The 1,153,433-nt window shown below is 40.1% G+C and overlaps 6 protein-coding genes and 2 pseudogenes across 22 annotated transcripts; 3 read left to right on the top strand and 5 right to left on the bottom strand.

Moving 5' to 3' along the window:
• Positions 1–52,701: 52,701 nt before the first annotated feature.
• Grhl2 (grainyhead like transcription factor 2) lies at positions 52,702–155,743 on the top strand. 2 transcript variants are annotated; one of them, XM_076836030.1, is made up of 16 exons: positions 52,702–52,890; positions 60,725–60,792; positions 65,289–65,682; positions 71,382–71,437; positions 73,645–73,801; positions 77,222–77,333; positions 99,167–99,261; positions 116,130–116,288; positions 124,598–124,685; positions 125,130–125,269; positions 130,907–130,938; positions 133,730–133,732; positions 137,902–137,993; positions 142,124–142,209; positions 153,513–153,577; positions 155,629–155,743. In XM_076836030.1, the coding sequence occupies exons 1-16, from the start codon at positions 52,723–52,725 to the stop codon at positions 155,741–155,743; spliced, it is 1,830 nt and encodes a 609-aa protein (XP_076692145.1). In that variant the 5' UTR covers positions 52,702–52,722. The 2 variants fall into 2 exon arrangements, with proteins under 2 accessions (XP_076692145.1, XP_076692144.1); XM_076836029.1 differs by lacking the exon at positions 133,730–133,732 and having other exon boundaries at positions 52,723–52,890.
• Positions 155,744–162,136: 6,393 nt separating this feature from the next.
• On the bottom strand, positions 162,137–552,302 carry Ncald (neurocalcin delta). 4 transcript variants are annotated; one of them, XM_076835532.2, is made up of 6 exons: positions 552,277–552,302; positions 439,678–439,727; positions 333,982–334,068; positions 189,377–189,774; positions 167,976–168,081; positions 162,137–164,772 (listed from the first exon to the last, which is right to left on the bottom strand). In XM_076835532.2, exons 4-6 carry the CDS (start codon positions 189,752–189,754, stop codon positions 164,675–164,677), a joined length of 582 nt encoding a protein of 193 aa, XP_076691647.1. In that variant the 5' UTR covers positions 189,755–189,774; positions 333,982–334,068; positions 439,678–439,727; positions 552,277–552,302; the 3' UTR covers positions 162,137–164,674. The 4 variants fall into 4 exon arrangements, with proteins under 4 accessions (XP_076691647.1, XP_076691648.1, XP_076691650.1 ...); XM_076835533.2 differs by lacking the exon at positions 552,277–552,302 and adding an exon at positions 460,139–460,198; XM_076835535.2 differs by lacking the exons at positions 333,982–334,068; positions 552,277–552,302 and adding an exon at positions 460,139–460,198.
• Positions 552,303–625,756: 73,454 nt separating this feature from the next.
• Positions 625,757–665,742, bottom strand: Rrm2b (ribonucleotide reductase regulatory TP53 inducible subunit M2B). Of its 4 annotated transcripts, XM_076835463.2 has the most exons (10): positions 664,883–665,082; positions 652,969–653,124; positions 648,244–648,360; positions 647,094–647,227; positions 646,542–646,636; positions 642,135–642,268; positions 637,464–637,568; positions 635,810–635,923; positions 629,105–629,294; positions 625,757–626,685 (listed from the first exon to the last, which is right to left on the bottom strand). In XM_076835463.2, exons 1-9 carry the CDS (start codon positions 664,928–664,930, stop codon positions 629,142–629,144), a joined length of 1,056 nt encoding a protein of 351 aa, XP_076691578.1. In that variant the 5' UTR covers positions 664,931–665,082; the 3' UTR covers positions 625,757–626,685; positions 629,105–629,141. The 4 variants fall into 4 exon arrangements, with proteins under 4 accessions (XP_076691578.1, XP_076691579.1, XP_076691580.1 ...); XM_076835464.2 differs by lacking the exon at positions 664,883–665,082 and adding an exon at positions 665,664–665,742 and having other exon boundaries at positions 625,757–629,294; XM_076835465.2 differs by lacking the exon at positions 664,883–665,082 and adding an exon at positions 665,436–665,456 and having other exon boundaries at positions 625,757–629,294.
• A 2,599-nt stretch (positions 665,743–668,341) lies between these two features.
• On the bottom strand, positions 668,342–672,850 carry LOC143381957 (small ubiquitin-related modifier 2 pseudogene; annotated as a pseudogene).
• Positions 672,851–679,730: 6,880 nt separating this feature from the next.
• Positions 679,731–812,101, bottom strand: Ubr5 (ubiquitin protein ligase E3 component n-recognin 5). 8 transcript variants are annotated; one of them, XM_076836266.2, is made up of 59 exons: positions 812,008–812,101; positions 769,960–770,004; positions 769,391–769,472; positions 768,868–768,944; positions 767,952–768,071; positions 754,471–754,660; positions 754,111–754,270; positions 753,007–753,156; positions 750,994–751,187; positions 739,863–739,979; positions 739,668–739,778; positions 738,898–739,052; positions 738,018–738,135; positions 734,410–734,594; positions 731,629–731,738; positions 730,600–730,712; positions 729,181–729,324; positions 728,974–729,085; positions 728,584–728,738; positions 728,147–728,344; positions 724,013–724,223; positions 723,002–723,128; positions 718,881–719,032; positions 718,346–718,441; positions 718,112–718,235; positions 717,655–717,752; positions 716,911–717,059; positions 716,377–716,468; positions 715,140–715,286; positions 714,923–715,041; positions 714,700–714,826; positions 714,472–714,601; positions 713,365–713,525; positions 713,038–713,277; positions 710,234–710,357; positions 709,521–709,632; positions 708,568–708,699; positions 707,942–708,199; positions 707,136–707,404; positions 706,747–706,958; positions 703,761–703,991; positions 703,221–703,294; positions 702,041–702,213; positions 701,842–701,955; positions 700,662–700,882; positions 699,121–699,241; positions 698,937–699,035; positions 696,082–696,325; positions 694,626–694,737; positions 693,793–693,937; positions 693,347–693,477; positions 691,605–691,665; positions 689,493–689,668; positions 688,965–689,049; positions 687,152–687,307; positions 686,701–686,814; positions 685,484–685,628; positions 683,806–683,891; positions 679,731–680,361 (listed from the first exon to the last, which is right to left on the bottom strand). In XM_076836266.2, the coding sequence occupies exons 1-59, from the start codon at positions 812,067–812,069 to the stop codon at positions 680,149–680,151; spliced, it is 8,379 nt and encodes a 2,792-aa protein (XP_076692381.2). In that variant the 5' UTR covers positions 812,070–812,101; the 3' UTR covers positions 679,731–680,148. The 8 variants fall into 8 exon arrangements, 7 of the variants coding, with proteins under 7 accessions (XP_076692381.2, XP_076692379.2, XP_076692382.2 ...); XM_076836264.2 differs by having other exon boundaries at positions 698,931–699,035; positions 710,219–710,357; XM_076836267.2 differs by having other exon boundaries at positions 698,931–699,035; positions 710,219–710,357; positions 718,346–718,390; positions 750,994–751,205.
• Positions 812,102–869,742: 57,641 nt separating this feature from the next.
• LOC143381958 (small ribosomal subunit protein eS12 pseudogene) lies at positions 869,743–870,148 on the top strand (annotated as a pseudogene).
• Positions 870,149–937,302: 67,154 nt separating this feature from the next.
• On the top strand, positions 937,303–946,001 carry Odf1 (outer dense fiber of sperm tails 1). Of its 2 annotated transcripts, none has more exons than XM_076836314.1 (2): positions 937,303–937,622; positions 945,560–946,001. In XM_076836314.1, exons 1-2 carry the CDS (start codon positions 937,303–937,305, stop codon positions 945,999–946,001), a joined length of 762 nt encoding a protein of 253 aa, XP_076692429.1. The 2 variants fall into 2 exon arrangements, with proteins under 2 accessions (XP_076692429.1, XP_076692430.1); XM_076836315.1 differs by having other exon boundaries at positions 937,303–937,575; positions 945,558–946,001.
• A 77,080-nt stretch (positions 946,002–1,023,081) lies between these two features.
• On the bottom strand, positions 1,023,082–1,029,263 carry Klf10 (KLF transcription factor 10). 2 transcript variants are annotated; one of them, XM_076836062.2, is made up of 4 exons: positions 1,029,114–1,029,263; positions 1,026,095–1,026,328; positions 1,025,093–1,026,005; positions 1,023,082–1,024,657 (listed from the first exon to the last, which is right to left on the bottom strand). In XM_076836062.2, exons 1-4 carry the CDS (start codon positions 1,029,147–1,029,149, stop codon positions 1,024,398–1,024,400), a joined length of 1,443 nt encoding a protein of 480 aa, XP_076692177.1. In that variant the 5' UTR covers positions 1,029,150–1,029,263; the 3' UTR covers positions 1,023,082–1,024,397. The 2 variants fall into 2 exon arrangements, with proteins under 2 accessions (XP_076692177.1, XP_076692178.1); XM_076836063.2 differs by lacking the exon at positions 1,029,114–1,029,263 and adding an exon at positions 1,026,456–1,028,004.
• Positions 1,029,264–1,153,433: the final 124,170 nt, after the last annotated feature.

Raw genomic sequence — 1,153,433 nt, forward strand, 5'->3', positions numbered from 1 at the left:
ATCAGACATTGATACTGTCCTCTACGGGAACACCAGCAATGGTCACATTTCATGAGTTTTACCCAACCTTTTCCTGTCATCTAAGAATTCTTTGGTCCCATCTAAATCCTCGTTAATGCCATTCACTAAGAGCTAACTGGAAGGTGGTGTTTCTACCTGCCTTTTCCTCAAGAGAATACCATCGTTGGTGGTTTGCCAGTGGTAGTTTACCTGATTTGAAAATTTGGGAAGATAAACTGGGTATGTTTGTTTGGCTTCTTGCTTTCAACTTCATTCTCTTGAACAAAATCTGCTAGAGGGTTTAGTCTGTAGGCCTGAGCGTGGGTAGGGCTAGAACCCGGAATTCAGTCTGCAGGCTCCAAGTGGCTCTTCCATCAAATTGCATTCTCAGTGGTGTCTCTCTCAATGGAAAAGGTGACATTTTGGCCTCCATCTTCAACCTCTGTTTCTCACCCTGTTGAGAACTTAGATTGGAAAAAAGATACAGTTTATTGGTGTCTTCCTTGGAGACCTCAACAACTGCTCCTCCCTTTTTCCAGCCCTGTGTTCAGCACATTTAGTTGGTTCCCTGTGCTGATCAGGGAAAATCTCCTTTGCTACATCCAATAGATGCTGTTATAAGCCCTCCACCTGTAACAGGTTTAAATGCCCTGACATCAAATTCCTAACTACATTATTGCAACAACTTCATTTTATTCAGGTACAAAAACAAACTCTATCCTCATTTTCAGTTTGGTAATGTTTTCATCCTGTATTGTTTCATTTATCCTAGTTCTTCATTTGATTTTCAAAGACAATATGTGGCCTTTAAAGTCAGTCATTCTTTACATAACAAACACTGAACAATATTCTTCATTTCTATAGAGAAATAGGATTTCTTTAAATTTTTTGTCTAAACTTTTTTCTACATTAATGATAAAGACGTGGGTGTGGGAAAAAATGTTAGAAAACCAGTAGAAGATTGATGATTAATGAGAACTGCCACCCAGCCTGGATAGTAGAGATGCAAAGTTTGGCAGAAACTGAACAAATAAGAGTCACCTTTGCTTAAGGCCATTTTTGCCATTAGGGCCCTGTGATGCCAGATCATTTTTTTTTTTTTTTTTTAAGAGGATGAAATCAATTTTCATGGGAAATTTTACTTTAAAAACACTGTCTTCGTTTTTTGTTTTGGTTTGTTTTAATCACTGAGCATATCAACAAAATACATTCTTGGACTGAATTCCTCCCATCCCCCATCCCCCAAGGGCTGCCAGTTTGCCTATCATCAGAAACAACATGAGTTTCTAAGGTTGTTTGGGGGAAGTGGCTGCCTATATCATGAATTCTGTGTCAGGGAGGGTCTAGGCCCCTCTTAGGGACAGGCAGTCTTCCCTTCAAGGGACTGAGTTGCCTGCAGCGGGGAGCGCAGGGGTGGGGAGGTTAGATAGATCCTGGCTAAGGACTCATTTTGCATTTGCCTGGGACAACCCAGATAGCTGGTGACTCACCAGTGCTTTCTCCCAGATTCCAAGCCTGCAAATTCCACTCTAAGACCTTTCTTTCCCTTCACTTTTGTTTCCCTTCTAATTTACCCATTCTCTCGGCTTCTATATATTTTATTTTCACAAGTCTTTTTAATAAGTTGTTTTCAAAACAGGTTTGTTTCTGTTTTCGCTTTAACTTTGAAAATTATATATACTCAGCAGGCAGCCTTCAAACGTTCCCCTTGAGGGGTTGGGGATGTGGCTCAAGTGGTAGCGCGCTCGCCTGGCATGCGTGCGGCCTGGGTTCCATCCTCAGCACCACATACAAACAAAGATGTTGTGTCCGCCGAAAACTAAAAAATAAATATTAAAATTCTTTCTCTCTCTCTCTCTTTAAAAAAAAAAATTCTATCTCTCTCCTCTCTCTCTCTCTGTTTGAGGACAAAAAAAGAAAAAATAATTAAAAAAAAAAGTTCCCCTTGATCCTGCCTTCCTGGTGTAATTCTCTGTCACTTGAACAAATATTGATCTGTGATTGGTTTTTCCAATAGCTGACTTAAGGGGTAAGACCCGAGGGTATCTCTAATATCTAACATCGCAGCAGGAGCCGGAAGGAGCTATATATAAGTGGCTCAGAGATTGTCAAGATACTCTCTGATGGTTTATGGCAATTGACCACAAGAACCAGGAAGGACACCTGCATTAAGCAACATCATAGGGCTCTCTTCCTGGCAAATTAACAGTTTATAACCTGGAAACCTTCAACAAGGAGATCATCCATGGCCTCAGAAGCCCTCCTGCACATGCCTTCTACCCCATACCTGAACTCATGGCTGTATGTATAAACATGGCTATATAACCAATGTGATCCTGCAATCTGTACACGTGGAAAAATAAGAATTCATACCCCATTTGAATCAAATGTATGATATGTCAAGATCATTGTAATGTTTTGAGCAACTAAAAAAAAAAAAAAAAAAAAAAGAACCAGAGGGGAAACTCAAGAGTCCTTTTCAACTACTCTGCAGACAGACTAGAGGAAAGAAAAAAAGGAGAGGTGTGCCCAGACTGATAACAACCATACAAGTCCTTCATCTCCATTGTTTAGGAAATTCCCATTTAGGTTATAGAAAAACAACTTTTTACTTGCTATTCTCACAATTATAACCTATTTTAGGCTATTATTTTTCTTTGATAATCAACCATTACTACATTTAACTTCTGTATAGTTGTGTTAGTGCTCCATTTTTATTACTCAAATAAGTATTCTATTGGTGGGTTGTCCTTTGAGAAATGTGGAAAAAAAAATTTATCACCTGTACCATGAAGCTGTTAATACTGTGAAATCACTGTTGATTTTTAAAACCACATGTCAGTCTCCCACTGCTTAAGATAATCTACTTTGTCCAAATATTGAATGAATATTCCTTAACCTCATGGAAGGCAGATTCTGCTCTTGATCTACACTGGCCAGATGACCTAGCTCTGGTCAGTGTAGATCAAGACACTACACAAGTAGATGTGAAATGACAAGTGTGGTAAGTCTTTTAAGAGGAGAAACATTGTGCTACATGAATAAATAATGGAGAAATACATCTTCTCAGTGTACCTTCCCTTAATATGGGAGAGCTGAAGAGCCCTCCCTGAGGGAGAGACGATTGAGCACTGAGCCATGGGAAAATTGGGAGTTACTTGGATGAGGGAGGAAGCAAGAGTTTTGAGATTTACCTGCCAATACAAAGACCCCAGGCAAGAGAGAACCTGATATGTTTGTAAGTTGTTCTATAATATCTTAGACTAATTTTATTTTGATTAAAAGTGAATATATAATACATGTATATGTATATACATATATATACACAAGTCTAAAATATATTTGTGGGTGAAACTATATAGTTTTAGTCAAATAATTACATTGAGTAATGGTAGTGAAAATAACATTGATATTATAGAAATACAGCAATCCATACCTGGTTCCTTCCCATTTTCTAGTTCTAAGAGATAAACCTTTTTTTTTTTTATTACTTTATAGCTTTTTTTGAAAAATTCTAGCATTTACTTCTATATTTCCAAATAATTAGCTAAAGGGCCAACCCAGACTGTATTTCCAATTTTTCCTTTCTTGCCTGCCTCCACCTCAGGGCTTGGGAAAGCCAGCCATGCTTCACATGGTGTCACTGTGTGCCCTGGTTCTGGCCAATGAGACATCAGATGAGGGTCTGTTGAGACTTCTAATGTCACGGATGTCATCACTATCCTGATGAGTGGCATAGTTGGGGCCAGGACACCCCTTCCTCTTCCCTGCTGTTGGAAACAGTGGCTAGAGTTGAAGCAACCCTCTTGGGCCCACAGAGAAAATGCTAGCACAATCTCCAAGATGCCAGGCCAACATCACTGAGCTTCGGAACCAAAGCTAGTGTTGCTAACTTTCAGACCATCCCTTCGTTAAGTGAGAAAAACTGAATGCATTTTTCTAGATCTTCATCAGCAAGGTTGAGCAAATAAATAAATGCTATAAGAACTTATGGAACATCTGCTGTATTCCAGGTGAACTGGCTTCCTCATTCAAGCTTCTGAGATGGGTAAGCAGAAAGAACAGTTAGGATGCTCAGAGCAGCCAGCTGGTAGGGGCCCAGCATGGCTAGCTTTCAATTGATGAGTTTTAGGCAACAAGTGACTTGCTGTTGTGCTAAGGATGATTTAACTTTCTTCCACAACCCTCCCCTTCCTTCCCACCCACACATCACCAGTTGCTTCCTCCTTCTACCTTCCCGACTGAGTTTTAATGAATTACCAGTCAGTAATTCCATCATTATGATCTCTGCATATTATTATGTACTCAGTAATATGATGACATTTCCATTCTTGTATAATCCCTCCCTACCTGGAGCTACATATTTGCTTAGTTTTTTCTGAATCTATTATTAAAGAATTTTTCAATATAATTTTCCATATGTTAAATTTATCAGTGGGATTCTCTTTCATCCCCACCCAGAGTCTTCAGTTGAAAGTGAAGGTGTGTTTACCCTACTACTACAAACCTCTGACACCCAACTTTCCTCACATTTTCTCTTTTGCTAAGACTATCCCTTTTCTGGTACTACCCAAATGTCTTCAAGGAGCATGCCATCCAACATCTACTTGAGAAAGGGTACAGGAGAGACAGATTTTTGAGATTCAGCAATCTGAAATTAAATTTTACTCTGCTTGTATGCTTTATCAATTTCTTACCTAGGTCACAGAATTCTGTATTTAGAGACATTTTTCTAATATTTTCGAGCAGGAAGTTATTGAAAACTTTAATATGTTGTGATGTTTCCCCCCTCAGGGCTAGGGATTAAACCCATGCAGGGCAAGCACTCTCCCCCTGAATTATACACCTAGCCTTTATTCTGATTCTTCATCCTTCCTGTATGAGCAATTTTTCTTTTTCTTTTTTTAAATTTTTACTCTTTGAAAAGGCAAGTTTAGAAATGTAATGATAATTACCTCAATTTATGTATTTCAGAATTCACTGTGGGTTCTATCAATCAAAAGTGATAATAATTTAGTTCTTAAAAATCATATTTTACTTCTGTAATGTATCTCTAAAAATGATAAATTGAAAAATAAATTTAAAAAATTGTATTTTATCTTTTTTTCTGATAATCCCCCGATTGTTTCCTCCACCCTCTTTGAGATACCTGCTATTGATCATATAATTTCAAGAATGGTTCTTATTGTCCATTTTTTCAGTCTTTCTTCTATTTTCTGGGACAGTTCCTAGGTTTTATCTTTATATATTCTACTAAAGGCTCTATTTTAGCTTTTATATTTTTAATGTCTATAAGTTCATTTTGATTCTCTGATACTGATTTTAGTGTATTGATCTTGTTATGTGGATGCAATATCATTTTGGGAGGCATTGCTGGGATTGAACCCAGAACCCTGTGGTGTATAACTAGGCAAGAACTCTATCATTGAGCTACAACCCCAGCTGTGGATGCAATTTACCTTCTAATGTATTTATTATATGAGCTCTGTCTCATCTCTGTACTATCTTCCTCAAAGTTATCCTTTTTGTTAGACTTTTGTTCTGGTCTTGAGCCTACATTCTGGAAGCGCTTCTCAAATATTCGTGATCCCTGGCCTCATGCTTATATTTCACAGTATAGCATAAAAAGCCTGCTAGATGGTCTCTGAGGGACAATGAGCTTTGTTGAAAGGAGATCTCATAGAGAGGTCTCATCCTCCCTCTTTTCTCACTTTTTTCTTCCTTTCCTCTGTCTCTTCAACTCTTTTTATTCCCACTCTTCCTTCTTTCTCTTTCTCTCTCTTTCTTTCTCTTTCAATATCAGCAGACCTTTTCTCTAGGAATTTATTTAGAGAAAGACCCTCTGATCTCCTACCTTAGAGGGAGAGACATGGTGGTGGTGGTGGTGGTGCTGGTGGTGAACCCTTGGGTCCTGGCTCAAAGATTATGTGGAGGAAGCTCGGAGATGGTATCTCACTGATGAGCTGCAACCTTTGCTTCCTCTCTTTGCCATGAGTCCAATGCCTCACTCTTGAGGGTTCTCCTGATGTTCACAAGCCTGAAGTCTTCCTGCTTCATTTTGACTAGAATACACTTCTGTCTCCTGCTAACACAGAGAAGGGATGGTGCCTTGGGCTGAGGTTGAAGAGTCACAAGATCAGCTCCAGAAACTGAGACATTTGCTCTTTTGAAGAAATACGAAAACCTCAGCTGACTGCTGGCTGAATAGGTGGCTCCAAACTTCAAGGGAACTGCCATTGCACACTTAGCTGGTTGAGTTATAACTCCTTCACCAGTTTCAAATCCAGGCATCCAGGTATATCTTATTCTTCCAAAAATTCCTTCTTGGGGTTAATAGTTGACTGAACAAGATAGTGTTTTTATTGTGCAAAACAACTAGGAGATACCACCTGTCACTGGTTCATAGTAGATTCCATGATGCATCTGCTACAGTGGCCCTGTGTAGAACACATAGTGTGACAAGGAGCAGCAGGAAGACTTATTCAACTAGATATGCAGTTCTTTAAAACTGGATTCTTCTGCCCATATATCCCATAATGGCATTCATGTCCCCAATTTTCACTATAAACAATTCACCATAATAAAATGACAACAGTTTAGCATTAAATACTAAACTTTCTACTTGAAGAAAATAGAATTAGTCATCTTAATGGATGCTAAAGACCATTGCTTAAGTGACAATATAAATGATATTTTTTTCCTCACTAGAATTTAAATAAAACTTTAATCTCATAAAATAATTTAGCCTTAAAATGGTACTATTTTGTTTACTACCTTTTATGTGAACATGTTTTGCTTCTGACTCCTAAAAAAGCTATCAAACTCCAGACAGTGCTGAAACTCCTAAGATCATGATGCATACTGTGGAAGATTCCAGGCTCATGTTTTTAAATGTGCTATCTATTCCAAATAAGGGCAGTGATCAACCATTGAATAAAATCACTGGGCTAGGCATGGAATAATCCATACATGTAAAATCCACAATTTACCCCCTGATTGTTTGCTAGAAAACTCCATGTTCATGTGAGGACAATGATTTCCAATGGCCAAAGATGTGCTGCTTTATCCTGTCAGAATACCATACCACTGTGCTTCTCCAGCTCAACCATGCATCACTACACAGGTGTTTTTTTTTTTTTTTTTTTAGAAACACATGCTGCAGCTCACTTCCTTGAGTTTCTGATTCAGTGGGTCCTGGGTCAAGTTAGTGAATTTGCATTCTTAACAAGCTCCCAGGTGATCTGCTGACGGTCCATCCAGGGACCACATTTTGGGAACCACTGTTGAACTTCAATATTTATGGATGTAAATGATTGGAGAGAGAACAGCATAGTCTCATGATCTATGTGACAGAAACTTGCATATTTATTTACAATTCCTCTGCCAAAGGAATCAAAACAATTGAGTAACAAAGGTAATTTCATAACTGAAAATACAAAATCATCCACTGGAACATTATCCATGAGTCTAATCAATCAATATACCAGGAATTAGCCAGTTAAGGGACTATCAAGCCACATAATCAAAGTTGAGTTATTAGATAGTAGAGAAGAAGAAAGGAATCTTTACCACTATAAACCAATGAAAGAAATAGTTAAGCCATAAACAATGTGTGTTTTTTGCACAAATGATTTTGAAACAGTTTGGTAAAAGCTTTTTTATAAGATTGGAAATAGAAGTCTGAATGATGAAGACAGATTGACCTGTACTTGTTTATCTTCATTTCCCTCTTAAAAGAATAGTAAAGGAACATCAAACATATCCGAAGGGACAAGGAGAATGAAGAAGAATCATCAGCAAGAGATGTACTTAAACACAATTCTCAAAGATGGGGTGGAAATTGGTTTAAAATTATAGAAGTGATACTCTAAAGTGGTCATAGAGGTCAGTACAGAAAAAGCCCAGTTTCCCTACAAAACCCCTGTGATCTAGGGCTGGGAGATGCCAGAGATCATCATAGAGGGGTGCTGATGAGAGACCTCAGGATCGCGGAAGGATAAGGGAGAGGTGAGGAGCAAAAGTCAGGGTCTGGGTAAATACTGGCAATTGAGTCATTGAGCCCTCTGCCATCGGCAGTTGGCAGTCACAAAATTTTACTCTCCATTCACAAGTTAGATTGTGGTTAAGAACCTCATCAGAAGCCCTGTGGGGGAGGGGAGTGTGCTTGCTCACTGGGGGACCTGCTATGTGATGATCAGGTGAAGCCTGTCTCTTCCTGCAAATAGATCCCGAATATCAGAGACCGAAAGTCTTTTCTTTTGGGCTCTTCAGTCTCTTATGAAAAAATGCCCTCAGATCTTCTTGCCTCGTTTCTTGCAGCTGGAGAAACAGGAGAGAGGCGTTTCCACCAGGCACAAAGAAAGGCAGGAGTAAAGCCCTGCAGGAAAGGAAGAAGCATGAAAAGCTGTACAGTAAGCAGTGGCTCGCCTGGGCCCCTTCCCGTGAAAGGCTTCCAGAATGTTGGCAGCCAGGTGAACGCCCCCTCAGGCAAGAGACTGTAGGAAATTTCTCTTGAGAAACTGAAGAGCCCAATAGAAAAGACATCTAGTCTCTGATATTTGAGATATCTTCCTGTGAAAAAGCAGGCTTGATCAGCACATGCAAGCCCTCCAGTGAGCAGGCACACTCCTCCATGCCCACAGAGTTACATGGAGAGGGTCTTACAACCTTCGTTCTTAACTATGAATAGACAGCAGTTTGCAGACAGCCAACGAGGACCTCTAATATGGTGTCACCAAAACAAATGCATAGGGGGAAAGAAAGAAGCCAAAACAAGGCAAGAAACAGAATAAAAACTATAATAACTAAAAACAGAATTATTGCATCTATGACATAATCACAGAATCATATTGAAAGGTTAACAGAAAACACAAAATGAAAGCTTAAAGTACCTGAGATAATTTCAATAGCAAGTCAAGGAAGGAGATATCCTTCAAAATAGAACAAAAGACAAATGTCCAAGAGGAGGAGGAGGAGGAGGAGGAGGAGGAAGATTCTAAGAGTAATTTGACTCTAGCACAGTAGCACACACCTGTTGGCAGGAGGATCCCAAGTTCGAGGCCAGCCTGAGCAACTTAGTGAGATTGTTTCAAAATAAAGAGAAATAAAAATTGTTGGAAATGTAGCTTAGTGGTAGAGTACCCTGGATTCAGTTCTCCAGTACTTAAAAAGAAGAAAAGATAATCCAGAAAACCCAATATTCAACTAAGAAGAGTTTTGAAAAGAAATAACAAGTATAGTCAAGCATTAAAAGCTTTCTATGTGTCTGACACTGTTTGAAGAGACTCAGATGTATTATCAAGGTAATTACTATAATGATCCTCATTTTATAGATGAGGAAACTGAAGCACAGCAAAACTAAGTGACTTGCCCAAGGTCATATGGTACAGTTAGGATTTGAACAGGCAATCCGAGCCTTCATGTGTTTAATTACACTACTAGGATGACCTGAGAGGAAATTATTATTATTATTATTAAAATTTTTTAGTTGTAGTTGGATACAATACTTTATTTTTTTATGTGGTGCTGAGGATTGAACCCAGTGCCTCACATGTGCTAGACAAGTGCTCTACCACTGAGCTACACCCCCAGCCCCTGAGAGGAAATTATTGAAGAAATATTTAAAAATAATTTCCTGAACTACACATAAGCTCCCAGACTGAAAGTGTCCAATTGAGTGACCAGCATGATGAGCAAAAGAACATCTGGATTAAGGCGTATAATTATGACATTTCAGAATACTAGACATAAAAAGATCATTCTGCAAGTTTACAGAAAGAAAAATTCCAAAAGAAATGGGAATCAGGATGACAATGGAATTCTCAGCAGTAATACTGAAAGCTTGAAGATTTTTTTTAAAAAGTAATTTTTATGGGATTATCAACGAAAAAGTTCAATTTAGGATTCTAAACTTGGTCAAACTCTCCATCAAAAAGTAAAAGTTGAAGGCATTTTGAGTGTGTAGGAATTTAACATTTTACCTTCTGTACCCTTCTTGGACCGTTATTGGACCATGTGCCATAGAAAATGAGGCACAAACAAAGAAGGCACCAGAAGCAGAAAGGGAGTTCTCACCTAACAAATTAAGGAGCATCCCTGAATGACAATGGAGCAGCGGTCCACAGAAATACTCATCTCCATTGTAACACAACAGCGCAGTCCTGGAGGATGGAGGAAAGATAAATTGCTTGTTTGATCACTTGAAAAATAAATTAGATGGTCATTTGATAGATCAGTTGTAGAAAAATACCAGGCATATGATAAAACAGACAAAAGATTTTATAAGAAATAAAACAAGCATAGTACACTAGTTGGCTGTGCTGTCCCTGATGTTTGCACTATTTAGTCCCTAAACTATGCAAATGGCTAGAAGGGGAAACTGGGTAGAGTGAAAGGGCTAAATCCTTACCCAAGGCAACAGGTGGTCAAAGCACAACTTCTATATTAATAAGTCAAGAGATAGCAGCATAAATTGTTTCAAAACAGGGAGGAAAATGACAATAGAGACAGCTGAAAAGCGGAATCCTCTGAAAGGGAGATAAAGAAGGTAGAGTTGTTTTGTGTTAAAATATGTTAAAATATATTATGTTTAAAAGGTATATGTGTGGATATATATATATATATATATATATATATATATATATATATATATATAATTGTGAAATTCATTTGCTGAGAATGAAAACGTGCAACAACCAAACCTTGTTTTATTATGTATTTTTCAGGAATTTGTGATCCATAAAAAATTGAAATAGAAGTTGTATCAAGTCTGGTAGCATTTGCATTAACTTGTAGTAAAATATGGTAAACTTTCCATGTCCTCCGTTATTTCCACAATCCACTGTATGGGCTAGATCCTCGTCAGAACTTCCACAAATACTTCACTCCGGTAGCAGCGGTTATAAATTACACCTTTGCTAATTCGCGTTGTTCCAACCAGGAGGAACCCAACCACAAGAAAGCCAGTTCCATCCTGCATTGTTCCCCTAGCAACCATATTAAACTGCAAGGATAAAGAACCTTTGTAGTAGCTGCTTCTATTGGATTACAATGTAAATGTTGATGCCTGCCTGGAAACGTCAAATGACAACAGGGTTATAGAACGAATTCAGCGGTTGTTGGCAGCTCTGGAATCCCAGGCTGCAGAGTTGAGATCAAAGAAGGGCTCCTGGGCCATGTTAAGTGTCTATTCAACCAAATCTCCTTTTTCTATCAAAAGCTCGCCACTCCTCATCAGCTCAGCTCATGAAAGGATATCCACCTATTTGAAAAGCTATAAACTACCTGGATACGAAAAGTGTTTGCTGTAGATAAGAATGCTAAAAATGCAATTACGCAACAGATCCCACAAACTTTGTGTTTCTTTCCCGCCTTAACAAAAAAAAGTAACTTTAGTCCCTTACTGTTCTGCCGCAAACCCTTCTTTTACAGTGGGGTACTGAATGCCTTGTGGTGTGTTGCCCATTTGATTCCGGTTTGCATGGGATTTCTGAGTTCAGTTTTCCATCGTCCTTCCGTTTGACCCACAATCCCTAGTGCTTGCAGGTGCTGCTTTTTCCCCCCCGCCCCCGGTTCCTTCTCTCCCACCAGTCCCCGGATCTCCCCAACCGGCCTCGGGGAAGATGTACAACGTAGCTGGCAGTCTGTTCCAAGCACTGACCCTCAGCTCCCGCAGGCTGCCGCTGAGCTGCAAGCGTGCCACCGCTCCACTCAGGTCAACTTCGGAGTGAGTTACCTGCACTTGGAGAAGGGCCTTACCTGAGCGCGCCTCTGCCAATGGCAGCTCACCTGAGGGAGCTCCGCAGCCAATCACCGCGCAGCTCGTCCCTCGGGCTTGTACCCTTTAGTGAAAGAATTCAGCTCCTTGCGAGAAAGTTACCTGTGGCCGCCCAAGTCCGCCACTTTCTGCTCTGTGTCTGCCCATTGCCACGATCCCGGAGGACTCCGCGCCGCCCGGCCGCCTCCGAGCTCGGGCCCCATGTGAGGGGCCCCCCCTTATCCCACCTTTCCGGCTAGGTGAGGGCGCGAGCGGGCGAGCGAGCGAGAGTGGTGAGGGGGGACGGAAAAGCAGAATTACCTGTAGCTCTTGTTCTGCCATCTCGGGCGCTCTCACACACCTTCACCTGCACAGACTTGAAAGTCCAGTTTCACCAGAGGCTGAGGCTCCAGGAAAAGGGGAGCGAGTTCATTGGATCAAACATGTCACAAGAGTCGGACAAGTAAGTGGATCACACGCGCCGGCTGCTGCTGCTACCACTTTGGGCTGATGGCAACTGGTTTGTTATGTTTTTTTTTTTTTTTTTTTTTTTAAGTTGCTATTGTTGGTATTTTTTTTTTCTTTCTTTTTTCTTTTTTTGGTGGACGCAGACTTTCCCGGATTATATTTGTACCCTGTTTAAGGGGGAGAAACCCTACAAGAACGTGGATGTTTAATGCCCCATTTGGGCCTTGATAGTAGTTTCCTTCCTCCCTTACGAATGATCTCAGCGCCCGCTCCCAGGACGGATACTTGAAGAGTGACAGATTTTGGTAGCTGGGGGCGGGAGGCCTGTTGTTCCCCCTCTCCTGGAGGTCCTCCTATTGCCTCAGACTTCTGGGGACCCCTTTGGAAGTTCAGTTGGCTTCCTTCGATTTGTCCAAAGGGCCTGCTGGAAAAGCGGGTCTTGGACGCTTTTGTGTGAGGGCAACAAAGAGCTTTTATATTCCAAGCAGAAACGGCCATCTTCCCGCACTGGGGCCGTAGGGTGTGCGTGTGTGCGCCCGCGTGTGCGCCCCGGAGCCAGGCTAGGCGAGGCGCGGGGCAGGCCGGGGTCGCGGGGACCTCGGGCAGTGTCTCCCCACACCCCGCCCCCATCCTCCCTGCTCCCGCCCCCGCTTCCCCTGTCTGCGCCCGCGTCATTTGGCCACTTTACGCACAGGGCCTGTTGGATACGTGAGGAACTGATTTGAGGCCCCGAGTAAGCGCGTCGGCGGGGCTCAAAGGGGCGTCTGTAAATGAGCAATCGCCCGGTCCCCGATGTCATCTCACGCCCCCGGAGCCCGCAGCTCTCGGCCGCCGGGCCAGCCCAGGCGCAGCAAGCTGGAGGCCGCCAACTCGGGCGTGGCGGGCGGGACTGCAGGGGTCGCGCAAGACCTTCTCGGGGGCTCTGCCTAGAAAGGCTGGGGACCGGGGGCGGTGGAAACTCTAGATTCGCGTCCTTCCCCTCCGGGACGGGAATTCTAGACTCGGCCTGGAGCAGCGGCCTGCGCGGCCTGAGCCGCAGGTCGCCGGGGCCTGGTTTGTCGCGTCTAGGCGGCCTTCCTGAGGTCCCGGCCCCCGCCTTTGGGACGGCTTTGTGCTAGCTGGCGGAGGTGGGGCCAAGGGCGGGAGCGGGAGGGAGCCGGAGGTGGGTCCCGCTGCCCTTCTTGGGATTCGGTGGCGACACTCCCTGCCCCCTTCTTGGGCGCGTCCGGGTCTGGGAACTGGCTGCGTCCTTTTGCAAGTGAGCAGAGGCCGCCTTTTTGCTTTCCCTGGTAATTTTACCCTGGTGTTGTGACCATCCCACGGAGACCTTCCTGAGGGTGTCTCCGCCTGGGCAGAGGCCGGGCGTCCGAAGAAGTGACTAGGGACCATCCCAAACTGAGAGACCACAAGGGAGGAAGGATGAGGGGTGGAGGGGAAGGACCATCTTCACAGTAAAGCGCTGGTAGGATGGGGGAATCACATGCTGTCATACTTTTCAAAACTACCAGCTGTAAATATCACTGTAGCCTCCAAAGGAGAATTAACTGCGTATTCCATGCCGGATGGGAAGAACTGTAAGGGGTTAAAGGTAGGAGTTGAGATGGGAGTGTATGCCAAGAGAAGACCCCCACTCACACCGAAAAGCTCTCAACAGTCTAAGGAGCCTTTCCGAGTTTGAAAATTTAAAAGCCGAAAGCCAAGTTGATAGCAGATTTTTTTCTTTCTTTGGTTTGTTTTGATCTTTGTGTCAAAAGTGGTTGCAAAATTTAGTCTAATTAATCACACAATTGACATATAGTTTGCTTAGTTTTGGGATACATGGCATTACTATTAAAAATAAGTACTGAGTACTAACTGTTTTCACTAAGATGCATTACCTAGTTTTTATGGGTAATAACTATCTAGGATTTCCTGTACTACATTTAACAAAAGTCGTTTTGATCTAGTCATGATTTCCAAAACTTCTTTTGTATCCTGGGCAAAGTAATACTAACCATACTGCAGAGATCCACAATGTACCTCTTTTGGCTTTCTCTGCTTGGTCTGTTGAGAAATGTTTGAAATAATACATGAATTTTGGATCATTTTTGTAAATTCTAGCCTGGTTTTCTTCATGTTAATAATCTAATGGAGACTTGGCAGGGATGGGTCCAGGTTTTATGGGCCTGAAGCTTGAGCAATTGTGTGCATTAGATGGGGGTGGGGACTCTTAAGAGCAAAAGCACCTGGGCATAGGGCTTAGTCTTCCTCACCTGAGCAAGTGAGGGGCCCAAAGTCTGAACTTTGTCAGCTTCCTGGTGGATGGACCCTTTAAGACCTGCCTGTATTTTGTTGAAATAATCTAGAAAAGTACACTTTGGATATTTTTTCATAATCTCAATAAAATATAGGTGATCTTTTTAGATAGCATACGAAGATATTTCCTGTTGCCAAGGCTGGACTGGAGGAGCGTCACATTTTTTACAGTGTGGACTTTTCAGATTGAAACGTTCTGCTTTTTGTGTTCTACAGGGCTGATGCTATCGCTCATTAAAACAAAGTTTTGAGGACATTTTGTCTTTATACATATTTAAACATGGTCTGCTCCCCCATTTTGAATTTTGTGAAGATTTATGATCTTTGTTCACAAGCATGTGTATAAACAAGGCACTGATAGTTAAGAAACTATGTTACTGCCAAAATTTATAAGCTATATGTAGAAGATGCACACACACACACACACATTATTTGGTTTGATAGAGGCATTTTTAATCAGTGAAACATTTTTTAAAAATAGATAGAACCCGGCACCTCACACATGCTAGGTGAGCACTCTACCACTAAGCTACAACCCCAGCCTCCTCAATTAAACATTTTTTGGTCACCTTTTTAAAAAAAATTTTTTTGAGTTATAGATGGACACAATGCCTTTATTTTATTTGTTTATTTTTATGTGGTACTGAGGATTGATCCTAGTGCCTCACATGTGTTAGGCAAGCACTCTACCACTGAGCCAGGATCTCAGCCCCACCCCCCCATTACCTGGTATTTGCAACTTATTCAGATGGACATTGTAGGAGAAAATAAAAATGTAAAAGGTGCACCACATATTTAAGAGGCTTACACTATAGAATAAAGTGAAACATAAATAGGCCTGATTTTCATTATGACAATACCTGGTAAGTGCATAAAAGCTATAAAAACAATATAATAGTTACAAAACAGTTTTAAAAATATACAACACAAGTCATGACAAATACCTACTTCTCCCTATGCACCCCATTTTTTTGGTCTAAGTTAATTATTTTCAGTAATTTTTTGTGTTTTTGCTGAAGGAGTTTTGCTATTATACAGGATATGCTCAAGATCTCATGTGGACATGTTTTTAGGTAGTTGGATGCCTTTATACATTTAATTAAACCTACTATTTAGTTTTATAAATGTATATGTTCTTTTCCATTTGGCTACATAAAATATCTGAGATTACAGATGTCAGTAATTTTTCATATCTTCCTCAAACCAATACAAATATCCAATATATCTTACTGGGCATTGATGCCAGCAATAAGATTTGCTGGTGAATAGAATGTAGTCCTGGCCTTCAGGGTGCTTATATTCTAGAGTATATGAGGGAATGGGCAGTAAATCAATCAAGAAGTAAATATATAATAAATTAGATGATGGTAGGTACTATGATGGTAGGAAATTGAAGCAGGCGAAAGGAATTAAGAGTAATGAGGAGCTAGTTTATATACAATGTCCTGGGACAGCCTCTATGATGAGATGACCTGTGAATAGGGACCTGTAGGAAGTAAGAGATGGAGCCCTAAAGATTAGATTTGAGTGGTATAGGCAGATGGTATATCAAGTGCAAAGATCCTGAGGTGAACATGCTTAGCATGTTCTAGAACCAGAATGGACTCTAGTGTGGGAGAATCAGAGGTGAAGAGATAATGATATCGTCAAGTAATTGAACATAATCAGTTATCTACTTAGTAATGCATACATTTACATACTCAAAAACAGATAAAATTATTCTTGCAAATAACTTTGGTAGTTAAGAAATAGTAATACTCAAAGGGAACAAATAAAGAGCCAGTTAATACCATCAGTCCTGCCTCCTTCCCCAGGAATCATCAGTTTAATGCTTAGGGCCCAGTGTTCTGTTCCCTACAATGTATTAATTCATATGTACTCCCTTATTTGAGAGGTGAATAAATGCATACACACTGGAAGACCCCTGAAAGTTAAAACTGAAAAAGAGGGACAAAGTATAGATGGTGTTTGCTCTAATTCTCTCACTTCTGTAAAACCCTAATTGTACTTACCAACTTTCAGCAATTATCTCAGATTCTAACATTAGCCTTGTGCAAAATAAAGCTTACCTTTCTTGCTTTACTCTTGTTCTTGTTCAATTTCCACAAACTGCATCCACCAGAAAACACAAACTTGCCAAAAGTGTCCAGAAGAGAATACACTGCAAAGAGTATGCTTTGGTTAGTTTCTTAGCTTCATGACGTAAAGTGATATAAGTGATATATAGAAAAAGTAAACCTACCTGAAAAATAAGAAAATGCTAGACAACAACATGAAAATTTGGGCTAATAAAAAAAAATAGAAGGTAATTGCATGTGTGCTGAATAATAATAATTCCAGTAGAAATCCTTTAAATCATGGCTTCCCAAACTTCTGATTCTAAAAATGTCACTTGAGGCAATCAACAAACTGCAGTCACTTGAACCCATCCTAGAGGTGTTGAATTAGATTCCCCAGGACAGGGCTAGAGAATCTGCATTTAAGCAATGTCCTTAATATTTATGATTAGGCTCATTACAGAAATACTACTTTAAATGAATACTTAATTTTACATAATAAATGTAATGTATATGCAACTTTACAGGTGTATAACTTGTGCTTAAGTGACATGAAACCTGTTGGCTTTTATTTTGCCTTATATTGCATCTGAATGAGCAGCTTCTGATGTACTTTTAACTTGGATGCAATCCTTGGGTCCCTTCTCAATGTCATTTGCTTCCTTTGTCTTGCTGATCTGTCCCTTCTGAATAGCAGGTGATCCTTTTGAGGATCATGTGTTTCCAGAGCTGCTAATGACCTGATTTGAAGTGGTGTCACCCAAGTGCAGGATTCTGGCAGGACCCCACTCATCTGGGAACTGGATTGGAGTTAGGAGGCAGCCTGTCCCTCTCCAACTTCACGTTATAACTTATAAGTAGTATTCATTTTTCTGGGGACTGTTCTTTCATTGAATTATATTCAATTTCTAGCCTATGGCAAAGAGTAAAGAGCTCCGATGTGATGTTGGTCCCTGGTGAAACCATTTGATAGTTCGATAGTCTACTGGACTCTGGAAAGTAAAAAAGGGGATTTAGAAAAGCAGCCAACTAAGTCAAACACGTAAAGAAACATTTGAACAACAGCAATAGCACCAGTAACTACAAGAAGTACATGTTCGGAAATCTATAGATAATTTAAATAAGAATTTTAAAAATGTTAAGTTGTTAAATTTACTTTTTAAAAAGTCTTAGATAATTCAGGCAATAATTTAGTTTCTCTTTATAACTTTGGTCTAAGGAGGCATAAATTTGTGGTTAAAAAAATGAGGGATTTAGTTAAATAGTATTTTTCTCCTCCCTGGTCTGTTCCTTCTTTTTCCCTCTCTCCCTATGTCATTGATCTGTCTCCCCGAGTCACTTTCTTGATTTTTTTTCTTCCATATTGTTCAGCAAGAATTGACACATCCCCTGTTCTATTTGTGGAGAGGAATGTGAATCTGATTTTAGGTGCTGTTTTGGTTTGTGAATTTTGCCGCCTTCTTGCAGTACTTACAACCTCAGCAGCCCATCCTTGTTACTTGGGCCAAGAGCCAAGATGATGGCAGCAGGTGATGTCCGCCTGTTCAAAGTTTAACCTTGGACAAGTTTCAGGTGTGTTAGTGTAAGGAAAGCTGTACCCTACATTCATTGGGGGTCCTCATTCATGATGACTGGCAATCACTTGGGGTACCGACACTTACTGTCTGTGGGGAGGTATCCAGGGACTCCTATTCAACTACACAGACTAGGTCTACCCTGAAACAAGGGAATGTTCCGTTTGGCAAACTTGTCCAGGAAAACATTCCTTAGCGAGCAGCAACAGGCTGAGTAGGAATTTCTGCTTTGGCCCAGGATATCTGGTGGATTGCTTAGTAACAACAACTCATAGTCCCTTGACAGCTTCACTGGCCTTCCAACTTAGGCCTTCAAAATTCTGATTGCCCCTTCTGTCCACCTGTGCATGCCTGTGCAATTCCATCCTTTAGGTAAATCCACGTTCCTAGCATCCGTTTTGTTTATTTATTCATTTTTTTCCACTATCAGCAAAATGCATTTTATGCTGTACATTTCTTTTACTTTTTGCAGTGCTGAGGATCCAACTGAGCGCCTCACTCATGCTAAGCAAATTCTCTAACACACACCTCAACCTCCAGCCCTGCTGTAATTTCTTAATAGTAAATGGTAACCAGATCTAGACTGTGTCGGTTAAGTGGGACAGGAGCAAGAAAACCTTCTGGGGAAATCTTTACCCTCCTCCTGCCAAGTGTATGGGATATTGGGAAGAAAGTTAGAAATGTTTTAGCTTGATGCGTTTCAGGGAGTAGTAATAATATTATTTACAAAAACAAGCACATTCTGAATTGCCTCATATAGTACCAACCACATGCACATTAAGAATTTTATGGAAAGGGCTAGAAAAGCTGGCATATTTCAGGGAATTTCAACATAGGTTATGAAAATGTCAGTAAGTCGGGGTTGTGGAAATTGCTGGTGCATTTGAATGGGCATTCATTGGAAAGCAATCACTGCCTCTGAGGATGAAGTGCCTTATTTTACTTTGTAATGAACATGGCAGTGAACTTTGAGGGGGGCATTTTTAAAGTGATCTGATTTCACTTGCACTCCCAAGGAAATGTTTCCTTGGGAAATGTGAATGTAGTTACCCTCGGTGGCAGAAAAAAAAAAAAAAATTTGGTTGCTGCCTTTATTTTGTTCCTTACTTTTCATCTGAACTCTTGAATTCACAAATATAACTAAACCCTGAGGGTCCAGAGATTCTCTCTTTTTTTAAGGGCCCATGCATTTGAATCAGGGTTGTGTTTGTTATCTTTACAGTACAGGGATTGAACCCAGGCCTGTGCATGCTAGGCAAGCACCCTACCACTGAGTCACATCCCTGGCCCTGGAGCAGAGTTTTCCAAGACAGGGAAAATGTGGGAGTGAAGGGGACAGGAAGGGAGATAAAAAGATAAGAGCCAGCAGGAACAAACTACAGGAGCTGAGCTACTGTGGAGTGGCAGAGTGTGAGTTGCCTGGCAGGAGCTGGGAGTCGGGTGGGATGACCTGTGGCTATTTGGCCCCCTGGGAAATTGGTTTTGATTTTAACTTGAAGCTCACAATCCTAGAGCTAGGACAAATCCTAAGGATCATTTAGGGCATGTAAGTAATCAAGTTCAAGATTTGGAATTAAAGGTTTTTAGAAGAAAAGAGTTACATGTTGGGATTGTAAGTGTGAAAGGAAAATCTGAAGTTTTGACTAGTTTGACAAAACATTGTTTTCCTTCTTCGAGGCAGAGTGGGAGAAGGGAAGGCACTGTGCGTTTGCTTCTTAGAACATGAACATGAGCCTACGAAGTAACTGCTTAAGATTCTGATTGCGTTACTGTGAGTTGAAATGGGCTTTCTTTCCCACACTCACCACACACCACTGTTTTAGTTTTCAGTTCAGTGAGCCCCATAAAGTAACTGCTTTCTGTACTTCTTGGATCTAACTTTTCAAAGAAGCGAGAAACAAAAGTAGCTTTCGCCTCGTTCCTGTATTGCCAATAAGATAATTAACATAAGATCAGAGGCTTCTCCTTTCATTATTTTTCTTCTGTAAAACGGAGTTGAACTAAATGATCTGAGGATAATCACCTCGTGAGTCTCCTTCTCCTCCTCCAGAGTGGTCTGGCTGGTGGAGCCTCCCAGAAGGAGCAAGCGATGCAGGCAAGACAGGAGACTGTCCAGCACGGTGGTTTCCCTGTAGGAGCCCCCTTTCTCTCCTTTCCAGAATCAAAGGTGATGGGACTAAAATGACAAAGAAATAGACAATCTGGCAGGCAGGAGGAACTGTGAGGGCCACACGGAGTTCAGAAGGGCAGCCGGGTAGTGCAATCCATGGTTTTCCAAGAGGACAGCTCACTGGGCTGCTAGACAGGTGGTATGGGGAAAATCAGATAAAAAGAGATGGCAGGACTCCGGGTACTTCTTCCTAGAGGGGCTCAGGCAGTGGCTTTCTCTAGGCAGGCTCTTGGAGTGAAGCAATATCAGAATGAAGGGAACATTGAATAAAACTGAATATTAATAAGCTGAAAACGTTAAGGAGGTGAAAAGGAGGATCACCTCCGCTGCCTTCTTTCCCTTTTCTTCTCCTCCTTCTCTTCATCCTTTGCCCCTCTGGTCTTTCTCTTTCTCCTAAGCCTTCTCAACCTCCTCCTTCTCCTCCTTTTTCTCTCCTCCCCCTTCTTCTTTCGCTCCTTTCTCTCTCTCCTCCCCCCCCTTTTCCTCCCTTCTCTTGCTCCTCCTCCTTTCTCCATTTCCTCCTCCTCCTCCCCCTTCTTTCTCTTTCTCCTCCTTCTCCTCCCTTCCCTTTTCTCCTCCTCCTTCTTTGCCCACTCCTGCTCCTCCTCTTTCCTCCTTCTTCCTTTTCCTCCTTCCTCCCTCTCCCTTTCTCTACTCCTTCTTTTAATAAAACACAGTTCAGAGACACCATTGTCAGAAAATATTGCTGAGCCAATAGTTAAATAGTGTTCAAAAAAGGCACTGTATAATACGAGGGGAAGAATAGAGGCTGTAGATTCACTTCAGTACATGCTAATATGTTATTTTACTGTAGGGCACACGACCCTCAGGAATAAGACCTCATCTGCTACTCTATGGGGCTGTACAATGTCAAAGCCTCTGTGTGGGTTTTTTTTTTTCCCCTCCTCTGGCAGCAGCCTCTGGGTGGTGCCCATGTTGGAAGAATTTTGATCAGGGCACAAGACATTGATGCTCCTCTGCAGACCAGAATCTATCTATTTACTTATAGCTGCTTTGGAGTCTTGGTGTATACTTTTTGGGGGACACTGAGAGAACTTTAATTGCTTTAGGTGGCTTGACTGTTTTTGAGATGGTAATAACAAGAGAATAAGGAAGCCTGAACTTTTTCGAATCTGTAGGTAAATTATAGTGCATCGGCAAATGTTCTTTGGATCATTTGGATTATATCATAGGAGCCAAGACCTGGTGTGTGGTTTGATTTTGTGTTTGTTTGACTTCTCAGGGTCTCTGTTCAGAGGCCTTTGCACTCTATCCCATTCCTCAGGCCTCTCTGGCTTGGAGCCTTCCTGTTAGATTGTCCAGCGCCTCGACCATTCTTTTACCACATCCTCTGTTGTCCCTTAGTCATTGTACCTGGCTACCATACAACCCCACCAGGGACAGTCCTAATCACCCTCTGTTTTTCAGCCTGCACCTGAGTTGAGAAGGAGGAATCACACCCCAGGTAGGTGGATGCCTTTGGGCAGTCAGCACCACACCGTTTCTGGCCAGCGTTCTCATGCCTTGTCTATAAGAGCCCAAAACCTTCCTCCCCTCCTTCCTCCCTAACACTACCCACCACCCACCACCTACTCATCTTAACACTTATCTCTCATTTCCAGAAGGAATCAGAGCCCCTCACAGAAACATTTTTCAGCGTTCTGCTCCCATCCTCATCCCTCACCCATTTCTCGTAGGCATCCACCCCCATCTTTTCTCCCTTTACGATAGATGAATGGCCCTTTCTCATACCTGGGTCACCTTTCTACCTGTACTTCCTATCCCACTCCCCAAATAACCTCACTCCCTCCAGTTGTTCCTGTTCTCTCCTCTGTTTACCACCCTTTCTCCTCTGCACCTTCCTAAATGTGTGACAGTATGTTCCACCACCTTCCACCCAATGGATTTGGATAGGCTGGTGGCAGTTGGGAATATTTTCTTCCTGAGGGGAATTTCTTCCCAGGTTGGCCCTCTGATCAGGTCTGCAGAGAGGCATATCTGGTTAGTCTCAAAGCTAGGGTCTGTCCCAGTGCTGGGTCCCTCCAGAGTCCTCAAGCCTTGGTGCATGCTTTTTAAAAATGTGTATCTCACATAGTTTGAAAACATTTTGATAAAGGTCAAATGCCACAATAGAAATATGGTCAAAGAATATGAGCGGACACCTCACAAAAGTTATGCATGAGAAAATATTTAGTTTTATTAATAATCCAAGAAATACAGATGATGTAACAGAAATGATCCAAATTCTCCTATAAAATTCGGATTAACAGAACCAGATTTGGGGAAAAGACCAACACTGAAGGATTATAAACCCTTCCACTTTCTAGAAGGCAGGTTGGCAAAACTGATTGAAATGGCTTTACCCATTGACTGAATTCCAATTTTAGGGATTTGTCTTAATGATATAATCAAGGATAAATGTAGTATTAGTTTTGAAAGTGGAAAATTTGCAAAACCTTAAATGCCTGGCTCCAAAGGGGGTTGGTTTAGTAAATCACACAATTTGACACTATAAATCACATTATGAAAGTAATATTTAATGATAAGAAAAAATCCTGATATATAGTAATAAAGTTAGTGCAATGTTTATAGGCATAGAAAATGAAAAATAAATAATACAAAAAAGAGTTAAAAGTGGTTTGCTCTCTGAATGGAGAAAATGCAGATACTTCTGTGCCTCTCTGTGTTTTCCTCCTTTGTTGAAGTGAGCTTGCGATGCTTTTGTAGTTAAGGGAAATTTTAAAGGTGATTTGTAAAAACAGCCATTCTGTCATGGAGACATTTAAAAATAACAGATACAAGCCCTAAATAAAAAAAGACAGCTGCTTGATTGTTCCAGGTAGATTTGAACGGATCCCTGGTCTGCCACGTGGGCCTCCTGCCCGGTTCCTCACAAGCTGTAGATGGTTGGATCTGAGTCTCAATAAGCCTGTCTTCTGGATTTGTGTGTAAGTCCAACTATTTAATCCAAACATTTCTCAAAATAACCCAAGAAGGGTGTAGAGTTTCCGATTTTGGTCTGATTAGAAGCAGGGGACTAAGAACAGGAGAAAATCAAGTTCATTCCCCTGAGTAGGCTGCCATGTGAACACATAGTTCCTTCTGGAAAATTCTCTGTAGGCGGGGCTGCCTTTCCTACTGTCTCAGATCCCACCTGAAGGCTTGCTGGAGTGACCTAGTGTTGGTTCCTAGTGTTTAACTTTCTGAGGGAATGGGAGAAGCTGGGATATGATTTTCTTTGAATAACGAAAAGCAGTGTAGGCAAGTTTGAGTTTTTATGATTTTTTTTAATGACTATTTTTTCCATAACGTCGACTTGCTTCTCCCCGGAGGGATGAGCATGTGACTCATCTAACTGCTTCTACAAGCCGATACACAGATCAGGCCAGACAAGCTTGAGTCTGTTAGCTGAGCTGCAGGAGATTGCATCACTGCGTTCACTGCAGGCGCCTTTAAGGAAGCTTTGTGGCAAACATGAACTTATTTGCTTATCACCCTATCCAAGGAGCATCCACAGCAGGGAACAAAAAGTACGTGATGTGAAAAAAACGGACTTACAGAGTCACTGAATTATGTCAAGAGAGGTGTTGGACAGGGGAAGGAGAGGGAGGGAGGAAAGGAAGAAAGAAGAGAGGCTTTTAAAATGAGTGGAAGTGAACTTTTGTAAAATGTGAGCAAGAAAAGCAATCTCTGGCATAGAAATTAGCAGTTTGCAAAACAGCAATTAGTTCTGGCACACTTTTTGGTTGTATGTTCACCAGTGAGATTTGCAGTTGTCCCCTTCTCTCTCACTCCCACCCGCCTCTCCCCTTCTCCCAACAGAAATTCATCACAACAGAAATACTGTATCTTATGTTTTCAAAAAAAGTCATTATATTCTTTGAAAGTCGAGTCCAAATAAAGTCTTAAGAGGCTTGTGGGAAGCAATTGAGGAAAGGGCTACAGCTGGTGTCTTTTTTCTCGTGCATTTATTTTGATTTTTAAAAACAACCTAAACCATATGGTTTGTTTTTATATTTAGCCATACAAAAGCACAGACTTGTTTATGGAGTTTGCCCAAACACAACTGGGACACAATTCATTGATCACTTCTAGCATCCTGAAGTTGAAATGAACTGGGGTAGCAGTATTGTTCGCCTTCCTTTTGCTCTTTTGACTTCCTTCCTGATCCTTCCTAAACAAGGAAATACCTGTGTGGTCGAATCTCAGAACATCTTTAGTCCCAGGTTCAGTGAACAAAGCTGAACATGCTATTCAGAACCTCCACAATCAACTGGATTTTTTTTTTTTTTTTTTTTTTTTGTGGTGCTGGGGATTGAACCCAGAGCCTTGTGCATGCAAGGCAAGCACTCTACCAACTAAGCTATATCCCCAGCCCTTGCCAGCTGGATTTTATTGGGGTGATTGTCATACCAAAAATTTCTGGAATACGAAAAAGGTTGAAAATGTTTTCATGATTCTGAGATTTTTATTGTGCTGTGTATTGGGTGGATTATTTTATAAATCATTTGTTTTGAAGCACTTATAAATGACCTCATGGCTTCAATGTTTATATATATATATATATATATATATATATATATATATATATATATATATATATTTTTTTTTTTTTTTTTTTTTTTTTGCAGGCTTCCTTTAATTATAACTGTTTTATGATACAGTTTTGCATGTATTTTCTTTTCTATTTTTGCAGTATTGGGGACATTCTACCACTGAGCCACATCCCCAGACCTTTTTCTTTTTCATTTTGAGATAGGGTCTCACTAAGTTGCCCGGGCTGGCCTCCCAACTTTCGATTCTCCTGTCCCAGCCTCCTGAGTCACTGGGATTTCAGGTGTGTACCACCGTGCCTGGTTACATATATTTTCTTTTGTAAGAAGCATTTCCTGGTGAGCCTTTTTTTTTTTTTTTTCTGATTATGAAAATAGTATGTGCTCATAAGGAAAACCTGGAAATTAGAGAAAAGTATAGAGAAGAAAAATTCTCATTAATTCCAGCACCCTGTTAACACTTCATGCATTTTCTTATAGTTTCTAATATGTGCATGCACATTATATTAAGGTGGTTATAAGAGTATGCAAATTACAAACACCATTTTTATATTATTCATTGCATTCTTCATTTTTCATTTAATGCTCTGTTATTATATTAGTCTTAATTATTCTTCTTCTTCTTACAGGGCCTTTTAAATAATCTATCATTGAAAGATAAAATCTATCTCCTGCTTTTTATATTTAGGTTGTTTTGAGTTTTCATTATAATAAATCATGTTTATACATAAATTTTTATATCTCTGATTATTACTTCAGAATAGATTTCTAAAATGAGAGAACAAAAGACATCAATATTTTTGGGTTCTTGACACATAATTTGAAAATGACTTCTAGAAAGATTGTAACAACTTATGTTCTGTCAATCATATTTGAGGGTGTCTTTCTCACATAGTCTCACCATGTAACAAAAACTTTTTTCAGTTTTTTTGTCTATTTGAATGGCAAAAATGTAGTGTAATTTTTGCAGTTTAATAATTAGGGAGATAAAATAGTTCTCAGATTTGCAGTGTTAATGTATTTCCTTTGTAGAGAAGATCCTGCTCTTTTCCTGGCTGCTGTACATGGTAGTGGTGTGCTCTGGAGGACTGCAGCTGGCTGAGGGGGACTTTGGGCCTGAGGTCCAGCTGTGCTTCCCTCTGGTGTCTGCCTAGGGGAAAGAGAACCTTCCAGCACTGTACAAATGCAGCATGTGGATTGGCAGTGGCCTGTTCTTGCTATGCACTCATTTTTTCAAAAAATTGGGGGTGCTGATATTTTCATCATTGACTTATAAGAGTTCTTTTATTATTTATTTATGTATTTATATATGACAGCAGAATGCATTACAATTCTTACACATATAGAACAGAATTTTTCATATCTCTGGTTGTATACCTAGTACATTCACACCATTTCGTGTCTTCATACCTTTGCTTTGGATAATAATGATCATCACATTCCACCATCATTAATTACCCCATGCCCCCTCCCTTCCTCTCCCACCCCTCTGCCCTATCTAGAGTTCCTCTATTCCTCCCATACTCCTGCTCCCTACCCCACTATGAATCAGCCTCCTTATATCAAGAAAACATTTGGCATTTGGTTTTTTGGGATTGGCTTACTTCACTTAGCATTATCTTCTCTAATTCCATCCATTTACCTGCAAATGCCATGATTTTATTCTCTTTTATTGCTGAGTAATATTCCATTGTATATATATGCCATGTTTTTTTTTGTTGTTGTTGTTGTTTGTTTGTTTGTTTTTTATCCATTCATCTATTGGAGGGCGTCTAGGTTGGTTCCACAGTTTAGCTATTGTGAATTGTGCTGCTATAAACATTGATGTGGCTGTGTCCCTGTAGTATGCTGTTTTTAAGTCCTTTGGGTATAGATCAAGGAGAGAGATAGTTGGGTCAAATGGTGGTTCCATTCCTAGTTTTCCAAGAAATCTCCATACTGCTTTCCATATTGGCTACACCAATTTGCATTCCACCAGAAGTGTATGAGTGTACCTTTTCCCCCACATCCTCGCTAACATTTATCGTTGTTTGTATGCATAATAGCTGCCATTCTAACTGGAGTGAGATGAAATCTTAGAGTGGTTCTGATTCGCATTTCTCTAATTTCTAGTGATGATGAACATTTTTTCATGTATTTGTTGATTGATTGTATATCTTCTTCTGAGAAGTGTCTTATACATCTAAAACTGTTAAACCTTGCATTAAAATTCTGGTTATTATTTTTTCAAAATTGAGTCTATGATTTAAAAACTATTCAGAGGTTTACTTTTTTTTTTGATGTCAAATATATTGCTCTTGTGTGTGTGTGTGTGTGTGTGTGTGTGTGTGTGTACTCCCCTCTCCTTTTTTTGGTGGGGGAGGGGCAGGGAGAGAGTGCTAGGGATGGAACCCAAGGCCTTGTGCATGCTAGATAAGCACTCTGCCACTGAGTCACACAGTGTAGGTATTCCCCCCCCCTTTTTTTTTTTAAATGTTGAAGGTTTAAGATAAACCTTTATGGATGTAGTTCATCAAATTTTTTCCTGTACTTTTATCTTATTTTAAATGTTACTTAAGGGCCCTGTAAGAAGTTAATTCATGCTCAGTTGTAAAAGATCCTCAGAAAGCAATTTTCTTTTTTTTTTTTTAACCCAGTGGTGCTTTAACCACACATCTTCAGTCCTTTTTATTTTTTATTTTGAGATAGAGTCTTGCTAAGTTGCTTGATCTTGAACTTGTCATCCTCCTTCCTCAGCTTGATCTTGAACTTGTCATCCTCTTGCCCCAGCCTCCCAAGTCATTGAGGTTACAGGTGTGTGCCACCGCACCCATCTTATAAAGATTTGTTTTTCTTCTGTGTTGGGGGAACCCAGGGCCTTAAGCATGCTCAGCCAGCAACCACCATTGAGCTACATCCCTATCCCCACAAAATAACAATTTTCTACCTGCCAACCTTTTGAAATCTCTTTTTCTACTCCCTTTTCTACCCATGTACATACAAATTTAGTGCTATACCAGGATGACATAGTGATTTATATACTATTTAGTCACTTGTTTTAAAAATCGTTATTTATCACAGATTGTTTTCCATGGCAATAAATATTTCTAATGACCTCATAGTTTTACATTGAATGGAAATATCCAAATTAATTCAACCATTTTCTAATGTAGATTTGGATTTTTTTCTCTCACTTTTTTATTGTTAAAGTCAATACTCCAGTGATTATTCTTATAACTAGATCTAGATCTTTGCACACTTCTTAAGTAATTCCAGGGAACACAAATTCTTGACCAAAAGGCATGCACCTTTTGAAGTAATTTGGCTCATATTTTCAAATTGCTATCCAGATACTTCCCCCTAATTAATGGTCCCACCAACAGTGAGTCTGAGGGAATAGGATTCTACATCAATTCTCCAACAATGCATGCTATGCTCTTTTTAGTCTTTGCCAACTTGAAGAAAAAAGAAATCAAGCTCAAAACGAGTTAAAAATGGTAAATTGTTTCAAGCTGTGTTTCTTTCTTTCATTTACTCAAGGTATAGCTCCTTCCTCCTTCCCTCCTTCCTTCCCTTCCTTACTCCTCCTTCTTGCTTCCTTCAGCACATTCTGGGTGCTGAAAATCCAGGCCAGGTCCCTGCACATACTGAGCAGCTCTTCTACCTCTGCATTATACCCCAGTCCCTCAAATTGTGTTTTTGATGCTAATGGAGCTCTATGTTTATTTGTTTGGCATTTTCATACCTTAAAAGTCCTTGGGGTTTTGTAGAGAGTTCAGCTATAGATTGTTTTTTATGGGAGTGTTGAGCCATGATCTCTTCTCTTAGGACAAATCCCTGGGCCTGACAACAATTCCCTAACAGTCCCATCCCCTTGCCAATGAGAGCAATGACTCAGACCAGCCTTCAAACTCCTTAAATGAAGGCCCTAAGTTCAGAGAACTTAATCAAGGATTGGGACCCATATGCCCATGTAGGCTAGTGCTGAATGAGCTCAGGATGAGGATATCCCAGCAGTGGGAACACTGGCAAACACTCATTGTCTGTTTTATTATGTGCCTAGGGACTGGCTCCAGAGCTAGGCATCAGACCTCCAAGATGAACTAAGACTGCCAAGATGAACCGGGCTAGTAGTTTAAGGTTTAAGGTTGTAATTAGAAAAAAATATATATAACTTAGAAAAGAAAATTGCACATTTACAGCCCATTCTTCAGATAATTAGTTGTGGGAAAAATGAAGACAGGTGCAGAAATGAGACAAGATAGTGAGTCTTCCATTTTTTTTTTTTAAGAGAGAGAGAAAATTTTTTAATATTTATTTATTTTTTTAGGTTTATGTGGTGCTGAGGATCGAACCCAGCACCCAGTGCTTGTACCGCTTGAGCCACATCCCCAGCCCCCAAGTCTTCCAATTTTTTGCTCCCTCTCCATTTGAAAAGTCTTGCCATTGTTTTTGGTTCCTCAGGTTTGGTCAGAGTTTCATCCATTCATTTCAATTTTCTTTTTGGCCTGTTATTAGTGGTTAAGAAACACTTTGGTTGTTTATCTAAATAGCAGGGCTATTTAAAATGAAGTCACTTTTCAAAGATAAATCTCCAGGGCCCTGTAATTAAACTTTATATTTAAAAAAAAAAAATCCTTTTAGGGCTAGAGGTTAAAGCATCTGTTTGTGTTCTCTGTCAACTGTGTGTTGTTAAGAGAGTTAAAGGTAACATCTGCAGAAACTTGCATTTTATAAGAGTGACGTGACAGTTTTTTGAACTGAGATGCAACATTAAAACCTCTAGGACAATTAGGAATTTGCTTTAGAAATGTTGGTGGCATTAGAGCCAGCTGCATTAATCTGGAGTCATTATTTGGTGAATTATCAAGGCTATTTCCTTCAGTCTCCTTCCTATGATTAGCCTTTTGGATTTGTAATTTTTTTCCCCCTCTACAGATCTAGCAGAGAGGGTATGAAAAGGAAATTTCAGCTTAATTAGTTTGGCTACTGATTAAAAGAAAAAAACATTTAGTTCCAGTAGAAGGTTGAACTCATTATTTTAAATACATTCTTAGATTATCTAGGATTTTGTATGATCCACACGCGGCATGTTCTTGAGGCTGAGGTTTAACAATTCCTTGATTAGGAAGTCTGTCATTTGCAAGGTACAAATAATGACTTTTCCCCCATGAAACCCATAAAGTATTGTGCAAATGAAGCGTAATCTTCCAGTAATTGGTCATATTGCATATTTTTATCTTTTTGGAAACTAACTCTGTATTTGTCTCTAATTGTATGAATGTTTTTTTTTTTTTTCCCCTAAATGCTGCAGAGCATTAGATGCTATGGATTTACTGTCATTGATTTATATTTTGTTTGCATGGAGGCTGTTACTTTAATTTTCACTATTAGAATATCAAACATTTATAACAATTCAGCCTAGCTCAATGGCACATACTGAAATCACAGTAACTAAGAGACTGAGGCAGGAGCTGGAGGTCAGCCTCAGCAACTTAGCAAAATCCTGTCTCAAAATAAAAAGAAATAAAAAGGGCTAGACATGTAGCTCAGTGGTAAAGTCCCCTGGGTCAATCCACAATAACTGTTCCCCCCCAAATCTTCAGGTATAAAATCTTTCAAGATTTTTTGATCATTCTAGAATGAATTTCTATCAATGGCATTTAACAGCTTAAAAGTCACACATATTAAGATATATTTCCATTATATAAAAATGATTATTTAAGGAGAAAAAGGATATCCACTTCTTTATGATTTTGTTCTACCACTTTGAACTGAATTTTAATGTTTGTTGGATATTATTGCATGTTTTTCTAGACATAATACCAAATGTGAACACATTTTAGGGTTTTATAAGTTTTCACTGTTTTGTTTTTTACCTAAGTGATTTTATACATATTGTCCTATGAATTTAATTTTCCTTGTCAATAATACAGAAATCATCTCCTTTTTAATGATTGTGCCAGGCATGGTGACGCATACCTGTAATTCCAGCTGCTTGGGAGGCTGAGGCAGGAGGATCTCAAGTTCAAAGCCAGCCTCAGCAACTTAGTGAGATCCTGTCTCTAAATAAAAAATTAAAAGGATTGGGGATGTGGCTCAGTGGTTGAGCACCCCTGGGTTTAATTTCTGGTACAAAAAAAAAAAAAGATTGCATATTTACAAAAAAAAAGATTGTATAATACTCTCTGAGTGTAAATATAGAAGTATAATTCTGAAGCAAAGGTTATACGTATTGAAACTTTTGATATCTTGTTTTTGTAAATTAAAATGCTATTTTTAATTTATACATCAGTGATGTTTTAATATGCCTATTTCTGTATACCTTTATACAGAAATGGGTCCTATCAATTTTTATAATTTTGCCCCATGAAAAATAGTGTATTATATGTTTCTTTAGTTCTTATATTTAAAAGCCATTTGTATTTCCTTTTGTGTGAACTCTTTTAGTGTTCTTTGCCTGTTTTGTGTTTATTGAATCTCATATTATCTAATAAGTTACTGTAATTGGTCTTTTCTTGATGAATTTCAGGAGCTATTTATAAATTGAGAGATTAACCCATTGTTTACCACCATTTGTCGTTTGGCTACGTCATGTGTTTGCTCTGCAGAGATTTTTGATTTTTAGGTAACCAAATTCATCTTTCTCTTTTGCTTTGCTTTGTTTTGCTAATGGCTTCTAGGTTTTATGCCTTGCTTAGGAAGACTTTCTCTGCTTTAAAATTACGATCGAAAACCAACAACCCAAATTTTTTTCTCTTTTTGGGAGGGGTGCTAGAGTTTGAACCTAGAGCCTCAGGTAGGCTAGACAAGCACTCTACTACTGAGCTGCACCCCTAGTCCTCAAATTTTGTTCTATCACCCTATTGCTTTTATGGTTTCACATGACCAATGAAAGTTTTGATCCATTTGAAATTTATTGATGAAGAACTGACATTTTTAGATTGCTTGTTTAGATGCCCACTCTATTGTGCTAATGTAATTTATTGAATAATACATATTTCCTTCACTTATTTGAAATCCAACTTTTATTATACATTAAATTCTTAGGTGAATTTGGGACAGTTTCTGAACTCTCAATTCTGTTCTTTTGATCTATCTGTTTATGTTTCAAAAGCAGCTGGTAATTTAAATGTATAAAATGCTGTAATATCTGAAAGGGCTATGATATTATTCTTCTTTTTAAAAATCTTCCTACATATTTTTGCTTTTTTTTTCATGTAAATTTAAGAATGAACTTCTGTTGTTCTGAAGAAATCCTATTTTGGGGGTGGGGAGAAAGAGAAATAATGCATTAGCTTTTCTGGATAACTTTGGTATCAAATTGACACTAATATTGGGTGCCCTATAAGAATAGATATGTTTTGCTTTACTTATTTAAATTTTCTTTGATGTTCCTCATATAATTAAAATATTTTTTTTCATAGATCTTGCATTTTTATTGCTCATGAAATGTTTTGATTTTTAAATGTTATTGGAGCATTCTAGACATGATGTCATAATACAAATGTTTTTTCACCTCTAACAGTTTCTATACTTTTTACTTTATTCTGTGAACCCATCATTACAGAACCATGTTAACAAATATTGATGAATAGGGTTGAGAGTGGGATGGTTGTCTAATGTTCTTAGGGCTTCAGCATTAAATACAATCTAGTCTTTGAGAAGTTCTTGGTTTTGTATGATCTTCTATCTGGCTCCCCAACTGAACTCTTAGTGTAGTATCTATTAAGTGATTATATTATTTACATTTGATAGTTCTTACCCCCTTCTTCCCATTATGTAGATTTCTTAAATTTTTCTCTTTATTACGTTAGACAGTTTCACATACACTGTTGAGAAGGAGGATGGCAGGGATATTCCATAAGGGAAGTTCTTTGAATGTCTCACTGCATTGTCTTAGCCCATTTGGGTTGCTATAACAAACTACTGTAGACAGGGTGTTTATAAACCTTAGAAATTCATCCTTCATCGGTAGACTGTAAGTTTGAGGTCAGGTTGCCATTATGGCTGAGCTCCGGTGAAGTCTTTTTCCTGACTTAGCTAGCTTTCTGCTCTCTTCTCATAAGGACACTAATCCTATTCTTGGGGTCTCCACTCTCATCACCTAATTACCTCGTAAAGAGGCCCACCTCCAATACCCTCACACTGGGGACATTGGGGATTAGATTTCAATATGTGACTTTTGGAGGGACACAAATATTCAGTTCAATGCAGCTACTAATAAAGATTTCCACATTGAGCTTTCTCTTTGTTATCCTTTCAATGTAATGATATTCACAAATATATTTTTTTTATTTTGAGCAGACTTTTATCCTTATGATATGCCTTATGTGGTCATGATGTATTAGTATTATTATTATCATCATCATTATTTTTGTTTTTAATAATAAATTCAGTTCATCATTTTTTTTGGAGGATTTAATTTTTTATTTTTAAACTGAGAAAACCTTATTTATTTTTCTTTTTCAAATTATATTTCTTTGTTAACTAATTTTTTTGGGGGGGCAGGGGTGGGAAGTGCTGGGATTTGAACTCAGGGCCTCTTGCATGCTAAAGAAAGTGCTCTATCAATGGGCGCCATCTTGTACTGATGCATATTTTTTAACTGAATTTTATATCTATATTTGTCCTAGTGCCAGTGCTTACTGTTGGCCTAGCTTTGAGTAAATTATTTAGTCTCTCTGTGCCTCAGTTTCTCCTCTATAAAAAAGGGATAATCGAGATCTTGCCTCCCAACATTGGGGTGAGATATACAATCTCTGGAGCAGTTCATGAGACATGGGAAATGCTCATAAATGTTAGCTGTCATTGTTGTAACCGACATGGATCTTGTTCCTGGGTATAGGTGTCTGCTCTTTGCTGCATTTTGATATCCGTGTTAGGCCAGCAGATTAGGACGAGTTGGGAAACTCCAGGTTTTGTTACATTCTGCAGTAATTCAAACAATGTTGGAGTGATCTATTCCTTGAAGGTTGCCTGGGCCTATGAAAGTCTTTGACTAACCTTTATTCAATTTCTTCTATGCTTCCTTTGTCTTTTCAGGCTTTGACTGGAGGCCAAGTCTTAGCATTTGTGTTTTACAGGAAGAAATCGGTTTCAGATCTCCTTTGTATCTGAGGTTGGGACTTCTCACCCTTCATGAGATTTTACAGGTCTTGCTGTCATCCTCCCCCAAGCCCTACCCTTACACATGTGTACACAAGGACACATGTGAACCTGCTCACACTCACACAGAGGACAGCTCATCTCTGCCTTTATGAATACTTGGCTAGAAAAACTGGTCACAGTAGAGCAGTGATCCTGCAGATAGAACTGGGGCTGATAGGTGAAAATGAAAATATTTTGTCTCACTTAGTTCAGATCCTCTAAGAAGCAGATGCCATGATGAGACTAAGCAGGAAAGGATTTTATTAGGGGAATGCCCCTGTGAGGGGATGGTGTGGGGAGCAAGGACAGCAAAGAGCCTCTGACTCTTAGGGAGTTTGATCTCAGCCCTAGAGAGCAGAGGGGAGATGGGGTGGAAGCTTCTTTTGGCCCAGCAGTCTAGGAAGGCTCATGTGCCCATTGGGGAGCCTGTGTCTGCCCTGGAATTGGACCAGTTCAGTTTCTGGCTGGAAAAACAGCCCCTGGGCGGCCTGGGCCCATGGACAGTTCCTCTCCTACAGCTGGGGAACAGCGAGGTGCTCTCCTGAACTGCCACAAAGTAAGTCTCTTAACAATTAGAGCTTCCTACAGTGCCATGAGCTACTGTTTAAAGCTGTGAGTTCTTGTTGTTAGAGGTGTTTAAGGAAGGAAGAGGGAAGGCTACAGGCATGGAGGCACACACCTGTAATCCTGGAGGCTTGGGAGGCTGAGGCAAGAGGATCCCAGTCTCAGCAACTTAGTGAGGCCCTAAGCAACTTAGCAAGACCCTGTCTCAAAATAAAAAATAAACAGGGCTGGGGATATGGCTCCGTGGTTAAGCACCCCTGAGTTCAATCCATGATACAAAAACAAACAAACAAACAAATAACAAAAAGTGAAAAAGGGAAGAAAAAAAGCAAAGAAAAGTTTAAAATGGGATCCGAAAGCCTGGATCTCTCCTACCTCTGCCTCTTTTGCTGTCTTTTGGAATCTCTGTTGAAACCAAAATATGATGTGTTTTGGGCACAAAATTTTCAGATTTCTGTGAAAGGCAGTTCAGAGGCGTGATCAGGGGAGAGTCCAATTTCAGGCAGGTGGATTGCCGGGAAAACCTGATGCTTGCATCCAAGGGGTTAGCTTCAACTTCTTCTCTCTGTTAGGGACTTATGTTGGGACCACTTGTGTCTATCAAAGGAGGCTTAATGATATTTAGCCTTGCCTGTAATCCCAGCGGCTTGAGAGGCTGAGACAGGAGAGTTGCGATTTCAAAGCTAGCCTCAGGAACTGCGAGGCGCTAAGCAACTCAGTGAGACCCTGACTCTAAATAAAATACAAAATAGGGCTGGGGATGTGGTTCAGTAGTTGTACCCTGAGTTCAATCCCTGGTATAAAAAATAAAATAAAATAATAAAACAAAATAAAAATTTAGCTTTAAAATCATCTTAATGCTAATAGCTTGTATAGATACAGTGCAGAGTGTGTCATAGGTACTAAGTACTTTATGTGTATTAATTCAGTTCTCAAATCGAATCTCTAAGGTTGGTAAGAAAATGGGTACACAGATAAGTTAGTAGCTTGCCCAAGGTCATGAGCTAATGTCCATTAATAGGAACAAAGACCCCATTGAGAATAGGCAGGAAGGCAGTTAAATTTATAGATAATAGACCATATTTCTTTGTTCCTATTTCCCATTTACCTACTGTTTCTTACCAAAAACCTGTAATTTAGTGGTTGGAAACTACCAGCCATAGGCTGCTTCTTGGCTGTAGTCATGTTGTACAGGATTCATATAGTATTTTCTTAAAATACATATTTTTTACTTTTTATCAAAGAATTGTATTTAGAAATACAATTAAATAATATTAGAAAGGTTTGTGTGAAAAATAGCAGTTTCCTTAGACGTACTCTTCTGCCTGGATTCTGATATCCAGAGGCAGCTAGGCTTGATTCTTCGGTATCTTTTCCTCATAGTTTACCTCCATTGTGTCTTGGTAATTCATACTGCAATTTCTTGAACTATCCATTTTAAGTGTAATCTATTAACTTCCAAACATGCAGGTAGAGATTCTACCATTTCCCATTTGTATGAGTGCTTTGTTTTTCTGTCTTTCTGTCAGCTGAGATCTGTTTGTGCACCCTGTCAAGGTCAGCTTGCAGCCTAGGCTTGTGACGATGTGGCAAGGTAGGAAGGCTTGGCTTTGTGTGCCTTGGGAAAATGTTCTGTCCTGAGTTCAGTCCACATGTGTAGGACAGCATCCTCTTCCTAGAGGGAGGGATGCCTTGGTGGGTGTTAGGTCAGTTCCTTGCTTGACCACAGAGTCCTGGACCTCTACTTTGGTTTCTTGTAGTTTCCATTTCCACTGTCACAACTCTGGGACACTAGGTTTAAAAGAAAAGGGTACCTGAGGATGTTGGAGCCATTAATAGTTCCCTGTGAAAAATGATCATGAAACTTCATCTGGAGCTTTCAACAGTCTTCTTCCTGTCCCTTCCCCAAAGTCAAATTTTCCTTCCTTCAAAGAGTCTTATTGCATTTATCTACTATATCCATCAGGTTACTCCAGAGGAACAGAACTGACAGAATGTATCAGTAAGAGGGAATCTGTTCAATTGGCTTGCATGATTAGAGGCTGGAGAGCTGGGGAAACCAGAAGGTGCTCAAACTGAGAAGCTGGAAGCTTCAGAATAATAGGGGTCAACGATGCTGCCCCAGTTTTAGGCTAAAGGCCTGGAAGCTCTCTGAAGAGTCACTGGTGCAAATCTGCATTCAAAACCTAAATAACCTGAAGTATTGTGTCCATGGGCAAGGGCAGCAGCAAAAAAATGCATAGGCTTAAGAAGAGTTGAACGAGTCCATGGGTGAACTTTCTCCTTCTTCCACTTTTTTTTTTTTTTTTCCAGCCAGGACCCCAGCATTTTGGGTAGTGCTGCCCACATTCAGGGTGAGCCTTTCCCCTTAGTTGGCTGATCCACATGCCAATCATCTCTGGAAACACTTTCACTGACACACCCAAAAGTGTGCTTTACCCATTTTCTAGGGATTTCTCAATTCAGTCAAGTTGACAACCAAGATTAGCAATCACATCTACCGTTTTGTTTTCAGTTCTATTAAATATCTCAATCTCTGCTGGGGATGATTTACTAATGCCTCCTTCTTCAACTGGGTCTAGTCCTTCTGGATGGATCTAAGCCTTCATAACAACACAGAAAGCAGGGACAATGTCTGAACAGTAACCCAACTAGTCACAAAAGCCACTAGGGCTGTGCTCTCAACCCAGTGGCCTCCTTCTGTTAGAGAAATCAGTCTGTGTATTGTATTTAATTCAGCTCTGTAAAATACTTTTATTGGCAATATTCTCACAGTTGTTGAGGAATTTATATAATTTTAAAAAATGCTTACTTTCCTCAGAGATGAGATAGAGAAGATGAGGCTTTCATAGAGGGCCAAATAATCTAAAAAGCACAGCACTGACATTTGGTTTTCTTTCAGGGTTTTAGGTCTGTTTGAAGTTGTCTGACACAGCATCCCGAGCGTAGTAATTAAGCAGCTAGGGTTCCTGGAAAGCTTTATGCCTCTTGCAACCCCACCTGTCTTTCTAGCACGCTGGTTTGGTAGGCTCTGCTTGATACTTGTGAGGTTGGGCGGGAGAACATCACATTGCCAGGCAGCAGTGACACCAGGTAGAAAAGGCTAGGTAACTGGGTTCACCCACTCCTGGCTTGTTCACACTGATCTTGTCACACAGCCATCAGGAGAATCAGTGTTGGCAGGACCCTACAAGTTCTTGAGCTTTCAGCTCCAACATGGTCTTCTTCATTTATAATGCAGGGTTGTGCACAGCATAGCTTTTTCTGAACTTCCCTGCGCACTTGCCTCAAGGTGGAGACAACCACATCATTCATGTATTGCCCTGCTCCTAGTCTGCAATTACTGTACTGAACATGACTTTTTCACTAGGAAATTATTTATATGGGGAAGGGGAACAATGATCAGGTCTCCAGCAGTGGCATCCACAAAATATCTCCTTGCTTGGTGGAATTCCACCTCCATTCTGGTCTTTCCTCGTGTGTTAGGTTACAAGATGCAACCACTCTGCAGACTCTTGATTCTCATCTTGACTATTTTTGCCAGTATCTCTGGTCACCAATATGACACACAACCTTTTTACATACTAACCCTTCAATATAGAGCAATTCATTCTCAGCCACCCATAGCTGTGCTGGTTGAGATCATTCTGCAATTCTTCTCCCCTCTTCTAGACTAGAAAGATTTCAAGTTCTTTTCATCTCTGTTGATAAAATGCCGATAGTGGAGGGAATGACTTGCCTCAGAGGCTTTTCCAAGAATTCACCCCTTTTTAGGCTCCCCTCCATATTGGGAGGATATTAGCAAAAACCCTCTATCATTTGTTGATTTAACTGTCTCTTTTGCTGCTAAAGGTGAGCCATTGGTGTGAGTATTGATTGTTTCTTGTATTCAGCCACATTTCTCACATTGTCCGAATGTGTGATGTGGGATTATGCAGTGGATAAATATTTGATACACACAAACATACAGTTGTTTGTCCCCCCTTTTTTCACATCCACTTATTTTTAATATTTAAGTGATTAAAGTTATCAGTTTTCTTCATAAATTCTTCCATTGTATTTATGCCTAAATAATTGATATCAAATACAAATTAGATTTAAATACATACATGTTTTACATTTTTTGTATGGTTGAATATGAAGCTCAACTAAAATTGTGTAGAATTTATTTTAATGGACTCAATTGAGGGTCTAATTTAAATCAGCCAACACACAAGTGAAATAAAACTCCTCAATTACTTGTCCAACATAATTTAGTAGAAGAGAAAGTCTTTCAATTCTCTTCAGTCCCTCCCTTTTTTGGGGGTGGGTGGGACACAAGGGATTGAACTCAGGGGCACTGGACTACTGAGCCACATCCCTAGCTGTATTTAGAGATAGGATCTCACTGAGTTGCTTAGCTCTTCACTTTTGCTGAGGCTGGCTTTGAACTCCTGATCCTCCTGCCTCAACCTCCTGAGCCACTGAGATTACAGGCATGTGCCACCATACTCAGCCAGTCCCTCCCTTTTGTCCCTTCCCTTCTTTACTTGTGAACATTTTACATAGACATATAATTTACTTGCTCACAGCCCCTGCAAGATCCCCATGACATTTTCTCCTAGTACACTGTGCTTTTTCTTTATCAATACTTGTCACATCTGCAGTTGTATATTCACCTGTAAAAGCTTCACTAGGACAGAGATTGGATCTGTGTTTTACATCATTATATTAGAGTATTCAGAGGAATACCAGCCCATAGTAGGTGCTCAGTTGATCATGATCTGTTGAGTAAATGTTATCTTAATTTTCAAGGATTTTAAGTAGCAGTACTCAAAAACAAACAATCAAAAACATTTTGGGCTGGGGATGTAGCTTGGTGGTAAAGTGCTTGCCTAGCAAACATGAGGCGCTGGGTTTGATCTCCAGTACTACAAAAGCAATACAAAAATACTGTTCATGGTACAATATTCGACTACATCTTTATGCCTGGGCTTAGCATACCTAGGGGTTAGAGCCTATTAGGAAAAAAAAATACTTAAAAGTGTGAACCCTCTAGGCCATCATTGCTAGCTTTCAGAGGAATCTCTGATAAATGGATTACTTGGATGAACAAACAAATGAATGAATGTGAATGAATGAGTGAAAATTTCCTAGCTCTGTGCTTCCTACACCTAGATCAGCACAGTAGAAGATCCATATAGTTTTATTCGATGGATTGGGGAAGTTAGCAGGGATTGTGGATGGAGGAGGGAAACTTGCATGAAGATATCCATAATGTTCACTTCACCCTCATGGAAGAATGCTTAAGTGTTCACAAAACACTACAAATTAGCCAACAATCTATGTGTTTTCTAGCAACTTGTCCTTTAATCATTTTAGGGTTAATAAAGATAACTGTGATCCCAGGGAAATGGTATAATCTCACTGGACCTCAGTTTCTCCATTTGTAAAATAGGCAATTTAGAGTGGATCGTCATGATAGTGCTGATAATCATTTGCGTGCTATGAATCTATTGATAAACACGAAGACAAGCTGAACCTCAGGTCATTGGCGAGCATTAGAGTATATCTACCTCTGAGTAGTTAAGGAATTAAAGTTGCAAACAATACAGTTTGCTTTTTTTGAATTTTCGTTTCTTTCTTAATAAGCCTTTTTGGTTACAGACTATTTGGGCCTAGAGAGAAGAAATCTATTCTTAAAGAAATCAAAGGAAACTTTTCCATACGGGTGACAAGAGAAATGTACATGGTAGAAGTCTTGTGCCTTGGACTGAGGGACTGTATAAAGATTGCTGTGACCAGGCTTTATAGGTGGGTAGCAGAGGAAGACAAACCAGGAGTTTTGGATGCCACAGGGAGGAAGTTTCCTGGTTCCCTCACTCATTTCTCCCAGCCGTTACTTCTCTATTAGCTAAATGGTTTTGTCTGCATTTATATTCAGTTGCATGAGCAATATTAAAGGGAAATGGCTAAATAAAGACAAGCCACTCACAGTTCAACCTCCCAAAGTTAGTTGTTTTGTTTTCTCTGGGTTAATAACCTGCTTCTTTACTCACATACTTATTGCTTGGTTTGTTTCAGCACAGTTAGTTGACGACATCAGTCGGCAGGTGGATATTAGAGGGCTCCTTGCTCAGTTTGCCCGAGATTTCTCTCATTGTCTCAGGGTACACCTTCGTCACCTGTTTAGGGAGGTAGCTGCTAAGATTCCTTAATGGAATGTTAATGTTTTTCTCTTTCCAAATAACTGAGCCAATTTTGATTATTTATATTTTTTTTCTCGAAATGTTTCCCTTTTTTCTGCTTTCAAATTAATTAGCATAAAAGGATTCATAATGCTTTTTTTGGGGGAGTGTTGAGGGGTTGAACCCAGGGGTGCTTTACCACTGAGCTATATCTCTAGCCCTTTTTTTTCTTTTTATTTTAGCGAGACGGGGTCTCATTAAATTTCTGAGGTTGGCCTCGAACTTGTGATCCTCCTGCCTCAGCTCCTGAGTCACTGGGATTACAAGTGCACCCAAACATGCCCAGCCAGAATACTCTTTTTAAAATGTGTGCTACATTTAAAATTCTCCTTTTTCTTTTCTAATACTTGATTATCTTTGTCAATTCGTTAGTTTTCTTTCCCATTTCAAAGAACCAACTTTTAAATTGTTCTTTCTAATGTCTTTACTTCAATACTTTCTATTTTTAACTTTTTATGTTCCACTTTCATTTATTCTATGCTTATATCTGTATGCCTAACTCTTTAACTTTAACCTGTATTCATTTCTAAAACAAACAGTTAAAGCTATGAAATGACCTCTAAGTTCTGATTTATTTATATTCCACAACACATGCTGCATATTTTGTCATTGAGTTCTAATTTTCAAAAAATTTTCTTTAGGAGCTATTTTTTTTACTATAAATATTTAACAGTATGTTATAACTTTTATACATATGGTATTTAAATTTAATCTTTTTTGATGATTTGATTTTTAAATTTTTATTGCAGTGCTGGGGATCAAACCCAAGCCTTCACCCATGCCAAGCAGATATTCTACCAATGAGTTCCATCCCCAGCCCTTTAAATTTGGTCTTTTTTTCATGTTAATTTAATATTTAACTACATAGTGGTCTGAGAATTTCATTTGTACCATGAGAGTTCTTTCAAAATGAATAGTCTTGTTTAGTGGCCTGATAAATGGTCATTTCTTATGTTTCCTGGGCTCTTAAAAAAGAAAAAAATTTTTTTTCAAATCCAGTTTGAAATTATTTCTTTCAAAAAATGGAGCTACTCATTTTCACTTATTTCAATTGCAGATATGTAAAGATTTACTTTTCCTGTTATGTCATTATTTTAATTTTTGTTTTATTGATCAATATTTTTTCCATGATTTAGCACTCAAGTGATTATCTAGAGAAATGATTCTCAAACTCACAATTCTTACAATCCTTTTAGCACTCTGAAATTATTGAAGAATGTTGTGTTTGGCTTGTGTTTGTGTGGGTTATATCAATACTCATTAGAAGTTAAGGAGAAATCTTAAAATATTTATTAATGATTCAATTAAAATAATAATAGTACACCCATTATTTGTTAATATAACATTGTTAAAATGAAAATTTAAATTTTCACAGCAAAAAATTTAGGAAGGAGAGTGATATTATTTTACATTTTTGTAATTCTCTCTGACATTGACTTATCAGAGACTTCTAAATACTTCTGCTTCTTCATTCAATATGTTGCACATTGATATTTTGGTTAAAGAATCCTTTGTCACAGCTGTGGATATAGCTCATTCGGTAGAATGCTTGTCTAGCATGCACAGGCCCTGGATTCAATCCCCAGCACCATCACAAACAAATAAACAACAACAACAACAACAAAAACAATCCTGTTTCACACTGAGAGATGGAAAAGGAAAGTGTGCTTTAATAGTCTTCTCAGATAATTGTAGATATTCTTTGATATTGCACCTAAATTCCATAACTGGTAGTTTCTGAAAGGTTAATTGCATTGTAGAAACCAAAATCATATAATGAACTTTCTGTACTCTATTACGTGAAAATCTTTAGGCCTGTTTTGTACTTTGAATAGATCTTTTACCTGTGTTTGATTTTGTAACATAATGCATTGGTATTTGTCAATATTGGTTATGTATTCAGATCTTCAAAATGCTAACATTTTTCTTCATACTAGTGAAAAATGGCATCCATTAATATCTCCACCGACTGCATCAGAAAATGACAATGAGGAAATTGTCAATATTGGTAGATGCAAGTTTTCTACATTTCTAAATTTAGTATATCACTTTTTGAATTTCAAATTTCAAGTAAATATTCCAAATATTGCTTGAAAGCTCAAGTGTTTTTTTTGTTGGTGGCAAATACTGTCACTTGTTTGCCTTAAAATGATGGACTTATACTTCATTTACTTTTGAGAAAATGTCAGCTAAATACTCAAGTCTGAACACAGAGTTTGTCAGTCTGTCCTTCTTTCGTGTGAAAATGGAATTCCCAGAAGCAAATTCATCTAGTTCAGCTCCAACCTGGACAAGGCCTCTTCTTCCAGTCAGTCACTGCATTTCAGTTAGTGGTCCCAAGAGTTTTGTATGGCCCTTTTGCAGTCACATGTGGGATCCAGAAGACGCATACCTGAAGTTTGGGATTAATAAAATTAGGATTCTGTCCTGCTTCATAAAGGGGATTCTCAAACAAAACCAGCACTTGTTTGTTTTGTTTGTATTTTGAGCCCAGGAATGTAATGCCTTTAGTACAGTTTGATGTCACTGCTCTGATCTTCATAGGAAACCAGAACCTCTACCCACTACTAGTTTTGTACCATGAGTGCAAATGTCAATACATTTACAGTAAATATGTCTTAGTATAATTGCAAGAACCATTGTTCTCCTCACAGTTTCCTGAAAGTATCTAAGAGACCTCTCTCCAGGAGTCTGCACATTGTGTTCTGGGAATTGCTGCTCGACGAGTTCTGCAGCCCATCTTTAATTAGCAATTATTACCAATGAATTTTTGTTTTGTCTTGTTTTTGTAACGCCGGAGATTGAATCAAAGGGCCTTACACATGCTAGACAAGCAATCTACCCACTGAGCCACATCTCCAGCCCACGATGGAATTTTTGATGAGCATATTTAAACTTATGTTTTCTATTAGGATTGGGAATTAATTGTTATCTATAACTTTTTCATACAAAGCAAAACCTTCAATACAGTTGTTAAACAATTACTCTCCTATCACCTGAGATATTTCATTTTCACTTAGCATCATATTTAAGAAAACTTTCCTTGGGACATTAATTTTATGTCCAAGATCAGAAATTCATTAAAATTAATATTTTTCTGGTTTATTTGATATTCTCTGGTAGCTATGCTGATTTTCTTTTCTATCCATGCACGCCTTTTTTCACTTTGATTCAAGGAATAATTCTTTCAAACAGAATAGATGAATAGAAGGATTTTTAAATCCTTCCATGACTAAATATGTCTTTGTTTTTCTATTACACTAAATTGATCTTTCGCTGTGTTTAAAATTCCATTTTTCTCTTGCCCTGCAGCATTTTGGGATGCAAATAAGAAGTTTACTGACTGCCTGTTTCTTGTTCTGTTGAAAATTACTTAGTTTTTTTCCCCCCAAGTATGTCAGCATTTTTCTATTTTAACTTTAACATAGAAATATCAGCAGAACATGGATCGATGTATTTTTTTTTATTACTCTTCTCAGCACTTTGAGGCCTCTCCTTCTCAAGAACCATTTTTCCTCTGCTCAAGGATATTTTTCTTTCATTATTGTTTGATTATTTATTTCCTCCCTGTCACTCTGTTTCTTGCTTTCTAACTCCTGTTAGTAGACTATTACCCAGAATCATTCTGCAGGCTTTTAATTTGTTTCATGGTTTCTCTTATTATTCGTTTAGAAACTTGATGGGGCTGGGGATGTAGCTCCATGGTGTAACTCTTGCCTGGCATGCACAAGGCCCTGGGTTTAACCTCTGGCACCAAAAAACAATAGCAACAACAACAACAAAAATGTGGATAATGCCTTGCTTTTGTCTCTAGGTTCACTAATCTATTCTTTGCTATCTTTTCCATTCAGCCTTTATACATTTTTAAAATTCGGAAATCATGCATATCATTTTGTGATGATTTTTTCCAAGTGGTTCAGGCTTGTCTTATGGATGCAGTATCTTCTTTTTAACTGTAATTTCTGTATCTGATATTAATTCATCTAGGCTGTTCTGTTTGTCTTGGAGTTTTTCTTTCATTCATGTAAGATTTCCTTAAACATCTGGTGATTCTTAATTCTTCTATTAAAAGTGTAGAGTTAGACCCCTGGGAGTTGTGATGCTGGCGGGGGCTTGTCAGCAGGGTGGAGCTCACTGTTCCCATGGTGGGCTGTTCTGCTACATGTCCTGGCCACAGGTGCTGCAGGACCTGGAGGTTTCCTTTGTATATGTTCAAGTGAGGCCCAAGGGTACAAACTGTGGGTTGGACACATTAGAAAATTTTTAATGTTGCTTTAAACTCATTTTTAAAACATTTTCCCCATTTTTTTTTTTGTGGTAGTTTAAAGTTACTCTAGGAATATTATGAAGTTGTTTCTTTCTCTGGCCCTAGTACCCCTCAAAGGCAGACTCCCACATTTAAGAAGTGTATGTTTAGCTAGTTCCTCTGGATACCCTGTAAGCAACTGGTTTGGTCATCCATCCTGAAGACCCTCAGCCTTTACCCAGCTGAGTGGGATCCACAGTCCTCAGTTATGCATTAACCCTTCCTGTACCAGAGTTGAGGTGCAGCCTCTCAAATCTGGTTTCTCTTTTATTCCAATTTTTTTTCTGCTTTTTATCTTTGACAATTGCACTAAAATCTCTCTTCTCCACATTGGCTATAAACTTTAGAGGTAAATACAGGAAAGGTTTTGAAATGGAAACCTGTCCTGCAAGTCTTGTAAGGTGTCTTTATGCTTGCTTTCCTGCTGCCAGAGGTTTGAGCACTATAAGTTCCTTAGAAACATTGATTCCGTTTTTAAATCTCATAGCTATTTTAGTTAGAAAATAGTTTTCCCTTTAAAAATCATGCTCTCTAAATATAGTATTTCCCTTATTTCTCAATTCTTTAATTTTTATATATTATATAGTCTTTAAATCATATGTATATCACATAAATTATTTGTTAATATTTTTTCCACAGAGCATTTAAAAACAGACAGCCTCTAGTTATGTCAAACTAAAAATGAATAAGGATTTACTATCTATCATCTCACATAATTTATTCAATAAATATATGTTGCCTGACTGATGTGCACACTATAGAATGTGCCAGGATCTTGGACTTCTACAATTTAAATGAATGATCTTTCTCTAGGGAGCTTACAGAGTCCCCCTTTGCACAATTTCTGTATTGCTCTGAATTTTCACACCATCTCAATTATTCCCATGTAGAAAGTTTCCTATCATGTTGTTCTCTTGTCTCCAGTCTATTTCCTAGTGCCCTTTTTGAGTAACTTTTTTTTTTTCTAATTATGAAAGTGGAGTATAGTCAAGAATTGGCAAGAGAAGGATGCTTAAGAATTCATACTCTGGGATGCAATCCAAGTGTGACCTGATTGCTACGTGACTCTTGGAAGTTACTCAGCGATTTTCTCATCTGTATAAAGAACATGATAACCATATCTGACTTTAAGGAGTATGTGATTTAACCCATTTAAGGTACCTATGACATGATCTGCCATATATATGGCCAGTGCTCTATAAGTAGTGTGATATTATTATTGGAGATTATTTTCAAAGTTAAAAGTAAAAGTTCACCTATAGTCACTGTTAACATTTTGAATTTTGATTCACACACACACACACATACACTTACCAATTTTAATAATCTTATAGATTACTGTCTTTATAAATTATCTCCATTTAAAAAATTCTTATCTGTTTTCTTCCACTTTTTATTGTGATATTTTTCTCTTTGTGATTTATACCTTTCCTGCAGCTTCTTTATATTTATTTCTAACCCTTTAGATTCTGGATTACTTAATAGGTGACCTAAGAGCATGCTTAGGGTATTAGCAAAGCTGTAGCACCAAAGAAGAAAGAGAGAGAGAGAGATTTCATTTCAATTGGTGGATCAATATATTTTGCAATCAGTTTGTCTATACTAATTCCCATAGACATAAATTTCATTTCATGGCTTCTTATATTTAAAATCCATGTATTTTATTTGGTGAAGGTCATCATAATTTTTTTCATTGAATTAATTGAATCCTCTCTTTCCCCAATACAAGGGTCTTTGACATGAAGATGGTCAGTACCACCCCAGGGTTATAAATTCATCTTACTTCTCTTGACTTCTGCACAGGTTAGGTCAAAGGCAAGAGGTCAGAGTCATTAATCACAAGCAGTGAGTGTAGAAACTTTCCAATAAGTTTCACCCCTGGTTCTACCATGGGAAGTGTCTGTTGTCTCTTGTGGTCTGCCTCTAGCAAATACCAAAAGGAGGGACGTTACTGAAAGTAGCTAGCAGTGAAACAACTAGCATCATTGGCATTTCAATTGTGACATTAACCCTGGCTAGAATAATTGGTTCATTAATTTACGTTTGAAAGTCTTATCCTATTAATGAAGAAAATGCCAAGATTCTAAAAGAAAATAACAATCGTCCTTTTTTCAAATTTTGCTATTTATGGTCTAAATATGGTTGGGATTTTTTTTTTTTTTTTGCATGGAAGTTGAAGTGACCATGTGAGTCAGTAATTAGCTATAGTGAATCAGCTACAAGAAACAGAAATGGATGAGGACCAAATGTAAATATTTGTGCTGAAGACTCAGAACATGGGTCAAGATATTTGGAGAATAGAACTCATGTGATCTCAGGATAAAGGCTATGAGTGTGTTTGGGGGGCAGATATGAGGCAGAGTATATGATGTGAAATCCTGAACCTTATAGAAAAGCTTTGCTACTTTGTTTATTTATTCTTTTTAGATACACATGACAGTGGGGTGTACTTTGACAGATTATACATACATAGGTAAACTTAATCTAATTAGTATCACATTCTTGTGGTTATACATGATGTAGGGTTTCAATGGTGGCGTATTCATATATGGATATTAGGAAAGTTATGTCCAATTCAATTTATGGTCTCGCTACTTCTTTTTAAAGGGAGGGAAGTCATATGGTGGTGGCTGAAGATCAGGGGTTTGGCTTTCCCATGTTACCTTGCTCCTCTATAATCTTCTGTGACCCAGTGAGAGGGCACTACTCTGTACCTAGCTCTCTGCTAGGAGCATTGCATATATTTCTTCCATTTAATTTATGTAACAACCCTTCCATAGTGAGGAAGCTGAGGTCTAGGTAATAATAGCTAGTGAGTATCAGGGCCAGGGTTTGCGTCTAGGACCATTTCCTGGAAGCATTTTCTATAAACAAATATTTGACACATTTTTAAAGACCCATATTAGATGTTTCTTAAGACGTAAGTGCCCAGGGCCAGTCTAGGTAGCTAATTATATTAATTTACTTGGGGAGATGTGTGTTTGTGATAATACACTTGGGGAATGGGGTGGAAATTGGAACATCTAGAAGAAAAAAAAAAAAAAAAAGGCAATGCTAGAGAAGAAGAGTTTCCAGATTTTAGACTGAAACCAGACCGGTCAGGGATCCAAGACAAGCCAAGGACAGTGGCACAGGGGAGCTGCTGGGGATTTTATTGAATGGAAGTCATTTCTTGGAGTCCCTGGTGGGTCTGACACTTAAATGAGTCATCTTTGCATAGTAGAAATTAAGTGATACACAATACAATGAATAATATACATGCTATAGGAGTTCTTGGCAAGGGGATGCTCTAAAGGAGTAAAACAGGGAAAATTCTGGAACATTTTCTATTGGATAGAATGTTGCAACTGGACTTAGAGTAGTTGTCAGGGAGGGAAACAACCTCAGCAAAGGAATGCATGAAGGTAAGAATGCACTTCTTTAGGGAACTGCAGAGAAAGTGGCTTTTTTAAAAAAAAAATTTTACACACACAATATATTTATATTTATATTTGGGGGGATACTAGGGATTGAATTTAGGAGCACTCAACCACTGAGCCACATCCCATCCCTATTTTGTATTATATTTAGAGACAGGTTTCACTGAGTTGCTTAGCACATCGCCCAGCATTGCTTAGGCTAGGTTTGAACTTGTGATCCTTGTGTCTCAGCCTCCTGAGCCGCTGGGATTACAGGCATGCACCACCACACCCGGCAATGTTTATATGTATACATTAAACAAGTAGAAGGAAATAAATTTTGAGAAACAGATTGAAGCCAGACAAAGGAGGAATTTAAATGTCAGATGGAGGATTTGGGACTTGATGGTATAGGTAGTAAAGAATCATACTACTCTAGAAAATCATGTTCTGTGAAGATTATTCCAGAGGATTTCAATATGGTTCAAAGAGGGGACAGAGACTAGTTAGAAGCATGAAAAGCTAAGACCAAAGCTGAATATGGTGACTGACTTCCTACAAGGGGCACATATTTTTAGAAGGGGAAGATACTATGTGCTAAGTTCCCTGCCTGTGCTCCTTCCCAGAATGTTTATTCTGTGTAGAGGGAGGAGGAGGTGAAGGTGGGTTGATCCTGACAGAGTGATCCAGAGTTTCTGTGGACCTGTAGATTATCATCTCAGTCAGGTGAGTACCCCCTCCCTCCCCGCTCTCTCCTTCAGCTGATGACTCAGTTCTCAAACTTGCTTCCAACCTCTGCAAAATGAAGTAGAGGCTCAAGAAATTAAATAAGGAAAAAAAAAAAAAAAAAAAAGGAATTGTATGTGTGATCTAACTTGACCTTAGCCTTGCTGTGAATGGTCTGGTGCTCATTTGCATTTTCCTTCAAAGAAAGACCCAGGTAGCAAGGGGTAGCAGCTTTGTAGTTGTCATTCTCAGTTCTTTGTCCAAGGCTCCTTAGAAGACAGCAAATCTAGAACTTCACAAAGGACATTTAAGAAAGTGACCAAAGCAGAATTTGAATTATTATTCCCAATGAATGATAATAAAAACTTCACAGAGCGTTTTTAACTTTGGTAAACACTGCACTGTGAAACTTTCCTTTCTTTACAAGTCTACGTTTTTGTTCAGTGTACCAGAGAGATGATTATATTTTTATTAAACCAAACTTCATTCAATAGTGCTCTGTACTGGAGAGATTATAATCTATGAAGAAGAAGAAAAAACCCACCTCATTGCATAGTCACAGGAGAGGAGGGCACAAAGGGCCCCTTGGGCCTTTAAAAGTGTGAAAAGAAATGACCAGTAAAATTGTGCTTTCACTGTATAACTCTTTCCATTTATCATGTAAGAATTTATCAACAATTTCATCCTAGGGGAAAGGCTGATGAATCTCTTACATTCATGAGCTAACATCTGTGCTAAGAACAGATGACATCAGCAATCCAGAAGACTTAGCAGGCAGGATCCCACGAAGGAAGACTCAGGAAAAATATTTCCATGGATCAGGACAGCACTTAGTATAAATCAAGTCTTGGCTATGATCTCTTAGCCTGGGCTTCCTGCTGAACTTTTGGAAATTAGCCTATATTGAAATTAACACTCCTCCTGCAGCGAAGCAATACCTGCTTCTCTCAGGCAGGAAAGAGATCTTTTTCAGTGGTGAGATTCTTGCAAATATGAACCGTTTTCAAGTGATGATGGTTTGACTAACAATTTTTTGACTTGATGATGTGAAAGCAATACACTTTCAGTAGAAATCATACTTTGAATTTTGAATTTTGATCTTTCATCCATCTTGGAACATCTGTACCATGAAGCTCTTTCTTTATTCCTTCCTGTGGGACTGAGCATTTTAGCAAGCATGCATGATGTCTTGGTCCTTAGAGGCAACTGCTGGGGGCTCAGAATCTATTTCTACAACAAGGAGGTGCTATTTTATTGTTAGATCAAAATATGCAAATTTCTCTAGCAGACTCTCCAAAATGAATACGGATATGCTCCTGTTGTCAGAAAATTCCATTATTCTGCACTATAAAACATATTCTTCAATTTAAAAATTATTGCCCATATCTCTCCTTCTCAAAACTGACAAGCACATTCCTAACACTCTTTCAGTTCTGTTCCTCCTTGGTTCTCTGACTAGGTTGGTCTCTTCTGTCATGTGCCTTCACAGCACTGTCCATTTGCTTTCTCATGCTCCTGACCTTTGCAATAGCTGCCCTCTGTCTAGCCTGCTAGATGACAAGCAGTGTGGGATACAGACAGTGTCTGTCTCGTCCCTCCATACTCAACATCTGGTACAATGTCTGTCACCTATTGGGCTGTCCATAAATGCTTATGGAATATTGCTAAATAAATGTTTTCTTTTTAATTAATGGTTATCTTTAGTGCTTTTAAATTATAGTCAACTTTACCAAAAATTGATGTGTACACAAATATTGCAGAACTGTGCAATAGCCTTATCTGTCATTTGCATAGCACAGAGCAGTTTACGGGACCCTATTTTATCAATTATTTTATTTGATCTTCTCAATCATATTGTGGGGTAAGTAGTGGCCATTGCTATCCCTATTTTAGGCAGAAGAAACTGAAATTTAAAGTCCAGCCAGCTTTCCTCCACAGTAGGTAATTGAGCAAAGACTCACTTGTAGGGTTCATGCTATTCCATGTCACCACACTGCCTGTGGCTTGTTAGCCCCTTGATCAGGGTTTTCCTCATTTGCTCCAAGAAACCTGATTACACACTTTTAATTCAATTCATCTGCAATTGTAGGCAATTTTTTCTTTCCTCCTAATCAGCTCCATCAAACGACTGGGACAAAAAGCTCAAACCAGAGTCCTAGAGACCATCTATCCTAGAATTCCACTCTGCTAAATGTACTTTTTCCACCTGCCCCATCCCTACCCTCAGATGTATTTTACTCCAGACCCTTTTCTGACCTTCCACCAGTGCCTGGCATACCAGCATAGAAAGGGCCTTCAATACACTCTGTGTTGAGGGTTCACACCAGCTCTCCATCACACAGGGAGCCGGTGGCAACCCTGAAGGAGTGTAAGCAAAAGGAGACTTCTTTTATAATAACTGTGGGCCATCTGGAGGTGTTGGTAGCTGCATATCCTTTGATTACCGCCAGTGTTGCCTAAACTCATCCTGTCACCTGTCTGTGTGACTCTGTTGTGTGCCAAAGCAGGTGTTACCAAAGTACAATGTCTCATTGTTCCATTTTGGTTCCACTTCAGTGAATAAGCAAGAGAGTCAGAAAGTGAGAGAAAAGCTTCTCCAGGCTCTTTCACTTGACACTCTGGATCCCAGCATGAGGAGCTGCTGGGACGTCATGGTCTTTGGGTATTTGAGTCATTCTCACACCCACCTGATGACACTGCCTTGTGTGTTCATTGTGGAGTTGCACAAGATTGACCTGGCCAGGAATGTTTGACTGACTACTGCCCCTTTCTGTCTCTACTGAAAAGTTCTCCAGATGTACTCCTCACTCTCCATAATGGTCTTTATAGCCTGTAGCTTCTAAATCACCGAAATACAGTAGAATCCTACAACAATGTAGGCTTTGTGCATCACCTGTCTTGTTTCTGTTGCTGCATGTTCTTATTATGCAGAATTATCTGTATGTAATATGCTGTGTATGCCAGGGGCCTTATATTGCCTATTTAATTGAGAAAGACTTAGATTAGTCTGTAATTTGCTAGTAATGTCAAGCATAGATTAAACTAAATAAAAAAACAATGTTTAATAATCGTTGATGTATTGATTACATTTAATGTATTGCACACACTTATAATTAGAACTCAGTTAAATGAAACCTACTCTCACAGGGTTCCATTCAATACTCATTAACAAAGAATAATTAAATAAAATTACTTAGAATAATTGGATATGGAAAGCCAAGTTCGAAGGGGACCAACTTAAACACTACTTAGGCTACCTTTTAAAGACTGTTAGTACTTTTCATAGTGAAAAAATTAATTAGTGATTTTATAAATGCCGCACATCAGTCGCCTTAGTTTTAACCTTTCCTTTCTTCTCCCCCATTCTAGGAAACTAGTATACAAACCAATACTTGTCCACATAAAGTATTTTGTTAGGGGCATAAAGGAAAATTCCCTGATAATGAACCCCACATTTCTTATGTTTTCACAGTAATAAAAGACTAGTGGCCTTAGTGCCCATGCCCAGTGACCCTCCGTTCAACACCCGAAGAGCCTACACCAGCGAGGATGAAGCCTGGAAGTCGTACCTGGAGAACCCCCTGACAGCGGCCACCAAAGCGATGATGAGCATCAATGGTGACGAGGACAGTGCTGCCGCCCTAGGCCTGCTCTATGACTACTACAAGGTGGGTTCTGCCCTCTTGCTTTCCCATTCTTCCTGCCTCCAGGGCTCCCCTGCTGATGGGAGGAGCAGGCCAGGGGACTTCTGTGGAATTCAGCCTCTTCTGTTCTCTTTGCCTCTTTTCGAACTCATCTGTGAAGCCCAACCTCACACCCAACAGAGGAAATGTCCGTTTGGGGATAACTGTTTCTCATGTCCTTTGTGCACATTCATAGCTATTATGTACATATAATTCTTGCTTAACATCATATCACTCATACTTCCTTACTGGCATGTTTACTTTGTGGTTATGATTTTTTGGTGAATAAAGCATATTACATTGTGTGGCTGTACCAACATTTAGCTATTGCTCAGTTCTCAGGTCATTAGGTTGCCTCTAGAGTTTTCAGTTTTACAGGGAATATTTAAGGGGAAGACTTGCAGCAATTTTAATCCTTACTGCCTCTATTAGTTTCAACAGGCACTAAACTTCTATTTTGAAAAATCCTGAAAATGAAATAAATGCAACCTTAGAAAAAATACTTGCTTTATAGCACTTACAAAATAGAACATTTCAGGAAACCCCACAAGAAGAAACAGTCTGTCTTGAGGGACTATAACTGATTTGACTACTCTCTTAGCATTGTTGAAATGTAAATAAAATAAACAAGTGTTTGCTGAAGGATGGGTATACATTGCCTGGATTTGACTGTGAACATCTTTGTTTTATGCTGGGAATTGGCACAGTGGTGAGCTGGCTGTGTTGCTCTTATCTGGGGATGAAAGCCCTCTCTGCATCATGGGACTAACATCCTTGGACAATATCATCAGGAAGAGCAATTTCCCTTTTAGTGATCATCAGTCTCCGCTTCCTGTTGTCTTATCTGAGATGAAGAGCAAGGGTGAGTGACAGCTGTGAGGGATGGACAGGTCAGCCAACCAGGGTTTTTTAAATGAAGATATTATTAACTCTAATGAACATGTCTTTGTTGTTGGGGAATGCTGGAGAACTCTATGAAGTGCTTTTCACCCTTGCTGGTCTAGGCAGACATCCCCCTTTATCCAGTCCAGCAGAGTTGGCAGATGTTGTGGTCTTCTATGAAAGTGTGAAACTCCCAACAGGACTCCTGATATGGTGAGAAGGACCTTAATATTTGGAAAAAGTGGATTCCAGATGCAAGGATGCTTTACATTTCATTTCCTGACAATAAAGGAATAACTTAAACATAAAAAAAAGAAGCCTGAGAACCCAAATGGTTTCATGGTAGACTTTTCTTTCTTCTTTCCTGTTTGTGGTTGTTTCTTATTCTTTATCTTTTCTGACTAAAGATCTCATTTGAAAAGTACAAGGATAAATTCTAAATGTTTTGGAGTGAAAATTTTCAAAATCCTTTTGGGGATCATTCTGAAGCTCAGATCATCAAATCTGCTTTATGCCCTAGATCATTTGTTGAGGTTCAGCTTTTTTTTTTTTTTTTGGTTTCATCCTTAGAAAGTAGTTTTCCCTAATGAGAGGAAAAATAATCAAATCTTGACAGTTTTATTTAATTTTTAAAATCCATTGACAATCATTAAAGTGATTCTGATTTAATCATTCAGATAATTACATTTTTCTAACTTTTGTAATGCTAGTATTTCAGTTAATAGCTTTACTATTTAGAAGAAATATATTGTTCTTTATTTTATTCTGTCATTGTGAAATGAACATAGTTTTAGATGTCTATATTTGATGACAATTCTTTACTTTTAATCAGTGAAAAAAAAAGTCTTGCTTAAAATGTATTTTATTTCCCATAGGGTCAGAGAATAATCTAGTATTAGTAAATATTGATAATCAAGTATTATTAAATGTGGTACCTAGATTACCTCTCCTCTGACACATTTACTGAGATTCAAAGGAAAGTTGAAATATTGTTTTCTGTCAATAATGTGTGACATAGGATATGGAATACATAAAACTCAAATTGTAGCCAAGTCTACAGCTCTTTGTACTGAATTAATATTTTCCAAGATCTATTAGGGTTCTGGCTCCCTTCATTTCACAGAAGATTTGCTTTCTTTTTGCTTGAAACATTTTAGTGCCTGTGAAAAGAATTATTGGACTTGTTTCCAATGATCATTTTTGAGGCTTTGTCTGTTCTCTGGGATGCCTATAGTGTATGTATACTGGGTTTAGAGTTATAAAGTTAAACATCCTGGGATGATAGGCCTTCTCCTATGGCAAAGTGACATGTTAATGAAATAGGAGTGATTTCTCACTTTTTAAAGAATATAAACTGTGAAGTTAAATTAATGTTAACAATTACTGTCACATTATCATTTAAATTTTATCAACTTTTTATACCTCTTTTGAAGTTTGAAGGCTGAGGCAGGAGGATCGCAAGTTCAAAGCCAGCCTCAGCAACTTAACAAGGCCTTAAGTAACTCAGCAAGACCCTGACTCTAAATATAATATAAAAAAGGGCTGGGAACATGACTCAGTGGTTAAGCACCACTGGGTTCAATTCCCAATACCAAAAAAAGAAAAAGACAAAAAGAAATAGTGCTCCCTGTCCTTGGAAATTGGCAAAGGCATGTCTTGGTATAATACTTTATAGATCTCAAGTTTTGTTCACCTACATTTTTAACTGTCACCACAGGATCATTGCAGTGAAGCCCATCAGATTTTACATTTTAGAGTTAGACAACTAAATGGAATTTACCCACGGTCACAGGATAGTCCTGGGTTTCCTAATATCCATTTCATTACAATGCCCACTATCTTAAAAATGCTTTTATTTGAGCCTATTTGTAAATAGTTCAAAATTTTAAAATATACATTTGAATGTTGTGTACTAATTCAGTGATATTTATTAAAAATATGTTGCTATGTTGTGTACTAATTAAGTGGTATTTATTAAAAAAAAGAACTTATTGAATTTCTTATAATTTAGGGACTCAATTCCAGTGCAGCTCTCACAGCAGTTTAAGCTACTTACCAAGAGCAGCTCCAAAGTCAAGTGGAAACTTTCTAGAATTTCAGGCTTGACAGAAAAACATAACAGATTTAATTAGTTAGATATTTTTAAAAAGGAGTTGAATTTATGTCTTAGTCTGTTTTCTGTTGCTATAACTGAACACTACAGACTAGATAATTTATGGAGAGTTAAGGTTTATTTAACTCATAATTCTGGAGGATGTAAAGTTCCAGGACATGAAGCTGGCATTTGGTGAGGGAATTCTTACTGCATAATAACATGGTAAAGGATATCACATAGCATGACAGATTATGTATTCTAGCTCAGGTCTCTCTTTGTCTTTTCATAAAGTCACAAATGTCACTATTGAGGCCCCATCCTCATAATCTACTCTGATCCTGATTACTTCCCAAATGTTCCACTTCCAAATCTCATTACCATGAATTTAGAGTTTAAGTTTCCAATAGGTGAACTTTTGGGGGATGCGTTCATACTGTAGAAACTTACTCTTACTTTAATTTTCCTTGAGAGTTTGTTCTAATCTGGTTCCAGCTTTAATAAAAAGTATACTTGCCCGGTCATAGGTGCCTGTCTGTTCTGCTGACCTGGTAGTGCTGGAAGTAGTTTGTTGGTTTGTTTATCCAACAAATATTCACAATTTAGCTATGATCTTCTAACAGTAGTGATAGATATTATGAGGGTGGATTGGATATCCAACTCAGAGAAGCCACAGAGTCACAGGCCAGGATAAACTACCTATAAACCTGTAACCCACGCGTGGAGTAAGTGCTGTGTTTAGGAGCAGTAAATTGACTGACAATTTTCCAGAGTCCACAGTCATACCAGAGGGAGCAATGCCGGCTCTGCTGCAGAATAGAGGAGGTTGTCAGGTGGACAGATGAGGAGAGAACCTGTCAGATAAAGGGAACAGGAGACAGAAAACATGGGCTATAAAATGCCAAATTGAACTCAGTGGAATCCAAGTAATGGTGCAGCTGAACAGGGGAGGGAACTGAGGTCAGTCAAGAAGGCGGCAGCTCTGTCTTGAAGAGCCCTGCCAGGGCAGGTTGGAGGGCAGGGGCAGGCCAGGGTTGGGTGCATGGTCTTGCTTTTTGCAAAATAAATGAATGATAAATATTTATAAGCTGTTGAGAATTATTTTAAAAAATCAGCTCTTCTACTTTTCTTTTTTTCCAGCCTCCTTGAGGAATAATTGACAAATAGAAATTACATATATTTAAGGCCAACAACTTGATGTTTTGGTATATCAGCTTTTCATTTAAGTTTGTGCAAATCCATTATGGACAATGAAGAAAAGCTTACAGAAGAAAATGAAAAGTTTGTAATCCTTGTGTTATAACATTTGACTTAAATTTCCTCCAATTCCAAAGGATTTTGAGCTTAGGTGAAATAGATGGGAGATATTATCCACACATATTATAGCAGCAACAACAGAGAGGTGGATTGAGGGGAGAGAGTTCAAAAAGCAGTCCATTGCATTAGTTCAGATGAAAAATACTGACCTAAAGGATGAGTATGGGGGAGGGGAGTTCCCTGGATCAGCATTTGTGAGCGTTTTTCCTAAATCATCCATTCAAACAGGCACTACAGAGAGACAAAGCAATATACTCAAGAAATTATTAAGTATTCATTTGAATAAAAACTGGCAACTGATTGTGTGTATGAGAGAGAGTTGCTGGGGAGAGCTCAGAACTAAGAGCAAGATGCCTAGACGAGTCTGGGGTGATCAAGAGTTTGAGGAGCTTGTAGGAAGTCCAGGTGAGATATAGTAAACGTGGATCTAGTGCTCAAGAGAGGGGGCAGAGTTTAGAGGTCTCAGTTTCTCTGAAAACAGTCTGCAAAGTCCAAGGTGATCATGGTTCAGAAAGGCCTGGATTGCAGCAAAGCCAAATAATCAGCAACCAGCAATCATCTCTATAGCTTTTGCTCAACACTGTAGAATGAGCACAGCTGTCTGCCCAGAGCTCATCCTAGTGACTCTGGGCAACAGTAACAATTCCTTCCATGTGTCTTTGGAGTGAGTTTAGAATCCCCCCCTTTTTTTTTTTTTTTTTCTGTTTCTTCGGTTCTGCCTTCCCTAGGCCATTGGAATTGATGAATTTATTCTTGCAGTAAGTATTCTGAGAGGACCTACTACATCCTAGGCACTTAGGACATAATTGCACAGGATAGGCACTCATGGAGATTGTGGTGTTACCATGGATACAGAAATTCAAATGGGACTTGAGGTCTAGTCAGGACTATAAATCTGGAAAAGGTGTGGAGGTGGGGAGTGGGTTGTGTTCCAAGCTGAGCCAACTTTGTATGAGGGCTCTGTTTTGAGAAGGAGCTTTGCATAGTCATCGACACCCTGTGGCTCAAGTGTGATAAGCAGCAACTGGGCTGCTCATGCTGAGATGAGAGGCTTTTGGGAGGTCATGTTCCTAAGAGTATGAGAGAGTTTTAAGTAGCAGCATGAGAAAATCAGACTTGCATTTTTTATGAAGACCACTTGGATGCAGAAAGGAATTGTGGGAATTGAGTGAAGAAGAGGAGAGATGATTCAGGAGATGGTTGCAGCCCAGGCAAGAGGCACTGGGGGCTGAGTCTAGAGGGTGGATTTTAGACACAGGGTATTTCATGCCATTTGGTTGGTGGGGAATGATTCAAAATCAAGGAGAACATGTTTATGCCATAGCACAGAACCTATGGAAGGGATCATAATGAAGTAAAACATCTGTCCTGTGCAAGGCCCTTCCTCACCTGGCTTTCACTAATCTCTGAAGTCACCTCTCCCACTTATACATTTCTTGCTCTAGCAATGACTTCCTTATTCTCTTATATCCTGGGGTTTTATAGAAGCAGTTCCCATAGCTAGAAAGCTTTCTCCATCCACCCAATAAATTCTCTCCCAATCTCAGTGATGCCGGAAGCTATGTCCTCTAGGTTTCCAGAGCACCCTGCACATAGCTCATTTTACATCAAATCTCTGGGGACTGGATTTTTTGAAAACACTATTAGGGAACATGTGTAGAGAAGCCAGGTGCTTCCTGGTGGGGATGAGCTGTGTGATAAACCAGGACACAGCCGCAGGAAATCTGGGGAGACAGGGTCTTCTCCTTAAATACTGTTTTCTCCCTGCTACCTTAAAAGTGCACATTCTGGTAAAATATGCATGACATCAAATTTAGTCATTATTAAGTGCACAGTTCAGTGGCACTAAGTAAGTTATGTGAACATTTCCACCATTCATCTCCAGGACTTTCTCATCTTTCCAAGCTGAAACTCTGTACCCATCCACCACTAACTCCTCATTCTCCCCCGCCCGACCCCTAGGGATTTCTATTCTGACTTCTGTCACTTTGTCCTATTCTAGGTGCCTCATATAAATGGACTCATACAACCTTTGTCCTTTTGTGTCTTAGTTTATTAGCTTAATATCATCAAGTTTCATCCATAGTATAGCATAATTACCATAATTATAGCAGAATTTCATTCCTTGTTAAGTCCAAATAATATTCCTATGTATGATACACCACATTTTGTTTACCCATTCATCTGTTGATATATACTTGGATTGTCTCATTTGGGTTATCATGAATAAAGCTGCAATGAACATTGGTGTACTAGGTATTGAAATTTTATGATCTGTCCTCTTCAATACGTCACAGGAACCATGTTTTATTCATGCCATTTCTATCTAATACTTAACAATGCCTGGTACATTGTAGATTCCCCAAATTAACATAAAGGACTTACAATTGATTTATTTTACTTTAACAAATACCTATAAAGCACCGGACATTCTAAATGCTTTTAAAAATGTACCTCATTTAATTTTACTAAAAGCCTACGAAGTACGGGATGATCATTAAGCTCAGTTTACAGAGATGAGGAAAGCTGAGTTTAGTCAGAGTCAAACCCAGGCAATCAGGCTTTAGGTTTTGACCCTTGGTGACCCTGCTGTCACCTCCCTAGTCCAGCTACCTGGGCTTGCATACATATCTGGGCCATAGGAATTACTCAAGGAGTCCAATGGAAGAATATTTCTCGTCAATGTGTTTATATCTTAAGATGTGAGGCTGCATTTGGATGCAAAGGAGATTGGTTAAAAGAAAATCTGAAGATGTATTGAAAATCCAAAGACAAACAGGTAAAAAACAAAAACAAAAACAAAACTAAACAACCAAACAAATCCCAACCTACTTACTCATGTGTTGGGAAACGATGGCTGAGCAGAGGATCCATGATACAGTAGGGAGACGATGGTTGGAGAACTGCTGGTGGGGTGTCCTCCTAACACCTTTTCAGTAACACTTCAGGTAACACGTTGGCATTAGGGTTAAGATGATAATGAAAGTGCACTGGAAAAAGAAATTGTGGAGTCAAGTTCCCAAGCTGTGTAGGGAGGGTGGTAATGGGTGGCATATTAGCTGCTTGTTCCCCCACTGGCTGAGAGTGTGGTCCCCTCCTCAATCCCCCTGCTCTTGCTGGCACCTGATGTCCCTTATCAGAGGGAAGGGATAGTCTTTGCTCCTTAACAAGATGCTTTCTGTAACTCCATGATATTTTCTGTCTGCTCAAAGGCACCCATGTCCTGACTCAACCCATACAAGTTGCTCCTCTCCAAAAGTGGGGAGGGCATGGAAGTATCAGGGCCAGGGACAAGGTCATCAAAATCATGTCTGTTGTGACTTATGTTTATCACCACCCCCTTTTATTCTGGATCCACTGTCATTGTCACTCAAGCTACTCACTCTTTAACATCTCGTGACAGTAACAGATTTGCCATTTCTTCCCAGAGAATGTTCCATTGTGATTTCTTTGTTTACACTGCTGTCTGGTTCTGCCCACGGTCCCTGTTGCCTACATGTCAGTCTGATTGATTGATCATGTTTCCAGGTTCCTCGAGACAAGAGGTTGCTGTCTGTCAACAAAGCAAGTGACAATCAAGAAGACCAGGATAAAAGGTATGATGGGTGTAAAGGAATCTACTGGGCCCCCAGAATATCTCCTTTTCTACATTTTTTTGAAAAAAGTAGTATTCAACTAATGAAATTTTGTTCTTGAGAGGTGATGTGTTCAAAAAGCTTTGCCCTCCTCTGCCTGTTGGAGTTTGGACCCAAACTGAATCTCTCACTAGGGAGAGAAAATTCCATTGTTTTGATTATGCATCCAGAAGGTCATCAGCAAGCTTTGCAGACGAGGAGCCTGCCAAGGAGGCTGAGAAGCCTGAGAATAGGCTGGCAAGGGAGCTGACTGCTGGGGTAAACATTTCTGACCAGTACCATGGCTCCACCACTGCGCCAGGCCTGGAGGGAGTGAGACACGGAAGGATCAGGATCAAGGATTCCTCTTCCTAAGGGAGGTGGTAGGGATCCTTCTTAGCCGAGGGAGGCAGCTGGTGGAGGGCCAGGATCTGTGTGAGTGCTCTTTAGATGCAAAGGTGGGAAAGCCATTAGGAGATCATTGTGTCACCCCCTGTGCACACACACCTTTCTGCCCCTTTTAATTAAGAGCCAGTAACAACCAGGACACAGGTAAATTGATATTTAAAAGGGGAAAAAATGCCACCAGTTTTATGTCTAATGAAACCAGTTGGAGAATGTGACTTGAAATCTGTAGCCCATAAATCTTCAGTCTTGACTTAGATGACTTAAGGTAGAACGTCATACCACTGTGGTACAGCAGGGTGCTGTCTTTTGGTTCAGGATGATCCAAACAAAAAGAGGGGACCACCTTTCAGCTACTTCCCTTCAAGTCATCTACTTTTCCTCTGCAGTGGGATGGAGAGAAATCACAGGGGTTTTCTCTAGAAGTTTCTTTCACATGGAAATATGAAGCCAGGAAAAATAAAATCTCCAGCCAGTGTCTATGTCAGAAATGTACCTGTCCTGGATAGAAACTGCTATGACATTATGATTTTTTTTTTTTTTTTTTTTTGTCTACTAGCAGAGGTTACTCTGCTTCCTAGCATCCCTGGGCTCTGCAGCCCCTGTATATAACCCACCCCAGCAGATCACACTGTCTGTGCCCGATTCACTGTTCCACTAGGGACTTTCTGAAACTATCCTGGGGTCTCAGGACCTCACTCTTCAGGTCTTGTGACATTTCCTCCATTCAGCCAGTTTTATTGAGCTAATGGCTTGTGCTGTCTGCTAAGCCTAGGCCAATAATCACAATGGAGTCAGGGCACAATGAGCCTAGGCGGTGTGCTCTGTCTGCATGATACATCAGAGGCAAGAGAAGCCATTTTTTATTAAGGCATATTTTAGAACAATATTTCAAAGTGACAGCACTCGTTGTATTTCAGCAATTATTTTTGTGATTTCCATGAAGCACCTTAAAAAAAAAAAAAAAAAAAACCTGGCCAGGAGGGTAGAGTAAACCACCTTGTATAGAATAATTATGACTTAGCAGACTTCTCATTGAATCTAATTTGGAAGGATATCATTTTGATCTGCTATGTGATCATGAATTAAGGTGCCATGTGCTAACATGATATCATTACAACTGTTTGTATACAGAAGTTACTACTTGGGGAAAATAACAGACTCTCAATGATACAATCCAATTTTTTTATAAAGTGTACTCAGCGCACCATTCTTTGTATGGCAATTTTTTCTTACAATATAGTTCAATTCTAAGTTCTATTGCAGGTAAGCCAGTATCCCACAATAATTCTTCTTTTGTTCTAATTTCCCATTTCTTGGATGTCTTTCTAAAATTCTCTGGCATCAGCTTCTGAAGTTAATTTCATGACAGAGGCATAGTCACATATCATAGTGTGGTGTCTGAGTCGATTATTTCCTGGTGATATGGTAATAACAATTCAGCTAGATTTATACAACTCTATAGTTTGCTTATTTATGAGTTAATAAGAACACCAGAGGATATTTGGACTTGTGCTCTTTGTTTAAAATTCATGTTTTACATGAAATAAAAAACTGAAAAATCTGGCCTGAAATAGACTATAGACAAGCTTGAATATTCTGGCAAAGCCAAAAAAATGTGCCTGTGTGAAGTCCAGAGTGGAAAGTGGGTAATTGCCTTGGCAACCAGTCAGGGTAGACAAACCCATCATTACTCAATCTGCAGGACCTTATCCACAAGAATTGTTTTTTTTTTTTTTTTCCTCCTCCAGAGGGGTTTGGTAAATTCTAGGTTCCAATTTAACTAGTGAAGGAATGACCAGGGCCCTTACTGTGTTCATGATGTTGAGGCCCACTCAGGGTGGTCTTGTTATGGCAATACTTTTTTCTGTTTTTTTTTTTTTTTTTTTTTTTTTTTTTTTAGCACTGATTTTATCATGAGGTTTCTTTTTTAAAGGAACAACCATTAACATTCCATGCAATGTTCTAAACAACGGGGCTTAGGAGGTGCTGATGTAAATGGGTGGTCTGGCTTTTGGCATCATCCTCCTAACTGGATTCAGATGAAACGTAATTTCTAAATCTTCACTGTGTCTTATATGTGATTCACTCCATTGATCCTACCATGAAAACGGGTTAATGCTGAAAGCCAGAATGTCTGTATGAGTTCCTAGAATTATTATTATTGTTTCTACAGAACGGTGACAGATTTAGAGATGTTTAGCTATTTTTCTTTTGGCTTTGTTCATGGGGAACCTTTCTTTCTTCAAACTTCGCTGTGAAGTTTTATCTGAAAATTCAAAGCTAAAAACACCCATGTCTTGCTTGATAGCTGAGCTCAGAGGCTATTGGACTTCTCATGATAGAAAGGAGCCAAGAGAGCCCAATTTTTGGAAGACAAAATTTTATTCAAATATTTCACTCCATAAGAGATGCTAAACAGCCCCAGAAAGTACATGCTATATAAAAAATAAGCAAATTTTAAAAAAATCCAGAACATCCCAGATTATCTAAGACAAGGTTTCATGGAAAATGTCTATTTATCTCCATAATATGGAGAATAGTCATAAATGAATAAAAGTGCCCCCTCTTCCAATTTTACGGAGCAGAGGGATCTTGCTAGTAAAATCATTTTTCTATCAATAATTATCTTCCATTTATATGTTCCTCTTTGCTTCTGCTCTTTCCTGGAATTCTTTGGTCTAAATGAAAGTATTTCATTCTAACCTGCCAAGAATTAATTTTCTAAACCCACTTCTTTCTCTCTACCAGCCAAGAGGTCAGAGATCTTGTTATCCATAAGCCCAGTTACGGCTTTTTTTTTTTTTTTTCTTTTTTTGTACCAGGGATTGAACTCAGGAGCACTTTACCATTGAGCCACATCCCCAGCCCTATTTTGTATTTTATTTAGAGACAGAGTCTCACTTAGCACCTTACTTTTGCCGAGGCTGGCTTTGTACTCACGATCCTCCTATCTCAGCCTCTGAAGCCACTTGGATTACAGGTGTGCCCACCACTTCCTGCCCAGTCATAGCACTTCCTTAAGATCCAAAAGTACCTCAGTGCTAACAATGTCTATCTATGTACTCAAGCTATTTCTCAATTTGGGAAAGATACTTTAATGATAAATTCTTATTTCTTTTTTCCTTTAAGAAATTTAACCCACAGAATGGTGAAAAATATCCCTCCTTCCACTCTTCAAATTACCATGCTTATCCTGTTGTGTTTCTGTCTTTCTCTTAAAAACGTTTGAGAGTTTGCAACCACATACAGAAGTGCAGAGGACAGTACAATGTCCTCCTCAAATGCTCATTACATCTTCCAATTCATACTGATAAATTTTCATCACACCACCTTGGTATCCACAATTTTCCTCTTACTCTTTCTTCCTTCATTTTAATCCTGACACCACCGTCTTTTTACTTCTAACCTCTTCTGATTTGGACCTCTAAAAACAATATTTTATTACATAAACACAAAATCATTATCACAACCAACTGAGTTAATGCTACTTTCTTAAGTTCCTAGTCCATAGTCAATTTCCTCAAAAAGTCCCCCTGCCTCCTACTATCTCTTCAATTTGTTCAAGTCAGGGTCCAAACATGATTCACTCATCCACTCATCATACTTGATTATTAGGGTTTTTAAATAATTTTTGATTTAAAACTGTCCTCCTTCCTCTTTTATTGTTTTATTGTTTTTTTTGTTTGTTTTTTGTGCCTTTGACTTGTTGACAAATTTACGTCAGTCAGGTGTGCTACATTTCTGGTTTGTTTCTCTTTGTTTTTTAAATATTTCTTCCAGTTCCTCTATTCCCAAGAGCTGAAAGTTAGGTCTAAAAGCATGATCAGATTTAGGGTCAACTCTTTTTTTTTTGAACAGTAATGCTCTGCATAGTTGACATTGGGAGATACCAGGGACATGCATGGCTTGTTGTCCTGCTTCTGGGGATGCAGAGATCCTTTGCATTCTGTTGTGAGGTTCCCTGTCAACCTTCCCCCTAATGACTGCCCACATTGGGTATTTTCTTGCGCGTGGCAAAGTGGTGACTTTTCTAATTGTATGACATTGCGGGGGCGGGTCTGTACACACAGAAACTGTCTCGGCGCCAGTGAAGCCCAGAGTAATTTGAGTGGAGGAGAAAACCGCGTGCAGGTCCTAAAGACGGTTCCGGTGAACCTTTCCCTAAATCAAGAGCACCTGGAGAACTCAAAGCGGGAACAGTACAGCGTCAACCTCACCGAGAGCCCCGCCATCATCCCGGTGTCAGGGATCACCGTGGTCAAAGCTGAAGATTTCACGCCTGTGTTCATGACCCAACCTGGGCACTACACCCGGGGAGACGGGGAGGAGCAGCGCGTGGTTATCTTTGAACAGACTCAGTACGACCTGCCCTCCATCGCCAGCCACAGCACCTATCTCAAGGACGACCAGCGCAGCACCCCGGACAGCACCTACAGCGAGGGCTTCAAAGACGGGACCACGGAGGTGAGCCAGGGCCGAGCTCCACTGTGCTCTCTCTTCTCTTTTTAGGTGGATTAAATGAATGGAAATGTGAGTTTAGGTTTTTTTTATGTGTTGGTATTCTGGAATTTTCTCTAGGTGAGTGGATGTGAGTAGAACATTGCTATTTTTTCTCGACTCTTAAATGACAGATTCTTTTAGCTTTAGTCTTAAGATTAAATATTTTTGAGGCATTAAGAAATATTCTTTCCAAGCGTAGTGGTGCACATTTGTAATCCCTGTGGCTCCAGAGGCTGAGGCAGGAAGATCATGAGTTCAAAGCCAGACTCAGCAACTTAGCAAGGCCCTGTGCAACTCAGTGAGACCCTGTCTCTAAATAAAATACAAAAAAAAAAAAAAAAAAAAAAAGGCGGTGGGGGGGGCTGGAAATGTGGTTCAGTGATTGAGTGCCCCTGGGTTCAATCCCTACCAAAAAGAAAAAATGAAATTCATCTTGCTTAGTAAAGTTTCCAACTTGACCTCCTGTAGTAGTAACCTTCCAATTGATAGGTAGCAAACGACATTGCCTGTCAATTCTTTTTTTAAAACAATGTCATTTTAAAAAACCTTGTTGGATTCAATATTCGAGGAGAAGGTGTACTATCTATAGTCCAGTTTATGTGTGTATACTTTGTATTTCATGCTGGAGACTACATTTTTTCAGGTGCCCATAGAATGTACAAGAACGATTATCTTTGCTTGCTTGTTTAAGTTCATATGTTCAGAGTACTGAGTTGGAGAGATTTGGTTTGTATACAGTTGTGTAGCCGTCTTTGGAATCACCATGTAGAAAGTTCCTTCACCCTAAAAGTTCCCTTGAACCCCCTCTCCCTCCCTTGGCACTTGGCAAATTTTTGCTAATCTGCCTTTTGTTACTATATTATTGCCTTTTCTAAAATGTCAGGTAAATAGAATGATAGAGTGTGTGTGTATAATCTTTTATGTTTCCTTCTTTCACTTAGCATAATTTTAAGTTTCACTTATGTTGCTTATATCATTTTTTAAAAATTGCTGAGTAGTATTCCATGGTAAGTGTATATCACAGTTTGTTTACCTTTGTACCAGTTGATAGATTTTGGTGGCTTCCAGTTTGGGGCTAATACGAATAATGCTGCTATGAATATTAATGTGTTTATTTTATTTTATTTGGTACAGCCATTTTTTGTATTTTATTTAGAGAAAGGGTCTCACTGAGTTGCTTAGGGCCTGGCTAAGTCACTGAGGCTGGCTTTGAACTCACGTGTGATCTTCCTGCCTCAACCTCCTACACCACAGGGATTACAGGCGTGTACCGCCATGCCCAGCTTCATGTATATCTTTTAATGTGGACAGAGGCCTGTCATGAGCAAATATCTAGGGCTAGAATTGCTGGGCCATTTGGTAAATGTACATTTAAGTTTACAAGGGACTCCCACAGTGCTTCAAAGTGATGGTACCATTTTCATTCCCATTGGCAATGTATGAGGATGCCTGTCTTCCACACTCTTTCTAAAACTTGATATGTCACTCTTTCAAACTTTAGCTATTTTAGTGATATAACATGGTATCTCATTTTGATTTGAGTCTGCATTCTCTGATTTCTGTTGAGCTGTTTCATATACTTATTTGGCCCTCCCTGTGTCTTCTTTTGTGAAGTATTTGTTCAAATTCTTTGCCCAATTTTCAAATAGGCTTATTTATGTTTCTTTCATTAGGTCGTAAGAGTTCTTTAAGTAGTGTGAATATAAGCTCTTTATCATCTTGTTTGATATCTTGTACCTTTTAGTTTCCTAAATGTCTTTCAAAGAGCAACAGTATTTAATCTGATGAAACTTACTTTGTCAATTTTGTCCTTCATAGTTGATACTTTTGGATATTGTTTAAGAAGTCTTTTCCTATCCCAATGTTACAACAAATTATTTTTTCCCTGTAGATGCCTAATAACTTTACCTCTTACATGTAGGCTTCTTATCCATTCTTAGGTAAATTTTATATTTGATATGAAGTAAGGAAAAAATGTTCTGTTTCCCCACACACACTGATAATCAGTAGTTCAGCACCGTTTGTTGAAATAATGATCTTACATCCATTTAATGGCCTTGAAATCTTCTCAGAATATCTGTTCATGGTATAATCGTGGGCCATCTCTCCAATATTTGACCTAAAATATGTAATGCATACCTTTAGTAGATCATTACCTTCTTTACCTTTAGGGAGCAGTGCGTCTGGATTTGAGATGATACTCATTGGCTTTCCAATTTTAAACATGATGGCAGAAGGGGGAAATGGGTGGTTTTTAATTTCCTAAAGAGGAGAAGCATGGTGGCAGCATGTCGAATATCTTCAGCTGGCTGCTTATTTGGGACAAAAATGTAGTTACTGGAGTTTGAGATTTCATTGCTAAATAATAACATTGAAAAATAGTAAACACTTGGTAAGGGCTGGGGTTGTGGCTCAGTGGTAGGGCACTTGCCTAGCATGTGTGAGACACTGGGCTCAATCCTCAGCACTACATAAAGATAAATAAATAAAAAATAAAAGTATTGTGTCCATCTACAACTAAAAAAATATTAAAAAAAAAAAAAACAACACTTGGTAAACACTTGTTGTGTGCTAAGCATGCATCTTAGTCTGTTTTGTGCTGTAGTAACAATGTCGGAGCCTGGGGAATTTTCAGTGAATAGAAATGCATTTGGCAAACTGTTCTGGAGGTTGAGAATTTCAAGATCAAGGAGCCACATCTCCTGAGGGCCTCCTGCTACATCATCCCATGGCAGAATGGCAGAAGGGCAAAAGGTACACATGTGTGACAGAGTGCTGAATTTTCTCTTGTAACAATCCCACTCTGGCAGTAAGAACTCACTTTCTTGGGGCCAGGGGTGTGGCTCAGTGGTAGAGTGCTCGCCTAGCATGCATGAGGCACTGGGTTCCATCCTCAGCACCACATAAAAATAAAATAAAAGTATTGTGTCCACCTACAACTAAAAAATAAACATTAAGCCAAAAAAACAAAACCCACTTTCTCAGTGACAACCCACTTCCACAACAGTTACCTTTATCCAGTCACCATGGCCGTCCTCACAACCTGTCATCTTTTAAATATCTCACCTCTCAACACTATTGCATTGGAGTTAAGTTTCAACACAGACGTTTTGGGACACATTGAAACCAGAAACCATAGCAGCATCATTCTAGGTGATGTGTACTCATTACATGGAACTTGACCCAAGCTGGCTGCTCCAGCACCCACATCTTTAACTTTCACCTCCATACTCTTGGAGAAGACTGTGTGGGACCTTCCAGTTCTCAATAGTTCCATTGCTTAAGTCAGTGACTTGCCAAATGTTTGTTTAAAATCTGGGTGTCCTTTATCTATGGCCATAGATAGTTCTTATCTTCTGGGTGGGGAGAAGAGGCTGAAAAGGTTGGCAAACAACATAAGCTCTCTGCAGTCCTGTGGGAGCTGGTGCACCCAGCCCTGCCAGCCCTGCCACTCCTGACACCAGTCATTTAGGGGCACCTGTTGTATTCTCTACAATCAGCATGACCAGAGTCAGACATGAGGAATTCCCTGTCCCTAAGAGGCTATCATATTTCTTGGGGTTTCGTGGCTTTACAACTAAACTTTTATTATCCTCATAATAAAAAAGGAAAAAAAGTCTTACAGTTAGCTTCCTGTTATGATGCTGAAAGTAATTTTAAAAAGTTTCTTTTAACTGAGCGAGGGATCTTGTAGAGTCTTTGATATTGTTGAATACTCGATTTGCCACCCCACAGTCAGGGATGCTTCTGTAGGAAAAACAAATAACTGAATCTACCACTCCATAATCCCAGGTGAGGGATTAGGTACAAGTTTATTCACCAGTGGGTTGCCACTGATGTATTTTCTCACACTTTCTAGAGACATTCTGTTAGTCACAGAAGAGTGTGTGGACATGGTCCAATGTCAACGGAAAGAAACATCATACTATTGGGGGGATGGGATATCAGTTGTGTTTGTGTTGTAGATAAAAGAGCCATGTGAAAGGAAGCTATTGTGTTCAGAGCTTTATTTTGGAGTCAATGAGAAAGCAAAGGAACTTGCCAAAAGCTAAAAATGAAGCATTTAGGTTAAGCTGCTACTCTTCTCGTCTTGGAGGTTGGAGTTTGTCTTGTAGATTGTATTTCAGCCTGATGTGAGTTAAACCAAATGATCTGTTATGATCTTGAGTCTGCTTTTTTTTTTTTTTTTGGTTGTTGTTGTTTTTGTGGCTGGTTGTAAGAGCAAGTTTGAAGTATTTTCACCAAGAAAATTTCATGAAGGAAAATTTGTCTAAAATGTAGTCCTTCTTTTAGGCAAACTAAGAACATATCTGGAACTCTTGTTGAATGAGTGAATTTCATTTTGCTGTTTGGGATGGATTCCTCTGTGTGTTTGTCTAGCAGAATTGGATCCTGTCCAGATGTAGGTGCCCTCAGAAACCGGGTACTTGGTAATCATTGTTCAAGGGATGGGATGATCAAAGTGGAGCTGGGGATGTCTTTTCAAAGAAATCACTTAGGGAAGGGGATGTTACCTGCTCTTGTAGCTGTGCTATCGTGTCCTGGGCTTCTGCTGGATACTGCTATTCTTCTGCCTTATCTATCTCCCCCCAGAAGCACTGAACTCTCTTAGGACCACCCAGGCCAATTGTTAGTGCTGATTTTCACCTTCTCAGTTGTGTATTTTTCTTGTTTCTCTACTTGTTGAGAATCCTGTTGTTCTTCTATAGAGGGCTTGCACACTGTTTAAATTTTTTTGATTTCTTAGAGATATTTGAAAAAAAATCACAGTGAGAGGACTGGGTGTGTGTGGCCAACCTAGTGCTTCTCTACCAGTATTCTATTATTCTTGCTTTAGGATCAAGAGTTAGGGCTTTGGGGCATATACTTTTGAAAATGTTCTGAAATGTAGCAAAATGCATTCTATTTGAACCATATATATATAAACAAACATCTCTGGACCCAAGCTTCTTTTTGTGCAATACTAGACTTAAAGTTTCCTCCAAAAACCTACTCTTAAAATGTGATCATGGTGATCCCTAGAGAAGGGCCTTGACTATGCTCAAGCTGTTACCACTTACTAGTGCTTAATACACATCCATAGTGCTCACTATGTACCAATCACTTTTAGTAATATTTTGTTTGCCTGTTTAGTCCCTCTAATTGGTATCCGTAGGCACTTAACAGATGGAGAAAATATCAAGTTGGCTTTATTTTATAGGAGTATCAGGTAAGAGAGCTAGAAGTTGGCCCTGGACAGTCTTGCTCTAGAACCTGTGCTTCTAACCACTCTCCTATGTTGCTACGTTATGTGCCCTCTGTGTTATTAATATTTCATGAATTCAGAGTTTGTGATATTTGTAAGAGTGTTGGAGAAAATAAAAAATGAAAGTGATATTTTATGTTTGAAGAAATAGTTTCTAACTGCAAATGCTTTGGGAACACCTGTGGACATGTGAATAACATTCAAAGCTTGAATGTATCTTCTGTTGAGAGTAGCCTTCAGGGAGGAAGTGGTATGTGAGTTCTGTAAAGAGGTGGAAACTATTTTTGTCATTCGAAAACATAATGCCCCCAATACACAACTTTCCTTTCTAAGGGGAGGCTAAAACAGAATACACTTATCATTTTTTCCTTTGGTGTACTGACCTACTTTTTTTTTTTTAATGACTTAAATTTTGCAGAAATTTCGGAGTGCTTCAGTTGGGGCTGAGGAGTACATGTATGACCAGACATCAAGGTAGGTAAACTAGAAGTTGCACCTTCATTAAGGATCCTTTAACTGTTCCTGTAAGCTACACTTTTGAACAATTTTTTCTTTGTGTACTTTTATAGAACAATCTGATTTCCTTTGCCTTCCATTCTTTGCTCTGTGCAAATGAACTTCTACATCATTATTTCCAATCTTGACAAATTACCTTCTAAAATATGGAAATGCATAGATGGTTTGTGTGTAAATTCCAAAGCACTGTGTGATTGGCTCTCAGTTCAGTCACTTGGCCTGATTTCTCTTCGTTGCCACCATTGTCAGATGGTTTGAGCAGGTCTCTTAGACCCTCCCAAGCTGTGGAAGGAGGAAGGTGGGCTGAATCCAGAGTTCTTACCCTATGTTCTGGACAGCCTGGGGGGATATTAACCTCTGCAATTATACTAAAAATTGTTTATGTTCATATATGACTATTTCTGGGAAGAGGGTTCCAAGCTTTCTTTATATGTTAAAAACATCTTTGACCTAGCTATCTAGGTGACCAGTAGCTTGTAATCAGGTCTAAATTTTTATTATTTTATGGTACTATATCATAATTGTTCTTTTGGGCAAAATATCACTGCAAATGGTTCTATTGTAACTGATTTATTTCCCATATGCTCTAAGATACATATTCTGGAATTTGCTTAACTCTTTTGCTTAAGCCTCAGATTTTTATCATATAAGAAGAGTATTATTTTTCCCCTTAGAATTCTTTCTCATTATAAAAGTTAAAGTACAAATAAAATAATATTACAGAAGTAGCTAACATAGAAGACAATAGTCTCTCCTAATCCTTGCAAATAGGCCATTTTAAGAGAGAATTTGAGAATCACCTTTGCATCCAGTCTTTTAAAAACTATGAAATGAAAGGACTGAAAAAAAAATACAGAATGGAGAGGGTCAGATGATTCAGAAAATACAGTGTTTGTAGCTGTGGCCCATCCTACAGTACAGCAGAAGCCCACCCTTCCTTCCTTCTTTCCTTCCTTTCTTCCTTCCTGGGGGTCAAACCCAGGCTCTCACACATGCCAAGCAGGCGCTCTGCCTGGGAGCCATATCCCCAGCCCAGAAGTAAATATTTCTCAGTGAACATGTTAAACAAAAAAGATTGTGGTCACATCTGTTGTGTTCATTGTAAACAATTGATATGTTCTTCAAAGTTGGAAAAAATTGGTGTTTTTGTTTTGTAAATTACATCTTTTAAACAATGTTAAGGAAACTGTTTTAAGCAAAGATCTGCAAACTTTCTCTGTGATGAACTAGATAGTACACATTTTAGATTTGTCAATCTATAGTCCTCATCACAACTAAGAACTGCAGTTGTAGATGAGAGCAGTCTTATACAATACATAATCAAATTACTGTAGGCATGTTCCAATAAAACTTTATTATGCACACAGACATTGAGCAGCTAGTGGTCCACAGATCATCATTTGAAAACCCCTGATTTAGAGTAGCTTTGTCATAAGTTCTTTTGCAGATTTCAGAACAAGAAACAAACGCAGAAAATACTCCCTATTAGAGAACTAGATTCTCAATAGAATATTTGGTTCTGGATTTTCATATTTCAAAATATTTTTTTTAGAGAGAAGAGAGAGAGAATTTTTTAATATTTATTTTTCAGTTTTCAGTGGACACAACATCTTTATTTTATTTTTATGTGGTGCTGAGGATCGAACCCAGCGTCCCACGCCTGCCAGGCGAGCGTGTTACTGCTTGAGCCACATCCCCAGCCCTTAAAATATTTTAAAGTGAAATATGCCTATTGGTAATATCTTAGCTAGATACAAAGGTCAGGCAACCTGAAATGAACAAAAGCATTCAGATTTTTGGCAAGTGGTTAGGATAAAAGTGGCAAATTCTATCAATTGTGAAGTTTTAGTTGGCATTACCTGAATGCCAACTAAGATATACCAGAGGTTCTCTGCAACAAGCTTGCCCAATTGGCCAAGCACACCCTGGACTTTCTCCCCTTCTAAACCATCTGTTTTATGGAACACTATTAGAAATGTTGTATACATTGTACCAACAATGACCTTTGGTCTGATCTCATCTCTTTTGCCATATGCTATATTTTGTCTCTATTTAAAATAGAGTAAACGTTGGTTAATATTCATACAAAATGCTCTTGATGTGGAACAGGTCAGGAAGGTAGAAATGTCCAGGGAACACATCTGACCACTGTTTTCTGTTCACAGCGGCACATTTCAATACACCCTGGAAGCCACCAAATCTCTCCGTCAGAAGCAGGGGGAGGGCCCTATGACCTACCTCAACAAAGGACAGTTCTACGCCATAACACTCAGTGAGACCGGGGACAACAAATGCTTCCGACATCCCATCAGCAAAGTCAGGGTATGGGCTACATTTTACCAAATGAAGTACAGAGAGATCAGATGAGTGAAATAGCTACCTCACAGCCTGTGGAACAGCATGGGAAGAAAATTCCAAAATAAATAATTCTAGAACAAATATGAGAGAGTTGGAGCCAGAAAACTTATTGGCTAGTTCCTCGTTTTAATCAGTAACCAATAAACCCCAGGGAAGGAGTGTGGTTGAACAGGCTTTCTGACTGTATCCAGGGAATTTTCCTTCTTTAGTTACTGCCTGGATGCTGTATATTTGTTTTCAATTGATCTTAATTTTTCAGATAAGTAACTGTAAATCAGGACATGTCTGTGGGTGAGACGAGCTGTTGCTTGATATAAGGGAGAAAGAAATTAATTCTGAGTCCCTGGGCCCTTTTCAACTTTGTTTGGAAGCCTTCTGTAGCCCAGGGCTTACTCAGGGTTCAAGGGATGAGGCCTGATCCTCACCAGGAACAACCTGGGGGAATTTTCAGTTCCTGTGTTATTAGTCCTAATTGTTGGAAATGAAACTGGATCCCTAACTCACTGCTTTGGAATCTTGCCAGTTTCTGGTATGCTCACTACTGCCAAGAAGGGTAATCCTTGGTAATCCCTCTCTACTGAAAAGGAAAATTATAGCCAAGCTCTGAAAAGAGGTTGAAGAACTTTCCCAGTCTGTTGTAAAGTAGACTTTTCTGGTCTGTTTAAAAATGCTTTATGCAGTTGTATCCATGGTGCCCAGCTCCCCTTACTTTGCCTATAGCTTCTTCTGGATAAGCTCCTGGGAATGCTAGGAGGGGAATAGCATGGCATGCTTAGAGCACAGTGCAGGCCAAGTTTACTTCCAGCACGCATGGGGCCAAGGTCTCACATAGGGGCTGAGCTGATTGTAGGTCAAAAGGTACTCAGTATGCTGTGTGCATCAGGTGAATTGGAATGCCCCACCCCTGTGGTCAAAATGATGGAGGATATACCATGACAACAACCACAGCCACAGTGAGTCATACAATAACAACGAAGAATTATTGAATATCTTTCATGTGTTGCACGACTAGTAACTCACTGAAACTAACAACATGACAAAGACACTATATTATCATAGTGTTACAGATAAGGAAACTTGGACTTTCAGGAGCTGGTAAGTGGCCAAGGTTACAGGAACCTAAGACATATCCCAGGCCACCAGACTCCTGAGCCCACCTCTCTGAATCACTAACATGTGCTGTGTTGAGCAGCCTAGGTGGGTGAAAAGCAGAGAAATATCATCCTGGTCCACCTCTGGATATTTAACCTTGACATACTCTCACATTCTTCTTCACTCTGAGAAGAAGATGACACCAGACACATTGGCTTTTCTTTTTAAAAGACTTGTAAATTCCAACTAAGAATTTAATCATATACATCCTCTTAATCTCACCATCACCATCATCCTGAAAAAATGGTGGACGATTAGTATTCTAAGGCATGACACCAGTATGGAGTACAGGGACTTTTCCAAGAATCCCACTTTGTGGAAATCATAGAAGTACTTTAAATACGAAAAATGTATTTCCTTTTCTTCTATTTTGGCTAAAATGAGAACACCTCCTTTTCTTAAAGATTTCACTCTAACTTCTAATCTAGGTAGTAAATTGGTATCTCTCAGAGTAGATTTTTCACGCCCAGCCTCTCTGGGACAGCAGAGTTTAAGGTCGAAGGAAAATACTTGTAATCTGCCAGCATTTATTTCCAAGAATAGTGTAAAATTCTGAATCAAGGCACATAAACTTGATGATAACAGTTTCAAACTGATTTTTTTTCTTTCTTACAAAAGAAATGAATTTTCATACCAAGAATGCACCATTACTTATGCTAATTTAATCTTTTGCTGGGGAAAAAATTACTTTAAATGTTATTTTTATTTTGGGCCAGAAATAAACACTAGGAAAGCCCACAATAAACTTCTAAGTATATATGAATACATTTGAGGAAGAACAAGGGCTGGCTGAGCTCAGGGCTCATCACACAGTGAACAGCTTCCCCTGCAGCCACTAATCCTTTGACACTCTTGATGCTTGTGAATTCAGATGACATGGACGCATATTTCTAAGATAGTTTTTCTAACAAGCATCTGCTGTCTTATATAGAACATGTTCGTATGTCCATTAGGAGTGAGGTGGGTTTTGAGTTGACAGTCAGCCACCAGCATGAATTTGCTGTCTATTGATATTTCTCGGGTTCCAGAGCTACAATGCTGAATAGCAGACGTTCCTGACCTTGTTGAGTTCAAAGTCAATGGGAAGACATTGCCATTGGCTGAATAATTAAGTAAATGATTACAAATGTGTCAAATACTACAAAGAAAAAGTGGTTTTTTTTGTTTGTTTTTGTTTTTTTGTGGTGCTAAGGATTAAACCCAGGGCCTTGTACACACAGGGCATGTGCTCTTCCACTAAGCCACATCCCCAGCCCAAAAAAAGTTCTGAAGGAAAGAGAGTCAATGAGTTTTTCTTTTGAAATAGTCAGAAAGTGTCTAAGAAGTACTTTGGATATGGGATGAGAGGAGAAGAATTCCTGGCACTGTAGTTTCAGTGTTTTGTTTGTTTGTTTTGGTACCGTGTTTATTTTGTTTATTTTTGGTGCTATCTTCCATTTCATAAATGACAGTGAATTTATGGGTGTTTAGTTTAATGAGGCTGCTTGTAACTTAGAACCAAAAGAGGTTTTGGATTTTTATTTCTTCAAGATATAATCAGTTTCTCGAGCTTATTTTTCAAGTACCTCCCTGTTAAATTTAAATAGATAACATATTTGCCCTTGTTTTTTTGTTTTGTTTTGTTTTTGGTACTGGGAATTGCACCCAGGGTGCTTAAGTACTAAGCCACATCCCCAGCCCTTTGTTTAAATGTTTTATTTAGAGTCAGGGTCTCACTGAGTTGCTTAGGGCCTCACTAAGTTGCAGAGGCTGGCTTTGAACTCGTAATCCTCCTGCCTCAGCCTCCCAAGCCTACCACCGTGCGTAGCTGCCCTTGCATTTTTCAGCATATGGAATATCTGAAGTTTAACTCTGTGCATCAGTAGGAATTCATCTTTCAGCATTCCCCTCGTTTCCTTAGTATTTCTCTCATTACCTCCCCTACTCCAGCCCAGGCACTAAATTAGGCCAGAAGTGGATGTTGCTTCCTGACCAATGGTCCCAAATTCTGTTTTGGGATATAAAATTTCAAAAGTATATAGAATTCTCTTTTTTTCCTTTGTGTGGTTCTCATTTTCCAATTTTTTCTTTTTTAAGTAAGCACATTTAAAACAAAACCATCCATACAGCTGAACTCGTCTGGGTTCTTCTTGCTTAAGAAACATACCTGTGCTAGAACTTCTGCAACAGGGGACCGTCTAAGGCAACAGAAGCACTGGGCAGAGAGTAACCTCTCCACTCTCCCCTCTGCAGAGTGTGGTGATGGTGGTCTTCAGCGAAGACAAAAACCGAGACGAACAGCTGAAGTACTGGAAGTACTGGCACTCACGGCAGCACACAGCGAAGCAGAGGGTCCTCGACATTGGTACGTTGGTTCTGACCTCCTTCGGGTCTTGAAACACTAAACTTTGTGATGCCAAGAGGAGGCCCAGCACTGGGATCACAGCGAGGACCTGTAGCTTTTGTGCCATGCCAAGCACCAATCTATAGCCCTCCCCCGTGTTAGTACAGTTAGCACAATCAGCCTTAGAAATTAAGAGCCAAGCATTTCTCTCCCCTGAAGGTCAACCATGGCTTGGATAATAACAGCAGCACATCAGATTTGGAAGAACCATGTGGGTATCTAAAACACATTTTCATGCCCTCCTTGTTTGAGTCTAGGCAATCAGCAGGTTAGATAAGCTCTTGTTCCTATTCCCCTGGACATGATGAAGATCAAGCCTATGGCGCTCTAAGGCCCTTGGCAAAGTTTTAAGCAAGATCTAGAGTCTGGTGCTCTGTGCAGAGTTCCTTCCACATCCCACACACCTAGTGCAGGTAGTACTTGGTGGTCAGGCTAATGACCACTAAAGAGACCTTCTCTGCCAAGGAAAGAAGGAATATATGTGCCAAGTTCATTGTCTGGAGTCTGTACACTCCTAAATATAATGTCTGTTCTCTGGAGACCATAGACCCCTGGACAGTGTCATCATCCAGGGTCCATATAGAAAGATAGAGCCCATGCCAAGAAGCTCAGTGGAAGGAATTCATTGCCAAGGTTGGAGAGGCTGAAGGCACAGTGAGGCAATCCTGCTATTACCTGTTGGGCTGGAGAATCAAAGGGAGGTGGTGGTGGGCGTTGGGGAGCCACCCAGCAGGAGCTGGGACCACAGAGGGAGCAGTTTCCCATTAGGAGGCGGAGCCACAGAGGAATCACTGCCAGAGACTTTCAGTGCCAAGAGGGAAGAGAAGAAATGCCCTGGCTTCCCTTGTCTGCCAGTCTCCTGACAGTGCTTCTCATAGACCACATTTCACCCAAAGCCAGAGGGCATAAGGCCTTAAAAAATGCAATTTTTAGGAATTGACTTCTGAGATACAGAGCCAAGTAGGGGAAGTCAAAGCATGGATTTCAAAGGTCTCCAAAAGTGATTGAAAACACAGCCAATAATGCAAGCATTTGTAAGTATTTTAACATTTTAGTTACATGCTATTTCCATAAGAAAGAAATCTTTTCTCATATTCCAGGCTTCATTGCTCCATTTTGAAAACCACGGGGCTACAGTCCCCATGAGTGTAGGCACAGAGAAGGTTTCCACTGTGCTGGGCATCAGAAGGCTGAGCTGCTAGAAGGATACTTCCTTTGATTTCATGCATAATGTATTGAAGGACTTTTCACACCTCCCCTCTCAATCTTGCTAGAACCCCTTGACCAATGGCAGAGGTTGGTTAGTGACTAGGTTAAGGTTAGAGACTCAACATAGAACATATTGAAACTAATTATTGGTTTTTCCTATAAAATAGTAAAGCCACTCCTACCTCTCATCAAACACACACACACACACACACACACACACACACACGTGTGATAACTAGTCAAACATATTAATCTTATGCCTAAGGAAACAGGTCTATAGAGGCTCCCTGACCTACTGTCTCATGTGACTTGTCCTCAGTAATTAGTACAAATGCTGGAATAAAAATAGTCTTCCTGCCCTGGGTCCATATATTAAATCTAAGACTGAGATAGGGGTTTGGGGAACTTGCCTTAGCCTGCTTTGTAACTAGTCTGCATAAAGCAGAGGAACGATTTTATTTTATTTGAAAAGTTAGCCTTATAATTATTACCCAAGAAAACGAGAGGAGCAATTAAATAGAAATTTGGGCTAAGTTCAAGTAAGGCAAATAATAAAAAACATTTTACTGGCATACCTGTTGATTCAACGTTGATATTGTAACAGAGTTTAGTTTTCTTAGTCCAGGATGATTTTTCAGCTCTGGTAACCCTTCAAATCTTCTTTTTTCTCTCCTTTATCACCTCTCATCTTCCTTAAGACTTTTCTCCCTCATACCCATGTACATGTGTGAAAGCACACACATGCACATGGACAGAACACATGCTTTTTCTCTGAAATCTGTGACTTTTAATGAGGAACATCATGAGAAACTGGACTACTTGCTTCCCACCAGAGACCAAGGTACAAAGCCAGTTCCTTGAATTCAATTGGTGCAAATGTTTTCTGTGCATGAATGTTTTCTGTCCATCCTTAACCTCAACTTTACAGCTGCTCACAGGGTGAGAAAACGTGCAAAACCATCACTGAATTTCTTATAAAAGTCAAGCCAAGTATCCCTCTGCCAGGATTGTAAACATGTTTCTAATACAAAAGAGAACTGATGTTGAGAGGCCCTGTACCTGGGTACTGTGTGCCATCATCCATGGGAACTCAAGTGTGGGAGGAAGAACGGCACTAAGGCACCCCCCCCTACTCTACCAGGAGTCTGGCAGAGGATTATCAATGCCTGCTATAAGTGTGCAGGAAGACCAGAGAGCACATGTACCATACATGAGCCAATTTTGATTGACAGCCTTCTAATGGCCAAAAAAAGGAAGGAAAGAGTTTGAAATTATTTAATGAAACTCTTTTTTAAAAAAACTTCCACGAGGCTGGAAATTGAAGTCAGGGCTCAGAAATCATAATTACCATATCTCCTCTGGTGTCTGTGGTCAGCAAATTCAACTGAGCCATCTAGGTGGTGACCTTGAAGTTGGAATTAGAGTCCAATTTGGGGCCTTTCCTCATCTCCCACACCTAATCCTCCGAGCAGCCCTTGGTATGCTAGCTAGGCTTTGACTGCCAAGCCCTGGGGGAGTCCTGTTTTTGGTTCCCTGCAAAAGAGAGCAGGGTTCTGAGGCCCAGGGCAGAGGGAGAGCTTGGAGCTGGGTCTCCAGGTTCCTGTGGCTTGAGTGGAGATTCCAGGGTACTGTCTCCTCACTTATTCCCCTCTGCCTGGGTTGCTGTTCACACTGATACTTACATGGCCTCTTCCCTCATTTTTTGCCAAGCCTTGTCACCAAGGTATTCCCTGTCACCTACATACCCTCTTCACTCTCTAGCTCCATTATCTTTAACTTCAGGGCACTTATCACCACCTGACGTGTTATTTATTTATGTTCATATTTCTTCTAGTTTTGCTTCCTGCTACATGGTAAGCTCCATGAGTGCAGAGCTTTCTGTTTTGTCCCTTGCTCTAGTCTCAGTTCTTAGCATAGCACCTGCAACATGCTGAGTGTTGGGCAGTATTTCAAGAATGAATGAATAAATAAATGAATGGATGAATGTGGGCAGGAAACTCTGATTATGCTGGCAAAGGATGGGCCTGAAGGAATGAACTATACCTTAGTAACAGCTACCATTGCCTACTGTGTTTCAGGCTCTAGAAGCATCATCCATTAGCATTTTCCTCCTCCATCCTCAAAACAACCATGATGGGGTTTAAAAGCTGAGATGGTGAGGGGTAAGAATTTTACCCAAGATTCCACTCTTGGTAGATAGGGTGGAAACCCAAGAATGCCAGAGTTTGGTCTCCTCTCTCAACCATATATCACTTTTGTATCTGAGCCCCTAGCTAGCTCCTGACACCCCAGGCAAGTGTTATATGCAGAGGGTCTAAAGACATTCATTAATTGATGTCCTGCCTTTTGCCTTTACCTTCCAACACTGAGAACATTTTACAATCTGGGTGGTGAAACTGTTAGCTGCTACTCATTCTGCAATTTCCAAAAAGCTAGTTCAGATATGTGGTTCTTAAAGTATTTGGGGGTGGGGAAAGAAACATGAGTAATTATCTCTGATAAAAGTAAAACAAACAAAGCCAGGCCCAAGTGAATTCTGCTGCTTTTCAAAACACACAAGCAAAGTTCTCCATGGCTCACAAGTTCTTTCTTGTAAGCTTCTTGAATAATAGCAATTACTCAGGGTCATAAATAAGTTCATATTCTGCAGCCCAAGGGACATTCCTGTGCCAATTATACCTCCTATGTGGAAAAGCCACTTAATTTTATTTGTTGTTTGTCTCTGAGTATAACAGCCCCATTATATTGAGACATGGAGTTAATGATGAGCCCATGTTTATTAACACCAGTTTGAGAAAATGCATCATTCATTCTGCAAGCATTTATTGAGCACCTTCTGTGTGCCAGGCCCTTTGTTAGGCACTGGTGAGTAAAGTGGGATTAGCACAGTCTTTCTCTCAAGCTGCTCAAATCCAGAGGTAAAAAAGATGAACAGCTAAAATGTCAAATGGTAAGAGGCAGCATAGAGGAACTCTTCCCAGAGAAGATGTTTCTGGAAGGATATAAAAGGCATTTGAGGTCCAAAAGGTAGGGGAGCAGTGGTGCTACAAGCCGAGGAAGTAGCACACGCTGGGTAAAATGATCAAGACAAAAAAATAAAATAAAATAAAAATGAGATTGGAAAATTGTTTCAAGTCTAATAAAACAGTTAGCAAAATTGGAGGGACATGAACTACCATGCATACTAGTGAGAATTCATTGAGCCATGCAGAGCTGGGGAAGGAAGGAAGTCCCAAATAAATGAGATTGGGAAAAGGCTTGCTTTTTGGGAAAGGAAAACACAGCTTTGCTGATTGTGTGGGTGTGGAACCCAAAGGAAAGGGGCTGGAGACCTCAGAGTGACAAGGATGTGAAGCCTAGATGGAACTTGTTGGTCTCCAGCTCTGAAAGGACCCCTGTGTCGAGCTCTCTTTATGCAGCACAGGCTGAAGTCTTTGGGGCCAATGCTGGCTGGCTGTGCCCAGGAGGGCCATACACTTGGATGGCTCCTGATGTTAGAAGGTCATTGCCACTTCTATCCTGTTGGCAAACCTCAGAGCTGCAGGTTAAACATGAGGGTCATGGTGGTTCAGCTCCTTTGCAAACACTAACTCTAGCATCTTTGTAGAGGAACATCACTGAGCCAGATATTGAGGGTAAATAACCTCAGATCTTCTTGTCCTCTGTTGCTTTCACACTGTCTTGGCTCCACAAAGTCTTGTTTTGTGGCTTTGTAGGGGGATATAGGAGTGTGCATGCATGCACTTATAGTCCACATTGACGTTTAACATGTTTTTTTCTATTATTGAACAAAGTAGACTTTGAGATTCAGGGATACATAAGAAAGGAAACATAGACATTGTACCTACATATTGCCACTTCTCTAAATGGTTGTGGTACATTTGTGCCCCTGTCCTCCCAGAACTCCTGTAAGGACAGATGGTGGAAAATATGAGGGGTAACAGACAAACAGAATACTGTGATGAAATTTCTATTTAATGAGTTGTAGTACCAAATTTTGGAGGCTCTGGATAATCTTTGATGTATGGCAGAACTGTAATGGGATGATCTTGTATTTTAGAGAGGGGATTCTGGGCCAGCCAGGGGGAGGGGATGCAGTCGAGTAGAGACTGGCAACCGGGATGCCAGTGACAGCCAGAGGAAGGATCAATATGCAGAGGCGTGAATTGTGAAGGGGTAAATACAAAGTTACAGCAGAACGAGGGACGAACCATAGGAAGGGCAGACACTTGTTGACTGGCTGGCTATGGGGATAAAGGAGAAAGGCCATGAAAGGAAAACACAGTTTTGCTGATTGGGTGGGTGTGGCACCCAAAGGGGAGGGGCTGGGTCCTGGGGGAGTAGAAGTGGACCAGGTCCTGAGCTCAGTGGGGCATCTGTTGATTTTGAAGCCCCCTCCACACCTGGAGCAAGATGGCAGCCCTAGACTCATTTGCATGGTGGAATTACCCAGTTGGGCCCAGCATATGAGCCATCTGAAAAATATTTGAAATGAATTACCAATCAAATTAAGACCTGGATTAGATATCAAATCTATTCGGTGAATCATTCCAACACCACTCTCTGGGGGTGGGCATTTTTCAATTTGTTACTTTTCAAGTGGGGAAGGCAAATTAGAAGGGGCTCAACAACTAATATTAACTTCACAGAGTGAAAGCCAGAAGCTATGACAGTTAATTTGTTAACATTTATATATCATTTCTCCCTTCTGAACACAATTCAGAATTCCCTCACTACTTTATGATGCAGATGTTCCAAAATAATACACATCATAGTATGTGCAATTACAGAATTACCTGATTACCCATTGGGATTAATGAGACTGATTCCACCAGTACATTATTATTTTTCACTTATAGCTCATGTTACCAAAATTGGTAAAATTTTGTAGCTAATTGTGAAACCAGTGGTATGCCCTTTGTTTAATCTCTGACTTTAATTTTGGTTCACCGTAATCTTGCCTGTATCAGGATGTATTAGTTATTTGGTTACATTAATTCTTTAATTTTCCATGGTACTTAGCTGACAATTAACTTCATTTTCAGTTATTAGCATGTCATTATAGGATTTTTGTCTGCACCTTAATACAAATGTGTTTATTAAGAGCCATTTTAATATTGTGCATTGTTGATAGTAGTTTTATATTAAAGTAATACTTTCCCTGAAGACTTAAGTTCCAATGATAAAATTTTCCAAGTTTACTTCTCCATGTGTCTCCTTGAGAGTCCAGAAAGACTTTGGAAAGATTCTCAAACAAGAGCTCAGATGACTGTAGTGAGACCTTGAACTTCTTTCTCTTCTGGAGTCCTGCTCTCCTCTCAAGGAATTGTGATTCAAATTAAGCAGCACAGTTTTCCTGAGATATCTAGAGGCAGCTGGCTTTCTGAGCGACCTTCATTCCTTCCTGCAGTTTTTATAGGCAGTTCTGGGCTGGGCTCCTCTGAGACCTGTGCAGAAAAGTAGGAGGTGGGAGATTTGAGGTTGTGTGTGGGAAGAGGCAACTATGGTCTTTTTGGAGGTCAGGTGGCCAGATTGTCAAGGAGTATGAATTCATGGCCCAACAGGCCTGGGTGACAAGAAAGAGTCCTCAGCAGTCCACTACTCTATCACACGGGTTTTCTACCCTTCCATTAAGCTTAGTTCTCAGGGGGCCTGCACTAGCCCCAGACTTCCACACACTTGCTCTCTCCCTGCAGAATGGAAAACGTGGGTCTTTTCTCCTTTAAAAATAACTCAATGGCTGGACGCGGTGGCACATGCCTGTAATCCCAGCAGCTCTGGAGGCTGAGGCAGGAGGAGGTTGAGTTCAGCAACATAGTGAGGCTCTAAGCAATGAAGTGACATCCTGTCTCTAAATAAAATATAAAAAAGGGATGGGGATGTGGTTCAGTGGTTAAACACCCCTGGGTTCAATCCCTGGTACCAAAAATAAAAGATAAAAATAACTCAAGCAAATGGAATTTTATCTTCTGATATTTTTCTAGGCTATTTCCATACTTCTTAATAGACAGGATAGATATTTGATAAAAAGCAAGACAACAAGAGCCCCCAACTTCAAAAATGAACTCTGAAGCCTGATGAGAGTTCAGGCTACGAGCCAGATAGCAAAGCTGTGTCCCTTCTTCCCCTGCAGAATCAGGCAGCTCGGCACCAGGAGCTCCCAGATTCTTCCCTCTCTCACCAGCTCTCACTGTTATCACCTTCACATGCAGCATGAGATGTGCTCTGTTTTATAGGGAGGCATGGAAGCCACAGTTACCAAAAATTCCTTTTCATCTTCAACTTTGGTTAGAAAGCACTTACGCGATAAAAGCATGGTAGGGTATGAAGGTTAAGTATTTCAAAGCATTGTAAAATGCAAGTGTTCTTTAAAGTTTAACATTTGTTCAGGCAGAATAATAATAATTTTCAGTAATAACTGAGCCAGTTATTGCATGCATGTCTTAGTATGAATCTGAGAAACTGATTCTGTTGAGGCCAACACCTGTGTAAAAAGAATCATTTCCCTGTCAGAGTGAGTGACTAGGGTGGCCCTAGGGTTCCCCCTATTTCCCTTCAGAGAAGGGCTGGAGTCTATAATCACCCAGAGTTTTGGAATCACACACCAGTTCCTAGTCCCCGGGGTCCCTCTTGAGTTATTGCTGGGTCTTCCTCTTTGCTACACTTCTGCCCCTCATCCTAAGCTATTATTCAGGTCTTTCTAGTGTGATCTGTCTTTTATTAAAATTTCTTCAAGTCACATCTATAGGAGTCTTTTCACCCCTTTCTATGTTTTCCTAGTAACTTTGACCCGTCCTTTGTTCTTCTCTAGGACTCTCAGGCCTAGAACAACCCCCTCTCTTCCCTCCTCCATCTGGAAGACATCTCCCACCTTGAGACCTTGTTCCCTTGTCCCCCCTCTGGGTGAGATCATTCTGGTCTTCCCAGGTAGAGTCACTGCTTCCTCATGGGCTCGGGTTTGTATCTAAGCACTGGCGAGTTGCCATGTTTCACTTGGTTTATCAGTTTAATTCTTTCCAGCCACTGGGTCCAACTTTTTGAATAGAAGAAGAATTTCTTTTTAAACTTCTATATACCCAGCACCTGATACAGAACTGGGCATAGAGCAGGTAGTTGTTCAACCAGTGTTTAGTGGCTGATGAATAAAGTGCTCTGGGCAGTTTTATATTTAGGTGACAGTTATGGTAAATATGCCTATTTAACCAGGAAATCTGGCTGGTGTTGAATTCTCCCCTTTCACACAGAAAGACTTGTTTTAGGTAGCATTTTTCTGGATGCAAATTGTGCTTTTGGTACTTTATTTTGATAAAACTTCAGCAACTCTTAAGATTTAATTTCTAGCACAGAAACATAATGTATATACTAATAAGCGAGAAGAGTTTTCTTTTTTTTAAATCTTAACTAGAAATCATTACTATTTGCCTGAAGCAAACAAATGAGAAATTGTTAAAAAACAAACTTAAAAAAATTTGGAAATTAAAAATTACAATTAATGTAGCCTTCTATAAACATTTTCCTTTATTATTCTTTTTTGGTAAGGAGTTTTCCTACTCCTGGAAATATTAGGGCCCTGAGTGTTTAACCAGAAGGAATGTTTCAGAGAGTACTGAAGCATGGAATGGATGCTTGAAGCCCTCTTTAAAATTGCTTTATTGAGAGGGCTGAACTGCCCCATAGAGATACTGGTTTAGATGGTGAGATTTCAAAACTAAAGCACACATACACACACACTGACATGATAGACCCACCATGTGTAGTTCTGTCAAATGCTATATTTCCTATCTTCTTTTTTTTAACATTTACCAGACATTGCGTTGTTTTCCCCCTGATGGACCTTTTTCTATATTCATAGTTATTACACTGTGTTTTCATCATATAATTGGTATTTTTAAATTTGATTTCTTTTTTATTTTTATTTTTTATTTTGGCTTGGAACCTAATTATTATTTTTTTTCAGAGATGCATTTAATGATAAACCTCAGTTATCATGATAGCCTATATTTTTAAATCATTGCATTGACCTAAAATTGACACACACACACACACACACAAAAAAAAACCCCTGAAGATACAGCCTGATAGTTTTGTGAGAATAAGATGATCCCTGAACAAAAGTATAGAGTTAGTATTTTTATCTAACCTTCAGCACTTTCTGGAAGCTTCTCTGACCCTGCATCTTTCAACTGAAATGAGTTTATATCTTTGAAATAGCCCCAAGTGCAAAATTAGACAAAGTTAGTTTTCCTGCCTTGTTTACAAAACCTAAACAGCAAGACTAAGTTTTTCTAAAATTAAATTAAACTCTTTGAGGTTGTGGAAGCCAAAATAAGATAAAATTAATCTGAAGAAAATTCTTTGAACCTGCTCCAGGAATGTGGAGCCACCAGTTGTGTTTCAGCTTTTGAAAAGATGAGTATTGAGGTAAGCCAGGGCTTAATAGGTGATTGGTCTATATCCTGTGAGGCTGTGCCATAGCATCTCTGTTTTAACGATAGGACACCAGCTTAGAGAGGTCCTGCAGCTTTTCCAAAGTCATGGCAAGTTCAGGTGGCTTCTACCTACTGTCCCCATATGCTGTGACCAGCATTACAAAGGTCAACTGGAGTTGCAGCTTCTTTCCTGTGAATGACATATTTATCTTATTGAAGACATTATTGAAAGGAATAGAATTTCAGATTTGAAACAATATAGAAATCCTCTAATGTAATATTAGAAATGACAGAATATTGTAAAAGCAAACAGGAACAGCAATACAAATCATTTACATAGCACTTAGTGAAAAAACAACTTTTCTAATACAACCAGTTAGATTAGTCATTTCAGTCCCTCAAGCCACCCCTACCTTTACATCATGGGACAGATTTATGATCCCATGTCTGCCCACTAGTTCAGTATTTGTGATAGGGCAGCTGGAGAACATTGGGGAGGTAGAAAATGGAGATTCAATCTTAATATACATTGAGTCTCTGAAAGAATTAGGCTTTTGATTCAAATTTAGTGAAAGATAATCCATTTGAAGATTGACAGGACTTATCTGTGTATGGCACCACCGATGACCAAAAAAGTCATTTTTATTGTTTAAATTTATTTAGTCTGCAACTCTCAAGTATGACTATCTATGTTTGAAATTATTTCTGACACTGATGGTTGTTAGACACCAGGATGGGCTTTTTTTAAAAAAAAATATTTATTTTTTAGTTGTAGTTGGGCACAATACTTTTATTTTATTTATTGTTTGTGGTGCTGAGGATCAAACCCAGGGCCTCACACGTGCTAGGCGAGCACTCTACCACTGAGCCACAAACCCAGCCCCCAGGATGGGCCTTTGTCAGACTGTGGAATGTCTTACAGAATACAATTCTTGAAATTCTTACAAGTAATAGAAAAGCACCATCATTTGATGAAGAGTTCCAATTATATTGTTTTAAGCAAGTGATACTGTTTCTCCAAAATATCATCTGGGTGGGAGGAGGTTAGGGAGTTTGTGGTAGAGGGAGCCAATGATGGTTGATTAACTACTTTGGAGGTAACTGCTAATCCCATGTGCCCATAACTTCTTGTCTTCACACAAACCCCCAAGGTTGTTGGTGTGTCAAGTGATGAAATAAAGATTAGAAAGCCAGACTAAATCATGAATAGTTCATGCCGAGTAAAAGTATAAATTATTTACCAAAATACCATCCATATTTTTATTCACTCAGAAAATTCTTAGAGAACACCAGTTTTTTGTTTTATTTATTTATTTATTTATTTATTTATTTGTCATTTATGAACTAACTTTGTGGACCAGGGATGAGGTAAAATTAAATCTCTCTAAGTCACATGGACCGATGGGAAGAGTTTAATTTCAAGCCCATCCAAGTTGATTAGATTCAAAGCTATAAGCCATGATTCATGTACAGACACATGTATGTATAGACACATGTATGTGCATTTGAGTGTCTACACATAGGGTATGAACCATGTGGAATTACATTTGTGGGTGAAAACAGCATTCTTTTAAAAAATGAAATCAAATAATATTAAAAATACTAGCAAACATGAAATATAATGGATTACAATGTAAAATGTTTTTCTTATTTTAAATTTTCATTCAATAAAATTCAAAATCTTTAACATTGGTCTATATAATTCCTCCTCTAGAAAAACAGAGAGTAAAGCAAACACAAATAAAATACTGGGTTCACTTAAGGAGAAAATCCCCAAAGAGTTGTCATCTTAGATGATCTCTATGAGGGTATTATTAATAATAAGTCATGGAGAGTGCATAGTAATAATGCTATTGATTATGACAGCTTTAATAATATCGAAGCCTTGTTCTCTGATAGTTGTGTATTATGAACTCACAATTTCAGTTTCCATTATTGTTCTGGATTATTTACCAAAAAGTGCTCATTTGAAAGATTATATGTCACAGAAGTCAAAAGTTTCAGCTTTGTATATAGAAAGAACTTTGTAGGTTCCAGTCCCAGCTGAGTCTCTTATAAACTGCTGTGGTTTGAGCGTGTCCCCCAAGAGTCCATGTTGGAAACTTAATCCTCCAATTCATATGTAAATAATATTTGGAGGTAGGGCCTTTGGGAGGTAACTAAGATTAGGTGAGATCCTGAGAGTGGGGACCCCTGATGCATGGGTGACTTTAAAAGAAGGGTCACCTGAGCCAACACGCATGCTGTCTTACCATGAGATCCCGTGTGCTGTGTCTTAAATTAGCAAGAAAGTTCTCACCAGATACCAGCCCCAAGCTCTTGGACTTCCCAGTCTCTAGGACTATGAGCTAAATAATCCTCTATTCTTTGTAATTTCTCCATTCTGAGGTCTTCAGTGATAACAAACAAAAACAAACAAGATACAAACTGTGGGGGAAGGGAGGTCCTGGAAGTATTTGCTTATTTTCTATTTTAGGCAATGGGGGGAAAAAAAAGAAGAAGAGGAACAAGAAACTGAGTTGTCCCCGGTAATGTTTGTGAAGTGTGTATATTTAGAACAGGGCCTATTACATACTTAGCCCTCAAAAAAAATGGTATCCATTTGGTTTGGCTCCTGGACCTGGACCAAACAATGGAAATGCATTTAGGGCTTCTCAAAATCAGCTCAAGGGTCAGCCCACTAAAGGACGCCCAGGTTGCCTCTGGCTTATAGTGCTTTAACATTATAAGAAAATAACAAGCTCTTTAGCAAGTTCTTGTGAGCCGCTCAGGTTTTAAAAAGCCGTTTCTTCCATTTTGCAAAACAAAACATAACAAAAATCTTAGAACCCACTTAGATTAGGGTTTTAGGGTTTATTTATTTCACTTATTTCAAGTCAGAGTGAGTGCTCCTCAGATGACCCTCTAGTTGATGTTTGAGGACAGGCGGGTTAGAGTTAAGTGGGGGCCAGGATTGTTCCCATCATCCACTAGGGACAAGCAGCTTCTGTTCTCTTAGATATTGTTCCTATGTTTGTCAATGAGGAAATACAGAGGGGTTTGGTTAACTCCCTGAAGGTCCACAGGGTTTGGCGAGAAAAGGACAGAAAACTAAATCTAGGTGTGTGTTTGCACTGCGGATATACTTCTCCCTTTGGCTGCCACCCTGTAGATGGACTTGTGGCACTCTGACCCCAGATACCTAAACTATGCCAGGTTTTCAGCATTTTTTTTTTTTTTTAAATCTCTGCATTGTACACACTGAATTGGCCAATGGTGCTCGGAGCCATTTCCAGCCTTCCAGCATCATTATTTTACTAGTCCAGGCAGAATCCATACCTTTCAGAAGAGAAGCAATTTTTATATTAATTACACCACTTCTTTTAATCTCCAACAATATATACAAAATAATTAAAAGGGGCAGTTATAATTTACGATGAAGCTTAATTAGGGTAAAGAAACTAGCATTTCCTTTAACAGCATTCCAGCATCGTTCTTGCTTATACATCAGTTAGAAGAAAACCCAGTCTTCAAAAGTATGAATTGACAGACCTATTAACAAACCACTGATTACATACAAAAGATAAAAAATAAAAAGATAACAAAAGGATTCTCTATTATCCCTCCTGTAACAATTAAAATAGTATTGAATCGAATCCAATAATTCCTGTTCAGAATCTAACTTGCCAGAAATATGCATGGTGAGCCTTGCACTCGTGCGAGCTTAGTAGCCCTTTTATGAAACAGTGTAAAGTTCGTCAGCCTTTTCCAACCCTGGTTTTCTTAGAAGAGCTGCCTTTTTTTTTTTTTTTTTTTAAGGTACTAGGGATTGAACTTGGGGGCACTCAACCACTAAGCCTCATCCCCAGCCCTGTTTTGTATTTTATTTAGAGACAGGGTCTCACTGAGTTGCTTAGCGCCTCGCCATTACTGAGGCTGGCTTTGAACTCACAATCCTCCTGCCTCAGCCTCCTGAGCCACTGGGATTACAGGCATGTGCCAGCTAGGACTGACTTTTTAACTTTTCTCTCAATCTTCATGTGCTAGCAGAATATGGAGATGTCTTCTTGTTTGCCTCCACCTACCTAGCTGACCCAACCTTGCCCTCCTTTGTCAAGGAATTTGCAGTGGTCCCAAAATGCACTCTCTCTCTGCCCCATGAACTTGGTTTTTCTCAGTGCTTCTTCACAACTCAGTTGCACTGAAGGTCATGCTGTGGTACCAATATCTGATGACAATTTATTGTTTAATTTGCAAGCTAAATATAGGCAGTGGTTTACAGTATGGCCTTTGGCATCAAACAGACCTGGATTCAGAGCACAAATTGGCTTGTTACCAGCTATGTGATTTTCCACAAGCAGTTTAACTTGAGGAGAGTACAGACGCTCATGGAGTGGTTGGAAGGGTTGGATGAGAACAATGGTCTCATATTGGCAAAAGGCTTGGCACAGGCTTGGGATTGGCGGATTAAGTTCTTGATTGGGGTACTTTTTATTCCAAGATCATTAACATTTTAATGCCAGGGGATGAAAATGCCTTTATCTGAGGGAATGGGCATTTCTGGATGGGATGCCAGGCATGAGAATGAACTCATCTTGGAGTGGGGAGGGCCTGAGTCTCCCTATGTGTGACTGTCTGGTCCTCTGAATGTGGTGTTTGTGTTTATCAAGAGAGAAAGCTTTTGGGGAAGAACAATCTGTCTCAGGAACTTCATTAATAGTTAATAAAGGACCTCAATGACAGATGTAGTGCTTTCTAAGACTATATTTGGAATGAACCAAACATACCCAAAGGATCCAGTCTTTTTTTTTTTTTCACCATAGAACCAAATTTGCCAAAATGTAGAACCATTTGTTACCCAAAGTGTGGTCCCCCGATAAGCAGCAGTGGCCCTGCCTGGGAACTTGCTAGAAATACACATTCTTGGACATAATCCAGATCAACTGAATCAGAATCTTTAGGCTGGCTCAGACATCTGAATTTTACAAGTCTTCTAAGTGATCCCGATGTATCCCAACACTGAGAAGCATTGTTACAGAGTACTTGGTACACACAAGCCTGTCAACTCTGGGAATCCAGAAACACCCATTTTACTTTGGGGTCCTCCTAACAGGCCCTAGAGAATATGCATAGCTGTGCATTCCTGTACTCTAACCTACCAGGAGCACAGCCTTGGGTATGACTGAGAGATTTGGGTCCTATCTCAGGATGACATTAACAATGAGATCAATTTTATTCTTGCTTTATTAGACATACTCCTGTGTCTATGGTTTTGCTCTTTTTGATACTTCAGGTTGGGTGTGTACCTTAGGATTGTTCACTTGTGTGTAAATTACCAAGACTATTAGCCTTATTAGGAAGTATCTTCATCCCTCGCTCTCCTTTTTTTTTTTTTTTTGAATGAGAAAAAAGCATTAAAGAAAAATCAAGAATTCATTGAGATGTGGTAATAACAACATTGTAAGAGTTCATTTATTTCCCACTCTTCAATGTCCGCTCAGAAAACATTGTGATGGAGGCTAAATCAAGGACATAGGTATATAGCTAATGTCGATATATACTTCCAAATGCTTCCACGTGTCACTTTTCCAACTTCATACTTCCCTCTAACATTGATACAAGTTTTATGAAGATGTATTTTTCTGTACAGTGCAGATTAAAGCAGAACTTTAAAGAAGTGAGGTGAACAAAGGAAGGCCTGTGAGTGAAGAGAGCAATCATAACTTAAGGGTAGACTGGGTGACATGAAATCTGTCACATCAGTTATTGCCAGAGTTGATCTGGTGATCTTGTTGAGCAGACTGGTGTGTATAAGAACTACCTTCTTAAGTCATTTGGCATAATTGAAAAAAAAATTGTTGTAGTCAATAATAATTTTGCTTCATCATACTTTTTTTAGAAACACCTAAGTCAATTTCCTATTTATATTCTCCTTCACCAAATAGATATTGGTATTATGTTTACAAACCAGTATATTAAAAATGTAGTTTTTAATATTGCCTCATTACATTTTTAGGGAAATTTGATTCAAATTTTAATATGTTCACATTTATATGCTTTATAATTCTTTTCAAGTGGGGTGATTATTTTTTAACCTATAGTGACCCTTACGCAAGAGCAAGCCATTCACTCCAATCATGCTTCTTAGTTATGGGAAAGAATCTCATGAAGGACATTGAATGGTGACATTCAAAAATGATATATATATTTGGGGCTGGGATTGTGGCTCAGCGGTAGAGCGCTCACCTAGCATGGGCATCACCAGGGTTCAATTCTCAGCACCACATAAAAATAAAGGCATTGTGTTGTGTCCATCTACAAAAAAAAAAAAAAAAAAAAAGATTTTCTCTCTCTTTCTCAAAAAAAAAAAAATGATATATATCCATGTCCCAACTCCAAGAAGTTGCAAATAAAACCTCATTTTAGAAAAAGGTCTTTGCAGATATAATTAGTTAAGAAACTTAAGATGAGATCATCCAAAAATCCAATGACTGGAAGAGAAGAGAAGGAGGAATGCACACAGCGATGCAGAAGAGAACACCTTGTTGGCAGACTCTGACAGGCAGCACATCAAGGAGCATGAAGCCTTGCTGGCCACCATCAGAAGCTAGGGAGGCACACAGCAGATTATCCTTCAGGGATAGGAACCAACACTCCTGACACCTTTATTTTAAGCATCTGGCTTCCAGAACTAAGTGAGAATTCATTTCTGTTGTTTTAAGCCACCAGGTTTGTGGCTATTTGTAGTGGATGTTCTAGGAAACTAATAGAGCAGCAGGACCTTCTACTGGTTGCAACTATCAACATTTGCAAAATTGCGGCTTGAGAAACTTTCATGAGGAAATTAGTCAAGGACAGCTTACCACCAGGTTGCTGAGTTCCTATTCCTACCCCATAGGTCATAAACCCAGAAGTAAACAACACTTATTAAAGGATATGAGCACAGCTTCCAGAAACAGGAGACACAGCTCTTTGCATTCTGTTCCCTCAATGAACTGTCTGACTCTCTGCAGATACTAGAAATGAAGGGTAGAGAAGAACAGACGTTTCCCATTTTAGGCTTCAGAGAAGTATATGATGTTCATCTCTTGGTTATATTTTCTGTGTTTAGAACATCTGTGGATCCATTCACACATTCTTTAGTTCAACAAATTTATTGGGTGCGTCTTAAGCATATGATGTTACGCTCTGAGAAAACAGCAGTATTTAAGATCATTTCTTTGGCCTGTAAATTGCTAATGAGAAGTGCTGGTGAAAAATGGTAAACAAATAAATGAAGTACTGGCACATGCTGTGAAGGAAATAAACAAGGTAATAAAACCAGTAAAACATAGTCTTACCCGCCCTTTTGTTTTTGGCATTTAAAAAAAAGCATATTAAAGATATTTGTCTAATTGTCTTGTTCATTTATGTATTTACTGATTTATATTCTGGCTCCTTCTGGACTGAAAGAGCCACACTATTGGGGACGACATAGTCTTGTTTTCTTCTGTTCCTTCATCTGAGGACATCGCCTGGAAGCCAGGGGCTTGTCCTGAGCATTTGTTACAAATGTTGATTGATGAAGAGAGGGGATCTCTGCCTGATTGAGGGACCCAGTAAGGGTTTTGTTTTTGTTTTTATTACACTTGTTTCTGAAAATGTTTTTCCTTTTTCAGGTGACACATTTAAAATTTTTTTTATCATATTGGTTCTTCTTAGTTATACATGACAGTAGAATCCATTTTAATAAAATTATACAAGGATAGGATATATTTTATTCTAATTAGGACCCCATTCTTGTGGGTGGGCACCATGGTGGGGTTCGCTTAGGTATTTTCATATGTGTTCATAGGAAAATTATGTTAGATTTATTCCACTGTCTTTCCTATTCCTATCCCTACCTCCCTTCCTTTCCATTCCCCTTTCTCTAATCTACGAACTTTTCTTCCCTTTCTTCCCCTTGATTGTGGTTTAGCTTCCACATATCAGCAAAAGCATTTGACCTTTGTTTTTAGGGATTAGCCTATTTCCCTTAGCATGTTGTTCTCCAGATCCATCCATTTACCAGCAAATGTTGTAGTCATTCTTCAGTGACACATCCTTTATTGTAGAAAATTTTCAGTGAGAGAAGCTATGAAAAACTAAAGATCTATAATCCAACAAAGCTTGTGACATCTAGAAGACGTGTTTGACCTAAGCACTTTGGTTTGTCTTAGTTTCTAGATATGACATTTGTTTTTGTATTTATAGTTGACCTATAAACTGTTTTTTAAAATGCTGATTAAAAACTCAAACAAAATTGTAACACAATCTTTTAACCCAGTTATAAAAAATCCAGGAATTCAATTTCTTATTCAAATTCAGTGCTCTATTTCTCTCTTCATAATTTTAAGAGATTGTTGGCCAGCTGAAAGCACAGGTGTGCATTTAAAACCATCTCATATAAAGTCATAAATGCCTTAATCTAAATTTATAGAATATAAAATTGTTTTTCTTTGCTTTTTGTTTTCTCTTTTAGCTTTAAATATTTATTTTAAAGTCAGTAAGAAAATTTGAATATCCTAAGAGAAAAAAAATGTGCAAAGAATAGAACTGAAAACAGTTATACAAGTGAATACATTTTAAAAACAAAGAGAAAGAATAAAAAGAAATGCCAACAGCCAGAAACCAAATGAAAACTATTCAACCTCTTTAGCAATCAAGGAATTACCGAATAAAATAATAAGGAGGCAGGTTTTGCCTGTCAATTTAGAAAGATACGTGTAAGGACAGAAGAACTGTTATTGTGAACATTAACTGTTTCAACCTTTTCAGGAACAATTTGACAAAATCAATTAGTCCTAAAAATATATTGCTCTTTGGCCTATTACTTTCACTTCTGAGAATATATCTTCGCTTTTGTTATTTATTTATTTATTTATCTATCTATCTATCTATCAATCCAGGAGATTGAACCTAAGGTGCTCAACCTCTGAGTTACACCCCCAGACCCCGGGAATATATCTTAATAAAATATAATTAAGTACATATAAAATTTTAGCTGTAAAGATAATTAAATGAAATGGTATTTGAGATAGCAAAGTGCTATGTTATCTAATGACCAAGAAGAGCAAAATAAAGTTGTGCCACAAGATCTAATGTGATGGTACTTAGCCCTTAACAGTGATTTTTTTTTCTCCAATATTTTAATTTTTTTCTTATTAGTTATGCATGATAGTAGAATGTATTTTGTCATATTATACATATATGGAGTATAACTTCTCATTCTGGTTGTACATGATGTAGAATTACATTGGTCATGTAATCATATATGCACATAGAAAAGTATGTCTGATTCATTCTGCTATCTTTCCTATTTCCATCCTCCCTCCCATTTGTCTAATACAAAGTATTTCTATTCTACTCTACCCCCACTCCCGCCTTATTGTGAGTTAGCATCCGCATATCAGAGAAAACATTCGGTCTTTGGTGTTTTGGGATTGACTTATTTCACTTAGCATGATACTCTCCAGTTCCATCCATTTACTGGCAAATGCATAATTTCATTTCTCTTTATAGCTGGATAATATTCCATTGTGTATATATACCACACTTTTGTATCCATTCATCTGTTGAAGGGCCCCTAGGATGGTTCCATGGGTTAGCTATTGTGAATTGAGCTGCTATAAACATTGATGTGGCTCTATTACTGTAGTATGCTGAGTTTTAGTCCTTTGGGTATAAGCCAAGGAATAAAATAACTGAGTCAAATGGTGGTTCCATTTCAAGTTTTCTGACAAATTTCCATACTGCTGTCCTAGTGGTTGTACCAATGTATGAGTGCACCCATAATGTATGAGTGTACCTTTTTTCCTCACATCCTCACCAACATTTATTGTTGCTTGTATTCTTGATAATGGCCATTCTGACTAAAGTGAGATGAAATCTCAGTGTAGTCTTAATTTGCATTTCTCTAATTGCTAGAGATGCCTCAACAATACTTATACACCAGTTTAATAACATGGGAATATGCTAAAGATGTGCTAAGTAACAACAATGGCTACGAGTTAATTAAAAAATAATTGTAGAAATATTACATATTCTGAGAAAGGGAGAAAGAGAGGAAAGATAAAATGTACACAGATGTATTTAAAGGTGGTTATTGTGAATGAGTACATTGTAGTTGCTTTTAAGTGTTTTTGTTATTTGTTCATAGCTTCTGATTTTTTTATGATGAACACACATGCTTTTATAATTAGTTTGAGTACTTTGTTTAAAATGTAAAGATATAGCTGAGCACGGGGGCACATGCCTGTAATCCCAGCAGTTCTGGGGGCTGAGGCAGGAGGATTGCAAATTCAAAGCTAGCCTCAGTAACTTAACAAGACTGTCTCAAAATTAAAACAATTTAAAAAGGACTGGGGTATGTAGCTTAGTGGTAAAGTGTAAAGTGCCCCTGGGTTCAATCCTGAAGGAAGGAAGGAAGGAAGGAAGGAAGGAAGGAAGGAAGGAAGGAAGGAAGGAGGGAGGGAGGGAGGGAGGGAGGGAAGGAAGGAAGGAAGGAGTAAATAAATCTATGTAGTTTTTCTAGAGGTGATTAGGAATACGGCCAAATAACAGGAGTGAGCAGTTTACACAAGGAGACACTCAGTTGGCTAGCCTGTATGTGAGGACCTGCCTGGACCCATAAAAAGAAATTCAAATATAACATCAAGGGGATTCCACTATACATCCATCAGATTAGCTAAAGAAAGGGAAAGAGAATTATAAGTTAAATTGTGAGATTAGATTGGCCAATCTATTTTGGAGAGAGTCTGGAAGGTCATTCTGGAGAGCACAGTTGGTAGGTTTTTCTGAAGCTAACCATCAATTCAGTTTCCAGGAATAAGAACTTCTATTGCAGTGTTGTCTGCGAGAGAAGAGACTAGTGAAGGGTGCATCTCTGGAGAGAGGCGATAAATAAACCGTGCTGATGGTTGCCATGTTGTTCTTTGCAGCCATAGTTAGAAATAGTCTTGGGGCCTGCAATGTGGTTGGTTCTGAAGAGGGGTCCAAAGTGAGGGTTGTGACCTAAGATATAGGGTGCCTGGTTAAATTTGTGTTTTGATAAAAGCAGCCAGGGTTTTTTTAGGATATGTATGTCCCAAATATTTGCCAAACCTGGCAGCCTTAGCCATAGCATAACACAACTTATCAACAATCAAGTTACATATACAAGCAAGTCAACCTAACATGTTTCATAAGAATGCATATCAAGCACTTTGATAGCTTTTGTATTTATAGGGGAGGTTAATGGGGATGATTTCTTCTTCTTCTTCTTCTTTTTTTTTTTTTTTTTGGAACCAGGAATTGAACTCAGGGACACCACTGAGTCACATTTCACCCCTTTTTGGTAGTTTATTTAGAGACAGAGTCTCACTGAGTTGCTGAGTGCCTCACTTAGCTGCTGAGGCTAGTTTTGAACTCGCAATGCTCCTGCCTCAGCCTCCTGAGCCACTGGGATTTACAGGCATGTTCCACTGCACCCGGCAGGATGATTTCTCTACATAAGTAAAGAGATTTCTTTCTTTATATAAGTAAAGAAATACAGTAAGAGAAAGCCTTGACTGGTCAGCCGTTGATTGTGAACTGGGTATTAGAAACTCAACTCTCTCTATATCTGAGCCCAGAAGGTATTTTCCCTTGGACTGGGGATGCAGCTCAATTGTAGTCTTTGTGCTTAGCATGTATGAGGCCCTGGGTTTGATCCTGTGTATCAAAAAAACAAACAAATAAAAAACAAGTTTTGAACATTCAACTTTTCTGCAATTTCTTTGCTAAAGTAACAGTACCTAACTGATATACAGAATATTCTGTTTTAAAAAATATTTCTATGGAATACTCTGGCATTTCTAGCAAATTTAAGTGGTAGGAAAGAATACAGGCAGAATCAGGAGAGAAAAACACCTAAATAATTTAAACCTAGTAAAAAATGAAACTGATAAATCAGATAAGGGCATTGCTTCACTTAGATTTTCTCTTTTAATAGAGAAGCATGCTTATGTTCTTATTTACATGGGTAAATATTAACCAAAGAATACCAGTAAGCACCTATCCTTAACTGTTGCCATAGAGATGGCCAGAAAAATCGACAAACTTTAAATTTCCCCATTGGAAAACACATACCACCAAGTAATTTTTACTCTTTTGAAAACTTTTTCTTTTTTACTCGTACAGCTGATTACAAAGAGAGCTTCAATACGATTGGCAACATTGAAGAGATCGCCTATAATGCTGTTTCCTTTACCTGGGATGTGAACGAAGAGGCGAAGGTGAGTGAATTCATAGAGTTGGTTCATCCTTCATGCTTTTCAATTCACATGCCCGCCCTCAGCACAAGATTCTTTTTCTAAATGCTGTACAGGTAGCTTCCTATTAACTTGAGCCAGAAAAAAAGGAAATGAACCTATTGTCTTTTTCTCCAAGGTCTCACATTTTCAGTTATATACTGCTCAGTGCTGATTTTGGGATGAGGGAAGATGAGGGGGTTTGTCACTGCTCTGTGGCCTCCCATAGGTGGTGATGAGTCAAGCTGACATCCCTCCCAGGTCCTTCAGGCCACACGCTCCATCTGAGAACTTGGAGCTAAGGAAGATAGTCCAGAAAACCTTTCCTCCCTGCACTGCAAAACCCTCAAACCCCATCTCAGGCTTTTCCATGCAACCTCCCAAGGCAGGGCAGGGCCCAGAGCTAATGTCTTTGGCTGGGAAAGGGAGGGGTGCAGGAAGCAGGACGGCAGGGCTGTGAGCTTCACAACTGGGTAATGCCCCCACCATGAATTTGAACCACTTCTTTTGCTGGCTGTTTGGCCTTTGTCTGTTCCTCTGGGGACCAGTGTGGTTAAGAAGCCCAAGGGTAACACCTTGGCAGCCAGAGGTACACCAAGGACAGATGCCCACCATTGCCTATTGTGGACAAGAGAGCAAACATATGGAAGTTTGCTTTCGAGCCCCAAGTCTCTGATTTTAGGAGATCTCCAAACAGTTCTGCCAAGCCCACTCTTCTCTCTGAGTGTCTTAGCTTCTGATCCTTTATCCTTATTTTGTACTTAAGGGAAGGTTCCGGATGAAATCTAAGCGTGTTTTCTGCTTCAATTCTGTACCACCCAGGTGAGTGTTAGAAGACTTTGTCTTCAAACTCACGAGAAGGTCAATGTCAACAACTCCTGTGAATGCCGTATTGTCCTCGGGCAGGGGCAGGCTGGGTGAGAAAGGAAACTGGCTGGGAGTTTGCAGCAATGCTTCCAGAGGAAGATGAATTGCTCAGTGTCCCATGTCACTCATGAGGAAAACAATGTAGTTGAAATTGGCTTTAGGCTCAAGAAAGGTGACCCAAATGGGCACATAGTGACAGAATGTCAGCATAGCCTTGAGAATCTTCCAGGGGATCAGGGCTTCCCAGGGAAGGAAGCAGACCTTGCACGGACAAGATCAGGTGCCACCCTGAAGTGCAAGGAGAGTGGGTATGTGAGGCCCGTGGCCCCTGCACTGGAAGTTCCCGTGTGCTTTCTGCACTGCACTAACATCCTTGGCTGCCTGTGCACCATTTTTCCTGCCCCTCCCAATCCCAAGAACTCCACCTCTGGCCTTGTGCAGGTCTGTCTGCACCCTCTCTGGCTCCTGTCCAACCCCTACTCACTGCAACAGTGCCTGCCCTTTCTCTTTGTGCCCATTCTCTTGGAAGCTGGATGATGGGACTGGACAACCAGGGGCAGTCTTTGTGATGGCACACCTCCAGAAGGGACTAGAATCCTTAGCAAGTCAATTGAAATTCTCTGGGCCTCCATTCCTGAATTCGAAACAATATAGACATTTGCAAATGTCTCTGTTGTACCAAGCATCATGCTGAGGGCACAATGCGGGGTGATCCAGTGCTCTGGGGAGGGAGGCAAGGGAACCACACTGTCTGACGGTGTGAGCCAGGGAAGCAGGGCCATCTCAGGGTCACTGGGAAGACAATGTGATCATGTCACTGCAAGTACTTATCAGTGTTAGAGCAAGCTATAAATAGGAGCTCTAATCATCACTGTAATTTTCATGATCATGCAATCTGTGATAAGCAGTGCTAGTAGGTGAATGTGTTAAGTGTTATGTGTCAGTAGGGACCTTTTAAAGAAAATGCCCAATTTGGAAGGGACAGTTCTGAGGTAGAACAGTGAGATAGTTGATTTGGGCCCAAGTTGACCTTTCAGTCCAGTTCACTCCATACCACTCATTGGCCATGTGCAGGAGCTCTTTCTTGTCTAAATGTGTGTTTACACATGTGTGTACACAAATATACATGTGCATGTTGGTGTGCCTATTGTGTTGTTCCAGATGGTCAAGTTTAAGTTTACGTATGCTTTGATAAATGACGTTGAAGGATATTTTATAATGCTCACTGTAGCAAAATTTGTTTTATTTCTTTAATGTCTATTTTAAGTGATTATTGTTTGGTGGTTGTGATTGTATTAGGTCTGGGTTAATCAATAAGTAATAAAAAATAGTTCCTGTTGGTTTTCTCCAAACTACGGAAGGGCCTTTAAAGAAAGCTGTGATAGTTAAATCTACTTTATAAGAGAGGCTGCAGAGCCTAGGGCACTTCTTTAAGATATTATTGATTTTATAATAAACAGGCTGGAAAAAAAAATAGGATGGTGATTCAAAAAAAGGGTTTTTGAACAGAGGCAGCAAAAGGTGTCATCCAGGCACAGTGACACGTGCTATAATATCAGCTACTCAGGAGACTGCGTGAGGCTGGAGTATCATAAATGTGAGGCCAGCCTGGGCAAATTGAGGAGATCCTGTCTCAAAAAATAAAAAGGGCTGGGGAATAGAGTCAGTGATGGAGCACTCCTGGGTTCAATCTGCAGTACCAAGAAAAAGTACAAAGTGTCATCTCACAGTGGAATGATTTGTAATTTCTATATTGTAGACTTCTTTCCAGAAGAAGTTATATTTTATTTCAAATTCCTATTGATGACTTCCACCCAGAAATCTTTAGGTTTCAGGATCAGGATCCCATTCAGTGTCACATGATGCTTTTGGCTTATGTGGTCAAAGGACACAAACCTGCGATTTCAACCTTGTGTGGACCACAGAACAAATGTGGGTATATTATACATTTATGTACTTATATTTCAAATTTTAACATTTTTGTCCACATTTAATAATAAAGAAAAAAAAATTTAAATCCAGATTCCTAGACTATTTTGGTAATTAAAGATTCTGGCCAGAGTGTTTGCAAGGAGAGTAACCTTCACAGCACTCATTGGTACTGGCTGTTCTTTATTGCTTTTCTTAGCCTTCTTTTTTCTAGAATTTTCCATGCATGGCCCTGTTGGACATTTGAGTTTTTATACTCTACCACGTCACCCCCCAACAACATGTACACAGCTTGGATCTTTGATGGCTTTCAGTGTTGGGGAAGGTAGTGATACACCAAGGGTGGAGGGCTTGGTTTAGCCTGTGGCTCAGAGAAAGGGGTCAGGTGCACCACCAGCATTCCCTGGCTCCCTTGCCAGTCCTTAGTGCACCACAGCGAGTGGCAGCAGGACAGAGGCACACTCGTGTTACCATGGTTGGAGGGAGATGCTGCAGCATCCTTTGAATGCCTACCAAATGTTGATCTCTGAAGGTGTTTAAAGAAACCCCAGAAGTAAGATGGATCTGCATGTGAAGACCCAGCCACAAGCTGGAGGAGATCCGAGTTTTATTGTTGTCATTGTTTTTCTTTGCACAAGGTTTTGTAAACCAATTTGAAGCAGGCAGTGTCAGAAGAGATGCTATACATGTGCTTCGAGCAATAGCAGCATCTTTTGAGAAAACTGTGCCTTTTTCCAAGGTGACCATGCTGAAGGATAGCTTTTCCTTGGATATTCACATTTTGGTGCCTTTATTTAAAAAAAAAAAAAAAAACAGTCCAATATCTGATACTCTTGCTACATACATTTAATCAAGACCTGGAGATAAAGATCATAGAGTTTTCCAGGACACACTCTGCTTGTTTCTTCTGTGGCTGATTTACAAGTTATTTCTGTCTCCTCTAGCAGACAGAGGAAAGGAGGGGACATGAGATGCTAATCATTCACGTTAATTTAATTCTATGAACAGTATCTGCCCAGGGAAGGTGTTAAAAGTATTAGTCACATTGAGGTTTGGGGATTACTCCCAGACTTCCAGGGTGTCAACTGCAGCCTGATTCTGGTGGAACTGCTGTTGCAGGGTTCTTCCACCCAGAACCGGTTTGGCTGGTCGCGCCACAGTGTCTTTCTGCAGGATGACACAAGCAGCCAACTTACTCTCCCACAGGCCTCACTTCTCCCTTGGGGTCTGTGCCGTCTGGAAGTCTAGGTAAGGTGAAAAGTGTCACTGCCATCTAGGTGGATGTGGCTCTGAGTGTCCACACTTAATAGCCTGGAAACTGGCAGGAGATGGGTGCAGGGCCATGCAATGGAAAGAGTATCTGAAATGGGGTTCAGGCGCCCCGAGTCTAGTCCTGACACTGGAGTAGCTGGCATTTGACCTCCTGTTTCCCCACTTCAGTTTGCTCAGCTCTAAAGTGGCGGGAAGCAGGGAGGAGGGCCCTTCCATGTGATTCTAATAGCAGGACTTGTGTACTACCTCCTGTCATGTGACTCCCATTTACAAGGATGTTTTAATTTTACTTTCTCCCCTTAGTCAAACACAAGTACCTGAAACTAGTTTTGACAGTCACTAATCCCCACAATGAGGGATTCCCATGCAAGACTCCGCTGAGTTATTGGTGAGCAGTGAGCTCAGAGTGTTCATCCAATGCTGTTTTCTCTGGTCACAATGATTTCGAGATTACCCAACCCAGTGTGCTGTCACAACCTCTCTTGTGGGACCCAGAAGAAAGACATGAGCATTAAGGTGCTACTTAGTGCCTTGTACTGACATTTGAGAGCTGAGTTTCCTTTTTGTGTCTTTTCACGAGGGCACTATGCTAATTTCCCCCAATTCTATGCTTTGGCCTTTCCATCATTTATAAATTCCTTAGGATGAAGGAAGCTCCTTTCTATTACTCTTTTTCTTTTAATTGTTCTGCATCCAACCATTTTGGAATCATCTTAATTCAGTGAAAATCTTTCTCCTCCCTCTCTACCATAATCAAGAAGGCAAATCCACTACCAAGTCTTTTTGCTATACCTGTGCCTTTATGAGAAACCTGTCATATGATTTGATAAAAAGAAATTGTTTCTGTAGGTCACTCTTTTCTGCTCTCTAGCATCCTATGTGACCTCCTATGTGACGAGGTCCACCATGCTCTCCTTTCCCCCTTCCTATTGAGCTGCTGGGAGATTGGCTTGTCCTGTCCTCCCCTTAGTTATCATTGAAGAACATTCTTTCTGTATTTGGAAGCTAGGAGAGGACTTTTCAGACAAGAAGTTATTGTCATCCTATAGAGGGCCAAAGACATAAATAAGGCATACATTTTTATCTCTATTAACAAATTTTTGTGGCAAGATTGGGGTTGGGCAGACTGAGACTTGGTTGGGGTTGGATGAGGATCAGAGAGGTTAAGAGATGTCATATGTAATAGTCCTTTCATCTCAGATTCTGATTCCTTTTTGTAAGGACCTTTGATATCCCAGACACTACAAGATTAGGCAGAAGTAAAGGTGGATCCCTTTAAATCCAGAGCCCATGTTGTAACCATCCCAACAGAAGGGAATCTGCTTTTTATGTCTTTAGACCAAATCTTGCTATGATTTTCCTCCTCCAACAAATCTTTAGGTTACAAATTCTTTGTGTCTCCAAAAAGAAAGAAAATAAATGGTCAGTGTCATTTCCATGAACAAAGCAGTTCAATCAGGTCACCCTGCTTTTGCTACCTGCCCTGTGCTCATACCTTGCTACCCCAGGCCCAGCAAAGATAGTTTGCTGGTCCAACTATTCAAACACCCAGGACTCTTCCTATCTGTGTCTTTTGTTGCCCTGATACTTTCCCTGTTCATATCATACATGTCATTGACCAGAATGGACATGGGAGTGAGGACTATTTGAGAAGCCTTGCCCTCTTCAGATGAGTGAATGTGCGTGTGTGTGTGTGTGTGTGTGTGTGTGTGTTAATTGGCCTCAAACTATGGAATTCCCTCACATAATTATTCCCTCACTCTGCATTAACTAAATATCAGTTCTAGTATTGTGACTCTGAGATGTACCAGTGATTCTTCTTCCTATCTTTGCACATTTATTCGCCATTTCCTCCATACATTTTTTTTCTGTTATGAGTAGTGGAGACTGTTTCTTATTTTTCTTATTCATTTTTTGCAAAACCTGGCAAGAAGCATAGCATTTAAAAATCTGAAGCAAGAAAGAGTATTTTTGTCAGAGAGGATAAGGTTGCAGAAGACACCCACTGATTATCAGCTCTATGTGCTTTGTGATTTAAGAAATTCAATAAACAAATACTCACACTAACCCAACTAGTGAATTGGAAGTGAATATCACATGTAAGCCAATACTCATTTTGTAGATAGATTCTTCTAACTTTGGGTCCTATGGGATGCTTTAAATGAATTGAATTTACAAAAGAAATTTATGTGTAGTTTTTGAAGCTTTAGGAAAATGCAAGGTGGGAGTTGGGGTGGGCATGTTGATGTTTCCTCTGGGCCCCATTTCCCTTAATAGTTTCTTTAATTATTACCTAGTGTCTGATTTGGCTTTAATATCAAAATGATGGAATTTAAGAACTGAGACTGAGGAATGGAAACATGAATGCTAAGATGAGTTGGCTGACTGAGAAGGAAAATACAAGTGAAGTCTGAGGGTAGAAAATTCTCCCATCCTAATGGGAAAGACAGTAGAATGAATCAGACATAACTTTCCTATGTTCATATATAACTACACAACCAGTATAACTCTATATCATGTACAACCATAAGAATGGAAAGTTATACTCCATGTATATATGATATGTCAAAATACATTCTACTGACATGTATAACTAAAAAGAACAAATAAAAAAATTTTTTAAAAGTTCTCCTATCCTTAAGGAAGACAGTGAAATTGATTTAATACCCCTGCATTACTCTGCAGCTGCCCTGGACTTAAGCATGCATTTGGTGCAGCCTAACTCATGGTGACTACACAGTGACAGCAGCTGCCTTACTTCTTATTGTGAGACATACCTGGAGCTGTTGTACAGGGTGACTTACTCTTTCCATTGGAAGTCAGGTGTCTTTCTTTTTTCACTGTATGAGTTGACCCTTTCTCTTCCCAGTGCCATCTTCTCAAAGTGCAGCTGGTAGTCAGCAAGGTAGTCTTAGTTTTTGCTCCATGAGCTGCTATTGGCAGGAAAAATAGTTTCCCTCGATTTATTATCCCCATTTTACTAGCTTAGAGACAGGATGATAGAAATAGCAGGACTATGATCATAGCCTATAAAAAGGTGGTAAATTGAAGAAAATATGTGCATTCTAATCTTCTTGTACATTGCAAATAATTCAATCTCAGAGAAAAATAAGATCATGCTAATTAAAAGGCTGGCTTGAAATTCACTATCATGGTGAATCTATTATGTTGTTCCAAATTTGCTATTTATCTTCCTTCCTACTTTTTTTTCTGGGTCTTTTTTTCCAGCCTTTTTTTTGGTCTAAATCATTTAATTAATTTTTATTGTGTCCCCACTAAATGCCAAACAGAATACTTTTGAATATTTGTGATATTTTGATGAATCATGTCTCCAAAAGGATGCTCTGAAATGGACAATATTCTTTCTCTGTTAAACTTTGTTTCAGGACAACAGGGGAGAAGAGAAGTTGTATGAATATGGATATTTAGTCTACAAAGAGAAAACCCAGGGATTGCCCAAAGGAGACCATACTCCTGAGGGACCCATTGCTTCATGATCTTGCTTAACCCTCTCAAAATATGATGCCTTTGCCTGGACAGTTCTATTTCTGCTTACAAGACAGTCCAGGATGAAATAGGGTTCATAGATACTAACAATCAAAAAAAAAATTATTGCCTAAGTTGGCCTGATTTTTAATAGGTCGCCTTATGGAAGGTTAAAGAATATTATAGGTCATATTCTGTGGTTTTCAAAAGTAAAGATAGGGTTGGGGGAAGCTCCTGGGAGGAGTCCTGAAATATTGAGTTACACACTGCAGAGCAGGGCAAATGGCAGTTTTATGTGTTTGCTGGGGTGTGGTGTGGGTGAAGGAAACTTTAAAAAGGAAAGGTAAACATTTGCTGGAGTCTTTGGTATTGAACTTAAACAAAGCCAGGCCTTTGTTCCAGTTTTATATGGTAATGGATGGCAGGAAAAACTATAAAGCTGGAGTTAATTCATTTATAAAAGGAATAATCTTTGGAAGGCATCTCACTGAAGATATTAATGATTTGATCTTTTGTTAGAATGTGGAGTATCCATGGTTTCTGGCCTGAATTCTACTCAGGGCTCTGTAACTAACAGGTATGAACTGCTGTATTATGCAGAAAATTAGACTGTAGACTTGGGTTTCATAAAATGATGGTGTGTGCTTGTGTGCACAATGACTAATATTTGTTCGGTAATTACTATACACCAGGCATTCTGCCAGGCACTTTATATACGTTATGCAATATTCATGCTTTTAAGTAGGTAAGATTTTTCATTTAACTAATGAGGAATTTAAAGTTCAGACAGCTTAGCTACTACCTAACATAGTGCAGTAATGTATAATAGAGGTGGAATTCCAACCCTGGGCTCTCCGGTTCTGAAGCATGTGCTCTTCCCACCATGCTTTTTTGATGTTGGAAAAATCTAGCAGTGTTATCTCTTCCATTAACTAACTCTGACAAGGTACAGACATTCCTTGGAAGCAGCATGCCCACTTGTTCATGAGGCACTAACCCAGGAGAGGGGAAATTTGTGGACAAGTAGGCCTGGTAGAGCCCCTGCTCTCAAGCCATGTTAGGGCTAGACCCAGAACTCAGACATGGATGTAAATAACTGTAATATGAGGTAGAAAGGGACAATGACTGATGGAGGGAAAATACTAGAAGAGTTCTAGAGACATAAGTTCAATTTATCTTAAATTTTTTGGTCTACTTTTTATTTGAAAAATATATGATAAATGTATCAACACCCTACATCTAGATCAACTCATTATTAGTATTTTGCCATATTTGCTTTCCCCTGCCCCCTCCAATTTCATCACTTCTATACTTCAGCACATCCAGAGGTTCCCTTTCTGTGGAATTAGGAAAGACATGAGGAAGGCTGCATCATGAAAGCTGTGTCTTAGGGGTCAGGTAGAATTGAATCATTGGAAGTTGGAAGAAGAAAAATGCCTGGTGGGAGAATGGGGTGGCCAAAGATGCAGAGGCTAGAAACAATGAAGAGCAGGGGATTGTGGAGCTCAGGAGAGAAGTTAGACTTGCTTGTTCAGAGGGATTGATAGAAGTCAAGACAAATGAGAAAGAATGAGACTGGTGGAGAGAATTGGAGGATGGGCAAAAGAGGGTCACAATCTGGGCTTCAGATATCCTGCATTTAGAGGAATAGAAGAAAAAGAACCAGAGAAGGAAAGATGGTGAGTAAAGAGAGTAGAGGGAAAGAAGAAAAGAGGAGGAAGATGAGACGGGTGAGAAAGTCAAATGCTTCAGCGTGGGGGTTTTCAGAGTATGGTTCTCAACAAGCAGCATCAGCAGCAACTTAGTAAGTTATTAGAAATGCAAAAACTAGGGTCTCCCACCCAGGCCTGCTGAGTTGGAAACTTTGGGGGCTTGCCTATAACATAGATGTTGGGGGCTGTAGCTGCAGCTGTCTGCTGTACTTGGCCTCAGTGATAGACACTTAGGCTCAGTTGTTTGATAGCAGTACAATCCCTATATAGTCCCCTCCTGTTCTGCCTTCCAGGCTCTTTTTTATCCTCCCAAATAAAAACCCTGGTTACCCATTATCTGCTTTCTTTTCTATTTTCAGAGTCAGCATATACTTTCCTCCCTTCTGTATGTCTCCTATCTCAAGACTCCTGCAGGAAATCTTCCCTGGCTGCCTTATTGAGTTCTTTCCTTCTCTTTTAAGTCCTTACAGAAAGTGTAGTCTGGATCATCTTATTTAATAGCTAATTATATACATTCCACCTCAGTGACTAGAACAGTGTGTGAACAGTGCTCTTTTCCTTAAGGGCAGGACCTTGCCATAGGGACATTCTTTATTTCACATGGCATCCACATACAGCATCTTCCATAGGATGGATGGACGGATGCTTAGATAGATAATCATAGTCATGCCAACTATATAGTTGATGCTCAACTTACGTTTGTAGGTAACTAGTTACATAGATAAGTCGGTAGGTAGGTAGATAACATTTCCAGAGAAATCTGATCAGAGCACTTAACTGTATTATCTTGACAACTTCAGCTACTCATATCAGTCTCAGCTCTCAGGAGGTATTACTTAGGAAAACAAGAGCATAGATAAAGGGGGAATTCACATTTAGAAAAATAATTTATGTTCCCTTAATTCATAAATAAATATTTATTGGTTAACTACTGTGAGCCTGGTGCATTAGAGTTAGCTTCATGGAGCAAGCAGATAATAAATGCCAAAAAAAATGCACAACATAAATTCAAATAACGCTAAGTGTTATAAAGAAAACAGGAAAGAAAAATTTGATAGAGTGCACCACTGGTCATGGACTGAGGGTGTTGGGAGGAGGAGAGAGGCTACTCGTGTGGGGTGTCACTCTTTCTGAAGAGTTGACATTGGACTGAAATGTGAATGAGAAGGAACTGGCAGTGTGGTGATCTGCAGGGACAGCGGAGGAGGCAGAGGAACAGCAGATGTCAGAGGCTCTGTAACGGAACACACTTGGCATGCTCTGGACACAAAAACCTGAGTACTGGCATTATGAAATCATGGTAGAATATTTAAGTACATCAGGTGTGCATCTGTGTGTGCTCAGATTTGCAGGAGAAGACAATGAAATATATTTTCAGAAATAAAGATAAAATAAAGAAATAGATTAATCATTTCCTAAAAGTGTTGTGTAACTGGAAGTTTCAAGAGATCTAGGAAATTTTAGATTTCCAACTGAATAGCAAGTCCCCTGAGAGCAGTCAGTCTGCCCTGTCATTCTGTCTCCACCTTGCCACAAAATGCCAGTGTGCCAGCAAAGACACTTAATAACTGTATGACGAATTCCTGCCTGAAATAAATGAATCAGTGCCCCAGAAGGACATTTCCACATTTTAATAAGCCCACGTTTAGTCATTTAGTCTATTGCGTGCCTCAATTGAGCATTGTCATTCAAGAGTGATCTTATCAAAATGGGGAAAAATGATGAAATTTAAGAAAATTACCTACAAGGTCTTTCATGATACAAAGAACCAACAAACGAACAGGGTAGTAGAAAAACTGGCAATTGTACACATATGTATATACAGTTTGTGGAAGGGGAATGTGTTCTAATGTTAAAATTATTATTTCTTGATGTGTACCTCTAATTTGGAGGCCAATGCATAGCAATCTCTTGGAAAAAGTCTCTTTAGAATTCCAGTCATTAACAAATAAGGATCTTTTAAAGTCTTTACCCATAAAGATTTTTAAAAATGCAAAATTCAGGCTAGGAATGTGGCTCAGCGGCAGAGCGCTCACCTAGCATGGGTGGGACCCGGGTTCGATTCTCAGCAGCACATAAAAAAATAAAAGGCATTGTGTTGTGTCCATCTTAAAAAAAATTCTCTCTCTCCTTTAAAAAAATGCAAAATGCAATTGTTTAAAGAGGCAAATAAACACATTACATAAAATCATGGGTGTTGTGATTTTTTTTTTTTTAAATCTCAAATTGCTTTCCAAATCAATCAAAGGTAGAACCACTTATTTTAATGGAAAGCCCTCAGAAAATCTTGGGAGTTAATAATCAAGTTAATGTATGAATTCTAAAGCTCATTGATTTGTATTTATTTTAATAAATCTTTCTACACACAGTGCACAGCTGAGATTTATTGAGTTCTCATCTTCCAGAGTAGGAACTACAAAATGAGAATAGGCATTCATATGTAACAAATGATTTTATTAAAAAATGTCCAGTGTCATGAGACTGCCACTTTTTAGGAAAGGTCTTGGTACAATTCAGAAATAATCTATCTGAATCAATCTTTGAGCCCATGACAAAAATAAAATTGTATCTACTATCCACTTGAATACACCCGATTTAATTCATTTTTCTATTCAGTGTGCTATTAGAATTATAGAGTGAAAAGTAACTGAGATTTTGATAATATTATGTGAACATATCTGTATCGTTCATAACTTGGGTGACAGATCAATTATTTATGACATTTGTCTGCTCTTTACATAATTGGTATTCCCATTGAAGTCAAAAAGAACTCTGTGTGCTTGACATTTGGGCGAACATTTGGTGGATGAAATCATGCCTTTTCCTTAGGCCTCTCCAATACAAGTGCTTTGTAGATAAAGATTTCAGCTTTGTCCAAGAAATCAGTTCTCACATTTACCTGCTATGTATGGAACTGGGACATGATTGGGATTGCTAAATAAAACAATTTAATGCTCATCTGTTCCCCAGCAAGGTTTTAGTAAATGTCCTTCCCAACCCTTAGCCCCAGCCCTTCAGTTAAAGTTCAACCATTTGGGTTTTGAGTGCACCACAGCGAGATTGTGACTGATGCCATCAGGCACTGAAACTGCACTTTCCACTGGCGGGAGCCAGGCAAGAGGAGAGCAAGCCAACCCTGTTATAAAATCCCTGCCTGTTAGGATCACACCCAACACAATGTAGCAGAGAGGCAGAGTCTCGTGTTGTTTACTTGTTGGGAAATCAGGATGCCTGAGTCAAAGGGAGCCCATTAGGCCTTGAACCAAGGACTTTTCTCTATTAAGAAAAACTGCCTCAAGTGTCTCCCCGTGGAGTCTAGTCTGTGGTAGCCCGTGTGACCTTTAAAGACCATCTCTACTGCATAACTGATTTTTATAGGCCCTCTAAGGAGGATTTAGTCTATTTATATTGCCAATAACCATCTGTGATTTCAGTGAATTTGTCTACTTAAGTGGCCCTTGTAAACAGTCACGATCCATCACTCCGGCTCTCTTAGTTGAGACTTGGAGCTGATAAAACCACAATGAATATTTCTTGCTGCGTGACAGAGTATATATCCACCATGAGTGATGCATCGTTAAATCGGTGAGCCAACCATGAAATCTAATAGCTTAGGAAATATTCTTCAGAACGATTTCTCCTCTGGCTTCTGTAGAACTAGGCAGGCTTTTTAAAGGAACACACACACACACACACACACACACACACACACACACACACAAACACACACACACGTCTGGGTTACTCCTGGAGCTCTAGGAAACATTTTCTGGACTGAGGGCCATGTGGATTACAGTCACCACCAGGAAGCTCTCTATGAACCATGTGGCTAGAATGGAGGATGCCTGCTCAGCACAGTGAACATTTGATTTGCTGACGTAAAACAATATTTATGCATTCTGGCCAAGATAACCCCGTATAGTCAGTAATAACAATAAAAGAAGTCAAGGGTTCCTGGAAAAGAACTTTTATGTTTATATATTAAGGATCAGCATTCAATGAAGCTATTGTCATCTTTTGAATGCTGCCCCATTATCTTTCTCACCATCTCATTTCTTTCTTTTTCTTTTTTTGGCACTGGGGATGGAACTCTGGGGCATTGAACTGCTGAACCACATCCCCAGTACTTTTTTGTTTCTCCCACTTTTTTGTATTTTATTTAGAGCAATTTAGTTGCTCAGGGCCTCACTAAATTTCTAAGGCTGGCTTTGAACTTTCAATCCTCCTGCTTCAGTGTCTCAAGCCACTGGGCTGGGATTACAGGTGTGTGCCAACGTACCTGGCTCACCATCTCATTTCTGACTTCTGTGATTGCAGAAACCATACCTAGCACATCTATGCTGGCAGTCTCGAGACCTTGGAAGGCCTTTTAAAATATTTGTTCATGAATGAATATTAAATAAAAATTCTCTGCCATTAAGGAATCTCCAAGAGCTCTAGGTAGCATTTTCCGTCTTGGTGACCATCGTGGGCAAAATGCTTTTATGCTGGAATTCCAGTAGGAGCATTGAGCCTGGCATCTTCTTTTTTGGAAGTCCTTGTCACTCAGTTCCCCTACATTATATGACACTGGCATCTTTGGTTGCTCTCTTCTTCTTTCCCATTCCTCAGTATTTATGAGGCCCCCATTCGGAGCCCAGCATGTTTGCAGTTTGTATTTCACTAGTATCTTCCAGGCTCAGGGCTCTGCTCTACATTCTTGGAACCTCTGGACATATGTCTCCTTAGAATAATCTTGACCACAGTGTGTTGGTTATTGCTGGATTTCTTATCTCTCTTCCCCTTAGACTGTCAGCTCTATGAGGCAGAGTTGGCTTTCCTTTTTACTCTGACATCTAATGCTGTTTGACCCATCAGGGATTTCTGTGGACACTTACAAACTGAATGAGCAAATGACTTAAAGAAATGAATGAATAAAATGAACATATCCACAGTTAGATCAACTTAAAAAAACCTTTTATCGTGTATATTTAAAGTATGCAATGTGATGTTATTTATTCATTTATTCATTGGTACCAGGGTTGAACTAAGAATCTCTTAGCCACTGAGATAGTCCTTTGTGGTTGTTGTTTTTTATAGCTTAAAATTTTTTTAAAAAAAATTTTTGTTTTTTTTAGATATACATGACAGTAGAATGTATTTTGACATATTATACATACATGAAGTATAACTTATTCTAATTAGGATCCCATTCTTGCAATTGTATGATGTGGAGTTTCACTGTTCATATATTGATGATATGTCCGATTCATTCTATTGTCTTTCCTATTCCCATCTTCCTTTCCCCTTCCTTCATTTCCATTTGTCTAATCCAATAAATGCTTATCACCCCTCCCCCACCCCCACCCCTTATTGTGTGTTAGCATCCATATATCAGAAAGAACATTCACCCTTTAGTTTTTTGGATTGGCTTATTTCACTTAGCATGATATTCTCCTGTGCAACATGATGTTGAGGGATACATATAGTTAGAAAAAGTGATTGAAGCAAATTAATGTATCCATCACCTCATACAGTTACCCTTTTTTGTGTGTGTTTTGGGGGCCAGAGAAGCTGAAGTTTACTTATTTAGCCTGAATCCCATATGCAGGACAACTTCATTACTTAGAGTCCTTCTGGATCTCCGTCCTTGTTCATGTAGTCGGGTCATCTTTAGGCATTTGTTTTCAGATGGAGGATAGAAATGTGAGAGCCTGAGGACCAGTGCACGTGGCTATTGTAATTCGTGTGTTATTAAGATCTGTCAGCTGGACTTGTCACTACTGAACCGGTGCCTTGCAGGTGCATGTCTCATTGCCAAGTGACAAGCTAAAAAAAAAATAAAGGAAAATGATGTTTAGGGAGATACAGCACTAAAAAGTATGTGCCTGGTCACCAAAATTATCAAATGGTTACAGGCCGAGGACTTGAAATGAATTAAATCAGGCCTCATAGTTACACAAAAATATTAAAAAGAACTGTGAGTCTTCACTTCCTACAGGGCGAATCTTTCTGGTTTCTCTGTGACCCAGAAGTCTTTACGTCTAGGGTTTGAAGGTGAATAAAAAGCTCAGGGGATCAAAAAAAAAAAAAAAAAAAAACACAAATAAAGATTAAATAATACATCAGATGAGATGGTTTTCAGAATACATAATTGTACAAATTGAAAGCAATGAATGGTTCAAACTTAAAAAAAAATATAAAATATAAGTAAGCCAGGCAGAGTGGTGCAAGCCCATAATCTCAGCAGCTCAGGAGGCTGAGGCAAAAGGATCTCAAGTTCAAAGCCAGCCTCAGCAACTTAGCAAGGCCCTAAGTGAAATAGTGGACTCTGTCTCAAAACAGAAAATGAAAAGGGCTGGGGATGTGGCTCAGTGGTTAAGTGCCCTTGGGTTCAATTCCTGATACAAAAAAAAAAAAAAAAAAAAAAAAAAGTAGTACATGTGGCATCAAATGAAAATAGTATAAAGGAAATAGTCTAGTAAGACTGGTTCTTTTCAGAGACTACCTCTTAATTGTCTATGTAGTTCCCACTTAGTGTGGGTGCTATATTTATAGCTCAATTCTGTGATAAATCACCTTATCTATTGACAGCTACCCAGTGTATAAGATAAGGATAAATTTAGTGCACTTGGATCTCTTTCTGTTTCTTTCAACATTTTATAATGAAACTACATTTAGTTCTTTTGTTAGTCATTGCTGTAATCCTTAGTACTTTACCTGAGTTACTCCTTTTTTGGATTCACACAATCTCTGTTGTATTTCTTGATGCTTCATCCTATCCGATGAGGGTGTCCATGCCATTACACTTTTTACCTCCTAACATGGAGTGTATTAGTATTTACCTTCTGTCCTGCAGGGAGGGATCTTAATGATGATTCAAAGGGAAAATTGAAAGTTGAAGACATAGTAATTTGCATGGGTCTCTTAGCTGGTTAATGCTAGAGCTGGGGCTTAACCTTGGAACCTTTGACTCTTGACCTAGTGGACTTTCTGCAGAACAATTCTGATTCATTCCTCAGATTCTCATTGAATACTTTCTCTTCTGCAGGAACTGCACTAGGTGCCAGATCCTTTGTTTGGTAACTTGTAAACTTTTTCCTTTTTTGTATTCAAAAACAAAATTAAATAATTTTGGATCTGATGCTCAAGATCAGTCAAGTAAGAAAGACAGACACATCAACAATTAACTAGTTCCACTGCAAGAATGCACAAAGGAAGGTGTTATCTGAATTTATTTATTTTTAATCCCACAGGTCAGAGATTAGAGAAACTGATCTATGAGAAGTGACAACTTGAATATGTGGAGAAGACAGTGTTTATTCATTTACACATGTTTATGAAAATAAGACTTTGCTGATGTATTTTCAAGAAACTTAATAAATGGTCTCTTTCAATCAAATATGAAAGGAAAAGTGCTTAGAATTTTACAATTATAAATTATATAATGTATGTTATGTTTTATGCATTCAACAGGTTTTTTTGTGTCACAGTATTCTTCGATTTCCTCATAGGTTTGTTCATTATTTTCCCCTCGATTGAAGGCTGATGCCTGTTTTTGGAGACCCTTGGTTTGTAAACTTTCTCTTTTCTTTCTCCCTCCTTCAGATTTTTATCACGGTGAATTGCCTGAGTACAGATTTCTCCTCCCAGAAAGGAGTGAAAGGACTCCCTTTGATGATTCAGATTGATACATACAGTTATAACAATCGCAGCAATAAACCCATTCACAGAGCCTATTGCCAGATCAAGGTCTTCTGCGACAAAGTGAGTAAAGATGACAGTTTATCATAAAGGTATCTTTGCTATTAGATATTGCCTTTAATGACATTTCCCCCTTGTCACCTTCTCTTGTCTAGTAGTGTCAAAATGATGACTTTGTCAATCACCGTCGGTGTGGTGATCTTTTAATTCTCAGTTCCCTTAGATGGATAGGAAATGACCAGTCTGTTTTTTATTTTTATTTTTTCAGTAGGATAAAAATTTTATTTCAATTAAGAAAAATCTTTTTTTTTTTTTAACAATACAGATAACTAGCAACTTTTTCAGCAGTTAGAAGACAGAAGTATTTTAGGAACAGTGTCTAAATTACTCAGAATTCTATTGATATTTAAGTAAAAACCTAGCTAAGGATTTTTTTAAGATTCTTTTTGCTTATTAAAGTCAGAAAATAATTTGAATATAAATAAAGACTAAGTTTGATTGAATAGTACTCTTGAATCTTCAAATATACAACACTGAATCAAACAATCAAAATTGTTTCATGATTTCAATCATGAAAATCAGTGTTTAGAAAAATTCATATAAGAAATTATCTACAAAATTTTGAATATCATTAAAATTTAATATACTAAGATTCACATTATATTAAATATTTATTAATATTGAATTTTTTTATACTCCATTTTGAGTAAATTTCACTTTATAAACATATTGCCTTTAAAGAATACTTAGGAAGAAATTATTCTTCAAATTACTATAAATGACAAGAATTATAGCAATAAAAAGAAAAATTACATCATACTTAACAGGCACATTATTGTATTATGACATGGGCAAAACTAACCAGACATGTGAAAATAATTGACACTATACAGAATTAAAAATTAATGTATGGCAGGTGCCATGGTGTACACCTGTAATCCCAGAGACTCTAGAGACTGAGACAAGAGAATCAGGAGTTCAAATCCAGCTTCAGCAAAATCGAGGCATGTTTTTTACTTTTTTAGTTAATCATTTTACAACTAATTTAATGATTGATTGACATTGCACAGTGTCTTGGTCAACTCAGGCTACTATAACAAAATACCACAGACAGAATGGCTTTGACAACAAAAATTTATTTCTCACAGTTCTGGAGGCTGGAAAGTCAAAGATTGAGGTACTGACTAATTTAGAGGTGAAGGTCCTCTTCCTGCTTATAGATGTCATCATCTTTCTGTGCCCTCACCTGATGGAGAAAGAAAAACCACTTATGTGTCTCTTTTTATAAGGACACTAATTGCATCATCAGGACCCCCCCCCCCATACCACCTCATTTAAACTGAGGGCCCCACCTCCAAACATCATCACATTTGGGTTAGAGCTTCAGCATATGAATGGGGCAGGGACAAACATTTGGCCTATAACCCACTCTGTGCTATGGTCTGATTTGATTAGATAACTGAAATAATAGATCAATAGTTTTTATTGCATGTAGATACTATCTTATAACATAGCAATGTAACTTTATGGGTTAAATGGGCCTTATCTAGGTCTTTTTAGAATGGAAATACCACCTGTAAAGTGAGTTCTTTAGTATACATGCACTTAGTAAACATGTGCTTTGAATCTCCCTAAATTTTACCATAAATATGGCACAGCAATTAAAATAGCAAAGTTTAAAACCCCTTGGTTAAGTGACAAGAGATCCTCACAAATCCAAATATGAGTGGGACTAAGCATCAATAATGAGATCAACAGCTAAGAGGGAAAGTCATGGGGCAACGTGATGACCGAAGAGCAGGAAACCCTCCAGTACTCCCAAGGGACACCCCAGTACTACCCTGGACAGCACAGAAGTGGATATTCTGAGCATGGTGTGTGGGTCTAGGGTGGGAGGGAACAGAGTCTGTGGACTCCAGTTTTCTGATGAGTGCAAAGGGACTGCACATGGAAGTGTTTTGTTCTTTATAAAAAGTGATAACCTGAAGTTTTCTATTAGAACAAAATCTTGTTCTGGGGAAAATTGCTGAGAGTAGAATTAAATTGGGTTTGGGTGAAAAGGAAAGAGAAAGTTGAAATAACAAGACTCTTTTTTTTTTTTAATCACTTTGTGAACACACTAGAAGAGATTGTGAGCCCGGAGGAAGTAGGCTGGCCCATATATTTCACTTAAAACTGGGCCAACAGTAAACTGTCAAATTCCCCCAAAAGACCAAACTTTCCTATGGGCAATGAATGCATGTTGCAAAGACATCACCTTAAACTGGTGAAAGCTACAGTCCAGTGTTCCAAATGAGCTAAATGAAGTTAAGAAAACAATAAAGTTAGGAAAATCAATATAAATCACAATTTGAAAAGCTCACACACATGATGTTGGAGAAAAGATGATTTGAAAAGACATGTGATAGAATTCAGGAAAGAATTTAGAAATAAAAGAATAAAATATTTCAGAAGACAACACAGAAAGCAACAACAGAGTGCATAAATATGACAGATAACATCGTAAGGAAACATAAGTCAGAAAGTAGCACAGTTTTTAAAACTGGAAAAAATGAAAAAAGAATTATGACAGAAAATAATAAATATGAAAAATAAATTTATTTTCTTTACTATATATATGTATATTTCTAATATGTGTGTATGTATTAGAAATTTTTGAGCAAAAGACAAAACGATGGAATAGAACAAGTGCTAAGAATGATATATCAGGAAAATTGAAATGGAAAGTATACATATTTTAATGGTCTACCATATACTTGGCAAAATTGACCCAGGATAACTAGTACAAGGTAGTTGAGCTATTGGCCTTTCAAAACTAGAAAAGAATATTCTTTGGAGAACTAAGTAAGATAATTAGTCACTAATAAAAAACATTTATCATCAAACTTCAACAGCAATGCCTTGTCAAAAGACCATGATATTTAATCAGGAAAAGAAAATATAACCAAGAATTTTATATCCAACCAAATTAACTTTCAAGCGTAAGAACTGCAGGCACAAGAAGCCAAAATAAAAAAATAGCAACAACAACAACCTCCCCACCTAATTTAGTGAACGTTCCCTCTTGGAAAATTTAGTAGAGAATGAACTTTACTGGTAACGTCTACAGCATTGATAAAAGTGCTGATGGTGAGCATGAAGAACATGTTTCCCTATAAATCTAATTCTCCATGATGGGAGAGACAGGATGGTCTGATGATGTAGACATAATACAATTATTTAAAAATTGGGGAGGATGAGGAGACTATATGAAAAATAGAATAAGCTGACTAACTGCTGTTAGGTATGAACTGTGAGTGAAAGGACATTACTTCAGATTAGATGCTGGGGACAGAGAAAGAGGAAAAAGAGGTTAGTAGCTGGTTGGTACTACCCATTGCTCTGAAATCAAGAGCCGCAGTCCTTATGTTAAAGGTCTATAGTGACATTAAAATGTTTGAAAGTTAGGGGTTAGCAGTAAAAGGGCACGGGGAGAAGTGGGCTCCATGAGTGAGAGCAATGACAGCAGAAGGTAGAGAAGATCAAGAGAAGGGAGACGTAGCAGCTCCAGCCACACAGGGGTGGAGGGACATGCCGTCTAGCAATGTGCAGCCCTCAACTCAATAGCCTTTCAGGTCATGGTGATTTTAATTAGTGTCAATTACCCAATCCTCAGAGCAGCACCATGCTCTGAGGGACCCTTGGGGCAGTCTCCATGACACAGCCCAATCACATCAGTGTACACTGTGGGTCTAAAGCCACAAACCACTTGGCCAGAGTCATACAGTAGAACAGAGCTGGATACAAATACAGGTCTATTTCCAAACTTGTACTATTTGAATTAATGAATAACTTTATGCCTAAAATAACAAAATGATAACTATTTCAAAACCTTAAGAAAGACCCAAGGTAGGCTTTAAAACCAAAAGAAAACCAGTTTATGTCTTTAGTTCAACATATTAAGAAAACATTTCAAATTATTTACAGCATAGAATTTTCAGATGTATAAATGGGAAAGCATTTAGATAATTTGAATTTCCTTACTTTATTCCAGAAATTTCAAGGGAGATCGTGGAATCCCCCTCCATGAAGGTTTACTCCATGGGAATAAGGAGTAAAGTTAAAAGCAAGAAGAAAGGAAGGCGGGCTGGGGATATAGCTCAGGAGCAGGGAGCTTGCCTATCACATATAAGGCCCTGGGTTCAATCTCCAGTACTCCCCCAAATTGGAAATGGGAAAAAGAAAGCCTAAAAAAATGTTCATGTAATTGTCTTGTTGCATAGTGTTGAAGTGATAAATGCCAAAAAATAAGACCAGACCAAAAAACCTTGCAGAATGAATAGAGGATGTTATATTGTTAAGCTATGCTCTAGAAAAAGAGGGACTTAAAAAACTAAGAGTGTCTTATAAATTTTCATTCACAGTTTACCTCTAAAGACAGAGGGTGGAAAAGAGGATTGAATGGGTTTTTCTAAAGTATTTACTGCCTGAACTTATGCTACCTACCAGGGTCATCTGTAGCAAGAAAAGAAATGGTTGGGAGGCTCACTTACCCATGTGGGCATGTTTGTAAACATAAATATCTCCCCCAAAAGAAATCATGTTAACATACATTTTGCCAATCAGAAAATAGGTGGCATTTCCAGTAGCCAATTATTTCAATTAAGTAAATAGTAGGGTGAAGTAGAGGAACATGGTTGGAGAATGTTGAGTTAATGGGTATTTACTCTAAGTAACTAGTGAAGTAATGAGTTTCTAGTGGGTGTTAGAAATCCTATTGCTGAGGATTAGGAGGGAGTCCAGAAACCCACATGGGAAAATCTCATGGTACCATGTAGGGACTGACTGTAATTGCTGTCAACTTCTCTAATAAGCTGGATAGTCTTTTGTTATAATTTTTCATTATATTATATTTTACACTATAAATAATCACTCCCCTTAGTGTAATCACTCCCCTATATTTACAGCTCTAATTTCAAAACCCAGGCAAAAGTCACTCCTGGGAGATTAGAAAGAGAAATAAAAATTTCATTTGTATACTTTTCAAATAGGTGTAAAAGTACAAATGCCTGATTTAAATTATCTTCTAAAACAAGGGTGGAGAACTATTCTATTTTAAAACCATAAGTTTCCTAATCACAGTCTAGAATCTTTAACAGATGCAATTCTGCACTATTTATAATCCTCCAGCTTAATTTCTAATTAATATACCCGTGAGTCTACAGGTGGAAAATAAGGGCTTTCTCTCTCTCTCTCTCTCTCTCTCTCTCTCTCTCTCTCTCTCTATATATATATATATATATATATATATATATATATATATATATATATATATATATATTTTGTAATATAAGACTTCTATTGAAATGCATGTTTATGCATTAGAAATTCAGGAACTAGGGCTGGGGATGTGGCTCTAGCGGTAGCGCGCTCGCCTGGCATGCACGCAGCGCTGGGTTCAATTCTCAGCACCACATACAAATAAAATAAAGATGTTGTGTCTGCCGAAAACTAAACAATAAATATTAAAAACTCTCTCTCTCTCTCTCTCTTTAAAAAAAAATTCAGGAACTATTTGTATAACTACCTAGATAGATAATTGTGTATACTATTTTTATGTCTACATTTAGTTACTTCCATAATCTTCCATGAAAAAAGAATTTGTATTACTGCAAACAGTAACTATACTGCACGGAAACTTGAGAATGAAGTTGCAATCTTAAAATAAATTTAAGAGAAACAATGTAAGTGTTAAATAAAAGACAGAAATAGCCATTCTCTCTCCAGTGTTGGCAGAAGCCATCACAATGTAGTCAGAACTCTTCAGATAAATTTTTCAAATTTAACACTCTATAGTGAAAGAATATTGAGATGGGGAAATTATTTTCAAGTGATACTTTCATCCTTGTAGCAGACTATGCTCTTCTGGAAGAACTAGACCTTCTTTTGGCATTTTAATAAGAATAGAAGTAGTGTTTTCTTTAAGCTTCAAGTCACAAATAATCCTAGCAGGGAAAGGATTCTTGAGAGACCTTAGGAGGGAAGCTATCTCCATCTTAATGGAGTAATTAAAACTTCCCTGGGGCATTGTCAAGTCAAAAACTTCATTTTTGCCAAATCAAAAACTTTATTTTAGAAAAGAAAACTGTGGTTCTCCCAAGAGTGTTTGGATATTGTTAGAATTCTTTTGTCATGTTGATATCTGGGCAATCTGGGCAGGAAATTCCTTATATAGAAGTGGCACCAAGACTGTGTTCTCTAGAGACCTGCTCTGTTCTATGTCAATCCTTTGGTTTTACTATATCAAAGAATGCCTAAAAATCTACATGGAACATATATAAATCTTGAAAAAGAATAATCCCAGACCTATTCCTCACAGAAATAGTATTTAAAAAAACCCCACTAATTTAGAAAGAAAAGTGTTTGGCCAAAGCCAAACTTGGGGTGTGTCTTGGATGAAATGTAACTTAGATGAGAGAAAGCCAGGATTCTATTTATGTTAAATACTATATTACACAGAGCTCCCAACACAGAGAAAAATGCCTTTTATAAACCTGAAAAAAAAAAGTGAGTACTTTCCTTTATGAACTTTAATATTTTGGAGGGTCTCTTGCTAGTATTTCACATCCATTTGAGCAAGGTATTGTCTGCATTCAACCCTTTATTTTCTGAAAATAGTACATTTCTCTAAATATAAACACTCTATAAAGAGGATATTTCAATAATTTATCTCTCTCTTTCTGTGAGTTTGCATAATCTGTGTCAATGACAAAACTAAAAGGGAACACTATAAATAATCACTCTCCTTAGTGTAAGTAAAACAATTGTTCCCTTTGGTGTTTTTTGTATATAAAAATATGTATTTAAATTATCTGGCTTACCTACTGTAGCTATTCAACGCTATCTATGTAAATCTCTTAGAAAATCACCAGGCACAGGACAAGTGCCACATGTGTATTGCTATTATTATTAATTCTTTAAGAACTGGCTCAAAAGTCATCTCCTTTACCATGCCTTTGTTGACTACAAATCCCCAGTGTTATGGCTGGCCTCACCTTGGCCAGGATTGGCAATCCACTTTTTTTTTTTTTTTTTAAAGAGCCAATTTGATAACAAAAAAGTTTATGTCATTGTTTTAATTCAAACCATCTGTGTGTCTTTTTCTGTGTGTCTTTTTCTGTGTGCTTCCTGTTTTATGATCTTTGTCCCCTTTTGCATTAGTATGTTGTTCTTTTCATCTGACTCATTATCTATTTAGAGTTTGACGCTTTATGTGATGTTTTATTGCAAGTATTTTCGCTAAACTGTCTTTTGCCATTTCTTTATTGGCATGCAGAAGATTAAAATTTTATCTTGTCAAATCACTTTTGTGTGTGATGATTTGGGGGCAGTTTCTAAAGAGGTAGGGCTTGGTGGCCAGGCTGAGCTTCACTACTCCTTAAATCTGCTAATACAAGGGGCAGGATCTGCAAATAAAGAAGTTGTATAGGCTGGAGTTGCCCGTGTGAATGTCATCTGTCTAGGGCATTATGAAAACATGATGCAGAAGAATTCTGCAAAAATGGAAAGAAAGCAAAAATAAATCTTGCTGGAATATCTGTACTGGGGATAAGAATAGGGAAATTAGCTAGCAAATGACCAGGGTTGCAGCAATTGATGACAGGAAAGACTGATTAAGGTAATGATCAACTGGTTAAGCAGGGTGAGATTTAGTAACATTGGCAAAGGAGCCAATGGAAAAATCAAATTGCAAAGAGCAGAGGGGCAGACAGGAAGAGAATAGACACAACCTTGTCTATTTGGTTGAATGAGCACCATTTCTAAGAACATTTGAGAATATTGATAAGGAAACAAAATTGTACTTGTGTGTACAAAGCGATCCCATATCTTTGTGTGGTCACAAAGTAAGGCAGGAATTCCCTCCCTTTTTCTACCACTGTGGTGATTTTTTTAAAAGCTCATAACAAGCAAAGGAAAAAATTTTATAGGGATGTCACACTCAACTTTAAAGTCATCTCCGTGACTAGGAATGAGTTTAATTGGTCAATGCTTCATCTTATGACGTTTTATTGTAATCACTAAAATTACTTACTGGGCATCACTGAGTTAGGGAACAGGGTTTTTCCATACTGATTCAAAACTGAAGTTCTTTAAATAGGCAAGATACCAAAAAAGGAGAAAATCTGGGAGAGATGGGATCATTCATAGGTCAAACACATAGCATAGACTCATGGGAGTGCTCAGCTTCCTGAATTGAAGGCCGATCTTGCTTCAGGGATGAACATGGAACTTTCAGGTCTCCTTGTCATATCACTGTGATTTGTATATGTGAAAATTTATTGCATGTTCTGAGAACATGCCTGACATAGTCTGTGTTTGTTTTTCCCTATCAGGGGGCAGAAAGAAAAATCCGAGATGAAGAGAGGAAGCAGAACAGGAAGAAAGGGAAAGGCCAGGCCCCCCAAACCCAGTGCAACAACTGTGAGTTTCTCTGAAACTAATTATGCTAAGGAAGAGGCTCCAGGTGGGCGGGGCTCCTTGGGGAAACAGGTGAAAAGAAGTGCATTACAGAGAAAAGCATAAATGTGGAAGGCATAAATGTAGCAGCACAGTCAGGGTGATTGTCACAATGAGAAGCAAATAGAGTCACATGAGCACACTGTTTGAGGTCAGAGGGACTTTGTAATATGAACACTGACATTCTCCAGTAGGGTGTCAGGACCCAAGCTCCACCTACAGTGCTCACTTTTTCTATTCATTGAGGGATGCGGGGGTTGGGGGAGACTTTTAAATTGTGTTCACATCTATGGTATGTGGAAGGCTTTGTAGGAGAAAGCCATGAACTTTTGCTAAGACAGGGCTGGTAACTGAGGGTTCTCAGTCATGCATAACCCTGTCGTTTATGGGTTTTGTGGTCGCGTCCAGCCTCTGATGGGAAGTTGGCCGCCATACCTTTACAGAAGAAGAGTGACATCACCTACTTCAAAACCATGCCAGATCTGCACTCACAGCCTGTTCTCTTCATACCTGATGTTCACTTTGCAAACCTGCAGAGGACTGGACAGGTAAGACCTCCCTGCTGACTGACACCATTGTCCATCTGTGGGCCTGGTGCTGCCATAAGACAAAAATGCTTTAGGCAGTTTTGACCACAGAAATGAAACCCATCTTCTATTCATTAGAGGAAAAGTCAACACTATTGTCTTCAAAAAGTGGATTTTTATGGGGAAGAATGTCAGGTCTTCCCTTACTAAAGGGAAGAGGAGAACTAGTGAAGTGTTGGTAATGCAATGAAAGAGGAAGCAAGCAAGAAGACTGAAAACCTGTAAGAGAAATTGTTTTGTTGGCTTATCATGGGAGATTAGCCAGAGCAGCAGAGCGCCACCTAATGCTAGAAAATATAACTGCATCTGTATCTTCATAAAGTTGAGCAAAGGGAAAAATTCTTTGATTAAGTAAGGCCCTGTCAACAAATTTTCCTTTGGTAAAATAACAGCTTTCATTGAGTTGGTAAATCATTTCTCATCTAAATGATTACAAGTGAGATTAAAGATCTAATACTAAAGCATCCTGAAAGTCTAATAATTGACTGTTTTTATGGTTCCTCAGGTCGGTGGAGTGTTATGCAGCCACCAAAAGTTTAATTATGGAAACCATATAACAACATGGAAAATATTATGATAATGATCAACGAAAAAAATAGGCTGGGCATGGTGGTGCAAGCCTGTAATACCAGCAGCTCAGGAGCTGAGAATGGAGGATCACAAGTTTGAGGCTCAGCAACTTAGTGAGGCCCTAAGCAACTTAGTGAGACCCTATATCAACATAAAAAATAAAAAGAGATGGAATGTTAAAATGCTTTGGGCTCAATCCCTAAAACTAAAAGAAAAAAAAATAGTAGGATATCAACTTGTGTCTATACCATAATCTTAGTTATCTAATTGGATTTGAAGAAAAATTGCCCCAGTTTTTTATTATTATTATTATTAACTGGCTTATGAGAGAAGGCTGATCTTTTCCCCTTTTATTTTTTGTATAGTTCTCTTATGTGATAAATTAAAATTGTGGGGAAAAAGAAAAAATATATTTCCTTAAGAATTAGCCAGAATTGTCTTTTTTTTTAAGAGAGAGAGAGAATTTTTTAATATTTATTTTTCAGTTTTTTCGGTGGACACAACATCTTTATTTTATTTTTATGTGGTGCTGAGGATCGAACCTAGCACCCTGCGCATGCCAGGCGAGCGAGTTACCGCTTGAGCCATATCCCCGGACCCAGAATTGTCTTTTACCAGATCAGTTGAGTTTGGAATTTTGCATTGATTAGTCTTGTTTTGTATCCTGGGTCCCTTGAGGAAAGATCTGTCTTGAGGAGTGGGGCACAGCAACACACTCAAGTTTTTCTCTTGTTCTAAGTGTGAAGACACTCCCTGGAATTGATCTTGGTCTAGAAGGAGAAATCATTATTGGCTTCACTCTCTTTTTCTGGAGAGTATTTATTAACCAGAGGGGTAGTGGTGGTGGTGGTTACTGTTGCCATTCATGACGTCACGTGGTAACAAAATACCTGTGGCTTTTCCTGGGAGTGATTTCCAGTAAAAACTAATTTAATGTTTCCATCTTGTCTTACTTGTTTCATAGGAACAGGGACACAAGGGGAAAGGAAAAATTTTATAATTTATCCAGACAGGAGTTCCAGCATCTAATTTTTTTTTTTTAATTCCCAAGTATGAGGTAGTGATTTTGTCTATATTATCTTTACTCCATGATTTTATGGAGCTGGATTTCTGAACCTTCCAGGAGAGAGGATCATGGAGTTAGATTGATCTCACTGTTTGTTGTCCTGATTCTGGCTGCAGTTCTATGTCTATGCTGACAACCTGACCTTCTCTCGTGGCAAGATTTCCCTGAAATATACAAATGAGTTTAAAAGCAAAGGTGAGCCAACCTGGCCGCCCATGACTGTCCATCCTCTGGCCTCACTCGCCCCTCAGGGTTGTGAGCTGGGTTCCCAGGTGGAGGCTCAGAAGGAAAGTGAAGCCTTTACAGATTGTTGGTTTCAAAGCAGCCTGATCAGCAACCCCCTGGGCCATGGGTGTCCTTAAGCCTTGCTCTCTGGAGGCCACCCTCACAGAGCCCTTAGGCTTTCCCTGTGACCTTGGAGGCAGAATGAAGGAGTCTGTGAGGGAGTCCGCCCTGCACTCCTGGTGGCAGAGGAACACTTATCTGTGCCCTAGAACAGCCTGTGTACATGCCATGGTTGGTCAACTTGCTTAGCTGAAGGAAGGGACAGTGGCCAGCTGGGGCTTTTAAAGTGCCTTTTCTGGGAAAAGATCCATGCTTGGGGGATCTTCCAGAGGCAGGAGGGAAGTCGCAGTGCTCTGGCCTAGAAGTGAGGATGGGGTTGGGGTTGGCGCACTTGGACATGCAGAACAAGAGCTGGTGTCACAGGGTGGAAGAGAGATGGGTTTACCAGAGGAGAAGAGAAGCAGGCAGCCGTGTGCAGCTCAGTGACCGCTGCAGGTGTGGGTCTTGCTAAAATCAGCCTCACTGCAGCTCTGGGCACAGCAGGGTCAACTGCCCTGTGGATCTCACATTCAGTGAGTGCCAAGCCATGTTGAGGGCTCCCCACCATGGCACAGCAGTTCCTGTTCACCCAAGAACACCTGCCAGGGATGTGGTTTGGTGATAGCCAGTCCATACGTCTCCTGTTCTTCCATTAACTCATTGACTCACATGTGGATTGGAAGATTCTTCAGGTGGTTATTAAAAACTGGTTGACACCAGGGAATGAATCCACTACATAGGCACCATGGATGCCTTTAGTCTCAAACCTCATATTAAAGCCCCATGATCTCGGCTGCTCATGTCGGGAATGCCTTTAACAGACAAGTGATTAGGGGAGCTTGGGGGAGACCTTGGCACTTGGAGGCATCCTCTTTTGGGTAATGTGCACTTTACAGCCTTCCTCAACCTAAGGAGCACCCTTTCCTCCCTGCCCTTTAATAAACATAAATGTATTGGCTCATATTTCTGGAAGCTGGGAGGGAAGTCCAAGATAGAGATCTTCTTGCTGTGTTTTTTTTTTGGGTGGGGGTGGGCTTCTCCACAGGTTATGAAAGGTCATTAGTGGAAAAAGGAAAAAAGGAGAGGATCCTTATGTGCGCAGGATGTGGGCAGGAACAAGAGAAGTTTTAGCCATAGTTCAAAGAATCTATTGGTGGGAGGGCCACATGACATGGCGGGTCATGTGTCCCCCTCTCCCCCACACCACACACACATATGCAGGTACCACCTTGCTCTTCCCTGGCCAAGCCAGGAAGGGTCTCCTGAATCATGGTTTGTCTACAATCTCCCCCCAGTTCACAGGAGTTTTGGTAAGGATTCAGATTTGAATTCAGAGTTAGAATCTCCAAGTGGGTTCTAGGAATTTGCAATAGTATGTCTCCATGTATCTTTTAGGCACTTTAAGGTTCGAAAAACATGCTCAAAAAAATTGTGAGTATGCTGGGCATGGTGGCACATGCCTGTAATCCCAGCAGCTTGGGAGGCTGAGGCAGGAGGATTGTGAGTTCAAAGCCAACCTCAGCAACTTAGCAAGGCCCTAAGCAACTTAGTGAGACCCTGTCTCTAAAATATAAATATAAAAGGGCTGAGGATGTGGCTCAGTGGTTCAACTCCCAGTACCAAAAAAAAAAAAAAAAAAAATTGTGAGTGCAAGGGGCCCAATGGCCGACAGAGAAGAAACGGTGGCTTGTTAAGTGAGAGGAAGTGAATGGACAGTGACAGGAAGGGTCAAGGAGGGGCTGCTCAGGAGGGCAGGGAAACCCTTAGGAGAATGCTCTTCCATGTTGGAACAGCAACCACAGCTCTGCTGAGCAGACTTACCTTGCCAGGGAGCCAGGCAGGTGGGTGCATGATGCCACATTTGCAGAAGCCGGTAAAACCTAAGTCCCCACCAGGAACTTCTGTGAAACAATCTGGGTATGTGGTCAGTAGCGTGGTCCAGATTCCCTCACTCATGGACAGCCCGTTTCTGGTCCATCACAGTGATAGGGGCTTTGGATGCCACACTGAACCTTGGTGCCGCAGTCTGGCTGGGCACAAAATCACGAGCCACTCACAGCTTTGTAGATTCAAACAGCAATTCTTTATTCCCGAACTCACACCGGCCCTCTACAATCACGTTCTGGGGAAATCCACGTTCTCTGCCAAGTTCCACGTTCTGGATCCCAAATACTCTCTGAATCCCGCAAGAACTCAAAGGGAACTACAGGAGCGGGCACGCCTGAGGCAGCAGGATACGTCCTATTCCCAGCAGGGTACACCTTAAACCTGGAACCGCCCTAAACCCAAGGAGAGCCCTAAACCCTGATCCGCCCTGGTCCTTGAGCAAGGTCACCTTACATGCAATGTCACTGCAAAATGTCCAAGGCAAGTCCATTTCCATGAGTCCTTCCTCTAAGCAACATGGGGTACGCTGGCAAGGAAATTGTCATACCTACTTGGCTAATGGCTCTCAGCACCTTGGAGTGAAAAAAAACTTACCTTATTGTTTTCTGCTTAAGAAGAAGAAATAAGGTATACATTACAACAATAGCCACACACCCCAAAAAAATTTCAGAGGAAAAATTTCCCATAGAAATCTGAGCTAGTAACTAGAATGACTCATTCCAGAGAGTCACACCAGGTAAGAGGGTTATTATACAACCAGGCCTGTGCTTGGCAGCATCCCACGAGCTGCCAGGAGCCTTTGAGAACATCTGCAGGGAAGGTGTCTGTCCAGACCCATGCCGGGCAGGGACAATGACTAAGGTATTAGAATTGGAGACATCTTTAGAAGTGAATATGTGAATGTTTGATACGGATTTGGGTATCATTTTTCCACCCAAACACAACTGGCCCTGAAGCACACACACAAAGCTTACAAAAGGGTCCAAATTAATTTTTAGAAATAATTGGGTAAGGAGGATACACATACATAGCAGATTCCCTCTGAACTTCTCCCATCTTCCACCAAATAATAAGGATGCTTTACATTTTTTAAAAATTCTGATTCTGTTGGCCATTCACTGACCATCTAATGGTGTTTGTTTTCAGAGAGATTCCTTGTGGCTAGGAATGGCTCTCAGAGTCATGAGACATTCACCAGCCTGGATGCTACTTCTAAATTTGCGTGGCTGTGGGATGTGAGGGTAACCCAGGCTCTTTCAGGGCCACAGTAGTTGAAAGGCATGGGGTTACTGTTGGTCTGCCATGGGGCACTCTTGCTCACCCCCTCCCCAGTAATACAGTGCGTGGAGGCTGCTTGCTTGTAGACCAGGTGGGATTGGTTACTCATAAGCCCTGCTCTGTGAGCCACCCTGCAAGCCACAGCTTTTCTAAACAATGGATTTAGATCCTGCCAACATATTTTCTTGATGTCAAGAGCAAGATTTGGCTTAGGGCCAAAGTAATCTGATCCGATTGACTTCAGCTAGAAATAATCAGATTTCCTATTTTATTTCATGAAAATCTAAGAATTAACCCCAAGGAGAATATGAGGCGGTTAAAAATTTGCATTTCCTTAGAAACACAATCAGAGCATCATTAAACACATTTGTGTTTTGTCTTTTTAAGAGACAGTTGGCAAAGTCTGTGTGTCACACGCTTTATTTCCATTTGCAGTCTCTGACCTACAGTAAGTCTATTGTTTTGTTCCACAGGTGTATTACAACACGGATGATGAGCGAGAAGGGTAAGACACCTGGTTATTTCACCTAAACACCCTGAGTCAGTTCATGTCAGTAGATGTGACACTGGGCAGGAAGTGGGACCTTCCACTCAGCTCAGCACTTAGGAGCTGAGAAAGGGACAATCTGAGAGGGAGGGGGATGGCCCTTGCTGCCCATTGCTGGTCCCAACACAAGATCAAGGTAAGCCTGAGGCAAGAGCCAAAGGAGACTGCCTTACTTCCGGTATCCCTGGATCACACATATCTCTTGAAGGCTTCACTTACCTGGTATCCATGAGACTTGGAAAGGCTGAGAACCTGCTTGCTGTCCTCTAAGATTAGATAAGAGGTTGTCACTAAGGCTGCCAATGTTTTCCACATCATATCTCTGTGTAACAGTGATAGGGATGTTATCCATCTTTGCAAAGAACACATGCTCACCAAAACCTGGTACCGCAGAATTTTAGGGGCAGTCAGATCTTCAAAGTTCTTTCTATTCTTAACTCATTTTGTAAACTTCGAAGTCTAGAGCCAAGAAAGAACCTTCAAAGCTATTGAGCTGAGGGCTTCTTCTAGGCAATGGTAACATTTATACTGTATCTTTGAGAGGTGGTCAGCCAGCTTCTGCTTGAATGTTGCCCGTGACGGAGCTCAGTGTGTGTGTGTGTGTGTGTGTGTGTGCGTGTGTGTGTGTTTTGTGAGGAGGGAGTGTCATTACACTGTTATACCAGTCCAGCTCTTAGCAAGATGCATTGTCTGTCGAGCCGATATCTACCTGCTCTTGATTTCAACCCATCATCTCTCAAATCCTGCCCTCTGGACTAAGTCACATTCTCCCTCAACATCCAAATATCCCTTCCCTCTCTGCAGCTGTTCTTTATATTCCTTTAAAATATAGTTTTACCCCTCAACATCCCAATTTCCCTCCAGGGGTACTACTGGAGATTTGTTAATACTCTATTTGTCAAGAGTCTCCTTAAAATTGGCCTTCGGAGAAAAACATGTGTTAGAAACACATGAATTGCAGATTATATTGGTATAACTTCTTATGACTTGATTGTTTTTTTTTTCTCTTAAAGCAAGATAGAACTCCATTCTTTTTCAATATCTATATTATGCTTTTAGTTTGCATTAGATATGCATAACTAAAATTTCTAGATATTTTTCCCATCCAAACCACAGTCAAACCTGTGCTTCCTATTTCTAGGTAATGAATATATTCACTGGTAAAACATTTCACAGCTGGTAAAGTAAATGGAGCAGATGTTACTGGGATCATTCCTAGAGCAGAGGTTGGCATATGATGGTCTGAAGACCACCTCATGCCTACCATCTGTTTTTGAACTGTTTGCAAACTAACAATGGCTTTTACATTTTTCAACAATTAAGAAGAATTTCAAAAGAAGAATAATATTGTATGACCTTTAAAATTTATGAAATCCCAGTGTCCACAAATAAAGTCTTATTGGGACCCAAACATGTAGATTCTTTTATGTACTGTTTGTGACTCCTTTGGTTCTATAATAATAGGATCAATAGTTACAACAGAAGTCATATGGGCTGTGATGCCTAAATATTTATTGTCCAGCCTTTGACAGAAAAATGTTTGCCACCTTCCTTTCCAAAGGCAAAGAGTCTCAAAGGAGTAAGATTATTCCCCAAATTTGGAGTAGAACCTTGTCTATGATTTACCTCCAAGTTTGGAGTTCTAAATTTTCTAAGTACTTACTAGATTGTTCTTCATATCTTGGCACATAAATGATACATTTCCAGTGGCTGAATGAACACAAATAATTAGCACTATCAATTCTAATCTGTTATTCACATATCTTACAACAGACCATGTGGCGGCACAGAAAGAATATTGATTGGGCTTAGGAAGCCTGAGTTCTTCTCCTGACTGCCATTTGCCAGTGTGAAGTCTTGGGCCAGCTCCTTGATCCCTGCACTTTGATTTTCCCAGTTTTGCATTTGTAGATTTTGTATAGAACAATCTCTAACATTTCGTCTAGCATTAACATTGCACTTAGTATTATGAATAAAGTAAAATAAAATAAAAAACTCCAGAGAAAAGTTGGTGTCAGAGTGAGAAGTCTGAGATCCTGAGTGCTCCTTGATGAGCAGATCTCAGTTGTAAATTTCTCTTATCCCAAATTGCGCTTTCCAAGCTGACTACATTTAGATGGCTATTGACCTGCTCATAACTCCATTGGTTCTGCTTCTCTGTAAGAACTACCCTTATATAATTATGAATCCTGAGACCCAAGTCTCATACTCTTACACATCTTCTAACCCACATTTGATTGTGTAATATGGGCAGCATTGGAGCCTCAGTTAATATATAGTAGATAGTTGGCTATTGTTACTTGTAAAAGTAATATTAATGTTCACTAGATACTTTGGCTAGCCTCAGAACTAGGTGCCTTATATGCAGTATGCATTCAATTCTCCCAGATTTCCTATTACCTCCATTTGATTATGAGAAAATTGAGGCTTCAAGAGATTAGAAAACTTGCTAAATGTCACCTGGCTAGGAAATGATAGAAGCAGGAATTGAAGGAATATCTACCTGCACTTCCCATTACCTGCTTTTAACTATTGTGCCTTATTGCCTAACCCTCTCAATTCTTGATCTGTGGCTGCAAAGGAGGCATCAAGGGACAGGCCCTCATTGAGATATCTTTCTGGCTTGCACAAAAGCACAACCTTGGTTCATTCCTTGAAGTATGGAACCAAAATTGTGAGGAGTCCCCATGCGTTTACATGGCAGTGGGGACCAGATTTGAGGCTGCCATATGTATCACCTGGCCCTGAGCAGGTACCATCTTAAGTAACATGTGCACAGCCTCCATCAGGGGTGATTCTTAGGCCAAGTCTTTCACTTCTTTATGCTTTTCAAGGGCTTTCTGCTTAACTCCTTAGTCTGTTGTCCTGTGTTGCTTAATGTGGTACATGCCTCAATAAGATGACAGAGTATCTGGTTCAATTTTTTCTGCCTCCTTGCTCTCTAGAAATTTGAATGTAAGTCCTAGGTCACTTTGCAGTCCCAAACTTTGTTTATCTAGCACTACAAAATTGTCAAAAGCTATGCAAGTTTCTTTGCCCTTCAGTTTGGCTTATCAGTAATCATGGAAATGAGTGCTATCATCTTTATCCCAATCTAGAACCAACAGATGCTTTAAGAAGGAAGCGGTCACTGATTCTCCTGAGCTCACCTCTCTGTGGCTATCTGAGCTCTCTGCTCAAATTCTGGCTGTCTTACGGGCAACTCTCTAGTATGTTCAGTAAGATTTTTAAAAATTTATATAGACAGTTTTTCAAGTTATTCTTGGCTGGAACATTGCTCTGCCTCAACCTATAACATTTTAGTCAGAAAAAAAATCTGTACTACCTTTTAAAATGATCTTTCTGGAGTCTACTGACCTAATCATTTGTAACTTGCATTTTTTTTTTTTTTGGTTCATTATTGCCATAGTAGCTCCTAACCCTGTGTTTTCTTTTTTTCTTTTCTTTTTTTATTAATTTTGTCAAGTGAATTCTGTACACACCTCAAATTAACATTAATTTTTAGTTGACTCCCCCAAAGAATAATCTGTTGAAAATAAATTAATCAAGATTATACTCCATGAGCTGGGATTATGGCTCAGTGATAGAGGGCTTGCCTCACACGTGTGAGGCACTGTGTTGGATCCTCAGCATCACATAAAAATAAATAAATAAAAATGAAGATATTGTGTCCATCTGCAACTAAAAAATAATTATACTCCATAAAGTAAAAGACTTTGTGAGGACTTGAATATAAGATGAGCTCCTAATTTCTGACACTAATGGAGAAAGGGGACTCCATTTACTTAGGGTATTCACCATAAATAACATATATGGGCCATAAGCAGAGTTATGAAATAAGCAAACTATGTCCCCATGGTGTCTGCCACTCTTTTCTGTACTTCAGTGTGACATCTCCTCACTGGGCACCCAGTACCTAGGGCAGTTCAGCCTGGTGGGTAGAACACAACATTCTCTCTCCTGGGTGTGACCAGAGACTCTTGCTTCAGACCAGACACCTTCCCAGTATTTGAAATGTAACATTCCTCTGTTTCGACCTCAGGGGCTTGCTTTCCCTGAGATGGACCCTATAAGCAAGTGGCTGAATGTGCTGCTGTTCCTGGGCCACTCTACATATTGACCACCTTGTAGTGCTAGTGGATGGAGATTAATGTCAGAGATATCACCTTTTCCTTGTCCTCGAGGCTTTCTGTGGTATAATTCACTGCAATTGCCCTGCACATCAGGAGACCTGAAATGCATGCTCTTTTCATCTGGCCAACAGGCCAGTCACACCTGCCCTTCTTTTCTGGCCTTGCTTTGAAAACAAGTGGAACAGTTGAATTCAGAGCACACGAAACTTATTGACCCCTACTGTGTTTATAGATTAGAAAATGTGGAAGAGCATATTTGAACTCCCAAGAGAAATGTGGTTTATCCAAGGTGCTATTTTAATGGCAAAGTCAGTCATGGCTCAGAATGGGGTGCTATTGAAAGTCAACAGAACTGGGAAAATATAAATAAATCTTGCTTGGTGGAAAAAAGGAAGAGAGAGCATTAGCTCAGGAACCTTCACACAGCGTGAAACAGTGTCTGATGATATTTCAGGCCATTTTCCTATTATTAACCTAATGGCCACTGGCTGCTGTGTGAATGGATTTTCAATCTTTCAGTCCTGAGGCCATGGTCACTCTAGTTCCAAGACATGACAGAGTAACATAACCTGCTTTTAGGACACAATAGTGAGGGGAAGACAGGGAACAGTGTCTTACAAGCTTACGAAAACCTTCAGCTGGGGCTTGAGGTTTAGATTTTTCCTCTAGCTGTTTTCATTGTCTGACATACTAGGGAATAAAAGAAGACTGTCTCAATATTATTTCTTATACCTTACTCATCATCTCGGGTTTATTGAGTAACTTTATGGTAAGACTGTTCCTTCAGAGGTCAGAGGTAGGCTCTTTGAACAGCCTGGTTCACTTACTGCCCTGCTTAGGACACTTAACCCACTGAAACTTCTGTCATCACTGAGATGAGATAAAACTGGTCCTTGCCCTGTTTGGCTCAGAATGTTGCTGAGACTTAAGTGATGGAGGAGATGAAGCTTTGTAAAATCTGAAGTCTTATCAAGGAGTTTGATTGATTGATATACCCTTTGTACCAACTAGAATATGAGAAGACAAATTAAAGCCTCATTGGATTAAGTTATTATAATTTATAGAAATACTTTCTGGATGATTCCCAGTTCCATACCGTGTGCTCTTTCTACCTCTGGACCCTACCATTAACTCCACTCGAGAATCGACAAATAACTTCCTGGTGACAATAATGCCAGCAGGGAGTTTCAGGATCTTGCATTAACTGGAAGCTTGGGACCATATAATGTCAGCCTCCCGTTCAGGGAACAGTACCTTAGAGTGGACCCAAGTGGTGGTTTGGACTATTTGCTGTGATGGTGAGCAGAAATTCTGACCTCTTTCAAATTGTCTGCTTTATTTAGTTTTCTCCATCTCTCTTTTGCTCAATGTCTCCAACTTTATCATCACCATCTTTCTTAAACTCTTCTGAGGTGTTTTCAATGGATCAGGGAACCTCTTGTGAGTGTGCTTCAGATGTGAGTTCACTCCATTCTCTCAACAGCCTCCTTTTAAAATTTAATTAATTAACTAATTTCTGACATTTATTTTTAGATTGACGTATAATATTTGTACTCACTCATAGACTATGGATGATAATTTGATGCATGTTTACCATCTATAATGATCAACTTGGGGTCATTAGCATTTCTATCACCTTAAATATTGTCATTTCTATGTCAATGTCTCTTTTTAAAGTCAAGGAGACAGAGGCCCAGGGAAGTAGAGAAACTTGTCCATGATTCCATGCTAGTAAATTATAAAGTAGGGTTTAAATCAAGGTAGTCTGGCCCCAGAGTTCCTGTCTTAACAGTTCTGCTGAACTGTCTGCCTGGCATTGCTTCATGGGTCTAGGAATCCCCAGAGAATAAAAATTTTGAAATGTTGCAGTCATCTCCCTCGAGAGCTTAAAGAATAGTAAAATTCCACTTGGGAGCATTTGCACAATATCAGTGACTTCTAATTTCTGTTCCTCTTAAACTGTCCTCCCCTTCCTTACAGGGACATTGGAAGGAAATATAGAACCATCAGAACTGATGCAGCTGAGGTCATGCAGGGCCTCAGCTCTATGAGCTTCCAGGAATGGGGACTGGAACCTCCCTTGAGAAGGAAGGACAGGACAGGACATCTGGGTCTGAGAGGAACTCCCACTACTGCAGCCTCAACTCCCCTGACCAGGAGAAGGGGAGAGAGGGATGACATCAGGCATCAGCACAGTTTACGGCTAAGTCCCAGCCAAGCAGGCTGTGGCCTTTACAGAGAGGTTAATCTCAGCTACTCAAGAAGCTGAGGCAGGAGAATCACAAATTAGAGAGCAGCCTGGGCAACCTAGGGAAACCCTGTCTCAAAAAAAAAAAAAAAAAAAAGAGTATTTAAGGGGCAGGCAAGATGGGGCAGAAGAAGAGCCAAGCTGGATGGGAGAGGGCTGACTTGGGGATCACACTGCAAGCTTCTGCTCCCCTCCAGGGCTCACTCTGGCTTTCCCCAGCCCTGATCTTCTCAACAGGAAGAGGACAACAGTTGAAGTCTAGAGTGGGAAAAACCCAGAACTCTCCCCTTTGTGGCTCCATAATCAGCAATGTAGAGCAGGTCTTAGGTCCACGCCTCAGAGATGGCAGAGTATGTTCCTGCTCCCAAAAGGGATGAGTTGGGACCTGCAAGGGCAGGAGGGAGGCTGATGAGTGGCTCCGGCTGTGGAGAACTAGGGATGGTGTAAACAGGGAAAAGGAGAGGGACTGTCACATACACAAACTTGTGTTTTGACACCTTGTCTGCTGCCCATCACAATTTGTACTCCTTTTCTCTTCAGCAGTGTCCTTGTTAAACGAATGTTCAGGCCCATGGAAGAGGAGTTTGGTCCAGCACCTTCAAAGCAGATGAAAGAAGAAGGGATAAAGCGAGGTATCTCTCCATTTGGGGCCTGCCACTTACCTGGGTCCCCTGACCAGCCCTCCCAGCATGAGGGGTGGGGCACTTCACCAAGAAGAGCCTGCAGCCCTGGCCTGTGGCTCAGGGCCAACCCTCCTGAGTTTTTATTTACACAGAAAGCTCACAGTCTTCTCCTTTGCATCACACTGTGCCCTTTTGAACATCTTAAGTAAGGCTTATTCTTTCTGGACACTGATTCTTTTCTTTGTCTTGGGAGAATGGTAACAAATGCACTGACTCATCCAGCAGTCAGATACCAGGTTAAAAAGAAACTCTTGCTGGGTATGTGACAAAAATACCTCATAAGAAGCAGTTACTGGGCCCAGGGTGTGACTCAGTAGAAGAGGGCTTGCCTAGCATCGTGTGTGAGTTCCATTCCTGGGTTCCATTCCCAGACCTGGGAAAACAAAACAAAACAAAACGAAAGAAACAGAACCTGAGGACCATTCATAACGAATTCAAAGGATGATTGATCTCACACAAATGAAGAGACCTTTGTTTTCCATGATGTCACAACTTACTCATTTTCTCATGGTCAAGGGTCTCTGACTCCACTTCATCAAGAAGGAAAGAAACAAGCATGAGAATCAATGTCTTGCCCAGCGTCTCAGGGCTGCACACAGTTGTCCTTCCTCAGAGTGAGAGGGCGGGGTGTGGAACAGCCATCTCGCCTCTGTCCTGCTGCAGCCAACTCTGAGGGCTTCCGGAGAGTTTAAACTTAGAATTTACAGGACCTTTTAGGCTCTGCACCATGTCAAATATAAGCATGGCTTTGTTTTGCTTTTGAGAATTTTTTTTTTCTATTTATTGTAGTGGAATTTGAGTGATGGTCAAGAGAGGTCCTTGGTAGCCTGCTTCAGCCCCTTGGTGTTGTATGACCTTGGACAGGTCCTTCACTCTCTTGTTCCCCAGAGTGCTCATCTGTTAAATGACAATGATGAAAGTAGATACCCAGAGAGCTGTTGTGAGGACTGATAGGCTAATGTATGTAGGGTACTCCATTCAAGGGCTTGGCATGTGGCAAGCACTCCGTGTTTACTATTATAAATGATTATTAGGCATTTATCCTGATAAGTTATATTATCATAATTGTGAATTAGCAATTAGAATTTCAGAATGGAAGGAGACTACAGGCAACATTTAAATCTTTAAAAGATTTTCTGACTTTACAGGCTTCTGGTATTTGGTATTCAAGTATCTATATTTTTGAACTCCATTCCTAGATGTCTTTTCTGTTCTAGAATTAGAGCAGAGTTCTATGGAAATCAAGAATCCACAGGCTTACATCATCGTAGCTTACTTCCATAATTGGTGCTTGGTGGCTAAAGATGATTTTTCAGATATTGTGAATCCCACACAAAAATTTCCACTAGAAATTGCACTGGGTTGTCATTAAAAGGAAAGCTGTGGCTTTGAAACATAGAGACACATGAGGGCGCCGTATCCTACCAGCAAAAAGCCCGGGCTTGGAGTTTCTGTTCTGAGCCGAAGTTTGACAGGCTCAGGGAATTAGGGTCACTGATGGTTTCTATTGTTTATTTGTCAGAAGTTCCCCAAGAGAGGGAATGATCGCAATTATCACCAAAGCCGTTGTTATTGGTTGTTTGGCTTTGTAGCCACCTGTCAGGGGGTCTGGTCGGAGTCACTAGGGGGCTGTCCCCCGTGGCTGTGTGCCTTCAGCTGTACAACATCTGGGAAATTCTTGCTGCCCTTGGCAGAGCGATTATTACACTTATGACTGCTCTGCCACAGACAGGAGCTCAGGAAAGCTGACTCCCTGGGCAAGCCATCAGGGCGTGCTGTGAGCCCTGCATGCCCAGGTGTGGCTGCCAACAACCCAGCAGGAGAGGATGGGACCGCCCTGCCCTGCTGGAGGTTCTTCAGTGGCTCCTGAACACCTTGAGCACACGCAGCCATTCCTGAAGCAAGCTTGGCAGCCATCTTAATTTCAAAGATAATAATTTGAAAAGAATCAATTTGTAAATACAGTGGCAGCTGTGCTCTTTTTTATAGAATGTGGTTTGGGGTTTTCTCAAGGTCAGCCTGCTGGAAATTCCTTTTTTTTTTTTTTTTCTTTTTTTTATTTTTCTGTTGAGAGCTTTGGGAAGACATAATAATTTTTTAAAAAATCTGTAACAGCCACCCATGTTTTTCCTCCCCTTTTAATTTTTCTTATTGAGATGTAATTGGGGTGTTATGTACTAATTATTTTTCTGTAAACTGCTAACATGGAATCCTCTGTAATAACCCTTAGATCACTAGGTGCTCTTAGCTGAAATGGAGGCTATAAGATATTCCTTCCAAAAGACTAATTTTGCTAATCTTTAGAGACATGTTCATTCTATTTACTTAATAGATACTTTATATTTGATAAAGAGAAGAAATTCTGTAATACTTAAACTCACTCTTTCCTCTTGTTCTTCCCTCTCTCCCTCGCTTGCTCCCTTCCTTTGTCACAACTACTGAGCATTCTCTGCTACAGAAAGACAATTCAGGCAGAGCCCCCATGTACCCATGTTGAATTGACCTTTGGAAAGCAGTAGCTTGAATGAATTCCTTGGGAATGGGGAGGTGGGGGAGGAGAAGTGGGAGTTTGGATAAGAGCTGATTTCACTTTCTACCTCCAACTTCATTCTTCTGGCAGATGGCAATTGTAGCTCAGTTGGTTTTCAATTGTAGTTGGGACCTAGGCTCAGTGGGGTTTTATGACCTGGGCATTTTTTCCTGAGTGGCCAGGTGCATGGGGCTTTGGTTTTGACCCTCCTTCTTCCCTCCGAAGAATCAGAAGTCACAACAACAGGAGGAGGGAGACAGAAAGGGCAGTCAGCCCACCGGTGTTGCAGAGGCACAGTTGCATCTGAGTGGCAATTGCCAGTTCCTTCTGGGAACTGAGCTGCAGCACAATTGCTATTAGGAAAGAAATAGAGAGGACAAGGACGAGCAGGAGAAACAGCAGCCAGCAGCTATCATGTCAGTAGGACATGGGAATATATTACCCACTCTGAGCTCCATTGGCAATCTCTTATTCTCTTATTTTAAAGAGAAATGAGTAGAAAAGGCTGCATTCTACTTCACTGAGAGCACAACTGCTTCCTAATAGCTTTTCCAGGTTGAAAACTAGGTGCTTGCCCTGTACTAGCCCCGTAGTAAACATGCCATGTGGACCTTATTTCACTGACCCCCTTATGGCGACCATATGCAGTCCTCTTGTCCCTGTCTTATAGAGAAAATCTAGGCTCGGACAGATTATATGACCAGGCCCATATCTTAAACCCCTGGCCCAGATGATGTGCAAGGGTGACTGAGACATACATAAATGCCTTGTAGCTAGGAACTTCTAAGGAGTGATTCAATGACATAAATAGACACCCTGGTGATACCTAACAGGCTGTAAGATGCTTTGACACATGCATTCACCTCTGAGTTCCTCAAGGTGGGTATGTGATCTGCTTAAACCCAGATCAGTGCCGCTCCATATCCTGAGCCCCTTCCTCCACTGACCCAGGACCTGTGCCTGTCTGGAATCTGCTGTCCCTACCCTCTGCACCTTGTCACTTGCAAGCCCTTATAATCTTTATGACTCAGGTCACCTTCTCTGAGCTTGACCCCACCCTCACCCTGGCAAGTTCAGCCTGTAGAGCACTCTAGGCTCTGCCTAGCTTATTTCTCTGCCTCTCCAAGTGGCTCCTGAACTCCCTAAGGGCTGCAACTGGAACTTAACTATTTGCTATAACCTCAGCTTCTAGCGCACAGGGCCTAGTGGTTGTTCAGTAATATTTGTTGAATGAACAAGTCAGCCAATAGAAGAAGACTTTTGCAGGAAAGAAGTCATAAAATGATTACATATCTATCCTGAGAAATTCATATGTGTCAAAGCAACTGACAGCCTGGTAGGTGTTACCAGGGTGTGTGTTTATGTCATTGAATCACTCCTTAGAAGTTCCTAGCCCCAGGGCATCTATGTAGATGTCTCAGTGTCCCTTCTATATCATCTGGTCTGGGGTCCAAGCTTAGCAGCTAATGTCTGCCTGAGATGTCTGTATGACAGGAAGCAGACCTCTGGGCCCCCTTCGGTCACACAGCCCTTGTCCTTTCTCTTTCAGTGCTCTTGTATGTGAGGAAGGAGACAGATGACGTGTTTGATGCTTTGATGCTGAAATCTCCCACGGTGAAGGGCCTGATGGACGCGGTAAGCTAAGAGCCCCTTTCCACATCCAGGGGACCAGTGCTTCTTAGCTAAACCCATTTATTAGAATGGAGCCAAATGAGGTTTATATAGAAAAAGGAAAAGCTGAGATCTGTGGAGACACTGATTTCTAAATGTTGTTGCTCATTAGCATCTTAATATGGGAATTTCGAAACTGCCAATTCTCTGTCAGTTGAAGACTAATCACAGAAACATGTGTGGAGGAAGATTAAACCGAGTTTTCATTTGTCTCTTTGCATGAAACCAAATTAGATACATTTAGCTTCCAAATATTTGCACAACAAAACAACTAAATGTCCTGTTAACTATGGTAGTACAAAATAAAACTATGACCTCTTGGCTAAAGAAAAAAATATATTGTAGTGATTTGTGGTATGATTCTTCCACTGCTTTCCTGACTTGGACTAGTATTAGTCAACTTGGAGCCAAGAAAAGTTATCTTCTATTTTAGTCACATATTAACCACCCAAATGTGATTTGACTTTAAGTTTTAAACTCCCACTAGTCCCCAGCCCTGTACAACTGAGTAGTAGAAGATCCAAGTTTTTTATACTGATGAAAATACCAGGATGGCCTGAGACACAATCTAAAATTGTTGGTTGTTCTAGAAAACTTCAGCATTGGAAAAACATCTTGGATTATGGGACCCAGTGTAAAAATTATAACAAAGATCCTATGAGTGGAATCGTACAATGTGGACTTTTGTGACTGATTTCTTTCATTTAGCATATTTTTTTTTAATGTTCATCCATGTGATAGTATAAACCCAGGCTTCATTCTTCTAATAGATCAGTAAATTTCCATTCTATGTATATGCCACATTTTGTTTTCAATCCATCAGTTGACAGATGCTGCATTTTTTTTTTTCCGCTTTTGGTTATGGTCAATTATGACACTTTGAAAATTCATGGTCAAGTTTTTGTATGAACTCCCATTTATAATTATTTGGAGTATATTCCTTGTGGGATTGCTGAGCTAGACACAAAAAGTCAAATAGCATATGATTCAATTTATAGCTAATATCCAAGGTAGTCAAATCGGTAGGTGAGTGGTCGTAAGAAGTTGGAAGGAGGAGGTGGAGAGATTTGACTTGATGGGTTTCTCTTGGGAGTGATGAAAATCTTCTATAATTAAAGAGAGATGATGGTTTTATAATATTGTAAGTGAACTGAAATGCCACTGAATTGTGTAATTTTTAAATGGTTAAAATTGTGAATTGTGTGATATATGTATTTAGTATTTGTTGTTCATCAGAAATTTTTTTAGAATAATGCATAAAAAAGTTACCAGTGCAGATTCTGTGCTGCCTCTGTGAGGCACTGTTAGCAGGTCTGTAGGCAATCCTAAACAGGACATCGAGGACCACTCTCCAAACCACTTATGGAAGGTTTGGTGATTTTTGTTGTTGTTGTTGTTCCACAGGATTTTTCTTTGGAATAGAATTTGTTTTTACTGAGTCTACTTCACATAAAGAAAAAACAAAAACAGAAATGAATGTTTCTATATCCCAAGTCAAATAAGATTCTTAAGATGACCCTAAAATTGCCAGAGGATGGACCAATGAGCCAGAAAGGCCCATTCAATATCCAGACCTCTCTGGGCAACTTTGGACAATTTCGTACTCGGTCTGGCTTTTGAAAGATCACATTGTTGAAACTGACTTCCTAGGACAGCAGCGAATCCAAACTCTGATTCTGATGAAAGGGAGGTGGAGCGTGGTTGAGCCTGGGGATTAGGCATCTGTTTTCACCAGCTCCTCAGGGCATTCTAAGAGGAGTGAGGTGTGGGAACCTCTCATCTAGACCAGCTGGGAGTACATCTGCTATGCTGTGATCCTGCCTGTGTTCTTGATGTCTTTTATTTTCCTTCCATAACATCTGGCTGGTTTTATAAGTGTTCTGTAGATGTGATCTCACTGAACCAGAGAGGAACTAAATGTTACCTCCACTCCCACCAAAACTGCTGCCCAGCACCTTTGCCTACTCTTCCCACCACAGAGGCATCTGGCTCTCGATGCCTTATAAAGGGAGCTCATCATACCTGCCTTGCTTTGGCTAGATGCAGGGACAGAGGTTGGAGGTGACACATGATAGCCTTTGACCCTGTAAATCAAGGAAAAATCAGGTTTCCTAGGCCTACCCTGGTCAGATCCTTCAGGGCAGTGCAGACTTCATCTCTCCTTTAAGTCTGGAAAGAAAAAGTTTTCTGAAAGCACCGACACAAGCTATTTCCTTGCTGCTTGAGTTGCACAGATGTGCTGGACAAGAGAGGCCCCTTCAGGAGCCTCGGGAGATGTGGGCCGGTGGTGAGCTGTGAAGAGATGATGTGACATCCCTGCAGCTAGGGACGGCCATAGAGGACCCCGGGCTCTGTTCAGTGCAAACTTGAGCGCATTGTGAAGATGGTAGAATTCTGAAGAATACTAGATCCTGCTCACTGTAGTTATACCTTGAGTTTATTTGGGGTCCTGAATGAGGTGACAAAGCATAACTAAGCCAGAGTCTGGGTCCTCTGAGGACCAAGATCTCACTAGTGTTTAATATTTTATTATAGTCCTATTTACCAGTATGCATTTGAATATTGTAATATACATGTGTATAATAATACCCATAAAATATAATAAATGCATACATATATATGTGTGTGTATGCAATATGTATAGTGCAATTATACAGTCATCCCCCAGTATTCAGGACCGGTTCCAGGACCTGCTGCAATTCCAAATCCCACAAATGCTCAAGTCACTTAATACTTGCATAGAACCTACTTTAAATCATCTCTAGATAATTATACTACCTCATGCAATGTAAATGCTAGGTAAAGTAAATATATATATATATATATATATATATATATATATATATATATATATATATATAATTTTTTAAAAGTTTTTTGATCCACAGTCATTTCAACCCAGTTTCAGAATAATATCATTGTGCATGGAGGTTTATATTTTTAACAACTACAAGTCACATAGAACAAATGCTCAGTAAGAAAAAGAAGATTCTAACTTTTAAGGAAGTTTGCTTAATCAAGAGATATTATATTTGACCTCAAGCCATCATTTGAACCCTGACATCGGTTGAAAATAGATTCCCCTAAACATAGACACAGACCCTTTTCACTACTATGGACCTAGGACTTTGCTTCCCTAAGTAGGTCCATCAAAATCTGCAGGGTACATTTCAAAGGTGCCATACCAGAATTCCAACTACAAACTTCAGTGTCAGGTTTTCTAGAGGTGGCCCCCAGAAGAGCATTGATGAGAAATCCCTGGTGGAATTGAAGCACACTAAAGTTTGAGAGGCACTACCCAGTGTGTCCCTTGACTGGGAACTGAAACGAGGGTTTATTCTGTCCTGAGACCTCAAGTGCACAGTCACTTAGAATAGGAATAAGCCCATACTCTTGTGAAGCCAAATCCCTGTAAATGTAGCTTTAAGCCAAGGAGTGGCCCTGTAAGCTATTTTGTAACCTTAGCCCTGTGGATTTTAGGAATTGGCCTGGGTCCAGGCTACTTCCTTCATCTTCACTGCTGTTTTGGGAAAGGCCAACTGCTGTCTCTGTTGAGGAAGGAACTCAATCTTTCAGGGCCAGCAGACTTCACAATCCTAAATGTAAAAACATAGCTTGTGTAAAGTAGGTGTGTGCGGCCTGCAATTGTTTCTGAAATAGGAGCAATACTCACATTGCTTTACTACTTTTCTAAACAAGCAGTTAAAAAGTTGGTTAGGCTAGGCATGGTGGTGCACTCCTGAAATCCCAGCAGCCTGGGAGGCTGAGGCAGGAGGATCAGAAGTTTAAAGCCAGCTTCAGCAACTTTGCAAGGCCCTAAGCAACTTAGCAATAATTTGTCTCAAAATAAAAAGGGCTGGGGATGTGGCTCCATGGTTGAGCACCCTGGGTTCAATCCTCAGTACAAAAAAAAAAAAAAAAAATGTTGGCTAGGCCTCAACTTCCTCATCTATAAAAGGGAGTCACCCAGAGCATTAAATGACAACTCAAGCACTGGGTATCTATTATCTGATGACAATGATGTTGATGACAATACAGGAAGACGTGGATTGCTTTCCAGTGTAGAGCCTGCTCTTACCTCTCCTGTTGAACCCCCAATCCCCTGTCCTCTGCCAGGTGTTACTTAGATGTAGAAGAAAATTCATACCGGAGGGTGAGCCATAATTTTTTTTTCTTTTAAAAAACATCTTGGAGATTGGTGGTGAAATGTGGATTAGTCATCTAGAGAGAACAGCACGGTCTTGCCCCACTTCCTTCAGGTGGGAACTGAGGTTTGAGTCAGAAGGTGCCACATCAGGCAGATTCGTGACCGGTTCGGGGGTGGTGACAGTGTTCCTGAAGCCTACACACGTTTCCTACATCCTGTACGCCTCTTTAGAGCGTGGAGCGGATCTGCTGTCTAGAAACTGGGGTACTCTTATACTCAACAGACACTCTACTCTTCCTAGAGATAATATTTTTGGGGGTTTCCCCCTCGAGATTGCCACGTAAGATTAACGTCCCACCACGGACAGACCCAGCAGTGAGTGGGAGAAAAGTGGATTGGGCAGCTTGACTGATGGGGATTCAAATCAAGACTGTGTAGTTTTGAGTATGTGAATTTTAGACTCATTTATTGCCTTCCTGGAAAAAATGTGGGTGGTACCTGCCTCAAAAAAAAAAAAAAAAAGTTATGTTAGTACTTGGCCTCTTATTATCTTGAAAAGAACTCTGAGCCACAAAAGAGTGGAGCCATTGCTGATCTATGCCAAATGGGGTCACTTCTCTGTAGGACAGACGGAATGATTCTTCTTATTTCGTGGCCTTGAATCTTTCATATCTTCCTTTCACCTGCCAGAAAATCATTATCCATAAGAATCGATTACTCTGATAGAAAAGAAAGGAAAAAAAAAAAATGTTCTCCATCAGCCAGATGTTACTAAAGAGTTCGTGCTTGGCATCCTGTGGAGGAAATAGACCAGTTTTCTTTCTTACCTGCGTGCTTGGTATCACGTCAGTCAAGTCATTCACATAGCATTGGTGATGATTCATTCACTTTAGCTTCTTTATTGTTATAATTAAACTTAAAATTTTAAAGTGAAGGATTTGGCAGTGACAGTGGTGGTGATGGTGATGTGAATTTTTTTTTTCTGTTTCTTTTTTTTTTCTTCTTTTCAGAGCAGCTTTATGATTTTATGAATTATGAGTTCTATCTCTGGAACTGCTTGCTCATCCTCAAAACCAGCAAGGCCACTCATACCTCAGGGCCTTTGCATTTGCTGTCTCCTCTGTCGGCAGTGTTCTTCCTCCATGTCAGCAGGGCTCACTTCTTTCAGGTCTCTGCTCACATGTGGCAGTGTAAGTGGACCTTTCCAGAACTCCGACATTAATAGCATTTCCATCACTCTCTGTCCTCTTACTACTCGGTTTAACTTCAGCCTGATATCTTTAATGTTTGTTACATGCCCATTGATTCTCTTTCCCCCAGTAAAATAGGGCTATGTCTCTTGTTGTCTGCTCTAATCCCTAGGCCGTTGCGTATAAATATTTGTTGACTGCACCAGCGTCTGCCACCAGGTGCCACCATGCTGAGTGCTGTGGGTGGCACGATCTTCACATGTACCACTTCAGTTAGCTCTTACATCATCCCTTTGAGCGTGGCCAGTAAATACTATCATTGCCACTCACAGATGTGCTAACAGAGGCTGAGAGGGAGAGGGGTTCCCAAGGCCTAACAGCTCCTCAAAATGGTGGAAGCAATTTAAATCCAGTTAGGGGTAGTCCATATATGAAAATATTAGAAGGAGAATAAACATTCCAAGTCATGCTCACAATGACTAAAGGAAAAGTTTATGCAATAATAAGCATTTGGGCAAAGAGTACTAGTGCTTGGTGATTGATCCCACACAGTCCCATAGCTGAGTTCAACCCTGATTCTGCTATATGTTCAAAGGAGTGATATGACCTTGAGCAAGTGACACAGTGCCTAAATATCAGTGTCATCCTTTCTGAAATGAGAAGAATAATAAGAGATATTATGAGTTTGTGTGTGCGGTGCTTCAAGTAGTCCACAGAAATACTCTGTAAGTGAATATACATACATAGTAGTGGATGGCTGAGTGCTGAGAGTTGGAGAGGCAGATTGTGATTCCTCCAAGCTGAAAGGGCTGGAGAAAGAGGTAGGAATGTTCTCTCTTAATGAAGCTAGCCAAAGGAAATTGTTGCTTATGGCTTCATTGGCACTGCTTAATTACCTGAGTGAGTCCTTCATGTGTGCAGGTGACAGCCTATCTTCCCTGGGGCTCCTGACTGGTCAAACATAGCCTCCTGGGAATTATTTGCAAGCAAGACTCCCTGACTTTCTTGATGTGCATGTGAGGGTCCCTGTGGAACAGCTTATAACTCCAAATGAAAGTAGTTGACTTTGTGAGCAGGAGGCATGTTGAATTGCATGCTGATGAAATGGATGAGAGTCTCCATCTTCTATTATCACATAATATAAAGTTGTTGGGCAAAAATTCTCCATGAAGTAGAGTTCTAATAATTATAGTTAGGAGACAACCAATAACATAGTGATGAGATGTGTCTAGGACCCAGGACCCTGCTGGGTGTCAAGGAAGTCTTTGGAGGTCTTTACAAATATTCATAATAGGTTTTTAAAAATTATTTTTAAAAAGTTTGCTCTGCTCAACTACTTGGAAAAAAAAAAGCAAGGGGGAAAATATCTAAGCACTCCTAATTACCCTATGACAGAACTAGCCAGTAGGACATTTCCCATGCATAGAAGGGAGAGGCACTGGGTGATCTCACCCAGGCCCACCCAGGGCAGAAGGAATCTTCAATAAGCCCCTGACGGAGGGCCAGCTTCCGACACACAATGTCCTGCACAGTCTCACTTCTTTCCAAGGTTCTGAATTTGGCAAAGCACATCTCTGCCTTGCATGGAGACAGAGAATATCGTCTTGGGGTGGCATATTGTCAGCGCCTTCGATGACTACATGGAGAGCAGACCCTGGCCTTCTGCAGATGCCTGTTTTAGCTTTACCAGGGCCTCCTGGTATTGGCTAGGGTCCTTGAACCTCACTCCCAGACTGTTCTAACAGATGTCCAGTTTCTCTAAGGATTCAGAATCTGAAGCCCAGACGGCCAGGTAGATCCTTTTTAAATCCTGTCCCTGACACTAGCTGAGGGACCTGAGAAAGTTGCTGAATGACTAGAAGCTTCAGTTTTCTCCTCTGAGACACAAAACTCTTTTTTGAAAGTATCTGTTTTATCCTAACCATGTTAGGATTGATAGATGCAGAGCTCCGGGCGTATGTGCTCACACATAGTAAATGTTCAGTAAATGCTTGCTGCTGCTCTCAACAGACCCAAGTAGAAGCTGGAATTGTGCATATTTTATGCCTTTTGTCTAATTCTGACTCTTATGAAATGATTTGTGATCCAAGGTGTTTTCATTTATCCCTTGGGGAGCAGAGAGTCAAATCCCTGAAAAGAGAAGACCTAAGAATCCTAAGAATATCAGTTCACTTCTCTTTCAGAATAAATGTATCTATCTATCTATCTATATCTCTATATAAAATATATCTGTCTGTTGATGTTAAGTAGTAAAAAATTATTTTATTTTTCTATTTGCATTGAAAAAAGAATTCCAAGTGACACTAACCCAAGTTCAAAAAACTAACTATTAGAGGTCAACCAAGTCAGAATAATAATTAGGTACCAATAAGGTGGACCTCTAGAAACTGTGAGCACATAGCAAGCCCTTGAATACAGCAAAATATACTTTTTAGGGCTTCTTACCTTTATATGCCATGAATGCCTTTGGCAATCTGATGAAATCCATGGATCCTTTTCCGAATAAGGTTTTAAACATATAAAAAAAGGATACATAGTATTGCAAAACAAACCAATTATATTGATATACTGTCATCACAATATCAAAAACCATGTTTGTGATACAGGAATAAATGTGCTCCTTATTTATGCATTAAATACTGTGTTCTATGGTGGGATTTGTAATTTCAAAATGTGATGGATGAGTGTAATCAATATTTTGAAATATCTGCAGAATTCTAACATGACATGAAAATATCAGTAATTTCCATTGGCAACAAGACACAGGCATTGCCAATATTGCTATATGTTCAAAGGAAATGCTAAATTCCAGGTAGAGGTTAGTGAAAAGAAGGATGTATGTTTCCTCATTCAAGTTCATGTACATATTCTTTGGTCACTTGTAGACCCCAGGTTAAGAAACCATGGCTGAGACTAGCTGTGCAGAGGAAATAGCTCCAGAAATAATGTGAAAGCAGATTGATATTTCTCCTCAAACATATTTCCTGTGCACCAGCTCTGTTAAGTGAGTGGTTCTAGAATCCCAGGAATGGATAACTAGTGAGTTCACTCTTGAGAACTGACTACATCCAGGTCCACCTTCATCCCTTCACAAGGCTTCACTCAAAACTCTATGGGTGCAGAACCAGCTCACCTTGGCAGGTCCCTTTTGATTTGCATGTGTAAGTAAGGGCACCAGGAGATGTGATAAATAGTGCAGGGGCCAGCATGAGAGGAAAAGAGAAATTTTTCCAATTTGGTGGAGGAGTAATGAAAGCTGTGTTAACTCTACATTATTGAGTGTCTTACCAGATGTGGAAATCTTGACATGTTAACGGAAACTCTTTAGTGTTAGTTTTGGTAGATATGACTTAACATCTTCCCAAGCAGTTACTACAGGAATTTGAGTTTCTAAGGAAGAGATGGTACACTACTGTATAGCCAAGGTGATTGTTAAAATGTCCCCCAAAGATCTAAAAATGTTTTCTGTGGTCTGTAGGGATTATTTCACTGTCTTTTGGTTTCTAGTGTTGTAGATAAGAAGATTGAAGCTAGGTTTATCCTCCCTCCACGCTTTGGTAACTTTTTCTGTCTGTCCAGAAGATTCCAAAATGTTTTCTTTACTTTTCTAAGTGACCAGATGTCTGAGCCTTTTCTCACTGATTTCCCCTGGGATTCAGGAGACACCCCCCCCTCGCTCTCCCCTTTCATCCCAAAACATGGGTCTCTCTTCTATTATTTCATTATTTCCTCCTCTCCATCTCTTCCTTCTCTAAGATGGTTTTTGTATTGTATGTGACTGACTATTCAAGTTTCTTCCTTTCTTTCATGATTTCTGTCTATTTTTTTGCTTTGCATTTTGAGATAAATTGATTTTTGAGATAACTTGATTTTTCCTAATAATATCTGGCTTGTTGAATTTACCACCTATCTTACCATGTATTTCCTGAATTTTGAAATTCACTAATCATATTTTTAGATTGAAATTTTGCTCATGTGCTTCATAGGTGTTCTTTGTAAGTTCTTTTGTTGTCTTCATCAGTGGGCTTTTTGTTGTATTCAAGTGGATGCTTCCTATATAAGTTTTGTCAATTGTCTTTACTGCATACAGGGCCCACTTGGATGTGCTCTTCTTTACACTTGACTCATTTGGGCTTAGTATAGCTTTGGGGGAACCTCATCAGTGACAAATCAATGGTGTGTGGCAGGCAGGGGTGCTGATTATCCACTTCTCTTCACTCCCCTAGCCCTCAGCCCAGTGGTTCTGCTCCTTCTAAGCATATTAGGGTGTGGAGAGTTTTTCTATAGGTTGGGAAGAAGAGTGGGAGCCTGTGATTCTCTGCAAAATAAGCTCTTCCCAAGATCCAAAGTAGTCTCAACTTTCTTCTAGAGCTCTCCATCCTCTTTTTCTAGACTCTGGGAGACTTTCAGTAATCAAGTCCCAAAGCTCACCTGCCTCAACTGCCTGTGAGCCTCCCTGGCCCCTGGGGAAATAGAAAGAACACGGCAGGCATTGGAGACTGGTTTTCCCAGAACCCATCTCTCAATTAGTCCTTGATGTTTATAGAAGTGGCACAATGACTGTGGAAATAAACAGGCCAGAACTGTACAAAGTACAGAGCAGAAGACTCTCCTGGTTTCTGTCCATTTTTCAGTGGTAGCCACTGTTAAAAGACTGATGGGTCCCTTAAATAATAAATCTATATCTAAACCTCTCTCTATATATATATCTTTTAAAATACAAACAGAATCATCCAATATACACTGTTTCACAACTTGTTTATCCCTCAATTAATATGTTATGGATATTTTTAAAAATGTGAAAACCTATAGGCTTCCCATGTTTTTTAATTAACTGCACAGTTTTCAATTGTGCAAATATCAAAATGTTTAATGAATGTTTGTTATATAGTTTTCTTCATTATAAACATTGAGTTTTTAAAAATCTTTGCATACTTCTGCATGTATTTATGTAGATTAGATTATTATATATGGAACATATGAGTCAAAGGATATAAGCATTTAAAATTTTGATAGCTTCTGCCATATTTTTTCCCCAAAAGGTTGAACTTGTTCCTCTTCTTTCTATGGAATACAAGAGCCATCATTTCTCATACTCTGACTGATACTTATTTACTATTGTTTTTTTGTTTTTGTTAGTCTGATAAATTAAAAGTAGTATCCTACTATTGCTTTAATTCAAAAAAATTGTAAGTTGTGAGGGAAGTGTTGCATTTTGTCATATGTTTAGTGTCTGGGTATATTTTCCTTCTGTGAATTGCTTTCTCAAGTTGTTCCCTTTTTTTTTCCCATTCAATTGTTAGTTTATTTTTTTCTTGATTTCAGCTCTTTATATTAAAATAAATTTAATATTTAATATTTAAACTTAAAGTTAGTACTGTATCTATCATTGCCAGTTTTTTATGGTGGTTTGTATATACAGGTATTTAAAATTCTGTTGTCGTTTAACCTTTTAACATTTTTTTCCTCCAGGTTTCAGTCTCATTTAGAAAGATCTTCTTTACCTTAAGATGATAATTACATGAGGAATTTACTCCTGGTTTCTTCTTGTGTTTTTATAGTTTTGTGTTTCACATATAATTATTTGATCCACCTGAAATTTATTTTAACATAAGGAGTAGAGAAAGGGTCCAAGTTAACTTGTTAAATTTTTTTCTATATGGCTATCTACCTAATCCAGCACCATGACTAGATGCCCATCTTTTCCTGAGTGATCTGAAATACCACTTCTATCATAGATTGAAACTCTAAGTGGCCAAATCTTTTGTCGAATAATTAAGGTCTGTACAAAGTGAGTGTTTTGAGACTTTAACTCATGAGTCAAGACCATGATGTGCTCAGGAAAATGCCCAAGAGAAGGAAATTGGAACCTTCTCCCTTACCCCAACTCGGGCTCCCCTTCACCTGCCTTTTTGTTATTGGTGTTGCAGATCTCTGAGAAGTACGGGCTGCCCGTGGAGAAGATAGCAAAGCTGTACAAGAAAAGCAAAAAAGGGTAAGAAACAAACTGAACTTAAATTGACTTTCACATCAGACAAGTCTGTATGATGCATTTTTAAAAATGGTTCCTGTCTTTTGTTACCTGCCATCTCTATAAAACTGGTGTCATCCTTCTAAAGGATGGCAGCACCCAGTGAGTGCAGTGCATTTTGAGGATCTTTCATGAGAGAGGAAGAGATCATATGGTCCTGATGGTAGCTGAGATGCCCTATTCCAATGGCAGGATTAGCAGGTGGACTAGAGGGGTCTGGAGGTGGCGAGAACACTGGGGAGAACGGCAAGGTCATCCCTCTGAGAAGAGTGGATTCATAGGAAGTCACATGTGGCTCCTGAGGTTGGTTTCAGGGTGGCATGGTGGGAACAAAAGTGGACAGAGGGAAACTTTCCAAGGTAATTATTAACAAAATGTTATCAAAGGATCCTTGGACTTGCTTGTTCTTGGTGTTATTATTGGATGTGCAGTAGGTTCTAGGTCCTCTGCTAAGTGCTCTACATTGCATTTCTCTATGTACTCCTCACTATTCTATAAGGTAGAACTATTATCACCTCTAATTTACTGTTGAGGAAACTAAGTCAGGTAATTCTTAAGCATCTTGCCCTGGGTCTCATCTTTAGTAAGTAAAACATAGATTTGAACCCAGATCTGTGGCTCAAAGTTCAAGTGTTTATTAGCACCAGCGTTCTGCTATCTACTTTTGAGTCCTCCTAAGGCTTCCTCTGTTTAAGGTTTTAAGAGTAGTGGCCTCAGGATTTAATCCCAGGAGAGTGTCTCCATTGACTCTATTCCTGCAGCTATTTTCCTACAAAAGCAGGAAGTAGGTCTTTAAATTCTTCTCTGGGCCTTTTTCATAAAGGAAATGGATAATGTGGGATTCTCAGGCTTTCTGAGTGATAGAACCTCTGGCTTATTGGAGGTCAAGCAGGAAACCCTTCAACTTGAACTTTCATTGGAAAGCTCACAAAAGTGCACGTTACAATTCTGTCCAAGGTCAATGCAGTAGACTGGGTGTATTCCTTTGAGTGGTGTCTCAAAGTCCTATTGCTGAGCAGAAATCCTCAATGCAGACACGTGTGCTGCCCATAGTAACAATGAATGTGCTTTTAGCCCTGTGATAAATGCTTGTAGTCCCCCAACAACCCTCTATAGCTGGATGGTTCTTAGTTTTGCAAAAGAATAATTGTGATTCTAAAAGTCTAAACAGCTTGTGTGATGACACCTAGCTGCAAAATGATAGAGTCCATGGTTCATTCTCCAACTAAGATCTGTCTGACTTCCAAAAATGAGACTGACTTAAGGACTTCTAAACCATGGAAAGACTCTGGAAGTTGTTTTCTTAGAACTAAATCCACCAGGGGTAGCTAGCCAAGGAATAGGTCACAGGAGGTGAAGTAAGAGCTTCTGAGTGAGGCGAAGTAAGTTTCAAAACTTAGGCAAGCCACGCATGAGGGGGATGAAACTGGGAAAATGGTTGCACCTTTCTAAGCTCCATTTCTCATTTGCAAGTGCTGATCAGAAAACCTACCTTCAAGGTTACCATGAGGATTAAATACAAGATCTCTGATACACAGACACATGTTATGTATTCAACAAAGGCAGCTGCAATTCTGTGTATTCTGCTTTCCCTGATAAGAGCAGAGGCCACATAGCTTAATGAAAATAGACAGGAAGCCTCGCTATTTAGATTGTGGTTTGGTCGATAGCTAACTCTGTGATTTCTGGCTCTGCTAACTTCACTGGGCCTTACTTTAGTAATCTATAAAGCACGAGAGTTGGACTGAATTGGATGGAACATTCTCTCAAACCCTGGTTAATAAAGAACCATAAGGGTAGTTCTGAGACACTGAGGTTTTGCTTTCCTCAAACTGGGTTTTGGGAAAACAAAAGAAAATGAGGGCCTTTTCTGGCCTGATCTCTTCTCTTCCCCCCCCCCCCAGCCTCCTTTGCAAAAGAAAGGCTGAGAGAGCACCTCTCCCCACCCTGCAGCTTACCCTTATACTGAGCCTGCTGTTCACAGCATCTTTGTTCTCTACCCCACACCTTGGCAGCATCTTGGTGAATATGGATGACAACATCATTGAGCACTACTCCAACGAGGACACCTTCATCCTCAACATGGAGAGCATGGTGGAAGGCTTCAAGATCACGCTCATGGAAATCTGAGCCCCTGGCTCAGCGTCCCCTTGGCAGGAGCTCTCAGCATGTTCCTCTCTGGGAGAGAGGGGGCCCCCCTGCTGCCCCTGAACCTGGAGACCCATCTCACCCATCTCATAACTGCTGTTACAAGACTGTGCTGGGAAGCAGGCGAGGCCGAAGGCGCCACTGATTGCAGTGTGCTGGACCCATCCACCAGCTCGCCTGTGTGGTTGAAGCCTGAGCCCCTCAGGAAGTTGCCTTGGGCCTGTGGGTCCTTATTTATTGCCCACCATTTTCCAGAGCCTGGAGTCCAGGCCCCCTGGGACTCTGCAGGTCACTGCGGGCTCCACATGAGACTGTCCAGAGTCCCCTGACAAGAGAAACACAACCACTCATCCCAAAGAGCCTGAAAAACCCTCGCTCTTTCCTTCTCTCCTCTACATCTCTGGAGTGGCTGGACAAAGTGAGCTGCTTCTTGGTGCAGTAGTCACAGGTGGGGTAAGAGGTGGCTGCCTTCTTCCTGGTTAGAAACCTTTAGGTTGCTCTGGGTAAGGTCACCTTGCTAAATACCTCCGGGGGATCCCAGCAAGTGGCCACTGGGCCTTATACAAGAGGACATTCAGCTACCATGTAGGGGGGAAGGAACACAGACAATATGCCAGATGGTCATGTATATATTGTTTATAATATTGCAATAATATATTTTACTTGTGGTTTGTGGGCATGTTTAATGCCACTGGCCTAGGGGAGGCACATACCGGGAGACTCAGAGATTTCCGACTCTGCACCTCTTCAGGATGCATGCCAGGCTAGGAAAGTGGCCTTTGAGGTGTTTGGTGACTATGCCAGGTACCGAGATGGACATTCCACTGGGCTGGTCTGGGGAAACTTGTTTCCCATCCCCAGAGGGAGTGCCCCATCAGTGGGCATGACTTTCCCTCAAGGCCGCGGTGTTTGTCTCCTGCTGATATGCTGTTCTGGACTCTTCCTTTGAGCTCTCTTGTAGGAAAGACCACAGAGAAGAGGCCCTACCTTCTTCTCTGGTTTTGTTACAGGCACAGCCTGAGCTTTGTGGAGAGACTATGCAGGGGTTTGCATAGGGCCCCGTCACTGGAGCTGTTGCAAAGCTCCTTGGCCATCATAAGACTCTTGGACATTGTATAGTGCCTCATAGTTTACAAGCATGTCCTTCATCTCAAGTGGCCCCTTTAAAAGCCCAACTGCAGTGCTGAGAGTCGTGCCAACAGCTCAGCTCTAAATTACAGGCCCAGGCTTCCTCCTGCGCCTAAAGACTGGGAAAGGGGGGATTATCTGTCTCTGTTCCTGGGTGCTGGGTTTTAACAAACTGAGTGAACAAGAAAGCCCCATGAGGCTCGGCTCTTCTGATGCCAGGCTCAGGAGGAGACTGGGAGAGAGGAGGAGGTGAAGAAAAGGAAAACGCTTGAACATCAGAAAAGGATACATTGAGTGGGTCACTGTTCTCTTAGAGGGAATGGGTAGGGGTATACGGGTTTGTGGGCTGAAGCACTAGATTTTGTAGCCACACCCAATACCCAGATATAGGACAGACTCCGCCTAAAGGTCCAGATTTGTTTGTAAAGCACTTTGATGTCTTACCTGGAGGTCCCATGCTCAGTGATCCTGCCCTTTCCCCCTCTTCTGTCTCTGAGGCCCAGAGCAGGAGGGAGGGCTTCCTGTGGCCCAGTTATTGCTTCTTGGGGCTGCAGAAGAATTGAATGGAGTGGAGAGCAAACTTCCAGGGGTGGTCAGAGGGCACTTTTTTGTGTCTCCCGGACATGTTACCCATCCCAGTGGTACCAAAGGTGTGCATGCTGGGTTCAGCTCTGCTCCATTCTGTCCCCTCATCCTACACTCCCCACTGCCACACCCTGGACCTGCAGCATGGGGACCATCCTGGGTACTAATGGGCCTCTGTTCTAATGGACAGATTCAGCATTGGAAATACACAATGTACTATGCACTTCTCATGCTCCTTGGGTTAGGAAAAGTTTCAAGCATGGTTGGCAGGCCTGATGGCTGGGACACAGGACTCCAGAATAGGGAAAAGGCAAAATTTGTGCCACATGACACAGGCTACAGACCCCTCTTTCTCTGCCCCTGTTTACTGGTCTCATCCTAGACAGAAAATGAATCAGAAATGCCTTTGTATTTGTCTGAAGTCCCTGAGCAGTCACTATGGTGACCATTGCCAGGACAAAGGATATGAGGCCAGGGCCACCAAAGGGTGGTACAGAGTGTCAGGTCCCATCCGACCATCTCCTTCTGCATTCTCAGAGTGACTGGAGGTTAGCTAACATGTGAGTTTCACTGTAAGTTAGCAGAGCTTTGATGAGCGCATTTCCTGAGGCAAAAAAAAAAAAAAAACACTCCAGAAAGATAGGAAAACTTGCCTCCTCTTCTTTCTTGTTCCCTTAATCATACCCAAATAAATAAGCTTCTTCTTCTTTTTTTTTTTGTAATTCATAAAAGATGAGGACATGTGAAACAAGTATTTTTCTTATACATCCCAAATTGTTTAGAATTTACCTGTGTTTGGAAATTGGAACCAACAGAAAAATGAAGTCAGATGTTCCTGAAAGACTAAGGCATATCCCCAGTCCAGAACCTTGGGAAGTGTGAAATGAACCAAATGTTTATTTTTCTTCTTATTTAAAATCATGAAAATGCAACCAAAATAGAGGGTTTGTGCCAAATTCTAAGAATGGCCCTTTCTTAAAGACAAGCAAGGGAGACTGTCATATGTACAATATGCTCCAATGTTAAAAAAAAAAAAAGGTAAATGTAACTTAATAGTTTTGTAAATGGGAGAGGGGGAATCTATAAACTATAAATACAGTTATTTTATTTTTTGTACATTTTTAAGAAGAAAATAAATATTCATAACATAAGAGAAAGACAATAGGGTCTGGTGTTTTCTCTGAGGTGGGTGTTGGGGCTGATGGGAAAGAAGTGTCTATATGACCTGGGAAAGTTCTAGGCTCCCTAGCACCTTCAGGTCCTGGACTCCAACAGAGCAGGCTTGTGCTCTTGAAGTTACACAGACCTGCCCCACCCCAGGGCTAAAGCAGAAGGCAGTGAAAGACATCAAGAGACCTTTGGTGGGGATGGCAGGCCCCTTGGAGGGCAGTTGGGCTGGGAGTAGGTCCCATTGTTCACTTCTCCCATGCTCACTCCCAGGTTCACTATCCCTCGGTTGATTTCCTACAGAAGATTCCTGCTTCCTTAGTCCATCCAACCAACCTCTACAGACAGAGGCTTAAACCATGTGGCTCAAACTCTATCGCGTCAAGACACTCCCTTGCCCTGGAATCCACACTTCAAACCACCTTCCTCACATATATTGGGGTTTCCTTGGTGACCACTATGCACATATATTGGACCTCTGATCAGCCAAAAGCATCCCAAGAGAAGAGCATGGTGAAAAGGCAGCCAAGATGAATTTCACTTCTGTTTTTTTCCTGAGCAGCAATGCTATCCATGCATCATTCAGGAAAGAACTTGACTGCTGTTCTGCTATTGGGCAGAGATGTCAGCTATTTTGCATCTGTTTTTAAGGCTGGACAGAAAGTTCTTGCTGAGCCGTGAACTTGGTTTCCTACAACTTTGCTAATAATTCCCAAGTCCCCCCACTCTAAGAATAGCCCTTTCCTAAAGAAAAGCAAAGGAGACTATCATATGTACAATATGACAGTCTCATCCCCCCCATCTCCAAGACTGTAGTGCTTGATCCTGTTTGGGGTCATCATTATTTTAGTCAGCTTTTTTGCTGCTGTGACTAAAGGGCCCCACCAGCACAATTGTAGAAGAGGAAAAGTTTATTTGAGAGCTCACAGTTTCAGAGGTCTTTCACAGTTCATACAAGGCTGGCTCTAGTCCTTGATGCTCGAGGTGAGGCAGGGCATCATGGCTGAAGAGTGTGGCAGAGAGAAGCAGCTCACATGGTGATCGGTAAGCAGAAGGAGAGAGACTCCACTCTCCAGATACAAAATACATACCCAAAGCCACAATGAACTACTTCCTCCAGCCACACCCCACTTGACTCCAGTTACCACTCAGTTAATCCCATTAGGGATTAGTTTACTGACTAGGTTAAGGCTATAGCCCAATCATTTCTCCTCCAAACCTTCTTGCATTGTCTCTTTTGGGGAATGCCACATCTAAACCATAACACCATTGAACACTCAGAGCCCCATAAAGCGATTTCAATGCTGCTATAGGAAAGATACATCTTGAGAAAGAGGGAGAGAGAGAGTCCATCAGCCTCCCTGTCTTTCAGAGTGAGGAGTACTGGTGGATGAGCTGAAAGGTTGAGGTTGGCCAGCCCAGGTGTCCCATATTTTGAAATCTTTTCATCATTTCTTATAGGGAACTACAAAATACCAACCACTTCCTGGAATAGTGCTGAGAAAATAAGTCATGAAGAAAGGCTCTCTGTGGCCCTGTTCATCCTGAGCTGACTCCAAGACTTAGCTCTAGACTGCCATCATTGTTTACATCCCCAGAGATGTCTTGGACTATGTATTACACATGAGCACTCAGTACAGTGAATTCCTAGGAACTGTCTAAATCCCAGACATGTGGTCAGGATTAATTGTAGCGAAACCTGCTAGAACTGAGTAAGTCCTTGGTAATATCCTTGGCAACCCTGGGCCTGAACAGCTCTTCCCCATACCGCAACAAGCTTTCTATTTTATTTGACTGATAGTCTACTGACTTGTAAAATACAGGAGTCAATGCTTTTCTCTTGTTTTCTTCAACTTACTAAAAAAACTAGAAAATTTTAGAAAGTGTGGAGCACACACCTGATGATAATAGATGCACATGGGAAGCATCTCCATTTCTTCCAAGGGCAGATCTCACCTTGATAGAGAGAACTCTGACTCCACCCTAGCCGGTATATTCCTTTCATTCTAAACCAACTGAGGTTGGGTTGGGACATTAATCAAATGCCCTGGAAGTGGGAGCCTCAGGATTGGAAATGTGCTGGAAATTGCCAGAATGCAGGTGTGTAGGCTCCTCACTGGGTTGAAGGCTCCCAGACAAGTTGTTATGGTTTAGATATGAGGTGTCCCCCAAGAGCTCATGTGTGAGATAATGCAGTCATTTTCACAGGTAAAATGATGAGTGTGTGCTTTACTGGGTGATAGCTGTAGGTAGGTAGGTGGTGTACGATGGGAGGAGCGTGCCTTTGGGGGCTATATTTTGTCTTTGGTGAGGGGATCTCTCTGTTTCTTGTTGCCATGCCCTGAGCTGCTTTCTTGCACCATTCCCTTCTGCCACGTTGTTCTGCCTTACCTTGGGCCCAGAGCTACTGAGTTGACAATCTATGGACTGAGACTCTGAAACCATGAGCCAACATAAACTTTTCCTTGTCTACATTGTTCTTGTCTGGTTTTTGGTCACAGCAATGAAAAAGTTGACTAAAATGCATTTTCTCCCCATCACCACCATAAATGAGTTGGTGTTATTCATACTCAGTGCCAAATAAGTTCTCGTTGGCCCATGAGGCACGTGATGCTCAAGTTAGCAAATTAGTAGCCTGCATTGTGTCATCTCTTCTACTAAATCTTCTTAGACTGAGAAGCTGAGAAGGGAGAGGAGCACAGACTTCCGTAGGCTTACCCAGACCCCCTGAAGAGGAGGTTGCCTGAGATTCTCTTCTTTCTATCTATTTATTTATTTATTAATTTTTTGGTGTAGTCAGGAGTAGTGGGGATTGAACCCAGGGATGATTTACCATTGAGCCATATCTCCCCAGATCTTTTTATTTTTTTATTTTTTTTTTAATTTTGAGACAGTTTTTCACTAAGTTGCTTAGGGCCTCCTTCAGTTTCTGATGCTGGCCTCAGACTTGTAATCCTCCTGCCTCGGTCTCCCAAGTTGCTGGGATTACAGGTGTGCGCCACCGCATCTGGCTAGATTCTCCTCCTATTGTGCCTAATGTTTGGACTCCAGCCTGAGAAAGGGAAGGAAATGGGAAGAAAGTAAAGGCTATCATAGAAAGAAAGCCCCACAGACCCAGGAAGCTTTGGATAGGACTTTGTCTCTCTGGGGCAGAAACAATACCAGGAGGAGAACAAAATTCCAACCTGGAACCTCTCTAAGTATAAATTCAGGCTAGGGCAGCAGGGTAGTCAGGAAAACCTCAGGTTCCATGTTCCAAGCAATCATATTAAATAATTAACATGCTTTAACGCCAGGCAAGAGTTACACAAAGTCAAGTGATAAAGGGGCTGCTCCAAATGATTGATGATTCATGATTATATATATATACAATCTAACTGGACAGTCTCCCTGGACACATCACTGGGATGGGACAGCACCCACAGCAGCACCCCTTCCCTACCCTCAGCAACGTATGAACAGTCAAACATTCCGTAGCATCCTTCAGGTCATAAGTCATTTTATTCCAATCCCTTGCACACCACAGTCTGGTTTTTACTTGGGACAGAACAGACTCCATTTCCAGAGTCCTGAAAACAGCAAAGACAATGAACAACCCAGTACAGAAGTGATAGAGGCCTTCAGGCATTCAGCCCTCTGGGGGCTGTGCAGTCCCTTGGCTGAACTTGAGTGCGTTGGATTTGACCTGCCAAGGCCTTCCTGGGAGGAGGAGAAGGAGAGAAACAGCCCGGAGAAGAGTCAGTGTGGGTCAGTGGCTGGACAGCACCGGGGCGATCTCAGTACCTTCTGAGGCCAGCAGTGTCCATCAGTCATGTGTCTGGCTCTCTTTCTTCCTGAACAGCTGGAGGCCTTCTCTGTTCCTCACCCCAGCTCTCATTCTAGGGAACAGAGTGAGTCTGGTTCCACAACATGTCATGACCTAGGGCAGAGCCCAGGCAGGTTGCTCCAACCTTAACTGACTCCACTTATCAAAAGGGAACTGAGAGGAGGAATCCTGTCTTCAATCTACAGCAGGAAAAAGTGGAATGCAACTCCCAAACACTCCAGGTGGAGCGTGCTGGACCCTCTTTCCCCTCTGCACTCCAGAAATTAGGTTAATTCCCTGTTTTACAGAAACAGGTGTAACCACTTGGCCCATGGAGGAATTTGGCAAGTCTCGGCGTAGAATATGAAGAATGGACCCTCAGAGAGAGATTAAGGCTACTGAGTCCAGGTCTCACAATTTTACCCTACAAAGGTGGTTTTTGTGTCTACCCCACAAATTTGGATTTTTGAGACTAATTAGAATAGATTCAACTCAGACACAGGAACCTGGAGGTTAGAAGCGCCCAGTAGCATTTTCCTCCAAGTTATGTTTGTTTTTCTGTGGTTCCTCTTTTACAGGAAGTGGTTTGGCAGCAGACAGATTCCCTGGGGACTCTCTGCCTTCACCTGGGTCAGGTCCCCCCTGTATTTTGGAGTGTTGGGCCCCTCCTCCATCCCATGCCACTGAACTGCTGCTCGTGTGACTTTCCAGTGACGGGAGATTTTCCCTCTTAATCTTCCATTAAAATTAGTGTGCATGAGGTGACGCCCAAAGAGCAACTCAAATGTATGTTGTCACTTCTGGAAAGAGAAATCTGCATTCAAATAATACAGTGATGGAAAATACTGTTAGCAGGGCCTTGACACTATGGCCACACTTGCCCGGGCCTTCTCACAATGAATTAAATGACTGTTCCCCTCAGACTCTTTGAACGGGCAAAAAAAAAAAAAAAAAGTGAGCATTCCTAATATGGCTCCCTAAGGAGGACGGTGGCTAAACCATTGGGAAGTCCCAAGAACCTAGACTACTGTTCTCAAGTCTCCAAAATAGTCATCTGCTCAGAAAAGAACAGTACCTCCAATCTCATGCTGCCCATGAGCTGCTGAGCTCAGCCAGCAAACCACTAGCATGGCCCCCTCTCAAAAGTATTAACCTCCTGGTGTCCCCAGGACATGACCCTCTCGAACCTGCCCTGCTTCTGTTCTCCAGTCACTGTGACTCTGGAAAAGCATTCTGAATCAAAGTTGGGCCCTCGTCATGGTTACCTTGGACTTTTATGGAATATACAAAATATACTTGTTGATTGGTACATTTGTGCAAAGACAGATCTGACTTTGAAACAAGACAACATAGACATTCATCATAGTTGGCTTACTCACAATAAGCTACTAAAAACAGTCTTCTGTAATAAGATTGTATTAGTGCTCACTAAACATGCATTTACAAGGCAAAACACTTAATTTGGTTTGCAATCCCAGTATTTTATATACAGCAGTCTTTTTTTCTTTTTCTTTCTTTTTTAAAATCACAATAGGCAACAAGATGGGTCTGGTTTTGGACTGTTGCCATTTGTGTTTGATTTCCAAAGAAACTCACATTAGCTCAACCAGTGTAAACCTGTGAAAAAAATAGCTGAGCCATCTTTTTTCTTCTCTATGAATTGACCTTGAAATGTTCACAGCTTAGAAACTACAGCCTGCTGGGGCGGAGGGCAGAGTGGGCCTCCTAGAGGATGTCCCAGCTCCCTTTAGTAGCCTCACCCCAGAGGGTAACTTGTTCTTGGGGAATCCAGCGTCTGGTGCCATCCATTGCCCCAAGGGCACGTGTGACAACAGACCCAGGTGGGGAGTTCTGTCTTTCAAACCAAGCCCCTGGAAGCTTGTAGTGGAATCACTGGACTTAATCAGATCCCCTTCTCTTGCCCCCCGCCCCAGTCTTAGGTTTTAAACAGAAACATTAGAATCAGAAGAAAAAAAATAATAAAAATGATTAGAAAGTCATTAAACAAGGAACACCACGAAGTCTGCTCATGCTATCCACACGCACACTGGGGCTCTGGGCATTCCCACGAAGCAGAAGGCGAAGGCATCACAGAGGAAGGTGCATCTGACTGCACAGGGGACAGCATCACCATCGATAATTTTTTTGGCAAAAAAAAAAAAAAAAAACTTAAAAAGAAAAATCAAAAAGGGAACGCAAGCAGCTCTACAAATCGTGGGGTGCTGGGCTCAGAACTGGCCAGCGCTGCTCGGGTCGCACTGCAGGAGGCGCACGATGGATGGGTCGCTTTTGGCCCCTCGGATGAACTCTTCCAGGGAGAGCTTTCCTAGGAAGTAAGAGAAGGGACGAGTTGAGTGGTGGCTGGTGGCAGGCACCTGAGTTCACACCTCCCCACTGGACGTTGGTGGCAGCAATTGCTCACCTGCCCGTGGCCTCCCAAGGTAGAGCCCAGGAGACTGTCTTTTCAATGTGAGACCTACAAGGACCCTACTAGTGGCATTGCCAGCCCCTAGCGCAGCAGTTCTTGACAAACCACTTCCTGCCCACCCTGACCTAGGGCTGGGGAGAGGGTAATGAATCTCCTGATCCAGTCCCTGCCCTGGCTCTTCCGTCTCTATTACCTTGGAAAGGCCCACTTAGTATTTGTAGAATGAATGTCTTCACACCTTTATGGGAAGAAGCTGGGCTCTCGCAGCACCAAGGCTGTCCCCACAAGGTTACTGGGAGCCTTCTGGGTCCTTCAGACCACTGGGCATATATAGGTTTGCTGCAAGATCCTTCCCCTGGCGTGTAGAGAGGCCCTGGACATGAACACTGGTTCTTTCCAATCACAAATGAACAAAGTGGTGTGTTCCAAGTAGAAGGTGATCTCTTATGAGCTAGAGGAGGGAATCTGGGGTCCCCTTTTCCTCCAGTGTCCCTTTTCTTCTTGCAGAAGCTAGTGTGTGTCCTGAATTCTCTTCCAGGAGGGCCCCTCTTTTGCTGCAAGGAAGAGGGGGAGGGCTGGGGGCAATGCTTTCTCATTCTGCATGTCCTTTCTTCTTAGCCTACCATGCCCCTGGGAGTGAAGCGACTCATTTAACTTGTAAATCTGGGGCTGGGGCAGGGGAAACTGCTGGACATTTCTGCTTGGCTTTGCCCTCCTTTTCTTGGACAGAGTTTCCCTAGAGACTTATTCTGTTTGTTCTTCCAAGGACAGGCACTGGGTGGGTCTGGTTCCATTCAGCCTGTAGGTTTTGATATACCCTTGGTCTCACCCTAAGATACTTCCTCCATTGGAGTTCTTACCCTTTGGCTTCAGTTATTGCTCTTCTTTAAATTTCTCAACTTGTTCCAAACACAGGCAGCAAAGGGCGCTACATACAGGAGTCCTGTTCCTCCCAACGCAAATCAACAAACATGTCTTCCCCTCAGCCACCCCCATTCCCCACCAGAACCTAGTTATTATCTTGCAAACCTGCTGTTTCTTTCTGAAGGAGAAAGGTGGGAACTCATTGATTGGATTGACTGACTCATAATACATAAGCATTTAGTTCCCCTCTAAACTTTGTGTGCAGTCAGCTTTAGTAGCTGTGCCCCTGTCTGAGCACTAATTAAAATGGCAATGACTTTCTCTGGCTTCCAAAGATATCATGGAAAGGAAACAGGAGCAGTCACTTGAACTCTTGGGAATCTCTCAAAGGTAGGCCCTGGGGATCACCAGTTAGCTGGGGAACACTAGATTCAACATGAGCATCCAGCTTTTTGGCATTGACTCTGCACTTCAAGGCTGACTCAAGGGCTAACTTGCTTGTGGACCCAAATTTTCCCTAAATCAAAGGCCTGGGTGAGATACAAAGAGCTTCCACCATAACTTTGCACCTGCTCTGTTCCAGGTGGGAAGTGGGCAGGTTGCCCTGGCCCTGGGGATCTAAGGTAAAGCCCCGAGTCTCCTGGGTCTCCTGAGATTCTTCTGACCACTATCTGACTTTAGGCCCCTCCCTCTTCCTTTTTCCCTCCACTGCTCTCCATCCCCACTTTTTTCTTTTTTAAATTTAAACCTTTCCCTGGAGCAGGAACAGCACCTTCAGTAAGCTGTGTTGTAGGAATATGGAACAATCAGGGCCCTTGGATATCATGGTAGCAACTCAACAGGGAGACACTAATTCACTGCCTGTCACCAACATGTGGGGAGGGCCTGATCCTGGGGTATTTTGGCCTTCTCCCATCTTTTAGCCTTTCTCTAAAGAGAAGACTGCACCTAGAGCACAGCTCAAAGCCATTGAGTTCCCAGGAGTACCAGCAAAACCTGCAGCTTAACACCAGCAAGTTCATTAGCTATTAAAACAATATCATGTCTGTTCAATCTTTGCACAACAAACTATTTGCTGTAAATCAAGGCACATGGGGGAATAGGATGTAAGAGGATGTGTTGGCAACTTTGTGGAGGAAACAAAGCAAAGAGATTGACCTGCCCCACACAAACCCAGGTTCTCAGACTGCCGGTGCCCCAGGCGTGAGCATATGAAGAGGCCCGCCCCACCACAAAGCCTTCTGTTGCACACGTCAGCGACACACAGGATGTACAAGTGCATTTTCACATTGCTGACAAGAATTGCTGAGCACTCTTAGCAGAACAAATGAGCTGGTAATAATAACAAGTGCCACACAGCTTATGATAGACCAGGCCCTGAGCTCAGTTAGCACTTGAAACTTAGGTATTGCATCTAAATAGCACTGCCAACTTTGACAAATAAAATAAGGATGTCCAGATAACTTGGAATTTCAGGTTAACAGCAAGCCATTTCTTAGGATCAATATGTCCCAAATATTGAATGTGGGCATGCTTATACTGAAAAAGTCACTTCTTGTTGATCCAAACTCATTTACTTGGGCCTCTCATGCTCTGTTTGGCAACTCAGTACCTAATATATCTTGTCTGCTTTTGAGTTTGAAATACAATCTTCCCTTTTCATGTCCCTTTGATTTGCATCCACTTGGGTTTCAATTGTAGGTGACAACCTCAGGGTGGGAACCTGCTGGTCACCCCAAGGCCTCCACCTCACCCCAACTCCTGAGAGAGTCCACTTGTCTCTTAGAGCATGTACAGGAGACCCCAATAAAGCCAGACTTGGGTGAAAGCTGCTGGGGTCTGGGTATGATAACAATCCCTCTCTGCATTCTGACACCCTGGCCTGGAGGAATGCAATCTATGGAGGCCAAGGCCTGTCCTGACCACTGGTCTTGCTATCAGTGATTTGTTGGGTCCTTCTATTTCTGTTCTACAAGACCCATCTGATTTTGTTGGGGGGCGGCGGGGGCGGGGGCATGTAGCATGACATAGAAAAAGAGCAAAAGGTCCTAGAAATAAAGCATTTCCCCTCAAAGTGGGACCAGCTCTCTGGTGGCCACCCTGGTCCTCCTCCAGGGACCTTTGGGATGAGCTACTCTTATGAAAGGCATTGGGCCAGGTCCCTGAGCCGCATTTCCCCACCTGGACTCCACCAGCAGCCCTGACCAGAGCAAAGCCATGCAGCCCCAGCCTCCTACCATCTCTGTTGGTGTCCATCTGGCGGAAGATCTTTTCTGTCCTTTTCTCAGGAGTTGACTCATCTTCAGGCATTTTCATGACAGAGGAGACCATCTTGTAGATTGCCTGGGGACAGAAGTGACATGGTGGTAAAATTGAAACACAGCTCGGCACACAGTAGCCTTCCTGGTAACCCTCCCAAATACTAGAGTGAAGGGAAGGTTGTCCTGTCCCTGCTGACTTATCCCAGGGCACCATGTATATCCACTAATAGAAGCCAATGGAGCTTTCTCTCCTCCAGCAAGACCCTCATTAATGACAACTGGCAGGAGGGCCCACAACTGCTGTGTCGGAAATGTTAATGTGCGTTTGAATGCCCTGGGACTCTTCTTTAAATGCAGGATCTGTGAGTGGGGCTGGGAAAAGGTGACAGAGCTGAAGTTTTGTCCTTGTCAGCTTCCATGCTGATGGGAGCAGATGCCACTGTGCTCAGGCCTCATCTTGAAGAGAGAAGCTGCAGAAGATATTCCCCAGGTGGCAAAGACAAGTGGGGACTACTATAGTCTCCTCCTAGGCCTCAGGAGACTACATGACAGACACCTGACAGTCTTCTCCCAGACAGATATTCTCAGTCTCTCCCAATCCATCCTGATGCTCCTCCCTACTGTAGTACGTGACCCTGATCTCAAATTCCTTCCCAGTAAGCTTCCAGGTGTTGTAGGCAAGGCACCAAAGATAGCAGGAAACAGTTTTATTTGGCTGCAGCCAGGTTCAGAGGACACAGCTTTTGCTGTAATCAATTAATCCCCTGAACCCCGAGTTCAGGGAGTTTCAGAATTTTATACCCAGCATGTAAGGGAAGGGGCTCATAAGTTCACAGTCTGCAGAAGTTCACATAAAAGCAGCTTTTTCTTTCACTGTTCTGGGCAAGTTAACTCTTCAGGGACAACATCAGAGAAGGGGAGAGCTTCTTCTCCCCTTTCTTTCCTTCCCCTGCCAGCTGTTACCATGGAGCCCAGTTGGTAACTTATCTTAAAAATGTAGACATCTCTGTGAAACCTCAGCTCAAGGCCAGAGACCTTGTTTGCACATTTCTACAAAGTACTATACTGGCTATGTTTGTGAAAAACTAGAAAGGGGGTGTCCAGCACCTGGAGTGCTGGTATCTACCCAGCCAGTGGCCAAGTAAAACAGGGAGACATGAAAATAGGAAGTTTATCTACTCTGTACTCTTTTGCAGAGACTCTTTTGCTGACAGTCCTAAAATCAGCCATGGTGAAGAGGGCTTTTCTGTGGAGAAAGGGGGTGCCACTTCACAGGGAGCTCTGACATGGGTTTGGGATCAAAATACTTGTCCGATTTCAGTTCAGAGATAGGCTCAGCACAGCTATGAAATCTGATGAGCAGTAGAGGATTCTACCAAAAGAGTTTTGTAATTACTACTGAAACTGTGTCCCCACCACCTGTGACCTCTCCAGGGTACTCAGAAGGGCCTGGAAGGCCTCAGTTATCAAATATAGTTTTTATTTAGGAAGAATAATATAAATTCATTGTTTCTTATCCCCAGATCATGACTTTGCTGCTTAGATTCACTTTGAGCACCTTAGATCTGGGGGAAAAAAAAAAAAAGAACTAAAAAAAAAAAATAGATTTGCCAGGGAGAAGCAGGAGATTCCAGAAAGTTCTCAAGCTCTGGGCACAGCAGGGCAGCTGGAGAGATCAGAAAAAAAGGCAGCTAAGTGAAGGTAATCTCCATTTGGGAAATGTGGGAGCAAAAGGGGACGCTCAAGGTTAAACTTCTCTGGTTTACGTTCTTATTTGGGATCAACTGGGCCTGAAATCCCTGAAATATTCTGGACCAACAATCAGATATTCCAATCTCAGTCAATAAAATAAGAACGAAAGATGGACTCTCCCACAGTACTGCCCCCTGGGCTGATTTCATCCCTAACCTGATCCCTCAGGTCAGGCTTCTGAGTCCCTGTTCTCATTCTCTCTCTCTTTCTCTCTCTCTCTCTCAGTACTGGGGATTGAACCCAGGGTGTCCTACCACTGAGCTACATCTCCAGTCCTTTTCATTTAGTTTTGAGACAGGGTCTTATTATGTTGCCCAGGCTGGCCTCGAACTTTTGATCCTCCAGCCTCAGCCTCTTGAGTAGCAGGATTATCAGATCTGTCACTGTGCCTGGCTCTGAGTCTGTCTTAAACCTACCCAAACCCCTTACTGAACTCTAGTGCTGCCCCCACAGTGAGTGCTCTTGGAAGGTCATGAGCACAGCCCTCTCCGGGGATGATGGGCTTCATTGCTAAAGGCAGTCAGCTTTCCCAAGAAGTGCTCACTGAAGTGTCTCTGGAGGCAAAAAGGTGAGCCATACGCTGTCCTCCTCCTGGACCTTGCTGTCCCCTCTGCCCCAGGTCTATGTTACCATCTATACTAGGGCCATAGCACCATGTGCCAAACTGCTTGGGACACCTAATTCCAGGAGAGACCACTGAAGACAGAGCTCTTTGATCAAGAGGAGACACAGAGGCTCTGAAATCTGCAGGGCCAGCTGAATATTCAGTAAGAGGAGTAGAAAGCACAAGTGTCCCCACACTAGCAAATGTCTCGAGGTCTTGTCACCTTGCAAAAGCTTTCTTTGCTAAACGGAAATCTTTTCTATAATTTCCGACCTGGGCAAAGGGGAATCAGTGACACACATGGATTTCAAACTCACACCATTTGCATATTTTGTGAGTTCATAAGCTCAGGAATGTTAGATTCACAACAGCAGAACAGAACCTAGACACGGGTGCTCCCCAGGCCACATGAGCTCAACCTCTACTGGGCGAGAGCGGACCCACTTCAGGAGGGCTGGAGGTGAAGAGGGAGGAGCATGTACAGACAGGACGAGTTTATATTTGCAAGAAGTCTTAGGGAGGCTGTGTGATTACCCAGCCATCCTCAGCCTTCTTTGGGCCTGGGTTGCTCTTCCTGGAGTCTGTTCTAGCCTCTAGGATCATCTCACTGGCTCCTTGTCGTTATCACTTGTCCCGTGTCCATGATTGGCCCAAGAGGGCAACTCCCAGCTCAGATATTCCACAAAGCCATTGAGTCCACCGACCTGACACACACTTTGTTTTCCTGGACCAGTGGCGTTATTTACACTTTTCCCTCATCTGAGGCTTACCTCCTTCTCTCCCCTCCTCCTTCATATCCTGCTCAAGTGTTGGGGGCAGATGGAAATGTGACCCTCCTCCAGGAAGCCCTCTGTAATCATCCTTCCTTCTATTGCTACCTATAATCTGTCTTCCATTATAAAATGGCTCTGTATCACCTCTTTGGGAATCCTTCATTCTACTTACCCTAAACTGTAATTAGAATGGATATTCTCTTTTTAGATGCGACAGTGACGATCAAGGGCAACTGCTCATCAGATTCCCGATGGTGCTTAACACTGGGTCGCACACAGAGTCAGGCTAAGTTCAGAGAATTTGTTCAGGGATAGCTGATCCACTCCATCACTTCCTCTTATGTCTCCTCTCTCTCCTCTTGGTTCTACTCTTTTTTTTATAAAGTTCTTCCTTTATCCTTTCATATTTTTCGTTCCCATCCTTTTTTCTTTTTCTCCTCCTTCTTGTGCATAACTAACATTTTCACGTAAAACTCGGATTCCTAATCTGTTAAAAGCTATGTCCTCCACCCTTAGAAATCTTACACCACTGCAGGAGATTTCAGGAGCTTTTGAATTTGGAAGCTCATCCATAGACCCCAGGTTATTAAACCCTCCACTCCTAGTTCATTCTATCCATTCACTCATTCATCAAATGCTTCCTGAGAAACTATTATATACCAGATACTATGTATGATTCCCCCAGTCTTTGCCCTCATGGGAATTTACTGTTAAATAAGGATGACAGGCAATGTTAAAATGACCAGAGAAATAAATGTAAGGCCACTGCTGAGTGCTACCAAGGAAGGTGTGTAATCTTGTAAGTGTAATGGGGATTGGGCCTTGGCAGAGGGTTAGGACAGCTTCCCTGAGGACTGATGATTGAAAAAAGAGATGAAGAAATCATGGGGTTTAAAGGGATAAAGGGCAGAGAGAAACACTTTAGAAGCTCAGGGTGGGAATGGCAGGAAGACCACAAGATGTGTAACAGCAGGTGGGGACAGGCAACGTGGCCTCCTAGACCAGGATAAGGAATATATTTCTCCTGCTGGCAACAAAATGATAGAATTGGTATTAAATTTGATTTTCCTATTCACACCCACTTTCCAAATCTGCCTCTATACCCTTTTTTTTTTTTTTCAAGAAATCATGTTCAGAGAATTTAAAAAATGGTCATTCAAAATTGTTCCACAATTGTGTCTTGTCTGCTCTGTGCTTGTGGTGGGGATACAATAGTCAACAAGATGGTTGTGGTCTCTCTCCTTTTATATGTCACCTGGTTCTGGAAAAGGACTTGCAGATACCCTACTGCAGCCCCAAAGTGCCCCTTTCTGGAGCTCTGTTGAAATGGGATGGTCATTCCAGCAAGGCTTTAATAGCAGTCATAAAAGCCGTCCCCTAAGTGCCTCTGGACCTCCCAGCATCGAGTAAAACCTACTGGTCTGGGACACTGTAGAACTTTCAGCCCCTAGGGTTGGGGCTCATGAAACACCCCTTCTTAGGATTCTGATGCAAAGCCAACTAGCACTAATCTAGAAGTCATTCACCTAACATTGTTGTATTCTTTTTTTTTTTTTTTGGTACTGGAGAGTGAACTCAGGGGCACTTAACCACTGAGCCACATCCCCAGATCTTTTTCAAATTTTTTTAAGAGACGGGGTCTCCTGAGTTGCTTAGGACCTCGCTAAAGTTGCTGAAGCTGGCTTTGAATTCGTGATCCTCCTGCCTCAGCCCTTTGAGTTGCTGGGATTATAGGCATGTTCCACCATGCCCAGATTCCCTTGATATTCTTGGTTGATCAGATGCTTTAAAGACCAAGCAAACACATGAGCGTGGATAGAAAAGGGGACTCTCACATGAAACAGAGTGGGTCAGTCTTAGTCTCTCAATCCTAGGCTGAAGGAGTGGAGCCGGTACAGAGACTAAGGACGGGTTAGTGTAAAACACAACAATCAACTCCCTCCTGCCACCTGCCCCATGGGAATGATCAGACTGACTCAAGGGCAGCTTTGCATGCTGGGCTCGGGGACACCCAGGGTGGAGTGCAATGGGGTTGAGGAAGAAGCTAGATCTCCATAAGAGGCTCATGTTTCCAGGTGGCTTTTTCTTGACACTCAGATTAGACTTTTCTCTTTAATGTGTATCAAGTCATCCCTAGAGATGAGTGGACTGTTCACAAAACCAAGTCGGTGATGTGGGTGGTTCCAGAGAAGTCGGCAGAGAGCTGAGGGGATGAGTCGAGGTGGTGTCCAGAGTGAGGTATTGGACCATAGTCGTGAAAGACCACGACTTGGGGAATTATCCCTGTGCTCCCTTCCACAGCATCGATGACCAACAGCTGATTGTTAGAGAAATTCAAAATCTGGGACTCCACAGAAGAGAGAGAAAAAAATTAAAAAGACACAACCCCAGACAGCAATCTGAAGCAAATCATGTTTTTTTTATTAGCTCCAGTTTCCCTGTTCACCACCCCCTCACCCCCAAATTTAATGGGATTAAACCATGAAGAAACCAGGCTATTTCTCCACTTTATTTTTAGTGATGTCAGTGAGAGGCCTAACAGGACCATCCTGTTTTTAATTAAACTTGGGGAGTCCTAGTCTTGTCTCTGGGTAAATGTGAAGCTTTGGGACACCCAGGAGCCCAGCACTGGCTCCACCCAGCAGGTTCAGGATAGCTCCCAACTGTGACCAGGACCTCTACCACCCTCCTTGTGACCTATCTGAGTATTTTCTTCTTTCTCCCTCAGAGGGAGCACACTCTTGGAAGGCTGGAATGGAAGGACTCAGTCTGAACTGACAGAGGTTGTGGGGTTAACAGAGGCCAGGCACAATTCCAAGAGTCAACGCTCCATGCTCTCTCTGAAGAAAACCAGACTGACTCTTTCCATCAGAAAATTTAGCATCTTCCAACAGGGAACCAGAAATTCAAGATTCTCTGACAGCAGACTAAGGGCAAAAGAGGTTGAGCTATGCTGGGTTGTTTTTAGATTATAGATAAAGAACAGCACCCTTCTTAGAAGGATTTATATACCAGAAAAAGAGGTTGGAACAGGCCTCGAAAATCTTCAGAAATATTTAAAAATAGGATCATTATCTATGTAGCTAAATGACATAAATACTTTCTCACTTAGAGCTAGAAGAATAAATTGAATTAGTAATTTCCATACTTCCCCATAGTGTTCTACCATGGTCCTTGAGCCTTAAGCATCTTCGTTACTAGGGAGAGGGTAAAAGGAAAACACCTCTTTCAACCAAAGAAGTTCCCTTCTGACATTAAGTTTCATGTAAGATTTTCCTAAAAAAACCAAAACCACAATTTTTTGTGCTAAAAATGGAATTCGAATACACTCAACCACTGTGAATATTCTTGCCTTTGTGATAATATGATCCTTTTAAAGATAATTAGTCAAAGATTTGTGTGTTGACTTGTACTCTCAGCACAATAGCTTACTGTTTAAAAGAAACCAGCACCATCCCTTTTATAAATCAAAGAATTAGGCCTGGCTTGGTGGTACACACCTGTAACCCAGTAGCTCGGGAGGCTGAGGCAGGAGGATCAGGAATTCAAAACCAGCTTCAGCAAAAGCAAGGTGCTAAGCAACTCAGTGAGGCTCCGTCTCTAAATAAAAATACAAAATAGGACTGCGGATGTGCCTCAGTGCTTGAATCCCCATTGCCAAAATAAATAAAAATAAATAAATAAATAAATAAAATTACAGAAAGTCAGGGAAGAGTGTTCTTCTGCTCAAAGTTACCCAAAGGCAGAATTGTGATAGGCTGATCACACAAGGAAATTAAATGTATATAAGCAGAGACTAGACAACCATTGTTGATGATGCTGTAAAGAAGTTTTTTTTTTTTCCAAAACTCTTTCCAAGAAATATCAGTCTTCCAAGATGCTGTAAGACCAGAGAAAGGCTGTCATCAAAACAGCTTGAGAAATGCTGCTTACTTTACTCTTCTTAGAGAATCACAATGCACATGAACATGTTAGAGACTGAGAATTCCTGTGGTTAAGACACCCCTTGAATTCCATTTAACCCAGAGTCTGCCAAACTGGTTTGAAGAGAACCTTTTTGTGACGGAGTTTCTACAAACAACTGATGAAACTAGCATCTGAGCCAGGACTGAGTCTGGCCCCTTCTCCAGCTGGGCTCTGCTTTCTGTCCCTCTGTTTTACGGAAGAGGTGACCTGGCTTGTCTTCCCAGGGGTGTCTAAGTCTCTTCAAGACAGGGGGCGTTGTTCTTATTCATCTGTGTATGCGCTGGAGTCTGAGACTTCAGTTAACCAATGTTTGTTGGCTTTACAAGCCCAAGGGGTGATGCTAAATCCTTCAGATTTAGGGAGGGACAGCGCAATCTTGTCTTTGAGAGCTCACAGTACAGGTAGCAGAAGGACAGGTAAGGAGATAAGTGCCTTAAAATGAGAGCAGAGTGCTGCTTCTGACCAAGAAGGACTAGTAGGAATGGAACCCACTCTCAACCTGAAGCAACAACAGTAAAACTCAAAGGCCAGTATGTACAAATCCACAGTTTTCAGGTCACTGGAAATTAGGCAGCAAAGGATAGTGGTCCCTGAGAAACTTGAAACAAAAGAGATAGCTAGTAGACTGTTGATTACAGCCCCAGCTCAAGCCTTGGGGAAGTTTTCAAGCCACAGTGCCAGGAGGGGACCCACGGGAACTTGGGCTAACTGACTTGCAGGGATGGAGTGGCCAGTCTGAGGGACGGAAGTGTCTAGCATTCACGGGACAGAATACAGAAGAGAAAGCTGCCGAGAAAGAACTCCAGGGATCTGTGGCAAGTCCCCTCGAGTGTCCAGCTGGGCTGTGTATGTGTGAGAAGAAACTACCCAGGACTGCGGGGAAATAACCAAGCAAAAGGATTAGGATTCGAAGGAAGAGTAAGAGCATCCGTATTCACCACCATAGAAGGCCTCGGGATTTGTGGGGTGCTGGCTACTCAAAAGGGTCTTAGTACTGAGGAGTAATTACATGAGCACTGCTCTGGTGTCACCTAATGAGTCTTAAAAAGAAAGTTCTAGAAAGTTACAACTGCTTCCAAGTAACTTATTTGCATCCCAGAACAAAACTTAAGAATATTTATAGGACTACAAAAATATCTAGCAACCAGCATGGTAAAATTCACAATCCCTGGCATCTAATAAAAAAATTGCCAGTCACACAAAGAAGTAGGAAAATGTAACACAGAAGGAGGAGAAAAAGCAATCAATTAAAAGTAACCCAGAATTGACATGGGTGTTAGAATTAGCAGGACACTGAAATAGGTACAAAAACCATGTTTCCATACGTCCAAAAAGTAGTGATATGGAAAGCATAAAAAGGACCTAAAATATCAACGAATTTGAAGAAAATGGAATGAAAAACTACTCAAAAGAAAACAGAAAATTCAAAAATTATAATGTAACAGAACATCAGTGAACTGTTTGATACCTTTGAGCCACCTAATGTATATGCAGTTAAAGACCTTGAAGAAGAAAAGAGAGAGTGGAACACAGAATAATATTTGAAAATATAATTTACTGCAAACATTCCAAATTTAATAAAAACTATAAACCCACAGATCCAAGAAGCACCTTAATAGGAAAAAAAAATCTTCCAAACAAGTAGAAATAGATAACCTGCATATCCCTTCATCTAACAAAGACATGAAATTTGTAGCTAACCTTCTCATTAAGAAAACTCCAAGGCTGGGGTTGTAGCTCCGTGGTAGGGCATTTGCCTCACATTTGTGAGGCACTGGGTTCGACTCTCAGCACCACACATAAATAAATGAATAAAATAAAGGTTCATCAACAACTAAAAAAATATTTAAAACAGAAAACTCCAGACCCAGACAGCTTCATTGGGAAATTCTACTAAACATTTAATGAAGAAATAACACCAACTTAAATGTACTGCCAGAAAATTGGGAAGAAGAGAAGAGATCTCAACATGTTTCAAAAACCAGCATCACTCTGATATCCATACTGAAGGTTACAATTCATTCTGTAAGGCCAGCATTGCCTGACAACCTAACGAAACAAAAGGTATCACAAAAAAACTTCAGACCAATACACCACGTGGACAGAGAAGCAGAAAGGCTAAACAAATTTTCAGCAACTTGAATCTACAATATACTAAAAGGATAATACATCATGATTTATCAGGATTTATCTCAGGAATGTGAGGCTAGATTACTATACAAAACTTAATCAGTGAAATTGATTAAACTATATTAAACTATGTTAACAAACTAAGAATAAATATATCATGATTTTCGTAGAGAATAGAAAAAAAATTGATAACATGCAACATCCATTCATGATTAAGAAGAAAAAACTTTCATCAAGCTAAGAAAGGAGAGAAGCTTCATGAAAAACTGACAGCTAAGTCATACATTATGTTGAGGACTGAATGGTTTTACCCTAATACTGATATTGAGATAGAATTCCATTCTACCCTCTCTTATTCAGTATTGTATTAGGTGTTCTAGCCAGTGCAATAAGGCAAATAAACCAGATAAAGGACACCCAGATTGGAAATAAAAGAGTAAAATTCTCATTTTTTTTTCGCATAGACAATATAATTGTCTATGCAAAAAAAATATCTGTTGAAACCCCCCCAAAGAAACCTTCAGAGAAACTAATAAATTAGTGTAGTCAAGGTTCTAGTGTTTGATATACAAAGATTAATTGTATCTCTATATTTTAGAAACAGCTATAAATTGATATTTTAATTGTATTTTACAATACAATGAATACTATTAAATAATTTAGACAAAATTATTTAATACAGTAGACTAAAGACCACAAGTTATGAGACGACCTGCCAATTTCATGAGTTGTAAGACTCCATGTTGTTACAATGTTAGTTCTCTTGAAATCCATCTATGGAATCAGTGTCATCCCAATCAAAATCTCAATAGCTATTTCTGCAAAAATTCATAAGTTCATTTTAAAGTTTAGGTGGAAAGATGAAAGACATGAAATAGTCAAAAGGACTTTGAAATAGGGGTGATTGATAAAGTCAGAGGACTAATACTACCTGACTTCAGGACTTCTTTTGAAGCTACAGCAATCAAGACAGTGTGGTATCATTATCATAATAGAAAAATAAATCAATGGAATGGAATAATGTTCAGAAATAGGTTTATACATATGTGGACAACTAATTTTCAACCAGGTACAGAAGCAATTCAGTGTGTGTGTGGGGGTGTTCTTTTCAATAAATGAGGCTAGATCCATTGGATATTCATATACAAATGGATGAACTTCAGTGGGTACATCACATTACATTAAAATGTTATGAAGACACGAATTGGTGTGAATATACTATGTATACAACCAGAGATATGAAAAATTGTGCTCTATATGTGTAATAAGAATTGTAATGCATTCTGCTAACATATATAAATAAAAAAATAAAAAAGTCAAACTTGAATTTTTTTTTACTTCTGTAAATACATGTTAAGAGGTTTAAAAGGTGTGCTAAAGAATGAGAGAAAACATGCAAAGCAAGCATCTGATAAAGAGCCTGTATTGAGAATAGATAAAGAAGTCTCAAAACTCAGTAATAAGAAAACAAAGCATTCAATTTTTTAAATGGGCAAAAAATTTGAACTATCATATTTAAACCAAAAATACATAAGAATGACAAATCATACTGAGAAAGATGCTCAACTTATTAGTCATCAAGAAAATGCAGATTAAAGCCACAATGGAATATAATCAATCATATGCCTATTAGAATAGATAAAATTACAGACTGACCAGCCAAGGGTTGGCGAGGATCTAAAGGAATTAGAAGTCTCAGACATTGCTGTTGAGGAGGTAAAATTTTGCAACCTCTTTGGAAAACAGTTTTTTAGAAAGTTATTCCATTCAGTAATATAGCACGTTTATTGCAATATAAACCTACTAACCATTCCGTTCCTATTTACCCAAGAGAAATGAAGGCCTATGTCCATACAAAGACTAGAACACAAACGTTTACAGAAGATACTTTTTGTAATAGCCAAAATTGAAAACAAATGTTCCTATATAGGTAAATGAACAATAATGATAAAAGCATGTGGTATTTGCATACTGTGGAATAGTACTCAGCAAAGAAAAGAAATAAATTACTGGCATATATAACATAGATGAATCTCAAAATAATTATTCAGAATGAAAGAAGCCAGGAGAAAAAGAATACATAACATATGCTTCAATTATATAAAATTCTAGAAAATAAAAAAATATAGTGACAGAAAGCAGATTAGCGGGAAAGTAGATCAGTGGTTGCCTAAGGAGAGTAAGTAGTAGGTAGGGATGAGTGTAAAAGATTTTAAAGGGTTAAAAATAAATTTTGGAGAGTTGTGGATGTTTGTTACCTTGATTGTAATATGTACACTGTCAAGACTTACACTTTTAAATATGTACAATTTATTTTATGTCAACTTTACTTCAAAGAAGTTATTTTTATTTTATTTATTATTATTATTACTATTTGTAGTGCTGGGGATCAAATTCAGGTTTTCATGTGTGTCAAGCAGGTATCCTACCACTAAACTACACGCCCCAATCATAAACTAATTTTTTTTAAAGAGAGAGAGAGAGAGAAAATCTTTTTTTTTTTTTGTAGATGGACACAACACAATGCCTTTATTTTTATGTGATGCTGAGAATCGAACCTGGGTCCTGCCTGTGCTAAGCAAACACTCTATTGCTGAGCCACAATCCCAGCCCCTAAAACTATTTTCAAAATTCTATTGATAAGATTATAAAGTAATTATATCTTTAGAGAAGTAGTTCATGATTAAATAGCAGCCATCTATTTAAAATCACAGAAAATAAGGGCAGGATTGTGATGGAGGTGGATATAAGAAACTATAGGAAAATGGGCATGATTTGGTTAAAGGGATGGGGTGGAAATCAGGATAGATAAACTCTATGGAGTGAGGGAGAAACAGGTGTCAAGAGGGTACTCTAGCCCACTGCTTGAGGCAAAGACTATGGATGTGAGAGAATGTGCCTTCTGGAATCTTTCAAGTGACCTTTAACTGAGGTGAGAAGCACTCAAAGACTATAGTATGAGAAAAGTTTTAAGGGAGGGGTGACCCCTGTCACAAAGTCCTTATTAAGGAATTTAGGCATCTGGTGTGGGTAGGGAACGGCATTGTGTTAGCTTTCCATCGCTAAAATAAAGTACCCGAGACAATCAACTTATAAAGAGGAGAGGTTTGTTTTGGCTCACGGTTCTGGAGGTTCCAGTTCATGACCAGCAGTCTCATTGCTCTGGGCCTGTAGCAAGGCAGGGGAACTTGGTGGTGCAAAATCTTTTACCTCATGGCCAGGAAGCAAAAGAGGGAGTGAGACTGGAGCTGGGCTTCCACAGTCCCCTTTAAGGGCATCCTCCACTGACTGCAGGACTCTCCACAGGGCCCCGCCTCCTAGAGACTCACACCAGCACCATCGCTGCAGATGAAGGACTTAACCCATGGCCCTTTGGGGACACTCAAGACCCAATAACTATAGCAGAAGAGGGACACAATTCTATCCGCATTTTTGAAAGATCCCTCTGGCATCCTTGGGGGGAAAAGAATTGTGGTGGGAGGTGAGTGGAGCAGAAGACCTGCTGGAAATGTGTGGTAGAAGACTACATTTCCCAAGGAAGGACAGAACAGTATTTCCAGTCCCACACAATCTTCCAAAACCTCACCACTGTCCATCAAGACGTAGACTCTAGGCTCCCTCCCCCTTTATGAACTGTGGAGATCTTTGTGACTGCTTTGAGTAGGAGCAGATGGTGGAAGTGATGGTGTCTGACCTCAAAGTTAGGACACAGAGAGATACAGCTGGGCCTGGTTCTCTTCCTGGAGACCTACATCTTTACAGCCCTGAGCTGCCCTGCAAAATGTGTGGCCACCTCAAAGCCACCCTGCAGGAGACATCCCACAGAGAGACCATCACTGACTTGAAATGAGAGTGGCAGGAGGAATGGACGGGAATGACAGATTTGCAAACTTGAGGACTCTGGTGTAATAGTTTTGGTGACTGCCTGGGTATGGGGATAGATGATGGAAAAGTACCCAGTTGTCTTTGACTTGGTGGCAGATGAGTGGTAAGGCTATAGACAAGAAGAAAGGGAGGAAGGAAAGGAGGGAGGAGAGAGAAAGGAAAGAAAAAATGTTTGGGGGGTGGGGGACAAGGATGCATTTGTAACGCTGACTTTGAAGTTCTGGAACAACAAACAGCTTAGTGGAGATGTCCATTAACAGTCGGACCCAGTGGAAAAGAAGATCTGGAAGTAATCTGTTTCTTTGTCCATAAAATAGGGTCAATAAAGTGGTTGTGAATTGAACAAGATAATCCTTGTGTACCAGAGTGAATAGTGTCTTGCAAAAATTCCTGTCCACCCAGAATCTGTGGATGTCACTTGATTTGAGAATAGAGTCTTTGCAAATGTAATTATGAAAAAAAAAAAAAAAAGAGCATCCTGGATTAGGGCATGCCCTAATCCATAACTGGTGTCCTTATAAGCGAGAAATTTCAACACAGACATACAGGGACAATGGCTTGTGACCATGGAGGTACAGACTAGAGTGACGAAGTTCTAAGCCAGGGGCCTCAAGGAGTGTGGCAAGCACAAGAAGCTAGAGAGAGGCATGAGACACACCCCTTGCAGAGCGTCTAAAAGGAGCCACCTTGCTGATGCTTTAATTTGGGGCTTCTGGCCTACAGGGCTGTGATAGAACACTTCTGATGTCTTACACCCCCTCATTTTGTAATGGTAGCCCTAGGAAACTGACGCAGCATGGGAATCTGCCACCACTACGTCTAGTCCATCACACACCTAGAGAGGATGAGACTTCTCAGAGGCAATGGAAGAAAGAGAGCCGTGCTGGATCCCTGCTTGGGAATATCTATATTTAGGAGGCAGGAGAAGAAAGAGGAATTCACAAAGGAATCTGGGAGGGAAAAGCCAGAGAAGAGCCATTTGGTAGTAGATACTCACTCTCATCTGCCAAACGTCATACTTGACACTGAGAGTTAATTTAAACTCTTACACTATAGTGTGACTTGCAGTGTCAACCCCTTAATAAGAAAGGGACAAACCCAACACATGGATAAGCAGGCACTATGGCAAATTCTTAGAGAAAATCACTAGCCTATGCCACTATTTTAAATAATTTTCTCCAGAAAAAATCTAGGTTGCTTTCCAGAGTAACATCTGTGGTCCAAATTCATGAATGACAATGAGGCTATGTTTTTGGCGGTGAATGCCCAGGAACCACGTAAGATGGACTCAAAGATCTTTCCTACACCTTGCTTTTCCCCACCTAGAATCAGTATACTGTGTTAGGTCTCCAAGAAGCATATTAAAAGTGACATAGTGTCTATGACATGAGTTTACAAAGGTCTTTGGGGAAAAAATGCAAATGACACTCAAGATATTTGTCTAAAGCCTATGTAAAGACGTCCCTTTGATCCTTATTTTGATCCTCCGTGGCATAACTACTCACAGGAGGGTTGTCTAAATTTGTCACAGTCAGCACTCTTGAAACCAGGCAGGATTATTGGGACATTTATTTATTCCTTTGCAGGAATACCACCATGACCCCCTCCCCACCAAACCCAAACCCACTGCATGACCTTGTTCATCACAAGGGTGAATTAAAAAAAAAAAAATACACACTTCTAAAAGAAAGCCAAAATCTGCTGTGATGGGGTGCCGGTGTGCCCCAAACTCCCCTTCTTCAGGTTTCATGGATTCAAAAAATATGAGAATGTAGATTAGGGGGTGTTCTAAAGTTCACCCTGCCATCATCCAAAGTGCTGGTGAACCCTGAATCACAACTGGGAGGGAGCAAGTCTCTTGTCAGACAGCAGATATTTGAACTCCAAGTATTTTCAAAGCAGTCATTAACATCCAAGTGCTGAACATGCTAATTACAAATTATTACAACCAGATGTTTAAAGCAAGCTTTCCTGAGGACTGCTGTAATATTACATCAGCCCATAGATTCCTTTTGGAAAGACTTGAACTTGAGAATAAATCTAGATAGCTGTTCCCCAAATTGTCCCTGTGCATGACTGTGTGGGCTGGGTCAATGGGTTTGGGGAATTCCTGTCATTTTTCACCAGTGGGAGATTTAGTTGGGTTACCTCCCTTTCTTTTATGAACATACATTTCACAATGAGGTCATTTTAATGGAGGATCCTGCCCCTCGCAGTACTCTGTCCACTGAATTGGAAATGAGCTCACTGTATTGAGCTGGGAGACATCCTGTCCCAGCTTTGGAAACTGCGGTAGTGATAATTACTGTCAAAATTTATCCAGTGATGCTCCCCAACAGGCACCGTGCTAGCTGCATTACTTAAAATAACTTATTGAATCCTCACAATCACCCAGGATTTACAACACCAAAGTGCCTCTGTAAAAAAAAAGGAAGTTGAGCCCGGAGACACAAGAGTAAGACATCATGACTCAAGGAGATGGGAAAGAAGGGAGAGGGAGATTGAACTAGTTAAAAGGCAAGGGATATCGACCCCCTTTGCCCAGGATGCCTACTGTCACATGCCCATTCTTCCTTTGGCTTCCTCTTATTTTGAGTACAGATGATCAATTTTTGTGGAAGACTATCGTTGTCATTCAATCCTAAGTGTAATGCAGTTCATAGACATCTAACCAACGACAGTTCCGTAGCTGACCTTTCAGGGGTCCTACTTAGTTACTTTCTAGGAACAGAAGGAAGGCAGTAGAATTCCATTTTCTTCCTACATTCTCTCCCTGGATGTGCTGTGGTCTCATGCGTGGACTCTTTCCACTGTCTCCCAAGGTCCCAGAGAGTATAAGCATTGGTGGCAGAATTCGTAACACCACTTCCTTTCTCTTTTGGTCCAGTCCTCAGCCTATGCTGTGATGCGCATGGGTATTCAGACTGCTTCCAGAAGCACAGGGGGTCAGGGAGCTATGAGGGGTAGGGAGGATTCTCCATCCTCTTGCAGAACAGCCCCCCACCTCCATGGAGAAGAGAGAATCTAGCATAAGCATAGTCTTAATCTGGCTTAAGACACCCAAGAGACGATTTTGATGCAATAACAAAATATTGAGCCTAAATCATGCTCCTGTATTTGTTATTAAAAAAAAATGAATGTGAAAAGGTTCATTTAAGGCTCTAAAAATAAATCTGCATATGGTTTTGTTTGTTCATCCAGATGTTGATACTGCACACACAAAAAATGTTTTCTTTAAAAAGGAACACAACTAGGGTTGGGATGGTAGCTCAGTTGGTAGAGTTTTGCCTGGCATATACAGGGCCCTGGGTTCAATCCCCAGTATGGAAAAGAAAGAAAAAAAAAGAAATACAACTGCATTTTGTCATGTGTGGTAAACTGAGTAATGATACCCCAAGATTTTCCATGTCCCAATCCCTAAAACCTGTGAATATGTTACCTTACATACTAAAAGATGGCTTGCATATTTAATTAAGGATATTAAGATGGGAGGATTCTTCTAGATGGTTCCAGTGGAACAAAAAAAAAAAAAAAAAAAGAGAGAGAATAAGATGCCCAGAGGGAAAGGTGTCATGATAGGACTCAATTTGATACTGCTGACTTAGAATGAAGAGGGGTGCATACCAAGGAATATAGGCAGCTTCTAGAAGCTGGAAAAAGCAAGTAAAAGGATATTCCCTAAAGCCTACAGAAGGAACAAAGCCTAAGGACACCTTAATTTTAGCCCAGTGAAACTGATCTTAGATTTGTGACTTATGGAACTGTAAGATCATAAATTGCAATTGTCTAAAACTATTAGGTTTGTAGTATTTTGTTATAGCAGCATAGGAAACTAATACCATGCATTTCAGTACTATGCAGAATCCACAGTAGTCTCATGAATTTTGGCGTTTATCAAAATTAGGAAATATAAAATAATTTCATCTTGTTACCACAAATGATATTCTTAATACCAAAACTAAAATACAGGAAATGACATCTGAGAGAAACAATTACAGAATCTGTGAATTGAAGTTCTACACCCCAATCATTTTCTACCCTAATTAAACTAGTTTTCATCCCCATTTGTACTGTGACCAATTATTAGTCTTTGTAGGTAAATGATCATAAATCATTAATTAATCATTAACCATTAATTTTTTCAGGGCACAGTGATGAATGCCTGTAATTCCAAAGACTGGGAAGGCTTATTCAGGAGGATCACAAGTTCAAGGTCAGCCTCAGCAACTTAGCAAGACTTTGCCTCAAAATTGAAAATACTACTACTACTAATAATAATGGGGTGTAGCTCAGTGGTAAAAGTGCCCCTGGGGTGCAATCCCCGGTGTAAAAAATATCATTAATTTTTATTAAATTGCTTGAATTTTTAAGTCTTGGAGAGATCGAGATTCAGTCAAGAATTTATGCACCTACACTCATCATCAAACTCCAAGAGTTATGTTAACAAATAGAATCCTGACTTCTTTATGGTTCTCCTGGGTCATAACTAGTTCCACCTCATCACTTTCTATGGCATGAAATAGAAATTTTACCCAGGAACAAAGTAGAAACTTAACACTCCATGGCTTCTTTGAACCCAGTGAATGTAAGTGGTGCAGACCAGCTAGAACAAAGAAAAGAGGATCTCACAAAGGCACAAAGCTGTCAAGGCCTACAGAGTATGGGTTTTTCAAAGGAAAGGGAAAAAAAAAAGATTAAAAAAATTAAATAGAATGAGAAGCTCAGTAAGGTTTTACAGTAAATTCCAATGCACTCAGAATAATAGAAAACAGGAGATTAGCATAAGAATGTGACAGAATACATGAATTGTCAGTTTGCAAAGTAGCAGAACAAAATAACATAGCTCTTAATATGAAAATAGCTCAAAATTTAATTTAATCTCTTTGATGATGTGGAAGTTGCTTCAGGGGTGCTGCAATATTTCCTGCAGTCATGAATATTAATCACTAGGGTGTGGTGCTGGGAGACAGGGCATTTGAGCCTTCCATGGACAGGCACATTGAGAACCGCAGATACATAGATATTTTTTGAGGAATGTGTGTCCTTACCATTAAGACCTGGAAACCTGCTGTGGGCCTGTGAGTGCGTGTTGGAACCCTATAGCAACTAGTGTGGCAGGCTAGGTGCACCTTCATTTTCATGATCACTTTTGACGTTTGCCAGGGGCTTGTTTAGTGCCTGCTAGCTCCTTATGAATGTTCACTGTAATTTTTCCATTCTGTTTTGCAACCTGGATTTCACAGCATAGGGATGGTGTCTATTTTCCTCTATACTATTTATTTCCAATGCCAGGCACTCTGTAGGTGCAAAATGAACGATTAGACATAAAAATGAATGCATGAATGATTGCTGATCTCCATCAGCCCACATGGTCTGAAGGCTCCTCACTGCTTTGGTGTCCACATCTTCAATAGTGGCCATGAAATCAACCAGGACAGGTGGGTGAAAATGTTAATCAGGAGATTACACAGTGGCTGATGGGAATTTCTTTTTCAGATTCTAATCAAGAAACAATTCTCTCCTAAAGAAGAATATATCTATCTTTTTTCTCTATAGAGGAACAGAGGCCAGCACTGTCAGATTGAGAGAGAGAGAGAGAGAGAGAGAGAGAGAGAGAGAGAGAGAGAGAGAGAGAGAGAACAAGCCTTGGCCAGTAAGGCCGACTGTAATTAGAATAAATGTTATAGTTTGTATCTACAGTGGGGCCATGTGTTAAAGACTTGATGCCTAGCCTGTAGCACTTCTGGAAGGTGGTGGAAACTTTAAGAGGTGAGGTCTAGTAGGAGGTCTTCTGGTCACTGGAGACATGTCCTATAAAGTCTCTTCCTCCATCTGCCTCTTGCTTTCCAGCCATGAGGTGTGCAGTTTTGCTTTGCCACATACTCCCCCCATGATGTGCTGCCTTGCCAGAGGCCCCAAAGCAATGGAGCCAACCCATCATGGATTGAAATCTCCAACTAGGAGTCTTTTCTCTTTAAAAGTTTATTTTCTCAGGTATTTGTTATAATAATGGGAAACTAAATAATACAATGAATCATCTTTAAAATCTCAATTTTGCTTAATTAGCAAAGATTAAGAAAAATCAGAACAGTAAAATGATTATGGAAACACTCTTTACACATTTGGAAAGCAATTTGGCAGAATATATCAAGAACTTTAGAAATGATCATGCCCTTTGACCTAATAATTTTCCTTCTGGGAATCCATTCTTAGGGAATAAACTTAAAAATAGAAAAAAAAATCTTTAAACAGAAGAATTATGCATATGTTATTTTATTTTTTAAAAAGTTATAAAATATTTAACAATGAAAGTTGGAAATAACCTAAATATCCCACAACAGGGTAAAATGTAGTAAATTATAATATATGATAGGACTGTTATTATACAGCCATGGAATTGTCTTTATTAAATTTTTTATGTATGGAAATACTTGTGTTACTATGTTAGTAAAAATGGCAAGATAGAAAACTTCTATAAATTATTAAATCAGTTGGATATTTTTAAATGCATGGAAATAGGACAAGGAAAGATGTATTTAAATAATCATCAGCAGTGATTCTCTTTGTTGGTAGGGTGGAATTATGAGTAATTTTCCTCTATCTTTTATAGTTTTCTATACTGCCTGTATTTTTATAGATGTTATACTTTTTGTACACTTATCCTAAGGGAGGGGAGAGAAGATTTATTTCTGCTTAAGACTCATATCTCTGAGGGATTCATTTAACCCAATTTTTTCAGATGCTCTGAAATGTGAGAAAAGCTACCTGTGGCCCTACTGGATAGGCAGTTGTCAGATCTTGGAGAGTTCCTGAGTGAGTGCACCTGGGAGAGGGAGTCATTTGAGATCCCTGCTCCTGCATCCCTCCAACAGGTCCCTTAAAAGCCATATGGGTTCAGTCCCATTGGCCTGAGAGGAGGCCTCAGGCCTCAGTGTCAAGGGTCCATCCTGAGTCATTGTTACAGGTCTCTCTTGGGCTCTCTCCCCAATTTCCATAATCAGGTACCTGAAGGTTCTTTGTAGGCAAGACTCTATCTCCACCCTCATCCTTTCCAGCAATAGCTTAGTTCTTATGTCTCCTTGTGGTACATACCCCCTGCCCACCTAGCACTCCACTATTCTCCCAGGGGCTGCAGCTCTACCTCAGCAGGACATGTACTCCGATGCCCTGGGATGAGTGTGGCATCTGCATTGAGCCCCCCAGAAAGCCAAGTGTCCATCCTTTTGTACCCACTGTCTTCCATCACTTGCTTCCCTGTGTGCCCCATTCACTGCCAAGATCCTGAGCGACCACAGCACTCATTGGGGTGCCCGCCCACCTAGTCCTCCTTATCATCTGCTGCTGAGGCCCTTCTAGCCCTTTCCTAAGACCTGTGTCTGTCTCCTTAAATTTGTCTCTGGGTCCCACTGCTGGGCAAGCTGTCCTTGCCATGACCATACCTCCTTACCCTGCTTCCCCACTCCCAAAAGTGTGCTTGGGTCCCCTAAGGAAAATGTAGCCAACACTGAAAACCCTTCTCCTGTTTGGAGCTTTCTCTGGGTGAGTAACCTGGGGAAAGCAAATGGAGTATATCTTATTATAGTGACAAAGACCTCGATACTACAGTGTTTATCTTTGATGGAATGAATCTGAAGTCTAGAGTTTGCTTTTATTTGAGAGTCTAATAAATTTGTAAGGTAATGATAATGATAATGAGCTTATCGATGTGGCTGGCACTGTGCTAAGCATTTAACATGGAGTCATGTCTGATCTTAAAATAACCTCACATCATGGGTAGGTACCACTGGTAGATCTATTTCACAGATGAGGACACTGCTTCTGTGAACTAATCAAAGTCACAGAGGTAGTGACATAAGATGCAGGACATGAGCCCAGTTCAAAGTTTAATCATTAACACCACTCCAGAGGATGTGAACCCCAACCCCAGGGCTCCAGGTCCAGGCAAGTCACTGCAATGGGTATATACAACCAACTGAAGAGCGCATGTCCATCTTCAGTGTAGGGATTACCCTAAAGCAACAGTAACATGAAAGGCAGGAATATGGATGGGCCCAGTGTTGCCAGAGCTCCTGAGTTTTCAAGACATGTTACCATGTGAAGTTTTATGTGCAATCTCCTTGCCCTGTAATACAGCTTCAAACTTTTTAATAACATTGAATGAACTGAATAAAATGTCCTGATAATCTACCAGCTTGCAATATCTGCTCTGTGCACTTTCCAATTTTTACTTATGACACACACTCTTCTCCTTTGAAAGGGTTACATACCTGCACAATCTCCAGCATCTCTGCCTTGCTGATGTAGCCATTTCCATCCAGGTCGTACATGCTGAAGGCCCATTTCAGCTTCTGCTCCAGTTTCCCCCTCGACGTTACACTCAGAGCAATGATGAATTCTCTAAAGTCTATTGTCCCATCTCCATTTGCATCAAAGGTACGGAAGACATGCTCTGCAAATTTGGAAGCATCCCCGTAAGGGAAAAAGTTCCCGTATATTTTCTTAAATTCTTCCATTGACAAATGTCCGCTGGGGCAGTCTCTCAAGAAGCCTTTGTACCATTCCTGGATCTCATGTTCTGTAAAGTCTGTGCTCTCCAGCAAGTCCTGCATGACCTCAGGGCGCAGCTTGCTGTTCTGTTTCCCCATGCTGGCCGCAAGAATTCAAGCTGCAGAGAGAAAAGAAAACACACTTAATTTTCAGAGCTGTTCTTACAGGGCAGATTAGATCATTTGTGATTGTTCCTTGGAAAAAAGAAATAAACTCTACACAAGTCCAATAACATTGTCTAGGTTTTGCAGTCAGCCCCACAGGATAATGGAAAGACAGTCTAGGTGAAGATGCAGGGAAAAACTATGACTGACGGGAAAATTGATATTTATTTTATACAAAGCTAACCTGAGAGCCAAAGATGACAGATGATGATGATGATAGATAGATAGATAGATAGATAGATAGATAGGATAAGAAAGACAGAGAAATTAATTGGTTACTTAGTTCCATCTTATCAATTTCCAAGAGGTTGATCCTGGCTTTATGAAGACTGATTCTAAACCAAATCCAAGAACTAGGAGGGAGAAGCAAAATAGAGTAAGAGGAAAAAAGAGGATAAAAGAGAATTTAATACTTTTTTATTGCTAGAGTATTTCAAAGAAAGTGTGGCTTGAGCACTTCCAGGACAATATCAACACAGACACAAACAAAGGAAATGGAAGCACCCTCAATACAAGGAAAGGCTACCAAGTAAATCACTAACCACGTTGAGCTTAGATGGTCAAGATGATGCTTCATAATGTTGTCTATGTCCTATGACTGTGGTTTATGAAATAAGTTCCAAGTTCCTTTTTAAAATACAAATAACTTTGTATTTTCTTATCATTAGCACATATCCATAGTAACATAGTAAGACACAGTACTATATAAAGAAAAAAAAATCTGCATCATTGGAAACCTAACCCTTAAAGAGAGAACTCTCTAGAATATTGATGTGCAGTCTTAGGGGGTGGTCTTAGGATTGAGGCATATTCAAGACAAGAACCTTCTCACAAAAGGGCTCGGCACTTGTACTTGGCACTTTTCTTCTATTAAAAAATTCTGAAAGTAGGCTTGGACAATTACGGAATATAAGAGAGCATAGCCCCATTTCCATCCTGACAGCTGATTTTCCACACCATGATATTTATTCCTTTTTATCTGCTCTTTCCTGCTACATATTCAGCCCTGAGGGCAGAGTCTTCTTGGGGGTTGCTTTATCTCTGCAGCGCCCATGACATAGGGCATTTGGCGAACTAATGAACGGAAGCAATGACTGAAAAACGTGGCTGGAAGGCAGAAGAATAATTACAATGTGAAAACATGGAATAGTCTTCCTGGAAGAGGAAGACTTCATTTTTGCCAGAAAGCAGGGGGTGGGGGGGGTCTGGCTTTCAGGATGTTATTTGCTGACTAAAAGCTATCTGTAGTCAAGATCTGGAGATCTCTTGATATTGAGCTGTCTGTCTGGGACCTTCACTATCAGGAAATCGCTATAGGACAGTGTGTGCACCTCTCACACCTCAGGCTTCTTTCATAATATCTATAGACCAGGAAATAAGGAGGGACCCTTATGAACTGCCAAGTTCATTGATTGGGGTTTTTCTAAGTTTTATTTTATTTGTAACTGACACATAGTAGTTGGTCATTTTCATGGGATACAGTGTGGTATTTTGATACATGTATACATTATATGATGATCAAATCAGGGAAATCAGCCCATGCATCACTTCAAACATTTATCCTTTTTATCTTTGTGGTGAGATCATTCAAATTCCTCTTTTTCAACTCTTTTACAATATACCATGCACCTTACTATTTATAGTCACTTTACTGTGCAATAGAACATTAGACCTTCTTCCTGCTAACTGGAACTTTCATGGTCTCACTCATACATAGAATCTAAAAAAGATGATTTTGTTTTCTAAGTTCTGTACTCAAGGTGGAACTTGGTAAAGGTTTTGCTCATATGCAGGCATCCTCCCAAGAGTAGGGAGAATGGACAACCCTTCGTAGTAGCATAATCCACAACTGCAGGAAGGTATTTGTTTTGGAGGTCCGTCTCTATGTGGAATCAAGCAAACCCTACTTTACCCAAGAGCAATATAAACTACAACTCCAAAATGAGCACAAGTAGAATTTATTAATTGAACATTTCAATAACTTTCACTTTCCTCTTGTGTCCTTTTCTTTCTAGAAGGTTTAAAAAAAAAAAAACCAAATTTAGGCTGGTTTGTAGTAAAAATTTAAAACTGCCATTTATTTGCTAAGTTGGCAATTTGCCTGAGGTCAGAATTCAGAAACATGAGGTAATACATAATACATGGGTTTACAGAGCTCTAAAATATTTAATGGAATTTACAAGTCATTTCAGGTTTTCCTTTTGGGGAGATCTTGAGAATATAACTCTTTGGTGCAATGCTCAATCAAATCACCATTATTATATATGCAAATCACTGTAGGCCTGGCTTTGGAGAGGAAAATTGCCACGTTGATATTTAAATCTATTCCTTTAAAGAATAATTTCTTTCCCTGAATATACAAAGCATTATTTCTTCAAAACTGAACTTAAGTTCCTTTCCAAACATTCAAAAAGTGCTTCTCATTTATTAGCTGTTTTGCACTAGAAGCAAATTGCCTCAGCATTTTGGCTAAGTCTCCCACCGAGAATGATCTGTGTGCAGCTATTTTTCAGTAAACAGTAATTAAACCACATTTACAAAATCATTAGCACAGAAAGGCCATAACACAAACAAGGCAGAAGAGCACAGAATAAGTTATTTGGGAAGCGGGTGTTTGCAATTTAGTCCAGAATTTGTTTCACTAGATGACTACGAATACTTTACTGAATCTGGGGACTGACTTGAGAGACATCTGGACTTGGTTAGACAGCACAACAAAAATCTCCAGGGATGTATGGTAGAGTTTCATTTCTTGGGTGGGGAGGAAGAAGACAGGAGTGCCTGTAATACCTTCTTCCTTTGGAAGACAGGAATTTCTGCCTTGTGAGTTGAAGCTGGTCAGGGGTGGCACAGACAATAAATACCATGGGGAAAATACAACATTAATTAGCAGTCAAGAAAAAAATAGTATGGAGACAAAAGTTGCACCTCAGGTCAAATCCTTTTACTCATTAAAATACGTATTTTATGCCAGAAGAACATAATGAAGAAAAGGTCAGGAAAAGGAATCAAAAGCTTTAGTTCAAAGCCTGCTCTGTTGCTTATTAGCTCTTGGGTAAGTCACTTAATTTCTTGATGTACCTCGGTTTTTTCACCTGTAAAATGAACTCTACACTATGAGCTCATACTTTATTGATTTAATGTAACTATATATGTAAAGTATTCAGTTAGGACCAGACTCTGTGGTAAATGAAAATAAAATCTTATCCCTGATGATTGCTATGTTGGATACAATTTGTTCCCCCAAAGAGTCTTGTACTAGAAGCTTGGTCTCCAGTGTGGCAGTATTGAGGTGGTGATGTGAAGAGGCGGGGCCTATTTCAAATCCATTCACTGCTCACCACCTCCCTGGCCACCACCTCAGGCCAAAGCACCATCAGCTTCTTTCTGGTTTTCTACAAGAGTAGAATGTCACTTCTCACTCTTGTCCTCCCTCTTCCCACCCCTGACTCCAATCTACTTTCCATTCAGTTCTCCAGAGTGACCTTTTAAAACACAAGTCAGACTATGTCACTCCCTTATTTAAAGTTCTGCAGGGGCAACCCAGCACACTTAGAATAAAGTTCAGACTCCTGTTTACCCACAAGGCTGTGTGTGAGCCCTGGGCCGTGTGTGACATCTCCCTCTGAACCCTCAGTTCCACTTGCCCTGGTCCCTGGATGCTCTATCCTTTACCTCTCAAAGGCTTTTGCTTCAGTCCTGCATTTTCTGAAGTGAAGGCACACCTGTTCCATGAAACAACCTGTTTTTCAGTCATTTACTCTAAGAAGGGCAACGTGGAACTTCCCAACTTATTCTGGGCCACATCTAGTCTTTTGGGGTTCAAAAAAATAAATCGGTGGTAAATATTGACCACAGATGAAAAAAGGAAAAATATAGGAGAAAAGAATATTCCAAATCACCACCAAAGAACCAAAACACGGAATCCATTTTTAAAAAAGGATAGAGCGATAGCAAATAAAAATGGTGCCGCCAGGAAAGAAAATGGCAGACAGAGGGCAATCTTTGGGAATGAGTACACTCCCTTCTTTATTTTTGTATCTGCAGAGGGAAAGATCTGCAGCACCGTATTTCAATTCCCCATAAGGTCTAAAACTCTGTGCTTTAATTCCTCAGAGCCCAGAATTAGAATTTTCCAGGGAAAAGTCCATAACTTACCCTGGACAGCCTGGTTAATTTCAGAGAAAAAGTCCCCATGCTGGCTATGTGAGGTCTCTTAAAATGGGATTTACATGGTGCTGGCAGCCAAAGTCAAGTTTGGCTGAAACAAGGAGCACAGAACCCACCGCAGTCCCATCCACAGACCAGGTTAATTAAAACATTTGACTTATCTGGGGCGATGCAAACGTGTCCCCTAAAAGCTGCTTTCACTTTTCAACCAATGGGATGTCTAAATTATGAAAACATAGGTAGAAAAAGGTTCCTCAAATGTAAGGAAGGAAATCATAAAAGTTATAGATAAAGGGAGATAAGCATTCATTCACCACGACTCAGGTATCAGGTGAACTTCACTTGTGGCTAAAAGCCACAGATTCATTTTTAGGTCAGTTGTCTTTGATTCTCACTAAGGGGTGGGGGTGGGGGAAGCATGACTAAATAGAAACCCAGGGAGCTCATGGCTTCAGAATTCCCCTCCAATGAAACTAGTGGGAATTTGAAAAGAGACCATATACACAAACTCACATGTTTACATATAACCAGCAAATTAGGAAAATGCAGCGGTAGATCAAGGGAAAGAAACATTAACATATTAGAGTGAGAACCAGAGTCATATAAAGATCCCACTAACTGTCTTTATCCTAACCTAATATTCTTTTCTCTAGCCTCTGGTGGGATGAGCTAGGAAATGAGACCCTCTGCCCCATCTGGATCACAAAATGACCTTGCTGAAATCCTACGAAATGCAGTTCAAAGCTGCTGCTGGCCGGGAGGCCTTCTTCCCAGTGAGGAGGGGGTCTCCTGTGGGAGGGGTCGCATGACTGCACTCCCCTCCCCTGCAGAGAGACGACAGGGTTTGGGATGAGAAATGAACTGGTACAAAAATACCTTCTGAGCAAGAGACTCACTAGAAAGGATTTGTTCTTCCTTTGCCTTCTGGGTACAAGAGAAATCCCAGGAAGTCATATGGTCATAGGGTGATTGGGGGTTGCAGTTTTTGAAATATCTGAAAACTTTTCTTCTACTGGTATACATTATAGATTAGAGCAGGCCTGGTCTTGAGCTCTTTTCAAATTCTGGTTTGTATGTCACTGCCAATAAGGTATGTATTTCTGGTGAGGATCTGAACAGCACATTATCTAAAAACAACTCTCTCTATATACCAAAACATGGAAATATCATTTGGTTTGACTCATTACCAAAGGGATACATCATTACGGTAATCCCCCATTAGCCTCAGGATTTATGTTCCAAGACTCCCAGTGCATGCCTGAAATTACAAATAGTACTGAACCCTGTGTATGCTCTGCTTTTATCATATATATATATATATAAAATCTTATCCCTGATGATTGCTACACACATATATATTATGATAGTTTATAAATTATTAGTATGAGATTAACAATAATAACAAAACAGTACAATTATAATAATATACTGTAATAAAAGTTATTTAATCTTGTGAAACACTTTGTTTCTAAAATTTTCCATTTAATATTTTTGGACACAGTTAATCAGGGGCAACTGAAACTGCAGAAAGTTAAACCACAGATAAGTAGGGACTACTATATTGTAAAACAAACAAACAAAAAAACTCATAACAAAAGGGAATGAAAATGAGAAAGTGAACATTCACATTCTTATCCGATAGCATTTCACAGAAAATAACCACCATTAACAGTTTTATTTATGTGCCCTCCTAAACATTTAAATACATATATATGACAACTAGAGAAATGAAAAGTTATACTGCATTTGTGTACAATGAATCAAAATGCATTCTGTTGTAATATATACCTAATTAAAATAATTAATAAAAAGTGCATATATATGAAATCTATATACATAAATGGGATCATTCTTTATATGTATAGTTCTTTAATCTGTATTAAACATTTCTCCAGGTTATACATAAGGATGTATATCATCTTTTTAAATTGCTGAATTCTCATTTATTGAATTTATACAACAGTTTTGAGCACTGACCTGTGTCAGGCATTGAATTAGGTAACAGATACAATGGTTAATAATGTGAAGTTACAGCCTTTAAGTATTTCATTATATCAACTTTATTTAAATAATCTCCCTTTATAGACATTTAGATTGATTCCATTTTTATTTTATTGCCTTGGCATTTCCTTTCACCATGATTCCTAGATTCCTAGATAGAATTTATTGTAAAGAGGTTCTTAATGTCAGTGAAAAGTATTCTAGACCCTTGCTTATAAGTTTTCAAATAAACCATTTTCCTCTGGAACCTTTACAGTCTTAACTAGGATTAGAACTGATATAAAATTGGATTGAAGTTGGAATTCCATCCCACATCTCTCCTACCTGAATCATAGGGACTCAGTGAGTTTAGCATTTACTATTCCAGTGTCAAAAGGTACACTCACCCTACTCACTAACTATACACTGTAATAACCATGTAATTGCTCTCATTCCAGCCTAAAGAGATAATTTACCTAAACAACACTCAAAATCCTCCACTGCTGGATCCTCAACTTCTGACTTCAAAGGCATCCTTGCTTCCTGCAACTTCAAGTCCAACTAATGGCTTTGTCCCCACCTTCTAGACTGCCAGCAATGGGTGTTATATTTACACTGGGAGCTTGAAGTACACACGAGAAAGTGGACAGAGGTCATGTGAAATGGTCATCCCCAGGCCCATGAAAACTACAGAGTTGTCCCAAAGTCATTGTGAGAGTATCTGCAGTCAAGAGCTTCAAAGTTCACCTATCCCTCCCCCATCAGACTGCCTGGTCATCAGACCACTGCAGCAGAGCTGCCTATTTGGACCACCTGAGGAAGAGGATGCTGGACCAGAGCTGGGCTGCAGCAAGGAGAGGAGGAGGAAGCCCTGGGGCCCCCACAGTTCTTCAGGGCTGCCCCATGCTAAGACCCTACCAGGCAAAATTCCATGAAATTCCAATTGCCATAAATGTCTACTTAACAAAAGGTACTAAATATTTTTATTTAAAACACAGAATTATTACTTACCATTCTGATAAAACCCTAACACAGTACAGTGAGCCCTCCTGGACTGGGGAGGCAAGCAGATCAGAGCCACAGCTGCCCAGGCCTCACTACTCAACTAGCTCCAGGAAGACAAGAAGACCCCAAGTCCCCATTTTTAGATATCCTCCCAGGGCCACAGATGAATTTAGTAAATGGATCCAAGCCCCTCCATAAAGTCTAATAATAGGTCATATTTTTTTTATTTATTCAGTAGACATGTGTTTAACATCTACTGCTTCCTGCCTTAGAAGGAATATTTCTATAAAAAGTAATATCCTACATGGGATAGGGAAATGACAGGAATCTGGGATTATGGATGCAATTCAGAACATTTTCATCAAGGTTTTTTCTTTAATTTTTTTTTCATAGAAAAAAAATGTGAGTGATATAATACCTTGGTTTTACTCTAGGGATGAGGGGCATAGAGTGATACCAAATTCATGTGGCTTGTGGTTGCAGGGAAAGGGGACCCGAATGACCTTCCCCACTTTTACCCATCCCATGTCTCTGGCTGGGTCATTTTGGTATTTGAATGGCTATTCTGTTGGAGGATACTGATGGATCACTCCCTACCCTGGCCAGCATGGCTGAAAATATTAATATTTGTCCCTGAAACACACAAATGAGAGTCCATTAACCAATAGCAATGAGAAACTTTGAAGCCACTCCTGTGAACCTTTATGTCCCCCGGCAGGGTTTATGCGAAGAGAACTGGCCCTGGCAGCAGGAGAACAACACTCAAGTCTTTATCATGGCACTGTTTTGCGATCTTGGGCAAGTCCTTTGACATTTCTCAGTCTCATTTCTTCAACAGTAAAATAGGCATAAAACTATCTCTTTCATAAGCCTGTTTGCAGGACTAAAGGAGAAGGAGGAAAATTCAACTTCCCCAACAAATGGGGGAAAACTTGCCATCAGGCCTGGCATCTAGTGGGTGTCCAATAAACACTGACCATCAACCTGAAAGAGGGAAGGGTTTAGTGTGAATTGGTTGTTTACAGAGATGAGCCTCCAGAACTGGGGACATTCTCCCCTTGTTTTACTTCTTTGGAGAATTAAAAGAATAAGAAAATGACACAAGAGAGAAACAAGGAAAGAGGACCACTGTTACCTGCCAGCCTGACTCCCCTCCTTGGATCATTAGCTCGATGTAAAGACACTGGTGGGTTTGTACCCTGAGAGGGCCCCTGCCAGGCCTTGGCCGAGAGTTCTCCCCTGTGGGAGTCATTATTCCAATTCAAAATGAAACACACCATCAGAGAAGCAGCTGATAGAGAGCAAGGAACTGTTTTCCCTCTGGTCTCCCCTCCTGGGATTAGGGAGGCCATGGCCCTGCACTTTGACCCCATGATCCCTATGTGAGTGCCACCTGGCAATCATGGCGACCACATGACCCTCTGCTGCTGGAGTAGGGAGCTGTGTCTTCGGCTCCCAGATGACAGCGGTGCCCTAGGGAGAGGGAGGAGTTTCTTGGGTCACTGCTTCCAGCTGGTCTCCCTGCCTCCTCCATCCCTGCTCCACCAGATTTTTCCTGCAAACTGTGGCCATACTCTCTCTGAACCTGATAATCTTATCTCATCGACCTAATTCATACGTATTCATTCCTCAGATCTCCACTGAAATATCCCCTCCTCCCAAAGACCTCCGACCACCAAGACCAGGGTCTGCCTCCTTGTCTTTTTCCTTCTCAGCACAGGCTACAACTGGAATTAATTATTTGCACAATTTGCTGAAGATTGACATCTCTTGTCAGATGCTAAACTCAATTACAAGGAAGGATTGTCTCGCTTCCTATTGTATCTTTGGCACCTAATGTCATGCCTGCAGATAGTATGTGTTTTTTAAGTATCTGTTATCATTGGTAAAGGAGCAATTTGTTGTTACTGACAGCATTTTCTTCTGCTATAGCACCCTAAAATTGGGCTTTTTGCTTTTCTGGAAAAACACATATTGCTCTCCCTTACTGTACACTGCTCTGGCTATAAGGAATGTATTCCCTGGAGAAAGCAGACTACACACTCTAGGAACTCCTGCTTCAGGAACCAGTACTTTTTAGACAGAACCACATCACATTTCTTCTACTACCACACAACAAATGAGAAGAGAAAAATAACAGTATTTTCTAACCTCATTCTGAATCAGTACAGAAAGCTATGTCCTTACTCTGTAGGGATCCCTACAATTGATTAGATTATTTGCATATTGAGTTTGCTCTGTACACAGGCCCAAAGCAGCTAGGATAATACTGACTGTGGGTTAAAGAAGAGGTGAAACAACTATGGTAAGTCAGAAATTAGGAACTGCCCCCCAAAAAATCTGTTAAAGGAAAAGTAAGAGGAAAAAAGGTAGGAAGGATGGAAACAGGCGAAGATGGATGTTAGGGTGAAGACAAGGATGAAATGATGAATTTAAGCCAGGGTAGGGAGAGACGAGGAGTGAAGAAAATAAAATCAAAGCAATAAAAAAAAAAATCAATTAGTCATGTCTGAGGTTACCCACACAGGCAGCCAGCCACCCATCAAACTGGAAAGAAAAAAAAAAAAGAATGAGAGATTATAATCAGCCAGTCCCCTAGCTACACTCACTCATCAGTTACATAAGAACATTTATTAAAGGAAGCTTTGCTCCTACTGCTTTACCAAGTCCCATATAGAAGTTTGTTTTGGTCAGCTTTTTCAATGCAATGACCAAAAACCTGACAAGAATAATTTTAGAGGAGGAAAAACTTATTTGGTGCTCACGGGTCTGAGATGAGGCATTGCTCTGGGCCTGAGATAAGGCAGAACAACATGGCAGAAGGGCCTGGAGGAGGAAAGCAGCTCAGGACATGGCAATCAGAAAACAGAGCTTTGCTCACCAGGGACAAAATATATACTTCCAGTGACCTATCTCCTCCAATCATACCCTATGTGCCTATGGTTACCACCTAGTTAATCCGTAACAGTGGATTAATGCACTGATTGGTTAAGGTTCTCATAATCCAATCATTTCACCTCTGAAAATTCTTCCATTGTCTAATACATGAGCTTTTGGGGAACACATCCTATTTAAACTATAACAAAGGTAACTCGGAGCAGCATCCTTGGGAGAAAGATAGGTACTAGCCAGAGGTTCTGAAAGGGTGGCAAAAAGATGCTCATGCCACCTAAAGGAAAATGCCCCACATCATCTCCCCACCCTCTCACGGTTCTTCAATGCGCACTAGAGTTTCTAGATAAAATACAGAATGTCCAAGTGATCTGAGTAGATGTTTTTTCAGAAGATAACATATAAATAGGCAACAAGTATATGAAAAATGCTCAATAGTACTAGTCATTAGGGAAATGCAAATAAAAATTACAGTCTCACCCCAGTAGGAATAGCTATTATCAAAAATGCAAAAAAAAAAAAAAAAAAAAAAACAGACAAAACAAAATAAAAATGCTGGCAAGGAGGTAGAGAAAGGGGAACTCTCATATGCTGCTGGTAGGAATATGAATTAGTACAGCCATTATGGGAAACAATATGGAGGTTTCTTAAAAAACTAAAAATAGATCTACCAGATGTTCCAAAAACCTCACCACTAGGTATCTATCCAAAGGAAATGAATCATTGTATCAAAAATATGCCTGCACTCCCACATGTATTGTAGCACTATTCAAAATAGCCAAGATGTAGATTCAACCAAGGTGTCCAGTGACAGAAAAAATGAATAAAGAAAATGTGATTACATACTCAACAGAATATTATTCAGATATATAAAAAATGAAATCCTATCATTTGCAGCAGCAAAATTGAACTAGAGGACATCAGGTTAAGGAACATAATCCAGGCAAGAAAGATAAATAGTACATGTTCCCACTAATTTTTTAGAAACTAAAATCGTTTCTCATAGAAGCAGAGAGTAGAAGAGAATAGACTAGCAGCCACTTGAGGCTAGGAAAGGATGGTGGGGAGGATGGAGAGGTTAGATAATGACAATAAAACACAGATAGGAGAAATTATCTCTGTTTTCTAACAATTACGTTAGTTTTTCACAGTAGGGTGCTATAGTTTACAACAGTTTAATATACATTTCAAGATAACCAGAAAAGTCTGAAGGTTCCCCAGATAGACACGTTAACTGTTTGAGGAGATAGAAGGTTAATTACATCGATTTGATCATTTTACATGTATTGAATTATACTTTACCCCATAAATATATACAGATATTGTGTGCCAATTAAAAAAATAAATTTTGATTATATATATATAATGAACTGTTAAATTTGAATTTCAAATGAACAATCTAGGATAGTTTACATACTTAGAAAATTATTTGTTGTTTATTTGAAATTCACATTGAACTGAGCATATTTTCATTTGTTAACTCTAGCAACTCAAATAATTCATTATAGCATTTCCTCCTTCAGATGTCCTGTGTTAGTGGCTGAAAAGATGGCCATGCTGCTATACCTTGGCAGCCTGAGCTCCATTTTTTCCAGGATTGTAATTATCTATACCACAGCCAGTGGAGGCCAAAACTCTATCTGGGGTTGGAAGTGAGGCTCCTCCTTCTTTCCAGCTCATCCCTTGGTCTCATTTCTGTCTACTCTTGTTCCAATGTCATGTCTCTTGTAATAAGAAGTCTGACTCAAGTTTTATTTTTAATTAATTAACTTATTTTTTAGTTATAGGTGAACACAAATCTTTATTTTATTTTTATGTGGTGCTGAGGATCGAATCCAGGGCCTCACACATGGTAGACGAGCGCTCTACCTCTGAGCCACAACCCCAGTGCCTGACTCAAGTTTTTAATGTTTTGACTGACTGTGACAGTTTTGAAGCCTCACCTCTTCCTCTTCCCCTCACATCCCACATCTGGAATGGCTGCTAAGAAAAGATGCTCCTGCTCTTTCTGACAAGCTCTGTGCGCAACAAGGCTGAACTGCCTTTATTTTTAGGTTGTCCTTGGTGTCAGTGGAAGATTCAAACCAGAAAACCTCTGTCCATCTTGGGAGTCCTCAGCCTGGCAACATTCTCTGACCACCATAAGAACCTCAAGCCGGTTTTCTTTCCCTGACTTCTCAAGTTATTTCCAGACTAGCTTGGGAGGATGCCCTGCCTTCTTTAGAAAGTTTCATTACATAAGTACTAAACATGTTTACATATTGTGTGTGTGTGTGTGTGTGTGTGTGTGTGTGTGTATACCACCAGCGGTCTTGATATCTGAACCAAATTTTAGATAGCACTGTGTCCTGTGTCTCAAGAGTCATTACAATATCTCTTGATTTCCTTCCCTAATTCATTCATATCTCAGCAAACAAACTGCAGGATCCTTGAAATACCATGAGAAAGGAAGAGGCAAGATCACTCCCATATTAGAGGAACAGAGGTGAAGACGTAAGTGTCCCACCAGGTAATACAGCTGGGTTTCAATGGTGGACGTAGGACACAGACCTCGCAGCTCCTTCCTGTCAGCATGCGCCTCATGGTGGAAGGCAGAGCAGAGGCCCAGAGAGGCTGTTACCCACGTCTGTGATGTGTGTCTTCAGGCTTGAGGAAATGCCGTCCTGTTTAGCCCCTTAGTCTCTGGTTACTATTTTCATTTCTTGTTATGAGAAGATGAAGTAGGAAGCTTCATCTTAAGAGAGTAAAAGTGAACATGTACCCACGAAATGAAAGAATGTGCCCAGCAAAGGCTCCTGCTGTCTCTGACAAGCTCTGTGCGCAACAAGGCCGGACTGCCTTTATTTTTAGGTTGTCCACATGTGCCTGAGGGGTGGGCGCACATACCATTTTGCACACCCACTCACACTGCTTCCCACCAGGAACCACCTAAGATTTTCCCTGCCCCTTCTGAACTCTCATGAGTAGTTCACTTCCATCAAACTACCTATATTTTCTCCAGTCCTCACATTATAGGAGGACTCTTGAACAATACCCCTATAAAATCAGTGCAAAAAGGAAGAGTTCCCAAAATAGTCTAAAACTGTTCAAATGAGCTTGTAGTGTTTTCCTGGAATTTCACTACCTGGGCTAGAGATAGCTGAAGCAATATCAGGTACAGCATACCTCTGCTCACCTGGCCAGGACTTTCAGAAGTATCCTGCATTCTGTCTCCACACACATGCATAAGACACCCATGCTGCTGAACCCCCAAATGTACTAAATTCACTAGAAGAATCATAAAGCAATTAAATTCTGCCTTTCTCAGAATGTGACCTTTGGCCTTTTAAATATAATCTTGCAGTACCAAAGGCCATATTAGTATATAGCTTAGTAGCTATAGTGTTAGCAAATGCAGCCCCATATAACCTGTAGCTGCAGAAATGAACTAAGGAGAGGAGACATTAGAATTACACATTTGTCATGTACAACCAGTAAACTCCTTAAATGTATAAAGCAGGCAGACAGTGTATACTCTGCACAAAGCATAATACAAATGGTTAGAACTGAAAACCTACATCTTCCTCATTGATGATAAATTTAAAGAGTCAAATATACTTACTTGTAGAGTACAATTCATACTTTGAGGATGGGGATGGAACAAAATGATTATGGTTAAAAACAACCAAAAGGAGATCTGAAATTCATCAAAACATTTTTTCTGAAGCAGAAAGCAATAACAGAAAGGTGTTGTATTATATGTAACTATTCCTATTTGAATAATAGTGGAAATAAAATTGCTGGTACTTCTCTCTCCTTTCATCAGTGAATTATGATGTACAACAGTATATGAAGTGATACAGAACAGGATTCCAATCCTCGGAGTCAACTGCTTATTTCTTTAAGAGCAGCGCTTCCAGTTCAAAGAAAATTATGCAAAATAGAATTTGATGATTCAAGGAGACATTGATAATAAAAGAACATAGAAATACAGTAAAATAGCAAATAGAATACCACGTATCACTGATCAAAACTGAGTTGGATCCTTTTTTTTTTTTAAATCTTAAAAACCTAAATTTTAACAGTGTTAATGGATGGTTTAATAAACTAATCTTCATCTTTTTCCTCAATAGTTTATAAAGATTTTGAATACATACTAAATGATGTATTTTAAAGGGATTAAATTTATTCCTACGAAGTCAAATAATAGGATTGAAAAGTTAGGAGAAACATTATTCTACAATAAAGCTGTGAGCCATATACTATGGTACATATAAAAAGCTTAGGAAAATGTCTTTACCCAAGGAGATCCCGTTTCCCTTTGAATTATTTCACAAGAATTTCCCAAAGGCTGATCGTGTGCCTGGATGTTACAGTGGATTCAAAGGATTACACAGTATGGACTGTTAGGGGAGTCTGGATATATGACTGTTTAACATAAAAGCCATGGTCTTTACATTCACAGAGTTTAATCTAGTTAAAGCAAAACCATATGAAATACGAAACACTTAAATTTCCAATGAGAGTAGGAGTTCTCTTCATGATGAGATTGGCTTAAGGAGCAGTTGGAATGGTTGGGTTTTGCCTATACCCAATGTTTAAGTCATCTTTTTTGCTGCTGTGACTAAAGGACCCAACCAGAACAACTACAGAGGAGGAAAGGTTTATTTAGGGATCACAGTTACAGAGGTCTTTGTCCATAGAAGGCTGGCTCCATTCCTCCAGACTCGAGGTGAGGCTGAACATCATGGAGAAAGAGTGTGGCAGAGGGAAGCAGCTCACCTGAAGATCAGAAAGCAGAGAGAGACTCCACTCTCCAGATACAAATATATACCCCCCAGCCATGCTCCAATTCCCACCTCCTCCAGCCACACCCACCACTTCAGTTACCACTCAGTTAATCCCCATCAGGGGAGTAATTCACCGATTGGGTTAAGACTCACAGCCCAATCCTTTCTCCTCTAAACCTTCTTGCATTGTCTTACAAGTGAGCTTTTAGGGGATACCTCATATCCAAATCATAACTCCCAGACTATTAAGGAAGGCAACGGTGGTTTTGTGATCATGGGGACAAGACAGTGCAGAAGGGGCATATTCAAAGGTGAGTACAAGGACAGTGTGCTTGCTTTCCTCTTGAACTTTCCCTGCTCCTCATTCCTCAGACACCCTTAAATAACACTGATCTGTGAGGGACATTGAAAATTCTGAAGCTATTTACATTAGTCATAGATGCCCAAAGAAGTAGGATGAATAATAAACCAACCTCTGCATGGATTTATGAGGACAAATGTTATTAGAATCCAGTCATTAAAATGTCCTGAGAATGAAGCTCACAGTACAGCTCTGGATCTGGCACGTCCTGACCATGTTTTGTGTGAACCTGCTCCTAATGCCTTGGGTGGGAACTGCAGTCGGAGCTGAGATCCACTAACTCACAGGCAAGGACAATAGGTGGGAAAGGATCCCTTCTGGCCAAGGTATTAGATGGGCAGCCACAGAGGTGGTTTTGAGTGTGTGTTCTCACTTAACCCCCTGAGGGGTGCTGGGCAAACGCCAAAATGCAAAGAGCAAGTGACCTTGGCTTAGAGGAAGAGCCTGTGCAGCTTCCAAGGAAAATGCAACACATCTGTGGTGGGAATCACCTGGGCCATCACTCCAGCCTCCGCCATCTTTGCATTCAGGGGCCTCATGATCTAAAGACTCCATCCCACGCCCCCAATCCACCTGTGCTCACCTGGGGGAGGCAGGGCAGCCGGGGAGGCAAGGTGCAGCCTACCTGTAGCTCTCCATGAAAAGCTTTTCTGCCTCCAGCAGAATATCCCAAGCCCCCACCTCTTCCCCAAGCCAAACTAACATTCAGCTTCTTGAAACCACAGTATTTTAACCATCTCCATTTCAAAGAGAATCATGGCTTTACATTGGTATAATCCAAAGTTCACTTGGGTAGATTTCATAGTCAAAGAAACAGCCTCAAAATCATCCAGAAGTTTCCTTCTCTAGCAAGATAGAAGGTGCTGGCAGATCTTGAAGAGACTGTTGCTTGTTTGGGTTTTTGTTTGTTTGTCTGTTTTTGTTTGGTGCTGGGGACTGAACCCTGGGTCTTGTCATGTTCGGTCACTAAAGCCACACTCTTTAGCCATTGTGTTTTGCTTGAAGTTTCTCCCTATCAAAGCTTTAAAATCTTAGGAGCTAAATTTCAATTGCAGCAGGGATCTTGTTTGGGGGTTAGCTTGTTTGTTGTATACCTTCACTGTCAAGGTCAAGCTTAGGCAGGAAATGCCCTGTGAGAGTTTCTATTAACCATGGGTCCCCACAGTAGTAGTAGAAAGCTATGACACTTGGCAGACAGCTACAGCAGTGACTCTTGGCCTTTTCTACCTTGAACACACAGAGAATGACACTATTTATGCAGCGCCCTGGGGTAGGCGGATGAGGGTGCCGATCACCTGTGGGTCTCACAGACAGGTGGACAGTCCCAACTTAAATGACAAAAATAAAAGTTATCAGTTGTAGAATAGAGAAAATTCTCACAAATCTATTATGCACACTTCATTGATTCAGACTAACTCCATTACTTCTCCTTAGGTAGCAGATCCATGCTCCAATTTCAGCCTGACAGCTCTCATTGTTTAAAATACACAGGAGCCCAGCTCAGCCTCCGTGCCCTGGCAGGCAGCAGTTTCAATGGTGTGGAAATGGGCTTTGAAAGTGGTGGCTCTGATTTAGGTGAAGAAAATCAGTCAATAGATAATTTCTTTTCATCTCGCAGCCTCATTCAGACTGCTGGGTTTACTTTGAACACTTCAAATTGAATCTACTGAAACCAAGGAGTACCGGCACCACAGTCTAAGAACTGTGGAGCAACTAGAGTTAGAAGCTTCTGTAGACAGGACTCAGTTAAAAATCATTATTTTGGGGGGAAAAGACTTAATCACATGCTGTATGATAAATAGCTCACCCTTCACCAGGTCTAAAGAGCATCTGTTCATGTACCTGGCAGTGTGTTAAATGTTTTGTATACTATCTCATTTAATTCCTGTGACAGCCCTATGAGGGAAGAAGCATTCAGCCCATTTCACAGATGAGGGCACTGAGGTTTAGGGAGATTAAATAATTTCTCCATGATTGGGCAGATAGTAAGTGATGGGGGGCCAGATTTGAATGCAGGCACTGGAACTCTAAGTCCCAGCTTTGATCATTACAGAACACTGTGTCACAGACAAAGGTAGTTAGGAATGAACAATAAGCCCACTTTGTATAATAGTGTACACTCTTACAAAGCACCTTCACACCCACTACCTTATTTACTCTCCACAGCAATGCAGTGAGCTAGTTATCACCCATATTGCAGGAAAGGAAACTGAGGATCAGAGAGGGCCAGTTGTTGAGTCAGAATTCAGGTCTCCCGTGAAAAGATGAAATACTACCAAGCAAGGAGGTTGCTTGGTGTAAGGAAGGAACTGGAGTTTGAGGTCAAAGATCTGAATTTCAAATCCTGTTCTGTCATCTGCTAGTTACTTGGTCCTAGGGAAATCATTTAATCTGGTTAGTCTCAGTTGTGTAAAATATATAGAATGATAATAATACTTCATAAGGTATGTGAAAGTGTGTAAATTATCCAGTGCAATACAAATATTAATAGTAGCTCCAATAACAATGGCAGCAATGAAAGTCGTGATACATATCTTTAATGTTATTTTTATATTCATTTCAGTCTCTGCAGGATGCAAACTCAAGACATATTCATAACTCAAGACAGATATTCATAACAACTCATGTTGATTCAGAATTTGTGATGAGATTTGAAATGCAGGTCTTTAAATGCAGAACAAGATATTTTCCCAGAGCTTTTGCTAGATGGATTTTTTTGTTGTTGTTTTCTTTTTATCCACCCAGACTAAAACCTCCAATCATCACCACCATGCACCTCTTTGGCACAATTTTTATACTACACTGACATATTTAATATAATTTCTAATTAGATAAATCTTTCACCAGTATAAGCTTACAGTTAAGGATTCAATTTTACTCTGTGGTTTTTATAAAACTCGACCAAAAAGATGACTGAGATGATCTAAGGTGCTAAGACGCCTTGATGCAATTCCAGCTTGGTTTAGAATATCCCCCCTTATTCAAGAAGGTGTTAGGGGAAAGATCTTTGGGAAGACAATGAATATGTCTTAAGCCACAGATATGGCCCTGTCTCAGTGAGGTCAACACTAACCTGACACTCAACACGTCTAACTCTACAATAGCCAGTTACAGGGGTTCCAACACGAAACCCAGTTCAGGTGCCTCTGCATCTGGAGGTCATTGCCACATATGTTAGATGCATCCCCAGGCAGCCCCGCTCCTGTTCTGCATCAACAGAGCCTTGATGTCAACCTGATGTCTTCCCTAGCTCCCACCGCGACACAGGCAAATGCTGTTCCGTCTAAGCCAGTGATCTGGTTGTGTTCCCCTTGCAGAAATTGGTGCAGGGAAGGCAGGATCCCCCGGTTCCGGCCAGGGAATGATGGGAGAGGGGCTGCTGCAGGCCTGGGGGCAAGGTGTTCCTTGCTAATAAAATGGGACACAAGGAAGAGAAAGAGCTTTCTTCCACAGTTGGATGTGACGACTGAAACTGCTATGGTCATCTTGCGTCCACAGAGTCTTAGGATGAAGACAGGAGAAAAAGACAAGTAACCATCACTCAGGCTGTTCCATGGCAGGCAGTGAGGTGAGACGGGAAACCTCCCCACAGCAGGCGAGGCTGGAGCTTCTGAGTCCTAGCCTGGAAGCATCCCAGCAGAGACACCATGGGAACAAGCACATCCACACACCCCTGCAGATCACCTGCTCCTGGGGGCTGTTTGCCAGGGCTTCTTTCTCAGGGAACTTGTGGGAAAACGATGATTATACACTCATCACTGCATGAGGAAAGCGAGGATTTGAACTAGTTGCCACCACCCACTTAGCCTTCCTCCTCTGATGATAGGAGACATGTTCATGTCAAAAAGGATGTAAGGCTTGGGTCTCTTCCTAGAGCTCAAGGGAGGCCTGGCCACCTTCTTTGTGTATGGTTTGTGTATGTGTATGTGTCCCCATGGCTTTAAAAAAAAAAAAAAAACGTGGAAAAAACCTCCTAGATTTTTAAAAAATTGTGATTTACTATAACTTTTAGTAAATGCATGCCTATATAATAAGTACAGATTTTTTGCACTATCATAGAGGACACATAGAGAACATTAACTCATTGAGCACCTTGAGTGCCACAGTCAAGGGACCCAAGTGGCACAATGGAAATTCCATTTTAAGTCTTGTCAAGGCAACTCTGAGTTGATGTGTCAACTTACATGGAAATAGTGACAAGTCTGAATGTGTGATCCCTTGGGGGATATGAGGCCCAAATTAGAAAAAAATAAAACAACTTTCCCCATTTGCTGCTTATCCTGCCTGTGGTAGGCTGTGGCTAGCTACTGTGATTTATTTTGGTTACTGACAATATTCTTACAAAGTACTCTTTTTTTTTTTTTTTTGGTACTAGGGATTGAACTCAGGGGCACTCAACCACTGAGCCCCAACCCAAGCCCTGTTCTGTTTAGATCCACCTTGTGTAGTCTTTGTGATGACAAAATCATAAACACAGGGATTAGGAGAAGCGGATCTGAAGAACAGAACTGGGTTAGGGTCTCTCAAGGCCAGGAGCCCATGAGATAGATTTGTTGATGCCACAAGACAATCATCATGTAATTCAGGTGTGATGTCTTTTGCTCCTCTCTCTGTGGACTGTGTACACACATGTGTTTGTGCATGCATTGGTACCTGAGCTAGAGGTCAGTGGGATCATCTTGTCATCCGGTTTGACTCCCATGTGCTTTTACAATTCCTTCAGTCAAACTTTTGAAATCACTACTCGGCGCTCTTATTTTCTAACCAAGCTCTGGCTGTTGATTAGGAAGCAGCCCTTAAAATAATTGCATTATCCTGAAATGAGGCCATTCATCTTTTTCTTTTAAAACAATTATAATCACTTCAATTGTTTCTAAATTAAGCCTCATAACTGACTCTGCAGATGGTCTCTAGGGTCAGAAGTGCTTCCCCAAAGAACCAAAAATGATTACTGGCACTGATCTGTCCCAGAACTTCCTCTGTACCCACTGAACGAGATGGGAAAGGGGCTGACTGGACTGGGTGTTCTGGGTCTGGTGGCATTCTCCCGGGGATGACACCTGACAACAGCACTACTGTAGAATAATTGTTTGATCACAGAAAATGGAGTTCAACAGACCCAGGGACAATTCTATTCTTCTGCTCATGAGTGTGGTAGGCTGGTTACTAATATCCCGTAAGCTTCAGAATTCTCACCTGCAAAGTAGGATATAAGGATTTTGTGGTGTCAGGAGTACACGGTGTCTGCAATTGTTATGAAGAAGCAAACATGAAGCATTAAAACCCCCACAAGAGCAGCCAGACCCCACATGGGCTGGAGCCTTTTCTCTGGTCCCTCAGATGTCCTTCTGGCCCAAGAGTGGAGATGGGGAGGTAAACAGTCCCCCTATCTCATCTCCTCCAGGCTACAAGACACAATGAAGCAGGGCTGAGTTCTCTGGGAGGTGTTTGCATTTGGCCCTGAGAAATACAAACCATAAAATGACTCCCACTGGGGTCACATCCACAGAGCAGGCTCTTTATTTGCAGTAAGGAAGTCGTGCGTTTTTCTGTATATATCCTGTGAGGTTTTAGGGAAAAGAACAGCTGGATTTCTCTTTTTCATCAGAAATAGATCCAAATGCAGAAATGACCAGCATCAGTACATAAATTTCCACACTCTATTAAAAACCACCCATCGCCAAAAGATGGAAAGAATCCAGTGTTCAAGTGAAAGGACAGAGAAAAACATGATATATATGTACAATGAATATCATTCAACCTTAAAAAGGAACAGCGTTCTGACACGTGCTACATCATGGATGAAATCTGAAGACCTGCTACACAAAAGAAGCCCGGTTGAAGGCCAATGTTGCATGATTACACCTGCGTGTAGCATCTAGGATGGGCAAATTCCTAGAAACAGAAAGTAGAGTTTACCCAGAGCTGGGGAAAGGGAATGAGTGGGGAACTAGTGCTTTATGGGTATAGAGTTTTTGTTTAGGGCGGTGAAAATGTTTTGCAAATGGATGGCAACCATGGTTACATGATGTGCTACGAATGCACTCAACATTTGCACTTAAAAATGGAAAATTTTAGGTTATATATATTTTACTACCAAAAATAGAGAAGGATGGAAGGAGAGAAAGAAGGAAAGAAAGAGAGGGCGGAAGGAAGGGGGAGAGAAGAGAAGGGAAGGGAAGAGAAAAGGAGTGGCCCAGCTGTCCAGGGACAGCAACTTCATGAAGTAGAGTGTCCGGAATTCTGCTTCTCTTACTGGAACCCACATGTCACCGGGGCAGAGCTTTTCCTGGTGACTGAGAAAAGATCAAAGCCTGAGGAAACAATGCTCTTCCCAAGACCTAGCAGAGAGCACTTATTAAAGTGATCCTGTGGGAAAAAGGAAGGACTCCATGATCGCTTCTGTTCATTCAGGAACAGGGTGCCTGGAAGGAGGAGGGCCCACAGGACTCGGCCTCCAAAGGCTGCAGAGCCCTGAGGCGAGACAAAGTAACCAACTCATCTTGTCCTGTTGGTCAGGATGCAGTTCATGACCATGAATATTATTTATTTTCAAACTGGAAGTATAAAGTTTGATTTCACTAGGCCACTATGAACAGATTTTCTCTTAAATATTTTCTAGAACATATTCATTTCCCTGATCTTCTAAATAATCCTTGCTAAGAATACAATAAAGAATAATTAACATATGCGTTTATATATTTATATATATTACACACACATACACACATATATATGTATATATATTTCACAGATATATGTATATATATCTGTGGAAAAGGCAACTGCCAGATTTAATTCAGTGGAATTGAATAGAAATAGCATAATTTATATCTGCTTCTTTATTCCTAATAACGATTGTAAAAATAACTAAAATATTCTGCAGGTTGTAGTCATGGAGACACCAGTACCTCTAAAATGTAATTTGTTGAGGAATGTATAAACGGACAAAATGAAAACTAACAGAGATAAGCAAGCCTAATTAAAATCTTTAAATTCTAGTGCCTGTCTTTCCGCAATTCAGACAAATCCATTACAATTCAGTGCCCTGTAGTTCCCACAACAAAGAGTGTTTTCCAAGCCTGGATGTGAGGTGTCCCCCAAAAGCTCACATGAGAGTCAATGCAAGAATGTTCAGAGGAGAAATGATTAGGTTTTAAGAGTCTTAACCCAATCAGTGAATTGATCCCCTGATAGAGATTAACTGAGTGGTAACTGAGTGGTGGGTGTGGCTGGAGGAGGTGGGAATTGGGGCGTGGCTTGGGGGTATATATTTGTATCTGGAGAATGGAGTCTCTTCTGCTTCCTGATCATCGTGTGAGATGCTCCCCTCTGCTACACTCTTTCCATGATGTTTAGCCTCATCTCGAGTCAGGAGGAATTTATTCCAGCCTTCTATGGACAAAGACCTCTGTTAACTGTGAGCCCTAAATAAACCTTTCCTCCCCTACCGTTGTTCTGGTCGGATCATTTAGTTACCGCTGCAAAAAAAATCTGACTATAACAGTGAGAATGCAGAAAAAAACAACTCAGTGCCAGAAACCCAGAAGCAGGAGTCCAATGACATCTTTAACTTGATTGCTCTTACACTTTATTTTAACCAACTAAGCTATTTTGACTGGGTTGCAACTCTGATGAGCCCTGTGGTGGGGAGAAGGAACTGAATGATAACGTTTGGATTGGTGAGATGCAGCCTCGGCTCTGCGGCAGCCAGCAATCCCCTGCCCAGGAACACAGTGTGAACTACAAATATGAACCATGTATGTAATTGGAAGTATTCCTGTCACCACCTTAAAAATTAAAGAGAAACAGCCGGGATTGATTTTAATGATATATCTCATTTAACCAAAATATATCCAGAGAACATTATCATTTCAACATGTAACTAACTTTTAAAATCAATCATGAAAGATTTTGTAATTCTTTTTTAAAATTCCAAATATTGGCAATTCAATGTATATTTTATGATTACAATTCCATTTGGGCTAGCCACATTTCAGGCACTCAAAATCCATATGTGGCCATGTTGAACAGGCAGAAGGAGGCATAGAAAACATTTCAGTGGATGACTGTCCTGAATCAGGGCCATAAAACAGACGTATAGCAATCCTTCCTTATCTTCAGGGGATATTTCCTGTTTTTAATCAGCTTTTTCACTTCTGTCACCAAAAGATCCGACAAGAACAATTCTAGAGGAGGAAAGCTTATTTGGTGCTCATGGTTTCAGAGGTCTCAGTCCATAGATGGCTGGCTCCATTGCAGAAGAGCATGGTGGAGGAAAACAGCTCAGGATGTGGCACCAGGAAGCAGAGAGAGAGAGAGAGAGAGAGAGAGAGAGAGAGAGAGAGAGAGAGAAGCTCCCTTCACCACGGACAAAATATAGGCCCCAAAGTCACACCCTCAATGACCCACCTGTTTCAGTCACACCCCACCTTCCTATAGGTGTTAGTTAATTCCTATCAGTAGATCAATGAACTAATTTGGTTAAGGTTCTCATAACCCAATCATTTCACCTCTAAGCTTTCTTGCATTGTCTCACAGATGAGCTTTTGGGGACACCTGATATGTAAACCATAACAACTCCCAAGACTCTACGTATCTAATAGGGTCTAAGCAACTAGCAGGCAGGTAGTATATACAGTGTGGATACACAGAACAAAGGGATGATTGGTGTACAGGTCAGAACAAAGCAGGACATCATGTAATCTCATCATGCTACTCAGAATAGTGTGTGATTTAAAACCTCTGGGACATCTTCAAAGAAGTCTTGAGAGTCTTAAGTTAGGAAATGCTATAGTCACACTTGTGTTATATAAAAATCTGACTGGTAGCCAAAGAGAAGATCACATTGTTGGGATAAAGATAGAGAGAAGGAACCAAGAGTCTAGGCAGGAGATGTGAGGAAAATGGAAAAAGGCCAAGTATGCTTAAGAGATAGGTTGGAGGTGGAATTAGAAGAATATAGAGATAGCGTCTAAGACACTGTGGTAGTTACCCAGCAACCATTTCTCTTCACTTCCCTACTAAGAGGAACCTAACTTTGTTCAATTGGTCCGCATCCTCTGCAATGCCATGTTTTTAGAAAAGATAAAAAGATCATCAATCCAGTGAGGGTTGATCTTGATTAGCACAGACTTGATATTTTTATTTTACCATTAACTGTCTTAGGAAGGGACTTGGGATCTAATTATAGACTTAATAAGACTTACATGTAAGCCTATAAATATGGGGACAGGACTCTGAGAACAGTTTCTTAGACAAAAGTTAGCCTCTTTCTACTTCTAGTGTATGGTATGTTGAGGAACTACTGCAGCCAATGTGTCACCCTGAGATGAGTCAATCAATATCTGGAAATAGTAAAGTAGAAATATGGACTTTGGATGACATCATTAAACCACAGAATTAACCAACCCTGGGAATGTTCCACCTCTGGACTTCTTATTCTGTGAGATAATGTATAAATGTATTATTCAAAACCTCTGAGGTCAAGGTCTCTCTCATTTGCAGCTGACACCATCCTAATAGGCAAAGGGAAGCATCTAGCTTATCCCTCGAACCCTGGTAATACCCATAAGGTCTTTCCTCCCTGCAGTGTGATACAGCACACTCACCTAAGGCCCTCACTGGATTCTTCTAACTGTCCTGGGAGGTGTCCACGTTCACCTCCAAAGTTCATCCCTCTTCCAATTGGTCTCTAGCCACTGGTTCAGTCCATGGAATAACAAGCATTTCTCAGGCTTTCTCTGGCTGCCAGAAACTATTGGATATTTTGTATGCAAAACCTTACTTTATTTCTCATTTATAATAGTGTACAACAGTTCTGTGAATTAGTTATTATCCTGGTCCATTTGAGGAGCTATAACAAAATACCACAAACTAGGAAGGCTGTACAATGGAAATTTATTTCTCACAGTTATGGAGTCTGGGAAGTCCAAGACGAAGGTGCTGGCAGATTTGATGTCTGAGGAGGACCCACTTCCCAGCTCACAGACGGCACCTTCTTGCTGCTACCCCAGGAGTGGAAGAAGTAAGGGTCTCTGGGGCCTCTTTTTTGAGGAGGACTTTTATGAGGATTCCACCCTCACCATCTAATCACTTCCCAAAGCCCCCCCCCCAAAAAACATACACACTAATGCCATCACTTTGGGGGCTTGGATCTCAAAATATGAGAACACAGTATTCAGATCTTAACAAGTGTTATTATTACCTTTTAACAAAGAGGATATTGAAGCTCAGAAAGGTTTAACTACAAGTTCAAGGTCTCAGAGTTAGTAACAGATCTGCAACTGGCTCAGGCTTTGGCTAGATGACCTTGTATATATAAAATATATACAACACACACACACACACACACACACACACACACACACACAAAGCCTGAGCAGTTCTTGACACCAGTCTTCTAACTCCAAGGCCAACACTCTTCCTAACGCACCGTTCATTTGGCACTTGGTTAGACACTATCTTGAATGGTTAACAGTGATTTCATTGTACATCAGTCTTCTCTCTACAACCAGTCAGTTCTTTGAGGTGGCACAGGATTTGTTATTTTTTATTTATTTTTTATACTTCCCACAGCAAATGATGTACCATGCATACCTAATGCCTCAATTTTTAAATAAATTAAGTTCAAAATACAGATAATTCTAACTCCTGGCTTACCCTCACTAGTTCCTTCTATTATACACCTGCACTCCAACTTTATTATTAACAGTGCCTTTTACTCTAAAAAATACCCTAGCCAATCACAGAGTCACCTTGACCATGGTCGACCAGGGCTCAGTTTAATCAGTCTGGCTCTGTTCTCGTAACTGTGCCCAGCATGGCTGTCTAGATAAAGAGGGATCTAACAGCCATCAGGGCTGATACCCAAAGCAGGAACACAGAGAGTTTTCATGAAGCACAGTGTCCATGGCACCTCTCTACCTCTTTCCTCAACCATTGACCCACCTTCTCTTGCCTATCAACATCTCTTCTCCTTCCGATTGCTGCTTCCCTTTGCAGCAGTTTCTCTCCAGTCTGCATCTCACAGCCTAAGGTTGGGCAGCAGAAATGGGGTTCCATAAAATGTCTTGGGAAAAAACCCAGGTAAAAACATTGTGATATTGTTCCTACTGTCGGGTTGCCATTCTTGGCTAAAATCCTATTAACTAAAGAGCAAGACCCTTTTGTAAAGAGCAAAATAGGGAAAAGCCAATCTTTGGGGACTAATGCCTTATCTTTGGCTTTTATGCTGTGTATGAATTTGCATGTATGGGAATGTGGGGACGGACACATGATAAACCAGAATACTCTTTGATCGTAGGTGTGCACCTGCCTTTTCTAATAAGATAAATGTCAGACTATCCAATCAGAAGTGGCCTCATTCATGAATATATATGTACAGTCAGCAGCTCCACTGTTTATGGACAAAAGTGTTTCAAGATCCTTTATTTTGAGGATTTCATAGAAAAACAGGTCTATTGTTTGAGTGAAGGATCTCATGGGAAAGATTCCATGAGGTGCAAGATTCTTAAGAGGACTTGACTCGACACAACTGGGGCTGCCTTGAACCCCGAGAAGTAGCTGTACCGGTGCAAGGAGCACTGGACAAGAAGGACTCAGACTGTCCTGGGCTGGTGCTCCACATCGCCTCTCTATGGCGGTGAAAAGCAAGTGCAGTGTGGGACAATAAGACCCTCACCACCTAGGGGAGACCAGTGGAAGTTCAGGGCCGTCTTTGAACTAAATAAGCTCTGGAGATTCCTGAACAATTAAGGGAAGGGATAAAAATCAAGAGAGATACTGGTTTCTCTGCTAACAGAGTATATAGGAATTCTGAGGAATTAACTAAAAATAAGGGGGACACAACTAGCTTCCCAGGATGTGGAGCGCTGCTCTCCAGTTACATGTGTTTTCAACAAGAGAGTCTGGCAGTCTGCCTGGATGAGACTTTCTAGTGAGAATCTGGCTCGATATACATGGTTGTCTTGTTTTATGATTATCCTATTAGAATCTCTACTATGTAATACATAAAGTATTGACTTATTCACCCCAGAAATAAATTATGTCAGTCCCATGACCATTCTTTCTAATAATGGTGCTGCTAGTAATTTCTGGAAATATTAACACAAAGGCAATAGGGGCTCCCTCCTTAGCCTCTTATGTCTCTGTTTTTTTCCTTAGGATTTTATTATTCTTCATGAAAAACATCTTTTTCAATAAGCAAAAACCATTTTATGCCATAATTCTTCCCCTGCTCCTGGTTTCCTCCTGGGTTTCACGCCAATATTTACACACTGCCGCTCACTCCTACTGTTGACACAAGATGGCCTTCAGAGCCTGTCCTCAACCTCTCATCAAATAACCCCATAGTTTCCATTATTCCATATCATGTCTCCTAACATTTCCATTTCAATAGGAAGACAACTTTCTCAAGTCTGATTTAAAATCAGTGGAACATTCAAGATGCCATAATGAGCTATGAGAATAATGACCCAAGCTGTTGGTCCCCTTGATCACTGTCCACTCAGTTTTCAGAATCTCTCTGGAGGCTAACACAGACCAGGTCCTGACCTCAGAGGGACACTGGAGCCACTGCTCAGGGAAGGCTGGCTGTCACTAGCCAGCCTTGTGATTTCTTTTCCCAAAGAATGAGAGAGAGGGGAGGAGTCAGGCTAGACATAAAGTAGTCATTTTTCTTTTTTTTTCCCCAGCCCTGAGTATTTTGAATTCCAACATTCCAAAAGATCTCATTTTTCCACGAAATGATATTTCATTTTTCCATCATCCCACTCCTAGATGGTCCCCAATTTTTGTCATTTTGACCTCAGAAAATATTTATTGTAGGACTGCCCTTTCTCTGTTCCTACCCTTGTGGGTCTTGCCTACATTCTGCCTTCAATGACATCTAGCAAAGTGCACGGTACACAGTAGGCCTTCAACAAATTCGGGTAGAATGAATGTGAACATAGCTTCTTGCTTGCACAAATGTTCTGATTTCCCTGGCACAGCGATTAGAGAGGTTATTTTTTTTAAAACTCACATCTCTCGGTGCCACTTCCTTGCTCGAAAGCCCCATGAGCTCCCATGTCTTGGATGTGGAGTCTAACCCTCAGTCTAACTGCAACTGGCTTCACAATCTGGCCCCTCCTGCCTTTTCTACAGCACTTGATCCTCTTCCCACTTCTATGCCAACCACAGAGGTGGGGGCTCCTCCAAGCAGGCCTGGCCCTCTCCCCTTCATGTGCCATCTCCTGCTGCATCTCAGCCTCCACTGCCCAGAATCACATGGACAGGGTCCTACCAGATACAGTATGAAGCAACAGCTTGCCTTCCAAAGACATATTCTCAGCAATGGAGCCTGTTCTAGATGTCAGATACTACCTTGATACTACCTTGTAATACATAAAGTGTTGACTTATTCGCCCCTGGAAATAAACTACATCAAGGTCCCCGGGCCATCTTTCCAATAACGGTGCTGCAGTAATTTCTGAAAAGATTAACACAAAGGAAATAGGGGCCCCCTCCTTAGTCTCTTATGTCTCTGTTTTTACCTTAGGATTTTATTATTCTTCATGAAAAACATCTTTCCAATAAGCAAAAACCATTTTGAACTTTATATAACACTCTAGTACTTCTTTGAAGGCCAAAACATTGAAAGTTATTGATTCAGTCAGTAACTTGTTCATCCAGTTAATTGGAAGACCTAGGATTTAACCCTGTATGTCTGCCATCAAGGACCAGGGGCTCTCATCCACCTTGAACAGGGCAACCTTCCCTGCCCCCAGGTATCTCTGACTCTATGCCTCCCCTACCTGAGCTCTCCACCCCAGTGCATATCTCATTACAATGGAGTCACTATGTAGAGCTGAGGGTTTCTTCATGGGACTGTGAGCACCTCGACAGCAGTGGTCTTTACACATCTGTGCTGAAACACAGGATTATGAAATTTTTTATATAATTTAATTTAAATCTGTGCATCCAATAGATATAGTAGGGAAGAAATCAATCCAAATTTGAATTAGAGACTTGACATGTTGACCTTGGAGCTCTTTTACTAGAAAGTGCAAATCCAATGCCTCAATTAGATACCAAGGAAGCTAAATCTTCACTTCCATTTCCAATCTTCTTTACAAATTAATATTTTTAACTCACTTTTAGGAACCTGCCATTGTAATATTTGTTGCAAGCATCTGCAATTCAATCAGCCCAGCATACAAGCAGAGACCTCCCACGTTTTCAATAACAGCATTGCTTAATCTGAAATGCTTTGGGGAAGACAAAGAAGCATTCATAAAATGAAACAGTAGTGAATGTTGATAATGAGAAAGTTTTACAACAAAGTGTCTCACTGATTTATATGGTGTGCCCATGCCAATGGCCAGGAGAAATTTTTACAAAGATTCTCTCTCCTCAGCCAAGGCAACATGCCAGAGTGGTTGTTAGTGTCTTTAAAGACAAACGGAGGAAGACCAAGAAAGACCCGAGAGGGAAATGAGAGAGGGGAAGGGAAGAGGAAGGAAGCAGAGGAATCTCCTGATTCACCGATGGGGGCAGCCATCCATAAGCAGTGAAATGAAGAAAAGATGCCATTTTATTTTCTGGAAAAATCTCTCACCTGAGTGTAAGGCAGGTCCTGAAAGTATCTCAGGGGGACTGGCCTGCTTTCCAGGTGGGACAGCAATATTTTCTTTACTACTCTTACTCCAATTCAGCCATGCAATGAAGAGTTCTGAAAGGTAAGGAATCTGAAGCCCTCAAGCTAAACACGCATCCCCAAGGAAGACCAGAAAAGAGCACCAGACTGAATTTCCAGGAGCTATAGTCATTTCCACTGACAAATTTTAAAATGTAGAGCTTCCGCCAAAGCTTGACTTGGGTCATCGTCTCTGATACTCAGAGTGTTTGCTATAAATGTATCATCAGCAGGGCACACAGGGGAGAGACTGGCTTGATCCCTGCTAGAAATAAGGTCCAGCACTTATTCCCACTTGGAGTTCAGTTAAGGGCAGGCAGGGCTGCATTCTGACGCTGAGGTTCCCAAGGCCACACCAGACTCCAAGGGGCTGTCAAGATGGTGACCAATAAGCAAGCAGACCCAAGGTTATGGCTCTGGTCCCATGAGCCTGGTTCCGACATGATTCTCAAGGGCTGCTGACTGATGATAATACGCAGATTAGGCTTGGTTAGAGAACATCTCATCCCATCTCTAAGCAGAACACTTCAGATATTGACAATCTGTCACGCCAAGAACATAGCCCAAATTTTCCATTTCTTCCATGCTATTTGGCTGGCCTGGCTAGCAACGGGCTTTATTTTTTACAACATTTATCGCTCTGCACTTCACCTCCTGGCCAGTGGGCTCTGAGGCAGCTAGAAACCACAGCCAGCTAGAGGCCAGCCGGAGTAGGCTCTGAGCCTTCCACACTGGGAAGGAGAGGATTGGCCAAAGGCCATGCTGCTAACTATTCTGGGAAGAGCAGATGACAACATGGGGGCCGGGGGAAGGGACCTCCATTCATTTTAAAGTCAATGCAAACTGACATCTGGATTGGGGGTGGGGTGGCTGAGGTTCTTAATGACTGAACCAAATGCAGCAAACTCCTTGCTAATTCAGACAAATGAGGAAAGACAGTGTGCCTCAGTGAAGTTCCAGGACCACAGAGCAGGGGCTATCCTTTCAAGTCTATAGAACAGCTCAACTTCATCCTAAAGCAAAGGCCTAAGCTGCACCCTCTGAAATGGAATCTGCATCTCGTTAGGCATCGGTGGTAGTTCTTTAAACACAGAGAGTTCATGAAGTTACATCCTGCAAAGGTTTGCCCTCATGAATATGAAAAAGCACCACCCTTTATTCTTTTGTTTATCATATTTATTTACCAGCTTGGCCTTTCTTCAAAGGCATCCTAGAGATAAACCCAGGGCTAGGTCGGGCAAATCAGCATAAATCTCAAGTTAGCAGAGAACAAATGCATGAAGTCTTCCCTTTATAGTTTGAAGCCTGGTGTTCTGCCCCCTTCCTCCTGGGAGCTGTGAAAAGTTTGAACAGATGTTCAGATTGAGGGGGGGGGGATGCCTTACTGCCGCTCTATTTACTTCCTCCAGAAGGATCCGTTTACATTTCCTTATGGACTAGAGAGAACAATTCTACCAGCTTAACTGCTACCTGGGGGAGGGGAAGCCTGAGATCCTGGTTCCCATGAAGCATGATGAATTAAGAAAGGAATGTGGCATGCTACGAAACCACACTTAGCTCTGTCTTTTAGCTCCAAAATTAGGTCAGCAAATTTGCTGGAGCAGTAGCCTAATCTCTGGGTGCCTTACTGAGGCAGCCCATCAGCAATCAGCAGGAACAGGAGCCCATTGGTCAGTCTGTCTTACCTTCTGCTTTATGCATCTGCTTTGTGGCAGGCAGACTCCACCCCAAAGGGAAGGGAGTGGGGAGTAGGTGTATGGAGAGCCTATTTCTGACTCTGCGGCCCTGTGACGTTTGTTTTCCTGCAGTATTTGCCCTGTGATCAAATAGTGTTTGTTTTGGGCATTGTGATAACAACTCTTCACAAAGTCTCTTGGATGAAAATGCAATAGCCAAATCACCCAATCAACAAATATTTACTGAGAACTTCAAATGCTCAAGGTTTGGAGAGTATAAATGACACCCTTCCCTTGAAGACCTTCTGAGTTGGAAGTAACAGAGGTATTTACAGATATATCCAAGCAGGGACTTACTTGTTTCCTAGTATCATTGGCCCCTTCTTCCTTTATCAGTAGTAGAATCCACTGAACTGGGCATGTGATTATCCTATGAACCTATTCTTGGCTTGTCTTAAGCACGGCCATGTGACTAGGTTCTGGCCAACCTGACATGAGTAGAAATGAGATGTTCAACCTCTGGGTCATATCTTTAATGGGAAGCCACCTGCTCACACTTCTCCCTGTCCCTGGGCCTAGAGTGTATAGGAGGAAGAATGAACCAAATTCTACTATTTGATAAAATCACATTAGAGGATGGTAGAGCAAAACCACAGAAGGAGTGGGGCCCCCAATGACTTTGGGGGCACAAATTCTTCTCCCTTAATTGCTTATCAGCTGGATGACAGCGATGGAACCCTTCCATCTCGTTTAAGCCACTATTATGTAGTCCCTGTTAAAGCAGCTGAATCATATCGAAACTAACATGTATGCATTTCCCCAAATAGAACAGGCATTTTGGATACCTCTTTATTTCCCCAGCCCCATCGTGGAGCCCCCATGGAGAAAGTATGCACCTCGTGTTTGTGGATCCTAATATAAAGATACTAAAAATTCCATTTTGCTCTGGTGAGATAAGTTAATACTATTATTAAGTATTATAAGAGGATAAAAGGATTAACTTTTAAGGAGAGTGCCAAAGCGATAATATCTGGCTTGGCTTCTTAAGAGCTTAAAAAAGGCAAGAGGAACATCACATTAATTTATAGGTGTCTGAAAGGTGAAAATATTTCAGAACAAGGGGATTTTATCAGATGACACAAAGGCACAGAGATAAGAATAAGGGACTAACTTAGCCTATGGTCTAATGTAATTATGTAAATGAGCCCTGGTCTGTGGACATGGGTATCTGGAAAAGGTCTACTTATAAACAACTATAAACCGTTGCCAACAATAGTACTGTGGAAACTTACTCAGTGTCGGCACTTCTTGCCTGTGAGTCTGTTAAGTGCTGTTCTAGAATAGCTTTATTTTTACTATGTGACCTGTGAGGTCACCTGATCCCTCTAAGCTCCAGTTTCTTCATCTCTACAAGAGCAGTTTACCCAATACATGTTTTCCTTGCAGGCATTATTCGTATGATGCCCTGTTCTAGGGATTCCACCTGTGGCAGATGGCAAAATGACAATCAGAACAAGGAAGGAAAGTGTCTACTATATTAAAAGGTGATACATGTATGGATAAAATAAGAGCAAAGGACTGATGTTTTAAAGATGGCGGGCATTCCCAGCGGATTTCCTGGAGCAATGACTGGCTCACATTAGGGTAGTCGCAATGGCAGTGGGGAAGCACTGGGTGGATTCTGAATATGGTTTGAAGGTAAACAGGATTTTCGGATAGGTTGTATAATGAGATGTTAGAAGAAGACAGGAGTTAAGGATGAATCCAGGTTTCTTAGCTTGAACCCAAACTGGAAGGGTGTATTTGCTGACCAATGAAAGAGGAAGGTGCAGATACAGTAATTTTTGCCCAAAAGATGAACAGTCCATTATTTGGACTTGCTGTGGTGTGAAATGGTTAATTTTATGTGTCAACTTGACTGGGCCACAAGGATGCCTGATTTGGGACAAACATTATTCTGGGTGGTTTTATGAGGATATTTTGGAATGATATTAACATTTACATTGATAAACTAATAAAGAAGATTCCCACATCCCCTTCCCCCATCCCAACATGAGTAGGCTACTGATTGAATGTAGGTCTGAAAAGACCAAAAATCTGTCGCTCCCCCAAGTAGGAGAGAATTCCTCTGCCTGACTGCTTTCAAACTGGGATGTGGGCCTTTTTTTTTCCCCTTCAGACTTGAGCCATATCATCTGCTCTCTGGGTCACCAGCTTGCTCACTCACTCTGAAGATCTTGGGACTTGGGGTCTCCATAGATGGCTATGCCAATTCCTTAAGATGAAGTCTCTCTGTTTTCTTCTTTGGCAACGAGAACAAGTAGGGTTTCCACATACACACATCTCTGGGGAACCTTGACCAATGTACTGTGTTTGTGGTCCCTATTAGAAATCCAAGAGGAGACTCAAGCAGGAAGTTGGATATGAATCTGGAATTTGGGAATGGGCTTAAGGCTGGAAATGGTATATTTGGAAAGCATTGGCACAAGATCATATTCAAAGACATAAGAATTCCCATTCAGGTGGGCTCATTGGGGAAATAAACATTGATAGAAAAGAGGAACAATGACTGAGTCCTGGGTCCCCGGAACATTTCAAGTTAAGGACTTCAGCTGCAGAGACTGAGAAGGAGCAGCCACTGGAATAGGAAGAAACCAAGGAAGCAGAGTGTCATGAAGCCAAGGGGAAAAACACAAGAAAGAGGAGGGAGTGATCTCCTCTACCAAATGCTCCCAACTGGTCACTGTCACTGGTAAATACCATTACATTTCGCAATGGAGTGGTCACTGGTGACTTCTGCAACAAATGCATCATTGGAGAAGTGGGGTCAGAGCCCTGTTGGAGTGAGTTTAGGAGCAAATATGAAGATGGAAGTCAGAAGCAATGAGCATGGGCCCTCTTTGGAAGACCTTTGTTGAAAGGAAACAGGATAGCCATTGGCATGGAAACAGAAGTTGAGAGAAGTTTGTTTGGATTTATTTTTAAATGGGAGTGCTAAGAGCATGTTAATATTAGCTGCCATTTCTGGAGTACTTCATTGTGGTGGCAGGTGTGACAACGAATTTAATCCTACTAATGGTTTTGCAATGGAGATATTAATACCACTATGCAAGGAAACAGATGTTAAGAGAAAGTGAGAAATTTTACAGAACCACAGTCAGTGAGTGGCTGCATCACAATTTAAACCCAGGTTGTTCTAAGTAGAATGCAGGGACTCTCTACTACTATAGTCGACTGCACCCCCCCACACACACACACACCACCACCCCTGCCATGATATAGTCTGCCTCCTGCAGGGAGATCAGGCTTGTGAAAGTGCCAAGCAAATGGAACTATCAGGATTGGCATGTATCATGTATACAGCTCTTAATTGTGTGCAAATGTATGCAAAGAAATTTGTATCCTTCTCTAGTCCCAACCTTAAGGAGAAAGATAAAAATATAATTTCTTAACATGGACTTCTATACACAGTGCTCCATGCAAATGGTCTTACATCACCTCCAAGGAGGAGAACAAACAGTAACATGCAAATTCTATTTTCATATTGAACAGAGCAGTAGAAGGAAGTCTTCCCCTTTCTCACCTAGCACACTGGTATGGATCCAAGGACCCTCCTATTTGCAGCTTCTGCTGTTATTACATTAAACTGAGGGAGGAAGTGTTCCAGAGATGGGAGGTCATAAGAAGGACTAACCACTGTCCTTGGCAAAGAGAACTACTAGAGTCTCTAGCTGTGGTCACAGCCCAACATGTACAAAAATCTAGATTGCACCAAGAATCAATCAGGTTGCAAGATTATAGAGTCCTTTTAAAGCATGCACGATTCAACATGTTTTCTTGGGGAAAGAACTCCATTGACAGTCTCATGCACCACCTCCCTCATTGTGGTGCAATAATGTCAAAAATGTTCTTTACTGGGGCTAGAGTAAGCTCAGTGGTGGAGTACTTACCTCAGCATGCGAAGCACCAGGTTTGATCCTGAGCATCACATAAAAATAAATAAATGAAGGTATTGTGTTCATCTAAATGTCATTTATTGTCTGCCCTACTCTGTTCAACATCTTATTTCCAGTTACTCTTAAATGGAAACTTTTTAGAAAGTTTCCTTTTATAGAAAATATAATGCATTCACAAAAGTGTTCTTTGAATTTTTTTCAGAGGGGTCATCAATCATCTCTGAGTTATGACACGAGAAAACATTAGAAAACTGTCCATCAGGAGAAAAGTAAGCATTAAATTACATTTTAAATTGGAGACAATTTAAATTGACCTTCTTTTAAAATGTTTTTGTTATAGGAATAATACTCACTGAAAACAAATTTAATCATATGGAAAAATATGATTCTGCTACAGTTTGATCTTAAATGTGCCCCAAACGCCCACAAGTTGAAGGCTTTATCCCCTGTCCATGGTGCTATTGGGAAATGGTAAAACCTTTAAGAGGTGGGGCCTAATGGAGGAAAGTTAGGTTATTGGGTATGTGCCCCTGAAGCGGATATTAGGACCCCAGCCTCTTCCTCTCTTTCTTTGCTTCCTGGATGCCATGAGGTGAACAGTCCACATGCACTTCTGCCACATATACTTTGTGGCTACAGGCATGAGCAACAGGGTCAAGCAACAATTCCCTTTTAATAATGTTTATTGTTTTATTCCCAATAGTATTTATTGTCACTTGGTTTTTCACCTTTGAGGTACCAGAATCTAGATCTTAGAGATAGAACTAGATTGGTCTCCTTACTCTAATATTTAAAAGCTCTGTAAGTTTGACCAGTTTTGCAGACTTTCACAGTCTCAGTTTTGTCATCTGCAAAGTCAAGATAATAACAGAATTATTAGAATTATAATAGAATTACTGCAAAGAACAAGCAACAAAATATATTTTAGGCAGTTATCACAATTACTGGCATAGAGTAAATATATAATAAACATCAGTGTTTGGGGTAGGTAAGACTCATTTGGTTCAAATTTATATATATATATATATATATATATATATATATATATACACTTATATATATGTGTGTGTGTATATATATATATATGTATATACATATATATAAATACTCATACACACATATCACAACATCTGGAGGAGATTTTTAAAATCAGTTCTTTGGATAACAATGAATAAAATTATTGAGGAGAAAGCTGAAGCCACACTCTGGGATAAGATGGCAGTATTCATTATTTAGGAGCATATGACTATGGATTATTATCCATTACTTTTACTTAGGAGTAAATTAAATGATTAATTTATTTACCATAGATAATATATACTCATTACCAGTGTGGCTAAGGGAATTGCCTATGGACCGAGCTGATCTGGACTCCTTTCCTCAGATCCTAACCCTCTTACTTCTTCTACGCTGTTGAGAAGGTTGTGATTCACACCATTCCAAGGTGGGGCTTGCCTTCCCATAACTGGGTCTTATTACTAAATTCTCAGACTTTGCATCTGCAATTGCTGCACATTCAATATAAGCGCAGAATTCTACTTTTTTCACATGGTGCTGGTGACCAGCCTCATTTATTGACTGGGGAATGGATTTGGCCTGACCAGCAGCTTTGTCTGAAGAGAAAAAACTTGTACAATATCACACACTTAGGAAGGGGAAGATTAACCATTTGAACTGCTTCATTCTAGAGCCCTGTCACCCATTAATACTACCACAATCAATTTTTGATTCTGTGTAGTGAGCTACATGTGACATTGCAAGACTCTGGTGTCAAGTAAATCAACTTGAGGCCCACTGGACCAGTCCCTGGAATACAGCATATTCTACAGCACCAACAGGTCTAGTTCTCACAGGAAGTCTTCTGCAAGATGGCATGTTCAAAGACGCAGTTGTGAAGATTACTGCAACATCTAACTCCTTGAGATTTGTGAGAAAGTCAATGAGAAAACTGATCAGAAAGGTAGTTTATTTGTGATATCTGTCTGTAGTCAAGTAAAATCTGACCACCAAAGCTTTTCATATCCTAACTCCTGAAACCCATGGTATCTTGCACTGCATGCAAAGGGATTAGGTGAATCTGATGAAGTTAAGAATCTTAAGATGGGAAGCTTAGTCTGATTATCCAGTGTGCACAATGTTATCATAAGAGATTGTGTAGGAGAGAAGAAGGAGTATTGGGAGTTAGAGAAGCTCTTGTGATAATGGAACTCTCTGGCAGGTAGGGGCTATGAGCTAAAGGCATGTAAGCCACCTCCAGAAACTGAAAAAGTGAGAGGACACATTCTCCCCAGCACCTCTGGAATAGAAGGCCTTACGGCTGGCCCATTATAAGCTTCTAACTCCAAAACTAAAAAATAATCAATTTATTATTTTTAAGCCACTAAATTTGTGGTAACTTGTTACAGCAGCAATAGGAAACTAATACAATGTCTACATCCCTAGTGCCCAATAACAAGTGTGTCTGGTATTAAACTTGAAGTCCTATTGCCAATTTATTTAAATTCATAAGATTAAAGTTTCCTAGTATTTCAAATAGCTCATTAGTAATGTCCTGGTTGATTGGATTCTCCCTCTTCATAAAGAAAATGAATTATAATACACTACCTACAGACTCTTAATACTCTTGGTATTTTCAGAACTTAATAGAAGAAGGCCATTTCCCCACCCTTTAGAAAATAACTGAGGCATGTTAACCTTGAATTGATGCCCATTCATTCTGACTTACAGTGTTGTAAAACTAAAACTGACAGACATGATTAGAAGTGAAGGTAGATCCCTGCTTTTTTTTTCTTCTATTTTTTTTTTTAATCTGAGATACTTATGAACATTTTCAACACCCACCTACAGTAGCATCTTTTATCAGCTCAATTGTTTGAAGGCTAAGAGTCCTTCCTAATTTTGACCCTAATAAATAACTTGAAGAAAAGTATGTCTCTGTTTATATAAATTTAGAAGCACTGTGAATTCTCAAATAAAATTAGCCAGGGGAATGGTGGGGACAGAATCAGGCAAACTAATTAACAAAGGCTGAGCCACTTGCAGTCATGGGGTTCTGGCTAATTCTGACCTGCCAGGTGAAGGAAGGACAGACAAGTACTAATGGAGAACTCATGAGTGGAATCCAAATAGGAGCAAAGATCATTAACAGATTGATGAGGCTTTTGTTCTTACTATTCAGCATGAAGGACAGAGAAGTCCTTAGCTCTGGAAGGTTCTTAACATTTTAACATCATCATCATTATTTTAATAAGCTAAGAAATATCAGATCCCAGAAATGCATCATTTGTGATAATATATTTCAGTAAAATAGCCTTGGATTTCAGAAAACCTACTATATATCTGTGTTCTTCAATTGGAATAATTCTTCCAAAATAATCAACGCTTTCATGCAGATATTAGACTGCTTTGGAATGGCCAAAGGTGCATTGGTTGGTTCCTCTTTAGAAATGAATTATTGTTCACATTCAAATAGCTTTATATACCTGGCATAGTAGACTAACTCCTTTAAATCATTCTCTTCTATTATAATCATTAGCCTAAATTACTGAAAATACAATTTTTTTTCTGGACACTCTTCCCCCAATATTACTTAAGGTCTCCCTATGAACATGCTACTTCTTACTCTCTGGTGGTAACAATTTACACTGAATAAATGATTAAAAGTGACAGATGCACCATGCGAACCCTTTGTCGGCTTCCTGCAAAGCAGTAGGCTGGCAAGTAGCTGCTATTTCTTTACCAGGAAAAAATAAAGTCAGAGCGAGGACTTGTCTGTGTGTGCCAGCTGTCATCTGGGACAACTAGGACTCTTGACACACTTGGCAAGCAGCATGAACTTCCAAGTCTCTTTCTCACTCTCAAAGCACAGGACAGAGACAGCTACAGTCCAGCTTTTCTAAAATTCATGATTTCAAATAAGTTTCTTTTCAACACAGTGATTTATTTAATCTTAAACTAAATGTGGCTTCATCCTTATGCTGGGTTTTAAATAAAAATTTTAAAGTAGAATCTTCAGACTCTATTATGATGCAGGTTCAGGAAAATATGGTCACTGTGCTTTTACATTAGCATATGTGATAAAAGGGTTTAAATTTAACTTCCTAAATCAAACACAATTTGCAATGCAGTTTGGTCAAATTAGTTCCTTTTCTGTCATTGCATCTGTGGCTCTGATAGAAGTCCCAATTCCTTCCTATCAAAGTTGCCTGCTTCTCTTTCTATCTATCTTTTCTTTCTATCTCCAGAAAGGTGTAGGTGCAGATGGATAGAACCCACAAGAACTAACACGATATGGCTCCTGCAACCTTGGTTGGCGCCTTGTCTGATGTGATCCTCTGCAGAGATCTGGCAGAGACTACCTCCAGATCAGCAAGTTCACAGGGGAGGTGGGATGGGCAGAAATTCCCACAAAAATGCATCATGCCTAGGATGATGGATGCATTCCTGTGCATGAAGCATAGAAGAAATGCTTTACTTATTTGGGAACTTCCTTAAAATAAACACTACCCAGCATAAACTAGTCAAGGAAAACAGTCCATTCTTTTCCCCTTCTCTCTTCTCCATTTAAACTTAGAAAGCCTGTGGTTACAAAATTTACTTGGGGGCAAGTTTGACTGCCATGTGCCTAGAATTTCACAAAGGTTCACACTAGGTACAAAAGGGCCTAAAAAGAACATCAACAGATGGGCTTAATTCCTAAAGGAATAATTCGGATTCTGTTTTGCATTTATGAAAAGTTTAATTTTGGTAAACTATTTCCATTCATGTTTTGAAGTGATATGGGCAGGATGATTATGAGGTCATTTTGCATAAAGAAAAGCACCAAGTTAGGACAACTCATATCTCCTGCTTCTTAATTTTATGTGAAATAACCTCAGAAAACACTTCCTCCCCATAAGTGGGGCTCAGTTGAGTACTCAGCTCCAGATAACCCACAGTGTTATGTGTCTGCAACTGGAGTGTGGCATGAGCCAAGTCATCTTATTCGTTCAACAAACATTCCTCAAATAGGCACTGTGTGAGTTGCAGCTATGTTCCAGAAAAAATATGAAGGCAGCAGGGATGGGCCTTACCCTCCTTCAGTTTACAGCCTTACCTTTTGGATCTACCCAAGTATAGGGACTTGGGAATGAGGCCACATCCTACTGAGGCCTCTATACATTCCAGAGAATTGAGGAAGAGGCTAAAAGCAGAAGCTCCAGGAGGTAAGATGTCAAGAAAATCATAAGAGTTGAGGATTCTAATTTCAAGGAAAAGGGTTCCATGGTTAAATTTAGAAAACACATCTCATCATCCCCTCCTCTTAGAGATTTAAAACAAATTAAAACTATTTACAGGTCTTGCAATCAAGAAACATGCTTAATTTCATTCATCTAAAAAATGCGTTTACCATGCAGCATTCCAGAGTCAGCCCCCCGTGGGCCCACTATAAAAAGTCCTGTTAGGCCCATAGACTTAAAGAAAAGACAGAAGAGGAAGATTTAGAAATGACATTTCCTATGGAGTACACACACACACACACACACACACAAACATATCCTTGATAGAAAGGCCTGCTATAATCCTCACTTCTGGGACCTCCTTGATGTAAGCAATTTTCCAAGGAGACACAGAACAAAGAATTTCTGCTGGTTCTTTAGTGCTACTCTTGAACCTGCCTCCCTCCTCCTTGGGCACCTTTCCTAGCTTCTGAGACCTTCTTGGAACTTGGCTTCACAGCTCTTGCTTTGGTTGCTCTCTGTGCTCTTTGACTCCAGCCTTATCACAATTCCAGTTGTCTGCCTGGTACCTGTTTTCATTCGTGGGTCCAAGACCATAGCCTGACCCTGGATCCCACAGCTCTGCCCTACAATTCTGAGGCCAAGGGAGGTCTCTTCCAAGGTTTTCACATGAAATCTCTTGCTTTTGAATCCACATATGCCTCACTACCTCATATTTCCTTGTGAGAACTGATTACCTTGAAGGAGAAGGTAATGGTCCACACCCATTATTGTTCACATTCAAATAGCTTTATATAATAAAGAACATTTAAAGGGTCCAATGATCCTGAAAAGGGATGGGGGTGGGCTCTAGTATATTATAATAAATATTATCTCATGTCATCATCATCACAAATTATTAGATTGTTGTAAATTTTATCTCTGTTTTCCAGAACCAAGAAACTGATTGAGAGGTACCAGTTGAGCATCCTTTATCCAAAATACTTGGGACCACAAGTGTTTTGTATTCCATTTTTTTTTCAGATTTTGGAATGTTTGCATATACCTAATGAGATAGTATGGGGGTGAAATCCATGTATAAACACAAAACTCATTAATGCTTCATATACGCCTCATATACATAGCCTGAAGGTAATTATGAGCAATATTTAATGAAATTTTGTGCATAAAACAAAGTTTCACAATATGAAAATATGCAGTTCCATATTGGTGCTCAAAACTTTTGAATTTGGAATATATCAGGTTTTTAAATGTTTGAATTAGGGATGCTCAACCTGTAGTAACTTGCCCAAGGTCACAGAGCTTAAGGACAGAGCCAGGCCCAGAACCCAAGCAGTCTGATTTCAAAGTGCATGCTGGTCAGAATTCATACCCCCTGGCAAGACCTATCAATCCATCTTCAGGAACCACAGAGCCTAGCATTCCTATGTGGTCGTAATCCTGGGATTCCAGTTCAGGGTTCCCAGTACCACCTTCCCTCCCCAGTCTGGGCAGCACAATATACTCTGGATTTGTTCTTCTTTCCCTTTACTCTGCCAGGGTGATCCATTTCTACTTGAGTTGAACTGATAGGTCGCTCTGTGCTAATGTTCCCTCACTGGTCACAACATTCATCAACCCACGCTAACTATACATGTCTCCAGAAGGCTCCATATACAGGGGCTCTAATCCTGAGAATAGTGGAGACCTATGGGGGAGACTACTAGTCAGATTTGGAGCTTCGGCATCCCATGAGCCCCTGCTTGCTTTGTCTGGATCAGCATTCTCAACCCACCTTGCACATGAACTTTGCTTAGGAAGTTGTATTATTATTATTTTTAATATAAAAGACTCATTCTCAGGTCTCACCCTTGATCAAATAAATCAGAAGTGACCCTAGTATGGTATTTTATTAAATCTCTCTAGGATATTCTGATGTGAGATAAAGTTGACTATTCCTTTCTTAAATACCAGACCAGTTAGACAGAACACATTTTCTAAATTTTGGTTTATGCATATCCCACTGAGGCTGATGAAAAATGACAAATGTGCTTTCTCAGAGGAGGAAGAGGCTTAAGAATCATGAATCTGACTCTGATTACTATGTACTCTTAAGCCAAAATCAACTTCCTTGGGATTTGGTTTTCTCATCCAGTAATAAGGGATTAATACTGACTTACTTCAAAGATAGGTAATGAGAAATGACTGATTCTGATGGTCATGGAGTATTGCTTAAGCAAAGTTAAAATGCCGCTATGACAAATAACAGTGTTTGAGTAATTTCCCTCTTAAATGTTGCCAAGAATGCCCTAATATTTATAAATAGAAAGCTCCCACCCTCCCGCAAAGCCACTACTGTCTTGTTGACTAACTGTTCCCTGGAAACAGGTGTGCCCCAACTTAAAAGAGAAGAGGGACCTATAATGACAGAAAGAACTGAATAAAGCACTTCCATCATACAAAGTGGAAGCAAGAACTGACCTGTTCATAGCTCATTAACTTGTTACCCTTGCGGAGAAAAAAAAAAAAAAGAAAATCCAAAATGAAGATATAACTCCAAAATGATAAAGTTAATCAGTGGGGAAATGTGATATAATTTCTGAAACTCTTACAGTAACTCATGTTTTATTTGAAAGGTTTTACGCCTATGAAGCTAGAAATAGCTATAAGAGAAAGAGACTTTTATTTCTCGCCAAGTCATCAGGTTGACTTGGGGGTACAATCGGGACTTCCTAGTGTGCTATCCTCTAAAGGCAAGACTTGCCTTCAAGCCTGAAGCAAGCCCTTTATTCTAGTGTCACTTTAAATGCAAGGGTGCAGAACTCTCCTTGTGTTGAGCAGCCTTGTGCCTGGTTGGAACTCCTGGTGCTTAGCCATCTGCCCACAGTGAGAGATCACCCCTACTGGTGGCAGGTGGCTCTTGAGGGTCAGTTGGTATGAATTAAGAATCACTGAGGAAGTTTTATAAAGTGGCAGATCCCCTGCTGCACCTCCATAGATTCTGACTCAGTTTTGAATTCAGCTCAGGAATCTGCATCCTTCAAAAATGCTGGTGTGATTCTGACTCAGGTGGCTGGAGGGGCCTGTGATTAGACACTATAACTCTCAGGCTCCTGGGAAGATTCCAGCCAGGGGCCCTTGGGGCCAGCTCAGACTAGGGCTCCTCTCCACTGATCCAGCAGCTCAGATCCAGCTAGGACTCTGAGCAATGTGAGGACCTTAGCTTCTCTGCCTGTGTTACCTGCAGGAAGTCACTCTCTCCTGTGCCTCCAGCCTTAACTACTGCAAGGGCTCCTGAGAATGTGTCCCTGAGGGCAGGTATTCATTATGCCATTAGCATCCCCAGATCTCATTTTCCTATCAGGACAGCCTGGCATTTCCTGATGCCTGCCAAGGCAGCTTCTGAGTCATACAACTGGGAATATCCTGTGTTACACTCTCATGCATCTAACACCACACTGCTCATGGGCCAGCTGGCTTCATTCTTAAAAAAACAAACCCAGTTTGATGCTGGGATAGATGAATGTGCCCTATGAGTTAGGGTCTCTACCTCAGGAGGTGAGGAGTGAGACCCCTGGGAACAGGACATCCCCCAGACAATCCTGTGTTCTGGACAAATAAAAGGATCCTACTGAGATGCTTTTAGTAATATAATATTCTAAATGAATGAATTGGAATGAATTATCCTCAAAGATGAGAGACGCATGCTGTGTGCAATACCTGATGAGACTGAATGGCTAAAGGGGAGATGGTGAATGAAGGATGACCATGATCACTTGACCCAAAGCAGATCCCTGTGCTAACCTGGAATAATTTCCATCAAATGTGCCCCTTATCCCCACCTTCAGGAAAGGCAAAACCAGTCTCTCCACTAATGTTCTATTCATTTTTCCACTCACTTGACAAATATTTATTGAGCACCTGCTTTGTGGATAGAATAACATATTTCAAAATATAACTTCAATCAACCAGGAATTGAGAGCCTACTTGCTTCTGACAACATATCTTTTTTTTTCCTTTTTCAAGTTATTGGAAATAGTAGGCAAGACATTAAGACCTCTGAGAAGGACTTTCAGGTAGTGATTAGATTTGGGGCATTGGAGCAAAGAAGTTCTATAAAGCAATCTCATGAGCAGCAGATGGAGTCTCGAGAGTATTATTCTTTACCTATTTTCAGGAGGCAATAGGAGCCCAAGAATGACTTGAGGCTCCATTCCGGCTATCTGTGTTTTATAATGTTCGTGTGAAGGGAAGGAAGGCTCAGTCAGTAAAACTAATGCTACTTAGTACAAATGTAAGCATATCCTTTCATGTGAGCCTGCAAAGAAGATTGGCATAGGTTTTAAATCATGGTTATATAAAACCATGAAGAAGCCTCTACTGACCCTATAGAATTGAGGTCCCAGCATTTCTGCAAAAGTAGAACAGCTCTACTTAAACCCCAACTTGCTGAGCTGGCAATTATCTAAGAACCCTATTCTGAGACCATCCCCCAGCCCAGGGACACTATGGTGATCAGAGTTTATTTGGAAAACTGATCATTAACAGACCCCTGGAAACAACTTCCACCAGCCCCCCAAAATATGTTCCCATTTGCCTTTGAGCCTTCGCATACAGCCCATTCCTCAAAGCTTCTCCTGACTAACAAGGAAGTCAGTGGCCTCATTTTCAGCAAGGAAAAACAACACAGCTGTTTTCAAGGTCAATATCTCTATGTCCATTCACTCTGCTACTCAGTCCATATGATGCACTTCATACCAGCTTCTGTGGAGGGCACTGAGGTACTAACATAAAATAAGGCACCTTGTTTACCAGGGAGTTTAGAGGCTAATGAAGGAGACAGATAAGAAACTGAAGAACTGTGTGGTCAGTATTATAACTGGGGGTTTCTGATATTTTATTACACAGTATTAAGGAAGTGAGAAATGGGCCTGCCCAAAGTTCTAAAGAATATGGGAGTACCTGGTTGAAGCAGATATTATGGGTCTGATGGAAATAGTAGGCAAGATATTAAGACCGCTGGGAAGGGAAGGAAGGCTCCATAAAACTAATGCTACTTAGTACAAATATAAGCATATCCTTTATTGTGACTTGCAAAGAAGATTGACATAGGCTTTAAATCATGGTTATATAAAACCATGAGGCTGGCTCATGGGACCCATCCTCTTTCTCTTTGCTCTCTTTATATACTTAAATTATCCATATGGATAATATGGCAAATCAGAGTTGGGAGTGTTTTCTGTAGCCACGAAAGAAATAGCTGCAGAGAGAGTAAGACACGTGTCTTGGCCTCGTGACAATCATGTACCAACATACTGGGACAGCCATTCTGGATGTGAATATAATAACACTTCAAGATAGTGGACTATGCACAAGAGCTTACCTATCCTAAATATGTGAGAAAAAGAATAAATCTCTATTGCATAGAAGGTGGGAAAGGTTACTATTGGTAGACAGAAATTTGGGGAAATTTCTAGAAAATAGCAAACCGATATGGTTGGATTGAACCAATAAAAACCATAATATAAAACATATTCCAGAGAGAACAAATAAAGCAGTGAGAGCTATTTTTTCCAACAAAGCCCTGAAGAATTTAGATCTAGAATCACAGGGAGAAGGAGTCAAGGTCATTCATAAAAAGACTCCAGAATGCTGTTTTCCTTCTCTTTCCACCCCACTCTAAGCTCTGCATAAGAGGGTGGTATAGCAAAGTAGTTCACCCACAAAAAAACGAGGCCTTCCTGATCTGGGCATTTTGGACAGTTTTAAGTTTGCTTGCGGCTCCTCTTATGCCTACAAGAACCACCCTGCCATTCATGATGGTAAGTCTGGTGGAAAACCAGTCCTCCATCACTGACAAGGAAATGCCACCAGTTACCTCTGCTAGTCAACCCAACCTGCATTTATAAATATGACTGTGTCAACCCAAAGTCCCTGGTTACCCAAAGAAAGCCAAGAACATTAGAGAGAAGGATCCAGAAGGATGAAAGGACAATGGAGCTCAAAGGAAATCGAATTGAAATGGGACAAAGAGATGGAATCTTGAAAAAGTACTATTTTTAGGGAATTTTGAGAGAAGGCTGTATCTATAAACATGAGGAGCAAAGGATAACTTTTTAAAAATAATCAGTAGGACAGGTGCCATGGCACACACTTGTAATTCCAGCTACTTGGGAAGCTGAGGCAGGAGGATTGCAAGTGTGTGGCCAGGCTGGGTAGCCTAGCAAGGCTCTGCCCCAACCCCAACCCTAGAATGGCAGCTCAGTGTGTGAAGCCCTGATTCAATCTCAGTACCAAAACACCAAAAACAAAAACAAACAAACAAACAAACAAAAAGACATATTGTAGAAAGGCAGAATAACTGAAATGAAATAATACAAAAATTACTTTGAGATCCAGAACACAAAATTGAGGATATCTTCTGAATATACATAGCAGGGGAGAAAGAAAACATGAGAGAAAAGATAAGAATACAGAAGAGATTGAATTATTTTGTTTATTTTCCAACTCTATCCATTTACCTGCAAATGCCATAATTTCATTCTCTTTTAATGCTAAGTAATATTCCATTGTGTATATATGCCACAGTTTACCATTCACCTATTGATGGGCATCTAGGTTGGTTACACAGTTTAGCTATTGTGAATTGAGCTGCTATAAACATTGAAGTGGCTGTGTTACTGTAGTATGCTGATTTTAAGCCCTTGGGTATAGACGGAGGAGTGGGATAGTTGAGTCAAATGGTGGTTCCATTCCCAAGTTTTCTGAAGAATCTCCATACTACTTTCCATAGTGGTTGCACCAATTTGCAGTCCCACCAGCAATATCTGAGTGTACCTTTCCCCCCACATCCTCACCAATACTTATTATTGCTTGTGTTCTTGATAACTGCCATTCTGACTGAATTGAGGACAACCCCCCCCAAAAAACAAAGGCTGAATGTTTTCTCTGATTAGTGGATGCTGATCCATAACGGAGGGGATCATGGGAAGAATGAAGGAACTTTGAATTGGACATAAGGGAGTGGGCTTGGGGCAGGAAAGATGGTGGGATGAGATGGACATCTTTACCCTAGGTACATATATGATTGCACGAATGGTGCGATTCTACATTGTGAACAACCAGAGAATTGAATTATTGAAATGTTGTGCTTATTTGTGTATGATGAATTGAAATACATTCTGCTGTCATGTATAACTAAGTAGAACAAGTAAAAAATGGGGGGAAAGAAGAACACAGAAGAGAGATTCAAGAGATCTAACAGCTCCTAGAACTAAGAGATTAATCTCTCATCCATAGTAAGTGTTACTGGGGGAGAAAATGAAGAATGTAGAGAAGATGAACATTTCATAATATAACAGAAGAATGGCTTCCTGAGATGAATAAACCTTGAGTCTGATGATTTAAAAATCCCTAAAAGAAATAACACAGATAAAGAAAGAAAAAAGGAAGGAGCGGGGAGGGAGGGAAGAAAAAAGAAGGAAAGATGGAAGGAAGGGAGGAAGGAAAGCAAAGCAAGCTATCTGGATACTTTCTGGTGAAATTCACAATCTCCAAGTACAATTAGAAAATCCTAAAAATTCCCAGAGGAGGGGAAAGCTACTATAAAGGAATCAAAATACAATAATGGCAGCAGGCTTCACATCTACTTTTCAGGTTGCTGGAAGATAGTGGAACAAAGTCCATAAAATTGTGAAAGATTATTTTGCATCTTTTTCATATGTGGGCAAATTAAAAATCTATAAGGACATAGCCCTTCTGTGGTTTTGAAAAAAATCATAAACATATTCTAGCAAAATTGAAAATGAATCCAAGAAAGGGGTAGACAATGGAATAAATTAGTCCATTTATAATGGGAAGAAATCCCAGAGGAGCAGCCTATATTCAGTCCAAGTCGGAATAATAACAGGGCTTGGTGAAGAATGTCCTTAACAAGATTTGACCAAGAAGTTTGAATTTTCGATTTAATTTCAGAGTTCTTTTTTCCCTCTATTAAAATAAAGCTAAATATAAAGTTTTTTAACTTTAAAATATGAGTAATGATTTTCTTTAGACATTAGAATGTTAGTAGTGATATTTTTTCTTTATATTCTTCTGTATTTTCTCAATACCCTATTATAAACATATATTAATTCTATACTTGATGCTTAAACTGACCTCTCTGAAGGTCAGTTTATCATGATGAAACTGAATAATTAATCATCAAAAAGTAACCAATGATATATCATGTATGTACTATCAAAAAGTTACCGATGATATGTCATGTACGTACTAAAGATTTTAATTTTCTCAGGGTCCATCAGAGAAGATAATTAGTAAAGTAAATATACATGAAGGTTAATGAGGGTCTAAGTATTTAAGCAATTGATGAAATATATAAAACACAGGTGCCTGAAACAGACAAAGCCTCTGGTAAAACAGAGGGTCCACAGACCCAATGAGCATTTCTGTATTTTGAGTCCTAGCTCACTTGGGGAAATAATGGCTTCTCTGTTGTATGGTTCATTGTTTCTTCTTCTTCTTTTTCCTCCTCCTCCTCCTCCTCTTCTTTTTCTTCTTCTACTGAGGATCGCGCTCAGGGATTTTTTTTTTGAGGGGGGTGCTGGGGATTGCTCTATCACTGCGCTACATCTCCAGCCCTTTTTATTTTTGTGACAGTTCTCACTAAATTGAATTGCTGAAGCTGGCCTAGAACTTGTGATCCTTCTGCCTCTGCCTCCCCAACTGCTGGGATTACAAGCATGCTCCACTGTGCCTGGCTGGTTTATTGTTACTTCATAAAGTGGCTTGTGGTTCATGTCTTTATGGGCTATCCTCTTTGCAGTTTACTCTTTTGATATAATTTTAAACTCTGTTTTAAAACCTTTTGTTTTCTTCCCCAAGAGTATTTTTTATTATCCATGATCTTCTCTGGTCTTCACAAAAGAGTTAACTAAGCCTTAGCAACTGAAAATATAAGCCTATACTCATTAAGAAATAATTTTTTAAAAAGTTGACTCCTAATGTCTTAATGTCAGATTAATTTTAAATTTTTAGAAATTTAATTTAGTTAGAAACCAGCAATTCCTGCTTCAAAGAAACAGTTATCTGAATCTCAAATCATCAAGCTTTATTTCAGAGTTCTTTTTCTTCTATTAAATAAGTCAAATTAAACGTAATATTAAGGGTTGGGGCTGTAGCTTAGAGGTAGAGCGCTTGCATCACACGTATGAGGAACTGGGTTCATTCCTCAGCACCACATAAAAATAAATGAATAAATTTTAAAAAATGTATTGCTAAAATAGTGGTTTTCTTTAGGAAGTAAAATAAGAGTGATATTTCTTTTCTTTTCTTTTTCTTTCAGAACTAGACTAAACCCAGGATCTCAAACATACTAGGCAAGTGCTCCACCACTGAGCTACATCCCCCTGTTTCTTCTCTGTTTTTCCTTATTATCCAAATGTTCTACCACAATTGTGTAGTGTTTCTACACTTCAATTACTTAAAATAACCATTAATTGAAGACCAACATAAGGCTACTTGAGATTAACACTAGGATTAGAAAATTTCCCAGGTGCAATGGCTTTATTTCCATAGGCAGGATGGCCAGCCCAGGGGTCACCTAGAGACCATCCTGCCTATGGTGTCAGTAGGTGATTCAGAACACAGTCCCCTTCCCCTTCATCACCAAGATTATCTGCCCATTGCCTTAGATCTGAATCTCTGTGTTGTGGAACTCTGGATAAATCATGCCCACTCATATAAACCTAAGACAGTCCCAATCATTTTAGGACCATTGACAGGGATCTTACCAAGTGAAGAGCTTATATAAGAGAAAGAGGAACAATAAGTTTATTTTAAACTCCCTTAAAATGTTCCTGTTTAAAAACTGTAGACTGGAAGTCACCAGGGGCTAGTTGGGGGAAAGGAGGTAGTTTAATGGGTGTAGAGCTTCAGCTTGGCAAGATGGAAATTTCTGGAGAGGCCTGGTGGCAAATGGTTGTGCAAGAATGTGAACACACTTCATGTCACTTAAACACACTTCATATGGTAAATTCTTTATGTATGTTTGACCACAATAGAAAAAGTTTCCTGTTCATCTTAAATCCAGGCATGATATTATGTGACTTCAGCGGGATCTACTTTTAGTCAACTTGTAGCCAAGTTTTGTGCCTTAAAAAGTAATCCTCCTGACAGGATGCTGATGCAGCAGTTAGCAGCCTCCTGGTCATTTCTTGGCATTAATTTGTAGACTGTTTTGAGGATCAGAGGAGGGAGTCCTTTTTGTAATAGCAGTGGATTGGAAATTTAAAGTTGGAAGATAACCAACATTTTTGGAAATGAGCACAACAGACCTTAATGATAGTTTCTTCTACAAAAATGGAATCTGGACCAGAGACTATATCTTTCTTAAACGTCTTCACTTTTGAAACATCTGAGAAAACACCAGAAAAACATAATTTAATAAAAATAGAACTAATATCTCCTTGAATTTTTGTTCAAGTTCTCTAAAAAGAAAATCCCTAAGAGAGGGCATGATTTGCTTTGACCACCCTAGGCAGTTGGACTTTTAAGAGCTCAAGGTTCACCAACATTCCAGGACATTCTTTCTAGAACATTCTGGGGGGAACAAGGCCTCAGGACACAGAAATCAACTTCCATTTCCAAACATCCACAACTGCCAGCAGCATTGGTCTTCAAAGTGGAAAGTATACTTTATGCTCACTCACAGAGCTGAGATAACTGAGTCTGTCCTCCACTGTTTTAAAATATTTAAGTAATTGGTGAGTTGAACAATGCATTGCTGATTCAATTTCCTTCAGGCATAGGAACTCAGGGACAGTATTCATCTGCAAGCTGCTGTGGAGAGTTACCATCAACGTCAATGTCTAACCTTGCACTTCACCAGAATGATTAACAAACATTTTTGTCAGCTACACAGGATTTGTCCCCTGCTATGCACTGTAGATATACATTATACCTACCTAACTTCTTGCATGGATCACTTACAATACTTTTCTTAAGAATGACATGTTCTGGGCTGGGGTTGTGGCTCAGTGGTAGAGAGCTTGCCTAGCATGTATGAGGCACTGGGTTTGATTCACAGCACCTCATATAAATATATAAAATAAAGGTCCATCAACAACTAAAAAACACTATTAAAAAAAAGAATGGCATGTTCTGGGTAAGAACATTCTTACAGTTGCCAAACATATATTGAAAGCCAGAGTTCAAAGACTTTAGATATAATCAAATGATATAAAGGCTTAGAACTAAAACTTCACTGAACATAATTTAGTCTTTCATTAGTGTCTTGATTCAAAGATTTTTCAGAATGGTTTGATGTCCCAGGGGTTTCATTATGAGTATTAATTGTAATTACATAATCAGTATAGTATAGTTTGATAGAAAATGTTATGAAAGCATGAATTATTCAGTTGATTTGGGTTTTATATGAATATGACTTTACTGAGTAATAGATCATATATTTAAAACTATGACAGCACACAGCTTCACCTACATACTCGCCTGGCTAAAGGTTAAAAAGCCACTTGTGGTATTGGGGGCAAACGAAAATTCACAGTTTTTAAATGTAAACGGTTAGAACTTGAGCTGGGGCTGTAGTTCAGTGTAGAGCACTTGCTTAGTATGCATGAGGCACTGGGTTCCATCCTCAGCACCACATAAAAAAACTAAATAACAAAATACAGGTGTTGTGTCCGTCGACAATTAAAAATATTTAAAAAAACAGAACTTGTATAGGAGCAAACTGGAGAAAAAGAAAACAATTGGCATCTATTCAGGCTTTAAGCATAATCTGTCTAAAGCAAAAGCAATAGTTTTTAAAAATATAATAACACTATATAACACTTACATTTTTCTGACCTTTCTCTTGTTTCCTGTTGTCTATCAGATCAAATCCAACTTACACTGATAAATTCCAGATTGTTCGTGGACCTACTTTACAGAATACAACTTTTTCCCCCTTCACCTAACCATTCTCTTGACTCCAGATGGGCGGGTTTCCCATTTCTGTTACCGAAGATATTATTGATGGATTATCCTTTCACTGCTGTTGATTGTGCCAGATATTCTCCATTTTTTAAAGCCCAGGGCTCTTTTCCTCTTCAAAGTCATCTCAATGCCACATATGCTTAATCTATTAGGTGTCCAGCATGACAACTATGACAACCAAAAAAGGTTTTAACCAGGATAGAAAACCAGGCCTTTAGCTGCATAGCTGCCCAGCCTACCTAACTGGACTATAACCTTTTCAAAGATTGACTAGTCCTGTTATCCTTGCAGTGTCCCACTTTGCTGGAACATCTTGGATGTAGCAGGACATGTGCTGATTATTAAGGGTCTAGTGATTGGACCAAGTCTGCTCAGTGTCTATGGTAAGCAAATGAGGGACAGCTGGAGGAAGTTTACCAGTCCGTGAACACAGGTGAGGGAGTTTCATAAGTGCCCAACTGCAGGACTCACTGGGCGGATTTAACAAGCATTGGATGACTAAATGAATGAACATCTTCTTAGAGGAAAGTGGGAAGATCATCAGAAAGGGGTAAAGTTTAAGCAAGCAAGAAGAGAGTCGGGGTATAGGTTTCCCTACAGCAGAAGAAACAGATGCCTCTTTGAGTGAGGACAAAAGGGTTGCATTTCTGAGGATTCCGAATGCTAGGTTTGACCAACTCATGGAGCTACAGGTCAGCAGAACAGCTGCCATGGAAGCAGCTTTGTTAAGAGGAAAAAGACTTTGCAGAGTGAGCTAAATCTTGCCTGGCCAAGGGAAATTCCTTGGCTTTACTATAAACCATTAGAGCAGAAAATATGCCCAGGAGCATTGGAAATGGGCCAAAAGAGAGTGTCAAGGAGACAGTAGGGTCTAATGACAGAACACTAGGCAGCAGATTAGACAGGGTAGGTGTGAGAGAGGAGACTAAGATGGAGAAGCTAGGGGAGCAGTGACAGGGAGAGTGGCACAAGGACTGCCATCTACTCAGCACGTCCTGCAGGAAAGGTCCAGCAAGCAGGAAGCCATGAGTGAGATTTCACTAGGGTGTACAGTCAAGCCTCAGTGAAGCCAAATCTTCTCCTAGAACCAGCAACTGCATTTATATGCTCCAAATTTACAAATAGGATGTACTTCCAAAGCTCATTCATAAAAATTTGGTTGGTTCTGAATTTTTTAGAGATTATTTTAGATTAGATTAGGTAATTTGGTCAAAGCATAAAAACCTGTTTAATCTATATGTCCCTGGAGTTCAAGTCTCTATACATGTATTATACTTGGTTCTAGCTACCTCCTGGGTTCCAGTTACTCTGCTTGCCTAAGAAACTACCCCGAAACTTATGGGTTTAAAACAATAATTTTCATTTTGTTTATGAATCTGTATTTTGGGGCAAGGCTCTGCAGGGGGTGGTTCATCTCAGACCACCTGGCATCAGAGGGGGAAGGGAGAACCCATAGCTGGGGCTAGAATCACCTGAGTTGGCTTATTCTCATGTCTGGCCATGATGATGAGTGTGGGCCATGGGCATGGTTGGAGCTCTTTGCTGAAACACCTAATTCATGCCCTCCATATTGTCTGGACTTCTTTCCAACATGGGATCCCAGTACCAATGTCATGTGTGAGATAAACAAAGAGTAATCCAAGAGAAAAAGAAATTGTATCTTTTTATCATCAAATCTTGGAAAACATCTACACAATTTCCACTGTACTCTATCGGTTAGACTCAACATATGCCCATTTGGGTTCAAAGGGTGGGGAGACAGACAGCAGTTCTTGATGGAGACTGGCAAGGGTCTATAAGAACAGGTATGATTATTGTATGCCTATTTTTGAAGATTGCAATCTGCCACAGCACATGACAATATTTCCAGGGAAAGCACAATGTAGTCCAGCTTGAAAAGCAATACACCATAGTGAAGAAAGAGTCAGGACTTTGCAGCCAAATTTCCCAGAGATCCATTATGTGTTCCTATGACACTGGGTGATTGGCTTAAGCTCTCTTTTTTCTCATTTATAAAATTGGGATGGTGTGAGAAAACAGTTATTTTGAAAAGAGTTGAGAAGTCTATGTTGCTTCCTACACATCAACCATTATAACACGAGGGACACACCTTCTTCAACCCCTTTTCCCAGCCCCTGAGGAGATGGAGATGGCAGCACTACCAGATATAGAAAATGACTGATATCAGGTCACATTATCAACACTTGCCAACTACTATGCCAAGTAAGGTGACTCACGAATCCATGAGTTAGATACTAGTATTAACTGGGTAAGAAAACTGTGACTTAGGTAACTTGCCCGAAGAGTCACTAGCAAGTGGTAGAGACAGGATCTGGGTTTAGATCAGATTAACTTGATAGAAGGAATCTTAGTCCCTGGAGGACTGGGTGGATCAGAACCCTTGTCCCCAACCTGATTTGTGAATGAGTGAAAAATGAGTGTTGATATTAAGTCTTGGGGTCTTGGGGATATTATTAAAGCAGTGAGCCCTTTCTGACCGGGCTAATACAGGAAAGATCAGAGATATGATTGGACACCCATTTAAGGATTCCTTACAAAAAATAAAATGTTTTCCATTATTTGCATAAAACAGGGTATTGGTTCAAAGAAAATCATTCTGTAGGTCAGTCCCTACCGGTCTCATCTACCTCTTGGATGAGATGACAGCTAGCCTCTGGCCCGCTGGGAGTAGGGCTGGGAGTACTGACCTGGAATCCCTGACGCTGGTAGAAAGAGATGGCTCACAAATGAGGCCAGCTGTTCACTGGCTGAAAGGCCTCCTGTAAGGTTATACTCTGGTGTAGAATCTGTGGGTTTGTTTCTCTTCAGTTTTGATGTTTTTCCTCTTAGAAAGGAATCTCTTTTGACTACAGTGGCCCAACTGGCTGTAAAGGAGGGAAGCAAGGTTGCTGATGTCCACAGGTCTCTGAGCAGTTAGACTGTAAGTTCCACAATGGCAGGGGTCTTGCTTGTCTTGTTCGTCACCACACCCCAGGTGTCTAGTCTGATGCCTAACATATAGGTACTCAAAACTGATTGCGGCAAAGAATGAATATTTGAATCAAAGCTCAAGCAAACAGAAGTCAAAGTCCATAAAGCCATCAGGATTCTCTATGCCAGTGATAGATATCGCTCAAGGATCACATTGTGGAGGGACTCACAATGCCTGATATAATCTTAGACCCACTGAATACATGTTTGCAGATTGAGTGAGCCTGCTGCATCTGATCCATGATAAGACATGGGAAGGGACAGAATGGGATAACGTAGGTGGGATGGTGTTTTTATTATATCTCCAAAGATGTGGTAAATATGGTCACAAAATTGATCATGGCCTCAGTTGTATGATTCATATAAGAGTCTGTGGGAGTCCTGCTGAGCAGGCAGCCCAAGAACACAACACTGTTCTCAACATTTGCCTCTAATAAATGGGTTTAAATTCACAAAAGTAAAGAAAATCCAGAATCAACATTTTAAAAAAATTATCTTTTCATAAAGGCAATATGCAGGGTTTAATTTTCCTGAATCACTGGGACAGAATTCAGAAACTGTGGACAAGGCACATACTAAGAGAGGCAACAGCTGGAATATTTTCCAGACTAGAAAGTTCTTTCCTGAAATTTAAATATAGGACTTCATTGTGATCTGATTGAATTCTATTTTATATTAACATAAACTAAAATTTAAAGTGATGCTATGTCTTTAACTAAAGGCATTTATAGATATATATTCTAAAAAAAAAAAAAACCCTAAATTTAACCACAGAGATAAAAAGAACAGACTGTTTTTAGTTAGGAGAATGTGGCTCCAGTGAATTTAAATATTTATCATATAATTTTATATCAAAATCTTAATGAGCGCTCACTTACGGCATCACTTCTGAAACAATAAAAAAATACTATATTTTGGAATGCTATTTCTAGTTGGATTTTCATCACATGGCATCATTTAAATAAAAGCTGATTTCATGAAAAGTAATGACACATTCCTTTCTGAACTTAAAATTTCAAACATCTATGATCAAGAAGCAAAATACAGCCTGCAGTCAGATATTTTAGACTTTTTCCAAGTTTCTTTCTCACGTTGCCACAGATCCAAAGTCTCCAAATCAGGTGTTCTGTTCTAATCCAAAGAATAAGAAATGTTCGAGAAAATCCTCTTTCGTAATTCCTCTGAGGACGTGCAAAGAAAAATTACTAAGCTTCCATTTCAAATGCAAGGAATTTGGATTGAGTTTAAGCAACAGCTTGTACAAAATGTCATAGCTCCTATTCTCTTACGCTGAGATGGTGGATGCTGATGTAATAGAAAGGATGGCTTGGGACCCTCTAAAGGCAGGGTGGTGACAGCAGCCAACCAACCACAAAGCTACCCAATTGCTTGGAGAGGAAAATCCAGCTACGTTTTCTGCACATCCAAAGTGAATTGGGGAATGAGCCCATCACTTACACAAGTCACACTAAACAATATTAACCTTTCCTGTATCTATCTTAAATGTCCCGTAAGTCCAAATAATGTTCTGTGTTCAGAGTACTTGGGAAGTGTCTCTATTTCCCATTTCATTTTGAATGTGTCCCATCCTGGAGCCTTCAGGCAGATAAATCTTAAGTAAGTGCAAGTAATATTAACAATTTGTCAATGCACACACACACATGTGCTTTCCATTAAGTGGAAAGTCACATATGGTCTTTAATGCTCACTTCAAATGTCATGAGCACACAAAGTCCCTTCTTCTCTACGATCTCATTTAGCATTCAGCGGGGTCGGGGATATGGCTCAGTGGTAGAGCACTTGCCTAGTGTATGCCAGATCCTGGGATAAATATCCCCTTGTAAATAGCTATAGTCTTCTATGGCCCAAGGTTTGAACACTGAGTTTTCCTCTTAACTTCAATCTAACCAGGTAAGAGTTTCTCAATGCAGGTAACATAAGACTGCTTATGGATCTCAAGGAGGAAAATAAAGGAAAGATACAGATTAGTAGCCATGTGAACATGTCATGCAGAATTTAGAAAATATGATGAAATTCATACATTCAGAGAATAAAATCAGATGTAGTGAAACTGAATGTGAAAATGAGGTTATGGATATTGTCCAATGAGGTTCTGTGACCTTTTGGCATCACTAGCTAACATATCACTTAACGTAGGTGTGAACAGATTTCAAGAGGGCCCAATGAACTTTGATGGGAAAAATATTAGATCTTTATTTTTACAACCTCAAACTGAAATTTAGTATTTCCTTCAATTAAAATGTAGGCCACACACCATGGCACCTGAGATATTTTTGCAAAAAAAGTCAAGATATTTTCACATCCTATTACAGTTGTCATAGATATACTGACTCAATTAAAAGTGTCATTTTACTCTCACCACTATGTCAAAATCATGGTGGTTAGTATATCTGCTGCTAGTTTGTATTATTTAATAATGGACTATTAACAAAAAACATATCACAAGTTTTAAAAATTTGGTGACAATATTTTAATAAATGTGGTTTCCTTTGTAACCCTGCATGCTTTCCTTTATGTATTTAAAAACATCATTCTAAAAAGTCTGTAAGTTTCCGCAGGCTACCAAAGAGGTCCATGGCACCAAAAAGGTTAAGAATCCCTGAAACCATACACAAAGCATTTAATAATGCAACAGCCAGGTTTCTAGAGTAAATCATTCCTTGCCAGCATCTTTTGTAACTGAAACAAACTTGACCTTGAAATCAACACAGTCTCATTGCTGTAAATAGACAATTCTGAGGTGTCATTTATATATTGCCATAAGAAAAGACTTACAGATTTCAGAGCATCTCTGCTTTCAGAGCATACGATATTTTCTTTCAAATTTGTCATTGACCTTTGCCATTAATGCTGAATCGTTCTCTTGTATTTTATACTGCTGAAATCCAGTCTATTTTATAAGGGTGTTAAATACAATCATCTTTGCCTTTACTTTAAAACAGAGAACCAAGGAAAAACTATCATGATACTACCATAATTTGAGTGAAATAAGTATCAAAGCATTCTCCATCAAAGACAGTGCTTCTAAATGTCAGTGCTAACTGGTCCTATCCACGATCAATTGAAATCCTGCTTATCAATTAACATATTGCTAGAGGTATTAAGAATACAGACTCTGGGTTATTACAATTAAATAATGAGATGATGTCTCAGTAGATGTGCCTTGAATGTAAGCATGTTAGATTTTTGGAAAATCTTCCATGGACACTCTGATTGAAGATAGATTTATCAAATGCCAGCAAGTTAAATGAATTTCTATTCATTGAAAGCTATTGAGAAATCATTGTGATAAGTGATAATTATTCACTTATCACTGTAGCTAAGTACTATTCAAAATTCTCACCTATAGGAGTAAAATAAATAACTTAGAATTCTGAAACTAATGAAGAACATAAAAAATAAAAAGAATGTATTGAATTGAGATATAATTCACATGTAATGATAATTCTCACAAAACCTTCATATAGAGAGTCATACCAGTTTTTTCTATCCCTTAAAATTCTAGCCGTTACTATATGTGGTTCTCTGAAATTTGCTTTTTTTTCTGTTATATTTGCAAGATTCAGAAACCTAGTTATAAATTTAGGTTTTCATTACCTTCAGTACCATATGTTTTATTCAAATTATAAGCTACAAAATATTCCAAGTTGTGTGCAATAAAAGGAAACCTAAAATCACTGAAGTTGGAAATGAAATGAACTAGCAACAATGCAAATAAAACAATTTGTAGTAGAGTGTGTTATATGGATAGAGAGATAAAAATCCTTATTAACTACAGTTACAAAATTATTCATTCGAGATCTGAAACAAATTTTCAAAATTTATTTATATCTGAGTTTAAGTAGACCTTGTATCAATGATACATTTAGTTTTAGGGCCATCATTTTATTCTCTAGGAAATCATTTCAACTAAAAAAACATAAAAACAGCTTTCATAACTCCCTAATTTAAAAAAAAAAAACAAAACTGTCCAATGCCATTCTCTTCACAGTTGAATTTCCAGGGGAAGACACTGAAAATGTGCTCTTTGCCTTAACAATCCAAAAGCGACAGCATGCACACATGTAAAGGTTCCAGCCCAACTTCCTTGGCATATTTCAGATTATTTGTCTCTAAACAGGAAGCTGTTGACAGTTTTCCCTGGCATTTTCAGAATACCAAAGCCTTATTTACAAGAAAAATCCCAACTTTCAAAGAATAATATTCTTTCCCACTATTCCCATTGTTGCTAATTATGAATGTCGCAAATGAAGTAGAAACCAAATTCCCCACTGTTGTGTGCTGATTGAGAATCGGATTGCACTTGCAAAAAGCAAAAGTTAGTTACACATTGCACAGCAATGCTGGAGTTTTTAAACCCAAAACGATACTGAAGGGAGGAGGATTCCTGGAATTCAAGAAGTGTATTTGGCTCAAGCTGCAAAATCCATATCTCTACATAACGCTGTGAGCAAGTGTTGAGCAAGAAAGGCGATTATATTTTAACCGACTTCACAGAACATTAATCCAAATTTAACCAAATTCCAGAGGCTGCACGAAATTCATGACTGGAAACTGCCTCACATTCTTTGCCGGGCACAACAATAATTGCTCATGAACACAAACTTGTAAGAGGTAAAAGAGAAGGGAAAACCACAAGGAGCTATTAAAATATGGAACTATTGTACATAAAGCAAACTCATTACCTCACACAGAAAGAAGTGCAGGATTTAACAGTCCATGCTCCACAGCCCCCGGGAAGCAACAGCCACGGCAGCCGCAGCCTCGTCCAGCATCCACCAGATTCTTACAAGCCTTTGCCTGTGCGGACTCAGCCACAGACTCTGCCTCTAGCTGACGTCAAAGTCCCTGTCACATGGCCAGATGAAAGCCAAGAGAGCATTGGTTGTCGTAGCAACCACAGAATGGCTCTGAAATTATTTCAATAGGTCATCTGTCACTGTGGTGTGTGTGTGTGTGTGTGTGTGTACACAGCACACAATCATCATGGACAGCTCTTGACAACCTCAGCTCCCAAAGTTGTGACTCAGAAGTGCCTGCAACTTTCCTCTTTAAGGTTTCTGCGGCTTTTCTTTACAGTAACTTACAGGAAAATTCATGCTGCTCTGAAGTTCATTGGTCTCACTATCATTAGCATGAAGTTTGCATCTCTCTCTCTCTCTCTCTCTCTCTCTCTTTCTCTCTCTCTCTCTTTCTCTCTCTCTCTATATATATAATATATATGCATATATATATGCACTTCTTTCTGTGTGAGGTAATGAGTTTGCTTTATGTACAATAGTTAGATATTTTTATAGCTCCTTGTGGTTTTCCCTTCTCTTTGACCTCTTACAAATTTGTGTTCATGAGCAATTATTGTTGTGCCCTTTATATATACATCTTTCAGTTTATGAAAAATTCTGGAAATAGTTTTCTTAGTTGGTTGTAAGCAAATGAGAAAACCAGAAACACAAAGGGAATTGGAAGAAAAGATACTTTGAAAATGATGTAAGGGCTGGGGTTGTGGCTCAGTGGTAGAACGTTTGCCTAGCATGTGTGAGGCACTGGGTTTGATTCTCAGCACCGCATATAAATGAACAAACTAAAGGTCCAAATAAAATAACACCAACTTTGTTCTAAAAATAAATAAATAAAAATAAATTTTAAAAAATAAAATGATGTAAGAATTCACATTAATGAGACTGTGCTAGGGATGCAAAGAAAATAGTCAAATGATCCTGATGCCAAGCTGGATGTGGAAAGCAAGTAAGAGACATTCAGGATGTGTGCATTGTTTATTATCTACACAAAAATGATGACCCACAGAGTTTCAGAACAGTTCTACTTTAAAGGAACTTTGTGATTAAGCCAAAAACTTTGCTTTGGGGACATCCTGCCAGTACCAAGTTCTAAATCGTACAACCCACTCCTCTTCGCTGGATCTCAATACTAAATAAATGGTCTACTGTCCCTCAAACACCAAGGTCAATAAAAACCCAGAGCAGCAGAATAAAAGGACAGTCCCACCTGTTTGCTAACTTCTGCTTCATTTCCTTCAGGATCGCCTGGTTTGTTTTAACTCTGCACACATGCTTATGACCTAGTTAATGCTCCTTCTTAATTAACAGGAAGTCAATTAATCAAAATTAAATGAGACCCATAGGAAGATACTCTGAAAAAGACATTTAGAAAATGTCTATCCATTCAAAGGACAAAGGAGTTAATAAGCCAGGGAGGGGGGCGGGGGACACAGGACACAGAGATTCCTTTAAAAAACCCCCAAAGACACTTAAGTGCTTAGGGTTATCAGGACTTCTATTCTAGCTTCTCATATACCTATTTTTTAAAAGGAGTCACTCTGGGGTGCTAGAAAACAAATGGAAACTAAGCTGGCTGAGCAGACTGTGTTTATGTCACTCTAAAAGACTGAAATTTCTTCTGTGAAGTCAGAAATCACTTCTTGAATGATATCAAACTGCTTGACCATACAATCTTTCTATTTGTCTGCCATTCATCTTTCCTTTACTTTCATCCTAGCCCCAATTATGAGAAAAGAAAGATTTTTTTTATTCAAAAAATTGTTTTCCTGATGCTGCCAGCTGTAACACTGCAAAAGCAAAACCAAACAATAAAGACCTCTCCCCCTTTAATTCTGGATAAATGACATTTGGGAACTTACCTGTTGGTAGGAAGGCAATTGAATCCAATGTCTATCTAAGTTAGTTGAGATGTCTCAGAAGGAGCAGATTTCAGCAACAGCCATGATTCACAAATTTGAAATTTGCTCCGTTTATAGTTTTGGATTTCTATGCACATCATGTTAACAGGGGATGGGAAGAAGTTGGAGAAAGCAGAGATTTTCAGGGCCTCAAGTTTTCTTGAGCCTGATTTATCACTCTCTGGCTTCAAATGCATATGGCTTCCCAATCAACTCTTTTTATGTAGCTTTAGTATCCAAGAGAGTCAAAGTGCCATGCCACACTGTCCATAAGTGATGTCTTCTGAAACAAGAAGTTTTCATTTCTAAAAAATCCCTAAAATTAAGGACTTCAAATTGACTAATTTGAAAATGGGCAAAAATGAATACACTTTCATTTTGAATTTGCTCTCAAAGTGTACTTTGTTATATACTGAATTGTTAAAGTTATGAAAGTTGATCTAACCAATGAACTTGACTTCAGAATAAAAAATGGAGGCATGAAGAAGCCCTTTTGTCAATAGCAGGCTTCCAACCTGCCCTCATTAAGTTCCTTTTGCAAAGCATGCAGGCTTTGAGATTCTTCTTACAAATAAGGATGCTGCCAGTCACCTGCAGGACTCACACCATATGCACATCTCTTTGCAGGTCAGGTTTCCACCAATTTGCCAAAATTATTTGGCCAATTAATCCAAATGCTGTTAAAAGGATTATAGGAAATACATATGAGTGCTTCTCCAGTCACAGCTCATCACATCGAAGAAAACACATATCATTTTATTTTATGAATGTCAGCTCATTTCTTACGGTGAAAATGATTCATAAAATATAAATACCCATTCAAAAGTAGTTGTCTACTTTTTTTTTTCTTTTGGTAGCAGGGATTGAACTCAGGGGCACTTGACCACTGAGCAACATCTCCAGCCCTATTTTGTATTTCATTTAGAGACAGAGTATCACCAGGTTGCTTAGTGCCTCACCATTGCTGAGGCTGGCTTTGAACTCGCAATCCTTCTGCCTCAGCCTCCTGAGCAGCTGGGATTACAGGCTTATGCCACTACGTCCGGGTCTCTATGATTTTTTCACTTACTCTAAGAATTTCAGGGTTTCTCATTATTAATGAGTCTGCCCATTTTCCCAGAAATAACTGGTAAATACCACCAAATAAGTAGTCTGACTTGGATTCAAACACCTGAACTAACAGATGGTTTGGGCCAACGTTTCTAAGTAGACATGTTGCCATCTTCTCATCTTAGCATTAGTGGGAAGGCCATGGACCCACTGTTTGGAGCTACCTGGTTCAAATCACGTCTCCTTTATGGTGGGACATTGGGCAAGTTACAAAAGTATTCTGAGTTGTAGAGTCTGCACCCTAAGGTTGTTATGAGGATTATAAAGTTAATGTATAATAAAATTCTGACACCCTGCCACATTATAGTTAGCTCACTGTATATGTCATTTCTTGTTTATCTGACTCTGACATGTCTATGAAGACTTTCATGGAAAGATAAAATCTTACTCATCTCTATGACCCTTTGGTTAGCTATATAATAATGATATAATGAGTGCTCAATCAACACTGAGTGACTTGCCCATAGGGAAATAAATTCTAAACAATAGAAAGCCATGATTCCTTTTTTTCTCAACTGACAGGGAAGACAAAGGTTCTCCCAAACCCTAAAAAAGGAAAAGGAAGAAAAAAACCTTGAGTTATTACAAAATCATCTAGCACTGCATGGGTATAAATATATTTACCAAGTAAATCCAACGTATCCTTGTTAAAGCACAAATATTTATGATGAGAATATGGAAGTTATATGCTGTTGTATTTTATGATCATTGCTGTTGATTTCGAATAATCATTTACACTGACTAACATTAACTGAGTATTTACTATATGTGGAACTTTGTCCTAAGGGCTATACATATACTAAAACATTTACTATAATAACCCTTTAAGGCAGCTGCTCTTCTTTTCTACATTTCACAACTTGAGAAATTAAAACATGGAGAGATTAAGTAAAATTGCCTACCTAGAACATGGCAGGGCCAGGATTTATGTCACAAATTTTTTAGAAATAAGGAAAGGATAGGAAGGGCAGCAGAATAAAACAGACACTAGTATTGCTGTATGTATATACGTGGCCATATAACCAATGTGATTCTGCAACCTGTACACTTGCAAAAATGAGAATTCATACCCCATTTGATTCAAATGTATGTCAAGATCATTGTATTGTCATGAACAACTAATAAAAAAAAAAGAAATGTTATATTCCATATATTTTTTAAAAGAATTGAATTATGTCTTATGTTTATTTTATATCTAAGGGTATTTTATTTTTCATTTCTTATGCGGGGAAAAGGGCTAAAATTTCTGCCTCTGAGAATTGTAAAGATCTTAACCTACCTTTGGTCTAAGGAGTACTATGGCAAGGAAAACTCAGAAAGATTTTAAGCAAGGAGTTGGTCAAATTATTATCCAAATTATTGTAGTCACATACTGGCTTCTTAAGCTCATTAACAAGTTTATGGGTTTAACAAGTATGTTAAAGTATGCCCAAATTGTTGTAGTCCTAATGGAAGCAAATATTTAGATTGCAAAGGCTAGGGTGACTTCTGTTTCCCATTATGATGTACTAGCATGTATTCGAATTAACATTCTCACTGAGATAACAATAATAATAATAATAAAGTGGTCAGACAACAAAGATAACAATAATAAAGTGGTCAGACAACCTCAAAGAATAGCAAAGACAGCAATGATTTTAAGTGCCAAGATTTCCAATAAAAGGAAAACACAGTGAGTGTCTTAGTCTGTTTGGCTCCTATAACAAAATACTATTAACTGGGTGGTTTATAAACAACAGAAATCTATTTCTCACAGTTCTGGAGCTTAAGTCTAAGACAGAGGTTCCCTCAGCTTTGGTGTCTTGTGAGGGCCTCTTTCCTGGTTTATAGATGACACCTTCCAGTCATGGTCTAACATGGTGGAGGGGACAAGGCCTCTTTTAACAGGACACTAACTCCATGGTAAAGCTTCCACTTTCATAACTTAATCTGCTAAAGGTTCCGACCTCATAATAATACTACCTGGGGGTTCAACATATGACTCCTGGGGAAACACAAACATTTAGTCCATATCATTGAGGTAACTCCAACGTTCCCCACATTCTCCACATTCTCCACTGCTTATCCTTAAATTATTGGATGATTTTTTTCTTTCTTGTAATATTGGAGATTGAACCCAGGGCCTCATGCACGCTAGGTAAGTGCTCTATAATTGAGCTCCTTCTCAGTCCTTCTTTTTTTTTTTTTTCTTTTTCTTTTTCTTTTTTTGAGACAGGATCTGCCCAGGCTGATAACCTCAAATTTGTGATTTTTCCAACCTCAGCCTCTTGAGTAGCTAGAAGGAATTAAAAGCATGTGCCACCATGTGTGGCTTAATAGGTGATTGCTAAGTGGGATGGGGCTTCTTAGCATGCTCAGAAACTAAAGAGACAAAAAAGTATGAATCTTCAAAAGCATTCAGGACTTAAGGGATTGAAATCTTGATTGAAAAAATAAAAAGATATCACAGAGAAGAGATTTCAGCAGTCTGTACTATTTTTCCCTTGAAGCATTTTCCAATTCCTAAATGACATAAGATTAAAAAAAAAAAAAAAAAGTGAAGCCAAGAGGCTAAAAACATAAAGGTAGAGCTCAGCAGTTCAGCAGTACTAGGGAAAAAAAATAGTATTAGGGAGTTGAAGCCTGGGGAACACCTTCAGTTTTCAGGTCTCATAACTGAAAGGTTACATTATTAAAAGTAAGGGAAGACAGGAAATAGATGAGCCCTCATAAAACCAGGACCCATCTCCTAAAATCATTATGATTCCTAATTTTATCAAGGTAATTTGCACCTATTCTAATGACCTTCCAGAGAAAATAAACCCTTTATAAAGGAAGATGACACAATACAGGGTCTCAAAAATTCCTTACACACCATTTCAAAATCAATCAAAAATCACTAAGAAGATAGGTCTAACTGATCAAAATCCATGATAAAAAACAATAGGGGAGAGAAATACAGACCCACTGGTTATTCATCTCCTGTAGTTACCAGACAGAGGTTTTTAAAAAGTATAATTAATATGTTAAGGGAAATTAAATGACAAAGATGGAAAAAAATTCTATATACAAAAAAAACCATAAAAAGAACATATTAAAATTAAATAACTAAAAAATACAACTGAAAGTAAGAGCATGATAGATAGGCTTAAGAGCATACATGGAAAGAAAAATCTAGTAAAATGAAAGATAAGTAGATAATATCTAAACTGGATCATGATAAGAAACAAAGAATAGGCTGGGTGTGTTGGTAGATGCCTGTAATCCCAAAGGCTTGGGAGGCTGAGGCAGGAGAATCACAAGTTCAAAACCAGCCTCAGCAACTTTGCAAGGTCTTAGAAAACTTAGTGAGATTCTGTCTCAAAATAAAAAATAAAAAGGGCTGGGGTTGTGGCTCAGTAGTTAAGCATCCCTGAGTTCAATCCTGGTACCAAAAAAAAAAAAAAAAAAAAAGGAAGAAAGAAAGAAAAATAAAGAAAAGAAAGTGAATATTTGGAAGAAGAGAGGAAAGGAGAGAATAGGGCAGAAGTATTATTTCAAGAAAACTGAAAATTTTCCAAACCTTACCAAAGAAATGAAACACAGGTTTAAGGAGTCCTATATGCCCCCAAAGAAGATAACTGTGAAGAAAATTCACCATGACAACCAGATAAAAATTAAAGACAAAGATGATATCTTAAAAAGAGCAAGACAAAGATCATTTAACTCTTAAGGAAAAACAAAAGATTTTCCAACAGAAACTATTAAATTCCAAAGATAAGGGAACAATGAACTTTGAAATTACAAAATCAAATAAGTACCAATTTTGAATTCTACATGTGTTTTACATATATATGTATGTGTATATATATTTATCTGTATTATGTGTGTGTGTGTGTATATATATATATATATATGAAAGTGGAAGATCTTCTGTTCCCCAAAAAATGCAAAAAAATGAACATGGCTTTAGAGAACTGTGAGACTATTAAAAAAATAAAACTTAACATTAATATCTTTGGAATCTTACAAGGAGAGGGGTAAAAAACATGACTAACTGAAGAAATAATAACAAGCAACTCCCCAAATCTTGCAGAAGCCAAAAGATTACTGATTCGAGAAGACAGAAAACTCCAAGCAGGATCAACCCCAAGAAATCCACACCCAGACACATCCTAATGAAACTTCTGACAAATAGAGCCAAAGAAAAAGGCTTGAAAATAGTTTGAGAGCAATGTCACTTTATCTATAGAGAAAAATGATCTGAATGACAGCAGATTTCTCATCAGAATCCAAGGAGGCCATACATCTCAGGGGCACAGTTTTCAGCTGCTGAAAGAAAATAACTAAATCCAGAATCCTCGATTCAGCAAAAATATTCTTCAGGAATGAACATGAAATCAAGATACTCTCAAGACCCCTGGGAGGTGCTGACATGGTAAAGATGAGCATCTAGTATATAAAATAAAAAATCAAGCTCAGGTGCAAAGTGAGGAAGAAGAGGAAGACTCATTAAACCAAGTGCAAAAAAGGCAAGAGGGCAAGAAGACAATAGCAAGAAAGCCCTATGGAAGAGCTTCAAGGATAAAGCCAGAGCTCCCACCGCTGTAGTTAAAGCCAAGTAAAGGAGAGGGTCAGCCTGACTCAGCCGTTATCACCAGCTGAAACTCAGTGGGGATGAGCCAGAGCAGGACCAACAGAGCATGGAAAACCCTAGCACCTCAGGTGGGAACCTGGATGGCCTGTTAACACCAGGGAGGCCAGAGACCTCAGGACTATCCCTGGAATCTCCAGAGGTCTGGCTGCCGGGAGGTAGGCACAGGGGTAGAAGAGAAAGTTTGCATTAACAGTTCAGTTATGATGAAAATAATCATGCATACCTTGCTGGTGAGAATATAAGGTGACACAGCCACTCCAGAAAACAGTTTGGCCATTTCTTTAAAAATTCAACCTGCAATTGCCATATGAGTTGGCAGCTGCATTCCTGAGACTCATGGTTACACAAAAACCGTACCTGACTGTTTTTTTGTGATAGCCAAGAACTAGAAATGACAGGTGCTATCAACAAGTAAAGGAGTAAACACACTGCAGTACATCCACAGCATAGACTACTACTCAGTGTTAAAAACTTGTTAAAACTTGCCTGAATATCTAGAGAATTTAGCTGGGTGGAAAATCCAATCTCAAAAGTCACATACTAGATGATTCCATTCACATGTGTATGATTTACATATGATTCCCGTGAACCCCGGGGGGTTGGCATATTGTAGCTAGTCCCCAGTGTGGCAGTGTTGGAAGGTGCTGAGCAACCTTTAAATAGTGTGGGCTAATGGATGGACATTAGGTCACTGAGGGTACTGCCCTCAAAGAGACCCATGTGGTTTTCATGGGACCCTCATTAGTTTGTGTGAGAGGACTGTTATGAAAAAACAGACCTATGCCCCTCTTACTCTCTTTGGCCTTCCTTCTCAGCATGTGATCTGTCTTTGTTGCACATTTCCACCATTGTGAAGCCATTTGTAGGAGGTCCTCATTAAAATTGAGCAAATGCAGCCAGGTACAGTGACTCACACCTCTAATCCCAGTGACTGAGATGAAAGGGTCACAAGTTCAAGGCCAGCCTCAGCTATGTAGCAAAGCCCTCAGCAATTTGGTGAGACCCTGTCTCAAAATAAAAAATAAAAAAGGGTTGGGGATGTAGTTCAGTTGTAAAGACCCTCCGGGTTCAATCCCAGGTACCAAAAAACAAAACAACTATAATAACAACAACAAACTAAAACTTGAGCAAATGTTAGAACCATGCCTTTGAACTTCCAGAACTGAGCTAAATAAACTTCTCTTTTTAATATAAAGTACCCATCTATAGGTATTTTATTATAGTATTATAAAACTGACTAATACAAGAGAAATGCAAATTAAAACAACATGGAGATTTTATTTCACTCCAGTCAGAATGGCAGTTATCAAGAATACAAGCAAAAATAAATGTTAGTGAGGATGTAGGGGAAAAGGTACACTCATACATTTCTGGTGGGACTGCAAATTGGTGAACTACTTTGGAAATCAGTACGGAGATTCCTCAGAAAACCTGGAATGGAACCATCATTTGACCCAGTTATACCACTCCTTGGCATATACCCAAAGCACTTAAAGTCAGCATACTATAGTGATGCAGCCACATCAATGTTTACAGCAGCTCAATTCACAATTGCTATGCTATGGAACCAATCTAGGTGCCCTTCAACAGATAAATGGATAAAGAAAATGTTACATATATACATGATGAGATATGACTCAACCATAAAGAAGAATGAAAGTATGGCATTTGCTGGTAAATGGATGGAACTGGAGACTGTAATGCTAAGTGAAATGAACCAATCCCCCAAAACCAAAGGCCAAATGCTCTCTCTGATATGTGGATGCTAACACACAATAAGTGGAGGGGAATAGAAGTTCATTGGAAAGGAAGGGAAGGAAGGAGAAATGGGAATAGGAAAGACAATAGAATGAATTGGACATAACTTTCCAGGGTCATATATGAATACATGACCAGTGAAACTCCACATCATGAATAACCAGAAGAATGGGAAGTTGTACTCAATGTATGTATACTATGTCAAAATACGCTCTACTGTCACGTATATCAAAAAACAAAAAATAAAAAGTAAAATGTACTAATACATATAATTTTATCATATGACAAAATGACGAGAGTGAAAAACAGATTGGTGGTTGCCAGGGATTAAGGAGAGGATAGGAAAGGGGAAAAAATTCCCTTTGGTTATAAAAGACCAATAAGAAGATTCTCATGGTGCTGGAAATATTCTGTATCTTGACTGACTCAACATCAGTGTCCTGGTTGTAATATTGAACTACAGTTCTGCAAGATATTATCTTTGGGGAAAGTAGATAAAGGGCAATGAGTTTTCTCAGTATTATTTTTTTTTACAATTGCATGTGAATCTATACTTATTTCAAGATAAAAATTTAATTAGAATTTTTTAAAAAATGAAGGTGACAGATATTTTCTGTCAAAGTCAGAAAGAATTAATTTCTGCAGAATTACACTAAATTTCTAAATTTCTTCTCTTTCGACAGAACAAAATGATCCCAGATGAAAACATCTAGAAAGGCAAAATGGTATAGAGATAACTATAAATGAATACCAATTCTATAAAATAAGAATATCTGTGGATTATAAAATAAATATAGATTTAAAATATAGCACGTTAACACAAAAGAGAGGATGAAGATAATTAAAGTGTTGTAAGATTCTTGGAAAATTACTAACTAATAATAGCCTCTAATAAGCTAAGAGTACACAAAGTAATTCTTGCAGTATGCTCTGAAAGAAAACATATAGCAAATAAGATAAAAGAAGAGGAAAATAATTTTTAAATACTTGAATTCCAAAAGAAATAAGGGATGAAAAAGATATATGACAGAATAAACAGAAAATAATTGTAATATTAAAGATCTAATATTGAACATATTAATGATTACCATAATATACAAGTAAACTGAGTAAATATTCCAGTTAAAATGCAATGAACATCAGACTATAATAATATGTTCCAACTCTTTACTTCATACAGGGACAAACTTTGGAAACCAGAGGACAGAAAGGCTAAAAGCAAACTATAAACTCTATCAAGCAAAAGCTGGCATTGTGATGCTACTAACAAGAAATGGTACTTGATAAACTATAAGCAAGAAATACTACAAGAGATATAAATAACACTTCATAATTCAACTTCCTAAATGCATGCACTTAATTAAAAAAATGCATCAAATGGATAAAAAAGTCATAGCATTGATTTAATTGATTTAATTTAAATGATTTAATGATCATTTATCATTAACTTATAAAACAAACAGACAAAAAAGTTGAGATACAGATTGTAATGACAAAATAAACAAATTTGACCCAATAAATGAAGAATGATGAGTTTAACAAGTGAAAAATATACATTATTTTTTTAAAATGTATTTACCAAAATTGAGTACTTTCTGGGCCGTCAGGAAGGCTTCAACACATTATAAATTATTCAAATCTTTATAAACAGTGGAGTAAAGCTAGGAATCAATATTTGAAAAAGACAAATAGAAAACTCTCAATGGAAAATAAGTAATGCATTTCTCAATGATTTGGAAAGATTTACATCATGATTATTCAAAATATCTTGAATTCAGCAATAAAAATATGTCATAACTCACATGCAGCTAAAATAGTTTAATATAAATGTATATTTTTTAAAAAATGAGTTTCTGGGGCTGGGGATGTGGCTCAAGTGGTATCGCGCTCACCTGGCATGCGTGCAGCCTGGGTTCGATCCTCAGCACCACATACAAACAAAAGATGTTGTGTCCGCCAAAAACTAAAAAATAAATATTAAAATTCTCTCTCTCTCTCTCTCTCTCTCTCTCTCTCTCTCTCTCTCTCTCTCTTTAAAAAAAATGAGTTTCTACTTGTGTAATGACACATTGAGAGGCCCCATGGACCAATCTCATAGTGATACAAATATAACTGGTAAAAGTTATTTTTAAACATAACACAAAAGTTCCTGAAAATCATCCTAAGGGCATATTGATAATGAAGAAACATTTGTTCAAGAAAATACACTAAAACTTTAAAAAAATATATTGCAATTCTGCAGCACTTGAATCATGAGGTTCTGGAAGGTATGATAAGGTAGGCCTATAAGTTTGGACTCCTTCCTCCCTCACTTCTCAATCAGGAGATATGGTATCTCACTAGGAAAAGCAGACTTCCAGCATTTCTCCAGCTCTGAGGTTAAATTCCTGGTGAGTGCAGCCAAGAGGCTAGCTTTCCCTCATTCATAAGACAGAAGTTGTACTCAGGGCACAGCAGTCCTAAAATACTGGGGTCTCAATTTCCTAAACACAGCTTTATGGACCAGATGAGGCAATATGAGAAGGCCTGATGCTACCACCACTATCTAGTGCCTAGAGCAGCTAGGCAGAAATTTCCTGGAGGGAGAGACAGTCCATAAGAAAAAGAACTCTGAAGATCTCCCAAAAGAAGCTGACTTTATTTGAAACAGAGTATGGGGAAGTTCAAAATTAAGAGTGTTCCAGCAAAGGAAACAGTTATAAGGGTGAAGAGAAAACCTACAGAAAGGAAGAAAATCTCGGCCAGCTAATCCTCTGGTAGGGGATTAAATATTCAGAATATATGAAGAACTCAAAAAACTTAACCCAATCAATAAATGGGCAAAAACATAAACAGAAACTTCACAAAAGAAGAAACACAAATGGTCAACAAATATATGAAAAAATGTTCAACATCCCTACCAGTCAGGGAAATGAAAATCAGAACCACACTAAGATTTCATCTTGCTCCAGTCAGAATGACAATGATCAAGAATACAAACAATAATAAATGCTGGTGAGTTTGTGGGGGGAAAGGTACATTTATACAATATTGGTAGAACTGAAGATTAGTATACCCACTCTGGAAAGCAGTATGGAGATTCCTCCCAAAACTAGTGCTGAAACCACCATATGACCCAGCTATCCACTCCTTGTTTATTTTCCCAAAACATCTAAAATCAGCATACTATAGAGACACACCCATATCAATGTTTACAGCAACACAATTCACAATGGCTAAATTATGGAATGAACCCAGATGCCTGTCAATAGATTGCTTTTTGTTTCATGTATTAAACAAAAGAAATATATATATATATACACACACACACACACACACATAAAATAATTATATAATTACAATATATATTATATATTGTAATTATATATAATTATAATATAGATTATAATTATATTTTATAATATATAACTATTATATATATTATAAATATATTTTATAACATAATTATAATATACAATTATATATTTTATAATTAATTTATATATAATTATATATTTATATAATATAATTATATATTTTATAATATATTTATAATTATAAATAATTAAATTTTAAATAATTAAAAATAATTATGATTATATTTTATAATATATAATTATAATATATACTATATAATTATAATATATATTATAATTATATATGAATATGTAATTGATATATAAATAATATATAAACCAATTTCTTTTGTTTATATATATAAACAATTCTTAATCTATTATGTATATATAACAATATGTAACGATTTCTTAATCCATTTATATATATATGTGTGTGTGTGTGTGTTTGTGTGTGTGTGTGTATGTATTACTCAGCCATAAAAAGAATGAAAGTATGGCATTTGCTGGTAAATGGATGTAAATGGAGAAAATAATGCTAATGGAAATAAGCCAAAATCAGAAACTCAAAGGTCAAATATTCTCTCTCATATGTAGATGCTAAAGTAAAATGAAGGAAAGGAAGGAGAGGCTAATATAAGAACCAATTAAATATAAATTAATAGACAAGGGAAAAGAAGTCAAGTAGAACAGAGGAAGGAGAATGGGAAAGGGGAGGGAGGGTGGGAGGGAAAAGGATGGGAGCAGGGAGAAGGTGGGGATCATCAGCTAAAATCGATTTTAATGTATATATGAATTTGTTGGAATGAACCCTAGTATTATGTACAACTGTAGAGTTCTAATAGGGAGAGAGAGAGAGAGAAGAAGAAGAAAAGAGAGAAAAAAGAATTAAAGATGCTCTTGAAAACAAAGGAGATTTTAGATTTTGGTGGTAAACAATTGAGAAGAGGCTGATACCTATATGAAAGCAAAAGCTAACCTGTAGGCCAGTTAATTCATCAGAGAGAACCAGGGAAAGAGACAGCAAAAGAAGCTTCCTAGGATTAGAACAGAATTCAAACTGCTTACCTCCAAAACTGCACTTAGTGAATTTAACTGGATCACATTGTGAAGTAATTGATATCCCAGGGCATTATAAGAAATACTAGAGCAATCAGCCAAAACTTAAGAGCCTAACAGCTAGGTGTGATACCAAATAAAGTAGATAGCATTAAAGATCAGGGAAAGAAGCAAAGACAGCCCTGCTATAATTGGTCACTCCAGTGATTGTATGTCCAAAGCTGTGCCCTCTGAAAATAAATAGATCTCACTAAAACAGTCTAGCCAAGTCACTAAACAAATAAACAAGCAAACAACAACCCAAACAAGTCCACAGAAGGAGAGGAGTAGAATTGGTATCCAAAATTGCTACACTGTGTTACCTTAAGGGTCTAGTTTTTAACAAAAAGCTATGAGATATGCAAAGAAAAAGGGAAGTTCAATGCGTATATGGGCGAGGAGAGTAGCCAAAGAACCTACCTCTAAGAAGACCCAGATGTGTTATTTAACAGCTTCAAAACAATTATTATAAACATGCTCAGAGAACTAAAGAAAACCATGCTTTTTGAAGTAAAAGAAGCGACTAACTCATCAAACAGAAAGATATCCATAGAGAGAAACTATATAAAAAAACTAAATGAAAATTCTGATATTTCCAGAATTTCTTAAACTAAAATATCTTTATAGGAAATCAACAGTAGATTTAAACTGGCAGAATAAAGAATTAGTGAAACTGAAGGTAGAGATAATGCAATCCAAAGAACAGAAAGAAAAAGAATGAAGGAAAATAAATAGTGTCAGAGATTTGTAGTATAATAAATAATAAACATATGCACTTATGCACAAACTTCCCATATTTAAAGGAAGACATTAATCTATAAACCCAAGAAGCTTAATGAAGTCCAAGTAGAATAAAAATAAAAAGAACTATACCAGACATATCATAATAAAAATGCTGAAAGTCAAAGATTAAAAAAAAATTGACAATTGCCCTTTTAGCAGAAAAATAAAGGCCAGAAGGCAGTGGGATGGCATATTCAAAGTGCTGAAAGAACCCTGTCAACACTGTCAATCTTATCTGCAGCAAGATTCTTTAAAAAATGAAGCCAAAATAGAGCTATCCTTAGATAAACTAAACCAGGGAGAATACATTGATAGAAGACTTATCTCACAAGAAATACTCATGGAGTTATTCATGATGAAAGTAAGTGAACTCAATTTCACAAAGTCATTATTTGAATTACTTTTAAAAAACATCAACAAAAATAATTATAAAAGATATCATAAGTTCATATTTTTCTCCCTTTTCTTATCAAAAAAGAAATTTATACATATTGTACTAAACAAGATGTATAAATTGTAGTACTGAGGTCATAACCATTAGAATTGTAAAATAATCAACAACAGCACAAAGAAAAGGGTGAGAACAAAGCCACATTAAATAGGAAAATAATTTCATATAATAATTTGAATCCATAAAGACAAACAAAGAACTAGAAATGGTGCAGAAGTTGAGAGATAGAGAGATTAAATTATTGTCCAAAGTCACAGAGTCAAAGAATTTTTACTCACTCTGCATCTGTTAACAGGTTTGGTTATTCGGTTTTACAACCCATTAGAAATAGTAAAGTAGAATAAAGACCAGGTGCTCATGAAAGTAAAATGGACATTTAAAGGGCATGTACTAACTATAAAGAGGAGACACAAAAATCTCTCATCATGCTCTCCAAATCTGTTACAAATCATTTGGGCACAGTTACTGAAACACTGGTAAGAACTGCACCCCTGTATTGTGCCTCATGGTTTTTAGCATTTTCATAATTCTATTCCATTTGACTCTGAGTTAATAAAAGCATTTACTTTCTAAAAAGCTGATAAGTTTGTATCTCAGTTGGGAAAGAAAAGCATAAGGAACTCAAATAGAATTTTTAAAAGAAAATTATAAAAGATGAAGAAGTTAATTAAATGGAAAACAATGTGCAATAGAGAAAATGAGAAAGCCAGAAGTTGTTTTTTGGGTTAAATTAATAGGATGAATATGTCCCTAGAAGAGTGATCAAGACAAAAAGAGAAAGAAGTCTCAAATTATCAATATTTGTATTAAAAAGAGGGGCATCACTACAGATCCTACAGATGTGAAAAAATGATGGATTTTACAGGCTTTTAGAAGATAACTTAGTGGTCCCCCTGTTCCATCTTCCTTCCAGTAGACAAATCTGCTCTATACTATCCCAGAGAAGGAGTAAGCATCTGCTGCTTGAATACCTCCAGAAATAGTGAGCTCTCCACTCTTAAATGTCAGGTCACCCAGTTGTGAAACTGTTCTGTTATAAAATCCTTGCTTATGTTAACCTAAATGTCCCCTCCCTAAAACTTTCATTTCAGATTGATATTAAAGCCTCTTATCTTTTTCAGGGATCTGAAAAAGCAGCTCCTATGTCTATGGCTAAAGCTACTAATTTTCACCCCAAATCCATTTTATCGTTCTTCCATGGAAGTAGAATCTTGGAAATGGTTGCAAAATAAAGACATTTTCAGCTTCCCTTTTGTCTCTAAGGCTTTGTGATTAAGGACAGTCCAATGGGACATAATAAAATGCCATGTGGTAGCTTCCAGAACCTTTCTTAAAAACAAATGAGTAAAAAATTTTGCCTGAGCCCTTTGTCTTTTCCCTTCTTCATTCTTCTTACCATTCTACTGTTTGGAAGCATGGAAGTAATGGCCACAACTGTGGACCATGAAGTAGACTATACACCTAGAGATGGAAGTCATTGCAGAAGCCTGGGTTACTGAAGACTTCATGGGGAGAAGCTACTATTCATGCCTATGTTGCTTCTCTCTGGACTTGAGAGGGAGAGGAGGGAGAGAGAGGGGGAGAGAGAGAGAGAGAGAGAGAGAGAGAGAGAGAGAGAGAGAGAGAGAGAGAGAGAGAGATTGATTTTATTTAAGCCAGTTATTGCATGTCAAGCCTATTCCTAGCTGGTAGAGTGACCATCATCACAATTATTAGGAATTTTGTGCAGGTGAAATGCTACATGTTAACTATGGAATTTCATGAAATTTCCAGGAATCTCTAAAGAAGAAAATAGGATGGAATACATTCAAAAAACACAGTATAAGAGGTACTAGAAAAGAGCTTTTCATTCCTCTAAGTAATCAAATTGGTAACCTTTAATTAATACTTGGTAGTATTCATTCAAAGACTCCTTAAAGTATTCCTGGACACTGAGGAATCCTGTGGATTGATGATAAAGAAAAAGAAAAAGAAACCAAAATCACTTAAGGAATAAAAAGAGCCTCTCCTGTCACTGTGCCTGCCTTTTCACAGATTGAGAGAAATAAATTCTTCTCTGAGAGAAAGAAAATTCTTCACATGAAACTAAGAATTTTGTTTTGCACAGAAAAGGTCTTTATAAATCACCTCTCTATATTTAGTTTCCCATATAAAAGGAAAGATGCAAAATATTATTGTCCTATTAGTAACATCTAGTACAATTAGAGAAATACTCTAATAGGATTTTTTTTAGAGTACGGGAGTATACCAAGGATTGAACCTAGAGGCACTTAACCAATGAGCCAGCCCTTTTATTTTTAATTTTTAAATTTTGAGCCAGGGTCTTACTAAGTCCTTAGGACCTTGCTAAGTTGCTGAGATTGGCATGTGCCACTACCCCTGATTTTGTTTTGTTTTGTTTTTAAAGATTATTTTAAGATCAGTATTCTCTCTTTGCTGTCAGACTGATACTGTTGCACATCTATGAATCTCACTTTCAAAAATCATTGAAGAACTCTATGCCTATTTCCAGAGGGTAAGGAAGTTGATCTGAGAGAATAAGAATCTAGATATTTTTCATGCAATGCTGGTGCTGAAAGTGCAACTCCTGTGAACACGGAGAAGCAATTCTGAACTTGATCTTCAGCCTAAAGTCAATATTTTATTGAGTTTTTGTGCAAAATGTTGGCATTGAGGACTTGCTGTGCTATAATGGAGGGAGAATGAACTTTGGAGTCAAGAACACTCAGATTTAAATGTGGCCTCCCCATACAGACCATTTCATCTCGACACCTTTGGGTAATTTACTTTACTCTCTGATCCTTGATTTTAGTGTCTATAAAATGTAAATGCTAATGACAAAGCAGGGAGATTATGAGGAGAGATGCTCAAGACATTATATTCAGTACAGATAGAGGGACAGAACTAATCTTCACAAGTAGGAAGAATAATTTTTAAATGTCCTAATTACCCTGTTTACCCAAAGTTTATGCTTTAAAAAAAAAAAGAATTCACCTGGAATATGATTTTCTGTTTTTATCAAATTCCTTAGTAAATTATGATAGCTCCTGACATCATAGTACTTTGGAACTAACATATATTTTCATAGCCAGCATCTCCACTTAATAAAATTTAATGATAGCTAAAACCTAGCATAAGGTCATATTTACCCTATTATTGATTCTTTGTAAAGGAGGGAGAATAGAATATTAGTTAATTAATTTGCTGACATTAGCTTCTAAAGAAGTTATCTCTAAAAGGGCACACCCCACATATACCAGAGACTGCTGAAGCTTACTTTTTTTTTTTTTTCTTTTGGGATTGGGGGTACTGGAGATTGAACTCAAGGGCACTCGACCACTGAGCCACATCCCCAGCCCTGTTTTGTATTTTATCTAGAGACAGGGTCTCACTGAGTTGCTTAGCACCTCACTGTTAGCTTTGAACTTGCGATCCTCCACACCTGTAATCCCAAACTACTAAGATTGCAGGCATGTGCCACTATGCCCGGCACCTATTTGGTTTTTAACGCAAAGTCTTTTCTATAATAACCTTTACACAATGTTATAGAAAATAAGTGTGTTCTAACATTGTAATATTTGTGGATCTCATTCCAATAAAATCAAATGCATATAAATCCTAATGTAGGAAAAACAATTAGGACATTTAAAACCCGACAAACTTGTCTGGCAATTATTTTAAAAAAATATATTTTAGAAAGAAAACGATTTATCGCAGCTTTTCAGAAAACCACTTGAATAAAGGAAGCAGAATCAATATTGCTGATTTTAGTTATTCTGTTTGAGCAATGTGATAGACAGATGAATGCCCCCTCTCCTATCTGTCCTAATCCTTGGAAACTGTAAATATGTTATTTTATATATAAAGAGGAATTAAAGGTACCCATCAGCTGACTTAAAACTGGAAGCTTCTCCTAGATTCTCCACTGACTCCAAGGTAATCAATCACAAGAGTTCTTTAAAGTGGAAAAGGGAAAAAGATGGTAACATGAGAAGGTCTAGACCCAGTGTTGCTGGCTTTGAAGATGGAGGAAGGTGCCTGGAGACAGAACTGAGGGCAGACTCTAGAGGCTGACAAGGAAGGGAAATAGCTCCGTTGGTACAGAAGCCAACAAGGCTTCACCTTGAACTTAGCCCTGTGAGACTCATTTCAAACTTCCAACATCTAGACTTGAACTGTGAAGGTTGTTATAGCAACAATACAAAAAGAATATAGGCAAAAAAACATGTTCTGAGAAAGAACATGGGGAAATGAAGGTAAGTTCAGCCTCTATGAGCTGGTAAGGCAGAGAAAGGGAGACTGCAAATATCTTGTCACAGGGCCTCAGGGGAGAGAGATGACCCTTCCAGATGGGAGCAAACCCACGACTGAAAGGCCTACTGTAGGGTCTTCATAGTAGGCTTCCCCAAAGTCATTTCCATGGAAGATCCGACCCAGCAGTGTGGAAAAGGATTTGAATGGAATAGGATGGCAAATTTCCAAAGCTATCCTGAGAGTCTGCCTTGTCAAACCTGCCTTGAGGCGGTGTTAATTTCCTGAACTCTTATCTGTGGGAAGCCATAACATTATTATTTTTTACATAGATACTAATCATCCTAGCACCACCATCACCAAAAAAAAAGAAGAAAGAAAAAAAGAAAGAAAGAAAGAAAAAGAAAAGAAAAAAGAAAGAAAGAAAAAGAAAAGAAAAAAGAAAGAAAGAAAAATAGCATAGATACCAATCAAAGAACCATAATTTAAGTGCTCTCTGAAGAGGCACTGAGGTCATTCAAGGGGCACTGCTGGAGACTCAGCAGTTATGTAATTCCAGCCCCCTCACTAGCACCTGTAAAGCAGTCTGTATGTCAAGTTCATCACTGAAGCTTACAAGGCCTTGATTTTTCTACATGCAAAATGAGACATTTGTTTATTGAGTTTCCCATAATGATAAGTTGTCAGTGTCCTCTGAGCTCAGCTATGATATCTGCAATTTCATCAAAAAAGTGAGAGCCAGAGAGATCGTATCTACCTGTGCCAGGGACAGCAGGAAATGAAAAAAAAAAAAAAAAGATTTTTTTTCCAGAGCAACAAGACTTGACATTGGCATTTTCTCTAAGCAACTTTATTAGAAAGTATTTCACCACGAATTTCTCAATTGTCAGTAAAAAGAGTTGAAACAGAGATGGGGGCCAAGAGGCAGTGGGGGGGGGGTCCTTCAGCAAAGGAATAAAATCATGAAGTCAAGATGAAAGGAAGATTTCCAACCCACGAAGCCTGTCCACTCAGGAATAATGAACAGTGGAAACTTATAAGAGAATAAGGGGCTTGGAGTCAGACTCCTACTAACAGGAGTTCCCAGTTATAGTCTCTGAGTTCCCCACGGCCTCTACAGTTCCTATAATTCCTTTTTTGGTTCTCTGAACCACTTCGTCATCATACCAATAACTTCTCTTTTTGCCCAACCTAGTTTAAGTGGATGCTCGATTGCTTGAAAACACATGAGCACATCTTTGTCATTTCCAGGCTTAGTGGCACTGACTCTTCATTATGGTTGAGACATGAGGCATCCCCAAAAAGTTCCTGTGAGACAATGCAAGAAGTTGCAGAGGTGACGTGATTACGGTATGAGAGGTTTAATATAATCAGTGGATTAATCCATTGATATGGATTAACAGGGTAGTAACTGTGACTGGAGGAGGTAGGTCACTATGGACACGATTTTAGGGTTTATATTTTGTTCCTGGTAAGTAATGCTAGTTCTCTGCTGCCTGACCCCTCCATGAGCAACTTTCCTCCTCTGGACCTTTCTCCCATGATGTACCTTACCTTGGGCCCAGAGCTATGGAGTAGGCTGAGGATGGACTGAACCTCTGAAACCAGGAGCAAAAAATAAACTTTTCCTCCTCTATGTTGATCTTGTCAGGTCTTTTGTTTACAGTGACAAAAAAAAAAAAAAAAAAAAAAAAACAACTGACTAAAATTCTCCTTAAACAGAAAAAGACAATATCTAGCTCAATTTGTTCATTCATTACAAAATCTTTCATGAGTGCTTTTTTGTGTGATTGGCATGGTACTAGACTGGGATGTGTATTTGTGAACAAGAAAGACACAGACCTTGACCTTATGGAGTTCTACAATTACTGAAGAACTTCAACATTTAATAAATAATGAGTGATACAGAATGATAGCTACTAGTGCTAGTTCAGGAGGACGTAACTTGGTCTGAGGTTTCATAGAAGGGCTTCCTGAGAACATGACCCTTGAGTGAAGAAAAAGCCACTTGAGGAGTTTGGAGAAGTGCTGAGCAGAGTCAACCATGTGTTAAGACCTCAGCGATGAGAGGCAACATGGCATGTGAAGGAAATTAGACAAGAAAACAGGATTGCAGAATGTTAAGAGGAAGGGTACACAATGAATTGGGGAGTTAGGGGACAGTCTATGGAGCACTTTTTAAACTAATGGAACAAGGGGGCAACTGAACTACTTGCTTAAAGACACACAGCTAGTAGGTGTCAGATTGGAACCTAGGTCATCAAGACCAACTACAAAATACATTTTAAGTATTGCTCTGTCAAAATTTGTCTCCTGAATTCTGAAGGTAACACATGCTCATTATAAAGCAAACATTTTTTACTGGCACAAAGACCATTTATGTAAATGGTTCCCCATGTTGCACAGTACACAGACTGAACAATGTGCCTGGAATTTCACATGATCACCTCAGAAACTAGACATCTTTAAAATGCTTTCTACTATTAAATTGGTCCAGATTATGCCATAGAAATTTCCAGGTTTAGGGTTTGTGGTAAAAATCTGTCCATGTACCCAAGGGACTGCCCCCTCCCCATATGTTAGCCACTTTCCCAGTTTACCTAAAACTGAAGATAATCTCGTGATTACACTCAGAAAAAATACCTCTGAAAATAGTATCAGAATATCTGAATAGCATATATTTATTAAAGAAATTGAATCAACAATTAATAACCATCCAAAATAGAAAGTACAAGCCCATATGGTTTTACTGGTGAATTCTAACAAGCGTTTAAGGAAGAAGTTATACAAATTCTCTACAATCTCTTTCAGAGAATAGAATCAGAAGGAATAATTCCTAACCTTTCCATGAAGCCAGCATTATCCTAATATCAAAACTATTACAAAAAAAGAGAAAAACTATAGACCAATATCCCACATGAACATGGTTGCAAAAGTCCTCAACAAAATATTAGCAAATCAAATGTGTAAGAGACATATACACTACAACCAAGGGAATTTTTGCCAGGTGTGATACAACATTTGAAAACCAATTCACGTAGTCCATCACTTCAACAGATTAAAAAAGAAAATGCGTATGATCACATGAAAAAATATAGAAAAAAAATGTCTGACAGAACCCAACACTATTCACAATGAAAATTCTCAATAAATGAGGAATAGAGAGCAACTTCCTCAACTTGATAAATAAAGAATATCTACAAAAACTCCAAAACTAGCATGATTATTAATGGTAAGAAATTTTAAACTCCCTCACTAAGATCAGCAACAAAGCAAATATTTCCCCCCTTATCATTCCTTTTCAAAGTGGAAATACTAGCTAGAGCAATAAAACTAGGAAAGGAAACATAAGGCATACATATTAAAAGGAAGAAGTAACACTCTATTTTCAGAGGACATAACCTTGTATATAGAAAGTCCAAAAGAATCAACAACAACAACAAAATCCTGGATCTAATCAGCAACCATAGGAAGGTTGCAAGATACAAGATCAATACACAAAAAGTCAGTTGCTTTGTCCTACACCACCAAAGAACAAGTGGAGTTTAAAATGAAAAGCACAATACCATTTACATTGGTACTGCCCCAAAATGAAAATCTTAGGTATATATTTAAGAAAATATGTACAAGATCTATATTAGGAAAACTACAAAAGTTTAATGAATGAAATAAAAGAACTGCAAAAATGGAACAATATTCCACATTCATGGACAAAAGACTCAATATTGTCAAGATGTCAGTTCTTCCCAACATGATCTATAGATTCAATATAATCTAATCAAAATCCCGGAAAGTTTATAGAAAGGCAATAGACCTACAAGAGCCAGCATGATATTGAAGCCTATCAAAGTTGGAGGACTGATACTACCTGATGCCAAGACTCACTATAAAGCTGTAGTTTATAAGACAGTGTGGTATTTAAGAGAATAAATGAAGAGGTCAATGGAACAGAATAAAGAGCTCACAAATAGGCTCAAACAAACATAGTCAATAAATCTTTGAGACAAGAGAAAGGCAATAAAATGGAGCAAAGATGGTCTTTTCAACCAATAGTCATTAAGGGCTGGGGGGTATAGCTCAGTATAGAGCACTTGCCCACCATGTATGAGGCTCTGGGTTCAATCCCTAGCACTGCAAAAAATAAAAAATGGTTCTAGAACAACTGGACATTCAGATATAAAATAATGAATCTAGACACAGACCTTACACCTTTCACAAAAACTATCTTAAAATGAATCATTAACCAAAATGTAAAATGCAAAGCTACAAATCTTGCAGGAGAAAACATAGGAGAAAACCTAGATGACCTTGGGTATGGCAATGACTTTTTAGACACAAAATCATGATTCAAATCCAGGCATGGTGGCACACACCTGTAATCCCAGTGGCTCAGGAGGCCAAGGCAGGAGGATCTCAAGTTCAAAGTCAACCTCCGCAACTTAGCAAGGGCCTGAGCAACTTAGTGAGACTCTGTTTCAAAATAAAAATTAAAGCAAACAAACAAACAACAACAACAACAAAAACATTTCTTATTCATAAAATAAGAAATTTATAATCTGAACTTTGTTAAAATAAAAATTAAAGAAAAATTCTATTCTGTAAAAGACAAGTGTCAAGAGAATGAAAAGACAAGCCATAGACTAAGATAAAATTTTTTCAAAAACCACATCTGACCAATGTTAATCAAAACATGCAAAGGACTTATAAAACTCAAAAATAAGAAAAGAGCCTTATTAAAAATTAGCCCTAAGACCTTAACAGACACCTCATCAAAGATTAAACAGATGGCAAAAAAAGCATATGAAAATATGCTCCATATCGCATATCAACAGAGAAATGTAAATTAAACAGGTGAGACAACACTACATATCGATGAGAAGGCCCCAAATCTCAAATGATCACAATACCAAAGGCTGGTGAGGATATGGAGAAACAGGAACTCTCCCTCACTGCTGGTAGGAATGCAAAATACTACAGTCATTTTGGAAGGCAGTTTGACATTTTTCTTACAAAAATGAACATACTTTTTTCTTTTTATATTTCTAATAGTTTATTGAGGGCATTATTAATGCATAATCTTTCTATTTTTATTTCTTATTGGTGCATATTAATTACACTAAATGATGGGTTTCACTGTGATATACTGGTACACAAACATATTATAATATGATCACTCCCCAGTAACCCCCTTTACCCACTCTTCCTTCATCCCTGGTCCTCTTCCTATTGGTCTCTCCTCTGCTTCCATGAAGCCCCATTTCCCCTTTTTCCCCACTAGGTTACACATATAAGAGAAAATGTATAATGCCTGTCTAAGTCTGGCTTATTTTGTTTAACATAATGTTCACCAGTTCCATTCATTTTCCTGAAAGAGACATAATTTTGTTCTTATTTGTGGTTGAATAAAACTCCATTGTATATATGTGTATATTTTCTTTATCCATTCATCTGTTGATGGACACCTAAGGTGTTTCCATAACTTGGCTACTGTGAACCATGCTGACTATGCTGCAAAATAACCATGGGTATGCATGTATCACTTATGCTGACTTTAATTCTTTGGGATAAATACCATGGAATGGTATAACTGAACTAGAAGGCAATTCTATTATTAGTTTTTGAGGAACCTTCATACTGACTTTAACCATGGTTGTACTAATTTATGTTCTTACCAACAGTGTATAAGAATTCTTTTATCTCTACATCCTCACCAGCATTTATTAGTGTTTGCATTCTCTTTTTTCTTTTACTTTTCTTTTTATAGTCCTAGGGGTTGAACCCAGGCGCACTCTACCACAAGTATGTCCCCAGCCCTTTTTTACTTTTATTTTTCAAACAGGATCTCACTAGGCTGGCCTCTGTTTTGCTATCCTCTTGCCTCAGCATCCCCAGTAGCTGGAATTATAGGCATGCACCATCATGCCTGGCCCCTGTTATTTGTTATTTTTTTTTAATCAGAGATTGAACCCAGGGACACTTAACTATTGAGTCACATCCCCAGCCCTCTTTTTTATATTTTATTTAGAGACAGGTTCTCACTGAGTTGCTTAGGGTCTGGATAAGTTGCTGAGGCTGGGTTTGAACTCATGATCCTCCTGCCTCAGCCTTCAGAGTCACTGGGATTACTGGTGTTCACCACCATGCTCAGCTATTATTTGTATCCTTAATGACTGCCATTCATACAAGAATGAAATGGGATCTCAGTGTAGTTCTTATATGCAAAAAACATAGTATTAATATGTGATCCAGCAATTTTATTCCTTATTATTTACGTGAAGGAATGAAAAACTTGTGCCAATACAAAAACTTGCACACAGATAGTTTATAACAGCTTTATTCACAATTTCCTAAACTTCAAAACAATGAACATGTCCTTCAGTAGGTGAACAGATAAATAAACTTTGATCAATCCAAATGATGAAATGTTATTCAGCATCAAAAAAAAAAAAAAGAATGAGGTATAAAGCCATGAAGAGATGAAAAGACATGGAAAAAACTTCAAATGCATATAACTATGAGACAAATGACAATCTGAAAAGACTACACAATGTATGATTCCAACTGTAAGACATTCTGGAAAAGGCAAAACTATGGAAAAAAATAAAAAAATCAGAGGTTGTCAGGGGTTAGTGAGGAGGGAAGGTTGAACAGGCTGAGCACAGAGGATTTCTATGACAGTGAGATTATTGTGTGTGACACCGAAGAGTGGCAGAATAGGCAACTCAAAATACACCATTTTGATAGAGGGATTATCTTGAGCTAAAAGCACTTGGAAAACAGCACACAAGAAGGGCATTCTCATCTCCCTCTTTTCCCCTTGAAATCAAAAGATAAAAACTCCTTGTACCAGAAGAAAAGAAACATTCATTCTTCAATGCGAAATCATTGCTGGATTTTGTACAGACCTTGTTAAAATAATTCTTGCTTTCCTTTAGCCTCCCAACATAATTTAGTTTCTTTCCCACCAAGCCCCTCTTTGTTCAGGCTGATACAGAAGCTTTGAGGTTTTGCCACTTGGTTGAGTCTTCACTTCCTCACGAGGGCTCCCGTGCTATCTGAAGCATGTTAAATGTGTGGTGTCCTCTCCTATTGATCTGCCTTATATCAATTTAATTCTCAGGCCCAGCCCCGCCCCCCCCAAAAATCCCTAAGGGATAGAGGTACATTTTTATCTCTCCTACAATACCACATGGTGGATACATGTCATTTTACATTTGTCTGAACCCATAGACTATACAAAGAGCAATCCTAATATCAACTACGGACTTAGGTGATTAGGTATTGGCATAGATTCATCAGTTGTAACCAATGTATCAATGTGGGTGTTGATAATGGGGGAAGACTTGCATATGTGGAGACAGGGTATTTATAGGACATCTCTCTATCTTCCTCTTTTTTTTTTTTTTTTTTTTGCTGTGAACCCAAAATTGCTCTTTAAAAATGACATCAGTACATCCCCTTGTCTCTTCTGTCAATTTCAAAACTGGAAAATATTTTCAATTGTCAAGACACAGAAATGGTTCAGGACATCTCTGCCTTTCTCTGCACGGCTGACCACTCCAATTCCTTGGTCAAATCCAAACTGAGCCCTTCTCATAATGATTCATGTGCAGAAATAGAAGCCTCTTGTTGTTCCTCCTGGGAAGGGGCTCTCAAGGCTAACAGAATCAACTTGCCAGGTCCTCAATGGTGTAGCCAGCAGAAAAGACTCCGGAAGCCCTAGAAGCAGATAAAGTGCTGGATTACGATGCCATCCTCTTCACAGTTAATTGGCAGATAGTTTCTAAGAGTTCATGCCTTAGAATTTGTTCTTCTTTCTGGATTGTCATTTTATTTTCCTGCCACCCACATTAAAAGAAGGTCTCTTGAGCTTGTCTTCACAGTTTCCAAGCCTAATAATAATCACAGTTGCAGCCTCTTGCCTTGAGTTTCTGACACCATGAAGAATGCAGGTGCACAGAAATAAAACATAGCTGTGCTGGGTTGTGCTTTAGCCAAGCAGTTAGAGAGAGAGACAGAGAGAGAGATAGAGACAGAGAGAGACTGAATTGATAGATACTTTTTACTGTCTAGCTGCCAAGAAGGCACTGCAGACAATGAGGATTTCAGAATACTAACCCTAAAGAGAAGACTTCAGAGTGCCTCATTCATGGCCTGGTGGCCTGAAAGATGCATTATTTCCAACAGGTCAGGTGGAAGAGCCCTCTCGTGAATGCAGCCTTCTGAGGCAATGCTAAGGCATCCGTTTTTTAAGGGCCCTCTGACACCAGAAACTTCAAACATGACCGGGTTCTCTATCCTCACAGGTGTAGAATAATCAGACATGTAAGAACAGCAGTTTCCCCAAAGACAGCGGCAGAAAGGATAAAGCCACAATGGGTACATTTTAATCTGCCTGGTGAACTCTGGCTGAATGTTGGCATTCTGAGCACTTGTGATAGGGTTGCAAAATCAGGCTTTCCAGCTACTCAAAGGAAGTCCTGGTAAGAGGACTTTGCTCTGGAAAGCACTTGAATTTAGAAATAAATTTTTTTTTAATGTCAACATTGAAAAATTACAAAACATCATAAAGTGAAATGCTCAAAAAAATAAACATTTCACCCATTCCATTATCATGCACAAGACTTCTCCATTTTTCTCACGGACTCTCTTAACCTTTAATTTGAAAAGGAAAAAATAAACATAGTTACAATAATAATATTTAGGTAGTGATTCCCTTGGCTTGTTTTGTACTTGGCACTGTGGTGCATGCTTCATTCCTATTATCTCATTTGATCTTCATAACAGGCCCATGAGGTAAGTACCATCATTCCAGACATGAGAAAACCGAGCCCTGGGAGAGCTTTCGTCCCCTGCCTGAAATGCCTGATTTCACAGGAGGAGCTGGATAGTTATTGCAAGAGTCAGTGCTCAGATCCAGAACTTTAACCAGCCAAAGGTTTTTTCCCTTTGCTTTTCACTCACTGTTGGCTAAAGGACACTTTCGACCAGCTCTCAAAGATTCCATATTTGTTCTTTCTGTATTCTTTTCAGTTGTTACTTAAATCCCCATGAACTGATATGCCATGGTATAGTCAACCATTTTCAGATTGCTCTAGAGTTCAGTTGCTTGTAGATTTTTTCCCTATTATAAACAGCAGCAGATAAGCATCTTCATACATTACTACTTCCTCCAAGTTGTTTCCTTAGGAATCATCCTTAAAAGAGTGATTACTCAATCGTAGGTATGAAAATTGTTATGATTGTTGTAATTGCTCTTCAGACTTGCAAATGAACTGCAATTGTTTCACTGCAATAGGAATTAAATATGTTGGGATGAAGAACAGTAGCACCTTGTTAGGAGTGAACAGGAGAGGAGAGGATCCACATTTCACCCATTCCATTATCATGCACAAGACTTCTCCATTTTTCCAATTCTATATAAATGTTAACTTCAATAAGAAATGGTAACACGGCAAAGCACGTGGGTATTATTAAGCACTCAGTATAATGCTTACTACATTGCCAAGGGCTTTATCTATATTAACCAACGTATTCTTACAATGACCTTAAAGGATCAGGGGATTACCTTCATTTTATAGAAGAAATCGCACATTAGAGCACATAGGCTGGCTAGCAGTCCATGAGTACTTCAGAACAGTGGGGCTGGGACCATATCACCACCTACACCTGGGGAAGAAGCAGAGACTAAAGCCACCCTTCCCTTTAAATTTTTGTTTTACTAAACTCTTTATTACCTAGATGGTTCTGAGTTAGGTTATCTGTAACTAACAATAAGCATCATTTTAACTTATCTTCCCTTCATAACTGGGTGAATATTTTACTTTTTATATTAAGAAAGGACTTTAGATGTGAAGCAGAGTTGGCTCTCTGGAAGCCAACCTCCACTTACTGACCTCCAGTCATTTTATATACACGCAATCATATTCTTGATTTAGTGAAAAGATGGCATCAAAATTTAAGGTGTTTTAAAATATTTATAAATTAGGGATTATTTAGCTTTCACATTTTAAAACCAGGGACTTTGCCTGTATTTACCTGGCACGTACCTGGCATGTGGTGGGTGATCAACATGTACTTGTTAAATGAGCAAATGAATGGTTAAAGGAATAAATATTCATTTTTGGAGGCAAAGACTTCCACAAAGGATAAGTATATGATCTGAATGTTTCTAATGTGGGCTAGGGTTTTAGAGTGGGAAAAGAAAAGTTATCATCAGTTTAGAATTTTCTGAAAATTGATATCCAGTCTCTCTAGCCTTTTGTCCAAGTAATACAGGCCCTGCAAAGAGAGAATCTCTGCTGAAGGATGGAATGGGTCCTAAATGCAGTTGGCTAATTTCAAATGAGCTTCTCCAGAGCAGCAAATGTCCAAATATGTTGTCCTTTGACTCTCAATTCCTCCAAAACAACACATTTAAAGTTATGCAGCCAGTATTTGAGTTATCTACCCTGGCACCAATCTTCTAGTGTATTCACAGCAGGAAATGGCGAATAACCAGCATGGGACAGCAATCAGGGAACAGGACCAAATGGGGATAATTTAATCATCAATTATATAGAAAATTCATGGTTAGTTAATAAGAACACAAAATTCCAAAGAATCGTTTTTTAGTTTTTTGTTTTTTTTGAAAGGGAATAATGTCATAAAGATCCCCTGGGCACAAGTAAGTACATACATTCGTGCACACAGATAATCAGATTTACCCATCCTTGCACTCAAGTTTAAGGAGTTGCTTTTTCTTCCAGAAAGGCTCAGATGCTCAACATACAAAAAAGGCAAAGCTTGTTTACATAGAGATGACTTCTCATTCACAAACCTTTAAAATCGCCTAATACCTCGTTTATTGAGTACCCATCAAACCAATTCTATAAATGTTAACTTCAAAAAGAAATGATAATATGGCAAGTGGGTATAGTAAAGCACTCAGCATATGCTCGCTACATTGCCAAGAGCTTTATCTATATTAACCAACGTATTCTTACAATGACCTTAAAGGATCAGGGGATTACCTTCATTTTATAGAAGAAATCGAAGAAACATTAGTCATTGCCCCAAGGTCACACAGCTAGTAAGTGGTGGCAATAGGATTTGAACCAAGTTGTCTCTGAAGATCATGGTTCCTGTGCTTAGAGTAGTCCATGAAGTAGGCAAAGCCTCCACAACTAAATGACCACACATTTGTCAACCCCTTCTAAGTGCCAACACTTTACCAGGCCCTGTGAGGTCCTGAGATGAATTTGAGACCACTGCAGTCCTCAAGCGGCTTCCAATTTATTGGGAAAAAATGACAGATCAGCAAATAAACACTGTAAAAGGCAGGTAGGACCTTGTCCATGGAGAGCTTCAAGCAAAGAGCTCTGCAGGTTCAAGACTGGCTCCTCTACCCACTGGCATGCACATCATTTCTTTGAGCTAACAGTAGAATTATGCAGTGGAGAAAAAAAAAATTTGGCAACCTACTCAGGAATCCTATTCCTCCCATATCCATGTACCTCTTGGATTTTAAGTGAAAATTTATAACATTGCCCAGATACAAGGTCACCACATGCTGGATAGGAATATTTAGGCAGAGTTCTTATCCAGCTCTGAGAATGAAGAGCTTCAAAGCCTTCTCTGAGACAGGCTTTTGGAAGAAAAAATAATTCCTCCCTTATAAGGTTCTATAAATATTTAGTGAGAGATGTTTGTGTGTTATCTAGCATCTTCGTAAAAGCATTCATCAGTGTCAGTTTCCTTTTCTCTAAAACTTTCTTAAGATAAACTGTAGATCACATTGTTTGATTTTCTAGTTATATTCTACCCTTAAATACTAAATAAATTGAAGCTACTCAAATTTAAAAATATTTTGGAAAAATAAAAAAGCCAAGCAAGCATTTGCTTATTCATAGAGCTGGAAAAGAGGATGAGATTCACTGTGGTGGTTCGTGTCGGGTACATGCAGTGTGCATTCCATCTCTTCGTAAAAGAGGGAAATGAGTTGTCCCTTTGTCTGCTTGCTTTCAATTTCATTCCTTCCCTTCTGTGCTTGACTCTGTTTTGCAGGGAGGAGGACCCTGCAGGTCACAGTGCTCAGAACCCTGACACCTTGGTTAGATCCAAGAGTGGGAGTCTCTGGCGAGTGTTTGAAAGTGGGAGGATGGGAGAAGCAGTGGCAGCAGTTCAGGGCCTCAGGGGTGCTAGCTGTTACAGCAGCTGTCACTACCTTGAGCAGTGGTAGGTTTCTGTAGGCTTCACACTTACAGGAGGAAAATCAGGACCTTATTCCTAAGCTGAACTGATATTATTCCTAAGCTGTTCAAAAACAAATGCAGACTCCAACATTCAATGAGTGCACACCCAGCTGGGCACTGGAGCTCAGCCTCTGCCATTTTGTTCTTCTCATAATCATAGCTTCACACTCTACTTTCTGTTACCCCATCCTCCCTTTTTTATTCCTTTGGCTCCTAGTTTTATAATCAGTCCCCTATTTTAAAAATCCTTTGCTTGACATAGTTAACATAATTTCTGTCTTCCTGATAAGAACTTTACTCATGGTGTAGTGCTCCACCCCAGGAAGAGTCATAATTAAGCTGCTCCAAAGACCCTCACTATAATTGTTCTTATCAACAAGACATCAACAAAAACTTCTGCAGAAAGCTCAATGTGGTTGGAAGCTTCTCCTTTCTTGTAAATGCCAGGTTTTCAGACAAAACATGTGAAACCTCTGCCTAGCCTAAGAATATAGGACCAAGAGTAATGTTAAGTTCTCTCCCACTGTCATGTAACCACACCGCTGAGTATTAATCTAAAAGAATTTCCAGACTCAGGGTCTAGAGATTTTAAGGCATTAGCCCCTCTGGACCACTGCAGCTTAAATAAACCTGCTTCCTGAAAATTCCTTGGGTGTCCAGCCTCATCTGTCCTACATCAATATAATTTATCAAAAAAAAAAAAAAAAATGAATGAGAAGTCCTTTTCTGATGACCAGAATCACATTTAGCCCCAACAAAACCCATAAATGCAGTCTAATTGTTTTTATAAGCCTCATCAAGATATTAAATTGTCCTCTGATATTTTGAATTTAGGCAGAGTTCAAAAGTTTTCTGATGACAAATGGCATCTCCTCATAGAATGCCAGAATAATTTTGGCAGGTTGTCACAGTTTTAGGAAATTAAAAATACAAAGAACATACAGAATGCAAAATTCTCCCCGCCAGACCCCTGCTCCATCCAAAAAAGAAGAAAAAGAAAGAACCAAGAACTTGCTGAAACAATGGACCCTGGAACCTCTATTTGAAAGATTGCAATTCTAAGGCACACCAAGATGGAAGACCAAAAGGACCCTCCGGTGTTCTTTCTTCAAGACCAAGGTCATATGTTTATCAGGGCTTCCTATTGGTGAACATCACTCCAACCAATTAAGTCCTGAGTTTGGACTGCCTTTAATTTCCAAGAATTCTTTAAGACAAAGGTTTTAGAATGGTCTTTCTGGACAAGAAAATATTTTCTGGCATGCCTGTGAGCAAATGAAGACCTAAGAACCATCCATCTCCAGGCTTAACATCAACACCTATGGAAGAGCCACTTCTAGAAAAGGGGGGAAGAACTGGTAGATATTTACAGGTCTGATGGGTTCTCAAAATACTAGAAAATTTAAGACTACACTCAGAACGTGCTGAGGCTTAGGAAATGGAATGCAGCCCAGCTCAAAAGAGGAAGCCACAGAGTTCCCTGAGCGTGGCGGAGGACAATGACCCCCCAGCCACAGTACCAATGAAGCAAGCACATACGGGAGCACCAGCTGAGGAGGAAAATTCTGGAAAGACCCCTCAGTTTGCCTTCCAAAGTCCTAGGAAGCAAATTAAATGCAGCAGCTTATTTATTGATCTACATGGGGGCAGTTTGCCTAGCAAATTTTAATTTCCTTTTTGATCAAATGAAAAAAGGAAACAACGCAAGCCTTATAATTATATTGTACAAAATGTCATTTACTTGTCATGAAACTTCTATATCCAGTCAATTGTTTCTTTGTTCTGATCTCAAAATAATAAGTGAAGCGGGGGAAAATACCTTTTGTAAGTAGAGAACAGAACCTATGCTCTATTCTAAATTGTCATCTTGGCCCATTCCCAACCTTTATATAGAAGCTGGGCTATGTTATTATTTCTGGCAGTATTTGTTACTGATCATTGCCAACCTTCCTATCTATTAAGCCCTCTCAGTTTCTACTGGCCTTTTGTACCATGGTCCAAAGCTGTGCCCATGAATGAAACATTATTACTGCTATTCTTACAAGCTGAAAACAGCTTCCAGAATTAAAAATAAAATCACCATACTGGAATAGAAATAACACAGACCCTCTCTTCTCTTAATAATACAGGCTAAATTGATCCTCATTTCTTTATATAAACTTATTTTTTTGGACTCCTACCACCTCTTCAGGCAATGAGTTCAATAAATTTTCTATTTTCTTTGTGAATTTTGTTTAACTCAACAATAAGACAAGATGAAAAGGACAAATAATTCAATAAGTGCTCTTTGCCCAGCACTGCAGAGACCTTTTCTATTAACTCTTTTACATGACAAGAACACTCTGAGCCAAGTATCATTACCATATTCCTGGTGATAAAACTGAAGGTCAGCAAATTGAACAAACTAGAAAAGGTAGAATGAGAAAAGCCCAAGATTTGAACCCAGGTCTGTTTGACTTAAAAATCCACACCCTTTTGAGTGTCCCACGCTAGAGTAACCATATGAGATAGAGGCCATCATCCATTCTGCACAAACTACCAAGAAATAGTTTCTGATGCAGAAGAGGGATCTGCATGTAACCCTTGACCACATCTTTTTACAGTGGACTACAGTTCTGAGAGGTGATAGGGAGTCTTTTATGTGAGATAATCATAGAGGCATCATTTTAATTCTCTCTCTTCTTGTTGTGAAGTGTGTCAGGGTGGATACTCCCACAACTAACCCAGCTTTCAGAATTTGATAGCTAAATCCTGCCCTGCAGTGGTTCCTCCAGATCCAGAGGTCACCAGTGTCTTCAAAAAGCACTTCCCAAACAACAAACCTAGAACCACCTGAACCCATTTATCATAATCTTCTGAGCAGAAGGTTGGGACTCACAATTACCTGAGCACAGAGTAAAATGTACTCTCGTGGGCTGGGGTTGTGACTCAGTGGTAGAGCGCTTGCCTAGCATGTGTGAGGCACTGAGTTCAATCCTCAGCACTACATAAAAATAAATAAGTAAAATAAATGTCTATCAACCACTAAAAAAAAATTTAAAGAGGCTCTAGTCACTTTCTTTAAAAAAAAATAATAATAATCTTGCATATCCCAGCATAGCACAGCAGGCCAATGGGTCATGAAGAATTCATTGCCTGGAGGACTTGACCTTGAGAATGTGCCCAGTTTAGTACATACATAGTAAAGTAGCAGGAGGACTTCAGGAAGTATGAGGAAACCTATAAGGATGAGCTGAGTCAAATTAGAAAGTGGATAAATGGAGAGTAAGACTCTCGTTAGGACTGCAATAGTTCAAGAACTAAGAGTTGAACTGGAAAGAAACCATGCCGGAGCCTCCAAGCTAATTCAGAACTCCAGCAACACTGGAACGTATGTGGTAGGATCCTCTGTAGCAGTTCTTAGCTTGAATCCTATCTATCCTCTCCGCTTTCCATTACTATTAAAAGATAGTAACTATACTCTTCTCCCCTTGATTCACTCCAAATTCCTTTGACTTAGAGTAGGAGTCTTCATACTTTTTCTATAAAGGGCCAGATATTAAGTATTTTAGGCTTTGTAGGTCATACCATCTCTGTTGCGAGAACTCCACTCAGTCATGGTAACACAAGACAGTACATAAATAAATGGGCATTGTTGTATTTCAATAAAACTTTATTTAAAATAAAAATAGAATGCAGGCTGGATTTGGCCCAAATACAATGGTTTTCTGACTCCTGTTTAGAGGATTTAGAAGGCAAGGCCAAAAAGAAAAAAATATATATATGTTACCTGAGGACTGTCTTCCTTATGGCTTATGTTTCCAGAATCAAAATTCATTAAAGATGCTTAGAAGAAAGGAGAAAATTGAGGGCCTTTAGAAGGCAGATAAAAGCTTTGAGTCAGTAATTCATCATTTTCCAAAGTCCATTGGGTTCCATAAGTAGCTGGAACTAGCACTCAAGTTACCTGAAGAGTTAGCAGCATTCAGAGAACAATTTTATGGTCCACCCACAATACTGGACCCTGAGCAGAAGAATCTCTATCTTTTGTAATAATTTCCAGGTCTAAGTGGGGTATGTTAGGGGAAAAAAATCACTTTGGGAGATCTACAGACTTAGGCAATGAGCATCTCAGCTAATTTCATGTCTCCATCCCACAGTGTTTTTCTCTTTATGAAACTTCAAGGGTTTTCCCATGACTCTGAGGATGGAGCATTGCAAGGTGTTAGGATGAGGAAAGCTCAAGTATAATGGAGACTAAAAAATCATATTTAATAGTTTCATCATGTGTAGTGTAAAGTCATTTGTTGTGTGTCCAATAGACCAAATACTCCAGATAAAAGCTTGCTCTTAATTCTTTTAGGGGAAAAAATGGAAATATATGTAGGTTCTTCAAAGTCTTTGAATAGATCAAATTTTAACACAAAGTAACTAAAACCAGAAACAAAGAAAGATGGTTCAATGGTATATTTTCTTCCAACCACTATTTACTATTTATAAAAATGCTAATTTGTCAGCAATCTCACTCACTAAATTAGGAGTATCCTGGTTTAACCGCTGAGCAGGTATCACAATACCCCAGACCAGAGGGAATTATGATCACCTTGCCTCCACTTAAAAACCACTCTTGTGCATAGTATCATTGCTGAAATATTCAACAGAAAATTTGGTTGCCTGTTTTTATGACCACCTGAGAAGTAGACTTAGTTCATTATTGTATTAGTTTCCTGTAGCTTCTGTAACAACACACACTCAATGAGTTCACACAACCGAAATTCATTCGCTCATAGTTTTGGAGAACAGAAGGTCAAAGTCAGTTTTTCGGGGCCAAAGTTATAGTATCAGCAGAAACAAGCTCTCTTCAAAAGTTCTAGAGGACAATCCATTCCTTGTCCAGCTTCTGGAGGCTGTCAGCCTTCCTTGGCATATGGCTGCATCTCTACAATCTCTGCTCTGGGTCACATTTCCTTCTCTTCTGTCAAATCTCCTTCTGCTTTCTTTATAAGAACACTTGATTTCATTAAGCCCACTTGCATAATTCAGAATCATCTCCCCATCTCAAGCTCTTTAATTTAATCACATCTGCAAAGACCTTTTCTACACATATAGAAGGATTTATGGGTTCCAGGACTGAGAAACTGATATCTTTGGGAACCACGATTTGATTTTTACTATAACTACCCAAACCAACAATTCCTTGAACAAATGGTTTGTAAAGATGGTGGTGCTGTTTCTGCAAAGATCTGAGTTTGTGACCCTTCCCAATGGCTGACGACTTCATAAAGACACAGACAGATGCATAGCCATAACTCATCACCACACTGCATCACCTCAAAGATCCAAGCTGCAGTCTGTGGGAAACGGATGCCCTGGAATTGTGTAACGCAGTGCCCCCAAGCATTGCATGAGACTGAAACAACTTATGTCTTAGATGCAAACACCCAGAGTTGAAAAAGGAAGCTTCCTTAAAATTGGCCTCTATGGCCAAGAATATAATTCCCCCCATCACTCTCTTGCTCATAAAAACATACTATTAACCATGGTTTTTCCTTTAATCCTTAAATAAGCCACTTTTTCTACCTTAACTACCTCTTATCCACAACTTGAAGTGTTCAATACCATTGTGATTTGCATGGGTGAGGCACACCATAGCCCTGAGGATGTTCATGCAGGTGGAAGAGACAAAAATGCAGTAGATAATTTCAGTGTAGCATGGTGATGAAGAATCCAAGCACCACCTCCAGTCTGGTTCAAGCCACTTTGAACCATTTCTCACCTTGATGACTGCAATGCCTCCTTACGACTCTGTCCTTGTGTACATGTCCCCATCCAGTCTGTTCTCTCTATCAAAAGCAAAATCATCCTATGAAAACATAAGACAGAGCATGTCCTATCCTCTGCATGGGAACCTCCAGGGACTTCCCATCTTGCTTAGAATTTAAAAGCCCAAATCTTGCACATCTGCCAAGACTCTGCCCAGTCTGCTGCCTCCCAACTCCGCCTCCCTGACCTCCGTGGCTTTCTCATCCTCTCACTCATTCAATCCAACTGAAACCCAAAGGACAGTCCTTCCTCAGGGATTTTGTGCTTACTGTTGCCTCGACTCGTAAACCCCTAACCCAGATCCCTGCAGGTCTCACCCTCTCACTTCCTTTGGGTCTTTATTCAACATCACGTTCTCAGTGATGCCTGCTCTGATTATTGAAATCAAAACTACATTGTGTTCCCTGGAGCCCCCTAATATTCTTTTTGCTTTTGTTTCTCATAACATTCATGACTTACATGTCTTAATTACCTGTTTCTCCCTATCAGGATACAAGTTCCATGAGAGCCGGGATTTTTGATGCTCTTTCCCACTGTCTGTTCTGTATAATCACCATCTAGAACACTGATATCTAGTACATAATCAATACCTACTTTTTGGATGGACGGTGGGTAGGTAGAGGGAAGAAGGCAGGGTATTATGGAGATACAGAGAGGAAGAAGACACTTAACCTAGACTAAGGTGTTGGGTTTAGGGAAGGCAAAACCTTGGTCACCCTCTTCCTGATTAATTTGACAATGAAAATGTCTTCTTCCCACCTTCATCTTTTTTTTTTAAATTTGGAAACAATATCTTTATTTTATTGATTTATTTTTATGTGATGCTGAGGATTGAACCCAGTGCCTTGCACGTGCTAGGCGAGTGCTCTACTGCAGAGCCCCAGCCCCAGCCCCACCACCTTCATTTTTTATGGTATTTTACAGAACTAATTCTTATTTTTTCAAAACTGTTTTCTAGATAGAATTATTCTATCTAGAAAGGTCAGCTTATTTGGGTTTCACTTTCTAAAAGAAAAATGCAAAACTCATCTTAAATTGACAATTGGTTTAATATTTTGACAGGAGAGGTTATAGGGAATCTAGTCTATGTATTAAAAAAGACTTTCAGGAATACTAGCCATCTCATTATACAATGTTATAAAGACTCCACTATCATTTAAAGGTCTTGTTTTCATAAAGTTGCCCACATGGATGACATCCTATAATGTTTTGTGCACTTCTGGCATTAACTACTTTGCTCAAAAATCCTTTCCCATGAATGATTCAGGGAAGGACTTTCAGCTGGCCCAGTCCCTGTCTCAGTGGGTGCAGAGGTTTCCCATAAAACATTTTTGATTAAAAAAAATTGAAGGAGGGGCTGGGGTTGTGGCTCAGTGGTAGCATGCTCGCCTAGCATGCATGAGGCACTGGGTTCGATCCTTAGCACCACATAAATGTAAAATAAAGATGTTGTGTCTACCTAAAACTAAAAAATAAATATTAAAATAAAAAGGTAAACACTATCTTTAAAAAAAAAAAATTGGAGGATATGGTTACCTACCTGTTCTCCTACTCCACGTTAAACTCCTCCCATTACCTGGCCCTGCTCACCAAGAGGGCCTGCCAACAGGGTCCACCAAAAGTAAATAGCTCCTCCAATGACCTGGCTTTGCAAAGGCCATCTAAAACCCAGACCCTCCTGGGGGCCTGCCACCATTTTGCTCCTGAAGATGTACCCCTCCAGTGCTGAATAAAGCATTTCTTGTTCATGAGATCTCCCTTCACTGTTCTTTTTCTTTTTGTATTCCCTTTCATGTGCTTTCAGAAATAATTTAATTATTGAAGGTCTGTCTTTTCCAGTGTCCATTCCTATATGTGGCATAAGTGTGTGTGCATACACAATTTAAAATAGCTCTTTAGGATCTGAATTACTAAAACACAATCTAGCAAACACCCTAAACTGAAACAGACTGACAACATATATGCTTTCAAACAACTAAAGAGCAAACAGCCCACACTGCATGGTCTGTCCTAATGCCTGCTCCTTCAGACAGCAACATTTTCTATTTATATGTCCACAGTATTGGCTGATAAAGAAAAGCATTTGTATTTTGTTTGTCACCATACATGTGTGTGTGTGTGTGTGTGTGTGTGTGTATGTGTGTGTGTGTGTGTATACATATATGCATGCCCCACATGGATGATATCCTGTAATGTTTTGTGCACTTCTGGCATTAACTACTTTGCTCAAAAACCTTTCCAGTGAACGATTCAGGGAAGGACTTTCAGCTGGTCCAGTGCCTAAAAAATATGTTTTTCTGTGTGTGTGTGTGTGTGTGTGTGTGTGTGTGTGACATAAACAGCATCTGGAAGAACAAACATTTACCCAGCCACATGAGGCTTTTTGCATGTAAGTAAGAAATCTCAAAAAAGTCTTCTAAATATTTACCAATACATTTAACAGATTTTTAAGTACTGTTGAGAATCTCAGGTCTGTCATCCCCACTGGATGTGAGGGTGGGGACGGGGGGGGGGCGGGGGGGGCGGGGGGGGATTTTCTCCCTAGCCTGGATGTTTATGGCAAAACAGGTTGCTAATCATGAGGTCTTCCCAGTGTCCTTGAGCTTTTATTGTCAGGAACAGTGGTGACATTCAGCATCAGGAATAGTGAAGATAATTCACCTTTCAAATGATCTTCTTGAAAATGTTTTGGCAACTTGTTAGCTCAGATAGAGAGACACTGTCTGCAGTCTCTGCTGACAGTGGGTGCGTAGTAGGAGTAGGCCAAGCACCCACCCTGCTGTTTTCTGGTCTTGGTGCATGTTTGTGTCAGTAGCACTGCCTTCGTTCTGTCCTTTCCTTTCTTCTTTCATTCTTTTTATTTTTCTTCCTTGCTTTCTTTCTTTTTTTTTTTTTAAGAATCATTTGCAGTCACTTATCCATTCTGTCAGAGTAAGGAGCATGATGACATCTCTAAATTCACTTCACTCCAGCCAAGTGCAAAAGGGGAACATGAGATGTGCTGAATGCCAAGGAACAGGCTGGGGGTCACTCTGACCCTCTGAAATCTGGAAAGTCCCTCCATCCTAAGGAGATTGTGCTTGGTCAGATGCAACGTGGAGCTGTCTGAAATACCGCTGAGGCAATATGCCAGGCTCTGTCCATTCTTCCAATATTGGGAAAGCTTGATTCCTTTCTCGGTTCAAAAAAATTATCTAGATATATCATTTTGTAAGCAAAAGATTATCTTGTACACCCTACATTTAGAAGCCACTGGTGTAGGTGTAAGGAGCACCTGTCTTGGGACTCAAACCTATCTTGGCCAGTTAGTGCAAAATTCCCTCTGAGATTGCTGTGAGGACCCAGTGAGGATGGTCTATACTGTATGAAAAATCGTGCCAATGTGCCCTATGATGTCACTGCTCAGGACCCCCTCCCTGTGCCTTCTGAATGATCTTAAATCTATTACCTCATTGGTGCCCATCCTCAAATTCAATTCCAATTCCTTCATGAATCAGAATTGTAATAGTTTGAGAAGTGAAATGTATCAAAGGATATTGGAAAGTCTAAGTACTTTGTCTAAAAAAATGTACCATCCATTGCCCCCTGTATATTGTGTTATTGTGTGTGTGTGTATGTGTGTGTGTGTGTGTGTGTGTGTGTGTGTCTGTCTGTCTGTATTCTTTTTAAGAAACACTGAGATCATTGGACAGACTGACTTTCTCCTAAAATGTTGTTTGCTTTGTGGGATCCTCTTAGCCTTTCCCATGAACCCAAAGTTGCATTAGGTTCCTGAAAACCAGCTCCTGGGGTACTCCACTTGTGCCCCCCACATCTTTCCTTCTGTCACGGGGAATTGAGTGCAGCTACCTAAACTAGAATTGTTATATCCTTCTGTTGACCTCATTGGAATATTCTAGATCTGAATGGCCAATCCATGAAGCGGGGTGGGCCCTATTCCTAGCATTTCAGGTTGAGGTTACAGGAACTCTAGTGCTTGTCAGAAAACCCAAATTTCCCATGACCCCAGAGGCACGGGGAATCTTTCTGCTGTGGCTGTTCTCATCAAGCAGCCAAGATTCACAGAGTAGCTCTTTTATTAGAAACAATGGGAACATTCTCCTTTATGTTTGCCAGCACAGATAAAGAGCTCTTTAGCAAGCCAGATCTGCCTCTGGGTTTTGCCTGGCCTGTGCCATTGGCCTGATTCACCAAAGGATGGAGAAAGGAGCAGGAAGCAGCACCTATTGAGTGGCTCTTATGGCCCAGCTTTGAGGCTGGTCCTCATTTTAACAGATGCTGTTCTCTCATTTACATGCAGCAGAGCCTCACTAACAAAGAGATGCAAATCCCCCTCTCTGCCTCCACCAGGGAAAAGGAACAACTCCCTCTCTTCCTCTTGTCCTCTTCCCATGATAATAAATCCGTGGGACTCCAGACACAGGCTCTAACCTTCTGCGTAAGGTGGAGAATTCAAGCCCTTGCCCAGGACAGGACACTGAAATTTCTTCCTCTCCTATCAGACACACACACAGAATTTCACTTTCTCCATCTTGGCTTCTAAATAACTGCTTCTCAGCAAATAGAGAGGTTGGATAATCAAAAATGATTTCTCTTTAATAATGACGATAAAATGTTAGAATCTTGTGCATGGCTGACGCATTCTACTAAATATACAGTCCTATTTCCAGTGAAAATAAAACTTAACAAAGCCCCAAAGAGCTGGGCTGTCTCAGGTGGTTCATTGCATCAAACCTGAAATAGGAGAAATAGGTTATGTTTATTGTTTTAAGCAAACTCCTGATTTCAGGGATCTATTTGATAATAGACATGTTTGGGATTAATGAGGATATTTCCTTATACAAACAGTGAAAATTCCAATATAAATATTGTGAGTTCTGACCTCCTGCTTCCTTGTGGTCTTATTACCCTTGAGAAGCTATTCATAGCCAGTTGTCTCAACAGATGGTGACTCGATTCTTTACCTGCCAGGGCTGATATTACCACGTCAGCCCTTATCTGTCCACTAGGTAAGTCTTTCATAGTAACTTTAGAACTGTACCCACCATGAAAGCTGCTCTAAAGCACTCCCCACATTGTGATCATCTTTAAGTATGATTGAAAACAGATATCACAGAGCTTTCAGCTACACAGTGAGCCCAGATCTAGAAAGGCTGTTAAGTCCATGACAGCTTGCTTTCTAAGTATACTCTCCCCTTGAGCCATAGCTTTATCTTGCACTTTGAGAACCTGTATGGGTCTATTTCCTCGTATGACAGATGAAGAACTCAGACTAGACTACTGGGTCTCAAATGTCTAAATCTTAATTTGTACCTAGATCATCTGATGATCTTATTAAACTGCAAATAATTCTTATTCCATAGGGTGGGGTGGGGCCTAAAAGTCTGCATTTCTAGCCTGCCAGTGTTGCTGGTCCATGGACGGACTCTTGAGTATCAGGGGTAGATGACTCCTAAAGAAATTCTCAGTGCTGAAGTTTTCTCCTATTCAAAATGATGCAAAAAAGCTAAGCAGCAAATGTCACAAAATAATACCAAAATAGCTGAATATCTAAAGTTTGAAATCCCTTGACAATCACATAGTTCAGTGAATTTCCAAACTGCCCTGGCCAGGACTGTTTATAGTTTAGTTTCACAAAGCACAGAGGACCCCAAATGTCTACACATTTCTTTATTCTTTTCCCATGAGCAATTAAGATGAAATTATTATTATTTAACAATTCCATTGGCTTAGGAAAAATTCAACAATTAACCCCCAGCTCAGACGTCCTGAAGCCAAGGTTTAATTCCAAGAATGATTATCCAAACTGAAAAAAAAAAAAAACAACAAAACAAAACAAAACAAAAGTGTTTAAAACTGGTAAATGTCCCAGTTTAAAATAAAATTTGTGATTTTTCAAAGAATGAGGATAATTATTCCCCTTCTCTCAGCTGAAGTTTTGGCTGGGAGGAATGGTTAGCAGAAGAGAAAAACCAGAGTTTTCAATGCATTTGGCAATGGTGGGGCCTATACTCAGGCTTCCCTGGGAGGCAAGAGCCTGGCTTCTGCTACTTGTGAGAATTTATAGAAACTTAACATCTGGGACAGGTGATCATTATCTCATAATAACCCCAGGGAAGGGAAATCCATTTTTCTCTTTATAATTGGGGAAGGGGAGAAAGGCAAAAGAAAGGGACTAGATTATGGGTGTCTTTTGTGGAATATAGAAATCTTAGAGTGACACCAGGTCCCCCAGGTCAGATCTGGCAAGATGGTGGAGAGAATGGGTAGGAAATACAGGAAGGATTTTGGAAAAATGTGTGCAAGGCCCATCAGTCAGTGCTCTTACTTCCCAGCTTTCTCCAAGGACATCTTTCTAATATGCCAGTGCTGCCCGCCAGGGCAAGCCTTACCATCTGCTCTGGGAGTGTCCTGCCAGTTGAGCACTGCCCAGGGCCTGGGATGACAGTAACTGGCCTTCAAGTTCAGCTAGAAGCACCCTCTCCACCAGGTATGGTTAGGCCATCTGAGGGACCTTCAGTCTTCCTGGGTTCCTGGTTCCTTAACCCATGCCAGTCCTGCTCTGGGGATGGACCAGCTCAGGACCCCATTTTAAGAACCTGCCAATTCTGGGGTAACTATCTAGTCTAATAAAAGAATCTATATAGAGAGGTAGCACATGTAAACATTCTCTCCAGGAATAGACTGCATTTTAACCAAATCTTTGGCTAGTGAGGCAAGGCCTTACCTTCTAATACAGACTCAGATGATATGAGATTCACTGACAATGGACATGTTAAGAAACCAATGGGGAAAGGGGAGGAACTTAAGGCACTCTCCCCACCCATCCTACCTGCAGGTCTGCACTGACATTGGCCTAAGATTTGGCCAAGTTAAGCGGTGTCAAGGTTTTTGAGACAATACCACTTTCCTATGTGGCCGGTTTTTCTTTTCCGTGTGTTGCTGTTTGAGGGAGTCAAAGGAGAGTGACTTCTGGTTAAGGTACTGGATGAAGCATCCAGAGGCCTGAGTTCTGGGCCTGCCTCTGCATCTCACCAGTTATTGAATAAGTCACCTCACTTTTTTTGTACCTGGTCCTTATCTGTAAAGGGAAAAGACTGAACTGGGTCAAAAGTTTTCAAGAGTTTTATTCATTTCCTTCTTGTTTAGGGAAACATTTTTTTAAAAGGAATCTTACCTAGAAGTCTAATTTTCAAAGCAAATAAAAAAGTAGTGTGTTTGCTCTGGTACCATGAGGTGCTGTAACAAGTAAACCTGAACATTTCCATAGTTTCGCAGTGCAGTGCAGGGGTTCCTGTTGGCTTTTTCTCTCATGGCAATGCAGGGATCTACACTCCTTCCATCTGTGGCTCTGCAATGCTCCAGGCAGTGGTTCTCAGGGGTCAGGTTGTCCTCCTCCCCCTCCTCCCTTCCACCTCTGCCAAACCAAGGGACATGTGGCAACATCAGAAAATATTTGGGTGACTCCAACTGGGGGAAGTCCTACTACCATCAAATGGTTAGAGGCTAAGAATGTTAGCAAATACCTGACAATGTGCAGGACAGGCCCTTAAATGGCAATAGATCTGATCTTAAAAATGCTTGCCCTAGGTCCTTCAATTTTGTGTATCCAGCCAACAAATAGGGAGAGAGCACCGAGCAGCTCTGCTTCTGCGGGGAGGAGGGTGGACTAGGTCTAAAAGGGCACACTGCTCACATTTCATGAGCTCAAACTTGGTCATAGGCTTTACTGGACTGCATGTGTATGTGTGTGTGTACAATTGTGTGTGGCCAGGGTGGTCATGGAGGAGAGATGTGGTCTCTGAGCAGCTACCTCCAGAAACAAATCTATGCTATGCAAGGAGCTGGCAGAGCTGGTGGATGGCTGTCACCCAGAGACCCCTCCAGTGAACATAGGTTGTCACAAATGATGGAAGTGATGCTCTTCACAAGTAGCAAAGCAGAATCAAGGAAGTCCTTCTACTCAAAGTGTGGCAACAACTGGGAGTCTAGGAAGAACCCCTAGTGCTCTTAAAAGTGTGACAAGAGCCAACCTGCACTAGCTGATGGACATCAAAATCACACAGATGTTCACAAAGACACACAGGGAAGTCACCATCTTCTGTGGAATTGCATTTCCTACTGTGTTGGGGGGGGGCTGTGACTGGGGATCATGGAAAGCTGTCTTTTCTGTGTGGAGAGCAAAGATGAATAGGGTCAAATCCAATAAGGGGATAAAGAAAGATACAGTGGATTTAACCTATTTCCCCCTCAGCTTGGAACACAGCAGTCTTCCCTTCCTCAGTTACTTTCACTAATCGGACAGTGGCCCAATTTCAGAAGCTAAGGCATTTGGAAACACAAATGAAAAGATTGTAAATCATGTTAGATTTTCAGAAGAAAGCTCAATGCAAACTAAAATAAGTCAAAAGCCCCAGACCTGTTTCTGCCTCTGACAAGCAGTTCCACAGGGAGATTTACTTACAAGCCCTTGGCTTGGGAACTTTCCATAATAAAATGTGGAAACTGATCTGGAGCAAAAATTTTCCAACTGTGGCCTGGGGAACCTTTAGGTGGGGGTAGTCTGGGGTACCCCCGGGAGATTCAGATGGAGTAAGCTAAAAGGGAATATACCTCACATCCAATTCCATTTTGTCCATTTGACATACCACACCTCAGTGTAAAACTGCTTAAATGAAAGAGTCTATGGCTAAACAACATTTGAAAATCCATGATTGAGAGAATCCCTCATTTCTAATTCTAACAGCCTGAAAGTAGTTTACAAGACTAGAACAATCTGGGTAAAAATTTCTATTTATCCCTCAATAAGGCAATTTTTATTTTTAAATTTTATTTACTTATTTGCTTATTTTTGGTAGCAGGTATTGAACCCAGGGGCACTTAACCACTGAGCAACATCCCCAGACCTTTGTTTTTTATTTTTTATTTTGAGACAGGGTCTCGTTAAGTTGCTTAGGGACTCACTAAGTTGCCAAGGCTAGCTTTGAATTGTGATCCTCCTACTTCCATCTCCCAAGCCACTGGGATTACAGGTGTGTGCCACTATGCCTAGCTCTAAATTGAAATTACGATTGTAAAGGTAACATTTAATTCGCCTAATTCCCTACACCTTTGTCTGAAAGTCTTTAAAACCTTAAACTTAGTCTTATTCACATAGAAGAATACATGATACAATCCTTCATGACCCAGAGAATCTTGATAGTTTCTAAATTGAACTTTTACCTGTTGAATGTAGGTAATTCTGATCTTAAAAATTTATAATAAATTTGATTTTTAGTGTGACCTTTGATAGTTGTTCTCATGCCCAAAGCCTGTTATTATCAACCACCCTTCTTTAACATTTTACAGGATCTTTCTCTTTGCCCCAAGACCTGGAAGAAATCTCCATTGTCAATTACTGCACTGGGATGTGCTTCTAAAACAGACTCACATAATACTTCTGTTTTCCCTTAGGAATCAAGATCACAGTAGGCATTCTCCTTGTGACCTTGAACCTGCATGTCCTCTATCCTTAACTGATGTTATTCCTAAGCTATAAACCCACAGAGATAAAACAGAGCTCCCTCAATATCTGGTGAGGTTCTCTGCATACATGAGATACCCAATAAATAACTAAACATTAGTGTAAAACAATATGACAAAAACTATGTAAGTGTATGTATATAACATGTGGATATCTACATAGCTCAGTCCTATTTTGATGTATAAACAAAATATGCTTCCCAAAATCCCCCAAGTTGGAAATTCTGCTCCAATTTCCAGCAATAGCAATAACTTCTCATGTTCTTTACTGAGACATAATTGGTTCCATTGGGACTACCATCAGTGACTGACATTTACCATTATTGATAGGCATTACCACATACAAACCACTGAGATTTTCAATATAGATCTTACTAAACACAGCCCCCAATCCTATCACAAACTTCAAGAGTAATAATATCCAGAGAAATTACTGTGGACCCTCATCAAGATCCCAATCCTGCCATCAGAGCTACACCACAGGCCCTTGTCTGTATTGGAATGGTCTCTTGAACAAGCAATATAAAGGTTGTAGGAATTTCAAGTAATCTGGCCGATGTTTCATGGTCTGGTAAAAGTTTTAAAATTGAAACATACTGTGTATTTCAATTCTTTTTATTGGTTTGTCTCCTCTCTAAACATGAAGAGCCAGAGGCAGGAATCACATCTATTTTACTCACTCTTAATTCCTCAGACCCTCATATGATGCACATGGTATCCACTGAATGACCAGGATGCATAGAAGACAGATGAAACCATTCAGTGTGACATTATTAATACAGTGTGTAATCATTTCTACTGTGACAACCTGATTCTCTAAAGGAGGTTAAAAAAAAACACTTATGAGAAAGGAAATATGGTTCAAGTTCATATAACCTTCTATAGTCACAGAATATTTAAAATGTTTCCTTCCTGAATAGCAATACTTTAAAAAAAAAAAAACACAGGAAACAGGAAAATTTTTTGAGACATACACCCTAAATAATCTTGGAAAAGAGCCGTGTATCCCAGATGCTTTGTAAATCAGATCAACCTGAACTCATTCATGGAAATCAAAATCTAACAAAATGCAATAACGTTTGGTTCTTTATTGAAAGGTCACAGGAGGGACCAATGCTTTGCTTTGTCAACATGTACATTGTATTTAAAAACATATTAATTGACTCCACTTGAGGGCACCTTCACGGGTGGTTGAACATAATTAATAGTAGAACTCAGCAGAATAACCAATTTTTACACAGGATCCCCACATCTTAAAGTCGAGTGTATGTTAAGCCTTTTTACTCAGGCAGGGTCTTATCTAAAAAATTTTTTTTTCATCAAGAAAGTGGTTGAGCATTTATAGAACTGTGCTTCAGCTACCTGTTTCCCATAGGATTATGGGGACACCCTCTCTCACATTGATGCTGGTAACAAGAGCTTAATGCAATACACTTTTGTGGCATGCCAGTAAATATCAAAAGCCATCCGGGCATTCATGGTGTCCAGGTGAAAAAGAAATGGGACCTACCTTCAAAATGCTTTCAGTCCAATGCTGAGGAGAGCTGTGTGATGGACACTTAAAATTCCATGCCTCACCTGTGGTGACTAGTAGAGTGGAGAAAGGGTATCAGCACCCAGGAGAGAGGGATGAATATCTGGAGTTGGAAACGCCCAACACCAAACAACAGAAAAAAAGCCATGTATCCTACTCATGGAATGGTCACAGCCTGAGCAAGTAGGGAGCTGGGATTGGCAGAAGCAAAGCGTAAGGTCCAAGAGACAGGTTGATGCCATACTCTGGAAAGCTGCACTAGGAGGTGTGACCTTCAGTGGTATCAAAAGGGGCTTTCCAAAGAGAGTGGCTAGTGAATCTGCCAAAGGATGATTCAGGGTGCCTACACTCCCCTTCCCAAACAAATAGCCATCAACTTCCTCATAGCTTCCCATCCCCAAATAAAATAAAACACACACACACACACACACACAAATGTCGTACAAGCATGCATTTCAGATAAGCCACCCTAGCCAACTTCTACATGGAAATGCAGGTACTAACCTTGAGGGCTCTCATATTCCACAAGGATGGTTATGGATAAAAATCAAATCTGGAGGTAGTTTTGCCTCCTTGATTTCAGTCATGGCACCGAACCAGAGAGAGTTAGGATAATGAGGGACACTGAGGTCACAGAGAGGAAAGCTCTCGGGAAAGCATGTCTTGGATTTGGTCTTCGAGGGCAGGGATCTCATCAATTAGCTGGAGGCTCCCTGCGGCATAAGCTGTACATATTGGCAGAAAAGTAACTAAGAAGCAATTGTGTCACCGCAGGCAGTGCTAAATTAGATGCACAGTGCATCTTCAATAGCTATTAATAGTAAGGAGCCTGGAGCCAACTAGAGATATGTCTGTGTAATAAGGAAATATAGTGCTTTTAAATGTGTAAAACATTATTATCTGTCATCCATAGGCAGCTAAATAGGAAAACACAGCTGAAGAGCATTTTCAAACTGAATGAATATTCCTACGAGGACCCTAGATCTATAACAAGCTGGAGACTGAATTAAAGATGACGACTTCGACTTCTAGATACTGCTTGGTTAACTAAAAGAAATGATTATAAGAAACATATGTGAATACATAGTAGCACATATACATGAATACATTTGTGATGATTAAAAAAAAAAAAATGAAGTCCAGTGCAAAGTCTTTGTTCGTTGATTAAGGAATGTGCAAGCAAATATGCTTCCTGGTAGACTTTGAAAAACAGAAAATGTTTTGTTGTTTAAGCTAACTACATGCTTTATGACATATTCTTCATAACAGAGTCATTCCTGTATGTTCATGGGGGATTGGCTCCAGGACCCCCCCCCAGACACCAAAGTCCATGGAAACTCAAGCCCCTTCCATAAAATGGCGTAGTATTTGCATACAACATATGCACATCCTGTCATGCACTTTAAATCATTTCTAGATGACTTATAATACCTAATACAATGCAAATAAACAGCTGTACTGTCTCATTGAGGGAATAATAGCAAGAAGAGAAGTCTGTATATTTTCAGTAGAGAGGCAATTATTTTCCCCAAATATTTTCAAACCATGGTTGATTGAATCCACAGATGCCTAACCCACAGCGTTTCTGACAGAGGGCCAACTATATATAAAAGTAAATGCAGGATCACATTCAAAAACCCAAACACCATGACATTAGGAGCCCATTTGGCCCAAGTTGTCTATGCCACTTCTTCTATTTTTATTTCAGGAGAAAATATGATGTTGCAAACAGCAGCTGTAATGCAAACAGGACAAATGGCATATTTACAAAGGAAATGGCAGGTCACAGCACTATTTTGTTTTAATCTAGCTACCTTTGTGGAAACAAGGGCACCTATCATTCACATATATACACCATACTATAATAACACAAAGAAGTTTAAAAACTGCTGAGGCATTACTTAAGCTACAAATATATCTTATTATTACTTAATACAAATATACTACTTAAGCTGCAAATATATACAAATAATACAAATATATTACTTAGGACAAAATGTTGAGATGAGCAGATATAAAAACAAATTACTATGCACTTTTTGAAATTACAAGTTATTTTTTGAAATTATGAAAGTAATTTAAATATATATCTACAATATTCCAAAACAAGGTTATTAATATCTTTTAAGTATTAAAAGACATTACTTCAACACAATGACTAAGGCATTATTCTATGCAGAGCTAGTGAGATTTAGTGACTAGAGTGACAGCATCACATATTTTCATATTTTTAGTCCTGTTTATGTGTCAGACTGCAGTCTCAGAGGATCTAAATAGGCATAGTCTAATTTATTTCCAAATAATCACTTTTTTGTCTCCTTTCTAATTTTAGCCTGCACAAATCTTTCTGATTCACTTGGGTCTCTGGCAGACAGTTGTAGACTGCAGGCCGGCTAGCCAATGTGACCAGGTCAGTTCTGCACCTTGGGACTGCTGCAGCCTGAAGCCAGATAGACTTACAGGAAAGCTACATATATAGTTCCACCCACGGCAGACACTACTGTGCTCTCAAAAGACTCCTCTCTTCCTTCCTTCTCACTCAGGCCTCCTCGCCCTCAGCACTATTGATAATTAGGTTGGATTCTTCTTTGTTGTGGGGGCTTTCTGTGCATGGTAGCCTGTTTGGCAGTATCCCTGGTTTCTATCCATTAGATGCCAATGGCAACTTTGCCCTTCTCCAAGTTGTAACAACCAATAATATCACCAGATATTGCCAAATGCCCCTTGAGTTAGGGGAGAGGAGAGGGAGAGAAAATCACCCCCAGTTGATAAGTTGTTCTTGCAGAAAGCTGTTTATAATCTTGTGCCCACCATTTTGTTAGCCAAATCCCAGGCAAAGAGAGTGAATTTTGATTGGTTTAGATCAATTATGGTGGGTCTATTCCCCATCTCAGACACTGGTTCATGCAAGTCTATGCAACACAATTGCTGGCCAAGAAGACAAAGAGAAGTTGGCTGAGGGGTCCTGTATTGCCATCTTTCCACCTCTATAATGAAATACTTGAGATAATTCACCAACAATGAAAAAAAGGTTTATTTGGGCTCACAGTTCTGAAAGTTACAGTTCGAGATCAGGTGGATTCATTGCTGGTGGGCATGCTGGTTGGTGGAAGCACCCAGAGGAGAAGAATGACCTACCTCATCAGCCAGGAAGCCAGGAAGCAAAGAGAAAAAGGAAGAGGCCGCAACCTTCTTAAAGAACACACCCTCGATAGCCAAAGGACCTCTCACTAGGCCCCACCTCCTACAGGTTCCACCACCTCCACACTGATGCATGGACCTTTGGCCGACATTCAACATCCAAACTACAGGAGGCCCCACAGGAGGAATTCCTCACTCTCTTGCATCCTTTGGTATTAAAAAAAAAAAAAAATACACACACATATACACAAAAAGCATAAGAAAGAACAGAATGAAGAAAAGGGGAATAGGAGTATCTTAATTTGCTATAGCTACCTTCACAAAACACCACAGATTGAGCTGCTTAAGCAACAGAAATTCATTTTCTCAGAGTTTTATAGGGTAGAAGAAGAAGCTCAAGGTGTCAGCAGGTGGTTTCATCAAAGGCTTCTCTCCTGGGCACGTAGATGCCCTTCTTCTCCTTGTGTCTACTCATGGTCTCCCCTCTGTGGGTGTCCATGTTCAGATTTCCTCTTGTTTTAAGGACACCAGTTATATTGGATTAGGTCCCACCCTAATAATTTCATTTTAACCTAATGATCTCTTTAAAGAACTTATCTCCAAATAAATCACATTCTGAGATCCTGGATATTAGGGATTCAATGCATGAATTTGGGAGGTGGTAAACAATGCAGTGATAACAAGGAGAGAAGAAAAAGGAAGAAAAAGAAGAGAATAGGATGTATCAGTTGGGAATGACTTCCTCTGTGATAGAAATTAATGATGTTATTAAAATAAAGCTTAGTTTTTATAACTAACATGAAATCTGAATATGGGTGGCTTGCTAACTTTTGGGTTGGGGTGATCAAAGTGTTACTGATGACCAGGTTCTTTTACTACCTAATATTTTGCTATTTTTAAGTTTTCATGTCTTTGCTGGTTGCCTCAAGGTCGCAAGATGGCCCTTGCAGCTCCATAGCAAGAAGACAGGGGAAATGGGCAGTATCAGTAATCTTACTCTTGTCTTTTAAATAGAAGCAAACTCTTCCCTCAAGGGTCCCCAACATATTTCCATTTACATCTCATTGACCGCAAGTAGGACATACGGCCTCAGCCCTAGCTATGAGGGAAACTGGCAGAGCACATATCGGGCTTTCTAGAACCTTTAGTAACAGGCATCAAGCAGGAAGAGGGTTGAGATTGCTGTTGGATTAGTCAATCAGTCACCTCTGTCCATAGGAGGAAGAGAAAGAAAAGAATAGGAGCAGGCAGGAGAAGACAAGAAAAGCCTTCATAATTAAATGCTAGACATAAGAAAGCAAAGACTCCATACTCAGTTCCCTAGTGGGTTCCCCTATCCTGTTGATTAGCTACTATAATATTATGTCAAAATGATTGCTCATCTTTGGGCATATATATATAAATCATATTCAATGATTGCTTCTGAGTTATATGTGAATAATGAACCTGCATCCCTAACTTGTAACAGTATTTGGCTCATAGTAGCTAATTACTAAATATCTGTTGAACAACTGAGTCAACTGTGGGAAGAGCACATACTTTATAGTCAAGAAGAGAAGGAATCACCAGGATTTCTTTGTTGTGGGAACTGGTTAGAAATGGAAATTCTTAGACATCAACCCAAACCTACTGAATCAAAAATAGGTCAGCAATCTGCATTTTAAACACCCTAATATTTTGATGCAAGCTAAAGCTTTTGAACACGCACGCAGAGCTTAACTATCACTGTCCTTCATAATTTTAGGGCCATGAATATTTTATTTATGGCAATTTCTCTTCTGTGCTACATTAATAATCTGAAAGCACAACTCTGCTCTAAGGATCTTTTTTTAAAAAATTGAAATATGAAATATTAAAACATAAAGAAAGGTCCACAAAACAACAATAAAGCCCATATATACACTGATTTAACAAATGCTAAGATTTGCCGTTGTTGCTTTCAAGTCTAGGCCCACCACTCTTCTCTTTCATTCTTCCAAGCCTCTGGGATGGGAGGTCTCTATTCCTCAGCATCCTGATCCTTTCCTAATGTGTCCTAAGTCCCTTGGCCAAGAGAACATGTTTGTGGAAGTGCAACCTCTCCCTGGCATCCCCCAGAGTCCAAGTTATCAGCACCTTCAATACCTGGAGCTAAACTACCCCTGCACACTACTTGGTACATGAGAGGAACCAAATGAATGTTGATTAAAGAAGTGAAGAGTCAAATGGGTCCAATGGTGGTTCCATTCCAAGCTTCCTGAGGAATCTCCATACTGTTTTCCAGAGTGGTTGTACCAATTTGCATTCCCACCAGCAATGTATGAGTGAACCTTTTTCTCTACATCCTCACCAACATTTATTGTTACTTGTGTTCTTGATAATTACCATTTTGATGGAATGTGATAGAATCTCAGTGTAGTTTTAATTTGCATTTCTCTAATTGCTAGAGATGTTGAACATTTTTCATATATTTATTGACTGATCGTATTTCTTCTTCTGTGAAGTGCCTATTCAGTTCCTTTGCCCATTTATTGATTGGGGTGACAAAGGTTTTATCAATGATGTCCATGCAAGTAGAAATCACCAGGTGGCACTTCTGGAAACCATTAAGGAGGTCTGGCTGACTGCTGCTGTGTTGGTGTTTTCCCACCAACAAATTTATTCAGCACAAATTGCTCATTTCCCTTCTCCTCCTCCTTTAATGGAATATGGACATGATGCTCAGACAGCTTGGAACCACAGATGACAAGCAAATGTTAAGGGGACCCAAGAGCATGGCAGTGCCTGGGTTTTTAGAGCACCACGGGCTGTCATACGAGCTCTCAGACTGCCCACCTTTAGGCCTCTGACCGTGGGAGAAAGGAAAACCCCTAATTTATTTTTAAAGCCATCATTTGGGGGTTTATATTATTGTTTAGCCAATGAAATTCTTAACTAATACATATATCATGTTAAATACAAGTGCCCAGATGTAAAGATGAGGAATATAAACTATGTTTCCTACCCTCAGGAGCTTATGATACCACTTCAAAGACAGAAAACAGATACAGCTCCTGGGAAAACATGGGACCCATGGGTTCTGAAGAGTAAGAGCAGCCAGGAGAACTCCTGGCCTTCGAGTAACTGTTTTAAAAATATTTAAGAGGGCAGAGTTGAAGTATGAGGTTGAATTCAGGGATTTGGAGATAAGACAGTATTTAAACTCATAAGAAGCAGGGAACCTTAATGAAAAGGGGATGCTGGGAATGTGCAGGTCTGTAGCGGGCAGGAGAAATGGTACAGAATTATAGAGGTACAAAAAAAAAAAAAAACAAAGGAAAAACTGAACACTACAGAAGTCTAAGAAAGCTGATATCTTGAGGAAGAAGGGAAACAACCCAAAGTTCACATAAAGAGACTGTGGAATTTGGGTGACTAATACCAAGCAAGACCAACATGGTTCTGATGAGGTAGAACAACCATTTGAAAACATTTTCAACAGTAAGCCATAAAATCCTTATTTTAGGAAATTGAGGCATTCTGGTTAAATAAGTAGTAGAGAACCCACAGGCTCAGCTAGGAACCCTTCCTTCCCTACTGCATCCCAGGGTTCCCACCAAGCGCCAAGGAGCTGCAAGGACCAATTTACTGGGGAAACATAAAGGAACAAGTGGGAAATGAAGTAGCTTAGATACTGTGAAATAATTCAGAGAAGAGAAAGCAAGAAAAACTTGAGAAACAATCATCTTTGGGGATTTAGGGGATCTGAATTCTAGGTTCGGTGAACTAATAACTCTCAGTCTGACACACAAGCTTTTGAACATTTCAGATGATCCATTTTCAAGATGTTTTCCAGACTGAAAAGTATTGGATCCTAATTTGAAGGAAATCATGTTCAGAAAAGAAGAGGTCACAATCCCCAGAATCTGTGGGTTTTCATGTGAAAAATTACACTGAAATGGTCTTAAGATTTTTAATGTTCAATGGCTTTTTGCTCTTGAAAACTATGGTTTCTCTGATTCAGTCCCTTCTCCATTTTCTATTTCAAAGGATAAAAATCTATGATGTGAACTTTGAATTTTTACATGTATCTGATAATAACAAAGAAAAGAGGTAAAATTCAAACTGGAAAATGTTCTACATTTTGCTTCTCTGAATCTTAAGACAAATGAATAAAATTTGGTATCTGATTCAAAGACTGGTAGGAATTTGTGGCTATCTCATTTTTTTTTTTAAGATAAAAATGATATGTTGCCACTAAGCAAGAATAGGGAGCTGTTAATCTGTAAATCATCCTGAAGCAAATTTGGGGTTAATTATTCAGCTTGTCATTCTGTAAAATGTCTTCATTTTTCTGCCCATTTTCCAAATGGGAAATCAGAAATACACAAAAGCAAAATAAATGACTACAGCTTTCTGTTGGAGGTTACTTACCTGGCTGCATAAACATAGGATCAGAAGACCCCTGCAGTTTAATCTTTCTAAAATCAGCCAACTGTGATAGAAAGACTCATTCCCTTCATAGGCCTGCCCTGAACAGAATTGTAAGTGAACAGAGGCAAGCTAGCACCCTTGTTTCTCTCTGCTGCTATGATTGACATTGGACTTGAAAGGAAGAAGTACAATGAAAATCAGGCTCTGAGCAGGCCACGTGGTGCATTTGCATTAAAGACAGAGGCCTTTTCCTGTGGCCCTCCCCACCCCAGTTGATTACACAATGCAAGAAGTTTTTCTACATTCAATAAAACTAATTTAAAAGTTTGGGATTTTGTTTTGTTTTGTTTTGTTTTTGTTTTTTCAGATAATAATGAATTCAAAGTCACGTTTGATTCTGGCCACTCCTTGTCACATCTAAAGAGGCCCTGCACAAGAAAACTATCCCTTTACCTGGAATCCAGTGTTCTCTGGGATCACTAATATCCTGAAACCCTCCATCCTTGGGACAGAAGCCAGGTGGACTGAGTCAAGGCTCTAGCAAGATGCTGGGAGGTGGGTGCTCACAAATAGAGACAGGACACCGGAGCTGACCTGCTGCACAAATGAACCTATCACAGAACAAACTGCTTTTTAATAGATTTCATTTCTGTAAGTAAACAGTGTGAGAAAAAGAACAGACAGAGCCTGGGGGGTGTGTGTGTGGGGGATGCGACACACCTATTTTAAAGAACTTGTGTTAAGTTAATGCTTTCCTTCAATGCAAGAAAAGAAAAAGAATATGCAAAGTTACAGGTTGTTGGAGGGCTCTTGGATGTTTTGACTAAACAAGGCAAAAATAAAATCACTCTGAGTCATTATAAGACAGAAGATAAAATTTTGAAAGACTTGTAACAACTTTCATGTATGTTGTCCATGAGCTCTCTCATTTTGTATACTATTCGTTAAAATATGCATGAAGCAGAAGGTAGAAAGCATGCTCTTCTGATTGTCTTTTTTTAAGTTAAGTCTTTGGGAATTAGATAAATCTATAAATATAAAATATAACACCTTTAATGAAAGCAGCAGCAACAACAATCAGCTCAGTTCCAAGGTTAGAAAGTCAGGTAATGAGCAAACCTAGATCAACTATTCTCCAAGTGGACCCTGCAGGGTGTTCATAGGATTTACTGGAGAGAGGAAAAGTTCCTTGATAAAGTGCATTTGAAAAATCTGGATGAAAAGTTCTCATCTATTTTTTTTTTTTTTTTTTGCATGCCTTACTTTAAATTACTTCAAGGTAATTTAAAGTCTTCATATGTTTTAATATGCATAGCAAATCTCAAAATGGAAGATAAAATAGGAAGCATTCCCCAAATTTATTTGGTCACAAAAACCTTTCATTTCTAATGAAATCTTGTAGAATATGTGTTTCTTGGCTTGCATTTTTTGAAATGCTTAACTAGATAGGACAAATGTGTGGATGGCTATGAGGAAGAGAGGGAGGGAGAAAGGAAGGGAAGAAATAACAAAAAGCAAAATCTAAGCTCATTTGAAGTTGCATGCATCTTATGAAATCACTGCCCAAACAATATTGCAAGGTGTAAAGAGGGAATTGTATGTCATTCTAACTAAACTTTAAAAAAACATACAAAGAGTGAGTATGATAAAATCACTCAGCATCATCCACAGTCTACCCTAGCTCCCCATCTGTCACATTTACTTTGGAAAATAGAAGTAAATATAAGTGTACTAAAAATAAAAATAAAATAGATGATGACAACACAAAGTTAAGGCTGTGACTATTCTGACTCTTAGATTTGCCTGAGAACTGATGGAACCTACCCATACCGTATGCCCAGATCTATACACAGGCAAACTGAAAATATGTTTGTATTCTCTGGGGCCACTGAAGACCTCCTGGGGGCTTTGGGTTAGCACTGATCATACCAGGCACCATGCTAAAAACTTAAAGTACATTATCTCATTTAATCCCTACAACAGCACTTTTGAAGTTGGGGCATGGATTTCATTAGCCATTGCTATGGTCTGAATGTATCCTTCTAGAAATTATGTTGAAACCTAATCCCCAATGTGGTGGTATTAACAGATGGGGTCTTTTTAGAAGTGATTAAGTCAAAAGGTCTCTGACTTCATGATGAGAATGGACCCTTATAAAAGAGGTTGAAGGGCATGCCCTTGCCCCTTCTGCCATGTGAGGATCCAGCAAGAAGGCACCATCTCCGGAGAAACAGGTCTTCACCAGATACTGCATCAAAGGGCACCTTGATCTTGGATTTCCTACCTTCAGAACTGTATAAACCATAAAATTTGATTGTTTATAAAATGCCCAGCATATTTTCTTCATAGTAGCCTCAACAGACTAAGACATGGAAAATGCTTTAGTTGCTATGACAAAATGCCTGAGATGATCACCCTAAAGGAGGAAAGATTTAGTTTGGCTCATGGTTTGAGATGTTTCTGTCCATGATCAGCTAGCTCTGTTGTTTGGGGGCCTGTGGAAGGGTAGGACATCATGGCAGGGAGCACATGGTAGAACACAGCTTCTCACCTAATGGCAACCAGGAAGTAAGCTGAGAGAGGAAGATGGCTAGGGTCCCTTCAAGAGCATGTCCCCAGTTACGTAACTTTCTTCCACAAGGCCATATCTCCTAAAGGTTCTAACACCTCCCAATAGCTGATGACCACAGGCTAGTGACCAAGCCTCTAGCATTTGGGCCTTTAGCAGATAATAAAATATAAACTCAGGTGCAGGAAGTGACATTCCTGAGGGAGGTATAGCCACCGGACATTCCTCCTCTGATATTCTGTTTTGTGTTATATGCTTTTCATTTCCTTTCTCACCTAGGTCCTTCTAGGTCTAACTGTGAATTTCTGGCCTCATCTCCCAGATAAGGGCTGCTATTGACTTTTGAGTCTTGCTTGTCTCTACTGGATGAGTTTGACTCATCCTCTGATCCAGCCCTGGGCTGGGATGCAGCTCATTTTTAGAGTGCTTGCCTGGCATATGTCCTAGATTCAATCCTCAGCACCAAAAACAAAAGAAAAGAATCCAGCTCTGGCTCCACAACATCAGCCACTTGCCTAGAACCTTTGCCAGAAAAACAGGGGTTTGGGATCCCAGTGCAGAGAAAGGGACTTACTTCGCATTCAGTTTTTATCTTTGAGACAGATCAACCATTAGGTACAACTCACCAGAAATCCAGTTACAGGGTGAAGTGAGTAAATTTGGTGTGTAGAAGGCTGAGGAATACATTTGGGAGACAGTCCTTGTTGAATTGGAGCAGTATCCATACATACAGCATCAGGAATAGAGGTTATGAGACCAGAAGCTCCTAGGAGTCAGACAGGAATTGAGCAGGATGCTGTGGTCTGCATGGTGAGGGCTGTGGCAAACCAGAGTATGTGTGTTATGGTTTGGATGTGAGGTGGCCCTTAGAAGCTCACGTGTGAGACAATGCAAGAAGGTTCAGAGGAGAAATTATTGGGTTATGAGAGCTTTAACCAAATCAGTAAATTAGTCCCCTGATGGGATTAATTGAATGGTGACTAAAGTGATAGGGTATGGCTGGTAAGTCATTGGGGGCATAGCTTTGGGGCATATATTTTGTATATGAACAGTGGAGTGTCTCTCTCTCTCTCTCTCTCTCTCTCTCTCTCTCTCTCTCTCTCTCTCTCTTTCTCTTGCACTTCTTTCTAATCATCATGTGAAGATCAGAAAGAGTATGGCTGCTTCCCTCCACCATACTTTTCCACCATGATGTTCAGCCTCACCTTGAGACTGGCAGAATGGAGCCAGCTATCCATGGACTGAGACCTCTGAGACCGTGAGCCCTCAAATAAACTCTACAATTGTTCTGGTTGGGTCTTTCAGTCACAGCAGCAAAAAAGCTGACAAAAACATTGTGTCTTTTCCAAACAGATGATTGTTGCTCAGCTGATTGCCAAGTTGGGAATGCAAGCCTAGTGATGCTTAGCATTCTTATTTTCAAAAGAAATCAGAAAATTAAGATTCCCATATAAGTTTTCTGAATTTTGGTATTATATATGGGTCATACAAAATACATTTATAACCAATTTACATCCTTTAATCTAGAACATTGGGAAGATAAGTGGCCAGAGAGACAGCATAGCGGAGTAGTTAAGAAAGTGCATATTAGAGCCAGATTGCCTGTGCCCAAAGCCTGGCTCACTGATCACTAGTTATCACTCACCTCTCTCTCTCTGCCTCAGTTTTCCCATGCATAAAACAAAGATAGTATCTGTCTATGAAGATAGTATATTAAATAAATTAATCTCCCTAAAGTGTTTTTCATAGTGTCAGGCATACAGTTAATGCACTCAATAAGTGTTTGAAATAAAAATTCTAAAGTGTTCTCAAATAAACCTGCCCAGCCCAGCTTAGAATTTTCTGGAGGGCAGACATGTTCAAATTTCTCACTTGGGCTTCAAATTTTGGGGATGGAAGGACATTTGGGGATCAAAGATTCCACAGAAATAAATGGGAGAAATGAGAAAATGTCTTTATGACATTTATGGTTGGCAGAGTCTTAAAGATGGAGGGATCCAAATATCCCAGCACTAAAATCTGACAGCTTTACTAGGAAGTGAGATTTGAGTTGATAAGAGTGTATTTCTTTCTGTTGTTAATAGTCCTCCACAAAACCAGGACCGTTTTGGAAGTGAGAAGGCAAATGTTTCCTCCTATGTACAAGAAGGAACAAGTGACTGTTTCATTTTATCTTGTGACTGAACAGAATTTATCTCTAAGTTTCTGGTGGGGACATGGTGGAAAGTTAAGTTAGTGGGGAACGGGGGCTTGTTCTCTGCTAATAGGCAGGAAAGAAGTGGCTGGGTGGGGCAGGGGCCTTCTCTCTTCTCCAAGACAATTAATTTCCATGTGTGTAAACCTCCCAGGGGACCCTTCCCGCTGAACCTCCATCCTACCAACCCAGTGTGAAGTTAAGAAAACCAAATCCTTTTGAAACATAAGCTCTTGCACATCAGAAGTCATGGGAGAGGCCTGTCTGACCTACGGGTCACCACAGGAGACACGAGAAGCAAACAAGTACCTTGAGGAACAACTGCTGCTTCGAGGATTATAAATCAGAGACTTAACATCTGCTATGGCCCACGAGCAAGCCTAAGCCCCATAAAATGAGGGAAATAAAGTGTATTTTTACAATGAAACCTTTAGTTCTACTTGGTGTTTTACCCAGAAAGATGAAAGCCTCCCTTTGTACCAAGGAGGTCTCTCCGAGCTGTTTGAAGTATGGTAGCAGACACTGCCCGGGGTCACTCCTAGGTCTGGACTTGGTGCACCCCAGCGCCTGGCCTGGGGATCTGTGTGGGTGGCTGGGTTTAAACAGCCTCCTTGAAACAGATCAAATGATTCTCACAATGACAACCGTCTCACTCTACTTCCAATCTGGTTTCAACAATTAGGTCACTTAAAGCCTGAGACACAGGACAGCATTTGGGTAGACACTTGCAATCCTGAAGTGTATAGGACAAAAAGTCCCTATATTCATATCCTTTTAATCTTCCACTCTCTGCCTTCCTGTCCTACTTTATATCCCATGTTTTGCTATTCTGGTTTCTAATTTCCTTGATCTCTTCTTGATGTTTCATTCATTCTTATATAAGACCAGCAATTGACCAATCATTTATTTAAATTTAAAGCAGTTTTTTTTACTACTAAATAAGCATAGCTTTTCCAGCCTCTATGAAAAATTGTGTGTGTGTGTGTGTGTGTGTGTGTGTGCGCGCCTTAATTCTAGATGCAGGCCCAATACACTAATTATCCCAGAGTTTAACATGGCTTGATGAAGTGGCTTCTTTAAAACAATTTCACAAGGTAGTCATGATTTGGACATAGTTTGAGTGTGTCCCCCAAAGATTCACAAGCTGGAAGATTGGTCCTCAGTGTACCAATGTTGAGGTGTAGGAGTTTAAGAGATGGGACCTACCTAAGGGAAGGTAATATGTCACTGCTCTTGGAAGACATTGACTATGGCATTTTTGCAGGTTAGTTCCTGAGAGAGTGTTACTTTAGAAAAGCAAGCCTGGCCCCTGAATCTTTTTGGCTCCCCCTGTCTCACCATGTGATCTCTTCCAGATGTACCCCCAGGATTATGATGCCAACTACCATTAGACCTTCACCAGAGGTCAAACTGATAGGGCCACTCAATCTTGGTCTTTCAGCCTCCAACACTATAAGCTAAGTAAACTTCTTTTCTTTATATATTATGCAATCTCAGGTATTTTTTACAAGGTAGCGGATTAAGATTGGGAATATGAAGCACCCATTTAGGAACCTGTAACATTCATTCATGTTATAACAAACCCTATGAGAACTGGTGTTTTAGTGAGGATTTTATCACATGACCAAAAGACATGTCAAGAACAATTTAGAGGAGGAAAAACTTATTTTCACTCATGGTTTCAGAGGTACAGTCCATGAGAGCCAGCTCCTTCGCTTTGGACTTGTGGTGAGGCAAAACATCACGGCAGAAGGGTATGGTGGAGGAAAGCTCCTCAGTTCCTACAGTCAGGAAGTACAGAGAGTGCTCCACTGGCCAGGGACAAAACAAACCCTGAAGCCATGCTCCCAGCCAAGTTATTAATCCATCAAATGGGTTAATACACTGATTGGGTTATAGCTCCTGTAATCTAATCAGATCACCTCTGAATGTTCCTGCATTGTCTCACACAGGAGCTTTGGGGGACACTTCACATTTAAACCATAGCTACTGGCAATGGACCAAGCACTATTAGACACTGGGATACTGTGTTGGTCCAACTGAGAAAGACTGACAATCTCACACCAGGACAGCAGGGAGAGCAGGGCTGGGACAGAAGTGAGCAGAGGGCTTTGGACGCATCTCCTGACAAATCTCTGCGTTTCCTTTAAGAGCCAATTCAGACGAGTGCCTTCAATGAAGCCTTGTCACTGTATCTCCCTCTGCACTCCACAAGAAAATCCTTCCTTGCACCTACAGCACTTCACTAACATCTCTGTGCTAATCTGTTTTATTTATTTCTGACTCTCTTCTCCATCATGCTGTGAGCTCTTTCACCTCTGGGTCCCAAGTGCCCACCAAGTGAATCAACAAAGACAACATCAAGATCACTAATGAGTTAGCATTGTTACCAACAAGGTTGTATCATAGCAACACAGTGAAGAAATAACAGGATGTCAAGATTTGTTTTAACTTGCAGTTAGTATACAACACTGTCTATTTTTCTCTTCTAACTATGTCTGCTTTTGGATCCATTGTTCTTTTGGTTGACATAGTTTTAGTGAGACCTCTTTTGGGGTACAATTCCTCAGTTCCTCTTTTGCATGATGAATTCCCAATATGCATCCCATCCCAAACACAACCTAACACCGAGGTAGCCAAAGAGACACAGATGCACATATCTACTCCCTAAAATGACACAATGCTGGCTTCAGACTTCTCTGCTAATATATTAATTCTGCTCCCTACTCCTGCAGCACCTCCAGTGTCCCCCACTATCTCCAGAGGGATAGGGGTGGGGATTTGCATGCAGAAGAGAGTAGCAAATCCAAGTCTGGTGTTTGACATGCAGGAAAAGGAGATAAAAGAGAAAGGACAAGTAGTAGTTCTTTTTCTTCCAACATCAACAATTTCCTCAGTTTCAAATTGTTTTGGGAAAAAAATCAAGATAATTCAACCAATGAATGCAATTATTGAGGTGGCCAACTTCCTTTGATTTGCCCACCACTTTTTTTGTTTTACATCCCAGAAAACCCCTCAGCTCCAGGCAAACAAGGATGTTTGTTCTCTCTAGCCATGAGATAGCAACTTTTTCCCTGAAAAGTGGGTAAAGATATAAATATGTAATTATACCTCATATTAGCATGAATACAGGGTAATGGGATGTCTTAAAATGATGCATACTGATACCATGTTCGATATGACAAATTGAATACTCATTGTTCTCTTCCCAAACAAAACCCTAACTAAAGGACAGTCAAGGAATATAAAATTTAAATCCATAAGCCAAAAGTGATGAAGAGGAGATAACCCCAGAAGAAACAAATCAGCAAAAATTTCAAAAAGTAAATTTCATAAGTGGTTGGATTTACAGAGGAGAGAAAACTAAATTTAACTACCTATACATTTGCCTCTCAGAATCCAGGAACTGCTCAAGAACTAGATGCAACAGAAACCACTAAATAAGAGGGAGAAAGGTGGAACTGGAAAGGAGGAGAGTGCTGGGAAGGCAGTAAGAAGTGTTTTTGTCTCACACTCTCTTTGTCTCTACATGGCAATGGCCTCCGCTGCCCCAGCAGAAAGAGGCTGAATGGAACCCAGAGCCTCATCCCCATCTCAGCATCTAGAATGTAAGCAGCCTGGCAAGAAATTAGAGATTTCTGCGGGGAGAAAGAGGACAGCCACAAGAAAAGACCCATGGTACACAGAATGAATGATAGGCTCCTCAACAAGACGCACAAGTGTCGGCCTGATAACCCCACAGAGAGCCCCAGATCTCTGTTACTACACACAGGCCTTCCAAAAGCTATCTAGCATCTCACTCTTAATTATGAATGAACAGCTGGGAATGACCAGGCATTTGAGGACAGTCTCTAATGAAAGACAAACAACAAAATTAGGGGTAAAAATGAACTTGTAGGAAATAAAAAGGTAAGGGTCAGGAGAAAACTGGAAGCTGATCATTAATAGTCTTAGAAAGGCAAGATACTGTATCCATGAGACAAGAAGAGGAGGCTAAATGAGGACCCCTCAGTAAATTAAGAAAAATAGCTCCTAGAAATTAGAATACAAGAGCAGAAATTTTAAAAAATTTAATGAAAGATTTTGAAGACCCATTTAGGAAATCTCACACATAATATAAAAAGAAAGAGGAGAAGAAAGAGGAAAATAGGGAGGAAGAAAAGGAAAATGGAGAGAAAGATAAAAAGAGCAGAGTATCAAAACAAGATGTCCATACCAAAGGATGGAAATTCTAGAAGAGAAAATCAGGGAGTAAAATTTTCAAAACAAAAATATAAGAAAATTCCCCAAAGTGAAGAACATTCAATTTCCAGATTGAGTGTGCCTATGTGCCAATGGGCCTGGCACATTCAGTGAAAAAAGATCCTGGGAACACATGTCATTGTGAAAATTTTAGAATGCCAGCAATAGAGATTTGAAAGTTTCCAGACATCCATAATAGGTTATTTAAAAAATTTAAAAATCAGAATTGCATTTTTGAAACATTTCCGAAGTAACATTAGAAGACAATGGGACACTGCCTTCAAAATGTTAAGGGGAGCTGGGCATGGTGGCTCATGCCAATAATCCTGGTAACTGGGGAGGCTGTGGCAAGGAGGATTATAAGTTCAGAGCCAGCCTCAGCTACTTAGCAAGGCCTTAAGCAAGTCGGTGAGACCCTGTCTCTAAATAAAATTAAAAAAAAAAAAAAAGGACAGGGGATGTGGCTCAGTGGTTAAGTGGCTCTGAATTCAATCTCTGGTTCTAAAAAAGAAAAGAAGCAACTTCCAAAACTGAAAAGTCAAAAAACAGCAGTAATAAGCATATTATTTGGAAATATAGCGGCAGAGGTTGATTTTAACTGATTTGTACCGACCCCCAAAAGCTAACACTAAATTATCAGGAATGTTGTAAGTTGGTTGTTAAACAGTCATTATTAAAAAATTAAATCATAAACTTAAATAAACTACATTTAAGGCAAAGGTGATAAATCTGAGAACTCATCATTCTTCTAGGAGTGGAAAAGCGAGAAAATGAATTCTCCACTAGAGTCTACAGAGGGCACAGCCTCATGTTCATTTCAGCCCCATGAGTCTCAGTTTGAACTTCCAACTTCCAGAACTCTAGATAATAAGTTATCTACAGCTGTGGTAGTTGGTGGTGTTTTAAGTCATTAATTTTGTAGTAATGTGTTATAGCAGCAAGAGGAAACTAATACAGGAGGCTTTGATCTTTTCAGCTTGAGTTCTCTGCAGGGCTGAAGGGGCAAGAGAGATGGGCCCTGGCCTCAGGGAGCAGTCCCCCCATGGAGTTCATTCAATTTTTGTCACCCTCTAGGCCAGTGGGACTTTCCATTCCACAATCTATTACTCTATTAGTCAGAGCATCAAATATACAGAAATGCTAAAGCAGGGGTTGAACATATGGACAGGGACAGCAGAGGGAACAAAGAACTAACAAAAAAAACCCTGGATGACATAACCTGAGCAAACCAAAAAAAGTATTTTAAGACCATATGTGTGATATTTACAAAACAAAAATGAAAAAGCTCACTGAAGTGTAGGAGTGCCCTACTTTGAGGAAAAACATTCCTTGAATTTTCAAAAGAACACACTGACTCTTCTTAAATAGTAAATAAGACCATTGTTTTCTCTGGTGCCACCAAGTATCCGTTGGCATGTTTTTAACGACCACGTCTGGCAAAGAATTAGAAATTACCATGAATTAAAATCAATCAGAAATGAAGATAATGTTATCTAGATATTATAAAAGTTAGTAGAAAAGTCAATTATAAGAATTTGATTTAGGAATAGTTGTTGAGGAAGTCTTATGAATTAAAGTACATCTACATGATCATGAACCACTTATGTAATTGTGACATTTTCTGGGACTTAGTGGATTTCCTCTGAGTGAGTTATCCCTTTGGGGCCACAGGCACAAAGACTATGATTTGAGGGCTGGGTCCAACTGAGCAATGTTTTCTTCACCACCCATGTGGCCTTTTTCGGTTTGACCTCTCTAAATCTTGGGGTAAAAGTTAGAAAATATTCAGTATGTGCTTTACTTTACTGCACTTTGTCTAAAAATAAACCAATCAGATCATAAACGAGTATTAATTGGCAATTCATTTATATTAGCAAAATAAACATGGAATATAATTTTGATTTTTGGGGGGGGGAGGGTACCAAGAATTGTACCCAGAGGGGCTTGACCACTGAGTCACATCCCCAGCCCTTTTTATTTTTTTTATTTTGAGACAGGTCTTGCTAAGTTGCTTAGAGCCTCACTAAATTGCTGACACAGTCCTCAAAATTGCAATCCTCCTGCCTCAGCCTCCTGAGTTGGTAGGATTACAGGTGTGCCCCACCACAGCCAACCTGATTAACATTTTTTTTTAATGATATATACCCAAGTACAGCTGTGTACATTTAACACTAACTTTGACTACTGTCGATTGGTATTCAATCTACCAATAGTTTTTTTTTTTTTTTTTTTCCCAAGAGGGACAAATAGAAGATCTTCCCAGCATTTGGGGAAGAGTTAAAGTCAGTTCCTTTGCCCCATCCCAGGCTTCCTGGGGTTACTACCATGAGGCTAAAAGAAAAAAAAAAAAAAAAAAAAAAAAAAAAAACAACTTTTACCAGCTTTCTCTGGCAGATACTTTTTAAAAAGACATCAACAATAATAAACATTTGTTAAGCATTTGCTATGTCCCAAATACTCTGCTACAAACGTCTACATATTATTTTGTTTAATCTTCGCAACAACCGGATCAGGCAGGGGCTGGTGCTATTCTCGCCTGACTGAGGATGACGCGGAGCCAGGAAGGACAGGCAAGCGACAAGTCCTCACAGCTCCAAGGAGGTGGTACTGGGTTCCAACCCAACCAGCTGAACACCTCCCAACGGGAAGCTCTTGCCTGGCGCCCCCAGCGCCCCCCACTCCACAACCTTCTCATTTCCTCTCATCTGTCTGTCACCGAGGAAGGCGTGGGATGTAAGGAGGACCGAGCACGCAGCTGTCGCTCGTGACTATTTTTTGTCAACTTCGACGTTCTGCTTTGACCAGCTAGACTTACCCACTCAATCTGGATATTGATTCTGCAACTGCAGGGATGAGGTTTCTTTCCATTTGTCAACTTGTCCTCTGCCAAAGATTTGCTTTCAGTTTTTAGAAGGATTGGATCCCCTCCCTTTTCTTTTGGAACATCTTAAAACCATGTTTCTCACTTGAGAAAAACAAAACAGACTTCCTTTATCATTCCCCCCCCCCCCCTCCCTCTCCTTTGAAAAGGAAAGCTCTTCCTTTCAAGTCACCCATGGAGGCAACTCCAAACTCCAGACTCCCTGCCAAGCCCGGAAAACTCAGGCTGGTCCTGAATTCTTAAAATTATAGGGGATCAGAAATTTAGGGATGACTCCTTGGAGGGGCAGGCCCCCATTCCTCTACTGAATAGAATTCAAGCCTCATCATCCTACGTATATTAACATCATGTCAAGTGACCCTTAAATGCTGGAAAGACTCAAAAGAGCTTTGAGAAGTTGGGAGCAACTGGCCAGGGTGGAGAGGTCTCTTTAGACAGAGGGGTGCAGGCAGGACTCTTTTAGGCAGTGACCTTTAATAAAGACCCGGATGAAATGCAGACACAACTCCCGTGAGCATCCGGCGAGTTGGTGGAAGAGCTAAAGAGGGCAGTGGTTCAAGCGCCTGCAGAGGAGAGCTTTGCACAAATACTGATGCCCTGTCTCTGCGAGCAACAGGTCAGAATCTCAGTGGGGAGATTGAGCCCTGGCATTAAGGGTTTTTTTTTTAAAGTTCATAGGTGATTCTAACAAGGGGCAGGACACAGAGCTGAACGGCATTAATCAGCAATCAGAACACCTTCTTACAGTCAGATAGCATTATACACTTTGAAAGCATTTTCACATACCGTATGAAATTTCCATTAACCTCAATCAACCTTATGAGGCACATGAACTGCCATACAGTGATTCAGGGGACTTAGAGCTTTTCCTTTCAAGTCACCCATGGAGGCAACTCCAAATTCCAGTCCTTTTCTAAGAGAGTAACAGTGTGGATAAATGGGTCTATTCACTACCCAAGGACATCAACAAGCAACAAGAAAATAGGGCTATGTCCAATAAGAGTCACTGTGTGGGTAAAGTGCTGGCCTGTAAGTCAGATCTTGTCAACTCCTCTGCTCCAAATCTTCCAGTGGTTTCCATGTATCTCATTGCTGTCAATTAGTCTTTCTGTTCAACCTCTGCTGAGCCTGTTGGACAGTGTGACATGATGATGGATGTAACTGTCAGCTTTCAACAATTTAATTAGTGTACCGCCTCTGAACTAAGCATTGAGGTTCAGTGTTCACACGTTCAATGAGATGGTGTCTATGCCTAGGGATACTTATGTTTAAATCAGAGTCAGTTGCAAAGTGGAGGACTGGAGGCCACATCTGCCCTTTGTGCTCATTTTGTTGTTGTCGCTTTCAGAAATAGAAAGTAGATTTCTATTTTTGTTCATAAAATCCAGGAGATGCGACACTGGTCCTCTTTCCTCTGGCACTACATCTATGCTGCATCCTTTAGAGGAGACAGAGATTCTCCTTTGTCGGTAGTTCATCTCCCAGAATTTATGATTATGTCGCCTATCTATAAAGTCAGTGTAGCCTCCAGCACCTGGACCCTGTTCTGGGCCCCCAGCTTCAGAGGGCCCTACTCTAGTCTTGGTCCTTAGGGATCAAGGACTTCCAAAGCCAAGAGCATGGGACTCTGGTTGAGCTTGTATTATCCTTCTCTTAAACCTGACCACCTTTCACGTGCCTGGCATCCCAGAATTTCCTGTTCAGTTGGTCTGAGCTTTCTGTGCTGCATGAGCTCTTGCCTGGGTAGATCTTCCCGTGTCTGTCTGTCTGTCTGTCTCTCTCTCTCTCTCTATCTCTCTCTATCTCTCTCTGTTGGTGTGTGTGTGGGGGGGGGGGTGTACATAGCAGGTAGTGGGTAGGTAGAAGATGGAGCTTGAAAATGTGAAGCTGGAGATTTGCCCTAATGGAAGACTCCGCAAAATGTTCACATCCTAGTCCTCAGAACCTGGGATTCCATTACCTTACATAGTAGAGAGACTTCAGAGATGTGATCCAGTGAGGGATCTGAGGATGGGAAGATCATCCTGGAGGACCTAGCTGGGTCATGTAATCATAGGAGGCCCTCTGAGAGGGAGGCAGGAGGATCAGAACCATGAGTAGGAGGTGTGATGGTGGAAACAAGAGGCTGGAGTGGCGAGAGGAAGGGTCTATGGGCTGAGAAAGACAGGCAGCTTCTAGAAGGAACGAATTCCCACTCAGAGGCTTAGAGGACAGCCTTACTAAGACCTTCACCTTAGACTCTATCAGAACTGTACACTAATAACTGGCATTGTTTCAGGCCACTAAGTTTGTGATAAATTGCCACAGAAGCGACAGGAAATTAATACAGCATGCTTGCCTGGCAATCCTGCCATAGGCAGCCAGAGAGAAGGGGAGGGGACAGATGCTGAGGCTTCCATCAGCTTCCTCAGGCAGCAGTTATTTGCAAAGATTATTTGCAATAATGTAGACTCACAAAATGCTTTTTAAATTAAAGACTTCATTCAAAACCTACACGTGTATTTTGATTTTTAAGTGCCATGGCTATGCAGTGACCACTTATGCATTAGTTATGAAACTACTCATGAGTGGGCTACAAAGAATAATTTCATCAAAACATGATAAACCAGATGCATGGAAGAATACGTCTTTTATTGAGGCTTGATGTCATACATCTTTTTGACAAGCTTCGAACCAAATTTCTCTGTATCAGATTTCTCAAATATTTACTTGTGTTTTCTGTTTCCAGGAAACAGACACCATAATGTTATTCTACAGTTTGAAAATTGAGGAAATTAAAAACAGAAAATACACCCAGCTTTCAGCATAGACATGAGGCTAATTCACCAGGAAAGAAGACTAAATTAGATGTCGTGAACTTTTCCATCCAACCTCCCATGCCCCTCCCCCAGCTCATTTAATAAACTTAAAATTTTTCCCCACATCAGAAATGTGATTGCTTCAGTGGATTAATTCTACAGAAAATGATGGGGTCTTTTCCCCCCAACTAACAAGCAGCACTAGACATGAGGTTTTCAGAGAAGGGACAGAACAAAGACCTAAGAAGAAAAGATTTTCCCATGGTCTGTTTTATCTGAGGGGAGGCTGTTAAATTTTGGTTTGGTTTTAATGTATATGCCCGAGAGTCATTTTGCTCACATGAAATTCATATGAAACAAACAAACAAGAACCAAAATTATGTAAAAGGAAGTGAATTGAAGACTCTGTTTTCTTCTGGCCCAATGATCTAAATTGTTACTTCATTTGAATCATCCCAGGAACTGGCCAAGGGTAGGGAGGCGGATTTTCCTATTTATGTTAATTCAGTAGAGCATAACATGTCATGAATTTTCTTCTGGAAGTGGCCAGCCCATGCTGGTGTTACTGAGATTCGTGGGCTCCAAAGAGATGTTTGCTTTGGTCAAAGCCTTGGAATGGTTTTGGAAATTCTGAAATTCTGGGGTGGGAGAGCAAATGTTTGGAAAAATACTTTTGGCCCTTGGTCTGCCTCTAAGTTGGCTTGAGAACAGTATAGAAAACATAAATAAATAAATAAATAAATAAATAAATAAATAAATAGCGAAACAAGAAAATAGAACTTGAAGGGACAATGCTCTCACCAAAGAAGAAACAATAGGGAAAAAAAGTATTTGTAATTTATCTTAAGAACATCTGGCAGAAATTGACCTGAAAATGTAATTTCAGATGAGTGTTCTCTCAAATCTTGGAAAAAACCAAAACCTTATTATAAATATCTTAGTTGAGGGTTTGGAAGAACAGTATATAGGACTGCATTTCATATACTTTGAGTGCAATTTAATTCTTGAGGTATTCCTACATGCATCCTGGGAAAGGGTAATCAATAGCGTTTTTGGCACAGCTTAACAAAGGCTTCTTGTCTTTTGGCTGAATCTGTTCTCTCTGATATATAGACCATACTCAGCCTCCTCAGAGCCTCCCAGTTCCTATCCTCCTTTTAAAAGGATGAAAACCATATCAGCACTCCCTCTTAGTGGGCACTGTTTTTAAATGGAAAAATCTGGAAACATACAAAACATTGCAGATATTTTCTCCTGATGGACCTTTGTGCATCTCCCTACCCCTAATCAATAGTCTATGATATTAGAATGTAGCTGCTTCTACAGGGGCAAAGGTCAATGCAGGTCAGACCCCACCACGATCCCCTTCAACAGAGCTGTGACCATTTGCAGGCAGCAACTTCAGCTATGTGCCAGGAGAGATGTTCCCAAACAGAGATATTTTAATCCTCTGGAATTTAGATTTTTTTTTCAAAAGTATTTACTTTTTAAATACTGATCCTTGAGGATGTGTGGACCTGAGTCAATAAAATCTGTATTATGATAAAGGCTAAGATCTTTCCCTTTCTTTATTAAGTGTGAAAGGCTGCTAGAGAAAATCTGGAAGCATTTCTGACTCTTTCTGTCTGTTAGTGCTAAACCTGTCTTTCATGCCAAAGCCCTGTCTATGTCAGGCAGGGGCTAACCTGAGAACGAGCCCATGAGCAGGAAGTTTATTGAGAATACCATCCCTTTGGACAGTCAAGCTGAGCCCTTGGGTATATCTAATCAGCCTTCCCTGATTATAAGTGACACTAAAGAAAATGGCAAGTTCTCAGAAGCGATGGATTCCAAAAGTTCAGAAGGAGGAGCACTTGAGGACATCCAGAAATTTCTGGATTGCCTCCCATTTAATGCTCTGCTTCTTTGAGAAGATGTATTTCTCCCCAACATTTTTCCCACCACTCCTCTTCTTGTTCAACTATGCTCTCTTCCTCCAATTACTTGCTCTTTCTTTCCAGCCCTTTTGTCTGCCATTGATTCTTATTTTTTTCAGCCAGCAAAATGCCTTTTTTTCTTCTTTCCATCTTCCTTTGTCTTCTCCCTCAAAATAGAAGGCTTAGTCACTTCCACACCTCATTGCAAACCCCCCTCCAAAAGTAGATAACCCCAATGGTTTAGAATGGGATCCCCAATATTTTCTTTGAGAAGGATGGGTTTTCCTTTCCTCTCAAGCTCAAAGATCACTAGGAAAAGGACACCAATGGCAATGGAGTCCCCAGGGTTCTACCCAGTGTTATGCCCTTCGACTTCATGGAGGTATTTCCCAAAATGTGGACTGTATTCCATGAGTGCCACTGAAGGACATTTTTGGATTGCACATAGTTCTGGTTGATTGTGGCTATGTATTTATTTTAATGTGCATTAGAAAAAATATAGCTGGCATGACCAATCTGCAATTTTACAGCTATTACTGCTTGGAGCAAGTGTAAGTTAAAATATAAAGAGGGGGTGGTTTACAAGAAGATATTAGTTTAAAAAAATAGTATACATAGAACACAGTATGGTAAAAATCATGGTGATAGACTCAGTGATTAACATTAGGAAACACTGTTTGATGGAAATGACCTGGAGTTGGGAAGGATGTATGTGATGTCAGCTTCTGGCTACCCTTTCTCCTTCTTTGCAAAGCCTTGAGGGTGGGAAAGCAGCTGTTTCCCTATGATTCACCAGGTTAGGAGTCACAATTTCACACCAGGGACCAAAAAATTGTAGAAATGTTTCTGAATGGATAAATCAAATAACCAAGGACAGTGCTGCCATTATGTCTACAACTAGAAGCACCCTGGTCCAATCCTTTTTCAGTTTGGAGGCTAAAGCCTAGAGACGTCCCACCATTGGCCCAGTAGCACCCCAGTGAATAGTAGCAGAACTAGAATTTAAACCCCAACTTTTACTCATTCTAAATCTTCCTTCAATATTATTGCAGCTGAATGGGTCTTTCTGACAAGTCTTATCTTCCTGATTACATCTAGTTACATGTAAGAGAGTGGCAAGAGATTAAACTCAGAGAGGTAACACAGGGTAGGGGAGATTATTGGGTCTTGTAGGCCAGTGTGAGTACATTCAGTAGGTTCAGCCCAAAGGTGGAGCTGACAGCAATAACTAGACATTAGGGACTTAATAGTGAACATAAGAAACAAAAATCTCAGCCATGCTGAAGGTTTACATTTTAATAGGGGAAAAACTAGAATCTAAAACTGCAAATCACCTATGTCTAAACGCCAAGTAAGTAGCGGCCCAGGATGATCAAAAACACATTGGGAATGGTTTCCAGGGGTTATTTGGCCAGCTGTGGTCTAGTGGCCTCTTTCAGCATTTCCCACACATCCGCTATAGCCCAACAACCCAAGGTCCCCACCAAACAGCTGCACTTTCCCTACCCAATTTTTTAATGCCTCTTCTCTCCCAAAAGCAGGAGAGAATGAGGTAAGGGGAGAAAACAAACTGGTCAGAAAGAGCATGTAGAGGAAGAAACAGGAACAATGACTTTCCTACAATGTATCTCAAACCTGAGGAGTGCCAGGCTAAGTAATTACCTATATTAATGTTTAACTACTATTGCATTATAAGATCAACAACATACTTGCATAATAAAATGGCTAACTGGCACTAAGAGTTTGCTGTGTGCCAGGAAGTGGTCTAGACACTGTAACCAACTGATTCCATTCAAGGTGATCTGACCAACTTATCCCTTACCAAACCTTTATGACACAAGTACTGTTGTTTTCCATTTCACAGATGAACAACTGGATGTTCAGAGAGTTTAAGCCATTTGCTCCAAGTGCCACAACTAGTAATTGAGTCCGGTCACAGATCTCAATATATTGGACCCCAAAGTCCTGGTTCTTCACCCTGTGTTGAGGGAACCCCACTTCCCAACAGGAAGCACCAGCTACTAAGTACTATCTAGCCAATGCACACTTCAGACGACTTCCTTCTTGCAAAGGTTCTCAAGAATAGGCTCTCTTGTAGACCCTGACCCTTTCGGCACTTCCTTATAAATACGGTTTTCATCTAACCCCTCTACCCCAAATGCTCCATCTCTCCTGGTTACTAGGGTAACAGCTATCTAGGGTGACTTTTGCTGGATTTCCATGACCACCGTGGTCTCTGTCTCTCCCAGCACCTCTCAACCTTTTAATTCTCTACTCGTTATTGAAGCCAGCATGGAGCAATTTTTCAAAACATCCAATTAGCAAGTGCACAGAAGGAACTGGGTCCAAAATTAATTAGTGATTCTAGGACACAAGAAAACAAAAATAAAGCCAAGGATGTGGAAAGCACCGGAAACTGAAACTGTGAGGAAGATGTACACATTCAGAACAGTGCCCTGTGAAGGCTGGAGAAGTAATCCTTCTGCTCACTCACTCAAAACCCTAAAGCACACCTCCACATGTCTTGGGGTCAGGCAGACATCCATCACTGGGTGGCAGTCTCAAGCAGAACATCTGTCCCCTTCAGGATGAGTGACTACCTCTGGGGTGAACTGATTCCTCTATTGTTATGCGGGAAGGTCGGGCCCTCTTTTTCTCTCAAAATTGTTGAAGCGTCTTTAGAGACAGTCTTTCTTACAAGATGGTCCTAAACCCTGATATTCCTGCTCTTCCCAGAGCAGGCTAGGATGTAAGAGGTCAAGCTAGGATGGATGATTACAGAAGCTGGGAACAGGAAAATAGCAGAGGAAAGCCAGGACTCTCAGACATACAGAGCCTAGTCCAATTTGAAGAAGAAAGGAGGGTAGGGACAGAAGTCCACTCAGAGCAAATTCTCCCAGATGCCCACTTGTTCTCATCATCACACAGTGAAGCAAAAATGCCAGGGGAGTGCTAGCACCATTATTAACCAAAGTGTTGTCTTTTCATTAGGAGGAAATAGGAATGCTGTTCCCTTTTGGTTAGTATGTGGTATCTAGTTGCATCCTGGAGTCCCAGAGCCAACAAAACAAGAAGCCTGAACAATATTACAGCAAGTTCCCACATCTCACGGGGGTAACATCACCACCAAATAGACTTGCCAGCAGTGAAAACTAGAAACCTTATACAGGTTGTGAGAGCTGTAGGAATTCTTGACTGCTTTTCCTTCAATATAGCTTCATTCCCTATTGGTTCTAGGTTGGGCTAATGGCAGGTCTGTTCCTTGTTCTTCAGGGAGTACACCCAAACCCACTGCCTGAAGCCATAATCAAAGCTCTTTGCTTAATCCTATGGCAATGGGTACAAGTAATGTTCAATGGAAAGGAAAAACAAAATACCCCCCAGGACATTTATAAGACATACCACCTGTGACTCCTGCTGCTCCAAAGAGCAAATACTATTATGTGTGTTGCTAAGCAATCTTGCATTTTCAGTCCTTAATAACTGCATTAGTAACATGAGGGAAACTACATCTGGATATGGATGAGATGCTTTACCTTACTTCTTTGCATAATCAGCCTTGGCAACCAACGGCTTCCAACAATGCAAAAATGATTATTATTCTGTGTTCCCTGGCTGGAACATGTATGGGAATTCAGTGGAAAATCTCCTGTTGGAAAGTCTGAGGGTTCTCTGCCAACTCTTAAAAGTCTTCAAATACCCCTCCATCCAAACAAGTAAAGACTGCAGTTGGTAAAGAAGAAAAAGACTGACTCCAAATGCACTCTTAGGAATTCTACTTGCTACTTTTCTATTTTAAAGGAAGTTACGGATCTCATGAAGCTAGAAATCTCTAAATTTTGAATTCCTATAACATCAAACTGTTACTAATTATGGTTCTGGTCATATGCCATATGTTTCCCAGAAATAACAAATGTTCCATAGAAAAGTAAGTGGCTAATAAGGGTGGGAAAAACATATAGTAAATGTCTTTGTTTTTCTTGGCTGTTAACTTTAGATATAATGAAATAGTCAATGAAAGCTTCAACTTCTTACCACTTAGAAAAGCACTCTTGAACTGCTGAAGGTTAGAAGTAAATGCTCACACAGAATTGTCAAGTAATTTATTCTGATTTGCTTACATTTTAGGTTTTGGAAAAAAAAATATTACTTCTGTCTCAGGTGTTTTTCCTAGTAGAAATCACAGTGTTAGATGCTCAACTAACTCCATATGATTCTTATTTTCAGACCGTTCAAGAGTTTCAATCCCCTTGAGTGGCATCAAAGGAAGCTATTTTGCTACTAAATATAAGGGTTCTTTTGGGGAGGGAGGGGGATTGTTGCATTAGGAAAAGGTTTCTCTCAATATAGCTATTTAATGGCTCATTGTTTTAGATTTCCTTTAAGTTCCTCTTACTTTGCTTGAAAAAGTGAACTGAATTAATGGGTTTTTACAACTATCTAGTGAAAGAAAATGAAATTATTGATCAAGTTTTCTTCCCTAATAAAAGTCATGCCAGTACTAGGGATGAGGGTTATGTTTTATGATAGTAGATTTTACACTAAAGAGTACAAATTTTTAAAATAAATTAGTCTGAAAGTATAATTTCTATTTTCTGTTGTAGTTAAGGCATGGTAATCCTGTCAGTGCTAAAATGTGATCAAGCTTTGATCCAAGCTACTGTGGAGGCAGGTGCTTTTACCTATAGACTAATCAGTTCTACACATACCTAATGTGTTTACAATGTGACAGACAGTGCCAGGTGCTGGAACTATGATAATGAACAAAAGTAGATCTGGGCTCTGTCCTCATGGAGCTCATAGTCTAGGGCAGAGCCAGTTCATGTGGGGTCCGAGGACCAGTCTCATCAGACTGCAACAAGACAAGTGTAGATATTACAGAAAACAGTCTAAAAACATAGACAGCAGTTGGGCATTTCTGCAATGTCCAAATCAGTGGCCAGCTGCACTTGCCTCATGAATGCTATGCGGAATGGCTTGGATATGGTTGAATTTGGCAGTCAAGTTCCATGTGGCAGGATTTAAGTACAAGTTCTGGACAAGAAGACATGTACTGCCTTGTGACAAACTGGAAATTTTTTTTAAAAAGTCTAGTTCTTTCCACCGAGATTTTGAGAAGCTCTAGTCTAGAGTTTTCAAAGCATTGTAGGAAAGAGAAACATTCTTAAATATTCCTGAACATGGAAGTACACAAAGGAAAGCCCTATTTTACAAATACTATTAGCTTCGTTTGAACTATAGACAATGCTTTGAGGCAGGAGGACTTTAAGTGAGATAAATAATAATAATAAAAAGAAATTTAAAAAATAGTTTTCTTGACAGTGTCATATATTAGTCATATGTCTAGTAAACTTATACAATCTTTAGCATTCCCAAGCACCACCACATAGTAAAACACTCTTAGAAGATCTAATCATGTGTGATTAAAGTGATTTTGAAATGTCATTCCTTAACTTTACAATAACAGAGAGAATACATTCTTTCCATTTTCAGAAACTTTGATTAAACTGCAGATATTAAGGGAACATTAAACCAATATACTATTATAATAACTTACACTAAAATGTCAAGTACCGTCACCAAAAGACGCAAAAGCAGCACATTTTTTCCCCTCTCTGTTGTTCCCAGCTTTCTATAAAACTAGAATTGATCTCATTAAATGTGCCTCATTTAAGTTTCTATGTGTCACCAAAATGCCATTAATTCTTGCAGCTGACTGAGTTGGAGTCTTTTGCAGCATTAAGATTCTTGCAAATGTAACATTTAAAAAACAGTTGAACCACTGTGTAACTTTTCAACTTTGAGGGTAAAACTCTATATAAGTTTTAACAAATGAAACCAGGCTCTCAAAGTATATAAACCCCAGAAACACACATTATTATGTTAAGATTTCATATATTTGGTTAAGTAAATATCTAATTATTTAGTCTCCTAATATTGGTTTCATCATATTTTTTATTTGTTCTTTTTAGTTATACAAGACAGTAGAATCTATTTTGATATATTTCATAATATTATTTTTAATCATGATGTAAGAACGATGGAACCAAAGGCTGTATATTTAGAATTGGACATATTTGCAATGAAACTATAATATAAAGCTAAAACTCATCATCATGAGTCACTGATTATGACATACTGAGGCAGTGGTTCTCAAAAGAGGGTGATTTTGTTCCTCCCAGGAGACATTTGGCAATGTCTAGAGACAGTTGTCATGACTCGGGTCATATATTACTGGCACTGGGAAGCTGCTAAACATCCGGTATTGCACAGAACAGCCCCTTGCAACAGAAGTATCTGGTCTAAAATGAAAACAGCACCACACTGAATAAGCTTATAGTAAAGAAGCACATGACCAAGGTTTTCATCATTCTTCTCAAACTGAGACTCTTAGTATATGCTCTGGTTGGAAGATTTGTTTCCCCCAAAATGCGTTCTTTGAAATCCTAAACCTAAATCTCAAGGTGATGAGATTAGGAAATACATGGAGCCTTTGAGAATTAGGTCATGAGGGCAGAGACCTTGTGAATGAGATTCAGGGCCTTTATAAAGAGACCCCAGAGAGCTCATTCACTCTCTCCACCATGTGTGGATATAGCCAGGATACAGCCATATAGTTCATCATCTATGAACCAGGAGACAGTCCCTCACCTGCCAATGAATGTTGGGCTTTTCAGCCTCCAGAACTGTAAGAAATGAATTGCTGATGTTTACAAGTCCCTCCATTTATGGAATTTCATTATAGCAGCTTGAACAAACTAAGACATCATATAGAGACATAATCTATGCTTTCATTCATACACAGTGAAAGTCAGAGAGAAGTTCCTGAAGATTAAAACAGATAATTATTTTTGCTTTCCTTTGCTATAATTAGCTACTTATATTAAACCCTGTGACTTTTGCAACCAAGGCCTGAAGGTGATCCTCATAGATACCCTGCTTAATTTCATCAACAGCATTAACACTTTCTGTGCAGATTTGCAAACATTGCCATGAGGAGTTCTTCAAACATAATCTTCAGAGAACATGACTGGGTTCATATATTACTGGCACTGGGAAGCTGCTAAACATCCGGCATTGCACAGAATAGCCCCTTGCAACAGAATCAAGGCCCATCAATACACCACAATCAAGGTTCCAGGGATTTATTATCATCCATGAAAAGTTACTGTTGATTTTTAAGAAGCACCAACAGATAATGGCTTTGGGGAATGTGAAAAAGGAATCCTTTTCCTTAAAGGTATTCATTGCTTGTAAGATGTGAACCTTTCTTAGAGGTGGCAAATATACATAATGTATAAACTATATTAAATGTCTGATAAAGTATGCCAAACTTTTCTTTTAATAATAAATAGGAACACTCTGAAATGCTCTGCCTCTCAGATCCTTCTCAATTGGTATTAGGCTCAGTTATTTTCCTATAAAGACATATGTTGCTCTCCTCCTCTTTTTACCTGCTCCCTACAACTCCAGAGAGAGGCAAGAAGACAGTGGCATCATCAGAGCCTCAGAATCAAGAATAAATTAATAAACATTGCAAGTTTCCCTCTCATATTTTTCTGTCTTGGAATTTCTCCAAAGTCTCTTATTGAGAATTGAGTGCTATGAAGGATGTCTGTCCTGAGCTTCCTCCCAGGGTTGTTAGGACATATAACTTCATTTTATTTAACAGCATAACCACACTTGGGTGCAATGAAACATATATTTAAATTCCATTTACTACTTATTCATGAACAAAAATTTACTAAAAAAATTTGCTTATTGGCATACTATCTGCCTACTAGAATTTGTAGGGGTTTTGCCTTTTGTTTATTGGCTGAATAAATGAATGAATGAATACCTTCTCCAGAGGTATAACAGCTGTCATCATACAATTGCAAACTCCTTTTATTTTAACATCAACAGCAGGAGCCAATTGGACTTATTCCTTATTATGAGCTACTCAGATTTGTTCGTTCATTCATTCATTCTTTACCTAGCCTCATGATCTGGCCCTTAACTCCTCTTCAGCTTTCCTTCTCCTCTTGCTTACCAGCAACTCTGGCTTGGATTCCGCACCTAGTAAGCTCCATGCTCCTTCTGTTTACCTCAGGGCTTTTGCCCACAGCATTCTCTGCTCATCTTCAACCCCTTCAGAATTCTTGAGAGAAGCCTTCCCTGATCCCCAATGAGCCTAGGGATAATCCCTGTTATTTTATGTTGGTTTTTTTTTTCCATTTGAGTACTTACCACACTTATAAAACATATTTGTGTGATGCTTTCATTATTATCCCTCCCCATCTCACCCTACTCAACAGTAGGCAGATGCCACTCTTTCCTGTCCCCATGAATCTCCCCATCATCTAGCACAGTGCCTGTCACATAGCAAGTGCTCAATTGATATGTACTGAATTATGTTAATGGATTATATTTCTAGGAACACAATCTGTTATTGTAGGGTCACATCATGTCCTATCATTTTCCTTGAGGTACTAGGTTAATTGAAGTTATTGTTTATCCCCTGCAAACTACATCCTCCTGTGTCTATATAGCATTAAAAGAACGTGTTGCAAAATTTGGGGGAAATAACTACCTCTTTCCTCTTCTTTTGCTGTGTATTAATAGAAAAGCAGTTTGTGTTTGCTTTTCTGCTGAATTTATTAGTTTTTGTCATTAAAAACATGACTGAGTGGAAAATGGCTGACAGGAAAACAATTACTTGGATGATCAGTATTTGTCTCTATGTCTATATCTGAAAACATCTGGAAGCAGACTTTAATTATCCCCTGGATATTTGGCATCTTATGTTCTCAGTCTCTGAGATAATCTCTCTCCATTATGGTTCGTGAATGAAAGGTGTTCTGTTGACAAATGGGTGCTTAGTGAAGCAGGGGCATTTGTGAGACATAAAAAATAAAGCATTAGTGAGCTATCAGGCTAAGAGGATTAAAACATTATTTTTAAGAGAAGGAGGAAAGAGTTTATTAATGCAGAAAACTACAGAAAAATGTAATTCCAAGGTAACATCCTGAAATGGAGATGCTAGAGACACCCAAGCAACAGGACCTCAGTAATAATCATAAACCTGGAGTCTATTCATACACGTCACATTAAAACAACTTTACATGTATCTTCCCATCCCTTCTTAGCTGGTTCTTTGCCTCTAGACTGTTTTTACCAGAGTGCCTGAATTTCCTGCATAACATTCCCCAAAGCCCAGGAAATTTGGGGATTATTTGCTGACTTACGCCATTCTTTTAGAAAGCCCCAGTTAGGAAGCCTACACCTAACCTTTCTTCGAGAAGGCATCTTCTTCCCCCTGTCCACTGCTCTCTCCAGTCAGCAGCCACCATCCCAGAGTGGCTTCTTCCCTGTTCTAAGAGCTTTCTCAAGAAATGGACAGAAATGGGAAACACATCTACAAGAACACTGACTCATCTCAGCCCTATTGGTCTTTGGCTCAAAGGACTCAAGGGTGAGTCTTGTATCATAGGAGTAAAAAGCACAGTCCTCAACAAGACATTGTCCTCCTTACATCTGGCAGATCCTATGAACGTGCACCATGAACTCTTGTGACTTCTCCTTGCTCCTCATAAACCAGAGATGAAGTAGGGCTTATTTGGGGCTCACTCTAGAGAGGAATCTACAGAAGGAATCACATGTCCCTCTGGTCACTGGCACAGAAAGGGAGCCTGGATGCTGGAGGAGGGGCGAGAAGGACAGAAGCCCATAGCATGTGTATATTCTGCATACCTCCATGGAAGCGGGAGGGTTCTCATGTTGGATCTCATTCCAGCTTCTTGTCTTTAACAAGGACCCGTATTGGCCTCTTAAAGTTTAGTTTGATGTCAGAAAGGTCTGGTGGCTACTGCCATGTCTCGGTCATGGTATCCATGGGTAGTCCAACCAAATTCCACAAGAACAAGGCATTTCTCAGGCTGCCGGATCTTAGCCTGTTTATACATATAGTTCTATCATGACCTTCTACCCAGAAGAAAGGCAAAAGAGTTCTCAGTGTCACCAAGGAAAAAATGTTCGATTTTGTTTAACATGACTTCAAACATTTTATTACTATCCTATAGATTTCGTTAAAAGGACTAGCCCTTCAGATGTGGAATAAACAGTTTTTACTTTCACTTTCTTGTTATATTCAGATGAACCATGTTGCTTGTGGAATACTTAATTAAACCATGGAGACTTAATGGGGGAAACAAAAGCAGCATGAAGAGCTAAGTGCATTCGAGTTTAAAGTTACATTGACTTAGCTTCCTTCCCTGCAATAGCAGCAAAATATACACACTCAAAAAAAGAGAAAGTTTTGTTCCTGCTCCCATTTATTTTATTTTTGACATTTGTTCCTCGTATACAATTAGTTAGCCAAGAAAATGTTAGATTTATAGTTATGCTTTGTTTTCAACAGACACAAAAAGTATTCCCAAGGCCTAAGCTATACTGCTTCACCTACAAATCTTGGCTGCTCTTATCTGGGGGCATTCATTTATTTTGAAAAATTTCCAAGAAATTAATATACCAGTAGATTTCCCTTCCTAAAAAGCCAATTTCCTAAGTATTCAATGAGATGGCTTTGGAGACTGAGAGCGACAAATTAGGAAAGTTATAATGTTCCTATCTTAACAGGAAATTCACTATTGCTATTGCTGCTGCCCTAATTATACTGTAATAGATTTTCAAAAGACTCTTCTCTGAATTAGAAAACATCCCATCTCCCCGATGCACAGAATTCTCTTCCATTTCCCAAACCGAACGAGTAGATTTGAAAAGTAAGGGGAAGCACACACTACCCTTTTTTTTTTCCAGGAAGCAACAAGCCAGATTTTTATTTCATTATCATATCTCTTGCTTTGTTTATTTTAGGAAATCTCTTTGATACTTAAATAACATTCTCATTTAATCAGTTGCCATAGAAGAGACTAGGAATATTTCTAAACATTAGAAAGGGTGTAGAGCTTTCTTTGGAATACAAATTCCCCAAGAGGTAAAAATGAAAACAGATACTCCATGACAGACATAAGCCAGTATTTTCTATTTGCTTATGTTCTATACAAGCATGAATGCACAACCTAGCCAGGATATAACATCTTTGCGTTTTCAATCATAATTGACACAATCTAAAACCCAGGCATTTCAAGAGGTTAAAAAAGCAACTCACAGTGAGCAGTCACACAGTGCCTCTGACCTCAGAGCCTTCCACTGGTCCACAACAGATTTTATCACCAGCAGGTCAACGGACCTACAACTGAGATTACTCATGGTTAGTGAATGCCTTGCTAGAACATCTCACAACTCAGGAAAAAAATTAAGTAAGGCTGCTACCCCTTTTTCTTCTGTAGTTGCCTCTGCAAACAACAAACAGGAAACACACCTGCAAGAGCACTGTCTTATCTCAACCCTATTAGTCTTTGGCTCAAAGGACACAGAGATGAATCTTATAACACAGGAGTAATAAGCAGAGTCCTCAACAGGACAGGAATCAGGACCCAGCATTTTACAGTCTTAAATGCTCTGAACAGATACTATGCAGACCATTAATTATTGGGAGAGACAAGCATTTTTTTGTTGTTGTTGTTACATTCAGGTCTTACAGCCTTAATTCAGAAAAAAATATATATATACACATACATATATTCATATATACATAATGTACATACACAATGTGTTAATATGTTCTCTAAAATATATTATTTATTTAAAATAATAAATAATAGACCAGAATACTACAATATCCTGGAAAATATATAGAAACTCTCATCTAGCAATCTTTTGGTTATAAGTAACAGTAAACACAATTCAAATTCACTTATATAAATAACAAAACAAGGATATATTCTGGTTCATTGAGCTAGAATAAATAAATAAATAATAAATAAATAAATAACAAAAATAAGGTTAGTTTGGGAAACTGGAAATTTGCTGTATCATTTGGTCTTCTATAGTTCTCACAGCACAGGTTTTTCTCTATGGACTGAGTTCATCCTCAGGCTACTCCCCTCTTGGTACAAAAAATGGCTGCAGCACTTCAAGATTATATAGACATAATTAGGGATATAAATCTAGATATATATAGATATATCATCCAAGAGGATTTCAGATTCATGGCAGTCCCAATAAAAGTTCTGAGATCCCTCAAGTAGCCCATCACTGAATCAATCACTATTCTTTGGGGTCTAGCATGCTAAACTGCTTAAATTATTCCAAGGTTACCCTTGGAGGTGAAGGTAGAGTTAATATAAACAGAAATCACATGGAAAAACATTCAAGGGTCTTTGAAGAAGGGAAAAGGCGGGAAAGATTAGTAAATATCCACCACAACAATGCTCCACAATATTCTGGAGACTGATTATTTGAGCATGTGTATCCATAAAGATGCTAATTCTTGGTTATCACAAGATGTCTGAAAGAGAATAAACCAAGGTTCAAAAGATACTCATTACCCAAGGGATTCAGTAGATCTTACCATTAACATTGGATTTACACTCTGAGAAAATAGTTCAGAACATTTCCACTCTGATTATGAAATGTATTTAATAGTGTATAAAGTACTCTTGCATTTGATCTTCCATTTTGTTAACCAAACAACCCTTCCAGAGGTGGACAGGCATCCCTGGTGGAAGCTTAGAGAGTGAGACAGATACTGCCAGTTGCCTCTCCAATGTTCAGTCTACCCTTTTTTCCTTCCAGAACCTTAATTTTGTTCAGAGATGGAATTTTCCATGCTTAAAACTGCAGCTGAAAATGATGGGCAGGGGAAACAGTTTTGACTCTAGAGATGCAGACAGACATTACTAGGTCAAACTCCTGGGAACGCTCTTTCAAAGGGACTTGGCATTCACTGTTTGGTCTTTGCTCCTCCTTTTCTTCATGCCTGAAATACTGATACAATTCTGGAAGAAGAGCTCTATCTTGTAGTCATGAAGTAATAAGCACGAAAACAAAATCCACAGGCTATAAAACCTAAACTGAAAGGAGACACTACACAGGGCCAGGGCCAGCCTTACCTGTTCTGGGTATGTTATTTGAGAAAAAAAAAACTCATTTTGATTAAGCCACTGTAGAAGGATTCTTGTTATAGCCCACTGAACATAATCCTAACTGATACAGAAAGGTTTCTCAACCAGATAATGACAGATCAAGGCTTAAACCCAGGTCACTTGACTCCTCGTCTAAACTGCATTGCTCTCCAAATGCAGAACCTATTTTCTGAATTCTTTACATACTGGCATTTTGAATTTATACTTAAAAAAATCCAGCAAATAACTTGTTTAAATGATCTAAGCCAAGTTCAAATGCTAAGAGGGGATCCATTACTTAGGGGACAGGGGTTGTTTTTTCCTTTCTCACATGTGACACTCCAACATTTGAAAAATTGATGATGCAAGAATATCTTGGCTGCAGCAAAGGAGACCTGTCATCTCATCATCTATTCAAGGCTACTTAAGGGGGAATTAACCATCTTGCCAAACCTTGCTGCAGATGACTTTTCTTCCTTGAATTTCTCATTCACTCAACTGTTAAAAGATAGCAGAGCTCTCATAGAGGTTGGAATGACTTACCAACCCTAGGAGAAACCATACCCAAAGATCAATTCCAGAAGGATTAAGGATTTAGTTGTGAAAAACATAGAGCTTAAGCTTTGAGAGGGAAATACAAGAGAAAATCTTCTGACCTCAAAATGGGGAAGGAGTTCTTAAGGCACAAAGGTACTAACTATATAAAGAAGTCAAAAAGACAAGCCAATATCCGAGAAGAGTTTGCAACATGTAAAATGAGCAAAAGACCAATATGCCAATTATATAAAGAAATGCTACAAATAAATCATAAAAAGACAACACAATAGAAAAATAAGCCATAGATCAGACAGGCATGTCACAGAGGAGGGAAAACAAGAATGGTGAATGGACAGATGAAAATGCAAATTAAACTTACAGTGGGTGGGGTATGAATTGATTTAACCACTAGGAACATACTAGCCTTATCTTATGACGTTTCATGCTCACACACCCTCCACCTGAGCAAACCCCTACCTGCATTCTCTAGTGCTAAAACTTGAGTGATGGTGTCCCCTACAAGCTTCAAGTTGAAACTTAACACCCCATGCAAATCAGGCTTAGGAATGATTGTCATGCGGGCTTTGTCTGCAAGAGTGGGATTAACACACTGATGAAAAGGGTTTCAAATTCAAAAGAGCACTCTCTTGCCCTTCTGCCATGTGAGTATACAGCATTTATTCTTCCAGAAGCTAAAGCAACTAGGCTCCATCTTGGAAGTGGAGACTGATTCCCATAGATTATGCACCTGCAAGCACCTTGATCTTGCACTTTGTAGTCTCTCAAACTATGAGAAATTTATGTTATTTATAAATTATGCAGTCTCAGGTATTTTGTTATAGCAGCACAAAAAGACTGAACCATCTAGAGAAACACTTGCATATTTGTACCAGGAGACAAGAAGAAGATTAGAGCAAAAACACAAATGTCCATCAACAGGAGAACAAAGAAATAAATATAATCATGTTCATACAATGGAATACTAGATGAGAGGGAAAATCAAATCACAGCTACATGTAACAGCTCAGGTGAACCATAGAAATATAATGAATGGAAGAAAGAATCAGTTGACTACATACAAGAGATAACTTTCTTTTAAATAAAATCCAAGAATAGCAAAATAAACCAATATTTTGTATAGGCAGACATATTTTACAGTTCTGTTATTCTATTATCATATGCATAGATTCATGTAACCACCACAACAACCAAGATACAGAAGTGTTCCATCACTGTGCTGAACTCCATCTCCCTACCACTTGATAGTCACACCCACCCTCTGGGTGCCAATTTCTTATACCTGATAACTACTAATATATTCTCCATCTTTATAATGTTGCCATTTTTATAAAATTGCAAATAAAATAAAATCATTATCCAGCATGTGGCTTTTGGATAAATTTTTAAAATTTGACTTACAATTTTGGTGTTTTTTTTTTTTTTCTTTTGGTACCAGGGATGAAACTCAAGGGTACTCAATCACTGAGCCCTATCCCCAGCCCTATTTTGAATTATATTTAGAGACAGGGATTCACTGAGTTGTTTAGCACCTCACCATTGCTGAAGCTGGCTTTGAACTCCTACTTCGAACTCCTGATCATCCTGCCTCAGACTCCTGAGCTGCTGGGATTATAAGGCATGTGCCACCATGCCCAGCTGACTTACAGTTTTTTAAATCCATCTAAGTTGTTACATGTATGGGGTAGTTCATTCCTTTTCATTGCTGAGAAGTATTCCATGGAGTGAAAGTATCACATATATATTTTTAATTTATTTTAATTAGTTATACACGACAGTAGAATGCATCTATGCACTTTAATATATCATACATAGATGGAATAGAATTTCATTTTTCTGAGTGTACGTACATGTTGCAGAATCATATTGGTCATGTAGTCACATATATACATTATAGATCATGTTTAAGAAGTCTTCAGCAGTTTATAGGTCCTCAAGATTTTTTCCTATGCTTTCTTCTAAAAGTTTTACAATTTTGTTTTATATTTAAATATATGATATTAAGATATATTTATTTATTTATTTATTTATTTTTGGTTTTGACTTTTGTTTTTGTCTTAAATTATGGATATCCAACTGCTCCGGCACCATTTGTTGCTCTTTTCTCCATTAAATTACTTATACATACTTGTCAAGAAAGCAGTTAGCTATAGTATTTAAAAATTATTTCCAGATTCTTTATTCTGTTCCTTTGATCATTGTCTCTATTCCCCTGCTAATTCCATACAGTTTTGATTATTGTAGCTAGATAAATCTTGAAATCAGGCTTAGTGACTCCTCCCACTTCTTCTTTTTTAAAATTGTTTTAGACCTTCTTGTTTCTTTTTCTCCTCACATAAATATTAGAATAATCTTGATCTATGTATATCCAGAACTCTTGCAGGTATTTTTAATAAAAACTGCATTAAACCTCAATCTGAATATCAATTTGGGGAGACTTTACATCTTTACCAAGTTGTCTTCTGATCCATGAACATTGTATGTTTCTCCATTTACTTAAATGTTCTTTGATTTCTTTTGTTGGCATTTTGTACTTTTCATCACACCAATCCAATACATGTTTTGATAGAAATGTACATAAGCATTTCATATGTGATGACAACTGATATTGTGTATTTAATATCAATGTTCATGTGTGCATTACTAGAATTTAGAAACACAGTTGAATTTTGTATGTTTATCTTACATTCTAACAATCTAACTGATCTCACTTATTAGTTCTAGGTGTTTTTTAATAGATTCCATCATATTTTCCTAGTAGACCATCAAAGGAGCAGTTTATTTCTTCCTTTCTGATCAGTATAACTTTTATTTCCTCTCTTAACTTGCACTGTGTAAACTTACATATATGTTAAATAGGAGTAGTGAGAGAGGACATTAATGCATTGTTCTGATCTTATGTAGAAAGGATTCAGTTCTTTATTATTAAGTACAATATTCACTGAAGGCATTTTGTAGATATTCTTTATCAATTTAATGATACAGTTTCCCTTCATTTCTATTTTTCTGATTTTTTTAACCATGAATAGTTGAATTCTGTCAAATAATTTTTGTGCATCAATTATTGTGATTTTTTTTCCTTTTAGATTTATATAGTGGATTACATTGATTTATCTTTTCAAATATTGAACCAGCTTTTCATCCCTGGAATAAATCCTATTTGGTTGTAGTGTATAATTATTTTGAGATATTTCTGGATGCTATTTGCTAAAACTTTATCAAGGATTTTTGCATCTATATTCATGAGAGTCATTAGTCTCTAATTTTCTTCTGATATATACTTTTTTCTAGTTTTGGAATCACAGTATTCTTAGCTTCATAGAATGAATTAGGAAAATGTTTCCTTATCTTCTCTTTTATGTAAGAGGTTGTAGAAATTGGTATTAATTTTTCCTTAAGTGTTTAGTAGAATTTTCCAATTAAATCATCGGAGCCTGGAATTTTCTGTCTTGGAAGTTTCTAAATTACTAACTCATCTTCCTCAGACATAAAGCTATTAAACTGTTTATTTTACATTGTGTAAGTTGTAGTTTGTGCTCTCTTGGAAATTAGTCTATTTCATATAAGTTATCAGACTTATATGTATAAAGTTGTATTCCCTTATTATTCTTTTAGTGTCTGCAGGTCTGTAATATCCCCTTTTGGATTCTAGATATTTGTAATTTATATATTTTTTCTTTGTTAGAAGTTTGTCAATTTTATTGACCTTTTCAAAAAAACAACAGCTTTTTGTTTCTTTATTTTCTCTATTGTTTTTATCTTTTAAATTTAATTGATTTCTGCTCTTGCCTTTACTATGTCTTTCCTTGTACTTGCTTTGTATTTATTTTGCTCTTATTTTCTAGTTTCTTGAAAAATTAGTTTCTTATGATGGGAGCTTAGATTATTGATTTGAGACTTCTCTTTTCTAATATAAATATTACACTCATGTTGTAGATTTCTCTCTCCGAACTGCTTTAACCAAATGTCACAAATTTTTATATTTTGTATCTTTACTTCAATGTATTTTTTTTCTTTGAGACTTCCTCTTTGGTCCACAAATTAATTATTTAGCAGAGCTTTTTCTTGGAGGGGGAGAGGGGAGTACTGGGGATTGAACACAAGGATGCTTTACCACTAAGCTACATCCCCATACTTATTCATTTTACCACTAAGCTACATCCCCATACTTAAAAAAATGAATAAGTATGGGGATGTAGCTTAGTGGTAAAGTCTTACCAAATTGCCTAAGCTGGTCTTGAACTTGCCATTCTCCCACCTCAGCCACCAAGTGACTGATATTACAGGTATGCACACCCACCAATAGTCAATAATCGTTGATGATAATTCAGTGTCAACTGTTGGCAATTTTCCTGTCATGTTTCTGTTACAGAATTCTAGTTTGATTCCATCATGATCTGAGAACACATTCTGTATGATTTCAATGATTTTAAATTTGTCGAGATTTTTTCTGTAGTTTATCACAATATATTTTTGATGACTGCTTAAAAGTAATGTCCAGTCTGTTGTTGGGTGGCGTCTATAAATGTAAGTTAGGTCTCTTCATTGACAGTGTTGTTGCATTCTCTAGGCTTTGTTGTTTTCTATTGTTATATTTGGGGGGGGGGCGTTTCTTATAGACAATAAGAAATACATATTTTTTTCTTAAATCCATTGTTTTATCTTTGTCTTTTCATTTATATATTGGGACCAATGTCTTCTGCCAAACTTGGAAAAATCTCTTAATACATTTTTAGCCTTGCACTCTTTCTCCTCTCCTCCCAGGAGGCTAATGATAAATGTTAGATAATTTTTATATTTCCATACATCCCCAAGGCTGTTTTCCTTTTCTCTAAAATTTTTACAAATTTTTAGCCTATTTTTTTTCTGTTTTTCTAACTGGGCAATTTCTATGATCCTATTTACAGTTCACTGATTCTTTCCTCTGCTTAGTTTGCTATTAGCCTATTCATTGAATTTTTCTTTTCATTTCATTTATTATATTTTTATAGAAATTAAAAATGATAATAAAGTTTAAAAGAATGCAAAAATGAAACCAATACTTTTTTTTAAGATGCAAAAAGAAACAATTTTTTTCTTCTCCCCAAGAAACAAATATATTGATGGACAGGGAAGACATCCAGTGACCAGGCAGTCTGACAAGACTCATGTTTGACAAGGACCTGCTTCTATGCAACAGCTCTCTGATAAAAGGTATCCTGGGGGTTTCTCTATGGAAGGATGTCACTGCTCTGAGCATGGCTGGTTCCAGGTGACAGGACGGAGTGGGGGAGACTGATTTGAAGGTTCCTGTCTCCTCTCTCTAGGACATGTTTCTAGGAGGTCACCAGCTGTTTCTTATGTGTGCTCCTTCTAGCCTCAGCCCAGCACACAGAGGCAGGAAGAGAAATGGGTGGGAGGACAAATTAACACTGAAAAGCTTGATAAATACTAACAGCAAATACTAAAAATAACTAGACAGCAGTATTCTACTTTTAGGAATTTCATTTGTGCCTTTGTGTTGGAGAGAGGGGGAGGGAGAGAGAAGGCTGTGGAGAAGGAGCTGGAAATGTTAATGTTCTCTGGAGGTGGAGGCACTGAAGAGCTTCCCCAGGCAGACAGCAACACCCCACCCCCTCCTTGAAATAACTCTTTCTCTTTCTCAGCTCTCCCAAGCTTCCACAGCTCTGCAAATGGCTCCCTCCCTCCCTGTGCTGCAGAGGACATCCCTGCTCTTGCCGGAAGACAGGGAAGAGGCTATGAGATGGCGGGCTGAGTTTCTCAACCTCATTGTCTGCCATTTGCAGAATAGCCTGCCGCCTCTCCACCTCAGCTTCCAGAAAACAGAAGGATGGTTGAGATCAACATGTGTCACATGTGAATCTGTGAGCCCCTGGCATGCAGAGTGTGACATGGCAGAGCCATTAATCCCACATGACACAATCTGCACAGAGGAGGACAAAAAATTCAGACTAGAAATTCCACATGTCCCCCAAAATGCCTACTAGCAGGCATTCCTACTGTCCCATTCCGGGACTGGGGACGTAGATAAACAACTTTGATCCTTCTATAGCCAGAATCTCCTGGTTTCATAAAACAGAGGAGAAAATCTGTTCAGTTCTGTTTCTGTTATTTTCCCCTCTCTAGTGGGCAATCTCACAGGCTATGAATCAATATGGATTGCTAGAGCTGAAGGAAAACACAAGATGAGAGAAACATATTGTTCCCACTTGGATGAATTATAAGCACCTTTGAGCTCCTCATCATATCTGTCCTGCACAATCAGCAAAGAGGTGGTATTTTGAGCCTGAGTCTTTCCCTTCTGCTCCCCCAATTCTTTTTCCATCACATACATTCTCAAAAGCACAGGCTCATCACAAATAGAAATAAAGAGTCTTCCTTCTCTTTCCTTCTCTCAAAATCACCCTCTCGTCCAGGTCTTCCAGCTTCCTTCATGGCTGATGAACAGGGAGCATCCTCTATGTAAAGGTTAATTCCTCCATCTATGTCCTGAAGGTCTCCTCCAATGTCAACCACACCTCACTCCACCTCTTCCCCATCATTTCTCTTTTATCTTGAGACCACCTCTCTGGGCTTCTTCTCAAAGCCAGAAATCAGCCCAGCCTGACTAATCCTGCAAACCTGCCTTTCTATTTTTTTGCTGGTTGCAATTACATCATGCTTCCTATTGAAGGATCTACAGGACGGTTCCATCTTTCTACCTTTATTAACTTCTTAACTCCCTGCAACCAGCTCTCCATCTGCTTTCTGTAAGGTGCCTACTGATTTTCTAGTTGCCAAATGCAACTTTCCTACTTCACTGTCCTGAAACTCATTCTGTCCTTTGATTCTATGACACTACAACATCCTGATCTTCCTGGGAACTGCCTGTCCATTCCCAGACTCTTTCATTCTCTCCTCTTTCTTTTGTCACATAAATGAAAGCAATCACCGCAGTCTAGGGCTGTAAGATTTAGCAAATAAAAATGTGGAATTTTCAGTTATATTTGAATTTCAGGTCAACAATAAATATAGTTCTTTTTATAAATATGTCTAAAATTTTGCATGGGACATATTTTGCATCCTTCCACTAAGACATTATTCTTTATTGATCTGAAATTGAATTTTTCTGAGCTTCCCACTTTTATCTCACAACTTGCCATAGTTGTTTATTCAGAATTCATCTGTTTTTAACGTCTTCCCTTGATGTTTCATATGACTATGGCTTCGATGGTTAGTTTTTCTCTCATAATTCCTAAATCTTCATCTCTAGCGCCAATCTCTGTCTTTCCCCCCTCCTCTCCTATTCTCCCCTTACAACTCTTTCTCCTACTCCTTCTTCCTTTCTTTCCCTCCGCCTATCTCTCTCTCTAATTCATTTCTATATTTTCCCAAAGGTTTTATACCACTTCTAGTCCATTATATATAAAACTGAAATTATTATTCTTGATCCTCCCCAACCCAGCTTCCTCTTCCTGAATTTTATTTTTATTTATACCCTCTCTAACCTCCAACAAACTCAATTCATTCAGCCATTCCAAGTCCAGGAACCCTCTCTCTTCGAATGGCTGAATATTTATTGGTTTTACCCTAAACCGTGGTCTCAGATCTGTCTTTCCTTCCATTTTCATGGCTACTCTGACATGAAGGCTTTATCATTTCTGTATGACTACAAATCCTACCAGGCTACTGAAACTGCCTTTAACTAGTCCCACTACATCTACTTTTACAACCCTCCACAGACTACTAATTGACACCTTAGTTAAAGCATAGTGAGGGTATACCACTTCCTTTATCAAAGAAATTCTCTGCTAGATAACAGTTATAGTCCAAGCTCACCTCCTCTCATCTCCCTGTGGCCTCCTCTGTGCACCCCAAACTCAATGAACATCGGAATATGATTCTAGGGCCTTCCTATCTCCATTTTGCTCATGCTCAGACTGAGATGTAGTTTGAAGTTTGAAGATGACTCAAACAGTTTCTGCATAAATAGATGCTCACTAAATATTTGTCGAATTAGTGAAGTCAGTTAAAAAGTTAACATTAACAGAATGAAGTGATTAAATGCATGAATCATTTATGGATGATGCAAATGAATGCAATTTTCCCCAAACCCCGTGTTTGCTTACCACCAGTTAAGAACAATGTCAGTTTCACGTAAGTATCTCATGTCAGCTGGACTTCAACAGGACTCCCAGCAAAGCAGAGAAACCCCAGCCACCCACTGCTGCTTCTCCAATCCCTTCCCCATATCCCAACATCTTACAGATAGAAGGTTATAATAGTATGTAAAAGCCCCTGTATTCTCTGTACATAAATCTCTAAACAACTGGGACTTCTCTACTGATACCAAATATGCATTCTTACCTAAGAACTTCTGAGTGCTTTAATAATCTAAATTGGAGGTCCACCACCCTTTATTGTAATGGATCAGATAGTAAATGCTTTCAGCTTTGCGGACCATATGTTCTCTGTAGTAATGACTCAGTTCTGCCATTATAGCACAAAAACATCCACTGATGACACAAAAACAAACCAGGGGGCCTGTGTGCCAATAAAACTTGACCTAAAACAGGCAGCCAGGATGGGGGCTACTGAGTGTGACCCCCAATCTAAATCAAGCTCCTGATGAAGTTTTACTTTGTTTCATTCCAATGTATACTTTTCATTGTAGTCACATAACTGGAAAGAACATCAAAATCTCAGTTGGTATAGTCTTTTCTTTTCACTAGATTATAATTAAACTAAAGCAGGACCACAGAGTTGGTCAGGGAAAAGAAGGAGTGGGGGCTTGAGGACCTAAGACCTCTCTGGAACTTTCTGCCCAGCATAGTACAGGGCAACAGCAGGTTGAAGTCAGACAAGTGAGCATCATACGTTCCATGGAATACAATTTAGGAAGGCTCAAAAGAAACCATAGCAAATCATGCAAATATTCTTAAAGTCAAATATCATGAAAAATACACAGGAAGAATGTAACATCAAAATTTTAATTAAAAACAGGATCACTATTGCTGATCCCCCACCCCACACCCACGCCACTGGATTTCAACAAGGCCCTGCGAAGCACTGTAATTAACCCCATGTTGGAGAATGGTGTCCATCTATTTAATGGTGTCTTGGATTAGATCATCCCTCTTGGCTATGTTAATGTCACTTTCAGTTATTTGGATCTACCACACACACAGGTAGTGAAGTATGCAGAAACTCTTGTGCCATACTCTAGAGAGTCACTTCTTAAAGTGCATGTTAAAGAGAGAAGTAACATTGCATTGCATAGCAACCCTGCATGCCAAGTGACAAGCAGCACTATGCTCAGGGACTTTATACCCATCATCTCATTTACAGATATTCCTGACTGGGGACAGTTAGACTTACAATTTTTCTACTTTACAGAAGTGTGAAAGCAATCTGCATTCAGCAGCGATCATAATTTGAATTTTGAATCTGGATCTTTTCCTGGGCTAGCAGTTCTCTCTCCCTGATGGATGGCAACCAGAAGCTGCAGCTCCCAGTCAGCCATGGTCAAGAGAGGAAATAGCCCACACTCTGCAGTGCTCCATGTTGCTAAATCACATTCAGTAGGTGAGAGGTATTTAAAGAATTTCCAACTTGTGATATTTTCATCCTATGAGGTGTTTCCTGGGACATCACCCATCATAAGCCCAGAAGTATCTCTTACACTCACTGTACCCTGTGGGGTCTCAGTGCATCCTTTTTTATGACAAGGAAGCAGGTTCAGACAAACTGTGGTGATAGGAAACATGAAAAGCTGGCTGAAGATTTTTACTATATCATATTCTGTAAAGACTCTATGCCTTTGGGGCAGGGCTAAGGCACCTTTTTGCCTTCCCACCTTACATTTGCATAGCACCTCTTATCTATAAGGAGATTTCAACTGCCTCATCTCGTTAGAGCATTACAATAATCCTAGCAGGAGGAAGTCTCGTGTTCTTTGAGATGTGCTAGCATGGACTCATCAATTCTACTATGTAGATGAGGATATAAGTGTTGAGAAAGGTGAAGTCACCTGACCCAGGCTCACCTGCTAATAAGTGACAAAACTGGAATTAAAAAACCCAGGTCTTCTGAGGCCTGGTGAGTTGTGCTGTTTTTTATATTCCTTCCACCCTCGTGGAGACACATCCAGCATAGGCATCTGACCTAATATATGTTCATTTAGTATTAAATGAGATAGCTTTACCCCTGAAGGGACAACATTGGACTAGATATTCTGATGGGAAGAAAGGGGCACACAGGGAAAGGAAGCTGAAGTACCAAGCCTGAGATAGGCCAATCAAGATCTGAGCTAGGCCAACGGGCACCAGAAGCAGAGAAGGATAGGTGGAAGGGGAAGGAGCAAGAAGGCTTCCTGAGATGATGCAGCTGGGAACAGGCTCAGAAAGGCCAGGGAAATGTAACCTGCTTTATCACTTCACCTGGGGCTATGCCACATGCTTTCAAGAACCACCAAAATTATAATTAAAGCCAAGATTCAAAGAGTTTCTACTCAAATCCCTTGTCTTTTCTGTAGTCCATGCTTCAAAAGATCAAATCTATAATTATAGATCAAATCTATAAATCTATAATGCTCAGGGGCCATCATGTTTGGGTGACCAGGCGGAGCATCACCTGATCACCAGACCCCGGATCATTCAGATGGGTGAGAAAGATCAGATGAAGGTGAAGATGGGATGCAGAGGGGGAGGGGCGGGAAGCAATAGCTCATCATCTCTGATCCAGTTCTGGACAGAAAATGGCAAGCTTCACTTGGAAAAGAAATCACCTTTCACACTACCTTCCCGCATGAGGCCCCAGCCCTCTTGAGGAGCGTACCTGATATCATATCTCTAATAATGAGATGCACAATAGCACTTTCAAGCATTTAAAATACTTGAATGTGCAAAGTTTCACAGTTGGTCACAAGTTCATAATAGCTCTGTGCCTTTGTCACTGGGGAGATGCCATGCCAGGCTAGGATTCCACAGGACAGCATGGCTCCCCCATTCTTCAAAACAGAGCAGCTCAAAAAAAAAAAAAAAAAAAAAAAAAAACTCCTTTGGCAATTTTAGCGACACAATAATAGAAAACACCCCAGGCAGAGCGTGAGAGACCAATCTTGTAAACAGCAGGATGGCAAGGTGTAAACAAGAATGGAAGGAAAACAGCCAGCCTTTTAAAAACATTGCTTTTGACAAGGGAATGGGAATAAATTCAGCCCCAAATATCATGGAACAAAAGCTCAGAGAAGTGTTAAATCACACAGCAGGTGGCTGCAGGAATTTGCAATGATCCATTACAATCTGCCAACTTGTCTTTTGGCATCAAGCTTGATTTTATAGATTCCTCTTCCAGTTTTATATGCTTGGGGCTTGGGGGGATTGTTTCGTTGTTTGTTTCTCCTTTCATGCACCACAACCATCATTTTCAAGGTTGTTGCAACTTTCCTAGGTCCTATATTTCTTCCGCTGCTAACCTCCCAATGTTGTTTTGGAGGGCCACAGACCACGTTGCCATCTCCCCTTTAACTGAATCATGTTCTTGTAAACAGAGAAAATGTGTGTACAAGATACTTGTGCAGAGTTCTAGTAAATACTTCATATGATCACTTGTGTTGTTAGATTTGGTGCAGTACCCCTCCAGCATCTTCTATCTTTTCAAACCCTCTACCTACCAGTAATTAGGCACTGAGCTCCCTCTCAACAGGGGTCTGGGGATAATAGGATAGTCCAGTCAGACTCTGGCTGTGAGGACCACAGAGTTGAATGGAGAAGACAGACTCAGAAACACAAATAGTTACCATAAGGGAGAAAATTACCTTTACCTGTCAGTCGTAGAGTGACAGTATATATGTGTTTGTTAAACAAAATTTATGGAAGGCCATTATTTAGCTCCTGCACTAAGCCCCGACCAACCAGACAAGATCAGAATGGAGACACACGTGGTAAGTGGCATGGAATCACACTGAACTATGAAATGGGCCAGTTAAAAAAAAAAAAAAAAAAAAAAAAAAACACACACACAAGAGATTCACAGCAACTAATCCAAAGGGGATCATTTTACCTGAGTCTTAAGGACATTCCCTCACCCTATAAGGACAGTAGCTTTAAAAAACTGAGTGACCTTTTGTTTATTATTTCTGCCTTCTTAAGCTTCCCCCCTCCCCGCCCTGCTTTGCCTGTAAAGCCAACCCCTTCCACTCAGCACACTGGAAACCCATTCTGTATTATGGAATGAGATATGGGCTGATTCTAGAATCTTGAATAAAAGTCAGTTAGACCTTTAAGCCCAATTTGCTATAATTTTGTCTTTGGCAGATTTCACTCATACTTTTCACTACTCCCCCAGCAGGCTGTTTCCAAGAACAGATCAGGAAATGAGGGAGGCTCCTGTGACCAAGCACAGGTATGGGCCAGCACTCAGTGCATCTTCCTATGAGGCAAAGAGCTGCTATTCTGAGAAGTTCTCACCCATCTCCATCATCACCTTGTTCAACAGACCTGTTCTCAGACTTCCAAAGTGCCTTGCTTAGACTTAAATTAGCTGATGGCACCATGTCATCCACACCTACTGTGTATGGAGCACACCAGAAATTCATGGATCTTTACAACATCCTCAGAATAGGTTTTGTTGCCCTAATGAAGAAAATGAGCCTCCAAAATTTTCAGGAAATTGCCCAAGGACAATTTCAATGGTGAGTAGAAAAGCTGAGATTGGAATCCAGGATCACGGGATGAGAAAGACTCTTCAACAGTACGTTAGTCATCCTTCATCACATATACAGTCTAATTTTCCTGCTAGCACATTTGCTCCATAAGGACAGAGATCAACGTGCTCATTTTTTAAGGAGCTTCCAAGCCTGGCTGCCCTATCAGCAAGGAAAGTAGGCATCTACCCAAGTGATGCCATTTCTGGAAGGCCAAATGGGTTCAAGTAGCCCCATTATTCACCAAGCCAGGAATTTCACAATTGGAGGCACATTTCTTTGGCCTTAAAGTCTTTCTAGTCCTCAAGTTCTTTTAGAACCTGGTTGGCCTAGGAGGGTTATGCTCAGCTAAAACCTCAGTGAAGGAAAGACCCAGAATAAGAAGTAAGAAAGACACCTAGGGAGGAGCCTGGGATCTCCAAGATGGGCAAAGGGAACTTGAGAGGAAGGTGAGGATGTTCTGAAGACAAATGTGGATGTTTTGCTTGGTTGACCCCAACTCTCTGTCCCTGAACACAGGGAAAGTATATATTTTACTCAAGTTGAAGAAACACATGTTTTAGCCAGGAATGGTGCCGCATTCCTGTAATCCCAGCAGTTTGGGAGGCTGAGGCAGGAGGATCACGAGTACCAAGTCAACCTCAGTAACTTAGCACAGCCCTGAGAAACTCAGTGAGACACTGTCCCTAAATAAAATATTTCAAAAAGGCTGGGGATGTGGCTCAGTGGTTAAGCACCCCTGGGTTCAATCCCTGGTACAAAAACAAAAACAAAACACTGTTTTGATCAGGTTCCAAAGAGGAACAGAGGATAAAGACAGAGGAACAGAGGATAATGGCAGGTGAACATTAAGTGCCACAGACTTAGTATCATGAAGATGTAAAAGACAAGAAGGTAGAATCCTTTCCTCAAAGAGCTTATAGTGCCTGGACAGAAAAAGAACCAATAGTAAATAAGTCAAGACAGGGAACGCACAGGAATAGAATACAGGTGTAATACAAAACTCAGGGTAAGGAGAAGTTAGAGGGGGAAGAGGTAGTATCAGCATCACTGGGGACACAGAGCCCCCAGAAAGATAAAGAGAAATTACGAGTGAGTTTCCCAGTGCTGGTCTTGGGCCAAGACCTGCCTAAATTGTCACAGCCAGTTACTACTTGGATGCTCTCAAACAAGGAACTCCACCCTGGATTTAATCACCATGATACAAAATGACATCAGGATGGTCTAGGAACAAAATCTGAAGACAGATGCAATAGACTGAGTGGCTGTTTATAAAAAAAAAATTACTCCAAAATGAACCCAGATCTTTGAATAGAAAAAAATCGAATGGTTGCTTCACTCATAAAATAACCCAATCCAGAATTTCTGTAATAAGTGAAAGTGCCAGATTTATAAATGAAGGTTCATGGCAAAAAAAAAAAAAAAAATCTGACAAAATATTAAAAAGCCTACACCCTGGGGAAGCTTGATGAAAACCATGGGGTAGAAGTCTAATGAACCACAGGTTGAAAACCTTCCATGGGATTCGGCTCTGATAAAGAATCACCTCATTCTGTGGCCTGCCATTCTAAGCAAATGCACTTCTTCTGGGCTTTCACTTAGGGCTCTTTTCTCGTGCAAGAAAGGTTACTTCTGTTTACCTTATTTTGTACTTTTTTTTTTTTTTTTAAAAAGACCTTTTTATTTAATTCTTACAAAGAAAACAACCCCAAGGAGGCAAGGAAGGAAGGAAGCAAGGAAGGCTTGACCTTTCTGTGCTAAATGAGCTATTTCACCCAGAGCTACAGGTGATTGTGTTCTCACTGTCCTGAATAACAACCCTTTGTACTCCTTGGCATGAGAGGAACCGATAGCCACAGCCAATGGCTCCTTGTGATTAAGTAGAAAAGGAAAAATATAGGTAGGAAGAGACTGGAAAGGAAAGAAGGGAGAGAAGAAACCACAAGAAACTTTTCCTTCTGCAAGTTTTTTAATTGAGTTATTGCAATATATTTTTTTTGTCTTCATTTCCACTTGGCAGTTAATGGGCTGTGTTTCCACGAGTTACAGGCTTCCTTCAAGGTGGCTGCATATCAGACATAAGGAGCCAAGGTCTCTGGTTCAGTCCACTAATGGGTTTGTAGTGACCTCTGTGGCCACTCACAGACACAGCCATCACATGACAAGCCCTCTGTCAGACACAGCTAGCAAAGGTGGCTTGTGCTTTATTGGGAGCAAGTTCTGATGTCTAAATACACATTAGGATTTCTGAGACTATTTGGTCTGATAAGGAGTGATCAGAATTATTTTTAAAATGAGATCCCAAAATCTGGCTGTTGATTATAATACTGGAACTAAAGGGCAATACAAGTATTTCTGCATTTAATATTTTATAAGAACTCCAAACATATCAAAAGAAATAGTGAAAATGAATATTTAATACATTTAAAGTGTACAAATTTATAAGTATCATGTAAAATGTAAAAAATATAACCTGAACGGAATCCTTCTACGAATAGTTATTATCAGGCAGAATTACAAAGAGAAGCATTTAAAAAAAATCCTTATCTGACCACTTATGGTTGTTCAAACTCTGCATCCTTTCTCTCTGCCTGTGTTCTGGTCTCAGCATCCTATAACTCTGCAGCTGATTAACCCTTTCTTAGTCTTTCTCTCTCTCTCTCTCTCTCTCTCTCTCACACACACACACACAAACACACACACACACACACAAAATGATGTGTATATATCATTGTGTGAAGTGTAATTTGTATGTTACAGATATTAGAAATTAAGACTGGAATAAAAACACTGGAGTTTGTCTGGTGTATGACTACCAGGTGACTTGTGAATATTTGGTAAAGTGCCAAAGCTGAAAGGAGTGTGGCCTGTGAAAGTATTAGTAGTGAATAAATTTTGAAACTGTGGAAAGACACAAATGAGTTGGTCTATGTTGATGGCATGGCTTGCTCATGACAAAAGGTGTGGTCAACAAACCAAACAGAGAAATTAGCATCAGTAACAAATTGCTGTCTATCAATATTATCAACGCACTCTTGCAATTTTAGCTCTTTCAGAGTCACACTATACCATTGGTTTATAATGAGTTTGTCATCAAATAAAACCTAGATTCTAACTCCCCCCAAAAAAATTAATCTTAAAAAATTAATATTCATACAGTGGAAAATGAAATCATGTTATTTGAACTTTTTGACAGTGCACTTTTAAGGTTCATAAACACTGTTGCCATGGAGTTAAGAGCATATTTATGGGCAAATTTCTTCACAAAAAAGTACTAGTCAGAAAAATGCTGGTGTGTTTATGAGCTATCTCCAAATGTTCTTCTCTAATTCTGTCTTCATAGAACCTTAATTCTGGTTTGATAATGTTGAGGGGTACTGTTAGCAATTTTGTGGGGTCAGCGAATGGAACCTATTTATCTACCTCCAGCTATCGTCTACATGAAACCAAGAGGCTTTTCCTGTTTGTCTTCATCTTCGTTGGTTTGCTCATCTGTGATGGAAATCCCAATGTCCAGCCACCTGTGCGTTTTATACTCTCAAACTGAGATATGCACATCCTCAGGAGATCCCCACTAAGTCTTGCCCTCCTGTAACCCGCTCTGATGGAGCACAGGCACAAACTGCCACTTGGCCTTCAGTCAACAGAATATGGGGATGCCCAATGAATAGACACCTCCTGATTAAGTCACTTGGCGGAGTGAAGTGGGTTTCCTCTGCTGGCTTTGAAGAAATAAGCCACCATATTGTATCAGAACTGTAACGTGCCAAATGGAAAAGAACAGTAGGTGATATCTAGGAGATGATAGTGGCTCCAGGTGACAGAAAGAAAAATGGGGACTTCAGTCTTATCATCTCAGCTGAATTCTGCCAACAACCACATGAGCTGCAAGAAAAATCTCAAGTTCTAGAAAGAAGCACAGCTAGCCAACACCTTCATCACACCTTTGTGGGAAGCAGAGGATGGAGACTTCTGACCTGTCTAAACCCTGGGATAACAAAGGGATGTTGTTTTAAGTCGCTGTGGGTGTGGTAATTTGTTTTGCGGCAATTTGCTTTGTCAGTTGCTTTGTTCCTCCTCCTGAGGATCACAGAAGTGTAGCAGAGTGCTTTACAAATGTGCACTCCATTATACACTTTGAAACTTCATGCAGAATGTACTTTTCTATTTGTGAATCTCGAAACACAAATGAGTTTGATTCAATATTTTTCAAAATATCCAAAGAATTCTTCGGGTACTTAAAAATTAGGAAGCATATCTCCAAGCTAGTTTTTTGTTTGTTTTTGTGTTTGTTGTGTTTGGTTTTGGAAAAGAGGTGTACTTCATTTAAATAAATAAATGTTTTTTTTTTTTTTTTTTTTTTTGGTTTTGAGCCTTTATAGACTTATAGAATTATTGTGAAGATAATTCAGAGAGTTCCTGTGTAACCCGCACCCAGTTTCCCAATAGTAACACATTTAGTATGGTACACTTATCATAATTAGTGAGCCAAGATTGATATTATTAACTCACTGCCATACTTTATTCAGACCTCCTTAGTTTTAGTCTTATTTAGTCCCAGAAGCCCATACACCCACATTACACATAGTTATTGTTGGGAGTCGCCTTGCTCCAAAGACTAACTTCCCCATCCCCCAAGAAGAGTCGTCCAATGGTGAGCCCTGCTGGCTCACATGATCCTTACCCACCAATCAGACTAGCCCTGCTAGCTCACATGATCCTTGCCCACCAATCAGACTAGCCCTGCTGGCTCACATGATCCTTACCCACAATCAAAAGGCACCCCATGCCAACTGTTAGACCACCCCCACTCTATAAATATGCAGAGCTGCCTCAATAAATGGGTATTTTCTGCTATGGCAAGCATTGATGGTTCTTTCAGTTATCCTATCTGCTTAGGCTTCTCCTGATTGTGAGAAGACTGACTTAGCAAGTCTGATTGACAAGGATTCAAATAAGAGGGTGTGGTCTTTCGGGTCCCCTGGCTAATGGACACCAGTCTAGACAACCTAATTGGTCTCCCTAATACAATTTCAGAACTATCAAAAGGGCCAAGTTCCTCCGGAGAGATCATTTAAAAAAAAAAAAAAATCCCAACTCAGAATTGAATTAGTAAACATCAGTGTCACTTTTATTATGAATAAAAACCCAAGAACTGTACAATTGTTTGGAGAGCAGCCTTTATCAGCCATCAAAATTGCCAGCATCTTGATCTTGGACTTCCCAGTCTCCAGAACTGGGAGAAATGAATTTCTTTTCTTGATATGTTACCCAGTTTGGGGTATTTTGTTATAGCAGCATGAACAGACTAAGACATCCACACTGTGGCTTGCTAATTTAAATGATGACTTCTGGGAGGCAAGAGGATAAGGAAGAAAAAGCACAGGAATGAAAGTCAGGAAGTCTGGGGTCTGACCCCACCTTGGCATCTGTTAGCAGGGAATGACCTTGGAACAGTCACTCAGCATCACTGTCTATCCACAGAAAGGAAACATATCTCCAAGCTAGTTTTTTGTTTGTTTTTGTGTTTGTTGTGTTTGGTTTTGGAAAAAAGGTGTACTTCATTTAAAAAAATAAATAAATAAATGTTTTGGTTTTGAGCCTTTATAGACTTATAGAATTATTGTGAAGATAATTCAGAGAGTTCCTGTGTAATCACTCCAAATGAAGTTTCTTTGGTTCATTGAGGTAAACCACTCCCAGAATAGAACCTGATATCTGGTAGGTATTGAATAAATATTTGTTGACTAAATGAATGGATGAGAAAATCAACACCAGTTTTAACATCAATTTTAAGTTGGTCTTCTCCTTTAAAGTCTCTATTGAAAAGTTTGTGATTTATGAACAGATAAGTAAATGCAGCTGATCAAATTTGCTTTTTCGGTAGCCTCAGGTGAATCCCTGTAATAGTGATTATGCTTAAAATACTTTATACACTTTGATTTGCATATACAAATTTCAAGTTTTACGCACTCTTAAAAATATGAAAGTCAGAACATTTGGCTAAAAAACAGCTTTGCAAAGTTTTAAATATCATATGAAAATATTGTCTAGTTACTAACACCACTTAACCACTCTTTCTAACCTCCTGTCATTTAGCCAACTGTCCATTCATCTCATGGTGAATGGAATAGTTTCTAGTCTGTCATTATTGCTTTCTAACTTTCACCCAAACCATGGCATTTTCATCAAGTGGTATATTTTGACAAGTGCTTATAATTAGAGTCAATAGCTCTTTACATTTAATCTTCATTTTACTTAATAAGTTCAGCGATTTGTACTTCACAATCCAATCCTAACTTTCCTCATGAAGTAAAAAAAGACTTAATATTTGTTCATCTAGAAAAAAAAAATGTACCATGCTCCAAAACACAATTAAACTGGAAACAGATGATATTCATCCTCTCAGAAGCATTTAGCATCAGCTAAATATACTCACAACACAGCTGACCATTATAAACACAGCTACCATTGGAATCAGAGCTGAGCCAAGGGCAGCGCCTTCACTGGTCTGTGGTGGGAAGCCATACATCCTGCTACGGTGGAGGCCACATCTGAACATCAGACAATCAACACGCTTTATTTGCACAATAAAATATTTTAAAGTGTTCCATTGTCTTGTTTTCTACTTTAGACTGAGTCCTTCAAAGATTACTCCAGTTCTCTCCACTTCAGTAAACATGGACATTAAATTTGAATGTTGAAGATTTAATAGGATTCTAGCTTCCCTTTTAAAATCATTGCTGGGATGGGAAGTACAGCTCAGTAGTACAGCACATCCTTAGCATATGCAAGGTCCTGTGTTCAATTCTCAGCACCAAACAAAACAAAACAACTTGCTATTGCCACTGCTACTTGTGGCACAACCACTCCTGATGTTGCTTCACATGCTGAGACTCATTCTAATGTCATCAATTCTATGACTAAAGTTATGAGAGGTGGATTTTTTTTTTCATTTAAATCTCAAAGATAGTCTTATATTCAGAAAGCACATACAACAAAATTTTTAAACATCAGAATATAAAGAAACCAACCTGATTCTAAGGAAGAGAGATTCATTAAAAATGAATGTCTCATTTAGTCAACCAGTCGATCAAAAATGTTACACAGTACCTATGAGGGCAGAGCCCACAGACACCTCTCCTGTCTGTCCAGGCCAACTGCAAGTTTCCACTTGGGAGAATGGCCAGTTAGCTCACCTGCGGAAAAGAACAATCCCCCAATAACCATACTATAAGAATATTGTTATACCTATTATTTACCTATTTATTCAACAAACATTTATTCAGCATCCATCATGAAACAGGTGCAAGGGCACCTTAACATTCTCACTCCAAGAGAAAGGAAGCCAGATAATCATCATGGCAGACAAATAAACAAAGTAATCAAAATGGGATCAGTTGAAATATAGAGAGATGTGAATAACCAAGCTGGGCAATATTCTTCCCTGCATTATTTTTTATTAGTCTTTGATTATTAGCACAATTACCATTCGATGGCATATATTTTTTGGCTGTGGGTCCCTTCACAATAGAAAGTAAGTCCTTGAGGGCATAAGATTTCTTTGGTTCATTGAGGTAAATCAGTTCCCAGAATAGAACTTGATATCTGGTAGGTGTTGAATAAATATTTGTTGACTAAATGAACGGATGAGCAAATCAACATTGTAGAAGTCATTTGAAAGAAGGAACAATTATCTGGAAAGGCAGGAGAATATGCTGCTGGGTTGTGATAGAGGCAATTAGATTTTGACAGGGAAGAAATTTAAAAACCAGGCAAAAGAAATCTTTCAGGAAGGTCCCAGGAATACTTAGCAATGGGCCTGTGTGGTACAGGTAGTTTTGTCTACTGAGCATCCTGTCCTCACAGAACTCTACTTCCCAGCTCCATAAGGCTTTTGTGGTCCCAGACTTCTGCTCTTCTGACCACAGAGCAGGACCCAAACCCAAGGTAGGCCATCAAATTTTCCCTCTTAGCATTTCCACCTCAAACACCCCCCCACCCCCCAAAATCCAGAGAGTTGGCAGCTGGGCCAGCAGCAGCAGTAATGCTTTGGAAAAATGGTTCATGAATTCTTGCTCCTCACAGCCCCAATTGTTCATCTTTCCCAAATCCTGTTTGTTCAGTTCTTCCTTCAGTTATTTAAGCTATTCCAATAGATTTTTCTTCTGATTCCATTAGTCAGTTTATTTCCATTGATCATATTCTTAGCTTTCTGGAACTGCAGGGGTTAATTTTTAAAAATGTGGCTTGGAAGAACTCATAGACATGAACTTCTATTGAACACTAACCATGTGCAGTTACTGAGCTAAACTCTTCACAGGAGGTGTTCAATTCAATCTGCAAAAACCATCTCTAGCAGCAACTATTCCCATTTTTCAAATCAAGATTTAAAGACGTTAAGATGTCTAAGATGGCACTCACTCTAACTTCGCAACTTGCCACTGGTTCTCCTCACTTGGTTCACTAAGAACTCCTGGGAAACACAAGTCTTAGTATGTGATAAGGAAGTAGTAATGGCACCAGGGCCATGGGCAGGTCGGGCAGTGTTAGGGTTTTAGATGATAGGTATTAGCAGATCTCCCTAGGGAACCTACGAAATTAAGGGTAGCAGCTGTAGTTTCCATGGACATCCCAGAGCTGCTCCTCCCACATCTGAAGTGTGTTCTGGGTTATTATTATTTTTTTCTATACAAAGCAAGAAAATTAGGACAATAAATTTCCTGCTAGAAAGAGCTAAAATGGGTGTCTGGAACAGGTGGCTCCAAAATGGCTCTCTACTTCACAAACTCTGACCCTGTTCTCCCCTGGATTTCCCATTTCCTTCCATTTGTTGCTATTTACAGTCACTCACCAAAGACCAGATCCTAGCAAGTTTACCCACCCTTCAGCATGGTCCTCACTCTGCCATCCTGTCACCCATTCCTCCTCCTCCTCCTCCTACCTATTTTACCTTTTTACCAATTTATTCATTTATTATCAGTCATTTAGAAAACATTTATGGACCTGAATTTGCCAGTCACCAGGAGTGCATGACCCATAAGATCAGCAGTGTCCCTGAGACATGGAGCATACAGTCTCTAGGAAGAAATGGGCAAAGTACAGGTAAACATGGGTATCAAGATAACACGTGCACGAGGCCCTGGGTTCAATCCCCAGCTCTCCGTGTGTGTGTGTGTGTGTGTGTGTGTGTGTGTGTGTGAGAGAGAGAGAGAGAGAGAGAGTGAGAGAGATGCACTTTTTTTAAAGGTGAGGCAGACAAATCAGATGTGAGATGGAGCGTAACAGAGAAGAATCTACATAGGAAGAACTCTGAGCTGAGAAGTGAAGGGTGAGAGAAGCCCCCTTTGCCAAGGGCTAGGGAAGAGCAATGCAAATAGAGGGAACTGCTCATGCAAAGGCCCACGGGAAAGGGCTTGGTGTGCTCAGAGGTCTGAGCAGTGAGTAGAGAAGAGAAAGACAAGAGATGAGATCCACTGGGCAGGGCTTTTTTGGAGTTTGGATTTTATTCAGATTTTACTCTCAGAAGAAAACATTAGAGAAAACCAGCCTAAAAGTAACAGGAAAGGAAATATTTTTACAAACATTTTTGTGTCTATTTAATACTTAAATGGTGTTGAAGTACAATTGCAACATTGGAAATCAGTCTGGGCTCCTGTTCTACAAAACCTCAAAGGAAATCAAGTAATAAATGGACAACCTCCTGTAGGTTGTGATCATGACCTTTATTTTACAGATGAAGAAACTACATCTCAGAAAAATCCCATGGTTAATCAGAAGAAGTAAGACTTACACCCAGGCTTTTCTGAATCTAAAACTTAGCCTTCACCTTCCTCCCAAGTCTAGCAACATGGAGGTCCCTGGTGACTTTGATAGAAGGTTTTGGTGGAGTGTGGGGATGAAATTCTGAATGAAGTGAGGTCCAAAGAGGAAGTAGAAACAATGAGGCTGAACAATTCATTTGCCATAAAGGAGAGTAGAGAGATGGGGCTATAGCCTGTAGAACCAAGAGACTCTTTTTAAAAGATGGAAGATACTATACCATGCTTATAAAATGATGAAGATTACCCAGGGAAGGGGGAAATTGATGAAGCAGAAGTGATTGGGGGCCAGCTGCAGGGGCCCAATCCTAGGTGAGGGAGAATATGGAGCACAGGGCCTAAGGTCAAGGCAAAGGTTCTCTGTCTTGCCTACACATTGTGATTGCTTGGAGACTAAGGCAGAAAAAGCAAATGGAACAAAACAATTCTCAACTCCTTCCCGAAGCCAATTCAATCAAAATCTCTGAGGATGGGCATCAGTATGTTTTTATTTGTTTGTTTGTTTGGCAGATCCCCAGTAGATTCTTACTTATCACTGGTCTAGGGCAATTTATGTTAAAAATCGACCACCAGACAATGTTTCAGGTCAAAACCAGTATGTGATCTGTTAAACCCCAAATCTGTTCCCCAGACCTGCTGTAGGTGTTTGCATCCAATCTGGGAAACTGAGTTTTCAATCTAAATGGAGGCATTTTTGTTTTGCTGCTTCACTTATACAATCTTATGGACCTGGATTTTCTTTTATTAAGATCATTTTAAATTTTATTTCAAATTTTAGATACATCTTCCAATTTCTGCTATCTACCGATAATGATTAACAAGACTTCTCACAAATAACTAAGCTGTTAAATGAATCTAACCAAAGAGAATCTAACCAAGAAGTGACATTCTAATAGAGACCTCTTTGTAAACATCCAAGACTTTTTGGGTCACATCCAAGAACATCTTTCTTTTTCTTTTCTTTTTTTCTTTTTTTTCTTTTTTTTTTCTTTTTTTTTAGTGATGGTGCTGGAGAGGGAGCCCAGTGCCTCACACATACTAGGCAAGAGCTCAAACACTGAATGGCTTCCCCAGACTGAACTATCTCATTTCTTACTTATTTCATGAATATTTAATGATCACTTACTGAGGGCTAGGTCCCATAGTATTGATTCATGGGGTGCAAACATTTATATACGATAGGCAGGCTCATGTTCTCCTGGAGCCTAAATTCTTGTGAGAAGACAATAAATAAATAAAGGAATCAGCAAAATAATTAGATTTGTGGCAAGCATGATAAAGAAAAACAAACAAGTCAGGCGCTATGGTGAATGTCTGTAATCCCAGCAACTCTGGAGGATGAGGCCCTAAGTTCAAAGCCAGCCCCAGCAACTTAGTGAGGCCCTGTCTATAAATAAAATATTTTAAAAGGGCTGGGGATGTGGCTTAATGTTTAAAAACCCCTGGGTTCAATCCCTGGTACCAAAAAAAGAGAGAGAGAATATTGGGAAAGATAACTAACAGAAATGGTTCTCCAAACCATATATTAGCCTTAAATTTTCAGTGGTCCATAAGGACATTAAGAAAGACTTAGACAATATGTTTCTGGAATCCACAAACCCCAAGTCTAATGCACCCTCCCACATTAACCATGATTTGCAAGGTTGTTCTTCATGAATCCTCATTGCTTCTCTCTGACTCTTTCCAAACGTGCCCATGAGCCATCTGCTTAAATAATCCATTGAAAAGCTTATTAAATTCAATGAGTAATTTTTTCAAGAATCCATCATTTTCTCATTTGAACATTAGAACATTTGGCCCATTATACTCCTACTAGTAATGACAAATTACTACTTTTTGTATTTTATATGTGTGTGTTTGAAGACATATTAAATATTTTGCATGCAATATTGCATTTAATCTTTATCATTCTCTTATAAGGTACGTGTTCTTATTCTCTCGTAAGAGACAGGGAAGCTAGAGCACAGAGGGGTCAAACTCCTCCATGATTACTATATCGTGCTTCTGTGGCGTCATGGAGACTTAAATGCAGACAGACTCAGAGCCAGAGTTCTTAACAATTATGTTCTCCAAAGCTTAGGAGCAGTCTTGTTCTCAAAGATAGCCAGCCATGGCTTTCAGGTCACACATATTTCAGTGATAATGAGCACAAAAGATCAAATTGTAGCATTGGGATGGGCAGGCAAACAGCATGATGCAATTCCATCTTGTTATTTCTAATTATGTTTTATTAACTCTGAACAAAGAACTAATGGTAAAATTTTGCAAGTGGCCATAGAAATATGCAACCTATAATTGCATTCATGGAAAATATCTGTATAATGCTAATGACCCATGGTGTATCCTCAAACCTGAAGCTGCGATCAGACCTTCAGCCTATGCTAAGCACAGGGACATGACCCCATAGGTCTCTCATAATCAATTACCTGGTGATCATCAGAATTTTATTTTCTGGCTTTTTTTTTTTAACTGTAACTCAAAACAATTAAGTCTCACCTCATTCAGATGATGGAGCATAATGGCAATAGAAGTCATTATTAAACACCTTGTTAAGTCTGGGATCTCTAGGTTTGAATCCGATTGGGACTTCCGTGTAGGGGAAGAAAGCACATTTTCACTAAATACAGATGGCAAGATTTTTCTTTGTGCCCAGATGCCAGAAGGAAATTTCTTCTTCATCAGTAATTGGATGTCAAGTCCATAGGGGCTGTCAATAAATGCTCAATGAATTAATGAAGGGACAGGAATCAGGAGCTGCAGCTACTATGTTAATGAGCATAAGTGAATGAAGTTCTTTCCCACAGTCCTGGTGACCAGTGGACAGCACTCTCCTCTGTTCAGTGCTTCTTCTTCTTTTTTTTTTTTTTTCTTCCAGGGTTAGAGAAACTCAGATTCCATTTCCTTGAAAGGAAAGCACATCTTAATTGATGAGATGTCTGAAATACAGGCTAGTTTTAATGAGGCACGCCTTTGTAAACCACACAGAAACTAATTGTACAGAACCAGTGGCAAGCGGTGCTAAATAGGTTGTCTCCCCAACCCTTTCAATGGCTTAGATAATGATTGTTTTTAATTAATTCTTTCTCTTTATGTGCAAATTGGTGTTTCTAAACGCTTTAAGTAGCTTAACTTTTCTTTTTATCTCCATTCTGGGTTGACAGAAGAATTTGCTTAGCTAATCCTTTCTTCTTAGTAAAATTAAGTGAATAAATAAACTTCTGCTCAGCCCTATCCAAACAGCTACAATTTTTGATTTAATTAATAATGAGGTCTCATAATTAATTTAGTGTACTTATCAACCTACAGCACAACTGTCTCATGGCATGGACAAGCCCGGCCAAAAGAAGTTAATGTTGTCAGATGGCTACCGTTTGCAACGTACTTTCCACTTGATAATGTCATTCAGTCCTCATAACGATTCCAGGAGATGGTACTAATCTCCCTGTTTTACAGGTGCTTATGCTGAGGATTCAGAATGAATGGTAAGTGGCAGTAGGATTCCAGGTCAGTCTCATTGTAAAGCTCCTGGGTAATTCCCCGTCACAAAGTACAAAAGACCAGATTCTCTGAGAGCCCACTCAGTATGTAAGAGAAGCTCTCGGAGAGTGGCTTTAGCGTGCATTTATTGCTATTTTTTATCACTTAATGTTCTTTTCAAGGTTGAAGTTGTGCTTCTCTGAAAAACGCATCCATATTTTGAGCGCAGCAGATTTTGTTCCATTTGCAATTTTGAGAGGAGGAGTACCTAGAAGAATATTCTAAATGTGGCATATTGAAATGAATCTCAAATACCTTTAGAAAAGTAGTTATGAAGACAAAGATGAAGGAAAATTGATTGCCTTATGTAGGAAGGGATGGAGTTACATATTAAGGAGAACTTCCTGACAATAGTCTAGATAAGCTCTAAAATGAACCAAGGAAATTTAGTGGTATTCTTGTACAGATATATACAGCAGTTATTAACCTGTCCTTCATCAGAGGACACATGTATGGAGGCAAAAGCGTGGTCCATTTCAACTGACCTCCTCTTGTCTCCATTGAATGATGGCACTAACAGTTAAAATGCAAATATACTGAACAGCACTGGCTTTTTGAATCTGGATAGAGCCCCGGCATCTGTTTAACCTTGAGAGCTATAGCCCTTTTCTCCCACTGAGCCTCTGCAAACAGCAGCAAGCACAGCAGGTTTGGAACACTCAGAGGGCAAACACAGTACAATGAAACACAGCTGTAAAACCAATAGATGATCCAAACCCAAAATGAGACAAGCTCTAGGTTTGGACAAAAGATTTCACAAAGCATCACAACACATTGAATAAATTGCACAGAATCCAACTGGTCAGCGATGAATATAAACACAGAACAAAATCAAATGGTTTGTAAGCTGAAATTATATCACACAGAACAGCCAAATCTACTATTGCCACAGTGAAGGACATCCAGAGACCTCAAACAGGACCCAGAGTCCATAGAACCCACCGTCCAAGCTACAGAGTATTTTAAGTAAAATTTAGGATATTTACAAAGGATTTTTTTTTTTTTGAGAAGAGGATAAATACCAACTTTTTACCAAGGAACAAGCCCAATACAATTAGGACTTTAATCCAGTCAGAAATGATTTAAAATGTGACAGAAAAATCTTATTGGAGAAATTGTCCTCTGCAAGCTAGGTTGTAATCTAGTTTAAGTCTCAAAAGTGATCTAGGCTTCTCTTTCATCAGACACCTAATAGAACTTTCATTCATTCACTGTCTCCATAAAGTAGTGCTTATATTTCTGATGCATGACATCAATTTATGAGCTAGATTCCAGAAATAACATCTGTGCATTCTTCCAAATAATATGACAAACAAGGACTTGTGCTGAGTATTTGGTGATTCACCTTGACATGTGTAAGCACCTGCAAAGATGTTTATGAGGTAGTAGGGATGACAGATTGACACAAAATGGTGACTGAAAGCACCATCTCAGCTCTAACGGTGGCTATTACTAAGATAAATCATTGTTTGATGTCTATTCCTCACAGTCACTAATATCTCACAACACAGGCCAAATGTATTCAAGGCAGGAAAAAAGGTATATCTTGTACAAGGAAAATCTAAAACCATCAGTGGCAAATTGATATTTATTTTCTTTTTCTCTTTTTCCCCCAAAACCTAAAGTTACAAGCTTAATGAAGGAATTAGCCTTCTCTTAAATGAGTCATCTTTTGGATATAACTTCTTTCATAGCAAACAGTAATTCATGTAGAATTCCATTTCAAATCAAGAGAATGAAACCAACATTTGAAACCAAGCAAATATTTTACATAATATGGTAGGAAAGAGAGAAGACCCAAGTTCCACTCAACATCATTCATTTCAATCCACTGCAAACAGTTTACAGAAAGAAGATGTTATCTGTGGAACCAACTTAGATGCACTTCAGTAGATGAAAGGAAAAAGAAAACATGGTATATATACACAATGAAATATTACTCAGCAATAAAAGAGAATAAAATCATGGCTTTTTCAGGTAAATGGATGGAGTTGGAGAAGATATGCTAATGAAGTTAGCCAAACCCAAAAAGCCAAATGCTGAATTTTTTCTCTGATATAAGGAGGCTGATTCATAGTGGGGTGGAAGGGGGAGCGTGGGAGGAATAGAGGAACTCTAGATAGGGCAGAGGGGAGGGAGGAGAAGGAAAGGGCCAATGGGGATAAAAAAAAATGGTGGAATGAGATGGACATCATTACCCTAAGTACATGTATGAAGACACGAATGGTGTGAATATACTTTGTATACCACCAGAGATATGAAAAATTGTGCTCTATATATGTAATATGAGTTGGAATGCATTCTGCTTCTTATATAACAAATTAGAATAAAAAATTTTTTTAAAAAAGAAGAGGTTAGGACCCGTTCCCAGTACCAGAGCCCACTGAGCCAGCAAGGAGTCTTACCCTGTCTGCTGGCCACCTCTCACTGCACAGAGAACTTCACTGACAAGCTATCCAACATTATCTTGAGGCCCCAAACCTTGCTGTGCTCTGGAAATTTTCCACCTTAACCAGTTGCAAACAATTACCAATTACGTGCCGTGGCCTGTGTAGAGCTCACAGACCAGAAAGGAAAACAGAATCAGAACAAAGACAAGACAGCGCGGAAAATGGATGAGAGTTGTGATCAACACACTGTGGGCCACAGAGGAGCCACCGCCTCTCCCAGCCTTATGGCAAATAACAATAAAAATACAACCTGACCACTTCCACAGTCATTTCCTGAGAGCTGACTTTAAGGGAGGCCTGATTCTAGGTGGTTTACATCTTTTACCTAATTGAATGATGAAACCAAACATTCATGAAAGGATCACTGTGTGTGAGGCATTATTCCAAGGACTTTTTCTTTAACTCATTTAATGCCCACACCAGAGCTCAATGCCTTGTATGATTTCCATGTTACAGATGGAGAAATTGAGGAAATGAAAGTTTCACTAACTTTCTGAAGGTCATATGGCTAGTAGGTGTTGGAGCCAGCATTTGAAATCAGGTACTCTGGTTCTAATGGCCATGTGCTTAACCATGGTACTATATGGTTAATTTCTCCATCTGTAAATATGGGGTGGTAATCAGATAGTACCTTGCTGTGCGCTGGCAGTTTTCCACCTTAACCAATCTCAAACCATTACCAATTGCCCACTGTTGCCTGTAAAGAGCTCAAAGACAAATAAGAAAAATGGAGCCGAGCACAGTGGTACACACCTGCCACTCCAGGGGCTGGGGAGGCTGAGGCAGGAGAATTGTGAGTTCAAAGCCAGCCTCAGCAACAGTGAGGCCCTAAGCAACCCAGTGAGACCCTTTCTTTAAATAAAATACAAAATAGGGCTGGGGATGTGGCTCAGTGAAGAAAAAGAAAAACGGAATCAGAACAATGCTGAGAGGTGTGCTCATCCAACTGCCACCCATATTTACAGGTGGAGAAATGAAGGGCCTGCAGATGAGCAGGAGACTAGAGATACGAAACACTTGTGGCTAGACTGCACAACCTAAGTGCTGTCTCATGAGAAGGGACATTTGAACTAAGGCTTGAAAAATGAGAATCTTGGAAGATGTAGGTAAAGGGGAGGGGTGTCTGTCTCTCCTCTTGAAGGAGGAGACGTGGAAGAGACCACACCCAGAGAGAACAGGGCTCACCAAGAGAACAGTATCCCTGCTGCGATCAACTTACCAACAACCAGTTGCTGTCATTTTCTGTAAATTCAACTTCTAACATAATCCAAAACACCAGAAAATGCTCATTTCCTATCTGCAGGAGGTTTCACAGAGCTGATTAAGACTAAATAATATCATGACCTGTTCCTTTTATCAGAAACCTCATTGACAGATACATTTATGTTTTATGAATATAAACGACTATGCTTATTCTGATTAGAAGCAGAACAGCCACAGCTCATGAACCAGACTCTGAGCACAACAACTGGGGCATCCGGACATCCCAGCTAACCTTGAGTGCTATGGATGCCTGGCATTTGAAGAACTACTGTACCCAGAAGCTTTCTTTTCCTTTTTTTTTTTTTTTAATTGCTCTTTTTAGCTATACATGACAGGAGAGTGTATTTTGACATATTATACATACATGGAGTCTAACTTCCCATTCTTGTGATTGTACATGATGTGGAGTTACAACGGTCGGTCATGTATTCATATAGGAAAGTTATGTCTGATTCATTCCGTCTTTCCCATTCCCATTCTCCCTCCCTTCCCTTCAGTCCCCTTTGTCTAATCCAATGAACTTCTATTCTTTCCTCTCCCCTCCTTATGGTATTTTAGTATCTGCATATCAGAGAGAACATTTAGCATTTGTTATAAGGGTGATTGGTTTATTTCACTTAGCATGATATTCTCTAGTCTCATCCAATTACCAGCAAGTGCTATAATTATATATATTTATATCTTTTTAATATATATATATATATATATATATATATATATATTTTTTTTTTTTTTTTCTTTATCCATTCATCTGTTGAAGGGCACCTAGGTTGGTTCCATAGATTAGCTACTATGAATTCAGCTGCTATAAATATTGATGTGGCTCCATCATGCTAGTATGCTAATTCTAACTCCTTTGGGTATATACCAAGGAGTGGTATATACCCATTTGATAATTGGGTCAAATGGTGGTTCAATTCCAAGCTTCCTGAGGAACTCCATTCAGCTTTCCAGAGTGGTTAGCAATTTGCATTTCCACCAGCAATGTATGAGTGTACCTTTTCCCCCACATTCTCGCCAGCATTTATTGTTACTTGTATTCTTGATAATTGCCATTCTGATTGAAGTGGGATGAAATCTCAGTGTAGTTTTAATTTACATTTCTCTAATTGCTAGAGATGTTGAACATTTTTTCATGTATTTGTTGACTGATCATATTCTTTCTTCTGTGAAGTGCATGTTCGGTTTCCTTTGCCCACTTATTGATTGGGTTATTTGGCTTTTGTTTGTTTGTTTTGTTGTTCTTTTTTGTTTGTTTGTTTAAGTTTTTTGAGTTCTTCTACATCCTGGAGATTAATGCTGTATCTGAGGTGCAGGTGGCAATGATTTTCTGCCATTCTCTAGGTTCTCTCATCACATTCTTGATTGTTACCTGACAGCTTTGATGAATTTGACCATTAGGAGCAACTAGTCCTGGGTTACTCTAATGGGGAGTATTAGCTGGTCACTTCTAGAAACCTAATATTGATAGTATCATTCTTTATATATGAAGATGGTCACCATTAGGGTCAAAGTGAGTGTACCAGGCAAGCCAGACAAGGTGACTCCAGTCAAACTGTTTCCTCGGAGGAATCTGCAACCTATGGCCCCTTCTGAGAGTCTTGATCTTAGGCCAGTCTGCTTTGTAGCTACCCCAGAGACAGTTGCCTGACCCAAAGGCAGTTTTCATGAGCCAGCCTGCGGATGTCTTGTCTAATACTGAAGAGTGAAAGCCTCAGATTTACTCTGAAAGGGTTTAACTGCAAGGCATGTGAAGAACAGTAGAGAGTAGAGTGGCAGAGAAGCAAGAGGACAGAGGCAGAAAATTCAAGGGACAGCAGGTACCAGGCTGACTGGAGCATGTGAGCAAGAAAAAGCTGATTGAAAGCAGCCTAAGAGGGAATCACCAATAAGAATGGCCCCTGATGGCTTTTCTCCTGCCCATCAGCCTCGGAAGCTGTCCTGTAAAGTTGGCGTCACCTGGGATCCTTTCCCGTTGGGCAGTGTCAATTGGCAGATGCAGGAGATCAAAGGGTGAGAAGGGAGACTTTGAGGTATTTCCATAGTCCATCCCTCCCTAGGGATGGCCCCTTCCACACCTCCAGCTTTGACCACCAGGCTCAAGAGTAATAATAGCTTCTCACTGTTGCTAGTTCCCAGGTGCTTTAGCAACCTGTCTGGCTCCCCTGCGCATTCCTGCACCTCTACAAATAATCTCTTCATTAAATTTTTGTTCAAATCCCAGGCTTATAGCCTTTGCTTTTGGTTGGCACAAAAACAGAGCAACTGACACAGAAAGCAGTGGAACAATTGCTGGACTATCGGAGCAATGACTGTGCTCAGCCTGAGGTCTGTGAAGAGGCCTTCTTATTCTTCCTTGTTCCTGTCTTTCAATTAATCTTTTCACCTCAGGTAACCGGAGCAGGACTCTGGAGAGCCAGTTACCATGTGCGATAATCATGGAGTCTCCTGCACATCTTTCCTCATTATGAGACCCATTCAACCAGCTACTTTTTTAAAAATATTTTTTAGATGTTGATGGACTTTTATTTTATTCATTTATTTATAAGTGGTGCTGAGAATTGAACCCAGTGCCTCACACATGCTAAGGCAAGCTGTCTACCACTGAGCCATAATATAATATAAAAGTAGCCCCTAACCAGCTACTTTTTAACAAGCATTTATTGAGGTCCTACTATGTACCAGATGTTATACTTGGCTCTGAGAAACAAAACATACACAGGCCTTGTCCCCAGTAGTCAAGGGGTAGGGGGGGAATGGCATTAGGGAAAGGGAGGAGGCAGGAGCTAAAACAGGGAAGGCAGCAGTTTTTTTAAAAAAAAAATTATGCAAATAAGCTTAAAATTACAAACCATGCCATGTGATTCAGAGGAAAATTGGAGAGAGCTGAGAGACTAGGAGATCTCACTGGGAACTTTATCTCTAATGACTGATGTTGCTATTGGTCTATTCATAGCGATGAAGAGACTGGCACAGAGGAAATTAAACCACAGTGAATACGGAGAAAGTGGGAGATAAGCGTGTTTAGGGAAAAGTGATCTGGCCGATACCATGAGCCCATGTCACCTCCAGCAGCCTGTCTTCTGCTGGGGAACACAGGTGATGATGCTCGTAGAAGACAAATTTTATGATGACGAAGGTTAGTTCAGACACTGTCCTCAATCCCTGCTTCCAAAGCTTCACCTCCTGCCAGGCCTGGATTTCCGTATTTGAAGGGTTGTGAACCAACTCTTTTGTTCAATTTGAAAAAAAAAAAAAAGAAGAAGAAGAAGGTCCTCAAATTTCCCCTTTTCTCACTGGTGCAAGGCATTTAGGAATACCCTCCAGATCCTCTCCTGCCTCATGAACTATTCTCTCTCCATCACCTTCTCGCATCCCCCAGGGGAACAAAAGATCAGAGATTATAGGACATCGAACCTTCTGAAAAAGAAGGAGGAGAGTCTGCTTCATGCTTTGTTTTATCCCCTCAATGTCTTGAATGATTTATTTCCATGTACCTTCTTACTTGGTGATCTATTAGGGACAAAAGAATACTGAATTTGGGGGATTCTTATTTGGGGAATTTATCAACTTTGTGGGTTTTTTTTATAACATTCATTTAACTTTCAGTGAATAATTATTGAGTTCCTCTTATGAGCCAGGCTTTGTGCTAGTTTCAAGGGAGACAGTCACAACCTAGACCTACATGGAACCTGCCCTTAAGGGATTTACGGCATAGCCAGAAAGACAACCCAACAACTGCAATAAATCATAGAAAGTGTTATGTAGGGCACATAAATGGCACTTAATAAAGGCTTGAAGAGTCAAGGAAGGCTTCCCAGAAAGTTTGTCCTTTAAATTAGTACCTGAAGTATGAGTAGAAACTGGACCTCAAAGTGTAGTGGCTACTCGATGAAGATTGTTCTTGGCAAAAGGAACAACTTTGTGTGCAGAGGTCCTGAAGTGAAAGAGGGTGCACCGGGAGCTGAAAGCAGCTTGCTATTCCAGTAGAAGAGAGTGTAAGAAAAGTAGAATGGAAGACAAAGCTGAAGAAGCAGGATGAGCAAGGTCATTACCAATCTTGGAAGCCTTTATCTTAAGTTCCAGGAAGGGTTCTAAGCTGGAAGGTCCTCGATTAATTGCATGTCATGGAAAGGTCATATTGATTGCAATGTGAGACACGGACTGGAGGAATCCAAGAGTAGAGGCAGGGTCATCAAAGTGACAAGGCTGCTGGTCTGGACTAGGATGCTGGCCCAAGATGTGAAGACATAGATGACATTGAGCTATTTAGGTGACTGAATTGATGGGACTTACTGATGAGCTGGATGGATAAAGGAGGTGAATAAGAAGACTCCAGATCTTGTGCCTCTTCCCAGCTCCTAGAAGGAGACACATTAGCAGATAAGAAGAAAAGGTCACCAGCCAAACTTTAGATGGAAGAAGATGGAGGTGAATTTTTTAATATGTATTTTTTAGTTGTGGGTGGACACAATACCTTTATTTTATTTTAATGGGATGCTGAGAATCAAACCCAGGGTCTCATGTGTGCTAGGTGAATACTCTACCACTGAGCCACAACCCCAGCCCCCTGGAGGTGAATTTTAAGGCATGAAACTGATGAAAGTAAGCAGCTGAATAAGTCCCTCTGGGAGCCATGAGAGAGACCTGGGTTGAACAGGGGTATGGAGTTCATTAGCATATAGATGCTCATTGAAGTCATGGATATGGAGCACCTGTTTAGGGAAAGGGTATTAAGTGAGATGAAAATAAAGCCTGAGCCGGGCGCAGTGGCACACACCTGTAATCCCAGCAGCTTCAGAGGCCAAAACAGGAATTCAAAGCCTGCCACGGCAAAAGCGAGGCACTAAGCAACTCAGTGAGCCCCTGTCTCTAAATAAAATACAAAATAGGACTCAATATGTGAGTGCCTCTGGGTTCAACCCTGGTACTCACCCTCCCCAAACAAAAAGAATAAGAAAGAAAAAAAAAAAAGCCGGAGGGAGTACCCTGAAGACATGAACATGCAGTGGATCTCCAGAGGAAGAAAAGCCCAGAAAGGAGAGGCTGAGAGGATGGTATTGTACACTATACCAGAGTGTAGGACAGTGGTCACCTGCAGACCCTGGAGCCAGACTGCCTGTGGTGAGCCCTGGCTGTACCAGTCACTAAGGCAAGATTCTTCCTTAACTTCCTGGGCCCCAGCTTCCTTCATTTAATAATAATAATAGCTATAGAACCAAATAATAATAATAGCTATAGAACCTGCTTCATAGAGTTGTTCTGAGGATTAGCTGACTTCATATGCTTAGAATAGGGCCTGGTACCAACCAAGTGCCCACTAGGTGTTTATTATTAAGTGAATTAAATAGTAAACAACTTGCAGAGTTCATTCAGTTTCCCAGGAATGATGCATTCCAAGCAACAGAAAGCACATCAAAATGCACGGCTTATGACCAACCCACCTACATAAGCTACTTATATTCAAAAGTATCTTCAAGTAAAGATTTGTATTTGAATAGTATATTTATTTAGCAACAGCTTTCCTTGGACCCTTTAATTTTCATAACAACCCAATGAATGAGGAGACTTGTTTTCTCATTCAGGAGAAGAAGAAAATGAACCTAGGTCATTCAGAATGTAAGAGGCAGAAGTGGGATTTGAACTCCCATTTTCTGGTTACAGGTTTGTTTTCATCAGCCTTTTTGCTGCTGTGACTAAAAGACTTGACCATAACAACTTTAGAGGAGGAAAAGTTTATTTGAGGGCTCATAGTTTCAGAGGTCTCAATCCATAGACAGCTGGCTCCATTCCTCAGGGCCTGAGGTGAGGCTGAACAACATGGCAGAAGAGTATGGTGGAGGGAAGCAGCTCACATGATGATCCGGAAGCTGAGAGAGACTCCACTCATCAGATACAAAATATATACCCCAAAGCAATGCCCCCAATACCCCACCTCCTCCAACCATACTCCACCTTCCTTTAGTTACCAATGAATTAATCCCATCAGGTGTCTCTCATAACCCAATCATTTCTTCTCTGAACCTTCTTGCATTGTCTCACATGTGAGTTTTTGGGGGACTCTTCACCTCCAAATCATAACAAGGATCAATAATCAATTCAGGTCAATCTCCCTTCTTCCCCTGCCTATACCTTGTCCCACTGGAAATCCATTCCATTCAGTTTTCAGATGGTTTTTCACCTTTCATGGCTCCTATCCTGGTGGCTGGTAGAGAGGCTGTAGGTCTAACAAGCTTTAGAACATAAATGTTAATATTATTAGAGCATTCTTTGTCCTCAGTCTCCCCACCTGGCAGATGGGAGGTCAATCCACATGAGAAAAAAAATTAAAAAACTGACTAAATAATGACTTATATCTATCTCTCCCACCCTCCATTATTTCCAATAAACGGATAGAAAAAGATTGAAGACAGTCAAAATAGACCCCACAGATATATTTTGTATTCTTTTGCATAAGAATATCTAGCTGTGTATGTGCATGCATGCTTGTGTGTTAATCTAAATGTTTTTTTTTGTTGTTGTTGTTGTTGTTGTTGTTGTTTTTGTACGAGAGATTGAACTTAGGCTGCTTAGCCACTTAGGCACATCCCCAGCCTTTGTTTGCTGAGATTGATTTTGAACATACAATTCTCCTGCCTCAGCCTCCTGAGCCACTGGGATTACAGGTGTGCACCACCCCAACCAGGTCTAAATGATTCTTATGCCTCAGGATCAGGTTAAAAAAAAGAAAAACACTCATTCAGAACTTTGAAGAGGTAGGCAGTGTCTACCATTTTGTGTTTATGGACACAACACTGAGTCAGAAAGGGTTATTCTGCAGCTGATATTGTTTCTGCAACCCAGACTGAGAGGTAAGTCACCAACCCGTCAGACACTTCATCAAAATTCCCTCACTTGGTGGTCTCTGGGCAACAAGGAGCTGAGTAGCTCACAATTAAAGCCAAATCAGCCAACGAGGGCAAGGTGGCTTTTCGTTATGGATGGAGAGCCTGGTGGGAACCCAAACCCCATGAAAATGACAGAAAAGGATTCTGTTATATTTTATTACAGACATAAACCTATCAGGGCAAAAAAGTGCAAAAAGAGACAATAGCATTGATATTTCTGAAGCTGAAAAGCAGCAAGTGGCAACTGACCCAAAAAACCCGAAAATGTGAATCCTGAGGCAGCAGTAGGAAAACCAAGAAGCAACTGCATCTATGTTGCATGACCCCAGATGGCTCAGAAATCAGCAGGACCAGGTAGTTCTGGAAGTAGGGAAGGGTGGGGCTAAGTGCAAGAAGATTAATTGAAAGTCTTCTTAAGAGACTGTCAGGTACCCTTCTTATAGAGCAATATAGCTAACGGATGACATTATCCTCCCAATTCCCCACACCTCCCCTTTGCCATGTGATCTTGTGGTCATTCTCACTAGAAGGATATATATCTCTGCCACACTGATGTTGTGCTTGGCTCTGAGATTTGCTTTGGTGATTGGGATATGGGTAGAGTGACAGTGCACAAGTTCTGAGTCTGGGTCCTACAAGACATGGTTTGCTTCTATAGGTCCCTGTCAAAGTTCTGATATTGTCATGAAAAGAATATGCCCCTGCAGCCTGCTGGTCCAAGAAGATCAACAGCTATATGAGACAGACCTGATCTATCCTGGATCTATCCTGGATCCACATCTGGCCAAGCCCAGTTGACCTGCAGTCACATGAGCTAGAAACAAATGCATGCAGCTGGAATATGCTTCTGATTTGTGTTTATTTGTCCCACAGCTTAGTTGACTGAGATGGTCATAGATACCCAGAGGTGTAATGCTGCTGTTATAAACACCATACTATGTGGCACTGGCTCTGGGGATAGGTCATAGGTGGCATAGCAATACAATCATAAATGTGTGTTGCAATATATTTTCCAAAGGCTAAAAAATGATGAGAAAGAATGTTATAGGAGATTAGAAAAATCTGTTATAACAGCAAAATATTTGGAATAATTGTTACAACAACATGAAAGATTAAAAATATCCCCAATGAACATAGCCTTGAGAAAGGAGGTCGCCAGGCAGAGTGTTGACAGAGGGAGATGGAGCGTGCACAGCAATCTTAAGCCAAAGCCAGTAAGGATTTGACAAATTGGGAAGAATTTCAAGGGGAGGTCATGCTCCGTGGACGCATGGGAGGCAGCACACCAGAGGCTGTCCTCAACACCAGACGGAGCCTGGATCCCCTACTCCCACCTCCCTCAGCTGGGGCTTGAACAATTCCTGGCTTGGTTTGGAGGCATCTGGGTTTGCACCTGCCACTGGCCATGATCTGTGCCTGCTGAAACTGGTGACTTCAACGTCCTATCTGAACATTCCTCCCAGAGCCTGGCACTCAGCAGATGTTTCTGGAACAAATAAATAAATGATCTTCAGCAAGTCATTTAAACTCCACTGACTTCAATTTTCTTGGTCTCCTTCAAGTCGTTTCCATGATGAATATTTGTGCTCATTCTCAAGTTATAAAGAGGCCTGGGAACTTCTGTGGCCTATTTGTTTAGCTTCAGACTGTCCCTCCGGCATCTGCTGGTCGGGCCAAGTGGCCAGTCCCCTCCCTACTGAGCCCTGTCCTCCTCAGAGCACATAGCCCCAAATCAGGGCACCAGCACTGTGGCCAGGCTTGAAGCAAGCAAGAGAGAAGAGGGATTAACCTAATATAGTCAGTATTTAAAGACCTTAAAATTTTTTGCTTTTTAATTAATTAATTGATTTGTTTGTTATTGGTCATATCAGTTAAAAATGAGCAAGCTGTTGAGAGGACAGTGTTAGATCAACATGCATCCCTGATAGACGCTGGGCAGGACAAGTGGGAGCTGGCCACTGTGTGCCCTAGGAGCAAGCCCCAGCCAGCTGCCCTTCTTTGTCCTCTATTCCTGAGGCAACTGAGAGCCTGGGTCTGGTCCATGCAAAAAATGTCTCCTTCCTGCACTTCCATCTCAGCCTAGACCCGCTGACTCCAGCAGGCTGGCAAGTCGCCTCTCTTCTGCCAAACACTGCCATCTCTGATCTCAGCATCTCCTCTCCCTGCGGCTCCATCTTCCACAGTTCCCTGGCTAGCAGAACCCCCCTTCCTGGTTTCCCTGGCCACGGGCATCAGGCAAGGCCAGGTGGGCAGCGCTGATTAGATACCTTCATCCCTCATTCCAGAGAAACCTTCCTAAGGCTGACACCCCTGGGCCCGCCTCCCCCTGCTCATCTCTGATCCCAGATGCACAGCACACCGCTTATCAGCCAGCTCTTGCTGGGGGCCCTTCATCTGCTCCAAAAATAAGCCCAAAGGGCCTGAAGGCAAACTGAGCACCCAACATGCTCTGGCTGAGGGAAAGATAAAAGGAATACCCAGCTGGGGTGTGGGGGGGTGGGTGAGTGGGGGGTTACCGACATGAATGATGTGATGACCAGAGAGATTTGGGCATGGATGACACTGAAAGGTGTCTTGGGCTAATTTTTTCCAGTAGGCTTGCTAAGGGAGCCAAGAGATGCTCTTCCAGATAAAAGCAGAGCTCTCCGTGTAGCCGCCAACTTGAACTCAGGCAAATGCACCTGACAGAACAGAACAGGCTGGCGGGAGGCAGCAGCAAGACACCTTTTTATTAAAAAAAAATTTTTAAAAATCACTCATGTCTTTCCTGCTGTTCCTTTCAGCTCTCCTCCTTCCCTTCATCCCCACAGGTCTCGAGGCATTTGGGTGGCTGCACATCCTGGACCTCTGGTATCAAACCCCAATTTCTCTCAGGAGGGTTCTTCCTGCTAGCCAAGGACTCTCATATCTGCTACGTGCAGCAGAGTTGGGACAATCGCACATTTGCATTTGGAAGAACAATAACCTCTCTTTTCAAACTAAGGAGATGAGGACAGCGGCTCATTTCCATCATTCGGTGAAGAACAGCTTTTGCTGATGTGATATGGTCCTCAGTCTGGGACTCTCTGACTTCTGGCTCTTTCTAACTGAAAGAATATTGTAGGAAGCATGAAACTGTTAGTGAAATCTTCACGATGTAAACTGAGGAGCAGCTGATGGCTATGAGGACCTTGACCTTAGGCCAACCAATCCAGAGAGACACAGAGGAAGGCACTAAACGGCTCATCAAACAAAGACAATGGTGTGGCTGTCAGTCTGACCTTCTGAAGAGCCAAGGAAATTTTGCTAAAGATTTTCTTTCAGACTGCTGAAATAAAAGATCAGCAACTACACACCAGGCAGTGTTGTTAGCGATTTACCTATACAAATTTACTTAATCCATGTACCAAACCTGTGAGGTAGATGCTTTTATTAGTCCCATTTTCTGATACAGAAAAAAGAGGTGAGTGGGCTCAACCAAGGTCACATGACAGTGAGTGACAGAGCCAGGTTTGGTTCTGGGCTACGTACTTGTCACCCACCATTTCAGCTTTTTGGTGCACTCTATCCTGTTCAGACTTTGCAGCATGTCTATTGTCCAGCAAAGAATCTGACTGGTCTTTGTCCCTGGTTCCTGGGAGGGAGCTTCTAAATCCATGGACTTCCCCAAGTGGTAAGGGTGTCTAGTATTCTTGGCCCACACCTGAGTTTATACTAACCCATGGTCACCTCTGGGTAGTTTCAGGAGATTGCCATGCTAGGAAGACCAACCAAATGAACTTCTGGAGTGGGAGGGAAATTAGAAAATGGAGATCATCATGTGGCCAATGGTTCAATCAATCATGCCTTGATAATAAACCCCCAAGAAAAGCTCTGAACTGAAAACTCAGCAAAGTTTCTGAGCTGATGATACACACCCATATACCAAGAAGGTGATATATCATGAGGATATGGAAGGATCATATTTGGAATCCTACCAGACCTCACTGTGTGCTTCTGTTCATTTGTCTAGTTCATATATCCTTTACAATGAAATTGTGATCATAGGATAGAATCATTCTAGCATATTATTAATCTTGAGGGGAGTAAGGAGAACCCCTAAATTTGTACCAAGTTAGTAAAAAAGGCAGATGGCCTGAAAACCCCAGAGCTTGTGTTTGAAGTAAGGAAACTTCTAGAGGATTGAGCTTTTCACATGACTTAACCTGTGACATGTAGCCTAACTCAAGGTAGTTAGCAACAGAGTTCCATTGCAAATCCCAATAGACTCTGTGGATGCCAAGGTGAGAAAGACAGACTCTGGCCTTCTCAGAGCTGAGTCTGTCCCAGATGGCAGATATGACTAAGCAACTTACATGAGAAGCTTTGGTTGAACTACAAGGAATGGTGGGGCCCCCAGCTCCTAAGGACATCAGGGGTGAACCTCTTAGTCACCCATATTTTGCAGTAATCAGGATGGTGATGTAGACACACAGTTGCTCAATAAATCATTCCCAATTAAAGTCAATGGAGCATTACAGGACTGCACAGACCATAATGCTCTCCACTTTGAAAACTCCTAGATGAGGGAGTCCTACTTAGATGCCCAGGTGGGTCATGCCACATGGAAACCAGAAATAGTTCCAGCCCTCCTCATTTCCTCTGACCTCTCCCGGCTCTGCTTTTCTTTTTCTTCTCATCCATCCCCTTCCTTTCCTCCCCACCCTCTCTCATCAGAGAAAAATATTCTTACTTTGGGGAGGAACAATCATCATCCCCCTTCAATCAAAAGGATGGCTGATTTTTGCAATAAGAATCAAGAGTGATTTGTACATGAGTGGACAAGAGGAGAGAGAAAAAAGAATAAGAGGGGAATAGGAGAGTCTGGGGGCCAGAATTCTCCCCACAGTGCTCTGGCGGGGGGGGGGGGGGGGCTACAGAGTGATCCAGTTAACACTCCCAGCAGCATAGCTGGACCAGTAGGCTATAAATTATACTAAAGATAATCTAAAAATAAAAACATCATCATCATCATCATCATCATCATCAAGCTAAGTACTAAGTACCCTCCACACACATGCCAGGCATGGTTCTAGAATGATAATTAGTATTTTCATAAATGATTATTCCAAGATGTTCACCCTTGCTCTAGTCAGTGGCAGAGCTGAGACAAGGAGTCCTGTCTTTTTAACAAGCTATCTGTGGCTTCACCTGAGTCCTTGATCTTCTCTGAACCTCAGCTCTTGGTCTGCAAAATGGAGTTCAGATGCATGATCAAGATCACACAGCCAGAAAGGGTGCTAGGAGCCCAGAGGTTCTGCATCCAACCCCCAGCTCCATGCTCTATGGAATCACTGCTGATTTTGGCCAAGTGAACAAATAGTAGGATCAATAAATGCCATGAGAGTGCAGAAAAACTTCAAAGATCTCCCAAAGTACACGATCGTCATTGATTAAATACAGATTTAAAGATGGAACAATAAAGCCTCTAGAACTGGTTTTATATTTTTAAAGGGAAGGAAGATGTGGACCCTGAAAACACAGAAGGGAAGGGCCTTCCACAGCTCTCAGAATCTCCCCTTTTGTGGAGAGGGCAAATGCGGACACACACAATCCACTAGAAAGTAGACTAATGGGGTTTCTCAGAGGCCACAGAACAGAGTAAGCTGAGGTGACACAGGGTAATTAGGAAGAATAATTAGGAAGCTGAGGCATCTGGAGACTAAAATTGGACTTTTATCCACTAGTTCATTTAGCAAATATAGCAGTGATCTGGGGATTCCAAGAGACAAAATTTCTAACATCAGGAGCCTCCATCCTCTAGAGACACAGGCTCATACTCAGAAAAGCTTCCGGTAAGACACACATCAGTACTTCAGAAAATAAATATAGTTTCAGTTCAATTGAATACACTAATGAAGGTGAAAATGGCCAAACACAAAGGTAGCCAAATCAAAACTCAAAGCATAATCAATTTAAAAAATAATTATAAAAGTTATTGTGATAATTGACAAAAATGTATATCTAGACTGTGGATTTAATAATAGTATTATGCTAATATCAAATTTTCTAATTTTGATTAGAAATATATGGTTATGGAAGGGAATATGATTGATCTTAGAAAATACGCATTCAAGTGTTTCGGGGTAAAGGGGATAAAGAGATGTAATGTCTTCAACTTTCTCTTAAATAGTTTAGAAAAAAAAGAGAATGATAGAGCAAATAAGTAAAAATGGGAACTACGGCGAGTCTAGAAAATTTGAATTATTTGTGCTACTTTTGAACTTTAAGTTTGAAATTATATTAAAATTTCAAAGTGTCCTCAAGCCCCTATAAATGATATAATGAATAAATTATACATGTTAAGGAACATTCCTCACCTCCAAAGAGCCTCTGTCTAGCCAGCACTGTGCTTGAATCATGGTTTTTCTTTATTCTGTAGCCAAAACACAGGAGAATCTTAGGTTGGTTGTATGTGAAACATGAAAAGGTAACAGGTTTCAGAATGTGGGTTCAATGTGGGTTCAACTCAAGCCAGTTTCTCCATGTATTCACCCAAACACAGTTGGTAGAAAGACCTCATCAGAGCAACACTGTCCAACTCCTGGTAATCTTGGACTCCAGTGGTCCCTAAGCCACAAATGCTGGTGCAAACATATACCAAAGGCAATTCCTATGAAATTTTATAGCAGTACAGGGATGTGTATGTGTACACATATATTATGATAAAAGAATGAGAGAGAGAGAGAGAGGGAGAGAGAGAGAAAGAGTATATCTACTATAGACTAGGAGATAATGCTTACTTGGATGCCAATCAAAAAGTGGGCACAGTGGTGCTCACGTGTTATCCCAAAGACTAGGGGGCTGAGGCAGGAGGATTGAGAGTTCAAAGCCAGCTCAGCAACTTAGTGAGGTGCTCAGCAACTCAGTGAGACCCTATCTCTAAATAAAATACTAAAAAGGGCTGGGGATGGGGCTCAATGGTTAAGTACCCCTGAGTTCAATCCCTGGTACGAAGAAGAAGAAGAAGAAGAAGGAGAAGGAGAAGGAGAAGGAGAAGAAGAGTAATCTAGAAAAGCAGTTAGATTCTATAGTTCCCAATTAACCTTGATCTCACAGGACAGAGCAAGGAAAATGAAAGAACAACACATATTATTAGGCTGAAACCCTTTCTCTAGTTCAGGCCATCTGGGAGAATATAATCAGGATTAATCAATTGTACTTCCATTCTCTAAATACATTTTATCTAAAGTTTATTTTGCAACTTAATAAAATACAGAGATGCCAATTGGGATCAAGTTAAATCCTACACAAGCCATATTTAAATTAAAATTTTAATGTTCCCCATCAAAAAATAAATGAAAATAGGAAAGGTTTCTTCCTTAATGGATCTCAGAGATAAATACACACATTATTATTAACCCACTGGGATTTGTGAAAATCATTTTGATTTTTGCATTATTGAGAAGGTCCTAGCTCTGGTACATGATAAATTCTAACTAAACAAATAAGGAAAAAGGTTCCAAAAGGAACAATGCAATCAAATATAGACATTCTATTTGGACACAATAATGTTAGAATAGCAAGCAAGTTAAAAAAAGAAAAGGGAAAATAATTATTAAACAGATGGGTGATGAAAAGAAAAGTTAGTTTTTTTTTTTAATTTTCTTTTTAAGCACAGATCCTTAATCTTAAGCCAAGCAGAGATAAAGATAAACAAGAAGTTGCCCTCCACAGCCAAAGAGCATAATACCCAGGAAATTAAATGAAATCAGTCTAAAATACTGACTGCAGTTAATATGAACTTAGCATCCTGATGCCAAACGAAACATTAAAGCAAGTTGGCTATTTTTAGGGCTTTGTATCTTGGTGGTTGTATAATGAATCAGGATGTGTCTTGGCAAACTTGCTGGCAGCCTGGAAGATATTTGTTTTCTTACCAAAAATAGTTGGAATCTCCTAAAATGTGGAATGGACACAAAGTGACCAGAGCACTTGAAGAATCTGGCTCTACTAATGAATCAGAAGAGACCTGTCAGGAGACCAGGGCTAAGGGCCTAACACCTTGTCTGGTTATACAACAGCCTGCAGGAACACAAGGATGGCAATAAAAAGATTAAACAGTGCTTTGTCTATGGCATGTGAGACATGCTACACTGAATTCCAGAGAAACTCTGGGGATTTTCAAAGTTGAGAGGTTATCAAGCTGTGGGTATGGAGTTCCCAGGCTGAGGTGTGATAGTTCAAGGTACCCCACAGCAACATGTTACCCACTTGGAATCTGGTAAGTTCCTCCCACCACCACCAAAAAAAAAAAAAAAAAAAAAATTTGTATTTCTCCTCCAGAAACACTTCCTTCTGCTCTCATGGAACCTCAGCATGGCCCAAAGTGTTTTACTTCAGTGTCAGAGTTCCAACTCCAGTAGTATGTACTCACCTGAGGCCCCTCTGCCATTCTGGGCCTCAGACTCCTAGCCTATAAAATGGAGAGCTGGACCCAGGGATTTATGAGGTTCCTTCTCATTCAAAAATGGAATGACCATAGGCAATTCTGGATTTCAAACCCAAAGACATTAGCCTTTGGCTGTCCACAATCTGAGATGTAGGTGCTGATGATCAACATGTTTTTATTTGGTCCCATCTCACAGTTCTATCTAGGTGGTCATAGGGAGACCAATAGTCTACTTAATGGCTTTTAGGAAAGTCTACAACTCTGTTACCACAGTCTCATAATGAACTTTTATAGCATAATGGGTCACATAAACTGGAGCTCAGTTATGATATCATTGAACATAGGTAGGGGTTTCAAGGATGGACTTTCTTGGAAATCATTCAAGGAACTGTTATTAAGGACTGAGGATACTAAATTACGTAGATGTTTTTACATAAGGGCAATAACTAACACTTGTTTTGTTTGCCATCTGCCAGAACCTTTTGAAGGTTTCGCATGATAATCTCACTAAAATATCCTCTCAACCATGTAAAATAGGTTATTATCCCTTATGCACTCTTACAGAAGAGGAAACAGGCATGAAGAGAACTAAGATTCAAACCCAGGCAATCTGGTTTTGGAGCCAGGATGTTTCATAACAAGGTTTCATTTTAAATACCATTACACAGCATAGGAAAGACACTGATTCTTTGAACTTCTACCCTGCTTTTATTTAATTTTTAAACATTTTATTTAGAAACAGTTACAAACATTAGAAAAATTGCAGAAATAGTACCTCTGAACAATTTAAAAGTAGCCACTGGTATTAAACATCTTCGCCCCATGAATAGTTTAGTGTATTTATCCTATAACCACATACTGACCACCACAACCTGGAGAGCAACATGGAATAACACCTCATCCTCAACCCCATTCACATTCATCCACTTGTCCCAGTGATGTGTTTTCTAGCCAAAGGAGCCAGTCCTGAACCACAGGTTGCATTTACCTGTCATGGCTGTTTAGCATCTTTCAATCTACAATAGCTTCTTGATCTTTCCTTGACCTTCACGATCCTGGCATTTTAAAAGATTATAGCCTATTATTTTCAGGAATGAACCTAAGTTTGATTATTGTGGTATATCCTCATGATTAGATTCTGATTAGGCATGTTGGACAGAAATATCACAGAGGTGGTACTGTGCACTTTTCCCTGCCTTTAGTGGGTGGTACATAATTTTAATTTGTTCCATTACTGATGATGTTAACTGGAGATACACAGATATAAATTACTCATTTTCATTTTGTAATTTGTTAACATGATAAGAAGTCACTTTGGAACTGCAAATATCTCATTCCTCAAGAAATTTTCAAGTTTCATATTTGATAATTAATTAATGAATTTATGTTAATGTGGACTCTGTTTCCTGTTTTATTCATTGGGTTATAATCTACTGTCACTTTTAATGTACAAAGTATCCAAGATTTGGCTACTGGGATCCCTTGCAATTGACCTTTGTGTCCTTTGACATGCCTTCATCATTCCGGAGTCTTATTTTTTGGTACAATGTGAGAGTCCAGGCTCATCTCGTTCTTTGCCTGCCCCAGCACTGAAATAAGTCATTTCTTCAAGGTACCATGGTTTTTTTTAGTGGCAAATGATATTCAGGAACCAAACTCTGGGCACAAGGTAGATCATAGCTATTGCTCACTCTGTCATTGCTCCCCACCCCATGCCATTACAGACAACATTTTTATCCCTCTTAGGCTTCAATACCTATGACTGTACACTCTCCTCCTAATCCTACTTGGGCTCCAATGTCCTTCCCTGAGCTACCAAAGCATCCCTTCCCTCCTCTCACAATATGTGTCCCCTGCCCCACTCAAATACACACACACTGTGTGAACATCTACCTGACTCAGCTGTGTCAAACAGCATTTGGGTGGAATTGCAAAGGAAGGGCAGAGAAAGAGGACTTACCCCCCCTTAAAATCACCTCATTTGCTAATTCTTTCAGGTTCACAGGAAAGAACATTAAGAGTTCCCGCGTCATTCATTTCCATTTTCTGTACATTTCCATTGAGATGCATCAGTGCCCACCATGCTGTCTGCTAATCAGCCTGGCCAGTGTCCAGAAGATAATAGCACTGCCAGTGAGAGCCAAACCCAATGAAGTAGCTGCTGGAAGACTTTTAACATTAGAATCCACCCAAGGAAAAAATAAGTTCCTTCAGTATTTTAAGAGTAGAATGCAGTGAAGCACGCTGCCCCTGCCCCATTTTTTCAGGCAGAAAAAAAAAAAAAAATGAGCTCAAACTTATTAAGCTTAGCAAAAGTTTTTAAAAATTTATTTCACATACCAAACTGTTTCACATGGAGATATAGTGTGAATAGAGGAACAGAAAACTGGTGTCAGAAAAAAATGGAAAACCAAGCAGCATGGTATCTGGAGCAGTTCAAACCATAGCTGATGCCACTCATGTCGCTTAAGAGCCACATGACCTTGGCCAAGTCATACGACCTCTATGTTTCTTGGCTTCTCAGTTGTAAACTGAGGAAGTGATAGAAAAGAAACAAAAACAATAGTAACCGGAAATAGAGTCATTTCACTTTCCTGCTTTAACCCCCACAAGGCTTCTCACTTTCCAAACTCTTTACCTTGGCCTTAAGGATGCTCCATGGTTCTTATCTCATTTTGCGTTTTCCCTCCCCAGTGATCACTCTGACTTTATTCCTATTTTTTGAATATACCAAGATCCTTCCTTCCTTGGGGTTTTAGATTTGCTGTCTCTTTTTTCTAAAACATCTTGCTTGTCACACAGATTTCAGCCCTAATGTCACCTCCTCATGTGAAAGCTATCCTCTCCCAACTCAGGTACACTTCATCCTTATCCTAGCCTGTAGCCTTTTCACCATGGCAATGTCATTGTCCAAAATGATCCTGTTTGCTTGCTTATTAAGTCATTACCTTCTGCTCCCAGTTTATTATAAGAATATTACTGTAAGAATCCAACATTCAGCAACTTAGGAACTGGCACACAGTAGGTGCATAATAAGTGTATCTGGCATAGGTGAATGGATGGATAAATTAATGGAAACTATTTTATATGTTCTTGTGATGATTAAATGAGATGATATGAGTTAAATATTTAGTACAGAACCTGGTACAGAGTAAGTTGACAATTTGTGGTGTAATAAAGAACATCAGGGGACCTGATTTCTAGTCTTGGCCCTGGCTCCAGCTAGCAGGGTGACTTTGGGTAAACTATAAAATCTCGAAGCCTTAGTTTTCTCATCAATAAATCCTGCAGGTTGGGTGAGAGTATTTCTTAGGGCTCTTCCAGGATTGAAGTTCAATGGTTCTGCCTTATCTCATTGTCAAAGTTCTCAGACCTGTTCAATGGTAAGTTAATTCTTTGGTGGTAAAACTGACCTACTGTTGTGTTAGCAACATCTCAAAAGGGCTGACTGTGGCATTTCTTGGGTATTCCAGTGTCCATTTGCTAATTCTACTTTCAGCTCAAGTATACAAAGAAGTTCATGGGCCACTCTGGAGAGTCCCTACATTTCCCACTGTTCCCTAATTTCCAGAGACAAAACACAGTCTGACTTGAGCTTAACAATCATTCAGCTTGGGCCATAATAAGAGATTTATCAGAACAGAATCCAGAGAAATTTCAAAAACATCAATAAACACTGGCATCTCAGCCAGATCTACTTTCTGAAATTTCTAGACCCTGAATGGACATCTACAATCCTAGGTACAACAGCTCCTCCAAAACACTGTGAAAGCAGAGGATCAAGCTCTGCCTAATTCACTTCGTTATTTCCAAGAAAAATGAAGATGTTTATACCTTTTCACCCAAAACCCCACGGTAATCTCTCAGTGATACAGAGATCTCAAGGATGGTGCAATCATCCACCCTTGAAATTGATTCCTGGGCAATAAAGTTAAAAATAACACAATGTGTCCTGTAGACAAAGCTGTGTCCTGGTAGAGTCTGCCCAACTCAAGTCTGCATTTATTCTTTTACCTTGATAGGACAATGGAACATATGATCACCTACGACAGAAACAAAAGAAAAATGAGAAGCATCTCTTCCATTCTTGCTCTCATTTCTTGATTGCTTGAGTCAATCAAGCTAATTCGACTGCTGATCTATTCAGTAACTGTCTTCAATCCAATCACTGTTAGTGCTTCCAACAGTAGGATCTTCTTACCCTTTTTTTTCCTGGAACAAGTTACAGAATTAATGGCTGAAAAGAGGCCTGGAGGCTTGCTACTCAAAGTCTCCAGTCCAGTAGTAATGGCATCAACTGGGAGCTTGCTACATGTGCAGGGTCTCAGACACCTCTCCAGATCTACTCAATCAGAAGCTAAATTTGAATCTCCAGGTAATCGACATGCACACTGAGGTTTGAGAAGTGCTGTTAGAATCATGCCTTTGAGGTTCTTCATATGAAATAAATCTAGTACCTACTCATTTGGAAAGAAGGGAAATAGAGTATTAGGCATTTTTCCTTACAGTAATAACTGATTATTGACTCCTTGAGATTTTGTGTGATATACTTTGGCCTTGGAAATTATTTTTCCATTTTATGTAATAGGAGTTCTTATAATCCTAGAGCAGATTAAGTAAATTAGATGCATTGAGTAACACCAGTAGTATGCCAGTAAATGGGCTTTACGGAAGGCTAAAGCCCTGCTTGCCATTTTCCATGGTGTAAATATTTCTTCACATTCAATTCAGGGTATAAACATATGGCATGCAAAATTCCTGAAAATTTAATAATTAGCCCTTACAATCGCTGATGAACTACTCTCACATGCCACTGGAACACCTTCAAAAAGAAAATTTTTTCTCCAGTCATAGCCATTCCTCACTGCTCATAGTGACATGACATCAGGCTAGATAGACATCTTGAACACACTTTTCATTATGTCATTCCTCTACTCCAGAGTCTGAGGGACTTCCCTATTAATCATCGAGCACAATGATGAATTAATAATCAATTAATTAGATTTGACCACCTTTTCCTGGTTTTTGAAGACTCTCATCTCAATCATTCCACTTGATTTTTTAAATTATTTTTATTTGTTTTAATTAGTTATACATGACAGTAGAATGCATTTATATACTTTATATATCATACATAAATGGGATATAATTTCTCATTTTTCTGAGTATACATATTGTAGAATCACATTGGTCATATAGTCCCCTATATATATATAAAGTAATAATGTCTGTTTCATTCTACTATCTTTCTTATCCCCACATCCCCTGTCTTCCCCTCCTTTCACTTCCCTCTACCTAATCTAAGGTAATGCTATTCTTTTTTTTTTTTTTTTTTTTTTTGCATTACAATTCTTAGTACACATATATCTACTTGATTTTCTACATCTCTTTAACATACACCATATTTCCAAATTCTGTTTCCTGCAGCTCATCTGTTCTTGAGGTCATGATTGAGGGAACATGTTATGCCAGTTGTTTCTGGCATCATTTCCAACAATGAGGGACAGAACAGCAGAACAGAAATGGCACAGCAATAGCAGGTGGAGAGATGGAAAGAATCTGAGTGCTGATAATATCCTTAAGTTGCTGGATCAGCCTTCCCTAAGACTTGGCTTTCTTCTGAACTTTCCATTATATGAGCAAGTAAATATCCAGTTTTTTGTTTTGTTTTGTTTTGTTTTGTTTTTTACCTGTAACTGAAAGCAAATCTAATAGAGGGTCTAGGGAAGTTTCTTGACAGAATAATCAATATCACTGTGAATTCAAATGAGGCTGTCACAAACAGCCCATCAGTTCTGCAATGCCAGGAAGAGAGAAACTATCTAGAAAGATGACTAAGGAGTCAACCATGATAATAATGTGGCACAATAGTTCATCATCTCATTGACTTTCAAATGTGGAGAAGATCTTAATGGTCTCATAATTCTACTTCCACCAAAAGCATCTGTGACAGGTAATTACCAACCTCTTATAGTAAATGAGACTTCATGTCCGCCTAAGGCAGTACATTCTATCATTTTAAATTCTTTGTGATAAGCTAAAATTTCCTTCCCATAATTTCTAGTTACTAGTCATAATACTCTTCTCTTAAGCCACACATAAAGACATTGAGATATATGATAATAGTGATCATGGCTTCTTCTCACACTCCTATTTTCAAGTTTCTCACCACTTGTCATCTATGGATTGCAGGACAGAGCCCAATGGCATGTGCCTCTAGATACATCATCCCTCCACTTTGACTTCAGCCCACATCACTCTACTTTCTTTGCATACAATGTTATAATCTGCTATGAATCTAAGTTTTCTCTAATTTGACCACAAAAATAGAGTATTGGTTAAAGTAACACCAGTTTCTACAGCCAATAACTTCTAAGGCCCATTGGCTTAACCAATAGAAGTTGGTTTCTCCTTCTGATTGGTGATGATTCAGGGTCCCAGGATTCTTACAACGCTTGGCTCCACCAGCTTTGATGCCTGACTTCCAAAGCCATCTTGGAAACAGTAGAGGATCTAGAGAGAGGTGCCATTGTGAATCAAGTGTAGAAGGAGAACACGTTGCATTTCATTGGCCATAATCCAGTTGATGTGCCACAGTTAGCCAAACACATGTACTAAGAAATGTATTTAACTGTGTGACCAGGAGGAAGAGAAGCAACTTTGGTAAATAGCCATCCAGTGTCTGCCACAAATACCATATTAAACCATCTAACGTCTGAACATTGACAGAAATTCCAATTATCATGAGGATAGTCAAGGATGTGCCTAATTTTGGAAGAAAAAGAGTAGCACCCCATAGAAAAACAGACAAAACACTTTCTCTTTGTATGAAATACAAAAGTACTTTGGCACAGAATGGAAAACGCCTGAAAAAAAAAAAATATATGTTTCCAAAAGGTTTCCTAAGGAGTATATTCGGAAACTCCATTTCCCCTAAAGTATAATAGAAGAGCAATAGTAGGTCAACAGTAAAAACGCTTATTTTTAGAAAATATTTTCTGTTGCCTGAATTATTTGTAAAGAATAGGCTGAGCTGTTATGAAATGTATCAAAGAGTATAAGTTGATAGGTTTGAATGCATAAAAATAAAAGCCATGTTAATAATGAGCATAAAAGTCAGGAACACTCAGTGTTTATGACAAAGAGGTAATTCCCCTCAACACAAATAAATATACTTGCCAATAATGAAATAATGAAAAATATATACTCCAGTGGAAAAAACAATGAACATTATTAGGCAATTCACAAAATACCAAGAATCAGAACAATAAAAATAATTTGTCTCAATTGCAAACAAAGCAAAGAACAGCAAAACGTAAGAGGGAGATAAAAGGTACCCAGCCTTCAGTGATCACATTGGAAAAAAAACATTTTTTTTAAAGGTTAGCATCTATGCTGACAAGAACTGTCTGATGTAGGTGTGAAGATAGTTCAACTTGCTTTTGGATCCAGAAATTTCATATTGAAAGGCAACCTGAACAAAATCATCAGAGAAGATCATGGAGATAGTCTGCAAGGATGTTCATCACAGCATTACTCTGAATGGTGAAGCTAGAAATACACAATATGTCTCAAACTTGCTCAAATAAATCAGAATATGTTTATTCAAGAAAATACAGTGTGCCCATTACAAGTCACACTTTTGAAAAATATTTAATAATGTAAGGTAATGTTAAGTGGGGAAACAAGGATGCAAAATACATATATCACATGATCCTAGTTTTATAGACCATGTGTTAACACATGTGCTTAACAGCATGTGATAACATATCTGTGATAATAAGTATTTGGAATGCTCAAGGAAGACAAAGAATAAGAACTTCCAAAACAGCTAGTGAAATTTACAGAACAAACAAAGTTCTAATTATTTCCATTTCTTCTTGTATGTTGGTGACAACATAGTGTTTACTATGACTTTAAAACCTCAATTGGATCATAATCAGTGTTAAAAATCACAATAGAAGCTGCTAAAGAAGTGTTCTAAATTCCCACGTCTTCAGGAAAAAGAGAACAAATAGGACAAGAGAATTCAAATAATTTTTTTAAAAAATTTATACCAAAGAACACTTTAAGTACATTGTCACCACACTCTGATATGAAAAAGCATATGATCCCCAAATCACTTCCTCTTCTGGTGAGGCTGTCTTTCTTCCTGGGGACCCCTTGACTGAATGGAACAAGAATCCTAAGGCCCCCTATTCAATGCAAGCAGTCAGATGTGGTTACTATCCTGGCCAAGAAGAGGTAGAAAGTTGCCTCAACTGGTTTAAGTGCCTGGTGGTCTGCCCTGGGGATACCCGCCACAGCGGTGCTGCTAAAAGCAGAACATAGAACTTTGGTGCCAGGACCTATCAACTGGCAGGTGTCCCAGATCTCAAGGGCCTTTGAACTTATCAATGCCAGTAAAAACCATGGGAACCGACCATAAACAGAAAAGCAGCTGAGGATGAAGATTCACCTCTCCCAGCCTCACCCACCTGAACTCTCCATTCCAAAGAAATCTGTGTTTCCAGCATTAGACCTACTCCTCAATACAAGCTTTTGCAATTTATGGAGAAGAGGGAGCTCTTTTCAAGGCAAAACCGTGGTAAGGCAGGCTAGCCAGGGATTTTCAGCACCAGCAACCTCCCTTCTGACGTGTGAAACCCAGATCAATCATCAGAACAAGTTAGATCCTCAAAGAGGAACAGAACAAATTTCACCTTAAAGGCTTCATGAGAATCTGCCCATCACTCTGCCCAGCAACTTTGAAGCTCTGCATAATAATGAGTTTTGGAGAACATATTACCATCCTTACCCTTCTGTGGACCCCCAGGTTTCTTCAAGCCCCAGCATAATGGCTGGGTGTTTGCTCTCTATCTATAAAACAAAAGGTCCTTCCCAGGATAAAGAAGTTTTCTTTCAAAATGAGAAAATCACAAAAGCTTCAAACAATTGGCCAGGAAATCTAAAGGACAGAGTGTCTTAAGAAGAAAGGAATAACAAATGTAAATTCCATTTCACCAGATTTCCTATAGCTGATGGCAACTTTAGGGGATCAAACAAGGAGATCAATACAAAATTTTTGTGACAAACAGATTTTTTTTCCTATGCTGCCATTTTATCCATCTCCTACTAAGTCATGGTAAACAAAGATCTTCTTTTCAAGGTCAGGGTATTATCTAGAATGCTTTGCTGTTAAAGCTTAGTCTCTCTATCCATAAGATGGCACATAATGTTGCCTGCCTTGCAGGATGCTAAGAAGGCAGATATAACTAATGTGCACTGTTACAAACCAGTAACTAGCACAAGGAAAGTGGGTGGGATTTCCTTCCCACTCTCCATCTACCCACCCCTTCCCCAAACACTGCATCCCCCTTCATGCTTAATGGAAAAAAAAAAAAAAAAAAAGCTCTGGTCCCAATGGCATAGCCTTCTCCACATTGTGTTCTTCAAACCCTATCAGTGAATTTTTTCCCCCTCCAAAGAAAATCTCAGCCAAACCATAAACCGTAAACCAAGCGAATTAATGAGCAAGTTCGTGAAGCAGCTCGCCTAAAACTCCACTGCCTGGTGAGAAATACCTGTGAGCAAAAACAAAGCAAGCATCTCTGAGATCCCAGGTTGCCGAGAATCCAGTCCTGGGGGAATTCTGATTGGATGCCACTGTGTTTCCAGGAGGAAAAGCAGGTGGGAGCTTTTATTGGCTCAGCCATTAAAATCACCTTGGAATTTGGCAACATGGTGTTCTTGGCATGTGAAAAGAGCCCCCAGGGCAAAGCTGAGCACACCACCTGTCTCCACTAGATCTGGTGACATACAGAACCATTTGTTCCTTGCTGTTCTCAGCTGAAAGCGAAAGATATTTTTAATTCAAAAAATATGGTGCCATCCAAATGATGTCTCCATTTTTATCAAAGCCAAGCTCTGCAGGACCATTCTCACATTATGGGAAGAAATCTCCTGCTACAATTTGCTGCTGGGTCTACTACTTAGAATGCAGAGAAATCAGCTGGGTCTCCCTTATTCAAGGTTGTATTCTCCCACATGAACACTCTCAACCTAATTTTCCTCCCTTTAGTAACAATGAGCCTGTGTTCTAACATAATCTCTAATTTTTCAAAGCCCTTCAACACATTTCATTTGGCTAAAAGAAATTCTAAAAAAGTCATAGGTTAAAGAAAAGGTACCAATTATATTAATCATCATTTTTTTTTCCTTTTATTTTCTCTCTTTCCCTTTTACCAGCATCTGGCTATGTTTCCCAGGCTAGTCTCAAATTCCTTATTCAAGGATTCCTTCCAAATACTAGAACTATAAGCATGTGCTACAATGCCCGGGGATCATTAAAATCTGGGCCTTCTGACTCCCAGAGCCTAAGATGGTTTCTATCTGGCCCAAAAGCTTGATGTTTTGGGATAAACATCAGAAGGACTCTTTAACTTCAATTATTAAGCTTCATCCTTGATAACTACCATCAGATAAAGGATGATATTTTATTATATTTTGTGACACACCTAGAATTTACCAAACCCATCAACAGATTGGATCATGTGAAATTACTATTTGACTTTTTTTCTTACAAAACTTATTTCATATGATTTAACCTAATACTTTACAACTTTAGACCTTCTGTGCAATAAATAGGTCCAAGTTCTTAGATTTATTTCAGGTCTGGAAAACGTAGAAAGTGAGAGTAAATCTAATGTGTGCATGTGTGTGCATGCTCAAATAATAAAAAATAAATCATTTGACTTAGGTACAACCCCCAAAGTATACTCAAATAATAACAAGGAGGAAAGGGAAGAGAAGGAAGTTTGGAGGAGGAGGAAGAAAAGCAGCATCTCTATAAACGTTAAGTAACTGGCCTGTTATTTGCTTCTTACTAGTTTAATTTTTCCAATCACTGATTTCTCTCCGTGGTAATCTAGCTGCCACACACCATTTCCGAACCCAGTTCCCTACTTTAGCGTGTGCTCTCCACAAACTTAGAATGCAGGCAATAGCAAGCTCTTACTTCTCTTTTAGTGAGAAATTTATTTATTCATTCATTCATTCCTTTATTTATTTATTTAAACTGCTTCTGCTGACCTCAACTTTTCCTTCCAACCTCTTCAGCCACTCTGATCCTTTAATCACATTACATATTTGCACTGTAATACTGCTGCACTAATAAAACCTTTTCTTTGCAAAATTTCTATCGATGTTACTGCCTGCCCCCTCCAGGAGGGCAGATTTCTACCATTCAAACAATCTGAACATGTTGCAGAATTTGTATGGCCCCAACCAGAAAAGCTCTATCTCCAAAAGAGTTTTACAGCTATGCAGGATGACTACATTCTACCAGTGTGTTACTCTATAGGATTGTCTGAAGGGCTCAAAACTTAAATATGGTTTAACAGAAACTAGGCCATTCTTAAGAAGCCCTGTTATAGAATTCCACTTCTACCACTGTTGTTAAGATTAATTAAAAAAAAAAAAACTCAGAAGAACCACAAGGTACTAAGTTGGATCAACTGTGCTTGATAACAGCCCTGTTTAAACCTCTATTCCCAATGCCAAGTCTTTTCCCTAAAGAGTTCTAGAGATAGAAGCATGAGGCCTTGGTGTCAGTCATGGTTTTCAACTTCGTCTAGGCTGCCTCAGCCTTAGCCTCCGAGTGGAAAGTTGAGGTGATGGTCCAAAGCGGGGATGAATGCCTCTGTTGTTTGCTGACTTGGCTTCAAAAAACACCCTGACATTCCAAAAGGATTGACCTGGACTCCCTACTCTATTTTTCTCATCTTGGCTGCCCACCTGACCTTAATTATATTTCCTTTCCCTTTGTCTTATAGCTACCGAGGATAAGAACTCTGGAAAGTACATGAGAACAGAGGTAATACAAGCTGTACCATCCTCCCCACGTGGCAGGGTAGCCCTGAGACTCATCTTGGGTCAAAAGAGGATAGAAGCTGAATAGCTTGTCCATGTAGTATCACCAAATTCCCAGGAGGAATTCGCTGGCCCACTAGAGTTATGTGAGGATGATGAGGAGAATGATGTGCTGATTAGGATGAAAAGCAATGGGGAAAGGGAAACTTCCACCTCTGGAGAGCACCAGCAACAAATGAAAACACAAGTCAAGGACCAGGAAAAAATCAACACTTTCCATGACACTGGCACCAGGCCTGCTGGACTGTACAGAGAGGCAGGGCAGGACCATGAACAGAGGAGATGCTCTGGGGTCCTGAGCTGAGCTGCAGACAGGATGGGCCACTCAGAGACAGCACTGTCATGCACAAACTCATTCCCTACAGCTTCCATGCTTGAAATTGGGACACAAATATCTACTTGAAATATCTGTGTAGAGACTAAATCAGATGACCTTGAGAAGCTCCAGCAGAGAGCAAGTACATATCTTTTCCCCTTTTTTTTTTAACTGTCTGTTTTCTCCTTAGGATGACCTTGATGAGAACATGGATCTGAACCCACTTTGCAACCTGAAGAGCATTTCAGTACGAACGATGATATTTGAAAGCTAACGTAAAATCTGCTAATCAGCAACTTCATGGAAGTTACTTTTTCCCACCCTGAGTAAATGGTTTAGAAATAGTTCAATGTTGATTAAAAAAAAAAAAAAACATGTAATGTAATTAATATTAAGATGAAGACTTGAAAGATAAGAAAAACTTTCCATAATGAACAATATTCCCCAAGGTGCCATTGGGATGTCCTAGGCCAGGCCACACTGAAAGATCAGGATTCTGAGTCCCCAAGAACTGCCTAGGGTGAGCTGGATCTGGGGCGGGGATCAGCTCTCAGGGGAAGAGAAAAAAATGGTATCTTCCAAAGCAACTGGATGAGCTAAGATGGGACTAAAATATCCCAAGAGCTCTATGGAAGAAATTAATGGGGATGGGGTTCTTACAGGTGCCCCAATATAGAAGAGGTATGAGAAGGACCACGACGGGGGTGGTGCAGGATGACAGGGCCAGCACCTTGACAGACAGTGCAAGGAGGATGATTGACAGGGAGAAGCTTTCTGTTCCAGGTATGAGACCAGCGGACCACCGTCTATTTGGGTTTCCCTAATTTTTACCTAACATCCTTTTTCTGTTCCAGGATCCACATCACATTCAGACATCATGTCCCCTTAGATTGTGACATTTTCTTAGACTTGCTTGATTTTTGATGACCTTGAGAGTTTTGAAGAGTCCTGGACAGCCACAGTATAGGATGCCTCTCTGTAAAGATTTGTCTGATGTTTTTCGTATAATTAGATTGGGGTTAGAGGGTTGGGAAGAAATATTACAGAGGTCAAGTGCCACTTTGATTGCATCATATCAAGGGCACATGCTCTGAACAGAGCTTATTGCCATTGCTGTTGATGGTGACTAGCTGGCTCAGGAAGTGTGTGTCCGGCTTCTCCACTATAGTTATTCTGCCACCCCACCAGCCTTTTCCACACTGTACTCTCTGAAAGGAAACCATTAAATACAGTCCCTGCCTCAAGAGTAGGAGTTATGCTTCCCAGGAAAATTCTCAAGAATAAAAGTAATATTTAACTCTAAATTATATATGTGCTACTGCTCCCCAACTGGCATACCTAAATAGCTAGGAATGTCTACTGCACACAGATGCCATGTGTGAGAATTATTCAGGGGATACCAAGGAGAAGGTGCTGGTTGTGGGTCTGCATGAGACACAGAGGGAAGAACCATGGGTAAGATATGCCAGTGACTGAGAGTTCTTGAGCAACCAAGAATCAGAGCAAGAGTCGACCATGAGACCATAAATTTCCAGAATCACAGAACATCTAGGAGCACAGTGTTCAGGTCCTCTTTATTTACATTTTAAAGAACAAAGTTGCAACCACAAAACTTCAAACTTCTAAGGGACCTTCCTTTAACTTTTCTATTAAATGAATAGTTATCTAAATTCTTGAAACTAGATCCACTGTTTAACATTTTAAAACTTTTTTTTTTTTTCCAAAAAGCACCCAATGGCTGGTGTAGAAGTATTTATTCTTCAAGGCTTAGTAGATGCACTGAGAATACAGGCATGTCTTGAACATTGTAAGGGTTGATCTGAGTTTCACTAGCATAATGTGGTATGATTTCAGAGCAAGGGAAGGACTTTAAGAGAAGAAATAGCATTCTTAGATTGAACAGAGGCTGTAACTAACACAAGCTGTACAGAAAACAGTCCCCCGTGGAATGGCTCTAAACATGTTTCGTTTTTCAACTGTCTTTTCATGTGTTTTGAAAAGCTGCTCCATGGTCCCTAGGTCAATAGCCATAAAGGATGTAACATCTGATATTGGAAAGTCCACATGTATGTCCTCTTCCCTGGATATGACCTTTTCTTTCCTTTTGGTCCACTGACTGCTATGTCTAACATAATGTGAGTTGTTTTTATAATGCTTGTGACTTAACCACTTCTGCAAAGCCCGTGTGATATTCACAAATTCAACAGAGCCCTCAGCATTATGTTAGACACAGCCGTGGACCAAACAAAAATTCTCACCTTTGAGGAGCTTGCTTTCTCACTTGCTGGTTGTTTTGTTTTTTTAAAAAAATCTAATTGTCATTAAACATAAATCTAATTGTTATTAAACATAAATCTAATTGTTTTTAAATCTGATTATGTTGCTGGTCTAGAGGTGATCAGCTGGCATTTAACCAGAAAGACCACACACCCAAGTAGCTGCTCTGTGAACTCTGGAAACTCTTCAGGTAGCCCTTAGCTTTCTACCATGGATCCCAGAAATTGGCTCATCCTTGAAATCAGTGGTATTGGATTTATTTGAATTATGTAAAGTATTTGAAGGACCCTTCCCTTTTAATCAAGGCATAAGATCCAGGGCACTTCACCTCCTCTGCCTTTCAGAAGGGTGCTAGGTTAGGGTCAAGTCCAGAGTTGATCTTGGCTGATTTCAGTGGGCCTATTGACTCTAAAGTCAAGTCATGCCTTCAGGGTGCTGCTGCTCTGCCTAAAGAGAACATTCTATGGAAGTGTTGTTGAAGCATTAAGAGTATTAAAAATGAGATTTCACTGAGTTTACCAAAAGATTATATGACCTGTTTTTTGTGCTGCTAACAATTTGGTCTAAAAAACATTTACTTACGTTTTTAATTTTATTTTTTTCTTATACATGACAGCGGAATGCATTACAATTATTTATATATTATACATATAGAGCAAATATATTACACATATAGAGCAAAATTTTTCATAGCACTGGTTGTATACATAGTATATTCTCACCAATTCGTGTCTTCATATCTGCACTTTGGATAATAATGATCATCACATTCCACCATCATTAATAAACCCATGCCCCCCTCCCTTCCCCTCCTACCCCTCTGCCCTATCTAGAGTTCGTCTGTTCCTCCCGTGCTCCCTCTCCCTATCCCACTATGAATCAGCCTCCTTATATCAAAGAAAGCATTCAAAAACCAAGGTAACCCCAGGTAATTACATCCATGTTGCATAGTTACATCTGCACTTAAGCCATTTATTTTAAGACATGACGATAAATCAAACTCTCCTCCTTCCCTTAAGACCTTTAAGGAAATACAAAAGTCACCAGCTTGTTGAGTCTTCTATTCTTGCATTTGCTCAGTTTTTTCATTAGTTTATTACCTTCACAATATCCTAGGATCACAAGGATTTAGGTCAAGAAGCCATCAGGGGCAGGAATGTGAGTCCTCTCTGGCCTCATTCATTTTCCCCAAAAGCCAACCCAAGTTCTTAAAAAAAAAAATGAGACAATTAATTGCCATTTTATCCATTTTCTGTGTAGTACATATAAAGGTATCTTTGAAAACACTTTTCTAATTTTGTGATTTTCAATAAACAAGCAAAAAAAAGAAACAACATGTGTTCACTTTGCAAATCTATCCTTAAAACAAGTTTTTATCACACCACCAGCAAAATGATGACTACCCCTAACCCGTCCCTATAGAGAAATTCTGGAGCTATCAGGATACTCTGACAAGTAAGAAAGTGCAAACACAGAGGCTTTGAGTTTCAGGCCATATACATAGGCCGCATATATAACCAAGACTAGAAAAACTGGAATCCTTACACCGGGCCTCACTGCTCTCCATTGATGTTTTAAACAAGTCAGTTTTTTCACTGCTGTAACTAAAGGACCTGACCAGAACAACTATAGAGGAGGAAAAGTTTATTTGAGGGTGGCAGAGGGAAGCAGTTCACATGATGATCAGAAAGCAGAAAGAGAGACTCCACTCTCCAGACACAAAATCTATACCCCATTGCCACACCCCGAAATGAACCACTTCCTCCAGTTACCCCTCAGTTAATTCCATCAGGGACTGATTCACTAATTGTGTTAAGGTCTCAACCCAATTATTTCTCCTCCAAACCTTCTTGCATTGTCTCACACGTGAGCTTTCGGGGGACATCTCACATCTAAACCATAACAATTGTTAAGTATGCAGGAGCCAATGCTTACATGGGTAGCTCAAATGCATGGCTTGATGCAAGTAGAATGCAATGACACTATCTGCAATCTTTTTTATGTTCAAAACAGCAATAAAAGTTATTAAAACAATTAAAGGCATGTTGTCAAGGGGTAACTGCCCCATTCTAGAAATCATACAAATATTCAGGGTAGAGAGTTCAATGAGCAAACATGTTTGGCTACACCAGAAAGGACAGGAAATGGAAAAATAGCACCTCTGGCCATAAGTGCTAATATTTTTAAATAAAACAAAACAGGAATCTACGCAAGCACTAAGTACAGATACCACACATACTGAATCAATGCAATTGATTTGATGTAGCACACAGCACCTTAGAACATAAAAAAGAGGGGAATCTTAGATCATCTCAAGGTTTTTTCCACATGCTTCTTAAGTCTTAGAATCCTATCTATATTCAAATGAAATATTATAAAAATCAACCTTTTTATTTTGGTCAAGTAGATTGACCCAGTGACCCCTTGGCTCTGAAGGGAATCAGATAAATACTGTTTGAAAACCACTTCTCTAATCCCATTTCCTTATTTTACAGAAGTATTTGAAAATATGCCAAGAATAAGATGAAATGGTGTGTATTGGGTGATGAGGAGTGTGATATGAAAAGCCCTGAGCTTATTTCTTCGTGTTCCAAGTTTGCAATGTCTGCTAACACAGTTCTTTCAAACCTGGGTGTGCATAGAAATCTCCCTGAGAACTGCTGAGATGTAAATTTTCTAGACTCCAACCCCAGAGATGCTGATTCCGAGTGTGGTCATGGATTTGCATTTCTGCCCAGTTTGCAGGTGCTGCTGGTGGTGGTCTGGCATCTCACCTTGAGTATCATTGCACTAAAGAAAAGCACTATGGGAAAATGGGATCACCAGACATCTCCCTTCCAAGGCTCTTGGGGCCAGCACACGAAAGTACTTGCAGAAAGTTGCTGAACAAATTACTCAGCCCTCTAGATTTAAAGTTACTTGCAGCCACTGAGCAACATCTTATGTGGCTACAACACTTCTCACTGGAGCAATGCAGTGGTGGGTTCTCCAAGGTTTTCACATGAAAGGCCTCATTTCCTTATGGGACTGTCACTCTCCCCAGGACTGCTGAGGGTCCTGGAAGGTTCTAGTGAAGAGCATGCAAGCTGTGTCTTCTATCTTCAGTTTCCACCTTATCTCTTCTCTTTGCATCTCAAACCCACTATCCAACCTGTTCCACCCTGCCTGCACCACTGGCCCTTACAGACTAAACAATGGCTTCCCTTATCCTTTGCCTTCCTGTTGGGTTGCACCAATAGAAGCCACTAGAAGGAGATCAGAAGGTGAGTAAGGTGTGAAGTTAGTGTTGCACCTGCCCTTCCCCCCTGCCATGAGGATTGTCCACAGTATTATCATGTATCAGCTCCTGTCAGGTGGCCCTCTCTTTATAGCTACCCAACATGAGCGCCAGTCACTCTCCAATCCTTGACTCTTTAGGACTAAACTGAGCAGCCTGTAGCCAGCCCTGGGTGCTAGCTACACTATCTCAACCATTTCTGTAAATACTGACGTCACTTTTACAAGTCATCTCTTATTTACATTCTCCTCAAATCACCAGTTTGAAAGTACCTGCCAGTCCCTGCTGGGACACACTGGTATTTGAACATGTCCCTTTGATTGCTCTCATGAGTGACCTGTGCTTGGGGACTCACTCCCACCAATGACCTACTTTCCCTGGGCTGATTTCAATTGAACCCAACTACCCATCTCTATCTCACGCAGGGATGAGAAGATAAAACATTTTATTTGAAATCAATTCATACTTTTGGAAACTCCAATCTTTGCATCCAAGTTAGCTGAGACTTTGGAGGTATGCAGAGGCTTAAGAGTTCAGGTCATATGCAAAATAAATCTCACATGTGGACGTTTATAGATTTTTATTTGCAGGTTATTAATTTGTTTGCAAGTGTTTTGAAGGCTGATTATTTCACTAGCAGAATGCCTGTCAATCAATAAGTATTAGTTAGTTGACAATATAAACAGAGCTCCTACTATGTGCCAGGCACTGAGCCAGGCCCCTTGTATACCAATGTGAACAAAATAATCTACTCCCTATCCTCATGGAGATTATAGTCCAGTAAATAAGGGTCATTCAATAGAAACCCTGACACTTTAAAAGTATATGAGGCAAAGGAACAGAGGGGCAGGAAAAAGTGGGGGGGGCAAGGTTTGTACTGGGAAGTTGGGAGAAGGGGCCCTATCATGCCTATAAATAGGTTAACAAGCACACACTTCATCTCACTGCAATCTTTTCTGAATCTTTTTCTAATGGAAATTTAAATTTAAAGAAGAAATGAAAACATAAGAAATGCACATTCTTGTTTGTCTGTTTACAGTGCAGTGCTGGGGATCAAGTCTGGAGCTCACACATGCCAAGCCCATGCTCTATGCTGGACTGTACCCCAGTCCCCTGCAAGTTCTCTGAAAAAGAGGAGAGAGGTGATCAGAAGAAGGGAGAGGAGAAATAACTGTTTGCCCAGCATGAACTTTTCCCTAGAAATTGTTACAAAGAAAAGAAAAATACAGTAAGTGTTACATGTGTTTTCATACAGGAGAACAAGCTTCTCTTTTCTATTTTTGTCCTAAACTATTTTTATACAATATTCACACTCTAAACTATGTTTGGATCCCTCTTCTGAAAAGTAAAAAAGATTCTAAGAGAATTGGGAAACTACTTTCTGTCTCTTAAGACATTTTTGTTATAATTATTGTGAAGTTTCTCAGAGAGTCATTTTAAGTACTCAAATTGCTAAAAGGCACTTAAGGAAAAAAGAGAGAGAGAGAGAAGAACAACTAATTTTAAATTAGCTGAGTTTTCAAGCAACAAATGTGTCAAAGAGGGAAATGAAGCTTGGCCTCTTAAATGCTTTTAGCTGAAATGACTTCAAACACCCCACTAAAGGGCGTACCCTTGTGAACACTCAGAAGCAAAGCCACTATCCTTTCAGGCATATTTGCTCTGCCCTGAGCAGTTCTGGAGTCTGAACCCTTTACACAGCCAGACCCCATCACCAGTGTCACGGGTACCGTTGGGGATGTGCCCTCCTATGGTGGCCAGGAATCCTTCCTGCATGATGCATAGTGGTCCTCAGAGCGTGCCGCATGCAACTCTCACCCTAGTTCAGCACAGGGTGATTGGGCATAGTACTTACTAGTCCTGGTACTTAAGAAGCTCTTCAATTATTCAAAGATAAGGCTAAAAAAAGGTATAGGCAAAACACAGGAAATAGAGCAGGAAATGAGGAAGCTCAGCGGCTTTGTCCTCTCTCTTGGTCCTTCCCTCCTGCATGAATCTTCTGTCTCCTACAGGCCCCTTATGTTCTCTCAGCAGCCTTCTTATTTCAGGAAATGTGGATCCCAATATATACAGCAACCATTAGCCCAGATACTAACATTTGGCCCCTCCCCAAAGAAATGCACATGTGTGCTTGTCAGACATACATGCTATATTTTTCAAGTTCATAAAAGACGGTTATTAGACTCATTAAGTATCCCAATTATGCTTACCTCTTTTTCCCCCTATTGTTAATTTAAACAGCTCCTATTGTCCTTTGCCAAAGCAATTGGAGATTAAGAGCATTTGTTTGGTAACCAAGGTCAAACTACTTCCAAATGCTCCATCCAGGCTCCCAGCTCACCATCCTTGTTCTCATTACTCACATTTCTATTCTAAGTGCTTTCCAGAAATTACATTTTGTTGCATCTTCCCATGAATTCTGCCAAGTGAACACCATCAAGCTCCCCATTTTACCAACAAGAAAGCTGAAGCCTTAAGAGATTAAGTTACCCGCCTAAGGTCACCTGGGGAATAAATGGAATGTGAGATGTCAGCCCAGATCTATCTAATTCCACAACTGTCTCTATATAATGATATTTGTTAAAATGGAACCCAACCCTTCAACTGGTACATGTCCTGAGTGTGGTGATGGTGGTGAGGGCTTGTTGCTGTAGTGGTCTCTAAGTAATATTAATGACAAGGAGCTCTGAAAAGTGGGCATCCTGCTGTCAGATTTACCACTACATCCCCAGCACCTAGCACAGGACCAGGCATGTAGTAGGTGTTCAACAAATACCTTTTGAAGAGAGAGAGGGAGGGAGAGAGGAAGAAAAGAAGGAAGAAGGGAAGGCAAGCTCTTTAGAGAAAACAGTGTGTTTGGTCAAAAAGCAGATGGAAATTTATAACCGTCTGAAGTCAGATTCCTGGTCCCTCAAGAAATAAGGAAACAGCTTTCCAGTTGTTTGGGAGATGAAGGTGTCTTGAACAAGATGAGAAGAAAAACATCTGTCACATGGTAGAGGATCCAGCTCAATCTGTGCAGACCACATATAAATGGGCACAAGTGCCTGGAGAGCAATATCTCAGGGAAGTATAAGGCAAGGCAGCTTTCATTCTAGAAGGTTCCAGGATACGGGCGGGTAGTAACCACTGGTGGTAGGACACTGTGAGCAACCAGAAGGTATTAGTAAGAAACCAGAGGGCATCTTTTAAGCTGTGCTCATCTGGAAAACTTTCTATCTCTGCTAAAACCTAGCAAGGGTCATGGGGCCATTCTCCTCCACAGTATAGGGAGGAATGCATTTATCCCTGAGAATGATTTAACATTCATTTGACATTAACCCCACTACTCATCTACCATGTGCTCAATGCTAACACCAAGTAATGAACAACGATGATGCTTCTATTCTCCTGCATCTCAAGACAGATCTGCAAATAAATTTGAGAAATGTCAGGAAATGATAAGCACAGAGAATAAAAATAGGGTACAGTAGCTGTCATGGAGCTCACAGCAAATCAATGACTAAATATGAGGAATATTAGAATGAGACAAGGTCTATGCTGATACCAACCAAAGCAGGAGGGAGGCCAGGACAATTCCACCACAGGGCTCTGCAGAGAAACCATGCTACCAACTCTAAATAACAGTATGAAAGCAACAAGTCATTCTGAGTTTTCTCAGTAAAGCCAAAAGGTTACAATCTATTCTTCTTCCCAGAATTTATAGACAGTTCTTCTTTCAAAATGCTGCAGAAAGTGTAGCTGAGTTTGACCGTAACATCTCTGATATTATAAAACAGATTGAAAGCAGAAAATAGAAGTGAATGAAATTCCATCTATACAGTGTTCAGGATGGATTCTGCAGGCTTCGGTCATCTGCAGGCCTCGGTCATCTGTCTTCCTGGCAACTAACCTATTTCCCCAGCCAGTCTAAATGCCACAGAAGATCCTGTTAGCTTCAAGGGGTGGTGAAAATCAGAAAGGCAGCCAGCGTTAGCTTTTGTGTTACATCAGGGCTTCAGGGCCCTCTTTGACCTCACACTCAGGGCAGGGGCAATGTGGACTTTGCTTTTGCCAAAGGCTTGGCTTCTGGGACGAGCAGGACACAGAGCTGAGCTGAAGCCAAATCAGGAAGCAAGCCAGGGCAATTCTATGTCAGCCTTGGCACCCATGGAGGACAACCCACAGTGTCCAGCACAACCAAAGTACAGAGTCTAGAGCACTGAAATAGGGAAAAGCTCACAACCACAAAATCTCACTCTCCTCCCTCCCTGACCTCTCAAGAACCTTGGCTGGGCTTAGCCAAATCCACTCACAGGGAAGAGAGGAGGTGGGGAGGGGAATGCACATTAGATGCTATATCACAGTTGTGCCCTCTGGTACAGGTGACATTTAACCAATAATGTGCATAGCACAAACATTTTTTATTCCGTATGAGGAATTTTGTCCCAGCTGCTGGGTAAACTGGGACCCTGCATATATTCTGTGGACACTGGTTAGTTGCTGAAAGTTTTTAATAGGGGTGCAATGAGACCCACGATTTTCAAGAGAAATGTAAGTGGGTGAAGGACGGGTCTCAGGATGCATAGAGAAAAGTGACCAAGATGGCAGAGTATCTAGAAGCAATGAAAAATGAGGAACCACAGGAAGGACTAGGAAACACAAGAAGACTTAGGGGACACAAAAAAATAATCCTCTTCCCATATTTTAAGGGCTCACATATGGAAGAAGAATCAACTTTCTCTGCAGGAATAGCAGACAGGAAGGGAGAGGGGGATGCTCCATCTGAAGACCAGACAAAAGAACTTCTGGATGACTAAAGCTGTGCAGAAATAGAGCAGGCTACCTGTGAAGTCAATGAGTCACCAGGTGACATTCAGGCACAGTCCCGATGAAGAGGCCATGAAAACTGCTGTCCACTTTGAGCTCCATTATTTCATGCTTTCCCACTGTATTGCCCAAGGCCCTTCTAAATTGATCCAAGCCCTGCTCATCTCTAGACATCCAATGCAAGTTCCATCTCCAAATGACTGAAGGCCTTGCCACGGTCATCTCTCTCTTTTCTGAATAAAGCACTTATTGCCTGTATCATCAATATGGACGATAAGTATGTACAATGCTGTGGCATTACTTCCTTTGAACATCAGTTACTTTTCATTGATTTATCTCTGTAATCATATTAGTTCCTTATATATAATAACCTCATATTTCTCAAACTAGCCTTACATATAGAAAATGTCCAACTTGTTGGTTTAGGACCATAATTCCTTAGTGCCTACTCGGGATAACGCCAGATCTCAGTACAAATTTCTTATATACATACGTACGAGAAATCTTTTGGTTTCTATAGCTGTCTGATCTGATTATTTCCTTTCCTGATTATGCAAAGTTTTATTTTAGCTTTAATGAGCTAAATATTTCTCCCATTTAAAATAGTATTCTACCACAGAATATTTTTAGAGAAGGGGAAAAAAAGATTAAAACTTTTAATTAAAAACATTGTATAACCTTTTTTTTTTTTCCATCACAAAATAAAAGGAATGTTCCAGCTGCAAAACATCATTCAGAAAACCAGCCACTTATGAAAGGATTAATTTCTCTCATGGTTGAATTAAACAAGCGCAATTAACACTACTGATTTATTCTCCTACCCAGAAATTACCCTTGTGAATATTTTAATTCAAAGTCCATAACAAATTAAGGTAAGTTTCAAATTGATGACTGTAAGGAGTTTATTGGCCTCTGTGGGTCTTTATGGGCTCCACCTGTTGTCCATGGCTCCTTTCTGGACCATAACCTATTTATGTGAACATTTCTATTTCTAAACACAGCCCTTGATGTATACAAACTCCTAGTATTGAAGGAGTTTTTTTTTAATCTGTTTTTTTTTTTAATAAGTCAGCTTCATCCCAAAGCTAAAGACACTGAAACCACTTTTAGAGACTTTTTTTTTTTCAAAAGGCACCATGAACTTGACATATAACAGGTCCTTGTGGTAGCTCAGGATTGCAACAGATTGAGTAGGACACCACAGGCCCAACATATATGTTGAAAATCATTGTGCAAACAGTTGAGCTTTTTATGAAAGACCAGAGTCTTGAAAGTCTCCTGTGATTTCTTTACTTTAAAATCTTCACATACATGTGTCTTGCATTCTGTGTCCTCACATGTTGGTACATATTGAAAACTGTGAAGGGCTCAACACACACATGCTCTCCTCCTCCATCTTACATGGCGTAAACACCCCAAAGCAGCCTACACAAACCCTCTGAGTATGCAGAGTATGGAAAATTCCAGTTTTAAAGGAGAAATAAACCACAGTGTACATAGTTCTAAACACCCAAGTGGCTGGATTTTGCCAGAAAAATAAACTTCTGAGATACAAGCTGAATGCTTCTCATAACCTGTTCTCCCTTTCGGGCAGTTAAGACCCTCTGAGGTCTTACCCCACTGTCTCCAGGTAGTGAGAAGTGTTACAATTACAGTCTAACTGATGGACATGTTTCCTCTTTGACTTCTTCCCTGTCCATCCCAGGAACTCTGCCAATGGTTTGTATCCTTGTACAGAACTAAGATCTCCTTTTCTTTAAAAAAAAATTTTTTTTTTCAAATACTTTATCTCTCCTGTGCACCATGACCTGGAGAAAACCAGAAGTACAATCTCAAATTCCCTTTGTCCCAGAACTGATGAAATTTTGATAAGAATTTTATGCACTGTGAATTTTCACCCTTATCCTATTAGAGGGAAACTTGGGTTAAATTCACCATGCACCTAGACCCATCTGATGAGCTTGTCTTTGTGGAGGAAAAAGAAAAAAATCTTATAAACCAAAGCTATAGGAATGTGTTCATCCATTGTGATAGATATTTTCCATTGGCCTCCTTCAGATCCACTCTCTACTCTTCTGCAGACTGCTCTGTACCCAAGAAGACTGAGTCTTACAAAATGTGACAATTGGCTTCCTTGCCCTCTGTCTGGGTTTTGGTTGGGACTTACCAGAGAAGCTCTCTGCACCTGATCAAAAAGAAAAGACACTGAAGGGATTATTCTTCTGGCCATCTTCTCGGGGGATGGATGTGTCCCTCTGCTAAAGAGCCCTTTCCCTTGACCCCCATTAGTATGCAAGTTTGGCTCCCCAGACCCCCAGGCCTAGGTGTTCTCTATCTTTTGTGGTTTCCCTTGGCCTTGACTACCTGTTCAAGAATAGATCTTTCCTTAAACTCTCAAGAATCTGCTTGAGTGCCCTCTTTCTGGCTGAAGCCTGTGACATTATTTTCAGCATTCTTTCTTTCTCTACCTGACATTTCTACAAACCATGAGCACCAAGGGAACAGGGTGAGAGAAAAGAAAACAAACTAGTTATATATTATTTATAATAATGGCCTACTCTTCATTCTTTGGATGATTTTTCATTTCTAAGTCTTTAACCTTTCTAAAGATTTTAATGCCAAAAAAAACCCTCTGATTAATTAAAATATCATATACCACAACCCCAACATGACATCCACTAGAACAAGCTCTGCTTCCAAGAGCAATGGCATTGATGTAGACTGTTTCCAGCATATGGTTTAATTGCATAAATAATTTTCATAAATATCAGTATAGCAATATATGTCATGATGATATCAGATGATATTATTTATAGTGGAAATGATGTAAGCTTTTCAGGATAAAAGTAAAAACCTGCTCTGTAAGAAAGATGACTAATAAATGTGGAAGCTCTTAAGTGAAAGGAGTTTGGAATTGAATAGGGAAATTGTTCAGCTATTTCTAAATAATTCAAAAACAACTCTCAGAAACCTGGGAGATCAACCATCACTGAGACATGCTCTTTCCACCAGATGAAAGGACTTACCAGACTCTATCTACAATGTCCTTTCTCCTCGACATTTGAAATTAAAGACAAGCCAGGAGCTATTGAGTATACCTTTAGCCATGCAAAACCCATGAGGAAATCAGAGTTTTGCAGTATCCTCTTGATTAAGTTTCCCTAAGAGCAAGATGAAGGGAGTGCTGGCCTTCACACCCCAGAGAACAGAAAGGTATTCTATGATGTACTGTGCCTTCCCAAGACCACTGTACCTAGGGATGTAGTTCCCATCAACATCTCAGGTCCTGTGGCTAGGCTTCCCAGCTCTGCTGCAAGCTCAGGCATCCCGTGCACGCAGGGCTGGAAAACTTCTCCCAGACACCCACCCTCTGAGTGACCCATGACAGAGGACACCAGAGTCAGGGGCATGGATTTTAGATCACTGTGTACCAAAGGATCCAGCCAGAGACTGTTTTATTAGAGCATTAAAAAAAATCTCTAAACAAGGTCAGTCCTGTGTTCCCTTGAATCCAGCATCCCTTGCTGAGAATTGTCATTTAATACCAACTTCGAAGAGGGAGGACATCCTCTCAAAGCATGTTTCCATTTCAAACCCATTATGGTTTATATCATCAGCCATCAAGCACTCAAAAAATAACTAAGGAGACTAGGAAAGTGAGGTGTGACTTCCACCTCTCTAGCCAGACAGACACTCCAGGCTGGTGGCTTCAGAGGTGGGTCCATCTGCCTTAGGTGAGCCACATTCTCTCCCTTACCTGGCTGGCCCCACAGCCTGCTTGCCTCATCTAGGTGACATATCTGGCCTTGTCCCAGATCCTAGGAATGGGCCTGGGAATGTTTACAGCTACCACTAAAGAGGGAGGAAGAAAGAATACCATGGATGCTCTGTGGTTTTAAAACATGTTGACAAATTCTGTACCATTTCTCAGATCTCAAAGTGGAGTTGAATTTCCCTTCTTTTGAAGGTGGATGGCTTTATTGATTTAGTGACTTATCTCTGACTAATCAAATATGGTAGAAACAGTGGTGGGAAGTTTGACCAATTTAGGGCAGAAGGGCAATATGACTTGTACTTCTTATTCTCTCTCTCCTCCTCACTTTTGTAACTCAGGCACCATGCTGCATGGAAGATCCATGAACACAGGAAACTAGGGTTGTCCCACACTTCCAGCCTCCTGACAACCCCTTCCGCCCATCCTCAATCTCCCATTTGGCCAGGATGGGCCTGCCAGCCAGGAGTGAGATATCTTAGCAGCTGATTCCCTGGCCAACCATTGAGCCGCTCCAGCTGATGCTAAGTGGATCAGAGATGCACCTTTCCATCCAGATCAGCTCAGATTAGAATTGTGAAATATACAAATGATTGTGTGTTAAACCCTTAGGTTTGAGAGTATTTGCTATGCAGCAATAGATAGCTAGAACTTTCACTAGCAATCCCAATGTGGTACTTATTAGATATGTCCTTAACTAAGTAGAGGACAGAAACATGTGAAGTCAGGCAGATTCTCTAGCTTTCATATTTTTTAAAACATGAGAACCTAAATATAACAAATAAAAACACCCATGATCTTTTACCTTTTGACATTTTATTCAATTTTGAGAACTAGAAAAACCAGAAGAGGAAAGGGGTAAGATGAATGTCTAAGGAACCAAACAGCTAGACATGAGTGGGCATTCCAAACCCTGTCCTTCACTTTCGGATGCCTCAGACATTTCCTGTTTCTTCCCAAGTTGCTTATTTTTACTGGCAAGATTATGTATACTCAACACTTATTCCTAGAAAGACCATCAGATCAAATTCTAAAAACACCCACTCATAACATTTGAAGGGCAGGGGCTGAAGTTCTGAGGCTTACAGGCTCTTTCCTCTTAAAAAAATCCCACCCACACTTTCCATATGAATTTCCTAAAATTTACCATTGCCAAAGAAGTAGCAACTTTTCCTATTAATAAATGCATTAAATCTGATTCTTTCTTTGTCCATCTTTTAGAGAACCATGGTTTCACTTTATATATTAAACTGTACTTCCTGACCTGCCTTGGCTATTCCCATCTTGAAGCTTTGATTCATGCCAAACTATAAGACTGTACCTGTGTCTTTTTTGCAGTCAACCCTCTTCAAGGCTCATCTCAATTTCGGGGGGAAAAAAATCAAAGAAACATGAACACTGCAGCTAACAAAAAATCTCTCCATTTTAAACTCCTAAACTCACATAGCACTCAGTCCACAGCACTTATCTGATATTTGCAAAGGTTTGCCCATTCTTCACCAGTTGTTACAGGTCCGTCAAGGGCAGGACCATATCTCATTCATCTATAAATTTACACCACTCCAAATACACATAATGGCCAATTCAGAGTCTTGAATATCTTTTTATGCTAATTACTATTATTGGATTAAATGAACTAGGTAATTATGGCAAATGGCTAACAAAGATCCTTCCAGGAATATTTTAATTTTAACAAGTGCCTAATCTTAAGGAAAGCAGCTCTAACTGGACAAGTCTGAGCCTGAGCCAGCCTGCCAGGTTAGTGGGTATTTGGCAGGAGTGAGAGAATTCATGCCCAGGACCCCTCCAGTCATATCATCATAGAATGGCAGGATCTTCAAGTTCATCTAGCACAGAAACTTATCTTTTGTTTATTTACGAAGAAAATTTTAGCAAGTATCTCATGTAAACCTTCTTTTTTACATGAAGACAGTAAAACTCAGAGAGGATAAGAATTAAGCCCAAAGCCGCTGGTTATCAGCAGCCATGGCCTTGACCTCAGATCTCTTGACTCCTGTTTCTATTTGTAAGCATTTTTTTTCCACTGCAAAAAATCAGAGGACTTTTGCCTTTTCATAAAACAGGCACTCATCTCTTAAGGGTAGATTATAGGCAATGTTTCAATGTTAAAGTCAGTTTTTACTCTAAAGACTGACCTAAATTGCCAGACATTTTATTCTCAAGTAAAACAAACAAGCAAACAAAATGTCCATCATTTTTTTTTTCCTCTCTAAGAAAGATGTGTCCACATATCTAACTCACAGCAATTTTTCCAAAGGAAAAGGGGATTCTTATCTGAGCACTTCATCATATACTGTCTCTGGGCTGCAAACATGAACCAGACCAAGTAATCAGTATGTCCAAAAGAGCAATATACAAGATAAAAGCTGATGCTTTAAGAAAAAACCCAGACCACAAGCAGGATGTGTGTGTTTACTTGAGAAATTGACTAAAAGCAACTTAAATCACCAATTCTTTTCTTTAAAGGCTCAGATTCACCCTGTCAGTATCCCATCAAATCCCTTTTTAAACTAGATGTGTACTCCAGATCCTGAGATGGACTGTGCCTTTCCACTGACCTTGTCAAAACAGGCCTTTCTCATAACGAGAAGTAATAAAAGCAACTCCAAGGCCTAGATCAAAATTTCACAGGTAGACTGACAGAGAGAGCAGCACAAAGTCCCTTGAAAAAGTGATCTGACCTAAAAGAAATAACTCCTAAAAAAATGGAGTTACTATGCATTGTTTTCAAGTTCTTGCTCTACACTGACCATAAGAGAAATTTGAAAAGTTATATGTACTATGTAACATTTGAAACATGAATATATGTATCTGTGTGTAACATACAGTTGACCCTCTGTATCCACAGGCTCTACAACTGTAGATTCAATCAACCACACATTGAAAATACTCTGGAAAAAAAAAATTGTACTGAACAGGTACAGATTTTTTTTCATTATTCTCTCAACAACACATTATGACAGCTATTTATACAGCATTTACATTGCATCAGGTATTTTAAGTAATCTAGAGATGATTAAAAGTAAAAAGGAGGATGCGAGTAGATTATAAGCAAATACTATGCCACTTTATATATGCTCAAGCATCTAAAGATTTTGATAGCTGAAGGGAACTCTTGAATTAATTCTCCATATGCTGAGGGACGACAGTATATACACATCGAAGCAATGTAGTACAGTAGTTAAAAACCCAGACTAGAGCTAGACTACTTTGTTCAAATCCTGCCTCTGTGACTTGCTATGAGACACTGAGAAAGCTACTTAAAACATTTCTGTTTCAGTCTCTTTTTCTAAAATGGATTTGATGATATTAATTAATTTACAAGGTTATAAGAATTCATTGACAATAAATACAAAGTGCTTAGAACAGAATCTGACTTGTAGTCAACATACACTTAATTGTTGCTGTTGTTATTGCTGTCAGCATTATCTGTGATGGGGATGAAATTCTTAGTATGTAGCTATGCAAGGTCTTTCTCATCTCCTCCTGCTTCTAAGGAGTGAATACTCTTGCTTGTCAGATCAGCTTCAGGGTTTTTCTCTTATTGTGTGAATCCTGCTATGAGAAAATCCCTCAAAAGATGTTTGACTATTCCCAGGGAAGCTTCTATGCAGCCAGAAGTTCTCTATGTAGGGTGTAGGGGCTTCTGGGAAGATGGGTGAATGAGTAGGCTAGACAATGTGTGTACTGCAGAAAAGAAATGGAGAAGTCATTGAGAAGTGAGATTGAATGCGAAGAGAAGAAAGCCTCAAATATCTGCAGCATGAGATTGAACTGTGAAGGAGAGAAAAGCTACTTCCTGAGAATGCCCATTTAATAATCTTTGAGAGACACAACCAATAGTTGAAGTAGTTTTCCTAATTGATTTTGATTGTTGGAAGTTTCCTTGAAAGTGATGCTGTGTCAAGACCGATCCTAATGGAGACCTGGCTTTTACACGGGCTGAAGAGCAAGTTATAGAGAGAGAGAACAATTTGGAGATCATGGGTTTCAGATTTACAGCAAGAACAGATGATCACAAAGTGGTAAATGTCATTGGGCAGAACATATAGCTTTTCAAAAGGAGCTAAAATATTCCCTAGATGTATTCACTACAGCACTCTGAAAAATATTCTGGCAATAGGTATACAGAGCCACAAAAATGTTTCTTCCCCTAATGCAGAACTAATTCATCCTAAAGGAAAACAATTAACTTTGTACACAAAAAGATGCTCACGGCAGTATTACATAGAATAATGTAAAAAAATGCAATCAACAAACCAAATTAGAGCATGTTGCTTTACTAGAATGATAGGACTTTGTTTAACATGATAATGTTGCAATTTGAAACAATTTTATGATACAATGTTAAATTATAAGAATCCAGAATACCAACTAACTGGAGCAGTCCATATCCAGGTTCAAGGACAGACTGCCCTTGGAACCATGGGCTATAGAGCTGTTTGCTAAGGCTTTTCCACTTGATTCTCCTGGATTTCCAAACTCCTTTGTTTCCTCATACTCAATGACATCATAAGTCTAACCCTCATCAAACCAGACTTATATTACATGGAATCATTCATCCCAGTTTAAAAAGATGTGGTCCTGGCTACTCTGAGTTCTACTACAGGAATAGCAAGAAAAAAAAATATTTGCTCTTATTTTTCTGGTTTTGAGGCTTTTTAAAATTTCACATTCTCTGACAATTGAATTCAGAGGCTTAACAAAGGCTTTCACAATTCGTTTCCTTAAATAACAGTCCCAGCATGCCAGGAGCAGTAATAGAGTAACAGGAGCAATGCTTTTGTGGAGAGACTGCATGATCCCTGCCACATGTCCTGAAGAATTAATCCTGCTTTTATATTTAAGAAACTTTCAGAAAAGGAGAGAAACATAACACCTTAACACCATTCATTCACTCACTCATTCATTCCAATTATGTGCCAAAGAAGTACCAATTATGGCCAGGTCCTGTCTTGGGTACCAAGACAGTCCTAACTTGCAAAAAAAAAAAAGTGCACAGGACAGGTAATTCTTAGTAAATGTGATGAATGCCTTGAGAAAGAATGGGCCAAAACAGAGTACAACTGTCCCAGCTTTGAAGACGTCATTCTACTTTAAATTCCATTCTGATGAATTCAAAGCAATCAGGCAGGAATGAAGAAATAGGTCCAGTTGTTCAGATTCTGTTTGCTTGTTTCTAAGCCACATTCTCTAAGATGCCCCTGGCACTGGGACAAGCAATATTCTGCTTAACATAGCTTCTCAATACCATCCCAAACAGATGCCATAAGAGTAATTTGTGGAACAAACAACTCCCCTTAGCAAATAGCAGATGAGCTAACATCCTCTGACTTCCCACAGTGGACCAGGCCTTGATACCAACTGCTAATCTTTGTCATTTTGATTTTCTCTAGAAAGAAATATTCTCTTCCTTCATCTTGACTTCAATTTAGCTCTATGAGTGGCAGTGGTAGAAAACAGTTTTATTTGGATGTAAGTAGTAAGGAAGACACAATTTGTTATTTCTTGAGCATGGTAAGGGCATTGTGAATCATGTTTGACTAGTATCAAATGGACAACATCCTGTTTTTATATAAAAGATTCATCACCTCCATTTCTGAGGGTACCCTTAGTGCAGCAAGCCAGAGAAATTATATATCAATGCAGCCTCATACAACCACTGTAAATCATCAGATGCTCCTCCCCAAGGCCATTTATACCCATGAGGTCATTTGCCTCAAAACTTTACACTGGATGGAAATTTGAGTAAAGAAGATGTCCACCTTTACTTATCTCTATTGTAATCCTGTTCATACAAAAACTTTTAACCCTGAAATCTGATTTTGGCCTCCTGAATAAAATTTCATTAGTAAATGAACAATTCTGAAGCATGTAGATGTTTGCAAAAGTTATCACCAGGCACAATGGCACATGCCTGTAATCCCAGCGCCTTGGGAGGCTGAGGCAGGAGGATCACGAATTCAAAGCCAGCCTCAGCAACAGCAAGGCACTAAGCAACTCAAATGAGACCCTGTTTCTAAATAAAATACAAAATAAGGCAGGGGCTGTGGCTCAGTGGTCAAGGGCCCCTGAGTTCAATCCCCAGTACCCCGCTTCCCCCAAAATGTATCTATTGGACATAAATAGTACTAGCTCATGTGCCTAAATTTCCTCTCGGACAGAAAGAAGCCAAAAAAGTTCACTGAGGGCCAAAAGGGACAGAAGTCACAATTGCCAACAGAGAGAGGTAAGCAAGACAGGCCTCTGAAGAAAGAGGCAATAGAGTTCAGAAAAACAGAAGATACAAATGGCCTGTCTAGGAAAACAGGGGATCCGAGTAGCGAGTAAAAAAGAGATAAGGGGCATTAATCTGCTGGTGGTCTCTGTAGGTTGTCTGTGACCTAGGCAGGAGTCCTGAGGGTTCCTAAACTACTTCAGAAGGTCACTAACCACCACCCATCGGGAAAGAGATCCCTCAAAGAGGACAGTCCTCTCAAAAATCATTCCGGAAGGTGTCTTATGGGTATTTGCCATGACTCTTGTCAGCTCTGGCGTTGGAGTGGATCCTCTGTCCTGAATTGAGGACCAGCTGAAGTAGCTGGCTGCCTTTATGGGCCAAGTCTTATGAAAAGTACATTAGCAAAGTTCCAGGAAGCAAGATGCTCACATTACAAAAGTCACACAAGAACTGAAGCCATCTGAGCAAAAAGCATGGCCTAGGGCCTGTCCTTCACTGGAGCAGGCTGAACAGCAGAGAGAATTGCTGGTAGTAGTCAAATGTCCAGTGAGCTCATTCTTACCCCCCCTGGCCACCTCCTCCTTCCATCCCTCTTCCCTAATCACATATAGGTGAATTCTGATAAGTAAAGGTCTAGAACCTTTTTCTGAGATCAAATTAATTTATGGACATCTATTATTTAAGAACTAAAATTAAATGGATTATTTCATAAAGGCTAAGAATACTAACTGCTTCTAAGAAGATTTAAAATGTGTAAGGACCACCAATGCATTATGGGTTAATAAAGGAAATCACACTATTAGGAGATTTTCTTTCACTTTGTGACTGACAGGAAATAGGTCAACCATACCATTCCACACCATAATAATATGAATGGCAAACATCCCAGCCTTGCCACAAGCCAATTGGCTAAACTTGAGCAAGGATACTAACATCTTTGTGTCTTAATCATCAACAGGAATAATAATAGGTAGATGTGAGGATTAAAGAATTAACACATGCAAAGCACTCAGAGAAGTTCCTGGAACAGGTCATTGTACTGCACGATTTCACAGGACCAGAGGTGACAGTCCTATCATTGTCCATATGAAAGTCCCCCATGTCCCCACCCAGGCCTGCACATGGCTTACTATTTTACTATTCTTATCATTTACTGTGCTCTTACCCTGTACTGAAATGTGCTGACTGATTTTCAAGAATGTTCTTGCCTAGATTTCAGAATGACTCTATCAGTTAAGAACCCATATTATTCCCATTTTAGAAACGAAGGAGCTTAGATGCAGAAATTTAAGTAACTTGCCCAAGATAAGCCAATATGGAGTAACCCCATAGTTCAGACTCTTCTTAGCCACTCTACCTACCACTGGTGACAGAGAATCATAAGGCCAAAGTGACAAGTCAGTTTTAGGTTAATCAATTAATACACAAGTTCACCCTATCCAAAAAAGAATGATAAGAAATCATCCCCTTCATTTTCAGAATGTACCATCCAGGGACCATTACCTGATGCCATTACTTTTTGATTGCTGCAGACGTTTGGAATGCCATACTCCACATTAACAAAGGTCATCTCTTCAACAAAAATTTCCTAATGAGGGTGCCTGTCATTAGTTAAATAAGCAAACCATTAAGTTGGTCACAGAAAGGATACCATAAATATATCTGTGAAGTAATGAATGAACCCATGGCCCAGAAAACCTAAGAGGAGCTTCATTGCCCAAGGAGGACCATGAATTTCAGTCCTTAGATTTTTAGATTTTTCACTTGCTAGGCAAATGACACTATTTTAAGCCAAAAAGTTCCAATGATGGGAAGCATTCAGAGAGTGACGGGTCTGACAGAATGGGAGAGGGGTGGGCCAGCTCTGATAAGCTCCCTCCTCCTGTTCCCACTGCTGCTACCACCCCTCCACACTATTGCCTCACCATGGCTTGTGAGTACTATTGTTTTGGGGGACATTTTGTATTTTCACAAGCCAAAAGGTCACAGACTTCTTGAAGCAATATGGCAGAACAAGGACTAGAATCAAACTGGCTTGAAGTCTTGGCTCTGTGACTTGCCAAAGTCTCTTGAGTCTCTGAGTCCTTTTCCTCATCTAAACAACTGGGATTTGAATAATATCTACCTTAGATTTATGTGAAGATCACATACAGGTCACTTCCCAGTAGTCCATAAATGAAAGCTGTTCTTCCAGACTCTGGATTGATTAAAAGTAGTAATGTGTTTTTTTCTTTAACTAGCAAGGACACAGACATTAAACTCAGGGTTGGACTCTTCAAAACAATTACCTTAGAATATGGCCAGGTGGCATTTCCTTCCTAAAGCTTCTTTTGTTTAACACATGCCCAGAACTTCTCTGGTATTGCCTTCCTCAGGAATATCTGCGGTGTTCCCTTTCCTTTGGAGATACATTGTGATCAGAATGATCATTGAAAGTCAAGTGTGCTATTGTGGAGAACATGAGAGGTGAGTGTGACGTCAAGATCGGGTCCCAGTACCTGTCTAGCTTCACTGGCTGCCACCTACCACTCTCCCATCTTATAAATTCAGAGTACCTCAAACCTCAACACTCCTTGACTCAGAAAAGTCGTTCCTGTTCCCAGGGCTCCCCAGGGGCTACGGCTCCTGAATGAAAGTCAGAATCTTCTCCCCATGATTTATCCAGAAATATCCTATTTATTTGCCAAGCCCCAGCCCACCTGTCAGCCCTTCTGTGAAATTTCTCCTCTATATATGAGCCATCCTAGCACTGTAGTTAAGGACACAGGAGTAAAAGTCTGATGACAAAGGCTAGAGAGAGGCCCCAAAGGTAGTGGTGACACGTGTGACCCTGGCCTCACTGCCTGGGTCAGAATCCTGCCTCTCCAATGTGGGCACCAACTTTGGGATCACAGTAACTCCACATCCCCATGTCTCAGTTTCTTCAATGATGAAATAGGATAAAGAAGTAGTATTTACTTCAAAGGTCTATTTTGAAGATTATAGAAAGCCTAAGAGTAATACCCAGCAAATGTTTTTGTTCTAACAAAGCCCTATACCTTATCATCTCTTAGTTGGATGACCTTGAATAGTTATTTAAACATTTTTTGCATTTCAGTTTCTTTTTAAATTTTTATTGGTGTATTATAATCATATGTAATTGTGAAATTCATTCTACATGCACATAATATAATTTGATCAATCTCATTCCACAGTAGCATCTCAGTTTCTTTACTTTAAAATGAAGATGAGAAAAGCAACACTTATTTCATTCAATTGTCGAGAATTAAACAAAACAATGTGTGCTATTTGCCTATAATGTATGTAGAGCCTGTGTATGGTAGGTGTTAGAGTTTGGACCTGGAATGTCTCCCCCAAAGCTCCTGTGTTGAAAGCATGGTCCCAATGCCACAAGGTTCAGAGCTGGGGGTTTTAAGCAATGATCATATAATGAGGGCTGTGACTTCAGTGGATTAATCCATTTGATGGTGATGACTAACATGTTAGTATTTCAACAAAATGATACTTTAAAAAAATTTAGCTGCTTATTCTGAAATCCTTCTGTTTTATTTACATCTCCATTATGGTACACATCAGATTCTAATAGCATAGGCGAGGAACCTCTTAAGGACAGGAACTGTGTCATTATTATTCTGAAAAAAGGAAAGCCAGCTCAGTGGATAACTAGCATGTTAAAGGGGATCTGAAAATTAAAACAGAAACCTCACTTCAAAACGATATCATGACTCACAACATTAAAAAACTGCACCAAACCACAAAATGCACAACGAACTGAATTCAGGCTCTCAACATGAGCTCCCTGAGACCCACTTGTTCTCAATAAGATCACAGACAATCTAATGATAATGCCACACAGTCACATGTTCTAAAGGTAAGACCACGGATCACCAAGCAACTTCCTAGTTCACAAATTCTAACCACTCTCACAAGAGCATCCTGTGACTCTCCTCCCATACTCTACAGACGTTCTTCTCCACTTCCACCTGCTGAAATACCCCAACAGCTCTCCATGATGTCTACTCTTCCTTGCTGTAAGAAGCTATTATTAACTTACGTTTCCTGACTATTTTGTGTTCCTGATAGGCTTTGTTTGGCGAGATTTAACACATCTTGGTGTGCCAAGGATTTAGCACAGTGTCTGTTACTAAACTGTGCCTTGAGAAGAAGAATGGAGTAATGAGACTCTTTTGCTTTTATAACTTATGAATTCTAAAGAGAATTCTAAATGGGAAGTTTCTTAAATATTAGAAGCCACATGAAGTATTCTGGAGGGAACTACATTTTAGATTTTCAAAGTTGTATGCTTTAAAGAATTATTCTCAACCAAAAGTAAGTAATAAGAACACTGATAAAAAAAAAAAAAGTCAGTTTGGTCACTCTGCCCTTATACACAAAGTATAACTCCTGCCATACAGGAAATTGCCAACTAATCAAGGACACAAGGTGAACAGGCAAGTGGATGTAGCTGTGTTCCCACAGAGGTTGCTCACAATAATTTCTTCACTGGATACTGACAGAAATTTCACTCTGTAGGTAAGAACTGACTGAGAGGTTTTAAGAAGAGGCAGATCTTGATAAGTGAACTTGTCCAGGAAGCCTGTTTGTGGCAAGAGCAAGAGAACATTATGAGCAGGGAGGCTTGCTGGAGATTGTCTCAATAACTCAAGCCACAGGGAAGGCCTCTGCCTATGGAGGTAGCAGTGCAAAAGGAAATGGATCTACTACTGTGAAGAACTAAAAGAGTCTACCTGGTAACCAGCTGACCTTGAAGGAATGTGAAAGGCAACATTTACATAGGAGCTATGTAAATCATCAGGAGATTCAGGTTCTCAGGTTAAAGCAAGCTAGCGTGGCGCTGGGTAGACTACCACCTACCTGCGCTGACATCTTGCACAGCTCAGACCAACAAGAGCAAGAATCTTGGTCTCTGCTAATGTAAGAAACTGTGAGAAGCTAGTGATGCTAATTACTCAAAGCCATGAACATTCTTTTTTAAGTCATGATAGTCAAGATTTCTTTTTACTTTTTAGCTTTGTTCAGATCTTCACTTAAACTCATGTAAGCTGTAAACATCAGAGACCCTGAACTTCCCTTAAGCCAACGGACCATTTTAACCTTCTTACTGAAGACAGAGCCAAGCCAGACATTTTCCAAGCTCATGAACAAGAGAAACCGTGAAGCCTAAAAGCAATATAATCAATTAATGAACATAAATTAATTAATTAAAAATAATATCATTTAAAAGCATGATTCTATTTTATTTTTCTGGAGCCCTTTTAGGTGAAGATAACTTTGACCAAGAATCCATCAGAAATATTTAAAGGAAAAGCTGGGCTGTTTAAGATTAAAAACAGTACAGCAAAGAAGAGACTGAGGAGCCTTCACTGCATTGTTTAAAGATTTGATGCAAAGTATGTCAGAGGGAATCCATCAGGAAAAGGAAAATCGAACATGAACATGAACAGTAAGATGGATTTGCTCATTTTCTCCCAGGAAAGCAATCTTCAGGGCGCTGACATCTGCCACTCTCTGAAACCCCAGCTGAAGAAAAACTAGCCCCGTCTAGCAGCCAGTCTCATTCCCAGCTTTCTTCCTCTGTGCTTCACAGCAGAAATTCTTAAATGATCCTGGGACCAGGTTTGGTTAAAGATGCCAGAAACATTTAAGATTGTTTTGATGCTTTGCTTTTGTTTTCAAATAACCTGCAACGGGGGGATGGGATAGAGTGAATGGTTTTTCCCAGAAATGGGCCTTTCTACAACTGGGTCATTTGGGTCTCTTTTCATTAAATAATTCATGTACAAATAATCAATGAACAACTGGAAATGATTATTTAGTAATTACATTTAGCTCCAACAGAAACAACCCATTAAGACAATAAGAGCACACAGGCTGTGATGGCCACTTTTAACTGTGAGAACACCAGTTGGAGAAACAAGCTCTGCTGGACCCCCTCCTCAGGGCCCCTGAAGGTCAAATTCAGCCTCCATGTTAGTGAAGGTCAATATCTTTCTCACCACAGTTTGAGGCTGAGACGACTCAGGGAAACAGGGCCTTGTGCACTAAGGCTTTGGAATAGGTTCGGGAGTAAGTGATTGCAAAACAGTAAGATGGGTTTGCTCATTAATTTAATGCATCCACACTGCATTTTCTCCAAAGCTAATGTTGCAAGCAATAATAATACCCCCACCAATTCCTCCTCCCCCTGCCAGGTACCACACACTCCTGTGCCTTCCGACCTCTCTTGGGTTTGACAAATGAGAAGCACCAGCTGCAGGTGGAAGGGTGGGAGGAGGTGATGGGTGATGTTTTCCCTGCTCTCTTTCATAACAGTGCCTGACAATAGCCACATCCCTCCACAGCTATGGTTTCTGCCAAGTGGCCCTCCTCCATAATTACAAATGTCACTGGACACTGATATCTACTACTTTCGTCACTTTGAACCCAAGATGGCAATGGTTTCCCATTGCTGCTGGTTTCCAGTGCCAGACCCCACAACATACATACACACGCACGTGCACACACTTTGTTGATTACAGTGACTCCACTCACAGGTCTGTAAAAGTCCCCTTTGTTAAACTCTCTTCATTCAAACCCTCTGTGGTAGATTCTATTTCCTGCCAAGGCCAAAATGTAACCATTTTTAAAAAATAAATGTAGAAGTGCTCCTTTCCTGGTAGAGGCTGAGCAAATACAAAAGAAAGCCCATATCTCTAAAAAATATATACATGAACGAGACAAACCCCCCTCAAGCCTTCTGTTTTGGCAAACCTCACATATTTAATGTCAAGCTTAATGTCAAAAGATGCAAAATAGAGCTAGTAGTGTCTTTTCTAACTTCTACTACTCACTACTCGTTTGAAACGAGGAAAAGAAATATCACCTCTCACCCCCACCATTAAAAAAGGGGCAAAAGGAAAAAAAAAAAAAAAAACTACTCATTGAATAAACCCCAGGGAAGTGCAGTTCTAAAGACTAGTGATTCCCAAAAATCCCATGGATGCCTAAAATCAACTCTTCTCATTATCTAAGTTGCTGTTTCTTTACAAATATAACAGCAACAACAACAAAGATGTTCAGAATCTTTTTATTTAATCCCCAGAATTTATTTAGCTATATTGCAAAAGAGGAAACCATCTCTTCTTTCAAAAATTAGGGCCAAGTAATGAAAGAGAAAAATTAAAAGTACTAGTTTATCTAAATCTTACAAAGTAATATAGGAATGTTATACTGTTAGAATTCATTATTAATTCTATGACTATCTCAGATGGTACTTCTTTTCTTCCATCTGGGCACTTATTGATTTAGCTATAAGGTACAGTTTCTCTTAGGGTAGGAGATCCAGGGTAGAGGAAGTCAAGAGCAGGTTCTGTCAAAGTTTTGGCTGTAGCTGGTTCTGCAATTACACATCTCTGGTAACTGCCCTGGCTGGGTGGCTTCTGCCCCCCTGGCCTCTTGCCAAAGAGTAAAAGCTTTTTACTACAGAGAGTTCCTGGTTGCTTTAACAACCTTTAGTGGGTCCCTTAACCCTGACTATACCTCTGTTAAAAATACTCTGTTAAATCTGTTAGATTTTCTCCAGAATCCTACAGAATGTGCCTTCTATGTCCCCCCAGATCCCTGATTGACATGAGCTCAACTTGAGGTATAGAGTATGCTAAGTGCCACTCAGGTAAGGGAAGGTCTCTCAGTACATGTTTTTCAGCACTAGTGAGCTGTGTCTAGACTCTATCCCTAGCTTTGGAAGAACAATAGGTGTTGAATTTTAATGTCTGAGAAGCACCAGGAGAGTTTATTATAAATGCAGATTCAAGAAAAACTAAGAAAGTATCAGAGATCCAAGAAGACTAGGAGATATGACAATTAAATGTCATATGATGGTCAATCTTTTTTTTTTTTTTTTTTTTTTTGTGCCAGGGATTGAACTTAGAGACTTGTGCATGTAAGGCAAGCATTCTACCAACTGAGCTATTAATAAATAAATAAAAAGTATTTGTATTAAAAATAAATAAATAAATGTCATGTGATATCCTGGATTGAATAGGAAAAGGAAGCAGCAGAAAAACTGAAGAAATCTAAATTGGCTGTGGCTTGGTTGACATTATTGTGTCTATTTTTATTTATTAATTTGGACAAATATATCACGGTTATATAAGAAGTTATCCTTAGGGGACAATAGATGAAGGAAATATAGGGACTCTCTGTACCATCTTTGTAATTTTTTCTGTAAATATAAATTATTCTAAAATAAAATGTTTATTAAGGGGAAAAGAAGAGAAGATCCCTGGACCCCTTAAATACAACTAAGCAGGTGGTCTGAAGACAGAATCTTGAAAATTATAGCCCTGAAAAACTTAGAAAATATTAGCTCTGGTTCAGATAAGGATGGAAGAAATTGTTTAGTGATGCTAAATTACAGAATAATTACTTGACTATTTAAAGAAAAGAGCCAATTGAAGCATTGTCAAAGTTCACTTTCTCTTCCAGTTAATTAGAATGATTCATCCCTGGACCAGTTGCTGAATTTAGTTTCTTACATAAAAACACTTGAAAAGGTACAGGTAATTATAGAACCAAATGAAGAAAATAACAGTAACATTCCTCCCCTCCTTCCTTCCCCTGAGACCAAGCATTTTTGCAATGGATCCTTTTAGCCCCCCTCCCAACCTGGAGTTTCCAAAAGAGTCAACCAACCAATCTGTTGGATGGTATTCTCCTCAGCCTTTCTGCAGTGGGTGTTCTGTTTCTCTGAGTGGAGTTTGAGCTCTCTGAAGGCAGGAGTTATATTTTCAGTTTCTCCTTTGGTTTTTTCCTACAGCTCAGTTCAGTGCCCTCCACCCAGTATTTTGACATTCACACATGGACAGCTTATTTTTCCCCCTCTATTCCCAAATTTTGGCCTATTTATTTTAGCTATAATTCTTATAATCAACATTTATCTGTGAAGTTGGCATATATTATGATAGGAAGACAGGCAGAGATGAACATGTTGGTGTTATTGTTATTCATTTCTTAACAAAACTATTTGCTGAGCATATACTATGTGCCAAGCACTGTTCTGGGAACTGGGGGTCCATCAATGAATGAGTTAGCAAGAAACCTCTGCCTAAAAGGAGCTTAAAGTCAATCATAGAGACAGACCGGTAACCAGATATTTCCAAAATAAGCTACAAATTCCCCCTTCCCATCCTCACACTGTCCATTATGATGGGCAACTTGAGATACATAAAGATGCACAAGTTTAGAGATAACTTGTATAAAATGAGCCCTGAAGTTAGTAAAATTGCACTGTATTAAGAATTTGTTGAATAAGTACATTTTTGATATTCTTGTTTATTAAAAAAAAGGTAACTGTGAGATGATAGATATGCTAATTGGGTTCACCATAGTAACCATTTTACTATTTGTATCCCATAACATCATGTTGTAAGCCTTAAACCTACTCAAGTCTAATTTAAGTTCAAGTTCAAGGTCTGCCTCCTGGTAAGAACTGGTTTTTAAAAGAGACATTCCTGAGCTTTCAAGGAGTAAAAAATGTGCCAGCTCAAATTATATGGCTCTGGGATATTGGCTATTTTAAATTAAGGAACATTAAAAAAAAAAATAGCAGGTGCAAAAAGATCACTTTGACCCTCATACTTTTTCTTAAAAGTAGGAGATGAAATTCCCACAGGGAAACTGTCCTCCCTATTCCACAAAAAAAGTCTCATTCTTATCATCAAGGACAAGAAGCTGAAGCCCAGGGAAATCTGTACAGAGGGACTGTGTCGAGCTGACCTGGTCTAATAGCTTCTCTGCCCAATGGCCTGGCCTAGCCCACACCCTTCATCATTGTTGCATTACACAGTTTCTATTCTCTGCCCCATTGACTGTCTGAGTGATTGACTTTAATGACTTCTTTGGATCTTTATTACCTTATTAAGTGTCCTGTATTATGTAAAACTTGCATTAAATAAATTTGTATGATAAGCCAGGCGCAATGCGTATGCCTGTAATCCCAGCCACTCAGGAGGCTGAGGCAGGAGGATCACAAGTGCAAAGCCAGCCTCAGCAAAAGCAAGGCACTAAGCAACTCAGGGAGACCCTGTCTCTAAATAAAATACAAAATAGAGCTGGGGATGTGGCTCTGTGATCAAATGCCCCTGAATTCAATCTCTGGTACCAAAAAAAAAAAAAAAATTGTATGAATTTTTCTTGTTCATCTCTTTTATGTCAATTTAATTCTCAGAGCCAGACAGAAGAAAAGGGGGTGGGGGGGGGACTCTGAAAGAAAAAAGGTAAAATTTTGCTTTCCCTGTATATCCTCCATCCCTCACTTGAAACAAGACTATAAATATATATATATATATATATTTAAAGTTCTGTCTCCCTGCTTCAGGAGGGTCTGTTACCCCTTTGTAGCTCAAATAACAATGAATATAAAAGTGCTTTGACCCTTCCAAGTGGCTCAAGTAAAACAAATGAATGACTTTAAACAGTCTGCCTATGAACTCCAAGGCCAAAAGCTGGTAAGTCTTTCCATGAGGCAGAAATTTCAGACAATAAAAATTTATAAAAAGCAATCCTTTCAGTGATCTAAGCTCTGTTGCTTTGGAGTTAGAAATTAATGAGAATTAGATTAACATCAAAGAACTGTGTCCCTAGAGAGAAAAATATGGCATGATCTCACTCGTGTGAGGAGACTGTGTCTGTGTGTGTGTGTATGTGTGTGTGTGTGTGTGTGTGTGTGTGTGTGTGCACGCACACACTATCATACCAGAGATGGAGAATGTGATTGGGGGCATGGGATAGGGCAAATGAGAAGTAGGTCATTTACAAAACAGCATATAGGTAGGATGAACAAGTTTAGAGACATAATATGCAAAATGATCACTGATGTTAAAAAAAAAAAAAAAACAACACCTGCATTGTATTAGAGATTTTGTTGAATAAGTAGATTTTTGATGCTCTTGTCAAAAAAAAAGAAAGGTAACTGCGATAATAGATGCACTACTCTGCTTCACTATAGTAACCATTTCATTACCTATATGTACCTTATAACATCATGCTGTAAACCTCAAATATACACAGTAAAGTTTACTTAAAGTACAGAAACAGGACTGTACCAGAAGGGGAGAGGTCACTTGGAAAGAAAGCAAACCTGCCATTTTATTCCTGGTAGGCCCATTCTTGCTTCAGTCTCTCTTAATAAACAGGAAGCCTCAATTACTTCAACTCTGAAATTGAAAGGGATTTCTTAGCGAGGGTCGTACACATTTCTAATTTACTCCATCAGAAGCTTCCAAATCAGAGACGAAAGAAAAGCTGCTAGCAAGCAGTGCTAGGGTGTATAAGCCATTGAGCGGTTTTTGGCAAATATCTTATAAAAGATTACGCTTGAGAGAAGTTTTGAAAATCAGATTTCCTGCTTCAGATAAATATCATTTCTATTCTCAGCAGATAAGGCAGAGAATGTTCCATCAGAGTAGTTTACCATTTTTCTGTCTGGAGAAGTCGATGAGTTAGTTCCTAAAGACTGTCTTTGGATGCCATGGTACCACATGATTCTGGTCAGGTCTGTCGTGTCTGGAGTACAGTTTAAGAGATTTTAAAATGCTACCTGAGAAAATATGCAATGAAAACAGTCACCACTGCTTCAGTACAAACTGGACATAGGACACACTCACTTCAGGTGCACAGGGTTTAACACTCATGTGTTCCTAGCACTTGGGCGACCAATGAATACAAGACACTACCTCGAAGGACTCAGGGTGTGTGTGCCTGGTGATCAGCAAGGGAATCACTAAATACATAAGAATATAGAATAATTATGACATCATAACGTTGTAGTTGTTTTTCATTCAATTTTTTAATTCAAATTTTATTCTCTAGTTTTCGCCATGACTTCCACAGTGGGAGTCTTTCATGAGGGTGACGTTGGTTAAATACAAACACAAGAAAAACCTTATGCTGAGCAGGAAGATAGTAATGGGATCAGAAAGAAGCTGAAGTTGCTCCACTGAGCCTTCAAATGCACTTAGCCTGAAAGACCAGGAAAGTAAAAGGAGAACCGTTGGCTTATACAAGGGAACAGCATTTTCAGTTTCCCTGGTAAGGCAAAATCATATTCACCATGTGGAACCTTCTGAGGTCTCCCTAGACTGTCTCTCTAGAGATAATAATTTCCCTTCACTTGAAAGTTTTATAAGTCAGTTTCCCATTGCTGTGCCATAGTACGCAGAAAAAGAACTTGGGGAAAGAAAGATTTGTGTTTGCTCACAATTTTGAGGTTCTAGTCCATGGTCAGTTGACTCCATTGCTGTTAGGCACGTGGTGAAACAGAAACATCAAGGCAGAAGGGCATGATACTGCAAAGCTTCTCACCTCGTGGCACCGCCAGGAAGGAGAGAGAGAGAGAGAGAGAGAGAGAGAGAGAGAGAGGAGATGGAAGATTGGGGCTGCACAAGATACAGTCCCCAAGGGCATGTCCCAAGATCTCACCGCCTTCAATTTGAGTTTCCACCACCTCTCAATAGTCCACTCAGTTATGAATTCATCAATGAATTAATACATTGATGAGGTCTGAGTCCTCATGATCCAATCACTTTCCTAAATTTCTACCTCTGAACAATCCTGAGCAATGCTGCATCGGGGACCAAGTCTTCAACACATGAGCCTTTGGAGAACATTCTAGATCCAAGAGTAAAATAATTATTATTTGATGGGCACTTCATATTCTTCACTGTGGTGTGTTTGGTTGTATTTTTATCATCTTAAGATCATATCAGGAACTGCTCTAGAGACACCATATAAATGAACCAGTGAACATCTCAATCATTTCTATATTTGAGAAATTTGTTCACTGTAACCAAATGATTTTCATAAATCCCATGAATGAGCTGAATTTCTTCAGGAAATACTTTGGAAGCACACACTTGAGAATCTAACTGAACCAAGAGCTGAAAGAGATTAAAAAAAAAAGAAGAAATGACAAAAACCACATCAAGGTTTATAGCAGCTCAATTCATAATAACCAAACTATGGAACCAACCTAGATGCCCTTCAACAGATGAATGGATAAAGAGAATGTAGTATATATATACAGCAGAATATTAGCCTTAAAGAAGAATGAAATTATGGCATTTTCAGGTAAATGGATGGAGCTGGAGAATATCATGCTAAGTGAAATAAGCCAGCCAATCCTCCCCCCAAAACAAAGCCTGACGTTTTCCCTGATAATGCAGATGCTAATTCACAATGAGAAGGGACAGGACAGCTAGGGAAAAATAGAGGTACTTTGCATTAGGCAGAGGGGAGTGAAGGAAGGGGAGGCAGTGAGAGGGTAGGAAGGCAGAGTAGAATGAACTGTACATTATTATCCTATGCACATGAGGCACATGAGCCTTGTAATCAAAACCAGTGTGATTACAAGACCAGTGTGATTCTGCAACATGTACAACAAGAAGAAGTTATACTCCATTTATGTATGATATATCAAAATGCATTCTACTGTTATGTATAACTAATTAGAACAACAACAACAAAAAAGAAATGTCATGTCTGGCCCTTTTTTATGCTTCAGTTGGGGAGCCAAAGATAGACCCAAGAAAACACAGACAATACACATTGCTTCTCTCTCTTGCCCACTCTCCATTCGTTGACATCATGGAGTCCTTCTTTAGCTTCTACCTACCCACCATGGCCATTATCACTGCATCAATCTTTATGACTAACCCTCACCACCACTTACACACACACACACACACACACACACACACACACACACACCTTGCTCTCCCTGTGTAACCTAGAACACTGTGATCTTGCCATAGAGTCCTCAATATCTGCTAGAATGTAGTTCAATGATAGATGCTTATCATGCACATGGCCCTGGGTTCAATCCCTAGCACACCATGTAACAAACCAAAAAGTAAGCATAAACACGTCTTATATACCTGTAGTCCAAGTTATTTGAAAGGCTGAGGCAGGAGGATCCCTTGAGCTCAAGAACTGTTAAGACCCCGGTCAAAAATAAATAAATAAATAAGGATCAGAATTCTCAGTATCCTTGTTCTTAATCTTTCCAACTCTGGATCAATTGTTTAGTCTTTGTTCTCTATCATTGAGAACTCCAGGAGAAAAAACACGAAACCTCTTAGATACCTGGGAGGAAGTCCCGAGAGACCAGTTAAGACTGCTAACCTCCTAATTAGAATGGAAGTTCCTTGAGGACAGGAACTACAGTTAACCCCAGAGCACCCCAGCAAGATCAATAAACCTTGGATGGAATAAATTAATCCCACAAATAAGAAACCAGAGGGATCAACAGTCTTTGACAAATAATCTAATTTTTAAAGCATTCATACCTAGATGTTTAGATGAGGATAAACACGTGGACTTTGTATGTGCTATTCCAAAATAAAGCATTCAAAAAAGCAGCCCCAGAAGGGCCTGCTACCTGTGAAACAACTAGTAAGAGATACTCTCTGGGTTTCAGAGTTGTAAAACTCTTCAATCTTACAACTCTAAATGGTTTCTAACTTAAGAGTGTCTTCCTGTTAGCGGAAGCAATGGCGTGAGATCTCACCATAGGACACCACCTCTAGAGCTTCACCAAGTAGGAGGAGCCATCCTCGGGTCATATCTATGTTTCCTCCATGAAAAAAAAAAAAAAATAGAAGAATCTCTCCATCCATGTTAACCACAAAAGCAAATGCTGAAGGATCCTGTAATATCTCATTTTTAGAAAGGGGAAAGTTCACCTTCCATCAGGGCAGTGGCCACCGTGAGGCATGAGGTTTCCGGGGGACCTTGCTGCCTGAACAGGAGGCCCCAGGGAGTCCTGGGTTCTTGGAGCCCACATGGGAATGTGGAACACTCTTTCTTTAAGTCAGGGGCAAAGCTCCTCCCTGCTGACTGGGGACCACTGCTCTGCCAAGCAGATCTCTGGAGGCTGTGAACCTTGTAAGAGCTTTGCCAAGAGCACACCAAATGCTGCCCGATTCTCCTACCAATGTAATAATATCTGACAAGAGGCTGATTGGACAGCACACAGTGTCATTTCCTCTAATTAAGGAACTCTCAAGAAAAACTGAAATAGCCATGAAGCACTGTCAGCAGAGCAATCAGTGCCCACAATTAGCTGTCAACTCCAACTCCTGGGCTGAGCATTTGTGGGGAGCCGGGCCAGTTGTTATGAGTTTCCAAATCAGCACTGCAGCAGGAGTCAAAGATGACAAGGACAGAGAGAGGGACCAGAGACTGCTGCACACCAATGGCGCCTGCATCAACCTCCTCTGGTGAGGGGACCGGCAGGGTGCGTCACTGCAGAAGCTGCTGCCCGGTCCTGTGAGTGCGTTTGAATGCTTGTTGTTTGGAGGCAATGCAGAGATCTAATGAAGAACACTACAGCCAGCTTCTCCAGCAGCTGGATATCTGCTGGCTGCAGCCGGAGCTGTTATATGTCCTCAGTGACCTTTCTTTTCCTGAACAATTCCACCCATTCTTTAAAATCTATAAGCAGCTCCTGCCCTTCTCCTTTATGTGAGCTTCAACATACATGAATTCTCCCTTTTTCAGCTTCCCTATTACCACAAGGGCATTACTAGCAGGAGTTGAGAAGACAGATAAAGCAACAAATAGAACATGATTGTCACAATACATAATAATATATAACAATTAGCGAATGATACCCTCACACATGCATACAAAACAATTATTAGGAGGAACATCATTTTTCCTTCCCAACCATTTCTGCCTGGGCACATGAAACAAAACTGTCTCCTAGAAACTATTAGAAAATAATTCCTCCCTGTCACTAAATCCTTTCACCCCCAAAGGAGTGACTTCTTGAATTGTTGAGATTGAGTATGGTTAAGTGCATAGAGGTCTGGTCACCCTTCCTTCTGTTTCTGCATTTTTCTTTCCCATAAACAAGATTTTGGCAATAAAAGCAATGGAGAGCTCAACTATGGTAGAACCTCTTCATAATTTTAGCTCATTCTCCAACCTAGGATCCCTGGTCACAGAGCTAACCTGTGGCTCCCTGTTGGCCCGGCATCTGCATTTGGTTCTCTATCAACAGCAAGCCTAACCCTGATTGCTCTGCTGCAGGAATCTGCCCAACATAAAGGCACAATGACCAGTCTCCCCTGTAGATCAAGGTGACCACTGAGATTAAAGCAGAACTCTTTGGCCAGGACAGACAAGTCTTTACCGAACACACAAATGAAAAGCATGACCTCGTGTCCTTCTCTGGTTATTTGCTGGGAACACATATGTGATGGTCACAAAGTCAACAAGATACTTTAAAACAATTTAATGATATTTCCAGAAAACTTGACTTCCTGTCTCTTGCTAAATGGGGAAGAGGGATGTGTTTAAAAGATCTGAGTCTAAAAGGAAAAGGAAAGCAGAGGCTAGCTAATCCTACCTTGTGGCTAGCATTTTTATGGAACCAAAGGAAAGAGAATAGCTTAAGAATTGGGATAGATGTAAAGTTAACCTTCACCAAAAGTTGAGAAAACTATCCTTTGAGCAGCCCCCTCCCATCATTCCAACACATAATGCTTAAAGTTGGGAAGATTAAAAACTTGAGGGCTCTTAGCAAGAACCTGGATAGAAGAATGGGTTCTCTTACCAGGACCCTGTGGGCCTAGTTCAAAAGCATGAAAAGCAGCTTCATTCAAGAACCTGTTTTTTGAGCAGACACCAAGATGGAGAGAGGGAGACCTGCCTCAGGAGGCAGACTCCACAGGCGGCTTAGTCTGTTTGGATTCTATGAAAAATACCACAGAGTGAGTGGCTTATAAACAACAAACACTGATTTCTCATGGTTCTGGAGATAAAGGTGCCAAAAGCTTCAGTGTTTGGTGAGGGGGTCTTTTCCTAGTGCATAGACAGTCCTTGCTATGTACTCACGCAGTGGGAAAGGCACACAAGTTCCCTCAGTCTTCTTTTTTAATTTTTTTACCACTTTTTAAAAAATGTTTTTATTAGTGCATCCTAATTATACATTATAGTGGGTTTCATTTTGACATAATCATATGTGCATAGAATATAATTTGCTCCATTTAAGTCCCCACATAGCACTTTAAAAAATACTAGATTGATTTCCTTTGCAATTAATGGTTTCCTAGCAGGTGAAAACTCAAGACAATAAACCTTTTAAAGTATACAATGTGAGAATATTAAAGAGATGCATTAATATCGAGAATTTTTGAGCAGCTGAGGAAGACAACCTGAGCCGCTCATCGCAGGGAGCCTGCTGCATTGTGGGTAATTTCCCTTAGAATTTCCTCAGGCTGCAGGTGAGGTGGCACAGGCCTGTAATCTCAGCAGCTCAGGAGGCTGAGGCAGGAGGTTCACGAGTTCAAAGCCAGCCTCAGCAATAGCAAGGCACTAAGCAACTCAGTGAGACCCTGTCTCTAAATAAAATACAAAACAGGGCTGGGGATGTGGCTCAATAGCCAAGTGCCCCTGAGTTCAATCCACAGTACAAAAAGAATGCCCCAGGCTTCTTTTTAAGGGCACGAATTCCATTTGTGACAGCTCCACCCAATTATCTAATCACCTCATGAAGACCCTCACCTCTTAATGTCATCACTTTGGGGTTTCAACATGTGCATTGGGGGTTGGGGAGTTGGCCAGACATTCAAATCCTAACCACAGGTCTAGAAATCCTTTTAAGAGGAAACACCAGGAAAATCACTGCTAGAAGAGTCAAGGTTTTAGAATGCTAGGAACACAAAGCTCAAGGAGGAAATTAAAAAAAAAAAAAGATTTAAATATTCATAACCATGGTAATTGTTCAATTAAACTAAGTTGAATAATTTAGCTACAAAATGCATTTAAATTCATTAATTTTGTGCCTTGTACCTCAGGGTATCCTTAGAGTTATCTTCACAATATTTTGATAGGAAGAATTTTAATCTCATTATTTAAAGTAGAGTTGGCTACAAAAAAAAAAATTGAAACTGTGATTATGTAAAACATTGCTTCTCAACCATTCAAGTGCATATGGATCACTCTTATCAATCTTGTTTAAATGTAAATTCAGATTCATCAGGTCTGAGCTAGGACCCCTGATTCTGCTCTGAGCGGATGCTGATGCCATTGAACCCAAGTATATACAAAAGTAACCAAAATAGTTCTAGCATCATATGAAAGTATAAATTACTGGGACAGGAGCAGACTTCATGGATCAGCTATGCCTTCTAATCAGCAGTGGAGTCAATCTGTCAGGCATCGCATGGGCTCACTTTCTGAGTAGAAAATGGCCCCGATCACAGAGGAGGTATGGGTTTATATAGGTGACACACTGGGAGATTAACTGACCATTGAAGACTGTAGCAGAACATATCAGTTTGGGGCATTCAGAAAACATGTTATAAGAATCTGAAATTTATTTTAACTGGGCAGAGTTAGTATAGGACAAGAAAAGAGAGTCCATTGCACGGTCACTGGGGAAGGATGTATTAGGAAAGGATCGATGTTATCAGTGCTTCACTGCTTCCCCCCTCCCTCTTCCCAGGCCACTGTTTTTGAGGGTTGTCATTTCCATTCACCAAGACCACCACTGGAGTAACAGTAACATCAAAGGTTAAATACATCCAAGCTGGAAGTCGAGGGAACCACTTCTGAGATGGCAGGGAACCATGAGGATCTGTCGGAATTAGTGATACACTCCTTAGTTCCACAGACCTCAGTAGTCCTCTTTCTAATCCTTTATTTCACACTCCTCTTCTGGGCACTTCTCCAGGACACCTGTTCTGCTCTCTTCTTGTCTTTTTCATCTCCCTCTCATGAAGACAATTCTGTCAGGGAGAAGAAAGTCTTCCTCTGTCCCTCACCCCAGACCTCACATTAAGATATTCTGGATTGTTCAATTCCTGCCACTGAGGCCTATTGCCTGGGAGGAAAAAAAAAAAAAAAAAGACTGGGAATGACTGGCCCAAATGTATTGCTACAATATGTAACAACAAATCACACCATTATGCACAACTATAATGCACCAATTAAAAATATGAAAAAAATTGCCAGGTGCTGTGGCACATGCCTATAATCCCAGCAGTTTGGGAGGCTGAGGCAGGAGAATTGTGAGTTCAAAGCCAGTCTCAGCAAAAAGCAAGGCACTAAGCAACTCAGTGAGATTCTGTCTCTAAATAAAATACAAAATAGGGCTGGGGATGTTGCTTAGTGGCCAAGCAAGTGCCCTGAGCCCAATCCTCAGTAATCACACACCCCTCAAAAAAAAAAAAAAAAAAGAAAGAAAGAAAGAAAATGTATATATAAGAAAAAAAGAAGGAAAAAAAGGAAAGTCAAATATAGCCAACCCAAGAAAAGAATAACATTTTAATCCTCTCTGTTTTCCTACTAAGTTTTGGATTATGGTTTTCTGCTTTCTTTTGGTTCAGCTTTTATTCATTTCTGACTGGCAATTTTATTTGCACCAAAACTTACATCAGTGACTCTTAAAATGATGCAACACAGTTTGGCATCCACATATACTGTAGAAAGGCACCAAGAATATCAGTCTCATCCTAACAACAAGAAAAAGTTACATAATCAACAAAATCATAACTTGTATTGAGCCCTTCAGAAAGCAAGGCCTCAAGGCAACCAGGGGAACTAATTTGCAAATAGTGAAATGCCTCTCCAAGAGGAAACAGGACACATACACTGTCCCTTCTGGCAGGACATAGTAGGAAGAGGTGGCCATCATAAATGCAGACATGAGAAAACAGCTAAACTTTGAATGAGTTTTTAAAGGACAAGTATGGGCTAGCAAGGCAATGTAGAATCCCTGGGAGCCTCAGAAGTATGAATTCAATCTCTCTCTCTCTCTCTCTCTCTCTCTCTCTCTCTCTCTCTCTCTCTTTTTCAAGCTTTTTTTTCCCACCTGTCTGCAATAGGTGCTCATGAGAATGCTTCCTTTAGTGGGACACAGGCAAGAAATTCTATCAATTTTTCATAATTTTATTTCAAATTAACCCACAGGTTTCAACCACTGGACAAGGAGCAGAAAACCTCCCCAATTCTCATGTCAGAGCAAAGATCCTTTGGTTCTTGGAAAGGGACAGAAGCAATACCCTGCCATCTGCCCCAAGGAAGAACAAGAAACTCTCAGGTCCAGAACCCTGCACTGACACAAACAGGAAGTCTGCTGTCACTGAGAGAGGGGCAGGAAACTCTCTCTCACCCAAGACACCCCACAGATACAAGGCAGAGACTGACCACTATAAAGAGCAGGAAACTAACAAAGCTCAGCCCCAAGGCCAAGATATAAAAGGCCTAAGACTGAGGTTAACCAGAAGAACTGAGAAACCATCTTCACAGCTTTGCACTGAGCAATGACCAAGAGCAGTCTACTGCTAAGAGATAGTACAAACACAGAGAAAGATCACGTCTGCGGAGCAGGTGTGGAAGATCATCTGGAAGCAGGTGTGGAGCAGGTGTGGAAGATCATCTGGAAGCTGAGGATGGAGTAGAACACTGACAGTTTGTTATACCAAACAAAACTCAGCATACGGCAACTCACTGGAGAAATCGGAAGTCTTGTACACTTCAGTTAACGACAGAAATTAGAAGCACAACCCCACCCAAACTCACTACTAACAAATAACATTGCCAAAAACCAACAAGATTGACTCAGTCTCTGTCAACAGCCTTACAGAAGGAGAGATATATTCATTATTTAATTAATTAACCAGTATTCTATGAAGAGGGACTCTAGAGAATGGAAGAAAATCTTTGCCACCTGCACCTCATATATAGCATTAATCTCCAGGATATATGAAGAACTCAAAAAACTGAACACCAAGAAAACAAATAACCCAATCAATAAATGAGCAAAGGTGCTGAACAGATACTTCACAGAATAAGTAATAGAATAGGTCAACAAATATATGAAAAAATGTTCAACATCTCTAGCAATTAGAGAAATGTAAATTAAAACTACACCAAGATTCCATTTCATTCTAGTCAGAATGGCAATTATTAAGAATTCAAGTAACAATAAATGTTGGTGAGGTTGTGGGAGAAAAAGTACACTCATACATTGCTGGTGGGAACGCAAATTGGTGCAGCCACTCTGGAAAGCATTTTGGAAAACTTGAAATGGAACCACCATTTGACCCAGTTATCCCACTTCTCAGTATATACCCTTAAAAATCAGCATTGATGCTTCCACATCAATGTTTATAGCAGCTCAATTCACAATAGTTAAGCTATAGAACCAACCTAGATGCCTTTCAATAGATGAATAGATAAAGAAAATGTGGCACTTATACACAATGGAATATTTCAGCCAGAAAGAAGAATGAAATTATGGCATTTACCAAGAAATGGATGGAACCAAGGCTATCCTGCTAAGTGAAATAAGCCAATTCCAAAATACCAAAGGCCAAATGTTCTTTCTGATATGCAGATGCTTACAATAGGTGGGTAGAGAAGGAGAAGAATGGAGGTTCACCAGATTTAACAGATGAAGGGAGGGAGGATAAGAATGGGAAAGATTTTAGAATGAACCAGACATAACTTTCTTATGTTCATATATGAAAACACAACTAGTGTAACTCCACATCATGTTTAACCACAAGTTATACTTCATTTATATATGATATGTCAAAATACATTCTGCTGTCATGTATAACTAAAAATAACAAATTTTTTAAAAAAAACAGTGTTCTATGAACACTGCCTGACCTTTAATTAAAATTACAAGATATTCAACAAAACAAGGAAAATAAAAAACCACTCATTGTCAAGATCAAGCAATCAACAGAACTAGATAGAGAGATGTCCCAGTTATTGAAAGAATCAAAGACTTTAAAATATCTATGATTAACATGTTAAAGACTCTCACAGAGAAAAGAAAAACGATAAATTGCAAGAAAAGATGGAGAGTCTCAGTAGACAGAGGAAAACTATGGGAAAGAATCAAATATAAATTCTAGAAGTAAAAAGGAAATATTGGAAGTGAAGAATTTCTCTGACAGTCTGATCGGTAGACAGGAATAGTTAAGAAAAGAGTCAGTAAACTGAAAGACTGTCAATAGAAATTTTCCAAACTGAAATCCAAAGGGAAAGGAGAACTTAAAAAGAGAGAGAGAGAGAGCTGGTAGTATAGGACCAGGCTATAAATAGTGATATAGGCATGTTATTAGAGTTCCAAAGGAAGGGGAGAAAGAGAGAGGTGAAAAGTGATTAAAAGAGGAAAAAGGACAGGGTTTTTTTAGCATGTAGTACTAGAAAATTTAGTCATTCATATAATATGAGTAACTAAATGATTCATATAACACAAATAATGTGAACTTTGACCTTTCCTCAGACAATACACAAACTTACCTCAAAATGAACCAAATAACTGTACAACTTAACACAGTAAAATTTCTAAAATTTCAGCAGCATATGAAAAAACTTTAGTTCCTCCTTAGCCTCTCTTGCACTTAGAATTATGAGTCTTTGTAATTTTAGCAATGAGAATTAGTTTTTAATATTATCCCATTATAGTTTCAATTTTACATAAAATGGTGTTGAGCATCTTGGGGGAGTGTTTTTTTTTTTTCAAATCATGCACCTGTTTTTAAAATTAAATGCCTTCATATTATGAAACTACTATGGGATGTATTTTGTATACAAACCCTTTATCAAATATGTGTACAATTTCTAAAATAAATAAAATCTTTATACCCTCGGTTTAGCAAGAATTTCTTAGGACACAAAACTATTCCTCCATAAAAGAAAAAAAAACTATAAATTGAACTTCATCAAATTTTTTAGATTACTGCTCTTTGAATAACACTTTTTATAGCATGAACAAACAAGCTGGAGACTGAGAAAAGATATTTGCAAAACACATATTTAATAAAGGGTTTGTATACAAAATACATCCCGTAGTAGCTTCATAATATGAAGATGTATAATTTTAAAAACAGGTGAATGATTTGAAAAAACACTTCCCTAAGATGCTCAACACCATTTTGTGTAAAATTGGAACTACAATGGGATAACATTAAAAACTAATTCTAATTTCTAAAATTACAAAGACTCATAATTCCAAGGGCTGGAGAGTCTGTGGAGGAACTAAAGCTTTCATATACTGCTGATTGGAATGTAAAATGTCATGGTCACTATGGTCACTATGAGAACAGTTTGGGTATATTTTTAAAATAATGTTAAACATGTCCTCACTACAGTTCTAACGTGATGCAGTAAATCCATTCCTAGTAAAGGGCTTATCGGAAAAAGAGGTATGTCTGTTTCTGAGTTTCAGAGAAATGAAAATGCATGTCCGCACAGAGGCCTGCTCATGAATATTTATAGCAGCTTTCTCCACAGTAGCCAAACTCTGTAAGTAACCCGAACATTTATTAATTTGTGAAGGGATAAGTGAACCATGGTTCATCACACAATAGAATTGTACTCAAGAATAAAAGAACAAACTATTGGTATTTACTACAACATGGATGAATCTCAACAAATGTATGCCAAGTGGAAGAAGTTGAAATGAAAAACTATGTACTACACAATTCCACTTACATATTCTGGGGACAAAAAAAGGAAAAATTGAGGGACAAATCAGATCATGGTTTTTAATGGCTGAAACTAGGGAGAATGGATTGAGCACTAAGGACCACTCTTTGGGGTGCTGGGCATAATCTACATCTTGACTGTGGTGGGAGTTGCACCACTGTATATATTTGTTGAAACTTTCCAAATCTTGTCTTTTAAGAGAGTAAATTTTACTGGGTGTTAATTAAAACTCAGAAAAACTAACCAAAACAAATGAATATGATAAATAGTGCCTTGGCAAAAGAATGGACTTGGTCCACTAGCTACCCACATAGAAAAAAAAATTAATCTCGACTCTCTATCTCAGACCATGTATAATGAAATGGAGTCTACATGAATTATAGATTAAAATGTAAGGGTAAAATAACAAAGCTTTCAGAAGAAAGCATAAAATATTTTTGTGATCTTGGCATAAGGCCAAGATTTCTTAAATAAAATGTAATACTACTAACTACAAAGGAAAAAATTGATCCTTGACACTATTTTAAAGGAATTTTCATTCCTTAGAAAGAGAGTAAAAAGAGAAATCAAAAAAGAGGATATATTTGCTGTGTGTGTATGTGTGTATGTGTGTGTATGTGTATGTGTGTGTGTGTGTGTGTGTGTGTCTGTGTGACTGTGTCCTACCAAGGTCTTATGTCCAGAATACATGTCATTTAAAATGTCTATAATAAAAAATATAATTTAAATAAGAAAGGCAACTCAATTTTTTCACATTTTTTAAAACATTTGAAAGTGCTCAAGATATCCAGTAGTCAATTCATCTATGAAAAGATTTGTAGCCACATTAGTCTATAAGGAAATGCAAATTAAAACTAGAATGTTACACTACAAAATACCCACAGGAAGCATTTCAATGAAAGTAAGTAAATAAATTAAAACAGAAAATATCTTGTATTAGAAAGAACATTGAGAAATTAGAACACTCATGCACTTCTGGTTGGAGTGTAAAATTTTGAAACTGATCCAACCATCTCGGAAAACTAATATTATCTTCTAAAGCAGACCATGGATCCTAAGTCCCAGAAACTCCTCTCTTGCACACATAGCCAAAAAACATGCACCAATAATCAAAAGTGTAACAACAAAACTGACTTGAGAAAAAAATACCAAAAAAGTCATAAACTCAATCCATAGGTGAGAACATCAGGCCCAGTTTTATGTCAAGTTCCACCCATACATTCAAATAGCAAGTAATTGCAATATTTTGAAAATCATTCCTGATAAGGAAAATACTATAAAGAAATTTTTAATTCAATCTCACTTATGAATACAGTTTAGCAAACTACATATAAACATATAGCTAAATATAGAAGAATAATATATTATGACCAAGTTGGTTTTATCTCATCATGGCAAGTTAGATTCGGTTTTTTTTTAAAAAATCCATAAATATAAAAAAAAATAACACTTAACATAAGAAAGAATATGTCATTTGGTCATCCCAGTAAATACAGAAAAACATTTAACAAAATTTAGTAAACTAGGAATAAAAGAGAAACTTCTTATTTTCATACCAGCGATTAAATCCAGGGATGCTTTACCACTGAGCCACATCCCCAGGCCCTTTGAACTTTTATTTTGAGACAGGGTCTTGCTAAGTTACTTAGGTCCTCCCTAAATGGATGAGGCTGGCCTTGAACTTACAATCCTCCTGTCTCAGCTTCCAGAACCACTGTGATCACAGGTCAGAGAGAAACTTCTTAATCTGATATAGAATATTATCAAAATACCTCCATCAAATGAGTGTACCATCACTAATTTATTACACTTTAGCTAATGTTGAATATTTGGATTCCCTTTCTTCTTATTTTGTTGAATATTTGTTGAATATTTAGATTCTCTTTCTTTTTATTTTTTGTTATAATTTAGGGTGGAATGGATATCTTTGTGCGCGTTCATCAAATTGCCTAATTTCTTAATGTCTCTGGTTCCTCATGGATAGGATACACCTAACACATCAACTAACTCATATGGGTATGAAAAGGGTTAAATATAACATTGCATTTAGGTCTTAGGGAGGCAGGAAAAAAAGTATGGCTTATAAATCTGAGAAACACTTGTTCTGTATTTACCTCGTGGCGGATCTCCCACAGCACACCAAAGGCTCAAGTCAGATGTCACTCTGTCAAAAACAAAGAAAATCATTATTTTAGATCATCAGGAACTAAGGATATACTTACTATCTGAAGACCCAACCAGTGGTGGGACTGTCACCGGCTCTAGGATTCCTGGGCATCATCTGACACTTTCTTCTATCCCATCCTCTAGCCCTCTAATGCGTGGAGTGTGACCCTGCCGTGGTCCTCATCTGCCTGAGATCTACAGCACTTCATTTTTGCCACAGCCTGGGTGATAATCTAAAACTTGAGCAGGACACTCATCTCCTGAAACCCCTTCCACAATTTCCCCTGACCCCTTCCATGAAGGACAGACTCCTTGCCATGGTTAGTAGGCCTGGCCTCCACTTCATTCTCCTGTCATTCATTCCTGTACCACTCTCTGGGCTCCCACTGCTCCAGTGGTCCTTGAGCTCCCCACTCCTGCACTCCCTGCTGTCGCATGCACTTCTCACTCTGATAGCCCTGTCCTTACCCCTTCCCTACTCCCCTCCACCGGGCTCACTCCCATGCATCCTTCTGATCTCCACCTAAGAGTTGGATCAGCTGCTGCCCTTGATTATTGGACTCCCCGTGAACACGCCCAGAAGGCTGTACTTTTCCTTCTGTAACACCGTACCTGCAACGCGTTTACTCAATCTCTCTGGTCTCCCCTGTGACAAGGAATCATCTCTGTTCTCAGCTGTACCCTCCATGCCTAGCCCAGCAGTAGTCTCCCAGAAGACACTGAAGTCCTCATTGAGTAAATCCTTAGCTTTCCAACTCATCGTTTGATTCATACTGACAATTTCATAGGTGTCTCACTTCAATACCATATTTCATTGTTATGATTCACCGAAGCAATGCATTATATACACAAAGAAGAAAATGGCAGCACATTGAAATGTGATAGAAGGCTAAGACGATATTTTTAATGCTATACTTATTATTGCTTTTTTTAGACATGGTGTTTTATTTTGTCTATAAAATGGAAAATATGAAAAGATAAGTGAAATAAATTGGGTAGGTATTTCCATTTAAATTGGTGTCCCCACAGTATTGTCCTCTATGCTACCAAGAGTATAAGTGGTATGGCATTTCTTGCAAGAAGGCTCAAGGATTGTCTTTGGGACTTTTTCCTAAGTTTATGACATCTTTGAATAAGTATTGATGTTGGCAAGAAAATCTTAGTAATTCGTGTCAACAATTTGATTTCAGCCTAAGACCCACATTTCTTTCTCAATCATCCTATGCATCACTGACAGAAACCATCAAGGGCTTTACTTCATACAAACAGAACAGTAATTTCACACAAGGACAGGCACTGCCACTACAGAGACTCTACAGAGACCTTTGCAAAGTTAACAAAAGAAGAATGCAAGTTCCCTCCCCCGCCCCCCCCCCCAACACACAGACCATATTCACTCACATGTGGTTAGAGGCATGACCACAAATTTTTATTCCTCACGTATTGGGTGGGGACAAATCAGCCCACATTCCTGTAGCCAAGCCCTGGCCCTGTTGCTTCCTATCCAGAGGAAGAAGGCATTTCTGACTTCCCACCACCCACTGGAGGACAGCAGTCTCCCTGAGGAGTCTCTTCTATTTTTTTGTCCTATTAAAAAATGTTTAAAGGCACAGTTTTTTGGTAAATTTAAGCTTATCACAAACCTATCATCACATTAGAACAGAAAGCCATAGTGCCAGAAGTTTCCTAATCCCAATCCAGCATTTCAAAACCTCATGGACTCGGTTTTAAAGACTGAAAAGTGGTTTAAAAATAAGGAGTAAAAGGAGAAAAGCCAATAGACCTCTCTGTGACTCTGTTTCCTCATTCGTAAAATGGACATATAGGACTGGATGATGTATTAGTTCAGGGTGGCAGCAGGAAAGAGATGACATACTCATGAGTGAACTTTAATGAAGGGGACTATTTAGAAGGAATGAGCAAGATTTAGGAAATCACCATGGGGTGGTGACATGGGTGCCCACCATGGGCCAAATCAAAACAGAAACCAAAGGACAGAGAGGCCCATTGGTGTAGTTCAAGGAGATAAGCCTCCCAGGACCCAGAACAGTGTGGGGAAGGAGCAGATTGGGTTTCAAAGGGTGAACAGAGAACATGCAACACACAGATCCTGGGCTGCCCTGAAGCTCCGATTCCCTGTTAGTGTTCTGATGCAGAATCCAGCTTTGTTACGATTCACAATAGCCAAACCATGGACCAGCCCAGTTCTCCACCGATGGATAAAAGGATAAAGAAAATGTGGAATAGATACACAATGAGGTTTTATTCAGCCATAAAGCAAAATGAAAGTATGTCACTTACAAGAAGATGGATAAAACTTGAGAATATTCTCTTAAGTAAAATAAGCCAAGCTCAGAAGGTCAAGGGTCGTATTTTTTTCTAAACGTGGAAGCTAGAGGGGGAAAAAGAAAAAGAAAGGTGGGGAGGAGGGATCTCATGAAAATCAAAGGGAAATCAGGAGAATGGAGGAAAGGCAGGGGGAGGAGGAGGGCAAGAGGGGAGTGCTGGGGAGTGATACCTGCACTCACACCCAGGCCAGAATGATTATTCCATGTTAAAAAGCAGGAGTTATGGAGTGCTCATTCCTAGGACCAACAGAGGTATGAGAGTTTTAAATTAAAGAATCAAGAGGATCCTATTGAAAGTCCATATTGTTATATTATGTGCAATACATCCCACCATTTTGAACAACTATAATATACCAATAAAACGTGAGAAAAAAAAGAATTAAGCTTTGCTGTGGCAAGAAGAAATTTCTGAATATTTATTCCCAAGATTTGAGCAAAATCCACCAGGATACAGCTCCTCCTTATTGAGTGTGCTTAGGTCAGAGAGCAGCTCTTACTCTCTGCTCTCGGAAACAGCTCCCACCTGTTCACTCTCAACAGTCCCTGCTTTGCTTTAACGGAGCTCTTACAAATGTGGGATTCTGTTGGGAGCTACTAATTGATGTTTCTCCCCCATCATCCCTTCGCTTTTCCAGAAGTGGATCAGTCTGTGTTTGCTGCCTTAGAAAAAAAGTTTCCAGCAGAAGTGGGGAGGGGAAAGGCTTTTGACTGTAAGCCAGGCCCTTAATGGGTCAGAGAATGGACATCACAAAGACCTGGAGAAGTACTCACCATCCCTGCACTCACACCCAGGCCAGAATGATTATTCCATGTTAAAAAGCATGGACCTCATTGACATTTCAGTTCCTAAGAAAAGAATTCCTGAATCCTTTCTTACCAATCCAAGAGAGTTAATGGTAAGCACCACGTGGGTCGTTTCCTCATCTCACAACACTTTTAAAATCTCCCATTCTCTCCCTTAACTGGGCCAATACTCCAAGTATCACGTGCCCACCAGTGGTAGCCACGTTCCAAGGGCCAGGAGTTATGGAGTGCTCATTCCTAGGACCAACAGAGGTATGAGATCTTAATTTAAAGAATCAAGAGGATCCTATTGAAAGTCCATTTGAATCCATTGCTGCTTCTCGGAAACTTCTATCATCCCCCACCCTAAAATCCCAGCTGTGGTGCTGGCCAGTTTCTAGCATCTCTTGACTTGGAGAGGAGGTGCCCTGCTCCAGAGCACGTGGGGTTTTGCCGAGCTCAGCCATTAGAGAGATGTCATGCTGTGCTGTGAGAGTGCTCTTAGAATAAAGGGGAATCACACTGGGCTAGAACGAAAACCATTTGGAAAGAAACAAAAATAAGTTTTCAGAGAAAAGCATGTGTTTGCTTCCTTCCAATGAGCCAAATTATTTCCAAGAGGCTTTATCAAGTGAAGGAAGACAATCTTAACTTCTGATAAACAACAATAAATGGAGGAGAGAGGCTGCCATCCCCACTATTCTGAAAAGGGAGTCCAATTGGGGCAGAGAGGTCAGTATTGAGCCAGCTGGATGACTGTGGCCACACTGCTTCACCTCTCCTTCCAGATAAGAAAAATCCCAACTGCAAAACTGCTAGAGATGTGTGATACTTGGAGTATTGGCCCAGTTAAGGGAGAGGTGCACACCTATAATCTCAGTGGCTCAGGAGGCTAAGGCAGGAGGATCGCAAGTTCAAAGCCAGCCTTAGCAACTTAATAAGGTGCTAAGCAACTCTGTGAGACCCTATCTCTAAATAAAATACAAAATAAGGCTGGGGATGTGGCTCAAGGATCAAGTGCCCCTGAGCTCAATCCCCAGTAACTCCCCCAGGGGGAAAAAAAAAAAAGATAATTATTAAGGTCCCTTCCAGCCCTAAGAACAAATGACTTTCAAGCTGAGAAAGGGATTTTCAAATTCAGAATCCAAGGATTTGCCAATGAAAAATGAAGTAAAGAAGGAAGAACAGCTGTGATCAGCCAACAAGGTTCTGGGCTGACAAGAGGAGAAGGAAGCACAGTGCAGACCTTGTCCTCCTGGTGTCTCGACACAGCCTTGGTGCATCTCCGCTCAGAATGGGCTATTGCACGCATCTCAAGAACGCCCTTCCATAAAAGGGATCCTCCCGTGTGGCTCCTCTGTAACATTACACAGAGCAGCTCTGCTGCCACAGCTTCACTCCGCTCCGGACTCAACTTTGGATGAAACTATCCCAACTGCATGATCCGTCAAGTGTAAAGTCTAATCTTTGTTGCTTTTTTGCCAGAGTCCTTAGAAAGAAGAAAGCCAGATGTTGAACTTGTCTGTTTCATGGGAAACTGGGAAGCAAACAGAATGCAGCAAGGCCAATTGTAATATTTTACAGTTTTTGAAAAGCCACCATCTAAACATACCAGAAATAACAAATTTTCAAAACTGACAAAGTCAAATGTCTCTTGAACACCAAAAAAAATAAGCCTGTTAAGAATAATTCTGAATAAAGCAATCTGTCAGTTGTAAAATGCAAGTACTTCTTTATAAATAGTTTGCGTGCTTCCAACTCTCTCAATAAATACCATGTTAACATAGGAAAAATATTCAGAGAGAACTCCATCAACTTCAGAAAACATTAACTTACCAGTTACTTCCGTAACATCAGGCTGGCTCTCCCAGAAACCCTTAACACTTACCAGGGGCAAATCAAACCTATCATGCCTTGCCCAAACCTGCCCCTCCTCTACCTACTCTTTCTCTTCATCACAGAAGCCAGGAGCCTGGGCATCCTAAAATCTTCCTCCTTATCATCTCACCAATAACCAGCTCCCATAGATCATGTCTACTGAACATCTTGGTCCCTCTTCTTCTTGTTGCCACTGCATTAGGTCAAGCCTTCATCCTCTATTTACTAAAAAATTTCAAATCTTGCAGCCTTCCATGTCTTCAACGAATTTATCCAGACTTGTGTTTTATCTTTCTCATATATGCATTTGACATGTCACCCTGTTTATAGCCACTCTTCAAAGTCTCCCTATTGCTTATAGGAAGAACTCCAAATTCAGCATGGTGAGCTTCCTCACGCCCCATGCTCCAGCTTATGAAATTGCTTATAGTTTTCCAATTATTGTGATATTCAGGTCTTCCTGTCCTAACCAACCAACTCCTCCCTGTTACACCCACAAAAAGATCCATCTTTTAATTTTCCTTCTGTCAAGATAAAAACTCCTTCTCCTGGGTCCTTTGTGAGCTGTCCCTTGTCTCTCTTCACCTGACACCATCCTCCTCTTCCACTGCTCATCTGTAGCTGGCCCAGCATGCTGTAGGTTCCGCTTCCCTCCTGAGCAAATCATTCCTGAACTGAGGAGTCCCCTTCCCAACTATCTTCACTGACCTGACTTGAACTCATTCTTTAAAGAAACTTTGGGATTCATGTGACTCCCTCAGAGAGACCTTCTCAGAAGTATTTCTCTCTAAAAGGAAACAGTGGCTCTTTCACCCACTATTCTTTTCCTCTGCTATATTTATCACAACTGATGGCTGTATATTGATGACCATGGTTATTATTTCAGAGCTCATCACCCTCAATGGACACTCACCTCTGTGGAATACACCTACCACTTAATACAAGTTTTTAAATCAATGAATGGCAGCTCCAGTCCCCTTTCTCCATGGATAGTTTTCTGCTAACTCTTACCAAGCAGGCAGAAGAGCCACTGTCCACCTTGTACCTCAGCTGTGCCCTGGACAGACTTATGCACCTATGACGTCTCCTGCAGCTCCCATGTCATTCTTACTAGACTTGGGGCTTCATGTATACAAAAACCAAATTATGTCTCTGAAGCATATGGATCCTTAAGGTATAACAAAAGGGATGCAGAAGAAGACATATTTCTATAAGTGTCAGTTTATAAAGGTAGCAGCAGCATGATTGTGTACCTGGACTTCCATTCTAGATGTTTTTATTTTTTTAATCAAATAACAAATATGAATCTACTATGCTTATTTACTTATTGGACAGTTCTAGCTGGAATAGGGGAAAGGGAACAATTATATTACTTTGGGTACTGGGTACCCTTTCTATGCCAGTGGTCTGTCCTCAAAATCTAGCACAGCATCTACATATTATAGGTGCTCAATAAAAGTTTGATGAATGAATGAATAAAGGAGCTAACAAAAATAAATAATAGGGGCTGGGGTTGTGGCTCATTGGTGGAGCACTTGCCTTGAACATATGAGGCACTGGGTTCGATTCTCAGCACCATGTAATAAATAAATAAATAAATAAATAAATAAATAAATAAATAAATAAATAAACAGATGTTTCTTATCCTCAAAGAATTTACCACTTAAAGAAATAACAGCAGACAGATCAAAATTTTTGAAATCATTATGGATGTCTTCTTATATTAGATTAAACCAAATGAATTTGTTGCTTCTGTAGCACAGTTTCATCTGGGCGCATCTAATATTTATGTGCAGCAGGAGACATGCATACATTTTTCCATTGTGTTTACTGTAAGTTTTAGCCATTTGCAAGATAATTTGCAGTACAAACAACCTGAGTGTATAACCAGGACCAACATTAACTTGGGACATTATTCTGGCTTAAGCCTATTGCCATGTAACAATTACTGGTATTTCACTATTATAATCATATTCTCTATAAATAGTTTACCATCCCAAGTGTTCCAATTTGGATGATAAAGCTCTGTGAGCTGCTAAAATCCTCTTAAGATTTCCTAAGACTTCAGAGAAGAGCCATAAGAAAGCTCTGTTTCTCTATGGACAGATGTTTTCTCCTTTGAAGAGAAAGGAGCACACATGGTCAGACTAACTGCTGGCTATCCTTGGGGCCTAGACATCCCAGGGTGGGGGTCACACTTAGAGAGCCACAGACCAAAAGGAACTAATAAGTAATCATAATCTTTTCTGGCTCCCAATGTGTACCAAGGAGGATCTGATACACAACCCACAGCTGTGCTTCTTATAAGCTCCTTCCACTTCTTACCAAGACTCACAAGTCTTCAAGCAGCTGGGTTGAGGGAGGGGCATGCAGAGGAGGAGCAGTGGCCTTTGTAATCAAAGGCCTCAGGATCACCATCTGGCCTCCTTTCCCTCCAACCCCACTCCATTCCTTTAATGCATCTCTAGTTGTCTCATGTTTGATTATAAAAATCAGGGCACAAATAAGGCAAAGATCCCCTCTCTTTAAGGGACAGGGAAGGAGGAAGAAGCCCAGTAGGTGAAAGCAGAATTATTGGGGTAGGGAGAGGGAAAGGATCTCAAATATTACATATTAACGTGTCACTGCCTCCACCTCCAGCACATAACGCATCATAACACATTAAAAACAAACAAAGGGGCATGGGCTGGGGCTCAGAGGGAGAGCGCTCGCCTAGCATGCATGAGGCACTGGGTTCAATCCTCAGCACCACATAAAAATAAAATAAGGGTATTGTGTCTACCTATAACTAAAAATAAACAATTAAAAAACCAAACAAACAAAAACAAAGAAATGTGCTAGATCAAAAGAAATTTAAGAGCTCTAATAGATCCAATGGAATCTGGATCCAAAAAAAACCTTTTGAAAAAGGGACTATACTTCAGATGATTTTTAGGAACTAGTTAAGGGTAAAGTCTCATGATGTCCCCCCAGCTCCACTCAAGTGTTTCGGGAAGAGAATGTGAATGTTTGTGGGTGAATCTTCCTTAAACATAAGCTTAAACATGTGGGTTCATATGTGGAGTGGATAAAAATAGAAAACAAACACAGCAATAGGAAGGAGTTGTGACTGTATTCTTCTGTCAACTCCGTGAAGGGACTGTGATTCTTACTATCCTGTCAACTCTTCTGTAAAATGATTTTTTTTAATAAAAAAGAATTTTAAAATAAAGTCCCTTCTACACATGTACTAAATATTCTGCACAATACTCAAGTAGACTCCTTTGAAGTGCTAACTGCACTAAGCATGGGTGGGAAACAGTGCCCAGAGTCCCCCAATGGGGACAGATTGTTTGTTAAACCCTCAGGGAACCCAACCTTCCCAAGAGAAATGAAGAGCTTCGGGGTAGTGCCATTAGGAAAACGGTCTCTAAGAATCAAGACTACTCTCTTCAAGTTATTTCCTGAGAACAAAGTGGTCCCTGCCCCAGAAAAAGGCTTTCTCTTTTCTGCTAATTCCTTAGCTCTCCACTTGAGTTATAACACTCCTTATGCCAAACGACCAGAGATTCAAACATGACCTCGATGGAGCTCCGATCCTCCATTTGCTTATTCCAAAAGTGACCATTTAATTTACTGTCCACATCAGGCTACATGTGAAAGTGAAGGGGATTGTTAAGCAGACAGGATGCTGGGACAACAGGTATAAACTGCAACTGTCCTAGGAAAATTGGAATTGTTTCAAGAAAATTTGGACATAGAGTCATCCTGTTTATACCCCATGAGTGGGTCACAAGTACATAAATGAAAGCAACAACTGTTAACCATGTAACAAAACAACACAACGCGACTGTCATAAGCAAATTGCTTGGATTTCAAGGGAAGTGATAAAGTAATTGTTTTGGCAAAATCAGGAAGATCTTCATGGAGCATGGGGGATTGCGATTGATCTTGGTGATATTTCTACAGGTAGAGATGAAAGGGAAGATCATTCCAGATGGAAGGAATTCTGTGAGCCAATACCCAGGTGGGAAAGTGTGGGCTGTATCAGGGAACCTAAGCAATCTAACGGAGCTGATCTGAAGAGAAATCCATAGGAAAAACAGGGAGATGAGTCTTGAAAGGGAAATAGAACCACAGAGAAAGTCCATACTTAAGCCAACAGGTGGTGGGGACACTGAGACTTTCCAAGGACAGTAATAAGACTGTGAATCACCTTGAAGGTTAGGCCAAAGACTTAAAGCTAGAAAATTAGGCACATCTTCTCCATAAGGCCCTTCTCAAATCCATATCACCCAGCCTGCGGACTTGAATGATATAAACCAAAAGACGATTATCATAGACACTCCTGTCATAAGCTTTTCCAAACCACCTTCATTCTCTCTTGAGGGTGGTTCTGCTTTATGTTACTGGTCCAGTATTAATTCTCCTGTCAATTTTTCATGTTTAACATTTTCATAGCCCAGTTTCCAGAAAGTAACCATCACAGAAACAAAAATGAGAATTAGGAGGTTTGGAATTACCCATGCTGGAAGATGAAAGACATAAAACAGCATGTGAGCTAAAGAAAAAGCAGATTCCTAAGAGGAGAGAGATATGAGAAGTTTTCTTTGAGGGTAAGAAATTACACATTGAAAGTACAGCTCAGTTTAACTCAAGTCCTATTACACACAAGCCTGAAGCATTCGCACATTTAATAAGATTAACTACGTGTTCCCTACAGGTTAAATTTATAAGTACATTCTGGATTACACAGAAAATTTCAAAGGTGGAGGAAACCAAAAGACAGTATTTTAGCTGGGCATGGTGGCGCATGCTTGTAATCCCAGCAACTCGGGAGGGTGAGGCGGGAGGATCTAGAGTTCAAAGTCTGCCACAGCCAAAGTGAGGCGCTAAGCAACTCAGTGAGACCCTGTCTCTAAACAAAATACAAAATAGGGCTGGGGATTGGCTCAGTAGTTGAGTGCCCCTGAGTTCAATCCCACCCCAAAAAAAGTGTATCGACCATTTTCAATTTTATCCAAGATATTTGATTAAAACAAGAATTCATATCTTGAAAAGAGTAAGTCGTTCTAAAGAAAACTATTAATATCAGATCTTTCCAGAAAAGGTGGACAACACTGGTGAAGCAATCTCATTTCCAGAGGAGATTAGCCCAACAGGAAGCCAGTACTCTCTGGTCTCTAAATACAAAGCCAGGAATATTTGTAAACAGAATCCACTTTTGCCCTTTCTATGGAGGGTGTTCCCTGCTCTTCAAAACATATTCCCTGGTCATTTCAGGTCATGAAGGAATTAGAGAAAGATCTGATCTAGATTAGTAGTTCCTGACTTTTCAGTTCATGGAGTTTTATATTCACAAAACATATTCAGATATAATATCCAGGAAAAATAAACAGGAGTCAACTTTAAGAGGCTTCCACCAGCCAAAGATGCAATCATTTGAACTTCCAAAAATATCATTGCAATTAAATAGACCCATCAGATATGCTGAAGTCCACAGCTTATGTACATGTGTGCATCTTGGGAGAATACAAGTGAACCAATTCATTATTTCAAAGCCTGGTAAATAAAGAAGAATCATCAAATATTTACCTTGGCTCTCATATATAAATTGTACCATCGGGTAACCAAAAAAGTTAACAAGGAAAAGTAATTACTCATTAAAGTATTATGACTGATAAATGAAAAAAGTCAAAATTAGAATATCACCATATTATAAATCCTAATAAATAAATTACCCTAGACATTGAACATCAACACTTTTTAATATTACAAATATGGAACACACAAACATTATGTGCTTCCTGAGGAAAAATACCTCTATAGTCTTGCCTAAGGAATTGTTCCTGAGACTGATCAAACCTCTAAACCCAGCTACAACATTGCAGGAAAGACAGAGGACAGAGGAACATTGCTATGGACCATGTGTATGCAATCAGCAAAATCCAGACTTTGAGAAATGCTACCAAATAGAAGCCTCGATTCATCCCAGGTAAACTATAAGGAAAAAGGAAGGAATGTAATAGGAATCTATAGGTTACAAGAAACATTTCTCATTTTTTTAAACGAGAAAGACAAAACTATAATATCTAGGAATGCACATTTGGGAAATTAATATAAATTTAAAATTTTATATTATTAAAATAAATTATAAAAGTCTAGATAATACATATTTACGAAGGGAAGGAAGAGGTTAGGTCCGAGATGGGACACATGGAAAGACCTCTAGAGTAGGTGGTGAAGTGCTATTCCCTGACTTGGATGGAAACTACAAATGTGTTGGGCTCATGGTAATTCATTAAACTATAGATTCAATTTGGAGTGAAAGTGGTATGTGTGCTTGATTTTACCAAAAGGTAGTTTGAGTTAAAAATAAGAAAAAGTAATTCCATCAGGCTCCTTAGAAGTATAAAATCTGATTATTTTCTAAATTTTTTAAAGCTATGGCAGGTAAATGAGGCAGGGTTCCTTGAGTTAGATGAGTAAAAAATACACCCAACACATTTTTTATGATTAATATTAGAAAAATGCTAGCTAGGAATAATTACTGTTTGATTAAGAAAACTCAAAAGAAAAGCTATCCATTGATATGCAGAACTCTAGCACCTTCGCTCACACTGGATATTCCTGTGGTCTTGCAGGCTCTGCTGCTCATCTCCCTCATACTAAAGTGCATTCCTGTAACAAGCCCAGGGCAAGCCCTAGGCAAGACTCACAGCTTCAAATATTAGGATTTTGAAGCAAAACCAGTCTCTTCTACTGATTTTCTGCATCTGAAAAACAGCTGCTGATTTTCCCTTTTGGGAACCTGTTTCTAGGCTCTTGTGAAGGCAGAATTCCTAACTTTGGACACCTGAAGACCATGTGACTTGAGCTACCCACCATAAACTAACCAGTCATCATCTACCAAACCATAACATCAGCTAAGTGCTATCAGCCTCACCAAGTGGAAGTGATACATGTGATGAGTCGTCATATATAGCAAGTCCTGCAGATACAAATAAGTGGGATGATCAGATGACTCCGAATTCTGTGGTCACCCACTCCTGCTGCGTTGCTTTCTCTCCTCAACCCACATCTATGGCCTCATGAGGAGTTTCTTGTAACCAGATGAAGGTGGAAAAAAGACTCAAGATACATTTTACAGATGATTCTCCATTATACATGGGCACTAGCTGGAAGTTAGCTACTGAGTATCCACTCAGGAGTGGCTGTTCAAAAATAGTGAGTCAAGAAAATCCTCCCAGATGGTAAAACTTTACAATACATCTAAATATCTTCTTTGGACAGAAAGATAGCCAGAAATATAAATCTGTACTGACTCATACATACTGACAAATGGTTTGGTCAGATAGAGACTTACGAAAAACAGAATTGGAAAATTGGGGGGGAAAAAAGGACTGGGGAGAAAGTGCATGGATGACCTTTTGGAATGGACAAAATTTATGAAATATTTGTATATTGTTTTCAGGGTCCTAGAAGGGCATCCACTGCAGAGGCAGCTCTCGATGATAATCAAGTGGACAAGATAACTTATTCTGGGGATGTCAGTTGGCCTTTGTTTCCCAGCAACCCTAGTGCCTGCTCCACGGACTCGTCTTCTGAGTAGTCATGACAACAATCAAGGAGACTATGTGTAGAATCACTAATGCAAATCCAGTTACCACCATCAATGAGTGCACAAACTGCCAACTGCAGGGGCCAACATAAACATAAGTGGACAAGTTGGCCATCTGATGGGTGATTGATTACATCGAGTCTTTTCCATCATGGAGTAAACAAATACCTGGAATAAGTGGGTATTTTGGATATAGATTTGCCTTTTGCAAACAATACCCGTTCACATAAAGAACAGCTTATTTATCATCACAGTGTCCCTCACAACATTGTGTCTGACCAAAGCACTAATCTCACAACAGAAGAGCAGCTGCTGACTTGTGGCCATGGAATTCTCTGGTCTTGCTCCCTATCTCACCATCAAGATGCAGGTGACCTGACAGAATGGTAGCATCCTACTAAAGGCTCAGTTATGTTCTTAACTGGGAGATAACTCCTTGAAAGGTTATGGTGCCATCTATACAGTACAGGCTTTGAATCAAAAACTCATGTAGAGTGCTGTTCTTCCATAAATAGAATACATAGGTCTGAGAACCAAGGGTTAAAGTGGAGGGTCTTCTTGCACTATTATACCTAAAGACTTAATTGCATAAATTTTGCTTTCCATTCCTGAGATTTTCCAGATAGAGTTATCAGTTCCTGAGGAAAAATATTTCCACTGTATGCACAAGAATGGTTCCGTGGAACTAAAATTTGAGACCCATACCTGGTAATTTTAGACTTCTGGTGCCATTGAGCCAACTGACAAAGGTTATATCGTACTACCTCTGATCGTAGTACCGTGATCGTTCACAATGATGAAGATGAAACAGAATTGCTGCTGAACAATGGAGACAGGAAGAACAATGTCTGTAATCCAGAAGATTCTCTAGGGTGCTACTGTTTACTTCCTTGTCCAGTAGTAAAGTTAATAGAACATTTTACCAGACCAATAAAGAAGGGACCAATAAAGACAGACTCTTCAGGAATGAAGATTTGTGTTAAGCGGCCAACCAGAAGGCTAGTTGAAAGTAACAGAAACATGGGAATGGGTAAGCAAAGAAGGAAGATTTGATATGGATATAAATATAGAGATATTTACATATAACTTACCTATATCCATATACTATATCCATCATGGTCTTGTGATTAATTACAAAAGTGTGGATTTTATCAATTACGTGCATTTTCTTCTTTATTTGTTACATATATACTTATATGTAGAAATCATTTTCTCCTTTCTTCTTTCCCCTAATATGTCAATATGTCATATAAAAAGTGTTGGGCAGTAATTAACTTTATGATGTAGTCTTTGGATTACAACATAAATGAAATTTTGACTAACTTAAAAGAGGAAGTAACATTGTAACAGTGGTTCACTTAATGCTTGACCTTGTTGCTCTCACACTGACAAGTTTTTTATCTTTTTTCTAATCTTCTCCTCCCTGATCCTCTTCACCCTGACCTCCTCCCCATCTTCTTTTCTCTAATCATCTCCTCCCTGACCCTCCTCCAGACCTTCTCCTCCCTAATCTCTTCCCTGATCTTCTTCTCCCCAATCTTTTCCTTCCTAATCTCTCTTCCCTAATCTCAGGAAATGGGATTTCCCTGAATCACTTCATTAAAAACCCCTGCTACCTCTGAAGGGGACAATCACAAACTCTGGGCCAGGAGTCCCCTGTGTTTCTCCTTTGCTAGCAAAGTAATTAAACTTCTTTTTCCTTCTTCTCAAAACTGTGTCTTCATTATTCGATTGGCATCAGGGACAAGGAACAAGTCTTCAGTAACATTTATATCACCAAAATGTGAATGCACTGAGTGATGGGACTTTATATGGCCCTGGTGGGGCAGGAGGAGACATATCTTCACTTGTGCAAGGCTGCTGCTGATTTGTGGCATTGGAGAAACATCACAACACTGCTCTTGCCTTATCAAGTTTATATAAGGGTAGAAGCCTATGCATGGATACAGAAGACAAAGGAGTAATTGTACCTAAATAGGGTCTCCTATCAATTGCCTGTTGGCTCTTCTATCCCACTCTACTCATGGGGAAGGAAAGCAGCAGCACATCACATGCCTGGACTGATGACCAGCTGGCCTCTACAGTGAAGGCACTTACAGGAGATTGACAGGAAAAAGGCAGAAGTAGTTTGTTTCTTTGGGTTTCTGGCAATGCCTTGGGGACCTGACATGGCTGGCTCCTGTGGACTCATGGCTCTTGCTCAGGCTCCAGAGGTCTAACAGCAGAGATGGGCTGTGAGCCAATGGAAATCATGGACTATCTTACACATCTGGGTCCCCTACAGTGTTTTATCTAGGGCTAAATTCAAAGCAAGCACCCTGGGCTTTTTTTTTTTTTTTTTTTTTTTTTAACTGTGTTAAAAAAATCACATAAAATTTACTATCACAACCATTTTTAAGTTGGGATACCAACAGCTACCCCACTAGCCCCCATTTGACTTTGCATTTCTATGAATTTGACTAATTTAGATAAGTAGGCATATGGTTTTTAAAAACTACATGATTGTGGAATCTCAGAGCTGAAAAAAATAATCTTAGAAGTAACCTAGTCCTGGGTGTTGCCTATCTTGGAAACCTTTACTTTTTGATGATGTCCTCTCTGCTGAAGAATCCCAGTGACTACTTCAGAAAGGTGAGCCACGCTCTGATGGGTACTCTTCTGATAATAAAGTCCTTCATTACTATCAACCAAAACATCAGCCTTCTACTCTTTAGAACTGTCCTGTGTTCCATAACAGAACGTGTTCCCTCCATCTTTCACAGTTCACATGTTGTGCTCTTCCAAAAAACACGTTTTTATCACTCGTTTCAACTCTCCATGGGACAGCAAGATACTCATGGAGAAAATTCAGGAACACCAACAAAGAATATCAGCTTCTGTTGATAGCCAACACTCAGCAACAGTGTGCCATGTAGCCAGAGATCTCCATGGCCACAGTCAGGCAGGAGAATTCAGGAACTAACTCAACAGTGAATCCATGTGGGTTCCTGAGGCATTCTGCTCATTTAGTCTTTAAAAAATAAATATTGCTCCACATGTTTGTGGTATTACTGACAGTTTCTCATTAGGTAACTGCTTATCTCTTTAATAAACCAAAAGATTCTCTCCCAGGTAGTCACAATATTTACTGTGATTGCAAAGATGAAGATTGTTGCTAATGAAATGTCATCTACAAAAGCCTACGGATCTGAAATGATCTGAAGTCACAGAGGCGGGATCCAGTCTCATTTGCGGTGTTTCCAGTAGCATTTGTGGCAATTCCTTCCCTGACTAATTGCACCTGTTATTTATATCAAAAAATGTAAATGGTTGCTATAGAAACATAACCAAAAATAATAACAACAATGAATTTAAAGAACAGACTATTATAAAACATTTCTAACAGAAGATCAGAAGCTCATCTAGCCTTGCAAGGATCTAACTACATGAGGCCATTATGCGTTAGATATGATATGTTCAGGGAGCAACTCTTCATTATCTTGGTTATTAAATGCACTTAATATGTCTCTGATATAGGAAAAAATACTTGATATCACTTTAAAATAAAAATATTAAAAAAATGTGAAGACCAGGATGAGGAACTGATGAAGGATAAGTGTAAATTGCACATAAACATAAGAAAAATATCTGTCTAGCTTAAAATCAAAGAAATGCCTATCAGAACAACATAAGGAAATACTTTTGCCTCAACAAGGAAGGATAAGAGGAAATAGACACTTTTAAGACTGCAAGTGGAAGTGCAAATTGGTACAACCCTTTGGAAGATGAATTTGTCAAAATTTAACAGAAAGCTTAAAAAGATGCATGTATTTGGGTCCAGAATTTTATTTTCCTAGACCATAGCCTAAAAAAATATTTTTAAGTGGACACACAAGAAAGTATAGACAAACATTTTTATACTTTGTAATAATTAGGAACACCTAAATCAAGCAATCTGTGTTAAATTATAGCTCAGAAAATGGAAACGTATGCAACAAAAGTAAAAAGTTACATAGCAATTATTAGGTGCAGTCTATATTCTAAGTACTTTAAAAACACATGAACTCATTTAATCTTCACCATAATCCAGTGAGATGTTATTATTATCCCTATTTAAGAGAGAAAAGGAAGGCATAGAGAAGTTATATAACTTGCCCAAGGGAAAGGAATTAGACAGAATTGAGCCAGTATTCATTCCAACTCAGGAATTCTGGCTCAAGATTTCATGCTTTTTACCATTGTACCATTATACTATAGCATGATATTTAATAATTGGGCTGGGGATATAGCTCCCAGTTGGTAGAATGCTTGCCTTCCATGTACAAGACCCTGGGTTCAATCCCCAGCACCACCCAAAAAAAAAAAAAAAAATGAAGATGTTAAAAATATCACAATATACCTGTGGGATGCTTTTAAGTGAGGTTACCAAATTATAGCATGTATATATTTCATATGTGTATAAATAAATATAAAATATAAAAATCAGCCACATGTGTCAACAGCAACATGTGTCAAAATATCAACTATTATTATCTAGACATGAGGATCAAGGTCAATTTTTAATTTCCCTTTTTTATGATATTACATTTATCCTAAAAATTCAAGAACATTCTCAGTATCACCATCTAAGAGCTGCCCATGGGCCACTGCCTTCAGCCTAGAACTCAGAGGACACGATTTTAAGTGCCTCCTTTCAATTTCCCTCCTTTTTTACCTGAGATGTAGGATTTTCTTGTTTTCTTCTTCATGAAAATTAAAAGTACACTATCTTGAGCTGAACTCAGCACTTAATAAATAAAAACATCTCATATTAATAAAAGACTTATTGTTTCAATACCTAAGGTTTCAAAGAGCCCAACATGTGTTCAGGTAAGATGCCTTTATCTCACTTCTCCACTCCTCAGTCATCTGAGTTGATCAGTCTGCAGGTGCCTAAATTTCTCCAACAAAATTCATGCCTGTTAAGGAGAGCTCTGCTTATTATAGGCACTTATGCCAGGTGACTCACTGGGATTTCCTGATGGCCTCTGCCTTACTGTTCCAAGTTGACCCCGGAGTCCCCAGTGGTGACTCCCAACTGAATCCATTTTGAGATTTAAATTGCTCCCAGAAAAAGGACAAATGAGATACGACAGAAATTAAACCAGCACCTTCCCACAGATTCTACCCACACCATGCACAAAGAAAACAATTGTCAATAGGTCAGTGAGACAGAGGCAATAATTACATTATCTCAAAAAGCAATGCCTGCTTGGGATAAGAAACGTTTATCACCCAGGGCTCTGCATGGAGATTTCAGAACCTAAAAGAAACAGGCAAACCTGTGAGCCTACAAAAGAGGCTTCAGCCCACTCATCTGGGTCCACCTAGGAACTGCCAAAGCAGTTTCCACCACTTGGCATTTGGTGGCCTTGATTATTCCCATGGCAGCAAAGCCTCTAAAACCTCAAAGTTAGAAGATCTCCAAAGCCTTCAACATTAGCCAGAAAAGCATGCTAGTATATCCTTGTTCATTAGTAACCCATTCCACAATTTCCCCACAACTCACTTTAGCAATGCTGCAGAGACTCCCTCCATCCCCCTTCCATCCCACATGAGCTTCAAAAACACAACTACAATGGGCAGAATTCCAAGATGACCCCCAAGGGCACTCATCTTATACACTCCCCTCCCCTGGAGTGTGAGAGGATTGATAGAATTGTCACTTCCTCCATTAAGATACATTATGTAGCCTGTGGCGATGGGAGAGTCATTCCATCCTAACCAATGAGAGGGACCAGAAGTCAGACACACTCCTGCTGGCCTGAAGGATTGCAGGTATCTGTACTGCAAACTCCTGTGGGGAACTGCAGGCAGCCTCCAGGTGATGAAAGAGGACCCACCAAAGAGCTAATAAAAGAACAGGGACCTCAATCCTTCGACCTCAAGAAATGAATACTGCCAACAACCAGAGAGCCATAACGAGGGTATGGAGGAGGCTCAGATGAAAATTCCCGCCCTGCCTCCACGTTGATGTCAGCCTGTTGAGATGCTGAACAGAGGACCTGGCTAACCTGGGTTGGACTCCTGACCCCCAGGAATTGTGAGATCACAAATCTGTGCTGTTTTAAGCCCAATCCTAGGTGTGATTGTTTGTTACACAGCAATAGAAAATGAATGTAATGACCATTCTCAGGACACATGCTGATGTTCTTACTCATGCTTCTGCTGTCTTCAGAGGGAAATAACACAACTTTAAAGGAAGGAATTCATGCCCATAACATTCACCCCCAAGAAACCTAAATGAGATTAATAACTGATATCAGTACAAAAATTTAGAGGTTAACTTGACTTAATAATCTCATATTGTACATCATTCATACCTTAGGGCCTGGGTGGTGGTGACTGGGAGTAAAGAGTTTGGATTCTGGAGCCAGACAGCCTAGATTTGCTTCCTATTCTTGCAATTACTCACTCGATGGGCTCAGACTGGTACAATGACCTCTCTGTGCCCCAGATTCCTCCCCTGTAAAACAGGGATTCAGTAACACCTATTTCCCAGGGGTTGGTGAGAATTAAAGGAGTTTACATAAAGTCCAGCTGGGTAAGCACCAGTGAAGTGTTTATTATTGTTTTTATCAACAGCATCATCTAGTCACATTAGGAAAGCAAAGTTGGCTTTGTTCATTTCCCATAAAACCCTACAGCAAGGGCAGCTTGAGGTTTCAACAGGTTCCACAGCAGTGAGCTTGCTGTCATCCTGGAGAATGGTATCCCGTAGCTGGGAAAGAATGGGTCCCCAGCCTCTAGCTGTTGTTCTGAGTAGGAAGGGGGAATGCAGGCAGGAATGACTGAGCTCGCTGCACACCCCAGAAAGGATCCAGGGCCAAGCAGGAGGGCGATCGCTTTCTTTGGTCCCCTTGAAAACAGGACCCTGGTTCCAACAGTTTTCTGGGTTTCAGATGAGGACACAGACACAAGTGGGTCCTGGCCTTAGGATCAGAGCCATGTCATGCCCCCCTCACACAGTGTGGAGCACAGATAGGCTGGCTGTGGTTGGATGACTGTTTGATCCTTCCAGGTGGTCTTGTCGCTGCAAACAATTAAAAGCAACTCCTCCAAAGCCCTCTAGGCAGTTGGCAAGGGGAAAGGAGAGTTGGGAATGCCCCCCAAGGGCTTCCAGATCCACATGAGACAAAGACAATACTGAGACTACTCAACCGAAGGGCAGCCCCCTACTCAACCACACGCCACACCCCCTCGTAACATAAAGACTCTCATGAAGCCACACTGTAGTCACAGATGACACTGCCAGACCAAATGAGAAGTCCCATGTGTCAGGGTTTTTTTAATGTATATTTTTTAGTTGTAGATGAACACAATGCCTTTATTTTTATTATTTATTTTGATGTGTTGCTGAGGATGGAACCCAGTGCCTGACGCGTGCTAGGCGAGTGCTCTACCACTGAGCCACGACCCCAGCCCCCAATAGAGTTTTTTGTCCCATTAATGTGCCATTGACCAAAGGCCTATTTAGTCATCCCTTACCTGGTCTCCCAATTTTTCCATTCAAGTCTTAAAGAACAACTCCTGTTGCTGAGGGGGGAGAGGTATAGGGGTTTCAATAAGTATCCAATTTTCTCCCTTATTTATTTGTTTGTTTATCTATTATTTATTTGGTGGCCATTCATTTGTCTCCATCTCTCCCCTTCACAGTCTTCATGCCACATAGACATGCCCAATGTCTTCTTCTATTTGTATTCCCAAAAGTCACTCCTCCCAACAATGAATTAATTATTGATCAAGGAAATGGAACATATCAACCAAAGCAGTTGACCTTACCTCCCATTCAAGCCTTGTGGATTTATTTCAGCTTGACTTAGTCCACCTGGAACATGTCCTAAGAGATCCAAGAAGAGGTAAAGGTAGAAGAGGTGAATGCCTATAGGGTATGTGCAGTTAGCATTCTGGAACTGTGTTGTCTCAATCCAAAGGAACAAGCACAGGTGGCTTGTCTTTTACAGCACCAGGCAGACCTAACACACACACACACTCACACACACACACACACACACACACACACAATCTCACCAGTGGGCCATGTATGTGATGACCCTGGTTTGTGATGACCCTTGACCTGGACAGCAGGAGCATCTTTCAAAAGCCATTTTGATACAGGGGATGCAAACCCTTGGGCAAAGGCATGAGGAGGTCAAAGAGAAAATGAAAACAAGAACTGCTTTCTGAAAATTGCCATCCCAGTGGATCTGTGGGCTCAGAATGCTCCACTTGGCATGTCCTAGAAATCCCGAGGAAAGCTGGAAGTGCACCCCAGTCTAAACACAAAAGGCAGAAACCAAGAGGAAATGCCTCAGCTGCTAACACCCAATTAATTACCCTTGGTATTTTAATCAAAGGAAAATGTTTCCTCTTTCTAATCAAAAAAGTGAAATCACCTTCTATTGTAGGGTGAGTTCCAAACCATCTAGCACCAAGCTTTACCAATCAGGGCACGACCCACAGAGTAGAAGGCTTTAAAACAGGTTCTTCCCTGGAAAGCAATTCTCTGCTAAAGTCCCTTGAGAGCAAATTTTGCCCTACCAAGGCTTGAACTTGGCCTAATAGAACACACAGTTCACAAAAAAGTTTAGCTTACTCATTCCTTGCGTAACAGGATGCCAAAAGGGAAAAAATTTTCTATCATCTCAGTTTAGAAAATAACAGATCTCCAAGGCAGAATTTCAGAGGTAGCATCCAAGAACTATAATTAGAGGATGCAGACCCCCTCACTCACAACCATAATAATCAGAGATAAGAGAAAATCAATTGAGAGAAGTGTGTGTCAGGAGGACTTATTTGGAGAGAGATGAATGTAACCCGGGCAAAGGGGTGTCTAGTCTCACTTCAAGCCTGATGAAGGGAAATTCAAGGGGACCTCTCAGAGATCTTAATCTGAACCTCAGATGTTGTGGAATGAAAATTCTCCAGAGCGGTTGAAAGACTGGGAGCTGCTGACGTGAACTCAAGGAGAGGTGGCTGTGTTGGAATCTGGGCTAAGCCTGCACTCTCAGAGGTCATCGATGCAGGGATGCCAGGATGGTTCCCAGGGACTAGATATGGGCCACTCACTGGAGGGAGCCCATTGTGAGGTCATGTTAGGCCTTGTCTTGCAGGGTATTTTAGATGTTTGCTGAGGCTTCAGTAAATGAAAGCTGGAGGTGACTACCAGATTTCCTAGAGTAAAGAAGGAGTAGGTAAAAAGCCAGAAGAGAGTAGAAGCTCCAGGTGAAATTGCCCCATTGATTAGGGTAAACAAGAAGCAAGGACAGGAAGTGGAAGTGGGGGTTGAGGGGTCAGGCTCTGAATAGTCCACAAAAATGTCCAGGAGGAACAGATGCCTTAAATACCTGACAGGCCCAGAGAATATAAAGCCATCTAACCACAGTGACACCATATAAAAACTCTGGCTTCCCTTATCCTCCCATTCCAATATGGAGGACTCAGATGCTGTGGTCAAGGTGGAAGATACAAACACAGTGAAGAGCCCACCACATCCCAGGAGTGCCCCAGCACAGCACATGACAAACAAAATACCCTTTCTCCCAAAACATCTCCTAAATTTATCCTCAATTTATTAAGGCCAAAGTATATTAATCTGTCACACAAGGAAAGCACACCAGCTTATTCTTACTTTGTCTTTACACAATAAAGGACTTTAAATGCATTTCCCAGTTAACATACTAGTCAGGTGTGTTTTCTACCCATTTGAACTTTAGACCAATATTTTGCTAAAGGAAACTATTTTTTAGAGCAAAAAGGATTTGGAATGTGGGGGTTTAGTTTGGTTTTTTATTTGTTTGGTTTTGGGGGGTGGGTTGGGTGGTGTTCCCATGGCTTTCTGTAGTTGTAGTTGTTCCCACAGAGTTGACAGTTATCTTGCCTTTTTTTTTTTTTTTTTGTACTAGGGATTTAGCCCAGGAATGTTTAACCACTGAGACACATCCCCAGCTCCCCCCACCTTTTTTTTTTTTTTTTTTTTTTTAATTTTGAGACATGATTTCCTAAGTTGTTTAGGGATTCCCTAAGTTCCGAAGGCTGGCTTTGATCTTGCAATCCTCCTGCCTCAGCCTCCCCAGCCACTGGGATTACAGGTGTGCAACACTGTGCCAGGTGCTATCTTGCCCTTAACCTAACAACAAGAACCTATCTTCTTGATTAAACATTATTAGGCTGTCACCAGGTTAAAAATCTGCATGTGAACAAAATGCTGTAAAAATAAAGACTGTGGATTTGGGGGCTTGGAAAAGTCAAAAGATTTGAGACTATTAAGGGAAGACCTGAAATATAAAATGCAGAAAGAAAACTGTTAGGAAGATAGCAAGCAGCTGTTCTCCATTTCTAATACAGACAGAAAATTTTTTAAAAACTACATATGTTGTATTAAATCAGGCTGGAGTTGGAAGGAGATGATTACATAACTGCTCTTTTGTTTTTGGGGTGGTTTTTTTTGTTTTGTTTTGTTTTTTTCCCTATTCCTACCTGAAGTAAAGGCCAAGCCAGAAAGAAGACATCTGGCAACTACCCCTAAGTTCTGAGACTCTGGTTAAGTTTTCAATTAGGAAAAAAAAATAATTCAAGTATTTCTTCAGGCTCTAATTGATCTCAAATGGCTGAAATTAAAATGTTCGCAGAATCTCTGAGCACCTACACTTGGAATTTCAACTTGCAGCCATTTATAGATTTCATTTTCAGCAGACCATGTTAAAACAATCTTCAGGAAAATAACTACATAGATTGTTTTAAAATAATTATTTTTTTTAAAAAAAATGAGAGATTTAAATTTAAGTCTGATTTTTAAAAACTGGAAGATATAGAGCAGAGGTTTTGAAAAGGTAGTAGGAGATGTGGTGAAGTTATCATTTATTATTAAACAAATAAAAATAATTCTACTTGGGAATCTGAGGACATAGATAAATGTGCTCAAAAAGATAGAAACATTTGGGACACCGCTCCTCTGGACGGACAGAGACACCAGCACAGTTTCACAGGGCTAAGAAGGAAGGAGTTGTACTTCATTCCACTCACGGAGTTAGCAGGGGAGGGAGTGACAGTGTGACAGTACTAGTGGGCATTTCCGCAAGTTCAAAAGCACTTCTGGGGGCAATCAGAAGGGACTCAGAAAGGTGCCCAAAGAACTGAGTAAGGAAAATTTAAGAGCGAGTTCTCAAACACATGTAGAGGCTCTTTAGGGCCCTGATTAAGAGTATAGATCTGGAATAGGTCTCCCTGGGTCAAAGTCCAGTATGGCCACATGTAGCTATGTGACATTGGGGAAGTTCCTGGTCTCCTGTGGGCTTCAGTTTGAACACTAGTAAGACAGGGATGTTAACGGGACCCCTTAGTTAGGGTCTGTGAGGATTCGATGTGTCCTTACATGAGAAAGGCTCCCAGCAGTGTCTGGCACACTGTGGGAGATTTCAGTGTACTGTCCACATACCAAACAATGGTGGTACAAAAAAGAATGAAGGAAATGGAAGAGAACAGCAATCGCTCAGCATCACACTCACCCTGACTGTATTTGTAAACTTGGGGCTTTCTAGAGTTTTGTACCTCTGCCATGAGACCAGGGCTATGGCTATAGGAATCTAGTTTCTTTTCCTTTGTCTTCTCTTAGTTGTGCTCTGATGGCAGGGTCAACAGGCAACGATTAAGAGGTTGAGAACTGCCTTGTTCAAAAGGCCTTAGAGTAAAACATGGTACTTTTTGTCCATTAACTCTGGAGGCAGAGAGTTCAAATCTTAGCTCAACTTCTACCATCTGTGTGACCTTGAAAATGGCACTTTGACTTCTCTGAAAAGTACACAGCTTATGCAGAAACTGGGAATATTATGTGCCCATCTTACTGGACATTTTATGAAGATGAAATTAAAATACTTATTTTATTCTTTATTACATAACTAAATTACACACAGCTTTTTGCGAATAAAATATAACTTGTTCAAGAAAAAAACACAGGTCCATGATAAACACTCAAATTGTTATTCTTGCCTTTGTCATTATCATCAACAACCAACTCTCCAATTGATACTTGGATTTTCTCTACACTCCTGGTTTTTAAACATCTTTTACTACAATCCATGGAAGAAAAAAAAATTTATTGTGACTCAGTATGTCCATACATACATATATATCTGAAGCAATATTGCAATATTTTCCTTAATATGTACAGCATACTCTACCATTTTCCAATCTATTTCATTTCATTTTTTTATTTTTTAAATGTTGGTAATGACCCACTAAATGGATTCCATGATCACCAACTGGTTCCACCCACTGAAGAATAATGCTGCATTTCATGGTTTCTGCCAACCATTTCTTGGAACTCATAAAATTCACCCATGTTCACTGATCCTAACATGGTAAGCATGATGTCGGGAACTAAATGCTGAGATAACTTTCAAATGATGAATCCGATCTCCACGATAATTAGCACATGTGCTCAAAATTCTTCCAGGTATTTTGTAAATAAGCAAAATTGTTGTTAAATGTATTTTACCAGTCAAAGTTTACTGTCACCAATTAGAATAATTCATTGTTGGGTGGATATTCCCTGATGTTGCACCAACTATCTGAGGGTATTTTTGTTTTGTTTTTTAGTACCGGGGATTGAATTCAGGGGCACTGGACCACTGAGCCACTGAGCCATCCCTATTTTTTTGTATTTTATTTAGAGACAGGATCTCACTGAGTTGCTTAGTGCCTTGCTATTGCTGAGGCTGCCTTTGACCTTGCGATCTTCCTGCCTCAGCTCCCAAGCCACTGGGATCACAGGCGTGTGCCACCATAACTTCGGGCTGCACCAGGTCTCTGTAAACCCCATTTTGTCAACTGGAACTAATGTGTGATAAATCCTCCAAAGTCCCTAAGGTATCTTCCTGGAAGAAGAAAAAAAGTCCTTTGCCAAGATGATATGAGGCTTTTCTTTACAGTATTCCACCTCCCTGTACCTGTTTGAGCTGCTCCGTCAGAACCACGTATTCAAGCATGTAGTCCCCACCCTTGTTCTTAGGCAACTTTTACAAACAAAAAGAGCAATAGCACTACAGCCTGCTGCCAAATGAGTTTTACCAGATCAATAAGTGTCTAAATCTCTGGTCACATTTTTTTAGTAGTATAGACTTATTTTAATTCATTTCACAAACTGTGTTTTTTAAAAACGTTATATAGAGGTCATATCTGACCCGGTGTTCATTCATCAATAAGCTGATATTTGACAGGCTCAGCCTAGGCGTTCTCAATGCTGTTCGGGGGACTCCAGGGCAGCAATGTCCAAGAGCGCTCTCCAGGGCAATGTGGAGTTGCTGTCCCATGCAGCACCACCTGCCCTGGGTGGGACTGAACCCTTGACATGTGGCTAAAGCAACCGAGAAACTGAATGTTTAGTTTTACTTTATTTTATCTTAATTTAAATTTAAATACTTACATGTGACATGTAGTTGCTATATTGGTGCAGATCAAGAGCACTTATCATAGAATCTCATAATAATTCTGATAATAAAAAATTCCAATAAAAACTGCCATTCATTGAGCATTTTTCAAGGGTCTAAGCCCTTTCTATACACTTTTGTAGTTTATTTCTCACAGCCACCCTACCTGGTAGGGGCTATTATTCTTTCCATTTTTCAGTTGAAGAAACGGAAATGACATAGTTACTAAGCCACGGAACTGAGATTCAAACCCAGGTCAGCCTCCAGGACACAGAGCAGAGCTATATTCTTCCCTACAACAGAATCCACTGGCCTTGTGTGTGTGCATGCTTTTTATTTCAGTGGATAGGAAAATAAACCATATGAGAGACTTGAGAATAAATCACCTTTTCTCTATCATTTCAAAAAATCTCCACTTTAGTGCCCAAGATCAGCCCCTGAAGGAAGGGAAAAAATCAATGACAGAGGGTCCCTCCAGTTCTAAAAACAAATGACTCTGTGATTTAAATAAAAGGGGAATCGAGAGGTGAACTACAATTATATTTATGGTTTGGAGACTCTCCGCCCATTTGAGGGTAAGATACTATTTTTACATTTGCCTGAGATTTATTCTTGCCTGCTTCTGAGAAGATTCGAGCAGCTTATAGATTAGACAATGTAAAACATCTAAGGATCATTAAGAGCAAAGATCACATGGGGAAAAAAACCTGACAGAATAAAGATTTTTAAGCCCCTATTCTGAAATAAAAGACTGAAAGCTAAAGCTTTCCAGCTATAGCAAAAACAAAAATTAAATAACAATTAATTGATTAATAATGATGTCAAGGGCTTCATGTTGTACACAGAACTTTTGTTCTTTCTTGTCAAGAAATTCAGGTATTCAGACTTCCCTAAAGATACAGAATGTTCAAGCAATTCCCCTCTTTCTCTTCTTCCACAAAAAGCAAGTGCTATAAAAACAGACAATATTGTGGGAAAATAGAACTCAGTAAAGGAAATCATGTTGCCCCAGCACTCACCTCTCAATAGCATATAAATGTCCCTTTGTCCATCCAGCACTAACTCAGATATGGCTTCCCCGCCTGGTCCCCTCTGAATGGCCTCTGTGTCTGTGGTTACTGCTGTGCTGCTGACTGCTCAGAGTCTCTTTCTCTGGACTCAGGGGTCAGCAGCCTCCTCACTCCCAGGGCAGCAGAAGAGGAGATAAGGACAGTGGCCTCTTGGCTTGATGAGCAGGTGGTCTCATGCCAATGTCGGAAATCTTTAGAAGCAGAGAACTGCTGGTGGCTGTCTGTTTGAATTGAGCTGAATTTGTTGTGTATGCATGTGTAAGTGTGCATGTGTGTGTGTGTGTGTGTGTGTGTGTGTCAGAGGTTTCAATAAGTGTTTTGAATTTGTTTGTGGGTTTTGCTTCCTTATTTGTTTTTCCTCCACTTTATTTAGAGAGAATACCACACACACACACACACACACACTTTTTCCACTGACAACTAAGAAAATATTAAAAAAAAAAAAAAAGAATACCATCTATGGAGACTCTCCAAGGACAAGTGCTTGGTCTTTAACGGGTCAAATGCAATTAAAAGACCTTTAACCCTGACTTTTCTCTATCATTTCAAAAAATCTCCACTTAGTACTCTTCAATACATAGTTGTAACCCAACTTCTTCTTTACTTCATGCCTTGAGCTGGCAGTGATGTCAGTTAGGATAAAGAGATACAGCCCCTTCAACAGTCTTGATGCTCCTCCAGTTCCATAGGGGATTAAAAAAAAAAGGAAGTGATCTACACCTTTTATGCTTATATGTGTGAGGAGCTTTACATACCTTAATTCAGTTCTCACAGATCAACCAGTGGGAGGTATGACCTCTGACCCCACTTTGAGATGAAAACAGTTGGCATCAGAGTTAGAATCAAAATCAAGATCGTCTACCCCAATCTCATGCTCAACATCACCAGACTATTAGTCCTCAAGAAGATGGACCACATCTATGTGAATACCTGTATGCCTGGCACAGGAAATCTTTGCCGATTGATTGGCAGAATGTTCTTCATCCCCCTTCCTCTTGGTTACACCTCAACAACATCTAACTTGAAAGCTTGAAAAGAATAGGAATCCTAAAAACCTTTGGCCCTTTGCTAAGTCCTCACCCCCTCCCTCAGAATGCTTGCAGAGCCCATGAGTCTCCTCTGTGTTGGTCTGCTCCATTCCTTCCTCCAGCCTGTTCTTACCCATTCTGCTCCGCCTAACACTGGGAAATATGTATTCCAATGAATTATCCCTTTTGGTTATGTAAGAATGGATAAATCGCTGTTCTTTTATAAATGAGGTGAGAGTTTAAAAAAATTAATGTTAACAAGAAGGGTTGTTTATAATTCCTATTCATTTGTTTCAAATCAATAGACTTTATTTATAGAGCAGTTTTCAATTAAAAAAATGGAACACAAAATAGAGTTCCCATATATAACCCCTTTCCACTCTCGTTTCCTCTACTACTAGCATCTTGCATCAGTAGGATACATGTGTTGATAATCAATGAGCCAATATTGACACATTAGTTTTTTAATCTAAAGCCCAAAGTTTACATCAGAACTCACTCTTGGTAGTGCATGTTCTGTAGGTTTTGACAAGTGTATATTGGCAGGTATCTACCATGACAGAGCCATACAGAATAGTTTCACTGCCCTAACAATCCCCTGTGCTCTACCAATTCCTATCTCCCTATCCCCACAATCACTTACTTTTTTACTGTCTCTAACGTTTGGCCTTTTCTACAATGTCTTAATAGTTCGAAACATACAATACATAATCTTTCCAGATTGGCTTCTTTCACTTAACAACATGCATGTAAGTTTCCTCCATGTCTTTTCATGTCTTTTTATCACTGAGTAGTATTTTATTATATAAATGTACCATGGTTTATCCATTTACCTGTTGAAGGACATCTTGGTTTCTTCCAAATTTTAGTAATTATAATAAAATGGTTGTAAATATTCCTGTTCAGGTTTTTTAGTGTATATAAGTTTTGAATTCATTTGGGTAAATACTAAGGAATGTGATTATTAGATCATATGGTAAGAGTATGTTTAGTTTTATGAGAAATTGCCAATAGTCTTCCAAAATGAATGGACAGTTTTGCATTCCCACCAGAATGAATAAGAGTTCCTATTGCTCCACAGCCTTGCCAGCATTTGGTGTTATCATTTAGATTTTAGGTGTGTAAGTGGTATCCCCTTGTTAGAATTTGCAATCTCTAATGATAGAGAATGTTGAGAATCTTTTTACAAGCTTACTTACCAATTGTATATCTTCTTTGGCAAAGTATCTATTCAGATCTTTTGCCCATTTTTTTTAAATTGGGTAGTTTTATTGTTCCTTCTAGAGTTCTTTGTAGATTTTGGATATTAGTCTTTCATCAGATATGTATTTTACAAAGATTTCTCCAGTTTTGTGAACTTTCTTTCTCTTAATAATCCCCCAGGGGGTGGGGTGTTTTGTTGTACTAGCGTTGTTTTGTTTTGGGTACTGGAGATTGATCCCAGGGGTGTTCTACCACAGAGCTACCTCCCCAGCCCATTTTACTTTTCATTTTGAGTCAGGGTCTTGCTAAATTGCTGAGGCTGGCCTCAAATTTACAATCCTCTGCCTCAGCCTCCTGAGTCTTTGGGATTACAGCTGTGTGCCACCATACTCAACAATAATCTCTTGTTTTTGAGAAAACATTCAGTCCATAATTAGCCATGTACCTATTTTGGAATGTTTAAAATCAGCAGAGCTAATATTATACAACTGAAATAGCATGGCAAGATGAGATGCTGAACCCTAAAATGATGACCTATTGGTCAAGGATTATTCATAATATGCTAATAAAAATCCAAAGAACATGAAATTCAGTTTCTTTGTAAATAAGGCCTCTCAGAAAATAAGAGAAATGTAGCACTTTCACTTTTTAAAAACCCCCATCTTATTATAAATAAAACCACAGTTTTAAAGAGCATATTTACGTATTTTATAGTATATTCTTTGTATATGGTAAATATTTACTTTTAAATATAATTTAAACAGAGTATATACTGTATATACTAAACATATATGCAAAAAGTAATCTTTTATATAACATCACCAAAAAAAATGACAATGAATTATTATACCCTCACTTGGAACTAATGTCAAGAGCCTGAATGTGAGGGTTGGACCAGCCCTCACCAACCCATCCCTCAAGTGCCCCCCATATCCCTGAGCATGTGCCCTTCTTCCGGGTCTTATTTTGAGTTGTGGGTAAAGCTTAGTTGACTTTATTGGTTCGCTGGAGTCAGGTGCAAGGAGTTGTATGAATTTGGACAAGATGTTCAACCTCTCAGTGCCTACAGTTCCAACTGCAAAATGCAGCTGGTTAGAACTCACATCTAGAACATTTTGTTGGAGATTAATGAGATAATGCATAAAAGGACAAGGACAGGTCTTGGTCCAGTGTATCTACAAGAGCTCAGTAATGGCCAGTCAGTGGCACTCTATTCCCCCGTACAAACCTGGAGCTTCTAATCTTATCAGTTTAGCTAGTGTACCTCAATTGTTAGTGAGAATTTTTGCTAATTTTTAAAATTTTTATGAAACTATAAAGCCGCCTTCTCTGTACTGGGATTCTTCCTTTTGTCCACTGAATTAGTATAACCCAACCCCTGATGCTTTCCCAGGGATGCTGAGGTCCACATCATCTCTCAATCAGTAGCAGTGTACCCCAAAAGGCAATAGGTAAAAGACAACAGGAAGAAATACTAAAACCATCTCAATGGAGCCTTGAATAGTCTCAGCCCACAACCAGGCTATCAGAACATTGACGTCAAAAGTCATAGTGTGCCCTGTAGATCCAAACTATAGTGGATCAGGTTAGCACAATGTCCCCAATGGGACAATGTCCCATTGTCCCACAATGTCCCAAATATGGAAGGCACCATATTTGCAAAGCATTCATTCTGAACAATAATAAGAAGCTATATTGAAAAAGAAATTTCAATAACAGTTGAAGTAAAGCAGGACTTCCAAATGAGCAGAAGACCATTTCTAAACTGCAACTTGCCCCAGAAATCTCTATCCTCAAGAATTTGTGTATCTACAAAGAAACTGGATTTCATGTTCTTTGGATTTTTAATCAGCAGCAAGGTAAACAGGAAGATTCTCTCAGAAGCATTTTTTAAAGTTATACAAAGAACTGCTTTTTAAGCATTTCATGGTTGGCAGCTTAAGATAATTTTCTTTATTTTGAAAGGAAAGGTTTCTTAGTTCTTCTGACATGTTGATAACACGTACCTCAGATCTCAGTAATTACAGCAGATGAATCCTGATGAAGCAGTTGAGAAGATTGCAGCCTGAGAATATCAAAAAATAAAAGGAGAAACTCCCCCACTGGGTTAGACCCTTTTTACCTAATGCACTTGGGCCTAAAAAAATTACAAATTACAGACTTCTGTTCACAGGCTCCCTCCTGCCTGCCTCCGCAGCCGACCCACCTGGCATGGTCAGGACCACCTTTTGATAACAACTCTGCAGGCATTTGCCTTTCACGCGCCACCTCTCCGAGTGTTCCCACTTGTGTTATCTTGGATCGTGAGTAGGGCTTGAAGTGGTTTAATCCACATCTAATCCAGGAGCTCGATTTCTACCCTAGTCTTCTGTCGCTTCCCTCGCCTGCTACCAGGTTCCCAAGTGAACGACGCCAAAGCTCACCTCTTTGATTTGTTGTTCTACTTTTGTAATGGAACAGACCTGAGCAAATGACCCCTGCAAAGGCCAGATGGTAAATGTTTTAGGGTCTGCAGGCCACACAGTCTCTGCCAAAAACTTCTCAGCTCTGCAGTTGCAGCACCAAAGCAGCCACAAGAAGATAAAAATGAATCAGATAAAATTATATGTTCCAATAAAATTATAAATATTAAAATTTGAATTTCATGTCATTTTTGTACATCATGAACTATTACCCTTCTTTTGATTTTTCCAGCTATTAAAATATATATAAACAAATATTATAAACAGTCTCTCTTTCTCTGTTTCTCTCTCTCTCTCTCTCTCTCTCTCTCTCTTTCTATACACATACACACATACACACACACACATACACACATTTGGCTCTCTGTGTCCATGGATTCTGCATCCTTGAATTCAACCAACCTCAAAATAAAATATTTTGGGAGAAAATTGTGTTTGTAGCCGGGCATGGTGGCTCACGCCAGTAATCCCAGCGACTCAGGAGGCTGAGGCAGGATGATCGCAAGTTCAAAACCAGCCTCAGCAATTTAGTGAGGCCCTAAGCAATTCAATAAGACCCTCTCTCTAAATAAAATACAAAACTGGCTAGGAATATGACTCAGTGGTTAAGTGCCTCTGAGTTCAATTCTTAGTAGCAAAAAAATACATGAACATGTACTGAACATGAATAGATTTTTTTTAATGTCATTACTCCTTAAATAATACTACACAGCAATAATTTACAAGGCAATTACATTGTATTAGGTGACATAAATAATCTGGAAATAATAAAGTTTACAGTAAGATGTGCTTAGGTTATATGCAAACAGTAAGTACACCATTTTATACAAGTGACTCAAACTTGTTCAGCTTTTGGTATATGCAAGGGTCCTCCAATCAATATCCCATGGATACTGAGCAATGACTGAATACGCTACACACACACACACACACACACACACACATTGTTTTAGTTTTGATTCTCTGGAGAACCCCAGTACACATCCTTGTAACTTCATCATATTGCAGAAAGAAAGTCTTAAAATCCACCAGGTGTTGATGAGACAAGGACAAAGAGAGCTCTTCCACATTGCTGGTGGGAGTAGAGACTGTAGGACTATGATGAAGAGCAATGTGTCACTATCTGGGACAGCAAAGGTGCACTCACCCTGTGATCCAGGCAGGAAGAGCAATTAAAGGGCTGCAGAGCCAAACTCAGGGTTGCAGAATTGGCAGAAATAATCACCAAGCATATCTACAAAAGTGGTACTCAGTTTCAGAACCATCTTGAATCATTCAAGAGAAACCAAATTAACAAATGATGGGAACTGATCAATTGTCAGCTGGTGTGTGAACTGCTCTTAAACACACAACACAGCATTGTGTACAATTTCACAATGAATAGTTGATAGAACAAAGGTAAACCAGAATCTAATTTCTGATTCATCTTCTTTTGTTGTTTTCTTTTTATTTTCTAGTGAACCAAACTATGATTAGAGTCTCATTCTTTCAACCCACTATTGTCTCAGCTCAAAATGGAGTCCTTGAATTTTCAGACAGCGGTGGGAACGAGTTGGGCTCAAAACAAAGATGCAGAGGTGTGTCTTGTTACATCCTTAGTTATTTTCTGGAAACAGGTTCACAGCATGAAGAACATACATTTTGGGAAAGTAAGTTGGTCCTCTGCCAAGCACATTTTTCAAGACTTAACTGTTCATATGCCTTTACACTAAAAAAATTCCACTTCTCAAAAATTATCCCAAAGCAAAAGCATCATAAGATATATAGAAGGATTTAATCGCATTGTCTATTTCCTCACATTTCAACAAAGAAATTGATCATTTTTTCTAGTAAAAACAATAAGAATTACATGCACTTTTGTTCATATGTTTGAAGAACTCAAGCTTTGGGGAGAAGTATCCTGAGGTGTAACTCAGGATCTTGAGGAAGATACCTGATATCTTGGAGTGCCAACTTTGAGATCTGCAAAAGGAGAATGATTTATACTTCCCTCAGTGTTCATTACAGTCTTGTACACCTACAGTTCATCATCAATAAATGTAGCAAGTGTGTGTTTGAAAGAACGGATGCATGAGCTACTGAACAATTGAACACATCATCCCACAGGCTCTCTGTGGAGTGTGGTGGGGTGAGGAGCCCAGGCACCCCATGGATTAGAGTCCTCCATCTTGGCCAGTTTCCCTGAGCTGAGGAAACCATAGGACTGATGGTTCCTTTACTCTCCTTGCCTATCTCACCAAAGACTTGTAATCTTAATATTGTGCATCCCTCATATTCAGGCACCCAGCCAGGGGCAAGGGATCCCTCAGTCAATGAGATCAGTGTGATTCTCATAAAGAATACTTCATTCGATTTCTTAAACATTAGGTGATAACAGAATTTATATCATTGACTACTCACGTTTATAAATAATACCCTGTCAATTGAACCATCATTTCAAATGTTTGTTTTATTTTTGAGATGCAAACTTGGAAATTATTAAGAAAATAGGATGTGACTGGAGCCATCACAAAGACTTCACCAAGATTCTGTCAACTGTCCTTCAAATCAAGTAAAAACTAGAATCAAGTAAAAACTCTTACTGTGACCTACAAGGCCCTTTGTGATCTGCCCATGCTTATGTGTCTGGTCTCATTTGTGGGCAACCCATGGCTAGACATACTAGAAAACTTTTAATTCCTCTAGCTCTCTACCCTGTTCTCCCTTACCTCTGGGTTTTTAATATGCTTTACCTTCTGTTTGGAACAGTCTCCCTCCTATCTCTGGCTGGTTCCCACTTCTGGTTCCAGCTCTCCTGGTTCTTAAGCTTCGTACTCCAGTTATCAGGGCTACTGTGTGCTGGGCAGTGTTGAGGACTTTCTATGCATCACCTCACTGATTCCTCTCAACGCACTCATGGGGTGGTCTGCAGCTGTCACAGGGTTGACAGAGATGAAAACGAAGAGTTATTCACAGACAAAGGGTACAAGTCAGGCCCAGGAAAGAAAAGAACATAGCACTTCTCTACATGAAGGTTTGTAGAGCTGGCCGCAGTCATGTGACCACCAAGGACACATGGAAGCAACTTCAGCCCTTGAGACCACCAGACAGAAACGAGAATTCTGTTCAATCCCTCCAGTTTCTCCCTCAGACCTTCTTAGCTATAGATTCTAGTAAATAATGCATTATAAATTTTATACTAATGCATTATGAAAGCAAAATAGCTTTTAAGAAAGAAAATTTTAAATGTTTTCACCACAAAAAAAATGATAACTATTTGGAGGTGATGAGTGTGCTAAATGCTCTGAGTTAATGATTCTACAATATGTATAGGTATCAAAACATCACATTGTACCTCATAAATATAGACAATTATTATTTATCAATTGAAAATATAAAATTTTATTGCACTAAAAGTACATAAATAAAATAAAAAAGAGATCTTTAAACCCTTGAGATAGCTTTCACTATTCCCTGACGATCTAGTGCAGCCAGGTACCAGCTCTCAATTACTAATATCAAAGTTTAAGACACCTATATTGAAAATATTTACCCACAAGCTTGAGCCTGACCACTCACATTTCAGAGCAATCTCAGCAGGTTGAAGAAAAGACCAATCCCAGGTGCCCTTGAGATTTGACCATGTAGGTAACTGGCCACCAAGACGGCCCCCAGCAATCTTACCTTCTAGTGTTTATATCTTTCTATAATTCTCTCCCACCGTTGCACCAGAATCAATCCCCATGTCTCTCTGTGACCAATAGGACATGACAGAAGTGACAGCATATACCTTCTGAGATGAGATTATAAAGGACTACAGCTCCCATCTCTCCTCTTGGATCATCATTCTGAAAGAAGCCGCATCATGAGTAGTTCTATGGAGAGGCCATTAGGCAAGGAGCTAAATGAGGCCTCCTGACAATGCGTATGTAAGTGAACTTGGAACTGTATTTTCCAGTCCTCTCCAAGTCTTCAGAGACTACAGCCCTAACCAACAACTTCACTGCAGTCTCATGAGAAACTCTGAGTCAGAACCACCCAGCTAAGCCACTTCTAGATTCCTGACCCACAGAAATTATGTAAGTTGACAAATGTTTGTTCTAGGAAGCTAATAACTAATGCACCAGCCCACATATAACAGAGCTCCAGACTTCAGTCTATATTACTATTGCACATATTATTGACAGATTGTAAAACTGAAGTATAAAGAGGTTAAGTGACTTTTCCAAGGAATACCAAACTTGGAAAAGGTAAAACCAGGAATTCAACAAAGATTTTCCCGATTCCAGAGCCAGTGCTTGTTAACTGTATTATATATTACTTACACTTCCTCCCTGACCATCTCTAAGTCTGAAGTAGGAACCTTGCCTCTTTACTTCTATAGTTCATATTTCCTCCATGACAGACACTACTTACCACACCGTATCTTAATTTTCTGTTTAAGAGTCTGTCCTTCCTGGAAGGCAAGAACATGTCTGTGTTCATTCACTGACAAATGTTTATTGAGAGACTACTGACCTGCACTCATGAAAATAAATAGTCAAGACTCTATCCCATGATCTAGTGGAGAAGTTAGGCATCTATCAAGTGAACATAAAATTGCAGCTGCAAAGTGCTACACTGGCACTTTGGGAAGCAAGGGTGAGAGAGGATGATGAAGATTTCCTAGAGGTGGCCACTTAGTATGAGGCTGAACTGTGAGCTGCAGGAGTCACCCAGGGCAAAGGGAGAAGGAGCAGCACTTTCTGAGAAAGGAGCAGGAAACTGTGAATGGCTGACTGTAAGGAGGCCAGTGGGAGAGAGCACTGGAGCCCAGGGTGAGAAGGTGAGAGGGGGAAGAGACCAGAAGCAGATGTCCAGCAGATGATTATCAAGAGTCTAACTCTCCCTGAAAAACAGTGGAAGCAGGAACAAGAGGTAGGATTGCAGGAGTGACAAGATCAGACTTTTGGTGGAACACTATCACTATTGTTCCAATCCAAGGAAGAACCTGAAAGAAGTTAGAATAAAGGAAGCCAGATCATTAGCAGGCAGTTGCAGGAGCCATAACGAGAGCTTGCTCATGTTGGGTTCCCGATACCTTCATGGCCCCTTGCTCAGGACAGCCCTCCAAACATTTCCACGAAAATTAAATCTGTGTTGAAATGACTAAATGACCACCTGCTACCAACAGGAAAAGAGAAAGAAAGGCACATACAAGTTGTGAGACCTTTCATGTCTTTGGAGGTCATTGGAATCTCCACAGCCTCAAAATGGAAGGAAAAACACAGTCCATACACAACCAGGTGGGAGCCTCCTTAAACTTGCCTGGTACAATATGTTAGAGTGAGATGCCAATTTTTTTCTTCCAAAATTTTTATAGGAAGACCTCTTGACTGAGTACACCTAAAATAAGAAATCAATAAGGGTAATCTATGATATACAGCACAGCCTGGGTGATATTGGAGCCTGTCTGGGTTCCCACGACTGTCTGCCACTCAGTCAAGTCAACCCCCCAAAACCATTTATTTTTCAATTCAATTCAAATTTTCTTTTTTATTGGTATATTATAATTATAATAATAATAGGATTTGTTGTGATATAGTTGTAATATATTTTCATGTCCAAAGACCACTTTTTAAAGAAAAAGACAAGAATGAAACCCTGTGATACTATGTAAAGGTAGACTTTATAGAACTTTATGACTACATTTTTAATTTTACCTAAACCACAGCAAAATGAGAAGGGAAAAAGTAAGCTGTAGAAGTTTCAGTTTTTATGTTTTCCCTTTAAAACTTTTCCCACAATCTCATATGCATGAAAAAAAAAACATTATTACTTATTAATCTTCATGACCTTCAAATGATCTTCAGGGGGTCATGACCACTGACTGTCCCTTGCCTGATGAGTAGGATGAAAGGTATTAGCTTACAAATTTAAAGGAGATTTGGATTTAGCAAACCCATTTGGCTTAGAAAAAGGAAAGACTGAGAGACAGAAAGAGATGGAAGGGGCAGGGAGAAATGAGAAGAGAACCAGTTGCTGATAAAGCTAAAATCAGAGGTGAAAGGTCTAATGGGGATTATTTGGGGTGGAAAAAAACTATCAGGTATGTGATGAAACTCCCCATCCTGCCTCCCAACTTCATCATGAACTCTTTAGTAAAATCTAAGTGGATTCTGTAGCAGGAAAACCGAGAAAGGCTAAGTTTAGCCCTATGGGTGGCAGGAGGTAAGACAGAGCCTGCCTGGAACAGCAGAAGTATAGATTGATCTTTGCTGAATGAAACATGGAGTTATCTGATGGACAGGTGAAGAGCAGTGGCCATGCTTTCTCTGCCTCTCTCCTGTCCACAGATCTGCCAGTGCACAGAGTGTGAGCCTCCAGCCCCTTCTCCCTGCTTTTGAGGTAAATATGTTCCCATTCCAGTTTACCTGGGGTTGTGGGTAAACTGACTCAGAGGACAGCTATGGTTTAGAGCTAGAATCCCCCCCCCCCAAAAAAGCTCATGTATTAAAGGCATGGTCTCCTTCAGCAAGGTTCAGGGGTGGGACTTTGAGACAACAGTTTAATCATGGGGCTGTAACCTCAATAGCGGATTAATCCATGTGGTGGATTAATAAACTGAATGGGCTACTGGGTGGTAACTGAAGACCACTGGGAAATGTCTAGAGAAAGTAGGTCAATGGGAGCATGCTCTTGGACTGTATCTGTCTTTCTCTTTCCTTCTTGATAATTTTTTCCTCCTCTAAGTTGTTCTTGTCAGGTATTTTGGTCACATAGACAAAAAGCTGCCTTTTATAGGAACAGAATTGGTAAACTCACTCAGCCCTCACATCTAAAGACCCATCCTCCAATCTAGCTTTTATCATCAATAAAGCTGATTATATATATATATATCAGCCAGAGAGAGAAAGAAAAAGAAAGGGAGTTTTTTACCCTCTTCATGTGTCTGGGTCCTGTGTCTCTTTCTTAATTAGTTCCAGACTCAAGCAGGAAAAGAGAGTTATTTATAGACTCCCTCAACTTATACCCTCAACATCTGTGAGAATACTCTTAAAGAAGGTTTGCAAGAATATACAGCCAGATATTCCATAGAAGTTATCTTGGGTTAAGTTTGACTATATTTTATGGTATTTCTGTTCAAAACATATATTGCTACAATTTTCAAATTCCAGCCTGTACTAAAACAAAAAGAAATGATTTTACATTTCCACCCATCTTGACAAGCTAGGACTTAAATTCAAGTCCGAATGCTTCCACAATCCATGTTCTTTCACTATGTCACCATAACTTTTTCATTAACCTGATTTACCATTCTTCCTTGTTTTGGTTAAAATTACTTCTTCCCATTCCATAACCTTTTACATTTCTCTCTCAGATCCATCCAACATTCACTGTCTGACTTCTCTCATCCCTCCTCAGTGGGAAGTATTACGGAAAAAAAGCTTAATAATAATAACCTACTTTCATTCCAAGTAGTTTTATAGCATGAAACACTTAAATACCAGGCTCTTAAAATCTGAGCTTTTAATACAATAAAGCATTTTAAGAACATTGGATTAGAGGAAGGTGTATAAGTTATGCCCAGCTTAAAGTTCATTATTGCTCAAGATAAGTATTCAGTAAATATTGATTGATGACCATGTGAAAATGCATTCCAAGCACAAAGAAAGGTGACTTCCCAGCTTTGAGACTTAAGTTTAGGGACTTTAAAACAGCCAGCGAAGTCTCTTTTTATGATATGCCTACTGGGAAAGCAGATGAAAGAATGAGAACACAGGTCAAATGATGTGGTTAACAAGGAAATGAGCAAAATTCACTGTTATTTCACTGCAAAAGGGACACTTGTCCATCTGGATCCACCCCGCACCCCACCCCACAACTCCAGGTAAAGTGAATACGAAATTTTTCACCACAGCAATTCAATGGCTCACTGTCATTGAAGAGCAAGCTTTTTGCACCAGGACTCCTGTGATTCCTACTAGTTTATCCAATAACTCTCTGAATCAGCAAATTAGACAAATAAAATAAGAAAAATAGAAAAAGATGAAATAATTTTTTTTCTACCCATCTATATTTGTTTCTGTGGCTGCTGTTCCTTTTACTTTCTACCTGCAAAGAAAGGAATTTTTTTTCTGAAAAAAAGTCAGTAGATACAGTAACTCAGTCATTAATATTTTTAAAACAGGGACCTCCACTGAGAGTACCTCTGCCCTATTTGGCCATTCACACATTTCACTGCTCACAGAACTCTCTCTCTCACTTCTGGCCATGGCATAGCTACCCTGGGCTTTTTTTTTTTTTTTTTTTTTTCCAGTTATCAATGGACCATTAATTTATTTATCTATATGTGGTGCTAATGATCAAACCCAGTGCCTCACACATGCTAGGCAAGCGCTCGGCCACTGAGCTCCAACCCCAGCCCCTACCCTGGGCTGTCTTATTCTTTCTAAAATGGGGTTCACACTTTCAGGCATCCATGTTGTCCCTGAGTTGGGCAGAATAATGAGACAGATGGCAGTGTGAGAAGGATCCCATTCATCTGCCATTGCCAACTGTGAAGGTGGAAGAGAGGGCCACGGCCAAGCGATGCAGACAGCCCCCTCAGCTGGAGAAGGCACAGAAGTGGATTGTTCCCCAGCCTTCAGAAAGACATATGAGCTGCCGACACCTCGATTCTAGCCCAGTGAGACCCATGCCAGACTTCTGATCTACAGAATAATCAATCTGTATTATTTAAGCTCTAAGTTTGTGGTAACTTGTTATAGCAAACACGGTCTCAGATGTATTTCCTCCACCTAGAACATTGTTTTAGTCAGCCTTTTCACACTGTAATCAAAAGACCTGACAAGAACAAGTTTCGAGGAGGAAAATCTATTTGGCACTCATGGTTTGAGAGGTCTCAGTCTATAGATGGCCAACTCCATTACTCTGGGCCCAAGATGAGGCAGAGCATTAAGGGAGAAGGGTATGGAGAAGGAAAGCAGCTCAAGACATGGCAACAAGGAAGCCAGGGTCAAAAATATAAATCCCAAGGTATTCTCCAGTGACCTACCTCCTCAGCCACACCCTACCTTCTGTAGTTAATCTTTTCAGTTAATGCACTGACTAGGTTAAGACTCTCAAAACCCAATCATAACACCTTTAAACTTCTTTGCATTGCCTCACACATGAGCTTTTGGGAGAAAACTTCATTCCCTGATAGTCCCCCAATGTCACCTTCTCTGTGAAGACTTCCCAAGGACCACTCTCCTGTGAGTCCATCCCAGTTGACCCCAGATCTCTTTATTTTCACCTCAAGTGGGCACAGTGTGATCATTGTTATAAAGAGAACTCCATCATCTCCCCACACTCCTCTCCTTGAGAGCTAAGATCCTGTCTTTTCATGTAGTCAGGGTCTAACACACAGCAGAAACTCCGTGGTATTCAAATGAATGAATGAATTTTTTAACACCTGTTTGCTTTCCATTGAACAGAAGGAGGAAGTTCTCTTGTCCATGGTGAGCTCCAGATACCCCACAGGCACCCGTCCTGGGCGATAGATTTGTGCCCCTTAGTTATCCTTAAGGATGTGGTTCTCCGGCTCCTCATGTATTGGGATCCCTTGGAAAGCCTGTTAAGACACAATTGCCAAGAACCTGACCCTCAGGGTGCCTGGGTTGGCAGGTCTGAGACAGAATGGGCAAGAATATTTCTAACAAGTTCCCACTGATAACAGAAGATGCTGGTCAGAGAGCACTTTTTGAGAACCACTGTTCTAGGTCAAGGCTCACCCCTGGCATATGGTACTGACCATTTCTGGCTTCTCTAGACAATTAGCCTAAGGAGACTTCACTACCAAGTCCAAGCACTGACCAGCATCACTGGTCCCAGGCCCTTGAGGGCAGGGGATGAGGTCAATAATGACTTCCTCTCTTCCCCAAGCAAGGGAAGCTTTTCTGATGGGACCAGAACCTTAGTTTCACTTTAGCTTTCCCAGTGCTTGATCCTTTCGCACGGATGCCTGCAACACCTCTCTATACACTGAACCCAGAGCTTGGTAATTAAACCATACCAGCTGCAGCATCTGGGCCCTAGGAAGCAAGAGGCTGTCAGACAAGCATGGAAAATCCAGCACCCTTGACAACAGATCCGACCAGATCACATTACGGGTGCTCATCTGTATCCCTAGTAACATGGGCTTAATTCAGTCAGGGAAAAAAAAAAATAATAACCTCTTTACCAGAAATAGAGTATTGTTTCTAGCTAAGAAAGTTGTTTCCAAAATATACAAAAAGACTCTCTCCCAACTCCAGGTGGCTTGGCAGCATTATTGACATCTGGAAACAAAGCAATAATATCTGCATCCGTAGGATTAGCAGACTCGTGTCAGACCACTAACAAAAGGACAAAGAGGAGTGGATAAGCAAAGCAAAAAAGCTGCAAAGTCCACTGCATTCCAAAAGGTAATAAATGATTTTTTTAAATTGCCTGTTATTTATGATCACCCACTCAGCACTAGCCTAGACACTCAAGCCGCATCTCCTTCACGTTAAACCTGGAATGGGCCTTTGTAGCTTTAAGGCATCTAAGAACTGAATAAGTTACACAGCTGCATTTCTGCCTAGCTCTCCATGAAACAAGAAATGTGAATTTTTGCTACTGATTCCCAGGAGTTTTAATTCCATAAAACTGAACTTTTGCAGGCATTTGAATAATATTTTTAAATATATTCAGCATTACATTCAAATTCCCTTCCCAAGACGATGTTTTCATTCCAGATCAGCCGCCACAGACCTCCACAGTCGGCAGAATTTTCAGACGTGCATAAATATAAGCACATACACAGCCATTTACCCTGGTGAGATTTCACGTACACAGGGAGAGTATTTTTAGTTATGGAACCCAATCCAAACGTTGTATAAAGCAAAATCAACCAAGAGTGAAATTGGTAGACAAAGTGATGATGTTCTTATTTTTTCATCTATTTTTATATTCTTTCTAGACATTTCTAGACATGAGTCAAGAAAAGCAAATGCCTTAACAATGGCAGTTTTCGTGATAAGGGTGACAATAGCAGTAGCCAAGTTATTTCCTGGCTTTCCTGTTTAACATAAAATCCATATGTAGACAAGATCGCATCTATCTAGACACCTGTCACTTCTCAAAATGTCAGAGTCGAGGTGGTTTGCTTTTTTAGAAATGAGGAAAAAATAAATTTTAAAAATAATCAGATGCATAAACAGTCAAGTCAAAAATTACTGAACATCCGTTAGAATACTCACTCCTGAGGGGGCTAAGATTTGACCTGTCTTGTTCACTGTTGTGGTTCCAGCATCTACAACAATGACTGGCACATAATAATTACTCAATAAAACCCATGCTGATGCCCCAGAATATGGTTAATTAATCAATGTGCTGGACCATATCACTCAACTCTTGCTTTAACAATGCTGTGTGGCAATCATGAAATCTCAGTATCACATAACAATAAGCATTTATTTCTTTATTTCTTGCTCACCCATCTGTGGTTGGCCAGAGTTTAGCTAATCTGTGTTAGGCTCAGCTGGATTCAGGTCAGCTCCACCTGTCTGTCACCAGCACTTGAGGCATGATCTTCTCCCAGAGAAAGAAAGAGCACAAGGAGCCAGGTCGAGTCATAAACTCCTTTCAAGCTTCTGCTTTCATGTGTAATAACATCCCACTGGCCAAATCAAGTCATGGCCAAGCCCAGCATCCCAGAGGTGGGGAAGGGTACTCCTCCCAGGGAAGTAAGGGAGGGGAAGGAGCAAGAGCCCCAGGCCAGCATTTCTAAAACTTAAGATACTTTTTAAACAAATAAACAAAAATACCAAGGACCTCCAGAGTTGACCAAAGTTATTTTTAGTTATATATGACAGTAACTCAGTTAAATATATGGGAATACAAAATGTCATACACATCTTGTATTTAAAGTCTCAAACCACCGTAAAAACAAATGCAAAACAAATAAAACCATGAAACCAATAAAACTCAAAATAACACTAGTGCCATGTAAAGGATTACACTGACTTTCCGAAACTGAACTGCTGCTTTCAATTTGAATATCATATTGACTGGTTTGACCCAATAGCATATGGAATATTCGATATGCCTGTGTTGCTACATGCCATATGAAAACCCCACATCCCAACATTTTTTCTCTCCTCTAAAACAGCACTCTGATGTTTGGTCTGCATTTGACACAAATGCTTTATTTTATATTAAGTCTCCTTCTTTTCTTTCCTTTTTTTTTTCCCTCATGAGACCATGACAATAAACAACTTCCTATTTAGTACCAGTGCTTCAGAAAACCAACATGAATGATGAGAGAGATAAGTGCTTATGGTATTAAGTGTGATCCAGACAATTCAGAATACATGGGCAAAGGGACCTATTTTTAATATTATTATTAAAGTGAAACCTTAAACATTTTAAAGTATTCATTGAGAATCTCCCAGGAAAACACAGATCTGTTTGAGAATAACTGAGACCACTGCTGTAGTCTGAATGTGTCCCCTTCAAAATTCATGTGTTGAAATTTAATGGCTAATGGGACAGTCTTAAGAGGTAGGGTTTTAAGGACATGAATAGATCATGAAGGTTCTTCTCTGACCCCTGCTATGGAATTAAGCCCTCATCAAAGAAGGCTCATGCTGCTTGCTTGCTTGCCCTTCTACTGCCCACCATAAGTGCCCAGTGTTTCTCCCCTCTGGGGGATGCAGCAACAGGCGCCAACTTGGAAGCCAAGAGCCTCACCAGACAACCCAACCTGTTGACTTTGGATCTTGGCTTTCCCAGCCTCCAGAACTGTGAGAAAACAAACTTCAGCTCTTTTCAAATTACTACTCCGTGATATTTTGTTATAGCAGCAAAATAGACTAAGACAGCCACTCTTTTCCATCTTTGGCTTTCTAAACTCAGGTCACTGTGAAGATACCCTGAGTACAACCCCATCTTCCAGGATAGGCAGCTCCATCTGCTGCCCCCAGGTGGATCCCGCTGATTCTTCCATTCACAGTTACTTACATACAACCCCAGCCATGCTCTAACAGCTCAGAAGTACTCTTGAAAGAACATCTTAAACCAAATAGGCCAAAAGGATTAGGAAGAAGGAGGTCTGAGGAACCAAAGGTCATTTCACAGTCAGGAGTGGACATCTGTCAGTTTCGACCTTCCTAGCATCCCCGCCTTATTTCCTTTGGAGACTGTCTCTCCTCTGCTGCTTGTAGTCTTGGTGGGCCTTCCGGGAAGGGGATGGGCAGACTGACCCAGCCAACTCACTCTTCCAGGAATTTGAATCTCCAGGGAAGAACGTCAGGATAAAAAACAGTTGCTGCTGACTCATTCAGAGGTGAGTCCTAAAAAAACTATCCCTCAGTTTCCTCATACTTAGAATGCCAGAACCACCCAACTTTTCTTCTGAAGCCAGATTCATGTTGAATCCATGCTTTTCCTTCAATCCCAGGAACCACCCCATGGCCTTCCGGTGGAGTCCACTTTGGCAGAAGTAGCCAGAGTTGGTCTCTGCGTCCCAACTGATAAATATTCCAACATGGGTTTCTAAACATAAACAATCTCCAACAAGGCAATGATTACATGAACAAATGCAACTGTGTTTGTCTTTAGGTTCCCAAAACAGAAGTGATCTCATCCTCAAATGCTGTTTGTGCTGCAGATTCAGCTGCTGCTGCCCCAGAGTTAACCCTTCCTCTTCTATCCCCCAGCCCCAGAGCTCCAGGAATCCCACCAAGAGGAGACACGGAAAAGGTCACTCCCCCCACTGCAGTACTCAGAGCAGGGCATCTGTTTTGTACAAGTAATACTCCTTAACATCCCCCGGCCCCTCAAACAGGGGCCACCAGGACAAGGAGACTTGAGGGAGAACCAATAGATGGGTCCCCACTCCTCTGTGGCACAACTAGGTGTCCATCTACCAAACCCCAATAATACCTGCTGACTGCTTTGTATCTTTTGTCCTTTGTCTGAGCACTGTGCCCTCCCTTCCTGTTGAGCCCTTTGTATTTCTATAATTGCTTCAGATAAAAAAAAAAAAAAAAAAAACCAGCATTCCACAGTCAGAGAGCCCCTTGGGGACAGAAACTAAGTCTTACTCATCTCCCAGACTTCAGGGTCAAGTGCAAAGCCTGCAGGTAGCACTGTTCAGAGAACCTGTTTGCTGCCGCGTTGGATGACAGGATCAAATCTTCAGTCAATTCCAGAACATACACGGGCACTTCTGGAATTTAATAATTTTAGTAGTAATAATAGCAATAATAATGGCACATGCTAGTGAGGTACTAGCCACTTGCCAAGCCATCTTTGAAGAACCTACATGTGTCAGCTTATTTAATCCTCATAACTGTCCTTGGAGGAAGTTACTGTCATTGGCTCAATTTTACAAGCAAGGAAGCAATGGTAAGATGTTAAGTAAATTGCCAACTCACTAGTAAGTAGCAGAGAGGGGATTCAGACCCAGGCAGTCAGACCCCAGGGGCCCTGCTCTTAGCCACTACTCTGTCTCACCTCTCATATAACAAAGATATGCCAGGCCAACAACACTGCAAACCCTGGAGAAAAGTAGAGATCCTGCCTGTCACCTCCATGACACTTGATGAGCAGAGGTCGACTTGCTGGCTGCTTCAAGAGGAATGCAGTTCATTCCTGTCCCTTCGGTGCCTGCTACCAAGGGGCAGTGTCGAGAAAAATAAAATGGAAAATTAATAATCTAAACATTTTGTGTCCTGAATACCTCAGGTACTTATCCAGTTTTATATTCATTAATTACAGCTATTAACTAAATTCATTCAGAGACTCTTAATGAACTCTAACAAAGCTCCTCCTAGAACATTCTTGGATAACATGAGAATATTTATTACTTTCAAGTGTATATCTAATAATAGACATAAACATGTTCTAAGAGATGATGGTGACAATGGTTATTCTGTAGAGGAAAGGGCTTTTATAAACTGTGGCTGAAGATGGGAATTGAAATAGAAACTTGAGCATTGCTTACTTTCATTGACCCTGAAGCTCTCCAATTAAAGGAGGAGCTGAGTCAAAATCACATAGCAGCCAGGTGCAGTGGTGAACGCCTGTAATCCCAGTGGCTCAGAAGGCTGGGCAGGGGGATCATGAGTTCAAAGCCAGCCTCAGCAAAAAGTGAGGCGCTAAGCAACTCAGTGAGACCCTGTCTCTAAATAAAATACAAGGGCTAGGGATGTGTTCAGTGTCACTGAGTTCAATCCCCGGTAACCGCCTATCCCCCCTAAAAATAATAGCACAAATCAATAGATGGGCACATTTCTGAGTTTAAGTGGCGGGTATTTTGACTAAGCAAAGTTAGCCAAGTTGGCCCTTATGTGAAAAATAAAGGAGAAAATATAAAGAACATTTTTAATGTTTTTAACTAGAATTGTTTATTTTTTAATAGTGCGTTCTAGTTAACATAATAGTGGGGTTCATTTTAACATATTCATAAATGCTATAACATTGGTTCCTCCATTTCAGTCTCCTATATTTCCTTTTTACTTCCCCCAGTCCCCTTCCTCTACTCTATTGGTCCTCCTGCTATTTATTTATTTATCTTTTAATTGGAATGCATTGTGATACATTCATACACGCACAACTATTTTCATAAGTACAATTGCTCTTTCATTTTTATTGAATATTTATAGTAAATTTTTTTCTTTTAATTATTGAATTGTTCTTTTTTTAGTTAAACATGACAGTAGAATGTGTTTTGACATATCATACATGGAGTCTAACTTCCCATTCTTGTGGTTACACAGATGTGGAGTTATGCTGGTCGTGTATTCATATATGAACATGGGAAAATTGTGTCTGATTCATTCTATTGTCTTTCCTACTCCCATCCGCCCTCCCTTCATTTCTCTACCCATCTTATTGTATATTAGCAAGGGTAAATAACATTTGTATAAATATCTTTTTTCTCTACCCTTGCTTGACATACCAGAAACAGCCTGTTTTTCATGCTTATGAAATGCAACTCAACAACTTAGCAGTTTTACCTCTCTTCGTTGTCGCATCTCTGTAAATGGCCAAATACCTGCGTGACTGCCCAAGTCAGCAGAGGCACAGAGACTAGATGCATATGCATGCGCACTGCACACACACACAAGCACACCCTCATAAGCTAACCATATAGTCCAGTTGTCTATAGCAACTAAACTGAATTTCGGGCATTCTGCTGATATGAAACGCACAAAAACTCCGTACCACTCAGGAGCACTTTGAGCTGATGCATAAAGTGCTGTCAGTGGGAAGCATCTTTGCAAAGTGACCAGCACTGAACCATTCTCTTAATAAAAGTCCCAAGCCTTGCTCTTTGGTGGTGCTTTGTTCTAAATGTGTTCCCTCGTGCCCTCGCTGGTTCAGCAGGCATTTACAGAGAACCCAGCCCTGCTTCTCTCTGTCATTTCTACAGCAGAGTCTAGCCTATGATAAAGTTTCAAATTGGACAATTCTCACTCCAGCAAATGATTGAGACACAGCAAGTCATAAACTCCTGGATCCCTATACTGGTAAAGGGAGAAAGCAATGTAATGCACACCTGTAATCCAGTGGCTCACGAGGCTGAGGTAGAAGGATGGAGATTTCAAAGCCAATCTCAGCAATTTATCGAGGCCTTAAGCAACTTAGCAAGACCCTGTCTCTAAATAAAATACAAAAAGGGCTAAATATAAAAAGGGATGTGGCTCAGTGGTTGAGCTCCCCTAAATTCAATCCCCAGTAACACACACACACAAAAAGCAGAGGAGCCTTGAGGCCTAAAGAGGGAGTAGAGAGGGGAAAAAAAAAACAGTTATTCTTCGAGCTCAAAATAGAAATGATGAGCACACGCAACAGATTTCAATCTGCTAATCTGAAAAGTCACATTACTTGGTCCTGATGTGAATCAGCAAGGCTTTTTTCTCATATCCGCCCATGTATTTCCACCACCCCATCAGGAGGCAGCACCTCCTGCTGAGGGCATCCACAGCTTGCTTTTAGCTCAAAGAAGGAATGATAGCAGCCACTCAGCCCCCAGGTCCAGCTCCAGCCAAGTCCCCAAAGAACGTTTGCTTCAGACCTTTGAGAGGTTATTGCCCCATTTTCAAATTTTTAAAAATCCAGCCTTTTGCTCCTACCACCTGCATCCTTTCTTCCTCTAGTTCTTCTGGGCTACAGGAGTGACACGATGACACTAAGATAACGTCCCCACTGCCCTTCCTGAAATAAAATTTTTTTAAAAAGCATGTTTCAACACCATTGCATTTCCAAGCACATAGGGGTGGGGACTTTCTGATAATTATTTTATATAACTATATATAATTTCATAATTATCTGTAACTTGCAATTATTCACAGAAAGGGAAATAAATTTGCAGAAAATCCCCAGAATTCTTTCAGCTTTTAGATTCACTCTTCCAGACCGACCTCCCGGAAAGGAGACAGTAAAATGAGTCATTTTCCTTTGCCTATCCTCTCCCCAGAGGACAATAAATTCTGAAATGAGCAAAAGGCAGACCACCAGGTAAAACTATATACACACACACACACACACACACACACACACACATCTCACAGACCTGTGCTCTGAGACTGTCATGATAATATTAAACCCTGAACCAGAAATCAATTTTGTATTTTTTACTTTGGGGCAGTGTCTCACTAAGTTGACAGGCTGGCGTCAAACTTGAAATCCTTCCATCTCAGCCTCCTGAGTAGCTGGGATTACAGGGGTGCGCCCCCACTCCTGGCTTGGAAATAATTCTCGACTCAGATGGTCACTGCCTCCTCACTCATCCTTTCTGAAATGTATATGATGACTGGGTTCTGATTTCTTAGGACTTTATTTATTTGCTCCAAAGAGCAGTTTAAGCTTTTAGCACAGGGTGAGGGGAGGTTTGTGTCCATTCCCATCTCCTAGTTCCTTAAAGCATTGGTTGGATTGCTGCAGACTCTGCACTGCATCTCTGTCCTGTGAGGGGTGTGGTATTGGGAGAAGACCTCAAGGACAACAGAGTTCTGTCCTTGTGGACTTGGGGCACAGCATGGGGGAGAGCCATGAAGGACACAGTAGCCATTTGATTATAATCATGATACGGTTGGTTTCAAGTTAGGAAAGAGAGACCAGGAGCAAGGCCAGCGTGTGCCCACAGGTTAATGTGACTGGGGGGCACATCCAAAGAGAAATCCTCTACCTAATTCTTCCTGGCACTCTGAGAAAGTGACATGGGTTTGTACTCCAAATAACTCATGCAAAATGCACAAATGTATGTTAAATTAAAGTCCTCAAATCACATTATGGAAGAAAGCCTTCCTGTGTGCAGCACCAACTCCTAAAGAAGGCTGGTTGTTGGATGTTAGCCTCTGATGTCATCCTCCTGTGGCTCCTGACACTTGACCTCCTCCAAGCTCCACCCCTCTCCATTTGACACTGGACACCTACGTGCCCACAAGCTCATTTCTACTAATTCCTGCAGCAGAGGTGGTGGCTGAAAATGGCCCAATGCAGAATTATTTATTTTAAAGGAGAATTCTCAAAACTCAAAGAAATCTTTCAGATTTTTGAAATTAAAATGATATAATTATGTTATCTGCTTGCCCCATCAAACCACCCCAGAGCGCCACTAGCCTTTGCCCAGTCCTACCCCATGGACAGACATGGGTCACCTCTCCTATGGGTTTTGCCTTATTACTATTTAGGCTTGTTTTTAGCAGTGGCCTCTGGGACACTTAACAGTGACAAGGAAATCTCTCTTCCAACCTCCAATTCTCCTAAAGCCATTTAAAAAACAAAAACTGAATCTAAATCTGCAGCCCGTGCCAAGATATCAAGCTCAGATCAGATCACTGAAGAAACATCAAAACCCTGAGCCTTGTGTGGCTTTTTTCCCCATCCTGCCACTGTGTGCTTTTAAAGTGATACTGAATTGTCTTGTCCTAAACACACACACACACACACACACACACATGCTGCCCTTACATGACCTTGACATAATTTCCTTGTCTCGAGAACTTTCCAGGAAGACAATCTTGTAAATACATCATCTTTCTGAATCACAGTCACCTCTTGCTCCCATAGCACACTGGTAACTTTTATTTGTGGAAGAACATACACCAGTGTCATAAAGGAAAACCTACACGTTTTAGGCAGTGGAAGTAGTATCCCTGAGACCCTCTCCTCATGATTAGAGCCATGGGTAGGTCAGAGTTCGATGCAGATATTGCTGCATTCACACACCTCACAATCCTGCAGCAGGAAGCAGCCCCACAAAGAAAGAAGGAGCCGGACAGGGAACCAAACACTAAATGAATTCACATCCAGCAAACAGACTCCCCTTTCCTATTATAGGACCTGTTCCTCCTGCCCCTCTCTCTTTCCCATTCTAATAATATTATTTTCCATCTGGCTTCGCAATGCCAGAATCCTCCTCCTTGCACGCCCCACATTGCCCGGCTCTGTGGAGTTGCATTAGCATTTCCAGTCCTGCAGTTCAATCAGGACTTTATCTTCACTCTCAGACACACCTGGGAACTCACTTTGGGGTCTACCAACATTCAAAGCTCAAAATATTCCAGAAAGAAAGATGCTTCTCTGCATGTTTATATGCAGGTATACAGTGTAGAGGTATGTCAGGTAGGAAGGGGCTGGCCACTGACCGCACCCAGGAGATCTCAGCCTCCCCTGCTTGAACTCGCCTGTGGCTGCCACTGCACCTAGGAAAAATGGGCTCTTTACTTACACCTCTGGCCTCACTTCAGTCATTTCCTCATCCTTTATACCTTCATGCTCCACCCACTCTGGCTCTCTTCCAGTCCTTACATAGGACAACTGTATCCCATCACTTGTTGTTTTCTCTGCCTGGAATGTTCTTTCACAAGGATATTCTTTTTTTTTTTAATTCTAATTTGTTATACACGACAGCAGAATGCATTTCAGTTCATAGTACACATAGAGAGCACAATTTTTCATGTCTCTGGTTGAACACAAAGTAAAGTCCCACCATTCATATCTTCATACATGTACTTGGGGTAATGATGTCCATCTCACTCCACCGTCTTTCCTACCCCCATGCCCCCTCCCTTCCCCTCCCTCCCCTTTTCCCTGTCTAAAGTTCCTCCATTCCTCCCATGCTCCCCCCACCCATCCCCATTATGGATCAGCATCCTCATATCAGAGAAAACATTCAGCATTTGGTTTTGGGGGATTGGCTTACTTCACTTAGCATAATATTCTCCAACTCCATCCTTTTACCTGCAAATGCCATGATTTTATTTTATTTTGACACAAGGATATTCATGTGAAAGATATTCTCGGAGTTGCTGTTGTCTCGATTCTCAGCCTAAATATCACCTTCAATTCCCAGAAAGGCCACATTAGGACACCCAATCTGAAGTTGCCTCTCTGTGCCAACACAGTCACTCAAGATTCTATCACCTACTGATATCCTTCCTTCCATTTATTATTTCTGAAATAATCTAATTTTTTTAATCTGTCTTTGAAACAGATCATTGAGGTATTTCAATGTCTAGTCCATAGTAGTTGCTCAATAAATATTTGCGAGGACAAAGAATTAATTTAAAAGTTAACTTGTACTTTTCTTCCTTGTATTTTTTTCTCCTTTGTTTTGTGAAAGTAACCAGGCTTAAGTTCTCTTGGGAAAATCTCATTTTTCAAGGTTCAAAGTGATGTTGCTAGTGAACTATTTTCCTTCCTGACCTTTTTTTCCTAAAACTCAAGTTCATCAAAGATATCCACTAAATGCCCTTAAGGACAACAAAGGGACACTTATGGGCAAATATTAACTGATGTCAACAAAAAGAGAAGGATTGTGGCAGAGCTAACCGATCGTCCAAAATTCATAATCCCCTTCCACGGTACAGAGCCGTTGTTGGGAAGTGGTTGCTCGCCAGGGATTGTGTTTCCCAGCCCCTTTTGCTCCCCGCTGAGGTCATGTGGCTGATTCTCACCAAGGGAAGGTGAAATGAAGTAGTATTTGGACTGGTCCGGCCCAGGGTTTCATCCTCCCATACTCTTCCTTCCTCCTTTCACATGATGGGAACAAAGACGTGGGAAATGGTGGATTCACAAGACAGCAACAGCCTGGGTCCCTGAGTCAGTGCCTGGGGGGGAGCTGTCCCCCAGATAGCTGCATCAACACTGATGTTCACATTGGGGTTATTTTAACCCTGAGTTCCACGGTTGTTTCAATGGTTATCTGCCATGGCTAGTACTAGCTATGTGGGTCTCAGGCACACAATGGGAGGGGTAGAATCTGACCATCATTGGATGACAAGGTTCTGAGAACATGGCAAAGTCCATGCGTGGTAGAATTAGGAAGTCTGGACCCTGGGCCCAGGTCCAGGTCCCTCTTTTCACCTGTGTTCCAAGTTTTTCAATTCTGGTACAACACTGTAAGAAAAGAGGCCTCAGGAACAGCTGAGATTCCATTTTTAGCATCCTGAAACCTAAATGCTCCATCTCAAATTTAAACAAATTAAAAATAAACTATACATGATGTTGCTTACACATCTGAAATTTTGGACTGAAATTTATACTTGCTACATTAGCTAAATAAATAAAGTCATATTCCTAAAGACCTAAAACCAGAAACATGCAAAACACTCATAACAAAAAAATATATATATAAATGAAATTTAATCACTCAGTGCCACAGCAAGGGGATTTTGCTAATTGAAGTAAGTAAGTAAGTACATCGATATCTTTTACACAAATTTATCTGTATTCCTGACCCTATTCAATTTTTAACATTGAATATTTACAAAGCACCTTTTATGTGGCAGGTGCTCCACCCACTTTTTATGTGGCAGGTGATTTTCTGAGTGGTTAATGTTTATTAGTGTACAAAGTTGACAAAAAAAGTCCCTCCACAGAGCTTATACTCTAAATATACAACAGTATACACTTTACTTACATAACAATATGTAATATTGTTTTTTATAGACTTTTACTTTATTTATTTATATGTGATGCTGAGAATCGAACCCAGTGCCTCACACATGCCAGGTAAGTGCGCTATCACTGAGCCACAGCCCCAGTCCTTTAATATTGTTTTAATAATAAACTGATTGATCTCTTCTTCTTTTACAGAATTGCTGAGTTGAAAAGACTTGAATAAATAAGTAATGACTTTCTAATATTACATAAAAATGACCCACAATCCAGCCAGACTCCAATCCTGAGTGCCAAATCCAGATGGCCAGCAGTATAGCCAACAGTTCCACCCAAATGTCTCACAGGAACATACATCTACTGTGTCCAAAACCAATTACCTCATCCTCTAATTGCTAAGCAAAGCTCTAATTGCTACGTGAAATGCTTTATTTTTTCTTAAATTTACAAACATAAGTCAAACAGGAAATGCAGAGAAGCAAAATTTTAGAGAACTTAACATAGAAAATATAAATTGTTGCTCTAAATATCATATTAAATATAAATATCATATTAAAGGAAGTTTAAGTAATATAAATATCATATTAAAGGAAGCACATTTTAAGGAAAATTTAAGTAAAAGCAACCAACCAAAAAATCTGTTACAAAAGGTCAGATAGAAAATGCTGAGAGAAACTGGGACTTAAGTCTTACATAAGAACATTCAATGCAAACCTTCTACAATCACTCAAAAAGTTCACTGGAAAATAAATCAACCTTTCCAAAAGGCTCAAGATCATGGGTCATCTCCACAGGAGTCCACTCCAAAAGGGGAAAGGATACTTAAGTCAGATCAGTTTTTCTGACCAGTCCTCAAATTCAAAATATGTCTCAATAGCCAGGTGCAATGGCATGCACCTGTAATCCTAGCAGCTTGGGAGGCTGAGGCAGGAGGATTGTGAGCTCAAAACCAGCCTCAGAAACAGCAAAGCATTAAGCAACTCAGTAAGACCCTGTCTCTAAGTCCAAAATAGGGCTGGGTCTGGGGCTCAGTGGTTGAATGCCCCTGAGTTTAATCCCTGGAACCCAGAAAAAAAAAAAAGTCTCACTAAAGATATAATTGCTTTGTTTCAGGGCTCAAGCTTGAAATAAAATTTTTTTTAATTGTCATAGCTACTCTCATTTTATATCATTATTCTTCAACTATCAATCAGGTAACCTCCACCTAGTTGAGATGATTACATCAGCTCAGCTGAGTTAGAAAAATTGGTTAACTGATTTTCCAACCATAGGAAGGTTTATAGTGAAATAGCACAATGATGAGTAACTCAGACTTACATGTTAGTATTAAATTTAAGAATAAGTTTTGTAATTAGCTACATATAGCATGTATCTGGTATTTAACTGTAAACTGAAAAAAATTCAGATTACTTATTTCATTAACAATTATCAAGGATATTCTTTGCACCCAGAACTGGAAGAATGCAACAGTTAGTATAGCATTTTAGGGTGGAAAAGTCCCTGTCATCCTGGTGTAAGGGGTTGGATCTTATCCCCTTTCCCTTCCTCCAGTGGCCCTGCCATAGCTCTTTCCACCCACCCTGGGGAAGATGGCTACTTCTGGCTCTGACCATCCCTGAGAACTTACGCATTTTTCTTTTGCTCTTTTCAGATTTCCAACATCTGTGGAACTACTCCCTGTATGAAATCTCTGCTATTATAATTACCAAGTGTGTTTTTGTGTTTTCCAACTGAATCCTGACTAATTTACAATTCTCCTACAGACACAAATCTACAAAAATTCAAAAATATATTCAAGTCCAGGTTCACAATAAACTATGACATGGTCTGGATCATGATTTCATGCAAATGATTCCCCAAAGCACAGGCAACAAAAGCAAAAATAGACAAATAGGATTGCATCAAACTAAAAGGCTTCTGCATAGCAAAGGAAATAATAGTGAGAAGGGATAACCCACAAGCTGGGAGAAAATATTTTCAGGTTATACATCTGATAAGGGGCTATTATCCAAAATACATAAGGAATTCAACTCCACAACATGAAAACAAATTAGCCAATTTAAAAATAGGCAAAGAATCTGAACCAACATTTCTCAAAAAAAGACATACAAATGACCAACAGGTATATACAGAAATGTCAGCATCACTTATCATCAAGAAAATGCAAATTAAAACTACAAATGACATAACACTTCATACTTGCTAAAATGGCAACTGTCGAAAAAATGAACAATTACAAGCATTAGCAAGGACATGAAGAAGAGGGAGCCCTTGTATACTGATAGTGGGAAGGAAAAATTAATACAGACATCATGGAAAACAGTAGGAAGATTCCTCAGAAAGCTAAAAATCAAATTTATGATCCAGCAATCACACAATTATCATTTGTCAGATAAAAATAAAATTTTAAAAATCTTTTAAGAGATTCACAATAAATTGTGTTGGCAATGGTGCAGGTGAAGAAATACTCTCAATTTAAGACTGATAAGAATATAAATTAATTCAGATTTTCTGCAGGGAAATTTGCAGCATGAATTTTAAAATATAAGACACAATTTGAGTCCTAGAATTCTACTCCTAAGAATTGTCCAAAGAAGCAATCAGATAAATGTTCAAGATTTATGCACAAGGATATCCATTGTGATGATGTTTATTATAATAAAAACAAAACCAAAACCTATTACAAAGATATTCATCAACAAATTACTGGTTATTTAAATTATTTTATACACATACACACAAATCCTAAATAACTGCTAAAATAAAGTAGCTCCATATTTCTTGCATGGAAACATACCCACATTATAAATCATTAAGTGGCCCTGCACAAAACTCAATTCAAAGTGGACTGAGGACCTAGGCATTAGACCAGAGACCCTGCACTATAAAAGAAAATGTAGGCCCAACTCTTCTCCATCATGTCAGCTTAGGAACCAACTTTCTCAATAAGACTCCTAAAGCACAAGAAGTAAAATCAAGAATCAAAAAATGGAATGGTATCAAACTAAAAAGCTTCCTCATGGCAAAGGAAATAATCAAGAACATGAAGTGAGGGAGAAAATCTTTGCTACCTGCACCTCAGATGGAGCATTAATCTCCAGGTTACGCAAAGAACTCAAAAAACTTAGCACCAAAAAAAAAAAAAAAAAAAACAACCCGATCAATAAATGGGCAAAGGCACTAAACAGGCACTTCACAGAAGAAGAAATATAATCCATCAACATATATATGAAGAAATGTACAACATCTCTAACAATTAGAGAAATGCAAATTAAAACCACACTGAGATTCCATCTCACTCCAGTCAGAATGGCAATTATCAAGAATACAAGTAACAATAAACATTGGTGAGGATGTGAGGGAAAAGGTACATTGTATGAATATACATTGCTCGTTAGAATGCAAATTGATACAGACACTCTGGAAAGCAGTGTGGAAATCCCTTAGAAAACTTGGAATGGGCTGGAGTTGTGGCTCAGTGGTAGAGCACTCGCTTCTCACGTGCGAGACCCTGGGTTCGATCCTCAGTGCCACATAAGAATATATGAATAAAATAAAGGTATTGTGTCCAACCACAACTAAAAAATTGGGGCGGGGGATGTGGCTCAAGCGGTAGCGTGCTCGCCTGGCATGTGTGCGGCCCGGGTTCGATCCTCAGCACCACAGACAAACAAAGATGTTGTGTCCGCCGAAAACTAAAAAATAAATATTAAAATTCTCTCTCTCTCTCTCTCTCTCTCTCTCTCTCTCTCTCTCTCTCTCTCACTGTCTCTCTAGCTTAAAAAAAAAAAAAGAAAACTTGGAATGGAACCACCATTTGACCAGTTATCCCACTCCTCAGTCTATACCCAAAGGACTTAAAATTAGCAGACTACCATGACGTAGCCACATCAATATTTACAGCATTTCAACTCACAATAGCCAAGCTATGGAAATGAATGGATATAGAAATGGATATAGAAAATGTGGTATATATTTATACACAATGGAATATTCCTCAGCCATAAAGAATAATGCAAAATCATGGCATTTGCCAGTTAATGGATGGAGCTGGAGAATATCATACTAAGTGAAATAATCCCAAAAATCCAAAGGCCAAATGTTCTCTCTAATAGGTGGATGCTAACACACAATAAGGGGCAGGGGAGGGAAGAACAGAAGTTCTTTGGATTAGACAAAGGGGAATGAAGGGAAGGGGGGAATGGGAATAGAAAAGACAATAGAATAAATCAGATATAACTTTCCTGTGTTCATATATAAATACACGACCAGCGTAACTCCACGTCATGTTCAAGCACAAGAATGGGATCCTAATTAGAATAAGTCATACTCCATGTATGTATAATATGTCAAAATACACTTTACTGTCATGTATACCTAAAAAGAACAAATAAAAAACAGGAAAAAAATTATTAAGTGACAAAAGACAAAAATTTCAAACAGCATTTATAATTGTTTTAAAGTTTGGGAAATAACTGTATTCATCGTAAATGATTACAAACATTAATTTCTGGGTTGTAGGAATTCAGGTGATTGGACAAAGTGCATTTACATGGGACAAACAAAAGCTTTCCATAATAATAGTTACAAAACACAAACAAAAATAGGACCATGTATTAATGTCAGTAAGAGAAACATATGTAGGCAGCAGAATACAACAGACACTAGTATGGCAATATGTAAATCAGTGGATGTGTAACCGATGTGATTCTGCAATCTGTATAAGGGGTAAAAATGGGAGTTCATAACCCACTTGAATCAAAATGTGAAATATGATATATCAAGAACTATGTAATGTTTTGAACAACCAACAATAAAAATTATAAAAAAAAATTTGAGAAATTCGTGTATTTTTAGAAATGTAATCGTCTGCATTTGTATTATTTAATCCTAATTTACAAGGGCACTCATTCTTTGATTATTTTTTTTTCTATTAATTTCCTGTCACTTTTTTCAACATGATCCATGTTCATTCAACAGCAAAAACACACATTCGCACGTTAGTGCTGGATCAACTCGTGAATCTAACTGGATAAAAAAGGTCAACCAATGAATGGGAGGGAAAGCTAGAGAGCAATCACTGTGGCCTAGGAGTCAAAATTGCCTAAAATAATTCCTGCCAGATTATGCGTAATCATCTGACAGCACATCTGTACTTGCCAAGAAACAAGGGAATTACTCCTTAGAAACAAACCCATCATGTATCTTCCAGCCACATGGACAATGGAATCTATCAAAGACAAATGTCATCTGCAACCAAATGCAAAACTGGGTATGCAAGTCCAGTTGATGATTTCCTTCCTGGCCTAGGAGTCATCTGCAGTTTATAGGCTGCCGCTTCATAGTCCCATGAATCTTCGAACTGGTAAGAATATCAGCTTCCTGGGGAAAGACCACCACCCACTCACTTAAGTCCTCATTCTCACTCCTTAATACGGTTTGACTCAAAAACTCCAACCACCTAAAAATAACATCGCATGTTGGATTTAAGGGCTGCAAGCTGAAAATTTCCCAGGCTTTACTGCTGTGATATTAAAAATGCAGATTTTTTTTTCTTTCTACAGCAACAGAAGCTTGTGGAGTTGGGACTGATGGCAGCGAGGTCCAAGGATCCATCTGCTCTGTGCTATCCTGGGGAAATGCAATCAATGCTATTTTGGAAGTATCAAAATGCTTAGCAAGAGTCTTATGGAAGAATAGGACGAACCCTAACCAAACACCAGTATGGTATCAAGGAACTGGGACCACAAACCAGGAAGAATCACATGGGAGTCTAATCCACCTGTAATAACCCTTCTAAGTCAAGATGTACCAATTCACAAATAAAAGACTTTTTTAAAAAAAGCTTAAAAAAAAAAAAAATCCCAGAAGTCATTTTTTTTTTTAAATGACTAGCTTAGTTCTGAAATTTCTGCAGAAATTCAAAGGACCTAAAATTGCCAAGCAATTTTGAAAAAAAAAAAAAAAGAAAAGAAAATAGAGGTCTTAAAGACTTAAAGAAAACAGATGTCTTTCCAGACATCAAATAAAAGCCTTTTTCTTGGTGGCAGTTCACTGATCATATAGAATAGTAAATTACAGTTCAATGACATTATTTTCCTCATCATCATTCACGTGGTCAGCTAAAATCCTCCTAATTATCTTCCATGTTTAAAACAACATGCTAGGGTTTTGCCTCAAAGGATTATCCCTCAGGCAGCTTACAATCTGAAGGGGAGGAAAGAAATGTACAGCAATTGTGCATTTGGTGGGAAAAAAAAAGAAATAAAAAGCACAAATGTTGGAAAGGGAGAAGAAAAACTTCTTTATTAGCAGGTGGTAAAATAGTATACCTAGAAAACCCAAAGGAACTTATCTACAATTACAAGATCTAACATATGAATTAAGAAGGGAAACAAGACACAGAACTAGTATGTCAAAATGTGTTGTACCTCTCTCTATATGCTAGCAATCAGAAAAAAGGAATTATAAAACGATAACATTTTACAATGACATAAAAAATCAAATACACAGTAATATGCTCAACAAAAGAGGAACAAGACCTCCACGTTGAAAACACTGCTGAGATAATGAAAGAAGATCTAGATAAATAGATGCTTTGTATATATATATATATAAATTGTTAAGATAGCAATTCTCCCAAACTGACCTATCCATTCAACAAAGTCACAGTCAAAAATCCCAGAAGGTTCTTTTTTTTAAAATGACTAGCTTATTCTGAAATTTCTGCAGAAATTCAAAGGACCTAAAATTGCCAAGCAATTTTGAAAAAAAAAAAAAAAGAAAGAAAGAAAATAGAGGTCTTAAAGACTTAAAGAAAACAGAGGTCTTTCCAGTCATCAAGACTTATCATAAAACTACACTAACTGACAATGGGCAAAATATTTAAAGAGGCACTTTATAAGATAGTCAAATAAAAAATGGGGAGGGCTAGGGATATAGCTCACTTGGTAGAGTGCTTGCCTTGCATGCACAAGGCCCTGGATTCAATCCCCAGCACCACACACACAAAAAAAGAGTAGTGAGCTGGACACAGTGGCTCATGCCTGTAATCCCAGTGACTCAGGAGGCTGAGGCAAGAGGATCGCAAGTTCAAAGCCAGCCTCAGCAAAAGTGAGGCGCTAAGCAATTCAGTGAGATCCTGTGTCTAAATAAAATACAAAATAGGGCTGGGGACGTGATTCAGTGGTCAAGCGTCCCTGAGTTCAATCCCTGGTACCAAAAATAAATAAAGTCAAAGGAATAATAGGTATAAAAAATAATTAATGAGATAAAGCAACATATTTCATCGGGATCACAATGAGATATCACTACACATATGTTATGGTTTAGACACAGGTATCCCCAAAAGCTCATGTGTGAGACAATGCAAGCAAGTTTAGAGGTGAAATGATTGGGTAATGAGACCCTTAACCTAATCAGTGCATTAATCCACTGGAATGGATAACTGGGTGGCAACTGTAGGCAGGCAGGATGTGGCTGGAGGAGTTGGATCATTGGAGGTGTGCCTTGGGGTATCTATTTTGTCCCTGGTGAGGAACTCTCTCTGCTTCCTGGTTCCACAATCTAAGCTACATTCCTGCTCCACATCTTTCCATCATGTTATTCTGCTTCACCTCGAGCCCAAAGCAACAGAGTGGGCCATCTATGGACAAAGACCTCTGAAACCATGAACCCCAAATAAACATGTCCTCCTCGAAAATTTGTTCTTGTCAAGTCTTTTGATCACAGTGACCAAAAAAAAAAAAAATCTGACAAAAACAACATAAACTAGAATGGAAAAATGTGTATATAATCAAATTTTGGCAAGATCAATTCTCATAGATTTCTGATGAGAGCATAAAATAGAATAACACCTTCAGAAAAACTGGGGGTTGCTACTAATGTTAAATATGTGCCTTTGCTATAAGCCAGTAAGCCATTCGGGGGTACATGCCCATAAGAACAAAGGATTGGTTCAACATGTTTACAGCATCTTTATTAACAACCCAAATATCCATCAACCGGACTGAAGACTTAAACTGTTAAATATTGATACATTGGAATTCGGCATAGCAAGAAAAAATACACAACTGCATAGATGTCATTTCAAAGCACTACACTGAGAAAAACTTTGACGTCAATCATTTGAAGTTCAAGGACAAGAAGAATAACCTATGGTGACAGGAAATAACCATTACCTTTGGGAGCCAGCTGTAGTGATTAACTGGCAAAGAGCACCAGGGTGTTCTCAGGGGTGATGCAAATGCTTGGTGCCTTAAACCAAGGGGCTGTTCCATGGAAACAGACATATGTAAAATTTCACCAAGTTGTACAGTTAAGAGTTTTGAATTCTACTATAGGTAAATGATACCTCGAGGTAAAAGAAAGTGTAGATATAACCAGATGGTAGGAGAAGTTACAGGAAAGATGTGCATATAAAAGACAATTGGAATGATGGAAGATTCTGAGATGGTCACAAAGGACAGAGAGCAAGCAGAAATCAGTACAAGTATCACATAAAAAAATACCTATGAAAGAGGGAAAAGGTTTGGATCTAGGGGGAGAAGGAAATTAAATCAGGCTGCCAAGAGAAATATAGCAGTTTTAACCTCAGAAATTGTCTGATATTCAACCATTTTTCAACCTTCTAAAAATGGCAGTTTCCAATGATTCAGCCTAAGAGATAAGGAAAAAATGCGGGTCAAGAGCAGCTCTTAGGGGCATTTCTCTCTTTAGGGAGAAGAAGAAAAGTCATCAAAAGAGCAGGCAAGGGAAAGAAAGCAAAATAATCATGGTAATGTGATACTTACAATAAGGTTCATGCATCTGGGGAAATGCATTACCTTAATTTAAAACTATCCAATGAAATAACTCTTGTCCAAGGACATAAACTAACAATTTACAGAAGGCCTACAAAGCCAAAATACATGTAAGAAAGTGTTCAGCATCAACAATGTCAGAGAAATAAGCATGAAAACCACAGATTTTTAAAATAATAGTACTTGCTTCTGGCTTCAGGAACATGCTCGTGCACATTTGTTTCAGAAGTATAAATCCATACTGACTTTCTGCAGAGCAACTTCTCTGTATGTATGAAATTTTTCACATATTTCATATCTCAGTATTTTCACTTTTAGGAATTTGTTATGCGCATAATGAAAAATGTACAAAAAGATACACGTAAAAGAAGTTTGCCCCATCTCATTTATAATACAAAAAAAATAAAATGATCCAAATGTCCAATAATAAGGAATTTTAGAATATTATACAGTTATTTAGAAAATTACCCTCTTGTACATAAAAAAAAATGATATTGGTGAAAACACACCCTAAATCTAATATTCAAAATAATGTTCCTGTTTGGGAGCAAAAAAAAAAAAAAAAAGGAATACACACACACACATATAAAAATTATCCAGGGGCTGGGGTTGTGGCTCAACGTTAGAGCTCTTGCCTAGCATGTGTGAAGCACTGAGTTTGATTCTCAGCACCACACAGAAACAAATGAATAAAATAAAGATCAAAAACGAAAAAAGATTATCTGAATAAAATTACACCAAATATCAGGATTATAGTAAAAAAAAAAGTCTTTTCTAGGTTTTCATTGTTTTTATAATAGCATAGATTCACTAAACTTTGAAACGAATTAAATATATATATATATATATATATATATATATATATATATATATATATATAATTTAATATTCCATTTCCCTCAAATTGTTAGGCAGCAAATAAATTAGACCAAAGCGTGTCAGAAGTGCTGCATGGATATCTCTTGAAATCAGTGTACAAAGATGGGATTACCATAAGCTACACATGCTCAGCCTTCAGTACCCCTTTTGAGGGCTCAGGAAGAGCCCTAAGAGTATACCTTTATCATTCTTTAAAAAAAATAATTTTGCATAAGATATTTTAACAGCAATTGGTTGGAACTGTTGCCTCTTTCTTCCACAACTTTTCCTCCATCACGACATCAGGGTTGCCCTGAAAAATTTGGGGATCTGGATGTGAGGCAGTTGAGTTGGGACATACTGAGTTTGGGACTTCACACAACACATTAATGAGGTTGGTGATCATTGCCAAGTGTTGTTGAGTGATTGCTGGATGTTTCAGGATGGATATGGCTTTGGGAATATTCCTAACACCCACTGTGCTGACTCACCTAGTGTCATTTACCAGAGGGACCATGCGGGGGACTTGAACAAGTCCTAAGGCGCCAGCATGAAAGGATGTGGATAGTTGAGGAGAAATGAGGTTGAAATGCAGAGTCTTATGGAAGAATATGATGAACCCAAACCAAACACCAGTGTGGTATCCAGGAACTGGGAACCACAAACCAGGAAGAATGACGTGCGAGAGTCCAACACACTCGTAATAACCCTTGTAAGTCAAGATGCACTGACTCACAAAAAAAGGCTTTTTAATCACTATTAATCAGTCACCCTTCTTACCAACATCTGCACTCAGTCTTTTAGGACTCTGGGACTGTGGTGGTACCAAGGCAAAGGGTTAAGCAATTGGGAAGTTGGCACCCAAAGTACAGCTGTGTTTTGGTCAACTTTTTCCATGCTGTATCTAAAGGTTCTGAGCTGAACAACTGTAGAGGAGGAAAGGTTTATTTGAGGACTCACGGTTTCAGAGATCTCAATCCATGGAAGGCCTACTCCATTCGAGGCTGAACATCATGGCAGGAGAGTGGGGCAGAGAGGGTCAGCTCACATCATAGTGATCAGGAAGCAGAGAGACTCCACTCGCCAGACACAAATATATACCCCCAAGCCACGCCCCAATTCCCACCTCCTGCAGCCACACCCTCCCACTTCAGTTAACCCCATCAGGGATTAACTCACCGATGAGGCTAAGGCGATCATTTCTCCTCCAAACTTCCTGGATTGTCTCCCACGTGAGCTTTTGGCACATCTAAATCATATCAGCCTGTATCCATGGTTGTTTCTCTATTGCTGGCCCATGTATCTGGGGAAACTCCTAGAATCTGTAAAACTCTCCATGACTTTAACTTCTTATCTCAGAAGTCCCTGTCCTGAGTGTGGCAACTGATGCTGAACCCCTGGGAGTTGACCTAACCTCCTCTTGTCACATTTACTTCCTTTGAGATCTTAATATCTGGTTTGGATTTGTATACAGATATAGATATAGATATACAGATATAGATATAGATATACAGATATAGATAGAGATAGATAGATAGATATTCTCCCCCACACACTGGTCTTTGAGTCTCAGGAATTAGGCTCACAGCCATCAACCCTGACTGTACTTTATCAGCAGTTCTCACATTCATTCTAGGGAAATCCTCAACCTTCTCCTGTGGGCATATGCATTTCCACAAAATATTTATTATTTTTATAAATGTGGGTTTATACCTATTTCTTTCTATAAAGAATGAATGAGTTTGTAAAAATATATGTAATCAACTAAAATGATGGTCTTTTAAAAACTAAAATCACATTCAGTTGTGAACCATATTTTACAATAGTATCATTCCTTTTTCTGCACTTATCAACAGCTGAAAGGGCATCCTTTATAGGCTTCTACTTCACAGTCTCATGAATCTTCAAACTGGCAAGAATATCAGCCTCCTGGGGAAGACCACCACCCACTCACTCTTAAGTCCTCATTCTCACTCCTTAATACAGTTTTACTCACAAACTCCAAGCACCTAAAATTAATATTGCATGCTGGAATTTAAGAGCCACAGTTCTTCTCCACAATGTCAGATGGCTGCCATACCTCCATGCATCTTGACTGAATCTCAGGCAAAACAAAGGAAGAGGGAAGAGGCAGCATCCAAACCTCTGCTTATTTTTTTATTCGTCAGAATGATGCCCTGTGTCCACCTTTACCTGTAAGGAAGGCTGAGAAATTGAGTTTTCAACTGGGCCTATTGCTACCCTGAACAAAAGCAGGTTCATAAGAAAGAGGGACATCTAATAAATAGGCAACTCACAGTGAGTGCTACACCAATGAAAATGTAAACAGGGTAAATGTCACCACAAGAAAATGCTCCCTCATGTGTCTAGGAATACGTGTATGATATTACATATTTATATAATATTACAAGATTATGTAAGTATGCTAAAATTAAAAGTATGATATCCTGGATGATTACTTATTGGAAATTATAGGGATTCCCTTTTCTCCTTTACAGTTCTCCCTTCTGAAAATTTTCCTCTATTTAAATTAATAATAGAATCTTTTTTGTCATTATTTTTATTTGTTCTTTTTAGATATACATGAGAGTATATTTTGACATATTATACATACATAAAGTATAACTTCCAAATCTTAAGGTTGTACATAATGTGGAGTTTCACTGGTTGGGTATTCATATATGAACACAGGAAAGTTACATCCGATTCATTTTACTGTCTTTCCTATTCCCATTCCCTCTTCCGTCCCTTCATTCCCCTTTGTCTAATCCAGTGACCTTGTATTCTTGAAGAACAGAGGTTCCATAATAGAATCTTTTTTATACCATTATTTTATTCATTCCTTTTTATATGGTGCTGAAAATCGAACTCAGTGCCTCACCCATCCCAGGCAAGCACTCTACCACTGAGCCACAAACCCAGCCCCAATAATAGAATCTTAAAGATAAACTTAAGAGAAGTTAACAATGTGAATCAAGACACAGGAAGGTGTTTCTATATTTTGGCCCAAAATTAGAGCTGCCTGACTTCCTAAATACAAGTACTAGACATCCAGTTAAATTTGAACTTCGAGTAAAAATGTATGTGTTTTTAGTACAGCTATGCCCTGAACATTGTATGGGACAGTCTTATACTAAAAAAAGCATTCATGATTTATCTGAAATTCAAATTTAACTGGACATCCCCTGTTTAATCTGGCAACCCTACCCACATCCCATCCCTGGGACTTTATCCTTAAGGAATAACACCAAAGAAAGGCAAAAGCCCTGCAGTGACCAAGTACCAAAAACTGGAAAGAATACATGCCACCAAAGAAGAGAACAATCAATCAATCATGGTCATTCTAATCTGTGGAATAGTTCATGGAAAAAAATCATTAAATAATTAAATTGTTTTTAAAAACTATTCAGGGATATACAAGCTTGTATATACTATAATTCAAATTCTAAAGATACCTATATATAGTATACAGGCCAAAAAGGAATATGAAAAGAAAAAAGTTGAGTTTATTAGGAAAAGTCTGAGAGGTTTTGCCTCTTTCTTTCCTCAGTTTTTGAAATGTCTTTATAATTGTAAAATATTCTGCTGCAAGAACATGGGTGCATTACTATTAGACTCCAAATCAAGCTAATGAGCAACCATAGAGATGTGCAGATGAGGGAAATCAGTCTCATTCATTCCAGGAAGGTGCTGGCCTAGAGGTCTTTCCTGGTTGTAACTGAATGCCTCCCTAAAACTAAAGCTGAAAGAATGGGAAACAGAATAAGATTTATGCAGCCACCTACCATTTCAAGGTCATTAAAACTCAATCATCGGAGAGAGAGAAAGATCAACTCCATTATCCACAGTTTATATGTGAGAAGAAGCTCAAATTGAGCTTCCAGCTAGGATATATCCCTTCAACGCAAGGACAATCATGGAAATTATTATGGTTTGGATATGAAGTGTCCCCCAAAGACCTGTGTGTTGAAGACTTGGTCCCCAGTACAGCAACGTTTAGAGGTGGGGATTTGAATCATGAGGTGGATTAATCCTCATGGATGGATTAATCTACTGGTGCCCATCATGGAAAGGATATGGGAGCAGAGGAGAGACCACACTTGAAATGTAGAGAGCCTGAAGCTGGTCTGTGGGAACCACCTTCCAGCCATCAGATGTGGAGGTCCAGTTCTCACCAACACCTGCTCTGTTCTTCAGGACTCTGAGACTATGGTGGCCCAAAGACAGAGGGTGAAGCAATAGGTAGATGGCACCCTAGGTACAACCTGCCACTCAAGTCTCTGGTAATTTGATGGCACTATTGTGAGGTGGTAGAAAATGTAGGTGGTGGGCCTAGCTGGAGGGAGTAGATCACTGGGGGTGTACCCTGGAAAGATGTACCTTGTCCCCGGCCCTTTCCTCCTTCTTTCTCTCTTTGCTTCCCAACTACCATGAAGTGAGAAGCTTTCTTCTACCATACCCTTCCACCATGATGTGCTGCTTCATTTCAGGCCCAACCCATGGAGCCAGCCAACTATGGATTATCTGAAACTGTGTGCCAAAATAAATCCCTCCTCTAAGTCATTTTTCTCAGATATTTTGGTCACAGCAACAAAAATCTGGCTAATACAGGAATTAACACAAAATAATACCTGTGCTATCTGAGAGGGCTGTGGGCTGAAGAAGCTCTCTCTGAGTATCTTTAAGCTGGTACCTCAAATGCTGGTGACCAGGTTAACTATAATGACATAAAATGAACGAAATGCCTTCCTTTTGGAATGATAAAGTTTAAATCACTTTAAGTTGCTTTTCTCATTATGATGAAATTGTACAGTCACCTACACTTATCACCCTGGTGTCCCTGTGACCCACCCACAGCTCTCGTCTGCTCAGTGACCTGCTAGCCAGGATTGAGAATAATATCTGAGGTCAGGAAACGGGGTGAAGCAGTGTTATACCATCTTCCCCAAACACACCTTTCCCTTACAGAGTCATCCTAAAATTATGCAGTCTCTAGTCAACATACCCCAAATTAAGAAAGCACCCTCTTTTTCCCCATCCCTCCTTTGAGGGGAATTGTTCATGGGAACCCCTCAGAATGACTTAGCACTATTAGGGTGAAAGGTTCATTCTGACAGAACTTGTGAAGTTGAGCATATCATTTCAACCACTGCCTGGAAGAATACTGAACATGGTGGGCAACCAAATGCTTTAGTCACCTTTTTCACCACTGTAACTAAAAGACCTGACAAAAGCAATTATAGGAGGAAAAGTTTATGCAGGGGCCTATGGTTTCAGAAGTCTCAGTCCATAGATGGCTGACTCTGTTGCCCTGGGCCCAAGGTGAGGCAGAACATCATGGTGAAAGAAAATAGCTCAGGACATGGAACCAAGAAGCAGAGAAAGAGCTCTCCTCACCATAAACAAAATATATATCCCAAAGGCACACAGTGACACCCCCATGCCCCATCTTTCCCAGACACACTCTACCTGCCTAAAGTTACCACCCAGTTCACCTATCAAGAGATTAATGAACTTATTAGGTTAAATCTCTCAAAACCCAGTCATGTCACCTCTAAACTTTCTTGCATAGTCTCACACATGCGTTTTAGGGGGACCCCTCATATCTAAACCATAACAACATCCTATGATGCCTCCACAGGTAGATAACAAGATGTTTGGGATATAGAAACTGGGCTGGGTATATAAACGAGGATAGGGATTTTTTATTTTTTTAAGTCTGGGCCAAGAAAAGTGGGAAAAAATCCTGGTATTGTGGGTACCAAGAGCCTCTAAGCTCCTTTGGAAAGTAAAAGGTGAGATAGAATTAATCAAAACTCTGCAAAGATGTGGTAAATTAAAAGAAGGTATAGGGGTAATGTCCTTAAGAGTCTGTCAGAAACATTTCAACTATATTTTAGGTTTCAGAATACCTGAACTGTCCTCTCCCCTTCTCATGAAATCTGATGCCCCCTCCCCACGAAAACACACTAGAAAGTAGACTTATATCCACATTCCCCTTAGTTACTACTGATTGGGTCAAGGGGACAAAGCAAACCTGAACCTTGGTGGGCAAGATATCCATTGGATCCACTTTCTCTGGTTCTGGACCTCTTCCTTCACTGACTACCCCTCCTCAGTCTTTTTTGCAGGGTGAGGGTCTTCTAGGTTGGAGTACCCTAAGGGGTGGTCATAGGACTACTCTCTGCCCTATAAACACTCTCATTAGGTCATCATAGCTAGACCCTGGCTAGAATTAACTAATGCCCAACCCTGATCCCCATTCTCTGTTCCAGATTCAAGTATCCAAGCAGCTGTTGACATCTCCATCTGGTTGTCTAGCAGGCATCTCAAAATTTCACATGTTAAGAACATAAATTTAATTCCCTTTCCTAGTCTTCCCCCTTGTCAGCAAACTGAATAGCCAGTTCCTCTGGAAAACCTTAGTCATCTGTCTCAATCACTCTTTCTCAACACCTCCACATTGGACTCACCTGCAAACTTTCTAATATCCCTAAATGGCCACTTCTCACCAATTTCATGGCCACCACCCTGACCCAAGCCACTTTCATCTCCCATGGGATTACTGCAGTCATCTCCTACCTGGTCGCCATGCTTCTACTCTTGCCCTCTGCAACCTTTTCTCACACAGTGATCTTTTAAAAATGCGGATCAGATCCTAGAACTTACCAATTTAAGATCCTTCTGATCACTGGCTCTCCATTTCATCTGGGGGCTGGGGGGGGGGGGAGTCCAAATTCCTGACCACACAAGTCCCTTTGTCAGTTTTGGGGCTACTTCTCCTCTCTCAGACCTCAAATCCTACCACTCAGCCCGTCAGGCATTGTACTCCAGCCACTGTGGCTTCCAGCGGTCCCCCCAACACACCACCGTCCTGCCTGACTCAGGGACTTGATGCACACTGATCCCTTTGCCTGGAGGTGACTTTGCCAGATCTATGTGTTGCTGGCCCTGCTCATCACTCAGGCCTATGTAAATTTCCTTGAACCCCTTCCTTTGAAGTGACACGACATCCCTCATCCCTATCACACTGTATTCCCTTTCCTTGTGTCACTTTTTCTGCACTTATCAACAGCTGAAAGGGAGTTGTTCCCTGATTTGTTTATTTGTTTATCTGATCATTGTCCAAACCTCCCACTAGGTGGTAGGGCTTGAAACCAAGCCTGACCACAGTAGGTACTCACTAATACTTGGTAAACGAAGGCAGTGAGTCAGCATCTATGGATGGACAGTGGTGAGGGCTAGACCACATGGATATTGACACGCAAGGACAGAGGCCATATTGAACCTAATGGAGGAAGCCGACTGAGAAGTCAGAGAAAGAAGGTGGACATGTCCTGCCTATGGAGACCACAGCTTAATTCCTGGTCATTTCCTGCCCATGTTCCCACAGAGCCTCGCTGCCTTTCAGCACCTCTATCTGGGAGCTTTTCCTTCTCCACCTGGGCTCCCCTGCAGCCTGAGTGCCAGCTTAGGTCAGACGCTGCAAAGCAACCTGTTCCCTCTGTTACTTGCTTCTTTCCTAAAATGTCAAAATAGCATCCCCGGGGGGAAGTGACATGGGCAAAAGAGGACACTGAACAACCATAGTCCCCCATTCTATAGGGAGAAAAACTGAGACCCAGAGTTCAATGGATCTTTCTCATGATACCCAGCTACCCCCTATTAAAGTCAGATTTTGAAAATAGAATGGATTAACACTTCCTTTCATGAAATGTGATCTCTATACCTTGTACATAGGACCCACTCTTTTGAAAGTCAATCACAGCACGATAGCCTACACTCTCCAAAAAACGGGGGAACTGTAAACAACTCTATCACCCAGAACCCCATTTTTATCAAATAAGGCTTTAAAGCTACAACACACATCCCTTTACAAGGTGATGGGTAAACCAGCAATGAACCTCCTCTAGAGCAACAACTGCTGCTGTTTTAACAGCCCTTCTCTCACACGCCTCCTATAGCTAATCACTTGACAGTTTTAAAAATGCATATTAATGGCAATGCATAATTAATAAATTGCATTACTTTCCCTTTGCACATCTGAATGTATAAAGCAATCTGCCAACATTTGAGGAAATCCTATCAAGCTATGAGGCGTTAAATCATATTTAAATATGTGAGGAATTAAGACACAAGGATAATGGCAAACTTGCCCAAATATTATAAAGCACATCCAGCAAAGTGGCACAGCAATGAGGCAGAACTACTGATTCTTCTGCCTCCAATTATTCATACCTTGTCAAGTAATAAGAAAGACCTGCTTGCAAACACATAGCCATTTCACTACACTTCCCAAGCCTTTTCAATAAAAATAGATCCCTGCTACCACCCACCTTCTTTAAAAAAAAAAAAAATCCACCCAAGAAACATAATTCATCTCTCCTCCAATGACTTCACATGAAAGGTTAACAGCACCGTGAGCTGCCAACAGCCAGCACTATCTGCTATTTTGACTTCTCACTTAAGAGTTCCATTATTCTGTACAACTCCAAACAAATGCCTTTATTTAAACCACCCCCAACTGACCTTTATAGCCTAATACTAGTTTCATGTTGACAGCTCCTACAAGCATTCACTTTAAGATTGGCCTGTAGAATTACCAAAAACAATATACCTGTTACGCACATTCTTGCAGCTGGCACAGATTTAGGGGGAGGTGAGCCAACTGTTTCCCTTGCAGATCTTTAGGATTGGCTCCTGTGCATATCATTGCTCTGTTCCTGTGAGGACTAGTCTTGGAACTTCAGGGACCTCAACCCCACTGGTTAAAGTGGCCTTGTCAGGGGCAGGGTAGGGAGAGGGAATTTAGCAGGTGTTCCTACCCAGCAAAGGGAAAGGCTGAGGAGTTTCATTCGACTCAGAAGGGAGTTTCCAACAAAAAATGTGGGCTCTAAATTCTGTGAACATTCCACACAGTAGCCATTAAGGGATTGGGACTTCCACAAAAACTGTCATTGCAAGGAGACATTGGGACAGGTTGTGTGTCATACCTTATTGATGTTCTCAAATCATCTGCCCCCTGTGGGCTACAAGAAACTCCAGCTGGCCTAGGTCCCCAGCTCTCACTTTTTGAGCCTTAAGGTGAAGCCTCTCATAGCATGCAAAGGCCCAGGGATTTGAGACAGGAAACAAGTTTTGATTCTAGAAAAGGTTTGGAGAAAAATTTTATTGTTGTTGTTTGGAGTTTTCCTGTTAAAATGTGATTAAACAACCTGCATCTTAATCCTCTGCTATATTTGTTAAGTATGCAGATTTGTGGGGCCCTCTCTTTATCTTTTGAATTGAAATCTCTGGGAGGTAGGACCCTGGAAGTTTTACAAGTTCCCCAGGTTGGAGAGGGCCCCCCCTAAAGAACAGAAGCAATAAAAAGACCCTTTTATGACTCCCTTCTCTTGGCTGCTCTTATTATCAAAAAGAAAGAAAAAGAACAAAATATTCGATGCATTTAATAATGTTAGAAAATGTGCTGTTTACCACAATGTCAATAAATCACAGGAACACAACACGACCAGCCTACAACCGGGTCTGCTTAGGATTCAAAAGCATTCACAGTTATTTTGGAGGTTAAATCTCTTTAATGAGTTATTTGGTTTTCACTGTCTCAACAAAGCCCCCTTTCAGACAGAAAATTGCTTCTTAATATTGTTGGTATCACACTGATGGAAACAAGATTAGACTGTGGCAGACACACCCCATGAGCTTAAAAATAGTTGAGCCCATTTACGCCTGTTATTGATTTCACATCCCTGAAGAGCTTTCAGATAACCAGAAGGTAGAAGCCCATTGGTTTGAGCATGCCCAGTCCCTTCTCCCATTCACTCCATCCTCCCCTTGGTCAGCAGTGGGGTGTACCTACTGTGACCAGGCATCAGGTTGGTATGGTATTTGAAGATGATTCCCTTGGCATCTTAACAAGAAAAAAAAAAGATGGAAGTTCAATTGACAAACATAATTAAAGAGACCAGCTGGCAGTCCTTAACAAGGCAACAGAGAAGCACCAGGCCAGTGAGGCTGCGCCCCTCCAACAGCCGCCCGATGGAACTCTCCAGCCACCAAGGCAACAGTTTGATCTCCTGTGGGAGTGTGAGCTAGTGGCGGCCTGTGGCCCCAGTGATGTGATCCTAACCTAGTGCTTGGCCTTGTACTATCACAGGATGGAAGGAGGAGAGCTGAGCATTTATCTTATTGTATTGAAATTGCCTTTCTAAATCTGGCTTCCTAATCCCTACCCCGCCCCCAGACCCCCACGAAGATCCTCACTAATGCAGCCACAGCAGAGCTGCCTGCTTGTTTTCTACTTCTGAGAGTGCAAAAAGGAAGAAAAAGGCAGCCATGTTTGTCCAGAGAGCATTCGTCTCTTGGTGCTTATAATTTTCAAACAATAGCCCTTTTGATGGGCAATTCTTTGAGAAGTAAAGTTCTCTTTGGAGGTAAGATTGACATATGAATTCTTCATCCCTGCCAGAAACTGATACAAATGAAAGAGGCTCTTCAAATTGCAGCTTCTCCCCAAAATCCCTTTCTAACTAAAGCAGATGTGCAGCACCACAAGCCCCAGCCCTCTCACCGCCCATTCCAAATGGTCAAATATGCAACCTCCATAGATGCCCCACAAAGACACTTATCCCTGTGTATTATTTAATATTCAAAATTCATATCTCCTCAGTCAGATATTTTTCTTTTGTGTTACATCAGTAAAGAAATCAACATCTTAAAACAAAAACAAAGGCAGGAGAATTTTCCAGACATCATATGGTTAAATAGAAGCCTATGAGCTTTAGAAGACTGAGCTCTCTTCCTCAGCAGGGTGCAATGGTAATGGGGCTGCAGAATTCATGTTAGGTGGGGCTGCCTCTCCATCCCTGACTGAGGCCATTCTAGCCACGGCTCTGATCCAAATCATTGAGGACATGGGAGAATAATGCCATAGGGAACCAGAACAAGAAACAATAATTACTACTGAGATACAAACCTCTCCTCTCCCTACTTCCAAAGAGGCAAAAGAAATCAATTTATTTTTCTCCTTGTGTTGGTTAACCATGGTTTTTCTTTCAGTGGATAAGGAACAAAATAATAAGCTGCAGGAAACAATGCTCATAAAAGATAAATATAGCCTCAGAGTCTTCCCCAGTCATGAGCTCATAAAGCCAGACACAACCCGAAAATGGCAACTGGCACCACAAGGTTGACACTAAAATTTTCTAATCAAATCTCTGAACCCAAGCCAAGAAGACACTTTTCTTGGATTGCAATAATCCATAAATAGCAGACTGATATTTCAAATCAGCTCAGCATGCTTTGGGCTTATTTTTGATAATAAGCAAATCATTCTGGAACACCTCACAAACCCTCCCATAACCAGTCAAAGCTGGATGGCTATAGTCAAGCATATAAAAAGATGAGTCCATTTGACCCAGTTATCCCACTCCTTAATTTATACCCAAAGGACTTAAAATAGCATACTACCATGGTGCAGCTACATCAGTGTTTATCAATTCACAATAGCCAAGCTATGAACCTAACCTAGGTGCCCTTCAACAGATGAATAGATAAAGAAAATGTGGTGTAGATACACAATGGAATATTACTCATCCATAAAGAACAATGAAATTATGGCATTTGCCAGTGGATGGATGGAACTGGAGACAATTATGTTAAGTGAAATTAGCCAGTCCCAAAAAACAAATGGCGAATTCTCTCTGATACGTGGATGCTAACCCATAACAAGGGAGGGTAGAGAGAGGAAATACAGAAGTTCATTGGATTAGACAAAGGGGAATGGAGGGAAGGGAGGGGAAATGGGAATAGGAAAGACAGCAGATGAATTGGACGTAACTTTCCTATGCTCATGTATGAATACATGACCAGTGTAACTCCATGTACAACCTCAAGAATGGGATCCTAATTGGAAGGGGTTGCACTCCATGTATGAATGTCCAAAAAACAACAAATTTAAAAAGAAGGAGGAGGAGGAGAAGGAAGAGGAGGAGGAGGAGGAGGAGGAGGAGGAGAGAGAGGAAAGGAGGAGGAGGGGCAGAAGGAGGAGGAGGAGGAGGAAGAGGAGGAGGAAAGTAAGCTCTGAGGATGGGATAGGGAACCTTTCCTGTGTAGAAGCTTAGGTTACAGCTGGGCCATCTAACACAGGCTAACAAGCCCAGTTGTTTTTTTTTATCTTCACTGTTTTCTTAGATCAAAATAACACATATATGCATGGATGTAAATTGTTTTAAAAATTCAACTAGAACTATAAAGCTGAAAAGAAAAAAGAGCAATTCATTACCCCACCCCTTGCTCCTTCTAGTCGCATTCCCTAAAAGAAACCATTCTCAACTCTTTTTAGCTACTTCCTATGGTGGTATCTTCCATGTTTTTTAAATTAAATTCTTCATTGCTGCTTCTTATTTCCTTTTCTCCTTTTTTTTTTTTTTTTTTTGGTACCAGGGATTGAACTCAGGAGCACTCGACCACTGAGCCACATCCCCAGCCCTATTTTGTATTTTGCTGAGGCTGATTTTGAACTCATTATCCTGCTGCCTCAGCCTCCTAAGCCACTGGGATTACAGGCGAGTGCCACTTTGCCCAGCCCTTATTTCCTTTTTCTATCTGGACTTGTCTACTACTTTCTACTCTCAGAGTAGAATTTAGCTGTTGTGCTACTTCCTTCCCATGTCACCTCACCTCTATATAGTAATATCACTATTTTGATTAAAGCCATATAGTATTGCTGGGCACAGTGATGCACACCTGTATTCCCAGAGGCTTGGAGGCTGAGGCAGGAGGATCAAGAGTTCAAAGCCAGTCTCAGCAACTTTGCAAGACCCTAAACAACTTAGAAAGACCCTGTCTCTAAATAAAATATAAAAATCTGGGGATGTGGCTCAGTAGTTAAGTGCCCCTGAGTTCAATCCCCGGTACCAAAAAGCCATAGAATATTCACATTGTCATGACCACAAAACGGGACAACCTTGTTTCAAATTCTGCCTCCCAACAGGCACCGGTTATGTGAATTTGTGCATCACTTTCAATATTTATAAAATAAAAAATAGTATTCACAATCTACTTCATAGGGTTTTGGTAAGGGTTATATAAATGATTATGTTCCAACACTTACTATGGTACCAAGCACAGAATAAGTGCTCTCTGAATTCAGAGTCAAGATAAATTTATTTTCTTGTTCATTCTTTCCTGTCTTCCTTTTCCTCTGTTTTCATTAATTTAATTTGCTACATAACTTTCATTTATGTATCCTGAAAATTCCCATGAGACTCTTAACTTCCTCTCCTTGCAGGTATTATTTTACACAGCTTTTGTTTGTATTTGTTTTCCTTAAAGACACCTTTTTGGAAGTGCTTCATACAAATTCCATGGGCCTGATACACACTACAAATAGGCAATTCCCTTCCGCTCTTTACTCTGTGGTCCTTGACCAGGATCTCTGCCTTCCTCCTTCTTGACCTAGACCACTTTGTGATGGATGGAGCACATCCCCAGCATATTCCTAAAGGCCAGGTACATGGGAGGTAAATTCCTTCAGTCAGGGAGCTTTGAAATGTCTTGATCCTATCTTTACATTTGTCTGAATTTTGGCAGAATACAGAATTCCAAGTGGAAAGACTTTTTCCATAAAATGTTCAGGATAATGTTCCATCATTTTCCAGCTTCCAGTGTTTCTACTGAAAAGTCTAATGCTAATCTTATAACTGACTTCTTTTTCTCTCTGGCATCTCTTAAGATTTTTCTTCCTTCTGGGTATAAAATTTGAGTTTCTTGTACGAGAAACATGGAAACTTTCAATCTGGGAAAGTTTGGAGAAATTTTGTTTCCCTTTCTCTTCTGATTTTGCTCCTTTTATGTTCTTTTTTGGGGAATTCCATTAATTGGAGTTCAACTTCTTGGATTTTCCATCCACTGCTGTCTTTTCTATTTCCCCATCTCATTTGGTCTTTCTGTTCTACTTTCTGAGAATTATTCAACTTTGTTTTCCTAACTTTCATTTTTATTCCTGCTTCCATATTTTTAATTTCCAAACTTCCCTGTTTTCTCAATATTCCTTTATTATTAATTGCATACTATTCTACTTTGAGTACAATATCTTCTCATCTCTCTAGAATACTATACTCAAATTATTTTTAACATTTTCTTCTGTTTGTTGTGTTCTTTATTTTTCTTCTGAATTGCTATTTTTTCTCTTCATTTTTACCCCTCATTCTTCATGGAAAAGACTCTCCTCACCTTGTAGTCCTATTTGGCTGTATGTTCATGTTTAAGCAAGAGTCATAGAAAGATAAATGGAAGTTCTGGGAAAGTGGGTAAAACTCACCAGGGGTGATTGGTAGGGACCTGTCATGTTGTTGGAGTACCTGGAGTGTCAGAATCTTTTGCTTTGCTAGTCTACTTTCCAATAGAGATATTCTCCCATTCTTGAAGTGTTTTTAAATGCACATGTCTGTATTGGGTGGGGAGGCAGGAAGTTTCACATTAGGTGTCAAACCTAGGGTTTCTCAGTCTCAACACTACTAATATTTTAAGCCAGGCAGTTCTTTGTTTTGGTGCTGTCCTATGCACTGCAGAATAGTTAGCAGAACCCATATCTACCCACTTAATGCCAATAGCAAACTTTTGCCAAATTATGAATAAAAAAATGTCTGCAAGCATTATCAAATGTCTATTGACTTGTCCTACAGTCTTGACTGAAAAGGAGGGGGGGTCCTTTCTAAAATAATCTTCCTATTAGCCCTACCTTCAGAAGTATCTAGCATCAACAATACCAGAGCTTGTCTGGGGTTTTGTGGCACAAATCATCTTGCTAATTTCTGGATGTTAGGATTTGTTGTGGTGGTTGTTTTTAAATGATTTTTTAGTTGTAGATAGACACAGTGTCTTTATTTTTTTTTATTTATTTTTATGTGATGCTGAGGATCCAACCCAGTGCCTCACATGTGTGAGGCAAGTGCTCTACCACTGAGCTACAACCCCAGCACTACACATTTTAGTTAATCAGAAAAAGCTAAAACTCAAGTCAGATGCCATACATCCATTTGCTTTCTATATCTCAAGATGTTGTTCACAATCTCCTATGCATTCATTTCCTATTTTCTTTGTCCTCATGAGTTTATGCCACTTCATTTTTTTCTGAAATTTGTGTGGTATTAAGTATGGAGAAGAACCAAACTGCTCAATTCTTTAATTCTCAAATTCTGGTAAGTAAAGAAAGATAACGATTCTCACAGAGGCCAGGAAAACATCACCTAAGCATCTCTCATCTGAATGTTCAAGAGTGTATGGTTCTTGAATATGGATAGTCAGTAGATAGCAATACTCCAGTAACATTAAATTTTCTAATTTTAATATTTTAGTGTGGTTATGTAAGAAAATGTGCTCATTCTTAAGAAAAAATGCACACATGGAGATTTGCAGTAGTTAAGAAAACTTTTTTTTTTTTTTTTGAAAACTCTTATCTCTAACTTACCCTCAAATAGTTCATAATTTCTTTCAACATCTTAAAGTAATAAAACCAAAGATTGTAAAATAATATTATGATTATTAAATATAAATTATTGGATTACTTTCAGTTCTTACATTAAAGATTTATAAATCTAGTTCTTACATTAAAGATTTATATTTATAAGTCTACTGACAAAATAAAAATATATTGACAGTGGCTGCTACTGACAAAGTGTTAACTGTTGATAAAATTTTGATAATCTTGAATTATTTCCAGCTATATATCAATCTTTCTTTTTTATTAATTAATTTATTTATTAGTTCTAATCAGTTATACATGACAGTAGAAAGCTCTTCAATTCATTGTACACAAATGAAGCAGAATTTTTCACTTCTCTGAATTATCAATCGTTCTAATAATCTTTTACATATATATTTCATCCTTTTCACAAATCTACTCCAGGAAAACATTGCATTTACTGAACTATATTTAATCTGAAACATTTTCATTTCATAGTCTTCAAAATTTATGCTCCAGTGGTCATCTAAATACTATAGGCCAAATCTTTTGTAGAATATGTCTCAACTGGAATTTATTACTTCTTCATGGTCAGATTTGGATTGTGTGTTTTTGATAGGATTACTACCCAAATGATGTTATGTACTTCTCAATGCATCCTATCAGTATGTACATGTGTGTTATATTATAATATGGGTGGTATTGAATGTTTGCTTACATAAATTCATGATCTTTAGAACTTTCCATTTAAGAAATAATAATAATTTTCTTTTTGGAGGTAAATAAACCTTAAGAGAGAGAGAGAGAGAGAGAGAGAGAGAGAGAGAGAGAGAATGGGTCTTTTGTGCACATTTTACCAAAGTCTCAGAGTTTAAAACTGGAAAAAATATATTAAGTGTCAAGTATTGCAGTAAGACTAAACCAGAACTAAAGTTCATCCCAACCCAGAGCTGGTGAAGCCTGAGTTACTCTGATATTGAACAAATCCCTAGAACAGAACCCTGATACTACCAATAAATCTTACATAACCACATATTAAAGAAGAGGTTGTATATCTCGGGAGGACACATCTGCATCATCAACAGCCCCCCAAAATCAAGTGATGCCAAGGACCTATCCAGCTGAATGTGTCCACTCCCCCACATTCTTAATTACCTCCATCCTGGACCAAGTTGCCATCATCTCTTGCCCAGACTCCTATCTGGTCTGCCACTATTCACACATTCTGTATGAGAGCAATCTTTGCAAAGAGCAAACATGATCATTTCATGTGCCCCGCCCCAAACCACACCCCTACCTTAAAACTCTGTGGCTTTCCATTGAACTTGGAGGGAAGACTGAAGTCCTCAATCATACGGCTGGTCCCTGTGTCATTTCATAACATGCTTTCTCTTGCTCCTTGTGCCTCAGCCACACTAACTAGCCTTTTCCCATGCTCATCCACCATGGCCTTCCCTTTGTACCAGTCCTTCTTCCTGGAATGCTTGGAATTGCTGGAATTTTATTTACTCACATATCCCTGTCCCCTATTTCCTACCTATCCATCAAATTCTAACTCACCCATGGTGTCAGCGGACTTCCCTAACTCTGTAACTGAGAGGGTCCCTTTTATTACATCTTCCTCACTCTTCCTTGTTATTACAATTATTCTTTGTGTTTTTAAGTGCTTCTTTGGTTTGTGTGCCTCCACTCCTCCACTGGACTGTAGCTCTAGTAGAGCAGGGACTGTGTCTGCCACTAATTGCTCTAACACCAGGACTTCAGCCAGATATTGTTCATGACACACCCAAAAAAGTCACTATTTATTGTATAAATGAGGATTGTTAAGTTCCCATGAGTTAAAAAACCATCCCGTATGCTCTAGAAAGAACAGTGTTTTTATTCTTTAGGTGATTCTTTTTGAGATTTTTTTAAGTGACTTTGAGTGGACTTGATAATTTGGGTTGGACAATAGAAAATGCTTTTCATCATGAAGAGGGTGGTAAAATGAGTGCAGGGTGCTGGGTCAGAGATTTCTAGCTGCCAACATGTCCATTTTCTCCCATCTATATTATTGCATGGCCAAGTGCCCAACCAAAAACATCTATATTTCTCAGCCTTCCTTATAGGCAAATGTAGTGAGATTTAAAAACATACAATTAAATAAAACAAAAAGAAAAAGAGAGGATTGACTCCACGGGGGTGCAAGGCACTTTGCTTCTTTCTTCTTTTCTCCATCTTCCTATCTGGAGCACAATTGTGATGGCTCAAGCCTTAGCAGCTATAAGGGACTATTAGGTGAACTTAAGAACAGAAATGATCAAACAGAGGTAAAAAATACTAGAAGAGTCCTGGGTCCCTGATGAATAATACACACTCATACAACCCCTGGCCTGACTACCACAGGTGGATTTTGGAAGGGGATCAAAAAACAACAGTAAATCCTTATACTTGTGAGCCACAGAAGTTAGCCCTATGTAGCAGCCAAACACAATTCCTAACTGATGTGATAGTAATGAAAAGGAAAAAAAAAAAAATCTGTTCCTATGCACTTAAGAAACTCCTGATGATAAAATAGGTTGACTCAGAGAAGCAAGAAATCATCAGGAAAAATCAAGTCCAATCACATCGCTAAAGTAGTTTCTCAATGAACCAGGATGTTTGATTACCTATAGTGTCCAATAATGGACATTCTGCTACTCCCTTTGGGATGAAAGTCATTTCCAACTGCATTTCCAAAATTATCAATTCTACCCAAATACAAAACTTCAACATTGCCCAGATAGTCTTTACTTTTAAATTCTATGAAGATTACAATGACATTTGCTACTCTAGTACATGAAATCAGTTAATTTAAAACAGAAGTGAGAGAAAACATTAACTGAACACTGATTCTATACCAGTCTATGTGCCAGATGCTTTGTATGAATCATTTTATGTGAACCTCACAATAGTTCCATACGGTAGATACTGTGCTCGTTTTAAAAATAAGGAAATTGGAGGTCAAAAGAGGTAAGTGATTTTCTCAAGATCTCTCAAACAATTAGTAGGGTTAGGATTTAAACATAACTGCCTTCATATCCTGTACTATCTCTTCTACCTCAAAGCCAGCAATTGTTAGTGTCTTGAGTGTGCAGTTGTGGCCTCACCAGGTTGTGTTAATGACTAAACGTTCTTCTTCATGGGACTTATCATCAAGAAGTTCTTGTGGGGGCTGAGGTTGTGGCTCAGTGATAGAGCACTTGCCTAGCACATGTGGGGCACTGGGTTTGATCCTCAGCACCACATAAAACTAAATAAATAAATAAAAGAAGTTCTTGTGGGTTGAATTTTTATCTGCCCGAAAGATACATCAAAGTCCTAACCACAGTATCTGGGAATGTGGTCTTATTTAGAAACATGGTTTTTGAAAGATTAGATTAGAGAGGGCTGTAATTCAATGGCTGTAGTCCTTACAAGAGGAAAACCTGAACACAGACACACAGAGGAGAGACGATCATATAAAGATACAGACAGCAATTACAGTGATATGTCCACAAGCCAAAGAAAGGCAGTGGATCACTGGTAACCACCAGAAGCTAAAGAGAAAAGGGATTCTCCTCTAGAGACTTCTCCCTGGGGATCATGGCCCTGCTGTCACCTGTAAGAGAACATGGTTCTGTTATGTTAAGCATCTCATCTGTGCTGAGTTACAACAGCCCTGAGAAACTAATCCAGAAGGAGCCAACATGTTGACCTGGTTTGACCTTAGCAATAATGTATGTTTGGGGAGTATAAACTTATGCCCTTGTCATGTTAAAATAGGATGGTACAGTGGTCAGATGGAGCTGGGAAATGTGTCCAGTACCAGCTCCTGTCCAGTCCAGGAAGGCACTGGGGAAGATGAGAGAGATGGAGAATGGCAGATGGAGTGAGGGAGGAAGAACCAAGTATGGTGGGCCGCTCGGGCTAAAGAATTGATCGGGTCCAGTGAGACATGAGCCCATAGCAAGCGTTTGGGATGGTGAGGCAGGAGCCCTCATTACTGAATTGGAACAACTTAAGGACCTTGTTTGTATCCAGTCCCCCAGAACTGGGCATGAAAGGTAAATCAGTTTAGTCCTGTGTTTATATTTTGAGCATCTGTTGAGTTTAGACTAGCATAGACCTTATTGAATAGGAATTGGCTCCAATTTTGGATTTTATACAATTTCAAGGGTATTATTAGTGTTCTCAGTAAAAGGTTCAATCAACAGAAGCCCAAGCTTAGAGTCACTGGGGAAATAATTATTCAAAATACACACCCTGAAATGCATGAAGTCATTAATAATACAAACCCAAACCAAGAAAATATTCTTGTTAAAATGAAACTAAGGAGATACTGGAACTGAAAGGTCTCTCCAGCTTGCTGTTTCATTATTTACTTATTTCCCAATGGAAGCAGACATCTTTAGATGGCTTCAAGGAAAAAAACAAATAAACATTCAAAGACAATGATCGTAATGGCTATAACATTTCCCTAGACTAGTTGTCTTTCAATGAAGATAGGAAGGTTGAAATACATGAGTCTCATCAAAGCTTCCTTCTTCTTAGGATGATCAACTCATTCAGTCTCCCTAGAAACATTCCAGTTTTATCAGAATCCCTCATTCCATGAATCTCCCCAGTCCTGGGCAAACCTGGACGTTGGCCACCCTACCCGAATACACAAGAGTGATTGTCAGGTGATCATCACATGGAACCAAATGTCCAGAAGGTGTAGTTGGAGAAGAACCTTACGGGGTAAAAGTCTGTCCAAGAGATGGTTGAAAACAAGGCTAACAGGCTGAAAAATAAAGGTCATTTTTCAAGGGCATTCACACAGTAAGCACTGGCTTCCCAGTGACTACTTGTCACTCCTCTGCTCGTTCCTCACTCTTCCAGGACTCAGCTCTGGCTCCCCTTTCTCCACCTACACTCACATGCAAAGTTGGTTCATTCTGTCCAAGGCTTTGAGTACCCCCTCTGCACCGATGGCCTTTAGTTTCTCTTTCTCTCTAGCTTCCATGTCTCCCCCTAAGTCCTCGTATCCAGCTGGTGACATTCTCAACTGGCGTTCTCATTTTGGACTGGCTGGCATTTTCACTTAGCAGGTATTAGTTTACTACAGCTGCCATAACAAAGTACCACAGATGAGTGGCTTCAACCACAAAATTTAGTTTCTCACAATTCTGGAGCCTAGAAGTTCAAGATCAAGGTGTTGCAGGGTTGGTTCCTCTGAGTTCTCTTTCCTTGGCTTGAAATGGTCATGTTGGTGGAACTTCCCACCATCTTCCTTGGAGGTGTGTCTGCATCCTAATCTTCTCTTCTAATAATGATACCAGTATTGGATTAGGGCTCACCCAAATGACCCAACTTTCACTTCATTGCCTCTTTAAGACTCTATGACAAAGTAGTCCCATTATGGGGTACTTGGGTTAGGACTTCAATACGTCAATTGGAGTGGGAGGACACAACTCAGTGACTAATACAGAATTTTGATCCACCAAGTTCACCCTCACCCTCACAATACATGTCCCAAGACACCCCGAGGCTTCCCTAGCTCAGAACAAAAGACATCACCATTCGCCAAAGTACTAGATACAAAACCAGAATAAATCTTGAATCCCACTCCACCCCACTTCCCAACTTATTTTAGCCCATCCCATTGGCCCTGCCTGTAAAAGATTCCCTCAGCCTCTCAACTTCTCTGCCTCCCTCTGTCACCTTATTCAAGTGACCGTCACACCCTGGGTTACAACAAAACCTATTCAGTCCCCCTGTGTCAGCTCTTATCCACTATCATCAATTTCTATCAAAAGCAAACATTTATGAAAAAGAATATAAATTTCCCTGCATATAGTCCTTCAATAGTTTCCCACTGCCCTTGGCAAAAGCTCAAACAGTGGCCTCCAAGCCCCTGTGTACCCAGGCACCCTCTCCTAAGCCTTTCCCCTGTACCCTCCAGGACAAGCACGCAGGTCGTATTTCTCAAGTTCATTCTCACCTCTGGGCTATTTCCTCTGCCTAAAATCTCTTTCTCTTGCTATTCTCAAGGCTTATTCCTTTCTGTTATTCAAATATTGGATTAAGACCTATTTTCCAAAGAGATTTTCCTTGATCATTCAGCAAAACATGGTCTCACAGTCATTCTACTCTACTATGTGTGGGAAGCCATTGGTGAATTACATACCATATGGTAGCCAGGGAGGTTTAGGTTTGGCGTAGTGAACTATCCTGGCTCTCCCAGGGCAATAGATTGCCCTATGCACATGACCTTTATCTCTGCTCAGCTAAGAAGATACCTCCTAGTAGCTCCGGAGATAGGTGTTACTCCGTTGGTGAAGAACATTCTATGGAAGGCCTTTGATGTTCCCATATAAATAATGCAAGCACAGACTCCATTTTGCCTTTTTAGTATAGAAGCTCCATCCTTACCATCAGCTAGCCCATCCTGCCCCTGCTTTCTGAAAATATTTTCTGTGTCCTATGGTTTCATCGTCATTCTATTTTCCTTAGCTTTTATTTCTCAGCCAGTCCATTCCACCAAGGGGAACCCCATTCCTACTGCCCACTTGGGACATGGAGGAGAGAACTATGTGAACAGTCATGTATTTTAATTAAAATTTTACTTTAAAAAAAAATTTGCACTAGGGACTGAACCCCAGGGGTGCTTAAACACTGAGCCATATTCCCAGCCCTTTTTATTTTTTATTTTGAGACAGGGTCTTACTAAGTTGCTCAGGGCCTCGCTAACTTGCTGAGGTTAGCCTCAAATTTGCAGTCCTCCTGCCTCAGCCTCCTGAGCCACTGGGATTACAGGCCTGGGCCACTGTGCCCAGCTCATTTTTAATATTTTTAGTTGTGTTTTAATTCTGTATACTTAATTGAGAGTAATTGTGTCTTTTGCACTCTTTTTTTTATATTCCTACTGGCTAAATGAGTAGATGGCATATAGTAGGTATTGGTAAATGTTTGCTATTTCTATTGAAACAAATTATTTACAAGTCCAAGACAGAGGTACTATCTTTTCCCCAGGGTGATCTTGGGCAAGAATTATATTAATAATAGTGGATTAATTCTCCAATGTCTTCTGAGAAACACAATCACAGCCTTTAGCACATGGGCACAGTTGGAAGTCATGTGTTTGTAGGGATTTGAGAGCACTCCACTTTCCAGATAGTAAGCATGCACTAGGAGGTGTAGGTAAACTAACTTACAGTCTCAGATATTTTAAAAAGGTAAGACTAAGGGTCAGAGACCAAAATCAGGCTAATACAGGAGGGAGGAAAATGGGGGAAAGCAAATACTTGGTGCATTCTTTGCATCTGAACTTCACGCTGCCCTTGGCAGTCGGTGAGCATTTTCCACCTCTGGTTTCACTCAAATGCACAATAAGCCTGGGAGCCAGGGGTCTTAGTCACACCCAGGGCCCCACATCCCATTCCAGCCCTCAAGGAGCTTGTGTGCCACACGGTTGTTTACTCTCGCTCTGGCTCTTGTGCTCCTGCGGCTGGTCAACACAGGCATATATCCCAGATCTCTTGCTCCCAACAAGTGGACACGTAGAGATGCGGCTTCTGGATGTGTCGTGAAGGCCAAGGCCAGCAGTCCTGGTGTCTGCAGGAAGCTTGATCCAGACTACCTGTCGTCACCCTCGCTCTCTCTGGCAATAATCAGTAACCTCTTTTCAAAGTACTTCCTTATTCTGGATTCTCATCAACTGATCGAAATCACTTTAGTGATTGCCACTAAAACCTTAGTCCTCCTACCCTGACAGCATCTGTTTGATAACCTGAAAGAACAAGACTCTTACCTGTGATGTGTACTAGGTTATTATTTCTAAATTTTAAATTATGGCACCATAAGACATTCCCTCCCTCTTTCTCTCTTCTTTCCTTGGACTCTCCCACCCTCTCCAGCAGTCAACACAATTCAGAATGTACTGCAAAGGCAGGGCTACAGAACAGGGGGGCGGAAGAAGAAGTTTCCTTTTTTCTAAGATTGCTAACTGTGAGGATAATGGTGGAAGATGAGGATGATTGCTAACTGGAGCTGCTGGTAGCCATTTCAGCCTCAGCATGGAGAGAAGAGACTGAGAATTAGGTCAACACAGATGACAGCAGAGAGGAGATAGAAAGCATAAGACAGATTCCTAATGTTCTTTGAATGCCTCTACTACAGTGGATCTGAATCCCACCCCTGGAATTTGCAGTTATTTGAGCTACTTTGCTTAAATAATTTGAGTTAGATATCTGTCACTTGCAAACAAAGAAGCCCTGAAGAGTTAAAAGGCCCCTTTTACTAAATGCACGCCACACACCAACAATCCAAGGCACCCAAGACTTATCACAGGAAAATGAATTCCTTCATAGAGTCACACACCCTGTCTTTGGGGAATAGAGACAGGGCGGCTAGGAAAACACATTCCAAAAGACAACACAGATACAACAAGAACGTTAGATTTTAACTTTAAGGAATATCCCCTACATATCTTAAAATTTAAAGGTAAGAAAAGAAGAGCCACATCCTTATTTAGAAATAATATATCCATACCAAGATATTGAATTGATCCTTAAAAGATGATTCAATGGTTAAACCAATTTGAAATGAAAAAAATTTCCTCCACACTTTGAGACTGGTATTTTGTTGATGTTGTTTGTTTGTTTAAACTACAAGAACATTAAAAATAGTAAAAGGTAATCACAGCAAAAATCCAGTAATTTGGATGAAGGCTTGCTGCATCACTTTAAGTCTAAGCTATAAAGTACTTTTAAAGAAATGCAATCTTAAAGCTTTTAAGAAAACTCTGGGGCTGGGCTCTAAAACAAATGTTATGTAGTGGGAGAACAGCTATGAGAAGCCCAGGCTTAATGAAGAGAACAGGAGAATTTGCTATTTGCATGTCAAATTGTTTATAAATTCATACTTCTTGGTTTTTATAAGTACTTGAAAACAATTTGTTTTCCTAAGGAATTTAAATGTTCTCTATACAATGTTATTTGCACTTTTAATTTCAAAAGTTACATCCACAACTGCTTTCATCCAAAATGCTTAATCAATTAATATTAGCAATGCAAATTCTAGTGCAGTACCTACCTAAGTATCCAAAATTCTGTGTTGACCAAGATTTGTTCCCATAATGAACTTCCATATGCCAACATCAGATAATTACATCTAAACTACCCTCAATTACAAAAAAAAAAAAAAAAAAAAAAACAGAAATAGTAATCTCTCCAAAGGGCAAAAACTCTTTGTTGACCTTTCCATTTAATAGTCACTTTTCCTGTCAATGCAACCTGAAAATACAGAAAAATATTCAATTATTTTCATATTTCCTGTTTATCAACACCTACAACAAGAAGTCTCATTAGCACACATAGTACACAGAGGCAAGATGAACAAGTTTTGTTCAGATCAAGAAAATCAAGTTCATTGCAAATTTCTTTCTCAAGTAGGAGCTTTTCATAAGTAAATTCAAGACTGACTAAACCACAAAACGTTATTTTCAGATATTATTCATATGATATTAAATCTTGAAAAATCTCACAGCAATTACTTTTCACAATTCTAAAGAATCTAAGTCCCTTTTTGCAAAAGATGCCTTGAAGAATGTTTTTCAATGTTTCTCCAAAAGTTAAGTCACTAGCCTAAAGGCGAGCTATTGAGAAAATTGTCAAGAAACACAACTCCCAAAGGGATTCAAACTGATATTTGTATAGCAAGGTCATAGCTGTGGGAAGCCAGTTGGGGTGCATGCCAGTCAGAAGGGCGACATCCCAGGGAACCTCTGAAGCGGGCTAGCTTTGCTCAGCTCAAGTGGCTGCCATGATAGGAAATGGACCCCATATCACATGCATGTGATTTTTTTCAAGAGAAGCCTGAAATCTCCATTTTCATAAGATACTCTCTTTTTTATGAAATTGGGAACAAATTTTAAAAGTTTTTAAAATACCACTAGTCAAATAAAGACCTGTAGGCCTCTCACCAACCACCTTCTGGTTTAGACAACAGATGGGCACATTTGATCCAGGAGACAGCGAGCCCTAAACATCAGTTTCGGCAGGGAGTTCCTTCCAGGCTGGGTCACCATCTATGCATTCATGAAGGAGAGAGGGGACATCTCTCAGCCATAACCTTTTTCTAGGACGCTACAAACTAGTGGAAATGGGGTGTTTTGATGCGAGTGTTTTGTTTTGCTTTTGTTTATCTAAAATAGGAGCCTTTGGATCACCCATAGGCCTGGTATAAGAAGAGGCTATTCATTTACTGGCCAGTCTATCAGACTCCCACTGAAGGAGGTAGAGGAATAAAGACGTGAGCAGCCTTCAAACACCTTTGCAGAGGGAAACTGAGCCACATCCACACCCCTGATTTTTGCAATGCTTCAATTTTCTATATCATGAAACTAAAGTTGGGTGTTGGGGATGACAATTTCTAAATAATAAATCACCTTAGAATAAACTAACCCAAGTCATGATTAAATAAATGCCACTGTGCAACAGAATTAGCTCTTCAAACATATGATCTGTGCTTCAAAATAACCAATGTTATTTTTGTTTGTCTTATTATTTGCTTATTATATAAATGAAGCAAGCAACATCTCTAGAAAAGTAATCGGACATAAATTAATTATTGTCAATTCAACTTAATAAGCACCTTTCAAATATTAGGTATCATGATGGGCATAGAATAAAAATTGTTTCCATCCACTTTCCCACAACTAACACTACAACCAAACAACACAGCTTGTGTTTCTTTTGTTTCGTTTCTTTTTTAACCAACCTTCACTGATTTTATTTTCAATTCTAGAATATGACCACACTTCATTCCGTAAAACAGAATCAATGTTACCCCAGTTTGCATTTCAAATGGGGCAAGAAAGAAAGAAATGTGAAACAACTAGAGCCCCCAAATAAAGCAGACCCCACCCTTCAGCTTCCCTGGGGATCTTCGCGGAGCCAAGCTTTTGTGTCCTGATACCCACCACCTTTGTTGGAAGGAATCTTGTCTGGACCCAAGCATCAGAGCCAAGAGAGACACCAGAGGACGTTCAGCCTTCCTCACCTTCAGACTCTAGCTTCATTGCACAGAGAAGGCACCGGAGGCTCAGATGAGAGTCTTGTCCAAAGGCCAAAGTTTTGTCCATTATAAGCAGAAGAAGGGCTCAGAACTGGGAGCTCTGCTTGCAGAACCTGCCCCACAGCACTGCCACTGTGTCACCAGCAGAGAGAACTCTTCACCCACTGGTTCAAAAAGCATCTCATCAGCATCTACCTTGGTGTTTTGGTCCACTTTTTTTCACTGCTGTGACTAAAAGGCCCAACCAGAACAACTGTAGAGGAGGAAAAGTTTATTTAAGGGCTCACAGTTTCAGAGGTCTTAGTCCACAAAAGGCTGGCTCCATTCCTTGGGGCTCAAGGTGAGGCAGGACATCATGGTGGAAGAGTGTGGCAGAGGGAAGCAGCTCACATTGGTGATCAGGAAGCAGAGAGACTCCATGCTCCAGATACAAATATATACCCCAAAGCGATACCCCCAACACCCCACCTCCTCCAGCCACACCCCACCTGCCTCCAGTTACCACTCAGTTAATCCCATTAGGGATCAATTCACTGATTAGTTTAAGGCTCCCACAACCTAATCATTTCTTCTCTGAACCTTCCTGCATTGTCACATGTGAGATTTGGGGGCACCCCCTCACATCCGAATCATAACACTTGGACATGCCAGTCCCTACCAAATCCCCCCAGATGTTCGAGGTTCAGCTTGCTGCATTTATGAAGCAGACCAAGGTGAGACCAAAGGCAAGACCAAGGGGGGGAGGGGAGAAAGAAGAGTGAGTGCGCTTTCTGTGTCTGGTTGGACCTCACAATGTCTGTGCCTCGGAGGAGTCACCCCAGGCCCAAGTCACCCTGGTCCTCGGCTCTGCACATCCAGGAATTTGATTTTAGCAAGGTGCTCAGGGGTGATGAGACCCTGGGCCACTGACTCAACACCAACCAAACGGTCAGGACCCTGATCCATTATCAGAAGGCCAATGTCCTCATGTGCAGTGAGAACCACACTATTAGGGGGAACAGGATGTGCTTCGAATAGGCTTTGAAGCCCCTTTAGGAAACCAAATCAATAAGGGGAGAGACTTCTGGGGAAATAGAGACTCAAAAGAAAGAAAGCCTTGTTCAGCGGACTGGGCTGCAGGCAAAGCACCCCGCTGTCCCTACGCCTTGCTCCCCTCCTTGGTTTACACATGCCTGGGCCTAGAAGCACCCCCTCTCCACTGTTAAAATATTATCAACAGCTCACACCCACCGAGTGCTCACACGAACTGGGCTCTCTCAAGCAGTTTCACAGGTGCAGACCCATAGTTTAAGGGACTGCAAGATGGGTACTCTCATTATCCTCCCTTTCAGGAAATGAAGGCCCAGAAGGGTGACATAATTTGCCCATCATCATACAATCAGCAAGCTGCCACCAGGACCCAAACCCAGGCAGCAGAGGAAGAGCCCTCACTCTGAGCCCGAGCCTCTTTGCCTGCAGCTCGCTGGCGCCCTCCACACCGGCTCACGGGGCAGCTCCTCGGGGGAAGCCTTTAATGACCCCTTGGCCACCTGTGTGCCCATCTGCCCCTCAGCCCCCATCGTCCCTCCAGCTTTTGCTGCATATGTAACTACCATCCCACCTCCCTATTCAGGTTTTAAGGTAAAGCTAGCTAATAATGAACTGCATTATAAAGCTAACCGTGTCCTGGGAAGATTCCAGGGAATGTCTTCAAAACTTCCATTTGTGCTGGTAACCTTCATACCCTGGTTATATAAAGTGTCTTCTGTGAACAAAGGCCACATCCATCAGGGGCTTAGCTATGGCAGAGGCACATGAAAGATCTCACCCCCGTCCCCTATGCTGCCCAGTTCATTCCTTGAGGAGGGCAAAGCAATAGTGTTAGGGGCTCAAACACAGCTGGCCCTCTACCGTACACTGCTGACTGTGGGAAATCCGAAGTCAGAGTGCATGCTTGCTCCAAAGGCAGTGCTGCAGTTTGTAATGGAAATGGGCTCTGAAGACAAACTTAGGTTATAATTACCTGTGTGATTTGGGGCAGGTTGGGCACCCTCTCTGAGCATCTGATGCCTCATTTTTTTTTGTTTTGGGCCTTCATGTAGGGGAGGGAGGGTGACTGCTTTAGACGATACTGATGAGGCAACCAAGATGCCAGTAAAGAGGTAACTCATTTCTCTTTCTGCTTTTCTGCCATGTTGTCATGCCACCAAGGTGCCCTCACCAGAGGACAAATACATGGGGTCCCCACATCTTAAGACTTTCAGCCTCCAAAACTGCAAACTAAATAAATATCTTTTCTTTATGATGCACCCAGAATGGGATATTCTGTTATGCAACACAAAAGAGACTAGGACAATGATAATTTGATGTTTTAGAGTAAAAATTATCCATAGGTAAGACAGGACCCCTTTCTCAGGTGTGTGTAGGGGTTTGGCGTGTTTTGTGTTCAAATAGCATGTTTTAAATATCCCTCCCATAATGAGATATTGCCAACCTTAGGAGTCCACACCGCCCCGAGATGGGAGTCAAGAATCTGCCTTTGCAGGCTACCTTGCACCAGGGGAGCAGGCATGTGGCCAGTTGCTCCATCATCATCCACAGCCACGAAGAATTGCTTTTCAGAAGAGAGGGAGGGGAAAGAGGTTCCCTGCAGAATTCACTATGGTGGGGACTGGTGAAGCACGGCAGAGGTACTCAGCTCGCAAAAAAAAAAAAAAAAAAAAAAAAAAAGTGTGTTAGGGTTTCCAAAGGTGGACCCTACTCGGTGGTACCAGCAGAGGCACCTTTGCTCAGTGGAGGCCACACTGGGATCCCCATGGAGCCACCAGTATTAGAATTTGTGGATCGCTCCTGGCTACACGTTCTCCAAGCCTGACTCTGTTACCCCTAGAAATTCGAGGAGAGCTCCTTAATATCCTTTTAAAGCTCTCTTTCTACTCACCCTAGCCACAGTGGGGGCCCTGTCGTTTGCAACTGAAAACCTCAAAACACCATGTCACCAAATAATAGTTGCACCAAGAAAATCAAGAGAGGGGAAAGATATTCTTTCTGGCTTGTGAGAGGATTTTTTTAAATCTCATAAATTCAAAATTTTAAATAAGTGAAAGAAATTAAGGCAACCATCTGCAAATTTTGCCAGGCAAAATAAACTGACAAATTGTTCCAAAAGACATCTGGGTTCATTGCAAGTTGAGTTAGCACAGGGAGACAGCAATTACATTAACATAAAGTTGTGTCTACACACACACACACATACACACACACACACACACACACACACACACACAAACTACTACTTAACATCTGAGGTTGCACAGAATCAACCTAAATCTGCCAACAGGAAGACCTGCTGGCTGAACCTCTACAGGTGGCTCCAAGTTCCTGATTTATAGTTAAAAACCAAGCAATTATTTCCCAGTGGGTATCAAGATCATTGATACATAAACAGGATATTTCAATAATTAGTTGGATAAACTAAATTCTAGGCAGGCTAAGATTTTACACAAAGCCTTTTTGTAATTCACCAAAGTCATTTCAGTACCAGAACAGTTTAGACTTCAAATAGAGGGCATCTAGCAAGAGCCGTTGACGTCTTATCCTGCTACTTGATCAAAAATCAAAGATAAGACCATCCTGTGACTGGCTTTCTTAAAAAGATGCAGATCTTATTAGCAATTTCATTTCCTAGCATCATTTTTCAGGATCATAACTTTAGAAACAAGAAGATCTAGGCCCTTCCCAGCACTTTAGGTGTTCTAGTCCTTTAGATTTGTCATGGATAAAGAAGAGTACAACTATGGCCCAGGGTGGGGCTTCCAAATCTTCATTACAGATGTTCAGTTATTTGAAGTCAATCTGGAAGCGGTCAGTAGTGACATAGGTTTTCTTGCAGGAACAACAGTCATTTCCATTTCTGGTACTAACATCGTGATTGTCACTGGAGACCAGGTGGCTCAGCTAACAGATAAGCCCGCAGCTGGTGGTGGCATTTTTATACTGTGAAGTGAGGTCCTACCTGTGGATGAAACCAATCCAAAAGACACAGAGCCAAGAGATGCCAAAAGATAGATTCCTGATTCTATTTGTTGGAGACCCAGATCCAACCAAGCCTTTGCCTTTACAGTTACATGAACCAATCTGACTTTTTTCTAAGCCTCTTTGAATTAGGTTTCTATCATTTGCAACCTAAAGAGAAACAGATTATATGGATTACAGAGATAGATTGTTTTAAGTTTAGACTTTATGAAGATATCAAAAATGTGTATTAAACTATTAAATGAGTTAGTTCCAGAGATATTAATTTTCTGCCATGAACTACTTCGCATTCCTGTATGCACTGTCATACCCACTATCCCCTGTTCAGGAAAAATGGCACTGGGGAAGTCTGTACTTGTGGCAGCCACAGATGATCTAGGCTGGACACCTAATGGCAGGTGATTACTTTGCTGGTAGGCTCCAGTGGCACATGTGGCCTTGGATCAACGAGTTGGAGCAAAAGGAACCTCTTGCTTAATGGATCAGAGTCAGGAGATGTGCAGGAGGACCACAGTCTCAGACTGCAACCTTATGGGTTTGGTTGACCATACAGGGCCCAAATGTAAGATGAAGAAACAGGAAAAGGTAGGAGAGAAAAAGAGAGGGGCTAATTGAGCAGAGACCACATGACCTCTGAGAAAGAAAAATGAGTCCACTCTCAATTGTCCAGTCGTTTGTTGGGGGCCCCATGAGCCTCAGCTACACTTTGACTCAGGGTCACAGAGGACTGTCCAGGGACAGAGCATCAGTGGTTAAGAGACCATGGCTCCAAAGTGACTGTGGCTCCACAGTGACCACCAAGATGTGAATCCTCTCACTTACCCCTCACACGCCTTCTGAGCCTGCTCCTCTTTAGTGCAATGGGATAACACAGTACCTCAAGGTGGGGGAAGAAGATTCCACAGGATACTATATTCAGAACAGTGTCTGGCACATAGTGAGGAACAAGTAACTGATAGCAGTCTTCATTGTTATAATGAGCCACTTTCCCTTGAATTAATTTGAGTAACATCCCAGCCCTTGGCTTCTGAGAGGGGCCAGTCTAAGCAACAATTTACTAATGGTTAGCTTAAATATCGACATATTGTCATGCAATACATATAAAACTATTAACACATGGATAAAGCTACAGTGCAAAAATCCTCTTCAATAAGGGGAACCTCTAGCCATGGATGGCATGAGAAAGTGTCTATGATGTGTTCAGACATGTGGACTTGCATCTGCTCTGGTCCTCGCTCTTGCTGCCTGCAAGGACCCCTCAGGCCTAGTTACTTTCCTATACCAGGGCTAACAAACCAGCAGCCAAGACTGCCCCGCATTCTCTGTTGCATTCTCCCGCCCCAGCTAGCTCTGAAGCTCCTGTTCTTGCAGGGGAGGCACCTGGTGTATAGTGCACAGACTCTGCAAAAGGTGCAGATGCTGTAGAAATAGGAGAGTTTCCATAGAGCGTGTAGGCTTTCAGTACAAAGGAAACAGCTTCGCCAAGTCCAGAAGCCTTCTCTCATTACTCAAACCGCTGTCCTATGATTACTTCCTGTTTCAAGTGGGCCCACCCCTTCTGAGGTTGGAAAAAAAAAAAAAAATTCACCTAGAGGCTGGAGTGCTTTACTCTTTAACCGTTTTGTCTCCTTCTGTGAAAACTACACAAGCAACTACACAGACTTTGTCCCTTTCTAAATAAGTACTGTTTAATCAACATGAACCGCTGATCTGTGTTTTCCGGCCCTAAAGAAAGATGATACAAATCAACTTGCAAAGAACCCTTCTATTTCAAAAATATGTTTCCACAAGAAAAAAAAAAGCAGAAATTTTATTCTTCAAATCTTGTTCTACAAAATGCATTAATAGTAAGAAGCAAGGGCTGAGGGTGTAGCTAAATGGCAGAGCACTTGGCTAGCATGCATGAGGACCTGGGTCAACCCCCAATACTGTTTAAAAAAAAAAAAAAATAGAAGTTTGATTCCTTAAGGAAGAAAATAAAGGCCTTACACAGAGACACTAACATATTAGATTTTGCATTCTTTGCTAAAAGGCAATAATCAAGAAATTTGATCTATACTCCCAAGGTCTTTCTTCCTCCCCTCTGGTAAAATCAGGACATGAATATTTTAACACAATTGCTACTCTAAAAACCGGAGAACTCGAGTACTCAGAGCTCAGAAAAGGGCTGAAAGCAAGAAGACTGTTCTGCTCACGACAAGGGGACAGGGGTGACCCTGGCTGGCATAAGCCCATTCTTTTGTTCTCAGAGCCTGTCACTTGACTTACAAGCTGATCATGTTCTAAGTTTCTTCCCAAGCTGAAAGGTTGAGAATTTGGTATGTAGAGCAAATGTGTAGCACTGACTTATGTTGCCCGAAAGGGGGCGTCCTCACTAACCAGAGGGTTCCTGGGGAATCACAAGGTTCAGTCCTGATGATTAGGTACTAACCAGCTACAGCTTGTGACCTTCCTTTATAGAAATGCATTAGGGTTCCAGATAATGCAGAAGGCTCAAAGCACCTCTGACCCTACAGGAATGTCACCAGTGCCAAGACACCAGTGGTGGCCAAGTCTGTCCTTCTTTCCTTACTCCACCCAGGCTGACCTGCTAGAGGAAATCTCAAGTGGTAAGAGAGGGGCAGGAGGTTGTCCTTCCTGCCCCTCTTCCTGGTCCCCACATGTCCACCCGCAGAGACGCAGAAAGCAGGAACTAGAAGCCAGCAGGGTGGAGCCCAGGGCTGCAGAGCACAGCAGGGGGAGGGCAGTGAACCGCTGAGCCTTGGCTGGCCAGCTCCCTGCCTCAGCTGGGACAGCATGCTGCTAGCTAGTTGCTAGCTAGTTTCCAGAGTCGTTGCTAAGTGCTATACATAATGCAAACATAAATAGTTATGCAGCAGAGTTTGGAATACACAAAAGTACACATCAGTCAGCTGGGGGTCAGGGGTGGGGACTTTCAAAGTTTCTAGGTTTATTTTTAGATCCTGGTTGACCAAATGAGTAACCCAAATGACCAAAGGAAGGCAAGTTGGAGCTGAGAAGCACAGTTAAAAACAGAAGACACAGACACCCAGGATCTCCAAGCCCATCTTAGCTTATAAAGTATGCATCAGCTGCCGTGCTCAGGTGTTTTAAACACTCCAGAGGAGTTCTTCAAATAGGATACAGCATTCAATGCACTCCTCAAACCTACAGGACTGCAGACACCCTCCCCTACCCTGGAATCAGGGTAGAGTGATTGCAATGTAGAATATTGATATTCCTCCATAGAAGGCCAAAGTCAATTAAAAAAAAAAAAAAACTAGGCAAAAGTAATGAGTGTAAACCTTTGAGGAAAGGAAAAGTGCTTTATTCGCCTCATATTTCCTACAACATCTGGCACCGTGCCTCAGACAGAGCAGGCATACAATAAATGTTTGTTAAATAACAATTATGCTACCGGAAGAACCTTTATTTCTAGGCAAACTTCCTGAGATTTTCCACATGGTGATCAAGGTAGCCAACCAGAATAGAAGTTTCAAAGATAAATGTATCACTAAAAAAGAAAATTGGAAGACCAGAACAACATAAAATAATATAATGAGCAAACATAAAATAATATAATGAGTGAACATAAAATAACATAAACATAATATAACATAATAATCATTGGATTGAAAAGCAGGAATAACCCTGAATGAACCACTGAGATTTGCTTGGCCCCTAAAGCTGTAAAATGAGATGTTTTTGTGGCCCTCCCACCTGGCAAGACAGTGGGATGAATGAGCAGTCCTGCTCAGAGGCCCTGCGCTTCTAGGACAGCAGGTCATAGAACAGTGTTATTCAGGTTATGAAGCAAACATCTGGAGTCCAAGGAGATCAAGTAATTCTCAGTATAACCACCTAACTCCAAGTAAATGCAAAATCTTCTTTCCCTTAGAAAAAGACCCTCAGATCGTAGACTCACTAGTTTATAGTTGGAAAAAACACGTGCCTGAATAAGAGACACCATTTGCTTTATAGAAATGCAAAGTTTTTATTTGTTTTTAAAGCACCATTTGTTACAGGATGATAGGTCAATTGACTAGTAAGTTAAAGAGGAAAAATAATCAGTGTGGATCCTCATTTCCTCTTGATTCTACAACAAAATTATTTATAATAATTTTTATTAACTAATACTTTTTTGAAGATAAGGATTTTTTTTTCATAATCAGCAGACTACAGAGCTGAGTATCTTAGTAAACTGTGAAGCAGCAGAGCAGGCTTTCCTAGCAGTGAAAGAAATTGCAGGGGAACGATGTCAGTCTGTGTCAAATGGTCAAGAGATACACTGGAGAGTTATTTCAAGGAAATGTGCCAAAGATATTTTATTATATGCTCTTGAAGATCTTTGCCCATGATATATATTTTATGTGAAAAACAAAGCAAGGTACAGAATAATATCTTTACTATGGGTCTAAACCCCCATTTGTATCTGTGAAAAGACATACATTTGTCCCTTGGTAACCAGGGGTATTGGATTCAGGGTTCCCCAACCCCCATGGATACTAAAACCTTTATATAAAATGGTGTGTTGATGGCTTATAACACATGTGCATTCTCATATATACTTTAAATCATCTCTCGATTACCCATAATAACTAATGTAGTGTAAATGTCATGTAGATGTTTTACTGTATTGTTTAGAGAGTATTGACCCCCCAAAAAAGTCTGTACATGTTCAGTACAGATTCAATTTTATTTTTCCAAGATTTTCTATCTAAATTTGGTTGAGTCTGTGGATACTTGCCTGCAGAAATGGAAGTTCAACCTTATTTGTATGCACAAGCACAGAGAAAGGAAGAGAAACCCACTTTGGTCCTTGATACTGGCTCCCTGGGAGGCTTGGTATGAGAGATGAACCAAGGGAGCTGGGCCTTTGTGTATCTGTGTCCTGAGTTGTTTCTTTCATTATCACAAGCATATATCACTTTTGTAATTTGGGTAAAAAATAATTTTGACTGATATTAAAAATATCTAAGGGCAAAGAACATATAACTGAAAATTAGGAAAAGAAGAAATGCAACTAGTGTAGAATAATACAAAAAAATCATCACTAGTAATCAAAGAAGCACAAATAAAAATATGTTTGGTTGCCAAATTAATAAAAATATTTCAAAGTGATTATAGTCAAGGTAAAGGTAAAGAAAATGAAATCAACACAAACAATATGGGTGGCTTTAACCCATTTGGAAAACAAATTGACAAAATGCATTAAAGATGTTCAAAACTTTAATTTACTAAATCCACTGGAACTATATCCCAGAATAATCATTCATTTATATATATATTTCTACAAAAATTATAATAGCAAAATTTCTTTTTTAATTTTGACCAAATAACCAAAAATATAATAAGTAAATGGAGATATATGCATCAAATAGAATATGATATATCCAATAAAGCATTGTATAAAAATGTTATAAAATAAAATGCAAAGTGCTTGGGATATACATGAGAAAAATACATATAATACAACCAGAAGGATGAGAAGTTATATTAGTTATGTATGATGTGTCAAAATGCATTCTACTGTCATGTATAACTAATTGGAACAAATTTTAAAAATAATAAAAAATAAAATAGAATAGAAAAAAACAAAAAAAATGTATAAACGTGACTATGTAACTAAGAAAAAAATCTCAGTAAGGAATAATGAAAAGAAATACTCTTGGTTACCTTCAAATATTTGGATTAGGGGTGATTTTTTTCCCTCTTTTTAATTTTCCATATTGTGCAGACTTTATTTTATGACAACACCTAACATTTATCATTATGGGGCAACGGAACAGAGGAAACTGCCCAAGGTCTGAGGAACATATTTAAAGTTCTTCCTGTTGCTTTCCCAAGCCAATTTCAGAGGCTGGGGCAGCTTCTGATTCTCACTGCTTGTCCTTTGGCCCCTCATGGAAATGGGCGTCTTGTCTTCCACAGGCGAGGGTGGGAACGCAGCATCACAGACTTCCCACATCCCCAGAGTCCCCTTCCAACAAGTCACAGAGCAAAATCAAAGAGCTTTTCCCTAACTGTCCCATTAAAACGCTCAGATCCAGTTCTAAAGAGACATGCACGGCGTGTGTGTGTGTGTGTGTGTGTGTGGAGAGAGAGAGAGAGAGAGAGAGACTTTCTTCCTTCTTTCCCTGTCCTCAAGGGCAGCAAGATAAACTCTAGGATAATGATGCAGTAATCTGTCTTCAATAACTACTAGAATAACAATGCAAAAGAGTGAGGACTAAAGGAACCCCAATTTAAAATTGCATATAGAGCAATTTTAAATAACATTCAAGCCCATCCCACCTCTCAAACTTGCCATAGAATCCAAATTAATGATCTCAGATCCTTACCTACAGTATTTCACCCCTAACCTAATACAAATTAGACCATGCATGCAATGCTCAGATAAACATTCAAAATGCCTGATGCAGTACCACAGACGTGTATCATATATAAATGGTATGCAAACATCACAAAAATCTTTACATAAAAATAGTAAAAGAAAATACCCCAAATATTAACTCTGCCTGCATTGGAACATTTGAATTATGCGTGGTAACCCTACAGTTATGGTCCTAAAAGTGTCAGGGCAAACTAGAGATTTTAATTTCAGGACTACAATAAATAACCAAAGGGTATTCACCATGGAAAGAAATTCTCTGAAATGTTTATAGAAGCAAAAGCATTTTAGTAAAGAAAAATAACAATCCTCCTGTTTTATCTCTTTAATAAATCCAAGTACTTGCAATATCTCATATAAATTGTTTTCTGAAAGGTGGACACACCTGTCCCTTTGATATTAAAGAGCAGCAGCAGGATTTTTGCATGTGAGATACTGCTCCTTGAGCTCACAGGTTTGAACCCACTGAGCCCTCTCAATCCTCATGACAACCCTGTCACCTGAAGATGCAAGCCCCAGGGGGTCTCACAGCAGCTAAAGTGTCCATACTAAAACCCAAACCAGATTAATCCGGCTGCAGAGGAAACTTGTTCTTTCCACTACAGAACTATAGATTTCCTCCATTTTCTTTCTTTTTTTTTTTCTTACACCAAAAATACCCCTTGCCTCAGTTTTGGACAACCTCTGAAAAATCAACAACTATCCACTAACCAAATGAATAGGAGCCATTCTGAATGAAGAAGGCACTAAATTACTATATCAATTTCAAACAGTTAAACAGTCTCCAAGTTAGAACTACAGGAAGGAAGCTATACATGGCCTTCAGATAGGAGGAACAAAAAATAAATAAATAAATAAATAGACCAATTAAATGGTCTAGTGGAGAAAAAGAAAGATATAGAAGGACCTAAAAATAGTTCTCATGTTATCTCTGCTTTAATAATAGCAGATTAGCATGCATTCTCTTGGAAATGTCACCCAGGCAACCAGAAATACAAAGACAGGGATGTTTGGGGAAATATACGTATATAAATCTATTTTTTGCCATCTTTTGAACAAAGATGATCACTAGCACAGGAAAAACTTAATTAGAAGACTATGTAAGGAGAAGAAAAGTAGATACAGAAGAAAGTTGTGTTAATAGATACTGAGTATACTTTCGTAGGGCAACAAAATATAGAAATAGGTCTCTCTATACAGGAGGCCCTGCCCCATCACCTCAAAATTGAGCTAACAATCTGGTAAGAGCATTAAACATATTTTTCCTGTCTTTTTCAAAACTCACATTTTTATCTCATAAACCAAAGGCAGGTTCTTTCTTTCTTTCTTTTTCCTAAGAAAGATAGATTGGCAAATTTTAAAAACACATTTGGAAAACTATCTATGTCCCATTCAACTAGGGTGACAAAATGTCCCTGTTTGCCTAGATTGCTCCCCTGCTTGCTGGGAGTGTCCCTGTTGTTCTACTGTAATCCTTAGAAGGCTCTCCTCTTTCCCAATGAAAAGGTTACTGGTGGGAATGAAAAAGTATACAGTCACCTTATATTTAGCCACAAAAATACTTCTTGAGCACTTATGATGTGCTACCTATTAGAATGGGTTGTAAGATTAGTAAAAATGAAAAAAAATTAAAAAGGCAAGAAAAAGAAAATTATAAGATGGGAACAAGCTCAGAACAATCTAGTTGAGAAGACAGAAATAACACCTGGAAATAACAGTGAAATGGTGAAAAATTGGTGATAATTGGTGCAGTCTTAGTTCAGCTCAGAAACAAAGTAGAGAGTGCATCCCATCAGGTGGGTCCCTCCACAGAACTCAAGACAAAAGCAACCGTGCTTCCTGAGCACTTCCCGTATTCCAGGCACCTGCCAGGCATCATGCCACCTGATCTCACGTTATGCCCAAAACAGCCCTGAAAACTATCATTTTGCCCATTTCACAGATGAGGTAACTTGCTCCAGTTCATCTCAGAAAATTCCAGAATGTCTGACTCTCAGGCACAAGTTCTCCACCACTGTGGATGTACACAACCTATGCTATTGTTTAGATCTGGAATGTTCCTCCAAAGCCCTTGTGTTAAAGGCTTAGTTCTCAGCCTCTGATCCTATTGGGAGGTAGTGGACTAGTCATGGACTCTAAGTGGTAGGGCCTATAGAGGGAGATCCACCAATCACTGGGGACATGTATTTGATGGTATCCCAGACACTGAGACCCAGCCCCTTCCTCTTCTCTCTTTGCTTTGCTTCCTCTGCCACACTCCCAGCCCCAAAGCAACAGGGCCAACCAACTATGGACTGAAACCTTCAAAACATGAACCAAAATAACCTTTCCTCTTTTTAAATTGATTATCTCAGACATTTTGTTACAGCCATACAAAGCTGACTAACAACCCGATTTCAACACTCCCAGAAGCTGGTCTAGTTACTTATTACCATAGCCATCAGCTTCCCTTTCTGCCCTGCAGCAGCATAAGGTATAGTCAAACCCTGGCACAGAATTGTTGGGTCACTTAGGGCCCAGGCAGGAAACTAAAGAGGCTGTCCTACTGAAGAGTCCTAGTTAAGAAGCTATTGAGAAGAAAGTAAGAAAGGGTTTAGGAAAGTAACTGGGGCTGCAGCCCTCTAAGTTAGTAATAGCAGGAAGCAAATATCACCCCTCAGCCTGAAGGCTTCAGGGGACAGAATGGCTAAAGAGATTCAAAGAGGGTGACTGTATAGACAAGACAGCTGGCAGGAGCTGTGGCCTGTGGCACACAGACACAGCCAACCTGCAGCATACAACCTAGCAGAGAGAGTAGGAGAAAAAGATGCCTTCCCTTATACTCCTCCTTCACTCCCATCTCCTGCCGGACCTACTAGTGGCCAAATCATACTCAAAACCAGAATATAAAAACAGCCATTGATGCCAACGGAGATTGCCTCTCACAGATCCAGGTGGAGAAGGAGCCAGCCACAGGGATGCAGAGGGCCAACAGGGCTATCTAGTCCACTGGCTGTCCTCCCCTGCAGAGATGCTGTGCTCCAGCTGAAGCAGAGATAGTTGGCCTGGTTACTCTTTGAGAGATAAGGTACCAGAAGAAGACAGGGCCCTGGGCAGCAAGATACCAAGCACAGCATACCTATGAGGCCAGGCCAGCTACCCAGGCATTCAGCCTGTACGGTGGTTTAGTGTTCTACCATCACCATCTTGAAATTCTTCGTATTTTTCTAAAACATGGGCCTCACATTCTCACTGTGCTCTGAACCCCATGAATTATGTTGCTGGTCCTCTGCAAGGAAAACCATTTTCTTCACTAGATGTAATTGAATTCTATAAGTATCACAATATTCCAGATACACCACTCAAACCAATAGGATCCAAAGTAGCAATCACGCAAAAGAATTAATGATACAGTAGCATGTGTAACGTGATAAAATGGAGGTGCAGTCTACCTTTCTTTTTTCTTTCCTTCCTTTGCTTTCTCTCCTTTGACATCAAGCAGTAAAGTGGCCAAGAAACCTAAATTAACCATCCCCTACGGAGAAACAGACCTTAATTACAATGGCCTCTCCATAGCACCATGTGAATGGGTTTTGGTTCTTCCCCAGATAATGTGATCAGTGCAGACTAGCAAACAGAATAATTCATGCTCTGTAGTGGACTCACCTGCTATACCCCGTTTGATGGGGTGCCATCTTCAAATTAGTTCAGTAATTGACAAAGCTACTCTTTACCTTGCCTGTGCTCCCATGTACACAGGCCCCAGTTCAGGACTTTGCATTGAAAATATATGGGTAAAAGGCCTCCTGATGGGCCAGCAGCATTTGCAAATAATATTTCTAAGATGCTTTCTAAAAGCCTAGAAACTTGAGCCTATATTGCTTCTGCTTCTCTTTCTTGAAATATTCCAACATCCGAAGCCCTCCTCAGAGTAATTATATTTCTGAAAGCATTTGGGAAAACCCCAGGTGAGAAGCCAGACAGGCCAGTAGCTGCCCTTTCTTCCATTCATTCCCTCCAAGGCCATCTAGCAAAGTCAAGCACAAAAAGCTTTCAGCCAAGACAGAGATCAAACTGGCTTTTGACATCCTCTTTCACTCATTCCTTCGCTTTAGAAATACAGGATGGTTGATTTTGTTTTAAGTGTTTGTATCTTTTGTTGTTTGAAACTAGAATCAAAATTCAAAGGAGCAAAATCAAAAGCATTTACAAAACCTCTACTGTGTTAAGGAAACTAGAATCCAGGGGGTAAATAAAATCTAGGGGCCCTGAAATGGAGAAAATCAGGAGTTGCAAAGTGTGCACTCCTGAGCTCCATAGTGGAATGAAGGTCCCTCCCCATCCCCACCAACCCCATGAAACATGTCTGAGTCCTAATATCTGGAGCTAGAAAAATGTGTCCTTATTTGGGAAAAGGATCTTTGTAGATGCAACTAGGTCAAGGATCTTGAAATAAGATCATTCTGTATTATGCAGGTGGGCCCTAAATCCAATGACAAGCATCCTTACCAAAGATGCACCAAGCCAGGTGTGGTGGTGCACACCTATAACCCCAGCTACTTGGGAGGCTGGGGCAGGAGAATGGAAAGCCTGAACTCAGCCTGAGCAACTTAGCCAGACCCTGTCTCAAAATAATTTTTTTTTTAAAGGGCTTAGGTATGGCTCAGTAGCAGAGCACTTGCCCAGCATGCACAAGGCCCTGGGTTCCATCCTCAGTACTGAAGTAAAAGAAGAAAATAAATAAATTTTTTAAAAGGATGCACAAAGAGAGGAGCCCAGAGGAGACAGCAATGTGACACAGAGCAGAGCTTGGGGTGATGCAGCCTCAAGCCCAGGAATGTCCACAGCCACCAGGAGCTCAAAGAGGTTGAGAAATGAATTCTCCCCTAGGGCTTCTGGAGAAATCTAGACCCTGCCAACGCCTTCATTTCAGAGGCTGAGCCTCCACAACGTTGGGAGAGTAGTTTCTGCTGTGACGAGTCCCCCAGTTTGTGGTAGTCTGTCACAATGCCACAGGAAACAAATAAAAGCTCTTGGCCTCGTCTCTCACTCAGGCCTCAGCTTCACAACTTTAGGGAACGGAAAATGTGCGGCCTTCCCAAGCAGCCCCTTCCGTTTGTACAGTGAGCCTGGTTCTGGCCCCAGAGCAGGTCTCACTGCTTTTCCCCCAATGCAGGGTGTTGTATTTGAGGACAGGACCATCACACTCCCACAGAGCTTTTTCAGGCCAGAGTCCGTCTGCCATGCCTGGGGGTGGGGGGTGGGGGTGGGGGTGTCCACCTGCACCACACTAGACATCGGATTACCCCCAGAGAATCGAGACACACAGATCAGGGGACCTAACATTCTAGATCCAGCCAGATACACAGAAGAAATGCCCAATTACTTCCATTATTTGGCAGGCTCCACATTTTACCAGCCCCAGCCCCACCCCACTCCTCTCTCCTCCTGTGGACCACAGATAGACCCTGCTGTGGCAAGCTCTTTTGCCCTCTTGCTTCTACCTCCGATTGGAAGGTAGGAGCTATGGCAGATTAGAGAGTATTCATAAACCTAGTCAGGGATTTATTCCCCTGGATGTCTCCCTGCCAGGCCACAGCTCAGCAGTGGCCCTGACCCTCCACTGAAGAACACAGCACCTGCCACCAAATCTTGCCATGCAACTCACCTCCCCAGAGCAGTTTCTGGATCTTCTCTCTCAAGTCACCCATTCAGAGCTTCCCGCATTGCCAGCCACTCTCAGGGTTTCCCTAGCCTTGCCCACACCTGAGTGCACAGTCCCTTCATTACACTGTCTTCAGTTCCTCCAGGTTGAGTGTGTCCATGGCCACACTCCTTCCACATGGGGCCCTGGAGGATAAACAGGGTTCACCAGAATTGACTGAATGAGTGCTTGGAGCACCTGTAGGCATCTGCATTGATTATTATTGGCAAGCTCAGTCTGTCTGAGGAGCTCTTGACCATGAGTGATCATAATGCCCTATTTACTTCCCTCCCCAAGTTCAATACATGTAATATGGTGACAAACGACAAACGTGGAGAAAGCTGTCAAGTTGGCTTTCATCTGGAGAATTAAAAGAAGCCCCTAACTCATCTGCTGCCTTCCTGCTGTCCCCCCCCCATGTCTAAGGTCAGGATCCTCCTGATCATGCTATTGCTGCATGTGACAAAACTCAGTGTCTCCCCACACCCCCAGAATGAGATAATAACCCCACCACTGGCCCTCAGGATCCAATTCCAACCTACCTCAGAGAACCTATTCACACCCATTAGGAGATGATTGTAAAAAAAAAAAAAAAAAAAAAAAGTAGCTAATGTTGACCAGGATGTGGAGAGCTTGGAAACTCCGTGCCTTGCTAGTGGGTATATACAATGGAAGCACCATAGAAAACAGCATGGATCCTTACCACAGGATCCAGCTATTCTACTTCTGAGTATAAACCCCCCCAAAAAACAAAAGCCAGAACTTGAACACATATTTGTACACCCATGTTCACAGTAGCATCATTCACAATAGCCAAAAGGTGGAAATAACCCAAGAGCTCATTGACAGATGAACAGATAAACAGAGGTGGTCTCTACATACAATGGACTATTATTCAGCCTTATAAAGGAAGGGAATTCGGATGTAGCTGCAATGTAGATGAACCATAAGGACATTGTGTTATCTGAGACAAGCCCATCACAAGGGGACGAACACTGTATGCTTCCACTCATATGAGGTACCTGAAGTAGTCAAATTCATAGAGACAGAAAGTAGATGATGGATACCATTGACTGGGGGGCAGGAGGACGGGAGCTGTTGAATGGTATGGAGCTTCAGTTTGGGAAGATGAGGAAGTTCTGGAGGTGGGTGATGGGGATGCATGCACTACAACATGATGTGCTTAATGCTACAGAACAGTACACTTAAATGGTTAAAGTGGTAAACTTTATGTTATACATTTTTTAACCACAATTGTTTTAAAAAATGTATTCAATAAACAGTTCGTCCTTGCCTATCACACAAAGCACATCACCAGGGCTACGTCAGTGATCAAAGGCCACTGTCCCCATGAAGTGGGCTCAGCTCTTGCACTCCCCCCACACCCTCCCTGTTCTTGTCAATCTGTCCCCCATATTAATTCATCAAAGATGGGGGACTCCTGTTCATCCTATATCCTGAGAACCTAACGTGGGGTCAACCATGTAGGAACTGCTCAAAAACACTGTCTGACTGAGTGACTAAAAATCCACCCAGAGAAATCTTTGTCCTTTTTTTTTTTTTTTCCAAGTCCTCTAGGCAGTCAATACTTCAAATTTCTGGAATTTACGTAGCTCTATGTTCAGGAACAGAGAGAGTAGAGCTATGCACTAAAGTCACTTTTTAAATATTCTGTTCACAAATAACTCTACAAGTGCATAAATTATGGAATTCAAATCAGAATCATTGTTCATTAGCCATGGGACCTTAAGTAAGTTATTGGATGTTCCCAAGCCTGCTTCCCTTATCTATGAAGCAGGAATGCTAACAGAATTATAGCGAACATCTGTTGTTTTGCAATCCAAAATGCAGGAACCCACCTCCTGGTGATAGTATCACAATTTTCTGGCAGAGAAACACCCCTGCTCCTACTTCCCAACCTATGGCTGGCTCAGGGGTGGTGTTTCAGTCAGCTTTTGTGTCTCTGAGACCAAAAGAACTGACAGAAAGTTTATTCGGGGCTCACAGTTTCAGAGGCCTCAGTCCACAGAGAGTCAGCTCCATTCCTTGGGGACTGAGGTGAGACAGGGTGTCCTGGCAGAAGGGTGTGATGGAGGAAAGCAGCTCAAGAAGCGGTCACCAGGAAGCAGAGAGCCAGCGCCACTCATCAAGGACAATATAACCCCAAGGGCATACCCCCAGTGACCTACTTCCTCCAGCCACACCCTACCCTCTACAGTTACCACCCAGTTAATCCGTATCAATGGATCAATCCACAGATTAGGTTCCAGCTCTCATAATCTAATCATTTCACCTCTGAACATTATTGCATTGTCTCATACATGAACTTTTGGGGGACACCTCATATATAAATCATAACAGCCAGAATACATGACCAAGCCCAAACCTAGTAATATGTGGCACCCCAACCTAGGAAGAGACTCAGGATCTGGGCAATGCTCATGAACCTGAGCAAGTCATTGGGAGCAATGCTGGGACTGAGGTTCCTTCTTTCTGGCTGGATTTGAAGCCCAGATGATGTAAGGCTGAAGCTCTTTCAGTCATCCCACAATAAGATGAAGCCTAAAAAAATGGTGCCACCTCCAAGGAAGAAAACCAAGTAAAACAGAGCGAGAAACCAGATCCTGCTAATGAAGCTTGAGCCCTGGATCAAGCCATACCTGAAGTGATCTTCTCTGAACTAAAGAGTTATCAGAACAAAGATAACATTTCTTTTTGGATAAACTATTTTGAGTTTTAGGGTTTCTGGCACAACAGAATTGAGTCCCAATTAAAATAAGCATTTCCTAGAAAAGTTACTGCAAGGATTAAATGAAGTTCCCAATATAAAGCAAGCACAGTGGACACTGGTAAGTGGCAGATGTTTAAGTTATCTGCAATGGTTGTTTATTGTTGTAGTACTGTTCCTGTCTTCTTCTAGGACCACTTTAGTTGATGTGCTTTGTCTCTGACTTCTGCTTTCATTGTCCCCCAATGACATTCTCTAGGATAGGAATGGGGACAACAAAATCTGTCTGCCACTACTTCCTAACCCCCTCATGACAGACATCACTATTGGACCACAGCATCCTTTCCTGCTGAGCCTGGATTCCTATTCAACTCAACGTTTCAGGTAGCCCCTACCAATCAATCAGAGAGGTCAATCAAAATGAAACAGATTTGTTTGACTCTGGTCTGGCAAATTGCAAAGTCTTTCTATAAAGAACTAGATAGAGTTTTGAATATGGTCTCTATCATATATTCTTCTTTATGTTTGTTTTGTTTGCAAGCCTTTAATAAAATTTTTACAAACATTCTTTGAGCCAGGCACGGTGGCATATGCTTGTAATCCCAGAAGCTCAGGAGCCTGAGGCAGGAGGATTGTGAGTTCAAAGCCAGCCTCAGCAAAAGCAAGGTGCAAAGCAACTCAGTGAGATCCTGTCTCTAAATAAAATACAAGATAGGGCTGGGGATGTGGCTCAGTGGTCAAGTGCCCCGAGTTCAATCCCCAGTACCAAAAATAAAAATAAATACATAAATGAACATTTTTTTTTTTTTTTTTTTTTTTTGCTCTCTCAACTGTACAAAAACCCACTTCTAGAGCCCTGAAACTAGATTGTGGCTGTCAAAGGAACCGGCACATCTCATCTGCCTCCACATGGCTCCTGTAAGCCATGTGGTGTGCTCAGAGATACTGCCACCAGAGCCCCACAGGACACAAGAAATTGCCTAAAAAGTAACATGGGAGCTTTGGTGAAGGGAATTTTCTGTTCTCATCAGAGCAACCCCAGGTGAATTGAACTCCAAGATATAATCCAAGGATCAGATACAAGATCCATGTTTGTTGTGCCTTCTCTCCTACTTCCAGAACCAAATTTACAGAACCAAATGACCCTTTCAAAGCATTGGACTTCCATCCCAGAGTCAAGTTTATGAGAGAAATAAAGAAACAGAAGGTTCAGTTCATCACATTTCTCCATTGTTACCCTGCCCCTCACGATTAAAAGAACAACCCTGAAATAATTCCAAGATAGAATGTCATATTTCTTCTGAACAACCCTTGATATTTCCCAGCAATGGGGCTGGAGGGCAGGTACTGGGAATTAAACTCAGGGGCACTCGACCACTGAGCCACATCCCCAGCCCTATTTTGTATTTTATTTAGAGACAGGGTCTCGCTGGGTTGCTTAGTGCCTCCCCATTGCTGAGGCTGGCTTTGAACTCATGGTCCTCCTGCCTCAGCCTGCTGAGCTGCTGGGATTACAGGTGTGCACCACTGCGTCCAGCTCTAGCATTTTTTAATGGAGAGAACTACATACAAAGATTGATTTGGTTTTCCTCTTTATTATTCTCCATGTTTGACTCTAGCTTGAATGAAAAGGACTGGATTTTACTTCAATTATGTTCAATTATTCATTCAACAAACAATTACCTACACTCAGAATCCCCCTCAAGGCCCTTGCAAGAAGGAAGACTGAAACATAGATGATGAGCAGAGGAATGAGAGGAGTGTGTGCAGGGTAGCCTGGCAGCAACTCAGTCACCTTGCAAGGAGAGAGTCCAGAGGTCTGCTCTAGGGAAGCAGCTGGGTAGGGAAGAGCAGACAGGATTGACCAACAAAGGGGGTGGGTGATAGGTGCTGAGCCCCAGTGGCTTGAGCAGAGGCTATACGGGAGGAGGCTTAAGAGGCTGATAAAAGGGGAGGGGGGAATCATGAACATCCTTGGAGTCCAAACTCTATCCTGAAAGCCACTGAAAACCTCCGAAGGAAATTAACCAGAATGACTGACTTTGATTTTTGTTTTCAGAATGAGTGATCACAGTTTGAAAGATGGACTGAAACAAGAAGGTCCTGATTGGGAGCAACTAGCCCAGTTTGAAGATAATTGGAGCCATTCAGGCTAGAAGCAATTAGGGTATGCCCAAATGGGTGACAGCAGGAACACAGCAAAAGGGTCATGCGGCAACAACAATAAAAATCAGAACAGCTCACATCTACACAATGCTTACTCATGACAAGGCAGGATACCTGGTGCCTCTGTTTATCAACTTATTTAATCTTCACATCGAACCTGAGATAGGTTGGTTCCTATTAGCAATCTCACAAACAGATCAGGAAACCCAGAAGGAGTTAAGTAAGGAGTCCACAGTCTTGCAGCCATGCACGTTTAAACCCAGACATCTGGCTTCAGAGCCCACACTCAGTGTCCACACTGGCTGCTCTCCTAATGCAGATACAGACCGTGGTGCTGAGAACTGGACCTTGTTCCAGTGGTGAGACAGGGGAGACTGTCTGGGTCTAGCTTGTGTGCCTGAACATTGCCTTTCAATTTCTTAAGCCTCCTCTGAAACTTCTCCACAAGTCTGTCCTTGGACCCTCCCTCCTCAACCCATGCACCCACACTCCCGCCACCAGCCCCTGTCCTTTTGGGTCCTCGCATCACTGCCTTGGCCAGGAAACGCAAGCGTCTCCCAGTTGGAGAAAAAACCTCACAAGCGTTGCCAGTTGGGTGTGGGAAAGCCCAGAGAGCGCCGCTGCTCTTGGAAAGACAGCGCCTTGGGTCTGTTATTTTCAATCAGGCAGAACTGGGAAAACTTTGAGCAGGCTTGTGTGGTTTCCTTCTCGGAGAGCGAGTCCTCGGCAGCCCCACTTCTGTGCTCACACTACTTGCCTTCAGTGGAGACTGGCGTTTAAGGACAGAAGCGTGCTCTTGGCCGACCTGGTCTGGGCCTCCAGCAGACCCACCCGCTGGTAGAAAGTGACCCTGGTGGGGAGATCCTCGCAGAACCAAATGGCGTTTTGCTCCCGGCACAAAAGTTAAAGCAAGCATCTGCAGCAAGAAACTTGTGTACTATTTCCTGCGGACAGGGAGACCTCCTGCCCCTCCCGGGCTGATACAACCCACTTTGCACATCCTGCTTCTCCGGGAGCTAAAAATAAATCGGTATGCACTGAAAAACACTCAAACACATCTCCCCAGAACACCCTTCCCGAGTCCCCGAAGGCAAGAGAATCTTTCGGGTTCCGAATCCAAAATGCAGACCACTTCCTTGTCTGGATGCAACCAGCGCCTTTCCGTCGCTCCCACAGCCCCCTCCCCAGGCGTCCTCCCCTCGCGCCTGCCTCCTGTGGCCTCTCAGGGCCGACTCCGCAGGCCTGGGATCCCGCGGGTGCCCTAACCCTCACCCCCGGACCCGGGAGAGAGATGCTCCAAAAGTCCCCAAGCTCACGAACGCCCCCTTCCGACCCAGTGCGCCCCCAGGCTGCCTGCCCCGCGCGTCTCTGCGCTCCCTCCGCAAAGTTGCTCTCTCCTTTTCATCTGTCCATCCTCAGGGTCTTGGATTTTGTTCGATTTCCCCTGAGAGGTGTTGGCGGAAGGACAGGGAAATGGACAAGGTGAATGGCACCTGGGAGGGGGCTGCAAGAACCAGTTTCCCAGAACCGCGCTCCTGGCGCCCACCCCTGATCCCACTGCGCCCCAAGCGCGGGGGTCCCCCCAGCAGCGGCTCCCGGCGCTGGCGCCCCCGGCACACCCGCCCTGGCTGCCACTCCGACTCGGCTCCGGCTCCCTACAAGCAGAGGAAAGGCGCTGCGACTCACCGCCTCGGCCGCTCCCGGCGTCTGTGTCGCCGAGAGCGAGGCGGCGGCCGCGGCGGCAGAGCCTTCCCTCCGCCCGCCTCGCCCTGGACAGCTCGGCCGCCAGCCGCGCCCCCCTCCCCAGCCCCGCTCGCCGCCTCCCCCCTGGCGGCTGCAGACCCCTCTCCCCACTGCGGCCCCGCAGGCAGCTTCTCCCGAGAGGCCAGACCTCCTGGGGGCAGGGGTACCTAGCAGAGGCTAGTGTGCAGGTGCAGTGCCACCCCCACCTAGCCTAGTCCCCTAGTCCTCGCCCACTGCCCAGGCTTCTAACCAGGTAGACCCGCACTTTCCAAGGGATGCCATCTGCTTGCCTTTTCGGGTGGTGGGTAGATCAAATTCAACCTAGAACACTTCCTTCCAAGCCTCATTAGAGGCCCCGGGGTCCCTGCCTGCTCCCCTGCAGTGAAGTTCAAGGGAGGCTTTCAGATGCTTTCCTTCCTGGGACCCAGTACGCCCACGAGAGAGGGGGCTGCTCTTGATTCCACCCAGAGCCTTCTGAGAACGGTTTAGGGGTGACATAACAAAAACAGTCTAGGAGGGGAACATCTGAGGAGCCTCTCTTTTGCCCCCACTGCCCACTGCAGAGTGTCGCCAAACTTTCCATCTCAACTGAAGATAATGAGAAGCAAATGTTTCGTCAACAGATATTTATTGAGTGGCTGCTGGCTGCCAGCACATGTTCCCGTCTTGCTGTGTTGGCCACTCATGACCTCTCAAAAAGTCACTGTAACTTCTAGTGTTTGTCGCTCCCAATGACATTTCCAGAATCCACCGAGGTCTCAACAGCAACTCATCTTGCTCAGTTTAAAAAGTTGCGGGTTGAAAATAACAGCTGTCACGGCACGGCGACCTGGCCATGCTCCTTATAATGATTGCAAAGTCCTTTAATATGACTGGTGACAGAAATGACAGTTGCCTTTAGGTCCATCAGTCACAACACAAATTTGAACATCAAGTAGAAGGTTCACCTAACTAAAACCATCTCTCTCTAGTTGTTCGGATTGCCTTCAATTGGAAAACAAAAATTTTCTGACAGGCCATGAAGCAATTATCAGATACTAAAAAGATGAATTGGATTCACAGCTATGCCCAGTGGTTTATCTACCTGGACATACAGTGGAATCCCTAGGGAGTTAGATTATTTTTTTCATTTCTGTGGTGTTGGTGATGGTGGTGGTGGTGGTGGTTTGTTTCTATGCTAGGCCTGGGCCCCACCCCCAGAGATTCTGACTTAACTGCTCAGGGGTGCAGCCTTGCCTGGTGTTTGTTATACGGGCCCTAGAGAACTATGGTGTGTAGCCAGGGTTGGGAAGCACCATGAGATTAGCCAATCAACAGAGTGTGAGGCAGTGGAACCAGGTAGTTTTGATGCAGGAAAATGTGTGCGCAGGTATTGCACACTCACGTGTTCATAAGGATAAAAAGAGGTGACAAGTGCCTTAGGTAGGTTTGCCAGGCAAACTGGAAGGGCACTGCTGTGGTGTGAGTGTGTTCCCCTAAAGTTCATGTGTTGGAACCTTAATTCCTCCATGTGGCAGTGTTGGGAGGTGTTTGGGTGCTAGGGATGGAAACTTCACTACTGAATTAACACCATTCTCCAATGAGTAAACTTTTTTTGCTCTCTTGGGACTGGACACTTTACTGCCATCTAATATAAATGTTAATATAAAGCAAGACTACCCTGTGTTTTATCTCTTTTCTGGCACCACTTGCTCTTGGTTGTTTTGTTTATTTGTTTCTTTTTTCCTATCATGAATTGAAGCATCACAGGGCCCTCAACAGATGCATCTGCTAGATCTTGGACTGTCCAGCTTCCAGAACCATGAGCCAAAATAAGCCTCTTTGATTTATAAATCACTCAGCCTCAGGTATTCCATTATACCAACAGAAAACAAAGTGAGACCATGGCCATAAAGAGGGCAGCTGCATTTTTCCATGGGGAAATAGAGATCCAATGTGGGCCATAAAATTTGGGGGTTTTAAAATTTATTTTAGTTTGGTTTTTTTCTTTTCTTTTTTTCTAGCAAAGCCAGAAATCCACATTTAATGTGAACTCCTCTAATTTTAAAATAGTAACTCGATTTTTAATTTTTCATATGTTCTGTAAGTTAAAAAAGTAAGGTGACAAAATGTTCCTTGGTCATTAGTGCATCATCTGCAGTCTAAACAGCTGGGGTTTGGGAGTAAAGCAGCAGAAATGTGGCATTGTTTAGGGGTGGGGATTCCTCTGAGAGAGAGAGATGATATAAAATCTACTTTACTACTTTGTAATTTTTCTTTAATAGTCTCTGTCTTAAGGGAAAAGAGCACCTTTCTTGAGATATAACTCATATATAGTATTCTTATTCAAAGTATTCTTATTCAAAGTTTGCTTTCCTCAGTTTTATTTAGTCAAAGTCAACCCAGCCCAAATATATCAAAGGAAAGTTCCAGAAATAAACAATTCACAATTTTTAAGTTGTGCACCATTCTGAGTAGCATGATGAAAGCTCATGCCATGCTGTTTTGTCCAGTCATGAATGTGAATCCATGTGAATCACCCCTTGGTCCAGCATATCCATGCTGTCTATACTACCCATCCATTAGTCACATAGTAGCTGTTCCAGCTATCAGGTCAACAATGGTGGTATTATAGCACTTGTGTTCAAGCAACTCTTAATTTATTTAATAATGACCCCAAAGAGCAAGAGTAATGATACAAAGGAGGCATCAAGATATAAGGGCACATAGGAAAAAAAAATCTGTGTTTTTAAGACTCCAGTGGGAGTCTTGGAACATCTTCCCTAGAGAAATGGGGAACCACTGTACCATGCTATGCACTAGTTTAAAATATTTATTTTTTATATTTTTAGTATATGCACAAAGTTATACAAACAAGACCACATCAATTTTCAAGATGATATTCATCATCCCCAAAGAAATTCCATACCTATAGCATTCATTCCATTCTTTCCCCCAATCCCTAGCCCCAAGTAACTGCATATAAACATATATATATATATATATATATATATATATATATATATATATATATATATATTTGCCTATTCTGAACATTTCATATAAATGGAATCATACACCAGATGAAGCTGAGACAGGAAGACTGCAAGTTCAAAGCCAGCCTCAGCAAGACCCTGTCTCAAAATAAAAATAAAAAATAAAAAGTTCTGGGAATGTGACCTAGTGATTAAGTACCCATGGGTTCAATCTTTGGCACCAAATAAATGAACAAATTAAATAAATAGAATCACACAATATGTAAACTTTGTGACTGGCCTCTTTCACTTAGCATAAAGTTTTCAAGATTCTTCCATGTTGTAACATGCATCTATCCTTTCTTTCTTTCATGAACAAATAATAGTTCATTGCATGGATATATCATAATTTGTTTATTCATTTATCAGTTGCTGGACAGTGGGTTTCTTTCCACTCCTAGGGTATTATGAATAGTCCTGCTGTGAACATTCATGTACACATTTTTGTGTAGACATGTTTCCATTTCTCTTGAGCATAGACCTAGGAGTGAAATTGCCAGGTTACATGGTAACCCCACATTTAACATTTTGAGAAGCTACCTCACTGTTTTCCAAAGGAGCTGGTTTATTATGCATTTCCACCAGCAGAGTATGAGTGTTCTACTTTCCACCTCTTCAACAACAATTTTTATTTGCCTTTTTTTAAAAATTATACCATCCTAGCAGGTGTGAAGTGGTACATTGTTTTGCTTTGCATTTTCCTAATGACTAATGATGCAGATTTTTTTTATATACTTTAGTCATTTATATATCTTCTTTGGAGAAATGTCTATGCAGATCCTTTGCCCATAATTAATTGGAATATCTGTCTTTTGTTATCCAGGTATAGTAGTTCTTTATATATTCCATATATATGTCCCTTATCATCATATGAGTTATCAATTCATTCCATTCCTGCAAGTTATCTTTTCATCTTCTTGGCGGCATGCTTTGAAACATGAAAGTTTTTAATTTTGCTGAAGTATATTTTATCTATATTTTCTTTTGTTGCTAGTACTTTCGGCAGAAAGAGAGGCACTATCTGCTGTACCCAAGAGCAAGTGGAGGGTCTGGGAGCAGCAGCCACAGGGAGTTCCTTAGTCTGAGGAAGTAACAGGAGTAGCAGCAACTTGGCTCCATGACTACAGAAAGACTACAAAGCACTGCTAGGTTTGCTCTAGCAACTGAGTGCATTACCCACCAATCTGAGATGATGCATGAGATGCTTCAGTACAGTGGGCAAAGGTGGGAGGAAATGATAATGTGGTCAGAGAGCAGCAGGGCTGGTCCGTGTAGAAATTTGCAAGTCAGAATCAAGAATGCAAAATATTTTTCATAGAACTAGAAAAGAAAAACAGTCCTAAAATTCATTTGGAAGAATAAAAGAACCAAAACAGCTAAAGCAATTTTAAGCAACGAAAGCAATGCTGGAAGCATCACAAATACCTGACTTCAAATTATACTAGAAAACTATAGTAACAAAAACTGCTTGGCAAAAAATAAAAAATAAAAACAGACACATAGACCAACAGAACAAAGAGAAGACAATGAGATAGAGCCACACAGATATAGTCATCTGATCCTTGACAGTGGCACCAAAAACACTCAACTGGAGAAAAGATAGCTTTTTTTTTTTTTTTAAACAAATGATGCTGAGAAAACTGATTTTCATATATAAAAGAATAAGACACGAACCTTAACTCACCTTGTACAAAAGTCACCTTAAAACGGATCAAATCTAGTAATTAGACCAAAAACTTTAATTCCTAGAATAAAGCAAAAGGTCCATACTCCAACATGTAGGCACAGGCAATGACTTCCTCAATAGAACTCCTAAAGCTCAGAAAATGATGTCAAGAGTTAATAAATGGGATGGCATCAAATTATAAAAACTTCCACACAGCAAAGGAAATAATTATGAATGTGAAAAAAGAACCTTCAGAATAGGAGGAAAACTTTTCTAGCTATTCTTCTGACAGAGGATTTATATCCGGAATAGATAAAGAATTCAAAAAAAAACTTACCACCAAAAAGCCAAAAATATCGATAAATGAGCAAATGAACTAAACAGACATTTCTCAAAAGAAGAAATATTAATGACCAACAAATATATGAAAAAATGTTCAACAGGTGTCTAGCAATTAGGGAAATGAAAATTGAAACGACACTGAAATTTCATCTCACTCCAGTTACAATGGCAGCCATCAAGGATACGAGTAATAATAAATGCTGGAAAGAATGTGAAGAGAAATACTTTTGTACTGTTCATGGGATTGTAAATTAGTACAACCACTATGGAAATCAGTATGGAGGCTCCTCAAAAGACAGGGCATGGAACCACAGGTGACCTAGCTATACCACTCCTCAGTATTTAAAGAATCAAAGTCATCATACTGCCTGCATGCCCATGATACATGGATACATGCATTCCATGTTTATGGCAGCACAATTCACAATAGCCAAATTATGGAACCAGCGTAAGTATCCATCAACAGATGAATAGATATAGAAAATGTGGCATATACACACAATGGTGTTTTGTTCAGGCATAAAGAATATGAATAGAATTTGAGAGTATCATGTTAAGTGAAATAAACCAAACTCAGAAGGTCAAGGGTTCTATATTTTCTCTCATATGTGGAGGCTAGAGAGAAAAAAATGGGGAAAATAGAAAGAAGGCCAGGAAAATAGACAAAAGAACAGGGAGGTAGAGAGGGAAGGGGAATACTAGGAAATGATGTTGACCAAATTCTATTGTTATATCATGTGCATGTACAAATATTTAATACTCAATTCCACTATTATGTATAATTATAATGGACCAATAATAAAATAAGGAAAATATAAAGTTTTTCCAGTTTGGAATTTATACAAAGAACAATAAAAAGCTATTAAAGTCTCTTTGGGGATTTATTTTTTGGATAGGCAGATAAATTCACGTTCTTAAGGAACAGTTCTACACGTTTTTAACAGATGTGTGGTTGTGTAGCCATCACCACTATCAAAATCCAGAGCAGTGTGTTCACTCCACATGTGACATAGTTCATTATACATGTGAGATAGTTTTTTGTTTTTGTTTTTGTTTGAGTTCTGGGTTTATTGGCTAAAAACAGTAAAATATCACCAAAAGTGAAATATTTTTTAAAGATTTTGCCTTTATACTCTTTTCCTCTTGTGCATTACTACTTTGCTGGTAGAAACTGGTCACAATTTTTTTCAGTATCCAAAAGCCTTCGAATTGATCTACTTGGAAGACAAGAGGATTTGAAGGGAAAGTGGCTGATGGAAGACAATCTATAGAACTCTTCTTGAGTTTCTTCGAGATTCTTTTTATTGTAAATTGAGAATTTAAGATTTTATAAATGTATGGGATACAAAATGATGTTACAATTTTTTTAATACAATGTGGAGTAATTAAGTAAAGCTTCCAGACACAGTTTGGAGCCCTCGATATACAGATTAGACTCAGCTCCTGCCGACACGGTGCCCTCGTGTGCCCAAGGAGGAGACTCACACACCAGCAGAGGCATGGCCTTCCTCCTGCTCAGTCCTGATCTCTCAGGTCTTCCCAGAAGGAGACTAGACCTGCTCACTGAGTCCTAATTGATTCTACTCTGTTGTATTCCTCGTAGCTACCCAAAAGCCCATATTCTCTAGATGTTGCCCACAGAGAAGTCCTCCCCTTGATTATGGAGCAGGATTCCTGTCTCCCTTTGAGGTAATTTGAGCCTGGCATCTTAAAGAGGACTTTTCAATTTTCTCAGTTCTCTTTCTTCCCCTTCAACTTAGAGCCTATTTCTCTTAAATGTCTCTTCCTTCATCTCCCAACAGAGGTGATTGTATTTTTATACTCTACATCTAGATCATGGTTTTTCCTCCCACTTGTATATTTAATAATATATCTTCATTTAATTATAGCTCATGACCACTAGCTGAGGATAGGCTGACATACCCTGCCAAAATCACATCACAGAGAGGAAGGCATGGGTAGAAAGGTTTTCATTAGACTTGATCCGTCTCAGCATCACTGTGCTACTTGGGTGCCACTCTGTCTCCAAAGTGCATATGTGAAGAAGCCGACCTGTCGCTTTTAACAGTGGCAGCTAATCAGTTATCTTCTAAATTTTCTTGTTAATAGTCATTTCCTAAAGTAATTTTCATCAATAAATACTTTCCATGATAACTAGTAATTCATAAGAACAATTGTTTCATCTGAAAGGATCTCACAGAAGAGAATGATAGGATGCTTCAAAAGTTTGAAGGAAATGTTACGAGAAACAGTTACACAACTGAGAAAATGTAATCCATTAGCTTTTGATTATCCTTGGTTAGGAAGAGATTTGTTTTCCACTATTAGTGGTGACAGCATTTAATCCAGTCACCAAATAGGGAAACCTTTTCTGTGCTGGGCATGATGGGGTTGCAAAACTGCATAAGATAGTTCCTTACCCTCAGGGAACTCTGTTTAATAGAGAAAAGAGACATATAAACAGATGGTGACATTGCAATGCAGGTGTGCTATGGTCAGGGATGAACAGGTTTCTGTAGGAGTTGAGAAGAGAAGTCTCTTACCCAGACCCAAAGTAAGCAAGCATTTACAATCTAAAAAAAAATAAGCTAGCTGACCCTCTGTGAGTGTTTGCTGTATGCCAGGCACTTGTCAAACACATGGAACATATGAATACATTTAATCTTCACCAAAAATCTACAACTACTACTACCCCAACATCAAATGAAACTTTTAAAAATGCAAGTAACTTGCCCAAGATCACACAGCTCTGAAGACACTAAGCTGGGATCCAGAATAAATTCATTAGCCCCAATATAGGTGTCTACATCATAATCCCAGAACCTGAAGGAGAATTAAGAGTTTCTGATGTTATTAAGTTTTCTGATCAGACCTTAAGAAGGGACACAATCCTGGACTTACGGGTGGACCCAATGCAATTACAAAATTGAAGAATTGTAGAAGAGGGAGACAGAGGAAGCAGAGGGAGATATGAACAGCAGAAATCAGAGAGCCACCACATTACCGGCTTTGAAGATGGAGACAGAGTTCCAAGGGTCAAAGAATGCAGTCATCCCCAGAAACCGGAAAAATCAGGGAAACAGATTTCCCCTACAGCCTCTAGAGAGGAAAACAGCCCTGCCAGGATCTTGATTTTATCCCAATGAGACCCATTTCAGACTTTGGACCTCCAGAAGTATAAGATCATACATTAGCATTGTTTTCACAACTACATTTTCTGTAATTCATTATAGCAGCAATAGAAAACGAATACACAGGCCCAGGTCTTTCCTCACTCCAGAGCAGATATTGATTCCAGAACCCTCTCCCTGAGTTTGAAGTAGAAGGATGTAAGCCAATGTACAGCTTGAATAGTTGACCTTGAATTTCTCACCTTATTCTCATCCACTCTGAAAGGTATCACCAGCCTTCTCTGCCTCACCCAGCTCCAACAAGGTCCTCTTGGTACTTTCTCCCTGACCTTTCCATTTTCAGAGCATCTTTGGATTTTCTGCAAACTAGAAGGATTCGTGGTGTCCTGATTTTCTCCCAGAATATTTCCAAAAATGTCAAGGAGAACCAAAAGCACAGGTATGATCAGAAGGGAGCAGTACTTTCATCAAACTCTATGACAACTCCCATCAGCCAGACTGTCACTCCTCAGCCACTGAATCTGCTCCTACAACTTGTGAACAGTGTGGAAGAAAGCCTAATACCCAAGTGTCCTTGACAGGAGGCAGAGTTTACTGTGTTCAGTTATAACCTCCAAACTCAGCTGGTCTGGTCCAAGGCAAGGCATTCCAAAGAAAAAAGAAAGTAGGTTCCCTCCCTATCCATTTAGGTGGCTGCCTGCTCACAACTCCCCCAAAATAAGGGAAAGGGAGAATCCAGCTCCAGCTATAGGACATCACTTCCACTGCCAATTCTTGCTGCCACAGCACCACCCACTGAGCTTTGCAGTTTCACTACACTTCACCTACCAGCTCCGACATTCTCCAGGTGTGGTGTAGTACCCAAAACAAAGTGCTGTCCTCTGGGAAGGTCCTTTTGATGGCCAGCCAGTCAAAGGTACCAGGCACAAAACTTGAGCCCATGACATGTGCTGGCATCCCAAGAGCAGATTATTAAATAGGAATTTTGTGAGCCACTGGGAGTATTTTCAAGATGGAAATGGACAAATGCTGCAAATCAGATTGTCCTCCCTCCCAATTCCTGCTCCCACCACTGGCTTTTATCAGGACTCCAGTGAGTAGCGCTGGCTGTATGTTAGACATTGTGTGTATTTGCTTGTTTTGGAAAGTCAACACCACAGGGAAGATTGCTGTTCAAATGTTGACCGTGAGGATGTAAAGAAAGGACAGTCAACCACCAAGAACATCATCGCTTCCAAGCTGAAGCCCTTCAACCATTCCTTAAATCCTCAAGAGAGGGCAAATTCAAGTATCAAATATCTCTGGTGCGCTGAAGATAAAAACATATGATGTCAGGCTGGTAGAGTAGAAGTTTTCACTGGGGTTCAGAGGAAAGAGGTCAAGATCAGAGAAATCTTCATGAAAGAATTGTTTGAGCCTTTATTCCTTGTTTATCATTAATTACCAATTATGTTCTATATGCAAAACCCTGTGCTATTTATTGTGATAAACACAGATATGAATCCAGGTGTGGACCCTCTCCTAGAAAAGCTTGTGACATTGAAGGACTTCCAGGAAGGACCATGGTCATCTGGGCCTTCATCTAGGGTTGTGCCAAGATTAGTTTTCCTTGATCCCTGCTGCTACCTCCATCTTCTCATTTATCACCATATCCCTAACATCTGTCACCAAGCAGGGGCACAATAGTAAATCAAATGAATTGATGCAAATGAAAATGAAATGATTGGACCTCAGAGGAGAGAGAGGTCACATCCAACCAGAATGATCAGGACAGATTTCAAAGAAGAGATTTGAGATGAACCTCGAAGGATGGGTACGGCTTGGAACAGAAGACACAAAAGACATGCAGGAGTAAGGACAGAGACAAGAACCAGTGGCAGAGGAACTGATAGGAGCACCGTTGTTGCAGGAAGATTGGACATGGGGGTGTTGCCAACAGTCCTGCAACACATTCAGAACCTATGGTTTTGGAAACAGCAACATTTTATCTTTTTTTTTTTTTCCTTCCTTTTCCCTTAAGATAGTGAATTCAAAATGGAACTTTGCAGAATCTTCTGGCACAATATGGCTGGGGTGTCATAGAGAGGGATTTGCCATGCCCACCCCAAATAGTTCCTACCCCCAGCCAGTCGAGCAGCTCTGCTTTTATTTCTTAACATCTTTGTGATTTCAAGGAAAAGGGATTCCATTTTTCTTGCTTTATTTCTTACATAACAATTAATATTTCTTTTTATCTTTTTGTTTTCAAAGTTCATTTTTATTTTTTTCTCCTTCATTTTAAACAAGCTTTTCTGCCCCAGAGGTTTGGATACTTGTATCATGTGTACATTTTTATAGCAAAGATTTGTTCTTTTAAGAACACTTTGGAAAACTAGATTTTTTTCTTCTTTCCTGTAGACCCCATGAGCCAAACATATTTGCAAAATATGTTTATGATTATGGTAAAAGACAGCAAAGCTATTTCATGGTCATGTTTAAAGAAATGGAAATGGAGAAAATATTTTTAAATATCTAAGTAGAAATAATTGCCTTCTGGTTCTGGAATGGTATGCTAAATTTTAAAAATGAACTGAAATAAATGGTGTGGATATAAATTCTGAACTGCATTCAAAAAGGTAATTACTAAATTCAAAGCTCCCTTATCAGCTCTGTCATTTTTATGTAGCAATCTCCCTCAAACAGGCTTGATCTTGCTAGCAATTTTCTTCAAATGGAAAGAAGAATCCATGCCTTTCTTTCTCACCCTGTGATTTAAATACAAATTCCTTTACATATCGCTTCTTTTATTTCCATTTAAAAGGCACCCTTGCACAATCCCTTATCTGTCATGTCCTGATCAAGGGACATTCCATTTTATCTTTACTGGTGTTAGGAATTTCAGATCCACAAAGATTCAGAAACTTTGCATTGATCAATTCTTATATGGCACTAGAGGTAGAATCCCTGCTACAACATATTCCAGGGTAATACAGTTGTATGACAATAAATCCTATCCATCTAGAAGCCCATTTATTTTAAGAAATGCTAACATATTAAATAATTTGGAGTTCAGTTACAGTGGGATTTGGTTGACATTTTATATCTTGGTGAAAAGTATAGAAGTAATTAAAGCCCAGAATCCAACAGAGAATATAAAAACTCTTGGATGAAATATCATATTTCCAGGGTTCTCTTGTTCCATCACATTGCACAATTTCTATTCTGGTGCCATCATTTATATTAAAATGCCTTTGTTTCTAGTTCTAATAACAGTAAGAAGTACACTGACCTCAAGCCCATGAGGCCTATGCACACTATCACCTAGAAAGTGGCTGGGTTGCTAGCCTGCTAAAAACCCAATTCCCAGCAGTTGGGAAGAACACGGAATAGGCAGGGCAGGATACCATTAGGCTTTATGTTAACAAAGATAAAGTGACATAAGCAGAATATATAGGACCAGGAATTAAAAGGTAGGAATAGGAGTAGTTTCTCTCGCTAATGCCTCTAAGAACCCACTTACACAATTTTTGCTACCCACCCCTGCAACTTGGAGCACTGCTGAGTTTGGAGATGGTCCTTGAGGAAGAAATGCCTCTTACCAGGAGACACATCAAAAGTCCCATTCCATTGGGAATTTGAGATGCTATCTGGCCATTCTGGGTTCCTTATGAAATAATATGTAAAGAATAGAATTACCTTTCTGACTGGCATGATTTATCCCTACTTCAAGGGGAAATAGGTTTGCTGCTACACAATGGGGGTGAGGAGGATTAAGTCTGGAACCCAGGAGACTCTCTGAGGTGCTTCTTAGTACTCCTGTATTTTAGACTAGAAGTTAAAGAAAATTTAACAAAACAAATCTTAACCAACTATTAGAGATTCTTTAGGATTTAGTTACCCCATCATAACTAACCAACTGAGATTCTGGCTGAGAGCAAAGAAAACATGGAATTTCAGTGGAAGAAAGTTCAGTAGCCTCCTTGTGACCATTTCTAGACATGAGTTATGCATATTTCCCTCCTACTTGTTACATATGTATGTGTGCATGTACATATATATATATTCTAATATTCTACTATAAAATTAATACATGCTGTTCATTTATATATTTATTTGTAATTCCCTCTATTCTCCTCCTTTCCCTTATTATCGCATACAAGAATTGATGGTGGCAGTTAACTTTATGATTCACCTTTAGGTAACAAAATACTCAGATGGTACTGTGACTTAATTTGAGAAGTAATTAATAGAGTCCAGGGTTAGCTGCCATAATTGACTCATAGAGATGGACTTTGGGGAGTTTTGGTCTCTTTCTTTTGGGGTGAGATCAAAGAATGCTTTCGGTCATATAAAAAGTTAGTTTCCGTTTTTTAAATAGAAACGTAAAAAAGTTTTTTGTTCTTGTGTAGGAATTTTAACATGTGTAGAAGGGTGGTTACAAATGGTGAGTAGCCCAGGGGGTGAACTGGGTCCATTATTAAACTGCTGTCTCTCAGTTTCAAGCCACTCTCTGTTCTAGTGCTGAAGGCTTCAATAGTCCTCTTTCAGTAATACAATAAACAAATAGAAACGAATCAAGGATACAGAGGTCCTAAAATATACCACTGACTTGATCTCATTGACATTAATAGAGCAGTCGACCCAACAACAGCAAAATACACATTCTTTTCAAGGGCATATGATATATTAACCATGCTATACCATATTCTTGGCCATAAAACAAACTTCACAACTGTAAAAGAATTGGAATCATACAAAGTATGTTCTCCAAGCATCAAGGAATTATACTAGAAATCGGTAGCAGAAGGATACCCAGAAAATCTTTAAATTGGGGGAAATTAAGTCTCCAAACATTTGGAAATTCAATGATACATTTCCAAATTACCTATTGTTCAAAGAGGAATTTTCAAGGGAAGTTAGAAATATTTGGGGAGAGAGATGTTATTATCTCTGACTATAATTATAGTTCTATTTGTCCTTAGAAGTTTGCCTGTTTTTTTGCTATATATATTTTGAAGCTCTGCTATTAAATTAATAAGCATTTAGGATATTCATACCCTCCAAGTCCTTATTCTTAGTAATAGTTCTTTGCTCTGAAATCTATTTTACTTTATATTAATATAGTCATTACAAATTCTTTGGATTAGTATTTCTGGATTATTTTCATACTTTTATTTTTAACACACATGTATCTTTAAAGTTGTTTTTTTAAAAACAGGATACAGCTGAATCTTGCTTTTTAATTCTGATAATCTTTGCCTTTTAACTTGAGTGGTAAGACCAATTACATTTAAAGCGGTTACAAATATACATGGGTTTAAATCTACCATTTTGTTACTGGTTTACTATTTATTACCAGTTCTTGTTTTCTTCCTTATTTTCTGCCTCTTCTTTCAATTAATTTGTATTTTTTATGATTCCATTTTATCTCTTTTTTTGACTCATAATATATTTATCCTTTGGCTTATTTTCTTTAATCACTTCAGTGATTTAAAAATGGTTTTAGTGATAGTGTTACTCTTTGTTTTTAGTGATACATTTAACTATCATAACAACAACATATTCTCAAGTAATAATAATATACCATCAAGGAATAATATACCACTTCACATATAGCATAACATTGCAACAATGTAGTTCTATTTCCATTATCCCAGGTGTTGTGCTGTTTTCATACCTTTTACCTCTATGTATATTATAAACAATCTCCTAGGGTCATCTTTAAATAGTTAACTATATCTTAAGATACTTTAACAATAAATAAATGTACTTTATATTTACCCGTATGCTTTACATTGATGATGCTTTTCATTCCTTTAAGTAGACCAGATTTCCATTAGGCATCATTTGGCTTCTACCTGAAGAACTTCTTTTAAAATTTCCTGTAGTGAGGGTCTACTGTTAAGTTCTTTCAAAGTTTGTTTTTCTGAAAGGGTCTTTATTTCACCTTTATTTTTGACATTTGTTTTTGTGTATAGAATTCTAGATTGATTTTTTTTTCTTTTAGTACTTTGAAGATGCTACACTGTCTTCTGACTTTCCAGTGAGAAGTATGCTCTCTGTTTTATTTTGTTCTGCTACCTCTTAGTCCTTTATCTCTGACTAATTTTAAGGTATTCTCTTTATCACTGATTTTAAGCAATTTGATTAAGGTATGTTATTGTGTAATTTTCTTCATTTTTTTTTTTGTGCTTGAGGTTTACTCAATTTCTTTGATTTGGGGGGGTTTGTTTTGTTTTTCTATCAAATTTGGAAAACTTTTGATCATTATTTCTTCAAATATCTGCTAAAAGGTACTTTAGGAACTCAAAATACACATGTATTAAGTTATTTAAAATCATCTCACAGTTCAATGATGCTCTGTTCATTTTTTTCAGAGTGTTTTTTTTTCTTCTATGTGTGTTTTATTTTGGATATTTTCTTTTGCTATGTCTTCAAGTTCAATAACCTTTTCTTCTTCAGTGTCTAATCTTCTTAATATCATTTAGTATATTTTTCATCTCTAAACTTTTATTTTGGTCTCTTTATTTATTCTGTATCTCCCTTTGACATGAATATTCTTTTATCTACCTTCTGGAAGATATTGATATATATTTATAACGATTATTTCAATGACCTTGTCTACTAATTCTATCACTGGAATCATTTCTAGGTGAAGTTACATAGTTTTTATCCTCATTATGAGTTATATTTTACTGCTTCTTCATATGCCTGATAATTTTTATCAAATATCAGATATGAGTTTTACTATTTTGGGTGCTAGATATCTTTGTATTTTCTAAATATTTTAGAATTTTCTTTGGGGATGCATCTAAGTAAATTGGTAACAATTTGATCATTTTAAAGCTTAGTTTGAGAGATCAAGAGAAGCCTTTACTTCAGGCCTAATTTTTTTTTTCCACAACTGAAGCTAACCTTTCACTACTCTGTCCAATGCCATGTGTATTAAAGGCATTTGTTTGAGGGAACATGAATTCTTCTTCTCTTTGTGAGCTTTAGGATTGCTCTACCTTTTCCTACCCCACCCCACTCTATCCCACCTCAGAGTAGATCTTTGTCCAGTCTCATTTCCCTCATGTACATGCATTAAACAATACTCAGATATAAGTCTCAAGGGGAACTCTCTGCAAATCTCTTGAGCTATCCTTCAATGCAGCTCTTTCTTCTCGGGTATACTGCCTTGAAATTTTAGCCACTTCTATCTCCCCAAGTTCTCAACTCTTTCTTCTCAACTTAGGGAAACCATTGAGTTCCATTTGGGTTACTTACCCTTGAGATTTGATATGAAAACAGTCCAAGGGGGTAAGTAGAGACAGCCAACAATTCATCCTGTTAATTACCCTTCTCTCAGAGATCACTCTCTTGTTCTCCTGTGTCTAAAAAAACTGTTGTTTTTATTTTTGTATTGGTAATTTTTTAGGTGATGAGTCAAGAGGATAAATCAAATCTCTGTTACTTGACCACAGCCAAAAGTGCAGATCTTAACTGCATACTTGCATATGGCACAAAACTTTCCAGAAAACATAAAAAAGAATATATTGAAAAGCAGATCTTCCTTAGACCTCCTACCACTAGTGCTCCCAATTCTCCAGTCTCCCTTTTCAGATGCAGTGACACCAGTTTCATTCAAAATGTCACAAATATTATTTGCATCTATTAGCATATATATATGAGAAGATTCTATACACAACATTCTGTAGTCCCTATTTTGTTATGCTTAACAATATGTCTAGAGGTGGCTCCATATGAGCACACATAGTTATCATTCTTCTTTTTTTAAATGAATGCAGAGTCTTCATTGTAATATGGTTTATTTAACCAGTTCCTGATTAGTGAATATTTAAATTTTCAGCTCTCTGCTCTTATAATCAATGCTGTAATGAACATTTGCATACCAACATCTTTAGGCACATATGTTACAATACTTTCTCTTAGTCTATTTGTGTTGCTATCATAAAACACCATAGACTAGATAGCTTAGGAACAACAGAAATTTCTCACACTTTTAGAGGCTAGGAAGTCTAAGATCAGGTCACCTGCAGATTCGGCATTTAATAAAGGTTCATTTTATGGTTCACAGATGGTGCCTTTTCTCTGTGTTCTCACATGGTGGAAGAGATAAGGGGGTCTCCCTGTAGTCCTTTTTATATAGGCACTAATCCTATGCACAAGGGATCTACTCCGTCCTCATGACCTCATTACTTCCCAAAGGTGTTGTCTTCTAATACCATCACTGAGGGGATTAAAATTTTGATATATAAATTGGTGGGGAACATAAACATTCAAACCATGTAAACATAGAGAATAAATTCATATAATTAGAATGGCTATATTAAGAGGGTTATGTATTTTTAATGGGACAATCATCGTTAAGATGCCCTCAAAGAGGATTGTTCCCATTTATATTCTCATCCTCAGCACTTTAAGAGAAGGGGTATTTAATTTAGATGTTGTAGTACATAGAAGCAGGAAGAGCAAAGGTCTGAGTAATGACAAGTTAAATTTAGAGAACTTCACAAAGCTTAGATGATACAAAGAGGACAAAGAAAAGAAATGTTGGATGTTAGGTTGGGTAATTTAAATCAGGTTACATTTATTATAAGAAAATATAAGAGACATTTTTTCTTTTGTAACCTTTTTTTAAAAAAGAGAGAGAGAGAGAGAGAGAGAGAGAGAGAATTTAAATATTTATTTTTTAGTTTTCAGTGGACACAACATCTTTGTATGTGATGCTGAGGATCGAACCCCGGCCACATGCATGCCAGGTGAGCCACCACCGCTTGAGCCACATCCCCAGCCCCTCTTGTAACCTTTTAAAACAGGCATGACTGTTGAAAACAAAAATTAAAACATTGCTCAAGGAAGGGAGGTTTCAATGTATGTAGATTGATGCATATTCAAATTATAAAGCGTGAAAAGAAAAAGGATCTGTAAGGTTCAAAGTTCTCTGTACCCTTTGAAATGAAAAAATATCAGTTCTTATCACACCACAAAAGGTATAAATATATATTACAATCCCTAGAAGAAGATTTTTTTAAAAGATGCAAAAAGATTTAGTCAAAAAGTCAAGAGGTCAATTTAAACAGAATGCTAAAAATTTCAAGAACTCAGAAAGCAGGAAAGGAAGAATGAAGAGAAAAACAAATAGTAGAATGGTAGAAGTAAAGCCAACCATGTCAGTAACTATTCTAAATGCAAATGGTTTTAAAAAGTAATTAGAAAACAGAGATCATCAGATTGAATATAAATCAAGACCCAAGTACATGCTCTTTACAGAAAATTCACTTTATAATTATAAAGTATAATTATATGGATGTGTTCAAAGTAAAGGTTGGAGCAGTTTCAGCTCTGACATGTAAAGAACTTAAAAGTCATCATCACTCCTGTCTTTACAAAAGAAAAATGGAACAAACGAAAATGAATGACATTTTTGGACCTATCAAAGAACTGAAATATCAAAAGATAGAGGCAAATATAAAGAGACACAGCCAAGACCATCTTATCAGAAGCAGAAGCTGCTAGAGACATAAATTGGAAAAAAAGATTCTATCAGTGACTTATGTGACCAGCAGAAAGGGCAATTACTCAACTGTAACCCCTGCGGCCTTTTCCCACTAAAGGAAAGTATGGAAAAGTAAGAATCAGATTCTGAGGGCAATAGCCCAGGGCCATAGGCTCACTAAGACTGAGAGTTAATAATAAATGTATGGAAAGCTTTCTGCCCACGCGTCTTGCCACCTTATCAACCAGGCTCCAGTAAAATAAAAACACAGTGTAACTGAAGGTGCTGGAAGACTCTGTTTAAGGAGTCTGATCCTTCTTGGAGAAACCCAAAGACAACAGGGAAGACAAAACCAAGGACAGTAGAAAAAAATTAAAGTCTCCAACACCTACAGATTCAGCAAATGTTAACATAAAACTTCACATTAAAACTCATTTGCCTGATATCCTATTACCCAATACATCATGCCTGCTTTCAAGAAAAACTATGAGACATGTTAAAAATGCAAGAAAGATCACAGTCAAAGCAAACATCAGAACCAGACTCAGATCAGGGGTTGATTTCTTCTGTAGCCTCTTCTTGAATTATAGACAATCATTTTCTCTTTATATCTCCACACGGTTCTCCCTCTAGGCATCAGTGTCCTCAACTCTTCCTATAAGGACACCAGTCATATTGGATCAGGGCCCACTCAAATGACCTCATTAAACCTTCATTATCTCTTTAAGGACCCTGTCATTGAATTCAGCCACCTACAAAGGGATCGGGATTTAAGAAGTCAACATATGAATTTGAGGGGGGGGGGGGTCACAATTCAGCTCATAACAAGAGACATATTACAAAATACCAGACCAGTATTCCTCAAAACTGTGAAGACATCAAAAACAAGGGAAGGCTAAGAAGCCATCATGGCCAAGAGGATCCTAAGAAGATGTGCTAATATATGTGACTGAGTGTTCTAGATGAACCAGGAAGAAAAGGCGACAATAGGTAAAAACCAAGTGCATCTGAATAAATTACAGACTTCAGTTAACAACGTATTAATACTGTCTCATTAATGGTATTAAATGTCCCAGAGTCATAATGTAAGGTATTAATAATAAAGGAAATTGGGTGAAGGATATATGAGAATTCTCTGTACTAGCTTTTTTATTTTTTATTTTTTGTAGATCTAAAACTCTTCTTTAAACTAAAGTATAGTTTAAAAAGGGATGAAAAAGATGTACTATGATGAAAATATTTACAAATATCTGAAAAACGGCTTATATTTAGAATATATAAATTTTTTTCAATTAAAAAAAAACTCCAATAAAATGTGGGCAAAAGCATTAGATAGTCATTTCACCAAAGGAGATATATGTTTGGCAAATAACTACATAAGATATTCAATATCATTAGTTATTGCAGAAATAAACCTCATATATAATGAGATATAATTATGTGCTCACTAAATGGCTTAAAATTAAGAGATTGGCCATATCAAATGTTGGTGAGAATGTGGATCAACTAGAACTCATTGCTGACAGGAATATAAAATGATGCAACTATTTTGGAAATACTTTGACAATTTCTTAAAATATTAAGGCATCCCAACTATACAAATCAGACTTTCCATTCCAAAGTATTTACCCAAGAAAAATGAAAGAACATGTCTACAAAGGACTTGTACAAAAATGCAAACTCATCTATAATGGCAGAAAGCAGATCAGTGTTTGCCTGAAGATAGATGAGAAGAGCGGCGGGAGGAATTACAAAAAGACTCAAGAAAATTTTGGAAAATGATAGTTATGTTCACCAGTTTGATATAATTGATTCACAGGTATATAAACAGGTCAAAACTTCTCAAATTGTACAATTTGAAGAGATGCAGCTTCTTATATGTTGTTATGGTTTCGATGTGAAATGTCCCCCAAATGCTCACATGTGAGACTATGCAAGAAGGTTTAGAGGAGAAATAATCGGGTTATAAGAGCCTTAACCCAATCAGTGAATTAATCCCCTAGTGGGGATTCATTGAGTGGTAACTGAACGGGTAGGATATGGCTGGAGGTGGGGGGTCACTGGGGGTGCACCTTTGGGGTATTTATTTTGTATCTGGAAATGGACTCACTCTCTCTCTCTCTCTCTCTCTCTCTCCTTCCTGATCATCTTGTGAGCCACTTCCCTCTGCCACACTCTTCCACCATGATGTTCTACCTCACCTTGAGCCCCAAGGAATGGAACCAGCTGTCTAGGGACTGAGACCTCTGAAACCGTGAGCCCTCAAATAAACTTTTCCTCCTTAAAATTGTTCTTGTCAGATCTTTTAGTCACAGAAGCAAAGAAGCTGGCTAAACATGCCAATTATGTCTCAATGCAGCTGTTAAAAAGGTCACTAAATGACGAAACCATCTTTGGAAAAATAACTAACTAACTAGATTTCCAGTATTTAACTAGCAAGATCCTGTAGAATACGACTCCCTCCTGGACAGCAAGATCTGCCTTCTCCCTCCTTGGCTTTCCTTTCCATCATTCGGCTCTCCCCCAGATGCTTCTGGTAGCTCAGTTTCCATACTTAACCCTTGATTTTCCCCTCTCCCTGTCCCTCCACCTATCCAGATTTCTCATCTGAAATCATCTCTCCCTCTGAAATGTCTATGATTCTCGTAGCCAGTCTCTCACATTGTCCAATGTAATTATTCTTTATCTTGTAGTGAGCTTTGGAGACAGTGAATGCTCAGTATTTACTGAATGGGGAAAAAATGAGTTTTTGAACTATCAGTTGCATGAGAATTAATCTTGTTTTTCAGATTAGATCATATACTTTTGGGGAATGAAGAGATGCACCATTAACCTCTGTGTCAAAATTCCACATTGTAAATGTGTTAAATCCTCCCAAAGTCAATGTAATCCCAAGTTTATAAAAGTTGGGTTGACTCAAATCTAACTAAAACATTTCTGGTAAGAAGGATTTTTCTTTCTATCCAGAAACTGAATTCAATGGAACTGGGTTCCTGAAATTAGTTTCCTAAAATGGAGAAAGGATTAAAGAGGGCAGAAACCAAGGGCCAAGAGGCCACTTGGGAGTACTGAAGCAAACTAAGAAAAAGATAGAGATGATTCAAAATATAGCAGTGGTACTGAGAACAGAAATAAGAATGTGAATTTGAGAGACAGTCAGAAGCTTTGAACTAATAGCAGGTACAGAGGGAGAAGGAGGCATCAAGGATAGAAGTTTGGGACACAACTGAAGAACAGGAGGTTTGGGTAAGGAAATCATGTTTCCCCTTTGGACTTGCCAAATCCAAGGAACCTGTAGGACACAAATAAGTGGAGACCGATACCCCCCATGACCTAATGACTGCCTGCTATGTCCTGCCACCTCTTAACTTCATCACATCAGGACCTAAGCTTTCAACCCATGAACATTTAGTGGACACACTCAGACCATAGCACAAAGATTCTAGCCTTTTCCAAGAGCTTCCTCTGGGCTAAACAGTTTGCTAGGTTCTATACGTAATTACTTTGTTACATCCTCACAAGAACCCTGAGAGGTAATATTTCATAGTTAAGGAAACTAAGGCTTAAAAGTAACTAAAAATTTTCTAAGTCACATAGCTAGTAAGATAAATCGGGCATTAGCTCAATGAGAAAGTGACATGGGTATTACAGCAGACAGCATAGTTCATTTGAGCCACTTAGCATCCACTCCCTCCCTCTAGTAACACTTATAGAAGAATTGCTATGGGCATACTGCACCCCTAATTGCATCCTGTATACTTCACATGGCCCAGGAGTGAACATTAGATGTCCATAAACATAATGGGGTATCAGTAGCCTTCTCCTTACAATTGTTTTTTTCAGAAATAATCCAAGAAACAGCATGAGCCAGGTGCAGTGGCACACACCTATAATCCCAGCAGCTCAGGAGGCTGAGATAGGAGGATCACGAGTTCAAAGCCAGCCTCATCAAAAGCGAGGCGCTTAGTTACTCAGTGAGACCCTGTCTCTAAATAAAGTACAAAAAAAGGCTGGGGATGTGGTTCAGTGGCCAAGTGCCCCTGAATTTAGTCCCCAGTACCAAAAAGAAAGAAAGGAAGGAAGGAAGGAAGGAAGGAAGGAAGGAAGGAAGGAAGGAAGGAAGGAAGGAAGGAAGGAAGGAAGGGAAAGAAAAAGAAGTAGTGGCATAAATGGGAAAATGACCCAAGTCCTTTGAAGTCTTAGGCAACTAAGCTTCATTTCTGTGATTTTTCATTTGAACAATCAGGAAAATAGGGGTTTTGGATTTTATTTTTGCTTTTGTTTTCAAGGAGGAGCATTTGGGCTGAGAAGCAGCCCTGGGTTCTGTAGTCATCTTGCACCATAAGAAGAAAGTCTGTCAGAGAAGGAAACCAACACAGCAAAAGTCAGAACTGTAAGATGGAAAGAAAGAACATTCTGGTGACATTATCCCAGCACTGAATTCAGCAGTCAGTCCCTTTAGCTAGACCAATCCTAGATTTTCTGCAATATGCATAAATTCCCTTTTTGTTCAAATCATATAGGGTTGAGCTTTCTGTGAGTTTCTCTCCCTGAATAGGGATAACTTAAATATATTTGTAGGTTAGAAGGAAGTAAATGAGTAGAAAATTATTTAAGAGACAAGAAAAGCTTTATTGTATTTGTATGTGTGTGTGTGTGTGTGTGTGTGTATATATATATATATTTTTTTTTTGGTGGGGGGCAGGGCCAGAATTGAACTCAGGGGCTCTCAACCACTGAGCCACATCCCCAGCCTTATTTTGTACATTAGCATATATTTATTTAGCTCTGGGTAATACAGGTTGTCTTATATTTTCTGTGTTACAAGTACATCCCTACTACTATCCAGCAAAAGAGTCTCTGAGGCAAAGTATCCAAATATCCGAAGAAAGAATATACATCATGGTCTAACTACTAAAGATAAAATTTATTTGGAACATCTTTTCCAATTCCTATAATTTCCTCATCTCATGTATCTATAAGCCCAGCTCTCACTTAGCCTTCAAGAATTAGCACAATAATGTCAAACTTTAGAAGGATGTCCCTTTAATTTACATTCAACCCTGTGCTATCCTGAAGCTAAACTACAGGTCTTACTTTGATATTCCATAATGTCCCCTGCATGTGGGAGTCAGAGCCCTTTTAACAACCACCTTGGAGGCATTTGATGGTCAAACCATAAGTTCACCTCCAGATTATGGTGCGCTCCATTAAACCATGATGGCGGCTCAGCAAATGCAAAAATACAGGTTGGGAAAAAAGTAGGTTACTGCTCCCTCCCAGACACCCTCTCCTGAACCCCACATATGCTAATGAAAGAGTCTGTAATTTACTACTCTGAAATAATGAAAAGCTTTAGAAGAAATACATTTTTTTTTTTAATGTCTAAGGTCTGCTTTTGTTAACAGCCTTTTTGGTCTGGCTTTATTTATCAAGCTTTGAGGGCTAAAAGGAAATAAATTGTGCCTAATTTACATAAAGACAGAGGCTTAGGAAGAAAGGCTTCCACTTGACTGCGTGGAGCACTGTGGAAGGGAAGACCGTGGCAGGCACACACAATCATTTTATTTGCAGGCTGTCCTTTATTTAAGGGAGTGGGGGAACCTACCATATTTCTGAGTTTTTACTTGAACCCGGTGTGCTACTAAAAAATCAGAACTGATTAGAGAAGGAATTAGTCTGTGCCTTTCTTTGTCTGTGGGTTGTCCTCCCAACAAATCCCCTTCTATTTTAACTAGACTGAAAAGCAATCGCAAAAATTGCAAGAAGCCTGGCAGGATGGTGACCTGAGACGCAGGCAAGAGCTTTTCCTGGACCATAATAGAATTTTGCTCAGTAAGTTGAAAAACTGTCCATTTTCTCAAAGTGTTTTAGCTCCCTCTGACAGTCATTATGAAATCCTGGAGCAAACTGCAAACTCCAGGTGCAGTCAAGTTTCCTTCAAATCAGTCAATTTTAACATCCATTGCCATTAGCACCAAGTTTGAGAACCTGGGTAAGAATATTCAAAACATAATGCAATATGATACAAGATAATATGTGAAATTAGCTGTGAATTATCAAAGGTGGGTCACGGTTCTCTTTGTTCTACTGAACAAAAATCACTCATTGAGATGGATGCTGGAAGCAAATCTTTCTCAGCCCAGATTCTCCAGAAAGTTGAGCCTGAGGCAAGGAGTAAAGGTTTGAGAAGTGTAAGCCTAAGAGGAAGGGAGGATGAAGAAAAGTAAAAAGGAGACCAAGAAAGATATAAAGCAAAGTGGATTGATACTATGTGGACTCTTCTTTTACAAGGAGTCACAAAGAGAAATATCAGGTAACTGAGCAGGTTCATTTTCCAGGGCTAAGGAAATTTTCAAAAAAGGCTACAAAGAACAACTGTAGCCAGAGATGTCTATTTTAAAAAAAAAAAAAAAAAGAAAGAAAGAAAGAAAGGAAATGGGATTTATCTGCCCAGTTCACACCTATCTTCCACTTCCCACTGGTTAAAGTTGACCTCATGGACAGGGAATTCCCCAGCACCGTAGGGCCATATCATCCAGCCCCCTGATGACCACTGGGAAAGCCAAATCTCAGATCCCGCAGGGTGGCATTCTTCAGGTCTGGAAGTTGAAATGACATGGCACAGATGCACTGAGATCTATGAAGTCCTGGGGCTTCAGCTTGAAGAGCCCTGCAAAGACTCTAAGTTTATGTCATTGAGATGTGCCCCTAATCAAGGACGCATCAAGGGCAGATCAAGTTGGAAAACATGTTGATCAACAAATATTACAGGTGCACTTATCAATAATTTGGTATTAAATAAGACTGTGTATAAGAAATGTATAACTCAATCCTTTCCCTTAAAATATCTAGACGATTGCAGAGATCAGGGCTTTGTTGGAATGTTCAGAATAGGGTACCTAAGAAGGAGCCACACATAGGAAAGATCTTAGAAGTTCTCATAAGGGTTCACTACACCTCCTTAGTTATGCAGTTTTACTCAACAAATTACCCAAAACTTAGCAGCTTAAAAACAACACACATTGATTACCTCGCAGGTTCGTGGCTTACTTGGATCCTCTCCTTCAGAGATCTTCACAAAGCTGCAATTTGGCCAAAGCTGGTGCCTCACTTGAAGGAGCAACTGGGGAGAATTCACTTGCCTGGTTTTTGACAAGACTCAGTCCCTTAAGGGCTACTGGACCAAAGGTCTATTCCTTGGTGACTGTTGGTCTGAGGCTACCCTCAGTGTCTTGTCACATGGGCCTCTCCAACATGGCACCTTGTGTATTAGTCTACTTTGCATTTCTACAGTGAAGTATGTTAGGCCACTTATAAACAAAAAGATATTTATTTTGATCACAAGTTTTGAAGGTTCAAGGTTGTAGGTTAATTCTAGTGAGGACCTCAAGGCAAATAGCAGATGGCGGAGTACATGTGGGAAGAAGTAAATGGTCACATCCCAAATCAGGAGAAAGTGGGAGAAGCCAAGTTTCCTCCTTTTTTTTTGACAACCCTCTCAAGAACCAAAGGAGCCGCAAGAGAATACCCAAGGGGTTGCTTAAGAAATACGTCAAATCCACAGAGGCTTAAGGAGCTCCCACTAGGCCCCACCTCTTAGAAGGTCCCATCACCTCCCAGTAGCACCACCTGCAAAACAAGTCCTCAATCACAGTAGACCTCAAGGTTACACCCACATCATAGCAGCTTGCTCAGCAAAGCTGGCAAGTCTGCTAGCAAAACAGAAGTCATCACATTTTGTTAATCACAGAGTGGCATGCCGCCATCTTTGCTGTATTCTAATGTTAAAAAGAAGAAAAGTTTAAAATCAATGACATGACACCTAAAGAAGCTAGAAAAAGATAAGCAAATTATACCTAAAATAAGTAGAAAGGTGAATATAATAGAAACCAATGAGGTAGAAAAAGACATACAATACAAAAAATCAATAAAATCAAAAATTAATTATTAAAGAGAAATAATTAGTATTTCTAAAAAATAGTCTTTCTAAAATTAATTATTAAAATTGCACTTGATAAATTCCCAGCAAACCTAATCAAGAGAAAAATAGAGAAGAGACAAATTACTAATATCAGGATCGTAAGAGGGGCTATCACTACAGAGGCCATCTCATTAAGAGTATAAGGCAACGATATGAACAATTTTATCCCAATAAATGTAATGGCAAGTAAAGTAGAAAAATTACTCAAAAAATTCAACTTATCAAGTAGTGTAATTGGCAAATCCAGAAGCTCCACAGGTCACTCTTTAGCACAAGATCTGAAACAGAGAAAGGAAAGTTAAAAGAAATGTTAAAGGAAGCTCTAGGGTAAAGGAAATGACACCATATGGTAAGTCAGGTCTGCCGGAAAGAATGAAGAGCGCCACGAAGATAGTATAAGGAGGAATATAAAAAAGATATATGGTTTTCTTTTTCTTCTTGTAATGTATGCAAAAGACATTTGGCTCTTTAAGGCAAAAATCATAAGATGACATTGGCAGGTTTAAAATTTATATGGATATATTATGATGCCATATGAAATATCCAGAATAGATAAATCTATAAAGACAGAAAACAGATTACCGGTGTCCAGGGACTGGGAGGGAGATGAATGGAGTATGACTGCTAATGAGTATGGGGTTTCTTTTGAGGTTGATAAAATGTTCTGGAAGAATGTTCCAAATTGCACAACTTTGTGAATATAATAAAACTCACTCTCTGATATGCATTAAAGGGATGAATTTTATGGTATGTGAATTATATAAAATGCAAATAGACAAAAAAATATAATAAAAATAGCAAAAAGGATGGGGGAATGCAATTATACCATTGTAAGTTGACTACATCTTTCCTAAAGTATTTTTTTTAAATTGCTAAAATTTTGATAAGTTAAGAATGCACTATGTCATCTTGTAGCAACTAATGAAATAGATAAATAAGAGGAGATATAGTTAGAAAGCAAAACATTCTGCTTCCAATGGTGATGAAGTAATAAGAACTGTCAGAAAACTGAACAAAATACATGAAACACCTGCTGGCAGACATTGGGCAACAGGCAACACGGGACGCTGATCCATCAGAGAAGAGAAGCTAAACCCCCAACCCTATGCTGACCCTGACTTTGCCTAGAGTCAGGTGCAGCGTCAGGTACGGCTAAGCAGAGTCAACAGAGCCTGGTGATCTCAGTGAAATGCAAATATGGAGATTAGAATTGGGGGAGACTGAGGCAGCTGGAAGTATGGGCTGGGATCTGGATGAGAGGGAGATATGAAGACAAGAAGACTTGGAAATTAGTATGTGGAGCTGCTTGAATCTTTGATAAATGATGGGTTGTGTATGCACAGAGTGAAATTTCATAAGGCAAAGCAAAACAGAGCAAGGAAGATGTAAACCTGAAATTCTCCAGGGCTCACACATAGAAGAAAGACAAGAGCTCTGATCAGCCAGGGCGGAGAGTCCTGTGATCATCCAGGAAATTCCTAACCAGACACTGATCTCAAGGATAGCACTTTGCTAAACGGGGAAACCCTAGACACATAGAAACAGAATTACACCAGTGCAAACAGAATTCACTAGCCCATAAAAAGAAAAAAATGACACCATGACCATGTGAAGTTTATTTCAAGAATGTAACAATTGTTTAGTATTAGGAAATTTACTATTATAATTCACTACATTAATAAATTTAATCTAACAAATTGATAGATTAAAAAGAGACATCATATAATCAATTCTATTGATGCTGAGACTTTTACAAAAATTAAACTGCACTCTGCATTATACAAAAAAATCTGACTAATAATACATATTTTCTAAACATAATAAACATGATCTCAATTACAGCATTTGCTTAATAGGGAAACACTAGACATGTTTCCATTAAAGGTAGAAAAGAAGGGAATGAAGAAGAAAGACAATGACATTCTTTGTAACTATCACTTCATGTTATTCTGGAGGTTGTCACCAATGACACTAAAAAGGAGAGCTAAAAAATTTCCAAAAATATGAAACAAAGAAGATAAAAGTATGTGTATTTGTAGATGTGATAGGAGTATTCACCCAGAAAACTCAAAATAATTCATTACAGTTCCTTATTTTTATATTTTTAGAATTCCACAGGAATTCTGGTGAAAAACAACAAAAATTTAGCATTATAATACATTTTAATTATAAACTCATGTCTCTTATATCTAGGTATTTCCCCAATATCTACTAATAATACCCAGATATCTTTGACTGATTCATAAAATGAGAGAAAAAAATATTTTTAAATCTCTTCTGTAGTACTGCGGTGGTCAGAAAATAAGACATCCTCAGAGGCAAAATAAATAAATAAATAAAATAAAGAGAAAGTCATGAAGTTAAATGAACTAGTAGCTTCCCTGGGATATTATAGTTTCAGTCTTACATGGAGATAAAGTTGAAATATTACACAAAGTGAAAAAAATGAACTAGATCTTTGCATCAATCCAGGACCCCCCAAAAGTGACAATGTATTAGGAAAAAAGATGTCCCTAAGGGGTGGGTAATGAAAGAAAATTTGCCTGTTTTCTTCAGCCTATTGTCTAAAAGATTTAAGTCTGACAGCTCCGTTAAGAACCCATAACCACAAGTTAGTCCACTCATAGGTTCGGAGATAGAATCCTTCCTACCTGTAAAGCTAAAAAAAAAAAAAAAAAAAAAAAACAAGCCAAGAATAAATTTTAACATAGCTCCAGATTGTAAGTGCTGGCAGGTGCCTTCAAATAGCAAACCCAGTTCCTGTGGAGAGAAATGCCCCCAAATTCAGGCTTCAAGGAATCTAGTTCCAAGTTTAGTAAGTTTACATGCAGGCATGCACCAAGGAAAAGACGCCATCTTGAATAATAGTTAGCTCAAGTGCCAAGAAGAATGAAGATTGTGAAGATCACAGACACCAAAATAGTCACACAGGGTCTAAAATTAGCATGTTTAATGGATTAAGAAATAAAATAGGAGATTTAGATTATAGTGATGGAATGAGAGTTCAAGAATAAGCCAACTGATTTAAAAAAATATATAGAACTTCCAGTCCCCCAAAAAAGAAAAAAATACACTAACTAAATTTAGAAATCCCTTGTATAGTTTGAAATACCAATTAGATACAATTAAAGAGTTGATTATGAAACTGGAGGATACAGCTGAAGAAATTAGGATCTGGGATCTTTAATTTCTAATTCATACATGAAACTGTATCTGTGAAAACAGGGCATTGATCTAAGTGATGAAAAGACAACAACAGACTGTGACAAAGATGACTGCAGGTCTACCAAAAATCTATCCCTTTACATAGAACACAAGTGTAGTTGAGAACCACTGTCCAAATAAACAGCTAAATTTCCAAATTCCTCCCCCTACAACTACTGGTGGCCATTTGACTAGTTCATTACAATATAATGCAATGCAAGAGGAAATGAGGTGTGGAAATTCCAGATCAAGTCTTCTTAAAAGTAGGAGCAAACCCTTTATGTCCTCTTTGTCTCGCCTCCAGTTTCAAGGATAGATAATGCCACAACTTCAAAAGATGGTAGAGCCACCAACGGAAATAGCCCTACAAGGGCCTGAAAGATTTGTAGAGAAAGATCACACTATTTTGAACAAATACTGGTGGAGATGAAGGCCTAGGGGATGGGACAGGATGGAAGAAGCATAGATCCCTGTGCCACTGTATGGAATAGAGTCACCTGGTGACCAAGACCACTCGTTTCACTGTTATGAGAGCAGCCATTAGCTACTTTGTTTGAGCCATCATACAACTTAGGACTGATTTTATCAAAGTCTGAACTATCCTCATTCACACACAGTTATCACACTGAAACTTTCTGTTATGGCAACAGGCACAGAAACCAGCAGGAACAATATAACAAGTTCCTAAGTGAAGATAGAGGTTTCCAGACCCTCAAGGCCCCTTGAGAACATTCAGCTGCTAATAATAACCAAATTCTTGGCATGAGCACACTGTACCAATGAGAAACACCTTTGCCATTGTCCATGGGGTTTTGTACCCTCTTGTACATGGCTGCTCTAGGTTTGACCCTTCTGGAGAATGCAGCTATGTGAGTATCAGCAAATACAAACAACTAGTGCCAACAAAACCTGTTCACTGTGAGACTATGTGCATTAAAAGTCAAAATGTCCCAAACCCAGACTTCAGGCATGCCCAGTTAGGAACTAGGAGTTTAAACTGTGCCGCAGTCTCTGGCTGGGCACAAATCACGAGCCTCCACACAGCTTGTAGATTCAAACAGCAATTCTTTATTCCCGATCTCACACCGGCCTTCTACAAACACGCTCTGGGGAAATCCACGTTCTCTGCCCAAATCCACACACCACTGGGCTTCTGTCTCCCAAAATATACTGTCTGACCCTAAGAACTCAAGAGGAACTCAGCAGCAGGATATGCCCTATTCTAAAGGGGGAACACCCTAATCTCCTATTATGCTAAACCGGGGACACCCTAAACACGGATCCGCCCTGGTCCTTGAGTAAGGTCACCTTTCAGGAGTCCTTCCACTAGACAGCATGGGAGTAGCTGGCAAGGAAATTGTCATACCTACTTGGCTGATGGCTCTCAGCATCTCCCCCCTTCTGATTAATTAAACAACAAGATACGTGGCTTAAGGACCGTGCCTGGTAGGTTGTCCAGTTCAACATATGGTTCTTACCCGTCATTGGAAAACTGACCTTTAGGCGTCAGCCTCCTGTCTTAGGTTGATACCACTGCAACTGGATCATACCCGTCACTGACTACCGGTCCAGCATACAGTCATACTTGTGGATAGGTGTATGCACCAGTGGGGGGGTGAGGTTCTTTGCATCACCTCTGTTGGCCCCCAAATTTGGCCTTGGTGCCAGTGGGGGAGTGAGGTTAATGTGGCTTAAGGACCGTGCCTGGTAGGTTGTCCAATTCAACATATGGTTCTTACCCGTCATCGGAAAACTGACCTTGGCAATGTCTATCAAAATTAAAAACTCATATATTCTCTGACTCAGCAATTGTGCTTATTTCACAGATGTACCTCTCTATGTACTGAAATAAACATTTCCAAGGAATTTTATCATAATATTTTTATAGGAAAAGCTTAGAAACATTCTAAATATCCATCAATACAGGACTGGTTAAATAAACTAATATTATAGATTCATACAATAGAATAAATAAATTATGAAATAGAATAAAATAGTCATTAAAAAGATACAACACTGTGGAAAGTTGGTATGGTAGTTTCTTAAAAAGTTCAACATAGAATTGCAATATGATCCAGCAAGTCTACTTCTGGGAATATGCCCAGAGGAATTTAGGCTGAAATTCGAATAGATACTTATACATACAAATTTATGAAGATGTTATTTACAAGAGCCAAAAAGTAGAAGCAATCCAAGTGTCCACTGACAGATACACACACACACACACACACACACACACACACACACACACTTCCCCTGGGTTAATCCCCAGTACATGCATACACACATACACACATACACAAATTCAAATGTGCATCCTTTTGCAATACTGGAGATTGAACCAAGGACTTCACACATGCTAGGCAAGTGCCCGTCCATTAAGCTACATCTCCAACCTTGTCTTTTATTTTGAGGCAGGATCTAATTTGCCCAGGCTGGACTCAAATTTGTAATCCTCCTGTTTAGCCCCCAAGTAGCTGAGACTACAGCCGTGCACCATACACATAGCATAAAAATATGTTTTTAACCAGAATATATGTGATGCTTTGTAGGATGAATGGAATTTGGTAAGACAGAAAGGAAAAAGATCAATCAAGGTGATGAAATTAATTGTAAGAAGAAAGACACAGAAATGGAAACACATACTATTTCTGAAGCAAAGAAAATAAATCCTTGTGGTCCCCTGAGAGTGACTGTTTGGGGCACAATGGGACATCCCCCGGGTGGGGGGATAGATTGGACCAGGCTGCATGGGGCTGGGAGACTAGACTGTGCCCAGGAGGCAAAGCAGAACCATGGGCAGGATTCTGCCAAGGAAGTGACCAGATGAGAGCAAAGGGCACTGAGAAAGGGAGGCTCAGCCAGGTTAATCTCCAGGGCAGAAGAATAGCTGAAATAACCAGGGAGGACAGACAAAGGAAACATGAGCTCAACAGAGCCAGCAGAAGGAGCCTGGGGCTAAGAATCCAGAGAGGAGGAGGAGGTAGGGGTGGCAGAGGCCAGGGGAAGGCCTGGGCATGGGGGACAGAAGGTGTGAGCTTTCATCCCTGTCACTGGTCTGAAAACCTAGCCCTGCCGCAGATTCACCTAGAGAATTTTTTAAAAATTAAGAATAAAAATAAATTTAAAAAAAAAACAGATTCCTGATTCCCACCCAAAGTCTAATGAATTGAGACCAAAATAGAAGGGGAAGGTAATGTAAATATGTATATTTACAGCATCCTCCCAGGATTCCCTAGTCCAATGATCATCTCCCACATGAAATATAACAGGTATATATTGTTTCCCTGCCTTTGTTTTTGTTACCTCTCTCTCTCAGTCTGCCCTGTGAGCTTTTAAAAACTAAAGTTGGATCACATCAAAACTTATCTACACAAAACTTTCCATGTCTTCCTGTCCCACTCAGTATAAGATTCTAAATCCTTTCTGTGGCCTTTATGAAGGCCTCTCAGAATCTGTACCCAGCCCCCAGATCCCTGCTCCCATCTCCTAACTCTTCCTAAATCTCAACTTATGCATCTTTATTTCTAGTCTCAGTGCTGTTTCTTAATGAAGAAAAAAAATAGGAAATGAGTCTGCACCACCTCAGGACCTTTGCATGTGCTGTTCTTCTGCATAATGGCTCTTTTGCCAGATATCCATATAACTTCTCTCATCTCCTTCAGGGCCTTGATCATATGTTACCTTATCAGACTGACCACCAGTCTAACATAATATCCCCATCCTCATCATCTCTATGACTCTCTCTCTCTGCTTTATTTTTCTTCATAGCACTGTGACCACCTGACATATGACATATTTATGTCTTTGCCTACCACCAATACCCCTACATTTGAGTGTTATCACCAGAAGATCCAGAATTTAGTTTTGTTCACTGCTGTATCCCCATGCCTAGATTATATGTTAGTTCAAGTACACGTTACTGCCGCAGTCTGGCTGGGCACAAAAAACCCAAGCCGCCAAAAAGCCTTGTAGGTTCAAACAGCAACTCTTTATTCCCGAACTCTCACCGGCACTCTACACACACTTCCTGGGAACACACTCCCTCCACTGGGCTCCGAGTGCCAATTCTCCCGGAACCCCGAGAGAACTCAACGGAAACTCCAAAGTAGCGGGCTACAAAGGCAGCAGGATCCGCCCTAATCCCAGCAGGATCCGCCCTAATCCCGGAGCAGGGTCACCTTTCATCCATTCCCTCTAGCAAAATGCCAGGCGTCATTCCGACTAAACTGTGGCTCTCAGCATCTTCCCCCTTCTGTTTAATTAAACAACAAGCACGTGGCTTAGGGACCATGCCTGTCTTAGGTTTGGTTTTATCTTTGTCTTCACCGGCACTGGGATGAAGATAGGAATTCTGGCAATGATGCTAAAAAAAAAAATTATGTAACATTCCAGCAGGCACTAAGAAAACAATTTTCTGAACAATTTACATTATCCTGAACAGAATTATTAAATTTAATGAAAAGGAAAGGTGAAAGTAAACAAACAGATCTGTTAACCACCTTTAAAAACAATCCTCTACAACTGTTTACCTAATTTAAATTAAACCATTTAAATCACATGAATAAAAAAAAATATTCGGATCCATTTTTTCATGAGCGCTCCTCATATATATGGACATACGCACATACAGACATACAACACAAAACAGAAGTGTGCACACGTAACATACAACACATAAGACAATAATAAAGGCCTTGTAGCTTTACACAGATGAAATCTCCATTGCAATGTTTAAAAACTCCACAGTCAAAAAATAGAACTGATCAGAAAAACATTAACCTAGGTCTGTATGAGCTCAAAAAATAAAATAGAACTTCATGATGTGGGAAGAGGCAATAATAAAAATAGATATTGAAAAAGGCATCCTGATTACCACCTGGGTTTGACTCTTCTTATGATATCCCATCCTTCTTCCTGTAACTTACATATGAGTCTGAAGGTATTCCCACAAGTAAGCCCCAAGGTGGTTTCTTACATTTGAAATAGGACTTAATGGTGTTCATTATTCATTAGCCTCCAGGTGTGGGAGAATCACTGTTGCAGATGTAAGAATAGCCAAGCTGGAGCTCTGGATATCAGCTGTTATGGATTTGAGTCAAATCATCTTCTTTTTGGTCTGTAGAAATCGCTTTGGTTAGTCTCTCTGGAATCCAAATCAGCTGCTGTTCTCCCTGTGGAAACACACAAACAGAATCCCAACTCCAGATAATCACTGGGTCAGGACCTTTCCATTGTCCTGTTAGAATATCCTTCCAAAGTACCTTAGGCTTATGTACATTTTTTGGATACATATGCCTTTCCGCAGCACTAAGTCCTGATAAATCCAAATTTTAAAAGTTTAGAGTAAAAAGGGTTATTTTAAGTTTATTTTTGGGGGATATGTACCCCTTTCCAATTCCCCCTTTTTGCTTTAATAAGTACATTTTAATAGTTTGATGAGCTCTTTCAACTATGCCTTGTCCCTGTGGATTGTATGGGATTCCTGTTATATGAGTAATGCCAAATGATGAGCAAACTTGTTTAAAAGAGGTAGAAGTATAGCCAGGGGCATTATCTGTTTTTAACTGTTTTGGAACGCCACAGTGGCAAAATTTTGTAAGCAATGAGCTATAATATCTTTAGATTTTTCTCCGGCATGAAGGGAGCCCGTCAAAAATCCGGAAGAAGTATCAACTGTAACATGCAAATATTTTAATTTTCCAAATTCTGGCAAGTGTGTGACGTCCATCTGCCAAATATGGTTAGGTATCAGTCCTCTAGGATTGACTCCAAGATTAACTTGTGGTAAAAAGGTCACACAATTTTGACATTGTTTTATTATTTGTCTAGCTTGTTCTTTAGTTATTTTAAAATGCTTTTGTAAAGTATTAGCATTGACATGGAACCTTTTATGAAAATTTGTAGCTTCTTCTAGTGTAGAAAAAATATGTATGTCATGTGTAGTTTTATCTGCTAAATCATTGCCCAAACTAAGGGCTCCAGGCAATCCATAATGTGCCCTGATATATCCTATAAAGAATGAACCTTTTCTGTCCCAGATTAGACTTTGTATAGTGGAAAATAAAGAGAAAACAGTAGAGGAAGGAGAAATCCTACCAGCATCTTCAAGGGATACTATAGCATTAACTATATACTGACTATCAGAAAATAAATTAAATACAGAATCTTTAAACATCACAAAAGCTTGTAATACTGCATTAAGCTCTACCTTTTGAGCTGATTGTTTGGGTACTAAAAGTGTAAAAGTTTGATCAGGGGTAACTACTGCTGCTGTACCGTTATTTGACCCACCAGTGAATACATTTGGATCATTCATGATAGGTGTTTTTCTTGTCATATTTGGAAAAACGACAGGATGTGAAGACCAAAAAGACAATAAAGGATCCTTCCTCTACTATTTTCTCTTTGTTTTCCACTATACAAAGTCTAATCTGGGAGAGAAAAGATCATTCTTTATCAAATGAAACATTAGATTTACACATGATTATTGCCCAAGTATTTAACTCATTAGCTAACTCATCAATTTGATCCATAGTATATGGAGTAATAATTTTATTGGGAGAAATTCCAAACACTCCCTTTGCTGCTTTTATTCCTTTGAGTATTAATTGTCCTACAGTCTCAGGATACCTAGTAAGAATAGTGTTAGGAGAATAAGATAGATGTATCCACAATAATGGACCTTCTTGCCAAAATACTCCTGTAGGAATAATTTTTGTTGGTAGTACAATAAATAATAAAGGTAAACTTATATCAATTCTATCCAAATGCATATTTTCCATATGTCTTTCAATGATTTTTAATGCCTTTCTTGCTTCAGGCGTTAACATTCAGGGTCCTTTCCAGAGTGGTTGCACCAATTTGCAGTCCCACCAGCCATGGATGAATGTGCCTTTTCCCCACATCCTCGCCATCCTCCTTGTTGCCTGTATTCTTGATAATTGCCATTCTGACTGGAGTGAGATGGAATCTCGGTGAGGTTTGATTTGCATTCTCTAGTTGCTAGAGATGTGAACATTTTTTCATAGAGTTGTTGATGGATTGTATTTCTTCTATTAAAGTGTCTGATCAGTTCTTTAGGCCATTTATTGATGGGATTTATTTGGTTTTTTGTTGCTAAATTTTTTAAATTATTTATTTATTTATTTATTTAAAGTTTTCGGCAGACACAACATCAGTATGTGGTGCTGAGGATCGAACCCAGGCCGCACGCATGCCAGGCAAGCACTCTACCGCTTGAGCCACCTTCCCAACCCCTGTTGCTAAATTTTTTGAGTAGACTTCTCACTTTTTATACATGGATCCTGTATGAGAGGCTCTCGCCCGTCTTCTTGTCCTCCCCTCATTTTGGATCAGAGATGTCCACTGTGGTCATCCTGAATGTGATTTACTATCATGTGTTGAGTGTATGAATAACTTTCCTTTTTAATTCAAAGATCTCTGTACCTAAAGAACTGTACCTGAGAAGCCGCAGCAAAAGACATGCTCAAGGAGCTCTTTATATTTGGGCTTGACCTACATGATGAGCTTCTGGCCTCTGCATCAATGCCAAAATGGAATGTGACTTTTGGAGAAGAGATGAGTACAATTTTGCACGTGGGAGAGACACTCACTGTTTTGGACAGGGGGCTGACTGCAGTAGACATTATCCAAAGACTGGCATAACTGATTCCTTCCCTGCCTATGTGCATATTCCTCTGCTCCACCAAAATGCTTGGGTCTCTCTTGGGTCTCAGTTGGTCCTCTGACTATTTTGACCAATAATGTAGAACAGAAGAATTTAAAGTCCCTGTGTTTAGGCTGTAAGTGTCCATTTCTTTCTTCTTAGCAACTTTACTTTGGAAGCCCAAGATACTTAGACTACACGGTAAAAAATTGAGGAATCTTATTTGACAGACTCAGCCAAGATCCCAGCCAAGAGACAGTACCAACTGTCAGCCATGGGAGCTATCTGGGATGTTCTAACGCAGCTGGGTACTCAGATGACTCCATCCTTCAAATTGAGCTCAGTCAGCCTGAAGAATTATGGGAGAAAATAAAAGATTACTGGTGTTTCGTTTTGTTTTGGTACTATTAATTGAACCCAGGGATGCTTACTCCTGAGCCACATCCCTAGCCATTTTTCTTTTTTAAATATTTTATTTAGAGAAAGGGTCTTGCTAAGTTGTTGAGGGCCTTGCTAGGTTGCCTAGGCTGGCTTTGAACTCGCAATCTTCCTGCCTCCTGAGACACTGGGATTACAGGCATGTGCCACCGCACCTGGCAAAAGATTATTTTTTAAGCTACTAGATGTTGGGATGGTTTGTGAAGATGCAATAGATCCCTGCAACGAACCACAATGCCTAGTGCCAGGCCCATCCTGGATGCTCAGAAACCAACAGATAATGATGACACAAATGACAATATGTGTCTTCTACTTGCAAAACCCTGAGAAAAGACTTGAAAAGACCCTGTCTCCCTGGCTTATTAGTCCAGACAACTCACCTTGTTCAATGAGTTGTTCAAAGCAGATGCCAAAGAGAAAAGAGCTTTGGATCCAGCCAATAATGACAACAAAAGCAATCCTACCCTCTGAGGAAGCGTTGTTTTTTTTTAAAGAGAGAATTTTTTAATATTTATTTTTCAGTTTTGGGCGGACACAACATCTTTGTTTGTATGTGGTGCTGATCATTGAATCCGGGACGCACGCATGCCAGGTGAGCGCGCTACCGCTTGAGCCATATCCCCAGCCCAGAGGAAGAGTTTTAATGGGAAATACAAAAAAGAAGCCAGCAGTTGGTGCCAGAGTAAGAGGCTGCAATTCATGTACATGTAAGCAAAAGCCATGAAGTTATAGAGGTCAAGGATCAACAGAGGTCATGAGGCAATGGAACCCATAACCAAAGCAAGAGACCCATAGACTTCATAGAGGGAAGAATAAATAATAAGGCGTTGGTAGCCTATGGGAGTGCCAGCGATTCCAGGGAGTAGCTGGGGAACCAGAATGGTCAAGTGGTGGTGTAGAAAGCAACCAATTTGTCTTCTTTGAGAAAACTAAATAAGTCAGTTGCTAAGATTGAATTGTGCTGTAAAGGACCAATTCCTCTTCTTCCAAAAGCCCTAGCCATGCAACTTCTCTGTCTTTATTCCTCCCCAAAACAATCATAAAATATAACCTTGTCACATGAGGAAATCTATGCACATCATGATTCTTTACAACTTGAAATTATCTTTACCAGGTGTCCAATGATAAATGTTTGCTAAACTGAAGTGGATGGATGAAACTTCTTCTGGGAAACTGAGATACCAAGAAATGTTTTTGAAATTCCATCTGCATGAGAATTCTCAATTTATGCTCTGTAATAATCGGGATTACACTCTGATGTGCTAACAAAAAACCCTCCCAGCTCAGTGATAGCTCTCACAGACTCAGCTGCAGATTTGGGTAAACATTCTGGGCCACTATCCTCCATGTGGGCTGAATATCTCCATGTGGACTTATTCTTTCAGGAGAGAAGAAGAAAATCTTCAGACCCCTGGGACCCTTTTCCCTAATCAGTGGTTGTCTCGATGCAGGAGCATGCTTACAGGCAATTCTGGAAGTGTTGCAGAATTATTATGCCCAGAAGCAGTTTTCAACCAGCAATAGATAAGCAATTGGTGGATAAATATCGCAGCTTCAGTTGGAAAAGCGTTTTAGAGACATAGAGCAATAATGGTAAAAATGGACTCTGAAGAGAGTGCTATAGTGTCCCTCAAAGTTCCCAGTAGGCTAGAGATCCACTTGCCAACTGCAATTCCTGGCTTTATCATGCACCCTTCTTTGACTTCCTTTCTTGCTTATCTCACTTTTCCAATCCCTTATTGCTGTTTCCTCCCAGTCTATTTGCATTCAAATCCTTGCCTCAGGGACATGCCTCGGAGGTACCTGAACCAAGACCCAGGGGGAAGGGAACCCTGGAGCATCACATAAACTACTTTGGCACATGTCATTTCTGCTTATGTATATTTGGCCCAAGTGAGTCATCTGCCCATGCCTGACTCCTGGTGGATGGGAAAGTCCTTTCCTTCCCACCAGGTCAGGGACCACAGATTAGTCATTTGACTCCTGCAAGGTAGCGAGACATTTGAAAGAAATTAAGAACTCCTGACTCGTGACTGAGTTACCTCAACTGACCTGACACTCTGAGGAGTGAGAAGCTGTTTATAAACCCTGGCAGTCTCCCTGAAGGAATATGATCTTCCCCTTTGTAAAGAGAGCCAGAGCACATGTATTGTAGGGCACAGGACAGTAAGCTGAGAGGGCATCTCAAAAGGTGACAACGGGTAGTAAAATATGAACTTAACACGGCTAGACAGTGTGCCCACAGTCATGAGAGTGTCCCCTTGGTCAAAGCACCAGTCATGTAAATGCTGTCTCTGTCCATCCTGGGGGAAGAGAGAGTTTGTCTTTTCCCATCCTCGGTTATTTATTTTTTGAACATACTAAACAGTTTTGCTCCTAGCACCAGACTAGATGCAGAGATGTAAGACTCCGTTCCCAGGGAATGCATGTCCTCACCAAGAGACAGGAGTAAACATCTGAATAGAGATGCGATCAATTTGGAAGTCTGGAAGTTTCTAGATAAACGGGTTGTAAATACTTGAAATTTTATTCCTTTTCTTTCCTCCCTTTCAGAGCAAAATGCCTTGACTGTATACTCCAAATGTATTAGCTGTCTGCTGTTGGTACAGCAAATGACCATGAACCTAATGGCTTAAAATGGTACAGTGTATCATTTCACATTCTGTGGTTCCTAGCCCAACACGAGTCTCACTGAGCTAAAATCAAGGTGACAGCAGAGCTGTGCTCTTTCTGGAGGTCCTAGGGAAGAACCCATTTCCTTGCCTCTTCCAGATTCTAGAGCGTGCCTACATTCCTTGGTTCATGGCCCCCTTCTTCCACTTCCAAAGCCAGCAATATTATGTATATTTTTAAACTGCTCTATTTTTCTATCAAAATGGGCTGGAAAAGTTCTCTCCTTTAAAAAATCTATGTGATTTAAATGGCCCTACCCAGATAATGGAGGATAATTTCTCCTGTATCCTTAGTTACATCAGTGAGGCTTCTTTTGACATGTCGGGTAATTTATTCACAACTTCTAAGGAGTAGGGTATGAACATTTTGGGGTGGTCATTATTCTTCCTACCCCAACACATTAAAATTAAAAAGAAACAATTTATTGCTACTTATAAAGAATTAATACAGGGCTGGGGTTGTGGCTCAAGGGTAGAGTGCTCGCCTAGCATGGGTGAGGCCCTGGGTTCGATCCCCAGCCCCACATAAAATTAAAAAAAAAAAATTAATACAGGCACAAAGTCAACCTTCATAAGTAAAAATGAACCATGCACAGAGATGGATCTACAGACAGACAATGTGTCCCTACATGGAAGAAAGCACAGCCTTGCTAGCAATTAAGGAAATGCACGTTTAAAGCAATTCTGATGCCATTTTAGACCCTATAAACCAGCAAAAATAAATAATAATTTTAAAAATCCAATGTGAATGTGGCTTCAGGGAAATGTATTGTTGATGATGTTGTAAATTGTTTCAATCTTTCTAGAAAGCAATTTGGCAGCGGGTAACAAGCTGTTTGTGTCTTTTTTCCAAATAATTCATCTTTAGGGATATTGACCTAAGGAAATGACCCCAAAGAGAAAATTTTAGAAGCCACTGGTCTAAACAAGCCTTCACAGTCACATTATTTATAACAGGGAAAAACTGGAAACAGCCCAAAAATCCAAAAATAGAGCTACGGATGAGCAATCTCTGGCATATTTACAAAATGAACTGCTCCATAATCATTAAGAAGACAGGTTTATGGATAATGTTGACTCTAGGTTATGTTGGCTTGAAATATTATTAATAAAGCGGCAAAGTACAAAATGTTAAATGCATTTATATATCTTAGCTATATAAAAACAAACATAGTATGTGTATTATTGTTAATGAAATAAAGCAAATATAAATGCAATAATTTAGTATGTTTGAAAATGAAAGTGCTTAATAACCTAGACTAAAGAGGTGAAGTAGTCATTATGGAAAATTATTAGAAAAAAAATGTTATTTGAGGGAAGTTAGAACATACATACTTACACATAAGGGGTGTATTTATTAATTAAAAAGCATTGACAGGGAGGTACACTGTATGCGATCACAACAAAAATAAGGCAAAGGAGGAGTGAGATAGGGCACCAGAGCTTATTAGACATTTGAGAAACAAGACAGATGCAATAGGTTACAGTATAAATGATTTTTTAAATTCAATTCTATGGAAAAAACTGAAAGATTTTTTTGTTGTTATTTATTTATTTCATTTAGAGGCTTTCATTTATTTTGTTGTTGTTGTTTATGTTTGTGAGGTTTTTTTTTTTTTTTTTTTTTTTTTATGGTGCTGGAGGTTGAATACAGGGCCTTGTACATGTTTTGGGGGGTGTTTTTGTACCAGAGATTGAACCCAGGGACACTTAACCACTGAGACACATCTCTAGTCTTCTTTTTTTTTTGGGGGGGGGGGATTTATCAGAGAGGGTCTCACAGAGTTGCTTAGGGCTTTGCTAAATTGCTGAGGCTGGCTTTGAACTTGTGATCCTCATGCCTCAGCCTCCCGAGCTGGTGGGATTATAGGCGTGCACCATGCCCAGCTCCTTGTACATGTTAAGCAAATGCTTTACCACTGAGCTACATTCCAACCCCAAAGCATTTCTTACGTTGTGTTTTTAGACTCTCTAAGTTTCATAAGTGCTAGAGTTCTGTGAGATATTTTGTGAACAGAACTAAGCTTTAAGTAATTTTGTAAACTCACTTCCTTTGAACTACTATTTTTATTTAAAATGCCGATTTTTAAACACTGTCTTTGCTTTAAAGTTCTCTTTTAAAACTCTTGGAAACAATGGAAGAGAACAAAGCAAGCAAAACGCAGCACCTAAAATCCATCCCATTACTAAGAAATAATCATTCTTAACATTTTATAAATATCATTTTAGCTCATTTAGTCAGCATTTGACCAGAGAATCAAAACCTGGAGGAGAGATACAGGAGTAGATTTGTTGCAAAGAAGTGGTTTACTCAATTATGGGAGCTGTCTAGCCATCCAGGGACCATAGGACAGGCCAGAAGGAAGGGCAGGGTGGATTCCTGGAGGTAGGAGGAAGCAGCTGGATACCAGAAACCTCAGCTCTGCCCTTGACTGAGTCAGGTTCACCCGGGTCATCAAAGGCAGTCTCCCTTGTTGAAAGCCAACTGGCTATGAACCTTAATCATATCTAAAGAAATAGTTTCACAGTGTCACCCAGATGGGTGTCTGATTAGGTACCTTGGATGTTGACATGCCAAAAAGACCTTCACAGTCCACCCCTTGTCAACTCTCTACACATCTCCTAAAATCATAGATCTCCAAGTAAAGACAACAAGTTACCCTTCTGCTTTATATGACACAATTAGCCTGTGTACAACCCAAATCAAGCTAATCCTTTTCCCAGAAGAGGATGCAAAGTCCCTAGGTGATGTTCACTCTTCACTCTTCTCCCTTAATGTCTTGTAACTTAAATACTGTGATATGGTTAATCTGCTACTAACACACTTTGTGTTAGATAATAAAGGGTTAAAAATAGGAAAGAAGCTAAAATATTTTACTTAATATATTTACAAACATTCATAACAAATAAGGAAGAAATACTCATAACAACCACAGTCCTCATTTCTGCAACTGGTTACCTGGCCATAGTGTTTATATAACTTTCTTCCATTGCCCATCCCATATGTCCTTTGCCCTTAGCAGGCACCTCAACTGCTCAACTGGCCAGAGTTCTTTTTTTGGTGGTGCTGGGGATTGAACTCAGGGCCTTGTGCATGAAAGGCAAGCACTCTACTAACTGAGCTATATTCCCAGCCCCTGACCATCGTTCTTTACCTTGTGAGGTAACCAAGCCTTGCTTTCCAGGACATTAATAATCCTATCTGAATTGGATTAATTGCAGTTTTCTATTGACTTCAATCACAAGGCATGGTAATACTTAGAGATATCCTAAAGCATCACCTATATTTCAGAAATATCCTTCTTTACCTATCTATGGAGCCATAGGGTGACAGTCTCTATTTCCATGTCAATGGCTAATTAATGTATCTCCTGGTGAAGTATTCCTCCCTTTGAAACTAAAACCCCTAGATGAGCAGAGCCAAAGAATGTGGGGATGGAAGCAAAAACTTTGCTATAGGATCATCAGCTTCTATTTCTACTTTTTGACTGCTGGACTCAAATTCTGGCTATGAGAGGAACCACATCATAGAGTATGTAGAGAAATCTGGAGGCTACTGCCCCAACACATTGCCACTATCTGTTGCTGTAACTGAATCTTCAAAAGGCTCTTCCACCATTTTATCAAGCCAACTCTTCATAATGACAAAGCACAGCAGCCAACTGGTGGCACCTAATCCCCAAAGGCAAAGATATTGTCTGGTAATGGACAATGGCGTCAAAGCAGGGACTCACAGAGACTATGACTTTGGCTAGTTGAGGATGGTATCCCATGTGGCAGATTAGTGATTTCCCAAGTCTGACTAGGCCTAGGGAATGACTGCTGATAGGTACAGGGTTTCTTTGGTGAAAACAATGAAAATGTTCTGGAATTCTATAGTGATGTCGGTTGTCAAATTTGGCTAATATACTAAAAACAACTGAACAGGACACTTTGAACGGGTAAAGTTTATGTTATGGAATGAGTGATATGTGATTAAATAAATAATTTACAATATCTCTAGCTTTTAAAATGCAAAATTAGGAAAATTAGAAAGTACATATAACACAAAGGAGAAAATAAAATCACCTAAAACTAAAAATTATTAATAGTAGGATATAATGTCATTTCAACTTTCAAGGGACTTATATTTTGGTATTCAATATTGCTAACTAAAAGCAGTTCAACATACACAGTGCCATGAAACTATGGCCTGCATACAAGAATTAAGTATTTCTAGATAATCTTTCCCAAGATGCGCACAAAAGGGATAAACTTCCTGCCAATCTTCCACCCATTATAATTAATAGAGAAGATTCTAGCAGTGATCATGTTTCAAAAAAATTGCTGAGCCGCCCCCCTGGCAATGATCTGTGCCTAGGTTGACTCTTGAAGAACTTTCTGAATTGTAAATGATCTGGCAGAGAAGACTGAGCCAAGAAATATCAGTGAAACTGGGTCCATCAAATGACTATGCTAAAAACTTTAGGTTGTTGTACTTTTTGTTTAGCAGTTCCCATCATATGTACCTATTCTTCAGTCTCTGGGCCACCTAGCAGCTTTTATGGCTGAAGGAACTTCAGAAAGTCGTCCCAAATATATAATTCTCTCAAAAATGTAACAACATCTTTCACAGATAGGCCCATGTTAGTGTCCTGCTCTTAGGTGCTGCTCCCAAAGTCTTTCTCAAATATCAAAACAGCATTCTAGAACTTTAGAGACTTTTCTCTCCAGAGAAGCTAAGAAACAATTATCTATAATCACTTTCTCTCTTCTCTCTCAGTGCCTGCCCCTCCACTCTCTCCAGCCAGCTACCATTACCCATCAGAGGCAGCTGGAAGAATTGCTTCAGAGAGAACCTAATTGCTTAATTGTGCATTTCAGTTGAGGATACTCTGCTCCTGGTGTTGCTCTTTGATGTGTCCCTGTTTTGCTTTTGTGGTGTGTGATCCTAGAGCGTGCCTATTTCCCTGTTCCTGGAAGCCATGTTTTGGTTCTGATGCACCAAAGTGCAGCAAGAACTCATGGGCTTCACAACAGGAGAAACAGCCTCACAAAATCCCATTGGGAAGAGGAAAGAGAAAGGAGAGAGACTAGTGTGGTAACACTGTGGGAAGGGGCAGAAGGGGCCAACCCTTCAGGTTTCAAAGGCCCTGTGTCCTTAGTACTCACTTCCCACTCATTGCTTTAAATATCCAGCCTTTTGTTTCTGCATCCTTGTAATCAGTTCTGTCAGAGGGAATTGGACTGTGAATTCCTACCTGGAATTCTTTAGTTCTATGGCTAAATAAGAGCATAGGCCTAAAAGACCAATCTGAACAAACTCCTAAGATGAGAGATGAGCATGAAAGGAAGGAAGAGACCATGGGGTGGCTCTCTCCGAGGAAAGGAAGCTGAAAGAGCCCAGGAAGCCCAAGAGCAGGATAAGCATTCAACACTTTGAATATCCTTAGTGTTTTAGTCAGCTTTTCATTGCTGTGACTAAAAGACTTGACATGAACAATTTTAGAGAAGGAAAAGTTTATTTGGGGGCTCACAGTTTCAGAGGTCTCAGTCCATAGATAGACGGCTCCACTCCGGAATCAGGGTGAGGCAGACCATGATGGCAGAAGAGTGTGGTGGAGGGAAGCCTCTTACCTGATGATCAGGAAGCAGAGACAGACTCCACTCACTAGATATAAAATATGTACTCTAAAGCCATGCCCCAGTGACCCACCTCCTCCAGCCACACACCACCTGCTTCAGTTACCACTCAGTTAACCCCATCAAGGGATCAATTCACTGATTGGGTTAGGGTGCTCATAATCCAATCATTTCTCCTCTAACCCTTCTTGCATTGTCTCAAACATGATCTTTTGGGGGACATCTCACATTCGAACCATAACAGTAGCATAGAATTCAGGAAGTGGCATGGGTATTGATGAACTTGAACTTGAACTTTTAGCCAAGTTTATTGCAATGCTCAGGAACAGAAGGCAGAGCAGAAAGTGAAAAACGGACTTGAAAGGCAGGAATAAAACTAGGGCTAAGGGTGTTGCAGTTGTTAAAGACATTACTGCCACTAAAGAAATGCTAAAGACTTTACCCAGAGACTCTAAGAAAGATGGCTTGAGGGTATCTCAAGAGCTGGCAAGGTCACACTCATCTCAGACTCAGGAAGTAAAAGTAAAAATTCTCTTGAGACCTGTGGGGCACCCTTCTTGCACAAGGGGACCTAGGAAGTTTTTTAACATGCTCAGCTACCCAGGTGCTCAGAGGCTTCTGCAACCAGGGTCCCTGAAGGCTTGGCTACTGCTCGAGATGGCAGCAGATCTTGACATCAACCACAAGGTGTTGGTTCTGCAGGAATTCATGATGCTGGAGTTAGGGGGTCATGGAGGCATCTGTCAAGATTTCAAAGGACAGCCTGGGAGGCCAGGCAAAGTGCAGCAGGGTCAGAGTCCCTGCAGAGTGCCCCTCAGAGGGCAAAGTGCATAGATGCAAGGAGGAAGCCAAAGCTGCAGTGTAGACCCCCAAGATTAATAAATGTCAGGACTGTGGAATGTCCACTGAGAAAAGTCACAGGAATTGATCTGAGACAAGCCACAACCAACAAAGCCACAGGGGCAGAGCTACACAAATTCTTTAGGGAAAACATCATGATGCCTTGGGCCCCAGAGGCTGGACACAGAACTACAGGACTTGTTGCCCAGCTGGATTTCAGTCTAGCTTTGATCCCATTCCTTTTTTCTATGACCCTATTTTTCTGAATGGAAATGTTTACTCTGTGCCTTTGTATGTGGGTATTTGTAAATTGCTTTAATTTTTACAGGTGCGGGCTGGGTAGCGTGCTCACCTGGCATGCATGCGGCCCAGGTTCGATCCTCAGCACCATGTACAAACAAAGATGTTGTGTCCGCCAAAAATAAATTTAAAAAAAAATTTTACAGGTGCTCACAATAGGAGTTTGCCCTGAGTCTTAGAGGAGACTTTGGATTTGAATTTTGGGGCAATTTTGAAACTGGTGAAACTATGGGGACTCTTGGAAAAGGGCTAAGTGTACTTTGTATTGTGAGATGGTCAGGAGATTTTGGGGACCAGGGGAAGAATGTTAGGGTTTGGATGTGAGGTATCCCCAAAAGCTCATGTGTGAGACAATGCAAGAAGGTTTAGAGGAGAAATGATTGGATTATGAGGGAGTTAATCCCTTGATGTCGATTAACGGAGTGGTAACTGAAGGCAAATAGGGTGTGGCTGGAGGAAGTGAGTCATTGGGGCGTGACTTTGGAGTATATATTTTGTATCTAGTGAGTGGAGTCTGTCTCTGCTTCCTGATCATCAGGTAAGAGGCTACCCTGCACCACACTCTTCTGCCATCATGGTCTGCCTCATCCTGATTCTCCCGATGAGTGGAGCCGTCTGTCTATGGACTGAGACCTCTGAAACTGTGAGCCCCCAAATAAACTTTTTCTCCTCTAAAATTGTTCTTGTCAGGTCTTATTGTCACAGCAGCAAAAAAAGCTGACTAAAACAGTTTGCAAGTGGGGTCCTTTGTTGGGCCCTCAATCACAGTCAATTCCCCATGGAATTAACAAGACATTGTGTCATTCAAGGCAGAAGTATGCATGGCAGAATCTGTTCTATTGTTAGTCCAAGGGGACCAGCGGTTGGGTTGAGTGACATTAGAATCATGGTTTTTAAGTTTTCATACTCGTGCATAATGCACACATGCATACTCATATACACACCTATCAAGAGAGATTCTAGAATGAGTCCTAGTAGAGAAAGAGAGCAAGAGTGGTTTGGAAAACTCCCTAGGTTTTCTGTTATATGATATTATCCTTGACCAAACCATTGCCCTGGTTTGACATGAGAAACCATAGGAACTCTCCTTTTCATCCTATCACAAATATGGCCTTTGATATACCAGTTAGAACAGTAATCACGTTTCAAACCAATTTAATAACTAGATAATATAGTGGCTCACCTCGGTATGGCTTTAAGTGCAACTTGATCTAGGATTCAATATCACCAGGATATATTCCCCATTTCCTCCATTTCTGCTCTCACTTCCTCAGGTTGCCTCCAACCTCTGGCCCCTGTGGTCATAGATGGGTATGACAATCCATGAAACTATATCCTGTCTCCTTCATATCCACCAAAAAGAGAGTAAGAGTATCTTTCCCAGGATTCCTGGTGACTATATCATTGCATATCATTTGGTCATTCCTGAACTATTCACTGTCATCATAAGAATGTGACCCTGTAACACTATAGCAAGTACGTTCAGTAGTAACCCCCAGGGTCTTCCCCAAAGGGAATTTCTTCTATTTACTTAGATAGCTATGCATTGAAGAAAGGGGACTACTCGGGTCTTTCAAGAATTTCTATATTGAAATTAACACTCAGGAACCCATATTACTCTCATGGCTCCCAGTTAGAGTGGGTACAGGTGAGGGGCAGGCTACAAATGGAATCATGTTCCAAATCTGGCTCACAGTCCCACTGAGTTCAGAAAGCTAGGCCTGGTGTTCCGATTCTCACATGTGTAATGGATGTGCTTGGCAGTTTCTGGAACAGAATACTTACATTGATTCCTTTACCTGTGGGGTATGTATTGTAAGGAAAAAGGTCAAGTAGAAGAAGTCTCTGAAACTGCCCAAACTCCTGACCAAAAAAAATATATAAAAAATAGGACTGCTTCATGGGAAAACACCACCAATTAATACCAACTTGAAAAACTTATAAAGAATGCAGGGGTAGTGGTTCTGACATACCCACTTCTCATCTGGCCTCAATAGACCAGATGGAACATGGCAGATGACAATAATCAACCAACTAGTGGGCCAGTTAAGGTATCTCTGTAAGAGCAGGTTGACGTGGGCTCCAGCACAGAGAAGATGGTCATTGATCTGACAGCTATGTTCTTATTCATTCCTACTGGGAAGGAGAGTGAGAGTAAATTCCCATTCACATAGGGCAGAAAATTGTATGTAGTAATGGTTGATCCAGAGCTATGTGAATTCTCTTGCCTCTGACAATGATACAGTCAGAAGGTACCTAGACTATCTGGAGAAGCTGAAGAGTATTACACTGGTCCCCTATATCAATAATGTCATGCTAATCAGAACTGATGACCAAGGGGTAGAAAGTATATTGGAGCGTGGTAAGACTCCAAAGGTACTCCAGAGGGAGAGAGAGAAATCCTACAAAGATGCAGAGTACCACCATGTCAGTGACGATTTTACACTGGTCCAGGACATGCTAGAACATCCTCTCCAAAGTGAAAAAAAAAAAAAAAAAGTGTTCTCATTCCCTACCTCCCACCACAAAAATGAAACTCATTTGGTAGGAGTTTGTGAGATTCTAGATGTGGCATATTTGAAATATCGCTCCATCCCATCTATTCAGTAGCCCCACAGGATGACAGATTCAGGTGGGACCCTGAGCAAGAAAATGCTCTATAGCAGATTCAGGCTGAGGAGTAAGTGCTTGTGCTTCTTGAACCATTCAACCCAGTAGTCTCTGTAATATTTGAAGTCTGTGCTAGGAAAAGATGCGGTTGAGGTAGTTAATGGCAAGCCACAATAGGAGAATCACAATGTAGAGCCCTGAGAGTTTTGAACAAGACCACGACATCTGCAGCAAAGAAGCTTATGCTGTGCACTATCCAAAAGAAGGATTAGCTTACTACTGAGCCTTAATAGGGATAAAGAATCTCATCTTAGAGAAGATAGAGCATAAAACACCAAGTGTCCCATGCAATCAGAGATGCCCATCAAGAGGTAGGTTGGTTCTGTCAAAGGTGAGAAATCCATGATAAGACAGAAGTGGTAGATACAGGATTAGTCACAAGAAGAGCCTGAGGGTACAAGCAAGTATCACAAGCAGGGGGCCTGGAACCCCTCTACTTTAGCTCACGCCTATAGGTACCTGAGGGTGGGAAAGCTTGTGTCCACTTGAAAGAGGAAGAAAGTAGACTTATTATGGTTTGTGGGTAGGACGCATGCTGCTGCTTTACAACACCACTTAATAAGAGTTCTGAAAAGCAGGGACATCCTCCTGATTGGAAAAGTTCTAGGCAGCATACTTAGCCTTCTACTTTGTGTGGAAGAAAAAAAAAATAGCCTGAGGTAAGAATATATATGAACTCATGAGGTGTGGGCAATAGCTTGATTTGTCAGGGGCTTGGAAAGAGAAATTGAATATCACATTCAAAAGATCTGGGAGGGCTGGGTTGGTAGCTCAGTGGTAGAGCACTTGCCTAGCACATGTGAGGCCCTTGGTTCCATCTTCAGCACAGCATAAAAATAAATAGATAAAATAAAGGTATTGTGTCCATCTACAACAAAAAATATTTTTAAAAAAACATCTGGGAAAGAAACATATGTATTTATGGGATGGGCAAAATGTCAATATATCTCATGCTAACACCCCGTGTAGATCACCCACAATATAGCAGGTACTAAACAACCAAGTCGACAGAATAATTGGCCAATTGATGTCAGCCAGCCTCTGACCATCATACAGCTGGTATAATGGGTTCATGACTGACAGTCAGGGTAGCAGGAATGTGGTTATGCAGGAACCCAGCAGCTTGGATGATCACTCACCAAAACTAACCTAGCTGCTGCATTCATGATGTCCTCGCTGCCCACCATGGAACTAAGTGTCCTGACATGACACTACTCCTCATGGAGGGCGACTGAATATTTCCACACTGAAAGGGGCAGACATTTATCTTGTCTAAAATTAAAATATGTATTTTGGATATAAGTTTGCCCCTCCTGCCTGTAGAAATTTGGCCCAGTGAGAACTTGCTGAGTTTTCATCCTCCTGTGTCAAATAGCAGATAGCACTGCCTCAGAATAAAAGATCTACTCTCCAGGAAAGAAGGGGGAGCATTGGGAACGTGATGTGGCATCTGTTGTTCCTTTTACACCTAAAAGGCAGGGGCCTGATGGCAGAATAACGTCTTAAACACAGAGATGAGATACAAAATCGGAGATGACAAAAATGAAAGTTTTTAGTATTGGGAGATACGTTCCCAACAGGTAGGAAATATGGAGTCAGGAGACCAAGGGAAGGAAGTAAGATGGGCCCCACTTATCCTCACAACCCAGAACATATCAATGACCCATAATCTGTGAAATCTGTTTCCAGTGAGACAAACTTACTATAAGAATCAAGCCAATCTGAATGGTGCAAGGTTAGGCTGGACTGTCATGTTAGCTTTTCATCACTGTGACCAAAATACCTGACCAGAACAACTTAATGGAGAAGTTTATTTCCTCTCACACTTCCGAGATTCAGTCCACGATTGACCAACTCCATTGCTCTGGGTCTGAAGTAAAGCAGAACATCATGGTGGAAGGATGTGACAGAGGACAGCTGTTCAGCTTTGGCAGCTGAAAAGCAGAGATAGATCATCACCTTCTGACACCCCCAGTGACCCACCTTCTCTAGCCACACTCCACCTGCTTACAGTTACCACACAGTATAGTAGTCCTTCCACATTATTAATTCATCAAGTGAATTAATCCAGTGACTAGGTGATATCTCTCATAATTTAATCATTTCACCTCTAAACATTCCTGCCTCAATGCAGGAGATTTTAGGGGATGCCTCATATCCAAATCATAACAAATGGATTTGATGGAACTCCACCCAGATCTTTTCAGGGCCAATGAACTTATTCCCAGTTGCTGAGAATATCATCCACTAGCAGCTCATAGCTGCACCTCTCACTGAACATCGTCCTCATCCAGAGTTATGCCTTGCTCAAGGTTAGGCCCCTTCCCAGAGGACAGGCCATGACCATGGTGGGTTGATTCCAGGTTATGAAGGCCAAACTCCTTTGCCTCCATGAGAGACAACCATGGAAGGCTTTTCCACCTCCGGTCTCCCCACATAGTGAGCTGAGGCCTCAGCTGCACTGTGTTACTAGTTAGCTTCTCACTCTGACCAATCCTGCCTTCCAGAAGTCAGTTCTTATGGGCCCATACCCCAAAAGTATAACTTCCCCTCACCAAAAAAGTCTTTCTCCATGCATCTCTGTTTCAGAATATTTCCAGGGGAACCCAATCAAAATCTAAAGCTTCCATTCATTCTAACAAGTAAACACAGTGAAAGAGAAAACAAGAAATTACTTTAATTTTAGGTTAGTACTAGGTGCAATTAAACTTTCATTTTGATTTTAGGCAACTTTGTTATTTTTTAAAGAGAAATATCGTACACAGTGACTGGAATTCTCCTCGCTACCTCCACCAGCACCTCCTTGGCACTCTAGACACCACAAGTGCCTTCCAGACAGTTGAGAAATGGGCCTGAAGAGCCATCTGGAACATCCTGGTGTGGGAAAGAGGATGGTTCTAGCCAGAAAGAGAGAAAAGGAGAGCACTGAGAGTTTTGTAATTCACATTGATTTCATTATTCTAAGTTCAAAGTCTTCTCTGTATTGCTACTAGAAATTGATTTTTGTTGCTGTCTTTTCACTAGATGGTTTTGCGGTAGCTAATGACAGTTGGATGAGTGGCCGAGTCGGGATAGACTAGGTTACATTGTGGTCATAAATAGCTCTAAATACCCAGTGGCTTATATCAACAAAAGTTTGTTTCTCCTTTGTTCTGCTTTCCCAGTGAGTGTTATCTGTTGCTCTGATTTTGTTAATTTTTGTCTTGGGACTCAGTTACCAGTCAGTTGGCATTGTGAACCATGCATGTGGGCTCTTAAAAACTTCTGTGAATAAGTGACCTACATTTGATTGACCAAAGCATGTCATGCAACTTCTGAGTTCAGCAGGTCAGGGATGTATAATTTTCCCATAGACAGGAACACCTTAGACAGGAGTGCCAAAAGTGTAGGTGAACAGCAATACAGTCAGCACAGTGAGGTGGTTTCTATTGCTTAAAATGTTCCTTAAAAAAATACTCTTTATATTCAGGAACTAAACTGGAGTGGGCCTGTAAGTAGAGTGCTTGTTGTCTTCTTATATTACTAGAATTTAAAGATTAACAATAAGATATATTCAATCTAAGACAACAAATATTTCTGACATGAGGTAAATACCCCATGGTCTTTCACATAAAAGGACTTTCTTTTATTGTTTTGTTATTGATAAACACATAGATACTTATAATCACAAGAAAATTAGAACCTTAAAATATGAAATAGAAGGGAATAAATTAATATCTCACTGATCCACAAATATATGAAAGGAAGGAGGAAGGAGAGAAAAAGAGACCGAGCCAAAGACAGAGACAGGGAGCTACCCAGAAATTCAGCACCGTGTCCAACATTGGAAGGTCCAGATGTGACCTATGGCTTCTGCAAGGAACCACCATGGACAGTTCCCATGAGCTCTGCCATAGAGAACCACCACGTCCCAGTGCTAAGTTCATTCTGCACAAACCAAAAACTCCCTGCAAAAGTGACCATATTTCTCCTTGTTGAGAGGTATGGAGCTTAAGCTAAATAGTTAAGTTTATCACCTTTTCAAGGAAAAGGAACATTTGATTTCCAGAAAGCCACTTGTAGCATCTAATAATATAAGCACACTTGGGATAAAAACAATATCTTCAATTCACAAGCATTTTGAGTCGTTACAGAGCTTCAGTGGCCTAATGCAGACAACTCTGTATCTCTGGGTGCCAAAGAAATGTCTGCAAGTTGATCCTGACAAAGAAGAGAAAAAGCAGAAGTGATCCTGTCTTGGTCAAGTCCACAAGAATCAAGGTGTGAGTAGCTCAAAAACTAACCCAAGACTAAGGAACTGACAAACATTTTACAGAAGGATAAATACAATCCATCAACAAATATATGAAGAAATGTTCACATCTCAGCAATTAGATAAATACAAATAAAAACTGCACTGAGATTCCATCTCGTTCCAGTCAGAATGGCAGTTATCAAGAATATAAGCAACAATAAGTGTTGGTGAGGATGTGGGGGAAAATGTACACTCACACATTGCTGGTGGCACTGCAAATTGGTGCAACCACTCTGAAAGCAGTATGGAGAGTCCTCAGAAAATACGGAATGGAACAACCATTTGACCCAGCTATCCCACTCCTCAGCATATACCCAAAGGACTTAAAAATCAGCATTCTACAGTGACACAGCCACATCAATGTTTATAGCAGCTCAATTCACAATAGCTAAGCTATGTAACCTAGATTCCCTTCAACAGATGAACGAATAAAGAAAATGTGGTGTATACACACAATGGAACATTATTCAGACTTAAAGAAGAATAAAATTATGGCATTTGCTGGTAAATGGATGGAGCTGGAGAATATCATGCTAAGTGAAATAAGCCAATGCCAAAGAACCAAAGGCTGAATGTTTTGTCCGATATGTGGGTGCTAATTCACAATAAGTGGGGGTAGGGTTAGGGAAGAATAGAGGTACTTTGAATTAGAGGGGAGTGAAAGAAGGGGAGGGAGTATGGGGGTAGGAAGGATAGTAGAATGAATCAGACATTATTACCCTATGTGCACATATGATTACATGACTCTACATCATGCACAACCAGGAGAATGAGAAGTCATACTCCATTTATGTATGATGTGTAACTAATTTGAATAAATAAATGAATAACCCAAGAGTTGGTATGACTTAGTCTCACAAAGTCAGTGGTGTTTGGAAGCAAGTATACCTGAGCCTGTCACTCACCAGCCATGCAACTTTGAACAACTTACAACCTCTCTGACCCTGATTTCCTCATCTATAAAATGGGAGTAATAATAGCCCTTAGTCACATGGTTCTGATGAAAATTAAATGAGGTGATATTCCTGGTACACATGAGTTCTTAATAATTTGTAGCTATCCGCAATAGCAGCTTCATCTTCTCCATCATCATTATCATCATCATGGGCCAATCTCTAGAAGGAACTAGGGAGGTAGGAAGGTTGCTCAATCATGAAACATTCATGGCTGGTAGAGATAATGTTTGTTTTCATAAATATATTCATAGTAATAATGTGTCCTAGATTTCTGATTTCAAAAGCATTGTGATCAATCTTATTAGTTAACTGACTAGGGATTTATTATTTTTTAAAGTTTAGGAAAAAACTGGGTATTACAATGCTAATTATTTTTCTCATTAAACTCAGCACTACAAAAAAATTTTAAAAATGAGTGTCTTCACAAACCATTTCCATCCTCATTGAGAAGTGTTTGGAATTTATGATTTTATTAACTGCAATCATTCTCTGTCCTCATTCAAAAAGAGAAAGCATCTGCTCCCTGATAATAATTCCATGGGAAAATTACCACAGAAATACTTGTGTATTTCCTTCTTGGATAAATTTGCAAAAACTTTGTAACTTTGGGATCCCTGGAGGGAAAAGACAAATTTAAATCCATCGAAAAAAAATCTTTCCTTCTAAACTTAGTTGCTGTTTTATTTGCATATTCAGACTGCTACTGGGTGAAGCACATTTGTGGGATGGTGTTTTTCAGAAAAGTATAGTGGGGGAAAAGTTAATTACAGAGATCTAGAATTTATTCACCCAGCAACATAGAAAATATATACTAGTAAATGACTTTGTGGTGGTAATGGGCATATAGCTCAGGTATAGAGTGAGGCCCCCATTCAATCCCCAGTAATACAAAAAAAAAAAGAAGAAGAAGAAGAAGAAGAAAGAAAGAAAAAGACTTTGTGTGGATAACTAGAGTTCATTCAGAGATAGAAAGACCACCCTCCCTGAGATAGGAATGAGCTTTTCTTGGGTATCCTGAGTAGCTATAGGCTACTTACCTGGAATATAGTCCTGAGCTTGCCAAGTTATTTCATTAAAATGCCATTTCATGTCAGTTCTTTGGCTATTCCATATAGTTTAATTTAATCTAATTTTTTTTCTTACTTGAGAACATGAAAATTGGAGATGGTTCATTGGTTCCCCCTCTTGTGGGAATACCCCAGCAGGTACTGTCCAAAAGTGGACCACTTATGAGAGCGGAAATTTATATAACTAGAAAACTAAAATCTGACCTGTCCAAAGAAAAGCAAATTTTAGAAATTTTTTGTTTTCTTGTAAAGTTATCATTTTTGTAACAAATACAAATACTAGCAAAAATGTTGAGAAATCGATGCCCCGTCCACTGTGGGCAAAATCACAAGCTGATATAAAATTTTTGAAAGGTTAGTATTGCATTTCCAAAGACACAAATCTGGAAATCCTATGAAAGACAGGTTGAGCCCATAGGCTCTGTAGGAGTTCAAGGCCAGTCTGGGCAATGTAGTGAAAGTTTGTTTTTTTAAAAAAAATAATAACCGATGTAATTCTGCAATATTTGTAATGTTTTGAATAACCAATAAAAAAATAATAATAATAGGTGATGGGGGTGTGGCTCAGTGGTAAAGCACTTGCCTCCCATGTGTGAGGCCCTGGGTTAGGTCCTCAGCACCACATAAAATTAAATCAACAAAATAAGGACACTGCATCCATGTACAACTAAAAAATATTAAGATAATAATAATAAATAATAATAATAAAAGATTACAGGGTGTAGAATTGAAAGTCTGTCCTCAAATTCTTACACATTGGGGCTGGGGTTGTGGCTCAGTATTAGAACACTTGCCTAATATGTGTGAGGCACTGGGTTCGATCCTCAGCACCACATAAAATAAATAAAGGTTTAAAAAAAAATTCTGACACATTACTTGTTACATGATTCTGGTCATTTTCCTAACTTCCCTGAACCTCAGATTCCTTATTTATGAGTAATAAAACCATCAACCTCTTAAGGGCTTTTGTGAAAATTAATTCAGATAATATCTACAAGGAATTTATCACAGCATGCTAGTTTTTGTATTGCTGCATAACAAAATCCCACCAACTGAATAGCTTAAAACAATACACAGCTCTTATCTCATATAGCCTAGGAGTTGAAATGGGCCCTTCACAAAGCCATGATCAAGGTGTCCGCCATGGTTGGCTGAAGATGGATCTGCAGAAGGATGCACTGTGGGCTCTTGAAGGGAGGCCCTTTCGTCTCTTAAAGGCCACTTACTTCCTCAAATCCAGCAAGGAAGAAAGTCCTTACGATGAGTTTACTAGCAAGACTGAGTCTTATACCATGTAACATAATCACAGTGACGTCTCACCACCTTTGTCATATTCTACTCATTGGAAGAAAGTCTCAAGTCTTGCTAACACTCAATGTCAGGAAATGACACAAAGCCATGAATGTCGGGAATGGGTGGCAGCTTAGAGTCTACCCACCACACCGAACCTGACAATAAATGATACCTGCTATATACAAGATGAAGTTTGGTATAGAATTATGTATGACATTGAAAAATGTGAAAACGACTTAAATGACCATCATTCAAGAAAGCAAACTCAATGAGGATGAAACACGCGGTGTGCACTGCACGATGCTATACCAGGGGGAGCACATCAAAATTCTCCTGTGACTCAAAAACCACACTATTATTATCAGAAAGTTGCCCTGAGCACTGCAGTGACCAGAGTAGCAGGAGCCGGAACAGTGTGAAACAGCTCTTCCCAGCTCTCGTCACCTGTCCACACCTGCCGCTCTCCTTGTCCTTGGCATCAGATCTTTCCATCCCATCCCTGCCCTTCTTGGGGATAGTCAGATGCCAAAGTTCTATTCTCTAATTCTGTTTCATCTTTATGCTTGGGTCTATTAGGGTCTAAGAAAACTACCTACCCAAATCCTTCCATGCTCTCAACCCACTTCAGCCATCCTTATCTATGATGCTGCTCTCCACTTGGACAATGTCTCAAAACTTTTAGATTCTGTCTTCTTTCCTGAGCATGGCATTCGATCATTCCCGTGCTCTCAAACGTTCAGTCCCACTTCATCAGCCTTCTCCCTCAGCAAGGCACCCAGAACCAGGGCCTCTCTTTTCTTACCATATCTGAGGCTTTCTGTGGCCAGGACTTTCCTGATCCAGTCAGATCCAATGGTCTGTCTCTTTACTCTCTCACCTCTTGAATTTCTTGCCTTAATTAATTTTTACTTTCATATTATTATTTGTGTGTGTATGTGTGTGTGTGTGTGTGTGTGTGTGTGTGTGTGTGTGCGCACGTGCAGTTAGAGTCTCCATTCCTCTACATCTGGTTCCAATCCCCACTCTGCTTAGCTCTTGCACTAAGAGGCTGATCCCTGGGGATGGTGTCTTCCAGTGTCCATTGTCACTTAGCTTCTGGTTTGGTACAACCAATGGGAAGCACCAGAGAGAAACTGGTGGGAAGGAAAGAGGTTCCAATGCCCCTCACCTCTACACACTCGCCCAGCTCTGATATAGTGGCTCTAGAAGGAAAAACATAAAACTGCCCAAACCTTTCTCTACAGAAAGAAAAGCCTTAAATCGCTAGGTGTGAGCAAATTCTATTGGCCCCAGGGAACAAGAGAAGACCTATTACAGCTGGGGAAAGGGCAGAGAAAAAAAAGAATTTTTCCCCCAAGGGAAGGGCAGGTAACGGTCCTGGGCCCAGAATACTATCCCAATGCAATTACAGGTCTCCTACCACCGGGGAGGAACAGGAAACACTCTCCCACAAGAGATGCTGTGCCAAACGTACAAGCAGAGGTTGGTTTCCAAGGAGGAGAAGCGGGATGACTGAGAGACTTAAGCCCTGGCACAGAACCAAAGACTGGGGATTAAACCAGTACAACAGAAAAACCCTGGCCAGCCCTACCCGGAGTAGCAAGTGCCAAGTACAAAAGCAACAGTGGCCCCTATAACCAGGGGCAAGAATAAGGAGAGAGAGCCCTGGAGAACAGGTGCACAAGGACAGCAGAAAGCTGAAAGTGAAAAAGGAGATCAGGAAAGAAAACTTTCTGGCACCATCACCCCACTCGAGCAAGGTTAACACCAGAGGAATCTGAAGTTGGTGGTACACAGAACATAACCATAGCAACGACACCCAGCTCCAACCCAACTCCTGACTGGAGTGACTCATCCTGTCTCACCCATCACCACCAAAACACACACTAGCAGACAAATCTGTGCACCATTTCCAGGCACAAATACCATATTCCTTTTATCTTACTATCCTCCATTCAGTGGACTGCAGTCATTAAAAAAAAATATGAGATATACATGCACACACGTGCGTGCACGCACACACACACACACACACACACACACACACCTTTGTGGGAAGAACCTACTGCCAAAAGATAAAACAATCAACAGTACCCGACTAAAGAAATAACTTAGGTGTTAGAAATATCAGAGATTATAAAATTACTATGATTAATATGGTAAAGACTCCAGTGGAAAAGCTGTATAATATGCATGGATGGGTAAAATTTTTCATTAGAGAGAAAAATCAAATGGAAATGCTTAGAAGTTTAAACACACACTCAGAGAGAGTTAAAAAATGCCTTTAATGGTATCATCAATATAATTGACACAATTAAGGAAAGAAAAACATAAATCAATGGCAATTACTTAAACTGAAACATAATGAAGAATAAAATCAAACAGAGCAGAGCAACTAAGAATTGTTTATAAATATCAGTTTAAAATCCAGAAGAGAAAGAGAGTTGGGAAGAAAAGATTTTTGAAAGAGAATGGTTGAGAATTTTCTAAAAATAATGAAATACATTAAATCATAGAGCCAAAAATCTCAGGGAACCCCAAAACACCCTCCCAAAGCACACAGATACATCATAGAAAAATTTCAATATGTGAACTGCAGAGAAAGAGAAATCTTGAATGCAAACAAAGAAAAAAGGACACTTTGCATGCAAAGAAACAAAAGAAAGGACTACAGAGACATTTTCTCAGAAACTATGCAAGCCAAAAGACAATTGGAGAGATACATTTAAAGCAGAGAGGAGCTGGGAATGCTCAAATCAGATTTCTATAGATGGCAAATATATCATTCAAAATTAGGAGTGCAATAAAGACTTTTTCAGGTTAAAAAAAATTGTTCAGAACCCCAAGAGCTGCAAAAATAAGAAACAATCCCTGCCCTCAGAAAGATCATAGAGCCTATCAGAAAAAGAATTTCATACAATGCTGTAAGATATGGGAAAGATAATGAGTTTGATTCAGATGACATCTGTGCCTGTAGGATGAGTAGATGGAAATGCAGACTGGAAGTCACAAGAGAGGAAGGAGGTCTACGGTTAGAAGAATGGCCTGGAAACACATGAAATCACTCCACAAGAGTACATAGCAACAGAAGAAAAAGAAGGTGGTCAAAAGGCGGAGCTGGAGAACACCAGACAAAGAGGGTTGCATTTTCATCTGCTGTTTTCAACTATCCATGAGCCCAGGAACAAGAGGAGGAGGCCAGAGGAAGAACTAGCACCTATGTTGCTCTTAGCAATGCCAGATATAGCTCTCAGCACTTTACATTTCTATTCTTATCACTGCTATCTTAATCAGTTCTCACAGCAGCTCTCCCAGGTGGGTGCTTTATTCTATTTAACAAATGAAGAAATGGAGGCACAGATGTTAAATAAGCCACCCCAGAGTCACGGAGTAAATGGTAGAGCTGGGATCCTAAGCTCAATGTTTACCCAAACCCTCTCTGCTTCTTCCTATTTTATACAATCTTCAAGGAAGGTAGCAAAGAAGCACCACTGTATTCATGAACACTCAACCACAACCAGAGAGAAGTAGATACTCCAGTTTGTGTAGGAGATGATCAGAGGTGTCTGGGGGAAGATTTCTAGCATCAACTTCCCATGAGATACAGGCCCTCGTATTCACTACAGATGTCCAGTTCAGACCCTGACTTCACATTTGGTTTCCTTCTAAATGGTCGTGCTGGTCCTAAGGCCACGTTAAACCATTTAACAGAAGCCTGGTACATCTACAGAACAGCCTGGGTAGATCAACCTGAGGTAGATGGCATTAGCCATGGGGTTCTTTAAAAATAACATGAAATATTTCTTTTGTGATGCACATAATTTCTATTGGTCATAGAGAGCAGAATTAGGCTCTAAAATACTGGTTCTGAACAGCCAGGGGAGAAAGTTTGTAAAGTTTGCAAATCCAGTAAATATAATGGATTGAGGGTTCATTTGGTGGCAGGAAGGACAGTTTTCTTAACAATGCTCTGTCTCAAATATTTTTTTTTTTCTCAAACTTGTTGCCTTCTCAGCCCATTTGCATTCTGATCTAGCTAGTGTTTAAATCTATTTTCTTGCAATGGCAACAATTGATGTAGTTAGTTTTGTCTCGGGGCCATCACATACAGTTGTACAAGTTGGGCACCAGACAACTCCAGGGGAAGGGGAAAGGGCCATCATTCGCATTCATAGACTTTTTCCTGGTTTTCACAGAGTCTGCTTGGCAGGGCTTTTTGGGGTTTTCTCTCTAGTTCCCATTGCTCCAGCTTGCCTGGGTCAGGATTGGGGAAGGACCCCTGGGAAGAGAAAGAAAACTTCCTCTCAAACCTGTTGCCTCCTTGGCTAGTTTGTACTCTGATATGACAAGTGTTTAAAGCTGGCTTTTTCTTTTGTGGGCTCCTCTGAAGATTTGGAGAGCATTCCCCCACAGGCCAGCCACTCGAGCTGCGAGCCTGCAGTGTGGGCAATGCCAGGCTCCCTCCATCTTGCAGCCCCGAGCCCCTCTGCTCTGTTTTCCTGGGGGTTCTCACATTCTGTGCTGGCACGTCTTGCCCCTGGTGAAAGGCCCCCTGATTGGGACAGGAGCAGGGGGTAGCTCCTTCAGGCAGATCCATGGGGCTTCTGCATGCCCACCCCCAAGCACTGCCTGCTGCCCCAGGACATGAGCTCCTCGGATGGGAATGGAGGGCTCTGAGTCTCCTCTCAACCCAGGGAGTATGTCCAAGCTCCCCATGGGACCCACAGAGGCCACTCACGAGGCTTACCACTGAGGTGGCCCTGCCCTCCCCAGAGGGTAGCCGGGCTCACAATGGGACAGCATTCTCCCCCAGAAAAACCATCCACATCATGTGCTTGTTCCACTCCAACTCTTGTTGAGCTCCTCAATCTGCCTGGAGAGCCCAGGCCCACAGAACAGGTCAGCACAATTTCCATATGAATTCTGCATATGGAGCCATCGATGGCCATGATATTGGGGTCTTTTGAAATTAGGCTCTAATTCCACTTTTCCTTTCCTATTTTTTTTTTTTTTTTTTTTTTTGGTGGGGTCGGGGGAAGGCTACCAGGGGCACTCAACTGCTGAGCCACATCTGTATTTTATTCAGAGACAGGGTCTCACTGAGTTGCTTAGTGTCTCACTATTGCTGAGACTGGGCTTTGAACTGTGATCCTCCTGCCTCAGCCTCCCAAGCTGCTGGGATTATAGGTGTGCACCACTGCGCCCAGCACTTTCCTAGTATTAACAGAAATATTAAGGCTGAATTTTCAAGGAAAGCCATAATTCTCCTTTTAGATCAGCAGGAAAGACAACACCTGAGCTCACTGGGGTCATAAACTCTGTCCAGATCCGTGGGCACCTGCTGGGAGCCACACTGGAGACCTGCTTGGGATACTGAGGGTTCTGCCCTAGCTACACCAGAATCATGCTGCCATGGGACAGTGTGGTTCTTTCCATCAATTTAGTAAGTGTCCCAGTGCTAAAGAACCAAATGTAAGATACATCAAATTAAAGAAAATCTTTAAAAAATAATTATTATTGAGAGACACAGATAATACCCCCCAAAGCATTTGGTTATGAGATGAAAGAGAATTCTTATAATTACATTGTTAAATTTTTTATTTAACATTTTGAGAAGTCCCTCTCAGACTCTCACAGAACGATTCCCAGAGATGTCCCTCTCTAGGGCTCCAAACTTCAGCATAAGAAGGGTTCAAAGATGCCTTCTGTGCTCCCCTGACCAACTTCCCTGGGCTTGCAGAACAAAACTCTCAGCTCTTGGTAACTGCACAGAGGCTGTGCAGGAAGGAGGAGGTCCTGGGGCTACTGGCGTCCTGGATACTGCAATGGACAATGGACTGGAAACCCCAGAGTTTCCATGATGATACTCTGAAGGGCTCTGCGAAACCAGCATATGCTTAGGCACAATGATGTCCCAGCTGAGTCCAGACTAGAATCTGGACTCTGGCTCATTGAAAACCCCGTGGGCTGGGGACTCTTTAGGGTACTCATTTGCACAGGTTGGAGTGTATAAATAAATGTCTCTGGGTCCCCGATTATATTTTACTTCCTCTAAAGAAAAATTTGAGACAGACACTGGAGGAACTGTCTCCATGAGGGAATTTGTAAGATGCAGGGCAAACACAATATTGCTTCAAGACTCTGGGGACAAATGAGGTGTAAAACTGGGGACAGGACTATCGCTGCCACCCTAGCATTGAGTCTAGGACCACGGGATGACACTTAACCCAGACACTGGTGTCTCATAGGTACGACACAGGCTACCACTGGGTTTCTGGGTTGCTCTGTAAGCAGAGAGCAGCAGCAGGGGTTATCAGAGATGGGATATGATGGCTGGTGGGCTGTACCTGGCAGACTGGCTCCTGAAGGGACCTTCAGCGGCCTCTCAAAGCACCTGAGCCTAGGGGACTTCACAGAGCAGGTGAGGGAAGAATGGGAAATACAGGAGACTGACCGTAGGGACTTCATTCTCTCCCACAAACTGACTCGGCCTTGGTTGCTGACACTCAGCCAAGAGGCCTCTGCTAAATGAAGCCTTTGCATAAACAGGGGAACCTGCTTCTCGCAGACCCACCTTGCATGGATCAAGGTTTATTCTGGGGCAAATCCTGACTGGAAACAAATCTGATGCCTATTGGAACTTCGGGGTATATAGGGAACCCCTGCAGGTTCCTCTTAAGCATGCAAACTCTGGGTCCCCCTCACCCAGACTGAGCAGAGCTGGGTGAGGCCCAGGAATCTGCCAGCATGCACCCTTGTGTGACAGCACCAGTGAGCTGAGGCCCACACTCGGCCAAATGCTCTGTATAACCACCAGGCCACGTGCGTAGCAAAGGGTCGGAAAATCCAACTCCTGCAATAAAATGAAGGCTGCAGATGCATCTGCCCCCTCTACCTTCCAGGGTGGCTCTCCCAGTCCCTCTCCTCTGGGAGCTGGAATAGACTTTGAGAGAGGCCTGTGGCTAAAGGTCTCAAAGAAGTGTCACCTAGCTGCCTTGTGAACAGGAATCTCTCCCATGAGGACATTCACAACTCCCATCTACTCATGTTGGAATAGATGAGATCAGTAGTGAAGGGACCCTCGGACAAAAGGAAGAATGAATGGGCAGCTGTGTCAGGTGGCAATGCTTTGCTCTGAAGTTTACATAAAGAAGACATAAGTTGCCCAAAGAGGAAGAGGACGTCAAGAAACTGTCCCCTGTGAAGGGAATATCCACGCAATGGTTCTCATGATTTTACGAGAGAATAAAATAGTCATGAAGCTGAGTTCTCCAGATTCCCAGCCCCAGGGAGCCAAAGTTGGGAAGGGGGTGATGGGAAATGATGGGCAGGCGGAGCCGTCTCCACCACAGTGTTGCCTCCTTAGCCCAGAAAGTGCATGGAGGGGAAGGAAGAGGAACAGGAGCTGGAGAGCGAGCTGAGAGGAGGCCAGGGGTGGCACTGGAGAGACAGTGGACAGGCGACCAACCAGAGACAGGCTTTGCCAAAACATTTGCCATAACACCGGGGCGGCATTCTGGGTAATGCGTCTCATCATGTGGTTGTTGACTTATTTTCTGCTCTTAGCTAATATTTAATAAATGGCAGGTGTTAGTCTGCCCCACAGTCCACTGGCTCTCAAACTTCCGTGTGCCTCAGAACCACCTGGAGAGCTTGTTGAAACATATCTGTGGGTCCCACCCCAGGGGTTCTGGCTCAGTCTTTGGGGGTTGGGCCTGAGAATTTGCCTTCTCACCAGTTTCCAGTGTTGCCAATGCTTAAAGCGCAACCAGGTGCCACACTTTAAGAACCACTCAGCCAGCACCTCCTCCCTGGAACAGGTGAAAGAGGATGGGAGGAAACTGGAGGGAAAAAATAAAAAGGGAAAAAGGGCCTGAGAAGAGGTCGTCAGCAACAGTGTGGGGAGGCCAGGCTACTCTGTGGAAACTCAGTGGTCATAAGAAAGTTAAGAGTAAACCTGGTGAAATGGCACATGCCTATAATCCCAGCTACTTGGGAGGCTGATCACAAGTTCAAGGCCAGCTTGGGCAACTTAGCAACCTGACTCAAAATTAAAAACAATGTAAAGGGATATAGCCAGTGGCACACACCTGTAATCCCAGAGGCTCAGGAGGCTGAATCAGGAAGACACGAATTCAAAGCCAGCCTCAGCAATGGCAAGGCACTAAGCAACTCAGTGAGCCCCTTTCTCTAAATAAAATACAAAATAGGACTGGGGATGTGTCTCAGCAGTTGAATGCCCCTGAGTTCAATCCCTAGTACCAAAAAACAGAAAAAGAAAGTTTAGAATAAAACAAAAAGTTTCTATCAGCCAACAGATACAAGAAATTTGAAAGCAAATATCCCTAGAAGAAATAATACTTAAATCCACCATCGGTCATTTATACCTTACTCTGAATGAGTTATAAAATTCATACCTATAGGGCAGACATGATGGCACACATTTGTAACCTCAGTAGCTCAGGAGGCTGAAGCAGGAGGATTGCAAGTTCAAGGCCAGCCTCTGCAACTTAGCCAAGGCCCTAAGCAACTTAGTGAGACCCTGTCTCAAAGTAAAACATATAAAGGGCTGGGGATGTAGTTCAATGGTAAAGCACCCCTGGGTTCTATCCCTGGTACAAAAAAAAAAAAATCATACCTATGGGTGAGATTGTCATAAGCAAATAGAGATAATTTTACTTCTTTCTTTCCAATTTGGATGCCTTTTCTTTTTCTTGCCCTACTGCTCTGGCTACAATTTCCAGTACAATGTTGAACAGTAATGGAGGAAGTGGACAATCTTGCCTTGTTCCTTATCATAGGGGAAGCTTTTAGTTTTCACTGCCAAGTTCAAGGTTGCCTGGGGGTGAGATTCATGTCTGAAAAGGTTGGGATAGCAGAGCAGAGAACCCCCAAGGTTGGGGATGGCCTATAATTTATTCAAATATCTCATTTTACTCTTGGCCAAACTCAAGCTTGAAGTCAAAGTCACTAAGCAGTAAAGTAAAAGCAGATAATCTAGTTCTAGCTGCAGTTGCTGTTCTGTCTTGGGATAGCTGCGGAAGCTTGGGCAAGGTTCTTGATTTTTCTGGACTTTCGTCTCCTTCTTATAAAATAAGACTGCCAGTGTGAGTAGCGCAGCTTCATGGCAAGGTGGCGGCTGGCCTGAGCCTGCCATCACTTTCAACCCACCAAGACCAGCTCAGCCACAGCTGGTGCTTGGCACCCCTCCCCCTCCCCCAATGCTCGTCCCTGTCCGCACTGTTCTAATTCAAGCTCCATGATTTTTACCACGGGAGTTTGCCAAGCCTGTATTGTCACTCCTTCAAATACCTGGTCAGCATGCACCCCTATATTACACGTGGGAAAACTGAAGTTGGGAGTTTAAGCCACTCCCCCAAGGTCTCATGGTTAATGAATCCAGAACTATTTCCTCTTTCCACTTTACCATGCTACGAAACTACCAGCCCAGGAGTCTTTAATGCACCACACAATTGGAGCCCCCATTTCTGTTGAGTGCAGCTAGCAATACCTCCACTTGAACCCCTGCCCACCCCCTGCACTCCCTCTTTAGTTATGGAACCCTGAACCAAGGAGGGCACATTCCTTCTGCTCCTGTCCCTTCCCACCCCAACTGTGCATGGCATGAGCATGTGGTCCCATGGTCTCCCCAAGGGCTATTCATGTAAGGTATGGGCCATGGGATGAAATAAGCCCTGCAATTTATTCCTGTCTCAGGAAACTTGAATATTAGTTAAATCACAACAGGAAGGCAGCCATCCAGGAGTAATGCAATCCAGCATCTTATCTGTCCCACATACCTGCAGAAGGGAGACGGTTCCTGCTGCCATCCAATCCAAAGAGATTGCAAGGTCCTTTGTATTCCAGTCATATCTGAGGCACTGCTTTGAGACACAGGTTCTCGTTTGAACATTAAGCACTCCTAACATGGTATCACTTAAAAGGTCCCACCTGCCCTCACCCCTCCCCAGGAAGAAGGGCACTGGGGTATGGTCCTGGAATGATAGGCAGGCAGGACAGCCCAATAGCAGAACCCAGGAATCCCTTGGAAACTTCCTTTTCTGATCTTAGCACCACTGGGGGATGAGGCCACGGGAAGGCAGCCAACCAACCACTTAGGGCCACTTTGTCCCCTCTGCCAAAATGAAGAAGAGCCAGGCTAGATACAGGCTGGGTGGGGATGAGTGTTGATGAAGGATCCTAATTGCTGAGCAGTGGATCTGGGTGTCTTGTATTTTTAAATGCTTTCTAAAAATGTAGTGAGCATAGGGATATTGAAAGCACCCTGTGGGTGAGAGAGACAGGCTGAGATGGGAAGGATAATGATCTCATTTTGAATTATTATTAAAAGGGGAAGTTATTTTAATTAAGATTCATTTGTTATAACTAATTGAAGCCATGAATAAGAGCAGCTCAGGTAATCTTAACATTTATTTTCTTGTAGAACAGAAATCGAAGGTAGGTGGTTACAAGACTGGTTCAGCCATGTAACAAACAATAATAGCTTCAAAAAACAGGCTTGGGCTGGGGATGTAGCTCAGTGGTAGAGCACTTGCCTAGCATGTCCAAGGATCTGAGTTCAATCCCTAGCTATAACTTATTTTTTTAAATATTTATTGTTTAGTTGTAGTTGGACACAATACCTTTATTTTATTTTTTTATTTTTATGTGGTACTAAGGATTGAATCCAGGACCTCACACGTGCTAGACAAGCACTCTACCACACAGCCACAACCCCAGTCCTGTAACTTATTTTTAATAACTAAGAAAGAAAGAAAAGAAAAGAAAAAATAGACTTGTCTTTCATTTTACCTCTGCCATTATCAGTACATTATCAGTATCTCCATTTTTTGATTCTTCCTTATGTTTGTTGCTCATGGTCATAAAATGGCTGCCACTGTCCCAAGAATTACAACTTCACACTTCTGTTTGGAGGGTACAGAAAGGATGCCTGGAAGATATCTTATTTTCACAAGCCTCATTCTTTGCAGAGAGGTGGGAGAAAATTCTTCATAAGACCCCAGTCAGCTTTTCTATCTCATTAGCCAAACTGGACCACTTGATCACTTCTAGCTGCAAGGGAGTCTAGAAAATCAAGTCTGCAGTTTTCCCAACTTACACCACTGGAAGTAAGCAAGGGCTGTGAAAGGTTTTGGAACAGAAGACTAAGAGTATCTGCTATAGGGATAAATAGAAATATTTGGCCAAAATTGAAAGTGAAATAAAAGTCCTTCCCCTAAGATCAGAGGAAAGGTGTTCGAAGATATCTGCAGTTTCAGTAAAAAGGAAGTTTCTATTGTTTAAAAAAAGAAAAACTGACCTGACATATTTCTACACATGTCCACACTCAGTTCAAAACAAAACAAAACAAACCATGAGTCAGGGAAGCTTCAAAATTCTGCATTCCTCTGTCCAAATTTATCTCAGGGAAAAATTCTGACTGGGAATGAAGTTGCACGTGTCAGGTACAGGGGTATGTATATAAGTGTACGGAGAAATGTTCAATACAGAAGTTTATAATAGCAAGCAGCTGGAGCAAACCAAGCACTCCTCCTACCCAGTCCTGCTCTGTGAGGTACTGGGTCAAGTACAAAGCTGGCCTACAGAGGAGAATAGCCCCTCCCCTCGTGCTGTCCTCTCTGTGCTGTCCCCACAGGGGAAGGTTTTATGAGACCACCCTTTTAAGTGCTACCTTCACCTCATTCTACCTGAGAGGGTTTGCACAATGGCCTTCATACTACATTTAGAAGCTCTTCTTCATCCTACCACGTGGGGGCAAATCTCTCAGGCCTGTGTCCTTCCCCCAGGGTAGCTTCTCTCCTAGGAGACCCCCTGCAAACAAACATCAGGTGGGCTGGGCGTGGTGCTACATGCCTGTAATCCCAAAATAAGAGAATCCCAAGTTCAAGACCAGCCTCGGCAATTTAGTGAGGTCTTGTCTCAAAATAAAAAGGGGCTGAGGATATAGCTCAGTGGTAAAGCGCCCCTGGTTCAATCCCTAGAAATAAGTATCAGGTAAGATACCACAGCTCTTTCCTCCACATACCCAGCCATGCTTGACTCCCAGAAAGTGGGGCTTAGGCGCAAGTAGATCTCCCTGCTGCAAATGATAACCAGGCAGAATTCCATCTGGTTTAAAGAGGGGCTTTAAAGACAGAGTAGCATTGAGTCTGGATTTTCAAACTGTCAATCACTTGAGGGAACACAGGTGAGATCTCCTGGGACTGAGGATTTTTCTTAGAGCGTGATACATTGTGCTACTAAAGCTACATGAGACTCTGCTACTTGCAGAACAGACAAGCGAATTATTCGTTATTAAAACTTGTGATTTGTTTGCTAACCTTAAAGAGAAATGTTCCCGATAACAGCAACAAAGGATGTTAAACGAGTACAGATAATAAAGGTGAACTGAATTTCACTTGCTCCTAATTACCGTGGGCAGAGTAAAGCTATCTTATTAAGAAAATACAAGATTATATCCCAGCTAATGAAAATGTTTTATACTAAGACAACTTAGAAATACGTGCTAAAAATGTGCATGGTCAGTCTGCAAAATGGAAATGAACACTTATACGATGAAGAAATTATTAAAGATGACATAGCAGGAAGCTCATCCTTGAAGAACCATTGGTTTTAGATCCCTCTAAAAGGAATGTTCCTGCATAGGGTTGAAATTCTAGTGCCAGATAGAAGCACTGTGACAGCAATTATACTTATTGAGGGCTTATCATGAGCTGGGTGTTGTTTTATGTCTTCTACATACTCCTACCGCACGGAAGGGCCATTCTATTGTCTGTCCAAGTTTATAGGTAATAAACTTGAGGCATAAAGAAGGCAGGTAACTTGCCAAAGTCACCCAGCCAGGATGTGGCTCCAAGACCTGTGCTCTTCCTTATATCAAGCACAGCACCCCACATTTGGAGGTACTTTCTATGGGCTGCAAGTGAATTATCTGAATCAAGATGGATTTATTTTGCAAGGAGTGGTGTCATTTAATGACCCCCCCATCCGCCAGCTCCCAGGAAACCTGCCCCTCAGACCCATATGGGGAAAATACTGTCATCCTGTCCTGACCTCAGGCTGAGATGAATGACCTTCAAGTAACCAGAGCCAAAGGAACTTGTGGGACCCATGGGTACAACAGACAAGAGCTAGAATGTCCCCTGTCCCCAGCTCCTCTCTGAAGGTACCAGAGGAGGGTAAATGCTAATTTTCTGCCATTTCTAAACCTCCCCTCTCCACCTAATCCATGGATAAGCAAATACCAAAATCCCCTTTGACTCTGCACCTTGTCCAGGCCCCTTGACACCTCTGAGATCTGTGGTTTGAACCATTGTTCCTTAACTGCTTGGGATCTGTTACAGAAACACTCTTCCTCTTTCAGTTGGTCCAGAAATCAGGGTTTCCCTGAGCCACTGTGGCTTAGACTTTCATCTCTGTACCCAGGGCTGAAATTGCCCAAGGACTTCTGCTGGCGTTGGTCATCCTAAAGGGGCCAGAACCAAGAATGCAGATCTTCTTTGTGTCTACAGGCCTCACTCCTGCTGGGCATGTCTCTCTGAAAACAGAATCTTCCTTCTTTAAAATCGTCCTCTTATGTCCTGCAATGAAGAAGCAGTTTCTGAACTGAGAAGCCAGTGGCTCAAGGGCTCCACCGTGAGGAAGCCAAGAAAAACTCATCTTCAGGAGCAGGTGCCACCCGTGGGGTGCCCAAGGTGGGAGATGGGGACCAGGCAGCAGTGGGGCACCCAGGTCACAGCCCTGGCCTGTCTGGAAAGGGAGAGAGTTGACACAGTGTCTCCTTCTGCCCACATCTTTGCTTTCCTCGACCCAGGGAAGGCAGGAGGCCACACCAGCCTCCCCTGGCTGGCTTTCTCCTGCCTCCATGCCAGGCACATTGGGGACAGATGACTCTGAACTTGTTTGTTGCAGCTGGAAAGTTGCTGAAACTGTTCTTCCCTTTCTGAGAATTAGATTGAATTGGCTTCACTAAATTCTCCCATCAACCCTGCCCACCAAATCCCCACCCAGACTGCAAGGCCAGCATTGACTGCCAGCTGCTAGCAGGATGCCACGGTCCCTCTGGGGCTTCTCCTCCTGGAATCTGACCCCCTCCTGCAGCCTGACCCCTCCTGTAGCTGCCTGCTCTCCCTGCCCCCTCCCCAGACTGCTGCCCATCAGTGGCACCAACATCTTGACTAGAGGATTCTGAGAAAAGTTTTTTATGAGCTTTGACATCAATTGGAACAGACAGAGAATGCTAACTCTATCTGTACCACTTTAGGAGTAGACATTCTCTGAAACTCACCTTGAAAATGAAGGCAAAATTTTATTGACTTTATTGTGTTTCTGCTCTGCTACAAGGTAGACAGTATGTCTTGTCTTTTTCATGATTTTATCTCTAGCACCGCCATGGTACCTGGCATGTAAGAGACCTCTATAAAATTTGAAGGGAAAAAATATCTTCCCAATAGAATTGTTAGGAGAGTAAATGAAATGACATATAAAGCACATAGGTCACATGTGGCCTGTAAATAATGGTTTCTAGCTACTCAGTTATTTTGATAAGATAACAGGTTTCATGATGCAAAATAATTCTGTCACCCATTCAATCATTGAATACTTATTGAGCATCTGCTACATGTTGCATAGGACAACACAAGTATATTTTGCTTTTTTTTTTTTTTTTTTTTTTTTTTTTTGCAGTACTGGAGATCAAACTTAGGACCTTATGCATGCCAGGCCAGTGTTCTAGCAATGAGCCATGTCCCCAGCCCAGGGTGAAGAACACAGTCCCTACCTTAAAGTGGCTCAACCACAACTTCAGGACATAGTGTGCCAAGATGGCCATAAGTATAGAGAGCCATGAGCATACATAGACTAGCCAGTGAAGAAGGCAGGAGCAGTGGAAAAGAACATTCTATATGACACTCTTGTGCCCATTGATGAGTCTCTGGAGATGAGAAGATCACACAAGGGAGACATGCTTGGAATAGCTTTTTTTTTTTTTTTTTTTTTTTTTAACTAGTCTATTCATTCAGAAAGGAAAAGGCTGATTATCGCTGGCTGTTGCCTTCAGCTGGCCAGACTCTGTCTCAAAAGAACTTTGAAGGGCTATGGGAGCCTTGAGATTTTAGGTTCCAAACCAAGAGACCAAAACCAACAGATGGCAGGAATGAGAGGCAGGCGCTGCCTTACCATCTGGAACTTACACAAATTGTAGTAGGCATATCTTTGTTGGCCACCACTTTATTACCCTGGGTTCTGGGCAGGACTTCTCAGGAAACTCTTCCAAACTCCTTAGGCAGCTCTGAACATTCTAGACAGGCGATCACATAGTGTGGCCCACGGTTAACACTTACCCCATGCAATCACTGTCAGCATATGCCATTCTGAGTTCCATCTGTACTACTGCTGTTCCTAATATTTTAAATTACTTTTTTATTTAAAGAAATGTTTTCAAAGGATATCTATTTCCCAATTATGATTGGAAAGCAGGTGAAAACTGCCCTTGCAATACGGATGTCTTTACACATTTTTGCCACTCTGGTCAGGCTCCAGCAGACAGCGCCCCTCCACTCCTTCTACAGAGTGAAGCTCAGACAATTGCCAGCGTGCTGTGGGGCAGGACCTCAAGAGATGCAGATGAAACTAACCTGGCACCTGCAATGGAGTGTGTTACAGGCTGTGCAGGTCAAGGGGATCATATCTCTCGAAGATCTTCTTGAGTACCACCAGAAGTAGGAATAGAAATTTGGGTTAGTCAGTGAACAGATGATGGGATTTAGAGCCTTGACACCTTGATTGGAGAGCTGCTGCTAACATCTGCTAGCTCTGGGGCCTTGAACAAGAAAATGAACTTCTCTGAGCCTCAAGTCTTATGACAGCAATTCCTCATAAAATAAGTGAACCAACAAAACGATTGGCATGACAGGACTGCAGAAGCACTTTGTAAACTCTTCAATTTTCACAAATACCAATTTTATTGAGAATTGAATTTTCAAGACACATGAAGTTGGACATTATCATTGATGAGGGGCTATCATGATCATGGTCAATGTCTTGACCAGTGCTCAATTAAGTAAGCAACTGAAGGATGCCTCTTGCCCCTTTTTCCTGTGTATAAACAACCTGGATAAATGAACAGAAGGCAGGTGTGGTTGTAAGAGCTGGCACAGGATGCAGAAAACCCAGATGCATGATGAGGGCTATCCTGCCATAAACATGTCCTCTAGAAAGGTCGTGGAAAACCTAGACAGCTGGATGGTGGTTCTTCTCTGTCCCTCCTGCCACACCTCAACTCAGCAGGTTTTAAAAGGTCAGTACACTCCCAACTACCACCACCTCAGCATCGTGCCCACAGTGTTCCATATTGGCCTTTCTTGACCCACCCCCACATGTCTTCTGCCACCCAAATCCTTGCCCTGTGCCTTTGGTGACCCCTGCTCCAAAATCAGTCCACTCTGTCCCTCTACTGCCTCTGTTATTGGAAAGTACTTTGCTCTGGGAACTTTTTTTCCCACGCAGTCCTCCTAAGAGATTTTTTAGTTTCTCATATGTCTATGGACTCCCAAGTCTATGAGGGAAAGTAGGGCTGGATTCTCAGTGGTCACACTGCTACCTCTGGACCATGAGTACCCCATTCTTTTGTAACAAATACGTTTGAGAATCACAAATCATCTCTATTCCCCTCTCCTCCTCCTGACAATATCCCTCATTCAGTGAAGACCTAAATATCTGGCTTCAGAAACATTCTTATTCAAAAAGGACATACACATAATGATGTAGCAATGATAGTTTATTTTAACATACTAAACCAAAAATTAACAACTTCTTTCTTTGAAAAACATATGAATTCTGTACATGTGGGGTTGGTTTAAGTGACCATAATGTATTTTACCAAAAAACAAATTGTTATAGCCCATCTTATAAAGATTTCTATATAGAGAGTAGATGCTAAATAATTTTGCTGAATGATTTTTAAAAATCTACATATAGTTGTAAAATAGTTAAGTTCATAAATTAAGAATACTGTGAATTAACTGTACAAAAGAATCATTCTCTGATCTTCCACTTTTACACATATTTTCTTTTACAGAATTCAATGATTAAATCCTCTCTTCTAAGGTTCTAAGAATATTCTTCAAACCTACAGCAGTTTACAAATGAACAGACCACTTAAAGGGAAATGGTGAAAAAAGGATTTCATTTCTATGCTACTCATTCAGAATCTGCTGAGTTGGCCACCCATTCACTCAACCTGGTTCGAAATCTTGATACTTGAATATAGGTTTGATTTGGCTTTCATGCAGCCCATCAGCATTCATGACATTTAGCTCTTAGCTTAAGCTGTACAAAGGAAATCTGGAAATTCTACGACAGTGATGTTATCATACTTAAATGCAATATGCAAAATTCTGAAAATTAAATAACTTATTTTTAAAATATACATACCACAATCTTTTTTTCAGTAATCACTTTTTCCATGTACAAATGAAAAAAAAAAAAGGCAAAAGAAGTAGAATAATCTGGATATTCCAAAATAAAATGACTATAAAATTTTTATTTAATAAAACATGGTTGAGGTACACTTTTATTGTATAAGTAATTGTTAATTACTTTATATAATTGGACAGCAAAATCCAGCCCTGTCTGAAAGCACTGGGTCAAACTGTCTTTTTAAGTCCTTCCAGGCCATGATTCTTCATGCTGCAATAAAATATTTTTTAATAAGTGCAATTTATCATAGAACTATGTATGCACTTTTATGTTCCTAAATATAATAAACTTAATTGTAACTACCACAGACATGATTTAAATATATGTGTTATAAAGAGAAACAGTATAAACATACTCAATTTTTCTTGTGAGATATTAAAAAGGGATTTCATGTCATGATTCTGAAAAACCTAAGAACAAAAGTACTGAACATAATAAATAAATACGCAACCTAGAGGCATTAAAAATGGTCTAAAATACTGAATGTAACAAAATCCAGTGTATTAAAGTTCAGTATTTTAGTATTAAGCATTCTTCCCCAAATGCAGTTACATAAGCTTCACATTAAGGCACCTGTCATTCCATGTAAGAAAGATCTGGATTCAAATAAAGGCAAAATGCCCTATAAAACTTTTATTCTTTCATTTTGATACCTTTATATATTACCAGCTTTAAATAATTTTGAACAGTGTAACTTATCATAGATATATAAATATCTTTGAATATAATACTTGAATATAGTTCAAATGGTTCCCAGTGGTATTTTGAGACTCTAATTAAAGACTGTCTATATATTAATACTGTGATACTATGTGACATATTAATTAACAAGGAAATAGGTAAAAATCAAATCAAGATGGATGGAAAAGAACCAAATTTAAGAGATATGACAACCTCTAAAAAAATTATACCGTAGGGACAGTGACTATGAGATCTTGATCAGCTTTTTTGAGACTCACTCTCTCCATCTGTAATGTTTCAATAATAGCTCCCTATCAAGCTTAGAAAGCTTTTGTGTGATCAAATGAGATGATGTAAAAATAAAAACACTTGGCAAACTGAGAACAAATAGAATTATGATAATCAGAACATCTCAAGTTTGATATTCTAATAATAAAAATTATGACCTTCATTCATCACTTGAGAACTCCAGTTTTGATCAGTTAGTTGATGAACAGAAGCAAAAACTTATACAGAGAGAAAATCTCTCAATTTTTCCAGAATTTTATAAAGTACACTTGGCTGTGAATAGGAAGCTACCTCTTGATACTTCCTAAAACTGAAGAAGGGGCAGACTGCCCAGACAGACTGCCCAGGCTCTTGGTCTTTACTCTGTTTCCATTAAAGAGACTTCCATCTCCCTCACCATCTGTTATCATGCAAGATACATAGTTTCATTGAAAGACACTTTCCTTTAATAGCATAGAAAAATTTTAAGGATATTAAGAAACAACTGGAATCAGTCTTGGATAACTTCCTCAGCTTGATACAAATATGAAAGGATTCAATAATATCTATCAAATTTTCCCTTTGTTAGTCCATTTCCTGTATGTAGAAGTGATTCTAGGCCAGCTTTTCCCAGTGTATGTTCTGAGGAACACTAGGTGAAGGGGTATATTAAGAGGTGAAAAACAGATCTGTGTTGGGTATGTTTGAAATATACAAGGAGAGATTAGTGTCTGGACTGTAGACTTTCTCAGTCTTTGAAGTCTCACATATACATTCTAAAGAAAGATGGAGAGTACCACATTTCCCAAATTCATCTGACCTTCAAATCCCTTTTACACACACACACACACACACACACACCAAAAAAAAAAAAAAAAAAAAAAAAATCTAGAGGGGCTAATAGCTCTGGGAATATTCTTTGGGAAATGCTATTCTAGCCAATTCATCCTGGTTCTAAACATTCCAGGGCTAAATCTGGCAATAGTTACCATTTTATTTCTGAAATAGAAGAATCATTTTGCTTTCAAGGTCAACCACCATGATAACCTCCTAGATTCTACTCTATGAGTATCCCTTCCAAAGCAACTAAGAACTAAATTTCCTTTCTACTGAGAAATTCAATGAAGTTATTCTCATGTAGATAATTATGTCTTTCTAAGGAAATTCTTATATTATTCTCCCAAACATTAAAAATAGGGATCTAATTATTTCTAGATCTTAGGACCCAGAATCATAACTATTTGAAAGAGAAGACATTTTATCATAATATCACTCCAATTAACCCTACCAATAATAATGATAGTGGTGATAGTATTAACTAAGCACTTGATCCTCATATTACTCTATGAGTTTAGGATCTATTATTATACCTATTTTAAAGATAAGTACTCTGAGGTTTACAGAGATTAACTGATCTGCCAAGAGTCACACAAAGGAGTAAGGGCAGAACCTCAAACCCATATCTGACCCTTCACCCCAAACTCTTAACCACTAAATAATGCCATCGTATATTCTAGTAACAATAACAAAAAAGCAATTCCTATTGTACAGGAAAATTAGAGTGTATTTATATAAATTCAATGTAATTAAAATTTTAGATTTCCTTTTGATCAAATTCCCATTTCTTTAAAGTAAATATGTTAAGTTTTTTTTAAGTAGAGAAAAATAGACTATTATTTACCAATAAAGGCTACAGGGTCTTTAAATAGGAGAAGGTTTTAAAAATCTGCATCCAAAGTGAAGACATTATCTGTGGTTTCTGCCATAACGGCAAAACGCTGATACTCTGAAACTCGTTTCTCGAAGAAATTTGTTTTCCCTTCTAAAGAAATGTTTTCCATAAAATCAAAGGGATTTTCTGCCTGAAAAATCTGAAAAGAAAAGACACATTATTAGATATTCTGAAGAAGCCAAATAAATGATATCCTACAACAATGGCAAAAATGACAATCAATCAATTTTATTTTTTTATTTTCCTCTCTGGAGATTCTTTTTTTTTTCTTTTGGTGCTGGTTCAAACCCAGGGTCTCATGCATGCTGAGTACTTGCTCTACCACTGAGCTATAACCCTAGCATACTCCAGTATTTCCTTTTTTTTCAGTTCAAGTATATTTTATTTATTTATTTATTTATTTTTAATGTATTGGTTCTTTTTAGTGATACATGAATAACAAATAGAATCCATTTGAGCTTAGATTTCCCAACACCTTTCTAGTCACCTACAGGGTCATATTGTTCTCCTAAGGTCTGGAGGCACTGAAATATGACCTAGTCAACAATCAAGCTTGACAAATTTTCATGAGTGACATCATCTACTAACCTCCTCCAAGAATACCTTTGGTATTCTAATAAACAGGAAATATTTCAGGAAATGAAATATCTAATACTAACCCAAGGCAATGTTCTCATGGCTTGCAAGATTCAATACATCATAGAAACTACAGGCATTTTTTCATAGGAATTACTATCAGGTAGTCATCTATACACAATCTACAAAATATTAAATTATCAACAATGTCCTGAGCTCTTAAGTATGTTTCTTAGTTCATAACAGAATACATAAGGTCAAATTGACCTTAACAGGTCATAATCAGGAAAGATAAAATTAACTCTATCCAGAGTGACTAGATATCTGCAAACAAAGTCCATTTCCTGTATGTAGAAATGATTCTAGGCCAGCTTTTCCCAGTGTATGTTCTGAGGAACACTAGGTGAGGGGGGATACATGCTGGACACATGCTGACAAGAAGTTTTTTCACTACTGAATTAAAGAAGAAGGGCTGGAAATACAGCTCATTGGAAACATCTCAGTGATTCACAAGGTACAATAAAAAAGGATTTCTGAGTTTAGGAGTATGCAAGCAGGAATTACAAACATCACAGATGAGAATAGATTCAAATAATTCAATTTTTTAAATGGGTAAAGGATCTGAATAGACACATAGACATTTCTTCAGAGAAAATATACAAAAGGCCAATAAACACATGAAAAAATATTCAACATCACTATCCATTAGGGAAATGCAAATCAAGACCCCAATGCTAGAATAAGACAGATAACAACTGTGGGTGAGGAGGTGGAGAAATGGGAACCCTCGTATACTAGTGGGGATGTAAAATTGTGCAACAACTTTGGGAAATAGGCAGTTCTTCTTATGATTAAACATGGAGTTACTGTATGATACAGCATTCTCAGCCCTAGGTATATATTCAAGAGAAATGAAAACATATGTTACAGCAGCATTATTCATGATAGCAAAAAGTAGAAGTAATGCAACTCTTTATCAACTGATGAATGAACAAATAAAAATTCCATATAGTCATATAATAGAATACCATTTAGTCATAAGGAGTAAATAAGAATTGATGCATGCTACATTGTGAATGAATCTACTAAGGAAAGAAAAGAGTTACAAAAGTCATGCATTTAACAATTCTATTTATATGAAATGGAATACACAGAAGAGTCATATTTATAGAAAGAAATTAGATTACAGATTGCCTAGGAGTGGAAGGGATGAGGGGAAAGAGGGGGTGGCTGACTGTTAATAGGGTAAACTTTCTTTCTGATATTATAAACACGTTACCATGTTCTAAAATAGATTGTTGTGAAGATTGCACAACTGTGAACATACTAAAAACCACTTAATTACCAGGTGGGATAATGCACACTTGTAATCCCAGCAACTCAGAAGGCTGAGGCAGTAAGAAGGCAAGTTCAAGCCAGTCTCAACAACTTAGTGAGGCCCTCAACAACTTAGTGAGACCCTGTCTCAAAAAATAAAAAGGGCTGGCAGTGTACCTCAGTGGTAAAGCACTCTTGGTTTCAATCCCAGGGCTAAAAATAAATATAATAAAACAACTATACATTTTAAATGGGTGAACTGCATGTTATATGATTTATATCTAATATATATATAATAAATCTGTAAACATAAGTGCACATATGTATGTATATGTATGTGTGTGGGTATATAAAGATATATAGATAAATAGATAGAGTACTCATATGCTGTGTGTGGCTGATAACTGAATCCTGTGAAACTGCCTCTCAGAGAGAGTGAAGCTGCAAGACACAGCAGAAAAGACAGTGTACCAATAACATATTCACTGGATTTTAGAAACAGGGAACTTCAATAAATTAGATCTGAATCATTTATGACTTGGACAAGGTAACCAAGCTAAATTAAGCAGCTTGTTTTTAACACATAGAAAATTTTTAATGTTTTTTGACTAATCTGTAACTAAGAGAAGTTGATAACATCAATAATGTGACTTCTATTTAAGAAATTGTTAAAATGGCTGGGGATGGGGCTCTGTGGAGGGTGCATGCTTAGCATGCCCAAGGCCCTAGTATTCAATTCCCAGCACCACAATAAATAATAATCATAAAAAGAATCCATTAAATGATGATCATTTACTCAAAAACTGTGAGTATAGAATAATTGTTTTCATGCTCCTTGGGTTCAAAATTTAGTTCATGTGCTTGAGATTGTTTTCTTAATATTCACATGAACTTTCTGAAAACCTCTCTGGTTGCATTCTACAAGCTTTGAAATATAGTAATCTTACTGTTATATTTTCAAAGTTTATTTTATTTTTTATTTTTTGGTACTGAAGATTGAACCCAAGGGTGCTTAACCACAGAGCCACATCCCTGGCCCTTTTTTAATGTTTTTGAGACAGGGTCTGACTGAGTTGCTAAGTGCCTCCATAAGTTGCTGAGACTGGCTTTTTTTTTTTTTTTTTTTAATTTGTTCCAATCAGTTATACATGACAGCAGAATGCTCTTTGATTCATTGTACACAAATGAAGTACAATTTTTCACTTCTCTGGTTGTACCCAAAATATCTTATCTCATACAAAATAAGAGGTTTGTGCAATTTCTGATTTTTCATTTATGCAATCAAATATGTACCTAGTGTAATAAAGTCTGTCTCATTCCACCATCTTTCCTACATCCATTCCCCCTCCCTCCCTCCCTTTGCCCCATTCAAAGTTCCTCCACTCATCTTATGCCCCCCGCCATTATGATAAGCATCCAGTTATCAGAGAAAACATTTGGCCTTGTTGTTTTGGGATTGGCTTACTTCGCTTAGCATGATATTCTCTAACTCCATCCATTTACCTGCAAATTCCATGATTTTATTCTCTTTTACATGTATATATACCACAGTTTCTTTATCATCTATTGAAGGGCATCTAGGATGGTTTCACAAAGGCTATTGTGAATTGTGCTGCTATTGATGTGGCTGTGTCCCCGTTTTTAAGTCCTTTGGGTATATGGTGAGGAGTGAGATAGCTGGGTCAAATGGTGGTTCCATTTCAAGTTTTTAAAGGAATCTCCATACTACTTTCCAGATTAAAAACTATTTTGAATGGTTGTACAAAATGAAAAATTTACTTTTGCCTTTTCACTTTTCTTTTTCATCTCCTCTGCCTGACAGGTTTGCAATAGTTTCAGAATCTGACCTTGTACAACCTTTAAAATAAAATTCTAAAGTTAAAACAAAACAAAACAAAACAAAACAAAACAAAAAACTATTTTGAAAATCCATACTCTAGTAAAACAGAAAATCCTGAGGCTAGCTTTAAACTCACGACCCTCCTGCCTTGGCCTCCCAAGCCACTGGGATTACAGGTATGTACTACAGCACCTGGCTCAAAATTTATTTTTTAATTTTTAATTTCTCTCTCGCTCTCTCTCCGCCTCCCCCTCCCTCTCACTCCCTTCCTCATTTTGGTGCTAAGCACACTACCACTGACTACACCCCTCGCCCCTTTATTCTCCTTTTGAGGAATACTTTTTCCATTTCTAAGTAGATGGAACTCTTTGGCAACCTTTTATTGTTAACCTTTTGTATCAAGTTTTTTGCCTTCAAAAATATAAGAGGTTTGATTTTTGGAATTTATTCAGATATTTTGAAGACCCAGGAGAAAATTTATACTGAGTTTAGATTTTCTTCTGTAAGAATAGGTATATCAAGTTCCCAAAAGAAAAAACTGAACCCAAGGGTCAGCAGTTTTCCCAATAAGTAAGAGATCATGGATATGAGGATATGGTGGAGGTTAAAGAACAATGAATTCACTTTAAGGTTTACATAAGCAAATTAATTTTCCTAAAACCAAACATATCAGTAAAAGTTACTAACAAATAGAAAGGGTCTTGCAACTAAAACAATAAAATAAAATGGTTTGTCTTTGTCTCTCTCTCTCTCTCTCTCTCTCTCTCTCTATATATATATATATATATATATATATACACACACACACACACACACATACATATAGACAAACCATTTTATTATTATATATATATATTTTTTTTTTTCATTTTTAAAATTTTTGGTACCAGGGATTCAACCCAGGGGCACCACTGAGCCACATCCCCAGCCCTTTTTATTTTTTATTTTGAGACAGGATCTCGCCAAGTTGCTCAGTGCCTCCCTAAGTTGCTGAGGCTGGCTTTGAACTTGCAATCCTTCGGGCTCAGCCTCACAAGTTGCTGGCATGGTTTATCTTAAAAAAAATTGCCACCACTTGACATTTCAATAAGTACTTCTGCGGTTACCATAACAGAAATGCACTACCAAAAGAAGTAAAGACTGCACCTAACATTGTGGATTTTATAAGTTTTATCATTAAATATAATTTAAACTTACAATTCCAAACTAAAAAATTAAAACTTACAATTTCTACTTACCATGTAAGAACATAGATACAGAACATAGTTAAGCAAGGCCCTAAAACTTGTTTTACAAAAGCATTTTCTATGACCATTTCACTTACATTGAGTACAAAATGACCATTTACTGTGCATTATTGTGTCTGAGATTATTTTAAGTGTTTTAGGTATCATCAACAATTATTTGTGGGATTATTATTATTTTTTATTTCCACTTTATGGATGAAGAAACTGAGATAGAGGTTAAGCAACTTGCCAAAGGTCACAAAGCTAGAAAGCAGTGAAACCAGGATTCAAATCTAGGTAGTCTGATTGCAGGCTCCATCCCTTGTGAGTCATGTGAAAACCAAACATCTTTATAAAATTCAGGTACATTATCTCTGATATACAAAATAAGAGAAAAAAACTTATACACAACTAATTTCAAAGAGTCAAATCAGGAATGGGAGCATAGCTCAGTGGTAGAATACTTGCCTAGCATGTGCAAGACCCTGGGGTTGATCCTCAGCACCACAAAAAAAGAAGTTTAAAAAAAAAAAGTCAAATGATGACATTTAATGTCTTCCTAGTAACTATCCCCTATCTAACTTGCCAAGTAAACACGTAGGAGTTTATAAAAGGATAAATTTAAATGTAGATCAAATAAAATTACCTGAACATAATTCTATTAAATTATACCTGCAGTATTACAAGGTAATGTATTGAACTTATTAGTGCTAATATTTGCCAGTTTCCTGTTTCTATTTTGAATTTCATTTTAAATTTCAAAGGATTTTGTAAAACCAATTTGTTCATACAAAATACATTTCTGCCAGTCAAAAATGGCAGCTACTAAGAATATAAACAACAATAAGTGTTGACAAGGATGTGGGGGAAAAGGCACACTCATACATTGCTGTTGGGACTGCAAATTGGTGCAGCCAATACAGAAAGCAGTATGGAGATTCCTTGGAAAACTGGGAATGGAACCACCACTTGACCCAGCTATCCCTCTCCTCGGTCTATACCCAAAGGACTTAAAAACAGCATATCCATATGTGGACATAGCCACATCAATGTTTATAGTAGCACAATTCACAATAGCTATGATTGCGAAACCAACCTAGATGCCCTTCAGTAGATGAATGGATTAAAAAATGTGGTATATATACACAATGGTATATTACTCAGCAATAAAAAAGAATAAAATCATAGCATTTGCAGGTAAATGGATGGAGTTGGAGAAGATAATGCCAAGTGAAGTTAGCCAATCCCCAAAAAAACAAATGCCGAATGTTTTCTCTGATATAAGGAGACAAATTCATAGTGGGGTTGGGAGGGGGAGCATGGGAGGAACAGACGAACTCTAGATAGGGCAAAGGGGTGGGAGGGGAAAAGGAGGGGGCATGGGGTTAGAAATGATGGTGGAAGGGGATGAACACCATTATCCAAAGAACATGTATGAAGACACGAATGGTGTGAATATACTTTGTATACAACCAAAGATATGAAAAATTGTGCTCTATATATGTAATATGAATTGAAATGTATTCTGCGGTCATATATAACAAATTAGAATTTAAAAAATTAAAAAATACATCTCTGTCATGAACATTTTAAAAGTAGAATTATATATTATAAATGCTTTTGTAAAACATTTTAGGGGCTTTACTTAACTGTAACATTTACCTGGTAGTAAAAGGGTGGTTTTGAACACCTTACCTTTGAGAATCCCAGTTCCACAAGTAATCTGTCAGCTACAAACTCAATATACTGTTTCATCAAAACACAGTTCATCCCAATGAGGCCAACTGGCAAGGCTTCTGTTAAAAACTCCTGGAAGGTAAACAAAACCAGAATAAAGTACAAAGACAGAACAATAAGGTATTTTCCAAATAGAGAGAAGGTTTTGGTTTTATTGACATTCTAAGACAATGATTTTGCTCAAGGAAAGTGTACTAGGATAAATTGTTTCAACATGGAAAATGATCACCACTGTTGCTTTGTTCTGAAATACCTAGAAAAAGATTCACCAAAGATGATCATTATGGGAAGCATGACTATGAAAGAGAGGTGGGAAAGACAGAAAACTCAATTAACAAAGAATATGAGATAAAACAGAAATGGATTAAGGGTTGGGAGATAAACTGAACTCTACATTCAAAGACAATGTTAATAGATAAAAAACAAAAACATATTAACCACATGCTTTCCTCCTTCCAATATGAAAACCATGCTTGTTAAACTACGCAATGTTTTTAAAGCTAAGCAAATTTTATTTTTAAACTAATTTTTTCTTTCTTTTTTTATTTTCATCTATTTATTTATTTATTGTGTGTGTGTGTTGGCGGGGAGGTTACTGGGGATGTGTGTGGTCCTGGGGATTAAATCCTGGCCATTGTACATTCTAGGCAAGCACTCTATTGCTCAGCGTCCTGATAAACTAATTCTTTAGAATAAAGAATTAAATTAAAACACATTTTAAGTAGAACATCTAGCTTTTTGTAATCAGAAATCTTTACATACCATAAATTAAGTTTTACTATTCAATAATTCATTTACTTATTGATCTTATAAACTGTATGTGATTCATGTCAGGTGCCCTGTGAAGTTATTGAGAATAAAAAAAGAAACCACAATTGTTGGGCACAGTGGTGCACACCTATAATCCCAGAGAGTCAGAAGGCTGAGGCAGGAGAAACAAGACTACCCTGGGCAACGTAAGTAAGACCCTGTCTCAAAATTTAAAATTTTAAAAACAGCTGGTGGTGTAGCTCAGTGGTAGATGATCCCTGGGTTCAACACCCACTACCACACACACATACACACACACACACACACACACACACACACACACACACAAATAGAAAACATCATCATCATCCAGTAGTCATTAAATTTAAAAACATAAAGCTATAACAAATAAAATAGTTTGTTATACCATGAAATTTGACAGATAAATCAATGAGACAAATAGCCTTAAAGCAGATTTTACTTATACAGAAAACCTTAAAATATAACAAACACTGATTTGTAAACAAAATTATAAACTGACACGAAAATTGTAATACATCATGAAATCAGCATCTTGTAGGTAAAAACAAATATAAGCAGGTTTATATAGTCAATTTGACAGTACAAGATGATGATTTCATGAATCAAATATAATAATGCTAAAGTGGGCACAGTAGCACATGCCTGAAGTCCCAGCAATTCAGGAAGCTGAGGGAGGAGGATCAATTGAGCCCAGGAGTTCAAGGCCAGACTGGACTGTATAGCAAGACTGTCTCAAAATAAATAAATAACACTAATAAAATAATGGCACAAACATCAGAAAAAGCGAGATGTGCTAAACTTTCTAAATTTCCCTACTTACCTGCTCAATTTTGACAGCATTAACAATGATCTCCCTCACTCTTTCTTCTGAAGGCTTATTTACTAAGTACTGAAACATTAGGCAAGCAAAGTCACAGTGAAGTCCCTGAAATAGAAGACAAATGCCATTGTTAAAGCTTTTAATCTGCTATTTGCCCACAGTGATGCATACTGTATAAACATTGTGTAAACAAATCATATAAAATAGATTCTAAGAACACAATGTGGAAATTTATAGGGAATTAAAGAGAAATTAATAAGGCCAAGAACTTCTTTCCTTCAAATCTCATTAAATGCTAATTCAATAACTTATAATAAAAAAATTCACTGCCAGAAAATCTTAGTTCACCAACATTAAAGAAGAATTTATTTACAAACAAACCAAGAAAAAATATATACAACCAAAAGCATTTTGAAAACGAAAACAAGATGAGAAGAGCCAAAATAAAAATTCATTAATCCTTAAATGTCAAAAAAATTAAGGGATGATTGAAAAATAATAAGTAGTATTTAAAAAATGGATGAAACTCAGAGATATTTCAAAAAGATATCTCAAGAATAGCTCAAGATAAAAATGAATTCAGTACAATGATAATGGAAACTAAAAAATAATAAATATCATCTGAAGCTGTAAAAAGCAGAAGTGACATTACTATTAACTAAATCAAGAAAGAAAATAAACATATGAAATGCCCCTGAGAACAAAATAATTATGCAAATACAATTAATATTATAAAATCTTCAGTAAATGGAGAACAGACAAAGAAAGTCAACCTATAATCAGGATTCTGATATACAGAACAGATGGAGCAAAGCTGAAAATCAAAAGAACAACAAAAGAAAATTTTCACAAATTCAAAACAAAACTAAACTAAAGGGCCATACATAGAAAAATAATGGAATTCCCAGCAAAATTTACATGATAGCAAGGTAAAATCAATTAACATTTGTAAATTACAAAAAATAATAATAATTTTGTAAGCAACCAAAGAAGGGAAAGGGGAAAAGGAACATATATTTTAAATGATTACAAGTAAGAGTTGCCTCGGTTTTTATAAATGAATCAACAAAACTCAAAGACAATTCAAAGATCCCTAAATCAAAGGTTGTTATTACAAGGATTATTTACCTTATAAATTCCCAGAAAAAAAAAACTAAAAGAAAAAAAAAACCACATCTCTTTTAACAACTAATCTTAGAAAATTTACTAGTGAAATGTTCTTTTTCTGCAGACTTGATTCAAGAAGAATACTTCAAATTACAAGAGGGTTTATGTCAAATAAACTACTGAAAGATGTTAAGGAAAGAGTTGACGAGAACTGACAACTAGCTACCTATTACAGAGACCAGTAAATAAAAGGTAGACACTCATAATTGTCAAATCAATAAATGAATAAAACTAATTTTGTGTTTAAAGAATTTCAATCAAAATCTTAGTGGGATAGTGGGCGTGTTGGTAAGAAAGAATGAAGGACCTTTGGATTGTGCAGAGGGAGTGAGGGTAGGGGTGGGGCTGTGGGGATGGGAAGGGTGGTGGCATGAGACAACATTATTACTTCATTTACATGTATGATTACACTGGTGTTGTGACTCTGCACCATGTACAGCCAAAGGAATGAGAAGTTGTGCTCCATTTGTGTACAATATGTCAAAATGCATTCTACTGCCATGTATAACTAAATAGAACAAATTAAAAAAAAAATTTTAATCCCAGTGGGATTTTTTTTAATTCAAAAAATAAAAATCTGGAAGAATAAATGGTTAGGTCCACACAAGAATACTTTAAAAAGGAAAGTTTTCAGATTTATTCTACCAATTATTAAAATATATAACTACAATAAATTAGAATAGCTTGTATGGCATCATAAAAAAACTTACTCTAAGGTAAGTCAATGAAGCAGAAAAAATGAGACAGATTTTAGTATAATAAAATTTTAATATGTAATAAAGAAGACAGAAGTTGGTAGAGAAAGGATGGATTACTGGAAAGAGAAGTGAAAGTGTTTGAACTAAAACTAAGCTAAATTTTAACTTACTCTATATCATACTGCTTTTATACTAAATTCTATGCTTATACTAAACAAATTCCAATTGTATTAGAGAATTAAATGTTAAAAAAATCAAGAAAAAAATGCGATAATTTAGGGCTGGGGACATAGCTGAATTGGTAGAGTGTTTGCCTTGCATGTACAAGGCCATGGGTTCAATCCCCAGCACCACAAAAAAAAAAAAAAAAAAAAAAAAAAGTGATTATTTAACTTTTTTGGGAGTAGATCAATAAAATTTAAGATTTTTTTTTTTTGGGAATACTGTACTCAGTTTAATGTAATAAAATACCCATGACTGCTAAATTGCTACAGTGAAATTTAAGATTTTTATATGTTAACAGAAAAACAAAATTTAAAAAAGGACAAACAGAAAATATAAAACAAATATAATAAAATTCACATATTCTGTTATATTCATGCAATAAATATAAGAAATGAATATACAAATTCAGTAAACAAACACTTCTTGAAAAAGTTCAGTCAGTCACTGTATATTGTGAATACACCAATGAACATGCAAACATTCATCCTTCCTTTAAGGATTATAGACTATAAAATAAATAAACCTTTAAATATTAAGAGCACTCCCAGTTAAATATGAAAAATATTAATATAAAACAGAAATAGAGGCAAAAACAAAAATATAATAACTACTGAAAAATACAAATGAAAATATAATTTTGAAAAATGTTCAATCTAAGTAATAATCAAAAAAAAAAAATAATGAGATGTAAACTGCTCTTAAAAATTTATCAAATACTTGGCAAATTAACCCAAATTCTGGTGAGTATATGGTAAGAAAATGATCATACATTGCTAGATGAAGCAGAAAATGTCTATAAAATTTCTGGAAAGAAATCCGCAAGTGTAAGTGATCACAAAACCTACTAATTCTACTTCTTGTGATCAAGTGTAAGAAAATAATATAAAGTTAGGACAAAGCTTATATACAAAGTGTGCATTTTATATAGCAACAACAACAACAAAAAAAATGAAAATCCTAAAGACAACTTAAATTTCCAATTATTGTCAAATAAATAATGCATTCATCTACTATTATATATCTAAAAAAACTGTTTTCAAAAAATGCTTAATAGCATAGAAAAATGCTCATAATATTTTCCCAAGTGAAAAAAATGAAACTATAATTTGTGAAACTATTGTATTTATATGTATTTGCATAAATATAAATGTAGAAAACAGGTCTAGAAATATAATAAAATTGTCAAAGTGATCACCTGTGTGTTGTGTAACTTTTTGTTCTCTAAATTTTCTATAATAAACATATAATCATATATGACATTTATGATAAAAGTTATCAGAAATTTAAACATATTAAAGATCAAAAAGTAATTATAGAAAACATTTTATGGCACTTAAAAAATACTTTCAGCTGGGTATGGTGGCACACACCCATAATCCCAGCAAATTGGAAGGCTGAGGTAGAAGAATCCCAGTTTTGAGTCCAGCCTCAGCAATTTGGTGACAGCCTGCCTCAAAATGAAAAATAAAAAGAACTGTGGATGTAGCTCCGTGGTAGAGTGCCTCTGGGTTCAATCCCTGGTACTAAAAAAAAAAAAAAAAAAATGCTTTCATATATACTGTTCATTGCATTAAAAAAAAAAAAAAAAGCCCTGTTAAGGTTTATAGTTGAAGAAACTAAGGATCAGATAAGTAAAGTAACTTGACAAGGTCACTTAGATATAAACTGAGGAACCAAGATTAGTATAGTCAATAAATGTGAACTGAATGGCTGTAATAGGATGACTATTGAGACAGAAGGATCAATGAGACTAGGTCTCTATGCTAAGAAACTCAAACTCCAGCAGAGAAGAGACAAATATGTATTGTCTTCTCTAACACAGAAGGACAAGTTTAGATTTTGAAGGGATACATAAAAGAAAAAAATGGTCAATTTGACCCAGTTGGATAAGGAAAATTTTAAGTTGCCTGCTTTGAGAAGGTCATCAACAGGTAGGAAAAAAAAAAGTGGTAGGAAAAATGGAAAGGGTTTTGCAGACAGAGGGAGAGATAAGACTTATGATTGGATGTGGCTAAATAGGAAAGAAGCAATTTGAAATGACTCCCAGATTTCAAACTGGATGACTGGAGGGTGGGTAGGGGGAGACTCATTAAGGTAAGTAAAACAGAGGAAGAACATATTTTGAAAGAAATATGATGTTTTTGATTTCTGAAATGTCAGATTTGAGATACCTGTGGACTAATCCAGGAGAAAATAACTAAGGTGTACCTATTTGTTTGGAGATCAGGAAAGACTATCTGGGATAAAGATAAAGTCTGGGGAACTGTGAGCTTTTAGATGGTAGCTGATATCATGTGAATAAATAAGATGAGCCAGAAGGTCATACATAGTCAAGGAGTCAGGGAGGCCAAAGCAGATGTCCAGAAGCATACTGATGTTTAAGAATGAGCAGGGACTGAGAAGAATGATGAGAGACACAGTAAGAAAGTGCAATCTTACCGGCCATAGAAGAAATGACTTCCTATTTCCTTTTAATTACCAGGGTATTTGAGTCACCATAAGCATTTCCCAGAGGAAAGAAAAGTTAGATGAACATGACATATGAAAACAAATGTAACTGGAGAAACACTTCAAACCTTACTTCATCTCTGCTGATCAGTTCATTGGAAAATGTAAGCCCAGGCATGAGACCTCTCTTCTTTAGCCAGAATATAGCAGCAAAAGATCCTGAGAAGAAAATTCCTTCCACAGCAGCAAAGGCCACCACTCTTTCCCCTAGGAGAAAAAACAGTTTCACTTTCTAAATATCACATACTGCAAACATTTGCAAGTTTATATATTTTTTTAATAATACCTCAACTATTTTTCCAAGAAATAAACAAGTTAGTGCAGTGGCCAAAGATCTTCAGAGAAGGAAATATTCTACCCTACCTACTAGGACAGAAAGATATGTCTACTTCAAATCCTATATCAAACAACTCCTGTAGACTTGGTTTCTCGGCAAAGAAAAGACAGAAGGATCAATGAGACCAGGTCTCTACGCTAAGAAACTCAAACTCTACTCAAAAAAATAAGTGATTTGCCTGTAACCTTCAGGTGCTTGTGAATGCAGGCACATGCATGTGAGTACAGTATGTGCACATACTGCTGAGATTTATATTTTTAGCAACCTATACAGCTTACAAACTAGTTATAAAATTTCAAAGACATTGTCATGAATATGCAATTAAAAAATAGACGAACCTAGCTGATGATAATACATATACCTATAAGGTAAAATGTCTTATCACAGCCAGGTGTGGTGGTGCACGCCTGTAATTCCAGTGACTCAGGAGGTTAAGGTGGTGCACGCCTGTAATTCCAATGACTCAGGAGGTTGAGGTAGGACGATCTGAAGTTTGAGGCCAACCTCAGCAACTTAGTGAGGCCCTTAGTAACCTTGCAAGACCCTGTCTCAAAATAAAAAATAAAAAGGGATGGAGGTGTGGCTCAGTGTTCCCAGGTTCAACAGTCAATACCAAAAACATAAGCAAAAATATCCTATCATCCAAGCAAAAATACTATCCTCTGCTAAATACATAGGGCCGATTTCAAAAGTTTCTTTCTTTTCAGAAACCTATTCCTGAAATATATCTAGTGGCATAATCTATAACACCATCTCTAGGAAATGATTATAGACTTAATCCAAAAGATTATATACATGCCCCTTATGTCACCATACTGCATATCTAGGGAGAAAGGTTGTAGATTGTGAGATAAAGGCACTGAGTGCTTGAGGAAACTATAGGCCTTTGTTACTGATGACATAGTTTATATTTCTTAGACATGTATCTTTTTTGTGGGGGCTAGGGACACCAGGGACTGAAACCAGGGATGCTTAACCACTGAGTCACATCCCCAGTCCTTTTTACTTTGAGACCGGGTCTCACTAAGTTGCTGAAGCTGGCCTCAAACTTACAATCCTCCTGCCTCAGCCTCCCAAATCACTGGGATTACAATTGTGCACCACCATGCCCAGCTAGTATCTTGTACTTTATATCCCTTGTACTTGTTGCAGGGCTAAACACATAGCAGGTACTTAATAAATGTGTCCTTCACCAAACCAATGGAAATTATAGAAGATGTTAAGAAACATTAAAATTCATTCTATAGAAAACATAAAAATTTGATGTAGAAACTGAATAAATATTTTAAATTTCCAGAACAAATATAATTACAATATTTAAATTTTAAAAAGAAAGCTGACTAAATTCAAATGTTTCTGGCTGTCGCTAAATAATGCTCTGGTTTGTCCTTGTTTCTCCCTGATTATCAAACCAAATTAGATAGATCAATTATATCATATACTTGGTAATCCAAATTTCTATTAGTAGTCTAAAACATGGGAAAGACTTATGAAGTATTTCATTTTTACAGACACAATTTTAAAATTAACTTCAGAAAAAAACAAAAGAAATATAAATTAAACAAATATTCACTATGTCAAAGGAATGGTTGATTGGTTGATTGGTTTTGGGCATGGATGAGGATAAAACCCAGGACTTCACATATTCTGGACAGATACTCTACCACTGAGCTATACCCTCAGCCCTCAATTGTGGAAAAGAAGATTCCTTAATGTGTTATATACTAACTAAATATTAAAACGTAATAAAAATAATCACTAAGCTTAAGCAAGACATTCATCATTAGTTTAACATAATTTACTATACTTTTATCTTCCTATTAATAAAATGACAGGTAGTTACATTTGATACTTTTTAAATTGGCATTAAGGTAACATCATATGGATAAATATCTATAAGAAAACAAGAGTAATAAAAACATTCTGATGGGCGTAGTGGCGCACGCCTGTAATCCTGCCAGCTCAGGAGGCTGACACAGTAGGAACATGGAGTTCAAAGCTAGCCTCAGCAAAAAGCGAGGCGCTTAGCAACTCAGTGAGACCTTGTCTCTAAATAAAATACAAAATTGGGCTGGGGATATGGCTCAGTGGTCGAGTGCCCCAAGTTCAAATACTAATACCCCCCCAATATATATATATATCATTCTGAACAAGGGGGAAATTGTCATTTTAACCATTCCATGCATTCATATGAATACCCAAAAATGAGAATCATAATAACTTGTTATAGATGACCATTTTTGGAGAAGATTGAAGGATTGTAAAGGGTAAATTTTACAAATTTTCAAGAATATATGTGAAATTAAAAGAGAGTCCCAAAACATTTCTTCTAAAAGGAAATGAATGTTAAAGCTTCATGATTTGTTTTAGAGAGAAGAAAGTGGGATATATTTTTAAGATAGCTGAGCTCTATGATGCAAGACTGTATAACTAGAACTTGAAATATAAAATATAATTTCATTACATATATTAAGGTTTAATATATCTGTTTTAAAATTTTTAAATTTTTATCTCTACTACAATTGAAACTCCTTATAATATATGAACTTAAAACTAACAATTTAAAAAAATTTTTTTTAGTTGTAGGTGGACACAATAACTTTATTTATTTATTTTTTATGTGTTGCTGAGGATCAAACCCAGTGCCTCAAAGATGCTAGGTAAGTAGCACTCTACCACTGAGCCACAACCGCAACCCCTAAAACTAATTATTTTTTAAGGAGTATTTTTAGGTCCTCTTTAGCTAAAATTAATGGATTACAGGAGTCTGGAGATAAGGAAAGAACAGTTGCTACACTGGGTCCTCACTTGGTGTGAAAGTCACCTAGAGCATCCCCCAAAATGTTAGGCAAAGACCTCAGCCAGATGAAAGAGTTGGCTTGTCAACCTAAAGTTACTAATGGTGTAGATGGCACAATTAATTTTTAAAAATGCACTTCTTTCTTTAAAGGAAACTACAGTGTGTGGTAAAGCAAAACAATATTTCTGTGTTACTGTCTTTTAGTTCCACTTGCAAAATAGAAAGCTACCAATGTGCATTTCACTCTTCTCCCTTTCCCTTCTTATTTCACTCCTCTTCCTGCACCATTTTAAAATATATTCTTTCTTCTGAGACCCTAAATCAGAATCCTAAGTGGGACTTTCTTTGAGATTAAACAATATGAAAAATCTAGCTGTGGCTGCAAGATGATTCCATCCTTCTCCGTTTTCTCTATTTCTAGTTTGTCTTTCTTAGGTGGTATCAGAAAACACCAACTTTCTGTAAGTTATTCATCATTTTCTATCAGTTTCTATTCATACTAATATTTTCAACGCATATTGAACACCCTGATATTTTCCTGCTTTTTTCTCTGAAGTCAGTATCCCAACCTGTGCTTCTCAAACCACTTGTGAAAAAATCATCTGGATATGAAATGCAGATTCCTCAGTCCCACTTGCATTTCCTGAATCACTCTATCTAGTGAGAACCAGGATTCTACAGGGTTTTTCTACAAATTTTCCAGATGCTATTAATGCACATCAAGAAGCACTGCTTTTCTCATTCTTACAATGAACTGGAGGCAATGCAAACATATCTGTTTCTTCACCAATATACCACATACTTGCCCATATAAGCATTACATCACTTGTTCTTGAGTGCGGTCCAGGTGTCTCTGGGAGTTCTACAGACATAGGAGATCTATGAGGTGCAAACTAGTGTTACCTGTAAAAACTGCTTTTGTGCTTGTCTGCTAAATCCTTTGGAATGCTGGTCATACAAAGGGACAAAGCGAGCTAATGATGTCACTGCTTCTGTATCCTGCCCTATAGAGCCTCCCTCCCTGTGGTAATTGGTGTGGAACAGAGAGCACTGTGGACAGATAAGTGCTTGTCCAGCTGGCCACTACTGGACCAAGTGCCATGAGGAACAGAGGCACTACTTTCTGGCAAAGCACCATGACAGTCGGAGATGTAATCTATCTGGCCAGTCACCCCTGGACCTTCCTCAAGCAGTCTTCAATAATCCTTATGCTATCTCACATGCCATCTCCATGAAACTTCTTTAATCTCTTGGCAAACTATCCCACTACCCTAGCACAACTGGGCTGTGGATAGTACATCATCCAAAGCAAATTTGATTACATGTAATTGAGAGTTACATACCAAAAGTAGACTTTCTATCTGCTATCCATCGCAGAGCCCAATCTGCTTTTTTCTTAACATATGGCATTGTTTCAATTGCATTAAATAAAAATTCCCTGTAAGAATAACAGAATTCAGGGAAGTTATTTACTTGTTTCTTAATTGGACTAAAGTTTAATGGTTTAATCAGAGACTAATTGTAACTCTACGGTACACTACCAGATCTGTAATTTTTCTATACTTTTGCATGTTCATAAAATATAAAAATGAAAGCAAAACTCAAATTAGTGGTTTGAATATGGTCTGATACTAAATCAACTAAATGCAAATATTCAATTTCTAAACAGAATGTGCTAATGAACAGTTTTTAAGATACTATAAAATATCTAAAGATTAACTAATTCTATATAAGCTTTTTTAAATCTAACACATTACTGGGCAATAGAAAACACAGTTGTTATAAACTTCTTTGTGTAAACAATCTTTCCTTAACATTTAGCTTTGTTAATAAATTTTGCAATAAATTTAAGCACTAGGATACAACTATGCAAATAAAAATCTCAGCAGGAATACCTTTTCTTGGGATCTCTGATGTAAGTATCTATTAGCAAACTGTACATCTCTGAGTGAACATTCTCGATGAGAATTTGAAAACCATAGAAACAGCGAGCCTCTGGAACCTGCACCTCCTGACTAAAGCGCTCCACCTAAAAAATAGGGGAAACAGATCCAATGCTGTGGTCTCTCACGAAACACTTGGTTAAACATTGCAAATCTAAATCCAGACATCAGAATGATCATTAAAAACTGCCTGCCTGCAATAAACAGGTCAGAAAGAAGTTAAGGGTTAGCTTAAGCAGTATTATTTATTCATCAAATCCTTCACAATAAATTAATTGCATAATATATTCTTATACAATTATATGAATTGTCCCGTTAGGTTGAAATAGTGCCCAAAGAACAAATAAACTTTAGAACATCTACCCAAACTAATAATTTTTCTTTGTAGAATTTATTTCCAACAGTAAAGAGATCTGTTAAAGGCTCTTCTACTCTATGATGGAAAGTCATATCTCTATTCGCTATTCTTTCTCTCTCCCTCTCTCTCTTTCTAAATTTTGAGGTAGGGTCTCCCTAAATTGTCCAGACTGCCTTCAATCTTAAGTTCCTCCTGCCTCACCTCCCAAGTAGCTGGGATTACATGCATGTGCCACTGGGCCTGGCTCTATTCTGTTTAACAAGAAATTCTGCCTCCAGAATCAATATAATACAAATTTTTTAAAAGAGAAGCCAGAACCCGGTGTTTATACAAAGCTCAATATGATTATTAAGGCAGAGATTCTTTTGTTGTTGTTTTAGATATACATGAGAGTAGAATATATTTTGACATGTTATACATATACGGAGTACAATTTATTCTTATTAGGATCCCATTTAAGGTACAAAATCTCAATTAGATTTATTATCTGAGGATAAAAAATCAACCTAAAGTTTAAGCAGGTTTTAGTTGGCACATTTTACGCTTCATTTCTTGATATTTAGCTGATTGGATAGCAGAAATTTATCCTTTCCTCTGCACTTTATCAGAAAATACTTTCAAGAATCAAGCTTCATCTATTCAATTACTTAGGCATCTTTTCTCAGGTTCAATCTAATGATCTTACTTATAGTATCATAATTTAATGGCTAAATAGTACAAAAGTAAAATTTAAAAAAATCTTACCAAATTTTCATTTACAATTCCATCACTGGCTGCAAAAAAGGCTAAGATGTGAGAGATAAAATACTTCTCATCTGATTTAAGCTTGTTCCAGTGAGGGAGATCCTTTGATAAGTCAACCTACAATAAAATTTTTTTTCAAAAATTTTAACAGTTACTGTTTAGAAAACTAATTTCCACTCTAACATTAAGAAAGGATATAACAACAAACAGTAAATTGTGAAAAAGAAAAAATGTTAACATCACAAAGAGACTATAACAAAAACATTCTGTTAATAATAGGGTATTTTATCCAGGACATCTGCTAAACAAGTAAATTTTAGCTATTCTTGGGACAAGGGGAAAGATGAGCAACTGTGTGACATAATAGATATGTTAATTATCTTATAGCAATCATTTTACTATAGATATAACATATTTAAGGTTTCTAAGATATATATATATATATATATATATATATATATATATATATATATATATATAAAAAAAAATGCCAGATATATCTAGTATATTTATCTACAATTTAAGTAAAAGATAACAAAACAGTATGATAGAATGATTTTCTGGCTACATGAGAAGCTAGTTAAGATGTACTTTCAAAATGTTACAATTATCAGACTGGCACTGGAAAAAATGAAGAGACAAAGAGGAATGGTAGAATAAAACTAGTCAAGAAAGAATTGAGGTGAATAAACAATGATTTTCAGCAGCCATTGTTTTAACATTTTACATGATATTTACTATGTTGTTACGCAAATAATAAAGTAACTGTTAACCAACTGTATCTTCTACTTGATCATCAACTAACCTACTCTACCCATAAGTAACATCAGGCAGGAAATGTTCTGGGTTTTGAAGCAGTTTGTAGGTATGCCTTCCTCAGGGAATAGAAATATTTTTTAAAACATTTATCAGAATTAGTCCTTGGTATTAAGAGAGATGCACTATAGAATTCGGCAAAAATTTACCATTTTAAAATAATCTTTACACTGGGTGGATTAACCAACAAAAAGATTACTTTTCACAGTTCTGGAGGCTGGAAAGCCAAGCTCAGGGTGCCAGTCTGCTTAGTTTCTTAGTGAAGGCCCACTTCCTCATTTACAGATGGCCACCTTCTTGCCATATCCTCACAGAGCAAAAAGAGATCATCTTTCTCATACTTCAACTCTCTCATATTTCTTCTTCTAAGGGCATGAATTCCCTTCATAAATGCACAGACCTTATTATCTAATTACCTCCCATGGCCCCCACCAACACTATCACCCTGGGGATTAGGAGTTCAACTGATAAACTGGGATGGGGCAGCATTCAGTTCATAGCTTTTCTGGATATTTTGTATTAGAAAAATATCTTAAGTATGTTTCACAATAACTTCATAAACATTTGAAATATGTGCTGGGCACAGTGATACATGCCTATCCCAGCAGCTTGGAGGCTGAGGCAGAAGGATCACAAGTTTGGAGTCAGCCTCAGTAACTTACTGAGGCCCTAAGCAATTTAGCAAGACCCTGTCTCAAAATAAAAAATAAAATGGGTTGGGGATGTGGGTCAGTGGTAAAACATCCCTGGGTTAAATCCCCAGTATCAGGAAAAACAAAATGAAATGAAAAAAATTTGTAACTGACCTTGTAAGATGTGATTATATTGTTTTTGTCCTTATTTTACCTATTCTAACAAAGTCCCAATGTCTTTGACCTTTCCCCAAAAAAAAGAGTAATATCCATAATTTTCACTTTTTGTTTTCTTTCCTAAACCCCAATTTTTTAGATGTTTGCTGAGCACTTACTACGTGCCCAATATTATGCTAAGCGTTAAGGGTACGATAGGATGGAGAGGGTGTAATGTTTGTCTTCATCTTGTAAAATAAATACACTAGAAATCTAGTTGTGTTCTACTAAGGGCTCAACTCAGGCTTCACAAAGGACATCTTCCTGCTACTGAGTTTTAATATTAAAATATGTTTGTTCTTAAATATTAAACTTATCTCTTTAAACATATAAATTTTACTTATACATTGGTCATATTCCCTTCCAGAAACATAAACCTTCCTTCCTAGTTTTATCTCTCTCACTTCCATCATCTAAAAATTGACTCCAAACTAGCTGCCATAGTATGGATCCTCAATGTTCCCTGAGGTCCATGTGTCAAAAGCACAGTCATCAACTGTGGCGCTACCAGAAGTGGTAGACCCAGTAGGAAGTGGGACTTAGTGGAAGGAAATTAGGTTGCTAAGGGCTTGCCCTTGAAGGGAATATTGGGACCCCTTTTACTTCCTCTTTCTTCGCTTCCCAGCCACTATGTGGTGACCAGGTGGCCTCTACCATGCACACCGGACATGATGTACTATGCTGTCACAGGTCCAAAGCAACAAGGCCAAGCAATCATAGACTAAAATCTCTGAAACTGTGAGCCAAAAATCAATCTTTCCCTTTATAAGTTGATTTTCTCAGGAATCTTGTCACAGCATCAGAAAGTTAACATACTAGCTGATTATCAAAAAAGCCCAAGTGACTTATTAAAAAAAAAAAATCCCAAGGCCCTGACTTTTGCCTTCCAAAGAGGGGGTTTAATATTGAAAAGTTAAGTTCAACCACTGATTTTTTTTTAAAAAAAAGTAGAGTCCAAAGTTGATTAAATGATAATTTACATAATTTGTTTAAATGAAAAATATGTGGAACTAAGAATGTATTTGACTTCCCTTCATAACAAGCACTTGAATCTTCCTACAAAATCAATATCAACCTGCATATTTTAGTTTTTAAAAAATTAGTGTTTCTTAGTCATAGAACACTTATTACATTTGCTAAAGACAAATATAGCTCCCAAATGAATTTCAAGAAAACCAAGTATCACAAGTACCTTTTTAATGTGAAAAATCCCAGCTGTATAATTCACTTGCTCTCTGAACCAAGTCTAACAAAAACTTTTTAAAAACCACAGACAGTTAGGGAGAGTCAGGTGTGCCAAACATTACGACCCAGTATTAAAATACTGAATGTGGCCAGGTGCAGTGGCCTAGGTCTGTAATCCTAGCAACTCAGGAGCCTAAGGCAAAAGGATGGCAAGTTCAAAGCCAGCCTCAGCAAAAAACAAGGTTCTAAGCAACTCAGTGAGATGTGTCTCTAAAGAAAATACAAAATAGGGCTGGGGATGTGGCTCAGCAGTTGAGTGCCCCTGAATTCAATCCCTGGTAGCCCCCCTAGCCCCCTAAAAATACTAGATGTTTTGTTTGCTTTTTTGCTCTATATGTCAACTACAGTATAATAAAGATGTTGACAATATAAGAAGGGAAAGTGAGTAAAATTGGTTTAAGAGAAATTTCAGACACTTGGCGGCCTTTCTGATTTCCAGGTTAAATCATACCCATTCTAGGCATAAAATAAAGCATTTATTTAGTGCTCACTAAGTGCCAGGTACCTTTATTAACTTCTCATTTGTCCTAATGGGCTAACAACCTAATAGGCCAGGTACTATTAGCCTCATTTATCTATGACAATACACAAAGAGGGTAAAGCAACTTTCCTAGTTCTAATAAGCAAAAAAGCAGGATTTGTACTTAGGCAGCCAGGCCCTAGAATCTGCATTTTTTACAGGGTATGTTTATAAGTATAGAATAAATCTCTTGAAAAACAGACCAATCCAAATGTATCTATCCAAATAGATACATCTATCTATAGAAATAGAGACATTACTTATGTGTATGTACACAGAGCAAGATGAAGGCCATATCTATTTGTGTGTTCAACTAGACTACAAAGCAGTCATTTGCATGACCACCTGTTCTTACCAAACCAGCAAGTATTATCTAATTTGCTGTGTTCAACTCATTTCCTTGGTGGAAAAAGTCACAATAACAGATAACATTCTACATCTATCCTGTTAGGGGAAACTGTATCAGGTTTTTGTTTGTTTTGTGGTGCTAGGGATCCAACCCAGAGTCTTCTGCACACTAAGCCAAGTGCTCTACCTCTCGGCCACATCCTCAACCCTTGAATCAAGTTTGATGCTGCTGAGGCAGAATGGAAGAACTGTGAAGTCAGCCTAGTTAGCTCCTTTTGTACAATCAGTTAAGCAATTCACATAATTTGTTTAAATGAAAGCAGGGTCCTTAAAGCTTTCAGTCTATTTTTCTTTTTCTTTCTTTCTTTCTTTCTTTCTTTCTTTCTTTTTTTTTTTTTTACCATAGTTACAACTTTGCTTATTTTGCTGAGCACAAGTAAAGACTAATCTATGTGGCCATAGCAAACCAAAAGTATGTTTAAAAGTAGAAAATGTCCTAAAATATATTAGTGTAAAAATCTATAGCTGGCACAGTGGCACATGCTTGTAATCACAGCTACTTGGGAAGTTGAAGCAGGAGGATAGCAAGTTCAGAGTCAGCCTTGGCAACTTAGTGAAATCCTGTCTCAAAATGAAAAATAAAAAGGACTGGGGATATGGCTCAATGGTAAAGCTTTCTTGGATTTAACCCCCAGTATCCCAAAACAAAACAAAGCACCAGGCAGAACAAGATGCGATTTTTTTTTTGCAGCAGCAGCAGCAGATAATTTGTTTATAGAAAGTGATCTAAACTAAAATATTGGAGAGCACTATGTTTAGTTTCAAAAATTCTTAACCTCATCTTATACAACTGGTCTTACTAAAAGTTAAAATGTTTCAACACTCCATAACACAGGAAGTCAACACTGCATTATAGGCCATGAATGTTAATAAGATGATGCCACATACCTCTTCTGCTGTCCAGAAGGATGCTTGTGCCTGTTTATACATTTTCCAAATATCAGGGTACTGGATTGGAAAAATGACAAATCGGCGAGAACTCTTTCTTAGGAGTGGCTCTTCATTAGCTTTCACTTCCTTTTCGTTGGTATCTGAAGATAACCTCTTTGAAAAACAAAGTACAAACACCCAAGGTATGAAGATATTTCCTCTTATTCATAAGAAAACATACATCTGGGGAAGTTGGGAGACAACATCGGTTTGGGAGCCAGTCTACCTGGGTTGAATCCTTACTATTATCCTGCAGTTGGCTAATAGAGTTTGGCTAGTTGCATGACTGTAGGAAGCTGACGAAGCACTCTGAGCCTCAGCTTGTGCAGCTGTAACATAATGTCTTCCTCACAGATTTATTCTAATGATTAAAAGTGCTTAAACATCAGTCATGAAATCCACTTGGAAAAATAAGAGGCCCAGAATAGCCAAAGCAATCCTTAGAGAGAAATATGAAGCAAAAGGCATCACAATATCAGACCTTAAATTACTACAGAGCTATATAGTAATAAAAATAGCATGGTATTGGCACAAAAACAGACATGATGACCAATGGAACAGAATAGAAGACACAGAGACAAACCCACATAAATACAGTTATCTCTTACGGAACAAAGGTGCCAAAAACATACACTGGAGAAAAGAGCCTCTTCAATAAATGGCAATGGGAAAATTGAAAAGTCACATGTAGTAGACTGAAAAAGAACCCTGATTTCTCACCCTGCACAAAACTCAATTTAAAGAGGAGCAAGGACCTAGGCATCAGACCAGAGACCCTGCATTTGAAGAAAATGTAGGCCTAACTCTCCAACATGTCGGCTTAGGAAACCAACTTCCTCAATAAGACTCATAAAGTACAAGAAGTAAAATCAAGAATCAGTAAATAGGACGGACTCAAAATAAAAAGCTTCTTCTCAGCAAAGGAGGCAATCAATAACTCTAAGAGAGAGCCTATAGAATGGGAGGAAATCTTTACTACGTGCACCTCAGATAGAGCACTAATCTCCAGGATTTATAAAGAACTCAAAAAACTTAACACCAAAAAAACCCAAATCATCCAACCAATAAAAGGGCTAAGGAACTGAACAGACACTTCACAGAAGAAAAAATACAACTGATCAACAAACATATGAAAAAATGTTCATCATCTCCAGCAATTAGAGAAATGCAAATCAAAACTAAGATTTCATCTTACTCCAGTCAAAATGGCAATTATCAAGAATACAAGCAACAATAAGTGTTGGCAAGAATGTGGGGGGAAAAGGTACACTTATACATTGCAGGGTGGGGCTGCAAATTGGTGCAACCAATCTGAAAAGCAGTATGGAGATTCCTCAGAAAACTTGGAATGGAACCACCATTTGACCCAGCTATTCCACGCCTCAGCATATACCCAAAAGACTTAAAATCAGCATATTACAGTGACAAAGCCACATCAATGTTTATAGCAGCTCAATTCACAATAGATAAGCTATGGAACTAGATGCTCTTCAACAGATGAATGGATAAAGAAAATGTGGTATATATACACAAGGAATATTATACAACCTTAAAGAAGAATGAAATAATGGCATTTGCTGGTAAGTGGATGGGTCTAGAGAATATCATGCTAAGCAAAATAAGCCAATCCCAAAGAAGCAAAGGCTGAATGTTTTCTCTAATATGCAGATGCTAATTCACAATAAGGGGGTGGGGCTAAAGAAGAGTAGAGATTCTTTGGATTAGACAGAGGGAAATGAAGGGAGAGAGGAGTATGGGGGTAGAAAGGATAGTAGAATGAATCAGACATTATTATCCTATGTGCATATATGATTGCATGACTGGTGTTAATTCTACATCATGTACAACCAGAAGAATGAGAATTTATACTACATTTATGTATGATATGTCAAAATGCATTCTACTGTCATATATAATTAATTAGAACAAATTTTAAAAAATATTTAAACATGCATAATAGGCACTCAAAATTTTTTGTAGTGATTTTTACTTAGACAGTAAGTATAAAGCAAGGTCCATAAATGCCATGGTGGTAAAATTTCTATTTGCAGACAAAATGTCTCTTCAGTACCACTCTGATATAGAATGATGCCACGAATAGGCCACTATTATAAACCATTTTTTCATTTTAATGTTTTTTCTACTCTTAAATGAAATACTTATTATATTTATCTGAAAACTCCTTACCAACAATTTATAAGCCTTTCTTCCTTTTAGCCATCCCATATACCAACCTATTATTCCTATTTGCATTTTCAGATTATTCTTTATAGTACAAAATTATTTTCATGTTCTCAGCCAAATCACTTAACCTGAATATTATTATTTGCAAATTAAAGATAATATTTGCTAAGCTTATTTCAAATAACTGTTAGAAAGTTTAGAGGAGTTAATATAAATAAAAGTACTTTGGCTGAGAGTGGTGGTGCATGCCTGTAGTCCTTAGTCCTAGCTATTTGAGAAGCTGAGACAGGAAAATGACATGGTCAAGGTCAACTTCAACAACTTAGCAACATCCTGTCTCAAAATAAAAGATAAAAAGGGTTGGGATTGTGGCTCAGTGGTGAAGCATGCAGGGTCCAATCCCTAGCACTGCAAATAAATAAATAAAAGTACTTTGCACATTCTCAAATGCTATCAACTCTAAAAATTATCATTATTGACTATCAAGACATTGTTGATTGACCTTTTAAAGGTTGTCCCTATATTTAAAAAAATTATTATAATGGCCAGTTATTTGATGAATCAATATCTTCTATAACTTCCCTAAAGGAATTTTCACTCATGAAATAGAGAATGGCTGGAGAGGCTTAAAAAGTGAGGTACTTGGGCTGGGGATATAGTTCAGTTGGTAGAGTGCTTGCACCACATGCACAAAACCCTGGGTTCAAACACCAACACTACAAAAAAAGAAAAAGTGAGGTACTCAAATATAATTGAGATTAGCTAGAACTGAGGCCCAATTGAAAAGGCAAAGATTTACACTCAATAGGTGTTTTCAACCTGTTTTGATCTACATTGCCCTTCCTTTAGTTCCTTTAGATTATGCTTTTATTATCATGTTGGAATATTTTGATACTATTCTGCAGTCTTCTTTTTGCTATGTATTTTATTCCAGAGGTACAGAAGTCTATTCAGGGTTGGACATCTCTATCTACTCCATTTGCTACAGGGTGCACATACTTAAAGTTGGGAAGGAAACCACAAGCAGTAACACTTTGGCACACTGGATTAATCTTCTGATGACTAATCCTGAATGGAATTTTTACACACTGATACATAACTGATCAGTTTCAGGATTTATGAAACTGCTGAGTATACCTTTATATTGAAATGAAAGCCACATTTGCATGTACGTTATTCCATTCTATCCTCATAAAATGTGGATTAAGAAAAGCTAAATTAGGAGGGTAATACAAGATTCTGCAATGTGAAGAGAGGATATGTAACATGTGATATGCACTAGAGATGACATAATGCTTACTTCATGGTGTATATTTAATATAATTCAAGAGGTTCATGCAGAGTTCTCCAGGGTACCCTCTATGGACCTATGTTAAGAATTCATATTTCAGAAGAACTTGTTTTTAACAACTCACCTTTATTGAGTTTTCCAAAGCCTTCAATTAAAGTTTTCATAGAAAGAGCTTTCTTTTCATACTCATACTTTATTAGTTCACATATTATTTAATTAAATTGCAATAATTATAATACAAGTATAATTTATATAAATAGAATTAGAATTAAAGAAAACTGATCCTGGTGAGTTATAACTCAAACAGTGAAAACAGAATTACATGAGTATATGAGAGAGCAGCTTACTCCTGGCCATATGCATTCTAAAGCTCATGAGTATCTGTTTATTTTATAGGGTTGACTAATCAACAGAATTGTTTAACAGCTAGTTGATTAAGAGAACTTCTGATAAATATATAAAGACACTGCTTGCTAAGTTTGATATAAATCTCCAACTTTTATCTATACCCCAATTCAAATGGTGGGTTCATCAAAAGCCTCATAATTCCATTGACTGACTTTACAATCTTATAAATATTAACTTAAATAAAATTATACTAACAGACAAAGGATTTCATCAATTGGTTACAATATGATTTTGTTTGGGAAAGTATTCAGGTGTTAAAGTTCATGGAAATGTAAATATTATGGTTTGGATCTGGAATGTCCCCCAAGGCTCATGTGTTGACAGTATGGTTCTCAATGCAGTAATGTTCAGAGGTGGGGATTTTAAGTAATGATCATGTCATGAAGGCTTGGACCTTCTCAGTGGATTAAATCTCCTGATGATTAAATGTACTTCTAGAAGGTAGAGTACAGTTGAAGGCAATAAATCACTAGGGGCAAGGTTCAGAGGTGGGGCTTTGGCTTGGACCTGCTCAGTGGATTAATCTCTGGATGACTAAATGCACTACTAGAAGGTAGAGTACAGTTGAAGGCAGTAAATCACTAGGGGCATGGCCTTTGGGATTATATCTGTCCCTGCCCCACTTCTTGGCTTCCCAGCTGCCATGAGCTAAGCAACTTTCTTCCGCCATGCCCTTCCACCATGAGACTTCTGCAATCATGGACCATGGACCAAGACCTCTGAAACCATGAGCCAAAAATAAATCTTTCCTCCTCTAAGTTGTTCTTGTCAGGTATTTTAGTCACAGCAATGAAAAACTAACACAATAAATATATATATTGATTTTTCCATCGCAATTTTCCTATAAGCAATTTTCTTTCTTTTTTGCTTTTTTCTTTTTTTGGTACCGAGCATTGAATCCAGGGTGCTTAACTGAGTCACATTCTCAGCCTTTTTTATTTTTTATTATGAGACAGGGTCTCACTAAGTTGCTGAGGATGACTTGGAGCTTGCAATCCTCATGCCTCAGCCTCCAGAGCCATGGGGATTATAGGCGTGCACCCAGCTTCTTCTAATCACTTTGATATAACTATTTTCATACTTTATCTCAACAAAAACTTAAATGATTTTAAAATATGTACTCTAACTCTAAATTTGATCTGAGTTTAGGCTGGATATGTCTATTTTGCATTTTCATTAAATGAAAATTAAGAAGTTTTTGGAGCAGGTCAATGTGGCCTACTTTGATACATTGATTTGATACTACATTGGCATCTGGCCTATAACATGAAAACTATTGGGAGCCACTGGAGGTTTTTAACCAGACAAGTAACATAACTGGATCTGTATTCTAAGAACACTTGCAGAAATGTAGTTTTGTAGAGAAATTGGAGGTGGGAAGAATAATTTAAAACTTATTGGACCACCCATCTCTTACCTAAATTAGAACAGCAGTAATAACCCACACACGATTTAAGAGATATTCTATAGTAGAATTCTTGCTAAAAATCTCCAGCCCCAGCAATTAGGTGATAAACAAGAAATAAGAGGTACATTGAAGCTGCTCAATACCTAAATAATTGAATAAATCAGTCAAAACTCTTGCTTCTCATATTGAATGCTTCACAGAACTTAAACTAGCTTGTCCAACAACCCAAGCAACAACAATAAGTACTATACACAAAAATCTCTATAAAGTCAACTTTGTCAATAAAAAAAACTATAAATACAGTTTCAACATGACCAGTAGCTTGCTAAAAATATAACACTGTGGCACAGGAGTGAAGATACCATTAATGGTTGCCAAGGGAATGGATGTGATTATCCAGGGAGACTATATAGAGAACAGCGAGACAAGCAAACATAAAGCCTTAGAAAATGCAGACATTTAAAGAGCAGATGGAAGAAGGGGAACCAGCTGGGATGAAAATAGACTGAAATGAATGCAGGACAAACAAAAGCAAAGGCAGAAGTCATCTATCTGATTTGACTAAAGCTAAGGGTTCACAGACAAGAGAAATTCCCTAAAGGATACAGACTGTGGCTATTAACTAAGCTAAGAGCTAATTTTGTGGGCCAAAGATTTGCAAACATCTGGGGGCCCAGAGGCTCATACTCCAACTCTCCCCCCTTGTCCTCAGTGCCCAGATGCTGGTGCTCACTGTAGGATACATTTTGACTATAACTATGAATAGTCATGGAGGATTTCTGAATAGAATTAAGACAAACAGAAGTGGCATTAGGAAGATTAATCACATGTAGAATGAATTGGAAAAGAAAAAAAACTAGATTTTGCTACCAATTAAGATAACAATTTTAGCAATTGAAATAAAGACCTAAATTAAAAAGTTGCATGAAAAAAGCTATTTTAGAACTTTACTGGCCTGAAAAAATTCATGTGTGTGTGTGTGTGTGTGTGTGTGTGTGTGTGTGAGAGAGAGAGAGAGAGAGAGAGAGAGAGAGAGAGAGAGAACTGGGACATTTTGGTAAGCTTATATTGGGGGAATGACATCAAGCACAAGTTTAATGAAAGACTGATTTGGCAATAATAAATGGAATTGAATAGCAGATAAGATACCAGACCTTAAACTATACTATAAAGTTATAATAACAAAATCCACATGGTATTGGCACCAAAATAGATATGTAGACCAATGGCACAGAATAGAAGACATAGAGACAAACCCACATAAACACAGTTATCTCACACTAGACAAGGGCACCAAAAACATACAGTGGAGAAAAGATAGCCTCTTCAACAAATGGTGCTAGGAGAACTAGAAGTTCACATGCAGCAAAATGAAATTAAGCCCCTATCACTCATCATGCACAAAACTCAACTCAAAGTAGATCAAGGACCTAGGAATTAGTCCAGAGACCTTGGACTAATAGAGGAAGAAGTAGGCCCAAATCTTCATCATGTTGGATTAGGCCCTGACTTCCTTAACAAGACTTCTAAAGCACAAGAAATAAAATAAAAAATTCATAAATGGGATGGACTCAAACTAAAAAGCTTCTTCTCAGCAAAAGAAACAATGAGGTGAACAGACAGCTGACATTTTGAGACCAAATTTTTTCCACACACACATCAGATAAAGCACTAATCTCCAGGATATATAAAGAACTCAAAAAACCTAACACCAAAAAAACAAACAAACAAACAAACAAACAACCCAATCAATAAATGGGTTAAGGAGCTGAACACTTTTCAGAAGAGATACATTTGAACAACAAATATATGAAAAAATGTTCAACATCTCTAGTAATTAGAGAAATGCAAATCAAAACTACTCTAAGATTTCATCTCATGCCAGTCAAAATGGCAATTATCAAGGATACAAGCAACAATAAACGTTGGAGAGGATGTGGGGGAAAAGGCACACTCATACACTGCCGGTACAACTGCAAACTGGTGCAACCAATCAGGAAAGTAGCATGGAGATTTCTCAAAAAACTTGGAATGGAACCACCCTTTGACCAACTGTCCCACTCCTCAGCATATACCCAAAGGACTTAAAATCAGCGTACTATAGTAACACAGTCACATCAATGTTCATAGCAGCTCAATTCACAATAGCTAAACTGTGGAAGCAACCTAGATGCCCTTCAATAGATGAATGGATAAAGAAACTTTGAGATATATATATATATACACACACACACACACACACAATGGAATATTACTCAGCATTAAGAGAATAAAATCATGGCATTTATAGATAAATGGATGGAGTTGGAGAATATCGTGCTAAGCAAAGTAAGCCAATCCCAAAAAACCAAAGGCCCAATGTTCTCTCTGTTAAGTTGATATTGATCCATAACACGAAGTGGGGAGGCATGGGGAAAATAGAGGAAATTTGACTGGGCAAAGGGAAGGGAGAGGTAGGGAGGGTGCATGGGGGCAGGAAAGATGGTGGAATGAGATGGACATTGTTACCCTAGGTACACTTACGACGGCACATACAGTGTGACACTGCATCATGTACAACCATAGAAATGTAAAGTTGTGCTGTAATTGTGTACAATGAATCAAAATGCATTCTGCTGCCATATATACCTAATTTAAAAAACAAACAAAAGATTAAAAGTAGAGAGATAATTAAGATGTAGCTACACAAGTGTGAAGTGATGGAAATTTTTTCCACACCTATTTTATTGATGCATTATAGTTGCACATAATGGGATCTGTTGCTATATATTTGTACATGCACAAAATATAACAATATAATTTGGCCAATATAGCTCCCCAGCACTTACCCCCTCCCTCCTTACCTACCTTCCACTCTTTGGTCCCTTTCTTCTACTGATCTCCCTTTGATTTTCATGAAAAAATCCCACCTTTATTTTCCATTTTCTTCTTGCATATGAGAGAAAACATACAACCTTGACTTTCTGAGTTTATCTTATTTCACTTAAAATAACAGTCTCTAGTTCCATCCATTTTCCTAGAAATGAAGTTTCATTTTTTTCTTTATAGCTGAATAAAACTCCAATATGCATATATACCACATTTTTTTATCCTTTCATCCACTGATGGACACCTAGGCTAGTTCCATAGTTTAGCTATTATGAATTGTGCTGCTATAAAAATGTAAAGTGATGAGAATTTGAAATACAGTTCAGCAATATTCCACTGTCTTTTGCAACTAGTACTTCCAGTTTCTTCTGCCTTAGTTTCTGACCATCTAGTCTGAAGAGGTATCTAGGCATGCCAGGACAAGACTGCCCAGCAATGGCAAGGAAGTCAGGGAAGGGCACAGACACAGTTACCCAGAGAATGTAAATTAGTATAACCACTATGAAAGTCAGTATGGAGATTCCTCAAAACACTAGAATTGGAACTGAGATAGAAATTTAGTAATACAGAAAAATAAAAATTTACTGAGTCTCAAAAGAGAAGTGCCCATGAACCTTTGGAATACAAGAAAACAGTTAGAAACCTCTGGAATACAAAGCAAAAAATTCAGACCACACCCTTGACCCCATAAATTTGCCTGCAAAAAGTAACATGAAGGCAATGTCCAAGTGCTAGAAAAACTGGCACAAAATTGTGCAACTTAGCTCTGCCTCTACCATTAATTCAGCCCCTACCTACTGCCCCTCTATAAATAGCACCACAGACTAAGAGGTTACTGTCTCTCCCTCTGGAGATGGCCACATTCTTCCTTGAATATGTATATTGCTCACTTTACCCCCAAAGCTTCTCACTTTCAAAATTTAAAAGTCTATTTCTTTCTTTATCCCCAAACACTTCTCTCACTCTCAAGATGGCCCACCTTCTCCCTTGAGTGTGTATTCCTTGCTTTCCTAAATAAAATTCTGTGCCTGTACTGATGCCATGTTGAAATTCTTTTCTATCGCATAGGTCAAGGACCCTGCTTGTCCGGAGTTGAGTAGGCCCTCCTTTGAGAATTTCTAATGACCCCATTCCAGAGATATTTTCCCCCCTCATGACAGAACCACCATATGACTGAGTTATAGCACTCTTGGTATTTATCCTAAGGAAGTCAGCATAGGACAAAGATACATGCATACCCCTGTTTAAAGCAGTGCAACTCATGATAGCCAAGTCAGGGAACCAGCCTAAGTGTCTGTCAACAGATGAATGGAGAAAACAAATGTGATATATATACACAATGGAGTTTTTTATTCAATCATAAAGAAAAATGAAATTGTCATTTCTAGGAAAATGAATGGAACTAGAGAGCATAATGTTAAGCAAAATAAGCCAGGCTCAGAGAGTCAAAGGTCATATGTTTTCATATGTAGAAGCTAGGAAAAAAAAAAAAAAAAAAAGATCTCTTGAAAATAGAAGAGAGACCAGGGGGTCATGGAGAAAGGGAGCTCAAGGGGAAGTATGGGAATGAAATTGATCAAATTATGTTATCTGTGTGTATAAATATGTCACAATGAATTCCACTATTATATATAATTATTATGTATGTGTGTGTGTATATATATATATATATATATATATATATATATATTTTTTTTTTTTTTTTTTTTTAAGAAAAGATTCCCCAGTAAGCACTTACTATGTCCTGATCTAGGCTGGCATTCTAATGGCCCCTACCTCCTAGCCAGCTCTAATTCCACCACACCCAGGTGTTAGCCTGTACCTCTCTTCTCCAGTAGAATACTTAGATGCTGTCACAGTCATATTTTATTCATAAGTTTTTTTGGTTTTGTTTTTATTTTTACTGGGGATTGAACCTTCTCTGAGAATTTCTCTGTCCTGGGGTACTTAACCACTTGGCTGTATCCACAGCCCTTTTAATTCTTCATTTTGAGAAAGGGTCTAAGTTGCTTAGAGACTCACTAAATTGTTGAGGCTGGCCTTGAACTTGCAATCTCCGGCCTCAACCTCCCAAAACACCAGCGTTAGAGGAATGTACCAATATGCCCAGTGGCAGTGTTTCTTAAAATAGGTGTACTAGGAACACTAAGGTGCTTGTAGACTCAACACTCTTAGGTCTAAATGCAGACCCACCCTAAAACTGATTTACTAGATCTGGAGTGAGGGCCCAGTAATTAACATTTTTACAAAGTACTTCAGGTGATTAATGAAGATGGCCCACGCCTCACTAACACATCTGAGACACAAAATACTTTAGGCATCTTTGCCTGTCAATTTAAAAACCTTTGTACTAAGATGCTCAGTAAAATTCTGCTTATCTTTGTAATAGAAAGATTAACTTCCAGCTGGGCATAGGCCTGTTATTCCCAGCTAATCAGGGGGCTAAAGCAAGATAATTGCAAATTCCAAGGCCAGCCTTGGCAATTTGGTTAGACCTCATCTCACAATAAAAAGGGCTAGCGATGAAGTTCAATAGTAGAATGCCCCTGGGTTCAATCCACAGTACCAATAAATAAATAAATAAATAAATAAAATAGAATAAATAAATTAAAAAAAAAAAAAAACACTGCCCAGGTGTTAGGTCAGCATGACTACAGGTGCCATTAACAAAACACCAAAGTTTTTCCAGGAGTGGAGAATGTATTTGTTTCAAGAGATATTTACAACTTGCTAGTAATCAAATGTTTGCAAAATCAAAATAAAATGAAATCTCAAACCTGGAATCTACAACTTTGTAAAAAATATAGGGCTAAGCAGCGAACTGAGACTTTCATGTTCTCTTCATATCATTACAATATTAAGTCTAAGACTCCACACAGAAGCAGGATCAAGTACAAGAAGTATTTCATTTCAAGTGGTTTAGAAGTATTTGCAAAAAAAAAAAAAAAAGATAAGGTTTGCAAATTATAGAGAAACCAACCATTTAAACTACCATACAACCCTACAATCTACTAACTCCCAGTTTATTTACTGTTTTACGTACTTCTATTAGTATAGAAGCAAAGAAGATGAGCAAGTTAACTTGGGTTTATTAAGTACCTACGACTTTGCATAAAGCACCTATTTCTCTGTGAGGGACGCATCCTTCCACTGTTTAAATGAAGAAACTGGCACTCCAGCGATACACAGTTAAGTAGCTCGGTGTGAGTCAATCTGGCCTCCTAATCTAATTTGTTTTCATTGTTATGAAGATTTTCCCGTCTCCCTTCCACCTGTCACTTCCAGCTCATCCATCTGTGTTAATTTCCATACGCGTTTTCCAACTCTTTTTAACCACTCCGGGGATGCTACAGTGCGTCACAGTCCCTTCCTTGCCTCAGACTGCCGGCCAGGGTTCCAGAACAAGGGAAGAGTGAAGACAGATAAACAAAGGGGTTGCGCCTCTTCCCAGCCCGAAGCCTCCGAGCACTGCCCTAGGCTGGCCCTAGAGCTGAGCAGACTAGCGGAGAGGAAAACCGGCTCCCTCTTCCCCCTTCCCGGGGACGAACTCCCGGTCGCTCAGCTAGGGCAACCCAAGGGCCTACACCGGGTTTCTAACAGCACTGAACAAAATTCCCTGCAACGGTCCTGCAATTTGCAGGTTGCAGCCGCAACCTGTCATGCAAGGCCTGATGTGACCACCAGACGGAGGCTGAAGCTACAGCAACATTTACCTCATCTTGCTCAGGCATGCCCGCTTCCGGCCTTTCCGGGTCGCCCATCGCGCAGACTCAGCCAGAGCTGCCGGAGTGCGGCAGGCCAGCACCTAACTAGGACAAGCTCCAGATGACCCGCGGGTCGGCCAAGACCGACCCGCCTAGCGCCCCCAAAACCCGCCCCTCTGCGCAGACTGGGCTTTCTTCCAAGCGCTTGGAGGGACTTTCCTTGAGCTAGGCCTGCTTCGCCCCGCCCCCGCCTCAGGGAACCGCCTACCTCGGCCGGCCCCGCCTCACTCCACTGAGCCGGACCCGCCCCCTGTCTCGGGGACCGCCCCCTACCCTCGGTCGGCCCCGCTTCAGGGCCCGGCCCACCTCAATCGCCAGCCTACCTCAGCTGGCCCCGCCCCTCAGCCTGCAGCCTGAGGGAGTCTCCACTACATTGGTCTCTATTGTAGGACCTGTCCGCATGTTTGCACTGAGAGTCGCCTCCTGCTCAGGTCGGCTTTGCCCACCCCTCCTCGGGGCTCCGCCCACCATCTTTGGCCCCACCTCACTGAACGGGCCTCACCTCCCACGTTCCCAAGGAAGGACTCAAAGCGCGCCTCTGGGCCACGCCCATCTCTCCTCAGGGCCACGCCCCTTCTGCCCCCGCCCTCCACAATCCATCTGCCCTCTGGCGCGAGGACTGGTGCCTGCCGGCTGCCAGCCGCTCTTGACCCGCCCTGGGCTCTCCTCACCTGGTAGATGCCCCGCATGCCAGGTCAGAATTCCACAGCTAGCCCCCGGCTCTCCTCACCTGGTAGATGCCCCGCATGCCAGGTCAGAAGTCCACAACTAGCCCTAGTGGTGCCCCAAGAACACGGCAGGTTGCGCTGACTTGGCTGGTCCTGAGAGACTGCCCGGTGGCTGGAGGGCGTGCCACAGTGTCAGGCGTGAAGGACGCGCTGATAGGTGTGACTCGGTGGGGAAGGGGGAGTCACAGCGTTTAAAAGTTAATGAAAAAAGTTGGCATGTTTTGCGTTTCAGCGACCGTAAAGAGGAAGTGGTTGCGGGAGAAGTGTGTGTGAACTGGGCTTGAGAACGAGAAAGGGGAGAATCTACTAAATTCAGGGAAGCATTTTGAAACCTCTTTGAAAATGTTTCAACCATCAATAATATTGAGCTTTCAGAAAATGCCAGCACCTACACCAGGCATCTTATACAACAAATATAAAATATTTAATGGTCAGGACTTGACTGCAAGGTAGATATAGCAGTTTCCCTCCTATCACAAAAGATGAAACTGAGCCTTAGATAAGTAATTAAGAATAATCCAGCTAAAAAGTAGTAGACTCCAAAGTCTCCCTGCTGCATGCTCTTTTCAAAGCCAAGATTAAATTGGTGGAGAGGGCAACACTCCTGTGTATTGTAAGGGCAATAGACAGTGGCTACTGACCGTGACAACAATTTGTTTGAATTACTAATTACTGCTCTCAGTTATCTAAAGATAACTACAACAGAAAGAAAAAAATAGTTTGGTTTAACAAAATTAAGGTGAAAGAGATTTAAGTAGATTGAAGCTGAAATGCATGCACCTGTTTTGTGAATAGCTGTCTGAAGTATGGTAAAGTAATGTAGAAGTTTTATGTGAACTTTGAAAATGGTTTGAAAGTCCCTTCTAAAACCTAGCTTAGAATGGGGAAAGAAAAGCTTTCTTAAAAGCAACTAGTAGAGATTAAATGCTGGGTGAGAATTTTTATAGATATTAATTTTAAATAATAGTCAAATAAATTCTATTAGGAAATGGAGACATAGGCCCCATGGCAAATAAATTAAGAGGAGGATTCATTCATTTACTTAATGTTATCAAAGAATTTGTCTACTATGTGCCAAGCATCATGTTAGGTTATTGAAAATACAAAAATGAATGAACTCAGTGAAAACATGGACACTGAAATGGTATCATCATGGGTATGAATTCTAGTTCCCTTATTTATTAGCTGTTTCCTTGGGCAAGTTACTTAACCTCTTTGAGACTGTGTGGATTTAATGATATCTCACTTATGCAATACTTCCTGGGATAGGAAATTATCCTGGGTCAGCGGAAGTTTCCAAGTACCCTACTAGTCAGGCCATCTCAGAGATCAAGGAACAGAAGGCTCAAATCAAATCGAGATATTGAGTCACAGTTCATTATTATTTTTTTTAATATTAAAGAAGTTGACATTGACTTGAAGGGAAACTAGGATTTTTTTTTTAATGGGGATTTAACCCAGGGGTGCTCAAACACTGACCATATCCCCAACCCTTTTTATTTTTGAGACAGGGTCTTGCTAAATTGTTTAGGGCCTCACTAAGTTGCTGATGCTAGCTTTCAATTTATGAGCCTCCTGTCTCAGCCTCCCTGGCCTCTGGGATTACAGGTGTGCTAGCTACACTTGTATGGAAATTAAGATTTTTTTAAAAAACATCCCTATTTATAGACAAATTGACCTGCATTTTAACAGTTGCATACAAAAAAAAGTCATAAAATTGTTCCTGGGCATGGTGGTCCATACCTGTAATCCCAGCTATTCAGGAAATTAAGGCAACAGGATGGCCAACCTAGGTAACTTAAAAACATCCTGTCTCAAAAAAAAAAAAAAAAAAAAAAGCTAAGGATAAGTTTTTTTGTTTTGTTTTTTTAAATATTTCTTTTTTTAGTTGCAATGAATCTTTTGTTTTATTTATTTATATCTGGTGCTGAGGCTTGATCCCAGGGTCTCACACATGTCAGGCGAGTGGTCTACCACTGAACCACAAGTTTTAAAAGAGCTCAGTGGTACAGTGTCCCTGGGTTCAATCCCCAGAACATTAATAAATAAGTAAATAAACTTGCTTTTGCAATGATAAATGAAACAACAAAAACCCTCCACACAAGATATGCAAGGATTTTGGGGTGGGCGTGTATATGAAAATAGAGCAAAATGATTTGGAATATAAAGAGTTAAGTGAATATGACACTCACTAACAAAGAATGGTTTTGAAAAGAACCAATATTTTCCCCCGTGATGTTGATCAAAACATACCATTACATTTACTTTTTAGACAAAAAAATAAATTATAAATGTTGGAGGGGATATATACATTCAACCTGACACATTATACAATGCATACATATATCAAAACATCACACAGATCCCACTTTTATATATATATATATATATATATATATATATATATATATATATATATATTTCTTGTTTTATGCATCAGTTTAAAATCAAATAAATTTTTAAAATGTTATAAAAAAAGTAATATGCTTGTGCACGTATAACAATTTATTTATGTTCATTAATGATTTGGGAAAGGGGAAATAAAAAATAGAGAAAACTATATCATTAGTAGTCAAGCTGAAGTAAACCAAATTGTAGTTGAATTATAGTAGAATCTAACTGAGAACGTATTTTTGGTTTGCAGGAACATAATTCTGGAATAAAGCAGGAGATTCCCTTTTTAGTAGACATTTCCTGTCTGCTGTTGGAACACATCAATTGTATCTTCCATCTCCATTTTTAATTGTGCAGGTGTGTCTATTTCATTGTCCACCATTCTAATCTGCTTCATTGACAAACCTTGTCATTCACATAGGCTTTCTGTAGTTTACTAAGCAGTTTACTGTGCCTCTTAAACTGAACCACAGAACTATACTGCCCCACCACCTTCAAATTAGTATGATCATAGTTCTCAGTCTTGACTCCTTCCTTGGGCTTTTTGTCAGCTATGACCAGTACCAGAGTATCCTCAGCTGCTGCTTCACAAAAGAGGTACCAGCCACGTGTGGTGGCGCATGCCTATAATCCCAGTGGGGGCTGAGGCAGGAGGATCAGAGTTTAAAACCAGCCTCAGCAACTTAGCGAGGTACTTAGCAACTCAGAGAGACCGTGTCTCTAAATAAAACACAAGAAAGGGTTGAGGATGAGGCTCAGTGGCCAAGTGTCCCTGGGTTCAATCCCTGATACCAAAAAAAAAAAAAAAAAAAAAGTGTAGACAAAAGAGGTACCAGGTCAACATCTAATGAGGATATAACAGCATCCTATCAAAACATAGCAAGGGGAAAGAGATGGGGCAGGCTAAGGGGTCTGTAGGGAATGGAAGGATTACAATTTCTGAATCTTGCTTTCTTTTCATTATGTCTGGATCTTGTTGCTACTCTTCATGTCCTGTCTTTGGTAAATCAGTCTTCTTTACTGGTGGTGTAATTATGAGGACCAGAATTGAGCATGGCAAGAGCATTCAGCAGACAGAAGGTGATGCCAACACATTCTTGCTCTTTTGGAGAGATACAGGAATAAGTATGCCTGGTCACAGCTTGCCATAAATTAGCCTGCTAAACAGTGGTGGGTTGTATCTGTTTCCTAGGCAGAGCACATGTGGGACAGAATGGATTTCACCAATGGGTGGTTGTCAATCTGAAAGTGACATGGTCCTTGTGAATATTTAAGGTGCTAAAGGTGTAGTTTAGCAGTAAATTGCTTGCCTAGTATGTGTGAGGCCCTAGGTTTGATTCCCAGCCCCCAGTTAAAAAAAAAAAAAAAAAAAAAAAAAAGATTTGGTCCTTCTGCCTATTAATGGCACTCTAATTTGTCCCATTTTTATTATCTATGTTCAACATAGATATGTTCCATTTATTCTGTCCTTGGTTTGCCTCCAAAATCAATAACTTGTTTACTATTTGCATTTAATGTATCTTAAGGATCTCATATGTTTCACAAGCTATTTGCTCCCGTATTTACTGCATTAGTTTTCCATTGCTGTGATAAAATACCTAAGATACACAACTTAAAGGAGGAAATGTTCATTTTGACTCCTGGTTTTAGAGGTTCAGTTGACTCCATTGTTTTTGAACAAGTGGTGAGGAAGAACTTCATGGCAAGGAATATGTAGTAGAGCAAAGCTGCTCACCTCCCCAGCTGCCAGAAAGTGAAAGGAAAGAAGGAGGAGTCAGGGGTCCTACAACCTCCTTCCATTAGATCCCATCTCTAAAGGTTCCACCACTTTCCAGTAGTGCCACAGGCTGTCAACCAAGTCTTTAGCATGTGCATCTTTGGGGGACATTTAAGATTCAAACCATAATACTACATTTCTTTCAATTTCTATAGCAAAATTGAATATTCATAAATAATACATTAAAAATATTACAATGCTTATAATAGTGTAGACAGTATATATTTCCCCCATATGTTTAAAGTAATTGGGAGAACAAATACAAAAATTAAATGTGCAATCAAAAGATCTCTGGGAATAAGAGGATCCTACACCTTTATGTAGTCTTGATGGCAAGTAGTATTTTCCAAAAATGGTCACAACTATATTTAGACCCACATGTCATTCTAGAATTGTGATACACATTTTATCAAAAAGGTAGAGTCTAATTCCCTCTCTTTGAATATGGACTGTCACTAGTGACTGACTAGCTTCTAATAAATAGAATATGTGATTTTCAAGTCCAATTCATAGAGGTCCTGACACAAAATAACAACTCTGCTTTAAAGGAAAATAAATAGTTTATTCTGAGCCAGATATGAGTAATCTTGGCCCAGGAATTGACCTGAAAGAGTATTCCAAAAAAAAAAAAAAAAGAAGAAGAAGAAGAAGTTGTAAGAATTTTTATAGACAGAGAACAAAGGCGATCATTAATCACAGTGAATATAGTGCTAGGGGCACTACATAGGGAAAGTGGGAAAAGTCTGATCATTGGACTGAGATCATATCTTATTGCATTCTTAGAAGATTGCTTAAGTCATGGGTATATTCTCTGCTAAGCTATGGATAGTTAAACAAGTCAAACATACATCCCCAAAAGTTTACCTAATAGTCACAAGAATGTTTGGTCAGAATCAAAAAAGTCAGGAGTAATACCTTGATTTTTTTAAAGGCCCAAAGTAGCCCTTACTTCATAAACCTCTCAGTGCTTGCCTGTCATCTTACCTCTTCCTGAGAAGTACTTGTTAAAGAGTTTATTGTAATAAGCCAAGTTCTTTGGAAATGCTTAATTTTACAAAGTACAATATACAACATTTGCTTGGTTCTCTCTATTTTGGGAAGTTTGCCCTTTTAACCATGTCCCATGTACAAGCTAGAAGAAACCAAAACCTATCCCAGAGAGATTGACCACATGGAGAAGCCCATGTGGAAGCAACTGAGGCACTCAGCCAACATCAGCATCAACTTCCAGTTGTGCAAATGAATAAACCTTTAGAGGATTCCAACTCTTAGCTATCACATTTTCCAGTTGAAACCCCAGACATTATGACTAGAAAAAAGGCCATCCTGGCTGATATTTTTCCGATTCCTAGCCAACAGAATTCATAGCATAATAGATGATTATATGAAGCACCAAGTTTTGGAGTAACTTGTTATGCAGCCATAGTAACTGGGACCAGCTTGCATTCTACTTATAGACATTTGTATGCTGTTGACTCAAGAATACAGTCTAGCCTGTGGTACAGAATATATATAATTTCAGGCTACTGCTGGCTTATTATGGATCATGCATTGGGTAAATCTTCATTTCTCAATGTCTCAATCGCTTTTAAAGGAAAAAAAATTCATAGCCACCTTGATATTGACTTTAACTATATATATTCACATATACGTACATACATGTATATAAAAATACAGATGTAAATATGTACAAACCTAAGATCAATTATAAAATTCTTATTTTTAGAATTTTATACAAATAAAAAATTAAATTCAAACAAGACTAGAAATGCCAGGTGTGTTGGCACATACCTGTAATTCCAGCAACTCAGGAGACTTGAGACAGGAGGATCACAAGTTCAAGGCCAGTCTCAGCAACTTAGGCCCTCAGCCCTGTTTCCAAAGCAGCTGTGCATTCACAACTCAATTTCTCTATATCCTCTCTAACATCCTGGTATTATTTGTCCGTTTTATTATAGCCTCTAACAGATATGAAGTAACATTTCATTGTAGTTTTGATGCATTTTCCTGTTAAGCATTCATATATCTTTTTTGGGCAAAAATTCTGATTTAGATTATTTGCCCATTTTAAAATTGGGTTATTTCTTTTATTTTTATTTGAATCCTAATAGTGTTTTATACATCTAGATATGTCTTTTATCAGATATATGATTTATTAAATGTTTTCTACCCCTTAAAAAAACTTAGGCCCTAAGCAACTTAGACCTTGTCTCAAAATAAAAAATAAAAAGGAGTTGAAGGTGTAGCTCAGTGGCAAAGCACCCCATGTTCAGTGTCCAGTTAAAAAAAAAAAAACTATAGAAATGGTGAAATTTTTAATCTTAAGGAATGGATGATGTTGCTTTGATGAAGCTGTATTGGATCAGTGTGAATTTTGCAGCCATTGCTGTTAACTCTGTTTTTCTACAACTCTCCTAACATTACTTGTCTTTCATGAGGAACAATGCTTCATTTACATATTAAATTTACCTCTCTAACCTTTAGTCATTAAAAAGTTATTACTTGACATTAGTGCCATCAATGGTCACCTAGGTAATCCACAATTCAAAATAAAATTCTTGTACAAAATTGGCAGTTCCTGAATCCTAGCTTGAAAAATCACTAACATAGATGGATTCATATTTAATTAGCCATTCATTTATCATTCAGGAACACTTCCAATGTGGAGGAAGTTTACAAATTTGGAGGCGTAGAAATTAGATTGTAATGAATTGGAACAGGCTCAGTGCTGGATAATCCAAACTTGAAATAAGACAAGGGAATGCAAGAGAGAATGGTTAATGCATCTGAGTAAGTATACTCAAGATGTCATGATCAGCAGTTAGATATGGAGTGTATGGTTGAAGGGAGATTATAGGATTGCTACAACTTTCTAATTTAGAGACTAGACAGCAATGCCTTTACCAGTGAGTCTTGATAGGAAGATGATGAATTACATTTCAGACACGTTGAGATCATGATGCTTATGGCATCCAGCTGGGAGTATCCAGTTATGTAGAGCAGAAGTAACTGGTTCATAGATATAACCAACTTTGACAACTACAAAACCATACTTAGCCATACTTCATATTCATAATAAAGCAGTTGTCTCAAAAGAACCAGCAGAGGGCTGGAGTGGGCTCAGTGGTAGAGCACTTGCCTTGCATATGGCTGCAACTATATCTGACAATGTGATTCAGAAGCTTTTGGAATTGTTTTATATATGGGACATATATATTTTTATATACATATATGTACGTATATGTGAATATATATAGTTATATATTTTATTCATTTATTTATTCATATAAATAAATCAATAAAACAAAGGTCTGTCAACAACTAAAAATTTTTTAAAAAAAGAACCAGCAGACAATCTAGGGTTTTAAAAAATAAATATATATTTACACACACACACACACACACACACACATATATATTATATTTAGTTTTAGCTGGACACGGTAACTATTTATTTTTATGTGGTGCTGAGAATCAAACCCAGTGCCTCACATGTGCTAAGCGAGCACTCTCACCACTGAGCCACAACCCCAGCCCCCAATCTAGGGGTTTTTGTTCATTTGTTGGCTTTTAGGTTTCAAGTGTGGTACAAAGAACATCCCCTATCCTCTTAACTGTTTTAGAGTAAGTTGCTGACATGTCTAGGCCAAATGAAGAAGAAATGAAGTGAGACCACTTTCATTCTGCTCATTATATTAAGTATGAGAGCACTGGAAAGAGTAATTTGGGGTAAAAAAGTGGGAGAGTAAGACTTAACATTTCAGAGGTGAATAACTCCAGTATGTTCCTAAGTTGAAGTTGGTCACTAGAATTCATTCACTCAAAAAAAAAAAAGTTATAGTGAGCACTGGCCAAGAAAATTTAAATGAGGAAGTTCTTACTCATGAGGAAATATAGTTTGCCTCACCACATGCCCAAGATGCTGGACCTAGTTACCATGGAATAAAGCCTCTGATACTTTGAGCCACAATAAATCTTTCCTCCTTATAAGTTGATTACCTCAGTATTTTGTCACAGTGATGGAAAGCTCACTAGTAGAAAATTAGTACTGACAAATGAGGTCATGGCTGCAACTATATCTGATAATGTGATTCAGAAGCTTTTGGAATTGTTTGCAAGAGAAATTTGGAATTTTGGAGAAGCAGGCTAGAGAAAGCCTGGAATGCTACAAGCAGGGCCTGATGTGATTCTGGTAGGGGCTGAGAAGACCAGAATGCTGACAGAAATGATAGTAAAGTTTATGCTCATGAGTTTCAGATGGAAATAAGAGTATCCTGGAAATTGGACTAGAAGTCATATTCTTTATACTGAAGCAAAGAACTGGAATGCATTTTGTCCATTTCCAGATACTTTGTGTGAGACTGAATTTAAAGGTGATATACTAGTTTATCTGGGGAGGAAATTTCAAGCAGCACAGCACTCAGGCAGTGGGTATTGCTGATAGTGAAAATTGGGAGCAAAAATGAAGTGGAGATTTGAAAAACTTGCAGTTTGGCCAAAGAAGCCTGTTTAAAGTTGTGTTCTGGAAAGTGTGGTTGCCAAAGAGTAACACCATTAAAAAGAAGTCAAGTACTTTGCACTGAAATGGTAGCAAAGATGCGTGTCTCAGAAATTGGCAAGACGTTACCTACCATAGGCTCAATAATGTAGAAATGTAAATTCATTTGAAAAACTTTCCTTGAGAAGAATTCCCTGGAATATTCTGCTTGCAGAGTGACACCAAGGGAATTGTTTCACTAGGATTATTCCCTCATGTTCAGCCATCCAGGCAATCAGAGGCTGCTACAGCTGTGCTCCAAGAAGGTCAGCTACTTCTTGATGCTGGATTTGCAATATGTAAGACTTGTAGGGTCATGGAACCTTTCACTAGAATCTCAAAGGAAAGCATGGGAGGTGAGGCAATGTTTGGCAGGACTGTAGACCCTGCAAGCAAACTGATGTGATTGGGAAGCTTTGAGTGATGTTGAAGATGCAGTGGAGACCCCAGGATGTTAGAGATGCCACACATATGGAATGCCTACTAAGGTAAGCCTCAGGCAACGAACAATCAGCCCAATATAGTAGTCACATGGTCTGCAGCCTGAAAGATGGTAGCCTTGAGGTGGTAGCCCTTGGGGCCCCATATCCTGCCATCATGTGCCCAGGTGCCAGACAAGGAGCTACAGCTGGATTTGGGTGTTGCTTTGACTTGGTTTCTCCTTGCTGTTTTCCTGTACCTCCTTTTGGGAATGGAATGTTTAGGCTGCCCCATTGTTTTATGTTGTAAATATTTAACTCTTTATAGGCACTTACAGCAGTGCTTGCTTGGAGTCTCAGATTTTGGACTTGGGCATTTGAGCAATCTGGAAGATTGGAGATGGACTAAATTCATTTTATAATGGGAGATGAATATGTTCCTTTTCAGGGTCAGGGGTGAAGGGTATGCTTTTGATCTTATATGCACCCCAAAGGCCATGTGTTGAAGGCCTGGTTTCCAGCCTATGACGATATGAAAGGTGGTAAAACCTTTAGGAGATGGGGCCTAGAAGTTAGATCATGTGGAGCATGCCTTAAAGGGGATATTGGGATCCTAGCACCTACCCTCTCTTTGCTTCCCAGCTACCATGAACTTTGTTCCACTACATTCCCTTAGAGTGGACATGGACAGTAGATGAATTCAAGAAATTAGGATTTAATAATTATAGGGCTTTATGGTTAATTTGAATGTTAAGGAGCTAGAGAAGAAATTGAATAGAATTTTAGGGTCATGGAACCTTTCACTAGAATCTCAAAGGAAAGCATGGGAGGTAAGGCAATGTTTGGCAGGACAAACATTGGGACTAATCAGTTTAGAAATGATTTCCAAACCAGGTTTGTCATCCTTGTGTAGCAGACACATTATTGTGACTATTTTATTTCCTCTCACCCTTCCCCTACCCCAATCCACTTCTTGGTAGTTAAAGAGATTATTAGATTTTTCTGTGGAAAGAATTTTATTTTTGGTGATGTTGGGATTGAACTCAGGAACCCCTGCATACTGGGCATGTTCTCTTACCACCATGCTACATTTCCTGCCCTATGGGCAGAACTTTAAAGGAAGGAAACATGAAACAAAACTAGATGTTTCTTCTTTACCAGTACTAAATGAATATGGTGAAGGTGATCACCTCATAAGCACAAAAGTACCTATGATTCCATTAAACAAACTAAAAATTTTAAAGTATCCTTGGCTACCTAGCAGGACACATTTTGTTTACAAAGAGACTAAAGACTAATTCATAATACTCAAAACACATCTAATTGTTATAACCATGCCATAAGCAAACCAGACTAAGTGTATTTAATTTAACAGCCAAACTTCATCTTCCCCACTGAAAAAAACATTCCAATACAAGTATATTGCCTAATAATATTTTTTCCTGAAGATGCACTAATTGCATTGAAGTAACAATTAAAGTTCAGCAATTAAAAGCAAAGACATATTCTGAAAAAGATACAGGGAATTGAGTTATCACAAAAGACAACTGCTTTTTTAAGAACTCACAGCTCTTTTACACCTTACAAGGAAACTTACAAACGAAAGTTAGTTTTTCATGATGTGCTTTTCATTTTAAGACATTTGGACTTAAATGTAGGTACCACTGTTGACTTTAGAAAATTCCCATAGCTTCAGAGTTCTAATTATCACCCTTAGGGAAAGCTACTGAAGGAGAAAAATGTTTAGAAATCTAGCAAAAGCACGTGAACCATTGCCTTTTCAAAATAATGCAGCCAGACTATCATTTGAGAATTTCATTATTTTATGATGAATTCATAATCATCACACCTTCCACAAAATAGTATAGCCTAAATGTTTAAGAATACAAACCAGAATGCCTAAAGATGTAACACTTTTAGCACTCCCTAGCTGTGAAACCTTGCACAAGTTGATCAACCTTGTGTCTTAGTTCCTGTCAAGAGGAAATAAGATTAAATGAAATAAAATGTAAAACATTCGACAAAGTACTGCACATAAATATTCAGTACGAGTAATAGAAATGTCATGTTGCACAACCAACAATCTGATACTTTTGAATTATAAGCAAGGTATCAGAAAATAACTTAATATGAATAAACAAGCCACATTTTAAATATATTCCTGCATTAATCGAATGGTATTAAAAAGAAAGAATTAATCTCTACGTTCATGTCTACTTATGTTGATGTAACACTAATTTTAATCATTACCTAGGCAGTCTAGTGAAGGCACTTTCAACCAGCCCTTACATTGAAAAAGAATCTAGTCCAGGAACTGATGATCAGCAGATGCACATTTCCCTAAGTCTTAAGTAGGAAAGGTTTAATTTTAAGGAACTTCCCAGCAGATGGATTTATATTCGTGAATCTTTTAAAATAGAAATGGGGGGCCCTCTGGGTAATATTTCAGAATCATCTAGAGTGCTGTGTTAGAATGAAGATTTTGGGGGCTGGGGATGTGGCTCAGCAGAAGAGCACGTGCAAGACCCTGGGTTCGATCCTTAATACTACATAAAAATAAATAAATGAAGGTATTGTGTCCAGCTACAACTAAGTAAAAATATTTAAAAAGAATGAAGATTTCTGTCGAGCGTAGTGGCACAGTCCTGTAATCCCAGCAGCTCAGAAGGCTAAAGCAGGTGGATCACAGTTCAAAGCCAGCATCAGCAACTGAGCAAGGCCCTAAGCAATTTAGTGAGACCCTGGCTCTAAATAAAATACAAAAAGGGCTTGGGGATGTGGCTCAGTGATTAAGTACCCCTGGGTTTAATCTCTGGAACCATTAAAAAAAAAAAAAAATGCTGGTTTCCACCAAGGAAAAGTTAGTAAGGGCAGTGCTTTAGAATTTGCATCAACAATCTCAGGTGAGTTCCCAATCCCCTGTGGTGCTGGGGACTGAACCCAGGGCCTTGCTCCCGGTAGGCAAGGGCTCTACAACTGAGCTCCTGCCCCAGCCCCAGCCCAAACCCCATACAGGTGAATATTACTCAAGAACTCAAGAGAAGATCTCAAATTTTTGACATTAAACCTAGAAACTGTTGCCTACTTTTAAACAAAAATGATCACATATCCTTATGGGAGGCATGTACTGAATGGTGAAATCATTCTTTTGAAAAACGTTTTTAAGTCTGCCCAATGGATATTCAGAAGATTGGGTGTGGGGGAGTAGAAGTAGCAAAATTTTGAAATCCCTCAGTAAAGTTCATTCTTGGTCTTCGCTTCCTAAATTTGTTTCCAACTCTATTACATTTAGTCACTAAACAAGACCAAAAGAGAACTTTATTTTACATGACTTTATTTTACATTTAGAACCATTTTATGCTTTACTTTAAAAAAAAAAAGACTCTTGCTTTTAATATTTCTAAAAGCATTTTAACCAAAATCTTGATTTAGGAAGACTTAAGACATTGTGCATTACTTTAAATATTTTCATTCTTTCAATAACTACTAAAAATAAGTTCACAATTAGGGTTTCAAATGTCCTAATCATCTCTAGTTTGCTCTCATTTAATATTTTATCAATCCCATCATGTGCATACAGAGGTTAAGGTGATATATAAATTTTGTATCTTTCAAACACATTGATGCTAATCAGCTCTTAATCTAATTACTATTTCATTTATTCAGAAATAGCATTTAGACATAAAAACCAATGTCTCACTTTGGCTAATTTACACACATCTAATACAGCGTGTTATTATGTGTTTTAAGTAATACAATGAGGTCCACTACTTTCATTCACTTTGAAATATTTTTAGTGTCAACAGGATTGAGAATATCATGTGGTTGTCTTTTAAAGGAAGTTATATATTAAAAGCATAATGCCTTTGAACCTGAAAACTATCCCCAAGGCCATAAGGTCTACATAGGAACAGAAAAAGGAGAAAGTTCAAAGATTTTCTCTCATTTTTTAATATGTAAAGTGACTAGTTTAAGTCTCCGTGAAGACTTAGTGAAGAAAAGCGCTCCTTAATATGCCACTGAAAATAATGTGTTCTTTTAAGCTACTAAAACCACAAGGATTTAGGGATATTGGTCCTAGGCTACATAATTCATGACTCATCAAAAAAGAACCTGTCACTTCGTTATAACTGAGTAAGTCAACTTTCTATGCCAAGTAACAATCATATTTCATTTCTCCCATTTGTAAAAAGAAAAGGTGGCCTGGCCAGGTGCCATTCAGGATTCTCTGCTAACTGTAAAATGTGGATTGATTTTCTACTATTTTTATAGTCCATGTGTATATAAACTTTCAGTTCTTTAACTAAAAAATTTTTATGCTCATAACCATATCAGTGTATTGCCCTTAGTTTAAAAATGTACAACTATATAAATAAAAACTATTGTTCCTTCAGTGTTACTTGACATTTCTTCTATAATTTATTTAAAAAAGTAAATGTAACAAGATACTTAAAAAAGGCTAGATACAAAAGTAGTTAAGCTGCTCACGAACATTTAAAATTTTCCAAAATGTATTTTCAATAATCATGATCTTATAAAACATTTTACAGTTATCAGAAAGTGCCCAGGCTGAGTTTACATAACTGAAATACCTTAGTACAAATGTCTAGTTAGAACTGAAGTGCAGTTACCTCCTGACTGACTGCATTGGAATAGGAATACAAAAAAAATAGGTGATTGTGATTAAAGTACTGTGCATTGGCCCCATCATATGTACAAAAAAGTGCCCTCACTCAAATGAACAAATTACATGCAAAATATTAGTGATATCATTTAATATCCTAGAGCTCAATGCAGCTGAAATAAACCGCAATAAAAGTGGTTTTTTTTAAATCGGTAAAAGTGATTTCATCTTGAAGATCTGAATGTCAAGAACTTTTTACAAGTTCCATATACATGATACACAATTGCAGCCAACCACAAATTAAACACCATAAAAAAGTTAAAATGAAAACACAGAACATACTTAATTTTTTATTTTGAAATTCCCTATTCCCTCTATACAAGAACCTTTGCTGAAACACTTTCCACAAAGGCAGCAGTGAATTTTCAGAACATTTTACATTTTTCCCCCTCAGCAAAAAGATAAATCACAGTGTAAATTATGTTGTTCTGCTGTCATCTTTGGCTGGGGTTAGACCCAGAAGTTGTTGACTAGCAAACCATTATAGCCAAATGTTGCTAGTGCTCCTCAGGCCTTTAAGCTACAAACTCAGCAAGGAATGTCTGTATTTAGTCTCTTTAAGGAACCACCAGGGGGGTATATGACAGCTTTAACTTCCATAAATTTTTATAGACAAATGGAAAAAATCTACAAAATTAGCTAGTAATATTACACAGCAATACACACTTTTTATACTCTACACAAAACCAAAATTCTTGGTCTTAATGGCGAGTAGCAATTTCTGTTTGAGAATCTGTTTAGAGGAATAGAGTGGGACGTAAAGTCGAGAAATGCAAGTATTTGCAGTAGGAAGATGTTGGTCATCTGGTGGTCTTATTGTGATTGAGGGCATAGGCTGAAATCCTTCTTCACTGGCTGGCAATGATGGGCTTGATGTCCAAAAGTAAACCTAAATAGGAATATGATAATTAGAATTTTGACTTTTATAGGTTAACGTTCAACCCTTAATTCTGGCAACATAAGAGCCCCATTCCTGGAGCTGGGCTGTAGCTCAAAGTCAGAGCACTTGCCTAGCATGCATGAGGCACTAGGTTCGATCCTCGGCATTCCATAAAAATAAAATAAACAAAGGCATTCTGTCCATCTACGACTATAAAAAGAATTAAAGGAAGGAGTCAATCATACCTCAATAAAAAGCACCCCCACACACACCCAAAGATAGGGAGAAGTAGTATGGTCCAAGATTAAGAGAGAGATAAGTATTTTTTTTAAAGGCAATTTCATCTTTCAGGGTTTCAGTTTTCTAATATATAACATGAAGCTACTGAGCAAAATGATCTCTAAGGGCCTTTTCTATGGCTAAATTTCAGAGGGGATCTAATAGTTGGAAAAGGACACAAGGCTTCCAAACAAAGGACATTAGGTTCAACACTTACAACTTATCTAAAGTAGTCATTTTGCATTTTATCTATTAGCAAAAATAATAACATTTTCATCAAAACAACATTATGATACAATTTTAATTGTAAGTAAGTACTGGGGAATAGCTACTGTAGATAAAAGTTAATGCAATCAGCCATATAAACATAATATTGGCAATAAATGTTAACTTCTACTATACTTTTTGTACTTAGATATAATAAGGATATGCTTTCCTGAAATATTTCTCTGAATACATATTCACTGATTCACTCTTCTATACATACATATATATTAGTTTTTGGTACAGTATTCTGATCTCTTATAAAAAAAGATTTTTTAATCTACTGTCTTTACTGCACACACCTAAACAATTTGCCAGAGTGATTCGGAAACCTAAACAAACTAATTTATTACTTCCTAAAACATAGCTGATTTGTATGAGAAACCGTCCAGAATTATAGATTAAAAGAAAAAAAAAATGGACTGGGCCAACTTTAACAGATTAATGTAAAGTGGTTCTCCAAGGTGGATGACTATATTACTAGACTTTCAGGAAATAAGAATAGAAATATTGGCAGACTTCACAGAACTACACTCTCCAAAAGAGAATAACGATAGTTCTTCTCCAATATCCATGACATTGCAGGACTAATGAAATTCATGGAGACCTGTTTGGGAAAGTCCTATTAAATTCTTATGTGCTTCAAGCTCTTTCCCTTAGACATACCAGGATAAAATCATATATATGTGAAGGATGATTTCCAAAATGAGGGTGTAAAGGTTGTAAATGTTGCCTAAAACTAAAATTAATTTTTGATAGGCATTGAAAAAGTGAAGCCCACAAATTAAAGCTGTTGATAGGGTAAAAAAATCTCCTTCAGTAAAGGCCTCAAAATTCCTAAGAGTGAGTAGTAGTTAGTGAAATTTTCTTCCATTAAAAAGAAGACATTGGAATGAGATTTAACTTGGCTGACTGGACTAAGCATGTGCTGATTTTAAAATATTAGAAATTAAAATTGTGGAATAGGTAAAAAAATAAGTTTAAGTCAGACTCATAACAGATGGTGAATCATTTCTAGCTTTGGTAGATCTTACAGAATTGATACAAGATTTGCCTTAGAGAAATAAGGTACCCTGAATTCAGAGACTGACTACAAATTCAAGTGATCCTGAAACCACAGAGACAGATAGATTGAGACACTGGTTTAGAGTTTAGAAGCCACAAGACAGAGAAAATTAAACATTGACCAATGAACTCAAATCTAGCTGAATAACAACAACTTAAGTCAAATTACTAGAAAGGCTAAGCCAACAACAAAACCAGGTAGCAGCTAGAACCCGTGAACAACCTGTCTTGCAATAGTAGAAAAATACTGCAAGGTTCCTGGAGCCAAATATTCAGGAGAGCTAAAAGCAGCTCCTGATTAAACTGAAGGTAATTAGAAATTTGTAGGTTTTGTGCTTTCCTGAACAAGTAATTAAATAAAATGACAAAATGACACATACACTTAGAAATGATCATTTTTAAACAGTGAGTGGTCTGGTTTAGATAACTAAGAATTAAGGCTGATTAGACAAGGGAAATGTCCCAGGGAACCCTGAGGAATTAATAGTAAGGATCCCTGGAGTTTACTGGATAAGGAATGCCTTAACTTCTAACAAGAAAGTCTGGAACAGATTACTACCTTCAAGATTAATGATAATAAGAGCAAGCTGATCTGGTTATGAATACACTTGAGACTAGATGTAGATTATAGACTTTCCATTAAAATCAAAGTTTATTATCTAATTTATAATTTAAGTAGGACAGAAATAATAAATTTAGCTGGGCATGGTAGAAAACAACTGTAATGCCAGCTACTTGGGAGGCTGAGGCAGGAGCATCTCAAGTTTGAAGGCCAACCTGGGCAATAAGACCCCATCTCAAAATAAGAAGGACTGGGGCTGTAACTCAGTGAAAACCCTTGGGGGTTCAATCTGAAGTATAACGGAGGGAAAAAAACCAGAAAAATAAATTGGAGGAAAAATAGCACATATAAGCACTACATGATAGTTCCCCTTTGTCTGTGGTTTTTCTTCCCATGACTGCAATTATCTGTGGCCAACTGTGTCCAAAAATATTAAATGATAAACTTAAGGGAAAAAAACTCTACATTGGCTGCCACTATTCCAGTAGGGATGTCAAAGCATCTCTTTGTCCAACATTCATTACCCATATTGTATGCACTATCCACTGAGTAACTTAGTAGCCATCTCAGTTATCAGATTGACTGCCACAGTGCTTGTGTTTAAGTAATTATTTTATTTTAATAAGTGGAAGAACAGTGTTGCTGGCCAATTTGTACATGCCAAAGAGAAGCCCGCTCAGCTTAAGTAAAGCAAATGTTACTGAGTAAGGTCACAATTGCTAAATTTTGAAGAAGGAAAATGAAATCCATGCTGATTTTATTGTTGACTCTTAAACTGTAAACATTACAGCAAAGTGTATGATTAATGCTTGGTTAAGATGAAAAAGGCATAGAATTGTGGGGCTTGGTACTATCCTTGGTTTTAGCCTTCTACTGAGGGTTTTGGAACGGACAAGGGTGGCTATTGTAAATGGGGCAGGGGGCATTAACTGTGTCACTACAATAAGCTGTATTATCTTTTGGGACAATGACAGCAAGATTAAGAGATAACATACCTTTGGAGGTTTAAGAGAAAAATAAAAAACATCCTTTTATTTCTGACGTTTTACAATTTCTCCACCCTACCTAAAATTAAAATGACCATTCATATAAACAGTATTTTAAAATTTGGGGAAAGATGTATAGCTCCACAATAGAAAGCACAAACTTACCATGTCTGAGGACTGGGTTCAATCCCCAGCACCCAACCCACCTGCGCCCAACAAAAGAGGGGGAAAGAAAAAAAGCAGCAACAACAAACCACTACATTTCCCTGTACAAATTTTGTGAAGGTTTTAACTTACAAGATCTTGTCGTTCCGTCATGCTCATTTTCTCTACTATTGACCAGAACCAACGTTTGAACTGCAGTAACTTCTCAGCATTTTCTCCTAAGAATGAAGAATATAAATTCAATATTTTATATCAGTTCTATATACTTCTTATAATAAAAAAAATACAAAATTAAAATACTGGGGCTGGGGCTGTGGCTCAAGCGGTAGCGCGCTCGCCTGGCCCGGGTTCGATCCTCAGCACCACATACAAACAAAGATGTTGTGTGTCTGCCGAAAACTAAAATAAATAAATATTTTTAAAAAATTAAAATACTATTTAACATTTGAGGGGTCTAATTCTTAACACAAATTAGGACCATATGCATAAAAAAAGCTCTGTAGTTGATTAGCCAATCCAGCCTTAAGACGACCAAAACAAGAAAAATGAACTACTATTCTCAAAAGTGATAATCAGACTTTAAAATCTGTTTGTAAATCATGATTCTTCTCATGTCTGTAAGCTTCTTAGATGAATGGGTTTATAAATGACATAGATCTTCTGAAAAGCAGATTGTCATTCACCGAGTCTAGGGGGTAAGTAGAGGGAACAAAAGAATCTACATTTCTAAAGCTTTGGAATGATGCCTATAGTGCTGATCTGGTCCTTGGGCAGAAATTTTGTTTCTCTCCTAGATTTTTGGTTTATAAATGAGACAAATTCTTAATGTGTTGAGAGCTACACTAAAAAGCCCCAAACAATTATAGAACAATTTATGTATTTCCAGGCATGAAGAAAAAATGTACCCAAATTTAGTTTTTTATAATTTGGCTAAAGCTGCTTGTAAAACTGAAAAATAAAAGGGAAAAAATTGGTTATCTTTATGTATGTAATATTTGGGATATATATATTTTTTAGCTGTAGACGGGCACAATACCTTTTATTTTTTTTATTTTTATGTGGTGCTGAGGATTGAACTCAGTGCCTTACACTTGCTAGGCAAGTGCTCTAAAACTGAGCTACAACTCCAGCCCCTAAAGGTATAATTCTTTTACAGCAAACTTCTTAGAGCTTCCAATGTTTATTATATAGTTGCAGTTAAGAACTCAGGACTATGGGGCTGGAGATATACAACAAATTCCACTATCATGTTTAAGTATAAAGCATCAATAAAAAATATGGAGGGGAAAACTCACATTTAAAAAAAATACAACTCAAGGGCTAGTCTCAGGGACTTTAAAGTCCCTTTATTCTGAACTGTAGAATAAAACACTGGAGATAAAGTTTATTCTAGAAAAATTATCACTACACTAATCTTTATTCTAGATTCTCCATGTATTTGTGTGCTATCATGTCTTTGTGAGTGTGAATGGGTCCGGCTCTACAAAACAAACATTGTGCAATCACATTTTTTAGAGCTAAAGACACATGAATCAGGAAGGGCCAATAGAACATCAAAGAATTTTTACTTGCATTCTTTAAACCACGTTTTTTTAAAAAAAAACCTAAAACAGTTATTCCACATTAGAATCAAAATAACCTAATGCTAAGCTACCAAAATGTTATTTAGTGCAATCATACCATTAAAAATAATGGATAACATGGTATTTCCCAGATCCTGTAATAAGGTTGAAGAACCAGAAACTCAGAAAATGCTGACCACACACTTATACAATTTATTCCTTAAGTAAACATTTACAGAAATTCCTACCTGATTCATCATTGAAAGAGGTGAAACTAATCAGCATCTGCACATTAACTTCACCACAGCCATTTACCAAAAGCCTAAAATCTTCTGCTGTTAAATCTTCTAATGAGTTTTTTGGAAGCACGTCTAGTAGACCTTTCCTCATTGCCTAGAGAATTTTAAAAATTATCCTTTTGTTACAATAAGTACTTTATTTTCCACATAACATGTTTGAACTGTTTTTTTTTTTTTTTTTAAATCCAACTTCTATAAGAATGTCACTTTCCATTTTAAACCAAAAAAAAAGTTTTGTATTTTGAATTTATTTCAGATTCAAAAGGAAGGGGAGAAAGGCAAGTGAATAGGTCACAGGTTTAAAAAATAAATAAATATTTTTAGACACTAACAGTTAACTAAAATTATTTTTAAAATTGTGTTAATAACAAACAAGCTGGTCATTAAATAAGAATAGCTTCAATTTGCCAAAAGTGTTCTCTCCTGTCAACATCTTAGATGAGGATGACAACAAAAAACCTTCCATATTCAAACCTAATATCTGGAGGATAGTGAACCATGACCTAACCTGAACTCTTGAGATCAGAAATATGACTAAAAAAATAAATAAAAAATATGTATACATGACACTATGAGTAATAAATTTACATAAACATTTTACCCTGGAAATGGAAAAAGTTACCAAGAGACCTGATTTTGCTCTTTAGAAGGGCCTGTTGGGCTTGGCTGATATCAAAGAACCTGGATTTTCGAGTCTCCCTCAATGAACCCAGCTGTAAGAATTTGAACAGACTATTTGTGCAAATAATGTGATTTCACATGTGCTTTCCTCTAAGAGTCTGGAACTTTAGTAATCATGGCTGGTTGCAGTTAAAAAAAAAAAAAAAAAAAAAAACAAAACAAACAAACCACAGGACTAATAACCTCCAATAAAAACTCTGGTCTGACATCTAGGCAGGCTTCAAAAAGCAGACACACTATACAACACATTGCTGCATTTCAGAGCTAAGGAAGAGCTGTGGTGTGACAGCCCATGCAGAGAACTTTGGAAGCTTGTACCAGGATTCCGCCAGAATCTGCTTAATGAGTCCTGTAAATACTTCTAGCAGATCACCCAATATATTAGTGGTGATAGGACCCTGTAAGAACTACATTTCAGCCCCAAACTCTGATGGAGACAAAAAATGCTTTATCACATGACTTAACACTTTCTAGAAAACACTTACATGTAATGGCTGTTCTGCAACTACCAACATTCTGTGTTCTGCATATTTCCGCACATATTCATACACATTCTGGGGAGTCACCGGTATGTTCACGCCATTAGGAATGAGTTCAACCTGTGAAAAATTCAACAATGAAGACAATTTTATCCAAGAAATATAGTAAACTGACAAAATCTTAATTTCCTAGAATTTTTAAATCTAAAGACAAGTCTTTATCTAAAAAATACCTAAGAGTTTTAAGACTTAAGTAGAAAAATCCCCTTCTATTCTGAGCTGTATCACTAATTCCTAAGTCACCTCTCTGTTCATATCCAGCTATGGATATGAACATATCTTTCTCAGTGTGTGCGCACATCTTTCTCTCTCTTCCTAAACTGCTTCTGTATGAAGCAGCAGCGCAACAAATTAACCCAGTTCTCTTGCCAGAATCAGAAAACTGTATATGTTTTACCTGTCCTCCACCTTCTTCTTTACACAGGTCAATTGCAAATGCCAAATCCATTGCTGAGAAAACAGCATCAGCATCTGAACTCTGAGAAGCGAGGATTAATTGCCGCAAACTTTCATACATTACAGGGTCAAAAAAGGCAAAATCATGCCAGTTGACCTAAGACGTAATCATATGAAACTCAAATTATGAAAAGAAACATTAGTAAATTATTATCTGTGATAAAGAATCTTAATTAATTTGAAGATATACTGATAAAGAATTTCCCACTAAATATATGAAACTACTTTGAAGAGGTAAAATTTAATGTTTCTTTGACTCTTGACAATACATTTCATTTTCAAAGTACAAAAAAGTGTGTGGGGGGGATGTCAACAGCATGATATAGTTTTAAAAATTTGATTTAAAAAGCTACCACTAGTTGGGCACCATAGCACATGCCATAATTCCAGCTACTGAGGCAGGAGGATTGTTAAGTTCAAGACCTGCAAGACCCTGTCTCAAAAATTTTTAAGAGCTGGGAATGTAGCTCAGTGGTACAGTACTGCCTAGGTATACAAAGCCCTGAGTTCCATCCCCAGTACTACAAGAAAAAAGAAAAGCCAGTATTATTTACTGAACAATGATTATGTGCAGCAGCTGGTTCTCAACTAAATATACATCTATTTGTTCTTGATAAAAATTTTTAAAAATATAGATTTATCAAATCCAGTTGATAAATCTGATGCTCAAAGAAATTCAGTAACTTGTACAAGGTCAAATCACTGAGTTAAAAATGAATCTATGAGCTGTTCAGTATACATTATTAAAAACTCAACATATTAACCTCTCCATGTTACTGAGATTTCAGTCTAGTTCCAAGAACAATAACAGTTTATTAAGAACTTCATTGGGGGTGGCGGGGACACTGGAGTTGTGGCACAGCAGTAGAGTGTTAGCCTCCCACTTGCAAGACCCTGGGTTTGATCCTCAGTACCACATAAAAATAAATTAATAAAGGTATTGTGTCCAACTACAACTAAAAAATAAATACTAAAACAAACACACACACAAAGAAAAAGAAAAAAGAACTTGAATGGGGCACAAATTACAGGAGGTAGGGAACAACACCAAACTACATTACATATAATGAGATGCTTGTATTTAATAGAGAACAATGTTCATCAGTGGGTTTGATTTAATTATTAGATTACAGCTTTGATGATTCTAATTTATCAGATGTGACATGCATCTAAAAAAGAATTTGATATTTGCTATTTTGTGTCAATTTACAATACCTTTAGAAACAGTTTTTTGTTGTAAATCAAAAGCTGCATAATTAGCATTATACATCAATTTTAAAGGCTTTCCCGTCTCCCTCCATCACAAAGAAATGTGCACGCTGTTAAACTATCAAAACACAAAATAGGCTAATTCCATTACCTGAAAATAAATACTAAGCATGTTATATATTCTTTTGCCCCTCTCCACATAAATCTTACATATATTTTTGAAATTGGAATGTTCTTTCAATACTCTCTTCCACTGCCACCTGCTACAACTAATTATAATGCATAAAATTTACTGGTTACTACTCTTTGCTAGTCATGATGCTGTTTCTTTACCACTTTACAAATGAATATGCCAAAAGTGTCAGGGGATTTATCTGCAATAGGATCCATAATCTGTCAGACCCAAAGCTACCTACCTGTGCATCCAACTCTACTATGCCATCTCCTCCAGGTACGAAAGATTCTACGTATGTCATATTGGAATATTATTTATAAAAAGAATCTTCGTAATTGTAAAAACAGTTATGTTAATCAAAATTACTTACTTTTCTACCAAGTAGTACTTTAATTACATGTCTATTCAATGTGATGGGACATAGTTCATTCTGCAACAGACATAGTCCAAGAATCCTAAAAACAAAAACAGAAAAAAATAAGATTTTAATTTAAAAATATATTTAGAATACACTACTGCACACATATATACATAAGCATTCATATGATTAAGAAATTCTCTACAGCTTTATTTCTATCCACTATGAAACAGAACATAAGCCCAGTTTTAAAACTAATGTGTTATATCAAGACACAGTGGCACATACTTAAAATCCCAGCTATTATGGAGGTTAGGCAGGAGGATCTTGTGTTTGATAGAGGTCAGCCCCACTGGAGGAGTGGGGCTGACACACATTAATATTTTAGAAAATCTCATTAAACTGTAGTTTTTTAAAGAACTTAAGAGGCTGAGGATGTAGCTCAGTGGTAGAAAGCACATTTAGCATGCACAAGGCCTTAGGTCCAAACCCCAGCACCCTTCCTCCCCTCAAATGTAATAATTTTTAGAGATATTTTACCTGCCAATGTTCCTGAAACAATTCAACCTTGCTTCTGTGTTTTTGCCAGGCCTTGGAGTATAAAATCCTCTTTTTCCGGGTTGGTAAAACAAAGGGGCATTGTCATCACCATCATCAGTATCATCTAAGTCCATATCTACAACACTTCGACTAGAGCCATGACGCTTTCGGTTTTCCTAAAAACAGAATGCTACAGATTAAGCCCCAATATTGATTTTTTTTTTAAATGAAATGTATTGGTGCATGGCTGTAATTCCAGTGCCTCCAGAGGCTGAGACAGGAGGATTCTGAGTTCCAGGCCAGCCTCAGCGACTTAGTGAGGCCCTAGACAATTTATCAAGACCATATCTCAAAAAATAAAAAGGGCTGGAGATGTGGCTTAGTGGTTGAGTACCCCTGGGTTCAATTGCTATTATTACCCCACCACTATCCCAAAATATATAAGGCTTGGGGATATAGCTCAACAGTATAGCACTTGCCTAGCAAGTATGAGGCCCTGGGTTCAATCCCAAGTACCACAAAAGAGGAAAAAAAGAAAAAGAAATGTATGAACTGGTTCTCTGAAATCATTCAAAGTCAAAGTCAGGAAGGCAGAACATTAATATTTAAATGTGTCTAACAATATTAAAGGTAAACTTAATTCATTTTTTCAGAACTGTGGTATACAAACCTCATGTACATAAAGTCTTTAACACCTGTTATATAAATAAAAATTACTTAATGCAACTCAGGTTAGTTTTTTTCACCTTAATACTTGAAGATATTTTCACTGAATAAAAAATTCTGAATTTCCAGTTTTTAGCACTGCCTTTTGGCCTCTGTAGTTTCTGGTAAGAAACCTACTATCTTTCAATTCACTCTTTCCCTGTATCTCGGACACCATTCTTTAGCTGCTTTACAGATAATTATCTTTGTATTAATCACAGTAAATCATGATGTGTCTGGACATAGTTTTCTTTTTATTTATACTGTTTGAAGTTCACTCATGTTCTCAAATCTGTAAATCTATGTCTTATACCAAATTTATTTTCAGCCATTATTTCTTCAAAAAATTTTTCCAAAGCAATTTCTTTCTCCTCTTTCTCTGGGAGTACTCCAAAGACATGAATGTTATATGTTTTGATATTGTTCCCAAAGTTCTGAAACTATTCTTTGTTTTAAATCTTTTTCAGAAGGGACTGTCACATTCATTCTACCTTTGAATACCTATCCAACTTAAAATTTGTTTCAGGTATTGTACTTTTAATCTTAAAATGTATTTGGTTCTCTCTTTTATACTTTCTATTTCCTGTATCTTTTCATTCATTATCTTATACAACATGAGATAAAGTCTTTGATAATCCCAACAAATGGATCACCTCACAGATGCCATCTACTGGGTTCCTTTCCTAGGACAAGCAGCCAGTCTCTCCTGGTTATTTATATGCTGAATAATTAATTTTAGAGCCTTTGAATATTTGTACGTTGAACGTTTCTAATATCAAGTTATGAAAACAGGTTATGTTAAAATAATATGGAAAACTGGCTGGTTGATGAGGGGGGTGTAGTATTATAAGGGTTCCAATGATAAGTTCTCAAAGTTTTTACTAAGATGTTTGTACATATCCTGCATATGCACCACTTGGAATAGTCTGAGAGCTGGGCAGTGGTTTATACTTTAGTCTCCAAATCTGTTTCCAGGTAAAATGATGTAACGGGATCAACTTTACCATACACACACACAGTGATTAACTGATTGACTGTAATGGGTATGCTCTCCCTGGTTGGCACTGTAAGTTCTCCAGTAGTTTTTAGAATAAGATATATGCAATGAAATACATCATGTCTTAAGAAGCCTCCCTTGCTGTGATACCACATGTATCTCTGCACCTTTGGGGCCTTGAGGAATGAGTCTTGGAATTTTGTCTGCCTCTCTCCTTCTCTGTTATTCAGTTCATTATATCGAATGCATATATAACAATTATATAATTATCTTGGCTTCTCTTTCTCTATTGTAATCATGTATTTTACTTACAAAATTACTTATTTAGTTCCTATATCCTACTTTTCTCCCAATTTCCTTATAATTTAAATTCAAAGTATCTATTAGCATGTGAAGAATATAGTTCTTACCTGTACCTTTTCTGAGGAGTCTAATAATCCAAGATCCAGAATACCATCAGCTCCATTTTCCCTAAAAACAAACAAGAACATTTCATTTTCCAGACAACTGAAACATTTATAATTTAGTATGGTATGGAGAACACATTAAAAATTTTCCAAGAATTCATCATTAAATTTAAGATTTGGGATTAACAAGTATCCAAGACACTTACTTCTCCTAATGTGGTTCTGAGGAGCAGAGACATCAATAATTTATATTTTAAAAACCCACGTGATGTTACATTATAATTCATGATAATGGGCTAAAGACTACCTGATTTAAGTCAAAATAAATGCTGTCTTTACCAAAGAGCTGGAACTTAAGCTCAGAGCAAGCATTGTAAAAACACAGAAGAACTGTTTAGGAAGCAATCACAAATAAGGACTCAAGTTCTATAGCATATTTAATAATTTTAGAATACTATTAATAAATTCATTGCTCCATAAAGCCGAGGAAAGCAGTTGATACCGTGCGTTAGTTTTACTCAATCAAAAAAATACTACTAATTTAGTAGCATTTATATATATGAAATATATACATATATATAATATATATACATAAATATGTATAAATCTTTTTTAACCAAAATGCCCATTCTTTTGAAATTTTTCCATAATGGCTAAACTATAATACTGTGGCGCTGTTATCTCTACAGACAAGGCAAAGGAATAAAGAAAGTATACATAAAAGTCCAGAGATGCAGAATACATAAAAAAATAAACTTTAACCAACAGTCTCTGGCCTGGACCATTCAAAAGCTTTTGAAGTGGCTGTTTCAGTTCAGTGCTCAGCCTGATTGCTTATACACCTGTAGCAATGTACCTAATTTCATTCTTTCAAAATCAGGATTGGCAAGAAATAACAATTTTTTATTAAAGAGTTGGGGCTTGTAGCTTAATGGCGTAGTATTTGCCTAGTATGCACGAGACCCTGGGTTCATATAAAATAATCAAATCTTCAAAGCTTCAACTATTAAGAGTAGGCCTAGGATAGAAGTCACAGAGTAAATATGGTACATCTTCCTAATATCACTTTTACTTGTCACCGTGGAAAAAAGAGGGGTAAGTAATTTAATTACTAAATATTTTAGATTTATATTAAAGCAAACAAACATATTACAAAATAGAAAGCAAAACCTGCACGAATTTCTAATGTGAATCAGGGGACTAAAATAAATTTCATACTTATGGCAAGAAGTTAGGTGCTACACTCCAAGATTCTTTGAGTATAATATGACCTCTTGCCACAAGGGGTATTCTGGTGGAGAATTTGAGATGTACTTCTTGGAAGCAATTCCTAAACATCAAGTATATAGAAGACCTTTTAGAACCAAAGTGACTAATAAAACACTACCATTCTAAAACAAAATCATGATTGGGTTTTTAAAATCCATGAAATTTAATTAGCTTTCTCTGTTTTATTATTCTTTTGCTATAAAATATGTTCATATAATTATGCACAAACAAAACACAACTACTTTACAGGCTGCATGTTAAATTTTAGGTTTTTAAATTCCATGAATATATACACTCTATTTCCATTATTTTTTCTTCATCAGAGAGCCAAGCTCTTACAGATTCTAAGCCACCACTTAATAAAAATTATTAAAATATCATACTTTATGGTATAAGATTTAAGATATGGTGGCACACACATACTAAAAAAACAGTTGATGTTTAAACTGATAGGCCTTCCCAATTGTACACATTACCGTCCATGTGCAATAATGAGTTCCATGGCCTCATCTACTCTTGCTCTCAGAGAATCTTCACTTGCTAGAAGGAGAAGCAGCTGAGCTGGGGATAATTCCAACAGCATGCCAGTAATTTTACTTGCAAATGCCTATAAATGATAAACAAATGTTACTTGCCTACTCTCTAAAACTGCTTGTCAAAATCTACCGTCAAGCCAAACAAAAAGAAACGTGTGTGCGTGCATGTGCTTTAAAGAAAAACAAGAGGAGGGGCTGGGGTTGTGGCTCAGAGGTAGAGCACACACACACAGCTAGTGTGTGTGAGGCCTTCAGTTAGATACTCAGCACTATATACAAATTAAATAAAGATAGTAGTTGACAGTTTTTCTTTTAAATGGCCATTTCAATTCAAAAGCAAAAAAAGCCACAACCAGTTAAGAGTCAGCTAACTGCACATTACGTACTGGCTGCATTGCTTGCACACGGGGATAAAGCCTCTCCCCAAGTGCCTGCCGATGTGCTGGCAAAGGATCAGGATCATCACTAGGATTTCCTTCGGAGGCAGGTCTGAAGGGCCTTGTGTCAATGGAAAGCTGTCTTCGAAAATCTCTGTAAGAGGAAGAAACCTTTTGAGTTCACTTACTTTGACTGCAAAGTGAAATTATCAGCACAATGAGAAAACAAGAGCATATAAATTATTCCAGCTGTGGTACCAAGGTGGAATGATACCTAAATACATGAGAGCTGGAAAATAAAAATTGTCTACATTTTGTCACTTGAAAAATCTATGAATTTGCAATGTGTAATTTGATTGTAAGGGGGGTAGGATCGGCAAAGACCAGAAATCAAGAAATCATCCACAATCATAATTCCTGAAAATTATGAGCCAAAGTAAAATGTGACCCATCTAACAAGAGAAAAATCAAAGGATTTAAGCAGCACAATTTGCCACAATAAGATTTTAAAAGAGGTAAAAAAAAAGAATGATATTAAAGGTAGTAAAAATGTCAAATAATTAAGAACTCAAATGGATAATTTAATTTCAACTGCCTCTGGGTTTTTAAAGCAGAACTTCTTACCTTATGTCCAAATGATTAAGAACTCAAATGGATAATTTAATTTCAACTGCCTCTGGGTTTTTAAAGCAGAACTTCTTACCTTATGTCCAAATATTAAAGCTGATTTTCTTAAATAAATAAATAGACAGTACATAGATAGATAGATTCTTTCCTTTATAAGCCAACATTCAATTCATCCAAAATGCTGGTATTCAAAATAAGATACAGAATCTTCATACCTATCCCGGTCTCTCCGAGAACCCGCTCGCAAGCCACTACTCCTCCTCATTTCCCGTTCCCTCTCCCTTTCCCGATCTCTCTCTCCTCTGTTCCTTAATCTCTGCATTAAACCTAGGAGAAAAGGTAAAATACAGCTTATGTGGATAAATGTAAATGTGAATACATTAAATTTCAGTCAATGCAAAGAAATAAGTCAAACACAAGAAGACATGACAGCTCAACACCATCTTCCTTTTAATTATCTGTTTTGCTAGTGCCTTTCTCCCACTCTCCCTTTGATTTTGAGGGTTGCAGATGATTGTACAGAATACACCTGGCACATTAAAGAAGTTCATTTCAGTATTTCTGAAATGTATTCTTCCCCTGGTCATGTCAAAGCTGTGAAATAAAATATAGCAACTAGGTTTATGTTAATTTCACTATAAATAATCTTGAGATGTCTTATGATTAGTAATTTAAATATCTTCTTTATTCTTAATTTTTGGCACTAAAGCATTATAGGCCACAAGAACATTAGCTATAATTATTTTAAAATTTGTAACCCCAAGCTCGAGTATGGTTTCCTAAGGCATTTGATAAGTTTCCATATTCAAAATCTGTTAAACTATTTTTATAATGAGACTATAGAAAGTCAGATGATAAAAATGGTTATGAAAAGCTGGTGAACTCTCCCCATTTTTTTCACTCTCTATCCTTTAAAACAGCTCATTCGGTTTTTATGCTGTGGTGGTTTATAGAACCCTAGTGATAAACAGGTAAAATTCAGAATTTTCTTTGTTCAATTATTGTTATCAGTCCACTGACAGGGCTGACAATCTTCTGCCATACTTGACATGAATTAGCAATTATCAACTCATGAAGCTTTTGTAATTTTACTGATTTTTTAAATTTGCTAACTGGCATCTTGAAATTAGGTTAAGAGCCCTCACTCCAAAGTATTGTTTCTCAATTAGGATGTTAATACAGAAAGCCTTACTTTAAAAAGGCGGGGGGGGGGGGGGGGGGGGGCGCTTTTTAAATTAAAATAGTGAGCTAAGTCATGCTGGTGTACATTTCGGTGCAAGCTCCTTAACTCATGGGGGACTAGAAACAAGTTTGTAAATCATACTTAGAATAGCCTATCTAGAAAACTGCATTTTCTTCTCAAATATCTGTATCAATTAATACAGGGGGTAGAGGGAATACTAAGTGCAGTTTGCTTACTGAATTTTTATATCACCATATTTTTCACACCCACACTGAACTCCTGAAATAAGTAACAACTGATATGAGAAACCACTACAATCATAAACATCTAGCACATGTGGCAGTAAATAAGCAATTAATCTAGAATAAAATTATATGAAATTGTAAATGCGCATTAAAATTCACTAAAAAGATTCATAAGCATTATTATTACTATATTGATGAATAAGGAAGTAATTTTTGCTTGTTATGACACTAGTCTGTACTTACTTGTGTGGGTACCTTTGTTGGCATTTTGGATACAATCTAGATTTGGCAATTTTTCATTTGACAAAAATGCTTGTGCAATGGCTGTATAAAAACTTCGTGCTACACCACTGCCCTCTCCTGGCTCATCCTTAAATGTGACTTTTACTCTGTGGACAGCCATTGGAGTAGTTGCACATCTTCGGCCAAAATGATTGTTAAGCTGCCTCATAGTCTGCTGAATGAGGAGATCTCGATCCCGATCAACCTATTAAAACATGCCCCAAAGTAGTAAATCCATCACTGAAAATCACTTTGAAATTTTCTATGTAAAATCTGAAAACTGAATTTTACATTTTCTCTGATAGTTAGTTTTTCAACTTACAAGTACTGGGTTGTTAGAAACTTATACATTCTAAAGCAAATTAGAATGTTCTGCATTAAATCAGGACAATAGAATTTAATTCAATTTAAACATTTTGTTTTCAAAGATCTACTGGAAAACAATTTATTCTATTTTGGGATAAACCAGGATAAATTCCAAATGTTTTTTTAAATGAATTCCTTGAAAACAATTTATTCTATTTTGGGATAAACCAGGATAAAATCCAAATGAATTTTTTAAAAAATGAATTCCTTGATAAAAGAAAACAAGCAAAGTGGAGTAAAATGACAATTGGAAAAACATGTACACCTTCTAGCAAAAAGATACATATTCATGAGCAACTGTATATCATTCTAAAGATACATAAAGAATGTATAAAGTGTTAAGAAAAAACAACTTTGTGGAATAGGCAAAATATATTGCATTCATTAAAAAAAAAAAAACCTGATCCTAAATACAAAAGTTTTTTGGTGGAGAAGGTACTGAGGATTGGATCAAAGAGTGCTTAATCACTGAGCTACACCCCCCAGTTCTTTTCATATTTTGAAAGAGGGTCTTGCTAAGTTGCTGAGGCTAGCCTGAACTTGTGATTTTCTTGCCTCAGCCTCCTGTGTTCACTGGGATTATGGGCATGTACCACCATGCCTAGCTTAAAATAAGAGAAATCCAAATTGAAATTATACCAAAATGTCATTCCTTACCTAATCAGATTAGCTAAAAATCTCAACAACAAACTGCCAGAAAGATTATGGTGTGTCAATCATTTTCATACCGACAGTAAGACACATGCATACACATATATACATACACACATACCAAAAACAAAAACAAACAAACAAACAAAAAGACCACTATGCAGAAGTACTTGCCAATATCTGGGAAAATTATATATGCACATATGCTGTGGACCCAGCAATGCTGTCTAGGAATCTACCTCGCAGACACGTTAACAAAACTGAGAAACAAACACAAGGTATGACGATTGTTGACTTGACTACACTATCTGGGATAGCAAAAAACTAGAAAACAAACCCAAATGTCTAGTCATAAGGGGCTTGCTTAGAAACATTGGTTAAAAACCATAAAATACACTACATTAAGCATTTATAAAAGGGGGAACATTTCTCAGTATAAAGCTATGGCTATACTGGATATACTGTTAACTGGGGGAAAAACGTATAGTATGCTGGGGATGTAAGGAGAAATGAGTAATGAACATAATTTTTTTTAAATGGGGGAATACACTTTTTTAAATGGTGAACAATGGAAACTAGACATCTCTGAATATACCTTCTTGTAAAGTTGACTTTGCAACATTATATATATTTTACATAATTTATATTAAACTGTTTATATTTATACTTTACTTTTTAAACCAACAGAGAAGGCAATTCCTTAAAAACTGAAAGCAAAATGAAACAAAAGGCCCTAAAAACCACAAAGAGGAATTATTTCACGTGAGTAAAATCAATTTGTCTATCTCTGTGTATGATTTAAGGACAAACAACTACAAATTAAACTATTTTCAATAACCATTTCGTTTGTGTTAAGTGTAGTTGTTGTAATTCTAAGACTGCTATGTATATATTGTGGGGGGAAAAGGAAGTGAATAATTTTATTCATGTTGTTGAGAAGTTGGATTTTCCCTTTGGGACATAGGAGACACAGATTTAAGGTGTAAGAGATGAAAATAACAAGCAAAACAACCTTGTGGTCCTACATCTTGAATCTGAATTGGGAATATCTTTATGAATTCATAATGTGATTTTTCTTTTTTGACTTGAGGTTGGAGCTGGGGGTGCATTTCCTTACACTAAAAAGTTTAAAACAATGATCAACCCAGTATCAATGAGCAACCCAACTACCCACATGCAATCTCAAAATACAGTTTCCTACAAAAAAGATTCAGGGGCTTCTTGAAGAAATGGATGATTTAAGGTTTGTGACAGAAAAGTACATAAAAAATACTAGAAAATAAGAAAAAAAGACTATTGGGATAATGTTAAAAAGGACTCAAAATTAGTCAAAAAGGAGACAACTAGAGCATCAGTAAGAATAATCTCACTGGAGGGTTGGGGATATAGCTCAGTTGGTAGAGTGCTTGCCTCTCATGCACAAGGTCCTAGGTTCAATCCCCAGCACCACAAACACACACACACACACACACACACACACACACACACACACACACACGAATAATCTCACTGGAATGAAATATAACAAAACTGTTTAAATCCACAAGCACATTAAAACAAACAAACAAACAAACAAAAAAAAACTGAACACTCTTTAGTCTAAAGGATTCTAAACTTGCCCAGAAAACTACCATTCTAATTTGGGGATTATCTCATTTCTTTAATTTTTTTTCTCCATTTCTTTAAAGTTTTGATTGTAAATACATATTCCTTAGAAGATCTATTTGTTATTTTGGATATTTTTAAATTCATATAAATGGCATTCTGTATGTATAGTAAGAAAATCTAAATACCTTTACCTCTAGTGATAAATCTCTTGACTGCTGGTTTCTCAGTTTTTCCATTTCTCTACGGAATTTTGATTCTTTTACCTCAAAACCACCCAATTCAGTTAGGATCTAAAGGGGGAGGAGATGACAAAATTACTTTCAGAAATATATTCTGATAAGGCAGAAAATAATTTAAAATGTACAAAATACATACTGATCCAGGTTCTGCTCCAACGTCTTCCATGAATACTCTGCCAAATAGTTCTAAAGAAAGACGCCAACGTCCTAGCAGCATGTCATGGGAAATAACCATTCCCATGAAGCTACACTGTGGCCTATAAGAAATTTAAGGGAAGAGAGGAAATAATTTAACCAATGCCCAAAATTCTGGTCAATATTAGTAATTTACTTTGTATTTTAATATTCTAAGGTCTTAAGTATTACAAATTATGTTCTCTCTAATAAGAACATTTCCACAACTACTTGGAACATCATCCTGAGGGTGCCTCCTAACTTCAACTTTCATTTTACCTCTTTTCCTTAAAATCTAATGTCCATCTCCACTTAGGTGATTCACAGATCTCTCTCCAGATCAAACTTTCACAATAAACCAGAATTTTGATTTGTTAAATATATCTACATCGGTGATACTCAATTCAAACTCAACATGTCTACAAGTCAATATGGACTCAAGGCAATGACATTTTCTCCTGATCTTTTTCATTATTACCATCTATTTCCCCTCTTGCACAGACTTGAAGCAAGTTCTTCCTCCTGTTCCTTCAGAGTAAAAAAAAGTTTATCTGAGTTTCTCTTCCTTACAAGATTTCTTTCCCATCCCCAAAGCCAGTATTCTACCTTAGCCTCCTTTTCCTCACTAAGTGGAACTAATAATAAGAGCTTTCTAACTGGTCTCCCCTCCAATCTGTTTCTTTATATTCTAAACCTCTCAGCTCCAGCCATATTGCTTCTGGGAAGATTGTCCCACTCCAATCTACACACTGTCCCTTAGCTACTGACTGTTAGACTGTTGTATCTTGTTTTCATTAGCCAGCTCATTAACTCCTTCTAAAATTTATCTAATACCTTGTAACCAAAGAACATAGAGCATAAAATCAAGTGGAAACAATTTGGAAGTTTCCCATACTGACCTACAGTATATACTAATGAATTTTTAAGTAAACAAAACCTGCCTCATGCTAGAGTATCACAATCTGTGAACCATGCAGAGTAGCCCAAGTAAGTACGAGTCATGCACCCAGAATATTCTACTCTTTCTAATTATCAATATGTCCCCGTTAGCTAAGCTGTTGGTCACAAGTCTAAAAATATATATCCATGTCAAATTGCCATTTAAAGTCTAACTATTAAACATTAAAAACAAGGTACTAGGGGCTGGGGTTGTGGCTCAGTGGTATAGTGCCCGCCTAGCATGCATGAGGCACTGGGTTCGATCCAATAAAGACATTGTGTCGACCTAAAACTAAAAAATAAATATTAAAAACAAACAAACAAAAAAACCAAGGTACTATAAGTTCTTCAATGAAGTAAAAACAATGACAAGTCACACCCCAAATCTAGAAAACGAAATTTTAATATGTAAATACCTAATAAACTAGAAAACCTAGAAAAAATTTGTGTATAAATGAAATAAAATAAAAATGAAATAAAACATTTAGAAATAAAAATTCTTTAAAAGAATTTTAATAGCTTGAAAGTAATGCAACAAAAAGAAAACTTTCACTTATCAAGTACCTGAAAGATGTAAGAGGTGGTCCTTCACTTTCAGTAAGTCCTATTTCTGCTAATAAACTACTTTTCAATTGTGCAGCAAGATCATGAGCAGATGGCCCTGGTTTTGAACTCTCAGTTTCTTCTGCCAGCACATTCTGTTCTTCCCCTTCTTTTTTTTGCCGATTTTGCATGTTCATTACATTTTTCAGATTGGCAGCATAAGACATTTTAGTTGGAAGAACCTGTGAATTTTTATATTTCAATGTTATACATTAAGAAAACAAATTAAGATTTTAACTTAGCAAAGCTCCATAGAAATCACATAGAAGTTAATCTTTCTGGAGCTTTGCCTATAAAGTATACAGCCTCGTCTTGTCTTGTGTGATTCCCCTGGCTGACCATCAATTCCAGTACAAAGTAAAGAGAACTTCTGAAGGAATCTTTACAATACCTCTGGTACTTAAATCTCTTGCACATTTTTAGTATTGCATTCTCCTTTATCACTTAGATAATTTAAAAATGTTATTCAACTACATTTTTTCTACGTTACTACTTTTTCAGGACAAAAAAGTGTTGTTTTCGGCTCTCAATTCAGACTTGAATCTTAAACTAGATCTGCCATGTGAAACAGACATTCTCACATGAAATCTATTTATAATCTCTCAAGTCTTAATTTCTTACCCATAAAATCAGGATAACAACACTTCCTACTCACCATGGTTATAAATATTAAAATAGTGCCCAAGACCCAGAATTACTCAATAAATGTTAGATATCACTAATGTGACCTTCTTTATCTACAACTTTCTTTGTGTATACTGAAGACTGCACCCAGGTATGTTTTACCACTGGGTAAAGCGCCTCTTTGAGACAGGGTCTTACTAAATTGCTGAGGCTGGCCCCAAACTCATGATCTTTCTACCTCAGCCTCCCAAATCACTTGGATTATATATGTGAATATTAAAATTGTCAGTACTGTGTAACGATCAACTCTGTGAAAGAAAGCACATAATAAAACTGATCTAACAGAGCAAGTTAATGACAGTGGTGGAATTCCTTCTATGGTGTTAAGGCAGGAATTTTGGACACCTCTATTATTTAGGGAAATAAAATATTCTGAATTAATGCATTTCTAAAAATCTAGACACTGAGACAAATTCTTCTTAACAAACATTCTGTTACACAGACTTTTATATCTTACCTCAAGGCAGTTTCTGTCCATTGTAACCTCCATTAAGCACTTCCCACTACTGGCAGATGAAGAATAAAGACCTTGACTTGGACGGCCAAAAAGATCCTCTTTTCTAGCATTTGGCTGAAATTTTAATAGATATTCTAGTTATATTTAACACTTAAAACAAATGGCAGTTAGAAAGAAACCCAAGACCAGTTTAATTCACCTGTAGCAAATGTGGCTGATCAGCCAAAGGGATGGCTTCAGCCAGAGGCACTTCAAATGGATTTGGGGGTATGCACCCCAGGAAAGTCATTGAGTCTGAACGTCGGAAAAATGGATGGTTTTGGCCAGTCTCTGCAGGAAGAGAGTCATCGTCCTTATCATTCAGAGTAGCACCTAAATATAAAAATAAAATGTTTTATGTAATAAAAATAATTAGGGAAGAATAAAAGACCATTAATCTGTTGTATCCAAAATTCCTGATCTTTTTATAAAAATTATAATGAACTCAAAAACAAGTTAATAGTCCATAATTTTGATATTTTAAAGTTATAATTCAAAATATAATAGTTTGATATGGTTATAGTGGTAAATTTTATGTATATTACAAAAATTTAAAAATGCAAAATAAAAAATTTAACAGTAACACTGTTCCACTCTATACTGGTTAGTGCTTCTTGTATCTTTCTATATAGAACAAGATTCCTAAGCATATCAGGACCCAACTCACTGATGACTCCAAAAGGAAAAAATACCCAGGAGCTGTAATCTGTGCATTTATTTACCAAAGTAAAATAAACTTGGGCAACTCATGTATCTCAACAATCAATCGACACACTGGGACCAACTCTCCATAATGAAAGAAAATTTGGGCAATGCTTAATGTGTTGACCTATGACTGGATTCTCAAAAATAGTAGTCAGCTATCTTTCCTTAGGCTAAATAAAAGTACTAGTTGAGAATAAGAAGCTTTTAACTAAAATACTAACAGAAAACTATAAGTTGGCTATAGAAGATCCCCAAGTACTATGGTATAAAAAAGTTTTGAAAAAAAAAATTCTTTAGTTTATATTAACTGCTAAAAGTTTTGATATTCAGAAGTGATTTTCATTTTCTTTACTACATCTAGAAAATACAAAACTGAGACAAATGTAAAAAAGAAATACAGTAGGAAAAATATCCAATATTGAAAAGTTTGTAACAGGTCTTTAATCCTTAATTATGAAATATATAATGCAAGGATGTGTAAAAAAAAAAATGGACAGAAGCGATAAGAAATGGGACATAGAGAAGAAAAGAGAAATTCCCACCCAGACAGAAAATAATGAAGTTAAAAAGCTTGAAGGGGAAATACTGAGGCAGCCATTTCTTGAAGTAGATTAGCAGATTTTCTGTGCACTAACTTTGATTGGTGTCATCATCATTTTCATGTTCTGAATCTTCATTATCAATACCCAGTTCCAAAAGTTCTCGTGTCCTTTAAAAAGACAAGTGAATCGTTTTAAATGAAATTAGTTGTATAATCTGAACAGGAACAAAGGCAAGGGGAACCCAAAACAAATAAACAAACAAACAAAAAAAAAAACACTGAAGAGGTCAGTTTGATATCTGATTTCTAACACTATATAGTTTCAGATTCTGGAAAATGATTTACCAATCAGCCTAATGTATTACAATAACAAAAAGAGAAGCAAAAATCGCCCCAAGAATATGAGTACCTGTAAACACTCTAAATAGAAAACACAGTAAGTACTCAGGCAGAACTATTTTAAGTATGAAGCTTAAATGCATTCTTAGGTTTCCACCTGCAACAGAAAAAAAGTTATACTTTCTTACATAAATGTTCCTATACTTTTGCATTGCTGTTCTCCTTTACTCTAGAATTGCCCTGCAGAGACCATACCAAGCAAGTATTTCTTAAGCTAGCCTCATAGTAAATATACCTTTTACGTTCCAACTGAGGAGTATCCAATGTCGTCTGCTGGTTCATTGCTTTAATCCAATATATAAGGGCTTGAAAAACATAGGCCACATGCTTCAATGAACAAACATCCAAAACTGGAAGAACATCAGAATGTTCATCATTATGAGACCGCATTAAAGAGAGAGCATAATTTAGGAAGTCTCCTCGAGCAGACATCATTCCTTGTCGGGCGCTAAGCAATGTGGCACGTCTACAGGGGGAAAAAAAATTAAACAAGTTTACAAATAAACACAAATGTGAAATCTGCCACTATCATAAGTAGGCAAAACTACAAACTGAGAACATTCATAAATACTCATTAAGCCTGTGGCTCTGCTTTAGAAATATAATCACTGTGTACAATTTATAGTCGTATACTTATTGTATAAGAAAGGAATTGTATCCTTCAGAATGGCAGAAGAACTTCTTCCCTAAAAACAGGGATTCTCAAACAGTAAGGTTCCCCCACCACCACCACTGCCACCCCAAATCACCTGGAAGGTTTATTTAAACAGATAAGCTGACCCCCCCCCCTCCATAGTTTTTGGTAGGTCTGGATAAGGCCCCAATATCTGTATTCCTAACAAGCTCCCAGATAAGGTTGAAACTGCTGTTCTAGGGATCATACTCTGGGAATCAATTGCTTAAAATGATAACAAAATCATAAACAACAAAAGAAAAATGGATAAACTGGACTTTACCAAAATTAAGAACTTTTGCACTTCAAAGAATAACATCAAGAACATGAAAAGATAACCCAGAGAATTAGGACAAAAATTTTTGCAAAAACATACATTTGATAAGAACATGTATCCAAAATATATGAAGAGCTTAAACAACTCTTTAAAAAAAAAAAAAAAACACGAACCAATTAAAAACTGGGTGAAAGCGGGGCATAGTGGTGCATGCCTGTAATCCCAGCACCTTGGGAGGCTGAAACAAGAGGATCATAAATTCAAGGCCAGCCTCAGCAACTTAGTGAGACCCTGTCTCAATAAAAAATAAAAAGGGCTAGGGATGTTGTTCAGTGGCAAACTGCCCCTAGGTTCAATTTCCTGTACCAAAACAAAACAAAAAACAGATCAAAACTGGTGAAAGATCTAAACAGACATTTTGCCAAACAGCCAATTAACACATGAAAAGATGATCAACACCATTAGCCATATTAAGAAATGCAGGACAAAACCAATACTATGTCACATCCACTAGATGGCTATAATCAAAAACATAACAAGTGTTGGTAAAGATGTAGAGAATATATTTAAGAGAACCGAAAATACATGTCCGTACAAAAACCTATACACAAATGGGTGTAACTGCAGTATTATGCTCAATAATGAAAAGGCTAAAATAATTCAAAATGTCCATCAACTGATGAATAAACATAATGTGATATCAATGAAACTTCAGGAAGTAATAAGGAATTAAGTTATTGAGACATGATAAATCTCAAAACCATTAGGCTAGGTACAAGAAGGTATATATTATGATTTCAATAACATGACATGTCTGTAACATATAGAAATAGGAAACTGGGTGGGGAGGTAAGGGGAAATGGAGATGACTGCTTATAGGTATGTGATTGCTTACAGAAAATAAGAAAATACTTCAAAATTGATTGTGATGACAGTTACACAGCTCTGAAAAACCAATGAGTCAACTGCACAGTATGTGATTTATATCACAATAAAGCCGTGGGGAGTGAGAGGAGAGGGAGAGAGGGAGAAAGAACACAATACTGCCACCAATTTGTTTGTTTTTGATACTGAGGATTGAACCCAAGGGCACTTAACCACCAAGCCACATGTCCATCCCTTTCTGACACTTTATTTAATAGAGACCAGGTCTCACTGAGTCGATTAGGGTCACAGTAAATTGCTAAGGCTGGCTTTGAACTCACAATCCTCCTGCCTCAGTCTCCCGAGCCACTGGGATTACAGGCATGTGCCACTGCACCCAGCGAATTCTGTGTTCTCTGAGCCTAACAAAGACAAATCTTTTAATCTTTGTGGAGCAGGCTTACGAGGACACAGAATAGCTGCTGCCTTCCAAATCTGTATCTCTAGTCCAAACATCTATTCAATTTTGCATACTAGGCATGTGTCCATTCCATTCTACATTTTTCTCTAATTTTCCTGTTATCCAGGATCAAAGTCTAAATATAAATACTGCCTCGACCTGCTCTTCCCTTCATAAGGCCCTAAATTCTTGTATGTATGATTTCAATGCTTCTCATCCCTCAGTAATTAACTATTAACTCTCTTGAAGATTCCAACAATAGGCTTGTTTTCTAAACTCCTAATTATTCTAATCCATAATTGGGGGGAGGGGGTGAAAGAACTTATTTTTGTGCAGCAGGGAATGAGGCGGTAGGGTGTGGAGATGGGATAGATGGCGGAATGAGATGGACATTATTATCCTTTATACATGCATGATTACACTACTTGTGTGACTCAGTAGCATGTTCCACCATGGGAAGCAGCAGTTGTGCTTCATTTGTGTATTTGTCAAAATGCATTCCGCTGTCATGTATAACAATTACAACAAATTTAAAACATTTTTTTAAAAAGCATAGACAGACAGACAGACACACACACAAAACTAAAGAGAAGTGTTGATGATTACATACACATTACCCATCTTAAGTACCAAGTTCATTCACATTGAAAAAAAGTTTTCCATAAATATATGCCTTGCAGAGGGAAGGCAAGGAGGCTTAGGTACAATAAGGCAAGGCTATGAGCCATCAACTTCAAAAATGAAGATTTTATTACCAGACTCTAACAAAAATGGGGTTTTAAAAATATATAACTGGAATTATAACTAACTTATTTTGCTTTAAAAGAGTAATATCCTGTCATTTACTTTCTCCTTCACAATAAGATCAAATGTAATAGCACTCAAATAGCTCAAATCTTCTAGATATAAGGACTGTCTCAACACAAAGTACTTGAAGAATTTCATACCGTCTGCCTTCAAGAGTTCGCAAACTAGCCTCTTCTCGCGCAGTCATCCTCTCCCTTCGAGCTGAATTCTGAGAAGCGTGAAGAGGATGATTTGGATGTCCCGGATCACCAGCAGATGCTAATGCAGAACCATAACGTAATTGAGCTTCAGTAGAATCCATAATACTGACCATCCAGTTCCAAGTGGGAATAAGCTTTTCTTCTACATAGTTCTATGAAGACCAAACTAAAATAGTTAAAACTATCCAAATAGAGCTAAATTTGATGTAGTAGTAGTATGTCAACATTTTAAACATTTGTGATATTAATACCCATTAAACTGGAATTCTCATAATTGATAGCCAAAAAAAAAAAACAACAAATTGAGCAACTTTTCAATAGTTTCATACCTGTAAGTTTACGGCATCTTGGTAAGTCAATTTCACAGCTGCTGGAATCTGAGAGTATACTAGGTGATTATACTTAGGAATAAGGCCCATCAAGTCCGAGATTTGTCTGATGACAATGCTGTAAGCCCTGGCTAAACTGCTTGCAGATGTTAAGTAGCTGCTGGCATTGCTAGCTTCCAAAGCAGCTGCTGCAGCTGCAGCACTTGTACTGATGGTACCACTCCGGCGTAAATTTGAAGGATCAATATAAATCAAACCCGCGGAACTTGCTATAAGGAAAAAGGACAATCATAATGAGCTAATGTCAGTTGCCAACTCTGCTGCTGTGGCACTGTATATACTTCTGTAAATCTAAATGGTCAACTGTTAATAGTGAGCAAAAACCTTTTCCTAAACATACACTAATTTGAGGGAAGTGTTAGGAAGAACAAGAATATAATGTTCTCAACCAATGGTGACTTTATACTTCCCATCCCCTGGCAAAAGGGGGCATTTGGCAATGTCTGCAAACATTTTTAACTATCACAACTGGGGGGAGATGAGAAAAGTGGGGTGAGAGGGTTGCTCCTGGCAGCTATTAGACCTGAGATACAGATGCCCTTTAACATTCCTAACAATAAAAAATTATCCAAAACAAGGTAGAAATAGTGCAAAGGTTAAGAAACCTTGCGATAACCATATAACCTAATTTTTACATTCGAAACTCAACAAAATAATAAAACCACAAAACTAATTGTTTTTGAGATGAACATGCATAATTTAGAACACTATTTATACTCTTAGAAATACTGAGTTTTTAGACTTACCTGCAGGTGTGGATGTACTGGATGGGGCTGTGCTGGCTGCTCGCTGATGCTGGGTGTTACGAACAGCCCACTGCATTGAACGGGGAGCTTGGGCAGCACCATTGGCATGGGAGCTGTTCGTGGTTCTTTCTAAAGGTTCATCAAGCATAAAAGTCTCCTGTTCTATGTCGTCACTCTGACTACTGCTGCTATCAGAATCACTTGAGTCATTTGATTGAGAATCATCTTCAGAAAAAAAGGCAGGAACACTGCTCGCTCCTAAATTTTGTATTTTTAAAACCAAAACACTGTGAGTTTGCTGATAGTTAAAATTACAATGTACACCCTCAATCAGGAAAATATGCACATTAAGCACAATGCCAGGCTGTATGCAATAGTCTTCAAAATCCACCACTGAAATAGCTCAATTAGAAAGAACTCTTTTAAAATCAATCTTTTAAATAACCCATTATTTAAAAGCCAGAAACGAAGTTGGGGGGGGGGGATCATTAAAATAATACCTTCTTCAGCATCTATAGAGAAAAAAGATGAAGTTATTTTCAAAAGTTTTTAACCACCCTTGTACACATTATACTGAGTATTAACTATTTCATATTGAACATACATTGCCAAGTAAGGCAACACACCTGCTTCTGAACCAGCAGTTGCTGCAGTGACAACACTTCTGCGACCACTAGCATTGTCTTGGTTGCTGTGGTTACTTTCACTGTCACTTTCTGTTTCAGCTGCTGCTAACAAATCCAGCTCCATGTCACTCCCTAGAAAATATATTTAAATAATATTAAGGAAAAAAGCATAAACTCACTATGGATCAAGACAGCATTTGATAAGCCACAATATCATATGGGTAGGAACAAAAAAGTCGTACTGGTAAGGGAGGTGGGGGAAGGGCAGTGAGAAGATAATTACTCATTGAGAATAAGTGACTAATCCGCATTAGAAAAGTGATGAGGGAAATTATTATGGTCAGTGGACTGTTACATAGCAATTCAAAATCTCTCCTGCAGAGTCTTAGATATCTGCAGAAAAGTACTGGGGGACATCAGGCAGAAGACTAAACTAGGTTCCCCTTCTCAGTTTTCGTCTGCTTTATATATTGGACTTCCAAAAAGAGAAGTTAAAAATGCTCATTCCTTGTATTTCACAGTAATAAATCAAAATCTATAAATTCTAAAAATGTGCTGTTTGATTATCTTAGGTGAAAAAGAAAAGTCACAAAAATTATATATATAATCTTTTAAAAAAACATGCATGGGAATAGAGCAGTACAGGAGAAGAGTGAAAGTTTAAAAGATTGTTATTATCTCTGTGGGATTATGGGTGATAAAATGCTCTAATTTCCAAATGTTGTGTAATGTAACTAAAATTATTTTAATTTTTAGAAGTCTTTTATGAAAAGAAAAGGGGAGAAGAGGATTATTTTATATACCTATATAGCTACCTCCTAAAATTTTGAAACATGTTTCAGAATCCCTTGGCAGAAAGCAAGTCGGACAATTGTACATCAAATGGAGTTTTTCTCTCCTTTTAAGGAACCTGATTAACTCATACTGAATAATTTCTCAAATAACCTGCATACCATCTTCATCATGCTCATCATGTTGTCCCTCTGCCTCAGCATTTTCTTCCCCATGTTCTTCCTGTTCATCATGATGATCCTCTTCTCCAGCCACACCCTCCACCACCTCAACCTAAATCCAGAATCTTATTTGTAGACAATGAAAGTATATAATAAACCCATAACTCTAACTAGTGCTCCTCTGCAGCAACTAGTAAACTAAAATACAAAGATCTCTAACAATGGGAAGTAGTACATTATATACTAAGCAGTTATAAAATTTTTTTGCTAGCAACAATTTGTTACCAAAACTACTGTCGACGTATCCCAAAGTTTATGCAGAGTTCTAAAATTAAAAGTATAAAGAAAATTCTTCTGGAGGTGGAAAGAGGGTTTTTTATATAGTTCAGCCATTATAAAATTGAATATCCTCTCATTCAAATACATTGCCCAAAACTACTGAATTTTTTTCAACAGTGAGAATATCTTAACTCTTAACCCTTACGTATAAATAGTTTATGTGCACAATTTCCTAATATCTAGTATATCAAGCATTATTAAAATCATTTTAATAGGTAACCATAAGTTACACATAAATATATAACAAAAGTCTACAGGCTAGATGCAAATGGAAACAGTTAAAGAGCATATAGTGCAAATGCAAAGAATGACTATATATATATATATATATCCTTCCCAGATACAAGCTTTTCATCTACCACAATTAAAACCACCTCTTCCACATCTGCTGAAACAATATCATCCTGTTCTTCATCTCTGCCCCTAACAGGCTGGGACTGGCTGATGTGCCTCTGCTGTGGATTCCGGACGATATAAGATGATTGAGACTGGCTGGAGCTGTAAGGAATCAGCAGGTTTATGAGTATACTGTTGCCACATCTCAGACATGATGCACATACTTTCATGCTTCTCATTAAGAGTTTAGTTCATTTCATTGCACATGAGACACTTCCTAGAATACTATTTTAAGTCTAACTTGAAAATTCTTGAAACATTAATCTACAAAACACTAGGAAATATAAACTCAAAAGAAGTTATTTTACTATAGATTTAAATTACAACTCTCATAATTTGCTTTTACTTTTAAAATAAGTCCATTTTAAATCTGTTGATAGACATATTTGCATAAATCCTTCCCATTGAAAAATTATATGAAGGAAAAAATCTTTTCCACTGGTTTTCTGCAGCTTCCAAAGGCTTTCATGACAACACTTCATTAACAGAAAGTGTGCTCATCAAAATATATTAAGGAAACCTGACATAATTTCTATTTTGCATTAACCACTGAGTTGCTAATGTAACGAAAAATGTCAATTTAAAATTATGGCTTTAAAATATAGTATTAACCAAAAGTGGGGTGGTGAAAGTTTCACTTCCCTCAAAACCTGATGTGGAAATAGCCAAAAGACAGATGCCTCCATTATAAAGGGAAGGAGAGAAAAAATGCTTTAAATGTAGGCCAGCGATCTGAAGACAGTTGTTAAATGATACTGTAACGATACCTTAGCAATTAAGAAACTCAATTTAAAAAAGGTTAAAGTCAAAATATTTTAAGTGGTTGTGCCATTAGTGTTCTCGCCTCACCTTAGATCTCTGAGAAATGAAAATTAAGAGCATGTGAGAGCATGTGAGAGCAACTGTGCCTTCAAATAATCAACAAAGTAGTATTGATGCTGTGTTTAACACAAAAACTTGTAAATGGTAAAACAGAGACTGTAAATTACAAAGAAGTAGGAGAGGCAAAGAGATGAAAAGGATATTTCTAACCACTGAAGAGACTACAACATTTCTACAATATTAAAAAATAAGTCATGCCAGGCACAGTAGCACACGCCTATAATCCCAGCAGCTCGGGAGGCTGAGGCAGGAGGATTGCAAGTTCAAAGCAAGCCTCAGCAAAAAGTGAGGCACTAAGCAACTCAGTGAGATCCTGTCTCTAAATATAAAATAGGGCTGGGGATGTGGCTCAGTGGTTGGGTGCACCTGAGTTCAACGCCTGGTACCTCCCCAGCAAAATCAACAGTGTGAAACCACAACTAATAAGTATTTTCTTTATTAAAATAAACACCTTGGAGAAAACGGGCAGCAAAACTACAGTTCCTCAAGGTAACCACTTACAGAAACTATGTACTTCATATTGTGATACTACCAATACTCAAATCACAACTGCCCATTTTGAAATGGGAGTTTCACCCTTTTTCCCCACTTGCTGACACAGTGAAGGACCACCGGCCTAAAATCTAGTCTAAAAAAGCTATGTTAAACCTTTGGGGATTTCTATTTCCAGTAATCTGCCAGGCTAAACACCTATATGTGCAACATAAAATACATGAACATAAAATACACTGTGAAAAGGAGGGCTATGCTAGTAATAAAGGAAAAACCATCATACCACATATACTTGGAGAGCAATAGTGCCACTGTTTACCTCAAAGGCATCTATGGTGTCTCCTGAGCTAGAAGGCTTTCAGAGAACCATAGACTGCATAGGAAATAATCTGGGGTCTCAACAGAGTATGAAGTCGTAATTCTAATTTTTAGACTGACAGTAGATATCTATATGTTATTAGGAAAATTAGAATGTATAAATTTCTGTACAATCTTTATAAAAGTTCTTAGTACATAATAAATTTTCAGTAACTGTTAGTTATTATTAAATGACAGGTATGGAGATAGAGTAGAAACAGATGAATCAATAAGACCATAAGAGGGATGGGAATGTAGCTCAGTGGTATAGCATATGTCTAGCATATGCAAGGCCCTGGGTTTGATCCAACTACCATAAAAAGGCGGTGGGGGGCATAACAGTTTTGAAGAGTTGGAGGGGAGGAACAGAGAAAGTAAAGCTACTGCGTTCAACACTTCATACTCAATGGATGATACATAATAGTCATGCAAGGGAAAATGCAAGCATCTGGTCAAGTGTATGCTTTTACACACTTGGTCAAAATACACCCTTATGGGAAGAGTTGACTATAACCATATTAGATGAAGGGCTTGTAATATCATAATAGAAGAAAACATTAGCACTATCTCAATTATCAGAGGAGATCTGGAAGAGTTTGGGACAAGAATCAAGTAAAAGGATTGGAGTAAAATGCTTTAATAATGAAACTAAGAAAAAGGACAAGATGACATATAACTTGAAACTCAGTAAAAAAGCTAATGGACAGTGTTTAGAGATGAGTTGATGACCAATTATTTTATGTTCTAGAACAAAATCAAGGGAACAGAGACAAAACTTCACAAGGTAATAATACCACTTAAGTACTGATGAGTCCCTCACAGAGAATCTGATCAGTAGCATAACCTTGAGTCCAGGTAGATTTCACTAAAAAAAAATTTGATAAGGATGTAGATTTGACAAGTCTGAAGATAAATATCTTGAAAGTACTTTCACATGTCCCCAAATAAAATATCTGCAACACAAATAATCATGCATACCATCTATATGTTTATGCAAACATGACATCAACAGAGAATAAATTAATCATAATTTCTTATAGTAGAAATTTACCTGCTAGACTGATCAGATGATGGTCGTGGTGGCAATGGTTCTACTGAAAATAGTTCTTCACTGCCTTGCATGGCATCTATGCTAGTACTAGCCAGAGTAAATGGTGCAGTGGGGCGAGCAATCCCCATTCTGACAGGAACAATCAATGACTCTGCAACATTGCACAATTCTTCTACCGCATAAGGTAGCAATGCTTGGAATACACGCTTGCATTTTCCAATTGGTTGTGGAATAAAGTTGCTGGGGCAAAAAGGGAAATAAAGAAATATTTTATGAGTCCTGCAGAAAAAAATGTTGTAAAAGCCAAAATATATAAGGATGGCTTACTTTTTCTTTTTGGATGAGGCCATTTCCACACTAAGAATGACAAAAACTCTTGCAACTGAACGTAGAAACCTCATTGTCACAGCAATAGCTTCTTCTCGACGTCCAGGTGTGTATTTGTTTTGGAGTTCTTTCACTAATGTACCTAGTAGAGTATCTAAAAGCTTTAAAAATAATTGTAATTGTTCTTATTAGATATTTCATAAGACAGTAAAACATTCATTAAGTAAAAAGCCTAACATTTTTCAGTTAACATTTCATAATAGAATTTCAAAATAAAATTAACCAAAACATTCAGTCTCTACCACTATGTTCCATAAATAGGTCCCAATTGTATGATTTGTTTTTGTTCCATAATCTGATGTAAATCAGAACAGAAATACTAAATATATCAAAAGAACTTTTTCACTTACTGTACTCACAAACAGCAGATTCAAATATTTGTTACATTCATAATCCCATCTCCCTCATTCAACTGATATCACTTCCTAATATTTTCCATGTATGATTTACCACACAGATATTAATTATAGAAAAAAATCCAATTCCATGTAACTATTTCGCTATCTCTTTCTTGGGGGGTGGGGGGAGATACCTGGGAACTGATCCAAGGAGTCCTCTCCCACTGAGATGTTCTCCCACTGAGATGACCTATCTGATGAGACCCTATCTCAGAAAGTTGCTGGGCCTCAAATTTGCTATTGTTCTATCTTACCCTTCCGAGTAGCCGGGATTACAGGCATGCACCACTGTGCCCCCAGCTCTTTATGACAAGTTTTCAGAATTTCAAAACAAATTTATTTTTATTGCACTTGACAATGACAGGTCCTCAATGCAATGCCACCTCATCAGTGCCTGAGTATGTTCTTTTTACTATAACCTCATTAGCACTGAGTCTTAAGTTCCAATTTGGATTTGTAACACATTTTAGGTTTTTTATTTCAAATGAAAGGAGCTTCTGCTGTTATGTAAAACTATTTAAATCACCCCTAAATTTGATTCCCTTAAATGTACTGCTTAATCACAGCCTATCAATACTAAGAGGGATTTGGCTTTTAAAACCATGCAATGCAAATTAAGAAAAACATAATAAACATTCAAAAAGCTTACCAAAATATCTGCTGTACACTTGACTATAAGGCAATGAGTGAAACAGTCCAGCCGAATTGTGCCACTTTGTTGATTGAGATATACTTGCTCTTCTGGCAAAAGATGGCCTATCCTACTGCTGGCACTCAGACTTGAGGGGGAAGGAGAGACAGAATGCACTGTAAAAACCTACACTAACATGGAAAATACACAAATCCAAAAAAAAACATTTTCTTAATGAATACATACGGGTCTTTATTCTCCTGTGACCCAAACATAATCATAGATTTCAAAGCATTCCAGTCCTGTAGAACACGCTCCAACGCAAGCTGGGCAAATCTTGGAGGCTCTAAATCATGATCAGGCATATCTGAATCTAAAAAAGAAAAGAGAGAAAAAGAAACAAAATAGTAAGATAAAAATACAACCTAACTGCTTTTCATAAAAAATCAGAAGTATTAAATTTACTCACCTTCAGGACTAGCTGTTTTTCGATTACGATCTTCCCTGATTCGAGGTGGCCTATACTGGCAATGCTCCACAGTCTGCCTGGCTACAGTCTGCACTAAAAACAGCAGAAGGTGCTCTCCCCTGCCAAACAGAACAGTGTGGTAAGGGTTACTAAGGGTTACTAAAAAGTGCCATGATCCTTCAATTTTATTCATTTTGTGTCCTAAAAATCCACTTGCCTACTGTTTGGCAGAGTGACCAAATTAGTAGCAGTGAGCAGGCGATAAAGTAGATCAAGACGAGCAGATTTCTGTCCAGCAATTAGAGTTTTACATTTACATTTCTCCCAACAATCACAATAGGCTGTTGGTGATGTCCGTTTGAGTCTAGAAAGAATTCATCAAAAGTTAAGTACTAAAATTTTTAAAATTTGCAAAGATCTTTACTGACATTACTAAAGCACAATTCACTGAAACTAGATATTAATATTTAAATGTAAAGTGTTAACTGTTAAAACATATAAAACAGGAAGGATTACTTTTATGGTATGAAGTCTATAAAACTACACAAAATTCCCCTGAAGTACACTTTAATGACTCAAGTAAAGTCATTTCTGTTAATGTCTTTCCTGAATTGTGCACACCCCTAATCTAGTTTAAGTAATCTTCCTGTAGGCATCTAATGACTTTACAGATAGCTATTTCTCATGTGTTCTCTATGTGACAGGACTGCAAATCCTGTCAGGACAGGGATCGCCTTGTTCACCCCCATCCTAGCATCAGTGTGGTGAGGAAGTTAAACGATAAACAGGTTACCACTTTTAGATGCTTAAAATAAGGAAAAGAATATCAGCAAATATTATAACTAAGCATCAATGTAAGAAATTTCCACTCATCCTACAGGGCTACTTATTTTAGAAACATAATAGATGGTTTTTATAATCCAATTCTCTATTACCTATAACATCTTTAACAACTTTAAGCTGATGTTCCTGTTGATAACATTATAGATGTTAGTGCTAGGGTATTTTACTGTTCGCTTCTATGAAAGCTAATAAAATTAGCTGGAATGACTAATTCTGCTAAAAAGGAAGATTACTATATTTAGTTTAAAAAGTTAAATAAGGGACAGTCCAATTATTCACCATGATTCACTCAATGCCTACAGCGATTTTCTTCTAATAGACCCTATGGGGTTGGGTTGGGGAAGATGGCGGGGAGATTAATCTGATCCTAGTCACAGTGTATGATCATATATTCCTTAGCACATGAGACTACTTGTAGCACATTAGGACTAGCATTTCACAGTATAATCTAAATCAAGAACCACATTTTTGTACATAAACTGGCTTTATGAGGGAAACATGAAAACACATCATACTTTTTGAATTATATATCAATAAAACATGGCAGCATAAACTACATTATTATAGCAATATAAATCTAGCTTGTAAAATTAAACTAGAATTGTACTTACTTGCAATCATGACCTTTATGACAAACCCTTGCACATTCTGTACAACAACATAGTGACTCCAGCAAACCACAAGTTCGGCACTCAAAAATATCCTAAAATTAAAGGATTACAATTTTAAAAGAATAATTATGTATATATATCAACATAGTAATTGTTTCTGGTATTTTCTAAAATAATTCAATCTCAGTGATAGCAGAATAAAACTAATAATGCTCTAGAAAAGATGCTATAGAAGATTATAGTAACTATATAATTTATAAATTATAAGTGAAAACCAAATACTATTATTATGATAAAAATAGTTTATATCACCTCAAGAAAGGCATTAGAATTATAAAAATCTGTATCAAGATTTGCAGACTACTGAACCTATTTAGACTCTCAATTCTTAAAATCTGCCATATTTAAGTTAATAATGAAGTCCTGCTTCATTTATTTTCTTTAGAGAATTTTATAACTCATAGTAAAAAGAAAAAAACTCTATATCGAATGTAAACCCAAAGACAGCATAAATACAGACAAAAAATAATTTACCTGGTTAATGTGCTCTGCTCCAGTCCAAGTAAAACTGCAGGTATCATTACAACACAAGACATATAAAGGAGAGTCATCAGGGTTGGTACCTGATGGACAAACCATTCCCATAAATACATCCTCCTCTTTTTCACTTGAGGATCCTTCATCTAAAACAATCATGAATACAGTAGTTATCTCTCAAAAAAGGAGGACTTAATAACAATCTCCTATACATTCTTCAAATGGAAAAGCCTTAACATCTATGCAGTATTCATTAGAAACTACTGTATATTACTTTCTAAAAATTGATGCACAAAGTCAACAAGCATGGAAATCCAGCAAATCCTGAAGCAAAGAAAAGCAAATCAAAATAATAACCAAACATGAAGACTATCTGACTCCTCAGCAGTGTGTCAGGCAGTTAAGGCTGCAGCCTTAGCTCTATTTAGCAAACCATGGACCATCTCATAAATTATTTCTTACTGCATTCTATTAAGCAGGATTTCCAAGTACTAAAGTAAGACATCTACCTATTATTTCTATAAACTTTACCACTACCATCCATTAAGCACTGGAAGGTTCTATTAGTAATCCATTTCATCTTTCAAAAGATTCTATGATATTTACAAGAATTATCATGATGTTTCCATCAATTATCGCTTATATATACCAAAAATAAGATTTGAATGATATTATATGTACAAGAGAAATTATTCAAATTGAAAACCAAGCAACTCATAGGCCTTGAAATACATTCATTACCTTTTGCAATTTTCTGGGCTGTTTCTAAGATAGTAATTGCAGCAGGATAAGCTCGGCCACTTACAGCTGACATAAATGGGGTCATTCCCCTTGCATCCCTAAAAGGAGAAAAATTGTATCAAAAAAATTTTTTCTTTTTAAATTAAAAAAAAAAATAAGTCTGCATGACAAAGCAACTAAATGTTCTTTCAGTCACAGACTATTCTGTGATCTTTTTAACACAAAAATAGACCCTGATCAAGCTAATGTTAAAGTTGGTTTGTATCTATTTAGATATCTATATGATGATGTTGAGGTGGCCTCTGCAATGAAGAGACCTTAGCAGTGCGGTGGGAATAAAATGCTTAATTCTGATAAATTGTTTTAAGTTCACATAAAACTATATACTGCAAAAGATTAGCTTCAACAATAAAATCCAATAAGCTAAATCTTCACAAAAAAATATACTAAAACTTACTTGGCAGAAAGGAGTTCTCGTAGATAGGGCTGTAGAACTGTACTGTCGCATAGTAATTTTAATATAAAATGAGCATTCGCTTTTCGATCCTTGGATTCCACTACAGAAGGCTCTGTGGAAGGACCTGTAATTAAACAGATCCATTTGGTACGAAAACAAGAGTAGATGTGAGAGAGTAAAAGAACGTTCTTTTTTCTTGCAAATGTTGAGACAGATAAATATATAGATTCTTACCTGGAATAGTAGAGGTGCTCGGTCCTTGACCACTGCCAGTCGCTGCTGTGGTAAGAGATCCCACAGCGGGGGCCAGGATAAAATCAATGTCACCATCTTTCAGTAAACAGAACAGCAGGATGTATATCATTATAGGCGACATATCCCTAACATTTCTCTTAACTGGCCTTAAGGCTTTTCTCTGAAAGCCGAGGTGAGATCAGACAGAAGTTTAAGTGGGAACTTCTGTTCCAAACTATAAGAGAAGGAATCCACTACACAAATTATTCATTTACCTTGATATGGTACTAATAAAGGAACTATCTAACTTCTTACCAGTATAAAAATAAATATTTCAGTAGAGGAGAGGTACATGACAAGTGTTTAGAGTTTTAATTTTAAAATACAAACCCCTTAAATCAAGTTTTTATAACTAAATAAGTCACAATACTCATGCTACTTTAAGATATTTGAAATTTCTAAATATCTCATTAAAATGTTCAATATTTTTTCTTTCATACCCTTGTCAATTTGTTAATAAAATATGAGATCTTACCAGGATCCATTGCAGGAGGGTCAGGAACCCAACTAGGTGGAGCTATAGGGGGTGAAACTGGATCCTGATGGTCACTGGATGAAGCTCCAGCCTCATGTCTACCCAAACCAGCTGCTCTCAATGAACGTCTCATCATTTCCCGTAATCTCAAACTAGAAGAACATGGACAAAATCAGAGCTCACTACCACATGTAAACAAAATGAAAAGGTGTACAGAAACTTCTCATCTGAGAAGATCAAAGTATGTTCTACAAGTTAACACTCCAGGCAAAGGAAATGAAGTACAAATGCCAATTCTGGAAATCGCAGAAAAATCAGCAAGGGATAGAAAAGAAACTAGGGGATCCCAGTACCCAGTTCAACACTAAAACCATTACATTACGCTCCCCTACAAACTTAAGCACAGGGAACAAAAGTTGCTGTGAGATAAGATTAGAAATAATCTTTCATACAGTTAGAATAAATGAAGAATTAAACAAAGTTTTTCTGTCCCCTGTTTATAGTCAGTAAGTAGTATTAAATTTAATAATAGACATCAGCAAACATACTGATTAGCACAAAACCAATACTGTTAGCCTACTAAGTCCCAAGTCCCTTTTCTGTGATAGCAAAAACAAAGAAATATCCACACATGAGTAGTTTTAAAACAAAGATCAATTTAGATTCTTTCATACAAAAAAAAAAATATTTTAACATTACAACTTATATCCCAAAGAATTTAATGAATGAAACTAGAGTTTGTAAAATATGCTGTTAATGTATGGGTATGACTTTTTTTCTCCAGCTATGAAAAAATATACTGTACAGGTGTGCACATCATTAAAAAGAAAAAGAAATAGTCACAAATGCAGACCTCACTGGGGAACTGGTTACTGCCTATTCAAAAACCTATACTTTACCTCTGAATAAAACCTTACAGAAACTACAAATTTAACACATTTAGGACTAACAGCAATTAAAAGAGAGTACAAATCCCTTACTCGGCCACAATTTTAGAGATTCTTAATAAAGAGTAAAAACAAAACTTTAAGGGCAAGACAATACATAAGGGACTTCATCCTCCCATGCAGACTTAATACCAAAGACAAAACATTTCTGATGTGAAAGACCTAACAATTTATTAGTAAGCATAATACATCTATAAATAAGTAATTTTGAAAGATTTGTGCTAATGTTTGAATTTCTAATTGTAATAACTGCTTAATTTGAGGGTAAATGTGTTTTCCCATATCAACACATTTTCAACTTTATAAGGAAATTTATTTTTAAAAAAGCATTCACATAAATTTTTAGAGGCTACTTTCAGGAACATATTTTATAAAGCTTATTTATGGTATACTTTTTGAAATAGAAACACTCTTTGTAAGATTGTGCAAAATAAATTTTATTGTCTCAAATAATCTATTAGCTCTTATAATAGTCACTACTAAAATATACTATAGTACATTCTTTTATTATATCAGTATATTTTCCCCAATTTAGAAATTTGAGTTCAAGAGCTTTTATAATACAGAAGGGAGCAGGATACAGTGATCATTTCAATCAAGGTCACTTCCCTGCCCAAAAGTTATCACCCACAGAAAAAGGCAGGCTCCTTACCAGTAACAGCACACAACATAGTGACTGTTCAGTGTGATGATCCTATACAACTTAAATTGTAAGCCCGACACAGACACTTAGTATCCTAATGTGTTGTACTCAAACACAGAGGGAAAAACAAAAAAATCAGCAGTAATTGGGAGGCACTGCAAATAACCTGAAAATAAATGCATGTTTTGGGCTTATCAAGAAGTGATAAGGTCACAAATGAAATGAAATGCCTATAGGTCAGAAAGGTAAAATATAAATGAGTAAAGGGCAGGCAGGTATAAGAAATGGGGAGTGGTAGCAAACTAGAGGCATACATGCTCATCTAAAGGAATTCAAATTAAAGAAAAAGAAAATTTGAACATTGCACAGGCCAAAAAAACTTATGTGGGCTATTCTCCAACATCTATTTTAGAGTAGATTAAGAATAAATGAAGATAAATTGAGACCATAGTCTCATCTTGAACTTGCAAATTCCCAACTTTGTTGTTGTGATGTAGTCAATTCAATATTAAATGAGGGGGTCATTCCTTGTCATTTTTAAAATTGTCCTTAACCTCTTTTTTCTTCATTGGGTCTTGGGAACATTTTTTTAAGTACAATGCCCAGCTCCTCATATAGATTCTTAAAAAATAAAAAACAAAAACAAAAAAAAGAAAATTATTCTTCAAGATGTTGTACACAATTCATGAAGATTCACCTGAATCCTCAGTGGCTGAGGACAATACTGAGGAGATACCACCTTGGCTGCTAAGATTCAGAGTTTTGACATTTCTTCGTATAGGCTTGCCTGGAGTCATCGTATTTTCTGACAATATGGAAGAATTCAAGGATGATGTAATTTCCTCTTTGTAAGCACGTTATATCCATGCTACAGAAGCCTTAGAATCCAGTCATGTTCAAACATAACACTGTGACAAAAAAGCGAAGGTCATGTGTCTTCCAGATTAACAATCTCTAGAGTACATACACCTGCAATCAGATGCATCAATCAAGCTTTCCACTAAATCTGCCCTTTGTACTCAGGAACTATTGAGTCACATAATAAAACTTCTGAGTCAAATCATCATCTGAAGGCATTTAACAGTACTCCATTCAATAGTGAAATTGCATCAGTTTTGAGCTTACAGCTCATGAATCCCAGCCTGCATACTCATCAAGGGGCATCGCCTAGAAAATCCATTGTAGGCTAGAGGAGGGTTTCACTTCAGTGAAGCAGAGTCTGTGGACTTCCTACTGCCCGGCGTAGATAATAAGACTCCTGTGCTTTCATCTGTTCAATCGGCAGCCCTGAGTTTGAACTGGTTAAGAGCACTGCAGTGAAATCTTCGGCAAATTCCTCAAAGGAGCTTACTCTGCAAACTATTTCTGTGAGCAACACATCACCCACTCTTGAAGCTCCTTTTAGTCTTTGCCTTCAAAATAATCCTTACATTGAAAAAAAAAGATGGCAGCACTGGCATTGGACCAACCATATCAGAGTCCAACTTGATTTGCACCTGTAATTTCCCTGAGGAAATGAAATACCTGAAATAATTGAGACACTAATTTCTTCATGAAGAATTTAAGTTGCTTTCCATTTTAGACCAAACACTTTGTCTGCCTAGCATGGTCCTACATAAATAAGCTGGTGATAATTTCCATTCTGTGTTGTCTACATATTTTTGTACTGTTTTAAGGTATAATTTGGTCACCCACAAATAGTTTTTGACAAAACTCTTTTCTGGATGTTTTTGAACTCAGGAAGCTATCAACTTGGTAGTCTTCCTGGTGCCAATTTAAGAATAACCTTTTTTTTAGAGGGAAAGATGAATATGGAACAGAAAATAGGCAAGGAGAGTCTTCATTTTAAGTAGACTTTACAACCTATCACATTACCACACAGTAAGCAGTGCTTCCATTCATAATCTGTCAGTAACCAAGAACTTTGGCTTTCATATCTAGAATAAATGTGTGTGTGTGTGTGTGTGTGTGTGTGTGTGTGTTTGCTTGCTTGCTATAGAAAGAAAACTATACCCTGAATTCTAACAGTGTTTAATGTTATAAAGATTTGTCCATCTTATAACCCAGAAAACCTGAAAATTTAATAATGAACATTTATCATACACACCAACCTTTCATTTCTTCCCAGATCATTAAGACACCTGAGAAACTGACCTTTACATTAGCAGTCTGAAAATTAAAAGATTGAGGTTCTTTTAAATACTATATTACTTCATCTCCAACTAAAGAAAATATTTTTCTAGGAAGGAAGAATGATGAATTTAGTACAAATTCAAAGATTCAAGTTTGAACTACTTATTTAAATTATCTCCAATTTATGGAATGTCAGAATCCTATCATTCTACATTTAAACTCTAGCTACCAGATATTTTTCCCCAGGGCGTTATTAGGAAGAACCAAAAACAAAACAAAAAAGGACCCACCAATTCATGCTTATGATAGGTAAGAGATACACTGGCTTTCTGTACTTGGACTTTTTTTTTTTTTTTTCCTCCAATTAAACTTTCCTTGTAAAAATCACATCACATTACCTTCGACTACTTGATGATCCAGCCCGATTACCTGGGCCATTACTTGAAACAACTGATATTGCATTTGCAATGGCCTCAACAGCGGAAAGCCTTTCTGCGAATGTATTTCTTTCAGAGCGCTCTGCTTCTGAAACATAAAAGAAAAAATTAGGATCAATTTAAACTGAAAAAAAAAAAAAAGCTGACATTTAGTATGTATAGACCACTAAACACTAACTGCTAGGCATACTGGTGTTCCAATTTACATGCTAGGTAACCACTGGTTCCCCCTTCTTATAGTAATAAGCACTTAGGAGAGACTGAACTACAATCTTTAATATAAGACTTATTTATTCTGCCTTACTTCTCAACTCCCACAGATCAAAAAAGTCACTAGGTTGTTTTAAATTTAGTTTTTAGTACCAAGGAAGAATGGGACCCACTAATCAGTATCTCCTTCTTGGTTTACATGCTACAATCCTCTAGTGATTTCAATAACAATATAAAGGTTAGAAATCAGCAAACCACTATTCAAAGATGTAGCTACCACAATATCATTATCAGAATTCAAAATAAGGAGAAACATTGTGAACTAGGTAGTTGTACTTTAGGTTGTCAGTTTTTCCTTCCATGTAGCCAATTACAATCATGGCCAAAAAAAAAAAAAAATTACCTAACTTTCCAAACATATCTACCAATTCATTAAGCTTATCTTTCCCTCTACATTCTAAATATTGGGATAAAAGTGACATTAATATAACTTGGCTTAATATGCTAAATAATTCCCTTATGGTAATAAAATCATCTATAATTATAAAAACAATAAAACTCAATTTACTACTGTGTATCCAGCTTGTATATTATCACAAAGAATCTAAACAATAAAAACACATTATGAAAATTTTTATTTTCTAAAGTCAAAACTTCTAGGATTTACAAAACAAAGTAAAAATACATGCAAAGTCTTTACAGTCACATTTTCCAAATTGCCTAAAATTCTTTTTAAAGACCTTGTACAGTGCTTCATCTTACCCTCTTCCTCTTTAGTTTCCTTATTACTGGTTGGAAAACAAACCGATACACAAGCATGCAAAATATTCCGATTTCCATCACATCTGTGGCTGATGAACGTCTGTAACATCTGTAGATTCGGATCTAAAACAACGGCTTGCTCAAGATTCATGAGATATTGTCGACATGCCTCATAGTCACAGCGAAGAATATGTTGCATTAAGGTTTGTTTCTGTACTCAGACAAATTAAGGGGGAAACATCAGTGAATTGGAATCGAATATTGTATATGATGAAAATGCCTTATGACCAACACAATAATCACATCTTCAAAGAAGTAAAGACAACTGCAGGTGTCCTGACAAAAGAAAGGTGTTGAACTTAGAAGGGCCCTGAAACATAATATACAATTGACTAGAATAGAAAAGGCAGTGGAAAACTTTTCTGTAAAATACTGGTAAATATTTTCAGTTTTCACAACTAACTCAGCTTCACAATTGTAATGGAAAAGCATAAATGAATACAAAACCTTTAACTCCCAAAGAATTATTATAGTATAATTTCCAAAGGTGAGGACTACTGTAATTACCAGACATAGTAGTATTGATAATATGTGTATAGAATGTGTCATTAACTACCTAATAAGCATCATGAACAAGTCATGAGGTTTATTAAATGTACTTCCCTAAGAAAGAAAAAATAAAATTACAGCATATTTAATGGAAAAAATATAAAGCACTCAAGTTCTGCAAAATGAATAAATCTTTTAATTTTAATACAAACTAGAAACAAGTAGGTGAGAAGAATGTGGGGGGAGGGGAATACAAAAGGAAGAAGAAAAATGCACCTCAACAACTTGCAACCTCCCAGAAACTTCCATATAAACTCTCCTTCCCACAACCTTGTGAAGAAGGTAAAGAGGATGGGGGGCGGGGGAGCAGTATTCATATAAGAAAATACATCTTAAAAAAACTATTTTCTGTACCTGTCACATCAGAGACAGGCCATTTTGACTGCAGCTAACTAGAGCCCCGAGGAAACCCATCAATGGCAAGCTTCAGTTCATGAGGTGGGTCACAGAACACTAAACTTGCCCAAGAATAGGGAAACTTATGCACTAATCAATACATTGAGAGAACATATCAAAGTCTCTTCAAAGGACAAAAAGCACAATACTTTCAAAGGCAACTAAAATCAACCTATTCTGCTGCACATTGCTGTGTTACAGACTGTTTTCAAGAAGCCAGCCAGTCATTTACTCTACAGGAAGCTCATTTCCAACCTGTTGGACTGTACATGGACTCTCACACTGAGACTCTCAATATCACACTTAGCAGGTTGCAAGCCAAAAAAAAAATCATTCTACTATCACTGTATATTGTATTTGTCACTATACCAAAGAGCATAGGGAGTTCAGTAAAGTATTTCTGTGGGTCTACTGTGTGCCAAGCCCTACTCATTAAGATAAAAGATAAATGACGACTTCATCCCTACCATGGGAATGATGACACATTTTATCTCTGCCCTGGAGATGCCAACAAAGCACAGGGGTCATAGAATCAAATGCCTACATTTAATAATAAATGAGTGAAGAGGGCTAAGTATAAAAAAGATCATACAATCTATATAATAAATGGCAACTAACACTTGGACTCAGCAACAAACTGTAGGTCATGGGGACCTCAATAAATTGGAGAGATAATGCACAATAGGCTCTAAAAAGGGCAGTCTATTGTTCACATGATAGAAGTTATTAAACTTAATCCTACCAGAACATCTGATTTTAAAGAATGGCTGAAAATCTGGATTTTTTTTAATATTTATTTTTTAGTTGTAGTTGGACACAATAGCTTTATTTTATTTATTTATTTTTATGTAGTGCTGAGGATCAAAACCAGGGCCTCGAACACACTAGGCGAGTGCTCTACTGCTGAGCCACAACCCCAGCCCACGAAAATCTGGATTTTAAATATAAATACTGTTGACTTTTAAATGTTGGCAACCAAATGAGAATTTTAAAATACGAAGGCTACTTCTTGGGACATTCTACAGTTTGGAACCACTAATCTAGTAGGTTACAATCAGAGCTAAACCTAAATAAATGTATGTGTCTGTGTCTCTAAGCAAATGCTTACAGTTAGCTTTTAGGAGTACTGGATTCAGTCTATTTTACATGCAGTTCCAAAAGTTTGCTTATCACCTCTAACATAATAAGGGATGAATAAGCTCCCATATTAGACTCTATTTCCATCCTTTACAGTATATCTCAGTTCTCGATCTCCAGTTTCTCACCTCCCATTTTCTCCTTAATTCAATCTAAACAGACTTTCATCTGCACTACCAACATTGGCCAAAATACAACAGAGAAGAGCCAGTCCTTCACTTCACCTGAAAGTTGAAGATAATTGTTTGGTGCATTCTGCTTGACATAAGCTCTTCGTTTAGCTTCCAAGACACTGTTCACTCTAGTTTTCCCCCAACCCTCATGGATATGCCTTCCCAGGAGTCTATGCTGGTTCTCATTTATCACCTAGGCATTTAAGTGCTAGGACTATTATTGTGGCTTAGTCCTTAGAACTTTTCTCCATGGCCTTGATAAGCTTATTCATTATAATTCCTTTAATTAACAACTCCCACATACATTTCTCCACCTTGGTCCTTTATTTTCTGGACTTCAGATTTACAAATTTTTCCATTTATCATCTCTTTCTCGATATCTGATACATTCTCAACTTCACATGTCTAAACCCAAAATCCTGATGCTATCACCCCAACTCCTGAACTTACACACGGCTACAGTCTGCATCTTGATAAATGGCAGCTTTTTATTTCCAAAACCATTTGCCCTCGTTTCCTTGCTTTGACCCAAACATATCTAGTATCAAATAATTTTTCGTTAATAGCTGTCTTCTGAGCTAAGTCACCATCATCTCCCACTTGAGTTATTTTAATGGCTTCCTAATCTGCCTCCCTCTTGTAACTCTTCCCCCTACTACTTTCAGCACATAAGCTATGATCCTTTTAAAATGTCAGTCAACCTCAGCTAAAATTACAATACCTTCCAGGGATAGTACCTCCACATCCACATCTAACAAATGCTCAACCACAACACATTGAAAACTAAACTCATCCTCTTCCTTTACTCCTTCTATATTTCTTGTCTAATATCACCACACCCAAATCAGAAATGTAAAACAGCTGATTTTCATTTACTGCTGATATCCAGGAACCAAACTCAGCAGCTTCTACTTCCTTAAGATTTCTCTCAAATCTATCCCCTTCTTCCTCACTTCCAAGTTCACTTGTTTCTAACCTGGATTACTCTATTATCTGTCTATGTGATATGTAAACTTCTGTTCTTTATCAACTTCTCCCTAAAAACCTGCCCTTCGCTGCCCTTGATGCCAAGCACACAAGCACACATGCACACAGGCATACGTGCCCTCATCACCTCTGGGAGGCAGGGGGTACGAGCAGCAGCATGTGAGGTAAGCACTCTACCAATGATCTATATCCCTTCACTCCCACCCCAGGTTTTTTCATTTGGAGACAGGATTTTGCCCAAGCAGGCCTCAAACTTGTGACTCTCCAGCCTCACCCAACCTGTTGAGTTGCCTGGCAATCACTAATCTTTCTTAAAAACCAAATTATATTATTAACCAACTTAAAATCCTCCTGCTCTGATATTCATGGAAAAATTTAGGTCCCTTAGGTTAGCACACAGGTTCCCTAGTACGAGGTAGTACCTCTCTCCAGCCCCATCAGTTACTATTCAGTGATATAACAACAAGGTAGAGATCATATCAAAAGAATACACATATTCTCCCAAACAATTAATGAAATCCTCAAAGATCACTCTTGGCTTCCCATCTTCACCCCTATATGAGCAAAAATCTGCCCCACATCACTTCTTCAAGGCAGCCTCCTACACAGTTATAGTCTGATTTCTGTGCCTCTCCTCTATATTCCCTCAATATTATGCACGCCTCTCTTAAATAAAACTATTCCATAATCACTGATTTATTTGTCGCCAGTGTTAAAACAGACTATTGGCTCCTGTAGGGAAGGAAGAGGCAATGAATGATTATTCAAGACTGTTTCTCTAGAATGCAGAAAATTCCTCTGAATTAAAATGCCAAACAGTTTCAAAAGTTACCTCTACAGCCATGATGATAATAGCAGCTTTCTTTTTGATTGTTGAATTGGCAGGAAGATTTATTAAAGAATGCACACCCATTCCAAGACTACTAATAGGTGGAAGATCAAGCCAATCAGGATCCCTTATTCCTCCCATGCAATCTTTGGCCATTGGATAGATAGTACCATTTCCATCTCTAAGAATAATAGGAGATTCCTATAATAAAAGGAAAAATAAAAGTCTGGCTCCCAATCAAAAATGACTTTACAATACATATATTTATTTCCAAATTGGATGATAGTGTTAATTTAAAAAACCTTACATTAGAATGTTTATCCTAAAATATTTTAAATACTTAGAAAGTTTACTAATAAGCAAACCAAAGACAAATCCTAAGATGCACAGAAATGGCAGTGTGCCATCTCACTTCTGAAGAGCAAAAATGAGCCTCTTACCTGTCCAGCAGTGAAAATGGCTACATTCCTCTCATTCTGACCAAGGAAAGCAATGCTGCTTGTAGGAAAATTATTTTCCTGTTCAGCTTTTCCTGTAGCAAGATCAAAGATACAGTACCGTACCCAGTTTCCAGTCTTCAAAACAGCATGCACACCTTCAGAAACACATAAGGGGGGGGGGGGAACTGTTATACACCTTTATTAACGTCTTGTAAATATTTACCAAATTCTGGGTTCTCAGACCACATCTGTGAATCAATTCAGCACCATTTTATTCCATAAACTATAAATAAGGAACAAAAAACATCACTCATCAATTATCCTATTCCCATTTACTACAAAAGTATTAATAGGATACATAGCATGCTAAATTAAAGTTATAATCTTTACCTTTGGAATCTACGTTCACTGCTAATATTTCTGTTTTTTCAGGTATACAGAGCTTTTTAGGAGTCCTCTGAAAACAGTCAGGAACTTTTGGAGTTCCACCAGTTTTGACAACCTACAACACACAAAAGGAATTCCATTCTCAAACACTGTAACATACTCAAGGAGTCAGTCCCAATATTCACCTTCTGTACAACCCTCTATTCTTACCTGCAGTTCATCAATTCTAAGTAATCTACAATCCTGCAGGAGAGAAGAAGGATCAGCATCTGGACCAGAGCTGCTCTGACAGTTTGTATTACTGGATGTTCCTGGAAATTTTACAGCGACATAGGCACCATCGACTTTTAGCACCTAAAAGTATAGGCAAATACACTGTAAATTAACAATAGTTTATATAAAACCAAGGCACAAATTGTACTCACTGAATTAATTTAACATGTCAATCAATTCTTTATCCTTCAATAAACATAAATTATAAAGTTAACTTGGACAAAATCACTAAAGCTATGCTCTTGATGTCTATATTCAAAGCTCAAAAAACTGACCCATATAGTGACTGCAGTCTGAATGTTTATCAACGGACTGGAAGAAGTAGGGGGGCGGGGTGCACGCACACAAAAAACATCCTAAAGTAGAACCAAAGAAATTCTCTCATCTTCCCTTTTCATTGGTTTAAAGGAGCACTGTCCAACAGAATGTCTTTGATGATAGTATATGTTTTACATCTGTGCTGTCTAATAGCCCTCAGTATCTAGTGAGCACTTGAAACGGAGTTGAATTTTTAATGTTTCTTAATATGAATAAGTTAAATAGCAACATACATAACTAGTAGCTACTGTGGTCATCAACACTGGGAGGAGGTCAGCAATGCACACAAAGACAAGCACAGGACTTGAAACCAGGACATCTGATTTTGACTTTTGAGCAGTGTGAACTTCTTAGAAGAAAATACTTGCTCATAAACTACAGTTGATGAAAAGGTTGAATTAGAAAGGACTTTGTAAACTGGTATATCTGCTCTTCCCTAAGTAAAATGAAAAGAACATTTTATAAACTAAAAAGCAATCAGGAAAACCTTCACTTTGCAGATATTCCACAGTTGTGGGTACATTTTAAGTAAATGTTTGGAAAAGATGAAATTAATGGCATTCTACCTACTTGGCTTCATGGAAGGAAAAACCCTCTTCAGGAGGGAGAGAGGAAAAGGTGGAAGGTTACTCAGTGAGAGCTTTACCACATTTCTGTGTTAAGGAAGAATTTTCAATGTAACAGAAGATGGCCATTTATACTAACAGTGAGAAAGAATTAACAATATCAAAGTTGTGTATCTCTGAAAGCAACTATTTGGTAAATCTAAAAATACCCCCAAATAACATGTTAAAATAAAAAAGAAAGAAAAACAACATATCAGGATAAACACTCAAGGCAAAGCAACACCTCTTCATCAGTCAAGGACAGAGAAGACCTATTCCTATATTGGATTCAGAAATGGGATAAAAGAAACCACCAAAGGTGATGAATAAAAAAGCATTAAAGAAAGGGTTCACAGACACCAACCTTAAATCCCTGGGTAACCAACAATGTTATGCTTCTGATAGTATTAATTCTTAGCTATTTTGAACCAACCTTGCCAACAGGAACATTCTTAACATCTTCCACAAAAACGACTTCCCGAAGAGACCACTGCTCTTCATTCACCTTTTCCTCTTCTTTCGGGGCAGGGGTTGACCGACGTCGTTCTTAGACAACAACAAAATGGTAAGTACCAAAAAGAAAATGTAAAAGAGACTTTATAGATTTCATCTAAATATATGAAAATGATCATTTTTAAAGGGATACATAACTGAGGTTTCTAAACAAAAATGTTATGAACTACCCCTTTCTGAACTAGGGTTTTATGACCAAATGATACTTCAAATAAATTCAGAATAAAGAATTGTTAACCATTAATGTCTAATTATCCTAAAGATACTACAAATTAGAAACAGCTATAAAGAACAAAAGAGTATATTTTGGACTCTCAGAATTAGGGTTAACTAAAGTTTAAAAAGGAAGACCTGCTAGGCTATTGTTAAAACTATTTGATAAATAAAGGAATCTTAAATTTTGAGGAGCTTTTTAAAAATCCTTTAAATCGATGGTAAATCTATATTTATACATGCTACAAATCCTTTATGACCAAGCCATAACTAACTTACAAAATAAGTCAGGGCTGGGGTTGTGGCTCAGAGGTACAGCACGTGCCTAGCATGCGTGAGGCACTGAGTCCGATCCTCAGCACCACATAAAATAAAAAATAAAGATATATGTCCACCTATAACTAAAAAATAAATATTAAAAAAATAAGAGTCAAAATATTGTGGTTAAAGGCAGTTATTTCTCTTTATTTTATAATAAATTTTGTGCATTTTTTAAAACTAATTCTCAAAAACAGAAATGGTCAATACTATAAATACTATCTTTCCATTTAAATAAACTTGTGCAATACATACATACATATATACATACATACACTAGTGAAAACACACCTCATATAAAAAGATACTTTAAAACTTAAAAATTCACACAAGTTAATTCCAGTCAGAAATAAACCGAGTACACAGCTATCTACCTGGGACTTGACTTTGACCAATATAGACTACATATAAAACTTACTATATGGCATTGACGCACTGCTGGCAATTGAGGATGCATCACTACAGGTGGATGCTGGAGATGGTGGAGGACCCATTTCTGTTTTCACTGGTTCCTGCTTACTTTCAGGCCTACAGCAAGAAACAAAGATTTGCCTTATAATTATATGTATTAAGACAAGCTTATTCTTGTAAGGGAATAAAATAATTAAAAGTTTTACTAAAAGGTATAATTTTATGACTCAATACACTAAAAAGGTACACAGGGCTGGCTCTCAACTATAGAAAAACTATATCCTACGAACCTATAAATAACTTAGGACAATGATGCTGATAAAGCTTTATCTAGAAAGAACAATAAGTGAAAACGGTTTATATCAATTTAACTTCAATAAATGGTAAATTCAAATAAGTAAAAAGCCTAGAAGGTCATTAATTTCTTAGTTTGAAGAAGAAACTACTTATATCAGTTTATAAAACTCCATACTCAAGCCATCTAGTAATAGGATTAAGAAAACTATGCCTCTTCAATGAATTACTTCATTAATGCTCAAATAAAAAGTTAACTACAGTCGGTGGCTTATGCCTGTAATCCCAGAAGCTAAGGCACGAGGATTGCAAGTTCAAAGCCAGCCTCAGCAAAATCAAGGTGCTAAGCAATTCTGTGAGACCCTGTCTCTGAATGAAATACAAAATAGGGCTGTGGATGTGGCTCCGTGGTTGAGTGCCCCTAAGTTCAATCAATCACCAGTAGACAGACAGACAGACACACACAAAAAAAAAAAAAAAAAAACAGGAAGTTAACTACAGCAACAATATAATATTCTACAGCTGGAAAAATCAAATGTTTTTATTTATTAAAATGCAGATATCAGTTTTTAGTCACAAAAATGACTTGTTAAAAATGTGTCATTTCATTCTGACACATATCTAGATCATAATCTTAACCCTCCGACCTCTTATTACTCTCACTAGGAATTTCACCTGAATTAAGAAATAATCCAAAAGAAAATCAATATTATTTTCCCCAGAAGTGCGCAACATACGCATGCTGTCAGCAATGATGGCTGCTTGACAAATCCTGTGATGCCGGGACAAAGCCAATACTGAGTTGTCACTAGCATACCTTAAAGTGAAGGTCTATTGTTGAATAGCAGGTGCTAGTGACATGTCAACAGCATGTTGTTGACATTAAATTTCACTTAACTATTACAACTTTCACTAATAAAAATGGCCAATTTGAAGGAAAACCTTGAAAAACTTATTAAGTTACATGATTTCAGTCTAATCTTTTTATTGTTTACATTTGTTCGCATCAAATGTTCTTACAAAATTCATAAAATAGGGCTGGGGATATACTCAGTTGGTAGAATGCTTGCCTTGAATGCACAAAGGCCTTGGATTCAATCCCCAGCACACCCTCCCCGACCAAATCATAAAACAATGAAAATGTGTTTTGTTACTTTTTAGGACAAAAATCAATGTAAGTAGTAGAATAGCCTAAATCTTTAAAACTAAAAAAAAAAAGGAAAAGCACTTAAATCATCAATTAGGCTTCCAGTACAAAACTTGGTTGTACATTATGCTTTTAACTTAACAGAAATCCCTGTTTCTGAATTTTAGTTTGCATTTTTAATATTAGAGGAGAAATAGCAGTGATAAAGCTAATAAATTTATACTCATTACACTTGTTTGAGCATAAAGGGAGAGCAAACTAAAAACTCACATTTTAAAAAAACTTTTATATACCATATAACTCAAATAATTTTTGAATGGCTGCCTATATTTTTAAAAAATGTAATTTATGGAATGTGATAATCGTACTCTTTCCATGATAATAGTCAATTTTTTTAAAATTATTGATGAATGTTTATTTTATTTATTCATTTATATGTGGTGCTGAGAATCAAAACCATTATCTCACACAAGCTAGGTAAGCGCACTGCCACTGAGCCACAGCACCAGCCCCAGATTTTTTTTTTTTTTTTTAGAATAAAAGTTATTACCAAGGACAGTGGGGCACACCTGTAACCCCAGAAGCTTGGGAGGCTGAGGCAGAAGAAAGAGTTCAAAGCTAGCCTTAGCAATTTGGGGAGGCCTTAAAAAACTCAGTGAGAAGTCACTAAATAAAATATAAAAACAGGCTGGGGATGTGGCTCAGTGGTTGAATGCCCCTAGTAAGGGGGGTGGGACGGTGAGTTAAAAGTTATTTAACAAGTTCATTAAAGATTTTTAGTTCATGTACTAAATCACCAAATTATACTACACATATTCTAAATGATGGGTGAATGTTTTTTAAAAAATAGATAATAAAATCTCTATAGCCTTCTAAATAATAAACCAGTCCCAGAATAGGGGACTAGATAAAAATCAGTGGTATTTCTGTTCACATATCCCTCTAATATACACAAAAAAAGTTAACAAATCTTTTACAAAATTTCCTCCCCAGCACATGTAAAACCTTTCCTATGATCTTGATTAAGGCAAAGCATTAGATAGAAATTAAAATGATATAAAACATAAGGCTGAACACATGTAACTTCTACTCATATAGCTCCTCACAGGAACACAATCTAATGACAAAAAGGACATCAAAAAAAAAAAAAAGAGAACACCACTCTGCCATTCTGGCCACCATCAAGAGCAAATTTAAAATACAAATACTAAGCAAAGTAGAAACAGCAATTGTTGGCGATTCCTGATTTCTATGTCACTATATACTTCTATATCTCCTTTGATTAGCCCCCATTAATATTCACAACAAATAAGAAACTGATATTAAAGCATAGGGTATAATACTTACTTAGTTTCAGTAGTTTTGCTAGCTTTTTCCATGCTTTTCAGGCTTTCAGGAGATCTTAGCTGAAATCTACAGCTGTCATTCATATTCCAAACTGATTCCATTAGGACACCAACTTTAGGAATCCCAGCACTAATTGAAAATGCAACCGCTCCAGCATGATACAGAGGATTATTTCTTAGGCATACCTAGCAAATCAAAGAAAACCACCACAAAGATGGCATAATTTTAAAACAAACTGAAATAACTGTCATAAATGTATGAAAATGCAATACATAAAGGATTGCTTCCTAGGTTTTCTGGTACAATCTTACACAATCAGTAAGGTTGAAAAAGCACCAACTTAATAATCTCTAAGAAAATTTGTTCCTAAAACTAAGGTGCAAGAGAAATTTCAGCATGTTTGCTAAAAAACTAAAAATTCATGCAACAAATAACCATTCTACTAAAACGAAACTAAACAGCAACTGCAGAGAAACTAAACATAGTTATCAATTGTAAATAAAATAATTATACTTTGTTTCCTAACTTCAAATTACTTTCCTCCTTAATTCACAAACCTACACAGGTTCCATTAGCTTCATTCCTATAAGATGTTGGCTTCCCTAGAGACTGTTGTTCTGTACTAGCCAAAAGTTTAGTGGACACTGCAATGTTTATTTTAAAAATAATATGTAGATATTGTTATACTGTGTGCCATGTATGAATATGTAACAACAAATCCCATCATGATGTATAATTATAATGTACCAAAAAATGTAAAAAAAAAAATTACACGAAGATGTTAGTATCAGGAATTTAAGTATAGGAGTCAATAAGCTATAAAACTCTGTCATGGACTAACCTCAGGTTACACACTGAAAACACATGGCACTGTTAAAACATGACACAAATAGCTCCTCTTTTGAGGTCTCCAGCCATCCAACCTTACCTATATTATTTTCAGTTGTCCAGGAACTAATGATGATCTTATACTTGACCAGTGTCAAATATTTTGGGATAGAGAGACAAGAGAGACAGGACAATGGTGGTACATTAGAGAAGTATGGGAAGTGTAAACATTGGCTTAGAGTTCCAATTCTACCAAAAAATAGTATTGTGTCACTAACTATAGCTCTATGGCATAGATGAATAGTTTCTAAAAGCAGGCTTCGTGGGAAAAGTATGTTCTGCATAACTCAGTAATTTCAAGGGAAATTTCATTCAGAATTTTTTAGAAAAGACTAGTGAAAGCTTAATGCCTAAACAGGCTTCAATAAGAAATAAGACTGTAACTAAAATAGAAATGTAGCATTCTATAATGAATTATTTACTAATATCTTCCTATAAAAATAAAGGCATCTTAAAAGACAAGGAGGAGCGTTGGTGGAGCCTACCATATCAAGATATACAACGAATATATGCTAAATACATTACTCCTGACAATTACTTTCTGTGAATGGAGAAAGAACAGAATACTCTTAAGTGATCAACACTCTTTTTGATGTTCACACATAAAGTACTTTCCTTTTGTTGTGGCTGTTTAACCCAGTTTTCAAAAGCTTAAAGGAAAATCCATCCATCACCAAAGTGTTTTAATATGATTTATCTTTCAACAATGTAGTAGTGCCAAGCTACTTTCTTTAAAGATGCAATCTTTATTTTTCCTCCCCTCTCTGCCTGCAATATTAGCAGAGTATTAGTGTAACCTTCTAATAAGGTAGCTGCTATGATATCTTACTGTTATGAGAGTACAGCTGACAAAGAACTTCTGAGAACATCAGAAATCAGTATTTGAACAAAATAGGGAAAGAGGGGAACATATTGGGGATAGGGCAACCACCCTGCCCAAAGTACTTAGATAAATAATGAAACCTGAGTAATAATGTCTAGAACAGTGGGTAATTAATTACTAATAACTTTCTAGTTGGAAGGCCAAAAAGAATCAGAAAAAGACAACTGCTGAATAGGACAAAAACAAAAACAAAAAATTCAAAACAGCCAGAAGCAAAAAGAATTACGTATATTTAAGCTGAGTTTGGAGAAAAACTTAAATAGTGACTAACTACTTTTTAAAACAGGGGATAGAGGTCATTGTACCTTTTGGTGATGAGAAAAAAAATCTGAAATAAAAATGATGAGGGCTGGGGTTGTGGCTCAGTGGTAAAGCACTTGCCTTGAATGTGTGAAGCACTGGGTTCAATTCTCAGCACCACATATAAATAAAAAAAAATAAAGGACCATCAACTAAAATAAATAAGTAAAAATTCTTAAAATGCTACATGAGAGAGGGTTGAGGTCATGGCTCAGCAGTCGAGCGCTCACCTAGCACGTGAGAGGTGCTGGTTTCGATCTTCAGCATCACATAAAAATAAATAAAAGTATTGTGTCTGATTACAACTAAAAAATATATATTTTTAAAAAATGCTACATGATAAATGCTACAAAGATAACACTGTTTTACCCTGAAGTTGAGCTTCCACCAGACTCTAAAAACCCTTTTCCACTATTAAATATTAATGAGTAAACCAAGTCCCTTGTTTATGTGGCTAATACTTTGTTTTAAATAGTCAGTAATGTAATGTATTAGTAACTAAAACTGAAAAATATTTGCTAAGCCAGGCAAGGTAGCACACATCTATGATCACAGTTCAAGTCAAAGCACCCTGGGCAACTTAGCAAGATCTTGTCTCAAAATAAAAGAGGTAGCTCAGTGGTAGAATGCTTGTCTTTAATGTGTGAGGCCCTGGGTAGGTTTGGTGGTGGGTGGGTGGGTAGGTAGGTAGTAGAAAAGAAAGATTTTAATTAATTAAGAGTAATAAAAGCCCATGTTAATATAAAACAACATGCAAACATAAAAACAGAGTTTCAAAAATAAGAATGAGGAAAATGGTCTTGTTCACATTTTTGCAAATCTCTTAATGTCATGTTGAACACAAGAACTGCTGGATTCTCCCTACTGCTTCTGCATTCAACCTGTTTCAATGTTATTCTGACTTCAGTACATGGAGACAATTTACCTTCAATGAGACAGAAAACTGGAAAAGAAAGGGCTTTCCAATCTCTCTGAAAGGGGCAAGGGATCAGTAGTAGTCTCTGAACCATACTTTGAGAACCAATGGAGTAATAGAAATCACCCAACAGAAAATAATTTAGAAAGCCTAAAAGCATCTCACAACCTCAAAATAGAAACTCATATAAATGCAGGGATTTGACAAAGACTTGTGCCTCCTGCTGAGGCACAAGAGCAATATCTTTCAAGAAAAATCTTCCAAAAAAATTTTTCAGTCATAGGAATCACCTGGCCTATCTGTTAAACATAAGGACAAAAGGAAAAATTTTTGGTAGAGGATGACTACAGGTTCTGCATTTTCAAAGTACCAGCTAATTCTAAAAATGCAGCAAATATAGAAATTGTGTCCCATACGAAAAATACTAACATGAGGCAAGAATCTGTAAAATGTTACTCATTTGAAGAAAAATGAATGATGCTACTCTTGACCCTTGTCCTTCAAATAATGCTCATCTATCAAACTACTTATACAGAAATTGCTTACAAGAGAAGGAAGTGATTATTAAGAGAAATTATGTCCCTTAGGATAGGCTAATTATTCTTAATTCTAACCCCTTACCTGGGTACCAACAGTGATGTTCGGCATGGAGGAAATACCAGCACTGGATTTGGGCTTTTTATTTTTTGCTCTAGCTTTCTCTAACATTTTCTTCCTTTGACTAAAAGGAACTACACCCCTGGAAAGGAAAACCATAAAATGATCAAATAAATAAGAAACCAACCCCATAAATTAAATCAGAAATTACACATACTGTCATTTAAAATTTGATCTATTCCTTCTCCATATTTTTTGCCTCAGAATACTTTTAACATGTGCAACTTGTTTAAATTCAATAAATAACTGAATCTAGTTTTTATTAAACTTTTAGGATTAAATTTTCATAGAAAATGTTATCAGTGGATACTTTCCTTCAAAATAATTCCATTTCATTAGGATACTCTTATATATTTGCCAGTACAAATTTACTATTAAGATACAAATGAAATAAATTTAGGTACCTTCTAACATTAAAACTATAATTAAATAAAAGAGAATACTCATGCTATTAAAAATTTTAAATTATTTAAAAACAAAATGCATATTTATGTATGGGTGGGGGGGTGAAATTATTTAAAAACAAAATGCATATTTATGTATGGGTGGGTGGGGGGGCTGAAAATGCCCCAAATGTTAGCAGCAGTTATCTTTGGACATAGAATTCTAGATGATTTTTATTCTATATCATACTATTATAAATTTTAAAATATAGTCACTAAGTATACATTACTTTCATAAATTTATCTTAAGCGCTTTTATTTTAAGGTAACAATGTTCTAAATTGAAATTTCTGTCCCTACAAAGTATTGACCTTCTCATATTAGTATTCCATTCTCCAAAGCAGGTCTCCATGCACATAAAAATATACACTGAAAGAAATTCCTCCTCCCTACATACTTACCACCAATATAAATTGTTCTCCAGCTGTGCACATGTATAAAGGGCACAGCAATGTAAAGAAACTATCCGTTCTCCTTGAAGTTCAGAGTAAGTCTGTGCAGTGTGTTCTAATTTAGAAGCCACAGAACTTAAAGTTTCATCCACCCATGTAGCAACCTAAAGAATAAAAGGTTAGAGATTTAAACAAAAATAAATAAACCTTCCAAAAAGAATTGTGATCAAAACTGGAGTAAAGCATACATACTTTATAGCCAAGGATTCTAAAATGTTGAGCTAAATACTACATTATTATAGAATAGATTCTTAGTAATACTGGGGATTAAAATACTTTCTTCACATGTAAATTAAAATAGCAGCTATTGAAATGAATGTCTAATGCCATCTTTAAGACTTAACCAAAACTATATATTTGCTCCAAAAATTTTTAATAGAATTTAAAGTCAAACCGATCATTTGAAGCATAATACCTATATTTTCTCAAACTATACCTTTTTTTAAGCTCCCTGATTTCCCTTGTCTTTCACTTTTCTTGAATCTTTTCCTTTCCTTTAAAAGTAGAAAACTACTTTTAAAGTTGGATTACAGCATAAACTAACCTCCCAGCCCTCCAAAAAAAAACATTGGATCACTTTATTAGGGTTTGAGACACTTTGTATTTATGGACCTAGTTAGACAGAAAGATAGAAAATGAAAAGATGAAAAGGGGCAAGAAGAGAAAAAAAAACCAAGAATTTAAGCATGAAATGTTTATTAATGCAAAGTGACTCCTACCTTGTTATTTTCTGTAGCTACAGTTGCTCTTATGCTATTTGCAGACAGGAGGACTATCTTTTCATTGGTTAACCCCAAAAATGTTGCTCGTGGATGATGTGATGAAGGATTCTTTGAAAGCATATAAGAAAAATGATTACTGTTTTATATGTTGATATGTAGAGCTATTCAATGCAAGATTTAATAATAAAATACCTGTGCATTTCTGTAAGGCTCAGATTCACTCCATTTCCACTGATAAAGTTCTCCTTTACTGCTGACAGCCAGAAGTTCAGAATACAGAGCTCCAATACAAATAAATTTGGTTCCATCCTATAAAGGAAAAATAAGACCATACTATAAACATACAAATTACCAAATCTGCTGGTTTGGACACTCAGTATAATCACTAAATCAAATCTAGATTCATTATGTGAACACATAAGTCACAGGTATCACAACACCTTTAGCACAGCCTACAAAGTCCCCACATAAGGCTCTGGTTCATTCCATGAACTCAGGTCACAACTCATGGCCATGTCCATCAGGACCCCATCCTAGGACCACTGTTGCTGTTATTATCTCTGCCTACATTACTTTTTCTCAGGCAACTCATCCCCCCACCCCCACCCCTGGCCCCAATCAAGTCTGTTCAAAGGAAACTTCCATAACCATACTATCTAAAAAACCACCACTCTCACATTCTGGCTCCTGATTTTGCTTTTTAGATAACATTTCATGATTTATTGTGTTTACCTATGTATCTCACACAAATATGAACTTGTCTTTTCCCACATCATATACTCAAGAATGTTCACAAAGTAGGTGCTCAATAAATGTTAAGGGGAAAAAACAAAACAGAATAAGGACTAAAAGCAAGGAAACTCAGAGTCAAAGAGGAGAAGATTCCTAAATTCCTTACCCCCTTTTCTTCCTGAGTCTTTCAACATGCTGAGACAAATGTCTTTATTTTGCTTTTTAAGGTATAAGTTCATTAGCTTTTAAGGTAAAATACATGCAGTGAACTGGGATACAGTTAAATTATAAAAAGCTTGGGAGTTTGGACAATAAATGTAAATCAACACAAATGATAATTTACAAATGTTAATTATTTTAAAATATAAGACCAAGGATTACAGACATGAAGCTAACCAGTAATCTCAGAGCAAAACTTGCCAATAACAGGTCTTAGGTTGTGTATTTTCCTTTTGGTCTATACATTACTTCCTCTCTTTGGATTTCTATATATTAAACTAATCATGTCTTTCTAGTTTTCTGCCAAACTTCAATCTCACTTATTAGATGGGTTATAGTGCTCAGATAAATCTTATAAGATCTACCAAGATTTATATTACATACTAGCAATGGATTATACCTTGTACAGAAAAAATATTAATTTTAATATTCTATTTTCCCTATACCAAACAGGTCTCGTTTTCAAGTACTTCTATGGGGGCACAGTAAAGAAATTAAATTTGAAACTCTTTAATTATTAAATTCCTCTCTTCCTTCACCATGGGTATCTGAAAATCATTGTTTACTTTCTCTATGGCAGCTGCATTGAATCTTACTTATTCTACCTCATTCTCTATCTCAATCCCATGGTTAAAATAATCAGACCAAATGAGTCCAAAATGTGAATCCAACACATATTAAGTTAGTGGCTGCAAGTAAATTATGTAATTTCTCTGAACCTACTTTTCACCTCTAACATGGATATTATAATACATACAGGGAGGACAAATACACCACACAGAGACCAATGCAAAATAAGTGTTCAAATTTAACTGTGATTATTAGGCTCCCCTGACTTCATCTCGTGCTCATGCCTCCCCAAAAAGGAAGGAAAGAACAGCTCTTGTATACAGGCTTCCTGAATATTCCCACCTCTAGATTTACTTAATGAAAAGTACCATTCTCACCTTTTCCCTTCTTAGAGAAAGAAAAATCCCCCTCCCTTAAATATAAACCATATACACACTAAATGAAACCCCTGACCATATCCCCTCAGCAACCATCCAAATTATTCTTTCCTTCAAAAATCATGATCAAGTGAATCCTCACTTGGTATCACCATGTTCGCTTCTGCTCGGTATTTGTTCTGGAAGCTATTCTCTACTTTGAGAGGTCTCTACTGGTCTTCCTCCTACCTGTGTGGCTACTGTCTCCATCACCCTTATACGACAATGCACTCCCTACACCACAGATTCTGCCCTTGTCCCTCGATTCAAATTATGCTCCACTCTCATCCTCAGTGACAACGACCACTAAAGCACCATGCTTTTACACACATCTTTATCTCATAACCCCAGATTCATCTATTAGAGATGTCTTCCTGGATAAACAGGCTCCAAAACAAATTCCTCACCACCTGCAAAGCTGCACCTCACCTGTAGCTCCCATATAAAGGAGTAACACCCAACACCTACCTTATACTAGAGACATGGAAACCTGGGAATTCTCAACTCCTCCCTTTCTCTCATCAATCAAGTCACTAGTAAAGGAGTGTTGCATTTGTCTCAAATTCCTTTCAGACTCTTTCCTTCCTGTCACCATTGCCCCTGCATTCTAAAATCTTCACAATTCATTCTTTAACAATCTTACCACATTCAGTTTAGATGTTTCTTCCTTTACATACCTTTCTCCCATGCCAACAGAATTCCCTTCGTTCAAAACAACTTTATCACATCACTTCTCTAAAGACACTTTTAGCTTCTTAGTTACTACAGAGTACATCTTAACTCCTTGGCCAGTTACCTATGTCACTTTACAATCCTGCTCCATCCTACTCTTCTACTCCCTGCCATAGAGCAGTAATTCTGAACTTTTCATTGCTCCACAAACACACCATTTATGACTCCAGGTCCATGCCTGATGTTTAGAATACCCTTGCTTCTTGGACAATGCCTACTTAGACCCAAAACTGTTGCTTGGCCAGACATGGTGATCCACACCTGCAATCCCAGCCTCAGCAACCAAGCAAGAACTAAACAATTTAGCAAGACCCTGTCTCAAAAGAAAATGAAAAACAAACAAACAAAAAACTTACTGCTTAAATGTCATCTCCTTTATGAAGTCTTTACCAAATCTATCAGGTGGTTAAGTCATTCCCCACTGTAAAGCCCTGTGGAACTTTATGCACACCTTTAGTTTAGTACTGACCATGTTAGGAACACATCACACTACATGAATGTTTGTGTTCCCTACATTCCCCATGGGAAGTTCCACATCACAGTCACCTCTACATTACTACAGGTCAGTTTGGCACACAGCACCAAAAAAAAAAAAAAAAAAAAAAAAAAAAAAAAAAAAAAAAAAAAAAAAGCACACCAACCAAGTGCTGAATGAACAATTGAATCTTTTTTTTTTTTAATATTTTTCGTTACACATAGACACAATACCTTTATTTTTATTTGTTTATTTTTTAATGTGTTGCTGAGGCTTGAACCGGCGGACACAACATCTTTGTATGTGGTGCTGAGGATTGAACCCGGGTCGCACGCATGCCAGGCGAGCGCACTACCGCTTGAGCCACATCCCTAGCCCGAACAATTGAATCTTAACTCCAACTTCAATTAAAGGACTTGTTACATCAAAAGTCATGAACAAAACATTCCTGGATGCAGAGGTCCTCTCAGAACTGACTGGTCAATTGAAAGGTCAATGCTCCCCATAATGGAGACATTCTGAATAAGCCAGTAGAGTCTCTGAGGCCCTGAAAACCCACTATGGACAAGTGTGCATAGACAATACAACCGTAAGTCTAGGAAAGATGACAAAAATTAGACACCTATTCTTGCTGCTTCAAATCTGTCCATGTAAAAAAAATTTATTTATATTTAGAGAAATATAAAACAATCAAATATACAAAAAATAACAATATATCTCAGCTCACTCATTTCATAACATCACAGGCAACACGTTTACTGTCTTAATGAAATGCTATTTGCTGTTTCTGAGTAAGTTGGGTCTGCTTTATATCAACTAGAAAAAAGTAGATAGGCCCTATTTCTTTAAAAAACAGTAGTATAATTTGTTTTTGGTACAGGTGACTAAGCCCAGTGACACTTACCCACTGAGACACATCCCCAGCCCTTTTCATATTTTATTTTGAAGCAGGATCTCGCTAAGTTGCTAAGGCTGGCTTTGAACTCACAATCCTCCTGCCTCAGCCTCCCAAGCCACTAAGATTACAGGCATTTACCCCCTACAACTGGCAGTTTTGTTTTGTTTTGTTTTAAACAAAAATTGCATCATTAAAGGTTAAATTTAATTATTAAATTTAAAACTGAATAACTGCATGAGTCCCTCCCCAAAGAGAAGAGAGTAACTATTAAAAACAATGAGAATAAGTTAGTGGCCAAAGATTAAGAAGAAGCAATTAGTCAGAAACAGGAACTCTTACTGACCATATCTAAATTTAAAATTTTATTTGAAAAAGTTGTTCTTACTCTTCCTAAACTTTCTCCCATAAAACTTAGTTTTCATCTTTTTTTGTTTGCCTAACTGTCTACCATCAGCAAACACTAGTTTTGCTATTAACTTCCAGCTCCAAGTCCTGTCACTCAATGCAATATACTGTGTTCTATGACTGAAAAGAATAACAACAATAAAAATGGGAGTTCATAACCCACTTGAATCAAAGTGTGAAATATGATATATCAAGAACTATGTAATGTTCTGAACAACCAACAATAAAAATTTAAAAAAAAAAATAACAACAAAAGGTTATACTGTGCAATTTGAATTTGGTCAACCATGTACGTTCATATTCATTTCTCCTTTCCCTATTCTCCTTTTGCCTAACTTATTCTTTTTTCTGATCAATTCTCATTTTGCTCATTTCATTACTAAATTGCATTTGTGACACATCTAACTAACAGTATTTCCTGGAAGCTTCCAATTATCAGTAATTAAAAAAAAAAAAAAAAAACACAGCTAAGACCCTCCTCCACCCAACTTTCAATTCTAGAATACTGCCTTAGCTCTCATCAGTATGGAAACCAAAATAAAATTGAAGCAATATAACCAACAAGTTTGAACATTCTAACAACAAGGCTGTTGAAAATAATTTACATACTAAGGGGACAAATGCCATGGGCCTGTTTCTTTTCAATACCATTCAAAAAACCAGAATACCTTAGAACATAACAATTCAAATGGCAGGTGAGAATAAATTTATTATTTCCACTAAATTACATAAAATACATCCAGAACAGTAAGAGGTGTGACTATTAATTAACAGTCGCTACTTGCTGGATCATTTTTCTTTCTTCCACCACACAATAACCAACCATTCCTGGGAACGTAGTGAATACAGAACAACATATGCATCCTTTAAATTCAGACTATGCTTTATTAGAAAGCACAAAGTTGTTATGTTTAGCAAATTACCTAACATGGCTTTCTGTAAAATTATTGTATCTATTTGAGTTTTGTAACATGACATTATACAATACAAATATTATTACTACACTGCAGTACATTAATGTATCAATCATCTTACTTTTTGCGTGTGTGACACAGGGGGTTATGATCTAAAAAACTGACAAAAATCCCTAATACAATTTTATTAACTATAATCCTTATGTGTACGTTAGACTTCTAGACTTTTTTATCCTATGTTTACATATGCTAATTTATATTCTTTGACTGCATCTCCTCATTTCCTCCCCATCTACAGTAATCAGTGTTGATTCTCTATATATTTGATTTTTTAAAAAAATATTCTGCATATAAGTAAGATCATGCAATAAATATTTTTCTTTATGTCTGGCTTATTTCACTTAGCATAATGTCCTCCAAGTCCATTGTGACAAATAACAGAATCTCCCTCCTCCTGAATTATATTCTACTAGGTGCATGTATCACATTTTAGTATCCGCTCATCATCAACAGACACTTAAATTGCTTCTTAATCTTCCCTATTGTGAATAATCCAGCAATGAACATGGATGGGCACATATCCTCACTAGGCAGTGACTTCATCTCCTTTGGGTATATACTCAAAAGATGAATTGTTGGGCCATATGGTAGTTCTATTTTTACCCTTTTCACAAAACTCAAAATTGTTTGCCATAATGGCTGTGCCAATCTATATTACTAAAATTCTACTAGGGTTTCCTTTTCTCTATATACCCTTGTCAACATTCATCTCTTTTATTTTTGATAATAGTCACTCCTAAAACTTATGAGGTGAGGTGATGTCTAATGGTAGTTTTAATTTGCATTTCCCTGATGATTAGTGATGTTGAGAATCTTTTCATATATCTGTTGGCCATTTTTATATTTTTGAAGAAATGTCTGTTCAGATTCTTTGTCCGTTTTTGAACTGGAATATGTTTCTAATGTTGAGTTGTTCAAGATTTTTTTTTTATTTTGCATATTAGCCCCTATTAGATAAGTGGTATATAAATGTTTCCAAGTTCATAGGTTGCCTTTTCATTTTGTTTCCTCTGCTGTGCACAAGGTTTTTAGTCCGATACATTTCCATTTATTTATTTTTGCTTGTATAACCTAAGCTTTTAGTGTGATATCAAAAAAATCATCACCAAGGCTAATGTCAAGGAGATTTTATATTCTTTTCTATGAGTTTCTGGGTTCAGGTTATTCACTGCCTAGTGAAGATATGTGCCCATCCACGTTCATTGCTGGATGGGCACATATCTTCATATCTGTAATCCTTAGTCTTATATTTTAAAAAATTATCATTCGTAAAATTATCATCCCTGCTTTATACCAGATCTTACTAGAAAAACCCTCACTTGTTTGTTTGGGTCTCTGATCCATTTTCACTCATTTTTTATGTATAGTCTTAAGAGTTTAATTTCTTTCTTCCTTCCTGCCTTTCTTATATGTAAAAATCCAGTTATCTAAGCATCATTTACTAGAGAGACTATCTTTTCCCCCATTGTGTCCTCTTGATGTCCTTTTCAAAATTTAGCTGACCATACTTGCTTGGATTTACATCTGGGCTCTCTATTCTGTTCCATTGCTGTTTCTATTTTTATACAAAGAAATACCATACTGCTTTGACTACTATAGCTACATAATATAATTTTAAATCAGAAAGTGGAAGCCTTCAACTTTTACTTTATCAGCATTGCTTTGGCTACTTAAGTATTCTTTGGAGCCACATATTTTATGATTGTCTTTGCTACTTCTCTGAACAATGTCAATGGAATTTTGAGAGTGATTACATTAAATGTGTGTATCATTTGGGGGTAGGAAGAACATCTTAATAATATTAACTCTTCAAATTCCTGAACATGGGGTATTTTTTATTTGCATCTTCTTCAATTTCTTTCATCTATGGTTTTATAGCTTTCGGTGTGTAAATCTTTCACCCCATTGTGTTGTTGTTCCTTTTGATTCTATCATAAACTATTTGTTTTCTTGGTTTCTTTTTAGCTAGGTTGTAAGTTACCTGTATACAGAAATGCTACTAAATTTTGTATGATGGTTGTATATTCTTCAACATTTCTAAATTATTAGTTCTAACAGATTTTTGTGAAATCATTCAGATTTTTTTACAGACTGGATTATAGTATTTGCAAAGAGATGATTTTACTTCCTCCCTTTAGATTTCAAAGAAAGATTCTTTTTCTTATCTAAATGTGCTTGCTAGTACTGTTTTAATAGTAGTGGCAAAAGCAGACATCCCTGCTTTATACCAGATCTTACTAGAAAAACCTTCAGTTGTTTCCCACTAATTATGTCAGCAGTGGATTTCTCATAAAGGGTCTTTATTGTGTTGAGGAACTTTTCCTTCTACACTTAAACTGTTAAAATATTTTTATCAAAAAAGGATGCTAAGGGCTTGGGTCATAGCTCAGTGGTACAGCACTGGCCTAGCACGTGAGAAACCCTGGGTTCGATCCTCACACCACATAAAAATAAATAAATAAAAATAAAGATATCATGTCCATCTACAACTAAAAATTAAAAAAAAGATGCTAAATTTTGTCAAATGCTTTACATGCATCAATTGACAATCATGTGGGGTTTTTTTGTTTGTTTGTTTTTTATCTTTATTTTGTTTATTTATTCTTATGTGGTGTTCATGAATGTGAGGCGGTCACTCTGCCACTGAGCTATAGCCCTACCCTAATGTTTCATTTGGTTAATGTGATATATCACAGTGATGTAAAAACACAGGACTGACTTGTATATGTTAAAGCAGCCTTACACACCAGGGATAAATCCCACTTGGTCATGATGTTATCTTCTATTTCATATGCTGTTATTTCATTGAGGATTTGCATCAATGTTCATTAGAATATTAGCCATTAGTGTTTTTTTTTAGTAGTGTGTTTATCGACTTGGGAATCAAGGTGATGTTGACCTCACAGAATGTGTTTAATTTAAATTTTTGTTGGAAATAGGTTAATATAAGTACATACATAGTTACTATTTATAAATAAGATATTCAGCAACATAGAACCTCAATTTTTATTCTAAGAAAAATAAGCTATAAGAATGACTAAAAAGTAAAAATAGAGGTATTTTAGATAACCACTGAACCAAAAACTTATCTCATTATACATAGAGAATCTCAAACATAAAATATAAACTGCAACAGACCTACGTGGGAATACCCAAATTTACTACTGTTCTCTCTCAGCTCTCTGTACCTCAAGGAACTGCCTGTTTTCTCTTTCTGAAATAGGACAATGCTTCTCCTTGTACTTTATGCTTAATCTATACAAATTCAGTATGGAATTCTCACAATAATCCTGAAAGGTAAAAATCATTATCCCACCAGGTCCCTTAGCACAATCACATCTACATCTTAAGAGGAAATAAAACAATGGGTACATGCTCATTAACTGCTGTGTTAACTGTTGGCTTATACATGATACATAAACTGTCCTGAGCTGGAATTCCTTCAAGACCCCTCATTAGACCCTCAGCTCTTGGTGGACTTGTCTCTTACAGTGCTAGTTTCTCCTCACACCATCAGTAGCAGCAAGTACACTCAATATCCTATTTTCCTGCTTTTTCCTCCTACTTCTCCAATCCCTGCCAAGCCTTTCCCCTTCTCAGGATTCACTACATCCAACCAATTTTGGAAAACCAATATGGCCCGTTTCTTCGGGTGATACTTATTCCCTGCACCTATTATGATGAACTATACTACAGCTAGCTGAAAGCAGGGTCTTTAGCTCTTTACAATCTAAGTATATATCACCAACCCCTGCAAAAAGCATCTAATGGTATTTGTTGATGACTGTGATAATGCATAAAAGTTTACATGGGCTTAATCTGTTTTCCTTCCCAGAACTGAAATTTCTTGTGCCTAAATTTCAATCATGAACTAATAGGAAGTATTTTTGTCTGGGCATGGTGGTGCACCCTATATATAATCCCAGCTACGTGGGAAGCTGAGGCAGGAAGAATAAATATTCAAGGCCATCCTTGCAACTTGAGGAGACACTTTGTCAAAATAAGAAAGATTGAAAGGGCTAGGATACATTTCATAATAGAGTGCCCCTGTGTTCAATCATCAGTGTCACAAATTAATTCAGTATAGTTAATTAATTAAATTAAAACAAGGCTAGGGATGGTAGAGCTAAACCTTACATTCAATTCTCAGTACAACTGATCAATAGATAAATAGAAAAAATAAAATTAAAAAAAGGACTGGGGTGTAGCTTAGTAGTAGTCTTACTACATATGTGAGGTTCTGGGCTCAATCCCTACTACTACCCCAAAAAATTAAAGGATTTCTTTTTAAATGATACTTTTTAAGTCAACTGTTTAAGTGGGGGAGCGGGGGTAAACTTTGTTTCACAAATTGCTCTTCTTTCATTAATTCAATGTCTAAATAAACCAAAATCGTATATAGTCTCAAGATTTCATAAAGCAGTTAGTATAGCAACTATCTCTAGAAATAAGCAGTATCTAAAAGCATGCCTATCAGTAAAGACCAAAAAAAAAAAAAAAAAAAAAGGCTAGCTACTAAATCAAGAAGACAACACAAGAATGGTAATGATTCCTGAATTCATACTGTTCAAAAACACTTTCATTAACAAAAATAATACATAAAAAAGAAGCCTAGACAAATAATATGTGATGGCACTAGTAAATGATACATGAGTCCTTTATTACCTCCTGTCAATATGAAACACAGTTCTAACATGATCCAGGCAATGAAAATAGCAAATAGTGAATGATATACCAAAAAAATAAAAAAATAAAGGCTCAAGGGTTTAAATCATTGTCCACCATATGAAGTAGAGTAGAACTGGGGACATTTTCCAGTTTTATGGAAATAATACAATTTGGGAAAAGTTTGGAAGCTGCCAGAGAAAACAGAATAACCTTTTGCTTCCAAAGAAACTGATTAAAATTCATGTTTTCTCTTACACTCATGTTTTCCACATGAGTTGAATGTAGAGGAAAATAAATGAGTTACATCAAGACTCACCAAAAACTATGAAAACATAAATTAATAAAGTTAATATTTTCCCAAATTCAAAGAAAAGAAATCTATGTCAGACTCTCTTTATCCGCATTTGGTTTATTTCTGCTTAAGAAAATCTCCTATCCAACTAGTTCTGGAAATAAGAACAAAGAGGGCATACAAAAATGAATAAAAAGTACATGGACACCTGCAGAACGCTCTAAAGAAAATTACCAACACTTAAAACAATGAAACATATACACCATCAATAGGATGCATCTGCTCATCCCACTTGTAGTGGTGATGGCTTTTTGAAAATTCCAAATCCATTTAACAAATCCTAGTTGCTGTCTGAAATCCACTCATTATTCTACTCCTCAGGATGCCAAGCACAACTCTCCCAGTCCATTCCACTTCAGACTGCTTCATCTCCCCCAGCATTCACAGCAAAGCGTCTCTCGGAATTCATCATCATTAAATGGGTCAGCTAACTAATCAAAGAAAAACAGGTCCCTTCATCTTGTCCTGAGGCATGCAGCATCAAAGACCACAAACTTGCCCTTCAGAAACTGGGGTCCACCTGACATTTCAAATTTGGGAAAATAAATTTCTACTAAGGAATATGACCATTATTAGAGTAATCATTACTAGAAAAGAAGTCCTAGAACAGAATGCTGATGTGTTATCTAAAATTACTCCCCCACCCCAATTTCTCTGATCTTATTCATAAAGTAAGAAAAAAAATAGCACCAGTGAACACAATCACTCAGATGACTCACACAAGAACAATGAAGATGTACTACTTGAATTTAAAGGACACTTATCAATTTATATTTGTGGGTTTGCTTGGGGTTTTTTGTTGTTGTTGTGGAAGGGGGGAGCGCACAAAGTATAAATAAAACAGAAGCCTTTTTAGAGGGGAAAAAGAGGTTTTCCAAATACCTTATCAGGCCACCACTGTAAATCTTCTCCTAGAGATACTGGACTTTGAACAGGTGTATTCTTCTTGTCCAAGTTGGGCTCTCCTTCTTTGCTAGTAGAACCCCTTTCATTATCAAATGAGGCTCCATCAAGCCACCTTCGCTCACGTAAACGTAAAACGGATTCACGTTCACGTAACAGCTCAGAGTCTCTCTCTAAGGGAAGAAGGAGAACTGGTATGCAATTGGGTCACACCAGTGGGATAAAAGTAAGCCACTCTCTAGTAAAGACCCTTTAGGATGCAACTAATAGCAGTTTATCTACTCACAAAAATTTATGTAAATGTATATCTAATAAAGCTGACATGCAACATTCAAAACATTAACCCTTTTCAAGTGAAAGGATGAAAATTATTTAAGTATTTTTTAAACCTATATAGAGGAATAGTTCAAAAGTGGTCTAATACCAGCTATTATTTCAACTATATGATTTTAGAGCAGAATGGCTTTATTTAAAGTTTGACTGCGTTTTTATTAAATGGGGTTAAAAAATTTGGGTTTTCTAAGTTAGAAAAATATACATATTAAAATTTCAACACATTAGATAAAAAGAAGCAAACCAAAAGAGAATATTACAAAGTCTTCAGTTATTAAAAAAAAAAAAATGCTGACGGAAAAAAATATAGATTCCCCAATACCAATAAAAAATGATGATGATGATGATAAAAAAATACTTGAATCAGTTAAATCCCATTAACAAACTAATTATAAAATTTTGGATAATCAAGCCCTTGTTTGGGGTAATTTTTATAGGCTGGATTTTTATGAATCTTTTATTTTAAAATTTTTGAAGAACAAAACAGGTTTTGTTTTGTTTTGTTTTGTTTTAAGCATCTATAGAAACAATTTCCTTGACCAAAATGCTTCCCCTGAATTGGTCTACAAACTATTTAAAGCCATTTTTTTCCCATTTGCTCATACATTACTTTTTAAATAAAGTAATCAAAACAACCTTTCTAAGATTTGTATAAAAGGATTAGGAACAATACATAGTTGCACCATACAAAATTGCCAAATATGCAGTTCAAAAGTGGTTTAATACCAGCTGGTTTTCATGGTTTAAACTAAAAGTAATGCCTATACAGAATGAACACAGAAAAAGGGAAAAAATTAGGAGTATGGTCAGATACTAATTATTTTGAAATGTAATACTTAATACATCTAAGACAATAAAGTACACTTTAAAAAAAACTTTTAAAGCTATTACATAATATGTTCAGTATGTTAAAAGATCACCCATAGGTCTGTTATTTAAGTATTAGGTATCTGCAGCAAAGTCATAATATAACATGGTATCTTTTCCTGTTTATTAATGATCAGTAAATATAGCTTATTTTTGCCTATTATTTGATCAGTTTTAAATTCTAGAAAATAAAAATATAGAATCTATATTATAAAGGTAAAGTTGCTAAAAATGTACACAGAAAGAAGTCAGCTTAATAGTTTCAGAGTTATCTTTCTAACCTTTATCACGTACTGTATCTTTGAAGGATTTCAAACTTTTGAAAATAGCATTTTAATAAGCTAAACATTTACCTATACATTTAATACTGTTCAATCTCATTCTAATGTTTTTCATATTTTACTTTTCCATTTAACCAGGATTTAAAATGAACACAAAAATCATTTCATTTTAATCAAGGAGACTTGTTTTCTGAATGCTGCATGTCACTGTAAAGTAGAATTCTGCTTTTAGTTCAGAATCCAAATTCCTAATTAAAAATATAGTTAGGTAAGTTGTACCCCTTGATATGCACTATAAAATATAAATAAGGTCATCTCTAAAATACTACTGTGGCTCTTCAAAATTAAAAAAAAAAAAAAAAAAAAAAGCTACTTTTAATGCCAAAGTACCCAAAAACACTAATAAGGAATGATATCATCTACTGTAATTTTGCAAATTCAAATACAGAGAATCTACCACTCACTCTCTATGCAGCCAATCCATGATCAAAATGAAATATATGCAAATTACCTCGAGATGAGCCTAGCCTGGAAAGTGATGAACGTCGAAAAGAAGGGTAACCGAAATAGCTAATGTCCTCAGAAAACATGGCATCCGCATCAATAATGACACTTGGGTGAGCAGAATGAATGTCAGCATCAAGAAGAGACATAAGATCCTCTACAAGCAGAAACAAAAAAATACAAATGAAGCAGCTATAGAAAGTACATCTACAGAACACTGAACGAACTGTAAAATTAAAATCAGTGATTAATATTATCTAAGGGGGAAAAAACAACAACTATCTAAGAAATGAAATTTATATAACTAACAAACTTTAAGGAACATCAGATGCATAGTTGTTGCCAGTTCTACTAACTAAATTATCACCAGAAAAAAAAAAGGACTGCTTAAGATACAGAGATAATACAGTCAAAATCTAAAAGAAAGTCAGGTAAGATAGCATACACATGTAATCCCACATACACATGTAATCCCACCTAGAAGGGAGGCTAATGCAGTTAGATACCAAATTTGAGGCCAACCACAGCAATTAAGGAAGACTTTATCCCAAAATAAAATAAAAAGGGCTGCAAATGCAGTGAACTGCTTGTCAACCCTGAGTGTTTGTAAAGCCCTGGGCTTAATCCCCAGTATCACCCACCCATCCCCGCCCCCTAAAAATAAATAAATAAGCACAGTTTGACTATTATCTATTTTCAGGACCCTAATATATCTTTAAAGGTTTGTTTGTTGGGGTTTTTTAGCAAACTGCTGGGGAATGAATCCAGAGCCTCATGCATGCTAGGTAAGCATCCTACCATTGAGTTACATCACCAGCTTATAATCTATTTTCATTAATAAGTTATCAAGCACCAACATTCCAGAGTCACATGTCAACCAGGATAAAGCACATAAATAACCATGTCTTTATTGGAACCAAGTATCAGTCCACTGAGCCAAATATTTCCCCATTTTCCCTTTACAGCAATGTTGCAATTAAATTAAGCAGCTCTACAGGGAAACCATCCACCACCTTTAGGAATAGTCAGAGAATCAGATGTACTTTAAAACTTCATTCTTCAGTGAATGAGCTCTCCAGAAATGAGAAAACCATGATGGTAATCCACCAACCTCCTGGCAAATAAGATTCACTGGCTGTATCATCCCCATCATCTCCATCTTCATCATCTCGGCTAAGTAAATTATTTACAGCAAGGTTTACATCAAGATTTGTTCTCTGGAGTTCTCGAATAATGACACTTCTGGATTTCCCTTGTAAAACAACTTGAGCCTAAAATTAAAAATGAAGAATACTAAGCTTATTTTCTTTAAATTCTTTGTCAAAATCAGCTTTCTACAACCAATACAGAAAAAAAAAAAAAAAAAAAAAAAAACATTTCAAATTCATGCTAAAAGTCATACAGATGACCCACAACATTCAGTTAAGCCTCACCTTTTCCCACTATCTTACATTAAATGTAAGATCCATACCTGTGAAATCAGTTCCTCAGGAATGACGGAAGCTGGAATAACTGGCTGGGGTTGGCTACCCAAAAGTCCAGACCCTCGATCCCGTCCTGTCCGAATGACTCGAGTCTGTCTCCTGGAATCTCGAGCTCCAGCTGATGACCTTCCAGAGGATCCTCCTCCACTTCCACCCACTCCAGAACTCCAACGGCTTCTAAATATTGGTGAATTTGTAAATTTAGCATATTAAACAATCCATTCTGAAAAGACAACTTCGGTCTCATTTTCTTTCTTTTATGTTAAAGTACTATCTAATTGTTTTATTTTTTTATTTTATTTTTTTTAAAGAGAGGGAGGGAAGGAGGGAGGGAGGGAGGGAACTTTAATATTTATTTTTTAGTTATTGGCGGACACATCATCTTTGTTTTGTATGTGGTGCTGAGGATCGAAACCGAGCACGCTACCGCGTGAGCCACATCCCCAGCCCCTAATTGTTTTATTTTTAAAATATTTTATTAGTTGTTGGTGGACCTTTATTTATTTTATGTGGTACTGAGAATTGAACCCAGTGCCTCACAAACGCTAGGCAAGCGTTCTACCACTGAGCCAGAACCCCAGTCCCTGTTATATTTTATAGCAATGATTTGACAAAAGAAAACGGTAATAGACTGGAGCTTTAAAATAGCTGTCCCAATTTTTTATTGTTGTTGTTTTGGGGTTCTGGAGATTTAATCCAGAGACAATTTACCACTGAGCTACATTCCCAGCCCTCTCTATCCACTCCCCGTCCCTCATCGTTTTTTGAGACGAGGTATCACCGAGTTGCTTAGAGGCTGGGCTTGAACTTGCAATCCTCTTATCTAAGCCCTCCCAAACCACAGACATGCACTACCATGCCCAGCCCATCCAATTCTTTAATGCTTAATGTAAATTCACTTTTTAGAAAGATAAATATCATATTTTTTCTTGATTAAAAAATTTATATGCATGACATTCCTTGTCTTAACCTTAAGATAAACATATCTCCCCTTAGCATTAAAAGTCCCATTAGGGGTTGGGACTGTAGCTCAGTGGCAGAGCACTTTGCCCAGCATGTGTGAGGCACTGGGTTCGATCCTTAACATCTCGCAAAATAAACAAATTAAAGGGATTCTGTCCATCTACAAAAAGTAAAAAAAAAAAAAAAAAAGTCCCATCAAACTCAACTACCAACATTCTGTTATTCAAGAAGTAAAATTCAGTTCAGAATTCAAAGAGCTTTGCTTGGATAGCTGAGGGTGTAGTTTATTGGTAGAGTGCTAAAAGAAGGGAGGGGAGAGGAAGAAGGAAGGAGGGGAGGGAAGCATAGAGAAAAACTGATGTGATACTTGTTATTGCACATTATCAATTCACATTTTTGCAGAATATGCATCTATAGTTCAAGAAATGTCCAAGACAATTTTGGACAAAAGCAATATTTTGTATCCTTGGAACTATAGTATAAAACTGCACTTACTTCAGCGAAGTAACAGATTTTAGATATGTCATATTAAATAACCATTAGTAGGTCAGAAAAAAAGGGGGATTCATTAAAAATACATTGTATTAAAAAAAATAAAAGGATATTGAGAAAATGATGCCATTTACAGTAGCAACAAAAAGAGTAAAAATCTTAGGAATAAACTAAACCAAACTGAAAACTTATAAATCGAAAAGTACAAAACATTGCCTTAAAAAAAAAGAGAGGAGAAATTATAGTAGGTAGGAAAAATACCCTACATTCATGGATTATAAGATTTAATATGGTTAAGAAGTCTATACTACCCTTGGAGCTAAGGCTATAGCTCAGTGGTAAAGTGCTTGCCTAGCATGTTCGAGGTAAGGGTTCAATTCTCAGTACCGCATATAAATAAATAAAACAAAGGTACATCAACAACTAAAAAATTTTTAAAAAATAAATAAATCTATATTACCCAATGCTACCTACCACTATTTCTATAGTCAAGATTACTCCTACTAAAGTACCAACAGCTTTTTAAAAAAAATAAAATAGAATAGAATCATGAAGAAAATCATCATTAAAATTCACATTGGGGGGACTGAGGTTATGGCTCAGCAGAGTGCTCTCCTAGCATGTGCAAGGCGCTGGGTTCAATCCTTAGCACCACATAAAAATAAATAAATAAAATAAGGGTATTGTGTCCAACTGTTACTAAAAAAATATATGTATTTTCAAAAATTCACATGGGGGCTCGGGTGGTGGCTCAGTGGTACAGCACTTGCCTAGCATGTGTCAGACCCTGGGTTTGATCCTCAGCACCACAAATAAATTTAAAAAAAAAAAAAAAAAAAAAGAGCATTGTGTCCTTCAACAACTTTAAAAAAAAAAAAAAAAAAATCACTGGAATCTCAGAGGACTCTGAAAAGCCTAAAACTATTTTGGGAAAAAAACAACAAATTAGAGGATCCAATGTTTTTGAACCACAAGACAAAGATACAATGATCATAAGAGCGCAATACTAGGATAAAGACAAAATATACTGAATGAACTGAACAGAGAGCCCAGAAATATACAGTGTATAATTGAGTTTACAGTGAAATGATCTCAGATAGCACCACAACTAATCAATGGAAAAACAACAGTCCTTTCAAGGACTGCTGGAAAAACTGGATCTCCACAAGCAAAAGAATGAAAATGAATTGTTAAAAAGGAAATCGGGGGCTGGGGCTAGGGCTCAATGGTAAAGTGCTCACCTAGCATGCATGAGGCACTGGAATCAATTCTCAGCACCACATAAAAATAAAATATTGTGTCCACCTAAAACTAAAAAATAAAATTAAAAAAATAGAAATGGACCACATAGAAAAATTAACTCAAAAGGGATCAAAGACGCAAACATAAGGCTTTATGTTCTAAACAAATTATAAAACTCCTAATAGAAAACACAGGGGAAAAGCTTTACTACATTGGAGTTGTCAAAGATTTCTGGGATATAACACCAAAAACACAGGCAACAAAAGCAAAATTAGACAAATGGTCTTTAAAAACTTATGCACCAAAAACACAATCAATAGGGTAGGAAGCAATCTACAGAATGGGATAAAATATTTGCAAATCATTCAAAAAGAGGTCATTCTATAGGAAATATTGAGAAATCCTATAGGCTATGACACATGCCTATAATCCCAGCTACTCTGGAGGCTGAGGCAGGAAGACGTAAAGTTCAAGGCCAGCTTCAGCAATTTATTGAGAACCTATCTCAAAATTCAAAAACCTGGGGATGTAGTTCAGTGGTAAAGTGTCCCTAGGTTTCAATTTCCAGTACCAAAAATGGAAAAAGGACTTGAATAGACATTTCTCCAAAGATTATATGCAGATGGCTAATAAGCAATGCAATGTCACAAATTTACAAATTTAATTAGGATGGCTACTGTAGAAAATAGAAACTAATAAATGTGAGTTATGGGTTAAAATTCAGACATTTATGCACTTCTGGTAGGAATTTTTAAATGATACAACTGCTATGGAAAAAAGTACGAAGGTTCCTCAAAACGCTAAAAGGAGAACTACTACAATCATCTAGCAACAGCGCTTCTGGGTGTACATCAAAAGAAACGAAAGCAGGGTCTTGAAGAAAGATCTACACAGCCACATTCATAGCAGCACTATTCACAGTTGCCAAGTGGCAGAAGCAATCCAAATATCCACGGAAGGAAGATGGATAAACTAGATGTAGTACACAATAAAATGTTATTTATTTAATCTTAAAAAAGGAAACCCTTTGACAAGCTATAATACAGATAAACTTTGAGGGCATTCTACTACCTGAAATAACCCAGTCACAAAAAGAAAAAAGTGATTCCACTTAAAAAGTAGTCAAATTCATAGAAAAAGAATGGTGGTGACTGCTAGGAGACTGAGGGAAGGTAGAAAAAGCTCATAGTTGTTTAATGGATACAGTTTCAGATTTGAAAAACAAAGAAAATTCAGAGACCTGTTTTACAACAATGTGAATATACTTAACATTACTGGGTTGTATAGATGGTTAGGACTTTAAATTTATAAAATACATCTAAAAATGAAGTCATTCAGTTGGTACAGTGGCACAGGCATGTAATCCCAACTACTAGGGAGGCTGAGGAATAAGGATCAAGTTCAGCAACTTAATGAAACCTAAAATAAAATAAAATAAAAAAGGGTTGGGGGCTAAGGCTCAGTGGAAGAGTGCTTCTGGATTCTACCCTAAGACTGAAGAGGGAACGAGGAGGTTGCGGGGGAAGAGGAAGAGAAAGAAGAGGAAAAGGGGGACAAGAAGGAAGAAGAAAACCATATCAAAGAATCTTAAAAAGAAATAATTAGGATAACTCTAAGCCTCAGTTTGCCTGGGATAGTACCAGTTTAACCCTGTTGTCTGAGCCCAATTACTGATTTCACTCTAAAGTGTCCCAGTTTGGACAAGAAATTATATGACCAATGAGATAAAAGGAATATGACTTGATATTTCTACCAAGTAATGCCAATCATTTTTCCCCAAGCAAATAATGCTAGAAACCCTATCAGATGTTATTGAAATATAAGTGCACTCCTGGACATACTTTATAAGTATCACAAAATAAAATTTCCATGAGAGGTAAACAGACAACACAAACAGGGAAAGCCAAAGTAACAGGGAAGAGTGGAGAACATATCTGCCTATCTAAGCATTCAAATTTGTTAAGCACTGCTGGTTTTAATCTATCACACTTCCACCAACTGCCAGCTTGCAGTTTCAGCTACACAAATTCTAGACTGAGTTTCACTGAAAAGACAACTATAAAATACATCTGACCTGTCCTTATATGAGTGCTACCACGGAGTACACCAGGTTTTCCCTCTCTCACCTATTATGCCATGTTTCTCCTATCAGAAATCAAACCAAAACATCTCTAGCCATTAGAGAAATACAAATCAAAATAACACTATTTCATCTCACTCCAGTCAGAATGGCAACATCAAGAATATAAGTAACAATGAATGTTGGCCAGGATGTGAGGAAAAACCATATATTCATACATTGCTGGTAGGACTGTAAACTGGTACAGCCACTCTGGAAAGCAGTATGGAGATTCCTCAGAAAACTTGGAATGGAACTACCATTTGGGAACTACGATTTGACCCAGTTATCCCATTGTTCAGTTTATACCCAAAGGACTTAAAATTGGCACACTACAGTGACACAGCCACATCAATGTTTATAGAAACTCAATTCACAATAACTAAGCTATACAACCAACCTACCTAGGTGCCCTTCAACAGATAAATAGATAAAGAAAATGTATATACACACAATGGACTATTGCTCAGCCATAAAAAAGAATGACTTTAAGACTTTTGTCAGTACATGGATGGATCTGGAGACTATTATGCCAATAATAGGCCAATCCCCGCCCCCCCCAAAAATAAAGCTGAGCTGACTGTTCTGATATATGGATGCTAACACACAAGTAAAGGAGAGAAGTTCAGGTGATTAGACAAAGGGGAAAGAAGGGAGTGGAGTGGACAGGAATAAGAAAGACAGTGGGATGAATTGGACGTAACTTTGTATACATACAAATACACCACAGTGAATCTCTATATCATGTGCAACGACAAGACTGGGATCCTAATTAGAGTAAGGTATACTCCACGTTTGTATAAATATATTAAAATACACTCTACTGTAATGCATAACTAAAAAGAAGGAAAATTCAAACCAAATACCTGTCCCTAGATCTAAACATCTCTCTAACCAGCTTGCTGTCTAAATAAAGATTAATCTGTTAAGATAAGCATGCAATACTGATATCCATTGGTAATCACAAAAGAATAAGTATTCCTTTTATACAGGATAAAGAAAACTACATAATTTTTAACATTAAGGTAAAATTATACACACACACACACACACACACGGGAACCTGGCTGGGTCTGCTTTCTGTTGTTTGTTTATCAAATTAATCCTACTATTCTGATTCCATTATATAGGGCCAAGGCACACAAAATGATTCAAAATCAAAAGGAAATCATGACCTGTGGATCAAGTCTTACCCATGTATTTATTAGGTTGGTTAGGTATATATATAATCAAAAAAAAAAAAAAACGAGGAAAAGACTGAGAAACTGTCATAGTCAAGGGGAGTGTAAGAAAAACTGGGATTTTAAGAGGAAAAAAAGAGACATGAGATAAAAAATAAGGTAATGTGAATAACATAAGAACTTTAGTTGAGGGCCAGGGTTGAGGCTCAGTGGCAGAGCATTTGCCTAGCATGTGTGAAGCACTGGGTTTGATTCTCAGCACCACATATAAATAAATAAAATTTTAAAAAAGAAGTTACATTACTTAAAAAAAAAAAACTTTAGTTGATAAAACACATTAGTATTCATTAATTAACTATAACAAATATATCATACTATGCAAGATGTTGTAATAATAAAAACTGGGTATGGGGTATAAGGGAACTCTCAGTAATGCCTTTGTAATTTTTTCTCAGTCTACATCTCCTAAAAAGGAAGTTTATTCTTAAAGTTTATTTTTAAAATTCACATACATATGCACATACATGTACTAATATATGTGCAACTATGTACGTTTGTGTATTTATTTGCACAATGAGTCCCAACATTTAAGTCAGGAGATCTCATTAAAAATACAGATTTGGCCAGGTTCCATGGAGCACACCTATAATCCCAGAGGCTCAGGAGGTTAAGGCAAGAGAATCCTGAGTTCAAAGCTAACCCCAGCAAAAGTGAGGCACTAAGCAACTCAGTGAGACCCTGTCTCTAAAACACAAAATAGGACTGGGGATGTGGCTCAGTGGTGTCCCTGCCCCCCAAAATGCAGATTTGTACATTTTCTTCAGACCAAAAAAAAAAAAAAAAAAAAGTGTAGCAGGCCACAGAGATTTGGATTTGGCAACAATGGCCCTGTATTTTCCCACAACAATAATCAGTTTATCAGCTGCCTCCTTTAAAAATTAGACATTCAGCTGGGCATGGTGGAACATACGTGTAATATTAGCTATTACAGAAGGATTGAGGCCAGCCTCAGCAGCTTAAGTAGGTCCAGTCTCAAAATAAAAAATTAACAACAACAAAAAAGGGCTGGGAGTATAACTCAGGGATACAATGCCCTGGGTTCAATCCCCAGTATCATGACAGAGAAAGATGAAAAGAAAAAAAGAAGGCATACAGTTTGTCAGAATCCTGCTAGGTAGCATCTTTTGCACTTGGTCAGCTTAAACTATTTGTCATTTCCAAGTACCTGCTTGGCTTTTAGATTTTAAATCTAATTATTGCCTCAAATTAAACCATGGTAGCTAAAACCAATGAAAATCGGATTACACCTATCATCTATTGTCCAGTGTTAACAAATAATAGAAGAGACTTTTGAATAATAACACCTCCTTTTAACCTTATTATTAAACACAAATAAAGTCCCTTGTCTTCTCCCATATAAATCTGGTGCCCTTATCATTAAACTGGTTTGAAATGAGACTAACAAAAATATCTAGGAAACTGCTGAAGTATCCTCGAGGATAAATGTGAAGTGATTATTAAATAAAGAAGACAACAATAGGCAGAAATTATAAGCACACAAACCTGTCACTTAGCACAATCACTCGCGCACACACACACACTAACTACAGGAAACGCCATAATTCCTAATGATGCTCATTCACAATAAATAATCACCTCTCAATAATCCATAATGATGGAAAGAAAAACAGTATTGATTATCCCAAAATCTGTCAAACACAGCTTTCAAATAGAAAATTCACTTCCTGATTCAGCATATCTCCCAGGAGGCAAAATAAGCAACCCTAAATTCTGTAGAAAGGGGTTAAAGACCAAGAACAGCAAGGACTGTCTCTTTCATATTAGATTATATCTGGTACATTTGTGGTTAAAAAGGCCCCTCTGGGGACTCAAGATCTGCCTGTGCTGGATTCTCTTAATACATGTTATAAGTTTCAAATGTCTTTAAATACAATTATAATCAATACAAACACATACACACACAAAAAAAAAAAAAAAAAAAACTACACAAAGGGAAATGAAAAATATGAATGAAAATTTTTTGACTCTAAAATTTCTTGGTTTACAAAATAACATGATCACAATCAACAAACAGAATTTTCATAGAGCCTAAGAGAAACATGCCTTTAAATGCTTACACATAAGAGATCCACATACCCAAATAAAAAATTTAAAAAAAAAAACAAAAACACGACTGTCTCTGAGTTAGTCAGTGGGCATCTATGACACTTTTCAATATTTCAATCCATGAATCTAATGCTAAAGAAAGTTTACAGGGGAGAAGAAACTTGTGTAGGGGGTTAGAAGAATACAGTCAAACATGGGCAAGGGAGGATTTCCAAGAACTAATGCTTCTTTCTGCATTTTAAAAGAGTCGTAAAATTGGCCCTAATCATCTTTGGAGTGTGTCTACAGAGGTTTTATTCGAGCTTGAGTGTATTATTTTATCACTGTATCTGTTACATATTTTAATAGCAAATTCATAAAATTCCACTGCTCTATTTCAGTATTTCTGTAATACATTCTATAATAAAGCTTGGTTCCATCAAAGCTTTCTTTATTATGAAAAGAGGACTTGAATCTATGGGATAATATGAGCAACATAATAAATAATATTAATGGATTATAATACACAAAATAAAACAAATATTCATGAGACTACAATGATTATATAAATAACCAATAGAAAAAGACAATGTGGATATAAAAAAAAAAAAAAAAAGATCAGAGAAAACTATTCCTTAAGTACAAAAGAAATGATGGGGACAAGTTTCTGGCTGTAGTGGGGACTAAACCTAGGCCTCACATTAAACTATATCCTTAGACCTTATTTTAATTTTGTTTTGAGAGAGGGACTCTCTAAGCTACACAGACTGGTCTAAACTTGCAATCCCCCTGCCTCAGTCTCTGGAGCAGTTGGAATTACAGGCTTATGTAAACAAGCCTGGTTAAATGTTGGGAATAGTTAAAAATCAGTCAACCGCAAAATAACAACTAATTCAAACCAAAAGCAACTATGGATGCTAAAATCAGTGAGCAGAAATGAGATATTTACAGTTCACAAAAATTGACTTCCCACAAAATACTTATTAATGACAAAGAGGAAAACAGTAATTTTACAGTGGGAAAACCTGGCACATACCACCTTAACTAAATAAACGGAAAATTTCATCCACAGCAATGAGAAATCAACATCACACCAGCGTGGTATTAGGCACAGAAAAGAGCGTATCACCACTTCTGCATATTCTTGCCAATAACACATCATGAGAAAACAATGGAAAATCCAAATACTGTATAATATACCCACAAGCTTTTCAAACTCATCAGGATCTAAAAAGACAAAGACTGAGGAGCTGTCCCAAATTGGAGGAAACTAAAGAAAGGTGTCAACTGGGACCCTGTATTGAATCCTGGACCAGAGAAAGGGTACTGGTGGCCAAATAGCAACATGTGAACGGGATCTACAGCACAAGCAATGATTATGTTAATTTCTTGGTTTGTAGAATCTGGCTATATAAGATGTTCACATGTGAGGAAACTGAGTGAAAGGTACAGACACTAATTCTCTGTAATATTTTTGAAAATTTTTAATTAGTTAAATTAATTCAAAATAAAAATTTAAATTTCAAAATAAAAGAACACAGGATTAGGAACTAATGCTAATGGGAAACTAAAATAGGGATCAGCAAACATTTTTGTAAAGAGCAAAGGCTAAATAATTAGGTTTTGGGAGCTAACCGGTTAGTAAGTAGCCACTCATCTTTGCTATTACAGCACAAAAGCAGCCACAGGTGCATGGGGCTCAATTTGGCCTTCAGGTTGTATACCACAGGTAAACAAAGAAATGCTTATATTTAAGAAAGTATTCTTTGCCACAGCAGACATTAATTATTCTTTCTTAAATAAATATAAAACTAAAAAATATACAGGCTTATCTAGTGAATTAAACTTCATTTGCTATATGCTATTTTTATTACATGATATTTTCCAAATTTCTTATCACACACTATATGCAAAGGACCATTAAAAAGTGAGATGGGGATACAGCTCAGTGTTATGAGTGTTTGTCTAGCACGGCCAAGGTCCTTAGTTCTATCCCCAGCACTACTAACATAAAATAACATAAATAAAATTAAATAAGATTAAAAAGCTCTCTCTGCTTCCTGATTGTCCTATTCTGAGGCATTCCTGCCATACTCTTCTGCTGTGATGTCACACCTCACATCACGCCAAGAGCAAAAGCTGGCTGTCTATGAACTAAGACCCTGAAATCTGATGTCTCCCTTTTGCATGTACTCCCTTCATGATGTCATCTGCCATGTGACATAGCCAACAGGCCCCTCATCAGAATCAAGTTGATGCTAGTGACAACTGCCCCCCATCACTGAGCTTCCAGAACAGTCAGTACTTTTCTCTCCATCTTATCAATAAAGGAGCAAAGGAAATGAAAGGAGAGAATGAACACTGTGTGGATAAAGCTAAGAAGACCCAGAGAAAGTAAATCACTTGCCAAAGATCATTACGTAAACTCAGTAATGGAACGAACACCAACAATGAGGTGTCCCCATTCCAGTTTCAAGGTTCTTTGATCTATGTTGCCCTATTCTCTAAAATTAGTTCCAAGACTTCACTTAATGTATTGTAACTAGTGGCACATTGACTTTTTCTTATAGATAAAACTAGTTTTTAACTTTCAATTTTCTAACTATTATTCAAATTGGAGAAATTTTGTTTTGATACAGTCTGAAACATACCCAAAAGACAATATTATATCATCCTCTGGATAAACAACATCATTGTTGAAAATATTTTTAAAAACTAACCATTATCATTTTTGAAGTATTTATGGCAGCATTATTTAAACTGTTTATCTATTTTAACTTACGAATCCTATTATCATCATCATCCCTACTTTGAGAATAAGGAAATTCTCACCAAAGAAGAGAATTTCCTTGCCTATGGTCACACAGCTGGTAAGGGCTTCGAAAAGGATCTGGACAAGGTAATCTGGCTCCAGTGTCAGTGCTCCTTACCACTATACCCTACTGTCCTCTCAAAATTATTGTTTTGTTATTGTTACTAAGGGACTTTAAAATATAAAAAAGGACAAAGAAGAAAATAAAGTTCATCTACCACCCAGAGATACTATTAATGATACTGAGTTGTATTGTTATTATTTAATTGTAATTCAAATCATACAGAAATATGGGCACAGCCCTGAAAGTTCTCTTCACTGGATATTATACTCTGTTCCAAGGATGGAGGTGCTCCAGTATACCTTCGGTCTCATAAAATAAAGGACTGCTTTTGAAGACTATTCCCTATTTTTATATGACACTAGTGTACACTCAGCCTCTCAGGAATACTAATAAGATAAAATTTAAAATGAGCTTCCAAAATGAAGTCTGGGATACCACTGGACAGGCTAAAACTTCTGTGTCTATCTGGTTTGCTTTCAACTCTCACCAAGGAGAGAGACAGGTGGAGGTCCCTTTCCTCAAAGCTGGTAACATACCCTAAATTAATGGGCTTGCATGTATAATGATAAGATTATTTAGAATTCTTGATGAAACTGGTTTTCCATATCTGAGTAATGATTCTATTGTTATCATTAACACAAAGAGAAATTCCAAAAGCAGACATTAAAAAAAAAAAACTTCCAGAATAACACAAAGCTAGCAGCTAGACATACCATGGGCCCATTCTTCCACTTGGTTCATTAGGACTAGTAGCAAGAAATCTATTTAAGCAATTTTCTTGGGTTGCCCATATTAATTTCTCCAAATAAGGGCAGGATAGCTATCTGGGGAGTAGGCAACTTCTAGGATCTGACTTAAATGAATGCTAAGCATGGACTTCATTATATATATTCAATGGTTACTGTTTTACTAAACAGAGAATTTTAGGACACACAAATGAGGAGGATACATGTGTTCTTTTATTTCCTTTTGGCTCATTAAAAATAATTTAATAAATATGCATAATCTCATGAACAGGTGAAAAGGGGAAATGCTCATTTCAAATACTGAAATAGTTTGGTGTCCTAGAAAATGCATATGGCTTCAACAATGTAAATACATCTTCTTTCCTGCACTTGTGACATTTCAAATTAACACACTGCCTTTATTGGTCTGTCATGCAAGAGACCTTATTTAATTATAAGACATAAGTTGCTTCTATGTGTGTGGTTTATTTATAAGTCTCAAAATAACTATTTTTCACTTTAGCTTCCAGTAAATTTCTAAATTATCCTGAGAATTTAAAAAAAATCTTTTTTTAATATTTATTTTTTAGTTGTGACTAGACACAATTTATTGTATTTATTTTATTTTTATGTGGTGCTGAAGATCGAACCCAGGGCCTTAAACGTGCCAGAAGAGCAATCTAGTACTGAGCCTCAATCCCAGCCCCTTTTGTTTTTTAATTATTTGCAAGAGGACAAAATTTTTGACATTTACTCTGCAATTAAGTCATGATTCCTACAGCCAAGTAATGATACAACTGTTTTGAATAATATAATATATAAAGAAAAATCAAATAAAGAATGGAACTATATTTCCTATCAATAAGTTAAGAGATACAGAGAATGATTTAAACAATGCACTTACTAAATGACCTCATTCCCAGCTCAAAATGAATTCAGTTCAGCACAAAAGCATACGAAAAAAGTAAGCATTTTTGAATCTTAATTTTAAAATCTAATTTTTGATTAACCTACCAAGTCAGTGTATAAAAATAAATATCTTACCCATGATTATATTTTGAAACAATTTAAATTGCTTCAGTTATCTTTCTCTAATTGGCCTTTGAACAAATGATTTGACTGGACTGACATTATCTAATCAGTAACCAAGTATTTTCAGAAAATCTGGACATTCAAGAATCAGGGTATATTAAAATATACAAAAACACCTGGCTTTGAATTTGTACACGTTTTCTTTGACAGTATATAAACTTCAGATAAAGTGGTAGAAGAGGTGAGTTCTAGTGTAAAATTAGAAACTACAAGATTCAACCCAAGAAATGACTAAAGATGAAGTCATTTAAAATTCTAAATGAGGGCTGGGGATGTGGCTCAAGCGGTTGCGCGCTCGCCTGGTATGCGTGGGGCCCGGGTTCGATCCTCAGCACCACATACAGAGATGTTGTGTCTAAAAAATAAATATTGAAATTCTCTCTGTCAAAAAAAAAAAAATTCTAAATGAGACAAATGGTACAAGTAACGAAAGCACATGTATACCTTTTTACATGTTTAATAGGTCAAGGAACTCAGGTTAATTAAAATTAGCTTAGGTAAGTCATTTTTAATCATGGTGGCTCACCATCAGCAACATGAACTCCCCACCCAAAGTTTACGGAAACTCCCTCTCCCCTTCTCTAGAAAACACTGAAGATAACCAGTCACAATGAAAACAGTCACAGGACAATGAGACATACCAGTGGATGCCTTCAACTGAGCACAACTTACCCCAAGGTGTTGCCTGCCAGCCTGCCCAGAGTCTCAGAACCTGAGAGAAACCACGGAGAGTCACTTGTCCTACCAGGCCTGGAAGTCCTCCCTGCACTGGAGTTGCTGTTCAACTTTGACCTAGGAAAAAACAAGAGATAGAATAATTACATCACAGTCTCAAAATGCTAAGGCACATACCTGGAATTCCAAAACTAAACTGCTCTGGGACTTCCTGTAGTAATGTATCTACTTAATTCCCTAATTACTCCTATTAAAAATTATACTTCATATCAAAGAACAAACCTAATAACTTGTGGTCTTCTAACAATACAGTGTTCTTTCCTAGTTAAAAAAAAAATTATCACATTTCAATTAGAAATGAATGTTAAACAATAAATTGTTCTTAGATTTTTTTTTTAAATCAATGTCTTCCTTTGAAATGGATTAGCTGAAATTTATCTTACATTATATCTAGCATCATTTGTACGTACTATAATTTTTAAAGGCCAAAATGCTAACGACCTTGGTTGCATTCAAATTGAGTTATCTGGTTTGGAAACATTAAAGAGAAAAATACACGTGTGAAACCATTTCAAAGAGTAGATCTGACTTGGAACCTACCAAACATGTAATTTCTTCATTCCCATAAAGTGATCATTGATTCCTCCACTTACAAATCATCTCGATTCCTTAGAATTTAAATCTGAACTATAAACTTTACCATTTATTTTGAGCATCTGGTTTTCTGCAGTGCCTTTTTTTTTTAATTTGAGAATAATCAAAATCAAAACATGGGTTTAATAATAATACCTTCTAAACACGACATATAAATACTGTATGGAATAAAAAGTACAGGCTGAAAATCGAGTTCAATAACGGAGTACTTGTCTAACACCAGAAAAAATACATACATACAAAGAACATAAGGTCTTACCCATCATTATTATCAGGTTTACCCAATTCCAATCTGTCTGGCTGCACTGAAAAACCAATCCTGCAAACTCTACCGTCCTAAAAGCAAAGAAAATAGAAGAAATTCTCCAAGTAAAAATATGCATTAAAATTTGAATTTATTCAACAGATTCTGTGCCTATTACTATCATATTCAAAAGACACCCAATATGCTCTTCTACAGAAAAAAGTGTTACAGAAATTGACACACATAATCAAGAAACCAGCAGAAAATAATTTTAAAACATCTCAATTTGATAGAATTTAAAGGGAGGAAATAACTAAGATATTAGGAGCCTCCCCATTATGTCACTAACTAGTTTCAAACACTAGTACATCATTAAAACTTTCTCCAGAACGGAGGATTTATACAAGGAAAGAGAACTGGGTGATCTTCAAAGTAACTCTATCTAGTAGCTCCAATTTCCTTGGTTAAAAAGGAAGAAATGATTCAGAGTTGTATTTCAACTATTTTTCTTTTCTCTACCTTAGAGTAAATAAGTTACCTCAAGAAGAAATGCAGCATGATTTGGTCCCACCACACACTGTTTAATAGTGGCCTGCTCCAATACATTCAAAGGGGGGTGGCTAGGGGGAAAAAAAGAACAAATAAAAAAGGATGTTAGTAAAATTATTTTTAAATGGTAAATACATTATAACATTTCTTAAATTCATTAACAATAGGAGAAATAACTGGCAAAATCTGTTTTTTAAAAATCAACATATGTTAAAGCAACCATTTAAACATATTTATGTCCGGTAATCACTATAGCTCCTTGGTATGCTGTACTATTTTAAAAAAATCAGTATGAATAAAAACTGTAATTCAAATGAACCAACCTTATAAACAAATGACAGAGTAAAAAATTAATCATAAGAATGTTTATCTTGATCATATTAAACTACTGCCTAATAAGTTCTTTTTCCTAATAGAAAAAAAAATTACTTTTTGAAAAAAAAGACTTAAAATAGCTTGGAATGGGGATGAAGCAGAGCACTTGCTGTGTATAAGGTCCTGGGTCAATCCCCAATACTAAAGAAAACAAAGTATAGATTTATTTCTTAAAATTCTTACCTGTTTAAATTATATTTGTTGAGTTTTTCTGAAACTTCTCGTAACCTTAAAAAAAAAAAAGTTAATAAACTACATGTTCAAATCATCTGTAAATAAATAGTTCTTATAGGTACTTGTTTCATTATTTGGGTGATTCACAATAGTAGTACACAAAACAACTGCTATGGCAAGATTGCGTTTTATATTCTTTTTACTTTTGTTCCAATGAATACATAAATAAACAAATAAGAGGCTGCAGTTCCCTTCCTTTTCTACTCCATTAGCAACTTCAATAACAATAATCTTATCAATCCTACTGCACAGATGAGGAAGCTGAGGCTTCTAGAGTCTGTTTTTCAAAAAATTGGCAGTAGATGTGGTACTTGAACCAACACCCAATACAAAACCAATTGGGGGGGGGGGGGGCCCTGCTATCGGTCCCAAAAGAGCTTTATTTTGTTTTTCTACTAAGGAAAGAAGTTGGGAGTTCTACCACTGAGCTACATTCCCAGGCCTTTCTATTTTTATGATTGGGGGTTTGTTTATATTGGGGATTGCCCTGCCAAGAGATTCTTGAAGTCTGTGAATATCACCAAATGAAAATACCTGGAAAGCACAGGTCTTTAAGAATTTAATATAACTGGGGAGAAAAATATTCAAAAGTCTGACTTAAAGCTCAGTCTGGAGTTCTTAAAGGGACTTATGGCTCAAAAACAAAGGAAAAGAACAACCCACCCCATTTCTAAAAGAGTATTGAAGATGCTTAGAAATATCTCAAAAAAAGCAGTACAACAAAGAGATTAATTTGTATTGTCTGTTATGATTTTACTGTTTACCTCAAGAAAACAAGCTTAAATTCATACAAAACATTTTAATACAGACTCAGAAAATTTAAACCAGGTACTTTGTTAAAGCTAAGAAAGAAATTGTGTAACATTAAGATGTAATAAAAGAGGGCTGGGGTAGTAGCTCAGGGGTGGAGGCCTGCCTTGCACTGTGAGGCACTGGTTCAATCCTCAGCACCACATAAAATTAAATAAAGATATTGAGGGCTGGGGATGTGGCTCAAGCAGTAGCGCGCTTGCCTGGCGTGTGCGGGGCGCTGGGTTCGATCCTCAGCGTCACATAAAATAAAATGGGGATGTTGTGTCCACCGAAAATTGGAAAATAAATAAATAAAGATATTGAGTTCATCTACAACTAAAAATATTTTTAAAAGATGTAATAAATTATTGATTTTAAAGGTTTAATTCTCGATGAAGTCACCAAAACAACTGCCTCATCATTTAAAAATATTTTCACAATTCTTACAAACTGATGATTTTAGAAAACAATGAGAAAAAAAATCAGAACACTGTTATCAACAGAAAATTCCACAAATATGTTCTCTAAAAAGTGAACTATAATAGTTCTCGCCCCCTTGGTAAATCATTTTTGGGAGAAAGAGACAGACAGCTATTTTTCAAGTTGATTCTGACACTGCATCTGAAATATAGCAGATGTTCACGGTAGCATTACTTATAATAGCACAAGCTGGAGACACAGATGTCTTCTAAGTGCAGGATTGGTTAAATAAACTATAGTACCCCTAGAAAGGGAACATAGCAAAAAAGAGGGACAAAAGTGAAGTCAGATTTTAATCTTGTACAGTTTAGGATATAAAAACTGCCACAAATCATCTATCTATGAACAAATAACCTAATTATTTCAAGAAGAGATTCTAAGTCAGCAGTCTTGTAACTTATAAATTCTTGTAAATTCTATCCTCCCTATTCACTAATGAGGAGCATCTTTTTCAAACAAACAAATGAAAAAAAAATCACCAAAATCCAACACCAAATCACATTTGGCAGCTAAAACAACTTTCAAATAATGCCACAGGTAATTTGCCTTGCAAAACACTCACTGATGACTTTATTCTCACTCCTAAAGAACAGCGTCTGATCATGTGTGATCTGGCCCCCATAAAATACATTTTCATTTTTGTAACCCAGTACTGCATTCACTTTCATTAACAAAACATGTTTTTATTGGTCCTAGAAAGTTGAGTTTTCACAACAAATTTCAGTTTGCTCATTTACAAAGCATACTTCTGTGTTTGAAAACAAAATCAAACACTCTCTAAGAGTAATGCCTTATGGAACTCTGAGAGAAGGCTTATTAGAAAATGAGAAAATAAACTAAACATCATGTTTCAGAGAATAACAGTAGCCTTCAAAGACCCTGAACAGAAGCAGAAGGAACTCTTACTTTCCTAGGCACAAATTTACCACGAGCAATTTACAAAACTTTTCATCTAAGAGCCCGAGTATGAAAACCAGAGCAGTGACACACTCAGAAGGTATTTGTTCACTACAATACAACAAACCCCATTCATTTTCATTCCTTTTTTGTTAACCCAAAACTTTTCTCTACAACTTTCATAAAGTGAGGGGATGAGGGGGGACCAAGTTTTTTTCCAAAATGAACAATAAGTGAGAGTAAGAATTAAATGCCTCTTCCTTGGCTTCAAATATCATTCCAGGTAGATATTACTTATAAAACTAAAATAAGCTGTGAGAATATAAAACTCTAGAAACTAATAAGACATCAACAGCAAATTCCAGGATAGAAAGAGATGGTGAAAATGGTTCCTGTTATCAATTTTCTAATCTTCAAAATCATAATGCCCTAACCCTATCTGAACACCAATTTGCACTGAAAACAATACCCACCAAGTAGGAAGAATCTGGGGTTTACCTCCTGCTCCTCTATTATTCATATTTCACCTATGTGAGGAAGCACTAGTAGTCATCTTTGGATCTTTTCAGTCTCAAAATTCTTATCACCGTATGAAAAGCAAATGCATCAGTGAAAGATATATACGTAAGAATAGGAAATAGCACTTATTCTCAATAGTCAATTTTACCTACCCATCTGAAACCTTCATATACAAACAGACTTTATATGGATATCTAGAATGTTTCCTCAAATATAAAACAAAATTTAATTCTTAAATGCAATCCCAAAATTCACATAAAATGTTATCATTCTTTCAAATCTCCAATGATAACTAAACTGGGCTCCTAACAAATTAGTTTACATGGGTCCAGGTAATAGTAGCAAAGCCTTCGGGCAAATAGTGAACTATATTAAGGAGTATATGCTTCTCTATAGTTTTGGATGCAGACACCCAAATCACAAACACCCAAATCACAGAATTACCACAGGCCAAAGAGCACATCTGTTTAAATTTACTAAGTTACTGAATGTACTTATATAATTATTTTTTTTAATATTTTATTTACATTTTAGTTTTCAGCAGACACAACATCTTTGTTTGTATGTGGTGCTGAGGATCGAACCCGAGCCGCACCCATGCCAGGCGAGCGCGCTACCGCTTGAGCCACATCCCTAGCCCCTTATATAATTATTAAACACTCATCCACTTTAAAGAATCTTGGTCCACCAACTTCCAATGCTGAAAAAGTTATTAAGTAGATTTCTTCTCCTGGCAATATTAACAAGTTTTCCATCTTAAAATGACAACCAGCTAGCGCTCACCAAATTTCATTTCTAAATAAACCTTTATATGGAACAACATAATATTACAAATAATCTCATAACTCAGCATTTAATCTCATTCAAGCATAGCCATACAAGTCTTTGCAAGGTGTCTATAATAAGTTGTTGAATCCTCGCAACAGCAAATATGTATTCTATATTCTGATTAAATCACCTATTTTGCTCTTTAGATTTATAGATCATCTCACAGATTCAAGGCTAGAAATTTTTAAAGCAGCAACATCCAAACTGATGTAAAGAGACAAGATAAGTAGAATGGTACCTGCTAGAAATTAACATACATCATTGTTACTCTTGAAAACCCCTGTGATTTCAATCTCATTTTCTCCAATTTAACATTACAATCTCAAAGATCATTCATCGATTCACTGATCCTCAACTGGCAATACTATTTAGTGCAGGTGCTTCAGTTTTAAAATTCTCTGCCTACCTCTTACCACATAACATGCCTTCATGTTCAGGCACATATCTGAACTGAATTAAAGCCTGATGCATCTTTCTTTAAAAAAAAAAAAAAAAGTTTTTAAGTTTATTTTAATCTTCAAGGACAGAAAGATATTCTTCACATCCCACCATCCACAAAGTGATGACTTTCATATATCTGGACTTGTAACACAAGGCACACCCGCTCAGGTTTCACATTTACCAGCAATCACCTTAATGGTAGAAGTGGCATAATCTGCCACCAGTACATTTCCTCCAGTCTCATTCCTACATAACTCATGCCCAGTTCAAATGCTACCTACTCCATGAAGTTTTCTTGGTGGTCCTACTTTCTTTCTACAAAAGTCTATAGTTTTGGGCTGGGGATGTGGCTCAAGTGGTAGCGCGCTCGCCTGGCATGCGTGCGGCCCGGGTTCGATCCTCAGCACCACATACAGACAAAGATGTTGTGTACGCCGATAACTAAAAAATAAATATTAAAATTCTCTCTCTCTCTCTCTCTCTCTCTCTCTCTCTCTCTCTCTCTCTCTCCCCCTCACATACACTCTCTTTAAAAAAAAAAAAAAAAAAAAAAAGTCTATAGTTTCTATCTTATTTCAGACCTTTACTGTCCACTTCATATCCTAGTCATCGGATGTTATTCTATCTCTAAGCAAAGATTTGCCTAGTCTTTTCCCTATCCCTCTAATTCTTTCCATACAGGTCCAAGGGTCAAAAATCTAAGTTACTGTTTACAACACATTACAGAGGCAGATAAGGCTCCTCACATTCAACAACAAAACTAATTCCCAGGACTTCAAATTCAAATGAATATAAGGATTTCTTTTAGGATAGTTGCCCATATTTAGAAGATCCATGAACGTGGAAGAAACATTCAATAAATCACCACTTCCTTAATAATCACCTTAGCAAACCACCCTTAAAATGACCTCACCCTAACCTTTGGATATCACCTATCAAAGTGCCAAAACTTTTGTCTAACCATATCATTTTGTTTTGGAGTAAAGGTTTCAATAAATAACATAAAAACTGAAGAGACAATAAGTCAGTAAGCTTATCTGCAATACTACACCCACAGACTCTTGCAAACAATGCCTTAAAATTCAATCCTGTTATTGTTATCAGAAGACAGGTATTGCCAAAACACAAACACAACACTCATTAAAAATCTGTGACCACACAGATTGTCATCATAGAAAAATCAATACTGTAGGACCATTTCTCACGTTTCTCAAAAGATTGGGGCTCGAAATACGGGAAACTGTACATAACTTTTAAAATTCTGGAGTGACTGTTAGTAAAGACAGGTTCCAAACCCATCTCTCACAGAACTCAATGTTTCCACTAGGCACTTTTCTAAGTGTAATCGGTCCTCAACTTTCATAAGCTGCTCTTTTATACAACTACTCTGTCATCCTATTTACACTGTGTCCCTCTTTGTGGCCTCTTCACATGCCAACACACATTCCCATTGATAACAATAGGTTCAAACTACCACATGGTGGTCCTATCACCTAACAGCTGTTACAACTGGAGGAAAAGGCTATATTTTGGGCAAAGCTACAGAGGGCATTTTCAGATGGGTTATTAACTTGTGCCAGCATCTAGTAGGCATATCCCCAACACCCCCACATCCCTCCCCTAGTAAACAGAGAGCCAGGAGATAACTTGTTCAATCCAGTCCAGAGAGGTTAACCAACCCCAAATTCCTTTTCACACAGTTCTGGAACAAACAATGGCAAATCACCTGAGGCAAACTCATGGGGATTGCCTTCTTGAGGATCTTTAGTAAAAGATAGAAGGGATCACTAAGTGTTCTCCTCATGCTGCACTGTGGATTGGATTTTGGGTAAAGGGAGTAAAGCTCTTCCCCCCTATGCACTCTGTATTGTGACTTAGGCACTACCTTGACCCATGGGGCTGAGGCTGACAAAGAGGCTGGTAAAGAGCTTTAGCAGGATAATATATCAGATTCTAATCATTCTCTCTCTCTCTCTCTCTCTCTCTCTCTCTCTCTCTCTCTCTCTCTCACACACACACACACACACACACACACACTCAGGGGGTTGGAGTGTGAATGGGATGTCAAAGCACATAGCCACATCAATGTTTATAGCAGCACAATTCACAATAGCTAAATTGTGGAACCAACCTAGATGCCCTTCAATAGATGAATGCATTAAAAAAAGATGTGGCATATACACACAATGGAATATTACTCAACAATAAAAGAGAATAAAATCATGGCATTTGCAGGTAAATGGATGCAGTTAGAGAAGATAATGCCAAGTGAAGTTAGCCATTCCCAAAACACCAAATGCCGGATGTTTTCTTTTATATAAGGAGGCTGATTCACAGTGGGATAGAGAGAGGGAGCATGGGAGGAATAGATGAATTCTGCAGGGTAGGTAATTAATGATGGTTGAATATGATGATCATTGTTATCCAAAGTACATGTATGAAGATATGAATTGGTGTAAATATACTTTGTATACAACCAGAGATGTGAAAAATTGTGTTCTATATATGTAATAAGAATTGTAATGTGTTCCACTGTTATATAAAAATTTTTTTTAAAAAAAGAAATAAAGTCACATCAGCCTTTGGGGAATGCCTCATCAAAGCAAGAAGCACCAATGTTAGGAATGATTCTCTTCACCTCTTTAAGTATGAAGAACTGTATATGTGGAATCTGAATCCTAGACATTCAATTTCAGACACATTTTTAGAAATCCAATTTGCAATGGTTGTATCTGAATTTAACCCTGATTATGGTATCCCATTTTCATGATTTCATAGAAGAATAAATTAAGAATAGAAAAATAAGAAGAGGGGCTGGGATTGTGGCTGAGCAGTAGAGCGCTAGCCTAGTCCATACGAGGCCCTGGGTTAGGTCCTCAGCACCACAAAAAAAATGAATGAATGAATGAATGAATAAATAGAAAAATAAGGAGAGGCAGTACTGTCATTTTAACTACAAAGTTTTAAAAAAAAAACCACTCACTACAATTCATTTCACACAAAAACTGTAGGAAAACCACAATCTGAGAATATCTCTTTAGCTGTATTTAAAATTCTCCATTTTTCCCTTACTCTTTCTCATATCAGAGCTAACCACAGAAAACTTCAAAGTTTAACATTAATGAACCAACGTAGCTGGGCTCCGTGGCGCACACCCATAATACCAAGAACTCAGGAGGTTGAAGAAAGAAAATCCCAAGTTCAAGGCCAGTCTGGCAACTTAGAAGGACCCTGCCTCAAAATAAAAAATAAAAGGTCTGGGGATATAGCTCAATGGTACAGCACCACTGGGTTCAATCCCCAAGTGGGGGTTGTGGGGGTTGTGGGGGTGGCACACACAGGAAAGAAAGAAAAGGAATCAAATTAGTTACTGCAATGGTCAAAGAGGAACTAAAAATGTTACACACATGCCCCCCCTCCAAAAAAATGCAGACTATAAAGATTTGTTTATTCGTATCTCCTATAAAAGGATTTTCTGAGTCTCTGGTTCTGAGGTAAAAAATCTATATAATAGTCTAACAACCTTTTCAACAGCTTCCCTTCCCCACTCATCATGATGTACTTTAGCAACTCTCAAACTTCTTGATCTCAGGGCAATTTTATACTAAAAAATTATTGAAGACCCAAGAAACTTCTGTTTATGTGGGTCATAGATATTTAACATTAAAACTAAAGACAAAAAATGTTTAAAAAATAAACTTGTTAGGGCTGGGGTTGTGGCTCAGTGGTAGAGCGCTTGCCTACCACTTGTGAGGCACTGGTTTTAATCCTTAGCACCACATAAAAATAGTCATTGTGTTCATCTACAACTTAAAGAAAAATATTTTTAAAAATAAATAAACTTTGTATTGACACAAATTATAAACCTACAGGGCTGAGGATATAGCCCAGTTAGTAAAGAGCCTGCCTCACATGCACAAGGCCCTGGGTTCAATCCCAGCACCATAATCAAACAAACAAATTATGAACCTACAAAAAAAAAAAAAAAAAACTATTTCCCCCCCAAAATCTGATAACTGTTTTTGCAAACCTCTTTGTTATCAGGCTTAAAATAGTCAGATTCTCTCAGATTTGTTTTTGCATTCAATCTACACAGTATGTTGTTTTGGTTAAAGTATCTGGGGATGGGGTACAGCTCAGTTCTAAGCGCATGAGCAGAATGAGCAAGGCTCTGGATTCAATCCCAGTACAAAGTAATAACAATAATAAGTATATGAAGAAAAGTTGGCCCTACATAAGTAAGTTGTTGGAAAAAGGGAAGAATATTTAATTTTTATTTCTTGAGACAGGGCCTATGCTGGCCTTGAACTCAAATCAATGTTGGGGGCTAGGGTAATTATTCATTCTTCTTACAGCCAAAATAACCTCCTGTGCATGTTCTTTCAAAATCATTTTCAAATTAAGGATATTCTCTGATACTACACCAAAATTCAACAAGTCAGTTTTCTAATGGTTGGTTGCAACATACAATCTGAAACCTTATTAATAAACTTTTTGTACTCTTGCACTAAAACCCACTGGTCTAGTCTTGTACTTTGAATATACTGCTTACCTATGTATGATTGTTCAGATATAAAATAATACAGCAAAGTAGCATAATGGCCACACTGACGATATTAAACTTCCATGAAGCACTAGTATCTATCATGAACTTACAATAACAGAGGGGAAGGCATGTAGTAGGGGCAAAGATACAGAAGAATCTCTTTTAAGGTGCACAGGCAAAAGCTAAAGGCATGGTTAAGGAGATGTTACCAACTGCCAGCCTTCAGATGGACTTTAACTGAATCACATGGCATTTCAAATATTTTTAAGCTTCTTGGTCAACATTTAAAACTGGACAATTTTACAAAGAATTTCAGATTTCTGGCTTCTCTTGAAAAATGAGATCTAGAAACTAGGTTTAGTTCCTTAGTGGTGATCAGCCTTAGCTATTTCTGGTTATAAGAGCTAATACAGAAAATATTATTCCTCCACCCTCTAAAACAGGGTATTTCCTGGGTGAAGAGTAATCTGATCCCAATCTTATGATAAACTCCTCAAATTATCAGCGTGTACATTGAGACCTAATATACCTTTGTGCAGCCACAGGCTAAGCTACATTTTACTTCTTTAAATTTGGCTTGACAATGTCTAAAATAGCAGTCTAACTTTTCTCACCTATTGCCTAACCAAAGAACTGTCAAGTAGCAAACATATGACTTTCTCTTAAATGATCCCAAGTGACCTAAATGGTGGCTTTTATAGAGGGAAAATCCACCTGTCAGCCTCTTGAATCACTGTCCATAGGTAGCACTTACACTTAAAGAAGATAACAAATGCTAACATATATAATATAATGCCTTCAATTTACCCTGAATGATGTGGTACATTCACCTTCAAAAATCCATTCAAAACCAAATGAAGACATTTCTAAATATTGTAAATTTATAAAGTGATTTAATTTTTTAAATGTGAATCTTTTTAATCTATTCCCTCTAAGATGGTTTTCAATTGAAATGTAAAAGGTTTCTACTAAACTGAGTAAATTCAGATTATAAAGGAACACTCTGCAAACTACAAGAGAAAAATTACATTAAACCCACAAATAATTTCTTCACCCAAACTGGAAAATATTATGGTTAGAAATTCCTACACAGTATCATGAATAATCTCCTTTTCATACTAGAGTGAAAGGGAGACCAAAATCCCAAACTACTGTGCCATTTGAAAGATAAACACATCTCTGGGAAATGAAATGCTGAATACACACACACACACACACACACAATCATTCTCCTCTAAACAGGAAAAGGGAAAGAATACACATGCCAAATGGACAAGAAGAAATTTGGTGGTTAAATTTAAAAGGTATGGCCTTCTTGCATTCTTTTTTATAATTTAATAAGTCCTTCTGTCTAATCTCATTTTTTTTTTCCTTTTCCTTTTATTCCTTTTGTGGTACTAGAGATCCAACCCAGGGGCACTCTACCACTGAGCTATATCCCCATCCCTTTCTATTCTTGATTTTAAGACAGGGTCTTACTTAGTTGCCCAGGTTAGCATCAAACTTGTGATCCTCCTGCCTCAGCCTCCCAAGTAGCTGGATTATAGGCATGTGCCACTAATTTCTTTTTTTTTTTTCCCCCGACAATAAAACTTCACAAACATACAAGAACTGAACTGTGCTAATAAGAAAATGACATCTCTGGAAGTCCCATCCAAAAACTGTAGCACCCAAGCAAAATTTCAAGAGAAAATAGTTGGCTTTCTTCACCCTTAGGCCATATCCACATTTTTGAATACCACAACTTCATTCACACTAAATGTAGATAATGCATTCAAATTGCTACAATTCCAATTTCAACTGTACATATAAATGAAATATCTCATAATTGATGCACTTCATAGGATAAGCACTTCAATCCTTGAGACAAAACTATAAATTGAAAAAATCTGCAATGAAATTTGATTTTTCTCTTTTTAAAAAAATATTTATTATATTTTTAGGTGTAGATGGACACAACACAATGCCTTTATTTTTATGTGAGGATCGAACCCGGGTCACGTTCGTGCTAGGCGAGCGCTCTACCGCTGAGCCACAATCCCAGCCCGAAATTTGATTTTTCTACAGGACCAAAACAACTAGGAAGTTATATACCTGACCCAGGATCTCGACTGCCATTATCTAAAAAGCTTCTCTGAACAAGAGCTACCCGGATTCACTTCTTGTTATTCTTTTATTATATCAAAAGTGAAGCACCTGCTTCACTGCCTTTGAAATTTTGCCTCTTAAGCTGCCATCCCACCTGCCCCAGGAACCACACCTACACAGTGTGATGGTGGGAAAGAGAATGAATGCACTGTGGTGTAAAACAAGCCTGGTTTGAGCCCGTCCCTACTGTTACCTGGCTTACTCTAGGTGAGTATCTTTAACCTTCCAGAGCTTAGTCTGTTTCTCAATCTGTTAAATGGAAATTAAAAAAAAAAATCTGGCAATATTGCTTATAGAAGGATTAGAAACAATTATGTAATGGACCTTGGAAAAGGCTGAGCACTTAAATGCTCAATAAATGGCATCTATTACCAATATTATTTAACCATATTTTTCAACCTTGGATAGCATGCTATATTGCAGCTTCAAACCGGCCAAGTTCTCGCTTGAATTGATTGCCAAACTAAATAGGCCCAATCTGAATCCTAATATCTGGTAGAAATCTGAGGATCCAGGGAATTATAGCTAAGTCTGGGATTTCCTGGAAACAGATATCTGTAAATGCCCTATAACTCGAGGTTTCTTGTGCATGAGTTTTCAATCTCACAAAGAGAGTCTTCTTCTTTTCTTGCCCTTATTTCAAATCTCACCTCTTCTTTGATAAGCAGTCCACCACTCCAAACATCCCGATCTTGTCACAAAATGATATTCAAACTACTTTTTTGTTGTTGTTTTTTGGGGGGGAGAGTTGGTACTGGGGATTAAACTTGACCACTGAGCCATATCCCCAGCCCTATTTTTTGCTTGCATTTAGAGACAGGGTCTCACGAAGTTGCTTAGCACCTCACTTTTGCTGAGGCTAGCTTTGAACTGGTGATCCTCCTGCCTCAGCCTCCCAGGCAGGCACCACTGCACCTAGCTCAAACTACTCTTTTTTAACACATCCCATTCCCTCAGCCTAACATAACTATCTCCCACTGACTTCTGCAAACCCAGCTAATAAGAAACCTTAACTCAGCCTAAATTACTGTTTAAGCGAGGTATTTTTCTAAATTCAATATATCTAGTGCCTATTTTGTCCACAGCATTTCTTACAATTACTATGTTTGATTTTCAGTGCCCAACAAATTCTACGAAGGCAAGAGCCATGCTTTATTAATGTCTAAATTCCCAATATCTGAAACACAGTTAACACTAAATGGAAACTGAATGAAAGTCATATGTCTTAGTTCTAGGCCCAACATTGCCTAAAAATGGTAGGTCATGGTTTGTGTTTTCTGTTTAGTCATTTTCAAAATTTTTTCAGATATTCTGCTCTGTGACCAGTATTACAAGACGGGGTTTCTTAAATCATAACAAAGATATTATTCAGCAAACTAATCCTCCAGGAGTCTACAACTTTAATTCAAACAGCACTGCAATAGGTAGGAGGAGGATAATTAGCCCCAGAAAAAAGAGCTGACCAGAAACACAGGAAAATACATCTAATACTGTTATTGTCACAGGATACTCTCCCTGTCTTCTCCTCCTCTCTCCCTCCTGCTTGGTTTAATCTAGGTTACTGTCAGAGAAATGTGAAAATAAACAAACAAACAAACAAATAATGGAAGCAAAGAGCTCATTAGGAAGAAAAATTACAGGTAAAAGTCTAATAGGCAAACTGCCTTAAAATTCAAACAACAGAAAGTCCCTTGTTGTACATCTCCTGTTGGTAATAATGCAATAAGAGAAATTCTAATACCTAATGCTGAGCCAAAATAAGAACATGCAGATAAAAATATGCATACTATATTCTATTGGTTTGGTCATTCATAAACATCATAACTTCATGAGAAGGAAAAATTAAAGGTTGCTATACATCAACAGAAATTCTCTGAGGATTGCCTTTAAAATCTGGATTAGACTTCAAGCCAAAGTTAATCAAAAGGGATAAACAAGGACACTACATACTGCTCAAGGGAACCATACACCAACAAGACTTGACGATCATTAATATATATGCCCCAAACAATGGTGCAGCTACGTTCATCAAACAAACTCTTCTCAAGTTCAAGAGTCTAATAGACCACAACACAATAATCATGGGAGATTTTAACACACCTCTCTCACCAATGGACAGATCTTCCAAACAAAAATTGAATAAAGAAACCATAGAGCTCAATAATACAATTAATAACTTAGACTTAATTGATATATACAGAATATACCACCCAACATCAAGCGGATACACTTTCTTCTCAGCAGCACATGGATCCTTCTCAAAAATAGACCATATATTATGTCACAGGGCAAAGCTTAGCAATTACAAAGGAGTTGAGATACTACCATGCATTTTATCTGATCATAATGGAATGAAATTGGAAATCAATAATAAAAGAGAAAGGAAAAACCCTACATCATATGGAGATTAAACAATATGCTACTGAATGAACAAAGGGTTACAGAAGACATCAAAGAGGAAATTAAAAAATTCTTAGAGGTAAACAAAAACTCAGACACAACATATCGAAATCTTTGGGACACTATGAAAGCAGTACTAAGAGGAAAATTCATTTCATGGAGTTCATTCCTTAAAAGAAGGAAAAGCCAACAAATAAATGACCTCATACTACACCTCGAAGCCTTAGAAAAAGAAGAACAAATCAACAGCAAATACAGTAGAAGGCAAGAAATAATTAAAATTAGAGATGAAATCAATGAAATCGAAACAAAAGAAACAATCGAAAAAATTGACAAAACTAAAAGTTGGTTCTTTGAAAAAATAAATAAGATTGATAGACCACTAGCCACGCTAACAAAGAGAAGAAGAGAGAGAACCCAAATTACTAGCTTACGGGATGAAAAAGGCAACATCACAACAGACAATTCAGAAATACAGAAGATAATTAGAAATTATTTTGAAACCCTATACTCTAATAAAATAGAAGATAGTGAAGGCATAGATAAATTCCTTGAGACATATGAACTACCCAGATTGAATCAGGAAGATATAAACAACCTAAACAGATCAATATCAAGGGAGGAAATAGAAGAAGCCATCAAAAGACTACCAACCAAGAAAAGCCCAGGACCGGATGGATATACAGCAGAGTTTTACAAAACCTTTAAAGAGGAACTAATACCAATACTCCATAATCTATTTCAGGAGATAGAAAAAGAGGGAGAACTCCCAAATTCATTCTATGAGGCCAATATCACCCTGATTCCCAAACCAGAGAAGGACACCTCAAAGAAAGAAAACTACAGACCAATATCCCTAATGAATTTAGATGCAAAAATCCTCAATAAAATTCTGGCAAATTGTATACAAAAACATATCAAAAAGATTGTGCACCATGATCAAGTAGGATTCATCCCTGGGATGCAAGGCTGGTTCAATATGGAAAAAAACTGAAGGCATTCCTTCTAAAATCTGGAACAAGACAGGGATGCCCTCTCTCACCACTTCTATTCAATATAGTTCTCGAAACACTGGCCAGAGCAATTAGACAGACGAAAGAAATTAAAGGCATAAAAATAGGAAAAGAAGAACTTAAATTATCACTATTTGCGGATGATATGATCCTATACCTAGAAGACACAAAAGGGTCTACAAAGAAACTACTAGAGCTAATAAATGAATTCAGCAAAGTGGCAGGATATAAAATCAACACGCATAAATCAAAGGCATTCCTGTATATCAGCGACAAATCTTCTGAACTGGAAATGAGGAAATCTACCCCATTCACAATATCCTCAAAAAAAATAAAATACTTGGGAATCAACCTAACAAAAGAGGTGAAAGATTTATACAATGAAACCTACAGAACCCTAAAGAGAGAAATAGAAGAAGATCTTAGAAGATGGCAAAATATACCCTGTTCATGGATAGGCAGAACTAACATCATCAAAATGGCAATATTACCAAAAGTTCTCTATAGGTTCAATGCAATGCCAATCAAAATCCCAATGGCATCTCTTGTAGAAATAGATAAAGCAATCATGAAATTCATATGGAAAAATAAAAGACCCAGAATAGCAAAAGCAATTCTAAGCAGGAAGTGTGAATCAGGAGGTGTAGCGATACCAGATTTCAAACTGTACTACAAAGCAATAGTAACAAAAACAGCATGGTACTGGTACCAAAACAGGCAGGTGGACCAATGGTATAGAATAGACGACACAGAAACCAATCCGCAAAATTACAACTATCTTATATTCGATAAAGGGGCTAAAAGCATGTAATGGAGGAAGGATAGCATCTTCAACAAATGGTGCTGGGAAAACTGGAAATCCATATGCAACAAAATGAAACTGAATCCCCTCCTCTCGCCATGCACAAAAGTTAACTCAAAATGGATCAAGGACCTTGATATCAAATCAGAGACTATGCGTCTGATAGATGAAAAGGTTGGCTCCGATCTACATATTGTGGGGTTGGGCTCCAAATTCCTTAATAGGACACCCATAGCACAAGAGTTAATAACAAGAATCAACAAATGGGACTTACTTAAACTAAAATGTTTTTTCTCAGCAAGAGAAACAATAAGAGAGGTAAATAGGGAGCCTACATCATGGGAACAAATTTTTACTCCTCATACTTCAGATAGAGCCCTAATATCCAGAGTATACAAAGAACTCAAAAAATTAAACAATAAGAAAACAAATAACCCAATCGACAAATGGACCAAAGACCTGAACAGACACTTCTCTGAGGAGGACATACAATCAATCAACAAGTACATGAAAAAATGCTCACCATCTCTAGCAGTCAGAGAAATGCAAATCAAAACCACCCTAAGACACCATCTCACTCCAGTAAGATTGGCAGCCATTATGAAGTCGAACAATAACAAGTGCTGGCGAGGATGTGGGGAAAAGGGCTTGTACATTGCTGGTGGGACTGCAAAATGGTGAGGCCAATATGGAAAGCAGTATGGAGATTCCTGGGAAAGCTGGGAATGGAACCACCATTTGACCCAGCTATTGCCCTTCTCAGACTATTCCCTGAAGACCTCAAAAGAGCGTACTACAGGGATACTGCCACATCGATGTTCATAGCAGCACAATTCACAATAGCTAGACTGTGGAACCAACCCCGATGCCCCTCAATAGATGAATGGATAAAAAAAAAATGTGGCATTTATACACAATGGAGTACTACGCAGCACTAAGAAATGACAAAATCATGGAATTTGCAGGGAAATGGATGGCATTAGAGCAGATTATGCTAAGTGAAGCTAGCCAATCCCTAAAAAACAAATGCCAAATGTCTTCTTTGATATAATGAGAGCAACCAAGAACAGAGCAGGGAGGAAGAGCAGGAAGAAAAGATTAATATTAAGCAGAGTCATGAAGTGGGAGGGAAAGGGAGAGAAAAGGGAAATTGCATGGAAATGGAAGGAGACCCTCATTGTTATACAAAATTACATATAAGAGTTTGTGAGGGGAATGGGAAAAAAATAAGGAGAGAAATGGGGTTACAGTAGATGGGGTAGAGAGAGAAGATGGGAGGGGAGGGGAGATAGTAGAGGATAGGAAAGGTAGCAGAATACAGCAGTTACTATTATGGTATTATGTAAAAATGTGGATGTGTAACCGATGTGATTCTGCAATCTTTGTAATGTTTTGAATAACCAATAAAAAATAAATAAATAAATAAATTTTTAAAAATAAATAAAATCTGGATTGTATATATTATTAAGTCTGAAGGTAGTCCATCATTACAGGATCCACAGTGTCAGCGAAGTCATGAGAAACCCAAGACACTTTTTTTTTTAAAGCAATTTTATTAATCATTCAAGAACAGTAACATCTAGTAGGACTGAGACAGGATTGGAAGTCCAAGACACTTTGAAAAGAAGAGCGTGTAACACCCAGAATGTTCCAGCAGAGAATAAAGAGATGGGAGTAAGGCAGGCGCAGTGGTGGACGCCTATAATCCCAGCTGCTTGGGAGGCTGAGGCAGGAGGATCATGAGTTCAAAGCCAGCCTCAGCAAAAGAGAGTTGCTAATAAGTAACTCAGTGAGACCTTGTCTCTAAATGAAATACAAAAAACAGCTGGGGATGTGGCTCAGTGGTGCCCTCTGAGTTCAATCCCCATTACCAAAAAAAGAAGGAGACAGACAGATGGGTAAATCACTGTACAGCACAGGGAAGAATTTGGGGTGAGGAAGAGAAGGAACAAAGACCAAAATAATAAAACATGCACACATATACATACACACACATGGACAAAGGTCTCTTTATAAACTTAAAGGAAGAGCTCTGCTGAGCTTGCAAAGGAGCTCCTAACAAGTTCTACTTGAAATCAAGGGCCTTGATCTTACTTCTCAAAACTCTCTTCCTAGTTTCTGAAGTTACTGGCTTGGCCCAAGTCTATAAACAAGCCAGAAAAACTCTACCACAAGAACCAGGATTTAAAAGTCTGACCTTTAAATTAAAAGAGTTTTGATCTGAAATACTCAGAGAACAGACAAAGAGTGGCTGAGTCCTTCAACACATACCAAGAGATAATTTAACATAAACTCACTTCTATTATGGCAAAGTTTACTTAGACACTTGAACTAATAGGGTATTGAAACACGAATATGCCTAGTACAGAGGCTAGTAAGAAATTCAGCTGCTCTTGCTATTTTTGCCTAAGTGAAAGAAAAGGAAATGCTAACAGGGAACTAGTTTTAAAAAAAGAAATCTGGGGACACAGAAGTGCTATTATTTAGGGATAGTATCACACTCTGAACAAAGAGAAGAAGGATGAATTCATCTCAAAACATGCACCAGGGGCTAGAGGCATAGCTCAATGGTAGAGCACTTGCCTAGAATGCACAAGGCCCTGAATCTGATCCCCTGCACTGCCCCCACCATCCTCCTCCCCCCCCCAAAAAAAAAAAACTGAAAGATATTTAAAATAGACCTCATAACTAACACATAATAAAAACTAAGACATAACTGAAGATGATGGGTAAACTAAGTTCATAATTAAAATAAAAATAATGTGAGGTCATGTCATCTATCAAAATCCTGATAATCTGGGGCTGGATGTTATTGGCTCAGTGGTAGAGCACTTGCCTAGCATGTGCGAGGCCCTGGGTTCAACCCTTAGCACCACATAAAAATAAATAAAGGTATTGTGTCCATCTACAATTGAAAAATAAATATTAAAAAAAAAAAAAAAACTGGTGGCTGGGGTTGTGGCTCAGCAGTAGAGCACTCGCCTAGGACATGCAAAGCCCTGGTCTGATCCTCAGCACCACATAAAAATAAAGATATTGTGACCAGCTAAAAAAATAAATATTAAAAATAAATAAATAAATAGAATTTTAAAAACCCTGGGAATATTATTCAAATTACATATAAAATGACTTCAACCCAAGTTACATATCAAATATCTACAAAAAGTATAATTAGGATACCACAGTACAGTGAGTATTTATTTCCTCTTTTTACCTCCCTCAGAACTTCTCATCAATTCTACTAATAATTCACTGTTTTGAATTTCTCTGAAACTCCTTTTTTTTTTTACTTCTCTAAGCTCCTCAAGGACAAGGCTTTTTTGTAGATGTAATATTTAGTACACAGTAAGTACTAAATGGACTGACTAAAGGTCAGGATATTATACTAAGCCAAAGACCAACTACAAATACATAAAGGATGGAAACAATTCAGCATTATTATGATAATGATTCTGATGTCTATAGTCCACCTTCTTATACCCTATCATATTAGGATGGAAAGAAAAAGCTTCCTAGCTAAGTAATAACATACTGACTTTGGAAATGGTCCTAGTTTTAACAACCAACTAAACAAGACTGTCCCTTTTACATGGTCCTACCTTCTCCATCAAACCTCAGGTTAAGAAAGATAAAGGACACATGATAATGATCCTGTCCTCTACAAATAGATCAAATTTTTAAAGCAATTTTTAAAATGTAGTCAAGATAACAGTTAATGTACTGCTTTTAAAGGCTACAGCACTCCTTTTTCTATGACATTTTATGTATAAATGTTTCAACTTTAGTTCACAAAAATGTGCCCAAGCACCTCAGCAGCAGAGCCTGGGGATGTTGTCTTAATGACCAAAGGCATGTGCTCAGACTCACCACTTCACAGCTATGTACTGAAGAACCACACTTACTCTCCTTCAACTCAGATTTCCTCCCCAAGGTTTAAATGAGGGAATTTTGGAAAATTCAGTGCTTCCAAAATAAAAGGGAGTAACAATGCTAAGATATTATTTAAAATGAACAAACCTCATGATTTACCTGATTAGTCTCTAAATATTAATTTTAGCCCAGAAAGTCACACCCCTCAGTCACCAGAGGGGCTTCTATAAAACAATGAGTTTTTATAATTTCAGTTTTTACCAGTGCTCCATTCAGTCACATAAGGAAAACCTGTGCATCAATTACAAAACTCACTATGAGGGTTTCTTCAGTATCTTTAAAGTAAAAGATTAACTAAAAAGTTATCTCTGACCATGATTAAGAGAAAGGTTCTCTGTGACACACAGTAAGCATTAATACATTAGGCATGGCATATCTCCGCTTTCAGAAAGTCTTAAAAACTGACTTAATTTGACACTTGATGCTTCCTAACATCTTTCCCATCCAGTTAGATTTTGAAAGTTAGACCTAGACCTACGTAAGCCCCTAGAAGCCCCTAGAAACTGTCTAGACATGTATACTCATCTTACAATGGCAACACTAAATCTTTGAGATAAGGCTTTTTTTTTTTTTTTGTACTTACAAAACTAAACAACAAAGGATTATGTAGGTGTGCAAAATAGTTTCTTTTCACATTTACACAAATTTCTGCAATTTTATCCCATATTCCATAAGAAACTGCAAAACATCAAGGAAAATAGCATATATGACTAATATCACTGGTCCCATTAATAACAAAATATCCCCTTAGGCAAAGCAATGAAATAATAAGGCCTATTTCTTATCTTTTTTAGATGATGGTACAGATGCAACTCAGTGCCTCCTGCATGCTAGGCAAGTCCTCTACCACTGAGCTATATTCAACCTCAGCCCTATTTCTAATAAATCTTCCATGCAACAAATGTCTGATTCATATTAATCACACTCACAAGTTACATAATTATTTCAACACTAATATCTCCAACCAAAAGATTTCTAGAACTCTCCTTTTGGAACTAGACTTAAGCTTTCTTCTGAATGCTACTACACATCCAATATCTAATACAGTGCCTGGCACACAGTAAGCACGCAAAAGACTAAATAACTATACAAAATAGCAGTAAAATTTAGTTATTTCAGGACAGATATACTATGAAAACAGAACACATTTGATCCTAAAGCTGATTCATCAAATGATTGATGAAGCCAAGTAGTTCTTATCCAAAGAAAACACTTTCACAGGAAATACACCCTGAGATTGAGCAGTCATTAAAAAAAAAACAAAACACCTCATCACTAGCCCACATTTCAATTTTTAAATCTCAAAATACATAAAATGTTTGACATTTCCTAAATAATGTGCCTGATCATACACTTGATTGCATGCGCAATATCCATAAAGTCAAAGAAACACATTTACATTGACTTCTTTTGTAATTCTGCCCTGGATGCTTTTTTGGGTCTCTGCGATGTTAAATTGCTTAACTGTCAAGTTCAATACCTCTATCTACAAATATATGTTCATTAGTAATTACACAAAATGCATTATGATGTCTGTTGGGGTTTAACACCCATCAGTGCCTAGACTTATTGTTCTTGAAGGTCAACTAAAAAGGACTCCCAAAAATGAGTTGGGTGGAAAGAAGGAAAACTGGCCACTTATCTCCAATCTTTAAGCGGGGATCAAAGCAGAAGAAATTTTGGGCTGGAATTGTGGCTCAGTTATAGAACTCTTGCCTCCCACGTGTGAGGCACAGGTTCGATTATCAGCACCACATACAAATAAATGAATAAAATAAAGGTCCAGCAACAACTAAACATATATATATATTAAAGCAGAAGGAATTCGATTGCTTAGCAGTCATGTACTCATAAAACACCCGAAGAAATCTATATGCAATTGGAATGCTATCTTCGTGCATACATATTCCCCAAGCTTATAGCATGATGTAGCCCTCCACTTTATCCTGGCCTGCTACACAGGGAGCACATGAGTAAGAAAAGTGTCCAAGGCTTCTTTCTTAAATCCTCTAAGTTCTTTCTTTGGTATCAGAAAACAGTATGAGGAACTTTTACAGCCCTGGAGTTGAACAATGTTCAATGCTATAATGTCAAGCCTACACTGTTTCAATTTTTCAAATATACAGTTTCAATCTTTTCATGGCACATAAATCAGAGTAATTATGCTTTATTATAAGTTTTTCATCTTGGGGCTGGGGATGTGGCTCAATCGGTAATGCGCTCCCCTGGCATGCATGCGGCCCAGGTTCGATCCTCAGCACCACATACAAAAACAAAGATGTTGTATCTGCCAAAAACTAAAAAATAAATATTAAAAATTCTCTCTGTCTCTCTCTCTCTCACCTCTCTCTTAAAAAAAAAATTAAGTTTTTCATCTTAATGCTGGCTTTTAAAATGCCAAATTCTTTGACACTCCACCCATTATGAGGTAGAGTCTAATTACTTTCCCCCAAAACATGGGCTACCTTATGACTAGCTTCTCAAAAACAGAATGAAGCAAAAATGGTTTATTGCTATACAGTTGCCTCAGCTTAGGTCATAAAAAGGCATTCCACAGGGATGGGGATACAGCACAGAGGTGGAGCACTTCCCTACCAGGCATGAGGCCCTGGGTTCAATCCCTAGTAAGGGGGGTAGGGCACAGAGGGCATTCAGCCTGGCTCTCTTTCTTGGGTCTTTGAAACTCTGAACTACCACGTAATTACTTTAGCTACCTTGCCAGGTGTGGTAGCACCTGAGTGTAAATCCCAGCAACTAAGGAGGCTCACGCAAAAGTATTACAAATTCAAGTCCACACTAGACAACTTAGTAAGATCCTGTCTCAAAATAAAAACAAAAAGGTCTGAAGTAGGGGCTGGGGATATAGCTCAGTTGGCAGAGTGCTTGCCTTACATTCACAAGGCCCTTTGTTCAATCCCCAGCCAAAAAAAAAAAAAAAAAAAAAAAAAGGTCTGAAGTGGTAGAGCACCTCCAGGTTCAATTTCCCTTGAAGCCTCCATGTTGAAGACACCACACAGATAAGCACAGATGCCTAAGACCTCCTGTTTGAGTTTTCAGGGAAGATTACTTCTGCTACCTACTCTAAGATTGCAACTATGTAAAAAACCCAGAGTATGAAGGGCAGGGGTTGTGGCTCAGCAATAGAGGGCCTGCCTAGCACATGCAAGGCCCTGGGTTGGATCCTCAGCACCACATAAAAATAAATAAATAAAAGTATTGTGTCCAACTTCAACTAAAAAATAAAAATATTTTTTAAGAAACCCAGAATATGAAACATCTGGCTGAATCCTGTTAATTACTCAGAACTGAGAGATAAGAATAAATGACTGGGCTGGGGTTGTGGCTCAGCAGTAGAGTGCTTGCCTAGCACATGCAAGGCCCTGGGTTTGATCCTAAGCACCATATAAAAATAAATAAAATAAAGGTATTATGCCTAATTACAACTAAATAAATAAATAAGATTACTGAAGGGCTGGGGATGTGGCTCAAGCAGTAGTGCGCTCTCACCTGGCATGCGCGGGGCTCTGGGTTCGATGCTCAGCACCACATAAAAATTAAAAAATAAAGATGTTGTGTCCACCTAAAAATATTAAAAAATTCTATCTCTTCTTTCTCTCTTAAAAAAAAAAAAAAAAAAACTGCTGTTTTACCCTGTAGGTTTGAGGTAGTTTATTGCTATTAGCAATTAAAAAAAAATCATAATAATGATCAAAGAGAACCTCACCATTTCTTTGGCTTTGGTTTCACTGGTATATGAATAAAAGCCTCAGTAATGTTGCATCTTTGATATCTTCCTTACCACATTCCTTTAATTATACTACATCTGAAAACGGAAAAACAGACTAAGGGTATACTTCAGTGGAGTAGCACTTGTCTAGTAGGCACAAAGCCCAAGGGAGGGAGGGAGGGAGGGAGGGAGGGAGGGGAGGGGAGGGAGGGAGGGAGGGAGGGAGGAAGGAAGGAAGGAAGGAAGGAAGGAAGGAAGGAAGGGCTAACATTAGTCTTCCTATACATTCATTTCAAATATCTTATTTACAAATCTATTCACCCATAAACTCACCTAAATGGTGAATCTTTGCTCAAAATAAAAAGCCAGTCCCTGCATAACACCAACAAAAAAAGCCACATTTTTATATACCCTAGTAACTAGTACAACACTGACAGGCAAACCCTAAACAAACACACCTGGTAACATATACTGACAGAATGCTCTCATTTCCTCATCCCTAGTCAAGGACTGACTGCATAACAAAACAAAAGCAGAAGGACCAAAACCTTCATCAATCATTAATTTCTTAAAAAATGGTCTATGACCTGGGCACAGTGGCACACACCAGTAATCCCAGTGACTAGGGAGGCTCAGGCAGGAGAATCACAAGTTTGAGGTCAGCCTCAGCAACTTAGCAAGATCTTTTATCAAAATAAAAGATAAAAAGGGGTGGGGATGTGGTTCAGGGGTTAAGTACCCTGGGTTCAATCCCCCATACCAAACAAGAAACAAAAATGGTCTCCAAACATCCCACAAATTTAACAAGCGCACAACCCAGCCCGTGACTTCCATGTCTTTTGAAGTCAAAGTACTGCCATCATAAAGGTGTTACTTTACAACTCACCATAGTTCAAAGCAAAATATCTGCAAAATGAAATTCCAAATGTTACAAAAGGCACCAGATTTCATTTATTGGGAAATTCATCAAAATATACCCACCTCTGACAATCAAAAATATTATATACAGATCAATTAAGGAAAACTGAAAACACAATCGTGCTTTGAAATAGAATGATTTGAATATCAAATGGTTATGTGTGTAGCCCTTGGAAAAACTGCAAAATACTTTTGTAAAAATTTCATTATAGCCAGGTGCAGTGGCGCATGCCTATAATCCCAGCAGTTCAGGAGGCTGAAACAGGAGGATAGCAAATTTAAAGCCAGCCTTAGAAAATAACAATATATTAATTGATACAATACACTAGATCCATATCTAAATGATATAGTACATGCATTTCAAGTAGTATCATGAAAACTGCAACTTTCAATAGTTCAATGAAGCGCTTTTTTTTTTTTTTTTTTGGAGAGTGGAAGGATCCTTTGCAGTACTAGGATTGAACAGGGCATTCTACCAATGAGCTATACCCCACAAAATCCCCCTTTTTTGAGAAAGGGGTCTCACCAAGTTGCCCAGGCTGTCCTCAAACTGTGATCCTCCTGCCTCAGACTTAGGAATTGCTGGAATTATATCATGCCATCATGCCCAGCTTCAACAAAGCTGTTTATATATCCATGCATTATTTTGCAAATACAGCAAAATATTAATTACTGAGTCTACAAAGTAAAAAAAATGAGACAATTCATGTTTTTATTCTTTCAAATTTTCTGCATAACTGAAATTGCTTACAACACAATGTTGAAAAACTTTTTAAATAAATAAAAATCAATCTCCCCCAAAATGCACAAATATATGAAAATCAAGGATCATCACATTTAATGGGATGGGTTGTCAACTGAAGTTACAATGTGCCAACTCCAATGTTAGTCAGAATATTCTGTTTACAAAAACAAACACTTGATTCAGCCTTTATTCTAAAAAAATTTAAATATAGTTGTGAGAACTAAATTTTATTAAATATCTTGCTGCCAGACACAAGTCTATAATCCCAGCTACTCAAGAGGCTGAAGCAGGAGGATTGCAAATTTGTGGCCAGCCTCAGCAAGACTCAGTCGCAAAATAAAAATTAAAGGGGCTGGGAATGCAGCTCAGGAGTAAAGCATCACTGGGTTCAATTTCCAGTATTGCAAAAGAATTTTTAAAAATTGCTTATTTTTGAAGTCTAATTAACTTAAGAGAAATACATACTAGTATATATCAAATATTAAGGATACAAAGGCACCAATAGGCCTGTCCTCAAAGAGGTTCCCCTCAACGCTCCTGGGGAGGCACTGTATTTAAAGCATGGCACTGTACCAATGATTAGAATGTCTAAAAGATCATTTAGCAATATTACAAAGAACAGTCAATTCAGAGGGCTTTTCCGTGTCGGTAATTAGTTTTTAATAATACATTTCAAATAAATGAAAAGTATAAAATTTAATTTTTGCCTCTTTTCTTTACTGATGTGCAAATATCTGATCCCAAACAAGCCCTCAAATAAATATTAAAAGTCACTTTTTTTAAGTTGTGAATGCACACGATACCTTTATTGTATTTATTTATTTTTATGTGGTGCTGAGGATCGAACCCAGTGCCTCACACATACTAGACAAGCGCTCTACCACTGAGCCACAATCCCAGATGCCAACAATGTCACTTTTTTAAAAAAACATTTTCTGGGGATCTTCATGTATATTTAAGTTAAGATGAAAATTCTGGTGATGTATTAGGGAAAAAATTGCTTCAATTTTGTAACAATTTTTTTTTTTAACAAACTATCTTCTCTATCACCGTATTCTGAATGTAAAATGAAAACAATAAATACTCGACTGAAACCCAAAAGACTTTCATTACTTACCCCTTCTTTGGAGCAAGGATATGAATATTTTGTAAACCCAAGTAAAAATTAGGTCCCTGTATCTAAAACTCATGGGATTTGTTAAAAATCAAAGCTCATAGTAAACTAATTTTGGGGGGGGGGGGGGCGGGGGATACCAGTGATTAAGCTCTGGGTCACTTGCCCACTGAGCCACATCCCCAATCCTATTTTGTAACTTACTTAGAGACAGGGTCTCATTGAGTTGCTTAGCACCTTGTTCTTGCTACAGCTGGCTTTGGCAATCCTCCTGCCTCAGCCTCCCAAACTGCTGGGATTATAGGCGTGCACCACTGCTCCCGGATTCATAATAAACTTTTAAAAATAATAAATCCAAAAACAAAACCTTATAATGAAATGCTATTTTAAATTAATATACTCCAAAAGATTTTTGGAAATCTAATTACATGGCTTTGATAAAGGAAATGAGTACATAATGATTATGGGAAGTATAAGTTTGTGCCAATGTTTTAACAATTGATAGCAAGATCTTAGGATAGTGAATGTTTTGATCCTGGGATTTACTCTAATAAATGTTTGCAAATACATTTCGAGAAAATTTTCTACTTCATGTATAAAATTTGTAAATCTGTTAAAAATTACCATTATACTCATCTTTCTATGTAAGTTTCCATTTGTAACTTCAAAAAGATTTTTAGAAATAATAATAATAATTCCATAAACTCAACATCCTTTTAAGAAAAAAAACTCCCTTACAGATGCACATCTGTAATCCCAGCAATTTTGGAGGCTGAGGCAGGAAGATTGCAGACTTGAGGCCAGCCTGGGAAATGTAGTGAGACCTTCTCTCAAAAATTGGCTAAGAATGTAGTTCAGTAGTAAAGCCCTGACCTAGCATTTGCAGAGCCCTGGGATCATTGCCCAATACTGGTAAAAAATAACAACAACAAAAACAAAACTCAAAGATATGTAGTTTTCATAATGCACAGCCGAGTCAAAGAGATCAGAATAGTCTGACTCTCATAAACCTGTGGCATTGGCTGGTTAATCATGTGTTCCTAGAAGTAAAATAGGTCAACTGAATAAATATCTAACATGAATCAAAAAAACAGACCAGAAAAAGTGGTTAATTTCTATAATTTCAGCAATGTAGGAAGCTGAGGCAGGAGGATCCCAAGTTCAAGGATAGCCTTGGCAATTTTGTGAGACCCTGTCTCAAAATATTAAGGACTAGGGATATAGCTCAATAGTAGAATACTCTTGGGCTCAATTCTCAGTTCTCAGTTTTTTTTTAAATCATAATTCCTTAATCAATTCCAAGACCTCAGCTAGTTTTCAGATGTGAAACCCCTCGAATGAAGGGGAGTCCAGGCTCCTCAAGGAAAGACCACAGTGTACCACAAAAAACTTACTGACAAGAGGCTGACGAGGGAAAGGGGGCACATTCTGAGGCTCGCCTTTTATTGGGGGTACTAATATTTCTCCCAGCTTTCCCAAAGAGATCTACAGTCTTTTACTGGGGTAAGTACATTCAGGAAATAAGACTTTTCAGGGACTATTGGATCATAGTTCTGAACTGACAATGATTCAGGAGACTCCAAATGTCACTGCGTCCCTCCAGTTAGAATAGGGTCTTATGGGAGTCAGGTGATCAATGGAGTTTAAGCTCACGTGTTTCACAGTGGATCTCATGGGTTCTTAAATCTATCCATGGTTATTTCCCAGGTTCTAGAATGCATAATTGGAATAAACATACTTAATAGCTGGCAGAATCTCCATACTGGTTCCCTGATCTGTAGAGTAAGGGCTATTACTGTGGGAAAGGCTAAGTGGAAGCCATTAGAACTGTCTTTAGCTAGGAAAATAGTAATCAAAAACAATGCTGCTTCCTGGAAGGATAAAAAAAATATAGTGCCAATACTGAGGACTTAAAAGAGGCAGGGGTGGTGATTCCCACACTTTTCCATTCATCACTTTGTATTTGACCTGTGTAGAAGACGAATGAATCTTAGAGATTAACTTAACCAAGTGGTGACTCCGATTGCAGCTCCTGTACTGAATTGAACAAATAAACTTATCTCCTGGTTAAAAAAAAAAAAAAAAACAACTCTAGCCTGTTTTGCAGTGTTGAGAATGGAATCCAGGGTCTCATTCATACTAGGCATGTGCTCTACCACTGAGCTACAACCCCAGACAAAGAAAAAAATCTTTAGAAGAAATTAAATAGTTTTTCATTATTCAATGCTTCTGATGTTCTTATTTTTAGGGGGAAAAAAAACTGAAGTACTTGCCTAGGAATTTACTTTTTCTGTTAAAATAACATTTATAAATATACAAAATATTGAAACACATTAATAACATCAAAAATAATCACCCGTGCTCCACCCGCTAGTATACTTGTCATTTTTTTCCAATATTTCTAATGAAACTTTTAACATGGTTAATACCATTTTAATCTCTTAGAAAAACACATCGTCTTTTATTCGTCTCAGTGATACCGGTCTGTAAGCAGAATTCACATTGTTCCCAATTGCAGTAAGGCATGTTTATCTTCAGAAATAGTAAATCACCAACAACTTGGTCAAACAGAGGGGAAGAATGCTATTTGTAGTCAAGAAATCAAGCAAGTGGCCTAACCTGGGATGGAACTGACACACCTCTTAGTGTACTGGTTCAGTTTCTCAAATCTAACCACCTAGATAAACCAGTTACAGCTAAATATGACCAAGCACAGCAAACTTATGATAATACTAAGATCATTATTGAATACAGTTAAAAGTATCCTTTACTACAAGAAACTATTAAACTGATTTGAAACCCTACTCATCACTCTTAAGTATTTTGGGCTTTTAATTCCTCAAATCCACTGCACACTTTTACCTTGGGGTGTTCACACATGTTGTTTCTCTGCCTAGAAAGCTTTTCAATTCTTAATGCTCTGTCCTGCTTCCCACACTCACATAAGCCCTTCAGCCTACCATCTACTCACTATCCCATATGCATTTGCAACAGTTCTTCTTTGGGTAAGACACCACCCCAATACTTTCCCAAGACTAAGCCAGGGGGCTCTGATAAAGAATCTTAAACATCTCCTTCACTGAACTTATCACAATGCCCTGTCATGTCATGGTCTATCATTCCCACAGACTAAGATCCACCACAACACATCCCAGACTAGAACTGACATGTAGCTGAATACACCCCCCCCTCACAATATCTTGCTGAATAATTAATTACAAGCCCTTTTTATTTTCAGACAGGATCTATCTAAGTTTCAGAAACTGACCTCACATTTGCAATCTTGCCTCAGCCTTTTGAGTAGGTAGGATTACAAACATGAGCCATTGTGCCCAGCCGAGATAGTATATTAATGGCTTCAAATATAGTGTACAAATACATATAACAGGTATGTAAATATTAACATATAATTACATTTACATATATCTTAACATATACACATTATTTAAAAAGCATGTGCTTGTAACAAGTTTCCAAAGGAAAACCAATTAGGCTAAGTTAATGTAGGCTCTAGCCTTTGCCACTTAACTAATCTAAGCACTCCAACCCTCATTTCCCTTAGCTATAAAATAAAATCCTAAAATCCTTCTTTGTGTAAAATTTTGAAGAACACCTCAAACATGACATATTTGATCATGTCAAACCATAAAGCATCATCAATTATTATTCTAAAATTCAGAATGTTAATAGGTATTCTGGAAAATAGAGAAGTTTCTGAGTACTTGGCAATACCAGGACCTCCTATACAGCTTTCCCAAAGAGTAGAGCAACTGTTTCAATCCACGAGAAATCAAAGGTGAGCAAACACTCCCAACTCTAAGAGATACCACTGTGGGTGTGCTTTTGTCTTATCACATGCTATTTCAAATAAGGTTTGTCTTGTTTTGTTTTTAACCACACAGAACTTTCCCCTACTAAATTTATATGAAAAACATAATTAACAGATAATACAAATGGACTGCATTCATTCATGTTAAATTAAATGCACCAGCCTTAGTTTAAAATTTAAAAAATAATAATACAAAAGAGTTAAAGCTGTTTATTTTAAAAAGCTCAATTAAAATAAGGTGGAAAAGGTTTAAAAAACTCTATTTTCCATCCACTATTTTCATCCACACTCCTGAATATCGATGAGAATGATTACAAGTCGTGGTACACGCCTATAATCCCAGCAATTCAGGAGGCAAAGTCAGGACGATCACAAGTTTGAAGCCAACCTCAGCAACTCAGCAAGACTCTCCGCAACTTAGTGAGACTCTGTCTCAAAAATAAATTTTAAAAGGGCTGGGATTTAGTTCAGTGGTAAAAGTGCCCCTCGGTTCAATCACTACTACTACTAATACTACTACTACTATTGCTACTACAATACTGTGGTGGTGGTGGTAGAGGAGGAGGAAATAGGAGCAGCAAGAGGAGGGAGAGGGGGGAGGAGGATCAGGAGGGAGAAGAGAAGCAAGACGAAGGAAATAAAAACCAAAGTTTTGAAATGGCAGAGCTGGCCAAAATATATCAAATACAATTTGTAAAATAATATCACAGGCCTACAGATTCAAATTAAAATGAATTTTCAAACATTACACATACCTCCTCATATACAAAACAAGTAAACTGAGACTGCAGGAAAATGGTGATAAGCCTTGAGACTCCGTGACTAGTTCAGAGAGACCAGACAGACTCCTAACTCAGACCAGAGTCCTTCCAGTTCTCAAGAGTTCTGGTGCCTGTGGCACACAGAATCTTTCAGATATCATTGCCAAATTCTGTAACAATTGTATCAAGAATGTCAATATTAGAAAACAAACCTTAAGAATTAAACAGATACATCTGAATTCAGAAATACAGTTTTTACTATTTCATTTCACCTTGGGCTCTTAGGAAAATAAGTGTGATATAAAATTCTATGTCCATTAAAATAGTTACATCATGCCAACATGGTGTCATATGCCTAAAATCCCAGCAACTCCAGAGGCTGAGGCAGGAGGAGAAAGGCAAATTCCCGGCCAGCCTGAGCAACTTAACAAGACCCTTCTCAAAAAATAAAAAAGGTTGGGGATATAGGTTGGTGGTAGAGCACTCCTGGGTTCCATTCCCAGTAACACAAAAATGAATAAATTTTTAAAATCCAAAGTTAAAAAAAAAGTCTTCTGATCTATTTATTTCAAGGGAAATATTTCTCAAAAATGCATATAGGAAAAAATAAAAATTAAAAAATTAAACGCATGTGGGGAAAATGTTGTTTCTAGCTTCAGTACTTTGACAAAAATACCTGCATAATTAAGAAGTTGCCACTGGAGGAAACTAAGTGATGGATACATGGATTTTTCAATACTATCTTTGCAAATTCTTGGGAGTCCATAATTGTTTCCAAATCAAGTTAGAAAAACAGTAAATTGCATAATCACCTGCAGTCACTCCCTGAGCCCACTAATCTATAATCTTACTATGTGTGTGTGTCTGTGTTGCTGGGTATTGAACTCAGGGCCTTGTGCATCAGAGGCTCCACCAACTGAGCTATATCCTCAGCCCAACCTTACTCTTCTTTAAACTTTCCCAATGAGCCAGAAGTTCCAAGCACTTCCTAATCCTGAATTCCAGGAAGTGTTGGTGCAGCAAGTGAAACACATAAGCCATTCCTAGCCGAGCACATTTGCACATGAGACGCACAAAACATTTGCTGAACAAGGAAAGTTAATCTTAACACTGTTCTCAAACTGTGTAGGCAATAGCAAGGCAAATATTGACACAGCCCAAACTTGACTACCTCTTTTCATCAGTCTTTCATAATCTGCTACTAGTCTAGCCTACAGACCAACTTCCCTGTCCCGCCTAGACTGTAACCTTATGAGCACAGCCGAATTTTTCTTTGTGGTACTAGGGATTGAGCCTGGGGCACTCTAGCACTGAGGTAGAGCCCTACGCGCTATTTGTTTTGAGACAGGTTTTTGTTAAATTTCTGAAGCTGGTCCCCAACTTAAGATCCTCCTGCTTCAACCTCTCGTATTTCAGGCATGGACCACCATGCCTGTCCTGATGTGTGTTTTTAAAAACTACACTTCCAGTGTCTTATAGTACCAGGGTGGAGCTACTATCTATGTAAACTTAACTTGTATTTTTAAAACTTCATGGTAAAAACAAATAAGTAAACAAAACAAACTACTGCAAATGACTTCCCCGCTTTCTGGTTTTACTCAATGTATGCACGCAGGGCTTTGGAGGTAACTCAAAGTTACAGAGAGTGCTTACCTAGCATGTGTGTGGCCCTGGGTTCAATCCCTGGCACACAAAATCAAGGAGCAAGAAAACACTCTATTCTCAAAAAAGATAGCTAAGAACCTGTAGTTCCTGCTTTAAATCAAAGAACTTCTTAACTGGAAGGGGAAAAAAAAAACCACCACAGTTAATGATTTTATTTCAATTTGGTTAAGCTACATTACTCATATAAAATATTCTTACCAGAAAAACTTTCCATTTCAAAACAACTATGAGGGGGCTGGGGTCATAGCTCAGTAGTAGAGAATGTGCTTATAGCCAGTGCAGGCCCTGGGTTTCATCTCCAGCATCCAAAAACAAACAAAAATAAATATATCATGGCCGTAAAAAAAAAACCTATCACCTCTCAAGAATGTCCTAGAATTTACTAAAGGAAAAGCTTCCAGCAACAGTCAGTTCACATTTCCAAAGAGTTCTTCTGAAAAGTAGAGATGTCATAGAGAAGAAAAACAAAGTACTGATTGTCCTGGAATCGCTGCAATTCAAAAGTTTTATGAAGCCAGAAACATTCTGGGTGTATGGGGTAGCTGCTAACTATCTACTGACTCCCATCTCTGGATGCAAGTGTTGAATGTACCCTTCATTGGCTCTCAGAAGTCAACATATCGCCTGCTTCTACATCTACAGCAATAACAGAATTCTGATTAGGGAATTGTTAGGATCCTGTGCCAGTTATCTGGACTCATGCTCTTGTGGCAACAATAGGAGGCAAAGAAAAAGTACTTCCTATACTCCTCCAAGGACCAACCAAAGAAACAAAAGGTCGAAATGCTCATTATCAAGAAAATACTCCATCCCCCCCTCAATTATTCCCTAATCTATACTACAATTATTCCCTAATCTATACTAATCAAGACACCTGAGAAGCAGAGCATAATCACTTAGGTAAAACACCAATGAATTTCTCAAAGATGAATACTTAATTTTAAGCAGGATTTTAAATAGAATCCATGGCTAGGGGTTATAGCTCAATGGTAGAATATGTGCTTAGCATGTGCAAAGCCCTGGGTTTCACACCTAGCACCAAGAAAAGAGAAAGAGTAAGAAATCAATTGTTTAAAGGGAAAAAAAAAAAAACATCAAATTGGTGCTTCCTTTACAAACTTAAAATAGAAATTTCTAGATTCAAGTGATGACACAGAACAATAAACTGGACAAATTCAAATTACTTCTGGAGCAAGACATGGTGGCACATGCCTGTAATCCCAGTGATTCAGGAGGCTGAGGCAGGAAAATCTCAAGTTTGAAGCTATCCCAGGCAACTTAAGGAGAGACTGTCTCAAAATAGAAAGAGCTGGAGATGTAACTCTATGGTAAGGCACCCTTGGGTTAAATTTTTAATACCTTCTCCCAAAAAACTCTAAATCCCCACATACACACTTTCAATAAGAAACAATTACTATTATTATAATGTAAGAAACCAACCAACTACACAAACCCAATAGCCCTCTCTTCCCAAAGCCTTTTTGCAGGGTGGGAGTTGGGTGGGACTGCACTGGGAATTAAACCCAAGGTGCTTTATCACTGAGCCATTTCCCAATCCTTTCTTGAGACAGGGTCTTGATAAATTGCTAAAGGTCTGACTAAATTGCTAAGACTGGCCTCAAATTTATGATCCTTCTGTCTAAGCCTTCAGAGTCACTGGGATTACTAGCACACAGCACCTCACCCAGCTCCCACAGCCTTTTATATAAAACCCTGTTCTCATCAAGATATTAAGATAACCCTACCATGTTGTCTCTACTTTCTAAAATTTTCTATCAAATTTGGCTAATCTCAAATTTGGCTTTTACTTAAAGTTTACACAACACAGAACCTCTTCTCACATCACATGAAGCAGGCTATCACAAAGAACAACCAAATAAATTTCCACCATGCCCGAGTAAGAGTCTTGGAGATGCTCGGGAAAGATCTGGAACCTTGTATCACCTGAATTCTGAAATAGGTTCACATTGGAGCAGAACCAGCATAAAATGGTAGCTTCAACCCCTTTTTCTCCTATACTACAAAAAAATGGGGCCTGAACTAATGGGGGGGGGGAAGTAACTCTATTGATTGATTCATTATAGTACTTGACAGACTGGACACAATCATAACCTTTGTAACCAGCAATCTAGAATACAATCACTAGATTTAATGAAATTTTAAAATATCTTTACATATGGTAATATTATTTTTAATTAACATGCAAATTTGCTGTCAATAAAAATACAATGTTGCTGGACATGATGGTGAATGCTTATAATTCCAGCAACCCAAGAGGCTAAGAGGCTGGGAGGCCAGAAGGCTGGAGCAGGAAGATGGAAAGACTCAGCAACTTAGTGAGATCCTAAGCAACAAAGCTAAGAACCTGTTTCAAAATAAAAAAATAAAAAGGGATAGGGATGTGGCTCACCCCTAGGTTCAACCTCCAATGCAAAAAAAATTTTATATACATGCACGTACACATAATGTTTTACTCTGCCTGCTTCCTATGAAAAATATATTAACAAATTAGTTAAGAAAAAATTCAGGTATATAAAATTATAGTCAGATACAGTGGCACACACCCAGTGACTTGGAAGGATAAGGCAAGAGGATTAAGTTCAAGGCCAGCTTCAACAACTTAGGAGACTCTGTCTCAAAAAAAAAAAAAAATTAAAGTAATGCAGATGTAGCTCAGTGGTAAAGCACCCCACCCCACCTCCAAAAAGAAAGAAAGAAAGAAAGAAAGAAAGAAAAAGAAAAAACTTGAAGTCAGACACACATGGGTAATGTAGCTCATGTAACTCAATGGTAGAGTATCCCTCATCCCTGAGGAAAAAAAAAAAAAGAACAGGGGATGGGGGGGAATTTAAGGAAAGGGAAGGAAAACAGAGAAAGAAGGATAGGAAGGGTGGGAAGAGAGGAAGAAAAATTGCAAAGTCACCAACATGTTTACAGGGAGAGCCAGAACTTTTCATCTCAAATTTGAGATTCTCTGTTTTCCACAACAATTTTTTTTATAACAAGGCATTTTTTTTAAGAATATGAATACTAGGGAATGGCTCCAAATTTACAACTACAGAACAGATTTTATAATTATGGTATAGTTACACAATTTAATACTACTACCCATTAATATATAAAGAAACTACTACAAAAGCAATGCATAACAAAAGCATTGTTCTAAGCAAAAGAAACCAGACTTGTGATTCCATTTCTACAAAATCCTACAGAGGCAAAACCATAGTAAAAGAAAGCAGAATAGTGGTTGCAAGGGACAGAAGAGGTAGGGAGAATGGACTTAATATACAAAGGTAACTTTTGGGGGTGATGAAAATGTTCTACATCTTGACTGAGTGGTAGCTATGCAAATGTACATTTTCAAAAAACTTGATCAAATGGTACACTTGAAATGAATGAACTATACTGTTGTAAAGTATAATTGTAAGATGTAAATACTGAAAATATATTATTAATGGGAATACCCTTTTTTAGCAGGGGAGGCTGATACTGGGGATTGAAGCCAGAGGCATTTAACTGAGCCATATCCCCAGCCCTTTTATTTTATTTTATTTTATTTTGGAGACAAGGTTTCATGAGTTGTTTAGGGTCTGATTAAGTTGAGGCTGGCCTCTAATTGCAAACTTGTGTTCCTCTCGCCTCAGTCTTCCAAGTCACTGGGATTAAAGGCATGTGCTACCATGCCCAGATAAATACAGTACGTTTGCTATGCAAAAAGACAAACTGAATTTACCAGTGAGATAACATTCAATATTAACACTTTATTTAATCGCGAGTTCAAAGCCAGCCTCAGCAACTGTGAGGCACTAAGGAACTCAGCGACCCTGTCTCTAAATAAAATACAAAATATGGCTGGGGGTGTGGCTCAGTGGTCAGGTACCCCCTGTGTTCTATCCCCAGTACCAAAAAAAAAAAAAGTTTCAAAACATAGGTAATTAAGGATTTAACATATTTCTCATTCTGAAGTTTATTACCACTACACTGATTATATCAAAAAATAATGAAATATTAGAGATAAATTCTTAAAAGATAAACTCAATTTACTAATACTCTCACTGCTATATATTACTTAGAAAAAAATCACAAACTTTTCACTTGACCTTATCTTATTCTTCAGTGTATATCCCCATTGAAAATCATTTAATTTCAACATTAATTGTAAAATTACAAAATGACTGTTAATAAAATGCCATTATACTGGAGATTAAGAAGTTACAACCTTGGAACTGGTGGTGTAGCTCAACAGTAGAGCTCATACTTAGTAGAGGCCCTGGGTAACAGCTTCAGCACAAGCGAGCGTGCACACTCACAAAGACACCCCAAAGCATTGAGCAGTCGAGAATATTAAGATTTCCAATGTGATCCCACCCTCCCGCCCATTCTTCAAAAAAGTTACAAGCCAAACAAGTTTTCTGGTGGCATGCCCCATGCCTACAATCCCAGTCTATAATCCCAGCTACTACAAAGGATCTTGAGGCAGAAGGATGGCAAATTAGAGGCCAGCCCTGGCAACTTAGCAAGGATCCATCTCAAAATAAAATGTTGGAACTGGGTATATAGCTCACTGGTAGAGTACTTGCTTTTGTGAGAGAGATTAGGCTGTGTGGGACAGAGCATCATATCATCAGTGGAAAATCTTAAATCAAATCTCTTGAGTTATGTGAGAGATTGGGTTCCATCCCAAGTACCACAAAAGAAAAAAAATCAGCAACATTACATCAACAAAGAGACCCAGGAATCTATCAGAATGTCAACGTATCAAAATAACAGAAATACAGGTGGTGCCCAGGCACAGTAGTGCAAGCATATAATTTCAGCAACTAGGAAGGTTAAAGCCAGAGATCACAAGTTGGAAATAAGTTTCAGCAACTTAGCAAACCTTGTTCCAAAATAAAAAAGGGCCGGGGATGTGGCTCAGTGATTAAGTATGTCCCTAGGTTCAATCTCCAATACCAAAATGGGGGGAGGGGGACAGTAACTGGACCTTTTCTTTCTTAGAAGTATGATAAAATGGGGGAAAAGAAGGCAATAAGTACATCCTCTTTCACCATAAAATTGCTCCCTTCAATATTCCCTTTAAGGTCTACTTAAATGTAATTTAACAGTCTTCAATGATTAAACTTTCCTTTAGAGATCATTTCCTAAATTAATAGTTAAGAGAAAAAAATCCTACCCTTCCTAATTCCATCCCATTTCTCCCAGTTGTACTCCTGTGGACCATATGATTTCCTTCACAAGTGCCTGTTTATTCCTAGGTCTATGATTTAGTAATCAACTTCTTAAATGTAAATTTAATCTGCCCTTGTTTCAATCTTTTAATCTTTTCTTCAGCAATTTCATTTAATCACTTTATGAAGCACGGCTCTGCCTTTCCAGTAGTGTTTCCAGTATTGTTTTTAGGTAACAATCCCAAAATAATGAAGAGAGTTAAGATTTCCCACTGATGATATGATGCTCTATCCCACACAGCCTAATATGTGTTATTTTGGATGGGTTTTGGGTTTGCTTTCTGTTTTGTTTTGACTTGAGGATTGAGTGTTTTTGTTTTTTGGGGGGGGTGCCACCCACTTAAATTTCAGGCAGCTTTCAATTATGATAATCTCCACCCCCCACAACTTTTGTTCAACTCATCATAATACCTATCTTCTGGTTCCTATTGAGAGGGCAAGGATATTCCTGAGTCTTTAAATACAACAGTTTGCAATCATGAGCACTTACTAAATACTATGCTCTATGCAAAGAATCATACTTTCTCTGACAATACTCTCCAAGAGGACTTTCAGTGATAATGGCACTGTTTTCTATCTGCACTGTCCAGTGTGATGGTGAATAGCTACATGTGGCCTTAGAACACTTGAAATATAACTTGTTACCAAAGAACTGACTTAAATTTTAACTTGAATTAACTTTGATTTAAATCATCGTGTTTTGAGACTAACAAGAACTTAATACTGCTTGAATTTTCTTCATAATGTAATTTTCACTTATTTTTACATTTAAAAATACTGAACAAAACTAGGCCAGGGTTTCTCAACCTTACCACAAGTGACCTTTTGGACCAGATAATTCTGTTGGTGGGGGGGCTATCCTATGCATTACTGGATGTTTGGCATCATCTAGGGCCTCTAACCACTAGAAACTGGTAGCAATGTACCAGCTGTGACAATCAAACAATTTCTCCAGGCTGAGGGTACAACTCAGTAGCAGAACATGTGCTTAGCATTTCCAAGGTTCTGGGTTTAACCCCTCAACATTAAAATTAAAAAAAAAAAAAAAAAAAGTGTCCAGACACTGCCAAATATCCCCTGTGACATATGAGCTGAGTATCACAAACTTAGGACTAAGAGTCTAGATTCTTCACTTAAGGCTAAGATTATTCTAAGACAAAAGTGATTTGAGTTCCTGTTTTCCTATACGGAAACCAGGCAACACATAAAAGCAGTTAAAAGAAACCGTCTCTTTATATTTTACAGAACTCACATTATAATTTATAATAGTTGTTTTCCCATCCACTATTAACTGTTGACCTTGAGATGGATACTATGCCTAATTCAGAGATTGAGGTGGAAAGGAAGTGCAGAGAGGGAAGTTCGAAGCAGTTAAATGACATGCCTACCAGAACATGCTTCCAAACTCCTATCTATACTATCTTACCCTATAGCCTTACAGCACCTAAAGGGGAAACAGAAAAACCCTTTTGATATAACACTCTCAATCGAGACTGTTTATGATTGCACAATGCATTACAATGCCAAAAGGCAAACCTCACAGGAAAATTCCACATATAGACAAAGAGAACTGGAGTAACTAACCAGCATCCTGAGAAATAATTCAGGGACTGGCCATGCTGCACCTACATCACTTTAAAAAGGCCTCTCCTAGGGCTGGGGTTGCAGCTCAGTGGTAGAGCACTTGCCTAGCAAGTATTAAGACACTGGGTTTGATCCTCAGCACCACATAAAATAAATAAAGGTATTGCGTCCATTTGCAACTCAAGTTTTTTTTTATTGGTTGTTCAAAACATTACAAAGCTCATGACATATCATCTTTCATACATTTGATTCAAGTGAGTTATGAACTCCCATTTTTACCCCAAACACAAATTGCAGAATCACATCAGTTACACATTCACATTTTTACGTAATGCCATATTTGTGACTGTTGTATTCTGCTGCCTTTCCTATCCCCTACTATCCCCCCTCCCCTCCCCTCCCATCTTCCCTCTGTCTCATCTGTTGTTGTTAGTTCTCTCCCTTGCAACTCAAAATTTTTAAAAAAATATATTTTTTTCTACTAACCTAGTACTAGTAAAGGGTTCAAAGGCTCAGCCCCCTGACTAAAGGTAAAAGTCAATCTGGAGCTCTGGAGGAGGGAGGAGTTAAAAGAAAAGGAGAATGAAAACTAAGACAGGTGGTTGACTGCTAAGGCTGGCATGCCAGAGACAGTAGAAATATTCTGGAATACAGGCCAAGTGGAATAGTGGAAAGAACCCTGGACTTTTTAAAAAAAAGAAAAAAAGGTCAGAAAACCCATCATGTGGAACTCAGATGTCTTGTCAGTAGCTCCTGACAAATTCAACTCATTGGGGAGAAGATTGGTCTACATGACTCTGGGGACACTTTTCAGGTATTGGTGAGCTTATGCCTCCAACTCTATCCTCAACCTCAATATGCAGATCCAAGTTCTCAGAAACTAACTCAAGAAATGCACTGAAAAGAAAGCCAAAGTGTCACAAAAGAAAATTCTGAATGGAAAATGATGCTTTCAAGCCAATTTTTTTTTCCTTTTTTTTTAGTGCTGGGGTTATTCAAACCCAGGACCTTATGCTAGGCAAACGCCAAAAGTTTTCTTTAACTGAGCAATTTTTGTAGTACCACAATCCTCATGTAATCTTACTGTTTTTAGTGTAAAGAATAAAATATATTTATTTATATCCCTTTTCCTCCAAAACTATCATTCATTATTCATTTTCGACTCCCACAGGCACATTTTTCATATTAAAATGAAGCTATGTAAGCACACTCTTTCCTAATTCCATAACTTAATTTAAAAAGGTTGTGCTAGGGTTTGTTTTGGGTTTTGTGGTTTTTATTTTGTTTTGTTTTTGGAAGCAGATTTGTCTCAAGCAATAGGTTGGTCTAATTACTCTGCAACTAGGTATAAAAAGAAGAGTTTTCTTTCTGAAGGGTAGACACAGAACAGTTTCTGCCACAAGTCAATCAGGTCAAAAAACATACAGTGCCTTGGCTACCTCTTAAAATTTTACCTACACAGCTGTTCTATTTTCTCATTTATGTGAAACTTTAATTATAATTCAAATCCACTTATCCTTTTCCCATTTCATGAGAAAACCCAAAATGATTTAATGTTAATATTGTGTACTGATGCTAGAATCAAAAACAAAATATATTACTTTTTTATACTAGGAATGGGAGGGTTAGTTTTAAGAAGATATGACTTGTAAATTTCTGAAACAGTTGAAGCAAAAGGGATACTAAAAAAATGAATCAAAGTGCCCCCCAAAACAGCAAAATAGGTTTTGGCATGCACAGCCAATTGAGTAAGCTAGTCAGGTACTTGGTACATAAAGTCAAGACTAAGAAAACACGCTCTACTCCTTTCCTCCCTGGTGCAATTTTCTAAGTTAAAAGACAAGTTACACGACAAGCATGCTTCTATGAATGACAGCAGAGCTATTCTCCACTACTTGCCTACTTCTAAAATATACAAAAACCCTATGTTGAAGTCTTTTATAAAAAGATATCTAATGAAATAAAGTTAGAGTAAGGATCACATAACAAAATATTAAATAACCTAAAGGTTATTTCCGTATATAAAGGAGCTATAAGACAATTCCAAATGGTTAATATTTTCAAAAGTAATTCCAAAAGTTTCACAAATAGGTATTTAACAATATGGCTAGAGCAAAGATTAAACAAATCCGAACCCAGTGCGAGAAACTATGCCGCCAGCTCGGGATTTAAAAGCAATCCGCCCCACCTGAGGCGGTTAGATACATTGAGACAGAAGCCAATACCTTAGCAGCAAGTTAGGCCTCTACCTCTCTCTGGGAAGTGCATGACAAACAGGGCGTCATACAACTTGAGTCACCAGGTCACTTAGCAAAAATTACTCCTAACTTGCAAACTTGGGATCAGATGGCCTTCTATACTAAAAAGAAATATACATAGCAATAAAGGATTAGACTAGAGAGAGGATAAAATGCTCCACTTTCTGACCCGTAAACATTTGGCCCATCATTAGCTCTGAGTCCTAGATTCTAAGACATGCTTTAATGGAGGCCTCCCTCAACCTCCTTTGAGTCTGTTTTGCAACACTGAAGGAACTTTTCCTGCATTATCTCAGTTCCCTTAGAACATGTGGCCCTGCAATTCAATATCCTAAACTGGCAAAGAACAGTAGCGGAGGAAAGAGGAGGAAGCCAAAGCAAAACAGCCTTATGAAAGACAAAAAAAAATTGAATATTAAAATCCCTCCTCCTCCCATAGCAAAGCCAACCCAGAAATTTACAGCGTGTTAAGAAAAGCAGCATTGCGAACTGCAAACGTAAGAGTTTTCCTTTGACACTCTACGCACGGTTTTCAGCTGTCAAATTACAACTCTGGAAAACACTATCATTAGAATAAAAAAGGAAACAAAAAAGCTCGCACCACAGGGGCCGGGAGCTGGAGCTGCCAACACCATTTCAAGGGAAGGAGAGCAAAGGGAATCCAATCCACTTCCCCACCCCCGCCCAAATTCATCCCCACCCGGGGGCAGGCAAACCTCACGACAGGGGCTCAAATTTAATAATAATAACAATAATGATGGCGCTTCCTCCCTTTCTCCCTCCCCCAACCCCCTCTCTCCGGATCTGCCGGGAATCGCAACACCCCCCCCCCGCCCGGGATCCCCAGGCCTGGCAGGTCCGGACTACCCCACCGGACACAGCTCGCAGGAGTCCTAGAGGACCCAGCCCAGCCTACCCCGGGGCCTCTGGCCCCGCTTCTCCTCTTCCCTCTCTTTTTACCTCCACCATCCCCCATCCGCATTGTCTGTCTCAATTCAACTTTGACTAATATGGATTCCTCGGGCCTGGGCCGGGCGGTAATTACAGCCCGCCCCCCGGGAGCCGGAGCCCCCCCCATCTCCACCGAGTTCAACGCGGCTCCATGCGGGAGGGGGAAGGGGGTCTGCAGAGCGCTCTTCCGTCTACACCGCGGGCCCGGTCTACACTGCGCCCACCCCCCGCGGCCCCTAACCCCCGGGACGAGAAGTTTGCCCCAGAAGGGGCCTACAGGGGGCAGTGAGGACCCCCCAACCCAGCCGGTCGGACAGCGCGTAAACACCCGCGCCCGCCCCGGCGAGGTCGGTGGGGGTGGGGTGGGGGGAGGGGAGGGCGCCCCTCCCCCGCCAGCCCGCCGGCCGGCCGGCCCTATTACCTGTCATTGAGCTGGTCCTCGGTGCCCGGCAGTGGGTGAACCACGAAATGGATGGACGTCATGGTGCTTCCTTCTCGTCCTCCTACTGAGGACGGCCCCCTCCCAATCTCGCCCGCCCCCCGAAGCCCCTTCCCCTCCCCAAAACCCACGGCCGCCGCCGCCTCCCAGTTCCCAAATGGAGGGAAGCGAATGCGCAGGGGCCGCCGCCGCCTCCCTGCCGGGCGTCTGTCCGCGGCCCGGGGGTCCGGCGGGGCAGGCAGGAGGACGGATCAACGCGCCACTCGCTCGCCCGGCCACTGCGCGAAGGGGCGCGAGGCCGGCGGCCGGGACCGGGGCGCGCCGCCGCCAGCGGCAGCCGGGCGTCGGGAGAGGACCACTGGGGAGGAAGGCGAGGGGCGGGCGGCGGGGACCGTGTAGTCCTGGCGGCGGACGGGTCGGACTAGGGGAGGTGGGGAGGGAGAGGAGCCCGCACCGCGCGTCACTGGCGAAAAGCCGCCGCCGCCGCCAGCACCGCCGCCGCCATCTTCACTTCTGCCCCAGTTTCTCCGTCTCGCAGGCTCCGCGCCGGAGCGGCGGGGGAGGGGCGGACGGGAGGAGAGGAGGAGGGAGGAGACCGGCGGGCGGGGGCACGGCCGCGAGGGGGCGGGGCTCCGGGAAACGGGCGGTAAGGCCCTTTCGATTGGGCGGCTCAACGTTGTCGGGCCACGGCGCTGTAAGGCGCGCGCCGATTGGCGCGTTCGGCTCCCGAGCCCAGCCCTCCAGAGGGCGGGGTGTCTCCGAGTGAGTGTTCCGGAGAGCACGTGTTAGGGAAGGCGGAGGCGGCGGGGTGAGCCTGCCGGGCTGGGGGAGTCCTAGAGGGAGGGAGAGTGAGTCCCGGAGGAGGTGGAGGAGAGAGGGGGCTTCTTCGCTCTCTCATTCTGATTTCCCTGGAGCAACCCTAATCATTTCCTGGATCCTCAGGGGGTTTTGTTGTTGTTTCTCGTCCTTCATCCGCAGTTGTATTTAAAGTGGAGCTGTGAAATCAGTTAAGGGACAAGAAATGCACAGCGTTTTAAGGCAATTATGTAAGGCCCTTAACCAAAAGGTGATAGTAGGATTATAGAAGTGACTTTGCAGCAACTTCTTTAATCATTCTTTCCTCTTCACTACTGTCCGAGTACCCACATAAACACAAAATGTGGAAATTTCCATTAATTTTCTGTTTAAGTGAGTCATGATTTTTATATTACTCTCAAATGAAAAAATGATTCTCCTATTCTACAGAGGTTCTTCAGTTTATGATCAGTGAGATCCTAAGGGCAGATTGTTGAATGAATCCATTGGAGTTTTCTGGGGCACCAGTTCATAGCTTTCTTCTCAAAGGTTTTTCCCTTGGAAAACTCAGGTACCCTTTTTCAAGGTAAAAAAACTGAAAACACGAAGCCTCTTCTCCAGCTATGGATGTTTGTTAAATCAGGGATTGTGTAAAATGTCCTTAAGGAAGTAAAAGTATCTCCTTTTCCTCTATTAATGCATTATATTAATGTTATATTGAACAAAATATATTAAAATTTATTTGTAAATCAGAGAACGAAAAACTTAATATTTTGTCATCATATTCCACATTGTCTCAGATTAATTTAAACTAAAAAAGTAATTTCAACATCACTCTTAGAAACCCCTCTGAGAAGGGCTGGGGATGTGGCTCATTTGGTAGAGTGCTTGCCTTGCATGCACAAGGCACCACAAAAAAAAAAAAAAAGTCTCTGTGAGGCTTGGGAAGCTAAGTAGACCAATGGACATTGGTATACACAACTATTTTGGGGAAAGACAAACTTGGATTTGAGTTTTGTTTCTGCTATTTAACTATGTGACCTTGATTATTTTCCCCATTATAGCATCTTAATATTCCCTAATAATAACGGTCTAAATAAATAGGTACAATCCAAATAAAATTATGCATGTTAAACAAAACAGCAAAAGAAAATACATAGGGAGGCTTATGTACATAGTAGATTCAGCAAATGCAAGTTTTTGACATGTGCTTACTATATACCACTTTATACATCTTACATCTTATTATACTGAAATCACAGTATTGAGTAAATAATATCCCCATTTTATAATGAGTACACTGAGGCTCAAACACCTTAGGTAAATGTTGAAGCTGAGACTAAAACCCAGGTCTTATGACTCTGATTCCATTGCTCTTTCCACTATACTATAGCTGCCATCTAGTAGTAATAACTTAGAAGAAATAGACTATTCAAAGCCAATAGAAAAGAAAAGTATGATATAATAAATGCAGTAAGAATGCTATAAAAGTTAAAGGAGGAAGTGATTCCAGCCAAGAGAATTAAGAAAAGTCCTTTAAGCAGAGCCTTCAAGAATGTGGTAAGCGAAGAGCATCTGGCTGTTTCCTTTTAGACTTGCTCCTGAGCGAACCACACCCTGTCCTTACTTTGCCTGTTTGTTTCTTCCAACTTTGCCCTTCTTGATCTTTTCATTATGCTTCCATCCTGCTTCCAACCTGATTTAGTCACTCCTAGTTCCCATAACTGAGACTCTCCCCTGGTTGAAGGTTGATCTCTTTCTAGGCAACCCATTCAAATTATCTAAATGATCTTTGACTGACAGCCCATTTTGGCATTGGAACCTTTCTATTCGTTGGGGGGCGGGTCTTGTAGGACACTTTAAGAAAAATTCTCATAGGGAAGAGGAACAAACAAAAGCATGGAATTGTGAAAGTCCATCACATGAATAAGGGAGAATGAAATAGAGCTAGGGGAATGAAGGAAACCAGGATTCAAACAAGCTCTTTGAAGAGCAAAATGTGTTACCAACCTATAAAAGGAAACTGGTATCCTGATGGTATGTGCCCAGGAATTTAGAGCCAAAAAAAAAAAAAAAAAAGAAGAAGAAGAAGGGAGCTAGGGGTTAGCTCAGTGGTAGAGCATTTCCCTAGTATGTATGAGGCCTGATTCTCGGCACCCCAAAAAAGTATGAAAGTATGTATACACACACACATTCACACACACACAATCTATGTGTATCTTATGTGTGTGTATATGTGTGTATATATATGTGTGTGTGTGTGTATATATATATATATATATATATATACACACATACATAAATATAAAAGCTGGGGTATCATTTTTAATAATTTGGACTAACTCTCCCTTTGAAGACAACTAAAAAGGTAACAAAATTTTTCTGTAAATCTGTTTAAAAGCCAGACATAGTGACACACCTGTAATTTCAGGGACTCAGGAAGCTAAGAAAGGAAGATCACAAGTTGAAGACCAGTCTAGACAATTTAGGGACACCCTGTCTCAAAAAAAGAACTGAGGATGTAGTTTAGTGGTAGAGCACCCTGGTTTCAATCCCTGGTGCCAAAAATAATGATTATAATAATAATCTGCTTAAAGGCACCAAGAAAATTACCAAAGAATAATTACCAAATCAAGATCCAAATACTCAGGAAAATATGTCCTGCATTTATGTTTGGAGACATTTTTCCTCTGGAATGGATGCCAATTCCACAAAGACAAACTGAGAAGCCAAGAGGTTGAACAGTTCTTCTGACAGGCTCTGAGAATTGAGACAATAGAAACTGAAGTCTTGGATCCCCCAAGGCAGTGGGGAGTGCTGAGAACCCTTCTTACTTTGTGTTGAGCCCTAAAGGACTGCATTCTTGAAATTGGCCAGGTCTTACATTTGTTTTCCTCATAGGCAGGTCTGAGACAAGGATTTGGATAAAAATACCTTATTTAGAAAATGATTGCAAGATGTAGAAATGGATAAGTAAGATAGGGAAGGGAGAAAATCCAAGAAAAGGTGAGCTGATAAATGTTTTACCATCTTGGACAACTGGAACTCAGTCTCACTGGAAATCCTTTGAGAGACTGTGTGGGACACCCCTTACAATTAACCTACTGAGGAGAGAGGAAACTAGGGTATTTAACCATCAATCCCTTTCTGAGTAGTTGAGCATTAACATACCTAACACTATAAGCCTTCCTTACCTATAGACAAAAATCACAGTCCTACAGTGAATAGAATAGCAGCAAGAATAGTCCTACAGTCAAAGAATAGCAGCAAGAATTTCAAGAATGCAGTGCTCCCTGGCATGCATACTGCCTGGGGTTCGATCCTCAGCACCACATACAAACAAAGATGTTGTGTCCACCGAAAGCTAAAAAAATAAATAAAGACATACTTTTTAAAAATTAAAGAAAAAAGAATTTCAAGAATGCATGTAGAACTATAATTTGTCATTTTACAACAAAAACTAATAATTTCAAGGATCAAAGTATAATAAAGACATTAAGAAAAGACAAGAATGTGAGGAATTTTTAGCAAATTTATACTGAAAGAAATAATGAAAGGTATGTCTCAGGCAAAAGGAAAGTGATTCCCCAGTATGAGCTCAGAGAGACATAAAGAAATAAAAATGTGGATCTAGGCATGATGGGTTTATGCCTATAGTCCCAGCTACTGGGTAGGCTAAGACAAGAGGATTGTTGAGCCCAGAAGTTCAGACCAGCCTGGGCAAGACCGTCTTCATTTCTTAAATAAAAAAGAAAAGAAGGGCTGGGGTTGTGGCTCAGTGGTAGAGCACTCACCTCACAGGTGCGAGACCCTGGGTTCGATCCTCAGCACCACATAAAAATACATAAGTGAAATAAAGGTATTGTGTCCAACTACAACTAAAAAATAAATATTAAAAAAAAAGAAGTAAAGATGAACAAAGAAGGAAAAGTTGATTGAAGAAAACAATGGGCCTTGCATTGGGAGTGTAACTTGGCAATAAGAGAATTTGCCCAGCATGTACAAGGACATGGGTTGGATCCCCAGCAGCCCAAAAAAGGGAAAAAGGGAGCAATGGGTTTAAAATATCAAGAGACAAAATATCATTGGAAAAATGACACAAGAGGAAATAGAAAACCTGACAAGTCCTGTAACTTAAATCCTAATTTAAACCCTTTCTACCAAATTCTAGGAAGACATAATTTTATTACTGAAGTAGACCTAATAATTAAGAAAAATGTAACCAAGTATGGTGGCCCACACTAGTAATTCCAGCTACACAGGAGACTGAGACAGGAGGATTGCAGGTTGAAGGCCAGCTGGGCAACTTAGCAAGATCTTGTCTCAAAAATAAGAATTTGTTGGGCTGGAGAAGTGTATAGTGGTAGAGTGCTTGCCTAGCATGTGTAAAACCTGGAGCTCATTCCTCAGTACAAGGCAAGGGAAGGGGAAAATCATGCCCATATTACATAAACTTTTCAGGTAAATGTGGGGAATAGTAGTAGTAGTAGTAGTCTATTTCATGATAGTAGCATGTCATTGCTATCAAAATCTGATGGAAACATAAGGAGAAAGGAAAATTAAATGAATATAATGTTAAATCTTAGCAAAACAAACTCACTAATATATAGCAAGATAGTAGTCCATAAAAAAGTTAGATGATTTGACATGAAAAAAAATTTAAGCAATTATAATTAACCATATTAACTGAATAAGGGAGAAAATCATTAAATCATCCCAACAAAGGAAGAAAAAGTATGTTACAAATTTTATAACCATTCATGAAAAAAAAAAATCTTGGAAGACTATGAATATAAGGGAACTTCCTCAATTTGGTAAAGGATATTTATAAAAACCTTATAAGATCCAGAGTGATGTGTGCATCTGTAGTCCTAGCACTCAGGAAGCTAAGGCAGGAGGATCACCCAAGTCCAGGAATTGAGAAAGATTGCAAGATCTCATCTCAAAAAAAAAAAAACCAAAACATGCTATGGAAAACACCAATGTGATGGTATTTTGATGCTAAAATTCTCATAAAATTGGCCACAAGGATGTTCGTTCTTGCTACTCCTTTTCAACATTGTACTAAAGTTCCAGCTAGAGCAATAGGACAAGAAAAAGGAATTTTTAATATAAGAATTAATTTTTTGAGGTAGCTGCCAAAGTTGGTGGAAGAGCAGATCCTGGCATTCAGTGGTTGAATTTCTAGGGCTGCTTGAAGGCTAGAGGGACCAAGCTGGTAGGTGATGGTCATACATTATGAGAACACTAATACTTCTGGTAACTTCTGCAGAGTTCTGTGAAGGCTTTGGGTTGTACATGGATACCAACCAATCCTGTGTTCCCATTAGTCCATACCAAATTCATATCCCCAGACAGGTGTACTGTGGGAGACATGCTGCTCCACAAGATCAAGTATGCCCAGGCACTTTAGTGCACCTTAAGGTATTTGACCAAGACCAAACAAACAACTACAAGAAAACAGATGATAATTTCTACTCAGATTTGTGTGTCTGAAATGCATACACAAGTTTGCCTACCTGAAGCACCAACTGCTGGAAGCACCATGTTGGAGAAGTGGGAAGTGAAATAAGATCAAGATTCACTATAGCAAAAATTAGGGTTTTTTTATTTAAACAGGTCTTCAGAACTTGTTGACTCCTGGCCATGGTCCAATTGAAAAAAAAAAAAAACTGTTAATTTATATATATATATATCACATATATACTGTTAACACGTATATAGAATTAACACGTATACAGAATTAACACATATATATATGATTAATATGTATATAGGATTAACACATATATAGGATTAACATGTATATATTTATTTATTTTGTTTTGGGCCAAGCATGGTGGCACATGCCTGTAATCCCAGCTGCTCAGAGGCTGAGGCAGGAGGATCACAAATTCAAAGCCAGTCTCAGCAATGGCAAGGCAATAAGTGTTCAGTGAGATCCTGTCTCTAAATAAAATACAAAATAGGGATGTGGCTCAGTTGTTGAGTCCCCTTGAGTTCAATCCCCAGTGCAAAAAAAAAAAAAAAAAAAAATTAAGTTTGGAAAGGAAGAAATAAAAATTTTATTTTTACAGGACATATTTTAATATATAAAAATGGAATTATAAAGTAAGAATTGGGGCCGGAGTTTTGGCTCAGTGGTAGAGTGCTTGCCTAGCATGCATGAGGCACTGGGTTTGATTCCTGGCACCACATAAAAATAAAAACAAATAAAATAAAGGTATTGTGTCCATCTACAACTAAAATAATAATAATAATAACAAAGCAAAACTTAGTTCACAGAGCCCAAAAAGAATATAGCGAAGAAAACCAACAAATAAATAGGTCTTCAGAACTTGTTGACTCCTGGCCATGGTCCAATTAAAAAAAAAAAAAAAAGCTAGAAATAAGTTTAATGTCCAAGAAAAATCAATTGTGTTTATATACAAAAAAAAAAAAAAGATAAATTAGAAAATGATTTTGTGTGTGTGTGGTGCTGAGTTTCAAACCCAGGGCATTGCACATCCTAGCTCTACACCAAGCTTTATCCCTAGCCCCTAAAAATAGAGAAGGAGGAGGAGGAGGAGCAGAGGAGGAAGGAAGAGGAGGAGAAGAAAAAGAGAAGGGGAGGGGGGAGGAGGAGGAGGAAGAAAAAAAAAGAGGGAGGGGGAAAGAGGGATTTTTAAAATTATATTTCAGATAACATTAAAAATTATCAAATATCTAAGAACAAATCTAATAAAAGATATGTAAAGGCTCTACACAGAGAATTTTGAAACATTCTTGAGAGAAAGCAAAAATTATTTAAATATTATGGAATTACTAAAACTCTCTAAACAGTCAGGTGCAGGGTCCTAGTACTGCCAAAAAAAAAAAAAAAAAAATCCCTAAACTCCTCTATAGATTTTGTGCAATGTCAATCAAGATTCCAACACTTATCTACCAGAGTAGAACTTTCAGGCTTATATGGATATGTAAAGAGAAACATAAACTTCAGTGAAATAGAATAAGGATCATAGACCTAGGCTAATAAGGCTCAAAAAATATGTACGTGACTTATGACAACATCAGCACTTCAGGACAATTTGCAAAGGAAGGTGTTTGCATAAATTATACTAGGAATTATTGGATATCATTATTTAAGATATTAAATCCCTACCTATATCATACAAAAGATACAAATGGATTGTAGATCTAAATATAAAAGGCAAATAATAAAATCTCTAAGATAATATAGAAGAATATCTCTATGACCTTAGAATAGGAAAAAAATTTTTAAACTGGACATAAAATTTTCGCATATCAGAATTCATTTTCATCAAAAGCACATCATTAGGGGCTGGGAATATAGCTCCGTTGGTAGAATGCTTGCCTCTCATGCACAAGGCCCTAGGTTCAATCTCCAGCACCACAAAAAAAATAAATAAATAAATATAAAGCCAAAAAATAAAACAAAACAAAAAATAATTAAGACATTTAAAATAAAAGCACAGGATGGAAAAAGATATATGCAACCCATATTATTAACAAAGGACTCATATCCAGCTGGGTGTGGTGGCCCAAGCCTATAATACCAGATACCCAGAGGCTGAAGCAGGAGGATCCAAATTCCAAACCAGCGTGGGCAAAGGAGCAAGCCACTGTATTAAAATAAAAAATTAATAAACCTGGGGGTACACACATTGGTACACAGCACCTGTGTGTTCAATCTCTAATACCACCAAAAAAAAAGACTTATATCCAGATTATATTTTTAAATTTCTAGAAACTACGAAGGACAGAAAACCAGTTTTGTTTTGTTTTGTTTTTATGGATAAAAGACTATAATAAGTATTTCACCAAAACCTAAGACAAATAAACATTTTCAATGATGATTGACTTCCTTATTCATCAGGGTTTTCCCTGATGATTAAAACCACAATGAGATACTCCTCCAGGACCTGCAACAAGAACTCTTTTTTTTTTGGTACTAGGGATTGAATCCATGAATGCTCTACCACTGAGCTATATCCCCAGTCCTTTTTTTTTTTTTTTAATTTTAATATTTATTTTTTAGTTTTTGGCGGACACAACATCTTTGTTTATATGTGGTGCTGAGGATCGAACCCGGGCCGCATGCATGCCAGGCGAGCGCGCTACCGCTTGAGCCACATCCCCAGCCCTCCCCAGTCCTTTTTTATTTTTGATTTTGAAACAGCTTCTCCTAGGTTGCTGAGGCTGGCCTCAAACTTGCAGTCCTCCTCCCTTATCCTCCCAAATCACTGGGATTACAGGAGTGCCCCACCACACTGGCACTGGAACAAGATCTCTTATAGCTGGTGAGACCTTAAGCTAAAACAAACATTTTGGAAAATAGTCTATCATTTTCTATTTAAATTAAGAGACACTCATTCAACAATTCCACCCCAAGGTAGATACCAAACAGACGTGCATGCATGTATTGTGTACCAAGAGACAAGGAAAAAGATATTCCTAGCAGCATTATTTATAAAAGCCCCAAAGTAGAAATAATTCCAGTGATCATCATATTAGAGTTCAACACAAAGATAGAACCAATAGGATATGTGTACAGGTATATAAGTGGGGATTTATTAGGGGAATCACTTCATAAAATCATAGCAGCTGAGAAGTCCCATGACAGCTAGTCTGCATGTTGGAGACCTTGAAATGCCAGTAGCAAAGCTCAGTTCAAATTCAAAGTCCTCAGCACCAGGGACAGTGCTACTACCTTAACTATCAATCCCCAATCAAAAGCCTGAGAACTGCTGGGGGTCGCTGGTGTAATACTGGAGCCCAAAGCCTGGACAACCTGGAGTTCCAATGTTCAAAGATAGTAGAAAAGTGTATCCCAGCTCTTGGAAAAGAGACCACTTTGCCCTCTTATTTATTCTGTCCACAACATCCCTGTTTTCCATTCCTGGATGGTGCCTGCTGCACACAGTGGGGGCAGATCTTCCCCCTACCAATGTATTCAGACACATATGCTAATCTCCTCTGGAAATACCCTCATAGACACATCCAAATACCAGGTTCCTAGATATTCCTTATACAGTCAAGTATTAAAATTAAGCATCACAACCATTGAAGATAGAACATCATGTTATGTTTGTGCAATGTAATACCATACAGCAACAAATAAGAATGAAGTACAGCTACTTGCAAAACGTGGGGTAAAAAATCTTGCAAAAATAATGTTCAGAAAAAGAAGCCAGAAATTGTACACTTTCATTACTATGAGACTCAAATATTGTCTAAATGATCCAGACATGTTGGCACACACCTGTAATTCCAGCAACTCTGGAGGTGGAAGCAGAAGGAGGCCAACCTAGACAATTTAGCCAGACCCTGTCTCAAAGTAAAATAAAATAAAATAAACAAAATATAATAATAAAATAGAAAAGAAAGGGCTGGCATGTAGCTCAGTGGAAGACTGCCCCTGAGTTCAATCTCTAGTACCACACACACACACAACTTGCAAAGTGAAACTCTGCTTGTAAGGAATGCATGTATGACTAGGAAAAGCAGACAAGAGTTCCCTTAAAGGATAGCAGATTCTTTCCTGAAGAGAAAAGAAGGTTGATCAGGAAGTAGCACAAGCAGTGCCTCTAGAGTGCTGTGTCCTATTTCTTGGCCTGGCTATTAATTACACTGTGCTCTTCCCCCGCTCCTATCATTCTTTTTTTAATTTTTGAATATTTTTGTGGTGCTGGGGATAGAACCCAGGGCTGCACACATGCTAGGCAAGTGCTCTACTACTGAGTTACAACCCCAGACTTGTACTTTTATTTTGAGACAGGTCCTTGCTAAATTGTCATGACTGGCATTGGACTGCTGATCCTCCTGCCTGAGCCTCCCAAACAGCTGGGATTATAAGCGTGTGACACTGTACCTAGCTTGTGTTCTTTCATTGATTATAACTTGCACAGCTATGAATTTTTATTGTATTTTTCTATATGTGTACTAAATTTCACTATAAAAAGTTTTGTAAAGCAGAAGGGAGGCCCTTACCTTGCACCATTTAGAAATATTAACTCAAAATGAACTATAGACCTAAATGTAAGAACTAAAATTTTAAGCAGAGTGATGCATACTTGTAATCCCAGTGATTTGGGAGTTTTAGGCAAAAGGATTGTAAGTTTGAGGTCAGCTTCAGCAACTTAGTCAGGCCTTAAGCAACTTAGCAAGACCCTGTCTCAAAATAAAAAATAAAGGGCTGGGGATATAGTTCAGTTGATAGAGTGCTTGCCTTGCATGCACAAAGCCCTGAGTTTGATCCCCAGCACCAAATACAAAACATAAAAATAAAAAATAAAAAGGGATGGGGACTTAGCTCAGTGGTAAAGCACCCTTTAATTCAATTTCCACTACTAAAAAAATAAAAAGAAAGAAAGAAAAGAACTGAAACTTGAAAACGCTTAGAAGAAAACAAATTAATAAATCTTTATGTCACTGGATTAAATGACGGTTTCTTAAAAGCATAAATAGCTAAAAAACAAATAAATAAATTAGACCTCATCAAAATGTAACACTTCAAAGGACCCCGTATATCTGGGCATGGTGGTAATCCAGCTACTCAGGAGGCTGAGGCAGGAAGATGGTGAGTTAAAGACCAACCTGGGAAATATAGCGAGACCCCCATCTCAATCAACCAATAAATAAGTAAATGAGAAAAAAAAAAGTGGAAACAATCCAAATATCTATTGGCCAATAATTAGATAAAAATAAATGTGACATATCCATACAATGGGACATCATATGCCATTTAAAAAATGAACTACTGATGCACACTATGACATTCGTGAACCTTGAAAACATGATAAGTGAAAGAAACCGACACAAAAGGTCAACTATTGTATGACACCATCTATATGCTGTATCTAGAACAGGCGGGTCCATAGAGAAGGAAAGCAGTTTAGTAGTCACCAGAGGCTGGGAGAAGGGGGAACTAGGAAGGAACTGTCAATGAATATGTGTTTTGTTTTGTTTTAAGGGGGCAATGAAAATTGTGTTCGCCAGCTTTCCATCACCAACAAAATACTTGAGAGAATCAACTTAAAAGGAGGAAAGGTTTATTTTGGCTCCCAGCTCCCCAGGTTTCAGTCCAGGGGTGCCGAATCCTGTTGCTTTGGCCCTGTGATGGCATAGCATGCTATGGCAGGAGTGTGTGGTACAGCAAACTGTTCACCGAGAGTAGCCAGGAAGCAGAGAGACAGAAGGGAAGGGACTGGGGTTTGAATATTCCCTTCAAGGGGACTCCCCCAGTGACTAACTTCATCCACTAGGCCCCGCTTTTTAAAGATTCACCACTTCCCAGGAGTGCCACAGGCTGGTGACCAAGCCTTTACCACATGGATCTGGGGGACACTTATCTAAACTATGGCAAAAATACTCTTGAATTAGATAGCAGTGATGGTTAAATAGAATCTTAATACACTAAATCCACTGGATTCCTTACTTTAAGTGAGTTAATTTTATGGTGTGTGAATTATATCTCAACGAATTTGTTATTAAAAAAAAAAGGAAAGTGGTTGTATGATGTTATACTCTCACCAGCAGTATATTGAATTCAGGTTGATATCTAAATTTTTAATTAACTAAGCTAGCTTCTACTTTCTCTTTTTAATTTTTATTTTACTTGCCTTTTTCTTTTTCTTTCTCTCTTTTCTTTTTCTTTTTTTTTTTTTTTTTTTGGTGATAGGGATTAAATCTAGGTCCTCACTCATGCTAAGTACACATTCTAGTACTGAGCTACACTACCAATTCCTTGTTGTTATGTCATTTTTTTACTTGGTACTAGGGATTGAATCCAGAAGCATTTTGCCACTGAGATATGTCCCTAACCTCCCTCCTGTTTTTGAACCCAGGGGCACTTAAGCATGGAGCCACATCTCTACCCCTTTTATATATATGTTTTTTGAGATAGGGTCTCACTGAGTTGCCTACAGCCTGGCTAAGGTGCTGCGGTTGGCTTTGAATTCACAAATCCTCCTGCCTCAGCCTCCCAAGCCACTGGGATTACAGGCTTGCCCACTATGTTTAGCCCTTCCCTCATTGTATTTTCAAGAAGTCTCTATGATTTGTCAAAAATTATTTATTGAGTGACTATTATATACCAAACACTAAGTATTGGAGAATCATACAATAGGATAGGTAAGGTTTCAGTGCTCAAAGGGTTTATAATCCAGTGGTGAGAAGTGGAAGGGATGAAGTTACAGATACCTCAACGGAGGTTTTGTCAATTCCTCAAAGTCAAACAGTAAGTAATAGAGTCATTATGGAATGTTCAAGTTCCATAGGATCCTAGGGGTTACTTAACCCAATGACTCCTTTCACAAAAAAGAATCTGAGGTTCAGAGTTTTATGTTGCCTAGTGACACATGGCTGTTACATACTGCCAAATTATACAAACATGTCAAATTTGGGAACCAAAGTAGATGTTAGAGAACTCTCAAGTTTCTCTAGGAATGTAAGTGGTAGAACGTTGCCTATCATGTGTGAGCCCTGGGCTTAATCCTCAGAACTGCCAAAGGAGAAGAAAAGGGGAAAATTCTCAAAATCAATTCATGTAAGATTTCTAGCCTAATGGGTTTTGGCAGCTTACGGTGCGCTTAGAAATGAAAAAGACTTCCAAGATGCATTAACAACTGTTCTTTACTATTTGCCATGCGCTAGGCATTATGACTGGGAATCTGGCAGTGAGCAAGACAGGTGCAATCCTTGCCCTGTGTCTTCATGGAATCTTATAGTTCCCAAGTGCAGGTTTAACTGCTGTTTCAGTGGCTATTTAAGACTTTAGAGGTGAAGATGTCTCATATATCAGAGCCCCTTCCTACTACTGTGATTCCATTAGTCTGGAGTCAGTTTTGGAATATTTTTTACATTCTCTGCAGGTGATTCTAGTGAGAGCCAGGTTTGCGAACCACAGACCTAGTATACCATACAACTTTTAGAGCTGAAGAAAAGTAAGATAGGGAGAGACTTGCCGAATCCCACAAACAGATCAAATCTGTTTAAAACCCCAATTCAGGGGAAAATGATTCCTTTCTTTTTTTTAGTCAAACACTTATTACCTACCATGTACCATGCAATACTCTAGGAGCTGAGGATACAGCAAAAAATAAGCTAGTATAGTTCCTGCTCATATTTGGTAGAGGTAGGAGTGGGATATAAAGAGAAAGACAAGAAAGAATCCAGATATCTAGAACTCTAATAATGAAAAGGACTACAAAGTAAGACCAAGTGAGTGCCCAGTCAGTAGAGGGAGTATGTGAAGGTGAACCATGTGAAATGTATTTAATCTAGAGAAACAATTTCATGTGGTTCTGCTTGATACCCAGAAATTAGAAAGGTTGAGTGGTTTTCCCCCAGCATAAAGAGGGAAGGTGACCTCACAAGATGGGTAGAGCTTGAACAGGAGATTGACAGATAAAAGTCTAGAAGCAGGGTTTGGTTTGAGGAGATATTGTGGAAGACAAGTGGGAAAGAAGGGGCAGAGCCAGGCACGGTGGCACGCACCTGTAATCCCAGTGTTGGGTGAGGTTGAGGCAGGATGATTGCGAGTTCAAGACCAGTCTGGGAAACTTAGTGAGGTTCTTTTTCATAACAAAGAATAACATAAAAAAGGATGGGGATGTAGTTTAGTAGTAGAGCAGCACCTCTGGGTTCAATCGTGAGTAATAAAAAAAAAAAAAAATCAAGGAATGGAAGGGATGTTCATTCCATAGATAAGGACAAAACACTAAACTGGTAACAGCACAGCTCAGAAAAGAAGTGTGCTTCACAGTCCTATTCCTTTGCTGTTGCTGTTCTTTTTTAGATACACATGTCAGGAGAGTGTATTTTGACATATCATACATACATGGAGTATAACTTATTCCAATTAGGATCCCATTCTTGTGCTTGAGCATGATGTGGAGTTTCACTGGTCGTGTTTTCATTTGTGAGCATAGGAAAGTCATTCCACTCTCTTTCCTATCCCCATTCTCCCTCCCTTCCCTTCATTCCCCTTTGTCTAATCCAATGAACTTCTATTCCCCCCACCACTATGTGTTAGCATCCGCCTATCAGAGAGAACATTTGGTGTTTGGGGATTGGCTTATTTCACTCATCATGATAGCGCACAGTTCTATTCTTAACAAGCCTACTCTTTAACCACAGACACAATAAACACCACGAATAACACAAAAATCAAACACTTATACATGAAGTTTCATGCTAGACTCACTACCTCAAATACTCTTCCCTCTGATTGCTCCCCTGCCCAAAGTGCCCAACCTCAGTCCCTGACCCCAATGCTTCTCCTTATAAATAAATGCTACCCCTCATCCTAACAGTCAGGCCAGTCCAGGCCTCCCCTGGACACCCATGGCTCAGTCTTCCTACTTCTCTCTCCCTCTGCTGTGGACAACAGTTATTTTATGGGCTCAACATCCTTCTCTACTCAGCACACTCAGGGATTAAAGTACCTTCTAGGACCTCCCAAAGTAAGGTTCCTTCTCACAGGCACCTTTTAGCTCCAACTCACAAAGATAACACTTTGGCTGCCATCTGACTGCACTCCCCCATCAAGCTGCCGTGTATCTGAGTGCATCTCCAGGTAGGTCACAGTGGCCCTGGCCCTGGCTTTAGCCTGTCCCATCACTCCCTGGAACAGAACCCCTCCACCCTGCTGATCCAAACAGACCCTCTTCCAGCCAGCCGCCTGTAGGTCCCCTTCTCAAAATGGCATACAAGGACTTGCTGTATTTCCCATGGTTGCTCTGTGAGGACTTTGAACTCATTGGGTTCCCTTTCATCTATCTTTTCTGTAGAGGAAATATTCCCTCCGCTTTTCCTCACAGCCCTGTTCTCTAGCCACTATGGCTGGACTTGAGTGGCAATACATTAGACCCAGCCCAGCCACATCTGTATGACTCAGAAGCTGGTTATTTCAATCTGTGAATTATCTGCCCCCCTTCTTTGCTTCTGCTATGTATGTGTGAGGAAATATTACAACTCAGTAACATTTCCTTCAGCATCTGTGAAGAAAACTAATACTTTCATTTGTTTAGTGTGTTGCAGTCTACAAAATGACATTACATATACAAGCTTATTTTAGCCACCTAAACGTCCTGCAGAGTAGATTTCATTATTCTTTTTCCAGATAAGCGATGATAAATGACTTGTCTGTGATCACACAGTCAGAACGTACAATCACCAGGCCTAGAAACCAGTTTTTAATTCCTGGTCCAGGGTTGTTACTATTAAAACCAGTGGGGAAGGCAATCTCCTGATTCCGCTATCCGTAAGAAGTCCTGGGAAGGATTGTTTGGGAAAGTGTTTTTCTGAAACTTCATAGTTGGAGTTATCTACAGATTTAATTCTGTCGGCCTCTGTGGCTAGAACCGTCCAGCCTGGCAGCCAGGTTATGGCACCCACCCTTGAGTGGTCCACAGCTTCAACAACCATGTGCCTCAGCCCCAGATGGACACAAGTTCTGAGAAGTATGTTTTTTCAGATGTACTGTCACTGCTGAGGTGGTAGTGTATACACTAGTGACATTCTGGCTGCTGGATTATGGTATACTGATTACCCAAACAACCAACCAAAATCAATATTCGTGCCTTGCTTTACAACTTAAAAAGCATTTCATAACAAGTCTTAGAGCTCTACACAGAAGGAAAATAACAGTATTAATATCCTCACTTCATAGATATGAAAAATAACTCAGAGATCAACTCTGAGCAACTTTCTCCAGATCACAATGGGTTGGGGCTGTTAGTGTGGTGGAATCTTCTAACTCCAAATCTATGCTCTCTCCCCAAAGACTAGATATCTACAATATCGTATTAATAATAATAATTGGCCTGTATGGAAGGCTTTAAATTTATGCCAGTTATTTTCACAAATATTCATTCATTTAATCTTTTACTGCTTCTGTAGGTGATGCTATTATTAATGATTCAACATTGTTTTTAAACTCTCTGCTATATTAGCACTATATCCTCTTACCTTGGAGCAATAGATATAATTCTCAAGAACACCCATTTGTTTATTCAAAAGATGTTTTTGAACAGCTATGTGTAAGAGCCTGCACTTATTTACTATGGCCAGAGCCTATGATTTCTGTGCTCTACATTTTCCTTGTTCTCTGTACCAGTATCAGCACAGTGACTTTGTGATAAGCCAAGAAGTGACAAAGGCAGACTCAACTGGTGCTTTTTTTTTTTTTTTTCCCCTAGTGCTACTGGGGATCGATTAAACTGGTACTTTTTGGTCTGCAAAGGGGTGACAATTTTTACAGAAGGGAAATGACCTACCACAGAGCAGAAAAGGCAGGTTGACAAATGGCACCAGATGCTTTAATTAGTGGCTGTTTCTACGGACTAGAAAATAGATTTTACATGTGCAATCTAAAAGGGAACATTAGCCTAGCCTTGTCTGTAAGCCTTGTTCACCCACAAAGACACCAATCATTATGAGTAATGTCATCTTCAGATGCTGAGAATAATATTACAGGGCCATGGCTATTGACTCAACCAATGATTAAAGGTTGGCTCTGCTGCCCTCCCTTGAACCCGTTCAAATTCTCCAGTTTCCATGCATAGGGAAATCAGTAGTGCATTTCAACAAGCAAGAGAAGAGGAGAAGGCCACACACATCTTTTCTTTACTTCTGCCTTCTTTTTATATTCTCTATTACCCAATGAGGGAAGGTCACTAATTAAATGGAGACCCTTGAGACTGGATTGGAGAGGGTGGGGTAGAGCTGGGTAGCCTGGGGAGACTGGATTTCATTAGGAGAAATGAAGGTTTCTGGAGTTCTAGATTTGCCCTGATGTTTTATTTTTATTTTTATTGGTACTAGGGGTTGAACCCAGAGGCGATTAACCACTGAGCCACATCCCCAGCTCTTTTTTATATTTTATTTAGAGACAGGGTCTCGCTGAGTTGCTTAGGGCCTTGCGAAGTTGCTGAGGTTGGCTTTGTACTCTCGATCCTCCTGCCTCAGCAGCTGGGATTACAGGTTTGAACCATCACATCCCTGATGTTTTAACCCATGGAAGGACAACTTGCCACTGCTCCTATTATCCAGCTTCACTCTGATTGCCACCAGGATAGTGCTGAACAATTTACCAGGAGGTAGACTTGATTTTTGTCACTTTTCCGTGAGAACCATACCTGGGAAGGCAAGCTGGGAATGAGGAGAGCATTCCCACCCCCTGTAGAGTTTTCCAAACTAGTGCCTTCTCAACCATCATGAAGGTATGACATTAGCAGTGAGAGTCATTCACAGAAGCAAGGTGAAAATAAGACTAACAAATGAAAGGAAGGTTGACAAGGAGTGTCAACGCTTTATGCATTTGTCCTTCACCCCACTAGCACACGTGCCCTCTAACCCATGGTTCAGGCCCCACCTGTACTGGATAACCTGTCTGCCTTTCCAGATAGGCTCCACTCCCTTCTCCACAGGCTCTTGCCCTGCCTGGGTAGGTGACTTCCTTGGGCTGTATCCATGGGATTCCCTTTTCCTTCACCTTCTGGTCCTATTAGGCCAGTGGGCAGAGCAGAAAGAGATCTGGTATTTTTTTCTCCCAAATCCCTCCAGCACCCTCCCTCCTGGGTCAATGTCTAACAGGGATTACAATCCCAACTGAAGGCCCCAACTATCGGTCTCTGCAGTTCCAATAAGGCCACCCCACCCATGTACATACACACTTCTCCTCTTCAAACATAGGGGATGATAACAGCTTCCTGCTGTGGCTTCACCAGTCCTTGTTGGCATTTCTCAATAGTGCTTCCATGAAATGTTATTCAATCACCTCTTTGGAGAGTGCCACCTGATTTCAGACAGGCCCCAACCCATCACATGTCTCAAAGGGTCAACCTCTCTCCAGGCCCACCCCCTGGGATGGGGTCCTCTCACTTCCCTCCCTCTTCCCTCTGTTCCTCATTCTATCAAATCAATATTTTCCCTTAACAATCCCTCTAGCACTTATCTGGATGGTTTCAATTAATGTATAAGAAAGTTAATATTCCCTAAGGCAATATTTATTGTCTTTAACAAGAACAATGAATAAACAATTGTCAGGTCTGCTTTTAAAGTAAATTTCATCCAAAATAAGTATAAAGCAAATGAAAGCAGTCTATCAAGGTGGCTTTGTGAACTAGACTCCACCACTTATGGTAATATACCCCTAAGAAAGAAAGAAAGAAAGAAAAAGAAAGAAAGAAAGAAAGAAAGAAAGAAAGAAAGAAAGAAAGAAAGAAAGAAAGAAAGGCAAATGCAGATATTAATAAATTTGTGGGCAAATCCAAACAAGCATTGATTGCATAAAACAAGAACAATAATAACTCACCTGGGAAATATAAAAAGGGAGACTAAAATACCAAACAAATATGGAATCTAGGGGGCTGGGGATGTGGCTCAAGCGGTAGTGCGCTCACCTGGCATGCGTGCGGCCCGGGTTCGATCCTCAGCACCACATACAAACAAAGATGTTGTGTCCGCCGAAAACTAAAAAATAAATATTAAAATTCTCTCTCTCTCTCTCTCTTAAAAAAAAATATGGAATCTAGGAGGAGAATGAGCAGAGTGAAGCTCTGGACAATCCTAGTGTCGCCTGAAACAGGGGTAAAGATGTGGCAATGGTAGCTTAGACTTCTTTCAAGTTACAAATGCTTAAAGTAAAAATTTAAGAGTGACCACTTAAGTTATAGAAATTGAACAATGGACCCTTACAGCAAAAGAGAAGAACATGGATGGTGGTCCCAGGGAGTAGAAAAGGAATTCCACCAGGTCAGAACTGGAAAGGAATTTCCTAGCCACACTGCTAGTGTTCCTGAGAAGTCAAGTCTGTGAAAAGGGAATACTTATTAGGTGACAATGTGTCCAGAGTTGCTCTTCCAAGAAATCAAAGCAAATGGAAATCCAAGAAAGTTGGGAAGCCCAAAGTACTTATCAGAGTCCTAGCCTAGAGGCCTAACTCTGGGGGTCCCAACAGACAGGTCTAGCCACTTATCCCAAAAACCAAACAGAAAAGGTAATGGTGAAAAGCAAGAAAAGAACTTTAATCGACATGGCTATATTGGGAAGGCAAAGTGAGATCAAGCTCAGCCCTTTTTTTGTGGTGCTGACATGAGCTGAAGGTTGAAATAGAGGAAGGGACAGGGTCCAGAAGGGTGCAAAATTAAGCAGTCTTGGTCAAAGTGTGATCTGGATGATCATTATTTCATCTCTGGTTCTATGGGTCACGTCCTTATCACTGACGGGGGTAATTTCCACTTGCTGCTCAGGATGTTTATCTATCAGACCTGTGATCCTGGAAGGAGGCAGTTCAGTTCCCATGAGAGGACTCTTCCTGATCAGGGGGGCAATCTTATCATGGGAGTGATCTGGAAGGTGCAGGGCAATGACCGAAGACTCCTAGGCGCCACTCAAAGGGGCTGAAACAGGATGCTGAAAATCTTGTCTCAGTCTTCAAAGGGGACAAGATAGATTAGGTAAATTTAGGGCTAATAACTTTTGTATTGCTGTTTTTAGACGACACCCCTTAAATGATTAACATGCTCATGCGCAGAGCTGACAGGGACCTCACCCCAAATTTAAGGTAATAAAGGAGACCGATACAAAATGAAGGCAGATATGCCGAGCTTTATCTCGCTTTTAGTTACCCATTGGGCATCTTCAGGTCTAAGTAAATAGTCCTTTCATTAAAGACGGCTTTCTCTAAGTGCCTGTTACAAATGAAGACACAAATGTTGGAGCTCAAGGATGGCAGAGGTTGTCTAGGAGAACCTGGTCTCCAGCCTGTTTACTTATTTATTGCTTGAATTGTACATGCTAAAGTCCGTTTTCTGTTCACTAAACTTCAAAATGGCATTTATTTCTGATTTCAAAATAATACAGGTCACATGTAGAACATTAAAAAAAAATTTCAGACATAAAGAACAGTTCTTAATGCAACTGCGTTGTTAGAGCATCTCTACTGTATTTCAGGTACAACTCAGCAATAGGTGCTGAAATCCACTTCCCATGGAACTTTGAGTTCAGAAACTCAGAGGAGGAAATTCCTACAGCAACCCCACTTATCCCTGGATGTCCAGCCCCGACTCTAGTATGAAATACAGAAAAACAAAGGGTCTTAACTCAGGGGATGATCATGTTTCTTTTTCTTTCTTTCTTTGTTTTTGTTTGTTTGTTTGGTTTTAACCAAGGATTGGATTTAACCCCCGAGCAACACCCCCAATACTTTTTTGAATTTTATTTAGAGACAGGGTCTCACTGAGTTGCTTAGGGACTCGGTAAGTTGCTGAGGCTGGTTTTGAACTTTTGATCCTTCTGCCTCAGCCTCATGAACTGCTGGGATCACAGGTGTGTGCTACCAAGCCCAGCTGAGGATGATCATTTTTAACTGGAAATTAAGTTTACAAATGAGGAGAGCTCTTTCCTTGTTCAAGTGGCACAAAGAAAGCTACATTACCTTGCCAGGCAGGGTGGTGCATGCCTGTAGATCCAACCAACCACTCAGGAGGCTGAAACAGGAAGATCACAAGTTCCAAGCCAGCCTCAGCAACTTATCAATACCCTGTCTCAAAATTAGGAAAAAAAAAAAGGACTGGGGATGTAACCCTATGGTAAAGTGCACCAGGATCCAATCCCCAGTAGCAAAACCAAACCAAAATAAAACAAAACAAAGAACATTACCTTATTCATGCAGTCTTCTGATTGTATGTCAGAGGAAGATAAACTTCGTCTTCTCTCCTCCCTCCCAGTGATAATTAAGTAATAGTTCTATGATACATCATTTGTGGCCCATTTATCGCTTGATTAATTTATTTTTCTTGTGGAGACATTTTGCTATTGATAATATCCTAACCTCTACAGGCTTTGATTTCTTCGTTATCTTATAAATATGGTTATACCTATTGCGCAGAGCTCCCTGATGTCTAAATAAATTGATTTGTATAGATTACCTAGCTCTTAATAGGTGCTCAATTAATATGAATGTCCTCCCTCTTTTGGTAATCTAGAGATGGTCTGGAAACTGAATCCAGGAAGGGTATGAGTTTTGTTTGACACAAAGATTTATTTCCTTTCTCTCTTTCTTCTTTCCTTCCTTCCTTCTTTCCTTTCTTATTTCTATTTTTTTGGTACCGGGTATTGAACCCAGCGTGATTAACCCTTGAGCCACACTCCCAGCCCTTTTTATTTTTTATTTTTTGTTTTTGAGACAGGGTCTCACTAAGTTGCTGAGGCTGGCTTTGAATCCACCATCCTCTGCCTCAACCTCCTGGAGTCGCTGGGATTATGGTGACTCAGATTTTCCTTTTTTAAATTAAACTCTATGTGGAATTTAAAAATCACATAAAATCCCAATATCCAAAATTGCTTACAAAGTTTTAAAATCCCATCATCCACATTCCCATATGCCAAGAGCTGCCCCCTGTCAGATAGAATTTGCACTCCCAGTTGTTGCCTCCCTTTGTTCTTACAATGGACCACCCTCATTTACTATGTCCTCTGCCTGGACCTTATACACATTTGGCTTTGATGATACTCTGATCTTTTATTTGCTGTTCTGGCTTTCCGCCTATAATAATTCCTCAAAAATTCAATACTTAGGGCAAAACATTATGATTTAAGTATATACAAGTCATAAAATGTCCAAAATGATATTTCCCTACCATATATCACATCTTCTTTTCATCTAGTTACCAGGGTTGTGCTATCAAATATTTTTATCCTTAATATTAATAATTAACCCATGAATTATATAGAGTCGAATTGATTTGCAATTATTCTAATATTTATTTCCAGATGTTTCTGCTCCTGTTTTCTGTTAGTGAAAAATTACCTCCTAATCACATCCTGCCTCAAACTACGTAACATTGCAAGACAGTCTCTGAAATTATAACCGTCAGAACACCTTTAATCTTGCTTCAGCAGCTTCAATAACCTTCCAAAATTTAATGTAATCAGAGAATTAACTTTTCTACCTTTTGGTTGTCATTTGCTTGACCCACAAAGCAGAGCTCTTTGTGGGCTTTTGGTTCTGAGTTAGAGTTAATTCTTATTTTCATTTTTAATTTCTTATCACCATGAAAACGCTATAATTTTCTTACACAATTATCTGCTCATAATAGGTCTCATGGAAGAAGACATGTAACCGGTGTCTAATTTTGTAGTGCTGGCCTATTTGCTCTGTTTTAGAATTTGGCAGACTTTAAAGAACAACGTGAAACTTTGTCCTAAAACTGTTAACACTTAAATGGTCAAAATACACTCGATTTTTGCTCTGCCAAAAATCTCCATGCTAATCCTGTAATACAATGGAGCAATGAGAAAGAATATATGTAACTTTCTTCTCAAAGGAATTCAGAAGTCATTTAAAATCAATTTCCCAGCAACGATCAGAGAAAAATCTGGCATGAAGGATTCCTCAAAAGTATATGGAAAATTTTCATGACCCTCTGCGGGCATAAAACTGTATTTTAAAAGGCTTTGAATATTATTTGAACTTACTTTGGAGGAGGACATGTACTTCCAAGGTAGAAAACTATATTTTCTGAGTCAGTGATTTAAAATTTCAAAGGCCTTTTCTTCCTGCTTCTCAGAATTCTTATTTTGCTTTTTTCCCTGCCCTTAATTTTTCATTTCTATCTTCTTCAACCCCTTTTCTTTTCTCAACTTTCTGTCCATGAAAGATGTACTGGTTCTCCCAGAACCTCTGGTTCCTTCGTATAGTATAGCAACACAATGCGATGGTAAAATAACACATCCATTATTCATTACGAAGTGGAAAGGAATGTTTGTTGTATCACAAATGCATTTTCCCTTAGGCAGCTGCTTGCAATGAATAACCTTGTAGTTATCTGTAAAATTGAGTATATTTTTTTGTCCAGAGGATAGCCATTAAAAATTCAAATTAAAAAAAAAAAAAGTGAAAAGCAGCTGGCTTTAGGCATGCATTAGTATCCGTGGTCACTAACAGGCACTCATTTCTCTGGCAGGCACTTTGTTCACTGAACTTGCCACTCCCTAATGCTTATGGCAGCCCACTTCCTTTCTCCAGCTTTTCTTTTCTCATTCAGGTTACACGCCTCACCCTTCAAGCATCTCGGTTTGCCGCCCTTGAGACAGCCAACATTCGAGATGCTGCAGATAGGAATTGATCAATGTAGCCATTCAGGGATGTCTATGCCGTGGGGGTCCCACTACTTCAGGTCCCACCCAATCTGGAAACTGAAAATTTTTGTTAAAATTCCTGGCAAACTGGGTGCAGTGATACATGCCTGTAATCCCAGAGACTTGGGGGGGCTGAGGCAGGAGGATCACAAGTTCAAAGCCAGCCTCAGCAACTTAGCAAGGCCCTGAGCAACTCAGTGAGACCCTGTCTCTAAATAAAATCCAAAAAAAGGGCTAGGGATGTGGCTTGGTGGTTAAGCACCCCTGGGTTCAATTCCCCAGTACCCAAAAAAAAAAAAAAAAAAAAATCCTGGCAAACTGATGAAAAACCAGCTCTATCTCAGAGCAAAGCCTGTCCAAGGAAGGGACATCACCTTTGTCCTTGGAAAGACCCACAGAGCACTCCTAGGCACATTCCCACCCTGCTAAGTGGTTATCTACAAATAACAGGAGAGGTCTGCTGTGCCAGGTGTCCCTGACTCAGTCAGGCTAGGTGGGGATCCATAGCAGCCCCCTAGCAGCCACCAATCAGCATGAGACAGGGAAATACCTGGGATGCCAGATGACCCTCCCAGTAGTTTATGGTGGTTGATAACGTGTTGAGAAACCATGTAGTTAAGCACGAACACCCCTCTTGGCTTAAACCAATCAGTTCAAATGAATCCCCCTCTTGTAGTAACCAATCACCCCTACCCAACTTGTTCCCACCAGTGAATGTGCTAATCATGTTTTAGAGTTGTTATTTGATTTTCCCACGGTGTGTGATGATTTGCTAAGAGATGCTATGATGTATGTGGGGGTCCCTACCTTCTCCAAAGAATGGATAAAACTGCTGCAAACCCTGGGCTCAGGACCTCTCAGCGTCACCAGTTGCTGTATGTCGTGCGGAGGACTGAGCTAGCTCGCAATAAACACCTCTTTGCTGCTTACATTAATCTTGGGTCTCTGGTGGTCTTTGGGGGTCCTGAATTCGAGCATAACACTGACAACTAGTTAAACCTTCTCACAGGTACAGCGCTGAGAGCCACAGGTGGAGAGTCACAGGTCAGTCTCTAGAAAGCAAAGCCCCTGCACAGTAACAGGCACTGTTCTGCAGAGTGATTACAGCAAAAGCATTGCACAAATCCAGTAGAGACTGGAACAACAGGGCTTTGGAACTTCTGAAAATCATTTGATTCACTCTTTACAGAAAAAGCTCTCTTTTTAGAGGCAATCAGGACTGATAGTTTGTCTTAATTTTAAAAAGTACTTACATCACAAAATCTTTTTAAGAATGACACATAAGGCTGTGGATGTATTTTAGTGGTAGAGCACTGCCTAGCATGCTCAAGGACCTGGGTTCAAGCCTCACACCACAAACAAACAACAAAAACAAAACTGTGTAAATTATAAAATACAAATTATGGTTCTATTTGACTGGTGAAAACATAAAATATCAAATACACACACACACACACACACACACACACACACACACACATAATATTGTATTGGAGATTGAACCCAGGAATGCTTTAGTCTGAGTATATCCCCAATCCTTTTTTATTTCTATTTTGAGACAGGGTCTTGCTAAATTGCTGAGGTGGGCCTTGAACTTTCACAGCCTCCCCAGTCTCTGGGATTATAGGCATACACCATTGCGCTGGGCTCATGTACACAAAATTTTGAAACAAAGAAAAACTAGGGGGACTCCTGAGCATTTCCCCTACAATGGAAATAAGTCTGGCATTGTTCTGTATGGAGTCTTTTGCCCGTTGCCCCACGTGGTCATATTTTTTCCTGTCTACATAGTTTTGCAAAATCTGGGGCACATGTTTTTTGTTATTGTTTTCCTTTAGCGGTGTGACTTTTCAACTGCTGTCAGTTTTGTATGCCAATGTAAGTTTTGTTTGTTTTGGAACTATGGTTGTATTAAAATCTCACCAAAACAAAAGTCTGTTATCATTTCTTACAAAATGTACTAATATTTCATTGTGAATTGAGGAATGATGCCAGAGACGGCAGCATGCAATGAGGGCCATGTTGTCACCAATCACTGATCAGGGTTCATCTGCTGGGTACAGAGTGTGTCAGCCTTCACTTGGGGCTCTGCATGTTGTGTGAAGCTCATAAAATTGTGTGATAGTATAAACACAAATTTATCTGCAGATTATAAATCTTCTTAGGTAAATTTCAAAGCTTTGTAAAAAAATTCACATATATCAATTGTGGGTTAATTTACAAAGCTTTAAGGAAACTTTCAATGGTTGTAATATGGTTTACAAATCATGCAATATTCTGTTATTTATACTTCTTGTTCTCCCCTAGCCTAAAAAACAAATTACTCATGAATCCTGGAAGGGTGGTGCAGACCATGCAGTCCCTGCTACTCAGGAGGCTGAGGAAGGAGGATCACAAGCTTGAAGCCAGCCTTGGCAATTTAGCAAGAGTGTCTCAAAATTTAAAAAAAAAAATTTAAAGGGCTACGCATGTAACTTAGACGTGGAACACCCCAAGTTTAGTTCTCAGTATTAGGGGGGAAAATCAGCCATGAAAAACCTCTAATGAAGAATCACCTTGAAATTTTTTAGGAAGCACTGACAAATTTCAGAACCCATAGCACAGTTGAAATATATTTTGAAACATTGTAACTTGAGAGTGCATATTGATTTTTGAGGCAAAATCATTGCTAATACATTATCTTCACTCATTCAAGATGAGTGGGAAAGGATAAAATATGCCTGACATTCTTGGGTGAAATTTTTTTTTTTTTGGTAGAAATCAGCATTTACTTGTAGGAGTTTATTTCATATGTATCCAAGAGTGGTTTTTTAATGTTCATGAGCTGATTTCTATGAATATACAGATTCACAGTCATTGGAATGATAAAGACAGGATGGTTGTGGGATATCATAAGTAAGATCATTTTCCTCAGCTTAGTCAAACTATTTTATTGTATGTTCGTTTTCTGACTTTTAAAAATTTTAATGCAGTTCAATCAGCTGTCTTGGGAACCAAGCCTTCAATATATAAGCCTTTAGGGAACATTCAAGATCCAAACTATAATAGCACTCTACCTCAACCCAAAGCTTAACATTTATTTATTTACTCATGGTACTGGCAATTGAACCCAGATCCTCCCCTTTTAAAGAGAGTTTCTTGGATGATGAAGACACAGCCAAGATACTTTCTGTGGTTGTAGAATTATTTGCAGTAAATTATACTCAATATGAATAGCATACATGATTATGCCTAGATACTGCTCTTAACACGAATGGAAAGGGAACGGAAAGGGAACAGAGTCGCAGCCAAGTGTAAGAAAAGCTGCTACTGTTTCCTCATGTGCTCTTGTCATGTTCATCCTCTACATTAGTCACATAAAGTCTAGAAGGAAATGAAAGAACAGCACTTTCAATTCTTTGTATTCTGCTACTCTTATATCTGTGAAAAAGCCTGGCAATATGAAAACATTTATATATGTAGTTAAAAATGTAGCACACTGGAAACAATGTATTTTTTTTTATGTACCATGGATTAAACCCAGGAGTGCTTCACCTCTGAGCAACATCCCAGCACTTTTTATTTTATTTTATTTTATTTTTTTGAGACAGGGTCTCACTAAGTTGCTGAGGCTGGACTTGAACTTGTGATCTTCCTGCCTTAACTTCCTGAGCTGCTGGGATTATAGGTGTGCACCACTGTGCCCAGCAAATTCTTCTCAAGCTTATAAAATTGGTCATCATATTTAATTATCTAGAGATTACCGAAAGACTCCAAAGCTTTTGCAATCTTTTTTTTTTTTTTTTTTTTTTAATTACACAGGTAACTAGTTTGGTTACCTGTGGAACAATTTGCTGGTATAGATGTCTAAATTTGACATTCTACTTTCATCACATAAATATGTGGTTGAGTAATTCACAATTGTTATCTTCATTTTAGGAGTTTTAAAATAGTTAACTACTGATGAGAATTAAACAAAATATCATCAATTGAATGGCAGATATCTGCCTTTGCTTTTGTTGGATCTAGCTTAACTTAGAAATGCTGAAAGAAAGAAAGTACGGTCTGACCAAACCTTTATGCCTCTTGATCCACTTTGATTGGTAAATGTGACTGGATACAAAGACTTGGCACTCTTGATGAGACAAGATCCTGCCAATATGAGCCTGGGGCTGACAAACCCTGAGAGCACTTGACATCTAAAGCAAGCCCCGCATGGATTCATAAGAGGAATTCTGTCTTGGAAAGACTAGAATATTGTCAAATGGATTCATCAACAAAAAGCCTTATTTTGAAGCACCTTGTGAAAATACTTATCCCATTACCAAGTCCGACAATCTTTGTATGCTGGAGGAGGGCTTGGTGAAACTGTGCATCTTGATGTTGTTCTACCTGGGGACTTGAGGCCAAAGCAGATTATTTCAACTGATGTCACCCCCTTCAAAACATGTCATACTCATTTCTTATAGTTTGAAATAGATCTTAATAATTGAGAGTGACACCTCTTCCTTTTCTCATGGAAAAGAATAAAATCACCAAGATTTCTCTGTGACCTCCTGGGGTTTGTGCATGATTGGCCTTTAGAAAGTATTCTCTGGGCCCATTTTTGAAAACATAGATACCAGTAATTTCAAAACTATGAACAGCCCTTGCCAAGCAAACTTGGAAGGAAAGGAAATTCCCGGCTCTAGCCCTAGGAGGCACCCTGAGAAGCTTGGCAGCTCACCCCGTGGTGCTGCCTTTTAGAGAAAAACCGCTCTGCATGTTGGCCAGCAACCCTCAGTGCCAAAGACCCTGTCAACAGCTTTGCTATGCTGTGAATGTCTTCAGCTTCCTCTAAGCCACGGCCTGCAGTCACCATTTTTTCAAGACATTTTTTGTCAAATGACAGCAAAATGTTTGGGTTCAGCGTTTTTTTTTTTTAATTCATGATAGCAGAATATTATAAACCTCACTGAATAAGACAGGTCATAAAGTGCTTAGTACAGAAGTTAGCGTGTGTATTTAAAGAAAAGAAAAGCTACTTCTCTAAGCAATTCTACCAGGATGAGTTGCTCCCTGCTTGGCTTATTAGATAGGCGGTTTTCATCATAGTGAATGAGGTGAATCTTCAGTTCAGGGTCCTGGACTCACCATCCATAGTTCATAGTTCTGCTGGAAAATAAATAAAACTACAAGCTATTTTGACCAATCCTATGTACTTGGAGGAATAATTTGGAGGAATAGAGCTTCAGATTTTCCATTGCCAAAGCAAATGATTCTACAGGCTGGAACTGAGAGTAATAAAGAGGCATTCTTGATTTCTCCACAGTCAGAAAACTGTAATGACCCCAAAGCCTCAGAACCTTTTAAGTGTTACTTCAGCTCAAATAACCTTCCAGGGGAAAGAGCAACTGCAGTCTTTCCTTGTTGATAAAGATGGCAGTAATGAGGTGCTCCTTGCCAAAAATGATTTCATTAACTTGGGAACAAAGGAAATGAAGCAACAGGAACTCAACTTGAAGAGTTGTAGAGAATCCTGGTGTTCCAGATCCAAACCCATCCTTAACTGATCACGGGAGCCCTGATTCCATTTGCTAACTCAAGCCCTTAGCAAGTCAGGCTTTTGACATTCTTCTCCATCAAAGCACAAGTTAAAGTCAATTGTTTGATCATAATAATGCTTGCCTTTTCTTTTTTTTTTTTTTTTAATGTTACAACTTATGAAACCAAAGGGTGGCATCTTTTTGTTGTTGTTGTTGTTGAAATTACTTTTGATCAGAACTAAACCTTCCTTTCTGTTCTATTCTATACGCGTGACTTTTCATTATTTTCTTTAAATTCATTTTAATTTTTATTTATTTAAAATTTCAAGAAGTATCAAGAAGCTGAGGCAAGGAGGATCACAATTCTGAGGCTGGCCTTAGCAACTTGACAAGGCCCTCCGCAACTCAGTGAAATCCTGTCTCAAAATAAAAAAATAAAAAGGGTTGGGGATATAGCTCCATGGTAAAGTGCCCTGGGTTAAATCCCCAGTATAAAATCAATCAATCAATTAATTGATTAAAAATAAAAAAGGGCTGGGGATGTAGCTTAGTGGTAGAGTACCCATGGGTTCAATCTCCAGTACTGCAGAAAACAAAACAAAACAAAGCAAAAAATAAAATTTCAAGAATGGTCATTGTGGCTAGGGATGTGGCTCAAGCGGTAGCGTGCTCGCCTGGCATGCATGCGGCCTGGGTTCGATCCTCAGCACCACATACAAACAAAGCTGTTGTGTTCGCCGAAAACTAAAAAATAAATATTAAAAAAAAAAAAAAAGAAAAGAAAAGAAATGGTCATTAGTTTTGGCTTGAAGAAACAAATAAGAAAAGCATTATTTTGCTAGGTGTGGTGGCATGCACCTGTAATCCCAGGTACAGGGGAGTCTAAGCAGAAGGATCCTTTAAGCCTAGGAGTTAGAAGCCAATTTGGTTTCTAATGAGACCCTGTCAAAAAGAAGAAAGGGAGTGGAGGAGAGAAGAAAGAGAGAAAGAATGAAATGGACGGATTATTTTTTTTTTAATTTCCTAAGAGAAAGAAAACAATTTCCAAGGTAATAAAGTGAATTACATGCAAACTTTTATGTATGTGAGTGCATTTTTTCATGGCTTTCATTAGACTCTGAGTGATCCACGACTCAAGAAATGTTTTGAACCACAGACATAACTGGAGATTACATTCAGTTTTCAGAATCTAAGCAGGAATCAAGGTTGCTGTTTGAAATGTTCGGGTGGATACACTTAGGCACCGAAAAGACACAAACTTTCCCCAGCTCAAACCTCATTCTACTTCCTCCCAAGCATCTGCATTTTAGTATGTTCAGCTTTGGTTTCTGTCAGTGATTGGGGAACTTAAGCCAATTTTGTTTAGCTGGTGTTAGCTTTCTTTTTCTTATTTAGCATTAAAGATGAATTTAAAAATATATTTTAGTTGTCGATGGACTGTTATTTTATTTATTTACATGTGGTACTGAGAATTGAATCCAGTGCCTCACACATGCTAGGCAAGTGCTCTACCACTGAGTTACAACCTCAGCTCTTAAAGATAACTTTTAAATAAAAACAAGAGATATAAGCTTTCCAGCTCTATTCATTTTTTTTTTTTTTTTTTGGAGGGGGAGATTACCAGGGATTGAACTCAGAGGCGCTCTACAACTGAGCCACATCCCCAGCTCTATTTTGTATTTTATTTAGAGACAGGGTCTCACTGAGTTGCTTAGTGTCTTCATTTCCTGAGGCTGGCTCTGAACTCTCCATCTCCTGCTTCAGCCTCCCGAGCTGCTGGGATCACAGGCATGTGCCATTGATATATGTGTGTGTGTGTGTGTGTGTGTGTGTGTGTGTGTTTTAAACTACTTAACCTTTTTAAAAATACCTTCATTTGTTTATTTTTATGTGGTGCTGAGAATTGAACCCCATGCCTCCCACGTTCAAGGCAAGCGCTCTACCGCTGAGCCACAACCCCAGCCTATAATGTGTTTTTAAAGAAGAGTGATGAACAGATATAGACACTTTCAGAAAGTATTTTTGAGGATTATTCAATATACAGACAATGACCAAACTCTTCCCACTTAGATCCTGTTGAAACAAGCTCAATGAAAAATTACATTTGATTCATCTATTGAAAAGAAATTATTGTGCAAAATAGTCTTTCATACATGAAGGTAGCGCTACCCACATACCATCAATAGGACATATCTAACAGTACATTTGGTGAAAATTGGCTTAGGTAGGATTTATCCATGGCTTAGAACAAGAAAACTAACTGGCCTGTAATATCTCATCCGTGGCCATAGTCTCATTAGCACAACCCTGTCCAACTGAGAGGATGAATTAGAAACTATTTGTGACAATAATATTTAATTTTTCTTAGTTCTCCAATTTTCTCAACTGTCTGTCCCAGCAGCCTATTCACATACCATTTAAAAAAATTTTTTTAATATATTTTTAGATGTTGATGGACCTTTATTTGATTCATTTATTTATATGCACTATTGAGAATAGAACCCAGTGCCTCACAATGCTAGGCAAATGCTCTACCACTGAGACACAATTCCAGCCCTCACATACCACTTTTTACAAAATAGCATTTCATAAATGAATCACTTCCAACAAGGTAGATTTTAAGGCTCCTTCTGTCTTGTGGGTCTGTTACCTTCCAGGGCCTGGGAGACCTCCACTGTACTGTTTGTATCTGGTGGCAGGTAAGAATTGCACCGGAGGCTTTAAGGACCAGACCAAAACACACACTATCCTAATGGACAGCCTACGTTCTACTGGGCAGAACACAGTCACATTGGTCCACCCAGATGTAAAGGCACAATTCAATGTGGCCTACCAGTGTGCAAAGCAAGAAAGAGCACAGGGACTGAGGAATAGCTTGCTAGTTTCTGCCAAAGTCCATGCTTCAGGGAACTAACTCTGTTTCATTTTTTCCTTCCACATAAAGTGATGACACTTCCTCTTGCAAAGATGACCAATCCAAAGTCCAGTCAGAAGGGCTGGGGATGTAGCTCAGAGGTAGAGCACTTTCCTAGCATGTGCAAGGCCCTGAGTTAAATTTCCAGTGCCTTTAGAAAAGATACCAAAGTCTCGGCTAGTGACTACATGCCACTCAAAAAGTGGGACCTGCAAGGTCCTTTGTAGTGTGTTTCTCACCAGCAGATCTGGATATGGCTCCTCATGGGCAGAGTCAGAGACGGTGGTACCCCAAGGGAAAGCCCCTCCTTAAGTTCTGACTCTGAGCCAGGTCTGCCTCCCACACATCCTGTGATAAAATGGCAGAAAATAGAATTACTGCATTAATCACTCACATGTGGCAAACAGAAGACACACAGAAGTCACTGCTTAATGGAAATTTTGAAATCCTCTAGGTGTTCATACCCTCAGTTAGACCTTGATTCTACTCTCTGGAAGGAAATTTCTATTGTTTTCTGTGGTCCCTGGCTCCACTCTGTGGTATGGTCTTCATTGTATATCATCTTCCTTGGCTACAAGTGAAGTGCATTTTGGGAAGGCTGCTCTTCTACAGAGCAAGATTAAGGGTTCAAAGCTTGAATAGCTAAAAGCATTTTTTTTTTTTTTTGCCTGAGTTCCTGGATTAAAAAATGTGGATTTCTTATCTCTTTACTTCCAGATAGTTCATTTGCGCCAGTCACCATACTCAAAGTCCCTTCTTAGACCAAGTCTTCAAGCTTGTCTTCTTCTTCTTGTTATTATTATTATTATTATTATTTGCTTCCGTTGGTCCCTGTCCCCCCCACCCCAAGTCTCTTTCAATTTTTGTTGTTGTTGTTAAACTGAGAATTAAACCCAGGGGACTCTGTCTTTGTGTTATACTCCCAGCCCTTTTTTATTTTTAATTCTGAGACAGGGTCTTCCAAAGTTGCCAGGCTGGCCTCCTGCCTCAGCCTCCTGAGTAGCTGGGATTACAGGCCTGAACCACTGTCCCGTACTCTCCTGGTTGTGATCTCATTCTATAATTTTGCAACCAGTTTCTATTGAGGGAAATGGAGTAAAGGGTACACAGAATCCCTCTTTGTTATTTCTTATAATTGCCTATGAATTTACAGTTATCTCAAAACAAAAATTTAATTTTAAAAAGAAAAAACTATTTTCTCAGACTGATTAGAAATCTATGAATTGGTTAGATGTTCCATGCCAAAGGCGACCAGGTTTTACTTTATAAAATATAAATGTGGCTGGTGGTGTAGCTCAGTGGTAGAGCTTGTGCTTAGCTCTCATGAAGTCCTGGGTTCAATCCCCAGCACCTAAATAAATAAAAAAAAAATAAAAATCTGAGGTTTTCAGAGCTATACTTAACAATAGGAGGCCAAAGTTTTAGGTATAACTATTCTATTATATGCTACTCTTAGATGTTCTGCTACCTTGAGGAGAAATCTGTCCATACCAACATAAACTGGTAGTCTTATCAGCTTGTTTCTAGGCTGTGACTTTATGGATCTTAATCGGGCCCAAGCTAAGTTGCATGTCCTGACTAGTGATGCTCAAAAGAACCTATACCACCTTGAGAGTCAGAATAGGCATGGACTCTTGACAGATTAATTAATCTCCAATGGGACAAAATAGGAAATTGCTTTGGCCCTTCTTCCTTTAGACTTAGCAATGATAATATTTTTACTACTCTTGGGTCAGCAGAAGCACAACTTCCTGCTGTAGAAGAATGAAAAGGCAAGCATTCTCTTTTATGCAAATGACACATGTAAACTTGTCATCATTATATAGGAGTGGCTTTTATAGGCTTTTGGTCGTGATGGCTAATTATTGCCCAAAAGAAGAGCTCAAGGTCAACCATTCAGAAGCCAAATTCACTGATTTGAGCAGATGTCCCACAACTTTGCTAGATTATCTCAAATAACCCCATAAGATTAGTAAACTCACTTTTGGTCTGAAATAAAGGTAAAAAAAAGGAAGAAGGGCATATACTGTTCACCCAGAAGTAAGTCTATAGTCCACTGGGTGGCCTTTGGCCTTACAGGCTTAGAAACCCAGTTTTGTCAATTGTACTTACCTTAACGAGGCATGTGAGGTTAGATATTAAACAAAAACACTAATGCATCAATGCATTAACACCAGTGTATCTCTGAGAGACACATTATGTAATGCTCTGTTGGATACTTTGAGACTATGAAAAAGTATTCTCTAATGTCTTCTTTTATAATTACTTTTTTCTTAAAAAAAAATCTCCTAATACTAGGAAATGAGGGTACCCATTTAGACTAACACTACAAAATCAAAATATAATGGATGCGATGGACTGAGTGGGTATGGAGAGCCCATTCTCTCCCTGTAGTCAAGCTACATAGGAAACCAAAACATAGACTGAATAACAATTAAGTTCATTTACAATGTCAAAGATAATTGTTATGAAGATGAGAATGCAGGCTATTGATATTCTCCATACAAAATTTCTCTATAGGGACACTGATATGGGAAGCCAAAGTAATGAGGAGATTGCTTATAAACATGGAATGAGAACAAGAGGAGTTAGATTAATAGCTACTTGACGACATTCTCCTGCTTTGACCTGCCCCATTGGGAATGTCTGTTTCAGGACAAAAAGCAACAACAAAAAGTCAAGATTAAAAAAAAAAAAAAAATTCCTTGACTAGGATTTCTGCTTCCCTGGGCAGGGAGGGCTTGCCCTGGGCCCTGCTGGTATTTCCCTCCTTGCTTTTTCTAGATCATCAAGACTGCCTGGGTATCATTCTCTTTTGTTTAAAGTGATTTTAAATATTTGTACTTCACCCCATTATGTTTTGCTTTTATAATTTAGAACTCAGAGGACCATCTTATTCCAAGCTCTTGGGATAATGCTCAGTAGCCTGCAAATACTGACAAGCAAATATCTTGCAACTTATCTTGGAAGCCACCCCAAGAAGCTGTGTGGTTGAAATCAATAGATTTTCTTCTATTGACCCAGGTGGCCATTGGTATAACTGCTCTAAAACCTTCAAGGTCAAAATGATTTCTGCATTTTTATGAAGCTAGAGGTCCTGGGCTTTTTGTCTGTGGTCTTTATCTGACCAGGCTCCCAATCATTTTCTTAGTAATTACTCATACCCTCAGGAAAATGTAAATAAATAAAATGACATAACACTGACCCTTCACATGTAGGTCCTTAAGCTAGATGATACTTTAAAATGTATGTTTAGGACTGGGGCTATAGCTTCATGGTAGAACACTTGCCTAGCATGCACAAGGCCCTGTATTCTTCTTAGAACAGCAAAAAATAAAGGAAAACAGATTTTACAAAAAAGGAAATATATATATATATATATATATATATAGTCTTTATTTTATAAGAACTGATATATGTATATGAAAAAAAATGTTATTTCCCCTTTTGAAGAATCTGTTTTCTACTGGTGGTTCTAGATGTCTTGCTTTTGTCATGGGTGATATTGGGTGACAAAGCATTCATCTGCCTGAAAGAAGCATGAACACCCTTCTGTGACTGTATTCATAAACATTATCGATTTATGTAGCTGACAATATTCCTCTTCTCAGTCTTGACATCGCTCGTGAAAAGTGCTTACATTTACTATGGAATTTTAAATGCTGAGTTTCTCTAAGTGGAATGATAATGGACCTTTGTTGCCCTACATCCTTAATGGGCAGGCAGCCTTGCTCAGGGGTTTTCCATTGGTGATGATACAGATACACACTGGCTTCTTTGCCTGGGTCCTCTGGCTCATATCAACCACATTTGCGGTTAAGGACTTGCCTTTGCTAACATATTTTTCATCAGTTGTCATCAGATGAAAGAACCTGGACCAGGAATTCAAATCTAGGTACTCTTATCATTGAGGGCAGAAGCCAGAGGTACCTGAGCCAACTGCCTCTTCAAGCAAGTATTTCCCAAACAGAGCTGAGTTCCAGGAACAAAACTAGGTTGAGAGTTTGGAACCCTGAACTCTACCCACTAGCAACATGCATGTGCCAGGGAGAAACCCCTACCACAAACAAACACCCAAGATTTAATATACACAACCCTGTTCTCCCCTCCCTGCCCTCTCAGATTCTCATTGTCAGTGTTGTTGCAGGCAACCCGTATCATGAAGGCACTTTATATAGAATTTCTTGTTTCATTATGACCTTTATAAATTTCTTTAAAATTCATTAATTTAACAATTACTATATTTTTCCTGGATAGTTACCTCACTGATGCATTTTTACTTGTGGTAGCCAACTAACTGTTGGGTGTACTAATATATTAGACCATTTGGCTCTCAGTGGAAATGTGTCAACACAGCTACAATGTCTTTCTTTCCAATTATCACTTGTATCTCTCATGGCCTTGCAAAAGCAATTTGGGTTTTTTTGTCCTGGGTAATGCCTGTCCTGCCTACATCATTGTATGATGTGGAGTTACAATAAAGTAACAGCAACCACCACCACCATCACAATAATAACAGTGTGAAGGTTAATTATATATGTCAGCTTGATGGGCTAAGGGATGCTCAGATAGCTTGTAAACATGATTTATAGGTATGCCTGTGAGGTTGTTTCTAGAAGAGATCAGCATCTAAATGAGTACAATGAGTAAAAAAGATCCACCGTCACCAACATGGTAAGCATATCCAATCCATTGTGGGCCTTAATGGAGCAAGAAGGCAGAGGAAGTGAGGGTATGTTATCTGAGCTGGTATTTCTGCACTTTGGATCATGGGTCTTTGGATTTCAGATTAGAACTTAAACCATTAGCCCCCAGGGTCTCAGCCTTTGGATTACACAGTTTGTAAACCACAGCTAGGATTTCTCGACCACCATAATCACATGAACCAATTCCTATAATCTCCCTTCCTCCCTTTCTTCACATATGGAATATCCTATGGGTTCTATGTCTCTGGGAAACCCTGAGTAACACAAATTGCTCTGAAAATTTCAATTTTCAATAGCAGTTAACTATACACTAAGTATTTTATATATGGAATTCTCACAATCATATGAAACAGAAATGATTATTACCTTCATTCTATAATCAAAAAAACTGAGGCACAGGCTGGGGATGTGGCTCAAGTGGCTGCGCGCTCACCTGGCATGCGTGCGGCCCGGGTTCGATCCTCAACACTACATACAAACAAAGATGTTGTGTCCGCCGAAAAACTAAAAAATAAGTATTAAAATTTCTCTCTCTCTCTCTCTCTCTCTCTCTTTAAAAAAAAAAACAAAACAAACAAACAAAAAAAAAAACTGGGGCACAAGAGGTTAGCTTACTTGCCTAAGGTTATAACATACCAAAAGAAATGTGTGTATTGTTCTTCAAAAAAATAGTTTTTTAGCTATATGCAGTGGCATATGCCTGTAGTCCAAGCTACTTGGGATGCTGAGGCAGGAGGATTGAAAATTTAAGGCCAGCCTTAGCAACTTAGTGAAACCCTGTCTCAAGATAAAAAATAAAAAGGGCTGGGTATATGGCTTAGTGGTATGTTCAATCCCTCAGTACAAAAAAAAAAAAAAAAAAAGTTTTTTTTCTCTGTTTTTAGGCTATGAAAGTGAAGCATGCTTATAGTTTTTTTTTTTTTTTTTTTTTTTTTTTTTAAGGGTTGGAGGAGAAGAGAGAGTGAGAGAGGGAGAGAGAATTTTTTTTTTAATATTTTATTTTATTTTTTTTTTAGTTCTCAGCAGACACAACATCTTTGTTTGTATGTGGTGCTGAGGATCAAACCCAGGCCACACGCATGCCAGGCGAGCGCGCTACCACTTGAGCCACATCCCCAGCCCATGCTTATAGTTTTAAAAGAAGTTCTTGTAATACTGAGAATTGCAATGCAAAAAAAAAAAAAAAAAAAAATTACACCAAATTCTATCATCTAGAGATAACCACTGACAATATGTTCATACTTTTTAAACAAGTAATATCATCTTTTCATTTTATATCCATGAAAGCCAAATGCCATATTCAATTTAAGTTGTTGGAGACAAGCTAAAGACACAGATGGGCACTTTGATGTCTGAGTCCGTTTCTTCCTGTGAAAATGAGAACATTAACAGCATCTACCTCTTTAGATTGCTGTGCAGATTCAATGTTAAAATGTACATTTAGCACTTAGCACTGTAGCTGGTATCTTAGCACATATTATATGTGCCTGTTCCCAAATGAAAATCTGCTTTCTGACATGGAAAAATGCCAAACGCAGAAGGTGGGAGGAGAGAGAAAGAGTGAGGAACAATAGTCCTAGTGACCCTTCCTTGAAAATTGGTGCTCAGCTTTTACCTTTTAACCCAGAGCTTAAGAGCTGGGGGTGATTTGACGTTGGCAGCACCGGACTGACCTGCCCAAGGCAGGCAAAGCAGGACCAGTGCAGGTTTGGCCAAGGGGCTCTGACCTGTACAAGAAGCCCCAACACCTGCTCCCTCATCCCCAGCATCTCCCATTTCCCTGGGGGTTCCCCCGCCCTAGAGGTTCAGTGACTCAGATTTTTGAGACTCTCCCAGGGCTGTAGCCAAAACAAGCTATTCCCCAGTCCCTGTGCTCCTTCTTGCTTTGCAGCTGGTAGGCCACTTTTAATTGTGCCTTTTCATCCGGGTAGGGTCATGTGACTCTCTCAGGGCTCAAGAGAGCCTACTCAGCCCTGTAAAATGGTCTTCTGCAGCAAAATCCAAACTGGAAAAATCATGAGTTCAGCCACTGATGATACTTAAGAAAACTTCCTTCAAACATTTCTTCACGTATTTAGGGACATATTGATTTGTGGTTAATACAACACAAATGGAATTAAGCGCTCAGTACTTTTTATAATCTAGTTCTTCTGCTCCATTATATGCCCTAAGCATTAGTAGCCCTTTGTACATTGCAAAAAAAAACACATAAATCTCTCTGGTTATTAGAACAACTGGGACTGAAGAGAACCTCCCAGATCCGCTGGGAGAGTGGACTTGGGATCAGTGTTTCTGGTCCCTGAAGGACTCTTGCCTTACTTCATGGCAGGTATTATTTCAGTCTAATTGGCTATTTAGCCAATAGCCATTCTTAAGAATGCAAAAAAAAAAAAAAAAAATTCTTCGAGAGTTTTTAGCCCAGGGAGGGCTATTGGCCAGTGACTGATCTGAGGGCCTGACCCCCAGGACCTTGGAGAATTAGTGCTGTTCTGGGCTGATGATTGGTTGGGTGATGTCTGGGATCATGTGCCAGCTAGCACCAGGGAAGCCCAACATGCAGACATCCCTGGTGGTGAAGCTAAGCTGTCACTAGGGTGTGTTATCTCAGCAGTCCAGTGGCGTGGAATGAGCTAGAGAGAGAAGAAGTGGAAACCTCTCCAGGGACCCAGGTAAGCTTGGGGAGGATCCCAGTGGCTCGGAAAGCTGAGACAAGAGGATCACAAGTTCTAGGGCAGCTTTAACAACTTAGTAAGGTCCCAAAAAACCTAGAGAGACCATGTCTCAAAATAAAAACAATAAAAAGGGAGAGAGATATAGCTCAGTGGTAAAGCATCTCTGGGTTCAGTGCCTAGTCCCTAAAAAATAAAAACATAAAAATAAATTTAAAAAAATGCAAAGCTTAAGAGAGCACTTTACGGGGGCTGGGGATGTGGCTCCCCTGGCATGGGTGCAGCCCAGGTTCAATCCTCAGCACCACATACAAACAAAGATGTTGTGTCTGCCGAAAACTAAAATGTAAATAAAATATTTAAAAAAAAAAAAAAAAGAGAGAGCACTTTACAAAGGGATGCCTTAAAAAAACAGTTTTAGGATAAGAGTTGCACCCATGCACCCCACTTAAAGACACTAGTCATATCGCAGTTTACATGAATGACAGGCATTGTGGGTTGTGCAGTGTGCTGCATGAGTAGTCACTAGTGAGAGACCCTCTGGGGATCAGCTGAGGATGGGCATGTCAGTTCCATCCTATGGCCAGTTAAAAGAGAAAGATCATAAAAGCAACAGAGCTTCCCAAAATGCTCCTCCAAATGTTCTTATACTCGTCTAGTTGTTTGTCATGTGTCATGTCTTTTGAGTCTTCCAATGACCTAGGTTAGTATCATCAAACCAGTTTAGAAACGAGAAAAGGCCAACATAAAACTTTGGTTCCTAGTCTCATAGCTAGTCACTGGCAGAGCAAGGGCCTGACCCCAGCACTTCACCTTCACCATTTGTGTGTTTACCCACCAACCTTGAGGCCTCCAAGGCAGATACGTATGGCTCCCAGCCTTTTTTTCTTTTCTAGTGATCTCCTCCTGATGTTCATGATGAGGACCGGGGTAGAATATGGTAGTTAACACCCAGACAGACCACATGAAAATGGTGTCTGCAGCCAGTAACTTACCTTCCCTGAACCTAATCTGTCAAATGAAGCTAGCAAATCTTCCCTCGTGACACATGGTGAGAAGTTATAATTGCCTGGCACGCACATAGTACATATTCTGTACATGGTAGCTATGGTGAGAGTTTGGCAGGAGTGGGGGAGATAAACCACAGGGGCAAACCGGTTTTCAACAGGAGTTTATCATTGGGGCAAAATGACAGAGCCTAATCACACTCTTAAATCTCTTAAGTATACCAATTACAGGACACCAAAAGGCAACTGAGCCATAGAAAGAGAAAGGAGCAAAAACACTAACATTGCACCAGAGTTCTTAAGGTTTCTAACCAAATTCTGAAGAATGATTGGCCTGCAGACCACCTCCCGTGGGCCCCAGCAGTCTGGGCATCTGATTGTCATTGCCTGAGTGGTCTGGCTCAGCCTGCTTGGTACTTCCTTTGGGACCTTACCTCATTTCTGGGTATGATTAGAGTTTAGCATTCTTGAAATTTAGCAGGACCAGACTTCAGTCATTCAGGGATTGTGGCTCAGTGAACAGGATCTGAGTCTCTGTTCTCCTTGAATCTCCAGCTTCTGGATATTCCTGGGTCCAAGAAGTAGTTTCTGTTTATTTCCTAATTGTTAGTGTTTGCCTAACACATGCCTATAATCCCAGTGCCTCAGGAGGCTTAGGCAGTTGGATCTCAAGGCCCGCCTCAGCAAGTAGCTGAAGCCCAGAAGACAGGAAGCACTGGGAAGAGCTGGAGAGGCCCACCAAGCAGGCCTCTAACAGCACCTGACCCTGACAGCTCTGGCCTGAGTTGCATTTCATAGAACCCTAAGCCTCAGATATGGCTCTGTCAACCGTGCTGGGCTGAACGGTGTCTCCTTAGAATTCCTGTCTATTCAGAGCAGGAATGTGACTTTATTTTGAGAGAGGGTTTTTGTTGGTGTGATTAATTAAGATGAGGTCACACTGAATTAGAGTGGTCCTTAGTCTGATGTGACAGGTTTCCTTATAAGAAGTGAGGGGCTGGGATATAGCTCAGTGGTAGAGTGCATGCTTAGCATGCATTGGACCCCGGGTTCTGGCCCAGGCATCAAAAAAAGGAAAAGAAAGAAAGAAAGGAAGGAAGGAAGGAAGGAAGGAAGAAAAGAAGAAAGTGAACACAGAGACATGTATAGACACACAGAGCAAAGACGGCCATGTGCTGCCAGGGTCAGGTTTGGAGGAATGTAACTATAAGCCAAGGAAGGTCAAAGAGTGCCAGGAACCATTATAGCAGGAAGGGACTGTTAAGGTCTGTAAACAAGTCAGATTGGCACCTGTTATTTTGCCAGAGAAATGTTAGAGTCTGTAAACAAGTCTGGATGGCGCCTGGCCAAATGCCAGAGGGAGTGGTTTGTGAAGTAACAAAAGTGAGCCATTAAGTGTGGAGATTCCTTATTGGTTGACTGTATCTATTTTATGCTAATTAGATAAGCTGTGTAAAATGTATAAATACTGCTCTTATTCTACAATAAAGGGCTTCCATTCCTGCTGCATCAACGTACACAAGTCATTCGTCACCCCCCGGTTATTCTGCTGCAGCCGTACTACGGCAGATGGTGGCCCGTACGGGGAGCCCCGGGACACTCGGGGGTAAGTGACGAAAAAAGCTGCCTGTCCATAGATAGGACGGGAGCAATCTGCTCGTCCCTAGGCAGATAGGGCGAGAGGAAAAATGGCCATTTCGAGAAAATGGAGAAGATTGATGCAGTATGTTTGTGTCTTGTTTTGTCTTGAAATGTTGTATTGTCTTTGTGATGAAAATATGGAAGGGGTGAGAAGTAAATTGATAAAGGAAAGAGGCACCCCAGTGGAACCAAAAATAGTTAGGGCATGTGTTGATAAAAGCCCAGAAACTCTAGTCAAAAAGAAAAAGAAAGTTCAGAAGAAGAAGGATTATCAAGAAAAAAGTTGCAGCAAAAGGCTATTACTGATTACTTTTCGTTACCGGAGGGTGCGTGAATCGGAATCTGGGCAGCGGTTGCCACGTGAGCGAGCCGATCATGGCGCAGCAAGAATTTTCCAAGCGGCAGTTTCGGGCTCTTCCCCGCCCCCCTGCCCGGGGGAGCCGAATGCCATTGCAAGCCCAAATCTAGACCTGACCTGGAGGCACAGTCTCCCAGGCTTTTGCTCCCTGTGCCCAGAAGCAATTTGAGTCTGGGACTCTCCCCAGGGCCATCTGAGGCTGCCCGGGACGCTACAGCTGGCAGAAGATGCTACTGGCGTCCCTGAAGTTTGATCATTTCTAAGGCCAGTAACTACAATGGGTCTCCCACACCAAGAGGCTGATGAGTAATGAGTACTATTAAGGCTTATTTCAAATGTAAAAAACCTTGAGATAATGTACTAAATTGTTCCAAAGGTTGTTTTCTTAGTGAAATGCTACAGGATTTTCTTTAGCCATCCGGAGTTCCTGCCTTCGTCCCAGTGCTAGTGAAAACAAAGGTGAAAGAATTTACAGTGTTGCTGAGAACCAGAGGAAACTTCGGCTGAGAACCCGACAAGACTTCAGAGTTGTTGCTGTTTCTGCTGCTACAACTTGAGCTAGCTGCCTGCAGAACTTACCTGGACTGTGATTTACCTGGACTGTGAGTTAATCTATTGAGACACTGTTTTACCTGGACTGAGATAACAAATTGTAATCTACAACAAATTGTAACCCGGTATCTTTGCTAATGGTGTCATTGCTGGTATAATTTTTCCAAGGGCTTCTTGCATGGAGCCATCAATTGGATTAATATTGTAACATTTTGTATCCTCCCTTTCTGTTTCTAGCAGGTTATTTATGGTGTTTGTGTAAAAACCACTATGGTCGTTATTTAAATTAAACAAAAGGGGGATATGTTAGAGTCTGTAAACAAGTCTGGATGGCGCCTGGCAAAATGCCAGAGGGAGTGGTTTGTAAAGTAACAAAAGCGAGCCATTAAGTGTGGAGATTCCTGATTGGTTGACTGCTGTATCTAGTTTATGCTAATTAAGATAAGCTGTGCAAAATGTATAAATACCTCTGTTATCCTACAATTAACGGCTTCCATTCCTGCTGCATCAAAGTACACAAGTTATTCGTCACCCCCCCAGTTATTTTGCCCAGCCAGCCGGACTGCGGCAAGGGACAACAAAGGATTCTCCTCTAGAGCCTTCAAATGGAGGCTGACATTTGATAACAGCTTCTGGCCTCTAAAACGTGAAAGAATAGATTTCTGTTCTTTAAAGCCATCTAGTTTGTAGTATTATGCAGTGGGAGCCCAAGGAAACTACTGCTGTCTCAAGTTTACTAGCTGAGAGTGACAGCAAGAGCCCCCCAAGAGCTCACAGGCCAGCCTCTGTTCTCCACCATTTACATGTGGCAACTGAATCCCTCCTTAGGGCAACGCCTTCATTCTGAAGGCAAAACTGAAGACAGAGGGATGGTGTGCTCAATCCTGGGGTCCGGCTCCGCTCAAAATAGGGTGGATATAGGAACTAGCGTTCATTGAACTGTAGATGGATCTCAAACTCTGCATTGGTGGGGGGGGGAGTCATTTTTCTGAAAGCTAGAGGAAGAACTCTTGCTGGGGAGAAATGTTTTGCTTGGGTCTTTTTGGGAAGAAAGATGTGGCCCTTCTTTCTCTCTTTATTCCCCTCTCCTGGAATAGCAAGAATAATTTGATTGGAGGACTAAAAGGCTGTTTTAGTCTGCTTTTTTCACTGTTGTGACTAAAAGACTGACCAGTAAAATTTTAGGGGAGAAAAAGTTTATTTACGGGCTCATGGTTTCAGAGGTCTCAGTCCATAGACAGCTAGCTCCATTCCTCAGGGCTAGCGCTGAGGCTGAACATCCTGGCGGAAGAGTGTGGTGTAGGGAAGCAGCTCACATGATTATCAGGAAGGAGAGAGAGAGAGAGAGAGACAGACTCCACTTCCCAGATACAAAATAAATACCCTAAAGATATACCCCCCAATGACCCACCTCCTCCACCACACCCTACCCACCTTCAGTTACCACTCAGTTAATCTCCATTCAGGAGATTAATTCACTGATTGAGTTAAGGCTTTTATAACCCAATGATTTCTCCTCCAAACCTTCTTGCACTGTCTCACACATGAGCTTTTGGGGGACACCTCACATCTAAACCATAACAAGGGCAGATGGTTTGACAGGGAAGAGAAGGGGTAAATCAGAAGCAGAGGAGCCTAGTGCCCACTGGAAGAGAAGGTGGAAGGGAATGACTGAGGAATTGTGAGGAACAAGGATGTAGAATACTCCATTCTGATTTTTTTTCTTTGAGTTTCCTTGAGATGTAATTTCCCTCCATAGCTCTGAACCTTCAGGAGATCTCTGAGTCATCCTAGCCTGGCCCTTAGAGAGATGATACACATTAGGTGGTGACTACCGTGGGTGGAGATCTTGAAAGGGGGCAGTCTAGGGAGGGAATGAGATGGGAAGAATAAATACTGTCAGAAGAGACAAGGAGACATGCAAGCCCCACAAGAAGCTTTAGGATAAGAGGAGGTCACTGGGTTTCTCACTTTAGTGATAAAGGAACGAGTGATCCTAGCAGCTTGGAGGGCTTTGGTGTTAAACAGACTTTTTTTCTTTTCTTTTTTGGGTATAAGGGATTGAGTCACATGCACAGCCCTTTTTAATATTTTATTTAAAGACAGGGTCTCACTGAGTTGCTTATGGCCTCGCTAAGTTGCTGAGGCTGGCTTTGAACTCAGGATCATACTGCCTCAGCTTCCTGAGTTGCTGGGATTACAGGAATACACCACCATGCCCGGCCTAAACACACATTTTATCTGAATCAGATTAAGACACTTGATTCTTTAGTTATGCACGAATTTATTTGATCCTTGACCAAACAAAGCTGGGCTCTGTGAAAGCCAACTATCCCTAATTTCTTTTCACACAAAGGATAGCATAATCTACTCACAGATCTTCCTTTGTGTGCTTAACATAGGAAAGTAGTGTGGTCTAGATGTTAAGAGCCCAGGATTTGAGAGCTAAACTTCTTGGGTTTAAATTACACTCCAACCATTAACTAGCTGTGTCTTCTTGGGTAAATTTCCTAATTTCTCTGTGCTCTGATTCCCTCATCTATAAAATTGCAATAAGAATGGTGCTTGGCTCATTGGGTCCTTGTATAATATTATGGATTGGCTTGTATCCCCCCAAAATAAATGTTAAAGTGCTAATAACCTCCAGTACCTCAGAATTTGACTTCTTTTGGAAATAGATAGGGTCTTTACAGAAACAGGGTCTTTAATCAAATTAAAATGAGGTTGTTAGGGTCAGCCCTAATTCAATATGACTGATATCCTTAAAAGAGGCGGGGGTAGGGCTGAGGATGTGGCTCAGGGATAGAGCACTTATCTAGCACATGCTAGGTCCTAGGTCCAATCTCTAGCATCACAAAGAAACAAATAAAAAAATAAATAATAAAAGAGAGGAATTTGGGCACAGAGACATAGACATGCACACAGGAAGAACTCCTCGTAAAGATTGGAGTTATGCTGCCACAGGCCAAGGAATTTCTGGAGCTACCAGAATCTAAAAGAAGCCAGGAGGGGTCTTTACCCTACGGTTTCAGGGGAGCATGGTTAGGCCAACACCTGGATTTCTGACTTCTAGCTTGCAGACCTGCATGGAACAATGAATTCTCTGGTTCTAAACCACCCAATTGGATGCACTTTCGTTACAGCAACCCTAGGAAAGTAAGATACATAGATTAAATGAGTTAATATAAACCCAGAATTTAAGACAACAACTGATCACATCAAATACTATGTACATGTTGGCTATCGTTATTGTAATACCTTTGCCTCTTTTCTTCTTTTGGGAGGGAGGGGAGTGTTGCTGGGGATTGTTGCTGGGACTCATGCATGCTAGACAAGGGCTTTACCACTGAACTACCCCCCCACGCCCCATCTCATTCGTTTTGATAACTGTATATTTTATTTGTGGTATTGGCAAAAATTGTCATTTAAATATTTTTATTGTGATCAAAATAATACAGTGCTCAAAATTAATATTAAAAAGTTTATATTGAAAAACAGCAGTTATCTTTGTCTCATCTGAAAACCCCCACCCACTCTCACTTCCTAAAGGCAAACATTTTAGTTCTTTCCCTTTCTTTCTTACTCTCTCTCTCTCTCTTTTGTAGTGGGTCATTCTACCACTGAGTCACATCTCAGTCCTTTTTTATTTTTGCTTTGAGACAGGGTCTTGCTAAATTGTGTTGCTGAGGCTGGCCTCAAAGTTGTGATCCTCCTGCTTCAGCAGTCTCTGGGTTATAGTAAAGGCAAACATTTTCAACTACTTGGCTCTTCTGTTGGTATTTAGCTCTATATTTTTAAGGTTGTGCTTATGCTGCTACTTCTTTCTTTCTTTCTTTTTTTTTTTTTAATTTTTAGTTGTTGATGGATCTTTATTTATTAATTTATATTTGGTGCTGAGAATCAAACCCAGTGCCTCAGTGGCAAGCACTCTGCCACTGAGCCACAACCCCAGCCCCATGCTGCTACTTCTTGATTTGTCAGTATTAGATACTCTCTTCTGCCTCCCTGTTACAACAAATGAGAAGTTTGGTTTATCTCACCCTCATCCACGCCCCACATACACACTTCTCCTCTCATCATCTACACAATATGATTATATAACCATTTTTAGTTATATAATAGATTTTTAAAATAGATTTTTTTTCAGTCTTTGAAATTCAATTAAGACTCTAAATCTGAGAACAATAGGTAAAAAGAAGCCCTACATTCTAACAGAGATTCTAGACAATCCAGGTAGCATTTGCAAACGAGGTGGCCCCAAAGTGATTTTTCCCAGCCCTGGCCACTAACTACCTTCAGTCTATAAAAGAGAAGGCCATCACTCAGTGTGACCCTGTCTCTAAATAAAATATAAAAAAGGGCTGGGGATGTGGTGTAGAGGCAAGTGCCCCTGGGTTCAATCCTGGTACAAAATAATAAAAAAGAGAAGGCCAAGAATTAACGGAGGGGCTGGGGATGTGGCTCAAGCGGTAGCGCGCTCGCCTGGCATGCGTGCGGCCCGGGTTCGATCCTCAGCACCACATACAAACAAAGATGTTGTGTCCGCCGAAAACTAAAAAATAAATATTAAAATTCTCTCTCTCTCTCTCTCTCTCTCTCTCTCTCTCTCTCTTTAAAAAAAAAAAATAACAATTAACGGAGGGCTGAAGGGGTGAGTAACAAGGATTGCTTCGGAGAGGGTCACCTGGGTTATATTTCCCACCCCGCCTCCAATGCTGGCTGGGAGAATGACTCTTCCCACTTGTTCTAGACCAAGTGAAGGGGGGTTCCAAAAGACCAGTGGGCGTTCCTGGAAGTTTGGAGGAAGGAAAGTAAGAAAATTCAAAGGCCAGAAGCTGGCCAGAGCAACCTGCCTGGGAGCAGAATGAGTTTGAACATTTCCAAGGATGTGGGGAGTGAGGACATGGTTTTCTGTGGATGAGATTGGATTTCGTTTGTTTGTCTGTTTTGTAACCAGGGATTGAACCTAGGGATGTTTAACCACTAAACCACATCCCCAGCCCTTTTTATTTTTTTATTATGAGTTAAGTTCTCACTAAGTTGCTTACAGCCTTGCCAAATTGTTGAGCCCTGGCTTTGAACTTGTGATCCTCCTGCTTCAACCTCCCCCAAATTGCTGGGATTACAGGTGTGCACCACTGTACTCAGCAATTAGATTGGATGCTGTGGAAGAAAGCTGCCCTTGGGTTGCTATCAAAAGTTCCTCACCCAACAGAACCATCTGGAAGGGTGAAAAAATGATTCCAACAAAGAGTGAACCACCAGAGGCTATGTGCTGAGGCAACAATTGTCAATGGTCCAGGTCACTAATCTAAAACACCCCCAGAGATGAGACTGGTCCCTGGAGTCAGCTTTGGATATCTGATACTCCAAGAGGGAACTCAGGGCAAATGACAACTATGCAAATCAAGAGCTTTTCTTCCTCTGATTTCTACCCTTTCCATGTCTGCCTATAAGTGGAGGCAGTACAGTGAGCAAGATAGAACACGTGACATTGACCCTATATCTAGAGTCGCCAGATTTAGCAAATGAAAATAACTGGATGGCCAGTTAAATCTAAATGCTTTTAAAATATGAATACATCTCACATATTATTGGAGACATGATTTTATTAGAAGTATTTGTTGGGGCTGGGGATGTGGCTCAAGCGGTAGAGCACTCGCCTGGCATGCGTGAGGCCCGGGTTCGATCCTCAGCACCACATGCAAACAAAGATGTTGTGTCCGCTGAAAACCAAAAAATAAATATTAAAAAAAAAAAAAAGAAGTATTTGTTGCTTTCCACAATTCACATTTAATTGGGACTCCTGTATTTATTTGGAAGCCCTATGTATGCTTCCTGAACACTGCAAACTTGAAGCCTGTGTCAGGTCTAAGTTGTGAGTGAGGAAAAGTATAACTTGAATAAAAGCTGGATGTTTTGACTTCAAATTAACTCTGGGTTACCTTGGGGAGGGGGGAGAGACTATTCATTAATAACCCAAAAATACTTGGAAAAGCTACAAAAACTATCTGTTATTTCATCGATGAGGCTCAAAAGTAAGATGACGAGGAGGTTGGCAGCTTCCTTTCCCAAGTCCATTTTGTTCAGTAAGCTAGTTACGTTTAGGGTTTTCATATTACATAAATATTATTTGTTGCTGATCTAAGTTGTGGGTCAGATTGCATTTCTTACACAACTTTTTTTTTTCTTTAACAATTGCCTCCTTTAAGCATTTTTCATTTTTAAAAGCTATTTGTGTTTCTATTTCGGTGAACTGCTGATTCAGGTCCTTGGTTGTTGAGTTAGTTTCTTTTTAATGTGTTTATAGAAATTTCCTTATATATTCAAAAATTCACTGAAAAGAAAGCTCTTCTATTGGGGAATTGGAAGTAACAGATGATAAGTGGATCATTTCTGAAAGTGATATTGAGAAATTTAGATTTCCAAATGGGCCTCATTGTTTATATCTAGTCCAGCTCTGCAAAATGAATGTTCTCAAATCAATAGTTTCCTTAAATATTCCTTTAATGCTTACATGACCATTTCTTGGTTACAACTTTACCAAGGGTGTATATGATTAATATATGGCTTATCAGCATTTTTTTTTCTTTTTTAAATGTGATAATTCATCCTTGCAACTTATACCCAGGAAATTAACCCTAAAGAAAAATAGCTGAAAAGTCACCTCAGAGATGTGACAGGCAATTTCTCTTGAGTTACTCTTATTATGTAGTAACTGTGTAGCTGGAACATGAATCACAAAGATCAAAATCTCAAATCCGTTTCCTCATGCTGTTCATGATCTTAAGATTCTGATTTGATAACAAATTTCATTATACTGTTCAATTTCTCATAAGAATACCAGGACCTTATTCTTTACTTGCTGGTGAGATTTAGTCTCTGGGGTACCTCTGAAGTAACTGGAATAATATAAGGTAAACGTTACATTTAGGCTACTGTCACAGCATATAAATTTCCATTGTAAATGGTTGCAAACCACTTAGCTCATTTTCAAATAAGAATCCCTTCATTCTTGAGGGAAATAAAACATTCCAAAAACAAATATGTTAAAACATGAATTCGGAAGTGATTGTAGAGAACAATAAACAGAAAATTGCATTTCAGATGAGCTGTCAATCCAGTCCCACGTTTATCAATAATTTCTCAGAAGATTCCAGGACGTGCTCCATTTCTTATTTTTATTTATAAATTCAATTTTGTCGCTGTAATGAGCCAGGCTGATTCTCCTGTTTCACTGCCTAATTTACTTACTTCTTTAGAATAAATGACATGGAGGAAGGGATGGATTCCAGAATCCCATGGCCTTGGAATAAAAAGTCTGTGCATGTCTCACAGATGCCAGCTCTGTTTAGTCTCAGCAGTATCATCCTCAGCATATGTAATGTCCTGCATTCTTGTTCAGCTTTTATCTCTCTGTTCAATGGGAAACTAACTTCTTGGGTAACATTGTCTTAAAAATCAACAAAGAGTTCCTCTCTTTATTCCCCTACAGCATAACAAGTTCATCTCTGTGGTTTTGTACTTATTTGACAGAGTAGTGAAAAGATAAAAATCGATCAGTGTACAAGTCGATCAATCAATAAAATGTAATGCAGAACATCCAAGGCATTGTGGGGAGGGACAGTCATATTCCTGATACAAGTTCAGCTCTTCTCACTTGTGTGGTTTTGTTGAACTCCTGTGACAGTTTCCTCAAGGTAGATGAGGAATCTGTAAGTTGGAAAGTTGCAGTTACTAGCTGAAGACAAAGGTTGGCAAATGTCAAGAGTTTTCCCACTTTGCCTGCCTCATGTTCAATACTTTAGCCACATGGAACTCTAGCAGTTCTTCTTCAGCGTGTGTGATATTGTGAACTATAGTGAGCCCTCCGTATCTGCAGATTCAACCAGCCTCAGATAAAAAATAAAAATTAAAAATTCATAGCGGGGGATGTAGCTCGGTGGTAGAGCATTTGGCTAACATATACCAGATCCCAGGTTTGATCTCCAGCACTGCAAAAATAAATAAAATAATGGGAATGTGTCAGTCAGGTTTACGTGGCTATGACAAAAATACCCAACAAGACCCACTTAGAGGAGGAGAAGTTTATTTTGGTTTATGGTTTCAGAGATTTAGTCCATGGTGGTCCTACTCCATTGGTTTGGGCCTGAGATGAGGCAGAACATCGTGGTGGAAGGGCAGCAGCTGAGGAAAGCTCCTCACTTCATCAAAGAGAGAGGGAGAGGGGCCAAAGGGAAGATGCATCCTTCCAAGGCACATCCCCAATGACCCACCTCTTCCAGCCACATCCCACTTGCCCACAGTTACCACTTAGTTAGTCCATTCAAGCTAGGACTAATGGAATGGACTGATTAGTTTACAGTTCTCACAATCTAATCATTTTACCTCTCAATATTCCTGCATTAATACACAATTGAGGGAGTACCTCATAGCCAAACCATAATAGGGATATGTGCATAAGTTATATGTAAATGCTGCACCATTTAATTATTTTTGTTTTTGCAATTTTTATTTTTTGAGATGAGGTTTTGCTAAGTTGCCCAGGTTGGCCTTAAAGTCCTAGGCTCAAGTGATCCTTCTGCCTCAGCCTCCTAAATAGCCTCCTAAGTGCCACCATGCCTGGCCCTATACCATTTTTCCTAAGGATCCTAAGTATCTGAGGATCTGGGAACTCTTGAAGGTCCTGGAACCAATCCTTCTGGGGGTATTAAAGGACCACTGTATATACTTGGTCCTGACATACAAATTCTAAAGTCCTTAAAGTGTCCAAAGTGATAAATATGTTTTTCCGTACTAATGAGTTGATTGAAGGCTGTCATTCCCTAGGTTGCTTCATGATGGCAAATTGGACAGTGGGATGATTAAGGCAGGATTAGTCTGGGGAAGGCAGAGAGGCTAAAGGTTGAGTTAATCACCAATGGCCAATAATGTCATCATTCATGCCTATGTAGGAAACAGGGTTCTGGGAGCCTCTGGATAGCTAGACTCTTGAAGGTTCCTAGGTGGACACTCTGTCCCAATAACCCCATATTTTTCCCTATCCATCTCTCCATCTCATTTTCATTGGTACCCTTTCTAATTCCCTTTATAAAAGCATATTTATGGGATTCCTTAAGTTCTGTGAACCACTCTAGGAAATGGAAACTGAGGAAGAGGCTGGGCGACCCTATTTACAGCCTGTGAGTCTGAAGTTCACATAAAACCCCCTGGGACTTGCAATTGGCATCTGAAGGGGTGGTGGGTAGGCCCCTGTATTCTGTGTTGATGACTGAGAGGAGAGGACACTTAGTTTTCTTTCCTGTAGCATCAGAGCTGGTAATCATTGTCCAAGCATCTCTGTTTAGTTTGGGACACAAAAATTGAGATAATATAAATAACCTTTGTGCAGGTTTCAGGCAGTTGATGAAAATGATGTAGAAATGGTAGAATCATAGGCAAACACTGAATTAACCAAAAAACAACTAAAAAGGAAGAAATTGGCAAGGATGAGAACAGGGTCTTCCAGAGAAAAATACTGACAAAAACAGATTAAGGGAGGCCACTGGGGAAAATGAAGTGCTTCAGCAGAGCTGCCAAATGAGCCACTGGATAGGATTTTGGGGAAAAGTAGACTACCCCAAAACATAAATTCAGTTTTTTTTTGTTTTTGTTTTTTTGGTTCTAAAAATTAGAGCAGACTCACAATTACTACCTATATAATAACAATATAGATAATTTTTGTTTTGTGTCATTTTATTTTATTTTTGGCACTGGGGATTGAACTCAGGGCAATGCAGATCCTAAATAGATGCTCTATCTCTTAGCTACACCCTATAACTTCTTTTTCTTCCTTCCTTCCTTCCTTCTTTCCTTCCTTCCTTCCTTCCTTCCTTTCTTCCTTCCCTCCCTCCCTCCCTCCCTCCTTCCCTCCCCCTTCCTTCCTTCCTTCCTTCCTTCCTTCCTTCCTTCCTTCCTTCCTTCCTTCCTTTCTTTCTTTCAACAGGATCTCACTATGTTGCCCAGACTAGTCTCAAACTCCTGGGCTCAAGCGGTCCCTCCTCCTCTCAGCTTCTAGGGTGGCTAGGACTCCAACCATGCACCACTGTACCTGATTCCTATAATTTTCAAGAAAATTCTCTTCAGTTTTTCACACATCTTACATATTTTTTTTCTTTTTTTTTGCCAAATGATATTTATTTATTTATTTTGGTGGTACCATAGGTTGAACCCAGGGCCTTGTGCATCCTGAGCATGTGCTCTACCACTGAGCTGTGCCAATTCTCTTTATGTCTTTGGTGGCAACAGCAGTGACTGGGAGACCACTTGTCCTTTGTCATGCTGTTTGTGCTTCTGACCTTGTTTCCTGGTGTTTCCTCCATTTGCAGGACTTTCCTCTGTTGTTCTGCAGAAAAACACCTTTTGCCTGCTCTCAAATTCCACTATCACCTCTTCCATGAGTTTCAGCTCACCTTTCCAACCTTCACCATCCTTCTGCTGAAGAGGTCCCATATCACTTCAGACCTACACCCACAGCTGCTACCCTCTGTGTATAATGGTTTGTTGACATGTATCTCAACTTACAGCCTATCACCACCTCCTCAAGAGAAAGCTCATCTCTCATCCATTTGGCATCTGCTGTGCCCAGACCACCACTTGGTGCAAAGTAACTGCTCAGTGAATATTTGTCCAATAGATGAATATGCAAACAAGTATACAGTAGTCCCCTGCTTATTCCCAATAGATGCTTAAAACTGCAGGTAGTACCATACCTATTTACACGATATTTTTCCTATACGTATATACCTATAATAAAGTTTAATTTAAAAATTAAGTACGACTTATAGTCACATAAGGCACATGATTATATCCCAGCTACTCCAGAGACTGAGGCAGGAAGATTTCAAGTTTGAGGTTAGCCTCTGCACCCTAGCAAGACCCTGTCTCAAAATACAAAATAAAATTTTAAAAGGGCTAAAAATATGATTCAGTGACAGAACACCCCTGAGTTCAATCCCCAGTATCCTCCCGTACCCCTGAAATAGGAAGAGTATGCCACAGGCATGGTAATGCATGCCTGTAACCCAGCCTCAATAACTTAGCACATCCTTGTTTAAAAAGGGCTAAGAATGTAGCTCAGGGGTAGGGCACTTGCCTTGCATATGTGAGGCTCTGGGTTCAATCCCTAGTACTGGGGGAAAAAAAAAAGTAGGCACAGTAATGGATCAACAGCATCACTAATAATACAATAGTACAAATGATAACGATACCCTATAATAAAAATTATGTGTACATCTCTCAAAATGTCCTGTAATTCTTGGCAACTCGGCATACAATGCTTTTCTTTCCTTATTAAATCAAGACCTTTTTACCTTTTCCCTCATATTTTTTATTGTTGTTATGATTATACACCAAGGTGGAATTCATTGTTACATGTTCATACATACACAGGATATAACAAAATAATTTGGCCAATGTCATCCCCAGTATGTCCCTTTTTGTTTGCCTCTCCCTCCATCCCCATCCCGGTCCTTCTCCTTTGCTCTACTGATCTCCCATCAATTTTCATAATATCTGCCTCCCTCCTTTTCCTTTTTCCTCTCTACCTTCCACATGTGAGAGAAAACATGTGACCCTTGACTTTCTGAGTTTGGCTTATTTCACTTAACCTGATGTTCTTAAGTTCCATCCATTTTCCTGCAAATGCCGTAATTTCACTTTTCTTTATGGCTGAATAAAACCCCATTGTGTATATATACCACATTTTTTTTTAATCTATTCATCCATTGATGTACACCTAGGCTGTTTCCTTAGTTTGGCTATTGTGTGTTGTGCGTTAAAAAAAAATGGGGAAGGGGCTGGGGATGTGGCTTAAACGGTAGCGCGCTCGCCTGGCATGCGTGCGGCCCAGGTTCAATCCTCAGCACACATACAAAAAACAAAGATGTTGTGTCCGCCAATAACTAAAAAAAAAAAATAAATAAATATTAAAATTAAAAAAAAATGGGGAAAAAAACCAAACTATAGTATGGTGACTTTAGGATAAATTCCAAGGAGTGGTGTAGCTGGGTCATGGGGCAGTTTCATTCTTAGTGTTTTGAGGAACCTCCATACTTATTTCCATGGTGGTTGTACTAATTTACAGTCCCACCAACAATGTAAAAGTGAAGAACTTTCCACCTTTTTTCCTTAAAGGAAGCACTGCAAGCCTTCTCTTTGGCATATCTGAGTTGCCAGCATTACTGCTCTTGTGTTTGGGGCCATTATTAATCAAAATAAGAGTTACTTGAACACAAGCACCTTGATACCTATAACCAAGGTGGAGATGGGTAACAAAATCGGCACAGATACAAGGGGCAAAGGAATGACTGAGGCTCCAGGATGGATGGAGCAGATAGCACTAGATAGTGGTAAAAACCTCTCTGGGTTCAATCCTCAATACCAAAAATATATATACATAGTTTTATAAACATATATATTAAAATTATATATATATATATACATTATGTATGCATATAAAATTTAAAAATAATAAACCAGAAAAGGAATTCTGTTCTCTTTTTATTAAGTCATGATGATATTGTTGGAATGATTATGTGATTATGTTGAGGGACAGTTCCTGTGGTCTTATGCATTCTCATTTACAAATTAAATTAAATTATCTTTTAATTTCCAAAAGAAATGGTACATATTTCATTGAGCCTTCCCATTTTCCTACAACTGAAAAGAACTTCAGAGTTCTCAACTTTCACTTTTTTGGGTGATGATGGGATACTAGGAACTGAAACCAGAGACACTTTACTACTGAGCCACATCCCTATCCCCTTTTTATTTTTTATTTTGAGACAGGGTCTGGCTAAGTTGTTGAGGCTGGCCTTGAACTCGTGAATCTCCTGTCTCAGCCTTCCAAGTTGGAAGGATTACAGGTGTGCGCCACAGCACCCGGCTCATTCAACATTCTTATAGCATTCTTATATTTAGCGCCTAATGTCTGCCATGCTCTATGTCATGAGCTAGACAGGCAGTGAGAAATGTGACAGATATATTTTCTATCAACACAGAGTTTAGTTTAGCGGGCATGGAAAGATGCAGAATGCAGGTGCTGGGAGCGTGAAGGAGAAGGACAGTGCCGTCTGGGAGCAGGCTGAAGGAGTCCTTACCAGCAGCAGAGACAGGGCAAGGAAACAATCTTTCAGCAAACACTAAGGTCAGATTGAACTAGGAGTGTGTGTTTTGGGGTGGAGTGGGGATTGTAGACTGGATTGGGGAGAATCCTAAGGAGAGGAACTGTGAGCAGGGAGAACATGAAGAATGAGAACTTGGGATTCCCCTGGAAGAAGTACACAGCACCCTGAAATGGTTCTAATTCTGCAAACAAATTTAAGGGTATCGTTATGCCTATATTGTAAAATAAAAGAATAGGATCTAAATGTGAATTGAATGCCAGAGAAAATAGATTCTTCTGGTCCTATTAGATCAGGATGATCAGAAGGGACAATGTGTCAGCAGGTTTCCTATTAATTCCTTATTTTCAGTATTTGTTCATTTTACACTTATCACATGTCAGATGGTGTAAGAATTCTATTAAGAAACTCATTGAGTGCCCCAAATAGACTGGAGATGTTACATAATAAATGGAAGTTCATGCTCTTTCTATCTTCAGATTTTTGTTCTAGGGGAACTCACATCTTATTAATGGGTATAGTAATTATGAGTAGAATATCAGATTTTGGTTTCCAGGACAGTGTGTTCAAAATGTGACATCTCAGAACCCCTAGTAGAATTTATTAACAATGTATGTCTCTGCAATCTGTATATGGGGTAAAAATGGGAGCTCATATCCCACTTGAATCAAAGTGTGAAATATGATATATCAAGAACTATGTAATGTTTTGAACAACCTACAATAAAAATTAATTAAAAAAAAATGTATGTCCTGCTGGTCTCAGCAGTACACGCCTGTAATCCCCATGATTCAGGAGGCTAAGGCAGGAAGATTGCAAGTTCAAGGCTAGCCTGGGCAACTTAGTGATATCCTGACTCAAAATAAGAATAAAAAAAAAGGCTGGGGGTGTAGCTCAGTGGTAGAGCATCCCTGTGTGCAAAACAAACAAACCAAAAACCAAAAACAGTGTATACCCATTTTTCCAGCTATTGCCCAGTCAGGAGGAGGTAAAGACTCAGTTACATTCAAGATTCAGCTCCAGCCGGGCACGATGGCACACACCTGTAAGCCCAGTGGCTTGGGAGGCTGAGGCAGGAGGATCCCAAGTTCAAAGCCAGCCTCAGCAAAAGTGAGGCACTAAGCAACTCAGAGAGACCCTTTCTCTAAATAAAATACAAAATAGGGCTGGGGATGTGGCTCAGTGATCGAGTGCCCTTGAGTTCAATGCCTGGTTACCCTTCCCCCAAACAAGATTCAGCTCTACCTGGAACCCACAACCATGACGGAGGAAGGCAATGCTGCTGGAGGTGTCAGGACTTTAACACTGCTTTATGAGAGGCTCTGAAAGGCACCTTTCACAATGGCCTCGCACATGCTGCCAGTCTTGAACAAGCACCAAGCTCTTCTTTGTGTGCTTGCATCTCATTGTAACAGCCTATGTGTAACAAGCTAGTGAAAGTCCTTTGAGCTGAATACCAAATGAGTCTAATTAAGGTTGTTGATGACAAGAAACTATGGGAATGATAGGTGTGGGCAGAGATGGAAAATCTACTAGAGTGGTCAGTTGCAATTGTGTGGTAGTTAAGGACTATGACAGAGAATCCCAGGTTAAGAATGTCATCGAAGAGTACATCAAGCTGGGAGCAGTGGTGCACATGGGTAATCCCAGTGGTTTGGGAGGCTGAGACTGGAGGATCTTGAGTCTGAGACCAACCTCAGCAATTTAGCAAGATCCTTGGCAATTTAGTGAGACCCTGCTGCAAAATAAAAAACAAAAAGTGCCCCTGGACTTAATCCCCAGGGCCCAACCAAAATAGCGTACATCAAATGCAAGAAATGACTAAATTACAAATTTGATTCTCTTAAAAAAACAAAACAAAACAAGGTACATCCCCAAGTTCACCATGGGACTGATGAGAATCTCACAAGGGGGCTTATTGGACTAACAACCCCTCTGGGGGATTCTACTGGCACCAAAGTTTGAGAGTCTCCACTCTCTCCAGTGGTGGCCAAAGTGCTCACAGCAGCCTGGAGCCAAGCAGACCCAAGAATTGCCTGGAGTTTTGGTTTTGAATATGATTATTAAGTAAACTGTATACTTTATTTGGATTTCACGAGTTCTTCCACTAATATCTTTTTTCTTCCCAGGATCCCACCCAGAATACTGCATTACATTTGATCATCATATCTTTTGGTTTCCTCTGGTCTGGGACAGTCTCCTAGTGTTTCTTTGCTTGACAGTTTGACCTTGATAGTTTTAGAGAGTCCTTGTCAGGAGTCTTGTTGAATGTTTCTCTATCTAGATTCATCAGGTATTTTTCTCATTGTTAGACTGGGATTATGATCAGGGGAAGAATAGTACAGAGGTGAGATGTGCTTCTGACCATATCAAAGTACACACTATTGCTGGGTGCAGTGGCCCACACCTGTAATCCCAGCACAGAGGGAGGTTGAGGCAGGAGGATCGAAGTTCAAGGCCAGCCTCTGCCATTTATCATGACCCTAAGCAGTTTAGTGAGATCCTGTCTCAAAACAACAACAAAAGGAAACTAAAAGGGCTGTGGATGTAGCTCATAACAAAGCACCTTTGGGTTCAATCCCCAGGATACCCCCCACCTCAAATACTATCAACATGACTTATCACATGAGGCTAACCTTGATCACCAATCTTCCTCATAGTTTCTCTTTGGTTAAATCACTCCCTCTCCTCTCCCAACACTAAGCAAGTCAGGAAGAAAAAACCACCGTCAAAGGGGAGGTGGGAATTAAGCCTTCCTGGAGAAGGGGACACCTACATAAATCATTTCTAATTTTTAGAATTCTTCTATAAGAAAGATGTGTCTCTCCTCCCTTTATTTATTTTTTCAATCATTTGTATATACCAATGTGGATTCATGGATATTTACTTTATACTCTGCATTGTAATCTAATACCATGTTATTTATTGCTCCAATATTCCAGTGTTGGCCTTTGGAAGCTCTTTTATGGTTTTTGAGTTTTTTGTGGTACTAGGGATTGAATGAACCCAGGGGTGTTCTGCCTCTGAGCTGCATTTTCAGCTTTTTAAAAAAATTTTGTTTTGAGACAGGATCCCATTAATTGCCCAGGCTGTCCTCAAATTCTTGGTGTTCCTGCGCCAGCCTCTAGAGTAGCTGGAATTTCAGGCATGCAACACTGTCCCTAGCTTGGAAGCTCTTCTAACTTGGCCTCTGTGTCCCTGTGACATGTGCCCATCCTTTTTTTTTTTTTTTTTTTTTTTTAAACACAAATTCCTGGCTGGGTATGATGCCACAGGCTTATAATGCCAGCTACTTCAGAGGCTGAGACATGAGGATTGTAAGTTTGAGGCCAGCCTCAGGAACTTAACTAGACCTTGTCTGAAAATTGAAAAAAAAAAAAAAAAAAAAAACAGTAAGGGCTGGGAATGTAACTCAGTGGTAGAGGACCTGGATTCCATCCCCCAGTACTGCCACTGAACTGCATTCCAAGCCCAAACCCACTCCTTACTGATAAACATTTGGATTGTTCTGGGTTTTGGCATTCTTTTTTTTTTTTTTTATTGGTTGTTCAAAACATTACAAAGCTCTTGACATATCATATTTCATACATTCGATTCAAGTGAGTTATTAACTCCCATTTTTACCCCATATACAGATTGTAGAATCACATTGGTTACACATCCACGTTTTTACATATTGCCATACTAGTGACTGTTGTATTCTGCTATCTTTCCTATCCTCTACTATCCCCCATCCCCTCCCCTCCCCTCCCATCTTCTCTCTCTACCCCATCTACTGTAATTCATTTCTCTCCCCCTCCCTTTTTTTTTTCCCTTTCCCCTCACGTCCTCTTATATGTAATTTTGTGGGTTTTGGCATTCTAAGCAATGCTGCTGCAAACTTATACAAATGTCTTCTCTGCCCCACCTCCAGCCCTACCCCATATTGAGGATTGAGTCCAGGGGCACTCTATCACTGAACTACATCCCCAGACCCTTTTTATTTTTAATTAGAGATAGTGTCTTACTGAACTTTCCAGGTTGGCCTCAAATTTACAATCCCCCTGCCTCAGCCGGAGTCACAGGGACAATAGGGGTGTAGAACTGAGCCGGGCCTATGCATATATTTTCATACAGGTGTTAAGACATTGCTATGCTGAATTCAGAACAGTGAAATCACTGGGTCAAAGGGAACATGTCCAAGGGAATATAAGATATGAACAAACAGCCATCTAAAAAGCATATGTCAGCTAAAAAGCCTGAACTCCTGAACTTAAGCAATTTTTGTACCTTAGCTTCCTGAGCAGCTGGGACTATAGGCACACACCACCACATCCAGGAATAATTGTATTTTATGTATTTATAAATATTTTGAATTTTTTAATGAGCGTGTGAACTACCTATTCATGTCTTTTTTCTTTTTCTCTATTATGTTAATGGTCTTTTCTTGTTGATTTGTAGGAGTTCTCTATATATATCAAGAAAAAATACATTCTTAGTCTTCTGTATTGTACATGTTTTTTGAGATTTGTTATTATTTATGGTGCTGAGGATTGGATCTTGCCTATGCTAGGCAGATGCTTTACTACTGAGCTACTGTTCCAGCCCCAGGATATGTATTTTTTAAAAGTTTCCCAAGTGAATTTGATGACAGATAGGTTGAGGAACCACGGCTAGGGAACTGTATATTAATCAGACATGGAGGTGGTACAGGCTACCTGAGACTGAGGCAGGAGAATCACAAAGAAAAACCCTACCTCAAATTTTTTAAAAACTGAACTGGGAATATAGTCAGTGGTAAAGTACCCCACCCCCGGGTTCAATCTCTAGAACTGAAAAAAAAAAAAAAAAAAAGAAAGAAAGAAATGCAAATTTTAGTACCCTAGAGCTCTGATCAGAAATTGAGGTGTTAGGGAAGCAGGCTGAGTGGTCTATGTGCTTAGCCCTCAAGGTAACTATGAAGGTCAAATTGGAAAAACCACTGCTCTAGAGGGGAGTCACTATAACTGCCATGGCATCCAAATTTAGTACAATGGGGCCCATAACCTGTCATCTTGACCTTGACCCATCTGGGTGCATGGTTTTGGGGAATAAATGTTTTCACCAGAGAGTTGGCATAAGAGTGTTATGTGCATTTCCCAGAAATCGTTCTTTCTATTTTGTGTTATTTTTAATTTTGAAACGGAGTAGGCATGCTGAAGAAGAACTTAAGCAGAAGATTCCAGGGGAGGCCCAGGAAGTGAAGCTTGTCTACAGATAAAGATCCACCCTTCTCTATGGAAGTGGAATTTTTAAGGAGAGTTGTGTTGCTGTAGGGATGGTGATGTTAATATTTCTTGTTCCAACGTAAGCAGAGTGAGAGAGACCTGGGCTGCTTCATGCCTCTGTATTTCAGAGTTGAGCTGATTGTGCTTTAGGATCCCTTCGGTTTCCCCTGGCCGTTACAGAATAGGTTAGGTTAAAAAAAAAAAAAAAAAAAAAAAAAACCTTGATAGATCTTTCATGGCCTGAAAATAATTCCAGGGCGAGATCATTATTTCAGCTGTCCCTGTCAGCAAGCAACCTTAATGAGTACTATTCTATGATTTATTGCCAAGTCACAATTTTTTTTTTTTTTGGTAAATATTTTTTTATAAAATATTTAAGGCTACATCTGACTTTAGGTCATTGGAAGGGATTAAATTTCCTCCAAATGTCTGCTGCATTCTCCAGGGGTTTGGCCACTATGCAGATTTTAGGATGCTGCTGACAAGAAAACTCAGCTCCCAGACGCTGGTGGCTTGTCACCTCCACCCAGCAGAATTTAGCATCGACTGGAAGAGATGCAGCAGCTCTAAAAATGTTCACATTTCTTAGTTAAATTTTCTCTATTTTTCTTCCTTTGCTAGGCATCAAATTCAAAACTTGAAATACCAAAATGGATTTTGGTATTTCATGTACAAAGCCACCTGACTCCTAGCCAAGGACAGGAGGAAAAGGGGGCTGCTCTGGATAGAAAGGCTGTGTCCTCATTTGGTGGCACATGTCTGTAATCCCAGTGATTTAGGAGGTTGAGGCAGGGGGACCACAAGTTCAAGGACAGTCTCAACAACTTAGCAAGACCCTGTCTCAAAATAAAAAAATAAAAAGAACTGTGGATGTAGGTGTGTGGGGGGGTGTAAAGCACCCTGGGGTTTAATCCTCAGTATAATTAATTAATTAATTAATTAATAAAAGTAAGAGAAACCCGAAGGCCTTCCAGCAAGGGGCGACAGGGGATGGTCCTACAGCCAGCAGGCTGGACACTTTGGCCAGTCTGCCCACCACTCTCCTGTCCCTTTAGGAGAACACATAGCACAGTCCTTCTGCAAGAACAAATGGGTTTCTGTAAATTTCCTGCTCCAGGCTGATAGAGGCTGAATCTGAGGACAGGGAGGCTGACAGAAGCTGATTTTCCTCCGCTCAAGTTTCAAGTTTCACAGATTGGTTTGATTTAGTTACATTACAGTGCAGGATGCAAACTCAAAAAGAGCTTTTAAACACACACATACATACTCCAAACCTTTCTTCAAAGGTAGCATTGTATTTAATGTTTTAATAAGTCTTTTTGGTTGCTCTATTATAGATTTTTTTTTTCTTCTTTTTTTAAATTTCTGCAGTGCTGGGATTGAACCCAGTATCTCACACATGCTAGACAAGTGCTCTACCACTAAGCTACCTCTGCCACACATTTCTACTTGGTTGTTCTGAAGACCAAAACTAGCCAACCACGGGCTATTCTAGTAGTGTGGAGCCTTAACCTTGGGTTTATTAACTCCTTGAAATTATGCCAAATTGTATGTATCTACATTTCCCCTAGAACCTAGAGGACATAGCTTTCATCAAAAATTCAAAGAGGGCCTAGACATTTAAGAACATCAGCCATGAGCTGGGATGTGGCTCAGTGGTAGCATGTATAAGACCTTATGTCCAATCCTCAGCATCACCAAAAAAAAAAAAAAAAAAAAGAAAGAAAGAAACAACAACAAAAACCCTCAATTTAGCTATTTGTTCAAATTTTAAAGTCATTGCAATGATTACCTTCTGTTGCCTGCAAATGGAATCTTCCTGAAGGACATGACCCAAGTTTTTCACTACTCTCTTCCCATCCAACACATTCAATACAACACACACATCCATATGTCCAAAACCAAGTACACAGGCCATATTTTGCTTTCTGAGAAAAGTAACTTTTTAATATAGGAAAGTGAGCTTTTAACCTAAAATATCCCAAACTTCCTTGTAAATTCAGTTGTTAGTATTTGTCCTTCAAGGCTTTAATTTTTTCTTTTAATTCATTGAAAGAAAGAAAAAATGACAGAGAAAAATCCAAGTTGTCTTGGTTCTTAGTTGAATTCTTCTTTTCAGAAAAAATTACAATGATGAATTTAGCATGTATCGTTAGCAGTTCTAATTGGAACTTGCTCTTGCAGATTTAATGGTTAGAGGGAATTATTCCTGTCTCCCCAAGTTCCAGGATCTGGTCTGTGTAAGGGTAACAAAAGTCACCCCCCTTCAGGGTAACTTGTGTTCTTCTTGCTGGCATTTCAGGGCCTAAATTTCTCCTGCAGTTAACAGGTAGTTTGCTGAGGAACGTGACACATCCTGTGGACTTAAGCCAGGCAGGGTACAGGTAAATTGCTTTTTAATAGTGAAAGCATGAGAGAGTGGCCCATTTTATATAATTACCCCCTTAACCTCATGTTCCCACCATTCGCATCTGTCTGTGCCCTATCATACAGACACTTCTCTAGCAGCATCTGAGATTGCATGATTTTTTTTCCCCTTGGGCTCAGATGAGAAAGCTCCTGGTCTGAGACCTGCTTCCTTCCCATTGTCTGTGTTTAGGAAGCTACTTCCATGGCATGGAGATAAGAACCCTTCAAATAAAGGCATTTTTAAATTTTTTGGTACCAGGAATTGAACCCAGTGGTGCCTAACCAGTAAACCACACGCTCAGACCTTTTTATACATTTTTTTTTTTTTTTTGAGAGACAAGTTTCGCTGAGTTACTGCGGCTGGCTTTGAACTTGGAATCCTCCTGTCTCAGCCTCCCAAATCAATGGAATATTTGTGTGCCAATATTCAGGGGTGTGCCACCTCACCCAGCTTCCTGAACTGTTTTCAATCCGTGAAACACTGGTAACTTGCTATGCTATTCTTGGTAGGTTTGTGCTCCAGAATACTTGATAAGCAAGCCTCTTATCTTGATAAGCCCCTTGACTTGACAAAATAAGTGAAAACTTTATTTACTCACACCTGTGTCCTAATCTGACCCCACCCAGGGACCTATTACTGAGAAGCTACCCACGTCACTTTGGTTTGACCTTGGATTACCTAAGGTCAAAGTTGCTGTGTATTTTGGCTTATCCATTCATTATGCAAGTATTTGTTGAGCACCTGGGGGAAGGTGGCAAAGAAATTACACAATACTCATAGCAGCTCTCATCTACGCAGGAGATGCAAAGCAGCTTATCTCAACCAGTCCTTCCAACCACCTGTGAAGTAGCTGCTATTATTATCTTCAGTTTACAGAGCAGAAACTGAGGCTTTGAGTTCAGAAATATCGCACTTGCCCAGCCATACCTAGGACTTGAACCCACATCTTTTTGTTTCTAGATATGATGTCTGAATAACTCTGGTTGTCCCTTGGTATCCCTAGGGGATTCCTGGTCCTCTTTGGATACCAAAATCCTCAAATGCTCATGTTCCTTCTATAAAATGTGTAATATTTGCATATAATCTATGTACATCTTCCCAAATACTTTAAATCACCCCTAGATGACTTATAATACCTAATGCAATTTATTTATTTATTTATTTATTTATTTTTTAAATATTTATTTGTTTATTTAGCTATTGGCGGACACAACATCTTTCTTTGTATGTGGTGCTGAGGATCGAACCCGGGCCGCATGCATGACAGGCAAGCGCGCTACCACTTGAACCACATCCCCAGCCCACCTAATGCAATTTAAATGATTTGGAAATAGTTGTTATAACAGGTTTTTTGGTTTTTGGTTTTGGTTTTGGTACCAGGATTGAACACAGGGGCTCTTAACCACTGAACCACATCCCCTGACCTTTTTTATATTTTATGTTGAGACAAGGTCTCACTAAGTTATTTAGAGCCTCGCCAAGTTGCTGAGGCTGGCTTTGAACTTGTGATCCTCCTGCTTCAGCCTCCCAAGCTGCTGTGATTACAAGGGTGCACCATCACACCCAGCTATTATACTAGTTTTTAGGGAATAGTGACAAGAAAAAAAGTCTGTATATGTTCAGTACATACACACATTTTATATCTTTATCCACCATTGGTTGAGTCTGTGGATGTGGAACCCACAGATAGGAAGGGCCACTGTGCTTTACGGCTCCCTGATATGGTAGGATTGGCTCTGGGTGGAGTGCTAGGTCCTTTGGTCAAGAGCATCAGGGGAGAAGTGGAAAGGCAGTGGCTTTTGGAATAGGGTTAGAAAGCTATTTCACATTTTAATAGGAGAAGATGGTGGGAAGGATTGAGGATACATGAAAGCAGTAGTAGGTGACAGAAAGCAGAATACATTGGGGAATGATGCTTGGCTGGGGTAGAGGAAATCAGAGGAGTGAACAGGGTGTAATCAGGAAAATAGGTTGGCATCTGATCACAGAGGACCCTGAATGACAGACAAGGTGACTCAACCTAATTCAGTGGAGAGGACTAACCATCGGAGGCTTTTTGAACCAGGGAGCAACATGATCAGGCTCAGCAGCAAAAAGGAGAATGAAATTGGAATGGTAGGGAAGAGCAGGGAAGTGCGAAGACCTGTAAGACGGTCTTGCCCAGCGTCCATTTCAACCTTTACTGATAAAGTCTGGCAGCTAGAAACTGTCACTCCCACACTTCTCCATAGCTACCTCTGGATGAGGATCTCTGCAGCTGGCATGGGTGGTACAGAAACAGTGTGGTACTGGCGGCACTTGTTGATTCAGAGACTTCTGCAATGGCAGTGGTAACTTTCCAGTTTTTGATGGAGACTGTAGGATTCCAAGAGTTGGGGGTTGTTCCTGGAAACTCTGTTTCCATTATCTTCACCAGAGTTTTCAACAATTAGCTAGTCACTTGAGTCTGAGTTTTGCTCTGAGTGACTTAGTGTCTTCAAATGGATCCTAAGTGAGGAGGCCATTGCAACAGAGAGAGGAGGGAAACTCCAGAGCACAAAAAAGTGGGGAGTGGATGAGCACATTTTGGAGGTAGAAATGGGCCAGTTGCAATGGATCTTTGAATGTGGGGTGGAGGAAGTTGACAAATGACGCTGAGGTTTTACCCAGGGATATTGAGGGAAATGATGGAGTCATTAAAGGGGCAAAAACAGTTGATTTGGAGAAGTAGGTTTAAATCTAGTTCTTTGGAAGGCCTAAATTGTAGGAGGTAAAAAGAAGTCAGTTAAGAATCAATTACCGGGCTGGGGATGTGGCTCAAGCAGTAGTGCACCCTCCTGGCATGTGTGCAGCCCGGGTTCGATCCTCAGCACCACATACAAACAAAGATGTTGTGTCCGCCGAGAACTAAAAAAATAAATAAATAAAGTAAATATTTTAAAAAATTCTCTCTCTCTCAAAAAAAAAAAAAAAAAAAAATTAAAAAAAAAGAATCAATTACCTCATTGGTCATGGTAGTGTATACCTTTAATCCCAGAGACTTGGGAGGCCAAGTCAGGAGGGTCACAAGTTTGAGGCCAGGCTTGGAAACTTAGTGAGACCTGCCTCAAAATAAAAATTTAAGAAATTGCTGGATTAAGAAATTGCTGGAAAATTGTTTAATAGCACTTACAAAGTGCTTAGGGGTAAAATCCCTCTGGGTTCTATTTTTAGCACCAAAAACAAAACAAAAAAAAAAAAAAAAAAACAAAACACTGGACTAGAAGGTTTTTTGCACTGAAGCTGAAGCTCCACAGGAATTCATTATGTTTATTCATTATGATAAAGTTTATTCACTACGATAAACTCTTTGCCTGGCCCAACGATTGGCACATGATGGATACTCAAGAAATATTCATTGAGTAATAAAGTTGCCAGAGGAATATGGGAGGAAACATTTCTAGTGTATAGGGGTAGGAAATAGTGTAGGTGGGCTAAAAGAGAATGAGAAGTGAGAAAGAGACTACGGGATATGATGATTGGTGACGTTAGATTGATAAAACAGAACATTTTTAATGCATTTCTAAAATAAAATTATATTACTGAGTTATATTTGTGGCTCTTTATATTTTATTTTTATGAGGCAGTGTCTCGTTAAGTTGCCAAGACTGGCCTCCAACTTGGGATCCTCCTACTTCAGTCTCCCTGAGTTGCTGGGATTATTATAGGCAAGCGCCACCTCTCCCAGCTGACATTGTGATTTATTAATAAAGAAAATATTTTGGAGCCATGAAAAAAAAAAAAAAGAATCAAGACAGTATAATATTGGGCTAAGGACAGACATATAGGTTAATGGAACAGAAACCAGAAATATCCAATAGAATAAAAAGCCTATAAATAAAGTCACATGTAGAAAGTCATTTGATTTTTGACAAAGGCAGCAAGATAATTCAATGGGGGACAATTCAAATGGTGCTGAAACAATTTGATATCTACATGGAAAAAAATTATAACTCTTACACAAAAACTAACTTGAGATGAATTACAGATTCAAATTTAAAAGCTAAACTCCTAAAACTTGCAGAAAACTTCTAGGAAGTCTTTATGACCTTAGATTTTTAGGGTACAAAAAAAAAAATGAACTATAAAAAAAAATGTAAGGGGCTAAGGATGTGGCTCAAGCGATAGCGCGCTCACCTGACATGCCTGTGGTCCGGGTTCGATCCTCAGCACCACATACAAACAAAGATGTTGTGTCGGCCGAAAACTAAAAAATAAATATTAAGATTCTCTCTCTCTTTAAAAAAACAATTAAAAAATATTTAAAAAAAAAGATTGCCCACATTCTCCCTTGAATGTGTACTTCTTGCTTTCTTAAATAAATCTCTGTGCCTCAATATCTACCATAAGCTGAAATTCTTTAAAAAAAAAAAAAAAATAAGAACTCTGCCTTTTGAAAATCACTTTAAAAATGACAGAGAAATTGGGCTGGGGCTGTATGTAGCTCAGTGGTAGAGCACTTGCCAAGCAATAAATAAAATAAAGGCATACTGTCCAACTACAAAAATAAAATAAAATAAAATAAAATTATATTTATGGTCCTAAGGATTGAACCCAGGGCCCTTTGCCACTGAACCACATTCCCAGTTCACTTCATTTTTTATTTTGAAACAGGGTTTCACTAAGTTGCTGAGGCTGGCCTCAAACTTGGAATCCTCCTGTGTCAACTTCCCTAGTTGCTGGGATTACAGGTATGCACCACCACACCTGGGATAAAATAAATTTTTAAAAAATTGACATAGAGAAGCATACAGAAAATGTATAGCATACATGTACAGTTGAATGGATTATTACAATCAAGTAACCACCTTCCAGATAAAAGAATGGAATAGTTCAAGCATGCTAGAAGCCCCCTCTTAACACCTCTTCATTAACCCCCATTACCTAAAGGAAACCAGTATCCTAACTTGTAAGATCATAGTTCAGTTTTGCAAATTGTTAACTTTGTATAGAGTCATGAAGAATGCTTCATTTGTGTCTGGCTTATTTTGCTTAAAGTTATGATTGTGAAATTCATTCATGTTGTTGTATATAGCAGTAATTTATTCATCTTCATTATGGTATGTATTCTATAATATAAATATACCAAATTTATTAATCTATTCCGTTGATGGACATTTAGCTTGCTTCCCTATTTTGACCATAATTATATCTGCAATGAACACTTTTATATAAGTGTTTGGTATATCTATGTACACATTTATATTGGATACATATGGAGATGTAAAATACATGGAACATAAGGTATAGATATGTTCAACTTTTGTAACTACTGAACAATTTTCCAAGTGGTTGAATTAATTTCTATTCCATCCAACAGTTAGATTTTACAATTTTACTACATCTTCTCCAAAAAGGATTAGTGCTTTTTGGGTCCTATTTAAGAAACCTCACCTAATGTCAAAGGCATGAAAATAGTCTCACATTTTGTCATTGAGAAGATTTACTCTTTTGTCTTCACATTTAGATCTATAATGTGCTTGGAGGCCATATTTATGTATGGTGTGAGGTAGGGGTCAAGATTAATGTTATTCCATTTGGACAACCAATTGGCTCAGCATCGTTTATTTGAAAAGATTGCTCTTTCCCGCTTTTCAACAGAACCATTTCTTTTTTAGATTATATGTCCACATACATAAGTCTGAAATTTTGACCCTGCCATTCATCCAGATTCTAAAATTTTGCCCTCTTAATATTGTTTACTTTTTGTTCCCTGAAATAGATATTAATGACCAGTTTCTTTCCCAATCTCCAATGAACATGAGATTCATAATGAATGTCATCCTGGGATTGTTATACTGGGACCAGTGTTTCCTAGAGTTCCTTTCTTTGTATGATTCTGGGTTGAATTGGCCCCAAAGTGAACTTGTTTGAGATTTAGAGGTTGGGCTCTAAAGGTTGCTGGTGAGAGGTGGTGAGACAGACCACAGACATGCCAGTAGGTTCCAGTTGCCCTTATCCTTCCCCATTCCTGGTCCTGCTGTCTTTTCCATTCACCAGCTCTGCCAACAACAGCAACCCCAGGACTGCCAGCAAATGCTGTGAGAACTCACAGGGGCGGCAGTCATGAAGAGCCAGCCGCCTGGATGTGACTGGGTTCCAGATTTCCCTGCAAGCCATGGCTGGTTAGTGACTTATTTCTGATTCTTCAGCTTCCTTTTCCAGACCTTTACCACCTCCCCAAATACATTTTCTGTGATAAATTCCTTATCCCATAATTCACAGTGGTTCTACCTCCCTGAATGGATCTTATTGAACACACACACGTTGAAGTAATCCACATGGAATAAAAGTACCTAAAACTGTACCTGGTAAATTTTTAATTGGTGAAAAAAAAATTGAAAAGCTGGCATTAGAAGTATTCTGAGCTGGCATTTACATTGCTGATTTTGAATTAATACCTTGAAGCTGATATTTACCTTTTCCCTCTTTTTTTTTTTTTTTTGAATTTTAATATTTTTATTTTTTAGTTATTGGCGTACACAACATCTTTGTATGTGGTGCTGAGGATCGAACCCGGGCCGCACGCATGCCAGGCGAGCGCGCTACCGCTTGAGCCACATCCCCAGCCCCCCTCTTCTTTTCTCTACCCATCCTTGGCTTCCTTAGATCATTTCCCTTGTCTATATGCCCATATCCACTTTCCCCTCCAGATTATAAACTCATTTAGAGGTTGATCTTACTCATTGTTACGTTCCTCTTTATCAAAAAGGAATGTAAACACAGTGCCACAGGAATTCCAGGAGGAAAGCTGGGAACAGTGGCACATCCCTGTAATCCCAGTCTCCAGAGGTTGAGGCAGGAGGACCTCCAGCCTGAGCAACTTGACAAGACCTTGTCTCAAAATAAAAATTTAAAAGGCTTGAATGTAGCCCAGTGGTAGAGTAGTTACCTCACATGTGTGAAGTTCTGGGTTCAAAAATCCCTGATACTGAAACAAAAACAAAACAACATCAACCAAAGAATTCCAAGGGGAAGTGATGAGTTCTGACTGGGAAAGCTCACAAAAGTCTCCTTGGGGTGCTGGCACTCAACCAGGGCCTAAATGTTGAAACAGGCTCTTGCTAGGCAGGAAAAAATGAATAAGCCAAAATAGGCAACATTGTGGTATGTGCCAAACACTATGTCAGGGCACATTTTCACTGTGAAGCAAAGTGCTGTCCCCTCTTCATTTCACAGATGGGAAAACTAACCCATCACCACAGTCCCCTGCTAATACCCAGGCAAAGGCTAGGGATGGGGGGTGGTTTGTCTAGAATTTAAGAGCTCTCCCTTAGAATGGTAATTTCAAAATTTCAGTATGGTTCTTGAATATGTAAGGGAGACCTGGAAAACACAGGAAAAATTTTATTTGTGAGAGAGAAAGAAGGAGAGAATATGTGTATGTGTATGCGTGTGCACTTGGTGTTTTTTTTTTTTTTTTCTTTCTCCAGAGAGAGGAAAAAAAGCAAGAAGAAAAAAGGCAACAAGATTAGAGAAGATTATATAACCTGGCAGAAAACAGCAGAAATGGCTGAGGGATGTTTTCTAGAATGTGTCCAAGGAGGCTCTGAAGGACAGCTAATGTTCAATTTTAAGATGCCTAATTTTCTGTGATGTAAATTTCCCCTCTGCCTGAGTTTTTAGTAAAAGGAAAGTGTGCTACACACAAAGATATGTCAAAGTGAACTTATAGAAAACAAAACAAAACCAAAAAATGACCCAGTCTGACATGTGAGTGATCCCTACACTGAGCTACTCCACAGAAGCAGAAGGTCAGAACAAGAGGTACCCAGAACTTCCCTCTCCTGGGAATTTGCAGAAGTTTTAGAGCACTGGGTTTTCCAAAATCTGTGCAATGGAATACTTGAGACAATCCTCTTTGAATCTGAACAGGCAAGAAGTTTCCTGCTGCCGGGTGTGGTGGTGCACACCTATAATTCCAGCTACTTGGGAGGCTGGGGCAGAAGGATTGCAAATTCAAGGCCAGCCTGGGTAACTTGGTGAGATCCTGTTTCAAAATAAAACAAAGAGTGCTGGGGGTATAGCTCAGTGGTAGAGTGGTGCCCACAGTCCTGTGCTCCATCTCCAGCCCCCCAAGGGGTTGGGGGAAGGCTCTCTCTGACTCTTCCATTACTTAAGGAAATGGGAACCTAGATGCAGGAGGTCTGAACCAAAGGAACTTCTGGAAGGGCCAGTTGAAGTTATGGCTGGAGCCCCCCCCCACTGCCCCCACCGGGTCACAGAAGAGTGAGAGCTAGATGAAGTTGTCATGGGACAAATGTAACAGTCGTCCACTTCATGCTTTGAATATAGCGCTTGCTGCTCTGCCACTGCAACTTATTTTTAAAGTGGACAGGTTTCTTTCTCTTCTTTCCCGCCTCCTCCCTAATCTCTCCCCTCCCTAATCTCAAGGGAAAATGGACTACCTTTCTTACCCATCCTAGGCAGAGTCATCCAACATAAAATCAAAGTAATCCAGACTTTGGGAAGGGCAACAGAAGATCTCAGAAATGACTACCTCCCAAATTAGCAAGTGAATTATAACTCCAGAGAACATGGAAAGTAGCCTTTAAATCACCTCTTTAAAAGCCCCGGGGTTCCTGCTGCTGGGCAGAATCACAGCCTCTAGGACAAGAGTCCTCTATGTTTCTCTTTTGCTAGCAAAGCAATAACCTTTTTTCTTTTTCCCCCAAAACCATGTCCTCATTATTGAATTGGCATCAGGGACAAGGACCGAGCTTTTTGGCAAAGATACTGCTCTGCTCATGAAATTCAGCATCTATTTGGAGACACAAACATAGAAAAGAAGAGATAACTGTTTGAGAAGGTGTTTAATTCAGTGTCAAGGGGAGGCTTCCTGTGGGTGGTGGATCCATTTTAAAGTCTATTCACCATTTAGTTATTTTGAGTGACCTTTCCTAGTGAAGTTCTTTTTGTTTGTTTGTGTGTTTTTAACACAGACAATAGGTTGTTTAAAAACGCTAGTTTCCAACTGCACATAACCCACATGTGGTGTATACTCTTAATCCCAGTGACTCAGGAGGCTGAGGCAGGAGGATCTCAAGTTCAAGGTCTACCTCAGCAAATAAGTAAGGCCCGGTCTCAAAAAATAATTTTATTTTATTTTAAATGTTTTTTTTTTTAAGTTGTAGATGGACACAATATTTTTATTCACTTATTTTTTTATGTGGTGCTGAGGATAGAACCCAGGACCTTATGTGTGTGTAGTAAGCACTCTACCACTGAGCTACAACCCCAGCCCTCAAAATATAATTTTAAAAGAAGGGCTGGAGATGTAACTTGGTGGCAGAATTCTTGCCTGGCATGCTGGAGCCCTGGATTTGTAACACTGGTCCACTTTATGCCTTGAATATAGCCCTTGCTGCTCTGCCACTGCAACTTATTTTAACAAAGGTCATGTTTTGAAAAACCAGCCTCTATCTCAAAGCAAAGCCTGTCCAAGGAAGGGACATCACCTTTGTCCTTGGAAAGACCCACAGAGCACTCCTAGGCACATTCCCACCCTGCTAAGTGGTTTATCTACAAATAACAGGAGAGATCTGCTAAGCTAGGTGTCCCTGACTCAGTCAGGCTAGGTGGGGATCCATAGCAACCCCCTAGCAGCCACCAATCAGCATGAGACAGGGAAATACCTGGGATGCCAGATGACCCTCCCAGTAGTTTATGGTGTTGAGAAACCATGTAGTTCAGCATGAACACCCCTCTTGGCTTAAACCAATCAGTTCAAATGAATACCCCTTTTGTACTGACCAATCACCCTTACCCAACTTGTTCCCGCCAGTGAATGTGCTAATCATGTTTTAGAGTTGTTATTTGATTTTCCGTCGGTGTGTGATGATTTGCTAAGAGATGCTATGATGTATGTGGGGGTCCCTGCCTTCTCCAAAGAATGTATAAAACTGCTGCAAACCCTGGGCTCTGGGCCTCTCAGCGTCACCAGTTGCTATGTGTGTGCGTGCGGAGGACCGAGCTAGCTCGCAATAAACACCTCTTTGCTGCTTACATTGATCTTGGTCTCTGGTGGTCTTTTGGGGGTCCCGAAATTGAGCATAACAGTTTCTCTTCCTCTCTCTGCTCCTCCCTAGTATCCCCACTCCCTAATCTCAGAGGAAACAGAATTACCTTTCTTCCCCATATTAGGCAGAGTTATGGGTCCTTTAGCACATACCCAGCATAGGAAGAAGTAATCCAGACTTTTGTGAATGGCACCAGAAGATTTCAGAAAGGAAAATATCCTAAATTAACAAGTAAATGACACTACAGACAGGGAACACCATTGCGTCACCTCTTTAAAACCCCACTTTTCTCCCTGGTGGGCAGAATCACAGCCTCTGGGATGAGTCCCCTGTGTTCCTCCTTTGCTAGCAAAGCAATAAAACTTCTCTTCCCCCCCCCAAAAAAAAACCAAACAAACAAACAAACAAAAAACATGTCTTTGTTATTGGCATTGGGGACAAGGACCAAGCTTTTGGTAACAGGTGAAAATACTGATGAAAACAAAAAGAACGCTGGCAAGATCTTTAAATATATAATAGCCTGGCCAAATAGAGTCTTGGAGAGACCTTCAACATTTTAGCTTTAAAACACCACTTTCTAGATTTAACTCTCTTTCTTTTAGTGCCTGCTCTTGTCAAAAAGTTTTTTGTTGGAGATCCAAAATGGCAGGCCAGAGGGAGGCAGCAATCTGTATTGCTCCATGACCTGGGACTCAAGTAGTGAGAATACAGCTTCTCTACAAGTGATAATCCTGCTCCTGCACAGGAAGCACCACGCCTGTCCAGGGCTCCAGGGCTAAGCAACCGAGTAGGTCCCAACTACTCACCCACACAGGAATATCAGGTGCCTCAGCAGGACCATCAACACCCAAACAGAACTTGCGGCCACTCACCCAGAAATTAAAAAAAAAAAAAAAGTGGTATATATACACAATGGAATATTACTCAGCAATAAAAGAGAATAAAATCATGGCATTTGCAGGTAAATGGATGGAGTTAGAGAAAATAATGCTAAGTGAAGTTAGCCAATCCCCAAAACCCAAATGCCGAATGTTTTAAGGAGGCTGATACCTAGTGGGATTGGGAGGGGGAACATGGGAAGATTAGATGAACTCTAGATAAGGCAAAGGAAAGGGAGGGGAAGGGGGAGCAAGGGGGTAAAAAAAAAGATGGTGGATTGAGATGGACATCAGTACCCTAAGTACATGTGGTGTGACCTAAGACACAAATGGTGTGAATATACTTTGTGTACAACCAGAGACATGAAAAGTTGTGCTGTAGGGGCTGGGGATGTGGCTCAAGCGGTAACGCATTCGCCTGGCATGTGCAGGGCGCTGGGTTCCATCCTCAGCACCACATAAAATAAAAATAAAGATGTTGTGTCCACCGAAAACTGAAAAATAAATACTAAAAAAAAAAGTTGTGCTGTGTATGTGTAATATTGATGGTAATGCCTTCTGCTGTCATATATAACAAATTAGAAAAAAAAATTTTAAATATAAAATGAACAATAACATTAAAATGTCACATTATTTGTATGTATTTTAATGTGTTACTCATGAAAGATAAAATTTAAAAAGGAGTCTACGGATCATTCATTTTAAAAGTTTTGTTCTTTATATTTTTATGAATAAAAGGAATATAATTCATTTTAATTATTTCATCTAGTAAAAGTTGACAAGGACTCCAGAATACCACTCATCTGTTTTTCTCCAAGAATAACAAAAATATTTATCCCTATAAATGGTGATCGGAAATGACTCAAAATAAATTGATTCATAATACTCATTTCTGTAAATAAATAAAATGATGTTGATGAATGGATGAGACATAAAAGGTATTTTTTGTTGTTGTTTGTGAAATATCAAAATGTCAGGGGTGGTTTTCTCCTAAGAGGCTTCTCAGCAGCTTGGTTTCTCCAGAGGCACAGTTCTGTAGCTGTGCACAGCAGAGCCACTGCTGCCCTGCTGACAGCAGGCCTGAAGTGGAGGGACATTCAAATTATTTTTCAGATTTAATTAAGTCCAAATCTCACAAATGGCTTCACTCCCTAATCATCCTTTATGATGAAAGATAAAAGCAAATGACTTGAAATAATGAAGAAAAACTGCAAAACAACATTATCTTAGGGTTTTGTCAGAAAACACTTGTATCCTCCAAAGACAGTTGATAAAACACCAAAGAGCCAATACCCATCCCTGGTACTATGGTAGATTGGCTAATGATGATCCCCTCTGCCCAAAGGCTGCTTTTGGAAATTGGGACAGTCCCTTCTCTCCTAAGTGTAGGGCTCTCTCCAGTGGGTCCTGCTTGGTAACAGCTTCACTGCAGGGACTGCGCTAGGCAGCTCACTTTCTAAGATTGACTTTCTTTCCAGGTCTGGGCAATGTCCCTGGCTCTTCCTAGGGTTGCAGAAAGCTCAGTCCTTGTCCCTGATGCCAATCCAATAATGAGGACATGGTTTTGAGAAAAAAAGGAAAAAGGAGGTTTATTGTTTTGCTGGCAAAGGAGAAACACAGGGAATCCTGTCCCAGGGGCTATGATTCTGCCCATCAGCAGGAACAGGGGGCTGTTAAAGAGGTAATTTAAAGGCTACATTCCACAGGTTCTCTGGTGGAGTGGTAATTCACTTGTTAATTTGGGAGATAGTCATTTCTTTTCTTTTTTTTTTTTTAGAGAGAGAGAGAGATAGAGAGAGAGATGGAGAATTTTAATGTTTATTTTTTAGTTTTCGGTGGACACAACATCTTTGCTTGTATGTGGTGCTGAGGATCGAACCGGGGCCGCACTCATGCCAGGCAAGCGTGCTACCGCTTGAGCCACATCCCCAGCCCTGGGAGATAGTAATTTCTGAGATCTTCTGGTGGCCTCCCCAAAGTCTGGATTACTTGGTTCCTATGGTGGGTGTGGGCTCAAGGACAGATGACTCTGCCTAAAATGCGGAAGAAAGGTAGTCCTGTTTCCTCTGAGATTAGGGAAGGGGAGAGATTAGGGAGGAGCAGGGAAAGAAGAGGACCACTGTTGCAGTAGGTGAAGGGAAAGCGAGGATCCAGAGACCAGTAAGAGAGAAGTGAAAGACAGAGACCAGGCAGAGATACACAGAGAGTTTGTCAGAGCTGACAAATAAAGGCCATCTCTCTATTGGAGAGAGGCAAAACAGGCTTGGGTTCCAGGACTTTTATGGGGCAGGCTCAGAAATCAGAGCTGAGCAGGTCCTAATGTGGTTAAGGGTTGGGGGGGAGTGGTGAGTCTTTTTCACAAAGGCCCTTGGGCGGTAAAACAAAACTTGTTCCTTAAAATGGTGGCTGTCATTTAAGATGGCTGTCCAGATGCTAAACCAGGACCTTATATTCTTTCCTCCTTTTTTTTCATCTAAAATTCAAATTCTTGCCGGGCATGGTGGTGTACACCTGTGCTCCCAGTGGCTCAGGAGGCTGAGGCAGAAAGATCAAAAGTTCAAAGCCAACCTCAGCAATTTAGCAAGACCTTGCCTTGCCTCAAAATAAAAAATAAGAGTTAGGGATGTAGCTCAGGAGTTAAGCACCCCTGAGTTCTGAAGAAACAGCCTCTACCTGGGGGCGTGACCCTTGTCCTTGGAAAGACCCACAGAGCACTCCTAGGCACATACCCACCCTGCTGAGTTGTTTATCTCAATTGAGTTTAACAGTTCAAACCCCAGAACCAAAATAATAATAATAATAATAATAATAATAATAATAATAAAATGAGGCGCAGTGTTATGCTCGAATTCGGAACCCCCAAAAGACCACCAGAGACTAAGATGGATGTAAGCAGCAAAGAGGCGTTTATTGTGAGCTAGCTCGGTCCTCCAAGCACACACACAGCAACTGGTGACACTGACAGGCCCCGAGCCCAGGGTTTGCAGCAGTTTTATACACTCTTTGGGGAAGGCAGGGACCCCCACATACATCATAGCATCTCTTAGCAAATCATCACACACTGCGGGAAAATCATAAAACAACTCTAAAACATGATTAGCACATTCACTGGTGGGAGCAAGTTGGGTAGGGGTGATTGGTTACTACAAGAGGGGGATTCTTTGAACTGATTGGTTTAAGCCAAGAGGGGTGTTGGTGCTGAACTACATGGTTTCCCAACATGTTATCAACCACCATAAACTACTGGGAGGGTCATCTGACATCCCAGGTATTTCCCTGTCTCATGCTGATTGGTGGCTTGCTATGGGTCCCCACCTAGTCAGGGACACCTGGCACAGCAGATCTCTCCAGTGATTTGTAGTACTTAGCAGGGTGGGAATGTGCCTAGGAGTGCTCTGTGGGTCTTTCCAAGGACAAAGGTCACGCCCCCTTCCTTGGACAGGCTTTGCTCTGAGGTAGGCGCGTCTGTGCTGCCGGACCTCCAGCCAGTTTGCCTGCACAGAACCCCATATCTGCATGGAACCCTGAGCCTGTATGGAACCCCGTCCAGCTCCCCATCTACCAACACAGGGCTCCCCCAGCAGCCTTCATCTTGGGACACTGCAATGCCCACCTTAGCCCCCTCCATGTGGTAGCCTCCATCTGGGGACACTGGACAGGTCCTGGAGGCAGCTGCGAGGCACAGCACCTCATGCCACAGTGCTGCATGGCCACTGCATGGCCCGCCCTCACTGCTCCATCTCTGAAAGTGGTTGCCTCCATCTTGCAACACCTCTGCACCATCTTGTGTTACCTGCACTATTGCTGTCAACTATCTTTAGTGGGGGCAGCCTCCATCTTGGGACACTGGCCAGAGCCTAGAAGTCTGACATCAAGGTACCTACAATTTCCCCCCCACCCCCCAATGAGAAACTGATGTGACTCCACTTTTGGAAAACCAGCCTGTACCTCAAAGCAAGGGCCAGTCCAAAGGCGGGGGTGGGGTGGGGGAGTGACCCTTGTGCTTAAAAACCCACAGAGCATTCCTAGGCAAATAGCCACCCTGCTGAGTCATTGTCTGTACCAGATGTCTTTGACTCAGCAAATGCAAGTTCCTGAAAAGATCAAAAAGAATGCTTGAAGCCTAATTTCCCACCTTGGCAATAACCAATCAGAGTGAGACAGGGAAGATACCTGAAATAGCAAGCGCCCTTCCCAGTAGTTTAGGTGATTGATAACATGATTAGGCCACTCTGCATTTTAGCATATACACTCTAGCAACCCCACAGTGGCCTAAACCAATCCAGTTCAAACTATCCACCACTTGAACTAACTAATCACCCTTACCTGACTTGTTCCCACCAATGAATGTGTAAATCAATGTTAAGAGTTGTTGTTTGATATGAAATGATTTGCGTGATGTTGTGACACACAGAGTATCCCCCAAAAACCTATAAATCCTCACTGAACTAAGGGTCGGGACTCACTACTCAGGACCCCTGCATCAGAAACTATTGTGAGTCCAGGCTCGAGTTTGCAATAAAGACTCTTGTGTGATTGCATCAGATTTGGCTCCTGGAGGTCTATTGGTGTTCCACAAATCTGGCATTACAATACCTCTAGCCACCAACCTGACCCAGTGCTTGCAGCTCTCATCTCCTGGTCCTGATTTGTCTCATATAGAACAGCTCTCTACAGGGGCTCAGCTCCTGGTGCTCAGCACTCTTAAACTTCTCAAATGAAGCTATTTGGTTTCAGGCTGCATATTGTTTGCATGAGGTGCTGTTAATATTGATCTCCCCTTTAAAGGCAAGGTTTTGGAACCCAGCAGGGACACTATAAGTCTATAGGGTAGAAACTATAATCCCTCAAATCCCCTGCTAGAGGGGAAGACACACAAACAATATGGAAAAACAAGGGAAGAAAGCATCCCAAACAAACCAAGATGCTACAATATTAGAATCCATTGGCAGCATAGAAGAAATGTCAGAGAAGGAGTTCAGAATGTACATAATTAAAATGATCTGTGAAGCAAAGGATGATATAAGAGCACCAACCCAGGCAGCAAAAGATCACTTCAATAAAGAGACAGAGATTCTGAAAACAAAACAAAACAAAACAAAGCCAAACAAACAAACAAACAAAAAACCCCAGAAATCCTTAAAGTGAAGGAAACAATAAACCAAATTAAAAACTCAATAGAAAAGCATCACCAACAGACTAGATCATTTAGAAGACAGAATCTCAGGCAATGAAGACAAAATATATAATTTTGAAAATAAAGTTGACCACACAGTGAAGATGGTAAGAAATAATAAACAGAACTTCCAAGAATTATGAGATAACACAAAAAGACCAAATTTAAGAATTATCAGGACAGAGGAAGGCACGGAGATATAAACCAAAGAAATGAACAATCTATTCAATGAAATAATTATCAGAAAATTCCCCAAACCTGAAGAATGAAATGGAAAATGAAATACAAGAAGCTTAAAGGATGCCCAAAGTACAAAATTACATCAGATCCACACCAAGGCACATTATAGTGAAAATGCCCTAGTATACAGAATAAGGATAGAATTTTAAAAACTATGAGAGAAAAGTATCAGATCACATACAGGAGGAAACCAATTTGGATCTGAGCATATTTCTCGACCCAGACCCTCAAAGATAGGAAGTCCTAGAATAACATATACCAAGCTCTGAAAGAAAATGGATGCCAACCAAGAAATCTTACATCCAGAAAAATTAAGCTTCGGATTTGATATGAAATGAAAACCTTCTGTGATAAACAAAAGTTAAAAGAATTTACAACTAGAAAGTTTGCATTATAGAACATCCTTAGCAAAATATTCCAAGAGGAGGAAATAAAAAACAACAATTAAAATCAACAAAGAGGAACTACACTAAAGGAAAAGCCAATCAATCAAAGAGAAACAAGTTAAAAAAGCAAAACTAAACCAAAATAATTGGGAATACAAATCATGTCTCAATAATAACCCTGAATGTTAATGGCCTAGATTCATCAATCGCTGCTTTCAAGAGACTCATCTCATAGGAAGAGACATCCACAGACTGAAGGTGAAAGGATGGGAAGAAACATACCCCTCACACGACTGCATAAACACGCAGGGGTTTCCATCCTCATATCAGATAAAGTGGACTTCAAACCAAAGTTAGTCAAAAGAGACAAAGAAGGACATTTCAAACTGCTTAAGGGAATCATACATCAATAAGACATCATAATCATAAATATATATGCCCCAAACAATGGAGCTTCTATGTACATCAAACAAACTCTTCTCAATTTCAAGAATCAAATAGACCACCGCACAATAATACTGGGTAACTGTAACATACCTCTCTCACCACTGGGTAGATCTTCCAAACAAAAACTAAACAAAGAAACTATAGAACTCAATAATACAATCAATAATTTAGGCCTAACAGACAAATACAGAATATTTCATCCATCAAGAAGCGAATACAGGGCAGGGGCTGTGGCTCAAGCGGTAGCGCGCTCACCTGGCATGTGTTCGGCCTGGGTTCGATCCTCAGCACCACATACAAAAAAAAGATGTTGTGTCTGTCTAAAAAATAAATAAAATTCTCTCTCAAAAAAAAAAAAAAAAACTAATATACTTTCTTCTCTAAAATAGACCATATTTTATGCCATAAAACAACTCTTAACAAATACAATAGAGATACTAACCTGCATTCTATCAGATCATAATGGAATAAAATTAGAAATCAGTGATAAAATAAAAAATAGAAGCTATTCCAACACCTGGAAAGTAAATAATAGGCTGTTGAATGAATAATGGATAGCAAAACATCAGGGAGGAGATAAAAAATTCTTAGAGGTAAATGAAAACATGATACAACATATCCAAATCTCTGGAACACTATGAAGGCAGTGCTAAGAGGAAAGTTAATTGTATTGAGTTCATTCATTAAAAGAATAAAAATTCAACAAATAACATCTCAACAACATCACAACTCAAAGCCCTAGAAAAAGAACAAATCAACACAAAAATTAGTAGAAGATAGGAAATAATTAAAATCAGAGTTAAAATCAATGAAATTGAAACAAAAGAAATAATTGAAAAAATTGACAAAATGAAAAGTTAGTGCTTTGAAAAAATAAAACTGCCATGCTAATGAAGAGGAGAGAGAAAACTCACATTACTAAAATCGTGATGAAAAAGAAGATATCATGATAGACACAGAAGATAATTAGAAAGTATTTTGAAAACTTATTCTCAAATAAAATAGAAAATCTTGAAGACATCCACAAATTTCTAGAGACATATGATCTACCCAAACTGAATCAGGAGGACATGCACAATTTGAATAGGTCAATTTCAAGGTTCATTAAAAGCTTATGAAGCAAGAAAAGCCCAGGACCAGACAGTTTCTCAGCTGAGTTCTATAAGACCTTCAAAGAAGAACTAATACCAATACTTCTCAAATTATTCCATGAAAGAAAAAAGGAACCCTTTCAAACTCATTCTGTGAGGTATCACCCTGATACCAAAACTAGACAAAGACACATCAAGGAAAGAAAACTTCAGACCAATATTTCTGATGAACATAGATGCAAAAATTCTCAATAAAATTCTGGCAAATCAAATGCAAAAACATATTAAAAAGATAGTGCACCACAAGCAAGTGGGGTTCATCCCAGGGACGCAAGGTTCGTTCAACACAGGGAAATCAATAAACATAATACATCACATTAATAGACTTAAAGATAAGAAACATATGATCATCTCAATAGATGCAGATAAATCATTGACAAAATACAGCACCACTTCATGTTCAAAACACTAGAAAAACTAGGGATAACAGGAACATACTTCAACATTGTAAAGCTATCTATGCTAAGTCCAAGGCCAGCATCATTCTAAATGGAGAAAAATTGAAAGCATTCCCTCTAAAAAGTAGTACAAGACAGGGATGCCCTCTTTCACCACTTCTATTTAACATAGTCCTTGAAACTCTAGCCAGAGCAATTAGACAGATGAAAAAAATTAAAGGGATATGAATAGGAAAAGAAGAACTATCACTATTGCCAGCAATATGATTCTATATTTGGAGGATCCAAAAAATTCCACCAGAAAACCTCTAGAACTAATAAATGAATTCTGCAAAGTAGCAGAATAGAAAGTCAACACCCATAAATCAAAGGCATTTCTGTATATCACTGATGAATCCTCTGAAAGAAAAATTAGGAAAACTGCTCCATTCACAGTAGCCTCAAAAAAAAAAAAAAAAAAAAAAAAAAAAAATTAGGAAATCAACCTAACAAAAGAGATGAAGGATATAAAACTACAGAACACTAAAGAAAGAAATTAAAGAAGACCTTAGAAGATGGAAAGATCTCCCTTGTTCTTAGATAGTCAGAATTAATATTGTTAAAATGGCCACTATAAAAAGCATTATACAGATTTAATGCAATTACAATTAAAGTTCCAATGACATTTCTCATAGAAATAGAAAAAGTAATCAGAAATTTATTTCAAAAAATAAGAGATCTAGAATAGCCAAAGCAATACTTAGCAAGAAGAGTGAAGCAGGAGGCATCACAGTACCAGACCTTAAATTATACTACAGAGCTATAGTAACAAAAGTGACATGGTATTGGCATCAAAACAGACACATAGACCAATGGTACAGAATAGAGGACACAGAGACAAACCCATAAATACAGTTTTCTCATACTAGAAAAAGGTGCCAAAAACATACATTGGAGAAAAGATAGTCTCTTCAACAAATGGTTGAAAATTGGAAATACATATGCAGCAAAATGAAATTAAATCCCTATCTCTCACCCTGCACAAAACTCAACTCAAAGTGGATCAAGGACCTGGGAATTTGACCAGAGACCCTGCACCTAATAAAAGAAAAAGCAGGTCCAAATCATCATCATGTCAGCTTAGGACATGACTTCCTTAACAAGACTCCTAAAGTGTAAGAAATAAAATCAAGAATCAATAAATGGGATGGATTCAAACTAAAAAGCTTCTTCTCAGCAAAGGAAAAAATCAATAACATGAAGAGGGAGCCTACAATTTGGGAACAAATTTTTACCATATGCACATCAGATAGAGCACTAATCTCCAGGATATATAAAGAACTCAAAAATCTTAACACCCCCCCCCCCAAAAAAAATAATAACCCAATCATAAATGGGCCAAGGAACTGAACAGACACTTCTCAGAAGAAGATGTACAATCAATTAACAAATATATGAAAAAATGTTCAACACCTCTAGCAATTAGAGAAATGCAAATCAAAACTACTCTAAGATTTCATGTCACTCCAGTCAGAATGACAGCTATTAAGAATACAAACAACAATAAGTGTTGGTGAGGATGTGGGGGAAAGGCACACTCATACATTGCTGGTGGGACTGCAAAATGATGCAGCCAATATGGAAAGCAGTATGGAGAATCCTTGGAAAACCAGGAATGGAACCACCATTTGACCCAGCTATCCCACTCCTTGGTCTATACCCAAAGATTTAAAAACACTACAGGGACACAGCCACATCAATGTTCATTGCAGCACAATTCACAATAGCTAAACTGGAACCAACCTAGATGCCCTTCAGTAGATGAATGGAAAAATAAACTTTGGTTTATATACACAATGGAATATTACTCAGCAATAAAAGAGAATAGAATCATGCCTTTTGCAGGTAAATGGATGGAATTGGAGAAGATAATGCTAAGTGAAGTTAGCCAATCCCAAAAAACCAAAGGCTAATGTTTTCTTTGATATGAGGATGCTGATTCATAATAAGGTTGGGGGCGGGGCATGGGAGGATTAGATAAACTCTAGATAGGGCAAAAGGGAAGGAGGGGAAAAGAGGGGGTATGGGAGTAGAAAAGATGGTGGAATGAGGTGGACATCACTACCCTAAGTACATGTATGGAGACACGAATGGCGTAACTCTACTTTGTGTACAACCAGAAATATAAAAACATTGTGCTCCATATGTGTAATATGAATTGTAATGCATTTGCTGTCATATATAACAAATTAAAATAAAAAAATAAAAGGATTCAAATTCTTATTGTTAATGTGCAACAATCTCAGTCCTTGCCTCTAAACTCAGCTCCAGGCATTACTTTCAATGGCTTGGCTAAATATCAGCCTGATTAAGTTCTTAGTCAAAGGACATCTGCTTCCCCCACCCTGTGGAAGAGTATGGTAGTTTTTAAATGTGTCCACTGATTCATGGACACTTCTTCTTTCAAAAGGTGGCACCTATTTCCCCTCCTTTAGCATGAGCTCATCTTAGTCACTCAATTCCAACCAGTAAAGTGCAGCAGAACTGACAAGTCACTTCTCAGATGAGGACAAAAAAGCCCCCACCCCATACCCGCCTCTCTCAGATCACTCACCCGGGGGAACCCAGCTTCCGTCTCACCAGGATGCTCAAGCAGGTGGAGATCTGGGGCCCAGAGGAACTTCTCCCGGAGTTTCCTCTTTCCATTGCTGACTATTTCCACCAAACTCCACAGTTCTAGGTCAAGGAGCAAAATGTGAAAGGAGGTGAGGAGGAGGTGCTGGGCGACAGCCAAGGTGCAGAAATGACAGGGGACAATGAAGTGCAGCAGCTCATGGGCTCCAGAGTCAGAGAAGCCCGAGTTGGACCCTAGTTCGGCCTCTCGCCACCAGCCTCTTTAGGCTTCTAAGGCTTCGGTTTACTCATCTGTAAAATGGGGCCTGATCTCCTTGGGGAAGTTGTAAGGAGTGAGCATGCTGAGGGACACATCGGCTGGCTGGTATCCATAGTGAGAAACACTAATCCCATGGTCCATTTTCAGAATACAATATTTAGCCTTAAATGTAAAATCACTTGAGATTTAAGAAAAGCAGCTAGAGGGGAGAACAAAATGGACCCTTAAAAGCAGTTAACACTGGAGTGGGACAAATCCACAGCCCCTTGACAATTAGGAGGTGACCAACAGAGAGAAACTGCAAGATGTATTCAGCCCAGAGGACCTTCCTGCCACAATAGAAAAAAGAGAGGTGGGGTCAACTAAAGGCACCTGTCAAAAAGCCCCGGGTTCAGACCCCTGCACCACCACCAAAAAAAGGAAAATATATAAAGTACATGTCATAAACCCAATTGGAGACAGTAGGTGTCACCCAGAGGTGACATTCAGGAAGATTGCACACCCAAAGTACTCAGCCGATGAGGAACTAGGGGAGGGACCTTGTGCAGTAAGGACTAAACTGCTGATTATCACTGCTCTGTGCCTGCTCACCCAGACACCCGACCTTGCAAGACCATCATTAAAAGCCTGGCTTTCTTGGTACCTTTTATCTCTCAGCTCATTCTTTCGGGTTTGGACAAATGAGCATGTTTCTCACATTTACTTATTTATTCATATTTTGAAACAAAGTCTAGCTAAATTGCTGAGGCTGGCCTGGAAATTATATCCTCCTGCTTCAGCCTCCCAAATTGCTGGTATTACAGGCATGGGTCACTATGCCCAGAACTGGGTGTTAAGGCCTGACCCAAGGGAAGTATCCATTTAATAAAAGTAATTTTTTTGGGGGGCGGGGGAGTACCGGGGATTGAATTCCGGAGTACTCATCACTGAGCCACTTCCCCAGCCCTATTATGTATTTTATTTAAAGACAGGGTCTCAATGAGTTGCTTAGCATCTTGCTTTTGCTGAGGCTGGCTTTGAAGTCTCAATCCTAGTGCCTCAGCCTCTTGACCTACTAGGATTACAGGCATGCGCAACTGTGTCAGACTGGAAGTAATTATTACTGGTGATGATTATTGGCTGGACCAATATTATTATTGACAAGTTGTGTGTCAGGCTAGGTCATTACATAAATTATCATGTGTGGCTGGGAATGTGTAGCTCAGTGGTAGAATACTTCCCTAGTATGCATTGTTATGCTCGAATTTGGGACCCCCAAAAGACCACCAGAGACCAAGATCGATGTAAACAGCAAAGAGGTTTACAAAGAGGTTTAGTTATTTCGAGCTAGCTCGGTCCTCCGCTCGCACACACAGCAACTGGTGATGCTGAGAGGCTCTGAGCCCAGATTTTGCAGCAGTTTTATACATTCTTTGGAGAAGACAGGGACTCCCACATACATCATAGCATCTCTTAGCAAATCATCACCCACCGCGGGAAAATCAAATAACAACTCTAAAACATGATTAGCACATTCACTGGCGGGAACAAGTTGGGTAGGGGTGATTGGTCAGTACAAAAAGGGTATTCATTTGAACTGATTGGTTTAAGCCAAGAGGGGTGTTTGCGCTGAACTACATGGTTTCCCAACACGTTATCAACCACCATAAACTACTGGGAGGGTCATCTGGCATCCCAGGTATTTCCCTGTCTCATGCTGATTGGTGGCTGCTAGCGGGTTGCTATGGATTCCCACCTAGCCTGACTGAGACAGGGACACCTGGCCCTGGAGCAGCAGATCTCTCCTGTTATTTGTAGATAAACAATTTAGCAGTGTGGGAATGTGCTTAGGAGTGCTCTGTGGGTCTTTCCAAGGACAAAGGTGATGTCGCTTCCTTGGACAGGCTTTGCTCTGAGGTAGAGGTTGGTTTTTCAGCATGAAGCCCCAGGTTCAATCCCCAGTGTCAAACAAACAAACAAAAATAACCACCAACAAAACAGGCAAAACAAAACATAAATTATGTCAATTTTAATACTTAACAAGGTTGATATATTATAGTGGTTGAATAATATCCTCCTGAAAGGTATGTCCAAATTATAACCCCAGGTACCTGTGAATGTGACCTTATTTGGAAATAGTCTTTTCAGATATAATTAAAGATCACAGATTTGGGGATGAAATCAGGACTGGTGTCTTTTTTTGGGGGGTGGGGTACTGGATATTGAACCCAGGGGTGATTTACCATGCCTAGCCATTTTTTGACTCTAGAATAGTACAACACTTCATTCCATAAAGTAGAATAAGTATTCCAATGAGTCAAGGAGAAGAGGTTAGTTTTATATACAGAAAAGGCCTGAACACAGCAGAAACATGAAATGAAGAGCATATTTATCACTTCAAAGTTGCTCTCCTCACAAGGCAGGAACAGGGAGACAGAACAATAGGAAAATAACGAATTGGTTAACATCAGGTGATTTCAGGTTAGCTTTTCTGTGTAGGGATTAAGGCCCAGGGAACTTCACTATCATGCTAATTGAAACTGGCTTGGGGTGGAGGATGTAGCTCAGCGGGTGCCTAAGCGCCAGACCCTGGGTTCCATCCCAGCACTACACAGAAAAAACAGCAACAACAAAAACAAAAACAGACCTGTCTGGGAACTTTGACTGTCCTTTCTCTAATCCTTGATTCCGTGGAGGTCAGATAAACCACTCAGTTTCAGCTAGAAGTAAAACTTCAGTGAGAGGGACTCCATTTGGGTTTCTCGCTCCTCTGTTGGGGCCTGGTGCAAGAGGAAACAATGGCCTCCCCTCAGTTTTACTTAATAGTTGGAAGAATTCTCCCCTAGAGCCTTTGGAGGGAACGTGGCATTGCTGACAGTTCCATTCTGTACTTTGGGCCATGAGAGGGGGTGGGCATGGTGACTGAAAGGATAAAAGAAACTGAAGTTACAATGTGAAGGACCAGGCATTGTAAAGCTGCTTCTAAGCTGCAAAGCCTGAGTTAAAATGTAAAGGACCAGGTATTGTAAAGTTTCCGAACTGCACTCAGAACCTGAAATTTCTGTGGCAGTTAAAGACAATACCCGGAACTGCCCATTAGATATGTGTCGAAATTCCCCCCCCTTGACCACCTAGTTGCTTAACAACCCGGACCCCTGAGCAGCTCAGCACGTACGCACTCCGGGGCCTAAACCAATCGGTTTGAATGTATACCCTGCTTTAGGACTGACCTATCACTCCCGCCCGACCTGTTCCCGCCAATGAATGTACTAATCATATTTGAGAGTTGTTGTTTGATTTTCCCGCACCTCATGATGATTTGCTCTGATGTATGCAAAGCCCCCGCCCTCCCCAAAAAGTGTACTTAAGCGCTGCTTAACCCCTGCTCAGGGCTCTTGGCTGCTCTCCCTTCTTGAGTGAGCACGGAGCCCCAACTAGCTGGAACTTCAATAAACCCCCTTTTGTGGTTGCATGAGTCGGTCTCTTGGTGGTCTCTTCCTCCGTCGTTCGCCAGTCCCTTACAGTGACATGTGCCTGTAATCCCAGGGGCTTGGGAGGTTGAGGCAGAAGGATCACAAGTTTGAGGCCAGCCTTGTTAATTTAGCAAGACCTTGTCTTAAAATACAAAATGAAAAGGGCCAGAGGTGTAGATCAGAGGTAGAGTACCCCTGCATTCAATCCCCTGCACCACCACCCCCAAACAATGAGAGGATAAATTACTAGTATTTTATTTTATTATTTTTGAAGACAGGACTTGATAAATTGCCCAGGCTGGCCTTGACCTCATGATCTTTTGGCTTTACCCTCTTAATTGACTGGGATTACAGGGGTGCACCACCATACCCAGCTTTCCTTGTAATGTTTTAAATTACCAAGTTTGTGATTATTTGTTAGTTGTTAGGGAAAAAAATACACATATATTTACCCCCACCTTACAGATGAGAAAATGAAGTCTCAGAAAGATGAACAAATTTGCTCAACTCTATTTTCAAGCAAAGAACCAATTCACACTAGTTACACATGAAGCTACTAAGTGCCCACCAGAGAAATGATCAGGAGCCAAAACAAGAAAATTAGGACAAATATGTAGCTCCAAGTCTCTACTAGAGAAAGGAAAATAAGTTCACATCATTTCACTTAGTGTGCAACTTTGCACAAATACCAGAGCTCATTTAATTAGGTCAAGAGAAACCCTCTTGGAAGGAAAAAGCCAGCAAAATAGAACTCTGGGTAGCATGTAAAACAGTTCAGTTCAACTCTGCAGAAGAGACCAGCTTAGACTAGCCCCAAAGACCAATGACTTAGACTCCTGGGAGACTTTGAGCAGATTAAATTAATAGAGCAATTAGGGATAGGAAGCCTGCTTAAAATCTAAGCCTCTTAAAATCTGGGAATCGAAGGGGAAAATTTGGTTTGTTGGAAGGAAAGGAATCCTATACTTAATTTCTCTTTGGTTTATCAAGATGCTGAAATGGCAAGTCTGAAGAGCAAGAAATAATCACAGGTTTCTTCAGAGATGCAAACAGCAGGAAATCATTAATTTTTAAAGTCCACCCATTTTCCAAGGAGCCAGAGTCCTGCCTGGTTTGGGGATTTAATCAACTCACAGAGCACAAGGAACATGTTTCTCTTAGCCTACTCATTGTTACCCAGTGAAATTTCTCTTGCCTTTCTTTTTTTTTTTTTTTTTTTGGGGGGGTGGAATATATATATATATATATGTATGTATATACATATATATATATATATATATATATATATATGTATGTATACATATATATATTTTTTTAAGTTGGACACAATACCTTGATTTTATTTATTTATTTATTTAATGTAGTGCTGAGGAAGTGTGGCCTCACATGTGCTAGGTGAGCATTCTACCGCTGAGCCACACCCCAGCACCCCCTCTCCAAAAGTATTTTCCATAATTACAAAAAGAACAAATGCTCAATATACAAACTTGAAAAGGCATAGATAGATAGATAAAAAATAAATAAATAAATAGAAACACTAAAATCCCACCCCCTTTATCTTGAAATGCATTCTTCTGGTAATTCAGACATAAAGGCAAAGATTTATATCACTGAAGAGAAATATACTTAGATATAAGTATAAACATGTGATTCAAAAACAAACTGTGTAGCTGCTTCTGCATGTTCACGGGAGGGGTGGCATGAGGACACAATTCATTTATGTGAAGAGAACAAATAATTAACCTTTAACAGTATTTCTGAGCTAAGCACTAGCTAAGCACTTCATACATATCAACTCTAAGAAACTTATGCCTATGATCAGGTTCAAAGATATTCTCCTATATTTAACTCATTTAATGCTCAGCAACCTTATTACATATTAGCGTCATTCCAATTTTGTAGATAAGGAAACTGAGGCACGGAAAGAATCGTACTCCATACAGCCGTTAAATGATAGAGCCCAGATTCACTCAGAAATTGCTCTGGAAGCTTCCACGGCGCGATGCTAACGTACTTTCCTTGCAAACTGGCAGAGATAATGACATAACCCTTGGTAAGCATTTCCCCTTGGTCTGGGGTTGTGGCGCAGTGATAGAGCATTTGCTTAGCATACTTGAGGCCCTGGGTACAATCCCCAGCACTGGGGGTGGGGGTGGGGAGACCTGTAAAGCCAGTGTGGGACAGTCACCTGTAACCCCAGCTACTTGGGACCCTGAGGCAGGAGGATCATCGCAGGTTTGAAGCCAGCTTTAGCAATTTAGCAAGATCTATTTCAAAATACTCAAGAGCTGGGGATGCAGTTCTGTAGTAGAGCATCCTTGGGTTCAATTCCCAGTCTGAGAGCAGCAGAGTTTCCCCTTGTTCTCTTCTGTCCCAGACCTGACATCCATCAGAATAAAGTAGGGGGTCCAATTTGTAGTGCCTGAAGGTGAAGAGCTAGCACAAGATGATGCTGGAGGCAAGAGAGCCTAGAGGGGGCGTGTCTTGTGTGCTTGCTTGGACCAGCATCTGGACAGGAAAGGCATCATCATTCAGCTATCCCAACTTGAGGGAAAAAACCCCACATGCTCACTGGCCTTGTGCAAGTAGTTTTAGAGAATCAAGCCGAATAGCTTCATCCTACTGCTGAGCTGGAGCAGGGGAAAGAGAAGTCTAGCTGGGCTGAGAGGGAGCCCCTGGGAATCTAGATAAAATGAGGACACTGTGCATTGCAATGTCCATAAACCTGGGCGAGAGAATACAACCAATTTTATTTTTTGGGTTATATGTAACATACATGACATAAAACACATACAAATAGATATGTAAAAATTTTATTTCCAAAAGTGACATTAGTTAGGAGTGCTGGCACTTGCTGTAATACCAGGCTGAGACAAGAGGATCCAAGTTCAATGCCAGCCTCTGCAATTTATCAAGACCCTAAGCAACTTAGTGAGACCCTGTCTCAAAATAAAAAAATAAAATAGAGCTGGGGATGTAGCTCAGTGATAAAGCTGCTTGCCCAGCATGCTTCAAGGCCCTGGGTCAATTCCTGGTAACACTAAAAATAAAAAGTAGCATTATATTACTATATATGTATATATTATGTAGTATATTTAGTATATAATGTATAAATGTAACAGGTAGTATATTATATGGCAAGTGTATAGATTATTCGTAACATGAAATATAGGTAACACAATATGACACATATGGTATTTATAAGACGTACAAGTACATTTTAATATAATTTTTATTAAAGTGTAACATTGTATATGATTTATGCCTCTCTCTTTTTTTAAATTTTAAAATAATGTGATTCTGCAGTATTTTGTGGGGTGTTTGTTCAGGTAATTGGGAATGGAACTAGGGACAGTGTAGCCTTTTTTTTTTCATTTTTGAAACTGGGTCTCCCTAGATTGCCTAGGCTGGCTTCAAACTTGAGGTCCTTCTGCCTTAGCATCCCAAGTAGCTTGGATTACAGGCATGTACAAGCATAGCAGGCAATTTTGTGGGATTTTTTTATTTAGAAATGTACTGTGAATGTACTTTAGTAATATAATGATATTCTTTATATATATGTGTGCATGTGAGTATGTATTATATATACACATTTTTAAAAATTTATTTATTTATTTGCAGTGCAGAGAATCAAACCCAGGGCCTACTGCGTAGTGGGGAAGTATTCTTCCACAAAGCTACACCACCAGTCTGATGTATTTGCATATTCTGCACAGAGGTTACAATAAATTGCTTGTCTCTTATTTTGGTTATTTTGGGCTCTTTTTGCTATCATAAATAATGGTGCTAGTTAACTTATGTATTTAAAAGAACTTATAAACATATCTCTGATTTAATGCATACTGCTGGCACCAGACAGGGCCTGACAGGAAACAGCTGGTGCCATAAAATTGAAAGGTGTCTAATAAGGGGAGGAGAAACAAAGACATAGCTGGGTGGAGGAAACCAGCCAGGGATGGTGGAGTGCCTTGGGGATATTATCACCCTCTGAATTATTGCATTCTTGTGTCTTTTTCTATTTATCTTGTTGTGAAGTCAAATATTTTTTTTTATATTTTCTTTGTGACTTCTTTTTGCCTTGGGGGGGTGGGGTTCATTGTTTTCTGCTTGGTTTATGGAGCATTTTCTATCATAAGCATATTAATAATTGTTGGTTCATTTCCCCCAAATACTTTTTTATGGGTGTTTTTTCTTGTTATAATATATAAGAGTCCAAAATTTTTTGTTTGGTTGTTTGTTTAGTACCAGGGATTGAACTCAGAGACACTTAACCACTGAGTATATCCACTGCCCTTTTTATTTTTCTGTCATGCTGAGGATTGAACCCAGGGCCTTGGGCATGCAGAGGAAGTACTCTACCAACTCACCTGTATCCCCAGCCCCTGTCCTTTTTATTTTTATTTTGAGACAGAGTCTTGTTAAATTGCTGAGGCTGACCCCAAACTTGAAATCCTCCTGCCTCAGCCTCCAAAATCACTGGGAATCACAGGAGTATGCCACCATACCCAGGCCCAAATTTTAATGTAGCCACTTCTACTAATCTGCACTTACATGTTTTATAATTATGCCAATTTCAACAAGACTATAAATAGAACTTGTAATCTATTTTAGACTTTTTTTTTTTTTTTTAACCTCTAATGCTTATCTTTTAGGGGATTGCTGGGGATTGAATCCAAGGCATGTATATACCACTGAGCTACACCCTTAGCCCCTATTTTTATCTTCTTAACCAGAGATATAGTTATAGCTTTTTTTCCATTTTAACCATTGAAAAAATTGAATATGATTCCTTCTCAAAAAATATATTTTTGGGGGCTGGGGATGTGGCTCAAGCGGTAGCGCGCTCGCCTGGCATGCGTGCGGCCCGGGTTCAATCCTCAGCACCACATACAAAGATGTTGTGTCCGCCGAAAACTAAAATAAAATAAATATTAAAAAATTCTCTCTCTCTCTCTCTGTGGGGATTGAACCCTGGATCATTTTACCACTAGGCTACATTCCCAGCCTTTTTATTTGAGATAGGGTCTCACTAAGTTGCTGAGGGCCTCACTATGTTGCTGAGGCTGGTCTTGTATTTGTGATCCTCCTGCCTCAGCCTCCAGAGTCACTGGGATCACGGGTGTGTACCACTGCACACAGCTAAAATATTTAAACTTTTTTTTTTTTTTTTTTAAGACAATAAGTATCATATGAATCACTGCATGGCCTGACCTTGTGGTCCTCTATTATGGCTTCAAAGTAAGGAATGTGACTCTGCTTTCTTTGTTTTTCTTTCCTTTTTTCTTTTAAAGCAAATTCTTCTTTTAAGCATTGCAAATACAACACTTGCCTGAGCCTTGGCAAACATGGCCTGACTCAAGACGTCAAATGAGCCAGGTAAAAAGGTGCACTCCTGTAATCCCAGAGGCTGGGAGGCTGAGGCAGCAGGATGGAGAGTTCAAAGCCAGCCTCAGCAAAAGTGAAGTGCTAAGCAACTCAGTGAGACCCTGTCTCTAAATAAAATACAAAATAGGGCTGGGGATGTGGCTCAGTAGTCAAGTACCCCTGAGTTCAATCCCCAGTATCGCCCCCTGCCACCAAAAAAAAAAAAAAAAAAAAAAAAAAAAAAAAAAAAATTCAAGTGAAGTCAGAGAGTTATTTCAAAAATCACCTTTAAGATGTTCAAAATGGACTAAATAATGGAAAAAAAGATTGAAAAATTGATTTATAGAATACAACACAAAGATATAAAATGATGTATGAGCACAGGTATGGGGCCAGTCATTCTGGTTTGAACCAACTTCACCATGTACAAGCTTAATAATGAGAAAAAACAAACTGTTTTCCTCTCTATACTCACACACTTTTCATTTCTTTCTAGTATATATTTGATCCCACAGGTCAAGGACTCAGTCCTAAAAGACACCCACACTCCACATGCCAATCACAGATCAAGGCCTCCTGACTTCTGTCCACTGCCTCTGATGGGGGTTCCCACAGGTTCCCATCCTATTCCATTATTTGCTAGAATGGCTGAAAGATCTCAGGGAAAAATCTTAAGTTACCAGTTTATTATAAAGAATATTTCAGAGGATATAGAATAGGAAGAGTGGAGCCTAAAGATACTATTCAACAGTAATTATGTACAATTAAAATTATATCATCATCTCTTGATATCTGAGGGGGATTGGTTCCAAAACCCTGAAGCTACCAAAATCCAAGGATGCTCCCAACCTTCATATAAGACAGTCTAGTGTTTGCATGGCAATGTGTGGCAATCCTCACATAGACCTTAAATCATGTCCAGATCACTTATTACGCCTAATACAATGTAAATGCTATGTAAATAATTGTTATACTGAATTGTTTAGGGACTAATGACCCCAAAAAAATACCTCTATATATGTTCAGTGCAAACACAATGTCATATGGAAATACCTAGTCTTTTGAGGAAGTTTCATATTAATTTTTATAGTGATTGTACTAATTTACAATCCAACAGTGTAAGAGTTCCTTTTTTTCACACATCCTCTCTAGCATTTATTACTATTTGTATACTTGATGACTGCCATTCTGACTGGTCTGAGATGAAATCTCAGTGTACTTTTAGTTTGCATTTCCCTAATTGTTAAGGATGTTGAACATTTTTTTTTTTTTTTCATATATTTATTGGCCATTTGTATTTCTTCTTTTGGGAAGTATCTGTTTAGTTCATTTTCCCATTTATTAATTGGGTTATTTGATTTTTTGGTGTATTTTGACTTCTTTACATATTCTAGATATTAATCCTCTATCAGAACAGTAGCTAGCAAAGGTTTTCTCCCATTCTGTGCGTTCTCTCTTCGAATTCCCAATTGTTTCCTTTTCTGTGCAGAAGTTTTTAATTTGATGCCATCCCATTTGTTAACTGTTTGCATTATTTCCTGAGCTTTAGGGGTCTTATTGCATATGCCTACCTACATGCTGGAATGTTGATCCTTTGTTTTCTTTTAGCAGTGGCATACTTTCTGGTCTAATTCAGAGGTCTTGGATCCATTTTGAGTTGATTTTTATGCAGGGTGAGAGAGAGAGTCTAGTTTCATTCTTCTACATATGGATAATCAGTTTTCTCAGTACCATTTATTTTAAAAGGCTATCTTTTCTCCCTTGTATGGTTTTGACACCTTTGTCAAGAATCAGATAACTGAAGATTTGTCTCAACACAACAAAACCTTTGAAAGGTGCAAATTCTAAGATCATGGGTAATTCAGTGTTTATCCCTGAGAACTCACCCTTTGGAGATTATTTTAAGGCAGAGGACTAAGGAGAAAAGAAAAAAAAAATTTTTTTTTCTGAAATATATCTTGGCCCCAGTATAAATTAGAGAACAGAAATTTGTCCTGCAAATGGGAAGAAAAATGGACAGAGATCTGATTTTTCCCACTACTATCTTAAAAAAAAAAAAAAAAAAAAGTCCAGTTATTCAAGTGTTCTTACCTTAAGCAATTATTTAAGAATTAGCTCTCAAAGTCACTTAGGACTAAAGGACAAAGAGATCTCCCCCTTTAGAGAGTCCTAATGAGGTGATCCACAGTGGGGATAATGGTTGACTAGGATCTATCTCATGGCAATGCCTGGCAACTGAACCTGGTCAGTGTCAGCCATGATTGGTCGATGCTGTCCCGGCTGTCCCCAGGGTAGGGGTCTCCCCCATGTCTGTTCTCTATTTCATAATCTACTACTTCCTGTGTCACACAACAGACAACTTGTGCTTGACTCTGTTTTGGTTTCTGGAGTTCTAAACCTGGCATGCACTTTGCTTGGTGAGCAGCTGTAGTTTTCTTGTCCCCTGCTTGTGGATACCCAACACCTAGTTTATGCAAACTGTAGGGAAAAAAAAAATTAAAAGGTTCATCTTAGTTTTGTTATGCTCGAATTCGGGACCCCCAAAGACCACCAGAGACCCAAGATCGATGTAAGCAGCAAAGAGGTATTTATTGCGAGCTAGCTTGGTCCTCCGCTCGCACACACAGCAACTGGTGACGCTGAGAGGCCCTGAGCCCAGGGTTTGCAGCAATTTTATACATTCTTTGGAGAAGGCAGGGATCCCCACATAAGTCATACATCTCTTAGCAAATCATCACACACCTCGGGAAAATCAAATAACAACTCTAAAATATGATTAGCACATTCACTGGCGGGAACAAGTTGGGTAGGGGTGATTGGTCAGTACAAAAGGGGTATTCATTTGAACTGATTGGTTTAAGCCAAGAGGAGTGTTCGTGCTGAACTACGTGGTTTCCCCAACGTGTTCTCAACCACCATAAACTACTGGGAGGGGTCATCTGGCATCCCAGGTATTTCCCTGTCTCATGCTGATTGGTGGCTGCTAGGGGGTTGCTATGGATCCCCACCTAGCCTGACTGAGTCAGGGACACCTGGTGCAGCAGATCTCTCCTGTTATTTGTAGATAAACCACTTAGCAGGGTGGGAATGTGCCTAGGAGTGCTCTGTGGGTTTTTTCCAAGTTCAAAGGTGATGTCCCTTCCTTGGACAGGCTTTGCTCTGAGGTAGAGGCTGGTTTTTCAGTTTCTTTTCCTTTGCTGCTACTTGGTTCTATTGGGGACTCTCTGGAAAGTAACCTTGTAACCCTCCTTTTGACTTTTGCTCCAACCAACAGAACAGCCTCTGACAAAGAGTTCAAAAACAATTAGAAAGAAATTATATTAAAAAGCTTTGGAAAACTCAAAGGATTCTTTTTCAGTTTGAGTGGGTATAGAAAGAGTTCTTTGCCTTCTCACTGAAGGGCTACATCTGAGTAAAAACAAAATAAATTAGATTACAAGGATTTATCTACTACATCTCCAAATATGATTTTCCTAACCCTTTACAAAAGAAATTTCCATTTGTAAGAGTGCCTTCTTCCATGGATTAGCTCTTAAAACAGGAAAAGCTATTAAGACAGCATAACAAGCCCCATCTTTATATATGTTTTTGATAGACCTTTATTTTTATTCTTTATATGTGATTCTGAGAATCAAATCCGGTGCCTCACACATGCCAGGCAAGTGCACTACCGCTGAGCCTCAACCCCAGCCCCACAAGCCCCATCTTTAAACATTTTTTTTTTTAAAATACATATTTTTTTAGTTGTCAATGTGAAGCAAGATTTAAAGGTAGGTAGTTAGTGTAGCTAGGTAAATTTATTAAGTCTAATAAAGAAAATCGAGTCTAATAAAGAAAATGGAGTCTGATCTGATCAGAACTACACCTGGAAGATTGAAATGCTAATGTCCCCAAGGCCTGGGTCCATCCTAAAGAACTGTCCATGAAGCAGCTCCGGGCAAATAGGGAGGTGCTAATTAAATCACCCCGGGCCCTTCCTGCCCAGATAACTCCTCCAGACTCCATCGGCCCACCTGTTTTCCACCTTTTGGCCTTCCCACCTGCATCCCCCATCACATGCTGGAGAGAGGGAAATAACCAAGATAAAGGGCAGGAATGTAGGAAGACAAAAAACAAAAATAAAACAACAACAACAAAAAAAACCCCTTAGATATAAAAGAGATCAGACCTCCCCATCCCAGGATTCTGCCTTTCGGTCCCCTTCTTCTCTGCTATCCTTTAACAAAGCCTTTCACTTTCGACTCTACACCTGGTGTGCCTCTCTGGCGTTATACTTTAGCATTCCCGGAAGCAAGAACTCATCACCGAACCGAGCGGTCAAATGGACCTTTATTTTTATTTATTTATATGAAGTGCTTGTTATGCTTGAATTCGGGACCCCCAAAAGACCACCAGAGACCAAGATCGATGTAAGCAGCAAAGAGGTGTTTATTGCGAGCTAGCTCGGTCCTCCGAGCGCACACACAGCGACTGGTGACACTGAGAGGCCCGGAGCCCAGGGGTTGCAGCAGTTTTATACATTCTTTGAAGAAGGCAGGGACCCCCACATACATCATAGCATCTCTTAGCAAATCATCACACACCGAGGGAAAATTGAATAACAACTCTAAAACATGATTAGCACATTCACTGGTGGGAACAAGTTGGGTAAGGGTGATTGGTCAGTACAAAAGGGGTATTCATTTGAACTGATTGGTTTAAGCCAAGAGGGGTGTACGTGCTGAACTACATGGTTTCCTAACATGTTATCAACCACCACAAACTACTGGCATCCCAGGTATTTCCCTGTCTCATGCTGATTGGTGGCTGCTAGGGGGCTGCTATGGATCCCCACCTAGCCTGACTGAGTCAGGGACACCTGGTGCAGCAGATCTCTCCTGTTTGTAGATAAACAACTTAGCAGGGTGGGAATGTGCCTAGGAGTGTTCTATGGGTCTTTCCAAGGACAAAGATCATGTCCCTTCCTTGGACAGGCTTTGCTCTGAGGTAGAGGCTGGTTTTTCATGCTGAGAATCAAACCCAGTACCTCACACTTGCTAGATGAGTGCTCTACCACTGAGTTACAACCCCAGCCTTCACCTTTAGACCTTCTGCTTTCACTGGACCTTGACTATGCCCACAGAATTTATGCTAAATAATTCTGTGTTTTGAGAGGTAAGTTTTCTACTTTGTTCAACTAAGTTGGATGGTAGTTGAAATGAATTATTAAATTTAAAAAAACCCTCATTTAATTTTGTCTTTTAAGAATAAATACCTTTAATCCCAGCAACTCAGGAGGCTGAGGCAGGAGGATCACAAGTGATAGGCAAGCCTGAGCAATTTAGTGAGTCACTGTTGAAGCCAGAATTAGACAGGCAGTCAGTATAGATAGGTGAATCTTGTTAGGGTGGATCAAGGAGGCCAATTTTGAGTGAGTCAGGGAAGAGGGCAGGAGAACAAAGGAAGCCCAGGACATATAAAAAGGACACAACAACTTGCTGCTTGAGATAGCAGGATACCAGCTATGGCCCCCTTCTCCCTCCTGGGAGAACTCTATGTTAGCACTTTTTAAAATAAACCCTGCTTTATATGCTTGCCTCGGCATGCTTCTCTAATGTTCAAACTTCAATGTGAGGAAGCAGAACTCGTCATCGACAACCGGTGGTGATACACTGAGGTTTTTACCCAGGGATATTGAGGGAAGTGATAGAGTCATTAAAGGGGCAAAAACAATCGATTTTGAGAAATGGGTTTAAATCTAGGTCTTTGGGAGGCCTAAATTGTAGGAGGTGAAAAGAAAAGTCAGTTAAGAATCAATTACCTCATTGGTCGTGGTAGTGTATACCCTTAATCCCAGGACTTGGGAGGCTGAGGCAGAAGGATCACAAGTTTGAGGCCAGCCTTGCCAACTTAGTGAAAACTGTCTCAAAATAAAATTTAAGAAATTGCTTGGGAAGTAGCTTAGGGGTAAAGTTCCTCTGGGGTTGTTTGATTAGCACCAAAAACCAAAACAAAGACAAAACACTGGTCTAAGAGGCTTTTTGCACTGAAGCTGAAGCTCCACAGGTTACCTGCCAAGTTTATTCACTATCATAAACTCTTTGCCTGGCCCAATGATTGGCACATGATGGATACTCAAGAAATATTCATTGAGTAATAAAGTTGCCAGAGGAATTATGGGAGGAAACATTTCTAGTGTATGGGGGTAGGAAATAGTGTAGGTGGGCTAAAAGAGAATGAGAAGTAAGGAAGAGACTACTGGATATGATGATTGGTGATGTTAGATGGATAAAACAGAACATTTTTAATGCATTTCTAAAATAAAATTATATTTATGGCCCTAGGAATTGAGCCCAGGCCCTTTACCACTGAACCACATCTCCAGTTTCCTTCATTTTTTATTTTGAAACAGGGTTTTACTAAGTTGCTGAGGCTGGCCTCAAACTTGGAATCCTCCTGCCTCAACTTCCTGAGTTGCTGGGATTACAGGTATGCACCACCACACCTGGGTTAAAATAAGTTTTTTTAAAAATTAACATAAAGGGCTGGGGATGTGGCTCAAGCGGTAGCGCGCTCGCCTGGCATGCGTGCGGCCTGGGTTCGATCCTCAGCACCACATACAAACAAAGATGTTGTGTCCGCTGAAAACTAAAAAATATTTTAAAAAAATAAATAAATAAAAATAAAAATTGACATAGAGAAGCATACAGAAAGTGTATAGCATACATGTACAATTGAATGGATTATTACAATCAAGTAACCACCTTCCTGATAAAAGAATGGAATAGTTCAAGCATGCTAGAAGCCCCCTCTTAACTCCTTTTCATTAACCCCCATTTACCTAAAGGAAACCAGACTTATATATGTGGAGATATAATCTAAAAAAGAAATGGTTCTGTTGAACAGTGGGAAAGAGCAATCTTTTCAAATAAATGGTGCTGAGTGAAAGGCAAGTGACTCACCCAAGATGGAGATTCAACCAAGAGATTTTATTGGGGGGGCTGCCTGAAGGAGAGGCAGAGAGCAGAGAGAGAAGAGGAGGAGGGCAGAAAGAGAGAGAGAGCAGAGAAGAAGAGAAAGAAGAGGTAGAGAGAAGAGAGGAGAGAGAGAAAGAAGAGGAAGAGAGGAAGAGAGCAGAGGGAAGACAGGAAGAGAGCCTGTGCTTACAAGCTTCAGCTTGTAACAGAGAACGTGGAGGGTGCTGATTGGCAGGGTGACTCAGGAACAGCCAGGGAGCAAAACATGTCTCCTGTGGGGACTGGTTGAGAAAACCTTTGAATCTGGAGTTCTCCAGTGCCCTTTGGAGAGGAGGGGGAGGGTAAGGGATTCCTTGAGGTTCTCAGGAGAAAGGGGAGTCTCCCACACACCCAACACTGAGCCAATTGGTTGTCCAAATGGAATAACATTAATCTTGACCCCTACCTCACACCATACATAAATATGGCCTCCAAGCACATTATAGATCTAAATGTGAAGACAAAAGAGTAAGTCTTCTCAATGATAAAATGTGAGACTATTTTCATGCCTTTGACATTAGGTAAGGTTTCTTAAATAGGACACTAATCCTTTTTGGAGAAGATGTAGGAAAACTGTAAAATCTAATTGTTGGATGGAATAGAAATTAATTCAACCACTTGGAAAATTGTTTAATAACACTTACAAAAGTTGAACATGTCCATACCTTATGTTCCAGGTATTTTACTTCTCCATATGTACCCAATATAAGGGTGTACATAGGTATACCAAACACTTATATAAAAATGTTCATAGCAGATATAATTAAGGTCAAAACAAGGAAGCAAGCTAAATGTTCATCAACAGAATAGATTAATAAATTTGGTATATTTATACTATAGAACACATACCACAATGAAGATGAATAAATTACTGCTATATATAACAACATGAATGAATTTCACAAGCATGACTTTGAGCAAAATAAGCCAGACACAAATGAAGCATTCTTCATGACTCTATACAAAATCAACAATCTGCAAAACTGAACTATGATCTTAGAAGTTAGGATACTGGTTTCCTCAGCACCCCAAGGCAAGCATATAAAGCAGGGTTTATTTAAAAGGGAGTAACATAGACTTCTCCCTGGATGGAGAAGGGGTCCATAGCTGGTACCCTAGTATCCCAAGAAGCCAGGTGTTCTGCCCTTTTTATAGTCCTAGGCTTCCTTTGTTCTCCTGGCCTTTTCCTCTTATCTCTCTTCTTCCTCCAGAGATGACTAGGCCCAGGAATGGTCATTGGGATGGCCAAAAGGTGGGAAACAGGTGGGCTGAAGGGGGAAGGGCAGGATGGTGCAACCCAGGACATATTATCAAACTTTTAGCTCCCTGTAGAGAGGGGCAATTCCTAGGACAGGTTACCTTGGCTACAGGTTGGAGCAGGTGCAGGTTCTGGATAAGGGTGGAGGAAGGGCTCTGAAGGAATTAACATTTCAATCCCTGAGGGACAGTCTCCAACTTCCTGGACTCACTCAAAATTGGCCTTCTTCATTAGAGCAGATTATGCTAAGTGAAGCTAGCCAATCCCTAAAAAACAAATGCCAAATGTCTTCTTTGATATAAGGAGAGCAACTAAAAACAGAGCAGGGAGGAAGAGCATGAGAAAAAGATTAACATTAAACAGAGATGAGAGGTGGGAGGGAAAGGGAGAGAGAAGGGAAATTGCATGGAAATGGAAGGAGACCCTCATTGTTATATATAAGAGGATGTGAGGGGAAAGGGAAAAAAAATCAAGGGAGAGAAATGAATTACAGTAGATGGGGTATGCCGCAGTCTCTGGCTGGGCACAAATCACGAGTCTCCACACAGCTTGTAGATTCAAACAACAATTCTTTATTCCTGAACTCACACCGGCCGTCTACAAACACGCTCTGGGGGAATCCACGTTCTCTGCCCAAATCCACTCCGCATGGGCTTCTGTCTCCCAAAATATACTGTCTGACCCTAAGCACTCAAGAGGAACTCAGCAGCAGGATACGCCCTATTCTAAAGGGGGAACACCCTAATCTCCTATTATGCTAAACCGCCCTATTCTAAAGGGGGAACACCCTAAACACGGATCCTGCCCTGGTCCTTGAGCAAGGTCACCTTTCAGAAGTCCTACCACTAGACAGCATGGGAGTAAGCTGGCAAGGAATTTGTCATACCTACTTGGCTGATGGCTCCCAGCAGGGGTAGAGAGAGAAAATGGGAGGGGAGGGGAGGGAGGATAGTAGAGGATAGGAAAGGTAGCAGAATACAACTGTCACTAGTATGGCAATATGTAAAAACGTGGATGTGTAACCGATGTGATTCTGCAATCTGTATACGAGGTAAAAATGGGAGTTCATAACCCCCTTGAATCAAATGTATGAAATATGATATGTCAAGAGCTTTGTAATGTTTTGAACAACCAATAAAAAAAAATAATAATAATGGCCTTCTTGATCTGACCTGACTCCATTTACCTATCTATACTGACTGCCTGACTAAATCTTTCTTCAGCGGTATCACTGTTTCAAAATAAAAAATAAAAAGGACTGGGGTTGTGGCTCAATGGTAGAGCAACCCTGGGTTCAATCCTCATTACAAAATAAAGAAAAAGAGCAAGTTCAGCCTCATCTGTAATAAGGCTTTGCCTTTTGCCGGTTCTCCATGTGAAGATAACCCTAAGTAGCCTAAAATTAAGCCCATTTCAAGTCCTGTTCAAAATGATAATTTTTTTGTTGTATAGATTATTGTAATTCCAAAATAGAAAGATAATGCGAAAATAAAGGTTTGAGTAAATTATAAAAGATATTTAAGGATTGCGAAAGAGTTTTTTCTTATTTTTTTTTATTTTTTTATTTTATTTTATTATTTTTTTTTTAGTTTTCAGTGGACACAACATCTTTATTTTATTTTTATGTGGTGCTGAGGATCGAATCCAGCGCCCCGCACATCCCCAGCCCCTGCGAAAGAGTTTTAAAAAGAAATAGAACTTACACAAGATTTCATGTGCGAATGAGTTGAATTATGGGTTTTTGTAGAGGCTAAAAGATATTAAGGGTACATTAGTGTCATTATTCTTAAAAGTATGTATCTTGGTTCAAAACTATTATACAAACTAAATGGTTTTGTTCATTAATTTTGTTTTGTTCATTTCATCTTTTCCTTGTAAAACTTATAACTATTCACTATCCCTGTTTTGTAGAAATACAACTTATAACAGAATAACCTGAATTAAATTGAGATAATAAGTCATAATAGGACAGATAGGATGTGAGACTGACTAGCTGTGAGTCTGAGGCAGGAGGATTGCAAGTTTAAGGCCAGACTCAGAAATTTAGTGAGACCCTTTGAACCTTAGTGAGATCCTGTCTCCAAAAATAAAAGGGGACTGGGGTTGTAGCTCTGTTATTGTTGGGGTATCCATGTGGGGTTCAGGTCCTTGGGGTCCCAAGCAAAGAACTGAGCCAGACACACAGAATTAACAGGTAAAGTACAGATTTATTGAAGGCAAAGATGAAAGTAGCACTCAGTAAGATAGAGCAGAATGGGCCCTGCGAGAGAGACAGAGGGAGAGAGAGAGAGAGAGAGAGGCTCAAGACCCAGATATCTGGAAATTAGCGTCTTACATGCTGAGCTGTGAGGCCTTCTCTTTCCTATATAGACCTGATTGAAGACTTTACCACATTTGCTCCCATTGCTCACCTTTTAAAACCCAATTAGAATAGTGGTACAAGCCTGTAATCCCAGTGGTTTGGGAGGCCCAGGCAAGAGGATCACAGGTTCAAAGCCAGCCTCAGCAACTTAGAGAGGGCCTCAGCAACTCAGTGAGTTTTTGTATTTTATCTAAATAAAATTCAAAAAAGGGCTGGGGATGTGGCTCAGTGGTGAAGTGCTTCTGAGTTCAATACCTGGTACAAAAAAAAAAAGAAAAAGAAAACGAGTACTCTCTAATTTTCCTCATTGGCTATTTTAGAACACAGAACCTGTGGCAGGAGTTGTTATGGGCAATTGTTAAGTCCTCAGTGGCAGGAGTTGTCATGGTAATGGGACTGATCATAAACAGACATGATGACTCATCTCTGTCTTGTCCTCCATTTTTCTTGTACCCTGACTCCACCATCTTGTTCCCTGACTCCCTGAACTTCTACTTAATAGCTTGATGGTAGACCTTCCTTGGGTTCAATCTCAGTAAAAAAAAAAAAAAAAAAAAGGTTAAAACCCATTATTCCCATTTCGACACTGGTGGACTTGGCCTTATGGGTGGTCAACTGATACATGAACACTGAAGCCAAGGAAAATAAAAGGGCAAATAAAAGGGCAATGAAAAAAATAGCCAATATTTTGACTCTTGCTCTCTACACTCAGCCAGGATTACAGGACCCTTCTAAGGGTCCCCACAACTCAAGTGAATCACCCCACCTCCTGATCAGGGATATCAGGAGGACCCTAGAGAACAGGAACCTAACCGATGTGCATTCTGCAAAGAGGAGGGTCATTGGAGAGGGAAGTCACGAGTGGTTAGCAAGACCTTGATCCCTCCAGACAGATGGTACAACTGGAAGAGGAAAAGACCAAAGGAACCAAGAAGTTCTCACAGGTTTCTAAAAGTAACCCCTGAATTTAAATTCATTTTTAAAAATTTCATCTTTTTGTACTGGAAATTGAACACAGGGGCTCAGTCTATTTTTCCTTTTCTGTATCCCCAAATTCCTATCTCCTTCCTCTTCCCACAGACCTGCAGTAAAATAAGCAACCCACCCATAGCCTCGGCTCCTTGCTCTTGACCCATGCCCTTGCCTGCAAGAAAGGAACAGGAGGGCTATGAACAAGTGCTGGAGAAGCTGGCTCAAAACTGAGTAACTCCCCAGAGCCCACCTACAGTCCACCCCCTCACCCCCCCACACACACACACTAAGGGGTTGCTGTTTCTCCATCTGAAGAGGGTCATGTTGTCCCTTCAATGTGATTTCCTTGCTCCACCCCAAAAGCTTCTCAAGATGACCACATTTTCCTTTGTACTCTCAGGATGGCCACATTGCCCCTGAATGTGTATTTCTTACTCTCCCTTGAGACAGCTCACATTTGCCCTAGAGTGTATATCTTCCTTCCTTCCTTCCTTCTTTTTAAAATACTTTTATTTTTATGTGGTGCTGTGGATCAAACCCAGTACCTCTCATGCGCTAGGTGAGAGCTCTACCACTGAGCCCCAGCCCCAGCCCCTGTATTTGCTTTCCTAATAAATCTGGTGGTGTCTGCAACATTATGTCTGCAACATAATGAAACTCTTTTCTGCCAGGTACTCCAAGGTCCCATTTATCCTGGGTTGAGGTCTCTCTTGGAGCTCATCCAGCAACACAAACACATATATCACTTTTCTCCTGTAATGATGCCTAATGTATTTTAGTGTTTTCACCCAATTTCCAGAGCAAAACATTGAGGCCCATAGCTCAATTGAATCTCCTCTGATTTGAGAGTCCGCCATTTGAATCACAATTGCCTTCCAGCTATATGCAACACAACAGCAACACACACTCTGCAGAGTTCAAGGACAGAGAATTGCAAAGATCTTCACTTTTTTTTTTTCTTTTTGGGTACTGGGGATTGAACTCAGGAGTATTCAACTGAGCCACATCCTCAGCCTTATTTTGTATTTTATTTAGAGACAAGGTCTCACTCAGTTGCTTAGTGCCTCGATTTTGCTGAGGCTGGCTTTGAGCTTGTGATCCTCCTACCTCAGCCACCTGAGCCACTGGGATTACAGGTGTGTGCCACTGTGCTCCCCAGTGCCAAGACCTTTACCTTGAGGGGGTTCACGCCCTGCTCTACAGAACCAAGAAGGAGTCCTGCCCCCACACAAATGCCACTAAAGGAATGGCTCATCCATCTGCCCAGGGCCTCTTCCCTGCCAGCCCAGGTAGCTTGTTCTCACTGAATGTCAAAGCACACAGAGATTTTCCCCAACCCTGCATTTCCTTTGTCTGCCAGACCCGTACCCACCCTCTCTGCCTTGGTATTTATTAACACCACAGGCTTATCCAGCACCTTTTATTTTTAGGATCACAAAATGTTCAGAATGAGACAGTTGTCTTATTTTCAAGTGCTCGTGACTAGGAAAATCTGAATCACAAAGACTATTATGATCACAATGATTCCGAAGATTATGCAACAAACAATTCAAGATAAAAGCCTTGGAGGGGAGTGTCCCTGCCTGGCTGGGGGAGGGGATGAACGGTGGGGGTGCGGGGTGGGGGAGGGGAGGGGGGGAGGGGATCTGGTTCAGAACCAGGAACAGAGCACAGCTGCACCTGGGTTTCCAAACCCGCTGACCTGGCTGGAAACTGGGGACTGGCCCATCTTCCTGAAAACAGCTTCTTCCTAGCAGGGCCCTGAGTGACAGGCAGAGAAGAGACAGATGGGCTGCCTCAACGTGAAGCTCACCCGCATCAGCCATTTCAACAGTAATTTTAAAAGCATTTCAAACACTAGGAATAGCAGTTTGTCACTTTTTTTCTGTTGTTGTTGGGGTTTTCATTTTTTCCCCCCGCAGACATATTAATATGGATGTGGCTAGCGGGTTCCAAGCTTTGAATTGTGCTCATTAAGTCACAGCTGGCTGAGAATATGTGTCAGTCCTGTGCCTGTATTTCTCAAGTCGATTTTATAATGAAATTAAAATGGACTCCTTCATCTACCCCCTTCCCTGGAAGTAAAGCAGATTTGCCCTCCAGGGAGTGGATACTGTGTTCCAATGATGCTCTATTCTCAAAAGAAATGCATATGTAATTTCAGTAATTAAAACATTTAATTTGGTGATTACCCTCACAAAAAGAAAACTACTGGAATTACCCTGGCGTGGGAATGTTCCAGCCAGCTGTTACACCCCAACGCCTTCCCTTTGAGGGAACAGCCCACCTGTTTGGGATGTTCCCTTGTCACTCACCATGTCCAGGTTTTCCGAGTGGAAGTGTGGCCGGCCAGATGGCCTCTGGAATTACTCATTTTCCTCAGCTGAAATACAGGGTTTGATTTCTGAGATGCAGTTGTTTTTTAAAAGAGGTGAGGAAAAAGCTGATTCATTGTTCCTCGAGAGGAATGTCTTCAGGGAAGATAAAACCCTGGAGGAGACCAGACATGGCATAAAAAACTTTCGAGTTTGAGTAAAACTAGAAATATCAAATAGGGAGCCATGGTGCACAGCTGGAATCCCTGTGATTTAAGAGGCTGAGGCAGGAGGATCACAAGTTTGAGGCCAGCCTGGGTTACTTAGTGAGACCCTGTCTCAAAAGGCCTGGGGATGTAGTTCAATGGTACAGCACTCCTGGGTTCAATCCCCAGTACTACAAAAACAAACATCAAAAAGAACCAAAAAAACCTGCCAGGTGTGGTGGCACATACCTGTTATCTCAGCAGCTCTGGAGGCTGAGATAAGAGGATTACAAGTTGAGTTCAAAGCCAGCCTCAGCAAAAGCAAGGAGCTAAGCAACTCAATGAGACCCTGTCTCTAAATACAAAATAAGGCTGGAGATGGTCACATTGAGTTCAAACCCCAGTACAAAAAAAAAAAAAAAAAAAAAAAATCTAGTGACATCAAATAAATTCACTTGTGAAGTCCTGGTCTCCCCCCCACCCTGGACCAACTAAAATTGCACAGGGGTCTGGGTAGAGACCCAGGAATTTGGCTTTTTAACAAGCTTCCCAGGTGGTTCATTTGCAGAACCACAGAGATGAGGGCACCCACACATGGTCGGCAACAGTGGGCTTGGGGTGTGGCCCTGAGTCACTCAGGAAATGACAGTGCCTGACCTTTGACTCGGTGCTGCTGAGCTCACCTGGCAGTCTGCTGCTTTTGGAAATGACGGATTAGAAAAGGGCGTGTAATTAAGATCTTCATGGCATGGGGCTGTCCATCACATCCTCCCCCCGTGGACTTTGGAGTCAGGCTTTGTGTCCCAGACCAATCAGGCAGGTCAGTGGGATTCCCCCTGTTGAGTGGGTTGGAGGATGATGGACCAGAAATGGCATGTGGCCTGTCAGCCCCAGAACAGGCCCAGCAAGTCCTGTAGCTCCAGTGACTTCCAGATGCCAGTGCTACTCCTGCCTTGAACTGGGCTGCCTATATCAGAGCTTCTTGGGGAGCTTTTTTGGGGGGGTGGGGGGGGTACCGGGGATTGAACTCAGGGCCCTCGACCACAAGGCTGGCTTTGAACCCGTGATCCTCCTGCCTCCGCCTCCTGTGCTGATGGTATTATAGGCTTGAGCCACTGAGCCAGGCCCTGGGGAGCTTATTAAAAGTGTAGATTTCTGGGCCATCTTGGAATGGAATGGCTTGGAGGCTGAACCCTGAAATCTTTTTTTTTAAAATTTTGTTTTAATTAATTACATATGACAGTACAATGATCTTGACATACTGAATATTTGAATCAGATGGGATATAATTTCTCATTTTTCTGAGTGTACAGGTTGCAGAATTACATTGGTCATGCAGTTACGCATATACCCACAGCAATAATAATGTCTACTCTAATGTCCTTCCATTCCCCCCTTCCCCTCTGAAATCTTATTAAGTGTAGCCATTCTCTCTGGGGCTTGGGAGCCACTGTGAGCTGACAGTGCTGCTTGTTGTATTATGAAGTTATTAGAAATAAACCCACAGAGAAGGGAATGTAAAGAAAAGAAAAGTGGAATAGGAATTGATGAGTGATCGCCACCAGTGAGGTCTACCAGATGTCTTCAAAGGGGATTGCAATCAATGTGGACCAAAAAGACAGAGATCTTTCAAAGGAGGTTGTGTCATTCACATTTATTTTGTTCCCATTCCAGAAAATGATGGGAAAGGTGGGATGGAGAAGATTCTAATTGCATAGGCTGCTGTGTTTTGTAGGGAATTCTTTAATTTCCATTTTAAAAAAAGAGGGGGGGTATATTTCACAGAGTACAGTGGTGCATTCCTGTAATTCCAGCAATTTATGAGGCTGAGGTGGGAGGATCACAGGTTTGAGGCCATCCTCAGTAACTTAGCAAAGCCCTAAGCAACTTAGTGAGACCCTGTCTCAAAACAAAAATGAAAAACAACAACAACAACAACAACAAAAAACTGGGAATATAAGCTCAGTGGTAAAGTGTCCCTGGGTTTAATCCCTAGTACCAAAATAAAGGAGAAAGAGAAGTTTTCAGTGATGTGCTGTAAGTGCACCCTCTGGAGGAAGGGGAGAGAAAGACCAAGCCCATTTATAATGTTTGCTGGTTTCCTTGGGATAAATACTCCCTCTATGGGAGTTATTCTTTGTTTGTTTCTGGTGCTGGAAATTAAGTCCAGAACCTTAAGCATCTAAGGACATGCTCTAACATTGAGCTACACCCCCCAACCCGTCTGTGGCAGGTTTCAAACCACTAGTGTCCTTACCAAATTGGAAGGAGCTGGAGTTGGAAAGACATGTGCACAGCAGACTTTCTGTTGCCTGCCGGGCATGCAATGGTTCCAGCCTACCTCTGGGTAGTTCCCATACTCATAGGAGATCTTCCTGAGATTATCCAGCAGCATTTGCAGCATTACCAAAATGTGGCCATACTGGAAGACTAAAGGGATGCAGACACCAGGTTTGCAGACACCAGAATCAACAGCCAAGCTCTTGTTACCTGGACCAAAAGTCAGCAGCCCAATTTCCTAAGGAAATAGAAACATGCAGAGGAAGCAGGAATTAAGAATTTCAGGTGGAGGAAGGGGCTCTTTGAATTCTGCAATTGATCACTCAGAAAAGACAAAGAGTTCACAATAAAGGAAATGGAGATGCTGCCCTTCTGCCCTTGTCTAGAGATGGCAGATTCTTCACAGCTACAGCCAAAGGGAGAAGGTATCACATTCTGAACACCCTGAGTTGGAGTGGAATGGAAAATATTCAATTAATCATTCAAATTTGTGCCTAAGGAACCAGGATGCTCAGTTATGAATTTCAAGTACTTTAAAAAATGGCTCCAGGGAGAGATGTGAAACCCGTGATGGATACAAAATTAACACATTTTCCCAAGTAGATTAAAATGCAATTGGTAAATAACGGGAAAGCAAGAAAATGTTGAAGAAAATTGTTCATTTGCATGAGTGAAGAGACAATATGGATGGGGGTGGGGAATACAGAAAATGCAGATCCCCAGTTGGGTGGGTAGTATCTTTTCCCTTCCAGGTCCTCCTAGGGAGGGAGCTGTTTGGCTTTGAAACAAAAACCCAACCTTTTGTACAGTGCTATTCCTATGTTTCATTAATGTGTCAAACAGATTTAGAAATGAAGAGTTTAAGAAGGACCTAAGAACACATGGAATGCTATATTTTCTAATCATTTGCTATTTTGGAAACTCCAGCCCACTGTGTGTGTGTGTGTGTGTGTGTGTGTGTGTGTGTGTGTGTGTGTGTTGAGGTGGGGTGAGGGCCAGCTAGGAAAATACTATTGTATTTAAAAAAATAATAATAAGCAAGTGAGATCCAGTCTTGCAATGTGCTTCTAAAAATATTTGCCCCCGGCATTGGCTGACAAGTGCCAAGTGAGTTTCTTCTCAAATTGATATTCAGTGATATCACTTCGATAGCTTGAAACTGGCCCTAGTGGGAGTATTGACACCATAGTAATTAGCAAATCCTACAAATCAGCCCATTTGTCCCTGGAGAGCTAGTTGTTAAAGATCTCTCATCACACAGCTGCGGGCAAGTTATCCTACTGAGAGGCTGGATCATAACCAACCATGTGTGTTAGTCAGCTCCGGCTGCCTCCACAGAACACTGGGTGGCTGAAAAAACTGAAATTGATTGCTCACACTTCTGGAGTCTTGAAGTCCAAGATCAAGGTGTGAGCAAGTTTATTCTCTCCAGAGGCCTCTCTCCTTGGTTTACAAATGGCCACCTTCTCACTGTGTCCTCGTGTGGCTTTTCTGTGCACGTACATCTCCAAAGTCTCTTCTTCTTACAATGACCCTGATCATATTGGACTAGGGTCTATGACCTCATTTAATCTTAATTACCTGTTTATTTATTTATTTTGCACTAGTGGGGATTGAATTCTGGGGTACTCTATCACTGAGCTACATCCCCAGCCCTTTTTATTTTTTACTGGAGACAGTCTCACCAAGTTGTCCAGGCTGGTCTTGAGCTTCTGAGATACCTGCCTCAGCCTTGGGTGTCACTGGGATTATTGTCATGCACCATGTGGTCTGGCTCATTTACCTTTTTAGAGGCCCAAGTTCAAATACTGTTTACATTGGTGGTTAAGGCTTCAACATGGATTTTGGGAGATGCAATTCACTCCATGTGACAGGCACTTGGGAATATGCATTTTATTTTTAGGAAAACTGGTATTTAAACTCCCAAGGAAGGTGGATTTCAAGGAATTGTAGAATAGAGGAAGAGGGGAGGTAGCCATCTGACTAATTCTCAAAGACAGAACCACAGGGAAACACAGACTTTGAAATGTTCAGTGCAAGTAGTTACACAGGACCTTCTGAGTACTATGATTAAATAATAATGACCTTTTGCAGGGTGTAGTGTTGCACACCTGTAATACCAACAACTCAGGAGGCAGAGGAGCCCAAGTTCAAGGCCAGGCTCAGCAAAAAGTACAAAACAAAGCAAAACTGAAAAGGACTGGGAATGTTGCTCAATGAGAAAGCTCCCCTTGGTTCAAGCCCCAGGATCAAAGTCCAAAAACAAACAAAAAATGACCTTTCACAGCAAAAGGAGTGAGCATGTGATATCAGTTAGTGCAATCAGAGTGAAGCTCAGGACTCCTGGTAATTGTGCGGTAGATGCTGTCAGCCAGGTGTAGTTTAGGAATTGTGGAACCTGGTTGTTGCTATTAGCCGTCTCTGAGCATGAGGAAAGCAAGGTGGAGCACGAAGCCAATTTTCTGAGGAGAGCAGAGAAATGGAGTTAGAGTCATGACTGCGCCCCCAAGAGAGGGTCTTGCTAAATTGCCCAGGCTGACTGTGAACTTATGTTGCTCTTGTCCCAGCCTCCCCGGTAATTGAGATTACATGTACCACCTCACCAGATTTAAAGCTATGGCCTTTATCAAACAGTACCTGCAGCTGGGTAGATAGACAAGTGAATTATATTAATTATGTAAGTTAGTGCTATAATTTAGATGTGGTTAGAGTGTGTACCTTAAGACTTCATGCATTGAGCCTGTTGTGGTGACCCAAGCCTGGAATCCCAGCAACTCAGGAAGTCAAGGTAGAAGGATTGCAAGTTCAAGGTTAGCCTGGGCAGCTTAGTGAGCCTTGTCTGAAAATAAAGAATAAAAAAGGGCTGGGATGTTGCTCAGTGGTAAAGCATCCCTGGGGGTTCAATCCTCAGTGACACACACACACACACACACACACACACACACACACAGTCTTCAATGTTTTTTGTTTGTTTGGGTATTGGAGATTAGACCCAGGAGCAGTTTACCACTGAGCCACATCCCCAGCCTTTTTATTATTATTATTATTTTGAGATAGGGTCTCACTAAGTTGCTGAAGTTGACCTCAAATTTGTGATCCTCCTGCCTCAGTCTCCTGAGTTGCTGGGATGGAAGGTGTGTACCACAGCACCCAGTTTCTCTGTGTGATTAAGGGAAGGAGTGGGCTGAAGAAGTAGCTCCTTGATGGAGCATTTGCCTAGCATGTGCAAGGTTCTGTACCAAAAAAAAAAAAAAAAGGAAGGAGGAAGTTGGCAAGTAGGAGATTGTGAACAGAGCAGAATTTCCAAATTCAAGACATGGGAGGTAAAGCAGTTCCAGGAATCCACAGAAGCTGGAGGACTTTGGGGGTGGGTGTCAAGGTGAAGGTGACTGAAAGCAAGGAATTCAAGAGGCCAAGAATCTAGACAGATGCTGGCCTGGTGATTGGCAGGAGTTAGAAGGAAGGGAGCATGACCTGATGAGGAGAGGGGAGGAAAACTGGAGGAAAGACCATGCCCCCTACCACTGCTTCCCTTGCCATTGCTGTCACCATCTGAGAACATCCTGAGGGACAGGGAGGGAACATCCCAAGGGCAGAGGAACCCAGGGCTTCCCACATGCTAAGTAAGCCCTCCACCACTGAGCTACCTTCACCAGTCCTTTTTATTTTAAATTTTGCTCAGTTGCCCAGGCCGACCTCAAACTTGTGTCTTGCCTCAGCTGAGCCGCTGGGATTACCAGCATGAGCCACCATGCTTGGCTAATAAGCCACGTTTCTTTGGGTGGCATCCACCTGCGGGGGGGGCACCTGCAGCCCTCTGCTGAGGTTCCCCAGTATCCCTGGGAGTTCTGTGGATCGACTCTATAAGGCCACAGCAGCCCACGCAGGTCCCACTCAGGGTCTACCCACTCTTGTGCTCCTTCTGCTCGGGCTCACGTTACCAAGGTTCCTGGTCCTCCAGCTTAGAGTTTCTGCTCATGTTCCCAAAGCAGTTCTCACTTGAGTACTCTGGTGTCCTGGTCAAGGGTGTGGCTTTTGGGACTGTCCCTGGTGCCAGCAGCTTCTCTGGAGCAGCAGTGCTCCTGGATGCCATTGTTAGTACCACAGGGACCTCACCCAGGTCAGCATGGGGCACCGGGGCCATAGCTAATGTGCTGAGGCTAGAAGGTGCCAGCATTCCGGTCTGGTCTGTGGGGCCTTCAAAGAACCAAAGCTGTCCCATGTTTCAGGTTGGATTAGGGAAACTCTTTCCCGCCTTTATTGGGATGCTGCTGACCCTGGTCACTCAGACAGGGAGCCCTCTGTGCATACCCAAGATGCTATCTGAGATCTCTGTGGGAGGCTGGTGTTCTCACAGTCACCAGGGGCCAAAGCACCTCATGTCAATGTCAGTTCTGCTTGCGGCCCTTCAACATCACCGGTGTGCTATTGCCGCAGTCTCTGGCTGGGCCCAAATCACGAGTCTCCACACAGCTTGTAGATTCAAACAGCAATTCTTTATTCCCGAACTCACACCGGCCGTATACAAACATGTTCTGGGGGAATCCACGTTCTCTGCTCAAATCCACACTCTGCCCAAATCCACTACTCTGCCCAAATCCACTCCGCATGGGCTTCTGTCTCCCAAAATATACTGTCTGACCCTAAGCACTCAAGAGGAACTCAGCAGCAGGATACGCCCTATTCTAAAGGGGGAACACCCTAATCTCCTATTATGCTAAACCGCCCTATTCTAAAGGGGGAACACCCTAAACACGGATCCTGCCCTGGTCCTTGAGCAAGGTCACCTTTCAGAAGTCCTTCCACTAGACAGCATGGGAGTAAGCTGGCAAGGAATTTGTCATACCTACTTGGCTGATGGCTCCCAGCATGCTATGTTCTGCAGGCTAGCTGGATCCTGCCAGAACCTCAGCTCATTCTCTGAGTTTTCTTGAAAAAAATTCCACTCACTCAAGTGATGGGTTAGATGTGCTAATATTCCTGAACATTTAGGAGGATACAGAAGTTTATATCATAACAGCATATATTCAAGGAGATTGGACATTCTTAGCCTTCAGAATAACTCCCTACTGATTGTGTATGGGTACTCACACTGTTTTGTCATCATTCTTGTTTTGGTACTGCGGATTGAACCAGGGGACTTTACCTGAGCTATATCCCCAGTCCTTTCTATTTTTTTTTCTTTTTGTTTGTTTATTTGTTTTGAAACAGGGTCTCACTATGTTGATGAGGGTCTTTCTGAGTTGCCCAGGCTGGCCTTGAATTTACCAGCTGCCTCAGCCTCCCAGACCTGGCTGTAAGGTGGTCCTAAGACCAAGAGGTTCGAGATGGCTGATGAAGACCCAGCAGACACTGTCACATTCCCTTCCCTGCCCATCTTCCTACTCTCCTCCTTCTTGGGCTGCCCAGTCCCACAGCTCCAAGGCCAGGTTCTGACATTCGGAATCCCATATTCTTCTCTTTCCACTGGGCTCCTTCTGGGAGGTAAGAAAGAGTCAGAGATCAGAATGTACCCCGGCTCCTGGGAGCTTTCTCTGAGTCAGAACATATAACGAGGGTTTCCAGACTCTGCATTCTCTCCTGTTAAATGCAACCGCAGTTGGAGGTAGAACAATCTGGTAGAAAATCCCCTCCCTGTGCAGGAAGACTCTCTCTCCTCTGTGGGAATGTTCTGTTCTGAATCTGTGGTGTGAATCGACAGACAGTTCACGCTCCTCCACAAAACAAGTGATCCCTGCCTTCTGAGGGAAAGCATTCTTGGTGAGAAATAGTCTCCTGGGAGAGAAAAAACTTCCATTGTCAAGGAAAGCAAAGGGGCTTCAACCAGGGAAGGGGCAATCCCAAGGCAACTGAAGGCAGGACAGCGATGCCACAGAGAAAAGCTCCTTATCCATCCTTCCTTCTTTCCTTTTTTAGATAGATCTTGCTAAGGTGCCCTGAACTTTGATCCTCCTGCCTCAGACTCCCAAATAGCTAGGATTGCAGTGTGTGCCACCATGCTTGGCCATGTTATTCCTTTTTTAAATTTTGCATTTCTGGGAACTGAACCAAGGGTGCACTACCACTGAACTACATCCCCAGCCCCTTTCACTTTGTAGCACTTATTTATTTTTGGAACACAAACATTAGTATATTTTTTGTCCACAAATATGAAAAAGACAGAAACCAAATAGAGACACAGCAGCTAATGTGTACACAAACCAGTCGTGTGTCTTTCTCAAGAGCTGCTGAGTTGGAAGACAGTCCCGCCCACTTCAAAGGCCCCTTTTTGGAGTTCCTCTAATTCTAGGGGATCACCGGGTGGAAGGTACATTCCCTGCCTTGACCAAGACTCAAGGGCTGTCCTTCATTTTGAGGCAGGGTCTTGCTAAATTGCTGAGGCTGGCCTTGAATTTGGGATCCTCCTGCTTCAGCTTCTTGAGTCACTGAGATTACAGGCTTGAGCCACTACACTCTGTTGTCACCTTGTTTCATTTGAACACCAAAATGTACAGCAAATCTGTAGATGTGTAGATAATGATAGAAGGAGAAAAGTGGAAGTTGCTTTTTTTTTTGGTGCTGGGGATTAGAATCCAAACACAAGTTCTACCTCCAAGATACACACAATCCCTGGGAAGTTTTCTTCTTCTTCTGTTTTTTTTTTTTTTTTTTTTGCACTGGGGATCAAACCCAGGGCGTGATACATGCTAAATAAGTGCCCTACCACTTAGCTACATCCTCAGCCCTCCTCTTTCATCTTAAAGGTGAAAAACACAAGAAATTTTCTTCTTCTCAAAGGTCTTTTAAGGACAAAGAGGCTGACTGCCCAGGGGAGCCCTGGCTCCTCCACTTCCTGTGTGAACTCTCTCTGCTTTGTTGTCTGTTATAGTTTGGATGGAAGGTGTCCCCCAAAAGCTCACATGTAAGACAATGCAAGAAGGTTCAGAGAAGAAATGATTGGATGACGAAAGTCTTGACCCAATCAGTTAATTAATCACCTGAAGAGATTAACTGAGTGGTATCTGAAGGCAGGGCGGGTGTGGCTGGAGGAGGTGGGCATTGGGGGCTTTGGGGTATATATTTTGTATCTGGTGCATAGAGTCTCTGTTTTCTGGTCATCATGTGAGCCTCTTCCCTCTGCCACACTCTTCCTCCACGAGGTTCAGCCCCGAGGAATGGAGCCTGCTGTCTGTGGACTGAGACCTCTGAAACCATGAGCCCTTAAATAAACCTTCCTTGCTCTACATTTATTCTGGTCAGGTCTTTCAGTTGGAGCAGCAACAAAGCTGACCAAAACAGTGTCCTTGTCTATGAAATGGACATAATCATAGTCCTATCTCATAGGGTTGTTGTGAGGGCTAGCCTGGCACAGGCTCAAGCTCTCATCTGTTAGGTAATATCCATTAAAAGGTAGGCAGGAAGGTGGCAGTTGTTACAAGAAACAAAAAACCAAACTCTCCAGCTATTCGGGCCACTGTCTGTGGCAGAAGCAAGCCCTTTAGTTCCTAGCTGGACCTGGACATGTGCTTTTATGTTTGAATGATTCTAGTGTGAAATTCAAGGGAAGTTTTCAGTGTCTGACATCATCTTTCAGATTGCTACTAACAGTTTTTCTTGGGGAATTCAGGAGACTCAAAGGGAGGAGGGGAGAAGGGCCAAGTGAAGATGTGAGTGGGGGGACAGGTTAGAAACTACAGTTGTCAACAGGGTGTGGTGGTGCACACCTATAATCCTAGCAACTTGGGAGGGCTGAGGCAGGAGGATAGCAAGTTCAACCATCCTCAACAACTTAGCCAGACCCTGTCTCAAACAAAAAAATAAAGAGTATGAGGGAATGTAGCTCAGTGGTAAAGTGCCCCTGGGTTTAATCCACAGTACTCACCAGCCCCCAAAAGAAAACTACAATTGTCATAAAGAATGCAGAGCTCATAAGATTCCTTACTACCAACCAATCAGGTGCTGTGATACACATCTGTAATCCCAACCACTCTGGAGGCTGAGGCAGGAGGGTTTCAAGATAAAGGCTGGCCTGGGCAACTTAGAGTGAGACAGGGTCTCATGAAGGAAGGAAAGTAGGGAATGGCTGGAGGTATAGCTCAGAGCCCATGGGCTCAATCCCTAGTACCTCCTCCCACCCTGACAAAAAGACTCCTTATTACCTTTAGAGTCAGAGGGTGGAACATTGTTTATACCCCAGATAACTGTTTATCCCAGGAAAATCAGAATGTTTGGTTACTCTAACGCCCCATCTATTCCTAAAATCTTTCAAACTAAACTTTTTTGTAGTGTTGGAGATTAAACCCAGGGCTTCATCCATGCCAGACAAGAGATCTACTACTAAGCTATTAGTAGTATTCCTCAAATCTTTCTTCCTTCCTTCCTTTTTTCTTTCTTTCTGTTTTGGTATTGGGGGTTGAACCCAGGGATGCTCTCCTACTGAGTTACATCTCCAGCCCTTTAAAAAACTTAAAAAAATTTTTTTTGGACACAAGTCTCACTCAATTGCTTGGGGGCTCACTAAATTGCTGAGGCCAGCCTCGAGCTTGCAATCTTCCTGCTTCAGCTTCCTGAATTGCTGCGATTACAGGCAGGAGCCACCACACCTGGCTCCTCAAATATTAATGAAGAATTAGCTCATGTATTTATTTGATGTGTAAATTTCCCCTGACTCCTTCTCAATAATGTCTGAGTCACCAGATTTGCTGAAAGAAAAAGGAAAATAGATTCTGAGCTGCTCTCCAGTTTTCAGACCCAGCCAGGCAAGAATACTATCCCCACTGCAGCAAATTGAACCCTGTTGGGTACAGCTGCAATGACAATACTTCATATATTCCTCCTTCTTAGCCTTCACCTTGTTTCATAGGAAGATATTTGTTAAAGACCCCATAGAGCTGGAGGACTAGAGGAAGATAAAAATACATAACCAATATGGTGGTTCACAGAAGGACCATTATTCAAACCAGTAAGTGGGCACCTCAGCTCACATGCAAGGCCCCATTTCTTCCATGCTTATCTGCCCAGGGTGCTCCAGTTGCCACCCTCTGCTGAGTAGGAAGCTGCTCTGGAGGATCTAAGTTTTCCAGAGCTGAGAGTCTGGGATTTTGGCCCCATTGACTCCTTTCTTACTCTTAGGATAATCTTCATGGACGGGTCTTCCTGAGAGTTTCTAGTCATTTCCCTTCATTTGAGTCACTATCCCCATGCTGTATGCACAGAGCCTTCAGGATGGCAGCTATCCTGATGTAGCTACATCTGGTTTAAGGGATGGGGGATGCTGAATTCACATGGAAATATGTCCCCTGAAGCAACAGTTCATCCTGGAGTGGTCTTCTCTGGTAGGTCAAGGGGGGCAGGCTGTCTGTCTTTGCAGTTAGTTTATTTAGGTAAAAGAAATAGAAACTGACTGACTAACTTAAGAAACAGGAGTTTATTGTGAGGAGCCTCACAAGCCCACAGAAAACCAAGGACCATTTTGAAAATGACAGCACAGAGCAATCACTAAGGTGTAGTCTCTCCAAGGTCCACTGTCAGAATGAATCACTCCAGCTGTCTTCAGGCTTCATGTCTATCTGCCAAACCCCAGGTTCCTTGAAGAGACTTGAATTGGCCCTCTTTTCTTATGTGCTTTTCCTTCAGCTAGACAACTTTATTGGTAGACTTAATGGTGAAGAGTGAGAGTAGGAGAGGAGAAAGTTATTTTACCAAAAGAAGGTGCTGTGAATGATGGGCAGGACAAACAGCAGATGTCTATCACACAGGAAGGGTCCCCTGTGGCCTGCCTAGAGCCATGGTCCTAAAGCCCACCTGGATTTCAGAGTTGGGGGACAGAGCTGAGCTTAATTATTTAGTACAAAGCTGATAGTGTGCTAACATTACACTATTGGAAAGTGTTTCATTATAAAAACCAATGATATCCTCCTAGAAGAAACTTAAGAGATCACAAAAAAGTCTAGATAACTTGGTTGTTGTTTTGGATGCTGGGAATTTGAATCCTGAATTTCTGTACCTCTGAGCTATCCCCCCAGGCTTAGAAAAGAGAATTTCAAACACTATCTGTAATCCTACTTCTCAGAGAAAACCAAAGTTAATTTTTTAAGTTGTTTCTTTCCTTCTATGGATTCTTTTTCATGAAGTCGAGATCAGGCTGTGTATATGATTTGGTATTTAATGTTTAAGGAAGAACAATAATCCCACAACTGCTAGAGGAATACCTTTGTGACATTGGCCTAGTGAACAGACATGACCTGTAGCTGCCCTACCTGTGGAAGAGGCAGAAGGGACCTTTCCCTAGTCTGCCAACACCGGAGCCCAGGCCAGTATTGCCCAGCTAGGGAAGTTGCCAAGGCCTGTTCTTCATTCCAGAGGACATTCTCTCTGGACACAAGCCAAGGTGGATGGGAACTTCAATGGACCCGGCCTCGTGTAGCGAGGGGGCTGCCACCTCCTCGTTAGAGCTCATAGAATCTCCTTGTGTGTTTGTTTGTTTGTTTGTTTTTTGACTCAGGAAATGAGCCTATGGGCCATCTTCTTGGTTTTTAGTTGGTTCTGATGAATTTCAACATGTTCTTCTGACATGAATAGATCACATTTTCATCTAATCTTTAAAGCAGTCTCTACCTTTATTTAGTCATTTGAAATGATGTTAATATTCTTTCATGAAGAATAAAATCACCAGGAAATGGTATAAAGAAAGAATCCTAGTTGAAATATAGCCATAGCCGTCTTAATAATGCACTGTGGAGATTCAGATGTGTGTATTTAAGCTCCTGAATCTGTGTATTTAACAAGTTAAAAACTGAGAGTTGGCCTGTTTCAACCTTTGCTGACATTTGCTAAGCAATGGAATTCAAGAGGATAGAAGCATTTAGAAGTCTGTTATCCAGAGCTAGAGGAATATGGTCACTTCCTGAAATTAACTCTTGGGAAAGAGGAATCTGCTTCTCAGAATTGGGTGAAAATCACTTTTTTTTTTTTATGAGATGAGCTCTCACTATCTCACTATGTTGAGCAGACGGGCCTCAAACTTGAAATCTTTTTAAAAATTTTTTTAGTTGTACATTGACACAACACCTTTATTTTATTCATTTATGTGGTTCTGAGTGCAAGGCAAGCGCTCCACCACTGAGCTACAATCCCAGCCCCAAACTTGAAATTCTGATTCGCCTCCTAAATAGATGGGACTACAACCATGTGCCACCACCTCTGTCTAAAACCACTCCTGAAGGGCATCGACTTTCATCCACAGAAGAATATTATTCAACTTTCTGTTTGATTCATTCCAAGTGACTCGAGGGGCCAGCCTCTCACTCCAGTACCTCTAGGGACACTTGTTTTCTTTGCTAAGACACTTCATCAGCACCAAGGGGCCTCTCAGGTCAAGGCTGGGGAATGCCACTGAGCCAGTAGGAGAGCCAGGCTTGGTTAGGGTTAGGGTTAGGGTTAGGGTTAGGGTTAGGGTTAGGGTTAGGGTTAGGGTTAGGGACTTCAGCTGAGAGGCTCTGGCCCCTCCTCCTCCTCCTCCTATCAGCCCCCATGAGCTCCTTCACTCGGCTTCTCCAGGTTTCCAGTGGCTCCCTAGTTCACATCTCCAGCCCAGCTTCCCTCAACTTCCAGACCCACTTATCCACAGGCCACTCCACCGTTCTACCTTAGGGTTGTCACTAGCCCCTCCTGTTAACCATGTCCCCTGAAAGCATCCCTCTTCGTCTCTTCTCTCAGTGGTCCAGGAGGCTGCCAACTAGACCACCCAGGAGACATGACTGATTGCTCCCACCCTCTCATTCTGTCCACTAAATTGCTTAATTCATTCATTTGGTTGTTGAGTAAATTTTAAGCACCTACTGTGTGTCACTTACTGCGTTAGCTATATAATAGTCAAGGTCTCTGCTCCTGTGGCTTTAAGTCTAATTAGGGAAACAGACAAATAATGTTATATAGAAAATATGTGTGAAGTTATGAGAGGGTTTGGTCTGGGGGACAGAGAAGGCTTTCTCGAGGAGGAGCCTGTAAGTGGAGGTCTAAAGGGTGCTTTAGGACTCACTAGATCAAGGTCAGGGGGTGGTGGGTTCAATTTCCAAGCAGGTAGAGCATCAGGTGTCTGAGTACTATGTAGTGGAGATTCAGATGGAGAGAGTACGGAATGGCCTTCAGGAAGAGTGTGGCCTTCTGGGGAGGCCACTGTGTCTGAGCTGCATGAATTGGAGTCATAATGATGGGACAGGAGACCGGCAGGTGGGCACAGGCCCTATCATCAGCATCTTGTAAGGATTTTAGTCCTTTTTGTTTTCTTACAGTACTGGGGAGTGCTCCAGCACTGAGCTCCATCACCAGTCCCTTTTATTTTCCATTTTGAGACAATGTATCCTTTTGTTGCTGAGGTCTCACTAAATTGCTGAGGCTGGCCTCAAACTTGGGCTCCTCCTGCCTCAATCTCCAGAGTTGCTGGGATTACAGGTGTGTCCCACCGCACCAGTATCCTTTTTCTTTTTCTTTTCTTTCCTCTTTATCATGGAGCTACATCTCCAGTCCTTTTTAATTTTTATTTTGACACTTTAATCTAAGTTTCCCAGACTGGCCTCAAATTTATAATTCTCCTCTCTCAGCCTCCCAAAGAGCTGGGATTATAGACATGTACAACCACACACAACAGATTTTAATTCTTCTTTTAAGAGGATAGAAAAGACTGAGGACTTTTAGGGAAAGAGATGGGTGGGTGGGGAGATTGAGGGATGATAGATCTATGTATAAAACCGCTCTGCCTGCAATGTAGAGAACAAACTGATTGGGCCTGAGTGAATGTTGGGGGAAGCTGATCTCACCAGCTTCCTCCTGACTATCCCTATATCCCTATAGCCACGATCCCCAATCCAGACTGTCCTTTTCTCCCTTTCTCTCTCTCTCTTTTTTGATACTGAGGGTTGAACCCAGGGGCACTTAACCATTGAGTCATTTCCCTGGCTTTTAAATTGTTTAAAATTTTGAGACAGGGTCTAAGTTACTGAGAGCCTCACTAAATTGCTGAGGCTGGCTTTGAACTTATGATCCTCCTGCCTCAGCCTCCTGAACTGCTAAGATTATAGGCCTGTGCCACTGCACCCAGCTACCTTTCAACCTTCATCAATAAAGCAATTTAGTGAGGCCCTAAGCAACTAAGACCCTAGGGTAAAGCCCCCTGGATTCAATCTCTAATTACCCCCCCCCCCCGCACACACACCAAAAAAACCCCCAGACAAACAAACAAAAAACCCAAAACTTCTATCAATCTAAGAAGAAAATTGATGATCCTTTAAACTCCTTAGTCTGGCCTACAAGTCCCTTCAAACCTGACTATTATCAGCCTCTCCAGTATCACATTCAGCCACTTGTCCTCAAGTTCTCTATGCTTTAATCCATGAAAAGGAGAGTCAGAGCCTGGCAGCAGTTCAAGGCTTCTCTGGTACCCAGAGAATTAGCACAAGCCAAATCTGAGGCTAAGAATGGTCCAGGTCTAAAGTAGAGCACAGGAAATGCTAGAGCGAGGATTTCTGGCCACTGTCTAAAAGAGTGTCAAGGACCAACATGTGGGATACATTTGGGGAATCTGAGGGCTTGAAGACAAGACCACAGTTATAGCTGCTGAGAGATGGTGACCAAGGACAGGACTCTGAGCACAGAAATGGCAGCTTCCAGGCAGGATCCCCACCCATGGAGAACTGAGGTTCCAGGACAGCCAGGACCCCAGCAAGCCAAGAGCAGGCAGGTGAGGTGAGGCCGTGTGAGCTCCTGGGTTTGATCCCCAGCAGGGGTTGGGTGGGGGGAATGTGCAGGACTCAACATTGGGACTCAGAAGGTCAAGGACAAAGGCTGACTTGAGGAGGACTTGACAGGAGAAAGAGAACTACATGAAAGTTCTTTATATTCTTCCTGCCTGGAACCAGAATGAATCCCAGAATAAAAAGAACAAGACTAAGCCTCGGGCAGAAGGGCATTGAGAAAGGAACCAGGCAGCTCCTGCCATGGGCGCACCAAGATCAGCCCTGGCAAGCCATGGCTCATCCTCAGAGCACACACAAGTCAGGGACGTTCAAGTTTAGTCCCGTGAACCCAGGAGCCAGGATTGCTTGGGAGACACCCAATGTGAAGGTGAATGAAATCTCAACATGAGTATGTTTCTGAGAGTATCTCTGTAGCTCTCAGGAGGGTCTCTGGAGAGTGTGACTGGGTCTGGTTCACATGGCAACCAGAAGATTATGACATACTCAGAGGATGGTGAGGTCACAGAATACAAGCCTTAAAGTAAGTGAGCCATGTGAGTCTCATTTATTTTTAAAAGAAACCTCTGAGAAGAGCTTAGAACAATTTTTTCCCTTGAGTGCCATTTCCCAAAGGTACTCACTGAACAATAAGGTGTGACTGTAATGGCTGCACTGAGTTGTCTTTTGGACAGTGTTAGAAGGGACATAAAGAAGGTGGACAGAGAATTAAGACAGTTGAGATGCATCGATGAATTCAGCACCCGATGCCTGTGCGACTTGTACATGCACCCGTACTGCTGCTGTGACTTGCATCCCTACCCATACTGCCTGTGCTACTCGAAGCGATCGCGGTCCTGCGGCCTGTGTGACCTCTACCCGTGCTGCCTGTGTGACTACAAGCTGTACTGCCTTCGCCCGTCCCTCAGGAGTTTGGAGAGGAAAGCCATCAGAGCCATCGAGGACGAAAAGAGAGAGCTTGCCAAGTGAGAGAACTCACTTTTAGATCTTTAGAGTTGGTTTCTCAGCCCCATCAGTTGAAATAAAGGGGGGGGGGTGACAATTGATACTTGAGCAAAGATAAAAAAAATGTTCAAGATAATGACTCTGGTGACTTAGGAAAGATTTAAGAAAAGAGTCAATGGGTCCATAATGGGAATGGTGAGATTCTCCAAAGACAATGTAACGATGTTGAGGGCAGCTGGTGGTTTATAGCGGGAGTGCCAACTTGACAAATTAGGTGGCTTTAATGAGGGAAAGAAATAGGGGGTGTCATTAAAAAGCTATTGGAGGCAGCAAACGAAACATTTTTTCTGGTTATGAGTAAAGTGATTTGAGTATATTTGGACTTACAGAAATGTCTGCAGGACAAGTAATAGTAATTGATCAAATCCTTAATGTTTGCCAGAGGCTTTAGGAGCAGGAGAATAAATTGAACAATAGAGGCATTTCCTTCATTTTGTAGGAAAATCTTTCTCCCCTTCCTCCCAACTCCAAAGACTTACAGTTCCTCTGGAGTTGAGGCCATTACATTGGCTTTCCCCTCCAACTCCAAAAAAAGCTGTGGAAATAAACTACAGAACTCAGTTGCCACTTTCAGAGGAGACTTGAGTTGGGTTTCCATGGAATTGGGGAATCTAAAAAATGTTTAGTTTTGATCATATTTTCTTTTTTGCCTGGAGTAAAGAAGGAAATCTCTCTATGTAAGTCATTTAGTTTGCTACTACTGATAAACGGTGGTGGAGAGTGTTGTCCTCTGGCTAAATAAATCCTGGCCCACCAAACATTGGAACGGTATGTAGATGTTGAAGGATGGACAAAGCATTTTCACATATTGATGGTGGTAAGTGAAAAAAGCAAATCTAGAAAAACTGTTTAATATGGTCCTATTTTTTAAAAGAAGCATAGATAGGTAAGATGCCTAGAAAAATAGATGAACGATGGGTGGGTGGGTATGTAGAAGAGAGGTCCCTTGGCAACAGTGACAGTGGTGTTTCATCGGAAGGGCAATAGGACAGTAATTGTCGAGGTCATCAGCCTTGGCCAAAGATCAGGACTGGGCCTCCCTCATAAACTGAAATGGAGCATTCACCTAGAGATTCATGAACATATTCTTTGAACCACTGTTTATAAACTTGATTTCCTAATTTCTTCACACTGTGAGGAAGGGCTCCTTGTGGGCAGGTCTATGCCCACTCCCTCTGTACCTCGGGTCTTCTGAGCTCCCCTCTTCCCACACCCCCCAGGGCAATGCCTCTCTGCCCTTTGCCATCAGGCTCCTTATCCCACTTTAGAGACCCTATTTTTTGGTGCTCAGTTGGCCCAACTTTAATTCTCATCATACAAGAGGTGATGCTTTCTCTAGTTTGTGATGCTTATTCTGACAGTGTCTGGGTCTTGGCTGTTTTTGTTTGTTTTCCTGTGCCATTAATTCCTGGATCTCTGAATGGATAACTCTTGAGACCATTTTAGAAATGACCTCAGGCTTTTGCCTTCTTTTTTTCTCCTCCCAGATACTTTTCTTTCCATTCATACTATGAAAGTTCTATGCTCTATTTCTGACAGCCTGACATCTCCCTATCCAAAAGGGCTTAGTGCCACCTGTAAACCTAAATCTTCAATTTTCCTGAAGAGAGGTGAAAATGTTCAGCTGTGATCCCAGCTCCAATCCCAGAGGACTCACACTGTTAATATTTTTTTCTTCCGGTGAAATACCTCCTTTTTCTTATCTTTAAGCTAGCTCCTGATCCATGACTAAAGAGATCCAGAAATATTATGTTGAGATAACTTTTTTAAAAACGATCTTTGGTGTGAAATCTCGTCCAAGGCTTTGTGGATTTAGAATTCATATTCACATGACCTTTCACCCTTTTAAAGAATGCTGAGGCATTGGTTAATTGTGACATATCTTTCAGATGTCATTCTGGGTTGTCCAGAAGGTTCTATGTTCCTAGTCTGTAGTTGCCTCCGCCCCACTGAAATTACTTTCTATGCGAGAGTCAATCTGTTTTGTGTCTTGGTATTACTCTAATAATGAGTAAAAACTCTTGGCCAAAAATTTTTAAATTTCATCCATAAGTTTCTTGAACATTCTTGAGTATGTCATTTTTATATATGTAATATTCATATAATATATAATATATAACATATAATATATGGGTAGATGGATATGTATGTATATGTATTATATGTATATATACGTATATGTATTTTATATATATAGCTTTTTCTTTAGACCAGGCATAGAAGGTCCAACTCATTTCTTGCTTGAGTAGCTGCTTCAAAAGTCAGTGTCAGCCTGTACTCCTAGCTACTACATGGGAGGTTGAAGCAGGAAGATACCAAGTTTGAGGTCAGCCTGGGCAACATAGCAAGACTCTGTCTCAAAATGAAATACAAAGGACTGTGGGTGCAGGTCTGTGGTAGACTGCCTGACCACCCTGGGTACTTGCAAGGCCCTGGGTTTTATCCCCAGTACCACGGGGTTGGGGTAAAGGAGGCAGTGTCTTCCTTAGTAGGTACCCAATTTAGCACTTTCGTTTCTTTAGCTTTTTCAGTTTGCCCTGTCCTTCCCCAATTACCTTTTATGCCTGAAGCACTAGACATGCCCCTGACTCATCCTCACTCGTCTGGATCTAGAAGGACTGGGGTAACTGAATTTGGTTTCCTTTGGGGAAATCCCCACATCATCCTGCCTTAAGTTTGTACCTGATTAGCCACGGCACTTCATGGGGTTCCCTTTCCTCATTACTAAAGCTGGAGGAATAAACCAGCTCCAATCCATCTCCAATCCTGACCATGGTTTATGACCTAATGAACAGATGCAGGTGTGGCTTTGACACCGGCACTAGTTCTTCGGCCAGATGAATCTTGGTTTACAGTTGTACCTTGAGCTACACTGGACTCAGAAATGAATTCTGAGGATGTGCTTCCATCCACTCACGTAAGAGCCTGTGGTTGGCCTAAATCTCAACAAAAAATTCCCTTCAAAGTCCCCCCAGGAGGCCTGCCATCTCAAAACTTCAAAAATCTGCCCCCTCGTTTCTTTTCTGGACTCCCCTCCTACTCAGGAGTTTGAGGTTTTCATTGAGTCTTCTCTCAGTCAGTGAGTCAGGGTCAGACTGGGGCTTTATGACTGGTAAAGACTGGCTTTCCACAGAGAGCCAGCTTCCCTGTGTCCTCTGAGAGAAGAGCTGGCCCCTGGTTGCTCTCTCATCACAATCTCTTTGTACCCGTCGTCTTGGAGCCCAGTCCCCCTTGGTTTCGAGGCTAGGAGTTGCCACCTAAGCCTAAAACATTCTTTGTGTGTGTGTGTGTGTGTGTGTGTTTGTGTGTGTGTGAGAGAGAGAGAGAAAGAGACTAGGGGTGGAACCCTGGGGAGCTATACCACTGAGCTACACCTCCAGCCCTTCATTTTATTTTGGAATAGAACCTCATTGAATCACTGAGGCTGGCCTCAAGCTTACAATCCTCTTGCCTCTTGAGTAATTGGGACTAAAGCTGTGTGTCACCATACCCAGCTGGTGAAAATAATTTCTATTATTTAGTTTGACCTTATTGTTTAATGATATAGGACTTGGGCCTTGGTCACTTAAAAACTCAGATTTTGTCTGGGTCTTGTTTTTTTATTCACTGGTGTAGAAAAAAATAATTACATTCTAATAGAAATAAAATGTGATGTGTTGGTTTTGAAAGAAGTATTGGGGAAGTTGTTGGGTTTTTGTTTGTTTGTTTTGCATCAATAGCATTGGTTACTTGAAAAAATAAAAGCTTTCTGAAGTTGCTTCCTTTATCAGGAAAGAAAGAAAAAAAAATAACCTCAGATTTTGGGTAAGTTCGTTTACAGAAGGAATGATGAAGAAGGATTTTCTTTATTGAGTAATGTCTACGTACCCAGTATCCACATTCATTTAATTCTCCTAGTGTGCCTTTGGGCTGCTATTATCTCTATCATCATATGGTTGATGAATCAGATCTAGGGCAATCGTCTTGATCACTGAGACATCCTGGAGCCCTGACTTGAAGACACATTCACCTGAGTGAGAAATTCATGTACCTCACCACCTGGCCACTGATTCTCAAAGTGTGGTCCCTGGATCAGCATTAGCAGAGTCACCTAGCACTTATTAGAAATGCAAATTCTCAACTCCACACCAGAGCAACTGAATCTGAAACTTGGGGGTGGGGTGGGGTAGGGGTGGGGATCCAGACACCTGTGTTTGATCCAGCCCTGCAGGAAAGTCAAATGCAGCCAGACTACACTGTTTACTCCTTGTTGAGTGACACTGTCTGCCATATTAATACCAAAGTCTAGGGAAGGGAGGAGAGGAAAAAAGGAGAAAAGAAAGGGAAGGATGTGTTTACATGGGTCTTTGTAAACATGGAAGAGAAGCAAAGTATTCCAACAAACCTTAGAGAAGGCTTGGCTTCCCCTTGCTCTCAGGTGGATAGAGTAATTTTTGACATCTTCCCTTATTAATCACAGGAATGAATATGAGTTATATCTGTATGAAGATGGCTGCTCATATAGCTCCTCATGGGCGTGGGTGGTGTGTTTCACATTCAGGAATGTGGTCTGATGTGCAGGTGAAACTCAGCTTCTGCAGAGTGAAAGACTATCAGAGTGCAGACACACAGGCACCTCTGGTCTGAAGCTGTCCCCAGCTTTTCTATGAGTCTTCAACAGAGAACCAAAGGAACTGGTTCAGCTCTGTGATAAAAGCATAGGAGTTAATCTCCCCTTGCCCAGAACTCCAGAGAGCCATGGGAAATCCCATTTAGGCTAAAGTCAAGTTGCAAGTTCAGAGTTGAGTCTGATGAGCAAAATGTGACTCCTGCGAGTTCCCTTAAACCCACAGGTTCTTGCTTATAACCACTGAGATAAATGCAAGAAGAGACCTGACTTGGCCAAGAGTTTTAGGCCATTTCTCAAAAAACCCCCAGTGTGGGATAGCTATATAACTGCTGCAAAGAAGCCAAAGTGGTAGGGATAGGGGAGAAAGAGGGAACAAAATGCATGAAGTTGTACCTGGGATTCAGGCATCTAAGTGGAGATGGACCTGGAGCTGGCAATGCCTGGTGGGTCTGGTTGCCAGATCCATCTCCTATAGATGGCAGGAGGGCAGTCACTGGGGCCCTAGAAATCCTGCTTGGGGTCTTTTGGCCCTCTTTTGTTAGTCTAAGCCCCTTCTTTACAGCAGGATATGATGCAATTTGACTCAGCCCATGTACACACCGTGGAGAATCTGAGAAACTCTGAGTGCCTACTCTCCTCTGTGCTTCACTTATGGCCTTGGCTGTTCTCCTTCAAGCTCTGATCTTATTTTTTTGGGTACTAGGGATTGAAGCCAGAGACACTTTACCACTGAGCCACATCCCCAGCCTTTTTATTCTGAGACAGAGTTTCACTAAGTTGCTGAGGGTCTTGCTAAGTGTCTGAGGCCAGTCTCAAAGTTGTGATCCTCCTGTCTCAGCCTCCTTGTCACTGGTATTACAGGCATGCCCAGCTTCAAGCTATGATCTATCCAGAGAGAGCAACATGTCTAGAGTTTGCGCTGTTTCTTGCATTTTTGTGAGTTATTCTCTATCTAGTGAGATAATGTGCTTGATCTCTGGGCTGCCTCTCAGAGATAGCAATTTCAAAGTCCAGTTCTCTTCCTTTCTTCTTAGTATGGCCTAGGGTATTCCAGTATACCCAGGGCAAAAAAGATTACTGTACCCCCGCCATCCTCAGATTCCTTCGGGTTGGGGGTAGAAATGGAGCTGAGTGACTTATTATATAGTCCTCTGGGTATATGACTCAAGTTGTTTCTGTTTGCCTCAGTGTCTCTTAGGACCAAGTTGTACTTGGTCATTTTGTAATTAGCCATTAAGAGTCTTGGTGTATAATTTGCAGTACAATTGGTTCACACTATTAAACCAATCCTGTGAAGTCTTGTCAAGTGAAAAGTGAAGATTAAATTCAGTGTGTGTAGCATGAATTTAAGAACCTACACAAAACTGTATGTAGAAACACACACACAGAAAAAAAGTGTAACACAAAAGAGTTAAGTGTGGTATGTAATTATGAATTTTAAAAAAATATTTAATAGGGCTGGGGATGTGGCTCAAGCGGTAGCGCGCTCGCCTGGCATGCGTGCGGCCCAGGTTTGATCCTCAGCACTACATACAAACAAAGATGTTGTGTCCTCCGAAAACTAAAAAATAAATATTAAAGATTCTCTCTCCTTAAAAAAAAAATTAATCTTTTTCTTTATAGTTTCTGGACCTATATAACTTATATAACAAAAAGAAGCAAATGTTTAAACAAAATTTCAGCATAAAAAAGGCAATACAATGATAATCACATGTGCACCACAGTTATTGTGAAGATTAAATGGAATAACTCTTTGTAACTTGCTTAGCACTTTCCATGGCAAATTGTAAACAAACAAATAGCAACAACAGAAAAAGACAAAAGCCTAACAACCTAACCATGTGCCAATCACAGTTGTGACTTTTTTTTCATGCATTAACTAATTTAAACCTCACAACAACACAATAGGTAGGAGACTACTTATTGTCCCAGTTTTACAGATGAGGAAATTGAGACACAGAAAAGTTAAAAAACTTGTCCATGTGGCAGAACTGAGATTTAAACATACTCTATAGAGTCTGTGCTCTTGGGCACTTGGCTTTACTAGTTCTTGATGTATCCTAACTGATCAATCAGTGTGAGCTGCTGTTAATTTCTTATTATTAAGGATTTACGGGGCTGGGGATGTGGCTCAAGTGGTAGCACGCTCGCCTGGCATGCGTGGGGTCAGGGTTCGATCCTCAGCTCCACATACAAAGATGTTGTGTCCGCTGAGAACTGAAAAATAAATATTAAAAAAAAAAGATTTACATTGTAGGACATGAATAGCAACTGTCAGCTTCTCTAGGAGCCATGGTAATGCCATTTGACAACTGGTTCTGATCTGTAGCATTTTCCACTTGCTGTGGTGTAAATATTCCTTCCATGATTGATTTTGAACAATTAATGTGAAGTCACTAAATGAGGAGCTGAGAAATGAAGAAGCACACATGAGCTCTTGAAAGCTGGTAGGATCCCAACCAGCAAGCCACACTGGTGGGTGGTCCCATATCTGATGGACACAGCCCTGCCAAAAGGATTGAATTCCTTCTGGCACCAGGTCACTAGAATCTGGAGCCACTTCATGGCAGCAAGAGGAGTGAGGCCCAGTGGGCAGAGCCAGGTCAGTTCTCTCCTGCCCTGTTTGCTGATGGAACTTTTCAAGTCAAGTGTTTGAGTGATTGTCCAGTGGCGGAGCTGACAGTCATATTTTTATTGTTTTTTTTAGACAGGGTCTTACTGTTTTGACCATGTGGTGGGTCTCAAAACTCCTGGGCTCAAGCAAACCATCTGCCTTTCCAAGTAGTATATAGTGTTTAAATGGTATCTTTTCAATTGTGTCCCATTAAAAAACTACTATGTCTAAAATTGTAGAAACAACAATGATAATTGTAATAATTAAATAAGATTTGAAACATGCCAAGCACAGCATTAAGTAAAATGCTATCCTCTCATCTAATCCTCTAACAGGTATCATTATTATCTGTACTTTACAGATGAGGAAACTGGAGCACAGAGAGGTTAAGGAACCCCCCATGGTTTCATAATTAATAGGAGGAGGAGCTAGAATTGAAATATAAAAGACCTGAATGGCCAAGCACCCATTCGTTGTCAACAGAGGCTGACCTGTAGGGCAGTGTGATTCATGTAGTGGGACTCTTACTTTTTATATTCCTCGTTTGTGTAAATTTGATTTTTCATGATGACTAGTGTGAGCTTTTGTTATTAAAGGGAGATAGATTAAAATATGGCTTCTTGGGCTGTGTCTGAGCTCCTTCCTCTCACTCTGTCCTTTTTTCTCAATTCCAGGCTCAGAAGAACAACAAACAGAATCCTGGCCTCCTCTTGCTGTAGCAGTAACATCTTGGGGTCAGTGAACGTGTGTGGCTTTGAACCTGATCAAGTCAAAGTACGAGTAAAGGACGGAAAGGTGTGTGTGTCAGCTGAACGGGAGAACAGGTACGACTGCCTCGGATCCAAAAAGTACAGCTATATGAACATCTGCAAAGAGTTCAGCTTGCCACCATGTGTAGACGAAAAGGATGTAACTTACTCCTACGGCCTCGGCAGTTGTGTCAAGATCGAGTCTCCATGCTACCCTTGTGCTTCCCCCTGCAACCCCTGCAACCCATGCAACCCATGCAACCCTTGCAGCCCCTGCAGCCCTTGCAACCCTTGCAACCCCTGCGACCCCTGCAACCCCTGCTACCCCTGTGGAAGCCGATTTTCCTGTAGGAAAATGATTTTGTAAATTGTGCTTAGGAATCCATGTCTTAGCCAAAGTCAGGTACTCCAGCCAGGCAGCTCTTCCAGCATTTCTCTTCCCCTTCCCATGGCCCTTGTTGTTCAAGTACATAGGAAACTAAATACATAACTGCAATCTGCTGTTGTCGTGTGCAAGTCTTTTTATTCCGCCTACTCCAGGAGCCCTGCAGAGTTAGTGGGCATTGGAAGAATGAATGGATGGGGTACTGAGAGATGCTCTCCTGTGTCATCCTCCAAACCCAACTATCTCCAAGTTCCAGGAAGCATCCCTAGAACAGTCTTTCCAACTGATCCAATGAAATGGTCCAGCCCAGAAACCACACTGCAAACAGAGAATCTAGCAATTAAAAACAACCACTTTTTTTTTTCTTTTGTTGGTACTGGGGATTGAACCCAGGTATATCACAGCCCTTTTTATTTTTTGAGACAGGGTCTTGCTCAATTGACCCGGCAGTCCTTGAACTTGCCATTCTCTTGCCTCAGCCTCCCAGGTTGCTGGGATTGCAGGCACCATTACACCTGACTCTATGGCAGCTGTCTCTTTCCCTCAATTCCCGAAACTGGTTTTAGGCATGGAAATTCAGGAGCGGAAAAGTACAGACTTCACAAAATGATAGCATAGTTCTCCTGAATTTGGATCCTCGTCGCTAGAGCCATTGAACTATTCTTGGTTGTTAGGACAGAAATAGAAGTAAAGGAAAAACAAGATGATGGGGAGGGATGATTTCAAACCTGACTCTCAGCTGGGCAACTTGGGAGACTGAGGCAGGAGGATTGTAAATTCATAGCCAGCCTTAATCCTGTCTCTAAATAAATGGCCAGGGATGCAGTTCAGTGTTAGAGCACCCCTTGGTTCAATCCCTATACCATGAACAAAACAAAAGAACTCTCTCAGAGGGAACATAAAACCCTCTAGTTTGCATAGTAAGTCTTTTTATAATAGCCTTAGATGTATAAGAGTTGAGTGGTGATTCTCAGTCTTGTCTGCACATGGGAATTATTTGGGAAGCTTTAAAAATATGCATGTTGGAGCTGGGTGTATAGCTTAGTTGCCTAGCATTTGCAAAACCCTGGGTTTGATCCCCAGTACAACAATAACAAAGCCAAACCAAAAAATTTTTGATATGGGGATTTGAATCATGTCCTCAAGCATACTAGGTAAGCACTGTACCACTGAGTTACATCTCCAACTGAGACAAGTTCTTACTAAGTCATCCAGGCTGAACTTGCAATCCTCCTTGACCTCCTGAGTAGCTGGGATTACAGGCATATGCTACTGCACCTGACCCAAACATTTCTTCAAAAGAGGAAAATATACAGATGCCTGTGTCTTCTCCCCAGAGATTCTAATGTAATAGATTTGAGAAGCAACCTGGGCATTGAGATTTTTAAAAGCTTCCCCAGGTAATTCAAGCATACAGCTAAGATCAGGAAGCTCTGGGTGAGATCTTAAAGTTTTTCTTTAAAAGCTTTCAAGTTCAAGATTGAAAAATAATTGATGTTGATGGTAGATAAATTTTGCTCTCGATTGAGGGAACTAATGGCCCTCTATTACAAGTAGTGAATAAAAAACATTGAACATTCCCAAAATGTATTACCTAGCAACGAGGTATAAAATGAATGTTTGTGTATGCTAAATTGTAGAATTGCCCTCATGTCTTGCCATATTTTGATTATATGTTCATAAATATTCTAGTTTCTAAGTTATAATTTTTTTCAGAACTGGAGATGGAACCCAGGATCTTACACATACTAGGCAAGCACTCCGCCACTGATCTACATCTCCAGCATTTTTATAAATTTTATTTTGAGACAGTGTCTTGCTAAATTTCCTAGGCTGGCCTTGAACCTAGGATTTTCCTGCCTCAGGCCCTCCAAGTAGCTGGGATTAGAGGTATGTGCCACCACACCCAGTTAAAGTTAGAATGTTTTCTTTTTTGTGGTCCTAAGGATTGAACCCAGAGGTGATGATCTACTGACCTATATTCCAAGACTTTTTATTTTTAATTTTGAGACAGGTCTTCTAAATTGTGGAGGCTGACATTGAACTTGTGATCCTTCTGCCTCTGTTTCCTGAGTCATTGGGATTACAGTTGTACACCACTGCACCCAGATTTTAAGTCACAAACATTTTTAACAAATTTCATCTTATAAAGTCAATGGAATCTCACTGGGGTCTTAATTCCTTGAACAAGTGGGGACCTCTGCCCTTTGGAAGGGGCCATTCCAGGGCACTTCCAGGAAAGGAGAGTTCATTTTTCTACTGACGCATCCACGTCCTCACCCTCCCATTAGACCAGACATTCACCCATTTATCCATCATCTTGCCAGCCAGACTTCCTCATCTGAAATCCAGGTACTGCACCTTGCAGCAGAGATGGAGAGAAAAATAACTTTCATGAATGCTTTAAATTAAATGCAGGGAGGGGTGCTATGAAGGGATGGGGAGAAGGTAAAGTGAGGGAGTTCCAAAGAAACTGAATTTAAAAGAGCTAGGAGAGGGTAGACTGGCCATAGTCATTTCCATGGTGTGTATCAAGGAATCACTGCTTGGCAGGTGCCCCAGGGAAGCCAGAACCTGGCCTGCGTAGGATTGTTTCCTCCATCTGCTCGCCACCCTCACAGGGAAAGACTTGATAGAAAGATAAGTGGTTATTGACTGAGTACCAGCTCTGAGTGGGGGCCCAGTGCCAGGAGCTATTGTTACTAAGTACCTTTCCAGGAACTTCTGTAGGGGAAGGCAAGACTAACATCAGTGGTATAATTGTCAAAGCACTTGACAGCGTGTAACCAGAGCTACATTGTCTGGTGTGCCCTGTGAAGTGCCCTCTAACATCAGCAAAGTGCATGTGGGAAATGGAGCCAGCCAGACGAGGAGGTAGGGTGTGGGTGTGGGCCTTGTCTGAGACCTTGGGGAAAAGCACGTAGCAGGGCTTGTTCCATGAACTGAGAACAGGGCGGAAGTAGATCTGAGGGAGAAGAAACATTGGCTGTCTCCTAAATTGTCAATGGACCCTGGGCTTGGGCAGCCCTGCTATGGTTTTGAATGTTGTTTTATAGATCAGAGTCCAATGTAAATGCCCTTGTTTATCTACAGAATGGGCAATGGGTGGAGGTGATTCTTGAATGCACAGATACAAAAAATTGTCCCATAAGGGAACTGAAAGATGAGACTATGTCACTGTCCATGTGTATAATGGATGAATACCTAGATTAGGTAGATACACTACTTTTTAATTAATGAGCTTGGTAAATAGTGTTGAATTAAGCTTGAAGATGAATACAATTAAATAGCTCTTTAGTTCTGGAATATATTCCATTAACACAAAGAGCTATTTATTGTATCATGAATAAAAAAATTGGGGGGCATAGGACTCAGGAATCTATACCCAATTGCTACCATATACTGTTTAATTATCTTCAAAACTCACATAGTGAAAATATTATACAATTATATTAAATATTCTCAGCAACTGTTCTTCAATTCTTGTAAAATAGTTTTATTCAGTGAACTGATCATATCCCCAGATCTAGTGAACTAACAGTTTTTAAATTATCTTAACTTCTGAGAAGTATCTCAGTGGTAAAGCACATGCTTAGCATGTGTGACACCCTAGGTTCCAGAAACCTCAAAGAAAGAAAAAACTTCAACTTCTCTACACAGAAATTCCTTGTTCTGTTTCCCTCTTTCTCACACATGATTGTCACAGTCTGGAATAGGTTGGAACAATGATTTAGCCCTTTGGCTCAGGACGTTATGCTGAGAGTTAAGGTAAAATTAATACTGCAACCAGAGACTGGGAATTTGTAAGAAAAGTAAATGAGGGGGGAGGGATGGGAGTAGGAAAGACAGTAGAATGAATCAGACATAACTTTCCTATGTTCTCATATGAATACAAGAAGAAAGTAACTCCACATCATGGACAACCACAAAAATGGGAAGTTATGGCTGGGTGTATTGGCACACACCTGTAATCCCAGCAACTCAGGAGGCTGAGGCAGGAGGATCGTGAGTTCAAAGCCAGTCTCAGCAACAGAGAGGTGCTAAGCAACTCATTGAGACCCTGTCTCTAAATAAAATACAAAATGTGGCTGGGGATATGGCTCAATGGTCAAGTGCCTCTGAGTTCAATCCCCAGTACCAAAAAAAAAAAAAAAAGGGAAGTTATACTCCATGTATGTATGATGTCAAAATACATTCTACTGTCATGTATAACTAAAAAGAAGAACAACAACAGTAAATGGAACCAGGTGAGGGGGCACATATTTGTAATCCCTGAGACTTGGGAGGCTGAGGCTGGAGGATCATAAGTTCAAGGCAACCTCACTCAGCATCTTATAGAGATCCTCAGCCACTTAGTGAGACCTTGTCTTAAAAAAAAAAAAAAAAAAAGCAGGGGACCTTAGGATGTAGCCTAGTGGTAAAATGCCTCTGGGTTCAATCCCCAGTACCAGAAAAAGAAGAAAAAAAGAAAAATAACTGGGGAGCATATTGCTGGGTCCTAGTGAATTCCAGTAAGTCTGTAGGGATTTTGGCCTTTATCGCAGCACAGTTCTCAACAGATGCCTGGATGAGTCACATGACTTGTGATCATGAGAGGAAGATTGGCTCAGAAGTGACCCTCAGGGAGCAGCCGCTCTTGATACCAACCTGGAAACACTTCTTTGCAGTTCGGAGAAGTACAGCAAGTAGCTCTTTATCCCTCAAGATGTAACACAAAGCCAGAAGGCCATCCATATTTGGGCATCTGGATCCTGATGAATGTATACACTTTGACAGACCTAATCACCCATCTCCCTGAGCTGCACCAAGCCCCAGTTACAGGACTTGTCACAGAGATCAGCAAACCTGATGGACAGCCTACCACTGTGAAGGCTCATAAACTGGGCCTTGAACTCATGCTACTTCAGAGGATGTCTCAGTAACAGAGTCCTGGAGCCAGAATGTCAGGAAGGGGTTTAAATCTAGCAATCTCTGTTTCCTAAGGCGACTGGCTCTTCCCTTAGAACCTCTTCCAGCAGAGAGCACCATCAAGGGCATGGGGTGACCCTGCATGGTTGGAATAAATTCTTCTCTTGGTGGGATGGGGATCATCAAGCATCAAAATGTCCAGGGTTTCCAGTCTGGAAGGTTCTAGGGCAAGAGAATCTTCCTCCTCTACTCAAACTTTGGTGGTAACTGCATTTTCATATACCAAACTAAGAAAACTGGGACACAAAGAGTTTACTGTGGTTTGTGAACAACTTTTTTCCCTTTGGTAGGGATGTTTTATCTCTGCTCCTTTTGGGGGAGGACCTGAATAGCTGGAATCTTCTGGACGCTTCTCTATTTGGCATCTGGGCTAGGATGGTGCTTAGGGCTTAGCTTAGTGGACACTGCATTTGATTTGTGATTTTAGATGAAAAGTCTTACAGTGATGTAGAAAACAAACCTTGTTATACACATAAAGAACTGCATTTAGCCAGGCATGGTAGCAAATGCTGATAATCCTAGCAGTTTGGGAGGCTGAGGCAAGAGGATCACAAGTTCAAAACCATCCTCAGCAACTTACCGAGGCCCTAAGCAAAATAAAAATAAAATAGGGCTAGGGATGTGACTCAATGGTTAAGCGCCCCTGGGTTCAATCCCTGGTACAAAACAAAAGTTTCTTTTACTGAAAATACAATATTTTAAAAACCACAATATTCAGCATTAAAAATGTTTCCACTAATAAAACATTTGGAATTAATACTGCTTTAGAAGGAATATGGTCTCCGTGCCTTTGGAAACAATTATAAGCAGACACAAACAAGTTTTATTCACTATTTTACCCAATTTTGTTTGTAGTTATTAAAACCATTTTAATTGAAATGGATCAAGGCTTAGTGTTGTTTCTATAAATAAGCACATATCCCAGATTATCTGGAACAGCCCAGATTCCAAAAGACTGCATATGGGTTTGGGATGGGAAGATAGAGTCCCCACACGCCACCGGTGTGTTCTTCATGGTCTCCTGGGGAAGTGAGAAGGAGCTAGTATAGATCCTTCAGGTAACAAAACACCCGAGAACAACAGGAAAAAAGGGAACAAGGACAAAAAAAGGCATTGGGGACTAATGGCAGCTGGTGGAGAACTGTGCCAACACGGCAAGGAAGCCTGGGGCCACAATTTGAGAACAACCTGATAGGGCAGCAGCTGTCTGGAAGAGGAGGTTCTTTTGAGTGAGCACCTCAGCTACTTTCCAGTATCCTGGGTGCTAGAGGCTTGTTGGTCTTCAGGACCTGACCAGGGGCTTCTGAGGAGGCTCTACTTCCCAGGAGGTAGGGAGCGTTCTAGAAGGGTGAACCCTCTCATTAGTGGGAGAATCCTTCATTTCTTCATCTGAATCCACATGAGGACCTATTCTGTGTAAGGCAGCCCTGGTGAAGCCAGGCAGGATTCAGGGCACCAATCTTGGGCTATGAGGAGTTTTCAGCCCAGTGAACTGGTGAGTGATAATTCCATCACACCAAGGGCTTCTATGGAGATAGCATTGATGGGCACTAGGAGAACAGGGTGGTGGTGACCAAGGGGGCCTTTGTGCCTGGATCTCAGCCTTTCTATGTCTGCTCGCCTAGTCCGTAGATGAGTAGAGGAGTAACAACACACTCCACATGAAACTCCTTCTGGGTTGGTTTCAGCTCCTCTGAGAAGCTCACTTGTTCTCCCAGCTTCCCTTTCCTTCTTGGCCTAGTCTCTCCCCTTTAAGGACCTGTCAGAGTCCAAGCAGGAAATAGTACACTCAGCTGGAATCTTGGAAGACTTTTTAATGCAGTGACTTTCCAGAGGCATTGGGAAGCTTGACTTGAGTGACAAGGGATGTTGACACACACACAGCAACCACCCACAGGGGGAAGCTGCTCTCCTACTTGACCTTCAACGAAGGGGAAAAGATGGAGTCCTGGACCAGGGCCTGCCTGATAGGGGCTGGGGCTGTAGCAGGATGGGTACAGAGGTGGGATGGATGGACTCTGGAAACAGACTCTTAGGGTTTGTTCTATCCTCTCCAAAGTCAGGTCATATGGCTTCTTGCTGCTAAAACCATAGTGCTTGAAGAGATTCAGGAAAACTCTCATTCTGCTGACCCTAAAGAGCCCCAGTGACTCAGAAGTCAAAGGCAAAAATGCTTCACTATCCCCCAGCCCCCCCGCCCTCTCTCCTATGCATAGTTCTTTAATATGTAATGGAAGAGATACTCAGGAGAACATCTTATAATCTTGGGATGGAGGAAGGCAATTAATTGAATCAGGAGGACACCCAAAAACAGTGACAAAAAAATCATGCTCAATTGTCTAAATATTGTCAGGCAGAAATCAAGTCAGTAGAGAACTAACAGACTAGGGAAAAACTAGTTCAAACTTTAGTTTATATTCTTACTAGACAACTCAAAAAGCAAAAGACAATGTTAAAATAGAAAAGAAGAATGTTCACAGCAACTTTCTTCAATCTCTAGACACTACATGCAAACAAGATGTTCCTTTATTTTAGCTTTTTCATTGCTATGACTGAAATATCCGAACAGAGCAATTGTAGAAGAGGAAAAGTTTATTTGGAGGTCACATTTTCAGAGGTCTCAATCCATAGACAGCTGACTCCATTCCTTGGTGCTCGAACAGAACATCATGGCAGAAGAGAGTGGCAGAGGGAAGCGGCTCACGTGATGATCAGGAAGCAAAGAGAGAGACTCCACTTGTCAAATACAAAATATATACCTCAAAGGCACGTCCCCAATGACCCACCTCCTCCAGCCACATCCTACCTGCCTTCAGTTACCACTCAGTTAATCCCCATTGGGAATAATTTATTGATTGGGTTAAGATTCTCATAACCTATCATTTTCCCCTAAACCTTCTTGCATTGTCTCACACATTAGCTTTGGGGGGACACCTCAAATCCAAATCATAACACCCTTAATAGGTGAATGAATAAACAAACATGGTATATCCATGCAAGGAATAGCATTCCATTAGAGAAAGAAATGAACTATCAACCTACCAAAAGACATGGATAAAACTTAAATGCATACTGTTAAATGAAAGAAGCCATATATATACTATGTGATTTCAGTGACATGACATTCTAGAAGTGACAAAACTCTAAATATAGTAAAAAGATCAGTGATTGTCAAAGGTTTGGTAAGGGTTCTAGGAAGTAGAGGGTTAAATAGGAAAGCATGGAATTTTATTCAGTGGTAAAACTATTCTGTATGATACTGTCATGGTAGATGCAGGACACTATGCATTTGTCAAAACCCATACAATTTTCCAGAACAAATAGTCACCCAACTTGTATAAATGTTTTTAAAAATTAAAAACCAACATTTAGGAGGTCAGGGGTTCCAGGATAGACTGCAGACTGTGACAAGAGATTCTATATGTGACAAATATGTCAAAACACCTCACTGAAGGGGATGAGGAGAAAGGGATTGAGCAAAGTAATTTTGGAAATTAATGGAGTTTATAAGACTAAAGACAAAAAGAACTGCAAACAAGCATCATGTTCTAGTTGATAGAATAGTGGCCCCTTCCCAGAGATGACCATGTTCTAATTCCTGAAACCTGTGGTGATGTTACTTTACGTGGGAGAAACGTATTAAGTCAGATTTGCATGTATTATTAAACTAAGAATTCTAAAATGAGATCATCCTATATTATCCAGATGGGCCCATGTAATTGCACCAATCCTTAGAAAAGAGAGGCAGGAGAGTCCCATCCAGGGTTGGGCTGTGATGACAAATGGAGGTTGGAGAGATGCCAGCAAGGGGTCATGAACCTCAGAATGCAAGTGGCCTCTGGGGGCTGGAAATGGCAAGGAAATGGATCTGCTCAAGTCTGCTAACACTTTGATAGTGAGACTTCTGACCTCCCAAATGAGAAGAAAATGGGATTATTTTAAGCTACTAAGTTTGTGCTACTTTGTTATTGCAACAGTAGAATTCAAATATAGGCTCATATTTTTTTCTTTGCTGTATTGAGGAATAATCCACTACTGAGCTACATCCCCAGTCCTTATTATTTTCAAACAGGGTCTTGTTAAATTGCCCAGGCTGACCTTGAACTCGTGATCCTTTTGCCTCAGTTGATGTTACAGGGGCGTGCCCTCATTCTCAGCTATAGGATCAAGTTTAAGATAGGATCCATCATTTCTACTTTAGTATTTTGAGTTCCTATAGGGAGATTTTTATGGAATAAAAGAAGTATCCTCAGAAACTCAGATTGTAGCTGGGAAAGAGTCCCAAAGGAGTAAAGTGTAGAGAAAACCTTAAAATATCATAAAATTTATAGAGAACTGACAGTGATCCTTAACTCTGGCTAGCCATCTGAATCAATTGAGGGCTACTAAAACACTCCTGCGGAGGGATCTCACATGGGCCCACAAGGAGATACGGGTTTGCTGCAGATTTGCTGCATCTAGGAAGAGTCAAAGGCCCCATGGACAGCCATCACTAGCAGAATGGAAAGTCACAGTAAGTGACCCTGTGCAGAATTTATACATCAATAAGAATAGAACTTAAAACACAGTATGAAGGAGAAGTGGTAAGAAACAATGAAATTTATAGAATGTACATAAGAAACACATACACCTAAGCAACATTGCTTATTTGTAAAGATAGATACATTTTTAAGAACATGTATCAAATCCATGGGATACTAGAAGAAGGCTAGGGGTGGAGAACAGGTATGAAAAAGTCATTAATAATATATAATATATGCATAAAATGTCAAAACGTACTACTGTTATATATATATATATATATATATATATATATATATATATATATATATAAAGAAAAAATACAAAAAAAATGTAAAAGAAAAAAAGCTCTATGAATGTAGTAGTGATGGTAAAGAAATCTGATCAATTTTGCACCTGGGCTTCAAAAAAGAAAAAAATATATGGTTTAAAGAAGGTCTAAGGGGGGGCTGGGGCTGTGGCTCAAGTGGTAGCGCGCTTGCCTGGCATGCGTGCGGCCCCGGGTTCGATTCTCAGCACCACGTACAAAGATGTTGTGTCTGCCGATAACTAAAAAATAAATATCAAAAAATTCTCTTTCTCTCTCTCTCTCTCTCTCTCTTTTTTTTTTTAAAAAAAAAAAGAAGGTCTAAGGGCCTGGTCTTAATCATTTTTAAAAGCTAGGGAAGTGATTATGATGTGCCTCCAGGGCTCATGCCTACCACTGGCAGGTCTGTAAACAATCCTCTAGAGAAAAGGGGACTCTAAAGAAAGCAAGAAGCAGAGGGGAAGACGAAGTCCCCTAAAATGGCAGTTCTTGTGTTAGGACAATATCATTATGGGCAATTCTCTTCCTGTATCTTCTACATTATTCTGAATGTCGTGATTTTGCTTTTCTATATTTCTAAATGCCATTGACTTTTTGTTTTTAAATTGTTCAGAGTTTCTAGGGAGAGTTAAGAGCCATGAGGGAACTCAATAGCCACTTGAGATTTTAAAGTTCAGACTGAATAGCAGCAGGTGCCAAACTTAGCAAAAATAAACTGCGGTCTAAATGGGAGTTAACGCTTTAAGGCAGGAACAATTCTTAAAAGATCTAAGACATTTTTCCTCATAGGCTGCATTTCACAGTTTAAATACAGGAAGTGAATTGAACTAATATTTGGTATCTAAATAAATGATAAGTGAGAATATTTACTAGGGAGAGGGTATTAGACTGAGACCTCTCAGAAGTAAATGCAAGACAAGACGAAATGTGAAAGAAACTAGGAGAGGAACATGGAGGGAGCCAGAGTGGCTGAGAGTGGTTTCAGCCACAATGCAGGTCTGACCTGAGTGAAGGGGAGAGGGCAGGCAGGCAGGTCCTGCAGACTCAGAATGGGTGGGCACGGCTGTCAGCCAGGCGCCAGTCAGAGACGGCCACGCCCCCAGAAGTGAGCCCGCCTCCATAGCTCTGCAGAGCCCCGCCATTGGCTGGAAATAGTCTATAGGAGGTGGGGCCTTGGTGTGACAGGTGATGGATTCCAGTCTGACAGCTGGAGGCTCTCTGCAGTTGGACACTAGGCATGCTCTCTCATGTCTGCCTCAGCTCCGTCGCTTTGCCAAGTGTTTGTAAACCAAACCTAATGTCTGCTTGGACTTCGGTAATGACATCATTCATCAAGTGGTGGCACTTATTTGGTGAGGACAGGAACTAAGTGGAAGGAATTTAAGGCTTTTTCAAGGACTTGTCTACAACTTTCAGTTTCTTTTTTGTGTGATGACAAGATTAAGGAATGTGGAAGGTGGAGGACAAGTGTCTCTGCTTGGAAAGATTTCCCACACGTAACAGTAACTGAGAACCAACTCAATGACAGGTCCTGCACTGTCCGTGTCACATTCTTTCCTATGTGATTGATGCTGTTATTACCCCTGGAAGGGGTCATCTGTGTTTGGTCCTCCTTGAATTTCACACCACTTGCCCTTTGCCTCAAAGGAAGTTTATGTTGCTGGACTAGACGGCAGAAGCTGTCCACATCTAGCCTGCCTGCTTCTCTGTGGGGGAAAGGGCAGGGGACCAAGACTGGATCCTGGGCAGGGGAAAAGAGTAGAGAGAGGTTCCTGAGGCTGTTCTTTAAGTAGTTGGGTGTGGGGCTGGGGATGTGGCTCAAGTGGTGGCGCGCCCGTCTGGCATGCGTGCGGCCCGGGTTCGACCCTCAGCACCACATACAAACAAAGATGTTGTGTCTGCCAAAAACTAAGAAATAAAATATTAAAATTCTCTCTCTCTCTCTCTCTCTCTCTCTCTCTCTCTCTCTCTCTCTCTCTCCTCACTCTCTCTTTAAAAAAAAAAAAAAAAAGTAGTTGGGTGACCTGGCCCTGTTCATAGTACTACCTGGGGAACACAGCAGGATACAGAAGAAACCAGGTGCTTCTCTGGGGGATGTCAGCACTGCTCATCCTGAATTGAAGGATAGGCCTTTCTTCATTTGAGATATGCAACATTAAGGAGGTGGAGAGAATGCCATAATGTTCAGAATTGATCTCCACCATCTCGGCAGGATGGAGTCTTGGAGACGGAATTTAATTTAAAGCAAATAAAAATGTGAGATGTCTTTGGCATTTACAGAGAATGAGTCACAGCCATTTTGAACATATATTGTATATTTGTGGTAGTAAGTCCAATGTCAGTCATTTTTCAGGACACCCCCTTCTCAGTTGTACAAGGGTCCTGAGGCAGGCAGAGGTGAAAAGGGATCTGTGGCCACTATTGTGCAGCCCTGCCACCCTGGTTGTGGAACTACCTGGAACGGATCACCCTTGTCCAGTAACCTGCCTAGGTCAGTGAAGCTCTTCAGATGATGGATGGCTTCACTGACTGCATCTGTTCCCTCTATATCCGCTCCCTGAATGTGTCACACTGCTTTGTAAGCTTCAAAACTACTGCACCCAGCTTAGTTAGGTTAGTTAGGTTGCAACAAACTCTAAATTTTCAGTGGCTTGAAAAGCAAGTGTTTTTTGCTCACATACAAGTCCAAAACGGGTATTCTTGGTGGCAGGTGGCTTTCAGGGACCCAGGTGCCTTTTATCTTGCAGTTTCTCTTTGTAGGAGCCTTGAAGTTTTCTATACCCAGAAAGAGAAGTTGGAGAAAGGCCTACTTACTTTTTTACCTTTCTAGCCAGGAAATGACTCAAATAGCTTCTACTTCATAGTCTATTAGTAAGAGCTAGTCACATGGTGCCATTTAGATGTAGAAGAGTCTAAGAAATGTAGTTCTTGGCAGGGCAGTTCTATAAGATGGAAGGGGACCATGAAGGAACATGAGAGTACTCTAGAACTTGCCCATTTAGACATTTACTTATCTTCCCAATCACCAAAGTCACTAGGCTATCCATGCACCTACATTCTCTGTCTTCTTTCTTATTACAGTGTAATAGGGTGTTACACGGTCCTTTCCTTGTTGTCTCTGTTTCAGTTGAAGACATAAGAACACAAAACAGTGCCATAGATGCTGTGTACTTCTACAATAGAGCACTGGACCAGCCGAGTGTGGTGGCGCATGCCTGTAATCCCAGCCACTCTGGAGGCTGAGGCAGCAAGGTAGTGAGTTCAAACCTAGCCTTAGCAACTTAGTGAGCCCTAAGCAACTCAGTGAAACCCTGTCTCTAATAAAATGTAGAAAAGAGCTGGGATATGGCTCAGTGGTTAAGTACCCCTGAGTTCAATCCCTGGTACCAAAAAAAAAAGAATAATTTTGGTCTGGGGGTTTAGCTCAGTTGGTAGAGTGCTTGCCTCGCCTGCACAAGACCCTGGGTTCAGTCCTCAGCAACACACACACACACACACACACACACACACACACACACAGAACAGAATGCTGGGCCACAATGCTAGGGAGTTTCTGAATAACGTCCAGAGATCCTTATCTCCTAGGATTTCTGCATTGAGTAATTTCTTTCTCTTAAATATGGGCTGGGCCTAGTGACTTGCTTTTTTCAATATAAAACTGCAAAAGTAATGGATGCCACCATGAGATTAGGTTATACAAAGACTGCTGGGGCTGGGAAGGATAGCTCAGTGGTAGAGCACTTGCCTGGTATGTGAAAGGATCTGGGCTCCATCCCCAGTTCTTCAAAACAACAACAAAAGACTGTATTTCTACTGAGTCCCCTGGCTTCCTCTCTTCCTCACATTGAGGGAAACCAGTTACCGATTATGAACTGCCCTGTAGGGGGGTGCTCATGTGGCAAAGAGCTGATGTCTTTGGACATCCATCAGTGAGGACCCTGGGGCCTGCCAACAGCCACAAAAGTGAGCTTTTGGGAGCAGCTCCTCCCCCACTGGATCTTTGGGATGACCATAGCCCCAGAAGATATCTTGGCTGCAGCCTTGGGAGGGAGACTGACCCAAGGCCCTGGCTAAGCTGTGCCTGAATTGCTTTGCTGACTCAAGGCACATTAATCTTCTCAGGTTGCCATAACAAAATACCACAGATGGGATCCCTTAAACAAGGGAAGTTAATTTTCTTACAGTTCTGGAGGCTGGAAGTCCAAGAGTAATGAGTCAGCATGGTTTGTCCTCTGTCCTTGGCTTTAGACCCACCCCTCACTGGGTCCTAGAATGACCTTTTCTTTATATTCGAGCTTCCTTGGTATTTCTTCCTCTTCTTATTAGGACACTAGTCATATGGGATTAGGGCCCCATTGTTATGACCTTGTTTCACCATAATTACCTCTTTATAGATAGGTCTCTATCCAATCTCTAAGACATTGAGGGTTAGGACTTGAGCATGAATCTGGATGGGGAAGGGAATAATCTGGGAGGGGGAATAATTCAACCCATAACACACAGAAGCTGTGCGCTAATAAATATTTGTTTTAAGAACTAAGATGGGTGTATGTGGGTACATGGCCGTAGAGATCTAACACAAACACCTAAATAAAATTTTCTGAGAGACCATGAAACTGCCTTTGCCCATGACCCTCCTTCAAGGAGAACATTGGAATTTCACCGGGAGGTATTAGGGGCTGGTGGGAAGATTTCTTTGGAATGAAATATGGGTGTGCTGAACTGTGCCAGCCACCTGTTGGGCAGGAAGGAATGCTTCCATGTCATCTCAGCCAGCAAGGGAAGCTTCCAGAGAATACTTGGAAAGTCTGAAGTATGTCCTCTGTACTGTGAGGGAACAGTGGCTAGTACCTGACTCTCTAATAGAGAGAGGCTCTGCCTGAGGGTGACTCCATCAAGGGCAAGCCTGCTCCCCAGGGGTCAGGTATAGTCCAAGGGACACTGGATGGAGCTGTCTGGAGGGGAGAGGTTACCCAGTAGAGAGGGACACTGATGGAAGGCCAAGGGTCAGGAGGCCTGACTGTGCCTCATATCCCCTGGGGGCGTGTTGAACTGCAAGTTCCCATTCAGTATGAGTGGGTGGGCCTAGGAGTCTCCATTTCTGAGGAGTGATGCCAATACCACTGGTCCCTGCACCGTGCTTTGTGAGGACTGCCATCAAAGGCCAGGGGGGGCAAGTCCCAGGTGAAAGACATATTCCCAGTGTGGGAAGCTCTGAAGCACTCACCCACCAGACAGCCTCTACCCAGAGGAGGCTGTGCCTCTGCCCTGCCAAGTAAGAACTGTAGGATCAAAGGAGCTTCTCCTGCCCATTATCCACCCCCTTGTCTCCAACCAGGAACTGGCGTGGGATGGAGAGGTAATAAGGGAAATTACATTTGCTTGTTCACCCTGCATATAAAGTAGGCCCAAGCTGAGGAGGAAAGAGATTTTAAATTGGTCCATGATTGGGGGTTGCTATATCAGAATGTAGTGGCACCCCCCTCCTCCACAGAAAATCTTAACTAAGCTTCTCCAGAAATCTTCACCATAATTGATTTTAGGACTATCAGCAAAAGAGTCTTTACAAAAGAGTTCAATGTAGGTAAACTTCCTATTTTACTTGGCCAGTGGCCTGGGAGAAATCAGCACTCCAGGTGCTGGACGCCCCTTTACTTGTTTTTCACAAACATTTATCCAGTATAATAGTTTGTAGAAGTGTGTTTGCAAATGCAAAATGTGATTAAAAAAAAAAAAAAAAAAGATCCTTTAACAAGGCCTCTGGCCTTTAGCGGGGGCTTCACAGAGATGTCTACATTTCTAAGATAAGAGAAGCTACCAGTTGGGCTCCATGGTAACAGCTGGCAGGGGGGAGGAAAGAAAGGGGAGAAGAAGCTCTCCCCTCTCAGGTGTTGTCCTTGAAGGGTTAACTTGGCCAAAACAGTGGAAGCAAAAGCTGCTTTTATGTGAACTCCTGAGCCCCTCCCCTTACATGCTGGGTATAAAGTTCTGAAACTACCTGAACTTGGGGTTCAGGGAATTGATTGATTTCAGTGAAAGCTGTGCCCTCTGAACCTGGTTGCAGCCAAATAAAACTGTTTGCTGCTACCTTCGGTGCCTTGGCCCATCTGTCCCTACAACAAGAACACACTGGACTTTTCTTTCTTTCTTTTTTTCAGTAGTACTAGGAATTGAACCCAGGGGTACTTTACCACTGAGCAACATCCCCAGCCATGTTTTATTTTGAGACAGGGTCTTGCTAAGTTGCTGAGAGTCTCCCTAAATTGCCCAGGCTGGCCTCAAACTTTAATCCTTCTGCCTCAGTCCCCTGAGTAGCTGGGATTGTAGGTGTGTCCAACCACACCTGGCAACTCTTTTAACTCAAGATAAATGAAACACAATGAACAATACATACTAAAATCCCAGAGACCAACCGAAGAGCAGCTGGGAGATTTTTCAGTTCTATTGATAAATAAACACCCTGTTAAAGATGAAAGATTTTGCTACTATTTGGGCTCTGGTACCACTACTAGGGGGCACTAGCGTGTCCTAACTGAACTCTGAGGACTGCAAAGGGATTCTGCTTTCTCTGCAGGTAGGAGGAGATTGCACTGCTAATTGCCAGGAACTGAGCAGAGTAGGGGATTGCATTTTCATTTCTTTTCTAAATTTAGTTCTTAAACCATGTGACAAATAAAAGAGAATGCTAAGTGCTGAGGGAGTAAAAGAAAGCAGCATTCTGGTCTTTCTTTTGTCAAATACCTGCTGGAAAACAAATGGTGTTACACAGTAACGTTATAAGATTGCCTGGGCTTTGGAGAACACATTATTAGATGGATTTTTTTTTCCCCCTGCAGTACTGGGGATTGAACTCACAGGTGTTCGTTCTACCACTAAGCTACAGCCCCAGCCCTTTTCATTATTTTTATTTTGACACAGGGTCTAGCTAAATTGCCCAGGCTGGCCTCAAACTTGCGATCAGCCTCCTGCCTCAGCCTCCCAAATTGCTTGGATTATAGACCTGAACCACCACCACCACCCAAATGAAGAGATTCCACAATAATAGATGGACATTGAATATCTTGCTTTGAAGGATGTCTTTTGAGTTCCTGGGGGATTTATTTTGATTTGCTTCTACTTGGAAATGCATGTGAAACACACACACACACACACACCCACACACCCACACACACACACACAAAATGGTTTCCATTAATTCTTTATCAGTGTTTTCTGTTATGTTTTTTTGCTCTGATGGGGAAGGGGAGCAAGGAGTGCCCTGGGAGATGTCCTCTTCCCTACTTTATTCAGAATTCAAAGCAGGGTTTTCACTACCCTCTAGTGGTTGGCTCTGGTCTCCTTGCCAGGTGTGTCAACACCAGCAAAAAGCCATCCCCCAGCCTTAGGCTTCTCTGCCTTGGAGGAGAGGTTTCCAGGCCAGGCAGGAGAGGGAGGGGGGAAATTGCACCCGTGGGAGTATTTTGCCCCACTCCCCACCCCTCTGGAGCAGGACGGCAGGCAGGCTACCTGTGCCTGCATCTGTACCAGCATCCCCTGCTCCCCGACTCCCAGCAACACCCAGGAGTCCTTGGCTGGGGAAGGGAAGGCCCCTGGCCCCTCAAGGAAAGCCGATGTGGAACCATCTGCCTGTGCTTGGGTGGTGATTGTGGGAGGAAGGCAGTGGGGCTGTGGCTCAGGGCACCGCTCACCTTGCTGCCCCTCCATGGGCATGACAAGAGAGAGGAGCCACTCTGGCCCCAGGTCTCATGCTCATTGTGTCCCCAGATGGACTGCTGGCAAACCTTCCATGTTTGAGCCTATCAGCTACCTGGTGTGACATAAGTGGAGGCTGGGGAAGACTCCAAGCAGAGGGATGCTTTCCTTTTCTGTGAGTGTCCCTGGGGACCCTGAATCCTGCCACAGACCCTACCACCTCCATGGTTTTCATCCATTTCTCAGGAGAATAGCGACATTAACTGTGACTGTGGTTGGTGTGTTTTCAACAGAGAGAGGGTAGTGCTGCCTCTCAACGCTTTGAAGAGAAGAACATTCTTTGCCCTCAGAGAGAAGGACAGAAACCTCCAGAGAGCTCAGCAGGGCACCAAGCATGGGGGGGACAGGGATCAAGGATGGTTTCAGAGGTTTTACCTCAGTTCTGCGAAATGGAATTTACTACCACATGGAGATAGTCAATGACTGGTTAGCACCATCCAATATGGTAACCATGTATACCTCTTGAGCTCCTCTCCTGACTCTGGAAACCTCTGGATATCTGGTCTGTGCTGTTGTTGGCAGTGCAGTTAAGAAACTAAATTTAAAGTTTTATTTAGTTGCAATTAATTTGAATTTAAATAGTCATGAGTGAGCTGGGGAGGTGGCAGCCGGCCTGCAGAGACTGAGGCATGAGGATCACAAATTCAAGGTCGGTCTGGGCAACCTAGTGAGACCCTGTCTTAAAATTTTAAAAATAAATAAATAAAAAAAGATGGGTAAAAAAAAAAAAAATTAAAAGAGGGATGGGGATGTAACTCAGTAGTAGAGTGTCCCTGAGTTCAATCCCCAGCATCACTAAATAAATAAATAAGTAAAAATAGTCATATGTATCTCTCTTTTACATTATTGGGCAGTATAGTTTTTTTGTTTGTTTTTGTTTTTGGTATTGGGGATTGAAACCCAGGGGTGCACTATCAATGATCTACATCCCTAACCCTTTTTATTTTATTTTTATTTGAGAAATCTCACTAAGTTGTCCAGGCTGACCTAGAACTTAGTATTTCAGTCTCCCAAATTGCTAGGATTACAGGTGTGTGCCACCAGGCAAACTCTTTTTTTTTTTTTTTTTAATTTAATTTACTGCACTGCCGGGGATTCAGCTCCACCTCTTAGCCAAACAGTCTCCCAGAGCTACAGCCCCAGCCTCAGACAGCATAATTCTAAAGAGGTATGAGTGGAAAGCCTTTGTCCCTCTTGCACTACCTCAGGATACGATGCCATCAACACTGTGTTCAGGGTTGGATTTGTAATTAGCTGCACTAGTTTTCTCCTGAAGGCAGGAGTCAGGCAGGGCGCATTCAGTCGCACACATTCATTTATCCCTGTCCAAGAAACCTCTTCCACCCCACCTCATTACAGCGATCAATTATGATTTATTGGGTCATAGGGTTGGTTTCTCCACTGGATAGATGTTTGGAAGACTAAGACCTGCCCTATTTTTCTTGGTATCCCCAGATACCAGTTATACATAGTTACTGTATGTTGTAAAATCTCCAAAGTTGTTTGCATTGAGTGAACTGAGCTGGGCCAGGCTTTTGAGATGCACAGAGCCATCAACCTTGAATCCTTCCCCTGACAATGGTCAATCTTAAATACCTAGAACACTGGATCAGAAGACCCGTATAGAAGCCCTGCTTTGTGCTAGACATGAAGTAGGCCCACAGGAAAAAAAATTTTTTTTTCTTCTTCCTCCTTTTTTCTTCCTTTTGACCCACCCCCCAAAGATTTCTGTGCTCCTTCTCCTGCTACAGTTAGCTAGGGCTCAGTCTTCTCATTCTTTTCATTTCTTCTCATCAACCCCCACCTCCCTTATGCCATGTCAGGAGGCTTCTATAGAGTGAAATTGACTCTGTTTTGTGAGTGCCTATAGCAGATGCTTGAGCCATGAAAGATCATTATCAGCTGCCTAACTGGACAAAGCACCCTGTGGCCAGAGGACATGCACTGGTCAGAAGCAGCAACAATGAGCTATTGCCTCAGCAAGGAATTAACTTTATTGTTTTCACTGAAATTGTATGCTTGGTTCACCACCATGGCTAGCAATAGCCTGCACATTAGGTTTAGTCACGGTCATAGATCACACGAGGGGGACACTTGGAGGACAACTCCACCCCCACCTCAGCACCCCAGACCCTCCATCTCTTCCTCTCCCTTTCCTCCTCCTCTCCTTTACCATTCTTTGAAGCAATCTTGCATCTGAATGTATTCTCTCTTCCACTCACATCAGAGATTGTTCAAAATCTGGATTCCTACTTTGGAATGTGCTGGAGGAGATGAACAGGGTCCTCGAGGGGCAGTGAGCAGGTAGGAGAGGAGGGAAAGTCACAGAGACGCTCTGAGGTACACTCTTCCATCTGCATGGTCCTGTCACCTGCCGCAGGTTCTACGTGACAGATTCCTTACCAGTTCCTCAAGCAGGACATGGACAGGAGTCTGTGTTGGCCTGGCTATGACATCTAGCCTTTGTTACTGTCCTTTCTGTATCTTATCAGTGGGGGAAAGGGCTCAGGCTTCAGGCATGCATCCAGAGATAGGAGCCGGGCCCTGCAGCTGCTCTTGGCCCAACACAGGGAAGTTATGAGAGGTCAAATTTAACAAGAGAAAGGTTGGGTGGTCTTCTAGGTGGTGGGGAGGTGGTAGTAGCAGGGGCACTGGAGAAAGGTGATAGGGAGATATTGGTGAGGGGACACACCCACAGGCCACTGGGGAGGCTGTCTCTGTATGAAAAAGGCCTTCATGGGAACAGTAAAGGAAGGTGGTGGAAGTCTGTCTGTCTTCTGATGATAGTGCCTTCTACCTTCCAGATGTTGAGGGGATCATAGCAGGACTGTGAGCAACCCTGTACTGACCACTCTCTGTCCTTGCTAAGTAACCTCTTGAAGGTCTCTTTGCTCTAGCTGAGCACAGTGGTGCATGCCTATATTTTCAGCAGCTCAGGAGGCTGAGGCAAGAGGATTGCAAGTTCAAGGCCAGCCTGAGCAATTTAAACAGGTCCGTAAGCATCTTAGCAAGACCCTGTCTCACAATAAAAAATTCAAAGGGCTGGGGATGTGATTCAGTGGTTAAGTACCCCTGGTACCAAAAACAAAACAAAACAAAAAACAAACAAACAAACAAAAAAAAAAAAAACCCCAAAACCTCTTTGTCTCTACTTCTTTCCATTTTAAAAGGGATAAATGGATTCCTCTCACTCCCTAAGCACTGCTCCAGGGCTGGAAGGATGAAGTCCACTTTGCAGGCCCAGTTTTGGCTAACCTGATTTTTTCCTTATAACTTGATCCAGACAGAAGTCCTTTCTTGTCCAGGAGAATTAGTTTCCACTTACTCCCCAAGCCCAGATGTAGTTGAAATTCTCATCTCTGTGCTCTCAACTCTGAGAGTATATTTTATTTTATTTTTTGACATGGCATCTCACAATGTTGCCCATGCTGGCCTCAAACTCCTGGACCCAATTTATCCTCCTGCCTCAGCCTCCCGAGTAGCTGGGTCTACTGATACCAGCCATCACGCCTGGCTGGCTGCACAGACTTTCAGCACACCTTCACCCTCCTCCTATCTGGCCCGAACATCAGATGGCTAACTTGAAAGCAGGGATTGTTCTTTACCTAACTGCACTTGCCTGACTCATCCCAGTGCCTTGCCAAAAAAGCAGGGTGTTCAGGGTGTTCAACTGAATTCAACCTTCTTAGCCAAAGTGGAATGTTTTTGAAAAGATGGTGTTAGAAAAACAAGCATTAAATTATGTGAGACTGAACCTCAGGAATTTAATACTGTTCAGACCTAACCCTTTAGAAGAGGCAGCAGAGGCCCTGGAGATGAAATGGCTTGCCCAGAGCAGAGCAGTGTGTCAGCCTCCAAGCCGAGATGTGAGCATCTTAACATCTAGAGCAATTCTTGTGAGTGAAATCGGAAACCATCTCTGTGCTTAGGTTAGTCCACCCAAATCAGCCTGAAATGTGCTCATCCATCATTGCTGGTCTTTGGCCCCCAAAGTCTATTAAAAAAATGCGTTGGCCTCTGTATTTCCTTTTTTCTTTATTTTTTCATTTTTATGTATTTTTCTTTTTGAGAATTATTTTATTAAATTAAAAAGAAGATTATTATTATTTTTTGATGTCGGGGATTAAACCACTCAGCTACATTCTCAGCGCCTTTTATTTTTTATTTTGAGACAGTGTTTCCCCTAAGTTACCAAGGCTGGCCTCGAACTTGTGATGCTCTTGCCTCAGTCTCCCAAGTGGCTGGGATGACAGGTGGGCCCAGCTGTTTTTCTTTTTCTTTTTTGGTATCAGAGATTGAACATAGGAGTGCTTAACCACTGGGCCATATTCCCAGCCCTTTTAATTTTTTATCTCGAAGCAGGATCTTGCTAAGTTACTGAGTCTGGCTTTGAACTTGTGATCCTCCTGCCTCAGTCTCCCAAATTGCTGGGATTACAGGCATGTGCCATCACACCTGACTCATTTTTCTTTCTTTTCTTTTCCTCTCTTTCTTTCTTTTTCTTTTTCTTTTTTCCCCCTCTTTTGATTACTGTTGGATTGCAAATGTTTCTCTGAATTCTTAAAATTGGGATGTTTTCTTTGTAGGCTCTATGGTGTGAAACTTTTCAATCACTATACTTTGTACTGAGTTAATTTATAAATAAAAATAATCTAATATTATTTATAAAAATGTAACAGTATTTTACCTAACCTCTAGGTGGTTTGTAATTTTTTATTGTAATAAATGAAAATTGTATTTATTTCATCATCTTACTGTGGTAAAATAAAATTTTCTGCATGAATTCATTTTCTTTCTTTCTCTCTCTCTCTCTCTCTCTCTCTCTCTCTCTCTTTTTTTTTTTTTTTTTTTTTTGGTACTGGGGATTGAATTCAAGGGCACTCCACTGAGCCACACTTCCAGCCCTACTTTGTATTTTATTTAGAGACAGGATCTTACTGTGTTGCTTAGTGCCTTGCTTTTGCTGAGGCTGGATTTGGACTCTATCCTCCTGCCTCAGCCTCCCACGTCTTTGGGATTACAGGTATGAGCCATGATGCCCACCAAATTTTTTTTTTTTTTTTTTTTTTTTTGTAGTTGGGGATTGAACCCAGGGGCATTCTGCCACTGAGCTACATCCTTAGCAGTTTTTATTCTTTATTATTTACTTATTCATTTATTTGCTGAGACCGGCCTGTAACTTGGGATCTTCCTGCCTCATTATCACTTTGGGAGTAACTTATTTATGTTCTTGACTCTGGGGAAAGGAATTTTAAAAGAAGAATTATTTCAAAATTCAGAATCAGCTACAGAGATAATGCCATTTTTCAAGTTATCTTAAAAGCCTTATTACTTTTTAATCAGAAAAAGGAAAGCTTATTTTTTAATAAACAGCAAAAGATACAGTAAAAATTAAGTACAACTGTAAAGAAACCTAGCTTTTCACATTTAAAAGAAGGATTGCTTTCTCTTTCTATTCAGAGTTGTAAATTAGGTATTAATTGCCATATGAAATGCTAATGAATACATGTTGCTTTTTGAACTATTTTTCTATTTATATAAAAATTAAATACTTTGAGTTCAAAGGGAAAGTAACCAGAAAGAATATTACGGTTGATTCACAGAACATGGATACCAGCAGCTAGACTTAAGTTAAACATAGAAAATGTCCAGGTAAAATAAAACTATTTCCAAATAACGTGGATCAAAGTAAAGACCTCCATTTAAACCCCAAATATGAATTTTAAATTTTGATTAAAATTATGAAATAAATTTTACTTGTTTTATTATTTTTTTATTAACACATAATAATTGTACATACTTATAGGATGTGGTAAATTTAAATACATGTATATGATGTGGACTGATGGAATCAGGGTAATTAGCATTTTCCTTTCCTAATAATTTGGAGCATTTTAAGCTTGCTTCTAGTTTTTCATTAAATATGTATTGTTTTTGTTTCTTTGTTTGTTTGTTTTGGTATTAGAGATTGAACCCAGGGGGACTTAATCATTACTGAGCCACATCCCCAGCCCTTTTTAATATTTTATTTAGAGACAAGTTCTTGCTTAGTTGCTTAGGGCCCTGCTATTATTTCTGAGGCAGGCTTTGAACTTGTGATCCTCCTGCCTCAGCCTCTGGAGCTGCTGGGATTACAGGCACGTGCCCCGACTATAATTTTTAATTGAACTATAGTCACCCCACTGGGCTATAGAAATAAAATATGTTTTAAACAAAGTAAAAGCTAAAATAAAATTCAGTTTTCACAGACTAAAAATGCAAGCCAGTAACAAAAGAGCCCCCTAGGTGTTTTTACTTTAGGGTCAAGTATATTTGTATTATGGAAATCACATAGATACTAGATTATGGTTGATTATAATTTTATTTCACAGATGTACAAACTAATTTTTGTACATAAATTTGGCCTGAATGTCAACTCTTAGCTTATTATGAAATGAACAGCAAAAATAATTTTTAAAAGATAAAACACTGCACCTCAAAACGGCTTTCAGTGTGGGGAATGTTTTCCAATTTGCTTTTGCATTCTTTTTTTAATCACTAGAGGATAGTACTCACAAACAGGATTCATGATGGACAAATAATATTGCTATGGAAGAGATTTCCAAGCGACAAAATAATTTTGAGCTCACAGGGGACTAAACCACTGAGGATCTATGCAAAACAAAGTTTCAAATTTCAGGAGACAGCACCCCAGGGAGAAAAATCATCACCAGGTAAGCCCTCCAAATCTTTCACACATTTCCAGAAATAGAACAATCACCCATATTTATTAACAAATTAGTACTTGGGGGGAGCACTTTGTAAACATTGTTTATTTATTCCCTGCCCAGATGCAGGTGCCCAGAGAAGTCATTCTTTTTTTGCTTATTTATTTATTTATTGATTGATTGATTGATTGATTGATTGTGGGGCTAGGGATTGGAATCCAGGGCCTTATACATGCTAGGCAAGCACTCTGCTATATTCCCAGCCAGTCGAGTCTAGTGCCCCAAAGGCCCCAGCTAGTTAGGGGCTGGGATTTAGTCCATATCTCTGTGATGCCAAAGCCCAGGCTTCTAACTTCCCAGCAGTCTACACTACCCACGAGGCAAGTTTTAACACTAAGACAAACAGGAAAACAGTAGAAATCATGGTGGGAAGAAGGACGAGTCCCCCAAATTGAATAATGCGACTAAACTAAAATGCTAAGAAATGTAGAGCTTCTTCAAGAGAACCATCTAGGTTTTCAGAAGCCTCTCTGGATATGTGGCTTCAAGATAATGTTGGGGTTCGGAAAAATGACACCCCAAAATGATATTCAGCATGCTGGGCACTGGGTATGAAAGAAAATATGGAAGTCCTTAGAAACTGCCTAAGAATCAAGTTATATTTATTATTATTTTTTGTTACCATAAAATAATTGTACATATTTGTGGGTTGGGGTATATTTCAGTACATATGCATGATGTGGACTGATGTGGTCTCCAACCTCCCCTTGTTCCCACCACTCCCCTAAGCACAGAGAAAGGCTCTCCCTGAAGTTTTCTGGGCTGAAGAAAACTCCGGGGCTGGGGATGTGGCTCAAGCGGTAGCGCGCTCGCCTGGCATGCGTGCAGCCCGGGTTTGATCCTCAGCACCACGTACAAACAAAGATGTTGTGTCCGCTGAAAACTAAAAAAAATAAAAAATAAATAGATATATATAAAAAAAGAAAACTCCAAAGAAATGCAGAAGTCTTAGACTCCCTCCCCAGCATCTCATTAACCAGGGGCAATTAGTCGGCAATGACACTGAGTGGTCACCACATCCTGACAGACATCATCTACTTGCTCTTCTGGGGCAGCCCAGAGGGATGACATGAGATACTTTATCTGCAGAAGATGACCTCTGTTTACAGTGCACTGCACCCTCACCTTCCCATAATGTGTCCCCACCTGCCACAGAGCCCAGAGGAGCTTTGTCCCAGACTAGACCAGTTCTTCAGGTCCATTCCTCTAAAAGCCATTGACTACCCTTCTCTCTCTCTCTCTTTTTTTTTTAATGAATTTTTTATTTGTTTTAATTAGTTATACATGACAGTTGAATACATTTTGACAAATCAGACATAAATGGAGTTTAACTTCTCATTCGTCTGGTCGCCCATGAGGTAGAGTTACACAAGTCATATAATCACATATGCACATAGGGTAATAAGGTCGATTCATTCTGCTACCTTTCCTACCCCGCCCTTCACGCCTCTCTACCCTTCTTTTATTTTTTCCCTTCCACTAAGATTTTAATAGAAATAAATATATATTGTAGTAACAAAATTGTCATGGTTGTTACATGTTTCATTTTTAGCTTGCTTAAAGAAATTGGGATTGAATTCTTGTCCAATTTTCTATTTTCATTTTAAATAGATTTTTGATAGTATTTGTTGCAGCCTTTATTAGGAAGTTTTTTTTTCTTTCTTTTTTTTTCATGGTGACTCAGATGTTTTTCTTTTCTTTTTCCTTTATTTTTATTTATCCTTTTTAGATTTACATGCCGGTAGAATGTATTTTGACATATCATACATACATGGAATGTAACTTCCCATTCTTGTGGTTGTACACGATATGGAGTTACACTGGTCTTATATACATATGTGAACGTAGGAAAGTTATATTCAATTAATTCTACTGTCTTTCCTTTTCAGATCCCCCTCCCTTCCTTCTTTCCCTTTTGTCTAATTCAGTAAACTTCTATTCTTTCCTCCCCCCACCTTGTTGTGGGTTAGCATCCACATATCAGAGAAAACATTTGGCCTTTGGTTTTTTGGGATTGGCTTATTTCACTTAGTATGATGATAGTCTTCAGTTCCATCCATTTACCAGCAAATGCCATAATTTCGTTCTTCTTTATAGCTGAGTAATATTTCATTGTGTATATGTACCGCATTTTCTTTATCCACTTTTGTTATGGTTTGGATGTGAGGTGTCCCCCAAAAGGTCACGTTTGAGACGATGCAGAAAAGTTCAGAGAAGAAATGACTGGGTTATGAGAGCTTTAACCCAATCAGTGAATTTATCCCATTATGGGATTAACTGAGTGGTGACTGGAGGAGGTGGGTCACTGGGGGCGTAGCTTTGGGTTTATATTTGTATCTGGTGAGTGGAGTCTCTCTCTCTGCTTTTGATCGTCATATGAGCTGCTTCCCTCTACCACACTTTTCCACCATGGTGTCCTGCCTCACTTCGAGCTCTGAGGAATGGAGTCAGCCACTTATGGACTGAGACCTCTGAAACCATGAGCCCCTAAATAAACCTGTCCCCCTCTACAGTTGTTCTGGTCAAGTCTTTCAGTTGCAGCACCCTTCATCTGTTGAAGGGCACCTAGGTTGGTTCCATAGCTTAGCTATTGTGAATTGAGCTGCTGTGAACATTGATGTGGCTGCGACACTGTGGTCTGCTCCCCTATCTTGGAGGGAGGGGTATCTCTCACTAGCTGGCAGGCCTGCCAAACCATCGTTCTGGCTCCGGTGATCCTTAGAATCAAGCAGGCCTGCCTGACCTTGTCTTAGTGTCACAGATCCCCATACAACGCTGTGCCAGGGGCCCTTGTGCTGGCCAGTGTCTGGATACCACATCCGCCCTGAAGGAAGGGCCAGAGAAGCCCTGCCCTGTTTTCACCCCAAGTGTCCTCTGAGGTCTTTGGTTAAGCTTGACTAGTAATGAAACTGATGCTTCACTTTGCCACTTTGCCAGATTAAGTCCCTTTGCCTTCCAAGCCTGACCGAGTTGAGTAGACATGAGCTCTTAGATCTGTCTGGGCCCCAAAATCCTATGCATTTGATTAGAAGAAGAAAAAAATAGAGAAAGGAATGAGGGTGGGTTTTGCAAACACAATTGATGCTTTGGCTTTAGTCTATTTAAAGTCCAAGATATTATACTCAAATCTTAGAATATTAAAAACCAATATTCTCTGAACATATTTCAAAAGGAAATTCAACCCAATTGAGTTGACAAAGGTATCCAGAGATTTGCACAGGGAAACTTTGAATACCTTAACCACCTGACACATAGCCACACTTGGGTTCTTTTCATCACTGAAGGGCACCATCTTAGATTTTATGATAATGCACTGCTTTGCTTTTTCTGTTCCTTTTTTTTTTTTTTCTTTTGGCTTTACTTCCCCAACCCTTTCCCCCACAGTTTTATTCTCAACAGTTATCAGTATAAGTAGTAATTAAGAAATAGGTTTTGCTGCCAAAAAAAAAAAAAAAAAATTACCAAACACAGTGGCTCCAAAAGGAGGAAGGAATCTTTCCTGTGCTAGCCAGTCTAGAACTACAGTGCCAGCAAGGTGGCTGGGCATCCGAGTGCACAGGTCACCCAGGAGCCCAAGTTCCTTCTGTCTTGCTCGCCCACCACTCCTAGGGGGGACTCCTTGTTTTCATGGCTTACTAGCACCAGGTCAATAGCCAGCCTGTCGCAACAGGGAAAGAGTCTGTGGAGAGGAAGCTGCTTCCTTTTCAAAGGTTATGACCTAGAGGTTGCACACAGCATCTCTTGCCCCCACAACCGAGTAGCCAGAACTTGGTCACATGACCATACCAAGGTGCAAGGGATGCTGGGAAACACAATCTCCATCTGGATGTCTATGTGCCTGTTTCAAACTGGGGAGTCTTGTTACTAAAGGAAGCATGGGAGAGCAGATCTGGAGACAGCCTCTGCTGCAGCCTTTCTGTCTCCCTTCTCTACCCGTTCTCCTCAAGCCATCTCATCCTGGCTCAGCTCAGGGCGCCAGCCCCACCTTCCACACAGAACTGCCAAATTCCTAGTGACTACATCCTGGACTTGACCACCCACACCAACCTGCAGGCTCCTCCCCCAACCTCTTCTGCCTTCCCTGTCCTCCAGAGAGGACCACTATCTTCTGGTCATCCAAATTCTGCATCATCTTCACTCCAAATGAGGCTTCCTGCCCATTCTCTGGTCTCCTCCCTACCCTAGCTGCTGTGAAGCCTCCTCCCTGCTCTCTGCAGCCAAAGCTCCCCTCTCATGGCTGCCTGCCCCTTCCAGATGCTCAGTACATCTTCCAGTTGCAGCAAATCTAACTTTCTGTCACTTTTCCTATTAAAGCACGAAACTCCAGGAGGATAAGAGGACCTTAAGGGTGGGGGGCAGGGCGCAGGGTGATGACTGAGGTTATGGGGCTGTGGCATTTGCACTTTGGCCCCTGCACTTGGCTGCACTCCCTGTCAGCTCCGGAGTCAGCTGCTCCGCCCTCGCCTGCCAGCTCCCGCCAGCACCAGCGGCTGCCTTCCGGAGCTGTTCAGACTGCAGGGTAAATGTTGTTTGCAACCTGATCCAGGGTTAAAAATAACCCAAAGTTCTGACCCACTAAGAGTCTGCCCAGGATCTTCTGGGAGGGGTAAGCCCTTCCTGGCACCACCTGTGTGTGCCCTAAAACCACCAGGAAGCCAGAGCCCCTGCCACCCCGTCCACTTGGGAGCCGCCTGGGGCTTTTCCTGTCTCAGCCCAGAGCCTCTCCCCTGCCAGGTTTGGGGAGGGGATCTGGCTTCCCACCTCCCTGTAGGGCTGACTGGACGCAGTGAGGCCCATACCTCCCTCAGCTTCCCAGGCGGGGGTCACAGCCACACTCTGCCAGGAGACCAGGGCTGCAGGGTCCAGTGGTGCCAGTTCACCCTGCCCCCAGCCCAGCCACAACAGGGTGAGCTGAGGCAACGACTCCCCCTTCCGTCCCTATCATCTCTGCCCACCAAGCTCTCTTTCCATGCAAAGTCAAGGGCAAATGGAAATGCCAGCTAGTGTGTTTGTTTTTACTGGAAGGCTAACTGGGGCAGGGAGTAATAGCGGGTGGAGTGGGCTATTTCTTCCTGTCCAGGATCAGAGCCTCATCCTCTGTAATGGAGAAGCTTTAAGCCTCAGCCATTTGGAACCCGCCTCCAGATAGCAGATGACACCACCTGCCACTCCTTTTTTTTTTTTTTGGTACCAGTGATTGAACCCAGGGGCAATTAACCACTAAGCCACATCTCCAGCCCTTTTTTATTTTTTGAGACAGGGTCTCACTAAATTGCTTAGAGCCTTGCTAATTTGCTGAGCAGGGCCTCAAACTCACAATCCTCTTGCCTCAGCTTCCCAAGCGGCTGGAATTACCGGCATGCACCACCACACCTCCCTGGCACCTGACACTCTTGCCAGAGCAAGCCAGGTGCCCTAGGCCATGGGACTCAGATGGAGGTGGGGAATGGAGGAACCACAGGAGGGAAAAAGAGAAGCCTATTTCGAAATTGGTCATGGGAGTGGAGGTGTAGCTCAGTGATAGAGCACATGCATGGCACTTGCAAAACCCTGGGTTCCTGGGTTAATTCCAAACACTACAAAAAATAATAAAAATATAAAGCTGGTCAAGAAAATCAGACTTGCTAGGCTCAGTGGCATAGGCCTATCATCTCAGCTAGTCATCTGGAGGCTGAGAAAGGAGGACTACAACTTCGAGGCCAGTCCTTGCAACTTAGAAAGACCCTGTCTCAAAAAATAAAAAGACTGGGTATATAACCCAGTGGTAGAACACCCCTGGGTTCAATCCCTAAATCTGCAAAAAGGGAAAAAAAACCCTAAGACTTCTTTGGATGTTTTGATTCCAGAAGTGTCTCCGCTGGTGGAATCCTAAAGAATTCATCTTGTGTTTTTATTTTTTTTCTTTTTCTTTTTGGTACTGGGGATTGAACCCAAGGACACTCAACTACTGAGCCATATCCCCAGCCCTTTTTATTTTTAATTTTGTAACAGGATCTCACTAAGTAGCTTAGGGCCTTGCTAAATTGCTGAAGCTGGCTTTGAACTCATGATCTTCCTGTCTCAGCTTCCCAAGTCACTGCGATTATCTTGTGCTTTCTTGAACAAAGTCCCACCCTCCCTCACCCAGCCCTACACAGAAAGAAAGCTGGGTGGAGGGCATGGTGCACACCTATAATCCCAGCTACACAGGATGAGGCAGGAGGATCACAAGTTCAAGGTTGGTCTGGGTAACTTTGCAAGACACTGTCTCAAAAATGAAAAGGACTGGGAGTATAGCTCAGAGGAAGAGAAACCCTGAGTTCAATTCCTGCCGCATTCTCTAGCTGGGCACAAATCACGAGCCACTCACAGCTTTGTAGATTCAAACAGCAATTCTTTATTCCCGATCTCACACCGGCCGTCTACAAACACGCTCTGGGGAAATCCACGTTCTCTGCCCAAATCCACCACTCCACTGGGCTTCTGTCTCCCAAAATATACTGTCTGACCCTAAGAACTCAAGAGGAACTCAGGCAGCAGGATACGCCCTATTCTAAACTGGGAACGCCCTAATCTCGTATTATGCTAAACCGGGAACACCCTAAACACGGATCTGCCCTGGTCCTTGAGCAAGGTCACTTTACATGCAATGTAGCTGCAAAATGTCCTATTTCCACGAGTCCTTCCACTAAAGAAACATGGGGGTACGCTGGCAAGGAAATTGTCATACCTACTTGGCTGATGGCTCCCAGCAAATTCCCATTACTGGGAAAAAAAAAGTTGATCCATATCGGGTAATCTCATTCTCGGGAATCCATCCATTCACAGCAATAAAAGCACCAGTGCCTTGGGTTATATGTACAAGGATGTTTATTACAGAACTTCTCATAAACGCAAAATAAAAAAGAAAGAGGGGATAAAAAGAAAAGCTGGAAATACCAGGAAAGTCCACTGATAGGCGTGAAACATATAACCATGCAGCGGCTCAAGAAGAATTAGCACCATGCTAGCTGAGCTGGCGGGAACTCAGAAAAAACAAGATACAGAAGAATGTGTATAATAGTCCAATGCAGGGTTTGATATGCTTATTTTAACAAATACTTATTTTAACAAATACTAGGCCAGGCACAGTGTTATACGCTTATAATCCCAGAAACTGCAGAGGATCACAAGTTCAAGGCCAGCCTCAAAAAATATAAACCTTAGGGCTGGAGTTATAGCTCAGCAGTAGAGCGCTTGCCTCATATGTGTGAGGCACTGGGTTTGATTCCTAGCACCACATATAAATAATCAAATAAAATAAAGGTCCAGTAGCATCTAAAGAATATTTTTAAAATTATTTAAAAAAATATAAACCTCTATATTTAATTTAAGCCTATGTCTAAATCTGAAAAATCTTAAACTGGGTTCAAAGATGGCAGAGATGAAACCCTTGAATATTGCTTAGTCCTATTCACAATCTTCATTGAGCCTAAAAAGATTGAATGAAGGACAGACAAAGGGGACATCTGAGAGAAGATGGTTTCCTGAGAGATCACTTTCAGTTCCCTCTATGGAGGGTCCCGGCCAGGTGAGGAGCCGCCCTGATCAGTCTCACCAGCATCTGATTATGACAAACATCAGTCAGTAAACTCAGAAACTCCATACAATTGCACTTTTGCATCTGGATTAAGTTTTTACAGATATCTATTTCAATGCTGGGGATTAAACCCAGGCTTGCACTCATGTTAGGCAAGTGCTCTACCACTGAACTAAAACCGCAGCCTAACTTGATATATTTTAAGCCATAGAAAAAGAAATTAAGGGCTGGAGATGTAGCTTAGTAATAGAGTGCTTGCCTACCACTGGGTTCAATGCCCAGTGAAGAATGAATGGAAGGAAGAAGAAAGGGAGGGAGGGAGGAAGGGAAAGGAATGGAAAGGAGGGAGGGAGAGAGGAAAAGAAAATTTAAAGCTAAAAAAAGGGGGGATCTCAGCATCTCAGGAGGCTGAGACAGGAGTATTGCAAGTTCGAAGCCAGCCTCAGCAACAGTGAGGTGCAAAGCAACTCAGTGAGACCCTGTCTCTAAATACAATACAAAAGAGGGCTGGGGATGTGGCTCAGTGGTCAAGTGTCCCTGAGTTCAATCCCTGGTACTAAATAAATAAATAAATAAATAAAAATGTAAGAAAATAAATAAAAAGGGGGAGAATGCATAAAGAGAAGCTTAGATTTGATTAGTGCATGCTATATACATATATTGAGATATCACAGAGCTGGGGACATGGCTCAGTGGTAAAGCACTTGCCTAGCATGTGTGAGGCCCTGAATTCAATCCCCAGCACTGCAAAAAAAAAAAAAAAGCAATATCACTTGGAACCCCATTTGTTATGGTTTACATATGAGGTTTCCCCAGCAAAACTCATTTGTGAGACAACGCAAGAATTTTCAGATTGGGTTGTGAGCCGCTTAACCTCTGGATCAATCCACTGATATGGAGTAACTGGTAGAGTTAATGCAGGCAGGTAGATTCTGACTGGAGGAGGTAGGTTATTGGGTGTGTGTGTCTCTGGAGTTTCTTTTTCGTCCTTGATGAGTGAAGCTCTTCTGTGCTTCCTGATTGCCATGTCCTGAGCTGCTTTCCTTCTGTCACGATGTCCTGCCTCGCCTCAGGCCTAGAGTCAACCAACCACGAACCTCTGAACCTCTGAAACCATGAGCCACAATAAACTTTTTCTCCTCTTTAAGTTGTTCTTGCTGGGCATTTTGGTCACAATGACAAAAAAATTAAAACATTGTTAATGTGCACAATTAATATATGTTAATCAAAAACAAAACACAAATTTAAAAATTAAAGACAATATATATGCTATTTGGTTTATTTTAAAAGAATCAAAACAAAACCCACCAGCGGCTTGACTGCTAGAAGGACTTGATTTTTCCTTCCTCTTTTCCATATCTTACTCCAGAGAAGTGTTGTAGGAAGGATTCTGCGTTCATGAGCTACAGTTTGGCTTCATGTGTTGACTTAACAAAGTTTTCTAGACCACATCAGCTGCTCTCTAGCAAAATTCTCCCATGAATAATTGAAATTAAGCATTTCCAGGTAAAACCAATCAACACTAAATGATGTTGTCTTTATTTTTCCTGTTTCTTATGTCCTTCCTAATCCCTACAAAGTGGAAATCGAGATTAAATTGAATTTGCTTGTCATGTTGCTGAATTTTCCAGGCTGTACTAAATTGGTTGGTGAAAGCAGCAAATGAACTATAGGAAATGTCAAGTCGAAGACTTAAGGGACATGACTCAGGAAGAATAGTTATTTCTCATTCTTCTTGTATCCCATACCTCTACATATTCTTAGAGGTAAGAAATTCCAGGCTTGGGTGAGTGGCTCAAAGCCATCAATGAGCAGATGATGTCACCAAGAAGCCTGGATCTTTCTAACATTCTTTTTTGCCATTCCTGTGAGTTGACTTTGCATTTTGAGACTTGTGGCCTTATTTGTCAGTTAAACGGTAGTCCCCTGGAAGACACATCTAGCCAAAACCCACAACTGTAATCTTATTTGGGAAAAGGGTCTTTGCAGATGTAATTAAGTTAAAGATATAGAGATGATGAGATCATTAGGTTAGGCCCTAAACCCAAAGTAAAGTGTGTGTGAGTTTGGGGTGGGGGATGACGACAGAGAAATTCAAGATGCAGTGACAGAGAATGAGACTGGAGTGATTTGTCTACAAGTCAAGAAATGCCACCATTGCAAATCCTGGTGGCTAGGAGAAGGGAGGCACTAGAGTAGAAAGAGCACTATCAGTTGTCTGTAATGGTGACTGTCATTTAATAGGCAGTGAACAGAGAACTTGATGGTCCTGGAATGTGCCGGTTGTCCCCACACAATACAGACGATTGGACACACTGGAGATCAATTATGAGTTCTTCCTTCAGGTTCGTACTTGGCCCCCCTGTGAGGGAGAGGAGTAGGAGGGCCGGCAGATGGCAGGCCACTAGCAGTGCCTGCCATGACATGGAAGGAGCACGACATTTCAATAATGAACTGAAGGTTGATCCATGAAGCCATGGCATAGAGGATGATTGGGATTGTGACAGGTGCTCTCAGTTCTTATTGGTGTGTGGCCAAGTTTATTTATTTATTCATTCATTAATAAATTAATTCATCCATCCATTCACCTATTCAATGAATATGACTCAAATTGACTCAACTAATAAAAGGTTCAATTATAAAAGGTATAAAAGGTACACATAACCAAAAATCCACAGAAAGATGTTGGGGGGATGTTGGGGGGATTAGAGGACTCCAGTGCTGTCATTGAGACTTGGTGTCTCTCCATCTCTGTTCCTTGGCTCTACTTTCTCTGTGTTGGTTTCAAACAGGCTCCTCCCGCTCTTGGGTGAAGAGGCCACCAAGTTCATATCCCAGTCTCTCAGTTTCCCTGAGGGGAAATACATATCCCTGTGCTAAGTCCAGTTGGGCCATCTCCGGGACAAGTGCCAATTTTTGTTCCACCTCTCTGATGCTGATGGGGTGGTGGTGGTGTAGGTAGTACAGCCTGTCAAGGCTTGGATTAAGGTATTGTCCATAGACCAGAAAGGAGGGAGTGTTGAAAGGGGGCCACGGACTCAGCCACTCGAAGCACATGCACTTGGAGTAGGGAACCAATGACTGCAACACTCCCGTCTGGTAAAATGAACACCACTGGGGACAAGCATGAGACAATGTATGTGGTTCAGTGCAAATTCATCATTACTCTTGGGAGATGGGAAGACAACTGAGAATGTAAGAAGGCCCTTCTAAGTTGGAGCGGAAGTTAATATCATCATTTAGATATATAGTAACAACTGAGGACCTTCAAGGGAAGATTGAGGGAGCTATAGCAGACCACACTGGGTAATTACATTCCATTTGGATCTGTAACAGCCATCTATAAGGCATAATGTTGAGCATTAATCAGATTAAGTATGTTGTTTTTGGTATCAGGGATTGAACTCAGGAGCAATTAGAAGCCACATCCCCCTTTTTATTTTTTATTTGGAGACAGGATCTCACTAAGTTGCTTAAGGCCTTACTAAGTTGCTGAGGCTGGCTTTGAATTTGCAATCCTCCTGCCTCAGCCTCCGAGCTCTGGAATTATAGGCATGTGCCACTGAGCCCAGCTGTTAAACACTAATCTTACCAAATAAAGAGGAAGAGGAAGAATTATAAAGTAGTAACATGTTATCAAGTAACATCTTTACCTAGCTTGTTGATGGTGGTTTCAGAGAGAAAAACAGTTGGAGAAATAACTTCATTCCATAAATGGAAATGGGCTTCTCTTTGTCCGTTCTATCTTATGTGAGCAGCGCATACCTAGATTTTGGCTTTTGTATATGGACAATTTTTCACCAGAGCGTGACAGACATCCCTGTACTGTGCTAAGCCAGTTCTAGCACTGACAAGGAGTTCTGGTTGTTCACGGGGACATAAGTTGGATTTACTCTGGAGCACATGTCTGTCTTGTCCTTAAAGATGACACATCTAAAAAGGATTGAGGAAAACAGAGAACTCCAACCTCATCTCCCAGGGAGAGGCCCAGTGGTAGAAGTCCCGCATGAGATTCTGCATTCTTCAGAGGGCAGGGTTCATGACTTCAAGTTCTCTGTCTCCAGCTGTGTCCCCAGATGTGCAATTCAAGGCTGAACTTATTGCTTATTGCTTATTTGGAGGGTGAAGAGTCAAGAATGGCTTCAGACTCACTTTCTCCTTCTAAGATTTTCTGAAAATTAGAGACATATAATCTGCCAAGAAATGCTCAAACACTTCCAGGTGTCAAAACACAGCTCTTGAGTGGGTGGGGCACACAGCATTCAGAGGCTATGGTACTGCCAACTACCTCCCAATGTCCTGTGTTCTGATACTGTCATGCTTTTCTCTGCTTTCTTAGTGTATATTTGTTATTGAAACGATATATAGATCTAGCACGAAAAATGGAGAAAGCAAGAATCAAAATAAATGCATTCTTCTATTTGGATGATAATAACAATACTCAATATATGATGTTCCAGACATTCTGTGTCCCTGTCTCATGTCAAGGATGAGCTCCTTCTCTTGTAAAGTGCTCTGCTGAGCACTTGATATATAACATCTCACTTAACCCTCACACCATCTCAATGAAGTACCTCTCATTCTCATTTTATAGATATGAAAAGTCAAAGAGATCAAGTAATTTGCATAAGTTTACACAGTAAGTGACACCACTGGGATGAACCCAACAAGATTGGCTTTTCATCACCACCCAAAACTAACCCTCATCAGCATTTGATTTGCAGAGGTGAAGCCCCCTTTTTTCGTAGCCCTTGCATGGGAGACTCTTGCAGAGGTGATCCCTTTAAGAACAATACTCTTGAACTTGACTATTAGCTGGAGTTCTATTCCTAAGCAAACAAATACCGCCCCCAACGCCAATAATGTCCCCAGCAGTGTCACATCTTGGAAGCTCACACAGCCACGATCCATCTGATTGGACCTCCACAGACACGGGAAAGTGTCTTTCTCTTATAATCAGCTCAAGTCAGCCTCTTGCCAGGCTTCTGGCCTGGAATAGTAATCATAAATCTACTATGTACTGACCACCAACTGTGGTCAAGGGACACATGAGACACTACTACTGATCCTAACAATAGTCTGCATTAAGAGCAAAAATTCCAGTGGCAAGGGTCATTGGCTGCCATCTTGGGGCTGGCTACCATGGTGGTACTCAAGGTTGCCCAGGGACAACACTGGAATGCACAACACTGTCTGCCCTTCTAAAGCTCCTGGGGGATCTTTTGTTTGTTTTGTTTTGTTCGAGGCATGGTCTCCCATGTGGCCCAGGGCTGGCCTCAATCTCACCAACCTCCTGCTTCAGCCTCCTGAGTAGCTAAGATCACAGCTATGTCCACTTTGCCCCAAAGATTTATTAAAGTTCACAAAACTTGCTGTCAACCAAAGCCTTCCTGGAGAGGTCTGCATGGAGTCAAGAAATGGTGACTTTGCTTCTTTTTTTGGACTGAGGATTGAACCCAGGGGTGTTCAACCCCTGAGTCACATCCCCAGCCCTTTTTAAAATATTTTATTTAGAGACAGGATCTTGCTGAGTTGCTAAGTGCCTCACCAAGTTGCTGAGGCTGGCTTTGAACTCAAAATCCTCCTGCCTAAGCCTCCAGGCATGTACCATCACACCCAGCTGGTGCCTTTGTTTCTTTCAAACAGATTTCAGGAGCTGGGTGTGCAGCTCAATGATAGAGCACTTGCCTAGCATATATGAGACCCTGAGTTGGATCCCCAGTACCACAAACAACAACAACAAAAACACCCCAATTCTAGTAAGTTCCCTCCACACCTACCATATTGGGTCCAAAAGCTCAGTCTTTGCTGTGCTTCTAGGGTGAGTGGAAGAGCAGGGAAGGATGGATCATTTGTGCTCACTGCTGTCGGGAAGGAGGGCTGGGCTGAACCAGGAGGTGTCCGAGAGATGGATTCCATCAGGGCGTGGCATCCTGCCCCACTACCAGGACCAGAATCTCTGAGACAGGCTGGAAACTCAAGAGTCTTTGATAATTATCAGTTTTTCCAACAGTTAGAGAAAAATATATACACTGGGGGGAAATATGTAAATCTTCCTGCATCATTTGAAGTTCCCATATTTTTGTTTCCCGTGAATGGAAGTTGTAGCCTGTCATCCATGTCTCCAGGAGGTGCCTGGAATGCGTTCTCATTCCTCGGTGTTCTCCTCTCCTCCATCATAATCCCTGTTTTTCAGGGCTCCAACATGTACACTTCATGCATTACTCTGGCAAGAAGCTGACCTAGGCTGATTACAGGAGGAAGGCACTTCCAGGATGCCCAAGTTGTTTGCTTTTTTGTTTTTCTTTTCTATTTAGAAATGTGTGTGTGTGTGTGTGTGTGTGTGTGAGTGTGTGTGTGTGTGTATGTGTGTGAGTGTGTGTATGGTAATGTAATATACACATATATTTACATATATAGTAAAATTTATGATATATTAAAAACATATTACAAATATATATACATAATAATATGTGTTTGTGATATATTCAGTCATAAATTTTACCATTTTAACCATGTTTGAAGGTAAAATTTAGTGGCATTAAGTTCATTTATTGTTGTACAACCATAATCACTATCCATTTCCAGAATTTTTCAGTTTCCAAACTTAAATTCTGACCCCACTAAATGCTAACTCTCCTTCCTCCCCTTCCCCATCTCCTGGTAACCACCCTTCTACTTTCTGTGTTTTTGAATTTGACTACTCTTGGTACCTCACATAGGTGGAATCATACAGTATTTGTCTTTTTGTGACTGATTTAATTTCACCATGATGTCTTCAAGTTCTATACATGTTGTAGCATGTATCAGAACTATCTTCTTTTTTAAGGTTGATTAATAGTCCCATTTGCTTATCTATTCATCTTTTGATGGACACTGTGGGTTTTTTGGTTTTGTTTGTTTTTGCTTTTTTTTTTTTTATTGTAGTAGTAGATGGATAGTATGTCTTTATTTGCTTATTTTTGTATGTGGTGCTAAGGATGGAACCCAGTTCCTCACCTGTGCTAGGCAAGTGCTCTGCCCCTGAGCCTCAGTCCCAGCCCTTGTTTTTGTTTTCATTTTTGTGTTGGGAATTGAACCCAGTCCCTTTTTATTTTTATTTATTTATTTTTTAAAAGAGAGAGTGTGAGAGAGAGAGGGAGAGAGAGAGAGAACTTTAGTATTTATTTATTTATTTATTTATTTATTTAGTCTTCGGCGGACACAACATCTTTGTTTGTATGTGGTGCTGAGGATCGAACCCGGGCCGCACGCATGCCAGGTGAGCGAGCCACAGCCCGAGCCACATCCCCAGCCCCCCTTTTTATTTTTTGTTTTGAGACAGGGTCTCATTAAACTGCTGGGGCTGGCCTTGAATTTGCAATCCTCCTGCCTCAGCCTCCTGAGTAGCTGGGATTGCAGGTGAGTGCCACCACTCCTGGCTTGTTGATGGACACTTGGATGGCTTTACCTTTTGGCTATTACTCATGGTGCTGACATGAACATTGTGTAAAAATAACATCTTGAGTCCCTGTTTTCAGTTCTTCATGGTGTTTTTCCAGAAGTGGATCTAATTGACTTCTAAAATTATGCAATGCTACTGTCACGAATAATTTGTCATCCTTAGACCTTGCTCTCCACTGTAGAAGGGAAGAGGGTGATATGTAAATAGCCTCACACAGCACAGTGTGGTGCAGGCCTAAGTGGAATTGAGAAAGTGCCATAAGGACACAGTCTGAATATTCCATTATCATGCTGTGAGCAACAGGAGGGCAGGGATTATGCTCATGTGACTTGGGTGAAACCCAGCCTCTCACCCAGCAACTGGTGCAATAAGCAAGAAGGGCCATCGGTGAATGTTTGTGGACTACATGCTTGGCTGAACAAGCAAATGAAATGGCATTTTGTTGGGGAAGTTTATAAAGATTTTATAAAGGACACAGCTTTTTGTCACTGAGAACAAACACGGAACAGTAACAACTTGAAGAAGGATTTATTTTGGGCTGCTGTTTCAGAGGTTCATTCCGTGGTAGGCCAACTTCGTTCCTCTAGTCTGGGATGAGGCAGAACATAACGGTAGAAGGACAGGGTGGGAGAAAGCTGCTCCTCTCAAGGGAGGAGGGAGCTGGAGAGAGAGGAAGGGGCTGGGGGACAAGATAACCCTTCCAGGGCAGTCCCCAGTAGCCTACTTCCTCCAACTAGGTCCCATCTCCCAGTAGTCCATTCAGCCATCAGTGGATGGGGTCAGAGCCCTCATGAGCCAATCATTGACAATCTGAGTGTTCCTGGGCTAGGGCCATGATTTCAGCACAAGACTTTGAGGGATATTCCAGATCCAAACCATAAAGCACTTGTCAAAACCCTGAAGAACCCTTGGGAGGAGGTTGGGAGTGTTCCAGGCAGAGGAACACTCTAGGGGACAGAGGACACTCTAGGGGCCAGGTTCTGTCAAAGGAAGGTGCCTATTCAGCAAAGGAGGGTCTGACTATCTGATCTTTGGTTCAGATAATCCCTCTGAGGACTGATCTGGAGGGCAGTGGCTGGAGGCAGGAAGACAGATGGGGGGTGGCAGAGTGCTCCAGTTGTTCCTCAGTCTATTCCGTTTCCCTAGGAAATGCAGTTTAGTTGGATGTATGGCCCCTGTTACAGGCTGAATTGTGTCTCCCCAAAATTCCTACTTTGAAGTCCTAACCCGCAGTACCTAAAAATGTGACTAATTAGAGATAGGGCCACTAAAGAGGTGCTTGTGTTAAAATGAGGTTGCTAGGGTGAGCCTCAACCCATTTTGACTAATGTCCTTACAAGAAGACACCAGGGATATGTATTCACAGAAGCCTGCGGCAGCCTGGGCAAGCCCAGAGAGAAGCTGCAGGAGAAACCAAACCTGCTGTATCCTGGAACTCCGACTTCCAGCCTTGGGAACTGTGAGAAAATAACATGGTGGTTTCAGCCAAGCAGCCTGAGCCATCTTGTGCAGAGAAGACCACACCCTGGGGGCTGAACAACCAAAGGATCCCGACCTCTGACTCTGTTCAGTCACCACCTGTCCTGTAGGGTCCACATGAAATGTTTTGAGGGAAAGAAAGAAACTTGGCTCTCTCATGACAACAGCCCCATCCATGTTCTAATAATGAAGGAGGCGGGCTCCTTCACGCCCAGCTAGCAACTGGGACCCAAAGACACAGAGGACACTGAGAATGGACAGAAGGAAAGAGACTCAGGGAGGACTGCAGCTGACAAAGTGGTGGCATGTGGAGGCTTCTGGGGTGTGGGCAAGGGCCACAGCGGTACCACTTCACTACCTGTGCTCCCTTCTAACCTTTCCCCTCTTCCAAACCCTGCTCAACCCATCACGTATTCTTCTGTGTTTCCTCATTTTCTTTATTATTATGTTTTGTTTGTTTCTTTATTTTTTTGTACTGCTGATTGAGCCAGAGTGCCACTGTGCCTTACCCACCAGCCCTTTTAATTTTGAGACAATCGATGAGTTATGAGGCTGGCCTAGAATTTGCAATCCTCCTGCCCAGCCTCCTGGGTTGCTGGGATTACAGGCATGGGCCACTGCATCTGACTGATGGCTTCTTATTTTCTCATGACTATATCCCTTATAGATTTCTTTTCTTTTCTTTTTTTAAGAGAGAGAGAGAGAGAGAGAGGGAGAGAGAGAGAGAGAGAGAGAGAGAGAGAGAGAGAGAGAGAGAGTGTGTGTTTTCGGCGGACACAACATCTTTGTTTGTATGTGGTGCTGAGGATTGAACCCTGGCCGTACGCATGCCAGGCGAGCGCGCTACCGCTTGAGCCACATCCCCAGCCCTGTAGATTTTTTTCTTCTTCCCAAACTTCTTCTCCCTGATCTCCTGCCTGGTCCTCTTTTCCCTAACCTTCTCCTCCCTGATCTTCTTTTCCCTGATCTTCTCCTTCCTGATCTCTCCTCTCTAATCTCATTTCTCTGAATCACCTCTTTAAAAACTTCCTGTTTCCTGGGATGGGTAGAATCACAGGCTCTGGGACACAACTCTCCTGTGTCTCTCCTTTGCTAACAAAGCAATAAAACTTTTTCCTTTATCTCTAAACCTTGTCTTCATTATTGAATTGGCATCGAGGATGAGGGCCAAGATTTTAGTTACGAAAAGAGGTTCCTGGGTCCCACAGAGAGGGAAATAGCTGTGCCATGGGTACCACCATCCCAAGGGTATGCTGTGGGACAGGCTGGGCCAATGAGACATTAAGCACTTTTTTACTTACAAAGTCCTCAGGAAGCTCAAGTTCATTTGCTGAAAAAATACTAGCAGCAAGCACTTACTTTGCTAGCTTGGTGCTGGGCCCTTTAGAGGGATGAGGGGTGACTGTTGGTGGTACACTAAGATGATAAAATGGAATGTTGATGATGATTAAGTGACTACAACATGTTAGTTGCTTTATTTTTTCAGTACTGGGAATTGAACAAGGGCATTTTACCATTGAACTCCATCTCCAGTCTTTTTTTTTTTTTTAATTTAGAAACAGGGACTTGTTAATTTGCTTAGGTTCTCATTCAGTTGCTGAGGCTAGCTTTGAACTCACCATCCTCCTGCCTCAGGCTCGGGAGCTGCTGGGATTATAAGCATACCCCACTACACTTGGCTTTTTTTTTTTTAATATTTATTTTTTAGGTGTAGATGGACGTAACACAATGCCTTTATTTTTATGTGGTGCTGAGGATTGAACCCAGGTCCCGCCCATGCTAGTCGAGTGCTCTACCACTGAGCCACAATCCCCCCTCTTCCTCCCCCTCCTCCCCCCATCCCCCTCCTCCTCCTCCTCCCCCCACCCCCCTCCTCCTCCTCCTCCCCCCACCCTCCCTCCTCCTCCTCCTCTTAACTGGCCTTACCAGGCCAAGTGGAACATGCCTATAATCCCAGCAATTTGGGAGGCTAAAGCAGGAGGGTCATGAATTCAAGGCCAGTCTCAGTAATTCAGCAAGACCTTCAGCAATTTAGTGAGGCCCTGTCTCAGAAAAATAAAAGGGACTGGGGATATAACTCAGTGGTTCAATCCCCAGTACCAAAAATAAACAAATAAAAGGCATCAGGGAACCAGGGATATAGCTCAGTGGTGGAGCACCTACCTTGTATGCCTAAGGCCCTAGGTTTGATCCCCAGTACAACAAAAAAGAAAAAAAATATATATGAGAACTCAGAGTGGGGAAGCATTTACTCACATGAAATAGGAAGAGTAGACCTAAGTTAAAAAGCTAGCTTGGCCAGGGCTGGGATTGTGGCTCAGTGATAGTGTGCTTGCCTTGCATGCAGGGGGCACTGGGTTTGATCCTCAGCACCAAATAAATAAAATAAAGGTATTGTGTCCTACAACTTAAATAAATAAATAAATAAATAAAAGCTAGCTCTGCCACTGGATAGCTTTAAGATTTTCATAAATTACTTCACTTTTTTTTCTGACTGTTTCCTTGTTTCCTCATCGACATGAAATGTTAGCAGTAAGATAACTTAACCTCGTGGAGATGATGTTGGGTAGCAGTTAGACCTGAGCAGGGGGTCAGGAGTTTAAGAAACTAGTTAGCACAGAGCAAATCAGTTAATCATCAGCCCTGACTCAAAGGTGCCACAAGGTCTGGCAAGAGCTATTTCAGGAGACTTGCGTGATCGCAGTCCTATGAAGGATCCCTCTTACAACAGGAGGAAGATAGATAAATTCAGGGGAGGAAAGGGTATGTTTGCTCAGAAGGGCCTAATTGCTAAGATGCCTTCAGCAAGACTCTACACAAACAACACAGATTCCCCAACCTAGGAAAGCAGGATGATGATGTCTGGGGCCCTCCCACCGTAAATTCTGTAAAACCAGTTCCAACCAGGACCCGTCAGCTAGGCCAAGATGACCAAGAATTGCCCTTAGATTGTTAGCTAAAGTGGTCTGCCAATCAAGACAGAGAGGTGTTACAGGGGTGGGATCTTCTAACCATCTCTTCCTATGCCCCAATAAAAACTGGGATTCAAAGATTAAGTTGTCCCTCTCTTCTCTGAGAGGACTCATTTTCTCTCTTTAGGGTGCTCACCTTCTTTCTAATAAACTTTGCTATACTTTAAAAAAATTTTTTTTGAGGGGTACTAGGGATTAAACTCAGGGGCACTCCATTACTGAGCCACATCCCCAACCCTATTTTGTATTTTTTTCTAGAGAAAGGTGCTCACTGAGTTGCTTAGCACCTTGTTTTTCCTGAGGGTGGCTTTGAACTTGTGATCCTCCTGCCTCAGCCTCCCGAGCTGCTGGGATCACAGGTGTGCGCCACCACACCCGGCTTTTTAAAAAATTTTTTAAAATTTAACCTAATTAGTTATACATGACAATAGAATGCGTTTTGACACATTGTGCACAAATGGAGCACAACTCCTTTGGCTGAACATGGTGCGGAGTCACACCAGTAGTGTAATCATACATGTATATAAAGTAATAATGTCCTTCTCATTCTACTGTCCTTCCTAGTCCCCACAGCCACCCTCCTCCCCTCACTGCCCTCTACACAAACCAAAGTCCCTTCATTCTCCGCCCCCACCCCCCACTATGGATCAGCATCCACTTATCAGAGAAAATATTTGGCCTTTGGTTTTTTGGGATTGGCTTATTTCACTTAGCATGATATTCTCTAGTTCCATCCATTCACCTGCAAATGCCATAATTTCATTCTTCACTAAGGCTGAGTAATATTCCATTGTGTATATGTCCCACATTTTCTTTATCCATTCATCTGTTGAAGGGCATCTAGGTTGGTTCCACAGTTTAGCTACTGTGAATTGAACTGCTTTAATCATTGATGTGGCTGAGTCACTGTAGTATGCTGATTTTAAGTCCTCTGGATATATGCCAAGGAGTTCCATTCCAAGTTTTCTCAGGAATCTCCATACTGCTTTCCAGAGTGGTTGCACCAATTTGCAGACCCAACTTTGCTATACTTTTACTTAATCTCAGGTCTTTCTTGCTTGAAGTCCTTTCCTTCAAAGACTCCAGAACCCAGAACACAATGCAATCGCTGCTAAGATCCTATCTCAGCTATGATCTTATCTGCATTATCAAGGTTGAATGAATGAAAGGAGAAATATAAAGTAACATGCTTAGTTCAGAGCCTGGCATGGGCTATCTATTATTTAAGCTTGGAAAACAAATCCCCCAAAGCTTTGCTCAGAACTAAAGGGGTTACAATATGAGAAAAAACTGTTGAAGTGGTCACATTGCTTTATAGAAAGCAGACTGATAGCCTCCACAACAGCGAGAGATGAAGATGATGATGGTGGTGATCCTCAGGGGAGGTGTAGCTGTGTTGCGCACTGTGCTAACCTCTTTACACGGATTACCTCCTTTAATCTTCATTAATGGACCAACAAGATGGTTCTCACATTGTCATTTTACCGATCAGGAAACTAAGTAACCAGAAATTAGAAAAGCTTGCCTGAGGCTGCAGGGTTAAGTGGTAGAGCTGAGGGAGCCCAGGCAGTCCCATGGCAGGGCCCAGGCACAGAACCACTCTGATTTGTCTTCCAGTCCTTTTCAAATAATTTCAATCAAAGGTTGAGCTAATTTTCCAAGGACACAATAAATCATCTAACCATTTCTAGAATTTGGAAAGTTTTACTGTGCATAGTGGCCCATGCTGAAATCCCAACTATTCAGGAGTCTGAGGCTGAAGATCATGAACTGGAGGCCAGCCTCAGCAACTTAGTGAGATCCTACTCAAAATGAGAAGTAAAGTCGGGTGTGGTACACACCTGTAATCCTCATAGCTTGGGAGACTGAGGCAGGAGGATTGCAAGTTCAAAGCTAGCCTTGGTAATTTAGTGAGGCCCTAAGCAATTTAGACCCTATCTCAAAATAAAATATAAAGAGGGCTGGGATGTGGCTCAGTGGTTAAGTGCACCTGAGTTCAATCCCTAGTACCCCCCAAAAGAAAGAAAGAAAGAAAAAAGTAAAAAGGGCTAAGGATATAGCTTAACCCCAGTATCAGAAAGAAAAAAATAAAAAGAGTAGTATAATTTGGAAAACTTCACTCTTTGTTTTTCTTTTCTTTCTTTCTTTTTAGAAACTGCCCACTTTAATACTCTCTCTCTATTCCATGTACATGTGTGTATCTAACCACACACACACACACACACACACACACACACACACACACATATATATACTTTTTTTTTTTTTAGCACAATACTGGGAATTGAAATGAAGTCCACATGCATGCCAAACAAACACTCTACCACTGAGCTACATCCCTAGCCCTGCCACAAAAACTCTTTAAAAATATTGGAAAAGTAACTTAGAAGGCTGAGGCAGGAAGATCACAAGTTCAAAGCCAACTTTAGCAACTTAGTGAGACCCTAAGCAACAGTGAGACTGTATCTCAAAATAAAAAGTAAAAAGGGCTAGGGATGTGGCAAGTGGTAAAGTGCCCCTGGCTTCAATTACCAGTACCAGGAACCTTTGCCCTAAACAAAAGGAAAAGAAAAACAGGAGAAGGAGAAAAGAAAGAAAACATTCTTATCCAGATGTATCTGAACTCAAGACTCAAGATACAATCTATTTTCCTTCAGATTAAACAGATGTAAAACGTGGTCATTTTCCTTCTAAATAATTGATGCAGAATTTTGAAAACTCGCTGGGGGGAAATAAAATCTGATTTCATTGTGTGCATTTAACAGATTTCCTAACATAGATTCTGCATCAAATAGTTTTAAGGGTGGGTAGAGGTACCACAATAACTTATTGAGTCTGAAAACAGATGAGATTCTGGAATGGTGGGAAGTAAAACCTAGACTCACAGTTTGCCAAAAGCCAGATTGGAAAATAAGATGTTCAGGGAGAAAAAAAAAAAGCACCAGCCAGAGCCAGCTGCCTACAATCACAAAGCACAGGGAACTCAAGCCAGCACTAGCCACCCAGGGAGGCCAAACATCTCACAAACACAAGCACTCCAAGAAGAGGGTGGGTGGTGGCAAATTCCCAACCACCTCAGTTGTTCACCAGGGGGCACCCTTTCCTCTACCTCCAAAGCCAACTCCCTGGGGAGGTATTGGTCCACTTGGAATCTGAGACATTCTCACAGGCTGCCTTCCACCAAGAAATGAGGTCAGAGCTGGGTTTCTCCAATCCTGGGGGAAGACTACCCACAGGGTAGTCTGAACAACTCTTTGATAGGTAGTTTCCTCCTTCCCCTCTCTGACATGTTGAATCAGAATCTCCCAGGCTGGGGACTTAGGAATCAGAGATTTTAACAATCTCTCCAGGGATTTGCATACAAACTCAAGGATAAGAAGAACCACTGTACAAGCAGCTGGGAAAGAGGAATGGGGTGTTTTACAGTGTGGTCATCCTGGCACCTTGCACAAGGTCTATGGTAGGCGATCAGCAATTAACTGAATGAGGGGGTGATGAATACCATATTTGGGATGAGGGTGGAGGTCAGGACCAGGTCCTGGGACTCTTGCTCAGGGTCCAGCATTTCTGTGTCTGCCTCTTTCACCTCACCTTGACCTGCATGATGGCTCAGCCACATCCGAGCAGCCCCAGCAAGGCCACCCTGCAGCAGACATTTCTCTCCAACTGACTGCCAGACCAACGCAGCTTGGCTGTCAGGCTTGGAAGTTGCCAGGGTAGGCACTAACCTCTGACTTACAGACAGCCACACCATCTCTTGCCAGGAGGGTGGTGCTGGGGGACCACAGGGACTGTTGGCAGTTTAGCTCCAATGAAACCACACAAAGCCACCATCCAGCCTAGCCAGGAGTGAGTGACGTTTGTCCTTCCTGGCTGGATTCAGTGTGCCAAAACCTCTGGCTGCCCCTCCCCTTCCCGGGTTTCCTGACTTGCTCCTCCCACTGTCTCCCTTGAAATCTCACCTGACTAGAACACCAAGTTCTGAACCTTCCAAGCCCCTGAAGTTATCTGATACAGCCTCACTGCCTCACATTTGCAGGATCAGTTGACTTTCAACAGGCCTTCATTTCTGTTATCTCTCTTATCTCTTCCTCCAACAGCCTTGCTCAGAAGTGTGGGGTATTATTTCCCTGTCTGACAGTACAAAAAAGCAAAATGAGGGCTCAAGGTCATATGTCTGAGCAGCAGAGCCATGGCCAGAACCGAGGTCTGAGCTGGCACCTTTGTTCAGGCCTTGGACAGACCTGGAAGAGGGCAGCTGTCTATAGGTTCTCAAACCCGACAGTGCCTAACATGCTGGAGATTCCCAGACCCTCCCTTCCCTGGGCATTCCAAGGGTTCAGCATGCTTAGGATCCTGTCTATGTTTCATATGTAAATAAATATAAATCAATAAACACATCTACACAAACACACCCAGTGCTGAGAATCCAACCCAGGGCCTTCTGTGTGCCAGGCAAGGCCTCTACCACTGAGCTACACCCCCAACCCTAGGGATCTACATTTTAATAAGCACCTCTAATTGATAAAACAAGGAATTTTTAAGATACTCCTGGAGATGTCACTAGTTTTATGTGGTCTGTGAAAATGAATTATTTTATTGGTAAGAATTTAGAAGCCCTTAGGAAATTGTGCCTGAATCCCTCAGTCCCTTGGCATGAACAGCACAGGGCAGCCCCTTTTGGAGTGACTAATATGCCCTAAAGCCATCAGCCCACTGCCTGGCAGGTGGGTGGTATTCCCGGTGTGCTGAACTTCTGTCTTCCTTCTCTTCAATGCAATAAACTTTGGCTATCTATTCTTAGGCTAAGTCCCACTCTCATGCTGGGAACGGGCTCTTGGGCCGCACACGTGCTAAGCAAGCCCTCAACCACTGAGCTATAACCCCAGCTTTCTTAAGCTAATTTTAAATTTTGTCCCACTTTTAATTTTAATTAGAAAAAATATATATATTTCTTGCAGTACTGGGGATTGAACCCAGGGGCACTTTACCACTGAGCTACAAACCCCCAGTATGCCTCCTTTTATTTATTTATTTATTGGGGTGGGGGGCAGCAGTCTTGCTAAGTTGCCCAGGTTGGCTTTGAACTTGTCATCTTTCTGCCTTGGCCTACTGAGTTGCTGGATTGATAGCTGTGCAAAATTATGCCTGGCTCCCCTGTCATTTGTTTATTTCTCTATTTATTTGGTACCAGGGATTGAACTCAGGGCTGCTTTACCACTGAGCCACATCCCCATTCCCTTTTTTACTCTTAATTTTGAGACAGGTCTTGCTAAATTGCTTAGGATCTCACTAAATTGGTGAGGCTGGCCTTGAACTTGACATCTTTCTGCCTCAGCCTCCTGAGTTGCTGGGATTACAGGTGTGCACCATTGTACCTGGCTCCTGGGTCTTTTAAACTCTTGAGAGCTTGACCTTTTTCTTTCTCCTGCACTCAAGACTCTCTAATTGAAAAAAGTCTCGGAGCTCAAATTGGAGTAATCTGTTTATTTCCACCTGTGTCTTACTCAGTTGGCCATATTTTTTCCACTGCCAAATCTCAGGACCCAAAAGTAGTCTTTTACCCACCCAACTAAGACTACGGTGGGGGTTGGAGAGGCAGGTGTATTCAGCATGACCTGCCTTGAATATGCCCCCTCTCTGTGGGAAAGGAAGAGAAAGGTGCCCCCAACTTGCCCTGACCCTCAGGCTATTCCTATGTAAGGTGCATTTTACAGAAGTTGACAAGGTAATGTTTGTTACAAAGTGAGATCTGCCCTTGGAGCCTGAGCTAAAGCAACAACAGGGGTGGGGGTGGGGTGGGAAATTTGCAACCACCAGTTTTTTCAATTTTGTCTGAAGAATTACAAGCAAGTTACTCAGTAGCAGGAGGAAGTTTATTAGAAGAGATCACACACCTGTAATCTTAGCAATCCAGGAGGCTAAGGCAGGAGGATTGTGAGTTCAAAACCAGCTTCAGTAATTTAGCAAGGCCCTAAGCAACTTGGTGAGACCCTGTCTCTAAATAAAATATAAAAAGGGTTGGGGATGTGACTAAGTGGTTAAGTAATGCCCCTGGGTTCAGTCCCCAGTACCAAAAGGAAAAGGACAACGTGCCCCTCCTGACCTCCAATTTTATTTGGGAGGGGGAGTAGTGGTTTCAGAGAAGTTTCCAGAGAGTCCTGCCTAAATGGGCATGGTGGTGCATGCCTGTCACACCTGTAATCCTAGTGATTTGGGAGGCTGAGGCAGGAGGATCACAAATTCTAGGCCAGCCTCAGCAACTTTGTGAAGCCCTAAGCAACTTGGTGAGAATCTGTCTCAAAATAAAAAATAAAAAGTGCTGGGTATATAGCTTGGTGGTAAAAAGTCACTGGGTTCAATCCCTAGTACTTAAAAACAAAACAAAAATAGTCCTGCCCAGGCCCATCTCTGACTTTTGAATGACAGCAGGATTGTCTCAGACTTTCAAGTCCCCTCTGTGTCTGCTCTTACCCCATGGAGGGATTTTACTATTATAATGACATGCTATAGATCCAAGGCTACCCTGGGTCACCTTGACCTGTGCTGACCAGTTCTAATTGGAACTTGTTCTCATAGACTTTCCGGTTGAGGGTTTTCCTTCTAATTATCTTATCTCCCCTTGGTCCTGGAATCTGGTCTGTATAAAGGTCACAGTCTTAGGCAGTAGTTAGTAATGAGCAGTGGAATGCATAGCAAGATTCTGGGTTTAGTTTAAGTTACTCTTAAAGTTTTCTTTAAACTACTTCAAGGCAGATGAGTAAGTAACTCATAGCAGATAAACTAGAAAAACATTGGTCCACAAACCTCAAGGATATACAAACAAGAGTTAAAGGAGCTACTTGGAGGGGGGCTGGGGATGTGGCTCAAGTGGTAGTGCGCTCGCCTGGCATGTGTGCGGCCCGGGTTCGATCCTCAGCACCACATACAAACAAAGATGTTGTGTCCGCCGATAACTAAAAAATAAAATATTAAAAAATTCTCTCTCTCTCTCTCTCTCTCTCTCCAAAAAAAAAATTGGAGGGAATGCATCCAGAAAGAAGGATTTATCGGAGTAACTCCTGTCAGGGTCTATAACTGTCAAGATAAAACTAAGAGTTATTGGGCTGGGGATATAGCTCAGTTGGAAGAGTGCTTGCCTCACATGCACAAGGCCTGGGTTCAATCACCAACACCACCAAAAAACGAAATAGGAGTTATGGCCCCAAGTGCCCCCATCTATTCTAGAAGAGGGGATTCTTTAGTGGCAGGCACAGTAAGGTAATCACTGACTGGTGGCTGACATTAACATGAGATTGACTTGAAGATGAAGCCCCCCCCCCCCCCATGAATGGCCACCCAGACAATTCTGGAGAGGACCACCTAAGGTCAAAAATTCCACTGCTAGGATGGGGATGTGGCTCAAGCGGCAGTGCTCTCGCCTGGCATGCGTGCGGCGTGCGGCCCGGGTTCGATCCTCAGCACCACATACAAACAAAGATGTTGTGTCCGCCAAAAACTAAAAAATAAATATTAAAATTCTCTCTCTCTCTCTCTCTCTCTTAAAAAAAAAAAAAATCCACTGCTAGACGTGAAGGAGGAGTCCAACAACTGGTTGGTGAAGACGTGACCTCCAGCTTGCAAGGCCAAGGTCAAACTGGAATAAATTTGGAAGAGGCACAGTTTCTTTTGTTCTCTGATGGGAGAATCTCCCGTGACAGTGTTCCACACTTGAGCCTGACTCAGCTTTCCCCCTACTCTCACTTGCCTTCCACTTCACCTTCACTTATAATAAAATTGTCTTGCATGACTTTCAGTGTCTGACTTGAAATGGTTTTTACCTTTGGGGAAGCTCCTGTTCTTATCAGCAGGGAGGAGGCTTTGGGCCTGTATTTCTCTCTAGCCTTAACTAGTTGTTCTCAAAGGAATGTAGCATATTCTATTGACTTAAGCCTGCACAGAATGGGGTTGGGGGTCAGAGAAGCCTCAGTAAATTGGGATTATATTTGTTTGCTTGGTTGCTTGTTTGTTTTTTTTGTACTGGGGATTGAACCCAGAGGTGCTCTACCACTCAGCTACATTATTAGCATTTTTTTTTTTTTTTTTTTGAGGCAAGGTCTTGCTAAATTACTTAGGGCCTTGCTAAATTGTTGAGGCTGGCCTCAGCCTTGACTATCTCAGCCTCCTGGGGCACTGGGATTACAGGCATCACCATAGCCAGTGGTAAATTGTGTTTTTTTGTTTGTTTGTTTGTTTTTTATAAGAAAGTGACTGCATGCCTGTAATCCCAGTGGCTTGAGAGGCTGAGGCAAGAGGATTCCAAGTTCAAGGCCAGTCTTAGCAGTTTAGTAAGCAATTTAGCAAGGCCCTGTCTCAAAATAAAAAGGGCTAGGGATGTGGCTCAGTGGTTGAGCACCCCTGGGTTCCCTCCCCCATACCAAAAAGTAAAAAAAATTAAGAGAAAGCATGTGGAGGGTGGAGTGGTCAGCACAATAGCCCCAGTTTATGGAAGTATCCCCTTATTCTCATGTTCCCACTACTCATGTTTGTTGACTACCTATCAATAATTATGGGAAGAAAAACCTCAAGTTAGCTCTCTAGCCTTTTCACCTAAGCTCTCACAGATTTAGAGATGGTCCATGTGAAGTTCCAGCTGCCCAGAAAAATGCCACACATCTGGAACCCCAGTCGCTCAGGAGGCTGAGGCAGGAGGAGTTTGAGACTAGACTCAACAATCAGAGAGACCCTGTCTCACAGTAGTAGAGGGCCTATGGGTTCCGTCCCAGGCACCAACTTTTTTTGTGTGTGAGGGTGGGTACTAGGGATTGGACTCAGTGGCGCTCAACCAGAAAGCCACATCCCCAGCCCTATTTTGTATTTTATTTAGAGTCAGGATCTCACTGAGTTGCTTACCATCTTGCTGAGGCTGGCTTTGAACTTGGGATCCTCCTGCCTCAGTCTCTGGAGCCACTGGGATTACAAGCATATGCCACCATACCCAGCTTTTTTTTTTTTTTTTTTTTAATAAAGTCTACTAGCAGTTTCTTTCTCTTGAGTAGTGCTAGTGTGCTCCTGGAGACTTATTATAAAGATATTTGCTTATAAAAGAAAAAAATAGTTAACAAGGATGTTTTATTTAGTGAGTCACATCCCTAGCCTTTTTTATTTTAAGTCAAGATCTCACTAAATTGTTTAGGCCCTCAATAAATTGGTGGGGCTGGTTTTGAATTTGCAATCCTCCTGCCTCAGCCTCCAGTTGCTGGGATTACAGGTATACACCACCACACCCCACCACCGAGAATCTTCTATTAACAATCCACTGTATATGAAATTGCCCCTCATTTCCACAGGGGATTACATCCAGGAATGCTGCAAGTACCAAAATCTAAGACTGCTTAAGACTCTTATACAAAATGGTGTAGTATTTGCATATAACCTACATATAGCCTCTTATAATTTAAACGATCTCTATATTACTTATAATATCTAACACAAAGTAAATGCTATGTAAATAACTGTTAAACCGCATTGTTTAGAGGATAATAACAAAAATATGTACATGTTCAATAGATACATAAATTTTTTTTCTTTTTAATATCTTCAATGTGAGGTTGATTCAATCAGTGGATACAAACTCATGGATATGATTTGCTTCTTTTTCTTTTTACTTTGGTACTGGGGACTGAACCCCGGGGCACTGTACCAGTGAACATCTCCAGCCCTTTTTTATTATTTATTTTGAGACAGGGATTCATTAAGTTGCCAAGACTGACCTCAAACTTGCAATTGTTACCAGGTTGTTCTAATACTGACGGGGAGGAGGAAGCCAGGAGACAATGCATGCTACTCCAGGAATATTCAGAGTTGGATTAGCAGTAAAATAGATTTTATTCAAAGCCAGCTTTGAAGGAAAATATAAGAAACTTTTTCATTCAAAATATTCCATCTTTGAAATCCCTAAAGGTGAGCAGAACTTTTAAAGAGGAAAAGGCAGTGGAGTGAGACAAAAGTTAGGAAATGTTCCTGTGAACATTTAGTTAAGCCTGTGCTGGACACACCAGAGTGGCTGCAGTCTCCATTTAAAACAATTGGTACCTGTAACCCCAGCGACTCCAGAGGCTGAGGCAGGAGAATTGCAAATTCAAAGCCAGACTCAGCAACCGCAAGGCGCTGAACAACTCAGTGAGACCCTTTCTCTAAATAAAATACAAAATAGGGCTGGGGGTATGGCTCAGTGGTCAAGTGCCCCTGAGTTCAATCCCTGGTAGCAAAAAGGAAAAAAAAAATTGGTTTTATACTGAAAGAGTCAAGGACCCAATTAGACAAAATGACAGGTAAGTTTTGGGGCCTTAATTTATAATGTTACCCTCTAAAATCTTTCACTCTTGGGCCTCTGTTCATAACCTTCACCCATTAAAATTCTCTTCCTACCCTCCCACTCCTATAGTGTATGAAATGTTCCTTTCCTCACCCTCTTATTAACCAGATGAACCATAAATGTCAGGTGTAGGGCAATGTCAGGAGATATCACAAGAGTTTTCTATAAGAAACTCTTTAAAAAAGTTATAAAGAAATACTAGACCCTTATCCACTTCCAGCTACTCAACAAGAGGTTTGTCTGTTCCTCCTTTCCTCCCTCCCTTCCTTCCTCCTTCTTCCTTTCTTCTTTCTTGAACTGGGGGTTGAGCCCAGGGGCACTCTACCACTGATCTACATCCCCAGCCCTTTTTATTTTTAATTTTGAGACAGGTTCTAACTAAGTTGCTCAGGCTGGGGATTTTGCCACCCTCCTACTCAGCCTCTCAAATCACTGGGATGGTAAGGGAGTGCCACTGTGACTAGCTGTCCCATTCTATGTGTGTGGAGGGGGTACAACAAGGATTTCTCTCTCAACCATATTGTTCCCCTTTTCCCCAAGGAGAAACTCTCCCCAGCTTCAATCTTTTCCTGATTAAAGCTCTGCCTGCATATTCATGTTCCCTTGACTTAGCCCCTTTTATTTTGAGACAGGTCTCACCAAATTGCTGAGGGTCTCACTAAATTGCCTAGGCTGGGCTCAAACTTTGGAAGTTCCTGTTGCAGCCTTGGGAGACACTGGGGTTACAGATGTGCAACACTGCACCTGACTGGAAAGCCTAATTTTTAAGGACTCCCAGAGTTTTGCATCATTTGTATGTGCCATAGGTGCCATTTGAAGTGCCTAGTGATCTCAGAAGTTGGACACTATTTGTCATTCTCATAGGCCTCTTTGCTCCCCCTTTATGTGAGCCTGCTTCTTATGTTCAGAGACTTCTCCAACCTGTGAGGCAAAACTGTCCTCCCAGATGAGAAGCTGGGAGCAATACTCATGATTCTTTCTTTCTTTTTTTTTTTTTTTTTGGTGGTGGAGGTGGTGGTGTGTGTGTATGGTACTGGAGTTGAACCAGGGTCACTCTATCACTGAGCTACAATCCCAGGCCCCCTGTATCTGGGCCTTTTAAAACTTAAAATAGCCAGACTTCATCTGTTGCTTATAACAATGAACTATGACTAATTTAAAAAAAAGTTGTTTGATATTTAACATTTTAAATAATGTTTTGGCCAAAATCTCTGATATAACTCTGCACACATCTATTGCATTCCCCTGGCATAAATTTTTAGAAGTGGAATTTCTGAACTCAAGTACAAACATTTTTTAGGCTCTTGATAAATACAACCAAATTATACACCAGAAAATTAAAAGTTTATAATGTCCATTTTTGGGGGTGCGGGTCAGGGGGATTCTGAGTATTGAATCCAAGGGTGTTTGATCACTGAGCCACATCCCAGCCCTTTTATTTTTTATTTTGAGATAGGGTCTCCCTAAGTTGCTTAGGGCCTCTCTTGGTTGATAAGGCTGGTCTCAACCATGCAATCCTCTTGCTTCAGCCTCCCAAGTTACCGGCATGTGCTACAGTGCTTAGCTATAATGTCCTATTTTTGTAGTTGTTTTTTTAGAGGTGATATTTCTTTATGTAATCCCCTCCCCCATTTTCATCCATTCATTTGACAAACACAATGTGTTGGGCACTTTGTAAGGCTCTTAAACATGAGCATGACTTTAAGTGTAGTAAGAAGTTAAAAGGACTACAGTAGAGGTGTTGGAGGATTCCCAAGTCTCAATAAATAGCAGCCCCTTTGTCAACTAAACCAAATGAACTGTAAGACAAAGGAGTAAGTCATGTGGAGTCAAAACTATCACCTTTATTAAGTTGATATTTTAAAATTCTGGCTTACATATCCTCAAATCAAGCAGGAAATGATCATGACAGAAAAAAAATCAAATTATGAAATAGCATAATCGCAAATATATTTTTAAAAATTATGTGTATATAATCCCAGCAGCTCTGGAGGCTGAAGCAGAAGGGTCAGGAGTTCAAAGTCAACCTCAGCAACTTAGTGAGACCCTAAGCAACTTAGAGAGACTCTGTCTCTAAATAAAAACTAAAAAAGGACTGGGGATGTGGCTCTATGGTTAGGTGCCCCCTGGGGTTCAATTCCCAGTACCCGCCCAAAAAATTATGTTATTTAGAAATAGAATCACAGACAGCAGACTGTCAACAGAACTCTGGGCTCTTTGGGGGGAACTTGGCTTTGTAAACCCCTTGAATGTGCTGTTAGTCCCTGGCGTCCGTAGTCCACTGGAAGCAGTGGGAGTGAATGGTCCCGAGCCCTCTGTGGGCTGTGTGTGGATTATGTTGAGCATCGCAGCCTAATGAGGGGATAAGTCTGGCATTGGGAACTTCCCATGGTACCCCACAAGACTCCACCCTTGAAATCTTATCCCTGCCTTTGATGTCCCCCTTAAATAAACCACCAGAGCCATCTTTCTTTGTCTAGTTCCAGCACCCATGTGGACTACATCTATCAGGGGCTTCGCTTTTGTAAATATATGTCTGGCTATTTGTGTTTTGTTAGTCACTAGTTATTTGAGACTTTAAGTTTTAGGGTGGCTTACACCCTCCTGGGCAGGAAGAAAACCCCCCTAATGAGATGCTGGCTGTCACCCGGCCCCCTCCGCCCTGTAGATGGTGTTAGAATAGGAAGGTCCACATTTCAGCACCCTGGGAGCAGTGTTTGCATGGAGTAAGAGACATTAAACATGTGTATAACTGAGTGAAAGTAAAAATCAGTATTATTGCTTACGGCATAACATATTTCGGCTTCTTGCTTTTATACTCCTCACCCACCCCCCACACCACAGATCCCAAAAAATAAGGACATGGCGCAGATGACTGATTTCCAAAGGTCCCCTCAGACAACAGTCTGGATGTAGTCTTCTACTGTAGGAGAATTAGCCAATAAAGACAATGGTCACTGAGGGTAAGAATTAGAAGTACCACGTCTAATGTCAGAAAAAAGACATCTTGTGTGTTCTAAGGAACAAGTTGTGGTTCTTTGTTATGGCAGCCCTACCAAACTAATACAGACTCTTTCTGGGTGGTTCCAAAATGGGCCCTTCCCTTGGCTGCCTAGAAAGGGGCATTAATAATGAACAAGCTCCATAATGATCAGTGGAAAAGAAAGAGCTATTTCTAGACAAAAGGAGTAATGTGAGTAGAAACAGGCACAGATGGACAGGACACTCTTGGAAAGGGAGGGAGGTGGGTGTTAAAATAATAATGCTAAAAAACAAAAATAATAATAATAATGCTAACATTTATTGAGCACCTCCTATATTCGAGCTAATTTGTACACAGTATATCTACTCATCTTGTAAACAAAATTGTTTGATCTCAATATTAATATCATGTCCATTTTATACCTGTGAAAAAATGTGGCTCTAGAAAGTTAATATGTCCAAGATTAGGTAAGTGCAAACCATGGCTTGAACCCAGGATTGCAGTTATTTTCAACTCTCCAAGCAGAGGAGAATGGAACTGGTGCTTCACGGCTACTGCTGATCTTCCCTTGGGATTTAGCCTGGGGCTGGGTTGAGCCTCCTAGGACTAGCCTGACCCAAAGCCGTTCATGCCTGTTAACTCCCACCCCAGATGTGGCCACTGGGCAGGTCCAGTGCTAAACTAGCCAAACCAGATCAGAGGAGTCAGGGCTAGGGCTGAGTTCTCTGGCTCCATTTCCCTCCAGAGTGGCCAGGAGCAATTGCCGAGACCACCCAGGGTGCCTGCACATTGGCCAGAAGATGCAGGGTGGTTTGGGTGCGGCCACATGTATTCCCATTAAAGAGCATTTGCTACACAGCTGTTAGAGAAAGCCTGAAAATAAAACCATACAAAAATCTTTCAGAGTCAGAGAAAAGGCCAAACACCTCTTTCCCCGGGCAACAGAGCTGGGAGAAGAAGCCAACTCCCAGTTCCAGCATGGGACAGTCAGGGACTCAGGTGTCACACATCACTCTAGAGTCATTATGATCAACAGCACTTGTGACACTCCAAAAGCTGTTGCCTTAGGAGTCCTCCATCAGAGCTCTCTTTGTTGTCCCTAAAGGCAAAGATCCCAAATAGGCAGGTCAGTCTTATACCCAGTCGAGGTTCCATGGCTATACCAAGGTGGCCATCCTCATTCTCATTGTTACCAAAAGCTTGGTCCTTGTCCCCTGTACTGACCCAGTAACAAGGACACAATTTTGAGAAAAAGGAAAAAGAACTTTTATTATTTTGCTAGCAAAGGAGAAACACAGGGAACTCTTGTCCCAGACACTGTGATTTTCCTCATTGGGGGAACAGGGGACTTAAAAGAGGTGATTCAAAAGCTACACTCCACCCGTTCTCCATTGGACTTGTAATTCACTTGATAATTTGGGAGACAGTAATTTCTGAGATTTTCTGGTGCCATCCCAAAAGTTTGGATTAGTTTGTTCCTGTTCTGGGTGTGTGCTCAAGGATAGATATCTCTGCCTAGTATGGGGAAGAAAGGTAGTCCTGTTTCCCCTGAGATAGGGACAGGGAGAAATTAGAGAGGATGAGGGAGAGAGAGAGAAAGAAAATTGTCTTTTTAAAAATAAGTTTTAGTTGCTAGGCATGGTGGCGCTCGCCTGTAATTCCCAGTCACTCCAGAGGCTGAGTTCAAAGCCAGCCTCAGCATCTTGGAGGAGCTAAGCAACTCAGTGAGACCCTGTCTCTAAATAAAATACAAAATAGGTCTGGGAATGTGGCTCAGTGGTCAAGTGCCCCTGAGTTCAATCCCTGGTACCCCCACCTCCAAAAAAAAAAAAAAAAAAAGTCTCGGTGGCATATCAGTCATCAGCAAGGCTATGTTCAAAGCATAAAGTGGACCACCACTGCATCAGGAGCATCTCACGTGCAGCTCACCATGCGTCAGGCTCTCCCAGTGCTTTGGATGCGCAGATCCATTTCATTCTCAAACTCCATCCTAACTTACCCAAAGTCACAGGGCCAGTCTATGGTGGAGTTAAGATTTCAAACCTAAGAATCCAGAGATCATGCTTTTAACCTCCATACCACCCTGCCTTTCTTAAAATATTTGGGGAAGGAGATCAGCACTTTACCCATTTAGCATTTGTAATGTCCTCACCATCCAAACCAAACAGGCAGTAGCGCTGACCGCTGGCTCTGTGCCTTTCTTCCCCACTCCCTAAAGCAGCGAAATACAAAAATGCCGGTATCACCTCCAGAGGGTGTGTCTTCCCTTACACATAAAGTACCTCAGGTGAGAGATGTTGGGAAAGGTATAAACGGCAGCTGCACCCCAGAGTAAAACCCCAACATGGCACCTAACGACCTTCTCTTCCTACTTTCCCCTTTTTCTCACTGGCACGAAGAGTTCCCGCATGGGGAACTCTCCCGCCGGCACCAATTTCAAATCTCACTGGCGGGAAACCTTAGCCCCAATAAGAACTAATTCCTGGGCTCCAGAGCTGATATCTGGAAGAACTTGCCAATAAACGGGTGGCCTGCCATTTATCTAAGCCCTACCATCTCCCCCTTAGTTCTATATAAGCACACAGCCTTTGCAATAAAATTGGAATTCTCCCGGTGAAGTGTCCTTGTGTGGAGGACTCTTTCAAGAGAAATGATTATCACCATAAAAAAAATGGAATCCCAAAATGAAGACTTTAACTTCAGAAGGCATCATGAGATAGTGTCATCGTAACTATTAAAACCTTTACTTTGTCTCTAATAGCTCATCATGGATCTGGTAGAGTGTAAGGGGCAGGTGAAGGCAGCTTCCTTCTCTGCTGAGAGCCATAGCCAAGTAGGAATGCCGCATGGCATTTTTGGTTGAAAGGTGACCCCAGCAAGCCATTGAGATGATAATGATTATGTTAAGATGTGCATTCAATTGGAGGTTAGACCCCTGCTGTCTGCCTAGGCCTGCTACTTTGGAGCTCTCCCGGGACTCCCGGAGAGTTCCCATTGGTAGGGGAAGTGCGGTAGGAGGGAATTCTGGAGGGATTTCCTGTTGGTGCAGTGTGTCCCGGGAGAAGGCCGCGTGCGTGGCATTCGCGGGAGGTTTGGAAATAAAGCTTGTTCCTGCTTGAGTGGCTTGTGATTTGTGCCCAGCCAGACTGCGGCATTTGGCGGCCCGTGCGGGGAACACCTGAAGCTCGGAGGTAAGTGAAATTGCTCACCCCTGAGGGAAGGCGAGAGAATGGGTGACCATTTCAAAAAACAATGTGTTCTTGTTTTGATTTATTTTGTTTTTGTTTCAAGCTGCCTATCCCTAGAACTTTCTCAGGCAAACTGGGAAAAATGGTTGGCTCAAAGTTTGAAGTTGTTCAGCACTGAGGAAGAGAAAATTGATACAACGATTTTTTGTTCCGTTTTTGTTTCATTCTGTTTCGGTTTTGTTTTGTGTTATCTTATTGGGTTGCGTTATCTTTATAGTAGATTAGAAATTAGTAAAAAACAAACCGAAAGAGTGTTAAGTAAATTGTTAGAGGTTCAGAACATGGAGAAAGACATTTTAGATCAAGCAAAAGAGAAGGTCTCTCGAGCTAGTCAGACAGAGGAAGAAAATTTAAAGGAAAAGGGGCTATTAGGGAAAAAGCTACAATAGGAGGCTGCTACTAACACCGTTCTATCACCAGAGGGCGTAATTCAACCAACAGCTCCACCTATAGAGACAGCTGAGTGGCCCTCAACCCCCGTAGTTGATAAATGGGATCCTGAGACAGGACCTCAAAGATTAGCAATGTCCTGTACTTGAGCAGGCAGGAAGGCAGCGAATTCACCGTGCTTTAGATTTTAAAACAGTGAAGCAGTTAAAGGAGGCTATAACAACCTATGGTCCCCAAGCACCCTTCACCGTAAGCATGGTCGAATCCATTACCAACTTGGACATGATGCCAGCAGATTGGGCTAGCATGTGTAAATATGTGCTAAATGGAGGACAATATTTGTTATGGAAGGTTGCCAATGAGGAATTTTGCACGGAGACAGCTAGGCGAAATGCAACAGCTGGTTACCCTCAAAGAAGTCTAGATATGTTGTTAGGAAAAGGACCTTATGAGGGTCAGCGGCAACAAATTGAATATGATCCTGCTATATATGCACAAATTGCTGCAGATGCAGTTAGGGCATGAAAGACTTTACAAGGACATGGAGATTTACAAGGTCAATTATCTAAGGTAATACAGAGAGCTAATGAACCTTATGCTGAATTTGTAGATAGGCTTATTCAAACAGCTGCCAGAGTTTTTGGGGATACAGAACAAGCAATGCCATTAATAAAACAACTGGATTTTGAGCAAGCAAATCGTTGCTGCAGAGAGGTCATTAGACCATGGAAACATGGAGATTTAAACACATATATCAAATTATGTACAGACATTAATGAACAAGGGCAAGTCTTGGCAGCTGCAGTACAACAGGCTTTAGATGCCAGGCCAAAAACATGCTACAAGTGTGAACAAACAGGACATTTTAAAAGGAGTTTCCCCATAGGGGGAGGGTTTAACAAAGTTAGGTATCAAAGGAGTAGAATACCGGGTATTTGCCCACGATGCCGTAAAGGGAGACATTGGGCTAATGAATGCCATTCTCAAACCACCATAGAGGGTACTCCGTTATCAAAAAATGGACAAGGACCAGGTGTTTACCCACGATATCGTGGAGAAAAGCATTGGGCTCCATTGCCAAAAAACAGACTGGCGGGCCCAATGCTCCAGGGCCCACAACCACAAATATATGGGGCAGTGGAGGAACCCAGCAACACCATCAGGGTAGTGCCCAGGACACATTATCCATTAAATCCCATCAGACAAACCAGAAGGAGTGCAGGGTTGGACATCTGCGCCTCCACCAGATCAGTACTAACTCCAGAGATGGGAGCTCAAATCATTCCCACAGGAGTAAAAGGACCTCTTCCCCAAGGAACAGTAGGCTTATTATTGGGACGCAATTCTTCTACACTAAAAGGACTTATGATAAGTCCTGGGATAATTGATCCCGATTATGAAGGTGAAATAAAAATTATAGCTAGTTCTCCAAGAGGTATATCAGTAATTTCACCAGGAGATAGAATAGCACAGTTATTAATAATACCCAGCCTGTGTGATAAATTTTCCAGCCGTAGTGTAGAAAGAGGTTCCAGGGGATTAGGCTCCACAGGTGTAGATTGGGCTATACTGCCTTTAAATTTAGATTCTCGCCCCATGCTAAAACTAAATATTCAAGGACATGAATTTAATGGGCTACTGGACACAGGTGCTGACCTTAGCATCATATCTCGTCAAGAATGGCCAAAACATTGGCCATTACAACAAGCCACTCAAACGCTTTGAAGCCTAGGAGTGGCAACTAATCCCCAGAGAAGTGCAATGGTATTAGATTGGAAGGCTCCTGAAGGATGTGAAGGAACTATACAGCCATATGTATTGGATCATCTTCCTATAAATTTATGGGGACGAGATGTCCTAGATCAATTAGGTTTGACATTAACAAACAACATCAATCCTAATGCACCCACTACTAGGGCTAGACAAGGTTTCAGGAAAGAAAAAAGATTAGGAAAACAAGAACAAAGTATAGCAGCACCAATTCAAATAGATCAAGGAATAAATAGACATGGATTGGGTTTTCATAAGGGGCCACTGAGACAATCAAAATTACTTGGAAATCAGAAAGACCAGTATGGGTTCCTCAGTGGCCCCTGACTAAAGAAAAGATACAAGTAGCCCATGACCTGGTCAAACAACAATTAGCGAAGGGACATATACAACCTTCCGTATCTCCCCATAGTACTCCCATTTTTGTCATCAAAAATAAATCTCGTAAATGGAGATTATTGCAAGATTTAAGAGCCATTAATAATGAGATGGTTATTATGGGACCTGCTCAATCAGGGATTCCTCAATTGTCTGCTTTGCCAAAAACCTGGTATGTTTTAGCTATAGATATTAAAGATTTTTTTTTTTTTCAATTCCAATTCATCCTGAGGATAGTCCACGTTTTGCATTTACTATCCCTGCACTGAATCATGAAGGTCCTGATCAGAGATATGAATGGAAAGTACTCTCTCAAGGGATGGCTAACAGCCCAACTATGTGTCAAATTTATGTTAACAAAGCAATCCAGCCACTTAGAAATCAAAATCCTGAACTACAAATATTTCACTGTATGGATGATGTATTATTGGCACATAAAGATAAAAACACATTGCTAGAATGTTATGCCACACTTACAAATTTATTAAAAAATTATAATCTAGAGATAGCAATAGATAAAGTACAATTAAATTTTCCAATTAATTATTTAGGAGTTCTATTATCCTCAACCATGGTCCATCCACCAAAAATTCAAATACGAGTAGATCAACTCAAACCACTTAATGACTTTCAAAAGTTATTGGGAGACATAAATTGGATAAGACCTTATCTAGGTATACCAACAGGAGAGTTGGGACCTTTATTTGATATCCTAAAAGGTCCATCAGATCCAAATTCACCCCATAAGTTAACGCCCGAAGCACGAAAGGCATTAAAAATTATTGAAAAAAAATGGAAAATATGCATTTGGATAGAATTGATATAAGTTTGCCTTTATTATTTATTGTACTACCAACAAAAAAAATTCCTACAGGAGTATTTTGTCAAGAAGGTCCATTATTGTGGATACATTTATCTTATTCTCCTAACACTATTCTTACTAGGTATCCTGAGGCTGTAGGACAATTAATACTCAAAGGAATAAAAGCAGCAAAGGGAGTGTTTGGAATTTCTCCCAATAAAATTATTACTCCATATACTATGGATCAAATTGATGAGTTAGCTAATGAGTTAAATACTTGGGCAATAATCATGTGTAAATCTAATGTTTCATTTGATAATCACTTACCATCTAATCCTTTGTTGTCTTTTTCATCCTCGCATCCTATAGTTTTTCCAAAAATGACAATAAAAACACCTATCATGAATGATCCAAATATATTCACTGATGGGTAAATAATGGTACAGCAGCAGTAGTTATCCCTGATCAAACTTTTACATTTTTAGTACCCAAACAATCAGCTCAAAAGGTAGAGCTTAATGCAGTTTTGCAAGCTTTTGTGATGTTTAAAGATTCTGTATTTAATTTATTTTCTGATAGTCAGTATATAGTTAATGCTATAGTATCCCTTGAAGATGCTGGTAGGATTTCTCCTTCCTCTACTGTTTTTTCTTTGTTTTCCACTATACAAAGTCTAATCTGGGACAGAAAAGATCCATTCTTTATAGGACATATCAGGGCACATACAGGATTGCCTGGAGCCCTTAGTTTGGGCAATGATTTAGCAGATAAATCTATACATGACATACATATTTTCTCCACAATAGAAGAACCTATAAATTTTCATAAAAGGTTCCATATCAATGCTAATACTTTACAAAAGCATTTTAAAATAACTAAGGAACAAGCCAGACATATAATAAAACAATGTCAAAATTGTGTGACCTTTTTACCACAAGTTAATCTTGGAGTGAATCCTAGAGGACTGATACCTAACCATATTTGGCAGATGGACGTCACACACTTGCCAGAATTTGGAAAATTAAAATATTTGCATGTTACAGTTGACATTTCTTCCGGATTTTTGATGGGCTTCCTTCATGCTGGAGAAAAAACTAAAGATATTATAGCTCATTGCTTAAAAAATTTGGCCATTGTGGGCGTTCCAAAACAGTTAAAAACAGATAATGGTCCTGGTTATACTTATACTCTTTTAAACAATTTTGCTCATCATTTGGCATTACTCACATAACAGGAATTCCATACAATCCTCAGGGACAAGGCATAGTTGAAAGAGCTCATCAAACTATTAAAATGTACTTATTAAAGCAAAAAGAGGGAATTGGAAAGGGGTATATATCCCCCGAAGATAAACTTAAAATAGCCCTTTTTACTCTAAACTTTTTAAATTTGGATTCATCAGGGCTTAATGCTGCGGAAAGGCATATGTATCCAAAAAATGTACATAAGCCTAAGGTACTTTGGAAGGATATTCTAACAGAACAATGAAAATGTCCTGACCCAGTGATTGTCTGGAGTCGGGGTTCTGTTTGTGTGTTTCCACAGGGAGAACAGCAGCTGATTTGGATTCCAGAGAGACTAACCAAAGTAATTTCTACAGACCAAAAAGAAGATGATTTGACTCAAATCCATAACAGCTGATATCCAGAGCTCCAGCTTGGCTATTCTTACATCTGCGACAGTGATTAACCAGGATGTTTTTTTCAATATCTATTTTGTTATTGCCTTTTCCCACATCATAAAATTCTATTTTATTTTTTGATCTCATACAGACCTAGGTTAATGTTTTTCTGATCAGTTTTATTTTTTGACTGTGGAGTTTTTAAACATTGCAATGGAGATTTCACCTGTGTAAAGCTACAAAGCCTTTACTATTGTCTTATGTGTTGTACGTTTGTGTGCACACTTGTGTTTTGTGTTGTATGTCTGTGTGTGCGTATGTCCATATATCATATATGAGGAGCGCTCATGAAAAAATGGATCTGAATTTTTTTTTATTCACATGATTTTAATGGTTTAATTTAAATTGGGTAAACAGCTGTTGAGGATTGTTTTAATATGTGTACAAAAAAGGAGGTTAACAGATCTGTTTGTTTACTTTCACCTTTCCTTTTCATTATATTTAATAATTCTGTTCAGGATAATGTAAATTGTTCAGAAAATTTTTTTCTTAGTACCTATTGGAATGTTACATAATTTTTTTTAGCATCATTGCCAGAATTCCGATCTTCATCCTAGTGCCGGTGAAGACAAAGATAAAACCAAATTACAGCTTCTTCCATAGTTATCACAACAAAGTGTATAAACTGATGCATCAATGAATAATAACTCAACAAGTAATGCTCAATCAAGGAGTCGATTTACTTTGGGAGGAAATGGACATATTGATGGATTCCTCTGCTTTGAACTGCTTGCAGAACTTGCCTGGACTATGTATCACTTGTATGCATTGTGAGCTATCTGTTGGTGCAGCGAATTGTGGTAGTGCTGGTGTATCTTTGCTGATGGTGTCATCGGTGGTACAATTTTTCAAAGGAGCCGTCAATTGGCTTAGTGTCGTGGCATTTCTGTATCCTCCTCCCTTCTGCTAGTGATGGTCTAAAATTTGGGGGCAACAGAGGTGAGGCAAAGAACCTCACCCCTCCACTGGCACCAAGGCCAAATTTGGGGGCCAACAGAGGTGAGGCAAAGAACCTCATCCCCCCACTGGTGCATAGGCCTATCCACAATTATGGCTGTATGCTGGACTGGTAGTCAGTGACAGGTATGATCCAATTGCAGTGGTACCAACCTAAGACAGGAGGCTGATGCCTAGAGGTCAGCTCATCCGATGACAGGTAAGAACCATATGTTGTATTGGACAACCTAACAGGCAAGGTCCCTAAGCCACATTGCTTGTTGTTTAATTAAACAGAAGGGGGGAGATGCTGAGAGCCATAGCCAAGTAAGAATGACGCATGGCATTTTTGGTTGAAAGGTGACCCCAGCAAGCCATTGAGATGATAATGATTATGTTAAGGTGTGCATTCAATTGAGATTAGACCCCTGCTGTCTGCCTAGGCCTGCTACTTTGGAGCTCTCGCGGGAGCTCCATTGGTTGGGGAAGTGCAGTAGGAGGGAATTCTGGAGGAGGGATTTCCTTTTGGTGCAGTGTGTCCCCGGAGAAGGCCGCATGCGTGGCATTCGCGGGAGGTTTGGAAATAAAGCTTGTTCCTGCTTGAGTGGCTCGTGATTTTGTGCCCAGCCAGACTACGGCACTTCTCTGGGTGGACTAGGTAGGCACTATTGGCTTTGCCACAGGGCTTCTTTGTTCAAGAGCCAGTGATTTGGGACATGGTCCTTCTTCTTCTTCTTCTTTTTTTTTTAAATATTTATTTATTTATTTATTTTTAGTTTTCGGCGGACACAACATCTTTGTTTGTATGTGGTGCTGAGAATCAAACCCGGGCCGCACACATGCCAGGCGAGCGAGCTACCACTTGAGCCACATCCCCAGCCCTGGTCCTTCTTAATTATACAAAGATGGGATGCCCAATGTCAAGGCAAGGAATTTTACAGGTCTTTTTGTTCTTTGAAATCAGTCATAACCCCATCCCCCTTCAATGTCTTTTGAGATGCAGAAACGATCCCTGGAAAGAAGGAATAATTTCTCTTGGAGCAAAGCAGCTTAGAGAACAAAAGAATATCAGTCTGAATGCATTGTATAAGTCAAGGTTATGTGCTATAACAAATAATCCCTCAAGATGCAATGTCCTAAAACTACAAAATTGTACTTCTCATTCAAGCTTCCTCATTGTACTAGGTCTAGAATTAAGGCTGACTGGCCAGAATATTGCTGATCACCATAGTAAAGGGAAAGAGCTCTGGAGGGCCTAATACTAGAAGTTACATACTGTGGCCCAGATGCGAATACTATTTACATTCACACCCTGTTGGCCAGACCTGAATGCATGACCCTGTCTAGCCACCAGGGGGAAGTGCAATGCTGTCATGTGTTTTAAAAGCAGATTATAAAATATTTGATGACCTCAGCATTAGAGCTTTCCAGGGTTGGGGATCCAGGACCCTTTCTGTTCAAAAATCTTTGTTAGTAGAACCACACGGATAAAGAATAGAATGGATGATTAATATTATCAGAAGGCATCACAGCCAGGCTATAACTACAAACAGCAAGGGCCTGGACTGAACTTTTCTGTTATACTAAATTTATTTATATATTTTATTTATTTGTTCTTTTTAGGTATATTTGAGAGTAGAGTATATTTTCACATATTATACATACACAGAATATAACTTATTCTACTTAGGATTTCATTCTTGTGGTTGTACGTGATATGGAGTTTAACTGGTAAAATAAAATTAAATTTGGAACAGGACAGGTGAGGTGGCACATACCTGTTATCCCAGTTACAGGGAGGCTGAAGCAGGAGGATCATAAGTTCGAGGAGGATCATAAGTTTGAGGCTAGCTTCAGCAACTTATCGAGACCCTGTGTCAAATGAAAACTGAAAAGGAATAAGGATGTAGCTCAGTTGTAAAGTGCCCCTGGATTCTATTCAATCCTCAGTACTTTAAAAAAAAAAAAAAAAAAAAAAATATATATATATATATATATATATATATATATATATATATATATAATTTTTAATATATATGATATATATATAGTTAGAATGCAGAGGTTAGCAATTGAAACTGACAAGACTGAACATGGCTTTTCTTTCAGGCCCTGGGGTCTGCTGCCTGCCCTGTAGGGACACTTTGATGTTTGGATTAGTTATCTATAGTTAAATCTGAATTAGGAAATTATTCCAAAGTGTAGTGGCTTACCACAGTTATACACATTCATTATCTGTAGGTTAGGATTGGGGCTGGGGCTTAGCTGGTTGGTTCTGTCTCAGGCTTAGAGGTGGCAGTCAAAATGTCCATCTAAGGCTGCACATCACGGGACCAAGGCTGGGGATCTGCTTCCAATGTGGCTGTAACGTGGTTAGTGTGATAGCGCTGGTTGTTGGCAGAAGGTCTAGTTCCGGACCATGGAGACCTCCCCAGTGACCTGCTTGAGTGTCCACACAGGGTGGCAGCTGGCTTTCCCTCAGTGAATGACCCAAGAGGAAACAAGTTGGAAACCACATGCTCTTTGTCCTTTTCTTCTTTCTTTCTCTCAGGGCTGGGGATTGAACCCAGGAGCTCTTTACCACTGAACCACATCCTCAGCCCTTTTTATTTTTTATTTTGCTACAGGGTCTTACTAAGTTGCTTAGGGCCTTGCTAAATTGCTGAGGCTGGCTTTGAACTTGGTGATCCTCCCGCCTCAGCCTCCTGAGCTGCTGGGATTACAGGCATTACAGCTTGAAACTCATTTTTAAAATAGACATGTTTCTTTCCCTTCCTCACTTCCTTCTCCTTTGTCATCCTCCCACCCTCCCTAATCTCAGGGGAAACAGTATTACTTTCTTCCCCATCCGAGACAGTTACCTGTCCTTGAGCACACACCCATCATAGGAATGAAATAATTCAGACTTGGGAATGGCACCCAAAGATCCCAGAAATTATTATTTCCCAAATTAACAAATGAATTACAACTCTGGACAGGGAACACCTTTGAGTCACCTCTTCAAAAGTCCCCTGTTCTCTCTGATGAACACAACCTCTGGGGCAGGAGTTCCCTGTGTTTCTCCTTTGCCAGCAAAGCAATAAAGACTCTTTTTCCTTTTTCTCAAAACCATGTCCTCATTATTGGATTGGCATTGGGGACAAGGACCGAGCTTTGGGCAACACTTGTGGTTCTCCTGCCTTAGCCTCCTGAGTTGCTGGGACTCCAGGAGTGGGCCACAGCGACTGGCACCACAGTGTCTTTTATGAGCAGTTCTGGAAATGGCACAGTGTCATTTTTGTAACATCCTCAGGGTCACACAGCTAAGCCCTTGTCAATAAAGGGGAGGCTTCACGAGGACAGGAGCACCAAAGCAAAAATCACTGCCATCTTAGAAGCAGGCACCACATGCCTTCATCCCAATACTGTGAACATTGAAATTTGACCTTCCTTTCCAACAGGGATCATATCATGACAATTGCTATCCTAACACTAGATTACGGGCCCTGGCTACAGGGGCCTTTTGTGTCCTGATATTGATCTGAGTAGTGACCATGCAAGGTCCATCACTGAATCCTGTAACCCTCTTCAAGTTTATTATCTTTGCCACAGTTTTCAAACCTAATTCTATCTTGGAAAGCAGATCTGATGAGCCTTATAATCTCCATTTTATAGATAATAAAACAAAGTCATGAAATAGTTAATTGCTTGCTTCATGCATGATTAAGGTTGGCATAGAACTGATATCAACCCACAGGCCCCGTGACCCCAGGAGAAGTTTCCTTTCCCAAGGCCACCTTGTTTTACTCCGTCTGCTGGTAACAAATACCCAATGCTTGTATTTATCTTTTCAATGAGACTGTGCAAACTAAAAAGGTGCCTTTTTGAAATCGATATTCAAGGTTCTTATAATCTAATCAGAGAAATAGGAAACTACTTCTACCAACGCCTACCACTGGGTCATTTCTTTCTCATTTTGTGTTATTTCTGAACTTTTCTTTTTCTTCCCAGAATTTCATACTGATTTTTTTTCAAACCTAGGCGTTGCCTTCACTCACCAGTAACTGAGCTTAGAAATAAAAATTGAATTTTTCCAAGAAATTCTTTTTTTCAAAAGTATCAACTTTTTCTATTTTGGAGCATTGCCCTCTTTCAGCATCTTACTGCCAAGCGGGTTAATCCAGGTCAAACTGGGATTGTTAGCATCCACTGAAGAGAGAGCTATGAATTTCTAAATCTCTGTCAAGAGCAGGATGCCAACTGGCAGTAGAAGTTTAAAACAACAGATAGCACCATTTCATTTTATTCTTTCTTCTAGAACAAGCCAAAGACAAGAGAGTTGTGCTTCTTGCGACTTTTTTTGTATATCAGTTTGAAGCCACATGATTTAGGCAGACCCCATACACATGTGACCTGATCATTTCCTTGGGGGAAATAGGTTTTTGTTACTCATGCTGATCCTTGGTTCCCTGGGATTTTGACTCAGAGCTCTGAGCATAAATTACTACCATTTTTAGACGAAGTTTGATGGAGTATTTGAGATTGGGCAGTTTATCATGAATTAGCTAAATTCACTCTGGAGAATCCACTCAAGCCCACCTCATTACAAGGTGAGCAAAGGGTACTTGGTGAAGTAGTGAACTCAGCTCATATATAGCTGTTTCTGTTGTAGCTCTGCCCAAACTTGTGCTTGTTTGCTTTTTGTTGTTGTTTGTTTTTTGGTTTTTGTTTTTTTGGTAGTGGCCTGAACCCAGGGGCATTTTACCACTGAGCTACATCCCCAGCTGTGCCCCACCACCACTTTTAAATTCTGTGACATGGTTTTCTTCAATTTCCCAGGTTGACCTGGTTGGCTTCAGATTTGGGATCCTCCTGCCTCAGCCTCCTGAGTTGCTGGGACTACAGGCATGCGGGGTTCTTGGCATACGTGACAGAAAAGAATTTCAGCCTGAGCCAGACAAAGGCATAAATGGATTTATTTAGGAAAGTAGATACACATTCAAGGGAGAATGGGGCTATTTCAAGAGCGAGAAGCAGCCCTGACTTGGACTGGGGGGTCCAATATTTATGGAAAGCCTATAGCAGGGGCCATATTGGAGTTGGATTTAGAATGAAGCTGCACAATTTCGCGGTTTTCTCTGCACCTGTGTATTTCCCCCATTTTACAAGGGTGTGGGCCACAGGAATGTTGCTCAGGACTTACAGCTATGCTTATCCATCTCAATAACTTGTGTGTATTTCCTTTAAAATTCAGTATTTCTCTCTCTTTATCCTAAATCCCTATCTCAAAATGATGAGTATCCATGCTTTCTCTCTGTTCAGCAAATGGCCATGGCCTTTGTGTTTTCCTTCCTATTAGACTGGGCTTATTATAAAGGGGTCACCCAAACAATTAGATATGCAGGTAAAAGGGTAGGAGCCCTGGGTATCTGGTCATCAGTTGGGCATGGTGGTACACCCCTGTAACCTAGTGATTTGGGAGGTTGAGACAGGAGGATTGCAAGTTCAAAATCAGCCTCAACAACCTTGTAAGGATGCCATATGCAACTTAGCAAAACACTGTCAAAAAATTAATAATAATAAATAAAAAGTTCTGGGAATGTACCCACCCCCAAAAAATATATACAAAATCATTCAATTCTAGGTGGCTTCTCTTATCCAGAATAGGTGACCATTCTAGATGGGCATTCCAGTACATTCACTGCCATCCAGGTGTTGCAGGATATGGGAACCACAACAGTGCCAGGAAAATAGAATGTATTATACTTTCCAGGGCTTTTGTGTACATAATCTTACGTGAGTTTGTCAGTATCTCTGCGAGCTAAATAGGGCAGATGTGTTGTATTTGCTCCCATTTTTAAAGATGGACACTGAGACTAGAATAATAAAGCCAACTTTCCCAAGCAATAAACTAGTTCTCAGTGTAAATGAGACAGGTGGGTCCTTGGGGAGAGAAAGAGACGCTTACTAGATGGAGACCAGGATTTACAAGCATGACCAGCCATGCCTGTCCCTTTAGTTAGATGAACAAATCTTCTGCATACGCTTGTAACTCATCAACTAGAACAAAAGAATGATCAATTTAAATGTCACCAGATTCAAAGACTTACAAATGATTTATGGATAGACTGCTTATCCAAAAAGGACCATTCTAATCAAACCCAAATATCAAATTATTGTCATGGGATTTGAGTGTCAAAGAAGATAGCCTGAGAACTTTCATTTTTCTTCCGAGTAAGATACTCAACCTTGGGTGCATCCCCATCTTCTCTTCTCTGGGAGGTAAGGGGTACCCACAATCTGCCTTTGAAATGCAGTGAACAGCAAGTTTGTTTGTTTTGGTGCTGGGGATTGAACCCAGGGCTTTGTGCATGGGAGGCAAGCACGCTACCAACTGAGCTATATCCCCAGCCTGGCAGTGTTATATACTTTTGCTGTCCTTAAATACATCTAAAAATATCTTTGCTTGTGCCTTGTTTTCTGTTTTTTTTTTTTTTTTTGTTTGTTTGTTTGTTTTTTTAATACTGAGGATCAAGATCAAACCCAGGAGTTCTTAACCACTAAGCCACATCCCCATCCCCAGCCATTATTATTATTATTATTAATATTAATATTTAAATTTTGAGACAGGTCTCACTAATTTGCTGAGGCCAGCCTTGAACTTGCAATCCTCCTACTTTAGCATCCCAAGTTGTTGGTATTACAGGCTCTTTGAGAATTTTTGTTGCTGTTGTTGGTGATGTTTTCAGTGCTGTGGATTGAACTCAGGGTCCCATGCATGGTAAAAAAAGTGCATTTGAGCTGAACTCCCCACAGCCAGATTTCTTTTATATATATATATATATATATATATATATATATATATATATATATATATATATATATTTTTAGGTGTAGACAGACACAACACAATGCCTTTATTTTTATGTGCTGCTGAGGATCGAACCTGGGTCCCTCTCTGGGTAGGTGAGCCACAATCTACCGCTGAGCCACAATCCCAGCCCAGCCAGCTTTCTCTAGGAGGTTGGAAGGTGGAATGGTCCTTCCAGCAGTAGCAAAGAATGATGAGAGTGAGAAAAAAAGCAGTCTTCAGATTTTTATTGCCTTTGTCTGTCCTGGGTGTCATGGAGCTGGTGATATAGCAATAAGCAAGATCCACAGGGTCCTTGTCTTCCTGGAGTTTTACAGTCAAGGGAAAAAAGGCAGACAGTAAGCAATTTCACTAAAGGGTAATGATTATTAGGATAGTGGAAATGTCAGGGTAAAAGGGCAGGGGAAGGGCTTTTTCCCAGAAAAAGAAACATATGAAGGTTCAGAGCTTGGACACAGAGTACAGAATAAGGTGGGAAGAGGAGTCAGAGGGTAGTGGAAGCCTGTTGTGCAAGGACTTCAAGACTTACCCAGTGCAGGGAGCAGCCATTAGCTCCTGGGGTCCGAGCACTTGAAATGTGACTCATCCCAACTGAGATGTGCTGTGAGACTGGATTCCAAGATTAGTGCCAAAAAGATAAAAAATACATCATGAACAATTTTATATTGATTAGATGCTGAAACAATAATGTGATGGATGTATTAAATTAAATTAAGATGCTAATTTTTTTCTTTTTTCAATGTTTCTACTAGAGATTTTCAAAATTACATATGTAGCTCACATTATATTTCCTTTAGGCAGCACTGTGCTAAGCCATGTTTATCGTGAGAGCACTGGGAAGTTTTTGAAGTAAAAACAGGGAAATGACGTGATCAAATTTTCTTTTTCTTTTTTTTTTTTCGGAAGCGGAGATTGAACTCAGGGACACTTGACTACTGAATCACGTCCCCAGCCCTATTTTGTATTTTATTTAGAGACAGGGTCTCACTGAGTTGCTTAGTGCCTCACCATTGCTGAGGCTGGTTTTGATCTCGCAATCCTCCTGCCTCAGCCTCTGGAGCTGCTGGGATTACAGGTGTGCACCACAGTGCCTGGCTCAAATTTCCACTTTTTTTTTTTTTTTTTTTTTTTTAAGTTTTGGATGGACATAATACCTTATTTTATATATTTATATATGGTGCTGAGGATCGAGCCCAGGGCCTCACACATGCTAGGCAAGCACTTTACCACTGAGCCACAACCCCAGCTCCCTCAAATTTCCATTTTTAACAGACTGAGGTGAGGAGACAAGATGGCAGGAAGAAAAGACTAGAGGTGGGAAGCCCAAGGAGGATGCTTGCAGTGGTCCAGGTGAGAGATGCTGAGCAGTGTGAGTAGAAAGAACTTTTCAAAAGTACAATTGCTAATACTCAACATCTCTTATTTCAGCGAGAAAGGAGAGATTGAACCATATAAAATTCCCATCTTTGTAAATCAAAAATGGGCATGGTGGCTCAACCAGCAACTTGGCAGATTGAGGCAGGAGGATTAGAAGTTCAAGGCCAGCCTCAGCAACTTAGTGAGGCCCTAATAGTGAGGCCCTGAGCAATTAAAATAATAATAATAATAATAAGAGTTGGGGATGTAGCTCAGTGGCAAGACATCTTTGTATTCAATCTCCAAAATGAGAAAAAATGAATAAATAATGAGGGAATTAGCATTTGCATGTTAAAATAATCATCACCTCAGACAAGATCCATAGACAGATACTATAATGAGTAGGGAAAAGCATAAGTAGATAAAGTTTTGTTTTGTTTTGTTTTGTTTTTTAATAGTACTCCCTCCAAATATTTAGTAATTTCAAAGAGAAAAGTAGTGAGTTTATACTGGAAAATTCCAGCAGACATTACCTTGGCCAAGTGAGGTTGACAACACAGCAATGCAGGTCTTCCCCAGTATGATGTGCTGAGGGCATTATTACTCTGTGGTGGCATTCTCAATTAATGCATAGCCTCAGTGTAATCATGGAAAAAATATCAGACAGCTGCAACTTGAGGGACATTTTGCAAAATTACTGACAAGACCAAGGAACTGCCAGACTGAAGTTTAGAGAGTCGGGACAACCATGTGGCATTTTATATAATGGATTAGATCCTATAATAAGACAGTAGAAAAACTAGTGAAATCCCAGTAAACTCTTTAGTTAATAGTATATGAATAATTTCTTAATTTTTTCTTTCTGTCCCCCTCCTTTTTTTTTTTTGCTTTTGATTTTTGAACCCAGGGCATTTTGCCACTGAGGCACATCCCTGTCCCTAGCCCTTTTTATTTCTTGAGACAGAGTACAGAATAAGGCTGGCCTTGAACTTTCGACCTTCCTGCCTTAGCCTCCACAGGTGTGCACCATCATATCTGGCTTAATTTCTTAGTTTTAGTTAGTGTGCTATGGCTATGGAAGATGTTATCATTAGAAGCTGAATGAAAGATATAGGAACTATATATGAAACTATAACGAAAGATATAGGAACTAAGATATATATATATACATATAGGAACTATTTTTGCAAATTTGCCAAAGTCTAAAATTGTCTAAAAAGAATTATTAAAGTGGTTGTCAGCAATTTCACCTAAACATATCAGACAAGAAACAAAATTGAGGAACTAAACCTACATTAATACTTTAATATACTACATATTTATTTGTTTGGGGGCAACTTGTTTATGAACATCAGAGCCTGTATCAACGTTTAAATCAAAAATACTTTTTGAATGATTTACTTACCAAATTCCTAAGGAGCTGGATGCACTGGCGCATACCGTAAACCCAGAGACTAAGGTAATCCCAGAGGCTAAGGTAAAATGATCACAAATTCCAGACCAGCCTCAGAAATTTAGGGAGACCCTAAGCAACTCAACAAGACAGTTTCAAAATAAAAAGGGATGGGTGTGTGGCTCAATAGCAAAGTGCCCCTGGATGAAATCCCCAGTACTGAAAGAGGAAAAAAAAATCTTAAGTAAAAACTCAGATGTCAGCTAGGATTGGGAAGAACACAGCAACAGATAGCAGTTCCACAAGGACTGAGCATTGGAATAGGCAGAGTCCTTCAACCATTTTCCTCCATTCCCATTTCTTGATACCTGCCACCATGAGTAACTCCAGGGCAGTGAGGCTGGTCCACATTTCCAATCACCAAAGGTGCACATCTGTAAGGCCTCTCTCCAGCACGTGTCATATGTAGGTGGTATAGTTTCTGAGAAAAGTAGCAACAGGTGCAGAGATGACTAGAGACACTTGTCCCACAGATGGTGATAAGTGAGTACGTGGCCCCTTACCATGGTGTTCAATAGCAAGCCAGACTTTTGCTTGGTCAAAGGCTAACTTGGGCACTGTGCAAAATTATATTCCATAGACCAACTAGCTTTTACCACCCCTACTGTAGTCCTTCCTACTGATGAGTGACTAACAAGTATTTTCCATTTAAGTACCAATGTTTATTGTGTTATAGGTGTTACTGGTCTTTTAACTAGACTCTTGGGATAACAGGTCAGTCTTTTCAATGGCCATAGCAGTTTCATTACTTGTAGTAATTACTTTCATTACTTGTAGCAGCCTTTTTATCTTAAATGCTACTTACTGAACAAGGTTGCTGAAAGCCAGAGCTAAATTTCAACCTCAAATCATCAAGAATGTTTAAAAATTAAAATGTGTTGGTTTCTTGGAACTGGCTAACATGTCATCAACAACAGGGATACCCAGTCTCACTTTGTATACTAAATAGATCCATATAAAAGACATACTCCTACAGTTTCATATTTGAATGAAACCCTGAGAGAAATTCAGATACTAAGTCCTCAGATTATATGAGTGATAAATATCAAGGTGAGAGTAAGAATGTTTTTTAGCAAATGCAACAAACCAATTATATATACCAAAGGAAATTCTTTATTGTAAACAAGATATAAAGTACAACAAAAGAAACATTGTGCAAATTATCATGAGGATTTTTTTAATGGGAAAACTGTTTTCCAAGGGTCCCAGTCTTCAGAAATCTATACCCAACATATAGGAAAATTTTAAATGGGAACATAACAGTGACATTTTCCACTATGTATTTCAAACTTACTTTTGTTTTAACCACTGTGTATATCATCCACTATACAACAGAATATAACAGAAATACTGTTAACAAAAGTGAATTTCTAATAATTTTTCTACCTACCTATTTCCACATCCCCCAAAAAACTCCTATAAATTAACAGGACATTTGTCCATGTGTGAATAATGATCACAAGCTTTCTAATTCAATAAAGCACACACCATGTTCTCATAAGGGTTCTTCACTGATGACATAAGCCATCTTTTTCAAGGAGTTATCTAAAGTTCTTGATATCCCTTCTTTACAATATATATTTTCATTTTCAAAATTTTTTTTCTAAACAAAGTGCAGTGTATCTTAAGAATCTACAGAAAACATGTTGGTATACAGTTTTCAAATCTACACAACAAACTGCAGGCAAACTAAAGTCCAAAGCATAATAAAATGCCTAAATACAGTCATTTGTTAAACTTTCAAACAAAAGTGAAAAAAAAAATTGTTGCTACTTTTCAAAGCAATTAAATTAATGAGGATTCCAATTCTTTGGGCCCTCTTTAGCAATGTACAGCTGTTCAATTCCAAATATCAACAATAGTGTAAAATGATAGTTCTAAATATATTTAATAACTACATCCACAAAGTTGACTGGAAAGACTAGGAATAGCAAACAAGATAACTCTAGGAAAAGATGACAATATTTACCTAATAAAACTGATTTTCTATCTCCATTCCGTACCGTAATATTTCTAGTCTTTATATTCTTGAAACCAGTGCTTTGAAGAATCACATTGAAAAGTTGGTCTCAAGTATAAACAGCAAAAATAAAGTAACAAATGTGCACACAAATTCAAAATCTGTGCTACCTGTGTTGACCTCATCTGAAACCTTCAAAAAATACTCAAAGGAATAAAAGCCCTCTCATCTCTCTTTTAAGAAATGAAACCTGCCGTTCTGTGACCTGCCTGTGGCTGAAAGCACTTCTTGTCATCTAACCCAGGCTGGGCCTTCACCTCAGGCTGTGGGGCTTCTGCTTTTAGCCCCCACTGGAGGGCCACAGACTTGCAGTGGAAGCATTTGGATACCACCACTGGTTCTTGGCTGTGACCAAAGTTAGTTCTGATTCTTCACCTTCCAATCTGTCACTGTGTGGGTGCAGGAGTTGGAGGGAGAGCAATGTCATTTAACTTGCTCACTTCCATTTGCCAATTTGGGAGCTTCTTGGCTGACAGGTGACGCCGGGCATGCTTCGTTAAATGGTCACTCCTCATGAACCGCCGATCACACATGGGACAGGCAAATTTCTTCTCGCCTGTGTGGGTTCGCCGATGTCTGGACAGTTCATCAGAACGTGCAAACCTCCTGTCACAACCCTTCCAGCTACAGCTGAAAGGCTTTTCCCCTAAGACAAAGAAATCAAGAGCACTATTAATATACATTTATTAAATCTTTAAAATTTAATGTTCAACCATATCTAAAGGTATGAGATATATTTCGAATATTAAGTTAATAAACTATACATTTTCAACTTTCACTCATCACATTTATGAAATTTCCCCTCAATAAAAATTGAAACCAAAAAGGCTTTCTAACCTCAATAAGGTTTAATGGTTTTAAAGATACTTTGTTAAAGAAAACTATTCAGATATTTAAATAAAAATAATTTGAGAATAAAACAAAAGCACTAAGGAAGTCTTTCAGTGGACCTTGCACTGGTAAATCAACATCACCCACTGAAATGACTTCAATATGCCTAGTCTGTATTTGTTATCTAATGTGGGGGGACACCTCTTCATTTACATTCATCTTAAAGACATAAACAACCAATGGTAGGTACCTGTATGTGTTCTCATGTGGGCCTTTAGATGAGAACTCTTAAAGTAGGTCTTGCCACATCCTGGATGACTACAGATGTGACTTCTTATCCTGGATGAATCAATCTGAGGAGTGACTTTAGCTGCTGAAGGGGAAAAGCCAGGAGCAGGGGCAATGGGAGAGAGTCTGGTGCCATTGGGGCTCACCACTGGAGGCTTTGGGTTCTGCACAACAGGCTGGGGTACCACAAACATGACAGCGCCTTTGGGAACCTGAGTACCCATGAATACCACAGGGGGGCAGACAGCTGGTGGCTGGCTGGGTGGAGTGCTGGGAACGACTGTTGTCATGACAGGGTTGCTTGCAGGCAGGGGAACCATCTGACAGATGACGGGCATAGGTGGCACTCCCCCCGTGGATACCGCAGGTGGGGAGACCAACACAGACTTCTGCTGCGGGGAAGTGGGGGTTGGCTGAGACCTACAGATGACTGTCTCTGAGGAAGGCACAGAAAAGTCATAGAGTGCAGTGCCCGCTTTCTCATCAACATCTGCCACTGCATTTCGCTCACATTTGGATCTGTTTGGTGACACAGCTGCACAGGGTATGTTTTTTCTTGCAGCTTCAGTATTTAGGTGGGTTCTTCTTCGAAAAGAATTGTCCTGATAGTTGAGGATGCTAGCTGCCTTCACAGGGCAGGATCGGTGGTTACACAGCTGGGCATCAGCTGTATGACGGATCACACTTGTTGCTTGAGCCTTGGGGAGTTTGGGGGTAGATACTGAGCTCTTCTCTTCCTCTTTGAAAGGTGCAGCACTGTGAGGCTTGGCAGCATCTGAGAATGATTTGAAGTGTCCGGTAGATGGCGCTGGTGCCATCAGATTTGACACTTGAGAAGGTTCAAAGTCAGAGGGACTGTAAGGTGGAGTCAAACACTAAAGAGAAACATACAAGAAATGGTGTGAGAAATTAAGAGTTAATTAGGTAAATTTGTAAGAAATAACATCCATCTTAAAATACTTACAAATGCGGGGATTGTATGAAAATCAGGTGTCCCTGGAAGTAGATTCTCTTCCTCAGACATATCAGATACTGGTGTGACAGGTCTATTTTCAAGGTATTTCTTAAAATCAGACTTCCAACTGCAGCTCATTGACATAAGTGCTTCCACAGCTTCAAAATCACTTTTCTCTGCAGTTTTGTTCCAGGAATACATATTCTCTTTTGATCTTTCAGAAATCATTTCCATTCTTTCCTCCTATAAAAATAAAAAGATTAAAGCTCATAAGTGTACTTTATCTTTCAAAATGAAACAGAGAAATGTACTAATGCTTTTTATTTTCAACTTGCACAACTCTCCAAGTTAGAATTTGAAATAGAAATACTTAGAAAGTTCAGCTACACTTGTCAGGTGACCCAGACTTCATGGTCATAAAATCTTTTTCATTCTTCTCCTCATTTAGTTTGCACCAAACACTGACATCCTTGTAAGGAATACCATACTACCATTAAAGGGACTAAGACCAGAGTTCTCAGTGCTTTGTGTTCTAAAAGAGAAGCACTTAACTTAGAAAAAAAAAAAAAAGTGTCTTACAGTTTTTGTAGAGTAGTCATCTACAACAAAGATCAGACAACTAAGGAAGGTCTCTGCAAAAAAAAGTTCTTTCTTCTCAACACTACAGATATGCTACAAGGCTTGTGAGGTAAAAATTCCTAATAGGGGAAAAAAAGTAAAAGCCAAAACTTTCTTCTTATATAGTGGACAGAGCTCTGGCCTGTTATGTGTCCGACCTAATCAGGGATCACCAGGGTTTCTTCCAAGTGAAATTGTTTGAAAACTTGATTATCTTAGAGATCAAGTGAAATATGTGGGGAAATTTCCCAAGCATAATTTTAGTCAAGTTTCAACCTCTTCATGACTATGTACCCTTTTACTGGATCTATTTTTTTTAACTCAATGCATTATTTGCTAGGAAAAAATCATGACCAGCAAATGCAATACTAAAAACTGGATAATCAGGTATTATTCTCAAAGCTTGTTTTAAAAAATGCATGATCCCTTCCCACCGATATCCGAAGAAAATGAAATATCATTAACAATAAAATTGCATAATCGAGCTCGCATTTATGTAGGCTTTAATGGCAGAGTCTGTATATGCAAAAGCCTTCTCAAGACACCAATGCAAAGACAGGGAAAAAGGCAAGTAGGGGGAAGGAGAGCGTGAGCCGTTAAGAGGTAGGAAGGGAAACGGAGGGGAGGAAAGGGAGTGGGGCAGGAAAGGGAAGCTCCGGTGAGGGAGGCAGACGGGGGGCGGAGGCGGACAGCGGGGGAGATCCTCGCTGGCGGGGACCGACGGGGCCGCCCCAACCTCAATGAAGCTGCGGGTGAGTCACTGGGAACATTCCTCACCGCGCGCACGTCCCCGCGCCCCAGCCCCCGCCATTGGCCAGCCGGCCGGCGGCCCGGCCCCGGATTGGCTGTGAGGCCCAGGGCGGGGGCGTGGGGGAGGAGGGGGCGAGGCATGTGAACAAAGCGTGATCAGCGGCTGCTCGCGGCGGCTCAGGAAACGTGAACTGGGAATTGCCGCGCCGTCACCTTTCCCCTACTTCCTGAGCCGGGGCCCCCGCCCTTACGCCGGCGGGGAGGGGCCGTGGGTGCACCCGCCAACCACCCGACAGTGCGCGCCGGGCCGCGGGGGAGCGAAGGAGGAGACAGGCGGAGAGCGGAGGGGAGGAGAAAGGAGGGGAGAGAAGAGGGAGGGGCGGGGCGGCGCCGGCTCAGGAGGCGCCCGCCCCTTCCAGCTCTCCTGAGCCGCGGTTCCCTTAGGAACAGACAGCGAGGCCGAGCCTCGCTCCCGCCCCTGGCGGGGGCCGGGGCTGGGTCACTCGGGGACGAGGAGCTCCCCGGGCGCACCCGCTCCCGGCCTCCGCCTCAGCTGCGGAAGGAGGAGCTGGGTCCCCGCGGAAGCCTGGCCGCCGCCCTCCTCCCGCCTGCAGTCCCCGGGGAGCCGGCCGAGCCCTAGGCGCTTCCCGCCCACGCGGCCCGCAGGACCTCAGACCACCCCGTCTCTCCCCGCAGACGCGGCGCCCCCTCCCCGCGGTTTCCGGCAGCTTTCGCCCGCCGCCGCGAGTTCTCAGACGTGCAGCCCCCACAGGCCCTGGCTCCAGACGCTCGGCCCCCACGGCCCACAGCTCCCGCCTTAACACGCAGCCCCCGAGTCTCGCAGCCCCAGCTCCCCCGCCCACCTTCCCGCCCAGCTGCTGATCCTGTTCCCCCACCCTTCGACCCCGGAGGCAACTCCCTGCCCCCTCCGAGGAGTCGTCAGAAGGCGGCCACCTGCCTTCGCCGGAGATGGGAGTCCCTCTCGACGTCTGCGGGGGCTCCTCGTCCCCCTAGGCGACCGCAGGGCCCGCGTGGCATCCCCCGCGCCGATACCGGGCGCCCCTTCCCCCAGCTCCGGGCTATCTGGCCATCTACTGAGCAGCCCCCTTCCGGCGGTCCTCAGCTGGCAGTCTCTGTCCTGCAAGACTCCATTCAGACCCCCTACGATGAGCAGCCTTCTTGCTGCTTCTCTGGACACCAGCCCCTCGAAAGATTGCGAGCAGCCCTTTCCTACCCTGGGTCGCATTCCTGATGCAGACAGGGGCATCTCTCCCTAGAGCCAGGTGAAGGGTACCCCCTTCCTCCTCTTTAACTACCTCACATTTTCCCCTAACCTCGGTGCCAGAGCAGCAGCCCCCTCCCCACTACCCCCTCGAGAGCCTCCTTATGTCTCCCAGCGGAGCTGCCCCTGTTCTTCAGTACACCTAGGAGCATAATCCCTCTTCCCGGTCTCGAGGTCCCAGTCGCATCTTCCGACCCTCTCTGCAGCACACATGCCCTCGCTAATGCCCACAGCCTGCAAGCAGGAATTCCCTTCCCTATGACTCTGCTACAGCCCAGATTATCAGGCGTGGCTGATGTCTGGGGCTAGGGTTCGCACCCCGCTAGTCCTCAGACACTGCAAGGAAGAGAAGGACAGGGGCATCCCCAGGTGACTTACCGCAGCCTGCTGAAGAGAAGCGCCGAAGTTGAGCATGGTTGGCTGCCTGGACGCAGGCGGCGAAGTGACTGGCTGCTGGGCTGCTAGGCTTCTTGGCCACAGACGGGCGCACAGAGACACTCGACGCCGCTCCCGCCGCCGCTGCGCTCCGCGCCGTCTGCCCCCTCCCCATTCAGGTAGCCGCTCTGCCTGCCCCGCGCCGCGGGCGGGGGTGGGGGCGGAGCCTGGGGATGGCCAATCAGCAGCAAAGGTGTGTGAGGCACCGGCCAATGGGCTCCCGGGGCCACGCGTGATCAGCGGCTGCCCGGCAGCGTGAAGCTATGTCAGTGGAGCGTGTACACAACCCCCGGCAGCGTGTTCCCTCGGCTCAGCCCTGGGGAACTCCCGTGGCCACCTGACTCAGTGACGCCCCTCACCCCTCGCTACCCCGCGCCGCTTGTCTTCTTCCCTAGCCTGGGGTGGGGGTGTGCAGCGGGCGGAGGCCTAACGGGGAGGCGCACCCAGGCACTGCGGAGGGCCGGGCTCGTGGGGGGGGGGATGCCCGCTCCGCCCCGTCCCCTTCGCGCCGGGCCGGGTCTTAGCCCGCCACGGAGTGGGCGGGACGCCGAGCGGGCGGGGGCGGCCGCGGCTGGAAGCCAAGGGGCCAGAGCCAAGAGATTTGCATTGAAAGTGCCGTCCTCTTGCGCGTCTAGCGAGAAAGCGGAGCCCGGTGACCGACTGAGCTGCATATCTGGAGCATTTGCTGGGTTTTGCCTCGCTAAACCGTGGGGAGCATCAGGGCCGCGCGGGAGGCGGGGAGCCCTGTAGTCGAACAGACACCTGCTCGCGCACCCCCCGCCCACACTCGGCCGCCGGCAAAGGCTTGCCCTCCCCATCTGCGGCGCCGGCAGCCTTGCCAGCTCCTGCCCGCCCCGCCCATCCCTCCTCCTGAGCGACCGAGAGGCTGGCTTGGGGACTGCAGGAAGCCCCGGCAACAGGGCCAGCGGCGTAGCCGGGAGCCTAGACCCGTTTTTTTTTTTTTTTTTTCTTAAATCTTTCTCAGAAGCGGACACTCCGCTGCGAATCGAGTTTGATTTCGGTGTAGTCGAAGTTTAAATTACAGTCTACAAGCTGTTTCAAAGGTAGACCCCACTTTCCTCACCCCACCCCCACACCCCGGACCGGGGCCTTCGGAAACGCCCTGCCTGGAAACCGCGTTGTGGGGATGGGGTGAGGAGGAGCCTGCAGTCTGAGAGCGCCTGGAGGTAGAGTCCCTGGCCAGGTCCAAGACACATGTCGCGCCCCCGAAACCCCCACCCTAACCTTATCCCCCAGCCTGCCTCTGACAGGCTGGGTTTCGGAAAGGAAAATCGCCTGTGTGTTGCAGCCCGGGCAGAGGCTGGGAACTCCCAGTTAGACAGCCGTGGCTCTGGTTTAGTTCCTTATTCACCCCTCCCCCCTTCCTTTTGACCATTTGTGCGGGTTCACAGCAGCTGTTGGAGAACAGGGCAGTGATAACCCGGCTTAAAGCAAACCGGAGGTTTATCTTCTCCTCTGGACAGGCCGATCCTGTCGGGATTCATTGCCCTTCCTGCTAGCTGTCTAATTTCTCTGCATAATTGAAAGGCTAGTAATGCAAGTTCTTTCCCAATAACCTCAGAATGAGCATAGGATGGAATTATTTTTCTTAGAAACTGATAATCTATGAACATCTTCCAGTGGCTCCTTCTGGTATGCCTAAAGCCCAAGCTAGCCAACAGTAGTAATAATACCATTGGCCAGGGCCAGAGAGGACCCGGGTGGGAGATGAGAACTGAGTGATTCCCCCTGTCACCGCCTCTCCTGAATCTGCTGGAGGAGTGCCAGCTCAGCAGCCCAGGCAGCTCTTCCTGCTTCCCTCCACCCCATACCCCTGCTTCTGTCTGCAGGGGTGTCCCTCCCTGCAGGCTTCCTTCCGCTTGGGCTGTCCCATCCTGTTGATCTGAGCCTGAGGGGCTGGAGCAGCTGGCCTGGGCACCTGCTGCAGCAAAGGAAGCTCCTGTGTGTGCCCAGCCGCCAGGCCAGCCTTCCTTCCTGTCAGGGAGCTGCCTCCCTGGAGTGGCCACGCCAGACCCTCCAGGCCTAAACCCAGTGCCTTCCTCAGGAATGTGGGGCCTGCCAGCATGGTGCCCCAGGGTGCTGAGCAGCTGGGAGCATTCATGACTTCTGGGAGTGATTCAGAAGAGGAAAGAAAAGAGAAAGGGGTAGGAGGAACAGGGTGGTAGTGGCACAATTTCTAGAGATCCAGAGACAGCGGTCCCTCAGGCACCTCAAACTCAATATCACCAAAACTAAAATTGCTGTTTCTACACCTGGGTAGGTTCCTTGTCACCCATCCAACGTTCACCTTCCTCCCTCAAAGCCCCGAGATCCAGTTAGTCCCCAGGTCCCTGCAGCTTTGCCATAGAAGTGTCTTTTCTTACTATTTCTACTGTTCAAGTGTTGTTCTAGGTCAACCTATCTTCAGATCTTGCTTGGATTAAATGACCTACAATTCCCCTTCCCAACGTCCACCCACACACCAGCTGTTTTTCAGTGCCGAACTCCTTACCAAGAATGGCTTTATTAAACCATAATCCAGTCATGACACTCCCTACTTAAAAATGATCCTTGACTCCCATTGTCAGCAGATAAAGGGCCATCCCATCCTGAGCTATTAGTCTGTCCCCAAGTACTCTCCCAATCCTTCCAACTTCATCTTCCACCCAGACCTTCACTTACCCACAGCTACAGCCCATGACACCTGTTTCTCTAGCATGTGGTACATTTTCACATCTCTATGAGATAAACACTGCATTGCTCATGCCTTTGTTCATTAGTCCACTCCATTCAACAAATATTTGTTGAGCATCTAATATGGGTTTTAGGGACTGCGACAAAAGCAGTGAAGTTAGGTCCCTATTCTAAAGAAGCTTGGATGGGAGACAAAGACAAGTAGAATTTACAGGACATGGTATGAGACATTGGTTTTCTTCAGAATTCAAGGAGAGGTCCTAGTGTCTTTGGCACCAGGGATTGAACCCAGGGGCACTTAACCACTGAGCCATGGCCCCAGCCCTTTTTATATTTTATTTAGAGACAGGGCCTCACTGAGTTGCTCAGGGCCTCCCTAAGTTGCTGAGGCTGGCTCTGAACTTGGGATCCTCCTGCCTCCACCTCCTGAGCCACTGGTATTACAGACATGCCCCACTGTGCCTAGCTCTCCCCAGTTGATCTCTAACCTGGGAGAGTTGGTTGGAGGTAGAGAGTAGAGAACATTCAGGATGCTCTGAATTATCTGGATTACAATTCGAGAGGCAGGGTGAAGTGCTTAGTCTTTAAGGAAAGCAGCCCAGAGTATAAGGGGCCTTTGTGTGCCATAGGGATGTCAATTTTTTTTTTTTTTTTTTTTTTTTTTTTTTTAATGTAGAGCTTTTATCCCAAGGACTCTTGCTAACAAGTGTTAGCAAGGGATGATGGCATAAGGAGCTCACTGTGGCCCAGTGTTAAGAATGGAGCTGAGGGTGGGACTAACACCAGTGACAAGGCTTTTGAAGTAATGTAGGCAGCAAAGATGAAGCCAGCCTGAACTAAGAAAATGATAGCAGGCATGGAGAGGCTGGAACAAAGATTTCAGGAGCAGGTGGGACCTGGTAGCTGGATTGGGGCACAAGGAAGAGGAGAGTGTTGAAGAACACTGCCAGGTTTCTTACTTGGTTCACTAGATGAAACAGGACACCATTGTCTGAGAAAGGGTAACAGAACAATAAGTAGCTTTGGGGGATAAAAAATGCCAAATTGGGGGGCTGGGGATGTGGTTCAAGCGGTAGTGCGCTCTCCTGGCATGCGTGTGGCCCGGGTTTGATCCTCAGCACCACATACAAAACAAAGATGTTGTGTCCGCCGATAACTAAAAAATAAAATAAAAAATAAAAATGCCAAATTGGTTTAGGACACACAAAGCTGAGGTTACCTGTGAGATATCCAAATAGAGACATACAAGAGGCACTTGCAGTTTCAGGCTGGCTGGAAATTAAAATTCGGGAGTCTTCAGAGTAGAGTGGCAGTTGAAGCCTGGGGAGCAGATGAAATCCTCCAAGAAAAGGAAAGAACCAGAGAAAAGCAGAGGAGTAAGAGTGAGCATCTGGGGAATGCACGTGAAGGAAGAGGGAGACAAGGGTAATACAGCAAGAACTCATGATTTTCTGGCCTAATATGACACAGAGAGGAGAGGAGAGGCAAATGAGGGCTGAAAGTGGAAGTGTCAGTAGGAAAAAAAAAAAAAAAACAAAAAACCTCTCACTGGTGATATTATTATTATTACCATGATTGTTAAGCTCATTTAATTTTTTTTTTAATCTTGAACTCTCTATATTAGATGAATTATTCCTGAAGATGTCCACAACAACTCCTTCTGCCTGCATAACCTTCACTATTTCTGCAGCAAGAGGGGAAATCTGTTTTCCCACCCCTTGATTCTGGGTGTGACTTGCTTTGACTGGTAGAATCAGGGTGGTGCTGTGGGACTTGAAGGTCTTAGGACTTTGAAGGTTCTGTTTTCATCCCCTTTGGAATCATCCACTGGGCAGGGGAACTCAGGTTAACCTGTAGAATAATGAGAGACTAATTGGAACAACAGGAGGAAACTAGGGCACCCTGATCAATAGCCAAATTCCACATGTGTGAGAAGAGCCACCTGAGACCCTGCAGCTGTCACACAGGCCCAACTGATGCTACACGGAGCAAAGATGAGCCATTCCCTGCAGACTCTGACCCATAGAATCATGGACAATAGTCAGAAGAGCAACCCAGGAGGCATTTCCCGCTACCTCCACACAGATTTTTTGGGCAGGAGTGGCCCAGGGGTGGGGGTTGGGGGGTGGGCTATTCTGCCATAGATAACTGAAACACTGGGTATGTGCTTGTTTCAGCTCTGGAGACAGTCACAGTTTTCAAATACTCATTTTTTTGAGTAAATTATCTAAAACATCTGGGGGCAAAACCCAGAAAGGAGGACTAGAAAGATTGAAAAGTAGAAAAGGAAGAAAAATTGGACACAGAAAAAAAATATTATAACTTAGAGAAATGGAGTGTGGAGATCTGGAAGGAAAATCTCCCTCACTATCCTCAAGCGCTCTAGTGAGCACTCTGAGAGGGAAATGAACTTGTAATGGGAAGGGGAGAGCTGACCTTGAAGGAAGCCTGCTATGTACTAGTTGTTGATTAGCCAAAGAATATGGAAGCCTTAATGTGACCCACTCAATAAAGTCGATGTTATAACACATAAGTATTTGTTGTTGATTTGTTTTGGTGAAGAAATTAAATTCCTCCACTCTTCATTCTGCCTTTTTATCTCCCCAAAAGGTGAGAAGCCAGTGAGTTGGTTAAGTAGCTCTTCAAGGTTCTAAGTGCAGTAAGAAGTAGTTTAACATTTTGAGTTTTACAAAATGAAAATAGCTGTATTGCCTTATCTTTTTAAACAAATGTAAAACATGTACATCAGGAAAAAAGAAAAAAATAATGCAAAAATTAAAAATCCCCTAGGAGCTGTCTATTCAGAATTAACTATTATTAACATTTTTATGAGTATATTTTCAGATTCTGCCCTGTCTTATATTTCCCTCTTTATATATGATATAAAATTTTGCATTGCAGACAAAAATTGCTATTTTGTAATGTGCCTTTGTGTGTGTGTTTATGTGTTGCTATGCATTAAACCCGGGACTTTCAGTATGCCAGGCAAGACCTCTACCACTGAGCTACACACCTCCAGCCCATGAATCTCTCTCTGCACATCAATTCATTATCATGAATCTCTCTCTGCACATCAGTAATTATGAAGGTAAAATTCTTTCCTTGAACTGTCATTTTCTCTAAGTAATTTCCATTACTTTAAGTTGTTCAGAATCCTGTTATTTTTGCCTAATATTAGAGATATAAAAGGAGTGGTATTTCTTTTTGTTTTGTTTGTTTATTTTGTCTTTTTTTGGTACTGAAAATCAGACCCAGGGCCTTGTGCAAGCTAGGCAAATGCTTTACTACTGAGCTACATCCTTGGCCCTTTGAATTTTATTTTAAGACAAAGTCTCACTAAGTTGTCCAGGCTGGCCTTGAATTTATGATTCTCCTGCCTCATCTTCCCCAATTGCTGAGATTCCAGGTATGCACCACCATACCTAGTTGGGATATTCCATTTCAAAGGCTCTGTCTTTGTGGACTCAGATCAAGAGTAAAATGTAACGGAGGGTGAGCTGGGCATGGAGGCCTATGCCTGTAATCCTAGTGAATTGGAAGACTGAGGCAGGAGGGTGGCAAATTTCCAGCCAGCCTCAGCAATTTAGTAAGGCCCTAAGTAACTTGTGAAACTCTGTCTCAAAATAAAGATTTGGAATGTGGCTTAGTGGTTAAGCTCCCTGAGTTCATTCCCTGATAAAAAAAAAAATGTTTTAGACTGGTGAGTCACCAGTGGAAATTAAGATTGATGGCCCCTCTGCTCTGCAAGTGTTTTGTTGTTGTTGTTATTGTTTTAATTTTGAGATAAGTTCTCCTTAAGTTTGCTTAGGGCCTTACTAAGTTGCTGAGGCTGGCCTTAAACTTGTGATCCTCTTGCCTCAGCCTCCCAGATTGCTGGGATTGCAGACATGCACCACCATGCCCAGCGTGAAAGGCATTTTTAATTGAAATCTAAATGTTGAGGAATCTTTAAGAAGGGCAAGGGCCATGCACACTCTCCCTTGGGGTCCTCTAGCCCACATTCCTCCAAACCTGGTTGTGGAATGGAGGGTAGTCTGCTCAGGAAATCCTTTCACTCTTGAAGAAAGAATTCAGACCCTTTTGGGTTTAAATGCTATGTTGTTACTGATAACATATAAAACCAATATAGAGAGTGAACCACACCAATCCCAAACAACCAAAGACAGACTAGAGGTTCCAGAATCTGAAATTGTCCTTTTATTTGTTTTTTTGCTATTTCAGGTATTGAACCCAGGGGTGCTCTACCACTGATCTACATTCCCAACTCTTTTTATTGTATTATTTTTTGAGACCGGGTGTCACTAAGTTGCCCAGGCTTGCCTTTAATTTGCAATCCTCTGCCTTAGCCTTCCAAGTTGCTGGGATTACAGGCTTGTGCCACCATGTGAAATGATGTTTTTAAAGTTTAATAAATTTTAATAAATCCCTTCTCAGAACGTTTTTAGGTTCATAAAATGAAGTTCATAAGATATAACTTATGAAGATATAACTGATATTCAGTTATAAAATATAAAAAAATGAAATGGTACTTTTAACACTGTAGTGCTCCTTCATTAAAATATTTAATAACAAGATCTAGAGTAGGTTTAATAACTGAAGTAATGTTAAGGTTGTAAAGAGCATAAATGAGATTTGGAGGTGTGCAATAGCTATAATACAATATGGGAATATCTGTGTTTTCTATTAGTGACAAGTCACAGGTACTACCAATGCTACTGTGTTTTTTTTCCTATCATTATAGTGAAGAAGATGCTGTTTGTTTAAAGTTTAGTGAAAATAAAGATGTTATATTTTTTCCCATTCCGTTTCACAGGCCCCCCTGTATTCTATCCTTGGGAACTGGGGAACTCCAGGTTAAGCATCTTTGCTTAAACTTTTAAGAAGAAAAATGGAACTGGGTAAACTTCATTCAGGAGAGATGACCCACTAGTATCTCCTCCCACCACAAATTCAATGAAGGTCTGGCTGTTCCCTGTCTTAGTCCCTTTGGGTTACCATAACAAAATGCAATAAACTGGATAACTTATAAACAAAAGAAAACTTCTCACAGTTCTGGAGGCTGGGATGTTCAAGGTCAAGGTGCTAGCAGATTCAGTGTCCGGTGATAGCCCGCTTTCTCATGGATGGCACTTTCTCACTGTGTCCTCTAGTGGTTGAAGGAGTAAAGAAGTCCCCATAACCCCTAATCACCTCCAGAAATGCCCCACCTCATACCATCATCTCAGATAAGGTTAGGATTTCAACATAGAAATTTTTGGAACAAAAACATTCAGAAAAAGCATCTTCCTAACTCGAACTTGCATTGAAAGCAGAAGAGAGGGGCTGAAGCTAAAGCCTCAGTGAATGCTTTTGGTCTCAACAGGCAATTTGCACCCAGAACCCTGAAAACCACAAGAATTGGAAGCCTTACTTCCAATGGACATTGATGCATTCAAGAGTACAGTAACGGAACTCTTCCTAGGTGTTTTCCTATTGGAGTGAGGGAAAATGGGGCATGGAGAACAGGGCATTTAAACAAAATATGACCTTGAGAGACAGTTGCAGAGTCTGAAAAAATATATATAGACATATGTATATATAGTAGTTGGACACAATATCTTTATTTATTTTTATGTGGTGCTGGAGATTGAACCAAGCGCCTCACAAGTGCTAGGTGGTTGCTCTACGGCTGAGTCACAACCCCAGCCCTGAAATCTTTTTTTTTAATTTTAATTAATTAATCAATTTATTCTAATCAAATAATTAGGTATATATGACAGCAGAATGCATTTTGATTCTTTGTACACAATTGCAGTCCAACTTTTCACTTCTCTGGTTGTACATGATATAGCGTCACATCATATGTGCAGTCATATATGTAGAACCTTCTTTTTTTTATTCTAATTTGTTATATGACAGCAGAATGCATTACAATTCATATTACACATATAGAGCACAATTTTTCATAACTCTGGTTGTATACAAAGTATATTCACACCATTCATGTCTTCATACATGTACTTAGGGTAATGATGTTCATCTCATTCCACCATTTTTTTTAACCCCATGCCTCCTCCTTTTCCCTCCCACCCCTTTGCCCTATTTAAAATTTGTTTAATCCTCCCATGCTCGCCTCCCAAACCCACTATGAATAGCCCCCTTATATCAGAGAAAACATTTGGCATTTGGTTTTTCTGAGTATCGCTTTGTGGGTGATTCTTCTGGATTCTCTTGGGCTAGTCACTTTAACCTGCTTAGCCTCAGTTTCTTCTGTAGTATCATGGGAGTTACATTATAACTATACCTCAGGAAATAAGGGGTGTTGGAAAGACTTTAAATAAGACAATCCATGTGAAAAATATTTGGCACAGACTAAAGCTATTTCTTAAACTATAATGTGTATAGAATCCCTTGAACACCTTGTTAAAAGTAGATTCTGATTCTGTATGTCTGGGTCAGGCCCCAAGATTCTGTATTTGTACCACCCAGTGTCCCAGGTGATCCCTAAGCTGCTACTTTGAGAATCACAGTTCTTGAGTATCAGGTCCAAATTACTCTATAAATGTTCATCATTATTATTGTCAATTTAATATTCTACCCAATTTCCTAACTCAAGAATACTTGCTGAAGATAGGGAGGGAGGCATAGCTCCTCTGTGAGACCAGGCTTCTGCTCTGCAGGGCACTTTGGTCTTGCAGCTCCACTTCTTTGACTAACATTACCAGGTCATGGTGAAGATTGACCATGTCAAATAATGTTTTAGGCCACGTCAGTACAAACTAACCAAACATGGAAACTGGGAACAAAAATTGATTGAGAAAAAAAAAAAAGTCTACACCAGGAAGTATTTTGCATTTGTAATCTAAATTTATCAAAAACTTCCTAGAGAATACCTACATGTTTCATCTCTTGGCTTTGCAAGTCAGATAATTCGTTCCTTCACAGTCCTTCTCCTTTTGGAACTGGGGATTTGCTAAGAGCCATAGCCAAGTAGTAATGATGCATGGCATTTTTGGTTGAAAGGTGACGCCAGCAAGCCATTGAGATGATATGATTATGTTAAGATCTGCATTCAAATGGATATTAGACCCCTGCTGTCCGCCTCAGCCTGCTACTTTGGAGCTCTAGCAGGACTCCAGGAGAGTTCCCATTGGTTGGGGAAGTGCGGTAGGAGGGATTTCCGGAGGAGGGATTTCCTGTTGGTGTGTCCTGGAGAACGCTGCGTATGGGGGTCGGCATATTGCCCGGGAGCATATAGGGCATTGGCGGGAGTTTCAAAAATAAAGTTTGTTCCTGTTTTGAGTGGCTCGTGATTTTGTGTCCAGCCAGACTGCAGCAGGGATTGGATCCAGGGGTGCTTAACCACTGAGCCACATTCCCAGTCTTTTAATTTTATTTCTTTAAATTTTGACACAGGGTCTTTCTGAGTTGTTTGCATCCCCACTAAATTGCTGAGGCTGGCCTTGAACTTGCAATCCTTTTGCCTCAGCCTCCTGATTATAGAATTATGGGATTATGTTATAGGAATTATGGGATTATATATTAACCACGCCCAACTGAAGATATATTAAATTTATTAGAATGGGTGTGATGATGAAAAAAGAGTTTGCTATTAGGAAAAAGAAGTAAAATAAAGGAATTTTGCATGAATTAATGAAGTATTTCAAAATCAAGTTTTTAGCTCAGATTTCTTCACTGAGATTAAAAAAAAAAAAAGGAATAAAGCAAAATGAATCCCTCTCCACCATCCTCCCTGAAAGCCTCTTGTTGCCATCAGACACATAATAACATTCATAATCTAGCCCTAATGAATCTAACCCAAAGTTAATTCTCCATTTCAACTGTCATCTTCCTCACCATTACAACAGGCTATGGACTTCCTCTTTCTGAAATTTCTTTTGGCTGCAATTTTTTTTTTTCTTTTTGGTGCTGGGATTAAACTTAGGGGCACTCAATGACTGAGCCACATCCTCCACCCTATTTTGTATTTTGTTTAGAGACAAGGTCTCACTGCGTTGCTTAGCTCCTCGATTTTGCTGAGGCTGGTTTTGAACTTGCAATCCTCCTGCCTCAGCCTCTGGAGCCTCTGGTATTACAGGCATTGTCTGCAATTTCTTTTCATCTTGGCTGCTTCTTTTTTTAAAAAAAAATTATTTATTCATTTATTCTAATTAGGTATATTACAGCAGAATGCATTTTGATTCATTGAACACAACTGCAGCACAACTTTCATTTCTCTGGTTGTACACGATGTAGCATAGCGTCGCACCATTTGTGCAGTCACACATGTATCTAGGGTATCATCTTGGCTCTTGCTATTGTCACCTTCAATAGGTCCCTAACAGACAGGAGCTAAGCCCCAATGTAATGTGGGCAGTTTTAGACAAAGATGTTTTAGGATATGTTAAACCAGGAAGTTTTGTTTTCCCCAGTTTTGGTGTCACCACTGATGTGACAAGAGAATTTTAGGAAGTCAATTATACTTCTTTCTCCTGTAGCACATACCACACATCCCAGCCATCTATATAAAGTCCAGATATTTATCTTCTCCATTGGACTGTAAATTCATGGAAGGTCTGAACCTTATTTGCCTGCGTCCACTGCCCAGAACTAATCACATAAGATGCCTCTCTCAAATAATGTTTATGGAATGAATGGGCTGAGTCGCCAGTCCCCTAAAGCAATTGGTGAAGCAATTCGTTCGTTAACTAGCTCACATTTCTAATTAAAAATTTTAATAGTATCCAAGGGTGCTGGCTCAAGCCTATAATTCTAGCTACTTGAGAGGCTGAGGCAGGAGCAGCACTAGTTTCAGGCCAGACTGGGCAATTTGGCGAGGATCTATCTCAAAATAAAAATAAAAGGGGCTGAGGATGTAATTCGGTGTTAGGGCACTTCTGCGTTCCATTGCTAGTATCTCCACCACCACCCCCCAAAATTAAAAATACAAAATAAAGCCAAGCAAATCTTTAATTGGTAGTAGTTTTGAAGTGTTTTTCTATTACAGTCCTAGAATATGCTACAAAAATAATCTGCAACAAGAAGAGTGTTGCTCAAGTTATTGGTGTCCTGAGGCATAAAGTACCATGTCGATTTCTCTTTCCTTCAACACATCACAGAAATGTATGCACCAGAAATGATCGGACGAAACCACGGAATATGGATATCATTTTAGAGTTCAACTTTTGATTACCGTGATTTGAATTGGAAAGCAGAAATTTCGCTGGTGAACACCTGTGCAGGAAAACGGTGGGTCTACATCACTGGTGCCGCCTGCGCTGTCGGACCTGGTGTACACAGGGCCAGCGGGGTCGGACACGTGCCTGGTTGGTTGATTGTGGGAAAGCCTGCACCCCTTGGGCTTCCTGGTGATGACCACGGAAGCTGCACTCCTCACCCGTCTAGGCAGTCGCTGAAAGCCAAGTGGGAGCCACCCGGGAATCCTTAGCCTAGCGGGGATTTCAAGGGGCATCACTGATTGGTGTATTCTCCAGGAGGAGGGGTCAGGACCTCTCGCGAGATCTAGGGAAAGCTGGCCTGGGGGTCGGGGGAGGAATCGGCTGTTGAAAGGGTCTCCAGCGGTGATGACCTGTGTGAACAGCCAAGTACAAGGTTTTGGTCTTGTGGACTAGGCTTTTCTCATTGTAACGATCACCTTTTACTGAAGGAAAGGTTAATATTTAAATTTGCCTTTTTACCACCGCCCTACTTGGTCAGGGGTCCAACACTCATTTTTACACACCCAACTAAGCAGAATGAAAAGACTCCACGGCTAAGGGGAGAGCGATTAGGAGGTGAACCGGGTTGTTCCGGGGCTGGCTTCAAGGTCTCATCAGCACAGCAGTGGGCGGTTTTCAGCTCCATTTGAATCATTTGCAGTCTCAGGAACTCAGGTTGGTTAGCTTCTGCTGCCTGATGCCCCAGGGTAGCCTCCAGACCTTGAGCATATTCAGAATAAACTTGAATTGGGGTAGGTGGCTATGGTGGGAACGGTGTGGGCACCTTGGTGCATTAGGGTTTGAAGCCCACTGTCCCTTTGTTACTAGGCCTGGAAGACTTGGTGCCTGAGGCTAGTGCCTGCTGTTTTTTCCCCTCTCACCTCCTTCACTTCTCCACCCACTACCTGAAGGCTGTGTTCACCCAGCTACTGCTTTTGGGGCATTTGAACTTCAGTAATTGTAGGAATGTGGCAACATCAGAGAAAGAATTGAATTAATTGGGAGGGAAAAGTGAAAAGATAGGGGAGAAGGGCTGTAATGGAAGTGACATGGGTCCTTTTCCAACAGCAAAAATTAGGAATCATCAGTGTCTCAACCTTGCTGCGTGTCACCTGGGGTGCTCTTCAAATTTCCCATTTCAGCCACATTCAAGAATAATTTAGTCAGCATCTCTGGGGGTAAGACCAGACATCAGTAATTTTTAAAGCTCCCTAGGTGATTTCAATGTGCTCTTAATATTAGAACCACAACTGTAAATTCAGGAGATTTGGGGTTTTCTCAAGCCATTAGTAGCCACTGTGGCATAGGGAAAGTCATCTAGCCACTTTATTTTCAGTTTTCTTACCTGTAAAGTGAAGGATTGCTTTGCAAGTGTATTTGTCAAACAAAACGAAACAAAACAAAAAAATCCCAATTCAATACCCAGGGACCATTTTATAAAATGTTTTTCTAGTTCTGAAATTGTGTGTGTGTGTGTGTGTGTGTGTGTGTGTGAGAGAGAGAGAGAGAGAGAGAGAGAAAGAGAGAGAGAGAGAGAGACTGGGGATTGAACCCAAGGACACTTTACCACTGAGTTACTTCCTCAGCCCTTTTTATTTTTTATTTTTAAACATTTTTTTATTTGTCAATAGGCCTTTATTTTTTTATTTATATGCATTGCTGAGAATTGAACCCAGTGCCTCACACATGCTAGGCAAGCACTCCACCACAGAGCTACAACACCAGCTCCTTATTTTTTATTTTTTGAGATAGGGTCTCACTAAGTTCCTGTGGCTGGCCTCAACTTGGGATCCTCGTGCTTGGGCCTGCTGAGTCGTGATTGCCCCACCATGTAGGCCTATTTCTGAAATTCTAAGAATACATTGAAATGGCAATTGGAAGTAGCATTGAGGTTTGAATTCTAAAGTTTCTTAAGTATCTGATTTGTGAGTTGCTCTCTGCTTCCACCTCATCCCACAAACCCTTCCAGCAATAGCCTTGTAAAGAACTTGAGTAACTTTCTAGGACTTTCTCTAATAAGAGGAAATATCTTTCTCCCTCCCTTTCAAGAGGCTTTAGGAAAGGGCAATGGGTCTGTTTGTCTCTCTTATTGCTAGTTAGCTAAAGAATTAGGCAACTTAGAGACAGATTGCTGGTATTTGCTTGCGCTCTCTCTCTACATGTGGGAATAATTCCTACCAGGCAAGGACATTTCAGATGAATCTATCTAAAAAGAGGATCACAGTTTTGTAATCAGTGGAGAGAAGCTCAATTGGTGCTTTCTATGGAAAAACTTAAGCCCTGTATGGTGGCGCAAACCTGTAATACCAGGCTTGGTAGGCTAAGATGGGAAGATCTTGTTCAAGGCCAGCTTTAGCAATTTAGCAAGTCCCTATGCAACTGGGTAAGACCCTGTCTCCAAATAAAATACAAAAAAGGGCTGAGGATATGGCTCAACGTTAAAGTACCCCTGGTTTCAATCTCTAGTACCAAAAAATAAAAATTAAAAAATACTAAAATATATTTTCTTAGGCTTAGCAAGTCTAAGTTATAATTGAACTGTACACTCAATGAATTTTGTGCCACTTTTCTCAGTGTACTTTTTTTGGGGGGAGTTGCAGTGTTAGGAAGTCAAACCCAGTGCCTTGTACATGCTAGACAAGTACTGTACCACTGAACTACATTCCAGCTCTCAGTATACATTTCCTAAAAAAAATTATATTTCATAGCATCTTTCTCTTTTCTTGGACTTTAAAGTCCTCATCACAGAAGAGGTAAGATATTGTTTTGATTGTTGTTTGTGTATGTTTTACCCAATATTTACCATTTACCAATTCTCCCCAAAACTTCTCTTTGTCCTTTGATATTTATACCATTTACTTTTTGGGAGGGGGTGCTGGGGATAGAACCCAGGGTCTTATGGATGCAAGGCAAGCACTGTACCAATGGAGCTATATCCCCAACCCTACACCACTTACTTTTGAAGGGTGTATGTGGCACCATCTTTTTCAATACAGTTCTTCATTTTCGAACGTGTCTAAACAGGCCACATCTTTGTCAGTATTTTTATTTGAGAATCAAGCAATTATCCAATATTATTTTTTGTGAATTTCACAAAATCCTGCATCTTTTGCAAGTTTTGCAGATTTTTCTCTGCAGGTATTTTGCATAATATTTACTTTATATTTGCTGAATTTTTACAGTTGTAAGAGACCCACCCACAGAGATGTAATCCATGGGGTAGCAGTGTTAGTTGAGAAGTGATGTTTTAGTAGGGACCAATTTTATAAGTGACTGATTTGTTAGTGAATATTTTCAGTCCTCAACTTCCTAACTACAAGGAATTGAATATCCTGCCTCTATCTCTCAAATTCCTGGGATTATGTGTGCTACCACACCTGGCTAAGTGTACATAAACCTCATGTTTCCATACATACCCGCAGGAGATATATGTACATTATGAACTGTACACTAGTTAATACAAATCATTGTACCCTGTACTTGAATGTGGCATTGCAATGTTACTATTTCCTGTACTTGGGGGAGTGGGCACTTTAACCAAGTTTTAGTCTCAAAATTCAAGAACTTACCTCCTCTGAGCCAACCACAGGGAGTTTTCATAGATTCATTTCAGTAGCAGCCGAATGACTGTGTCCTCAGAAAGAAAAAGATCAATGATTTTTTTTTGGTATTGGGTGTGGAACCCAGGGCCTTGCACATATAGGAAGTGCTCTACCACTGAGTTACATCCCAGCTGTTTTAATGGTTTTTTTTTTTTTATTTTTTTTTTTATTTTTCAGTTTTCGGTGGACACAACATCTTTATTTTTATGTGGTGCTGAGGATCGAACCCAGCACCCTGAACATGCCAGGCAAGCACATTACCGCTTGAGTCACATCCCCAGCCCCTGTTTTAATGTTTAATGTTTTATTTTTTAAAAATTTTTATTTTTTAGTTGTAGTTGGATAAAATACCTTTATTTTATTCATTTATTTTTATGTGCTGCTGAGGATCAAACCCAGGGCCCCAAACGTGCTAGGCGAGCGCTCTACTGCTGAGCCACAACCCCAGCCCTTTATGTTTTATTTTGAAACAGTCTCGATAAATTGTCAAGGCTGGCCTGGAACTTGCAATTCTGCCTCAGCCACCCCTTTGCTAGAATTACAGGCATGCACCACCACACAGGGCAAGGACTGCTAATTTTTTATATATAGTTACCATAATAATAATCTCTAACATTTCTTGAGCCAAGGTTCTGCTCCAAGCCCATTACTATATTAGAACAGCTCTATGACCAACCTGCACCATTCTGTTTCCATTTTGTAACTAAGTTCATGTGTATCTTCTGTGTTGCAAACTACCTGTTGTAATAAATAGAGGTGTCTTCACATGCAGAAAGCCTCTTTCCTTAGTCCAGTCTGAGAAAGCATTTTCTTGGCCCTGAGCAGGAAGAAAAGTGATAAATAAGGCCACTAGCCCACACTTCCATCACAGAATCCCAGAGCTGGGTGGGATTCCTCTGGCCAGGAAGCAAAGACAGACAAAACTCACAGGCCACCCAGCCTGGCCCCAGCCCCCTGCTTTAACACTCTTGGGGTTCAGATGCCCACCACCTCCGAAGGTGCCTTCATTTTTGGTGGTGTGGGGGATGGAACCCAGGGCTTATGCATGCTAGGCAAGTGCTGTACCACTCATCTGAATCCTCAGTTGTTTATTTTTAAATAATTACAATTATTCAAAAGCTTCTTTTTATGCCAAGAAGAAATTGTTCTCCCTGTAGCTTTCAGTCCACCAATGGCCATTCTGCCACAGTGGGGTTACCACCCCAAACAAATTTAATTCCCTTTCCCTGTAGCTGCCTTCCTAGAGTAGAAGGCCTCTCACCCAGACAGGGGGAGAGACTGCCTGCTGTGGGTTTATACGTCTTAATTACTTTTTTAGAAGGCTATCAATCTAGAACCATAGGTTTAATAAAATAAATTAGCCTTTAAAAAGGCTAAATTGGGGCTGTAGCTCAGTGGTAAAGCGCGTGCCTCATGTGAGGCACTGGGTTGGATCCTCAGCAACACATAAAAATAAATAAAGATACTGTGTGTTCATCTACAACTAAATAAATATTTTTTTTAAAAAAAGGCTAAATGCAGGCCAAAAAATAACTTGCAAAAAAAGGTGTTTGCATAATCCTCTCAAAGAATGGCTCTTTTCCCAGACACTATGTAAAAGGTGCCTAAACCTACTGACAAGAATGTGGTAAAGAAGTGTCACAAGTTTGATAATGTGCCTGGCTGCTTCTAGTGTGAGAGATCTCAAAGGGTAATGGGTTGGTCTGACAACTGACCTCTCTTTGACACAGAGTTCTTTAAGAAATGGTACTAGAGTTTCTGTAGCCACTGTCTGGCTGACTTCTCCCTTTCAGAAGTAGAAGCAGCTTGATATAGTAGAAGAGGTAGTCCCTCAGCAATTAATTTCCCAGGGCACGAGGAGAAAGGTGGGTGGATAGTGACAGAAGGAGAAGGCAAGCTTTCCATTTTTTTTTCTTTCTTACTTAGAGACAGGGTCTCATTAAAATGGCGAGGATAGCCTTGAACTTGAAATCCTCCTGTATCAGCCTCAGGTTTCTTTTATTATGTTCTTGGCAGTGCTGTGGATTAAATCCAGGACCTTGCACATGCTACTCAAGTGCTCTACCTCTGAGTTACATCCCAGTTACCCAGTCAGGTTTTTAAACCCAATTGTTTGGCCCAGCTGGAAGCTTCCTCTTGGGTTTATGATTGCCCAAAGTCTCTTGAGCATCAGTGAAGCATCCACCATTAGGCATCCAATTCTTTGATGCCACATCTGACTTTCATAGAGGCCAAAAAAGGATATAGAAGCCGGCCTTGTTGTGAAAAAGGTGCATATGAGACACAGAGACTACCATGCTGGGCCCAGGCTAATGGTTCCCGAGGGTGGTTCCCTCCCGCTTCACCACATACCCAAGTCCTCCCCAGCTTAGATGGGGACCTGAGACATGCAAAAGCTTAAAAATGAATCATACAGATGACCAGTGTTCCAGGCCTAGGTGGGTTGTCCTCAGGTGGTATGTGCCTCTGGTGGAATGTGCCTGAGAATTGTGGCCTCTCCTCCAGGTTTGGCCCACCACATGTTCTCCTGATTAGAGCAATGATTCCATAGCCTAGGTTACCATGAGCTGCAATCAGGTAGTTAGAGACCGATAGATCCCTAGGGCTTTTCCTACAGATCCTGAGTTTGTAGCTCTGGGGTAGGCATCAATATTTTTCAAACACTTTTCAGACAGTTTGTGTGTGTGTGTGTGTGTGTGTGTGTGTGTGTGTGTGTGTGTGTTTGTTTGTTTTTTATACTGGGGATGGAACCCAGGGGTGCTTAACTACTGAGTCACATCCACAGCCTTTTTTATTTTATATTTTGAGACAGGGTCTTGCTAAGTTGCTTAGGGCCTCGCTAAGTTGCTGAGGCTGGACTTGAACTTGTGCTCCTCCTGCCCCAGCCTCCCAAGTTGCTGGGATTATAGATGTGCACCACCAAGCTCAGCTCTTCAGGCAGTTTTGATAATCAACCAAGTGTGAGCATTGTACTAGATCATTAATTGGGGCCTATATGTTTAACTTCACCTAATTTCAGGCACCTGCTTTTCTGGGCTTAGACTCAGTAATCAAGCTGCGTATCATACCAGTGTATATCTCTGGAACTTTGAGGCTGGTGCTTGCCATTTGATACATGTATGTAAAGTGCCCTTGATCCTCCTGTACCCTGCCAGGAGTAGGCTCATGCCACCCAGCTTGCACTTGAGTAGCTACATCCCAGCACTGTCCTTTTTACCAGCTGTCCCCTGCATCTTTGACTTTCAGATCTACTGAACTTATTAGCTCATGAGCTTCTTTTGGAGCAAGTTCTATATCCTGTCCATTTCTAGATTCATTTTCTCCTGGATTTGCCATTATACCCAATTACCCATCTATAGTGTCATGATTTTCACCCAGTAGATGACTATTAAATAAATTCATTCATTTGACTGGGCATTGTGGCATATGCCTGTAATCCCATTTATTCAGGAGGCTGAAGCAGCAGGAGCCCAACTTTAAGACCAGCCTCAGCAGCTTACTGAGACACTGTCTCAAATAAAAGTGACAGGGGATGTGTCTCAGTGGTAAAGTACCTCTGGGTTCAATCCTCAAGACCTAAATAAATAAATAAATTTACTCACTTATCAAATATTTTCAGCATGACTACTGTGTGTACCTCCTTCAACTTTTTTCCTTGCCCACACTGGCTGCCCAGGCATAGTTGTTGGTGATAGGCCTTAAAGAAGGTGAGGGAAGCTGAGCATAGAGGTGCACACCTGTAATCCCAGCAACTCAGGAGGCTGAGGCAGGAGGATTGCAATTTCCAAGATAGCCTTAGCAATTTAGCAAGGCCCTAAGCAACTTAGCAAGACCCTGTCTCAAAATAAAATACAAAAAGGGCTAGGGATGTGGCTCAGTGGTTAAGCATCTCTGGGTACAATCTTTGGTACTAAAAAAAAAAAATTAGGCAAGCTGGTAGTGGTGGCCCACCCCTGCAATCCCAATGACCCAAAAGGCTGAGGCAGGAGGATTGCAAGTTCAGTCCAGTCTCTGCAATTTAGTGAGGTCCTAAGCATCTTACAAAGACCCTGTCTCGGGCTGGGGATGTGGCTCAAGTGGTAGTGTGCTCACCTGGCATGCGTGCAGCCCAGGTTCGATCCTCAGTACTACAAACAAACAAAGATGTTGTGTCTGTCGAAAACTAAAAAAATGAATATTAAAAAAAAAAACAAAACCCTGTCTCAAGTTTAAAAATAAAAAAGGCTGGGGATGTAATCCACTGGCTAATTGCTCCTGTGTTCAATCTCTGGTACCAAAAAAAGGGGAAAAAAAGAAGGTGAGGCAAGTGAAACTCAAGGGCATAGAATTTTAGGACATGCCCTCACTCTAGGTTATGCAAGTACAAGTCCTGCTCCTGAGACTGAGGGCCTCTTATGGCTGGTGTGCTAGGTGTTTATAGGGCTTCTAGACTGTTACCCATCCTGAGTCCTAAGTGATTTGCCTCCTTAACTAAACTGAATTCTTACTCTGATCTGTCCCTTCTTCCTCTTCCTGCCCTCCCCCCCCTTCACAGGCATTCTGCCTTGAACAGTGTTTTACAGAATCTTATCCCTGACCATCTGTCAGGAATCCCTGGTAGCACTTGTTTAAAATGCAGCTTTCCTGGGCTGGGGTTGTGGCTCAGTGGTAGAGTGCTTGCCTGGCATGCCCGAGGCACTGGATTCGATCCTAGCATCACATAAATGTAAAATAAAGATAATATGTCCACCTAAAACTAAAAAATAAATATTAAAAAATAAAATAAATTAAAATGCAGGTTTCCTAGTCCTGCGTATTGAATCAAATCCTTTGAGGGTGGAACTTAGGAATCTGCATCATTGACAAGCTTTCTGTGTGGTTGAGGCACACAGAGGACCCCTGACCTGTTGATTGGTTTGGTCAGTATTGATAACACCAATACTAGAAGAAGATGTGCCTTTGAACATGCTCTTGTGCCTTGGTGATTCTGTTTGTAAGGAGAGAAAGAAAGTGGATGGTAGTCTGAATGTGCACAAGCTCGCCTCTGCAGGAAGATCTTGCTCGGTTCAGCCTTGCATCGTTGCTGGGCCAGCCTGGATTCTGCCATACCCTTCAAATTTTTCCTTACCCACACTGGCTGCCCAAGAAGCGAGAGGCTTGCACTGTCAATAGGTTTTGCAGCTGGGTTCAGGTGGAGGTGAGTGGGCAAACAGAGCTCATGGTGCCAAGTAGGAGGTGAGTGGGCAAACAGGGCTCATGGGAGGGTCTAAGTCTGCTCATTCTTACCTCTAAGACAAATACCTATCATTTTCACTTGCTTCACCATAGTACCCCACATGCATGCCCACACACTTTAGGGTGTCAGATGCATGCTCTGTCATGGTGATCATCTGAAGGAGATAAATTCAATCGTGTGAGTCACCAGTTAACTTCAGGGTGGATCACACCTTTGATTTCTCAATTCATTAGCCCCTTTAAGGTATCAGCATGAGAGTCCTCTGGCTGTCCATCCACACCCAGCTCAGGTTTGCATCTGTTTTAGCTTGTTCTTGAAATGATTCAGGTAGGAAGATGGGAGACCCAAAGTCCAGCTCAGAAGGCATTTTTGGGGTAAGGTTGGCATCTGGGTCACCATCCCATTGTCCCTATGAGGCAAAACTTCCCAGAGCAGGCCATGCCAGTTGACTTAATCAATCACATTTATTTCCATGATTACAGATTAAGGTTGAGGGCAGAGGTTTTCAAGCTTCTGTGTGTATCAGTATTATTATCTATACAGATTGTTGAAACAGGTGCTCACCCTGTACTCTTAAGTAATAGGGGCAGGGAATTTGTCTTTTCAACAAATTTGCAAACATTTCATACACACCACACACAAGCCTGAGAACCTCTGGTGCTCTGAACTAGAACCTCCTATCTTGGTTATCTCCTAACTCAAGCAGGGCCTTTTGCCTCTCCTATGCCTCTTCTTTAAGTGTGGTAGTTTGTATCTGTCAACTAGGATAAGGTGAACTACCTTTCCCAGGGCCCTTTCCCTATACACTTCTGAGTTTGAATTGACCTGAAGAGAAAATTGTACATGATTTGGAATAAAGTGAAGTGGTGGCCTTTCCCCTCTGAAGGTGGTTGGGGTTAGACATGGTGACAGACACAGCGGGTCAGCAGTTTCCAAACTATCCTTGTTCTCTTCCATCCAGCTCCAGATCCTCTTCTTGACTGCTGACATCAGGGCCCATAATGGTCCTGCCTTCCCTCATGCTGGGTGGCATTTCACAGAGGAGAGACCCACAGGGCAGACCTCCAAACCTCACCATGGGCTTCTTTTTTTCCATCCCTCCACAGTGGTGGTGCGAGTTCAGCTTGTCAGATCCACTGCCTGGTGGTTTCTTCTCTGATGCTCCACTTCCTTCTGGGTCTTCACCTCCAAGGTTCCTCCTACAGCTACATAAAATCTAACTCCTATGGAGTAAAAGGTGTTCTGCCTCCCTGATTAAACCTTGACTGATCAGTTAAGGAGTACTTCCTATGTCCAAAATAAAGTAAGACTTGGGAACTAGACTTTAATTAACTTCCAAAGAAATGTCCATAGGATATTGCAATGTGTAAACACCATGTAGACAGCTAAAAGATAAAACATCAGTTTTACCTTCCATGATTACAGAGTAACTTAAAGGCATGACTCCCCCAAGTTCTCTGTTGGCAAATATAGCACCTTGGGCATAAGTAGTAAAAGTCACCCTTTCCTTTCCTCCTGCCTTTCTCCACTGGAGATTGAACCCAGGGGTGCTTAGCCACTGAGCCACATCCCCAACCCTTTGGTACTTTATTTTGAGTCAGGGTCATGCTAAGTTGCTTAGAGCCTCAGCCTTCTGAGCCACTGGGATTACAGCCATGCACCACTGCCTTGTTCAGGATACAACCCGCCCAGCTGCATGCAGCAACCTTTAGTACCTGTCCTGCTACTTATTGCAGAGGTCCTGAGTACAGCCTGTAACCTCTTCCTAGTATCATCCAGCATAGACAGGTCATAAGATGATCGCGTCAAAATATTTCAGAGAAGGACAGGAATTCTTTGACTCATTATGCAATTTTTCTCTGCCCCAGTGTCATGGTAGCCATCTTTTTCTAATTATCATATGAACAACTTGAGTAGGACCCCATATTTTCCCTGTTATAATCCACACTATATTGTAGTGTTACTACTTATTTGACATCTGTCCACCCACTTAGGATGGTATCTGATGTAGTCACCTTTGGATCCCCAGTGTCCCACACAGAACCTGGCACAGAGGAGCATGTGGTAAATATTTGTGGAATGAGTAAATGAGTCATGCAGAGGTCATGTCTGGTTTGGAGCTGGAACTTTCTTATCTGGCTATATCCTCTTTTGGAAGGATCTAGAATTAGGGATCAAGCCAAGCGCTGAGGTGCATGCCTGTAATCACAGTGGCTTGGGAGGCTGAGACAGGAGGATTGTGAATCCAAAGCCAGCCTCAACAATGGCAAGGTGCTAAGCAACTCAGTGAGACCTTGTTTCTAAATAAAATACAAAATAGGGCTAGGGATGTGGCTCAGTGGTTGAGTGCCCCTGAGTTCAATCCCCAGTACCCACCTCCCCAAATAAATAGAATAGAGACCAGATTGTTGGCTCTCTGATTTGTCTCCCCATGGTGCTTGGTCAATCTTGGCTGGTCACAAACTATATCAACATTGATAAATACATAGCACATGAGACCTCAATCTTTTCTCCAGATACTATGATTGCTGACATACTGTGGGACTCCAACTCTCTCAAGACAATACCCCAGATAGTTCTTTCCAATAGATTCAGGGTTGCCATGCTGAATGGAAGCCATTATTTACCCTTGGGCAGCCCCGGAGAGCCCTCTTACTGTCATGAGGGCCAGCTAAAGCATTACCAGTATTTTAGATAATGGGGAAGTCATTACCAAAGAAAACCAACATGTGAAGCAGAAATTGAATTGTAAATCAAAGACATCAAGTTTATCCAACTTAAGCAGCCAATATACCAAACATACTCACACACACACATATACACACATGTGCGCGCGTGCGCACACACACACACACATTTTCTCCCACAAGAAAAGGCAAAATGACAGCTTTGTATGGTATTGCCACTTTAAATGGGGGTACAGCTAGGAACGGTGGCATACACCTGTAATCCCAGTGGCTCAGGAGGCCGAGGCAGGAGGATCTCAAATTCAAAGCCAGCCTCAGCAACTTAGTGAATCCCTAAGCAACTTAGCAAGACCCTGTCTCAAAATAAAATATAAAATGGGCTGGGGATGTAGCTCAGAGGTTAAGTGCCTTGGGTTCAATTCCTAGTACCAAAAAAAAAAAAAAAAAAAAAAAGATGGGGTAGGTATGGATCAAAATGCCTGGAGACAAGGCTACTGGGGCTGGGGGCTCACCACACCCCACATGCAGGCTGTTAGGAGTCTGTCTCCAAGACCCACCCATCTCCCTACCCTCAGTTGCCTTGCTTTACCTATAGAGCTGGGCATTGGGTGGCAGTGAATCGATTCCTGGCATGCTAGAGAGCCAGGTGAGACACCACAGTGCAGTGGAAGGAGATGGACCAGAAGCTACCACGTGGCTCCCTGTTCCAGCTCTGCACCTGCAAACCATGTGACCTGCGACAAGACAACATATTTGAGCCTCCGTTTTCTCATCTGTGAAAGGAGGTGGGGGAGTAATTATTATCTCCCTGGGATATTGAGAACGCCTCATAAAGTTGGGACAGCTGATGTAAAAGTGCTCTAAGTAAGGGAAGGGAAGTTTTTGTTTTGTTTACTACTTACGGTGAAGCAGTGGCCATTCTCTGATGAGGGTGGTCAGGGTTAGACGGGGTGACAAATACAAAGGGTCAGCAGGCTCCAGCTTGTCCTCACTATCCACCCCACTTCCAGCTCCTCTTTCTGACCACTGATGCCAGAACTGGTGGCAGCAGGCCCCCACCTTCCTCACATGCTGGGTGGCATTTCCATTAAGGATGAATCCTCTTAGGGCACAGCCCCATGAGACGTCCCCCTGGACTTCTTGAGGACAAGCAGTGCTATGTCATAGCACAGACCCTGGCTCATAGTGTAGTGACACATGTAGTAAAATATTTGTTGGATAAACAAATGTGAATACAAACATCTTATTTCCTGGGGATAGAAGGGAGACTGAGACCAAGAAGGGGCACACAGGGGCCTCGTGGAGATGATACTCTGTGTCTTAGACCACAGGGGTTACATGCTTTTTGTCACTGTGTATTATATGTTGAATCTTTTTTTAGTACTGGGGATTGAACTCAGTAGTACTCTAGCACTGAGCCACTTCCGCAGCCCTATTTTTGTATTTTATTTAGAGACAGGGTCTCACTGAGTTGCTTAGCACCTCACCTTTGCTGAGGCTGGCTTTGAACTCGTGATCCTCCTGTCTCAGTCTCCCAAACTGCTGGGATTATAGGCATCCACCACAATGCCTGTCTCTTTTGTTTGTTTTCAACATCTAATTAAAGCATTTAAAAAATATTAATGCAGAACTGGAGTGATAGAGCATGTGCTTAGTATGGGTGAGGTCAAGTTCTATCCCCAGATTGAATTACAGAAAGGAAGGAAGGAAGGAAGGAAGGGAGGGAGGGAGGGAGGGAGGGAGGGAAAAGAAAAAGTAAAAGTTACATTAGCAAAGGATGACAGTGTTAATGTCACTCTTGCTGTTTCTACTCTAGCACTAAAACTGTTCTAAATGAGCTCACCCAACTCTCACCATATGTTTGGGTTAAGCATTATTGAAGTTGGAGGAATTTATGAAAAGCAGGTAAATCAGAAACCAGACTCTGCAGGACCTATTTTTTAAAGAGAAGGATATGTATGCTGATCTTTTTGGTTTGAATTCACTGCCTCTCTCTTATGTATTGTACACTCCTGAGCCTTGGTCCACATAAAGTTCAGGTGAGCCATCTTGTCCTTGCATGTGCAGTGACCTCTGTCTTGCTTCACTTTGCTGATTCTTACTCATCTTTCAAGAGCTGCCCAAGTGTCATCCTTTCCAGGAAGTTTCTCTGCATTAGCACACTGGATTAAGAAGCATGTGCCATTTTAATACGTCTGTGTCAAAGATTTCAGATTGGAGTGATTTTGTTTTTCCCGCGGACATTTGGCAATGTCTGGAGACTATTTTTGTGTGTGCATATAGTGGTGATTGAACCCAGGGCCTCATGTATGCTAGGCAATCATTGACCACTATGCTAAATCTCAAGCCCCCTCTCTCTCCCTCTCTTTCTCTCTCTTTGAGACAGGATCTCAAAGTAAAGTTGGTTTGGTTGGTTTCAAACTTGTGATTTTCCTGCCTCAGCCTCCCGAATAGCAGGGATTACAGGTGTGCACCACTGCACCCAGCCCTAGAGACCTTTTCAATGGTCCTGATTCTGCTGGGGGACAGTGGGGGGAAGTGCACATGATGTGCCATTGGGATCTAATGAGTAGAGGCCACTCAGCATCCCAAATGTATAGGAAGACCACCCCCACATCAAAGAATTATCGGATCCAAAATGTCAATAGTAACCCTGTTGAGACCCCTGCTTGATGATATGAAATTACCTCTTTGTGTCCCACTGAGACCCAAGATCATTCTGGGCATGGGCCTTGTTGACTTAGCCTTTCTTCCCCAGCACCCTGCACACTGCTTGAAACCACTCCCCTTCCCCATAGACACAACACACACACACACACACACACACACACACACACACACACAACTATATATGTATATTTTTTGTTCATTTCTTCACCTATTATAAGGTGCAGTACTTGGCTGCAGATGCACCCAACTAAGGTTCCTGCTCTCGAGGAGTCTTGTAATCAAATGGAGGAAAAGGTCATGTAAACTCCTAATTATTCACAAGGCAGCTGGAAAACAGGGCCATAATAGAGGACAGGCAAAGTACTTTGGAAGAACTGATTATTAGGTTGAACCAAATGAAGTTGCTGACATCCTCCCTTTTTGACTGGGAAAACAACAATTTCGTATGGTTCACCCCCCAAATGTGGCTTAACCTAAGTACTTTGGACTGGATTAGGGGTGGTGAGCAGACTTGACAAAGGAGAGACATAGCAACTGTGTTTCATACCTTGCCTTGTCCAGTGCATGGTCTCTCCCTGAATGCAAGGACCCAACTTTTTTACTTCTTTGTATTTCTTTCCTTCTCCTCCACATCACACTTCCTGGAAGAGAACCTTACACTTATAAATATAAGTCATTAGTAATTTTTGGCTGAGTAGATTTCAGGTAACTGTACTATATATTGGCTTTAGCATTGTGACTGCACTTCAACCCCTGGAGAAATCTAGAGATCAGGGTTATTTAGGCATAAAATATAAGGTGATTTCCTGGTGGCAACAGATATAAGAAAACACAGTCCCCAGCATAGGACTGGGAGTGTAGCTCAGTGGCAGAGCACTGGCCTAACATGTATGAGGCCCTGGGTCCAATACCTCCCCATCTAATAAAAAGGCCACAGCTTGTGGCCATCATGGAAAGTGTCAGGAACCAAAAGCCCAGAAGCATAGCTAGTGATCACTTGTATGATCACGAGCCCTTGGCATGTTAGATAGCTTGACATACCTGGCCCATGAGCCTTAGCCACTTACCTCGTGTTCTGGAACAGGTGGTAGAGGATAAACATTTCAAATCTGGACTTAGAACTTGGCAGAGTCCTCCTCTCAACCATGTGCAAGTCAGAAAAAAACTGAACTATTTATAAGGGTCAAACTTCAGTAAGTTTGATAAAGTCTGGTTCCAGATGTTGATCTAGTTTCCTGACAGGATTGCTCAAAGCTCATTTCTGCCAGGTTGCATGTTACCAGTGGTGCTTTGTCTCTGCTTATGAGTGGAATCCAGCAGCACCCACTGCCTGACAGCTCCTGATGCAAGTCTGGGCAGGAGCTAGAAGCCTGCAGCCAAGAAGATAAGCCCAGGATAGCCCTGTAGGCTATTCAGCCATCTGCCAGTTGGACCTGCTCCAGGGCACTAGTGACCCCTGCAGTGACACCAGACACCAGTAGCAAGAATGCCTAGGATCCAAAGTGCTTCGCCTTCTAGGGGACTCCTAGAGAGTAGAGGCAGCTCCAATCTTTCCAAATGCAACAATGACCCCAAGGATGATTGTCCACGTGAATTGATCCTTGAATGTTGTCCTAACCAGATGCTCTTATCCCAGCCATGAAATGAAATGCCTGGTTCTGGTTGTAGGTGTTGAGATTGTTTAAAGTAAAATAATTCAAACTGTGATGGTAATTCAGACTGTGATTTCTTGAGCTTTTTCACATAGATACATATTTTTTGTTTTAGTGCTTCTCCACAGAGGAAAAGGTTTGTGAAAACTTGATCAGCTGATGTTTATGAACTCAGATTCTTTGGAATTTATCTATAAGACGTGGTGGGGAAATGGGGTTTCCACCATTTCCCCAGGGAAGAAGTTACTCAACCTTTGGAAACACACAGCTTTCCAGCATTTGTTATTGTAAGCTCATAGTTCTTCTGATTCTAAAATGCTATCACTGTAGCGATTGTTCTAGACATCAGTGCTTCTCAAAGGTACATACTTTCCAGTTCCTCCTGTTGAGTATGCTCTTGGTTACCTAGGAAGTGTTGGCTTGTGATTGGAGGGATTGAATTCATGTAAAATCAAATTAAATTCCCAATAAGGAAGACTTTTTTTTTTTTTTTTTCAGTGCTGGGGATTGATCTCAGGGCCTCACGTATGCTAAACAGGCACACTACTACTGAGCTCCATCCCCAGAATAAGACTTTGTTTTATTTCATATATTTGGTCAGAGACAAATATTCTTTTGTTTAACTGAATATTAAATATTGACTCATAAATGCATCTTTCTTTCCTTCTTTTTCTTTTCAGTACTGGGGATTAAACCTAGGAGTGCTCTACATCTGAACTACCTCCCAGCACTTTTTACTTTTTATTTTATTTATTGGTACTAGAGATTGAACCCAGAGGTGTTTCTATCACTAAGTCACATCTCCAGCTCTTTTTGTCTTTATTTGGAGACAAGGTCTCACTAAGTTGCTGATGCTGGGCTCAAACTTGTGATCTTCTTGCCTCAGCCTCCTGAATCACTGGAATTATAGACATGCTCCACCACACCCAGCTCATAAAGCTTCATTTCTAGATACTGCATGTTAAATCCACCAAAGTTTCAAGGGCAGAGACCATATCTGATTTCTTTCTTTCCCTATCATACTAGAGAGTATGATAAATGCTTGTTGAATGTCCATGTATTCCTAGTATTATTTCTAGTTTTTTTTTTTTTTGGTACTGGGGATTGAACCCAGGGGTGCTTAACCATTGGGCCACATCCCCAGGCCTTTTTATTTCTTATTTTCAGACAGGGTCTCGCTAAATTGCCCAGTCTGGCCTCAAACTTGTGATCCTTCTGCCTCAACCCCCCAAGTTGCTGGGATCATAGGCAGGCAAAACCACACCCGGCACTTGTATTTTTGTCACAAAACAACTATTACAATTGTAAGTATAAAAGTTATAAAGAGTCCAAACCCATAGGTTGATAAATGAAATTAAATATCCTCTGTGGTTCATAAGGTTACTTAGCCTAAGTAGTAGCAATGTCTTACAGGTTAAAAAAAAAAAAATCTTTGTTTGTTTTATTTTTGTGGTGTTGGAGATGCTAGGCAAGTACTCTACCACTAATTGAGCTAATATTTTTTAAGAAAAATATTTCTGGGCTGGGGTTTTGGCTCAGTGGTAGAGCACTTGCTTAGCATGTGTGAGGTACTAGGTTTGATTCTCAGCACCACATATAAATAAATAAAATAAAAGTCCGTCAACAACTAATAAAAATATATATATAAAAAGAAAGATATTTCTACTTCATCTATTCTGGAGGCTTCTGGGAATCCTATATTATCATGTTCATGGTTTGTTGCAATTAGCATATAGGCTTTTTCTCTAAAGTTTATGGGAATCATTGCAGTAGTGTGCTGGAGGTGGTGCATACCAACTCTCAAGAGCAGACTTATGCCCAGCATGGTGGTAAAGATCTATAATCTCAGTGACTCTGGAGGCTAACACATAAGCATCAAAAGTTCAAGGCCCTGGAGCTGGGGTTGTGGCTCAGTGGTAGAGCACTTGCCTAGCATGTGTGAGGCACTGTGTTCGATTCTCAGCACCACATATTAATAAATAAAGGTCCATTTACAACTAAAAAAAAAGTTCAAGGCCAATTGAGCAATTAGCAAGACCCTCAGCAACTTAGTCTCAAAATTTTAAAACAGGGGGCTGGGGTATAGCTCAGTGCTAAAGCATTCCTATGTTCAATCCATAATACCAAAAAAAAAAAAAAAAAAAAAAAAAGCCAATTATACGCATCGCTTCCCAATTCTGCTCAGTGACTTCCTGTTGGTGTCTTGAAATCAGCCCTGGTGAAATATTTATACCAAGGAAATTGGCAAATGCAATAAGTCAGGACTTTTTCTTTTCCTGGAGAGCTGGTTTCTAAACATTTGCTACCAATCTACTGAATAATTGTTTCAAATATCATATAATTGTAGGTGACGCTGTCTATGTCATGACGTGTTTTATTAACTATTTTTTCATTGAAAAAGACATACATATATATGCGTATAGTAGAAAGTTTAGTTTAAAAGGGACCTACAAATAGAAGGTTAAAATGGAATAGAAATTTACTTTTTTCTCAGATAAAGGCTCAGAGGTAGGCTCCCGAAGTTAGTAAGGCAATTCTATTATCCTTAGTATGTTGTTTTTGCACACCATCATATCTGTATCCCAGTAATCCAGAAGAGAAATAAAGAAAGGCAACCTTTATTCCTTTTTAAGGGCATGGCCCAGAAGTCGTTTTCCTATTCTATTTTACTGGCTAGAATATAGCCATATGGCCACAGCTTTACAAGGGCTGCCACATGCACAGCTAAACCTCACATGCACAGCTAAACCTTTTGATTATAGATTTTCTATTCCATAATCAAAAGAAGAAAGAGAAAATGGATATTGGTGGATATATATATATATATATATATATATATATATATATATATATATATAATGTTGATGGACCTTTATTTTATTCATTTATTTTTATGCGGTACTTAGACTCAAACCCAGGGCCTCACACATGCTAGGCAAGTGCTCTTACCACTGAGCCACAACTCCAGTCCCTAGCTGATAGTCTTGATCATTACAGTGTAAAAAATTCCAGTGATATAAAGGGACAGTGAAAGTTGGCACCCATCTCTCCCACTCTCACTTCTAGTCTTCTTTTCTAAAAGGAATTCCAGCAGTTTTCTGCATCTGTAATAGAACACATGAATATGTTTTTTTGTAGGGGAGGCATTTGGCCCCAAAGGGCAAATAAAGTGTGAACTTAGGTGTCATAGTGGCCTAGGGATTAATCCTGGATCCTACAACTGAGTGATTCAGGCAGCACATTTAAACTCTGTGCTGAAGTTCTCCATATGCAAATAGAGATGGTAATAGTACTTACCTGTCTTAGGTTCTTGCAAACCTAAAAGTGACCATGCGCTTGGTGCTTTGACCAGTTTCTGGCACATATTAAGCACTCAAATATAGGCTGTTGTAATTATAGTTGTATCAGTTTAATAATATGGAATGTTTATTTATTCAGAAGTAACAGCATTGATTTTATTCATCTCAACTTTATGGTTCCCTTGGCACTTTTGCTCAGAAGTTATCATTTTTCATCATAGAGGAAATGAATGGGTTCCACTTATAAGATCTGGATTTGAAGCTGGTTCTAATTTTATTGGCATTTGAATTAATCATCTGAATTCTCTGAGCCTGAATTTCCTAATTTGAAAAGTTGGAAAAATAATATTTACCTCCTAGAGTTTTAATGAGGAGCTAATAAGACTATGTAAGTGGAAATGGGTCATAACTATTAAATTGCTATTCTATATCAAATCTAAAAAACATCTAGTTGAGAAGGATTTTAGAGGCCATTTGGTCCAACTAGTTATATTGTTGAGATAATTTGAGGGACTTCTTGGAGCACCTGCTCATGTCACCCACAGAGGCAGGTCCCAGCAACCATGGGTAGAGAGAGCTCAAGAATGTGGTGTACACCTGTGATCTCAGCGATTTAGGAGACTGAGGCAGGTGGATCACAAGTTCAAGGCCAGCCTCAGCAATTTAGTGAGGCCCTCTCAACTCAGTGAGACCCTGTCTCAAAATAAAAATTAGAAAAAAAGACTGGGGACGGAGCCCAGCGATAGAGCACCCTGTGTTTAATCCCAAGTACCACATGCATGTGCACACACACACACACACACACACACACACACTCACACACACATACACAGACAATACAACTATAGTCCAGTGTAGGGTGTATGTTTAGCATGTAAGAGGCCTGGGTTCAATCCCTAACAATGAAAAAAAAATATCTATTGAGTTAGTTCTTTTCTGTCTCATGACCACCTCTCCAAGCCAGGTTAAGTAAACACCACTCCACACTATAGCCCCTTTAATGGTCTCCCTTCTTCAGATTTCACCCTCCCCCCAATTAGTCAATTCTTCCATTCTATACCCAATTGACAGCCATCTTTTAAAAAACAAAATAGAACAAAAGGTCAGATGTTATGCTGACTGCTCCAAAAAACATTCTGTCTGAGGACTTCCATTTCCAGCTGTACAGTGAGACAGGTTTCTGGACTGACCTCAGTGGTACAATGTGTGTTCTAAAGGGTATTGAAGACCTGGCAGGACAATTGCCAGGAAGAATTGTCCAATAGGACCAAATCCAAATCACACTGGGAATCCAGAAAGGTAAACAGAGGATGGGAGCCACATTTTTTTCTGAGATTTGTTGTAACTGCTAAACCTATAATGCACATTATTATCTGGAAATGATATTCAAATTGACATCAATAAAATCAAGCCTTGGTCAGATGTAGTCTCCAAACTACAAGGAGACTGGAGATGGGGGCGGGGAAGTGTGGGTGGTGGTTGGTGCTCCTGAAAGGTCCTGGACTTGTTTATAACCATTGAACTTTTTTAAACTTTATTTTTAAAAATTCGTTACTGACAATTTAACTCAGGGGCGCTTTACCCCTGTGCTATATCCTCAACCCTTTTTAGTTTTTAATTTGAAACAGGGACTTACTAGGTTGCTGAGGTTCTTGGTAGATTGTCCAGGCTAGCCTCAAATTTGCAATCCTCCTTCCTCAGCCTCCTAAATCACTTGGATTAAGGGCTGGCTTGTGCTACTGTATAGGCTACCATTGAACTCTTTTGTTCTTCACTTTCAGAGACTTCCAAGGCCCCTGGCTCTAGGCCTACTGTTTTAGAGGTTTCTGCTAGGCAGGTGAGAGAGTTACATCACAGAAAGGTACAAAGTTATTTCCCTAAGTGTTTTCTAATTCTCTTTCTTTTCCCTTCCACAGTTTCTGAGTCATTTTTCTATTTTTAGGCAAGGTGCCCAATACCTAATAGCTCATAATTCCTCTTTACTTTTCAGGAAGTGCAAATCTAGTCTGTGGAGCACATCCTTTAGCTGACAGGATTTTTTGTTTTGTTTTGTTTTGTGATTCTGGGATGGAACCCAAAGCCTCATGAATGCTAGGCAAATATATACCATTGAGTTTTGTCCAGGGGTTTTGGAACTGGATGGTGGCAGAGACATCTAGGTAGGCAACATCCATGCTCACTGGCAGGCTCCGGGTTTTTAAAATGGGGCATCTCAGTGTTTCAGTGTCTTGGTACCCCAGCTTCATGGAGTTGTGTGACGTGTTCCTGCACAAAACAACAAGAGGAGAATACAACAGGGAAACAGTGAAGTTCTGGGAGGCAAAATGGTGCAGTTTAGATATTAAGAGCATGAACTTTATTTAGGTAAGAGAGATCTAAGTCTCAATCCAGCCTCTGCTGTGTTATACCTGCTTAATCTCTGCCAAATTATTTAAGCCTCAGTTCCTTTATCTGTTAACTAGGGACACTATTCTGCTGAGCCATAGGAAGTTTCTTTTGCCAAATGTTGTCAATTTTATATGGGCCCAACCTAATAATGGCACTACCCCCATGGGGCTGCTGAGGATGAAATGGGATCATTCAGGGAAAGGACACAACACATATTTTATAGTATTTGGTCAAGAACTGAAGGCAATGGGTGGGCAAGCCAGGTGGAAGGCATGCAGTGTGCAAACTCTGAGGCAGGGACATACTTAACAGCACTTCAGGGACAGCAAGGAGACCTATGAGAGGGAGATGGGAGGGAGGTGGCTTGGAGTTAGGTCACACAGTGCTCTGTGGAGCCATGTGAAGGCTGTGTGTGTGTGTGTGTGTGTGTGTGTGTGTGTAACTCAATGATGAAAACAAGAACCAGTATTTATTGTGAAAGAAGTTCTGGACATTTATGTGGCCCATATTAAGTGCTCAATAAACAGAAGCTGAGCATGTAGATGGTAGGTAGATGAAAGAACCACAGAGAGAGCAGTAATTCTAAACGAAATAATTAGGCATCCCAAAGTGATATTTTCTGGGGAAGAGCTGCATGCTATGCTTCTAGTCACTGTAAGAAAGGACCTTGGACCCTATAGGTCCAGGGAACTTTCCTCTGAGTCCAGATGAAGAGATGTATCATGAGAGCAGGCCAGGAAGTTGTTCATAGGTGATATCAAGGTGGTAAATTTAGTGCACTTAGCAGGTAGGTACCTAGGCTCTGGATTCATCTCTACCAGTTACTGGTTAAGTGACATTGGGCAGGTTAATTAAGCACTCTGAGCCTTAGTTTCCTCTTCTAAATCATGAGAGCAATGATATTGCCTACCACACAGAGCTACATGAGGATTAAATGAAATAACTCCAACAAAGCCCCCAGTAAGCACTTAGTAATTATGATTCCTGGATCAAAGACACAGGATGTTGGTAAAGCAACTCTAAGGATGTTCTGAGCCTATTAACCACTGTTTCTTTTCAGAAGCTCCAGTGAGAACACAGATTCTCCATCAGAAGAAACCTGACAAGCATCTCTAAGACCCAGGAAATCCTGACTAGGAAACTGCAGGCCTTAAGACCTGCTTCAAGTCCCGTATGGAGATTTAGCAGGGACAAAGGAGATGTAAGACGTGCATGGGGAGAAACATAGACATTGTTCCAAAATAGAGATGGTGTATTGGATCCTGGGTTAATGAGACAGAAGGTAAGGAGGTGGTAGCATGTGCAGAAACAGCCTGTGCCCACTTCTCATTTAAACCTTGGCCTAGCCCTGTGGCCACTTTCTAAGAGTCTCTCTCCTAGACAGGGAAGCATGCAAAAAGGCAGCGCCAGGACTTGAAATCGTCTTATGGAAGTCAACACTCTTGGGAGTAGAACCAGAACAATACTTGTGGTCTAATATTTTTGTGAATAATAGAGACCTCAAACATGACCTCTATGAGCAAATCCATTTGGTTGCAAGAAGTAAAAATCAATTAGAGCTCACTTCAGCAAAAAGAAAATAGTAATAGTAATATTATTGTTGTTTGGGGGAGGATTCTAGAAAGAGGTGAACCACAAAAATTTCAGAAGGCGTAGAGGTCAGAAAGAGCACCTGGTTGGCCCAGCTCTGCTTGACACATTGCCAGCTGGGACAAGGGCAGGGCCTAAAGATCCAGCACAGCCTCTGGGTCACCAGTGCCTCTGGGCTGCTCCCAGGGAAAAGGAAATTACTGGAGCTGGGCAGTACCCCAAGAGCTGCCCAAGGTATGGTGGGCTTCAAGAATAGGATCAGGCAATCAGAGAATAAACTAATTATGTGTGTGTGTGTGTGTGTGTGTGTGTGTGTGTGCTGGGGATTGAAAACGGGTATTCTACAACTGAGCTACATCCTCAGCCCTTTTTACTTTATTTTGATTGGAGTCTTGCAAAATTGCCCAGGCTGTCCTTGAACTTGCAATCCTCCTGCCTTAGTCTCCAGAGTAGCTGGGATCATAGGCATGCACCACTGTGCCCAAAATAACTTTGTTATATAATTTTTTTTGTGGCAGGGGAGTGAGGGTGTCCCAGGTATTGAACTCAGAGGCACTCAATCACTGAGCCACATCCCCAGCCTATTTTGCATTTTATTTAGAGACAGGGTCACACTGAGTTGCTTAGTGCCTTGCTTTTGCTGAGGCTGGCTTTGAATTTGTGATCCTTCTGACTTAGCCTCCCAAGTCACTGGGATTACAGGCATGTGCCCACTGCACTCAGCTATGTTATATAAATTTAAATTTGAATGCAATTCATATATAACAGCCTGTTCAAATACCATTATATAAATCAAACTGTGGGTCTAGATGCTGGTTTATGGAATCCAGATAGTGCATGTCTATTATGAGCTTACTGTTCTTGGCTAGAGGCAGTATCTGGGGACATCATCATTTGCTTTGTAAGATTTGTTTGTTTGGGGTGCCAGGGATTGAATGAACCCAGGGACACTCAACAACTGAGCCACATCCACAGCCCTATTTTTTTTTTTTTTTTTTAAATGAGACAGGTTCTCTCTAAGTTGCTGAGGCTGTCTTTGAACTTGTGATCCTCTTGCCTCAGCTTCCCGAGTTGCTGGGATAATAGGCATGAGCCACCACACCTGTACATTCAAAGTTATAAAGGCATTATGCAAGTTAGATTACAGTATAACCACAAGAATGGGAAGTTATATAGGGATGTGGCTCAAGCGGTAGCGCGCTCGCCTGGCATGCGTGCCGCCCGGGTTCCATCCTCAGCACCACATACAAACAAAGATGTTATGTCCCCCGAAAACTAAAAAATAAATATGAAAATTCTCTCTCTCTCTCTCTCTCTCTCTCTCTCTCTCTCTCTCACTCTCTCTTTAAAAAAAAAGAATGGGAAGTTATACTCCATGTATGTACAATATGTCAAAATACATTCTACTGTCCTGTATAACTAAAAAGAATTAAAAAATTTAAAAATAAAGTTATATTACAGGAAATTTCAAAAGAGGAGGAAAACATCCCCTCCCCGCAAGCCCACTAACTTAATTCCATCATGCTGTCACTCCAGGTGCCACCAGTGTTCTTAAAGTTTTTTACCCACCTTTTTAAAAGATTTTTTTTTAGTTGCAGATGGACATAACACCTTTATTTATTTAGTTATTTATCTATTTATTTATTTATTTGGTGCATCATACATGCTAGGCAAATGCTGTAGCCACAAACCTACTGGGCCACAACCCCAGCACCCCCCTTTTTTCTTAAATATTTTTTAGATGTTCATAGACCTTTATTTTATTCATTTTATTTAGATGTGGTGCTGAGAATTGAACCCAGTACCTCACACATGCTGGGCAAATGATCTACCACTGAGCTACAACCCCAGCCCCACCCCAACCCCTTTTACCCTCTTTTTTTATTGTCGTGAGCTTGTTTGGCTGCTCATGAGCTTCACAACTGTGTCCTTTAACAGCAGTATAATAAAATGTGTGTTGTATAAAAATGAAGAGACTTGGCCCAAGGGAAGGTAAAGTTGGCATTTTGTAAAGGAAACACTAACCTGTGTGAACATTCATAGATCTGATGCCATCAGTTAATTTCTAATAGGTAGACATTTCCATCTGCCATTTGCCAATAGCATGGCCATTCCCTTCCTTCCTATTCCTACTGTGAGAGTTTCAGCTCTGTGACTCCCAGGTGGGTAGTGCAGAGCGTAGAATGTAAACGTGGATGGGCAGGAAGGAACTAGAGGTCCTGTCAGTGGTCTGGATGTTTTTCACCTGGTGGCAGTTCTACCCACCTACTGAGTATGGTTTTCACCTGGTGGCAGTTCTACCCACCTACTGAGTAGACATCTGGCAACATCTGGAGACATTTTGGTTGTCACAGCTTAGGGTGGGAAAGGGATGCTGATGGCATCTAGTAACAGTCAAGAATACTGCTAGACATCCTTCAATACACAGGACAGCACCCATGACAAAATAATAATAATAACCCCTCCAAAGCGTCAGTAATGTCAAGACTGAGAAGCCTGATCTAGTACTGGAGTGGAATTTCATTTTTTTTGAGAATTTTTTAATATTTATTTTTCAGTTTTCGGCGGATACAACATCTTTATTTTATTTGTATGTGGTGCTGAGGATCAAACCCAGCGCCACGCACATGCCAGGAGAGTGCGCTACCGCTTGAGCCACATCCCCAGCCCTGTGGAATTTTATTTAAAGTGTAAAGAATGAGTACTCCATAAGGTTCAGGTCTTCTGTCCTTGTTTCATTTGAGAAGGATTCTGGGATTTTTGCTAAAGGTGATAGGAATGAATTATAATAGGTTTGCAAGGTACTTGAAGTGTAGCATGAGGCAGGAGAAAGCAGAGGTTAAACGTGAAGATTCTGGGATTTGAAAAGATGAACTTGAAGTCCTGGTCCACTGAATAAACTTTCCAAGGCCTGCAAAAGAGAATGCTAAGCCATGTGCGGTGGCACACATCTGTAATCCCAGCGGCTCGGGAGGCTGAGGCAGGAGGATCGCTAGTTCAAAGCCAGCCTCGGCAAAAGTGAGGTGCTAAGCAGCTCACTGAGACCCTGTCTCTGAAGAAAACACAAAATAGGGGTAGGGATGTGGCATAGTGGTTGAATGCCCCTGAGTTCAATCCCTGGTACAAAAACAAAACAAAACAAAAAACAAAATAAAAAACTTCCTGGTGCTGTGACAGGGAAGTAAATGCAGTAGTGTGTGGAGCACTGAGCCTGGGCCTGGCTTAGGAAGTGTGTGGGTTTTTTTTTTTTGTGTGTGTGAAACTCAGGCCTTACTACTTTTCTGGCTTCTAGGTTGCAGCTATTTCACAAATTTATATTTCAGGGAAAAAAAAATAGGTCTTAACTGTTCTTTTGTGACCCAGGCTTTAGATACCTAGGTGATGTATAAGATGCCTGACCTAAATACATTGACAGTCTGAACGTTTTTGGTTAGAGTTGTCTCCTAGAAATCGCAAATGTATTTTCTCTGGTGGTTTTTCTTTTAAATAATTTATTATGGTGGTTCTTCTTATTGTTTCGTTGAAAAACTTTTTATTTTTATTTTTTTATGTTCTTGGTTGGCTATTTTGATCTATTGAGAAGTGAAGAGAGGGCTAAGCTGAGGTAAAGGTTATTGGGCATCCAGACAAAATTGTCCATGGTAAATTTGAGACTCAGTGCAGTGTTCGAATATCTTTCATCCCCATCTTGAGCCAAGCATCAGATTAATAGGAAACAGTGGCAAGAGGGCCCAGTGTAGTGTGAGAGCCTGGAATCCCTTTTTTAACTATAGCCTGTTCTTGTGTGAGAATATTCAAGGAGCATGGAGAGGCTCTTGTGTAAAGCTTCCTGGCGGGGACAGAGTCCTGACACCCAGTAGAAAGATGAGGGAAGGCCCAGATTAGCCTGATGCAGGGGCTGCTGCTGGAGATTGTGGTGGGCAAATCCAAGGGACAGGGGTGGGGCACACTGGGATTCTGACCCCAGGAGAAGAAAGAAAGGAAAGAAGATCAGCAGTGTGAGAACTGCTCCTGACACAGGAAGAAGGAAGACCAAGCCGGGTAAGGTGGCGCACGCCTGTAATCCCAGTGGCTCTGGAGGCTGAGGCAGGAGGATCACAAGTTCAAGGCCAGCCTCAGCAATTAAGCAAGGCCCTAAGCAATTTAGTGAGACCCTCTTTCAAAATAAAAACTACTGGGGACATGGCTCAAAGGTTAAGTATACCTGGGTTCAATCCCTGGTGAAAAAAAAAGGAAGACCAGACCCAGAAGTTCAGGGACATAGAGGGAGGCTTGAGGAATATGCCATCTTTGCCATCAGAAAGACAACCCAAAGCAGAACACTTGCAACACTTTCAAGCCAGTGTGGCCCTCCTCTCACCCACCCTCACTGATTTCAGGAGGTTTCATTCTGTTCCTAGGAGATCCTGAGTGGGGCCCACTTGGGAGTTTGCAGTGGGAAAAGCCACTTTTTTCTTCTTATTATGATCTGCACCTTGGGCCTCAATGGATGCAGCTCCTGAAGTAGTTTGGAGCCTTTGCTGAGGACTATGAAGTGCAATGTGTAGTCCTTATTCATGACTTTTCAATCTATCACATTTCCTTGTCTTTTTTGTGAGCCATTTCTATTCTTCCCAAGACCTTAAAAGAGTTGAAAAGATAACTGATTATACGATAATTAGTTTTAGTTGCTATAAATAATATAGAAGAGGGAGAAAAAAGATGATTGTAGTAGAAAACAATGTGTGGAAATGTAGATGCTGGTAAAGAGAAAATTTGGGTTGGTAGAAGGGACCACAGTAGAGCAAATGATGGAGGGACCATGTGTCTGCAATCCAGCCTTGGAGGAATGAGGCTCAGTCAAAACCAGAGTGTTGGTGGGCACTGTGGCTCACACCTGTAATCCAGCGGTTTGGGAGGCTGAGGCAGCAGGATTGTGAGTTCAAAGCAGCCTCAGCAATTTAGTGAGGCCCACAGCAACTTTAGTGAGACCCTGCCTCAAAATAAAACATAAAAAGGGCTGGGATGTGGCTCAGTGGTCAAGTGCCCCTGGGTTTAATTCCTGTGCCAAACCAAACCAAAAAACAAAAAAACCCAGAGGGTCTTAGAATGTGTTCCTGAGATGTGGAGGGCAGCTGAATGCCCCAGGCCAGAGGATCCCAGTAGGCTTTGCTCCAGCCTAGGGTCACCTGAAACTGGAAAACTTCATATTATATAGGGATTGGGGAGCATTCTAGTATCTTGTCAGGAATTCCTTGAAGTTATTGGCAGATTTGTGAGAATTGGCAATTTTTGTAGGAGGAGTATACAAAACTACCTGTCTTAGTTTGTTTTTGCTGTTATAATAAAATCCCTGAGAGTGGGCAATTCATAAATTTTACTGCAATTCATTTCTCATAGTTCTGGAGGCTGGGGAGTACAAGGTCAAGGTGCCTTCAGGCTTGGCTGTCTAGTGAGGGCTGCTCTCTGCTTCCAAATTGGTGCCTTCCAGCCTCATCTTCCCCTTCAGAGGGGGATGGGTGCTGTGTACTCATGGTGGAAGGCAGAAGGCAGAAGTAAAGGGGGCATAACACTTCATAAAGCCTCTTTCATAAAGACCACAATCCCATTCAGGAGTTAAAGAACCCACAAGGTCAAATCACCTCTTTCTTTTGTTCTATTTTGCAATGCTGGGAGTTGAACTCAGAGCCTCTAGCACACTAGGTGAGTGCTCTGCCACTGAGCTACACCTGCATCCTGCAGCATTTTTTGTAAATATTGTCTTAAGAGAAGGCCTCACTAAATTTTCAAGGGTCTTGCTAAATTGCCAGGGCTGGCCTTGAACTTGGGATCCTCCCTCAGCCTCTGGAGTTGCTGGAATTAAAGGTGTGAACCACCGCACCCAACTTCCTAATCACCTCTTTAAAACTCCACTTCTTAATGCCATTGCCTTGGCTGTTAAGTTTCCATGCCTGGATTCTGGAGAAGACATAATCACACCCTAGCACCCCATTAGCAGCAGTTGTATGTAGAAGCCTCAACCTTGGAAGGAACTGGACACTAAACTAGGAGGCCTGAACAGAGAGGATGCAGAAAGAGCCAAAAAGCTGGGAATTAAAACCTGGGAAGGGAAAGAATATTTTATGGCAACCAAGAGAAATGGGAATTTCACAGAGCAAATAACAAATTCGATCAGGTAAGATAGAGACCTAAAAGTGCCCATTGGATGTTGGTAGCTGAGATCAATGGTGTCCTTAGTGGGAGCTGTTCCCTCACACTGGTGGAAAGTGGTGAGTGAATACCAAGAAAAGGAGCAGAGAACAAGGGCCAACTGCACTTTGAGATGTTTAGCTTTGATGAGAAGGTCCACAACACTCAGAAGGAGCTGGATGCAGAATCAGAATTATTTTTCGTTGTGATACACACACACACACACACACACACACACACACACACGTGTGTGTATGTATGTGTGTGTGTGTATATGTATGTATGTATATATATATTTAATAACCAGTTGTTGACTGTGGTTATAGGTTGATGGAAAAAATCCAAGCCAGGCCACAGGAGAAAGTTTCAGGAAAGAGACAGGGATGGACAAAAGATCCCATCAAGGGGGTACAAAGGCAGAGCCCACAGTGGTTGGGGGGATGGTGCCTGGTACTGGGGAGGAGGCAGGAAGTGATGGCAAATGTCCCCTTCTCCATCAGCCCAGAGGCCTACTGACCAGGTAATTCCTGCCCAGGAAGCTCTCTTTTTCCCACCAGGTAGGAAGGGTGGCCACCTGCTAGAGGGGGTTGGGCCCGGGGAAAAGTGAATTGCTTAAATGAATGAGGTGGGCCTACAGACTGCGAAAGTGGAAACCACACATGTGTAGCAGCACCAGGTATCTCGTGTGGGTATTCTCTCCAGCATTGAGACTCCATGTTCACCCCCCGTCTGTCAGCCAGATTCCTCCTTCCCTGACCCCCAGGACCCCACCCCACCTGTCTACCCACCACCCCTTCAGGAAGCTGAACCAGGCTGAACAGGATATGTGTGTGTCTGTGAGAGAGAGAGAGAAAAAAGTCTATTCTGGGATCCCAGAACCTTCTTAAACTGTTCCAATGCCATCTTCCAAATTCAAACTAATGTAAGATCCAGTCCTATTTCTGCCCCTCACTATATCTTTGCACAGATTTTACCTAACTGTTCTCTATCTCAGTTTCTTGAACTGTAAAATTAGAATGTAACAGTCTTTTGAGGGTGCTGAAGAATTACACCAGAAAGCATATAAAACATTTTGCATGGTTCCTGGCCTATGGTAGATCTATAAATGATCACCATCACAATATTAGTGACAATGCCTCTCAATCTTATTAATGTTAATAATTCCAATCGCAGTACTTCAGATATTTAAGTCAACTAGGTTACCATGAAACTTTTTCCCAGTTCTTTTAACACTTTCTGCTAGGGCAGGCTTCAAACAGTAGCCTGTCATGGGTAGTAAGTCCCGTGTCCCTGGAGGGATTCAAGCAGAATGTGGAGGTTGCTTGGCTGTGATGTTGTGGAGGGACTTGAACTTCTGATTAAAGCTTGAGTTGGAAAACCCTGGGGATCCTTTCCAACTCTAGGTCCTTCCAACATCTGGAGGTAAAAACAAAGTCAGAAAATAAAGTTTGCAATAAATGCTACTCAGTCTCACAATAGTTATCATTATTAAGGACTGAGTTGTAATAGGAAAACCTATCTTCTAGATTCTGAAATTAGTGGAAAAAGGTCTTATAAAGTTACATCTGGGCCACCATGCTGTTGACTGTGGACCAGATGCTGTAAAGATGTGCAAAGAGTTACTTATAAAAGTAATAACATTTATATGATGCTTATTCTTTAAATTTGATGTGTTTCACATGTTTTAACTTCCTTATCCTCTTGGAAATCTGTGCTGTTATCCTCATTTTACAGAAAAGAAGCTAAGGCTCAAGAGACTAAGTGACCTAACCAAGGCCACACGGCTGCTGAATGTTGAGCCCTTGAATCTGACCCATCTGACTTCAGAGTCCTTTCCTGTACTGCCTTTCTGATAAGGATGGAAACAACAAACATCTCACCAGGAGTTTAGGTGCCATTTCCCAGAAGACCTCAAGCCACTTGAAATCATTATCAAGCTGGAAAGGAGTCTTTGAAACCACTTTCACATCTGCCCCCATCTTGGGACTGAGGACACTGGACTCCGGTGAGTTTGGGGTCTTGGTTCTCAGCAGTAGCTTCTCCACCCACCACACTGTCCAACCCACCATTTCTCTTCAAAGACACTGGACCCTGGTTCTGACAGGCACCAAGTCCCTTCTGTGGCCTTACCTGATGCTGGCCAAGAAGGCTGAGGGGTATCATTTTCTCATCATAGACTGGAGTTTCTGGCACTGTCACTGTCCAAGAGAAATAAACACAGTTCCTTTAGTCCAATAGAAGATCCTCTGACCTGATACCAAAGACAGGTCCTTCCAATCCAGAGCGGGGCCTCTTTCCCATTTGCCCCATCCCCATCCATTTGTGCTGAAATCAAATAAACAACTTCCACCAGGAAAGGGTTAGGAGCAAATTGGGAATTCTTTATCAGAGGCACAACTTGATTGGGAACAACTCCGGATGACTAATTATGACTTCGAGGGGAATTTACTGAGTCGAGGCAGCTTTGAAAGAGGGACTCTGAATCTAAACTGGGCCATCTCACAGCTTTGTGTCTAATAATTTAATTAGCTCCATAGATAGTTAGATGTTATCAAAGTCGGTGCAGCATGTCAAATAGACAGTTTTGCAATCAGTGTGCAGGAAGCTTTGCGATCCGTATGTGGGTAGCAGACTGCTTGTGCAGTGGTGGGGAGGCTTCGGTGCCGAGCCAGGGCTCCCCACGGTTGCCACCAGAAAACCCTCTTAGAATCTCACCGGGTACCTCTTTTCCATTTGATCTGAACTCGGAAAACTTTTCAGTTAAGCTCTCAAGATTTTTAAAATTAATTGTATTCATTTAATTTTAGTGGTAATTTTAAAACATACACACAATGCAGAGAGTACTTGACACCTGACTTCAACCATGGCCAATGTTTTTCATCACTATTATTTCATCTAGCCATCCCCGCCTCAAACAATCCTACTTAATTGCTTGTGATGATGTATCTTAAAATGAATTCCTGACGACATATCATTTCATAAATACTTAAGGATTTAACTCTAACCAATAAGTTCTTTAATAAAAATATAATATGATGCTGTTGTCACACCTAACATTACCAAGATACCCTTCATATCATCTAATATCCTATCTGGATTCAATCTTCCCCAATTGTCTTGAAAAATGCCATTTAGTGGTCGGTGAATTTGAATAGAATCCAAGCAAGCTTGGCACCTCTCATTTCCTAAATGCCATGAAATCTCCTCCCCGACCGCTCCCTGCCTTCATGCCACGTGTTTGTTGGAAAACCAAGTCATTATACGCTGGGTTTGACTGATTGTGTCTTGACAGTGTCATTTAGCATGTTCTATTTCCTCGGTGTTTCCCGTAAAAATCAAGAGACTTGGTCGGAGTCAGGTTGTTATTTCTTTGTTGTTTTGCAAGAATTTTTCATAGGCAGTCTGCATTCTCCCTTTTGTGTCTGGTGGATCTAAGTGAAATGCCCATTGATGGGGGGCTTTGGTGATGCCAGCCTGATCCATTCATGGTAAAGTGGCCACCATTGCTTGGGTTTATCAGGGGCTGCCCCGTCAAAAAGATTTATCAGAGCCTTTAAAGAATAAATTTAAGTTCCCATTATTTGTGATTTTCCACTTCTAGCATCAGATTTATTTTACTTTATAATTCTTTGTGCTTTTCTGTCTACTCTGTGCTCCTGTCCAGAAATAGTCCCCTTTGTGAGAGCAAGTCTCACCCCTCACCTTCTCTGGGGCTAGTGAGCTGGGGTCTTGATTTGGAAACTAGCATTATGTGGAAGCTAAGTCCACAGTGCTATTGGTTTTGCCTGATGTTGCCATTCATGCAAAGGAGTTTTTTTTTTTTTTTTTTTTTTAAGCTTAAGAAGCTTTTATTATCCTTAGCATTTTGGAATTTCATTAGTATAAGTCAGAGTGTGTGTGTGTCCATGTCCCCATCCTGGCTCCCCTTTTATTGTGAATCCTTTGCATTTGGGTCCTGCCAAAATCAAGATTTGAATCTCAAAATTTTCATCTTTTATTTCTTTGATTATTTTTTTTTCTGTATTAGCTTTCTTGTCTCTTCATGCAAAGGAGTTTTGTAAAAGAGTTTACTCACATCCAGCCAGGCATACGGAGGGGAGAGCAAGTCTCATATTAACTTCCCCAAGGAAAAGTTTTGGGGGTATCGTGGAGCAAGGTGATTGGAGGTTGATGGCAGGGGAAATGGGCAAGGCTAGAGGTTTTATTCAAGTTTTCCCTTGGTTTTGGCACCACCAACTCTTATCTAGATTGATAATAAATGTTGGCAAGGATGTGGGGAAATTGGTCACTCATACATTGCTGATGGGACTGCAAATTGGTGCAACCACTATGGAAAGCAGTATGGAGATTCCTCAAAAAACTCTGAATGGAACCACTGTTTGACCCAGCTGTCCCACTCCTCAGTTTATACCCAAAGGACTTAAAAATCAGCATACTACAGTGATACAGTCATGTCAATGTTTATAGTAGCTCAATTCACAATAGTTAAACTATGGAACCAACCTAAACACTCAACAGAAGAATAGATAAAGAAAATGCGGTATATATACACAAAGGATATCAAACTTTTTGAACATTTGATCTCTTTTCTTTCCCTTCTTCCTTCTGTAATGGTAAAGCTTGGTCCTTGTCCTGGATGCCAATCCAATAACAAGACAAGATCCTGAGAAAAAAGGGAAAAGAAGATTTATTGCTTTGATAGCAAAGGAGAAACACACGGAACTCCTGTCCCAAAAGCTTTGATTCTGCCCAACTGCAGGAACAGGGGTCTTTTATAGAGGTGATTCAGAGAAAATAAGATTAGAGAGGAGAAGTTTAGGGAAAAGAATATCAAAGAAGATCGGGGAGGAGATCAGGAAGGAAAAGGTTAGGGAAAAGAAGATTGGGGGGAAAAAAACACGTAAGTTTCAAAGCCACAAGGGATATAGTCAAAGCATCAAGTGAATCCCTGTTATACCTCCATTGGTGATTTTGATTGACAAGTATTTTCACAGAATACTCAAGTCCATGTCTTTTTTTTTCTTTTTAGAGAGAGAGAATTTTAATATTTATTTTTTAGTTATTGGCGGACACAACATCTTTGTCTTTTGTATGTGGTGCTGAGGATCGAACCCGGGCCGCACGCATGCCAGGCAAGCACGCTACCACTTGAGCCACATCCCCAGCCCTCAAGTCCATGTCTTAACCCACAGGTGAAGTGGACCCTCATTGAGTGTGTCCACACTCCTGACTCTGTGCAAAGTGTGCCCTAGGTATGATCTTGCTGGAGCCCCATGACATCCTTGTGATGTATAATATTCTTGTTAGCCCCGTTGTTCAAATGGAAAAGCTGGTATTATGAAAGATTCAGACTGTAGAAACCACCCCCTTAGTCATCATGTCACAGTGTCCCCCAGACTATGCTGGGAGCTCTGCTGACCTGTGCTTGCCTGTTTTTTAGAAATGTTCACTTAGTTATACACACCCAACCTAGAAGTCATCAGGGCTGCTGAAACGACAGGGACTCAGGCAGACTGCCCTGCACTTTGGCTCATAATTAAAAATGTGTTGAGTGAGTGAATCCAGTTACTTAGTTGTTCTAATCCTTCATTATTTTTTGTAAAAATTGATTCATTTATTTTTGGCAGTACTAGGGATTGAACCCCAGGGGTGCTTTACCACTGAGTTACATCCCCAGCCCTTTTTTATTCTGAATTTTTAGGCAGTATAAGGTCCTTGCTTAGCATCTGGAGGGCCATCTTAAGTGGCAGCCGCCATTTTAAGGAAAAGGTTTCGCTTTCCTGCACAAGGGCCTTTCTGTGAAAGGCTCATCACTCCCCCATACCAAACCAACGCCTAACCTGCATTAGGACCCACCCACTCTGATTCCTGAGCCTCTCTCATAAAAGTCCCAGAACTCAAGCCTGTTTTGCCCCTCTCCTATAGAGAGATGATATTTATTTGTCAGCTCTGACAAATAAACTCTCGTCTGTATCTCTGCCTGGTCTCCGGCTTTCATTTCTCGCTTGCCCATCTCTTGATCCTCACTTTCCCTTCAGGCAGGATCTCACTAAGTTGCCCAGACTGGCCCTGAACTTGCAATCATTCTGCCTCAGCTTCCAGAGCCACTGGGATTACAAATGTGCACCCCATGCCCAGTTCGCTCATTTTTTTTTTTTTAATGGAGATGAGGAAAGACCTTTGCAAGGTTGTTATTGGATTCAGTGAGAGGACAGCATGATAGCTGGCACAGAACAGATGTTTCGTAACTGGTAGTTACTATCGGGCAAATGGGCTAAAATAACACAATTCCAATCACCCCTATATTTAGCTTTGAGAATGCTTTGCTCTGGTCTGAATGTTTGTGTCCAAATTCATATGTTGAAATCCTAACCCCCTGGATGGTATTAGGAGTTGGGCTTTTGGGAGTTGATCATGATTGGGATTAATGTCCTTTATGACAGAGAACTAGCTAGCCCCTTCTGCTAAGTGAGGTTAAGGTGAACAGGCAGCTACCTCAGAAGTGGGTCCTCCAGATACTAGGTCTGCCCAAGCCTTGATCTTGGGCAGGTTCTATAAATGTAAGAAATAAATTTCTGTCATTTAGGGTATTTTGTTACAGCCCCAAATAGACTCAGCCAGGCATTTTCTAATTCCAGCAGTGTCACTTTCTTAGTTATGTACCCTCTAGGCCAGTGCCACTGCCAGCCTGGTCCAGGGGACTCAAGTAGTGTACAAGTATATGGTTCTAGACAAAGCGTATGAGCAAGCCCAACTCATCAAAGTTCCTTGAAGCTATTTTCTGTGTCCTCCCTGTGGGCATGCTGGTTAGCCAACTATTAAAGATCATCTTCTACCCATTCTTATCTCCACGAAAGAATGTTATATGCCCAGAGTCACAGGCAGGGCAGGCCCCAGGAGATAGCTTTGACTAAGGTAGCCACCCACAAGCTACAAAGGATAAGAAAGACAGGCTGAGTGTTTTACAGAAGCCTAACAAAAGGTGGAAAGGGAACTTGTCGACAGGACAGGAATCAAGCCTAGATCCTCCTAAGAGCTGTCGCCTTGCCAGTCTCTGGAAGTCTAATGTTCCAGGACTGTCTGGTTTTAATTATTTCAATTTATCTGTTTGGAATTGACTTTTTCTCTGTGGGGTGCCTGAGTTTCTGGCTTCCATCCGTGAGATATGAGCAGAAAACATTACGGAATACCACAGGGACCACGGCAATCTGCTCCTGCAGCAGGGAGCTGCTGCAGAATGGCCGCTTGTCCTTTCGATTACGGATCTTGTTGTCGACAATGATTTTCTGTTATGGAGGAAAACATCAACAAAAACTAAACAAGTGATGCTTGTTTGCTCTGGGGAAGCAGCCATCTGGATTCCTCCCTCACCATTTTTACTAGATCAGTATAACATCTATATTATTATTTACATACTATTTTCTTGAAATCATCTCATCTTTTTTAATGCAAAAATATTATTTAAATAGAAGTTTCCAATACTTCATTTTGTGGAAAGCCAGCATCGCTTGCCATAATGGAAGAAATTTAAAATTACAACAAAAATAAAATAATTTGTTAAATTTAAAAAGTTAAAAGGATTAAAGAAAAATGATAAAAAAACAAATGATGCATCTGTAATTTTTCCAAACTGCACATCTAGGAATCCGAAATATTTATTAAATTTGTTAGAAAAATATAGGTTCTATATTTTTTAAAATTTCAACTTGAGAAGGTAAGGGGGAGGGGCATCCCGTGAAAATAGAAGAGAAGTTGGGCACCATGGCACAGCCTGTAATCCCAGCAGCTCAGGAAGCTGAGGCTGGAGGATCACTAGTTCAAAACCAGCCTCAGCAACAGTGAGGCACTAAGCTACTCAGTGAGACCCTGTCTCTAACTAAAATACAAAATAGGGCGGGGGATGTGGCTCAGTGGTGGATTGCCCCTGAGTTCAATCCCTGATACAAAAAAAAAGAAAGTAAAGAAAATAGAAGGGAGACCATAGAGTAGAGAAAGGGGCAAGGGAGGAGAAAAGGGCAAGGGGAAATACTGGGAATGAAATTGTCCAAGTTATAGTGTCCAAATTATATTGTTATACATATAATTATATGTATAAATATATAACAATCTCACTATTAGACATAATGTAATGCACCAATTAAAAATTAAAAATTAAATTTCAACTTGAGAAGAATAAAAGAGGGCATTTAGCACTTACTATCAAACTGGCAAAAGTACCCCTTCCCTTGACCCTGACAGTCTCCTGGGGCTTGATCCTATAGATGTACAGTAAATATATATATATATATATTTGTTCTTACATGCATTAAATAAAGCCAAAAGGACACAGGGTTGATATGAGTTACTTCTGGGGAGATGATAGGATTTGGAGGCAGACATAAAAGGGAGATTTTTTTTCACTGTATACTTTTTCATTTGGCAATTTTTTAAATGAATTAGGTAAATTGTAAAGGCAGAATGATGACCCTGCACAGATGTCCATGTTCTAATACCCAGAGCACATGAATAGGTTATGGCAACGGCAAGAAGGATTGTAACTTGCAGATGGAACTAGCCTCGCTAATCAGCTGACCTTAAAACAAGATGATCATTCCAGGAGGGCCCAAGGCAACCACAGATCCTAATTAGTGACAGAGGAGGCAGGTGAGTCTCTCAGAGTGAGTGTTGGAGAGAGAACTGAAGATGCTACTGGCTTTGAAGATGGAGAAAAAGCCCACAAACCAAAGGAGGCCTGTAGACGTTGGAGAAAGTAAGGAAACGGGTTCTCCCCAGGACCTCCAGGAGAGCAGCCTTGATTACACCTCGATTTTAGCCCCTGAGGCAGTTTTGACCTTCAGAAATCTAAAATAATAAATTGCTGTTGTTTTAAGACATTAAGTTTGTAGTAATTTGTTTCTTCTTTTTTGTGTGTTTGGTGCTAGGGATCAAACCCAGGGCCCTGTGCATGCAAGACAAGCACTCTACCAACTGAGCTATATCCCCAGCCCTATAGTAATTTGTTGAGACAGTAGTAAGTTCCTCCCATGCCCCTTTTATATATTTAATATGGATAACATAATGGTTATAAACTCTTGGCCTTGAATGGCAGAACTGTCTGGGTTTTAATCCCGACTTTCCTTGCAGTGCAACTGTGGCACATTGTTAAACTGTTCTTGCCCAAAATGGAAACAATAATGGTTATTTATTTAGCAGGCAATTTACCTACAGTATTGTTGAGAAGATTAAATGAATTAATATGTACACTTCCAATAGTGTCATACTCAAAGACAGTGCTAGCAAGTGTTGATTATTCCCATGATTAACCATCTTTGTTAGGTTCAGATGCTGAGAAATAATTCCCACTTAATGTAAGTGTAATAAAATTATGTAAATGCCTATTCAAAACCAAGAACAAGAAACAAACCAAAAATTGTTTCAAGAAACCACCTGAATATTGGCCAAATTATATTATTATATCATGTTCATATATGAATATGAAATAATGAATCCCACCATGATGTATGATTATAATGTACCAATAAAATACAGGGGGTGGAGGAATCATCTGAAGGTTTTTCTAGAACCTGTTCTTCTGGAATTTGTTGTTGTGCGTGTGCGCACGCACACACATTCAGGCTTGAACCCTAGGTCTCACACATTCTAAGTGAGCACTCTGACACTGAGCTACATTTGAGCTGTTTTTATTTTATTTCAAGAATAGGGCCTCACTAAGTTGCTGAGTCTGGTCTCAAACTTGGAATTTTCCTGCCTCAGTCTCTTGAGTCTCTGGGATTACAGGTACACAGCACCACATCTAGTTAAAAATCTATACTTCTTGAATGCATTTGAAATTTATCTGATGATTTCCTAAAGCATTGGAATAAAGGTTTTCTTGGATACTAATTCACTGTCAATTTGGCAAAAGTTCTTAAGAAGTTTTGTGTGTGATGGGGATTAAATCCAGGGTCTCAAGCATGCTAAGCTGGTCTTTTCATTAAGACTTTTAAGTGTCTCTGCTTACTATATCTTCAGATGAGTTAACCAACCTTTTCAGGCAATGGAAAAGAGTTCATTTTCCCAAATCAAAGTCTTTGCCTCATGGTGCCAGATTTGCTTCTACTGTGATCCCTTGGTCTTTAGCACACTTTCCTCGTCACAGTATACATAGAGTATATTCAAGCAAATAAATTAATTCTGAATGCCAGGTAAAACTAGACATAATATCTCACAAAAGGAAAATTTTCTAAGAAAAAAAAATGTAGTTTCACTGATAATTTAAATGAATGAGCAAAAGTTTTTCTAATTAAGACAAAGAGCTTCCTTAAAACATTGGCTCTTTGTAGCTATTGTCCATCTTTTCACACAGCCCAGAAAAAAGGTCAGGTATTTAATTACCGGATTGTGACATCATTAAAATTTCATGGGCTCAGTTAGTCCTTGTCTTAAATCTTCATATCTAAGGCAGAGGATGACAGTGTCCCTGTGTGTGATGGCAGTGAGGAGATATAGGTTTGCTTTAACAGAATATGGAAACAGGTTACCAACCAGAGTTTCAGGCCATTGATGCCTATCTTGAATCCTCAATTGCAGTCTGTGCCCCTAGTGATCAGTGAGTTGTCCCTACAAGTTACAAAGGCTAACATCATAAAATATCTTCATGAACTTCTTCATTCAACTCATGGCTGACATCCCTAAAGGAACACAGAAATATATGGTATCACTGTGTTTACCATTTGCAATGACTTATTTTACTTTGTTGTACTGATAAAAATTACTGCATTTTTTAAAGCAGCAAAGTAAACTACCTCATGTATATCAGGGCTCAAGCGTGTCGCTGGAGTGTGGCCTCTTGGCTATTATTTTGCAGGATCTGCCTTGGTCATCACTTGCCACAGTTCTTTGGTAGTAAGACTAACAACTTGTCAATAAACTTAGCAGTTTCAAGCTCCACAATTAAATAGGATCACATAAATTTGGCTTCCAGAGATTTTTACATTTTTATCTCCTAATACGCTATGTTCTTGTCCTAACATTAGTATTTATTTTTCTTTTTTTAGTTATTGGCGGACACAACATCTTTGTTTGTATGTGGTGCTGAGGATCGAACCCAGGCCGCACACATGCCAGGCCAGCGCGCTACCGCTTGAGCCACATCCCCAGACCTTGTCCTAACATTAAATTATTTTGATAGTTTTTTTATGATATTCTAGGTATATTTCAAAATGATGCTTGGAGTTAGATAAATTTACCCCAAAATTTAGGAGAATCTTTAAAATATGTCATGTTAATGGCATAGGTTCACTTGCATTTTTTGTTGTTGTTTCTTTGTTTTCTTTTGTTCTGTTTTTGGTTTTTTGGTACGAGGGATGTCTCAACTACATCCCCAGCCCTTTTTTTAATGTTTTATTTTGAGACAGGGTCTCACTAAGTTGCTTAGGGCCTCACTATATTGCTGAGGCTGGCTTTGAATTGCAATCCTCTTGCCTCGGCCTCCCAAGATACTGGGTTTACAGGTGTGTGCTAGTAAGTTCACTTTCATTGCCAGTCCAGTGGTCATCCAGATTCCAAATAATCGCCACCTCTGTTTTGTTATCAGTTGTTTTGTTTGCATTGGATACCTTACAACTCTAATAGTTCATAGATTCATTAATTTGTTTATCACATTTGTTCAAAGACAAATGCTTTTAAAAATTACCATTGCCGGGAATGTACCCATTTCCACTTACAATTGCCACTGCCTTCAACCTCTAATCTATGATAGATTCAAGTGAACTTTAAGAAGAAAAAAATCTGAGCAGAAACCTAACTCCAGTATACAATTATGCATTCTTCTATATTGCCAAGTGAATGATTATAATTTTCAAGAGATATTTTGATTGATTACTGAAAAGAAAGCTCAATATAAATAGAAATTCAGTATTTGAGAATCGTTTCTAGCAAACTGTTCTATTTTTTCCACACTACTTATAACTTTCTGATATATACTTGTTTATATTAGTTATTTTTTTGGCCTGCCTTTCTTCTCTTCCCTATATATGAATGTAAGCTCCAGAAAGTAGGGATTTTGTCTGTATTTATTGCTGTCATCTCCAGCACATAAAATGGTAGCTGGCACATAGTAGGTCTTCCATAAATATTGGCAGAATGAAAGACCAAAGAAACTGGCCATGAAGACTTTGGGTAAGCTTATGAATGAATCCTGGGACCAGGATCATGGACACAGCATCACGGATCCAAATTCTCTCAGCTTTGCCATCCTCAGTGGGAGCTTTGTCTCCATCTGGTCCCGTTTGTGGTCACAAATAACTGACAGAGACAGTTGGCATTACCTTGTCTGCATCTATGAGGTAAGAGAAGCATTTGGCTGGATCAACTTGGGTCTTGTGTCCTCAATCTGGAGTTGGGGGTGATGATAATACCCATGCACAGAATGGTTTAAACTATTCAGCATCCACCCTCTCTCTGATGGCAGACTTGTAGAGTTAGAAGCAGCTTCCCCTGAACGTGTACTGGACCATGCAGACATGAATGGATGCCTGAAGGAAGTGAGAAATAACTGATACCTAGGAAAACCACACTGACTGCTATGACACTATTGTTTTTTGAAAATAGCAAATAGTCCAGAGCATAAAAAGGGAAAATAAATCTTCCTCTCTTCCATCCATCCCAATTGCCAGAAGTAACCTTACAACAACATTTTATTGGGCATCTCTTAAGAGTAGAGCATGAGAGAAAAAGGGAGAGAGAGATAGACAGACAGTCAGACAGGAGTTGCCCAAGACTTGGGAACTTGGAAGTCCCATTTATTGGGACTACAGAAATGGGGAAGAAAGACAATGCCATGTTTTAAGTCTGGGCATTGACATAAAAAGGTATTGGAATTTGTTTCTAGACAAGGTGAATCTGAGGTGGAACCAAGGTAGGGGTTCAATAAAGCAGTCATTCAGTAGTAAGGAAAGACCTACTGTGGGACAGGCCCTGGGATATACAGTGAGTAAACAAATAAAATCCCCTGCTGGGAGCCATCAGCCAAGTAGGTATGACAAATTCCTTGCCAGCTTACTCCCATGCTGTCTAGTGGAAGGACTTCTGAAAGGTGACCTTGCTCAAGGACCAGGGCAGGATCCGTGTTTAGGGTGTTCCCCCTTTAGAATAGGGCAGTTTAGTATAATAGGAGATTAGGGTGTTCCTCTTTTGGAATAGGGCGTATCCTGCTGCTGAGTTCCTCTTGAGTGCTTAGGGTCAGACAGTATATTTTGGGAGACAGAAGCCCATGCGGAGTGGATTTGGGCAGAGTAGTGGATTTGGGCAGAGTGTGGATTTGAGCAGAGAACGTGGATTCCCCCAGAACGTGTTTGTAGACGGCCGGTGTGAGTTCGGGAATAAAGAATTGCTGTTTGAATCTACAAGCTGTGTGGAGGCTCTGATTTGTGCCCAGCCAGAGACTGCGGCATCTGGTGGCCCGTACGCGGAACGTCTGAAACTTGGAGGTAAGTGAAATTGCTCACCCCTGAGGGAAGGCGAGAGAATGGGTGACCATTTCAGAAAACAATGTGTTCTTCTTTTGATTTATTTTGTTTTTCTTTCAAGCTGCCTATCCCTAGAAATTTCTCAGGCAAACTGGAAAAAATGGTTGACTAAAGGTTTGAAGTTTGTCGGCCCTGAGGAAGAGAAAATTGATACAACGATTTTTTATTCCGTTTTTGCTTCATTCAATTTCAGTTTTGTTTTGTGTTACCTTATTGGGTTGTGTTATCTTTTTAGTAGATTAAAACAAACTGAAAAGATGTTAAGTAAATTGTTAGAGGTTCAGAACATGGAGAAAGACGTTTTAGATCAAGCAAAAGAGAAGGTCTCTCGAGCTAGTCAGACAGAGGAAGAAAATTTAAAGGAAAAGGGGTTGTTAGGAAAAAGGCCACAACAGGAGGCTGTTACTAACTCCGTTTTATCACAAGAGAGTTTAATTCAACCAACAGCCCCACCGATAGAGACAGCTGAGTGGCCCTCAAACCCCGTAGTTGATAAATGGGATCCTGAGACAGGACCTCAAAGATTAGCATGCCCTGTACTTGAACAGGTAGGAGGGCAGCGAATTCACCGTGCTTTAGATTTTAAAACAGTGAAGCAGTTAAAGGAGGCTGTAACAACCTATGGTCCCCAAGCTCCCTTCACGGTGAGCATGGTCGAGTCCATTACTAACTTGGACATGACGCCAGCAGATTGGGCTAGCATGTGTAAATCTGTGCTAAATGGAGGACAATATTTGTTATGGAAGGTTGCCAATGAGGAATTTTGTGCAGAGACAGCTAGGCGAAATGCAGCAGCTGGTTACCCTCAAAGAAATTTAGAAATGTTGCTAGGAAAAGGACCTTATGAGGGTCAGCGGCAACAAATTGAATATGATCCTGCTATATATGCACAAATTGCTGCAGACGCAGTTGGGGCATGGAAGACTTTACAAGGACATGGAGATTTACAAGGTCAGCTATCTAAGGTAATACAGAGAGCTAATGAACCTTACGCTGACTTTGTAGATAGGCTAATTCAAACGGCTGCCAAAATATTTGGGGATACGGAACAAGCAATGCCATTAATAAAACAACTGGCTTATGACCAAGCAAATCGTTGCTGCAGAGAGGTTATTAGACCATGGAGACATGAAGATTTAAACACATATATTAAATTATGTAGAGATATTAATGAACAAGGGCAAGTCTTGGCAGCTGCAGTACAACAGGCTTTAGATGCCAGGCCAAAAACATGCTATGATTGTGAACAAACAGGACATTTTAAAAGGAGTTGCCCCATAGGAGGAGGGTTTAACAAAACTAGGTATCAAAGAAAGAGAATACCGGGTATTTGCCCACGATGCCGTAGAGGGAGACATTGGGCTAATGAATGCCGTTCTCAAACTACCATAGAGGGTACTCCCTTATCGAAAAATGGACAAGGACCAGGTATTTACCCACGATATCGTGGAGAAAGGCATCAGGCTCCATTGCCAAAAAACGGACAGCGGGGCCCAATGCTCCGGGGCCCACAACCACAAATATACAGGGCAGTGGAGGAACCCAGCAACACCATCAGAGTAGTGCCCAGGACACATTGTCCATTAAATCCCTCATCAGACAAACCCGAGGGAGCGCAGGGTTGGACATCTGCGCCTCTGCCAGAGCAGTACTAACTCCAGAGATGGGAGTTCAAATCATTCCCACAGGAATAAAAGGACCTCTTCCCCAAGGGACAGTAGGCTTATTATTGGGACGTAGTTCATCTACATTAAAAGGACTTATGATAAGTCCTGGGGTAATTGATCCCGATTATGTAGGTGAAATAAAAATTATAGCTAGTTCTCCAAGAGGTATATCAGTAATTTCACCTGGAGACAGAATAGCACAGTTGTTAATAATACCCAGCCTACATAATAAATTTCCTAGTCATAGTGTAAAAAGAGGTTCCAGGGGATTAGGCTCCACAGGTGTAGATTGGGCTATGTTGTCTTTAAATTTAGATTCTCGCCCAATGTTAAAACTAAATATTCAAGGACACGACTTTAATGGGCTACTGGACACAGGTGCAGACCTTAGCATCATATCTAGTAAGGAATGGCCAAAACATTGGCCATTACAACAAGCCACTCAAACGCTTCGAGGCCTAGGAGTGGCGACTAATCCCCATAGAAGTGCAATGATATTAGATTGGAAGGATCCTGAAGGTTGTGAGGGAACTATACAGCCCTATGTATTGGATCATCTTCCTATAAATTTATGGGGACGAGATGTCCTAGATCAATTAGGTTTGACGTTAACAAATAACATCAATCCTAATGCGCCCACTACTAGGGCTAGACAAGGTTTTAGGAAAGAAAAAAGATTAGGAAAACAAGGACAAGGTATAGCAGCACCAATTCAAATAGATCAAGGAACAGACAGACATGGGTTGGATTTTCAGAAAGGGCCACTGAGACAATCAAAATTACTTGGAAATCAGAAAGACCAGTGTGGGTTCCTCAGTGGCCCCTGACTAAAGAAAAGATACAAGTAGCCCATGATCTGGTCAAACAACAATTAGTGGAAGGACATATACAACCTTCCATATCTCCCCATAATACTCCCATTTTTGTCATTAAAAAGAAATCTGGTAAATGGAGATTATTGCAAGATTTAAGAGCCATTAATAATGAAATGGTTATTATGGGACCTGCTCAATCAGGGATTCCTCAATTGTCTGCTTTGCCAAAAACCTGGCATGTTTTAGCCATAGATATTAAAGATTGTTTTTTTTCAATTCCAATTCATCCCGAGGATAGTCCACGTTTTGCATTTACTATCCCTGCATTAAATCATGAAGGTCCTGATCAGAGATATGAATGGAAAGTACTCCCTCAAGGGATGGCTAACAGTCCAACTATGTGTCAAATATATGTTAATAAAGCAATCCAGCCACTTAGAAATCAAAATCCTGAACTACAAATATTTCACTATATGGATGATGTATTATTGGCACATAAAGATAAAAACATATTGCTGGAATGTTATGCCACACTTACAAACTTATTAAAAAATTATAATCTAGAGATAGCAATAGATAAAGTACAATTAAATTTTCCAATTAATTATTTAGGAGTTCTATTATCCTCAACCATGGTCCGTCCACCAAAAATTCAAATACGAGTAGATCAACTCAAGTCACTTAATGACTTTCAAAAGTTATTGGGAGACATAAATTGGATAAGGCCTTTTCTAGGCATACCAACAGGAGAGTTGGGACCTTTATTTGATATTCTAAAAGGTCCATCAGATCCAAACTCACCTCGCATATTAACTCCTAAAGCAAGAAAGGCATTGAAAATTATTGAAACATATATGGAAAATATACATTTGGATAGAATTGATATAAGTTTGCCTTTATTATTTATTGTACTACCAACAAAAAATATTCCTACAGGAGTATTTTGGCAAGAAGGTCCATTATTGTGGATACATTTATCTTATTCTCCTAACACTATTCTTACTAGGTATCCTGAGGCTGTAGGACAATTAATACTCAAAGGAATAAAAGCAGCGAAGGGAGTGTTTGGAATTTCTCCCAATAAAATTATTACTCCATATACTATGGATCAAATTGATGAGTTAGCTAATGAGTTAAATACTTGGGCAATAATCACGTGTAAATCTAATGTTCCATTTGATAATCACTTACCATCTAATCCTTTGTTGTCTTTTTGGTCTAAGCATCCTGTAGTTTTTCCAAAAATGACAAGAAAAACCCCTATCATGAATGCTCCAAATATATTCACTGATGGGTCAAATAATGGTACAGCAGCAGTAGTTACCCCTGATCAAACTTTTACATTTTTAGTACCCAAACAATCAGCTCAAAAGGTAGAGCTTAATGCAGTATTACAAGCCTTTTTAATGTTTAAAGATTCTGTATTTAATTTATTTTCTGATAGTCAGTATGTAGTTAATGCTATAGTATCTCTTGAAGATGCTGGTAGGATTTCCCCTTCTTCTACTGTTTTCTCTTTGTTTTCCACTATACAAAGTCTAATCTGGGACAGAAAAGATCCATTCTTTATAGGACATATTAGAGCACATACAGGATTGCCTGGAGCGCTTAGTTTGGGCAATGATTTAGCAGATAAAACTACACATGACATACATATTTTCTCTACACTAGAAGAAGCTACGAATTTTCATAAAAAATTCCATGTTAATGCTAATACTTTACAAAAGCGTTTTAAAATAACTAAGGAACAAGCCAGACATATAATAAAACAATGTCAAAATTGTGTGACCTTTTTACCACAAGTTAATCTTGGCGTCAATCCTAGAGGACTGATACCTAACCATATTTGGCAGATGGACGTCACACACTTGCCAGAATTTGGAAAATTAAAATATTTACATGTTACAGTTGATACTTCTTCCGGATTTTTGATGGGCTCCCTTCATGCCGGAGAAAAAACTAAAGATGTTATAGCTCATTGCTTACAAAATTTTGCCACTGTGGGCGTTCCTAAACAGTTAAAAACTGATAACGGTCCTGGCTATACCTCTACCTCTTTTAAACAATTTTGCTCATCATTTGGTATTACTCATATAACAGGAATTCCATACAATCCACAGGGACAAGGCATAGTTGAAAGAGCTCATCAAACTATTAAAACGTACTTATTAAAGCAAAAAGAGGGAATTGGAAAGGGGTATATATCCCCCAAAGATAAACTTAAAATAACGCTTTTTACTCTAAATTTGGATTCATCAGGACTTAGTGCTGCGGAAAGGCATATGTATCCAAAAAATGTGCATAAGCCTAAAGTTCTTTGGAAAGATATTCTAACAGGACAATGGAAAGGTCCTGATCCAGTGATTGTCTGGAGTCGGGGCTCTGTTTGCGTGTTTCCACAGGGAGAACAGCAGCCGATTTGGATTCCAGAAAGACTAACTAAAACGATTTCTACAGATCGAAAAGAAGATGATTTGACTCAAATCCATAACAGCTGATATCCAGAACTCCAGCTTGGCCATTCTTACATCTGCGACTGTGATTAACCAGGATGCTTTTTTCAATATCTATTTTATTATTGCATTTTTCCACATCATAAGGTTCTATTTTTATTTTTTGAGCTCATACAAACCTAGGTTAATGTTTTTCTGATCAGTTTTATTTTTTTGACTATAGAGTTTTTAAACATTGCAATGGAGATTTCACCTAGGTAAAGCTACAAGGCCTTTATTATTATCTTATGTGTTGTACATTTGTTTGCACATTTGTGTTTTGTGTTATATGTCTGTGTGTGCGTATGTCCATATTTCATATATGAGGAGGGCTCATGAGAAAATGGATCCGAATTATTTATTTTTTATTCACGTGATTTAAATGGCTTAATTTAAATTAAGTAAACAGCTGTTAAGGATTCTTTTTAAAGGTGGTTAACAGATCTGCTTGTTTACTAATTTAAATCAGGTAAACAGCTGTTAAGGATTGTTTTTTAAGTAGGTTAACAGATCTGTTTGTTTACTTTCACCTTTCCTTTTCATTATATTTAATAATTCTTTTCAGGATAATGTCTTTTTAGCATCATTGCCAGAATTCCTATCTTCATCCCAATGAATATAACTCAACAAGTATGCTCAATCAAGGAGCCAACTTACTTTGGGAGGCAACGGACTTTGGGAGGAGACGGACAGATTGATAGATTCCTCCACTTTGAACCGCTTGCAGAACTTGCCTGGACTATGTAACTACGTTTAGTGCAGCTATTGTGGTAATGCTGGCATATATTTGCTGATGGTGTCACCAGTGATCTTTGCTGATGGTGTCACCAATGATGCAATTTTTCCAAAGGAACTGTCAATTGGCTTGGTGTCGTGGCATTTCTGTATCCTCCTCCCTTCTGCTAGTGATGGTCTAAATTTGGGGGCCAATGGCTATATGCTGGACCGGCAGTCAGTGACGGGTATGATCCAATTGCAATGGTATCAACCTAAGACAGGAGGCTGACGCCTAAAGGTCAGTTACCTAAAGGTCAGTTTTCCGATGACGGGTAAGAGCCATATGTTGAATTGGACAACCTACCAGGCGCGGTCCTTAAGCCACATTAACCTCACTCCCCCACTGGCACCAAGGCCAAATTTGGGGGCCAACAGAGGTGAGGCAAAGAACCTCACCCCCCCACTGGTGCATAGACCTATCCACAAGTATGGCTGTATGCTGGACCGGTAGTCAGTGACGGGTATGATCCAGTTGCAGTGGTATCAACCTAAGACAGGAGGCTGACGCCTAAAGGTCAGTTTTCCAATGACGGGTAAGAGCCATATGTTGAACTGGACAACCTACCAGGCACGGTCCTTAAGCCACATTACTTGTTGTTTAATTAATCAGAAGGGGGGAGATGCTGGGAGCCATCAGCCAAGTAGGTATGACAAATTCCTTGCCAGCTTACTCCCATGCTGTCTAGTGGAAGGACTTCTGAAAGGTGACCTTGCTCAAGGACCAGGGCAGGATCCGTGTTTAGGGTGTTCCCCCTTTAGAATAGGGCAGTTTAGCATAATAGGAGAGTAGGGTGTTTCCCCTTTAGAATAGGGCGGTTTAGTAATAGGAGATTAGGGTGTTCCTCTTTTGGAATAGGGCGTATCCTGCTGCTGAGTTCCTCTTGAGTGCTTAGGGTCAGACAGTATATTTTGGGAGACAGAAGCCCATGCGGAGTGGATTTGGGAGAGAGTGGATTAGGGCAGAGTGTGGATTTGGAAAGAGAACGTGGATTCCCCCAGAACGTGTTTGTAGACGGCCGGTGTGAGTTCGGGAATAAAGAATTGCTGTTTGAATCTACAAGCTGTGTGGAGACTCGTGATTTGTGCCCAGCCAGAGACTGCGGCAATCCCCCCTCATGGAATCTACCTTCTGATGTAGAAAATAAATAATTAATAAAATATTGGTGGAATGTGAAACTTTCTCCTCTGGAATCTAGGGAGATCCAGTCTCCCCTCTCCCTGTCATCCTGCTCCTAAACTTGGGTAAATAGCCCTCCCTTGCCTGGATTACTGGGCACAGTGGACTCTCAGTGACCCTCCTGAGCCACTCACTCCCTAACCACGCTTTTCCCAGGGATCTTTGTACGAGTCATAGTTTTCATCCAGACTCTGCCTGCTTTGGAGAGAAGGAAAGTGAGCAAAAAGGGGTAAGGAAGAAAGGGATGGAAAGATTCTGTAAGCAAGACCACTCAACATACTACTCTATTAATATCTGTCTAGTGTTGCTACATTCAAAAAAGATTTTTTTTTTTTCAGTACCTGGGATTGAACCAAGGGTACTCTACCACTGAGCTGCATCCAAGTCCCTTTCATTTTTCATTTGAGGTAGGATCTCACTGATATGGTTTTGTCAAATTTCCCAGGCTGGCCTTGACCTTGCCTGCCTCTGCCTCCTGAGCTGCTGGAATCACAGGCATGCACCACTGCACCTGGCTACTATGTTCAGACTTTGAAGGCATTTAACCTTTGACTTCTAAAACTCAGTGAAATATTAGCCTCATAATAAATAATGCTTATTGATTGATCAGATTTTAAAATAGCTAAAGTATTTCATTTTTTAACCTACATTTCCCCATTTGTGAAAAAAGTACAGTTAAGTCCATGAATTGAGCATGGCTGTGACTTGTCCACACCTCTAACCCCCTCATTAGGATGAGTTTCATCCAGCACCCTCAAATCCACCCAGGCAAAAGGAGCACCTACCTCTGGACTGTGTTCTGCTCCCCTTGGACTGTGTCCCTTCTTTCTAGATGAGGAGTCTGTGGGATCAACTGGCCAAACCCACACACAGTTCTTATCTCCCCTCTTAGATTCTAGAATACCCTGCCCTAAGAGCTTCAATAGAATACCCTGCCTTAAGAGCTTCTTGGGTTTTTGTAGTGCTTCGTTTCTGGAACAGTCCTTTGGAGGGCAACTGTGGTACAGATCCTGGAGGATGACCAGAGGGTACTGTACGGGGGTTATGGCTGAGGTGGCCCTGCACACTGTGCATCCACGTGTCTTGTGAGGTTCCTCACATACATTACCAGCAGATAGTAGGATAATGAGCCCTGCCCACCCTCCACAGAACTCCAAAGAGCCTGAGAGTTCTGATTTTGATCTTGGCCTTCCAGGGCATTAGGAAGTTATTTGTGGCAGTAGGTAGACAAAGTGTATTCTTTTTAGTATTCCATGGGTTGCATGCATTCTAAATACTTAGACATGCAGAATGTGAACCTTCATTTGTACACTGGTTCCAGGCTGTGCAAATGTTAAGGCAGGCCAGGTGTTTAGCGTGCAATGACACTTTTGCAATATTTATGAAAGGACACATTTTGAAAGAAGTGATGAAGAGGAGGTGCAAATACAGTTTGTGCACCAGAAGCACTTCCTTCCCCAGCGTGCTCCGCGATGGGAGAATTTTTGCTTCGCACATAATCCCTCAAGTAATAAATGTTGTCCTGGCACCCCTGCCCCCAGCCTTCTCCTTAGGTGTTCTGGTGCAGTCAGGTGTAAGAGGTGCTGGCTTCACATCATACTGGAAGAAGTACAAGGAGGTACAAGATTATGGACTTCAAAACGTAATCTGACAAAATAGGTTGTGATTTATTGGGAGACATTAAAATGTATCTAAAGCTATCTTTTGATGTAAACATTACACTTCCTTGGTACATATAGTCTGGGTTTTTGTGTCTGTCGGTGAGTGAAGTCTGCTAAGAATCTGGAAAGCTTTTGTACTTCTGAGAAAGGGCTTCCAGAGAGGTGTTCTGTTGCCATCGTTCCTGTTCCAGAAAGACCGTTTCAGATGCCCACCTGGAAGCTCTAGTATCTGCCAGACTTTTTTCTTCCGCGCTGGGTCTTTTCTCTGGTGGGAGGTCCCCGTATCCACCTGCCTGCTCAACTCTGCCTCTGCCTCCCTGATCAAAGTGGAGGGGTCTGTGTTCCCTTCCTGTGGCTGGCTTAACAAATTGCCACAAACTTGGTGACTTAAAACATTAGACATTTGTTCCCTACAGCTGAAATCAAGGGGTCATCAGGGCAGTACTGGACCCCAGGGCTCTAGAGGAGGATCCTGCTTTGCAGTGTCCAGCTCCAGGCATTCCTTGGCCCATGGCAGTGTGGCTCCCCGCCCCCCTCCCTCCATCTTCTCCCTGAGTGTCTCTGCATGAGGGCTCCTCTGCCTTTCTCCCACAATACTGCCATTGGGTTGAGGGTCGAAATCCAGGATGATCTCATCTCAAGACCCCTCCTTAACTTAATTACGTCTGCAAAGATTCTTTTGCCAAATAAGGTCACATTCACAAGTTCTGGGGATTGGCACTTGACATATCTTTTGTCACAGGGGACAAACCTCTGCTCAGCCCGCCATGCAATCCATTCCCTCCATCTCAACTGCTCCTTGTGTCCCTGTGGGGGGACCCACATTCCCAACACAGACATGGAAAGTCATTCTTGACCTGTACCCTGCTCTTCTCCACATATCCAGTTGGTCACCAAGGGCTGTTACTTAACCCTAGGGGGTTCTGAAGTGCATCCTCTCCCCTTCAGTTTCCACTGCCGCCTTCAATGAACTTCTCTTCTGCAAACTCCAGCCAGTGCCTTTGCATGAACTCTGGAAGCCTCCATCCCTCGAGCATCAAAAGCAGGCTCACTCTCATCACAGAGTTCTCAAGTGCCACCATCTCTTAGGGGGCTTCCCTTCCTGCAATAGCCTCCAGTGACCTGGCGACAGCAATCTGTTTTATTCTTCCTGTAGTCCTCTGTACCCTCTAAGTTTTTCTGCTTATTTCCCTACCCCTCCTTTCCTTTTTTGCAATGCTGGGGATGGGACCCAAGACCTCCAGCTTGCCAGGCTAGTGCTCCTCCAAAGAGCTGCACCCCACCCTTACTTGCTCCCTTTCCTGCTTTCACTCATGGGCTGGGACTCCCTGAGGGCGACCTCTTGTCAGCAGTGGCTTGCTGGCACATCATGACCACTCTGGAACAGCCCTGGGTCTACTTCCTCAGTCCTGAGGCTCTCCTGCTGCCAGCACTCCCTGCCCTGCAGCAGGCTCAGCTTTGCAACTGCACGTCCACATACTCAGAGCTTCCTGGGCAGCCTCTGGAATGCTTCCTGGCTTTGCCTTCAGGGTACATTTTCTAGAATTGTTTGACTTCTGACTCACAGAGGCCACTCTAATGCCCTACAACTACCTGGGCTCAGGTGCCATCGCTTCCAAATCCTTGCCAACTCCCCTGGACCAGCTGCCAGTGGCTAGTCTTCACTTAGCAGGAGCCATGGGCACTAACTCAGGGCCCAGGGTGTCCCAAAGTCTAGGAGGTGAGCTTTAAAGACTCCAGAGGGCAAAGCCAAGCAAGTGCTAAAAGGAATTTGTTCAGTTTAGCAGTGACAATTTTCCTGGTGACCTTGGGGGGAGATTTTCAGTCATGTTGGGAGAGGTCAGACCATAAGTGAAGAGGAGGAGACTAGGGGCTGAAGACAGGGAGGAGAAGGGGTACGGCTGGAGTGGAGCTAGAGGAGCGACAAAGCAAGAGAATGTTGCCCTTGGACTTGGATTCAATTGTTTAGCACTATGGCAGATGTTGCCTGGATCCTCCTGGACCCCCTCCTGTCTCTCCCGTATCTGCCTGCTAACAGCCATCACTTGCCTCCCTATGAAAAGTGGGGGTTGTCGACCTGCATCCTGTTGGCATTTGAGATTGGATAATTCTTTGTGGAATGGGGTTTAGCAGCATCCCTGGTTCTACCCACTAGATGCTAGTGGCATGACCCCCACACCCAGTTGTACCAACCAAAATGTCTTCAGACATTTGCAAGTGTTCCCTGGAAGATGAGAACCACCAGTTTAAGGGTATGGAAAGCACTTTGGCACATGTCAAAGAACCAGGAGGAGTGCCTGGGTGTGAACAACCAACTCCCTATCCCCACAACCCTTGACCAATGCCTCACAGATATAGAGGAGGAGGCCAACGTTCATTTTATGCACCAGCTTGGCTGGATGAAGGGATGCCCTGATAGCTGGTAAACACTATTGCTGGGTGTGTCTGAGAGGGGTTTTGGAAGACATCAGCCCTCATCAAGATGGGTGAGTACCATCCAATCCATTCAGGGCCCTAATAGAACAAAAAGACAGAGGAAGGGCAAATTCATTCTCTCTTCTAGAACTGGAACCTCCATTTCCCCCCAACCTTGGATGGTGGTACTCCTGGTTCTTAGGCCACTGGACTCAATCTGAATTATGCCACTGGCTTTCCTGGTCTCCAGCTTGTAGGTGACAGACTATGGGACTCTTAGCCTCCATAACCACATGACCACATGGGCCACTCCCCCACCCCCCCATTGGTTTATTTCTCTGGAGAACTCTGACTAACACAGAGGGTCAGGAATACCCAGCTCCCTCTCTCCTTCGCTGGAATACTTCCACAGCATGTGTTTGTGATATTTTCCAGTTCACCCCATAGGATTCAGCTCCACTTGCTGACCTGGCATCATGTGACTGCACCTGTCCCTGGTATTAGTCCCCCCTCTGCCCCTTTACCTTACCATGTCCCTTGCACCTATCCACAATAAAGGGCTTGCTCAGAGTCTTCGTCTAGTAGTGCTTAAACTAAGACAAGTAGGACCGAGAGCAGAGAAGCATTAGGAAAGAGAAAGAGATGAATAAAGAGATGAATGGAGTAAGAAAATACACAGCATTAAGAGCACAAGCAAGGTGAGTCTCTGAGTCCATACAGACAGGAAGAAGAACCACAAAGGAAGGTGAGGAAGTTGGGTCAGGTGGCAGGTGCTGTATCCCTGCAACTTCTTTAGAAAGATAGTTCAGGTCAGCTGCTAAAGAAGGAAAAGGAGCATAATGCTGTGTTTCAAAACAAGTTCCTGTTCTCCAGGAGGCCCAGGGCACAGTGAACACAAAGATTCCATGTTCAAATACATTCAGGAAATATCTGTGTTATTTGGTGCTTCATGATATTTATCAGTGAATTCAAAGTTTTAATTAGCTGTTCAACAAGAAACCCATTCAGCTTTTTTTAACCTAGCATTTCCCAAATTTATTTGGAAGCACTTTCCTTCCTTATCCTCTGTCAAAACAAAACATACTCTCTCTTCCTTTTCAAAAAGCACACTTTTCACATCTCAAAGGATACCAATAATCTTTGAGACACTTATGGCCAGTGCTTGAGAAGAGACTCTGTAGGACGTGGAGGAGCACACCTGTAATTCCAGTGACTTGGGAGGCTGAAGAAGGAGGATCATAAATTCAAAGTCAGCCTCAGCTATTTAGCAAAGCCCTAAGCAACTTAGCGAGATCCTATTTCTAAATAAAATATAAAAAGGGCTGGGGATGTGGCTCTGTGGCTCCTGGGTTCAATTCTCAGTACCAAAAAAAAAAAAAAAGCATTCAGCTGTCAGAGGATAGAATTCAAAAGGCACAGTGGAGTTGGGTATTGGTGGCAGCAGTGTTGAAAATAGCTGACCTTGGGGACATGGCCTAGGCCTTCCTGGCTAAGGCTCCCTTGTTACTCATTCTGAGGCCTCCAGAGGAAGGCATTAAGAGGGAAGTGGGAGTGGACCATTCTATGTGAGGTGTCACTGAGGAGGGACAATGGGGTTGAGTCTTAAAGAATAAACAAGAGTTTGCTACGCATTAATCTCCAGTTAGAGGTTAACTGGTGGCAACTGTAGACAGGTAGGGTGTGGCTGGAGGACATGGATCCCCAGCGGTGTGCGTTTGGGGTATATATTATGTCCTTGTTGAGCAGAGCGCTCGCTCTCTCTGCTTCCTGTGCCATGTCCCCAGCTGCCTTCCTCCACCACACACTTCTGCTGTGATGTTCTGCCTCATCTCAGGGCCCAGGGAATGGAGCCAGCCATCTATAGACTAAAGCTTTTGAAACAGTGAGCACCCAAATAAACTTCTCCTCCTCTAATTGTTCTTGACCAGCCTTTTGGTAGCAGTATTGGAACAGCTGACTAAAATAGACAGTCCAGCCAGACATGATGGGTCATGCCTGTAATCCCAGCAACTCAGGAGGCTGAAGCAGGAGGATCTCAAGTTTGAGGCTAGTCTGGGAAACTTAGTGAGACTCTGTCTCGAAATAAAAAATAAGGACTGGAGATGTAGCTCAGTGGCAGAGCACTTGCCTACATGTGTGAGGCCCTGGGCTCAATGCTCAGTACTACTACTACTAATAATAATAATAATGATACACATGTCTGTAGGTGATAGTGGCTTTTAATCTTCTGGAGGTTATTAAATTCTTGTTTTATTACATTGTAATCAGAGAAAATATCTACTTTGGGGATTTTTTGTTGTTGTTACCAGGTATTGAATCCAGGGGGATGTTTAATCTCTGAGCCACATCCCCAGCCCCCGCTTTTTATATATTTTATTTTAAAGACAGCATCTCACTGAGTTGCTTAGGGCCTCACTAAGTTGCTGAGGCTAGCTTTGAACTTGTGATCCTTCTGCCTCAGCCTTTGGAGCCGCTGAGATTACAGGCATGTGCCACCATGCCCAACTACTATTGGGAATCTCTTCAAGTTTTCTTTATGACCTAAAATATGGTTGATTTTGGCCAGGAGCAGTGGCACCCACCTGTAATCTCAGCAGCGTGGGAAGCTGAGGCGGGAAGATTGCAAATTCAAAGCCAGACTCAGCAAAAAGCAAGATGCTAAGCAACTCAGTGAGACCCTGTCTCTAAATAAAATACAAAATAGGGCTGGGGATGTGGCTCAGTGGTCAAGTGCTCCTGAGTTCCATCCCTGGTACGTCCCCCTCAAAAATATGGTTGATTTTGGTAAGAACTTGCTTTAGGGAGAAATGTGTGTGTGTGTGTGTGTGTGTGTGTGTGTGTTCCATCTGATTATTTATATAGTTCTTTCATAGTCTATGTGCATGTGTGTTTGCATGTGTGTGAACCTGTTTGTTCTCAGATGGTCCAAAAAATCTTGAATTACATTCTTCTATCACTAATGAATCTTTGACTATTTCTCCTGTAATTTTTTCTAGCAAAGTGTTTTTTTGTTTTGTTTTGTGTTGCTGGGGATAAAACTCGGGCTCACACACGTACTAGGCAAGCATTCTGACATTGAGCCACATCCCCAGCCCTCTTGAGACACCATGATTCTGTTTGCATCCTAGAAAGAAACTCAGGCAGTCATGTGGAGGAGGGTCCTGGATGAAGATTGGAGCAGGCCTGCCAGATACCAGGCAAAGTCATGGAGGAAGAAAACAAGGGGACAAATCCGAGGCACAGAGAGCCCCTGGACATGTGAGCCTGAGGGAGAAGGGGAGGCAAGGGGAGCCAGGACTCTAGCGGCCACTGCTGTTTGAGATGATGCTCTTATCCTAGGCTTGGGGTGAAATATGCCCTCGTGTTTTCTTGTGATAAAGTTGTGGCTTACTTTAGTTAATCTCCCTTCCCAATGGGGCAGGGACCATGTCTGCTTGCTGTTGATTGTTCCCTGAGCCTGGCACCACTGTTCTTGGTTCACAACAGGGCTAAAAGAACATTTTGGGATAAATGAAGGGTTGTCGATAAGGTGGCAAGGGCCACGGATGGAGCTGTCCAGTGGGCAGTGGGGGATGCAGATCAGAGAGAGATCAGGGCTGTGAGTGCTGAGGGAGGGAAAGTGTCAACTGAAATATGAGCTGGAGAAAGGGGTCAGGATGGGGTTGCAGTGGGACTATGGGGGACTGACTTCATGCAGGGGGCTCCCATCTGCCTTTGAGCCATGGCACCCATGCAAAAGAAATGAAGAGATCTGAAGTCCTCTGCCATTGTGCTAGTGGTATTGCTTGTCTTCATTCAAAGATTTGATTCTGTCTCTGCATGGTGTCTAGTCTACCAGGGTCTGTATCTGTTTCACTTTTCCTCCATCAACTCTTCTTCAGGTCATTTTTTCTTTCCGTATATTCTTCTAATTTCCTTTGGATTTTTCATCTTCCAGATTGGAAGGAAGAGGGCCTAAGCGGCCCCCCACCCCCTCACCACGCATGCTTGGGGTTTTGAGGCTACTCAGTCTCTGCCTCAGCCTGATTCCTCATCTATAGGATACTAATAAGACCTACCATCCTGACCATCTGCCTTCTCTCAGACCTCCATTTGTGTAGAAATGAGGCTACTGTTCAATAACAATATCAAAAAGTCCATGGAGATCCATCTGATGAGGCTTCTAAATACCGTCAACTCTTAACTCCTCAGAATTGTTCAGGTGGCACTCTGCTATCTGTTTTGCTGGCAGGTTTTGCCTTCCAAAGATGCCTGAGTGCAGGAAACAGGTATCAGCTCCCCGGCATTCCCAGCCTCTGGCCCTGTACCTGGAACACCATGGCACTTGACAAGCATTGGCTGAATAAGTGCATACAAAACTTCTTCCACCTACACCAAGAAGCAACATGTAAGAAGTGAAGCTGAAGGCTGGGGGTGTAGCTCAGTGGCAGAGTGCTTGCCTAGCATGCACAAGACCCTGGGTTTGATCCCCAGTACCACAGAGGGAAGAAAAAAAAAGGAGGAAGAAGAGGAAGGAAAGAAGGAGGAGAAAGAGGAGGAGGAGGAGGAGGAGGAGGAGGAGGAGGAGACAATAAGCCCTGAAGCTCAGGGTATATCCTGGAAGGTGTCCCTGACTGGTGAAGCCTGGGAAGCCTAGACTCCAGCCATGATCCCATGGGTGTCCTGGAAAGCCTCAGGAGGCCATTCCTAGGAGGAGTCTTCCAAATGCCACACTGATGGGATTAAGCAACCTGGTCCATGAGGTGTCTGGAAACAGTTGATTTTGAATGTAATTTACAAGTTTGGAAATTGTAGCGTGTTATAAAAATCTTTGAAAATGAAGAAGGAGTATCCCTGGGGGCTGTCGAAGAGTTACTGATCATCTTGGGGAGCTGGAGAGAACAGATTTGGGGGTGAGGCCTGGAGCACCAGGAAAGTGCTCTAAGGAGCAGGGCTTCCTCTTGGTGGCCAGGAAGCTGTGATTCCTCTCAGGGGTGTAGGAATCATGCAAATGTAGGTGCGTGCATCTTCCCAGCGTGAGGCATCTGTGGCCAAGAAAAGACCAGGTGTGTTGGCCAAGTTCTGCCTCAGCCTGGACTGCACTCTGCCACAGGATGCCACCTCCTTATCCATTTGGTGACTAGAAATCAACCTTCTTGGGAGACTTTTTCTAAACATTTCTTAAGTTCACAACTTTATTTCTTCTAGCCTCTTCCCCATCTCTCTGGACTCTGCTTTCTGGCTCCTCAAGAACCTTGTCCAGAAGAAGCTTCCTTTATAGCCCATCAATTTATCTAACCACTGGCTTCCTCCTTTATAGGTCAGGACATGCTCAAAACCGCATGCATTCAGAGTGGGAACTTAGAAGGGGCTCCTCCTAGCCTGTTCCCTGTAGCTGCCACCTGTCCTTTCTTTCTAGCCAGCCTTCTGGAAAGACATGCATGCTTGTTATCTCTGCTTATTTCCTATTTGAACTTCAGCTTAATCCAACCTGTTTCCCACCTCTTCCCTCAGAAATTTCTCACTCCAAGGTCATCGGTTTGCCAAGTCCAATTCCTGTGGAGCATTTTCCAACCTTGCCACACTTGTCCTTTCTGTGTGTTTGTGTCTGCTAATTTTTCCTCCTTTCTGAGGTTTTCTCCTTCTTGACCCTTGAAGTATGGAGAATATATAATTTATCATCTAAACTGGGTCACTGTTTAAAGTGAAAAAGGGCACTAATTAATAATTATGCCAGGCTCACTGTCATAGACCAAGACTCTCCCAGGCGTACTCAGACATGAGGTCACCCTCCCCCAATTGTCCTTTCTCTTCTTTGACTGCTCATTTTCAGTCTCCTTTATGGGGTCCTCTTCTTTCCATTACTTATTCCTGCTGCAGGCCCTGTGCTTTCATGCTACCCCATCTCCCTGCATGGGCTTACCCACCCATGGCTTCCATCCCCACCCCTCTGGGACAATGTCTTGATTTCTATACTCCATATGTGAATTCAACTGTGACCAGAGTCTCTATCTAGATACCTGGAAGAAACTCCCAATCTACAACTAAAACCACACTCATTCTCTTCAACCCCAGCTATGCTGTCTTCCTGTTGGAGAATGATGAGTGGAGAAGGTAGAAGAAGTGGTGGCTAAGATGATGACTTCCGGAGATAAGATTGCCTGCATGCACGGCCCAGCTTATCTACACACTAGCCAAGCATACTAAGTCATTATTTAGGGCTTACCTCATGGATAGGATTAAATGAGGCAATAAGGACAACAGCAGATATTTGTAGGGCACTACTAAGTGGTCCACAGGTATTATTTCATAATCCTCCCAACAGCCCACTGAGGTAGGTGCCATCATTACGCACCTTATTTTACAGATGAGCATCCAGAGGCACAGAAAGGGTCAGTAACTTTCCCTGGGTCAGTGGGAAATTAAGGTTCAAAATCAGAAGTGTGGCCAGAGACATCCTCTGCAGCATCTCAGTGTTCTGGGTGTGTGCAAAGTGCTGAGACCAATGTTCAGCGAAGAATACAAGCTCAGTAAATCATTTCCTCCATTCCCCCAGCCGGCCAAAGCCAATCGCCCTCATTCTTCCCCACTCTGCCTCCATCAAGTCCTTTCACTGTATCTTAGGCTGCCAGGTGTTTTCCCAGAGTTTACCTATTTAATTATTATATAATCCCAGCTCTGTGTCTAAGATGTCTTAATTTTGACAGACCAACTGCCTGATGTGAGTGGAAAGACCCAGATCTCTGTCTCTGGTTTGAAGCTTTTCTTTTCTAACCTCCACTCTGCTGGCTTTCTTAGAATCTTACTTCCCGACCATGAAAACAAGCCCCAGCCTGCCTGCTGGAGGGTGAGAGATGAGCCATCCAGTGAAGGTCACCTTGACCAGCCAGTGTCTAGCCAACCTAGCAACTGATCATAAGTGAGCCTGGCCACAAAGCCCAGCCCAGCTGCAACTGCTGATCTGCATGAAGGTGAGCTAAATAAATGGTTGCTATTTTCAGCCACCAAATTTTAGGATGGTTTGTTATACAGCAGAAGCTAACCGATAATGCTTAAGTATTATACTAGCCAGCTTGGATTGCCACCACAAAATGCTACACTGAGTGTGTTCGAGCCACACCCTGAGTGACTGAAACAACAAAAATTTATTATGTCACAGATCTAGAACCTAGAAATTCAAGATCGAGGTGTGAGGGCTCTCTGCATGGCCTGAGGACACTCATCTTCTCACTGCCTCCACAAGTGGCCCTTTCTCTGTGCACATGCAGAGAGGGATAGCTCTTTGTTGTCCTTTCCTCTTTTTATAAGGACAACAGCCTTATTAAATTATGAACCTATTCTGTGATGTCATTTAACCTTAATTACTTCCCTTTTTTTAAATATTTATTTTTCCGTAGATGGACACAATACCTTTATTTTATTTATTTTTATGTGGTGCTGAGGTTTGAACACAGTGCCTCACATGTGCTAGGCAAGCGCTCTACCATTGAGCCCCAGCCCCAGCCCTAATTACCTCCTTAAAGGCCCTCTGGCCTCGCATGCATAAGACCTTGGCTTCTATCCCCAGTAACACACACACACACACACACACACACACACATACACACACATACATACACTCACACAACGTTGTTAGGACAGGAGGGATGTATGAATCTTTCTAGGCTGAGAAGAAAGAGCAGAAAGCAAGGAGGTTTTATAATGATGGAACTTGCTTTGAAGGAGGCAGAGGAAGAGGTAACAATAACCATGGCCAACATTTGCTGTGACCAGGCCTGTGCCATACTCTGTGTGGTTCATCTCATTTAATCCTTTTGCCAACTCCATGTGGTAAACTCCAGGTACTGTTTTACAACAGGGACCCATTCTGAGAAACATGTCAATAGGTGATAATGTCACTGTATAGCATTATGGAGTGTACTTACACTAACAAAGATGGCTGCAATGTCACTGAACCATATAATCTTGTGAGACCACATATGTCATTTGCTCTTGACCAAGAAATGATGCTATATGGCATGTGACTGCATTGTACCATTTCACTGATGAGGAAACCGAGGCACTGAGAGATAAAGAAATCTGCCCAAGGGCTGAGAATGTAGCTCAGTGGTAGAGCACGTGCCTAGCACGCCTGAGGCCTTGAATGCAACCCAATAGCACCACAAAAAAAGAAAAGAAACTGCTTAAGATCACACGGTCAGTAAGTGACAGAAATGGGATTTGAACTTTGGCTACATACGGCTGGGGAGATTTGGCCTGGATTTTGGCCTGCTTCTAAAATTAATGGGAAAGTGAGGGAGGGTGGGTAATGCAATCAACACAGAGCAAGAAGTGGATGAAGATTGTATGCTCTCCATGGCCTTGATTTTTTTTCCCCCAGAAGTAGGAGACTAGGGGCTTAGCAGTAGACCTGGGTTTGGGAGGGAACATGGGAAAAGTGATGAAGACCCAAAAAAGCAAGTGATGGAAGGCAATGAGACCCATTCCAATACACATAGTGTCCCATGGAGAGCTGTGCACACGTGGGACTGAATTCACAGAAGTGCCATCCCCGTGCAGCGCGGGAGGGACAGGGGAAGGGAGGAGACGTGTGACGGAGGCTGCACAGGCTACGAGGTGTGCCAAAGAGGTGCCATGGAAGGATGGAAGCCAGGGTCATGGGTGTTGGTGAGAGTTGATGGCTGCATTGGAAGGCACAGGAGGGCTGAGCCCTACTCCACAGCACTGAGACTGTGTTCTGTGGTCATCACCCCCACTGATGATCCCTGAGTGCACTAAGGTTGAGGAGCTCCGAATCTAGCCTAGCATGAAGTTTCAGTGGCGTTAAGGAGGATGGGAGGGGGACAGCTGGGAGACTGTGAGGGGGTCATGGCGAGATTTGATGAAGGGAAAAGTGGAGGTACAAGGGCTGGCAGAGGTGAAAGGAGGCTCCGGGCTGTGCTGTCCTGCTGGGCAGGCTAGAAAAGGCTTAATATGGGCAGGGAGGTTTTTATATCCACTTCTCCCACTTCTCGGTATTTCTGCTGCCAAACTGAAGGGGCTTGTGTCAGACATTCCCTTTATTTTTGGAGTTGAGTCCTCTGATTGGCTGAACTCAGGGAGTCCTCAGAAGCTGCTTGGGTGGAATTTTCATTCTGTGTGACCAGCACAGCCAGGAAGACCCACCCCAGGGCTGCGATCAGGATTGGATTATCTGTAGGATCTGGGTTATCTGCCATGGTTGAGAAACTCTTCAGGGTATAGGGGGAATGGGATAGGATAGGGTTAGGTTTATGAAACCAGCATTTATTGAGCTCTTAATATGTGTCACGAACTATCTGAGCAAGAGAGTAATGTGATCTTACACATGGTATTTCCCAAAGCACATTCTCTGGGATATTAAAAGTATACCATTGAGGGAGAGGAAGAATTCCAAGTAAAAATAAGTCTGAGAAACACTGGATTAGAAACATTGGATTTATTCACTGAAGGACTTTTCAGGGTCAATATGCTTCTAAACTCTCCAAGAGATAGTTGAATATACAAGTCGTGCCTCAGTATTTAAGAGGGATTCCTTTCAGGATCCCCAATGATACCAAAATCTGTGAATGTTCAGTTCTTTAATATGAAACAGTATATATGCATATAACCTATGTACAGCTCCATCTCTAGGTTACCTATAACAGCTAATATAATGTAAATGCTATGTAAGTAGTTCTTGTTCTATATTTAGGGAATAATGACAAGGAAAAAAATGTCTGTTTGTTTAGTACAGATGAAAAAATTTTTCAAAAACTTTCTATCTGGTTGATCAAGTAGTATTTGTACCCCCCGTGGATGCAGAGGGCCGACCGTGCCCCTTGGGCATGCTGTACGGCAGGTCTCTGGTTCTGGACAAACCTGGAGAAAGGAGTGGACCATAGAAAGTGCTTTGAGAAATGTAACTGGGTGGCAAAGAGCCCAGATTTGAGGTCACAAGACATGACTGGAGCACTAGTTCTGCACCAAATAGCTGTGTGACCTGGGGCAAGCTGCTATGACCATGGCGCATCTGTAAAGTCAACCTAGAGAAAAGTGTCTCCCGGGTGCCTGGTTGTTGTCAGGATTACATAATGCCTGAGGAGCACTGGGGGAGGTGTCAGCACCAAGAAATCCCCATTAAAAGCCTGGGCTGGGGGGCGGGGCTGGGGGGGGCCTGGAGTTGTGGCTCAGTGGTTAGAGCACTTGCCTAGCATGTGGGAGGCACTGGGTTCGATCCTCAGCACCACATTAAATAATAATAATAATAATAATAATAATAATAATAATATTATAATAATAATAATAGTATTAAAAAAAAAAAAAAAAAAAGCCCGGGCTGGGAAATGCCTGTGTGTCTGCTCTAATGGTCTAGGACATGTTGGTCACAACTTCTGTCCTCACCTGCAAAGACTTTCAAAGCCTGGGACCCCACCAGGAAGGAACGGGGAGGCAGGGGTGGGGGAGGGGCACTCCTCTGCTCCTTGCGAAGTGGAGAAGGAGGCTCCAGGAATCTCTGGTGGTGGCGGTTCTTGGAGAGGTTGGGGATCCGGAGATGGTGGCCGGCCAGCCAGCCCGCCCCTGCCCTGGTGCTCCAGGATCCTGACATTGTGAGTGGGCACACAGGAAACCTCCCCAGGCTAGGCGGGCGCTGAGCAGCTGCCGGACTTGGCCCCGGTCCCGGTGTTGCCTTCCCGGAGGTGGACGATTCTAGGAAGAGGCTCCCAGAAAAGCTCCCAGCGGCTGCCTCTGGCTGACGTCAGCGCCTCTGGACAGCGCCACCGGGTCTGGGGGGGTTTCTGCGGCAGTGGTGACTGGGGAAAAGCGTGCCTCTCTCCCGCGGGCTCTGTGCCATTTCTCTGGGGTGTGGAGAAGTGGGGACAGATGGCTGTGCTCCAGTGAGAGGTCCAAGCCCAGGGTCACTGAATAGGGGCCAAACCTACCTTGGGGTCAGGGGCAGCATCCCAGAGCCCACCTCTCCCTTCCAAACCCTGGAATCCAGTCCCTATGACTTCATGGCATGGAAGAGGGACAGAATGGGCTGTGTGCCTGGCAGTGCCTGCTACACCTGCATTTAGCCTCCCTCAGTCTGCTGACAGCCTGGGAGGGAGAAGAAGATGTCCACCATCTGTCCCATAGTACTGTGATCCCAAGGTTCAACACAAAAGTGACAAGCATCCAGCCTGAGAGCAACCAGAATTTGAACCCACATTTGCTCAATACCAAAGCTCTAATTAGGAGGGAAGCCCAGACTCCTGGTTTAAATGTCTTGCTGTGTCCTGGCATATTGAGTTAAAGAAAAAATCCATATCTCTGATTGAAGGGATAATACTCTTGCTTTTTGCTTTCTTAAAAAAAAAATATTGCAGGGCCCTGGGATGCTGAGTTCTGTTGGCTGCCTGTGCCCAGGGCCTAATGGCTTTTCCAGGACTGCTGCATCACCGCCAGCAGACCATTCAGACAGACCGCCCTCCCCTCTTGGCCTCTGGGCTGGCCCCCCTCTGCGCAGCACCTCCTGGTCTCTTTCTCTAGCCAGGGTGGGGCCTCCCAGGGCTCATGGCCTTGGGCCCAGGGCTCGCCTCCTTCCCTGGCAGCTGCCAGAAGTCTCCACATTTTCTGGCCTAGTAAAACCCTTTTTTGTCTGCCCAAGGGAGAGTTGTGATTGGCTTCAGCTGGGATGACCTCATTCTCTCCAGAATTTGGGGATGTTCCCATTTTCCACAGCTCCACCCTCATCCAAGGAGTTCCCTTCTGGCCATCTTGCCTTTAATGGCCACCCCGTATGGGTCGACCCAAGCTTAGGAATTCCCCATTTACATCCAGGAAGGCAAGTGTGTGCTGTGACTCTTGTTCTCTCCCACCCAGTGCTCCTGGGACATGTTTCCTCAGCCTCATCTGTCTCTCCCCACTGATCTCTGCCCTCTCTCTAGGACTCTAGGGAAACTACATCATTTAAAACAATCACAATTACCTTTGAGCTAGCCCTTCTTTCTCACTATCTCATTTAATCTTCAAATAACCCCATGATATAATAAGGGTTGTTATCAGTTTTCACATGAAGAAATAAAGACTTGGGTGCTGGGCATGGTGGTGCATGCCTGTAATCCCAGCAGCTCTGGAGGCTGAGGCAGGATTGAAAGTTCAAAGCCAGCCTCAGCAACTTATCGAGGCCCTAAGCAACTTAGCAGGACCCTCTCTCTAAATATAATATTTTTAAAAGGGCTGGGGATGTGAATCAGTGGTTAATTGCCTTGAGTTCAATTCCTGGTACGAAGGAGGAGGAGGAGGAGACACCTGTCCCATTTAGAAGAGTTCTGACTGTGCCTTTTAAGTGAAATAAATAAATAAGAAAGAATAGAGAGGGACAGCCCTGGAGTCTTAATAACTGTGCAGCACTTTATAAAACTGATTGCCTTGTGTATATGACTCCTGCTAGTCTCTGTGACTTCTGCAGTCCCCCTCACCACAGAAAAGCAGTATAGGATGTCAGTAGAGATTAGACTGAGGAAGTCCTCCAAAGCACTGGGCTTCATCTCCACAGTATCCATGAGATACATGTGTCCAATCCTAGAGAGCCAGGTGGCCAGAAAGGAGACAAGGCACGTTTTGGTTAAGAGCTTAGGCCCAGAGGTTGAAATGCCTGTGTTTTAAATGTTGCCCCTGCCCTTAACAACAACAACAAAAAAAGTTCAAGTAGCAAACTCTAGTACCTGTGGTTATGGTCTTATTTGGAAATAGGATCTTTACAAAGGTAATCAAGTTAAACTGAAGTCTAGGGGGCCCTACTCTAATATGGGAGGAAGCTAGCAGAGAGATCAGGTGGTGGGTCTACAAGTAAAGGAGTGCTAAGGATTGCCAGCAAATCACCAGCACCAGGAAAGAGGCAGGGACAGGCTTTCGAGTCACAGGCCCTGGCTCACATCTTGATCTTGTACTTCTACGCACCGGAATTGTAAAACAACAAATTTCTGGTGTTCTAAGCCACTCAATCTGTGGCACTTCATTTTGGCAGCCCAGAAAATTAGTACTACTCGGTAAATTCTTAAACTCATTGCACTTCTGTTTTCCCATGTGCAAAATGGGGATGATTTTACTAATCTCATTCATGAAATTAATCCATCCCTGTGATAATTCCAGGCAGAGTGCATTGGGGTAGGGGGAGGGGTGTGACTCTCAGAGCTTGAAGCAGCTCATAGCAAAGGTCTCCTCCTCCCTGCAGTACTTTAATTCTGTGACTCTAAATATACCATCTGATGAGCTCTGGTGCCTCAGTTGCCCTCCCTCCTTTTCTGCCTGTCCCAACTGAAAAGACCCCAGCATGGCTGTCAGTTACTATTGCCCAGTGTTTCACAGGGAAGGGAGGATGGGGCCGGCAGCCTTCCTGGGACATGTATTGACCTAGACCCTGAACCCCACTTTGTAGCTTACAATACACAGATGTGCAGGAATGCTGGGTTAGCTCTTCCAGATACTCAAAATGATTTTTCAGACAAAGAAATGCATCCTTATTTTAGTAACCAGACTCATAAAGCTGCCCCTCATTGTCACCTGGCTCAGAACTGAGCTCCAAGGACTTATTTTGAACATCTCTGCTTGCTTGGAATAAAGGAAGACATTAAATCTTTTTATCTCACCACTCCTAAAGTTGAAAATGGAAAAAACTGTTGTCAGTTAAATGTGTATTATTTATTGAGCCAATCCACTCTGGTCTGTCATATTAGAAAAGTCATGTGTGTGAGCCACAACCCCAGCACCACCCCCCACACACACACACCTTTTTTGTGTATATTTTATTAGAGACAGGGTCTTACTGAGTTGCTTAGTGCCTTGCTAAGTTGCTGAGGCTGGGTTTGAACTCACAATCCTGACCCAGCCTCCTCAGTCACTGGGATTACAGGCGTGTGACACCATGGCAGTCATGTGTGTTTTTAATACGTGATACCAATATTTCCAAGTTCATTGCAGGCCCATTATAATCAATGTGATATGTTTAATTTGCCAGGGCTAGAAAATAATTGTACTCTTTTGAATAGTTGCAGAGATTTATAGTGAATGTGGCTTTGATTTTATGGTATATTCTTGTCTTTATTGATGATTAATTTGTTAAGAAATCATCACTTATAGCATACTTGTTTTGGGGAGTTTTTCTACTTTCCTATATTCCTTCTTCCTCTTTGCTTCTTGTATTGTTAATTTTGTATTTTAACAACATCTACCACAACTAACATCTTTTTTAGTTGTGAAAAGTGACAATTTTTTTTTTTTTTTTGGAAAAAAATAGCAAGAGTATTTAAAAAAAATGAAATGATATTTCCCAGAATCAAGGCTTTTAGAGTACTTCATTTTTGTCTTTTTTCTAAACCTGAGCATAAGGAAGGTTTAGAGCATAGGGAACGTATAAGAGGAGCAGATGTTTGTGGGCGGAGTGGGACATGTCCAGGCTGGTGTGGGGAAGTGGCGGGGCACTTCCAGGTTGGCAGGAGCTGACTCTTCTGAAGGTGCTTAATAAGGAGAAAGCACAGATACTATACTTGAGGCCCTTAACAGTAACAGCTGTAATAAGCACTCTAGGATTGTTAGCCATTGTTTTTGTTATCAGGGAAAGCAAGCAGGATTTGGAGAGGTGGAGAGGTTGGGGAAGCTGGTTGAACTTCCAGTGAGTTCAGTTCAATGAAGCAAGTGTTTACCACACACCTGTGGGCCAGGCACTGTGCGTGGCCTCCTGGTGGTGGAGACTCAGCACCCCAGCCCCATCAAACAGAGGACAGGCTGGTGGAGTTGTGACAATAACAAGCAAGTGCCATTGAGCGATATGTAGGATACCAAGGATCACAGAGGAAGTCACTGGCCAACACCACAGATAGTCAGGGGGAGCAGATAGGGAGCAGGTAGTCCAGCTGAGATTCAGCTGTGAGCAGGGATTGGCCAGTGGGTGGAGGAGGGGAAGGGGGAGGAAAGAAAGTGTTTCTGGCCAAAGGAAGAACATTCCAACCACGTAGAATGAGAGTCCTGTCCCTTTATTCCACTACCAGTCAGCTGGGTGTGTCCGGGGAGGGAGTGTGGACTAATCTTAACGGGCTTTATCAGAGGGCACTGGGGAGTCCCCAAAAGGAAGGGAGTGTCACCAACTAATCTGTGCTTTCAAAGAATCACCATAAGGAGGGGACCTGGCTAGAGGAGACAGATGGTGACATTAGGTGAGAGACTTAAAGCAGCCCCACCTAAGGAGGTGGCAGTGAGAATAGGGACAAGGGGACAGAAACCAGAATTCCTTAAAAGAGGAAACGATAGGAGCCAGTCTTTGTCCTCAAGGGTCTCAGGTTCACACTGCGTTTATTTCCAAGTGGAAGGTGTGTGTGGGTGCTGATGGGGTGTGGGGAGCCCAAGAGACTGGCTGGGCCTGGCTGTGGAGGGAGGGACCATGGAGGCTCCTGCTGGGGTGTTAGTGGGAGCCTGGGACAAGTTGGGTCCTGGATGATATCAGACGTGGGAGCCTTCTTGGAGCCCTGAAAGGGAGGAGACCACAGAAGGGAGACGCAGCATAGAGCATGGCTGCACAGGAATGGGGGCGGGGGAGTGGGAGCCAGGTAGGTGGGAGTACTGGCCTGGGCCCGAGGGGGAAGCAGAGCAGTGGGTGGGAGGCTTGGCTGGTGGAGGGAAGGGATCCTTCATGACCCAGGGATTAGGGCAGTGTCCCTGTGGAGACAGGGCGACCAGAACCGGAGCAATTAGGCAGCCAAGTGGATGAGGTAATAATGTGGCTCTCTTGCTGCCTGAGTGCCTGCTGCAGCCCAGAAGCTGGGAGATTGGCAGGGATCATCACTTCACCCTCAACATCACCACCACCAGCATCACGGCTCCCCTTGTGGTGCAAAGGGGTTGAGGAGACTTGCCCTGGTCATAAGCCATGTGAAGCCTTTCACTCAACATGTCTTGAGAGCCAACTTGGAGAATTAGGGATAAACACTGAAGACAGGAATATGGTGACAAGTTCAGGACAAAGCTAGCATTTTCCCACAATTTCCTGTTATTATCAAGTGCCAGATACAGAGGCAGGCCCCAGAGACTCTGTGGATAACAAAATGTGCAATTCCTGCTCATATGGACCTCAGGTCCCCAGAGGACACTGACCTGAAATAAGAAAGAAGCAAATAAAAATATAACATAAATCACAGGGAGAGCTAAGAAGGAGAACAGGCTCCATGCTATGAAGTCCCCAGCCTGCCCTAAGGCCCAGGCCACAAAACAGCAAAACTCCGGTGGCTGGGGTCCTGGGTTCTACAGCTAGCTTTGCTGTCATAGTGGCACCTCCAGGTCAGGGTTTCTTTTCCGGAAAGAAGAGAGGCAGTAGTAGCTTTCAGAATTCATCTCAGCTGAGGAATCTTTATCAAATAGAATCTTGAGCAGAAACTAAGATTAACATGCCCACAAACAAAGCCAGCTGCTCTAATTGTGGGCAAACTGCCCCCCTATGCCACGGTCTTTCTTTCCTTCCCTGCTCAGTAGCCCCAGAGGAGCCTCACAGAATCTCCTGAGCTCTGTGGAGCACAGCTAGAAAACTATGGTGTTGTAGCAAGACTTGACATTAAGTGAGCACTTACTAAGAGCTATATTTGTTACATTATCTCATTTAATTTTCTCAACAACCCTTTGACATCATTTTACCAGTGAGGAAGCCGAGGCTTATAGGGATTGATAATGTAAATAAAGAGCTGCTTAGAACTTCTTATTGGAATAAAAATGAAGTCACTGCCCATGATCTGGCCCCTGCTCACCTGTCCAGCCTCATCCTTCCCACTCCCTGCCCCACACATAGCACACATCCTTCCCACTCCCCCCAACTCTAGCACACCATGTTTCTTTGAGTCATAGACACCCATCTCTCACCCTAGCCTCAGTGCATGCTTTTCCAGTATTCTCCCAGAGTCTTAGTTGCCTATTACTGCTACAAGAATTACCACAAATTCAGTGGCTTACGGCAACATAAATTTATCCTCTTATAGTCTGGGGGTGAGAAGCCTCAACTGGGTCATCTGTGTTCCTTGTGGAGGTTCTAGAGAACACATTTCCTTGGCTTTTCCAGTTTCTCCATCCAGACATCCTTGGCTCGTGACTCCCTTCCAGCAATGACACACTCTGCCCTCTGCTTCCATTGCCACATCTTCTCTGACTCTGACTTTCCTGCCTCTTCCTCATAAGGACCCCTGTGACTACACCAGGCGATCCAAGATAATCTCTCATTTTTCAGATTTTTTTTTTTTTTTTTTTTTTTTTTTTAGCACTAGGAATTGAACCTAGAGGCACTTTTCCACTGAGCTACATCCCCAGACTTTTTGAGGCACAGTCTCATTGAATCATGGAGGCTAGCCTTGAACTTGTGCTTCTCCTGCCTCAGCCTCCTGAGTTGCTGGGATTATAAGCATGAGCTATGGCACCTGGCCTGAGATCCTTCATTTAGTGACATTCTTTTTTTGCCATGTAAAGCAACACAGTCATAGACTGTGTTGGAACAGGAATCCAAATGTGGACATTCTTAGCAGGCACGATTTAGCCTATCACTCCCCACCTGTAACTCTGCTCATCCTTCTGACCTGAGTTTAAAGGTCCAGGAGGTCAACCCTGACCTCCCTAGGAGCAACCTGTTGTGGGTTCTCACAGCATCATGTCACAGCCTCAGTCGTCGGGATGGTTATCCCATTAAAGCCAGGGCTCTGAATAAACTTCCCCAGTGTGGGGGCCACTGGGCTTTCCATTTGTATTTTCAGAGTCTGAATCAGAGTCTAAGGCTCAGTTTGCTAAATAACTGGATGAAAAAATGAATGAACTTGCCTGAGGTCACAGCAGCTAGTGGCTGAGGTGGGATTTGAACTTGGGCAGTGAGTTTAGAGTCCTTCCCTCTTAGCTATCCATTAAAAGTCCTGGTAAGTAAGCTCAGACTCAGGGGACACCTTTCTCTTCTGCAACATCTCTGCAGGTAGGTTTCTGGCTGGCCTACACTTGAACACCTCCAGGGCCAATAATCCTGTGATTTAGCCAGGCACAGTAGCTCCCGGGCTAATCCCAGCTCCCTTGGAGGTGGAAGCAAGAGGTTCATAAGTTTGAGGCCAGTCTGTGTAATTTAGTGAGATCTTGTAGCAAAATTTAAAAATGAAGGAAAGGTCTGGGGGTGCAGCTCAGTGTGGTTCAATCCCCAGTGCAATCAATCCTGAGATTTAGAACACCATTCACGGGTAGGGTTGGTGGGCTGAGGGTCTTCCTGACAACGCTGACCAGGTGGGGTTGGGAAGGTGGGCGAGGGGGCTGGAGAGGCAGCAGAGGGAGAGGTGGAGGCAGAGCCCATCCGGAGAGCCAGTGGCACCCACAGAGAAGAAGAGAACTCCAAGGGCAGCCCTTGGGCACACCCACGGGGAGAAGGCGCTGCCAGCAAGGAAACGAGCTGTCAGAAACCCGGAGACGTGGGAAAGTGCAGTGTCATGGAAACCAGGGGAGGGAGCAGGTCCATCCTCCGGGAAGAGGCGGCCCGGGGCCGCGGGGTGGAGCCGGGGGTGGGAGGGCCACCTGTCCTGCCTGGAAGGCCAGGTGTTGACCCTCGGCTGGGCCATTTCAGTAGACTGCCAGGGAGCTGGAGGACGATCTGGAGGCTGAGTGGGCGCCACAAGGATCAGGAGGAAATGCAATGAGACCACACATTTCCGGATCTGGCAGGGAAATAAGAGGATGGTTGCTGGGAGGGGGCCGGGCAGCGAAGACACGGGAGACGCGCGTGGGTTTGCAGGCGCCTGGGAAGAGCCTGGGAGGAAGCAGCGGAGAATCGAGAAGGAGGGCACGTCGTGGGCGTGCACCCAGCTGGGTGGGAGAGTCTGATGATGAGTCAGCGCTCAGCAAACCCAGCGGGTGAGAGAAGGGGAGGCGGCGCCGGCTGCGTGGCTAGGGCCGGGAGCTGGGCTTCCTCCCTCCAAGTTCACGCTGGGGTTGCTCTGGAGAGGAGGAACGATCGTGGAGGAGGCTCAAGCCACTAGACACAGAACCGCAGCACAGCCTCCGGCCTCCCGCCCCTTGCAATAGGCTAAGTGCTCTCTGGGATCTGGGAGACCTCGGAGAACTCTGCCCTGGGCTTGGAGCCCAGAGTGAAGCCACCAGGGAGGGACTCGATGGGGGAGGGTAGCTCAGCTTCTGCCTCTCTTCCCTACAAGGTTCCTTCCCTCGCCAAGGACTGTTATTACTTCATTTTGAAGATGTGAGTCCACTTTGTGCTTTGGACCCTTTTGGCAGGCTCATGGAACCTGTGGACCTTTTCTCAGATTAAATGCATGAAATAAAATACCTAGGTTTGCCATATATATGGGAGTTTTGCTTGCATTTTCCGGATTGAATCCAGGGGTTCTACCACTTAGCTCCATCCCCAGACCTCTTCATTTTTTTTTAATTATTATTATTATTTTTTAATTTTGAGACAGGGTCTCACTAAGTTCCTGAGGCTGGCCTTGAAGTTGCTATCCTCCTGCTTCAGCTCCCAAGTCTCAGAGATTACAGGTGTGAGCCACCAAGCCAGGCCAGTGTATACCTCTTTACAAAGTGTTAAAGACCTAGCCAGGGTCCATTTCAAAGTGGTGATGAGCATAAACAGCATTTGGAGATATATGAAAAACTCTAATGTGATGTAAAAATGTCAGTGATTTCTGGAGACAAAGTCACAGGTTCCCCTTCCAACTGTGGTTGCTGCTGACAGTCCCAATGGGAAGAATGTTCAGTTTGGTGGACCTTAGTGAAAATAAAGATGTACCTTCTGCTCATCTGAGTTCTTGGATCTCTTGATTTATATCTGTGACCTTTAAACGGTCACAGACTTTCTCAGCAACAGCCAAAGTCCCAGCACCTTCAGGTGACATCACAAAGGCCAGACAAGACAATAAGTTAGTGCCATAGCAAAGGCTCATTGGGGATTGGGGGTGGGGTGGGGGCAGCATTGCTTAAATCTAGGGACAGCAAGCCTGGTACAATCTTCACATTTTTAAGAGATTCCAGAAATACCAATTCTTACATAAACTCTCCTAGTCTTCAAATGTTAGCAAAAATATTCATATCTTAAAGGGTACTTTGGGGGCCAAGCATAACCCAGCTGCAGCCTGGAGATAGGGGGTTTTGGTGTGGTCCGGACATCATCTTCCAGGCCAATCGTCCTCTAGGAGAGGCCTGTTGGGCCATCCAGAACCCATGGCTCCAGTCTAAAAACATACTAGGCAACAGCTCCAATCTGCAGTAAATCACCACAGGAAACCTACAATTGTCTGCTTTGCCACCTCATGCCCCGCTCTGCCCCACCCCCCACAGACTGTGTCCACATGCATTGCTCCATGGAAGGTAGCCGGATTCAGCCAGAAACCCTGAGTTTCAATCTCAGTTTTGCCACTTATCGGTCACCAATCTCTCTCCACCCACCTAGGGTCAAATCTACAAAGTGAGATTAAGGGATCATTGGCACAGTCTAAGTTGCAGGATGCTGTTCAAATGCGAGAAGTTCTGGTTATTTCCAGTTTCTTTTGTTCTCTGTTCCACTCAACTGGGTCCCCAAGAGCTTAGGGTGTAGGACATGAGGAAAAGAAAACATGTTTGTCCCAAGATGTTGCACAATGGACAATATCTGCTAAATGCCCCAAGCAAGAGGGAAAGGCAATTGTCTGACTCATTCCAAACGTGGTCACCTTGGAAGGGTCCAAGGATGGGCAGTTACCTCCAGCATTTTTCTGGCAGCCCGGAGATCTGATAGTGAAAATTGGGAAGGGGAAGCAGAAGAAGCCACAGGCCTCAGAGACAGAGCTGCTTTCATTTGGTACACATTGTTTGGCTCAATTCCTGCGGGTTTCATTCTTATTTTCAGATGGTGCAAACTGATGCTCTGAGCTGTTCCCGGGTGGGGGAGCGGGTTGTTAAGGGAGCTGGGAAATGAGACTGCAGAGAATCCTGCCACCACGTTGTCACATCCCAGCCTTTATTTATAAAAAGAAGGTCCTGTGGCTCCGTGGGAGTTTTGCTTGCATTTTCCTGGTAAGTGCTTTGCCCCACCCTAGCTGAGCTGGGGTATGGCAGGCACTGTGACCCTGGGTGGTGGCCACTGATTGGACTGTCTGGAACTGGGTGGGAGAGCCCCACCCTCGATGGGCTAATGCTTGAGAATGAATTAGGGTTCTGGGGAAGTGGAAGCCACAGAGCAAGCCATACTGGGGACACAGAGGAAAAACAGGAGCCATTGTTGGAAATGGAACTTGCCAGAGTCACAGACATAGATCTAGCTAGCCCCTTATGTGGCTTTGAGACCTTGAGCAGAATAAATTGATATCAAAAACGTGTTTAAAGCATCTTAGGTGATCAACAAATGATAGCTCTTTTTCCAGAACATCCCTGAAGTCCATAACAAAGCCCATGGGGCCATCTCTGCAAATTCTGGGAGACACTTGAACTCTTTGGAACCTGGTGAACCTCTACTTCTCTATTATGATCAGCTCAAATGACACCTCTGCTGTAAAGTCCCTTTTCCACATCACTGTTAAGTGATGGCTTTTTGCTAGGGTGGATACTGAATATTTGACCTCTGTCCATACAGGGCAGACTTGGGTTTTGTAGGGCATGACACCAATTTAAGAGGCCTTCTAAAACTGTCTGACTTTCATAGAGTTTGCAAAGCAAAAATGACCTCACGAGCGCACAGTTAGGACCTTTGAAGGAACAGGAGCAAGTGAGGGGTCCGGATGCTTATGCTTTGCCAACTTCATAGTAAACCCATCTCTGGTCTCAAGTAACTTGCTCCAAATTGTGCTCTTGATGTCTGCACTACATTGGCTTTCCCTGCTACTGATGGGTTGAGATTGTGGGGGCTCCAATTCAGGGCTTCCCTGTAAAACAAAGCACTGTAATCACTAGTTGGCTCATCTGCCACTACTGTAGTCTCAGCTTCTTTTAGGCTCAATAACAGGTGTCATTCATCTTTACAAGTGAGCCTATAGCAGGTGCTCAGTAAACATATGTGGAGTGACTCTGCATGCTCCCCTTCACTGTGGTGTGCCCTTGATCTGCACCAGCTTTCCCATTTCATGCTCCTGCTCCTGGACTCTTGCCCTAGCTGAATGCTTGGGGAAAGTTTTCAGGGTGCAAAAGAGAAAGAAAAAGGAAACTTTCTTATGGGACTTATGTGGGGCTGCAGAAAAGAATAAGCAATTCATACATTCAGCAATTTACTGGGTGCATTCTAAGTACAATTGTGCGTGTCCTGAGAAACGCATCATTAACCAGTTTCCTTGTTGTGCAAACATCATGGAGTGCACTTAACAAACCCAGATGACATGGGCCAATCACTCAGCATGGCCTCTTGATGCAATCAAGTGACATGGTTAAAAAAAAAAAAGATGCATGAGGCTGCTATGGCCACAGCACAACATACTGTTTTATGAGAAATGTTTTTAATAAGTAAGAGTGCACTCGAAAATAACAATAAAAAGTATGTTATACAGGGCCAGGCCTGTTGGTGCATACCTGTAATCCCAGTGGCTCAAAAGGCTGAGGCAGGAGAATCACAAGTTCAAGGTCAGCCTCAGCAACTCAGCAAGGCCCTAAGCAACTCAGCGAAGTCCTGTCTCTAAATAAAATACAAAAAAAGGGCTGGGGGATGTGACTCTGTGGTTAAGTACTCAATCCTTGGTACCAAAAAAAAAAATAAAATATAGTATAGTAAATGCATAAACCAGTAACAAGATTGTTTATTATCAATACCATGTAGTGTAGATAACTACATGTGCTATACTTTCATATGACTTGCAGCCTAGTGGGTTTATTTAACCAAGTATCACCATGAGCATGAGTAACATGTTGCACTAGGTTACAATGTGTCATTACTCGATAGGAATTTTTTAGCTCCATTATAATCTTATGGGACTACTGTTGTATACGTGGACTGTTGTTGACCAAAACATTGTTATGACTATACTAGGAACCAGAAGAGAATAAAACAGACTAATATCCCTGTCTCAAGGAGGCTGTACACTATAGAGGGGAAATAGACGGTAACAAAATAATCTCATTGCCTGACAGGTAGTGGTGATATATGTTATGGAGAAAAATAAGTCAGGGAAGGAGGACCAGGTCTTTGGGTAAAGTGGGGCTCATGGAGAAAGGGATGTTTGAGCAAAGTCTTGAAGAAGACCAGGGTGTGAGCCATGTGGCTGTCTAGGGAAGGCCTTCCAGCGAAAGGAACCTCAAGTCCAAAGGCCCCGTGGCAGGAGTGTTCCCCATGAGTGGAGGGAAGAGCAAGGTCACCTATTGTGATTGAAGAGAGAGGGTTAGCCAGATGATACAGGATCTGTGAGCCATTGTGGCAAATTTGGACTTCACTCAGAGAGAGATTCGAGCTGAGCCATTAGAGAGTGGAGAGCAAAGTGACCCAATCCAACTTTCATTTTAAAAGGATCCCTCTGACTGTCAAGTTGAGAATAAATTGTAGAGGGCAAGAGTAGAACTGGAAAGAACAGTTTCAAACTATGTGAAGAACCCAGAGGGGAGAAGATTGCAACATGGACAAGGTTAGTAGCTATGGTGGAGTGAGGAGTGACATATCTCCAGGTGATTTTGAAGATAAAGATCATGGGAAGTGGAATGTGAGGGAAAGAATGGAGTAAGAATGGCTTTGAGGATTCTGGCCTAAGTCAGAAAAACAGGAATGCCCAGGGGAGAAGACTTAGTGGGGAGGGTGAGGATTTTGAGTATGACATGTTAAGCTTGAGAAATTTCTTGAGGTCAAGTAAGCAGCTGGGTCATGAGACTGGGCTTCCGGAGAGAGGCTGAGTCTAGAGAAATAAAGGTGGGAGTCTCCCATCCCTGGTTGGTATTAAAGGCAGAGAATGAGATCAGCTCCAAGGCTTGTAGACTGAAAAGAGGTCCAAGGACTGACCTCCGGGGCTGGCCAGAGGTCAGAGAGATGGAACAGAGAAGGAGCAACCATCGAAGTGAAAGGGAGAGTGGGGGGTGGGGCATAGTGTCCTGGTAGCTGGGAAAGCCAGTGTGTCCAGGAAGAGGACATGATCAGGGTCAGCTGCTGCTGATGGGTCAGGAAAGCTGAGAGAAGGGTTCACTGGATCAACAGCAAGAAGGCCTTGATGACCTTGTCAGTAGAAATTTCTATGGATTAATGTGGGTGTGTGTCTGGTTGGAGTGGGTTGAAGCTGAGGAAAGGAGTTCAAGGTAGAAGGACAGACAATTCTTCTGCAGAGTTTTGCCACTTAGGCACAAAGAAGGAGACAAGAGCTGGTGAGGTAAGCAAGGTCAAGAGATTTCTTTTCTTTTCTTCCTTTTTTTTTTTGTACCAGAGATTGAATCCAGAGTTGCTTAACCACTGAGTACATCCCAGCCCTTTTTTGTTATATTTAAAGACAGGGTCTGGCTAAGTTGCCTAGGGCTTTACTAAATTGCTGAGGCTGCCTTTGAACTCATGATCCTCCTGCCTCAGCCTCCTGAACTGCTGGGATTACAGGCAACCAGCAAGAGAAGGTTTCTGGTGAGGGAGAAATACTAGCATGTCTCCATGTTGAATGATTCGATAGAGAGACACTGATGACACAGGAGAGAGACAAGAGACAGGCCAAGGTGACTGGCTTGAATGAGTGAGTGGGTCTGGGATGTAGAACACAGGAAAGAGGGTGAGGCCTTGCCAAGGGTGTTGATGGTGTAGTAAGAGACTGACAAGAGTCAAGTTGTGGCTTCTAAACAGGGTGAGAAGTGAAGCCATGAGGTGTTGGGAAGGACAGTAAAAAGAAGAGATGAATTCAAGGATCGTGGGTCTTGGAGGCACAGTAAAATTGTGGGATTGGAGCAGGCTGGATAGTTGGCCCCCAAATCATTTTTTTCCCCTTCTTCTTTAAGAATTTTCCTGAGTACCTTCCTGCCCAGGTAAAAACCATATTTCCCAGACTCCCTTGTAACTGGGTGTAGCCATGTGACTAAGTTCAAGCAGTGGGACCTAACAAAAGTGAAGTCTGCAAGTTCCACACCACTGGCATAAAGGGAATTTGTTTACCCTGCATCTGCAGCCTGCTCCCCTCCTAGAATGTCGACATGCCCGTGGTCAGGCTGCGGCCACTGGTGCAACACCCTGGGCAGGGTTTCTTGGCTTTTTCATGGACCCCTTTGGTTGTCTCATCAAGTCTACAGCCCCTCTCAGAATACGGTTCTTAAGTTCACGGAGCAAAACTATAAGATTACAGAGGAAAACAACCATGGTGAAATATCAAAATATTAAAGAATCATAAATTTTAAATTTAATAAAATATTAAAGAATTCTGATCTAATCATATATATATTTCCTTATTGATGCATTAAAGGACAATCTAGCCACAGATCTGATAACTACCCAACTTTCAAAGTAATGGTGAACAAGATTTCACAATATCTGCAAAATCTAAAGGTGATAAGAAAATAACTGATATCTGTGGGAGCCCGGATCACAGGTACTACCCACATTCCTGTGTGTGACCTGCTGTCTTATAAAGATCATGCCAAATTTTAGGTAGATCTTGATGGGAATTTTTCCTACGCAGGTGTAGTGAGCCCCTGAGTTCTGGCCAGACCTGTTCCAGACATCTTTGCAGGTGGAAGAACCACAAGGTGGAAGAAAACGGTATTCCAGAATAACCACGCTAGGCAGAGCCACCCTGCTGCCCAGCACCAGACTGTGTGAGAGAGAACTAAAATCAGACCTTTTCACACTATTGTCGTGGGGGTCTTCTTGTCACCGCAGCTTGTCGGGTACTCTAGCACCCGAACAGAGGGGAACAGAGAGGCGGATGGTGGTGAGCCTGTGATTGCCTTGCCCCCACCCAACGCCAGCCACCGCAGAGACAGCAGAGAGCCTCTGCACTCCCCAGCCGGGACACCCGAGGCGAGCCGGTCCCCTTCTGTTCCCCCAGCGCCTCCCAACGCCCGCGCGCGCCTCCCCCGCCCGCCCCGTCGGGGCGTCAGCGAGGTCCACCTGTTTCCTGTGCTGGGCCCTGACAGGCCCGGGCCCTGGCCTTGCTGGCGTCATTACTGGCTGACAAAGGCACAGCTGCCGCTCCCCGCTCCCACCCTCCCGTCCGGACACACCCAGCCGACCCGAGGCCGCGGGGAGCAGGAACGCCGCAGAGGCCTGGGGTGGTTGGGGCGTGGCGCTGGCAGGAGCCGCAGGACTCCGCGAGCAGCAGAAACGCCCTCGAGAAGATCAAGGACAGAGAGGAGAGGGCACAGCCAACTCGGCCTGGGCCCCAACAGGGAGAGCATGGAAATCTCAATAAGTGTGCAGCGGGGCAGCAGAGCGGGGCGGGGCAGGGGGTGGGGGGAAGGGGGGACAATGACAGTGCGAGATGCCATTGTACCAGAGAAGGTGCTGTTTTCCACCCGAGGCCTCCTTGAGCCTCCATGAGTTCGGTTCCACCCTCTTTGCAACCGTGCAAACTGCATGCTCAAGTGTGGAGAGCTTGAGTCGCCTGCCCAAGGTCACACAGCCAGGGCTAATAAGAGTTTAAACCTCCTTTTAATTACAAGGATTGAAGCTAAACATGAGGTGCCTCTTTCCTCTCCCCACCCCCTTGGAAACAGGAGATCCAGCCTCACTTTAGGGAGTCCTCACAGCACAGTCTCCTTCTCCTCTGGTTAAATGTGTACCTTGGCAGAAAAGGGCAAGGTTAGAATCCCAGGGAAACCAACCTCCCTTCCCAGGTAGCAGGGTGGGTGGGGGGTGACAACTGTGATTTCTCCCTGTAGGATGGTGATAAAGGTGGCCTGGTGGCCTCTACTGGCCTTCAAGCAAGACTGGCCGGTCTGTTTATCCTGATGGAGATTTCTAATGCACAGACAATCATGGGTCTGGCTGAACCAAGCTCTGTCCTGACAAAAGTCCAGAGGGTGGGTTGGGGGTTGGTTCCAAAAGCCCAGGGAAGGAAAGGAGATATATTTTGTTGAAAGCCCTCGACTGCTGGGGAAGGGTACAGATAGGAAGGCAGTACTGGACAGTGGAAAGAGCATGCACTGTAGGGTCAGACAGATCCAACACGTCTCAGATGTGTGGCCTTTCATAAGTCACATTTTTTTTTTTTTTTTTTTTTTGTCTATACAGGACAGCCATATTCCTGAAGCATCAGCTGTCTGCTGGATGACATGAGATCATAGCCTCTACATGATAGACCTCCCTATTTACTCTCCTTGTGCTCTGAGTGAAGAGTCAGGATGGCTCATGGCAACTTGGATCCTGAGAAATGGACCAAGGCTCAGGGGGAGGAGGACAAGCAGTACCAAGTCAACCTGGAATGGGGCTCCTGGCTCCTTACATGTAGACCTGCCTACAGTCCCAGCCCCAGAGGCTCCTACTTCCAGGGCCAGATCTGCTCTAACCAGACTTGGGGACCCATCTGGCTCCCAGACAAAGAACTATAAAGACCACATCAGCTCCACAGGGGAGGCTATGCTGACCTTGGGCCCACTTTTCAGAACTTCTTTCTTGCTACCAAGACTCTGCCTCCTGCTAGAGTTTGAGGGATGAAGCCCTGCTTTGTGACTTCAGCTAGTAACAAAATCAAGCCCCAGGGCTGGGGAGGTAGGTCAGTGGTAGAGTAGCATATGTGAGGTCCAAGTTCAGTCCCCAGCACTGCATAAATAAACAAACAAATATCTTAAAAAGGAAAAGAAATCAAGCCCAGAGCCCACTTGCCCAAGATGCTAAAAAGTCAGAATTATGGAGCTGGGGCTGTAGCTCAGGGGTTGAGCACTTGCCTCACATGCATAAGGCACTGGGTTCCATCCTCAGCACCATATAAAAATAAATAAATAAAATCAAAATATTGTGTCTATCTCCAACTAAAGAAAAAAAGTCCATATTATGAAGAAGAAGAAGAAGAAGAAGAAGAAGAAGAAGAAGAAGAAGAGGAGGAGGAGGAGGAGGAGGAGGAGGAGGAGGAGGAAGAAGAGGAGGAGTAGTTGTTGTTATTGTGAGCACAATCCCCCCTCTCTTTGTGCCTGTGCATACAGCACAACAAGTCCTGAGAACTTTCTGGAAATAGATCTGTTTTATCATTTGGGGATGGATTTGTCTGGGAGTCTCCAACTGATAACCTAACTCCTAAGGCCTGGCATGTTGTCATTTCCCAGGACGATCACATTTGTATTCGCAGTCCTCCAATTTAACAAGGGAGTACATAAAAGGGGGCATTTTTCAGAAGGATTGGCCGTTTAAATGTTAGAGAAGTGAAGTTCTATCTGTCCAGCCAGGACCTCAGGAACCAGCTACCAGTTTTGAGGGACTTCTTATGCTTAACAATTGTCATCCCAGGCTTGGATTTGAACCTGTAGCATGGGTACCAGGTTCCATGTAGTCTGTATGGTTATGGGGGATCTGAGGGTCACAGGTAAAGTTGCCTCATGGTTTCCCAGTGAGCAAGAATTGCTGCTTCCTTCTTCCACAGAAACTGGGCTGGGTAGCAGATGGTTATGATCAGGATCACAGAGGCCTCGCTGGAGGGAGTGGGTGGTATCCTTGAGACCATGGGCAAGGGACCATGCTCTATGGCTGTGGGAGTGACATGGATTGAGGCCCTCTTGGAAGGTCCACTTTGGAACGTCCATACTCCATACAGAGCCACTAGAAAGTGGGACTCAGCTTTCAGTCTCAAGGTCAGAGATGATGGTCTGGTGGGCCCTTGGATGGAAACCAGCCCAGGGCCCTGTTGAGTCCCTCACTCCTGGGTCAGAAAGGCAGAGGCCTATGGGGGAGACTGAGCTGGTTAGAGCTCCTAGACCCCAAGCCTCTGACCTTCATGCTGCTCAGCTCATCTCTCCCCATCTCTGGCTGATATTGCCCCCAGAACACACTGAAGGCCAACCAAGCAGCAGCACTAGGGCAGGGGGGGGCTCCAGCACACACACACAGCCCTCCACACTCTGCATGCTGGAAAATAAGAGTTAAGTCTAGATAATTAAGTCTATGGTGCTGTGGTGCTATGGTGGTCCATTGTTGGGTACTGATCTGTGGGAGAATAAATTGGATACACACACATCCACACACACCCACACATACACACAAATGAAACAAATTGAGTGTAATAAATTCTAGCCATGTACTTTTAAAATTGAGAGCAGGACATAATAGCTATTCAGAATAAATGTTTGTCAATTTCATGGTACAACTGTTAGCTGAATAGAGGGGTAGACATTTCCCATCTAGTTAGAGGAAAAGGAAGAGAAAGGTCAAGAGGCAGAAAAGGAAAGAGGAGGGGAAAGAGGAAAGAGAGAGAAAAGAAAATGGGGTGGCAGGAGATAAGACAAGGCAATGAGATGAGTCAAGAGGCAGGAGGGATCCCATCCACTTTGTTCATACCTTGCTCACCATGAGCACTCGACACAGGTCTTGGTCTTACCATAACTGTGCACCTACTATGTGCAGGCTCTTTACTTCCTGACTTTCACAATGAAGCTGGAAGTCGAATATGATTAGCCTTCATATCATTGATGAAACATCTGAGGATCTGAGAGTTAGATGAGGCCACACAGTGGACCCAGAGTGAAAGGTCAGCTCTGGGTGACTCCAGCGATCTTGTTCTTCCCCAGTATCTGTTGATCTCCTCACTGGCTTGGACAAAAGTGCTTACGTGCTTATGTGTGTATCCTGAAGCGTTATCTAGGTCCAAACTCCTGATCTCTACTTCAGTGGCTGACACACAATAGGTCCTTCCTCAATAAATGTGCAACCAATAAGAGGATTTGGGGGCAGGTGGTTAACGCATCTCCTGAGCTGAGAACAACTGCAGGCCCTAACCTCAAACTTAGGGGGAAGGAGGAGAAAACATTCATCAGGCCCCATTGTGCACTGCCCCTTGCCCCCCACAGTGGACATCCTTATGTTCAAACTACAAGTGGCAAAACAAGTTTCTGAGTTGTCACTACTAAGGAGCAGAATTGTGAGAAGAATCCAGCTGACTTCAAAATTCCACTTGTCCCCAACCAATAAACAGAGCCCACCCACTGCAGATGGACCCCGACTGGGGTCCCTTGACTTCCACAGTCCAACTGTGCCATTCTAGTGTGAAAGGCTCCTCCCATTCTGAGCCAGGGAGACTTGTGGGAGAAGGTTCAAGGTCTTAATGGTCAAGCTTCCATTCGGACAGCTCTTAGCATCCACAGAACCTCTTCCACACGTTGTCTCATGACCCTCACACCCATGTGAGGTCATGAGCCAGAACATGAAGTCTACTTCAAGAAAGTTCTGTGAAGCTATGTGATTTGCTCAAGGTCACAGAACTGATCAGTTGCCCCAGGGAAGACCAGAATCTACCCTCTGGGTCAAAGAGAAGTGCTTTCCTCCTGTCTTGTTCCTAGATCAGGATTTGGGTGATCTGGTTTTGGTAGAGGAAACCACAATTAGTGACAGAGCAGGCAACTAGGTCACTATGGTCAGGGATATGATGCACTTAGGGAAATGCCAGCATATAAGTGCCAACATAGTGTTGGTTATTACTGAGTATGTTGTGTAAAAGTGTTGTGTGCCCTGCTAAAATAAATAAATATTTTTAATTTAATCAGGAAAAACTATCTGGCAAAATTTTCCTGGAGAAAAAAAAAACAAACAAACAAACCTTTTTTTGAGGCCGGAATTGAATTTAAGGCAGGTCTGTATTTAATCTGAGTTTTGAAGCAAACCTCTCAAGCAAATGCCAATGGACCACCAAGGTCAGGGCCCCAGCAGGGTGATCCTAGCTGAGGAAGAGCCTGCTCCCTGACCTCTGGCTTGCTCTGTGACCTTGGCAAGATGTGTTCTGTCCTGCTGGAAGGGGTGTGGTTGGAAACCAGTTTAGGCTTTGCTGCGTGGGACCTCAGCTGAGAGGGATGTTGGGCACATGACTCAGACAATAATTGCTGCTTGCCACAGGTCCGTGGGGACTTTTGACTCACCTATCTTGGCTAAATGGAAATGAGAGTCCTGAGAAAGAGGAAAAGAAGTCTGAAAACCAGGAGATAGATTCCCGGGCCATCAGAGGCAGCCCCGGAGGCTTCTCCTCCCTGGGAAGATGCAGGAGGCCCCCCACAGTGCCTAGGTGTCTCCAGCTGACTGGCTGGGGCTGGAGTCTGGACTCAGGAAGAAGGTTCTGGGCACAGTTGGCCCTCAGTGCCACTGTTTGGATTCCTGAGGGCTGTAAGAGGAGGGACAGGGACTTGAAGCCAGCAGGAGGACCTGAGCAGCCAGAAGGCCCCAAGGCCCAGCTGAAGCCTTGCCTGCTTTCTCTTGCAGGCCTCAAAGGTCTTGTGCAGCTGTGTCTTGCTTCTCTCTGGCTTAAGCTTGTTGAAGATTTTGTTGGCTCACATTTTCCCAGCTTAAGAGGGAGTGTGACCCTGGAGGGACTTGAGCCCCACCATGAATTGAAGGTTGAAGGAAGGAGGCCAGAAAGATTCTCCTTTGCATCAAGGGAGACATGTTCTCCACATTCCCCTGCCCTCTTCCACCTCCTCTCCACTTGTACCCCACCCCACCCACCAGGGATGTCTTTGAACACGCTCTTCCTCCTTCTCCACCCCACCCTCCAAAGATGCCTGACTTTCAAGATTGAGCATCATGAATAATTCATGCTTACTGGGGGCCTACTAAGTACCAGATGCTATGCTAAGCATTTTATATCCATTACTTCCAGAAGGCTCCCAGCAGCCCCATCAGGTCACTACTGTTCACACCCCATTTTAAAGATGAGGTAAGTGGGGCTGGCACAGCTGGTCACAGGTACGTGGTAGGACTGGGTTCAAAACCAGAGCTGCTGGGTTCTGTATCTACGTCATTACCATACAGCCTGTAACACCACCCAGGAAGGAGGAGGCTCACTGCACCCCCAGATGTAATTAATCAATGGACTCAAGCTCCTCCTCTCATTTGCATATGTGGCAGCTGGTTCATGCTGAATTCCAGGGTAACTGTTGGCAAACACTGCTTCACATAGGAACTTCAGAGGGTCAGTGTCCTGTTTGATTTTTGGATTTCCGGGGCCAGCCAGAGTGCCTGAAATGCAGAAACTACTCAATAAACATTGACTAACGTTGAATAAAGATACCAAGACAAATAATGCGCCAGACAGACAGTAACAAACACTAAAAGAGGGATCTGAGCAAAATGTGACAAGGGGTTTGAAGCAGGCAGAGGTCACATCTGGCAGGAAGTAGGGATCAGGAAAGCCTTTCTGAGGGAAGAGGAGGGGGTGTTGGGTCTGATGGTTGGTCCTGGGTGGGTTTCAGTGCCAAGCATGGGAAACAGGGATGGGGGGCCCAAGCACAGGGTGTCACTTAGTTGTGATTTAGGAGGGACACAGCAGCATGCCAGGAGAAGATAGGTAAGTGGAGTGATGAATTGAATTGTGCCCACCAAAAAGATGTTGAAGTCCCCCACCGCCCAGTATCTGCAAATATGACCTACTTTGAATATAGGGTCTTTGCAAATGATCAAGTTAGGATGATCAGGTGGGGCCCAATCTAACATGACTTTGTCCTTATAAAGAGGGGAAATTTGGATACAGAAACAGTCCTAAGGAACCACCTGTGCTGACTCTTTGGTCTCAAGCTTTTTGCCTTCAGGACAGTGAGGCCATAGGTACATTCCTATGGTTAAACCCCCCAGTTTGTGGCACTTTGTTACTGTATCCCTAGCAAACTCACATAGCTGGGGGTGGGGGTCTCTGCTGCCCAACTGGGGGTCTGGACAGGGATTATCCCATTTAGATGTTTGTCTCTCTGACTTACCCTGAGAAAAGTAGAGGTTCTCTGGGTAGAAACATGAGTGGCAGAGGTAGGGATATGGAAATTTCTTCAGACATATTAATGGCTGGCTTGGTCTAGTTCAGCTCTCCACCAGGTGCTTTGAGTAAAAGTTATGGTACTCAAACTCCCCTGGTGGTGAGGCTGAGGAACATGCAGGGACAGGGCTGAGCAGTGCATGGCTCAATCATGGCCTCTCCACAACTCAGCTCAGCCCAGCAGCGGTAGGAGTGGGCTTGGCCAAGGCTGGAAGGGTGCGGGCAGCTCACCCACAGGGTGGGGGTGGGGCGCTTTGTATTGCAAGCTGCAAAATACAATTCTAATTTGAAGTGGAAATAATGAAATTTATTGGGCACACATGCTCAGTGTACCAAGGAAGATGGCTTGACAAATAACTATACCCAAGTCAGAAAGTGACAGATACTAAAGGTCTAAACAAAAGGCTACAAGGCAAAAGTGTGGAGGATTCAACCAGATGTCACCACTTCAGAAGAACCAAGCAAGAACTCAGGAGATCTCTAGATGGTAGCCAATGACACGGCAGCTCTGGGGCCTGGCTGTGTCTCCCCTCAGGAGAACTGATTGGCTTACCTTGGGCCATGGGTCCACCCTGGGGTTGGGAGATCTGTGATTGGCTGCCAGTTCCTCAAAGGAAAAATAAAGTAAAATTAAAAAGTGGTTCCCTAGATCAGAGTGGAGTAACAAGGGATTCTGGGCAGGCAAAAACGACAGACTTACTGCACAGCTAAGGAGAGGAGGGAGAGGGCTGGAAATTGGGGAACTGTCTGACTAAGGAAAGAGTTGGAATGAGTCATGGGTAAGATTAGGTCAGGGAGGAGACAGACTTGGCCAGAGCCCAGGACAGGTGTCAGGGTAGTAGAACTAACATGCATTAGTTCATCTGCCTGGAAGTCACACCTCACACCCCTCCCCTCTTCTGGGAATTCCCCCTCCCCTCTCCCCTTCCCATTGGCATCCCGTGGTCACCATGGAAGCTTCTCTGACATTCTGTCATAATGGATCAATCCAGGAGTGGCATCAGACCCAGGCTGGGCCAACTGTAGTACTCAGCCCTTCACACAAAACCCTTTGATTAAAATGAATTTAAAATGCATTTGTGTCTCTCCTAGTTATGTAAGTTTAGGGTTCTATTAATGCATAGGTCTTGCCCTCCTGGAGCTCAGAATGAAGTGAGACAATTATAAACATAGCCGAATACAGTGTGAGTACACTTATGCTATATTTACTGCCATAAGTGAATGAATGCACGAACACACAGGTAAATACTTGCATACGTGCATATCCTAGCACCCCTTCATGTAAGAAGGTACGAGAATCACAGAGGAGACTTTGTAGAAGAAGAAGGGCATCCAGGAGAGGAACAGCATGAACAGTGAAGGGACAGTTTTAGAGAATGTTGCCATTGTGACTGAAGCATGGCAGGTATGACGGGCAATGCAGATGAGAGAGCACTGTGGGGATGAGCCTTGCGTGTGTGTGTGTGTGTGTGTGTGTGTGTGTGTGTGTGTGGTGAGACAGTCTAGGTTTCATTCTCAGCCCTTGGGACAAATGGAGAGCAGGGGAGTGACAGCATGGGGGCTGTGTTTTGTGACCAGCCCACAGCAGGGATGTGGAGATGTGAACAGTGCCCAACCTGGTGACCATGCCCCCATCCTGTCACTCCACAGAAGTACCCAGAGCTCAGCAGGAGACAGTGGTCTCAATAGCCAGGGTTGTCTGAAGATGTGCTCTGGTCGGAGCCAGCATCTCTGGACGGAGTCATCTGTCCCAAGGGCTGGTGAAAGGAGGTTGTCAAGGAGTGGAGGCCATAAGGGGAAGGTGGGAGTAGAGTGGAGGCTTTGAGAGGAAAACCCAAAGCAAGGACTTGGCAGAGCTAGCAAATCCAATGAAGCTGTTAAGCACGGTGGACCCCCACCGGCTCTTCATGGTTTCTTTTTGTGTTTTGTGTGTGCTGCTGGGGATTGAACCCAGGGTTCTCTACCCCTAAGATACATCGCCATCATTTTTTTTTTTCCCAGACAGGGCCTCACTAAGTTGCTCAGATCGGCCTCACTAGGATTACAGATGTGCACCACCACACCTGGTTCTCTTCATGTCATCTTGAAGGAACTTACTGGAGCCCCCAGGTCCACTTAAAGGAATCTGAGCTGTATAGGAGCAGAATGCACAGCCAAGGTCTCAATACTTTGCTGAATAACTTTTGTTTTGTTTTTGTGGTGCTGGGGATTGAACCCAAGCCCTCATGCATGCAAAGAAAGCTCTCTACCAACTGAAGTATATCTCCAGCCCCTCTCTTTTAATATTTTGGGCTAGAATTAATAAGAGTCTAAGGCAGTGGTGGTGGGGTGCAGAGGAGGAGATGGCCCAGAAATATTTTTAACTTAAATTTTAATAGAAAAATTATTCTCACGGTTAAAAACAAAAAGGTATAAAAAGATATTCAGTAGAAGGCTTTGTTCCTACCTCTGTCCCCCAGGCCCCAGAAGCTAACCTTTGCTATTATTCTTTGGTTTGTTTTCTCTGCAAATGAACATAAATGGCTCTCTATTACATCATTCATTTTTTTTCTCTATTCTATATACATGTTTTATACTCCCCCCCCACTTAATACTGTATGTGTGTGTGTGTGTGTGTGTGTACGTGCGCGTGTGTGCGCGTGTGCACACATGTGCCTGCGTGGATTGAATCCAGAGTTTTACGTGCTTTGGTAATTTTTATAGAATTACCAAGTTGCCCTCCAGAGAGGCTGAGCCAATTTATATAAGCACTAGCAGTATATGAGAGAGTCTGTTTCCTGACTCACCAATAGACTGTGTTATCAGATTTTGGATTGCTGACAGTCTGATGATGGTTTTAAAATGACATTTTGAGCCAGGCTTGGTGTTGCACGTTTATAATCCCAGCAATTTGGGAGGCTGAGGGAGAAAGATCACAAGTTTGAGGCCAGTCACAACAATTTAGGGAGGCCCCCAGCAATTTAGGGAGTTCCTATCTTAAAATAAAAAGGGCTAGGGACTTAGCTCAGTGGTAAAGGGCCCCTGGTTACAAAAAATAAAGTCATTTTGTAGTTTTCATTTGCATTTTCCTTATTATGAATGTGCTTGAGGATTTCCCCATATATTTAGGAGCTATTTGTGTTTCTTTCCTGTGAAGGAACTATTTGTTTATATTTTTTGCCTAGTTTTCATTTGAGTTGTTGGCTTTTTTCTTTTTTCTTTTTTTGATACCAGGGATTGAACCCAGGGATGCTTAACCACAGAGCCACGTCCGAAGCCATTTTTTTTTTTTTTTTTTTTTTTAATTTTGAGACAAGGTCTTGTTGCTTAGGGCCGCACCGAGTTGCTGAAGCTGGTCTCAAATTTGTGATCTTCCTGCCTCAGCCTCCTGAGTTGCTAGAATTGCAGGTGTGTGCCACTACACCTGGCACACACAGAGATTTATGACAAGGTATTGGTTTATACATTTATGGAGGCTGAGAAGTCCTGTGATCTGTAAAACGGGGGATCCAGGAAAACCAGTGGTGTGAGTCAAAGATCTGAGGGCTGGAGGGAGAGAGAGCCACAGGGGGTCTGAAGGCTTGAGAACCAGGAGCAGGAAGGACAGAAGATCAATGTCCAGTTCAAACTGTCAAGCAGAAAGAGAGTAAATCCTCCCTTTCTGTATCCTTTTTGTTCTATTCAGTCCCTCAACAGATTAGACCATGCCTACCCACTTCAAGGAGTGCAATATCATCTAGTTAAATGCTAACCTCTTATGGAACACTTTCCCAAACACACCTAGAAATAATTTAACCAGGTATCTGAGCGTTCGGAGCTCCAGGCACGTTGACACAACTATCAATTCCACATAGGCACTCTCCTCTGGGATGTACTGCCTCTCACGTTTGTGTCACCAGTGTTCACAGATAGAGCTACACCTTTACGACATCCCAAAGAAGCAATGGAGGACTTCTGTTTCCAGACAAGGAGTAACAGGGGCAGACTTATCCTCCTGCCTAAAACATATGAACAAAATACATAAGACAATGGTATTAAGACATTGACAACAACTGATGCAGAGACAGGAAACAAATGAGGTGGGCCCTGTGGGCTTCCCACCACCTGAGGAGAATTTCCAGGCTGCAAGAGGGGGATTCAAACAGGCTGCCAAGGAGTCTTCAGAGTTCAGGTTTGGAGAGGACAACATGGCCACAATTCATGGGGGTAGAGTACGGGAAGGGAGGTCACACAGAGGGGAAGCTCCAGAGAGTTCTCTAGTTTTCAGCTGAGAGCTGAGCAGAGAAGTCAGGAAAGTCCCCAAGGTCTAGCAAAGACTACTGAGAAGGATCAGTCTAAATAATCCCAGAGCTCAGGGTCAGGAACAGGTCATGCTTCCACTAGCCAGAATGGAAAGACTTCCTAATACAGAGGACATTAAGTAGAGTTCTCAGAAGGGTATTTCCTCTTACTGAGGCAAAGTGAGCCCAAGATGGAAGGTGGTTCTGGACATGCTACATAAAGCTTAAAACCAAGTTGCAAGAGGATCAGATGTTTCCAAGTAACTCTATTGAATCCCAGAACAAAATTCACAGTGCAAACAAACTTACAAAACAACTAGGAAGGAAAATATGATCTACAACAAGCAGTGGCACACATCGGTATGCGATATGTGGAAATATATTTTAAACATACAGAGGAAAAAATCAACAGATCCAGAAATGACACTTATAATAGAGGCCAAGGATGTCAAAAACAAATACCACACATCCATGCCATACTTTCAAGAAAGTAAAAGAGCCAGGCACAGTGGCACATGCCTGTAATCCCAGCAAGTTGGGAGGCTGAGGCAGAAGGATTGAGAGTTCAAAGCAGCCTCAGCAATTTAGGGGGCCCTAAGCAACTCAGCAAGACCGGTCTCTAAATACAACATAAAAAAGGGCTGGGAATGAGGTTCAGTGGTTGAGACCCTTTGGTTCAATCCCTGGTACAAAAAAAAAAGGGGGGGGTGGAGGGGGGGGATGGGGATATAACTCAGTGGTAGAGCATCTCTGAACTCAATACCTAGTACTACAAAAACAAAAGAAGAGGAGGAGGAAGAGGAGGAGAAAGAAGAAAAAGAGTGATTATATTGAGGAGAAATACAGAAAATGAAAAACATACTGGATGGGATTAGCAGCATTTAGATACCCCTCCCCCAAAAATAGTGAACTTGAAAACACAGTAATAGAAACTACATAAAATGAAAGTGAAGAAAAAGATAAAACAAATATCAGTAAGTTGTACAACATTTAAATGGCCTAATATATAAATAGTTTGAGCCTGAGAAGGAGTGGGGAGCATGAGTTGGGGTAGATGCACTAATAAAAGAAATAAATAAAAATTAAAAATAGAAGATCAATTTGTACTGAAACAAATAAAAAAAGAGAGATGATATAGGAAATATCTGAAGGGATAATGCCCACATTTTTATGAATTTGATGAAAGCTAAACCTACAGATGAAGCTTTAATAAAAACTCCAACCAGAAGAAACACAAAGAAATATTACCCTGTGATCAAAAGGAGATCTTAAAATCACCAGGAGAAGTGGAGCACTACTCACAGAGCACCAGATAGCAATGACTGTGGGTTTCTCATCAGAAGGAGCAAATCCAAAGATAGTGAAGGGGGGGGTGGGAGGAGATCAACAGTCAATCCATACCCAGAGAAAATACATTTTAAAAAACAAAGTAAGGGCTGGGGTGTGACTCAGTGGTAGAGCACTTCCCTAGGATGTATGAGGCACTGGGTTCAATTCTCAGCACCACATATAAATAAATAAATAAAATAAAGCTCCATTGTCAACTAAAAATACACACACACACACTTTAAAAAAGATAAAATAAAGACTTCAGACACACAAAAACTGAAATAATTAATCACCAGCAGACCTGCACTTCAAAAAATGTTTAAGGAAGACCTCAGGCAATGAAGAACCCTGGAAATAGTAATTATGTGTAAATGTAAAGGACTTTACAAAACCTTTTGGAAAAAAGTAATCAAGTAGATTTAATCTGTAAGAAGTTATCCAGGTGTGGTGCACACCTGTAATCCCAGCAGCTCTGGAGGCTGAGGCAGGAGAATTGTAAGCAGCCTCAGTAACTCAGCAAAGCCCTAAGCGACTCAGGGAGACCCTATCTCTAAATAAAATATTTAGAAAGGGCTGGGAATGTGATTTAGTGGTTGAATGCCCCTGGGTTCAATCCCCAGTACAAAAAAAAAAAAAAAAAAAATCTACAAGAAATTAACTAATGTAATCTGTTTCCAGATGTTGTTTCCAGCCTGCATGAGAGTGGGAACATTTCTGCCTGTGGTGTAAGTTGCAATTGGCTCTTGCCAGTAGCAGTTTGCTAATGCAGCTTCATTTTGTTTGCTTACCTGCTAGTTGGATTCATTTTGGTTTAGTTTGGTTCCATGATGGACATTTTTTATTGTCATGTTGTTGAATTTATTAATTGTTTTTCTTTTATGGCTTCTGAATTTGGGGATCATAGAGAGGCTTCCCTACCTAAAGTCATAAAGGAGAGCTTGGTGTCTGATTATATGTCCTGGGCGGCTCGATGTTGGCGGAGGTTTCTATGGAGTAAATGCTGGTGCTGATCATGGGGTCGGGGAACCCGCAGCAGGCGCAGGTTTGAGAAGCAAAATAACGAGGTGCAGTTGCACAGCTTGAGTCTGGAGTGCTGCAGAACTGTCGGATGAGCTGACAGTGGGCACCTGCGAGTGAGTGTGGGGCTCACAAAGCTTATAGGGAGCAGGGACGATGACAGTCATCGGTGGCCTTTAGTGCAGGAATGGGGTTGTGGATTCTTTTTTTACCTAAGGAAAATGGAGGGGATGTGGGGGCGGGGAGCAAGGATGAAAAGGTAGGGAACGTCAACATTTTCACAGTGGGAGGTAGGAGGAAGAGGATCAAGGAAAAGAGACAGAGAGCTCTGTATAAAAAGGAGGAAAAGGGGAGTAAGGGGTGGTCATGGAAATGAAGGCGACACGGAATATGGAGAGGAGGGCCAGATGGAAGTGAGAGGGAAGAGAGAAAGAACAACTAGAAGAGTGTCAGAAACAATACAGCCTGAGCCCTGGAGCAGGATGAGGACCGAGTGAAACTAGTATTTATTGAGTACGTCCTGTATACCTGGTGCTGAGCAAGATACTTCACACAATAATTTCTAAAAAATTCATTTCTAAAAAAAATTCCTCCTGGGGCTGGGGTTGTGGCTCAGAGGTAGAGCGCTCGCCTAGCACATGCGGGGCGCTGGGTTTGATCCTCAGCACCACATAAAAGTAAATAAATAAAATAAAGGTATAAAAAATTCCTCTTTATTATCATAAAGCTAAACCTACTGATTAACAAATAAATCAATATAGGGGCCAAGAGTGTAGCTCAGTAGAGAGCATGTGCTTAGCATATGGGAGGCTCTGGGGGTTCAATCCTCAGCAAAGAAAAAAAAAACAAACCCTGATAGATGATAGATAGATGCAGCATAATGGCATCTGTTGAAATACTAGATAGATAGATAGATAGATAGATAGATAGATAGATAGATAAAAAAAATAATTTGAGTCTCTTGGAATTGCACCCTTGAGGTGTAATCATCAGGGTGACCGTGGTATATCCACTTCCAGATGCTTTTATGTGCATATTAACTTGCATTACTTCTTAACATCCATTTTTTAATATTTATTTTTTAGTTTTAGTGGACACAATATCTTTATTTTTTATTTTTATGTGGTGCTGAGAATCGAACCCAGTGCCTCACACATGCTAGGCGAGTGCGCTACCACTTGAGCCACATTCCCAGCCCTTAACGTCTTTTTTTTATGTTACTACTAACCTCTTAAAAACATTTCTTAAGTATTTCTTCCCATTTTGGTATAGATATATTTATTGCATCATTTTTTACTAGCTGCATGAAACATTCCAATGGGTTTTCCCTAATTTATTTAACAATTCTCCAGTAGACGAATACAGGGATTATTTCTCACTTTTCCTATTACAAATTTTGTTTCACTAAGCATCTGGAGCCAGGGGCAGTGGCACACACCTGTAAACCCAGCAACTCCCAAGGCTGAGGCAGGAGGGTCACTAATTTAACTTAGTGAACTCTGTCTCAAAATCAAAAAAAAAAAAGGGCTGGGGATGCAGCTCAGTGGTAGAAAACCCTGGATTCAATCCCTGGTACCAAAACAAAAAATCCTGGAACAAAGATATTTGAATATATGTAATTATATGTTTAAGATATATTTCTCATATTGGTCAAAGAGTAGGCTTATTTTAGGTGAAGTAGATATTACCTAAGTCTCTCCAAAAAGAATGTTCCAATTTCTAATCCCAACAGCAGTATATAAAGTACCTATTTTCTGACCAACACTGGTTGTCAACAATCTTTTATTGTTGTTCACTATTTCATTGTTTTTTTTTTTTTTAATTTTCCTTAGATTATTAGCGAGGTTGAACGTTTCTTCATTTGTTTATTGTACATTCCATACTTTTTGTCTGTTCTGTTGCTTTCCTGCAGGCTGAAGATGGAATCCGGGGCTTTGCTTATGCTGGGCATGTGCTCTACTACTGAGCTACATCCTATTTATGTTTTTTCTTTTGTTGTCTATGCAAATGGACTTTATCAATTTTCCTGTACAACAGTCTTTTTTCTCGTTGAAGAGCCCTTCACAGGTTATAGAAATTTGCACCATTGAGTGTCATCTGCATTGCAAATATTTTCCCCAGTTGTTTGACTTTCTCTCCCCCATCCCACCCCACCCCCAATCTGTATATTTTTTTCTCTCTCTTTCTTTATGTCTCTCTCGCTCTTTTCTTTTCCTTATCATTTAAGAGGACTTTTTTTGTTTGGGGTTTTTATAGTGCTGGGGATTAAAACCAGGGCCTCACAAATACTAGGCAGGTCCTCTATGACTGAACTACACCCTCCAGTCCTATTATATAGTTTTAACTTTTTACATAATCAGACTTAGCAGTCAACTCCTTTATAAGAGTTGGGTTTCATATGATGTTATACTTTCAAAGGCTTCCCTATGGAGAGTGATATTGACCAAATTTTGTACCTGTATGGATATAGTCTAATTCTGAATCCCACTATTATATACCATTATACTGCACCACCACCACCACTGCCACACTCACTCACACACACACACACACACACACACACACACACACACAGAGGCTTCCCTAATTTCAAGATAACAATTCTTCAAATACTTTTTAACAGTCCCATATTGCACATTTAGTTATACAAAGACCATCTCGTGAACTATCCATTTTTCTCATTTGGTTTCAAATGCCAAACTTTTAATGCATTAAAATTGTATTTTATCCCCATTTCATGGGCAAGAAAACAGAAGCTCAAAGAGATTAAGTGACTTGCTTGAGGTTGCACAGTGAGCTAGTGACTGAGCCCAGATTTAGAAACCAAGTCCATACTACTTTGATACATTCTGCCACACAAGGACAGGTCAACAAGATTCAGTCAACAAGATTGACTGGAGAGATAAAAAGGCAAGTTGCTTCAAAAGTGATCTGGTAATCACACCACTGAAAGTTGGGAAAGTCAATCTTTAAAGTCAATTTTAAGAGGAAGGATGCTTAGTGTGACGATGAGCAGTATTTGGAATACATCAGAGTGGAGGCGGTTCCCAGGTGCAGAAGGACCCAATGGAAAACTCCAGCAATGCACACAGTTTGGGTGGTCACAGCGAATAAGAGAGGGGAAGTGTCAAGGACAACTATGGCTAAGAATTGTATTCAGGAAAAAAAAAAAAAGAAGAAGAAGAAGAAGGAGAAGGAGAAGGAGAAGGAGAAGGAGAAGGAGAAGGAGAAGGAGAAGGAGAAGGAGAAGGAGAAGGAGAAGGAGAAGGAGAAGGAGAAGGAGAAGGAGAAGGAGAAGGAGAAGGAGAAGGAGAAGGAGAAGGAGAAGGAGAAGGAGAAGGAGAAGGAGAAGGAGAAGGAGAAGGAGAAGGAGAAGGAGAAGGAGAAGGAGAAGGAGAAGAAAGAGCAGCATATTTTAAAATGACAGTCTTTGCTGCTGTCCTCAGTGCAGCAGGGGAGCCAGTCAGCTATCAGTGAGAATCAAAGGCCAGTGGTTCTGCTAGAGCCATCTTCTATGGGTATGAATGAGTGAATGAGCCAGTGAGTGACTCCTTCACCACATAGTCACAAGAATGACTATATCAGCTTCATGCTTCTTGTTCTGATTTTATTTTTAAGTGTGAAAGTAGGAAGAGAAGAGAGTCTCTTAATGCCAGATTGTCCTCAGTAACACACTACCATCCCCTACCTTCTGTGTTCCCCTAACCTGGTGCCTGAAAACTGGGAACTAGAAATCCTGAATCCCTTGCTGGCAGGGATCAGGTTAGATTCCACAAAAGAGAGATTTTCTGCACGATCTGGAAGAAAAGAGCAGACATGAGATTCTGTAGTAGCTTTAAGGAGTTGCCTGAAATTTCCCTGCTGTGGTCTGCAGACAGCTGTGATCACCATTGCAGTCTCCAGCAGCTTCTGTAGCTTTGAATGTGACTCTGAGTGCTGGCTGCCATCCTAGAGCTGGGACTAATGTGCCTTTACTTTTGTTCCTCCAGCCTTCTGGGCAGTTTTGTGACTATTCACTTCCCTGTGTTAAACTCCATCCTGCTTGAAATACCTACAGTGGTAACTGTCCTCTTGATGGGACCATAACCATTTTGTGTTTGGGGGGGGCGGGTATCAGGGATTGAACTCAGGGGCACTCGAACACTGAGCCACATCCCCAGACCTATTTTGTATTTCTTTTAAAGACAGGGTCTCACTGAGTTGCTTAGTGCCTCGTTTTTGCTGAGCTGGCTTTGAACTCATGATCCTTGTGCCTCAGCCTCAGGAGCCATTGGGATTACAGGCAGGTGCCACTACTCCCAACTAATTACTTTCTTTTTTTTAAAAAAAAATTATTCATTTATTCTTATTTGTTATATATGACAGCAGAATGCACTTCAACTCACAGTACACATTTAGAGCACAATTTTTCATGTCTCTGGTTGTACACAAAGTATAGTCAGTCACACCATTCGTGTCTTCATACATGCACTTAGGGTAATGATGTCCATTTCATTCCACTGTCTTTTTATCAGGAAAGGAAATGCTTCCCAGAAGTCTACTATCAGACTTTTACACACGTCTAATTGGCTAGAACTGACCACATGACTACCACAAAACCCTGCAGATTGACAAAGGTAATGGAATTGCCCTAACAGACTTAAACTAGTCATGATTCTTCTTTGGATTGGGCATATTGCTCCCCATACCTGATCAAAGAAGAGGAAAACAACCATCGAAAGGCACCAATACCTTCTACCACCCAGTGCTTTGGAGTCCTCAGTCCAGTTTGAAGGATCCTTACAAATTTGGTTTGGGAATGCAGTTTGTCTTTTGGTCCAGGTTGGTGGTCTAAGGGAATGTCTAAGAGAACGAGCTCTATGATCAGGACAAGGACCCATTAGAAAAGAATGATTGTGTTTATGTTGATTTTCAGTGAGCACTGGTATTACTTCTCTGCAAAACTAGGAATTCTTGCAATATATTAAAAAAATAGAAGTGCAGTAAAGTAAAGCAGGTCTAAAAATTATTCATACACGGTCCATTGGATGAACAAATAATATGTCTTGCACAGCTATTTCATGTTTTCATTTAAAAAATAATAAAAATAGTCACTTTCATGGATTGGGATATAGCTCAGTTGGTAGGATGCTTGCCTTGCATGCACAAAGTCTTGGGTTCAATCCCCAGCACCACACACACACACACACACACACACACACACAAATAGTCACTTTCATAGTTACGGTATGCCAGGCATTTTTCTGAATGTTTTCTGCACATTGTCATTTAATAACGATTCACAATAACGTAAGATAGGTACTATCATATTCCCATTTTCAGGTGAGAACATGAAGGCACAAAGTTGCCCAAGGTCCCAAGGCTTTGAGTGGTAGAGCTGAGACTTGACCTAGTCTGGGTCTGAGATCCTGCTCAGAACATTAAGTCAAGCTGGTTGACACTAGGAATTCTATTAATCAACAGGTACTAATCACAGGAGGAGCTATGATATTTGTTCATGTTTATATTCATTTCCTGCTGTGACAGATTACCAAGTTACTGGCTTTAAACAATATAAACTGACTCTTGCAGTTCTGGCGGTCAGAAATCTACTATCAACAGGGCCACATTCCTTCTGTGGGCCTCAGGGGAGAACCCAGTTTCTTGCCTTTTCCAATTTCTAGATGCTGCCCCATGTTCCTGAGCTCATGCCCCCTTCTTCAAACTCCAAAGCCAGGAATGCTGCATCTTTTGTCCTCTCTGACCTCCTTTCTATAAGAACCTTTGTGATTATATTGGCCCCACCAGATAATCCAAGAAACTCTTCCCATTTCAAGATCCTTAACTTACTTACATCCTCAAAGTCCTTTTCACTATGTAAGTTTCCAGACATCCAGATACTGGCACTTTTAAGGGGCCATTATTCAGACCACCATTATTATTGTTGTTATCGTTATTATTATTATTGGTACTAGGGATTGAACTCAGGGGTGCTCTACCACTGAGCTGCATCACCAGCCTTTTTTATTTTTTTTTTATTTTAAGACAGGGTCTCACTAAGTAGCTAGGCTGGCCTTGAATGTGAGGTCCTCCTGTCTCAGCCTCTCAAATTGCTGGGACTATAGGCATGTGCCACCATGCCCAACAGGACCACCATGATGTTACAGAGAGATTCCACCACCAGTAATGATAGAAAGGGACACGGATCAAAGAGGACCAAGGTCATTTTGTGAAAGCCTTAGCTCTAAGTCTTTCCCTAACTCCTTCCCATACTTGCTGGTGAGGCAGAGCTCTGCAGAGAGAAGGGGAGAAAACCTGGGGTCAGAGCAGCTAGTGTCCCAAGGTACCCTGCTCCTAGCTGGGCAGGGCTGGTGTGGAAGAGCCTTTCCAAGAAGGCTTTGTTTTCCCAGAATAAATCAGACAGAAGGGCAGCTGCCCCCAAACAACACGAACTCAGCAAAAGCTCCCCAGACATTAAATGGGCTTTTTTTTCCCCACAGCATTGCCTTTTCTTTTCAGTAGCCCATGGAAGCCTCCCATGCAGATGGGGTCCAAGCAGTCTGTTTCAGAGTGCAGTGGGTCACCTGGGAGTATGGGGGGGGGGGGCATGTGCAGGGAGCACATTGTCCTGGTCACTCTCCTCCAGAGAAGCTCAGCTTTCAACAGCCTTATACCTGGCTTACTGTCCATTAGGGAACAGTAAGAGGTGGAGAGTGACCACAGGAGGTGGGAACCATCAGAATGTGGATTTTGCTTTCGTGTGTGTGTGTGTGTGTGTGTGTGTGCTGGGGATAGAACCTGGGGCTTCACACATGCTAGCCAAGCACCCTGCCTCTGAGCCACACCTGTCCTTTGTGCATGGGAAATACACAGGAACAATTAAGTGTCTTGCTCTTCACAGAGCACTCTCCCGGGTCCCCTAGTGACTTTCAAACAGCAGAACAGTCACAATAAAGCTCTTTGCGCTGCACCTTCATGTCATCCTGTTGGAAGAAGCAGCTCAGCTCCTTCTAGAAGCATTACAGTCTTTCTTTCCTGCCAGGAAGTATCCTCCTCACCACCTTGCTGAGCACAAACTCTGTCCAACATGAGTTCAGGTCTGCATGTCGCCCAGGAAACACAGCTGGGGCCAGTGCCACACAGCTGCCAGCTGCAGAGGGTTTATTTTCATAGCAATCCTCTCCTTTCTTGACAGCAGCAGGCTGCAGCCAAGCTCCAGGGTGACAGGTACAGTCAGTGATTTGCCAACAATGGCTTTTGTCCCATCCCCCTAGGAGTGCCATCTGTCCCACATGAATTTGAGCCCAGCCAACCTCCCCATCCCTGACTTGACCTACCTCAGAACTTGGCCTTGCCTCAGCACTGGGAACCTTCCCTGGCCAAGCAAAGTCCAGGAATGCAGACCTGTCCTCAGGAACTGCAGTAAGTAGGAAAGTCAAAAGGAGGATAGAAACCAAGGAGCAGAGGAGACATTGGAATGGGCCTGGTAGAGGCAGAGTTAGAGCCTGTGGTTGTCTTTTTTTTTTTTTTTTTTAATACCAGGGATTGAACCCAGGGTATTCTACCACTGAGCCACATCCCCAGCCTTTTTATTTTTTATTTTGAAACAGGGTCTCACCAAATTGCTGAGGCAGGCCTTGAACCTACAATCTGCCTGCCTCAGCCTCCTGTGTCATGGATTACAGGTGTGCACCACTGCACTGGGCAGCCTATGGTTGTCTACAAGCTGTTTCTGATGCAGTTTCCTTTCCTGTAAGCCTGAGCTGAGAGAGCACAGGCTCAGCTTACCTCCTGAGGCAAAGCTTACCCTTCTGGCATGTGAGGGCAGAAGAGGCCTAAAGATCACTGAGACCAACCCTTTCACCTAATAGATGAGGAAACTGAGGCCCTGAGATGCTCAATGACACAGTTAAAAACAGGCGATTTGTAAGAGAACTGTGGTTAGAACCAGAACCCACTGTCTGACCCTGTCTCAGATTAAAAAATAAAATGGGTTGGGGATGTGGTTTAGTGGTAGAACACCTCTGGGTTTAATCCCCAGTACCAAAAAAATTAATAAATAAAAAGAAAAAAAAAAACAGAGCCCATTGACCTGAGTGTACATCTGCATCCAGGTGCTTGGAACCCTTGGAACCCACCAGGTGACCAGCAGCCCCTTTCTGATGTCTAGCTGCATGCCAGGTGCAGGGCCAAGTGTCACTAGCATCAGCTCATGGAATCCTTACGACGTCTCAAGTGAGTTGTGATTATCCTGAGTTCACAAAGTTGCCAATATATATAAATATATACCCCTCGATTTATATGCAAGTGTGCAGGAAGCCCATGGGCACTATGTAGATCACTCAAAATTACCTGAACCCAGACAGATGTGGCCTGGGGGTAAGTGGAGAGAGATCAGTTGGACCTGTGACAGGAACAGAAAGGAAACTTATTTTGCAATGGATACTATTTTATGTCTTTTAAATCCAGTATTTTGTGCATATCTTGATGTTGCAAAAATAAAGCAGACTTTTAAAAAAGTTACCCAGATAGATTCACCAAAAAAAAAAAAAAAAACACCACAATAGGTGCTTTTGTAGCATAGCTCTTATGATGCCTGCCCGCCCAGTGCTTCATGCTTTTGGAATCCACTGTGATAAATAATAACTTGTCACCACCTTGACAGAGCAGCATGAGTGGGTTCTCATATCTCCCAGCCCAGTTCACACTATGATGAGCCTTAAAGTTCCACTGGGAAGAAGTCTCTGTGTTCTATCTACTCTGGTTCTTCTGATGCATCCAGGGGTACAGGAGAAGTGGCTCTCATCATCTCTCCATCCCATTCCAGTCCCTCCCTATTGTCACTTTCTTTACCTCACTTAACACTACCTGAAATGATCTTATGTCACAGGTCCAACTGATCCCTCTCCACTTACCCTGTTCCCTGCCCACTTTTCTCCCTGAAACAGCAAGCACAGAGAGAGCGGGGTCTTGGTCCTCTCACCAGCACCTTGGACAGTGCCTGGCACACAGTGGGCACACAAGCCTTTTGAATAAGTGAGTAACAGACTCACAGGTTTTCAGAGTAGTACTGATTGCCTGTCTTAAAACTGTCCTGAGTTACATGAGATAGCCCATGATATATGGTTAAAGCTCTTGAAATGGCAGCTCTGTGCTTAGCACAGAGGCTCCAGAGACATGGAATGAATGAATGATGGGAATGAATCAGGAAGCAGGAAGAATGAATGAACGAGTGAATGAAGATGAAAGTCACCTTCAAGACCAACCAGTCTTACCCAAATACTGGTAGGCAAAAAAGTTAAGTAGTCTTCACTTATCTCCTCTTCCAGAGAAATAAAGAATGCTGAACCCCACCCTTCATGTGGTTACAAGCCAAATTTAGGGATCTTCTTTTTTTATTTCGGTGGCTGGGGATGGAACCCAGGGCCTCACCCATGCTAGGCACACTCACCACTGAACCACATCCCCAGCCCAATGTGGGGATCTTCTAAGCAAATGCCAAGCCCTGCCTCGGGCCAGCAGCCTACATGATTGCCTGCAGACTGCCCGACCCCTCCCTGAACATCCCTGAAACACCAGAGGAGCACAAGTCACTCTGTTCCTATTGGCTGACAGGGTTTGGGAAGATTGCCTTTGACCTTCTTGGCCAAGGGGCTATGATGCCTGGAGTACCACAAGTCTCTGTATTCCAGGCATTCCAGAATATTCAGGGTGCAGCCCAGCTGCCCGAACAGCTTTTTCGGCTGGGCTCTCTCAGGCTGGCTCCTAACTTAGCCTGCTGGCCTTTCTACCATCTCTACTCTTCACACTGGAGGCTCAGACCCCATCCAGCTCCTTTACATCAGCTCCATGCTTGCAACTGGCCTGGGGCTCCCAGGCTACCATCTTTAGTCCTTGTCTTCTCCTGGGACTGCCACTCCAGCCTCAGCATTTGCCTCCTATTTTTGCCCACTCCCTAACATTGCCCCTGCCTTCCTTTCCTCCCAGCATGCCCCTGGGAGGTAATAGGCCTGGGAGGAGGCAGGGAGGAGCAGAGGCTGCCTGTCACTATTGCTCTTTAACTCCACTTCCGTCAATTCCTCTTTCTTCCGTGTGACGTGCACATAGTAGGTTCCCCGGTAAATATCTACAAATTGGATTTTCTTTCACTCTCTCTTCCGAGAAGTCCTTTCCCCCCTCTAATTCAGTTCCCTGGCCATTGTCAGGCATAGTTATTTAATACAGGCCAAGTAATCAGATAAATTGACAGAGTTACAAAGAAATTGGAACCAATATCCTGAGAGATTGTATTTTCTGCTCACTCCTCCATAAACCAGCCTCACATCTGGCTTCCTGGAGGTACATAGAAGGTGCTGCTGCTGCCCTGGCCGACAGCAGGGAAGGAGAGGCTCTCCTTTCCAAATCACAGGGCAGAAGTATGTAAACAGCCTAAGTAGGCCAAAGGGCAGGGAGATGAGCCATGTGGACTGCACCCTTCCCCGTGTGGGCGCAGGACAGTCCAGCAACTGATGGCAGACACCAGAGGACCGCACTGCCAGGCATGGTGGCACACAACCTGTGATCCCAGAGGCTTGGGAGGCTGAGGCATGAGAATCAAAGCCAGCCTCAGCAACTTAATGAGGTCCTGTCTCTAAATAAAAAGAAATATAAAGGCCTGGGATGTGGCTTATTGGTTAAGCAGCCCTGGGTTCAATCCCCAGTACCAAAAAAAAAAAAAAAACAGTCATCACACTTTACCTCCACAGAATTTGATTGAGCGAGGCAACGTCAAAGGTCCACCAAGATTCAAGGGTGCTATAGTTAGGATGCCAAGTGTCCATCAAAGGCCCATATTTTAAAGGCTTGGTCCCCAGGCTGGTGCTAATGGAAGGCATAGACAGACCCTTAGGCCATTGTAGGAATGCCCTCAAAGGGGATTGTGGGACCCTGGTTCCTTCCTCTTCCACTTTCACTTCCTGGTCATGAGGTGGGCAGTTTGTTCGGCCACACACTCCTCACCCTTGCCATCTGGCACCCCAGTGGCCTAAAAACAATGGGTCTTCCCCATCAGGGGTCAGAACCTCTAAAACCATAAATCCAAACTTTTTCTCTTTATAAATCTGTGATGCCAGATATTTTGTTATAGTGACAGAAAGCAGACCATCATAAAGGGGTTGAAGCACACTCCACCCCTCCAGGGAGGGACAGCAACATCACGCTGCAACAGGATTAGGTGGGATCAGAGACGTAGTGGTGTGGCCATCTTTGGAAAATGCGTCTACCCATGACTTCTTCACAGTGGCATGAATCAGAAACAGGAAAGGAACCAGTGCAGATGTCGCTTCATCCCAGACTGTGCCTCTCCGTTATTGTCATTCAAATAATATAGAACATAAAGTGAAAATGAAATTCCCTCTTTTAGCTTGCTACCCAGAGGAATGTTGTCTTAATGGTTTTGTATTCAGTCTTTCAGATCCTTTTCTGAAATACTTACAAATATGTATCTAGTAGTAATGGGCTGGACATTTTCCACTGGCCCTCCAGGCCCCCCTCCACCCACCAGGCCCTGTGCCCTGGGAGGTTGACCTACAGCCACCAGTTCTTCTGCCTTCTGGCCTCCAGCTGGGTTTGGAAGGTGGGGGGCACCAGGTAGAGATGGGGAGGAGGAAGAAGAGGGAGGTGAGAATATTGGTTTCTCCATCTCTCTCCCTGGCTGTCTCAGTGGGGGTGACTATGTCTCTCTACAGAGGATCTCAGCTCCTGTGAGGTGGCCTCTCTGCATAGTGCTGTCCGTGGACTCCAGCAGGTGGTATGGAGTCCCTGGGAACTAATCCTGTCTGTGATTTTCCTACATCTTGCCCATGACTCTATAAATATCCCATTATTAAACTGTCCTCAAATTACCCAATGCACGTGTGCCCCTGACCAAAGGAATGTAGTTTTTTAAAATTTTTTTTTAGATATGCATAACAGTAGAAAGTATTTTTTCATATCATATATACACAGAGTATAACTTCCCATTGTTGTGGTTGTGTATGATGTGGAGTTACACTCGTCATGTATCCACATATGAATATAGGAAAGTTATGTCCGATTCATTCTACTGTTTTTCCTATTGCAATGGAGTTTTAAAGGGTATTACACTATGCTTATTATTTATCAACTAACCTTTTTCACTGTGTGTCTTCCTACATGGGTACATATAAGGTTCACTTCGCTTCTTTTAATATTTGCGTGTACCATCTAGAATGCATGTGCTCCAATTTGTGCGACCTTCACACACTGTGTGAGTTTGTATAATGGATACTTGGGTTGTTAGAAGCACAGGCACAGTGACCATATTCACGTGTATCTATCTGTGAACGCCGTGTTTCATTGGAGTAAACATACCACGGATGGAACCTAAATGTTAAGGGATGTATTCTATAGCCCTCCTGCATTCAAATTTTTATCTTCTCTATCAAATATCAATGGCCATGCAACTGTGGCTCTACTTAATCCTATGACATGTCAGTTCACTCATTCATGAGACTATGACCATACCTTTCCACAGGGTTCTTTGGAGGGGCAACCCCACAGTGTTAGCCCAGGCATACCCAACTCCGATTCCATTTCTCTATATGTAAAATGGTGGTATTACCTCCCTGGTAAAGCGGTTTTGAGGATTAAATCTCATAGGGTTGTAAAGATTCAGAAAAATAATCTGAGTAAAACACTTAGCACCACTCCTGGCCCATAATAAGTACTCCATAGACATTAGCTCTGGTTAATATTGCCCATAATCTGTACTAAGTTTGATATTTTATTACAGGTATTAAGACTACTATAAGCTTTATAGCAGTTATATTTTATGTTGATGATGGTTCTTAACAATTAAAATTATTTGCTCAGAGGAATCTAGGCAGAAGACTTGACTTAAGTAGACCCTTTAGGCATAGAAATGTACATAGAAACACAGCTTATTAATTTGTACCTTGTTATTTCTGTTGGGGAAATTAACCAAAGTTCTTTCCTTAGCTGTAACATGTGAGTATTTGGGAGCTGGTGGATGAATGGGATGGATTGCTTTGATGATTATTCCCATAAAGACGAACCCAGATTTTTCCTTTCTTCCATCTGGCCCTCTTTGTCAACATATATATTTGCTACTTCCATATGTCTCACCACTGTGAAAGCAGGTGGAGGACATGAGGGGAAGGAACCTGTCCCAAGCCCTTGAACAGGGGAACTGTACACTCTGGATTGGAATAATAATCCCAAGGAGCATTCGGAGCCTCCTGGTGGACCAGGTGGAGTGTCTTGGGGGGCTGCCAGAGAACTGCTAGCTTTAACTGCAGCTGTAACAATGAAGCAAGAGACCTACAAACATTGCTTAATACCCATCTGTCAACACCCGGACTGTCCACAAACCTGCGGCTGCCTTCTCAAAGAACTTGAATTCTCTCTTTGGGCCGTCTTCCCAGCTAGAGGTTCCCATCCAGAGAAAGCTCACCAGGAAGCAGCAGTCAGGAGGTTTGCAGTCCGCTGCCCACTAGGGTAAAAGCCATTGGGACGGACATGTCACCACATTGGGCTGTGGAATAAGAGCAGGGCTGGAGTGGGGTGCTATTCGTATGGTCCCCTCTCTACCCCTCCCTGTCCCTGGCACACGGGAGTGTGTGCTCTGGAAGTCTGTTTGCCCTGAGAAATTGGGACCAGGCCAAGGGACACTCAGGCCATCACAAACAGGGAACATGATTCTGCCTGCTTAGCCCTCCACTGGCAGGAAGCCGTGTTCCTTACAACTCAGGTTTGGTGGTTCTCGAACTCCAGGTGGGTACTACAAAATAAAAGAAATTAAAAGAAAAGAAAACTGGTGTTTAAGAGCTCTGCCCACCAGAGCATCTGGTGTCCCCCATAACAGTCACACACATGGCATGAGTGCACCTTGACCTTCTGGCCATTCCCTGTACAGCCCTTGACTTCAAAGCATCAGCTCCACCCTGCCGGAGCCAGGAGAAGAAGCTCCAAAAGTGCTCTTCTCCTTCCCCAGTTGCACCTGTGTGACACCACTGTCCCTGCTGCCTGGCTTCCTCCCTCCACTCTCCTTTGCTGTCCCCCACCCCCCAATTGAAGCTTTCAGGAGAGCAGGGCCTAGTCTGTTCTGTTCTCTGCAATCTCCCATTGTCTGGCAGAGGGTGCTGCACAGTAAGGGATCGAAACCCACAATGATGTCACTTCATACCCAATGGGATGGCTGTAATCCTAAAAAGAGAAAGTGACAAGCGTTGGTCAGGATGTGGAGAAACTGGAATCCTACACTTTGCTGGTGGAGGATGTTTTGGAAAACAGTGTTCCGTGTTCAATGTAGAGTTACCATGGTACCCAGCAATCCCACTCCTAGATAGACCCAAGGGAAAGGAAAACAGGTGTTCCAACAAAATTTGTACATCAAAGTTCCCAGCCCTATTTGTAATCATCAAAAGGTGGAAACAACCCAAATGTTCCTCAATTGACAAATGGACAAATGAAATGCCGTTCATCCATGCCGTGAAATAGTACTCAGTCACAAAAAGGAATGAAGCCGTCCTATGACAGATGATGCTAAATGAAAAAAGCCAGACACAGAAAGCCACACATTGTTTGATTCCATTTAAAATAAATTATCCTGAACAGGCAATTCCAAAGTAAATGAGTGGTTGCCAGGGCCTGGGAGGAGGAGAGGGAATGGGGACTGGGTACAGATACAGGGTTTCCTTTGGGAATGATGAAAATATTCTGGAACTCAATAGTGGTGACAGTTGCATGAAATTGTGAAAGGACTAAATGTCACTGCATTATACACATTAAAGTGGTTTGAATGGTGAATTTCTTATTGTATGCATTTTAACCACGATTTTTAAATGCCCTAGATGAATGAATGAATAAGTGGATGGATTTTGGTTCCATGACACAGGCTATGCTGCTCTTAAGTGGGGGGTGGGGGTACAGTGGAATAGCAGAGGAACAGGAACTCAGTTGTACTGCAGAACGGCAAAAGCCACTCTATTGGGAATCCTGGCTGTGTCCTTAATGGGGTGGCCTCGCAACTTGGCCTTGTGTAAGGATTGAAAATTCTCCTGGAAGACTCAGGTACCTAAGATGGCATTGCTGTGCAGCCCTGTTTCCATACTTTACCACACTGTGTGCCTAAATGTCGATGATTGCTGCACATCAATCTGCCTCGCATCCTACTCTGCATTAGGGCTGAGTATAAATCAAAGTTTTAGCCAGGTGTGGAGGCACACACCTGTAATCCCAGCAACTTGGGAGGCTAAGGCAAGAGCATCACATGTTTGAGGCTAGCCTCAGCAACTTAGCAAGGCCCTGAGTAACTTAGCAAGACCCTCTCTCAAAAAAAAGGCGGGGGGGAGGAATCGAGGACATAGCTCATTGGTTAAGCACCCCTGGATTCAATCCACAATTTGAAAAAAATTTTTTTTTTTTACTGTACCTTCTCTTATAATCTGTTAGGGATCTATATTTTATTTTATTTTATTTATTTTGTGTGTGTGTGTGTGTGTGTGCGTGCTGGGGATTGAATCCAGGTGCACTCAACCACAGAGCCACATTCCAAGGCCTTGTTTGCATTTTATTTAGAGACAGCATCTTACTGAGTTGCTTAGCACTTTGCTAAATTGCTGAGGCTGGCTTTGAACTCACGATCCTCCTGCCTCAGCCTCCCAAACTACTGGGATTATAGGCCACTCCGCCCAGCCTGGCGATCTTGTCATGGTGGATGAAAACCTGGTTACATTCTAGTAACCTCCATGTCAGCCACTAGGCTGGGCATTTTCTCCAAGCCAGCCCCTTTAGTTTATCCTTCTAACATCCTTGGAAGAAATAGTATTTCTCTGCTCTTTACAAGTGAGCCAGGGAGGTTATCTAACTTGCACAAAATCACAGAACTAGAAAGTAAAGGCAAGCATAGAACTTGAGTCCTCTTGACTCCAAAGCCTGTCCCCTTCCCAGTCACTCACAGGTTCATGAAACAGGTGCTGACAATTGTGCTGGGTCCTAGAGGGGCAGATGACCAAGCCACGGCTCTGTGTCTCTTTGTAGGTCAAGTACTCTGAGAACAGGCTCTGATCTGCAGGGTGGGGTGACCAGCTGGGGAGACAGCTGGAGTAACATCTGTGGGGAGTGAAAACAGCAGGAGTAGGGAGGGTGGAGGCAGAACTGGGTGCGATGCTTTTGCTCAGAGTCCTCTACTAATCCTTTGGTGTGCTCTGAAGCTAGAATACCCCAAGAAAGGCCAGGGCCCAGGCCTCTCATTCACCAGATATTGTCCACAGGTAGTTGAGGGAGGAAGGTGGTGGCATATAGCCTTGGCCCAGGCAGCTCCCTTCAGCTGAGGGCAATTCCTGGGGAGGGGCTCAGGTGTGAGCAGTCAGTAGGCAGCATTCTGCTGTGGTGGGTGGAGGGCCTTGGTCTTAGGGCCCTGGATAGGAAGCTGTGAGCCTGTGGGTTCAGAGTTTTATGAGAAGGAAAAAAAAATTTTTTTCAGTGTTGGGACTGGAACCCAAGGCCTCATGCATGCTAGGCTAGTACTCTACTACTGAGCTACATTCCTAACCAGGCTTTCTGTATTGTTTTGTTTTTGTTGTTTTGTTTTCGAGATGAGGCTCTCGCTTGGGCTGGGGATATAGCTCAGTTGGTACAGGGCTTGCCTCGAATGCACAGGCCTTGGGTTCAATACCCAGCACTACCAAAAGAAAAAACAGAAGATGAGGCTCTTGCTAAGTTGTTGAGGCTGGCTTCCAAATTGCCAATCCTCCCAATTAGCCTCTGGAGTTGCTGGGATTACAGGAGTGTGCCACGGTGCCCCAGCAAAAAGGAGTCTTGATAGAAATGCATGCCCATCCACTCTGCCAGGGTCAGCCCTCTGCAGTTCCATCAGCTAGGCCATAATTCCCATCTTTTCCTCCCCTCCTCCTCTGCCAAGAACCCCCTCATCTCCAGGTACTACCACTCTCTCGACTTGCTGAATTCCTCCCTGCTCACACACCTGGCTGCCTAGAGCTACATGGTCTTCTATGGCCAAGTGGGAGAAGGGGTCCCCTCCCCTCTGTGACACCCTCTAGAAGAACCCTAAAGAACTCAGGTGATAGAGTGAGCTTCTTTATGAAGCTCGCGGGCTGGGGACTTGTTACCTACAGCTGTGGTTCTCCAGCTTCCTGTCTACCCAGGAGAATCATAAGGGAAACTTCTTTAAAATATCCATGTCTGGGCTCCAGCCCTGGGTATCAGAAGCCCTGGGTATCAGAAGCTCCCAGAGTGGATTCAGGCCCTACAGGACATTTTAAAGCTCCCGTGGTGATTCCAGTATGCAGCCTGGGCTGAGAACCAATGACTTGTATTTTTCTTTTTGACAGAAATTCAAGTCAGGAGAGTGGAGGAGCGAGATGATTCAGGGGAGAGCTGGGAGGGCCTGACCCTGTCTAGAGATGGTGCTTGTGAGAAAGAGGGAGAGATTTGGAAACAATGAGGGTGCAGGCAGGGTTGGCGGTGCAGGAGAGCTTGGGGGATCATCTGGGGAGCTAAAACTGTGCTTATGCCCCCCCAACCCCTGACAACACACAGGGATCCTGACTTGACTGGTCCTGGTAGTCAAGCACTGGAGGTTGTCAAAAGAACCCAGGTGATTCTCCTGGGCATCCAAGGTGGAGAAACGGAGCTCTAGGCCATGCCATAGCCTCCTGCCTGGGAGCTGCACCAAGCAGGTGTCCTGGTGGCCTCCACCCAGTGTTGACAAGCCAGCCACGGGGGAGGTCTTGAGCAACACCGATTTCCACCCAAACTAAACAGGAGCACTGGCACACCCAGCCCCCTCCCTGGGTAGGTGTCTGAGGAGAGCTGCTCTGCAGGCTAGAGAGCTGGGCAGCCTTTGTCACTCTTGTCCTAGGGGACTCCCAGAGCTAGGCCATCTGCCCCGCCCACCGCATGATTTACTCAGTTTAGCAATGAGAAAGAGCACCCTGATAGCCAGGAGCTGGTCTTGCTCTCACAGCGGAGGCCTTGATGCCCTGTTGAGCATAAGTAGTTTCACAGACACCAACCCTACCCGAGGCCACTATGGCGGTGAAGATCCAGACAGTAACCACTCTGTGGTCATGTCTGAACCCCGTCAAAAACAAGAGTATGGTCCCAACCACAAAAACAACCAATTATCCCCCTATCCTGGCAACTGTTTTCTTTGTTGTTATGTTGTTGTTTATAGCCTAGTGTCATTCATCTTGATAAGAATTAAGATATGTGGCTCAGTGGTAGAGCTCTTGCCTAGCATGCATGAGGCATCGGGTCTAATCCTCAGCACCACCTAAAAGCAAAATAAAGATATCGTGTCCATGAGTTGGGGTGGTAGCTCAGTGGTAGAGTGCCTGCCTCGCACATGTGAGGCACTGGGTTCGATCCTCAGCACCACATAAAAATAAATAAAGAAAAAAAAAAGATATTGTGTCCACCTAAAACTAAAAAATAAATATGAAAAAAAAAAAAAAGAATTAAGATAATCACAGATTTACTCAGGCTTTCCAATCCAGGGCTAAGTCCTGCTTCCTTAAACCATCTCTTAAAGCAGCCGTCACAGCCCAAATCAAGGGTTTCCTTCCTAGCGTCCTCATCCAAGGAGCCCATGGTTCCCACGGTGTACATTCTCCCTCAACACAGCATGCCCACAAACCCAGCTTCACATATAGTCCTGGTGGTCTTGGGCTGAGAAGCATCGACATCATAGATTTTGGAAGCTATCCTTCCAGACACCATTTTTTCTGTGCACATAGACAAATTTTTATTTTGAAAATGAGGGCACTATTTTGCACCCTTAAAAAAAAAAAATGGTCTCCTAGGAATATTATCATTTGAGAACTCATAAATATCACTTTGTAATATGTCTTTGGGAAGGGGTTGGGTTTGTTTGTGAGGTGCTGGGGATTGAACCCAGGGCCTCAGGCATGTTAGACAAGTGCTCCATCATTGAGCTACACCCCAACCTGACATGTTTCTTGTGACACTTTGAAAAGAGGTTCTCACACTCTTTGATATCAGCCGTGGGCTGCTGGCTGTCTTGAGCAAATCTGAGAGGATCACCTCTTCTCCGGGCTCTGAAGTGGGGACGACTTGAAATTCTCACTCACCACCCTCAAGGTGTCACCCCCCACAAAGAGCAGCGGTGTGGAAGGCTTGGGCCTCTCTG

The sequence above is a fragment of the Callospermophilus lateralis genome, chromosome 16 (assembly GCF_048772815.1).
Source record: "Callospermophilus lateralis isolate mCalLat2 chromosome 16, mCalLat2.hap1, whole genome shotgun sequence".
Lineage (NCBI taxonomy): Eukaryota > Metazoa > Chordata > Mammalia > Rodentia > Sciuridae > Callospermophilus > Callospermophilus lateralis.

Excerpts from the sequence above, each read along its gene's own strand:
- Ncald (XM_076835532.2), bottom strand. The coding sequence starts at position 189,754 with ATGGGGAAACAGAACAGCAAGCTGCGCCCTGAGGTCATGCAGGACTTG. Across the intron at positions 168,082-189,376 it reads AGATGCTGGAGATTGTGCAG|GCAATCTACAAGATGGTCTC; the intron begins GTATGTAACCCT and ends TTCTGTCCCCAG. Across the intron at positions 164,773-167,975 it reads GATGGACACCAACAGAGATG|GAAAGCTCTCCCTGGAAGAG; the intron begins GTAGGAGGCTGG and ends CTTACTTCCTAG.
- Rrm2b (XM_076835463.2), bottom strand. The coding sequence starts at position 664,930 with ATGGGCGACCCGGAAAGGCCGGAAGCGGGCATGCCTGAGCAAGATGAG. Across the intron at positions 653,125-664,882 it reads GCATGCCTGAGCAAGATGAG|AGGTTATCTTCAGATACCAA; the intron begins GTAAATGTTGCT and ends TGTTTTTCAAAG. Across the intron at positions 642,269-646,541 it reads AGATAGAAAGTCTACTTTTG|GGGAAAGAGTGGTGGCCTTT; the intron begins GTATGTAACTCT and ends TTTTTCTCCTAG.
- Odf1 (XM_076836314.1), top strand. The coding sequence starts at position 937,303 with ATGGCTGCACTGAGTTGTCTTTTGGACAGTGTTAGAAGGGACATAAAG. Across the intron at positions 937,623-945,559 it reads GAAAAGAGAGAGCTTGCCAA|GCTCAGAAGAACAACAAACA; the intron begins GTGAGAGAACTC and ends TCTCAATTCCAG.
- Ubr5 (XM_076836261.2), bottom strand. The coding sequence starts at position 812,069 with ATGACGTCCATCCATTTCGTGGTTCACCCACTGCCGGGCACCGAGGAC. Across the intron at positions 754,661-767,951 it reads CTGGCAGGCAACACCTTGGG|AAGCCGTTGGAGTTCTGGAG; the intron begins GTAAGTTGTGCT and ends ACCAATATTTAG. Across the intron at positions 730,713-731,628 it reads CAGTGCGTCAATGCCATATA|AACGACGTCGGTCAACCCCT; the intron begins GTAAGTTTTATA and ends TTGTTGTCTAAG.
- Grhl2 (XM_076836030.1), top strand. The coding sequence starts at position 52,723 with ATGCCCAGTGACCCTCCGTTCAACACCCGAAGAGCCTACACCAGCGAG. Across the intron at positions 52,891-60,724 it reads TGCTCTATGACTACTACAAG|GTTCCTCGAGACAAGAGGTT; the intron begins GTGGGTTCTGCC and ends TCATGTTTCCAG. Across the intron at positions 71,438-73,644 it reads ATGTATGACCAGACATCAAG|CGGCACATTTCAATACACCC; the intron begins GTAGGTAAACTA and ends TTCTGTTCACAG.
- Klf10 (XM_076836062.2), bottom strand. The coding sequence starts at position 1,029,149 with ATGCTCAACTTCGGCGCTTCTCTTCAGCAGGCTGCG. Across the intron at positions 1,026,329-1,029,113 it reads CTTCTCTTCAGCAGGCTGCG|GAGGAAAGAATGGAAATGAT; the intron begins GTAAGTCACCTG and ends TTATTTTTATAG. Across the intron at positions 1,026,006-1,026,094 it reads TTCATACAATCCCCGCATTT|TGTTTGACTCCACCTTACAG; the intron begins GTAAGTATTTTA and ends GTTTCTCTTTAG.